The 1144844-nt window shown below is 42.1% G+C and overlaps 4 protein-coding genes, 2 long non-coding RNA genes, 1 other non-coding gene and 1 pseudogene across 12 annotated transcripts; 2 read left to right on the top strand and 6 right to left on the bottom strand.

Moving 5' to 3' along the window:
• Window positions 1-570: 570 nt before the first annotated feature.
• SELENOK (selenoprotein K) lies at window positions 571-7701 on the bottom strand. Of its 2 annotated transcripts, XM_061396646.1 has the most exons (5): window positions 7575-7700; window positions 3408-3498; window positions 1869-1952; window positions 1202-1291; window positions 571-946 (listed from the first exon to the last, which is right to left on the bottom strand). In XM_061396646.1, exons 1-5 carry the CDS (start codon window positions 7591-7593, stop codon window positions 943-945), a joined length of 288 nt encoding a protein of 95 aa, XP_061252630.1. In that variant the 5' UTR covers window positions 7594-7700; the 3' UTR covers window positions 571-942. The 2 variants fall into 2 exon arrangements, with proteins under 2 accessions (XP_061252630.1, XP_061252631.1); XM_061396647.1 differs by lacking the exon at window positions 571-946 and having other exon boundaries at window positions 1198-1291; window positions 7575-7701.
• A 105784-nt stretch (window positions 7702-113485) lies between these two features.
• LOC133234946 (uncharacterized) lies at window positions 113486-175356 on the bottom strand. The gene is made up of 3 exons (XR_009732376.1): window positions 175131-175356; window positions 169103-169180; window positions 113486-113778 (listed from the first exon to the last, which is right to left on the bottom strand). It is a non-coding gene; the product is annotated as an uncharacterized LOC133234946 (long non-coding RNA).
• Window positions 114331-117372, bottom strand: LOC133235305 (elongation factor 1-alpha 1-like). The gene is made up of 2 exons (XM_061396645.1): window positions 116741-117372; window positions 114331-115443 (listed from the first exon to the last, which is right to left on the bottom strand). The coding sequence occupies exons 1-2, from the start codon at window positions 117304-117306 to the stop codon at window positions 114621-114623; spliced, it is 1389 nt and encodes a 462-aa protein (XP_061252629.1). The 5' UTR covers window positions 117307-117372; the 3' UTR covers window positions 114331-114620.
• A 24663-nt stretch (window positions 175357-200019) lies between the features above and the next one.
• LOC133235304 (uncharacterized) lies at window positions 200020-214667 on the bottom strand. The gene is made up of 3 exons (XR_009732528.1): window positions 213508-214667; window positions 202223-202421; window positions 200020-201515 (listed from the first exon to the last, which is right to left on the bottom strand). It is a non-coding gene; the product is annotated as an uncharacterized LOC133235304 (long non-coding RNA).
• A 3114-nt stretch (window positions 214668-217781) lies between these two features.
• CACNA2D3 (calcium voltage-gated channel auxiliary subunit alpha2delta 3) lies at window positions 217782-1121619 on the top strand. Of its 5 annotated transcripts, none has more exons than XM_061396642.1 (38): window positions 217784-218036; window positions 218707-218788; window positions 399564-399680; window positions 497569-497628; window positions 617699-617861; window positions 669802-669933; window positions 675656-675716; window positions 675809-675959; window positions 690187-690261; window positions 719667-719756; window positions 727976-728089; window positions 825262-825340; window positions 839975-840108; window positions 880738-880755; window positions 903056-903127; window positions 904377-904457; window positions 911761-911835; window positions 938513-938596; window positions 943479-943550; window positions 943813-943874; window positions 945244-945311; window positions 949011-949056; window positions 949215-949312; window positions 951416-951509; window positions 954403-954498; window positions 957823-957944; window positions 962036-962116; window positions 1025375-1025436; window positions 1026689-1026733; window positions 1032844-1032906; window positions 1036114-1036184; window positions 1052183-1052258; window positions 1054804-1054856; window positions 1056526-1056581; window positions 1064262-1064373; window positions 1106458-1106573; window positions 1106789-1106868; window positions 1121382-1121619. In XM_061396642.1, the coding sequence occupies exons 1-38, from the start codon at window positions 217915-217917 to the stop codon at window positions 1121400-1121402; spliced, it is 3204 nt and encodes a 1067-aa protein (XP_061252626.1). In that variant the 5' UTR covers window positions 217784-217914; the 3' UTR covers window positions 1121403-1121619. The 5 variants fall into 5 exon arrangements, with proteins under 5 accessions (XP_061252628.1, XP_061252626.1, XP_061252624.1 ...); XM_061396640.1 differs by lacking the exon at window positions 1121382-1121619 and adding an exon at window positions 1114964-1115376 and having other exon boundaries at window positions 217786-218036; XM_061396641.1 differs by lacking the exons at window positions 880738-880755; window positions 1121382-1121619 and adding an exon at window positions 1114964-1115376 and having other exon boundaries at window positions 217786-218036.
• LOC133235794 (U6 spliceosomal RNA) lies at window positions 328925-329031 on the top strand. The gene has a single exon (XR_009732658.1). It is a non-coding gene; the product is annotated as a U6 spliceosomal RNA (small nuclear RNA).
• On the bottom strand, window positions 809654-809771 carry LOC133235785 (U2 spliceosomal RNA; annotated as a pseudogene).
• LRTM1 (leucine rich repeats and transmembrane domains 1) lies at window positions 977039-983606 on the bottom strand (the record flags this gene model as incomplete). The annotated part of the gene is made up of 2 exons (XM_061397352.1): window positions 977039-977658; window positions 982970-983606. Coding segments are annotated over 2 exons (1071 nt in total), but the record flags the coding sequence as incomplete, so codon positions are not given.
• Window positions 1121620-1144844: the final 23225 nt, after the last annotated feature.

Below are 1144844 nucleotides of genomic sequence, written 5' to 3'. Positions count from 1 at the left end.
CCTCCACTCCCATTTCCAGGCAGAGTTGAATAAATACTTACATATGGATACAAAAATACTTTTACCTGAACACCTTGGATCCAAAGACACACAGAATTGTCTGTACTATTCATTTTTTCATAACTATTTCAGTGCCTATTACATGTAGCCACGGTTCAAAGCACTGGGATAAAGAAGAAAAATCCCTAACCGAATAGTTTTCATTCTAGTGAAAGAAGAGTTACCTGGATTCAGATGGGGTTAAAGCCAACAGGTAGCATCTTTAGAACTAAAATTGGCAGATAGCACTGAAGTCCATAATTTTAAAGACCATTTATCAAACGTACATTCTGTAGCTCAGGTCTGTTGATTATGGCTTTATAAGTGCCCTGCTAACTACATTTGGTAGCAAATAAGACATACTGTATTAAAGATCCATGGGACAGATAGGTTTTAAGATTTAAAATTAATTCAAGAGTATAGATATCATATGCATACTACTGAAATAAGCACAGTGATTTATTTATAAATGAGAACAAAAAACCCAACAACGAACAATATTTCATAAGTTGAAAAAGGTGACACTAATAGTAATCAATATACAGTCTTTTATTTTCCTTCAAATTTGCAGCTTTTTGAGTTTTAATTTTATAAAGATGAGAAGTTGAGAAGTCAGCTTTGTAACCTAAAAATATTTACTTATTAAAACTATATTAACACTTTCACAGACAATACAAAAAAGATGAGACAAACGTGCATTTATAGAACTGCGTGTCAGTCATGCCAGATCCCTGCGGAGGGAATTCCCAGCATGACCTCATTCGTCTGTGAGGACACAGAGCAATCCTTGTTTAGACGTACACATTCATCTAACTTGTCCAGCATGATCCATATTCCATTTCTTGATGGTTTCCTTCTGCTATTAATGTGCACATCCAGTTGTCTGCTTCTTAGAGCAGACATTTACCTAAAAGAGAACATTATAATAGTTACTAATTGGTAATTCGGATCTGTATGAAAAACTCAGTCATTGCATGTTATAAAACTTTCTTCAAAAGACATTTTGATTCAAAAGATAATTTTTCAAGGGTTAAGATATAAATATTTTTCCAAATAAGACATCTGAGTATAAAATGCTGTGACATCTATTTTCCTAAAGACAGCCTTCCTAAGGAGGCATTTTCAAAATGAAATCTCTGGAAAACTGCAGACTGTAAGTTACCTTCCTCATCCACCGGCCATTGGAGGAGGATTAGGGCCCTGCAGATGATTAATTCGACCCATTCTTCTTCTGGGGGGGTTTCCTGGTGGCCTAAGATAAGAAAAGTTAATTTCTACTGTTTAGTAGGTTCTTTTCAAACACTCAAATAGATCTTTTTCTTAATTTAAAATAGGAACTACCATTTATTTAGATCTGAGTTGAAAATTCAAATACTGAAAGAGACCACATAGATACATTACATACATGAGTCAAGCAAGAATTATGATAAATGGAACAACAGCTCCTAAAATGCCTATCTGAAACCCAACTCCAGTTTATTTTAGCCATATGGAAACACAAGCCTCACCCAGTGCTGCTGGATCTTGAGATTTCCATTAGCAGCTGGAAATCTATAGACTCTGAAGTGAAATCTCTAGATTTTAATGTTGACCATCGCTTTTCAATCTCTAATTTAGACTTTTCCCATAGGATATTTGATACATTTAGCTTTGTCAGATTAATTCAGATTATCAAATCAGAGGCAACTTATTTGATTTACAATAATGCATTAATTTTGTAAACAGAATTTAAGCCTTTAAATGAGCCTAATATGTCTGTCTGCCTATTTTTAATTTAATAAATTACACAGAGGGGTAAAAACATCTTTTATTAATTTAAAAAGTTATACCCTCTTCCGTCATCATATCTGGAATCAGATGAGCTTCCGTAGCCTCTTCTCTTTTTCACATCTTGTTGAAGCAGAGTTCTGAAACTGAAAGGAGCAGAAAACAACAGAAGATCCACTTTCAACACTGTAAAATTTCCATGGCTTCAACTATCATCTTTGTGGGAGGAAGACTAAACTAACTTAGCTCCAAAGCTCCTTTTCTTGAGGCCAGCTAGACAACACCATCTATCACAAACACAGGTTTCAACGTAGTATGCTGTGTTCTGTGCTGAAGCTACCATCCCTTGTCTTTCTTATTTGCTGTAACTCTTCTACACAGAGTCTACGAATGACTCTGAAACCAGAGTCAACTCCAACTTTCTTCCTCTGCTCTGTCTTGATTGTTAAGCCCCAGAGACTGCTTTTAAAGTACTGCATGTGTATTTCCTGTGCCAAAAGCTTACCTAATGTTACCCTGGGGAAGGAGGGGTTGAGGTGGTATGCCAGAGGCACAGGGCTTTCTGGGAATTCATTTAAATGGAATTTTATTTGTAAAGGGGAAAGGATTTAACTAAATTAAATTAAAATTTAACTAAATTAATTAAACAATATGGAGGTGAAATTTGTAAGAGACTGCAAAGAAGTTTTGCAGTGAGTACCAAACTTAGGCCTCTCTGTCCCCTGTTGTATTTCTCTATGGTAGTCTCTTCCATTTTACCCTTTTAATTTATGCTACATGCAGCCATCAGATTAAACTTTATATACCAGAGCTACCATCAAATTAAGTGTAAATACCATAGGCTGATTTTCAAACTCCTCTGCCATCTTTCTTGTGTCTCTCCCACCTGGAATAACCTCCTCTGATGTCCACCTCCCACCATCATGCCCTCCCCCAAGGCCCCTTGTAAAATGAAAGTATTTACTGACATTAAAGTCAATGAAGAAACTATCTCCCACATCTCTGCAGTTCTTGGCCCATGAGACACTCAAATGTATGTTTAAATTTTGGATGAGTAAGAATTTTTAGTAGTTGATGAAAAATTTTCATAAAACAGAATATGAAAGACCAAAAAAAAAAAGAATTTAACTAAGAATTGCTTGAAATTATGGTGAATTATGTGTATCCTGTGTATTGATGCTAATCCTTCATTTAAGAAAAAATGTTTATGGCTTGGGAGCTCTTAAAATTCAAGATCTAATTCCCCTTGTTTACTCAATGTATACTGTGCAATAATAGTTGCACGTACAGAAAGTGAGGTATGTCACTGGGCAACAGAAGGAGTTGGTCTGGCCCCATAGCTGCAGGCTGAAATGGTTACCACGAGGGCTAAGTCATGGTCAACCTTACTAACTCAAGAAGATATTTATAATCATACAAGGTGTTTGAGGGGAGTTTTACCAGTGTACAGGTCTTCAGCTCTCTTAGAAAAACTATTAATAAAATTCACAATTGAAAACTGCTTCAGGAAAGCTGAGCTTGTTTAAGATACCACCGTAATGTCTCTAATGTACCCCTGTCAACTTAAATATCAGGGCTGTTAACAGCACTGCTATACTTACAACAAAACCACAAACTCAGCTATTCCCCAGAAGAAATCTGTTATAAAAGATAATCTCCATGGGGACTGACTCCTGCTGTCCAACACTTGTCCTGCAGATAAGAATGAAGAAACTTTGGTTAGTGCTACAAATCCCTAACACAAGAAACATTACACTTAATCAGTCAGGTAACAATCATAAGCTCAATTTTCAACATGTTCGCTGTTCCAAATAGTCTATGCAAGGAGAAGTCTGTTATGCGTATATGGTCCTAAGGAAAGGTTTGGGGAAGAGAAGCTCTGTGATCTAGACGTCATTCCTTTCATATGTCAAATAATGCCTTCTATTTAACTTATATGCAGAGTACATCAGGAGAAACGCTGGACTGGAAGAAACACAAACTGGAATCAAGATTGCCGGGAGAAATATCAATAACCTCAGATATGCAGATGACACCACCTTTATGGCAGAAAGTGAAGAGGAACTCAAAAGCCTCTTGATGAAAGTGAAAGAGGAGAGTGAAAAAGTTGGCTTAAAGCTCAACATTCAGAAAATGAAGATCATGGCATCCGGTCCCATCACTTTATGGGAAATAGATGGAGAAACAGTGGAAACAGTGTCAGAGTTTATTTTGGGGGGCTCCAAAATCACTGCAGATGGTGACTGCAGCCATGAAATTAAAAGATGCCTACTCCTTGGAAGGAAAGTTATGTCCAACCTAGATAGCATATTCAAAAACAGAGACATTACTTTGCCAACAAAGGTCTGTCTAGTCAAGGCTATGGTTTTTCCAGTGATCATGTATGGATGTGAGAGTTGGACTGTGAAGAAGGCTGAGCGCTGAAGAATTGATGCTTTGAAGTGTGGTGTTGGAGAAGACTCTTGAGAGTCCCTTGGACTGCAAGGAGATCCAACCAGTCCATTCTGAAGGAGATCAGCCCTGGGATTTCTTTGGAAGGAATGATGCTAAAGCTGAAACTCCAGTACCTTGGCCACCTCATGTGAAGAGTTGACTCATTGGAGAAGACTCTGATGCTGGGAGGGATTGGGGGCAAGAGGAGAAGGGGACAACAGAGGATGAGATGGCTGGATGGCATCACTGACTCGATGGACGTGAGTCTCAGTGAACTCCCGGAGTTGGTGATGGACAGGGAGGCCTGGTGTGCTGCGATTCATGGGTTTCGCAAAGAGTTGGACACGACTGAGCAACTGATCTGATCTGATAGTTTGTAATTTTTGGTGGGTAATATTTCAAGAATTTTTCTTTTTTTTTTAATGAGGTAAAATATACACAAAAAATGTTATCACTTTAATCATTTCAAGTGTATAATTCTATGGCATTAAGTACATTACCGTACAACCATCATCATCAGCTACTTCCAGAGCGTTTTCATCTTCCCCAAACAACCCCACACCCCTTAAACACCAACTTCCCATTTCTCCGCTCCCCAGACCCTGAAAACCACCATTCTACTTGGTGTCCCTATGAACTTGACTGCTCTAGGAAACTTGTATGAGGAATCATACACTATTTGTACTTTAACAACTGGCTATTTCACTTAGTACAATATTTTCAGGATTCATCCATATTGTAGAATATGTCAAAATACGCTTCCTTTAGGCTGATGAATATTCCACTGTATGCATATACTACATTTTGTTTATCCATTCATCTATTGATGGGCACTTGGGTTGCTTCTATGTTTTGGCTACTGTGAACATGCTACTAAGAGCATGGGTGTACAAATATCTGTTTATTCAAGCATTTTGAGGAAACAAATGAGATGAATGAGTATAAAGAATGCTCACACCACTTCCATTTCCTAAATGTGTTTGGAGTATCTCTTTCACTTGCAAAGTCTCTTGCCTAGATAAAAAGACTGTTTATACATACTCTTAAAATCTTTATAAGCACATAACAGTTGTTATGTTAAAATTCCTAAAAGTCAAAAAATTTGTGTGCTCTAAGGGGTTGCAAAGAGTTGGACACAACTGAGCGACTGAACTGAACTGAACTGAACTGAAGTACTAAAGAGCATTTGGCTTATGGCTATTTCTTTAACAGAATGCTGTTGATCCTAATTACAGACTCCAGTTTTATCTAACAGAAAAATGCATCTACTTTTCAAACCACTTTAAATAATAGAAGCTATATCAGGAAAAGTGAATATAGAGTTTCAGTCTTGTCAATCAACAGGTCAGAATATTTTGAGAGAAGAGCCATCTGTCAACTACATGTTCTCTCCATTTTCCCAAGGGCTTTGGGCTTCACCACACTCACTGCCACCCCCCACACACACCCCCACCCCCAGCTACAGCTTACTTTTCCTCTTTCACAGACCAGCTTACTTTCAGTATCCACTCGGATCTGAGCTCTTACACAGCTATTGAGAAAAGGGGGCTACTACAGTGTGAGGGCTTCCCAGGTGGCTCAGTGGTAAAGAAACCACCTGCAATGCAGGAGACATGGGTTTGATCCCTGGGTCCGGAAGATCCCGGGGTTGGGAGGATCCCCTGGAGAAGGAAATGGCAGCCCACTCTCGTATTCTTGCCTGGCAAATGCCATGGACAGAGAAGCCTGGTGGGCTACAATCCATGGGGCTGCAAAGAGTCTGACACCGACATGACTGAGCAACTGAACAATACCAACAGTATGTGACTGGCTTTGTTTGGCCTTTTACTAGCTCTGCATCATTGAGACATTTTCCTTCTCTAAGAAAAAGCATTCCAAGACTAGTCATCATACAGAATTATTGGAAAAAGAAAAAGTCATCTGACAGTAAGAGAAAATTTTTGTCACCTATGAAATACTGATACAGTCCTTCTAAGAAAAGAGATCTAACTAGAACTGGTCAATTTCTTCCTATGCAGTTCTAAAGAGCCTATTGAATGCATTTGTACCATTCAGTTTTTTGTGCTTTTTCTCCCAGTTTCTGAAGGCAGAAACTTCTCCTCAGATAGAAATAAGTGGCTTGAATGCAACTGGCATTTCTCAACTATACAAGTGAGATTCGACTTGTATAAGACTTCATTTATGTAGATGAAAGACGACAAGGCATACATAAGACACGCTACAAATATATGTAAGTAGTCAGTAAATAATAGAAGCTGCCAGCCTTAACCACAAAGGATGTAACACAAAGTCTGCAAGTGCCTAAAACCAAGACGAAACTTTTGAGTTTCGGAGCAGAAGAGAGATTTTGAAAAGCAAAGAAATGCAAAGTGTGCTCAGCCAGAAGACTTCAGACTACAGTGTCTTCATAGCCTCTTAAGATAAACAGATGATTCAAACGAAACCAGGACCTGGCTCCTGTGATTCAAGAACTAGTTAAGAGGGCACCAGGACATTTGTGTTACCTGAGTCAAACAACTGGGCAGGCAGTTCTGACATTTTTCCCAGTCATACTGTGTCTTTCTTTCCATTCACTGTCTTTGGGGAACCACTGAATTAAGTCTCTCTCAGCTTTTCCATTCCAGGAATAATCAGCTTGTTCCCACAGGGAGTGCTGTTTCTCCCTATGCCCCTTGATATTAGGGCAGAAAATTACCTGCATGACGAGCTCTCTCTCACCTGTAGGGAAAAAGTCTATCCAAAGCTTTTAGTCCAGGCTATTACAAGTTACGGAAAGAGGCAGCGTAGTAGATAACCGCAAGGAAGCTGACGTCAGCCTACCGGCGTTAGAAACCCCAATAAACCATCAGAACTACTTCTGTGATCCTGGGCAAACTAATTAATCCGGCTGCAGCTAAGTCTCCACCCGCAAAACAGACAATACGTTTCACCCGGATAAGGCGATATAGAGACTGAATGCGTGGACACACGAGCGACTCTTTTAAAAAAGGCATAACGCAACGCAGATGGTGTAAACACTGTGGTCTTCACTATTAATACTTAAGGACACTGACGCCCGAAAAGGAAAGACCACTTTTCAAGACCCACAAGCAGAAGCTCCAGGAGGGCGAGATCGCCGGACGCTCGGCATAGCAGTCATCAAGGGGACCTCAGCCCCGCCGCCGGCTCAGGGACGATCGGCTGAGGAGCTGCAGGCCGGGGCGACTTCGCCCCCAGCTCCATTTGGCCGGGGGGCGTGCCCGGGAAAGCGGTGCCAGGCCGGCGGGCGAGGATGGAAGAAACCCGGGGTCCGGCTTCCCAGCACGGAGGTCTCCCACTTTGCCCCTTCAACTCACCATTCGAGATGTAAACCATCTTGCTCCTCCTCCGTCTTCAGGGCGACGGCGACGCCTGACCCCTCTTGGATTCCTTATCTCCCTCCGCGCCTCCCTCTTACATCACAGGCCGTGAATCGACAAAACGGTGACAGAGAAGGGAGGTGGACAGAGCCCATTGGCTCTACGGGGACACGCCCCCGACGGGCGTTTTGGCCACGTCACGCCGGCGACTTCCGGTGTAAAGCGGCGGCTGGGGCCGGGGATCGGAAGTGATGTTGCGGTTTTAGTCTGTGAACATTCGCTTTTTCTAGGAGAGCTGGTTTGCTCCGGCTGGAGCAAGAGGCGCCGCTTTCTAGTTTGGAGGGCCCAAGGCTGGGGAGGCAAGGCTACGTGTGGAGTGGCTTGAAGAACCGCTCGCAGGAGGAGGTTCCTGAGAATTTTCCAAAATTGTGGATCTTTGAGGGTGTGCCGGGAGGGGCCTTAAGACGGTGATCAAACCGAAAAGAGCCTTATCGTGAAGCCGTCGGGACTACACAGGCACTCTCTAGACGATGGGCTAATTCTCTTTAGAACTAGTGTTTCTATTCCTGGTTCGCTGGAAGTGGATGGAGTTTTTATCAGCTCTTGTGAGATAGCTGAAAAATACTGTAGCGCGAGGTAGCTATACCTTACTCTGCTAGTTTTTTTTTTTTTAATTTCCTGGCTACTGCGTGATATAGGGCTTCCCTGGTGGTGGCTCACGCCTCCCAACTCAGAAAATGCGGGTTCCATCCGTGGGTGCGGAAGATCCCCTGAAGAAGGAAATGGCATCCCACTCCAGTATTCTTGCATGGGAAATCCCATGGATAGAAGCGACTGAGACTGAGCACACCGTCGTTGTGTGATATACGGGCAGTGTGGAGGTGACAGATGAATGAGAAGCCATCTCCTGGTCATTGATTAAAAATGGACCACATACCTTGTGCTGATGGCTACTTACTCCTCCAGCCACTGGGCTACTTTCTGGTCCTTTACTATGGCAGTCTCATTCTTGTCCCGTTGCTTTTGTCCCTGGCTGTTCTTTCTGCGTGGACACCCTTTTTTTTTTTTTTCCTCCAGTTGTCAAGCCATGTGTGTTGTATCCTCAGAAAGTTCCTAATCATCTAAACTAAAATGAAATTGAAAATTACATTTTGGAAATAATATTTTGCATTTAACGATGTGTGCTAAGATTGTAAGTTCCTATATCTAGAATAAACAAATATTTATTTTCATGTTGACTTCTTCAACAGCAATTCCCCCTGCCCCCAAAGTGCATTCTAGGACAAGACAATATCCTTCATCTGAAATTTTTGCATCGCAATCATAGAGGTTTCTTTCTGCACAAATATTGACATGGGGTCATTAATTTTCGCAAGGACCTTTCTTAACACAAGCCATGCCATCATCATGTCTTACCTGCTGTTGTCTAGTTGTCTTCCACCTGAAATCCCAGCTTCCACCCTTACCAGCCTTAAGCAGTTTTTCACATTGCAGCAAGAGTGGTCTTAAAGAGGAAGTAATTTCCTGCAACCTATTAGACACTAAAATTTAGTGATTTCCTATTGGTCCTAAGATCCAGTTCCTTGTCAGCATCTACGGGCCCTTCATGACTCACTATATCCATTTGATTCCCCCTTCACTACACCTCCTGCCACAATCCCAGGGAAATTTTGCTCTAGCAGCACTGTTCATTTAGTCTCAAACACCCAAGTTCTTTGCTGCCTGCAAGACTGCATGTGCTTTTCCTTCCTCCTGGGGCACTCTTTACCCTGACTTCTTGCACAGCCAGCTCCTTTCATCTTTTAGGTCTTAGGGCTTAAGTGTCACCACTTCTGACTTCCTTCTCTGGGGCTGTCATCTCCATGATTATTTTCTTCATAGTACTTATCACAATGTGAAAATATTTTATGTCATAACTGGCTTGTTTCTTTCCAGAAAACAAAAGATGTAAGAGGTCCAGAATCTTACCTGCCTTGTTCCCTCTTACATCTTTAAGGTCTGTCATAGTCCTTGGCAGGTAGTAGGTATTCAGGTATTTGTTGGTAGAGAGGGAGGGAGAGAAAGAGAGAGGGATCCAAAAGGCCCCTAAAAATCTCCCCAGTCCCAAAAGGTGGAAGGGAACTAATATTAGTACAGGGTAGTGAAAGTCCCTTGGTGGTGTCTATTTATATAGACACGTGTATATTCTCAGTCAGGTATTTGTCTAGTACACTGGGCTACAGTGAAGATGTTATTAGCCTGGCACAGAAAATGTACTCAGTAAATATCTGTTGAAGAGCTGAATGACTGAATGGTCTTAATAATGAATAATATTTATGCACAATTTACTATGTGTCAGGCACTGTTCTAAGCGTTTTACTCATTAGTTTAATCCTTATGACAACAACAATAATAGCTAACATTTATATAGTACTTACTGGGGCTTCCCTCGTAGCTCAGTTGGTAAAGAATCTGCCTGCAATGCAGGACACCCTGGTTTGATTCCTGGGTCGGGAAGATCTGCTGGAGAAGGGATAGGCTACCCACTCCAGTCTATACTTGATCTTCCCTTGTGGCTCAGCTGGTAAAGAATCTGCCTGCAATGTGGGAGACCTGGGTTTGATCCCTGGGTTGGGAAGATCCCCTGGAGAAGGGAAAGGCTACCCATTCCAGTATTCTGGCCAGGAGAATTCAGTCCATGGGGTCGCAAAGCGTTGGACAGGACTGAGCGACTTTCACTACCCTGTATTAAGCAATGTTCTAAGTGCTTTGATGTATTAATTCATTTAGACCTCAACATTATTGAGCTCTACAGTTTTTCTCATTTTACAGATAAGGAAACTGAGTCGTAAAGAGCCCAAATGACTTGCCCAGGGTCACACAGCTAGCAAGAAACAGCTGAGATTAAGACTAAGAGTTTGGCTCTATAGTTTATGCGCTTAACTCCTATGCTAGAGAATTCCCTGGCAATTCTCTGCTTTCACTACTGAGGGCTGGGTTCAACCCCTGGTCAGGGAACTAACGTCCCACAAGCTGCATGGTACAGCCAGCACCACCCCCTGCCCCAAAATAAAGCAAACTCCTGGGCTCTACTGCCTCTGCACACACAGGTAGAGGCACTGTATTGAGAAAAGGGGGCTATAATCCAATGTGGTACTCACGGAATGGGAGGTGGTCTCTGAAGCCTAAACGCATCTCAGTTTTCTCAAATTTACAAAATAGCTTCACATACTTTTTCTTTTCTAGACACCCTAAGCATAAAATCCCCCTGTGCTGTGCTGTGCTTAGTGGCTCAGTTGTGTCCAACTCTTTGAGACCCCCATGGACTGCAGCCTGCCAGGCTCCTCTGTCCATGGGGATTCTCCAGGCAAATACACTGGAGTGGGTTGCCATGCCTTTCTCCAGGAGATCTTCCCACCCCAGGGATCGAGCCCAGATCTCCTCCCTTGCAGGTAGATTCTTTACCAGCTGAGCCACCGGGGAAACCTAAGCATCTCTAAATTGATGACCTAGGCTTCTCTGTTCCAATCCCTTAGCCAGAGGGAAGGGCTATTCTAAATGACAAATACCCCTGGAGCTGGGACTGGAGTCAATCCCACTTAAACCACATGGGTAAAGAGAGGTGATATTTACTACAATATAGTGAAGGAATGGAGAAGGCAATGGCAACCCACTCCAGTACTCTTGCCTGGAAAATCCCATGGATGGAGGAGCCTGGTAGGCTGCAGTCCATGGGGTCGCTAAGAGTCGGGCACAACTGAGCGACTTCACTTTCCCTTCTCACTTTAATGCATTGGAGAAGGAAATGGCAACCCACTCCAGTATTCTTGCCTGGAGAATCCCAGGGACAGAGGAGCCTAGTGGGCTGCCGTCTATGGCGTCGCACAGAGTCGGACACGACTGAAGCGACTTAGCAGCAGCAGCAGCAGTGAAGGAATGGGTTTCCCTGGTGGCTCAGTGGTAAAGAACCCACCTATCAATGCAGGTTCAATCCCTGGATTGGGGAGATGCCCTGGAGAAGGAAATGGCAACTCACTCCAGTACTCTCGCCTGGAAAATCCTATGGACAGAGTTGCTGGGGGGCTACAGTCCTTGGGGTCACAAAAGAGACACAACTCAGCACCTAAACAGCAGCAGTGAAGGAATGCTGCGTAATGTCAAAACAATAAGATGCCTTCAGTACTGCCTTTAAGGAACACGGGAAACAGATGGCATTTATGTTCTTCATTAACTTTTTTATGAGTTTGTTCTAATTACTGCCTTTGTATTCTTTATTTCACCAGGGCTCAGATGTCTCAGCTCTTTGTCTTTTTTTTTCTACCTTATATTCTTTACTGATGTTTTAACAGTAACTTTTTTTTTTATTCCTTTTAAGTCATGTAGTCTCAGACTGGACATGCTGTGCAAATCAGGAGCTTACTTTTTTGAACCAGTATAAGCACTTCATCCTTTCAGTTGAACTGATGGTTTTACTGCTCTACCAGTCACTTTCTTAAACTATTTGAACTCATTTTCTGCATCAAAAATGGGAAAAAACACTAGAAATTCACAATACTAACTTCTTTGGAGAATTTGGTGGATTAAAAAGTTGGGGATTTCATCTTTAGTCTCTAAAGTATGTATTGTTACTGTTGAGTTGCTAAGTCAAGTCCGACTCTTTGTGGCCCCATCCACTGCAGCACACCAGGCTTCCCAGTCCTCCTCTATCTCCTGGAGTTTGCTCAAATTCATGTTTATTGAGTCGGTGATGCTCTCCAACCACTTCATCCTCTGTTTCCCCTTCTCCTTTTGCCTTATCACAAAGTTAATTATATTATCAGTTTCATTAGTGATCCTAATTTAAACACATCTCTTTAAATGAATAAGGAATATCTAGAGTCTACCTGTGATTCTGTTACAGGAAGAGAAATACTATTTCAATTATAATTTCTAACCTTTTAAACTCATGATCAGATCTTAGTAATGTGGTACTCTAATGGTACAATGGTAAATGGAAGGAAATACTGGTACAGATTTGTAAAGTAAAACCGATCATCAGAGACTTGGGTGTTGGTTGTGTTGTATCCGGGGGGAATTAACTGATTATTAAAAACACACTTATTATTTTTAGAATTATATTCTGTAGTACCAAAAAAGTATTGCTTTAAAGCCTTATGTCTATATTCCTAAAAAATGCGGTAACGAAATATAACAGAAGTGTATATTCTATCGCTGTGTGAAGTCTCAAGTAACACTGACTTTTACATTTTGAAAATCTAGAATATAGATATGTGCCTGTTAACTTTAAGAAACATATGATTTATTAGTCTTACTCTCTAAATGGTTTGGAGCAGAGAATTTCATAGTCCTTTAGGTCTTTTTGTTTTGTGTTAATGTGGTGCCTGTATAGAATATAAAAGTCAAAAGATACAAATATTATCCGATGAAGAACAAGTCTCCTGTCTTCTCAGTTTCCCCTTAAGCCAGGATTCTAAATGTCCACCCCTCACTTAGTGAGGCCATTACCAGCCCTGCTTGGCCAGTTCCTCTTGGGCAACAGTAACCTCAATGACAGACTCACCTCCCTGAAGTCCCATCTCTGGGATCATGGCCAAGCAATTCCTCACTTACTGTCATCTTTAATGTACTTAAAATGTTTTCTCCCCTACTTTATCCAGGTTTTTAAAGTTGTGCTCAGAGGAAGAGTTAGTGCAAATTACTTCCTCTTTGTAATGAAGTGGAAGTTGATGTATCTATTTAACCCAATCGACATGGCCATTTAGATTCTGTCTTAGATTAAGTACTGTTTTGCCTTTCACTTGAACAATTATGTTATTTGTGAACAAAATTTCCAGAACAACTCCTAGTGTTTCAAATGTAGTCAAAACACATTATCACTTATGAACAGAAAGATTATTGTCAGTATTAGTACTATAAATAATAGTATTGTAATATGTAATAATAGTATTGTAAATAACTATTATAAATAGTAAATTGTAAGTAATTTACTAAAAATAGTATGATATTGATGCAAAAAATAGTAAAAACTGTGAGTGAATTTAAAATATATTTTACAAATAAACATTCTGCTTTTAATCTTTCCACAGCCAAGGAGATGAATAAAACCTTACTTTGGTTTGATATTCTTGGTCCTTTTAATTAAAGGCTCAATGAAAACAGATTCATTTTGTGGTGTCCTCAGGAAAGTTCTTTATGGTCCAGTGATCACTGGTCCTTGGAAAGATTGTTCCAAGGCTCTAAACGGGACTGCCATTGCCTCAACTAGGTAGTAAGATGTGCTGCTGCTGTTGCCTCAACATCACCTTATTTTTTCTTACCAGCTGTATAACACAAGCATACAGTTAGTGACCTTGGTGAATATCACCCAAGATCAAATAAGGTTCTTAATTTCAAAAAAATCATCTTTCACAATTATCAGGAATCCATCTCTTTTGCTGTCACACTCTAACTTGGTTTTGATGAGAAGTATGAAGTGGAGACTCTGAAAATGGAATCTGGCAGCAGCCAAAGTGTTGCTTGCTGTTATTTTCTTTTCATTTGGAATGGATTTAGCTACTCCTTAGTGGCACCCAGTCTTTCACATTGAGACTGAGATATTTCACAAGTGTGTTGAAGACCATATGTGCAGAAAAGTGGAGAAGCGATTGGAAATGGCTAGAGTCACCTTGGGTTGCTGACCTGTTTGGTCTCTATAGTTCCTGTGCCATAATCAGCTGGCTGGCAAGGGAGGAGAGCAGGTTCAGAGGCTGCCAAAAGGGCAGCCACATGAGCCTGGCTCAGGCTGACTGCTGCAATGGTGCTGACAGCATAAACAGTTCACACCGGCATTTTATAAGGTAACCAGGGGCTGGGGATGCCACGCAGAATATGACTCTAGCCATTTCAATTGAGTCACTGTTTTTAGAAATAGAAATTTTTTAAAAATCCCACTAAAGAACATTGTCTGTCATAAGCCTTGAAAATGTTCAGATCCTTAATCCAACACTACCATTCCAGATTTCAGTCTAAAGAAACAATGAGAGATGTAGACATAGGTACAGGAATATTTACCCCAGTGTTATTTGAAATGAAAAGAAAAAATGAAAGTCATATAATTGCAACAATGAGGGATTGGCTAAATTTTGAATATATAGTATAGGGTACATTAAAATATTGCAGCTATGAAATTAAAAAGATGCTTAAATTAAAAGATGCTTACTCCTTTGTGACTGAATTGAACTGAACTGAATTTCCCACTATTTTAATGTTCAGTTCAATTGAGTTCAGTTGCTTAGTTGTGTCCAACTCTTTGCGACCCCATGAACTGCAGCATGCCAGGCTTCCCTGTCCATCACCAACTCCTGGAGTTTACTCAAACTCATGTCCATTGAGTCGTTGATGCCATCCAACGATTTCATCCTCTGTCGTCCCCTTCTCCTCCCTCCTTCAATCTTTCCCAGCATCAGGGTCTTTTCCAATGAGTCAGTTCTTCGCATCAAGTAGCCAAAGTATTGGAGTTGCAGCTTCAAAATAAGTCCTCCCAATGAATATTCAGGACTGATTTCCTTTAGGATGGACTGGTTGGATCTCCTTGCAGTCCAAGGGACTCTCAAGAGTCTTTTCCAACACCATAGTTCAAAAACATCAATTCTTCAGCGCTCAGCTTTCTTTATAGTCCAACTCTCACATCCATACATTACTATGGAAAAACCATAGCTTTGACTAGATGGACCTTTGTTGGCAAGGTAATGCCTCTGCTTTTTAATATGCTGTCTAGGTTGGTCATAACTTTCCTTCTAAGGAACAAGCATCTTTTACTTCATGGCTGCAGTCACCATCTGCAGTGATTTTGGAGCCCCCCAAAATAAAGTCTATCACTGTTTCCACTGTTTGCCCATCTATTTCCCATGAAGTGATGGGACCAGATGCCATGATCTTAGGTTTCTGAATGTTGAGCTTTAAGCCAACTTTTTCACTCTCCTCTTTCACTTTCATCAAGAGGCTCTTTGGTTCTTCACTTTCTGCCATAAGGGTGGTGTCATCTGCATATCTGAGGTTGCCGGGTTTCTCCCGGCAGTCTTGATTCCAGCTTGTGCTTCTTCCAGCCCAGCATTTCTCATGATGTATTCTGCATACAAGTTCAATAAGCAGGGTGACAATATATAGCTTTGACATACTCCTTTCCCAATTTGGAACCAGTCTGTTGTTCCATGTCCAGTTCTAACTGTTGCTTCCTGACCTGCATACAGATTTCTCAAGAGGCAGGTCAGGTGGTCTGGTATTCCCATCTCTTGAAGAATTTTCCACAGTTTATTGTGATCCACACAGTAAAAGGCTTTGGCATAGTCAATAAAGCAGAAGTAGATGTTTTCTGGTATTCTCCTGCATTTTCAATGATCCAGCGGATGTTGGCAATGATATCTGGTTCCTCTGCTTTTTCTAAATCCAACTTGAACATCTGGAAGTTCACAGTTCAAGTACTACTGAAGCCTGGCTTGGAGAATTTTGAGCATTACTTTGCTAGTGTTTGAGTGCAGTTGTGTAGTAGTTTGAGCATTCTTTGGCATTGCCTTTCTTTGGGATTGGAATGAAAACTGACCTTTTCCAGTCCTGTGGCCACTGCTGATTTTTTAAACTTGCTGGCAAACTGAGTGCAGCATTTCCACAGCATCATCTTTTAGGATTTGAAATAGCTCAACTGGAATTCCATCACCTCCACTAGCTTTGTTTATAGTAATACTTCCTAAGGCCCACTTGACTTCACATTCCAGGATGTCTGGCTCTAGGTGAGTGATCAGACTATTGTGGTTATCTGGGTCATGAAGATCTTTTCTGTATAGTCCTTCTGTGTATTCTTGCCACCTCTTCTTAATATCTTCTGCTTCTTCTGTTAGGTCTATACCATTTCTGTCCTTTATCGAGCCCATCTTTGCATGAAATGTTCCCTTGGTATCTCTAATTTTCTTGAAGAGATCTCTAGTCTTTCCCATTCTGTTGTTTTCCTCTATTTCTTTGCACTGATCACTGAGGAAGGCTTTCTTATCTCTCCTTGCTATTCTTTGGAACTCTGCATTCAAATGGGTATATCTTTCCTTTTCTCCTTTGCCTTTAGTTTCTCTTCAAATCCCTTGAATCTATGTCTCACTTCCAATGTATGATTGTAAGGGATTTGATTTAGGTCATACCTGAATGGTCTAGTGGTTTTCCCTACTTTCTTCAATTTCAGTCTGAATTTGGCAATAAGGAGTTCATGATCTGAGCCACAGTCAGCTCCATCTTGTTTTTGCTGACTGTATAAGCTTCTCCATCTTTGGCTGCAAAGAATATAATCAGTCTGACTTTGATATTGACCATCTGGTGATGTCCATGTGTAGAGTCTTCTCTTGTGTTGTTGGAAGAGGGTGTTTGCTGTGACCAGTGTATTCTCTTGGCAAAACTCTATTAGTCTTTGCCCTGCTTCATTCTGTATTCTAAGGCCAAATTTGCCTGTTAATCCAGGTGCTTTTTGACTTCCTACTTTTGCATTCCAGTCCCCTATAATGAAAAGGACATCTTTTGTGGGTGTTAGTTCTAAAAGGTCTTGTAGGTCTTCATAGAACCGTTCAACTTCAGCATTACTGGTTGGGGCATAGACTTGGATTACTGTGATATTGAATGGTTTGTCTTGGAAAGGAACAGAGATCATTCTGTCATTTTTGAGATTGCATCCAAGTACTGCATTTTGGACTCTTTTGTTGACTATGATGGCTACTCCATTTCTTCTAAGGGATTCCTGCCCACAGAGGTGGATATAATGGTCATCTGAGTTAAATTCACCCATTCCAGTCCATTTTAGTTCACTGATGCCTAAAATGTCAGTGTTCACTCTTGCCATCTCCTGTTTGACCACTTCCAGTTTGCCTTGATTCATGGTCCTAACATTCCAGGTTCCTATGCAATATTGCTCTTTACAGCATCGGGCTTTACTTCCATGACCAGTCACATCCACAACTGGATGTTGTTTTTGCTTTGGCTCCGTCTCCATTCTTTCTGGAGTTATTTCTCCACTGATCTCCAGTAGCATATTGGGCATCTACCCACCTGGGGAGTTCATCTTTCAGTGTCCTATCTTTTTGCCTTTTCATACTGTTCATGGGGTTCTCGAGGCAAGAATACTGAATGGTTTGCCATTCCCTTCTCCAGTGGACCATGTTTTGTCAGAACTCTCCACTATAACCTGTCCATCTTGGGTGGCCCTACATGGCATGGCTCATGGTTTCATTGAGTTAGACAAGGCTGTGGTCCATGTGAATAGATTGGTTAGTTTTCTATGGCTGTGGTTTTTATTCTGTCTGCTCTCTGAAGGAAAAGGATAAGAGGCTTATGGAAGTTTCCTGATGAGAGAGACTGAGGGGGAAACTGGGTCTTTTTCTCATGGGGCGGGCCATGCTCAGTAAATCTTTAATCAAGTTTTCTGTTGATGGGCGGGGCTGTGTTCCCTCCCTGTTATTTGACCTGAGTCCAAACTATGGTGGAGGTAATGAAGATAATGGCGACCTCCTTCAAAAGGTCCCAGGCACGCACTGCTGTGCTCAGAGCCCCCAGCCTGCAGCAGGCCCCTGCCAACCCACGCCTCCACTGGAGACTCCTGGACACTCATGGGCAAGTCTTGGTCAGTCTCCTGTGGGGTCACTGCACGTTTCTCTTGGGTCCTGGTGCACAGAAGGTTTTGTTTGTACGCTCCAAGTCTGTCTCCCCAGTCCTGTGTAAGCTCTGGTGGCTCTATGCTGGGGTTAATGGTGACCTCCTCCAGGAGGACTTATGCCAGACCCAGGTCTACTGCACCCAGAGCCCCTGCCCCTGCAGCAGTCCACTGCTGACCTGTACCTCCAGAGGAAACACTCAAACACAGTTCTGACTCAGTCTCCGTGGGCTCTCTGGGTCCTGGTGCGCCCAAGGTTTGTGTGCTGGTGGCTCTGTGGAGAAGAATCCACCTCCTTGGTGAAGAGCACAGGAGACCTGGGTTTGATCCCTGATCCGGGAAGATACCATGCAAAGCACCTAAGCCCATGCACCACAACTATTGAGCCTATGCTCTAGAACCCAGGAGCCACAAATTGAGCCCACGTGCCACAACTACTGAAAGAAAGCAAAAGTGTTAGTCGCTCATTCGGGTCCAACCAGGGAAGCCCAGCAACTACTGAAGCCTACCCAATGTTGATGACCCCCATGTCAACCAGTTAGAAATTAACTCAAAATATGTTGTTAAAAAAAACAATGGAATTAAAATATCTATTTAACACAAGAGAAGTTATTCATGGAGGAGCAGGAAAAAAGGCATAAGACACAGAAAACAAATAGAATGATAGACACAGATCCTGCCTTATCAGTAATCGTATTAAGTATAAGTGGATTAAACACTCAAAACCAGAATGGTTTAGCAGAATGGGTTTTTTAAAAACTCATGATATATGCTATCTATAAAAGACATATTTAGATTTAAATATACAAATAAGTTGAAAATAGAAGAATGAAAAGAGGTAAACCATGCAAACCATAAGCAAAAGACAGCTGTCATGACTATCCTAACACCAGACATGATAGTCTTTAAGAGAAAATTTGTCACTAGAGAAAAAGATGGACATTTTATAATGATAACAGTGTCACTATAGCAAGAATATAGAACAATTATAAATATATACGCACCTAATAGAGTCCCAAAATATGTTAAGCAAAAACTTGTAAAATCAAAGGAAGAAATAGACAGTTCAATAATAATAGTAGAAGACTTTAATATCCCACTTTCAATACTGGCAAAAAAAATTGGACAGTCTTCTTGAATTAGGAATAAAAAATATTTCTACAAATAAAAGCCCAGAAGCAGGTGGCTTTTCTGGTGAGTTCTGCCAAACATTTAAAGAATTAATACCAATTCTTCACAGACTTGAATATAATAGAAGAGGCAGAAACACTTCTCAGTTCATTCTATGAAATCAGTACCATCTTGATTCCAAAACAAGATCAAAAGAAAAGTGCAGACCAATATCTCTGACAAATGCTTTAGTCACTCAGTCATGTCCAACTCTTTGCAACCCCATGGACTGTGTAGCCCAGAAGGCTCCTATGTCCATGGAATTCTCCAGGCAAGAATACTAGACTGGGTTTCCATTTCCTTCTCTAATCTCTAACAGATAGGGATTAAAATATCCTTAGAAAATATATTAACAAAATGAACAGCCACTTATTAAAGGATTATACACTATGACTAATCAATTTATCCTAGGAATTCAAGTTTGGTTAACATCTGAAATTAATCAATGTAATATACCATATTAACAGAATGGAGGCATAAAAGACATGTCATCTTAATAGTTGCAGAATATGCATTTGACAAAATCCAAAACCTTTAAATATAAAAAAGTCAATAAATGAGGAATAGATGTGAACTCCCTCAACCCAATAAAGGGCTCTACAAAACAAAACCAAACAGAACAGCCAAGATCATATTTAATGGGTGAAAGAATAAGTGTTTTCCTTATAAGATCAGGAACAAGACAAAGATGTTCACTTTCACCATTTCTATTAACATTATACTGTAGTATCCAGCCAAGACAATGAGGCAAGAAAAAGAAATAAAAGGAGTTCTGATTGAAAAATAAGAAATAAAACTATCTTAATTTGCAAATGACCTGTTCTTATATGTAGAAAATCCTAAGGAATACACACTCATGCACATGCGTGTATACATACACACACACATACACATACAGGATTAGAGATAACAAATGAATTCAGCCAGACTGCAAGATTCAAGATTAATGTACCAAAATCCCCTGTATTTCTATATGCTAGCAGTGAATGATCCAAAAGTGAAGTCATGAAAACTATTGTATTTATCATAGCACTAAAAATAATAAAATAGGAATAAATTTCACAAGAAAAGGGCATAACTTGTAAACTGAAGCCTCTAAAACACTGTTGGGAGAAATTAAGGGAAACCTAAATAAGTGTAAAGATATCATGTTCATGGACAGTAAGACTAAATATAAAGGTGATGATACTTTCCAAATTGATCTATACTTTCAACAAAACTTCTATCAAAATCCCAGACAATTTTTCTTTATAGAAATTGGCAATGTAATCCAAAAATTCATATGGAAATTCAAGGGACTCAAAATAGCCTTTAGTCTAGAAAAATAACAAAAGTTGGAGGATGAGAATGTACAACGATATAGCCACTCTGTAAAACACTGTTTCACGAACAGTTAAACACAGATTTCCCAGAATGACCCAGCAATTTCACTCCTAGGAAAATACCCCAAAGACTTGAAAACATATGTCCATACAAAAATGTGTATGGCAGCATTATTTATAATAACCGAAAAGGCAAAACAACTCAAATGTGCCTCAACTAATGAACGGATAAACAAAATGTAGTATATGAATACCCTCCGATTTTGTTTACCTGAAAATGTCTTAGTTTCCTCTCTCACTCTTGAAGGGCAGTTTTGCCAGATAATCCTCATCTGAAGAATCTTAACAGTTTTTTTCTTTTTCCTTTTTTCTTTTAGCATGCCTAATGTTAGCCCACTACCTCTGGCTTCCAAATTTCTTAGGAGAAATCTGATTATCTTTTTTGAGGATTCATTGTGTATGACAAGTAACTTCTGTTTTACTACTTCTAAAATTATTTTTGTCTTTCGGAGAAGGCAATGGCACCCCACTCCAGTACTCTTGCCTGGAAAATCCCATGGATGGAGGAGCCTGGTAGGCTGCAGTCCATGGGGTGGTGATCTTTGTCTTTGCCTTTCATCAATTGGATTATAATGTTTCCTGGTGTGGTATATGTATGCATGCACGTTCAGTCTTGTCTGACTCTTTGCAACCCCATGGACTATAGCCTGCCAGGCTCCTCTGTCCATGGAATTTTCCAGGCAAGAATACTGGAGTGGGTTGCCATCTTGTACTCCAGGGAATCTTTCCAATCCAGAGATCGAACTTATGTCTCTTGTGTCTCCTGCATCTCTTGTACTGGCAGCCTGATTCTTTACAACTGTGCCACCTGGGAAGCCTTTCTGATGTTGTATTCTTTAGCAACTAGGAATTCTTTGAGTTTCTTAGATGCTTATATTTGTGTCTTTTATAAAGTTTGGGAGGCTTTTGGCCACTATAAAAACTTTCATGGCTCAGTTAATTAGTATCCTCTTCTTCTTCTCCCCTCACCCTCTTCCTTCCTGATGATCAGAAACTCCTTTGTGATCAATTTTATTGCAGATTTTTATTTGTTTGTTGCTATTTTTTCCTTCTTTAAAAATTTTTTTCCTTTTAAAAAATGTATCACTATTTTTTAGCGTGCCATCTTCTTGGTCAGTTGGCTTTCCAAATAAAGTTGTAGTCTTTGCCTCAAAACCTTGTCTCTCAGTTAACTGGTCTGCTGTGTGGCGAGCAGACCAAGTTTGGACTTGTTAACAGGTATTTTTTTTTTCGCTTTGGTATACTCATCTTAAGTTTTATGATTTAAGTGGCACCATGCATTTTCAACTACAATTAACAGAACAAAATTTACCTCTCATCTGGTCTCATGCAATTTTCTTGGCAGAAAAAAATTGGTGATTTATGGCCATATTTAACCCTCAAACTCTACAGAAAAAAAAAAAATGTTCACAGGCCAATGCATCCAAATAATTTATTAGTCCAAACAGCTGGGAGATATGAAGTGTTTGTAGTCAGCTGGAACCTGCTTGATTCCACGGGATCCAATCACTATTTTACATCTGATATGCTGTTGTTCAGTTGTTCAGTCACGTCTGACTCTTTGCGACCCCATGTACTGCAGCACACCAGGCTTCCCTGTCTTTCACTATGTCCCGGAGTTTGCTTAAACTGATTTCTATTGAATCTGTGATGCCATCCAACCATCTCATTCTCTGCCATCCCCTACTCCTCCTTCCCTCAATCTTTCCCAGCATCAGGGCTTTCTTCAATGAGTTGGCTCTTTGCATCAGCTGGCCAAAGTATTGGAGCTTCAGCATCAATCCTTCCAATGAATATTCAGGGTTGATTTCCTTTAGGATTGACCGGTTTAATCTCCTTGCTGTCGAAGGGACTCTCAAGAGTCTTCTCCAGCACCACAGTTCGAAAGCATCAATTCTTCGGTGATCAGTCTTCTTTACGGTCCAACTCTGACATCCATACATGACTACTGGAAAAAGCATGGCTTTGACTGTATGGACCTTTGTCAGCAAAATGATGTCTTTGCTTTTTAATACACTGTCTAGGTTTGTCATAGCTCTTCTTCCAAGGAGCAAGCATCTTTTCATTTTAACAGGAGAATGTTGGAACCCACCAAAAAGAGATACCCCACGTTCAAGGGCAAAGGAGAAGCCATAGCAAGATGGTAGCAGGGGTGCAATCGCTTTTAAAGTCAAACCTCATACCCTCCCGAGACACTTGGAGGGCACAAACAAAACCTTGTGCTCATCAGGACCCAGGGAAAGAAGCGACCTCCACAGTAGACTGAAGCAGACTTGCCTGTGACTGTTTGAGGGTCTCCTGTGGAGGCATGAGTCAGGAGTGGCCTGCCCCAGGGACGGCGGCTCTGACAGCAGCAGTCCTGGGAGGCGCAGCATGTGGCATAAGGCCTCTTGGAGGAGGTTGCCGTTAGCCCCGCCACAAGCCTCAAAATGGGCGATACACAAACTGGAGAACAATTATACCCAAGAAGTTCTCACACTGTTGCAAAAGTTCTAGGTCCCGCAATGGACTTCCCAACCTAGGGATCCGGCAGAGGGGCTGAAATCCCCCAGGGAATCTGACTTTGATGGTCAGCAGGATTTGATTACAGAACTTCCACAGGTCTGGGGAAATAGAGACTCTTGGAGGAAACAAGCAAAACCTTATTTGGAGATAAGGTCTTTACAGACGTTCTCAAGTTGAAGTGAGTCATTACCACACCTTAATCGTATATGAACAGTATGAAAAGGCAAAATGATAGGATACTGAAAGAGAAACTCCCCAGGTCAGTAGGTGCCCAATATGCTACTGGAGATCAGTGGAGAAATAACTCGAGAAAGAATGAAGGGATGGAGCCAAAGCAAAAACAATATCCAGCTGTGGATGTGACTGGTGATAGAAGCAAGGTCCAATGCTGTAAAGAGCAATATTGCATAGGAACCTGGAATGTCAGGTCCATGAATCAAGGCAAATCTTGGTCACACAAGAGATGGCAAGAGTGAATGTCGACATTCTAGGGATCAGCGAACTGAAATGGACTGGAATGGGTGAATTTAACTCAGATGACCATTATATCTACTACTTTGGGCAGGAATCCCTCAAAAGAAATGGAGTGGCCATCATGGTCAACAAAAGAGTCCGAAATGCAGTACTTGGATGCAATCTCAAAAACGACAGAATGATCTCTGTTCCTTTCCAAGGCAAACCATTCAATATCACAGTAATCCAAGTCTATGCCCCAACCAGTAATGCTGAAGTTGAACGGTTCTATGAAGACCTACAAGACCTTTTAGAACTAACACCCACAAAAGATGTCCTTTTCATTATAGGGGACTGGAATGCAAAAGTAGGAAGTCAACAAACACCTGGATTAACAGGCAAATTTGGCCTTGGAATACAGAATGAAGCAGGGCAAAAACTAATAGAGTTTTGCCAAAAAAATGCACTGGTCATAACAAACACCCTCTTCCAACAACACAAGAGAAGACTCTACACATGGATATCACCAGATGGTCAACACAGAAATCAGATTGATTATATTTTTTGCAGCCAAAGATGGAGAAGCTCTATACAGTCAGCAAAAACAAGACCAGGAGCTGACTGTGGCTCAGATCATGAACTCTTTATTGCCAAATTCAGACGTAAATTGAAGAAAGTAGGGAAAACCACTAGACCATTCAGGTATGACCTAAACCAAATCCCTTATGATTATACAGTGGAAGTGAGAAATAGATTTAAGGGCCTAGATCTGATAGATAGAGTGCCTGATGAACTATGGAATGAGGTTCGTAACATTGTACAGGAGACAGGGATCAAGACCATCCCCATGGAAAAGAAATGCAAAAAAAGCAAAATGGCTGTCTGGGGAGGCCTTACAAATAGCTGTGAAAAGAAGAGAAGTGAAAAGCAAAGGAGAAAAGGAAAGATATAAATATCTGAATGCAGAGTTCCAAAGAATAGCAAGAAGAGATAAGAAAGCCCTCTTCAGCGATCAATGCAAAGAAATAGAGGAAAACAACAGAATGGGAAAGACTAGGGATCTCTTCAAGAAAATCAGAGATACCAAAGGAACATTTCATGTAAAGATGAGCTCGATAAAGGACAGAAATGGTATGGACCTAACAGAAGCAGAAGATATTAAGAAGAGATGGCAAGAATACACAGAAGAACTGTACAAAAAAGATCTTCATGACCCATATAATCACGATGATGTGATCACTCACCTAGAGCCAGACATCCTGGAATGTGAAGTCAAGTGGGCCTTAGAAAGCATTACTGCAAACAAAGCTAGTGGAGGTGATGGAATTCCAGTTGAGCTATTCCAAATCCTGAAAGATGATGCTGTGAAAGTGCTACACTCAATATGCCAGCAAATTTGGAAAACTCAGCAGTGGCCACAGGACTAGAAAAGGTCAGTTTTCATTCCAATCCCAAAGAAAGGCAATGCCAAAGAATGCTCAAACTACCGCACAATTGCACTCATCTCACACGCTAGTAAAGTAATGCTTAAAATTCTCCAAGCTAGGCTTCAGCAATACGTGAACCGTGAACTTCCAGATGTTCAAGCTGGTTTTAGAAAAGGCAGAGGAACCAGAGATCAAATTGCCAACATCCGCTGGATCATGGAAAAAGCAAGAGAGTTCCAGAAAAACATCTATATCTGCTTTATTGACTATGCCAAAGCCTTTGACTTGTGTGGATCACAATACACTGTGGAAAATTCTGAAAGAGATGGGAATACCAGAACACCTGATCTGCCTCTTGAGAAATTTGTATGCAGGTCAGGCAGCAACAGTTAGAAATGGACACGGAACAACAGACTGGTTCCAAATAGGAAAAGGAGTTTGTCAAGGCTGTATATTGTCACCCTGCTTATTTAACTTATATGCAGAGTACATCATGAGAAACGCTGGACTGGAAGAAACACAAACTGAAATCAAGATTGCCGGGAGAAGTATCAATAACCTCATATATGCAGATGACACCACCCTTATGGCAGAAAGTGAAGAGGAACTCAAAAGCCTCTTGATGAAAGTGAAAGTGGAGAGTGAAAAAGTTGGCTTAAAGCTCAACATTCAGTAAACGAAGATCATGGCACCAGGTCCCATCACTTCATGGGAAATAGATGGGAAACAAGTGGAAACAGTGTCAGACTTTATTTTTCTGGGCTCCAAAATCACTGCAGATGGTGACTGCAGCCATGAAATTAAAAGACGCTTACTCCTTGGAAGGAAAGTTATGACCAACCTAGATAGCATATTCAAAAGCAGAGACATTACTTTGCCAACAAAGGTCTGTCTAGTCAAAGCTATGGTTTTTCCTGTGGTCATGTATGGATGTGAGAGTTGGACTGTGAAGGAGGCTGAGCGCCGAAGAATTGATGCTTTTGAACTGTGGTGTTGGAGAAGACTCTTGAGAGTCCCTTGGACTGCAAGGAGATCCAACCAGTCCATTCTGAAGGAGATCAGCCCTGGGATTTCTTTGGAAGGAATGATGCTAAAGCTGAAACTCCATACTTTGGCCACCTCATGTGAAGAGTTGACTCATTGGAAAAGACTGATGCTGGGAGGGATTGGAGGCAGGAGGAGAAGGGGATGACAGAGGATGAGATGGCTGGATGGCATCACTGACTCGATGGACGTTAGTCTGAGTGATCTCTGGGAGTTGGTGATGGACAGGGAGGCCTGGCATGCTGCGATTCATGGGGTCGCAAAGATTCGGACATGACTAAGCGACTAATCTGATCTGATATGAATCATATATGACTGGTGTCTTTATAAAAAGACAAAGCTGGGCAGAGGGATACGAAGAAAAGGAAGATAACATGAACAGACAGGAAGAAGACAGCCATCTACAAGCTAGAAGGAAGGCCTGGAACAGATCCTTCTCTCACAGCTCTCAGAAGGAACGAACTCTAAGGACACCTTGATTTTGGACTTTTAGCTTTCAGGACTGTGAGACAATATATTTCTGTGGTTTAAACCACTCATTTTGTGATCCTTTGTTATAGTGACCCTAGAAAATGAATACATTACTTGTATACTTTTTTTTTTCTTAAGAAAGCCAACTCTTTAAGAAAGCTACAGGGACTTCCCTGGTGATCCAATGGCTAAGACTCTGTGCTCCCAATGCAGAGGGCCCAGGTTCCATCCCTGGTCAGGGAACTAGATCCCACGTGCTGTAACTAAAAATCTTATTTGCAGCAACCAAGACCCAGTGTAGCCAAACAAATAAAGAAATATTTTAAAATAAATAAAAAAGGTCCTGATGCTGGGAAAGATTGAGGGCAAGAGGAGAAAGGAGCTACAGAGGATGAGATGGTTGGATGGCATCATTGACTCAATGGATATGAGTTTGAGCAAACTCGAGGAGATAGTGACAGACAGGGAAGCCTGGTGTGCTGCAGTTCATGGGATCAAAAAGAGAAGGACATGACTTAGCACCTCAACAACAACAACAACAACAAAAAGCTATAGAAATGGGAGTATTTTGTGGCTGTTTTATTTTGCAATTTTTCAAGTTTGCAAGAATGTACAGATTATTTCTCTGTCATGCATATATTCTTAGTTGAGATCTAATTTCATGCAATGAGGAAATAAATATTGCCCTGGCCTCATTTATTTTTATTATTTAAAAAGAACCCTGTGACATGATGCCATCAGCTAAGTTTTTGCTTTCATGTATCTTGCTCAAAGGGAAACTCACTTTTGATGTTGTTCTCATCAAAGGTTTCAGAGCATCTGTACTTCATGGTTCTTGGCAGAATCACCTGCAATATAGCTGAGGTCTGAAAGCTGTCTTCCTCAGAGTGCCTTGCAGACTGATTTGTAGGTTGCTGAACGTAGCTAAATTGAAAACTGCCCTATTTGAAACAAATGGATGTCGTCAATCCTTCTGGAATATCAAAAGCTACAGGACAGACAGCCCACAAAATACAATTACTGCCTAGAAAACCACCTGGAGAATGGCAGCAAATGTAACCTGCTGCATTTTAATCATCTACGTGGCATATTGACTATGCTATCATTGAATTTTGAAAGATTCACTCTACATTTCAATGGTCTGTGTGGTAACTTGCATTGACAGAGAAAGGGAGGCCTCCCAGTCTTGCAGAATCTTTCTGGGATATTTTTATTAAATTGTAGCCCACCTTTTAGTAGAGTCCTCGGAGCAGAGCAGACAGACAGACAGCAGGCCTTGAAGAAATTAACTGATTCCCACTGACTATATGACTCACCAGGTTGGCTATGGCAGTGAGCTTTCAAGTCTCCTTCTCCTCAGGCTCTTTGATGGAATTGGGTCTCCAAAACCTTTTGGTATATCTGTATCTCCTGAATCCCTAGATTAACCCAGAGATATGTGTATTTGTTATCACCAACCTAGATAACATATTGAAAAGCAGAGACATTACTTTGCCAACAAAGGTCTGTCTAGTCAAGGCTATGGTTTTTCTAGTGGTCATGTATGGATGAGAGAGTTGGACTGTGAAGAAAGCTGAGCGCTGAAGAATTGATGCTTTTGAACTGTGGTGTTGGAGAAGACTCTTGAGAGTCCCTTGGACTGCAAGGAGATCCAACCAGTCCATTCTGAAGGAGATCAGCCCTGGGATTTCTTTGGAAGGAATGATGCTAAAGCTGAAACTCCAATACTTTGGCCACCTCATGCGAAGAGTTGACTCATTGGAAAAGACCCTGATGCTGGGAGGGATTGGGGGCGAGAGGAGAAGGGGATGACAGAGGATGAGATGGCTGGATGGCATCACTGACTCGATGGACGTGAGTCTGAGTGAACTCCTGGAGTTGGTGATGGACAGGGAGGCCTGGCGTGCTGTGGTTCATGGGGTCGCAAAGAGTCGGACACAACTGAGCGACTGAACTGAACTGAACTGATGTGTATTTGTGAGGATGGAGGTGCATGGGCTTGTCAAATCCCTTCAAACGTTTTGAGATGATTATCAAAGCTACAGAGGGAACTTTACTTGTGGGAGGACTTGAAGTGGTTATGCAATGACTAAGACAACTAAAGCTAATGTTGAAATGCCCGTGATGACGTCATAAGTGTAAACAGAGTGTCACAGGTAGTCAAACCAATACAGGTTGACATCTTTCCGGAGGACATGGAACAAGAGGAGGAGGCAGTAGGGGAACAGTCACAGTTTATATTACATGTTTCAATTTGGTTTTTCTTTGAAAATGAGAATAATTGTATTACATATTATTATTATTTCTTTTTGGCCATGCCACGAAGCTTGTGAGATCTTAGGGATCAACTTGCTCCCTACCGTGGAATCACAGAGTCCTAACCACTGGACTGCCAGGGGAGTCCCTTATGTATTCGTTTTATCAATGAAGGTAAAAATATAAATTTTGAACTAAACTGAAAACAAAACCCAAAATACTTGGGTAATTAACATCAAATGTTTTGATGCTTTTTTTGGGGAAAATGGTAAGTGGTTGTGGACTGATTAATGGAAACCTAATTTTCTTTTCTCCTTCCTGACTCTTATGTTACACTTTCTAAAATGCTGTCTCCACAATCCATAAAACGTAACAGTAGCCTGCACTTCCTAAGCATTGACCTAATGTGTTGGGCACTGTGTTAAGTGTATCACAAATGTCCTCCCCTTCAATCCTTGCCAGAATCCTTGGGATGAAAAAGGGTGACCTTTAGAGAACTGATATTATCTACAGCTACTGCATCAACTGTTTTATTCTCAGGAGTACGTTGCAAGTACGAAACTCCACAGAACATCATTTGGAGATACTGTCTTTTCATTGGATTTACAATCAACTTGATGAGTTGTTCAAGCAGAAATAAATATAACTGTCTTTTTCCCTTTAAGTCATCCTGTTGCTGCTAGAGAATAGATCTCTGATGGTCACAGCACGATGTCTCTCAGTACATCTGTACAGATAACTAATGTTTCAGAGTTTTGGCTTGAAGGTCACATCCCAGACAAGAAGAAACAAAGTATCAAGATATATCCATAAGCGAATTTAGGAATATGATATTCTGAAAGAGTCTGAGCCATCCCACAGAAGTAAATTTTTCAGATAACTGATACTCAAGCATCAGAGATTTTAATGACTTATTCTTTGCTCTTTGTTTGTTTCATAGCTGGTGTATTATTTTTAAAAATTTTTATTGGAGTATAGTTGATTGACAGTGTTGGGTTAGCTCTGTTGCACAGCAAAGAGAATCAGTTACACACATACATTTATTCACTCCTTTCTAGCTTCTTTTCCCGGAGAAGGAAATGGCAACCCACTCCAGTATTCTTGCCTAGAGAATCCTATGAACAGAGGAGCCTGGTGGGCTGCTGTTCATAGGGTCGCACAGAGTCGGACACGGCTGCAGCGACTTAGCAGCAGCAACAGCAGCAGCTTCTTTCCCATATAGGTCACCACAGAGTATTGAGTAGAGTTCCCTGTGCTATATAGTGGGGCGTTCAGTTCAGTTCAGTTCAGTCACTGAGTGCTGTCCGACTCTTTGTGACCCCATGAATCACAGCACGTCAGGCCTCCCTGTCCATCACCAACTCCAGGAGTTCACCCAAACTCTTGTCCATCAAGTTGGTGATGCCATCCAGCCATCTCATCCTCTGTCATCCCCTTCTCCTCCTGCCCCCAATCCCTCCCAGCATCAGGGTCTTTTCAAATGAGTCAACTCTTCGCATGAGGTAGCCAAAGTATTGGAGGTTCAGCTTTACCAACAGTCCTTCCAAAGAAATCCTAGGACTGATCTCCTTCAGAATGGACTGGTTGGATCCCCTTGCAGTCCAAGGGACTCTCAAGAGTCTTCTCCAACACCACAGTTCAAAAGCATCAATTCTTCGGTGCTCACCTTTCTTTATAGTCCAACTCTCACATCCATACATGACTATGAAAAAACCATAGCTTTGACTAGATGGACCTTTGTTGGCAAAGTAATGTCTATTTTTAATATGTCAGCTTTTTAATATGCTGTCTAGGTTGGTCATAACTTTTCTTCCAAGGAACAAGCGTCTTTTACTTCATGGCTGCAGTCATGATCTGCGGTGATTTTGGAGCCCAGAAAATAAAGTCTGACACTGTTTCCACTGTTTCCCCATCTATTTCCCATGAAGTAATGGGACCAGATGCCATGATCTTTGTTTTCTGAATGTTGAGCTTTAAGCCAACTTTTTCACTCTCCTCTTTCACTTTCATCAAGAGGCTTTTGAGTTCCTCTTCACTTTCTGCCATAAGGGTAATGTCATCTGCATATCTGAGGTTATTGATACTTCTCCCGGCAATCTTGATTCCAGCTTGTGCTTCATCCAGCCCAGCATTTCTCATGATGTACTCTGCATATAAGTTAAATAAGCAGGGTGACAATATACAGCCTTGACGAACTCCTTTTCCTATTTGGAACCAGTCTGTTGTTCCATGTCCAGTTCTAACTGTTGCTTCCTGACCTGAATATAGGTTTCTCAAGAGGCAGATCAGGTGGTCTGGTATTCCCATCTCTTTCAGAATTTTCCACAGTGTATTGTGATCCACACAGTTAAAGGCTTTGGCATAGTCAATAAAGCAGAAATAGATGTTTTTCTGGAACTCTCTTGCTTTTTCCATGATCCAGCGGATGCTGGCAATTTGATCTCTGGTTCCTCTGCCTTTTTTAAAACCAGCTTAAACATCTGGAAGTTTACGGTTGATGTATTGCTGAAGCCTGGCTTGGAGAATTTTGAGCATTACTTTACTAGCGTGTGAGATGAGTGCAATTGTGCAGTAGTTTGAGCATTCTTTGGCATTGCCTTTCTTTGGGATTGGAATGAAAACTGACCTTTTCCAGTCCTGTGGCCACTGCTGAGTTTTCAAACTTTGCTGGCATATTGAGTGTAGCACTTTCACAGCATCATCTTTCAGGATTTGAAATAGCTTAACTGGAATTCCATCACCTCCACTAGCTTTGTTTGCAGTAATGCTTTCTAAGGCCCACTTGACTTCACATTCCAGGATGTCTGGATCTAGGTCAGTGATCACACCATTGTGGTTATCTGGGTCGTGAAGATCTACAGTTCTTCTTTGTATTCTTGCCACCTCTTCTTAATATCTTCTGCTTCTGTTAGGTCTATACCATTTCTGTCCTTTATCGAGCCTATCTTTGCATGAAATGTTCCCTTGGTATCTCTAATTTTCTTGAAGAGATCCCTAGTCTTTCCCATTCTGTTGTTTTCCTCTATTTCTTTGCACTGATCACTGAGGAAGGCTTTCTTATCTCTTCTTGTTATTCTTTGGAACTCTGCATTCAGATGCTTATATCTTTCCTTTGCTCCTTTGCTTTTCGTTTCTCTTCTTTTCACAGCTATTTGTAAGGCCTCCCCAGACAGCCATTTTGCTTTTTTGCATTTCTTTTCCATGGGGATGGTCTTGATCCCTGTCTCCTGTACAATGTCACGAACTTCAGTCCATAGTTCATCAGGCACTCTATCTATCAGATCTAGGCCCTTAAATCTATTTCTCACTCCAACTGTTTAAACATAAGGAATTTTATTTAGGTCATACAGGAATGGTCTAGTGGTTTTCCCTACTTTCTTCAATTTAAGTCTGAATTTGGCAATAAGGAATTCATGATCTGAGCCACAGTCAGCTCCTGGTCTTGTTTTTGCTGACTGTATAGAGCTTCTCCATCTTTGGCTGCAAAGAATATAACCAATCTGATTTTGGTGTTGACCATCTGGTGATGTCCATGTGTAGAGTCTTCTCTTGTGTTGTTGGAAGAGGGTGTTTGCTATGACCAGTGAGTTCTCTTGGCAAAGCTCTATTAGCCTTTGCCCTGCTTCATTCTGTATTCCAAGGCCAAATTTGCCAGTTAATCCAGGTGTTTCTTGACTTCCTACTTTTGCATTCCAGTCCCCTATAATGAAAAAGACTTCTTTTTTGGGTGTTAGTTCTAAAAGGTCTTGTAGGTCTTCATAGAACCTTTCAACTTCAGCTTCTTCAGCATTACTGGTTGGGGCATAGACTTGGATTACTGTGATACTGAATGGTTTGCCTTGGAAACGAACAGAGATCATTCTGTCGTTTTTGAGATTGCATCCAAGTACTGCATTTCGGACTCTTTTGTTGACCATGATGGCCACTCCATTTCTTCTGAGGGATTCCTGCCCGCAGTAGTAGATATAATGGTCATCTGAGTTAAATTCACCCATTCCAGTCCATTTTAGTTCGCTGTGGGTCCTTAATAGTTATGTATTTTATATATAGTAATGTGTACATATCAATCTTTCAATTTATCCCTTCTCTCCCCACCCCATTCCATTCCCCAGCTTCCCCTCACCCCCACCCATAAGTTTGTTTTTTACATCTGTGATTCTGTTTTGTAAATTACTTCATTAGTACCATTTTTTTTAAGATTCTACATATATGCTATATATGACTTATTCTTTCTATTGGAAGTCTTTCAAATAGAACTGTATCATGCCTGTGGTAAACAGTATATTACTTGTAATTTAATCTCGATAACATAAGCTTATCATTATGAACATCCAGTATTGTTCTGCGCTAGAGCATGAAAAAAACGCAGTTTATTTAGAAGGCTCTTTTAAAGTATACCTCCACTAGGATATAGTCCTTTTCCAAATAGTTAGCTCATGGGATTATTATACTATTCTGACAGTGCTGTTACTGGTACAACATGTCTGAAACGCTTCCTTATGAATGAATGTTGCACTTAGCCTTAGCAATATTAGTTGAGATTTCTTCAGTGGGGAAAGATCCCATCTTTTGAAGGTAAATTTGATTTTTGGAAATACCTTGTAGTCACTTGGAACCAAACCTAAATTACCATCTGGGGTCAGAAACAAGCTGCCATTATCACGGAAGAATGCAATTTGTCACTTGCCTTGGCTATTTTCACTTGCCTCTGCCTTGCTCTCTGCATTCGAGATCTCCTTTTTATTGAAAAGGGAAGACACATTTCATGACATTCTAGAACAGAGGAATAATGCATATTTATAATGATAAGCGAGATATGAGACTTTGAGGAAATGAGTAGGTAATTTTTAGGTTTTGCTATGTGCTGTGTGACATAAGCTGTCCTTTTCAAAAGGTCTTCCAGACAGACTTATACAAGTGTTCCCGAACATTTTATGATAAATTTCTTTAAATGTACAGAAAAGTTGGAGACTTTCATGGTGACAGCCACGTATCTACCTCCTCGTTTCACCTGTTGACAGTTTATTGTACTCGCTTTATCTTCTTATCTATCAATATTCATTTTTTGGATTAATTTCAAATTTCTAAGTTTTTTAAAAATATACTTTTTGGATATTCTAGATCCTTTCCATTTCTATAAATATTTCAGAACCACCTTATCGGTTTTTACAAAAAAGCTGCTGGAATTATGACAGAAATTGTGTTGAATCTACAGATCAATGTGGAGAGAATTCACATGCTAATAATATTGAGTCACCCATTCCATGAACATGGTCTCCATTTAATTAGGTTATCTTAAATTCTCTCAGAATGTTTCATGGTTTTCAGTACAGAGGTCTTACATTTCTTTTGTTAAATTTATCCCTAAATATCTTCTTCTTCTTCATAGTACTGCTAATGGAATTAAACACCTATCTTCCAATGGTTTGCTCTTACATATAAAATATAATTAAGTTTTATATATTAACCTTGTATCCTGCCATCTTGCTAAATTCACTTATTCATTCTAGTAGTTGTTTTGTAGATTCCTTTGGATTTCCTATGTAAATATAGAAGGAAGAAACTTTATTCCACTCTTTTAGGTTCTGTGTTAGACCTAAGAATTAAGCTGTCTTAAGACAAATTAACAGGAGAAAAATATATACATTTTACCCACCGTTCTTACATGTACATAGTAGTCTTCAGGAGGAAAATAAGGACACGAAGAGGCCATTAGGCCTCAAAGCTTATATATATTTTTAAACAAAATCAATAAGCTGTGAGGATGTAACAAGATAGAGAGGCTTGATCAAGACGCAGGACATGGTGGGACAGTGTCTAGGGAATATGTGCTGAAAACTGATGGAAGATAAGGCCTTTGTTAATAGTTTTTCTGTACATGTCCTCTCTGGCGTCAAATCCCAGTTCTGTTGATAAGAATGTTCTCTTCCTGGTGCAGACAGGGCACTCTTCAGGGAAATTTTATGACCTGCTTTGAAGTGGAAAAAGGGGCGGTCAGAGAGCTCTTTGTGTATCTGCAATTTCGTGCCTTCAGCCCAAAATAATAAAGCAGCATATTTTGGGGTGGGATGTTCTGAACTCCTTCATAAACAAGCATGTCATCTGTAAATAGAGATAATTTTACTTTTTCTTTCTTAATTTATGCCTTTTAATTTCTTTTTCCTTTCCTCATTACACTGGCTAGGACCTCTGCTGCATTGGCGAATACTTGTGGTGAAATGGGACATCTGTACTTTGTTCACAATTTTAGCATTGAATATATCACTATTAAGATAAAGAAGATTTGCTATATATGTGTGTGTGTGTGTATGTGTGTGAGAGCATGTGTGTACATATACACACACAATGGATTATTACTCATAAAAAATGAAATATTGCCATTTGCAGCAACATAGATGGAGAAGGCAATGGCACCCGACTCCGTACTCTTGCCTGGAAAATCCCATGGACGGAGGAGCCTGGTAGGCTGCAGTCCATGGGGTCGCTAGGAGTCGGACACGACTGAGCGGCTTCACTTTCACTTTTCACTTTCATGCATTGGAGAAGGACATGGCAACCCACTCCAGTGTTCTTGCCTGGAGAATCCCAGGGACTGGGGAGCCTGGTGGGCTGCCGTCTATGGGGTTGCACAGAGTCGGACACGACTGAAGTGACTTAGCAGCAGCAGCTAGTGGTAAAGAACCCACCTGGCAATGCTAGAGACATAAGAGACCTGGGTTTATTCCCTGGGTCACGAAGATCCCCTGGAGGAGGGCACGGCAACCCACTCCAAGGTTCCTGCCGGAGAATCCAAGGCAAAGGAGCTTAGCTTGCAGAGCTGCCACTTACACAATGTTGTGAGTCAACTATATTTCAATAAAAAGGTGGGAAAATATTTCACCATTAAGAAAAACGTGAGCTGTAGGTTTTTCATGCTCTTATTAGATTGAGAAGGTTACCTTTTACACCTAGTTTCCTAAATTGGATTTTGCCAAGTGCTTTTTTCTACATATTTTCAAATAGTTGTATGGATTTTCCTCCCTTAATATCTTAATATTGTGAATTACACTCAGTAGTTTTTGTATGGTAAGACAACCTTGCACCTTAAAAGAAACCACCCTTGATCATAATATATTATCCTTTTCTATATTTTATTACTCAAATGTGACATACAATTCACAAGTCCATCCTTCAGATAGTGAGGACAGGTTTTTCTCTTTTTATAAAAAATTAAATGACTCAGTTGAGTCATTTGGGCCTGGCAAAGTTTACTGAGGAAGGTTTTCTTTAAAAAAAAAAAAAACAAACAAAATGAAATAAAAACTATCCTGGAGAGGCTAAAGTCAGAACTTAGCAAGATGAGAAGATGGGTGCTATAATAAAACTAACTATTTGATCTTATTTCCCAATTCCTGACATGTGCATGCGCTAAGCCACTTCAGTCGTGTCTGACTCTTCGTGACCCCGTGGACTGTAGCCTGCCAGGCTGCTCTGTCTATGGGGTTCTCCAGGCAAAAATACTGGAGTGGGTTGCCATTTCCTTCTCCAGCCGATCTTCCCAATCTGGGGAATGAATCCACATCTCTTACATCTCCTGCGTTGGCAGGCAGGTTCTTTACCACTAGTGCTACAGCTCTGGGAATCTTAGGAGTGAAACGTGCCTTTTGTATGCTAATGAGATGGTTGGTGGCTGGGGGCGCCTAGGATGGGGGCAGAACCACAGTAGAGGGGCCAGGCAAGAATTGTCCACTCTCCCAAACTGAGTCATTTAATTTTTTATAAGAGGAGGAAAACCTGCCCTTACTATCTGAAGGTTAGATTTGTGAATTGTATGTCACATTTGAGTAAGAAAATATAGAAAAGAATAATATATTATGATCAAGGGTGGCTTCTTTTAAGGTGCAAGATTGTCTTACCACACAAAAACTAATCAGTGTAATTCACAATATTAAGATACTAAAGGAGAAAAATCCATGACCCTTCCTCCTGGCCTCTAGGCAGGTGAGATGGGCTAGAGGTAGAGGCCAGTCAACAACGGCCAGTGATTCCATTGATCACACCTCTGTCACACAACCTTCATAAAACTCCTGAACTGGCACAGCTCAGCGAGCCTCTGGATAGGTGAACACGTCTGTGTGGTAGGAGGGTGCCCACCCCAATCCCGTGAGACAGAAGCTCCTACGTTCCAGACTTCATGTTATGTGCCTCTTTGTCCGGCTGTTGATTTGTTTCCTTTATAACATCCTTTATAATAAACTGGTGATAGCAAGTACAGTGCCTTCCTGAGTTCTATGAGTCAGTCTGGTGAATCATTCAGGTGCGGGTGTGAGAACCTCCTAAATGCACAGCTGGTTGGTCAGAAGTGACAATCCAGGTCTTGGAACTCTGACCTGTGAAGAAGGGGGCAGTCTTGAGGACTGAGCCCTAAACTGGTGGGATCTGAGACTAACCCCAGGTAGAAGGTTAGAATTAAAGTGAATTGTGGAAAAAGTAAATAAATAAAGTGAACAGTAGGATGCTCAGCTGGTTTTGAAGAATTGGAGAAACACTGGAAAAGTAATCATACATTTGGTGGGTTAAAAAAAAAAAAAAACACATCAAAGATTCAACCAAGTAAATTTGAAGATCTCATTGGTTTGATTCAGAAATCCCTTTATCAAGCAGCATCCGGTCCAGTAAACACAAGAGTGGTCTGAGCAGGCTGTCCAAAATGGACAGTTAGCAGAGGCAGCAGGAGGGTGTGGCAAGGAAAGTACTAGCAAAGAAAAGGAAGGACTGTTTCAGGCCTGGTCACCTCCTTGGGGGGAAGGCTTAGCGGGGATCATGCAGATGACCTCACTGGTGCTGACCAGAAAGTCCCCGTTAAGATTACATTCCCAAGGAAGGTTAAAACTGCACTTAGGCATTAAACCTAAGTTTGGAATTAAGCCCTTTAGCAGAGTGACCCCAGTGTAGGCCCGTGGTTTTACTCTTTATCAGGGGTCAGCAGCATCAGGAGTTCAGATGGTTTGGAGGTGACAAAACCGTCATGGGTTCCTCCTTCCTTTCCTCTCCTTCCCGTCTCTCCCTTTCCAGGATCCATTCTCTCCCTGCAGCTGCACCTATTCCATTTCATCAAGGTCTAGATCCCACTTCTTCCCTGGTGGCTCAGTTGGTAAACAATCTGCCTGTATTGAAGGAGATCCCAGTTCAATTCCTGGGTCGAGAAGATCCCCTGGAGAAGGGATGGGCTACCAACTCCAGTATTCTTGGGCTTCTCTGGGTGGTTCAGATGGTAAAGAACCTGCCTGCCAGTGCAGGAGACCTGGGTTCAATCCCTGGCTTGGGACAATACCCTGCAGAAGGGAATGGCTACCCATTCCAGTATCCTGGCCTGGAGAATTCCATTGATAGAGGAGACTGGCAGGCTATAGTTCATGGGGTCTCAAAGAGTCAGACACAACTGAGTGACTTTCACACACTAGATCCCAGCTGGTTTTCATACCCCCCAAGGAACTCTCAACATCATTTAATTTGATCCAATATGTACATTCCCCTTCTAATACATCTTAATAAACCAGGTGCCTTTGCCCAGTGAGCAGCCATCCAAAACGCTGAGATACTGAGATTTGCAGCCAAATAAGGAGATGGGAGAGAAAGCCTTAGATCCACCACCATGAAGACAAAGGGCTTGCATACTTATGGATAAAGAGGTGAGGCAGAGGCTTCTCTGGGCTTCCCGAGTAGCTCAGCTGGTAAAGAATCCATCAGCAGTGCGGGAGACCATGGTTCGATTCCTGAGTTGGGAAGTTCCCCTGGAGAAGGGATAGGCTACCCATTCCAGTATTCTTGAGCTTCCCTGATGGGTCAGATGGTAAAGAACCTGCCTGCCAATGCAAGAGATGTAAAAGATGCAGATTTGATCTCTGGATTGGGAAGATACCCTGGAGGAGGGCATGGCAACCCATTCCAGTATTCTTGCCTGGAGAATCCCCATGGACATAGGAGCCTGGTGGGCTACAGTCCATGGAGTCACAAAGAGTCAGACACGACTGAGCCACTAAGCACAGCACAGGGGCTTCCCTGGTGGTACAGGGGCTAAGACTCCGTGTGCCCAATTCAGGGGGCTCGGGTTCAATCCCTGGTCAGGAAACTAGATCCCATATGCTGCAACTAAGACCCAAGACAGACAAATACATAATAAAATAAATTAAAATATTTTTTGAAAAAGAAGTGTGGCAGTCTGAGACAAAGAGGTGTGGGGAAGCATGACTGGAGGTAAGAGAAAGGTGAGGTAATCATTGTAGTAAGCTGTAAGCTTCTACATGGGACACATGTTCAGAAAATGGTGGGCTCACATGTTTTGAGGGTGGCATTTTGCACCCTCTAATGTTTAAAGGTCACCAAGCGGATATTTGCACATGCCCAACCGTAAGGTCGGCAGTCTTAACCAGCGTTATCCAGCTCGAGCTTGAAAGTGAAAAGTGTTAGTCACTCAGTTGTGTCCAACTCTTTGCAACCCTATGGATTGTAGCCTGCCAGGCTCCTATGTCCATGGGATTTTCCAGGCAAGAATAGTGGAATGGGTAGCCATTCCTTTCTGCAGGGGATCTTCCCCAACCCAGGGATCGAATCTGGGTCTCCTGCACTGTAGACAGATTCTTTACTGTCTGAGCCACTACAGAGGGATGACTCCAAATTCTTGGAAAACAACTTGGGCAAACGGCTCACAGTTTAGGCTCCAGGCTGCTTGGAGGACATGCAAGGTTTTTTTTTTGTAGCAACAATGAAAGTCAGTTTGATCAGTCAAGGAAGGTTTCAGGTATAATAGATCTAATCGGTGACTACCCAGTTTCACTCTTTTAATAATCAGGTGGTCCCATCTTTAACTTACCTTCCTTCCTCAGAATGTAATGTTAGCAAAGCTTAAACTACGATCCATGTCAGAGTTATTAACTCTTGAAAAAGAAAGTGAAAGTGAAGTCGCTCAGTCGTGTCCGATTATTTGCGACTCCATGGACTGTAGCCTACCAGGTTCCTCTGTCCATGGGATTTTCCAGGCAAGAATACTGGAGTGGGTTGCCATTTCCTTCTCCAGGAGATCTTCCTGACCCAGGGATTGAACCCGGGTCTCCCACATTGTAGGCAGACACTTTACCGTCTTAGAATGTGTTTTTAGGGGGCCTTCCTAAAGGTGACTCAGTGGTAAAGGATCTGCCTGCCAATGAGAGACACAGGTTTGATCCCTGGGTGGGAAGATCCCATGGTGAAGGAAATGGCAACCCACTCCAGTATTCTTGCCTGGGAAATCCCATGGACAGATGAGCCTGGGGCGCTATAGTCCATGGGGTTGCAAAAGAGTCAGATGCGACTTAATGACTAAATAGCAACAACAATGTGTTACTAAGGCCTGCAGAAAGTTCTCCGGGGCCAAAGTAATGGGCTGCAAAGTGATGGAAATCCAGACACTGATACCGGTGAAGAAGAAAGCATGTGCAAGGCAGAGAAGTCTTTCCAGCTTCCCTAGGCTGTTTCCTAGTCTGTCCATCCTTAAAGTTCCCTGATCAGCTGTGGGGCTACTTGCTTTAAGTGACATAGTCATTTCTGTCTTTGAATGTCTACCTTCAGACCTGAAACAAGAGACATTTCTGTGGGAGAAGTGTTTTTGGACAGCACAGTGTTTATTAATGTCTCACCTCTGTGCCTGATCTGGTCACAAATGTTTTAAGAGGATATAAGGCTACGTTTGTTATTGGTGCCTCTGCCCACCCCAAGTTCTATGAACTTCACAGAAACAGGATCACCAAAAATGCAATTTTTTTTCCAGGCTCCTGCTTGGCTGCTCCCTTTCTTGCTCCCACTAGATGTCACCACACTACACAGTAATAAAGGGAAAAGTCATAAGTGATGGGCTTCTGGACTGTAGAGAAATGGCTATCAGCAAATCGAGCCTAATTAGCTTATTTAATAAACTGTATCTTTAAGGAATGAAAATCATACATAATCAGGCCAGAAAGTAAGTTACCTCATTCACTCTCTTAAAATGCTATCAGTCCTGGAAACCCAAGCAGAGAGGAGTTTACCTGTCACCCTGTCTGTAAAAACCTGGCTGGATTAAATCAGCCGATGACCCTGCAAAGGCTGAGTGGATCTCACCCCGCAGGATATTAAATCTCTGTTGAGAGCTTGGATTACTGCTAGATCCCTTTATCACTGGAGCTGAGCTCCTGCGGCTGCTGGGGATTAGACATGATCCTTCTCTGTTCACGGTGCTCTCACATCCTTCCTCTTCCTAGTGCCTCCTTTGTGGTCACTCTTCTGTGACGGCGAAGATAAGATGCCAGAGATAAGGGGCAAGTGAACGTGGCAGCCTCTGCAGCATTTCATTTCCAATATCCTAGCTGCTGAGCTGTCCCACTGGTACTATAAACACTCTTCCTGGTCCCCAACATCAAACAGCCTCTGAAAGCCAGGTCTATGATTATCAGCTTGATCTCAGACCTAATTTAGGATATCAGGATGCTTGGTGGAAAGTAAAGCCCAGCAAATTTTATGTATCTCACAGGATGGGTGATAAACGCTTGTGAATGTATCTAAATCTAATGAAGCTTAGTTCCAAGAGGCTGACCCCTTTCATCTCCCAGACAGGTCTCCCTGGGTACCACCATCTAACTTCCTATGGATAATAATTCAACATCCAGGGTTCAAGCTGGCGGGTCAGTGATTGCTCTGTGTTCTGTTCTTTGAGGAAGACAAGATGCCACTGACATCTGGCTTTCCTTTTGATACAAGATTTAGTTTCATTTCAGCGAGGTCATCTGAGATTGCTGTTAAAACATCCTGGGAGGTAGCAGGCGCTCAGAAAGAAGAATGAGATTCAGCTGCCATCATTAACATCAAGCAGTTTTCCCAGGTGGCTCAGCAGTAAAGAATCCACCTGACAATTCAGGAGATGTGGGTTTGATCCCTGGGTCAGGAAGATTCCCTGGTGAATGGCAAAGCTCCAAATGGCAACCCATTCCAGTATTCTTGCCTGGAGAATCCCCATGGACAGAGGAGCCTGGTGGGCTTCAGTCTGTGGGGTCTCAAAAGAGTTGGACATGACTTAGCAACTAAACAACAACATTTATAAACTATTAAACTCAGCATGGCTGTGGGGGGATCTCAAATGTGTTTACTTGGAAGAGAACAGCTTCCCCTCCCCACTTCTGCTATATGAAATAGGCAAAACTAGAGCTGCCACATATAGTCATGCACAACCCTAGGGGGTGCCTTTGCGATGTTTCTGTGCAACCATAGGTGGTACCTGGGCAGCACCCCCAAACATAAAGCAAATAAAATCAGTATTTTATTGATATAAAAATTGTATATTCTAATTTTGAACCTTTATTTAAAAGCCAATCAGTGAGAAATACCCCTTTGATTAAAATTAAACTATGAAACTGTGAGTTGTGGTTGAAAGTTGCCCTCGGTTGCATCTCAGATCATGCAGATAGGCAACTGAAATCTCAGAAACATTTCAAGTCAGACAGATCCAGACACTCACAGACAAGAGTGGCAGGAATCACAGACTTTGAAATTTGGGTAATTTCTGTGCAAGAGGAGAAGGGAATATCTATAAAATGAAGGTACTGTTTAACCCAGCAATTCCACATCTAGGATGTTATCTGATATACTTTCAAATATGAAAAATGATCTGTAGACAAGAGTTATTCATTGCTGCATTGTTGGTAACAGCAGAAAGCTGGAAACAACCTAAATGTCTGATAGAGGACAAATCACACAATGGAATGCCTGGGAGCTCTCACCAGGAATGAGGAAGCTCTCTGTGCATAGACCGAATGGTAGGCAGATACAGGGCCCCAGGCAAGGAGCAAGGTGCAGAGAAGTGTGAATAAAAGGGTATCTTGAGTGAGTGTATGTGTTTATTCATCTGCTTGTATATGCATAAGAAATTCCTGGAAAGATACCTAAGAAGCCAGTAACACTGTTTGCCTCCAGGCCAAGGTACTGACTACACGGGCAGGGATAGAGGGCACCTACTGGATACTTTTTGTACCTTCTCAATTGTAAACTACATGAAAGTGAAAGTCATGTCCAACTCTTTGGGACCTCTTGGAATGTACAGTCCATGGAATTCTCCAGGCCAGAATAGTGGAGTGGGTAGCCTTTCCCTTCTCCAGGGGATCTTCCCAACCCAGGGATCAAACTCAGGTCTCCTGCATTGCAGGTGGATTCTTTACCACCTGAGTCACAAGGAAAGCCAAAGAATACTGAAGTGGGTAGCCTATCCCTTCTCCAGCGGATCTTCCCGACCCAGGAATCAAACTGGGGTATCCTGCATTGCAGGCGAATTCTTTACCAACTGAGCTATCAGGGAACTATATGAATGTATTACCTAATCTAATAGCAACAAAAATAGCCTTATTAATAATAGTAAGATTCCCATTCGCCCTCCCCCAAAAAAGTCCCCCCACCCAAAACACATGAGAATCACAGTAGCTTTCTGAAATACAATGTTCTCACAGCACAGCTGATCCCACTGTTGATTCACTTTGGTGCAGCTTCGCACCAAGATCAGCTCCACTATTGACAAGATCCTGTTAAGTTAGCACTGAAGTTTAATCCTGCTTCCATTAACTTGTAAGTTGTGTGACTTATGGCAGATCTGCTTAGCTTCCCTGTGCCTCAGTTCCTTTTTTAATAAGTGATGGTAAATCCTGCCTTGAAGGATTATTAAAAGGACTGGACCATTTGGTATCTGTTAAGCGTTCAATGATTCACTTATGATCATACAGTGGAAGTGAGAAATAGATTTAAGGGACTAGATCTGATAGATAGAGTGCCTGATGAACTATGGACGGAGGTTCGTGGCATTGTACAGGAGACAGGGATCAAGACCATCCCCATGGGAAAAAAATGCAAAAAAGCAAAACGGTTGTGTGGGGAGGCCTTACAAATAGCTGTGAAAAGAAGAGAAGTGAAAAGCAAAGGAGAAAAGGAAAGATATAAGCATCTGAATGCAGAGTTCCAAAGAATAGCAAGAAGAGATAAGAAAGCCTTCCTCAGCGATCAATGCAAAGAAATAGAGGAAAACAATAGAATAGGAAAGACTAGAGATCTCTTCAAGAAAATTAGAGATCCCAAGGGAACATTTCATGCAAAGATGGGCTCAATAAAGGACAGAAATGGTATGGACCTAATAAAGCAGAAGATATTAAGAAGAGGTGGCAAGAATACACAGAAGAACTGTACAAAAAAGATCTTCACGACCAAGACAATCACGATGGTGTGATCACTCACCTAGAGCCAGACATCCTGGAATGTGAAGTCAAGTAGGCCTTAGAAAACATCACTACGAACAAAGCTAGTGGAGGTGATGGAATCCCAGTTGAGCTATTCCAAATCCTGAAAGATGATGCTGTGAAAGTGCTGCACTCAATATGCCAGCAAATTTGGAAAACTCAGCAGTGGCCACAGGACTGGAAAAGGTCAGTTTTCATTCCAATCCCAAAGAAAAGCAATGCCAAAGAATGCTCAAACTACTGCACAATTGCACTCATCTCACATGCTAGTAAAGTAATGCTCAAAATTCTCCAAGCCAGGCTTCAGCAATATGTGAACCGTGAACTTCCAGATGTTCAAGCTGGTTTTAGAAAAGGCAGAGGAACCAGAGATCAAATTGCCAACATCTACTGGATCATCGAAAAAGCAAAAGAGTTCCAGAAAAACATCTATTTCTGCTTTATTGACTATGCCAAAGCCTTTGACTGTGTGGATCACAATACACTGTGGAAAATTCTGAAAAAGATGGGAATACCAGACCACCTGATCTGCCTCTTGAGAAACCTATATGCAGGTCAGGCAGCAGCAGTTAGAACTGGACATGGAACAACAGACTGGTTCCAAATAGGAAAAGGAGTATGTCAAGGCTGTATATTGTCACCCTGCTTATTTAACTTATATGCAGAGTACATCATGAGAAATGCTGGGCTGGATGAAGCACAAGCTGGAATCAAGATTGCTGGGAGAAGTATCAATAACCTCAGATATGCAGATGACATTACCCTTATGGCAGAAAGTGAAGAGGAACTCAAAAGCCTCTTGATGAAAGTTAAAGAGGAGAGTGAAAAAGTTGGCATAAAGCTCAACATTCAGAAAATGAAGATCATGGCATCTGGTCCCATCACTTCATGGGAAATAGATGGGGAAACAGTGGAAACAGTGTTAGACTTTATGTATGGGGCTCCAAAATCACCGCAGATGGTGATTGCAGGATGAAATTAAAGAGGCTTACTCCTTGGAAGGAAAGTTATGACCAACCTAGATAGCATATTGAAAAGCAGAGACATTACTTTGCCAACAAAGGTCCATCTAGTCAAGGCTATGGTTTTTCCAGTGGTCATGTATGGATGTGAGAGTTGGACTGTGAAGAAGGCTGAGTGCCAAAGAATTGATGCTTTTGAGCTGTGGTGTTGGAGAAGACTCTTGAGAGTCCCTTGGACTGCAAGGAGATCCAACCAGTCCATTCTGAAGGAGATCAGCCCTGCGTGTTCTTTGGAAGGAATGATGCTAAAGCTGAAACTCCAGTACTTTGGCCACCTCATGCGAAGAGTTGACTTATTGGAAAAGACTTGGATGCTGGGAGGGATTGGGGGCAGGAGAAGAAGGGGATGACAGAGGATGAGATGGCTGGATGGCATCACCGACTCGATGGACGTGAATTTGAGTGAACTCCAGGAGATGATGATGGACAGGGAGGCCTGGCGTGCTGTGATTCATGGGGTCACAAAGAGTTGGACACAACTGAGCGACTGAACTGAACTGAACTGAAGCGTTCAATGAAACGTTTAGAAAGAACACAACAGAACAAAGAACCCCACTGTGCCCGGTTTCATTATTGGGGTGTGTGGAGGCTGCAGTTATGTAACTGATAACAGCACAAAAGTGCCACCCTTGACACACAGTAGATACTTAATAAAACATTCATTCCCTCTGCATGGGAATTGGGCTGCCAGGGGATTTACAGACTCTGAGCAGGCTAGGCAGTCATTTCCTACTGGACATATTTGTGATGTCTCCATTTTGTCTGCAGATGGACCCTTTGAGCTGTCTTAGACTGGGTCACGGTGCCTTTTGAAAATGAAAACAACTATTTGGCTGTATTTTTTCCATGTCAGTTTCTTAGGTTTATCTAAGCAAACATTTCCGTATTTTTTTGTCTAAGTTTTATATGGATTAAATTGTTTCAGTGGAAACGTGTCTTGCTGTAAAATGCAAAATCTGAGGTTCTGACTTCAAGCATGCATTGAAGAAAGGTGCGAGGCAATTACAGGAATAATTTTTAGAGAAGCCAAAATAAAAACAAAAATAAATAGCCAATATTTTTAGAACATTAGGGGCTGTGCCCGACACTTTACAAGGTTTATCATTAACCCCTTTGAGTTAGTTATGATCAGTTCCAGTTTATACTCGAGATTAAACTGAGGCAACTTACTCAAGGTTACAAGGTAAATAACTGGTTTGTTCTTTTTGTTTTCTAGTCACTAAGTCATGTCCGACTCTTTGTGACCCAGTGGACTGTAGCCCACCAGGCTCCTCTGTCCATGGGATTTCCCAGGCAGGAATACTGGAGCAGGTTGCTATTTCCTTCACCATGGGATCTTCCCACCCAGGGATCGAACCCGCATCTCCTGCATTGACAGGTGGATTCTTTACCTCTGAGCCACCAGAGAAACCCAGTAAATGGTAGAGATAGGATTTAAACTCAAGTCTGGATAATTTCAATTTCCAAATTTTGTGTAAATATCTTTTCTTCTGAGGCAAAGCATCACAAAACTTAATTTATAAGCCTTAAACAGAAACTTCTAATTGATTTTAAGAGGTCGTTTTCTAAGGAACAAAGGGACCATTGTCTGTTTGATTTCAATGCATTCTTGGGTTCTTGTGTGCTGGGTCTTTCATGTTTTCACATTTATTGTGAATTAGGGATTGCCTTTGTCTTTCAGGCTAGGAAACCAAGACTCAGGGATGTTAGGTAACTAGTCCAAGATTGCACAGCAAGTGGAGGGGAAAGCATTTAAACCAAGGTATGTCTACTTCTGGAGTACTAAGACTTACAGTTTTGAAGAGCTTCTAATCATCTTCAGTCTTGTCTTGTTTATCCTAAAATCCTCTACTGGCACACAGGTTCAAAGGCATTTCCACAAAAGGCCCTCAAAATCTGTCTCAAGGAGTTGTTTCTCCTGGTTAGACACCTATGCAACCCAAAGTAAAAAACAAACATACTTTCACATTAAGATAAGTCTGTCTCTGTATTTAGATTCCGTCCACTCTCTATCTAATATATTTCTCATTACAGCATACATTGCTGACATGAGTTTTGTAACATTGCAACAATTCTTTATAGTCTGAGTTGTCAGTGCCTTAAATTAGGTGGAACAGAATTCCTTTCAGACTATGAGTCTCTGACAGGGTTTGTTTCGATTCCCTTAAAGCAACTGTTTACAGCCAGAGTTTCCTGGTATGAGAGCCCAGACCTGAGGGACTGACAAGGGAGGTTGGGGAGACCCTCATGCAGAGAATGCTCCCAGGAGAAGTTCCTACGGCAGGGAGAGAGGCTGGGAAGGTGGGTGGGTGCTTTGCCATTGCAGGCTCTGGGATTCTGTATCTGTACAAGGAGGTCGGATCAGGTGGTCTCTCGAGCAGGTGTGAAGCCCAAAGCTGGGATATTGACCTCTGGCAGAAGGTGGAGGCGTTTTCCACATATGAGACCTGAGTACTTACCATGTGCCAAACAAGATGCTGAGCATACTTGAGGGGTGATTTGATCATCCCTCACAACAGCCCTGTGGGAGGTTCTGCTTATCCCCTTATTTCACAGATGAGCAATTGAGACTCTGAGAGTGTCACTCATTTTACCCAAGGTCCCACAGGCAGCAAGTGGCAGAGTAGGGATTCAAACCCAGGCCACCAGGCTCAGGAACCTACTCCTTAGGCACTTAGTTCTCCAACCCTGAAGTTAATAGAATTACCTCTCATTCTGGGGCTCAAGAAGTTCTCCCAGGTAGCACTAGTAATAAAGAACCCACCTGCCAATGCAGGTTAGGTGCAAGAGAGGCAAGTTCAATCCCTGGGTCTAGAAGATCCCCTGGAGGAGGAAATGGCAACCCACTCCAGTATTCTTGCCTGGAGAATCCCATGGACAGAGGAGCCTGGTGGGCTATAGTCCATGGGGTTGCAAAGAGTAGGCCATGACTGAAGCAACTTAGCACGCACACACTGCTGCCCAGAAAGAACTCGTTCTCTGTGCAAATGTATCCATGTGCATCTGGAGGTCAAAACTGGATCCTACTGTGTTACTGTTTGGTCATTTATTTTTCTCTTAGCAATATCCTTGAAAGTTTATCTTCATTTTTAAGATAATCCCTGCAGAGATGGGAGGATGGATGCTAAGAAGAGCACACAAGCAATGTGGAAGGAACTCACTGTTAAAGGAACAAGCCAGGGCCTTTAAATGACCCCCAAACAGTCAGATCCTATTCAGCAAAGGCAGAAAAAAAGAATTTTCTTGGCTGTGTTTCGTAGCTTCCATTAGCTTAACTGTCATCAAGAACAATGCTGAGTCAGGACCTGAAAGATCTTCTCTGCTTGGGTTCTCGTCTTGGCTTGCTGCCATTCTCTGCATGCTACGAAGCATGAAGACAGGTCTCTACCTCATCCATCTCGCAAGAGAGGTGGTAGATAGTATGCATATTTTAATAGGGAGCAATACAGTGTGCATTAGGAGGAGGCCTTTAAGTCCTGGCTCCAAGTCTGTGGAGCTGTGTGTCCTTGAGCATGCGATTTAACTCAGAGCCTTGGTTTCTTCATCTGGAAAGCACAGATGCTGAGACTGCCTCCCTCCTAGGACTGCTGTCAGCTGGACTCCGACAGGCATGAGAGTACTCGGCACAGAGCCGATGCTACTGGGGCAATTCCACTCTGTGCTCCTCACGGCCACTGGGACCACGTTTCTATTCCCAAGACACTTGGTGAGGCTACCTGGGACTTCTCTGACTAGACAGAAATCCCCACCCTGGGTCTGGGAACTCTGGGTCTTGCTACCTACCAGGTTTGCAGGGGACAAGGGCATAGCTCTCCTTTTCTCAAATGTCCAGGTCTGTCCTCCTCTTCACCAGGAATCTGGCCAAGAGAAAGGACGCAGGAACCTTCTCAGGGATGCATTAGACTTATGGTTTTCTTTTTTTTCTCCTTTTCTTTTGACTTCCCCTCTTTCCCACTAGCTCCTTCCTACCAAGCCAAGGGATTTTGATCTATCCTGGGGCGGGGGAGGGAGTGATTGGACAGGAAAGCTGTCTCCTACCATACTTTTTGGAGAAGGCAATGGCACCCCACTCCAGTACTCTTGCCTGGAAAATCCCATGGACGGAGGAGTCTGGTGGGCTGCAGTCCATGGGGTCGCTGAGGGTGGAACACAACTGAGCGACTTCACTTTGACTTTTCACTTTCATGCATTGGAGAAGGAAATGGCAACCCACTCCAGCATTCTTGCCAGGAGAATCCCAGGGATGGGGGAGCCTGGTGGGCTGATGTACTTTTTCTTCATCCCTGGGTTGGGAAGTTCCCCTGGAGAAGGAATTGGCAGCCCACTCCAGTATTCTTGCCTGGAAAATCCCATGGACACAGCAGCCTGGCAGTCTACAGTCCATGGGGTTACAAAGAGTCGGACACGACTTAGCGACTAAACAACAAAAACAGCAACACTGTTTTTGTTTTTTATTGGCAAATATTTTAACTAATTTAAGGAGAGACTTTTAAAATTCAAAAGCCAAGCATTGATTCCGATATGTGTTATGTTTCCCTATTTCAAAACAGCATCCTGCCATAGTGACATGGCTTTATTTGATGGAGAAAGTGAAGCAGCTCAGCCCCTCGGGTTGCCTGGCTGCCACCTGCATGGGTGGCTGTTTCAGGGTCCTCATGTGAGCAGCAGCACAAGGAGCCCACGAGCGCTTCAGTCTTTGGCACCTGGCATGGGGTCCATCTGCGGCCCAGCAGGAGCTTCATACATGCCTCTTTAATGATATCCTACCCTAGCCAAGAGATAGCCTGGATAGCTTATCATGCTCCAACTTGTTAAATGTGATTTTTAAGGTCCTCAATGGTAGTTTTTGTGCAAAACAGAGATTATTCATAAGAGTGACTTTTTTTGATTTTTAAATTAGTCCTTGATTTACTAAAGTTAAAAACATTACAAAGCCTTGCATTTATTGCTATTTATTTTGTTTATAAGCCCAGCAAGTTCTAATAGTCACTTTTAAGGGGACTTTGATTAATATTGGATCCCATTTACAAACTTGATTGAACTCCTTTTAAACTTTTATAAATTTAATATATTCAGTTTCCATATAAGTATTATAATAGTCTTGATTTAACAAAAGCTTCCTGCATATTTCATTAACTCTTGTAAACCCAATACATTAAACTTCTGATAAACCTTTAGCTGTATTAAATTACTCAGTTTGTAGTATATTTATTAAGATTTGAACTTAAAAATCACAAGTCTAAATCAAGTATATATTTAAAATTAGAATCACAACAATTACTTCTTGCTTCATAAGGCCAATTCTCTCAAACATAAGAGAATTTAAAGTATATAAACGCCAAAAATGCACAAACTCCTTAACCTGAAAATATTAATACTACACATGTGAGATCCTTAAATACTTCTAGATTTACGTTTAAATCATCCTGGAGCTAAAGGATACTGAGGCACCAAGAAAATAACTATGTCATCCTAAATAGCCTTCCTTTTCTTTCATTCTTCTCTTCTATATATTTGTTCCCCAACCAGCCTGGCTGCGTGTCAATGAGGCCTTCATTCCTGGAGATCCAATCTATTGCCCTCGTGGGGTTTCTGTTTCTCTACCCGTAAGAAAATAGATGGGGTTGGGTTAGATGATCTCTAGGGCCTTAACCATACAGTTCTGGAATTTATATCTTCTTAAAAACATATTTATTTATTTGGCTGCACTGGGTCCTAGTTGCAGCATATAAGATTTCGTTCCCTGCCCAGGGATCCAACCTGGACTCCCTGCATTGGGAGCTTGGAGTCATAACCACTGAACAGGGAAGTCCCTGGAATTCAAATTTTTATGTTTATTCACAAGTATGGTTTTCTATTTAGGCTAATAAGAATGGAAAAAATTACTAAATCAGAGCATGTGCTGCTCATGGAAAGCTACCATCAGAGACTGCCCACCACTGCACATGTTTGCAGCCTGCTCCTACTCAGGGTCACCCGCGTGGTGGCAAGGACCCTAATGATTTTTATCTTTAGGCTTTTGATGTCAGAGCACAAGCAGTCAAGAAGTCACATCTGGGAACATCTAGGAAGAGTTTTAAAACTAGAAGGATTCATTTGCAAAGTATATGTTCCAGTTTATTTTAAAATCATGACCTTCATTGATGGCTCGGGTCATTGCTACTGCTTCTGAATACTATTTTGGGGACCTGAATAAGACATCCTTTTGTTTCAATCCCATCCACTCCTTAAAACCATGTGACTCTGGTGACCAATTTTATGTAAACAAATTTGATAATTCAAGATGAAATGCAAAAAGTCCTGGAAAGATACAAATCATTCAGTAAAATATTGGGTTTCTATAATTATTTTGAAATATCAGAAAAAAAGATCTGAAGAAATAAGAGATGTTTGTTTTGTTTATAAAATATACTGATATATTACAAACCACTTGAAAAGACATGAATGTTTATTAAATGTATATTACTATGTGCAAAAAGCCAATCTGAAAAGGCTACATATGATATGAGTCCAAGTATATGACATTCTGGAAAAGTCAAGACTGTGGAGACAATAAAAAGATCAGTGGTTGTCAGGGGCTGGGTGTGAGGTGTGGGGCGAACAGGTGGGGCACACAGGATTTTTAGGGTAGTAAAAATACTCTATGTACCATAATGATGGACATGTCATTATGCATTTATCCAAACCTATAAAAATGTAAAACACCAAGTGTGAACTGTAATGTAAACTGCAGATTTTGGTTAATGATGTGTCAGTGCAGGGTCTTTCTTCATACCAAAGGTACCACTTTGATGGGGATGTTGACAATGGAGGAGGCCATGCATGTGTGAGGGCAAGGTGTGTATATGCGAACTCTCCATACCTTCCTCGCAATTTCTCTGTGAACTTCAATTATTCTAAAACAGCAAAGTCTTAATAATAACTTTAAAAACCCACTTACCTCTTTTCCAACCCTAAATTCTCCATCTGTAGCATTGAAAACCTGGAAAGAAAGAAAGAAAGAAAAAAAAAACTTGCAGGAAACAGAAAATTTGGCTTAACAGGTCAAACAGGCAAAAAGAATTCATTTTAAGGGATAATAAAAGTAGAAATATTTTGTTATTTCTTTTTACGAAATTCCAGCTTGGTAGAAGTGAAAGATTTCGTTAGCCAATGTAAACACCAATCAAGGCCCGGTAAATGTTTTTCTTTTTTATTCTAGATGTTTAAGTATGTGAAACGTTTTTATAGTTCCAAACTCAAAATTACACAATAAAGTACATCAAGTCTAGCTTCTATGTTCATTCCCTCTACCTAGTTCCTTCTTCACTCTATAGGTAATCTTTTTTTGGGGGGGGCGGATTGCAATTAACTCTCTGTTTTTTTCTTTTTTTAAACTTAGAAGGAAATCCCCTTTCTTACCACAAGATACCAAAGATACAGCTTGTCTCCCTGCTTCTTATTTGGACTTCATAATACATCCTTGTGATTACGCCAGGTGACAGACAGAGACCCCTGTGCTTCACTGGCATGGTCCTCCACTGTGTAACGCACCATGGGTTTCAGCCAGTTTCTTGTTGGTGATGAATATTTGGGTTGTTTTCAGTTTTTCACTATTATACATAATGCTGCAACACATAGCCTTGAAGTTGTAGTAAATTAAAGGTGCAAACTATGAACATTCCTTGGCACCTGAATGAGTTTGTCCTTTGGCAAACCAAACTAACCATGGCTTATATAACTGATCTAATACTGTTTGTGATGAAATTCCCTTTGGACTACCTGTTGCTTTGAATCACTTTGAAATTATCTTTCTAAGCTAAAGTGCTTTTAAAACAAATCCTTGATACAGATGCCATTTCTTATTGATCATCTTATATAAATACTGGATTGCTTAATGCCTACAACCAAATTGTTTAACTATCTTCAGTATTTACGGGAGTTTTTACTTCTTTGTATTGGTTCTTGTTAAAGTGGGAAAAGTTGGGGTCTAAAAAAATGCATCAAGTCAAATGTCAGGTATCTGGAGTCTGATAGAGCCCTAGATATACTTTGCAAAGACTTTTAAATGTCTTGAGTCTTTATGAACATTTCTATTTTTAACTTTTATTGATTTTTTAACACAACTCATCTGTATTCGCTGGACAAATACTAGGAAGTTCAGACAAGAAGAACAAACAAAAAAACCCTACCTATAAACCCAACTCTCAGAGATAACCAATATTAACCTTTGTCTTTCTAAGACTTTTTCAATGAACATAAACAGCTTCTCCACCGCAGCACGCGTGCGTATGTAATTTTTCATGTCTTGTCCTATATGTAGTTTAAGGGAAATTTCATCTTTTCTATTCATTAGGTTTTTTCCCTTTAACTTTGCTGTTTGCTTTGCACACCATAGCTTCATTTTCTTTTCTGTTTCCCCCTCATAGTCAGCTCTTTGTATTTCTCTCTACAGTGTTTAGCTTAGAAATAGAAAATCAAGTTTTCTTTATCCAGGATAAATAAGTTGAAAGCCCCCAATATTTCTTTCTCGTGGTATTCTAAGTCTTTAAACTGCCCTCTGTGTTTGTACTAGGGCCATTTACTGATTCCTAAAAGGAAATAAGTATAACAGACCCAGCAGAGATCTGCTCTTAAAGAGACTGGTTATGCAGAAAGTCAAGTCAAGCAGATTGGACGTGATCTTTATTCTGCTATTCAAAGATTCATTGGAAAAGAATAATTCCTGCAAGTGCTTTCTGCAGTCATGATTGCCTATATCTTGTTCTAACCACTAAAAATGAATATTCAATTAAAACCTGAGAAGGTTTATTCACCAAAAATAATTCCTGATAATGAACTAAAGTTTAAATTTTTTGACATGGATGGATTTTGACATTTTGCACAGTAGAGTTGTACCTAGGGCAGAAGTGGGGTACTTTCTTTTGCCATGGGTCACTAAAATCAGGGGCTACATGAAACTATTTTAATTCTTGTGTTTTATTACCTTTTCTTAACAAAGAGATCTATATGAAAGATAAAACTACCTGATCATTTATTTAACAAGTGGGAAATTAAAATATGTTTTTAATGTCATTTTATATAGTTGGTGATGGACAGGGAGGCCTGGCATGCTATGATTCATGGGGTTGCAAAGAGTTGGATACGACTGAGCGACTGAACTGAACTGAACTGATAGTCAGTTAAGCTGGGTGGTAAAAACAATGGTGAGGTTTAAGTAGACAGAAGCGGAAAGTAGACCAGCAAAGGTGAGGAGGACAGATATAAGGGGAGAAGGGTTGGTGTAGACTAAATACCATCCCTCAGAGCAGGAGAGGAACACATGCTGAAAATGAAGTTGGCAAGAAAGTCATTTAGAGAGAAATTTTACAGTATCCATCTAGTATTTATGTGCCTAAATCCTTAACCCAGCAGTATTATTAATATTTCTGAGTATCTATACTATAGAAATACTCACGTAGGTATGCAGGGCCGCTTAGTGAAGCATGTTTATAACAGCAAAAAACTACGTACAAATTAAATGTTGAACAGTAAGAAAACAGTTATATAGGTTAGAGTACATTCGTTCAAAATTGGGAAAGGAGTCCAATAAGGCTGTTTATTTAACTTATATGCAGAGTATATCGTGTGAAATGCCGGGCTGGATGAAGCACAAGCTGGATCAAGACCGCAGGGGGAAATATCAACAACCTCAGATATGCAGACGGTACCACTCTAATGGCGGAAAGTGAAGAGGAACTACAGAGCCTTTTGATGAAGGTGAAAGAGGAGAATGAAAAAGCTGGTTTAAAACTCAACATTCAAAAAACTAAGATCATGGCATCTGGTCCCATCACTTTATGGCAAATAGATGGGGAAAAAGTGGAAGCAGTGATAGATTTTATTTTCTGGGGCTCCAAAAGCACTGTAGATGGTGATGGTGACTGTAGCCATGAAATTAAAAGACGCCTGCTCCTTGGGGGGAAAGCTATGACAAACCTAGACAGTGTTTTAAAAAGCAGAGACATCACTTTGCTGACAAAGGTCCGTCTAGTCAAAGCTATGGTTTTTCCAGTAGTCATGTATGGATGTGAGAGTTGGACCATAAAGAAGGCTGAGTGCTGAACAATTGATGTTTTTGAATTGTGGTGCTAAAGAAGACTCTTGCGAGTCACTTGGACAGCAAGGAGATCAAACCAGTCAATTCTAAAGGAAAACAACCTTGAATATTCATTGGAAGTACTGTTGCCACAGTTGAAGCTCCAATACTTTGGCCACCTGATGAGAAGAGCTGACTCACTGGAAAAGACCCTGATGCTGGGAAAGATTGAGGGCAAGAGGATAAGGGCGCGGCAGAGGATGAGATGGTTAGATAGCATCACTGACTCGATGGACATGAGTTTGAGCAAACTTCAGGAGATACTGAAGGACAGGGAAGCCTGGCACGCTGCCGTCCATGGGGTTGAAAAGAGTTGGTTACAACTTAGTGACTGAACAACAACAACAAACATTCATTCAGTGCAATTCTAAGCAGTCACTGAAACTAACAAGGTAGAAGTGTGTATAATGATGGAAAGATAGACACACCTGCAAGCAAGTAAAAAAAAACAACGCTACCATATATTATGCATACTATGATTCCAATTTTGTAAAAGCAAAAAAGTATGTATGTATTATATGTGAATACCTTGAAAAGTAGTCTAAGTGGATAAACTTAAAGATTGATGGTTTTGGTTGGGAAAGTTTAAATTGTTACAATGGTATTTTGTTAGTCTTTGAAAGGATAAACAGAAGAGAATAACTCATGTGTCCAAATGCATTGAGAAGAAATCGCACAACTGGCACTGAGGTGTTCTCTGAGTTCCAGCCGGAGCCCAGACAAATTCCGATGAGGGCTGGACCCAGCCTGCGGGGCTGTCCCATGTCTAGCGTACACCATGGAGCCCAGACCTGTGCGATTCTGCACTTGGACATTAGTAGACAATATTCATTACACTTGTGGGAATTTTGGGAAAGCCATTGAAGGAAAGGGGATTTGTCTCATCTGTAATTTGAGGATAATAATAATCCTTGCCTTAAAGGATTATTTTGAGAGTTAAATGTAGTAATATATATCAAATGCCTAGCTCAGTGCTTGGCACACGGTCAGGACTTACAAATGCCACTCCACTTTTGTTATTAATATTTTGGAGGGGTTCAGGATTAAATTCCCATTTTTCTAGGCCTTCCTTTTCTTTCTTTATGATTCCTTGTAGAATCAAAAGCAATTTAAAATATGGAATTGGAGGTGGACAAGAGCACCTAACATTTTATTTTAGGTCATCACAGCTTCTGTTCTATGTCTGTATGAGGAAGAATCTTTTGTTCATTTTGACTCCTAACTCATCATGACCCAATTATCTGATAATTTGTATTAGTCATTAACGCAGTCTCCAAAAACTGTTTATTTCCTGAGCATAGACTTTCAAACTTTAATAATTTACATAATAACTTATATAATTTTGGACATTTTTATTATTTTTAAATGAAGTGACTTTCAACACATTAAATTTTTTCTGAGAGATGACATTAGGCTGTGTATCTTGTCTGCTTTCTTGAGTAGATTTAATGTACTTCCACATCCCTAAAATGTTTTTATAATAGCTTCATAATTACAAGTGATGCTTTTTAAATGTGTTGTCATCTCAAAAAAAGAGTGACTCTGACTTGTAGTTTTTATGAATTTTGCTATTTCCTTAATGTTTCAACTTTACCCGCTCGTAGGAAGAAAGAGGTCAAGTTGCACAAAGAGCCGGTTCAGCTGTAGATGTCAGGACTACTCATGATTATCATGCATGGCGGGAATGAGGTGGTTGTGTTCCTGGTCACATTTATTTAACAGTTTGATAATTGAGAAAATTATCTACTTAGAAAAAAAAAATCTGCCCTTCAGTGGAGACATGTAAATAGGACATTGGAATTTTTAAATTTTTATTTATTTTTTGTTTTATTTTTTATTTAATTTTATATTTTGGCCATGCTGTATGGCATGTGGGATCTTAGTTCCCTGACCAGAGGTAGAACCTGTGCCTTCTATAGTGGAAGTGTGGAGTCTTAACCACTGGACTGCCAGGGAAGTCCCCAAACGTTTGTATTTTTGAAACAGATTTTTTTTTTTAATCAAAGGGCCGAAGCTTCCCTTGTGTAATAATATGCAATAATAATCCAGTACCCTCTGTCCAGTATGCATTATCACGGTTCGATGCCCAGAACAGGGCAATATGACACATACACGGCACAAGAGCTGCTCCTCACCCCTCCACTCCAACTCCCACCCACTGCCTATCCCGTCCCCCAGTCCTTCTCCATCATCCCCACCCATGCACACAACTGTGATGGCCATCACCAATCGTTTAGCAAATGGATTTCCTTGGCAAGACACTCCAGTACTCTTGCCTGGAAAATTCCATGGATGGAGGAGCCTGGTAGGCTACAGTCACGGGATCGCAAAGAGTCGGACACGACTGAGCAACTTCACACACAGTCATCTGACTCTGGTTGATTAGTATTCAGTTAGCCCAAGATTGGAGAGGGCAACGGCACCCCACTCCACTACTCTTGCCTGGAGAATGCCATGGATGGAGGAGCCTGGTGGGCTGCAGTCCATGGGGTCGCTAGGAGTCGGGACACGACTGAGCGACTTCACTTTCACTTTTCACTTTCCTGCATTGGAGAAGGACATGGCAACCCACTCCAGTGTTCTTGCCTGGAGAATCCCAGGGACGGGGAGCCTGGTGGGCTGCCATTCCTGGGGTTGCACAGAGTCCGACACAACTGAAGTGACTTAGCAGCAGCAGCAGTGACCTCAGAACCCCTTGAAATCCAAAACCCCAGGTAACCGTTTACACCATCAGCTGCTACAAAGAAGGACACCTATCAAAATTCCAAGGTTTACTAAACATTGACAGCATACCCAGCCAGTGGAGGCAAGTCAGCTCTCAAAGCAGTTAGCTCAATTTTTAAAAAGCCAGCCACATTATTTTTGGACATAATGTAAATAAAAATAGTCAATTTATGGCAGAGATTTTTACTTTTCAAACTGCTGTTTCAATACAACACTGATAAAGTTTGAACAACCAACTATATAATTAACTGCAATATATAAGGGACATTACATGAAGAAAAGTTGATTGTGAAACAGCTGACACTTAGGCAGGATCTTGTCAGCTCAGTGTGAATGTGCCCCACATTTCTGCTTTGAAACAGATTTCTCACTGACCCTTCTTTGCTGTCTCCCAGCATATAGTGTAGATGATGTTTTCTGCCCCATGAAAATTCATCACCATATCCCCGCACCGTGGCAGATGGAAAGATGAGTGGCCTGGCATCTTTTCTGGAGATCTTCCCTGTCTATTCACTTCTGCTGAGTAGTTTGATGACTTGGGTTCATTTAGTATGGAAGGGCAAATAAATCTGACCCTCATGCCATATATACCAATCAGAGGCATAGAAAGACCTTAGATCCCTCTCAAATAGCACAGTCAAGGCAGGACTCCCACACTTGGGAGCTGTGGGGTACGCTTTCTCCTTTTCCCCCATACCCTGTTGACATTAGATGGGATTTGCAACAGCTGGCAATCCCCTAGACTGAACACCTAGGGATATCGGACCCCCTCTGTCTCTCCTTAGCTGTGCCCTTCTCAATCTCTCTCTCTTTTTTTTGCCATACTGCGTTCATGTGGGATCTTAGTTCCCTGACCAGGAATCGAACCTGTGCCCCCTGCATTGCAAGCACGAAATCTTAACCACTGGATTGCCAGGGAGACATCCTCAGTCTCCTTTGACACCCACAGGAACTGAGCTGAGGAGAAGCAGGGGTGAGACTCTGTCCCCCAAGGACAGCCTCTTCAGAGGTTAGACTGTGGGGAAAAGGCATGAGAAAGACAGTGTGAAATTAACACATGAAATGGAGAAAAAAAAGATCAAAAAGTCGTTTCATTTTTAGATGCTTCCTGCCTTACCAACCACCAGGGCCCTGTCCCTGTCCCTGTAGGACCGCCCCTGGGCTCAGTCACATTAATCTTAGCCCCTGCCAGTCTGAGGCCCAAGCCCCAGGCCTCAGACGGGCCTCTCTGTGTGCATGTTCCTGCCTTGCCCACTCGTGAACTTCGGATAAGCTGCAGGTGTGGCCCAGAGGTGTGCACTCATGCAATCAGCATGCTGTCTGTATTCTGCAAGAGCTGCCAGCTCCTTCTCTCTTGCTGCCCTTAAGGTGACCTGGCAGCCCAACCTGCACTTTTCAGGACAGCTCAATTCCTGAGGCAATTAAGGTAGGTAATGACTGGCTAATTCACTGTCTTTCATTTTGACAATTAGAGAGGTTTTTATTAAAGTAAATTCCTTACAACAGGACTTTTGATCTAAACTGCTGCTAATGTTGTGTTTGATAAATAACTAATGGCTCATTGCTCACACTAGTCAATAATTACTAATGCTTCATTTGCATGTGAAATTAATATTCCATATGGTTGTTCAGATCATGTAAGGTAAGCCTAAGTTGACAGGAGGCAGAATGCTGACGTGAGCAGAAATTTGGGTTGCCATGGAATAAAAAATTGGGTTGTTATCAATACTTTGGTGCTCTCATGGCCAGGGCTGGAGGCCAGCTACAAGGGCATATTTTTCATATTCTGGTGATGCCTTTGCAATAACAGACTTGTTCTGAATCCCAAGTGCCATGAAGATCATTCTATCATGCCACAAATATTTGTTACATTCCTACAGTGTACCTACCACCGTGTCCAGAGCACCTGTGTTAGATACTTCTAACGGTTGTTAGGAATGCAGGAAAGAAAACTAAAAATTTACCTCCACTTTAATATGAAATTGGTTTCCAGACTCTAAGCACAGACTATTGTCAATGTTTTGAAACCCCGTGGTTACTTGATATTTGTCAGTGTTTGATAATGAGTCATCTAACCAAAGGGTCTTTGAACCTTTGGTTCATCATCAACAATGGTTATCAATTAAGATTAAGTTCATCATCAATATTCTATTAATAAGCAAAGAATACTTTTTTTAAGCTGTGTCTAGCCGTTAGTGACTCCCAGGCTCCTCTGTCCATGGAATTCTCCAGGCAAGAATACTGGCGTGGATTGCCATTTCCTTCTCCAGGGGATCTTCCTGACCCAAGGATCAAACCTGCATCTCCTGCATTGGCAGGCAGATTCTTTACTGCTGAGCCACCAGGGAAGCCCATGAATATATTCTTATATAACGGGAGTTTCAAAGCTCATTTTTATCAATGAAAGAACATAAAGATTACTATTTGTTCCTTACCATACTGTAACGGACTTTCATAAATATATGAAGAGTAGAATCTGATGGCTTAGGAAGTGTGTTGGATAAACTCCAGCTTGGGGGTTCTGCCAGTGGTGTTCTTATATGCTTTTTCCTTCTTTTGGTGGTAGCATAGAGAAGGATACTTCTATTTCATAGATGGGCCATGTACCAGTCAAGATAGGCAATATTATGTTCTGTAGGGGAGAAGAAATAATTTTCTTTCCATTATTCTAAGTTCTTGGCTGAGACGCCTGTAATAAAAGACAAACAAGAGAAAAACTAACAGCAGTTTATAAATATGTACACCACATGTATATACAGGAGATACTCAGGGAAAACGAGCAACTCAGGTGGCTTAGAATTCAGCATAAAATGCCATCTTACTAGGGAAATGTGAGGATAAATATAGGCCTATTAGGGAAGAGTAAATAATTTGGGGGATGAATGGTACATTAGAAAACTAGATGGGAGCTATGATACTTTGTCACAAAGCTTGGGCGTACTGCTGACTTCTAGTCTTCTCTCCTGTGATAAGAGTTGGTTTTCCCTGGCAGGGGACTTATGACAATTTAGTTTCTTTTGGAGGATATGCGCTTAGGCAGATAAAGAGATAGCAGAGAAATGTTTCAGGATGTGTCAGTCTTAAGCCACATCCATGCTAACATGCTCTTCTGTGGTTATTGCATCAGGGAAACAGAAGACTGAAGGGTGGAGCAATGACCATTAAATGCTTCCACCAATAAAATGTAGCAGAGGAGATGCATGCTACTTCCAGGCTCACGGAAGGACTGCAAGTCGATTGGCCATGTTCATCTTGAAGATAGTAAGCTCATCCTTCCGTAAGCCTGGAAGTAGACGTGTTGGAGCAATGACGAACAGGATGCTTGCCTGTTGGCTCACTTCAGACCATTAGAAAATCCAGAAGAACTTTTATCTTTTGTTTGATTAGTGAACTCAAAAAACAAATAAAGGTCCCTGAATGAGATTTTCTTTACTGTGAGTGTGATGAAATAAATGTGGGAAATGCTTGCAGATTATTGACTGTATCACAAAAATTATAAGTAACTAGTATTAGTAATCTATATATGTTGATATCTTCAGAAATATGACTTGTTAAATCCCTTAAGGGAGAGCATATTTGGACTTCTTAGAGGACTCAGAAGGATGGTGCCCTAAAAATATCCATGTCCTAGTCCATGAAACCTGTGAATAAGTGTGTTACAGGGCAAGGAGGAGTCAGGGTTGAAGATAGAATCTAATCAGGTTGACTTTAACATAAAGAGATCATCTAAGATTACTTGGCTGGGCCCAAAATAATCATGAGGGTCCTTTAAAGAGGAAGAGGAGGTCAGAACTGAGAGATGGCAGTCCTAGAAGACTTGAGCCGATGTTGCTAGCTCTGAAGATGGAGGAAGGGGACCTAAGCCCAGGTTAGGTAGGCTCTAGAAGTTAGAGAAGGCAAGGGAATGGATTATCCCACAGAGCCTACAGAGGAGCTCAGCCCTGCTGACACCTTGATTTGTCCTAATGAGTCAGACTTCTCCCCTCTAGAGGATAAGATAATAAACTGGTACTGTTTTAAGCCACTAAGTTCATGGTAATGTATTATAGCAGCAGTAGAAAACTAAAACATGTTCCATGCCTTCTCTAGAAGAAAGGCCAGGGCAGATCAAGTATTCAGAGGAGTGACTGATGGATGGAAGAGGTGACAGAAGGGGTTGATACACTAGGAGATGACTCTGAACGATGCTTTATTTTGGTTAGATGAAAGATTAGGATTATGGATAATGTGCACAACTAGTTTACCTTGAATCTAGGGTATAGTCGAGGTGAATAGCAAAGTTCCCTGTTTCCAAGGACTACTGTCTGTGCCATTACAGAAACTGTTCAGTGCATGACTCTACAGGGGCTTCCCTGGTGGCTCAGCAGTAAAGTCTCCGCTGCCAATAAAGGAGACTTGGGTTCAATCCCTGGGCCAGGAAGATCCCCTGGAGAAGGAAATGGCAACCCACTCCAATATTTTCCTGGGAAAACCCAAGGATAGAGGTGCCTGGTAGGCTACAGTGCGTGGGGTCACTAAAGAGTTGGAGAGAACATTGTGACTAAACAACAAAACAATGACTCTCCAGGCTCTATATATATGAATATATATATAGCACATATTTCATTCCCTTGAAAAGATTCCCAAAGAATGTAAAATACAACAAAGTTGCTATTTAGAATAACCAGCAGTTGGAGTACATACAAACAGACAAGAACTTGGCTCAGCATAAAAAACTGTTGAAGACTGTTCAATGAACGGCCCCAAAATCAGCAATGGTAGACACCCAACTAGACAGGTAGTTAACAATCATTATCTTTTACCAAATCCCAATAGAAAAGCTCCCTTTTCTATCCTGTTTGCTAAAATTCTACATTGATCAGAGTAAGAAGTGCTCCTAAGCTCCTTTCTGTCTGTACTAACCCATGCCACTTGCCCTTATTCCCCTCCCCGCTTCCTCTCCTAATTACCAGGAACCCTGTTCTACTCTAGAGTGTGATATTTCAGTCATTAGTAGCTGCTTTAAAATAACGATGGCAAAAGATAGCTAATAGTTCTATTATTTATTTATTTCACTGCCACCCTGTTCCAAAAAGGATTTAAGGTGGGTTGCAAAAATCCATGCAACACAGCAAGGTGAAACGAAGATCAGTATAGTGAGGAAATTCAGGCAAACAGACGACAAAGGTGGGAAAATAAGAAACTAGGAGTACAAAATGTGCTCCTTGAGGCTCTGACCTTTGCCAGGGGTAGACTCCAATTTTGGCCCTGCAACCAGGTTAAGTGGAGGAAAGTGATCAGTAACATGAGTCAGTTGATCAGAAGCAGCACAATAATCCCTGGAATTTAGATGAGAGAACAATTTCTCTCATAGGGCCCCGAAAAGAGGACCTTTGTAGAATTCTCCACCGGGAAGAAATGACAAATTCCTCAGGATTGTGTCTTGTTACATCCTTTAGTATTGGACTGTGATGTCATCCCCCAGCAGACTTCAGTGAAAACCTTCTCCAGGGACCACAGCGACTTTTCCAGGTACTCTATGTGATGCTGGTTTAACCAAAGTAGGGGTTAAGAATGTTTAGAGGAACAGGACGAGCATCCTCCAGAAACACTGTTTCTTCTCAACTGGGCCCTGCAGGAGTTAAAAGTGTGTGCTGTTCTCTCTGCTTCAGTGACAGGGTGGACAGTCAAGGCGCTTGCAGAGAACAAGGTCTGGGAAAGAGTTCCTGTCTCCCTTTTTCTGTGTGTTTGGAAGGTCTAGAGTGGAACTCCAAAGGGCCAGCAGAGATGTCAGGAGGAAGGAAGGAAGGGTGTGGGGATATAGATGTGTTACAAAGGATGGGAGGTGGAGTGATGGTGGTGTTAGTCTCAGGCTTCTTCAGGGTGGGGAGGGTCCTCTTCCAGCAGCAGAAGCAGTTCAGCTTTAGGACTTCCCTGGTTGTCCAGTGGTTAAGACTCCTCACTTCCACTACAGCGGACAACATAATTTCCGTCCGTGGTTGGGGAACTAAGATTCCACGTGCTGCACAGCCAAAAAAAAAAAAAAAAGAAGCAGCAGTTCAACTCTTTATGCTGTTGCCTTCAAGAGCGCCTGGGTCCAGGAGTCATTGGACAGAGCAAGCACCATCCCCTGATGGTGCCCTGAGAGCTCAAGCTCGCTGGCTAGGACCCCTCAGCCATCAGGGGGGATCTGTCTCCATCTGGGGCTCCCTCCCACAAGCAGACCTCCTCCGGGACTCTGGGTGTTCATCTGGCTCCCTGACATGTTGTAAACAAAGACTGCTGATGCTGTCCCCCGGCAGCCCAGCACCTGCCTCTCAAAAACTCCTGAGGCCTCAGCGGGATTTGGGAACCCCTCCAGGTTCCAGCAGTGGGCCACTCACATTTTTTCTAGCGGCATTGTCCTTGTACATTTTTGGCAGGAAGAGGAAATAATGAACATGTGTTCTTCCAAAAATACTCCAATTCATTCTCAACACTACAGTCACCGTGATCTTTCTAAAACATAAATCTCATCATGTTACTTCCCCGATAAAAACCTGCCCATTCTTTCCATGCCCCTCAGGATAAAGCTGCAGGTTTGAGTACAGTTAAGCAGATCCTCATGCTCAACTATCTCCATTTCTCTTCCTCTGTGCTTATCACCACTTTTCTCTACAGTTGTCCACATTTTCGCTTTTTTAGCTGACCCATGCCTACTTCTATTTCAGGTGACAGCCAGAAATTAATCCCTGTGGGGAGTGGTCCTGGAGGTACCTCTGCTGGGTGCTCCGGGGAAATCTTTGCTTTCTCCAACATAACACTGTGTTAGGAGAATGCCAACTGCAGAGATAAACCCCAACATTTCAGTGGCTTGTTTGCAACAGAATTATATTTCTCCATCATCTAACCATCCAAGCAAGGTGATCCTGGCTGTTCGGTGATTCTCTCCAGGCTGACTCAAGGCTCCAAGTTCTTTCCATATTGCTGCCTTGCCATCTTCTGTTGTTGTTCAATCACTAAGTCGTGTCTGATTCTTTGTGATTTCATAGACTGCAGCACACCAGCCTCCCCTGTCCTTCATTATCTCCCTGAGGTTGCTCAAATGCATGTCCATTGAGTCGTTCATGCCATCCAACCATCTGATCCTCTGTTGTCCCCTTCTCCTCTTGCCTTTAATCTTTCCCAGTATCAGGGTCTTTTCCAATGAGTTGGATCTTCACATCAGGTGGCCAAAGTATTGGAGCTTCAGCTTCAGCATCAGTTCTTCCAATGAATATCCGGGATTGATTGTGTTTAGGATTGACTGGTTTGATCTTCTTGCTGTCCAAGGAACTCTCAAGAGTCTTCTCCAGCACCACAATTTGAAAGTATCATTTCTTTGGCGTTCAGCCTTCTTTATGGTCCAACTCTCACATCCACATATGACTACTGGAAAAACCATAGCTTTGACTAGATGGACCTTTGTCAGCAAAGTGATGTCTCTGTTTTTTAAAAGCTGTCTAGGTTTATCATAGTTTTTCTTCCAAGGAACAAGCATCTTTAATTTCATGGCTGCAGTCACCGTCCTCAGTGATTTTAGAGCCCAAGAAAATAAACTCTTCCAGGGCCTCGAAAACCTTAATGTGCATCTGGGGCAGGAGAGACAGGGGCTGGAAGGCCCGCGTGCCCCTTACTGCTTTAACATGAGGGCCTCTCTTGTCCCTCCAACCGATTCCATTGGCACAAACATAATGTCATGTTGCTCCCTGGGGTGGCTGCAGTCCCAGTGACAGTGTTACATGGAAGGAAGGGTTACAGTGTTACATAGAAGGAAGAGCACAAAGCTTGGTGGGCACACAGGCTCCTCTAGAGCCTTATTTTAACTGCCCATGGGTCGACTAGACTCCGAAGTCAGTGAGGGGAAAAAAGGCGACAGGTCCCTTTGCCAGCACCATCACCGACACGTTGGGGCAAACAGTGACTGAGGAGTGCTCGGCCAAAGGAGGGAGAGGGTCACACGGACAAGTCCTCCTCTTGAGCACCCTCCCCCACACTGTGAGCGCAGGCGGAGGGGGTGGGGACAGCCAGCAAGCAGACAGGTGTTCTCTGCTGCTGTTGCCAGCCCAGCCCCTTGAAAAAAGTGCCAATTCCCTTCACAGAAAGGCATTCATCGTGAATGGAGAGGCTCTGTAATCACAGGTGCCTGACAAGGCGTGAGCCTCCTCTTGGATGATGGGGCCTTCTGATTAAAGACTTGTTGTTGGTACTTTATGGGGCAGAGATAAAACGTGCTGCTGTTGGCGCTGGCATCGAAGCTTCACAACGCAGAACATCTGGCACCTGCCTCTGAGTCCAAGGAGATGGATGGTGAATGCTTTTTTCTCTCCTCCTCTTTATACGCCAGCTACATCTTTAAAGTGTCTCTTCGCAAGCCTTTGTGTGTGTGTGTGTGTGTGTTGCTATGAGCATATAATAGTAAGAAGGCAATCACCTATCATATTGTCCAGGTTGAAAAGAAGGAATCAAAAGACGTGATGTCTAATTGACTTATGAAATGGGAAAGATAGAATTCACTATCTCAAGTGGTGAGATTTTTTTTCTATTACTGAAAACCCTCAGATGGGATTGCAGTGGCTTGATTTGTGAAACTGGGACCTTGCGCTTTACAATTTGAGGTTCGAATACTGACTTGAGGTTGTGTCACAAATGAAAACACTGGAGGGCCCGATCCCCACAGTCCCATGTGGGGAGGAAATCTGGTACTCCACTCTGCAAGGCTCCCTTCTTCTAAATCAAGAACCCCAGGACTGACTCAGTCCAAAAAGCTCAGTATTCACTTTCTTGGTGTCACTGCCCAAAGTCCAGCGGTCTTGATGATATAGTTCAGGACTGCAGCTTGCCAGGCTCCTCGGTCTATGGGGATTCTCCAGGCAAGAATGCTGGCATGGGTTGCCCTGTCCTCCTCCAGGGGATCCTCCCAACCCAGGGATTGAACCTAGGTCTCCCACATTGCAGGCGGATCCTTTACCGACTGAGCCACCAGGGAAGCCCATAGTTTAGGACATGCTATCCCAAATCTGACACCTTGGCATATTGAATATTTCAAGCAGAAGGGTCATTCTGACCTCCTGCCCCCTTGCCCTTCTTCCCTGAAATAAATCCTAAAACCGTCCTGTGAAAGGTGCCCTCCCTAGACTTGTAGGAAAGGAGCATCATTATCTCTGAAGACAAACAGATAACAAGAAGAATCTGAACAAACAAGCCTTGCTAAGCTCCCCCCAGTTTACTGCATTTACATGCCTTAAGCTATCCTATTCCTCCATGACTGTCCATTTATCATCAAACCTAGCATAAAAATACACAGGTCAAGTTGGCTTTTTGTTGTTGTTGTTGGGTTTTCATTTCACTGTGAAGTAAATTTAGCTCCTGTGTCTTGTAAAACTTACACTAGATAAATCTGTATGCTTTGCTCCTGTTAATCTGTCCTTGTCAGTTGACTTTTCAGGCCCAGACAGGGATCCTAAGAGGGTAGAAGGAAACTTTCTCTTCCTACCACACTGGGCAGCTGCCATCCAGTGCAGGGGGCATCGTGGAGGCCCAGCAGCACCTGGCTGTCTCTGGTCTTGCCAGTTTTCTCAGGGTTTGGGGGAAGAAGGAAGCCTGTGTTCTCCCCTGCCAGGGGTCCTCTCAGCTGTGTGCATTGCAGGCCGAGGGGCAGTAGGGAGCCAGGTCACAGCTCTCCAGGGAGACGGTCCTGTTCCGGACAGTGATGCTTCCATCTCCAGGGGAGCCAGGGCCTCGTGTGATGGCCTCATGTGATGCCTCTCTGCTCATGGCCTAAGAGCCTGCCTCCCGGACCCGGTTCTACGGACCCTTCGGGTCCATCTGACATTAATCTCACTGCCCCTCCCCAGCGCTCAGTTTTGGCTACAGCCATTTCGGGCCTAAACAGGTGCCAGTGACTTTGAACCTCGGAGATATTCTTGGTTCTTTTCCCCCAGGAAAGCTCAGGATATCTGACCCCTTCCAGAGACCATCGTTCTCCAAAGAGTGGATTCCTACATCTCCTACGACAAATAAAAATCACTAATATTTACAAGTACTTACTATGTGCAAGCATTGTTTTAATTCTCTTACATTGATTTGCTCGTTTTAATATTCACACACACACACACACACACACACCGATTAAGTAGGCCTTAGTTTCATCCTCATATTATGTAGGATGAAATTATATATATTATATATTCGTCCTACATAATATGAGGATGAAATTAGGGCACAGAGAAAATAACTGCCCCAAACTAGGCAGTGTCTGGTTTGAACCCACACTTCTCAGGCTGGGTTCTTCACCTACTCCCTGCTCCCTCATTTACACAACAAGAGCCAATTCTTCTCAGAACAGAGCTGGGCCGAGGCCACTGCACTTCCTTGCTACTGTCACCTGCAAAACCCACTGGGGTCTCCAGGAAAAATCCGATGGAATCGAGGTGGTAAGGCCTAACCTTTTGAGCTTAGTGTAGCTTCACATGACTACAGGGGGCTGTGTGCAGAGATCTTGCCCCTAACATGCTGGATTAGAGTTTGCAGCATAGAACCCCTGCTCCCCACACCCCCAGGTTGGCTTACTGTGTGCGGAAGTGCTGCACGGGGTACCTCCATTCAAGATGGCAGAGCTCCAGCAGAGACACTGTCCCTGGCACTGCGCCCTGCGTGAGACCCCGCCCCCTTCCCCAGCCACCACACCCTATAGAGCAGCTCTGCTTGTTGGGCAGAGCCCTGTGCGCTCTAGTGGGAGCTCAACCTCTCCATTCTTGAATCAAAGGCTAAAACTTGCCTTTGCTTCTAAACTGAACTTGTTCTCACTCCATTGATGCAAGCAGTACCAGGCAGAAAGATCCTTCTCAGGACTCCAACTCGAATGAAAGTTAACACTGTCATTATTAAAAATGTACACCATGAAGAAGTTTAAAAAGTTCAGAGTAAATTCCTCATCCCCTACTTAATTATCCTTTATAAGAAATGAACACTGAGAGCAGCTGGGTGTATGTTCTTCTAAGCCTTCTCCCAGCCTTTGAGAACATGCCCATGGGTTTCTACAAAACAGAGAGGGGAATAGCTGGTGGTATCTTCTGCAGAAAAGCATTTTGCAAAAAAGTTCTATCTCTGGACACTTTGCTCTGCTCATAAGTCAGAGAGATCTTCCTGCCCACTTTTACAAAAGTAGCACACAGACTGAATGCTTGTGTCCTTCCCAAATTCACACGTAGAAACCTAATCCCCAGGGTGATAGTATTAGGAGTTGAAGCTTTTGGGAGGCAATGAGGTCACCAGGTATTAGGGTGGGGCACCATGAATGGGATTACTGCCCTTAAAAGAGACCTCAGTGTGGCCCCTCCACCATCAGAGGTTCCAGTGAGGAGATGTATGAACCAGGAAACAGATTCTGATCAGAAAATGAATCTGCTAGTACACTGGTCTTAGACTTCCCAACCTCCAGAACTGTGAGGAATAACTGTTTGTTCTATAAGTCACCCAGTCTCTAGACTTCTGTGATAGCAGCCTCAACAATACAGAACCAGGCACTGCACATATGCAGAACGAGATGCCCCAGGAGCCCCTGAGTTTACTGCATACTGCAGAAGGGTTGTGCTTTGCTTCATGTCTTGTGCTCTGCGTGCCAGTGGAATGAATGGATAGAAGGAATTAATAAGACATGAACCCAGGTGTCAACGTGCTCTGTAAGGCACTGCATCATACCTGAGCCATGCTCCTCGCTTTGTCCAGTCATTTCATTTGAAGTCAGGCAGCGTCTCCTCACTTGCATATGGCAGTCATGCTCTTTCTCCTGTGAGATGCTCCAGCCAGACCTAAAATGCTTAAGTCTGCAGACTAAGACCATCTGCTTCCTGGTCACTGGACTTTAAGACCCTAGCAAGGGTTACTGCAGCTTTAGTAAACAGCTTTTGGGATTTCAGTTTTCCCTGGGAGTTGTACTGTAAGAGCTCTCTTGTGCTTTCGGAGCACAAAGTGGTTGACAGAGTTCTTTGGCAGGCATCCAGGTATTCAAAACAGCCCCCGAAGAGAGGGAGGGCACCCGCTTTGCTGAAGGTGACTGAATGAGTCGGGGCCAGAGCTGGCACTAAGAGCCTTTAGACCCTGTACTGCCAACTCCCTCGTCACATCCATTCAACAGCCTCTTCAAGATGGTACTTTTAAAAACAGATAAGGAAGCCCCCAAAGGGAAAAGTCCTCCTCTTAAAGTTGATTGTGGGCTTCCCTAGTGGCTCAATGGTAAAGAAATCATCCATCTATAAATTGGGAAGATCCCCTGGAGGAGGGCATGGCAATCCACTCTAGTAATCTTGCCTGGCGAACCCGATGGACAGGAGCCTGGCAGGCTACAGTTCATGGGGTTGCAAAGAGTCAGACATGACTGAAGCGACTGAGCTCGAACAAAGTTGATTGTACACCACCCCTCCCCAGTTAATGGTCATTCTGGTTTCTTTAGTTCAGTTCAGTTGCTCAGTCATGTCCAACTCTTTGTGACCCTGTGGACTGCAGCACGCCAGGCTTCCCTGTTCATCACCAACTCCCAGAGCTCGCTCAAACTCATGTCTGTCAAGTTGGTGATGCCATCCAACCATCTCATCCTCTGTTGTCCCCTTCTCCTCCTGCCTTCAATCTTTCCTTAGACTGTAATATAACGATTATCTGCTTTGTGGGAAAAGATTGTATTTAAGTGTTAAATGTACAAAAGAAATTAGGAATTGATTTTTAAAAGACTTCACCAAAAGTTTTCTTTAAACAGAGAGGCACCTTGGAGGCATTTCAAATTATTTGATTTATAAACGCTTAATCTGCACACAACTTTTCAAGGAAAATATAGTATGTAGAGAGGAAGGTAGACACGTGTGGTTTGCAGGGCACAAGGCGTGTGCTGCTTCCAAACCTTGAACGCATCCTGTGATCTGCTCTATCTTTTTCTGTATGTGGTGATTAACCTGTCTTCCTGTCTGTTTTGCCATTCGTGTGTGAGTCCTCCGCTGGCAGGCAGCACACCTTAGTCACGTGGGCATCTCCAATATCTGGCAAGGTTGTTGACAATTGGGTTCATGTCTTACTAATTCCTTCTATCCTTAGCACCTAATTTTGAAACTGGCATTCAGGGGGCACTCAGAAAATGTTTATTAGTTGAAAAAGCTAACTACACAAGTTTTCCTCTTCGACAGTAGTATGGACTTTTGTACTTGTAAAATTCCTCTCATTAGTATAGCCCATTAAAACAATTATTTAATGTTCTTGGCCATAGGCTATCCATAGGAAGTCTGGTTTCCCACTGATGAATTCATTTATGGAAAGTCTATCACATACCCGGCACTGAGTGAGTAGGTGGGGGTATAGTGAGCGAGGCAGGTGGGGTTTCTGCCCCTGTGGAGTTTACGGTCAAGGGGACCAGGCAGAGGAATAAGAAATAACAACAGCATGGTAAATTCTGGTAAGAGCACAGGGCAGGAGCAGAAGTGATGTTTGAGCTAAAACCTGAAGGACAGGGAGGAGGTAGTCAGGCAGTACAGATAGGAAAGGGGTTCTAGGTACAAGGATCTAGAATTCCGGAGGGCCAGAGACTAGAGAGGAAGTCACAGAGGGGGAAGAGATGGTGGGGAGGTTGGCCAGGGCAGGTTGGCAGAGGCTGTGTTATCTGCATGGAGGAGTGAGGAGGGGGAAGGGAAACAGGGAAGGTGACTGGCTGCAGGACAGACGGTGAATTGGAGACACCAATCCCTAGGTTGGTTTGGAATTTTAATGTCCAAGGGAGCATTTACTGTGGAAATAAATGAAGACCAACCAAACAAGAATGAGCAAAGGCTCTGAGCTCGCTATACCAGGGAGTTAGCCACCATCACCTGCTTTTTGTCAGAGATCCGAAGGCAGGTAGAGAAGGGGGAAGGCTTTAAGGGTTGAAGAAAGGGAAAGCTTGGGACTTCCCTAGCAGTCCAGTGGCTAAGATTCCGTGCTCGAAATGCAGAGGGCTCTGGTTTGATCCCTGGTCAGAAAACTGTATCTCACGTGCTGAAACTAAGAGTTCGCACGTCACCATTAAGAGATCTAGCATGCCGCAGTGAAAACGGAAGGTCCCCAGGGCCATAACTAAGGCCTGGGGCAGCTAAATAAATAAATATTTAAAAAACAGATAAAGGGGAAAGCTTGAGTCTTATTATTAGCAGGGAGAATTACAGTATTTAAATAAGAGTTGCAAATAAGAGCACTTTCATTAACATGTATTAAATTCCCCTAAATATTTATTCCTAAGTATATTATTAGTCAATTAATGATAAGGATCTAAGCTACATTTTACTACATTTATAGATTTATTTAATATATCTGGCTTTTTCAAAGTACTCCACATCCCTGCCTGGGAGGACTTACACCTTTAAAAACTTTTTAAAAATCCCAAATCTGAAAAACATAATAGATTCACCAACACGTTCCATTTTTAAATAACAAATGTACACAGATTGTCCTAAAGATTACAAAGCTTAGTTCTGTAATGAACAGTACTACACTGAAGCTAAGGAACAGATCTATAAGGGCTCCCCAGGTAGCGCTAGTGGTAAAGAACCTGCCTGTCAACGCAGGAGACATGAGACATGGGTTCTATCCCTGGATCGGGAAGATCCCCTGGAGGAGGGCATGGCAACCCACTCCAGTATTCTCGCCTGGAGAATCCCAGGTACAGAGGAGCCTGGCAGGTATAGTCCATGGACTCGCAAAGAGTCAGACACGACTGAGAGACTTAGCACAGTACTGAACTGTAAACCATCTCAGTTTGTGAAGTCACATCCCCAAATAAGAAGATCAATTTTACTACCTCAGGCAGGCTAAGGGTACTAGGTTAAAAAAAAAAAAAAAGATTATGATCGCAATATTCTTACTCATCAGTCATACCTGAGACAGTGACCTGGGGCCTGATACTACATCTTCCCAGGTAATTCCAGCCCTATCACCAGAAAACATGCCGGGCCCTTGGTTAGCATCATTTTCTGTCTTTTATTGTTGGCTGATGCCTCCCGGCCATTCCTTGCACTGGGATTTATTGCAACTCAGTACATTCAATTTCTCTTGGGAGTCTTTCAGTATTACTGATGTTTTCCCTTAACTTCAACTCTTGTCACCACTTGATTGGATTAATCTCTTTCCCATCCATCCCATTGGATTCCTTATATACTTTGCTTGACAACCTCTCCAGGGACCCAGGTTAAGAGGCTGTCCTGGTCAGAGGTGGAGGGGACCCTCTGAAGTTCTTTATGTTCTTACAGTGACTGTGACAGTCTTACTCGCCCAGTTGTGTCCAACTCTTTGAGACTCCATGGGCTGTAGCTGCCAGGCTCCTCTGACCCTGGAATTCTCCAGGCAAGAATCCCTTCTCCAGGGGATCTTCCTGACCCAGAAACACCTCTGATTTTATGATTCTCTGATCAAAGACATGCCCTCATTGGCATTTTAAATCACCTTATCTCTTATAAAGAAACAAGGATAAAAATGATGCTGCCTTCCTTAGTTGCTGTGTTCTTTCTTTTCCCTCTGGATTATCAAGGCCATTTTTTTTTTTTTTTTTTAAAGCAGTGCTGTGTAGTATGAAAGTGAAAGTGAAAGTGAAGTTGCTCAGTTGTGTCTGACTCTTTGCGACCCTGTGGACTGGAGCCTGCCAGGCTCCTCTGTCCATGGGATTCTCCAGGCAAGAATACTGGAGTGGGTTGCCATTTCCTTCACCTGGGGATCTTCCCAACCCAGGGACTGAACCCAGGTCTCCCACATTGCACGCAGACACTTTAACCTCTGAGCTGCCAGTAGCATGTGGGATCTTAATTCCCCAAACAGGGATCAAACCTGCACCCCCTGCAGTGGAAGCTGGGAGTCTTAACCACTTGATTACTAGGGAATTAGTTTCCAAGAGTCCATGTCTCACACAATGCTGCTGCTGCTGCTAAGTCACTTCAGTTGTGTCCGACTCTGTGCGACCCCAGAGACCACAGCCCACCAGGCTCCCCCGTCCCTGGGATTCTCCAGGCAAGAACATTGGAGTGGGTTGCCATTTCCTGCTCCAATGCATGAAAGTGAAAAGTGAAAGGGAAGTCACTCAGTCGTGTCTGACTCTCAGCGACCCCATGGACTGCAGCCCACCAGGCTCCTCCATCCATGGGATTTTCCAGGCAAGAGTACTGGAGTGGGGTGCCATTGTATGTATATATAAAATATGTATATTCAATACATATATATTATGTAGACTATAACAGTCTTAAATACAGGTAACTATAGGTTATATGTAATATATATTTAATATATATGTATATTCAAGAGTTATTTGAACTTATAATGATAGTAATAATCTTTGCTTAAAACTCAACATTCAAAAAATGAAGATTATGGCATCTGGTCCTGTCCCAGTACAGACTTTATTTTCTTGGGCTCCAAAATCACTGTGGATGGTGACTTCAGCCATGAAATTAAAAGATGCTTGCTCCTCTGAAGAAAAGCTATAATGAACATAGACAGTGTATTAAAAAGCAGAGACATCACTTTGCCAACAAAGGTCTGTATAAGTCAAAGCTATGGTTTTTTCCCATAGTCATGTACAGATGTGAGAGCTGGACCATAAAGAGTTGCTTTCAAACTGTGGTGCTGGAGAAGACTCTTGAGAGTCCTTTGACTGCAGGGAGATCAAATCAGTCAATCCTAAAGGAAATTAACCCCAAATATTCATTGGAAGGACTGATGCTGAAGCTGAAGCTCCCATAATTTGACCACCTGATACATAGAGCCGACTCCCTGGAAAAGACCCTGATGCTGGGAAAGATTTAGGACGTGAGCAGAAAGGGACGACAGAGGATGAGATGGTTAGATGGCATCATCAGCTCTATGGACATGAGTTTGAGTGAACTCGGGGAGATAGTGAAGGACAGGGAAGCCTCGTGTGCTGCGGTCCATGGGGTTGCAATGAATGGGACACGACTGAACGACTGAACAAGAACAAAATCTTTGTGGCTGCTGCTTAGTCACTAAGTCATTTCTGACTCCTTTGTGACCCTATGGACTGTAGCCCCCCAGACTCGTCTGTCCAGGGGATTTCCCAGGCAAGAAGAGTGGAGTGGGCTGCCATTACCTCCTCCAGGGGATCTTCCTGACCCAGAGATCAAACCTCGGTCTCCTGCATTGGCAGGTGGATTCTTCACCAGAGTCATCAGGGAAGCTCCAATAATAATCTTGAGGCCCAGGTAATCTTATTGCCAGATGAAGTAGATGCAGAATTGTTTGTCCCTGGACTACAGATCTTTGGTTTCATTAGAGTTATAGAGGCACAAGTGAAAAGTTGTTGCTGAACCATGAAAGACACCGGGATTCTTGGCCTCCAGAGGGAAAGAATTCAATCCGGGACCAGAGACGAGGCTTGATTGCTCAGAGCTTTTGTGTAATAAAGTTTTATTAAAGCATAAAAGAGATAGAGAAAGCTTCTGACATAGACATCAGAAGGAGGCAGAAAGAGTGCCGCCTCACTGGTGTTAGCAATGGAGTTATATACTTTTAGTTATTCCAGTGAATCCAAAGAGTATCTGGAGGTTATAAAGACCTTACTAGACCCACTCCCATAATTTATATTTTAGGATAACAGGATTAGCCAGAAGGTTTTTTCCAGAAACTGTCCTCAAGCAGGATACATTATTGTTATATAATCCTAAGGAATGTAGAGGAAAAAAAGCATTTGTCCTTTCCTCCTCCTTGAGAATTTCAGATCCCTCTCTCCTTGGGGACCCCCAGACTTCTTATCAACCTGCCTAGGAATTGACTCTCTCACAAGTAGTTCAAAGAGATAAGTTCTTTAGGTCTGATTAAGAAAAAGAGTAGTTCACAGTCTGCCTTGCATCTTTTTTCTCTTCCCCTTTACATTTTTAAACTGATTTTTTAAAATTTCTTTCCATATCTATGAATAACATGGTCATGTTTCTCCTTGTTTATTTTTGTCTTTGTGGCTTTGACTGTTGACTTCCCACTATGGAAGATGAGGATTTAACTCTTGCATTTTCCCTCTCCTATCACACATGCTCACTTTCCATACTCTGAAGATGATTTATCATAGTTTTAATTATGCCAGTATTCAGGGTTTACATATTGTGATCCAATACACTATTCAGAGCTCACCATGTAGCAAACAAGAATTATTTTTCTTTTCCTGGATAACTTTGTGTTCTCTCAAGTTAATACTTATCCTTTAAAAAAAATTGCTTCCATTTTCTGTGTCTTTATTTCTGCTTCAGCTTATTTAGTGCTTCTAAAGCAAATCTAGGATGAAGGACCAGCTTTTTTTTTAAAAAAAATTCTAACTGGTTACAGATGCTTTTATAAAATATAATAAAAATATATTTCTAGAACAGTTCACGGATAGCCCCAGGCAACCAGCATACTTTATGTGGCATTGTCAGATCACCTGTTAATACATCGAAACATATTGAGTATTCTGTCAGTTTCATCCTCTTAAATAAGTCTTTTTGGTACTTTCTTACTTGCCCCTATAAATTGATTACCTTCTGTATATGAGGTATGTGTGTATGTGTGGTAATTTGCTTCAGTTGTGTCTGACTCTTTGAGACCCTGTGGACTGTTGGCCACCAGACTCTTCTGTCCATGGGATTCTTCAGGCAAGAATACTGGAGTGGGTTTCCACGCTTTCCTCCAGGGGATCTTCCTGACTCAGGTATTGAACCCCCGTCTCTTGCGTCTCCTGCATTGGCAGGTGGGTTCTTTACCACTACTGCCACCTGGGAAGCCTATATACAAGGTATACAGCTTTTAATGGGTCTGGTTTCTCCTCCTTAAGTATCAAGCTTCTCTTTGTCTTCCTTTTTTTCTGGTTCCCATGCCTGCCTCATTCTTGATTTACTCCTTTGTTTTTACAGAGCATATCTTGCAATGCAGGACACTTAAGAGATGAAGGTTTAATCCCTGGGTCAGGAAGGTCCCCTGGAGGAGAGTATGGCAAACCACTCCAGTATTCTTGCCGGGGGAATCCCATGGACAGAAGAGACTGGTAGGCTACGGTCCATAGTGTTGCAAAGAACTGGATACGACTGAAATGACTTAGCACACATGCACGCATCCTGCAACAGCTTCCTGGAGAAGGGTGTGTGGAAAAGAAATTTTTTGAGACCACAATGTCAAAAAATGAAAATGCTGACTTCTTGTTTGGCTGAGTATAGAATTTTCGATTGGAACTGATTTTTCTTCAGAAAACTTGTCTTCCAGCTTCCATAGTTGTTGTTAAGAAGTTGAAGACCATTTGGACTCTAGACCCTTTTTATGGGGCCTGTTTTTACTCCTTAGTTCAGTTTAGTCACTCAGTCGTGTCCGACTCTTTGCGGCCCCATGAACTGCAGCACGCCAGGCCTCCCTGTCCATCACCAACTCCTGGAGCTTACTCAAACTCATGTCCATTGAGTCAGTGATGCCATCCAACCATCTCATCCTCTGTTTTTATTCCTGAAAGCTTGTAAAATGTTTTACACATTATAGATTGGCTTACATTCATTGGACTGGACACTTGTGAGCTTTTTCATTCCTTGAAAATGTTCCTGAATGATTTATTTTATTCTCCCTCCTTTTTTTCCCTTCTGTATTTTCTCTCTGGAAACATTATTTGGACATAGGATGTGCTAGACAGGTCTCTCCGGTGAGGATTCTCCATGTAAATGGACTTGGCTCTCTCCTTTCCTCTCTGCTGACTTAGGAATCAGCATTCTCTAGGCTAAGTTACCTGCTTCCTCTCTCCTTCTCCAGATCCCGGTAGTAATTTTTTAATAGTAATATTAGTAGGGTCTTAGGAGAGAGAAAAATTAGGTGTGTTCAGTCTACCATCTTTATCCAGTATCTGGTGTCTGCCTTCTAAATACTGCTGTCTGTTTTCCATTGTGTTCTAACTTCCAGCTGTCTTTTTCCTTCCATTGAGTAACATATAAGGTGAAGATGCAGTTGTTGGTTTCCTTAGGGCCAGCCCCATTGACATCATTTCCTAACCATATGGCCTTGGACAAATCACTTCACCTCTCAGAAATTTAGTTTCTTCATCTGTCTGATGGAAGGAATCATAATACCCCAGTGATTGTGGATAGGAGGTAGCACTCAGGACCCAAGGTCGCTGTTCTAGAAATGGCACTTGGCATTGCGGCTATTGCTCAGGCTTAACCCTGCCCGCTTCCTCCTCCCTCTCACAGTCTGTGAACTAGAAAGTTGAATTGCTTTGCATGCTTAGACTGAAGTAAGACTCCCTAGAGGGCTCTCCTAAGCTGTAAGGGGAAACATCATTTCAGGGACTTGGCAGCATCTAGTTTGGCTGCCCCGAGACTCATCTATTGGTTTTAGCTCTTCTAGCATCAGCCAGGATCCTCTCGCCCATATGCAGACCTTCTTACTGAGTCTCTTGAGCCTTCATGAAACAGGCAGTTTTGCACTATGTCCACATGTCCTCCTGCATGTCCAGCCGCAGACCACCCTCACTTGTGGCTCCCAGACCCCATGCTGTTGCCTTCATCCCTGCCCTTCTAGTTCTGGTTTCCCAGCTCTGCAGATCCCAGAGTCAAACCTGCTTTTCCTGCAGAATTAGATCAGCTTCACTCTTTTTGGAAAGCTTTTCCTGACCTCCCCCACCCTGACCCCTGTTTCTCAGACCCCATTCTGGGTTAGTGTGTCTCACATGCCTCATCACGTTCTGTAGGTGTACACCTCTGTCACGGGCTTCCCCGGTAGCTCAGTTGTAGAGAATCTGCCTGTGATACAGAAGGCACAGGAGATGTAGGTTTGATCCCTGAGTTGGGAAGACCCCCTGGAGGAGGACATGGGAACACACTCCAGTATTCTTGCCTAGAGAATCCCATGGACAGATGAGCCTGGCAAGCTACAGTCCATAGTGTTCCAAAGAGTCAGACACAACTGAAGTGACTGAGCACACATGCACATATGCCTCTGTCACAGCACTTCTGATTCTTCTCTGCCTGGTTACTTATCTTTCTCAACTGCAAAACTGTAATGGCTCTGGGAATAGAATATGTGACCTTCTTATCTTATTCTTAGCATCCAACATGGCACCTGGTGTATCTCTAGTGTGTGCAATTTTTGAAATAAAATAATATTTTTGAGTTAATGAATGAACAAAAAGATCTTAAATAATAGTTTGGTTTTGTATACTAAAAGAATTAAATCCTTGAGTCAAGGAAATGATAAATGTAATTCTCTTTGCAAATCTTCAGAGATCAAAATCTTCCCCCAAATAACAATATTTACTTGGCATTTCCCTACCAGTTTGGGGAGGGAAACTACAATTGAGGGGTTGGAAATGCTCTGCTCCTTCTCTTCATGCTTGCCAGCCACTCAATGCACCGACACAAGAGCAATTACTGTATTACAATTGTCCAAGGCATGCATAGGCAGCTTTGTAACTCCTCTAATCAGCCTAGCAATAATATTTCAGTCACATTTCTGGGTGCTCATTGCTCTTCTTAAAATACAAACTATTTTCATGCTGTTTCCAGCCAAACAAAGACAGGGCAAGCTTTACATGTCTAATGAAGGAACAGCTCAAAAGCTTAGGAAAAAAGGATTTTGGTCACATCAACATGCACTGCAGACATGTGAGGGCAAGGACTCCTGTTCATCCACTAACAGGTTCTGTCTGCCCCAGCTTTTCTCCTGGTTACTCCTGAAAGAACCTGGATTAACATAAGGAGGGTGCTTGAGAACCAGCTCGTATCATTTTACAAAACTTCAGGGTCGAACAAAACACCAGACTTTATGTTCAGGCTGCACCACCAACAGGCAATTTATTTAATGAACTATTTTCTGCTTACAGATGGAGGTTGAAGTTGTACTCACATGCTTTAAATGTCAGCCTGCATCTTTAGACTTAGAGAAGGGAAGAAAAGACAAAATCTTGTAAGACCACATTTGGGCACCCAGCTTCTAAAGGATACTTTGATTCCTCTCTTGGCCTTATTGATGGAGGAGTAGGCCAGGTGGGGGTTCTGTATACAGAGGAAGTTACTGAAGCAATTCACCAATCTGTCTGATGAGCACTATCATTTCAAATGTAAATAAATAGCCCTTGAGATTTCAGGTGAGAACTAGATTTTTCAAAGATGGTTTCTCTCCGTGGCTGTAATGAGTGAACTGGACAATCCTGATTTGTGGTTAGCTTTACATCCTAAGTATATTTTCCATCTCTCAATATGCCTTCATGTTTTACCAAAAGACAGGGAAGACTCATCCACAGCAATCTTCTAGGAAAGTCAGGACAAAGTAAGATCAAAGTTGCAAAACTGACATTGAGGGACAGAGATGGCATTAATAGCCTTATTATTATTAAATGGAATAAAAAGTCATTAAATGCCTATGAACTCAAAGCAAAATTGATGGCAAGAGTTCATCATCCTCATTAAGTCACGTTTCTGTACCTCTGGGTACAAGTTATCACTAATCTTGGACACTAGCTGTTTATCCCTTCAAGGGAAATAGACTCAGTGCTGGGAGCAGCCCTGTTTTAGCTTGGGGCTAAGAGAGAGGAGAGAGGAGAATCCTTGACCACACCGATTCCATTTATGTTGCTCAAGAGATCAGTGGTTCCACTGACTCCAACCAATTTGGATTCACAGATACATTATAAAATAACCTTTGTATTTAAAGGACTTTCATCTCATCTGGGGAGATGTAACGTGTCTTGTATTCTAGGTAAATTGAATTTGTTGTTTAGTGCTTTGAGACACATGTAGTCAGGGAACTTTATTGAATAATTACATTGATTGATTCACAATCTCTTGGCTATAAGAAAGTCACAAGGGAGAGCTATTAAGGGCCAGCCAAGTGTATCCATCCAATCATGGTCTCTCCGGGTAGGAATTGGTGGACTATGGACCTCCTCGAGGCATCTAAAGTCCCAAGACTTATCTAACATGGCTCTGCTTTTACTCATCACCCATAAATTGGACTTACAGAGGCATTAATTTTACACATAAAAAAAATGAGCTTATTCTTCTGTTTCATAAAACTAAGTAAAACTATTTATCCACTGCCCATTCTGCTAGTCATTTTCCCCATTTGAAATCAAATCTTCACTTCAAGATACATTTTATTATTCCCATTTTTACAGAAGAGGAACCTGAAGCTCTGAGAGGTGAAGTGACTTGCCCAAGATTTAGAAGTTGTACAGCCACAGTTTATTCCCAGGTCTCTCCGATTCGAACGGCATCTTCTTTCCACTCTGAATCAACAAGAGATTATATAAGAGTGGAATATCTATATTTATATCTACATAAAATTGCTACTATAATCTATATGTGGAGAAAGCCTGAATTTCTAAAAAAAAAAAAAAATTAAGCATGAAATTACCCTAGAAATTCCAGTCCTATGTATATACTCAAATAATTGAAAATAAGAACTCAGATACTGGTATACCAATGTTCATGGTGGCACTATTCACAGTGGCCAAAAGGTGAAAACAACCCAAGTGTACACTGACAGGTGAATGGATAAACAAAATGTGAGATATATATACATATCAGTTCAGTTCAGTTCAGTCACTCAGTCGTGTCCGACTCTTTGCGACCCCATGAATCGCAGCATGCCACGCCTCCCTGTCCATCAGCAACTTCCGGAGTTCACTGAGACTCACGCCCATCGAGTCGGTGATGCCATCCAGCCATCTCATCCTCTGTCGTCCCCTTCTCCTCCTGCCCCCAATCCCTCCCAGCATCAGAGTCTTTTCCAATGAGTCAACTCTTCGCATGAGGTGGCCACAGTACTGGAGTTTCAGCTTTAGCATCATTCCTTCCAAAGAAATCCCAGGGCTGATCTCCTTCAACACAGGTATCTATATATCTCATGATCACAGGTATCATTCAGCCACAAAAAGGAATAACATTCTGACACATGCTACAACATGGATGAACCTTGAAGACATCATGCTAAGTGAAAGAAGCCAGTCACAAGATGACAAATACTGTGTTATTCTACTTATATTACCTGGATAAGCAAATTTATAGAGACACAAAGTAGAGGAAGGGCTTACCAAGTCCTGGGGAAAGGGGAATGTGGAGTTACTGGGTATAGAGTTTCTGTTCTGAGTAGTGAAAACATTTTGGAACGAGATGTGGTGAACAACATTATACAATGATCTTGTACAACATTGCGAATATACCTAATGACACAGAAATCGTCAAAATGGTAAGCTTTATGTTATGTACATAATTTAAAAAAAAAGCTTGGCATGATGAAAAGAGTCAAGCAGTTTTAGTGTGAATCCCTGACCTGCCTCCCACCTGTGTGAACTGGGCAAATGACTTAAGGTCTCTGAGCCTCCATTTTCTCACTTTAAAAGTGAAGGTGATGATGCCTAACTCAGTAGGTAGGTAGGATGTAAATCACCAAGCCTGAACTTAGCACCAAGTGTGAGCACTCAGTAGATGTGGAGGTGACAGCCACGGCAGGAAGTTATTCCTCTCGTTAGCTCTCAAGTTCCACACCAGAAACTTAAACACAGGAAGAGTATTTCTCACCACACACACTGAAGGATGGTTAAATCATAACTGAGATTTTGTTCTTGTTCTGGAAGAACTTTTTTTCAACAGAATGCCAATGAAGAACCAGGTGTTTGAAAAATGTGTCTGTGTTAAGTTAAATGAGCCTTTTTTGGATGCCAGATGGGAACATAAAACTGTTTGAAACCCCAACGGTCTTTTCTGGTTGATTTTCACATGACTGGGAAAAGATCTGACCACAGGACAGAGGAGCTGCCCAAGTGTTCTTGCTGCCAGCTCCTCGGCTGCAGTTTAAGGAAAAGAGATATTTTAGAGCAAAAATGCATAACCCCTAAAAATAGGACAGTTGTGTTGGCAGCCTCTGAGGAAGCCTTTAATAACGGCATTGCCGAGGTGACATGCTTGTTACAGGTCTCTCGGACAACCCCCCTCTGCTGAATGTCCTTGTCTGTTGTGTCATGAATGGGGAAATTGAGTTCCATGGTGAAAGCAGGGGAAGAAACCTACCAAGGTGAAAAAGACCCACAGAAAGCATTTAAACACATCTGCTAGACTGATTTCTGTCTTCCATAAAGTGGACGACCAAGTTCCGTTCCTCATATACATGAAATCTGCTTTTAACGCATGTGAACGTTTTCTAGAATAAGTTTATGCCAAATTCTTATGAATATTGACTGTAGCGCCCTTATTAATAAAACACAGCCATGGAACCTGGAAATGTGTCCTTTGAACATTTGGAAGCATCTCTGCAGGCTCCTTTCTTTGCCTGAGACACATATGGCTACTGAAAAATAATGTGCCTTCGTATTTAACCCTTGGAGTCTTTCAAGGAATTCTTTTGCAGAGCAGAATGCATTTGGTGGCTCCCTAGTCATCTCCAAGAGTGAATACACCTCCTAAAAGTCAAGCTTTGCTCCTTCCATGTCCCCCCATGAATGCTCTCTGTTTGTCTGGAAGTAAATAGATTTTCTTGTGTTACTTAGTGTCTCATCCAGAGTTGGATGCCTAATACCTGTCCCTTTTATGAAATTAACTAGAGACTTTGTATAGAAATTCAGACTGTTCACCACAGTCCAAGTACTCATAAATAACTAGTTACATTTAGGTGTATAACTCACCAAACTTTTCAATATTTGAACAAGAATTTTTATCTTTTACAAATATGAGATTATACTGTATATACTTTGAAAAACTCTGCCTTTGTCAAATACCAATATATTGTGAACATCTTTTCATGCAATATTATTGTAAATGGCTACTTAGTTTTTATCATATGGATTCCATATATTTTATTTATCTAACCTTAAACTGTTGGATTTTTAGGTTACTGACTTAGCAGCAGCAGCAGCAATCTACGTACTTAAATAAGCAGGGTGACAATGTACAGCCTTGACGAACTCCTTTTCCTATTTGGAACCAGTCTGTTGTTCCATGTCCAGTTCTAACTGCTGCTTCCTGACCTGCATACAAATTTCTCAAGAGGCAGGTCAGGTGGTCTGGTATTCCCATCTTTTTCAGAATTTTCGACAGTTTATTGTGATCCACACAGTCAAAGGCTTTGGCACAGTCAATAAAGCAAAAATAGATGTTTTTCTGGAACTCTCTTGCTTTTTCCATGATCCAGCAGATGTTGGAAATTTGATCTCTGGTTCCTCTGCCTTTTCTAAAACCAGCTTGAACATCTGGAAGTTCACAGTTCATGTATTGCTGAAGCCTGGCTTGGAGAATTTTGAGCATTACTTTATTAGCATGTGAGATGAGTGCAATTGTGCCATAGTTTGAGCATTCTTTGGCATTGCCTTTCTTTGGGATTGGAATGAAAACTGACCTTTTCCAGTCCTGTGGCCACTGCTAAGTTTTCCAAATTTGCTGGCATATTGAGTGTAGCACTTTCACAGCATCATCTTTCAGGATTTGAAATAGCTCCACTGGAATTCCATCACCTCCACTAGCTTTGTTCTTAGTGATGCTTTCTAAGGCCCACTTGACTTCACATTCCAGGATGTCTGGCTCTAGGTGAGTGATCACACCATCATGATTATCTTGGTCATGAAGATCTTTTTGTACAGTTCTTCTGTGTATTCTTGCCACCTCTTCTTAATATCTTCTGCTTCTGTTAGGTCTATACCATTTCTGTCCTTTATTAAGCCCATCTTTGAATGAAGTGTTCCCTTGGTATCTCTAATTTTCTTGAAGAGATCTCTAGTCTTTCCCATTCTGTTGTTTTCCTCTATTTCTTTGCACTGATCGCTGAAGAAGGCTTTCTTATCTCTTCTTGCTATTCTTTGGAACTCTGCATTCAGATGCTTATATCTTTCCTTTTCTCCTTTGCTTTTCACTTCTCTTCTTTTCACAGCTATTTGTAAGGCCTCCCCAGACAGCCATTTTGCTTGTTTGCATTTCTTTTCCATGGGGATGGTCTTGATCCCTATCTCCTGTACAATGTCACGAACCTCAGTCCATAGTTCCTCAGGCACTCTTATTTAACTTATATGCAGAGTACATCATGAGAAATGCTGGGCTGGAAGAAACACAAGCTGGAATCAAGATTGCCAGGAGAAATATCAATAACCTCAGATATGTAGATGACACCACCCTTATGGCAGAAAGTGAAGAGGAACAAAAAAGCCTCTTGCTGAAAGTGAAAGAGGAGAATGGAAAAGTTGGCTTAAAGCTCAACATTCAGAAAACTAAGATCATGGTATCAGGTATCATCACTTCATGGGAAATAGATGGGGAAACAGTGGAAACAGTGTCAGAGTTTATTTTGGGGGGCTCCAAAATCACTGCAGATGGTGACTGCAGCCATGAAATTAAAAGACACTTACTCCTTGGAAGGAAAGTTATGACCAACCTAGATAGCATATTCAAAAGCAGAGACATTACTTTGTCAACAAAGGTCCGTCTAGTCAAGGCTATGGTTTTTCCAGTGGTCATGTATGGATGTGAGAGTTGGACTGTGAAGAAGGCTGAGCGCCAAAGAATTGATGCTTTTGAACTGTGGTGTTGGAGAAGACTCTTGAGAGTCCCTTGGACTGCAGGGTGATCCAACCAGTCCATTCTGAAGGAGATCAGCCCTGGGATTACTTTGGAAGGAATGATGCTAAAGCTGAAACTCCAGTACTTTGGCCACCTCATGTGACGAGTTGACTCACTGGAAAACTCTGATGCTGGGAGGGATTGGGGGCAAGAGGAGAAGGGGATGACAGAGGATGAGATGGCTGGATGGCATCACTGACTCGATGGACGTGAGTCTGAGTGAACTCCAGGAGTTGGTGATGGACAGGGAGGCCTGGCGTGCTGCGATTCATGGGGTCGCAAAGAGTCGGACACAACTGAACGACTGATCTGATCTGATCTGATACATATACATATATATATATATATAACTAAATCACTCTGCTGTAAAGAAGAAATTAACACAACACTGTCAATCAACTATATTTCAAAAAAATTAAGAATCAAAAGCCCCCTCCACAAAGTTCTAGGCAGTACAGAGAAGAAAGCAAGGAAGGGTTCAAAAGGCTCCCCTACAGCCAAATTAGCTGCCTTTAAGTAGTCTCCCATACCTTTAAGTATGCAGAGTTCCAAAGAATAGCAAGAAGAGATAAGAAAGCCTTCCTCAGCAAGCAATGTAAAGAAATAGAGGAAAACAACAGAATGGGAAAGACTAGAGATCTCTTCAAGAAAATTAGAGACACCAGGGGAACATTTCATGCAAAGATGGACTCTATAAAGGACAGAAATGGGATGGACCTAACAGAAGTAGAAGATATTAAGAAGAGGTAGCAAGAATACACAGAAGAACTGTACAAAAAAGATCTTCACGACCAAGATAATCACGATGGTGTGATCACTCACCTAGAGCCAGATATGCTGGAATGTGAAGTCAAGTGGGCCTTAGAAAGCATCACTAAGAACAAAGCTAGTGGAGGTGATGGAATTCCAGTGGAGCTATTTCAAATCCTGAAAGATGATGCTGTGAAAGTGCTGCACTCAATATGCCAGCAAATTTGGAAAACTCAGCAGTGGCCACAGGACTGGAAAAGGTCAGTTTTCATTCCAATCCCAAAGAAAGGCAATGCCAAAGAATGCTCAAACTACTGCACAATTGCACTCATCTCACACGCTAGCAAAGTAATGCTCAAAATTCTCCAAGCCAGGCTTCAGCAATACATGAACTGTGAACTTCCAGATGTTCAAGCTGGTTTTAGAAAAGGCAGAGGAACCAGAAATCAAATTGCCAACATCTGCTGGATCATGGAAAAAGCAAGAGAGTTCCAGAAAAACATCTGTTTCTGCTTTATTGACTATGGCAAAGCCTTTGACTTGTGTGGATCACAATACACTGTGGAAAATTCTGAAAGAGATAGGAATACCAGACCACCTGACCTGCCTCTTGAGAGACCTATATGCAGGTCAGGAAGCAGCAGTTAGAACTGGACATGAAACAACAGACTGGTTCCAAATAGGAAAAGGAGTATGTCAAGGCTGTATATTGTCACCCTGCTTATTTAACTTATATGCAGAGTACATCATGAGAAACGCTGGGCTGGATGAAGCACAAGCTGGAATCAAGATTGCTGGGAGAAGTATCAATAACCTCAGATATGCAGATGACACCACCCTTATGGCAGAAAGTGAAGAGGAACTAAAAAGCCTCTTGATGAAAGTGAAAGAGGAGAGTGAAAAAGTTGGCTTAAAACTCAACATTCATAAAACGAAGATCATGGCATCTGGTCCCATCACTTCATGGGAAATAGATGGGGAAACAGTGGAAACAGTGTCAGACGTTATTTTTTGGGGCTCCAAAATCACTGCAGATGGTGATTGCAGCCATGAAATTAAAAGATGCTTACTTCTTTGAAGAAAAGTTATAACCAACCTAGATAGCATATTCAAAAGCAGAGACATTACTTTGCCAACAAAGGTCCGTCTAGTCAAGGCTATGGTTTTTCCTGTGGTCATGTATGGATGAGAGAGTTGGACTGTGAAGAAAGCTGAGCGCTGAAGAATTGATGCTTTTGAACTGTGGTGCTAGAGTAGACTCTTGAGAGTCCCTTGGACTGCAGGGTGATCCAACCAGTCCATTCTGAAGGAGATCAGCCCTGGGATTTCTTTGGAAGGAATGATGCTAAAAGCTGAAACTCCAGTACTTTGGCCACCTCATGTGACGAGTTGACTCATTGGAAAAGACTCTGATGCTCGGAGGGATTGGGGGCAGGAGGAGAAGGGGACGACAGAGGATGAGATGGCTGGATGGCATCACTGACTCAATGGACATGAGTCTGAATGAACTCTGGGAGTTGGTGATGGACAGGGAGGCATGGCGTGCTGTGATTCATGGGGTGGCAAAGAGTCGGACACGACCTGAGCGACTGAACTGAACTGAAGTCGCCTCCCTGGAAATCCTATGAAACACCTCTGCTTTTTTGTAGTTGGCCATATTATGTGTGGATCACAATAAACTGTGGAAAATTCTGAAAGAGATAGGAATACCAGACTACCTGACCTGCCTCTTGAGAAACCTGTATGCAGGTCAGGAAGAAAGAGTTAGAACTGGACATGGAACAACAGACGGGTTCCAAATAGGAAAAGTAGTATGTCAAGGCTTTATATTGTTACCCTGCTTATTTAACTTATATGCAGAGTACATCATGGGAAATGTTGGGCTGGAATAAGCACAAGCTAGAATCAAGATTGCCGGGAGAAATACCAATAACCTGAGATATGCAGATGACAGCACCCTTATGGCAGAAAGCAAACAGGAACTAAAAAGCCTCTTGATGAAAATGAAAGAGGAGAGTGAAAAAGTTGGCTTTAAGTTCAGCATTCATAAAACGAAGATCATGGCATCTGGTCCCATCACTTCATGGGAAATAGATGGGGAAGCAGTGGAAACAGTGTCAGACTTTATTTTTCTGGGCTCCAAATCACTGCAGATGCTGATTGCAGCCATGAAATTAAAAGACGCTTACTCCTTGGAAGGAAAGTTATGACCAACCTAGATAGCATACTGAAAAGCAGAGACATTACTTTGCCAACAAACGTCCGTCTAGTCAAGGCTATGGTTTTTTTCAGTGGTCATGTATGGATGTGAGTTGGACTGTGAAGAAAGCTGAGTGCCGAAGAATCAATGCTTTTGAATTGTGGTGTTGGAGAAGACTCTTGAGAGTCCCTTGGACTGCAAGGCAATCCAACCAGTCCATCCTAAAGGAGATCAGTCTTGGGTGTTCATTGGAAGGACTGATGCAGAAGCTGAAACTCCAATACTTTGGCCACCTCATGCCAAGAGTTGACTCATTTGAAAAGACCCTGATGCTGGGAGGGATTGGGGGCAGGAAGAGAAGGGGATGACAGAGGATGAGATGGCTGGATGGCATCATTGATTCAATGGAAGTGAGTTTGAGTGAACTCTGGGAGTTGGTGATGGGAGGCCTGGCGTGCTGTGATTCATGGGGTCACAAAGAGTCGGGCACAACTGAGTGACTGAACTGAACTGAACTGATATTCAGCTGTAAGGGAGGCTTTGAAGGGAATTCAAAAGCGTTCTATTGTTAACAAAAAGGAGAAGAATGGGCATTGTGTAGCAACTAGTGGTTTCTGCCACACCATTTTTTGCCCTTATAATCCATGCTGTCATGTATGGCTTCTAGCTAAATACTTTTGCACACCCATGGTTGTTTCCATTTAGGATTTATGCTGAAAAAATAACTGTGTCAGGTGAACACCTTTTAAAATACTATTTTTTTTCTTATTGCAAAGCAATATATGTTTCCTGAAAAATATCCAAAATAGTAGAAATATAAGCTGTTTTCATACATGGTTCTACTCTGAAATGTTAACTAGAGTGAACAAAGGGGTCAATTTCCCTGTATTTTTACCGGTTCCCTCTTGCCCTGTTGTCACATCAACTAATCTAATAAGAAGTATATTAATTTATACTTTGATTATTTACCTTTTGAGATCCTTTGCTTACCTTTCTAAAAGGGTACTCATTAAAAATAACTTAAAAGGGCTCATATATTTAATAGTTACTTGATAATTACTATGTGTTCTAATACTTTTTCAAATTGTCACTTTCTTTTACGTTGATTTTACAGTGTTTTTGTACTGTAAAATTTTTAAACTTTATGCACTCAAATCTATTAATCTTTTTCTTTAAGGCTGTCCCTTTGGTGTAGGTGCTAACACTTAAAGAAGTAAACGATGTTTTATTTTCTCAAATTGTATTTGGAATTACAGTGCCAAGCGCGAGCCATTAAAATAGGCAGTCGGTGAAAAAGTAACCTTTCTTTTCTCCTGGCAGAGAGCTTTGTACTGATAACTGAGGGGGAAATTTTGAGTATTTTCCAACAATAAAGCAGTGAAAGTGACTCTCACCTGCAGGGGTTAGGTTTCATTTCAGGGGTTACATTTCAAGACTGAAATGTAAATGACATATTTGCTTCACTACAATCGTATTTTCCTTTTACTTAGATTATGCCTAATCTTAGGGATGGCTTCCCTAGTGGCTCAGTGGTAAAGAACCTGCCTGCCAAGGCGGGAGATCCAGGTTCGATCCCTGGGTCGAAAAGATCCCCTGGAGAAGGAAATGGCAACTCACTCTAGTATTCTTACCTGGAGAATTCCTATGGTCAGAGGAGCCTGGGGGGCTAGAGTCCATGAAATCCCAAAAGAGTTAGCATGACTTAGTGACTAAACAACAACAATCTTAGGGAGCTATATTACAAACCAAACACTTCACTCTTAATTCAAATGGAGCCTTCTTGTGTTTGAGAAACAGTATGGAATTGTAGGAAGAACATAAGCCTCGAAGTGAAACAACCCGAGTTGAAATCCTACATTTATTACTTACAGAATTTTAGTCAGGTTACATGACCTGGATGGGTCTCATTGTGTTGGGACACTAAAAGGATCAGAGGAGATAATTAATGTGAAAGCATCTAGCACCGTAACTAGTTCATGGTGCTGGAGACCATCAACAGGTATTTCCCCAACCTGCCAAGAAACTGAAGACTTTGAGTGTATCAGCCATGAAATTAAAAGATGCTTGCTCCTTGGAAAAAAAGCTATAACCAACCTAGATAGCATATTAAAAAGCAAAGACATCACTTTGCTGACAAAGGTCCGTATAGTCAAAGCTATGGTTTTTCCAGTAGTCATGTATGGATGTGAGAGTTGGACCATAAAGAAGGCTGTGTGTCGAAGAACTGCTGCCTTTGAATTGTGGTGCTGGAGAAGACTCTTGAGAGTCCCTTGGACTGCAAAGAGATCAAAACAGTCAATCCTAAAGGAAGTCAATCCTGATTATTCATTGGAAGGATTGGTGCTGAAGCTGAAGGTCTAATACTTTGGCCATTTGATTAGAAGAGCTGACTCAACTGGAAAAGATGATGATGCTAGAAAAGATTGAAGGCAAAAAGAGAAGGGATATGATGGTTAGATAGTGTCATTGACACAAATTTGAGAAAACTTCAGGAGATAGTGGAGGACAGAGGAGCCTGACATACTGTATGTAGTCCAGGGAGTCTAAAAGAGTCAGACATGACTGAGCAAATGAACAAGTGTTTGATAGACATCTTGGTATTAAGAATTCCTTTACAAAGCAAATAATAACTTCCTCTTTTTTTGGTTTGGTGGTTCCTATTTTCAAATATTAGCCAAATGTAACAGGCTACATTTGGGTAGCCAAAATGTAACAGGACCTCACTTACCTTCCCTGCTCCTACTTTTCTACAATGAAGCCAGAGTCAGGGAGGTGAGGGAAGAGTGGGAGAAGTTGGTGAATAGGTGGTATCCAAGGCAGTGCGAAAGATTGAGGGCAAGAAAACGGGGCAACAGTGGGTGAGATGGTTGGATGGCATCACCGACTAAATGGACATGAGTGTGAGCAAACTCCAAGAGATAATAAAGGGCAGGAAAGCCTGGCGTGCTGCAGTCTATGGGGTCACGAAGAATCAGACATGACAGAGCGACTGATCAATAACAAAGGCCCCTAACAACTAACTCTAACAACGAAGGGTTAGCAGGCAGTGAGCCAGGTATCAGCCCCACGTGTGGTTCCTTCTTTTGACTTCTAAGATTTCAAATTGTTCAGATTTCTTCTCTTGGAGAGTTATGTTTTACTTGGCAGGGATGTTTAGGACTTCAAGCTCAGGAGGCATAATCTCAAGTAACCCTGACAGAACTGCTCCGAGGAGGCGAGGGGAGGAGCTAGGATATACAGGAATTTTGCAACAAAGGGCAGGTAGTCAGAACATCCAGTTGTTCAGATCTCAGAGACTGAGTGGGACATTAATATCCTCGAGGAGTGGAGGGCCAGGGGTTTTTTGTTTATGCTCTGGCCAGACCTGGAGAAACTGAAGTCCAGAGGAAGAACAGACTTATGTAAAATTCGTAGTCAGCCAGGACTTCAGCACCAGGGCCCCTGTTCTTTCTCCCAGTCCTTTGATGCTGATGACTGGACACGGTGAGTTGCTCACAAGTTTGAGTGGCTGAGGTCAAGACATCATTAGTTGCAGCCTGGAGAAGAGCCATTTTGTATCCAAGGGGAATCATATGCCAGATTAATGGGAACATTAGTGATTTTCATTTGCTATGCGTTAATTTCTCTTGAGAAAGGTGAGCAGACTTTTTAAAGCCACTGCTGGCAGATTTCAGTTTGTGCTATTTCTGAGGTCTTGGCAGCACAGCTGACGCTCCACCCCAGATCTCCGAGAACTCCAAAGAATCCGGTGCAGGGTGTTCCTGTGAATTCAGATTTTGAAGCATCAACAGAATCTGGGTGCTCTGGATGAAATGGGGATGCATGGTGAGCTGCTCAGGCCCCAAAGTCCCCATGGGCTTCTGGTAAATGAACTGATTGCCAGCCTGAGGATTCAGGAAAACCATTCATGGGGCTCTTTCTGCTGAGATGGGTGTGGAGGGAGTGTGAAAGTGAGGTTTGTTGGGAGTGGGTAACCCACCATGTGTTAGCCAGATTCCCCCAGCTGTGGGGGATATTGTTCATAAATATCAATTACCAATTATCCATCTGGGTCTGGCAGGTTCCACGAACTTACAAGCAAAAATACCCTTAATAATTTCATCTCTGAAATTCACTGCTCCGGAGCTTTTGTTTACTCTCCGGGAAGTTCACATAATACAGGTTTGTGTGATAAGTGGGTGGGTTGTGGTGCATGCTGGGAAAATAGTTTGACTCACACATTTATTAATAAATTTAGAATTGAAAAAAATTACTCTGGCACTAGCAAAATATGCTCTGGCTCCTTTATACTTTTGGAATGCTAAAGAAGCTTAATTGATTCAGTTCATCCTGACTCTAATAGTACCTGCTCCCCTCCACCATCTCTACACCCTCCTTGGGGACGCATAGGGTCAAAAGCTCTCGGTAACGGTCTGAGGTTCATGTTCCCTCTCTGTGCAGCAGAAAGGGACCTTCGGAACCACTCTCTCCTTGCATCCCTGTCTCCTACATTTTATCAAAGTGCCTGGCCTCACAGTGATGGTGCTAACTGAAGAGCAGGAGTCTCAGACTGGGTCTCTGGTTGGAATTCTGATGGTTCAGGCTGTATTTGCTGAAGTTAGAGGAGCAGGTGGCCAGCCTCTGCAGGAATGAATTTATATGGATAAGAGAGACTTGTTCAGAGAAGAAGCTGTGTACCCAGGAAGAGATGGGAATATGGCAGACAGAAGAGCATGCCACATGTTTCAGGCATGAGTTCTTCTACTGGTACCCTGAACTTCATCTGAGATCTTTGGAGACCTTTGCAGGCACAAGCTGAGCAGGGGTTTTCCTTGGGACAGTGGCTTGTGGCAGCCCAGCAGAGGCATTTCAGGGTCCAGGAGACTCAGGACAGCACAGAGTGGGACAGAGGAGTGTCTCAGAGAGTTGCTTTGATGTAGGGGAACTCCAGAAAACTGGCTTGGCCTTGGCACTGAGAGGGGTATCACTTTGGTACTGCCTTTGGGCATGAGTGTTCTCATGGAGGGTGGCCAGCATCAATGGCATGGATGAATCCAGCCGTCGCTTGGCTTTGTAAGGAGCTGACATCAACTAAGGGCTCAAATGGGGGCTTCCCAGGGCACAATTGTAAAGAACCCCTGCTAATGCAGGAGGTGCAAGAGATGTGGGTTCCATCCCTAGGTTGGGAACATCTCCTGGAAGAGGAAATGGCAACTCACTCCAATATTCTTGCCTGGGAAATTCCATGGACAGAGGAGCCAGGTGGATGACAGTCCATGGGGTTGCAAAGAGTTGGACACAACTGAGGACGTGCACGTGTGCACACGCACACGCACACACACACAGGGCTCAAGAAGAACACCCAAGGGATGTCTGTGAATCTCAGGTTCTCTCAGAAATAACTAGATGAGACTTTGCATGGGACAAGATCTAGTGAATTTGGTCTACTAGTGATGGTCAGAGAGCCTTGGGAAGTTCACGTTGTTTTGAATTCTCTTCCTTCATCAAAAAGAAGAGGAACTAAGGAGTATGGAGTACACAGCAATGGTAACAGTCTTTGGTTTTGAGTCCCCATCCACTGTTCTTTTTGGAATCCAACACCTGCTCTGGAATTCTCTTCCAGTTGTCATTCAATTGTTCCACCTTTCCCTTCAGGGCTGCTACCTCCTCCTCACTGTTCTTCCCTTTTCCTTACATACTGGCTGTTTTGCCTAATTGTTCTTTCCCCTTATACTGACTCCAGTTTCTCCCATCCATGCTGGTGCTTCTACCATCACAGACCCTGAGGCCAAACCCATCCCTGCCAAAGTAGGGTGCCTTCTCTCCATCAGAGTAAAACTTTTATTTGGCTCTTTTGCTCTTTGAAATAGTATCTTTTGCTCTCTAATGTACTTATTGCCTTCCCATTCAATGAACTTAAGAAGAAGTTAATGCCAAGCATGGTTGCAAGACATGTGAACAGTTTTGCAAAGTGTCTCATGAGAAAGCTCTCTGTTTACTCATAGTCAAAGACGGTCATCTCACATGACACCATGAAACTCCTAGAAGAGTTTTATGGTGTCATGAAACCATAAAACCATAACCAAAAGAGCACAGGCAAAACATTCTCTGACATAAACCATAGCAATGTTTCCTTTGGTCACTCTCCCAAGGCAATAGAAATAAAAGCAAAAATAAACAAATGAGACGTAATCAAACTTATAAACTATTGCACAGCAAAGGAAACCATAAACAAAATGAAGAGACAGCCTATAAACTGGGAGAAAATATCTTCAAATAATGCAGCTGACAAGGGCTTAATTTCCAAAATATACAAACAGCTCATACAACTCAATAACAATAAAACCAACAACCCAATAAAAAAAATGGGCAGAAGATCTTAGAGATACTTCTCCAGAGAAGACATACAGATGGCCAATAGGCACATGAAAAGATGCTCAACATCACTAATTATTAGAGAAATGAAAATCAAAAGTACAATGAGGTACCACCTTACACCAGTCAGAACAGCCATCATCAAAAAGTCTAATAATAAATGCTGGAGAGACTGTGGGGAAAAGGGAACCCTCCTACACTGTTGGTGGGAATGTAAATTGGTGTAGCCACTGTGGAAAGCTGGCTTAAATATCAACATTCAAAAAACTAAGATCATGGCATCTGATCCTATCACTTCATGGCAAATAGATGGGGAAACAATGGACACAGTGACAGGCTTTATTTTCTTGGGCTCCAAAATCACTGCGGATGTGACTGCAGCCATGAAATTAAAAGACACTTGCTCCTTGGAAGAAAAGCTATGACAAACCTAAACAGCGTATTAAAAAGTAGAGACATTACTCTGCTGACAAAGGTCTGTATAGTCAAAGCTATGGTTTTCCCTGTAGTCATGTATGGATGTGAGAGTTGTACCATAAAGAAGGCTGAGCACCGAGGAACTGCTGCTTTTGAACTGTGGTGTTGAAGGAGACTCTTGAGAGTCCCTTGGACTATAAGGAGATCAATCAATCAATGCTAAAGGAAATCAACCCTGAATATTCATTGGAAGTACTGTTGCTAAAGCTGAAGCTCCAATACTTCGGCCACCTGATGAGAAGAGCTGACTGATTGGAAAAGACTGGGAAAGACTGAAGGCAGGAGGAGAAGGGGATGACAGAGGACAAGATGGTTGGATGGCATCACCGACTCAATGGACATGAGTTTGAATTAACTCTGGGAGATGGTGACGGACAGGGGAGCCTGGCGTGCTGTAGTCCATGGGGTCGCAAAGAGTCAGACACGACTGAGTGACTGAACAACAACAACTATGGAAAGCAGTATGGAGTTTCCTTAAAAAATTAAAATACAGAGTTGCTGGATGATGCTGCAATCTCACTCCTGGGCACATATCCAAACAAAACTCTAATTAAAAAAAAATGCATGCCATGTGCTAAGACTCTTTGCAACCCTATGGACTGTAGCCTGCCAGGCTCCTCTGTCCATGGGATTCTCCAAGAAAACATACTGGAGTGGGTTGCCATTTTCTGCTCCAGGGGATCTTCCTGACCCAGTGATCAAACCCTCATCTCTTAGGTCTCCTGCACTGGTAGGCAGGTTCTCTACCACTAGCACCACTTGGGAAGCCCAGTTTGAAAAAATACATGCACCTAATGTTCATAAAGCACTCTTTACAATAGCCAGGACACAGAAGCAACCTAAATGACCATCAACAGATGAATGGAGAAAGACGTGTGAATACACACACACACACACACACACACACACACACACACACTCATATACACAGGCTTCCCTGATGGCTGAGTGGTAAAGAATTCGCCTGCCAATGCAGGAGACGTGGGTTTGATCCCTGGGTCAGAAAGATACCCTGGAGAAAGAAATGGCAATCCACTCCAGTACTCTTACCTGGGAAATCCTATGGACAGAGAAGCCTGGCAGGCTATAGTCCATGGGATGGCAAGAGTCAGATGGGACTCAGCAACTAAACAGCAACAACACATATACCCAATGGAATATTACTCAGACATAAAAAAGGATGACATAATATTACTTGCAGCAACATGGATGGAACTTGGATTATCATACTTAAGTGATGTAAGTTAGAAAGAGAAAGGCAAATATCACATGGTCTTATGTGTGGAAAAATGAAATGAATGAACTTATTTACAAAACAGAAACAGACATCACAGACATAGAGAACAAACACAGTTACGTGAGGAGAAAGGGGGTGGGGAAGGGATAAATTAGGAATTTGGGATTAGCTGATAATATTATATGTAAAAACTGATAAACAACAAGGTCCTACTGTGTAGCACAGGGAACCATACTAACTATATTCATTATCTTATAATAAACCATAATAGAAAATATGAAAAAGAATATATTAATATAGAGAGAGATACAGATACACAGATAACTGAATCACTTTGCTGTACACCAGAAACTAATACAAAGTTGCCAATCTATAATTTAAAAAACACCACCACCAAAGAGGGTCACCTCAAATTTCTTCTGCTCCAGGAGAATTCTCTTCTCCACATCCATCTGCTCATTGATCATTTTTCACACATTTAAAAATTGCACATTGCTTATTCTTTAGCATTTCTCCTTCTGGAATGGAATGCATTGAAACAAACTAATACTCTGTTTCAGAAGATTTTCTGTATGAAATATCTGGCAGTTGCTTCTGTTTGTTTAAACTTAGAAAAATCGATGATTTCAAATTGCAAATTCAGTTAAAATTTACTTTGTGATAATGTTGTAGGATAATATTTGCCAGAGTTTGGAAGCAGGAAGCAAATGAGGCAGGAGAACAAGATAATGGAGAGGATGATAGAACAGGATCTCTGATTAGTGAAGCACAATTACACGGAAAAAATACAATATCGACTTTTGTGTAAAAATCACCCACAGAAGGGGAAAAAAGGAGGGTCCTTTGTCATCTTTCCTTTTCATTTCTATTTTTCAAGGTATTTTCAAGTTCTCTGAACTGTATTAATCTTTAAAAAAAAAAAAATACAATTCTGACTTAGATGACTGATACTGCTTTAAATGTCTCTGGTATTCCCTCTTTGGAGATCTTTCTTCGGAAACCCCGTAGCCCTGTGTCATGTCCACTCTGACATTCCTCATTTTCTACATGCTGTTATCAGTGTTAACAGTATTTGTGTTATTAGCAATTATTCATATAGTATTCATATAGCAATATTAATACTATTATTAATATTTGTGTCCACACCTTCACTCCTTTGTTTGGCTGTAAATTTATTGAGAGTAGACCTATACTTATATGTGCTTTATCAACAGTGAATTCCCTGGTGGCATGAGTAGGTGGAGTTATTTTCAGAGTAGGTTTTAAAAATTTGAGTTTATAAAATACATCATAATTAATGAGAATTTTTCACAGGGGATGTATGTTTTGGTGACCCCGGGATGGAGAATACAATTATATCTGTAATAATTTGTAGGGAGAGAAAGGTATTTCAACTGTAAACCAGTTTCTTTCTTTTTTTTTTTTTTAGTTACTTGTATTTGTTTATGGTTCCCAGGGCACATGTGAAATTGAAAGACACACACACACACACACAGAAACCCTTGAAAGAAGTGGAGATGCCACGGTGCCCTTGAGGGAGGGGAACAGATGTGTCCCTGATACCGGCATTGAGTAGAATTTGCTATTCCCAGAGGGCTGGGGATCGCAGCTCTCAAGGGATGAAGTTGGTGACGGGGGCCTGCTGACACTTAGAGGCAGGAACTAACTGGCAGAAGGGAGGTTTGGTTGTGGCCCTGCTGACCAGCAAACCCTCCCAACCTCACTGCTCCAAAGGAGAGAACTAGAGAACGAAGAGATGGTTCCTGTTTCCTTTCTGGATTTATTTTTTGGTGTTTGATAATTCGGAATTTGTCTAAGGACGCTTCATGTGGTTTTTAGCTTAACTCCTTGGAACTCCAGGATTCTTTGGAAATTTTATTGTGTATGTAACTGTACAGAAAGAATCTTGAACATTCCTTTGGGACTTCATGGAAGACCTGCTAGGGAAAGACTGAATTGGACTTGGGTACTCTATTCTGTGAACTCCCTAGACAGCCTGGAGAGTATAGGTCAGGTGCTCAGGGCCCAGAGCCGGAACAGGTTTTAATTGCCATATAATTGCTTTACAATGTTGTGTTAGTTTCTGCTGTACAATACCATGAATCAGCCATATGTATACATATCCTTCCTCCCACCTTCCCATTTCACTCACCTAGGTCATCACAGAGCATTTGAGCTCTCTGAGCTACATAGCAACTTCCTGCTAGCTATTTTACTCATGGTAGTATATATGTCTAGAGAAGGAAATGGCAATCCACTCCAGTATTCTTGCTTGGAGAATCTCACGGACAGAGAAGCCTGGCGGGCTATAGTCCATGAAGTTGCAAAGAGTTGGACACGATTTAGTGACTAAACCACCACAGTGTATATATGTCAATGCTACCCTCTCAATTCGTCCCTCCCTCTCTTTTCTGCCTCCACCCACCCCACCGTGTTCACAAGTCTGCTGTCTATGCTTTTATTTCTGCCCTGCAAATAGGTTCATCAGTATCATTTTTCTAGATTCCATACATTTGCTTTAGTATACGATATTTGTTTTGAGCCAGAACATCTTTGAATTTGGGATCCGTCACATACTAACTGTGCAGAGGCCAGTTTACCGTGGAGCTGGTGACGATAAAATTTCATCAGATTTGCTTCCTTCCTAGAGATTTTTAGGCTTCCCTGGTGGCTCAGAGGTTAAACCATCTGCCTCCAATGCGGGAGACCCAGGTTTGATCTCTGGGTCGGGAAGATCCCCTGGAGAAGGAAATGGTAACCCACTCCAGTATTCTTGCCTGGAGAATCCCATGGATGGAGAAGCCTAGTAGGCTACAGTCCATGGGGTCGCAAAGAGTTGGACACGACTGAGCTACTTCACTTTCACTTTAGAGAGACCATAGCCACATGACTAACATACTCGATTAGTTAATATTGTCAGTCAGTTACTACTACTGTCTCTTTCCACTCTGATTTCCACTTGGTCTCTGCATAGGGTGGCACTGGACTGGCCAAGGGCATCTAGGGAATCTGAGTAAGGGGAAACTGAGTGGAGGACATGCCATTTCAATTACAATTTGGAGAGTCATTTTGGAATGTGTCAATAAAATAAGTGAGAAATTACATACCCCTGATTTGAATATAGGTAAATGGTACTTTTTTGTGTCTATCTTTCAGTTCATTAAAGAACTGAAAGAAAATTCATTTAAAGATGAAAAGATGAACTAGAACTGAGAAAGATGAGCAATAAAATCAGGAAACACTGAGAAGCAAATTATAACAAAAATTTTTCAGATCGTATCAAACTCACTCAATTAATAGAAAAAAATTATTCATTCATTTAGCAGGAAGGAAATATTGACTAGAAATAATGAAGAAGCACTTGGAGCTTTGATAATACAATTAGCAATGGGGAGTGAGTCATACGAGCACACTGAGAAAAAATTTAAGTGCTAATTTGACACAGAACAAAGATAACATGAAAGTCATAAGTCAGTATAGTGAAGATGTCTGTTGACAGCAAACAGGTTAATGAGTGTTGTCTAATGTGATGTTGATTCAGGATTAATCATTGACAAGAAAACTTCAAGTGCCCTGAAGTCTTAAGGCTCAGATATGAAAGAAACTTGATAGAGCTTTTACCCACATTCGATGACAACCCTAAGGACTTACCTGCTATCATCTATATTGAGTCATGAAGCTGAAAGATATTTCCTTAACTAACCATTTTAAGCAACCACACTAAGGAAAGATAAATTATTTTTTTGTTCTCTTTATAGAAAACAGTATGCAGCCAACAAATAAAAGAGGTATGTCAGGCAGATGATAAAAGTGACTGCTCTTTTTCCAGATTTTATGATATTTGTAATACTTTTACATTTGTAATTTGTTGCATTTTGTTTCCTCATTCTCAATAGATATTTACTTACATCCCTAAATTTATTACTTACATACCTAAATTTATACAGTATTCAGTTCCTTAAAGCAAGAATCTTCAAGTTGTACACGTTTCAGGTTCCACAAAAGCAGATCTGCCCTACAGATAGAGGACCCTGAAGAGGTGCAGTGCATGCTCTGAATCTCAGTTTCCTCAAGGCAGAACAGGGATGTACAGATTCCTGGTGATGGGATCAAGAGGTTTAAATGGGATCATGATGATGAAGTAGTTAGCACAGAATCTGGCAGTGGTAAACACTCCTAGGAGTCCAAGGAGTGGTGGCTGTGCGGGCGCAGGAGGGTCTAGGGGAGCTGTCCCACGTTGAAGGTCAGTGGTGAGGAGATATCCCTCATCCAAGGTAAGGAGCAGTGGCTGAGCTTTGCTGGAGCAGCTGTGAAAAGATACCCCACGCCCAAGGTAAGAGAAAACCCAAGTAAGATGGTAGGTGTTACAAGAGGGCATCAGAGGGCAGACACAATGAAACCATACTCACAGAAAACTAGTAAATCTAATCACACTAGGACCACAGCCTTGTCTAACTCAATGAAGCTAAGCCATGCCCATGGGGCCACCCAAGATGGGCAGATCTTGGTGGAGAGATCTGACAGAATGTGGTCCACTGGAGAAGGGAAAGGCAAACCACTTCAGTATTCTTGCCTTGAGAACCCCATGAACAATATGAAAAGGCAAAATGATAGGATACTGAAAGAGGAACTCCCCAGGTCAGAGGTGCTCAATATGCTACTGGAGATCAGTGGAGAAATAACTCCAGAAAGAATGAAGGGATGGAGCCAAAGCAAAAACAATACCCAGCTGTGGATGTGACTGGTGATAGAAGCAAGGTCCGATGCTGTAAAGAGCAATATTGTATAGGAACCTGGAATGTCAGGTCCATGATTCAAGGCAAACTGGAAGTGGTCAAACAAGAGATGGCAAGAGTGAATGTTGACATTCTAGGAATCAGCGAACTGAAATGGACTGGAATGGGTGAATTTAACTCAGATGACCATTATATCTATTACTGTGGGCAAGAATCCCTTAGAAGAAATGGAGTAGCCATCATGGTCAACAAAAGAGTCCGAAATGCAGTACTTGGATTCAATCTCAAAAACAACAGAATGATCTCTGTTTGTTTCCAAAGCAAACCATTCAATATTACAGTAACCCAAGTCTATGCCCCAACCAGTAATGCTGAAGAAGCTGAAGTTGAAAGGTTCTATGAAGACCTACAAGACCTTTTAGAATGAACACCTATCCTTTTCATTATAGGGGACTGGAATGCAAAAGTACGAAGTCAAGAAACACCTGGAGTAACAGGCAAATTTGGCCTTGGAATACAGAATGAAGCAGGACAAAGACTAATAGAGTTTTGCCAAGAAAATGCACTGGTCATAGCAAATACCCTCTTCCAACAACACAAGAGAAGACTCTATACATGGACATCACCAGATGGTCAACACCAAAATCAGATTGATTATTTTCTTTGCAGCCAAAGATGGAGAAGCTCTATACAGTCAGCAAAAACAAGACCAGGAGCTGACTATGGCTCAGATCATGAACTCCTTATTACCAAATTCAGACTTAAATTGAAGAAAGTAGGGAAAACCACTAGACCATTCCTGTATGACCTAAATCACATCCCTTATGATTATACAGTGGAAGTGAGAAATAGATTTAAGGGCCTAGATCTGATAGATAGAGTGCCTGATGAGCTATGGAATGAGGTTCGTGACATTGTACAGGACATAGGGATCAAGACCATCCCCGTGGAAAAGAAATGCAAAAAAGCAAAATGGCTGTCTGGGGAGGCCTTACAAATAGCTGTGAAAAGAAGAGAAGTGAAAAGCAAAGGAGAAAAGGAAACATATAAACATCTGAATGCAGAGTTCCAAAGAATAGCAAGAAGAGATAAGAAAGCCTTCCTCAGCGATCAGTGCAAAGAAATAGAGGAAAACAACAGAATGGGAAAGACTAGAGATCTCTTCAAGAAAATTAGAGATCCCAAGGGAATATTTCATGCAAAGATGGGCTCGATAAAGGACAGAAATGGGATGGACCTAACAGAAGCAGAAGATATTAAGAAGAGGTAGCAAGAATACACAGAAGAACTGTACAAAAAAGATCTTCATGACCCAGATAATCACGATGGTGTGATCACTCACCTAGAGCCAGACATCCTGGAATGTGAAGTCAAGTGGGCCTTAGAAAGCATCACTACGAACAAAGCTAGTGGACATGATGGAATTCCAGTGGAGCTATTTCAAATCCTGAAAGATGATGCTGTGAAAGTGCTACACTCAATATGCCAGCAAATTTGGAAAACTCAGCAGTGGCCACAGGACTGGAAAAGGTCAGTTTTCATTCCAATCCCAAAGAAAGGCAATGCCAAAGAATGCTCAAACTACCGCACAATTGCACTCATCTCACATGCTAGTAAAGTAATGCTCAAAATTCTCCAAGCCAGGCTTCAGCAATATGTGAACTGTGAACTTCCTGATGTTCAAGCTGGTTTTAGAAAAGGCAGAGGAACCAGAGATCAAATTGCCAACATCTACTGGATCATCGAAAAAGCAAGAGAGTTCCAGAAAAACATCTATTTCTGCTTTATTGACTATGCCAAAGCCTTTGACTGTGTGGATCACAATAAACTGTGGAAAATTCTGAAAGAGATGGGAATACCAGACCACCTGACCTGCCTCTTGAGAACTCTGTATGCAGGTCAGGAAGCAACAGTTAGAACTGGACATGGAACAACAGACTGGTTCCAAATAGGAAAAGGAGTATGTCAAGGCTGTATATTGTCACCCTGCTTATTTAACTTCTATGCAGAGTACATCATGAGAAACACTGGACTGGAAGAAAGCTGGAATCAAGACTGCCGGGAGAAATATCAATAACCTCATATATGCAGATGACACCACCCTTATGGAAGAAAGCAAAGAAGAACTAAAGAGCCTCTTGATGAAAGTGAAAGAGGAGAGTGAAAAAGTTGGCTTAAAGCTCAACATTCAGAAAACTAAGATCATGGCATCTGGTCCCATCACTTCATGGGAAATAGATGGAGAAACAGTGGAAACAGTGTCAGAGTTTATTTTTGGGGGCTCCAAAATCTCTACAGATGGTGACTGCAGCCATGAAATTAAAAGACGCTTACTCCTTGGAAGGAAAGTTATGACCAACCTAGATAGCATATTCAAAAGCAGAGACATTACTTTGCCAACAAAGGTCCGTCTAGTCAAGGCTATAGTTTTTCCAGTGGTCATGTATGGATGTGAGAGTTGGACTGTGAAGAAGGCTGAGTGCCAAAGAATTGATGCTTTTGAACTGTGGTGTTGGAGAAGACTCTTGAGAGTCCCTTGGACTGCAAGGAGATCCAACCAGTCCATTCTGAAGGAGATCAGCCCTGGGATTTCTTTGGAAGGAATGATGCTAAAGCTGAAACTCCAGTACTTTGGCCACCTCATGCGAAGAGATGACTCATTGGAAAAGACTGATGCTGGGAGGGATTGGAGGCAGGAGGAGAAGGGGATGACAGAGGATGAGATGGCTGGATGGCATCACTGACTTGATGGATGTGAGTCTGAGTGAATTCCGGGAGTTGGTGATGGACAGGGAGGCCTGGCATGCTGCGATTCATGGGGTTGCAAAGAGTCGGACATGACTGAGCAACTGAACTGAACTGAACTGAAACACTCCTACGAGTATCATCCATCTATTCATTCAGTAGATGTGTATGAAGCTCCTGAGTGATTAAGCACTGCAAATTCAGCAGGGAACAGGATGGGAAAAAAGCCTCTGTTCCTTTTTCTTTTAAGATTTTTTAATGTGGACCATTTTTAAAGTCTTTACTGATTTTTTATAGTATTTCTTCTCTTTCCTGGTTTGTTTTTTAGGTCCCAAGGTGCCGGAGTCCAGCCCCGGCTGATTCAGGGTATTCGAAGGAGAGACGGCATAGGTGACCTATTTATTTAAATATTTATCAAAGATATAAAGAGTAATAGGATGAGGATAGCTCAGTGAGGAAATTCAGTGGAGAAAAGAGGCTGAGTAACTTGGTTTACACGGGAGACCAATAAAACTTCAAGACAAGAAGTTTGCACCACTTACGTAGGCCGCAGGCGTCCTTCTGTTCTCCCGAAGGAGAGGAGACACTGAGGCCTCCCCGGTCGGATCTTAGAAGCCCAGGCATAATTAGTAAACATGGTGGGTTCCGCGCTCCAGATGGAGACTCAGCCAGAATTTGAGAGAGAGAGCGACATGGGGAGACCAAGTTTCAGTGAACAAGGCCCGCACTTTATTTTCCAAAGTAGTTTTTATACCTTAAGTTATGCATAGAGGATAATGGGGGAAGGGGTGGAGTCATGCAAGGACAGCAGTTCCAGCTCCTAATTGAAGCCAGGCTTTCAAACTTATCATATGCAAAAGTTCAGGTGATTTACATCATCTTCCAGCCTGGAGGCCTGTTAACATTTTAAGAAACTTATTTTTCTCTAAAGGAGATTATTCCAAAGTCAGGAGCCACCCTCCAAAAGCATTAGATAAAGTTGCATTCCTATAGGGCAAAGGTGTGGTGGGCTCAATCAAGAAAAGAATTAACTCAAGGGTCCAAGGTTACAAACATTAAAGCTACTACTTACACCAATCATATTAATCAATACACTGCCAGGGACACAGCAGGTAAGGGATATGGAGACTTAGCAGCAAACATTGGCCCAGTAAGTGAAAAACCCTTCACCAATACAATTTCTAATCAATCTTTTAACTACTCAAAAGAATCTGTGTTTAGACAGTTTAGAACATCTCCTGCCTCTCACAGTTGGGAGGCTCTGAACAATCACATGTGGCCGGAAAAACCTATTCAGGCAGGCTAGAGGATTTCCAAAGGAGTTTGTAGGCTGAAACACTGTCACACCCAGGAATTATTAACTGGAGCTGTAAGCTAACTCTTTTTCAGAGAGAGGTAGTGGGGGACAGTCCCCCGTAAAGTCAGAGGTGTAGGTGAAAGCACAAAGCAGAAAATAGGCAGACTCTGGTTTTGGGGGTAGATGCTCGAGAATTTCCAGGGGGACTCCTGAGGCTCGATCCCACCTTTGCGTATGCTGAGCCTCCTTCCTCATGACCTTTGTCATGGGCGGAGTTCCTCACGCTGGCTCCCGGCAGTGATAGAATTCCAGTTGAGCTATTCCAGATCCTGAAAGATGATGCTGTGGAAAGTGCTGCACTCAACATGCAATATGCACTCAATATGCAATATGCCGGCTCCTGGCATAGAGGCATGTGGGATCTTAGTTCCCCATCCAGGGATCAAACCTGCACCCCTTTCATTGAAGTCTTAACCCCTGGACCATCAGGGTTGTTGTTCAGTCGCTCAGTTGTGTCTGACTCTGCGACCCCATGGACTGCAGCACGCCAGGCTTCTGGGTCCTTCATTATCTGCTAGAGTTTGCTCAAATTCATATACATTGAGTTGGTGATGCCATCCAACCATCTCATCCCTGTTTGTCCCCTTCTCCTCATGCCCTCAAAGAGCAGACTTATTGTAAAAGACCCTGATGATGGGAAAAATTGAGGACTGCCAGGGAAGTCCCCCAAAACGTCTGTTCTTAAGAAGCTTATATTCTAGTTTGTTCTAATTGTTACTATTATTTACTACTCTCATTATTGGGTCTCTTTATATTCTTCTTCCTCCTAAAAGAGTTGCTGGCTCCTTACCTTTTCAAATGAAAGGAATTAAAATTCATTTGTTTTGAAAATGATCCTTTAGATATGTGGTCCCCACAGGGATGGAGAAAAATCAGAGTTGGAAACTGATGACTTGATATCCATTCTAATCTTACGGTGGGATGAGGTTGGCTTAAACTGTGACTTGGCATTTTGGGTGGTCAGTGATGGAGACCAGACAGCTTAACAAGGATCTCATCACAATATCCTGAAAGAGGCCTGGCTAGAGACTTTTACTCCTAACTTCCCTTGGAACTTTAGGATAGAAGAGACATCTCGGAACTAGGACGCAGAGCTCACTCACTTCTTTTGGGAGCTACCTATTTTTGAAGAGTTTTCTGGGGTAACTCATCATTCTGGAAATACTGTTTTCTGCACTAATAGCTTCCCAAAACACAGCTTTCTAAAGCTGGCGAGGGGTTAGGAAAGGAGGCAGCACGCATGTTTCTGAGGACCAGAGGGTTGGCTTTCCACTTGGACTCTTTGAGTCCAAGCATCTGCTGAAATTTATTTATAGGTTTACAGAAAGGGTCTTGGTTCTTCTGCAGCAGAAGCCCAGGGTACTGGCTTTGGTCCAGTTTTGGAAAGCTGAAATGTTTGACTCTTTTTGTTTTATTTAAGGAGTGTGCTATACTGGTGGAGTCAAATGAGGAAGCAGTGATTTTTGAGCACAAAACTTTTATTTTTCTTTAAGATGAATGACTTGGTTAGAGGTCTGATAATATTTGGTCGCTTAGTGGCAGCTATATTCAGTTATTAAGACCCCAGATCTAGAGAATCTACTGATTATTTTTTTCTTGCACTGTGAATCTGCTTTTGACACCTAAAATCCCACTAGTAGTCTGTGAGTTCTGGACACCTCATTTTGAATAACCCCAGGCATACACTATAAGCTCCTTAATGGCAATAAACTCATCAGCAGAGTCCTAGGAATCAGCAAGGTATCTGGTACTTAGTAGTTGCTCAATAAATGCTTCTTGAGTGAATAAATGAATGAACAATGAATGAAGGATCACATAAGTAAACAGCATTTCCAAAATGGAAAAGGAGGCCTCCTCTACCAAAACAGGTTCATAAGATATCCATTTAAGGCATGCAAAGAAGACTCTGTTAAATAAAGTTTATTTCAAAAACAAAGGTTGCGTTTGGGAATAAACCAGTTCCTGTGTTGATACAGAATAAAGTGCTTTACAGCTGTAGAGGCATCTCTCCAAATGAGAAACATTTAAATAGTGTCAAGGTAACTGAGCTCTTTGTTAAGAGTAGGGTAGGTCATCTGAGCCACCAGGGAAGTCCAGGTCCCTGAGTTAGCCAACAGTGTTCAAATCAAAGAGCCTGGGGTCTAAACTCAACTGTGCTCAAAACATACTGGTTTTGGCTAAGTTACCTAAGCTCTCTGAATTTTCTCATCTAAACAATGGGGGTATCAACACTGGATTTCATAGGACTGTGGGAAAGACTGAATGAGGTAATGCCTGGTACAAAGCTAAGTGTTCAATAAAAAATTCTCCTCCTCTTCCTCTTCCCCCTCATCTGTCCCCTGCTAACCAACCTGGGCACTGCCAATGTCTCCTGTGCATGGCCTCTGCTCATCTCCCCTGGAAGCAAGCTAGTATCTAGGAACAGTTTCTGAAGGCCACTATTCAGCCCTATCTGGGAGTAACAATTTTGTATCATCTTGGAATGTTCAGAGAGGAAAAAAGTATTCTATCCCTAGATTTTTTTTTTTTTTAATTAAAATTTTTTTTGGCCACAAGGCATTTGGGATCTTAGTTCCCCAACCAGGGATCAAACCCCTGCACTGGAAGTACTGAGTCTTAAGCACTGGACCGCCAGGGGAAGTCTCTACCTAGACTTTATGCAAGAGTCCCGCTCTCTCGTGTTTGCTCATTTATGTAGTGAGTATTCCCCACCTACTCCTACCCTCTCCCCAAGCTGGATTTCACAAGCATTCCAAATCCTCTGGGATTGCTCTGAGCTACCCGCACCCGCCCCCCACGGGCATTTTTTTGGTTGCCCCTTTCCCTGTCTTGGGCAGTAGTGGGAGCATGGAGTCTCAACCACTGGACCACAGGGAATTCCCTCTGAACTCCTTTTCCTTCTTGGAATGCAAGCCGACTTTTATTTTCCTTTTCAGAGATTTTACTGAGTGAGAAACTGGCGTTGAAGACAGTTTCCCAAGGGCTTGGGCCTTAAAGGTGACTGACTGTTTCAAAGCTATTAGTGACGTCAGGAAGCCAAGCAAAACTTGCCCTTCTGGAGGGAGCCACCCACAACTCTCCTAAACAGCCCTTTCTCCCAACTCCTCCATGACCACCCAAGGTCAAGCTCCTCCGTGGTGGTGGCTGATTTTTGCTCACTTTGTATATTATTTATGTAACAGGCGGGTTGTGAGGGAGTGTGGATGTAGATGATTCATAGGCACAAGCAGTTGGGAACAGATTGCAGAAGCCCAGCTCCGTTACTTGGGTGTCTCCCATGCCCCGCCCCCCCAAGCTGCTTCCTGCATGCCCGAAGTGCTGCTCCAGCTCCAGGCAGCCCTAGGTCCCCCCATCCCTGTAGAGCAGGGGATCCTTGGACAGTTTAGAGGCTCTAAGCCTGTCACAGACTCTGCAGGCAAATCCACCTCCCAAGATGTAATCCGCATCAAAAAAAAAAAAAACAAACAAAAAAACCTAAACCATAAACTAGCATAAGAAATTCTGAAAACGTTTTGATGACTATTTCAATGCTTATTTTTTGAAATATCAAGTTCTTTAAAAAAAAAGTTTCTCATTTTTGTGTTGCTGCCCTCATTCTCTAGGCTCTGCCTGGCACCTGTGCTTAGACTGCCTCTTGGGCAGCCTGGTACCCAGTGGGCATGCCATCCTCACATGGCTAAGTTGCAAGGGAAAATCTCTTCTCTACTTTTTAAAAGTTTTGCCCCGGCCAGGAGAGCTGCCTTCAGGTGACATCCACTACTGTGGGATGCACGGGGCAGAGCACAGACTGTGGAAATAACAGAATTGGACAGGTGACTCTATGTGCAAATAATTATTGTGAAAATGATTCAGTGGAACAAACCCTTCCAAAATCTCCATGGCTTACAAAGCAGTAATTGCTCCTGCTTCGGGGTGATCAGTTAGGCAGTTTTGTTGATCTTAATGAGCTTATTTACATATATGGGGGTTAGATGACCACCGACCTAGGATGGCCTAGCCTGGAGTAATGGGGTGTCTTGACTCTGTGCCCCATATCTCCCATCCTCCAGCATGCTAGGCTGCACATGTTCTCTTGGCAATGGCAGACCAAGAGTGGGAATGTTCCCAGTTTATGTTAATCTCATCCAAAAACATCCTCAAAGAAATACCCCAAATAATATTTGAGCGTATATCTGGGTACCATGGCTCATCCACATTGACACATAAAATTAACCATCACATGTATTACAGGTCTATAACTAATTATGAATTCAACAAATTCAGCAAGTATTTAATGAATATTAAACACAGGTCTACTGCAAGCCTGGAACTATGTTTATCCGTAAGAATACAGCAGTCGATAAGTTATTAAGCCTGCCTTCAAGGGACTGACAGTCTAGTATGGGTAATTAAGCAGATAAGAAAACCAAGCACGCCAGTGCTGTGAGTCAGCATTTGTGCAGTGAGCTCACTTACTGAATGGAGGTTTTTGCATATGCATCATCTCATTTAGTTCCTGCAACAAACCCGGGAGGCAGGCATTGCTGTCCCTATTGTTCAGATAAGGAAAACGAGGTTTGGAGAGATTAAATAAGCTGTGTGGAGGTCCCAAAGTAAGTGCAGAGCTCAAATGGAGCTCACCTCTGCCTGGTGCCCAAGCCCAGGCCGTTGATGCCTTCACTGTCGCACTTAGGTCCTCGTCCTGCAACTTCTCACAGACACAGAGTGCAGAGGAAGAGTGGGACAGTGTGAGCCTGAGGTCAGCCTGGTCAGCCTGTGTTTCCGGGGGAGCTCTGCTGTGCTCCGGGACACACGAGCCCTCTCACTCTTGTCGGCAGCTTCCCACTGTCATTTCCAGAGCCTCTGGGGTGTAGGCGGCCAACAGCCCTCAGGGTTATCCTGAAGCCTGCAAATCCATCCTCTCAGGCTCTTCAAGCTTTAAAGGAACAAACGAGCTTGTGTCTGTGTGTAGGTAGCAGGATGGAAGATTGAGCCCTTTTTAGGGAAGCCACTGCTCCTCTATTCTGCTCAGGGTCATGCTCTGGGTGAGTGTAATACACGTGTAATATTTTCAGACTTTATCTACTTCCAAACTGCTTGCAGCAGGGGTGCAAATAGAGCTCTAGGCTAATGGATGTGGGAGAAGCAAGCTCCCCATGTGACGGTTGCTCCTGGGTATGTTTAGAGCAAGCTATCCACTAAGGGCTTCGCTCCCTAGCAGCTAGCTCTGGGCTGTGCATGGCTGTGCACACGTTTGCCATGGGCCTGGTGTAGCTGGCCAAAAGCCTGACCTGGCCCACAGATGAAGAACCAGCGGAGGCGAGGGAGAAGGGGGCGCTTTATGTAAGTGGTTTTTAGACAGATGGAGGATTTATTTTAACTGCGTAAGAAGCAATCTTTCTTGAGTAGAGATGTAGGTCCTTTCGCAAACCTGTGTTAGACAAAATTTGCTGCTGCTGCTGCTGCTACTTTGCTAAATGGCCCTCTATTTCCATGATAATGGCTCATGGGGGAGTCCAGTTGCACCTGGGCCATTAGCCACTCATACAGATGCTCAGCAATTCTCAGTATACCCCCTACTCAGTGTAAGATGATTGTAGTCCCACTTGTAGCACCCTGAGACAGGTTGTAACCTTTCCAGTGGGTTTTGAAAATGGACAAGTGGATATTCACAACATGGGGCAGTGTCATGGGACAAAGCAAGTTCAAGCTGTGCCCCCAAAGATGGTCCAGCTCCAGGGAAAACCCGTTCACCTCCATATCTTTGCCCCATTTGAGTTCACCCTTGAAAAAACCTCCAAGTTCTCCCAGATGAAACACCCTTGAGAGTTAGAGGAATCAGAGTTCCAGCATCTCCATCTTTGAAGCTCATGCTGGGTACCATCTTTAGTGGCCTTTCCCTTGAGGGTCTGGAGGAAGGGGAGGTTGGCTCCCTGGGTATGCTTTGGGCAGAAGAATTCTAACAACAAAGACATCAGCTTGGATCATCCGGCTCCCAGGCTGCTATAATCAAGATGAAATCACTTATGCCAGCTGTTTATCAGTAAAGAGTAAAACCTGATCTCTCCAGCAGGAAGCAGCTTTTTTGAGCTCAAAGCTCTGTAGGATGAGATTTTCACAAGAAAGGACAAAGAGGTTTGAGATATTACATGGGGAGATCCTTTGTCCTAACTAGTTACATGCTGGGTGGAAGGAAGTTCATCTCAGGTGTGGGTTTGTGTAGGCATTGTGCCAATTTTGCTAATCTCTGTCAAGCTAGCACTCTTCACTGAGAGGAATATAATACGTGTTTGTTAGATGGATAAGTACTGAGACCAGCCAGAATGGAGGCAGCCTCAACCAAAATAATCCTAACCGATTTGTAAACAGTGTGTAAGGCCAAGTTCTTGTGCAGGTTGCAGGGGACAAGAAGGGGCACAGAGCTTCACAGACTCTGTCAGGGGCCCTTCCACATTGCCAGTCACAGAAATTCCAAGGATTTCTCCTCTGGTCTGTCCACCATCTGCATCGTGGAGCCTTTGCCTTCCTCCACAAGTAGCACGTTGTTTCTCAGCTCTGTGGCTCTGTCAGCTCCACCCAGAGTGCTTCCCCTACTCGCCTGGTGGCCTCTCTCCAGAACCAGCCCACTTGGATTTCTGTGCTGGGGCTGTCACGACTATTTGTGACCTTGGCAACTTGCCCAGGTCACCTAATAATTTTCCTCTGGTGAACAGGAGTTATAATAACAGTACCTAAATCAGAAGGTTGCTCTAAGGACTGAACTGGTGAGTACACACAAAATAGCCAGAACGGAGACCGGAACGCAGCAATAGCACCCGTCAGCCACCGTCTTGCTGCTGGTTTCCTCCTCTTCTGCACCCCTGTCGGAGCGGTTTTCTTTTCCGTCCATGCACACTACTTAATTCTCTTCTCTTTCTCTCTCAACACCTTGGCTGGCCTGCTTCCTTATTCAACAACTCTCCGGGGCTGGCCAATACCCGCCCAATTACATTCAAAGCTCTTTAGCAGAACTCAAAACCTTCAACTTTCCAGGCCAGCAATTTTGACACACTATTTCCTGATCCACACTTGATCTGTCTGCCTAACGGTGCTCTACCTTTGTCCCTAAGCAAGTTCCCTGCCCTCTCACCTCCTTGCTCTGGCTGGCCCTTTCCTTCCCAGTCTCCACCTGCCTAGACGTCAGCCTGTAGGGGAGGAAGAGCCACAGTCCTCACACCAGGGTTGGCCTTTCTTGATCTTCAGGCTTCAAAGACCCCTGGTTTGGTTCTGGAGGTCAGATTCTACCCTCACTTTCAGAAAGGCAGTACATCCTCAGATCATATTCTGAGGTACCTTTGCACATTGTAGCCAACTGAAGCCCATCAGCTTTCAAGCTTATAAAAGGTTAACGCTCCCTCCTCACTCAAAGTGCCCTGATGGGCTTGCCTTCTTTGACATTGGTTTTACTGCACTGAATTTGGTTACTTCAAGGGCCAGCATCGGTCATCTTGAGGGATTTTATTTTAGAGAATATGAAGGACGTTCCTTGTGCTATAGAGGGTCACTGCATCTTGTTGTCCCTGAATACGTATGGCTTTTAAAATCACCATTTAATCATTCACATGTGGCAGAAAGTGCTTATCATATAATGTTAGCTGAAAAATCAGAATGTGAAATTGCACTTACAATATGATTATGACCACATATGAATCATGTGGGTCAGGACTAGACAAGGCCTGGGGCAAATGACCATAGCTTGGCTTGTTGGGGTGATAGGATTAGAGACAACTTTTTCTTCTTCTTCTTTTTTTTTTTTTACTATTGTGTAAATGTTTTGCCATTATGCAAAGTAAAAATCTCAATTAGTAATGTTAATAGCTATCATTTCTAATATTATATTCACAATGTACAAATAAATGCATGCTCGGTCTGAACCACTGAGCTCTGCATTGGCTCACTGAATCTTCTCTGCATGTCTGCAAGGCGGGGGTGTTCACCCCCAGCGCACAGAGAGAAAGGGAAGGATTCTCCCCAAGCCGCACAGCCACTGAGGGGACAGTCAAGTGGCCTCCTGCACCATGGCTCCTGTCACTTTCAACCTGTTTTCTTACCCATTGCTTCTTTCTTATCAAAACAAAACCCAACAACGTTTCATGAGTCAATCATACAAGCTTATTATAGAATAATTAGAGAATACCGGAAAGAAAAAAACTTTTTAAGATTAAACTTAGTCTGAGTGTCAAAACCTGGGAAATCTGTTGTTGATAGTTGGATATGACTTCCAGTTCATTTCCTTTCATGGCAGCCACCGTGATCCTCCTGCAAATGGTTCATGAGGACCTTCGGTATGTTTTCCCCATCTGAGATGTAGAGAAGAAGGAGAATATTTGTTCTTAAACCATAGCCTTTTTATTTTTATTTATTTATTTATTTTATTTGTTTTTTAGCCTTCAGCATCTTTTATTTTTCCTAGAACCTGTATACAATTAACTCTAGCAGGGCAGTACTCAATACTATTAAGTCTCACATTTTAGAATAACTACTTATTATAAATGTGAATGCACATCCTCATAACTGGCAAACTAAATGACATAGATTTATTCATTTATGTAACCGTACAAAATTTTATATGCAACAGGAGCTTCTATACTATAGAATCTGACCTTACAAACTAGCTTACATATAAAACATAGTTACTCTTTGTTCATCTGTCCTAATCTAGAAAAGTGTTGCACCAATGCTTAAGATGTTATTAAAACAGATGAGTTCTCAACACAAGGTTAACAAACCTGAAGCTCCACCCTAGAAATACAAACCCATAATTTGAAAATTGTTTTACCAGAAATAGCTTATGAGCAACTCTTACCAAAGTAGTACTATAGGGAGTTACAGTGTTGACCAAAAGGAAGACACAGGTTTCTCATTAAACTTTTTTTAATGGGTCTCAAATTCTGTGACAGATTTTTGGTCAAGTTGTTTTCATTAAAAAGTACTGATTTTAAAAACTAATAACTTAAACTGCCACACACAAAACATATGGTCCACAAAAACATTCTCCTTTCCTTCTGAAGGTTTTACGATGCATTGTTATCATTAACCAGTCTTTTACTATTAAACTTAAATGGCCAATTGAGACAAACAGTTCTGAGACCGTTCTTCCACCACTGATTAAGACTGGGGTGGCAGGTATTGGGGATAATATTCATTTAGCCTTCTGAGCTTTCTGGGCAGACTTGGTGACCTTGCCAGCTCCAGCTGCCTTCTTGTCCACTTCTTTGATGACACCCACAGTGACTGTCTGTCTCATGTCACGCACAGCAAAACGGCCCAGGGGAGGATAATCAGAGAAGCTCTCGACACACATGGGCTTGCCAGGAACCATATCAACGATGGCAGCGTCACCAGATTTCAAGAATTTAGGGCCATCTTCCAGCTTTTTCCCAGAATGACGATCAATCTTCTCCTTCAGCTCAGCAAACTTGCAAGCAATGTGAGCTGTGTGACAATCCAGCACAGGTGCATATCCAGCACTGATTTGGCCTGGATGGTTCAAAATAATCACCTGAGCTGTGAAGCCAGCAGCTTCCATGGGTGGATCATTTTTGCTGTCACCAGCCACATTGCCACGACGGACATCTTTGACAGACACGTTCTTGATGTTAAAGCCCACATTGTCCCCAGGAAGGGCTTCACTCAATGCTTCATGGTGCATTTCTACAGACTTCACTTCAGTTGTTACACTGACTGGAGCAAAGGTGACCACCATGCCAGGTTTGAAAACACCAGTCTCCACACGACCCACAGGGACAGTACCAATACCACCAATTTTATAGACATCCTGGAGAGGCAAACGCAAGGGTTTGTCAGTTGGGCGAGTTGGTGGCAGAATGCAATCCAGAGCTTCAAGCAGGGTGGTTCCACTGGCATTGCCGTCCTTACGGGTGACTTTCCATCCCTTGAACCATGGCATGTTAGCACTTGGCTCCAGCATGTTGTCACCATTCCAGCCAGAAATTGGCACACATGTGCCGGGGACCAGCCCCGGCTGATCCAGGGTATTCGAAGGAGAGACAGCATAGGCGAGGATCAGGATACAATAGCTTCAATTAGATATTAATTAAAGATATAAAGAGTAATAGGATGAGGATAGCTCAGTAGGAAAATTCAGTGGAGAAAAGAGGCTGAGTAGCTTGGTTTACACGGGAGACCAATAAAACTTCAAGACAAGAAGTTTGCACCACTTACGTAGGCCGCAGGCGTCCTTCCGTTCTCCCGAAGGAGAGGAGACACTGAGGCCTCCCCGGTCGGATCTTAGAAGCCCAGGCATAATTAGTAAGCATGGTGGGTTCCGCGCTCCAGATGGAGACTCAGCCAGAGTGAGAGAGAGAGCGACATGGGGAGACCAGTATTTCGAGAAACTGATCCCAATTCTTTATTTTCCAGAGTCTGTTTTTATACACTGAGATGTTATACAAAAGTCACGTGGGGACAGCAGTCCTGACTTTTATTAAAGTCAGGTGCTTCACACAAATGCATACAGAGGTCTTAGGGGTGTTACACCATCTTCTGGCCAGGGGGGCCTGCTGACAATTTACGACCCTCTCCTTGTGACAGCGGTCAGTCAGTCAGGACACTTATTTCTCCAGGGCTGATTATTCTCAAAACAGACGCCACCCAAATAAAGTTACATTCCTACAGGGTGAGGGTGTAGTGGGTTTTAGTTAAGGAAAGAATTTACTTAGCCTAAGGTCTAACGTGATTAATATCAAAGGTTAATACTTATTCCTTCTATATATTCATTAATGTGTGTAAGGGCAGGGGATGTGGAGACTTAGCAACAAACATTGGCTCAACAAATGAAAAACCCTTCACCAACACAATTCCTAATTAGCCCACTATACTTAAGTTTTCTAACTTCTCTAAAGAACCTGTTTTTAGAGGGTTTAAAGCATCTTGTGCCTCTCACGGTTGGGAGGCTGTGAGCAATCACATGTGGCCGGAGGAGCCTGTCAGGCAGGCTAGAGAACCTTCAGAGGAGTTTGTAGGTTAAAACACTCTTGTCACACCCAAGAGTTTTTATTGACTGGAGCTCTAGGTTAACTCCTTCTCCGAAAGAGGTGGTGGGGGACAGCCCCCCGTAAAGTCAGAGGTGTAGGTGAGAGCACAAAGTAGTAAAGTAGGCAGGCTCTGGTTATGGGGGTAGATGCTCGAGGATTTCCAGGGGGACTCCTGAGGCTCGATCCCGCCTTTGCGTATGTCGAGCCTCCTTCCTCATGACCTTTGCCATGGGCGAAGTACCTCACTCTGGCCCCCAACACACATGCTACTGTGTCGGGGTTGTAGCCAATTTTCTTAACGTAGGTGCTGACTTCCCTAACAATTTCTTCGTATCTCTTCTGGCTATATGGTGGCTCAGTGGAATCCATTTTGTTAACGCCAACAATTAGTTGTTTCACACCCAGGGTGTAAGCCAGAAGGGCATGCTCACGGGTCTGCCCGTTCTTGGAGATACTGGCTTCAGATTCACCAACACCAGCAGCAACAATCAGGACACCACAGTCAGCCTGGGATGTGCCTGTAATCATGTTTTTGATGAAGTCTCTGTGTCCTGGGGCATCAGTGATGGTAACATAGTACTTGCTGGTCTCAAATTTCCACAGGGAGATATCAATGGTGATACCACGCTCACGTTCAGCTTTAAGTTTGTCCAAGACCCAGGCATATTTGAAGGAGCCCTTTCCCATCTCGGCAGCCTCCTTCTCGAACTTTTCAGTTGTTCTCTTGTTGATCCCGCCACATTTGTAGATCAGATGGCCAGTCGTGGTAGACTTCCCTGAATCTACATGCCCAATGACAACGATGTTGATGTGGGTCTTCTCCTTTCCCATTTTGGCTTAGGTTTAACGGTGGTTTTCACGACACCTGTGTCCTGGCGGCAAACCTGTTGCGAAAAAGGACCATAGCCTTTTTAAAAAAAAAATTATTATGGTGATGCACGTAGAAGTCTAGGAATATATTAAAAACCCTCGAGTCGTACACTTTATTTATTTTTGGCCATGCTACTCAGCAGGCAGGATCTTAGTTCCCCACCAGGGATCAAACCCATGCCCCCTGCAGTGGAAACACAGAGTCCTAACCGTTGGATGGCCAGGGAACCTCAAGTCTTTTTTTTTTTGTGATGGCTGTTTTTAAATTGAAGTGTAGTTGATATACAATATTATATAAATTACAGGTGTACAATATAGTGATTCACAATTTTTAAATAGTTATTACAAAATATTGGTTATATTTCTCACATTTTACAATATATCCTTGCAGCTTATTTTAAGGGATTTGTACCTCTTAATCCCTTACCCCTAGGCTGTCCCTTCCAGCTTTGCTCTCCCCACTGGTAACCACTAGTTTATTCTTTATATCTGTGAGTCTGCTTCTTTTTTGTTATATTCACTATTCTGTTGTATTTTGGGGGGGTTCCACATAGAAGAGATGTATCATACAGTATTTGTCTTTCTCTTTGTCTTATTTCACTTAATAATGCCCCCCAAGTCCATCCATGTTGTTGCAAATGGCAAAACTTCATTCTTTTTATGGCTGAGTAGTATTCCATCATATATATATATATATGTATATGTACCACATCTTCTTTATCCATTCATTCGTTGATGGATATTTAAGCTGCTTCCATATATTGACAATTGCAAATAATGCTGCTATGAATATTGGGGTGCATGCCTTAAGCCTTAGTCTTTAGGCTGAATGATTGAGTGAGTATTGCATGCTCAGCCTTATATGATTCTTTGCAAACCATGGACTGTAACTGGCCAGGCTTCTCTGTCCATGGGATTATCCAGGCAAGAATACTGGAGTGGGTTGCCATCTCCTTCTCCAGGGGAAACGCTAGCACCTAGAAAACTTACAAAACTACTGCTGGGTGGCAGAATTTCCTCTCTTGAAATCTAAGATAGGAATGACTGAAGAATTGCAGTTTGGATGGGTTGAGTCTATCCCATTGACAGAAGGGCAACGCTGTGCACAATGGCTGTTCGAACTCTCATATTGCCATTATTTAGGGAGTAGACAGATTTTAGGAACTCCCGAAAAATCTTTTAAGTTTTGACCTTTAAACAAACAGCTTACGCATATCTTGAATGAAGAATGGAGACCAGTTTATCCTAATATCACCATAAAACTATAAAGGAATTAGAGAGTGCCAAAAGCTTTATGATTTTTCTACATGTTTGTGCTCAGTCACTTTATTCATGTCTGACTCTTTGTGACCCCATGGAGTGTAGCTGGCCAGGCTCCTCTGTCCATGGGATTTTCCCAGCAAGAATACTGGAGTGGGCATACCCTCCTCCAGGGGATCTTCCCCACCCAGGGATCAAACCCACATCTCCTGCACTGCAGGCAGATTTTTTTTTTTTTTACCATCTGAGACACTGGGAAAGCCCACTGTTAGTGCTATCAGAAGATAGACCAGAGTTTCCCAATATTTTAATTTGATTAAAACAGTTAATAGCTTCAATACAGTTTAGGTTTTTTAAAAAATAATTTCTTTATTGGGATGATTGCATTCTTTGTTTGGCATTTAGTTCTATCATACTGACAAATTTATGAAGGATGTGTGAGATAAGAATGCAATGGACTTATCTTTTATTCATAATTTATTTACTTATTAACCTAGTAAATATTTATTGGAAAACAACTATATGAAAATCATTCCTTTTACATTTGTTATGAAATTATAGTCAAGTGCACTGCCTATTATGCATATTAATATGCATTAATGTTCTATGTATGAAATTCACATGAAAAGTTTTAGAATTAAGTTCCAGAAAAACACTCTAGTTTATTTGAGTTTTACCAAACTTTCTCTTTTCTGATAAGAGCCATTTATCCTTGTGCTTCCTATTTTGCCCAGGCTGCCAGGAAATTCAGAGATACTCTTGATACTTAGTCACAGCATTATATTAACCTCCTGCTTGGTATATTTATCCCTTTCTCCTTTTTATGGCCCTGATTTTATGCTTTATTAATGTAACTATGTATCTATGCCTTTGACAGCCCACCTCAGTTCTTGTAGATATCCTCATCGGACGGCGTCAATGGGAACTAGATAGAGGTGATGGTTGCCTAACCTTGTGAAAGAACTAAATGTCACTTTAAAATGATTAATTTTGTTAGGTGAATTTTACTTCAATAAAAAAATTAAAAGAACAGCATATCAATGACTAAATGACTTTGATGATGATAATGGTGATGGGGGTGACTAGGCTATAACTGAAGAGAGAGTGTTTTCCATGATGGCCAATGGGAACTGCGGTAAAAACCATCCAGTTAACCTGCCTCATTGCTTTAGAAGAGCAGGGATTAACATTGGCCTGTGTGCACGCTGACTGTGAGAACAAGAGCTCTTGCCCCACATCTCTATCCCTTCTCCAGCCATCTTTTAAAAATTAAACAATTACAGAACAGCTTGATATTTAAATTTTAGAAAACAGAAATGTTTATTGTGGGAAAAATCACCAAATAAAAGCCACCCATACTTCTAATAGCCAGACAGAATCCCTGTTAGCATTTTGTAGGTACTTTTAGACTTCTATATTGATTCATTAAGGCATATTCAATTATTTATCCATCTTTCCAAAGTATGGCCCTCAGGACACCAGTTTCATGATTAAATTGGTTTTAGAAAATGACCCATGATAGCACCTCCTCTTGGAAATTCATGATGCTCATTGGTATATTCAAAAAGACTTGAGAAATTTAATAGCAAAGTTCATTTCGCTGTGATTAATCTAGATTTTTCCAACTCACTTGGGCATGGAAGCCTTAATTTCTATAGCTAAAGGACCTAATAATGCAAGTTATCATGGAAGACAAGGAAACTGAGGAATATTGGGCTTAAATTCCATTACAGATCATATTTAATTTATAGAATTGTATGACAGACTTCCTGAACTGATTCTATGGTATAAATGTCTCTCTATGTCAATTACATATTTCTAAATATAATTTTAAATGGCTGCAAAGAATTCTATTGTTTAAGGGTCCCATGGCTTTTGGAGTCAATATCTTATTGTTAGGAGTTTGGATTTTTCCCATCTTTGTCTCTCATAATGAACAAACATTACTGCTAACTAAGGTTCACTCCCTTACATGAAGGTCAGTTTTCCTAAAGAGTTGTATCTGCACAGATTCTCCATGAGTGTTTATTATTTTTTTGACCTCTAGTAAAAGACCAGGAACACTCAAGGAAGAAAGAAAGAAAGAAAGAAAGGATAAATAGTAAGAGTAGAAGGGTGGAAAGAAGGGATGATTTTACTGTTAAACTGGATTTTTTTAAATTAAAAAAAAAATTTAAACCTGTGTATCTGGTGGCCAGAATTCTGGTCTAGCTTCTGGCCACTGCAAGAGAAGTTTGGATGTACTGAGACTGCTGAGCTTAGATTTTCTGGGGTTTGTGGGTATAGATCCTCAGGCAAACGATAGGAAACTCATGTAATGTGGGAGCATTTTGTAGTAGTATGAAATCAACCTTTCTTTGAGCATTTAACCTCACCCTTAAACTGTGGGGTAAGCCCCACTGGTGTGTGGAGGGATTTGAGAGGGTGCAGAAGATGATTTTTAGGTGGCATTCTATGGGCACAAATCACATCGTGAGAAAGATATTCCCTTTTCAAGCCTTGTTCAGTCTTCCTGATGTTTGCTAAGGAGCCAGTCTCAGTCTGGTGCCGGGATACACTCTGACTTCCCCTGATGACAAGGTCAGAGCCTTGGCAGTGCCATTGTTTTGTTTCACTGTATTCATTTAAAATGGCTACCCACTCCAGTATTCTTGCCTAGAGAATCCCAGGGACAGAGGAGCCTGGTGGGCTTCCATCTACGGGGTCACACAGAGTCAGACACGACTAATGCGACTTAGCAGCAGCAGCAGCATTCATTTAAAAAACTATCTCCTAGTTATGGCAAGAGATCTTGATAACATTTCTTTAAAAATAAATGTCAGTAAAGAAAGCACAATAAGCAAGTGTATATCAAGGAAAATTATAAGTTAATAGTGGTGCTCAGATATGGCAAAAAAAAAAAAAAAAGAAAGAAAGAAAGAAAGAATGACAAGTAACTGGAATTTGAGGGGAAAAGGTGAGTCAACCGAGGTCTCCTGACCCCTGGTCAGTGTGAGATCATTACAACTGTATCTCTATGATTTTCATTAATGGATTTATTCTGAGTCCTCAGTCTGGCTTTCTCTCTTCCTTCTCATCTGCTTTCCTGGAGGACCCAAGAAAGACTTCACGCGGTAGGGACATCTAGCTGGGCCTTAAAAGGTGTGAACATTTGCCATATAATAGTGAATATAGAGACATCTCAGGCCTCCCTGGTGGCTAGTTGGTAAAGAATCCACCTGTGATGCAGGGGACTGGGGGTGAGGGTTTGATCCCTGTGTTGGGAAGATCCCCTGGAGGAGGGCATACAACCTATTCCAGTATTCTTGTCTGGAGAATCCCATGGACAGAGGAGCCTGGCTGGCTACAGTCCATGGGGTCATAAAGAGTCAAATACGACTGAGCACATACCCACTTATGCACGCATAGAGATCTCTCAAGGGGTCTGACCCTCCTCGTGGGTCACAGTCAGCTTTTCCTTTATCATAAGGGAAATTGCTTATAATGGGAATAAATAACTTTTAGGGCCAATAAATATAGAAGAATTCATTGGAAAACCGTTTGGCCAATAACAACACTACCCGGGAATTGGAGAAATATTTCTCCTTTCCCCTTTGGCAGCTGGGAGAGTGAATAGCCGTAACAGAGACCAGCAAATAAGAGCAATAAAAATTTAAGTCCATGCACAAGACTGAGGGGAGATGTGGGTGTTGAGGAGGGCAAGGACTAGAAGTGGAGCAGAACAAACAAAGGCAGGTAGAAGCCTAAGAGGCACAGGGCAGATTTTTTATATTAAGCAAACAGAAGATTACGGGAGGGGGAGAGGCAGGCCGCCTTTATTTTTTATGACAGAATCAATAGAATCTAATCTAGTTTTGAATGCAATCAGAGTAAGATGAGAAATCCCAAGTAGGTCCCCATAGGCAGTAACTACAACATAATTGTGTCCACAAGGGATTACCGAAGTGATGTTCCACATTTCTCTCTAAGCCCCTTGGGGACAGAGACGCTGAAATTGAGAAAGGGTGACATGGTTTTAGGTTCATGTCCCTGGAGCTTTTTTTTTAATTTATTTTTGGCTGTGTTGAGTCTTTGCTGCTATGTGGGCTTTTTTCTCTACTTGTAGAAATCAGGGACTACGCTCCAGTTGTAGCGTACGGGCTTCTCACTGCTGTGGCTTCTCTTGTTGCAGAGCACAGGCCCTAGGTGAGCAGGCTTCAGTAGTTGAGGTACGTGGGCTCAGGAGTTGTGGCTTCCAGGCTCTAGAGGACAGGCTCTATAGTTGCAGCATATGAGCTTAGTCGCTCTGAGGCACATGGGATCCTCCCAGACCAGGGGTGGAACCTGTGTCTCCTGCGTTGGCAGGTGAATTCTTTACCATTGAGGCACCTGGGAAACCCATCCCCAGAGTTTTGATGCTTTGTTTTATGTTGATTTTTTTTCTTTTCTGTACGAGCTCCTGTGAGACTGTTTTCAGCTCAGAAAGGAAATGATATAATTCAGTTTCAGCTTAGTCGCTCAGTGATGTCCGACTCTTTGCAACCACATAGACTGCAGCACTCCAGGCCTCCCTGTCCATGACCAACTCCCAGAATTTATCCAAACTCATGTCCATTGAGTCAGTGATGCCATCCAACCATCTCATCCTCTGTCATTCCCTTCTCCTTCTGCCCTCAATCTTTCCCAGCATCAGGGTCTTTTCAAATGAGTCAGCCCTTCACATCAGGTGGCCAAAGTATTGGAGTTTCAGCTTCAGCATCAGTCCTTCCAATGAACACTCAGGACTGATCTCCTTTAGGATGGACTGGTTGGATCTCCTTGCAGTTCCAAGGGACTCTCAAGAGTCTTCTCCAACACCACAGTTCAAAAGCATCAATTCTTCAGCACTCAGCTTTCTTTACAGTCCAACTCTCACATCCATACATGATTACTAGAAAAACCATAGCCTTGACTAGATGGACCTTTGTTGGCAAAGTAATGTCTCTGCTTTTTAATATGTCGTCTAGGTTGGTCATAGCTTTTCTTCCAAGGAGCAAGCGTCTTTTTATTTCATGGCTGCAGTCACCATCCGCAGTGATTTTGGAGCCCCCCAAAATAAAGTCAGCCACTATTTCCACTGTTTCCCCATCTATTTGCCATGAAGTGATGGGACCAGATGCCATGATCTTAGTTTTCTGAATGTTGAGCTTTAACCCAACTTTTTCACTCTCCTTTTTCACTTTCATCAAGAGGCTCTTTAGTTCTTCTTCGCTTTCTGCCATAAGGGTGGTGTCATCTGCATATCTCAGGTTACTGATATTTCTCCCAGCAATCTTGATTTCAGCTTGTGCTTCATCTAGTCCAGCGTTTCTCATGATGTACTCTGCATAGAAGGTAAATAAGCAGGGTGACAGTGTACAGCCTTGACGTACTCCTTTTCCTATTTGGAACCAGTGTGTTATTCCACGTCCAGTTCCAACTGTTGCTTCCTGATCTGCATACAGATTTCTCAGGAGGCAGGTCAGGTGGTCTGGTATTCCTATCTCTTCCAGAATTTTCCACAGTTTATTGTGATCCACACAGTCAAAGGCTTTGGCATAGTCAATAAAGAAGTAGATGTTTTTCTGGAATTCTCTAGCTTTTTTAATGATCCAGAGGATGTTGGCAATTTGATCTCTGGCACTTCTGCCTTTTCTAAAAACCATCTTGAACATCTGGAAGTTCACAGTTCACATATTGCTGAAGCCTGGCTTGGAGAATTTTGAGCATTACTTTGCTAGCGTGTGAGATGAGTGCAATTGTGCAGTAGTTTGAGCATTCTTTGGCATTGCCTTTCTTTGGAATTGGAGTGAAAACTGACCTTTTCCAGTCCTGTGGCCACTGTGAGTTTTCCAACTTTGCTGGCATATTGAGTGCAGCACTTTCACAGCATCATCTTTCAGGATTTGGAATAGCTCAACTGGAATTCCATCACCTCCACTAGCTTTGTTTGTAGTGATGCTTCCTAAGGCCACTTGACTTCACATTCCAGGATGTCTGGCTCTAGGTGAGTGATCACACCATCATGATCATCTGGGTCATGAAGCTCTTTTTTGTACAGTTCTTCCGTGTATTTTTGCCACCTCTTTTAATATCTTCTGCTTCTGTTAGGTCCATACCATTTCTGTCCTTTATTGAGCCCATCTTTGCAAGAAGTGTTCCCTTGGTATCTCTCATTTTCCTGAAGAGGTCTCTAGTCTTTCCCATTCTGTTATTTTCCTGTTTCTTTGCACTGATCACTGAGGAAGGCTTTCTTATCTCTCCTTGCTCTTCTTTGGAACTCTGCATTCAAATGGATATATCTTTCCTTTTTTCCTTCGCTTTTCACTTCTCTTCTTTTCTCAGCTATTTGTAAGGCCTCCTCAGACAGCCATTTGCCTTTTTGCATTTTTTTTACATGGGGATGGTCTTGCTCCCTGTCTCCTGTACAATGTCATGAACCTCCATCCATAGTTCATCAGGCACTCTGTGTATGAGATGTAGTCTGATATCTCCTCTCGGCCATGGGGTATCTCGTCTCAGCTGCTCAATGATATAACAGGAAGATGTTGTTCTAGAGGGAGGTAGTGAGGGGTGTCATATGGTACTTTCTAGGGTGTGTGTGCATGTCTGCTAAGTGGTTTCCGTTGTGTCCAACTCTTTGTTACCCTAAGGACTGTAGCCCACCAGTCTCCTCTGTCCATGGGATTCTCCAGGCAAGAACACTGGAGTGGGCTGCCATGCCCTCCTCCAGAGGATCTTCCCAACCCAGAGATTGAACCTGCATCTCTTGCACTGGCAGCAAGTTCTTTACCACTAGTGCCACCAGACTCAGAAAAGAGACAAGCAACTGGAAAGTGTTAAGGACTGGAGACTCTCAAAGGTGGTGGGAGGGTCAAGCTACCGTCTTCATGCACACTCTGCCCTAGTCACCCTCTGTACAAAAAATTCAGACAAAATCCGAGTGCTAACCATGCTAATGCAGCTCCAAGCTCCCCAGTGCAATCCACTTACAAGAGGGTGAGACTTCCCTGGTGGCTTGGTGGTAGAGAACCCTTTGGTCAATGCAGGAGAGATGGGTTTCATTCCTGGGTTGGGAAGATTCCCTGAAGAATGAAATGGCAACCCACTATAGTATTCTTGCCTGGGAAATCCCACAGACAGAGGAGCATGGCAGGCTACAGTCCATGGGGTCGCAAAATTTTGGACACAACTGAGTGACTGAGCACACACGCACATTCTTACAAGGCCCCTAAGGAAGTAGTTTGTTACCTCTCCCATTCTGGCAGGCCCTTCCAGAGCCCCAGTGTGGAGTTTATCTGCCTCCAAGTTCAGATGATTCAATAAAAAATAAAAATAAAAAAAACAAGAGGGTGGCTCATCACATGTCGCTTGAGCCCCCGACTTGGGGCCCCTCCTAAGCATCTCACAGAGCATGCTCCTGGAACCAACACCGAAAGGTGATTGTGACTTGAATTCATTGATTCTGCAAGGAGCATCAGAAAAAGAAAATCCACTTACTTGCACAGGCTTTAACATCATTAATTATATAGGATCTGACTTTCAAAGACTGGGTGCCAGGCCCTGGGGAGATAGGGCTGGGTTGGAAGCTGATCTGTGCCCTTGAGGAGCCCTCTCTGTCCAAGTGGGTGACAGAGACATGCAGTCAATAATGTTACCCCATCAACTTGGGCTGTGATGGGGGCCCTGGCCCAGGGCTGTGGAAGTCAGAAGAGGCTATCACTCACTTTGGTTGGTGAATGGGGCTGGGAAAAGAAGCAAAGGCAACTAGCGAACATTGATTTATAACCCATAAGAGTTGTTTAAGGGACTTCTCTGGTGGTCCAGTGGTTGAGACTGCCTTCCAATGCAGGGGGTGAGTTAGATTCCTGGTCTCGGAGCTGAGATTTGATGTGCCTTGTGGCCAAAAAAACCAAAAACATAAAACAGAAGCAATTAAATTCAAAAAAAGACTTTAAAAATGGCCCACATCAAAAAAAAAAAAAATCTGAAAAAAAATATGGAGTGGTCTAAAGCCATAAAGTTCTTGGGGTAGGAGCTGTATTATTTCTTCAGGTACACAGTCTGTGTTCAAGAAGCACTTGTGAACAATTAGATAAGGGAATAAACACGACTGTCTCCAATGAAGAAACTGGGCCTCAGAAAAGAAACAATGTACCTGAGGTCACACAGCTCATACACAACAAAGCTGGGGATCAGACCTAAGATCCTCACCCTCTTTCTTTCACACACACACGGCATTTGCTGGAAGGAGGAGTAGAAAGAGCTAGAAGCCCTGGCAGCCATGAGAGGAAAATGATAGGAACCAACCAAGGCTGAGATTTTAGGAAGGACTCAGCCATTGCTTATAGATGTCTGTTGCCTTCTCAGTCCAGCAAGATCACAGCAGCCAGAGAGCACGCTGCTCATCTGTACTCATATTTGTCTTTAAAAACACAATATTTTAAAAAGCTGCTGTTCTCTTCACTCTTGATATCTCAGCGGGTAGCTCTGGGCAATGCTCTGAATTAGCCCTTCTAAGAATATTCTCTTTTCAGTTCACCTGGTTTGGATATTTGATTCTGAAACAACTGATGAAGTCCACCTGCCATATGGGTAAGGGAACTTGTTTTAAGTAGGTGTTCTGCCTCCCTGCAGCGCTAGGAGCTGTTGTCATAGTAACATTTCCCCCTTCTACTTGCAGAATGCACAGTCCACGGAACCAATGACAATGTAGGTCACGAGTGAATAGAGGTTTGGTGGCATCGCTTCGGTGCCCAGTTCGGCATAGCTGGGGGTTCAGAGTGTTCTCTACTAGGACTGACTGCGGAGGAGGGGGCGGGGGAACCAGGCAGTATGGAAACTGTGAGGGAAGGCTGGCAGGAGCCCCTGCATGGAGATTCAGAACGTGAAAGAGCTCAGGATGACCTGAGGGAGGAGGGAGTGGATCCTTAGCAGCTTGTTGTCCCGGCTACCGAGTGTATATTGGCGCCCCCTGCAGTTCAGAACCCCTTCCAGGTTGGTTCACGAAATCGGTAGAGTCACTCAGTCGTGTCCAACTCTTTGTGACCCCATGTACTGTAGTTCGGCGGGCTCCTCTGTCCATGGGGATTCTCCAGGCAAGAATACTGGAGTGGGTTGCCATTTCCTCCTCCAGGGATCGAACCTGGGTCTCCTGCATTGGAGGCAGATCCTTTACCATCTGAGCCACAGGGGTTCTCGACGGCCCCACCATTATCTATATAAAAAGTTTGTCTGCTGAAAGACCTCAGCTTCCTATACAGCTTGGAAATGTATTCAGGGATATATTTTCTATGCACTCTACCACCATCTATTTATCTATCTGTATTCCATCTATCCATCCATCCATCCACCCATCGTTTGTCAAAAGGAAATTCAAAGAACTTTACTAGATATGGATATTCTATTGAGTGAGAAACAAAATGTTCATAAACTATCAGAAATCCAGAAGCTCATTAAAGGATGGTTTACAAAGTGAAAATGAGGACATTGCTTGATCTTACAATGATTGGTTGTTTCAATGGGGTTTTCCAGATACAGAGGACTGGTTAAAAGTGATTCAGTTCAGTCGCTCAGTCATGTCTGACTCTTTGTGACCCCATGGACTGCAGCACACCAGGCTTCTCTGTCCATCACCAACTCCTGAAGCTTGCTCAAACTCATGTCCATTGAGTTGGTGATGCCATCCATCCATCTCATCCTCTGTTGTCCCCTTCTCCTCCTGCCTTCAATCTTTCCCAGCATCAGGGTCTTTTCAAATGAGTCAGCTCTTTGTATTAGGTGCTCAAAGTATTGGAGTTTCAGCTTCAGCATCAGTCCTTCTAATGAATATTCAGGACTGATTTCCCTTAGGATTGACTGGTTTGATCTCCTTGCAGTCCAAGGGACTCTCAAGAGTCTCCTCCAACACCACAGTTAAAAAAATTCTTTGGTGATCAGCTTTCTTTGTAGTCCAACTCTCACTTCCATACCTAACGGAAAAACCATAGCTTTGACTAGGTGGACCTCTATCAGCAAAGTAATGTCTTTGCTTTTTAATATACTATCTAGGTTGGTCATAGCTTTTCTTTCAAGGAACAAGCATCTTATAATTTCATGGCTGTAGTCACCATCTGCAGTGATTTTGGAGCCCAAGAAAATAAAGTCTCTCACCATTTCCATTGTTTCCCCATCTGTTTGCCATGAAGTGATAGGACCGGATGCCATGATCTTAGTTTTTTGAATGTTGAGTTTTAAGCCAGTTTTTTCACTCTCCTCTTTCACTTTCATCAAGAGCCTCTTTAGTTTCTTTTCTCTTTCTGCCTAAGGGTGGTGTCATCTGCATATCTGAGGTTACTGATATATTCCAGCTTGTGCTTCATCCAGCCTGGCATTTCCCATGATGTACTCTGCATATAAGTTAAATAAGCAGGGTGACAATAAACAGCCTTGATGTACTCCTTTCTCAATTTGGAACCAGTCTGTTGTTCCATGTCTGGTTCTCATTGTTGCTTCTTGACCTGCATAAAGATTTCTCAGGAGGCAGGTCAGGTGGTCTGGTATTTCCATCTCTTTAAGAGTTTTCCACAGTTAAAATTAATTAAAAGTTAAGACTGATTAACTAAGATTAATTAAAAGGTTAAAAGTTATTATCTGGTATCACTTTAGAAAGATGACAAGTTTTGTTTATGATTATCAGAGGCATTTACAGGAAATATGGTAAAGTTTTTCTTTATGGTCATGAAATTAGCTAGAATAAGTTTTACTTAACTGGCTTTGTCTGCTTGGGGGATCCTCAAGCCTGGTCTCCATTTTGTTTTCTTTTAACACCATCCATCCACCCATCTATCCATCCATCCATCCAATCTATCAATTGTTTGATCTTGAGTTATAGACATGATAGAATGTCCTTTTGCTGCCAAATAATAAAGAGTCTACTCCTAAAAACAAGATTGTTCTCTTACATCACCATAATATAGTTATCAAAATCAGGGAATTAACATTTACACACCATTGTCTATACACAAATCTTATTCAGATTTTACCCTTCATCCCAATAATGTTCTTGACAACAAAAGGAAATTTCTTTTTCCTTTGTCTATTTTCTTTGTACATTCATTTGTCTATTCAGTCTCCTATAATCTGGAATAGTTCCTAGTCTTTTCCCCCTGATATTGATAGTTTTAAAGAGTGTGGATCAGCTATATTTTAAAAAATCAGGTGTGCCAAGGCATAATCTCCATACAGTAAAATCCACCCACTCCTGGTGAGCAGGCCAGTTATCTTATGGAATGGCATTTACTTTGGATTGGTCTGATATTTCCCCAGGATTAGATTTAGACTTTTGTTTCTTTAGCAGAAACGTCACAGAAGAAATGTTTAATTTTTCATCATATCAGAAAGCACATCTCATTACTTGATGCTATTGGAGACTGTGGAAATCTCCTGTTACTCCCCAAACTCCTGCCCAGTAGCACTGTCATTATTGATGGTTCTTCCTCAAAATTTCTTAATATGGTGTTTGCCAAATGGTGATTTTCTAATTCCATCATTCCTTTCATATTTGTCTTTCTTCTGTCAGAGAGTAGGGGGAATGTGGGCAACACACAAGGATGGGAAAAGGTGCAGGCCCATGGCAAGGGGTTTCCCAGAGGAAGGGAAGAGAGGGTGGGGCTGGGAAAGAGCCAGCCTGGTTGGATGACAAAGCAAGAAGTAGAAGTGTGAGCCTAGAGCCATAATTCAAAGAGGTGAAGGACGCAGAAGGTGAGCTGGGGACAGTATTATAAAGTAATAGGCAAACTGGTGATAACCAAAAAATAGCATCCCCATCTGACTAAGGAGGAAACAAGGCTCTGAGATTTTGGAGGTAGAAAACATCATACAGGGAATGCAAGGTCTGTATCTATTAACATAGAACAGAAAATATTCTAGGACCGAACAGCTACATTTCTCACTATCCATTCTATGGAAACACTCTCTTATACATGAGGAGATGCATCCAAGGATGTTCATTGCAGCAGTGATTGTAATCACAAAAGGTAAGTGCCCATCATGGTGGGAATGAGTGAATGACCTACGGTACACCCTTGTCATGCTATGCTGTGCAGCGAGGAAGAACAGAACAAATCTCACTGTGCTAACGTGGAGACTCCAAATACATGACTGCGAGATAGCACAAGGCAGGACAGTTGGTCATTTGGGTAAATGGAAAAAAATACTGTCCCTTCACCCCTTATGAGTATATGGAGGTGATGGTTTAGTTGATAAGTCATGTCCAACTCTTGTAACACCGTGGACTGTAGCCTGCCAGGCTCCTCTGTCCATGGGATTTCCCAGGCAAGAATACTGGAATGGGTTGCATTTCTTTCTCCAGGGAATCTTCCCAACCCAGGCACTGAACCCGAGTCTCCCGCATTGCTTTACCACTGAGTCACCCTATGTATAGTTCTAAATGCCCAGAAAAATGTATCAAAGGATTCAAAGCAAACTGGAAACAGTGGTTACATAAGGAGAGTCCTAGGATTAGGGTTAGGACCACTAGGTGAGGTCAAGGGGAATTTCAGCTTTATCTGTAACGTCATAATTTTATTGTAAGCTCCCAAGTACCTGTCAACCCACATATTCCTTCCTCCAGAATTACTTTAAAGCACATTCCACTCGTTGTATTCCATTCATAATTTTTCTAACAGATAAGAACTATTTAAACAAAACATAACCATAATACCATGGTCACACCTAAAAGTAATAATGATAATTTCTTAGAATTTATTAAATACTCAACTAATGTTCACAGTTCCTTTTCTTGTTATTACAATTGGTTGTTCAAATCTGGATGCAAATGAGCCCTATACATTGCAACTGGTTTATATGTCTCATATCTTTTTTATGTGTTTTGACAGCATGTCTCCAGGATAGAAGTGTCTATATTGGGTCAAAGATCAAGGGCATGTGTAATTTTGTTAGAGTTGTAGACATTTACATTCCCACTGGCAATGGGTGAGGGTGGCTGTTTCCCCTGGAGACTTACTAACAGACTATTCTATCAAACTTTTGGATTTTTGCCAATCTGATAGATGAGGAGTGGTATCTCATTGTATTCTTCATTTCTTTAAATTAGGTTTCAAAAGAAAATGAGCTCAGGGCGAATTCTGAGTTTGTAAAGGAAAGGAGCAAGGTGCATAGAAATAATACTATTGCCAACTACCATTCAGCACATCTATTATTTTATTGTACTTAATCCTCCCAACTCTATAAAGAAGGTGGAGTCCAGAAACAGGAACCTACTAGATTCAGACTTCTAAGTGAGCGTTGTTCTGTCAAACCACCTTTTGATTACTGAAATACTGCTTTGCACAATTCACTACAAGCACAGAAAATCTGTTTTTAGCCTTTCAACATTACTCCAACAAGTGAGGATGGCCACTTGCATTCTAGCCCCTCTCCAGAGGAGGAGATGGAGTGACAGGTTATCTCCGGGACTCTACAAGGCTGCGGAAGAAGCAAGGACCAAGACTGCAGTTCCTGGGTCTTCCCTAGTGGTCCAGTGGTTAAGACTCCACCCTTCCATTGCAGCGGGCACAGGTTCAATCCCTGGCTGGGGAACTAAGATCCCACATGCTACGTGGTGTGGCCCTAAGCTTAAAAAAAAAAAAAAAAAAGACGACAGTTCCTTTAGGGAATGTTAGCCAGGATCCTCTACAAAATGGATTTTCGTCAAAGTTTGAACTTCAGGAAGAAAGGTTCTCATCTGCTTCCCTTAGCACCCTGAGGGCTGAGAACCCAACTTTTCCATCTTCTGTCTTCTTCACTCCTTCCCAGCACCAGGCTGGGTTTGGGAGTTACACTGGGGATCAATGTGCAGGGCCCTCAAGGAGCTGAGAGAAGAGGAGAGGGAAGCATACAATTCAGTTCATTTCAGTCACTCAGTCGTGTCCGACTCTTTGCAACCCCAGGAATCGCAGCACGCTAGGCCTCCCTGTCCATCACCAACTCCTGGACTTCACTCAGACTCACATCCATCGAGTCAGTGATGCCATCCAGCCATCTCATCCTCTGTCGTCCCCTTCTCCTCCTGTCCCCAATCCCTCCCAGCATCAGAGTCTTTTCCAATGAGTCAAATCTTTGCATGAGGTGGCCAAAGTACTGGAGTTTCAGCTTTAGCATCATTCCTTCCAAAGAAATCCCAGGGCTGATCTCCTTCAGAATGGCCTGGTTGGATCTCCTTGCAGTCCAAGGGACTCTCAAGAGTCTTCTCCAACACCACACTTTAAAAGCATCAATTCTTCGGCGCTCAGCCTTCTTCACAGTCCAACTCTCACATCCATACATGACCACTGGAAAAACCATAGCCTTGACTAGACGGACCTTTGTTGACAAAGTAATGTCTCTGCTTTTGAATATGCTATCTAGGTTGGACATAACTTTCCTTCCAAGGAGTAAGCATCTTTTAATTTCATCCTGCAATCACCATCTGCAGTGATTTTGGAGCCCCCAAAAATAAAGTCTGACACTGTTTCCACTGTTTCCCCATCTATTTCCCATGAAGTGATGGGACCAGATGCCATGATCTTCATTTTCTGAATGTTGAGCTTTAAGCCAACTTTTTCACTCTCCTCTTTCACTTTCATCAAGAGGCTTTTTAGTTCCTCTTCACTTTCTGCCACAAGGGTGGTGTCATCTGCATATCTCAGGTTATTGATATTTCTCCCGGCAATCTTGATTCCAGCTTGTGTTTCTTCCAGTCCAGCATTTCTCATGATGTACTCTGCATATAAGTTAAATAAGCAGGGTGACAATATACAGCCTTGATGTACTCCTTTTCCTACTTGGAACTAGTCTGTTGTTCCATGTCCAGTTCTAACTGTTGCTTCCTGACCTGCATACAGATTTCTCAAGAGGCAGGTCAGGTGGTCTGGTATTCCCATCTCTTTCAGAATTTTCCACAGTTTATTGTGATCCACACAGTTAAAGGCTTTGGCATAGTCAATAAAGCAGAAATAGATGTTTTTCTGGAACTCTCTTGCTTTTTCGATGATCCAGTAGATGTTGGCAATTTGATCTCTGGTTCCTCTGCCTTTTCTAAAACCAGCTTGAACATCAGGAAGTTCACGGTTCACATATTGCTGAAGCCTGGCTTGGAGAATTTTGAGCATTACTTTACTAGAGTGTGAGATGAGTGCAATTGTGCAGTAGTTTGAGCATTCTTTGGCATTGCTTTTCTTTGGGATTGGAATGAAAACTGACCTTTTCCAGTCCTGTGGCCACTGCTGAGTTTTCCAAATTTGCTGGCATATTGAGTGCAGCACTTTCACAGCCTCATCTTGGACCATGCCCATGGAAAAGAAATGCAAAAAAGCAAAATGGCTGTCTGGGGAGGCCTTACAAATAGCTGTGAAAAGAAGAGAAACGAAAAGCAAAGGAGCAAAGGAAAGATATAAGCATCTGAATGCAGAGTTCCAAAGAATAGCAAGAAGAGATAAGAAAGCCTTCCTCAGCAATCAATGCAAAGAAATAGAGGAAAACAACAGAATGGGAAAGACTAGGGATCTCTTCAAGAAAATTAGAGATACCAAGGGAACATTTCATGCAAAGATGGGCTCGATAAAGGACAGAAATGGTATGGACCTAACAGAAGCAGAAGATATTAAGAAGAGGTAGCAAGAATACACAGAAGAACTGTACAAAAAAGATCTTCACCACTAAGATAATCATGATGGTGTGATCACTGACCTAGAGCCAGACATCCTGGAATGTGAAGTCAAGTGGGCCTTAGAAAGCATCAGTATGAACAAAGCTAGTGGAGGTGATGGAATTCCAGTTGAGCTCTTTCAAATCCTAAAAGATGATGCTGTGAAAGTGCTGCACTCAATATGCCAGCAAATTTGGAAAACTCAGCAATGGCCACAGGACTGGAAAAGGCATACAGTTAGGTGACTAAAAAAGAAAATCACAAGCCAGTCTCTGTCCCCTTAATCCACGTGCGTGAACACATGCACATTCACCCACTACGGTTCAAAAGCTTGACTGAGCCTTGGAAGAGGTGGGTTTGAGCTCTGGTGCTGCCACTTCATGGCTGGGTGGTTTGGGGCAAGTCACTTTCCCTCCTTAAGCTTCAGTCTCCCCCTCTGAAAAATGGGGTTGATAATGCTTTTGTCATGGAGATGCTGTGAAGACAAAATGAAATGAATACAGCAGGGCCAGATGACAGGGTTTGGGCAGTGCCTGGGGCAGAGCAGATGTTCAGGAAACCCTGATGGAATCTGATCCTGTAAGCCTCAGGACTGCTAGAAGTGAGAGGACCTGGGAGGGCTAGCATCCATTCTCATTATCCTTGGTAGCCGTGGGTAAGGAGCACCGTGCTTGCTTTGCTCTGATGAGGGGCAAGGCTTGCCCAGGTACCAGTCTTCTGACATGTGGTTTAGGCCCTCACTGCCACACAGGCCGGCTCAGGACCATTCAAACACATGCATGTGCTCACAGTTCACTCCCATTTCCTTTCCACTAGTGCTTAAGCCCAGCCCCACCACACACCACACACATCTTTCAGAAAATAGAACAAAGAGCTGCATCGGCACGTTTGTCTTTAAAATATGCTTTGAATGATTTGCTTTTCTTTACTAAGTGGGTTTTGGTATTTTATCCACCCCTCCCCCACTTCCTACTAATCATGAGTGCTTGCAAAGATTCATTTCAAGGTGATAAAGAGGGGAGTCAGTTTAGTAGGACTCCATGCACCTCTTCCCCAGCAAAAACTCAACAACTCAGTAACAACTCCCTCTTTCCCCCAAATCTAAAGAGCTGGTCTCTTTCCCCTCCAAGGGCTCTGGGAAGAAGAACTGGACAATTACTCTGGGCTCTGGCAGGACTTCAGATTCTTTTTTTTCTCCAATAGAAGCTCAATAATTCTCAAGATCCAAATTTAGAAGCTTGTATGGAGAGCCCCGAGAAATCAGTAGTAAGACAGCCAGGCTAACTTTTCTTTTTTTTTTTTTTTCGCCCAAGAAATCTAATAAAGCTATTGCACAGTCATTTCCCAAGGTCAATTTTCAGCTTTTAATAGTTTTAATGAGCTGTTTAAAAGGCTCCTCAACTTGTGCTCATCCAAGCTTGCACATATTTGGGAGTAGAGAGGAAAGGCAGGAGGAAGGGGAATGAGCAGTAGACGGGAAAGGGGGGGTGGTTAGTCCTGCTAACTGGGGACAGGAAGGGGACCAGCTCAAGTTAGCGCCTCTACAGGATGTCCCAGGGATGCAAATGGGACTGCTGTTGCACCCTTGGGATCAGATCTAAATAATGAAGGGACCTGAAAGGCAGCCACTTCTATCTCCAAGCAGGATCCATGACTGCCCTCTAACCCTTGGAGTCTGCAGGGATGTGGAGGAGGAAAAAGAGTTAGAGAGTGATCATAAAGGCAGAGGGAGAGATGAGAGAGACAAGCCTCAAGTGTTTAATGAATATGTGAAGGGGCTAAGGAGGAGAAAGGAGAGACAGACGAAAGACAAGGCAGCAGCTCATGGGTAGTGATGCTCCAAACATAATCGGGCCCTGTGTATTAGGTGGTCTGATGCTAATAATAGCCGTCGTAATTATTGTAATGCTAGTGATGCCCAATACTATTCACATGCGGTATCTGTGTTCCAGGCTCAAGGCAAAGCATGCGGTAGGTCTTCACTCTCAGTTCTCACAACTACTAGGGAAGTGCGTGCATGCTAAGTTGCTTCAGTCGTGTCCGACTCTGGGACCCCATGGACTGTAGGCTGCTGGGCTCCTCTGTCCATGGGATTCTCCAGGCAAGAATACTCGAGTGGGTTGCCATGCCCTTCCCGACCCAGCGATTGAACCTGGGTCTCCTGCATTGCAGGTGGATTCTTTACCATCTTAGCCACCAGGGAAGTAGGTTCTACTATTGAGGAAAGCAGAGGATCACAGAGAAGTCATGGGTCAAAGTTCACCCAGTTAGTAAGGCTAATTTGCATCCAGTTTGACTCCAGAACGGAGATTACAACTATCACTTTTGGTTTGTTGTGAGAGCAATATGAAACCTTCAGAGAAATCCAGATACCTACACAAAAAAAGGAAATAAAAATATGCCTAAGCCGACTTCATAGTCATAGCAACATGAGAGTTTTGGTGTCTGTGGCACGCACTGTGGGCTGTTCACCAATGCCATTCTTCTGTTTTCCATAGGGAAGAAATTATAGCCAGGCCTCTGCTGCCCATCTGGACAGCCTCTCCCCACCTCCCCGGAAGTCAGATGTGAGCAAGTGATGTGGCTGTCATCATGGAACGTGAGCAGAGCTGACGTGGAGCATCCACAGGCCTGGGGTGACGTGGGGGCGAGTCCTCCGTACTTTCTCCTTCCTGATGGCTGGGACCTGCACTCACAGCCACCCAGTATCTACCAGCGACTGTGATGATGCTACCGAGGCAGGGCACACAGTCCAAGGAGAGTCCACCACGTTGACACTGTGGTGTAGGACAGAAATACAACCCTTTGTTCTTCTGGCCACTGTGTTGCTGCATCGCTTTGTTACAGCAGTTTTCTCTGACTGTTATGGTATGCTTCCTTCTAACTGTCTTCCTCTGAGGTGTTCTTCTCCTCACGTTCCATGGTCCTCTCTCAGATCAGTGAGTCCAGGTTCACTATCTAATTCCACAACAGTATTTATTAAAAGTGAAGTGAAAGTCGCTCAGTCGTGTCCGACTCTTTGTGACCCCAAGGACTATACAGTCCATGGAATTCTCCAAGCCAAAACGCTGGAGTTCTGGGTAGCCTTTCCCTTCTCCAGGGGATCTTCCCAACTCAGGTATTGAACCCAGGTCTCCCTCATTGCAGGCAGATTCTTTACCAGCTGAGCCACCTGGGAAGCCCGTTTATTAAAAAGGATGGTCCAAATATAAGCCATCCATTCCCTACCTCTTCTGATTTGAGAAAACCTGTCTCAGGCACTCAGTGGGGCAAAATCCAGTTCCCACAGCATTGTCAATACGTCCACAGTTTTTCCGACTGTAGGGTAGTACAGTCACCTCTCTACTTCGGGTAAGCATGAAGCCTTACCCTTGCATCTTGTGCTGTGACAGCCAAAGCCCCAGCACCCTAGTTTCCTCATCTTGAGCCTTTGGTGAGCACTATGTTCTAATTAGGACCCAGCAGGTCTACTTTATACATTAAGACACTATGGTTCACAGAGGATCTGGTTTTCTGGGCTCCAGCCCTGGTCAAGGATGGACTTTGAGTGCCAGAGGATGTACTCATCTCTTTTGATTTCAAAACTGGAAACTTTTAAAAAATACAAAAAATTTTTCTTGTGTTTTCAAAAGTAATTTGTGTTCTTTGTACACACTATCTCAACAGCAGTCAGAATAAGCCTTTTATATCCTAAGTCATAAAATGACAAATAACCCCATTTTTTAAATGGGCAGGGATTTGAGTAAACATTTCTTCAAAGATAAAAAATGGCTAGTAAGCACTAGAAAAGATGCTTAGGAGGAGAAGAGGGTGACAGAGGATGAGATGGTTGGATAGTATCATCAACTCAATGGGCATGAGTCTGAGCAAACTCAGGGAGATAGTGAAGGGCAGGGAAGCCTGATGTGCTGCAGTCCATGGGGTGGCAAAGAGTCAGACACAGAGTAGTGACTGAACAACAACAACATTAGTAATTAGAGAAATGCAAATAAAACCCACTTTATATCTGCTGGGCTGCTCTGATAGCTCAGTTGGTAAAGAATCCGCCTGCAATGCAGGAGACCCCAGTTCAATTCCTGGGTCAGGAAGATCCACTGGAGAAGGGATAGGCTACACACTCCAGTATTCTTGGGCTTCTCTTGTGGGTCAGTTGGTAAAGAATCCGCCTGCAATGCAGGAGACCCCAGTTCAATTCCTGGGTCAGGAAGATCCACTGGAGAAGGGATAGGCTACACACTCCAGTATTCTTGGGCTTCTCTTGTGGGTCAGTTGGTAAAGAATCCATCTGTAATGCGGGAGACCTGGGTTCGATCCCTGGGTTGGGAAGATCCCTTGGATAAGGTACCAACTCCAGTATTCTGGCCTGGAGAATGCCATGGACTGTAGAGTCCATGGGGTAGCAAAGAGTCGGACACAACTAAGTGACCTTCACCTTCACTTTATACCTACTAGGATGGCTATAATAAAAAAAACAGGAAATAACAAGCACTGGTGAGAATATAAAGAAATTGGAACCCTCATCCACTGCTGATGGGAATGCAAAATGGTGCAGCCAGCCACCTTGAAGAAGAGTTTGGCAGTTCCTCAGAATGAACTGAAAACATATGTCTACATAAAGTCTTATAAATGTTCATAGTAGCATTATTCATAATAGCCAAAAGAGGAAACAACCCAAATATCCACCAACTGGTGAACAGATAAACAAAATGTGGTATACCCTTACAATGGAACATTATTTGACAATAAAAAGGAATGAAGTACTCATACTGGCTGCAACGTGTATTAACCTTGAAGACACTGCTAAATGAAAGAGGCTAGCCACATATTATAAGATTCCAGTTGTATAAAGTGTCCAGAATAGGCTAATCCATAGAGACAGAAGAATTATGATTGCCTGTGGTTGGAGGAAGGGGGACTAGAGGGTGACTGCTAATAGGTATGCACTTTTTGGGGGAGAGAAAGACATGAAAATCTTTAGAAACTGGATAATGGTGATGGTTGAATGATCCTGTTAATATACCAAAAATTACCAAATTACATAATTTAAATGGATGAATTAAGCTATATGTAAATTATATCTTAATAAAGCTGTCTAAAAATGTAAATTAAATTCTATTATTTCTTTGCTCTGACCCTCCAGGAGGGCCCCTGATTTCCTTAATTTAAGACTCACATACCCATGTCACCCTGCAAGTCCCCTGGTACCCTGGCCTTCAGTTTCCTGACTGTATACTCACTCTGCCCAAGATGTGCCAGGACCACACCTGCTGCAGGCCCTTTGCCCAGGCTGTTCCCTCACCTGGAGAAGCCCCATCCCCATGAGGCCTCCCAATAAGCTCCTATTCATCTGTCAAATCTCCTGTCCTGGAGGTGTTCCTTAGCCACTCTGTTTGGAATTACAATCCCACCCCACCTGGCACTCCTTACATTTCTGCCTTATTTCTTTACCCAACATACTACACTACATAATTTATTATTTTATCATACTGTCTGGCTTTCTCCACTAGGATGTAAGCCCTAGGAGATCCAGGATTTTGTCTATCTTATCACTGCTGTGGCCCATTACCAAGAATAATGCCTGGCACATAGCAAGTACTCAATAAATAACTGTCCAATGTCATGTACACATTGTTATATTTAAAATGGATAACCCACAAGGACCTACTGTATAGCACAGGGAACTCTGATCGATGTTAGGTGGCAGCCTGGATGGGAGGAGAGTTTAGGGGAGAAAGGATACATGTGTGTGTATGGCTGAGTCCTTTTGCTGTCCACCTGAAACTATCACAACACTGTTCATCAGCTATACTCCAATATAAAGTAAAAAACTGAAAAAGATATAAATATTTGTCCAATGAATGACTGGGGCAAACACTGCTGATCATTCCCAATTCCCTTCTTCCATGTCCACCTCCTACGAGGGAGCTGAGGACCCAGGTTCTTACTTCCCCAGTTTCCCTTCAGTCGTGGGCACCCATAGGACCAGGCTGCCAGGCAGTTTCTAAGTAAAATGTTAATTCCTCAGTAAAAAAGAAAGAGGCCTCTTAGGAGAAGAAATAAGTGTCTTTTCTGCATCTACCCTTAGCTTCTCACCTTTAAATGCTGACATGTAGGGCATCTTTTCAGAATTTTTTCATTTCCATACTTTTTATACAGTTTAACATTGGATTATCCTCTCTAGACACATTTGAAAATCTGCTTTTTCCCACTGACTATGTCATGGCCCTCCTGACTTGTCTGTCATTCTGTCCCCCAGAGGAGAGCTCACTCTGCCTCTGTTTATTCACTCACTCATTTTGCACTTACTTTGTGATGGTAAGTGCTCACATTCCCTGGTGGCTCAGATGGTAAAGAATCTGCCTGCAATGCAGGAGACCTAGGTTCCACCCCTGGGTTCAGAAGATCCCCTGGTGAAGCGAATGGCTACCCACTCCAATATTCTGGCCTGGAGAATTCCATGGACTGTATAGTCCACGAGGTCGCAAGAGTCGGACACAACTGAGTGACTTTCACTTTCACTGTAGCAAGAGTCAGGCAGCACAGAACAAAGACAATAGTGTGTCTGGGTGCAGAGAGGCTGGGGAGGAATGATGAAAGGCCAGGCCTAGTGTAGGGGACAGCTGGGACCTAACTGGGGAATGCGCAGGAAGGATTCAGGGACCGACCCCAGGAAGGAGGGGTGGCTGGCTCATCAGTAAGGTTGGTCTGAGTCTGCAGCGGCCGCAGGGCCCCTTTTGATCAGACTGTCCCCGCTCTGGTTGCAGACACGCTCTAGGTGTGCCTCCTCCACCAGGAGGCGTCTTGCTGGCAACAATACATATACCTCTGAATCTGGGAGGAGCCAGGCATGGGGTGGAGGGGGTCTGATTCCTGTACTTTGTGCGTAATGCAAATGTAATTAATCATGTCTACGATGGTTTATAGTTTAGCATTTTTTTTTCCATTTTGAGCAGTCTAATTAAATTCTTTTAAACTTTATAAGTGGCTATTTTAGAATTTTTCTTTGCACCCCCACTGGTGCACTGGTATGAAAACGCACAATAAATATGTTTCAAGGTAGCTACTGCTGTTTTCAAAATGAATCTTAAAGGCTATCCAAGTGAAAACTATTATTGTGTTACTATAACTTGGATTAGCCATAGGAAAAAAACTGGAGAACTATTTCTTGTTTCTTTATCTTAACGATGACAGTCCTTTGAAGCATTAGGATGGAAACTGCCACAAGCTGGGGAAGAGCCACTTAGCAAGATCTTTACCCTGGATGGATCGAGGCATAGAGGTCGTCTGTGCTTCTAGGACACAGCTCTGCAGGCAAAGCTCTCAGCTGTTTGATTTGGAAAAGAAACCACACACGTCTTCCTTGTCTCTCAAACAAAAGCCACTTCCAGATATGTTGTGCAGAGCTCATTTTAATGGTGCAGTAATTAAGTTAGAAATACGTGGCATTTATCCCTTTTATAAATGTTCAACTCGCCAAGTTTATAATTTCTCATTGGAAGTCAGAGAAACATTACTTAAAATGAGGATTAAGGGGGGGAAAAGTCTATTAATGAAGATAGAAATGCAAAGGAAAGCAACAGCAAGATGCCATTTTCCTCCCACCAAATTGTCAAAGATGTATAGTAATGATTAATATGCTGGAGCTGGCAGTGGTGCTGGCAGAAATTTGCAAAGATACAATCTTTGTGGGGATAATCTGAACAGTTAGTAACCGGGATGTTTGTTTTGGATAACTTTCTGTTTTTGAGGGCAATTTTTTTGGGAATTGGAACCAGAAATCCTGCCCCTCAGACTGTATCTGAAGCAGATATGCAGAGAAGAGGATTTGCATTCATCCAGTCATTATTGTAGACAGTAGGCCCGCCATGTCCAAAGATTCTACGTTTGCAGATTCAACCAAATCCAGATGGAAAATATATATATATTTTAATTCCAGAAAATTCCAAGAAGCAAAAGTCATAGTTCAGGAAGTGCAAAAGCAGTTATTTTGGTCACCTCCCCAGAATGTGTTTCTCTTTTTTTTTCTTCTTCTCTTACCTCTCACATTCTTGGTATTACAGATAACTGCTTTCATCTAGGAGCTTGTCTTATTTCAGATCTGCTGATTATGTCTAGAACAAAAAAAATTGGATGGCAGACCATATATCTTTGCTTTGCTTTATAAATCACGGCTGTGTTCTATTGTTATGGAGCAAATGCCCGTGTTCTATAAAATGCAGGCTTTGTAGAGCAAAGCTCTTCAATTTCCCATACTTTTTTCAACTTGTGTTTTGTTGCGCATGACCTAACAAGCTGCCTCTGTAGGGGAGACTGATAATTGCCTAATAACGACCATGGAATACGTTGACCTCCCATCACCGTCCCTTCCTCAGCACTTTCAGTTCCTGTGCGATGAATCAAGCCTTCTCCTCCTTCTGCTATATTAGTACACCAGAAGAGGTTCACTCCAAATGGGTATCAAGTTGGTGTATTTTTGGAGACACTGGTATGTCTGTTATTGTCAGACCAACTGCTAGTATTGTGTTACATTTGTCTCCGGTTGCTGTCTTATTCAGTAGATTTTTTTTTTTTTTTAGAGCTTTGTGGGTGAGCCCACATTGATGGCATGCTGATCAGCTTTCCAGGCTGCCATGGCTCTGTGAGGAGAGCTAATAAACTGGATGAAAGAATGATGAGCCAAAGCAATGGTAACAGCCTGGGAAACATCCTGGACCATCAGAGAGGCCGGACCAAAGCAAAGCCCAGCACTTGGGTACAAATGACAACTTGCAGGAGGACTGCAGGTGATGGAATCCGCCAAAGCATCTGTGAAACGGTCATGTGATGTAGTAAATGGCAACCTGAAGGTGTGAGGTGGTTGCCGAGAAAGTGAAATTGGAGGATATTAAGACAGAGAGGGAACAGCTCTGTCCTAAGTGGCCGTCACCAGGGGCTTGTATTGTGTTTTCCTCACCACACCACAGGGATGGTACTGAGGAGACAGGTTAGGATGGTAGGACTGAGGTCAGCACGTGAAATGTCATATGAATCTTAGTAGAGAAGCCTGGACACCTGAGGCTCTTGTGAGCCATCAGAGGTGGAAACATATTCCTTTACAATTTAGGGAAAGCTCAGCTAGCAGTGTTAGATGATAAAATGTGATTATCTTAGAGAGCAAGATGACTGGAGGGAGGCCACTCCAGGGTGAGCAGCAGGGGCTTAATGATGCCACCCACAGCCCAGGCTCCTTCTACATTTATGTTTTGTATCCCTGGCATGTTGGCTTCTTAGGTTTGTCACTTTATGGTACAAAGATGATTGCCATGGTTCCAAGCACCAGGCTTCACATGACCACATTCGAGGCAAGGAGAAGTGGGGAAAGGCAGAGCCAAGGAGCTCGTCTCAAACATCTTAACCTTCTATCTGGAAGCAAACACTTTCCCAGAAGTTCCTTAGCATGCTTCCCTTATACCTCATTGGCCAGACTGTGTCATGTTACTGTCCCTTCAGCTCTTCAGTTTCAAAGACTAACTAGACCTGGGGCTGGGGAAGAGATATCTTTCTTTGAACATATTTCTGTCCATCTAATAACCAAACAGTATTGGTGTTCTTTTAGCTAGGAAGAAGGAGGTATGAAGGATGGCTGCTGGGTGGGCAACCAAGTGTATCTGCCACTAGGCAGAGCTTCTTTTTCAAATCAGAGAAGAGATCTCCTTTTGGGATGCAGAAAAGGGTTTCTGAGGCTCCAGACACAAAATCTGGGCAAATGTGTGTCAACAGGTAGAAGTTATAAGAAAGCCAGTTTTTAGTCCTACCGGGGTCAAGATATTCTGAAAACTATATTTAGAAATAGAAGGTGCTGCTTCTATGGAGACAAGAAGCAGGATTATCTTCTACCTGGTAGGGACATCATAAGGGGGATACTTGTATCAGTTGAGGGCTGCAGAAGGTGGAGAGGGAGGGTGGGCATTCACACTGGCCTGTGAGTTTCCATCCAACCTAAGGAGTCTGTGATTCTAGTAATTAGATTTTCCCTTTTGAATGCTCATTAGATAATTGTGCTAATTGGAGATATTGTTTCTACTAAGTGAGGTATAATATGAAGTTGAATGGTATTTTTTAAATCTTTAGCATCACTTCGTGAGCCTGGTGGGCTGCAGTCCACGGGGTTGCGAAGAGTCGGACACGACTGAGCAACTTCACTCTCACTTTTCACTTTCCTGCATTGGAGAAGGAAATGGCAACCCACTCCAGTGTTCTTGTCTGGAGAATCCCAGGGACGGGGGAGCCTGGTGGGCTGCCATCTATGGGGTCGCACAGAGTCAGACACGACTGAAGTGACTTAACTGCAGCAGCAGCAGCAGTGAGACACAAGAGTTTGCCTTGGACTTACATCTGTACTTTGTAACTGCTACTTATACAAGGACAGACCAAGGAAGGACGCAGTTCCTTTGAGTTAGATTGTACTGATAGATAACTCGCACCCTGTGTGTGTGTGTGTGTGTTTTAGTTGCTCAGTCGTGCCCAACTCTTTGTGACTACCTGGACTGTGCTGGCCAGGCTCCTCTGTTCATAGGATTCTCCAGGCAAGAAAACTGGAGTGGGCGGCTAGTCCCTTCTCCCGGCGGTCTTCCTGACTCAGGGATCGAAACTGTTCTCCGGCATTGCAGGAAGATTCTTTACCGTCTGAGCGACCAGGGAAGCCCTCAACTTACACCTTGGTGTGCACTAACTGGCATCGTAAGTACCAGCTCCTGTGGTCCCACAAATACTGTTGGAGTTCCCACACTGAGGCAGAGGATCAACCAGGTAGAGCCACCCTCTTACACCTCAGACATTTTATGCCTGAGAGAGAAGCAGCAAGCTCATATGGATTAGGGTATCAAGGAGAAAAGGGTGAAGTCCAACTAAAAGAACTTGCTAAGTTTCTCTTCAAATGAGAGATTTCTAGTGGTTTCCAGTATTTGAGGCAAACACTATCTTTTGTATAGAGAGATGCTGGTCATATAAACAGTGTGGGTCACCACTTCCAACCATGAAGAGAGACCACACGGGCCAAAGACAGAATGCTGAGGCACTGTCTGCTGCGACTGGCCACGCGCTCCGGCCCCGGCCCCGCTTCCTCCAAGGCCGCTGGGTGCTTATTAACCTCCTCTGTTGTGTCACAATTCAGAGTCCATCCTCCTTCTCTATTTAAGCTGGTTTGCATGGATTTTGTTATTTTAGGAATCTGAGGGAAATCTGATCTTTAGAAAAGCCTCACAGAAAGCAAGTATGAATTTTAAAAAGAACTTTTTGAAATACAAAATTATAAATGTTCATTGTAATATCTAGATATATATGGATTCCCTGGTAGCTCAGATGGTAAAGAATCTGCCTGCAATGCAGGAGGCCCCAGTTCAATTCCTGGGTGAGGAAGATCCGCTGGAGAAAGGATAGGCTACCCACTCCAGTATTCTTGGGCTTTCCTTGTGGCTCAGCTGGGAAAAGATCCTCTGCAATGTGGGAGACCTGAGTTCGATCCCTGGGTTGGGAAGATCCCCTGGAGAAGAGCACTTCTTCTCCATTTAAGCTGGTTTGTGTGGATTTTTGTCATTTATAGGAACCTGAGGGAAATCTGATCTTTAGAAAGGCCTAACAGAAAGCGAGGATGAATTTTTAAAAGAATTTGTTTGAAATACAAAATTATAAATGTTCACTGTTATATATATATATATATATTGCTCCAAATGTGAAAATTCTAATACTGCTCTTTAGAGATAACTGCTCTCTATAGTTTAGAGGCAAGGCCATGAGCAGGTACAAGCCAGCAAGTATTAACCTTAACTGGTTCTTACCAAACATGTATAAAGGACAGAAATAGTAAGGACCTACAGAGGCAGAAGAGATTAAGAAGAGTTGTAAGAATACACAGAGGAACTATATAAAAGAGGTCTTAATCACGCAAAGTTCTGAACCTTGCTTTTGTCACTAGACATGCATTTGGACATCTTTTTCTGTTAGAACACAGACATCTGATTTATCGTTTGTTTTTTTTTTTTCTGGCCGCTTAGTACTCTACAGCATGGATGGCCTAATAGAACCGGAGCTGTAGGTCTTTGGAGGCCATCCTGCCTTTGTTTGAAGTGCACGTTTGTGGAGTGCCCTTGAGGTGGGCCCCTTGGGCTGTGTCATTGTGGAAGTCTGTGAGCCTCAAAATACTTCTTTCCAAGTTTGGTGTATGTGTATTCCCCAAGGGCCCAAAATGGGCCTCTGAGACCTTCCATTAACGAGGATGACTCCCAGCTGTCTTTGAGGAGGTCCTGGGGCCACTGAAGGGAACACAGCCAAGCCCCTGCCACTCCTGGGAGGGAGGAAGGACTCTGTGCATTAGGAGAGGCAGGTGTGTGACGCCCTGGCTGACCTCCCGGTATTAGCTCATCTCCCACCAGATGAAAGGAGGTGCTATTTCCTTTCAAGCAGCCTCACCTTTTGCCCCACACTTGCTTCTATTTCATGTTCAGCTGGCTCTCTCACTGAGCACACTACAATTACTGGCGTCTGTTTCATGCGCGCCACCCCAATAACAGGCTGCAGATATTCTTTCGTTTCCCCTTTGCTTTATTTAGAGTTTTAATAAATAACCTTTTCTCTCATCTTTTTTCCCCCTACAACATCCAAAATCATATGATGTGACTTCTGTGTATAGCTCAGTTTCCTTTCATGGCTGTCCTGTTTGTGTTTCCGGAGGTTAGGGTTTTAGCTTAATGATTTAAAATAACAGTCTTTATTTACTGAGATTTTAGCATGCAGCGGGCTTCCCAGGTGGTTCCAGTGGTAAAGAACCTGTCTACCAATGCAGGAGATATAAGAGAGGAGGATTTGACCCCTGGGTGGGAAGATCCCCTGGAGGAGGGCATGGCAACCCACTGCAGTATTCTGACTTGGAGAATCCCATGTTCAGAGGAGCCTGGAGGGCTACAGTCCATAGGGTCGCAAAGAGTTGGATACAACTGAAGCGACTTAGCATGCATAGCATGCATGCATAGTGTGCACCAGGCCCTTTGCTCAAAGCTTTGTAGGATAAAGTGCCTGGAAGCTTCAGCATATATAAGCTCTAGAAGATGTTTTAGCCATCCCTGTTTTACAGAGGAGGAAATCGAGGCTGAGAGAGGGCCTCACTCAAGATCAAAGGGCCTGGATTTGAAGCCACCCTTGTTTAGAAACCCCAAACTCATGCAGAACTATCGCCCTAAGTCCTCTGAAGGTTCACAATGGGGCCCGCTAAGAAGAAGGTTATTCAGCCTCTCAGGAGGACAAGGAGAACCTGGAGAGCCTCCAGGGTCCTGGAAAGTGATTAAGAGGATGAGAGCAAGACTGGTGAGAGGGCTCAGAGGAATAAGAGTAATTTAATCTGGAGAAATAAATTCTAGGGGCGAAATTAATGGCATACCACTGATGTCTTCATGAGAATCAATTAAAATATTTTAAAAGCAGGAACCAGTCTGCTAGTTTTATTATACAATGTCAAAGGAAGGATCTAAATATCATTTTTTGTAATGAACTCAACAAATACATAGTAAGCAGCTGCAAAGGCCCAGATACAGATTAAATAGGACCAGCAAGGACCTATTTGTCTAGTAGGACTCACATTTTGGTGGTGGCGATGAGGATGGAGGGAAGAGGAAACCAGCTGTGAACAAGGAAACCACACAGGAATAGAATCATTCTAGTCAATGATAAAAACCATGAAGACACTGGGACAGGAGGGTGGGGAAGCCAGTGTCTGCAAATGGGCTTCTCTGAGGAGAGGACTTTTGAGCTGAGACCCCAAAGCCACCTGAAGCTCAGGGAACAGAATGGAGGGGGGATAAGGCTGCTGGTGGAGAATGGTTGGCCATCCACTGCGAGGTCATGTTGGAGCCTCAACAATCGGGGTTCTAGGAAGCAGGTGAGCAAAGGAGTCAAGTGTGAAGGAGCTCCTCCTGACAGAGAGAGAGAATGGATTTTAGGAGGTCAAAGTGAACGATGGGCAGCTTGGACTAGGGTGAATGTGGATAGAAGTGGATCTTTTGGATCCATCTTGCGGTGTTTTTACTGATAGGAGATCATGGTGGATGAGAGGAAGGGAGGGGGCAGAGGTAAGAGGGAGAGAAGACTCAGGCATGACCGTCGGATTTTGGCGAAGAGAAACCAACTATTTCTTTTGTTGTAATTTCACTCAGAGAAGGACATTTTGAGGGTACCCTGCTTGGGAGTTTTCAGCTGGTACTCCTGAGCCATCAATTCCAGGTGCCCCTGTGGATCTCTATATTTTCTAGGGAGAAGATCCACATCTCTCATCTGTTTCTTGGAAGGGAAATCCCACCTTCCTCAACTGCCAGCAATGAAAAGGCTGAGTCTGACCCAGGCCTAACTCCCCCCATCTCACATCGTTTCACAAGCAGGGAATCTGATGCTCAGAGCTGTTTGCACAAAGTCACACCCCATCTGGTCCTCGGCCGAGTCTGAGGTCTCCTGATGCCTCAGCCAGGGTTTACTCCACTATATGAGCTGACTCAAGGCACAGAGGGGCTGAGGTTTGAACTAGCAGTGATTCCAGCCCTCCTATCCTGGACTGACAAAAGGTCCTCGCTGTTTAGAGGTCAGTGCTCAGAACTGGCTGCCTCAGCTCCAGCCATGCCAGCACCTTCCCTCTGGCCAGACTAACAGAAATTTAAAGAGGTCTGTTGCTAAGAAACATCCCCCATATTCAAGTGTGTATGAAATACAAGATCCAGGTGTCACCAGAACATAAATTAGGCAGCAGTGAGGTATGTGTGTCTATCTATTTTGGGTGCAAATCACTAAGGTTTTGGGCCTGTGGGAGGGTGGTAAGCTCCGGCAGGAAGTGTTTCCTAAATATTTCTCCAGTAAGTCCTGAATTATAGTCTATCAGACAGGATCTTGAACAGAAGTCTCAAGTCGTAATAATGCCACTATATACTTTTTAAAAGCAGGAGTTAGAATAATCCAAGGTGACATGAATGCATGCTTCTTTTCAGTTTCAACTTTCTGAAATTCAGACACACTTTATGGGTCAATCTCTGAAGGTCAGCTAAAGGAAACAGGAGAAAAAAAGTTCTTAAAAAAAAAAAAAAAAAGGCTTGTAATAGGAAGACAAAACCATGATGTTTTTAAAGGGTGGATTGATAAAATTGAGATTTCCTCCAGGAAATTTTCAAATGAAACTTTAAAAATCTTTATAATAATCTTTTTTGTAGCCTGGAGAGCCAATGCACAAATTAATGAAAGTGTTACAATTATAATGCTCCTTACCCAGAAGCTTAATGCGGTGCGGTGAGAACTCAGAGTCTGCAGCCATGTTCCTTGTGGCACTGTAACTGCCTCAAGACTGGCAGCCAGGTTTTGCAGGTTGGTCCACTTTTAACCACACAGGAACTGGTAAGAATTTCCAGGACGGAGAAATGTCTTCTCAACCACTAGTCTTATTCCACTAGAATCTGTAGATTTACTTTTTGTGTTTTGTCTCAAGGTAGTTTGTCTCAAAGAGGCTTAAAGCTGCTGAATCTGCTTAAAGGAATATATGTTATTTGGAAAATGCTATCATGGTTAACCATGAATTACATGATCAAGTTGACTGGTTGCTGAGTGGTTTTTGGCAAAGATCTGGGGGAATGAGATATACCACAAATAAGTTTTGACATGTTAAGGAAGGGAACAAAAATCCTGCAGCTGGGGGGGTTGCCTGGCGAGGGGAAGCTCCGCACTGAGCAACACTGGAGTGGCTATTTGGAGTATTGAAAACCAAGCTAATCTCCTGGTCTGGCCCTACTGGGACTTGTCAAAGCTTTCTTTGCAAATGGTTTAGTTTTCCTTGAAAGTACATAGAAACTTGACTTTAGACAGTTTGCTTTAAGCTTCATGCAAGATGTTTATGACCCAGAGAGTGTGAGTTAGGCTCTTACTGTTCAAATGACAAAATCTGGGTCTCCAGCTAGGTGGCATTCTATCTGACAAGGGCTTGCAAAGCACCTGGAATTCAGTCACCTCTGAAAAAGGAGCTACTCCGTCCCAGGAAGGGGAGGTGATGCTGTCCTCACTTGAGTCTTGGAGAGGCGCTAGTCTGTCTCCATTTCTTGCTTAGCTAGCCAAGTTGTAGAATCACGATGACGAAATCAGCAAAGCACATTCTGGGAGTAACATGTTTCCTATGTGAAAGTGAATTCACCTCTAAAAAGGGTTAGTTTCCCTCACTCTCAGAGCTTGTACAGTTTTCCTGGATGTATATTTAGTTTTAGTGCCCTAGCCACAAAACGTCAGGAAAATGACTCTTGAAACCCCCAGGTAATGCTTGTTGAGTACTAGTTTAGGCTGAACAGATGAGTAACCTACTGCTCAGAGAGCTTAACTGCTTGCCCAAACTAGAAACAAATAGAGTTCAAGTTTGAACTCAGGTCCATCTTGCTGTAAAACTAGCCACATTTCTACTGTCCCATGTTTGATAAAAATAAATTTTGGCAAATTGTAGCTATGGTGGGGGGCAGGACAGGAAGATGTCTCTGGCATCTGGGGAGGGAGGAACTCCTTTTCATTATTTCTTTGGGTGGGGGTTGGGGCTCAAAAATCTCTGCTTCACTACTTTAGTTTTGAGTGACCTGGGAAATGCCCTTTCTCTCTCACTATGCCCATCTGTCCAAGTAGACAGTAGAGCCAGATCACCTCTCAGGACCCTGCTGGCACTGACTTAATGTCTGCCTGACCAGAGGAGAACCAGTGGGTCATTCTGGCTGTGTGTCAGGTATGGGTTGGGTTTGCCTTAGTTTCATAGATTGGCCAGGTGGCCAGAAAGCCTGTTTTCTCTTCTTAGGCACACAACTGAACTGTATTTCCCAGCCCCCTTTGCATCTGTATGGGGTCGCGTGACTAAGTTCTCATCAGCGAATGCAAGGACAGATTGATGTATCATCCTGAGGCCAAGGCAGCTGAATGCAGTCATGCCTCGTCCAGCTCACCCGCCCCTTCCACACAACCTTGGAGGTGACGCGGATAGCAGCATTCCCAAAATGGGAGAAATCTGGATTCCTGAGTCAGGGCTTGGCTGAGAGCTGCCAAGGGAATTGCCCAACCAGAACACTCTGCATTAGATTTCGTACGAGTGAAAAATACAACTTAATGTTAAACCAAATGCAACTTTAAATATCTTAATGTTAAGATATTTGGGGCTGCTTATCATAGTAGCTATTGTTAATCACTTTGACTAACGTGATTGTCAAATAATAATCCCAGGGCACATCTTCCAATCCATCCTGTGGTAGCTCGGATGGTAAAGAATCTGCCTGTAATGCAGGAGACCCAGTTTCAATCTGTGGGTCAGGAAGATCCCCTAGAGAAGGTAATGGCAACACACTCCAGCATTCTTGCCTGGGAAATCCCATGGACAGAGGAATCTGGTGGACTATCGTGCATAGGCTTGCAAAAAGTAGAACATGACTAAGCAACTGACATTTTCTCCACACTTGACTAATGCGGCCATCTAGTATCCATTTCTCTTTCTGAGGGACAGAGCATCATTCCCTGTCCATATACTCCAAAGGATATATAAGTAATACAGGCCTGACCAATCATAGCATTGCATGATTGGTCATCCTCCCAGCCATAGTGACAGGTTTCAAAATGGACGTTTAAGCCAAGCAGAGCCTTTCTGCTAGATGTGAAGCTATGATTAGAGTACAAGCTAATGTACTGCTTGTACTGCTGAGGGCTTCCACATGAGAAGAGAATGGCTTTAGAAGAGAACAGAGCCGAAAGACAAGGACAGTGAGGTTGGGATGACCTGCACGCACTGCCTAAGTCCCTGGGTTTAGTCACACTTGATCTGCCCAAGGGTATTTCAGTTGCCTAAGCCAATAAAGTCTCCTTTTGTTATCTTGGATTGGTTTTTTTTTTGTCACTTGTGACCAAAAGAATATTCACTTATATAGGCAGTAAAGATGAGGAATGTCAATTTTCTACATTTTGTAAATAATCCGTCTTCACCCACTCAATTTCAGAATGAGTGAGTGAATGAATGGCCACAGAGGCTGGAGTCATGGGGAGAGTGAACTACGATTCAGCCAAAACACTAGGGCATTTGGTGAAAGGTCTTAAAGTTACATCACTTGTTTTCTATATAATGTTTGAAAACATGATGTATTAGAACAAATGATTATAACTGTAAGTTACCTAATGAGTATGCATTATAATACGGGATATACAAATAAATGCAAAACAAATAAATGCAAATAATAAATTATTTGATGGATTTCTTTGACAATTCACAGTGGTCTGCCTTAAACTCTTTCTGAATGCTGAGGCTCAATTATCATTGCAGGAGTGATTGTCCAATTATAGTTAGGCTTGGTGTGGAAGCTCTAGTAATTGTGGAAAGAAAAAATGGTCTTTATGAGGCAGAAAATAATATACACATTTCAGTAAGTATTTTCTGCATTGAGTTTTCCTTGGTCCATTTTCAAATTCATATGGATTGTGATACTTCCTTACTCAGCCAAATTCAGAATAAATGAATGAGTGAGTGGCAAAGTTGCATAATTTAGGACTGAAAACACAAATCAGATTGCTTACCAGAAGACAGCCCCACGAAACTGAGAAGTCCTGAAGACCAGATGTGAGGTCAGTATTGATCCAGATAATAAGTGACTGCAATCCTCTAAGACCTATTTCTCCCAAATAATGCCTCCAATTTTCCTCATGGAGCAGTTTTGCATTGGCAGACTTCACACAGCAGAATCCTGACGGGCCAGCTTTCTCCTGGGCAGCAGAAAGATGGCTAGAGAACACTTCACCAAAAAAGATACATAGATGGACAATAAACAAAAAGAAAGATACTCCAGGGCTTCCCTCATGGCTCCATGGAAAAGAATCTACCTGCCAATGCAGGAGACATGGGTTTGATCCCTGGTCTGGGAAGATCCCACATGCCATGGAGCACCACAACTAATGAACCCACATGCCACAACTTCTGAAGCCCCTGCACCCTGGAGCCTCTGCTTCGCAACAGAAGCAACCACAATGAGAAGACTTCACGCCGCAATGAAGAGTGGCCCCAACTCTGCAACTAGAGAAAAGTCCGTGCAGCAGCGAAGACCCAGCACAGCCAAAGATAAATGAATAAATAAATAAATAAATAAATATTTTAAAATATGTTCCCTATCATATGTCATCAGAGAAATGCAAATTAAAATAACAACGATAAATAAACCACTGTACATCTATTAGAATGGTCAAAATCTGCAACATTGATGACACCAAATGCTGGCTAAGATGCAGTAAAACTACTTGTATGACACTGTAACTGTCATGTCACTGATCCATGCCATTCTACATTTCTCTGAACCCACAGAATGTACAACGCCAAGAGTGAACCCTCATGTAAACTGTGGATGTTGTGTGATAAAGATGTATCAGTGTGGGTTTACTGATTGTGATAAATGTACTACTCTGGTGTGAGATGTTGATAGTGGGGGGCAAAGTGTATATGAGAAATCTGGGTTTCTCTCTGGTGTGAGTGAGATACTGATAGTGAGGGGCAGCTGTACATGTGTATGTGAGGGCAAAGTGTATGTGAGAAATCTTGGTTTCTTCTTTTGCCATGAACTGAAAACTGTTGTACAAAAATACTCTTCAAAAACAAGACAGCTACAGAGTTTCATACTTTGACATCATTGCAATGTACTCTCAAGGGTGAGAGAGAAGATCTTTTGGACTAGTTTTGTAGAGGAAAAGAAACACTTTATTGCTGGACAGACTCAGCAATATCACCTCATGCCCTCGTGTTTCACTGTAGCCAGAGAGTGAGGGACACTGGCTGACCTAAGCCAACCTGGAGTTTCAGCTTCACCTAAATCACATGGCTGGGTGGGAAGGAGGATGGTTTCCCAGGAAGAGGGTGAATGAGTGATGAGTAGGAGATAAAGATGTTCTCAATAAATGGGAACTTTATTTTCCTCCCTGAACCTGAATATCCCCATTTCTCAAAATTCTACAGCATTTCTCTGAAGAGCCATTTAATTTTGGTCCACTGAACTGGTCTCCAAGGCACACAGAAATTACACAATAGACATTAATAAAAGAAAGTCCATCAGGAAAAGTAATACTTGTTGTAATGTTCCCATATTTCAGTGGCTGAACACAACAGAAGTGAGTTCTTGCTCCTCTGAAAGAGATGGATTGGCAGGTGGTTTATCACACTGTGATTCAGAAATCCTGGTTTCTTCTGTCTTTTGCCTCAAAGATCTCAAAATTCTTCACTTCCAGATGATAGATGGGAAAAAGAGTGGAGAAGGAAGTTTTTATGCACATCACTTCTGCTCACATTCCCTTGGGCAGAACTCAGTCTCAAGGCTATGCTTTCACTGCAAAGGAGGCTGGGAAATGTAGTCCAGCCAAGTATCAGGAAAAAAAGTCATAAAAAAGGAAAGGAAGGACAATGAAAGAAATTTCATTCACCTAGTACATATGCTGATAAAGAAAATCTTTATCTAAATTAAAATATATCAGTAAGACAACAGGAGAGAATAGCTCCAGGTTACATGGGACAAGCATGCTGACACTATTTAAAATCTTTTAAAAGTTGATTTGTATGGAGCTGACATGCATAAATTGCAGTTTCACATAGTTCGACTTAATAACAATTCAATATGAAATCTAGGAAATGATGAAGTCGAAAATATACTGGAATAACTCCCTTTGAGTGTTCGTGGATGTTCACTTTTGAAACAACTTTTCTGAGGTAAAATTTACTTACAATAAAATGTTGGCATTTAAGGTGTATAGCCTGATGGGTTTTAACAACCTTATTACATATTTTTTGATGAGGAAAATGTCCAGGGAAGTAGGTCTGTATTACCACTATAAAAAGAAGAGTGTTGAGGGAATGTCTAGAAACTTCTGTAAAGCAATTTGTCTTTCTTTGAGTTAATTAATAGAGAAGAATTAATTTGGCCAAAACAGCTAGATTAACATTTCAGTTTGCTGGGCCAGAACAGATGTGACTTTAGCCTCTGAGCAGCAAGAGTCCTTCTAGGCTCCAGTTTGAACATAAGTACTACACTCCAGATAAACCGCATACACTGTGGCTAAGAGCACGGGCTTTGGCATCAGACAGGTCTGGGGCTGACCTATGTTGACCTTGAGTATTCTGAACCTCCATTTTCTCTTCTGCAAAATGGGACAATTAACAGACCTACTTGATAGGGTTAGAATGAAGATGAAAAGAGATGATGCATGAACGCATGTAGTACAATGACTGACACCTGGTAAGTGCTTAATTCCTGCTAGCTGCTATCATTAGTTATTCATCTTCCATTAGAAACATACTCATTCTTGGAGAATCACCAATTTTTATACTGTATGCCCCTGAAAGGCTCCTGAGGAAATCATGCTCAGCTTGACTTCTGCAGCCCTTTTTTATTCACAAAAAAATCCCATTATTTTCTATACGATATTCTGAATTCCCTGTGGAAGCAAGAACCATAGTAACAAGATTTCAGCTTCATTTTGCTTCTGAGATGATCATTAATGGAGTTATTTTGATACTTTTTTTTTTAAATAAGACAGCCTTAAGCTGTAACTACAAATGCTTTTTCAAAATTCCCTGATTTATTTTCCTGCTCGGCTGCGCTCTTGCATCTTTGTCTTCATCTGTTTTTGATGAATGGATGATGTTGTCTTTGGATGTTCTCAGCCATCCTGGGCACATTAAAATCCACTCTATGGCTTTCATCAAATGGAGCACAAGAAGGGGAAACCCAAGAAAGAGACGCACAGGCACCTAAGGGACTAGTGTTAGGGAAGTTTACAAAGTCAGGCCTCTGATTATAAAGATTCTTCCTTAAGGAGAAAAGAAAAGCAAAAGAGAAACAACACACATTTACTTCAAAGAACTCCTGTCTGATTGAGGGAAGCAAAAGTAGCCTCGCTGCTTTGATCCCTTCACTGAGAGAAACAACATGAAAAGAAAAGAGAAAATAAGGCTCAAAATACGGGCTTTTGTTGCGAGCATCATTAGGAGTGTTTATTGGCTGCAACAAACACACAGCACGGCTCTGGAGCATTCAGTGAGGCCTCGCCAGCTTCTGCCTGGACGGCCCGGCCATTCACTCTGGGTCACACTTTTTTTCAAGTGAGGCAGCAGGTCTCAAACCTCCTTGACCTCTACTGAGTTCAAGCTTTAGAAACAAACTTGGGTTTTTTCAATTTTTTTCATGACTTTGCTTTGTTTACCTTTGGTAAACACTGTCTGATTCTTTGTTCCCCTTGAAGAGAAAAGCTCTTCAAAGAGCTGATGAAGAGCCTTTTTGCACATCAGCTTCTTCAAAACAACATTGTGATGAGTTAAGTGCAAACAAATCAGGATCAGATGAATTACATTTTCCCTTTAAAATTCAGAGTTGAACAGATTTAAGGTGGTGGGGGAAGTGTGCTGTAAAAGTGCTCTTCAAATCCAGAGTACGGAGCGGCAAACAATACGGACCAAATCTGCCCCTCCTGTAGGACAGAATTTCTTGCAGTACTTGTAGGACAGAATTTCTCAACTGGTGTGCATGGCCTCGGTTCCTTCCGGGTAAACTGTCAAGTTTTGACGAATGTGTGACATTAATTTGTCCTGCATATGTGTATACAGCTGATTCACTTTGCTGCATGATTTAGGAACTAACACAATGCTGCAAAGCAACTATACACCAACAAAACCGACTTTAAAAAATGTGTCCTGCAATGAGGAAATTCCCAACCAGAGACACTGAAGAGATGGAATAGGAAGCTGAGTGCACAGCCACTGCTTACTGCAACGAGGTAAAAGGTACAATTTAACAGGAAACCAGCACCAAAGAAAGACTGAGTAATGTGGGGACTGTGAGATTTTTGCTTCATGAACAAGTAAGAGAGTGGTCAGGGCAAGACATGGTCACAAAAAACTGATGGTGAGCGCAAACGTCCCATCAGCACAAAGAAAGGTACATTTTGCTGCAACGGGTTTTGCCTTTGAAAAGAGCCACAAATGCCTTTATTTCATCATTTCTGACGCTTCTCTAGTTTTTGGAGCTCTTTCAGGGCGACAGACGACGAGATGGTTGGATGGCATTATCGACTCAAAGGACATGAGTTTGAGCAAACTCTGGGAGATAATGAAGGACAGGGAAGCCTGGTATGCCGCAGTCCATGGGGCTGCAGGTTCAGACACGACTGAGAGACTGAACAACAACAAAACAACTCTGTCTTCTTCCATCAAAAGCATAAAGAAGAGATTTACGGAGTCCCGAAGCTAGCTCTTGTGTTTTCAGATAACTCTTCTGGATAAACTTGGGTGAGTAAATTCATATAACTCAACAGTTTATTCCAAGGGAGAGAGCTGCTTTGAGCCTGTTCTAAAATAAGCAATGTTCGCTGCCTTTTTCTTTTAAATATTAAAAAAAAGTTTTTACAGTTAATTTTTAAGTTTTTATTGTTTTTATTTATTGGGCCTTTTAAAGGAAAAATGATCTGAGAACCACACTCTTACCACCCCCAAAGTGTGGAGTTTCACTATTTGTATTACAATATTACTTAAATGTATATTGCAGAAAAACAGATATAAATTTATGTCTGTAATTCTTATAAACTATAAAAGGAAAAACCAATTTACAGGTTAAAACCAAACAGTCACACCAATAAAACTCAAATTCACAACATTAATGTGAAAGATGATATAGTTTTTCTGGAACTAAATCATTGCTCAAAACAAGATGCTGACCATGTTCGCTTTTGGGGAAATTTTCTGGGCACAAAGGCAGCCCTTCAGTGTTATGTCCAATTTGGTTCTTTATTGCCTAGCCTTTGACAAAGTATTAATACTACTATTGGGTGCCAAGATAAATGTAACCACAAAGCAATTTGGTCGCTGGCATTGCCTTATATATAGGTGTATGGCTCTGTGGCTGTGTGCATAGTCATGCCTGACTTTTTATGACCCCATGGTCTGTAGCCCGCCAGGCTCCTCTGTCCATGGAATTTTCCAGGCAAGAATACTGCCATTTCCTATTCCAGGGGATCTTCCCGACCCAGGGATGGAACCTGCATCTCTGGTCGCTCCTGCATCAACAGGCGGATTCTTTACCACTAGCATCACTAACATAGGCATACAGGTCCGTCTTTACATATAGGTTGGCCGCCTAGGTGATACAGAATATGCTCATATTCATTTTTTTATCTTCAACCTGAAAGACCCAAATTTGGAAACTCCCCTTTAGACAGTTCATAGGTACTCATAAATTCTCTTCAGTAACCCAGTAAATATGTGGGTTTAAACTATTTAACTCAAGCTTAGAATGAAATGGTTTTGATTGTAACACATTTTTTAGGATGGTTTTTGTACTTTCATAAGAACATTGTTGAGCTTATTATCATTTACCAAATAGGGAATAAGTTTTTCAACAGGAACACAAAAGGCCTTTGAAGGAATGCAAGCACTTGTTCCCTTTTTTTTTCCTTCTATCCAATCAGTATAGGCTTGGTTATGCTGTGCTAGGGCTTCCCTGGTGGCTCGGATGGTAAAGAATCCACCTGCAATGCAAGAGACCTTGGTTCAATCCCTGGGTCAGGAAGATCCCTTGGAGAAGGGAATAGCTACCCACTCCAGTATTCTTGCCTGGAGAATTCCAGGGACAGAGGAGCCTGGGGGGTTACAGTCCATGGGGTTGCAGAGTCAGACATGACTGAGTGACTAAGCACACACATGCTGCGCCACCAACCAACCCCTAAAGTGCAGTGACTTAAAATGCGCTTCTCCTGTGCTGGATGGAAGTGGGCCTCTGCTCTTGATGGTCCCTTCAGGGCTCAGGCTGATGGAAGCATGACCTCCATATGTGCTTCCAGCATCTCCCTGGCTAGGGAATGACGTGTAACGACTCAAACTCAGCTCTCTCAATGTCAACCCAGAAGTGACACAATTACTTGTATCCCTAAACCACCGGCCACAGAAAGTAACACAGGCTTCCTAATTTCAAAGAAGGGTAGCCCTATCACAAGCTCTCTGAGGGGAGAACTGGAATGCTTATGGCCAGCCCTAGGGCCCACTACCTCTTCCTTTATCATCTCTCACTCATTACAGAGGCAGAAACTGAGGCGGGAGGTGTTGCCTCTGATGTATCTGTTAGGTTGTCTGGCTTTGTTATCCAAAAATACTCCTGCCATCTTAGAAAGAAAATGGTTATTGTGAAATAACAAGGTCTATTTATTACTTTGGGGGAAAAAAGGAAGAAGTACACAGTGGAGGGAAGATTGAATTAAAAAATGCAAATTTTATAATTAAAGGGAGTTAATAAAAATGATACTATCTTCCTTCCTAGAATAGAGCTTATCTCAAATGACTCTGAGAGTAGGAAGGTAAGCTTTAGAATTTGAATCTTGTAATAGGTATTGGTCAGCAAACAGGGCTCCCAAATCATTTGAGGTACATGGACCATTTAGGGGTATTGGGTAATTATGGATTTTCTGGTAACTGAGTTATAGATGAAAAAACTTCCATGAATATTTTGTATTTTCACTTTTGTATTTTATTTTTAAGTGGCAGTGGGGATCAAAGATAATTATGCATGTAGTTTGTATTTAAATAAGGCATGTGAGTGGAAATATCATTTAATTTTCCTCTCAGAAATCAGTTTCAATAGCAGTGTTGAAATGTGCCATTAAGAGTACCTCATGCTATGATAATTAAATATTATGTTTTCCAAAGATGCTAAATGATATCTCCTGAGGGTCTCAAAATTTGCAAGTGTCTCTATTTTATTTAATGGAACTTTGAAATGAATAACTATTTTATAAATTGAGGATTTAAAATGAAAATTGGACATACTCAAGATATTTTATTCTATTATAAGACCAATGATAAATCCTTAACTGTCTGGATACAGTACATAAAGACTAGAAATCTTTATCTTTTCCAATAGACTATGTTAGATATGCTACTTTTTAGTTTTATTTTGGCCATTATATTTTTCAAAAAAATGAAAGTAGCCTCTTTTGTGGTAGGTGATGTCAATTTAGGTGGAAAACATCTTTATGTTGACTTTGATGTTAAAGTCAAAGAGTTGGACATGACTGAGGAACTGAACTGAACTAAACTGATGTTTAATTATATAAGTATATTCATTGTAGAAAAATCAGGAAATACTGAAGTACATAAATAGCCAAGCCAAAAAAAAAATAAAAGCCTAGTAATAATCTCCCTACCTTGGAGCCAGCATTTAACAGAGTATTTTTCTTACCAGTCTTTCCTTTAATGTGTGTGTGTGCGTGTGTGTGTGCATGTGTGTGTGTGTATTTCTGTGTTTGTGCAATCAGAGGTGCTTAACTCCATTGAGATCATGTATGAGGAATTCTATTTCCAACATTTTCATTTAACATTAGACTATTTTGGGTGGTGACGGTAACGAGGAATGTACCGGGTCCCGTTCCATAAACGTTTTTCTTAGAATTATGGACTCTGCACCCAAATTTCAGACCACTGTTCTTCTTGGAAAAAGGCAATGATCCTTCTGCATGATATATATCCAGCAAAATGCTTTTGGGAGCAAGTGTTAAAAACCTGGCTCAGATTGGCTTGTACAAAAAGAATCTTTGTTATCCTGCATTGTAAGAAGTCTAGAGGCAATTTGGGCTTCAGGCTTGCTTGGTTTAGTGATACAACAATATAGCCGAGGACCAAGGTTCTTCCCATCTCTCCTCTTCACTATCCACCCACCTGGCTTTATCCCATGGTTGACAACAGCAGTTAAACACAATTATCAAAGTTTAAATATGCAGATATGCGGATGACAGCACCCTTATGGCAGAAAGTGAAGAAGATCTAAAGAGCCTCTTGATGAAAGTGAAAGAGGAGAGTGAAAAAGTTGGCTTAAAGCTCAACATTCAGAAAACTAAGATCATGGCATCCGGTCCCATCACTTCATGGCAAATAGGTGGGGAAACAGTGGAAACAGTGGCTGACTTTATTTTTCTGGGCTCCAAAATCACTGCAGATGGTGACTGCAGCCATGAAATTAAAAGACGCTTACTCCTTGGAAGGAAAGTTATGACCAACCTAGACAGCATATTCAAAAGCAGAGACATTACTTTGCCAACAAAAGGTCCATCTAGTCAAGGCTATGGTTCTTACAGTGTTCATGTATGGATGTGAGAGTTGGACTATGAAGACAGCTAAGCACTGAACAATTGATGCCTTTGTACTGTGGTGCTAGAGAAGACTCTTGAGAGTTCCTTGGACTGCAAGGAGATCCAACCAGTCCATCCTAAAGGAGATCAGTCCTGGGTGTTCATTGGAAGGACTGATGCTGAAGCTGAAACTCCAATACTTTGGCCACCTCATGCGAAGAGTTGACTCATTTGAAAAGACCCTGATGCTGGGAAAGATTGAGGGCAGGAGGAGAAGGGAACGACAGAGGATGAGATGGCTGGATGGCATCACCAACTCAATGGACATGGGTTTGGGTGGACTCCAGGAGTTGGTGATGGACAGGGAGGCCTGGCGTGCTGCGGTTCATGGGGTCGCAAAGAGTCAGACATGACTGAGCGACTGAACTGAACTGAAGTGACAACAGCAATAGGTCAACAGGCTTTCTGCTTTATTCCTAGTGGGAGAGTAAAAGGCCTCTTCCCTGTCATGGAATTAAACCTCTCTCATCATTTCAGAGTCCAGTTGGTCCAGTGTACATTACCTGGCACGATTAGCAGTTGTCTCTTGCAGGGATTAAACCTAGGATTGGGAAGGATTGACTTAGATCTCCTGGAACCCATTCTTGCTGCTAAGTCGCTTCAGTCGTGTCTGACTCTGTGCGACCCAATAGACGGCAGCCCACCAGGCTCCCCTGTCCCTGGGATTCTCCAGGCAAGAACACTGGAGTGGGCTGCCATTTCCTTCTCCAATGCGTGAAAGTGAAAAGTGAAAGTGAAGTCGTTAAGTCGTGTCCGACTCTTAGCGACCCCATGGACTGCAGCCTACCAGGCTCCTCCATCCATGGGATTTTCCAGGCAAGAGTGCTGGAGTGGGGTGCCATTGCCTTCTCCTGGAACCCATTCTTAAAGGTCAAAGTGCTAATCATTTAAGCTAATATGGAGAAGGCAGAATACCTAAAGAAATTTAAATTCTACTGGGAAAGGGGGGTGGATAGATGCTGGATAGGCATCTGACATTATCCAGCAAAATGGTGGATAAAGCCTGGTAGTCCAGTGGTTAAGAGTCCATGCTCCCAATCCTGGGGACCTGGGTTTGATTGCTGGTCAGGGAGCTAGATTTTCCCATAGGCCATAACTAAGACCTGGAACTGCCAAAAAAAAAAAAAAAAAAAAAAGCCCCTTACAATGTCTGCTGTCCTAGTCATATTCTAGTCTTACTGTCCACCATGTTCTCCCACCTCTTTCTTGATTGCAGTTTCAAACGAGGTGGTTATATTCTCTACCTCAGGGCCTTTGCACATGCTATTTCCTATTCCTGGGCTGCTCTTCTCTCCTCTTTTTTTCTTAGCTAACTCCTACTCATCCTTCTTGCATCCTCTCAGCACTCACCCTGACTAGGTCAAACCCTTTATTCTTCTTGCTAGCACTTCTTGGTGTTTAGCCTTTAGTGAATAGTGTCTTTTTCCCCTTTCTTGGCTAGTATTTTTTTTTCTCACTAACTCTAGAAAGAAATCACTAATTTCTCACTAACTCTAGTAAGAAAATTACTAATTTTCTCACTAATCTCTGCTCCTTCAGGGCAGAGATTAACTCACCATTTCTTGGGCCTAACACAGAGTCTGAAATGTGTGAAGTGCTCAATAAATAATTTATAAATAAAAACTGAGCAACTGAAGCTAATTTTAGAGATTAGATGCCTATATATCAAGATGAAATTTAATGTTCAAAACATAGAGTCAGTGCTTATTCATCTCTGTTTTAAGTATTTTCTTATAGAGTAATAGAGATGGTACTTTATAGTTGACACCTATAGGAGGTGTTTAGAATGTGGAGGCCAGGGCCTGGAGAGGAGGTACCAACTGCTGGCAATACCACTGGTTAAATGAAAATGTCCCACATTATTGTGGCAGATCTCATGGGTTTGTTTAGGAGGAAAGTTCGTTGCATATCTCCTTTTCCCTTGGTTAATTTCACCTGCTGCTGCTGATACTGCTAAGTCGCTTGTCGTGTCCGACTCTGTGCGACCCCATAGACGGCAGCCCACCAGGCTCCCCCCTCCCTGGGATTCTCCAGGCAAGAACACTGGAGTGGGTTGCCATTTCCTTCTCCAATGCATGAAAGTGAAAAGTGAAAGTGAAGTCGCTCAGTCATGTCCGACTCTTAGCGCCCTCATGGACTGCAGCCCACCAGGCTCCTCCGTCTATGGGATTTTCCAGGCAAGAGTACCGGAGTGGGGTGCCATTGCCTTCTCCGAATGTCACCTGAGGGATCTCCTTTTTCCATGAGGAAAGAGATGACCATGGATATAAATTATGATGAGAAATAATACAGTCATGATACGTAGTTTCCTGTGGACAGTATTTTTCTGTTTCATCTAATGAAAAAATATAGGTGTTAAAAAATTAAAGAGTTTTTTCAAATGTTTAATATACATGAAGAATATTATTTACTATAATGCTAGTAACTCACTAGGTTTCAGAGAATTAATATCAAACATCAATAAAAACACTAACACAAATGGTCATGGAGGTAATATATAGAAGAAATCCACTTTGTACAGAAAAACCATTTGGTTAATATTTTTCCCATGTATTTTAAACAATCTTTGTTTACACTGTCTTAGTGTCTGCCTACTCTCTCATGTCTGAAAATGCCATTTCTAACCTTAGATTAAGACATTTCATCCCCTCCCCCTCTTGCTTTATAAGTAGAGCTCAGGTGACCATCTCAGCATAAATCCACATGCCAGATTTTGTCCTCCAGACTGATTATCAGAAATAGCATTAGTGGGATCTCCACTTTCCACGTCCAGCTTTGAAAGGCTTCCATGAGTTCAATGTTCTAAAAGTGAGTTGGCTCATCGTGGTTTGAAATTGGAGAAGACTAAGCTGGGGAGATGAGGTGTCTAGCTCAGGGTGTTGCACTGATTCACTTTTTTGACATTCAATAAAGGAGGACTCAGCAACTGTCCCTGGGGTGGGGGCACTGGGATCTGCCCAGATGTGCTGATTGTCGGAGAGATGGCTGCATCCAACAAGACACAAGGACATTTCCTGCCTGGGCCCGGTGTGTGGGAACCTTGAGGGAACTCAGGTGAAGTCCGTGTCAGCACCTCACCTTTAAATACTGGACTTGGAATGTGATCAATCAGCAAGCCACAAGGGAGGAAGTATAAATAAAACATGTCCCTTGCAAAGAGGGCAAAGCTGCAATTTGCCAAGTGCACTGTAATTGCTTCTGGTTAATTATCTCAGTGGTGAGATGGGAGCACCAAAAGCACACATTTACATTCATACTGTGGATAAAAATAATACCACTCCTTGGATGATCCTGATTTTGTTGTTGAGATGTGGACAATGCATTCCCATGTCCCCTGGATGGTAAGTGGTAGACGGTGACCTCATACAGCTCTGCTGTTTGAATTGTCAATTTTTACCATCATTGTAATTGCTTACAATAATTATGTTACTCTAATTATTATATATTTAATATAATTATATTGCTGTTAATTAATAAAAAGGACTGATAATTACAATAATACTAAATGCAGTCACTGGACTAAGTACTTTGGAACATGCATGAGCTCTTTGAATGCTCAAAACAACCCTAAGAGGAAAGATTCTTTTTCTAATTTTCAGATTTGGCACCTGAAGCTCAGAGAGGTTTAGCGACTTGTTTGAGATCACACAGCAGCCACTGAATCCCAGTTGTTATGCTGGGATCCAGAGAATTTTGTCTGAAGGACAGTAGCAGCCACCTTGGTGCCCCACCTAGATTTCCCGTGGCCCTTTTCACCATTCGGTGCACCCACCCACCCAACTGCTGGAGGTGCTTTTGTTAACAGTTCACTCCTGATGCCTATCTGGGAACACTGCTCTTCAGAGACCAGGCCGATTTGCCTGGAAGTACCAGAGAATAATGGCCCCCACACTGGATGAGCCCATAATTAATAAACTAGCTGGTGCAGAAATATAAAAGAACAACACCCTTGTCTTACGGTGGTTCAAGTTCCGTAATGCAGTGTGTGGTCTAGATCTCTCCGCAGGATCAAGCTACCGTTAGATGTCACCGGAAACTACAGTCTTGTTTAAAACGTCTGCTCCTTCCCTATCCTACTTCCTTTCTTCCTCCCCATGCATGTTCAGATCACTCTTTTAAATAAATGTGTTTTATACAAATCCCTTCTTAGGCTCTGCTTCTCCGAAGCCTGACCAAAGACAGTCACTATACAAAGTGGGCCCCTGGTAAGTCTGCTGACTTGCTGAAGGCATCCTTGCCGTGGAAGCAGTATTACCTTGTCTGTATGACCTTGGGTAAGTCCCTTACCTCTCGGGGCCTCATGTCCCTTCTCTGAAAGAAGAGAAGAATAGACTGGATGGTCCCCAGAGCCTCTTCTAGTCCTGAGCCACTGACATTTCCACTTTCTAAAAATCCATTTGTTTGTAGATAGCTTTATGGCTGTGCCCAAAGAGGGACGTTGGTTTGGCAGCTTGCACTGAATAGGAAGGCTCCCAGAGACTGTGAACATTTTTCCCCTGCCGTCTCCATCTTTACCACAGAGAACTCCGGAAGAGACTGGAGCCCACTGGGTACTTCTGTGGGTGACCCTGAGGATCCAGTTAAACCTGGAATGTCTCTGGGAGGAAATAGTACTCCTGAGGTTGGCAAAAAGGGCAGCATCCCCCAGGGAGGCAAGTTGGGATTTTTGAGAAAGAAGTGGTCTGGATGAGGCAAGAAGAAGCAAAAAGGACACCAACCTCACCTTTGGAACATAAATCAATTTTCACCCAAGAGACCCATAGGAAATCTGTGCTCCCAGGAACAGCCAGCTTTCAGAAGCAAGTGGTGCTCAGAGATTCCTTAAGATACCAGACCAGGCAGTGCAGTCGCCAGGGAAGGAGAAAGTGACCAGGGAGTCATACCACAGGACTTCTACCAGGAAATCATTTGTCAGGCTCTTGTGAAAAATGGAAGGCAAGTGCTTCGCATCAATTCTGGCCTCCTTTGTAAGTGCTTCCTGTTCTGAAAAGGCTGAAAAGGGGAAGATGGAATTTCCCAGACTCCTTTGCACCTAGATTTCCAGATGTGCTCCAACTTCAGCTAAGCATAAATGTTCAGGCGGGAATCAGAAGATAGAAAATGAGGCAGAGGCCGTTTCTACAGCTTTTGCGGACACTGACAGTGATGGGCTGTGGGGGGTGGAGAGCTGGGGGGTGGTAAATAGTGGACAGGCACCCATTTTTGGTGCTGCAGATTGTAGCAGGCAGTGAGGGTGTGGAGTTGGAGGCACCAACAGAGACTTCCTGACTTAGGTGCCTCTCTGACCATGGTAGTAATTGTGTGCGTACGGGTATGCATATTCTTTTTCTAATTTTCAGATTTGGCACCTGAAGTTTCTGGATCAGTCAGTGCTTTCTTGTCATAGAAAAGGCAGGAGACTTTTGGAAGGTCCAATTCTGCCAGTTTAGAAAACTTAAGCTAGAGTCATTTTCTTCACATCTCTAATGATTCTGTAGGACACATAATACTTTGAACTAAATGCCTTCTGCCTATAGTTGCTAGAATGTATTTCATGCTCTATAAGCAGACCCTGATGGGTTTATGGGCCCAAGTTACATAGTAGAAGTAAAGTTGCCCTAAAAACATAAAGTGCATAGTGCCCTCAATAACAACCACTGGGTCACTAGGGATTAAGAATGTACCCAGAGCAACTCTTTTTTTTAAGATTTTTCTAATGTGGATAATATTTTTAAGGTCTTTTATTGAATTCGTTTGGAGAAGGAAACGGCAACCCACTCCAGTATTCATGCCTGGAAAATCCCATGGACCGAGGAGCCTGGTGGGCTACAATCCATGGGGTCGCAAAGAGTCGGACACAACTGAGCAACGCGTGTGTGTGTGTGTGTGTGTGTGTGTGTGTGTATTGAATTAATTACAATACTGCTTTTGTTTTCTGTTTTGGCTTCTTGGCCCTGAGGCATGTGGGACTCTTACGCCCCCAGCAGGGATTGACCCTGCGCCCGCCACATTGGAGGCAAAGTCTTAACCACGGGAGCTCCATGGATGTCCCCAGGGCAGATCTTAAGAACCCATTCTGTGCTGGCCGTCACCTCCGTCCTCATAAAGTCCTGGAGAGCAGACGTGATCACCCCATTGTGCCAATGAGAGAATTACAGCACAGAGAAACTGCTTCTTCCCTATGGTCACACTGCTGGGAGGTGGGAGGTGGCAGAACCAGGTTAAACTGGCAGCCTACCACCGGGTTCTCCAGGCAAGAATACTGGAGTATTTCCTCCTCCAGGGGACCATGTTTTGTCAAAACTCTTCACTATGCTCCGTCCCTCTTCGATGGCCCTGCATGACATGGCTCATAAATTCATTGAGTTATGAAAGCCTCTTCACCAAAACAACATGTGATCCTGGAAGGGGTCAGCCTACCACACGGCCTCGTTGGGTAGGGACGGCTCTATTTCAGACACAAGGACCTGGCAAAGTTCTTAAATACAGAAAAGTGATTTTTGTGCTAAGAAATATCTCTGGGGACATTTTCCCTCTTAAACACTTTAGTAAAGTTGGAGTAACTTTATTTTACGCAAGGCTAGACAAGCTTCTGTTTTGACCATCATATCAGCACTAACACACCAAGATTCCTAAATAGTAAGGATTTGACGATGAGACGAGAAGGGTTGTTGAAATCCCGTGCTCCCAATGATAGGGGTGAAAAAGGAGGGTCACTGTAGCAAAGGGAAGAAGGTTCTGGGAGCTTCCATGAAAGGTGCTGAGCCTGGCTATACAGAGGGGCAATGTAATGGATGCTCAAGTCAGGATTTAAGTTTCAACCAGAAAAACAAAGGAGTCACAGGCTGAAAAAAGAAGTGAGAGATGGAAGAAGGAAAGAGCCATCCTCCGAGGCCACCATCCTAGCTCAGAAATGAGAATCCATCAGTATTGGGGAAAGGGCAGGAGAGAAGCCAATGGGGGAAAAAAGGTAGGAAAAGAAAAAAATCAAGAAGAAAAACATGCATGTGGTCAAGTTTGATTGGCTCCTCTCAGTTTTGTGTGTGTGTGTGTGTGTGTGAGAGAGAGAGAGAGAGAGAGAGAGTGCGCAACGTGATTCTGACCCATCTGGTTTGGCAGCACAGCTACTGCTCTCCAGCCATCCTTGGATCCGACTGTTGTTAACCTAATCTGAACACCACCTCCAAGGCCCTGTGCCCTCCTTGAAGGTGGCACTTCCACATCATTCAGCTCTTGCTTTTCCATTTCTCAAGCTGTTAACAGCACAAAGGCTTGGACCCAGGCTAGGTGAGGCTAGACCAGCCATGCAACCTTGGGTGAGTTACCCAGTCTCTCTGAACCTCAAAGTTCTCACCAGTACAATGAAAATGATAATCATGCTTGTGATACAGCTTAAATGAGATAATACATGCAAAAGGCCCAACCAAGGGCTTGGCATTCGGCAAGTTCTCTTGGAACTTGGAACTAATGGAAACTTTTGTTCTCTTTATCTAGCATCCTGTCCTTTCTCTCTGTACTCGTTGCAGGTATTGGGCTGTACCCTGCAAGCCTGCAAGCCCTGTACTACTTGCCCAGCTTTAAGACCAAATAAAGAGCCCAGAGTCAGTGACAGAGACGTCAATGGTTTAATGGATAGGGAGATCTTACATGTCTGAAGCAAGGTCCTGGAGCAACCCCCAACCGCTGCGGCAGATGTTCGGCAGGGCATGGTGGCAGTCTTCGCTTCTGCAGAGAGGAGGAGGTTTACAGTTACAGTGGGAATTGATGTCAGGTTGGCTCATCAGTTACCAGGGAAACCAGGAGATAAGCTATCTCAGTGAAGATGTTCTGATATTAAGCTAGAACAATAATGAGCTGGAACAGGGTCAAGTATGTTGGAAGGTCAGTCATGTGAGTAGAGGGTAGGTGAAGAAGGCTCTGGTGGAGCCAACGATATACAGAGAGCAAGAGAGCAGCCATCCTGGGTGGCCTGACCATGCACCCCAACCCCTACATACCCTGCATGACCCTTACAATCTTTGTTCACCCCTCTTCTGCTATGTCCCTGCGGTCTGGTCAGTAGAGGGGCACTGCAACCAGATACCACAAATGTAATAAAGACACCAGCAGCTAAAGAGTATCAGGAGTAAGACACCTAATGTGCTAAGAACACTCACTTGCCAGTATGTCAGCAAATTTTGGAGCCAAGCACTTAACAGACCAATGGAGAGGGAGTCAATGGCGGCCGTGTCCCGTCCGGTTACAAGGAAGGTAAGGCCACCCTTGGTTTTCACAAACCCAGAGCCACCCCATGTGGACAAGGGAGGCCCCAACTCTAAAACAAACATTCTGGGGGCCTAGCAGGAATCAGCAGTCACGGTACAGGTCTGCCACCCCATGTTATGCTGAGTGCCACTCCTCCATTGTCAGTCATCCCTCATGGTTGCATCAGTTGGGTCTATTTTTCATGCAAGCCTAGAGGAGGATGACAAACAGCACCTCACTGGAGATGCAGCAGTTAGACTCATTTCACAGTGAGGTCACTTGCTTCCCACTCCTCAAATAGATATCCTTTGTTCAGGCTACAGGTGAAATGTAAGACACTGGATAGGCATGACACAGGGAGACCATGACCATTCAGCAAACACAAGCATGGCCTGCATTCTGAGATAACGCCACTTCTGCCTGAAGTTTGTGTTCCGTCTGCAACACAGTTTGATTAACTCAAATTTGCTGTAATATAGGAATGTATCTAAAATCATGTCTATAACTGCCACCTAGTTTTATGTTGGATGTCTGAACCACAGCTACTCCATTTTGATTTTTCCAATGCATTCTCCTCCTCAATGGCCAAAGCTGATGTACAATGCATGTTCAGTAGGCCACAACACAGGCCACTCTGTCACATGGCTTACATTAAACCATGTACAAACCAGAATGACTTCCCCATACCTCAGAATGTGAAGATTTTTCCAAGACTTACCCTTTGGATTGAAAATCTTTCAATGGACCAAAATATTTGTCCCTTAAGGTCAGGGTCCTGCCCTGGGCCTACTTTATATTTGCCTATATATGCATTTATATTTGTCACTTTGGGGGACAACTGATCAGATAAACTCAGAATTACATTAATGGGGAAACATTTTAGCAGCTATACAGTTGATCAATTATATCAAACTTTTATAAAAACATTATACCTGTGCTTTTAGCAATAGACTTAAAGCAAGTAGTGTCATATATCACAAGTAGTTATACTCTGTGACAACTTCACTGGAGAATTTGCTTTTCCTTCAGAACATCAGGGCAAAAGTGTGGCTTACACAACTTTCAAAAATCTAGATCTCAATTAACAGGACTAGAATTTAATATCTATTGAACCATAATCTTTATCTCTCTAAAAGTACCCTCATTTCCACCAAACACAGTCAAAGCAAGACTAATTTGTTTGCAAAATAAACCTGGTCAGTTGGCCACATAAGGCTTCTCCAAACTGGCTGTGGTAGAACTCCTCAGAAGGAATCTCAGACTGAACTCCCCAAAAGCATCTCAGGGCCAGGAAAACCATGCCAAAAGTTTGCCATCAGGCTCTGCCTCAATGAATTTCCCTCTTCCAGAGGTCCCCCAAATATGGAGATTCCAGCATAGGCCATTTTTTTTTTTCCCATTCACCTGACAAGGATGCTCAGAACCCAAGAGTCTCCAATTTCTGGAGGGATCAGGCAGAGAGAAAAGAAAAATGTTTCAATTCTACCCACAGGTCAAGCTTACCAAATTGTAAGTTATAACTAATTTGAGGGGAAGGGCTTCCCTATATCTGGAAACAGATCAAACCCAGTAATATTCCAGATGAAATCCATAAAAAGTATTATCATATTCACCAGTTCACTCAGCAACCAATCCTTGTGTTAATTTTTTAGAAGTCATTAAGGTTTTCCATTAGGATTCTTTAATTTCTTACTCAGTTCAGCAGTATGATCTGAAATTTATCAGAGACCTGTACTTGTCAAAAGTCCTTCCTATGAATCTTCTTGAAGATGAAGAACTTTTGCAAGAGCATCAGAATACAAACATAACTGTCATAAATGACAAAAAGACTTAAACTGGTTAAACATCTTATTACAATGTAACCAATAAAGAAACTTGGTAATAATAACTAGAATTATGACTGATTATAATCTTAATCCTTAAAAACTTTAACCTCTGGCAAAAACCAAGAAGCAAGTAATTGTGCACTGCTTGTCATACCAGCATTTTCAACTGGAAAACTTATGTTTTAGTCTTCCTCTCCTAAGAAGGCAAAGGTAAGTAAACTTACATGTGCTCAGAAATTAATGTTTCAATATTATCCTATTTGAAATGACCCAAATAGTCAACGAATTCTCATTTAATACAGTTTAGTTTCAAGTTACCAAATCTGGAGAGACTAATTTTTTTAGATAGACATTCTCAAAATATAATAATTCCTATCAGTTCAGTTCAGTTCAGTCACTCAGTCATGTCCGACTCTTTGTGACCCCATGGACTGCAGCACGCCAGGCCTCCCTGTCCATCACCAACTCCTGCAATTTACTCAAATTCATGTCCACTGAGTCGGTGATGCCATCCACCCATCTCATCCTCTGTCGTTCCCCTTCTCCTCCTGCCTTCAATCTTTCCCAGCACCAAGGTCTTTTCAAATGAGTCAGTTCTTCGCATCAGGTGGCCCAAGTATTGGAGTTTCAGCTTTAGCATCAGTCCTTCCAATGAATATTCAGGACTGATTTCCTTTAGGATGGACTGGTTAGATCTCCTTGCAGTCCCAGGGACTTTCAAGAGTCTTCTCCAACACCACAGTTCAAAAGCATCAATTCTTTGGTGCTCAGCTTTGCTTTCTGTATAGTCCAACTCTCACATCCATACATGACTACTAGAAAAACCATAGCGTTGACTGGACGGACCTTTGTTGGCAAAGTAATGTCTCTGCTTTTTGATATGCTGTCTAGTTTGGTCATGACTTTTCTTCCAAGGAGTAAGCATCTTTTAATTTCATGGCTGCAGTAGAGCTTATTTAAGAGCTCTAATCTCATTTAACATTTGCTTAAAGTTCCATCCTGTCAAGTTATTTTCCTTGCTGACAAATTTGCAGCAGATATAATGAGGTCTTATTTGATCTCTAGTAAACCAACGTACAACAGCAATATTATACTTAATCCTGATAACTCTAAAAACATGTCTACATTAATCAAACCAGCAAGCTTAAGCTAGCTTCAATACCAGATGTAGACTCAATACTGAATATTTTCCTGATCATGTGAACCTGAAATTCATTCTGGCCAGTTTTTCATATTTCTGAGAATTCACCTAAGCACATAATTTATTTTATACTAGTTAAGCAGAGCTTATCCACAAAGCGATCTTGGCAATACCATTTGGAGGCTGAGACACTTCATTTTTATAAGAAATACATTCAGTTCAGTTCAGTTGCTCAGTCTTGTCCGACTCTTTGCAACCTCAAGGACTGCAGCACTCCAGGCCTCCGTGTCCATCACCAAATCCTGGAGTTTACTCAAACTCATGTTCATTGAGTCAATGATACCATCAACCATCTCATCCTCTGTCGTCTCCTTATCCTCCTGCCTTCAATCTTTCCCAGCATCAGGGTCTTGTCAAATGAGTCAGTTCTTCGCATCAGATAGCCAAATTATTGGAGTTTCAGCTTCAACATCAGTCCTTTCAAAGAACACCCAGGATTGATCTCCTTTAGGATGGACTGGTTGGATCTCTTTGCTGTCCAAGGGACTCTCAAGAGTCTTCTCCAACACCACAGTTCAAAAGCATCAATTCTTCAGCGCTCAGCTTTCTTTATAGTCCAACTCTCACATCCATACATGACTACTGGAAAAACCACTACTTTGACTAGACAGACCTTTGTCTGAAAAGTAATGTCTCTGCTTTTTAATAAGCTGTCTAGGTCGGTCATAGCTTTTCTTTCAAAGAGCAAGTGTCTTTTAATTTCATGGCATAGTCACCATCTGCAGTGATTTTGAAGCCCCAAAAAGATAAAGTCTGTAACTGTTTCCACTGTTTCCCCACCTATTTGCCATGAAGTGATGGGACCGGATGCCATGATCTTAGTTTTCTGACTGTTAAATTTTAAGCCAACTTTTTCACTCTCCTCTTTCACTTTCATCAAGAGGCTCTTTAGATCTTCTTCACTTTCTGCCATAAGGGTGGTGTCATCTGCATATCTGAGGTTATTGATATTTCTTCCGACAGTCTTGATTCCAGCTTGTGCTTCATCCAGTTCAACACTTCTCATGATGTACTCTGCATATAAATTTAATAAGCAGGGTGACAATACACAGCCTTGATGTTCTTCTTTCCAGATTTGGAACCAGTCTGTTGTTCCATGTCCAGTTCTAACTGTTGTTTCTTGACCTGGTTACAGATTTCTCAGGAGGCAGGTTAGGTGGTCTTCTATCCCCATCTCTTGAAGAATTTTTCACAGTTTGTGGTGATCCACACAGTCAAAGGCTTTGGCATAGTCAATAAAGCAGAGGTAGATATTTTTCTGAAAGTCTCTGGGTTTTTCGATGATCCAATGGATGTTGGCAATTTGATCTCTGGTTCCCCTGCCTTTTATAAATCCAGCTTGAACATCTGGAAGCTCATGATTCATGTACTTCATGAATCATGGTGAAGCCTGGCTTGGAGAATTTTGAGCATTACTTTGCTAGTGTGTGAGATGAGAGTAATTGTGTGGTAGCCTGAACATTCTTTGGCATGCCTTTCTTTGAGATTGGAATGAAAACTGACCTTTTCCAGTCCTGTGGCCACTGCTGAGTTTTCCAAATTTGCTGGCATATTGAGTGCAGCACTTTCACAACATCATCTTTTAGGATTTGAAATAGCTGAACTGGAATCCCATCACCTCCACTAGCTTTGTTTGTAGTGATGCTTCCTAAGGCCCATTTGACTTCACATTCCATGATGTCTGGCTCTAGGTAAGTGATCACACCATCATGATTATCTGGGTCATGGGATTAGAAACACAAACTACTATATATAAAATAAACAAACAAAAAGGTTCTACTATGTATAACACAGAGAACTATATTCAATATCTTATAATAACCTAATGGAAAAGAATATTAAAAAATACATTTCATATACACATATGTATATATATTTATAACTGAATTACTGCTATATACCTGAAAACATTTACAAATCAATTATATAATAATTTAAAAAAACAGCGAAATTCTGAAAATACTCTCAAATTTAAGAAAAAGGGAAAAAGACAAGATTAATAAATATGTTAATATAACATAATTAATAAAATTATATTACATTTTTATTTTTTACTTTTAAAAGAAAACAAACAAAAAGCAGTGGCCAGTCCACAGACGTGGCTGCTGCCTTACTGTTAACTTTTTTTCCTCACTGTAATTGTGGCCAACAGCACCACAAAAGCCTTAGTTCCCTGTACTCTTGTGGCGGCTGCCATTCACCAAGGACAGCCAACAGAGTCTCACACACTAGTGAACAACCACCGCAGGATCACCCCCCACAACTTCTGTGCCCCAAATGCTAACCGACAGCCACCTCAGGATTACATCCCTAACTTTCAGGCCCCCAAAGCTTCTTCCCAACGTCTCGGCACTCTCGGGAGTCTCCTCAGTCTCCCAGCAGCTTCACCAATCGTTTGGCTCACCTTGCAGGCCGACAAGCCCTGTAGTTGTCAGCTTGCAGACCGAAGAAACAGCCCGGTGTCGGTGACAGAGACATCAAAGGTTTCATGGATAGAGGGAGCTTACTTATGTGAAGCAAGGTCCTGGAGTGACAACCCACTGTGTGCAGTGAACGGTGGCCTCTGGACACTGCAGCATGGACACGGCGGCCATCTTCACACCCTGCAAGCCAAGGTTACTGGTTATAGGCAGAAGTGACCTGATGTCTGATTGGTTCATTGGTTGCTAGGAAACCAGTAGGGAAACACGCCCCGCAAGGGCCCCTGTGATAAGCTATCCTGGTGCTGGTGTTTTGATTTAAAGGTTAGAGCAATCACCAGGACTTTCCTGGTGGTCCAGTGGTAAAGAATCCCCCTGCCTATGCAGGGGACATGGGTTTGATCCCTGGTCTAAGAAGGTCCCACATGCTGAAGGGCAACCAAGCTGGCGAACCGCAACTACTGAACTCCACACTGTAGAGCCTGTGCGCTCCAACAAGAGAAACCACCTCAATGAGAAGCCCACACACTGCAACGAAGAGTAGCCCTGCTCAGGCAACTAGAGAAAGCCGGTGTACAGCAATAAAAACAACCCAGTGCAGCCAAAAATAAATAAATAAAAATTTAAAAATTAAAAAAAAAACCAATCACCAGCCCACCTGTTAGTGGGGGGCAGGGCGAGTATGTAGCAAGGTCAATCAGGTGAGGAGGGTGTAGGTGAAGCAGGCAGGGGATGTACAGTAAGTAAGAGAATACCCACCTTGGATGGCTGACCGTACAACTGGTGAGATAGAAAATAGTAAGCTTAAAGAATCTGGACTCCTACTTGGCTCTACATTTACTATGTGATTTGTGGGGAAATCTCTAGATCCACTGGGCATCACTGTTTCCATTTCTGAAATGGTGGCACGTGAGAAAATGTTCAAATGAATGAGATCTGTCTTTGACATGATCATATCATTTCTACTCTGGCAGAGAGACTCCTGGAAAGTCAGAACTAACTCTGCTGGTCTTTGCAAGTTGAAGTAGTCTTTGTCTCAGGCTCTGCATTGATCCATTGCTGTTCCAAAAACCATTTGTTAAGAACTTTTTTTTTTTTTTTTTTGGTCATGCTATGCTGGATCTAAGTTCCCCCACCAGGGATTGAACCCATGGCCCCTGTACTGGAAACGTGGAGTCTTAACTACTGGACAGCAAGGGAAGTCCCCATTGAGGACTTCTTTATGCTAAACCCCCATCTCTAGGATAATTCATGTCTACTCTTCTCTGAAATCGCTGCAGCTCAAATACAATTGCTTTCCCTGACCTGTTAGTGGGGTGCTGGGCTGGCTCATATTGTCTTGTCAGAGCTGATTTGTTAGATTTTGGGGAATTCTATAAGGCAATTGGGCTTCCCTGGTGGTGCAGTGGTAAAGAAACCGCCTGCCAATGCAGGAGATGTGGGTTCGGATCCCTTGGGAAATGGCAACCCATTCTGGTATTCTTGCCTGGGAAGTCCCATGGACAGAGGAGCCTGGCAGGCTACAGTCAATGGGGTCACAAAAGAGTTGGACACGATTTAGCGACTAAACAACATGAGGCAGTTATTAAGCATTTATTTATTTATTAAGTTTTACTTATTAAGCAGTTATTAAGCCATTATTAAGCATCAAATTATAACTATTTGCAATTAAATGTTATATTAAAAACAAAGATAATAAACTTGAGTCTCATCACTTTCTAGTTATCTTACACATTTTACCCATAGCCATGCTCTTGAGGTTACCTGCATCTATTTTAGCTATACGCTGGTATGCACAGCTCTTTCCAACTCTATGTTCAGTGACTTCATGTTGGTAGCTTGAAATCAGGCATGGCGGGAATATTTATAACTCAGAAATCAGCAGATGTTACAAATAAAGGTTTTTCCCCCCAAGAGTTGGCTGTGAAACATTTGCCAGCACCCCACTGCCTTAGGCACTGGGAGAAGGCGGCCTTCCCCAAGGAGCATTATTGGCAAACACATGAGTCACGCTCAGTTCCACCAGCAAGTCAGCATGGCCCTCAGGCTGGAAGCTATTCTGTATTTGTCACCCATTTATTAATACAATTTCCTCAGCAAAGCTTTCCTAGCCTGTTCCTAAGAGGCAGATACACTTGATTCATCCACAGGCCTATTATCATTACTGCATTCCTATTTGACTCTTTACAATTTAATTAATATGGAGCAGCCAAGATGCTCCTTTTCTTTCTCTCTCTCCCTCTCCTTGCTCGCCTGAGGCACTGTCTAAGCACACTAGAGAAGTCCTCGGTGCTTGGGCTGCTTGCTGTTAAGGCAGATGGCATATGGATGATCTGGGCTTTGTGGGGAAACGATTCCACACTTCCGCTCACCCCTACCAAGAAGACAATGCTGAAACCCCATCTCTACCCCACCAACTGTGAACTGGAGGGATGTAAGGCATTCCACCTGCTGGCCCCTCTACCCAAAGGGATGGGATGGAATTAGTTGTGATATCCCACAGAATATTAATCAACTGGCCTCTTCTGATCTCCCAAATCCACATCTGGGCTGCCGGAGTGGGTACAGATAGCAAAGTGGGAGGGAGCTTTAGAACAAGACCCCAGTTATCACTGCAGACCAATATGTTCCCCGGACCAGTGGACAGGAAAGCCTGTGAATGCTGCTGAGTGAGGAAGGGCACAGACATAGCTTGTAGTAAAGAGCCTGGAGTGGTGGTACCTTTTTGGTGCACTGGGAAACAGCCTGCTTTCATACCTGAAATAAACCCATGGAAGCTAAGTGACTTTGAGGCTTAGGGGTAACTTTTGCAAACAGAATCTGCAGTGGAAAAGTCCTGGCTCAAGTGGGAGGGGCCAGGTGTGCAGACGAGGTCGAGGGGGTGGGCTTTGGAGACCAACAGTTAGGTTTGGTGTCCTGGTCTGTCCTTACCATCCTAGCCTCCATGTCATCACCTTCAATGGAGATATGAATGATACCACTTGCCACTTAGAGTTGTTTTGAAGATTAAATGGAGAATGTAAAAAGCTTAGGATTTTACTGGTGGTCTGAGCTCCCAGTGCAGGTGGCCTGGATTTGATCCCTGCTGCACTCCAGTACTTTTGCCTGGAAAAATCCCATGGACGGAGGAGCCTGGTGGGCTGCAGTCCATGGGGTTGCTAAGAGTCAGACACAACTGAGTGACTTTACTTTCACTTTTCACTCTCATGCATTGGCGAAGGAAATGGCAACCCACTCCAGTGTTCTTGCCTGGAGAATCTCAGGGACGGGGAAGCCTGGTGGGCTGCCGTCTATGGGGTCGCACAGAGTTGGACATGACTGAAGCGACTTAGCAGCAGTAGCAGTAGCAAGGAACTAGGTCCCACATGCCACAACTAAGAGCTTGCATGCTGCAACTGAAGATATCATGTGTTGAAACCGAGATCCAGTGCAGTCAAAATAAATAAATATTAAAAAAAGAAAAAAGTTTAGCAGCAGTCTGGACATCTTGAAAGTACTCAGTTAATATTGGGCCTGGGGCCAGGGATGGGAGAGGGACATTTTACACAAAGATCTTTTTTATTGATTCCATTTTTCAAGGTTATGTGTTTATAATACCTATTTCTTTTTTAAAGTGAAAAAAATAGTGCTACATGAGCAGAGTTTTACTGGATTGGGAAAAGGATGACAAATATTCATAAAACTCCTTCTTCTCTAGGTAAAGAATCATTTTACCTCATCTGTAAAACGGGGTAAAAATAGCACTAACATCATGAGGTGTTTGTGAGAATGAGGGCTCAACCCCGTGCTTGGCATGTGGTTATGCTCTGTAAATGTGAATTCCGCCCCCATTAGCGTAAAGCCTATGGCCTGAGATCCTGCATGGAGCCTGCTCTTCCGGTCCCATGTCTGCCATCCTCTCAGCCAATACTTAAGGTGGTTTCTAGGGAGGAGAACCCCTGCAACTAACTAGCCCCAGCAGGAACCTCAGAGAGCTGAGTCTGAGCCTCTTCTGCAGGCTGGCTAAATTCCACGGTCATCAGTTCCTGGAAGGTGGTTGGCAGACAGGTTCCAGCGGTGTTGCTCGCTTGTCCTGACTCTGGTTACCCGCAGGCAAGGATGCAGGACATAGGAAGACAAAGTGCACTCTGGCATCTTTGTGTTTGGCAGGGATGAGAGATTTGGCGGGAAAATTAGGAGACATGGATTAAATGTGGAACGAAAGGCTGACCAGGTGAAGAGCTTTCCATTGCAAGTTACAGCAGATGAATGTGTCAGTGGGAAGCTTGCCCCTGGCGCCCTGGGGATGTAGTGGCGATGACAGAGTTGCAGAGAGGAATGGCCACACAGTGGTCCTGGAAGACTGGTGCTCTCCTCCCTAGCCCTCACCCTGCCTCAGGCACTGTGATAGGATCCTCAGCCTGGACGGAGGGGCAGAACAGCCTCTGCCTCCACGGACCGTACTGGCCTGGCCCTGAGTAGCAGCAGTGACCACAGTGACCGAAGGCCAGAGGCCCACCTTGACTGTTCCAGAACCAATATGATCTGCACCGTCAAATAGCACTGGTGGGAGGAGAGTGCTGGGAGAAAGATTCATCCTGGTGAGTGGGAACATGGAGTATGATTTAATTTGATTAGGAAAATAAAGTAACATGATATTTACTTCAGATTCAGACCTCTCTGCAGTATTGGGACCTCAGTTATGCCCAGCACTGGACTGGATGCTTTTACATAAAGGATCCTACGTGAGGGGTCTTCCATCTTTTACATGCCTGAGGAATTGTGAGAATGGCTTATGCTCAGGGCCTTAGACCAGCCTCACGCCCTGCAGCCTGGGATGAGTCAACAGGTGCAGTCTGTAAGGCTGAGGTGGTGTCCAGCAGTGTTTTCAAGCTGGTTTTCTTGTAGGGGAGAATGCTGTAAAGCATTCTTCTCAATCTCCTGTCGGTATAGAAATTAATGAAATGACTACACGTGCACTCGACTGGCTGGTCGGCACTTTCTCTTTGAGTAGAAAGTTCTTTCATGTATAATCTGCTGCAAATGCCTCCCTAACATTGTCCCCCCACCATCATCTGAGACACCTTCCCCCACCACGGCTCTCTTGCCAATAACGCTGCCAAAGCTACAACTGAAAATCAAAGAACATTTTTAATGAAAAAGGCCCTTTACATCCCTTTTGCTGCAAATCCACTGCAATAATTTTGAGACTGTTAGTGACATTTAAACACTCCTAGATATTCCTCTCCTGGAGGGAGGCTGATCATCCAACACAGTCTCAAATAGAAAAAAAAAAACAAAAAACTTTACATCGCACCTGTGACCTTTCCTTTCATATAATGTCAACAATATATAAAATAAACGTTGGACGTTTCCGGGACAGATCCTGGTGCTTGGGTAGCCAACATTCTCGCCATTATTCAGAAAGCGTCTTTGGAGCACCTCTTTTGTAAGGGTGATTTGCCTGTGCATGTCTCTTTTGTACTTCATACTATCTAAGCATGACACACACTCACTTTAAGAAAAAAAAATCCTTTCATATTATGATACTATGAAGAGGGATTTCTTAAATTAAGCATCCTGACAAACTGATCTTCCTTGGTGAGGCAAAGAATGAGTGGCTGGCATCGGAAAAACACGTTATTTGGGAACAGAGTGAGGTTTGCTTCTGCACTGATGAGTAATAAATGCCCCTTGGCAATCTTGTTTGGAGCCTACAATCTAAGAATTTTTCAGCACCTATTAGTGCCAGAATTTTGTCTGCCTTATCTTATTTAATCCTTACTGCATCCCTGCAAACTAGGGGTTATCATTCTGCTTTAAAAAAGAAACGACAGGCCTAAAATGGAGTCACTTATGCTAAGCGCCACAACAGCAGACTAAGACTTAATACCTGACTGCATCCTAACCTAACCTAACCTAACCTCCTCCCCGCTTCAGTCTAGAATTCTCTGGTCAGCACCAATAAGGTAATCTGCCACATAGCCCCCTTCTGTCCTCCATAGGTAGGTTTCCTAAGCCTGGAAACAATCCACTGTTTTCCTCCTTCTGCCTATAAAGACTTTTCATTTTGTACAACACCTTTTAGGCTCTCTACTTGCTACATGAGCTGGTAACTGAGTCATGAATCATTCAATATAGACAATGAGACCTTTAAAATTTACTTGGTTGAAAACTTTTTTTTTTTTAACAGTTTACATTTCATAGAAAAGGAAGGTGAGGCTCAGAGATGAGTTAACTTGTCCACTTATGACTTGGGTCATAGGCTGCAGGGCACTCTCAGTACCATCTGAATGTAAAGCCGAGGACGTCTCTCCTCAATTGCGCTACAGTTCACAGTGGAGGTGGTGCTCGGATGACATCGAGACCCCCCCTCCCAGTCCACTTGATTAGAACTGGGGCAGGGGCAAACGCAGGCATCTGCTTTTAAAAGCATCCTCTGAAGGTCATGAATGATAAGGAAAAGCTGAGGAGCAGTTATATCACTTCATATATATATGTCCTGGGTGGCTCAGATGGTAAAGAATGCGCCTGCAAAGTGGGAGACCTGGGTTTGTTTCCTGGGTCAAGAAGATCTTCAGGAGGAGGACATGGCAACCCAGTCCGGTATTCTTGCCTGGAGAATCCCGTGGACAGGGGAGCCTGGTGGTCACGGTCCATGGGGTCGCAAAGAGTTGGACACAACTGAGCAAGTAACGTTTTCCCTTTAACAGGGAAAGCAGGGTGAGAGTATTCAGGAACTCTCTGGGCTGTTCTTGTGGTATTTATGGAAACCTAAATAATTTCAAAGTAAAAAGCTTTAAAATTTTGTATAGAATAAAAAACAAGTTTGATTTTAAAAAATAATAATAATAAAAAAGAAAGCTCTCCTCAACCGAGGTGACCCCATATGCTGCTGGGGTTGACGGAGAATGACCCTGGGAGATGCCAACCCAGATCCATGGGCAGCCCCTGGCTGAAGTGAGGAGGTTCAGTTTGAAACAGTTCTCCCTTATGTGGATTTGATGTATTTCTACTGCTTAAGCAGGGAGAGAAAACAAAGATGTTTGTGCTAAAAAGGGAATGACTTGACTTAGGCTCAAGAAACAGGCAAGATGTGCTTTCTGCTAGGAGGGGAAGCTTAATGGACATGATTTTTTTTTATTCCTCCATTCACCCTCCCTTCTTCTGGTAACAGCACACTGTGTTCAGGGGAGAGAGCCACCCCACCCCATTTTTAAGATGCACGAGCGGCTGCAGGCACAGAGGTGTGACCCAGGCCTGTCAACGAGGACACAGTATCCCCCAGCTCAAGGACTGGTGCAGGATGAAGACATGACCCAAGTCAACCAGTCAAGTCCCATCATCCAATCTGGAGATTTCTGCTTGGGTTTCAAAAGAGATGTACTCTTTCATTTTTCCCCTTAGACTAGAATCTGCGAGAGGCTGGAGCTGCTAGGAGCCATCGTGGGTTCACAAGAGAAGAGTTCGTCTGAGCATGGAGCCAACAAGGATAAGATGGGGCTGAGAAGCAGTGGAAGACCAACACTTGTGAGCTTTGGGCCCAGCCAAAGCTATGCTTAGAAACCTCATGCTGTGATAGACAATGAAGCCCCCGTTTTGCTTAAGATAATTTGGATTGTATTTTTTTTGTCACTTAAAACTGAGAAGAAGTCTAACTGACCCAGGGTATCAGACATCAGACTCACATACATCTAAATAGAGGAAATATGCTTTTCTGATCCAGTCCTTCATTCCATAAATATTTATTGAGCTTCTGCTATGTGCCATTCACTCTCCTACGTGCTGCGGGAGATCCAGAAGCAGCCCTCAAGGGACAGATGGCCTGATTGAAAGAGGATCTAAAGCAGAAGACAAGGGTAAAACAAGGTGGGAAGGGAAGCTGCCCCAAGAGATGTAGATCATATGGTAGCAGGAGCCAGGCGGGAACGCTCACACTGAAGAAAGGCTTCTCTTCTAATCATGGGACTGTATCTTCCTGTCCTCTGAGTCCCAGATGCTCAGCTCAGCACCTGGCACAGGATGAATGCTCAGTAAATCTTCAAAGGATGGATGGCTTTGTGGAGGGTGTAACACTGAGAAATAGTTGAACTGTACCCCTGAGCCAGGCCTCCAGGCAGTAAGGTGGGAAATCATGGACCCCTGCCCATAATTCATGCTGGCTGGCTGGTGGTCTGGTGGAAGAGAGGAGGCTTTCCTGTTTAAGAGCAGATGTGTGAACTCAGTTCAAATTGCGTGTTCAGCAGCCAACTGATTTCTATCCTTTAGGTTGTACAGGAACTTCCTAGATTGGTTCTTGTCTTTAGGTTTCTTGATAAACAGTCTTTTTAAAGAAAGAGAAAAATCATTATTGATTCCTTTCCTGATCATAATTTTTCTGTTCTCACAAAACTTATATGGGATAAACACCCACATTAAGAAGAAGCAAACTCTCATAATCCTACCACTAAGAAATAATCACTGCTAACACACCCGGGGCTTCCCAGCTGGTGCAGTGGTAAGATCCACCTGCAATGCAGGAGACGCGGGTTCACTCCCTGGGTGGGAGGGAGAAGGGAAGGGGAAGCCACTCCAGTAATCTTGCCTGGGAAATCCCACGGACAGAGGAGCCTGGTGCGCTACAGTCCAAGGAGGGTCACCAAGAGACAGACACGACTGAAAAGACACGCGCACAACACACACAGAACCATACTGATTTAATCCACTTTAACGTCGTGTCATATCTTTCCTTGTCAACAAAGAGTTGTACATTATTGTTTTAATGACTGCTGAGTATTCCGTTGCGAGATGAACCAAAATTAATTGAACTAATTTCCTGTTGATGGACATTTAGGTCAAATAGAGTTTTAGGCTGTTATAAAAACACTGAGTGAAACAAACATCCTTACAGAGGAAATATTACACATTTAAAATTATTTCCTTTGGATAAATTCCTAGAAGTGGAACTGCTGGGTCCAAAGAAATGTATGCTTCTGAAGATCTGTGACACACATTACTAGCCTGACTTCTGGTATTTATCCTCCCCAAAGCCCAGCCTTCTACCCTATCTCCAATACTGGGTGTTATCATTGTTCCTTCTCTTTTGCCCATCTGAAGGGCAAGGAGGTGTAGCCTTGGCAACAGCGTGGGGCATAGGTCATGTTAGTCTCTCCTGTCCCTTTGCATATACCTCCCTGACAAGGACACCTTTCTCCAGGACATGGGTCTGACCAGAACATCAAGTGCTCCCTCTAGGAGCCTCACTCCTAGAATTAAAGACGCCAGAGACCTCATTTATTCAGTCTCAGGTTCCAGGAGAATTACCTCCTTCTCCCTTTAGTCCCAGTCCCAGAGTGCTCCTCTGACCTCTTTGGATGTTAGCTTCCTGGCACACGTGGAGACGGAGGAGGGAAAAGGCAGGTCCTGTTCGCAGCCTGGAGAGAACTGAGTGTTCCCATGTCTCTCAGTGGCAGCTCAGACTCTCATCACACCAGAGTCCAACTTGCCTTTCAAAGTCACAAGGAAATCAAGGATGATTAGAGCATAAGCTTTGTTGGAAAAAAACCTAGTTTCTTCTAGCCACAATTCCTCTTTTTCCCCCCTTCTCCCATGAAAATTTAATGCTGCACTCTCAGCATGGAGGTTTCTTCTTAATCGATGGGCACTCCCTCTACTGAACCACCTCAGGGGAAGCCAAATGATAATCTAGAGAAGATCCAGCCCCCTTCACCAGGCAGTGTTCTCCCAGGAGTCTGCGCAGAGAGAATCCAGAACCAGTCTCCCTCATTCATTTGACAACTAATCATTGAGACCTGTTCTGAGGTACACCCTGGGCTGGCTCTGCACTGGTTCAGGAAGCTCATTGCTCATGGTCTTTGAAGGAATTTTTCTCCAACTCTTAGGGCTCAGTCAAACTGAAGACCTATGGTGTAGTAAAAAATCCAGCTTTGGAGTCATGGGGACCTGGGGAACATTCTTATTTGGATGCTGCTGACACCCATCATTTCTCCTCTCTGAGCCTCAGTTTCCTCATCTGTGAAATGGGGATGGTAATGATCCAAACTTCATAGAGCTGTGAGGACTCAGCAAGGTGATCTCTGCAAAGTGCTTAGCACAGAACTGGAGGCATAGCAGGCACTCAATACATCTTAGTTCCATGAAAACAGTGAAAAGACATCTATGAACCAGGAGGGGGCCCTCACTAAACACCAAATCTGCGGGTGCCCTGATCTCAGACTTTCTAGTCTCCAGAACTGTGAGAGATAAACTTGCACTGTATATAAGTTAAAAAAATAGCTTTATTATGATTATCATCTGTAAAATAGAGAGACTGAGCCAATCATATAGGGCCATTATAAAGATGAAATCAACTAAGGCTTGTTAAGCACATGGTACCTAGAAAGTTCTCATAAAATAGCAGTTTTAGGGCCATTTCTCTATATTAGAAATAGCATTCTCAAAAGGTAAGGGATGCAGAGGCTTCCCAGGTGGTGCTAGTGGTAAAGAACCCACCTGCAATGCAGGAGACACAGGTTTTATCCCTGGGTCAGGAAGATCCCCTGGAGGAGGAAATGGCAATCCACTCAAGTATTGTTGCCCGGAGAATCCCTTGGACAGAGGAGCTTGAAGGGCTACAGTCCATACGGTCGCAAAAAGTCAGACACAGCTAAAGAGACTTAGCATGCACACAAGAGAAATGGAGGTACAGGAAGACTCAAGTCTAAGGGAGCTGTTAATTTTGAAACAGAACTTGTAGGTTTTGACTTTTAAAGGCAGACTTCTCTTCTTGAAGGGTCTCCAGTAAAAGTACAACAGGGAGGAAATAATTGCTATTTGAGAAGATAAAGTATGTCTAGTTGCTTTTTGAATGACAGGGTAATAGTGGAATTCATCTGGAGAAAAAGAGAGAGAAAAAAGCTCTTGGATAAAAGGGGCCAGTGACCCAAGGGCCCGAAGAGACTACAACCAGGAAGAGACAGTCTTGGGCAGGGACAGTCGGTGGGTTTGGGGGAAATACCCATGTCCAGTGTTCAGCCCCTGCCCTATGCTGCAATTACTTTCTGTTGACTCCAGATTTTATTAATAAACAGCCAGTCACACACAGAGCCTTGATTGGTGGCACTGGGGAAATGAAAGGGAGGTGGCTTTGCTTGCATTTAAGCAGAAGGGGCTGGAGGCATGAGCTCTGGACAGGAATTCAAGAGCCAAAGTGGGCACTTCCATGGTGGGCCAGTGGTTAATACTTCACCTTCCAATGCAGAGGGTGTGGGTTTGATTCTTGGTCGAGGAGCTAAGATCCCGTGTGCCTCCTGGCCCAAAAACCAAAACATACAACAGAAGCAATATTATAACAAATTCAATAAAAACTTTAACAATGGTCCACATCAAAAAAAAAAAAAAATCTTAAAAGAAAAAGAGCAAGAGGGTTCAGGAACATGTGCCCTTGAGCTATTGAGGAAAGCTTTCGACCTGTCACCAACGGTGGGAAGACAATGTAAGTCATCTCAGTCAGACATTAAAACCAAGGGTGACTATCCCAGAAGGCTGAAGAACTCAAATAACCAAATTCAAATGCAACTTCAGGATAAGTTGCTTATTGAGTAAGTTTCCAGGACGATCTCCTGGAATCCAAAGTACTTGAAAACAAAACAAAACAAAATGCAACATACGCATGAGTGTCTGGAGAGTACATTGTGCCAATTTGTTTGAGAAGCCAGGGTTATTGGTGATTTCTGCCACAGTAGAGGGGTGAGCTTTGACAGCTCAAACTGTGTGTATGGCAGCAGTGAACATGGTTTCTGAAATGCTTTTCCAGTCCCAGAGGGACCAATTTGGCACTCGGGGCACATAACAATGTCCACGCGCCAGATAAAGCCGTGGCATGGAAATCAAGGAGGAGGAGCTTAATGATGAATCAGAACATTCCCTTCAGATATAAATTATCTGTCTCTTAAAGTCCCGACTAGAAAGTCCTCCTTATCTTGCCAGTTGATTGTATAAATATCCACTGCTGCTGCTGCTGCTAAGTCGCTTCAGTCGTGTCCAACTCTGTGCGACCCCAGAGACGGCAGCCCACCAGGCTCCTCCGTCCCTGGGGTTCTCCAGGCAAGAACACTGGAGTGGGTCGCCATTTCCTTCTCCAATGCACACTAACCCTACCCAAATTTGAGCTATCCTAGGAGAATCCCAGGGACGGGGAGCCTGGTGGGCTGCCGTCTATGGGGTCGCACAGAGTCGGACACGACTGAAGTGGCTTGGCAGCAGCAGCAGGAGTAAATGGATATTTGTTTAAGAGGCAAGCGCATCCTGGATTTTTTCCCCTTTGTAATCTAGCTGGATGACTTCCCTCTTCTTTTTGGCACTGCAGGGAATTGTTAAATATGTTATACAACAAAATGAGAAGAAAGAAGAAGGAAGAATATAGAAGGTAGAATCCATGACCTTCAAATTGGGAAGAGGAAAATGGGAGAAACGAGAGCGACATTTAGTTTGAAGAGAGGGAAGGAAATGGAAAGGGAGATGACTATGCATGAGGATTTGAGACAATAATGTAGAAAACGATGCTGTTTTATGAGAAATTCCTATGTGCTAGCCATGGGCTAGCAAGTTCAGCAAACAAAGGACTTTCCTGGTGATCCAGTGGCTAATGCTCCCAATGCAAGGGGCCTGAGTTCGATTCCTGGTTAAGGAACTAGCTCCCACATGCCACAACTAGAGATCTGCATAACTAAATGAAGATAGAGGATCCTATGTGCCACAAATTTATTTGGTGCAGCCAAATAATAAACATATATATATTTAAAAGTATAGCTTGGTCCCTGTTCTCATGGTTCTTATTCTCTATGTGGTCTATAGCACTGAGGGTAGATTCCCTGGCCAAGTTGTGTTCAGTAATATGCTAGCATCTCTCCAACGTCACCTGTCACCATTCTCTTCCTTATCTTTCCCCTTCAGTTATTCTGGAATCTTTTCAGTTTTCCCATCCTACAAGGCTCTCCTGTCTTCTGGTCCTCACTCATGCTCTCCAAAGCTTCAAGTGCTCCTTGCCTGGTTCTCTCCTTTTCAACTCAGCTGGGATTCTTCCTTCCTTGGGGAAATTTTCTAGGCCCCAGGTTAGATTTGATTCTCCTGCTATGTTTCCATATTCCCTGGAATGGTTTAATTAGTAACTAGTGACCTCAAACCTGTCTGCCCCATGACTCTGTGAGTCCATGAAGGCTAGGACCGAGTCTGTTTTGTTTTCAGTGCCTAGCCCTGGGCCTGGCACATGATAGACACTCCATAAACAGGAAGAGGTGACAGCTCTATTTCTCACAGCCTAGAAGGTATATGGGAAGATTAGCATGGCCCCTGTGCAAAGATGACACACAAATTTGTGCAGCGTTCCATATTAGGGGGGTTTCCCTGGTGGCTCAGTGGTAAAGAATCTGCCTGCCAATGCAGGAGATGGGGTTTGTCCTCTCGGTCAGGAAGATCCCCTGGAAAAGGAAATGGCAACCCACTCCAGTATTCTTACCTGCGAAACCCCAAGGAGAGAGGAACCTGGTAGCTATAGTCCATGAGGTAATAAAAAAGCAGGACATAACTTGGAAACTAAACAACAATTAGAAAGCATAGGTCTTAATTTAATTTTTAAAACTTAGATTGTTGGTTCTTTTTTTGCGCTGCTTCTATGACATCCAGTTATTTTTTATTAGTACATTTAGTTTTTGCTACATCATTAAGACAAAATAAAAGGAGAAATGCAGCTAAAGAAATCAGAGAATTTTCTTCTGACATGATAAGCAGGTCTTAAGAGAATGGAAAATTTTCTTCAAGGGGAAAACTGGAGAATTGGTAAAGATGTTGCTCTAAATCTCAGACTTAGACAGACACTCCATTTTAAACTCTACGGTATTAATCTAGGACTATGGCTTTTCTCATTTCTCACATCTGAAAAGGAAATACACATTGTCATTGTGACTTAAGATTACAGTGTTTTATGAAGGCTTTAAGCCCAAGGACACTGAAAAAGAGAAAAATCTGCATCAGAAAATGTAAGCAAGGAAATATGCTTTCTTGATTCTGATATCAGTGTGGGCAGATGCGTTTCTATGTAAAGTGCACGCACGTGAATGCCAGATTGCACCTAGATTCACCAGCCTGCAGGAGAGCTGACAAGTGCCACGCCTGCACGGCCTAGTCAAGTAAATAAAATACAGTCTTCTTTAAGGTGGAGTTTCAGAAGCTGCAAGTGGTCTACAAAGGGTTAACACAGCCACAACAGAAAACAGCAGTCACTCCGTTTGTAGCTGATTGTATTAACTTGAGTGGTGGTTAAAATCACTAATAATCAGTGAGAATCAGATGGGGCATGAGAAGAGGTTCGAGAGCATTTGAAGACCCACAGACCAAGATTCCTGACCTAAATCTACAGCTTACGAAGGAGGGCACCCTGGGCAAGTCCCTCATGCCCAAACCTCAACTTCCTTTCTGTAAAATGGGTTCAGTAACAGCATCTAGGCATTTGGATGCCTAGTCAGACCTGGGCCTGGTAGATACTCAACAGAAGGAAGCTGGTTTGCCTCTTACCTCCCTCAGCTCGGGGTTTGGGGGGTCACAGGTTTCAGCTCTGCAGGCACAGTTATGATCTAGACGGTCCAAGCCTGTCCCTCTAGTTGAGTCTCAGTTTTAAAGGCGATTGACAGGATCGGAAAACGGTTTTCTTCCACTTCAGTGGTTTGGTTTATGAGAAGAAGGGCCCCAAGGGTATTTCTAGGGCCATTAGGCTGTTCCAATACTGTCTTGGGTACAATGCAAAGAGACTTCTAGGGGGTCAATTTTTCCTTCAACCAAATGCACTTAAGAGGGCGTTGGGGCAAGGAGACTGCAACGAGAAAAACAATGAAAAGAAAGGGGCGGGGTGGGGGCAGCAGTATACCAGGCTGACTAGTACTTACAAAAAAAGAAAAGAAAAAGCCGGATCCTCAACGCCCCAGGGGCTCAGAGAGGAAGCGCTCCGAGTACGCCCGAGCGTGTGGGGTTAACGGATGGCGTGGCTACGCGCCGAGGGGTAGCGGGGCTCAGCCTCAGGTGGTCCCTTGAGGCTGCTCGAGTGGCGCTAATTGACCTGCTGTTTTCTTTATTTCCTCGTTAATAGCTTTTCTTCCCCACGCCATCTGGGACCCCAGGAGGAATGTCCCATCTCCTCCCGCAGGGCACATCCCGACTCTCTCCACCTCTTACGCATTTGGTCGAAGACCTGGCTTTTGGGACCGGGTCCCTAGGGTCCCGACATGTGAAGCTGCGGCTGCCGTGCAGGCTGGGCGCAGGACCCCGGAGACGGGGTGCACAGGGAGCCCCTTGATGGCAGCAGTGAGCCTTTCTGGGAGCGCCCCGGGCCCCGCCCCTCGCCCCTAGGTCTGGAGCTCCCGCAGCAGGTGTGTGTGTGAAGTCCCCCAGCAGTTCCAGAATTGGAAGCGCCATCCCTGGTTTTATTACAAGAGAGGCAGAGCTGTTAACACCCCATAAAATGCGGAGACGGGCAGCAGGGCGACTTCCGCCAGCCTTGGACTATTCTCTGATGGAGGGAACACGTCCTTCCTGAGCACCTAATGGGCGACAGGCTCTGACGGGCTCTGAACTGCTGAGCTATCACTCTGCCTTAGCCATGGGAGTGTGACTGGTTAGTGTCTTCCCCACACTCCTGCAGGGGAGTGCATTACAGCCCAGGGTCAGAGTGAAATGGCTCAGGGAGGTCAGCAATAGCTCCCGGCTTCCCTGGGGACCACTCCTCAGATTTTCTCTTGGAGAATTCCCTTCCCTTACTCCCAGCAGGTTGGGATGGACGTTACAGCATCCTGACCAGGGGGAGGGGCGCTCAGTTGATCTAAATCCATCAGTACATCCCACCCCTGGCCAAAGGGATTGGGTCAAGGAGGGAGTGTGACCAGCATAAGCCAATCAGGACCAGGTCCAGCGTAATGGCTCCAGTGTTGGAGGAGAAAAATAAGGAAATATTGAGACTAGAGGCTGAGGTTGGTGGGGAGAAGGCCACCCCTGAGTGACAGTCAAGGCTTAATAATTTTATTTTAAGCCACCCACTTTTTTAAATGGAGGGAAATTCAATATCCTTATCATAAATGACAAAACAGTATTGTCTTAAATGAGTATATTGAAAGTAAAGCCATATTATTAAATTCTCGTTTGATTGTTTTGCTTTGCTACAGTCATTGAGCCTGGGGCTCCTTCTCTCTTCAATCAGATTCTAGAGAGTTATTAGATGTCAAATGAGGCTTTCTCCTGAAGTAATGTGAAGAATTGAAAGATAATCAATTTAATAACATGCCTACCTTTCACTAAAATCACCTCACAGCTGCCCTTGGTATGTTTCCCACGTGTGTAGTGATGTTATCTGTACTCAGTAGATGAAAGACACACATCCAACCTCGGGGGTTCTAGAAAGACTGCTTTATGAAGGATCTACTGGAGATAAGAATTTTCCTCCCTAAGACTCAGAGAGGTTAAGTAACTTGCTCAAGGCCACAGAGCTAGTGAAGAAGCAGGAATAGAATCATGACCCTTAATGCTCTTTTCATTAAACTCTCTCCTCCTGGGAAAAGGAGAGACTCATTGGAATAACAATTGAGTGCCTGGCACTGGGCCTGATATTTAGGGGCATTCAATAAATATTTGAATATATAGTTACTGAGTTTTTTTTTTTTTTTTTTTTTAATGTGTCTGGCATTGTTCTAAGTCCTGGTGCACAAACAAATAGTTCTTGCCGGAGCTTAGAGTTTATTGAGAAAGTCACATTAATCAAATATTATATAAATAGTAAAAGTAATAAAAAAATATATTTTACTATATAGTAGATAATCTAATTAGATAGATCCTTGTATATAATTGAAGTTCTTTTTCATTCATTGAGTCGTCACGTAATGTCTGCCAGATACTAGACAGAAATATATTTGTTGTTGTTTAGTTTCTAGGTTGTGTCCAGCTCTTTTGCGATCCCATAGACTGTAGCCCACCAGGCTCCTCTGTCCACGGGATTTCCCTGGCAAGGATACTGGAGTGGGTTGCCATTTCCTTCTCCAGGGGATCTTCCTGACCCAGGGATCAAACCCATGTGTACTGCATTGGCAGGAGGGTTCTTTACCACTGAGCCACCAGGGAAACCCACAAAAATATATTTTGTTAATTTTTTTAGGAAAGTGATTTAGCTTCTTTGACATAGATCCCTCTTCTGTATATTATGAATTATGAGCTAGTAGCCTATGCTAAACATTGGGCGATGCGGCGAAACTTTATTCAAACCTGTATCTTACGCATTTTTGGTGCTCAAAAGTAAAACAAGTAATTCTGTAAAATGAGAATGTACATTTGCACCAAAGACCAATTGTATTTGCATTTTAGATGAATCAGTCCATAATCCCACCATACCCAAATGGTAGATTTAGAAAACAAGACAGGACTTCCCTGGTGGTCCAGTGGTTAAGAATCTACCTGTCAATGCAGGGGGCACGGGTTCGATCCCTGGTCCAGGAAGATTCCACATGCTGTGGGGCAACTAAGCCCTTCTGCCACAACTCCTGAACCCGCACCTTACAGCCTGTGCTCTGCTACGAGAAGCCACCACAATGAGAAGCCCATGCACCGCAACTAGAGAGTAGCCCCGACTCGCTGCAACTAAGAAAGCCTGTGTGCAGCAACAAAGACCCAGAGTAGCCAAACATAAAATAAACAAACAGATGAATAAATAAGAAAGCAAGAAAAAGGGGGATGAATAACCTTCCTAGGATTTCTCAGCTGGTTGGCTGTGCACGAGGCTTGGGTGGTCTCACTGTCAAAGGCTCTGCTCTGTCACCCAGCTAGGGCAAGGATAGGTGGAGAGAACAAAGGTAAGGGAGATGTGTGGCCTAGGACAAGTCACTTCTCTCTGGGTTTAGATTCTTTCATTCAAGGACAGGACACTGAAGGACAGTTCATTCTTCTAAAGTGCAGTTGGCCAAAGGGGTCTGCAGGCCAAGAGCACAGGACTCTTGAATGATGCTGTCTTCTCTGCTCGGCCGCTCGCCTGACAAGGAATTAACCCCTGGGGACTTCTGCTTCCTCTGACAGTACTTGTCTCTATGCAACAGAGTTGTCTCCAGGGCTTGGTGAGGTCACTGAGGAAGCAGGCAGCACAGTGGACAGTAAGTGCTCAGTGGACATTAGCTATTGCTACTGTTTTTCTAAAACTTGTTTTGTCTTGAATAAAAGTAGACTTTTGCACATGGTACTTAGGAGGTTGGAAGCATAGGTCCTTCAGAACACCTGCCTGACAGGTGCAGGACACAACAGACTGTACACTGCTGTTCTGTACTCTGCATTGTTAAGAACTGGTTGCTGTGTGGTGAAACTCTCTCAGGCTTTCCTTAGTTTTGGCCTTTTAGTTGTGGATGATGGTTGCATGGTGACTATGAGGATGAACCAAGCTCATTGAACCTGCTTTCCTCTAGTTAAGAACTACTGATTCTGTGTGACGCTATGGACTGTAGCCCTCCAGGCTCCTCCGTCCATGGGATTCTTCAGGCGAGAATACTGGAGTGGGTAAGCCATGCCCTCCTCCAGGGGATCCTCCCAGCTCAGGGATCTAACCCGCATCTCTTCTGTCTCCTGCATTGCAGGGGGGTTCTTTACTACTAGGGCCACCTGGGAAGGCTAAGAACTGCTGAAGATTTGCATAAATCTCTCCAGGGGCTGATACAGCCTTCAGCCCACAGTTGGTTGCTTTGTCTTTCAGCGTAAGAACTGTGATTGGATGCCCTACCAGACCCAGCTCCCAGGGGAGTTGGAATGGGTTGTTCCCCTTCCCTAGAGGGGCCAGAGTCAAGAGTCCAGCCTGGCTCCCACCCTGCACGGCCCCAGCCTGTGTTCCCACTCATGCTCACAGGGTAAATAGAGAGCAGACTCTCTTGGCTCCTGGGAAGAGGCTATGTGGCTGGGGAGAGGAGAAGTTCTCTGTGAGAACATGGGCCTTGCTGTACATGTAGGTTGACTGTAACTTTCAAATACGTAAACATTTAGTATATGGGCTTCCATTTATACTCTTGGTTTACACCCATACTTTTGGAACCTGGCTGCCTACCACCACCCCCTTATCCCCCACCCCCAGTAAAACCTAATGGGCCTTTTAAACTTCCAGGAGGTATAACCTTAAAGTGGAAGAGACAAAGAAACAGCATTTCCGTTGTGAATTTAATGTGATCTCCTCCCCTCCAGCTCCTGGTACCGACTGCCTGGACAGCTGACTGGATTAGCACATATATTTTAGCATGGAGACCATATCATCTGAAACAATTCTGAGTCACCTGCTAAGCTGAGCCTCACATTTCAATATGAATATGTCCACGGGAGTGATGCTCTGCCATGCATGAATTTATTAGCGTATTAGTTATCTATTGCTGTATAAAAAAATTTCCCCAAAGGAAATGGCAACCCACTCTAGTATTCTTGCCTGCAGAATTCCATGGACAGAGGAGTCTGGTGGGCTACAGTCCCTGGGGTCGTAAAGAGTCGGACGCGACTGAGCGACTAACACAACACAGTGACTTAAAAGAACAGCACTTACTGGGACTCCTTCGGTGGTCCAGTGGTTAAGAGTTCCCCTGCCAATACTAGGGACACGGGTTCGACCTCTAGTCTGGGAAGATTCCCCATGCTATTGAGCAACTGAGCCCGTGCACCACAGCTACTGAGCCTGGATGCTGCAACTCCCGAAGCCCACGCCCACAGAGCTCACGCTCCGCAAGAGAAGCCTGCGCACGGCAAGGAAGAACAAACCCCGTTCACTGCAACTAGAGAAAGCCTGCGCCCAGCAACGAAGACCCAGCACAGTCAAAAATAAATAAGTTATAAAAACAAACAAAAAAGCATTTACTGTCTCATCTCACTGTCTCTTACAGGCTGGGGCTGCAGTCATCTTAAGGCTGGAATTCAGAGGGTCCCGCCTCCCACACTCTCTCACATGGTGGTTGGGAGGATTCAGTTTCCTGTGGGCTACTGAGCGGAGTCTCAGTTCCTCGCTGACCATTGGCTAGAGGACATCCTTAGTTCCTTGCTGTGTGGGTCTGTCTCCAGGGCAGCTTGTTTGATCAGGGTTGACTGAAAAAAAGGAAAGCATGACCTAAAAGTTGAGAATTATGCTTTGTTTGGCAGACAAAACTGAGAACGCAAGCCCTGAAGACAACCTCTCACATAGTTCTGAGGAACCGCTCGGAAGAGGTAAGGGAGGAGCCAGGATATAGAGGAGTTTTGCAACAGAAACCAGGTAGTCAGAACATCAAAAGATTACTGTTAATTAAAGAAAACCAGACATCTCAAGTTAATGAATTTAGCAGTTTTCTACCTATGAGAATATGCAAGAGTCTGGGTTCATTGAATTCCTTTGATACGCACCTTAACTGTGTAGGGTGAGTATCCAGCTTTTTTTTTTTCCACCCTGAATCCCCTCAGGGAGCAGCACTAGGGGCAGCTGCAGGTTTGATGGCTGCAGCATCCTTTGTTTACTGATAGTCCAGGCAACAGTCTTAGTCCACCAGAGGCAGAGAGAAGAGGCCTGTGAGCCAGAGATGTAGTCTCTTGTAAATTGCTCTTAGCAGTGACATGCCATCACTTTAACCACATTCTATGCCTTAGAAAGAAGTCACTAGGTCCAGCCTCTATCCAAGGGAGGAGATTACATAGAGTATGAATTCCAGAAAGCAGAGCTGACTGGAAACAATAAGAAGGGGCTGACTTTCCCAGTTAATTAGTTCTGACCATTCACTCATTCAGTCTAGAGTTTTCTAGGCACTGGGCATTGGCCTTCTTCAACTCATAAACACTAAACTGGTTCATTTCAGTTACTTAGAACAAAATTTTATGTTACAGGAGGAATTTTTAAGGATTAGAAATTCAGATTAGTATTATCGCCACTTTTGTGACTTATAAATCCCCATTCTCTCAGAGGGGAATCACATTAATCAATTCTCATTTTCATGCAATTTCAGAGAATTTCAGAAAATTCTCTTTTTGATGAAAAACAAAAATGTTTCAGATTCACTCTGTGAAGCTAAGGCATTTACTAAAGGAAAAACACAACTATATACATGACAGGCAAAGAAGGGGAGAAATTTTTAAATAAATAAGATGATGTAGGTTGATTCACCTAACCAAATTATGGTTATTTCATTAACTCTTCAATTGAATTCCAAATCCTCATTCTATTTGCTGAGGTAAATTTGTTTAACATGAAGCCTTGACATCCTTTAAAATAATTATGCTTCTAAATGAAAGTTTAATTTTTAATCATTTGCTTTGCTAAAATAGCAGCAAATGAGAGGATAATATGACAATTTAAAGGAGTTCCAATAGATCCCTTGGAACTGAGACAGGAATTCTTCCTGAGTGCTACTGACTAGCAGAGGAATTTTAAATATGGTAATGGGACTACTTCCTCACAATGTTTGCTTGTTTGATGGAAGTTAAACTGGAGGGAATTAGAAGTCCACAGAGGTGAAGGATCAGTCTTTGACCTTAATGGGCACTGCCTTTTTCTCTCCACTCTGGCAGGTCATCCCCTCCAGTGGACCTCCACATGCAAGATTCAGGGCTTCACAGTGCAAGTCCCATTATGAAAAAGAGCGAATCCCCAGCAAAACAGTATGAAAACCAATTTCATCTTAGAAGGCAAGAGGCAGGTGAGACTGGGTATTTGCAAATAAAGGAGTCTATGCAACTCCAGTACACTTGCTTGGAAAATCCCATGGATGGAGGAGCCTGGTGGGCTGCAGTCCATGGGGTCGCTGAGGGTCGGACACGACTGAGCGACTTCACTTTCTCTTTTCACTTTCATGCATTGGAGGAGGAAATGGCAACCCACTCCAGTGTTCTTGCCTGGAGAATCCCAGGGACGGGGAGCCTGGTGTGCTGCCATCTCTAGGGTCACTCAGAGTTGGACACGACCGAAGTGACTTAGCATAGCATAGCATAGCATGCAACTGATGTGGCAGGTTATTTTAACTTTTGGCTAAGGGACTTGATTGGCGTTTATTAGCTTTTTAAATCACTGGGCAGCAGTTGAATAAAAGGCCTGCCCAGTTCAGGTTAGGAATGCAAATTCATTTAAGAGATGCTTTTAACTAGAATTCCCAAACTCAAATGATTAATGAAAAACAAAGCATCTCTTAATTAATAACTCTGTAGACGAGGGGTCTTTTGTAACACAGTTTTGCAAAGAAGCAAGATTTTTTTTTTCTCTCTCTCTACAATTCACAATTGTACTGATTCTCTTTACCTGCTCACATCCTCCATGGCGTCTCAAGGCAGAGGACACAATTTTCAATACCACATGTTCTTTTCTTCTCCTTGAAATAAAATGAAAAAGGGATAAAAGGGAAACGTACTTGTGTTTCCATGTTGTCAGGCTGCTTCGAGGCATTGAGCTCAGGGGTGAGGGCTCATTTTGCAATGGCCCTGACTTGTAATCCATATTTTGTTTGTTTGATTAACTGTCTCTGGTCCTTTTAAAGCCAGTGAGAGTGCAGTGACATTCACGGTAGTCAGAGTTGTTAGGAGTTCATAAATGATTTTTTTTTAAAGCTTACTATCGTTCTTTATTGCACAAACAATCTTATAGCACTGTTAATATAAATTAAAATGAAAGAAAAAGCAGACCTACTCAAACTTTTTTCATTTTCCAAGTTCCCTCCCAAATCCCAGTTATTTCCAGAAGTAATTTTTCACAGAATTATAGTAGTAGGCTAGATAAGGCTTTGCATTTTACTTTTAAACTTAAGGGGTCATACACATTTTATTTTACTCTTCACAATTCAAATGTTAATGTCTGCATAATATTCCTTTGAATATAGTGAGACCCCAATTCACCTAATCACTTTTCAATTCTGCACATTTAGATAAAATAAAGCATATAGATATTAGTATATATATATTACTATAAAGAATATTTTTATTGAATAATTTAAAAAATTCTTTTGAATTATTTTCTTGGTATAAAGTCCCCGAAGTGAGGTAAAAGAGTATGAATATTTTTACCCTTTTTGTTGTTATTGTTCACTTGCTAAGTCATGTCTAACTCTTTGTGACCCCATGGACTGCAGCATGCCAGGCTTCTCTGTCCATCACTTTCTCCCTGAGTTTGCTCAAACTCATGTCCTTTGACTCAGTGATACCATCCAACCATCTCATCCTCTGTTGCCCCTTTCTCCTCTTGCCCTCAAATTTTTCAGCATCAACATCTTTAGCATAGCCCAAATCTGTATCCTTAATGAGTTGTATCATTTACACTGCAATTTTTGACCATGCATCAGTTTTACCAGTTAGCACTGGGACTTCTCATTCAAATCTTTTCCTTCTTGAATGGCTGAAAAGTGGGTGCATTTTGATATCATTGTATCATTCTCTCTCCGTAGATAAATGGAAGTCTTTGCTCTCTGGGGAAAGAAGCAACATAAGGAAAAATATTTAGGCAGCTCAGCATAATTTAGTTTTTCATGTTTCCTCATGATCTTTTGGGCCTCCCCTGCGGCTCAGTGGTAAAGAATCTGCCTGTAGTGCAGGAGCCACAGGAGATGTGGGTTTGATCCCTGGGTCAGGAAGATCCCCTGGAGGAGGGCATGGCAACCCACTCCAGTATTCTTGCCTGGGAAATTCCATGGACAGAGGAGCCTAGTAGGCTATAGTCCATAGGGCTGCAAAGAGCTGGACGTGACTGAAGCGACTTAGCGCGCACACACACACTTTCTTTTGTCTGGTTTTAGCTGGGATGTTAGAAGTGGAGGCGGCCACAGCTGAGACTGAAGCAGGTTTCTGTGTTGCTGATCCTCAGTTACTTGTTGCCCTGTAATTCTCATGTCTCTGCTTATGCTCTTCATGTAGCCTGGAATGCTCTTTCCTTCTGTCCCCACTTTAATGACTGTGGTAAGAAGAATTCTGAAAATGGCTCCCAAGATTCCACTGCTCTAATCCTTGGAGCCCACTGATATAATTAGGCAAAAAAGTAAAATAAAACCAATAAATAATAAGTGGTAGCTAATCTTCAACGTCAAGGTCCAAAATATCCCCTCCCTGAAGTTTCTCTGGATTCATATGAGGCTTCATAAATCACTTACATCTTTATGCTCCCATAGGTCCTTTCTTATATTCTCTGGTGTCCCACTTAATTAGTTCTGATGTTTAGCATAGCCATTTGTGCCTTTTCCTCTCATCTGAGAGCAGGGACCATGATTTATGAATATCCACATTCCATAAGTCTAAGACAGTTCCCACCCTTGAGGAGGTACCCATCAAATGAACGAATGAATGAATTGTAATCACAGATATATCAGAAACAAACAGACAGAAAGCACTCTCTCTCTTAGTGTCCTTTGGTAAGCAGCTGTAAAGTCCTATACTCTGGCCTACATGATCCATATCATCTGTTTCAGCATCTCAGGTAATCTGACAAGCAAAGGCCGTATACACAGGCCTTGAGCAGAAACCTTCTGGGCAAAATGAGAACAGTTTTATGAAAAACACGGCGCTGGTTGTTCAGGAAGCACACAGATGCTAGCCGGGCTCTGGAAGAATCCACCTAAATCGGATGTTCCCTTGACCTTCCCCTTCTGTCCAGCATCTAGACTACACATGAAGAAGCCCTCTGTGTGTGGAGGAGGCATCTGTCAAGCATTCTTGAATTTGCATCTCCTGCAAGCAGACTGGCCTCTGTCCTGATTTTGTTAGTGTGATTGCTGAAAATGGAGTGGTCTATTAAAAAGTAATGGTCGCCACCGCCTGATGGATCTGCTTCTTGCAACATTAGTGTCACCGTGATGTATTAGCAGAATCTCCAAAGTGGAAAGGCATGTTTCCACAAAGATTTTGTGTAAACATAAATTCACTTGTAAACGTTACTCATTTTCCTTTTATTTTTTATTTATTATCCTTTGATATTTGCCATTCATCTTTCAGCACACATGTGGCCCTCACTGGCAGGCTCTGATAAGCGACTCTGGGAAAGAGCCAGAGCATTCTCGGGATTGTCTTATGCCCATGTTTATTCTACTTTTGGTTGCTTATAGCAGGGGAAAAGAAAAAAGAAAAAAACCTACAAGGCAGGATCAAGTAACCTCATTGGGCTAGGAAAGCTCTGAGGGGGGTTTCTTTTTATTAGAAAGACGTGTCTGTGTTGTGATGTGAAAACTTCCTGCCGTTGGGGTATTGGGGTAAGGGAAGTAAAAGAGATGAACAGGCAGAGCACAGATTTTTAGAGCAGTGAAAATACTCTGTACAATATTATGATGATGGATATGTATCACTATGGGTCTCCCAGGTGGCTCAGTGGTAAAGAATCTGCCTGCCAATGCAGGAGACCCAGGAGATGTGGGTTCTATTCCTGGGACAGGAAGATCCCCTAGAGGAAGAAATGGCAACCCACTCCAGTATTCTTGCCTGGAGAATCCCATGGACAGAGGAGCCTAGCAGTCTGTAGTCCATGGGGCTGCAAAGAGTCGGACATGACTGAGTGACTGAGCATTCACACATAGACAGCACTACACTTTAGATCAAACGCATAGAATATGAACACCAAGAGGGAACCCTTATCATTCTGGCATGTGATATTGATAATGGAGGAGGTACAAGGGTAGAATGTGTGGGTCAAGGGTTATAGGGGAAATATCTGAACTTTCCTCTCAATTTTGTTGTAAAACTAAAACTGCTCTTAAAAACAAACTCTTAACAACAACAACAACAACAGCAAAACAACAAAAAACAAGCCTTCTGTCTTCATTTCATCTTTCACTGAAAAACTGAATGAATGTTTCTTTTGTTGCCTCCCAACAGCTAGAAGAACCAAATCAAGAAATGAATGATTTTACCCACTAAGGCTGGACTCAATAGCCTAGATAGCTGGACTATGATGTGTTTCCAGGGATTGCGACCAAAACACTCTTTCCCTCAAGGCCATTCCATCAAGGATTTTATAACATGCAGTTAGCTGGAGATAAGGTTTGTCTGCCTGGGACAGGACATTAGGAAACTTGCCCAGTGGGCCAACAAGCTTGCAGGACCCAGAGTCCTAAGAGACTGGGTTGCCATCAGGAGAAGAGCCAAGGCTGATTAGTTCAGAAGTATCAGTGATCTGGGCCTTTGAATGGAAAGAGACAACACACACCAATGAGGACCCCTTCTCCGTGTTTGTGGAGCCCTGTTTTCATTTAGTCCTGGATCTATCGACGCCCATCTGTTGGCTTTGTCTGCCCGGGATCCATTCCATCTTCCGCTGGTCGCTGCTCTCTGATCTTCCCTGTGATCTTCCCTGTGGGAAGTTGTGTTCACTGGTCTCAGATTAAGATTTGGGTGAAGTTGACTTTGGCCTTCTCAGGTGGCACTTGCAGTAAAGAACCTGTCTGTCAATACAGGAGACATAAGAAACACACACTCAATCCCTGTGTTGGAAAGATCTCCTGGAGGAGGGCCTGGCAAACCACTCCAGTATTCTTGCCTGGGAAACCCCATGGACAGAGAAGCCTGGTGGGCTACAGTCCATAGACTTACAAAGAATCAGATAAGACTGTAGCGATTTAGCACATACGTGCAAAGTTGACTTCACCTCTGACCTCAGGGCTGGGCATGTGACCCAGACATGGTAAGGAAAGCAGTACACTCTTCCAGGCTAGCAGAGATGGGTGCACGACCTGGTCAGTAGACATTCAGTTACTATATTTTGGATGGGTTAAGAATTCAGCCTTCTATATGTGGAGGACTTTCTTGGCTGCATCATGTAGAAAGCTCCCTAACAACAATATTTATTTTATTATGCTTAATACTTGTTTCTTTTTGTTGTTGTTTTCAATATTAGAGAATTTGTAATGCGGTTGAATTAACACACACAGTACTGGAGCAGCCTTGGGGGTTAAAGATAGTTAAACCAGCTGGGAGAAGAATTCATTGTCTAGCTTAATATTCAGAGATATGTGAAAGCAGGGGACTTTTAGTGGTTGAGCACTCTAAGATAAATGAACCTTGTAAGAAATTGCAGACTGGTGTCCACTGGATTGCTTCAACCAAATCTAGTTAGCTGTAAACATCATTAGCTTAAAATGTTTTCTCTTACCCCTGTTGTCTGTGATAAGATGGGCCTCCTAAAAGAGAAAGTGCTGTTCTTTCACATTTGAACTCCTTCTGGGGGTGTTAAAGCTAGCTGAAATCAGGCTTCCTGCAAGCTACATTAAGCTTGTGTTCCTCCAGGCCAGAAGGGAAATTGGAATGTCTCTCCCGACTTTAGAGGTTCCAAAGGCAACGTAGCTTTCTTCCTAAAATCAAGGTTTTAATAACAAAAAATAAGATCTATATCAGTCAACTTGTATGCTGGTTTAAACACAATCTTTCCTCTCCCCACTTCCCTCCTCATCAAATGCATTATGTTCTTGATGTCCAAGATCAAGATTTGCAAAATTTAGATGTTAAACTATGAATCTGGCATTGTGTTTAGAGATGACACTTTTTGCAGTGAGTTCTTTGGTGGTTTTCTCAAATCATTCTTTAAACTGTCACTTTATGGAATAGCTCAAGTTTCTTTAAGCAATAACATTATTTTAAAAATTAAAAAGAGGGACTTCCCTGGTGGTCCAGTGGTTAAGACTGAGCCTTCCAATGCAGGGGGTGAGAGTTCAGTCCCTGGTCAGGGAGCTGGGATCCCACATGCCTCACAGCCAAAGCACCAGAACATAAAACACGCGATACTGTGACAAATTCAATAAAAACTTAAGAAATGATCCACATCAAAAAATACCTTTAAAAAAATTAAAAAGAAAAATAGTGATGATGGAAACTGTTCTGGATTTAAAGACCAGATTTTAGAAAAGAAATGGTTAGTTGGACCTTGGGTGGATCCCTAAGTTCAACAAATAACTGCAAAAGTACATTTTGGGAATCAATAGGGGAAATTTGAATATGGTCTAAATATCAGATGATATTAAGAAGTTATAGATAATTTTGTTACATGTGAAAATGGTTTTGTGGTTTTGTGAAAGTGAAAGTATTAGTTGCTCAGTGGTGTCCAACTCTTTGAGCCCACCAGGCTCCTATGTCTATGGAATTCTCCAGGCAAGAATACTGGAGTGGGTAGCCATTCCCTTCTCCAGGGGATCTTCCTGATCCAGGGATCAAACTCAGGTCTCCTGCATTGCAGGCAGATTCTTTACCATCTGAGTTAAGATGTCTATTTTTTAGAAGTGCTTGCCAAAGAATTTAGGGATGAAATGTCACGATTACTAATTTATTTTTAAAATGATGAAGCAAAGATATTTGTTCAATCTAGGTTATGGTTACATAAGGTTCACTAAATAATTCTCTATTTTTTAATGCATGTTTGAAATATAATACAAAGGCTTTTTTGAAGGACAAATAACTTGTCAGCAGATTCCTTTCCTACATCTATTTTAAGAAACCAATATGGGCACCATCTCTGATGGAAACTATAGAAGAAAACTCCAAATATAAGTCAGGTAGATTTAAATTAGCTTTAAAATATATTCTCTGCTGTTGGAATATAAAATTATGCAGCATTTATAAGTAAAAGTTCATGAAGCTCTCTTAATTCACCCATATTCTGTGGGTGGGTGGGGATAAATGAATAATAAAAGCTTTGCCTGTTGAAGGAAAAAAAAATTTCAACTCATAAATTGAGTTCCATGAAAATTATTTAAAGTACTTGTAAGTATAATAGGTTCAGCAGAAATAGTTCTCATTTGCATGATAACATTTCCTATAAACGTACAGAAAGTAATATATAGTCATTGTAAAAAACACAGATAATCCATAAGAAGAGAAAAATCTCCCACAGCTTCACTGCCTGTTATTAACATGTTGATATACTTCTATCTAGTTCATTTTCTGAGCATGGGTATGTACCTATCTGCTTCTTCCCTCCCATCCTTCCTGCTCTCTTGCTGATCTCTTTCTCACTGTTTCCCTCCCTTTCTCCCAAACCACCATTAGACGGGGAAATAAAACCAGAAACAAGAAAAGTGGCTTCATCCAAGTGTGGATTCTACTCTAAAGCACTTCACTCTGTGGAAAAAAAAAGTCATCTTTACTTTAGTAGCTTACGGTATTTTTAAAATAAGTTTTTAAGGAATCTCATATACATGAGTGCTCAGTCACTCAGTCATGTCCAACTCTTTGTGACCCCATGGACTGTTTAGCCTTCCAGGCTCCTCTGTTCGTGGGATTTTCCAGGCAAGAATACTGGAGTGGATTGCCATTTCCTTCTCCAGGGTATCTTTCCCGCCCAGGGATCAAAACCTCGTCTCCTGGGTCTCCTGCACTGCAGGTAGATTCTTTACTGCTGAGCCATCGGGGAAGCCCATATATATATAGGTGATTAGCCCTTTATCTGAGAGATGAGTTGGAAATACTTCCCTCCACCAGTTGTCATTTTTAAGTGTTTCATAACTTTATTATTGCAATTGATCATATTTATGAAGATTTCATAAAGTTACAAATAGCTATAATACAAAAAGGCAGTTATGAACAATGCAACATAGTCCATCAGCATCTCTTGATAATAACAGTAGCATTGCTGGGCAACAATATTGCACAGAAACATCTAATAACTATATATATTTTTTAAAAAATAGAGGCATACTTTACACACAATAAAATGCATAGGTTTTAAGCACTCGGTTTTATGAGTTTTAGCAACAGTATTCACCTATGCAAACACCACTCAACACAAAAATGTGGATCATCTGCATTATCCCAGAAAGTGTCTTTGTGCCCTTTCTAGACAATTACCCAATGCCTCATGGCTGGGCAAGCATTTTCTGATAGATTAGTTTTATTTTTTCCATATTTTGGAATCATTATAGTGTACACTGTTTTGTATATTATTCAAGCATAATGCTTTTGAGGTCCATTCATGTTGTCTGTTGCATATATTAGTAATTCATTTTTAGTGCTGAGTAGCATTCCAGTATATGAATGTACTGCTTTTTAAATTTTTATTGGAGTATAGTTGATTTACAATATTATGTTAGTTTCAGCAGTACAGCAAAGTGAATTCATTTTACATATACATATATTTCATTTCAGTTGAGGGGGAAAATGTTCAATGTTGTCAAATTAATGTTAATTATTCAAGTTCATTGGAGATTAGGTCTCATGCTCCTTAACTTCAAACATTAAATATATGATTTGTAAAAATCTACTACAGAAAAACTGACCATGTTTATTTGACCACTTAGAGTATTTGACTATTTAGGCTATTACCTGATGAGGTACCCACTCCTCACCAGTCCATGCAACTGGAAATACGTAGATGCAAAATCATGATTGAACGAAACAGTCATCCAACGAAGGGACCTCTATACTCTCTAGGGGCTTTCCAGTTGGCCCAGTGGTAAAGAATCTGCCTGCCAAGCAGGAGACGCAGGAGACACTGGTTTGATCCCTGGGTCGAGAAGATTCCCCTGAAGAAGGAAATACCAACCAACTCCAGTATTCTTGCCAGGGAAATGTCACAGACAGAGGAGCCTGGCAGGCTACAGTCCATGGGACTGCAAAGCGTCAGACATGACTTAGCGACTAAACCACCTCCACCTACACTCCCTAAATGAGCCGAGGATGCAGAGTCCTCCATTCTCAACAGGAAGTTATGTTCAGTGCTTCCTACCAACTCTAGTGCATGGTGAGAGTGAGAGAGCAGAGAACCATTGACAAAGAGCGCTTAAGACAGCGGCTACTCTCATCCACACTTACATTTGCCTTTGGAATGTATGTGTGTTTAAACAGACCGAGTATTGACTTGGCCAAAAAGTTCATTTGGGTTATGGAAAAAAAAATAAATAAACATTTTGGCCAACCCAGTGAGTGAAAGTCGCTCAGTCATGTCCGACTCTCTGCGACTCCATGGACTATAACAGTCCATGGAGTTCTTCAGGCCAGAATACTGGAGTGGGTAGCCTTTCGCTTCTTTGGGGGATCTGCCCAACCCAGGGATTGAACCCAGGTCTCCTGCATTGCAGGCAGGTTCTTTACCAGCCGAGCCACAAGGGTAGCCCCAAAGTGAAAGTCACTCTGTTGTGTCTGACTGTTTGTGACTCCTTGGACTATCTTGGTCAACCCAATATGAACCTTGGAGAAGGAAATGGCAACCCACTCCATTACTCTTGCCAGGAGAATTCCATGGACAGAGAAGCTTGGCGGGCTTCAGTCCACGGGGTCACAAAGAATAGGACATGACTGAGCCCACACACAATATGAACCTAAATGACTTTTATCCTATTTAAAAGTTAGTTTATTTTCCAAAGTGTACCTTATTGAATACTGTGAGAGCTTACTGACTGGCACTGGGGGAAGCTGACCTGGGATGAGAAACTGAGGGTGGATCATCCAAAAATTGGCTTCAAGCAGAGAGTTTACTGTATTTGAAACCTGATTATTTCATGCAAAATTTTAAATAATATGTTTAATATGTAACATAGCAGAAAACCATTTACTTTTTAATTACTGATACTAATAGTTTATGGGAGAAGGCAGTGGCAACCCACTCTAGTACTCTTGCCTGGAAAATCCCATGGACGGAGGAGGCTGGTGGGCTGCAGTCCATGGGGTTCCTAAGAGTCAGGCATGACTGAGTGACTTCACTTTCACTTTTCACTTTCATGCATTGGAGAAGGAAATGACAACCCACTCCAGTGTTCTTGCCTGGAGAATCCCAGGGACGGGGAGCCTGGCGGGCTGCCGTCTATGGGGTCGTACAGAGTTGGACACGACTGAAGCGACTTAGCAGCAGCAGCAGCACTCAGAGTTTATATACCTTTTATCTCCCAAACACAGTCATGAAAATAAATGTTTTAACATGTGAGAGATATTTACACAACTGCAATTCAACATTTTAAAAAACCATTGTCATCAGTGAAAACAACTGAATGAGGGGAAAGCCACAAATGAACTCGCTGTAAGAGCATTGGGGGCCACTCTCTGGCTACACTGCCATCTGGTCCTGCCAATGTGGTCATTTTCTCAACTCAGAAAACATGTATCAGTTCCTCCTGATTTGATATCCGTTCCAGCTCTGAGGAGTGACCTCCCACCCCACCTGCCCCCACCAGACGCTCATTCATTAGCACTGATGAATCTTCCTTTCCGACCGCATCATGATTTTGAACAATGGGGTGAGACTTCCCTGGTGGTCCAGTGGGCTAAGACTTCATGCTGCCAATGCAAGAGGCTGGCATTTGACCCCTAATCAGGGAACTAGATCCCACATGCAGCAACTAAGGGTTCTCAAGCCACAACTGAAAAAAGATCCTGTGTGCTGCCATGAAGACCCAGCTGAAAAAAAGAAAGGTGATGACATGCATATCATCTTTTTGGAACATCTGTGTTGCTCGGATGCTGCCTATGCTAATCCTTCCAGACATACTCCACTCACTTTCTACACTCTCCTTACTCATACTTCTGCTCTCAGGCTTTCTGTAGGGATTCAAACTGCACCAAAGTGCTGAAAGTAGAAAGCGGAATGTTTCCATTCAACTTCCCAATCCTGTCTTCTAGAGGGAACCAGCGTTGCTAGTGTAGCATATGACTCTCCAGTTTGTTCCATGCGTACACACTGAGAAGGTATCCAGTATGATATGGCCTTACCTACACTTACACCTAGGGGGCTTCCCTGATGGCTTAGCAGTAAAGACTCCACCTGCAATACAGGAGCCCCAAAGACTCAGGTTCCATCCCTGGGTTGGGAAGATCCCCTGGAGGAGGGCGTGGCAACCCACTCCAGTATTCTTGCCTGGAGAATCCCCATAGACAGAGGAGCCTGACATGCTATAGTCCATGGGGTTGCAGAGTAGGATGCGACTGAAGTGACTTAGCATGCACGCATACTTACACCTATACCTTACAGCCACATATTTTTAAAAACCAGAAATGGGTTTATACTGCACATGTTGTTCTACAACCTGTTGGTTTTTTCCACTTGACACTTCCACTTGTTATGGGCCACTTGCCATGTGGGCATGGCAGTACATGGAAGTCAGATTTTACCCTTTTTAATGGCTTTATGAAATTCCATTATGTGATGAACTGTGATTAAGTTAACCAGTTCTCTTTGATGGACACTTAGAAACCTTGTTTTTAAGATATTCACAAAGAAATGAATTCAATCCTGGAAGGACCTTGTCCTGTGTCTCTAACCCCCAGAAGGCAGCACTGCCCTCTCCGAAAATAGGCAACTTTAGATTCAGATAATTAGAAGGTGTGCTGTGTGTGAACACTTTCTGCTCTTTCTCCACTTGGCTTGATGTTTTAAATGTAAAACAAAACCAGAATAGTAGGCTTGGCATATGTTGCAGCTGTTCATTTAAGGGCTCTTCATTGCACACAAGCATTCTTCTGCCTGGAGAATAGTTGCCGAGAAGCTGTGTCACTGAGTGTGTGAGTGTGGGTGTGAGGCCACTGTTCACCAAGGACCAAGTCAGAGCTGGTTTAAGGAATCCCCTTAACTGAGCGCCAGATCTGCTTTGCCTTAGGATAGATTGTTTTGCAGACCAGATAACTGTGATGTGATGAATGCTGCACTCACACGCACACATATGCACAGTCACACTCACACACACACACAAAGCATCACATCTATACACTTGCATACACAATCACTTCCACATGCAGGCACTCACAGACTCACATACACAGGCTTGCACACCCACCCACTCACACAGTCATACATTCATATCGAGATATTCTGCACATATACACATACATGTGCCAGTATGTATACACATACATATACATGTGTATATGTGTATATATATGGTCATAATGTATATATATGTATATATGTGCAGAATGTCTCAATACAAGTATGTAATTTGTATATATTTATAATATATACAATGAACACACACATACACATAGAGAATCACTTATTCAATAAAATGTTGTGGGATAACAGAGCATTGCAAATCAACTATACTTCAACTGAAAAAACAAAACAAAACATGGAATCATTTAAATAAACATTTGCCCTGCTTTCCATGAACAACAAGTTGAGGTTCCCAGCATGCCAGGGCTTGGGGTTGAGGATGGGCAGAGGAGGGCTGGAGGAACCCTACTATGCTGTTGGGGGGAATGTAAATTGGCAATAGCCACCATAGAGAACACTATGGAAGTTTCTTAAAAAATGAAAAATACAGCTACCACAGGGGCTGAGAATCCTATTCCTGGGCGTATACCCAGAGAAAATGATCCTTCAAAGAGACATACACACTCCAAGGGTTGTTGCAGCACTCTTTACAATGGCCAAGGCATGGAAACAACCAAAATTTCCATCGACAAATAAATGAAGAAAGAAATGTGCTGCATATACTCAATGCACTATCACTCAGCCAGAAAACAGAATAAAATCATGCCATTTGTAGCAAACATGAATGGACTAGGAGATGATCACACTATGTCCAGTAAGTCAGACAGAGAAAAACAAATGTCCTTGATATCACTTATAGATGGGATCAAAAAACTGATACAGATGAACTACTGTACAAAACAAAAACAGGCCCACAGACTTAGAAAAGAAACTTAGACTTACTGAAGAGGGAAACTCAGTCCCCACCCGAGTAGGAGGGGAACAGCCGCTTCTAACGTGTGTGGGCCAGAACCTCGCCAGGTTTGGGGAAGCTGCTCAATGGCCAGCTGGTCTTTCCAGGTCCTTCCTCTGGGATAGTCCTTGCCATTGGCCAAGGACAACCTTCTCAGAGTTGGGGACAGATCTTAGAGAGGAGACGTTTATCACAAAGTACCCACATACACACCCATTGCCTTCTATGTTGGGAATCCAAGAGCTCTTTTCAATTCAGGGGAAGGGTTAGAAATGTTTTAAAGGGTCATCTAGTTTGGTGGGATTCACCAGAAGCTGCCTTAATGCTTGCTCTATGCAAGGAGGTTTGGCACAGTGAACCCGACACTGTCTTCGGGGATATCTTTTTCAAGGACTGCATTTCAGGCATCTTCAGAATATATCTTCTAAGAGTGGAATGCTTCTGGCTCACGATGTTCTCCCTGGGACATGTCTACACCCTGAACACCATTGTGAAGCTGGAAATAATGTCACCAGTGTACAGTAAATAGAATTTTGAAGATGACAAGTACATTTCTTTCCTCTAATAGCTTAAAAAACACCATTCAGGAAGGCATTCTCATAGTGTTTTTAAACTTTCGAGTTGTCTTCCTGTCTCTATTTTCTTCCTCCAACCAGTATCCTCCCACAGAGATGTGACTGAGCACTTCTCCCCAGAGAAACAGTTTCCCTGATGCTCTCCTTAGCAAACCTTGCGTTTTTTCAAAGGCTCTGTCTTGGGTGAGGTGGATGAAAGAGCTTGAGGAAGAAGGAAACAGGGAGAAAGGAATTTCAAGCTGACACAGGTTCTTGTCATTTAGTTGATGTATATTGAGCCCCCATGACATCAAAGTCCTTGCTGACATCATTATAATATTAATGATAAAGATGGGCATGTCCCATCCCATGGGGCAGACACTGTGTAAACAAATAAATCACTCCATCATTAGTGATAAACGCTAGGAAGAAAACTGAAGCAAGGTAAGAGCACAGAGGTGTACGAGTGTGTGTGGATGGGGACGTGTGTGTGGATGGGTGTGTCTCTGTGTGTGTTTCTCCTTTATAGGGGTGGGGGAATCAGGGAAAATTTTCCCCAGAAAAGTGACATTTAAGCAGAGACCTGAATACAGTGAGAAACTGTCATCCAAGCAGTGAAAGTTGCTCAGTCGTGTCCAACTCTTTGCGACCCCATGGACTATACAGTCCATCCATGGAATTCTCCAGACCAGCATACTGGAGTGGGTAGCCTTTCCCTTCTCCAGGGGATCTTCCCAACCTAGGAACTGAACCCAGGTCTCCCACATTGCAGGCGGATTCTTTACCAGCTGAGCCAGAAGGGAAGCTCATCCAGGCAGAGGTCACAGCATATGCAAAGGCCCAAGACGGAAAGTCACCCCAAGGAGACGGGCTAGAGCCCAGTGAGCAATGGGGAGAGAGATGAAAGTGGGACTGAGAGAGGAGGGCGGCCGTCAGGACCGTGCGAGCCTTGGCAAGCAACCTGCATTTTAATTAAAAACAGAAACCACTGGAGGATTTTGAGCAGGGGAATGACTATGGTTTGATTTTTGTTTTTGAAAAGATGGCTCTGGCTACCATGGGAAGAAGGAGTGTATTTGAGAGGGGTGCAGGGAAGCAACGTCTTTATGGAGGATGGGCAGAGCAGGGTGGGCTGGGCAGTGTGGTGGCAATGGAGAGGTGGGTTCTGTGTGAGTGTATATGTGTGCATGGTGATGGTGAAGCAGGAAGCTTTGGCACTCTGAGTTAAGAGTAAGGCACACTTTTTTGGTAAGCCAGGAAAATAGCCCAGGTGTGGAAACCTTGCTGTATGTGCAGAGTGGAAGCAGTAATGAACATTTGTTGAATTCTTAGCTGCATTGTCCCGCTGCATCTTTATGTCTGTGTGAGGTCTGCTCTCTGGTGCTATCGTTATCCATCTTTTGTGGTTGAGAAATCGTGGCTCAGAGAGGTTGGGTAACTTGCCCAATTCTCACTGCTTATGTGAGGGGGAGCCACGACTTGAACATAGGTTTGTTTGAACCCGAAGTCCATAACGCCACCAGGCTCTACACATTTCTTGTAAAAGAAACTGCATGCTTGCCAGTGGTGGTCCATGGCCACCAGCATCAGCATCAGAATCCTCTGAAGGGCTTATTAGAAACAAAGATCCTCCTCTACCTACTGACCCAACTTGAACCTACTGAATCGCAATCTCTGAGGGTTTGAGAACCACCTCTGGAGGGCATCACGGACTCTAAGTGTCTCTCACATTCCATCCCAACAATGACTTGCTCCACTCCAGCCCTGGCCCCAGTGTCTAAACTGTTTTAAGAGCTATTAACATTTGTCTTCTTACTGCTTTGAATAAGTAATACATCCACAAGACTCAAAAAGCAAAATGGTTTAAAGTGATAAGCATGTGAAATGCCACTCTGAATCTTGTCCCCATCTACTCTGTCCCTAATTTCCAACAGGGAGTAACTAATGGTAGTTTCTTGTGTATCTTCCATTGTTTTCTTAAGCAAATAAAAATATGTATTCTTATTTTCCCTCTTTCTTACAGAAAGGCAATGTCATACATGTTGTTATGTACCTTGCTTTTTCTTTTTTCCTTGCTTTTTATAAAGAATTTAATATACTCAAGATCTTTTCACATTTACATGTAGAAAGCTTTCTCATTTTTAAAACTGCATAATATTCCACTGTGTGGGTGCACACAGTTTCTTTAACCAAATATGTACTGATAGCCAGTTGGGTTGGTTCCAGACTTCTGCTTTTAGAGATAATGTGGTGATGAATAACTTCATATGAACATCATTTAGCAATTGTAAGACAAGTTTCCAGAAGAGGGACTGCTGGGTCAAAGGTTAAAGCATTTGTCATTTTGCTTCTTCAAGGTGAACCATTTTGTATCCCGACCAGCAACATCATAGCCTTTCACTGGTGTTTCTAATATAGAGTAGTAGATCTTCACCCCCTTTTACCATTCTGATATGAAGTTCTGAGACAATATAACCTACTCAAGGTCAGAATTAAAACAAAAAAATTGGTTTTCCCTGGTGGTCCAGTAGTTGAGCACACCTGCCAATGCAGGGGACACAGGTTCGATCCCCGATTGGGGAAGATCCCATGTGCTGTGGGGCAACTAAGCCCATCCACCACAGCTACTGAGCCTGTGTTCTAGAGCCCATGGCTGCAACAGCTGAAGCCTGCATGCCCTAGCGCTCATGCTCTGCAACAAGAGGAGCCACTGCAATGAGAAGCCTGTGCACTGCAACTAGAGAGGGGCCCCCACCAGCTGCAACTACAGAAAGCCAGCTCACAGCAATGAACACCCAGCAGAATCAGAAATACATAAAATTATTTTAAAAAATCGATATGATGCTTCATCTTGTAATATCAAAGATAAATAAAAGTATTTATAATAAAATAAAAAGCATTTCACTATGAGTGCTCATGGACTTGCCCCTATATGCAGGCTGGTTAGGAATTCCACACCCCAAGTGTAGACTGACATAGAGGGGCTCTACTGGTGACCTGGGACCCTGAGCACAGCTACAGTTGGAGAAGTGCTTTTCCAAAATGGTAAAACACAAACAAACAATTAACCAAAGCCCTCTTGCTAAGATTCTGAACAAAATAGAAGACAATGTTCTTTTTATTTATACTACAGTTGCATTCCTGGAAAATTCAGTTTTTTAAAACCATGTAAAAACTCCTTTATATTTACATATAAAATAAATAAGTTCTAGAATCAGGTGATTATAAGCAAATTTTTGTCCTACCTGAATGTCCAGTGGGTCCTTTGAGAGTCCAATGGGACACGGAATAATTCCTCCTTGTGTGGGACTGTCCTGTTCCCATCCAGGAAGTGCCAGTAGGATTCCAAGTCACTGTGACAAATAGAGAAAGTCCCAACCATTCAATAGGCCCTCTCTGGCTCTGAGAACAGCTGCTTTTGGGTCTCCTCTGGAATCCATTCCTTAGACCAGGATTGGGTGAGCATTTCTAAAACTTGCACCTCTCGTATTTCATCATGTTCCACTTCTGCTTAAACCCTCCTTAAACAGAGTCTGAAGTCTGTCAATGAAATGTTTATTGGCTAGATTCAAAGCTTCAAGGAGAGTTGGGTGTGGAAATATAGGCTTTTGGGCAAAAATGACAAGTAGGACCTGATGCCTGGGGCTGCACTTGGCATAGCTGAAGCCTTTCTTGGTCCCTTGTCCTGATGTAGCTGCACAAACCCTCTGCTTTGGTTTGGAGACCCTCCTTTAAGTGGCTGTGTGTCTTCGAATACTTGGCTAAACCTTTCTGGGCCTCTTCTGTTAAATCAGAGTATGGGACTAGACAGCTGGCATTAATTTTTGTGTTTCTGGAAAGGATGATAGAGTTCGAAACCAACAGGACTTCAAATTTATGACACTTTGAGCTCCAATTCTTATCAATATCAGATAGTTTAAACATTGTTTTTTGAGAGAGAGTAGGAAGTGTTTCCACAGTTTATTGTGATCCACACAGTCAAAGGCTTTGGCACAGTCAATAAAGCAGAAATAGATGTTTTTCTGGAACTCTCTTGCTTTTTCTATGATCCAGCAGATGTTGGCAATTTGATCTCTGGTTCCTCTGCCTTTTCTAAAACCAGCTTGAACATCAGGAAGTTCACGGTTCACATATTGCTGAAGCCTGGCTTGGAGAATTTTGAGCATTACTTTACTAGCGTGTGAGATGAGTGCAATTGTGCTGTAGTTTGAGCATTCTTTGGCATTGCCTTTCTTTGGGATTGGAATATGGTTTTTCCTGTGGTCATGTATGGATGTGAGAGTTGGACTGTGAAGAAGGTTGAGCGCCGAAGAATTGATGCTTTTGAACTGTGGTATTGGAGAAGACTCCTGAGAGTCCCCTGGACTGCAAGGAGATCCAGCCAGTCCATTCTGAAGGAGATCAGCCCTGGGATTTCTTTGGAAGGAATGATGCTAAAAGCTGAAACTCCAGTACTTTGGCCACCTCATACGAAGAGTTGACTCATCGGAAAAGACTCTGATGCTGGGAGGGATTGGGGGCAGGAGGAGAAGGGGACAGCAGAGGATGAGATGGCTGGATGGCATCACTGACTCGATGGACGTGAGTCTGAGTGAACTCCAGGAGTTGGTGATGGACAGGGAGGCCTGGCGTGCTGTGATTCATGGGGTCGCAAAGAGTCGGACACAACTGAGCGACTGATCTGATCTGATCTGAGGAAGTGTTTCGGAGAAGGCAATGGCACCCCACTCCAGTACTCTTGCCTGGAAAATCCCGTGGACAGAGGAGCCTGGTAGGCTGCAGTCCACGGGGTTGCTAAGAGTCGGACACGACTGAGCGACTTCACTTTCATTTTTCACTTTCATGAAGTGAAAATTCACTTTCATTTTTCACTTTCATGCATTTTTCACTTTCATGAAGGAAATGGCAACCCACTCCAGTGTTCTTGACTGGAGAATCCCAAGGACAGGGGAGCCCAGTGGGCTGCCATCCATGGGGTCGCACAGAGTCGGACACGACTGAAGTGACTTAGCAGCAGCAGCAGCAGCAGCAGGAAGTGTTTAGTGGGATCTATTTTAAATGCATTGGATGCAATGCTCTGTTTAAGATGGTCCGTGTGTAAGTTACAAATGCTTAAGACGCTATGATTCTGGGGGGCTGTGAATTCCTGTGCCAGGGTTCCTCTCCAGGTTCATCTCTAGCTGCCCTGAAACGGCTGCAATGTTCACCTGCATACGGCTGGCTTTCATCATAAATTGTTGTCATGACCCTGGTGCCCCAGTGGTCCTCAATATAGTCCAGCAGTCTAGTGGTTGTTTGACTAAGCTGTATTATTTTAGGGTGCCTCAGTTTTCTCCCAAGTTAATAGGGATAGCAATAATATGGACGTTTCAGGTACTTTTTCTTCATGCATACTATAGTTGACTTCTTGTCAAACTATATAATTATGCATTTATCATTATGGCTTTTGGAGTAAAGCCTTTTTCCTTTGATGGCGCATAAAATCCTCGAGGGGAGGTGTCTGATTCGTTCACCGTCGGGTCCCTGGTACACTCGACGGTCCTATCACAGATGCTTGGCAGTTATTCACTGCATGAATGAGGGACTGCCTGAAGGCCATTATCATATAGATATTACAGTGGCAGTGGATTGTAGGCTTACAAATAAAGGCTAGTATGCTTTCACTCACTTACACACTTACTCATTTAGAAAGAAGGCGCCTGGGATATGACAGGAAAACTATTTTTCTCCCGCCCCCAGTGTGAGCGGCAAAGCCATCCGGACCCTTTCCCTGGGGTCAGGCCGCGCTCATCTCGGTTTGGAACTGCTAGCACACTTCCATAGATCGGAGGTGTGCACAGAAGCGGAGAATTCATTATAACCGGTTAGTCATCCGTGGAGATTGTAGACGCTGCCCGTGGGCGGGAAGCACCTGGCACTTCCAGGGTGGGGCCTGTTGCCTGAGCTGCTCCCCGAGGTGGGGGCACGACCCGCCCACGAGAGCCGGGGCTCCTCCGCACTCGGCAGACACCAAAGGCCCCTGCGCGGTCCTTCTCCCAGCGTAGCCAACTGAGAGATCCAGACCCACGTCTGCAGGGGTAACTTTTGGCGGGGGTGCTGAGCAGGAGAGCCCGCCTGGCTTCTCGCCCGACACCACCAGGCGGAAGCTGGAGCCCACCCTCGCTCTCTCCCCAGAGAGCTGAGGGCGGTGAGGCTGAAGGCGGGTGACGGGAAAGAGAGCCCAGAGCCCTGTAGGGGGAGTCCCGCAAACCAGGCGAACCCAGGCGGCGGACGCCCCGGGAGACCCCGCGGTATCAGGAGCGCGCGGCTTGCCTGGGGTCAGTCGAGTTGCGCTCGGCGAGTCAAGCATGACTCAGCCCAGCTCGGGTCGGTCTCGACTGCCGGTTGGCGCGAGGGCTCCACAAAGTTCCCAGTCACACACCCATACCTCTAGCCGGAGCCGGGGCTCCGAGAGACGGGTGCCGGGCTGGGGGCGGCGGCGGGAGAGGCCGCGGGGAAGCCTGGTTCCTCAGGCGCCCGGGGCTTCCCCGACTTCCTGCCTCCGCCCGCGCGACCGCGCCTTCCACCCAGCGGGTGGGGGTCCGAGTGGGGAGACGGTGAATCCCCGAGCCTCGGAGGACTCCCTCATTCCCGAAATCCAGGGAGTCCGCCAGTCAGGATGGACCCGGAGCCGCAGTGCCGCCCCTCCCCGCCCCGCCGGCCGCTGCAGTTGCGCGGACCCCGGGCCTCCGCGGGTCAGAGCCCGGCCCGGGCTCGGGCGCGCCAAGCCGGCCCAGCTGCGGCCCGAAACCCGGAGCCCCGCGCTCGTGAGCCCGCGCCGCGGCGGCAGCGCCGCCCTCCGCGCCTTCCCTGGTCGGCGCCGCGACCGGAGGAGCGGCTGCAGGCGGCCACGCAGCAGTGCCCGCGCCTGACCGCCGAGCCCCGCTGTCATCCCCCTGCCATCCCCATCGCACTCCACCCCGCGCGACCCAGTACTCCGCCGCGAGCCCCGGCCTCTTCTTCAGACTTTGGCCTCTTCCTCGCACCCCTTGCCCGCCGGAAAACTGCGCGGCGGGGCCGGGGGTCGCGCCACCTCGGCGCTCCTCAGCACCCTGTGACCCCGCCAGGGTCCTCCAGCCTGCCTCCCCCCGCACCCACCCGCATCTCCAGCCAGCTCGGGGCGCAGGGTCACTGGGTCCGGCCGGGGGTCAGCCCGAGAGTGGCGCCCGCGGCGGCGGACTGCGGAGTTGTGGAGAACTCGGCGGCCGCAGTGGGCCGGGCGGGGCAGGGCGCGCTCCGCCGCGGCCAAGGACACGCGAGTTTGCAAGTCCCCGCCCGCGCGGCGCCTCCCGCCCTCCCGCCGCGGCCCGCCGGACTCCCGGGGCCGCCGAGGCGGGGCCGGGCGGCCGCCGCTGCGAGAGGCGCGTCTCCCTGCCTCCTCCCCCGCCTGCCTCCCTCTCCACCTCTCCCCACTCCCTCCTCCTCTCCGCCCTCCGCCCCCCCCGCACCCCCCCGCCCCGCTCCTTTTTCTGCTCCCCAAGTGCGCCCGGCGCGCGAGAGGCAGGCGGGGCGGCGCGGAGCAGGCAGCCCAGCGCGCTCGCCCACCGCCCGCTAGGCGCAGCTCCCCACGGCCGCTTCTGTCGCTGCTGCCGGCGCGTCGGAGGGAGCCCAGCATGGCCGGACTGGGCTGGCAGCGCCGCGCGTCCCGGGGGCCCTGGGCGCTCCTGACCGCCGCGCTTCTCTACGCCGCGCTGGGGGACGTGGTGCGCTCGGAGCAGCAGATCCCTCTCTCCGTGTAAGTGCGGGGTCCTGCACCGCCCCGGGAGGGGATTCCGGCCGCCCGCGACCCGCGTGCCCAAGTTTGGGCTCCTGCAGGTGCGGCCGGACAGGACCTGCCGCGGTCGTCGGCCTCGTCTCTCGCACCTGCCGGCCCGCACCCGCGTGGGGCGGCCAGGCTGGGGTGGGAGTCCCTCGCCCCCTCCCCGGGCTGGCGAGTGAGACCAGGAGAGGCTCACCGCCAGTGACAGCACGAACTTTGAAGCCTGTTTACCGCATCCAACTTCCATGGGCCGTTTATTTACCGGGCTCTTTGCTATCTTGCCGTCTCACTTCTTTGCGGGGCGGGGGAGGGCGGGTGAATTTCTTCCGACTAATCTTTGCCAGGTGATGCCCCGTTTGGGTGGTCAAGTTCTCAGGCAATGATTGAAATAAAATTTAGTGATCTTTCCAGAGAGCCTGGGGGCACTTTGCGCATTTTGAACTATGTGACCCCCCCTCGAGCCCCCTCCCGCGGTGCGCTCTGCAGTTTGGTGCTGGCAGTTTCTACCAAGGCGCTTTTTCTTTTTTTTTTTTCCTCCGATGTTATACCTCCCGGCTCCTTCAGCCACAGCCCCCGTGTGTGCGTGTGCGTGCGTGTTGACTGTGACACGGTGTTACATTTGTTCCTGTGCCCTTTCTCCCTCTAGGGTGAAGCTCTGGGCCTCTGCTTTTGGTGGAGAGATAAAATCTATTGCCGCGAAGTACTCCGGCTCCCAGCTTCTGCAAAAGGTAAGGTTTCTGTGGTGGCAGGAAGCGATGATTTTTTCCAGCACAGAAAATGGAGGCAGATTTAGTTTTCCAAACAAACGTGAACCCAGAGCAGCATCAGTTATCAGAGGTGTCTCTGATCCCCCGGTTTCTTGGCAATGTATTGTGCCGGTGACTTCTCCCTACCAACCGGTTATTTTTAGATGACACTCGATTCGATACACAAAGAAAAGCAGGATACTCAGTGGCACTGTCCTGGCCGAGGCTCGGAAACTGAGTGTTTTTTGCATGGCTCTCCTCTCAGTGTCGGGATTGCTGTTTCAGTGTGAGAGCAGATGCTCCTCTGGCCAAAAAACGCTAACTTCGTGCAAGGGGCAGCGTCAGTGCCTATGTTATGATGCCTTTCACCTTGCCCACGCTGCAGGCTGGGGTTCAGTGTATCAGAGAAAGACGCTGCACTATTGTTTGTCATCCGTGCAGTTGTACAATCCCATTATTCCCCAATCATCTAGACCCAGGGCTAGCATGCATTACATCATTACAGATAAGGAGAATGAATGTGGTTATCTTTCCACTCAGCTGCACTGCTGGGTAATAACCTATGAGAGTAGTCCACAAACTTAAGACGTTGGTCCGCGTCCATATATTCTGGAGAGTAATGAGAATGGAGAATTGATTATTAGGCTTTTATCAGAAGCTGCATCAATTTTAATTCAAACAGGCAGCATTATGCTTAAAATTACACTGTGAGATATATAGTCCTTTGCACTCCCCTCCAAGGGAAAAAAAGGGGGCAAGGGGAAATAGGCTGGGGAGGAGAGATTAGAGGAGATAAAGAAGAATTTCAAGTTAACAAATCAATAGGGTTAATCCAAGAATTCTCTCAAAGATAGAAAATAAAATTGGCATTTAGGGGTAATTCTCTGAAAATGGGTACAAACAGCTTAAATTGTTAAGTTAACTTTTAAGCATTTAAAGCTGTGCTTTTTGGGCCAATGTAACATATGTGTCATGCATGCTGCCTGGTAACCAAGTACGTATTTTATTTATGGCATTCTGCTGTAGAGAGTAGCGTTTTTGGGGACATTGTATGAAACAGTTTGTCACATGGAATCTAAATATTGTAATGAAACATCATCCCACAATGGAATGACAGAGGTTAGCCTGGCTTAAAAATTGCCAGTAGCCATATTCTCTGAAACCTTGGAAAGACTGTTTTCTCAACTGTTATCTGGGGACGGAGTTCGTTGAATTATAGGCAGTTGATAAAAGCTTGAGGTTATGATGTGCCTTTATGGACAATGATAATTCACATACCTGTGACCTGCCTCTCAGTTTATAGGAGTCGCTTCTTTTGCTCGTGTTCTTTTAATCTGGACCAGTCTGTACCCTGCTTTGGCATTTTGCCTGTGTGTCAGATGTTTTATGTGAAGAGTTGTGGCCTATTGCATTGCCTGTGTATTTAGCTTATGCTTTTAAAAAGAGGATATTTTGTATAACTTTAAAGAAATATTTTTCATCTGCCTGTTGTAGTTTAGTTATAGCAACTCTGAAAGTATCTCCTCAGAGCCTGTGAGCACTTTTTTTTTTATTGTGCTTACATATCTTATACTCATATTTTGTAGGAGCCCATGAAATATATTTTTTCCTTCTCTCTGAAGTTCACACACACACACACCACCCAAAATCCCTTCAGCCAAGCATGTTATTGGCTACTCTCTGATAGCAAATTGGAGAAAGCTAAAATCCTTCTCTTACCTTCTCATCAGCATCCTTTCTGATACTGCATTCACAAGCCTTACTTTGCTTTTGTCATGTTTACAGCTGGACAATTGGGTAATTATTTCCAGCTGTTTATGTCTTTGTTGTCATTTCTTACTGTTGCCTGGCATTCTGTAATCTGATACCAAGGGGAAGGTGAGGTGTTGCTGGGCATTAGGTGCTGAGGTGGGCATTTCTTCTGCTCTGGATTGCAATCACCGACCATGATGCCCTCCGATACTCATGGCTTTCTCTGGCTAGGCAAGGACTTCCATGGGGCAGGGTGTGGTAGACAACTTGGGGAGATATCTTTGGGCTGTCTTGGCCCGTTGCCCTTCAATATGATTGTATCTTTATAATCAACCAAGAAGACTGATTTAGAGAGCTCAGAGTATGAATGAGAAAAGATGCGAGGTGCTCAGAGTGTGGGGAGGTGTAGCATCATTTGGAAAAGCAAGCAGACAGTTGCCTTTCTCTTCTTTTTAAGTTTCTGGCCATTTGCATGAGACATTACTACTCTGAGTCAAAACTTTCTGTACCCTTCTGTCACATCATTGCATCTTTGACACTTAAGTTATTCTCGAAACGAATTTGGAAACTTGATTGAACAATACATTAACACTGCAGTAAGAGGACTCAAGGGTGTTGCATGATAGATTGTAATTATACTTTTAAGGCATAGACATTTAAACTTGATTTCAGTTAAGTAAGGTATATTGTATACCACTGAACAATTCTATGTACTCTATGTGATTTTTCTAATTGACATTTAATGTTATGAATTGATGTAAGGTGTTCATTTTAGAATGGAAGTTTATTAATTTTTGAACCAAGGCAAAAACTTTGCAAAATAGTTATTGTGAATGTAAGTTCAATAATAATAGGCCACCTATTTTAAGGGGTTTGGAGACTGGGAAAACTGCCATTTTCGTAATAGGGTAACAGGTTTTTTTTAGATAATATAATTCAAGATAGCAGTATTATCACTGATTTTATCAATGTAAATATAGGTATTTAATAATGTGCCTCATTGTCATGGATTTAGAAAGGAGAATATTTAATTAGTTGTCTCTTTGTTCATTACCATGGTGTTAGCTTACAATAATGTATCTGATATCCACTGCCAGACTTCCTATTTTTTCTCTTTTTGTTTTCTTTGCCTAGTGCAGGAATAGCAATCTATTAGTTCTTTATAAAGAGGATATTTTTGATTGTATTAAAAAAAGAATCTGCTTTTTAGCAAAGTAGACTGTTTCCAACGCAGAATGGAAGAACGTGGGACTTGAATGTTGGAGTTGGAGTCAATTTTGAGAGGTTTTTCTGGTTGTTAGAGGACCTTGGGCACCTGAAAGCGAAGCTCTCATGCGGCTGTGTGCCTGTGTCCTGCCCTCTTTAGCTGGCAGATACTGCAGGGGTTTCCATTCACTTCAACTTTTAATTAACTTTCGTATTTGACATATTCATGCCAATATTCAGCTGCCTCTATCTTGCTTCATTTTCCCCAGAGAATGCGCTTTGTGTGGGTTCTCTTGGAGAGGCACAGTTTCATTACCTTTCTATTTTGGGATTCAGTGAGAAGCATTCTAGTAGGTCCAGTAACCTAGGCTGTTAAATGCATGGGCTCCACACCCCTAACATTCACAATAAAAGGTATTAAACTGGTGTGATTCTCATTTCGTCCCTCTCTGGGAGAATTTGGTCGGAGCTGGATTTGTCGTTCTATGTAGTTCTGCATTCAGGGAATGTATGTTCACGGGAATGAAGGGTTCTAATTACATTTTCCAGAATCATGGTGATAAATACACAGCGGAAATACAGGTACTGTGTGTCTCTGCCGTTAATGCTAGAAAAGAATTGACATTTACCTTGGACGCCTCGTGCCGCATTTATCAAATGTGCTCTCCTTGGAATGCATAACCAGTTTTTTGCGTTATCAACTATTTATTGAGAGGGCGGCTTTAATACATGAATGTGATATCTCTTTCCACAGGACAGAGTCAGCAGAGTGAAAGGTTGGGTCTTTATGCCATTTTGATAATTATGACTTTTCATCAATGTGGAAATCGATGGTCTTTTAAATAATTAAATAGGAGTATTCACTTATCAGGAATTAGGTAGCAGCGCTGTGCTGCCTATAGGAAGCCTGACACTATGGATTGCTTTTACTGGGGAGGCGCTACTTGGCTGAACATTTTTGTTGAATAAACACAGTTATTTGTCATCCTGCGAGATTAATGCATTCAACCTATGCTGCCCACGTTTTAATTCATGGCACCACTTCAATTACTGGACTTCTCCCTGGCAGATTATTTTTCAAAGTCTTAAAATCTTGGAAATGACAGTTTTCAGTCTTTCAGGGCAGTTTATTGGTCTCATTAGCTTAATCACCAGGACATCAGCAGAGCAGGCTAAACCAGTTAGAATTCATTTCCCACATCTTACCCACGTATATATCTTATTGCATTTATACACTCATACTTGGTCACTTGCTGACCAGATAAAGTTCTTTTTGTATGACTTTGTTAAGTCTGAGCCTCTTTTGTTCTTTTCTTTTTTTTCCTTCTTTTTCTCAAAGTTTCTTTTCTGCCAGAAATATTTCTGCTTTGCTTTTTCCCTTATTAGGAGCTGCTGCAGCCTGCATTTCTCAGATTTACAACTGCTAGTCAAAGTTAAGGGAGGTGAAAACGTAGGCATGGTTTTCTCATCGGAGGTAAACTTCAGGTTTTTAATCCAATGTAGTTATTACATTTGATCAATTTCTCTGGTGCTCTCAGGCTAGTTTTATCTTGTCTTATTTATTCTAACACCAATGTGCTTTTAGGCAAACACATGAGTACCAAGCCACCTCATAAAGTCTGTCTGGCAGGGGCAAGCACAGATAACGTTTCCAGTTTTGAAGAAGACATAGCCATGTATCCGGAGAAGGAAATGGCAACCTACTCCAGTAATCTTGCCTGGAGAATTCCATGAACAGAGACGCCTGGCAGGCTACAGTCCATGGGGTTGCAAAGAGTCAGGCATGACTGAGCAACTATCACCCACTCACACTAGCCACGTATCAGGATGAACAGAAGTAAAAGAAATGTGAAACAGTACCTTGGGCACCTGTGACCTTGCCGGCTATCTCATCATCCTGCACTTTGGAGCACACATTTGTGGAAGTCAAGTGTGGGGATTCAGGTTTTTCTGTCATCGATCGGCCCTCGCCAGGTGTTTAGTGCTCCTGCACACCTGGAGCAGTGAATGACTTGCTGTGTTGGGCTTCCAGAAAGAGGTGTACATTCTCTCAAGGATCCTTTGTTTCTGGACTGTCATTATTCCGGATCTCTCATTACAGATACCAACTCATGGCTTTTTCTTTATCCAAGTATACAGCCTCTGTCAGAAGTGAGTGGTGCTTATTTCAGGGGTCCCCATCTTTTGCAGTCACAGTGCTTGTCAAAACAGCCTCCCAAACTGAGATCCACAGTGTCCTCCAGACAGAGACTTTTCACAGCTTGCATGTTCCCTGGGACACTCTGATTGGACTTAGAGATTTGCTATGGCCGAGATTGAGAAAAAATGAAATAGATATCGTAAATGCCAGCCTATGAATTAGCGTATGAGAGTCCCCCTCCCCCACTACTCTTTTAGTGTGATTTTTATACAAGAGACATAATGGCCTTTGCTTCATCTCCAGTGGCTGCAGTGAGGCTTTTGTGTATCATGGAGCGAGAGGGAAAGTTCCTCATGTCAGGATCCTGGCAATATCGATAGAATCTTCATCAGCCCTCTCTGGTCCATTAAGCAAAAGTGAGCTTCTCCTTCAAGAGAAGAACATGGAGAAGAAGGGGAGGATGCTTGATTTCCCTGAGTATTTAGTGGCCAGCACATTTAGCTGGTGGTCCCTGAAATGCGAAGCCAGCCTCAGAGACTTTTTCCTGACAGTCCGACCTGGACCACAGCTCACCCTCTGCAGGTGAGGCATCTGCTCAGCTGATGTATTTTAAGGGATTTCTCTGTGTAGCCAGCGTGTCTACTTTTCAGGAGAAAGTCATTTTACAGGCATAACTTTGCAAAGGGTGCAGGGTGTATTTAACAAATGGTATAACACTTGTTGGGTGCTCATTCCAAGGCTGTTTAAATAAGGCATTACATATAAGGTTTATCATGGTTAGATGCTGCTGAGCTTCTCGGTTATCCCACTTCAAGATTATGGAAATAAACAACTCAGTAGCCACCTATTAATGGGCAGTTCAAGGCCATATTGGAAAGGAGAGCATTATCTCTTGACAAGAAATAGATGCCTCTTTCTTCACTTTGTGCCCTGCCGTGTATTTATCTTGGCATCCAGTATTGGAAAACAGTACCCTCCCAAGGTTAAGGGAGCTATTACCACGTAAACAATCCGGACAGGCAAGTTGGACATGGTTAATGTATGGCTGTGGGTTCGCAGACCAGACTTCTGGTTATTCATTTTGAGTGAAGCAACTGCCAGATGATATTTGGTGCTGGTACATGTCCTTACCACTTATTAAGTTTGTGCATGCATGTGCACGCATGCCAGTAGAAACGGAGGCTGCTCATCACAGAATGTGCCAGATGCTGCCTGCTGATGGGGAAAGTTGTCCTTGTCCTCTTGGGCTGCTAGCAAGTGCGGCTTGAGGGGGTGAACTGGGGTGTTAGGACAGAGCCAAATGATCCAGTCCGCCAGGCTCAGGTTTGTCCGGCATCTGAGACATTATAGGCAGCTGCAGTGGAGGACCTGCTGAGACCAGGACCAGCTACATCAGGGGTCCCTAATCTCCAGGATCTCATGCCTGATGATCTGAGGTGAGCTGATGTAATAATACTAGAAATAAAATGCACGATAAATGTAATGCACTTGAATCATCCCCAAACCATCCACCCCATCCCCATTCCCATGGAAAAATGGTCTTTCATGAAAAGGGTCCCTGGTGCCAGATAGGTTGGGGACCACTGACATAATTTGTGGGACCCAGTGGGAAAGCAAAATGTAGTTCCATTTGTTAAAAAGTTATGAAGAATTTCAAGATGATGATAGCCGGGCATCACAGCAAGGAGGGGGCCCATTGGGACTTGGGTGAAGCTCCCCGCAGGACAGGTCGTGCTCATTTTGGCTTTTTCTTTTCCCTGCTGGGTAGCTCATCCTCTCATTCTATTTTGATGTTCTGGCCACAGTCAGCTGGGGAGGCGTCCTTTGCCCATCTTTTTTCATCATTGTAATAGGTGCAGAGCTTGGAGCGTTTTCAGAGACATACATCTTGGAAGCTGCAGTGCTGTTAAAGCATAGAAAAAGGTCACTGGCTTAGGAGTCTAAAAGCTGTGATGTTTGTCTTCTTGTCTTTTCTGTAGGTATTTCCTGAGTGGCCTTGAGCAAACGGTCTAATCTGATAGTAAGAACAGGTAGCATTCCCTCAGGAGTTCCTACATTCCAGGTACCAGATAAACACCTGACGTGTCATCCCACTGGATTCTCTCAGCTACCTGATGACTCAGGCACTACCAGTCACCCCATTTTTCAGATTTGGAAGTTGAGGCTTGTGGAAACGAAGCAGCTGCCCCCAGGTGACCCAGCTGGGCTTCTGGAGTCTGCTTGCCTGGCCGCAGTGCTGCTGTGTTCTCTTGTCTTTGTGTGACCTTTTTTCATCCCCCCTTCCTGTTTGAAAACAATGTGAGTAATACCTGCATTACCCTACATTGTGGGTGTTTTGGAGGATTAAATGAGATAACATCTGGGAAATTACTTTGAAAACAATTAGAACCCAAGAAAACAGCTGAGAGGACAGGGTTTGGCATCAGATGGACTTGGCGTTGAGTCCCAGATCTGCCGTTTCCTAGCTGGGTCACCTTGCAGCATGACGCTTCTGAACCTGCTCCCTCCAATGTGAGAGGAGGCCAGGATCTTCTACTTTACAGGCTGTGATGAACATTAAATAAAATAAAAGGCGTAAAGCACTTAGCACGGTGCCTGGCACGTAGAAGCTTTCCGCGATTGAGCTGTGGAAGTCGTTATTGGTGGCGTGAGACAGAGACGAGCTCTTCAGATAACCGTCATTGAGCATCTGTGGGGCCAGCTCCATAGACGCAAATGAACAAGTGCCTGAAGGGGGCAGTGGGTGCCAGGTGCCGACAGGGAGGACGGTGACAGGAGGAGCCTGAGGAGCCAGGCACTGCAGAGCGGGAGGAGGAGACCACAGTGGACCCAGCCTCTGCCCAGACCCAGCCGAGAAAGCCGGCTCACTTTCTCCTAGAGTCGGGGTGATGCCCACATGAGACACTGGGGTTGAAGAACTACCTCAGGGGCTTCCTGGTACCCCCTTCCTGGCTTGCCCTGCTGTGCATGTGGTGGATCAATTGAGGAAGGGCCATAGAGTTTAGAAAATCACCCCCAAACCACTGGTACCCGGGACTGATGGAACCACAGAGTCTGACTGCACTGGAGGCTTCTTAAATTCTACCAAGATTCTAACTGGCTCAGGAGAACAGACTGTTCAGTGGGACTGGACAGGAAGGAAATGGACTTTTTGGGGGAGAGTTTAATGAGCCAAGAATTCTTTGTATTAAAGTAGATAATGCAAAGTGTCTGCTGGGGTCTTTAGTTGCACTGGGAGGTGGCCTGTTTTCTACCTGTCACCAGTGGCTTGCAGCTCAGGGAGATGGAGCGCTTGCCACGTGGTGGGGCTGGACTCAGATGGGAGTGTTCTGACCCCCAAGCCTTTGACTTTTCTCTGCAGTGTGTGTCACCTATGTGGGCTGCTCCCGCCTCAGCACCTGCTTCAGTGGGGTCGTCAGGACCTCAGCAGGATGAGAAGGGCCGGATGGGTGGGATGCTGGAGGCCTCTCTGGTTTCTTTCCCCTAGATGTGCTTCCTCGGGTGGGATTTCAGGAGATTTTCTGTTGGCAGCAAAGACTGACTTTGTGGGTGATGGGCCCCCACGAGTTGGGGAAGGACTTCCCTCATTCCATGGGAGCTTGTGCCATGATGGGCCAAGAATGGTTCCTAAGGGAGATAGGACAGGTTGACTGGAGGGCCCCTGGCTGCCAGGGCAGAAGTGGGGCTGTTGAGTACCTTACCTGCTCAACCAGAGCTGCCAAGGAAAAGAATAACCTTGCGGAGCTCCTGAGCACGATTCAGTCTCGGCTAAGGCACAAGGCCTCAGCCATTCGGCAAAAAGTAGGGAGCATTTCCCATCACGTTTTCCTCCAAAAGTCAAACCTGCTCTTTATCTGTTTGCTCAGGTCCCTGAGTTTGTGTCCTGAGGGTCTGTTTCTCACACCTGATGGTTTGATTCCTTTTCCCGAGACTTTAGTGTTGTGTGTTAAAATGGAATCAGTGGTAAAATTTGCCCTTGGAAATACCACCAAGGTTTAGAACCACCCCCACCCCCCTCAGCCCCCCAATGTTATAAACTTGACCTTGCATTTCCTTCTTCGAAATTCTGGGCTTCCAGGAAAGAATCTGTTGTTTAGTTGCTCAGTCGTGTCTGACTCTTTGTGACCCCGCGGACTGCAGCACTCCAGGCCTCCCTGTCCTTCACCATCTCCCAGAGTTTGTTCAGGCTCATGCCATCCGACCATCTCATCCTCTGTCGTCCCCTTCTATTCCTCCCTTCAATCTTTCCCAGCATCAGGGTCTTTTCCAATGAGCTGGCTCTTCACAACAGGTGGCAAAAGTATTGGAGCTTCAGCATCAGTCCTTCCAGTGATATTCAGGGTTGATTTCCTTTACGATTGACTGGTTTGACCTCTTTGCTGTCCAAGGAAATCTCAAGAGTCTTCTCCAACGCCACAGTTTAAAAGCAACGATTCTTCGGCACTCAGCTTTCTTTATGGTCCAGCTCTCACATCTATACCTGACTACTGGAAAAACCATACTAGCTGGACTTTTGTTGGCAAAGTAATGTCTCTGCTTTTTAATACGGTGTCATAGCTTTTCTTGCAAGGAGCAAGTGTCTTTTAATTTCATGACTGCAGTCACTATCCACAGTGATTTTGGAGCCCAATAAAATAAAGTCTGTCAGTGTTTCCATTGTTTTCCCATCTATTTGCCATGAAGTGATGGGACTGGATACCATGATCTTAGTCTTTTTTAATGTTTTAAACCAGCTTTTTCACTCTCTTCTTTCACCTTCATCAGGAGGTTGTTTAGTGCCTCTTCACTTTCTGCCATAAGGGTGGTGTCATCGGCATATCTGAGGTTATTGATATATCTCCCGGAAATCTTGATTCCAGTTTGTGCTTCATCCAGGCTGGCATTTCATATGATGTACTCTGCATATAAGTTAAATAAGCAGGGTCTAGATTTCTATTGTGGTGAGCCATGCACAGCTGAAAGGAGATTTTTCAAAAACCTTTATTTATTTTTAAAATTTTGTTAATTTTAACTTTTGGCTGCACTGGATCTTTGTTGCTGTACCTGGCTTTCTCTGCTTGTGGCGTGTGAGCTTCTGACTGTGGTGGCATCTCGTTTCGGAGCACAAGCTCTAGGGCACACAGGCTCAGTAGTTGTGGCACACGGGCTCAGCTGCGACACGACATGTAGGATCCTCCTGGACCTGGGGTTGAACCTGTGTCCCCTGGATTGGCAAGCAGACTCTTAACCACTGGACCACCAGGGAAGACCCTGAAGAGTTTTTTTTTTTTTTTTCCAAAGCATGCGCTTTGTATTGAATTCCACTCTGTCAGTCACTAACTTTATCTCTCTGGGCCTTGGTTTGAATTCCACTCTGTCAGTCACTAACTTTATCTCTCTGGACCTTAACAATAAAAGCTCCTGTATCATAGGATTTGGGGGAGGGCCAGATGGTAGAACATAGATGACGTAGCTTTGAACAGTATGTGGCACCTGGGAAGCCTTAGTTCTCGGGGCCACGCTCACTTATGGTTTCTACTTCGTTATTAATGAAGAGCAAGAGAAACTTCTGGAATTTTAGTCACTTTGATCCCACAATGAGTTCATAGGATTAAGGCCATATATGTCTTGCACATTTAATCTGACAGGGGCACAAAGGCAAACAGATGTATTCATTATGTTTCCATGGAGGTGGATTGGTTTTTTTTTTTTTTTTGCTTTCTTTTCCTAATTCTTCCCATCCCATCCCTTGTACAGAACAGGTGGGCAGTTGTGGAAGTCACTTTTGTTCTTGTAATCCCTGTGTACTGTAATTTGCAAAGCAAAGTGAGAGAGACACGGGGCAGGCGTTTGGCTCTTTGTACCTGCGCCATCCGAAATACCGTTTCCATTGTGTTTTGTCAAGGCAGAGGCGGAGAAATAGTGTTAGAAGAACAATAGGTGTGGGGGGCAGTAAACCCGTTGGAGGTAGGTAATCTTTGGCTACGAGTCGTAACATATGGCTTTACTCCTACCCGTTTCCATCATCAGTGAAATTTCCATTAACTCAATATACTGCAGCGTGTCCAAACAGCTCAGTGAGCAGAGGTTTGTGCCCCACTTGACATCAATGAAGGGGCTTCCCAGGTGGCTGAGTGGTAAAGAAGCTGCCTGCCAATGAGGAGACGCAAGAGACTCAGGTCTAATCTCTGGCTCAGAAAGATCCCCTGGAGTAGGAAACGACAACCCACTCCAATATTCTTGCCTAAAGAATAGACAAGCATTGTCCCTAAAATTCCATGGGCAGAGGAGCCTGACTACAGTGCTTGGGGTCACAAAGAGTCAGACACGACTGAACACACACGCGTGCAGTCATGTCAGTGGTGATTGTTTGATTTCTGGGACCCTCAAGCTCAAGTTCGAATGTTATTTCTTTTTGATGTTGGCCTGGGCCTCTCTCAGAAAGCTGTGCTTTTGGGGGCACACGTTGAAGGAATCATCGTCAGGCAACCAGTAAAAGACGTGTGTGTGTGTGTGTGTGTGTGTGTGTGTGTATGTGTTGGCATGTTTTGATATACACAGGCTGTCTTCCCTTTGTTAAAGACTAGTAACTACTTTAAAATTCCAGGGTCTGTAGCCAGGTTCCAGTATTTCAGAACATCAGGAATCATCTGGTCACCCCACAGTAAGATGTAATCCTCTCAGTAAAGGGCTCACAGCTCACTAATCTATTGAAAAAAACCAGCAAGACACATTTCCTGGAACAGGAATTTCAGAATTATGGAAACATAGTTGGAATTCCTATTTAAACAACAAGATTTTCAGTTACTTTTGCATGAAACAAATGCTTTATGAGTGATATGAAAAATATATAAACTGAGAAAGAAATTAGAGGATTATGGATTTTTTACATTTTATTTTAAAGTGAGGCAGTTGGTCTAGGGAAGGCAGAACGGTGTACAGGTAGAAGTCTGGATCTGAGACCCACCTCCTCAGGGTAGAGTCCAGTGCTACTGCTGACTAGTCTCAGACCCCTGACAAGTCAGTTGCTGAACCTCAGTGTTCTTATCTGTTAAATGGGCACAATGGTACTAACTTCTAGGGTGGTGATGAGAGATGCAAGTGAGAAGATGCACACAGGATGGTTGACAATAAGTGGCTCAGAGGAAATATTTACAAAAGGTGGGCGCCTGCTGCTGTTGTTATTATTTTTATTCAGGAGCTGCTTCCACATATCAGGGCAGGTTGGCTGCTGAAAACAGTAGTTTGTGCACGGAGGGGGGAAACTATATCAGGCCACTTGGCAGTCCTTCCGCCAGAGCTGCCCACCACTGAGCCCCACAAGGTCTTCTGAGGCAGTAATCATAATAATGCTGCAGGTAGTTTGCATGTGGTTCCATGTGCTTTATTTGTATGGTTTCATTTAATTTCTCACAACCACTCCTGTGTTTGGTTCTGTCATCATCTTTGGGTTAGAGATGCAGAAACCAAAACAGAGAATATTCCTTGGTCCAAGAATGCCCAGCTCCAGGTGACCAAGACAGGCATGGAACTGTGTCTTCTGAGTCCTGTTCAGCTGTCTGGCTTGGGGTGGGGTCTGAGGAGGGACATCTGGGTACTCCCAGGACGAAATGTTCCCCATGCTTTGGACTTGGCCTTCTAGTGACTCATCAAGGTGGTTGGTGGCAATTTCTTCTATGCTCTTAATCCTTTCCCCAACAGAATTCTTAGTCTTTTTGGTGAACTGTCATCTGCTTTCATAATACAGAATGAAAAAGGAGCTGGAAAGAGGGGTGAGCCCAGTCCACCCTCTATGTTTCTATACTTTTCCATTTTTTTTGTACTAAAACAATATTGCTTGTCTTTTGATTTCTTTTGAGGGTCAGCCAGCCCTCCCCTCTTGAGGGCTGACTCTTAAGAAGCCGTTTTGAGAATCTCATTGAATTTGGCTAAATTTTCCTTTGTGTATATCCCATGATGTGGAAGAGCCAGGTTGGGCTCTGTCTGGGACTTGGGTATTAATACGTGATGGATCTGACTTTGAGATCCAGCCTGGCTCTAGTGAGTTTCACTTCTGGGCCTCCGGTTCCTTATTTGTAAAATGGGATTATGGTGAGCATTGTCAATATGTGGTAACAGTCTAAGCACAGAACTCGACATCTGGAAGGTGCCCAGTAAATGTTAGCTTCCCGTTTTTTGTCATCCCCACTCTTTTTCTGTCTTTCCTGGATATTTGTTGGAGCTTCTTTTTCTTTTTCTCTCCTGAAAAGAGAATCATGCATGTTTTTCTGCATGATTGACAGCTAACTTGAAGGCTCCAGCCCTTGGGCCCATAGGGCAGTTGTATTTTGCTTGGAAAGAGTCTGGCGGATCTGTCCGAGCCCAGGCAGTTCTGGGGAAGTGAGATATCCTGAGGACCCTCATCTCTTTCAGTGGGGGTGGGGATGTGAAGAAGGAGGCAGGTAAGCTGGACCTGAAATCTCCCAGGGCAGGCTCCTTCTCTCTGATGGGAGAGGGTCTTCCTTTGGCACTTAGTGCAGAGCTGCCTTTGGGGTGGGCTTCAGGGGCTGTTTGTGGAATGCATGAATGTGCAGATAAACAAAGGAGACTTTTCCTGGTGCTCACTCGCCAGTGATGGGAACAGTGCTCTTGAACACAGATTAAAACAAGGTCCTTCACATTCCTTTCTGTATTACCCTCCAACACTGGGTTTTCTGAGCCCCTGTCATCAGGTGCAGATGCTGCAAAAAGTCAGGGCTGCCTCCCAGCTCCAGCTCTCCAACCCTGAAGCCCTGGGGATGGGTCCCTTGCCCACAGCCTGCTTGGTGCCAGCAGGAACTGCCAGACCTTCCAGCCAGCTGGTCCTCACTTCCAGCCCACGACCCTCTCTCTTCTCCTTGGGGAGCATCCCAGCCCATCTCCATCAGCCCTCTGAAAACATGGCCGAGTCTCCCCACTCTGAAGCCTCCCAGCCCAGCAGAGGGGTCCCGGCTGCGCCTCCGCAGCGCCAAGCTGAGCAGCTGCGGCAGGAGCACCGCAGTGCCGGAGGAGCACCAAGCGAGACTGATGGGGCCGCCGCAGCCGCCGCCATCAACCTGGGGGCGGCAACTCGGCAAAGGCAATTAGGAAGCTGCTGCAGCTAATTCCACGAAGTGCTCCAACGCCACGTTCCTGGTGACAGTAGGGAGAAGTGTGAATTTTAATTTTCCTCCCTGAATTTCACCTTCGCGTGGGGTCATTACCTGGCCTGCTTCGGGGCCCTGCTGGCCTCAAGATGCTGCACGGTGCTTGCTGAGCATGTCACCTCCCTGCGCACTTTCCTTTTGTTTTACGAGTGTTTGGGTATTTTGTTTGGTTATTTTGTACATCCTGGGGACAGTGTTTCTGAGTCTGCGCATTGCAGGCGTTCGGGAGCTGCGTCTTCATACGCTGCAGCATCCACGGTGCAGCGCTCCCCGCTCCTGGGTGGCCTCTCTGCATAGGCTCCTTCCAGCACCTCCACCAGGATGAGACCTTGTGAGAAGCCAGAAAGCAAGCTTAGGTGATTTGCATTGGTATCGTGCCAGCTCAGTTGTCCCTTCTCTTCCTCCTGCCTGGCCCCTGGACATGCTGAGAATCTGCACCCAGCACAGCCCCTCTGAGCTGAGCTGGAGCATCTGGCTGGGAGGAGAGAACTAAATGATATGGATTTAATGGGGGGACGTTTAGCTCCAGCCCCGCCTCCTCCCAGTATCAGGCCCAACAGTATGGCATTTTGAGGTTCCTAAAGAGTCTTGAGTCTGGCTCCTCCCTGGCATGTTAGCGTATGGAGTCTGTTGAAGCTTGCTGGGTGATTTTTGCTCTGTGGAGCTGTCCGTGTCATATCATACCGGGAATTTGCTATGTGGTCCATGGTGGCTCAGTGATAAAGAATCCGCCTGCAAAGCAGGAGACACAGATTTGATCCTTGGGCTGGGAAGATCCGCTGGAGAAGGAAATGGCAACCCACTTCAGTATTTTTGCCTGGGAAATCCCGTGGACAGGGGAGCCTGGTGGGCTACAGTTCATGAGATCAGAAAGAGCTGGACATGACTGAGCAACTGAACGACAACGACACCAACACCCCACAGTCATCAGAATTCGGTGCCCATTTCCTACCTTCCTACTGAGCCTGAAGCCTCACCCAGAAGCGGGTGGGATCTCCTAGTTAGGGCAGGTTGTGGGAGCCAGCCCAACCCTTCCAACCTGGGGGTATGTGCTTGGAACCTGGTGGCATGCCCCAGGGGTCACAGTGCGTCAGGAGTAGGCCACGTGTGACAGCTGACATTTCTCCTCTCAGCCCTCTTGCTTGTGTGTTGATCAGGGCATTGAGGCATAGAGGGCAGGAAGGCGTCATGACCCTGTGCTGGCTTCTCCCAGGACTGGGGGAGGCAGCCTCTAGCCCCATGCCCTCCCCTCCCTGTCCCAGCTTTTCAAAGCTCCCCTGTCGCCCTCCACAGGAAGTCTTTTCTACTCTCCAGGCAGAGGGGCCTTTGTAACAGTTCTTTGAATTACATCACATTTAAGCCTGACTTTCACCTAGAGAAACTGTTCCCCCAAGGTCTCTCTTTTTTAACAGCCAAAATATTTTGTCCCAGCACATCAGCGGGGAATGGCCCCCTTAGGAACGGGATCTACACTGGTGAAGCGAGTAGGAAACTGAATGGTTAATCAAGTGTTTGTGTTTGTGCACTCAATTGCTCAATTGTGTCTGACTCTCTGCGACCCCATGGACTTAGCCCGCCATGGACTGTAGCCTGCTAGGCTTTTCTGTCCATAGCATTTTTCTGGCAAGGATACTGGAGTGGATTGCCATTTCCTTCTCCAAGGGATCTTCCGACCCAGGGATCAAACCTTCGTCTTCTGCATTGGCAGGCAGATTCTTTACCACTGAGCCACCCGGGAAGCCCGGCAGTGTTTATATATTACTAATAAATCCATCTGAAAGCCTGAGGTCTCAACCTTCCCCTTTTCCACAAGAGAGGTTCACAGGACCAAATGCTTCTTTTGGGGGAGAGTCTCATGGTTTGGGAAAATCATTAGCTGTGTTAACAGACTTATAAGAACCCGTTGGCTTTTGACCAAATGTTGGGAATGTTTTCTTGCTTCTTCCTCCCCTCATCCCTTCCTTCCTGCTTCAACAAGCATTCGTGGAATACTCGGTGAGGCGTGCAGGGCTGTGTGGGGTGCCAAAGTCGCTTTTGCTGCTGTGGCCACCTTTGGCATCCTTACCCCAGAGCTCAGCGGCAGCACACTGCACACAGTCCCACACGCATCAGGCTGGGCCACGCCTCTGCGCCTCGGCCCAGGCTGTTCGAACCGTCTACACGGCTGACCCTGTTGTCCTTGTCTGGTTGCTGAGCCCTGACTCTGGAGGATGTCAGACTTCGGTGTGCAGAAATATCACCCGGGGAGCTGCTTAAAATGTATGATTCCGAGGGAGCCATCACAAAAGATTTGGACTCAGTAAGCTTGGTCCAGGGCCCAGGAATCTGCATTAACAAGTGTCTTAGTTAATTCTGATGGGGTACGGCGACCGTGCTTTGAGAAATGCTATTGTATGCCACCGCGGGAAGGCTCTGGCTTTCCCTAGAGATCCAGTTATTCCCTCTCTTTCCTGCTGGGAGGAAATGCACATATCTTTCCGCCATGTTTTGCTTCCGTGTCTGTGTGTCCACATGGAGTCTGTTCCATCCTGGGCCTGAGCCGGTGGTCCTCAGCCTCTGAACCCAGCCTAAAGCTGGCACGGGGCACAGCCCTCCTTGGCGTGCATGGCATGACTGGAGATTTTCTCTGCAGTAGATATGGGGGCTTTGTCAGGCATTTTATCTTTTAAGTCAGAAGGTACCCAGGAGCATGTCTGATTGTTGAAGCAGCTTATTTATAAATCACTGAGCGGAGTTGAAGCAGCCATTCTCCAATTTGTAAGATGGGGAGAAATTTGTTGACCTGTCAATGATGGTTTTTCTTCTTACCAAATAGGTTCCTGGGACCTGTGATTACCAACCCTTTAACAGAAAATTGTTTGGTGAACATCACTATGAAAGACGCCATCTGCTTCCCATAAAGGCTACTCTTAATCGCCCTGGTACAAGAATTGCTCCCCTGGGGGCTCCTTCGGCACACCACTGCATTTTTTCTAAGTCAGTGGCTTTCAAACTTTTTTGGCCATGGTCCACAGTGAGAAAAACATGGTTCAATGAACCATTCTGCACAACTTCGCATGGGAAACACCAGTTTTATGAATCCACTAAGCTTTATTTCCGGCAGTGCAGTGTGGTCTGTTTGATTTGACTGCACTCTGCCCTCCTGTATTTTATTCTGTTCACTTCTATTCTATTCTACTCTAATCTAGACTACCCTAACCTATTCTATTCTATTCATTTTGGAGGGCTGGCTGTGAGCAATAAATTGATTTCATAACCTAATAAATGTGTTAAGGGAAAAAAAGTGGTAACCAGGGTAAATGATTGGCTGAATTAATTTTGTTCTGGAATGTGTAGCATTAATCTTTGAGACTAAAGTTGTGTTTTCCACAATAACAATGATAGATGGTGATAGCTAATGTCCATCAGGCTCGTTTGATGCCAAGGTCTCTGTGTAAATTTCATTTCACCTTCTCAAGAACCCCATGTGATGGGTGCTCTGAGAGCCCCATTTTCTTGATGAGGACCTTTAGATTCTGAGGTCACAAAGCTAGTATAAGTGGTGGCATTGGTTCTTGATCTCAGGGCCATCTGACTGTGACCCCTGCCTCTTAATTACCCATGTTTGCATTTGCCTCTTCCTATTGCCAGCGGCCACCTTACTTGGTCCCAAGTGTTGCCGTTGGCCGGAGAAGGCGATGGCACCCACTCCAGTACTCTTGCCTGGAAAATCCCATGGACAGACGAGCCTGGTAGGCTGCGGTCCATGGGGTCGTGAAGAGTCGGACACGACTGAGCAACTTCACTTTCTTTCACTTTCATGCATTGGAGAAGGAAATGGCAACCCACTCCAGTGTTCTTGCCTGGAGAATCCCAGGGACGGGGGAGCCTGGTGGGCTGCCGTCTATGGGGTCGCACAGAGTTGGACACGACTGAAGTGACTTAGCAGCAGCAGCAGTTGCTGTTGGCATGGGAAACCCAGTTAGCGGCAATATAGGGGTGGCATGATAGGGGCAATGGGGAGGACATGTGAGGGGAGGGAGGGGAGGCAAGTGGGAGAGGGAAGTTTGGGAAGCACAGATGAGCAGCAGTCTTCAAAATACCTGATCTCTTGCTTAGCACTTAGAGAATTTGCAAAGAATATTTGTACTTGTGTTACATTGGGTCTCCTCCTCTTAGAGCAGCCGCTGCATCTGGTATTTGTTATTATACCTAGCGGGCAGTTATTCGTTTTCTCATCTCCTCTCTGACCAGGAGTCATCATTCAGAGGGGAGGAATGAGGCCTTGGTCCTTCTCGGCATGCCCAGTGTCTGGCCTGAGGAGATGCCGCCTGAGCATCTGTTGAATGAGCAAGTGCATGAAGAGACCCTTTCACTTAATCCTCACATCCGGCCCTGAGTAGTTTCCGTCCTGTGTTGCATGTGAGGAACCTGGGCCCAAGATCTCAAAGCTAGTGCTGGGACAGTCAGGTGGAGGACCAGCCCGACTCCCAGATGCAAAAGTGACTGTTCCATTCACATTTATTTCTTTTTGGGAAGGTCAATTTGGTGACCCCACCTCCTTCCAAGAATTTATCTTCCTACCATCTGGATGTGGGTTTGCTGACTTGGTTTCCTGTTTTTTTTCTGGTTGTTTGGGTGTGATGGGGCTGGGCCTGAGAGTCACAGGTCTAGAGAGGGCAGGACTCTGGCTTGAGTCTGAGGTCCAGGTTCCAGCTCTGGCTTTGATGCTGCTGAACTCTGGGATCTGCTTCTCCCTGAGCCTGCTGTGCTCCACAGAGCTCAAGGACCCTTGGTGCTGAGACTCAGCATGGTTCCAAAGGATAGCCCATCCTACACGTTGCCTGTCAGCTCCACCATGAGAGGGGCGGTACTCCTACCGTTTTGCCATTGAGCGTCCGTCCTCCCAACATCTGTTACCCTTCCTCTGTCTGAACCAGGCCCCTGCTGGAGTAGAGGGAGAAGGGGCACACTGCTGCCTCCACCTGCAGGTCCTTAGAGTCTCTTAGGAGCAGCGAGGGCAAACTCATGAGAAGACGAGGCAGACTTGGCCACGTGGCCAGGAGAAGACAGAGCAGCATCCGCGCTGGGCAGGGAGAAAGTACATCCCATCTTGCTAATTCTCCCCTATGTCTTTGCTAACGTTGTTTCCCAGGAATCTCTGTACATAGACTTGTTCTTCTACTTGTGTCAGGAATGGAGTCATCTTTGAATGTAAAAAAGCAAAAATAAAAGGGACTGAAATATTTGACATATGATGAAGTTCTGTGATATTTTAGTCAGTGAGTAAATTGATATTTATATAACCGGGTATATTCATTTCCCCTGATCCACCCTCCCTTGAATGTTGACTTAATAACATGCCTGACTAAATGACGTTAATTACTTTAAATTGCCAAACTGGAAAAAAAAAAAGTAAGCCAGCATTCATTCAACAAGTGTGCTGTGATCTTTTCTGGCTGAAGCCAGGAAAGAAGAGCTGAAGTGTCTTAGGGGAGAGAAGGCTGGGATGTAACCTGAGCAGCTCAGGAAAAGGGACTTGTACATCCTGGGAATGCTGGCTGGTTGGGCCAGACATAGAGTGGGGCTGAGGGTTAAGTTCATGGCACTGGAAGCTGGCTCTGGCTTTGAATCCTGGCTCCACCTGTGACTAGTATATGGCCTTGAGAGCTGCTTAGCTTCTTATTTTACATTTTCTCCCTCTTTAAGTGATCTCTATCTCACTGAACTGTTGTGAAGATTCCATTAGATCATGAATCTCAAATTGAGCTCGGGGTCTGGCAGGCGTAGGAATCCAATGAATGGCAGCCATCATTATTCTTACTGCCTTGGAGTCACGCACCCACCCTCTGAGGTCATTGTCATTGCCTGATCTGGAGGCCATCAGCTCTCCAGACAAAGACTGTTGGCTTGTTCATGGCTCTATTTTTGGTTCCCACAATAATCTCCATCAGTGACTATTTGTGGAATAAATGAATGATTGCAGGGAATGAATGAACTTTGCAGGTGGAAAGAACTGAGGCTCAGGGAGGTTGGCTGGATCATAAGGGACAGCATAGAGATTCCCACCAGCTCTGCTGTGTCCTCAGCCATGACCATAAGCTACTGGTGATTTGATGGCTCCACTCTTTGATGCTTACCTAAATTCCTGGAAACTATCCCATTCATTCCCAGTGATCTAAAGGTGAAGTGTGTGTGTGTGTGTGTGTGTGTGTGTGTGTGTGTGTGCGTGCTCACTTTCCAGGACGGCATCCAAGAAGATAGGTCGTATTAGATGTAGCCTCCAGGTTGTTTAGAAACTAACTGGTCATTTTCATTCTGGGGCAAAATAGCAGACTGGTAACCCTTTGCTCTTTGGGGAAAAACTCCTTAAATGCTCTTATGTTCTGACATGTTGCAAAGTCTCACTGGACTGTTGACATAGTTTATACCCGTCAAGGCCACACTAGAGGTACTTTTTCTGGGTCTTGGGAAGGGGAAGCTTGTCCCTGAGAGCTCCATGTGTAGCTGTCATCTTTCTCTTGTAGGTTGCAATGGTGATTTTACATCTCCCAGCTCACCCCCAAGCCCCTAAGATTCTCATTGCAATGGGCTGTGAAGCTCCACTGTTTCTCTTCTTTCTCAGATCCGTTTTGTGAGCAAGATTGCTAGGTTAAGAGAAGAAGAGAAGGAAAGGCAGAGGGGCTGAAGTGTGAAGAGGAGTACTTGATGCTGTTTTTAAAAAGTCCTTGAATTCAGCCCTTGAGTAGTGCAGTATAAATTTGAGAGATGATGGCTATTAATTCTTTGCTTCTTGTATAACAGCTTTTAGTCTAGGATGTCAAAATATATCAATAACACTTTCTTTCTCCATTTCTCCATTTCATGTGTAGGAGGGAGGTAGAGAGCATCTCCAGAGAGCTCACTGCTGCTCGGACCGTGGCTGGTCCTTAGCAGGAGCACGAGAAAAATCTTAATTTGATGGTTTCTTTTGTTTATTCATTCATTCATTTATCCAACAAACATTTTTGCCTCTTGCTACTTTGTCCCGGGTATTGCAGTGGGCTGGGGGTAGAGGACGAGGGAAATGAGACACAGCCTGTACCCTCGTGGAGATTACGGTCTAGTGCGGGAATCAGGCATTCCACGAAGAGCTAGACTAACGTGTGCGCGTGTCCCTGCAGTGCTCTGAAAGTGCACCCACAGCATGTGGCTGGGGGCCGCTCTGGTCCGGGGCCAGAGGGGGCTTTGCTGAGGGGATGAGCTTCAGCAGAAAACTGAGGGATGGCAGGAATTTACATGACAGAGAGATAGAAGAGGGGACCATGGATCCTGTCCAGTCTCACTGCCTCGCCTGGGCCCATGCTTCAGCTCCTTGTATAGGTTCTTGGCCCCAAAAGTCATTCCCTACTTTCTTTTCAGCCTTTATTGCTTCTTGCTCCCACTCCTCTAAACTCCCACCCTTGTCCCTAGAGCGGCTTGTTGAGTTTTCAGTCTTCACAGCTTTCTTCTTGAATTCAGCCAGTGGCTGTTGAGCTTCTGCTAAGCCAGGGGCTCAGTCCTCCATTGTGGCTGCCTTTGGGAAGCCTTCTCCCATCTTGACCTCTTTTCCCTTTTATACCTCCCTATGGCTCAATAAAGGACAGAAATAGTATGGACCTAACAGAAGCAGAAGATATTAAGAAGAGGTGGCAAGAATACACAGAAGAACTGTACAAAAAAGAGCTTCATGACCAAGATAATCACGATGGTGTGATCACTCACCTAGAGCCAGACATCCTGGAATGTGAAGTCAAGTGGGCCTTAGAAAGTATCACTGCTTTCTAAGTACAAAAGAACACTGGAACAAAGCTAGTGGAGGTGATGGAATTCCAGTGGAGCTATTTCAAATCCTGAAAGATGATGCTGTGAAAGTGCTGCACTCAATATGCCAGCAAAGTTGGAAAACTCAGCAGGGGCCACAGGACTGGAAAAGGTCAGTTTTCATTCCAATCCCAAAGAAAGGCAATGCTAAAGAATGCTCAAACTACTGCACAATTGCACTCATCTCACACGCTAGTAAAGCAATGCTCAAAATTCTCCAAGCCAGGCTTCAGCAATACATGAACCGCAAACTTCCAGATGTTCAAGCTGGTTTTAGAAAAGACAGAGGAACCAGAGATCAAATTGCCAACATCCGCTGGATCATGGAAAAAGCAAGAGAGTTCCAGAAAAACATCTATTTCTGTTTTATTGACTATGCCAGAGCCTTTGACTGTGTGGATCACAATCAACTGTGGAAAATTCTGAAAGAGATGGGAATACCAGGCCATCTGACCTGCCTCTTGAGAAATCTGTATGCAGGTCAGGAAGCAACAGTTAGAACTGGACATGGAACAACAGATTGGTTCCAAATAGGAAAAGGAGTACGTCAAGGCTGTATATTGTCACCCTGCTTATTCAACTTCTATGCAGAGTACATCATGAGAAACACTGGGCTGGAAGAAGCACAAGCTGGAATCAAGATTGCTGGGAGAAATATCAATAACCTCAGATATGCAGATGACACCACCCTTATGGCAGAAGGTGAAGAGGAACTAAAAAGCCTCTTGATGAAAGTGAAAGTGGAGAGTGAAAAAGTTGGCTTAAATCTCAACATTCAGAAAACTAAGATCATGGCATCTGGTCCCATTACTTCATGGGAAATAGATGGGGAAACAGTGGAAACAGTGTCAAACTTTATTGTTTTGGGCTCCAAAATCACTGCAGGTGGTGACTGCAGCCATGAAATTAAAAGACGCTTACTCCTTGGAAGGAAAGTTATGTCCAACCTAGATAGCATATTCAAAAGCAGAGACATTCCTTTGCCAACAAAGGTCCGTCTAGTCAAGGCTATGGTTTTTCCAGTGGTCATGTATGGATGTGAGAGTTGGACTGTGAAGAAAGCTGAGTGCCCAAGAATTGATGCTTTTGAAGTGTGGTGTTGGAGAAGACTCTTGAGAGTCCCTTGGACTGCAAGGAGATCCAACCAGTCCATTCTGAAGGAGATCAGCCCTGGGTGTTCATTGGAAGGAGTGATGCTGAAGCTGAAACTCCAATACTTTGGCCACCTCATGAGAAGAGTTGACTCATTGGAAAAGACCCTGATGCTGGGAGGGATTGGGGGCAGGAGGAAGGGGACGACAGAGGATGAGATGGCTAGATGGCATCACCGACTCGATGGACATGAGTTTGAGTGAACTCCGGGAGTTGGTGATGGACAGGGAGGCCTGGCGTGCTGCGATTCATTGGGTCTCAAAGAGTTGGACACGACTGAGCAAGTGAAGTGAAGTGATGGTCACCATGATTGACCTTGGATTCTTATTAGGCCTTTCCCCTCAACTCCACAAGCTGTTTGAAGCCCTCTGTCTTTATCATCTTCGAGTTCCTAGTGGCTCCCTTGGGTGGGCAAAGCCCTGGGATGATGACTATGACAACACAGAGATACTTGTTCAATGTTTACCAAGAGACGGACAGATTCAAAACACCTAACATGTATTAGCTCATTTAATCCTCACAACAACCCACAAGAGCAAGTTACTATATTATTATCCATATATAGCCAATATAGACACTGAGGCCCAGAGACTGTTAGTGACTTCCCAAGACTCACTTAGCTAGGAAGTCAGAGGACTCTAGCTCAGGCCCGGGTCTGGATTGATAACCACTGCAGCACACTTCCTGCCTGGCTTGGACCGCGTTAGTCGAGCGCACTGCTGTATGTGTGCAATGCTGACAGGTACAGCCCAGCCCTCTTCAAGACCGTGCACACGTACGGCAGCCCCGAGTGATGACGGCTGACGCCTGTCCTTCAGATAGCAGGAGAGGCAGGGTCGTGAGCCGCCTTCTGTGCTTTAGAGCTTGTTTCCATCACAGGAGGCAGGGAGCGAGGTTGCTGTGCACACTGTTCATGCCAGTGGCCCTGCTGGGCTCTGAGCAGGTCCTTTTCCCCTGCTTTCCTTTCTTCCCAGGATTGAAGAAGTCCCTACACCAGTCCAAGTTGTCATGTGAATGACTTCCCCTCAACAGAAATGCCAAGTTCGTTATTACAGGTACGGGTTTTCTGTGTGAACACATGGGCTTCAAAAGGCACCAGAGATAAGAATGGCCTTGCATCTCAGGGTTCGAACATAGACGCTTTGATGACCAGCTGGGAAGAAATAATGGTTGTGACAAACTATAGTTTTTAAAATTACCAAGTGTTATCTATTTATAACACTGTGGAAAATTTTGGAAATATGGAAAAGTAAAAAGAAAGTGAAGACAAACTGCTATCGCATTATCTTGGCCTGCTTACTGTTAATATTTTGGTATGTTTCTTCCTTTGAATATGTGTGTATATATATATTCACATATGTATATTTATTTTTTATAAATGAGATCATATTGTACAAACTATTTTATAAGACATCTCAGAGTGGATTCCGGCAAGGTAGGGACCACTTAAAATAATTATTTTTTCCTGTGAAAAATAAAATCAGTTGAAAAACTGATAAGTACCGAATGACACAGTAAGAAAAAAATCCTAATCCTGTGATGCAGGCATTGTTATTTAGTTGCTAAGTCATGTCCGACTCTTTTGTGACCCTTTGGACGGTAGCCCGCCAGGCTCCTCTGCCCATGGGATTTCCCAGGTAAGAATACTAGAGTGGGTTGCCATTTCCTTCTCCAGAGGATCTTCCCACCCCAAGGATAGAACCTGCGTCTCCTGCATTGCAGGCAGGTTCTTTATCACTGAGTCAGTCGCCAGGGAAACCCGTGATGCAGGAATAACCACATCAGAATTTTGTGGCATTTCCTTTGGGCTGCTTGAAATTGGACTCAAACTGTCAGCATGAAGTTATTTTGTTTTTCCCCCTAAGTTTATCTCATGAACGTGTCCCCTTTTTATTAAGTATTCTTCAAAATGATTTGTTTGTACAAAACATTTCACTATGTGGGTGTAGTGTGACGTCTGTCACCTTGCTTCCACTGTCGGACAGGAGGATTGAAGCCCAAGTTGCCCCGTGGTGTGGACAAGGCTTTGATGCACACCCCTTTCTGTTTCTGTTCCATTTCTGATCACGTCACTCAGAGCCAATCTCACCGCGAGAATCTCCGGGCCAGAGGATGGGAAGTGTGTAAGCACACCTCTTTCCTATTGCTGCTGCTGCTGTGTGTGTGTGTGTGTGTGTGAGTGTGCGTGCACACCTGTATGCTCATCTGCCCTCCTTGTTTCTCCCATAGTGTCCAGCTCTGTTCCATGGCTCAGTCTTGCCTGGGAGAGCAGACAACATTGATTGGACTAAACGGCCTTGACTTTTCTTTACATGTGCAAGACAGTTGACGTGGAGTTCAAAGCAAGATTCAGGGATCAGGTGTCCCTGGGTTCCAATCAAGGCTCTGCTGTTTACTAGATGTGCAGACTGAGGCAAATTATCCGACCTCCCTGAGTTTCAGTGGGCTAAGGGAAAAATGATATCTACTTGTGGGGGTTATTAGGAGTGTTAGATCAAATAGTACATGTCAAGTGCTTAGCATAGAATTGAATGCATCATAAGGGCTCAGTAACAGCAAATGTTATTATTTTTACTATTTATTCCAACTTTCATCCCTCAGGGCTATAGAAATTTGATTCATTTTTAAACTGCTACTGTCTGTACAAATAGGTAGAATATTCTATAGAGCAGTTGTGTGCGTTTTAGCTGGTCTCTGTGTAGTTTAGCGGGAGGTCTTAGGGTGTCAGATATTAATTTAAAAGAGTTTGAAATTTTGGATTGGCTCTTAAGAAGCCTGGCTTGAAAAAGACAGATGAGGAGCTGAGTGTTGGCTGGGGGAACACAAGCTGCCTCTGTAGTCTCCCCACTGCAATTGTTTTTGCAGTCAAATAAATTAAGGGTAACAGTAATAATAGGAATTACCAACAGCTAATTATAAAATGGGGTGTGTTGCCAATTATGCAGCGGTATTTCAACCCCGGAGTAAGTGGAGATATTTGCAGATGCAACTTGTGCTGCACATAATACCAGGTTGCATTTTGAAAAAGACAACACCTGGGATTGTGTACGTGGACTTCTGCATCCTGGTTGCCAAACTAGACTCTTACTTCTCACTTGAAAAACTGGGGCTCTAGACACTGTTAAGAGTTGTGGTTTTCTTTTGAGGAGTTGTCCCCTTATCCATGTAATATTGTTAGAACATATAAGGAAGAAGAGGAACAATTCCTGGGGCTTTCTGAGTGTGTGTGTCAGGGTCTGAAACAGCAAACTCATCCTGACACTGAATGTTTCTGTGTCTCAAGGGACTCTCCAGGGAAGAGATGGACATAACAGAGCAAGAGAACAGCGATAGAGAGGTTAGACTTCCCTAGGAGGCAGCAGGGGTGAGGCTGTGGGGAGAGTGGTCAGGTGATGATGCTGTCCCTTCAAATGGTCCCTCTTCATGCTGAGCTCCATGCACCACGGTGCCCTCTGAGCATCCAGCATGACCTCAGGGAGCAATCAGTGATCCTGGAGGGTGGGGTCTGTCTTTAGACAAGTTGCTGAATCTCTCAGCCTTTTTACCCCGATCTCAGGGAATAAGATATTGTACCTGCCTGGAAGGGGGTCACTGCAGGATGAAACAGCTCACAGTGGTGTTTTATAAGCTGTCCTGGGGGGCTCAGACCTCATGGTGGTTGTGCAGATCTGCAACCATGCTGTCTCCTAGGGACCTGAGTGGCCACTTTGCCCTGAGGAGACGCTTGGAGGTGGCCCCAGGCTCCCCAGATCATTCTCAGAGTCCTAGCCTTTCCTGCAAACTGGAACCAGCAACACCCACCCTCAGGGTGGGTGGCTTGTATTTATACTGTTGCCGTGGATTAAGCATCAGAAACCAGGACAGCAGGAGACGTACGGGCAAAGCCATGCTGGGCCCTCCTCTCTCTTGGGATTCCTGCCCCGTGGTCCCTCCAGGTGACTGATGCCTTTTGCTGCCTGCATCCGCTTTTGACTCGTCTCTCTGCCCACCGATGTTCTGCTGCTCGGTTATGTAAATCGCTTTTTTCCACTGGAAGGGAATCGGGCTGCAACAGTTTACAGCCTGGCAGGCAGACTGCTCTCCTTTCTCCAGCCGAGGACAAATCGAGGACCCCATTGTCAGCTTGGTGGGAGCCCCTTTGGAGCCAACATGAAGCTGAAGCCCCATTTCCTTTGCAGAGAAATTCTGGCCTAAAGCTCTTCCTCCACCATTGGCAGGGGTCCCCCCACCCCGGACCCCTCTCCAGCATCCTGAATTTCAGCAAGGGCAAGCGTTCTCTGTCAGAGGTAGCGTTTATGAAGAGTTTTCTCCAGGCAAGGCAGTGCGCTCAACCCTAAGCTTACATTGTTTGGTTTAATCCTCACCACATCCTTCTGAGATAGCTGTGCTCCTGTTTGGCCTGTCTTCTGGATGGTGAGTTGTAAGTACAAGCAGCCAACTAACTTATTCGAGGTCCTACCATCACTGAGTGATTCTGAGGGGAGAGGGCAACGAGAGTGTGAGGATTTGAGGGAGACACGGTAAATACGGTAACCGCAAACGATTTGAGGCCCCTGACTGCTCAGCACTTGTAGAAGGGCCCACGTTCCTCTCATGGAATTCTCTTGAGGACCCAGGGAGCAGGTGTAATAATCTCCACGGTACAGACAGGAGCTGTGTTTGGGAAGGGCTGGCCCAGGTCACACAGGGCACGATCCATGGGAGCCATTTGTACTCAGATCCATCCAACTCCAAGCCTGGAACTTCAGCCCCTCCACTCTTTTCTTTGGGGTCTACACCCGAGATGTTTCCCTGACCCTGGGGGCTCTGGACGTACTACTCTGACTCCAAAGGAAACACAGTCTGATTCATCTCCCAGAAAAATAAACCCACAGCCCAGAGTATATTTAAGAAAGAGCATGGTAAGAGAACAGCTTCCAAAAACGTATGGACCACGACTGACACAGGAGCTCTGTGCTCACCACCTCCCCTGCGAGGGCAATGGGGCTCCTCGCTTCCCCATGGGATGAAGGCGATGGAGTCCCGGGGTCTCCAAGCTCTCGGGCAGAATGTCTGGCTGTGCACCCAGGATCCTGCCCGGGAGCCTTGGGACGTCACCCCTCAGGGGACACTTTAGCCTGTCCCCTGCTGGTGCCCCAGCAGAAGAGGAGAGGGCTGCCTTGGAGCTGTCACCCTCTTGTCTTCCTGGCCCACACCCCACTGGCCACCAACTTGTTCACTCAGGACTGGGATCTACTTCCCTGGGGGCTGGCGCCACGTCCCATCCCCCTGGGCTTCTGAATCTCTCAGAGGGCAAGCCTAAGGGATTCTCCCTGAGAATCACTGTTGGGGACCCCAGCTGTCCTCGCCCCCGCGGATGGGCGCTGTGTTCCCCTCCTGCGATTGCATCAGTTCGTCACAAGGTGGCAGCAAGTAGTCAGATGCGAGGCTGCGGCTGGGTGCCTCCTTGCTTTAGGAGTGACCTATCTCTACCACATCCCTGGCCCGGCCACGGATGAAGCTCAGCGTCACTCATGGACTTTTCTTGCCTGCGTGGCAGTTCAGCGAGGAATGAAAATTTTGCCTCTTTAGTGCATAATTCTAATAATATACTTTGATTTCTAATCGGTTCTTTCTGCATTAAAACCCCACACTTTGCCAGGAGAACCCGTGCACAGCTACCCAAAAAGATGACAAACAAGTGAGGGGAAGCGCTGGGAATGAGGGTGTAGCTAGGAATCCACTCTGCTCCGTAGCTTGGGCACGTGGCGTCACTCTTTGGGGGCTTCAGTGTTCCCATCTGTAAAATGGGGAAATGATGGCTTTGGCTTCATGAGGCCATTGTGAGGAGCAAGGAACTCATGCATTTGAGGCAATCACCACAGTGCCTGGGACAAAGGAACTGTTAGCTCCTCTGATTCTTGTTGGAGAAGACTCTTGAGAGTCCCTTGGACTGCAAGGAGATCCAACAAGTCCATCCTAAAGGGAATCAGTCCTGAATATTCATTGGAAGGACTGATGCCAAAGCTGAAACTCCAATACTTTAGCCACCTGATGCAAAGAACTGACTCATTTGAAAAGACCCTGATGCTGGGAAAGATTGAAAGCAGGAGGAGAAGGGGACGACAGAGGATGAGATGGTTAGTTGGCATCACCGACTAATGAACATGAGTTTGAGTAAACTCCAGGAGTTGGTGATGGACAGGGAGGCCTGGCGTGCTGCAGTTCATGGGGTCACAAAGGGTCGGACACAACTGAATGGTTGAACTGAACTTGGTGTACAGAGCGTTAGGGGGTAAATGGAATCAGGGAAGCCCTTGCTTGGAGAATTTCCCACTAGTTTCTGGTAAGAGAGCACAAAACGGACCCTTCTTCTTTATCCTTCTCTGCTGCAGTCCATGGTGATGTATGGAAGAAGAGACAACAGGCTTTGGAGCCAGACTGGGTCAGGTCCTGACTCTTCCATATTCTGTGTGATCTTGGGCAAGTTACATAACTCTCTGTGCCTCTGTTTCTTCATCTGTGAAGTGGAGATAACTAAGATTTTGGTGGGGATTACAGTGTCAAGACACCTGGGGGGCACTGGGTTAACGTTTGCTTTCATTGTCCGGCTTGACCATCTGCTTGACTGAGGGCCAAGGCGAGCTTTTCCAAAGGTTTCACAGGAAAAGTTATGATTGGGTGGTTCTTCTACATACGCTCATTGAGGTGCCCAGGGACTCTCAGCCTCAGATGCGTCCTCCATCCTCATGACCCTGCCGTGTGCTGCACTCAGAGCTGGGAGGCAGAGCTGAAGCTAGGGGCTCACGGTGCAGCAGGACAGCTGGACACAGAACGAAACTTCAGGATGGTCAGCAACCCCTCCTGGCACAGACCACAGCCCCGGAGAGAGCGTGGCCGCCTGGTTCAGTCTACTGGGGCTGCTTGCGTCAGTCGCTAAATTGTACCCGATGCTTTGCGACCCTATTGATTGTAGCCTGCCAGGCTCCTCTGTCCTTCACTATCTCCCAGAGTTTGCTCAAGTTCATGTCCACTGAGTTGATGATGCCCTCTAACCACCTCATCCTCTGCCACCCTCTTCTCCATTTGCCTTCAGTCTTTCCCAGCGTCAGGGTCTTTTCTAATGAGTCAGCACTTTGTACCTAGTGACTCGGCGGTAAAGAATCTGCCTGCAGTGCAGGAGACACAGGTTGGATCCCTGGGTGGGGAAGATCTCCTGGAGAAGGAAATGGCAACCCACTCTAGTATTCTTGCCTAGAGAATCCCATGGGCAGAGGAGCCTGGTGGGCTACAGTCCATCGGGTCACAAAGAGTTGGACATGACTTATGACTAAATGACATCCTGGGGTGCAGGAGACCTCAAAACAGGAGAGCCCTGTGGAAGCAGCCAGGACTTGGCAGCAGGAACAGATTTGTCAAGTAGAGGCTGTTTCCCAGGCTGGGGGGCAGCCGGGCATCACTGAGTTCAGAGTGGAGGCAAATAAAGTTTTTGGTTATTCCTGGGGAGAAAAAGCCCCTAAAACTCCAGTGAGTCTAGGTGCAGCTCACCTACTTGGAACTGATTTTGTCATTTTCCAGTTTCCCCCATTTAGTTTTTACTTTAGGGGTTAGAGATTTAAACTTTGGGAGATGTTCAGAGGCTTTTCAAGGGAAAATGAAAATGAAAGACAGATGGGGTAGTCTTATTCCAGGGGCAGGAGGAGAATGGGACTGAATGAGGCTCAGGCATCCCTCCCCAGACCCCTCCCCTCTCCTGCGAACAGGGGCAGGGTCTGGGCAGGCCTGCACCTGCCATTCTGGCCTTGTTTCTGTAGCAGTGTGTCCATGGGGTTTAAGCTGGGGGTGATTCTGGTATCTCTGGGAGCCATCATGAGTTTTTGTCAAATAATCTAGACATAGTAAATTCTCAACAAATGATAACATCATTGTTATTTCTATTATAATTACTCAAACTTAATTCTCTTAAATGGTAGAGCTGTGGTCACATTTCCCAGGGAAAGACATGAGTCATGTGTTAAAACCATCATAGGGGAATAAACAAAGTGGTAATTACAATTCAGCCAGGATTAGGGAGTATTCTGAGGGGAGACAGCTCCTGAAGTAATTGTGAAATTGGTGCTTAATGCATGCTGTGTAAATGGATACATGGATGGAAAGAGGAAGAGGAAGAGGGATGGGTACATGGAGGGATGGATGGATGGATTGGATGAGTAGATGGATGGATGAGTGGATGGATGGATGGAGGGATGAGTGAATGGACTGGATCAGTGGTTGGGTGAATGGAGGGAGGGAAGAAGGAAGGGAGGGCTGGATAAAGGGATGGATGGTTGATTGGCTGAAGGACTAGATAGAAGGATGGGTAGATGGATGATTGGGTAGGTAGGTTGATGGATGGAGAAATGGGTGAATGGATGGGTAACTGGGTGGATGAATGGATGGATTGTTGAATCGATGGTGAATGGATGGATGAGTGAGTACACGAGAGGATGGCTGTGGTTAATATTCCATACTTGAAGCAAATGATATTAAATGGAAGTTTCTCATCTCAGGAGAGTGGACATTATTCTGAAGCGGACTTCATACCCAGTGCCACACCTGGAATGTTTTGGCCATTGAGCTTGTGCGTCTTTCTTTAAAAGCTGCGTTTCTATTGACAGATTCTTTTATTTGGTAGGACTTTAGAATGGTGCTTATTCTTCCATCCACTCATTCATCCAGTCATTCATTTAATTAAAAAACAGTCCCCGAGAGAGTTTGGCTTCTTTTCAAAACCTTCTCTGATTAAATGCATGTGAACTTAAGTCTCACACAGTCTAGCACTTAGTAGGTGACTCAAATATTTTTTAAGGAATACATGCATGTTTCTTAGGTGTTGGTTATTTGTCCATACTGTGGCCCAAGAAACGGACAAACTGAGAAAAAAGTGACTCACTTAGGGCCCCAGAAAGGGGAGAGGCAAAGGCAGAATGAAACCTCAGAAGGTAATTGCTCCATCTTTCCTTAATTTTTAATAGTGTTTATAGAACAAAAACACATGGGTGAAGTATTTTAAAGAGACATTTATAGATATTTTGAAGCGCAAGCTATGATTGATCTTTTTAATACCAGAAGAATTTTTATCTCAGTGTGAGAAAAAGTGTGTGGTTGTGTGACTCCAGTCTTATTTATTGTGACCAGATTGCTGAGACAGCCCCTCTTGTTTTACAGACTTGCTGGAGAAGCAGAGGTCTCCTGGGAAGGAGTTTTATCTCAGCTGGACCCATATAGGTGACTCTGGTGTTGTTGCCAGGAGTTGAGAACCGTGGGAGAGGGCCACCACACTCAGTTCCCTGTGAGCTCACTGTATCGGGTAAATGCGTCAGAGGTCCCCTGGGACCCCAGTCTCCATCTGGAGGAGAATGTAGACAAGTTCCTCTGTACTGAGTATCCACAGCCTTTGCAGGGCAGGCGTGTCAGGTTATAGTGACATGTGGTAACTCTGTGACCTTGAGCAGGTTAAGTCACTACTCTGGGTCTCAGGGTCCACATTTGTAAGAAGAGGAACATGTTCTCCTGGGAAAGGTTGGGCCACATATGTAAGCACTGGCCACTGACCATAGTTGGCAGGGCAACTAGTCAATGCCAGCAGCCTACCTCAGTCCCTTAGTTCAAGACAGTGGAAGGAAATAGGAAAGGAGAAATGCACACATGATACTTGGGAGGCAAAATAAATACACTTGCTGAAAAATGAGTGGACTCGGGGTTTGTGGGACTTGTAGACTAACGTAAATCTCATCAACATATTGAATATGTGCTGTGTGCCAGGCACTGGGCTTGTGTTATTGTTTATGAACAATAAATAAGACAAACGTGGTCTCAGAGAATGTGGTTGAGGGGTTCTGGCTGGATAGATGCTGAATAAAGGAATAGATATAATGAAAGAAACCACAAAGGAGCTATAGTCCATCTTTTGAACTTTTTAACATGACTCACAGTAAGAAATATATTTACATGGCAGAGTGGTGTGTGTGTGTGTGTGTGTGTGTTTCAATTGTTTTTTTCTTACATGTGCATTGCACTGAATTTTTCATTCTGCTTATTTAAAAATGGCAGTTCCAACCCACTAAATTAATTATATTACTTCTTACAATTGCCTTGTTATTACTTGCAGCCTGAAAAAGGTTGTAGAACGAGATTTTTTCTGCTGGGATTTGAGACTTGGCCGGTGTGTCCTCATGATAAAGCGAAATGTGATCTAACACCCTTTCAGAACCTCCATTTGGGGCAGCATGGGCACTCAGCCAGTGAAGAACGAGAGGCTAAGTAATGTGGTGGAAGACAGTCAAACACTGAATTCTAGAGCTAGTCACAGCTTTTTGGCTGAAAACTGTATGGATTTGGGGGCTTCCCTGGTGGCTCAGCTGGTAAAAAATATGCCTGCAATGCGGGAGACTTGGGTTTGATCCCATGGTTGGGAAGATCCCCTGGGGAAGGGAAAGGCTACCTACTCCGGTATTCTGCCTTTAGAACCCCACTATATGTCCATGGGGTTGCAAAGAGCTGGACACGACTGAGTGACTTTCACTTTTTCACTGGTGCCTAAGTGGTAAAGAATCTGCCTGCCAATGCAGGAGACATGGGTTCGATCCCTGTGTAGGGAAGATCCCCTGATGAAGGAAATGGCAAGCCACTCCAGTATTCTTGCCTGGAGAATTCCATGGACAGAGGAGCCTGGCAGGCTATAGTGCATGAAGTTGCAAAGAGTTGGACACGGCTTAGTGACTAAACAACAACAACAATGTGGATTTGTATCAGGATATGTGTATTCCAATATGATTGGAATGGTACCTGTTTTACAAAAAATCTCCAGGGTAGTTGAGCAAAATGCCTCTTTTGCTCTAGCCAGATAATTTGAATGCTATTCCCCATACAAATCATTATTTTCTTTCATTCTAAATCAAACAATTTTACTAAGGTTCTACCCTGTACCAGGTTTAAAAAAAAAGACATAGCTAGTATTTCTGTACCATTTGTTATGCATTGGGCTGGCCAAAAAGTTTGTTCAGATTTTTTCATATGATGTAACAGAAGAATTCGAATGAACTTTTTGGCTAATCCAATATGAGGTACTAATCTAAGCACTTAGGGTAAAAAATCTTTTAATATTCCTGATAACCTGATTATTCTTACTATCCCCATTTCACAAATGGGAGCCAAGCCTAGGAAGGTAAAGTAAAGTGCCCAAGATCAAGGGCTGGGTAAGTTCTTATCCAGAACTCTTGGGTTTACGAACCTGTGTCTTTCACCGTCGTCCTATTTTGCTAACACATCTCAAGTAGTATACTGAATGCCTCCTACTGTTTCTTCCCCCAGCTTATTATTATTCCCCGAACTGCAGCCAACATACCTCTGCAATTTTTCTCTTCTAGAATCTTCTCCCAAAGACAGCCATCAACCTCCAAGCAGTTATATGGCTCAGTCCAGGGGCAAGGGACATTGGGAGAGAAAGAGGATCAATGCGTGTTTTGTTAAAGATAACCTTGAACACAGCATTGAGGTTTCTTTCCTTTTTTTCTTAATGTGATCCAAGGAAAAGCAAGCACGATCCATGAAAAGCAAGTTGTAGAGAGAACTCCTTCATAGTGTGGATGAACACTATTTCATGTGAGATCATCTCTTGAGTCCAGTCTATTAAAAAACTTATCAGCAGGTCCCAGCACCAGAGCCATGATTGTGGGGCAAGTGAGGAAGATCATTTAGGAGCAGGGCCATTTCTTGGAGCAAATAGTCAACCTGAACACATTTTGTCTGTTTTTGTAGATGCCTTCCGGAAGCTTTATTTACTGTAGTTTATTTACTTTAAAATTTATTTATTTGGCTGCAGTGGGTCTGAATTGTGGCATGTGAAATCCCTGACCAGGGATTGAACCTGCGTTGGGAGTGCAGTCTTAGCCACTGGACCACCAGGGAGGTCCCTGTTTACCGTAGTTTAAAAATACACAGAACGCCACTTTCGTTGTTTTCCCACCACTCCTCTGTTTTTCTTGTGATCTTGCCAACTGAGGTTTTGCCAAACGTAGTATTTTCTTTAAGAACCTAATTATTAGCTTATAGCTTGTTTTTGAGGCCATGAAGTCTGATTTATAGGCACTTGTTTTGCCTCCCAACTCAATGAAAGCTCCATGAATACAGGAAGCTTGTCAGTGCCCTCCTGGCCTTCGGTTGGCTCCCAGAAGCAGAACCTGAGTTAGTAATCTCAGTGCATATGGTTTATGTATGAGATGAACCCAGGAAACACCATCTGGGGAGTGGGGAAGTGAGAAAGGGTGTTTTTGTTAAGCCAGCTGCCATGGTGCAACTGGAGTGTAATTCACTTTGGGTTCCCACTCTAAGCCTAAGGGATCTGGTCCCTGTGTACACTGAGGTCCATCAGTCACTGAGGGGGGCTGCTCCTGGGAGGCACTCAATCCTCAGAAATTCTGGCCAGATTGGAAGGTGGCGGGGGGGGCATCAGGTCATCTGCTCCACCCCATGGCACCTAATGGTCAGTGTCTTAGACTCCTTGGGAACCACATTCCAGGATGGCTCCTGGTCTTCATGTTCCTGTGTAGTCCTCTCCTTCACTGGATCAGGGCTGGTCCTTCCTGGCAGATCTGACGATTTGTGACTTCCGAGGCTTGGTCTCTGTCCTGGTCTCTAGGATCCCTTGCTCTGCAGGAGCTAGCTGCCATGTCTTGAGGGACCCATGTGGACAGGAGCTGAGATCCCTGGCCAAGAGCCAGCACTGATTCAGCTAGCTAGGTGAGTGAGCCACTTTAAAAATGGATCCTCTGGGACTTCCCGGTGGTCCAGTGGTTAAGACTGCATTTCCCCTGTAGAGGGCATGGGTTTGATCCTTGGTTAGGGAACTAAGTCCTTGCATGCTTCGAGATACAGCCAAAATTAAAAATAAATAAATAAAGCACACCGCCACCATTGGAATAAAAAATGGATCCTTTAACCTGGTCTCAAGGATACCATCCCCGCCGAGACTTGATAGTAATCACTTGTGAGACCCCATACGGGAACTGCTCAGCTGAGCTTTTCCCCAGTTCCCACCCCACAGAAACCATGAGAAATAAGAAGTGACCATTAACATTTAGGTGTCTAGGTTTTGGGGGTGACTTGTTACACAGCAGTATGTAACTAACACAGTCAATGACGCCTTCGAGCTCTTTGCCTCTGCTGGAGTTATTTCCTCTTCCAGTGAGGAATGACGGATGTGTTGCACAAAGATGATGACTAGTGAGAAGAAAGTGATAACAGTGAGAAGAAAGAGGATAAATTCTCCGTGCAGCGGCTCTTTTCATGTAGCAACTTCCTTGTAATCATTACATTCAGAAGTTCTTTGAGGCTGGGGAGAAGCAACATATAATTTTAAAAGGCTCTGCGCTATTTCAGAAGGAAATTGCCAGCCAGGGCTGGAGGCATCAAAGCTCCACCATGCCGCGCCGAGACTGTCCTGTCTTTGTGTTGTCTGTAATCTCTGCTTCCTGCAGTCTGCCTGCTTACAGCTCTGTGATTCTTTGCAGGGGCTGGGGATGTTATTAGGAGCCCCCTGGCTTGCTATTTCTGTGGGCTTCTATTTGGCTCTCTAGGGGGTGTCTCTTCCAGTTGCATCTTTGAGGTTATCCTGGGTGCAGTTACAGAAATCCACCTACCCGTTAATATAGATCCTTTGGTGAGCTATTCTATTTCAGATACCTTCTGTGGAAATTTTGTTCCAGACCAACTTGGAAATGTTTTCAGTATCGATTCTGTCTTTGAGCAATATCCTGGAGTTCACTGCTTGCCAGGAAAGAAGGAGCCCAGCTTGAGCCTCCAGAGCCCTGTGGGGTGGGCTTCTTGCATCTGACCCCTCCCAGGCAGAATCCTGTGTGGTATCTTCTCTCCAGAACAAACAGGCTTTCCCTTTGGACATCAAATCTTTAAAAAAAAATACTTAATTTTAAATGGTCACTTTCCATTTACAGTTATTACAACATATGGGCTATATTCCTAGTGCTGTACAACACATCTTTGAGCCTATTTTATACCCAACTGGGGCTTCCCTGGTGGCTCAAATGGTAAAGAATCTGCCTGCAGTGTGGGAGACTCCAAGGTTTGATCCCTGGTCAGGAAGATCCCCTGGAGAAGGAAATGGCAGCCCACTCCAGTATTCTTGCCTGGAGAATCCCTGGACAGAGGAGCCTGGTGGGCTACAGCCCATGGGGTCACAAAGAGTCATAGATGACTGAGTGGGTAACACTTTGACTGTCACTTTACACCCAATAGTTTGTACCTCCCACTTCCCCACACCTGTCTTGCCCCACTCCTTCCCTCTCCCTACTGGAAACCACTAGTTCATTGTCTATATCTGTGAATCTTCTTCTTTTTTGTTATATTTACTAATTTGTTGTATTTTGTAGATTCCACATATAAGTGATGTCATATAGTTTTTGTCTTTCTCTGTTTGACTCATTTCACTTTTAGCATAATGCTTTCCAAGTATACCCATGTTGCTGCAAATGGCAAAATTTCATTCTTTTTTATGACTGAGTAGTATTCCACTGGGCTTCGATGGTAGCTCAGCAGTAAAGAATCTGCCTGCCAATGCAGGAGACGAGGGTTGGATTCCTGGGTTGGAAATATCCCCTGGAGAAGGCAGTGGCAATCCACTCCAGTAGTCTCACCTGGGAAATCCAATGGACAGAGGAGCCTGGCAGGCTACAGTCCATGGGGTTGCAGAGGAGTCAGACATAACTTAAGGACTAAACAACAAGGATTCCATTCTGTGTGTGTGTATATAGATAGATAGATATCAATCACATCATTTTTATCCATTCATCTTACATCAAATCTTGAATAAAAAGAGTGTCAATGAAGAACTGGCTTCTTGAAATTGGATGGTCATACTCAGTTTTCAAGGCATGGTGGTTTTTCCTCCGTCTTTCCTTTTGAGGATTTGATTAAGATCCCACATGGTTTCACCCACTGTACTGTTTCTGTGTTGAAGTGTTGGAAACAGAGTACTTCCTCTTGGGGCAATGATTTCATTTGTTCAGCCAGCATGCCCTTTTGACCTCGTGTTGCTTGGAGCTTTGGGTCAGACTCACTCATTTGCAAAAATGCAAAGAAAATTGGCTGTCTGGATCTTTCCCCTGTGATGGTCGCTAGTGATGTTCATGAATATTTCCTTTGTCTTCCCTCTGGGTGCATGTTGAATCACACTTCCCATCCTGTTGAAGTGTGGTCATGTAGCTTGCTTTTGGCTGATGGAATATGAGTGGAGGTGAGATGTGTCATTTCTGGCACAAGAATCCTGTGAGAGTCGTGTTTCTGCTCACCCTGCGTCTGCAGAGTTTCAGAGGGTAAAGCTGTCAACCCCTCCATTTTAAATCATCCCTCGTAACCAAACACTCTTCAGATTATTGCAGTTTGCTTTTGTCATTTATTTTATATTGCGGTCCTGGTTGATTCAGTCATCATTAAACTAGTACATGATCATTCGTGACATTTTGGAAAATGGGGACTAAATTGGAAGTGGTCAAACAGAAGATGGCAAGAGTGAATATCAACGTTTTAGGTATCAGTGAACTAAAATGGACTGGAATGAGTGAATTTAACTCAGATGACCATTATATCTACTACTGTGGTCAAAAATCATTTAGAAGAAATGGAGTAGCCCTCATAGTCAACAAAAAAGTCAGAAATGCGGTACTTGGATGCAATCTCAAAAACGACAGAATGATCTCTGTTCGTTTCCAAGGCAAACCATTCAATATCATGGTAATCCAAGTCTATGCCCCAACCAGTAATGCTGAGGAAGCTGAAGTTGAACGGTTCTATGAAGACCTCCAAGACCTTTTAGAACTGACACCCAAAAAAGATGTCCTTTTCATTATAGGGGACTGGAATGCAAAAGTAGGAAGTCAAGAAACACCTGGCTGCTGCTGCTGCTGCTAAGTCGCTTCAGTCATGTCCGACTCTGTCCGACTGGGGTAACAGGCAAATTTGGCCTTGGAATACGGAATGAAACAGGGCAAAGGCTAATAGAGTTTTGCCAAGAGAATGCACTGGTCATAGCAAACACCCTCTTCCAACAACACGAGAAGACTCTACACATGGACATCACCAGAAGGTCAATACTGAAATCAGATTGATTATATTCTTTGCAGCCAAAGATGGAGAAGCCCTATACAGTCAGCAAAAACAAGACCAGGACCTGACTGTGGCTCAGATCATGAAGTCCTTATTGCCAAATGCAGATTTAAATTGAAGAAAGTAGGGAAAACCACTAGACCATTCAGGTATAACCTAAATCAAATCCCTTACAATTATACAATGGAAGTGACAAATAGATACAAGGGATTAGATCTGTTAGAAAGAGTGCCTGAAGAACGATGGATGGAGGTTCGTGACATTGTACAGGAAGCAGGGATCAAGACCATGCTCAAGAAGAGAAATGCAAAAAGGCAGAATGGTTGTCTGAGGAGGCCTTACAAATAGTTGAGAAAAGAAGAGAAGCAAAAGGCAAAGGAAAAAAGGAAAGATATACCCATTTGAATGCAGAGTTCCAAAGAATAGCAAGGAGAGATAAGAAAGCCTTCCTCAGTGATCAGTGCAAATAAATAGAGGAAAACAATAGAATGGGAAAGACTAGAGATCTCTTCAAGAAAATTAGAGGTACCAAGGGAACATTTCATGCAAAGGTGGGCACAATAAAGGACAGAAATGGTACGGACCTAACAGAAGCAGAAGATGTTAAGAAGAGGTGGTAGCAATATACAGAAGAACTATATAAAAAAGATCTTCATGACCCAGATAATCATGATGGTGTGATCACTCACCGAGAGCCAGACATCCTGGAATGTGAAGTCAAGTGGGCCTTAGGAAGCATCACCACGAAGAAAGCTAGTGGAGGTGATGGAATTCTAGTTGAGCTATTTCAAATCCTCAAAGATGATGTTGTGTAAGTGCTGCACTAAATATACCAGCAAATTTGGAAAACTCAGCAGTGGCCACAGGACTGGAAAAGGTCAGTTTTCATTCTAATCCCAAAGAAAGGCAATGCCAAAGAATGTTTAAACTACCGCACAATTGCACTCATCTCACACACTAGCAAAGTAATTCTCAAAATTATCCAAGCCAGGCTTCAACAGTATGTGAACTGTGAACATCCAGATGTTCAAGCTGGTTTTAGAAAAGTCAGAGGAACCAGAGATCAAATTGCCAACATCTTCTGGATCATCAAAAAAGCAAGAGAATTCCAGAAAAACATCTATTTCTGCTTTCCTGACTATCACAATAAACTGTGGAAAATTCTGAGAGAGATGGGAATACCAGATCACCTGACCTGCCTCCTGAGAAATCTGTATGCAGGTCAGGAAGCAACAGTTAGAACTGGAGGTGGAACAACAGACTGGTTCCAAATAGGAAAAGGAGTATGTTCAGGCTGTATATTGTCACCCTGCTTATTTAACTTACATGCAGAGTACATCATGTGAAATGCCGGGCTGGATGAAGCACAAGCTGGAATCAAAATTGCCAGGAGAAATATCAATAACCTCAGATATGCAGATGACACCACCCTTATGGCAGAAAGCAAAGAAGATCTAAAGAGCATCTTGATGAAAGTGAAAGAGAAGAGTGAAAAAGTTAGCTTAAAACTCAACATGCAGAAAGCTAAGATCATGGCATCTGGTCCCACCATTTCATGGCAAATAGATGGGGAAACAATGGAAACAGTGGCTGATGTTATAATTTTTGGGCTCCAAAATAACTGCAGATGGTGACTGCAGCCATGAAATTAAAAGACGCTGGCTCCTTGGAAGAAAAGCTATGACCAATCTAGATGACATATTAAGAAGCAGCGACATTACTTTGCTGACAAAGGTCCAAATAGTCAAAGCTATGGTTTTTCCAGTAGTCATGTATGAATGTGAGAGTTGGATTATAAAGAAAGCTGAGCACCAAAGAATTGATGCTTTTGAACTATAGTGTTAGAGAAGACTCTTGAGAGTCCCTTGGACTGCAAGGAGATTCAATCAGTGAATCCTCAAGGAAATCAGTCCTGAATATTCATTGGAAGGACTGATGCTGAAGCTGAAACTCCAATACTTTGAGCACTTGATAGGAAGAACTGACTCATGGTAAAAGACCCTGAAGCTGGGAAGGATTGAAGGCAGGAGAAGAAGGGGACGACAGAGGATGAGATGGTTGGATGGCATCACCGACTCAATGGACATGAGTTTGAGTAAGCTCCGGGAGTTGGCGATGGACAGGGAGGCCTGGTGTGCTCCAGTCCATGGGGTCACAAAAAGTTGGACTCGACTGAGCGACTGAACTGATAGTAAGAGGTGAAAAAAAATCCATAATTTTATTTGTAGTATTGCTGCTATTAACATGTCATTTTTTTTCTTCTAGACTTTTTGCTTGCTCAGTGCAGATTTTTTTAAACTTGAGTTCAGTGATTTGGGATGTACAGTTTTATGTCCTTTGTCCTTCTTGCTATTAATACACACTCTTCCTAATAGTTCCTTTTAATGATTGTGTAATAGGATTAAACAAAAGTTTAAATGAAAAACTTTTAAACATCAAAATCGTAAAAAAAACCCTCTATTTTTCATAGCTGTAGTCAAGGAGGGAATAAGTAAAAAAAATTGACAAATTTCTCACTAATACCTCCCATGTACCAGGCTTGTGCTGAACATGGAGGCGAATATGACAGAATTATCAAGTTCTGTGGGGCTGGTGCTGATGAACGCTGATGCTATCTTTAATCTCCTTGGATTTGTTACCCACCAAGTTCTTTGCCTTCCTTGGCTAATGGAATCTACCTATTTTGAAAAACACACACAAAATTTGCTCTTTTCCCGGGGGAGAACTCAAGCTTCTACATTTGGGGAGTCTTCTTTATGAATACAAAATTTATGAACACAAAATTATGGTTTTTTAATGAACTTTTGTGTTCACTTTATGAACACAAAATTATTAATAGAAAAGAAATCACAGCACATGATTTAAAAGTTGTATCATTTACATAACATACCATAAACATTACAAAATCCAGAAAATAACATAAAGTTGTTATTACTATTATTATTATTTTAATTCATTGCCTAACATGTTCCATGTTCCCAAATCTCTTTTTTTTTTTCCTACAGTTTTTGGCTGAAAGCTCATTGATCTGCTTTTCACATGATGATGGTTTTGTAATATCATTTTCTATGGAAAAAATAGAAAGATGACTCATTCTTTTTTGGCAGTGGTCCTGCCCATGGGGTGCCCAGTAGAATAATCTGGGAACTATTACAGTCCTAAAGCTGAGGATGCTCCCAGGCTAATTAAATCAGTATCAGTGGGACCCAGCCATTTGCCTTTTATAAAAGCACTGGGGGAGAACCACCGCCCTGGAATAGAATGGAAACTTGACTTTTATTATTGCTAGTGTAGAAAACTTTCACTCCTTGTGACTGGTATTGTCATGTATATTTTTAGGTGTGTCAAATCTGGGAAAACTCCCATCAGACTGCTTTCATACTGGAGCTGTGAGACTTCGGGGCATTTCACATTTTCTGTGCAGTGACTAATCTTAAATGTCCTTTGAATTGAAGACACTCGTTAACCAGTTTGTCATTGGTGTCCTCGTTTTTTCAGGCATTTTAATGAGATTTATGCTGGTTTTCATTGAGATCAGTAGTTTGTGTCAAAGGAGTAGGAAGTTAAATGACCTCAGGAAATGTGATTGAGACCATTTTAGCCAAACGAGGCAAGTGAGCAGAGGTGAGGTGGAGCCAGCAAGGCCAGTGTGGGAGGAGGGCAGTGGGGGGTGGGGTGGCCATGGGCGAGGTGACTGGAAAGGGATCCTGGGGGCAGGGGAAAGAGTGCCTTCTCCTGGCAAGTGCTGGAGGGTGCACACCTGCCATTACAGTAGGGATCAGGAGCGTTGGGGTAACTCCTTTCAGAGGCGCGTGAAGCTTTGTGTGAATCCCAAACATTGCTAATTATGAACTAACATTGACAATATAGGAAAATAAGGTATATACACCCCTCTATGGGCTTCCCTGGTGGCTCAAATGGTAAAGAATCTGCCTGCAATACAAGCAACGTGGGTTGGATCCCTGAGTTGGGAAGATCCCCTGGAAGAAGGCATGGCAATCCACTCCAGTATTCTTGCCTGGAGTATCCCCATGGACAGAGGAGCCTGGTGAGCTACAGCCCATGGGATGGCAAAGAGTCAGACACAACTGAACGACTAAACACAGCACAGCACACCCCTTTACACCCCATCTGAATGGACCCCCCAACTAGCTTCCCCTTTACTACATCCCTAACAAGCCTCCAACCCACCAGTGTCCCCCGACAGAGAGATAAGTGTGACAGAGGGCAAGTTGAAGTGAAGGAGACAGTGGTCTTAACCAACTGAAGTTAAAATATTTCACTTTTGTTATTTTGACAAAAACATTTGCATGTGAACACAATGCTGGGTCCCTGGGAGGGATCCATGGGATGGGTCCTGAAGCTTGGGTCTCCCTCTTTTTTTTTAAAATCAAATTTCTTTTTGTCTGTTCCACACAGCATGCAGGATCTTAGTTCCCAAACTAGGGATTGAACCTGTGCTCCCTCCAGTGGAAGCACAGCGTGTTTAACCGCTGGACCACCAGGGGCGTCCCTTGGGTCTCTTTTGCTTCACAGTTAATCAACCTCTGCTTCAGTGCAGGAATTAGGAACTGAATGTCATATGTGCTGGTCAAATTGCAGCTTAAGAGGGAATAAAAGAGCTACTGATGACAAAGTTTCAGCCCCGGGACCTTAAGAAGTGGTTCAAATGTCTGTGCCTTTCCCTTTGTTTTCATGATGTGAGAAATGACTGAGGCAGCAGGCTTACAGCCTGAAGGATATCATGATGTGAAAAACATCGTTCTTCCGCTGCTGTCCTGTTTCCACTGTGCGCCTTGACCAGAGGCTCCTTTAGGAAATACAGCAAAGGCTGAACCACGGCCGGCCGGGGAGGGGTTCCCGGTCTTGTCACCATCCCCGACATTAAGACAGCGATGATTGCTCCTCAGGGAGGAGCCACTGTGTTGTCATAGCTTCCCAGCCAAGGACACAGAGGTTCGTGGGCTCATAATCTGGGTTCACCTTCATGGTCATGGCCATTTCTGAGGCAGACTGACCTCCAGAAATCCTGGAGGGGTTCTAGTCACAGACAGTGATGCTCCTCTGGGTCAGTTTTCCGGTCGCTTGAAAGTTCTGGAAGGGAAGGCATGGTGACCTTCTGGTCCTTGACGCGTCTCCCGAAGGGCCTTAGGAGGTGGGCACTTTGTGCTGAGGGAGGCGTGGTCTGGTGTTATCCTTCGCCTCTGTCCATCGTTTCTTTGTGTGGTGAACACTGTGGTGCCCAGCTCTGGGCAGAGCAGGCCGGTCAGTGAGAGCCATAGCCTGCCACTTTCAGGCTGTGTGGCTTCTGGCAAGTTAGTTACCCTCTCTGAGACCTAGATTCCTATCAGGCTCCTTGTGCAGATTCAATGAAAGTATGCAAAGCCCTTAACCCAGGCCCGGGCTATGGCGAAGGCTCAGTAAATAGTCAGTAAATAGTAAATAACCCATCACCTCTGTTCCTGTTGCTTCCACCTTCCTGATGGTAGAGTGGAGAGAAGAAGCCAGGAACCTCGGATTTCTGCCTCTTAACTAGAGAGGTGAGCAAGGGCAGGATGCACCGCTTCTCTGAATATTATGATTCTTTTCTGTCCAAGATGAATGAAGGAAATCAGTTTTTTTAAATAGAAACTTGAATGGCATTTGGGGAAGGATCGTTCCGTATCTGCTGACACAGATTCTGGTGTATGTCCACACTCAATGTTCCCTTGCATGGTGAAGACTCAAATATTTCTAAATGTCCTTGAGAGCTGGTGATGGTACTGCCACCACTTGAAAACCACTAAACCAGTAACTCCTCCTGAATTTTAATCCTGTCTGACCTGGGGTGGGTGATGGACTGAGAATTCTGCGGGGTGGTTGGACGAGGACCTGTTCACTGGGTCCCTCTGCCCTTGTGATTCTGAGATCGCTTAATTTCCTCCGATGTAGAAGCTTCTTGGCTCCCACAGGCATGGAGAAAGGAAAGGGTTTCTAACAAGTGAAAACCAAACCTGATTTTGTTCTAAGGATTCCTCTGTGGTTCCTACTCACATTCTTGGCAGTTGATCTATGGTGCCTTCCTGGGATGGTGGCCACCAGAAATACCTTTGACCTCCAGGGGTGTGGAGGGTTGAAGTCTGTCCCCCAGAAAAAGAACTGTGCCTTGAGTGCCCTAAGAGAGGATCCCAGTGCATGGTGACTACTGCTGAGCTCCTGAATTCTTGTCTCCCTGTTTGCCAAGAGCCATCCAGATGGACAGGGGCTTTGTTTAAAGCCTGAAGGTTTGCAGCATGGATCCCTGTGGAGCTGGCTGCATTTCCTTTCAGACTGTCTCCACATTTCAGAGAGAAAGTCCAAGGCTGGGAATTTGACCCTGGTGGACCTCTGTTTTCCAGCTGGTGCTCTGTGGTCCCCAGGGCCATTGGCAGCCCGAGTCCATCATGTCCCTTTGCCCATTTATTCTCCAGAGGTTGACAGTCCTAAATTATAAAGCTTCTTGCTGAATACCATTAATCTTAAGCAAGCAACTTACTGCAAGTTATTAGCTGCTCACCTTGAAATCCTGTGAATAGAGAAGAAAATTGCCCTACTGTCCTAGAGCCCCTTATTAATTGAATATGTGGCAGAAGAGCACAGAGAGTGCCATTAATTTACAGATATGGGAGTTTGTTGTCCCCCTTTTATTTCTATTTTATCCCTGGATGTTCATCTAATTAAATTATTTAAACCTGCTAATTTGGGGGAAGGCTTGTCTTTCTTTGCCTGTACCTTTCATTGTAAGCGTCTTAGTTAAAAAGATGTTAGTGATGCTTCTGACTCTTTGGTGCTCAGTTTATAGAAGATGAATTTTGAAGAGTTTGTTGCCTTCATCAGGTAATTTTATGAACCTTTGGGAACATTTGTAATGAGTTTTTATGAGACTTTCTGTGACAATATTTTGTGTATCTCTTTAGCGCAGAGAGATGAAGATTGCTGATTTAATGGTCTGAAAAATTCTGATGTCTTTATTTACATTTGACTGATGAGAGATTTTACATCATTTCTCTTATCAAAGATATCCTGCTGAAAGTTAACACTCTGTGGAAGATTTTAAGAGTTCTAATATTACCTGGATAACAGTTTTCGTAAATTAAAAAAAAAAAAGGCTTCTGAGATTGTTTTGGGGAAAAGGACTATGATCCAGTCTTTGGGTGTTAGGGGAAATTTCTCTCATTACCTATATATATATAATATATATACAGAAATTCTTCTATATATATATAGAAGAATTTCTACTGACACAGCATGTGCCAGTTTTTGTGTGTTTTTCAGTCAATTCCTTCTGCCTTGTGTACTTATTGAGTTATTCCATTGTCTGAGTTATTGAGACAACTGTGTTCCTCAGTGACTCAATAGTAATGCATCCGCCTGCAATGCAGGAGACCTGGGTTTGATCCCTGGGTGGGGAAGATCCCCTGGAGGAGGAAATGGCAACCCATTCCAGTATTCTTGCCTGGAAAATCCCATGGACAGAGGATTCTGGTGGACTACAGTCCATGGGTTGTTAAATAGTTGGACATGACTTAGCGACTGAGCACAGTGTTCCCCACTAGGGCATAAGCTGTCCATTGGGTGTTTCAGCCAGTCAGTCAGTCAGTTAGTCAGTTCGTCACTCAGTCGTGTCAGACTCCTTGCAACCCCATGAACAACATGTCAGGCCTCCCTGTCCATCACCAACTCCCGGAGTTTACCCAAACTCATGTCCATTGAGTCGGTGATGCCATCCAGCCATCTCATCCTCTGTCATCTCCTTCTCCTCCTGCCCTCAATCTTTCCCAGCCTCAGGATCTTTTCAAATAAGTCAGCTCTTCACATCAGGTGGCCAAAGTATTGGGTGTTTAGAAGTCTCCTAATGGGGCGTATAGATGACTGGCTATAGAATGTTTTCAGTAAAGGTTTGTCAAAGGGAAGAATATGATTTCTTTAGTCCTGCAGAGACACTGCTGTGCACCGGCCATCAGAATGGACCTGATACCCTCATACTCTGATTATTCACCCCCAAGCTTTCTGCTTTTCTCTCTTTAAGACACAGCATCTTCCAGTGGGTTCCATACACCCCTGGACCATGAATTGTTGGCGTACACAGCAGTGTCTGTGAAGATGGTCAGTGACAGCTCAACCGTGGGAGAAAGTAAGTTCAAGGTGATGGGCTGCAGTAGCCTTGGTGAGGTTGAGGAGGACCATGTTCAAATCAGGTTTTTTTTTTTTTTAGGGGGGACTGAAGTATAATTTTTAATTTTTTTTAAATTATAAAAAATTTCAGGTGGAGAGCAAAGGGACTCAGCCATACAGATACATGGATCCATTCTCTCCAAATCTGCAGGGCAGGCGGGGGCGGGGGGAGTTGATTAAGTGCAGACTCAACTTTCAGAACTAAAGGGTATTGGGGGCAGGGCTGGGCCTTTTGTGAGGGGAGTGAATGCCCCCTGTAGTTCAGGTGGACAGGGCCACCTTGTGGGAGGTGGAACTGCCTCCACTGGAGAGGCACAGGAAGAGAAGCTCCTTTGGTAAGGACTGTTCTGGGAGCCTTTGTATCCTGGAAGTGGGGGGCACTCCGTGTGGGGGGCAGAGTTTAGAGGAGAGGAACTTAAATGGCTCTTTAGATTCTAAACAGTTTTCTCCAGTCTTGCCTGATTAAGGGATGAGTGCCGGGTTTATACATTTGTTGAAATACTTAAAAAAGATGCACAACGTGAGAGTTGTGAGTTAAGTTTTATCTGGGGCAAAATGAGGCCTGCAGCCTGGTAGACAGCACCTCAGATGACTCTGAGAGACGCTCCTAAGAGGCAGGGGGCGGGTCACCAAATATGTGATTTTGGTGAAGGGGGAATACATGCAATCCAGCATTTATTTTTTTCCAGAAGGTTTCTGCTAGTCACAGGGAACAGTCATCACCATGAAGGATTTTAGTGTTTTTCTAGATATGGAGATACAAGAATTAAGCTCATAAAATCAGCTCCTGAGAATATCTAACTCTCTGAAGACCTGTCCTGCCAGTTTTTCCCTGAACACAGAGTGCCTCATTTCTGCTCTCCACCCTGAAGTCCTTTCAGGGGGGTGTTGAAGGTCAGCAGTTGCAGCAGCTCATGATAACCCTTGGAGAGGGAGATGGCAAGTGCCCATTTGTAGTTGACACTTTCTTCATTGCTTTGCATGCTTCACATGCTTCATTGCTCCTCCCCTCGCTAAATAGTCTCCCTGTTGTCTTCCTTTTTTCCTAGGACCCTCTTCTTCAGTCCTCTCTCTCTCTCCTCATTTTTGTCCTAAGCTCTCTCTTTCACGCCTTTCTACATTATTTTTAACCTCTATTACTCTTACTTTCTCTCCTTTCCTATATTTGCTTCTTAGTGAGCCCTCTAATAGAACAAATGCAGGACGGCTATTTTTGAGTCCTTCTGATTGAAGGAATAGGTTTTGAGAAGAGGAAGAGCTAGAACGAGTGGGGAAAATGAGGTCAGTGGGAGCCTCCCCACACAATCTGGGACACTGGGGCTTCTCCAGAAAGGCTGGTGGAATGAATGAGGGAGTAACTTTCATCCACTTCTGCTAGCCTCATTGTGCATTTGCATAATGATGAGTAGGTTTTGTTTTGTTAAATCATCCAAAAATATCCATTGAGATTTCTCCCAGATTGAGGTACTCGTCTATTAAAATATGAGGATGAGTGAACAACCTATGGGGTGAGGTTGAAGGAGTCAGGAGGAGCTGGGCTGGGAGTTGTGTGCAGGTGTACACGGAGAGGCTGGTTTGGAATTTGAGGATGCTGTCTTCCCAGGTCGCGGTGGGAGCTGCCAAGGTGCTCCTCTGGGAAGCCTGGCTGAGTTCTGTTTACCATCTGGATGTGATTCCAGGCATCTTTGCCGAGGATTTGCAGCCTTTTCTGTACTCCTGTCTCTATTACTGTTGTTGCCCCTGGGGCACCTTGCTCAGGCCTTACTCCAGAGTGTTATTGTTGACTTTCTGGAGTTTGCTTATGCAAATAGATGCATAAATCGATGCATATGAGAGGCCAAAGGAAGTCCCCTTCGGATGGCCTGGGCCCGAGCTCCATGAAGCCTGGAGGCTCAGGAGAGCACCCTCTGGGGCTTTCCCTAACTTTACTGAGTGCCAGGAAATCTGTTGTTGTAAGTATTGCAGCCTAGAGCTTCCATTCTGAACGCTCACCATCCTGCCAGAACGTTCTTCTGTCCGCTGGCTTGAAGTTCCCTGCCAGTTTGGGTCTGCACTGAGTCGTGCCCAAGACTGTGAGATTGAAATGGACATTTGAGGATGACCAGGAATATGATCAGGAATAAACTTCAAAACCGGCAGACAGGGGTGTTGCTTACTGTAGGAGACTGGCGGTGAGCTGTTAGGGTGTGGTTGAAAGAGACGCCCAGAGTAGGGATGGGGGGTGGTCTCAAGAACATAAAGCTGAAAAGCTGCAAAGCAAACAGAAATACATTTCTTCAAATTTCTTTCAATATATCCAGGTGGAAAAATCATCAAGCTCTGACCCTGAACCTATAAAGAAAATAGTGGTGCCTTCTGGGTGGTGAGGCCAGACACACCCAGCTCAAGGAAAGGGCGTTTGTTTTTAGCAGGAGGAACTTTTTCCTAGACTCCAAATGTTACCAAGTCAGGTCCATTTGTAAGACTGAAAGTAATGCCTCATGGTCCCTGGAATGGGATGGGGACCCAGGTTACATTTTGTGGGAGGGCCATAGCTTCTCATCTCTGACGGCCTTTCCTCCGTTTATTTTTCAGTTTATTATTGCACTTGTACTTTTTTGTGCCAGACACTTGCCCTCAAGGAGCTTCCAGTCTACTGGGAGAAACAGAAAAGGAAGAATAATTAAATAAATAAAAAATGAAATGGTGAGAAATGCAATAATGCAAACAGGAAACAGTGATAAAAAATAGTGTGCGTGTGGGCTGGTGTGTGTGTGTGAGGGAGTATGTGTGTGTGTGTGTGTGTGTGTGGTAGATGGGGGAAATATTTCTTAATTTTTTTTTCTTTTTTAATTAAGCAATTGTTACTGAGGTATATAGTTCATTTACAATGTTGTGTTAGTTTTAGGTGTACAGCAGAGTGATTCAGTTATATATGTATATTTATATATATATATTTTTTCAGGTTCTTTTCCATTATAGGTTGTTACAAGATGTTGAACATAGTTCCCTGTGCTATACATTAGATCCTTTTTAATCTATTTTATATATAGTAGTGTGAAAGTGAAGTCACTCAGTTGTGTCCAGCTCTTTGCGACCCCATGGACCGTAGCCTACCAGGATCTTCCGTCCATGGGATTTTTCAGGTGAGAGTACTGGAGTGGGGTGCCAGTGGTGTGTATCTATTAAATCCAAGCTCCTAATTTATTCCTCCCCACCTTTCCCCTTTGGTAACCATAAATTTGGTTTGGACCAAACTCTATGTCTGTGAGTCTATTTTTGTTTTGTTAATAAGTTCTTTTGTAACATTTTAAAAAATTCCATATATAAGCAATATCATATATTTGTCTTTCTTTGTCTGACTTACGTCACTTAGTTTGATAATCTAGATCCATCCGTTCTGCTACAAATGGCATTATCTCATTCTTCTTAAGTATTCCATTGTGCATATATTAGTATATATACCATATCTTTTTTATCCAGTCATCTGTTAATGAACATTTAAGTTGTTTCCATGTCTTGGCTATTGTAAACAGTGCTGCTATGAACACTGGGTGGATGTACCTTTTTAAATTAGACTTTTCTCCAGATATATGCCTAGGAGTGGGATTACTGATCATATGGCAACTCTGTTTTTAGTTTTTTAAGGAAACCCTTATCTGTTTTCTTTATTAATTACACCAATTTACATTCCCACCAACACTGTGGGTGGGGGCTCCCTTTTCTCAATACCTTCTCCAGCATTTATTATTTGTAGACTTTCTAATGATGGCCATTGTAACCAGTGTGAAGTGGTACCTCATTGTGATTTTGATTCTAATATTAATAATTAGTGGTGTTGAGCATGGAAATATTTCTTATATAAGGCAATGAAAGAAGACTTCTGTCTGAGGATGTGACATTTCAGCCAAGAAGTGAGTGAGGAGAATGAGCTCTCCAGATAAAAAGTCCAGGGAAAAATGGCCTGGGAATAAGCCAGCTCAGCAACAGGCTTTGCCAACAGACCCTGTGAGGAGGGAACCAGGACAATTTGCCCTTCAGGTAGAGGATTCCACATCAGGTCCATTAGAAGCAGAAGCTTGCTGCTTTCTAGTACAAAACAGATTAGCCAGTAAAATTCACAGCACAATTAGCAGTTAAACAATGTATGTGAAAAAACATTCCTTATTCAGATAATTGTTAATGGTCAGATTTTAGGACACTCCGGGGCACAGTTTGAAATTTCAGAATATCACAGGTGTGGATCTTTTTGTATTGATGGGGGTTCCCTGGTGGCTCAGACAGTAAAGAATCTGCCTGCAATGTGGGAGACCCAGGTTTGATCCTGGGTGAGAAAGAGCCCCTGGAGAAGGAAATGTCTACCCACTCCAGTATTCTTGCCTGGAGAATTCCATGGAGGTGGAATTCCACCAGAGGTGGCTGGTGGGCTACAGTCCACGGGGTCACAAAGAGTCGGACAAGGGTAAGCAAATAACACTTCACTTCTGTATTGATACTTGTTCCCCAGAGAGTCAAGAAACTTCCCTTCCACCCTCCCTCCGTCCTTGCAGTTCAGCAGTATTAACCACAGGCAGATCAGTGAGTGAATCTGTCTTCTACCAGAATCAATTTTCTTCAGTAGAACCTTTCTATATGAGATCTGGCACATCTACATTTTAAAGCTTCTATTTAAGAAACCTAATTTTTGTGAAACTTGAACTCAGCTGGAAAGATGAGTAAATTTTATTATGTTTGCCGTGTCAAGAGATTTCAGCCTTTCTATAGGCTTTGTCAGATATTTTAAATGAAAAATATAGATGGAATAATTTTTATACAGTAAAAAAGTCCTTAGACTGAATAATCAGAGACTGTGTGTTATTGGAAAGACTCTTATAAAAGTGATCTGACAGTGTGGCTGGGCTGAGAGAGGGTGGTGTGTGGACTGAATGTTACTAAAGAATGGTACAGTCTGGAACGTTGAGGCTTCTCTATTTTAGGCATCTTCATAGAACTGTTTAATGAGCCTTTTTTTTTTTTTAAACAAACAAACTCTAATTTAGAGATTATAAACATTTCTTAGGAATAGCTAAGTGATGAAGTTACTAGCTGAGGGCTTTTCTGAATTCTGTAACTGTATTATAACAATCACTTTGATATTTGTCCTGAGATACCAACTTGTCTGCTGTGCTGAAGTGATCTATGTGAGTTACAGTGAGAGGTGCCAAGGAAGATATCTGGTGATTCTTAAACTGTAGGCTCTTGGTTTACAATCTGGCCGGTCCTGAAATCTGCATGGTTGCAACTTCTTGGGGACAGGGCTGCCCCCTGGCGTTGGGATGGTTCACACCAAGACGCCTTCCAAGCCCTCAGGAGCCTCTCTGACATATGCACACATTGCTATCTGAGAGAAAGCACAGACTGTTAACAAATTTTCACATTCCAGACAGGAAATGTTTTATGTCCTAAACTGTTGAGATATGATCATCTAAAATAAAGGTTGATCAAAGAAATTCAGGTCTCTTGATAATTAGAAAAACAAATGATTAGGAAAGGTGGGACTCCAGTCACTTGAAAGCTTAACCTATTCAAGCTGCCAGCCAGTGCCCTTTGGCTCCAGTTCAGTGTTTGGCTGGCACGACCACGCATGGTTGGCTGTTGGAGAAATGGGACGTTACTCCCACGCTCAATGGAAAGTACAAGTTACTTTCCATTGAACTTTGAAGTATTCTAGGCTGAAACCCTTGGTTCTCTCTCTTCCTCTCCATCTATTGTCTGCTCCTCCTTTTCAAAAATTTCTTTCCATCTCCCTCTTTTCTGCTTTTCTTGCCTGCTTTTTCCTGTGACATCCATTTCTGTCTTAGTGTCCTTCCTCCTTCACCAGGAGTCCAAAGCAGATCATCTTCTGTCATCCCTTCTGTCCTGTATCCTCTCATGGGTAGTCAGAAAGCTCTCTTTCATGAATGGCCTCTTTTTCAAGAAAGGGCCTTGTCTAACATCCCTACGGCCCACATGCCTTTGCACAGCCGAGTGATCCTGAAATTCGGCCCTCCCTGTGTCTCTTTCCAGGCATCTGCCACCTCCACTGTTCCCTTCCAAACACAGAAATGCTGTCTCTTCTCCCTGGGCTGCCAGCATAAGCCCACATGGAAAGGTGTTCATTTCAGCTGGCAGAAAACATGTGATTCATATTGAGCGGACGCGTGTGTTTTCTGCTGAGTCTTTGACATGCAATCTTTGGCAAGCCCTGGTCCTACACACAGCAGTGCTCTGCACAGCTTGGATATGGGAGGATTGTGGGACTTTCCCTTTTGGATTCTAAACGTAGAGCTCCTCTCCATGTCTTGTACGTGAAAGTGTTGCAAGAAAATGGAGCCAGGGAGGATGGTCATGTCCCAGGTCTCAGGTGAGTCCCTCTGATGAGCCTCCAAGTGACGGTCCTTTGCTTCACTCAGGAAAGAATTTGAGAGTGAGCCACGGTAAACTGAAAGTAAAAGTCACTCAGTCCTGTCCAACTCTTTGCGACCCCATGGACTATAGCCCACCAGGCTCTTCTGCCCGTGGAATTCTCCAGAATATTAGTGTAGGTAGCTATCTGTTCCCTTCTCCAGGGGATCTTCCCAACCCAGGCATTGAACCCAGGTCTCCCACATTGCAGGCAGATTCTTCACTAGCTGAGTCACCAGGGAAGCCCACAGTAAAGTGGAAGCCAGCTTATTTAGAGAGCTACACAGTCCATCTCAGAAGGTGAGCACAGCCCTGAGAGAGACGCGTTTCATAGAGTGGATGTCTCAGATGTCCAGAGAGGCCCTGAGAGAGACGCGTTCCATAGAGTGGACATCTCAGATGTCTAGAGCAGCCCTGAAATAAAAGCATTCCATAGAGTGACAGACGTCCAGAGCGGCCCTGAGAGAATCGCGTTCCATAGAGTGTGGACATCTCAGATGTCCCGAACAGCGCTGAGAGGCGCATTTGCACCATGGAATGGACATTTCAGGGGGCGCGAGGGGCCCTGAGAGAAACTCCCTCAACAGAGTGTGCACGTCTCAGTGGCAGCAGGGACCCTGAGAGAAACTTGTTCTGTGGAGTGTGAAAGCCTCGGAGGGCAAGAGAGCGGCCCTGAGAGAAATTCGCTTTGCAGATAGACGGCGCACCATCTCTGAAGGTGAGAAGGCCCCCGAGTTGTGGGTGGTGGTTATTTTTTATGGGCTGGGTAATTTCATGGGCTAAGGAGTGGGAGGGTTTTTCCAACTGTTTTGGGGAAGGGTCTGGGATTTCCTGAAATTGGGTCACTGTCCACTTTTTGGCATTTTAGGGTTTGCCGGAAACCTGGCTCAGTGGCTGTGGGTGTGACATGGAGCTCATGTTTTGCTGTGAGGGTATAATGAGGCTTGAGGTCTACTGGAAGTGACTCTCCTGCCATATCTGGGGCCTAGTTGATTCTAAGCAGTTTATGTGGTATCCTCAGGGGCTGTGTCATTTTTTTCAAGGTTGTGCCCTTGCCCCTTCTCTCCTGTGTAGGAAGGTGGGTCTCGCTGTCTGAATGTCCCTTTAAATATAGGTTAAGGTGATGTATGATGTACACACGGTTGGGTGGGGATTTCCTGGTGGCTCAGATGGTACAGAATCTGCCTGCAATGCAGGAGACCTGGGTTTCGTTCCTGTGTTGGGAAGATCCCCTGGAGAAGGGAATGGCAATCCAGACTTCCAGGGACAGGACCACCTGGCAGACTGCAGTCCACAGGGTGGCAAAGAGTGGGTAGGACGGAGCGGCTAACACTTTCACTTTCTTAGACTTCACACATAGTTAAGCAAGGTTTTGGGTATCTACTCCTGACCAAATGGAGAAGGTGGCTACCAACTCTCTATTTTTGCGTATGCAAACCCTGCTTCTAGAATAAAAGTATCAGATCAGATCAGTTGCTCAGTTGTGTCCGACTCTGCGACCCCATGAATCACAGCACGCCAGGCCTCCCTGTCCATCACCAACTGCCGGAGGTCACCCAGACTCACGTCCATCGAGTCAGTGATGCCATCCAGCCATCTCATTCTCTGTCGTCCCCTTCTCCTCTTGCCCCCAATCCCTCCCAGCATCCGAGTCTTTTCCAATGAGTCAACTCTTCGCGTGAGGTGGCCAAAGTACTGGAGTTTCAGCTTTAGCATCAGTCCTTCCAAAGAAATCCCAGGGCTGATCTCCTTCAGAATGGACTGGTTGGATCTCCTTGCAGTCCAAGGGACTCTCAAGAGTCTTCTCCAACACCACAGTTCAAAAGCATCAATTCTTCGGTGCTCAGCCTTCTTCCCAGTCCAACTCTCACATCCATACCATGACCACAGGAAAAACCATAGCCTTGACTAGATGAACCTTTGTTGGCAAAGTAATGTCTCTGCTTTTGAATATGCTATCTAGGTTGGTCATAACTTTCCTTCCAAGGAGTAAGCGTCTTTTCATTTCCTGTCTGCAGTCATCATCTGTAGTGATTTTGAAGCCCAGAAAAATAAAATCTGACACTGTTTCCATTGTTTCCCCATCTATTTCCCATGACGTGATGGGACATGTTAGGTTAAAACATGAAATTCCCCATATCTGACCATTTTTGACCTATAAAAATGGCAATTTCATAGTAGTTTTGAGTGAAGAAAAGGAGTGGGTCTGTTTGGAAGGACTCTCTACTTTCTATTTAATTCATTTATTCAAGACATACCTATGGAGGATTTTGGTAGGTGCTGGGGTTCCAAAGCGACATTGAGTCTGTTCTCTGTCCTCTATCCAGGAAGATAAGCTCAACCAACTCTAACACAAATGTCTGGTGAACTAAGGAAAGCCCGTGTGCTGAGGGCATGGTGGAGTGACCAGTTGTTTTGGTTTGCCCCAGTTTTAACACTGGAATAAGATTCCTTGGTGGCTCACTTGGTAAAGAGTCTGCCCTACAATGTGGGAGACCCAGGTTTGATCCCTGGGTTGGGAAGATTCCCATTCCATGATTCTTGCCTGGAGAATTCCACGGACAGAGGAGCCTGGTTGGGCAACAGTCCATGGGATCCCGACAAGTCGGACACGACTGAGTGACACTTTCACTTTCACTTTAACACTGGAAGTCCTGAGCAAACTAGGACTAGATTATGGTAAGGCACAGAGGTAGGGGGATGGGGAGTGGTAGTTATGGCTCTGTGGGGGAAAAAAAGAAGAAAGAGCTAAAGAAGTTTAGGACTGGAAAGAAAGCCCACTCATTTATCCTGGGAGAGGCAAGAAACACATTAGAAAAATAAAGGCTCTGGGAAGTTTCAGCAGAGAAAGCTGTTTAATTTGTGCAACCAGGATTTTACTAACTTACTTGATCTGGGAACTCTGTGCACTTAACATCCTGTAAGCATCTTAGGGTGCTCCCCTCTTTGTCCTTTGGGGAAAATTGCACTGTTCTCTGTGCTAAAATGCATATTATTACCATATATTATTAGTCTTATCCATGATTTGGGCGGCAATTAGTATCAAAATAGCCCATCACAAGAAAATTTAATAATAATGCAACCTTGAGATGAAAAGGTTTTTCAGAAGGGTTGCTAATGTGCTCCGGGGGGTTGCAAGTACCAAAGGGCTATACTTTCTGGCTGATGCACATGGAGCTAGGCTGGCTACTTGCGCACCTCTTTCTGCAAGTGCTTTTTTTTTTTTTTTTTGCGCTGAGGGCTTAGCCAAGTTGTTATGGAAACGGAAACCGTCTCCCCTGCCTGAGAACAGCGCTTTGCTAATAATTAGAGAGCATGGCTGAGTAAACTTCAGTGGCAACGATTAATCTTTGCAAAGCACAGGTAAGCCTAAAAGATTGAACAGGTGTTTCTTGGCCTTTGCACTTCACAGCCCTAGAAAATTTTATTTTGGATAGAGCTGAGCTGGCTGAGGCTTGGAGTTTTTACTTCAAAAGGGAAAGTCATCTTTTAATATTATGGTAATTGGCTTTTTAAATTTAAATGTTTAAAGACATCTCTTAAGCCTATAGAGTTTCTGAGTGGTTGGTGACCCTCTTTGAGCTTGTTAAGATGCAGATTTCAGCCTCTCTACGATCCTCTGAAACAGAATGTTTTGGGCTGGTCTTGGAATTTGATTCTGTAACAAGCACTCCAGCTGAGTCTGATGTTTGCTTACTGGTGTTAACTTTGCTCTAGGACAGGACAAACTTTTTTAAAGAGCTAGGTCATTAGTAGTTTAGGCTTTTGAACTTTATCCATTATTCTTGCCTGGGGAAGTCCCATGGATAGAGGTTCCTGGCTGGCTACAGTCTACGGGATTGCAAAGAGTCGGACACCACTGAGCGACTAAGCACACACACACACAGTGTGAGAGCAGCCATAAGCAATACGTAAAATAATGGCCATCGCTGTGTTCCAGACTCTTTACAGACAGGCAGTGGTCGAATTTGCCCCTTGGGTTGTACTTTGCTGACCCTTGCTGTAGGATCTGCATAGTCCTGCCTATTTAATGAGATTCCAGCTTTCAAATGCATGTGTGCTAAAAAACCACCCAAGTTTCCAGGTATCTCCTTCAGTCCAGCTTGAATAAAGGCAAAAGGAGGTGACAGTTTTGCTGGGGGTGGGGAGAGAGTGAGTTTTGAATGATTTAGTGGTAAGTGGTTCTCCTGACAACCATAGTTGCTGAGATGAGTTTTAAAATGGGTTGGAATCTCCATCCTGATCTGGTAGCTAGAAGAGAAGTGAGTTGATGGGCTTGGACCTGTTTTGAGGGAAAGCCTCAGGTTTTTCTTGAAGGAAGGGGTGGAAGTTTAGTCGTGATGGGGGGTTGGCTTGAGAGGTGCTGTTTCCCCCTCTTTTTTCCTGCTCTACTTGTTGTTTAGGCCCTTTTTGCTGAATTCCTACTCTGTCTCTTTGGCCTGGCCTTTGGAGTCGCCCAAAGGCCCCCATCCTCAGAGCGGGCTGTGCCTCTATGCCCTGACTTTGGAGAACATTGAACTCGTCTTTGGGAGTCCAGGTAAGTTCAGTGACTTGAGTTTTTCTTGCAGTCTTCAAATGCCACATTCTGTATTACATTCTTTGTAACTAATTTTTCATTGCTTTTAAAAGGGTTTTGAAGTGAAAAGGAGCCCGGTTCTCCAGGGGTTGGAAAACTAAGCGTTAGAGAACGTATGCTCCCATGCTTTGTTGCGTTACACTTGGTGTGGGGTGCGATCGTCCTAACTGCGGACATCCAGCCAGATTATGAGTTTTTCTGCTTTTCTGGTTCCAGTATTCTGTTTTTCCAAATGGTTTGCTCAGTTTGAAATTTTTTTACGTGTTTAAGGAAGAAATAGTTCCTCTGGACCACAGCCATGAATGCACCAACTAATATTGCTTTCAGAGCGTATTTCGGTTCACATCCTTGAAGGCTTTCTTCTTTGTGTCACAGCAATTCCTTGTTATTATCTTATTTTCTGGTTTCTTTTGAAGGGATAATGATGGTGGCCAATTTGTGCATTTTATGTTTTAATTCAGTTATGCTCATACTCTAGCTTACGTTGCAAACATAATGGCGCACACACCTGAACGGTTCTCTTTGATTCAGGCTTAAAATCTGTTTCCCACATGGTTTGTGTCTGTATATTGTGACACCATTAGCTTATGTAGCTTTGTAATGTCATCGTCATCTCGCTGTTATCAAATAGAGGAACAGTTTTTTGGATACATTTATATCCACTTTGAAAACTACTTTGTAGTCATTTATCAAAAGGTGGTTTAAAGCCTTCTCTTGTTCATTATTGTTTATTGTTTTTTTTAAACCTTGGCTTTTACATATTTTTTAAGTATGGAAATTTATGTTTTGCTTGTCTTTTTTGTCATTTTCAATTTTGATTTTTGTTGTTTAATTTCTTCTTTCCAATGTATTTTTATCTTTCATCCAGAAAACATTTAACCAGTGCTTTCTATGGGCAACAAATATTCCTCCACTCATTTTTAAAAATACATTTATTTCTGGCTGTGTTGGGTCTTTGTTGCTGCGCATGGGCTTTCCGTATTTGCGGAGGCTGGGGGCTACTCTGTAGTTGCGGTGCAGGGGCTTCTCGCTGAGGCGGCTTCTCTTGTTGCAGAGCACAGGTTCTATGGTGCTCAGGCGTCATTAGTTGTGGCTACTGGGCTCTAGAGTGTGGGCTCAGTAGTTCTGTACATAAACCTGAGGAAGGTGGGATCTTCCCAGACCAGGGATTGAACTTGAGTCCATTGGCAGGAGGATTCTTAACCACTGGACCATGAGAGAAGTCTCCCTCTATTCATTTACATGGACTTTGCTTATTAACCAGCTCCATGGAGATTGTGCTTTCTCCTTTGGTTGGAGGTGTTTGCAGGGACCATTTCGGGCAGCCTTGTGAAGGCTTAGGAGGCTTGGAGGCAGGAGTCAGGGGGCCTGGATATCCAGTACAGGCCAGACTCTCGAACCTCAGGCCCCTTTCTGCTACATGGGAATGATAGTGCCTCCCTGAGACGGGGTTGTATCCCGTGAATATAAAACGTCTTGCATATGCCTGTGGGAGAGCCAGTCCCCAAACTCAGGAGCTGTTACCATGATAACAAGGGGAAGATGGATGAATCTGTTCTCTTTACTCCACAGCGTAAATCCCTGCCCCTCTGCTTAAGAAGAAATACCATCTATCTGAGTATGCCAGTTCCCACAAGCCCTGTTTCCAACCTGAAATGCTGTGATTCTTTATATTTTAATCCTGCAAATTCAGGTGCTTTATCTGTGGCTGGCTATTTTGGATATTGGATCCACAGTTATTTCACAAGAAGGATTTGGCGGCATGTCTTAAGTTTCCTCAGTTTCATGCCTTGTAACAGAATGGTAGGTGGAACAGGTATATTTCACAACCAGCTTGCTGCTCTGGTCACCTTGGAGGTGTTTTTTCAATCCTCCTGGACAGTGGAGGCTCCTTGTGCATTTTTTTTTTTTTTTAATGGGACAATTAGCTTTGGAGAGTTCTTGGTTTCAGACTCTAATCCTGTCCCTACACTTAATCTTTCTTGTTTGAAGCCTTCCATGAGAGTTTAGTTTTCAGGAAGCATCTTCCCTCAGTGAAAACCATCATCACATGGTGGTAGTGCTATTATAGGAGTTGATGAAGGGCTTAAGCTAAAGCCTGTGCGCTGAGCATGGAACCTTCTACTTCAGGCTCTTGTGATTGCTGCTGAGACGAACTCATCTTAATTTCCCTGGTTTCCCGTGGTTGTATTCTTGCTTCTTTGTCCCCAGCATTTATCTGTAACCTCAAGAGAATATTGTTGCCGTTGTAGCTCATGAGCAATGTATGCTCAAATTTTAGCTCTGTGAAATTGGTAGAAAATTTAGGTAAGGAAGAATTTTTTAAAGAAAGGATTACCTTATTTAAAAACATTACCTTATTTCCACTGATCTGTCATCTGTTTCCATGGAAATAGAATTAGGAGTTAGTTTCTGACAAGCGTTTTCAGGGCTGGCTCCTGATTCCCACTCCGGTTTCCATAGAGATGGAAGCACGCTGGTGAAGACAGGGTAAAAAGGATTCCAGAAAGTAGTGAGGTGCCGTGTAGACTGTGGTCCAGACTCTGCCCTGCAGATTACAGTGTGGTCAGGTTGCTTAGGAACCCTCTGTGATGCTAGTGCTTTCTGGAAGGTCAGAGGTTAATACTCAGAAAAGGACCTTGGCCCTAAGATGGGAGGCTCTCTTGTTTTCCACACTTTGCCTTCTAGAATCATCTTCAGAGACAGATTCAGCCTTCCTGGACACTCATCCCTGCCTCCTCCTTGGCATTGCCTCTAAAGCAGTTGAGACAATCAGGTATTGATCGCCTGGTGATTTCGGTAGCTCCGATCTCCCAAGTGGGCAGAAGCTGGTTTTTGTCTGCCAGTTCAGTCTCCCTGAGTCCATACACTGGCAGGAGCTTTCAGATCTTCTATCTGCTTTTAGTAAGCAGACACAGGAACAAAAAAGCAAGGTTGAGTGGCTTTGTCATGAACCCTGCTTTGCTATTTCTGAGGGCGGTCTTGGTTATTTGCCTGGAAATTATGAAATTGGTTTTCCCAGTTCAGTTCAGTCACTCAGTCATGTCCTACTCTTTGTGACCCCATGGACCACAGCACGTCAGGCCTCCCTGTCCATCACCAACTCCTGGAGTTTACCCAAACTCATGTCCATTGAGTCAGTGATGCCATCCAACCATCTCATCCTCTGTCATCCCCTTCTCCTGCCCTCAATCTTTCCCAGCATCAGGGTCTTTCCAAGTGAGTCAGCTCTTCGCATCAGGTGGCCAAAGTAATGGAGTTTCAGCTTCAGCATCAGTCCTTCCAATGAACACCCAGGACTGATCTTTAGGATGGACTGGTTGAATCTCCTTGCTGTCCAAGGGACTCTCAAGAGTCTTCTCAACACCACAGTTCAAAAGCATCCATTCTTCAGCGCTTGGCTTTCTTTATAGTCCAACTCTCAAATCCATACATGACCACTGGAAAAACCATAACCTTAACTAGATGGACCTTTGTTGGCAAAGTAACATCTCTGCTTTTTAATATGCTGTCTAGCTTGTTCATCACTTTCCTTCCAAGGAGTAAGCATTTTTTAATTCCATGGCTGCAGTCACCATCAGCAGTGGTTTTGGAGCCCCCCAAAAATAAAGTCAGCCACTGTTTCCCCAGCTGTTTGCCATGAAGTGCTAGGATCAGATGCCATGATCTTAGTTTTTTGAATGTTGAGCTTTAAGCTAACTTTTTCACTCTCCTCTTTCACTTTCATCAAGAGGCTTTTTAGTTCCTCTTCACTTTCTGCCATAAGGGTGGCATATCTGAGGTTATTGATATTTCTCCCACAACCTTGATTCCAGCTTGCGCTTTTTCCAGTCTAGCGTTTCTCATGATGTACTCTGCATATAAGTTAAATAAGCAGGGTGACAATATACAGCCTTTACGTACTCCTTTCCCGATTTGGAACCAATCTGTTCCATGTCCAGTTCTAACTGTTGCTTCCTGACCCGCATACAGATTTCTTAAGAGGCAGGTCAGGTAGTCTGGTATTCCCATCTCTTTCAGGATTTTCCACAGTTTATTGTGATAGTCAAGAAAGCAGAAATAGATGTTTTTCTGGAATTCTCTTGCTTTTTCAATGATCCAGAAGATGTTGGCAATTTGATCTCTGGTTTCTCTGCCTTTTCTAAGTCCAGCTTGAACATCTGGAAGTACACAGTTCACGTACTGTTGAAGCCTGGCTTGGATAATTTTGATTACTTTACTAGCATGTGAGGTGAGTGCAATTGTATGGTAGTTTGAACATTCTTTGGCATTGCCTTTCTTTGGGATTGGAATGAAAACTGACCTTTTCCAGTCCTGTGGCTACTGCTGAGTTTTCCAAATTTGCTGGTATATTCAGTGCAGCATTTACACGCATCATCTTTTAGGATTTGAAATAGCTCAACTGGAATTCCATCACCTCCACTAGCTTTCTTGGTAGTGATCCTTCCTAAGGCCCACTTGAGTTCACATTCCAGGATGTCTGGCTCTAGGTGAGTGATCACAGTATCGTGATTATCTGGGTCATGAAGATCTTTTTTATACAGTTCTTCTGTGTATTCTTGCCACCTCTTCTTAATATCTTCTGCTTCTGTTCTGTCCTTTATTGCGCCCACCTTTGCATGAAGTGTTCCCTTGGTATCTCTCATTTTCTTGAAGAGATCTCTAGTCTTTCCCATTCTGTTGTTTTCCTCTATTTCTTTGCAGTGATCACTGAGGAAAGCTTTCTTTATCTCTCCTTGATATATTTTGGAACTCTGCATTCGAATGGATATATGTTTCCTTTTCTCTTTAGTTTTTCGCTTCTCTTCTTTTCACAGCTCTTGGTAAGGCCACCTCAGACAGCCATTTTGCTTTTTCCTATTTCTTTTTCTTGGGAATGGTCTTGCTCCCTGTCTCCTGTACAGTGTCATGAATCTCCATCCATAGTTCATCAGGCACTCTGTCTATCAGATCTAGTCCCTTAAATCTATTTCTCACTTCCGCTGTGGGGAATTTGACTTAGGTCATACTGGAATGGTCTTGGAGAAGGCAATAGCACCCCACTGCAGTACTCTTGCCTGGAAAATCCCATGGATGGAGGAGCCTGGTAGGCTGCAGTCCATAGGGTCGCTAAGAGTTGGGCACAACTGAGTGACTTCACTTTCACTTTTCACTTTCATGCCTTGGAGAAGGAAATGGCAAGCCACTCCAGTATTCTTGCCTGGAGAATCCCAGGGATGGGGGAGCCTGGTGGGCTTCTGTCTATGGGGTTGCACAGAGTCGGACACGACTGAAGTGACTTAGCAGCAGCAGCAGCAGAATGGTCTAGTGGTTTTCCCTACTTTCTTCAATTTAAATCTGAATTTGGCAATAAGGAGTTCATGATCTGAGCCACAGTCAGCTCCCAGTCTTGTTTTTGCTGGCTGTATAGAGCTTCTCTATCTTTTGCTGCAAAGAATATAATCAATGTGATTTCAGTGTTGACCATCTGGTGATGTCCATGTGTAGAGTCTTCTCGTGTATTTGGAAGAGAGTGTTTGCTATGACCAGTGCGTTCTCTTGGCAAAACTCTGTTAGTCTTTGCCCTGTTTCATTCTGTACTCCAATGCCAAATTTGCCTGTTACTCCAGGTGTTTCTTTACTTCCTACTTTTGCATTCCAGTCCCCTATAATGAAAAGGACATCTTTTTTGGGGAGTTAGTTCCAAAAGGTCTTGTAGGTCTTCATAGAACCATTCAACTTCAGCTTCTTCAGCGTTACTGGTTGGGGCATAGACTTATTACCATGGTATTGAATGGTTTGCCTTGGAAACGAACAGAGATCATTCTGTTGTTTTTGAGATTGCATCCAAGTACTGCATTTCGGACTCTCTTGTTGACCATGATGGCTACTCCATTTCTTCTAAGAGATTCCTGCCCACAGTAGTAGATATAATGGTCATCTGAGTTAAATTCACCCATTCCAATCCATTTTAGTTTCCTGATTCCTAAAACGTTGATATTCACTCTTGTCGTTTCCTGTTTGACCACTTCCAATTTGCCTTGATTCATGGACCTAACATTCCAGGTTCCTATGCAATATTGCTCTTTATAGCATTGGAACTTGCTTCTATCACCAGTCACATCTGTAGCTGGGTGTTGTTTTTGCTTTGGCTCGGACTCTTCATTCTTTCTGGAGTTATTTTTCCACTGATTTCCAATAGCATATTGGGCACCTACCGACCTGGGAAGTTCATCTTTCAGTGTCCTATATTTTTGCCTTTTCATACTGTTCATGGGGTTTTCAAGGCAAGAATACTGAAGTGGTTTGCCATTCCCTTCTCCAGTGGACCACGTTTTGTCAGAACTCTCCACCATGACCCGTCTGTCTTGGATGGCCCTACACGGTATGGCTCCTAGTTTCATTGAGTTAGACAAGGCTCTGGTCCATGTGATCAGACTGGCTAGTTTTCTGTGACTGTGGTTTTCATTCTGTCTGCCCTCTGATGCCCTCTCTCAGCGCCTACTATGTTATTGGGGTTTCTCTTACCTTGGACGTGGTGTATCTCTTCACGGCCACCGCTCCTGACCTTGGATGTGGGGTATCTCCTCTTGGCCTGCTTTTACCTAAATCTAGTCAGTCTGCACTTTTACCAGAAAAGTTGGTCAGAAGATGACTGATACTATTGACATAAATAATCTGTTTATAAAAGAAGATGTCTCTTGAAAAAAATAGTTTAAAAATAAATGAAAATGAAACGGGATGTTTGAGTGGATTTCTCCCCTCTGGACCTAGAGCTTTTGGTGCTGGGTTGAGTGTGGGACCGGAAAGGTTGAGGCTGCCTGGGGAGGAGTCGGTTTCCAGAATCTCCAGGTTTCTGTTTGGGAGGTACTTCAGGTGCTGGTCTTGAAGCTTCACTGGCACAGCCAGCATGTCTCTTAAACTTCAGCACCAGATTGCTTTGAATTGGTGGCCGATGGTACCTGTAGAGGTTTGACACTCTCCCTGAGAGGCTATAGCTCATCCTGGGAAGGTCAGGACCCTCCTCAGAGATTCACACTGTTTTTATTTCAAAAGACTAAAAAGGGAATGAGAAATAACCCAGGATTTACTGAGATTCTGCTCATTGGCCCACAGTGGGAATGTGACCACTTGCGTCTTCTGCTGGTATCTCAGTAGTTGGATGTAGATTACCAATGAGGAGAAAGATGTGAAAGCCAGGCCTTCAGGCAGCCTCACTCCCTGGGGAAGGCCCTTTAAGGGACATCCTGCTGCTGCCCTTGGGGTATCTGTCCTCTGTTCTTCAACTCTCACCCGGCTTGATCTTGACTCTTGAGGGTGTCTGGCTGAGCTACCTGCACCTCCACCCCTCCTGCCTGATGGTGGAGGTACCTCACTTGGTGGGATTTTGCTGAGATCCTCCAGAATTGACTTCTTTATGGCTGGGACTATCTCATTCTGTGCCTTGGATGTTCCTAGCTTTAGTTTCTGAAAGATGTTCCCCACCCCCCCTTTTTCCCAATTCTGTGTTTTCACTAATTTTTTTTTTGTGAAGCCGTAATTGGGAAAAAAAGGAAAATCTTCCAGAAATGAGTGTAACGTGAAGAACAGCCTTAGCTTGACGGAGCGACTGCATTTCAGAGACGCTAGTCCAACCATGTGAAGAGGTGGATGGGAATGCATGAGGCCCTTAGTTTACCAGGTGGAGTCATGCACAACCCATGTGTGCATGCTGGCTTTGTGCCTGGTGGGACACCAAGTGACCTTGCTTAGTTGCCATGATGCTGAGTGGGCTTGCGGCAAAGATCTGTCCAGTGAGTGAGTAGTGCAGTTACTATCTGCATTTCACGGACAGCGAATCTGAGGCTCACGACTGGTGACAGCCCAGCACTATGAACCTCAGAGCCCCACGGCCACTGAAGTACTTGAATACGCTGCTGGGCTGGAGTCTCACCCAACTCTTACCTCAGTTCAAGGGGACTGGGAGCCAGGCCTGCTGACCACCAGCTGCTGCTCTTTTTGTTAGTAGCTCTCAGTGTAGTAACTGTCTTATCCTTGGAGGCCTAGTGTATATGTTGCTTCATCTGTAGAGTCTTGCAAGAACCATGTCTGCCTCTTGCTTCAGCAGGGCTTTCCTGGTGGCTCAGACAGTAAGGAATCTGCTTGCAATGCAGGAGTCCAGAGTTCAATCCCTGAGTTCCCTGGAGAAGGGAATGGATACCCACTCCTGTATTCTTGCCTGGAGAATGCCATGGACAGAGGAGCCTGGCGGGCTACAGTCCAGGTGATGGCAAAGAGTCAGACATGGCTGAGCGGCTAACCCTTTGACTTTCAGCAGGCCTGACTGCTCCGCTGCTGGTGTCCTGGGATGTGCTTGGTCAGTGCTGGGTGTGTTGCATGCACTGGGCCTGTACTGTGTGTCTGACCTCCCAGCCTAGCAGATCCTTGAGGGCCAGGGCTGCATCCTCTGCCCTAGCATCCAGCAGGTGCTCAGCAGATGTTTGTGGAAGGAGGGTACCCTCTAGATGTTAGCTGAATGGATTCTGTGAGCTAGCAGATCATCTGGTTGACCCCGTAGTGATGAATAATGAAGGCTTCCTAGCACTCCTAGGATCCTATAGGCTGTAGACCTGGAATTGCTCTCTTCTCTGAGAACAGTGGATGATGGTTCAAACCTGAGTGGAAACAGCAGAACAGCTGACACTTACAGTATTCACTCTTTACTCACTGTGTGAAAGGGTTTGATTGTAGGGTTGTTAATCTAGCTGTCAGGTAAAACATGAAGGTCTTATTTATTATATAAGGAGGTACTTTATGAAGAAATTGAGCTGTGGTGATGAATACATATTGGACACTAGTTACATTGCTGCTATTAATCAAGATATTCATTTTCAGCAGTAACAGCTACCATGAGGGATTGTAAAAGTCTATAAACTTACCCAGGGATGAATTATACCATTTGAAGATTAACTCCTGAGTAAGAACACTGGCTGTTTACAATTAGACTTTTTAAAAACTTAGTCATAACCCTGCATTTAAACAATAGTTACGGTTAGGCATACCAACAGAAGGAGACACTGCTAATTACTTTCAATTAATTCTAAATAAATTATTGGGTTTAAAATGTATGCTCTTATTAAAATAGGTCATAATCTAGACCTCTCCTAAATAAAGAATGCTTCTTTCATGTCACTCGCTCCAGGGTCACAGCTGCTTCAGCAGGATTAAAATTTGAACCTATCACCTATACTTCAAAATGCTTTTCAAGTGCTTTGTCATGAACAGTGTCACTTGCTTTTTAGACAGTTCTTGTGGGCTGGACCAAGTCCCACGTGACTTTATTGAAGAGGAAAGGGGTTGTCTGGACGCAGGCTGTGGAGTGGATTCTCTTCTGCCCCAGTGTTCCTGTGGCAGGTGTCCCTCCTGGCACGGTTGTGGGGGAAGTGAAACTGTGCATGTCCTGGCTGCAGAGTCCGGCACATACTGTGCTAATACACGGGCTGTTTTTAAAATGATATCTTCAGTGGTTTGAAGCCAATATCTAACTTTGGAAGCTGGTTTTAATGCCTTAAATAATCTGGTGGGCTTAAAGTTCGACAAATACACCCTCTGGAAATGTGTTTACAGGCAATAATATTTATCAAGGTTAAGTTTTATCTTGCCCCAAAGCTGAAATTATAAAGTAATTTTAATGAAATTTCTTGTGTTTTCTATGCCAGGACTGATGACAAATGAGGGTGTTTTGGGTAAGCCACTTAGCAGTGCTACCTTTTCCAGCGCTCACGGAGGAGAACTCATCAGCATTCAGCAGCCCTGTCCGGGTGGAAAAGTCTGTTTTGTTTAAATGAGATTTTTGCTGGACTGCTATTTTTATTTTGAAAATCCAATTTTAGCTTTTTGTCTCACATAATAATGAGTTTTCTGATAAATATTGTCACCCTTTATTAAAAGTGTAAAGGAGAGGTAACAAACAGCTTTCTGCAATGAGATGGTGTAATAAATGAAATCAGATGCTCGAAGTCGGCTTGTCATTTGGCATAAATAAATACATCCCTTCTTACTGGACAGAGAGGCAGAGGGTACTGATGGTAACTTTGGAGAAATTTGATGCTGCCTTTGAAAATCCAGAAACTGAAATGACTGTTCCTGCCTTATTTGATTTAGAGTGGCTACGATTAGATAACTTGGACGGTTGATTTTGGTTGGGTTTCACTGTGCTGTGGCTGAGTGCTTTAGTCACGCAGTGGATAATCACTGAGAAAGGGCCCTACGCAATCACTTCCGCACTGTGGGCTTCCTTTGGGATGGCAGAATCTGCTTATCGTGGCCCAGGACAGAGAATAAATCCTGGAAGCACCATACAGCTCAGATGACAATCTGAAAATAGCAATCAAAGCAGGGACTAAAAGCTCAGGCACAAATTCAGTTAACAAACAGAGGAACTCATCTGTCAGGCACTGGATGGAAAGCCCGTTTCTGAGTTTATTTCACAGCATATTATGACGACATTTCTTTAAATTACAATTCATCTCCACTTAAAAGATATAATCTACATGTTCTCCTGGGAAATAATCAGAGATAAAGCTTGACTATTTTTTTTTCCCCCTTGAAGTTGACCTTGTCTCCTCAAAAAACATTTTTCACACTGTGAAATGTGATTCACTTGACCCCAACAAAATTGGAATAAAACTTACTACAGTTAGCAGTGAGCAAGAAAGTGAATTTGGGTTTGGGAGAATTGGGAGAATCAGGGATAAAAATGAGGTTTTTTTTTTTTTTTTTTGCTATTCAAAAAATGAATATACTGAAGGGTATGCTGGGGTACCGCATAATTTCATATTAGTTTGCACGCATTTCTGTTTCATAGCATGGGTTGTTTTGAGAGTGGAGTTTGTGGTGGGCCTGCCCTGGTGTGGCTGAGGAGCCTGGAGCCTAGGAAGAGAGGCAAGCTGTTGACAGTCACAGGGCTGGTTCAGGTGGAATCTGCGTCCTGGACCCTGTACTCAGGGAACTGTTTGCCAACGTGCCCTTTGCCTCTCTGGAACTTTTCTTTCTGGAAGGCTTATTGGTTTGTCGATTCATATTTGCTTGCATTTAAGAGGAGCCATAAAATACATGTCTCCTCAACAGAGATTTGAGCAGTGAGTGACCGGTGGGGCGCCCTTCTGTCCTCTTGGACTCACTTCCTTTCCATTTAAGGAACGTGGAATTGCCTCGACTGTCACCTGCCTTTTCCAGAGCACCTGTCCCCATGTGTTTCTGACCAACTTTTTAGATGAGACTCAACTGTCAGAGGTCAAGTTCAAAGGCAGTATAGTTGTCATGAGAACAAGAGGATGTAGTTGTCAGTCTCTTTGAGTGCAGAAAACAAATGCTTTTATGGAGCTGGGGAAATAGAACGATCAGAGGTTCAGGCTAGTAGGGAAAAGCCTGGGCCCTAAAAGTTTCTGTCTGAACATTTGCTGCACACTTGGCAAATCCTTGACTTGTCAAATCCTTGTCACTGCCTTGGTCTTTGCTGTATTCCCCAGGATATGGTTGGTATTCATGACCTATTTGAGTGAATACCATCCACTTCTGTGATTGTTGACTGTGCTAAGGCCTTATGACCTCCCTTCTCTGATTTTAGAGGCATAAAAATGAGGTCTAAGAGCGTGTGTCATTTGCCCAAGGTCACCAGCCCAGAGTCCCATTCCAGGTTGCGCTCAGCACTGGCAATAAGAGCACAGGACTTTAGAGCCCCCCAGTACAGCATACCATCCCTCGTCCCCCCTCCCCACCTCATCTTTTGTTTGCCCTCTTGGCCGACAAGCCATCACACAGGGAAGCCCTTTATGGCTTACACAGGTTCTTATTAAACCTGAGCAATTTGAACTCATTTTGGGAGGTGGCCTCCTTTCCTAACCATGCTGCATTCTTGGCTCACATTTCTGTTTTTCCTTTGATTCAGAGTAGTGAATGTGGGCGAAATGAAGGTTTTCTCTGGAACTTGGATTCTGAAGTTTTCCAGAGTTAATAGCAGAAGGCTGCAGAGTTTGTCTCTGTCAGCAACATTCTGAGGTGAGAATCCCAACCACAGCCGGGTTCCTGGGAGGAGAGTGACTTCTAAGTTACCAGTGACTAAGGCAGTAGCCCTAAGAGAGAACTCAGTCACATTGTGTTATTACCCAGAGGGCCTGAGTGGCAGCAGGAGGGGTTTGTCTGCATTTCCTGTAGATTCTATTCATAAATGTTGGAATTGTTCTGATGACAGAGCAGTGATGAGCCCATTGGTGTAGAAGGTAAAATCATGGAAAAACCTATTTTAGCACCACAAAGTTAGGATTCTTGTACTTTTCAGACTATAGCTTTTCTAAAGGGCTCACAGAGTCTAGAGGCTTTCAGGCTCTGCTTTATCCTGACCTTTTTAGGATACAAAAGGAAATACTTACCTTAGAATTAAATGACTTTCTTACAGAAGAGAGTCTCCTCACAAAGTCATTTGAACAAATAACTTTGTGAAATTCTGCACTTTTGGATGCAGAATGGTTGTCTTAAAAAATCCAACATTTTTTCCTTTAGCACTTGTGTATTTGCATACTAAAGGTTCTGAGCAGGCCTGAGAAAGAAGCCTGTTTGATTTTAGCAACCTTAATGGCATTTTGCAACCTTCAGTTCAGTTCAGTTCAGTCGCTCAGTCGTGTCCAACTCTTTGCGACCCCATGAATCGCAGCACGCCAGGCCTCCCTGTCCATCACCAACTGCCGGAGTTCACTCAAACTCATGTCCATCGAGTTGGTGATGCCATCCAGCCATCTCATCCTCTGTTGTCCCCTTCTCCTCCTGTCTCCAATCCCTCCCAGCATCAGAGTCTTTTCCAATGAGTCAACTCTTCGCATGAGGTGGCCCAAGTACTGGAGTTTCAGCTTTAGCATCAGTCCTTCCAAAGAAATCCCAGGGCTGATCTCCTTCAGAATGGACTGGTTGGATCTCCTTGCAGTCCAAGGGACTCTCAAGAGTCTTCTCCAACACCACAGTTCAAAAGCATCCATTCTTCGGTGCTCAGCCTTCTTCCCAGTCCAACTCTCACATCCATACCATGACCACAGGAAAAACCATAGCCTTGACTAGACGAACCTTTGTTGGCAAAGTAATGTCTCTGCTTTTGAATACGCTATCTAGGTTGGTCATAACTTTCCTTCCAAGGAGTAAGCGTCTTTTAATTTCATGGCTGCAGTCACCATCTGCAGTGATTTTGGAGCCCCCCAAAATAAAGTCTGACACTGTTTCCACTGTTTCCCCATCTATTTCCCATGAAGTGATGGGACCGGATGCCATGATCTTCGTTTTCTGAATGTTGAGATTTACGCCAACTTTTTCACTCTCCACTTTCACTTTCATCAAGAGGCTTTTTAGTTCCTCTTCACTTTCTGCCATAAGGGTGGTGTCATCTGCATATAAGTTAAATAAGCAGGGTGACAATATACAGCCTTGACTTACTCCTTTTCCGATTTGGAACCAGTCTGTTGTTCCATGTCCAGTTCTACCTAAAGCACCCTGAATTTTAACTTGCCCATAGCACACTTCTAGAAATGGAGTTCTAGGTTCTTAGAGGCCAATCTCACATCTAAAGATTACAGTATAACATCTAAAGGTTACATTACATCTATTCATGGACAGATAGTCTGCAGATTCAAGGCCAAATCCTTTATACCAGGAATCAGTAAACTTTTTCCTTAAAGGGTCAGATAGTAGATATTTTGGGTTTTGCAGACCGTGGGGTTTCTGTTGCAGTTACTGTACTCTGCTATTGTATTGTGAAAGCAGAGACAATACATAAATGAATGGACACAGTAGTGTTGCAATAAAGCTTTAGTGAAATGGATGGTAGGCTGCTGGTCTGTGGGTCATAGTTTGCCCATCCTGTGTTAGGTCCCTGGTCCCCAGATCAGTCTGCTGCAGGTTCTGTGCCATTGCCTCTGGCTGTAACGCATGTTTTGATTCAGCAGCTCCTAGTCCTGGACTCCTGGGACAGCTCGAGCACCTGCTCCTCTGTCCTCCCATAGCTCCCGTCCTCCTGCCCCTAAGCAGTGTGCTGCCATCACTCGTTTCCTCCCCTACCCTGCCCCCACAGCAAGCTCTGTAACAGAGACCTCATTTCTAGTGTGTCTCCAGCTCTGATCATGAGCATGGAGGACGTAGCAGACACTCAGCAGGCTCTCACTGAGAGCTTGTTGAATGAATAGGGCGACTGATACAGTGTTTCATCTTGCTTTGTTTGCATGAATTCTTAGAGTTAATAGTAGATACAGCAAGAGGAAATGCTCTTTCCAAATAAAAATTTCAGACGTTCCCAAAGATAGGGCTCATTTGGATGAATCTGAAGATGAATTCTGCATCTTCCCAGGATATATGCTTCTCGGGTAAAGGAAGAAATGAGGCTACTGTGAACTGTGGTAAATTATGCATGTGGAACAGAAAAGCCAAGTGAAAATGATAATTTAGGGGGCAATGGGGAAGTATTTGAAAGATCTGAAGGCGTATTTTTCTCCTTCTTTCTCCATGTATTAGAGATTAAATGATATAGACCTTTTTCTCTTTTCACCCAGGCCTTTAAAATATTTTTTTCTGGTAATTTCTCTTCATATTACATGACTGCTCTAATTACATCTCTAGTTTTAAGATAATAGAACTGCATTTTTAATGTGCTCTCTGCTCTGTCTGGATTTATGATATCTCTCCTTCCTTACTCCTGAAAAAAAAATGTAACTGAGTTAATACTAAAATAAAATAGGTGAATTAAAAGGAAATGAGCCTTTAAAATCTCAGATCCAACCCAAGCGCTCATTGAACAGCTGGGCTCCTTATCTCTGAAACCAGGAGAGCCCTGCTCTCACCTGCCTTTACTGATGGGAAGCCCCACTAAACTCCAGGGGTGGCCACAATTCTGAGATGGCCTGAAGAGGACGAAAAGAAGGGCTGGACTGATGTTTCCTAGGGACTGAAGAAGACCCTGGAAGAGGCACCTTTCATCTAGAAAAGGCGTTGTGGCTGTCCCGGAGTCTACTGTTGGGCATTGGAGACTCTCTCAGCAGTTTGTCTCGGAGGTTGCTGCAGGCTGTGGTGACTTTCAGAGTGTTGGCAGGCAGAGTACTCCTAACTCAGTGCCACTGCTGATGAATGGGGTGACCTTGGGACAGTCACTTGATGTCTTGGTCTTCTCCAGATGACTCCATTTGTGTCTAGAGTGATCGATTGGCTTCCTGGGTTGTCTTCAGTGTTAACAAATAAACCTCCATGTACTCAGTTGAATATTAAATACCACCATACTTGTTTGTTATTTTAATCTTATAGGAGATTCCTTGCTATAAGAAGGAAACACCAGAGATTTCAAAGTCTTGACAACTGAAATAATTGGATACACTAAAGTGTTCCTGATTGTTCCTTATTTCATTAAAACACAGGTCCTTTCTCCTAGGAGCTCATATCTAAGTGAAAGAAGTGAACACACATACCCTGAACTTCAGGATTCGGGCATAATAGCATTTGTAAGGCACTGTGGGAGTGTGGAGAAAGGCATCACTGGTTGTCTGGAGTGGGCACCATGCAGTCAGGAAGGGCTTCCCAAGTGGAGTCATGGTGGATTTAGCTGTTTAAGGATGACCTGGTATTCACCATATAGAGGGCCAGGGTGCTGAGCATTCCTCATAAAGAAAGAAGAACTCTCCAATAAGTATCAGGTCCATAGATACAGCATCAGCAGAATAACATGAACTTGTGTTTTTTTCCAGCTAGAGGCTCTGAACTGTAGACTGTCTAGCTGCAGAATATATGTACATGGAAGTCATGGTATAGATTGCTAAACATAGGTCATGGTTGTGATTATTTAATCTTTTCTGTTGTTACACTTGCATTTACCAAGTATAAAAGATGAACCAAGAAAAGCTGAGTGTCTAGGAGAAACTGCAGGAATCACCCTGAACAGATGACACTGCTGAGACAAGCAGTCATGGTTCAGCACCAAGGACAGTGACATGCAGCCTGTCCAGCTCCGGGACCTGTTAACTCCTCTGTTGTTGATTCACTGGTGTTGGATGTGATAAGGAATGGCATTCGTTGCAGAGTTTGTATTCACTGTGCCCTCAGGGCTTCACCCAAGTCAAGCTTGATTGCCTGTCATAGGTTAGGTTATGATATTCCTCTGTTGGTATCTAAATCCACATTCCCTTGTATAGACAGACCCCTTGGAGTTGGGATCAGATCGCAAGGGTTCTGCTCCTGAAACAAGTGGAAGGACATGCTTGCTGTTTTCTGCCAGACAGTTGGCTCAAGGTTATAATTTTGTTCTCAATTCCTTCTGTATGTGAAATTTCCACGTCTTCCAGGTCATAGGTTATGAACACAGGGCCCCTTCTCTAATAGACCCCTAGATCTCACATTTCCAGAATAGCTTGTTTTTCTGTTTATCAGTAGAGTGGCATTAGTGGTGATATAAGCTGCCAAATTATGTGGCATAGAAAGTCACTCATTTAGGACTTGGCAGGCCACCCCAGTATCATTTGTGGTATTTGTCCCTCAGCAACTCAGGATAATGAATTTGGCCTTTGACTTTTAACAAGTCAATAGAATTTTCTCCAGCTCCTCCCAATACTCCAGCCTCAACCAGAAGTGAAGCTGAGGTGTCTAAGCCCCCAGCATGACTATGCATATTGTATTGGAAGCATTAAAATAACCCCTTTACATTTACTTTTGAAATGATGGTTCAGCTTTGTTGAAGGAGTTCTTGGGTTTTGTGGTGTTGAGTCCTGATTTTTTAACTTCCTCTTAGCCAAGTTATTGACTGGGAAACATTGGTGTGTGGGCTTGGCCCCCTGAAGATGTTTGGTCATAGCTAGAAGGATTAAGAAGGGCCTTTGCATGGAACTGGCCCACTGATCATGTGTGTGATGTTTCTGGTCTGAAAGAGATGGTTTCTTTTTAAAAATGTTCATATGACTATTTCAAAACATACTTACTAGAGTTAGCTGTGCTCGTGGAACTTTGGTCCTGGTATAACCGGGACCAGCGTTGTGTGTGTGTGTGTTCTGTTCAGTCACACAGCTTAGAAGGCTCTGCGTTTGGTTTAGTGACCTGTTGCCACTTTCTTGAAATTCTTTATAATTTTTTAACAGAGGGCCCCACATTAGTATTCTGGACTCAGTTCCATAAATTACATAGCTGGTCCTGGGCATACTGTAGTATGCGAAGAGTGTAGCAATTAGAGTATGTGGACCTTTAAGAGACCTGAGGAGTTCTGAGTCTACAGAAGGTGGCAGGGATTTTAATAAATGTTCTGTTCCTTAATAAAGGTTGCATAACCATCCTCTGTGGTAGATAGTTTTAGCATAAGGCCAGTGAGGGACAGAACCAAAGTCAAAGACAAAGACGGTCAGTGGCCTTGTGTCTGTCCAAGCAGACTGATCCCTTTCTGTCCCAGCCCCCAACCTGTCCTCTGAGATGGAGAGTGAGGAGGCAGTGAGGAGGGGTCAGAGCCCTGCTGGGTGGGGCTGGATTGAAGTCCTCAGTGAGCTGGAGCAGCTGGCAGGCTGGACACCTCTGGGTGTAGGATTGACGAGTTACTGGGATGCAGGATGTTTCTCGCCCAGCTTCAGGAGGAAGTTGTCTGGAGCGGTGAGAGTTTGAAGAGATTTCTTGAAAGGCCTTTCTCAGCCCCATGGGCATGAAGGAGAGGCAGGGTTAGCCAGAGGCATCACCCAGGCCTCTCTGCCCTGTCAGCTGATTCTAGGCCCTTTGTGCCTTCAACTTAGATTCTTTTAAAGTAAAGTTTTAATTCTTATGTCATTAAGGTTAATGAAAACACACAATTTTCTCCTTTTTAGTTTTCATGTGTAACAATCCATTCTCATAAATGCTTTCCCCATTATTCCGCATTGAAGACAGGGTTATGACCAAGTATTAGCAGCAGGGAAAGGGAGGTATGTTTCTTAAAACCTCTTCCCTGAGTAGAAGGCAAAGAGATAATGGGGGAATATAGGATTTAGGACCAACTGCTGACAGTTAAAAGATTATGTTCCAGACAAGTGACACCTCTCCCTGCCCTGCCATCAGTGCACACTGCAACTTTCCCCCTTCCTGAAATCTAGAGATTTAAAACCTCACATCCCTGTAACCTTTGATTTTTAGCTTCAGCTTAAATCTCTAAGCATGTCACTATCAGAGTTTCTGTCTATAGAAACCTTTGAATGTGAAGCTCAAAGCGATCCCTCTGGTGTGCTTTCTCATCTTCTCTTTCACAATGACGGCACTGGCAGTAAGCCATTTTTCTTCCAGGGAAAGTGAATCTCTTTCTTCTGATGCTCCTTGTAGGATTATATAGGATTATAAATACAACATTCTAGAGATATTTTCCAACCATCCTGTTGTACCTGCAGAGCTGTTAAGGTGTTGTGGATAGAACATAGGTTTGGGATCTGTAGAGCTGGCTGAATCCTGACCCTGCCACTCAGTGTTCATATGATCTTGGGCAAAACAGTTAACCTTTTTGTGCCTCAGTTTTCCCATCTGTAAATTGTGAATCTCTGTCTGAAACAAGAAGAAGGGAAAAACTCTCCAAGGACTGTCACTGGGACCCCCAAGGGGGTAAATATCAGAGCCTGACATGGTGTTTGGTGTGCTTGCTGCTTTGACCAGTGTTGGTGGAAGCTGAAGAAACCCTTCCCTTTGCTGAGTTGGATTTATCTTAATTAGTCATGGTGAACTCACTCTAAGACAGTTGTGAAGGACTCACATGGAGCCAGAAGGCATCCTGCCCTGAAGAAATGGAGGACCACCTTGAGGCTTAGATGGAACAGCATTTTCCATCCTCTAAAAAGGAAGCAGAACTTGGGCAGCCTGAAGGAGCAGGGGCAGTGTTTGGGGACAAACGAAATCTTCAATGTCTTTTTGTAATGGGAGATCTCATCAGATTAACGATTTTAAAATGAGCATTTTTCTGCCTTCTGGCTGTACTTAATGTTCTAATGCCTTTTTTTTTTTTTAATCACCAACATCATCATCATCATCATTATCAGACTACTCAGCTTAGTATTTTTGGTTTATAGCCTTGCCGAGCAGTCTAAACTGCTGAATGGACTTCATAGTCTGGTGGCCTGGGAGCTCCTCAGAAGGAGACAGGCAGTTTTTTGTCTTGTGTCCACACTGAGCTGACTAAGCATGTGCAGTTTCTCAGTGTGCGCTCTGTCCCTGCGGCAGCTGAGTGGGTGGCGTGTTCAGCCCCTCTGTGGATGGTTGCCTTGGAAAAGCTCAGCTTTGGCGTCAGGCAGAGTGGAGTTTGGGTGTCAGGGCTGTTTATTTGGGGTAAGCTGTGTAACTTCTCTGGGCTTCCATTTTCTGATACTTGAGGAAAATGATGGATCGTGGTACCCAGTTCCACAGTGCTGAAGACTGAGAATGTATGAAGAACACAGAGCCGGCAGGTGAGGGAGGGCTCTGTGGGTTTTAGCTGCTGCTGCTGCTGCTGCTGTTGTACCGGAATAGCTAGTTCTCTGTTTCTGTCCTGAACTTGGAAGTGGAGGATCCTAAGATATATTGACATTGGATTTGTCTGGAGGAGGTTTGGATATTTGGGATCTGCCAGCTGCCTTCTCGTGCATTCATGCTCTCCCTGTGAGTTTTCTTCAGAATGTCTTGCCATCTAAAATGACAGAACCTGGGATGCAGTGTTTTTTTTAATTCCCTGTCAGTCAGCAGTGCCAAGTGACTCAAGAGTGGGTGGCCCTTCATCCTCCCACTTCCAGAAAGTTCTTTTAAAGATTGCTTGAAGGTGGAGGGGAAGACTTTTCTTTTTACCACAAATGATGTGTTTTGACAAAAATATATCACCGTGGTAAGTTTATGCTAAAGGGGACATGCTTGCTCTTACAAACTGGGCTTATTTTTCCTTCTGCAAAGAGGGCATTGACACCAAGTCCCCCATGCCACCTGTGAAGATAGCTCCTGACTGAGGCAGGACTGGTGTGACAGGCCCATTCATCCTTGCTAAAAACGTCAAAACTACAGCAGTGCTCCAGCAGGTTCTTGGGACATTTAAAAACCATTTAAAACCCCCTGAAGGAGGGGTCCAGCAGCCTGCAGGGAGTGCACGCTTTTATTTGTCTGAACACCAGGTCCCAGTGCTGCCGCTGCTCTGGCGGCCAGGGCAAATGGTTCTCCTCTGAGTGTGTTTCTTTCTCAGTAAAGTCGCACAGGAGACACGAAGCAGCCTCAGCTCCCCACCTGCTTGTTCCCACCACGTTCAAGGGCTCTGTGTGCGTGTGTGTGTGCGCGCGTGTTCATGTGTGCACACACTGTGTTGGTTATGGGTTGTCCTCTGGGGACCGTTGATGCGGATCTCCAGGTAACTCAGTGGGAGTGAAGCTGTGACGGCAGATGCATACTGATGGCTCTCCAGCTGGTGCAAAGGAGACCGACTTTTAATTGAGCGAGTATTATGGAGCCTCAGAGAGACTCAGAGTCTGTCATTGTAGAAGAACCGTGATAGGGAGGAGCAATCTGAGAATTAGGGGCAATGAAACAGTGTTAGTTGCAGCGCTGTTAGGGCTGGGTAGGTTGTCCTTCAGACGTTCTTTCTCTTGTTACTGCGCTGAGGAGACTGCTTGTGAGACTGCTTGTGATCCTGGTTAACCTTTATTCTGCACATGACCTTGGCAGGCACTGTGCTAAATGATTCATGTTTAATTCTCACAGCAACCCTCTGAGGGAGGGGCTCTTCTCATGGAATCCATTTCTCAGGTGAGGGCATGGGACTTGGAGGGGTGAAGTGACATTCCCTGTCATGAGGTCAGTTGGGGAGACTGGTTCCAGCCCAGGTGGTAGGATTTTGCGATCCTTGTCTTTGGCCTCGATGCTGGAACTGAAGCCATGGCATGTAAGCCTGCTCTGAATGAGTGTTGCGCTGTCCACAGTCAAACATGTGAAAAAGCAGCCAGTGGGGCCTTTGTATATCTTCTTGCAAATGGTGTGTTGTAGCCCATGCCTTTTCCAAGGTCCAGTTTTTTCCTGATATTAGCTAAGGCTTCTCCTCTGTCTCCAATGATGGCATCAGATGACATAATGATAATAAATATATGAACCCTAGTTTCTAGACATAAATATATGAACCCTAGTTTCTAGGCACTGTTGTAAGAATTTTCAAACATTATCTCATTTGATTTATGAAATAGATACTGTGATAAGAAAGCTGTGGTACATATACACAATGGAGCATTACTCAGCCATTAAAAAGGATACATTTGAATCACTTCTAATGAGGTGGATGAAACTGGAGCCGATTATGCAGAGTGAAGAAAGCCAGAAAGAAAAACACCAATATAGTATACTAACGCATATATATGGAATTTAGAAATACGGTAACGATAACCCTATATGCGAGACAGATGTATAGAACAGTCTTTTGGACTCTGTGGGAGAGAGTGGCATTGGGAGAATGGCATTGAAACATGTATAATATCATATAAGAAACGAATCGCCAGTGCAGGTTCGATGCAGGATACAGGATGCTTGGGGCTGGTGCACTGGGATGACCCAGAGGGATGGTATGGGGAGGGAGGTGGGAGGGGGGTTCAGGATGGGGAACACGTGTACACCCGTGGCAGATTCATGTTGATGTATGGCAAAATCAATACAATATTGTAAAGTAATTAGCCTCTAATTAAAATAAATAAATTTAAATTAAAAAATTAAAAAGAAAACAAAAACAAAAAAACAAAAAAAAAATAGATACTGTGATTAGACCCATTTTCCTGTTGGGGAAACTGAGTAACTTGCTTGCCATCTTGGGACCAGTGGGTGACCATCTAACCTTCACTGCCTGGGTCTAGAGCTCCAACCCATAACCACTGGGCTGTGTGCTCTTGAGAGGGACTCCCAACCTGGGAGATTTTGTTGCGGGAAGAATGTTCATCAGGGCTGATTTAGGGTGTTGCTGGGAGCATCAGCTCCATGTCCTGAGAGACCTGGGTTCAAATTCGGGCTCCCTCACTTACAGACCATGTGGCTATGGGCAAGTCATTGTTTCCCTGTGCCTGTTGCTTTTATAAAAGTAAGACAGGAGAAGAGTATCTACCTCCCTGGGACGTTGAGAGCCCAGGGTCTGGCCCATAGTCAACTTATAGAATTTGGGAGCTAGCATTAATTTCACAATTGAGAAGCAAGGATGTGAGGTGGGACCATCCCCCAGTCACTGAACCCAGACACTGAAACCAGTTCTTGCTCCTGCCTCTCTTCCACTTCCCCGTCTTTCTAAGCAGTGTTTCTCCTGGCTTCCTTCCTCTCCCTGGGAGAGGCTTCCTCTGAGACGGCTTCCTCTGAGACGGCTGCCTCCTGTGTCTGGTGTTCCATTTCCCACATAGTCCCCAGGTTGCTTAGAGCATGTCTGACCTGGTCACTTCTGTGCTAAAGAGTCCCGAGTGTTTCCCAGTCAGTTACAGTCAGCTGTTCCTGAGTCTCACAGGCGTTAGACTCACCTGAGAAAGCAATTAGTATGCATACTCTGGGGTCCCACACCCTAGTGGGTCTAAGTTAGGCCCAGGAATCTGCTGTCGGGCTGTTGTCGCAGGTGGTTCTGGCCCGAGAGATCTGGACTGAAACAGTGATCTGTGAGAATCAGTCCAGGTTCTTTTACCTGCCTCCTCAGCCCGGCTGATTTCTGCTTCTCAGTCTCTACTAGGCTGCCCACTCTGTCCCCTGCCCCTGCTTCCCTTTTGACCTGGCTTCTGTGTTTCAAGATTTAGCTTTGAGAGGGACCAACATGAAGAAATAGTGGCAGAGATAATCATCATAATATCTAGTATTCGCTCACTGAAGATTCATCATATGCTGGGGAAGCTTTTACATATATTGAGCATTTACTCCTCATAGCCCTGTGAGGTCAGTACAGATGTTGTCCCCACTTTGGTTGATGTGGAAAGTGAGGTGTGGGAAAGCTGGGTACTTTGCTGCGGGGCTGGTGGCCAGTGAGCAGGGGAGAAGGCCAGGTCCTGGCAGGATGTGTGTGGGGCCCTTCCCCTGGGCTTTCATGGCCCTCGTTCGGGTTGTCCCAGACCACAGTGGCTGGAGGAGGCTGCTGGCGCAGAGTGCAGGGCTCGGGGAGTCCGGCGTGCTTTACCGTGCAGCTCAGCAGCAGGCAGTTCGCTGGCCTTTCCTACCGGTGACAAACCTGACCGTTGTGATTTGAGCCTAGAATCTAAACTAAACACATGGTTTTAAAGTTTTCATGGTTTTAATAAACACTGAATTTTCCTGGAGCATGACCTTTGTAAGTCATCAGAGTTATTCAGTATTTTGAAAAAGCCACATCACCAGGGGCAGTGTTAATAGACGTTAACACACCTGTGTGTGCTTGCGCTTGTAGCTGTGGCATTTTCAGTGATTCTGTATCAAGGTATGGACATCTGATTGTTTATGTTTTAGTGCAGGTGTGCCTAAGTTTTTATCTGCTGAAGTACCTATTACTTTATTCCAAACCACTTGCCTTTGATTTTCTATTATAGGTCAGGTATGCTGATTTTTTTTTTTAATGTTATAAGTTGATATTATCTGAGTTTCAAGATAATAAAGGCGACTTTGCAAAATGATTGCTTTAAAAAGAGTCTTTAGTCTCATCAGGTGAAGAACCACTGCTCTACAAAATCAAACCTGTTAAGGGGTGGGAGGGCAACGAGTTCTCAGGAGGGAAACCTAATGGATGGATCCTCACAGGAAAGTTGTCGAAAGGAAGCTTGAGTCTGGAATACCTTTGCTAGACCTCTACTTGCCTCCTGCCCACATATCACAGCCCTCCCGGTTTTCTTTGAGATGTTAATTTGTTGCTAGGAAAATTATCTTGTCACTGACAAACGAAATCTGGAAGAATCAGCTCTTCTTATAAAGTGGTTCCTATGGTATCTGCAGGGCTTTGTCGGTTTGCAAGTTATGAATATTTATGTCTGAGGGAAAAAAATTCCTCATTTAAATTGCATTTTCAGTAATTTCTCACTTAATTTCCCACAGAAAATAATGACATTTCCAGCCTTTGCCTAGGTGAATGTCTTCAGAGACAGCAGTTTTCACACTTGGACTCGGGGGGCATTGGATTTTACCCGATTCCAAACACACAGGCAGGCTTACTACCCTGCAATTGCTTCCATATAAAATAGTGCATGTGCCCGATATGTTATTGACTGGAGATAAAATGCCAGACGTGATTATGGTAAATTAGACCTTTTGCATTATTTATAAGATCCAGTGTAAACTGCGTTTCACTTTTCCCCCACTCATGTTTACATAAAAGCCATTGTAGGACTTGTTAGTAAACAGTGTTAAAATTTATTATATAATCGGCCAAGTTTGAAAGGCATTTCTAGCCCAGGTTTCCTCCTCTTTATCTATGAGCTGTTCTGTTCAAAATGTTATGCGCCTATGTTGTATGGGCCTGAGCAAAGTCAAGGAGAAGCTGAACTTGGGGCTGGCAGGAAATGCCTCTTCTGTGGCCCACATCTTCTCATCCTGGACATGGTTATTTGAGCATCTGTGGGAAGGAGTTGCTATCTACAGCATGTCTTTATCCCTTCTTGATTCTCAGGACAGTATGTAATGCCTAACTCCAGTATGGATCCACCTTCAGCATTTTCTCCTGATCAAAACTTTTCAGAAGTGGGTTTTTTTTTTTTTTTTTTTTCTGTTGCCATTTTTTCCCTCCCTTTGGTCTTACACTGATCTCTTGAGGGAAGCAAGGAGAATGAGCCCACAGATAAAATTCCTTTCTTGAGTTGTGTGTATTGCTTTTTCATGGCTGCTTCTGTTGCTAAGTCGCTTCAGTCATGTCCGACTCTGTGTGACCCCATAGATGGCAGCCCACCAGGCTCCCCCATCCCTGGGATTCTCCAGGCAAGAGCACTGAAGTGGGTTGCCATTTCCTTCTCCAGTGCATGAAAGTGAAAAGTGAAAGTGAAGTCGCTTCAGTCATGTCCGACTCTGTGTGACCCCATAGATGGCAGCCCACCAGGCTCCCCCATTCCTGGGATTCTCCAGGCAAGAACACTGGAGTGGGTTGTCATTTCCCTTCTCCAACGCATGAAAGTGAAAAGTGAAAGTGAAGTCGCTCAGTTGTGTTCGACTCCTAGCAACCCCATGGACTGCAGCCCACCAGGCTCCTCCGTCCATGGGATTTTCCAGGCAAGAGTACTGGAGTCGGGTGCCATTCACATAATGTCTTAGGCATTGTGTGATCTCATAATGTTTGAGATCTTAGAGTGTCGGAACTGCTTCTATATGTGAGCGTTTCTGATCCTCTGGCTGCTGGGAGGAGCTGACTTGTGGGTGGGTGCAGGCCCTGGAGGGAACAGGGCTGAACGGGAGAAGGTCACTAGCCATCCTTTCCATATTCATTCCTCCATTTCTTGGCATATTCTTTGATGAACGCTGTCTGCATTTCCTCCTTCTCCATTTCCTCATTATCTCCAACCTGATGTTAAAAGTTTCTAGCCTTTGGGTGTTGGAGATACCCTTGGGAACCGCTTTCTCTGTGTGGAGAGAGAAATCTTGGGCTTGGGCTTTGATTAGTGAAGTGATGCTGTATCTTTGGACACACTCACGATGAAAGTCAGAACAGCATGTGTGAAGTTCCAAGGAAAGGAAGATGTCAGAAGCTAAACTGATACCTCCTTCTTATCAGGCTTTTCTTTTTTTGACCTAAAAGAGCTAAAAGACCAGCTCTGTTCTTTACTTGTGCATAACAAAGATGAGGGCAAGCTACTGTCTTTGTATTTCTTTGTGTGTCTTTGTCTTTGAAATATCTAAAAGAGCCCCCAGCCTAATAGGCTCCTTGTGGCTCCGCCAGTCTGACCCTCAGAGGTCTGACACAGCGAACCCGCCATTGCCAGAAAGGCCTGACTTTTGTGTGTCAACTCAGCCTTTCCAAGGGGATTTTAATGTGTCTTGAACCCTCTTCACATGGATGATCTAGGGATAGCAGCCTGATGTTAGGCCAGAGCCTCTGGCTTCCCATGGCACAGAGTATTTCTATAAACCAGCTGGAAGTTGCTGGCCAGGCTTCCTCCATAGAGCATTGATGGGCCAGATGCTCTGTGGGGCTCTATTTGCTAATTTATACTATTTGCCCACTTTTAATGCTTTAGTTCCAGTACGTCTGGATAATAAAATTAAACTGGCCCATTTGTAGCACATTAAATGGCTTTGTTCTTCTGCTTTGGCACTGAGCCTCATGTGGAATTGTGTAAAGGGAAGACTCTTAGCTTGGGAGCCCAGTGGAATTCAGGGTTTCGTAGCCAGCTGTCAGTTCAAGGTCGTAGATTTGCTCATCAGGCCCTGAGTGGTGATGGGCTTTTGCGTTTACCTGGTGGCATCATCTGCAGCCCCAGGCGCGGTGAGGACTCCCTGCATCTGGACCCTGAGTGCACAGATCTGGGTGGCGCGGGTCATTCACCAAGGCTTTTGTTCTTCAGTTGACTTTGCTGTGCTGAATGATGGCTACTGCCATTTGCTTCTTTGTGCCTGGTTCCTTACTTTTGCTATGGACTAGAAAGCTATGGGCTTCATAAAATTTATTAATTTCTCTTATTCCTGGATTCCTATGCTTTCTTTTTCCCCCCTCTCTTCTTCCCTTTTAAGCCCTTATTTCTGCTGTTCTTATTTTCCTTCCTCAGCCTGTCCTTGACTCCTTTCTTCTAGGGCTAAGGATTATATTCTCTATCTTTTATGTTTTTTTTTTTTTTAAGATTTATTTATTTAGTTAGTACTATTTTTTAGCTGTGGAGGGTCTTTGTTGCTGCACATGGGCTTTCTCTAGTTGCAGTGAGGGGGCTACTCTTGGTTGCTGTGTGTGGACTTCTCGTGCTGGAGTTTCTTGTTGCAGAGCCAGGGTGTAGGCACTGGGCTTCACTGGTTGCAGTGCATGGGCTCAGTAGTCGTGGCTCATGGGCTCTAGAGCGCTGGCTCAGTAGTTGTGGGCATGGGCTTACTTGCTCCGTGTTGTGTGAGAACTTCTGGAACCAGGGATTCAACCAATATCCCTTGCATTGCATGGCAAATTCTTAACCACTGGAACACCAGGAAAACCCCAATATTCTCTATTTTGATACTGTCTTTTTCTCTCTTTTTTGAAAACTTTAAAAAATGGACATCCTTAAATGTATTCAAAATAATAAGATTATCCAAATTCTACAGTTACCAAATATTGGCTAAATCTGGTTTCATCTGTATCTACGAATCTGTTCCATGGCCCCCTGGATTATTCTGAAGCAGTTCTCATGCATCATATCATCTTTTCTCTCAGTATTTCAGTGTGTGTCTTTAAGAGAAGGACTTTTCCTTTAGACAAAAGACTCTTAAAGGAGAACATTATAGAAATTTGATTATTCAGAGGCTGTTAATGGTCATTGAAAGCAGTATTTCTCAAAATACAGTATAGACTATGATAGAACTAACGTTAGTAGAGTGAATAAATTTTAAAATAAAAGTATTAGTATAGGGCACTCGTCAGAAAACTAAGACTGGAGGCCAGATTTGGCCCACTGCCTATTTTTTGTAAATAAAGTCATATTGGACCACATCCTTTCTCATTTGCTTGCATATTATTTATGGCGGCTTTCGTGTGACAATGGCTGAGTAGAGTAGTTGTGACAGAGACTGTCTGGCCTACAAAGTAGAAGACATTTACTATATGGCTCTTCAGGGGAAAATGTTTGCTGATCCATGGAATAGGAAGTTTGTGGATGGAGCGTATGTTGGCACATGAATGGCTAAAGTTTGAGAAATGTCAATCAGACCCAATTTCTTGCTTTGTAGCTGATGGAGCTACAAATACCCAGGGAGGAGAGGTTTGCCTTGGGCCACACGCTGGGAAGTGGTAAGTCCAGCCTGTAGCTGCTTCTGCCCGCCTTCCATCCTTGGGCTTCCTCCCTAAAACATGCTGCTCCAGACCTTGTGCTCACATCTCTAAGCGTGTCACGTTGGTTCCAGGTCTCACACTGGACCAGTGTTCTTTCCAGAGCTCAGTAATTTCTAATTTTTAGTAATGTAGCACAAAATGCTTTGTATAAGGTTGCTGTTGTGTAGCCCCTCAAATTATTAATGACTGGGAGACAATTTCAAAGACATGAAAAGAATATTTTTAAAGTTGAGTAATTTACTACCAAATAAAATAGATTGAAGATCTCTTAACATAGACTACAAGGCTGACTTTACTCAGGATAGCAATTTAATCTTTAGCTTTAGTGGCAAATATCTAGCTGGGAGGAAAGCATCAAGGTAAAATGTGAAAGAGTTCTCTAGCAGATACTTATGCTTTTCTCATTTCAGTATCCATTTCTGTTATAATGGTCAGAGTAGGGGCAATGCTACAGGCACAGATGTTATTATGGTTTGTACCGTTCATTTACTTAGGGTCAAATAGCCATGAGGTTGTATCAACCCGTAGACTTTTCTGATGTTTCCCATTTTCCTGCATTTTAGACAAGTGCTTAAGAAAATAGGAAGTTTTTTTTGGTTGAGGTTTTAAGATTTTGAGGTGAAAATATTGTTCTTTACTTATAATTCAAAATTATTATTATTATTTTCTTGTGGTATAGGCAACTTGATAAAATGATTCTGTGGTTTACTTAGAACTTCACTGTCCAATTTGATAGCCATTGTCTCATCTGGCTGTTGAGTGCTTGAAATGTGGCTGGTATCAATGGAGATGCTATGTTACTGTGAAATAAACATGGGATTTTGAAAATACAATGAAAGAGTATGTAATACATCTCATCATTTAGAAATATTGATAATATGTTGATAGTATTTTGGATATATAGTATTTTGGATTAAGCCAACTTTAGTATTGAAGTTAATTCACTTGTTTTTTATGTTTTAATGTCGCTACTAGAAAATTTAAACTTATATGTGTAATTATATATTTATTTTGGAAAGTGCTGTATGTTAGGGTGAAAATAATTAAGGAAAATTTTGAACAATTAGAGCAATAACAAGGAAGCTTGATTTATTTGATGCTGGAGACTTGCTATAATGTTTGAAGCTGCGGTACTGGAAGGAATGGGCATTGGCTCAGCAGTCATCAACTGAGGGAACAAACCATCTAGCTTAGAAACGAACTCTAGGGTTTGTATTGAGTAAATGTAAAGGTGGTCTCTGATTGCTTAGAGCCATGTAAGATTATTTCATAAGCAATCTGCAATTCGTTCACTATTTGTTAAAAAAAATTTGAGTTTGAACCTAATGTTATGTTATGGGCTTCCCTGGTGGCTCAGACAGTAAAGCGTTTGCCTGAAGTGCGGGAGGTCCGGGTTCAATCCCTGGGTTGCAAAGATCCCCTGGAGAAGGAAATGGCAGCCCACTCCAGTACTCTTGCCTGGAAAATTTAATGGACTGAAGATCCATGGGGGTCCATGGGGTCGCAAGTTATACCCCCAAGTAAATTCCAGGTAGATTGAGAAAATAAATGTAGGAAATGAAACTATAAAAAAGAACTAAAGCATCGTCTAGTCAAATGTTTATTTGATTTCAGAATAAAAGCAGTAGAAGAAATTGTAAAGGAAGAGATTGATCACAGAGAAATCTAGTTTTATTCCTTAAAAGAAATCTAATAGAATTAAAAAGTTGGAGCAAGCCAGTTGTAAAACAGGAAACTCTTCTAAACTTCTGATTTGCTGAGATACAATGTTCAGAAGACCACATTTATGGACACAAGAGTTCTATGAATTTAGCTGGCCTTATCCCTGCCAGTTTTCTGTTCATTAATATATGGAACATCCAGTTAAATTTGAATTTCAGATAAACAACAGATAATTTTTAGTATAATTGCATCCCAAACAATATTTGGAACATACTTTTACTAAAACAAATTTGTTGTTTATCTGAAATTCTAGTTTAATTGGGCATCCTGTGTTTTACTTGGCAAACCCAGCCTCGGGAATCCCAACCCCCATTATGCAGAAGGAGAAGAAAGGCTAGGAGTTAAGTAGTTACGTGGCTGGTCTTGGTGGAGAGGATCCTGGGGTCCGACTGCCCTGCAAAAAGGATTTCAACTCGTTGTCCCCCATGAACCCTGCATCTCATCCCTGCCTCCTGGACTGTGGGGCACCTGTGTGTCCCAAGGCTCCCTCATGATGCAGGCAGTTATCAGAGGGGAGGAGTCCAGCCCCAGGTCCCAGTTACAACACCTTCTTTGTACCATCTTTTAAAATTCATGAATCTTGTTTCTGTCATTAATAGAAAAGCAGCCTTAATCAGAACACATATTTTAATTATCCAATTAATACACAGGTTCATTTTTGTTGAGAGAATAATATGTACACAGTGAGAGTTCTGATTCTTCAGTTCCTGGCGAGCAGTCAGGAAGATGAGGGAAAAGGATGTAGTTAAGAAAACTGTATGTCCTAGGACAATCCCAATTTGTGCCTGATGTCTCAGTAGTTATTAATAGTTATTAATAATGTCCCTCTTCTCCTCCCAAACTTTATTCTCCAAAGAGTCTTTGTTCTTATAGGAAATTACATGATCAAGCTAGGCCTAGGGGACTGTGGATATTAAGTGCAGGGAGGAGACACATATTAATAGATATGAGATGGAAGAATTGTTCTTTGGAGAAAATGACTGGCTCTAGGGAAACCTGGCAGTAACATACCCAGTCCTATAGGAACAGGCATCCAAGGATAACCAGGCGCTAGTATGCAAGAGAGAGGCCAACCAATCAGAAAGACGGAATCCCAGGGAAATGCAGAAATGGAAGACCAGAAGACATTTAAGAAACCTACAGTACCTTCAAGGATAAAAGAATATATTGAAGATAAAAGTAAGAGTAGGAAGCTGTAAAAGAATATGGAAGAGAAGGGAAAAGTACTTGAAAATGAAAAGTGATAGCCAAAATAAGTTCAATAGATGGTTTGAAGGATAAAATTAAAAACAATCCCCATCAGTAGGCGAAAAGAGCAATGATATAGGATCAGGTAAAAGAAGAAGAGAAAGCCAGGAGATTAACCTCAGTGGTCTGACATCTGACTAACCACAGCTCCACAGTGAAATGAATAGAAGGGAGGAAATTGTCATAAATATAAGACAGCTTTCCTGAACTGCAGACTAGAGTCTTAAGATGAAAAAGTCTCACCTAGCAGAGTAGGGGATGGCATAGATGGGGAGCCCGTACTTAGGCACATAGTGAGATTGGGAACACCAGGCCCAAGACATTCCTAAAGCACCCAGAAGAAGAATGAGGAATCCAATCGGCATCAAAGTTCTCAACAGTAATGGTGGCAGCTAGCAGACAGACCAGATGCAACTGTAACTTCCGGTCTAGACTTTGGTGTCCTGACAAACTCTCAGTCGTGAGTAAGAGTAGAGAAATGATGCTCAGAACTAACTAGAGCATGGGCTCCTCCTTTTTCTTCTCCACCAAGTGGGAGATATCCAGTGTAGGACACAGATAATCCAGTGTGCACCCCAGGAAAGTCCCAGCATGACAACTGGTCAGGAAGCTCTGTTTTTGCTGGAGCAGCAAAAGGGGGGAACCAGAGTGAGGACTCCAAGAAAAAAGGAAACAGGGCCAGTAGATCATCTGAGGTGATGGGAGTATATACAGTCAGCAAATGAAAATACAAGGCAGCTTGTATTTTCCTAATACATTAGGAAAAACAATATTCCACAAGAGAGGACATGTGATGATGGCACATCCTTAGCTTCGTATGCTTAGGGTCAGTGTTTACATCACTGACTGTTTTCAAAATTATGATGACTCTATTGGGAGGATGGAGGGAGGAAAAAAAAGCAGAGGATTGTGATGAGAGCTAAATCTTTGTCACAATGGGTCATCAACTGATAATGTCTGAAATTGATAATGTGCCTATATTGCTACTTCTTGGTGTTTAGCAACATGGAAGAAAATGCCAGAGTAAAAAAGCTAAAAGAGTTGACAGTAGTTGCTTTTGGGGCTGGAATGGGGCAGGAGACAGGAAGGGAGGTATGGAGGTTTGCGATGGAGGATATCTTTTTTATTAAATAGGCAACATTGCTATGTTAGGGTTATCACATAAAATAGAGACTGTTCAATTGAATTTGAATTTCAGATAAACACTGAATGTTTTTAAAGCATAAATATGCCCATGTAATATTTGCTATGGGCTTATTCTAAAAATTTATTCATTGTTTATCTGAAATTCCAATGTAGGGACTTCCCTGGTAGTCCAGTGGCTAAGACTCCATGCTCCCAATGCACGGGGCCCAGCTTCAATTCCTGGTTGGGGAACTAGATCCCACATGCCACAACTTAGAGTTCTTAGGTTGTGTGTAAAAGTTCTCCTGCTGCAGCTAAAGATCCCAAGTGGTGCAACTAAGACCCGGGGCAGCCAAACAAACAAATAATAAAATAAAATTTAAAAATTCAAGTGTATCTAGACAAGCTGTATTGTTTGTTGCTTAATCAGACAACCCTAGGTTATGTGTATGTATTAGCTTGATAAAAATATTGGGTTGAAAAATCCCCAATTTAACTTTTTGGCCAACCCAATACATAGAATATATAATTATATACAGATAACAAAAGGTTTGAAGATGATGCGTCTAACTCAGTTGTAGCTGATTCTAGGGTGTGTCATTGGGAAAAAGGAATGACCTCAATTTCTTCTTTTTCATTTTCATATCTGAATTGTTTTACTGCAAGCATATATGTGGCTCTGCGGTACAGAATCTACCTGCAATGCAGGAGATCCGAGTTCGACTCCTGGGTCAGGAATATCTCCTGGAGGAGGAAATGGCAACCCACTCCAATATTCTCGCCTGGGAAATCCCAAGGACAGAGGAGCCTGGTGGGCTACAGTCCACGAGGTCACAAAGAGTTGGACACGACTGAGTGACTAAACAACAACAATATATTCATTTGAGGAGTAAAGAAGGAGTCAGAGAAACTCAGCACAGGAACGGTGCTGACTGGGGCGTGTACATGCCTTGAGGCATGTTCTGAGAGCTGCGGGGCATGAGAACGGGTGGCTGTCTGTGTAATGGGAAGTGAGGTCAAGGAGGCTTAACTGTGGGCAAAGTTTCAGCTCAGCTCAAGGTTCTTACAAGGTTAACTCGAGGAAGATGAAAACTACCTGTGTTGAGACTGTGTTAGCATTAGAAGAGCATTAGAGACTTTTTGTCCTGTGAGGAAGGTCTCATTCCTGTTAATGTTTCCAAATTGTGATGGCTCTCCTCTCCCTAATTCTTATTCTTCTGGAGATATATTGATTGGCCTTGAAAACAAAACAGTGAAACTCAACCATTATCCAGCAGAGAGAGAATATAAAAGTAATGCTGAGCTTTGCAGCAACCAATTTGGGTGGAGCTATACTGGTTAGGTATGGGTTTCCAGTTGATTCTGAAAAGACAAGATCCATGTAATAGCTGGAGCCTGGTAGGCTGCAGTCCGTGGGGTCACTAAGAGTCGGACATGGCTGAGTGACTTCACTTTCACTTTTCACTTTCATACACTGGAGAAGGCAGTGGCAACCCACTCTAGTGTTCTTGCCTGGAGAATCCCAGGGACGGGGAGCCTGGTGGGCTGCTGTCTCTGGGGTCGCACAGAGTCGGACACGACTGAAGCGACTTAGCAGCAGCAGCAGCAGCTGAAAGAAGTAACCCAGAAATCCCAGGGCCTTAATATATAACAAACATTTCTTTTTCTTAATATCTAGTGTAGTTCTCTTCCCCGGAGTGACTGGGGGACCTGGGCTCCTCTCATATGGAGGCTCCTCTGTCCCGCAGAACTTGTAGAGCAGACAGGACTCACTCTGCCAGCCAGCCACGAGCAAACAGGGACACAGGGTAGGAGAGCATGTTCGACACTTACCCATTATTCGGGAAAGTGATCTGCAGCCCAGTGTCCGAGTGCCTGTCTAGCGCATATCCTGGCAGTCCAGTCCAGTGACTCACAGGCCCACTAAGTTGGGGTTACTTGTAGCGTTACTGACTCGATTTGGTGATGCCTTTTCTCTACTTTTTTCCTAAAAATTAGAGAAGTTAGTGTACTCTGGAACTTTTTAATTGGTTCATTTTGTTTGCCAACTGCCCTTCAATATGTTGGTCTGCTCCAGGGGCCTCTAGAGGGGAGCTGGGTACCCAGCAGGCCCAAGTAGTGGCTTGGTTAGGCTCTTGCTGTGTTTGGGGTTTTGGGCTCTGAGTGGCCTCTCCTTAGGTCCTGGCTAGCCTGCAGTCCTGTCCAGGGACCCAGTGCCACCTCCACCTCCCCTCGCCTCTGGGTTGGGAGTATCTGGTCCTAGTCTCAGAGTGCCAGGCCCCTTTCAGTCACCAGCATCTCTGTTCTCTGCAGCTTCGGTGCCTCCAGTGCTGCTGCCTCATTTTCAGAGAGGGGTATCAGTTCTGCCCTCTCTAGGCTTCCTTTCCTTGATTTAGAGCATCACTGTGTGGGTGATACTGAAAAAAATTTTTTTTTTCTAATTAACCCAAGATATTTGAACCAAGGATTCATAGAAATGTTAGAGAATTCAAGATATGCATTGAAATAATTGGAGAGCCCTGAGGATGTAGCAGAATAATATTAGGACATCATTTTGGCCTTTGGAAAGCCCTTTAATAAGGCCAGTTGTCCATTAGGCTTCGCCCTCCGGTCCCTTTGTTTGCACCTGATGGTCCTCCTGCATACTAAAACTCTGACTGGGGTTGTGACTCAAGGGATATGAAAGAACTTTCTGCAGAACTTTTAGCTAATGAAAATAGAGGTCAAAAATAATTATTCCTGTATCCATTATATACCGAGAGAGGCTGAAAGGAGTTCACCCATTAAATTACATTTTCAGTACTCTGTTCCAATGTATGCTCCTTTACAACTTTATTTAAAGAAAGCATAATGTGAAAGGCTTTTAACTCTGATGGAAGAAAGACAGGAGCCTTAGTCAGTAATAGTAGAATCTCTCATCTCATCGTCTGTTCTAAGAACAAAGATTTTTTTTAAAAACTGGGACTCCAGCAGTCTCTTGGATTATATTAATGGAATGTAACCTTAATAGACCTCTCCAGAGGATAAAATAAAGTGTATGTTAGTTCTCTCTAAGTATCTTTGATCTTAAACTTTTTATTTTGCTGTGTTTTCTGTGCTCTTGCCTCCATCACTTCACTGGATATCTAAGCAGTTTATTTAAAAAAATCAAAAGTCCCTTGGAGATGAATGTTGCATGTATATCTCTTTTACTCTATGGGGATTTTTAATTACTGAATCGGAGATGTATTCAGCAAGAATTTATTAAGCATCTACTATGCACCATGCGCTTCCTAGGCCCTTAGGATTCATCAGCCAACAGAAGAGGAGCCATCCTCTGGTGGGGATTATAGTCTAGAAAGCGAAAGACAGACATTAAAGATAAACATAGTAAATAAGAAAAGCATAAAGTTTGTTAGCATATGATATGGAAAAAAGTAGAGAGGTTAGGAAGATTAGGAGTACCTGTGATGTAGGGGTGGTGAGCATTGAAGCGTGCTATGAAGCGGTGTCACTATAGCCCAGTTCATCACCCCTTCATGTTCTATTATGTAAAATTGGAATGTTGAGAAATGGTTTTGAGCAAGACGTAGACTTTTAAAAAACTGTCTTGTAAGCTTCCTAAACAGCTGTTGTTTCTTAGGTAATAAGACTGTTTAGAGTATTTCTTTGTAAGAAAATTAACAAATAAGGTTTAAAATTTTGCATACTATGTAAAAATACATGTCTCACTGTGTAAGAAAGCTCATATTGGCTTAAAAAAGATCTGTGGTTTTTTATATCATGTTATATGTCAGTTTGATAGGGGCATTAGACTATAGACTCAGTTTCCTCCTCTGTCAGACATGGATTGCGTGTTGGAGGAATAAATGGACATGAAAAGCCTCTGCGAATTGTCGTTGGTTCCATCTGGAGTGAATCCACGTGGGATTCACAGTAATTCACATCAGTTGCTGGGGGAAGAGTTAGTAAACCCATCAGGCTCCTGTCTCCAGGGCTATCTACTGCCCGTTGTTCCCTTCATGTGTCCTCTTCCCAGGCCTGCCTACCCTCCCGACACAGCTCCATCAGATTTGCCGTCTTGTCTCTACTTTGTGCCAAGGCTATGAGTCAGGCAGACGGGAGGCAGTGAATTCCATTCATTCTCAATAGGATGTAAATGATGATCGAATGCATCCTGAGAAAGGGGGCTGTGTACTAATGATTTAATGAAGGGATATGTTAACAACTATTGACCAAAGATGTGTTAATTAATATGTCTTTTGATACCTGGATGTTATTGACTAGAGACATTTCAATTTTCACTTCCATAGCAAATTGCCAGTCACAGGCATTAGTTTCTGTGAAAATCATCTGGTCAGTAACGTGTTAATAGAACTAGATAGATGTTTATGTGATACAGGTCACTCCAAATGTATATTCTTGTTTCCCTCATTTTTATATAAGTGATAGCATGTTTATATATATATATATATATATATATATATATATATATAATATATTTAGATTGGAGTATAGTTGATTTACAATGTTGTGTTCATTTCTGCTGCACAGCAGAGTGAATCAGTTATACATATACACATTTCCACTCTTTTTTAGATTCTCTTTCCATAGGTCATTACAGAGTATTGAATAGAGGTCCCTCTGCTATCCAGTAGGTTCTTATTAGTGGTCTGTTTTATATAGAGTAGTGTGTATGCTGCTGCTGCTGAGTGACTTCAGTCGTGTCCGACTCTGTGCGACCCCATAGACGGCAGCCCACCAGGCTCCCCCGTCCCTGGGATTCTCCAAGAACACTGGAGTGGGTTGCCATTTCCTTCTCCAATGCATGAAAGTGAAAAGTGAAAGTGAAGTTGCTTAGTCGTGTCCGACCCTCAGCGACCCCATGGACTACAGCCTACGAGGCTCCTCCGTCCATGGGATTCTCCAGGCAAGAGTGCTGGAGTGGGGTGCCATTGTGTCAGTCCCAACCTCCCAGTTTATCCCTCCCCGACCTGTTCCCCCTTGGTAACCATAAGTTTGTTTTCTACATCTGTGACTCAACTTCTGTTTTGTAAATACGTTCATTTGTACCAGCATGTTATATTTGCTGCTGCAAGCCCTACTTTTTTTTAATTTATGAATATATTTCAGAAATCTTCCCATATTAGACTACAGACACTTCCCTTTACAGCTGCACAGTAGGGAATTTTATGACTGGATCATTATAATTTTAGCCAGGTCCTTTTCAGAGACCATTCTTTTTGCTGTTCTTCCCACCTGCTATCATAAAACCTTGCACAGACATCATTTTACATGTGGGCACCTTCTTTGAGGATAAATCTCTAGAAACAGAAATGTAGGGATAACATCTGTACGCTTTGGTAATGTTCATGTGTACTCAGTCACTCAGTCGTGGCTGACTGACTCTTTGCCACCCCATGGACTATAGCCTGCCAGGCTCCTCTGTCCATGGAATTTTCCAGGCAAGAATGCTGGAGTGGGTTGCCATTTCCTTCTCCAGATAATATTGATAGATGTTGCTAAATTAATTTTAGAGTGGTTGTACCAGTGGCATACATGACTGTACACCCCCATCAGCCATGAATGATAATCCTTCTGTTACCCAGTTTTTGCTCGCTCTACTTGCCTCATGACAGGCCAGTTAATTGAGAGAAAAGGTGTTGAGGCAAGGAATACGACTTTATTCAGAAAGCTGGCTGACCAACAAGATAGCAGGCTAATGTCTCAAAATAACCATTGTATGGGTTCTTGATGAAAGTGAAAGAGGAGAGTGAAAAACTCACTTTTTTAAATTAAAAAAAAACTTTTTTGGCTTAAAACTCAACATTCAAAAAACTAAGATCATGACATCTGGTCCCATCACTTTATGGCAAATAGATGGAGAAACAATGGAAACAGTGAGAGTATTTATTTTTTGGGGCTCCAAAATCAATGCAGATGGTGACTGCAGCCATGAAATTAAAAGACGCTTGCTCCTTGGAAGAAAAGCTATGACCAACCAAGACATGTTAAAAAGCAGAGATGTTACTTTGCTGACAAAGGCCCGTCTAGTCAAAGCTATGGTTTTTCCAGTAGTCATGTATGGATGTGAGAGTTGGACCATAAAGAAAGCTGAGTGCCAAAGAATTGATGCTTTTGAACTGTGGTGTTGGAGAAGACTGTTGAGAGTCCCTTGGACTGCAAGGAGATCAAACCAGTCAATCCTAAAGGAGATCAGTCCTGAATATTCATTGGAAGGACTGATGATGAAGCTGAAACTTCACAATAATTTGGCCACCTCATGCAAAGAGTTGACTCATTGGAAAAGACTCTGATGCTGGGAGGGATTGGGGGCAAGAGGAGAAGGGGATGACAGAGGATGAGATGGTTGGATGGCATCACTGACTTGATGGACATGAGTTTGAGCAAGCTCTGAGAGTTGGTGATGGACAGGGAAGCCTGGCATGCTGCAGTCCATGGGGTTGCAAAGAGTCAGATAGTCTGAGCCACTGAACTGAACTGATGGGATCTGGATGCTAGGTTCTTTTATAGGACAGAGATTGGGGAAGTGAAGAAGTAAAGTAAAAAGGCCATTAATCTTACAGATATCTCCTGGAATGGCAAGCGTGAAGGCAAGATGTAGTATTTTCTTTCTTCCCTTAGCCATCCACAGGTGGACATGGTCCTGAACAAAGGCACTTGGTTTAACATTTAGGCAGAGGGGCAGGTTCCCCGAGACAGGGCATTATGTATGGACAGTATCCTTGTAGTGAACAAAAACAGTGGGAAGCAAAAGTTAAACTAAAAGCAACAGATCCAACATGGAGTCAGTTCTTCCCTGTAACACCATGTTTCCCCCACAGTCTTGCCAGGATGAGGTGCTAGTGAAATTCTGCTCACCTGATAGATAAAAAGTGAAAGAGTGAAAGTGAAGTCACTCAGTCGTGTCCAACTCTTTGCGACTCCATGGACTGTAGCCTACCAGGCTCCTCTGTCCATGGGATTTTCCAGGCAATAGTCCTGGAGTGGATTGCCATTTCCTTCTCCAGGGGATCTTCCCAACACAGGGATCGAACCCGGGTCTCCTGCACTGTAGACAGACGCTTTATGGTCTGAGCCACCAGGGAAGTCAAGGATATAGTTATTTTAATTAATTTATTTGGCTGCGCCTGGTTTTAATCACAGCATGCAGGATCTTTGATCTTTGTTGACATGCGGGATCTTTTTGGTTGAGGCCTGCCAACTGTTAGTTGTGACATGTGGGATCTATTACTGGTTCCCTGACCAGGGGTCAAATCCTGGCCCTCTGCATTGGGAGCCCAGAGAGAATCTTAGCCATTGGACCACCAGGGAAGATGCAGTTTTGAGAAGGACAGTTTTCCTGAGTTGCCTTGTACCTCCTGGATTGCCAGCTTCTCAGTGTTCTGCATCTCCCAGGAGAGCAGGTTACTAGCACCTGGGAACCACATCCCTGGATGAAACCATGATCTGCTGTGTGTCCTGCATGCCTTCCTTGTCTTTGTATGTAAAACTCAGACCCATTTTATTGTTTACAAACCAAACACTTCCCTCCCCCTGTGTAGGTGTACTTACTGCTGTCTTGGTTGGCAGCAACTCAATTATTTACTTTTAATTTTCTCTGTCATTAGCTTCCTTACCACAGTAGATGGTCATCTATGAATTAATGCCTAATTAATGAAAGAGATTCTGTTATTTAGAGATACTTACAAATTGTTTTCTGAAAACTAAATTCAGAGGATGTAAATGATTTCATTTTTTCTATTCTTTTATATTTTTGGTTTTCCGATATTAGATTTGTTTTTTAAAAAGAGAGGCTGAGCTGTGCTATAAAGCAAAGGCACCATTGAAACTGAATTGAATTTATTTAGCTAGGAAGACTGCAAGGGATGTTATGAAAATCTTGATTCCATGCACCTCTGTCTTGCCAAGGCATCCCTCAGACACTTTGAGGCCTTACTTTTTAAGGCTCAGGGAATGAAGGAAAGCCTCAGCAGTACTCATGAGATAGGTGAGCTTTAAGTTGAGTGTCTTTCTGTACTTAGGTGTGGAGGGAATGGAGTGCTCAGCCTCTGGCTCGAGGCTTCAGTTTCTTCACCTGTGAAACGGGCATGATACCGTCCTCCTAGGATATTCTACTCGGAATAATGAGATGCTATGTGATGTAGTACATGTAGTGCCTGGGCTCTGGAGGCCCTCCACGGCTCCTTCTTACCCCTCCTTACACATTGACTCTTGTAAATATTTTCATGTTTCCTCCAAACAGCCTTTAACCTGTGAGGATCGAAGGTCTGGATATCCACTGTCAGTTGTTCCTTGTGGAGCCTCCAGATAACCTGCTTCGGTGGCCAGGACGAAGGTGCAGAGCTAACAGTGCTTCCATAAACTGCTCCTGGTCCCTGAAACTGGGTCACATTTCCTTCCTTTAGGAAGCCGTTCAGGTGTTTGCTTCCTGAAAACCTTATTTTTCACCCTTTTGAAAGGTTAAGGGATAGTTTTAAATACTAATAGAAATAATAAAACCTCTTTTCTTCTGGTCCTCTCTGGCTGTATTAATTAGTACATTACTATTATGTTAAAGTAGCTATTTACTAGCGAGGGTTTGAGTCAATAATGGCCCCCTCCTGCCCCAAGACCCTTGCCCCTGCCCCAAGATAATATGAGAACAATTGCTACCTCAGTCTTTGTCCTGGGTTGTAGTTCATTCTTCACAGGATGCCTCCATCAGTGTCTGCTTGTGCAAGATAACAGCACTCTCTCTCTTCTGTGGTCCTCACCCCGAGGATAGTTTGTTTCCTTTCACAGCTCAGAGGATGGAGACTGAATTAAGGAATTCCTTGTGACCTACTGCTCACTTTAAGGGGTGGCCTGCTGCCTTCAGGCTGCCAAATGCAGGGATTGGATATAGAACCCCCAGGCTTGTTTTACACCACAGAGTCAATAGTAGCTAGAGTCAAATAGCATGCTTTCCTCTAATAATTAAGGACATGTGATAATGGCAGATGACATTAGGATAGAAGTAAAAATGATGTCAAGTGGGATTTATCTTGCTGTCTACTTGGGTTGAGGGATTTGGATAGGAATGGGGGGCAAAAGAGGGCTTCCCAGGTGAGTCAGTAATAAAGAATCTGCCTGCCGATACAGGAAACACGGGAGACCTGGGTTCACTCCCTGGGTCCGAAAGATCCCCTGGAGTAGGATTGGCCAACCACTGCAGTATTCTGGCCTGAGAAGTTTCATGGACAGAGGAGCCTACTGGGTTACAGTCCACGGGGTCGGAAAGAGTTAGACGTGACTGAGCAATGAGCACACACACAGCCAGGGGACCAAAGGAAGCTTAAAGGTTTGATGCCTCTGGCCTTGAGTTCCTCTCCAGCACCTGCTGTTGATAGAGCTCTTTCAGTACAAGAGTCAGATGAGTAACTGGTCTACCACAGGGGCGGCCCTGCCACGCTGGGGATGCTCAGAGCCTTGGCATTTCGCATGGAAATACTGGGATGAAGGCATTTACTGAGATCTCTTGGACCCTGGAGCTCAAGCCTTGTGGGAATGGGGCCCTCTTGACGACTCATAAAGACTCAAGATGCCTCTGGCAGAAACAAAACTGGCATTCAAAAAGTCTCCTGGGGAAATTCTCATATTCGAAGACTCTAAGTTAATTTGTTAGACCCTTCACTTACCACGCCTCAAGCATCCACTATTAACATCTTGTCTAGCAAGTATTTCCAAGTATTTGTTAACATCTTGCAGGCCTTTATTTTGATGACTATACACAGAGGAGATCTAAAATTCACCTTTACATCACAGCTACTGAGAGAGACAAGTGGGGAGCTCTTTTTCCCTGGTCTCTAAGGGCCCAGATCTGGAGCTGAGAGGCAGTACTGGTCAGTGTCCAGTGTGCTGCCACCAAAGGGGAATTGGGCATGTGAATGATGTATGTGCTGTGGCTTTGTCGAGGATGATGGAGTGCTTCCACTGCAGGGCTTATACGGAGCTACTCAAGATGTCTGCATGAGAGCTGAAAGGTATGGTTAGCGTTCTTGTTCTAAACAGTTCACGGTTCTGTGGCCATGAAGCAACCTAGGGTGTGGAGAGGCTGAGCCAGCTTAGTCAGGAAGAAGCAGCTCTGATGGATTCATGTCCCATTCTAGAGGTGACAGGACCAGATGAAGATCCTGGCACTAGTACTTCAGGGTCTCATGATACCTGAACATCATATCAGAGACCGCGTGAGAAGTAGTTACCGTGGTTCTCATCTTGCGACACTCAGATCTTGACACCATCAATGGCTGGGGTGCAGGACCCAGATCCTCTGTCTTTTGGCTGAAGTCTTTCCTACAAGTCTGATGGGAGCATATTGTCCTGCATTAAACACAGTGCCCTGGAGAAGATGTCCTCATATGTGACCTCTTGCCAAGTGTCTGTCAGCTGAGACACGGCTGTGACCTCATCCCATCCCCTCAGGCGGGATCCCGCCCAAGCATGCTCCTCCTCTCTCTCAGCTGAGGTTAGCTCCTCAGAGCAGCCATGGAGTGCAGAGGCCTTGGACTGATGGGGTAGTGAAAGGTTCTGGCCCACTTCATCTCCCTTCAGATTTTCTTCTGTGTATGTGAACTTGACCTTTTGATTTTAGAAGCTAAGATTTATCTTGTCTTTGTGTGCTAGATTTGCCATGCCTTGCCCGGGGGAACTTTGTCTTTTCCAAGTGAGTAAATCTGGTGAGGGTAAGAGGTGAGCCAACATATTCTTTTGCTTTTCATATGTCACTTCATCTTTCCCATATGATTTCCAAACTTGGGTCCATACTGCAGTGTCTGTGGGTGTTAAATTTATTTACTCTGATCTCAGTTGACCAAAGAGAAAGAACAGTGCAGGGAGGTGTTCATATACATAAATATATTCCATTCAAGGGCCATGCTTTTTTGTTCTGAGCTTGCTTTTCTTTTTTGATTTAAAATATCCTTTACTGTGGTAATAGATGGTGGAGTGTGTGTGTGTGTGTGTGTGTGTGTGCGTGTGTGTGCACACACACATATGTGGCTGTTCCCTCTTTAATTTTCTTACTTTGTTAAAAACCCAACAGTCTTGTGCTGCTCCCTCAGATTAGGCGGTCCTCTCCTTTTTTGGGTTATAGAGTCTTTGGGGATCTGTGGCCTCTGTTCCTAGGCTCCCACTTTGAGTTTCAGGGAGGTGGCACGATTTAAGAAGCCAGCATGCACCATTTGCAGAAGATATTTTACAACTGATGAAGCAGAGGCTTTGAAAGATTAAATCTCTGTATTCCGAACTAATAGGCTTTTTAATAGAAATCTTCTCTCAAAAATACAGTTCTTTGCAATTCAGTGATTTTGAAAAATTTATGTTTTGAAAATGTTTAAATATTCCATATATATGTACTTTATATAATAAAAACCAGAAGGTATCCATATAATTATTGGGATACCCTAAGTTTGCATGAACAGGTTGTTATCCAGGTTTTCTCCCAAGTGTGTGGGGGTCGGCTTGGAGCACCAAAGTGCTCAGTCTGCAATTAAACTTCTGGATTACCATCAACATTTTAAACTAATTAGGTGAGGAAAAAGTATTTTAAAGAAAATATAATGGCTTCTTGAATTCCAGCTGGAAGGCAGCACAGTATAGTTGTCTGTTTAGAAAATTTCTTTAACATCAGTGATTTAACAGAGTACATTTGAAGGTAACCCAGGAGAGAAATGCATTACCTGATTCATGTTTGTCAAAAATAAGCCCAGGTAGAAGAAAGCAGTGTCCAGCCAGGACTTAAAATCATCCTCGCTGTGAAATGGGGCAAGCTTTCAGTTAGCTATGGTTTTTCTGAGTACCTGCCCTGTGGGCTTTGAAGATGCTGTGGAAATAAGTCCAGCAAAACTCCCTGGTTTCCTGGAGCTTCTGTTTGGTGGAGGGAGATGAAGGAGAATGAAATGGCATGAAATGAGTAATTCAGGAAGTGACAAATCCTGGAAAAAGGGAAGGTGAGCCAGTGATGCTGTTGGGTCAGGTGATGGAGAAGGCCTTTTGAAGGAGGTCTCACCTGGGCTGGGAGTGGGAGGAGCCCGCCCTGCTGGGGAGTCAGAGGGGGCTGCCTGGGAGGAGGGGTTGGGGCACAGGGGGATGGTGACCCTGGAGTCTGAGAGACAGGTGGGTTTCTTTTCTGATGCAGTGGGGAAGAGACCAGAGGGTTGTTCAGTAGGGCAGTGATGCAGAGGGCAGGTGGGGTTGGCTTCTGAGTGTCCCGCACCCACTATAGCCCCGGTCAGTGTTGGGGTCCCTTCTTGTTGTGTCTTTTCTGCCCCAGACAGTGCCCTGGGCTAGGGAAATTGGTGATGGAAATGGAAGTGGATTGAATGTTGGCCACCCCAAGAGACCAAGTGCTAATCCCTTGAATTTGTAAACATCACTTTGTTGAGAAAAACAGTCTTTGCAAGCATAGGGAAGATTTTGAGATAAAGTGTTTACTCTGAATTACTGGAGTGGACCCTAAGTGCCTTCTCAAGTCTCCTTATCAGAGAGAGGCCAAGGCAGGTACAGACACCTGGAGGAGAGGAGAAGGTGAAAACAGAGCCGAGGAACACAAAGGAATGCCAATGGCCACCAGAAACTGGAAGAGAAAAAGAATGGATTCTCCTGAGGACCATCTTGATTTCAGACTTATGGCCTCTTAAACTGTGGCAGAATGAATTCTATTGTTTAAAGCCACTCGTTTGTGGTAATTTGCTGTGGCAGCCACAGAAAGCTAGTGCAGGTCCTAGTACAGGAGAGAGGGATGGAGGGGTGTTAGCACCTCTCTTCTTTGGACCTCCCAAAACTCCAGCACGGTGGGTGGTGATGGAGGGGGAAGAAGGGTGGGGAAAACCCACCCTCCCACCTTGTGAGACTGCTGCTCACATCCCCACTCTTTTACACTCCAGCCGAGCTCAGTTTGGAGCAGGGATTGTCCACTCTCATATGTCCAGCAGCCAGCCTGGCCATACTCTATGGATGGGGGCGGTTGGGATGGGAGTTTGGCAACCTGGACTGGCGCAGGCTGGGACTGCTGCACTGCTCCTCAGCTGATGTTGCCTCATGGGATGTGGGCCAGTGGGGTCAGACATCCTAGTTTCCTGGACAAACCTGAAAAACACCTACATTTTTTTTTTTTAAACATAGAATTTCCTGGCCTTAAAATCTGGCTCAAGCATATTAGCTTGCAGGTCTGATTTGACTACAGGGTGAGGTGAAGGGGTCTGCTTTGTAACTTCTGTCCTACAGCGTTTATTTGTCCCAGAAGTTACCATTTTAACTTCCACCCTCATTTGTAAGGGTCTGACTGGGTTTTAGTCAGTGTGTTAATTTCTTATTGCTGTTATGACAAATGACTACAAACCTAGCTGCTTAAAACAATGCATATTGATTATTTTATATTTCTAGAGGTCAAAGGTCCAAAATAGACTTTACAGGGCTAAAATCAAGGAATTTTCAAAGCTGTGTTCCTGCTCTAGGCTATAGGGGAAAATCTGTTCCCTGCCCTGTCCAGCTTAGTCAAAGCTAAGGTTTCTCCAGTGGTCATGTAGGCATGTGAGAGTTGGACCACAAAGAAGGCTGAGCAGCACAGAATTGATACTTTCAGATCATGGTGCTGGGGAAGACAAGAATTTCTTGGGCAGCACGGAGATCAAATCAGTCAATCCTAAAGGAAATCAACCGTGAATATTCATTGGAAGGACTGATGCTGAAGCTGAAGCTCCAATACTTTGGCTACCTGATGAGAAGAGTCAATTCACTGGAAAAGACCCTGAGGCTGGGAAAGATTGAAGGCAAAAGAAGAACGGGGCATCAGAGAATGAGATGGTTACATTGCATCACCAACTCAACGGACATGAATCTGAGCAAACTCCAGGAACTATTGAAGGACGGGGAAGCCTGGCGTGCTGCAGTCCACAGGATCGCAAAGAGCTGGACATGACTTAGCGACTGAACAACAATAGCAAAGGCATTCACAAGTCCTGGGTTTTAGAATATGGACATTCTTGAGAGGCCATTGCAGTGCCTTCCATTTGCACGCCCTGCATATCAGAAATCCCAAGCTACCTTGTCTCTCTCATCCGTTCTAGCTTGTGCTGGAGCTGGCTGATACCAGATCTCAAGAGGCAGTATCTTTTCTTGGTTTCCTGTTTAGTGACTTTATGTAGGTAACTTGGAATCAGCCAGGGTAGAGTTTACATGATTACACCATGGAAATCAACTGCTGCAGTTCATGGTTTCCTATCTTCCTCCCCTAACCTGTCCATTTGGGCTGAGATTCCTGTTTTTGGGGACACCCTCTTTATTTTTCTATGGATTGTCATTGTACATTTGGGAAGATGGATATGGATGAATAGCAAAAATTATGGCGATCTTGGTATGGAGGCCATCATTAACACTTGTTTGAACTTTATAGGTTTGGATAATAAACATGTTCCTTTTGTATTTTCCTTCTTTCAGAGGAATCTTTTTTTTTTTTTCTTCTCATTTCTAGCTGGCATTACAATTCTCCTTTTCTTGAGCAAGGGAAATAATAAATAATTGCCAGGTTAAAACAGATTACCTTCTCCCTCCATAAGCACTTTGGCCTTATTTCCTCTGAATTCCACTGTTAGGGGACCATATGTATCCCTCGTAGCATTTTGACTTTTGATGGATGTGTGCAGTCCCACTGAAAGCTTGGTGATTATGCTCCTTGGTGATCCCCAGATCCATAGAATATGGCACATCTTGAAGCATCCTGGCAAGGCGGTGGCAGTTAATTAAAGAATTTGCTTAATGAAATGTCATTCCTTAATAATTGAAAGATTCTCCATTGAGTAAATATTCTAACAAATCCCGAAGCCTGTTTTTGCACTTGTCATTTTATCATGCTGTCTTTCGAATCTCTGAAATTGTTTGCTATTCTCTTTTCTAATGGAATTTCAAGCAGCTTTTTGATCAAGACCTTTCATGCAGTGAGCTATCTAAAATATTAAAAAATTACGGTGTTCCCCTCTGAGGTCCACATTTAGTTAATTGTTTCCTGGTGACTGCTGTGAATGTTTCTTCCAACCTAGTTTTCAGTCAGTGTCCTCTGATAGGAATAGTATTTTCATCACACAGATTGCAAGCATATATGGTACATAATTGCTCTTATCAGTTAGGTTTTCGGTAAAGCCTCATTAATTAGGCACACAATTATTGTCTAACATTTCCTTTATAGAGGACTTTTTAAATAGATTTTTTAAAATAATGAAGATTTACCAAAATGTTGCTAAATTTACAAAAGCTGTGATACTCTTGTAGCCAAAAAAGAATGGTTAATGATTAGCTTAGAAAATCAAGCCATTCTCAGATGCGACATCTGGTTCCAAAAGGTCTTTTCATTGGCTTGAGTCAGTGCTATACACACACTATTCAGGCTGGAGTTTTGCATGGGGGCAAAGCCAAGTCAAACAAATCACTTGTTGCCCAGGCCTGTTTTGGTCGTCTCCTCTGGTTCCTTTTACCAATCTTGAGAGAAGTTGTTTTTTTTTGAACCAGTGAATCTTGGATACAATGGAAGTGACTTCCATGCTCTTGGGTCCACTTTGTTCCAGGAACTTTTTGTAGGGGCTCCTTTATTTAAATTTAAGATTTCTGTGATCAGAGGAGGGATGTGATCATGACCTAGTTTCTCCTTTGTAGCTCAGACACCAGGGACAGTCAAATAGTGGACTTTCAGAAGAGACTTGATTCATTCTCTTAACATTACCGATTAGAAAACTGAGACCTGTTTGGAAGTCTATATCTCAAGTCTTAACTGGTCTTCAGTTTGGTTTCCTTAGCAGATTGGGGTGGCAGAAACGTGGATTCACAACCTAGCTCTGGCCCTTAACTGGGTGGGGTCTTATGCAGAGATCTGATCTCTTTGAGTTTTGATTTCATTATCTGTACCTTGGGAATAACACTTGCCTCTTAGTGAGATTTAGACTCAGTGTATATAAATCACCCACCCCTCAATACTACTGAGTGTTGTTAAAATGACTGATCTAATATTTGTTGACACTGGCCAGACACCTTGGTGGGACCATGGTCCCTGTCTTTGAGGAGGTGGCCACAGTCTGGCAGTGATCTCTCTAGCAGGTTCCTAGAGATTCTGGTCTTTTATTAGAAGTCCTTTTATTTCACACATTGAGTTCAGACCTTGAAGTCAGAACCTTGAGAACAAGGACCTGTGACCTGTTTTGCCTGCAGCTTTATTCTGCCCCAATTATTGCTCTCAGTAGGTCTTACCAGTCTTTATGAAGATGCTCACTGTGGTGACCAGATAATATCCTCATAATCTGAACTGAGAGATAGAAGAATTGCTGTTTCACAGATAAGGGTAGAGGTGCCACAGTATTGCCTATATTTTCATGAGTGGAGTTTGGGTTTTCATGTATGGGTTTCAGATGTACCAGGAGTGTGTTGATTTAGATACATGTGCTCGTGATTCTATTCTCTCCCCTGGGAGATCATATTCATTTTCATGAAAGACCTGGAGATCTTTCTGGAGGCGAGGTGCTTCTGCAGGCTTATAAGTCTGGGAATCCTCCAAGTTGTTGCTCCCATGGAGTCAGAGCTTCCTTTGTGTAGTACTGAAGAATCAGGAATGAATCAGACATTTCTTAAGCTAGCAACACTGCTGGCATCCAGTCTGGGGAGACATGATTCTGTCTTGTTTGGGACTTTTGTTCCACTACAGATGATTCTGATTTCGATATTGAGCATATGGTGATGTCCATGTGTAGAGTCTTCTCTTGTGTTGTTGGAAGAGGGTGTTTGCTATGATCAGTGCGTTCTCTTGGCAAAACTCTGTTAGTCTTTACCCTGCTTCATTTTGTACTCCAAGGTCAAATTTGCCTGTTACTTCAGGTATCTCTTGACTTCCTACTTTTGTGTTCCAGTCCCCTATAATGAAAAGGACATCTTTTTTGGGTGTTAGTTCTAATAGGTCTTGTAGGTCTTCATAGAACCGTTCAATTTCAGCTTCTTCAGCATTACTGGTTGGGGCATAGAATTGGATTACTGTGATATTAAATGGTTTGCCTTGGAAACAAACAGAGATCATTCTGTTGTTTTTGAGATTGCATCCAAGTACTGCATTTCAGACTCTTTTGTTGACTATGATGGCTACTCCATTTCTTCTAAGGGATTCCTGCCCACAGTAGTAGATATAATGGCCAGCTGAGTTAAATTCACCCATTCCAGTCCTTCTTAGTTCGTGGATTTCTAGAATGTCGATGTTCACTCCTGCCATCTCCTGTTTGACTGCTTCCAATTTGCCTTGATTTATGGACCTAACATTCCAGATTCCTATGCAATATTGGTCTTTATAGCATCGGACCTTGCTTCTATCACCAGTTTAGGAATCAGCGAACCAAAATAGACTGGAATGGGTGAATTTAACTCAGATGACAATTATATCTACTACTGTGGGCAAGAATCCCTTAGGAGAAATGAAGTAGCTCTCATAGTCAACAAAAGAGTCTGAAATGCAGTACTTGGATGCAATCTCAAAAATGACAGAATGATCTCTGTTCATTTCCAAGGCAAACCATTCAATATCATGGTAATCTAAGTCTATGCCCTGACCAGTAATGCTGAAGAAGCTGAAGTTGAACAGTTCTATGAAGACCTACAAGACCTTCTAGAACTAACACCCCCAAAAGATGTCCTTTTCATTATAGGGGCCTGGAATGCAAAAGTAGGAAGCCAAGAAATACTTGGAGTAACAGGCAAATTTGGCCATGGAGGACAGAATGAAGCAGGGTAAAGGGTAATACAGTTTTGCCAAGAGAACGCACTGATCATAGCAAACACTCTCTTGAAACAACACAAGAGGAAACTCTATACATGGACATCAGCAGATGATCAATAGTGAAGTCAGATTGATTATATTCTTTGCAGCCAAAGATGAAGAAGCTCTATACAGTTAGCAAAAACAAGACTGGGAGCTGACTGTGGCTCAGATTATGAACTCCTTATTGCCAAATTCAGACTTAAATTGGAGAAAGTAGGGAAAACCACTAGACCATTCAGGTATGACCTAAATCAAATCCCTTACGATTATCCAGTGGAAGTGAAAAATAGATCCAAGGAATTAGATCTGATAGACAGAGTGCCTGAATAACTATGGTTGGAGGTTTGTGACATTGTACAAGAGGCAGTGATCAAGACCATCCTCATGAAAAAGGTGTAAAAAGGCAATATGGTTGTCTGATGAGGCCTTACAAACAGCTGAGAAAAGAAGATAAGTGAAAGGCAAAGGAGAAAAGGAAAGGTATATCCATTTGACTGCAGAGTTCCAAAGAATAGCAAGGAGAGATAAGAAAGCCTTCCTCGGTGATTAGTGCAAAGAAATAGAGGAGAACAATAGAATGGGAAAGACTAGAGATCTCTTCAAAATTAGAAATTAGAGATACCAAGGAAACATTTCATGCAAAGATGAGCACAATAAAGGAAAGAAATGGTATGGACCTAACAGAAGCAGAAGATATTAAGAAGAGGTAGCAGGAACGCACAGAAGAACTATACGAAAAAGATCTTCACGACCCAGATAATCATGAGGGTATGATCACTCACCTAGAGCCAGACATCCTGGAATGTGAAGTCAAATGGGCTTTGGGAAGGATCACTGCAAACAAAGCTAGTGGAGGCGATGGAATTCCAGTTGAGCTATTTCAAATCCTAAAAGATGATGTTGTGTAAGTGCTGCACTAAATATACCAGCAAATTTGGAAAACTCAGCAGGGGCCACAGGACTGGAAAAGGTCAGTTTTCATTCCAATCCCAAAGAAAGGCAATGCCAAAGAATGCTCAAACTCCTGCACAATTGCACTCATCTCACAAGCTAGCAAGGTGATGCTCAAGATTTTCCAAGCCAGTCTTCAACAGTACATGAACCTTGAACTTCAGATGTTCATGCTGGATTTAGAAAATGCAGAGAAACCAGAGATCAAATTGCCAACATCTGCTGGATCATCGAAAAAGCAATAGAGTTCCAGAAAAACATCTATTTCTGCTTTATTGACTATACCAAAGCCTTTGACTGTGTGGATCACAACAAACTGTGGAAAATTCTGAAAGAGATGGGAATACCAGACCACCTGACCTGCCTCTTGAGAAACCGGTATGCAGGTCAAGAAGCAACAGTTAGAACTGGACATGGAACAACAGACTGGTTCCAAATTGGAAAAGGAGTACGTCAAGGCTGTATATTGTCACCTGGCTTATTTAACTTATATGCAGAGTACATCATGAGAAATGCTGGAGTGGATGAAGCACAAGCTGGAATGAAGATTGCTGTGAAAAATATCAATAACCTCAGATATGCAGGTGATACCACCCTTATGGCAGAAAGTGATGAGGAACTAAAGAGCCTCTTGATGAGAGTGAAAAAGCTGGCTTAAAACTCAACATTCAAAAAATGAAGATCATGGCATCTGGTCCCATCACTTCATGGCAAATAGATGGGGAAACAGTGGAAACAGTGACTTTATTTTCTTGGGCTCCAGAATCACTGCAGATGGTGACTGCAGATATAAAATTAAAAGACACTTACTCCTGGGAAGAAAATCTATGACCAAACTAGACAACGTATTAAAAAGCAGAGACAGTGCTTGCTTTGGCAGCACATATACTAAAATTGGAACGATATAGAGAAGATTAGCATGGCCCCTGTGCAAGGATGACATGCAAATTCCTGAAGCGTTCCATATTTTTGGAAGCAACCTAGATGTCCATCAGCAGATGAATGGATAAGAAAGCTGTGGTACATATACACAATGGAGTATTACTCAGCCATTAAAAAGAATACATTTGAATCAGTTCTAATGAGGTGGATGAAACTGGAGCCTATTATACAGAGTAAAGTAAGCCAGAAAGAAAAATACCAATACAGTATACTAACACATATATATGGAATTTAGAAAGATGGTAATGATAACCCTGTAAGTGAGACAGCAAAAGAGACACAGATGTATAGAACAGTCTTTTGGACTCTGTGGGAGAGGAAGAGGGTGGGATGATTTGGGAGAATGGCATTGAAACATGTATAATATCATATATGAAACGAATCGCCAGTCCAGGTTCAATGCAGGATACTGGATGCTTGGGGCTGGTGCACTGGGACGACCCAGAGGGATGGTACGGGGAGGGTGGAGGGACGGGGGTTCAGGATGGGGAACACGTATATACCTGTGGCTGATTCATGTTGATGTATGGCAAAACCAATACAATATTGTAAAGTAATTAACCTCCAATTAAAATAAATAAATTTATATTAAAAAAATAAAAAAAAATAACAACAACTAAAAAATAAAAAGCAGAGACATTACTTTGCTGACAGAGGTCCATCTAGTCAAAGGAATGGTTTTTCCAGTAGTCATGTATGGATGTGAGATTTGGATTATAAAGAAAGCTGAGGGCCAAAGAATTGATGCTTTTGAACTGTGGTGTTGGAGAATACTCTTGAGAGTCCCTTTGCACTGCATGGAGATTCAGCCAGTCCATCGTAAAGGAAATCAGTCCTGAATATTCATTGGAAGGACTGATGCTGAAGCTGAAACTCCAATACTTTGTCCACCTGGTGCGAAGAACTGACTCACTGGAAAAGACCCTGATGCTGGGAAGGATTGAAGGCAGGAGAAGGGGACTACAGAAGATGAGATGGTTGGATGACATCACTGACTCGATATACATGAGTTTGAGTAAGCTCTGGGAGTTGGTGATGGACAGGGAAGCCTGGCATCCATGGGGCTGACCCCATGCAGTCCATGACGTGGAAGAATCGGACATTACTGAGTGACTGAACTGGATGGAACAGATGATTCTAGTTTATCTGATGTTTGTAAGGCCTGAAGGGCTAGTGGTTTCTATTCAGGATTTGAAAGTTTGTGTAAGTTAAGGAAGTTTGAATCCTTCCCTAAGTTTGCTGGATTCATTTCTGCCTTTTTCCTTTTTATGCTCTGTTTTGCTCACATGGCATTTACCCAGTTATAAAAACTCCTATTTTCCCCCTGAGTATCAATTGCCTTGGCAGGCTTTTCATATAATGCACCAAATTTACTGTTCTTGGATCCATTTTGTTATATCTTATTCAGAGCACTCATTTCAAGAGAGAGGGAATTTTAATCTTTTGGATGGCTGCAGATTACAGAGATCTTGCTTCCATTGTCATCTTGATAAGACTGTCATGTATTCTTTGCCACTTCAACTTAAGATGCTTCTAAATAACCTGGATAGAAGAAGCATCAATCTTGACAAAGTATTATGCAAGTTGGAAATTTTGCCAAAGGTGGGTTTAATTTTAACAAAATAGTTAAAAATAAGTAAGTAAAATCAGACCCAGTCACAGTGTTGACTATAAAAATTTTTATCTGTTTTGCCTTGTAGTTTAAAGTATTTTCAATTTATTACTGTTTGTATTTTCTGGTCTTAAAAACAGACATGAATTTAAGAGGTAGCATTATTTAGTGTAGGAACCAGAGAGCAAATTGCCAACATTTGTTAGATCATGGAGAAAGCAAGGGAATTCCAGAAAAACATCTATTTCATTGACTACACTAAAGCCTTTGACTGTGTGAATCACAACAAACTATGGAAACTCTTTTTAAAGAGATGGGTGTACCACCTTACCTGTCTACAGAGAAACGTGTATGTGGGTCAAGAAGCAGCAGTTAGAACTGAACATAGAATAATGGACTGGTTCAAAATTGGGAAAGGAGTACGACATGGCTGTATATTATCACCTTGCTTAATTAACTTATATGCAATGTCCATCATGTGAAATGCCTGGCTGAATGAATCACAATTTGGAATCAAGATTGCCAGGAGAAATATCAACAACCTACAATATGCAGATGATACCACTCTAATGGCAGAAAGCGAAGAGGAACTGAAGAGCTTCTTGATGAGGATGAAAGAGGAAAATGAAAATGCTGTGTTTAAACTCAACATTAAAAAAAAAAAAGTCAATGATCATGACATCCAGTTCCCATCATTTCATGGCAAATAGAAGGAGAAAAAGTGAAATCAGTGACAGATTTTATTTTTTTGGGCTGAAAAATCACTGCTGATGGTGTCTGCAGCCACGAAATTAAAAGATGCCTGCTCCTTGGAAGGAAAGCTATGACAAACCTAGGCAGTGTATTAGAAAGCAGAGACTTCACTTTGCCAACAAAGGCTTATATAGTCAGCGCTTTGGTTTTTCCACTAGTCATGTAGGGATGTGAGAGTTGGACCATAAATAAGGCTGAGTGCCAAAGAAGTGATGCTTTCGAATTGTGGTGCTTCAGAGGTCTCTTGAACTGTGGGGAGTCCAACTCCCTTGGACTGTGGGGAGATCAAATCAGTCAATCCTAAAGGAAATCATCCCTGAATCTTCATTGGAAGGACTGATGTTGAAGCTGAAGCTCCAGTACTTTGGCCACCTGATGCAAAGAGCATCATTGGAAAAGAGCCTGATGCTGGTAAAGATTGAAGGCAAAAGGAGAAGGGGGGAGCAGAGGATGAGATGGTTAGGAGCATCACTGACTCAACAGACATGAATTTGAGCAAACTCTGAGAGAGATTCGAGGACAGAGGAATCTGGTGTGCTGCAGTCCATGGGGTCACAGTCAGACACAACTTGGCAACTTAACAACAACCACAGTAGTTTTATTGTAGGGAAAATTTCCAGATTTCATTTTTTTCCTCCATTCTTCTCAGTGGGGTATTTTCTAGCCTGTTTGGACACCACAAAAAATGAAGATCCAAGAGTTTATGAAATTCTTTTTTTCTGACTGCTATGACCTGAATTGTGCATTCCCTGGAAATTTGTATGTCAGAACCCTAGCCCCCAGTATGATAGATCTTTGGGAGGTAATTAGGTTTAGATGGGGTCATGGGGGTGGAGTCTTCATGATGGGATTTGTGCCCTTATAAAAGGGGCCAAGAGAGCTGGTCTCTCTGTCTGCTGTGTGAGGATATAGCAAGAAGGTGCTGCCTGCAAACTAGGAAGAGAACCCTTACCCCTCACTGACTGTGCTGGCTCTTGGATCTTGGACTCCCCAGTCTCCGGAACTGTAAGAAATAAAGATGTGTTGCTTAAGCTGCCTGAGTTATGGTGGATTTTGTTACAGCAGCCCAAACTGACTGAGACTTAACCATACTCACATTCAAGAAAATGTTTCTCAAATCTCATAAGAATTATCTAAGCCAGTACATGTTTAAATTAGTATATTGTGAGGGTCATTAATATCTGAAAAGGCATAATGATTTTTCTAGATAATTCTGGAGTATGTCCTGTCATCTGTGAATGAACTCATCTTAGCAAGTAGTCTCTGAGCCACAGTTAGACACAGGAGATTCTAAAGGCAAACTCTGCTGGACTCTGTGGGAGACAGGTTGCAAACGCTGAGCTTCATTAAACATGTTATACTTACTGCTCAAGAAATTCAGTACATTTGTATGAGAGATTATTCAGGCCACATGTCACCTCCACAGTCGTATAAAATTCTTGCCAAAGAATCTAGATTTGACATTTTAATTTCTACAGTATTTTATATAGATAGATATAGATAAATAAATCTCTCTGCAAAAAAGAAGAATTTTAAATGCTAATTCGTTCAATTGAGCTGTAAACATTTTCTTTGCTGCTTAATAGAACAAAATACATAAAGATTAATTAAATGATCCAAAATTTCCAAGCTTCTTTTTAATTGTGTATGTTGAATTTGTTGCCAAAAGATATCCAGCTCTGGTAAACACAATAGATGGTGATAGGGACACATGGTGACTTGGATAGATTCCATCCCTGGCTTCTGCCTGAGTATGTTGGCCATAGGCTGTGGCTTAGAAAAAATATCTGTTCTGCCAACATGTCACCCAGGACTAAGTGGTCAGTGGTTTTTGCCTGATATCTTTGGGGTGCCACCACGTTGAGATGACAAAGGGGAATGCTTAGTGGTTGGGGTTTTGGCTTTTTTGGGAATGGGTGACACAAATGTCATAGCTGTTTAATATCTGGGTTTCTGTTGAAATCTGATGTTGTACCTTGGTTCAGTAGATGAAGTTCTTAAGCAGGAATTAGAAAGCCCATTTTCTGGTCCTTACTCTGAGAGCTAACCACATGGAACTATCCATCATCTGTAAGGTAGGGGCAATATTACTTTTTTCTTAAAGTATTACTTTAAAGGATAAATGTACAGAGCCCTTGGAAGTGATGATTGTCAAGGTTTCTTGAAAAATCAAAAGCAGTGTGCTAGTTAATATGTTAATTGATTTACTGTGTTAGTTGATTCTTCAAATACTCTGTGTGCATCTCTGGAGATGTAGACCCTGTCCTGTCTGGACCAGCCTTGTGAGCAGGAGGCCCACACGTTCATGTAACTAACATGTAGTTGAGTTGTAAGAGTGCTTTTAGAAACCACTAGAATGCCATCTTGGAGCCGAAAGGGAATTTTGTCCGTTTTGGTCACTGTGTATATTTCTAGTGTATAAAGAAGTACCGGCATGCGCTCATGGTTCCATAAAATTGGTTGAATGATTAACTGAATGAATGGATAGTTTGCACAGGCATTGTAGTTATTAGTATGTGGTTTTGTCAAGGTCAGGGTTATAGGTTTCATGATTGTAGAGGCTTATTTGCTGTATTGCATTCCACAGACTCAGGCAGCTGCCTAAAGTGAAGCCGCTGCATGAAGAATGGCAGGGGTGGTCCTAGGGCAGGTGGGAGGGGCTTCACAAGAACTCAGGTGGTAGTGCCAAGGCTGGGCACCGGATGTGACCCCTTGCCTCTTACTTTCGGGTCCATGACTTTGTTATCCAAGCACAGGCATATTCTCTGGAATGATCCCCTCTGTGCTGGGGTAGCGTGGCCTCCGCTGCGTAGACTCACATACGAGTGTGTGTCCGTCTGACATGAAGACCTTAGCTACAGAGTCAGACAGTTCCGTGGGTGCAATCCTGGGTCATCCGTTGGGTTCTCAGCTGCAGGGAGGGGAGTGCGAGCACCCGGTTCGTAGGGTTACTGGGAGCAAGTAAACGAGTCAGTGTCCGCAAGCTTTTAGCGTGCTGGGTGCTTGGATGTGTGAGTGAGTGTTGTTTGTTGCTGCTTTCATACCAGTGGTACTGACTGGGATTACTGGGAGCTGGGTCCTGGCCTATTACTCTTATGCATATAATCTTTCTAAATGTTCATAACGATACTGACGTGGGTTTTGAAGTCCAAAGGGAAATGTGTCACAGGCAATGATTTGTGTTTCTTTGTTTTGACCCCAAGAGCTTCCTTTTAAGAAACATGGCTGATTCATGTCAATGATGGCAAAAACCATTACAATATTGTAAAGTAATTAGCCTCCAATTAAAAGAAATTAATTAGTTAAAAAAAAGAGAAATCTCATCTTCAGACAGTCTCTGACCACCACTCCCAAATTGTATATATTCCCCTTCCCCACCATGCTTTCGAGACCTGTTTCTTTTACACCCATTGTTTGAATTTTTCCCTGCGTGGCTCTTCCTAATACTGAATAGCTCATTCCTCGAAATGCAGATGTAGAACACATGGACACTTTGATTGATGATAGCGCAAGAAGCAGACTTCAAATTATGGAATTAGGGTACAAAACCGTGTCACAATCTATGCCCCTTTTGTTTGCAGGATCTCATGCCAGTCAGTTGCTTTGGGGTTTGATGGATCCTCTGTGGATGCTGGCTCTCTGTAATGCTGTATGGATGAGATAAACCGAATCTATCTGTGCTCCCAAGGAGTTGTCTACTAGGGGAGACAGACACACAGACAAATAGTTATATTCACATAGTTAATGACCCGATAGTGCTAGAAAGATGTATACAGCGGCTGAGGGTGAGTGGTGGGGGCATGCTCAGGAAGATCCCTCTGATGAGGAGGCACTCATACAAAAACTAGCTGTCCCCTTCACTCCACTTTTCTTCTCAGCACGTAACCACCATCTGATATTTTTCTGTCCCCCTTGCACTCCCCTGGAATATCCATTCTGTGAGAACAGAGCCTTAGTCTTATAGCACTTACTCTCGTATCCCAGGTCTAGGGCCTGGACTACACTGGTACAGTGTGGAATGAGTGAATGATAGATGGAGCCACAGAGCAGTCATCCATAGGCTGTGGACAGTACATAAGAAGTTGCTGGTTAGACAAGTGTGAGTCTCACACAGAGATGGGGAGAGAGATTGTCAGGCCACAGGAGCAGCTTATGCGAAGGCACAGTGTCTCAGGATACCACAGATGAATGTACCTGAGTGTGTATTTTTAAAGAGACTACCCTGCCTCCTTGACTTGTGTGGCCTTCTGTACCTTTGGAAACACATCCAGTGACACAGCACTGAAAAAGCAGGACAGTGGCTCTTTGTGCTCCATTTTCAGAAAGAGCGAGGGAACATTCATTCTGGGGACAAGACTCTTACAACATTGGGGGAATGAGCAACCTGGACACAGTGAGCTACTCGACAGCATAACCCAAGGAAGGTTTGTCTGCCGGCAAGAGGTCTGGATCCTTTCTCAACTCAAAGGGAAGTTGAGAATCGTTAGGCGTGGAGGACTTAAATTCTCTATTTGCTCATCATACAGTTTGTTTTCAGTTGTCTTGTATGGTCACGTTAGACAGGAGTGGATTCTGTTTAAAAGACTAAGGATGGGTTGACTGTTGGTAAAAATAGAACCAAGCAGCTTTTTATGAACATTAAAGAAAGAAAAAACCTACTCTCCTGAATCTTGGTTTCTAATTTCCCGGTGGAAAGAACCAAGGCTTCTTGGAGAAATGGTAGATTTTAGGACTGGGGCAGGGAGTTTATAAGATGAGCCTAGAACATTTGTAGTGTCAGAAAGTAGTAAGTGATTTCTCAAAGAAAAAAAAAAGCAATAAAAATAGAATGGTGAGTATATGCCAAAGAGACACAGGAATCAACTGGCTGTTGGCTCCCAGTGGCCAAACTGGAATAATTTGAATAACAAAATAAAGTGGTATTGTATTACAACCCCAAGTATAAAGTAAAAAAAAAATCTCCCAAGCAGAAGAATTCCAAATCATGTGTATAGCTACTGTGGCCTGAAGGAGGTGGAGCACAACTCCCACTCTTGAGCTGTGCGCTGTGTGACTTCCTTCCAAAGAATACAATATGGAAAGGGAGAAGGAAAAAGAGTAACTTTACAGTGGGAACCTTGACAATTACCACCTCAGTCATATGATCAGGGTTAACATCAACAGTGATTAAGTCATGTAATGTGATGAGAGTGGCACTTCTTCCCCCAAACCCATAAACCCCACTTTAATCATGAGAAAGTATCTGTCGTCAACACCTCTATTTCCCCTTGGGAGAATTAACTGTGTTAAATAATTTGTGTTAAACATTACCATATCTCTTTCAAGCTGCTCATGGCCCTAGGAGGAATAACACATCTGGTGTGAAAGGGCTTACAAGATTTGCTTTGCAGGGGAGACAGATGCACCAGAGCCTTAGAACTTTCAGGGCAGGGGCTTGGAGGGGGAAATGAGTGAGGCTGAAGCCCCTTTGCTTGTTTCCCAAATCCACCTACATCTGCCAGCAATGGCCCTGCTGCTGTTTATCGAGGAAGTTAGTATTTTATATCCCTAGCTAATCTAAGTATCCATGGAGTTTTGATTTATCTAAGTTGTACAAATGAAATGTAGGTCAACAGCATTTTTACACATTTTCATGGTACAGATTAATCTTTACCCAAGCAACTTGATCTCTGGAACTTGACTTTTATGAAGAGGAACGCTAGCTGACCTACCAAGACTTCATTTAATGGATTCAACTTTGTAATTCCCTTTTTTCCTGCCTCTCAGGAATTATTATGTCAACATCTTCTATGCCCATTGAACACGCCGGTATTTCTGCCGTTGACATGTGCCACAGCATAGCATGAGGGCTTTGGCTCAGTCCCCTCCGCTGCATTTCCCAGTGTTTTTCCCTTTCCAGTGCTGAATTTCCCCAAAGCTACATGAGTTTAGCTAGTTTAATAGATGTTAAGTGGGGAAAAAAATGGCTTCATGCATAGATGGATTTAGGAAATAAGCCTTCGGTATTTGTGAGCTCCATAGCTTCGGATTCAACCAACCATGGATTGAAAAATATTTGAAAAAAATTCCGGAAAGTTTCAAAAAGCAGAACTTGAATTTGCTGCACACTGGCAACTATTTACATAATAGTTACATTGCATTAGATATTATATATTATAAGTAACCTAGAGGTGATTTGTAGTGTATGGGAGACTATGCTGTAGGTTGTATGCAAATATTAACGCTGTTTTGTGTGAGGGACTTGAGCACAAGTCCCTTGGATTGTGGATTTTGGGAATCTGCACATGTCCTGAAGCCTGTGGGTTCTGAAACTGGGGGTGCTGAGGGACAGCTGTACAGAGTTAATCCAAGTTAAGCAAGTTTCTTTACTGCAGGACTTTTCCGTGATGTGCGCTGAGAGTCTCTAAGACTGTGTATGGTCTCACCTCCAAGCCCCTGTGAAACCCGCCTCCTTGTAGTGTCTCTGGGGCCTGATGCTGAGGGAACAGTGCTTGGAGGTGCATATTTGAAAGACACTGTTTTATGCTATTTTTTTTTTTCAATTTCTTTGCCTTCGTCAGTCTTCGTTTATGTCCATAGGTCATCTGTAGCATGATTTATACACTATTAAATTTTTCCTCCATATATATGTATGTAATTTTAAAAATAGGATAGTTGAACCTCTATAGAACTTAAGGTTTTATTTAAGTCACATAAGCTCCTATACTGGCATTAGTGAATTGTCACTCACCTATGCATATTAAGGAGGCATAATCAAATTGCTGCTGAACCCAGAGGAAGAGCAGATCACCTCAAATGATCATGAAAAAATCCAATTTGAGTCTTTTAATTGTTTTCTTGTGGCAGTCCCACTTGCTTAGATATTTTCTTTCCATCTTCATCAAGCATCTTCCGTTAAGGACAAAAGAGTAAATTTCAAGTCATGCAGTTTTTATGATGTCAATTTTTATATGTGACAGTTCCTGGTAGGGAAGTAGATACAATTGAGCAAATATATCTTGCTTTTCGTAAGAAGGAAAAACACTAGTGATCATTTCTGATTTAAGTCTAAATAATGTAAAAAGGGTTTTACAAGAGCTGTTGAGACGAAGACCCAAAAACACTTGGCAGTTGCCTTTCTGCTGTGGTCTGAGCTGCCCTGTAGGGTCAGCTGGGACATGGCACAAATCAACTCTTTCTTCCTGTGGTTCAAGGATACTAATTTTCTTAGGCCTTCTAAATGCTTACCAGAATGTAAATCACAGCACTAATAAACCCATTTGAAGTCTTTAGATTGTTATGAGTATTTTATTTATTAGCAACATATAAACCAACATATGTGTTTATTGTTGTTAAGTGTAAACATATTGAGGATGTGAGGCTTATACATCCATTATCAGTCATTCTTTCGAATGTTTGTTAAAATGTTATTATTTGTTATGCAAAAAGGAGTGGGCATCTGGCCCTGTGGCTAAAGTAAAGGACTCAAGGAAGTATTGGACAATAATTATTAAGTCAGTGAAGTAAATAAAGTGTAAAATCACCATACACTTTGGCTCTGGGGGAAGGACTTGATTGGAGTGGGATCAAGACCTTTGAAAGGCTCTTGAAGAACAGGAAAATGTAGGGATTTTTTTTGAGTGGGAATTTATGTAGGGAATTTTTGAGATGCTTTGGTTTCAACCCTGTAAGCCAGAAGGCAGTTATTGTACTAGTTAAATGTGGAAATAAATCAGTAGGTATTTATAGGGTAAGCACTATGCCAAGGGAAGGATGCAGAGCAGTAAACCCAACCCTTTTAGTCTTTAGTGATTTTGCAATTCCTTTAGAGAGATAAGACATAAACTCAGTGGCAGAGTTCATTGCCAGTGCTAGGATCAAAGAATGCTGAGGCACCCAGAGATTTTTTTCCGTAACTGCGTTTGAAAAGCATTACTGTGTCTGTTGTGATCTCAGTTGCCAAATGAGTAGTCCAGACTAAAGAGTTGGGTCAGAAGAAAGATCATCATGTATGGAAGAGGTTTGGGAGGACAAATGTGATTCTACTAGCTGCCATGGTTTAGAATTATAATGTTACTTCCTGAAAAAGCAGAAAATTTGAGTCCTGCTCAAAATATTGGCATAGGGGGTGATAAAGTATAGTGGGTAAATGTCAGGGCTTCAGGTCTAACTTAGGTGGCATTTGGGGCAGTTTATTTGAGTCTTTGGGCTTCCCTGATAGCTCAGTTGGTAAAGAATCTCCCTGCAGTGTGGGAGACCTGGGTTCTATGCCGGGTTGGGAAGATTCCCTGGAGAAGGGATAGGCTACCCACTCCAGTATTCTTGGGCTTCCCTTGTGGCTCAGCTGGTAAAGAATCCACCTGCAATGTGGGAGACCTGGGTTCCATCCCTGGGTTGGGAAAATCCCCTGGAGAAGGGAAAGGCTACCCACTCCAGTATTCTGGCCAGGAGAATTCCCTGGACTATATAGTCCATGGGGTCACAGTCTTTGATCCTCACTTTATTCATCATTAAAATAGGTATAGTGAAAATATAATACAACTATAATAACTACCAACAGAGTTTCTCTAAGAATAAAGTCAGAAAATACTTCAAAAATAAAACCCCTTTATACCATGTCAGGTACTTGGTAAAGTCTCACGAAACATCACCTGCTATGAGAATTGCTGTAACAACACCTGTGGAATCTTATTTGGCGCCAGAAATAGAAAATAGAAATACAAAATAGGAAATAGAAACATATTGTTAAATGACTTAATTTCTAATTTTTAATATGAGATATTCTGTTGGCATTTGTGCTAACTGTCCACAACTACCTTGAGCGTTCCAAGATGCTAGAGGAACTCTCCAAGTAAGAGTGAATTTGGAATTTTCAACACATCAAAATGTGCGAGAGGAATTAACTAGAGATGGTTTTATTAAGTGGCTCTAGACAGGGGCCACCAAGGGTACTGGCAGATCCTGTTGGTCGGTTGTTGCAGGTCAGAAGCCCAGCAGCTTGTGTTGAAAGATCAGTGATGATAAGCAAGTCCGTTTTGTTCCAACCTACCCAAGAGAACAGTCATTACTAGATATAATCATGCTTGTCAAAAGCGGTTACTGAAAACCCTCTGCTGCTTCAGCATAATCAGAACGACAGAAGTTGCAGGATGGTTTTCCTTGTGAGAGGCGTCCAAGCAGAATGCTAATTAGGTGAAGTAAAAGGAAAATGGATCAGCAGCTGAGAGATGCATTTCTCTCTAGTGAGTGAACACAAGAAAGGAAATAGGAGGAGGAAGAATGTGACTTACCTGTGTTATGGTTCATGATGTGATTCTCTACGTTGATTTCAGGCTTTTAATTCTCATCTGCTGATTTTTTAAAGAGGTGCTGGGAAAAACCACAGTAGAGAGAAAGCTGGGTTTTTCTCTCTGAAACATTGGAGGTCCTTTCATTGGAAATAACTTTGTGCAGAGAAAAAAATGACCTTAAAACCCAGTGCCAGTTGTTATCATCCAACCCCCTGGAAAGAAAGCTATCAAAAAATAAAGTTTGGAGTTTATATATATTTTTTTGCCCACTTCTGCTGTCTTTTGGGTGACCTCAGATGGAACTTGAATCCAGTGACAAATGGACCCAACGACTAAGATCTAGCCCCCTTGGAGTAACTCTGGTATTTTTGCTTTTATTTCCTTCCAAACATTCAGTCTGAAAGAGAAATCTAAACATTTAATCAGAAAATCTCACATGGTTGTTGTCTAGGGGAACATGACAGAGGGCTTCCTGCCTGTCTAAAGCACTAATATAAACTCTTCACAAGCAGAACTTCATATAATTCTCATAGCATACTGAGAGGTCGGTCTCATTACTCTCGTGAGTACCTACGTAAGAAGTGAGAAAAAGTAGCACGGTGCGGCTGTACATGTGGTCCGAGGTCACGCAATTCCTAAGTGATGGAGCTAGGTTTCAGCCCCCGGCCACCAGGCTCCAGAGTTTAAAGTCTAAGAAAGAAAGCATATTAATCACAAAGAGGCTTTGCAGGCAGCTTTTAGAAGAAGAAATAGCCTGCAGGATAAGGTCTGAGCCGACTTGTCATTATGGAGACACAGTTGGGCATGCCCAGCTCTTAATTGCTTATGAGATTACAAGCAATTAGGCTGATATAGGCTGGATTAAGCTGGTAGAAGACCTGTGTGCTGCTCTGGTGGCTATTTTGGAGGTGGGAGGTGGATGGAGTGGATGGCAGGTGGCAATATCTTGGAAGGTTCTATGTGGATCAGTAATTAAGAGGTTGGCCTGTGGGGACCACACAGCCAGCTTCTAATGCTGAGTGTTGGTGGTGGTAGTTGGTCAATAATTCTAACACTTGCTTCCAGTGTGACTTTGGGGAAGTTATATCAACTTCTTAAGTCTCAGTTTCTCCATCTAAACTATGATAATAAGAATACTTATGAATGGGCATTCCCTGGCAGACCAGTGGTTAGGACTCCACACTCGCACTGCAGAGGACCCAGGTTCATTCCCTGGTTGGGGAACCAAAGTCACACAAGCTGTTCAGTGAGGCAAGAAAACAACAAAAACAAAAAAACCTATGAACTAAGGCTGCCTTGAGGTTAGTGAGAGAGAAATGAGTAAAAGCTGTATGTCATGATAGGGCATGGAACGAGTAAGTTTGCAGTCGGTGGTGGATGTGATTGCTTTTGTTTGGTTGTTGGTCCTAGGGCAAGGGGGAGGGGTTCTGAAGATAACTGACAGTAATAAAGCACCTTCCACCCACTGTCAAAATATGGAAATGCTCTTTGGAAAACATTTTTCCTGACATCAGAGATACTGGAGGAGATTGGGCTCTAGGTGAACTGCAGTCAAAGTTAGCCCAAACCCCAATTTTAGATCATAAAGTAAGTGTCCTCTGGTTCCACATCTCCAGGATTGTGCCCTCTGCCTCCAGTTCTCTGCTCTATAGCTCAGCAATGCTTTTCCCTTCATCCTGTGACCTTGTGCACACCTGGAAACCCAAGGCTGCTGAGAGGGAGGGTTTATTACCTGGGAAGACAAGGGGCGGGGGTGTGGGGAGACTTGAGACCTAGGGGGCCATGAGATGCTTGGCAAATGCCAGATGATGCCAGAAGAATCTGTTAAGAAATTAAATGGGTTCTTTTAATTATATTCAGTGTTTAGTCTTCTATTGTAAGTTTACCTAGTTCCACTTTATTTTCAGCACTTTTTTTTTTTTTTTTTTTTTGAGGGAAGTCCTTGATATTTTTCACTGCTTTCTTGTTCCTAAAGTCAAGGTGTTGACCCATCTCCACTGTCTGAAAGCTGTGTTTGGGTTAGGACAAAAATAGAAGGCTTGGGAATTATTTCTATTACACAGAGAGCTGTGTGTGTCTTTTATGTCGTGCAAATAACCTCATGCTTCAGGTCAAAGAAGCAGTTGATAGTTTTCCCTTAAAATGATTGGTAAATTAAAATCGAAAGGGGAGAAGCAAAATCAAAGCAAAACATCCCCTCCCATACACATAAAGCACCTCTTGGGGAGGCAGGGCCTCAGAAGTTGTAAATTACCTGAGTCCACACTCTAGGCTTTAAACTAAGCCTACCAGAAAGTTCTCCAGCTTTCCTACTTTTTTTTAGCAATGTGACTATGAACAAGTCACTGATCCATCTGAGCCAGTTTTCCTTAGCTCTCAGTATGGATCATGATGCCTGCCCAGCTTTCCTGACTGGATTAATAAATTCAGTTCGAGTCTAAAACAGGCATGAATCTGGAGGCATATATGTATACACACATATATGGCACTTTATGAGTTCATCTTGATATTTTCAATTTAAATATGAGACCATATAGTTTTTACTCCTTTGTGTATTGTATCTGTGTCTCTGTCTTTCAGAATTTGAGTATCTCAGAACTCATAATAAATCATTTGCTTGGTCTCACATTATGTATAAAACATTTCAGACTAATATTAACACTATGAATATGATTATTAGAAATACTTAAAATACTTCTTTTGCAAATTTTTCCAATTATCCCTATTAAAAATAGTTTTACCATATTTACATTTTGAAGCATATAGCCATTACACACTATACTCTCACTTTAACCTTCATTTAGTCTTAATTTCCCCAAAATCTGTGTATTTAATCTTTACCACCAGTCCTAATCTCTGCTCAATAGCCATTTTGATGCCTGATATTTATTCTCTTATATTTTTCTCAGAAATGCCTCAAGGGAACAATATTCCCTAAGTTCCTACATATTACTTGTGTCCTTTATATTTCAAAATGATTTTGCTGAGTACAAAATCCTTGGCTCATATTTCATTTGAGTAGTTTAATATGTTACTCTATTTTCTTTTGCAAAAATTGTTATTTTCAAAGTCTAGTTATAATACTCTTTTCCCTTACAAGTTTCTTTTTTTTTTTTTCTCATATGCTCGAAAAATTTTTTTTTCTCCTTAAGGTTTAGTAATGAAAGTGGTTGCTGAGGTAGAAGTGGAGCCAGAAAATCTCAGAAATCTCCCCTTTGGCTTAGTAGTAGAGGATCTGCCTTCCAGTGCAGGAGATGTGGGTTCAATCCTTGAGTGGGGAAGATCCCTTAGAGCAGGAAGTGGCAACCCACTCTGGTGTTCTTGCCTGGGAAATCTCAGACCGAGGAGCCTGGCGGGCTGCAGTTCATGGGTTCACAAAGAGTCGAACATGACGTAGTGACTAGACAACAACAATCTTAGAAAGCAACCAATGTGTTTTTAAACACTGCATGAAAACAACAGAAGAGGGAGCCCTGAAGTTAGAAAAACTATTGTGAATTGTACTTTTCCCTGAATGTTTAGGAAAATTAATTTCATATAAATATAAGCCATAGAAAAGAATGGAGATAAAACCCTGTACAGAAAAAAAAAAAGTATGAAAAGAGTAAGGAGCAGAGTAATATCTCTACACACAGCTCACCAAGTAGACATGCTCACCAAACAGAACTGTCTTATTATTGTTAAAATGAACCAAATTCATTAAGAAAGAGATCAAAGATGTGAGAGAACAGCATAAACCAAAATAGAAGAATCTATCAAATGAGGTGACAGAAGTGAGGAAAGCATTGGAAATTAAAAAAAAAAGAAAGATTAAATTAGAAGGAACACACACAGATAATGCCTTAAAACAAATAAAAGGTGAAAATTAGGAACATTTAAAACAGGAAAAATAGAAAAAAGAATTCAATAGAAAGGGACAAACATTGAAAAGAAGCAAAGGAGATCTAACATATAACTAATCAGAGCCCCTGAAAAAGAAAACTAGATCAAAGGACAGAACTAACACTAAAACTATATTTCAAGAAAAATCACCTCAAATGAAAAAGATTTCAAGTTCCACGCTGGGACTTCTTACATGCAAAGAGTGGCCTACAATGACCAACACCCAAGATATACTTTGGTGTCTTATATGATCATTGCTTATATCTGCCATCATGCTCAGAACGGTGCTGGTGCATAGATGGTGCTCAGACAGTTGGCCAAATGCATTCATGTTTGGTGAATACAATAAAGATGCTCTAAAATGCCTAGAAAATGTGATAATCTTATTTTCCTTAATTATTACTTGCTGTATATTATCCTGGCTGAGACTGAGAATATTATCACAAGCTGTTATACACTGAATTGTGTCCCCCCTCCACACCCCAGTTCATAAATTGAACCCCTAACCCTGAATGTGGCTGTATTTGGAGATAGGATCTTTAAAGAGGTAATTCAGATTAAATGAGGGCATCAACCCTAATCTCATAGTACGGATATCCTTCTAAGGAGAGGAAAAGACACCAGGGATCCTCAGGCACAGAGAAAAGGCCATGCGAGGACACAGAAGGAAGTGGCCATAAGTAAGCCAAAGAGAGAGCCTCGCTAGAAATCTACTGTGCTGGCACTTTGACCTTGTACTTCCAGCCTCCAGAACTATTGGAAAATAAATTCCTGTTGTTTAAGCCACCCAGCCTGTGGTATTTTTTTGAGGACAACTCTAGGTGACTAATACAGATTTTAAAGTTTGGGTCACCCCATCAAATAAAGAACCACCACCAGCTAAGGTGTTTGCTGAAGGCGAAAGGAATATAGACGAGGTAGAGGAAGGTAGTTACAAATACCAGGTATGACCCTGAGACTGGTTACAGAAATGAGGACCATAATCGTCCTGAGAATTTCCTGCTTATTCTATTATGAATATATGTGTATAGCAAATATCTTTGTTTTCTACCCTCTGTTATCCCCTTGTCATGTTGCATAATATGTATTAACATTTATGTGATAATATTTTAGTGTCGCTAGCCGTACCTCATGGTACAACTCTTCAATGCAAGTCAATATCCTTGCATTATGGAGTTAACAGATACTGAGTATATCTGCATAACCAACTTAATTTCAAACCATAGATTATTTAGAATGGAATAAGGTGACCATCCCAGGATTTCTTGTGGAAGATTATTGCTGCCCCCTGCCACTGTTTATTTAGAATCTGTAGACTCACATTGTAGTGAGTGAGAGTAAGTATATATTTCAAATGTTCACCTGTTTTGGTCTCCTTTACCCTGATCCCATCTTGTCCATCTCTTCAAGCAATTTTGGAAACAGAGGAGCGGTATTGCCTCCCTGAACCACGTTTGCCTTTCATCTGTTCCAACACTTGGGACCTCTTAAATCCAAATGAGTACCGTTTCTTTGGAACATAGGTATGACACTGATATGGAGCAGAATTAGTATTGAATGTCCTGGCTCCAAGGGACTAGTTAGATAAATATCAAAATGATATTTCATAAAAGAATTTAATTTATAAGGCAGAACAATACTGTGAAGTTTGAGGACCCACAGAGTTAGAGCGAGACCCTGGTGTTTTACTGTTTGAGCTCTCCTGTTAAACTCTGCTTGGTTCCAGTATTTGCTTACTATTAGCAGCTTTTGAAATTTTTTATTCATGCAGTGATCTCTCCAGATATTCTCCTTAATTGAGGTCCTAAGATACCTCTGTGTAAAATGTCTGGATCCCAGTATTTCAGTTTCTCTTTTTGCAAAGCTGCCTTTTGGGCATGATTATTTCATTTCTTAAACAAAAATTCCCTTTTGCTAAAGGACAAGCACATCCTTGCAGGATAATTCTCTGCCTTTTTAGAGGATGGTCTGGTGATGAGATTGTTGGAAAACTAGCTCTGGATTTAGGCTGAGCCTCTGTATTGGATATCACACTAAAAATTATTTGAGAAAAACTTAATCATGGTATTGTTGTACATAGACTTACTAGTAGATAATGTCAACCCTGCCTGTTACAGAAATGCGATGGAATTTATGGATCAGTTGTGTGGTCAGGGCGGTAGACTTGAATCTTGGTTGTGTCATATTCACTAGGTTTAATTTTTACTTTCTTTCTTTTATCTCAGAGGTGTTTTAGGGGCTTCTGTAAAGACGTAACTGGAGAGAGACTGTCATTAGGACTTGGCTACAGTTCCTTACACATTCTTCCGTCTGGGAGTCCTGCACACTCTGCACCGGGTTTTATTGTCCCTCTGCTCCTTCTGGTGTTTTCTGTGCAGGCTGCCTAGCCTGGGACTCAGAACCGCCTTTCTTTGCTCTCTACTCTGTTCTCATGGGACCAGGCATTTGCCAGCTGACCCCTACCAGATGTCAGTGACCCCCCAGCTCATTTGTGCCAGGATGTGAGAATGATGCTTCCTGTATCTTTCATCCTAGAGTCTGCTGTCATCCGAAGGTTCCATGAGAGGGCTGTTGAATTGGAGAAATCTGGGGGTATCGGGGAAAGCAGAGCCAGTAAGAGGACTTGGACCTAAGAAAACAAAGTGGATTAACTTCCAGGCATCAGTCCTGGTTCTTATGTTAAATCCTTTCCTGGCCTCAGGATTGGGTCCACATTTCCAGAGACTCGGTTGGCACACAAATTTCCCCTTTTCCATGACCCTGTGGTTTCGGCTGGTCTTTTAAGGTCAGATTTGACTTAAAACTCTCCCTGAATAGTTTTGTGCCTTTCTGATTTACACACAGCTCTGGTATTGGACTTTTAATATGAAAGATTCAAGCTGCCCTGGATTTGACCAGCTCTCTCAGGCACTCTTGCTCAGAGCGTCTTCGTGTTGGTGTGACATTTTGAAATACAATAACAACACTGTGCTCTTATGGTGTTTCTTTGCTCAGCTCAGCAAGCCTTGTGTGTTCATTTTTTTGAAAGTTAAAGGTTATGGCTGGGTTTCTTTATTCCTGTTATCCCATGTTTTGGTTTGGAAGAAGCATTTTTGAGTTTGTATATCTGTATGTAGCCTTTGGGAGGATTCCGTGGATGGCAGGATGGGGATAACTTCAGTCTCTAATCCAGGGATTCTTTACAAAATCACAGGGTTGTTGTTGTTTAGTCACTAAGTCATGAGTGACTCTTGCAACTCCATGGACTGTGGCCCACCAGGCTCCTTTCTCCATGGGATTTCCCAGGCAAGAATACTGGAGTGGGTTGCCATTTCCTTCTCCAGGGGATCTTCCTAACCCAGGGATTGAACCTGCATCTCCTGCATTGGCAGGCAGATTCTTTACCACAGATTCTTCCATCAGGGAAGCCCTTAAAATTACAGGGATCTTGTTTAAATGTGTTTTCTCCTGTTTCTTCACAGTGAGGCACTGGGCTATGTCTGGCCTGGGCTCAAGAATATGAATTTTTCCATATTCTTAGATGATGCTGGTAGAGTCACTTGAAAGGTGAGCATCCCCCTGAGGAGGGATGCTCACTCATAAAATGATAGTTTTGGGTTTTCAGGGATGTGTCAAGTCTCTCAAAAGTCATTTTCCACTTTCAGAGACGAAATTGGTATTAATGGCATCTTTATCTCACAGTTCACTGCTTCTTCCAACCTGTACTTTTCCCCTTCTAGGGGCTCACTTAGTGACCACCACTGAGAATTGTCAGTTAGCTACTAATAAACTACTGTTGCCTTTTGGAACAATACAGTGTATTTAGAGGAGTATAATGATATAGTCTTCTGGTAGCTTCTTGGCTGTGATAGGTGCATGTGTCTTAGTGTTAAGAGGAGAAGATAAGACTCAGGCAAATTACCTGACCCCTTTGACCCTCAGTTTCCCTGTTTGAAAATGGAGATGATAATGGTACCCAGTGCACAGGTTGTTAGGAAGATTAAATGCTAGCAGTGGAGCCTAGCATATGTAATAAATGTTACATAAGAGTTAGTTGCTGTTAGTATTATTGTTTTTGTTGCTATTTTATTGGAATTAAAGTGAAAAATCTTCTTTGTCAGTAACTCATAGGTGTCAATAGGAAAGATTTGGGAGAACCCTTTGCATGCAGGCTGGGGTGCTCTAAGGGCGTCGGTGCAATATCTGGAATAATCGTGGTCCTTATCTGTAATGTGGAGGCTTTATCAATGCATCTGCTGTGTAGAGCATTGCCAGGACATTTGCCTGTGCTCCAGGCTCAGCTCAAAGGTGCTGTCAGTTGCAGATAAAAGCACTGGAGTAGTCTCAGTTGACTCTTGTCTGCCTCCTTAATCTCATCATCAGTGAAATTAATATTTGGTTGCTGAAGGAAGACAAACATCCATACATTTTTGCCTTCTGGAATATTTCTTTGGTTTCTATTGCCTGTATTTTTCTCTCAGATTAAAGACTATCTAAACTCAGTTTTTCCTTTTAAAAATGGAATCATGTTTGACTTAATGGTTGTGCTTCAAGCACTAAGGAGAGTTGAGTCATCCTGATGTTAAAACCTTCTAAGCCTTTCAGTAAATTTTTGTTATCTTCAAACTCTCCAAACTGAGCTTGGAATTTGCTCAGGCATTATAGAGTTTTGATATATAAGAGAAGGACAGCTAATGGCCCTGTAAATTCCTAATAACATTGTGGCCACTCTTGCAGCTTGCATATAACAAAATGAAACTTGGCATAAAGATGTACGTCAGCAAATGTCCACACAAGTATTTATCAACCTGCTGTTTGAAATAACGTCTGAATTACAGAAGACTTATTTAGGAAGAATTTGGTGTTTTATCATCGTCTCTCCTCTGAATGATTGTGGCGACCTCCTAATGGGGCTCCATGCTCCTTTTTCCTTCAATCCATCTTATAAAATGATTCTTGGGATACCTTTTCAAAAAGTGTTTCCTTCAGCTCACTCCCTGCTGAGAAACCCAGGGTAGCTCCCACTGTCGACAGATGAAGTATAGACCTTGGAGCTCTGTGTTCCACGTCCTTCCCTATCTGCTTTCCACAGTACTTGGCCGTCTCTCTCCCAGCACTCCTGTGCTGTGGTTAACATTGTATACCCTCTGTTCATCCTCGAAGCCTTTGCTAAAGTTGTTTATTGTGCCTGAGGACCACTTCCCCACCTCCATTGCCAAGCACTCTGGCACTTGGGGAATCCCTCAAATCCCCTCAAATGTCTTTTAGGAGCCTTTTCCAGACACTCTACCATCAAAATTAATCATTTCCTCCTCCTTTACTGAAGTGGAAAGGGATGTATAGGGGCACAGAGAAGTTCAGTAACTTAGGCCAGGTTACACATGTCTTTAGTGTCTGAGCTGGAGAGGGAAACAAACTACTTCCTGAAAAAGAAATGAAATGCAGAAGCAGAGTTGGGAAGAGAAGGTCATTGTCAAGTACAGGGTCTGTGAGGCCTCCTCAGGGACTATATACTCTTTCCTGTATCCTGGAAAGGGAAACCCCTAAGCTTGAGGTTTGGTGTCACGGGGAGTGTGGATCCCCTAATTGTGTGTGGTAGGAAGCCTTCTGCCGAGTCCTAGGGCTGAATAGCTACACTTTCTCTAATCAAGGGTAGATGTGACATGTGGCAGCTTCTGAGTCCCTAGTCCATGAAGTTCAGTTCAGTTCAGTTCAGTTTCTCAGTTGTGTCTGACTCTTTGCAACCCCACGGACTGCAGCACGCCAGGCTTCCCTGTCCATCACCATCTCCCAGAGCTTGCTCAAACTCGTCTATTGAATGGATGGTGCCATCCAACCATCTCATCCTCTCTCGTCCCCTTCTCCTCCTGCCTTCAGTCTTTCCCAGTGTCAGGGTCTTTTCTAATGAATCAGTTCTTTGTATCAGGTGGCCAAAGTATTGGAGCTTCAGCTTCAGCATCAGTCCTTCCAATGAATATTCAGAACTGATTTCTTTTACAATTGACTGGTTTGATCTCCTTGCAGTCCAAGCAAGGAGATAAGGGTTTCCATGAAGAGGCTGCCCTAAGTATAGAGCCTGATTGTGAATCAGTGGGCATTTGAATGAGGGGAAAGAGAGTAGATTTATTAGGCTTATGTGCTATTTTTGGTCTTCCCAAGTTTCTGCTTCCCAGAGAGTCAAAATTTCTCCACATAAACTAGAATATAGTGAATAACACATACATGAGAATTTCAAATCAGTGACATTGTACTCTTTGTTACTGATGGCGTCAACATTGAAATGCAGCATTTTCTTCTCTTGTCAGGCATTCCTGTAAGAGCAGCATCTGTTAAATAAGCTGTTTTCTTCTCAGTGCACCTCTCACCCAGAAATTCTATGAAAAATAGCAGCAATAATGAGCTTCTCTGATTAACAGGATAGTAAAATTATTAAAAGTATTTGGAGACTTCTCTGGAAGTCCAGTGGTTAAGACACTGTGATCTCGAAGCAGGAAGCATGTGTTCAGTCCCTGGTCGGGGAACTAATATCCCACATGCTATTCTGCACGGCATGGCCAGAAAAGGAAAGAGAAAAAAAAAGGTAGCTTTCCACATTATTTATTCTAACCCCTTTTGGCCCATGCTGGCACTTTATGAATCTGTGTTTGGCCCTTCCTTCTTCCACTTGGAGTGACTTTCAGGCTACACTAAACAGGGTCTAGTTATGACCACCGAAGCAGAAATGCAGTTTCAATGAGTAATTATTAAGAACTTTCCAGAATATTAGCTGTTTCAGTTGCTGCAGTGACTAGTGATGGAATAGTCCATTAGACATTTCAGTTCCCAGCAACTCCTGAGAATTGATTCCCATCTGAAGCAGCCAACCACTTTGATCAATACCATAATTACTCTTATTGATGGATTGTTTTACAATGGTAGCCATCAAGGCAGTCCATCAGCTCAGGAGGCACCAGAACTGTCCCCTGCAAGCTGTAATGTACCGCAAATATCTGATTCAAATCAACTTACTATTGAGGCCAGGATGACAAGCGTGAAATTAATTGTTCCACTTCATGTAAGACCTGCATTCTTCTTTTGAGAGAGTAATTGGTTGCCGCATGTAGTGTGAGAGCTGGGGGAGCCTTGCCTCTCTGCAATGTTTATGGACTTAGTTTTTTCCCCTACCAGCTATTTTTTCCCCCTACTCTGTTAGATAGCAGCAATGTTGTATAGCTGCTGTTCCTGCTGCTGTTGTTTTTTTAGTGGGTCTTGTCACGTCAGAGAGAATAGTTTCCTTCTAGAAAGGTTGACTGCTTCTAGAGTAAATTTCTTACATGAAAAGCTTGCTTACAAAAAGAGGGGTTTGTTGGCCAACATGAAAACAAAAAGACCTCAAAGCATCTCAATGACTGTGTAAAAATAATTAGGTAAATGAAAGTGGATCTCCTGTCCCTCTCTGGTTGCAATAGGCTAATTTAAGAAGAGAGAAGATTTTCCGGAGATTTTTCTGAATACAAAAGCTTGACTTCAAAAGGGTGTAACAGGAGAAGGGACTAGAGCACTTCAGAAAGGAAGTCCAGGACAACTTGAGGAAATTAGAAGATGAGGCCTGTCCCAACAGTGGCTTGTCGCTCAGTCCTCACCAACCAGCTGACCAGTAGCTGGATGAAGGAGTGTTCTTAGTACAACCTGAGGGAAGTGTTATAAAATATTTTTATGAGAAAATCAAGTGCATAAGTTTATAATGGGTGCAGGACTTTGAAAGTGCTTAGAAATAGGAGCATCCAAGCATAGTAACCTTCATGGCTCCAAGGACTTTCTGAAACCCTGGTTAGTTAGATATCCTCATTGGAGGTGGAAATCTCTTAGATTCCAGGGATAAATCAGAAGCTAGTACTTCTAGGCATGGTAATGCTTTTAAATTTAATAGTTGTTTATTATAGCATTCCAATATGGATCTTACAGGAATGGATTACAGAAACAGGGATTCTATAGACAACTAATCTTATACCCAAACCATATATATTGAGTGCTTGTGTTGTATAAGCATTATTTGGGACTGGGATTGCCCAAGTACATGAGCTCCTGGACCTCTGAAGCTTATACTTTCATGGAAAGCTTGGGAAGACAGGAAGGAGTATACACTCAAATATGTCAGACAGTGTTTGGGATGGCAGGTGACAGAAGGAACAAATGATGTTGAATTGCAAGGTCAAGAAAGAGTAAGTAAGGTAGGTTAGACTCTAACCCAGCTCATGGCTTGAATTCACCTTCACCATTAAACTTGGTTTGCCTTTGAGACAGTCGAGTAGCAGGGCTTTCCTTTTACACTTGGAAGGAGGAGATTTTATGCTATCAGCATTCAGTGCAGGAGAAAGAGCCAATATAAAATACCTGATTAAGAATGTTTCGGATGGCTTTAGAGGTAAGTGATTCTATTTCTGCTCGGTCGTGTAAGGGTTTGAAAGTATTGATTGAACACTTTTCTAACACCTGAGAGAGGAGAGATTAATAATAAATAACCTACGAAAGCAAAACTCAGAGAATCGCAAAGCTCCAGGCGAAGCTGGCTAGGGAGGAGGAGTCCATAGGACTCAGCTGCACGTGTTTAGATGCAGCTGCTGCTGCGTCGCTTCAGTCGTGTCCGACTGTGCGACCCCATAGACGGCAGCCCACCAGGCTCCCCCGTCCCTGGGATTCTCCAGGCAAGAACACTGGAGTGAGTTGCCATTTCCTTCTCCAACGGATGAAAATGAAAGTGAAGTCGCTCAGTCGTGTCCAACTCCTAGCGACCCCATGGACTGCAGCCCACCAGGCTCCTCCGTCCCTGGGAGTCTCCAGGCAAGAACACTGGAGTGGGCTGCCACTGCCTTCTCCGCTGGATGCAGCACATAACCTTGTCAACCAGTCCACCGCAGTGAACTGAAGTGACTCAAGTATTAACCTGATTGTTGTGCTTTCCTGCCTCCTAGCTTTGCATTTCTTGGAGGATTATCTCCTTCTTCCTTTTGATGCTGGAGCCCTTTAAGCTCCAGCCAAAGATGGGAAGAATGCCCAGGCTTGGTCTACCAAGGTTCTAGATCTCCCCAGAGACAGAAATTGCCTCGGAAAAGGGCTTGTGACTCAAACTAGGCCAATCAGAGCCTACCCTGGACTTCTGTGCTGAAAATGGTGACAAAGATATCCTTTCTGCCCTGTAGATAAGCTGATGGGATAGAGTCTGGCATGGTAATGTGGACCTAATAGGCCACCAGAATGGCCCACTTATATGGAGGGAGATCAGGCAGAGCTGAAAGCTGTAATGGAAAGAGAAACAATCACAGCAGATGGAGACACAATCCATAATTATGAGTCCTTGGTTCTTTCGGTTATCTTGTTTAGAGCAGTATATGGATTTATTAGGGAAAAAAATCATCCAAAACAAAAAAATTGAAATATGCTTTCACTTGAGCCACATCAGTGAGATTTCATCTCTGCTGTGCGGAGAGCTGGCTCCAGAAGTGCTTTTACTATGCGGTGTGATTGCAGAATGTCCTCCCAGAGGGAATAGCTAAGCTGAAACTCAGCCGCTTGTTTTCAGGCCTTATGAGGCCTGAGCCATCGCCTTTGGAAGCACTTGCAGTGACTGCGAGAGTCCTCTCAAGTAACTTTTATAATGTCAGCATCATGAATATATATCATAAAGACTTTCTGTGGAGGGAACACACAAAATTATAAGTCCATTTAGTAAAACAGAAGCCTGCCGATACGTTGATGTAGCTACAAAACAGGGTCTTCTGAGAAAAGACAAAATTTGCAGCTGCTTAAGCAAAGAGCTGCTTTCTAGCCACTCAGCTTTTGCAGTGCTCAGAAATTTTCAGGACCAGCTGCTCTGCTTAGATTCAGTAATATATGGGCAAAGAGGTCTTGAATGAATATGTTCTCTCCTTGTCCTCTTTGAGTATCCTGGGTCTTTGCCCTAACTTCTTAAAAGAACTGAATCCAATAGCATTTACTGACTTGCTTGAGCCATTTCTTATATGGAACCAGCCCGTGACAAACTTGTCTGTCTTCTAACAGAAACTGTATTTACCATATCTGTGCTGAGATGTCATTCTTTGGAACCTTTCACGTTGATCTCTTTTTTTCCTCTGGGGACCAGTTACCTAGAATTGAGTGCCTTAAATTCCTCCATTGGCTTATAAAGCTCCTAGAATATGTCTCTTGCTCATTCTCCCTCTTGCTCGGCAAGGTTTTGGCCACACTCTTTTTCCTTCCTTAAATGCGTCAACCTTTTTCTGCTCAGGACCTTCACTCTCATATTCCCTCTGTCTTGACCACTCTTCTCCCCGACCTGGCTCATACCCAGCTCTCAGCTCATATGTCATCGCTGTAAAGGAGCTTGCACTGACCAGGCAATCTTGTATCTTTTGCCTAGTGACTAAGTCCATATCATGAAACTCTCCATCTTTTTCTTCATAGTAACTTTATCTGAAACCTGAACTCATTTCCCGTTCTGTCTGTCTCCCCACTAGAATATAAGCGGCATGAGGGAGGGCATAATATTGGCACCTGTGTCCTGGCACATAGTAGATGTTCAGTTTTATTTCTAGGAAGAATAAATGGCTTAGTAATTTACCCATTCCCCTGAGCAGTGAGCTCATTCAAGTAAGTTAAGCAGTTTATTTCAGCATCTCTCTCCAGCTCTCTGGTCTAGAGGGGGAATTGGAATGAGATATTCAAGTTTGAGGCTTCACATTAAGCTGGATGCTTTAATGAGTTCATTTAATTCTTATAAAAGGCTTAGGAACCAACACAACTCAAGCTTATCTTCTTACTTACTGCTCGAGTCTGGTTTCATTTTTTGGCACCTAGATTTCTTCTAGGCACTTGCTACCATGGGAATTAGCTGAATTTTTAATTTCAGGTATGCTGTCTTTCTCCTCTGTTGGACCTTTAGCCTGTCCTGCTGAACCCTCTGAGTCTTGCAAAAGTCTTGGCACACAGTGGGTACTCGAGGCACGTCGTGGGGCCTAATGATAAGAGTGGAGAAAGGTTCCTGATAGGAACCCTTACTCCGCCTGGTCTGGGCACAGGACTTTTCAACCACAAAAGTCCTTCTGTGGCTGGAAAAGTATTTAAAAACTCCTCACTCACCTGTTTTGCAAGAGTTGAGGAAAACGTAAAGTCTTTCTCACCAGCATAGGCAGCGTGAGTTCAGAAGGCTCCCTTGTCTTGTGTGTTTAGTGAGACTGGTTCTTAGAGTTAGCACCATTCTACCCTCGGTTTAAGGAGGGGGAAAATCAGGTCTATGGGCCAAAATGCTTTAAGGGACAACATGCTGTAATGTATGACATGTCCTGTTCTTCCCCCATAGAAATTGCACAGATCCCTCATGGTGCTTGAATATGACTCACCCTCACTTTTCACTTTCATACATTGGAGAAGGAAATGGCAACCCACTCCCTTGTTCTTGCCTGGAGAATCTCAGGGACAGGGGAGCCTGGTGGGCTGCCGTCTATGGGGTCGCGTAGAGTCGGACATGACTGAAGCGACTTAGCAGCAGCAGCAGCAGCAATAAGCAGTTAAGATGGGTGGCTCTTTGTAGCCCATAGGGGTCTACTTGGGACTTGTGACCTTAGACCAGGAGAGAGGGTTGGTGTAAGGAAGCAGAAGTTTCGATTTTTTGCTGCTGCTCTCTAAGGAATTCTTCTATATTTCACTTTAGCGTGTTCCCAGAACCCATGACAGCCTGTATAATTGCTGGACTGACATAAATCTATAGCAACGATGGGTAGATTTTGCTGACGTGTTTGCTTCAGCCCGCAAGACTCGGTCGACCATGTCTGCATATCATGTCACAATCTCAGGCCTTGATGGGATAGGGAAAGAAGGCTATTTATTGTGCCTTCAAGGTCACGATGTGAGATGGGGGGAGGTGCATAATAAAAGGAACACTGTTTTGGCAGGGAGAGTTCCCAAATATCTATGATTTAAATGCAGTGGTTAAACTCTTGACTAATCAGAACTCATACTTTGAAAGTTAAATAACTAAATGCACTTGAGCTTTCAAAAAAGATACTGAAAACCGAAAGACCTTATCAAATTGCTGAAAGGATTTTGGAATCTTTCTTAAACGCAGTCTTTCAGTCTATAGACACATGCTGAGCACCTACTCTGTGCATAGTTCTGATCAGTGCTGGGGACACAAGACTAATGACAAGGCAGGAAGATTCCTTGCCAGGCTGAGCCTGTGATACAGCCAAGAAGAAGTCATTATCCATGTAATTACAACTCCCTACTCCAGCAACCACGTGGAGAGCTCCCTTGCAGTTGTATTGCCAGAGGAAGCAATTTTTCTTTTTTGTTTCATTTTTATTTTTGGTATATATGTTAAAGGTTTGTTTTAACTTTTTAATGATAATTTAGGAAAACAATTCAGGAATTCACTTGCTTTATACTTAGAATATTACAGATAACACTAAAGTTCCTTTAGACCTCCCTGGCTCCAGTCCCATTGTGTTAAATTTGACTTTGCACAGACTTTTTCTTGTATTTCCACATGTGTGCACACCCTGTGTGTGAGCTACTACTATTGTTCTGACACAAATGCGGCACATGCTATGCATATATCTTCATGCTGCTTGCTTCTTTTATTCCATAGACTATTTTTACCTGAGTTTATATTGATCCCTGAGAATGTGGTTGGTTAATTTTAGTTACTGAGAGTTGTGCCTCTTCTTGGAAGCTTGTAGGTTGGTGACTGTCTGCTGACCCAGAGTAGTAAAAGAAATAGACATAGTTTGCATGTATTGAGTGCTTCATGTTTGCCAGACTTTTCTAAGTCTCACATAGATTATCTCAGTTATTTATGAGAGCATCTAAGTGGGCTAAGTGCTGTTTTTATCATCATTTCACAGGAGAGGGAAGTTGAGGCATGGAGAGGGAATGTAATTTGTCTCAGGCCACACAACTAGGAACTGATGCCAAGATTAGAAGCCAGGTAGTGCAACTGAGATTTCTTGGCTCTCTTGAGCACCTGTGGTTTCTAGGACTTTAGGTGCTGAATTCAGTCAATGAAGCAGGATGTGACAGGATGGTACACGACTCACTCGGGCTGAGAGGGTGGTTTTCACACTCACCAGTTCATAGATTGAGCAAACACCTGTTGATTCCTTCTATGCGAGTCCCCAGAAACTGCACAGAGAGGACACAGCCCTGCCGTATGAAGCTTGCGGAGATCAGGATGACACTGAGTGACCATGTGTGCAAGGCATGTATGATACATGTGCCTGGTAGAGCAGGAATCTTGTCCCCTGTCGCATTACATGGTGTTTGCCCTGCTTTTGTTTTGTAATTTTCTTGCATGTTACCTGACGTTTGTTAAATCATGCTATTAACGTGAATCCGTTGGCGTATTTGTAGGAGACTGGCCTTTCTGTAGTGACGTCACTGCCTTCCTTCTATGTTACATCTGTACAGACAGAAGGAAAGGACCCAGCAGCATGTCCTGGATGCTGGTGTTTCTCACCCACTTGCTGCCCAGCCACAATGTAACAGATTTGCTATTCATCCAGCTCAATCATAATTAGCGTCATCGGCTCTGGTGCCTACCCAGATGTGGTGGGTGCTGTCCTCAGCTGATTACAAAGATTGTAGTTCCAGCTTTTTGGGAAACTGCTCTTACTTCCTGTCCTCCTATCACTTTTGAGCTTTTTTTTCTTTTTGCCCTTGTGTTGGAAAAGGAAGCAAGGGAAAGATTCTATTTAGTGTGTCATGTGTAATGATGAAGAATAATCATGATGCCTGTGATTTTTTTTTTCTTTGAGAATCAGAACCGCTTAGGACAGAATGAAGTATAAGTCACTTGGCTTTGAACTCTAAGATGCATTAATTGTCCCACAGGCTGAGATATGAAGGGGGCATACTCATCTTTTTCTTTGGACCTAGAATAATCTTTCAGTTTAGGAGTGGAAAAGGTTTAATGTCTCGTCCTTGTCTTTTTTTTTTTTTTTTTTCAGATTTTTTCCTATTAACAGTGAAATGGAAGAGAAGCCTATAGGTGATGTTGAGCAGAGTTTCTATCCAGTGTTTTAGTTTGTAATGGGCTCAATGTGCTGGTAGATTTATACCAGCTTCTATGAGAGATACATGACTGTTATTTAAATCTTTATTTGGGAACACTTGGGCAAATTAAATTACGGCCTTCTACTTCTTAGTCTGTTGAAGATTTCATTGCTTAAAGAGCACATTTTTAAGAGCTGCATCATCTTTCTCAACAGCATCTTTCTCATTTTGATATGCAGAAGAGGGACAAATGGAAAAAACATACTTAAGAGAAGAAAGCATAATTTTTCTCTTGGGTTAGAACCCTCTTGTACTTTGAGGAGGTTTAAATTTCAGACCGACCTAAAACCTTATAAGGTTCAAGTTTGGTTTGTTCTTAGCAAAAAAGGCAGCTTCCTAGTTCAAAGGAGGGGGAGTGGAATTTAAAGGCTTATAAAAAACTAAAGTACCTTCTTAGATATCAAAAAGTTCTCAGTGAAAGCATTTGATGAATGAAGGACATTGGAATTAGAAAAATATGAGCCATTTTTTCTTACATATAATCATGTTGAAAACAGTGGAAAAAGTTTTTAGGTCTAAGAGAATTGGGGCTTAAATCAGTGACTCCTGGAAAATTTCAGTTGTTGCCAAATCCAGAAAATGGTTCGGTTTGGTCTGAGCCTTACAGAAACGGAAAGTTATTTAGCCACCGCTATGATACATGAAATGAATCTGAGAGATGTTGGAACATGAGATCTCAGTAATACTTCTTATAATTGGAATTGGATAGCCCTCTAGCTGCTGTCAATAATGTATTTAATGATATTTTTCTGGCTGTTATTCCAGATAACTAAAGATGGAGTTAAGGTTGAGAGACATCAAGGAGGGTTTTAACCTTTCCTAAGAACGCCAGTTTCCTGAATTCATAGGTTTTGGATTTGAGGTTTAATGTTACCTGAAGTTACTCTGCCTCCTGGCTAAAGGTTTTGGATTATAGTTATGAAGAATAGAGGACCCTGTTGTTGCATCGCCAGCTCACAGTTGGCTGTCTCTTTAGGAACCCAAACACAAGGGCCCAGTGAAACATCTTACACATGCATCTCACAGGGCATTATGGTCAGTTCGTTGCCATCAGGGTCTCCATTCTCACACAAAGGTCTTTCGTGTAATAATGGTACTGGCTGAATGACTGAGTAGGTGACTGACTAAGTGATGGCACCGATAAGGAACAGAATTCAAGGCTGGAGCGAGGAATGTTGGCTGAGTCAGTGTAAGCCCTTATTTTAGATTCCAGTTTGGGAAGAACCACCACTGGCAAAGGGCAGGGTGGTTACATGGGTGACCTGCAGCTGACCAGACTGCCTGCTAGCTCTCCCTACCATGAATCTGTGCCTGGCTTGTTCCACTGCCATGTCAGGGGCTGTTGGCACCAAGTCACCCAATCAGCAGATACTTGGTTTCAGTGGTTCACGAGAACAGACAGAACAGCCCTTAGAAGAAGAGTGTGGAGAGAGTCCACAGCTTTATTTTCAATGGCTCTGCCTGGTCCTTTATACACTTCATCTCAGCCTTGCTCTGAGCATGGACCAAGGATGGGTTGGTGTTTATCTTAATGTGAAAACAATAACTAGCACAACCATGATGTCACTGTCATTTGGGCTTAAGGGTAAGGCTAAAGTAGCCAGTAAGAAGAAAAATATGCGTTTATTAAAAAACAGGTGTTGCAGACGGTGTTCAGACTTCTCAGTTGTGGCAGTGCAACTCAAATAGTGGAAGTTAGGAAGCACTGTCTTTGCATACTCACTGATAATCAATTGTGTATCTTTACTTCTCACAGCTTAGGTCTTGCGAAGTGATATTATTGGTGTGGAATGTGTACTCAGCCTCCTTAAATAACCCGCCATGAATACTCTTTAAAGACAGTGACTTATAGGAGTTGCAGTGGAGGCAATGACAAGCGAGGACCTCGAGTGCTGTGTTATTCATGCCTATTTAAATATATGGTTTTAGGACTTCCGTGGTGGCCCAGTAGTTAAGACTTTGACCTTCCACTGCAGGAGGCATGAGTTCAATCCCTGGTCAGGGAACTAAGATCCCATGTGCCACACAACTAAAAAAAGAACCCCCTCCCCACCAAAAAAATGTGGTTTTAAGACATTTATAAGTCTCCATGGGAGGTGCAGGGTAGACTCTCTCCCATAGTTATTGGGATGAGAGCTTGTCAAGTTTCAGCAACATGGTTAGCATATAGCAGATACTCAGTACTTTTTTAAAAAAGAGAATTGAAAGAATCCTTTCTGAACCAGACAGAATTTAGTCACTGTTTTCAGAAGGTCAGAGGTGGATATGAGTGTAAAATCATATGATGCTTCTTACATTGAAGGCTGATGTTCAGGACAAAGAACACCCAATCCCTAGCTGGTTCAAGCTTTTCTTAAACCTGAGAATGTATATCCTACTGAAATACAGAAGATGAGGTAACATGTAATGTTTTGGTGTCAGTGGGGCAAGGTATTCTAAGTGATTATTCCAGAGCCCAGGGCTCTGAGTTATTTTTTCCATCCCAAGCAGGTATGATTTTCAGAGGTTTGCATGTCATTCATATAATGATTTTTGGGCTTAAGCTGATGGCACAAAAAGGTTTCACCCTGGGAGCAAGGATGTTTTGGGGATGTTTTTACAATGTTTAAAATACAAATCTCCTTGGTTGCTCCAAGTTAGAAACGATAACATTAAAAGAAGGAAAAGGAAGGAAGTTGATGGTCTGAAACCTGTGGTTGGTATTTATTTATATTCAGAATCAGAACAGGATGCTGGCTTTGGCAATCAGGAAGTATTGAAGTATTAATATTCTGATATTCTGAGTTGTGGCATGAGAATTTGGTAAAGTTTATAGAAAGAGCTCATAGGACAAAATTTTAGTGGGAAAGAAGCTGCTGTCCATGTGTAAGAAGTACTGCTAGTCTGTCCTGAGTGGTAGAGCCTTCACATAGTGACCACTCAAGGGGTCATGTCACTTTGGCTGGTGTCATGGCTGATAGCTGCCAGTATGGAGAGCCTGCTGGTCACTGCCCTGAGATGTGTGTCTGATCTCACTCTCCCTCACAATGGCTCTATGCAGGAGGGACAGTTTACTGTCAGCACTTTAGAGATGAGGAAACCAAGGTTTGGAGAAGGGGAAAAGAACTTATGTAAGGTCACTCAGCTGGTGAATGTCAGAGCTGGGACTCGAACCTAGGCTTCTCTTTGTATTCTAACTGCTGATAAAAAGATATAAGAAGCAAAGTGCTTGGGAATGGTAACCTTGGAGGCACTGGTTCTGAAATCATTTTAGGTTTCTTGAATTTGCTTGATGAAATAAATGGATACTTTCCTAAATATGTCAAATATTTAGGAAAGTGCCTGGCACGTGAGGAAAGACCTTAATACATGGTATCTATTATGTTGTCTTTGTTTAGTAATAGTAATATTAGTATCTTCTACATCTAGAAGGTAAGGGGAGGGAGAGATAGATGACACATACACTCTACTATATATAAAACAGATAACTAATAACTAATAAGGACCTACTGTATAGCACGGGGAACTCTACTCAATACTCTGTAATGGCCTTATGGGAAAAGAATCTAAAAAAGAGTGGATGTGTGTATATATATAACTGATTCACTTTGCTGTATACCTGAAACTAACACAACATTGTAAATCAATTATACCTCAATAAAAAATGTAAAAAATATTAGTATTGATTAGATTTTAGCCCCAGCAAACAGACAAGTAAAAACTTTCTTTGAAGTATTGTACCAGAACTGGAAGCCACTGGTCTGAGTTCGAAGGTGGGCAGAGCCATGGGTGGACACAATTTAATTCAGACCTTGTATCCTGAGCTTGGAAGCACCTTTTTCTCCCTGTATTTAGCATTCTCCTCAAGTATACTGCAGATTTAATTTTTAAAGCAACATTCAGCAAACTTTCCTGTGCTGAATTTGCAAATATGAATGAAAAAAAGAATTTCTTTTCTCTGGCTTGTTTAGCCTCTACTTGGAGATGATTTTATTTTCACTGTTGTTATGACACAAATCTTGTTTTATTTAAATGTAAAATATAGAAATATTGTATAGTGACTGTTGCAGGAGTTCATTGACCTGGTCCAGCCGTTACCTTGGTGCTTTTCTTGAGTTACCGTGTCAGTCTCTTTCTACCATTGCCACTACTCCACAACATGTTGATAGTCCTCATTCTTCAAATGCAGCTTTGCCAGTCACCCACAGGAGACATGTTTCAGCTGCCATCTCGGCTGGCTTTCCATTCCTGCATGACCGTTTACCTACAATCTGGCAACTGAAACCACTCCCATTGATGATCTGACAGTTCATTGGTCAGCAGTCCAGTCTGTCTGTGAGTTCTACATTCAAGTATGTCACTGACCGAAATCAAGATGCCGTCTTGGTTGGGCTGCGATCTGGAGGCTCCGGGAAGAATATTCCGTCATCAGTCGGGTTGTCCACTGGACTCCGTTCCTCACAGTGGTAGGACTGAAGTCTCTATCTGTTGGCTGTCTCTGAGGCGTAGACATTTTCCAGCGTGATAAGGCTGCTCATCTTCAAAGACAGCGGTGGTCCCTTGAGGCCCTCTCAAGCTTCCAGTCTCTGACTTTCCCTTTGTCATCAGTTGGAAAAAGTTTCCTGTCTTTAAGAAGTTACTTAGTTTTATGTATTGTTTTTATGTAAGATCAGAAACAATGAGCTACCAAGAGACACTGGAGAAAGGCGCAGGAGGGCTGCATCTCATTTGCATTTTTAGAAGCAATTCTTTCTAAGCCACAGCTGGTGATAATAGAACTACAATAAATAGGAATTCAGAGATGAAGATTCAAGTCTTGGTTCTGAGACCACGTATCTGGGCTCATTTTTCTGGGCCTTGACTTCTCATCTGTAAAATGAGATAGCTGGGCTCTTAGGGTCAGCTCAGTTTTCTTTTTTCCTATTTTTTTTCCCTGCTCACATGCTCTCATTCTGCCTTCCCCTGGCAGCTCTCATTAATCATCCATCCTTACTCTTCCCCACTGAGCCTGGAAACAGTCCTAGAATCCTTTTGACATGGCCCTCCAGGAAGTCACCAGCAGTCCAGTGGAGCTGGCACTGGAGGTGAAACGTGTGTGTCATCTCAGCACTTGGAGTTCCTGTTTCATGCCTAAATGCCGCGATTCTCTGAAATGAGAAATTATCAATTCCCTTGGCCAAATTGCAGACAGCCAGAGAAGAGCCAGTTGGCCTTGGCTTTACTTGTTATACAGACATCTGGGGAGTGGTTTCAGTTTTCAAACCACAAATTGAGGTGTGCAGGAAAAGGCACTTTCTTTCCCTCTAATTGAACTTCGTTTCTAGGTTGAGCCCCTATTCTGTCAAGTTGTTGAAATGAAATCTCAGTCAAGTCCGGGTACACCCTCTGACTCTCCGAGGCATTGTGTCTAAGTTCCATGGACCCATGTAGAGCCCAGGCATGGAGGTGGAGGGCTGCTGGTACTTCACTCTCACCTGCCTGTGATGGCATCTGTGGCAGCATCCTTGTTAACGTTTGTCTGATTTTGTTCAAGAAAGGTTGGGTTAACAAATAAACCTCCAGAGTTGAGCGATGCATGAGTTATTTTCTCGGTCTGCAAAGTCCTCCGTGACTTGGGCAGTTTTCCAGGGCATCTTTCACCTGTACAGTGGTCAAGGAACTAGTGGTTTCTGTCTTGTTTCAGTATGAAACTTTTAGTCACCCAGGCAGGGAAGAGAGAGCTGGAAGGTCATTGGGTGGGTCTTAAAGTCATTGGTCAGGATATGACCCATACTTTTTCATTTCCATTGGCCAGGGATGGACACATGAACCCAGCCAACCACAGGGAGCTGAATAATGTGAATGTGTACGGACTGACACGTGGCTGTCAGGCTAGCATTACCAGGAGCTACCGCAGTTGTTGATTCCTTTTGAGTAGTTTCTGCATTTAATCATCCTATCTGCAAGTCCTGAGCAGGTTGCCAGCTCTCCATGCTCTGCTCAAGCTGCTGTCAGCCAATGGGGAGACTTTCTGTTTTCCTTGTTCCTCCCAGGGCTTGGGGCTGTGTCTATTCTTCTACCCACCTATTCCACACACCTATGCCTTTTGCCCACTTTTTTTTGACAACAGAAGTGTTCAGTACTTTACACCAAGCTGGTTTTGAGGAACATGACATTCTCAGGAATCCCCACCATGCTGGAAAGTCAGCCAAATGCCAGTGGACCGACCCTCACCAATGGGCAGTGGTGAGCATGGATAAGCAGGATGATGGGGAAGAAGTGGCTCCAGTGCCTCTGACCTCGGTGTTCCCAGGCTTGTTTAATCTGAGCTCTGTGCTTGAGAAGTTAAAGCCAGGCCCTGGACTCCTTTGCTCTGAGTCCTTCTATGGCTGTGAGCAGAGCCAGCCTCTCTTCCTGGTTAATACATTAGCATATGACTCTCTTCATCATGAGTTCAGTTCTCATCCTGTCTTGTTCATTGTAAACATGTCACTATGGAGAAAGGAGAGCAGATTTTTGTGGTTGCACATGCCCAACATGAGAATATCTTTTGATGAGGAAACTTGTGGAATTTGTGAAGGTCTCAGGTTTGTTCTTTCCTCTCATCCAGCTGTGCTTATTGGCTGGAGAGAAGGGTTTGGATTCGTCTCATTACTCTTGGCTGCTGGGCCCCCTTTTTTTTCTCAACTGTTCATAAGTTAAAAAATAGATTTCTCTCTCTCTCTCACACACACACACAGACACACACACACACGCACACAGACACATAGACACACACACACACACACACACCCCTCTATCCTCCGATCCCACTCTGGCCTCCTTGATTTATTTCCCATTGTTTTTTTCAAGCTTCCTGTTGTCCACATAAATTACATCTCTTTTTGTTCCTTCTTTCTTCCTCTGTTTGTGATATTTAGTCTACTGGAAAAGGCCTTCTCTTGAAACATCCAAATCTAAAACCTTCCCCATTCTTTAAAAAAATCTCGTATAAAGCAGGATGTATAAATTCTAGACAGTCTGGAAAATATAGAAAGATATATTCCTGTATTTGTTGAATTATTTCCATCTAATAGGAGCATCTAGGAAATACAGAAAAGCATAAGGTAGAAAGGAAAAACCCTTTAAGTTTTATCACCTGGCTATAATTATTTTGTGTCATTTTCTTTTGACTTTTTTTTAAACTGATGAATTTGAGTGTCTGCGTGATATCCTCATTCCTGAGGCCACTTCAAGTGTAAGTCTCTTCAGATACCTTTTTGTACAATCACTCCCAGCTAAAAGATACAAAGTCTTCCTCAGCATCCATAGAATGTTAAGTGTTCCTGCTCATTACTGGGTGTGGTCTGGGTCATCATATAACAGATTGCCTCAAGGCATGGTGGCTTAAAACAGCAAGCATTGGTTATCTCACCATGGGTCAGGAACTGGAGCCCAGCTTAACTGAGTCCTCTGCCTCTGGATCTCGTACAGGCTTCAGCCAAATATCAGCCTGACTGTAGCCTCAACTGAAGGCTTGACAGGGGGAGGGTCCACTTCTGAGTTTACTCCTGTGGTGTTGGAGCGAGGGCTTCAGCTCCTTGCTGGCTGTTGGCTTCCTTTGAGTCTTTGCCATGTGAGCCTCTCTGTAGAGCAGCTTACCACATGGCAAGCAAAAGAGAAGCCAAACTTCTTATGATCTTGTGGAAGTGGCGTCATTTTACTTTTGCCATATTCTATCCACAGAAAGATGTCACCTGGTTCAGTCACATTCATGGGAAGAATGTTACACAAAGGCACACATACCAGGAGGCAGGATGGGACTACTGGGGGAAGCCTCCTACCACAGACAGGCTTATGTAGTAGACTGTGGTCTCCTGCACACTGCACTGAGTGGCATCCTGTGCAGAGTCTCACTCAATCACTTTCATATCTGATCTCCACAGTTTAGTCAGATAATGCATCTTGCACTCAAGGTAGGCACACAGAGACCAGCTTTGCTGTGCAATAAAACAGGGTCTGTACTGTGGTTATTTCTGTGGACCAACCCTGGGGTATCGTGGCCAGCTCCACGACTTGGAGGTGGTGCTTAGAGACACACACCACGTGGGTGTCCCCGGGGAGCTTCCTGTACCTGCTGTCTTTCAGATCCTCATGCCCTGGCACAAATCCACCCTGCAGGGCTGTGCCACTGCCGTTTTAACAGACGTCGGCACTTTCCTTACCTCTTTCAAACATGCTGGTATTGACAGCCCAGCTACAGAGCTGACAGAATCAAATTAGCATTCTTTAATGTACATGGATACTGGAAAGATATCTAATTCACCACCATAAATGAACTTGTTTCCTCATTCCCCAAAGCTTCGTTCACTCCCCGGAGAGGCTCCAGTGATGAAGAGATTGGCTATGTCACCTTGATGACTCACTTAATTTCCAGAGACATGAGTGGAATGTACAAGTCCAAGGCAAGGGTGAGGCATGAATTCTGACTAAGGAATTGAAACATCACAGGCCCTTTTCTCAGCTCCTCCCAACCAAGACTGCAGGCAGGTAGTGATGACCTTTCCTGTGTGTGCATGAGGGTGGACCAAACGGGATGGCCATCTATTATAGGAACGCCGGGGGCAGTGGTCCATCTAGTCAAAGCTATGGTTTTTCCAGTAGTCATGTGTGGATGTGAGAGTTTGACCATAAAGAAAGCTGAGCACTGAAGGACTGATGCTTTTGAACTGTGGTATTGGAGAAGATTCTTGAGAGTCCCTTGGACTGCAAGGAGACCAAACCAGTCAATCCTCGAGGAAATCAGTCCTGAATATTCATTGGAAGGACTGATGCTGAAGCTGAAACTCCAATACTTTGGCCACCTGATATGAAGAACTGACTCATTTGAAAAGACCCTGATGATGGGAAAGATTGAAAACAGGAGGAAAAGGGGATGACAGAGGATGAGATGGTTGGATGGCATCACTGACTTGATGAACATGAATTTGAGTAAGCTCCCGGAGTGGGTGATGAACAGGGAAGCCTGGTGTGCTGTAGTGCATGGGGTCACAAAGAGTCGGACACGACTGAGTGACTGAACTGAGCTGAGGAGCAGTGGATTTATGAAATACTGGAATCCTGACAAGCCCTGTCCCCGCCTGTCTCTGATAGTGTGCCTACCCAGAGATGACCTGGGCTGTGCCAAGATTGCACTCAGTTCACACCTGGCAAGAGGCCTTGTCTACATGTGGCATGAAGATGTTTGGTTTTCTAGAACTTTCCTTCTCCATCTTGCTGTCTTAGCTACTGGAGAGCACTATGCATTTGCAAGCAACACTGCACATAGAGGTGTGAAATTCTGGGTTCGTGCTAATGATTGAAACTCTTTTGAGCCCTAGTGTCTTGTATACAGAACTGTCGGTCCTTCAAATCAAGGACTGAGGACCCTGGCTGGGGGAGCTGGTGCTTTGAGTAGCTTCCTTGACTGCTCACAGAGATCAGGGGGCTGTGATCAGCATATGACTTAGTTATTTGTTTAATTTTTGGATTTGGTGTGGCCTGCACTGTCATTTTTACAAGAAGCAAAGGTTCCTGACATTCCAGTTTATATTCTGAGTTTTCAGTAGTAGATGCAATGCAGTGTTGCCTCCACCCGCAGAGTATTTCAACAATTTCAATAGTAGGACAATGAGGCATAAATGAAACCAACAGATACGACTTGCATGTTCATTTGACATGTTTGTTGAACACCTGGGCCTCTTGGGACCCAGGCTTGGTGCTGGTGTGCAGTGAGGACATACACAGAAATTTTAGTGTTCATGAAAGTTCTAATCTAGTGGTGGGGCACACCGGTGAATGGGTAAATACCAACTGTGGGGTGCTATGAAGTCCATGAACCCTGCAATAAGAGAAGGTGGGGGTAGTCAGGGTAGGCCTCAGAGAGGAGGTGACATAGAAGTTTATGAGTTCCCTTCTGGGCTATGCCTACCTTACAACTTCACACTGCCCACTTCCCCCTTGATCTCCCAGATAACTGTCCTCCCAGATGACTTTCTCTTTTGTGGCCTCCAGTCTCTAGTCTTTTAGACTTTGCACTGCTGTTCCCTGTGCATTTTTATCTCATTCCCTCTCACACTCATCTTTCTTAGCCAACTGCTGTTCATCCTCTGGGTCTCACCTTAGGTCCCCTTCCTAGGACAGCACTTTGTGATCCTCTAGTCTGCAGTGGGCGCCTCTCTCAGAGATTGTACATCCTCTACATCCCGTATCAAGAAAGCTGAGCACACTGCTTTCTTGTTTTCCCCCTTGTGAGACTGTGAGCTCAAGGAGGGTAAGGACTGTGGGTATCTCATTCATTCCTCTATTTCTGGTGGCCACCCTGAGTGTCTGGCACGCTTAGGCTGTGTGGCTCTTGAAACATGTGGAGCTGAGAGGAGAAAGATGGCTTCCCAGGGGGCAGCAGGAAGTATGACAGTGCATGCTCATAGCTCCCCATCTCAATTAGGATGGGAAGGCCCTGCAGAATAAGACAGCATCAAGAACAGTGCCCTTCCCACTGGCTTGGAACTGGTAGGAATGTTGCACAATTTCTGAAAAAGGAAGGCATCATCTTTGTCGTGTAGATTCTCACACATTTTGTAACTCCTCATCTTTTCCACTGTGCTTGTGGGTAGCCGAAAGGCGAATGGTGACCTAACTGTGTGTGACCAGGCAGGGGACATGCAGGCAGACCTGGCCAGCTTGCCCCTCTCCCCACCCCGTGTTATGGCGGACTCTGAGGGGAGGGAATGGCCAAGCACTGAGGAGGAATGCAGGCCCCAGACCCCAGAGCTCCCTCAAACATAGCAGCTGTGTAATGAGGTGATTCTTCATCCCTTAGACTGCTGAGCATGAAGAGCACAGGTGTGTGCCCATGGTGGTCACGTGGCACCTCACACACTCAGAGAACCCATGAAACATCCAGTTGGTGAGGCTGTGTTTTATTGATGTCTCCCCTCCTCTGCAGATTCTTTCTGGGAATAAATGAATTCTATTTTGTTGTGTAAAGTAAAGCTCCAAGTGAAGTGCTTCAGCTCTGTATTACAGCAGTTTTTAGGAGGTGAAGTGGGTCTCAATCAATGGATGGCACTACTCCTGTCACTTAGGAATGGGTATTTGCCTCTGGAGGGCATACAGTCCCAGTGTGTCTGATGTGACTGTTTGACAGGAGGATTTTACCATGTCATCCTGACCTGAGTTAACATTGCTCACCAAACATCACTGGATGGAGGCTTGTTTACACATCTTAATGTCAACTAATCACTCTCTCAACATTTATAATATTAAAAAGGGTTGATTCCTTAGGTGGTCTCAGCAAATCAGAGTATGATTAACAATAATAATATTTACAACAAAAGTGCCTATTGATATAGAAAGCTTTTCATCACGTAATGCATAAAAACACTTCCATAAAATGGCATATATGGTACAATTTGAATTTGTTAAAATATGTTTCAGCATAGAGAAAAATTAAGGTCACACATCAAAATATTAAGTTTTTAAAAATATTTTGGTGGGGCTAGTGCGTTGATCGGAGAAGGCAATGGCAACCCACTCTAGTACTCTTGCCTGGAAAATCCCATGGATGGAGGAGCCTGGTAGGCTGGAGTCCATGGGGTCGCTAGGAGTTAGACACGACTGAGCGACTTCATTTTCACTTTTCACTTTCATGCATTGGAGAAGGAAATGGCAACCCACTCCAGTGTTCTTGCCTGGAGAATCCCAGGGAAGGGGGAGCCTGGTGGGCTGCCATCTATGGGGTCATACAGAGTCAGACACGACTGAAGTGACTTAGCAGCAGCAGTGGGTTGAGGAAATAATCACTGAATTTTCTGTTTTTATTACTTGTAATTTTTTAAATAGACATTTATTAGTTTAGTAACTGATAGAGATATAGAGAAGGAGACTTTGGAATTAAGTGTGAGCAGTATGAAAAGGCAAAAAGATATGACACCAGAAGATGAGCCCCCAAGATCAGAAGGTGTCCAGCATGCTACTGGGGAAGAGTGGTGGGCAATTATGAATAGCTATAGAAAGAATAAAGCAACTGGGCCAAAGTGGAAATGAAGCTCACTTGTGGATGATTCTGGTGGTGAAAGTGAAATCCAGTGCTGTAAAGAACAATATCACATAGGAACCTGGAATATTAGGTCAGTGAATCAAGGTAAGTTGGACATGGTCAAGCAGGAGATGGTAAGAGTGAATGTCAACATCTTAGGAAGCAGTCAATTAAAATGGACAGAAATGGGTGAATTTAATTCAGATTACCATTATATCTACTACTGTTGGCAAGAATTCCATAGAAGAAATGGAGTAACCCTATAGTCAATAAAAGAGTTTGAGATGCAGTACTTGGGTGCAATCTCAAAAACAACAGAATAATCTCAATTCGTTTCCAGGGCAAACCATTCAACATCATAGTAATCCAAGTCTATGCCCCAACCACTGATGCTGAACAAGCCAAAAGTGATTGATTCTATGAAGACCTACAAGACCTTCTAGAACTATCACCAAAAAAGATGTTCTTATCATCATAGGGGATTGGAATGCAAAAGTAGAGAGTCAAGATGTACTTAGAGTTAACAGGCAAGTTTGGCCTTGAAGTATAAAATGAAGCAGAGCAAAGGCTAACAGTTTTTCCAAGAGAACACACTGGTCATAGCAAATACTCTCTTGTAACAACATAGGAGATGACTCTACACATGGACATTGCCATCACCAGGTTAATACTGAAATCAAGTTGATTATATTCTTTGCAGTTGAAGATGGAGAAGCTCTATACAGTCAGCAAAAACAAGACCTGGAACTGACTGTGGCTCAGATCATGAGCTCCTTACTGCAAAATTCAGGCTCAAATTGAAGAAAGTAGGCAAACCCTTAGGACATTCAGGTATGACGTAAATAAAATAAAGTCCCTTATGATTATACAGTAGAGATGATGAATAAATTCAAAGGATTAGATCTGATAGAGAGAGTTCCTGAATGAAGAACTATGGATGGATGTTCATAACACTGTAAGAGGTGGTGACTGAGACTATTCCCAGAAAAAGAAATGCAAGAATTCAAAATAATTGTCTGAGGAGGCCTTATAAATAGCAGAGAAGAGAAGCAAAAGGGAAAGGAGAACGGGAAAGATATGTCCAATTGAATGCAGACTTCCAGAGAATAACAAGGAGAGAAAACAGCCTTTTTAAGTGAACAATGCAAAGAAATGGAGGAAAAAATACAATGGGAAATGCTAGAGATTTCCTCATGAAAACTGGAGATACCAAGGGGACATTTCATGCAAAGATGGGCACAATAAAGAACAGAAATGGCAAGGACCTAACATAAGCAGAAGAAATTAAGAATAGATGGCAAAAATACACAGAAGAAATACACAAAAAAGGCCTTTATGACCCAGATAACCACGATGGTGTGGTCACTCACCTATAGCCAGACATCCTGGAATGTTTAATCAAGTATGTTTTAGGAAGCATTACTACAAACAAAGGTAGTGGAGGTGATGGGATTCCAGCTGAGACTATTTCAAATCCTAAAAGATGATGCTGTTAAAGTGCTGCACTAATATATCAGCAGAATTGGAAAAATCATCAGTGACCACAGGACTGATAAAGATCAGTTTGCATTCCAATCCCAAAGAAGGACAATGCCAAAGAATGTTCACTACCATACAGTTATGCTCATCTCACCTATTATTAAGGTTATGCTCAAAATCCTTCAAGGTAGGCTTCAGCAGTATGTGAACCAAGAATTTCCACATGTACAATCTGGGTTTAGAGAAGGCAGAGAAACCAGGGATCAAATTGCCAGCATTCACTGGATCATAGAGAAAGAAAGAGAAAGCCAGAAAAACATCTACTTCTGCTTCATTGACTACACTAAAGCTTTTCACTGTGTGAAGTCAAAGTCACTCAGCTGTGTCCTACTTTTTGCGACCCCATGGGCTATACAATTCTCCAGGCCAGAATACTGGAGTGGGTAGCCTTTCCCTTCTCCAGAGGATCTTCACGGTGTGAATCACAACAAATTATGGAAAATTCTTAAAGAGATGGGAATACCAGACCACCTAACCTATCCCATGAGAAATCTGTATGCAGGTCAAGAAGCAACATTGAACAACAGGCTGTTTAAAATTGGGAAAGGACTACAACAAGGCTGTGTGTTGTCACCCTACTTAGAAATGCTGGAGTGGATAAATCACAAGCTGTAATCAAGATTACTGGAGAAATATCAATAACCTCAGATATGCAGATGATACCATTCTAATGGTAGAATGTGAGGGGAACTAAAGAGCCTTTTGATGAAGGTGAAAGATAAGGCTGAAAAAGCTGGCTTAAAATTTACCATTCAAAAAACTAAGCTCATGGCGTCTGGTCCCATTACTTCATGCTATGACAAACCCAGACAGCATATTAAAAAGCAGAGACATCACTTTGCCGATAAAGTTCCGTGTAGTCAAAGCTATGTTTTTTTCCTAGTAGTCATGTACGGATATGAGAGTTGGATCATAAAGAAGGCTGGACACTGAAGAATCGATGGCTTCAAATTATGGTGCTGGAGAAGACTCTTGAGAATCCCTTGGACTGCAAGGAGATCAAACCAGTCAATCCTAAAGAAAATCAACTGTGAATATTCATTGAAAGGACAGACACTGAAGCTGAAGCTCCAATACTTTGCTACCTGATACTAAGAACTGACTCATTGGTAGAGACCCTGATGCTGGGAAAGATTGAAGGCAAAAGGAGAAGAGGGTAGCAGAGGATGAGATGGGGTTGGATAGAACCACTGACTCAACAGACATGAATTAGAGCAAACTCCTAGAGATAGTGAAGGACAGGAAATCCTGGCATGCTGCAGTCCATGAGTCACAAAGAGTTGGACGTGACCTAGCAACTTAGCAACAGCAATGAGCTCTTTAGATCACCTCTAAGACTAGGTTTCCATAGTAATCGCCTTCCTGGATAGTAGTCATTGGTTTAAGTGACAAACCTTTAGATGTGAAGAATAGAAATATCAGTATAGGGACACAGAGGTACTGTGTGGGGCATTCTGGGGCTCCAGTTCCCTCATGATAAGTGGACATACCTGCTTGTGGAGATGAGGAATAGAAGCTTCAGCATCTTTGTGTTAACATCACGTACATTTCTAGATGTCTAAAGTGACCTAGGAAACGAGTGACTGTGTGCAGGATGTACTGCTCTCAGGGATCTGAAGTCATCAATCTATGCCCTGGACTCTGAGGATGCAGTGCTCATTTATACCTTCATACGTGTAGTGTTGTGATTTAAAGACATTAAATGAATACATATGGAAGCATTAAAAATTGTGATGTGTTATGAAAAACAGATTGCAAGGTGATAGAATAAAATACATCACTTTCTCTAGGAATTAGCCTCTAAGATGAGTATAAATTGTCACTTTTGACTTTTTCAATCAAATACAGTTATTATTAGAAGGATCACAAATCTTGTCATGATATCATTGTTTGTGCTTATAAATTAAAGTCTATTTTCAAACAGAGAACAATGTACATGAGAAATAGGTTTTTATTTCTGAAGGCAAATTTACCTTGTGATTAGTTTTGTGCTGGAAGGTGTAGCTTTATGTGACACTAAGGTTACTTTTTACCTTAAAAAAAGGAGAGAGTGATTTGGACTTTGAGCTATCAGGACTTAGAAATGTGATTATAATTATAGGATACAAATTGCATGGTTTTCGTGAGAAGAAATTTTGTCCGAAGAGGATTAATAGGGAAGGCATAGCCATGTAGCTGAAAAAATAGTCCAGCTGTCCCAAGTTCTGATTCTGGCAGGTATAATTCTATTTTGACCTCCCTGGAACAAATCTCTCCCTTTCTGGAGTTATAATTCTTCTTCGGAATAGAAAGAGATAGAGAAATGCAAATCAAAACCACAATGAGGTACCATTTCATGCCAGTCAGAATGGCTGCTATCCAAAAGTCTACAAGCAATAAATGCTGGAGAGAGTGTGGAGAAAAGGGAACCCTCTTACACTGTTGGTGGGAATGCAAACTAGTACAGCTACTATGGAGAACAGTGTGGAGATTCCTTAAAAAACTGGAAATAGAACTGCCTTATGACCCAGCAATCCCACTACTGGGCATACACACTGAGGAAACCAGAATTGAAAGAGACATGTGTACCCCAGTGTTCATCGCAGCACTGTTTATAATAGCCAGGACATGGAAGCAACCTAGATGTCCATGAGCAGATGAATGGATAAGAAAGCTGTGGTACATATACACAATAGAGTTATTACTCAGCCATTAAAAAGAATACATTTGAATCAGTTCTAATGAGGTGGATGAAACTGGAGCCGATTATACAGAGTGAAGTAAGCCAGAAAGAAAAACACCAATACAGTATACTAATGCATATATATGGAATTTAGAAAGATGGTAATGATAACCCTGTAAGCGAGACAGCAAAAGAGACACAGATGTATAGAACAGTCTGTTGGACTCTGTGGGAGAGGGAGAGGGTGGGATGATTTGGGAGAATGGCCTTGAAACATGTATAATATCATATATGAAACGAATCGCCAGTCCAGATTTGATGCAGGATACAGGATGCTTGGGGCTGGTGCACTGGGATGACCCAGAGGGATGGTACGGGGAGGTAGGTGGGAGGGGGGTTCAGGATGGGGAACACGTGTACACCTGTGGCGGATTCATGTTGATGTATGGCAAAACCAATACAATATTGTAAAGTAATTAACCTCCAATTAAAATAAATAAATTTATATTAAAAAAAAGAAAGAGACCCTTAAAGTCCATTGTATGAATATTAATTTTTAGTTATGATAAATGTGCCAGGTCAGGTATAATGTTCCCTTTGGGGAAGTTGGGTGAAGGGTCTATAGGAATGCAACTTCCTTTGTAACTTACTGTAAATCTAGAACTATTTCAAAATAAACCTAATTAGGAAATTTTTTTTATTAAAATATATTAACTGTAATGATGATATCTAATGTAGCAGTAACATCTCAGTGCTGATAACCAACTTCAGTGTCAGAATATAGAGTATAAAATGTCAATTTGGTTGAAAGAAAGCTCCTTCAATATCTGAGCTTATTAATAAAAACAGTCATCAGATTGCCTGCCTCAGCAGTTTTGCTAAAGTCAGAATCAGAGGAGCATGTTCATTGCAGCATTATTTATACAAGTAAAAGATGTTCCAAATTAAGAGATTGCTTGAATAAATAAAGACCCTTCAATATCCTGGAATGCTTTGCAGCAGTAACAATGATAGAGTTGAATATATTTGACTTTAATAGTGTTCTTGCTATGTGGAAAAAGAGATCATAAAGGAGTATGTAGATAAAAGATGTACCCACACACACAGGAGGGTATAAAACATTCTGGCAGGTGTGTGCCAAATACAAATTATTGTTTTTAGTTAGCATATTGGGAAGGTTGTTGTTATTCAGTTGCTAAGTCATATCTGACTCTTTGTGACCCCATGGATTGCGGCATGCCACGCTTCCCTGACCTTGACTATCCCCTGGAGTTTGCTCAGATTCATATCCATTGAGTGCATGATGTTATTGGGAAGGTATCCGGAATATCAAGGTAGCAGAGTGGGTGTGAATTGGACAGTGGTTGGGATGGTTGGAAGTGAACAGATTTCAGCAAAATTCATGTGTAAAACAGATGGCTATTGGGAACCCACTGTATAGCTCAGGGAGCTCAGCTTGGTGCTCTGTGGTGAACTGGGTGGATGGGATGGGGGAGAGGGAGGCAGGAGGAAGGTCCAAGAAGGAGGGGATATATGTGTACTTATAGCTGATTCACTTTGTTGTTCAGCAGAAACTAACACAACACAGTAAAGTAACTGTACCCCAGTTTTAAAAAATCCAAGGGAACGATCCAACGAGATTTTCTCAGAGAATTTCTTTGACTTTTCCCTTCCCCCTCCTATTCCTTTCGCCTTTCCCGCTACAGCAGTTTCACAGGAAGGTCTGCTTTCTACTGCTGTTCTCATTTCTTGCCCTTGGCCCCCACTGCATGGACCCAGGTCTGCTGGACAGGGAATCTTACTAACATAAGATGAATGGATTTGGCCACAGGGAGTTGGGCATTTCCCAGGATAACATTTGTCTTTGTTTTAAATCATGAAAACAGCATTTAAGCGAGAAGAAGGATCTGTGCATGCTTTTACTTGGCGTGCTTTCCAATCACTGGCATTACCCTCTAATAACGGGATGTGTACACGATATGATACAGAGGCCACTGGGCTGCAGAGCAGTCATTAGGTTTCCCTCAGAAACAAAGAGAGAGGCTGCCGTTTGAATAATGATCCCTGGCTGTTTTCTTTGTACATGGGCCATTTCCTTAATTAGGTTTCAGGCTTCATCTCTCTTGTTTTTAACTAAAAAGCCAAGCGAGAGAGAGACAAATTGTATTGTGAGGAAAAGGGAGAGGAATGTGTTCCATGCAGAATAAAGGGCAAATGCGTAGAATGGGAGATCAGTGGATGCCCAGTGATCAGGCCAACTTGACAGAGCCAAGCTTGTATCTGGGCTGAATTCAGCATCTTCTGAGGTCAGGGGGACCCTTTCTGCACATCCCAAGGGGAATCCCTCTGCTGCTTCCCATCCAGAGTTTGTGATCCAGATCTCAGAATTTGTCTTAGGGTCACACTTTCCTTCACCGTACCTTGAAATGACCTTGGCAGCATGTCTCTCAGACACCATGCTTATGAGGCAGACAGTCCAAGTTTCCATCCTACCCACTGTGAACTGGCTCTGTGGCCTTGGGCAAACCAAGTTATTCCTCATAAACCAAGGTTGTTCTTTGGTAAAATGAAGGTGATAATGGTACCTTCCTTTTGTGGGGCTAAAATACTCACTTTTTATCTGAGGTACTTAGTGCATGGGTGAGTGCCCAGTTAAGCGTGGGGTTGCTGCAGCCTCTGTGGTTATTACTATTAGCCTCTGAGGGAGAGTCCTAGGAGAGGGGTTAGGATGGATGTAGGATCGTTATTTTATAACCCAGTCTGTAGTGAGGGGAAGGGAGCCAGCATGTTGGAGCCATAAATTATAAAGAACATTGACAACCTCATTTATTTTCTCTCAGAATGTTGTGTTTTCTCACCTATTGTTTTTAACTTCTGAACTCCCTGAGATGCTGAAGATGGTGTCATATTTTGAATCTACTGAATATGATAGGAAACAACTTCGAAGTTAAATTGGGGCCTTCGTTCATAAGTTTTATCTTCTCAAATCAGGGTACTTTGTGTATTTATGCTGAATGTTTCAAAAAAAAAAGAAAAAAAGACTGGACAAATGGCAGCATCACAGCTTTCCCGACCTACCCACGTAGGGATTCTTTATTCCCTCAGTGAGCCTCCCTCCTCCCGTCCTCTCCTGCACCTCTATACATGGAGAATGCGGAGATGAAAACCAGAGCCTCTTTCCTTTAGACCTCCCTCTGTGGTTCAGGGACCAACAGCATCATTAGCGTGAGGAATCTTGTTAAAACTCTAGATCTGCATTGTAATAACTCCCCTTGGGAGATTCACATGTGTACTAAACCATGTCTAGTGCTGTGGTATCTCACACTTATTTGGAAGAGGGATCAATAAGCCAGTTGGACCAGGCTTACCTGGGGGAATGAGGGGACTTCCTATAGGTGGTGACTCTTGATCAGGTGTTGACTTCGGATCAGGAGTTGGCTGGGGAGAAGGATGGGTGGGAGCAAATATGGGGAGGGACGAGCTTCTAAAAGAAAAGGCTTTGTACATCCATGGGCTTTGGATGTACAAAGCCCATGATGGCAAGATCGTATGAGCTGCTGCTATTACTTTTTATTCGCTGGGTCATTTTTAGCATTCATGCAGGACATGTGCTTGGGTCATGTGAAATAATTTTTGAATAGCATAGGAGCACTTTGCTTCCCAAACTCTGATATATAAAATGGGGATTCATAAAGCAGATGCAGAGGTATTACCACTTTGCAAAGAGATGACTAAACTCTCAGGGGCTAAGAAGGAAAGTGTATGAGTGGGCTTTGAAGTCCTCCATCTGGGACTGGATCCAGACTTTGCTACTTGTGGGAAGAAACTTGGGCCAGTTGGTGGTGGTGGTATTGTTCAATCGCTCAGTCATGTCCAGCTCTTTGTGACCCCATGGACTGCAGCATGCCAGGCTTCCCTGTCCTTCACCATTCTCCAGAACTTGCTCAAACTCATGTCCATTGAGTTGGTGATGCCATCCAAACATTTCATCTTCTCTTATCCCCTTCTCCTCCTGGCATCAGTCTTTCCCAGCATCAGGGGCTCTATCAGTGAGTCAGCTCTGTGCATCAGGTGGCCAAAGTATTTGACCTTCAGCTTTAGCATCTGTCCTTCCAGTAAATACTCAGGGTTGATTTCCTTTAGGATTGACTGGTTTGATCTCTGTAATCCTAGGGACTCTCAAGAATCTTCTCCAACACCACAGTTCAAAAGCATCAATTCTTCAGCGCTCAGTCTTCTTTAAGGTCCAACTCTCACATCTCCATACATGACTACTGGAAAAACCATAGCTTTGACTATATGAACCTTTCTTGGCAAAGTGATGTCTGTTTCTTAACACATTGTCCAGGTTTATCATAGCTTTTCTTCCAAAGAGCAAGTGTCTTTTAATTTCATGGCTGCAGAATTTTGAGCTTGGGCTAGTTGGTAGCCTCTGTGATTCTCAGAGTCTTCATTTGTGGCATGTACCTTTGGATGTTTCACTGTGAAGTTCATGCTTCTTTATCTTAAAATATATGGTTTCATATATTTTTTTTAAGTCAATGCTTTATAGCCTAACTGAAACATCGTAGCAGTGAGAATGAGGCTAAAGAGACATGCACCACACTCCTAGTACAGGGCTATGGAATCACTGCCCCCGCCCCCCACCACATTCTGTTTCAAGAAGAGTGTTGGCCTAAGTAAGTGCCTTCATTGGGTGCTTCTTCAACTAATATGTATGTCATGTTTTTAAAGTTATTAAATAATTCTCTCTTTCCATTTTTGGTTGCTGTCCCAATTATTTCCTTTTCCTTTCCTTTTTCTTGTTAACCTTTTGTAGCCCACCACAGTATTTAATGAAAGATGAATGAATTAAAGGCAGTGTGTTGATAATGAGGAAATGGAACAGCTGAAAAAGCATTTCAATTAATGAGAGAGACCACACAACACAAAATGAAGGCAAGGAAAGGCACGTGAATTCAAGGCTTGTTTATTAAGTACAATTCATCTTGAATTCAAAAAAGGGAACTTTTTCAGTAAAGGATAAGTGACAAGATTTGAAAAGAGTCCCCTAGGGAAAGAGGATTAACAAAAGGAGACATTATAGAATGAAATAGAAGTGAATTAACAAATTGATTTTCTGTAAGGGTTAGAAGACATGAGATTTATTTGGAAGATAAATATTTGGTAATTGAAACCTGAAAGTGTTTTGTTGCTGGTTTTTATCCCGTGAAGCTATGCCTGCAGTGAAACGCTGATGAACGTGGAATGGTGTATATCCTATAAAAAGGCTGCCAGACCTCTTTCTTCTCTCAGTATTTATTTTGGTGGCCTAAGGGATGAACCGTTTTGTACCTAAGCTTCCTGGGGACACAATTTGAAAATGTGGTCCCTTGGCATGTATAGGATGGTCTCACTGTGTGTGTGAAGAAACAATTCCACTTATGATCTTACATTTCAAAAATGGAAAATAGCTGTAAGGATTTTTTTTTTTTTTTTGCAGTTTTAGAACCTGAGAACGTTTATTCTGTTAGAATGCTTTCTTAGATTATGCCACACATCTGTAAGGATCTTAATCACAGGATAGCCCCTGGTATTTTGATAGTGGGACTGGGGTTTTTTGTTTTCTTCTATTTGCTTATATCCACCTTTTGTTTGTACTTCCTACAGTGAGAACATTTAGCTTTTAGAACAGAATATCGAATAGTTTCATTTTACCTTCAACTGTTTTAGAAGAAGAGAATGGCAAACGACTTCGGTATTCTTGCCTTGAGAACCCCATGAACAGTATGAAAAGGCAAAAAGAGAGGATACTGAAATAGGAACTCCCCAGGTCGGTAGGTGCCCAGTATGCTACTGGAGATTAGTGGAGAAATAACTCCAGAATGAAGAGACAGAGCCAAAGGAAAAGCAATACCTGGTTGTGGATGTGACTGGTGATGGAAGCAAAGTCTGATGCTGTAAGAGCAGTATTGCATAGGAACCTGGAATGTCAGGTCCATGAATCAAGGCAAATTGGAAGTGGTCAAACAGGAGATGGCAAGAGTGAACATCAACATTTTAGGAATCAGCAAACTAAAATGGACTGGAATAGGTGAATCTCAGATGACCATTATATCTACTACTGTGGGCAAAAATCCCTTGGAAGAAATGTAGTAACCATCATAGTCAACAAAGGAGTCTGAAATGCAGTACTTGGATGCAATCGCAAAAACGACAGAATGATCTATGTTCATTTCCAAGGCAAACTATGCAATATCATGGTAATCCAAGTCTATGCCCCAATCAGTAACACTGAAGAAGCTGGAGTTGAATGGTTCTCCGAAGATGTACAAGACCTTCTAGAACTAACACCCCCAAAAAATGTCTTTTTCATTATAGGGGACTGGAAAGCAAAAGTAGGAAGTCAAGCGATACCTGAAGTAACAGGCAAATTTGGCCTTGGAATATGGAATGAAGCAGGGTAAAGGCTAATAGAGTTTTGCCAAGACAACGCACTGGTCATAGCAAACACCCTCTTCCAACAACACAAGAGAAGACTTTACACATGGACATCACCAGATGGCCCACACTAAAATCAGACTGATTATATTCTTTGCAGCCAAAGATGGAGAAGCTCTATACAGTCAGCAAAAACAAGACCAGGAGCTGACTGTGGCTCAGATCATGAACTCCTTATTGCCAGATTCAGACTTAAATTGAAGAAAGTGGGGAAAACTACTAGACCATTCAGATATGACCTAAATCAAATCCCTTATAACTGTATAGTGGAAGTGAGAAATAGATTTAAGGGACTAGATCTGATAGATAGAGTGCCTGATGAGCTATGGACGGAGGTTCGTGACATTGTATAGGAGACAGGGAGCAAGACCAGCCCTAAGAAAAAGAAATGCAAAAAAGCAAAATGGCTGTCTGAGGAGGCCTTACAAATAGCTGTGAAAAGAAGAGAAATGAAAAGTAAAGGAGAAAAGGAAAGATATAAACATCTGAATGCAGAGTTGCAAAGAATAGCAAGGAGAGATAAGAAAGCCTTCCTCAGCGATCAATGCAAAGAAATAGAGGAAAGCAGCACAATGGGAAAGACTAGAGATCTCTTCAAGAAAATTAGAGATACCAAGGGAATATTTCATGCAAAGATGGGCTCAATAAAGGGCAGAAATTATATGGACCTAACAGAAGCAGAAGATATTAAGAAGAGGTGGCAAGAATACACAGAAGAACTGTACAAAAAAGATCTTCACGACCCAGATAACCACAATGGTGTGATCACTGACCTAGAGCCAGACATCCTGGAATGTGAAGTCAAGTGGGTCTTACGAAGCATTACTGCGAACAAAGCTAGTGGAGGTGATGGAATTCCAGTTGAGCTATTCCAAATCCTGAAAGATGATGCTGTGAAAGTGCTGCACTCAGTATGCCAGCAAATAGGGAAAGCTCAGCAGTGGCCACAGGACTGGGAAAGGTCAGTTTTCATTCCAGTCCCAAAGAAAGGCAATGCCAAAGAATGCTCAAAGTACCACACAATTGCACTCATCTCATACACTAGTAAAGTAATTCTCAAAATTCTCCAAGCTCAACGTTAACAATATGTGAACTGTTAACTTCCCAATGTTCAAGCTGGATTTAGAAAAGGCAGAAGAGCCAGAGATCAAATTGTCAACATCCGTTGGATCATTGAAAAAGCAAGCGAGTTCCAGAAAAACATCTATTTCTGCTTTATTGACTATGCCAAAGCCTTTGACTGTGTGGATCAGAATTAAATGTGGAAAATTCTGAAAGAGATAGGAATACCAGACCACCTGACCTGCCTATTGAGAAATCTGTATGCAGGTCAGAAAGCAACAGTTAGAACTGGACATGGAACAACAGACTGGTTCCAAATAGGAAAAGGAGTACATCAAGGCTATATATTGTCACTCTGCTTATTTAACTTATATGCAGAGTACCTCATGAGAAACGCTGGGCTGGAGGAAGCACAAGCTGGAATCAAGATTGCTGGGAGAAATATCAATAACCTCAGATATGCAGATGACACCACCCTTGTGCAGAAAGTGAAGAAGAACTAAAGTGTCTCTTGATGAAAGTGAAAGAGGAGAGTGCAAAAGTTGGCTTAAAGCTCAACATTCAGAAAACTAAGATCATGGCATCTGGTCCCATCATTTTATGACAAATAGATGGGGACACAGTGGAAACAGTGGCAGACTTTATTTTTTCCAAAATCACTGCAGATGGTGACTGCAGCCATGAAATAAAAGACACTTACTCCTTGGCAGGAAATTTATGACCAAGCTAGATAGCATATTAAAAAGCAGAGACATTACTTTGTCAACTAAGGTCCATCTGGTCCAGGCTATTGTTTTTCCAGTGGTCATGTATGGATGTGCACGTTGGACTATAAAGAAAGCTGAGCACTGAGGAATTAATGCTTTTGAACTGTGGTGTTGGAGAAGACTCTTGAGAGTCCCTTGGACTGCAAAGAGATCCAACCAGTCCATCCTAAAGGAGATCAGTACTGGGTGTTCATTGGAAGGACTGATGCTGAAGCTGAAACTCCAATACTTTGGCCACCTGATGTGAAGAACTGACTCATTTGAAAAGACCCTGATGCTGGGAAAGATTGAAGGCGGGAGAAGGGGACGACAGAGGATGAGATGGTTGGATGGCATCACCAACTCAATGGACATGAGTTTTGTGATTGATGATGGACAGGGAGGCCTGGCTTGCTGCAGTCCATAGGGTTGCAAATAGTCGGACATGACTGAGCTACTGAACTGAACTGAACTGAATTTTAGGAGAGTTTTAGGGGAAGTCAAAGCATGGGCTCTGGAGCCAGCCTGCCTGGACTTGAATTCCAGCCTTACTGTTCTGTTTTTCTACATCTTAGACTTTACGTTTGCGATTTGAAAAGGAACTTTGCAAAACACACTTAGAAAAGTTGAAAATTCATCCAAAATTCTGCCACCCTGACTTACCCAGCCATGGTTTGAATTTTGTTGTGGTCCCTCACAGTGTCCTTTGCTCTATGTTTTTACATGGTTTTAATTATAGACATAATGTACTTCACTTAGCAATATTTCATGAGCAGAGTTCTCTAATAGTATGCAGCGAAATATTTTTTGACACAGTCATCTAGTGGCTGTGGACAAAGATCAGGCTTGCTCAATGGGTTGTTTAATTCATTTATCAAGTATAAGGCTTCTGAGCCAGTCAATTCCTCTTTTCACATTATGGGGCATTTATTATTTTTTTATACCAATGATTACTAAATTTCTTTGAACTTGACACTTTATGTATTTTTCATCATACAGATAATACATGAATATATGGTCTTTGTGAAGAATTCTAATAACCCAGTGGTTACATAAGGAAAACAGTGTAGTTCTTTTCAGCTCTGCTTGAGTACCAGGGACTGAGATAAATACTGTTTCCAGTTTGATGTTTACCCTTCCCTAACCCATTTGAGAAATCATCATTTATTGATAGAGCACCCAGGGAAATTCATAAGCTCTAATCCATGCTTACATGGACAGCAGAACCATCTTCCAGAATTAATTATTACAGGAAATTTCTATCATTTGGTGTGTATGTTTAATGTACATACATCTTACATTGGATTGTAAATATAAGCTAATGATCAGACAGTTCTTGAGACGTTCACCAGCAGTCAAAAATGAGCACTGTCCGTCCCTTCAGTGAGGGTGCATCCGGGACAGAGGCCCTATCACTGTTCACACATTGCGTGATCTTTCCTGAGAACTCTTGGGGAGTAGATAGGGTGAGACTGAGAGTTGCTCAGTCATGTCTGACTCTTTGCGACCCTGTGGACTGCAGCAAGCCAGGCCTCCCTGTCCATCTTCACCCGTATCCACACCATGGAGAGAATTCAGGGGGCTGTGAACTTAGGTGGGGAAAAAAATAGCACCTTTTATTTTCACTAACCTCTAACTGAAATTTATCATTTTAGCTTACAAATGTAGTTAACAAACCACAACAGTTCCTGTGACTTTGTCACCAACGGAAATCACAGATATTCTCGTGTCGTATCGTAGCCGACGCAGCCATCTCTTTGCTGTTGATGCTTCTCCTCGACACGGATGGCTGTGAGAGCTATAGTGTCACCAATGGTTCTTATTATTTAATGTGCTAATGAAGAAACATCTGCATTACCCTGTCACAAATTGATATTATAAACATTTTGAAGACTGAATTTCAATATTATTGGTTTCTTTCCTATGTATTTTCTTTTTGGCATTTGAAAATATTTTGAGAAGTGGGGGTCCATGGACTGTACCACTACCCAAACCCCCTACCCACAAATTCTCATCTTATAGTCATAACATAGCATGTCTGTAAGAATAGTAAGAGTGAGGCGAATGTGTTGATTAATTTCCTTCTATTTTCCTAAATACACTTTAGGAGAAAAATATTGGTAGCATATGACCGTGTGTGTGTGTGTGTGTGTGTGTGTGTATGTAGAGAGAGGGGGGCGGGGACAGAGACAGGGACAAAGGCAGAGAGAGAAACATTATTTAAGATTTCTTAGGACTCTGCTGCTGCTGCTAAGTCACTTCAGTCGTGTCCAACTCTGTGCGACCCCATAGATGGCAGCCCACCAGGCTCTGCCATCCCTGGGATTCTCCAGGCAAGAACACTGGAGTGGGTTGCCATTTCCTTCTCCAATGCATGAAAGTGAAAAGTGAAAGTGAAGTCGCTCAGTCCTATCCCACCCTCAGCAACTCCATGGACTGCAGCCTTCCAGGCTCCTCCGTCCATGGGATTTTCCAGGCAATAGTACCGGAGTGGGGTGCCATTGCCTTCTCCATCTTAGGACTCTAGAATTCTTCAAACTGATGTAGATCAGTCCCCATTTCAACAGTAATGTGTGGGCTTCTCTCAACATGCCTATAGATTCTTCAACTTGAGAGTCTTATCCCATGCCTAGCAACTCTGAATGCGTGAAGAGTCAAAGTGCTTTTGGTTATACATTGGGGTTTCTAGGGGAGGGTATCCTCAAGTCCTCAGCCCCTGCATAGCCAGGGAACCCCAAATGGTAAAGAGGGCCTAGGCTCTTTCTCCACTGACTGAGACCCTGTTGAGCATCTGTCTCTTTATTGACCTGGGCTGGCTACTGCCCTCTCCATGCCTTAGACTCACATGGTGGTGATGCTTATAGCAGTGCCTGCTTCAAGGATTAGCAGTAGATGCCTGGAAACCTTCCACACAGTGTCCAGCCCATCACTGCCCTGTGGGAGATATGAGACTGTGTTATTCTGTCTCGGTCTCCTCATGTGAAGATGAATGAGGAGGAAGATGTTTAGAGACATTTTGTATCTGGGCCCCACAGTGTTCAAGGAAATGAACTCAGTGGGAGATTTCACAGAAAAACATAGATTTCTGGCTTCTTTTAACAAATGGAAGACTGGATAACCACAGTGTGCCCCTTACCTCACAGAGATGAGCAGGAGCTGAAAAGTGGCCACCATTTAGGATGAGACAGAGGCTCTGCTGTTCACTGCAGGCTCCAGACTGGCCCAAGTCTTTCACTTGATATGACCCATCTGGCCTCTGGAGGCATTCAGATTATAGCTTCTGAAATGGATTATTCCTAAGGTCCTTTTGGATTCTAACACTGTGTCTTTAAGGCTGTTGAGGAAAGTCCTTTGTGTTGGACTTGGTGAAAGATGTCAGAAAATCATTTGAATCTGAAGTTGGTGACATCTAAATTTTTAGAGGGCTCAGTTTATGTTTTTGCAACTCACCATAGGGAAGGCCCTGTATAATGTCTTCACTTTTGTTGATAGTGGGCAAAATTGGAGGGAGTCACCTACTGCAAACTCCTGAAGCACCTTTGGGCAGGTGGAGGAAGGTGATGTTTCAGTGAAGGATGCTCATGCGATGGGTCCCTTTTCTTAGTCTCTGATATTAGTGGCAGGGAATTCTATACCAGAATCTTTTTACAAAAGAAGGTTTAAACATGAAAAGGGAGACCAAGTCTTCATCTCTTCCTTTCAACAGGAGGGAGGGTGGTTTTCTAACTATTAAGTGCCACCTCACCATGGTTCTCTACGCTCACCAAAGAAAGGCTAGGATTCACCTGTGGCATAAGTCATCATCTCCATATTCAGTTTGTAGTTAGTCTGGAGTTGACGGAGTTAAAGGTTCATTCAGATGCAGAGTCCTAACACTCATTTCCAGCTTTTGACTTTGTAAGTACAGAAACCACTTGAGCAGCTGCAAATAGTATTAGCTCTAAGCTTGTTACAGGTCTTGCAGACTTATCCATTGATTGCCTTCGATTTCCAGGACATCTCGGATATAGAATTAAAAAGACTTTAGGTAAGCCAATTAACTTCTGTGGCGCCTGGGCAACGAATATCCTGTACTGGAGAAGGTCATTGATGTTATTCAAATAGCAGTTTTATTTGAGCTGTGATTAAAGAAATTGGACAAAAGGTCTAAGAATTGTTTATAATGTGTTCCTTTCTGTGTGTACGATTTTGGCCTTTACTATCGGCGCCTGACCATAATTACACATACGAGTGGTCAGGTCATATTATTCTTCCTGGAGATTATGACTTGATTGCACCAACTCTAAAGTGTCCATCTTGCAGATGGTTCCCAGCCAAGTTTTAATCTGAAGTTTCATCTAGCAGCGGTTTATATCAAGCATTTAAAGTGTGGTGGTTATACACATGGAATCTGGGACAATGCTGCCTGGGTTCAAATCCAGACAGCTAATACTCCCCTGATGATTTAAGCTCCCATTTCTACCGTGTTGACTTCAAGCCTAGAGATGGCTCCCCAGCCACCAGTTCAATTTCCAGAGCCCTCTTACTTTGGGTTGGGCTGGGAGCTGGTTACCGCCAGCGGAACCTGAGCAGAGCTAATGCATGTCACTTCCAGGCTAAGGAGTTCAAGAAGCAGGTGCATCTTCTCCATCCCTTCCCCTGTGTTTCATGGCTGAATGCGAAAGACTTCAAAGCCTGAGGAGCTGATGGGAGGATCCTGGGTTCCTGAATCACTATGTGAAAAAGACTGGTGACAAAGAACCCGCTCCTGGGAGGGTTACATGAACAGGAAGTAAACTTCTATTGTGTTAAGCCTCTGAGGTTTTGGGATATTTTTATTATAGTAGCTAGTATTTCCTGAATTAATAAAACCACTTGCTCATGGTCCAGCCATGGCTAAGTTACCTTATTTATCTGTGCCTCAATTCCCTAACCTGTAAAAAGGGGGTGGGGAGGAGATAATATCTACCTGACCCAAAGTAAGTACTCGATAAATGCTGTTGCTATGATTAATAATAAATTATTATTGTTGTTGTTATTGTTCCCACTGATCTTTAGGGAGTAGGAAGGATGAATTATTTTAAATTGGAACATCAGAAAAATGTGTTTGAAAATGTAAGCTGCAGGAAATAATCTATACAAGTGGTCCAGGCTTTGTAAAGTAATAGCTTATTATTTGCAGTTTGGCTGTAGTTAAATTTGTTGGCATACATAAAACACACTCATAAATGCATACATTGGGATTTTTCTTCTCTAACACACATGGATCTATAATCATTATTTTGGCTTTTCATGTTGTGTAGATTTATGTACAGCATAAATATTCATATTTCGTAGCCTCAGATCCCCATGATGTAATCCAGAAAACACCCAGAAATTGGAGTTTTAATTTTTTTTTAGATATGCAATATAACCATATTTTTGTTTGTTTGCTCGGTAGACAGATGAATTTCCAAATTTTAAAGCAGTACGTTACACTCCCATGCTAGGACAGAGGTAGTTGTATCAACAGCAGGTTTAATAGCTTGCCTCTGACTTAATTTCCCTTGTATAAAACAGCATCCCTTGTATAAAAAATCTAATGCAGCATTAACACTCAGTTTTATCACTATAGAGCTAAAATTTATTAGTGGCATTTGTCCAGTTGACTGTGTGGAACAGTAAAAGCTTATGAGACTTATCAGGATTTTTTTCAAAAAGAGTATAGATAGTAAAACAGGGAGAGAAGAGATATCCATCTTTAATTCAGGACCTCACAATCTGAAAGTAGTAGAAATCTGTCAGAGACCACCCACAGCAGAGCCAGCTGCTCTGAAGAGCAGTCTCTCTGGAACTCTGATTTAGAAGGACATTCCAGACAGCTAACTGGGAACAAGTGCTCCGGGGCCACTGGGGCTGGGGACCCTGATAATTCTTGTGACAGTGCTTTCTTGAGGTGAATATCAGAGAGTACCTTGAGGAGTAATTTAGATCATACCACTCTTTCCCCTGATCCACCCGCCTCCCCTGCCCCACTAGCTGGAAGTTAGACCCTCTAGTGGTTGAGGAAAACCACTGCCTTGAGTGGTGGTCCATTTCCGTGCTTCTCACCCCATGAAACAACTGCCTCCAGGTGATGTTCCACACTCCTCAAGTGGTCCCCATTTCCTGCAGCCCCGAAGAAGTCAGAGTCCTGCCACTCTCTGCCTCCTCTCTGCTTATTTTTTGGTTGTAATTTGGTGCTCTGTCCTCCTTTCTTTTCTGTCATCCCTAAACAGGGCCTCTAATTCTCAGGCAAATTATCTCTTACTCTGATGACTTTGACAGAGAAAAACTTCATTCTTCAAGAATGTTCCTCAGACTTAACTAGATCTGGAAGAGCACTGCATTAAAAAAAATTTTTTTGACCTTGGAGACACTTGATTGGAATACCTCTGTGAAACAGAATGATTTGTACAAAATGCTTTTTTCCATTTTCCAGTAGAAAAATACTCTCCTGTGACCTTGAGTTTCATGAATTCAACTAGGTTTGTTGTTATAGTTAAGAAGTGTTTCTAACATCAGCTTAAAGGATTTAGAAATATATTTACTTGGAAACATAATTGCTTTGGAGTGTTGTATTTGAAGTGACACTTCCACATGCAATAATTGAATTGAGAGGAATACTAAGTACATTTATGTCATAATAAGAAAATGACACTGCCTATAAGGAGAGAATCCAGAAATTGTAGATGATTAGTTTTTATTGCAACATCTTTAGTAACATATCTGAAAACTGTCATTCACGCTTTACACAAATAAAGACTTCTAGCATTCAGTTTCTGCCAGAAGGGAACCATCTCCAAAGAGTTACTGTTGAAGAACCCCTAGGCCTTGGGAATGTATTTGAAAAATACCTTTGCCCACAGCAGCATTCAAAGGTAATTCATCTGTTAGGTTTTGCACCTTGGTTGGAAGTTTTTGTCTTGAGGTAAGAGAATTCATTTTTCAGAACTTAAAGGACAAAGTGAAGTGAGTGAAAGTCACTCATTCATGTCCGACTCGGCAACCCCATGGACTGTAACCCACCAGGCTCCTCTGTCATTGGTATTCTCCAGACAAAAACACTGGAGCAGGGAACCATACCCTCCTCCAGGGGATCTTACTGACCAAGGGATCAAACCTGCATCTCCTGCATTGCAGGCAGATTCTTTACTGTCTGAACCACCAGGGAAGCCTGAAAGAAAAAATGTTGGCATTCATTACCACTTCTTCAGTGACCACTGACACTATTTGCGTGCTTTACTCTGTGTCCCTAGCGTCCTGTTGGGGTCTTCACACTCGGCCTCATTTGACCATCCCAAGAACAGCAGGAGGTCTGGTATCCCTCACTCTACTATTCAAGGAAAGGAGGCCGATGGGGGCTAAGCAACTTGTCACATTGCTAGGACTTGCACTTAGTATATCAGAATGGAGAACCCTTGGTCTTAGCCCAACGCCAAATGGCCTCACAAGTGGGATGCACATTGTTGATTTTCCTCTGACTTGAACCCTGGCCACTGATTCTAAGCGAAGTAAATACTGCTTATCAGGCTCCAAATCAATAACATGCCAGCAAAATCCATGCAGATTCTTTCCCACCCATCCCATAAGACAGAGGAGACAGAACAGGAACTGCATTACTTTCTCCTCACTGGAGGTGATTCTACCTGGTGCTGCCATTGAGATGTGTCCTTGACAAGTTACTTATTGAGTCTCAGTCTCTAATTTGTAAAAGGTGGGCACTTACTTGGATCTCTAACAGTCTGTTTCTTTATAGTTTCTTCTCTTTCTAGTAGGATTCTTTTAGTAGAATAAGTTTCTATATGATAATCTTAAACTTGCACAAAACTAGATGCTGGGTAGGATTTGGTATTATTAACTGTTGGATTCTTCTCAATATTTATTAAATTCTGGGTTGCTTGGCCTTTAGCCTATAATTTTTTGTACTATACAGGAAAATACTCCTATTATCATTTTATTCCAGTTGAACTAAAATAAAGAATCAACCTTAGCCCAATTCTTAGGAGAGGTGCTTTAAACTTGAAAGTATATGTACCTTATATGTCGCTGACCATCATAATACATAGTTATTTAAGCTTCTTGACGCCCTGCATTTAAGGTTATATTTATAAACCAAAAATTTTAATGATGTTGATTTTTAAAATGCTTTTTAAAATTACAGTTTCTAAAAAATATTTAATATGTGTATCTATTTAATATGTATATTTAAACAGTATCTACTTAACATGTGTACCTTTTTAACATGTGTACCTTTTTAACATGTGTGCATGTGTCATTTTAAAATTGCGGAATGACAGAGTAGTATTTAATATTATATCTTCCCACTTACATGCATTTTATTAGAAGAGATTATGGATGGGTGGTGATGACCTTGGTTTCCTAGGTAGTGCAGTGGTGGGAAAGAATCTGCCTGCTGGTGCAGGAAACACAGGTTTAGTCCCTGAGTTGGGAAATCCCCTGGAGAAGGACATGACAACCCATTCCAGTATTCTTGCCTGGGAAATCCCATAGACAGAGGAGCCTGGCGGGCTACAGTCCACGGGGTTGCAGAGCCGAACATGATTGCGTAACAGAGCATGAGCACAGAGGGACGTGTGAGAAGCTCACGTGCAGTCTAAAGAGACTCTCCCTTCCCACCCTCCCCTGCCCCCCACCCCCGTTCCCAGCATTCATCAAGCGCTGGTCACAGACATCTTGCCTCTATTGGCCAGCTACCTGGTGATCCTTGTGATGGCTCATGGCCATCTCATTATACTAATAGGATACTTTGTAAACTTCATCTCCCCGAAGCCAGGGAATTACATATGTGGCACAGTCACCTTTTCTTCAACCCCTGGACAAGTCATTATTTTACATTCTTTCCCGAGACCCTCTTCCTACCTGTTGATTGTCATGTCACTCTTGTTCCTGGCCAGTTTTTCAGTGTTTACAAATCAGTTTGGATTGCCCACATTTCCTGCTACTCACCCTTCCCTACTCAGGGAGGAATACATGTCTGTGCTTTACAGACTGTTCTGCACTTACTAGAGGATACACAATGCTCTCCCCACATCTGGTGGAAGTGACATACCTGCACGGCAGACAGGTGTGACCCTGGGAGGAGACACACATATAACATCACAGCTCAGACTTTGATTGAAGGAACTCGTGTGACTCTGCTCCAGCTTATTTATTATTTATTGTTAATAAACAGAACAAAAAATTAGCCTTCTCATATCCAAGGGAATATGTATATTTGTCAGTGGCTCCCCATCCCCTCCCCACCACCTACCTGAACGTGGTTTTTTGAAAGTCACTCAGTTGTGTCTGACTCTTTGTGACCCCATGGACTACACAGTCCCTGGAATTCTCCAGGCCAGAGTACTGGAGTGGATAGCCTTATCCCTTCTCCAGGGGATCTTCCCAACCCAGGGATTGAACCTAGGTCTCCCGTATTGCAGGCAGATTCTTTACTATGTGGGAGACCTGGATTCAATCCCTGGGTTGCAGGCAGTTTGTAAATATTTGTTGAATGAATGAAAATAGCAGTAATTTCGGTCTAGGTTCCTTTCTAATATTGGTGTGATCTTTACGTAAATAGTTTGATGACTTTATCTGCTGTTCTGTGCCTACTTCAGAGCTTGAAGGAGTGAGAATTAGACCAAAAATGGAATCTTAAGGTAGGAACATGAGGCATCTTCTGCTTTTACATAACAAGCCCCTTTGAAGGGTTCTGGGCTTAACCTGGGTAGGTTGCTTTCCCAGTAACAGAGTTTACTGGGAAACTGTGACAGGAGTTTTTAGGGGAAGTGCTGGAGGCTTAGGGGTGGGATGAAGAAGAGGCCAGTTTCTCTCAAGTTATAGTCTTTTAGGCAACGTCTCCAGATTCTCACTTGGGGACGAGCAGGTCTTTGCTTTACCGTCTTCTCCCCTGGACTGTCTGTCAACCCTCATCTAGTGATTTAATTATTCTGACTCTAGAAATGTAATTTCGGTTTGTGATGAGAAAATTTGGCCAAGAGACCATGTTCAGATGTTCCAGCTCTTGGCTAATGGTACTCCTGCATCCGTCCTCTGCAAGAGGGTCTTTTTTGCTGATGTGGAGCACACTCAGAGCTCCTCCTCAGTGTTTGGCTGCTATACTAAGTGATTGTGATTGGTCAGAAGCCTCCTTCCTGAAGCCCTTCTCCGGGGGCTGTTCCAGGTGGCTTACTCCTAGATATGCAGTTATCACGTAGGAAAAAAAAAAATGACCCAAAGGTATGAACAACATTAAGTGTTCTGACAGTGAAGTAGTGCTTTTCTCTTCCTGGTGTTTGTGTGAAATGATCTGGCAAAATAGATGCTACAGAAATAATGCATTTCTGTGTCTCCCTTCTCAAATGATAAATGTTCTTGGCTCATCACAACATTTCTTGCCAAATGCTGATTCTGCTAACAGAAGGAATGGAAGCTTCAGATGTTCTCCTGTGACAGAGGGAATAAAAAGTTTCCTGGACTGTCTTCCTTCTGTGTCATGAATGCTCAAAGGTGCTCTTGTGAAGGGCTGTGTTCTGCCTTGACCCTGGCCTTGGCTAAAGGCACACAGGCTGTGTTGCTCAGGTGTCTGCAGCTTCTTCCCCAAGCCAGAGGGAGCCCCAGAGGATGGTCAGAGGTGGCAGAGTGAAGAACATCAGTGTCATCAACCACCTCATTGGAATTTGTCTCCTGCATTAGAAGTTCAGAAAGGCATTCGTATGAAAATACTACATGTACCAGAATCTTCTATAGCAGAAATTCAAAGAGGGCAAAACAGGAGAACACGGAGATTTAGAGTGGCCTGTTCTATGTGGGCACTGTGCCGCTGTGTCTGGCCATCAGACCTCTTGATGTCTCCCAAGGAGCCCACCTCTCATTCCCTGACTCTTCTTTTCTCCAGTTGTTTCCCAAGTCCTGGTTATCTCAGTTTCCCAATTCCTTGCCAGTTTTATGTTCCTCATTCCCATTCTGCACACTGAGATTTTTCAAAACCATGAATCTGGTCTTGGGTCCCTCCTACCCTTAAATCCTTCAGTGGTTCTGATTGTTGTTTGAATCCATACCCTCAGCCTCCTACCCATGTCAAGACAATGTCCAAACTCTTTATTCTAGCATACTACCTTTGATGGCCTGGCCCTGCTCACTTCTTTGACCTCGTCTCTCACCAGATTCCCCTGTCCTGGCCATCCATGCACCAGGGAAGTGGAACAGGGGTAGTTCCCTGTGTTCCAGGCAGCCTCTTGTCTTGGATATCCATACCTACTGTTCTGCTCATCCCCTGTTTCATCTCCCCTCTTCTTAGCCTAGTCATCCTTTAGGGGTCCAGAAAGTTGGAGTGACTGCCTTGACCACCCCATCAGGGTGGTTATGATGATGTTGTGTCTTCTTTTCTGGTGTAGTCATCAGAACATTCCTAACCATTAGACCATGAGCTTTCTTCAGCTTTGCTTTATTCATCATATTGTGCTTGGTACCCCACCCCTGCCTGGCATACCAGAGACACAAAATAGATGTTTGTGGAAAAATAAATGGAGTTTTGGAGTCAGAGGTCCAATCCAAACTGGCCTGAATCTTTGATCAGGTGGCATAGTGTCTCTTCCACTTTGGTCTTCCCCTCTGCCTTCATTGTGTGTTGACAGAGATGTGCTGGTACTTTCCAGATTCCTTTATCCAGTTGAAAAATAGCTGTTTTTTACACAAAACAAAGTAATTGCCAGAGCAACCCTTGAGGCTATAGAAAATAAAAGTGTTACTGCCGTCACAGCTGTGTGGCTTCAGGTTATTCTTGATACTTTGGAGAATAGGACAATGTGTAGCCAAAACACAGCCAAGGAGTAATATATTGGATTAGCCAATAAGTTCGTTGGGGTTTTTCCATAGTATCTTACCAATGAGGTTTTTGGCCAACCCAATATAATTAAGATGGCTTCCCTGGTGGCTCAGTGGTGAAGAATCTACCTGCAGTGTAGGAGACCCAGGAGATGCGGGTTCAATCCCTGGGTTGTGAAGATTCCCTGGAGGAGGGCATGGCAACTCATTCCAGAAAATCCCATGAACAGAGGAGGCTGGTGGGCTGTAGTCCGTGAAGTCTCACAGAGTCGAACGTGACTGGTGTGACTGACCACACACACACACAATACAATTAAGGCTTCTAGGCCTCTTTCAAGAGTCAAGAGCTGTGTCTGCTTCTCTGGGGACAGTCTCTAAGCTCATCCCCCAAGTTGAGGGATAGCATCTCCTCCTATGACATCTAGCCAGCCCTGGCCATGTGGCTTTTGCTTACCTGGAGGAGACTTGTAAACAGCTGCCACCCTTGTTAACTGATGATGTCTCTGGCTTTAGTTATTTGAGTCTCTTGGTTAGCTTAGGCCACTAAAAGCTACCAATCAATGAAACAGGCACTGTGATGGCAGTAAGATGGGCCCTCTGAAACAAGATCACAAGTATTTAGATTATCAGCCCTTCACCCTCTACCTGCTAATTTCAAAAGACCAAGCAGTTTGAAGTCAGACCTCGCTTAGCTTAAAACTCATTCTCTACCCATTTGACTTTCAACAATGACTAAGTCTTTCTTGGCCTCAGTTCCCCATCTGCAACATGGGGATGACACCTGCCCCAGACGGTAGCTGTGAGGATTAGACAAATTGATACATGAAAAGCTCCTGGAGCCGTGCTGGGCTTGTGACACATGGAAGACTAATTTTGCTAACTTCCTTGGGCTCAGCTAATGAAGACATGCTGCTTAACTACACAGATTCTAATTGGGGCTGCATTCCCCTACAGAAATTTGTTAGTAAGTGCCCATCTTCTGTTCTGCATATAAGTATGGCTCGTATACATTCTCTAGTTTCCAAAATAGTATGCTCATGACAGAAATTAGAAAATACAGGTGAGCAGAAAGAAAAATAATTATTTGTAATAGTGCAGCCAGCTGTGAGCATTTGGCATCTGTCCTCACAGTGTTTGTGTGTGTGTGTGTGTGTGTGTGTGTGTATGTATGTGTATGTATAGGCAGTTTAGTAATTTAAAGCAAAAAGTCACCAATTACTATCTGTAACCAATTGTAACATTCTATATACTAGTTTCCTACATTCTTTTGCACAATTTGGAATTTGCTGTACTGTTGTAGCTTACTCGGTTCAGTTGCCAGAGGTCATATTGCTTGGTTTTATACCGTAGGTACGTTTTTGATGCTTTTGGTGTATATCACCATTCTGAGCTGCTAAGGGTTTGAAGCGGATTAATGACTATCACTTGGTTACTCTCTCTGTTATTCAAAATCTTTGGATTCCAGCAAAGAGTAACGTTTCCTAGAGAGAGGAAGACATTACATTGTTCTGACCTGATTCCAACAGGCATGAGCACATCTTGAAAAGCAGAATGCTTTTGCTTATGGGATTACTTCCCTGGGGTAGTGAGAAAGTAGTATGAGACTTGGCTCATTGGCAGAGAGGGCCCATTGCCACATGTCCCGAGGGGAGACAGCTTACGCTGGAAGAGGAATAGAATCAGTGACCTGCTGAGTTCGTCCCAGATCTGAAATCCTTGGCTGGCACAGAGCTTCATGTTGAGCTTAGTTAGCTAGGTCACAAGGCCCAAGGAATCCTGGGACACCAGCAGACCTTCATAAAATCAGTGCTTCCTTTCTACGGAGCAGATTCAGAAGAAGAGAGCATGCAGGAAGGTCTCATTGAGAACTTGGTGGATAGTCAGAGTTGTATAAACTGGTTCCCTTCTAGAAGTCTTTTGGAGGAAAAAACATGAAAGTGACAGATATGATCAAAATAATGGGACTCGATGTAAAAAACTAAAGATTTAGGTAAAGGCTAATTATGAAATTCATTTTCGTTTTATCTTAACCCTCTAGATCACCTTTAGGCTCAGAATTACAATGGAGATTTATTTCCCTGACTGTAAATATTAGACTGACTTTAGTTTTGTTTTGTTTGACTCGCTTCTTGAACTTTGTATTTTGGGTAGTGAATCAACCTTGTGTCTAAGCTGGCTTGGCTCTTGGCTTTTGGAGCACATCTGGCAGGCAGCAGAGAACCCCCAGAATTTTTGGCTCCAAAGATGTCACTGGCTTGCATTTGAACTTAGGGAAAGTTTCCAGTGATTGTCGTTGAAGTTTTGTTCATACACCGGAGGACACTATTAGCCTGAGCCAGGCGTGAGCTGGCTGGAGTCCCACAGCAGGGGCCAAGCCAGCCAACCCCCCAAGGAGTGGGGAGGTCACCCTTCCAGGAGCATCAGTCAGCTGCATCCTTATTGCATCTTTCTTGTATTGTAGCATTGCAGTTGTGCTGCAACAGGCTTCATCCAGAGAAGCTATGTGAGTGTCTGCTGTGGGCCCGGGGATTGTCCTTAACTCCTGGACCACACAAGCTCTGATGCCAGGAGAGGTGAGGGAGAGGTGAGCACAGAATTCTCTGGGAACCTGGAGGGAAGGTGTAGCCTTCTTGTTTGGGAAATGAGGAGAGCCTTGTCGAAGAGCGAGGGAAGGCTAGAAGAAGAAATGATGGTTTTCCAAGGAAGTGAAGGACTCAACACAAATATCTAAGATTTTTATGGACATTTTCAGGGAGCAGGGAGAAGAAAGTCACTTACAACTCACGGTCCATTATAGCAGTGGTCCCCAACCATTTTGGGCACCAGGGACTGGTTCGTAGGAGACCATTTTCCCATGGACCAGTGTGGGGGGATGGTTTCAGGGTGATTCAAGGGCCTTACATTTATTGTGCACTTTATTTCTATTATTATTACATCAGCTCCATCTCACATCATCAGGCATTAGATCCTGGATGTTGGGGACCCCTGTATTATAGGACCATGCAGAGCTCTCAGAGCATATTTTAAATGATGTAGTAGATCATTTGTAGTAGTAGATCACACACACACTCCTTTCCTTGGGGCAGGGAAAGACTGAACCTCCTCCTGGTTTACATTTTTGAAGGAGATGGAGAGGACATAGAGAGAAAATAGAAATTTGTATCTTGAAATTATTCTGCATTAAAAAGTTGGTTTATTTTCCATTTCAGAAATTACTCTTAAAGTCTCTATAGTCCAGATTACATGTGGATCCTTATGTTTTCCTTAAGTAGAAACTTGGCAGGGTGAGTAACTGATTCAGGTTTTTCATCCAAAGGAGGGAAAATGTAAGGCCCCCAGTATTTTTAGTTCTCTAGACTTTTGATAGCTATATAAATGTGAAGGATTCTTCTTGACATTAACAGTATTTTGAGCTCCATTTGGAAGTTTTTTAAATTAATAAACAATATTTCTTTTCCGTGGGAACAAAATTAAATGTTTAGTTATATCAAACTTTATGGCCTCAGGACCCCTTTACACACTTAAAAAGTACTGAGGACCCTTAAGAGCTTCTGCTTATGCAAGTTGTATGTATGAATATTTGCCACATTAGAAATTAAAACCAATAATTCATTAATTTAAAAATTAACAAGTTCAAAATAAAAACACTCATTGCATGTTAACATACATAACATATTTTATTAAAAATAACTTAAAAAAACAAATTAGAAGAGTGGCATTTTTTTCATTTTTGCATATCTTTTCAAGATTTGGTTTTAGAGAAGACAGGTAGATTTTCTTATTTGCTTTTGTGTTTAATCTACTGTGATTTGTTAAAATCAAGTAAGAAGATACGACTTCATATAAATAATCTGTTGGAAAAAGGGTCTCAGGGACCGTACAGGTGTTCTAGGGTCACTTTGAGAACTGCTGGTTTAGACAGATAAATTTCTGAGTTATTCGGTGGGTTTTGGCTCAGACGGTAAAGAATCTGCCTACAATGCAGGAGACCTGAGTTCTATTCCTGGGTCAGGAAGATTCCCTAGAGGAGAAAATGGCAACCCACTGCAATATTCTTGCCTGGAGAATTCCATTGACTTAGGAGCCTGGTGGGCTACATACAGTTCATGGGGTTGCAAAGAGTCAGACATAACTGAGCAGCTAACACTTTGCCTTCACTTGAAATGACAAGTTGTCCTTGAGAATTTGAGTATACTGTGGGACAAATTAGTTTCTTATGAACACTCACAAACCATGAAATCAAGGTTATCCTAATATATGTTGCTGTTTTACTGTTGTTTGTGTACATGCTTCTTTTTGTGAGTTCCTTAAGGATATTTAGGAAGTCCTCAGTAACTGAATTGAATCAAAATATTAAAAATTGACAGCAAGTACTCTCACACTATAAAATGTGTATAAGGTGCTCTACTTTGATTGCATTAAGGTTGATTTTTTTTTTTTCCTGGATACTAGTTAAGCTTCAAGAGAGCCAGAGCCAATTTTCACATTTCTCTTTAGTTAGTTTAATAATTTTGAAATACAGTCCAATCTCCCCAAATCCAACAGAAATTTTTATTTTTACTTATTCCTTTTAAATAAATGTGCTCTGGCATCATGAGCATTGTGTTTTATGATATCATGTGTCTTTAATGTTGTCCATCCTCCTTACAGAAATACAAAGAGTATGAGAAGGATGTTGCCATAGAAGAAATTGATGGGCTCCAGCTGGTGAAAAAGCTGGCAAAGAACATGGAAGAGATGTTTCACAAGAAGTCTGAAGCAGTACGGGTAAGTGTCTCTGGTTTCTGCTCTGTGTTGCCCAAAGACACAGAGGCAACTGGTGTTGATGAACCCAACTCTCAGAAATCAAAAGTTGACTCACCCATATATACATAATTTCTTAAGTCTGGTTAATGAAGATAAGCAGGTACTAGGGGCACAGTCACCCCTTTTCTAGGGTAAACTAGGGTTTAGGTGCTAGTTTTTGTCTTACGATAGTGTACTTTCAGTGGAAAGAGAAGTCGCTCAGTTGTGTCTGACTCTTTGCGATCCCATGGACTGTAGCCTACCAGGCTCCTCCATCTATGGGATTTTCCAGGCAAGAGAACTGGAGTGGGGTGCCATTGCCTTCTCCAGGGGATCTTCCCGACCCAAGGATCGAACCCTGGTCTCCCGCATTGTAGGCAGATGCTTTACCGTCTGAGCCGCCAGGGAAGTCTACTTTCAGTGGAGGTGTCCCTAACTGTTTGCCAGACAAACAAAGTGCCTAATTGTTTGCCTAATTAATTGCCAAAGTACATTCAAGGGGACGTTGTGGTTGAACTAAGCAGTTGTAAAAAAAAGTTAATCAGTGTTTACCAAAATATGGAATTGAAAATCTCCATGGAGTAAATGAGTCTAGATGAAGTCTGAAGTTCTTTTTACTATTTTTGGAATATTACTGTAATTATAATGTTTATCTTGACTGGCAAGAGCTCCCTGAAATCTTTTTTTTAAAGTTTTTTGGGAGTATAGTTGATTTACAATGTTGTTTTAGTTTTAGGTGTACTGCAAAATGAAGCAGTTAAACACATACATATATCCACTCATTTTAAGATTTTTTTCCCATCTAGGCCATTATCCCTGAAATGTTGTATTAGCAGGAAGAATGGCACTGCAGTGCACATGTGGTGTTATTCTGGATTTCCAAGATTGCCTCTGACTTTATACTTTGTTGCCAACAAAATGGGGCATCTGAATTCTTGATTTAGGACATGTAAATGTTACAGTACACTTTTTTAATACTACATTGGCACAGGATTATGGGAAAGAATTTTGATCTAAAGAGTTCTTTATTTCTAACTTGTAGTTTACTTTCAGTTCAGTTGCTCACTCATGTCCAGCTCTTTGCGACCCCATTGCAGCACACCAGACTTCCCTGTCCATCACCAACTGCTGGAGTTTACCCAAACTCATGTCCATTGAGTTGGTAAGGCCATCCAACCATCTCATCTTCTGTCATCCCCTTCTCCTCCTGCCTTCAGTCTTTCCCAGCATCAGGGTCTTTTCAAATGAGTCAGCTCTTTGCATCAGTTGGCCAAAGTATTGGAGTTCCAGTTTCAACATCAGTCCTTCCAATGAACACTCAGGACTGATCTCCTTTAGGATGGACTGGTTGATCTCCTTGCAGTGTAGTTTACTTACCTTTTAGTTTTATTATCTTCAGAATGACTTTGTTATAAAAGTTCATTTCCTAGTTTAGTTTTTCTCATCCTTAATTGGCCAAACCAAATTGCCACAAGATATTTCTACCTTAGACCTTATAATCCCATACATTTCCTTGTTTCTAAAATATTTTGTATTATTTTGATTTAGGGAAGAAGGGACTGTAGTTTAGGTAGAAGCATGAGCTTGACCTGGGTTCAGTGTCAAGAAGAACAACCTTCATGAGCTTCCATTTCCTCATGTGTAAAATGGGAAAAACTCACACAGGGAGTGTAAAGATCACAGTTGTGGTTTTGAGCCATTAAGCACAGACCCTGGCACATGAGGAGTGCTTAGTGAATAGTTAACTTCTGCTGCTACTATGGTTATTAATTTAAATAAGGTGAGCTTTCTTGGTGGAAACTCAAGTGCCTTAGAAGGAAAAAGAGTGCTTTTATGTGCCATAGACATACTGCACTGACTGCCATTCCTGGGAGCTGCATGGTGGCCTCTGGGGTGTCTATGTTAGTACCTTAGAGCAAGTTGTATTCTATTTTTCACAGACATTGCAGCATGACAGGCATTGGCACCTCTAAGTCAGAGAACCCTGAGGTAAACATTTAAAAAACACAATTACTATTTTATGTTTATAAAATGAACACCCTCTTTGTTGGAACTTTTATTTTTTTTTTAATTTTTTTTAAATTTAATTTTATTTTTAAACTTTACATAATTGTATTAGTTTTGCCAAATATCAAAATGAATCTGCCACAGGTATACATGTGTTCCCCATCCTGAACCCTCCTCCCTCCTCCCTCCCCATACCATCCCTCTGGGTCGTCCCAGTGCACTAGCCCCAAGCATCCAGTATCGTGCATCGAACCTAGACTGGCAACTCGTTTCTTACATGATATTTTACATGTTTCAATGCCATTCTCCCAAATCTTCCCACCCTCTCCCTCTCCAACAGAGTCCATAAGACTGTTCTATACATCAGTGTCTCTTTTGCTGTCTCATACACTGGGTTATTGTTACCATCTTTCTAAATTCCATATATATGCGTTAGTATACTGTATTGGTGTTTTTCCTTCTGGCTTACTTCACTCTGTATAATCGGCTCCAGTTTCATCCACCTCATTAGAACTGATTCAAATGTATTCTTCTTTTTAATGGCTGAGTAATACTCCATTGTGTATATGTACCACAGCTTTCTTATCCATTCATCTGCTGATGGGCATCTAGGTTGCTTCCATGTCCTGGCTATTATAAACAGTGCTGCGATGAACATTGGGGTACACGTGTCTCTTTCCCTTCTGGTTTCCTCAGTGTGTGTGCCCCGCAGTGGGATTGCTAGATCATAAGGCAGTTCCTTTTCCAGTTTTTTAAGGAATCTCCACACTGTTCTCCATAGTGGCTGTACTAGTTTGCATTCCCACCAACAGTGTAAGAGGGTTCCCTTTTCTCCACATCCTCTCCAGCATTTATTATTTGTAGACTTTTGGATTACAGCCATTCTGACTGGTGTGAAATGGTACCTCATAGTGGTTTTGATTTGCATTTCTCTGATAATGAGTGATGTTGAGCATCTTTTCATGTGTTTGTTAGCCATCTGTATGTCTTCTTTGGAGAAATGTCTATTTAGTTCTTTGGCCCATTTTTTGATTGGGTCATTTATTTTTCTGGAATTGAGCTGTAGGAGTTGCTTGTATATTTTTGAGATTAGTTGTTTGTCAGTTGCTTCATTTGCTATTATTTTCTCCCATTCTGAAGGCTGTCTTTTCACCTTGCTAATAGTTTCCTTTGATGTGCAGAAGCTTTTAAGGTTAATTAGGTCCCATTTGTTTATTTTTGCTTTTATTTCCAATATTCTGGGAGGTGGGTCATAGAGGATCCTGCTGTGATGTATGTCAGAGAGTGTTTTGCCTATGTTCTCCTCTAGGAGTTTTATAGTTTCTGGTCTTACGTTTAGATCTTTAATCCATTTTGAGTTTATTTTTGTGTATGGTGTTAGAAAGTGTTCTAGTTTCATTCTTTTACAAATCTGGTTGACCGGATTTCCCAGCACCACTTGTTAAAGAGATTGTCTTTAATCCATTGTATATTCTTGCCTCCTTTGTCAAAGATAAGGTGTCCATATGTGCGTGGATTTATCTCTGGGCTTTCTATTTTGTTCCATTGATCTATATTTCTGTCTTTGTGCCAGTACCATACTGTCTTGATGACTGTGGCTTTGTAGTAGAGCCTGAAGTCAGGTAAGTTGATTCCTCCAGTTCCATTCTTCTTTCTCAAGATAGCTTTGGCTATTCGAGGTGTTTTGTATTTCCATACAAATTGTGAAATTATTTGTTCTAGCTCTGTGAAGAATACTGTTAGTAGCTTGATAGGGATTGCATTGAATCTATAAATTGCTTTGGGTAGTATACTCATTTTCACTATATTGATTCTTCCAATCCATGAACATGGTGTATTTCTCCATCTATTAGTGTCCTCTTTGATTTCTTTCACCAATGTTTTATAGTTTTCTATATATAGGTCTTTAGTTTCTTTAGGTAGATATATTCCTAAGTATTTTATTCTTTCTGTTGCAATGGTGAATGGAATTGTTTCCTTAATTTCTCTTTCTGTTTTCTCATTATTAGTGTATAGGAATGCAAGGGATTTCTGTGTGTTGATTTTATATCCTGCAACTTTACTATAGTCATTGATTAGTTCTAGTAATTTTCTGGTGGACTCTTTAGGGTTTTCTATGTAGAGGATCATGTCATCTGCAAATAGTGAGAGTTTTACTTCTTCTTTCCCAATTTGGATTCCTTTTATTTCTTTTTCTGCTCTGATTGCTGTGGCCAAAACTTCCAAAACTATGTTGAATAATAATGATGAAAGTGGGTACCCTTGTCTTGTTCCTGACTTTAGAGGAAATGCTTTCAAATTTTCACCATTGAGGATAATGTTTGCTGTGTGTTTGTCATATATAGCTTTTATTATGTTGAGGTATGTTCCTTCTATTCCTGCTTTCTGGAGAGTTTTTATCATAAATGGATGTTGAATTTTGTCAAAGACTTTCTCTGCATCTATTGAGATAATCATATGGTTTTTATTTTTCAATTTGTTAATGTGGTGTATTACATTGATTGATTTGCAGATATTGAAGAATCCTTGCATCCCTGGGATAAAGCCCACTTGGTCATGGTGTATGATCTTTTTAATGTGTTGTTGGATTCTGATTGCTAGAATTTTGTTAAGGATTTTTGCATCTATGTTCATCAGTGATATTGGCCTGTAGTTTTCTTTTTTTGTGGGATCTTTGTCAGGTTTTGGTATTAGGGTGATGGTGGCCTCATAGAATGAGTTTGGAAGTTTACCTTCCTCTGCAATTTTCTGGAAGAGTTTGAGCAGGATAGGTGTTAGCTCTTCTCTAAATTTTTGGTAGAATTCAGCTGTGAAGCCATCTGGACCTGGGCTTTTGTTTGCTGGAAGATTTTTGATTACAGTTTCAATTTCTGTGCTTGTGATGGGTCTGTTAAGATTTTCTATTTCTTCCTGGTCGAGTTTTGGAAAGTTGTACTTTTCTAAGAATTTGTCCATTTCTTCCACGTTGTCCATTTTATTGGCATATAATTGTTGATAGTAGTCTCTTATGATCCTTTGTATTTCTGTGTTGTCTGTTGTGATCTCTCCATTTTCGTTTCTAATTTTATTGATTTGATTTTTCTCCCTTTGTTTCTTGATGAGTCTGGCTAATGGTTTGTCAATTTTATTTATCCTTTCAAAGAACCAGCTTTTGGTTTTGTTGATTTTTGCTATGGTCTCTTTTGTTTCTTTTGCATTTATTTCTGCTCTAATTTTTAAGATTTCTTTCCTTCTACTAACCCTGGGGTTCTTCATTTCTTCCTTTTCTAGTTGCTTTAGATGTAGAGTTAGGTTATTTGACTTTTTTCTTGTTTCTTGAGGTGTGCCTGTATTGCTATGAACTTTCCCCTTAGGACTGCTTTTACTGTGTCCCACGGGTTTTGGGTTGTTGTGTTTTCATTTTCATTTGTTTCTATGCATAGTTTGATTTCCTTCTTGATTTCTTCCATGATCTGTTGGTTATTCAGAAGTGTGTTGTTTTAGCCTCCATGTTTGTATTTTTAATAGTTTTTTTTCCTGTTCAGTTCAGTTCAGTCACTCAGTCGTGTCCGACTCTTTGTGACCCCATGAATGACAGCACGCCAGGCCTCCCTGTCCATCACCAACTCCCGGAGTTCACTCAGACTCACATCCATCGAGTCAGTGATGCCATCCAGCCATCTCATCCTCTGTCGTCCCCTTCTCCCCCTGCCCCCAATCCCTCCCAGCATCAGAGTCTTTTCCAATGAGTCAGCTCTTCCCATGAGGTGGCCAAAGTACTGGAATTCCAGCTTTAGCATCATTCCTTCCAAAGAAATCCCAGGGCTGATCTCTTTCAGAGATTGGTTGGATCTCCTTGCAGTCCAAGGGACTCTCAAGAGTCTTCTCCAACACCACAGTTCAAAAGCATCAATTCTTCGGCACTCAGCCTTCTTCACAGTCCAACTCTCACATCCATACATGATCACAGGAAAAACCATAGCCTTGACTAGACGGACCTTTGTTGGCAGAGTAATGTCTCTGCTTTTGAATATGCTGTCTAGGTTGGTCATAACTTTGCTTCCAAAGAGTAAGCATCTTTTAATTTCATGGCTGCAGTTACCATCTGCAGTGATTTTGGAGCCCCCAGAAATAAAGTCTGACACTGTTTCCACTGTTTCCCCATCTATTTCCCATGAAGTGATGGGACAGGATGCCGTGATCTTAAGTTTTCTGAATGTTGAGCTTTAAGCCAACTATTTCACTCTCCTCTTTCACTTTCACCTTACCACATTGTGATCAGAAAAGATGTTTGAAATGATTTCAGTTTTTTAAAATTTACCAATGCTAGATTTATGGCCCAGGATGTGATCTGTCCTGGAGAATGTTCCGTGTGCACTTGAGTAAAAGGTGAAATCCATTGTTTTGGGATGAAATGCCTTATAGATATCAATTACATCTAACTAGTCTATTGTATCATTTAAAGCTTCTGTTTCCTTGCTAATTTTCTGTTTAGTTGATCTATCCATAGGTGTGAGTGGGCTATTAAAATCCCCCACTATAATTGTGTTACTGTTAATTTCCCCTTTCATACTTGTTAGCATTTGCCTTACATAATGAGGTGCTCCTATATTGGGTGCATATGTATTTATAATTGTTACATCTCCTTCTTGGATTGGCCCTTTGATCATTATGTAGTGTCCTTCTTTGTCTCATATCACAGTCTTTATTTCAAAGTCTAATTTATCTGTTCTGAGTATTGCTACTTCTGCTTTCTCTTGCTCTCCATTTGCATGAAATATCTTTTTCCAGCCCTTCACTTTCCGTCTGTATGCATCCCTGGGTTTGAGATGGGTCTCTTAGAGATAGCATATATAGGGGTCTTGTTTTTGTATCTATTCATCCAGTCTTTGTCTTTTGGATAGAGCATTTAACCCATTTACATTTAAGGTAATTATTGATAAGTATGATCCCATTACCATTTACTTTGTTGTTTTGGGTTCATTTTTATAAACCTTTTCTGTGTTTCCTGTCTAGAGAAGATCCTTTAGCATTTATTGAAAAGCTGGTTTGGTGGTGCTGAATTCTCTTAGCTCCTGCTTCTCTGTAAAGTTTTTGATTTCTCCTTCATATCTGAATGAGATCTTTCCTGGGTAAAGTAATCTTGGTTGTAGGTTTTTCTCTTTCATCACTTAAGTATGTCCTGCCATTCCCTTTTGGCTTGAAGAGTTTCTGTTGAAAGATCAGCTGTTACCCTTATGGGGATCCCTTTTTGTTTATTTGTAGCTTTTCCTTTGCTGCTTTTAATATTTGCTCTTTGGGTTTGATTTTTGTTAGTTTGATTAATATGTGTCTTGGGGTGTTTGACCTTGGGTTTGTCCTGTTTGGTACTGTCTGGGTTTCTTGGAATTGAGTGGCTATTTCCTTCCCCATTTTAGAGAAGTTTTCGACTATTATCTTCTCAAGTATTTTCTTATGCCCTTTCTTTTTGTTTTCTTCTTCTGGGACACCCATGATTCGAATGTTGGGGCATTTAACATTGTCCAGAGGTCTCTGAGGTCGTCCTCATTTATTTTAATTCTTTTTTCTTTACTCCTCCCTGCTTTATTTATTTCCACCATTCTATCTTCCATCTCACTTATCCTCTCTTCTTACTCAGTTATTCTACTGTTGATTTCCTCCAGAGTGCTTTTAATCTTAGTTATTACATTGTTTATTATTGATTGACGCTTCTTTATTTCTTCTAGGTCCTTGTTAAACATTTCTTTCATCTTCTCAATCCTTGTCTCTAGTCTATTTATCTGTGACTCCATTTTGTTTTCAAGATTTTGGATCATCTTTCCTATCTTTATTCTGTATTCTTTTTCAGGTAGACTCTCTGTCTCCTCCTCTTTTGTTTGGTTTGGTGGGTTTTTATCATATTCTTTCACCTGCTGAATATTTCTCTGCCTTTTCATTTTGTTTAGATTGCTGTGTTTGGGGTGCCCTTTCTGCTGGCTGGAAGTTCGTGGTTCCTCTTAATTGTGGAGTCTGCTCCCTGTGGGTGGGGCTGGACTAGTGGCTTGTCAAGATTTCCTGGTTGGGGGAGCTTGTGTCTGTGTTCTGGTGTGTGGTGCTGAATCTCTTCTCTCAGAAGTACAGTGAAGTGTCCAGTAGTGAGTTTTAGGGTGTCTATGGGTTTGACATGGCCTTGGACAGCCTGTCTTTTAATGTTCAGGGTTGTGTTTCTATTTTGCTGGAGAATTAGCATGGTGTGTCTTACACTGGAACTTGTAGGCTCTTTGGTGGAGCTTGGTTTCATTGTAGGTGTGAAGACTTTTGGGTCAGCTCTTGTCTATTAATGTTGCCTGGAGTCAGGAGTTCTGTTATGTTCTAAAGTTTTGGAGCTAAGCCTCCTGGATTTCCTGTCCTTCTCTGACAGTAGCCTCAGGAGTTCTCTATCCATACAGCACAGAAGATAAAACCCCTAGGTTAGTGGTAAGACAATTCTCAGCAGGCAGGAACACCCAGAGAGATTGACAGAATTACAGAGAGAAGAGAAGAAGGAGGAGGGAGATAGAGGTGACCAGGAGGAGAAGAGGGGAGTCAAAAGGGGAGAGAGCAGTCTAGCCAGTAATCAAATCCCTAAGTGCTCTCCACAGCCCAGAACACCCAGAGAGGTTCACAGAGATGTGTAGAGAAGAGAAGAGGGAGGAAGGAGATAGCGGTGATCTGGAGGAAAAAAGGGAGAGTCAAAAGGCAAGAGAGCAGTCAAGCCAGTGATCAAGTCCCTAAATGAAATCTTAAAGGTACAAAATTGATAATAAATATCAAAAAGCAAAGATTAAAAATGAAGAATAGAGGTTAGACTCCCAAAAATACTGTATAAAAATACAGAACAAAATTAATTAGAAAAATTACAAAAGTATATATGGAATTTATTTTTAAAAAACGGGTTTTTTGGGGAAAGGTAATAGTAGGCTATAAAAATGAAAGTTAAAGGAGTAATAAAGAACTACAATTTTTTTAAAATTGAAAAGTGATAATACTAAAAATACTGAAGCTGTAGGAATTCCTCTAGTGCTGTTATGGGCAGTGTGGGGTCAGTTCAATGTCAGATAGTCCCTTGTTCTGGCTTGTACTTGTTCTCAGGGTCTAGAGGTGCCACTCAAATGCACATTCTCAGCATTCACTGCAGGGTTTTAATCTGTTGCACCTGTCACTTCCAGAGTGGTTCCCCCTTCTTTGTTTCTTTTGGCTTCCTTTGTTTCCAAGTCTCTTCAGCGTCTAATTTGCACCCTGACACAAGGGGGCGAAGGTAGCCACTTATTTAGGCTCACTTGTTCAGTTGTGTTGTGGGGAAGGAGGGACATTGCAAAGAAATACTACTGGCATGTGTGGGGAGTGCTCACAGTGGATGGACCACACTGGGTTTGCCCCAGCCCAAGGCAGCATGTACTTCCTGGGTCCACAGTGCTCAGGCTTCAGGGTGCTCTGCAAGGGCACTGTCCCAAGTGGACCTGCATTTCATGCCCTTCTCAGGCCTAAGCCGCTCGGGTTCTTGGGTGCTCCACAGGGGCACAGGCCCAGATGGGCTGTGTGTTTTGTGCCCTTCCCAGATCTAGCAGCTCAGGTGACCAGGTGCTTGGTGAGCGCACTGTTCCAGGTGGTCCATGCATCTTATTCACCTCCCGGGTCTCGGCCGCTCAGTTTCCTGGGTGTGCCTCAAGAGCACAGTCCAGCGTGTGCTGCGTGTTTCCTCTGGGGAGCTGATCTCAGGCTGTGCCACTCCTGGCAGATGTCAACTGTCCAGGATTCCAGGAAGACACGGTTAGCAAATGGGAGCCTGTTCAAAGTTTGGTGGAAGATGTGGTGTCTGGGGCCTAGACTGCAGCAGGCCCTTGCCTTCCACCTCTGGCTGTCACAAGCCTGCCTCTCTGCCTCCAGGGAGGGCCGGCCCCGTATGGCAGCCGGCTTGCTCTCCTTTGGTATTTGCTCAATTCTCTGTTCTGTGAGCATGCCAAGGCTCACTGCATTAGAGCCTTTTGCGGCAAAGTTCTTTTTTTTTGTCTCTCTGGCAGTCCCATGGTTTGGGTTGCTATCTCATATTAGCTCCCTCAGATAGTCCTCAGGGCATTCAGCCCTGGTCCTTACCCTAAGGACAGATGATGCAGTGAATATTAAGAGACAGTACCTAAAATAAAATCCCACTTATAAAGATAATAAAATGAAAACTAGCATTAAGAAGAAAATTAGCATTAAAGAAGCAACTACTTCATTTATCATTTATTATTAAATTAGCATTATATTTTACATTTTAGAAATACATTGTACAGAATTATAAATGATATAGGGCATAATGTTTTTCAAAACTGTTATTAATATAACATTTATTAGTAAACAATTCTTACTGTGCTGTCACAAGAAATCAAGAAACTGACAAGGCAACACAACACAAAATATGTTATTTTATTTAAATATTTTTTTGTAAACTGCTTCATACCTATTTTGGAAAGATGTGGGATGTATAAAAATAAATATATTAACTCTTAAATTATTACTAACAACCAGAGCATAAGAACTTTAAATGTACTTTAAATGCAGCATAAACACGTCCCTGCCCAACCCCCACTTGCTGGTGACGGACCTGAGCGTCTGCGTCACTTTGCTGTCTCAGCTTGCAGTTGTGTTTTAGGCAGGCGTTCTGTTGATAGCTTACCATGATAGGTGAAGGATGTCAGATTCCTGATCTCTGAAGAAGATTGAGCTTCAGGACCAGGGACCAGGCTTGATTACTCAAGAGCTTTTGTGTAGCAGAGTTTTATGAAAGTGTAAAACGGGACAGAGCAAGCTTTTGACGACGTAGACATCAGGAGGGGGATGGAACGTGCCCCCCCCACTTTGAGTCTTGGCAAGGGAGCTATGTACTTTTTTAATTAGTTATAACAATAAATCAAAAGAATGTCTCAGTGTTGTAAAGATTGTACCAGACCCACTTCCACAGTTTACATTTTAAGATAATAGGATTAGAACTAACAATAGAAAGATTTTACCAGACCCACTCCCATAATATACATTTTAGGATAATAGGATTAGTCAGAAGGTTTTTCAAGAAGGAGAAAGCGTCCTCAAGCAGGATACATTGTTGTTATATAATCCTTCAGTTCAGTTCAGTCGCTCAGTCGTGTCTGACTCTTTGCGACCCCATGAATCGCAGCACACCAGGCCTCCCTGTCTGTCACCAGCTCCTGGAGTTCACCCAAACTCACGTCCATCGAGTCAGTGATGCCATCCAGCCATCTCATCCTCTGTCGTCCCCTTCTCCTCCTGCCCCCAATCCCTCCCAGCATCAGAGTTTTTTCCAATGAGTCAACTCTTTGCATGAGGTGGCCAAAGTATTGGAGTTTCAGCCTCAGCATCAGTCCTTCCAATGAACACCCAGGATTGATCTCCTTTAGAATGGACTGGTTGGATCTCCTTGCAGTCCAAGGGACTCACAAGAGTCTTCTCCAACACCACAGTTCAAAAGCATCAATTCTTCAGTGCTCAGCTTTCTTCACAGTCCAACTCTCACATCCATATATGACCACTGGAAAAACCATAGCTTTGACTAGACGGACCTTTGTTGGCAAAGTAATGTCTCTGCTTTTTAATATGCTATCTAGGTTGATCATGACTTTCCTTCCAAGGAGTAAGTGTCTTTTAATTTCATGGCTGCAGTCACCATCTGCAGTGATTTTGGAACCCCAAAAATAAAGTCTGACACTGTTTCCACTGTTTCCCCATCTATTTCCCATGAAGTGATGGGACCGGATGCCATGATCTTAGTTTTCTGAATGTTGAACTTTAAGCCAACTTTTTTACTCTCCTCTTTCACTTTCATCAAGAAGCTCTTTAGCTCCTCTTCACTTTTTTCTATAATGGTGGTATCATCTGCATATCTGAGGTTATTGATATTTCTCCTGGCAATCTTGATTCTAGCTTGTGCTTCTTCCAGCCCAGCATTTCTCATAATGTACTCTATATATAAATTAAATAAGCAGTATGACAATATACAGCCTTGACGTACTCCTTTTTCTATTTGGAACCAGTCTGTTGTTCCATGTCCAGTTCTAACTGTTGCTTCCTGACCTGCATACAGGTTTCTCAAGAGGCAGGTCAGGTGGTCTGGTATTCCCATCTCTTGAAGAATTTTCCACAGTGTATTGTGATCCACACAGTCAAAGGCTTTGGCATAGTCAATAAAGCAGAAATAGATGTTTTTCTGGAACTCTCTGGCTTTTTCCATGATCCAGTGAATGTTGGCAATTTGATCTCTGGTTCCTCTGCCTTTTCTAAAACCAGCTTGAACATCTGGAAGTTCACAGTTCATGTACTGCTGAAGCCTGGCTTGGAGAATATATTCCTTAGTACAGAGTTTAAGCTGAATTGTGTTGTTGTGTAATCACCAGCTTAAAGAAAAAAAACATTTTATGTGATTAAGATTAAGGAATGTAAAAAAAAAAGTTTGTCCTTTCCTCCTACTTAAAATTTCTGACCCCTATCTTCTCCTTGAGAGCCCCATACCCGTTTCTCCTTCTCAAGAGACCCTGGGCTTCTTATCAGCCTGCCTAGGAATTGACTGTCTCACTGTGAGTTTTTTTTTTCCTCCCTGTTATGTTGCTCTCTGAGATTCTCAGCTGCCCACTCCAGAATTCTTGGGCTTCCCCTTGTGGCTCAGTTGGTAAAGAATCTGCCTGCAATGTGGGAGACCTGGACTAGATTCCTGGGTTGGGAAGATCCCCTGGAGAAGGGAAAGGCTACCCACTCCAGTATTCTGGCCAGGAGAATTCCATGGATTATATAGTCCATGGAGTCACAAAGAGTCAGACACAACCGAACGACTTTCACTTTCACTGAAATTCCAAAACTCCCCACAAACATGTCTGTGAGAGGGTTTCCTACTATGTGGGAACTTCTCCTCCTTCACGACTCCCTCCCCAGGACAGGTGTCTGTCCCTAAATCTTTTGCCTTTGTCTTTTATATTTTGGATTACCTCCTTTAGAAGAGATTGGGCTGCCTTTCTGGGTGCCTGGTATCCTCCACCAGCATTCAGAAGTTGTTTTGTGGAAGTTGCTCAACATTCAAATGATCTTTTGATGAATTTATGGGGGAGAAAGTGGTCTCCCCATCCTATTCCTCCACCATCTTGGGACTGCCTCTCGTGATTTTCTTTAATGGCTACATAATATTCCAATCTGTGAGTGTGTGTGTCACAACTGATTTGAGTGTTCCTCTCTATCTGGGTGTTTTAAGTTGTTTGTAAGCTTTGATATAAATAATTAATGCTGCAGTAAATCTTCTTAGATGTTAACAATAGATCCGTGGACATAGCACTCACTGTGTGTTGGGTGCTTTTGTAAGGACTTTACATACACTCACTTATACTGGTAATGCCCCTGTATAGTCAAAGCTGTGGTTTTTCCAGTAGTCATGTACAGATGTTAGAATTGGAGCCTAAAGAAGGCTGATTGCCAGAGAATTGATGCTTTCAAATTGTGTGCTGGGGAAGATTCTTCAGAGCCCCTTGGACTGCAAGGAGATCAAACCAGTCAATCCTAAAGGAAATCTGTCCTGAATTTTCATTGGAAGGACTGATGCTGAAGCTCCAATATTTTGGCCACCTGATGAGGAGAGCTGACTCATTGGAAAAGACCCTGATATTGGGAAAGGTGGAAGGCAAAAGGAGAAGAGGGTGGCAGAGGATAAGATGGTTAGATAGTATCACTGACTCAGTGGACATGCATTTGAGCAAACCCTGGGAGATAGTGAAGGACAGAGGAACCTGGCATGCTGCAGTCCTTGGGGTCACAAAGAGTTGGACACAAATTAGCAATAACAAAAACGACAGTAGAAGTATTATTAGTATCCTCATTTTACAAAAAAAGAGACTCAGAACAGAAGTTGTCACTTCCCTACAGTCACATGGGGACTGAGGGATGGGCCCCAGGCACAGGGGCCCCAGAGTCCACTTTCTTCATCACTACCATGCTCTCAGGAGCCTTCAGTGTATGCTGATTTCCTTAGGATATATTCCCAAACGCAGAGACAGTTCCAAGGCTCTGAACTGGTCTTTAACGCTCTGTATGCCTATGAAATATTTCTGTCCAAATAAGGTCATGCCAATCCACAGTCCTTCCAGTGGGAATAGTGTGTAAATGCACATTCTCCTAATCCTCGACAAACGAGTATTAATGTTTTATTTTGTTTTAAATACTAGTAACAACATTGTCTATTGAGAGAGGGAAATGCTATTATTGTCCCAAATTGGATTTCTTCATGAATCACAGAATTTTGGAGTGAAAGAGGAAAATAAGTATCCTTAGGTTCTGTCTCTGCAATTGACAGACAAGGAAGGCCTGGTGTCTGGAATTCAGGGATATGGGGGCGGCAGGGAGACTTGTGGATGATGCTACCATGATATAGAGTTCCAGCCAGCACCAGACCCTGGACCTAGCCCCTCAGAGGCAGGAGCCCACGTGGTGGGTGAGGCATGGGCTCTGGAGTAGAGAGAACTGTTCTGAATCTCAGTTCTGTCCCAAGGTGTGCAACTGGTGAGAAAAGCAGAGTAAGTGCAGTTGAGGTCTTCTTGTTCACTGCTCTGGAGTTTTTAGGATCCGGTGACTTACTAATAGCTTGCTTATGTTTGTTGAGTTCACTGTGCACCAGGTCTGGACTCCCCTGGTGGCTCAGTGGTAAGGAATCTGCCTGCCAATGCAGGGATGCGAGATCCCTGAATTGGGAAGATCCCCTGGAGAAGGAAACAGAAACCCACTTCAGTATTCTTGGCTGTGAAATCCCGTAGACAGAGGAGCCTGACGGCTACAGTCCATGGGGTCACAAAAGAGTTGGACACAGCTTAGTGACTAACCAACAAAAACAATGCACCTGGTCCTGTGCTAAGTACTTTGCACATGGCATCGCATTTCATTCTTAAATCAACTTTGAGAATGAGACACGTTACTATCATATTTTTAGAGATGAGCCAACAGGCTTGGCCCTGGTCACTTGGGCAGGCTCAGTAGAGTTTCGCTGGCGCCCAGGCCGTAGGACTGTTTGTATCTGTGTCAAGTGTTTAGCACAGGCCTGGTAAACAGTAAAGGTTCAGTAGATGTTTGCTGTTACTGCTGATTACAGGACCTCCAGGTTTGTGAACATTTAATAATCAGTCTTGTAGCTTCAGGAAGTCACTGGATGTTGACAGGAGGGGAACCTAAGTTTGAATTTTTTTTTGCTTTAAATTAGTGCGGTGAAAAAAAAAAATACTGATATGATTGATATGGTTCCTTGGAGAAGGAAAAAACTATTTTTGCTCTATTTGAATTGAAATGCTCCCAGAGTAAAGCTATCCAGAACTGTGTGTTTTATGTAGTTTAAAATAGAGGACAAGGGCCTTTGTAAGCATACTTGATGCCATAAAATTTAGGGTAACTGGCCCAGCAATATGTGGTTCTCCCTTGCTCCCAATTGTTAAACTGGAAAGAGGGCTTGTATGTCAAATTGGGTTTGGTTTGGAGACAGTTTCTTTGTTGAGATCAGCGTAGTCCCTGTTGTGAACTCTGCCTCTCTATTAACAAGTCATGGACCATGTGACATTTGAAATGAGATGAGGTGGCCACTGACAGGCCTCTTAGATGTTGGTTTATGTTAAGGCCAGGGAAGCACTGGGTATGACTGTTTTTTACACTACACTGACACCTCTCTTCTCAAAAAGGAAATGTTGTTATTGCCCACGAGACTTGTGATCATTTGAAGTGCAAAGACTTCAGATTCTAATTTGCCAGTGCATTTGCTGTGGAATCGTCTTTTGCCACATTGCAGTAGAATGCACCACTGCGCACCAGGGATCTGCCTTTCCAGTCCATGCCACCCAATGAGCAAATGTCCCTTCTCAAATGTCCCAGGGAAACACTGGATCTTAGAATTTGCTCCATCCCTGTGATGCGCCATGCCTAGCAGCCTCCCATTTGAGCCCTGATCCCCATCAAGCCAAGTCAGGTCAGGGATTCTAGAGCCTCCTCTAGTGCCTTCCCGCCCAAAACTGACCACCAAGTGCTCATCGATGGTGGATGGCTAGGAGGACTCAAGAACACAGAGGAATAAAACTGGCTCCCAAGCAGTGTTGATTATTAAAATTTCCATTGATGTGTATAAAATATTTATGAGACTGGCAGTAGCAATTTAGAAGACTGCAATAATACCTTTCGTCTGATGGAGAGAGGTTCAATTAGTGCTGGGAGGAAAAAAAAGTACTACAGTAACCCAGTCCTTTAACATGTCTGTCACCTCTTAGCTGTTAAACAGTGTTGATCTTTTTCTCTTTCTCTCCAGACTTGATTTCATCATTTCCCCCCATCACTTTTCCCAATGATTAGTTGAATCAGAGTGATTTTATCATACTCATCCCCTATTTGAATTACTCTCCACTATGCAATTATCCTATCACAGAAAATCCATTTTTCTCCCCGTCAGATGTCTGAAGTAAATGTGAAACCCAAAGTGGCCTGCCCATTACATAACCTCTGTCATCTGGTGGGTAATGGATTATATGTGATTTTTTTTTCCAGGCTAGCAAATTACAAATAACCTTAGCTTTAATAATTGCCATTAACATAATGGGGCCATCATTATGGTAGCATTTTGTAACTAATATTTTCTAGCACTGTTTAATGCCATTGGTAGTTTAAATAATTTTTTCATTTCCACTCAGAGACTTGATGTAGGTTGTTTTAACATAAAGCCACATAGGTTTGCTGCAGCGATGCTGCTCTTTGCTTTTGTGTATAAAGATTACACCCAAAGAATCATTTCCCAGCTTCTTTGTTCAAACATATTTGTGCTACCAAGCCCTCGGTTAATGTTGCTGAGCACTTTATCAAGTTTTAAGTCCCTATGAATGGACCAGAAATTGAATCAATTTGTTCTCAGTTCATTAGCATTTCGAGGGAGATATTTCATATGCTGGACATGGAAGAAGTGATATGTCCTCTGCTAGCTGTGTACTCCCGTTGGTCTGTTCCTGAGGGACACCTGGAAATGCTTGGCTGTGTCACAAGTCAGAGCTCATCTGATGGGAGGCAAATTGGACACAGCTTCCCTTTCTCCTGCTGATGGTGGCAAACTCTGTTCTCTGTTGAGGAAAGGGAGAAGGCAAAGGATATGCCTTCCATGGCACTGGTGATGCAGACAGCTGCCCCACCTTTATCTTTAAACCTGAGCCTCCAGTAGGAGTAGCACAAACCATCACACGGCTGGAAGGATCATCTGAAGCAGGCACAGCGACACACGCGGTTGGAGGAGAACCTGTAGAAAGTAGATCTGAGTAACTGTGGGCATCTCTGTTCATAGAGACAGACTTTTAGGACAGATTCCAACACAGCTAGGGAGAGGTAACGATCCTCTGATTTCCATACGGTCCATATAGGCTGGATGAGCAGCACACCCTGAAAAATGTAGGTAAAGCAAAGAAATGACAAAAAGAATGACTCCTCAGAGAATTTGTGAGTTTATACTATTGTTCTCCAGAACAATTTTCTAAGGGTGAATTCCCCAGCATGGTTTTTTTTTTTTTCCTTTCATTGTGTGGCACAACTTTGGGGTTATCACACTGGTTTGTATCAAAATTATAACATTCTTCTGACTTCCCTAGTGTTTCTGGGTTCTGATCCACATGGCTTTCTCTGCCGGGATGTACTGAGTTCAGGACTCCACAAACTCAAACACTTCAAAGAGACAGAAAGGATTCTAGGATGGTATCTATTTTGGTAGCACATTAGGCAAGGCATTAAGTATTTTATTTGCTGTTTAAACTTATTTTCTCCCCCACACAATTAATTAGAATTAAATGAAAAAACTTCATTGGGAACTGTGAAAAGACATGGCAAGCGAATTGCAGCTAAACTTACCAAGTGAGGAGTCTGTTGTTTCCAAACTTTGGGTAACTATTTCATAAACTTTAAAATTTATGTTATACTGTGAAGTATAAATATTATATTTATACTCTGATGCTCATACCTGCAAATAAATTTAATCCTGTTTCACTCTTATTTTCTGTTTTATATTGATAAAATGATAAACTGGGGCCCTTGAAAAAGAGTGTTTTGCTTAAAAATAAGCATCTGTGCTTCTTGGGAAAAGCTAAAAGAGACTAGACTATATATTAAGGTTTTTCCCCTTCCTATAGCTACCTGCTGTTCATTGCGGAACTGATTCCCATTATAGCTGTGCTGTGGAAAGTAATTGCTGTTGTACAGTAATTCAATTTCAGTGCATTCACGCATCAGTTCACCGATAGGGGCTTATCTGGAGAAACCTGGGACTTGAAAGCTTTTTATCGGGAAATTCCACATGCAGCAAGACATTTTTCTTAGGTAACGAATATCAGTATTTGCATTTAATAAACATTTACCTTCTCAGAAAAAATGGATTTTTTTTTTCTCTCTTGCAGAAGAGATTTATGCCAGTTTTCCAAAAAGCCAGAGGGTACTATTAAAGTGACTTCCTCTAGCTGTTTTTTTGACTGGTGCATGTCTACATGTGTATGACCATAAAACACATGTATGTTTTTATGCAAATACATACACTGAGGTATGAAAAGCAGGATACACCCAAGGGAGACATGCTATGTATCAAAAATATATGCTGCAGAAGCATTTCATATCTACAGGGGCTACGCGAACACTTTTAGTGTAAAAACTCACCTATATTGGTAGGCATTGTGAAAATTGTTGGTGAGGAGTGCTTTCAAAAGCATACCCATTAAACTGGAAATGAAATCAACCATTTTGTTTACAGATTTCTAAATTAAGGAAAGATTATTAAGACAGAACTGATTCTCCCTGTATAAAATGACTGTTAGGTCATAAAGACTCTTTAGATGCTAAGTCCAAAATTGGCTGAGGTCTTAGGAGTTGAATATGCCAAACATTGCCAAGATGGACTTTAGTTATCAACCGATGGAGGTAGCTGTACCTATCTAAAAATATTTTTCTGTCTTGTGTTCATTTCTGATCTCATCTCAGAATTTTAAAACTTGTTCCTTGAAAAAGGAGTGAATTTGTTTCAGGAAAAAAAAATGTTTTGAGTCACCAATGGAAATGGAGAAGACTATTATTTTATTGTTGCTGTTGTTGAATCTTGTGATCTGGGCTTCCCTGGTGGCTTAGATGATAAAGAATCTACCTGCAATGAGGGAGACCTGGGTTCGATCCCTGAGTCAGGGGATTCCCTGGAGAAGGGAATAGTTCCCCGCTCCAGTATTCTTGCCTAGAGAATTCCAGGGACAAAGGAACCTGGTGGGGTACAGTCCATGAGGCTGCAGAGAGTTGGACACGACTGAGTGACTAACACTTTCACTTTGATTTTGTGACCTATTTGCCCTCCTTCCTTTCATCCTTCCTTCCCTTCCTTCCTTCATTCTTTCTTTTGTTTTTGGCAAACTGGGTTGCAAAATTCCATGCACATGTGTAAGGAAATTTAGAGCAGAAACCTCAAACCAGAAGAAACTTAAAAAATAGCAACAGTCTGGATTCACCAGTTTTGATGAGGTCAGCGAACCATCCTTGTTTAATGATTGAGGGCAAAACCACATGGATCTGCGTGGTCTTCATGGGTTTCACCCCAAATTGGGTTGGGGTTTCCTCTAACATACTTCAGACTGTATCAACCTGAGCCTCACAGAGAGGCCCAGGAGGCTGCTTTCCTGCCCACATTGAGAGTAAGCCACCAGCCAGTCTCCTGAGGGAGATGCACTTCCTATAAAGAGATGGAAGGAGAATGGCCGGGCATTTTGTATCGTTTGCCCTCCAGACTCCTCAAGCCCTTCATTTTTTCTCAGGCCTGTATGGGGAGTTGGGTGGCTTGGTGAACTGCATCCTAGCTTTCCTGTGTATTCTGGGGCTGTTGGCCTGCAGAAAGATTTCTTTGTGGGTAGAAGAACTGTGCCAAACCCTCCCCAGCTTCATGGTTATTTGTTCCCAAATATTTAACTTAAGGCCTCTTTTTTCAAAACTTTATGAAAGACTTAGATTTAGGTTTTCTATGTAGCTCATGTCACCATGTTGGTTTTCTTAGGTTTTTTTTTTTTTTGCTTTGTATTTTACTGATTAAACTGTATGTGTTCACTGGAAAAAAAAATGTGCAGAAAATATAAAGGAGAAATTAGATGTCACAGCCTCAGGGGGTATCGAAAGGCATTTGACATCTTTCAATATCTTTTGTTTTTAAATATCTTAATTTCTGTGGTTCTAGATGTTTTCTTCCTGTATGTGTATATGAATATGTGTGTGTGTATAAACTTCCAAAACACTGGCTTACTCTTTCTTAAAACCAGATTTTCAAAAAATTTTACATGTTTTAGACATTTTTCCATATTAATGAATATATATTTTTATAGCAGATGATTGTATCATCATCTGCTTTGTGGATATCAATCAAGGAGTTTTCTCAGCAAACATTGATGTCATGTAACATTTCAGGATTACAAGCAATAATATGATAAACTTTTGCAGAGAAACTTTTCTTCCATTTATTTGATGCATTTATTAGGATGCATAAATCAAGGTTTTTGGTATGTCTTGCCAGCTTGTCCTCCAGATACTGCCCTCATGCTTGTGCTCCCACCTGTGTGGTCGGAAAGGTACTATTTATCCACTTTCCTCTCTGTTTTTGTTGTCGTTCAGTCACCAGGTCGTGTGCAACTCTTTTTGACCCAGTAGACTGCAGGACGCCAGGCTTCCTTGTTCTGTACCATGTTCCAGAGTCTACCCAAGTTCATGTCCATTGAATCTGTGATGCCATCCAACCATCTCATCCTTTGTCATCCCTTTCTCCTCCTGCCTTCTGTCTTTCCCAGAATCAGGATCTTTTCCAATGAGTTGGTTCTTTGTATCAGGTGCCCAAAGTACTGGAACTTCAGCTTCAGCCTCAGTCTTTCCAATGAGTATTCAGGGTTTATTTCCTTTAGGATTGACTGATTTGATCTCCTTGCAGTCCAAGGGACTCTCAAGAGTCTTCTCCAGCAACACAGTTTGAAAGCATCAATTCTTTAGTGCTCTGCCTTCCTATGGTCCAACTCTCACATCCATACATGACTGCTGGAAAGATCGATCATATATGGGTTTTTATCGGAAGTTAGTCTTTTGGTCTTGGTCAGTCTCACAACCAAAAAGCAGTATCTCATTTTACTTTATTTTCTTTGACAACTAACATTTGGCATGGTGTGTCCTTTCTGGCTCCCTTCCTGCGCTGCATCAAGGTTTGAGACAGAGTCACAGAGAATGGGTGCAGAGCCACAACACAGAGAAGGCCCGCATGCCAGTCCCTCATCATCTCACAGAAAAGTGTGCTAGGCACTCGACTGGTATCTTCCATCAATGTCTTACGTTTTTCAGACTATAGAGGAAATACTTTCAACTTTTCACCACTGAATATGATGTTGCCTTTATGTTTGTTATATATGGCTTTTATTATGCTGAAGTGTTTCCTCTATACCCACTTTGTTTTTTATCATAAATGGATGTTGAGTGTTGTCATATTTGCTTTCTGCATCTATTGAGATGATCATATGATTTTCTTCTTTAATTTGCTAATGTGGTATGTATCACATTGATTGGTTTGTTGTTGTTGTTCAGTCACTCAGTCATGTCCAACTCTTTGCAGCCCCATGGACTGCAGCACGCTAGGCCTCCCAGTCCTTCACCATCTCCCAGAGCCTGCTCGAACTCATGTCCAAATTGAGTCAGTGATGCCATCCAGCCACCTCACCCTCTGTTGTCCCCTTCTTTCTTCTGCCTTCAATCTTTCCCAGCATCACTGTCTATTCTAATGAGTCAGCTCTTTGCATCAGGTGGCCAAAGTGTTGGAGCTTCACGTTCATCATCAGTCCTTCAAATGAATATTCAGGATTGATTTCTTGAACCAAGTCAAGTGGTTCTGACTCAGGCTCCTTTCAAACTACTGCCTCCATGCTAAGACTGAGAGCATGTGAGATTCTGTACATGCCCCTTAAGAGCAAAGTCTCTTGTTTCCTGTAGCCTTCTGACTCTCCTGTACACGAGTCCCACTGGGCTTCAAAGCCAGTTGTTCCGAGGGACCACCTTCCTGGTGCAGGACTTTCAGCCTGGGAGCCCATCTGGGGTTCAAGCCTCCTCAGTCCTTTGGAAGAACCTCTGCAGCTATGATTATCTTCCTGTTTGTGGGTAACCTATCTGGGGGTGTGATACTGATTTGTACTCTTCTGTGCCTCTCCTCCCCATCTTATCGTGGTGCCTTCTTTATGTCTTTAGTTGTGGGAAATCTTTTTTGCTAGTCTTCAGGTCACTGTAGATAGTTTCTCTGTAAGTTGTGGTAATTTTAGTGTGCCTGTAGGAGGAGGTGAGCTCAGCCATCTTGGCCACACCTCCCTCCCTCCCTCCCTTTCTTCTTTCTTTCTTTCCTTCCTTTTTGGTTGGATCTGATGAAGGAAGACTTGGTTTCTGGATAAGACAAGAAGAAAGTGAATCTTGTGAGGCCATGACTTAACAGGAAAACCATGGCTTTCCCTGGTGTTCTCTGTGCCTGGCTGAAGGAGCTTTTGGCTGTAATGCACAGGCTCGATGCTAGAACTAGGGTGTGTGCCTCCAGGCCCAGCACATGTTTCTCTTCATGTAGCAGATGGTAAACACGAGCAGCTCACTACCTCCAAGAAACAGAACAAACTGATGTGAGCAAGTTCAAGAGGGTTTTCATAAATCAGAGAATGATGTCATGAAGGAAAATTTGGAGCGACGCTAAAAGCAGTTGCCAAATTCTTTTCCTGTATCTGGACTTGTTGTCCCAGCTGTATGTAGCCTGTCTGGGTCAGGGCACCCATCTAGAGCCCTGCCCCACCCCTGTCAGCTAGCTGTCACAGCGTCCTGCTTATTCTCTTATACGATGTTTTGAAAGTTGTGCTTTGTGTATCTCGATTTTGGCTTGCGTATTGTCAGCCTGCACTGTAGAACCCCATCGTCATGCAGACAAGGACCTTCGTGCTCATGCTTCCTGTTATATCTTCAGGACCCAAGCAGCGGACCTGGGTGTCTATGAATGAATGACTTGGTCACACTGATAATAATGCTGCCACTGGGGTCAGCGCCTCCAGCTTGGGATGAGTATCTGGTCACCAGGACACAGGGCCGGTTAAGGTCTAAAGCCTTTGCTGTGTGTTTGTGCCCTCCCTGCCCTCTCTTCCCCACCAAGTGATCCATTTCTCCTCTGCCTCACATATGACATTTGAATTTGGTTTATGTTGTGCATGATTTATATTATGTTTAATAACGACAAAGAAAAAAAAATTTTTCCTTTCGCATCCAAAGTAAAATGTCATTCAAAATCATGTTTCCTGTTTTCATTGCCTGTTTTTATTCTTTGCTTACAAAATCGGTTTTGGAAGATTTCCTGTCACTATGGTCAAGACCCAGTGGGTCAAGCAGCCTCGAGAAGAGGGGCTCATGGCTACAAAGACCCTGTGTGAAATTACAGTGCTGGCTGCTTCTGTTAACCAAGTAGCAATTACACCCCATCAGGGAGCCCATGTGGAGATGCTGGGCTCACCCTGCAGTGCTCTGACTGCCTTGCTCACTGCAGCTAGAAGAACACGGTGTCGTATGCAGGTGGATGACATGCTTGACCCTTTGAAGCTAAGTGGATGAGTCAGGGAGAGCTGAACACAACAGTACTGCATCAAAAGTCTTCTGTTTTTTTCTGGAATATTACATGGTTGTTCTAACAAAACAGACCAGGTAGAAAATAATGCCACTTAATTTATACCCAGGCAAGGTGAAAGAAATCTTAAAAGGTTTGTGGGTGGGATGAAATTATGTTGAATCACTGAAGTGTCACCATCAATATATCTGAATGACAGAACAAAGCAATAATAGTAATAACAATAATAAAAGACCACTAGCTATAATTGTATAAATTACTGGCAGTGAATGAAAGGTTTTCAGGAATGTTTTGAATGTGTATTTAGGATGTTTAACTGGGGATATGTTGCTAGCATCCATTGTCTTTTTTCATTTTTTGCTCAGTTTTCCATATGGAGGTAAGGAGCAGCTGGTCCCGTAAACACAGTGAAGTTATTTACGTTTTCTAAATTAGGTTATGAAGGGAAGATGAAAAGGTAGTTAGGAATTCAATGGTGTTTCATTTACAATGCATTCAGGGGAGGGTTGACAGCCCTTTCAAATAATCAGAGTCTTTGTTAAAAATCAGCTGGGATATCCTTGACTGCCCATCCCAAGCTGTACAGGCTGCTTGAAGAGACAAATAGAGCTTAGTACAATCAAGGACGAACGGGGATTTTTGTGTGTGTGGTTTTTAACTGATGTTTTTGCATGTCAGTTGGGAAGTCAAATCATATCCTTGGGAATATACTTATGAGGCCTCCCTTGCTGTACACCTGGTGATTCCCAAGCATCAACTCATCAGGGTGTTTGATGGTTTTGTAGAGAGGGACTTCTCCAGGGACCCCAGGAGACATGGTGGCGTCAGCAAGCAGATCGAGGTGAGCAGATAGGTGGAAGCACCCAGGCAGCAGCGCAGGCAGATTTGCAGGGGGCGATGCCAGTAGGCAGCTGTTTGGCTGGCTACATGGTGGCCTCTGGTATGGGGCTTTTGGAGTCGAACAGCGTGTCTTCTTGAGAACTTCCCCACATCCCCCAACAAAGGGCTCAGTGAACCTTTTCTCTTGCTGTGCTGAGAGTCTGTCACTGAAATCTTGGTGGCCATAGACTACATCCGCATGGGGAAATCAGACATGGTAGAGATGAACTGACTGTAGAAAAGTGTGCTTACTGCTGCTGCTGCTAAATTGCTTCAGTCGTGTCCGACTCTGTGCGACCCCATGGACGGCAGCCCACCAGGCCCCCCTGTCCCTGGGATTCTCCAGGCAAGAACACTGGAGTGGGTTGCCATTTCCTTCTCCAATGCATGAAAGTGAAAAGTGAAAGTGAAGTCGCTCAGTCGTGTCCGACCCTCAGCGACCCCATGGACTGCAGCCCACCAGGCTCTTCCGTCCATGGGATTTTCCAGGCAAGAGTACTGGAGTGGGGTGCCATCGCCTTCTCCGAAAAGCGTGCTTAGCCTTTTTCTTTTGGCAAAATGAACATAGAGTGGAGTGGGTGGCTGTTCACAGTCATAGGAATTGCTTCTGTGGTAACAGGGAAGGTCATAGACAGGTTTTACTTGATCTTTGTGGGCTTTGAGAAAAAAATGAAATCACATATAGAGATATGAAGTGATAAAAAAAAGGTCCAGATTTAAAGCTTGAAAAATTGAGAGGTGCAGCCCCCCGAGGCCCCATTCCCACATCGTCACAGTGCACGTGAACGTCCATTTGGTTGACCTCCGTGCTGCTTCCCTGTCATTTAAGTCGCCACTCTCCCTCCCCGCCCTCCCCGCCCCATGCAAAGAGTTGAGTTTGCAACCCCTGGATCAGTCAGATCAGGGCCACAGCCTCTTTTAGGGAACATGGCAGAGTGTTTGAATGTATGAGGTCTGAAAACTTATAGGTGGGATATTTGCAGCATTTACAATTTAATGTGCAAGAAGTAAGCAGGAGTCACTGTCATTTGACACAGTTTGAAGGGCTTCTCTTCTGCTAAGCTGCTATCTATTCTCTATGTCTGTTATGCTCTACACCTATTATTTCACTTAAATATTACAGTTTGATTTGGATTAATAAAAAAATTCTTGGCTGGAGGCAAAAGAAAGATTGTTCAGAGGAAAGAGGATAAGAAAGCCCTATAAGGAGACAAAGATTTTCTTTTTCAAGTTTGTGATCGACTGGATGGGACTGCTTCTGAGATTTTCTTCACCTTTAACATTAATTTTAGCTTTTGTTTTGGGCTCTTAGCCATGAATCGGGTTTGTTTCATCGTGCCTTTTCTCTCATCTCAAAGCAATGTAAATTCCTGATCTGGTATCATTCACAGAATCAGGAAACAGAAATCAAAATGATGCCCTCTCTCCCTAAATCCCCTCCCCCTAGCACACACCCTGCTACTAGAATGATGACTGGGATAATATCTCACATGAAGAAGGGGGTGAAAAATGTTCAAAGTTGCTTACATTTGAATATGGAGCACTTATCTCTCTGTGCAGGCATCTTATAGAAAAAATAATTCATCAGACTTTGTTCAAGAAAAAAGAGTACTAAGCCTCATCATCAACAACAACAAGAGCTCACCATGGCAGGAATGGAACAATAAAGAAGTTATTTTAGCAGAATTAACAGGAAGAAATTAGCCCCATGTATCCTTCCATTTTATTACGGTGTGGTTCATTTGCATATTTTGAAATTTCACATTTGCATAGTCAATGATTTTAAATTAGATTCTCACATTTCCTCTCTGATGTTTGTCATGTGTATAACTTGTCTTAATAAATGAGTTGTTAGCATTTCAAAAACAGTTGTCTAACCATTGGTTCAACCCCCTCAAAACACAGCGTCCAGTTGCTTTTGCAGTTTTTTTAACAGATTTACTGAGATATAGTTCACATATGATACAATTCACACACCTCAAGTATACAGTCCAATTTTTTTTGGTATATTCATATAATTTGCACACCCATCACCCCAAGATTTTCATCAACCCGAAGAGAAAACCCTGTACCCATTGTCAGTATTCTTTCTTCCTCAAAACACTATTCTCCTTTCTATTTCTATAGATTTACCTATTCTGGACAGTTCATGTAAATGGAATAAAATAATGTGTGGTCTTTTGTGTCTGGTTCCTGTCATTGAGCATGATGTTTTCAAGGTTTACTCACAGTATGTGTAACAAGTATCAGTACTTCCTTCTTTGTTATGGTGAAGTATTAGCCCGCCATATGGATACATCACATCCGTTCATTGTTTATTCACTCATCAGTTGATAATCAGTTGAGTTGCTTCCACTTTTCAGCTATAATGAGTAATACTGCTGTGAACATTTGTGTACACATTTTTATATAGACATATGTTTTGATTTCTTTAGTGTGTATATAAGGGATTGCTGGCTCACATGATAACTCTATGTTTAAACTTTCGAGGAGCTGTCAGACTTTTCTGCAGTGGCTGTGTAATTTTACATTGCTTCCACTAGTGTATGAGAGTTTGACTTCCCCATATCCTTGACAACACTTGTTTGTTATTTGACATTTTGATTATAGCCATCCTGGTGAGTGTAAAGTAGTATCTCATTGTGCTTTTGACTTGCGCTTTCCTAATGACTAATAATGTTGAGCATCTTTTCATGTGCTTATTGTATATCTTATTTGTGTTTCTTCCTTGGAGAAATTTATATTCAAATCCTTTGCCAATTAAAAAATGGTGTTGTCTTTTAATGAGTTATTTATGTATTCTAGATCCTAGTACCTTACAGGATTTATGGTTTGAGCATATTTTTTCCCATCCTGTGGGTTGTCTTTTCACTTCACTTTCCTTTGATAGTCCTTTATAACTTTGACAAAGTATAATTTTTTTTTTTTATTCTTCCAATTTTATTTTATTTTTAAACTTTACATAATTGTATTAGTTTTGCCAAATATCAAAATGAATCCACCACAGGTATACATGTGTTCCCCATCCCGAACCCTCCTCCCTCCTCCCTCCCCATACCATCCCTCTGGGCCGTCCCAGTGCACCAGCCCCAAGCATCCAGCATCATGCATCGAACCTGGACTGGCAACTCGTTTCCTACATGATATTTTACATGTTTCATTGCCATTCTCCCACATCTTCCCACCCTCTCCCTCTCCCACAGAGTCCATAAGACTGTTCTATACATCAGTGTCTCTTTTGCTGTCTCGTATACAGGGTTATTGTTACCATCTTTCTAAATTCCATATATATGCGTTAGTATACTGTATTTATGTTTTTCCTTCTGGCTTACTTCACTCTGTATAATAGGCTCCAGTTTCATCCACCTCATTAGAACTGATTCAAATGTATTCTTTTTAATGGCTGAGTAATACTCCATTGTGTATATGTACCACAGCTTTCTTTATCCATTCATCTGCTGATGGACATCTAGGTTGCTTCCACGTCTTGGCTATTATAAACAGTGCTGCGATGAACATTGGGGTACACGTGTCTCTTTCCCTTCTGGTTTCCTCAGTGTGTATGCCCAGCAGTGGGGTTGCTGGATCATAAGGCAGTTCTATTTCCAGTTTTTTAAGGAATCTCCACACTGTTCTCCATAGTGGCTGTACTAGTTTGCATTCCCACCAACAGTGTAAGAGGGTTCCCTTTTCTCCACACCCTCTCCAGCATTTATTATTTGTAGACTTTTGGATCGCTGCCATTCTGACTGGTGTGAAATGGTACCTCATAGTGGTTTTGATTTGCATTTCTCTGATAATGAGTGATGTTGAGCATCTTTTCATGTGTTTGTTAGCCATCTGTATGTCTTTTTTGGAGAAATGTCTATTTAGTTCTTTGGCCCATTTTTTGATTGGGTCGTTTATTTTTCTGGAGTTGAGCTGTAGGAGTTGCTTGTATATTTTTGAGATTAGTTGTTTGTCGGTTGCTTCATTTGCTATTATTTTCTCCCATTCTGAAGGCTGTCTTTTCACCTTGCTAATAGTTTCCTTTGATGTGCAGAAGCTTTTAAGGTTAATTAGGTCCCATTTGTTTATTTTTGCTTTTATTTCCAATATTCTGGGAGGTGGGTCATAGAGGATCCTGCTGTGATGTATGTCGGAGAGTGTTTTGCCTATGTTCTCCTCTAGGAGTTTTATAGTTTCTGGTCTTACGTTTAGATCTTTAATCCATTTTGAGTTTATTTTTGTGTATGGTGTTAGAAAGTGGTCCAGTTTCATTCTTTTACAAGTGGTTGACCAGATTTCCCAGCACCACTTGTTAAAGAGATTGTCTTTAATCCATTGTATATTCTTGCCTCCTTTGTCAAAGATAAGGTGTCCATATGTGCGTGGATTTATCTCTGGGCTTTCTATTTTATTCCATTGATCAATATTTCTGTCTTTGTGCCAGTACCATACTGTCTTGATAACTGTGGCTTTGTAGTAGAGCCTGAAGTCAGGTAAGTTGATTCCTCCAGTTCCATTCTTCTTTCTCAAGATTGCTTTGGCTATTCGAGGTTTTTTGTATTTCCATACAAATTGTGAAATTATTTGTTCTAGCTCTGTGAAGAATACTGTTGGTAGCTTGATAGGGATTGCGTTGAATCTATAAATTGCTTTGGGTAGTATACTCATTTTCACTATATTGATTCTTCCAATCCATGAACATGGTATATTTCTCCATCTATTAGTGTCCTCTTTGATTTCTTTCACCAGTGTTTTATAGTTTTCTATATATAGGTCTTTAGTTTCTTTAGGTAGATATATTCCTAAGTATTTTATTCTTTCCGTTGCAATGGTGAATGGAATTGTTTCCTTAATTTCTCTTTCTGTTTTCTCATTATTAGTGTATAGGAATGCAAGGGATTTCTGTGTGTTGATTTTATATCCTGCAACTTTACTGTAGTCATTGATTATTTCTAGTAATTTTCTAGTGGAGTCTTTGGGGTTTTCTATGTAGAGGATCATGTCATCTGCAAATAGTGAGAGTTTTACTTCTTCTTTTCCAATTTGGATTCCTTTTATTTCTTTTTCTGCTCTGATTGCTGTGGCCAAAACTTCCAAAACTATGTTGAATAGTAATGGTGAAAGTGGGCACCCTTGTCTTGTTCCTGACTTTAGAGGAAATGCTTTCAATTTTTCACCATTGAGGATAATGTTTGCAGTGGGTTTGTCATATATAGCTTTTATTATGTTGAGGTATGTTCCTTCTATTCCTGCTTTCTGGAGAGTTTTTATCATAAATGTATGTTGAATTTTGTCAAAGGCTTTCTCTGCATCTATTGAGATAATCATATGGTTTTTACTTTTCAATTTGTTAATGTGGTGTATTACATTGATTGATTTGCGGATATTGAAGAATCCTTGCATCCCTGGGATAAAGCCCACTTGATCATGGTGTATGATCTTTTTAATGTGTTGTTGGATTCTGATTGCTAGAATTTTGTTAAGGATTTTTGCATCTATGTTCATCAGTGATATTGGCCTGTAGTTTTCTTTTTTTGTGGGATCTTTGTCAGGTTTTGGTATTAGGGTGATGGTGGCCTCATAGAATGAGTTTGGAAGTTTACCTTCCTCTGCAATTTTCTGGAAGAGTTTGAGCAGGATAGGTGTTAGCTCTTCTCTAAATTTTTGGTAGAATTCAGCTGTGAAGCCGTCTGGACCGGGGCTTTTGTTTGCTGGAACAAAGTATAATTTATTTATTTTTCCTTTTTTGTTGCTTGTACTTTTGGTATCATATCTAAGAAACCATTGCCTAATCCATGATCTGTGTGTGTTCTCTTCTAAGAGTTTAATAGTTTTGGTTCTTACATTTAGGTCTTTGATCCATTCTAAGTTAACTTTTGGATTTATGTGAAGTGATGATCCAGCTTCATTTCTTCATGTGAATATCAGTTGTCCCACCATCATTTGTTTAAAAGTATCCTTGCGATTTAAGGTGAGCTCCTTTCAGCTGTGACATTTAATCGGCCCACCGCTATCACCTAAAGAGTTGTATCCTTACAGCTGTAATCACAACAGGGCTGCTCACTCTGATAAGCGATGTTATCTGACAAGCTATGTTTCCACGTCATCTGATTTGATACTCAAAATCTTCTCTGAGTTGGGCAGTGTTATTACCAGTTATTAACCCATGTGTTAGGTAAAGCAACTGAGGCTCAGTTTATTATTATAAGAAACCTATTATACTATCGGCTGTAGGTAGTTGAGATTTCAACCTAGACAGGCTTTTTGCAACCTCTGTCCTATATTGCCTGTCCTCAGGTTAATAAGATCCCATAAACAATGGCTTCCAGGGGCAAGTAACTATGCTAAGCACTTAAAGTGAATGATCTGAGCACTTTTCATAGCATAAAGTTCATCAGAATAACCCGGGAGAAGATGGCGTTTCAGTCATCTGAGTTTGCAGTTCTTATGAGCTCACAGTTGTTGCTGCTGCTGGTGGTTAAAGGGCCACATTTCGGGCAGAAAGGGATTCACCCATTGCTTCTCAAACTTGACTGTACATTGAAATCACTTGGAGGCTTACAAAATACTTATATGGCTGACTGCTCTGTCAGGGTTCTCATTGACTTGGTTTAGGGTGTAGCCTTGGCAGGGAGAGTTTTCATAGACTCTCCAGGAGATTCTAATGTGCAGCCTGAGTAGGGTCATCTCATCCTGCAGTGAGCTCCAGGGGTAGTCACTTGAGTCTTTTAGAGGTGGCTTCCAGAGTCTGACTGACTTGCTCAAGGTCACGCGGCTGCGAAGCAGAAGAGCTGGAATTTTAGTTCAGGTTTAAGTCCAGCTTCTAACTCTTGCGTCCACACCTCGCAGAGGCTTCCCTTCTGAAGGCAGTTTGTAAGGGACCCTCAGTGAAGTGGGTGACGTCCCCTCTCCTGAAGAAGCCCTTGGAGAGGGTCATTCAATGCCTGTGCCCCTGGTCTGCTGAACCCCTCCCAAGCCCTCCCCATGCAAGGACTCTGTTCTCTTGTGGTGTGCCTATGGGGCCTGGGCACAGGGATTCACTTCTTGCTGCTTTGGCAGAATTGGGATGTGGGGTCCCAGTCCCTCTAAATCAAGTTTGTTCATGTTCTCTCATTTATCAGGTTACTTTATGAGGAAACTGGGAAGGGCAGGGTGAGCTATGCTTTCAGCTAATGTCTGTTGAGAGTAGGATGAAACACTCATTTCTTAAGAGAATTCCTATGATTTCAAGGAGAAGAAAATAAAGGTTTGGGAGTAGGGGCTCTATTTACTTGTCTTCTCTTCTGCCTGAGCCACCTGTGTGGCCTGTGTGTGAGTATGAGTACTCATCTCACCTGCCGTGTCTGTCCTCAGCCCCGGATCCTTTAACATCGTACTCCCGTTGTGGACTGTGAGCTGTGCCCCATGAATTGGCAAAGGGAAGGGGCTCCAGGCAGGAGCAACAGCACGTGTGAGGGTGGAGAGTGAGCAGAGCACAGGGCGAGTTGAAGATGTTGAAAGAAAGATGAAATAGGGGATAGGGTTTCAGGGAACAAGTCGAGGGAACATTGGGAGATCTGGGGGCTGATGGGGCAGCACAGGCCTGTTGAAGTGGGATAAATGTGATCTATTTGTGTGGTTATTTGAAATGCTTCTCTTGATACGCACCTTCTGGGGCCATGCCTGGGTCCATCTTGCTCCCCGCCTTCCCGCAGCAGCTCACTACCTGGCTTGAGGATCCAGTAGGTGTTCGCTGAAAGGTTGGAGTGTCCTCCTGAGGATGCGGGAAGCTGCGGGAGGGTTTGCACTTTTGTCTCTGCATCACTTTCACTTGCTGTCTACCTTTCCCTTTGTGGGGAGGGCAACTCTGCCGCCTTACCCACTTTTCTCTGTTTTTCATTTATGTTCACCCTCCCTTACCTCAGAAAAGTATACAGCCCTTTCAGTAATCAGAAGCATTTCTGTGAGAGGGCTCCTCCAGAACTCAGCGGGAGGCTTGGCTCCTTTGTCCTCTGTCCCTCTCCTGCAGCTGACTGTGCTGTGGTGGCTGGAGAGAACGAAGCCAAGAGCATTGCTTTATTTTCAGCTACATTTAGCAGATGAATTGGTTCTGGATTGTCTGACTTTGGGGTGTCCGACCCGCCCCTTTGGCATCTCCTTGCAGAAGAAAGGTGATGTGGATCATGCCTGGCATTGCAGTGTTCTCCCAGGAGACAGTGAGCAGTGCTCCAAGGTTTCACTTGGTCCTCCTGCAGCCCTGGTTTGTCTGAGGGAAGGCAAGGATGCAGAGTAGAGAGAACATTTCGGGAGGAAAACTGTTGGTAACCTGAGCTTGTCAGCTCCAGACTTTTAGCAGACTATAGGCTGGTGTCCAGTGTGGGCAATCCTAGGCTAGCCTGTCATGAAGTGAGGGGAGTCCAGGAATCACACACACATAGATGCCTGACAATTTTAATAGTTACATGTATATTTTAATCCTTCATAGAACAGATGTAACTGCCCTTTAAAACTAATTTATCTAAGCTATGTGCATTGATTTAAAGAAATACAGTCAGGAAAGGTGAGATGAGGAGATGAGATGTGGCATAATTTGGGGGTGGTGGTTGTTAGATTTTCTAGGACCCTGTCATTAGGGAAGGGAACAGGTCAGATGTACTGGATGTAAACAGAGCAACCCATGCTGACCTGGTGTGAAACAATGCGTAAGAAATAGAATAAGACTTATAGCATAATACAATAGTATTTGTATAAATTAAATGCATGTACAACAACATGCATTTTACATAAACACACACAGTTAAGGATGTCTATCATATTCATTAGAGTGGGTGTCTGTGGGGGCAGGGGATAAGAGTGTGGGTCAGAGCTGAAGGGGGAAGTATAAATCAAGAGGGGGCCTTGCATGATGATCATATGATAGGAGTATGAGTAACTCAACCTTCAGTCTGAATTGTAGGTACACACACACACACATACACACACACACACACACAGTGAGCTATCTGTCCACAGGATGATAGAGAAATTGCATAGTATGATGGTATGCTAACATATAGGATTTCTCAGGTGGCTTAGTGGTTAAGAATCCACCTGCCAATGCAGGAGACATAGGAGACACCAGTTCAATCACTGGGTCAGGAAGATGCCCTGGAGGAGGAAATGGCAACCCACTCCAATATTCTTGCCTGGAAAATCCCATGGACAGAGGCCTGGAGGGCTACAGTCCGTGGGATCACAAAGAGTTGAACAACTGACAAAGCCCCTGTCTGTCATTTCTGTAGCTGCACAACTCTCTTTAGTTTAAGAATTCCTTTTAAGTGGGTGTACCTTTAACAGCCTGACTGATTAGTGCCTGCTTGCTTGACTTGTGCGGTCTCTGCATTAGCAGAAAACAGAGCTAATTCCCCACTGTTTGAAGTTGAAGGTCCTGTGGGGAGGACTAGGTTGGATCTTTTGGGTGGGGGAAGATTTGTTGCCACAGCCCTTTTGCTGTTTCTGGTAACTTGATTTTGTGCCTCTGAAGTCCCAAGTCTTATTGTTTTATCTTTTCCTATCTTTTTGTCATTTGCAGTATTGTCCCAATGTCATTCCCTGCACCACCCCCTCCCACCGTCCCATGAATCAGCCAGGTAAATAGTTATATAACATTGGACATCTGTATGTGTGTCTTCAAAGTAATTTACCAGGAAGATGTGCTATACAGTGGGCAGCCGTATCACCCGGAATGCTTTATAATTTGTTTTACTGCTCACATGAAGCCCATCCTGGTCATTAAGATGTAGTCTGGCTTTTGCCTCCAAAGGGTTTGGTGCCTTAAGTGAGAGCCTTGTCAGACCTAGTGGCTTTCGGCAGGGCTCTGGGAGCACACCCCTAGGGCAGGCAACACTGGTAAATCGTGATCACAATGCAGCACAAGCAAAGAAGTAAACCGTTCTGAAACTGAGCTATAAATTGTCATCCACTGATGACTCTTTTATTACGGAGGTTAAATTACAGCAATCACCAGCGCACAAAGGCGCTGCAGTAAGAAAACATTTGGGAACAATGTTTTTCTTCTAAGGCTTGAGTGATGGGTGTACAGGAATAAAACACCATAACCTGTTTACTGTGGGCCAGAAAGGAAAATATGAACTATTGCCCACTGCAAGGGAACACTCTCTTTTTCTTTTATGTACTAAACAGGCTATGAGTGTGTTGCTGTTGCCACAGGGAGAGATGGTAAACTTGACTGGAAGACAAATTTCAGCTATGTTTTTCTTCTTTCTGTATCTTCTCTCCTTCTCCCTTCCTCCCCCAACCTGTGTGTGTGTGTATATGTGTTTATATCTATTTAGGCTAGGATGAGCTAGGACAAAACAAACCAGAGAGCAATATCATCTCAGTGATGACCAGCTTACAGATGCTGTCTTTCTCAAGTTTCCCAAGCATGCCATTAAAAGGGCTTGTATATGGTGCATCACTTGATTCAGTGGTGAAGAAGAGGGACTTTGGAACTCCCTGAATCCAGAAGCCAGGTGATTTAGGGAAGTTCATTTCTGTCTCTGAGCCTCAGGATCGTCAACTGCAAAATGAGAGAAGGGAGTTAACGTCATACTTGGGGACCTGTAAAGCATGTGTTCCAATTCTGCACACACAGGAAGTGCTTAGTAATTGTTTCTTCTCATTATTATTGTCTAGCAGCAGCAGCAGCAGCAAGGATTAGCAGCATCACCACAGATCTTCAGGCATCCCTTTGTAGTGGCTGTGCTGGCCTTATGTTGCTGTCTTTAGAATTTATACATAAAAGCAACTGTGTTAACTCTGGAAGTTCATTTTGTTATTGCAGAGAGCTTATCACCCTCCATTATTTCTCATTTTATTTACAATGAAACCAAAACCCATTCATTGGCAAGGCTATTGCAAGATCCTGGTCCTGCCCGCCTTTCCCAGCCTCACTCCTGCCAATTTATCACACAGACCTTCTGCTTGTTTTATGAACTCACCAAGCCCAGTTCTCTCTGCAGTGCCCCTTCTTGTGGGGTTCTATCTGAGTGGAATCTTCCTTGGCAGATCTGGTTCCCCTTTTTTATTCAGGATTTAGCTCAGATTCTCCTTCTTATGGCAGCCTTCCTTGGTGAGCTTGCCTAAGATAGAATCTGCTCCTATCCTATGCAAAACACCACCCTCACTCTCCAGCCTAACGATTGTCCTCTCATTGCTGGTTTATGCCTCTTCTTATGGAATTCATCAGTATCTGAAATTATCTTTTAATGTATCTGGTATTTGTTTTCTTCCTCACCAGATTTTAAGCCCCAAGAGGAAGAACATATAACCCGTTCACCTAGGATAGTGCTGTCTATAGTGCAGATAAATCAAAGGTATTGGAGAAGGCAATGGCACCCACTCCAGTACTCTTGCCTGGAAAATCCCATGGATGGAAGGGTCTGGTGGGTTGCAGTCCATGGGGTCGCTAGAGTCGGACACGACTGAGCGACTTCACTTTCACTTTCCACTTTCATGCATTGGAGAAGGAAATGGCAACCCACTCCAGTGTTCTTGCCTGGAGAATCCCAGGGATGGGGAGCCTGGTGGACTGCCGTCTATGGGGTCGCACAGAGTTGGACACGACTGAAGCGACTTAGCAGCAACAGCAGCAGCATCCCTTGAATGAGGAACGAATGTTTGCTGATGTGCGGGAGACCAGATTGGAATAGTTTACCTATGAGAATATTGGAAACTCAATTTAAATCCTCATTAATAGCCTTTTAAACTAGTAGAAATAACTTTTTTTTTTTTTTTGAGAGTGAGTTGTAAGATGCACTCTAGTGGTAGAATTAAAACTACTGGTGACACCACTGGTTCCTGGGAATTACAGGGTGGAAAATAATATGCACTATAATCGTCAAACCTTAATTTTCTCATGGCTTTAAAGAGTATAATTTGTGATGACCTGTAAATATTTACTGAATAATTAATTATGAATTTTACATGCATGTTTTTAATGATACTGTAGGGTTATTTTTTGGAGGAAAGATTTCCCCAAGGGTGATGAGTAACAGTGCTCAACTCGTTTTTGATTGTGACAAGGGACAAAGCAAAGTGACAATATTGCAAGAGAAATGATGTTAGAACATTTAGGTTATAGGCATGCAAAATCCTATTCACTTTAAAAAAATACTTAGAAATATTACTTCCACCAATGTTATTCTTTAATTTGAGCTCATAGTGTTCCCCCAACAACATTTTGTTTTGAAAAAGTTCAAACATACAGAAAAATTGAAAGTTTTACCCCCCAAAACTATACTTATCTGTATACTTATCACCCATATCTGTTCTTCCACCCATCCCATCTGTTAATACATCTTATTTTTGGTGCATTTCAAAACAAATTGTAGGCTTTTGGTCATATTGCTAACAATCCATTTTTTCATTGGAAAAGAAAGATGTTTTATGGAGGTTGGGTTGATATTTAAGTCTAACATTTTGCATGCAAAAGTTCCAAGTGAAGTTTAGTGAGGTTTTCAACCTAATTAAGCAGAACCCAAAGTCTCTCTGGGCTCTTTCCTTAGGTTTGAAATGATATGCTCTTATCATGTGCACTATGTTAGAAAGATAGACTGCTGACAGATTTTAAACTTTTGAAAGTGTAAGGAAAGACACAGAAATCTCTTCAGGTGTTTCAAACAGGAAGAGCCTGAACACAGAGAATTCAAGGCTGAGGGAAGCAATATCAGAGAAAGCCAACTCTTATTTTTAGGAAACCAGGAAGTTTGGGGATACCAGGTGATATACCACCTACAATTTCAGCTGCCTTCAGTACTGAGGTAGATGATTTGCTAGAACATGCTGGAAGCTTCTGGCAAAGTCTCCTTCTGCCCTCCAGCTGAAAAAGCCTCCAGTTGAAGCTCAAATACCTGTGGCTCATTGCTGTAGGGTCAGTATGACTGCTCTGCTTCTCCTGTTCTTGCATGTCTCCCAGAAGGCTTCTCACTTTCTGAATCCAACCTGTACCCTACCTGGAGGATACTGGGAAATGAAGTACCTGGGCTACAAGCCTCTGCTATACAGGGATACCAACAATAAGCACAAGTGTATTTACTAGTAGGAAATTTTATACATATAATTCTATACCTGGCCTGTTGAGAGAAGTAGTTAGCCACTTCAGTAGTTTTTCATGGAATGTGTACAGTATTCTAGTGTCATTTGGTGATACAAATGGTAGTCTTTTGCTATTAGAAATGTTTAGAATTAAAATCCATGACTTCTATCCTGTCATATTGAACTTGAATAGATTTGCACTGACCAAACAAGTATGTTTGGGTGGATGGATGAATGACTGGTGGAAAATGAGCTTATCTAATGATGCATCAGCAAAGTGTATGTTTCCAGTGGTCTCTTAAGGGGCCAAGGATGGGAATCTTTCCAAAGTGCAGAAGAATAAAATGGAAATGATGGACTGATGTAGCATGGAGTTGTGTTTACTGGGAAGGACTGCCTGGCCTGGAGCCCTGTGGAATCATTCATAGCCCTGCTCCCGCCCCCCAGGGCTCTCCAGGATTCCATGTGAGACCTGCATAATCAGGTTAATGCATGTTTGGACAGATTTGAGCTCAAAGGACACCTGCCCCTTCTGGCATGGATGTCCGCTGTGTTCTGCCTTCCAAGTATCCACCTCCCCAGCTCAGGCAGCTGCATTTTGCCTTTCTTTCTTCATTCCGGGCCACAGTGGGGTGGGGTGATGGGTGACACATGACCCAGGTCTGGACAGTCTGTGAGTTTCTCTCCCTGACAGTCGTTTATCTCAGGATGAGTGCTTGACTTGGGTCAGCCCAAAGAAACCCCACTAGGGACTTTTTTCAGAAAAATAAGTGTAGCTCAGCTAGTGTAGCTCAGCTGCTGGGATATACTGTGGAGATGCCACAGCTATGTTCCCTTAGCTCCATAACGGGAGTGCTTCCTGAGAACAAAGCCCATCAGTGATGCAGGCCATGCGTTCAGGCTCACACATATAGACATGGAGGTATATGGTGACAAGGTTGATACTCTGAATCCTGCTGTGCTACAGCTGGCATTAGGCTGTGCATTTTACATTTATGTGCCAATTAGTTTTCTCTCCTCCCACTTTTTTTTTTTAAGTTCAGCCAGTTTGCTCTATCTGTCCCAAGTGTGTCTTACACACAACTCATTTAAAAAACCAAGAACCCAAGCCCATTCTATAGTTTTACCACAGGGCACCTCTTTTGGACTTAGATGTTTCTGCATTGAGGCACTGCCACCCCACCTTCCCTTTTGGTATCCATCTGGGCTGTAACCCCCTGAAAGCAGACTTGGCACCTTTTGCTTCAGTACCTTATAGAACTGTCAGCTCTCCATAGCGGGAATTAAGTCTACTTTGAATGAATAAATAGCTCCTTCCTCTACTTTCAGAATTTACTTCTGGGCTGTGGCTGATTGAAGCTCCATAAAAGTTAGGGGTCTCCTGACCCTCACCTGCACGATGTCCTCGGCACAGGCCACCTCGGCCTCAGAACTTGCTTAAGGTTCCTATACGTCCTGGCTACATTGTAAACACTGAGCTAATGTGACTGTTGACCAACCAACCTACTCCTCTTTGATGCCTCAGGCTCAGATCACAAACAAAATCACTTGTTAATTTCCAGTCTCTAGTGTGAAGCCTGGCCATGATCAGATCATTTCATAACAGTGCCTAAATTGAAATAGACATAAATATGTGTTGCTTCCTAGTCCTTTATAAGGGGGTTGCAAAGTAATTACAAGCATGCAAGAACAAAGCGGTGAGCGAATCACTGTGTGGTCTTGTTAATGTCTCTTTCATCAAGTCATTTTTGTCAGACTGTATGTGTATGTGTTTTCCATTTTGGGCATTGGAGTTGGTTCATTCAGATTTGCATTCCATAGAGGGAAAGCTGTGTTAGCGTTATGATTCCAAGACCCTCGAATCATCACCCGGCTGTTCACTTGTAAAATGTGATGTGATTGGGAAAGTGGGACTTGTTCCAGATGAAGTTGGTTTATTATCAGCAGTCTGTGATTTTCTGATAATAGATGTTGTGCTTCCCTCTCTCCCCCACCTTTCTTTCTATGCAACATCCTTTAATCTACTTCCCGGTACTCTCTGATTTTCCATGAAATCTGCCCCTTCCTTACTCTCAGTCCATAAGGTTTGGATGGAGGAGATTCTAGGCCTGAGTATGAGGCCTTGGTTTGTCTATTCAGTAGGTAGCACAGTCCTTACCACAGGATATAAAATCCAAGGTGCTCTGGCCTCATGATCTCCCTGACCTCACGTCTTGCCATTTTCTCCTTCACTCACTGAATTCCACTTCTCACCTCTGAGCCTTTGTATCTGTTGTCTCCTTCACCTGACCTGTTCTTTCCTCAGACAGCCACCTGGTTTGCCCTGTACTTCATTCTGGTCCCAGTTCAGATGTCAGTTCTGAAAGAAGCATTCCCTGTCATCCTCACTAAGATAGCATCTCTGGCTCTTTTACATGAGCTAATAGAGCTAATACACCCTACCTTGTGTAAGCACCTTTGAGTTAGATTTCTGTTCCTCGCTGGGAAAGAAGTCCAGATGGGAATGCTGTTTTTGTTCAAGCTCCTTCAGTGTTTCTTCTCACTCTGCTTCTAGGTCCTAGCACTCCAGACTCACCAGGGGCTGGTCCCTGCAGTAGAGCCCTGGGGTGGATCCTTGACATAGGCCTAAGTCGGAGCTACAGTGCCTGTCTGCTCCCAGCCAGGTAACTAAATGGAGATTTGGTGGGAGGCTGTGCAGAGAGATGGTGTGCCTAGAAGTATAATGTAGAGACAAATTCAGAGCTAGAATGCACAACCTTCCTTCTGACCTGAAGGGACCCCTAAGGTTGGTTCACCCTGTCATTTGGTGTACACACACACACACACACACACACACACACGGGACGACATGGCAGGAATATAAAGTCTGGAGAAGGGACCTGGTGTTATTGCCACTGGCATCCCCCTCTGTAAGAGCTCAAAGTGCTGAGAATCTGGGAATGTTAAGAGCCTCTTCAGCAATTGATAGCCAGTAGGTCCGGAGCACTTTCTCCATTCATCCATCTGCGGATCCTTCAGATAGATGCATATCTTTACATTGTTTTAGCTCTTGAAATGACACTTGTATAGGGTATTTATCTGTACTATCTCTGCTTTCCAAGCTACAGTGAGGCCTTTTTGTTTTCTTTTGTTTTTCTGTTTTTATAGTTTAACTATGTAGCATAGGGCGTTAGTCAATCATCACTTCAGTCACTCAGTCATGTCCGACTCCCGCGATCCCATGGACTGCAGCAGGTCAGGCTTCCCTGTCCATCACCAACTCCTGGAGCTTGCTCAAACTCATGTCCATCAAGTTGGTGATACTGTCCAACCATCTCACCCTCTGTCATCCCCTTCTCCTTCTGCCTTCAATCTTTTCCTACATTGGAGTCTTTGCCAATGAGTCAGTTCTTTGCATCAGGTGGCCAAAGTACGGGAGTTTCAGCTTCAGTATCAGTGAATGAATATTCACTTTCAATGAATATTCAGGACTGATTTCCTTTAAGATTGACTGGTTGCATCTCCTTGTAGTCCAAGGGACTCTCAAGAGTCTACTCCAACACCACAGTTCAAAAGCATCAATTCTTCAGGGCTCAGCTTTCTTTATGGTGGAACTCTCACGTCCATATATGACTACGGGAAAACCATATCTTTGACTAGACAGACCTTAGTTGGCAAAGTAATGTCTATGCTTTTTAATATGCTGTCTAGGTTGGTCCTAGCTTTTCTCCCAAGGATCAAGCCTCTTTTAATTTCCTGCCTACAATCACCATCTGCAGTGATTTTGGAGCCCCCAAAATAAAGTCTGTCACTGTTTCCATTGTTTCCTCATCTATTTGCCATGAAGTAATGGGGCCGGATGCTGTAATCTTAGTTTTTTGAATGTTGAGTTTTAAGCCACCTTTTTCACTCTCCTCAAGAGGCTCTTTAGTTCTTCACTTTCTGTCATAAGGGTCATGTCATCTGTGTATCTGAGGTTATTGATATTTCTTCTGGCAATCTTGATTCCAGCTTGTGCTTCATCCAACCCGGCATTTCCCATGATGTAATCTGTATATAAGTTAAATAAGCAAGCTGACAATATACAGCTGATGTTCTCCTTTCCCAATTTGGAACCAGTCTGTTGTTCCATGTCCAGTTCTAACTGTCAGTTATAACAGTTGATAATTTTCAATTAATAGAATAGTAAGTAACAATTATTGACTGTTTACAGTGACCAGACTTGGTTCTAATCCCATTACACATGTAAATTTATTTGATATTCATAACAATATTAAGGGGGTCAGTCAGTCAGTTCAGTTGCTCAGTCCCATGAACCTCAGCACGCCAGGCCTCCCTGTCCATCACCAACTCCTGGAGTTCACCCAAACTCATGTCCATTGAGTTGGTGATGCCATCCAACCATCTCATCCTGTTGTCCCCTTCTCCTCCTGCCCTCAATCTTTCCCAGCATCAGGGTCTTTTCACATGAGTCAGCTCTTTGCATCAGATGGCCAAAGTACTGGAGTCTCAGCTTCAACATCAGTCCTTCCAATGAACACCCAGGACTGATCTCCTTTAGGATGGACTGGTTGGATCTCCTTGCAGTCCAAGGGACTCTCAAGAGTCTTCTCCAACACCAGAGTTCAAAAGCATCAATTCTTCGGTGCTCAGCTTTCTTTATGGAGCAACTCTCACATCCATACATGACTACAGAAAAACCATAGCTTTGACTAGACAGACCTTTGTTAACAAAGTAAAGTCTCTGCTTTTTAAATATGCTGTCTAGGTTGGTCATAACTTTCCTTCCAAGGAGTAAGCATCTTTTAATTTCATGGCTGCAGTGTCCATCTGCAGTGATTTTGGAGCCCCCAAAATAAAGTCAGCCACTGTTTCCACTGTATCCCCATCTATTTGCCATGAAGTGGTGGGACCGGATGCCATGATCTTCGTTTTCTGAATGTTGAGCGTTAAGCCAACTTTTTCACTCTCCTCTTTCACTTTCATCGAGAGGCTCTTAAATTCTTCCTCACTTTCTTCCCTAAGGGTGGTGTCATCTGCATTTCTGAGGTTACTGATATTTCTCCCAGAAATCTTGATTCCAGCTTGTGCTTCCTCCAGCCCAGCGTTTCTCATGATGTACTCTGCATAGAAGTTAAATAAGCAGGGTGACAATATACAGCCTTGACGTACTCCTTTTCCTGTTTGGAACCAGTCTGTTGTTCCATGTCCAGTTCTAACTGTTGCTTCCTGACCTGCATATAGGTTTCTCAAGAGGCAGGTCAGGTGGTCTGGTATTCCCATCTCTTTCAGAATTTTCCACAGTTTCTTGTGATCCACACAGTCAAAGGCTTTGGCATAGTCAATAAAGCAGAAATATATGTTTTTCTATACTTCTCTTGCTTTTTTCAATGATCCAGCAGATGTTGGCAGTTTGATCTCTGGTTCCTCTGCCTTTTCTAAAACCAGCTTGAACATAGTTCACAGTTCACGTATTGCTGAAGCCTGGCTTCGAGAATTTTGAGAATTCCTTAACTAGCATGTGAGATGAGTTCAACCGTGAGGTAGTTTGAGCATTCTTTGGCATTGCCTTTCTTTGGGATTGGAAAGAAAACTGATCTTTTCCAGTCCTGTGGCCACTGCTGAGTTTTCCAAATTTGCTGGCATATTGAGTGCAGCACTTTCACAGCATCATCTTTTAGGATTTGAAATAGCTCCACTGGAATTCCATCACCTCCACTAGCTTTGTTTGCGTTGATGCTTCCTCAGGCCCACTTGACTTCACACTCCAGGATGTCTGGCTCTAGGTGAGTGATCACTCCATCATGATTATCTGGGTCATAAAGATCTTTTTTGTACAATTCTTCTGTATATTCTTGCCACCTCTTCTTAATATCTTCTGCTTCTGTTAGGTCCATACCATTTCTGTCCTTTATCGAGCCCATCTTTGCATGAAATGTTCCCTTTTTATCTCTAATTTTCTTGAAGAGATCTCTAGTCTTTCCCATTCTGTTGTTTTCCTCTATTTCTTTGCATTGATCGCTGAGAAAGGCTTTCTTATCTCTCCTTGCTATTCTTTGGAACTCTGCATTCAGATGTTTATATCTTTCCTTTTCTTGGGGATGGTCTTGATCCCTGTCTCCTGTCCAATGTCACGAACCTCCATCCATAGTTCATTAGGCACTCTATCTGTCAGATCTAGGCCCTTAAATCTATTTCTCACTTCCACTGTATAATCATAAGGGATTTGATTTAGGTCATACCTGAATGGTCTAGTGGTTTCCGCCACTTTCTTCAATTTAAATCTGAATTTGGCAATAAGGAGTTCATGATCTGAGCCACAGTCAGCTCCTGGTCTTGTTTTTGCTGACTGTACAGAGCTTCTCCATCTTTGGCTGCAAAGAATATAATCAGTTTGATTTTGGTTTTAGCCATCTGGTGATGTCCATGTGTAGAGTCATCTCTTGTGTTTTTGGAAGAGGGTGTTTGCTATGGCCAGTGCATTCTCTTGGCAAAACTCTATTAGCCTTTGCCCTGCTTCATTCTGTACTCCAAGGCCAAATTTGCCTGTTACTAGTTAGTAATATTTATTTGACTTGTAGATGAAGAAACTAGGTCACAGAGCTGTTAAGTGACTTGCCAGAAATCACACACTTAGTAAGTGGAAGAGCCAGACTTGGGCTTATCCATATTTGTGTAATATTTACTTTAATAATATTCAAAAATAATACAGTAGTTGTACATTTTTTCTCTGTCCGCTAATGATATGTTAGTATGTTTATAACAAGAGTGTCATAGGCTGCTTATGCACTGTATATTTACTGAACCATGCTTAAGTGTAAATGATAGGTATTAGAGAGAATTAAAGATGGGCGGATATCTTCAGAATCTGAGACAGTTGCAATAGAAATCTATGCACAAAGATGTTCTATGAGGTGAAGTGGACTGTTATAATAGAGACATACAATTCTGTAGAAATGTATAGGAGATGGTGGTTGATGTTGGTCTCTGCCAGGAGAGGGCTCTGAGAAGAGGTGGAAAAGGCAGATGAATTAAAGGGAGAACCATGTGATCAATGGCTTAGGAGGGGACATCTCCCTAGCCTTGTGTTCCTTCCTAACTTGTAGGTTAGATGACAAAACATTGGTAAGAACAGAGTTGAAGAAATTACTGAGCAGTTTAAACTTCTAAAACCCCGCCTGGATCCCAGGAGGTGAAACTGACGTCAGTAAAGAGAGTGTCTGAGATGGCTGACCAGCACTGGTTTTAGTCTGACAAGGGGGGTACCTGGCTCTGGGCAGACCTGGTGCCTCTGAAGCCTAATCTGGGCTGAAACTGCTTGGAAGAGGAGGCACCAGGCCTTGGCTCTCTGTTTGTCTGGGGCTCTGAGCAGGAAGCCTTGGGGCCTGGGTGGGAGTGGGTCTGGGGAGCCCTCCGCCCCGTGTGGCTGTGTGTTCACAGGCGCCTGCACACCTCAGAACAATTTACTGTCCATGCTGTTTGGAGTGAGTGTTCTTGGATAGTGAGCACTTGAAACAGATTTATTGCATTAAAGGCGTTCTTAAATTGTTTTTTCCTCTTGGGAAAATGTGTTTAATCTAGAGAAGTACTTCCATATCTTCAGTGAATTTAAGGCTCACTTGAGAAGCTTTTAAAATGCAGATTCGTGGGCCCTCCTTGGAGGGCTGATTTGGTAAACTTGGAGGAGGACTGGGGAGCTGAAATTTTAAAACCATCCCTACCTCTCCTTCCCACCTCCACCTGCCAGAGAGGTTGTGGAATCTTATTTTGAAAAGCCTTTAGCCAGAGCAGAAATTTCTGAAGGAGGGTATATCAGATATACCTCTACTGTTCAGGAAGGAAATATTAGAGTCTGTCTTTTATCTGTTTTTGTGTATGTCTTATAATGTGCATAGTAGAGAAATAGTACACTAAGATAATGTACACAGTAGTAATATTTATATAATTTGTTTATTAATGTACCTATTTGCAGATTTGTGATAACTTTTTTGCTGCTAAGAATATGAATGTGAAAAAATCCAGACAGTTTAAAGGAAATCTGGGGGGTTTATATTGCTGAAATAGACCAGACCTAGTGTGTCACAGGTAATTAGAGGAAGTAGTAGCAGAGTATTACATTTCACTTATAATTAGTGAATAATAAGCATTGTTATTAAGGTGCCCTGCCTCTCTCTCTCTCTCTCTCTCTCTCTCTCTCTCTCTCTCTCACTCTCACTCATCTCTCTGTTTCCAGGAGCCCATTTCCCTGTGATTTTACCAGGGAGTGCTTATTACCTGGTGGCTGGCCCTCTGATTAGACTATGAGTTCCTCCAAGGCAGAGCCAGTGTGTCCTTATTCAGCTTTGTTTCTCTGGGTCTACCACAGTATCTGGGTCCTCCAGTGTTTGGTAACTATATGAAGATGAGAGGAAGGGAAGGACTCTATTCCCTGCTTTCTGTCACTGTCCTTGACATGATGGGAACCGTGTGTGTGCTCAGTCATGTCTGACTCTTTGCAACCCCATAGACTGTAGCCCGCCAGGCTCCTCTGTCCGTTGCCATTTCCTCCTCCAGGGGATTTTCCCAACCCAGGGATCGAACCTGAGTCTGTTGCATCTCCTGCATTGGCAGGCAGATTCTTTACCATTGTGCCACCTGGGAAGCCCAGTGGGAACCGCTAACAAGAGTGAATTCTGTTTTGGCAGAGAGAAACGATTTCCCCCCATACAGTTCTTTTCAGTCTAGTATGCCATCTGACCAGAACGTCTCTATTTCCTAGGGAGCTTCTCTTTGGATGGAGGCATAGACTCACAGGACCTGGTTTGGGTTCTGACTGGGCTGTAACCTTCATATAAATTATTTCTCCTCTAGCGAGTGAGGGGTGTCTCTGTGTTGCCATCAGTGAGATAAGGGAGTTGGAGTGACCCAAATTCCAGGGATTCTTTTTTTTTTGCCTTCATCATTTTTGCATCTGACTATCACCTATAAAAATGTTGAACTGTATTTTTCCTTTATATTGAATTCCTTAAATTTATTTAAAAAGCTGCCTTCAAATCACTAGCATTGGAATAAAACCAACTGGCCATAAAAGAAGACATGTAAGGCAGTAGCTGCTGCTGCTGCTAAGTCGCTTCAGTCGTGTCCAACTCTGTGCGACCCCATAGATGGCAGCCCACCAGACTCCCCCGTCCCTGGGATTCTCCAGGCAAGAACACTGGAGTGGGTTGCCATTGCCTTCTCCAATGCATGAAAGTGGAAAGTGAAAGGGAAGTCGCTTAGTCGTTCCGTACTCTTAGTGACCCCATGGAGTGCAGCCTACCAGGCTCCTCTGTCCATGGATTTTCCAGCAAGAGTACTGGAGTGGGGTGCCATTGCCTTCTCCGTAAGGCAGTAGAGTGACCCCGGAACAGCCTTGCTCAGTTCTAGTTCACTGCTTTGATCTGCAGGGCTTGGAGCCAGAAGCCTGTGGGGAGAGGAAGATGAGTCTACATTGGAAAGGCGTTAGAGATTCAGAATGCTGGGCTGATTCTTCCCTTTTCCTTGTCTCAGTCACGAGACTGGAAGGAAAGTTGGAAAAGAAATACTTTTCTCTCTCTGAGGTTCAGTGTTATTTAATACGGTGTCTAGTGACTACCTACTGTTACTTCCCAAAGTACCTGAATCCCTACGCAACCCCCACTGGCCTCTGCCTCTGACCCTGGAGGAGTCCAGGATTCCAGGCCTTTCTTACCTTAGTTAGGAACTGATTAGTTACCAAGTCTCTCATGTTGCCTTTTTTCCCCCCCCAAAATTGCATGTTTAGTGTTTGAATCATAGCTTCCCAGGAAACCAGGTGTTTCTTCCAGCTGTTTTCAGTTTAAATAAGTACAGGGGTTTGGAAAGATCCCACTCGTATCATGACATCTGTCCTCCTATGGCAGGATTTATAGGATGCTTCCCTATATCTGTGGACTGAACAGACCTCCTTCCTTAGACCCTTGCTGGGGGCTGCTGCTGCTGCTGCTAAGTCGCTTCAGTCGTGTCCAACTCTGTGCGACCCCATAGACGGCAGCCCATCAGGCTCTGCCATCCCTGGGATTCTCCAGGCAAGAACACTGGAGTGGGTTGCCATTGCCTTCTCCATTGTGTGAAAGTGAAAAGTGAAAGTGAAAGTGAAGTCGCTCAGTCATTCCTGACTCTTAGCGACCCCATGGACTGCAGCCTACAAGGCTCCTCTGTCCATGAGATTTTCTAGGCAAGAGTACTGGAGTGGCTTGCCATTGCCTTCTCCAGCTAAGGAGGGTTAAAATAAATGTTCCCATCTTGGAGGAGGGGGAAGCTGTATCCTGGCTCAAGAGGTTTGAGGACTCTGCCTTGAAGTTGGGCTGCTGTTAGTTTAGGCCAGATTTGTAGTGACCCCTTTGTGTCACTTTTTCAGATGATGATAAAATGCATGGCAGTGGGGAGAGAGGACAGGACACAGAGGGCTGAGTAACAGGCATCACACGTCTCATCCAACATCTGGTCCGGCCAGACGCCAGGGACGACGGCATCCGAAGATCCTCTGGGGCTGTCAGAATAGCTGCATAAAAGAGTACATCGTGGAACTGATTTCTCCTTTAGAATACTAAATGACCTTTGCCACAGTTTTGTTTCCTGTTCATAATATTTAGATATTAATTGTACTTGGGATCTCTGTGAACTGGTTCGCCATTGAATAATTGGTACCTATTATTCTCCTCTGCAATGTGGGAAACCAAGTTTCCATCCCTGGGTTGGGCATGTCCCCTGGAGAAGGAAATGGCAACCCACTCCAGTATTCTTGCCTGGAGAATCCCATGGACAGAGGAGCCTGGTGGGCTACAGTCCATGGGGTTGTAAAGAGTTGGACATGACTGAGCGACTAACACACACACTCTGCCTTGAACATACTCTCTTCCCCCTCCTAAGGACTTATCTTCCTGAACACTTTCTCAAGGCTTCTCCTCATGTATCTTTTTAAATTAAGAAACTTTGTTTTTGGCCCTTCCTGGTGGTCCAGTGATTAAGAATCTGCCTACCAATGCAGGGACACGGGTTTGATCCCTGGTCTGGGAGGATTCAGCCTGCCTCAGGGCAGCTACGCCCGTGTGCCACAACTGTGGAGCCACACTAGATTCCAGCTGCCACAACTATGGAATCCTGTGTGCCCGGGAGCCTGTGCTCTGCAACAGGAGAAGTCATCACAGTGAGAAGTCCCCACACCACAACTAGAGAATGCCCTCAAGCAGCAACAGTGACCACCCAATGCAGCCAAAAATAAATAAATAAAAAAAAATTTAAGAAAGGAAACTATGTTTTTTAGAATAGTTTTATATTTGTAGGAATATTGAACATAAAATAGAGTATTCCCATATGCCTCTTCCTTCCCCCTAACTCCATTCAGTATTTCCTTTTATTAACATTTTGCATTAGTGTGGTATATTTGTTAAAACCAATTAATGAATATTGATACGTTATTTTTAACTGAAGTCCATAGTTACACTGGGGTCCATTCTTCGTGTTGTACAGGGTCTCAGTTTGGGATGCTATAACAAGGTGCTATCAACTACCAGGTATGTAAACAGTAGGAGTTTATTTCTCCAAGTTCTGGAGGTCGGATATCCAAGATCAGAGTGCTGGCATGGTCAGGTTCTGATGAGTGTCCTCTTCCTGGCTCCAGAAGTCTGATGTCTTGTATCCTCACATGACGGAAAGAGAAAGCTGGCTCTCAGTCCTCTTCTTATAAAGGCACTCATCCCATTCATGAGGGCTCCACCCTCTTGATCTAATCATTCATCAAGCCCCACCTCTAAACACCATCACAATGGGAATTAGATATCAACATCTAAATTTTGTAGATATAAGCATTCTGTTCCTACCATACAGTTCTGCAGGCTTTAACCAATGTATCTACCATTTTATATAGTTTCACTCCTCTAAACATCTGCTGGGTTCCTGGCAACCAGCAATCTTTTTACTATCCCTATAGTTTTGTCTTTTCCTATAATTTTTTTTTTTTTTGAACTGAGGTTAAATCTACTTGATTTTGTGTCTCTGAAGTCCTGTGCCTTCTGCTCTTATGTGGAGTGTTGGTGGAGCCTTGACCACCGACGGAGAGCCTTGCTGTATATTTTCCGTGTGGGATCACCTTCAATCCCTCTCCCCACCAAAACACACATAGGGAAGGAGAGGCAGGGAGGCTAGTAGCTGAGCCTGCATATGGCAAAGATCGGATTAAATCCCCTTCTGCTGAAGCCCAAAGATCCCTTTCTTCATCAGTGCACTTTCCTGCTGGCATGGGCTCTAGATGAAGAAGTGATTTAAATGCTCTTCTGAGAGCTGTAATACTCACTCTCTTTCATTTTGGAGATCAGCTGAAATAGAGATCTTTATTCTGCCTTATTAATAAGTTTTTTAGAGGATAACTTAAGATGCTTCAGTTTTTCTGCTGCTTATGTTTCTATCAGATTTGATATATGCCTTGTAATAAACACCCTTAACACAGAACCTGCTCATTTCTATGTTAAACATCAGAAGTTTGGTGGGCACAGATAAAAAATCAGAAATAACTTGTTTTGATTGGGTTTTCATTTTTATTTTTTTAAATTTTTTGGTTGAGTTTTTAAAATCACCAACTTCTTTGTAGAAGGCTCTTTTGCGGTCTGTTTACCAGGTGGCGCCATGGATCTGGTAAGATCCCCCAAGGCCTCCCTCTGCCCTGTCCAAGGTGGAGCCACTACTTCCTTGCCTGGGGACCACTGTGCATACACAGATGGCCTCAGGGCCATTCCATGCACTGACCAGTCTGTGGGCCCACCTTCCCTCCCAGACTTTCAGCTCTTAGAAAGCAGGAACCTCTCTCAGGGCATGGTATACTGTGGGCACTTAGGAAAGGTATAGTCAATAAATGTAATTAAATAAAGGGCTATATGCTTGTCAAAGCAGGCCTGTGTGTACAAAGTCACATCTTACATTTATTCAGCTCTCATATGTCAGTGCCAAGAAGTTAATGCTTCTTGAAAGAAAATTCTGGGGTTGTTTTCCTCTTGGGTTCATTGGAGTAATGAGCTGATTGCAGCACAAAATTTGATTGATCAGGAACACCCAAGGTAGTCAACCAGGATCTGCATCTTGACTGTAGCTCAGGCCTATAACTATAGATCCCTTTGCTGCCTGTGAATGGGTTCAACATAGCCAGCTGTTTGTTTTGGAATTTGGCCTTCCCATAGTAAGTAGTGATACGTTTTGGTGGAATTCTTTTTTATTTTACTAGCTGGCATTGTGGCCAAAAGAACTGTGATGGTGATTCATTGAAACATTTTAACTGCAAGATAAAATATTTTTTAATTGACAGAATCTCTATATACAAGTCCGGAGAAGGCAATGGCACCCCATTCTAGTACTCTTGCCTGGAAAATCCCATGGATGGAGGAGCCTCGTAGGCTGCAGTCCATGGGGTCACGAAGAGTCGGACATGACTGGGTGACTTCACTTTCACTTTTCACTTTCATGCATTGGAGAAGGAAATGGCAACCCACTCCAGTATTCTTGTCTGGAGAATCCCATGGACGGGGGAGCCTGGTGGGCTGCCGTCTATGGGGTCGAACAGAGTCGGACACGACTGAAGCGACTTAGCAGCAGCAGCAGCCATATACAAGTCAAAGTGGATAATTTTCTGGTAATTTTATTGCCAGTGCTCTGATGTCTACAATATTATGCTTAAGTTCGAAAATGCTTGATCCTCTGAACTCATAGACATTTATTTCCTTTTAAATGGAAATTCAAGGCACATTATCAGGATTCTCTTGTTCACAGAAGAAACGCTTCTACTTCTTTACCCATACTCAAGTTTTTCTCATTCTGTGGATATTGCAGATGGCATGAAAGTTATTTGCTCATCCTCTTTCTATTAAAAAAGAGAGATTTTTGTGTTAGAAACACACCTAATTGCCACTGTGGCTTTTTCGATTAGCATCCCGCAGTAGGAAGTAAGAGGCTTGTGGCTCTGTCCCAGGGAGGGGGAGAAAAAATGGATCTGGGGTGGTGATGAGGATGGGGTGATGGGGCGGGGCAGAAAGAAAGGCAGTTCAGGGAGCAGGGGACTGAGTTTCTGAGCTGTTTCACAGTTGGCACTCTCATTTCCACAGTCACACTGCAGGACTAAAGAAGAGGGACTTAGGAGGATGGTATGAAGCAGAGCAAGAAGCGCCCACACCCTGAGCCCACTGAGCCTGTGGATTGAATCTGTCCAGGACTGGCCTCCCACAACCATTCGTTCTGAACGTTGCGCTTTCTCATTAGGAATCTCTCATTAAGAGACGTTCCTCAGAGGCAACTCCTTTTAGGAATTCTGAAGCAAAGACGTCCTGGAGCCCATCAGCAGTACCAGCCCATCTGTCACTCCTCCTCCCCACTACCCTTAATGGCTCCCCTGACTCTGCACCAAGCTGTTTGCTTCTTATCTTCCCAGAGCATTGCTGTGTTTATCTTTATTTCACTATGCTCCCTTAATTTTTGTCTGTCTAACTTCTCATTATTTGCTTCCTTATCTCTAAAATCATCAATGAGCTTCTTTTTACTTTTTAATTAGATTTAAGCCTCTTTTGTCCACAAAGCTTCCTGGAAAATCATACCACCCAGGCGTCCATCGTGGCAGCCGGTAGCCTGGCTTTATTAAGGGACGTTCTGCCCTGTCCCAGAGTCTCTTCTTTGTTAGGACGGACGTCCCTTTCTGTTTAATCATGTCTTCCTTAAATCCGAACCTCCACTTCCAACCTCAGTACTTCTTCCTGCATCTCAGTGTCAGGAACCTCTGTTCTTTACCCGTTGTTCAGGCGCTTGCCTTCGGAGAAGTATCTGTGACTGCCGGCCACCGTGATGTACATTCCCTTTAACACAGTCCCCGGACAGAGAGCCCTTGGGTTAGGAAATTGCCTGTGCACTTGTCTTATGTTTTGGCTCTTAATGCAGCTTTTAATATCTTATGACCAAAGTAGTTGACTTCAGTTGTACTTTCAGCTCTGACTACTCATCCGGGTAGAGTTAACAGATCTGCCCAGGCCAGGTTCCCTTCCCCACACTTGTTCAGTCTTTACAACTTTTCAGTGAGAGAGTGAAGAGAAAGGCCTTTGAAAGGAAAGTGGACTGCCCTCTCCCCCCAACCCCCTCCAATCTTTTAAAAATGGTGTTCAAATAACTGCACTCTTGCTAGAAACTCCAAGTGGGCTTCTGGTTGCACAATTTAACTTTAGTTCTTATCTTATTTGTTTCAGTAGGTGGTTCCAGTAAGTGTCGTATTTTCCTGATTGAAGCTTATCACTTTTCTGTTCATTTAAAAAAATTAATCCAACCTTTATTAAGCATCCATTATCCTTCAGATGCCATGCTAGGCCCTGAGATAGAGAAATAAACAAGATAGCTATGATCTTTCCCTCACTGAGCTTAAGGTCTGGGTATTTGGGGACTCAGTGTTATTTATGGCATTAGGATAAGTCTACAGAGGCTGTGCCGCAGAGGGGTAGAGCGTTTTAGGTTCTTCTAAACTAAGCTGAGCTTCCCTGGTGGCACAGATAGTAGAGTCTGCCAGCAATATAGGAGACCCAGGTTAGATCCCTGGGTTGGAAAGATCCTCTGGAGAAGGGAATGGCAACCCACTCCAGTATTCTTGCCTGGAGAATTCCATGGACAGAGGAGGCTGGTGGGCTACAGTCCATGGGGTCACAGAGTTGAACATGACTTAGCCACTTTCACTTTCAAGCAAAGCTGAAAAATAATTCACATTTTGTGCCTGCTTTCTTGGAGCACAGTCAGAAACATCTAAAAGCTTCAGAATAACTGACTCAACACTTGTTTTCAGCCTGAAAGTGAAAGTCATTCAGTCGTGTCCGACTCTTTGTGACTCCATGGATAGTCCATGGAATTCTTCAGGCCAGAGTACCAGAGTGGGTAGCCTATCCATTCTCCAGTGGATCTTCCTGACCCACGAATTGAACCAGGATCTCCTGCATTGCAGGCAGATTCTTTACCAGCTGAGCTACCAACGAAGCCTGAACTTCCTGTTTTCAGCCTAGCCTTTTGTATCTTCTTGTTCACATCCCAGGTAAATGATCTGCAGGAAAGAGCTTTCCACTTCCTTGAAGCATCAAGCCTTGTAAAATGTTGTGAATTTTGTGGGACCTCTGTCTTGAATGTATTCTCTACCTGTCTGCCTACCTGCACGGTATTATAATTTAATATTTCCTTTGTGGTCTCACCAATAACTTTTAACACCCCTTGGTTGTGACGTAATCATTTTGTAAGGCAGACCAAGGTTGTTTGCTTTTGGGTCAAAAGTTTCTGGACCGGTATGAATTTTGAGTTAATGAGTTTGATTTTTAAACATTTTTCTGTTCTCTTTTCTTGTCAGAGTCATTGGTGGCTTCTTGCTGCTCTTTCTGCCATTTTGTTTTTTTTAGAATGATGTTCAAACAAAAAGTTAAAAGATCTTCACACATTTATGTTCCCTGCTGTGTACAACCCTTTAGCTCTCAGCTTTGTCTCCATGTTTGAACATTCTAGGTAACCAGTGGTAGCTGGGATATAATGACATTAAAAAGTAATTAATCTCAGCAGTTTGTGTGGTTCTACCTTGTGTTACAAGGTAAGAAACTCCTTCAATAAGCCAATTTGTAGCCTCCTTTTTGGACTCACTCTCATCAGCAAGAGCACATTCATTTCTGTGAAGACAGTCCTTGGAAACTGAGCACTGGCTTCCTGTCCAGCACCCTGCATTCAAAGCCATAGCTGCTGCCAGATGACTTTCTACAGCACATCCTGATTACACCCTCCTTGCTCAGCCCCCTCTCAGCTTCCTACAGTGTGGTCTCCAGGTACTCATCCTATACACCCTAACTCATGGGGGTTCTGTCCTCTTCAAAGTCTAATTTCCTATTTGCTGCACTTCTCTCAGAGTCTGGAGCTTAGTCTCTTTCCCCCTGGTCCTCATGGCTCTTGGCACTTTGCTTTTGATGACCTGTACTGCATCGATACATGGATACATAGGCTGTTATTATTTCTCCAGTTGAGGACAGGCCCTGTATGAGCCCAGGGCATTCTCCTTTATTCTTGTAACGCCCTTGCACTTGGTGTAATGGAAGGTCATACAGCACAGGGGTCAGAGCACAGCAGGGGCACCTGGTTTCTAGTTCTGCCTCTGCCTCTTTGCCCCTCCCTATGTAAGCTATTTCATTTTCATGAGCCACTACTGAGCCATTTGCCAGATAGTATCACCTCCCTACGAGGATAGTTGTAAGGATAGAGTCCAAGGTCAGTACAATTAAAGATAGGATGTGGTACTGGTGATCATATGATTATTACTACTCCTAGCATTAATATTACTGTACTTCTACAAGATATTCAATCAATACTTGTTAAGGTGATTTGAATCTGAACAAATTGGTCTGTGCCAATCACAGAAAAAAATCTGGGCAACGTTTGCTGTAACTTATGGGGTCACTAACACATAAGCCAACATGAGGAAAGACCACAAACAAAATTAGTGACTACTAAAGATTTTATAGGTTCCTCCCAACCAAATGAGGCATATCCGTGTCCCTGGGGCAACGGTGGAGCCCACCCTGGATAGACTAGCACACAGCTCCAGCAATGTGGTGTTATTCCAGAAATTACTGTATATCTCCCGAATATGTCACTTTCAAATGTGAGCGGGTATGAAGGCAGTGGTACTCTGCTCAAAGGTATCCATAAATGTTAGAAACAGCAAGTTCCAGAAGCTTTGGAATACAGCTGCGGTAGTAAATCATAATAAGTTCTGGCCAATAAATCTGGTGGTTTTCTAGTCACCTCATTTAAGTCATATGGTTAACTTACTGATATAGCTGCTTCCTCACAGTCAGAAACAGTTGGACAGTGAGAGCAGCAGCATTTCTTTGTAGCTTTGAAAGAAACACAGAAATGGATACGTGAAGTTGTTGGTTAAGGTCCCAGCATCCCCCCCAGACGGTGACCAGTAGCTGAGTGCAGTCTTGGAGCCAGGCCTGATGTAGGTTTGACTTGCACCTCTGTCCCTACCCTTGTGGCTCACCTGGTAAAGAATCTGCCTGCAATGCGGGAGACTTGGGTTCAATCCCTGTGTTGGGAAGATCCCCTGGAGAAGGGAAAGGCTACCCACTTCAGTATTCTGGTCTGGAGAATTCCATGGACCGTATAGTCTATGGGGTCTCAAAGAGTCGGACATGACTAAGCGACTTTTACTTCACTTCACTTCTGCCCCTACCAGTGGTGTGGTCCTGGTAGAGCAGGTATGGGCATGGGGAGGGTCCAGGAATGGTGTTTTTATAAAGTTGCCATCCTGCCCCTACTTCCCAGGTGGTTTTGATTATCAGCTGAGTTTGGGGATACCTCCAAACAGAGGCGATCTCAGTGGCAGGGCGTTTCGGTGAGTAACCTAGCACTGTCTCTCCCCCAGCAACGCATTAGACCCCGAGCGGTGTCTGAAGACGACACCTCAGCTCCAAAACCTGAAATGACCCTTTGGAAATATTCCCTTCTCCCTGGAAAGCTTCAGGGAGGGCTTGTGGAGTGGGGTGATGAGATGCTGGAGCCATTGGCCAAGACACTTTCCCCCAGACTTGGGCTTTTTGCCATCTTGTCCTGGTAGAAAAGTTAGGCCAACTCGTCTTGCTCCAGGTGAGGTGGTGGGGACCCCAGAAAAGGCCTCTCCAGGTAGTGCTCCATCCTGGAATAAGAAGAACTGTTCTTTCATCTAGAAATCTTCCTGCCAGGATGCTTTTTATCACCCTGGCCCAAGATTCCCACTACCCCTGATTGCCTCCTTTGTCTAGCTTGGGCCATTATTTTCTTTGCTCTTCGGTGTTTACTCTGTCAGTTGTTTAAAGACACTTATCGTGTCTCTTTAGCCAAGCTATACATGTTCAAGGTCTTTTCATCTCTGCACATAAATCTCAGCCTTCCAGCCCTTCAACACCTACCCAAACGTGCTGTGCAGTGTTTGCTTTGGATTGGATCATGGAAATAGAGGCATTTTTCTCTTTAGAATTATTGGCATTGTGTGCACTTTATAAGTCTGCCACAAACATATTCACACAGGGAATTAAGGAGACATGATCCAGTTTACTATTGTTTTAAGTACAGCACAGGGCCTTCTAGCCCCCCTGATGATATCTCTTTAAATTGAATTTGAGGCATGGGCAAAAGTCAACAATGACTAGTGTTTCCATTTCTTTAAAGCTTATAAACTACGAAGGATATTTTTTAAGGCCTAAAACCAAGTATAATAAAACATGAAAAACAGTGCTGTGGTGAGCTGCAAGTTTAGTGGGGTTCCAGTGTTTTCTATCCATGAGCCCCTCCTAGGTATCTTTGAGTCTCATTATTGTGCATTCAGGGTTTCTGTCAAGGCTTTTGCTTTTCAACAGAGCAAATTTAGCTCATGAAAAATCAGCCGAAAGGAGAAAAAAGGGCAAACAGATTTAAATATTACATTTAATTCCACTTGTCATTCTCCTCAGTGGCTAGAATGTGAGATCTAAGACCTGTGTCCTCGGGCTACATGGTTCTCACATGCCTCTCCCTGAGTTTGAGTGGGATTCTGGTGTTTAATGATACATATCTTTTGTACAGCATGGTCCACAAATGTAAGTCAATTACTTAATCTTTTACTCTACAGCAAAAACTCAAACAAAAATCATTTGCCAAAGCAGAGAGGAGAATGACTCTCTTGTGCTTACTGAGATATGGCTTATCAGTTTCCATTTCTTCAACAGAGTATTTATTGAGGACATTCTCTGTCCTGGATATACATCTGGGCAGTGGAGATATTGTTGTAAACAAACTTTATAGGTGTTTATGCGTATGTGCATGCACATGTGTACCAACATTTATGATAAGGAGAATGAAAATAACAGGCTATGAGAAAGTGATTGGGTGGTAGTCTCTCAAGGGGGACCAGGGATGGTCTCTGCAGATGTGATAGTGTGACAGCAGGATCTTTATGAAGAATAAGGTTGAGGAGCTAAACAAGGGTTGGGCTATAAACAGCTCTGCAGACGGAGGTAGATTTTACTGAGTACAAGTGGAGACCATTGAGAGATTTCAAGGAGTAAGATATGTGATCTGATTTATATTTTGATTACGCCAGCTGCTGTGGGGAGACTAGTCTGGAGGGAGTGAGAGTGGAAACTAGGTTAGCTAGAGGGCTCCTATGGTCCCCAGCTTTCAGTGTGTTGAGAACTTATGCCCACATTCATCAGCAAAGCAGTGTGGGAATGGGGTTATATCAGTAGAGATGGAGAGAGATACGGTCAGAGTACATTTGAAGTTGGTGCCTTTGGAAATTGCTCATAGATTGGCCCTGGGGGAGTTTGTGTGGGAACGCTGAGAGAAGGAGAGAAACAAATGAGAACCCCTAGAATTTGTTTTACATCCCCTGTTCTGTTCTGGCCACCCAAGTTTGAGATATCTGTCAGACACGCAAGTGGAGATGTAAAAGATGCCATCGGCTCTATGAGGCTTAAGCCCAGGGCAGGAGTCTGGGCTGATGATAGAGGCTTGGGCTGATTGGCATATAGGTGTATATTAAGTCATGTGACTGGGAAGAGTGTATGGTTGGAGGAAAAAGGAAAAGGACCCAGTTAGTCTACATATCCTTTTTACCTCATTAACCCTGGTTAGACTGGAGACTCCATTTTACAAGTATACATGTACCCAGACTCTTCACTGCTCTCCTTCCATTGACTGCTCTGAAGGCTAAGGCCAGTGCCTGTGGAATTGCTTTGTTGTTGGTCAGTAGAATATTTGGAGGTCCACAAGGGCTGGCTGGGTTATCCCTGTATGATTTCCTGACAGACTGCAGCGGTCCCTTCTGATGTGCTGTGTGATGACAGTCCCTCAGTGTCCAGATCTGGAGGGCAGGTCCCAGAATGAAATCTGGTCAGCTTGTTCCAAAGTTAGGATAAATACAATGTATGTTAGTTGTCCCCAGAGAGAGAGCTCATAGAAGAGAACTGAGCTGAGGTAATGGTGTTTCCTAAAATAATTTTCTTTTTTTTTTTGGTCATCTGTGTTTAGGCTGCTATTCTCTACCTTTGTTGCATTGTATAAGAATGAAAAGCTGTCTTTTAGTCTCACTTCTTCTCTTTACTGAGAACTGCCAGAACCCTGTGCCAACATGAGTGCTCAGGTCACTGCAAAGACACTGCTGATTCAGTTTTTGAACCTAATAAATCTTTATTGGCACCGAGATCTAACCTTGACACAATGTGTTGAGCTATGCCTTGGCAGCCACTCAGGCACTGTTCTCCTGTCCCTGTGAAACCCTTTGTAAGTAATAATGTGAACTGGTTCAGAGATGGTGCCACCACAATAGTCTGTGAGTATTGTTAAAGAATAGGGGGTGGATGGGATGGTAGCCTTAAAATAGAAGGAGGATTCAGTACTAAATGTCAGTGAATATCCTCCCTCAAATATTGAGAAATGATTGTTGGTGCAGTTTATTTAAAGTGGACTATACGAATCTAAAAAGTCTAAAACTGTGGTATTAATGTTAAAAAATCACATTCCTGCAGCATTTGTGTTAGTCAGAACACTTTCAGGGATGATATACACTCTTGATTCAGAAACCTCAGCCAGCACTTCCTTATTTAAAGTTTTTCTGTCACTTTTCTCCCTTGATTTTCTGGCAGAGCAAATTCTTCCTGGCAACTTTTCAAAAACACAGTTGTGAGGAGTGTAAGCCCTTTGTTCTGTCATCCTAGCGATGTATGTAGGGCCCTGTCCTCAGGGCTGCATGACTGAGGGCTCACCATGAAAGATGATCACAGTTGCTTCCTCCTTTACCTAATCATACTCTCACTGGACAATCCAGAAATTATGCTGCTTGGTATTTAGTCAGATGGCTTAAAACTTGTATCTACACTAAAACTTGCACATAATTATTTACAACGTCTTTATTTGTAACTGCCAAAACTTGAAAGCAATGATGATTCTTCAGTAAGAGAATGGATAAACTGTGATACATACATATAGTGGAATATTATTTAGTGATTAAAAATGAGCTGTCAAGCTATGTAAAGGCATGGAGGAACTCTAAATGTATAATATGCTGAGCGAAGGAATTCAATGTGGAAAGGCTGCATATCACACGATTCCAGCTCTGACATTCTGGAAAAATCCAAACTATAGAAACAGTAAAATGATCTTGTTATTACTAGGACTTTGCAGAGAGGGAGGGATGAATAGATGGAGTGCAGGGAGTTTTTGGATCTGTGAAACCATTCTGTAAGATACAGTATGGTAGATGCATGTCATCACACATTTGTCCAAACTCATAAAAGGTACAACACAAAGAATGAGCCCTAATGTAAACTATGAACTTCAGTTAATTATAATGTATTAGCCTATTAGTCATAACACGTGTACCACACTAATGCAAGCAGTTAATAATATAGGAAATTGGGAGTGGGGTTGAGGTGATATGTGGGAGTTCCCTGTACTTGCCTCTCCTTTTTTCTGTGAATCTAAAACTTCTCTAAAGAATAAAATCTACCTTTAAAAACATAAAATGCTCTAGAAACATAAGAAGTTGCAAGGAGAGAATTGATCATGCCTTTTTTCTTTTTTTTTTTTTTTAAAGTATTATGTCTAAGCCAGAATTCATTAAATTATTTCTTTGTGAAGAAGAATATGTGGTTTTGTTTAACTAAGGAAAATGTTCTTCCTCTGAGGCCACAGCTGCAAGAAGGACAGATTGTGACATTGTGGCATTAACATTCAGTGTTCAGAAAAAAAAAAAAAAAAACATTCAGTGTTCAAGTGAGTCGCTTGGGCAGGCCACTCAATTTCTCCTTGCCCTGGTTTCATCATCTGTAAAATTGGGACAATAATGCCTGAGGATACGTAAAATCAGAGGCCCTTGGAAACATGAGAGAGGTGCCTCGTGGCCCTTCAACAGTCTCCTGAAATGTGAGGCTGCTGGGGCGAGGCACCTCCCTGCTGTCCTTTGGTTTTCTTATCTGAAAAATGATCGCGTTGTTCCCTCCAGCCCTGGTGTTCAGTAATTCCTGTGTTGATATTTAGTGTGTGAAATTGCATATGAGTCGAGTCAACAACACGGCAAATTGGGTATCAACCAGAAGCAAGTAAGAAGACCAATGTTCAATTATTAAAAGTCAAAAAGATAGAAGGAAAACTCTGGGAAGCTAATAAGATGATTAATTTTAATGGTTTATACTTGGTCTTTGTGGGATATGTTTTAGGAAAATTTCCTTGCCTCCTGCCCTCTTTTCCTGTCCTCTCATAAACATTCCCTGTATCCTTCCACTCAGTCATCCCTTTATGCTCTCTGAAGAATCCCCATTAAATAATATGGGGTAGAGAGAGATAGGGGAATATATTTAGTATATTCATGACATATGCTTTATGGGAGAAATAACCTTCTATTAAACTAAATGTATTGTACCAGCTTTGAGAAGCTAATAGGAAAGGATTCAGGGTCTATCCTCAAATTAGTCATCCAAGGTCACAAGTTCAAATGGGAAGTCTAGCTTCCTCTAGGATTCTTTTGCTTAGCACCAGGTTTAGAATAAACCAAGCTGCATGGAATAATTGAGTTATTATTTCAAATATTCTGTGGGCACAAAGGCCTGGGGAATAAACTTTATGGGGGAGGATGTTTAAAAACTGAGCTGGTCCCGGCAGTATAGAATTTGTCAAGCATGGGTGTGTTTCAGCGTGTGTTGTGCTAAAGAGAGATAAAAAACCTTAATGTGAAAAAAAAAAAAAACCTTAATATGCAGCTCAGTGAAACGGGGGGAGGACACACTAAAAGGGTCCTGGCAAGCGCCAAATGGGAACTCTGCATAGATGTGGGCTAGATTATAAAGGATTATTTATGTGATGCTAAGGAACGTATCACGTGGGCGTATTTCCCATGGCACATCCCCTGGGATGCAAGTTCCAAGTGATCCTCTGTGGGAATGAAAGGTTCTGTGGTCAAAAGTGTTTGGGAAATTATTCTTGTTCCCTGATGACTGCCTGATACACTTAGTGTACAGTCCTCAGAAGTCCTTCAATAAAGGACTCCTTAACTTTGTCAAAGCTGAAGTGGGCATTTCTCGTACAAATGGTATTGAAGATAGTAGTACCCTTTTGTGCATAACTCACTCACGAGTATCTGGACTAACACCAGAATATTTTGGGTGTAGATTTGGGGTGCTTCTCTAGCCAGTGGGAGGCACATAATGTTTAACAGGAGAAGGGCATGCTCAGACTTCTGGGATAGGGATCTGGAGGCAGCTGGAGGATGGAGTGGGAGGAGGGACATGTGTTGGAACACTGTCCAGGAAACCGAAGGCTGTGCCAGTGCAGAAATTATGAGGGACCTGGTGGCTGTGTTTTCTGAGACCTAAGTCAGGAGTCTGCAAATGACAGCCCATGGGCCCAGTCTGATTGGTCCACCAACTGTTTTTTATAAGTAAGTGTATGTTGGAACATATATTGTACTATAAAGAAAGCTGAGCACCAAAGGATTGATGCTTTTGAACTGTGATGTTGGAGAAGACTCTTGAGAGTCCCTTAGATAGCAAAGAGATCCAACCAGTCCATTCTAAAGGAGATCAGTCCTGAATATTCATTGGAAAGACTGATGCTAAAGCTGAAACTCCAATACCTTGGCCACCTGATGTGAAGAACTGACTCATTGGAAAAGACCCTGATGCTGGGAAAGATTGAAGGCAGGAGGAGAAGGGGACAACACAGGATGAGATGGTTGGATGGCATCACTGACTCGATGGACATGAGTTTGAGTAAGCTCCGGGAGTTGGTGATGGACAGGGAAGCCTGGTGTGCTGCAGTCCCTGGGGTCATAAAGAGTCAGACACGACTCAGCGACTAAACTGAGCTGATGTTGAAAAATAGCCGTACCCGCTCCCTGACATGTTGTTGTCTTTGCACTTTGGGGAGTTGAGTAGAGACCATGTGGCCTGCAAAGCCAAAAATATTTATCATCTGGCCCTTTCTAGAAATGTTTGTTGACTGCTGATCTGGGTGGTTGGTTGGATTGGTTTCAGTCTTTCCAGCATAAGAGGACTATCTGGGTTTTTTAGTTCTAGTTTCTTCAAACAGATGAATGAAAAAAGGTATACAAACTCAAAATCTCAAATACTAAATTCTAGGAATTAGCCCTAACTCAAATGTGGAATACAAGTGGCAGAGACTGTGATTGTCACCTGCCTTTTCATCTCTGAAGGAACTGAAGACCTGCCTTCATATCTGGTGCTGTTACCCCTTCCATGGTGGGACCCAGACTGCAGGGGCTTTCATCAAGAGGCTACTTGAGTCCTCGGATTTTGAGCGCTGTAAGCTCTCCATCATTAGCTTTGGCACTGCCTCAGTCTATGTCACACCTCCCTTGGAATCCAGCTGCAGTTTCTGGTTCCTCTGAGCCCAGTTTCCTGCACACACTGTTGATACTGGCAGACATTGTCTCCTCTCTCCCATGGAGAGCAACTTTCTACACATATTTCTTGGGGCACATATATTTGTACATCATTTATAATGTGAAGTCTTGTGATGATAAAGTATGTGGTTGCCCCAAAAGGTTGAGTGGAGCCATTTAACTCCATTCCTCCCACAGGACAGACTTATGTGGTCCAGGCTAGGCCTGGACTATCCAACACCCAGTATGTTTTATTTTATTTTTGTATCATCCATACAACTGTCCAAGAATCTGAAAATGTATTTTTCAGTGGTGTGGATGACTTTGAGAATCTACTGAAGTTAAGCGGGGAAATGGGAAGATATATAAGCATTGCTAATATATGCCACTTTATTTGTGGTAGTGAGTGTTTAACAGAATCCTATATTTTCAGAGAGCTGCACACAAAACATAAAAAATATAATCTTTCTTAGCTGTGAAACCTGCTAGTGAAAATGTTCACCCCAATCATAATTTGAATATTTGCTTTTATGGAAAGTTAAGTACCAGAAAAGAATTCCACAGCTTATAAAATAGGGGGTCGTAAATGAAGTGCAAAAGTTGATAACGGACCCTGTAAAGTGGGCTGAAAACATTGTGTCCCTAGCTAGCAGCTCTGAAGTCATGTGCAGGTCAAAGAGAACAGATCTGACCAGTGCACTGTGTCTTCATATCCCCAACACAGTTGGTCTGCTTTTTAATTCTCATGGCAAAAAGCTATATCTAAAAATTAGGAATTTTAGGTCCAATTCAATTTCCAGATTTTGCTTATGGGAATATCTACTTTTTTTTGTTTTTAATTTCAGAACCAGAAAATACAGTTTGCAGTGTGATTTAAGATGGACAGAGACCTTGTTGTAATCAATAACATCTGTGATGTTTGCAAAAACTCTTTTTGAAACAATAGGAGGTGACTTATTGAAGTGAAAGAAATCTTTACATTTAAAAATGAGACTTCTGTGGATTATTTTGAAAAGATAGGCTTATGATCTGATTCTGCTGTGAGCCAACTGGCTATGTGACTTTGGGTGGAGTCTGTGCATCAGATTTTTCTCTGGTGTAATGAAAATGGTGGTGTTACCTTATTGACTTCCCGGGCTTATGACAATTATCAAGAGAGAGATATGAGAGGGACCCAACAGATATCAGCCAGTTTTTAAAAACGATAGGCAGATTGTTCTCTGTAGGGGGACTCATGAAGTCTGTTAGAATTTTCTGTATGTCAATGTGTGTGTTTGTATATGCATATACTTTAGTCCCTATATCAGATCAGATCAGTTGCTCAGTCGTGTCCAACTCTTCGCGACCCCATGAATCGCAGCACGCCAGGCCTCCCTGTCCATCACCAACTCCCGGAGTTCACTCAGACTCACGTCCATCGAGTCAGTGATGCCATCCAGCCGTCTAATCCTCTGTCGTGCCCTTCTCCTCCTGCCCCCAATCCCTCCCAGCATCAGAGTCTTTTCCAATGAGTCAACTCTTCGCATGAGGTGGCCAAAGTACTGGAGTTTCAGCTTTAGCATCATTCCTTCCAAAGAAATCCCAGGGCTGATCTCCTTCAGAATGGACTGGTTGGATCTCCTTGCAGTCCAAGGGACTCTCAAGAGTCTTCTCCAACACCACAGTTTGAAAGCATCAATTCTTCGGTGCTCAGCCTTCTTCACAGCCCAACTCTCACATCCATACATGACCACAGGAAAAACCATAGCCTTGACTAGACGGACATTTGTTGGCAAAGTAATGTCTCTGCTTTTGAATATGCTATCTAGGTTGGTCATAACTTTCCTTCCAAGGAGTAAGCGTCTTTTAATTTCATGGCTGCAGTCACCATCTGCAGTGATTTTGGAGACTAGAAAAATAAAGTCTGACACTGTTTCCACTGTTTCCCCATCTATTTCCCATGAAGTGGTGGGACCGGATGCCATGATCTTCATTTTCTGAATGTTGAGCTTTAAGCCAACTTTTTCACTCTCCACTTTCACTTTCATCAAGAGGCTTTTGAGTTCCTCTTCACTTTCTGCCATAAGGGTGGTGTCATCTGCATATCTGAGGTTATTGATATTTCTCCCGGCAATCTTGATTCCAGCTTGTGCTTCTTCCAATCCACCGTTTCTCATGAGGTACTCTGCATATAAGTTAAATAAACAGGGTGACAATATACAGCCTTGACAAACTCCTTTTCCTATTTGGAACCAGTCTGTTGTTCCATGTCCAGTTCTAACTGTTGCTTCCTAACCTGCATACAGGTTTCTCAAGAGGCAGATCAGGTGGTCTGGTATTCCCATCTCTTTCAGAATTTTCCACAGTTTATTGTGATCCACACAGTCAAAGGCTTTGGCATAGTCAATAAAGCAGAAATAGATGTTTTTCTGGAACTCTCTTGCTTTTTTTATGATCCAGCGGATGTTGGCAATTTGATCTCTGGTTCCTCTGCCTTTTTTAAAACCAGGCCTAAATGGGTTATGAAAACTAATCACCAACATGGGCTTAATAGCTACTGTGCACTGAATGATTTTGGCATATTCAGCGCTTCCCATAAATTATTTCTTATCCTTGCAGCAACCCCAGCGTTGGTAGGTATGGCACTCTGTGATAGTTTCTGTTCTTGCATAACAAAGCAACAGCCATTTAGTATGATTATCTATAGGCCAGAAGTCTGGACAGAGCAGAGCCGAGTTCTCTGCTCAGGACTCACTAGGCTGAAACAGAAGTGTTTTCAGGGGCTGTGTGCTCATCTGAGGCTCAGGGCTCTATTCCAGACTCATTCAGGTTGTTGACAGAACTCAGTCCCTTGAGGGGAAGTGAACTAAGGACCCTGTTTCTTGCTGGCCATTGGCCAGGGGTTGTTTTCCGCTTCTGTTCACCACCTGCAGGTCTTAGGCATGTGGCCTCCTCACAGTGTGACAGCTTACTTCTTCAAAACCAACAGTGGAGATTTCCCCAGTAATCCAGTGGCTGGGAGGGGGCCTGAGTTCCATCCCTGATCAGGGAACTAGGTCCTGCATGCTGCAGCTGAAGATCTCAACTCCTGAAACTAAGACCTGGCACAGCAAAATAAATAAACAAGTATTACAAACAAACAAAAAACCCCCAACCCAACAGTGAATCAGTCTCTCCCATTTCTACTTATAAAACATCTTATACAATGTAATTTCATCGAGGAAGTGGCTATCCCATCATATTCACAAACCCTGTCCACACTCAAAGGAAAGGAATTCTGCAAGGTGTACTGCCTGAGAATGGAGACACTTGGGGAGCAGTCTTAGAATTTTGCCTACCATATACTCACATTTTGCAACTGCAGAGGCATTCTCAGAGAGGTTACATTCCTAGCTCAGAATCACAGTGCCAGTATTACAAGCAGGGACTTGATTATTACCAGCCTTCCAGGTAGGATGTACCTCTATTTTGTACCAACGGAGAAGGCAATGGCATCCCACTCCAGTACTCTTGCCTGGAAAATCCCATGGGCGGAGGAGCCTTGTGGGCTGCAGTCCATGGGGTCGTGAAGAGTCGGACAAGACTGAGCAACTTCACTTTCACTTATCACTTTCATGCATTGGAGAAGGAAATGGCAACCCACTGCAGTGTTCTTGCCTGGAGAATCCCAGGAACGGGGGAGCCTGGTGGGCTGCTGTCTGTGGGGTCGTACGGAGTCAGACACGACTGAAGTGACTTAGCAGTAGCAGCAGCAGCAGGCTATCACAGTGTCTTCAAGAGAAGTCCTGGGTGGAGACAACTGAGTAGCCATGTATATTGAGTGCTGAGACAGCTGTAGTGTAGACCAGAGCTTCTAAAAGTGTGGGCCAAGGGCTGGTGTGGTTTAGGAACTGTTTATTGTTGCAGTGAAATATGAACAGAAATTGAGAGCAAGTGTTAAGAATTATATATAACAATATGACATTGGTGTGACATCAAACACACTACTTCTGTGTTTTATAAAAGTATTGCACTCCAATAAATTGGAAAACATATACAGAACAAAATAAAAACAAAACCAATAAAACCTTCACCATTTATAGTATGAGAAGCCCTGGTGTAGAACATAGTTTATCAATCTTACTGTCATTGAATAGGGCCCAGTACCTCTTGTTCTAGAGCAAAGAGTAGAATCCACCTGGGAAATATGACTACATTGGCCTCTTGTGCTAAAATAGTAGCTGAGATCTATGACAACTTTTTCTGGTCAGTTGCTTTAGCACATTGTTTCTTATGAAGCCAAGCCTAAAAATACTCCCACTGAATTTCCAAGGATTTTTGCAGTGACTTGCGAATCAGAATGTTCAGAAGCCCCTGATGGTCAGTAATGTGTCATCGTTTTTAGAGTTTGAAGAGAAGTTGTCTGGCTGGCCTGCCAAGCAGTCAAGGTGAGTTAACAAGGTTGTCCCAAGGTTCTTTTGGTGACAAGTCACCAAAACCCACAGAAGAATGAGGATTTGATAGTGAAAGTGAGGATTTGCTGGAGAAACTGCAGAGGTGTGTGGCGGAGCATGGCAGAGAGGTTGGGGCCTGGCAGTGAGGAGGAGCCCAGGCCACTGCCCTGCCTCTCACCCCTGCTGCCTCCCTCCTGCTGCATTCTCCTGTCAGCACCGGGCTTTCTCGGGCCTCCACGCACTGTTGTTGATGGCGGCTACCACATCTTTCCCAGGCTCACATGCTTTAGTTCTAAGGTCCAATAGATGCTGATGAACATATTCAACCTCCAGTTCCAAATTCTCAGGGAAGAGTGTCTGAGGATCCCAGTTTCTTCGGATGTCCACTCTTGAGATGAGTACAAAGTGGCATCTGGGCCCCTCAGCTGGATTTTCTGCAGTTCTCAGAGAAAGGGGTTGTGGGCTGGGCAGATGCTGCTGGGCGCCTTTTAAACGGACCCATGTGTAGACCTTCAGTTCAGTTCAGTTCAGTCGCTCAGTCGTGTCCGACTCTTTGTGACCCCATGAATCGCAGCACGCCAGGCCTCCCTGTCGATCACCATGTCCTGGAGTTTACTCAAACTCATGTCCATCGAGTCGGTGATGCCATCCAGCCATCTCATCCTCTGTTGTCCCCTCTTCCTCCTGCCCCCAATCCCTCCCAGCATCAGAGTCTTTTCCAATGAGTCAGCTCTTCACATGAGGTGGCCAAAGTATTGGAGTTTCAGCTTTAGCATCATTCCTTCCAAAGAACACCCAGGACTGATCTCCTTTAGGATGGACTGGTTGGATCTCCTTGCAGTCCAAGGGACTCTCAAGAGTCTTCTCCAACACCACAGTTCAAAAGCATCAATTCTTTGGCGCTCAGCTTTCTTCACAGCCCAACTCTCACATCCATACATGACCACAGGAAAAACCATAGCCTTGACTAGATGGACCTTTACTGGCAAAGTGATGTCTCTGCTTTTCAAGCTGTAGACCTTGGGGAAACATTAACATTCTTTACATGTACCGTATGTTGATTAGCTTTCTAAAAAAATAATTAGTGAAGGCCTTCTTGACACTTTGTAGCTCAATCATTGTCTAAAACATGACCCTGTTTTCATTGAGACCAAATATCAAAACAAGAGAGACAAACAATTTTATCTTCCTGAAAAATCTCTCCCTTCAGAATAGAAAGACCTTGGGCAATGTCTAATTATTCCTGTCTCTTAATTTGATAGCTTGAAAAATGTTTGTAGTGTTTAAGAATGTATTTGGAAATTTCCTGTCCCTGCCACAGATCAAATTGTTTAAATGATGGATGGCAATTTTATATTGAACTGTGATAATAGTATCTCATTTGCTGCTACTTAAGTGATTTCTTTTCCTCTTAACACATGTAGGTCAAGTTACTCCTTCAGTTGAAAAAAATGTGAATAAAACGGATAGCAAATGGAGGAAAGTCAATTATACAACAATTTTCAAACTTTTGAAGTAAGACCATTGCACTTCCCAATATTGATTATTTTTCGCTTGATTACAGTTAGTCTCTTCAGCTGTTTATTACAATATAGATCATAATTCACAGACTGCATTTGTTCTAAACTAAAAGTAAGTGCAAGGGAACAGAGTGAGGATGGAAGTGAATGAAAAGTAGCATTTTTTGACATCAGTGAATAAGCATTGAATAAATAATTATATTTAGCTTTTCTAAGCACTGTATTTGACTAATAACTTATTGAACTTCTCTTGTCAGAGAAACTCAAATTTCTTCATATGCACCATCTCATTCCCTTTTATTTTCTATAGGAAGTTGAAGACATTTTATGTCATTTCAGTCTGATATGGGAGGAATGGGTCAATGAAATGGCTGATAGGAATCACAGAGGTTTGTGGTCTGGAATTAGTAAAGCTTGTGTTTCTGAAAACTGAGCTCAACTCAGCAAGTTATGTTGATAAGACTGATGTGCCTCAGAAGAAGGACCTTCACCGAGTGAACTAGAGTCACCTCAGATGTTCTATAATCCCATGTAGTCTCTGCTGACTGACTGTGCAACAGACATGTGAGTAACTTCTGGGCTCAATAGGCTCCACTGTGTTCACTGAGAAATTGAGCAAGTTCTGGACCTCAGGGAGCTTTCATTCCAGGAGAAGTGTGTGTGAACCTATAAGAAGTGTGTCTATGAACCTACAAAATACAAGGTAGAAAACGTGGCATGACAGGAAGGATACACAGATAAGGAATTTCTAGGAAAGGAACCATTAATTAAACAACTGTGCTGAATGTTTGAAGGGGACTGGGCACTGTTTGCTTTTCTTTTGTTCATTCATTCATTCACTGATACATTTAGCACATATTTACTGGGCAGTGACTGTGCTAGAGGTTGTAAAAAGACAGGTAGATAAGACAGTGCACCATCCTCAAGTTCAGCCTAATGGGAGAGGGATGAGCCAGGAAATATGAGAAGTATCACTACTTGTTTAACAGATGCTGGGGGAGCACCGTCATGGAAGGGGTACTCGGCTAAGCCCTATGCATACAGTTGTGGACAAGCCCAGAGTATCCAGGGAAGTATTTGCCCTGTGGGTGATGTTTACAACACAGTGTAGATGAAGGAGAGCTCTCTGCTTAATTCAAGTTTGTCAAATATTGCGGTGAAAAGGGTCTGCCCGCACCCCCCACCCCCACAGAGTAAGGAATCCTTGCTTTGGAGTGTTTAACAAAGGTTTCACAGTACAGGGGATATTTGATTACAGTGCTGACGGAAGAATAGGAGCTTGCTGGGCAGGGTTGAAATGAGTTTAGCCAGAGACACCATATATGGAAAAGATGTACCTGCCTGCTATTGGTTTAGATAATGTGTAATATTCAATGATTTTGGCATGGGAATTACTTTCTCTACTATGCTGCACTTTATCTAGAAAGTTTCTGGAAATGAAAGAGGAGTTAGGCTTTGCTTTTGACAATAACCCTTGGGCTAGAAAATAGTTTACTCTGAATCTTGGAAGGAAAATGTTGAATACATTTCCCCCCCAGGTCAGAAAATGTTTAAATCCATTAGGATGCAAAGATTAGGGATTTAAATTGGATTCATAGAAGATATGCCAACTCCCAATATGTACTGGATTATTTTTTTGGAAATGATACAGGCATTTTGCCCATAAAGTAGAGTAAGGTTTCTCAAAACAACTGAAAAACTAAGAATTCTTATAGAAGTGTCTATGCATTTCACCTCAGAAACCATTAGCTTAACTTTGAATAGACGTAGTTCCTGAATTTTATTTTATTTATTTATTAATTGAAGAATAATTGCCTTACAGAATTTTGTTGTTTTCTGTCAAACCTCAACATGAATCAGCCATAGGTATACATACATACCCTCCCTTTTGAAGCTCTCCCCATCTCCTCCCCATCCCACCCCTCTAGGTTGATACAGAGCCCCTGTTTGAGGTTCCTGAGCCATATAGGAAATTCCCATTGGCTATCTCTTTTACATATGGTAATGTAAGATTCCATGTTACTCTCTCTATATATCTCACCCTCTCCTCCCCTCTCCCCATGTCCATACTTCTAGTCTCTATATCTGTTTCTCCATTGCTGCCCTGCAAATAAATTCTTCAGTACCATTTTTCTAGATTCTGTATATATGTGTTGCTCCTGCTGCTGCTAAGTTGCTTTAGTCGTGTCCGACTCTGTAGTATCTGATATTTGTCTTTTCTTTCTGACTTACTTCACTCTGTATAATAGGCTCTAGGTTCAACCACCTCATTAGAACTGACTCAAATGTGTTCCTTTTTATGGCTGAGCAATATTGCACTGTATATATGTACCACAACTTCTTTATCCATTCATCTGTCAATGGACATCTAGGTTGCTTCCCTGTTCTAGCTATTGTAAATAGTGCTGCAATGAACAATGGGATACATATGTCTTTTTCAATTTTGGTTTCCTCAGGGTATATGCCTAGGAGTGGGATTGCTGGGTCATAACGTGGTTTTATTCCTAATTTTTAAAGGAATCTCCATATTGTCTTCCGTAGTGGCTATATCAATTTACATTCCCACCAACAGTGCAAGAGCATTCCCTTTTCTCCACATCCTCTCCAGCATTTATTGTTTGTAGACTTTTTGATGAGGGCCATTCTGAGCAGTGTGAGGTGATATCTCATGTACTGTTGATTTGCATTTCTCTAATAATGAGCGATGTTGAGCATCTTTTCATGTGTTTGTTAGCCATCTGTATGTCTTCTTTGGAGAAATGTCTGTTTAGGTCTTTTTCCCATGTTTTGATTGGGTTGTTTGTTTTTCTGGTATTGAGTTGTATGAGCTGTTTGTATATTTTGGAAATTAATCCTTTGTCAGTTGTTTCATTTGCTATTGTTTTCTCACATTCTGAGGGCTGTCTTTCCACCTTGCTTATAGTTTCCTTTGCTGTGCATAAATTTTTAAGTTTAATCAGGTCCCACTTGTTTACTGTTGTTTTTATTTCCATTACTCTAGGAGGTGGGTCATAGAGGATCTTGCTTTGATTTATGTCATTGAGTGTTCTGTGTATGTTTTCCTCTAAGAGTTTTATAGTTTCTGGTCTTACATTTAGGTCTTTAATCCATTTTGAGTTTATCTTTGTGTATGGTGTTAGAAAGTATTCTAATTTCATTCTTTTACACATAGCTATCCCGTTTTCCCAGTACCATTTATTGAAGAGGCTGTCTTTGCCTTATTGTGTCTGCTTGCCTCCTTTGTCAACAATAAGGTACCCATAGGTGCATGGGTTTATCTGGGCTTTCTATCTAGTTCCATTGGTCTATATTTCTGTTTTTGTGCCAGTATCATACTATCTTGATGACTGTAGCTTTGTAGTATAATCTGAAGTCAGGAAGGTTGATTCCTCCAGCTTCGTTCTTCTTTCTCAATACTGTTTTTGCTATTTGGGGTCTTTTGTGTTTCCATATGAATTGTGAAACTTTTTGTTCTAGGTCTTTGGGAAATGCCATTGGTAATTTGATAGGGATCACATTGAATCTGTAGATTGCATTTGGTAGTATAGTCATCTTCACAATATTGATTCTTCTTACCCAGGAAAATGGTTTATGGTTTTGGTAGGACATAAACATTTGTTAATGTGTCTTTGATTTCTTTCATCGCTATCTTATAATTTTCTGTGTACAGTTCTTTTGTCCCATTAGGTAAGTTTATTCCTAGATATTTTATTCTTTTTGTTGCAGTTATTTCTGATTTTTCTTTGCTAATATATAGAAATGCAAGTGATTTCTGTGTATTGAGTTTATATCCTGTGACTTTGCTAAATTCACTGATTAGCTCTAGTAATTTTCTGATAGTATTGCTAGGGTTTTCTGTGTATAGTATCATGTCATCTACAAACAGTGAGAGCTTTACTTCTTCTTTTCTGATCTGGATTCCTTTTATTTCTTTTTGTTCTCTTATTGCTATAGCTAGGACTTCCAAAACTATGTTGAATAATAGTGGTGAAAGTGGATACCCTTGTCTTGTTCCTGATCTTACAGGGAATGCTTTCAATTTTTCACCATTGAGAATGATGTTTGCTGTAGGCTTATCATATATTGCCTTTACTATGTTGAGGTTGGAGAAGGAAATGGCTACCCATTCCAGTATTCTCGCTGGAAAAATTCCATGGACAGAGGAGCCTGTCACAAAAGATTTGGACATGACTCAATGACTAAACAACATGTTGAGGTAGGTTCCTTCTATGCCCATTTTGTGAAGAGTTTTAATCATAAATTGGTGCTGAATTTTGTCAAAGGCTTTTTCTGCATCTGTTTAGATTATCATATGGTTTTTATCTTTCAATTTGTTAATATGGTGTATCACACTGATTGATTTGCATATATTGAAAAATCCTTGCATCTCTGGAATAAACCCAACTTGACCATGGTGTATGAGCTTTTTAAGTGTTGCTAAATCCTGTTTGCTAAAATTTTGTTGAGGATTTTTGCATCTATGTTCATCAGTGATACTGGCCTGTAGTTTCTTCTTTTGTGTTGTCTTTGTCTGGTTTTGGTATCAGGGTGATGGTGGCCTCACAGAATGAGTTTGGAAGTGTTCCTTCCTCTGCAATTTTTTGAAATAGTTTAGAAGGATAGGCTGGAAAAGGCAATGACACCACACTCCAGTACTGTTGCCTGGAAAATCCCATGGATGGAGGAGCCTGGTAGGCTGCAGTCCATGGGGTCGCTAAGAGTTGGACACGGCTGAGTGACTTCACTTTCACCCATTGGAGAAGGGAATGACAACCCACTCCAGTGTTCTTGCCTGGAGAATCCCAGGAACGGGGGATCCTGGTGAGCTGCCATCTATGGGGTTGCACAGAATTGAACACAACTGCAGCAACTTAACGGCAGCAGTAGCAGCAGAAGGATAGGCATTAGCTCTCCAGTGAAGCCATCTGGTCCTGGGTTTTAGTTTTTTGGGAGATTTTTGATCACAGCTTCAATTTCAGTGCTTGTAATTGAGTTGTTCATAATTTATATTTCTTCCTGGTTTAGTCTTGGAAGATTGAACTTTTCTAAGAATCTGTCCATTTCTTCCAGGCTATCCAGTTTCTTGCCATATAGTTGTTCATAATAGTCTCTTATAATCCTTTGCATTTCTGCATTGTCTGTTGTAACCTCTCCTTTTTCATTTCTAATTTTTTTGATTTGATTCTTCTGTCCTTTTTCCTTGATGAGTCTACCTAAAGGTTTGTCAATTTTGTTTATCTTCTCAAAGAACCAGCTTTTAGTTTTATTAATCTTTACTATTGTTTCATTTCTTTTTCATTTATTTCTGCTCTCATTTTAAGATTTCTTTCCTTTCATTAATTTTGGGGTGTTTTCTTCTTTGTCCAATTGTTTTATGTGTAAAGTTAGGTTGTTTATTCAATTTTTTTCTTGTTTCTTGAGGTAGGATTGTATTGCTATAAACTTTCCTCTTAGAACTGTTTTTGCTGCATCCCATAGGTTTTGAGTTGTCACATTTTCATTGTTATTCTTTCTAGAAATTTTTTATTTCCCTTTTGATTTCTTTAGTAACCTGTTGGTTATTTAAAAACGTATTGTTTAATCTCCATGTGTTTTTGTTTCTTACAATTTTTTCCTTGTAATTGGTATCTGATCTCATAGCATTGTGGTTGGAAAAAGATGCTTAATGTGATACCAATTTTCTTAAGTTTTCTGAGGTTTGATTTGTGATCAAAGATGTGGTCTATCCTGGAGAATGTTCCACATGCACTTGAGAAGAAGGTGTATCCTTCTGCATTTGGGTGGAATGTCCTGAAGATTATCAATGAGATCCATCTCATCTAATATATCATTTAAGACTTGTGTTTCCTTATTCGTTTTCTGTTTTGATGATCTGTCCATTGGTGTGAGTGGGGTGTTAAAGGCTCCTACAATTATTGTGTTACTGTCGATTTCTCCTTTTATGTCGATTAGTATTTGTCTTATGTATTGAGATGCTTCTATGTTTGCTTAGATATTTAGAATTGTTATGTCTTCCTCTTGGATTGATCCCTTGATCATTATGTAGTGTCCTTCCGTATCACTTGTGATAGTCTTTATTTTAAGGTCTATTTTGTCTGATATGAGGATTGCTACTCTAGATTTATTTTGCTTTCCATTTGCATGGAATATATTTTTCCATCCTCTCACTTTCAGTCCATATGTGTCTTTAGGTATGAAGTGGGTTTCTTGTAGACAGCATATGTATTGGTCTTGTTTTTGTATCCATTCAGCCAGTCTGTCCTTTTTTTTTCTTTTTGAGCATTTAATCCATTTACATTTAAAGTAATTATTGATATGTATGTTCCTATTGCCATTTCTTAATTGGTTGGGGTTTGATTTTGTAGATCTTTTTCTTCTCTTGTATCTTGACTGTATAAGTCCCTTTAACATTTGTTGCAAAGCTGGTTTGGCGGTGGTGAATTCTCTTAACTTTTGCTTATCTGAAAAGCTTTTGATTTCTTCATCAGTCTTGAATGAGATCCTTGCCAGGTACAGTAATCTTGGTTGTAGACTTTTCCCTTTCAGTAGTTTAAATATATCCTGCCTTTCCTACTGGCCTGCAGAGTTTCTGCTGAAAGATATGCTGTTAAACATATGGGATTTCCCTTTTATGTCACTTGTTGCTTTTCCCTTGCTGCTTTTAATATTCTTTCTTTGTGTTTAATCTTTGTTAGTTTGATTAGTATGTGTCTTAGTGTGTTTCTCTATAGGTTTGCCCTGTATGGGACTCTTTGTGCCTCTTGGCCTTGATGGACTATTTCCTTTTCCATGTTGGGGAAATTTTCAACTATAATCTCTTCAAAATCTTCTCATACCCTTTCTTTTTCTCTTCTTCTGTTGAGACACCTATAATTCAAATGTTAATGCGTTTGATGTTGTCCCAGACATCTCTGAGACTATCCTTAGTTCTTTTCATTCTTTTTATTTTATTGTGCTCTTCAGAAGTGATTTCCACCATTTTACCTTCCAGCTGATGGATTCATTCTTCTGCTTCAGATATTCTGCTATTGGCTTCTTCTAGAGTATTTTTAATTTTAGTAATTGTGTTCTTTGTCTGTATTTTAGACTGAGCTTTTCTTAACTTTCCTTCCTTTTCTTTCTTTTCCCAGATTACTTGATACGAAAAAGGCAGCTGTTTAACTCCATACATATTTGCATTATTTTACATGATCTTATAATTATGGTTAATATTCTTAGAAGGGGCTAAGAATTAAAAAGAAAAAAAACAGTCTCAAAACAGAAGCGTGCTACAGATTCAAGGCAGAGAGCAAACAAAACAGGGCTAACAAAACAAACATATTTTGCAAGTAAATATTGTGGCAGGAATCCAGGCGGAAGTTGTTAGGAGTGATAAAATGGTTTTTGAGAATTCATCCATCCTCTCCTGTTCATATTTGATAAATTGTGAGGTCTAATTCTCTTAGTACCAACTTGCTGTAGTTGTTCAGTTGTGAAGACACATCTGACTCTTTGGACCCTATGGACTGTAGCTTGCCAGGCCCCTCTGTACTTTACCATATCGTAGAGCTTGCTCAACTCCATGTCTGTTGAATCAGTGATACCATCTAACCATCTCATCTTCTACTGCTCCCTTCTCCTTTTGCCTTCAATCAGCATAAAGTTTTTTTTTTTTTTTCCAGTGAGACAGCTCTTTTCATCAGGTGGCCAAGGTATTGGAGTTTCAGCTTCAGCATCAGTCCTTCCAATGAACACCCAGGACTGAGCTCCTTTAGGATTGATTGGTTTGATTCCTTGCAGTCAATTGTCTTCTCCTGCACCACAATTAGAAAGCATCAGTTCTTCAGTAGTCAGCCTTCTTTATGGTCCAGCACTCACATCCTTACATGACTACTGGAAAAACCACAGCTTTGACCAGATGGACCTTTGTCAGCAAAGTGATGTCTCTGTTTTTTAATATGCTGTCTAGGTTTTTCATAGCTTTCCTTCCAAGGAGCAAGCATCTTTTAATTTCATGGCTGCAGTTACTATCTGCAGTGATTTTGGAGCCCAAGAAAATAAAATCTGTCACTGCTTCCACTTTTTCCCCTTCTATTTGCCATAAAGTGATGGGACCAAATGGCATGATCTTCGTTTTTTGAATGTTGAACTTCAAATCAGCTTTTTCACTCTCCTCTTTCACCCTTATCAGAAGTGATGTATCTACCATTAGAGTGATATCATCTGCATATCTCAGGTTTTGTTTTCTCCCAGCAACCTTGATTCCAGCTTGTGATCCATCCAGCCCAGCATTTCGAATGATGGACTCTGTATGTAAGTTAAATAAATAAGGTGACAGTATACATCCTTGTTGTACTCCTTTCCCAGTTTTGAATCAGTCCACTGTTCCATGTCTGGTTCTAACTGTTGCTTCTTGACCTGCACATAGGTTTCTCAGGAGACAGGTAAAATGGTCTGGTACTCCCATCTCTTTAAAAATTTTTCCACAGTTTGCTGTAATCCACACAGTCAAAGATTTTAGCATAGTCAATGAAGCAGACGTAGAGGTTTTCTGAAATTCCCTTGCTTTCTCCATGGTACAACAGATGTTGGCAATTTGATCTCCAGTCCCTCTGCCTCTTTGAAACCCAGCTTGCACATCTGGACATCCTCTGGTCAGGCACTGCTGAAGTCTAGCTTGAAGGATTGTGAGCATTACCTTGTTAGCCTGTTCAATGAGTGCAATTGTATGGTAGTTTGGACATTGTTGGTGTTGCCCTTATTTCAGATTGGAATGAAAACTGACTTTTTCTCCCTTCATGGATCACGGTCTTATTGTGGCAAAGGGGATTGCATAACTCAATGAAGCTAGGAGCCATGCCTTGCAGGGCCACCCAAGATGGTCAGGTCATAGTGAAGAGTTCTGACAAAATCTGGTCCAATGGAAGAGGAAATGGCAACCCACTGTAGTATTCTTGCTTTGAGAACCCTGTGAACAGTATGAAAAGTACTAACTTATGTTTTCCAATGTTTCCTCTCTAATAGCTGTCCAGTCATATTGCTTACAGTTTTTGAAACTCATAGGACTAACCAGTGTTTCTGTTAAAATGTTTGTTTTTGGCTGTGCTGGGTCTTTGTTGCTGTGCGGGCTTTTCTCTAGTTGGGTGGAACGGGGGCTGCTCCCTAGTTGTGGTGCTCTGACTTCTGGTTGCGATGGCGTCTCTTGCTGCAGAGCATGCGCTCTAGGGCACGCGGGCTTCAGTAGTTGCGGCGCAGGGGCTTAGCTGCTCCATGGCATGTGGGGTCTTTCTGGATCAGGGATCGAACCTGTGTCTCCTGCTTTGGCAGGCAGCTTCTTTACCCCAGAGCCACCAGGGAAGCCTGTAGTAGTCTCTGTTTAAGCCTTGCAACTTGCCTTCCCAATAAACTTATCTTAATTGATCCAGGATCTTTGTCATGTTTCCACAGAGTATCCTGGATTACGTGCCCACTGACCGCTCTGGCCTTTATGATGCTCTTTTGCCCCTTCCGTGTCCCTGACTGTGAAACATTACCTACCATCTGCAGAGTTTACATGCCTCCCACCTTACCTCTGCTGGGCATTGTTGATGATTTTCATTGAGTACCTGCATATTAACAATTCTGTTAGACAGCATTAAATAAGTGGTTTGTCTTAGTGAAATATTGGTAAATGAAGGAAATTATATAAGGTGCAAGATTTTATTAGAATACCTGGACACGAGTTGGTATTCTTTTTTTGATTTTATATTAACAGGTATTATTTTAGTGCTTCTTTTAAAGATATCAAATCTGAATTACATATAAGTTTTTAAAGGAGATTTAAATCTCTTCACAGACTTGTCCAATGTCATAGTTGGAAAGCAAGAACTTTCCCACTGTTAATGGTGATTGGCAGTCACAGGTCACATTTTATGAAGACGGGTTATACTCACTAATCTGGCAGATGTCATGGAGTCATTTGTGCTTTGAGGAACATCAGACAGTAATGCATATTTAATTCCACCCTAATGTACAAAGACAGTGTTTTTTGGTGATAGTTTTATTGAAATATAATTTATATACCATGCAGTTTATCCATATGAAGTGTAAATTCACTCTGAATTTTAGCATATATGTATTTATATATTAATATATATGTTAAATTAAATATATGTACTAAATATGTATATTTAATATATAGTATATATATTAAATGTTATATAAATTAAATTTAATATATACTAAAGATATTCAACATTTTTATTAAATTACATATGTATTTATATATATTTAATAAATATATTAAATCTTAAATATTTGCAGTTGTAAAACTATCACCACAAGTAAGTTTAGAACAATTTCATTATCCTGGAAAGAAATCCGATATCTTTAGCTCCTGTCCTTCAATTTTAGCATCCTCCCCAGCTCTGCATCTGGTAATTTGCTTTCTGTTTCTGTGAATTTCCATTTTTTTGGACATTTCATATACATGGGATCATATAATATGTGATTTGGTGTGACTGACTCCTTTCACATAGCCTACTGTTTTCAAGTTCCATCCGTGTTATGTACTGATGTACTTCATTTCTCTTTATTGCAGACTAATATTCCATTGTATGGATATACTGCATTTGTTTATCCATTCATTGGCTCTTGGGCTTTAGGGTTATTTCCAGTTTGGGGCCATTATTAAAAGCACAGTTGTGAACATCTGTGTGTAAGTTTTTGTGTAAACTTGATTTTTCATTTTTCTTGAAAAATGAAAGAGTGGAATTCTGGATTGTATGGTAAGTCTGTGTTTAACCTTTTAGTAACTGCCAGATTGTTTTCCAAAATAGATGTATCATTTTACATTACTGGGAACACTTTTACTGTGAGAAAATGGATCACATTATAGATAAAAGGGTTTCTACATTTACAGACTTGTGAGTATATTAATTAACATTTCTGAGTTTCTCTCGTTGATGTTATAACAATCTTCACCTCAGTTCAGTTGCTTAGTCATGTCCGACTCTTTGCAACACAATGGACTGCAGCACGCCAGGCTTCCCTGTCCATCACCAACTCCCTGAGCTTCCTCAAACTCATGTCCATTGAGTCGGTGATGCCATCCAACCATCTCATTCTCTGTGGTCCCCTTCTTCTCCTGTCTTCAATCTTTCCCAGCATCAGGGTCTTTTCTAAAGAGTCAGTTTTTCTCATCAGGTGGCCAAAGCATTGGAACTTCAGCTTCAGCATCAGTCCTTCCAATGAATATTCAGGACTGATTTCCTTTAGGATTGACTGATTGTATTTCCTTGCAATCTAAGGGACTCTTGAGTCTTCTCCAACAGCACAGTTCAAAAGCATCAGTTCTTTAGTGCTCAGCTTTGTTTATGGTCCAACTCTCACATGAAAAAATGACTACTGTAACTTTACTAGCCATTTTCAAGTTCCATCCATTACTGAATCAGTTCTATTGAGGTGTATGAAACTGGATCCATTATACAGGGTTAAGTAAGCCAGTTTGGGGAAAAACACAATACAGTGTAATAACGCATATAAATATGGAATTTAGAAAGTATGGTAACAATAACCCTGTGTACTGAGACAGCAAAAGAGACATTACTGAACATGTACTGTAGAACAGTCTATATGGACTACAGATGGGAGAGGGATGTTATAAGATTTGGGAGAATGGCATTGAAACATGTAAAATATCATGTATGAAATGAGAAACCAGTCCATGTTCGATGCACGATACTGGATGCTTGGGGCTGGTGCACTGGGACGACCCAGAGGGGAGTCAGGAAGGTGGAAGGGTTCAGGATCAGGATCAGTCCACATGTATCAGGATGTTCCAGGTTCATTTTGATATTTGGCAAAACTAATACAATTATGTAAAGTTTAAAAATAAAATAAAATTAAAAAAAATCATAACTTTGACTATATGGATCTTTGTTGACAAAGTAATGTCTCTGCTTTGTAATATGCTGTCTAGGTTTGTCATAGTTTTTCTTCCAAGGATCAAGCACCTTTTAATTTCATGGCTGCAGTCACCATCTGCAGTGATTTTGGAGCCCAAGAAAATAAAGTCCCTCATTGTTTCCATTGTTTCCCCATCTATTTGCCATGAAGTGATGGGACTGGATGCCATGATCTTAGTTTTCTGAATGTTGAGTTTTAAGCCAGCTTTTTCACTCTCCTTTTTCACTTTGATCAAGAGGCTCTTTAGTTCTTTTTCACTTTCTGCCATAAGGGTGGTATCATCTGCATATCTGAGGTTAATGATATTTCTCCTGGCAATCTCGATTCCAGCTTTGCTTCATCCAGCCAGTCATTTCTCATGATGTACTCCACGTATAAGTTAAATAAGTAGGGTGACAATATATAGCCTTGACGTACTCCTTTCCTGATTTGGAACCAGTCCATTGTTCCATGTCCGGTTCTAATGTTGCTTCTTGACCTGCATTAGGACTTCCCTGTGGCTCAGACGGTAAAGTGTCTGCCTGCAATGTGGAAGACCCAGGTTCAATCCCTGGATTGGGAAGATCCCCTGGAGAAGGAAATGGCAACCCACTCCAATACCCTTGCCTGGAAAATCCCATGGATAGAGGAGCCTGGTAGGCAACAGTCCATGGGGTCGCCAAAGAGTCAGACACGACTGAATGACTTCACTTTCCTTTTTCCTTTCCTGACCTGCATAAAGATTTCTCAGGAGGCAGGTAAGGTGATCTGGTATTCCTATCTCTTGAAGAATTTGCCACAGTTTGTTGTGATCCACACAATAAAAGACTTTGGCATAGTCAGTAAAGCAAAAGTAGGTATTTTTCTGGAACTCTCTTGCATTTTCTATGATCCAACAGATGTTGACAATTTGATCTCTGATTCCTCTGCCTTTTCTAAATCCAGCTTGAACATCTGGAAGTTTTCGATTCACATACTGTTGAAGCCTCACTTGGAGAATTTTGAGCATTACTTTGTTAGCATGTGAGATGAGTACAATTGTACGGTAGTTTGAACGTTCTTTGGCATTGCCTTTCTTTGAGATTGGAATGAAAACTGATCATTTCCACTCCTGTGGCCACTGCTGTTTTCCAAACTTGCTGGCGTATTGAGTGCAGCACTTACACAGCATCATCTTTTATCATTTCAAGTTGCTCAGCTGGAATTTCATCACCTCCAGTGACTTTGTTTGTAGTGATGCTTCCTAAGGCCCAGTTGACTTTGCATTCCAGGATGTCTGGCTCTAGGTGAGTGATCACACTGTCATGGTTATCTGGGTCATTAAGATCTTTTTATATAATTCTGTGTATTCTTGCCACCTCTTCTTAGTATCTTCTCCTTCTGTTAGGTCCATACCATTTCTGTCCTTTATTGAGCCCATCTTTGCATGAAGTGTTCCCTTCATATCTCTGATTTTCTTGAAGAGATCTCTAGTCTTTCCCATTCCACTATTTTCCTCTATTTTTTTGCATTGGTCACTTAGGAAGGCTTTCTGATCTCTCCTTGCTATTCTTTGGAACTCTGCATTCGGATGGCTATATCTTTCCTTTTCTCTTTTGCCTTTTGCTTCTCTTCTTTTCTTGGCTGTTTGTAAGACGTCCTCAGACAACCATTTTGCCTTTCTACAGTTCCTTTTCTTGGGGATGGTTTTGATCACCGCCTCCTGTACAATGTCATGAACCTTCCTCCATAGTTCTTCAGGCACTCTATCAGATCTAATCCCTTGAATCTATTTGTCACTTCCAGTGTATACTTGTAAGAGATTTGATTTAGGTCATACCTGAATGGTCTAGTGGTTCCCCCTACTTTCTTCAGTTTAAGTCTGAATTTGGCAATAAGGAGTTCATGGTCTGAGCTATAGTCAGCTCCCGGTCTTGTTTTTGCTGACTGTATAGAGCTTCTCCATCCTTGGCTGCAAAGAATATAATCAGTGATTTCGAGATTGATCATCTGGTGATGTCCATGTGTAAAGTAGTCTCTTGTGTTTTTGGAAGAGGATGTTTGCTATATTGTTTCTTGTGTTGTTGGAAGAGGGTGTTTACTAACAACCTTATTGAGGTATAACTCACATCACATTGTGTATGCATTTGCATCACTCCAATAAGATCTCTCCTCCATTTGCATTTATTTGATCTGTCCTTCCTCATTTAATTTGGTGATTTGTTGGCTCATGTGGTAGCCAAGCTAAAGGGCTGAGAATACTTTGTGGCTAACATAAAGTTGCAGAGAAGGCAATGGCACCCCACTCCAGTACTCTTGCCTGGAAAATCCCATGGACGGAGGAACCTGGTGGGCTGCAGTCCATGGGGTCGCTAAGAGTCAGACACGACTGAGCGACTTCACTTTCACTTTTCACTTTCATGCATTGGAGAAGGAAATGGCAACTCACTCCAGTGTTCTTGCCTGGAGAATCCCAGGGACGGGGGAGCCTGGTGGGCTGCCGTCTATGGGGTCGCACAGAGTCAGACACGACTGAAGAGACTTAGCAGCAGCAGCAGCAACATAAAGTTGAGAAATGTCTATGAACTTAAATTTTTTCAAGTTTGAGTAGGTTCAGAAACTCATACTCCAAGTTTGTAATACAGATAGCTCTGAAAGTTGAAAGTTTTTTCATAACTCATTTGGTGGAAATGAACGGAATTAACAGGTGGTTATGTATAATATTTATTTGTTCTCCTTAATGTGAATAATCATATGTCTTATTATAGAAGTATTAATATTTGATTATGGGGTACTTCCTCAGCCCTCACTGGGGGTGATTTGTAACAAATGTGTGATATGTGTATCATTTTACCTTTCTAAAATTCAAATAATCCTGAGCTAGGCACAGCTGGCACCACAGGTTTCAGATTGTGGGTCTGTGTTTGAGTGAAGTAGCCAGCACCTCAGAGCCTGTGCACTTGCTGTTTTTCCTCCCCAGATGGCCTTTGGGCTCCTTCTTGTAATTCAGGTACATGTTGATTTTGTGGGAATCTCTTTTCTGAGCACCGCAAACATTCCTGCCCCTGTCACTTTCTACCGTGCCACCTTGTTTTATAATCTTTATGACCCTCATTCTTACCTGATGTGACCTACGGCATCTGTTCCTTGTTTGCATCTGTTCTCTTTGTCTCTTCAACGTAAGCCCGTGAAGGCTGGGGTCCTGTCTGTTGGTTCGTGCTCAGGAGGCACCGACAGTGCAGTGGGAGGACTGTGTTTTCCAGGTGCAGCAGCCTGTTCCTGCTCAGTGTCTTGCTCCTACTGAGCTTAGTGGAACTTGGCCTAAAGGACACGTGTGAGCAGCTGCTATCAGACCGCATGAGATTACTGCCTCTCCCATCACATCAAAAACTAGATGTTTGGTCTTGACTCTTGTGCAAAATCCTTGTCACCATGGAGATGAGTTCTCTAAAAGGTCTGCACGCCTGAAAGGGAGGATCACTGAGCTGTGAGAGATAATAGGTAATGGTCACCCATCGGATTGTATTTTTTTCCCCTCAGTGATAGATTTGCATCCCTGTTTTGGGGCATGATAAAAGTCGTGACCAGGACATCAGTCTGTTTTTCTTTCGTCAGATAATTAGATGGCAGGCACTGTTTCTGATACAGTGCAAAAGATATGAGGGTGTATCATTTCCTCCAGTCTAGCTCTTATGCCTCTTTCTGCCTGGTTTTGAAGCTTAATAGTCATGACAGTCAGGATCCAATCAAGACACCATGTCATCAGTTTCTTTGTTTGTTAGACTTAAGTCTTTGCTTAGGGACCAGTTGAGGAAGCTGCTAGTGGCCATGGTTCCAAGGATCCATGTCACGATAGAGGGTGTCCACATTGGCACTGATGATCCAAGTGTTTATAGCAGTTTAGCCAAGTGGGAGTGTCCTGAGTTTCTTTGTTGGGGGAGGGAATCAAGCCATTTTATTGAAGGGCTTTGGGGAAGGGTCAAAAGACTGGGAGGATAATGAAATCCAACATCCTTTTCCCAGCTGGGATCTCCCCATCTTCACAGTCACTGGAAAATGAGTGTCATTCTAACCACTATAACTCATTTTCTGGATCACTTTGGGGTAGTCCCTTCATCTTCTAAAACTGTTTCTCATCTGTGTGATAAGGATAGTTCCCCAAGGGCTAAGTGCGCAAACAGTGTAAAGTGCTCGGCACAGAGAAGGGCCTCTGTTGTATTCATTCCCATCTTCTGTGTCTTCGTCAAACTCTTAATTTGCTCAAAATAATTTTGCTCCTTTAGACTCTTAAAGGGAATTTGAAGCCTACTAAAGTCCAAATGTATTTGCTGAAACTGCATAGATTTGCTGAGATTTAACTGCTTTGTATTCACAGAGTGGACATTTCATGTGGTTGAATTTACTACTGCTGTGTGTGTCTAGGGTCTGGGTGTTTGGAGAAAGGCAAACATAGACTGTCAGTGTGTTGTCTGTTTTGTTTGAGTCCTGTAAGAGCATCGGAAAGTTACAAGACTCCAAACTGAAGGCCTGACCAATCAGGAGGGAGTATGTGTGAGCAAAGCATGATGAATGTCAAAAGCAGGTCGATGGTACTTTCCTAGCAGTCCAAAGTTTAAGACTTCACCTTCCATTGCAGCCAGTGCGGATTCAATCCTTGGTCAGATATCTAAGATCCTGTATGCCTCATGGCCAAAGAAACAAAAAGGCAAACAGAAGGAATATTGTAACAAGCTCAATAAAGACTAAAAAATGTTCCATTAAAAAAAAAAAAAAGCAAGCCTGGTGTACAAATAAATTTCATAAACATTTGAAAGAATTTAAGTTTTTGGTCTTAGTTTACTTTTTGGTACTATGGAATCAGCCCTTTGTTAGTTCTGTCTTTTCTTCATTAAAAAAAAAAAATCCTCCAATCTTTTACCACTAGCATGTGTTCATGTATCTGCTTACTTGATTGTCATTTTGAAATAAAGTTATAATTAAAAGTTGACAGAGGAGAAAGAGAGTTGAAGCAGAGAGAATAAAGTATATGAATACCTTTCTATAAAATTCAAATCTTCTATGTAATTTCAGTTCATTACCTGGGCATTAAAAAAGGGAAAGCCAGCTTATCCTTTAAGCTGGCTCCTCATCCTTGGAATTTTAAAATGGCAAGCCTGATTCCAAACAGTGAAAATGTCATTCCTTGAATACAAAAGGGGCATATAAGAATTAGAAGGGAAAGAGAACAGAAGATGAGTTGAAGGCACACACACTTCATTCAGAACCAGCCCCATGGTTTACTCAGCTTCCAGTGGACTTAAAAGCTCATATTTAGCTTTTGTATGGCTCATATACAGACAGGATCCTGCCTCCAGGATTGCTCCCCTTGCTGCCCAGTATCTTAAGTTGAATCAGTCATTTTGGGGGAAAGTATCAGGCAGGGTTCAGGATCTTATTTAGATCCTGAATAGAGCCAGTAGAATGCTGGCTTCAGGATCTTATTTCTTTTGCTGGAGGAGGGCCTTTTCTGAGCACACTGAAGCAAGGGACTTACATAAAATGTTTGGGGACCAAGATCATGGGAATGGTCTTATTTTTCACTATTTATTCTTGATTTCATTTTAAGTCAGCTTCACACATATGTATGTGTGGTTGACTTTACCTTAGAAAAGTAAAAGCCAACTCGGTCTGCTAACTCAGGGTCCTTCAAAAGTCAAGAGGGACCCAGGCCGTTTTCATTTTTCAAGGTTCCCAGTCTGTTAAGAAATGTTGTTGATGATCAGTCACGTCTGACTCTTTGCAACCCCTTGGACTGCAGCACTCCAGGCTTCCCTGTCTTTCACTGTCTCCCAGAGTTTGCTCAAACTCATGTCCATTGAGTTGGTGATGCCATCCAACCATCTCATCCTCTGTCACCCCTTTCTCCTCCTGCCCTCAATCTTTCCCAGCATCAGAGTGTTTTCCACCGAGTCAGCTCTTCTCATCAGGTGGCCAAAGTAATAGAGCTTAAGCTTCAGCATCAGTCCTTCCAATGAATGTTGAGGGTTGATTTCCTTTTAAGATTGACTCGTTTGATCTCCTTGCAGTCCAAGGACCTCTCAAGAGTTTTCTCCAGCACCACAATTTGAAGGCATCAATTCTTTGACGCTCAGCTTCTTTATGGTTCAACTCTCACATCCATACATGACTACTGGAAAAACCATAGCTTTGACTATACGGACCTAATGACAAAACAGAGTTGAGAACTGGGATATATTTTAAATATTTGCATTTAACACATTACTGTTTTTTGTTTTTTTTTTTAAAGCAGAGAGTGCTTATACAATGTGATTGAGTTTTTCTTAAGAAGTAAAGGATACAGTAAGAAAAATTGTATGCACCATAGGCTGTGTGGTCCAGGAAAGAGATGCATCTTCTTCCAGTGCTATGGTTTCTCTGTGACTATACCTGTGCTCTCTTTAGGAGATTAATGCAGGAAGTCTAAGTTTAAGGCTCTTTGAACTGGAGGCCTGCTGATGGCTTTCTGGTCCTCAGGAAGTATCTGAATACTGCCCTGACCTGGGCCTGCAGGGAGCTTTTCATGGTGGTTCTTACTACTGTTTCTTGCTTATTACTGCTCACAGAGTGTGAGCGTATTTTCATCTTAAAACCTTTCTTCACCCTGCATTCGTTTCTTGGTTTGCCTCAAATCCATCCCTTTCTTCCTCTTCCCTTCTTTCCTTCCAATCTAGATATAGGAGTCTAATCTATTTTTTAAATCATTGCTACCAGATTACTTTAAAGATGACTTCAGTTTCAGAACTGATCATGTTGCTTTTATGCCCAGTCAGACCTCGTTGCTCCTCACCCTGACTATAGTGCACAGAACATAGTGTTCCTTGGCCTTGCTTCTTGCCCTTGCTCATTTGAACCCCACTTGCCTGCCTCTTTGTACCTTTCTCCCCATACCACTGGCCTTCCCCATCCCAAACCACCAACAGACTCTGCAGACTCATGAGGCTTCTTCCTTGGAGCCTTTGCTGCTCAGTCTCCCATCACTTCTCTTAACCAGTTGGCTGACTTCCACTCAGCCTTTAACTCAAACTCACTGTCACATCATTTATGAAACCTTCCCCAGACTGGTACCCCATTCCCTGGCAGAGATATCTTACTTTGAGTTCCTTACTTTGAGTTGTCATAACACCTTAAACCTCTTTGCTCTGTGGTTCTACCATGTGTAAAGTTGGGATAAAGCTATGTGCTTTCCTTTATAGGATGGCTGTGAGGATTAACTGGATTAATTGATTACAGTAGTTAGAACAGTTTGGCACTGGGATAGGAAATGTGAAACTAAATAATTTGCTGTTATCTCCTTGTGGGACCTCCTGTAAGAGCCCACACTACACTGTCTAATTATAAATACTTGCTTCTCCTCAGAGCTGAACTGTGAATGTGTTGGTCATCCTCATGGCCCAGCTTTTAGTGTAATTCTTCTCATATACCTAATTATCATCAGCATTGTCTTGTTATCATCATCAACAATAATAAGAGCTGACATTAATGGACGTTCATTAGGTACCAAGAGCTTTTGCCCAGAGTACTCTAATGAAGTAGCTCAAGCTAGGATTCAAGTCAGGTTGTCTGACCCCGGAGCCTACTCTTGGACCAACATAATATGTTCCCTTTCAAACTGAAGTTGCCTGGTAAACATCTGGATGGGTGGATACAAGTAGAGAATAGAAACAGAATTGAAATAGCGTTTCCCCTGCATCATATTTACATAAAAATCCATCTGAGTAGGTAAAATCTATTAGACACAGAAATTGTTCAGTATTTCTCTGTTTTCAAGGGTAAAGGGAATTTTCCTTCTCTGATTATAGTTAGGGCCCAGGGGCGGGGAGCTGCCTGCCATAGTCGCTGTCCTGTTCTGTGTCACACTGGTACCATCCATCAAAGGAGCTTGCTTTGGCAAACAGCTTAATTTCTGTGTTTGTGCCATTTTGAGGACATCAGTCAAAACTTTATAAAGGCCCTTGCCTCATTCCATTTTCACCCGACTGATCACAGATTTTGCTGTTGAAGCTAAAAAAAGCCTGGTGGATTCTGAAAGCCAGTCCTTAAGGAGCAGGCGCACAGCCTTGTGTTTGAGAACACAGATTTTGGAGTCCTTTTCTTGGCAGCAGAATTAACTTTCACATAACCTCCATGTAACTGTGAACTTGTGTTGCTGTTCCAAGTTCTCCCCACATGGGAGCCAACCATGGGAATCATAGACTCTGGTCTTTTGTTGTTCAGTCAAACTGTGTTATGCTTGAAAATTTTGTCTCCTCCCCTGCCCCATTACCACGATAGCTTAATTACATTTGTGTGGAATTCTTCAGGAAATGTTTTGCATGTACATGCTCATCAAATTCACACATGGAAATACAGACTAAAAATGGTATTATTTCAGTTCACAGGGTAAGAAAACCAAGACTCAAAGAAGTTAAGGTTTTCTCAGAGTCAAGTAGCTACTGAGTGGAAAGATCTGTGTTCAAACCTTTGTCCTTGGGCTCTGAGACTGTTTTAATTCTATTGAGCTGTAATGTTTAAAAGGCCAAAAGCTTAGAGCCATGATTAAGTCATCTCCTTCTTAGTGTCCCACTCGGTTCTTGTTGCTGTTCTGATTAATAGGTTCTCAACAAATACTTGTTAAACTAAATTGAACAGAAGTTATGGGAACTTGTTGTTACAGCCAGAATTGGAAACTCTCTGTACCGTAGACATTCTCTCCAGGACTATCACCTTCTTAACTTGGCTGCACCTTATCTTATATTTCTTTTCTTAGGCAGATGCTCCCATCTTCCTTACCTAGTTGGACAGTATCCTCAATGCTCTGCCATTGTGGATTCTGGTCAAAACCTCTGAGTCAGCCCTGGAAAGATGTAATTAAGGGCTGGAACAAAATTTTGTTCAACATGGTCAGAGGCCTCAGTGATAGGTAATTTCCATTGTGGGGTATGTTTATCCTTAAACCGACTTAATATCATAGCTCTTTTCACACTGGACTTAAACCCTGTCAGGAAGTTAATGACAGTTCCATTGCCCATGAAGGGAAGAGTTCAGTTATCTTAAAACTGAAGGATTCAGAGGGAACTTTGCAAGGTTCATGGTTAAATAGCCTTGATTTTGATAATCCAACTCTATAAACCACTGCCAGGAGGATACCTACGTAGAAGACCACATTCTAAAATGCTGGATCATTTGGAAAAACTTGCTGGGGCTGAAATGTAAGACTGTCTTTTTTTTTCTGTCTCCTCCCAGCTGCTTTGGCCCTTGGGTAGCCTTTTGAGCAGTTTGGCTGTTTCCATGTTCAATAGTTTTGCAAATGTTACATTTTGGCAAATGCAGCCTTAGGTGTAAAATGAGATAGCTTTGGTTTGGAAATTGGCCACTCATGTTGATAACAGTTATTAATCGAATCAGCCTCAAATTGATAACAGGTATCTCCTGTGGAAACAAAGATAATTTGTTATTGATTGTGATCCAGTCTTCTGATGTAAACTCTAGGCTTATTTTGTCTTGTAAAAGGTTGGTGTAGCCTTATGCAATCTGAAGGAGACAGGAAGAGATGGGGTGGAGGAAGGAAAGAAAACTCTCCCCACATACACACGATGTGTTTACTCTATTGTTCTGTTACCTGCTTTCTCTGAAAACTTTATAGATTAGCTTTTATAATCTACTTTGAAATGTTTGCTGTTTTTAAAGCAGAAGCAATCTTTGCAGCTTTCAAGCAGAAGGTCATTTTATACAAAATGTTCATTCGTGTGCAACAAAGCTTATTTCTTGTACAGGAACAAAGAAATAATGAAGGCTCCTTAAAAGTTGTTTTTCTCTAAAGGAACGATCATCTTGATAGCTGGTGATTTATATGTGCTTTTTCTATTGAGTTGAAAAGCAAAAACATTCGTATCAATAAGGATTACTGAATATTATTAGACTCAGATGTGACTCTAACTTCAGCTTCAGTGTTTCAGAGTAGGAGGGAAAGACGTCTTGGATTTCTTGTCTAGTTGGTGTCCATCTCTCCAGGTTATTCCTTTTGCCCTGATTCACTACCTGATGGTAATCCAGCAATTAATGTGGTCTCTGCATAGGTCTCTGATATCCAGCTGTTTCTAGAACAAAGTCCCAAAATTATTCTTGCCTCCAAAACTTTGTTTGCCATGTTTCTTTGGGCTGAACGCTCTTTTAGCATCGTCCCACTTTCCTTTAGAGCTCAACTTAAATGTAATTTTTTGGGGGAAGCTTTGTGGCTTATTGTTACTATGATTTTTCATTTAGTTCTTTATAGGGAAATAGCTGTTTTCTTTATGCATGTCTTCCACCCTCTGTAAACCACCTCATGATGTTCCATGGCTCACTGGTGATACAAGTCCTTCAATTACTCTAGCTACAAAAGCGTCAAAGATTAATCTACACTGTTGCCTGTGCGCTTAGTCGTGTCCAACTCTGTGACCTTACAGACTATAGCCTGCCAGGCTCCTCTGTCCCTGTGATTCTCCAGGCAAGAATACTGGATTGGGTTGCTGTTTCCTTCTCCCATGTATCTTCTCAACCCAGGGATTGAACCCACATCTCCTGAGTCTTCTGCATTGGCAGGTGAAGTCTTTAACCACTAAGTCTCTTGGGGAGCCCTAATCTATACTGTTACAGAGTGATAAAAACTATATCCAGATTGGAGAAGAGAAGAGATTAACAACAGATGGAGTGAAAATGTAAATTTAAATATCTTACTCTTCCCCCCAACATGACAGTTCTTAAATTGTTGGTTTCTGACTCTTCATACAAGGATGGAATGTTTAGAATTAATCCTGGGACAAATCAGTCTCATTTTGTCCAGATTTCTGGACAGATCTTTTGATGAACTGATGGCATTTAATGAGAATAGAGATTTTTCATTTTTATTTCTAGGACCAGTTGAGTTTGAAATCTGTGACTGTAGAGAGAACCTGGGTTTCCTCTGTCCTTATCTCTTCAGGTGGTCAGTATGTCAAGTTTAAGACATGATCGTAACATGGTACTAGGATAATGATCACCTTCTGTACATACTGATTGGCACAGCATGTAACTTTTACTCCATCACACTCATTGGCAGTCCCTAAAACAAAAGCTGATGATCATTTGTGTCGGGAAAAGATAGACCATATCACGCTGGGTGTGGTTGTGACAGCGATTGTTGCTTCTCTTTGATTGCCCCATTTAGCTGCTTTTCTGCAAGTTTAGCTCTTGTTGATTTGAAGGAAGAGTCACGTGATCTTTTTTCTGGTATTAAAGACAATTTAATAACTAGCGCTATGTTAAATGACCACAGATCTTCCTTAGCATCCCTTCAGTTGAATTTAAGCATTATTTGAGAAAGAATTTTGTACTGATTTCAGAGAAAAAGGGCAATAAAAACCCAATACGAGCATTAAATGTCTTTGTAAAACACAAAGTGAAATCACTAGACATATTAAATAGTTTGAAATTTTTGTTAAAATTCCTGTATCCCATGATCATAGAATTTACAAGCCAAAGCTTTTTGTCTTTAATATGAGAAATAAAAGTATCATTTTTCTTTGCTTTTCATGTGTTTTTTAAAAAAACCTATTGACTTATTTATTTTTGGTCGCACTAGATCCTCGTTGCTGCCCTCAGACTTTCTCCAGTTGGTACGTGGGCTTCCTGTTGCGGCGGCTTCTCTTGTTGCGGAGCACAGGCTCTAGGTGCATGGCTGTCAGTAGTGTGGCAATGGGCTCAGTAGCTGCAGCTCAGGGGCGCTAGAGGACAGACAGGCTCAATAGCTGTGGTTCACGGGCTTAGTTGCTCCTCGGGATGTGGAACCTTCCTGGACCAGGAATCAAGTCTGTGTCCTCTGTATTGGCAGGCAGATTCTTATTCACTGTACCACCAGGGAAGTCCTACATATGGTTTTTATGTTTCTGTTTAAAGGCTTTTTGGCCATAATTGTCCCTGCTCCAATTTTAGGGATATTTATTAAAAACTTTTTTCACTTGTGCACAATTTGTTCACCTGATAGAATCAGTAGGGTTCCAGTAATAAGTTACTTTGGTTGTGGAATTGTATTTTCCATTGCTTTCCCCACTCTTCACTGCGTATTTCTTTCCATCTTTTCTCCTTTTAAGCCAAAAAGATCTGGAACCAAAAAATGAAATACAAGTAGAACAAAAAATCATTTTCTTCTTCTGATCCAATTTTTACTTTGACTTGGTGTCCTATTTTCCCCCTTCTGGACCATGACAGAGAGTGTGACATCTCCAATGTCTTTAATGCTAGCCTTGATTTCAGTGTTTTCAGGGGAGGAGAGGGGAGACTGTGCATTCTGTATTGTAGCATGATGTATGTGGAGTCATTGTAACAAGAAATAAGATGTGGTTTTAAATGAAATGCCTTAATACCCTGCTGTTCCCCTTGGCAGTTTTGCCTTCACCAGAGCAATAAATACTATCTATGGTCCATGGCTTCTAGCATTTTATATATATAAAGTTAACTTCTGTGTTTATTCCACTAAAAAGGAAGAATTATTTAGAAATCTTAAAAGTCAGTGTAGTATGTATCAGTTGATGAATTGCAAGTTTTTAGCTTGTAGGTGCTTTGTTTCAAGGCCAGGATGTATATTCTGCTATATTGTTATCATTTTTATTTAGTAAGGAAATGCTTGGTTATTAAGGGGGAAGGTGTACCTATGGACAAAACTGCTGCTTTCTCAGATCTCAATTTTGAATACCAGTCTTCAAAACCATTTTTATTTCCAGTGTGTAGTTTTAATTAAAAAAACACAATTCTGTAGTCCCATCTGCAAAGCCAAAAGAGGAATTCATACAAGAGAAAATTAACTTATTATTAAAAGAACACTGCCTTTCTAATAGATATGATAGAGTAACAGTTCTCCTCAGGCTCAGTGGCAGTTCCTTATATAATAACTGAAATATTAGCACATTTAAATTGATTTTCCTTGCCTGCAAGTAATAATCAAAATTATTTTAAAAACATACTTAATTTGACTTAGATGATAAGGATATTTGCTCAGAAAAGGACACTCTGGGCTATTATTTTCTGCTGGTAAGCAAGAGTTGGAAGTTGAGTGGTTTTGATTTTGTTAATGATGATTCAGTTTATTTTTATTTTATTAACAATGGGAACACTGTCTCCAGGACTGCTCTGTTTTAGGTAAATTTATGGCACATGATTTCTTTCTTAAATAACATTTCTTATAATTCATTTATCTTTATACTAGTGTTTTGAGAAAGATTGACAATATTTTGTTCTTTCCAAAGGGTGTTCATGGTTCTTGATGTGCTTTTTGTCATTATCACTGTGTGTAGCAACTGAGTCTATTCTTGTTGGTGCAGGAGAGGCCGGGCATTCCCCTAAATTCTCTCATGTAATGTAGGCTTGTCTCCTGTTGGCATCAGAGTGCAGACTGGGATAACTCCATCACAAGAAGGATATGTCCTTTCCAAGAGCCCTATTCCAAAGTACTTCCATGCTTCACATGAGACAGTATTATGTGTGGTGGCCAGTTAACTAACTTTTTCTGAATCATTTCTCCTAAAGCTCTGTAGTGAGCATGATGGGAAAATATCTTTATGGAAACAAGAAATGTGTGAGATAAATTGAGTTTAAAAAAGGCATGCCGCAGATTTAACTTGAAAATGAATGTAAAAACCAGCCAGCAGGATTCAAATTCTCATGGACTCAACTGCTGCACACAAAGAACAGTGTTCAGGCTGGTGTCAGTGGTTTGTACAGTATTATACAATTGTTTCTAGTGTGTTATTTTCTTGTGCCCTGTGGCTTGTATTGCAGTATTTGTAGTTGAAATACATCTCATGTTATGCCATACACAGATTTTGTAAAAGATATTTTAATTAATTACTTTATTTTTGGTTGTAATGGGTCTTTGTTCCTCTGTGGGTTTTTCTCTGGTTGCAGCGAGCAGAGGCTACTCTCTAGTTGCATTGCTCAGGCTTCTCATTGCAGTGGCTTCTTCTGTTGCAGAGCACGGGCTCCAGGGCTTGCAGGCTTCAGTAGCTGTGGCGTGTGGGCTCAGTGGTTGCGGCTCCTGGGCTCTAAAGCTCAGGCTCAATAGTGGTGGCACATAGGCTTAGTTGCTACATTGTGGCAAGTGAGATCTTCCCAGATCAGGTATCAAACCCATATCTCTTCCATTGGCAGGCGGACTGTTTAGCACTGAGCCACCAGGGAAGCTCTATACACAAATTTGTTTATGGCATGTATGCTGCTGCTAAGTCGCTTCAGTCGTGTCCAACTCTGTGCGACTCCATAGACGGCAGCCCACCAGGCTCCTCTGTCCCTGGGATTCTCCAGGCAAGAACAGTGGAGTGGGTTGCCATTTCCTTCTCCAGTGCATAAAGTGAAAAGTGAAAGTGAAGTCGCTCAGTCGTGTCCGACTCCTAGCGACCCCATGGACTGCAGCCTACCAGGCTCCTCCACCCATGGGATTTTCCAGGCAAGAATACTGGAGTGGGGTGCCATTGCCTTCTCTGATGGCATGTATGAGATATACATAAATATAAATGTAAACAAAACATTATATGAAATGCGTTTTATGCTATGTTGTTTCATGATAACCTCAAGTTGCCTGTTTCTTATTTGTTGGTCCTATACTGCTTTATTGTTTTTTGGGTTTCCAATTCTTCGCTTTTTTCAATATTATCTGTCTCGTTCATTAAGAAATTTTATTTTGTTTTTATTTTTTGATCATTTGTCCATTTCATTGCAGTTTCTTTTCTGGGTTCTCAAAGTACTTAGACACCATGAGAAAACAACTTCTATGACTGTAAATACACAGTCAAAATGAATGGCTTTTTTGATGTGTAAGTGTTTAAAGATGTATAATATTTATTACACATACCTTATAACAGTTTGTAAATGATTTCATGGTACATGCATATACATTCTAAATCTGTTACGATGATTAAAAAAATAAGCTCACACAAACACAGATTTCTTAAATCACTGTCAGTCATTTATCTTTCAGAGTCTACATTGATACATTTGCAAATTGTGTCAAATCATCACAGGATGTTAATAAGCTTCATTGACCAGGATGTTTCCCAAAAGACCAAGGCCCATTGAAAGTTGGGCCAGTGTGTCCAGTCTACGTAGATCGTGTCTCATTCTTTTCCTCCATTTCTCATCATCTTTACTTTATGCCTCTCTCCTATAAAGTATTTTATGTCTTATAGTGAAAAGACATCTATATGTATATGTATATAGACACACACAGATTTTTAAAAATATAAATGAGGTTGGGGAAACCTTAGAAGGTTGGTGACGCTCATTACAAGGGGATCTGGGATGAGTGCTATTTGTAGTCAGTGGCTCTCAAACTTTAACAGCTTCTTAACCATCCAGAGAGCTTGTTAAAACAAATTGCTAGGATAATTTCCCTGTTGGTTCAGTGGCTAAGACTCTGTGCTTCCCAACACATGGGGACCAGGTTCTATCCCTGGTTGGGGAACTAAATTCCACATGCCCACTTACTGGTGCAGCCAAATAAATAAAAAATAATAGATATTAAAAAAAAAAAAAGTTTGCTGGGCTCAGCTCCAGAGCTTCTGATTCTGTAGGACTGGGATGGGACTTGAAAATGTGAGTTTCTAACAGGTTCTCTGGTTAGATGCTGCTGGTGAGGGGCTCCGCTTTGAGAACCACTGATCTGGGATTATCTTTTCAGATGTTTGGGATGAGGAAACCATCCCAAGAATTAGAGTGGGGAAGGGCTTGCCCAGATTTCCCAATGGTAGGGGATTGTACCTTCCCTAGAATTGGCACTGGATCTTCTGGCTCTGGCCCTGTAATATTTTCCTGGGATCTGTTCTTTGACTGAGCAGAGAAGGAGAAGCTTCTTCCCAACTATCTGAAGAGAGTGTGGGAAACCAGATTGGCCACGCTTCCCCGTTTCCATTCTGTGTGCAGCATTATCTCTGGCTGACCTGTCACTTTCTTTAAATGTCCTCTGGAGAGAGAGGGCTTTAGGGCTTCTACTGGTGCCCAACTTACCCAAATATATTTCAGCCTCTGTATTCCCATGTCCAGTTTAATAATTATTCATGGAACATTTTTCTGTTGATTTGTCATCATTTAGAGATTAATCTAATGTCATAATTTTTGAAACATGGCCTGTTAAACTCAGTTCTATAATATGTCCAAAAAGCAAGCTAAAGACAGCATAGGCTACAAGAATAACTGTGGGAAAAATATAAATGGTTTAATTTTTACCTGGATCTGAAGTTTTTCTTTAAATTCAATAAAATTTCAATGAAATATTATTTCACTAAAGGAGTTTTCTGCAATATCCTGTAGCTTACATTTTCATGGGTAGAAATAACTTATTGTTGGTAACTTTAAATTAGAGTAAATGATTGGCATTAAATGGAATTTTATAAAAAATGTTTCATAACAATATGTATTGGCTGAATTTCATTGGCAAAGAAGAGTAACAACAGTTGTGCATTTATAGTTGTTAGTTATTGATTTAATTTTAGTGATTTTCTTATTGGGATGCAGATTGTCAAGATGGCATTGATGTACCATTAACTTCAAATAAATGTTACCTGATAATTATGCACCAGAGCTGGGTGCAGAAAGAGTTGACCTTAAATGATTGAGGGAATTAAAATAAATACCATTTCCATACCACTGGGGAAGAAAGCCCACTTAGAGTTGGACTCTGTTCAGTTCAATAAATCTCGACCGTGGGCTTTCTATGCTTAAGGAATATACTTTTCTAGGTAGGTTTCGGAGTCTGTATCTGGCCTCAAGAGCCAGTGTCTTTGAATTTTTATGAAAGGGATACAGAACATGTGTGCATTTATGTACATATATGATTGGGTGATGAAAGCAGAAACTGGACTTCGACATTGATGTTATTTTCAGCTTCGTGGGAGCATGGGCAGCAGGTCACAGTTTCCATGCCATGATATGACCTGGCATTTGGGGCAGTGGAGAAATGTCAGTGTTTTCACGATGTTGAGGTGGGGTCCAGGTCACACTTTTGACTCTGGGTTGCTTTCTGTCTTTCCAGCGTCTTGTGGAGGCTGCAGAAGAGGCGCACCTGAAACATGAATTTGATGCCGACTTACAGGTAACTGATTAGAGTTTGAGTTAAACTGCTTTTTGTGCTTGCTGCTAACGGAGAAACACTAGGTATACTGGAAATACCAGGGTTCAGATGTTTGGGGAGGAGGATTTTTAGAGTATGGTACAGAGTTGAAATAAATGTACCTATTTCTTAACAAGACAGGACAATGATCCTCAACCATTTTCCACTGTGTAAATTACAGGTGATAATGCATACTACACGCATGTAACCAGGTTTCAGTGAACTCCTAATTCTGGGGGAGTTAGTCAGTCAACTGACAGTAATCGCCAGAGCTTTCAATGATAAATTGGTAAGATAGATGGCAGAATATATCCAAATCCCTCTTCCATGACTTCATTTTAAGTGACTGAAAGAACATATGGATCTAACCTTGAATTTACTGTTAATTATATTTTAAAATTACATCATTCACAGACCTGGATTTGAACATCTGCTTAATAAGTTTCTTATACTGAATCTCATATCTAATCATTGCACACATGTATCTGGTTGGGAAGGATTTCGATGCTGCCATGTATATAGAAAACATAGTAAAAGGCAAGGAGTGAATTGAATAATACTTTGAGGTTCCTTTGGGTCATTCCAGAAGGAAATTTTATCTGTATTGTCATTTTGAGTTTGTGACTTTTCCTCACTGCTTGCAAAACAGGAGTGAATCTTAACTCCTTAAGGCTGTGCTTTGCTAGAACATACATACTTCTTTTAGTGCCATGTGCTCACAATTAGGAAATAGTGTTTATTTTGCCATGTTTTCATTCATATGGAAAAGATAAATCTTCAAGCACAGAAAAAGATGTTGATACCAAAGATAACTTTTGACTGTGTCTCTGTCCCTGGAGTGTCCTTCTTGTCACCACTTCCATCTATAATTTTTGCCTTGTGGATAAAGAATGCCCACTCAAATGGAGTAATAGAGGCGAGTTTAATAATGAGAATATTTGCAAATGCATGGTAAAAAGAAACCAACAAGCAATGGTGTTTTATTCTTGGGGCAAGCCACACACCTGGCCTGAAGGAGCAAGGGGAGGGAGTGGTTTCTAGAACCCAGGGATGGTAGCTGTATGGAAAGGGTACTTGGTAGAGAAATGGTGAGGTGATAAGGGTGGAATTTGGGGGAAAGAATACCTCCAATAACTGTCTCTAGTATTCTGATTTCTCGCTGTAACCCACCGTTGACTGAACCTAACTGTTGCTGTAGTTGATTTGGTTCAGAGTTTCTGAGACTTTTGGTGGAAAAGCTTGAAGAATGGGTCTGGAGAGGAAACAGTCATTTTGAGCCATAACACTGAATGTATGAAGCAAATAGAACCAAGAATGCAGTTAAGCATCAGAGGCTCCAGGAAGAGGTGGGAAAAGCCTTGGGGATTGTCGGTAACACCTGGAGAGGAATGGGGCAGACAGCCCTGCTCTTTGAGCAAAGTTACACAGGGCAGAGTCAGCTGAAAATAGCAAGAAGCACCTTGTCTTCCTATAGCCTTACCTGCTTGGTGGCTCCAGGAAGAACCAGGGGGCATTTGTTGGCTACATTTGTCTGAAGTGTGCCTCTTCTTCAAGGATTTGAACTTCCTAGAGTGGACTGGAAGGGATTTAATGAAAGCATTAGGAAGCACCTTTGCAAGTGTGACAATTGTATGGACCTTTTCAGTGCCTTGCCAAGGAAACTATCTCTCCTTGGGAGTTCCAGAAGATTTTTCAGCAATATTCTGGTTGTAATTGACAGAAAGTCAACTCAAATCAATTTAATTTGATGAGAATCTGTGAGTTCAAGCTGATAATAAATAAAAAACAATCCTCATGCTCAGTTGCTCAGTAGTGTCTGACTTTCTGCAGCCCCATGGATGGTAGCCCACCACGTTCCTCTGTCGGTGGGATTTACCAGGCAGGAATACTGGAGTGGGTTGCCGTTTCCTTCTCCAGGGGATCTTCCCTACACAGGGATCAAACCTACATCTCTTGTGTCTCCTGCTTTGGCAGGCGGATTCTTTACCACTAGCGCCACCTGGGAAGCGCAAATAAACAAACAGATGGGTAAATAGACAAATACATAAATAACAGAAAAGGGAAAGCTCTTTTAGCTGTGGTCCCCAACCTTTTTGGCACTAGGGACTGGTTTAATAGAAGATCATTTTTCCACGGATGGGAGGTGGAAGGATGGTTTTGGTATGATTTAAGTGCATTGCATTTAGGGTTCATGCTTCTGTGAGAAGCTAATGCTGCTGCTGATCTGACAGGAGGCAGAGTTCAGGAGATAGTGTGAGCAATGGGGAGCATTATCAATACTGATGAAGCTTCACTTGCTTGTCTGTTGCTCACCTCTTGCTGTTCAGCCTGGTTCCTAACAGGCCATGGACCAGTACTGATGCATGGCCTGGGGGTTGGAGACCCCTGTCTTAGAATACAGTTGTGCTCATGCACCGTCACTTAAATCATGTCTGACTCTTTGCTGCTGCTGAGTCACTTCAGTCGTGTCCGACTCTGTGCAACCCCATAGACGGCAGCCCACCAGGCTCCCCCGTCCCTGGGATTCTCCAGGTAAGAACACTGGAGTGGGTTGCCATTTCCTTCTCCAGTGCATGAAAGTGAAAAGTGAAAGTGAAGTCACTCAGTCATGTCTGACCCTCAGCCGACCCCATGGACTGCAGCCCACCAGGCTCCTCTGTCCATGGGATTTTCCAGGCAAGAGTACTGGAGTGGGGTGCCATTGCCTTCTCTGGTCTGACTCTTTGGGACCCCATAAACTATAGCCTGCCAGGCTCTTCTGTTCAGGACATTAACCTGGCAAAAATACTGGATTTGGTTGCCATTTCCTCCTCCAGGGGATCTTCCCAACCCAGGGATTGAACCTGAAACTCCTGCATTGGCAGGTGGATTTTTTTTTACCACTGAGCCACCTGGGAAGCCCCTTATAGTAAGTACATTGTCAACTACTGAATACAGAAAAAATGATGGCATTATAAAATTATGTTAGTAGTTGCTTCAGGCAAGAATCTTCAATGGATGCTAAAATTGGCAGGTAAAAGTTTGATGAAGAACAGGACATTAATAATCTCAAAGTATTTGTCCACAAATTGCTTATTATTAATAATTACAAAGGGAAAATAGCTTTATTATGGATAATCCTGGCAGACACCATCTTAAACAGGTAATCAAAGTTAATATCAATAACAGCACAAAGAGACAAAGTGCCTTCAGATGTGATAGCCAGGAAAAATAAAATATTGCTTGTGTAGACTTCTTGTCTCAAATTGATAACCCGAATCTAACTATGATAAAATATCATCAAAATTTTGCTTGAGGAACGTTAAAGGACAATAAAGATACGTGACAACTGAATGCAAACACACATGATCCTAAATAAGATCTGGAACCAGAAACAAAGATTTGAATATGGACTGTGCTTTAGACATTAATATTGTCCCAATTTTGAATTTCTTCATTTTTGACCCCTGTATGGTGCTTATGCAAGAGAATGTCCTTACTCTTGAGTTTTTCTAGGTTGAGCATTTGGATTCATTGGTCCCAGAGGAAGAAGTAAGTTTGTAAGAGATTGAAAAAGATTATTGGAACTCAGGACTCTTGGAAAATCAGGTGTTTATGACTGATTTAGTCAATTTTATTTTGAGATCAGTTGTCTTCAAAAAGTAATTGGGTGAGTGAAGGAATGATTTAATTGATTTATAGATTGTTTTTCCTTCAGGAAAGGAAAATGTTCTGTGGTTTAGTTTAAAAAGAGCTCTCTCTCTCTCTCTCTTTTTTGTGCTTTTGAAGCAGTTGTGATTTTCTAAGAGTGCTCTGACTTCCTTCCTATGATTGAACCCTTACAATAAAATTCTGGGCAGCACACTGATTCTCTTGTGAAGTGTGGCGATGGAAACATGGATGCAGCATGAGCGTCTCTCTCCGAAAGTATAGAGACTGAGAGGATAGGTCTCTGGGTTCTTTTAGTTTTTGTTCTCTTGGGAACAAAGATGATGGGCTCAGCTTTTCCTCTCCCATTGTCATCTGTTCCGTATAAGTACAAGACAAATATCAGAGGCTACAGCTGTGGTTTGAGCACAGAGTAGATGTTGAAATAATCTGTCAATATTACAGAGTGTCATTCAGTATCTGGACCATGACGGAATGTTCTCCGGGTCAGAGTAAATCACATGCGCTTTTGTGGAAAAGTGGAAGAGAGAAGACTTTGAGAAAATAGATGTGCACCCAAGAATGTATGTCTGCTTAGATGAAGGTTTTGAAGCTCTGAAACATTGATGCTGTTACGTGCAAGTCTGTTAACAGCTTGGGTGTCGGCCCCATTGCTTTTCCTGGAATAGCAGGTCTGTCTGTGTACGGGCTCTGAGTTTATTGCTATGACGGTTCATTAGAGCTGATCAATTGTTAATCTGGGTTCTGCTGACCTCTCTCCAACCCCTGCCAGTAGATTGTTTTTATCAAAGAAATTTCAGACTACCATCTGCTCACCATGAAATAATGCTGAGGAGGTTCCCATGCTGTTAGCTAACTAAGGGGGAGTAGAAGGAGCTGCGAGTCTATTTTCCTACAGAAAAAAAAAAAAATGTTTTTGTGAAATTTCCTAAATTGTGCAGCTTCAGGTTCTGTAATGTTAGCCCCTATTCCCCCACCCCGTTTCCAAAATGAAAAAGAAATGCTGGATCTGCCTCTTCTTTCACTTTAGGTTGGAGTCTTCATGTCTTTGCACCATCTTGTGCTTTAAAGGTGAACAATTTGTTTTTCATTTGTAGAATTATCATTTTGTAATTTTATTTGTCATTTAAACTTCCTCTTTACAGTTTCTGCAAAGGTTTGACCCTTTCCTTATGGACTTACAGCTTTGACATTGGTAATCTCTTCTGTAGGTCCTTAAATGTGGCACTGAATTGTTAGTTCTTCACAAAAATTATGTTGGGCAACAGGCAAAATACAGCCTTGAAAGGATGGCATATGTGAGCAACCCACAGTGCAGCATCCTTCACACAAACCAGAGCTGCATGAGTGCACCAGCTGGAAAGCTTTCTCATGGACGCTAGTGCTGCTTTAGCCCTTGAGCTTGCTCTGCTATCGGGTGTCCTATGGGTTCCAGACTGGCTTCTTGGTTTTGTTCTTTGTTGCCTGATATTGCCATTAGGGCACTTTTCAGTTAGAATTGATGCAAAAGGAGGCCTTGTTGAAATGGCATCTTCCCTATTTTTAATTGCATACTTTGAATTAACATAGATTTTTAATGTAAAGCTTGTATGAGATTGAAAATTATAAGAAAGCCGTTTAATAATTAATCACATATGATAATTTTATCATTTTATTCTCATTATTTTGATGGCAAAACCTAACTCAGGACAAGGGTGGGATGGTGAGGAATGGCCGCTTGCCCTGATTATTCTCGTTATTAATGAATTTCTGCCAATCTAGGTCTTCAGGTGTAGTATAATTCAGAGAGAAGCCTTCTCCTCTTACTTACTCTTTCTTTTGGATTTTTCCACCAGCAGCAAAGAAGAAAAAAGTCCTTTTGACAGTTTACTAAAAACTTACTTATCTTTGAACTGCAAACATATTTTCTTTGAAAGCTGTCTTAAGTAAGTGCCAATTGCACAGAGCTGTTGCACAGTGGGGAAAAAAAATTGTGGTTTTGAATTGTGTATCCTGTGGAAAACTTTTGATTACAAAGTTTTCTATAATAATTTTTCTTTATTGTTTTGTAAGTAGTACAGGGAAGAAAAAAAAACCTGTTGCCATTCAAAAGGATAACAAACTGTAAGTGGAAAGAACTGGGGAGATGCCTTCCTGGTCACTGCCAAGCTGCTATTGCCTGTTTTGCACACACAGTGTCCTGATTTCAGAGAAGGGTGAGGGGTGTGGATTGGAAATGTTGTACAGACCACTAATGGGATATCTTGGGCTGGGGATGGCTTGTGATATTTGCTAAAGCATCTTCTTCCACCTCATTACCACTGCCTGTTGCATTGGGAGGTTGTGTTGAAGGAGACCCCGGGGAATAGAGAGGGTGGCTCCAGAGGCCCAGAGTCCCCTTTAGAACTTCTAACTTTAGCCACTGGGAGAAGGAAGCCTTTCTCGGAAGGGTTAGGACGGGCATCCAGCAAACAGCAGACCAGAGCAGCGTTTCCCTGCTGGCAAGTAAGGCTTTGCCCTGGGGAAACCTGTATGCTGTGAAGGAGAGCAAAGGACAGGCTTAGCAGAAGTACTTCCTGAGTGCAGGAAATGACTGTCCTTGCGGGGTTTCTCACGTGTTTCTGTCAAGACCCAATCTATCTTTGTGCTCTTGGACAGAATGAGGTATTGAGCTCCTTTCTGAGGAACAGGGTGGAACACAGAAAACCCAGACCCCAGAATTAGAAATAGGATTGGAATTAGAAGTTTTTATAAAGATAACTCATCAACTTTGGTGCACTAAATAAGAGAGATAAGGTTCATTTCACATCTAGAGGAGAAATAGATGAAAAGAGAAGGAAATTTATAATCACCTTTTTTTCTGATTTAATTTATCAGAGCATGCTTTTCTTTTTTCTTTTTATTAGCTTGGCTAAGGGTCACGGTCTTCTGCCTTTTAAGATCTTACATTAGATGTTTCTTAATTAGGACTTGCCACATGTCATTTATTCACAAGACTGATGTGTAAATAGTTTCTGAGGAATCGTTAAGTGTGAGCATTTAAAAGTCAAAGTCATTTCTCTGTTGTTACACATACTGTCTTTTTTTGTGTATTTGGCTAGAACATTATAACTTTTACAGAGAGTACTTCGGTCTAGAGGTCTGAAAAAGTAAGTTCCGATAGTTCTGGTCCAACTGGACTATTTACACGTTCAAATAACTGATTGCCTATCCAAAAAAGACAAATTGTAATATCTAGATGATTTCTAAGATGTGCCAGGATTCATTCAACAAATAGTTATTAGTGATGCCCTATGGGTCAGGTACTAGGTTAGGCTTATGGCCGCAAGCTAGACAGATGTTGTCTTTGTTCTCAAGGAACTTGAGATTATCTAATAAGAGTGACAGATGTTAAAGCCATGACAACAGAAATAATTTTCAAATTTTGATCATGATGAATGACATGAAACAGAAGTACAAGATATTACCACAGCTCAGGACAAGGAGACTTTGCTTAGTCTGCGAGCTCAAGGAACCTTGCTACAAATCCCTGAAGATTAAGTCTTTTTTAGCACAAGTTTTACAACTGTAGAATCACATTCAGTTCTAAGAAGTAACATAGAAATAGGATGATAATAATATGCCATGTACCCTTTACCAAGTTACCTCTAAAGTTAGCACTTTGCAAAACTGTAATACATAGTCACAACCAGTATACTGACACTGACACCATCAAGACACAATACATCCTTATCACAACCAGATCCCTCATGGGTCCTTTGTAGCCACACCTACTTCCTTTCAAATCCAAGGCCACATACTGTTTGATTCCATTTATATGAAACATTCAGAATATTCACAGCTTGTAGAGATAGAAAGAAGAGTAGTAGTTACCAGGACAGGAAAATAACGAAATGGAGAGTGACTGCTAATGGGGATAGAGGAAGTGTTGATGGAGTGGCGATTCTAGATTCACCTCCTCCACAGCTAGAAGAAACCTCTCCACAGAGTAACAGTGTTCTAGCTTGGGGAACAAAAAGGATAGCACAGTGTATCTATGTGTGTGTGTGTAACAACAGAGAACCTATAATACCTGTGTTTTTCCTTAAGTGTAAAATTACAATTATTTTTTCTGCTTTCTATATAATATAGTCTTTGTCACCTCTGAACTCTGATGATACTTTATTGTTCCCTCTTTTATGGTGCTTATCACTGCCTATCCTGTTACTTTTTTTATTCATATGTTTATATATACTCTTACTCTTAAAAAAGCAAGAGAGTTCTAGAAAAACATCTACTGCTTTATTGACTCTGCCAAAGCCTTTGATTGTGTGGATCAAAACAAACTGTGGAAAATTCTTAAAGAGATGGGAAAATCAGACTACCTTACCTGCCACCTGAGAAATGTGTATGTAGGTCAAGAAGCAATAGTTAGAACTGGATGTGGAACAACATACTGGTTCCAAATAGGAAAAGGAATACGTCAAGGCTGTATATTGTCACTCTGCTTATTTAACTTATATGCAGAGTCCATCATGCAAACTACCGGGCTGGATGAATCACAAGATGGAATCAAGATGGCCAGGAGAAATATCAATAACCTGAGATATGCAGATGACATTACCCTTATGGCAAAAAGTGAAGAATTGGAAAAGACTCTGATGCTGGGAGGGATTGGGGGCAGGAGGAGAAGGGGACAACAGAGGATGAGAGGGCTGGATGGCATCACTGACTCAATGGACGTGAGTCTGAGTGAACTCCGGGAGTTGGTGATGGACAGGGGGACCTGGCATGCTGCGATTCATGGGATCGCAAAGAGTTGGACACGACTAAGCAACTGAACTGAACTGAACTGAACTGAAAGAGCTTCTTGTTGAAAGTGGAAGAGGAGAGTGAAAAAGCTGGCTTAAAACTCAACATTCAGAAAACTAAGATCATGGCATCTGGGCCCATCACTTCGTGGCAAATAGATGGAGAAACAATGGAAACAGTGAGAGACTTTATTTTTTGGCGGGAGAGAGGGAGGCTCCAAAATCACTCCAGATGGTGACTGCAGCCATGATATTAAAAAGACGCTTACTCCTTGGAAGAAAAGCTATGACCAACCTAGACAGCATACTAAAACACAAAGACATTACTTTGCTGACAAAGGTCTGTTTCATCTAGTCAAAGCTATGGTTTTTCTAGTAATCATGTATGGATGTGAGAGTTAAAGAAAGCTGAACACTGAAGAATTGATGCTTCTGAACTGTGGTGTTGGAGATAACTCTTGAGAGTCCCTTGAATCGCAAGGAGATCCAACCAGTCCGTCCTAAAGGAAATCAGTCCTGAATATTCATTGGAAGGGCTGATGCTGAAGCTGAAACTCCAATACTTTGGCCACCTGCTTCAAAGAACTGACTCAGGATTGAAGGCAGGAGGAGAAGGGGATTACAGAGAATGAGATGGTTGGATGGCATCACTGACTCGATGGACAAGAGTTTGAGCAAGCTCTGGGAGATGGTGATGGACAGGGAAGCCTGGCATGCTGCAGTCCATGGGGTCACAAAGAGTCAGGCATGACTGACCGACTGAACAAAACTGAACTTATATTTGTTGCTTAATTTAAATTTATTCAGAATTCAGCACCTGTTAGGCCCTGTTCTAGGTTGTGGGACTTCCATAAACTGAGATGTTACCCTCATCCTTCAAGAAAGTTCTAATCTCCCTTTTAAAATGCTTTGTTAATTGTGACTTTTAAGGATTACAATAGGTATCTTTAACTTAAGTGCACAGTTTATCTTGAGTTACTTTACTATCCAAAGTATCACTCTTACTGAAATAAGAATACCATATGTCTACCAACCACTATTCTTTGTGTAATCATATATTTTACTGTTACATGTGTTATAAACACCATAAGATGTTTTAAATTTTGTTTTAGTTTTCCTTTAAACAGCTGTCTTCTAAAAAATTAAATAAGAAATAAGGTAGTATATGCCCACACATTTACCATTTCTAGCACTCTTTATTCTTTCATAAAGATTTCTGTTACCATTTCCTTTCAGCCTAAAGAAATTCGTTCTGTTTTTCTTTTCTTTTTTTGCATTGAATGTCTGGTAGCAGCGACATCTCTCAGCTTTTGTTTATTTAAAAATATCTGTATTTCATTCTCATTCTTGAAGGATAATTTTGCTGGATACAGAACTTTTACTTGACAGTTTATTTTTCTTTTACCACTTTGAAGATATAATCCTATTCTCTTCTGATCTTTAATGTTTCTGATGAAATGTCAGCCATCATTTTTATCTTTCTTCCTCTGGATACAGGGAGTCATTTTTCTCTGCTGCTTTGAAGATTTTTTCTCCTTATCTTTGATTTTCAGTATATTATATAGTATGATAGGTTCAGGATGTAACTAGATGTGATTTTATCTATATTAGTTCTGCTTGGAGCTTGCTGAGATTTTTTTTAAACAATCAGTTCTTCAAAATTTTACCTGCCCAGTTCTTTTTAGAAAAAGCAGAGGATCCAGAGATCTGGATTTAGAAAAGGCAGAGGAACCAGAGATCAAATTGCCAACATTTGTTGGATCATAGAGAAAGCAAGGGAATTTTTAAAAAAATCTGCTACTGCTTAATTGACTATGCTAAAGCCGTTGACTACATGGATCACAACAAACTGTGGAAAATTCTTAAAGAGATGGGAATGCCAGATCATCTTACCTGTCTCCTGAGAAACCTGTATGCAGGTCAAGAGGCAACAGTTAGAACCTTACATGGGACAACTGACTGGTTCAGAGTTGGGAAAGGAGTACGTCAAGGCTGTTTATTGTCACCCTGCTTATTTAACTTACATGCAGAGTCCATCATGCAAAATGCCAGGCTGGATGAATCACAAGGTGGAATCAAGATTGCTGAGAGAAATATCAATGACTCAGATACACAGATGATACCACTCTAATGGCAGGAAGTAAAGAGGAACTAAAGAGCCTCTTAACAGTGACAGAGGAGAGTGAAAAAAAGCTGGCTTCAAAGCTCAGCATTCAGAAAACTAAGATCATGGCATCCAGTCCCATCACTTCATGGCAAATAGAAGAGAAACAGTGGAAGCAGTGGCAAACTATTTTCTTGGGCTCCAAAATCACTGCGGACAGTGACTGCATCCATGAAATTAAAAGACACCTGCTCCTTGGAAGGATAGCTATGATAAATCTAGACAGCATGTTAAAAAGCAGAGGCATCACTACGCTGACAAAGGTCTGTATAGTCAAAACTATGGTTTTTCCAGTAGTCATGATGGATGTGAGCTGTACTGTGCTTAGTCGCTCAGTAGTGTTTGACTGTTTGTGACCCCATGGACTGTAGCCTGCCAGGCTCCTCTGTTCACGGGGATTCTCCAGGCAAGAATACTGGAGTGGATTGCCATGCCCTCGTCCAGGGAATCTTCCCAACCCAGGGATCAAACCCAGGTCTCCTGCATTGCAGGCAGATTCTTTACTGTCTGAGCCACCAAGGAAGCCCAATGGATGTGAGAGATGAACCATAAAGAAGGCTGAGCACTGAAGAATTGATGCCTTCAAATTGCGGTGCTGCAAAAGACTCTTGAGAGTTTCTTGGAGAGCAAGGAGATCAAACCAGTCAGTCCTAAAGGAAATCAACCCTGAATATTCATTGGAAGGACTGATCCTAATGCTGAAGCTCCAGTACTTTGGCCATCTGATGTGATGAGCCAACCTGTTGGAAAAGACCCTAATGCTGGGAAAGACTGAAGGCAAAAGGAAAAGAGGCGACAGAGTATGAGGTGGTTAGATAACATCACCAACATAATGAACAGGAATCTGAGCAAGCTCTGAGACGTAGTGAAAGACAGGGAAGTCTGGCTTGCTGCAGTCCATGGGCTTTCAAAGGGTCAGACACAAGTTAGCAACTGAACAAGAACAGCAGCATTCTCTTTACATTTTTCTGGAAAATTTCTTTTACAGTTTTTAAGTCACATCTGTATTTTATTCCTTAATATCATCCTACATTTTACTGTGGCTCTTGTTTTGGTTTGTTTCCAATGTATTTTCTATTAATTGGTCTCCAAGTTTATTAGTTCCTTTTTTTCTGTAGTTTCCAATCTACTGTTAAACTCACCCAGGGAATGTTTCATTTCATATATTGTACTTCTAGCTCTAAAAGTTTCACTGAAGTTGTTTTTTTTTTTTTAATTGAATTATAGGTAATTTACAATGTTGTATTAGTTTCTGGTGTAGAGCAAAGTGATATATATATTTTTATATACATATAAATTCTTTTTCATATTCGTTTCCATTATAGGTTTTAAGTTTCCTATACTATACAATAGGACCTTATTGTTTATTAAATCTTTTAAAATAGTTTTCATTTCCTGCTGAACTCCCTATCTATGCACATCCATTATGTTCATGATTTCTCAAATATTGCCTGCAGTAGCTGTTTCAGATTCTTTCTCTGCTAATTCCAACATCTAGGTCATTTCTGTTTCTGTTGAGTACTATTTTCCTTTTGAACTCTTAATTTTTTTTGCTTCTTCACACATCTGATTTAGAATCTGCCTGTCAGTGCAGGAAATGTAAGAGACACGATTTTGATCCCTGGATTGGCAAGATACCCTGGAGTAGGAAATGGCTATCCACTCCAGTATTCTTGCCTGGAGAATTCCATGGACAGAGGAGCCTGGTGGACTGTAGTCCATGGTGTCCAAAAGAGTCTGACATGACTGAGCACACACACACAATTTTTATGGTAGTTTGGGCATTGTTATTATGTCTTTGAATGATTTTTATGAATTCCTCAGTGTAGCTTAGTATAGTTCCTTCTGTATAGTAGATGTGCTAAAAATACCAAGTTTATTGAATCCCGTTAAGTTGTAACTAGGAAACCGTTATTAAAGAGATGAAGAGAAGAGAATGATAAACTATACATAATACAGAATCCTCCAGTGGCTTGATCTTTTGCATTCTAACAACATAAATAGTGAGTACAACATAGACTTCTTTGTTCCAAAAATACCACAAGGCCATCTTCTAGCTAAAAGAAACAGAAAAATGCATTTTTTGTTATAAAATCTCAGACTACAAACATTATTTTACAAAAGGTTATAATTTCTGCAGCTTAATTCCCTGTTCTCAATCCAGAAAAAGATTTTAATATTAACAAATATAAAGACAAAAATTGCCATTTTATGGCAGTGGTAATTGATTTAGCTTTGTTTGAATAGTCACTGTACTTCATAGTTCAGGGGGCGGAAAATGACATTATTTTCTCTTCCCAGAGTTGCCATTTATCTGTTTGTGCAACATTTTCACATTAGTGACCCTTTTTTTTTCCTTTACTACTTACGTGTTTAGGAGCCCTGGGTCTTTAATTTTTATCAATAATGAATAATCTTGTAAAACTCCTTTGTGTTTTCTTCTTTGTCTAATCTTTCTTGCTACACCAGTCTTTTGTCTATCATGATTATGTACAGCTTAATTTTTAGGTAACAGTGGCTAGACAAATCTGACATTTTGCTTTAGAAAGCTGTTTTTTTCCTTTCAAATTCTTTTATGATTCTTTTTAATCTTGAAATTTCATAATTGGCTTTCTCAAAACTACAGATATTTATTTAAAATAAATATTTTTAAGAAGCATTTGTTTTAAATGTATTTTAAACATAGTAAAACACTAAGGTTTCCCTTGTGGCTCAGTAGTAAAGAATCTGCCTACCAACGCAAGAGATGCTGTTTCCATCTCTGGGTGGGGAAGATCCCCTAGAGAAAGAAATGGCAACCCACTCCAGTATTCTTGCCTGGAATAATCCCATGGACAGAGAAGCCTGGTGGGCTACAGGCCATGGGGTTGCAAGAGAGTCAGGTAGAACTTAGCAACTCAGCAACAGCAAGAGCATTACCAATTCAAACTTGTTAAACATTCCAATTAAACAAATACTTTTAAAGTTTAGTTTTGTTGTTTCCACACACATAGTGTGATTGTCATCTTTCAGGTATCTGCCAATTTGGAAAGGGGACATTATGGGATATTAGGGCCCTCTTGGCATATCTGCGGTTACATTAGATAAACACTTTGTGGTTCTGTTAATCATAATATTAGAGTTCCCACAGTACATTTCCAGAAAATTTAGTGTGTTTCATTAAGACGGCTGACTGTGGAGGTCATTGGCAGATCTCAGAAGTTACCTTGGGATCTTTGTCCAGCTAATTCTTTGGAAAACCTTAGGAATGCTCTTATGTTGCTGATTTTTCACCAGGGGTCTATGGTCTAGGAATTTGCCCGTTGCTATTGAATTTTTAAGGTAAAACTTGAATCTGGTGACAATGCAGAAACTCAGCAGAAAATTTCATTTAATCTCATTTAAGCTGGGAAAGATTGAGGGCAGGAGGAGAAGGGGACGACAGAGGATAAGATGGTTGGATGGCATCACCGACTTGATGGACATGGGTTTGGGTGAACTCTGGGAGTTGGTGATGGACAGAGAGGCCTGGCGTGCTGCAGTTCATGGGGTCACAAAGAGTTGGATATGACTGAGTGACTGAACAGAGAAGGCAATGGCACCCCACTCCAGGACTCTTGCCTGGCAAATCTCATGGATGAAGGAGCCTGGTAGGCTGCAGTCCATGGGGTCACTAAGAGTTGGACACGACTGAGTGACTTCACTTTCACTTTTCACTTGCATGCATTGGAGAAGGAAATGGCAACCCACTCCCATGTTCTTGCCTGGAGAATCTCAGGGACGGGGGAGCCCAGTGGCTGCTGTCTATGGGGTGGCGCAGAGTCGGACACGACTGAAGCAACTTAGCAGCAGCAGCAGCAGAGCGACTGAACTGAAAGCTTAAAGTAGAGATGAATTAATTCTCACCTTTCCCACTTTCAGTTTAGTTTATGATGTAAATCTTCATAACATAAATAACTGCAAATTCATGCCTTTGGTGTAGTAAACCTTATTCTTCAAATTAAAAAAAAATTGTGACCAATATTTTTAGGATAGTTCTCTTTGTTGGTTAATTAATACTAATAGAATATAGGTTCAATGATGAGAGTAGTAGGTGCAATTATTAAAAATGTATTAGGTGTATAGGCACTGACTTAAAATGCTTCCCTGGCATTATTTCATTTAATTCTTCTCCCCAAAATCCTATGAGATAGATAACTTTACTATCTCCATTTATCCCTAAGGACAAACTAAGATTGAGAGGCCAAATGAGGGGCCAAGGTTATTCGACAGTGGGTGCGAGAACAAGCCAGAATTCACACCCAAGACTGTTTGGCTCCAATGACCAATCGGTTAATGTTGCCTTGTGGAATCACAAATTTTAACACTGACTTTCAATTGCACTGGACAGAATCTTAAAAAGAAATTTAGGATGCAAGTTATCATGGGTTAATATGAAAAAAAAAAGGTCTATCAAATATAACAAAAACAAATTCTAGAATGGTAAGTTTTGACCCATAAGCCTAAGTAATAAAAAAAAAAAACCTCTTAATATGATATAATGATTTAGTAAAAATAACTAAGCACCACTTTACTGACATTATTAGTAATGAACATAAGGGAGACATCCCCCATTTGGCAATTGGGTCTATTCTCTACATGGTAATCATTGTGGCTTTTTAAAACACAAGTTATTTATTGCTTACACTTACACTTTGCTTATACTAAGAACAAAGTCTGGATGACCCCACATACCTTACAGAGTGCCACACAGTTTTCTCAAGATTACAGGTGAATTAGCAGCTACTTTCCTTTCCTTCGTGTCTGCAGGTTCCTGGCTTAATCCTTCTGTTTTTAAAGCTCCCCAGTAGGATTTGTTTACTTTCTGCCTTCTCCAGCAAAACATAAGCCTCATAAGAGCAGGCATCTGACATCTAGTCATATGTCCACAAATATTTGTTAGAACTAATTGAAATTCATATGGTGGTATAATCACTAAAATTCACAGCTGACCAGTTCAGTTCAGTTCAGTTCAGTCGCTGAGTCGTGTCCGAATCTTTGCGATCCCATGAATTGCAGCACGCCAGGCCTCCCTGTCCATCACCAAATACTGGAGTTCACCCAGACTCACGTCCATCGAGTCAGTGAGGCCATCCAGCCATCTCATCCTCTGTTGCACCCTTCTCCTCCTGTGCCCAATCCCTCCCAGCATCAGAGTCTTTTCCAATGAGTCAACTCTTCACATGAGGTGGCCAAAGTACTGGAGTTTCAGCTTTAGCATCAGTCCTTCCAAAGAAATCCCAGGGCTGATCTCCTTCAGAATGGACTGGTTGGATCTCCTTGCAGTCCAAGGGACTCTTAAGAGTCTTCTCCAACACCCCAGTTCAAAAGCATCAATTCTTCCGTGCTCAGCCTTCTTCACAGTCCAACTCTCACATCCATACATGACCACAGGAAAAACCATAGCCTTGACTAGACGGACCTTTGTTGGCAAAGTAATGTCTCTGCTTTTGAATATGCTATCTAGGTTGGTCATAACTTTCCTTCCAAGGAGTAAGCGTCTTTTAATTTCATGGCTGCAGTCACCATCTGCAGTGATTTTGGAGCCCAAAAAAGGAAAGTCTGACACTGTTTCCACTGTTTCCCCATCTATTTCCCATGAAGTGATGGGACCTGATGCCATGATCTTCATTTTCTGAATGTTGAGCTTTAAGGCAACTTTTTCACTCTCCACTTTCACTTTCATCAAGAGGCTCTTTAGTTCCTCTTCACTTTCTGCCATAAGGGTGGTATCATCTGCATATCTGAGGTTATTGATATTTCTCCCGGCAATCTTGATTCCAGCTTGTGCTTCTTCCAGTCCAGCGTTTCTCATGATGTACTCTGCATATAAGTTAAATAAGCATGGTGACAATATACAGCCTTGACGTACTCCTTTTCCTATTTGGAACCAGTCTGTTGTTCCATGTCCAGTTCTAACTGTTGCTTCCTGACCTGCATACAGATTTCTCAAGAGGCAGATCAGGTGGTCTGGTATTCCCATCTCTTTCAGAATTTCCCACAGTTTCTTGTGATCCACACAGTCAAAGGCTTTGGCATAGTCAATAAAGCAGAAATAGATGTTTTTCTGGAACTCTCTTGCTTTTTCCATGATCCAGTGGATGTTGGCAATTTGATTTCTTGTTCCTCTGCCTTTTCTAAAACCAGCTTGAACATCAGGAAGTTCACAGTTCACATACTGCTGAAGCCTGGCTTGGAGAATTTTGACCATTACTTTACTAGCATGTGATATGAGTGCAATTGTGTGGTAGTTTGAGCATTCTTTGGCATTGCCTTTCTTTGGGATTGGAATGAAAACTGACCTTTTCCAGTCCTGTGGCCACTGCTGAGTTTTCCACATTTGCTGGCATATTGAATGCAGCACTTTCACAACATCATCTTTCAGGATTTGAAATAGCTCCACTGGAATTCCATCACCTCCACCAGCTTTGTTCATATTGATGCTTTCTAAGGCCCACTTGACTTCACATTTCAGGATGTCTGGCTCTAGGTCAGTGATAACACCATCATGATTATCTGGGCCGTGAAGATCTTTTTTGTACAGTTCTTCTGTGTATTCTTGCCATCTCTTCTTAATATCTTCTGCTTCTGTTAGGTCCATACCATTTCTGTCCTTTATCGGGCCCATCTTTGCATGAAATGTTCCCTTGGTATCTCTGATTTTCTTGACGAGATCTCTAGTCTTTCCCATTCTGTTGTTTTCCTCTATTTCTTTGCATTGATCGCTAAGGAAGGCTTTCTTATCTCTTCTTGCTATTCTTTGGAACTCTGCATTCACATGCTTATATCTTTCCTTTTCTCCTTTGCTTTTTGCTTCTCTTCTTTTCACAGCTATTTGTAAGGCCTCCCCAGACAGCCATTTTGCTTTTTTGCATTTCTTTTCCATGGGGATGGTCTTGATCCCTGTCTCCTGTACAATGTCACAAACCTCATTCCATAGCTCATCAGGCACTCTATCTATCAGATCTAGGCCCTTAAATCTATTTCTCACTTCCACTGTATAATCATAAGGGATTTGATTTAGGTCATACCTGAATGGTCTAGTGGTTTTCCCTACTTTCTTCAATTTTAGTCTGAATTTGGCAATAAGGAGTTCATGGTCTGAGCACAGTCAGCTCCCGGTCTTGTTTTTGCTGACTGTATAGAGCTTCTCGATCTTTGGCTGCAAAGAATATAATCAATCTGATTACGGTGTTGACCATCTGGTGATGTCCATGTATAGTGTCTTCTCTTGTTTTGTTGGAAGAAGGTGTTTGCTATGACCAGTGCATTTTCTTGGCAAAACTCTATTAGATACAATGACAGCTGACCAGAGTCATTAGTAATTCATGAAGTTTTCATCTGTTTATTTCAATTAGAAAAGTTAATTCTTTCTTAAAATAAATATTTATGATATGACCAGAAATGATTCAATTTTTGCTATAATATTCAGACGTTTTTGTATGTTAATAGCAGTTTTTATTGAAACAGTTGGCTTTTGCTGTTACTTGCAATAAATTCATGAATTGGCTAACTTTCTTCATCCAAATGAGATGTTTCTGCTGTTTAATGTGCAGTTACAAATTTATTAGTATACTGATTATAAACAAGATAATTGATTAGTCATATTTAATGAATATTATAGTATTTATTGTTATTTTATTAAACAGGTATGTTCTTATAGAGAAAACATATTTGAAATTGGAAAGAGAGAACTTAGAAGGGAAACAGGCTCTTCCAACTCAGTTGTTTCTCTTGGGCAGGTCCCCATCCACCTTCCCAGCTCCCATTATCAGAGCAAAGACACCTTATGTCTATGGCAGGAGTAGCCTCTTATAATACAAGTAGGAATTTGGAAGAGACATAATCATCCTCTAGGAATGAGTATTTGACAGCAAAAATGGTTGTGACTTGAGGTCATATCTGAGTCTTTGTGTTTACCAAAACTCGAACTTCTAACATTATCATCTTAGAATACCTTTAAAGCCATAAGGTCAGTCCCTTACTGAAAATCCTCAATCTTACATTTCACTTGTTCATTGCAAAATAAAACAACAACAAAATAAATAGACAGTCTTCAAAATAAGACAGTTTTTCTCATGGTGCCGTGCTTGGTCACTCAGTCATGTCCGACTCTTTGCGACCCAATGGACTGCAGCCCGCCAGGCCCCTCTGTCCATGGGCATTCTTCAGGCAAGGATACTGGAGTGGGTTGCCATGCCCTTTTCCAGGGGATCTTCCCAACCTAGGGGTCGAACTCTGGTCTCTCCCATTGCAGGTGGATTCTTTACCGTCCAAGCCACCAGGCATTAATATAGGGGGAAAAAAGTAACTTTCTCCTTGAAGTGTGGTAAATAACTAGGGGCCTTGAAGTTTAACTAATCAACTGTGTGACCTTGAGAAAGTCAAGTTTCCTTTCGTACTGAAGGCTACCTTGGGTAAATGAGGCATGGGACTGATTTGCTTTTCCTGCCTAGTTTAGAACTGCCTAAGTCTGTGAGGTTGTGATGTTTAAAAATTTTTTTTTTATTTATTTTTTATTTTTGGCTGCTCTGGATTTTCATTGCTGCCACAGGCTGTCTCTAGTTGTGGCGAGCAGTGCCTACTTTTCTCTGGGTTGCTCGGGCTTCTCATTGTGGTGGCTTCTCTTGTTGCGGAGCATGGGTTGTAGGGCACATGGGCTCAGTAGTGGTGGTGCATGGTCCTAGTTGCAATATTGGGATCTTCCCAGATCAGGGATCAAACCCATGTCTCTTGCATTGGCAGGTGGACTCTCCACCCCTGAATCACCAGGCAATCCCCAAGGTTGTGATTTTTTACAGGCAAAGTATAGCAGTTATTGTTCCATAGAGTATGAGGGTATTATTTTAGGAAATCCAGCAACTTCTACAGACATAGCATTGTCCTAAGGGAAATATCTCTGGGAAGAAAATCCTCTCTCTGTTCTTTCCTCTTCACAAATAGATATGAACTTTCTACTTTAAAGCTGAAAGAGGGTAATTTCAAGGAAAGATTGCTTGATTGGATCATTCACAGTTGCCTATAAATAATTTTATCATTTTAGATTTAACGGGGCTCTTTCAAATAATATAAAGAACTTTGTGTGTGTGTGTGTGTGTGTGATTATAAGAACTTAACTCTGAAATGGGAATGGCTCCAAATCTTAGTTTCTGTGCCATTAAAGAAATTCAGGACTAAGTTAAAGCTTTGCTTTCCCTTTATTTGGCAGTGATTATGTTGTGTGTGTGCATGTAGTAATAATAATAATTGATCCTTCTTCCTGAAAGATTTCAAGTGGCTGAGAACATACAGACACCATGAAATTTTTTTTTCTTTAGGTTTTAAAGTCCTTTGTCCTTTCATTCTACATGAGAGTGGCTGCAATGCAGAGGCTGTTCTGACTAAAAGGAGTGAGATTGGATAGGAGGAGGTGGAATTAGAGCTTCTTAGTAATATTTTCTAAAGCACAGGTCAGAACAGTGGACCACAAACAGCTTTTGTCTGGTCAAAATGCTGTTTTGATTGCAAGGAAATACAAAAGGATTCAATTATGTCTGCTTATATTTGCTGATTAATATTCTGGATGAGGTAGATGAGGTAGCTATGAGAGAATGTTTTCCGAAGACAGAAAGACACAGGTTTGAATCCTGGCTTCTTTTTTCTTACTGGTGGTGAGACTCATGGCAAATATCCTAGCCCTTTGGAGCCTCAGTTTCTTATTCTCTATATTTAGGGTGATGATACTCTTCTTGTAAGGATGTCCAGTTTCCATGGGCTTATTGATCTGCATGAAGTATTGAGCACACTATCTGGTACAGGTCACGATCCCAGTTCAGGGGAAACATTATCATTACTGTGATCATTATTTTGACCAATACTCTTGAAATACAACGAAGTTGATTATGTTTGTTATTGCATATTTAGTCTCTGCCTCTTTTGAGAATTGTGAGTTCTGTAGGGCAGGGGCCACATCTGTTGTCAGCATTTTGATCTGAGCTTAGGCACACAGCTGGCACTCAATAAATATTTGAAGAAGGCCTAAATCACTAAAGGGAAAAAAGTGAAGCATCATCTCAAGAGTTAGATCCCCAATAGGAAGGAGGTTAAAAGAATTGCCTAAGAGAAAAATAAATGTGGTGGTGCTGGCAGAATTGGTAGTAATTTTGTAGCAGGAGGGCTGTGCACGCCCAGAGCCTGAACCGTTTCTAGCCTTTTTGGGACTCTGGTGGGTGACAGGCTTGGGTGTTCTGTATTTATGGAGGGGCTGAACTCAAACCCTCTTCGGTCGCACCTGTGCCTTCATTCTCTGAGTGTCTATGGCAGGTGGTGAGAGGCCCCTATCTAAGTAGACAGAATGAAAGACCTTCATAATCATCAGCCGATTTTGGAGCACTGGTCTAGCTAATTGTTCAGTTTTGCTTTCACATTTTTTTTTTTTTTTAGGTTCCTTTATCTGTCAGAAGACAAACATAAATAAAAGACTGCTGTTAGGACATATTGTATTCCTCTCCTAATTTCATTAATGGTTTTAAAGGAAATCTGTCTTGTGAGTGCCTTAAGCATTCTGTCTTCACTATTAAATACCAGCTATTTACTATATTCTACACTTCTTTTTGACTCTGTGTGCCATTTTTTCTGGGACTTTCTGAATTTATAACATTGAACTGTAAAGCAGGGTCCTGGGAGCGTGCCCTCCCATTTAAATTTCCAGGAGCACAACCATGCTCTTAGAAAGTCTTAGCAGAGGCAGGTGTCTGGAGTCTGGGCTTCTTATTCATTTCACTTTCAAAGACAGCATAACTATCAGATTAAAAATCAGCAAAATTCTCTTTGGTTTGGAGCCACTTACATTACACTTTATAGGTCTCATACATCCCAACCCTAACATGGGTTCTGATTCTGAATCTCAGTCACATCTCTGCTGGATCCACATCCAGTCTCAGGTTATTATTTGAGAGGAGTTATAAGACGTTGACTCAAAATTAAAAGGAGTGCCTTAAAATCTAGACCATCAGATTTAATCCTCATACCAGTCTTGTAAGGGTAGGTACTATGAAACCCTCACTTCAAGAATGATAAAACTGGCATTCAGAGAAGTTAAATAAATTACTGTAATAAATTAAATAAATTACCTCCACACAGCAGGGGCAAGATGAACCCTAGGATCAGAAATTAACTGGCTTTGGTTCCATGAACAGCTTATGCCTTACAGAGAAATTTGTTTATGAATATTTGTTTTACAGGTCTTTCTTTGACCTGGTGTTGATGAGGGGTTGGAAATGATAAGGAATTTGGAAAGCAGATTACCAAAGGTGCAGGTTGAATCCAGTTGTCAGGTAGCTGTTGTTTTTATTTTCTGGTCTCATTGGGCTACAGCATTGTCTCCTTCAATATTTGATGCTATTATTCCTATATTTTCTGAAGTCACCCTTTACAAGCCACATAATGCTCTTCTAGGTCAGAGCCTCTGTTTCCAGATGAAGAAAGAAGCACCTCTGGCAAGACGATCCTACAGTGAGCTTAGTGGTGGTGTGGGATCATCTGTCATCTGCAGCCTTTCTGTACTAATGGTCCTGAGTACTCATTCATTCATTCATTCATTATTCACTATTTTCTTGGATCTACCTGCAAAGTAAAGATTCTAGAATATTTCCCCTGAGACTTGGGACAGAGGCCAAGAAATCAGCAACAATTGAAGGTGCCTGGTACAGTGAGTCAGACATGCTGTGCTCTCTTTATTTGCTTCCTCTGCCTTTTTCTATTCTCTTTAAGTTTAGTAGACAAAAGATGGGGAAAGGCAGAGCAGGTGACACCTGGTCTTGAGCATGGAGGGCCTTAGGGATCCCTTGGGAGTGTCTGCAGATGGGATTTAAGTTATTGATGTCTATTCTTTCAATGTGGCAGAAATTAGCTCTGGGTTTGAGAAGTTCACCTGGACTCCACAGGAGGGAGAGCTGTTGTTGGTGGATTTGCTTTTCTGAGAGAGGTAACCATTTCCTGCTGCATGATTATCATGTTGGGGGGTTGGGAACACAGGGCGTATTGACAATAAGGATTTAATGAATACATATGAGAAGAGGAGATTCAAGCCACTGAGCAGAGTATTGCTCTAGGCCACTTCCCATTTCAGAATGGTAAGATATTTATGGGAGTAGATTTTAGGGGATCATAGAAGGAAAAATGTTCGAGGGGCATTGAGATGAGATGTGTCTTGACTAATGTTTCCCACAGCAAGGAGGGGGTCCACCTTGCCGGGAGCCTCATAAATCACCTCTTAGGTTTGTCCATTGTCTTTGTTTTTACAATTCACTTACAGCTTTAAAAATGCGATTAGGGCTGTCCTTGTGTGCATTATCCCACGTGGCAGTAAGGACATGGTTTTAATTTATTCTTTGCTTCTAATTGTAGTGTCAGCATGTCAGGGTTCATTGGTTAGAGAGGGAATGAGCCTGCTTTTGTAAAGCAGTTAATTGGACCTGGTAACGATTACTGTCAGAAATCTCTGGGGGCGGTCCTGGTCCCCAGGCATCGTCCTTCATAGGGCTTTCCAGCATCTCGCATGCTAGTACACCTAGGGTTTCCCCAGGGAAACAGTAGATTGAAATTTGTGTACTGCAGACCCCAACTGCAGTCCTTTTAGTGATCCTTTCTGAGTCTGGTTTCTGGTGCTAGGGACTTTTGAAGAGAATGTTTTCAATTTTGAAATGTTTGATAAAACATTTGCAATACAGGCGACAGACAAAGGACTAGTGTCTAGGCTAGAGACAGAACTCCTCCATAGCAGTCACCAAAATATCACAGTAAAATGTCCTCCATTTCAATCTACTGTGAAAAGCAGTGGAAAAATGGGCAGTGGATATGAACAGTTAGTTGATAGGAGGAGTAGAATTATGTGGATGAAGAGAAGATACTCAGTCTCACTAGCAATCAAGGAAAAGGAAGTTGAAGCAGTGAAATACTGTTTTTACCTATCAAGTGGCAAAATCATAACGATGATGGTGATGATAAAAATACCAACTATTGGTAAGACCTGGGGAAATGGGTTTCCACTGGTCCAGCCCTACCGCAGGTCAGCTTTGCAGAAGCCTGTGAAGCTGAAAATGCACAGACCCTGGGAACTATCAACTCCACATGTTGTACCTGGTTACAGAAACATTAGCACCTGTGCCCCAGAATACAGCGTTGTATCATTTAGCAAAAGTCCACAAACTGCCTAAGTGTCTGCCTGTGTAGCAAAGGCTCATGAAACAGTGGTGTCCATGGAATGGGATTCTAGGTAGTAGCCGAAAGGGATGATACCCATCGACAGGTAATGGCAAGGATGATGCCCAAAGCATATTTTTAACTTTAAAAAGCAAAGGCAGAATTTAGAATTAATTGTACAGTGTGATCTTGTTTAGGTTAGAAAGAAAATGATCTTAAGATATTGAGTGAATGTCTATGTATATCTGTTACTACAGAGGAAAAAGTCTGTTGGTAGCACCTGGGGCAGGCCCTGGCATTAGCAGTGTGGTCAAAGGGGACCTGACTCTTCTCTGGGATGCTTCTCTGATTTTACATGGAAATTATTTGGGATGATTAAAATTGAATTTATAAAAGTTTTTTTTTTTATATATATATAAAAGAAGAGAAGAATTAGTGGGTAAGTACCCATTAGGTCTGCTACTTGACTTCCATAGAGGGAAGCAGAGATCAGAGCCACCCACAGCAAGGTGCTTGCAGCCACTCACTTCCATTTTCTTATCAAGCCCAGAGCGGTTCTGGTGAAGATTAAGTGAGACCATGTGTTTTGGTCTCTCCTCCATCCTCAGCCCCAAGTATATTGCCTGGTATGAAGCTGGCACTGAATAAATGTGCTTTGAGTTGGTATTAAACTTGGAGATCTGGTGTGGAGTGCTTTCTTGACTGCCTACAGGCATGCAGCTGGTGATAGATTATTATCTGCCTTACATTCAGAGGTGCCCTAGCTTCCAATTGGACCTTGTACACAGGCTCTGGTTTTCCTTAAGCTTCCACTTGTCTCCTTGAGCAGAATGGCCCTCAGCCTGTGTGAGGGAGAGGCCTCAGCCCTTCCCACCTGAGGCTTTAGTCTGACTTGCTTAGAGCAGTAGATCCAGGACCAGCTTCAGAGCTAGTGAGAACCCTGGAGACTGATGGGAGGAGAAGATTCTGGCATGTGGCTCCACAAAAAGCAGATGGTTCTGATGTTCCAGCTACAAAAGCAGCTCTTTACAACAGTGTGGACTTTCAAGTTCCTTAAAGGAGACCACTGGATTCTGTTTATGTTTTTGCCCAGAGGGCAAAAAAACTTCTCCTTTTGTGCCTGAATGCACTTTAGACCACAGTTCCTGATGGGCCTGCATTCTGTGAAGGGAGGTTATCACTGACTGCTGAAGGTGAGGAAGTTTTTATCCTACTGGTAGACGACTGTTTTGCATTTCAGTTAGTCAGATCCTGAGTATGGAGCCAGGATCTCTGGTGGGCTCCGCTTTCTGGGTAATGGAGCAAGTAGCCAGGAGGCAGCTTTTATTACATGTCCAGCAGCTTTTGGTCTGCTGTGGTCCATAGCACTTGGATTTCTCCACACTACTCTCCTCATCATTTCCATTCTCTCTCCACATCCTCGTATCATCCTCCATACCTCACACATCCTTGAATTTCTACATCTCTGTATCCCTACATCTCTTCATTCTGGCATCTCTGCATCTCCCACATCCCTGTATCTCTGCATCTCCACACCCCTGTACTTCTGCATCCCTTTTGTCTTGTTCAGAGATGGCCCTGGCCATACAGGAGGAGGAGATGAGAAGTACCCACAGCTGTTTCTTCTCCTCCTTAAAGCAGTTTAGCTAATAAAGGAATTTAGATTTAGGAGTAAGGTCTAATTTCAAAGCCCACCATGGCCATTTAATAGCTGGGTAAGTTTTTAGGCAAGTTGCTTAGCTGCTTTGAGCCACAAGTGGAGGATTATATGGAAACAGGATCTAAGGCACTAGACTCAGGGTTGTTTAAGCGCTTTCACACTCTGCTGCTGTTCTTCTTTCTGGGATTTTCCACTGGCTTCCCTGTTGTCTCCTCTCCCACCCTCAGTTCTATCCCATCTGAACAGCTCTGGGGATACCAGAAATGGCCAAAGAAGAATGGGCTTGGATTTTCCTCTGAAATGCAGATAAAGTTAATATACTTACACATGTTCCGTTATCATTTGGGGAGCCTCCGCATTCTCTGTGGTTTCAGGGAATGAGTACTGAGCTGCAAGTCCCTCTGAGGTACCAGGCCCGTTTCAGGCACTGAGGATGCAAAGAAGGGCCAGTTCCAGTCCGTGAGCATCTCATAGCTCTGCCTTGTTAACTAGCATCGAGTAAAGCCTTTGGAGGGCTTCCCTGGTGGCTCAGATGATAAACAATCTGCCTGCATTGTGGGAGACCCAGGTTCCATTTCTGGGTTGGGAAGATCCCCTGGAGAAGGGAATGGCTACCCACTCCAGTATTCTTGCCTGTAGAGTTCCATGGATAGAGGAGCCTGGCATGCTACAGTCCATAGGGTTGCAAAAAGTTGGACATTTTACTTCAAAACCTTTGGGAGACCTGGTTCATTGAATGATCTTGATGCTCTTCCATGAATGTAGATTGGAGATGGGTACATGAGATCTTTGAAGTCCAGCTGTCATCTGAGCAGTTCAAACCAGAGTATTCTTTGCCTTGAAGGTTTCAACCACCTTAGGACACAAGGAAGTTGGTTGGTTTAAGTGAAAGTCTAGTTTCTTCTACTCAGACAATTCAGTCTAATGATTACTGAATTTAATGATTATTAAGTGTGTATCCTGGATAACTTTTAAGATAGATGTTGGTCTCTGGCTTATAGTGGGCAAGAGAAGAAACCAGGAACATGTATGTATCATGGATTTTCTAGTTGGAGAGAGTTGGTAGACACATTTTTATTTATATTTTAAAGATATAGGATGTGTACAAAGTTTAGTTCAGGCATCAAACTCTTATATAAATATATTTATGTTTCAAAAATGCCATAAAATATCAATAGTTTGTATAGTTCCAAATTGTTGTGATCTTTTCAAGCCTTCCATCTTTGTTACCAACTGCACTTTACATGGAGAAGGCAATGGCACCCCACTCCAGTACTCCTGCCTGGAAAATCCCATGGACGGAGGAGCCTGGAAGGCTGCAGTCCATGGGGTCGCTGAGGGTCGGACAGGACTGAGCAACTTAACTTTCACTTTTCACTTTCATGCATTGGAAAAGGAAATGGCAACCCACTCCAGTGTTCTTGCCTGGAGAATCTCAGGGACGGGGAGCCTGGTGGGCTGCCGTCTATGGGGTCGCTAAGAGTCAGACACGACTAAAGTGACTTAGCAGCAGCAGCACTTTACATGTCTGTCATAATATTTGCCTTTCCACTCCTTTTAGTGGGTCAGGATATTTTGGAATCAGTTACACAGTGCTTTTGTTTCTCATATTAAATGTAGCATCAGTTCTTTACTTAAATATTTTGAATATTGAAAATAATTTCTTAGGTGACATTAATTATGATGCACACCTCTGCTGAGCTACTCTTCCCTAGTGATATTAATGATAGTGTTTCAGCTTTCCTGACTGTCTTTGTTATGAACCCGTCATAAATACCAGCCCCAATTAGTGTGCAGAAGTGAAATCAGTTCAGGAGTGAAATGTATGTGCAGCTGATAAAGAGTCGATGCTGTGTGGAACAACTGAATTTTCTCAACTGTCACATCTGCGTGCTCAATAGTTGTTTTTGTATAAAAATACATTCTTTGATCCCCCCCCCCCCATTTTACAAAATAATTTGTAACCACAGTTGGTGGTGATGTCTGTTTGCAAAATCTTGTCCTTTGATTCCTTTCCATTCTGTTAAATCAGAGGATCCTTTTTTAGATTCAAAGATGTTATGCTGTATATCTCCTTATTAATGTCTGTCTGTACTGTCTACTACTTTTGTATCTTTCTTTACTCTTGACTTTTTTCCTTTTCTTCTCTGTCTCTCCAAGCCCCCAGCTTTATGTTTCCCTCCTCCCCTCTCTTAACTCCTTTTTTCCTTCCTTCCTTCCCACCCTGCCTCCCTCTCTCCTTTCCTTCCGTCCTTTTTATTATCTTTTCCCTTTCTTTGTTTTGAAATGTGTTACCAGAAGTCAGGACTCAAAGTGTTGGCTTATGTGTGTGCTGAGTACACACATAGGATGTGTGTAGGATGTGTGTAGTAGGATGAACTGGAAATGCTTTCTTCCTGGTCACTTGGCTTTATAGAGCGTCGGAGAGTCCTGATACTTTTGGGTTATCAATACATATCTATAGACTAATAAGATTTTTCATAAAGCGTATTTTTCAAAGTGTGTAACAGAGAGAGGATTTTAAATTAGCAAACATCTTGGGCACATGTGCTTCTCTTGGATTTCCTTTCCAGAAAATAACTGTTCCTTTGGTTGTTTAAGATGTGCGTCAGGACCTGTTACATCCATGGCATTGTGCTTGGTGGGCTTGAATTAGGAATCCAAAAGTAGTTTTGCTCAAATCAGGATACTTTTAAAAGTGAAAGAGAAGCTTGTTAAAATACTCTTGGACAAGAGTTGTAAACCAAGATTACTCCAGGCAAAGGGGTAGTTAAGATTGCCAGATAAAATATAGAACACCCTGTTGAGTTTGAAATTTAAATGTAACTAGAAGTGCTGTGTTTTTGTTATTCTGAAAACCCTGCTTGTATTCATAAACACGTGGAACATGCTTCCTGCCTGCACGATGCTTCTCATCCAATAATCACAACCAGGTTATCAAGCTCGGGCACCCAGTTGATTACTTATCACACACCACAACTCTGGGAGGTGGGTAGTGCTTTCCCAGTCTACAGGGGAAGATTAACAGGTTAATAACATCCCCAAGGTCAGACAGCTAGGACCTGCAGGGTGCACTAAGAAACAGGGAGTCGGGACCAGCTCCTTAGATCCTTCGACCTTGCAAAGTCTGTACCTTGTCTGCCCCACACCCTTCTGCCTTCCAACTAGTATGTGATATCAGTGAGCTCCTTTTTCAGGTTTTAAAAGATCCTGCAGGAAAGTGAAGAGTTTTCAAGGCTACTTCTCCACTGCTGGATCGGACAGGCAGCAGGAGGCAACCAGCTGTTTTCACTGTATCAAACCCGAAACATGTCACGCAGAAAAAATGTCAAGTCATTTTGAAAAATGTCTGAAGCATAATGTGCTTGACAGGGGTGAAATAGCATTGGCCATAGTCACGTAATTACTACCTCGGTGTTTGTTTACCGTGCAGCCCTCTTTTCTTCCACTCGAATTAAATCAATCTGAGCAGCTATGCAGCCTTTTAAAACCCAGGTCTCAGCCTGTACAACAGTCAGATTTTCTCCGGTTCTTCCTATGCATGATCCTTGCCAGGCTGACTAAGCAACTTAACAGTTTCTTCCATGTTCCTATCTTCAGACTAAACTCAGACAGACTTATTGAATTAAAGTAAGTGGAGGTCACCTATATATACATACGTGTGTGTGTGTGTATGTGTGTGTGTGTCCCCCTACCCCACCCCCAACCCTCACCAACGAAAAATGTTAAGATAGGGTGAGGTCCTGAGGGCTGAGATCTGATTTGAATTGAAGCTATAGTCAGACACCTCAATATTGCTATCCACTAGATGTCGCTGATGATTCACACCAGTGCAACTGTGAGCCCATTTCTGGATGTTAAAAAAAGTCCCTAAAAATGTCAAGCCGGAGCTAAAAATCTGCAGCTTCCAAGTATTTCTTTTTTTTTTTTTTTAGCTTTTACTTTTTAATATTTTCTTTGTGGTCATCCAAATGGATCTTCTTTCTCCTTTCAGTGATGTCTCTCTCCCTTTAGCAAAAGACAGTGAAGAGGTTAAGGAAGGCTCTTTCATTTAAACCATCTCACTCTTTGTGTAGGTTGCTTTTGTTTAATTTTTGCGAGACTCCTCAGACTTCATCTCCTTGATGAATTTGGTTAGTGTGTATTAACACAACTTATCTAGTTTCTGTAGATTTCCTCAAGACAGTGAAGTTGATGTGCCTTTTACAGATCTATGCTTGGTTTACTTTGAAAATGGAAAAAAAAAAATTTCTTAACCACTGGCTGTTTGCCCCTGACAATAGGAGGGATTAGATGATTGTTGTAGTCCAAGGAGGTTGAGTCTTTGGTCAGTCATTCTGACTTAAGGATTCAAGCTGGAAGGATGCTCCTAGAGAAAGATAGGGTAGTTGGATGTGGAGGTAATGAAGCCAAGCCCTCTGGTATACAGAGTAAATTCTAAGCTGGACAATAACAAAAGCAGAAAGACTGGCAGCTGCTGTAGATTTCCACTCCTAATGAGCTACATTTCTTCCCCCAGAGCATGGCTAATAGGGGATGAGATCGTCAAATTTTAAAAAGCAATGTTAAAAGGGAGTTAGGATAGCTTTAATCAAACAACAACAAAATCATCAAACTGGTTTTCAGAGAAGCTTGAGACTCATGGAAAGTTAATTTGTAAGTATTACAATGGCAAAGGTTCTTTCTTTCTTTCTTTTTTTCATTAAAGAGGAAAGAAAATCTCCTATTTTTTAAACAACAAACCACCTGGTGTGGATGTGTATATTGGGAGAGTTGTTAGAGCCCAATACTAGAGTGGGAATTTGTTCTAGATCCTGTTTTCAACACAGAGGAGCTCTGGTGGTATAGCATCTTCTGCAAGAGTGGTCTTACGCTTCTCAACTGTAGTTGGGATTTCAGCAAGAGTTGAAAGGATCTAGTAGATATCCTGTGGGTTACACTGTGGTGGTGCTTTATTGTCAACTGCAGAGTGAATGGCCCTTTGCCAGGCTTTCCTGCTCATTTTCCATGCCTACCTTCAAACCCAGAAAACTGAAGCTCCTTAAAATATGAAGTGGTTGGTTTTTTCGCCATGGACTTTTCTTGGACTGAAGCACTTGCTTGAGTTAATTTTTTAAAATAATCTTCTTTGGGTTTCATTATATTGCAGAAAATGTAACATCCATGAAGTAAGAATAATGTAATCATAAGAAAGTTAGATTTCCCAGCCTTTGGAAGAAAAAGGCCCAAGTTTCCTGATTATAATCTGACATTCTGTTTAGAATTTCAAGGAATGAAAACCCTTTAAATGTCTACTTTACTGTACTGTGGATGGAGGCTCAGGAGAAAAAAGCCACAATGCTATATCAAAACATAAAATACTTCCTGAGTTTCCTCACAGTATGAATTAATCATATTTGATACTAATTGTGTCCTTGCTACACAACAACTTCCTGTGTAAATTGTGGGAAAATGTGAAAACATTTCTAAGCCCCAAGCAAGTTTTACAATGAGCTTATATATGTGATTTGTTATTTGCTAGATAGCTTCTGCAGATTTACCAAGATGCAGTATTGCTATTTTTCACTTTTGGAAAATTACAAATATTTCCCCTCCCCTTCAATCAAAGTGTTAAAAGTATTGGAGGTTGGATCAGTAATATAATTTTGATCGAGTTGTTGGGCTCATTTAGAATTATTTGTGTGTATATTATTAAGATCCCCAGTGAATTGTTTGACTTTTGTAATTTATAACTCTTTGTCCCAGAGCCAACATTTAGAATTTAAACTACCAAATAACCATTTTTTATATCTTTGATTAAAGCTCCTTTTCCAACTCAACATTCTCAGAAGTACGCCTAGTCCTGAACATGGTTTGATTTCCTGATAGGTCTTGGGGTGTGTTCAGGGTCTACTGATAAATTGTGGATTTCTCACATTTGTTCAGGGTCTACCCTGCAGTAAAGTCTGAAACCAACTTTCCTCTTGAATTTCCTCCAGACCAGACTGTAATGACTTCAACAATCAGCACTTGCAGACTAGAGTGAATAATCTTAAATCTATAAAGATACCATCAGTGGAGGGTTTCTTTACATTTATTTGATTATTGTGGAAATTTGCTTGAAAATTAATTCTTTGATGCAGTAATGAACATGCGTTTGAGCAAATTCCTGAAGATAGTGAAGGACAGGGAAGCCTGGCGTGCTGTAGTCCATGGGGTCTCAAAGAGTCAGACGTGATAGCAACTGAACAACAACAAACAGATGGAGAAACAATGGAAACAGTGAGACACTTATTTTTTTCGGCTCCAGAATCACTGCAGATGGTGACTGCAGCCATGAAACTAAAAGATGCTTGCTCCTTGGAAGAAAAGCTATGTCCAACCTAGACAGCATATTAAAAAGCAGAGACATTACTTGGCCGACAAAGCTCCATCTAGTCAAAGCTATAGTTTTTCCAATAGTCACGTATGTATGTGAGAGTTGGACTATAAAGAAAGCTGAGCACTAAAGAATTGATGCTTTTGAACTGTGGTGTTGGAGAAGACTCTGAGAGTCCCTTGGACTGCAAGGAGATCAAACCAGACAATCCTCAAGGAAATCAGTCCTGAATATTCATTGGAAGGACTGATGCTGAAGCTGAAACTTCAATACTTTAGCCACCTGATCCGAAGAACTGACTCATTGGAAAAGATCCTAATGCTGGGAAAGATTGAAGGCAGGAGGAGAAGGGGACGACAGAGGATGAGATGGTTGGATGGCATCACTGACTCGATGGACATGAGTTTGAGCAAGCTCTGGGAGATGGTGAAGGACAGGAAAGCCTGGTGTGCTGCAGTCCACGGGGTCACAAAGAGTTGGACACTAATGAGTAACTGAACAACAACAATAATGTTACAATAGGGAGTACAATATTACATGTAATTATATGTGTAGTACTACACATAGTACAACATAATATATATTATATATGTTAATATACATACAATATATGTATTAAATATATTAATATATAATATATTACATGCATATACTATAAATTTATGTCCTTCAACTAAACAGTCTTGTAGCTTCATGAACATATGTACATATAAAGTGTATTGGTAAAGTTGGTTGTTCAGCTCTAATGTCTACCTGTAGGGGATTGAGATAAGTTATAGTCTTCAAAACTATGAAGAAGGTCTATATTCATTACTGTGAAAAGACGGCCATGCTACATTCTCAGGCAAACAAAATAAAAGAGAAACTGCAAAATGCTCTCATACTGTTGTGGTCCCATTTTTACAAATGTGGGTGTTCATAGATATCATGTAAAAGACTATTTATCACTAGAATAGTAGAAGTATAGCTATTTAAAAATTTTGATAGTTCTGTGCCCTCTAATTTTTATGATGAAATTTTATTATTTTTATTATCAGAAGATAAATAAGGAAACCCTTTTCTTATTGGAGGCAAACAAAGGTGTTTGTTTTGGATCTCTCCATTTATTGTGTGTTTTCAGATGCTGATATGAAAATGTGGCTAGAGCAAAAAATGCAGATGCATTTCTGTAGCAAAGTGGATCCTAGAATACAATACCATTCTTCAAAATACTGAACTTCATTTTAAAGGAGAAAGTAAAAACATGCTCTTTATCTCTGAATTTGGCCCTGAAAACAAAAGCATTGAAATCACTTTTTCGTGTCTTTCTTCTCATGAGGTTTGGTTAGGATTCTGTAAAGGTTTTATTGGAAAATTACAAATATATTAGGATTGTGAGGCTTTCAGCATATGCATATTGCTGTTGCTGTTTACTATGGGATTTTTTTTTTCTAAATGGCTCCAGGCATTAATTTGAAGGAAGCTTGTCTGGATTTAATTTATTTTAATTAAAATATAAAATGAGGCTATAGTAGAAGTTGACAGTGTGGAAATTCCCCATTCATGCTATCTGCATTGTATCTTCTGAGTTCCAGTTGCAAATAATGACCAGGAATTACTGGGTATTGCTTCACACTGTATTTTTTTTTTTTTTAACCATGCCTTTTGCTTGGGCAGAATTGATTAAGTAGTGGAATTCTTTTTAAAAATAATAAAGATGTTTTAATTTAGGTAGGCTGCACATTTTTATCAAAATATTATAGAGCTGTTGTTTTGATTCAAAGCAAAAAATGAACACATCCTCTTGTGAAATGGATAATAAAATGACTTTGTGTTGAGCATTGGAGGTTGGAAAGGGAAGGAGTGAATACAGCTCTATGGGACAGTTACCACAGTTGTGAGTAGCCAGGTATTTATTTACTTGTTCAATGTCTATCTCTCTTTCAAATAGTAAACTATGTGAGAATGGAGACAGTGTCTATTATCTTCTTGGTTTTTGTAACTCTAGCAACTAGCCAGTGCCTGTAACTTAGTATATGCTCAATAGATAAATATCAAATGAATGAATGTGTTCTGGACATGGTAGAGTTGTCTTCAGATACTTTGTTTTGGAGCTAGTTTTCCTTTGCCCAAATATTCTTCAGGCTTCTATAAAAGTAATGTTTGAATTGTACAAAGTAATACTGAAACCATTCTTCCTTAAAAAAAAAAACAAAAAAAAAAAACGTTGGAACATTACTGATCCATCCAGTTCTAGGAAAGATGGAGTAGTCTCATTATATCCAGATCCTCCCACTTACAACTAAAACCCTCTAGACATCACATAAAGAATGAGCTTAGGAAGACTTTGAAAGGTAGAAGGAAGAAGACAGATGGCCTGAGGACCTTCAGACTTGAGGAACCACATGGCTGTGGGTCCCCTGGGTTTCTTCATTACTTCTCATACATCGTGAACAGAGCATACCAGAAGCCTCCCACCTGGACTGCCAACAAGCACAGACTACAAGAAAATCTTCTTCCCCTAGACAGAGGACTGGAAAAAGAATGGCCTAAAAGCAAAAAATCCTTTTATTCACTCTATACCAGACAAATACCTATGAAAAAAACAGTCCCTCAACCCCACCCTGCCCTGTCCTGCCCCCCATGGAGTTAGCAGGGGCAAGCAGAGAGCTGATCTTCCACCCCATGCTCCCAGCCAGTATAATCAAGCAGCAGAACTTCAATTCCCCCACCTGGTGGTGTGAACAGAACTAAGAAAGAAACTGGTCTCTCATTCACTGTGTGACTGAAGCAGGCAGTGATAGCTGCACCCATTGTGTGGTATTTGTGTGATTGAATGGGAAGCTGAGCTTCCCGGCCCTGCTGGGGGACACAGGCAGTGCTCCTATTCCAGAGTGAGCTGAGCCCCCACCACTGCTCTGTGTCAACAAGACTAAATGAAGGAGCTTCCCTGGCAGTCAAGTGGTTAAGTCAAGTGGTTAAGTGCCGAGGTCCAGCCCTGGCTGATCCAGGGAGTTCGAAGCGGGGACTGCATCAGCGAGGATCAGGATACAATAGCTTCAATTAGATATTAATTAGAGATGTAAAGAGTAATAGAATGAGGATAGCTCAGCAGGAAAATTCAGTGGAGAAAAGAGGCTGAGTAGCTTGGTTTACGCGGGAAACCAATAAAACTTCAAGACAAGAAGCTTGCACCACTTATGTAAGCCGCAGGCGTCCTTCCGTTCTCCCGAAGGAGAGGAGACACTGAGGCATCCCTGGTCGGATCTTAGAAGCCCAGGCATAATTAGTAAGCTTGGTGGGTTCCGCGCTCCAGGTGGAGACGCAGCCAGAGTTTGAGAGAGAGCGCAACATGGGGAGACCAGTATTTCGAGAAACTGATCCCAATTCTTTATTTTCCATGGTCTACTTTTATACACTGAGATGTTATGCAAAAGTCATGCGGGGTCAGCAGTCCTGACTTTTATCAAAGTCAGGTGCTTCATACAAATGTATACAGAGGTCCTAGGGGTGTTACATCGTCTTCTGGCCAGGGGTCCTGCTGACAATTTATGACCCTCTCCTTGTGACAGCGATCAGTCTACCAGGACACTTATTTCTCCAGGGGTGATTATTCTTAAAAAGACTCCACCTTCTGAAGGTACCAGATAAAGTTACATTCCTATAGGGTGAGGGTGTAGTGGGTTTTAATTAAGGAAAGAATTTACTTAGCCTAAGGTCTAATGTGATTAATATCAAAGGTTAATACTTATTTCTTCTATATATTCATTAATGTGTGTAAGGGCAGGGGATGTGGAGACTTAGCAACAAACATTGGCTCAACAAATGAAAAACCCTTCACCAATACAATTTCTAATCAGCCCACTATACTTATACTAATGGTTTTCTAACTTTTCTAAGGAACCTGATTTTAGAAGGTTTAAAGCATCTCGTGCCTCTCACGGTTGGGAGGCTGTGAGCAATCATATGTGGCTGGACAAGCCTGTCAGGCAGGCTAGAGAACCTTCAGAGGAGTTTGTAGGTTAAAACATTCTTGTCACGCCGAGGAGTTTTTATTAACTGGAGCTCTAAGTTAACTCCTTCTCCGAAAGAGGTGGTGGGGGACAGCCCCCCGTAAAGTCAGAGGTGTAGGTGAGAGCACAAAGTAGTAAAGTAGGCAGGCTCTGGTTATGGGGGTAGATGCTTGAGGATTTCCAGGGGGACTCCTGAGGCTCGATCCCATCTTTGCATATGTCGAGCCTCCTTCCTCATGACCTTTGCCATGGGCGGAGTGCCTCACGCTGGCCCCCAACAATTCTGCACTTCTACTGCAGGGGGTATGGGTTGGATCCCTGGTCAGGGAACCCCTGATGCCTCATGGTGTGGAGGGGAGGGGAAAGAAACAAACAAATGACTAAATGAGGCAGTGCAAGTTGGGGCTCATCAGTGTTCTCCTTTCTCCCTTCCCAGCGGGAAGCTGACCTTGTACTTCCCCACCCACACAGCAGTGATGATGCTGAATGAGATGGTATAAAGCAGAGCTAGTTGGCCCTCTGGCTTTTGGCCCACCCTGGTACACCACTAGTGCTGACGGGGTCCTCTGTGGCATCAGGGAGACTGGTGAAGCTGATGTGTGGTGGTTGGCACTCCAGTCTCCCCAGTCCCTGTGAGTGTACTCAGAGGGCAGCTGAGCCTTCACCTTCACTGACAACAACAAAGTGGAAGGAAGGTGTGGGAGTTGGACCAGTTAGCACTCTCCTCTCCTCTCCCTTGGGGTTAGTAGGACCCAGTGGGGAGCTGGGCTTCCTTGTCCAGTCTGCAGTAATAAAACACTATGTCACATCTCTCATTGCCCACTCCTCTGGTGGCAGTGGAGCTCAACAGGAAGCTAAACTTACACATCTACACAGAGCTTAAAAGATGAAGTGAATTGGATTGGAGCCCCACTTTCACTGGGAAGATATCAGCAGGGCTGAGAACAGAGCTGAACTGCCATCCCACCTGAATGCAATAAGATGATGTGATTCGGTGTGCCACTTTTGCTGTTGGCAGGGCCTAGTGGAAAGCTACATACACACTCACCCCAGCTCTTCTGCTCAACTCAACAGAGAGAGAGACTGCTAAAGGAGAGGAAATGAATAGGATTTGGAGTCTCATAATATACAAATGTCCAGTGATAAAACTGAAAATTACCCATCATTGTTGTTGTTGTTCAGTCACTAAATCATGTCCGACTCTTCACAGCTCTATGGACTGCAGCATGCCAGGCTCTCCTGTCTTTCACTATCTCCTGGAGTTTGTTCAAATTCATGTCCATTGAGTCAGTGATGCTATCTAACAATTTCATCCTCTTCTGCCCCCTTCTTCTTTTGCCTTCAATCTTTATCAGCATCAAGGTCTTTTCCAGTGAGTCAGCTCTTTCCTTAGGGTGGCCGAAGTATTGAAACTTCAGCTTCAGCATCAGTCCTTCCAAGCAGGGTTGATTTCCTTTAGGATTGACTGGTTTGATCTCCTTGCAGTCCAGGGGACTCTCAAGAGTCTTCTCTAGCACCACAATTCGAAAGCACCAATTCTTCGGCACTCAGCTTTCTTTATGGTCCAACTCTCACCTCTATACATGACTACTGGAAAAACCATAGCTTTGAATTTGCAGACTTTTGTCAGATGTCAGCAGATGTCTCTGCTTTTTAATATGCTGCCTAGCTTTGTCATAGCTTTCCTTCCAAGGAAGAATCATCTTTTAATTTCATAGCTGCAGTCACTGTCCTCAGTGATTTTGGAGCCCAGGAAAGTAAAATCTGTCAGTTTCCATTTTTCCCCTTCTGTTTGCCATGAAGTGATGGGACTGGGTGCCATGATCTTAGTTTTTTGAATGTTGATTTTCAAGCCAGCCTTTTCACTCTCCTCTTTCATGCTTATCAAAAGGCTCTTTAGTTCCTCTTCACTTTCTGCCATTAGAGTGGTGCCATCTGCCTATCTGAGGTTGGTGGTATTTCTTCTGGCAATCTTGATTCCAGTTTGTGATTCATCCAGCCTGGCTTTTCACATGATATACTCCGCATATAAATAAAATAATCAGGGTGACAATATACAGCTTTGTTGTACTTTTTTCCCGGTTTTGAACAAGTCCATTGTTCCATGTCCAGTTCTAACTGTTGCTTCTTAACCCGTATACAGGTTTCTCAGGAGATAGGTAAGGTGGTGTGGTACTCCTATCTCAAGAATTTTCCACAGTTTGTTGTGATCCACACAGTCAAAGGCTTTAGTGTAGTCAATGGAGCAGAAGTAGATTTTTTTTCTGAAATTACCTTGCTTTTCTCTATGATCCAACGAATGTTGGCAATTTAATGTCTGGTTTCTGTGCCTTTTCTAAACCCACCTTGTACATGTGGAAATTCTTGGTTCATGTACTGCTGAAGCCTCTCTTGGAGAATTTTGAGCATTACTTTGCTAGTGTGTGAGATGAGTGCAATTGTGTGGTAGTTTGAACATTCTTTGGCATCACCTTCCTTTGGGATTGGAATGAAAACTGACCTTTTCCAGTCCTGTGGCCACTGCTGAGTTTTCCAGATTTGCTGACATGTTGAGTGCAGCACTTTAACAGCATCATCTTTTAAGATTTTAAATAGCTCAGCTGGAATTCCATCACCTCCAGTAGTTTTTTTCTTAGTAATGCTTTCTAAGACCCACTTGATTTCACACTGGAGAATATCTGGCTCTATGTGGCTAACCACACCATCATGATTATATGGGTCATTAAAACATTTTTTGTATATTTTTCTGTGTATCTTGCCACTTCTTCTTAATCTCTAGCTTCTTTTAGGTCCTAACAGTTTCTGTCCTTTATTGTTCCCATCTTTGCATGAAATATTCCCTTGGTATCTCTAATTATCTCTTTTTAAAATTAATTAGTTAATTTTTAAATGAAACAAAGATGAATATTTTTAATGCTAAAAGTACTATTCACAAAGAAGATAGACATTATAAATCATTAGAGACCTAACAACAAAGAAAAATACATAAAGCAAAGGTCAGAAGAAATATAAGGGAAAAGAAAAATATATATAATCATAGTGAGACATATTAATCTCTGATTTTCTGAAAGAGATCTCTAGTCTTTGTTTTCCTCTACTTCTTTGCATTAAGAACTCTGTCTTTCTTTTTATTATTCTCTAGAAATCTGCATTCAGTGTGGAATATCTTTCCCTTTCTCCTTCTCCTCTTACTTTTCTTCTTTCCTCTGCTATTTGTAAAGCCTCCTCAGACAACCATTTTACCTTCTTGCATTACTTTTTCTTGGGGATGATTTTGATCACTGTACAATCTTATGAACCTCTGTCCATAGTTCTTCAGGCACTCTTGTCTTCCAGATCTAATGCCTTGAATCTATTTGTCACCTGCACTGTATAATCATAAGGGTTTTGATTTAGATGATACCCTAATGGCCTAGTGATTTTCCCTACTTTCTTCAACTGAAGCTTGAGTTTTGCAATAAGGTGTTGATGATCTGAGCTACAGTCAGCTCCAGTTCTTGTTTTTGCTAACTGTAAAGAGCATCTCCATCTTTGGCTGTAAATAATATAATCAGTCTGATTTTGGTATTGACTATTTGATGATGTCCTTGTGTAGAGTCATGTCTTGTGTTGTTGAAAGAGAGTGTTTGCTATGATCAGTGTATTCTCTAGAGAAAACTCAGTTAGTCTTTGCCCTGTTTCATTTTGTACTGCAAGGCCAAACTTGCCTATTACTCCAGGTGTCTCTTGACTTCCTTCTTTTGCATTCCATTCCCCTATGATGAAAAGAAATTTTTTTTTTTTGGTATTAGATCTAAAAGGTCTTATAGGTCATCATACCAAGAAATCAAGAAAAATCCCAAGTTGAATAAGAGAACAACCAACACGAATCAAGAATGAATCAGATGTTGGATTTTATCTAAACTATCTGATGAAGATTTTAAAGAAGCCATCATAAAAATACTTCAACAAACAATTACTTATTTTCTTTAGGCAAATGAAAATTGGATAATCTCAACTAAGAAAAATAAGTTATAAAAAAATGGAAATTATGGAATTGAAAGACGCAATCACCAAAATAAAAGAAAAACTCACCTCACTGGATGAGCTTAGTAGTAGAGTGGAGATAAACAGACTATAGAATCTGTGGGATAATAAAAAAGGGCCTAACATTCATATCATCAAAGATCGAGAAGGAGAAGAGAAAGTGAGATTAAAAAAGTATTTAAGAAATGATGGCTGAAAACTTCCTAAATTTGATGCAAGACAAACTGCAGATCCAAGAAGCTGAAGCTGAGTAAACTCCAAATAGGATAAACCCAAAGAAATTTACATGAAGATATATCAGAATGAAACTTCTGAAAACTAAAGGAAAAAAATGAACTTGTTACTTAAATGGAAACACCTACTTGAAATATGACAGATTTCTTATCTTAATCTATGGAGGCCAGAGGAAGTAGTATACTATTTTTTCAGTACTCAAACTGTAAAAAGAATATCCCTCAGCAAAAAAAGAGAAATAAAGACATTATCAGGTAAGTAATGATAAGAGAATCTTTTACTCCCTGTAAAGAATGGCTAAAGGAAGTTCTCTAAATAGTAGGGAAATGATAACAGAAGACTTAGAGGTTCAGAAAGGAAAGAAGAACATTGGAATGGATGACAATAGAGGTGACTATAATAGACTATTCTTTTTATAAGTTTCTTAAATCATGTGTTATCATTGAAGCAAAAATTATAAAACCTAATGTGGTGCTCCGTTTATATAGCAAAAAACAAGACAATTATAGCTACAAATTGAGGAGTATAAAGGGGCCTAAATGCATGTAAGAAACACAAGCTGAATCAAGATTGCCAGGAGAAATATCAATAACCTCAGATATGCAGATGACACCACCCTTATGGCAGAAAGTGAAGAGGAACTCAAAAGCCTCTTGATGAAAGTGAAAGAGGACAGAGAAAAAGTTGGCTTAAAGCTCAACATTCAGAAAACGAAGATCATGGCATCCGGTCCCATCACTTCATGGGAAATAGATGGGGAAACAGTGGAAACAGTGTCAGATTTTATTTTTCTGGGCTCCAAAATCACTGCAGATGGTAACTGCAGCCATGAAATTAAAAGACGCTTACTCCTTGGAAGGAAAGTTCTGACCAACCTAGATAGCATATTCAAAAGCAGAGACATTACTTTGCCAACAAAGGTCCGTCTAGTCAAGGCTATGGTTTTTCCTGTGGTCATGTGTGGATGTGAGAGTTGGACTGTGAAGAAGGCTGAGCGCCGAAGAATTGATGCTTTTGAACTGTGGTGTTGGAGAAGACTCTTGAGAGTCCCTTGGACTGCAAGGAGATCCAACCAGTCTCTGAAAGAGATCAGCTCTGGGATTTCTTTGGAAGGAATGATGCTAAAGCTGAAACTCCAGTACTTTGGCCACCTCATGCGAAGAGTTGACTCATTGGAAAAGACTCTGATGTTGGGAGGGTTTGGGGGCAAGAGGAGAAGGGGACGACAGAGGGTGAGATGGCTGAATGGCATCACTGACTCGATGGACGTGAGTCTGAGTGAACTCTGGGAGTTGGTGATGGACAGGGAGTCCTGGCGTGCTGCGATTCATGGGGTCGCAAAGAGTCGGACACGACTGAGTGACTGATCTGATCTGAAATGCATGTAAACTTTCTACATGTCACTATAAACATCTCTATCAGCAGACTGTGATAAATTATGCATCTATATTGTAATACCTAGAACAACCAGTTCTTTAAATTGGTGGTTCTCCTTAATGGCATTTTTCAAAACATGATTACATGCTCATACACATACTTTACAAAATTCAGAGTGTTATTAGGATTTTGTATGTTGTTTTTGCTTGGCCGCTCAATCATGTCTGACTCTTTGTGACCCTATGGACTGTAGCATGCCAGGCTTCCCTGTCCTTCACTATCTCTCAGAATTTGATGAAACTCATGTCCATTGAGTTGATGATGCCATCCAACCATCTCATCCTCTGTTGCCCCCTTCTCTGTAATTTGCTTTATTATATTCATTTTTTTTTTACAATAATTGCTTGTATTCACTGTGTTAGATATGAATGCACCACTTTAGTTTTCTATTCCTTTATTGAGAGACTTTTTTCCTGGCTTTAGCCACTATAAACAGTGCATAATGGTCATGCTTGTTGGAGGTTCCTTGAGTACATTTGTGTTTGTTTTTGAATTTTGCTAATTGAAATGTAACCCCTTGAGTATTTGCCCCTGTATTGTTTCCTTGGCTCATAGTTGCCCATAGACTAAATCAGATTCTTGGAGACCCCACTTTGCAGGAGATAGCTTTCCTGGAAATGCAAGCTCTAGAGAATCAGAATATGTGCTCCTGCATCACGACATGCCTTCAGCCAAGGAATTCAGACATTACTGATCACTCCTCCCAGCCCACACGGATGTTTAAGAAATCTTTTCGTTGTATTCAAGGATCCCTGATTGCCTACAGATCGGTTTCCTTGAGGATTCCTGGTGCCAGTACAAAACTTGCTCCATTCTTTTCTTCCTTGATTTTTACAGAGTGGATGGACATGAATCCTTGCATCTCTTTGGTCATTTAAGATGGTTAAACTCAGGTAGTCTGGAAGCCCAGTGAATAACAGAGGTGCTAACACTGTGTTCAGGTGACAAGGGAGACAGATGATCTCTGCCCGAGGGTGTTTGCAGGTTGGTATACTGTCACTCACTGGCCAGAAGTAGACAGACATTGTGTATGCTTGACAGCATATTGGTGGGGTGTGGGAAAGAGATACAGATGTACACCCACTATAAATATGAGTTTCGTAGGGGTTGTATTAAGGAAAATATTAGAGATAAATGGAATTATGATAAATTACTGATGATCAAATGGCTAACCAAAATTTCTCTGAGGACAAGAAAGGCTTTGTTAAGTCCATGGGAAGGGTAGTAGGAAGAGGGGAAGAATCATTCCTTTACTGCTTCTAATGCTCTTTGAGTATGGAAAATCTGTTGGTTTCTAAGTAAATCTTTTTACCCCTTTAACTTTCTTGTGGGTTACTTCCAAAATATGGTGGAAAAATAATTTGGAAGCTGACATGTAGGGGATTTTAATTACTAATTTGTGTTTTATAATACTCCTTAGGATAAGTGATTTGTCTTTATCAGCCTCCAAATAAGGAACATGAAGACTTACAATTTTCAGTTATGAAAATCATTCTAAGTAAATTTTGCTTTAGGAAATCAGGATGACCTCTTGTTGATTTTCAGTGAAACTCCCTGGGAGATGGGACAAGTCTTTGAAAAATCAATGTATAATTAATGCATATTTATTTGTTTAAAAAGAAAGATTGAATTGAATTTTTACTAAAGCATTTAAGGTGACCTGTCTTTCCTAGCAAGGGCATTTAGATGGCTAAATTATGATAAAGGGAGTATTGTGTTTGTTAGCTATTATCATTCTAAATTTGCATAAAAGAAATCATAATAGTGAGAGATATTAAATGCATTAATTATCCATTAAAGGGGTAATTTAACAGTCATTAAGAGAGGCACTAGTAGATTGGTGATCATCTTTAAAAATGATGTACTTGATTTAAGCTTTATATAATATCGAAAAGATTAATGTGCCATTTTTACTTTGGTAAAATACATTTTGTTTTGTTTTCTGGTGTTCTCGCGAGATAATCTTGCGATGAGCGTAAGGTCCTTCACCATTTTGTCTCCAATCCCTCCTCTGGCTACTGTCCTGTAGAGGGTTCCTTGGAGTCGACAGAGGGTGGCCGCCCTGCCCCGGGCTCCTCGGGGTCACGAAGTCGCCTGAGGGTCGGCTATCCTGTTCCTGGCTTTTCGAGGTTGCGGAGTCACCTGAGGGCACCCGTCGTGCCTGAGCTCCTCAGGGTCTGGAAGTTGCCTGAGGGTCGGCGTCGTGTCCCAGGCTCCTCAGAGTCACTTGAGGAGCGACCTTCCTGTCCCGGGCTCGTAGGGGTCGCAGAGTCGCCAGAGGCACGGATCTTGAGTCTGAGGCACCCGGTGGTGGGGCGCGGCCCTGGACCTGTCAGTGCCGTCTCTGAGCCGGATATGGGGGACTCTGTTCAGGGTCCGAGTTACATGTCCAGTCCGAGTTTACTTCTGATTGACTGAACCCTTTGTGGAAGGTGAGACCTGCTCCTGGTAAAAACTGCTTCCTTCCATGCCCATTATTTTAAGTTTTTCACTGAGGAGATTTGAAGCTGGTATAATACAGAGTTGTAAATGATTTATTATGAAAGGATATATAACTCTGGAGCAGGCAGATGGGAGAGATGTGTAGGGCAAGATGTGGGGAAAAGGCTGGGAGCTGCCATGCTTTCCTGTTTCAGTTTTCTGGTAGCTTCTGTTAAGAACTGAATATTGGAATGAATGAGCAAGCATACATCTTGTGCCTGTTGTATAACTTTGCACTAGAAACTTGGGGATGCCGGTACCCAATCTTTGACCAGGTACGAGGTGGTCACATTGACTGGCTGGGGCCCTATTTCCACCTGGCATGGTAGAGAAACCTTGCTGTTGTGTCAAGATCAGTAGTTATGAAGCAGCTTCATCACTCTCCCTGGTGCCTCCCATCATATTGATCTTATGGCCTTTGGAGTTGCTCACCTTCTACCTTCTGGATATAACAGCCTGCAGCCTGGGTCACCTTTGTTCAGCTCATTTCATGTCTTATTTTTAAATATCTGTCTCCATTGGGACTACTATGCTTGAAGTGAAAGAAACCCACTCAAGTTAGCTTGTGTGAAGGAGTTTTTGTTTGTTTGATTTTTATGTAAATCAGGATAGAGAATTAGCTTTTGGAACCCAAGGGCATCAAGATAGCCAGGACTCAAGGATGCCTGGGGCAGGGAAGAGGAGAGTTCTTAGCAAACAAGGCAGTCTCTCTCCCACCCACTGGTATCTCCTGCTTACTTTTCACCCTCTTTGCAGATCTGGTTTTTCTGCTTTGTAGGGACATGAGCCCCACACCGGAATTGATGTGCATTTTTGAGGCCAGTGCTGGCATTTAATGGACTAGAGAGTTTGAGTCCTGATCCCAATTTCTTAGGAGGGAGAAACTGTGTTTTCATCATGTACCCACTTCTGGTTCAATAAGCCATGATCATGGGACAAGTTTGTGTCATAAAACATGTATCAAGCAAGGCAGTTAGAGAAGACTGGTGGCTGGCAAACTCCCTAAGTCAGTGTGCCTTTACCTCTGGGATATACGCTCTTCTCTCCAAGGGAGACCAAATACTCCTCTGAAATCAGGAAAAAGGGAACCAGCTCCCTCATTGTTTTCCTCCCCTCCCATCTGCCCCTTTTCCTCTTTCCTGCCACACAACTGTCTGATGTGTTTCTTCAGTGTAATATTTGCATCACATCACTGTTAACACTTAATAATGAGGGTCTTTCTGATACCCTGATACTGGCAAATCCAGAGCTCCTGGTATTCAGAGGGCCCTCAGATCTTCCCTGGCCAGCCTTGTCTTCACTCCTCTGTGGGCTTGTGACCTCCCCAAAACCCAGCAGGGTTGGCTTGTGACCTTCCCTTTTCTTAACCATACCCTGGACATGTGCTTCTGTTGTTCTCCTTGTCTGGGGTGCCCCCACCTCTCTTCTCTCCAGTTCCAGAGATTCAGCTCAGCTCAAGTGGACCCGGGTTTAAGGGTTATACCTGCAGTGAGCCTTGAGGAATAGATGTGAAGGGCAGTCTTATCTGAACTCTGTTCCTGGGGCTGATAGTGGTGGTAGAAGTGATGTGAGTACAGGAGATGTTTTTCTTTAAGGTCCAGATCAATCCTCATCCTCCTCAGGAAGTTCACCCTATTCATACTCCTCCTTCCTGTCTTCAAGCTGCCTCTCTCTGTTTTATACTGGCTCTTGAACAAAGAAAATCACAAAGAACTATTCTTTTTGCTTGAATCTGCTTAAATTATCAATGATGGTTTATATAATGAACCCATTATGGTAGACACTAGAGGATAATTCACAGAGCCTATTTCAACCCTTTTTGCCCTTGTTTTCCTCTCCTTGATTTCCCAGACTCCCTTTCATCTTTGAATGCCCATGTCACCTAACTCTGCCCAATCGGATATTGGCAGACATTCCTAGAGACGATTTCTTCCATCACTTAAACAAATGGGTGAAGAAAGAATTTCTCCCCTTGTGCCTTCTTCCTGTTTGGAACACTGATGCTATACCTGGAGTTGAAACAGGCATACTGCTACCATGAAGATGAAAGCCTTCAGCTGAGGATGGTAGAGTAGCAAGATGGGAGAAGCTGAACCTCAGAGAATGTTTTTGAATAGATGTACCTGCCTACTTCTAGACATAAACCTTTTTTTTTTTTTTTAAGCTGTTGTTGAGTGGCTCTTTTTTTCCTTGAGTTGAATGCACTGTCATGAACTGACATTCACACAGCAGTGCCAATTCTTTAGCTGAAGAGTATTAAGAATCATGCCCCTTGGTTAAAATAGCTTAATTCAGTTGCTCCCTGAATCAGCATTTATGCACCCATGAACCCATCCTTCATTAGTCTGATCAGACATTTAAATGCCCATCTGATATATATGAACAGGGCAAGGGCATACTCTGTGTGCAGAACTGGGCCAGTCCTCTGAGAAACAGAGTGCCCATCTTACTTGTAGTCAGGCACTTTACGAGTTGCTGAGATGAAGGTCACAGACAGAACAAGGAAAGGGCTTGGGTTTTTGGTGAATGTGAAACCATCCCTATATTTGCTGACTGCTTGGGAACTTGAATGTGATCCGTTTTTCTCTGACCCTGCCTTGTCTGTAGAAATGGCTGTTAATACCTGCCTATTGCCAACATCTGCTGGATCATGGAAAAAGCAAGAGAGTTCCAGAAAAACGTCTATTTCTGCTTTATTGACTATGCCAAAGCCTTTGACTGTGTGGATCACAATAAACTGTGGGAAATTCTGGAAGAGATGGGAATACCAGACCACCTGATCTGCCTCTTGAGAAATTTGTATGCAGGTCAGGAAGCAACAGTTAGAACTGGACAAGGAACAACAGACTGGTTCCAAATAGGAAAAGGAGTTCATCAAGGCTGTATATTGTCACCCTGCTTATTTAACTTATATACAGAGTACATCATGAGAAACGCTGGACTGAAAGAGGCACAGGCTGGAATCAAGATGCTGGGAGAAATATCAATAACCTCAGATATGCAGATGACACCACCCTTATGGCAGAAAGTGAAGAGGAACTCAAAAGCCTCTTGATGAAAGTGAAAGTGGAGAGTGAAAAGTTGGCTTAAAGCTCAACATTCAGAAAACGAAGATCATGGCATCTGGTCCCATCACTTCATGGGAACGAGATGGGGAAACAGTGTCAGACTTTATTTTTCTGGGCTCCAAAATCACTGCAGATGGTGACTGCAGCCATGAAATTAAAAGATGCTTGCTCCTTGGAAGGAAAGTTATGACCAACCTAGATAGCATATTCAAAAGCAGAGACATTACTTTGCCAACAAAGGTCCGTCTGGTCAAGGCTATGGTTTTTCCTGTGGTCATGTATGGATGTGAGAGTTGGACTGTGAAGAAGGCTGAGCGCCGAAGAATTGATGCTTTTGAACTGTGGTGTTGGAGAAGACTCTTGAGAGTCCCTTGGACTGCAAGGAGATCCAACCAGTCCATTCTAAAGGATATCAGCCCTGAGATTTCTTTGGAAGGAATGATGCTACAGCTGAAACTCCAGTACTTTGGCCACCTCATGTGAAGAGTTGACTCATTGGAAAAGACTGTGATGCAGGGAGGGATTGGGGGCAAGAGGAGAAGGGGACGACAGAGGATGAGATGGCTGGATGGCATCCCTGACTCGATGGACGTGAGTCTGAGTGAACTCCGGGAGTTGGTGATGGACAGGGAGGCCTGGCGTGCAGCAATTCATGGGGTCGCAAAGAGTCAGACATGACTGAGTGACTGATCTGATCTGATCTGATGTGATAGAGAAGGGCTGCTTGAAACATTTAAAGATGGAATATTTGTCCTGGTACACAGAAGTGATGAATGAAGGTGCATGGGGAAGAAAGCAAAGAACAACTGTTGAAGAAAAGCACCTTGAATGAACTCCTCTTATTTTATTGGTGAAAGAGACAACATACAGTGAGGGGGAGAAGGGGCATCTTTGTACACCAGAACCATCTCCGAATCTGGGGAAATCAGACTAGACCAGGAATTCTTCTCTATCACCAGCTGTCTGCCTTTTCTCTTGTTAATTAGCTTTGTTGTCTCAGTGAATGTGTGTCTGTGTGGTGGGGAGGCCAGGGAATGGGCATGATAATCAGGCACAGTTCCCTTTAGGCAGTGTCTTACGTTATGGTTAATTTGTTGCAAGACTCATGACTGGTAGGTTCCAGTTTCCATATACTGGATTGTCATATAGGGAATCCCAGTCTATTGCTTTTAATTCTTTGAGACTTCTTGGCTAGGAAGAAGTAGGCAGATGAGAAGGGGAAGGACCAGCATAGGAGGTGCTTTCTTCTCCTCACCTGGCATGTCCACCCAGTATTTACCATGAGAAGCAGACACATCTTGCACAGGCAGCCTGGTACAGGGCTCTGCTCTCCATATACAGCATCCTTTCCTTGTGGAGTCAGTAACACTGTGTTCAGCCTTCATGTTTGGTTTTTGCCACCTCTTGTCTTTAGCAGCATAGAAGATATTGGGAAGGAAAAGGACTTTCACAGTTTCTTATTTGTCCATGAAATCATTCTCTCCTCATCCCTCTCCCCCTACTTTGAACAGAGTGAACCTCTGCTGTCTGTGAATGAGTTAGAACTAAATGTTCCAGAGACTGCAAACTCCAGAACCCATCTGAGCCAGGCAGGGAGCAGAAGTCTAGTAAGCCAGGTGTCAAATGATAAACAGTACTGATTCCAAGTCTTGTATCAGAGTGGGAGAGTGTGGGAGAAGTACAACACATTGCCCCTCATTAGGTCTCCTCTGCTCTTATCCAGTTGCTACTGCCATGTGGAAAGGTAAGCCCACTGTTGTCAGAGCTGGAAATCGGTGTTTTGCCGTAAACATCCCATTAAAAAGAAATGTTGGTGATGAATTAAAATTCAAAATATTGTGCATACCTCACTACTTGCGCCAAACAAAATATGCCCGCAGACTAATATTAGCCTGGGGTATCAAGAATTCTTGATCTCTGTACTTTTAAGGAACCAAACTTGAGCAATAGTAATTTATAGAGAAAAACAATTGGCAAAAGATCATGCATAGAATGTATCTACATTTATCTGTATATAGATATAGACACAGATACAGCTGTAGCTATCTATATGAAAGTGAAAGTGAAGTTGCTCAGTCGTGTCCGACTCCTTGCAACCCCATGGACTGTAGCCTACTACGCTCCTCCTTCCATGGGATTTTCCAGCAAGAGTACTGGAATGGGTTACCATTGCCTGCTCCAGAAGGTCTTCCTGACCCAGGGATTGAACCCAGGTCTCCCACACTGTAAGCAGACGCTTTACCGTCTGAGCCACCAGGGAAGTCCTAGCTATCTGTATATGTATGTGTATATATACATACAATGTATACATGCATACACACTATTCATGTATAAATACTGTTTGGTGACAAACATCTTGCTTTGGTAGTCAGAAAAAAATGGAATACAACTAAAATGGGAGGAGAAGACTTCGGGGTTGATAATGCTGTGTTTCTTCTATTACACCAGCAGTTCAGTTCAGTTCAGTCGCTCAGTCGTGTCTGACTCTTTGCGACCCCATGAATTGCAGCACACCAGGTCTCCCTGTCCATCACCAACTCCCGGAGTTCACTCAGACTCACGTCCATCGAGTCAGGGATGCCATCCAGCCATCTCATCCTCTGTCGTCCCCTTCTCCTCTTGCCCCCAATCCCTCCCTGCATCACAGTCTTTTCCAATGAGTCAACTCTTCGCATGAGGTGGCCAAAGTACTGGAGTTTCAGCTGTAGCATCATTCCTTCCAAAGAAATCCCAGGGCTGATCTCCTTCAGAATGGACTGGTTGGATCTCCTTGCAGTCCAAGGGACTCTCAAGAGTCTTCTCCAACACCACAGTTCAAAAGCATCAATTCTTCGGCGCTCAGCCTTCTTCACAGTCCAACTCTCACATCCATACATGACCACAGGAAAAACCATAGCCTTCACTAGATGGACCTTTGTTGGCAAAGTAATGTCTCTGCTTTTGAATATGCTATCTAGGTTGGTCAGAACTTTCCTTCCAAGGAGCAAGCATCTTTTAATTTCATGGCTGCAGTCACCATCTGCAGTGATTTTGGAGCCCAGAAAAATAAAGTCTGACACTGTTTCCACTGTTTCCCCATCTATTTCCCATGAAGTGATGGGACCAGATGCCATGATCTTCGTTTTCTGAATGTTGAGCTTTAAGCCAACTTTTTCTCTGTCCACTTGCACTTTCATCAAGAGGCTTTTGAGTTCCTCTTCACTTTCTGCCATAAGGGTGGTGTCATCTGCATATCTGAGGTTATTGATATTTCTCCCAGCATCTTGATTCCAGCCTGTGCCGCTTTCAGTCCAGCGTTTCTCATGATGTACTCTGTATATAAGTTAAATAAGCATGGTGACAATATACAGCCTTGACATACTCCTTTTCCTATTTGGAACCAGTCTGTTGTTCCTTGTCCAATTCTAACTGTTGCTTCCTGACCTGCATACAAATTTCTCAAGAGGCAGATCAGGTGGTCTGGTATTCCCATCTCTTTCAGAATTTTCCACAGTTTCTTGTGATCCACACAGTCAAAGGCTTTGGCATAGTCAATAAAGCAGAAATAGATGTTTTTCTGGAACTCTCTTGCTTTTTCCATGATCCAGTGGATGTTGGCAATTTGACCTCTGGTTCCTCTGCCTTTTCTAAAACCAGCTTGAACATCTGGAACTTCACAGTTCACGTATTGCTGAAGCCTGACTTGGAGAATTTTGAGCATTACTTTACTAGCATGTGAGATGAGTGCAATTGTGTGGTAGTTTGAGCATTCTTTGGCATTCCCTTTCTTTGGGATTGGAATGAAAACTGACCTTTTCCAGTCCTGTGGCCATTGTTGAGTTTTCCACATTTGCTGGCATATTGAGTGCAGCACTTTCACAGCATCATCTTTCAGGATTTGAAATAGCTCCACTGGAATTCCATCACCTCCAGTAGCTTTATTCGTAGTGATGCTTTCTAAGGCCCACGAGACTTCACATTCCAGGATGTCTGGCTCTAGGTCAGTGATCACATCATCGTGATTATCTCGGTCATGAAGATCTTTTTTGTACAATTCTTCTGTATATTCTTGCCACCTCTTCTTAATATCTTCTGCTTCTGTTAGGTCCATACCATTTCTGTCCTTTATCGAGCCCATCTTTGCATGAAATGTTCCCTTTTTATCTCTAATTGTCTTGACGAGATCTCTAGTCTTTCCCATTCTGTTGTTTTCCTCTATTTCTTTGCATTGACTGCTGAAGAAGGCTTTCTTATCTCTTCTTGCTATTCTTTGGAACTCTGCATTCAGATGCTTATATGTTTCCTTTTCTCCTTTGCTTTTTGCTTCTCTTCTTTTCACAGCTATTTGTAATGCCTCCCCAGACAGCCATTTTGCTTTTTTGCAATTCTTTTCCATGGGGATGGTCTTGATCCCTGTCTCCTGTACAATGTCACAAACTTCATTCCATAGCTCATCAGGCACTCTATCAGATCTAGGCCCTTAAATCTATTTCTCACTTCCACTGTATAATCATAAGGGATTTGATTTAGGTCATACCTGAATGGTCTAGTGGTTTTCCCTACTTTCTTCAATTTCAGTCTGAATTTGGCAATAAGGAGTTCATGATCTGAGCCACAGTCAGCTCCTGGTCTTGTTTTTGTTGACTGTATAGAACTTCTCCATCTTTGGCTGCAAAGAATATAATCAGTCTGATTTCGGTATTGACCATCTGGTGATGTCCATGTATAGAGTCTTCTCTTGTGTTGTTGGAAGAGGGTGTTTGCTATGACCAGTACATTTTCTTGGCAAAACTCTATTAGTCTTTGCCCTGCTTCATTCCGTATTCCAAGGCCAAATTTGCCTGTTACTCCAGGTATTTCTTGACTTCTTACTTTTGCATTCCAGTCCCCTATAATGAAAAGGACATCTTTTTTGGGTGTTAGTTCTAAAAGGTCTTGTAGGTCTTCATAGAACCATTCAACTTCAGCTTCTTCAGCGTTACTGGTTGGGGCATAGACTTGGATTACGGTGATATTGAATGGTTTGCCTTAGAAATGAACAGAGATCATTCTGTCGTTTTTGAGATTGCATCCAAGTACTGCATTTCAGACTTTTGTTAACCATGATGGCCACTCCATTTCTTCTGAGGGATTCCTGCCCATAGTAGTAGATGTAATGGTCGTCTGAGTTAAATTCACCCATTCCAGTCCATTTGAGTTTGCTGATTCCTAGAATGTAGACATTCACTCTTGCCATCTCTTGTTTGACCACTTCCAATTTGCCTTGATTCATGGACCTGACATTCCAGGTTCCTATGCAATATTGCTCTTTACAGCATCGGACCTTGCTTCTATCACCAGTCACATCCACAGCTGGGTATTGTTTTTGCTTTGGCTCCATCCCTTCACTCTTTCTGGAGTTATTTCTCCACTGATCTCCAGTAGTGTATTGGGCACCTACTGACCTGGTGAGTTCCTGTTTCAGTATCCTATCATTTTGCCTTTTCATACTGTTCATGGGGTTCTCAAGGCAAGAATACTGAAGTGGTTTGTCATTCCCTTCTTCAGTGGACCACAGTCTGTCAGATCTCTCCACCATGACCCGCCCATCTTGGGTTGCCCCACGGGCATGGCTTAGTTTCATTGAGTTAGACAAGGCTGTGGTCCTAGTGTGATTATATTGACTAGTTTCCTGTGAGTATGGTTTCAGTGTGCCTGCCATCTGATGCCCTTTTGCAACACCTACTGTCTTACTTGGGTTTCTCTTACCTTGGGCGTGGGATATGTCTTCACGGCTGCTCTAGCGAAGTGCAGCCACTGCTCCTTTACCTTGGACACGGGGTATCTCCTCACCGCCGCCCTTCCTGACCTTCAACGTGGAATAGCTCCTCTAGGCCCTCCTCCGCCCGCGCAGCCACCACTCCTTGGATGTGGGGTTGGTCCTCCCTACCGACGCCCCTGGCCTCGGGCGTGGGGGCGTGGTGTAGCTCCTCTCGGCCGTGGCCCCTTGGCCACCACCTTTCGGGCATGGGCTCCTCCTGGCTTCTGCCCCTGACCTCAGACTTGGGGTAGCTCCTCTCCACCGCACTTAAGTGCACCGGTCAGAGCCGCCCGCAACTGCCTTGTAAATCTGCTCATCCTTATTTCAGAGCTCCCTGAAGGCAAGAACAATCTCATTTTGGTTTCATCTCCAGTGCCTGCCCTAGAAGCTGCCCAGCCTGTAGGTGACTGTCAGTATATTTGCACTGAGTGGACTGAGTGAGTGGTGAAGTAGGTTGATAGAAGCAGCTCTGGTCACAAACCTCAGAACAGGATTGGACCTCCTGTGTTAATTGTATAATTGCCTCAGTGCTGGGTTGTGCTGGTGTCTCATGTGTTCATGGCAACTGTGGTACCTGTTACTTGTGTTCATGAGAGAGGGACATTTTTATGTCTTGCTTTGCCAGTGTACAGTTTTACAGGATGCTTCAAATTTGACACCCTTCATCTCTTTTGATTAATCTGCCGTCTTCTTTTGACATCCACACACATTCAGAATCAATGCCTTAATTATTCAGATTCTCAGTTTCTAAACTTTGGCCAATTTGATTAAAAAGTTTCACGAGGGACAAATCCATAGAGCATAGAGAAGAAAGAGCTGTCTCTGCACAGATGAAACAGTGAGGTGTCAAAGGTAGCTGCTTTAAGTAAGGCCCCACAGGTGGTGAGGGGGAGGGAAGAGGTGAGAGGTCAGGCGTCTGGGCCCAGACAGGCCTCTTCCATACTGTGCTAATACTTTGTCTTTAAAAACTTTGAGAAAAAAAAAAAAAAAACTTTGAGAAAAGAACAGTAAGTAATACGACAAACACCAAGATTATCTCTCAGAATGAATGAATGCTCACTTTCTGTCAATTTTCACATTCTGGGGTGTTCTTTTGTTTCATGTCCTTACAGAGTACTACATCTTTTTGATCAAATCATATTTGTATATAGTCCTAATGATGGAATTCCTAAATGATGATAGGTAAGAAAGTATCATGGGGACTTCCCTGGTGGTCCAGCAGCTAAGACTCTGCACCACCAATGCAGGGGGCCTGGGTTTGATCCCTGGTCAGGGAACTAGATACCACATACCACAAGTAAGAGTTCACATGCAGCAACTAAAGATCCTGTGTGCCACAACTAAATAAATACAGTAAAAATAGATTAAAAAAAAAAAATGAAGCATCATGGCATTGATGTCCAAGCCATCTCAGAATTTAGGCTGTGGATGACTTTTCTCTCTTTCCTGCAGCACTGGGGCGCCTGCAGTATGAGCAGTCTGACACGTCTGCCCTGGCATTCCATCCTCAGCCCCCTCAACAGAGAACGAGGGCTCTCTGCACCTTCAACTCTCCTGGAATGGGGTGTCTCTGAACTGTCTGCTCCACATATGAGGCTTCTTCCACATTCCAGATTCTTCAAGGTGGGATCTGGGAGGAGGGCACCCCAGGAGAAACATTTTACAAGCCTAGTGCTGACATCTTGCTTAATTACACAATAGACACTTTTCAGCCAACAAGACTGTCCTTGTTTTCCAGTATTGTGAACCAGACATTCTGAGCTCATTTTCCTTTGATCAGTATTACACAACTTTTCTGAGTGCTAATCTGTTCCAATTCTAAATAGATTAAAACCGCCACATGAATGGCAGCTGTAGGTTTTTGTTTTTCTTAAAAATTATCTGAGGGGGGAAAAATCTGAGAAATTGTATTATGCTGGGTGAAAGTATTAACAATGGATTCCTTGCCAAGATGATTAAAATCGGGAAAGTATGAAAATAAAAGAGAAATCCTTTAAAAGCAACTTGTCTGAGGAGCACATCAGTAACTTCAAAGGCTATTTCAGGAGGGGTCCTGACTGGTTCAAATCTAAGAACCTCAAATGGCTGTAAGAAGAAGTTTCCAGAAAATGAACTATTTTGAGTGTTTTGTTTTCATGTCAGTCAATTGTAGAATACACAGGGTTTGTAAGCCAGACCACAGAAGTGAAGGCTCTCCATCTCATGTGGTGTGCTGGGGCCTTTGTGGCTGGCAAGTAGTATAGAGCTTTTGTTTATTTAGATTCTTCTTGGCCTTGAACAATGACACGAGGGTGCTCATCTGTTCTTCTACTGACATTCAGGCAAGACACTGCTTGGTAAGTGTCTTCTTACTAAGTCATAGTTAGATACCAGGGCAATTTTGAGCCAGGGAGCCCAAGTTCCCTATTCTTTTACGAATGGTGCTTTGGCAATAGTGGAAGATAGCTATAAGGATTAGCCTTTTTTACAATGCACATAGTCCTATGAACCTACCTTTGAGCTATTTTAGGTGATGTTTCTGGTCATGTGAGGATAGATCATTCTAATCTTTTTGAGTCCTTAGTAAATTGATTCAGTCCTTCAATAATACCTCTGGAAGAGAGTTCTAGAAAGAATCAGCTCATACCAAATTTAACAATATAAAAAAGACTTTATTATGTCTATTTTAGTTATAACAGAAAACCAAACTCAAAGTAACATAGCAACAAGGACATTTACAAAAAGGTTCAAGGGAAGATCTGGCTTCAAGCAAGGATGAATACACGGACTCAGATGATGTTACAAGAACACGTGAATCCTGCATCCATGTATTCATTATTCAGTCCCATATTCCTAAGCCAGTCTCAAGTGGGCTGAGGCACCACAGCACCAACTCTACTTACCAGGGTGAAAGCGAAATGGAAAGGGAAGTATCTCCTTCCCTGGAAGCTCAACACCAGGGTCTCAGAACTGAGATTCTTTGATCCTAGATCCGCTGAACAAATTCAGCCTAAGTCACATGCCCAGTCTAAGCTGATCACTGAGCACCAGTTGCTGAGGCCTGGATTGGGAGCCTCTCACTGGAAACAGGAGAAACCATCTCCTCCAGATCCATAGTCTAGACCTTGTTCCATCCAGGAGTTCAAACAGTGTCATCAAGACTTGGAAACTTTTCCTATATTTTGATTTCTTCTTCCTGTATGTTGTCTTTTACTCTCAGATAAGTTATGTCCCTGCCAGGTCCCCAACAAAAAGTAGGAGAAGTCTGGTTCCACCACAAACCTGGAGGGTCCTGGAGGGTAACACGAGAAGTAGAACTAGGGCTGCTTGAAAGACCCATATCTCATGACATCCGTTATACCAGTTAGTGTAACGGATTAGCATTAGTACCAGTGCACTAACAAGTCCTCATGCTCTTCACCTCTGTGGTCACCACTGAACCCTGTATCAAACCACCCTAGACCTTTAGTTTGTTTGTGAACCAGATGGACTCAGCTGTTTATCTTGCCCAGAACTCTGGTCTTTGTATTAGGTACATCATCAGTACAGTGTCTTAGTTTGGTAACTGCAAGATGACCTATGTCCTTCCATTTTGTCTGCAGAGATTGACTCGTCTTTGTCTCTTTATGTCTCAGTTGACTAAAAATGAATTTAGTAATGGGCTCTTTGGAAACGTGAGGCACCATCTTGTATTTATTTATTTTAAAGTGGTCAATATCACTCAATCAATCCTTCAATGAAAAACAAGAAAAAAAACCCCTACTTTTTAATGTCATAATTAAATTGTGTTTTTGAATCCTTAAGTTCTGCCTGCTACATTGGAATAACGTGGAGCAGAAAAGCTGGATCCAAGAATCAGTACATGTTCTGTTATTAATCATAGTCAGTGAATATTTCTTATATAGCGGATCGTGCAAAACACAGGAGAGAGAGTTCTTGCTTTGTTTGATATAAACAGTATAAAAGGAAAGAATTGCTCTTCTTAGCTAATATTGAAGAATTGGCTAAATATAGGAATTCATCTCTCTGTGTAGTTGAATATATAGGACAAGTCAGATTCACTTTATTTAATAAATATAATATGTTCATATTTTCAGTAAAAAGTTTTGCAAATTTTGCATTTTAAGTTTTGTTTCAAATTTGCTTTTCTTTATATTAAGGAAAAGTAATAACCTCAGTGCCAATTTTATGTCTCTCTGGTTCTAAATAAATATACACCCACAAGCTCTAATATTTGTTCTTTCTCTTGGGCATACTATCTATAAATGCAGTAATTGGAACAACTATTTGTGGAAAAATAGCTATTATTTATTTATTTAATTTCTGTTCATTCCCATTTGTTAGCTAAATGAATCTATATATCAGATTCACTGTTCACAGTTTTGCCGTTGTGACTCAAGGCAACTGGATGAGCCTTTACCTGTATTAATTTCTGAGAACTGCTTTAACAAAGTACCACAAACTGACTTAAAACAACCAGAATTTATTATCTCATGGTACTGTAGGACGGAAGTCACATTCACAGATACCTGGCATTAAGACTTCAACACCTTTTGAAGGGACACAATTCAACCCACAAAAGTCTGCCCTAACCCCTTCCCCAAATTCATATCCTTCTCATGTACAAAATGTTTTCAACTCCATATCAGTTCAGTTCAGTTCAGTTGCTCAGTCGTGTCCGACTCTTTGTGACCCCATGAACCTCAGGACACAGGCTTCCCTGTCCATCACCAACTCCCGGAGTTTACCCAAACTCATGTCCATCGAGTCAGTGATGCCATCCAGCCATCTCACCCTCTGTCGTCCCCTTCTCCTCCTGCCCCCAATCCCTCCCAGCATCAGGGTCTTTTTCAATGAGTCAACTCTTCGCGTGAGGTGGCCAAAGTATTGGAGTTTCAGCTTTAGCATCAGTCCTTCCAATGAAAACCCAGGACTGATCTCCTTTAGATGGACTGGTTGGACCTCCTTACAGTCCAAGGAACTCTCAAGAGTCTTCTCCAACGCTACAGTTCAAAAGCAACAATTTTTCGGCACTCAGCTTTCTTCACAGTCCAACTCTCACATCCATACATGACCACTGGAAAAACCACAGCCTTGACTAGACGGACCTTTGTTGGCAAAGTAATGTCTCTGCTTTTGAATATGCTATCTAGGTTGGTCATAACTTTCCTTCCAAGGAGTAAGCATCTTTTAATTTCATGGCTGCAGTCACCATCTGCAGTGATTTTGGAGCCCAAAGAAATAAAATCTGACACTGTTTCCAATGTTTTCCCATCTATTTCCCATGAAGTGATGGGACCAGATGCCATGATCCTAGTTTTCTGAATGTTGAACTTTAATTTAAGCCAACTTTTTCCCTCTCCTCTTTCACTTTCATCAAGAGGCTTTTGAGTTCCTCTTCACTTTCTGCCATAAGGGTGGTGTCATCTGCATATCTAAGGTTATTGATATTTCTCCCAGCAATCTTGATTCCAGCTTGTGCTTCTTCCAGCCCAGCGTTTCTCATGATGTACTCTGCATAAAAATTAAATAAGCAGGGTGACAATATACAGCCTTGATGTACTCCTTTTCCTATTTGGAACCAATCTGTTGTTCCATGTCCAGTTCTAACTGTTGCTTCCTGACCTGCATATAGGGTTCTCAAGAGGCACGTTAGATGGTCTGGTATTCCCATCTCTCAGAATTTTCCACAGTTTATTTTGATCCACACAGTCAAAGGCTTTGGCATAGTCAATAAAGCAGAAATAGATATTTTTCTGGAACTCTCTTGCTTTTTCCATGATCCAGTGGATGTTAGCAATTTGATCTCTGGTTCCTTTGCCTTTTCTAAAACCAGCTTGAACATCTGGAAGTTCACAGTTCACATATTGCTGAAGCCTGGCTTGGAGAATTTTGAGCATTACTTTACTAGCGTGTGAGATGAGTGCAATTGTGCAGTAGTTTGAGTGTTCTTTGGCATTGGCTTTCTTTGGGATTAGAATGAAAACTGACCTTTTCCAGTCCTGTGGCCACTGCTGAGTTTTCCACATTTGCTGGCATATTGAGTGCAGCACTTTCACAGCATCATCTTTCAGGATTTGAAATAGCTCAACTGGAATTCCATCACCTCCACCAGCTTTGTTCATAGTGCTGCTCCCTAAGGCCCACTTGACTTCACATTCTAGGTTGTCTGGCTCTAAGTGAGTGATCACACCATCGTGATTATCTTGGTTGTGAAGATCTTTTTTGTAAAGTTCTGTGTATTCTTGCCACCTCTTCTTAATATCAGCATCTGCCAATCTTAACTCATTCCAGCATCAACTCTATATAAAAAATCTCACCTAAATCAGTTCAAAAGTTCCCACATCTCATATTCTAATCTATCTAAATCAGGTATAGATGAGACTCCAGGTATATTCCATCCTTGGGCAAAATCCCCTCCCTTCTGTGGACCTGTGAAACAGATTCTTGGCTTCCAGCAGTATAAGGTGGGCAAGGAATAAGATAAGATATTCTCATTTTGTATGGGAGAAATAGGAAGGAATAAAGGGGTCATGAGTCCCAAGCAAGTTTACAGCCCAACAGTGCAAGTTCCATAGATTTCAAGGCCTGAGAATAATACTCTGTGGCTTGAGACTCCACTGTCTGGCCCCCAGGTAACAACCCCACTGTATTGGTTCCACCTTCTGTGGCCTCTGCAGATGTGGCTCAGTCATTTTTCCTTCATTTCATCCCAGGTCTGTCTCTTTTCATTTGAGAACAGCTGGTATGTCTACTGGTATAGCAATCTTCAAAACCTTGTCAGTCTTACAAGAATGTCAAGAGGGTGCACAACAATAGACAGGATGGTTCTTCACAGATTCCTCAATAATCTCTTCTTTATTCCTGTTTCTGTTTAGATGGTTGATTAGGTCCATGAGTTACACACATTATCTCTCCAGCTATTATTTGTCCAGCCTGCACTATTGCTTTTCCCTCTAAAGCCTGCTTTCTCAGATTTTGTTATCTGGATAGCTTAAAATTTTCCCAAATCACCAAGTGCTGGTTGCTTTTTGTTTAACAATTCTGTTCTCATTTTATCTATTTCCTCCTGAATTTTTCTGTTAGTAGCAAGGAGAAACCAGATCACATCCTGTACACTTTGCTTTTAAGTCTCCTCAGGTAAATATCCAAGTCCATCATTTGCAAATTCTACTTTCCACCCAAGAGTAGAACATCGTTCAGCCAAGTATTTGCCACTTTATAACAATGATCACCTTTCCTCCAGTATCTATAATATGTTCATGGTTTCCATTTAAAGTCCTACTGGGAGTCCCCTTTGACATTCCTATTTATAGCAACATTCTGTTGATGATGATATATGCATTCTCTAAGATGACAGGAATCTTTTCTATAATTCTCTCTTCTTTCTGAGTCCACTCGCAGGAATTGCTTTTCATGTTTCCACTAGCAGTCACCTCAGGGCAGTCTTAGGTTTTTTGTATCATGTGCCTTGAATTCTTCCATCCATAACCCATTACCCAATAACAAAGCATTTCCACTGTTTTATGAATCTATTAAGCTGTACTCCTCTTCCTGGAAGCAGAATCTCTTAGTTCTCTAGGTCTGCCATAACAAAATATCTCAAACTGATCACTTAAAACAATAGGGACTTATTTTCTCTTAATTCTTGGGGCTCAATGTCTGAAATCAAGATGTTGGCACAGCTTTACTCCCTCTGAAGGCTCTAGGGAAGACTTCTGCCTTGCCTCTTCTCGCTTCTTGTAGTTAGTCCTTGGCATTCCTTGGCTTGCAGCTGCATTACTCCACAAATTTGGACTCTGTTTTCACATGACCATTTTCTCTCTGTGTTGGTCCACATTTCTGTGTCTTTTGTTTTTCTAAGGACACAAGTTATGTTCCGTTTAGGGCTCACCCTCATCCAGCATGACCTCATCTTATTATATCTGCAAAGACCCTATTTTCAAATAAGGCCATATTTACAGTTATCTGAGATTAGTACTTCAACATGCCTTTTTTTTGGTTTTTTTTTCCCCCCTTCAGCATGCCTTTTTGAGGGACATGGTACAACCACGGTGCTATCCTTCTGAGACTTTTTGGTTTCCACCTTTATACAAATAGGATCTTTTTAATTGCAAATGATGGAAAACACAAACTGGCTTAGGCAAAATGAGCTTATTTGTCTCTCATAACTGATGTATAGTTCTGGCTACTTCAGATTTCAGGCATGGCCTCATCCAGGGATTCAAACAATGTTATCAGGACCTGTACCCTCTTAACTCCTTCTCAATTCCTTATTTTGTTGTGTTGTCTTCACTTTCAGATAGATTATGCTGTATATGTCCCCACTAGGTTCCCAACTGCTGATGTCTCAGATAAAAGTACATCTTTTATCATTATACTTGGGCTGAGATCACAGAAATACACCTGTCATTACCAAAAAGTGGGGAGAGGGGATGGTGAGTGCTTCCCAGGCAAACACAGATAGGTGTCCATCTCAGTCAGCACACTAAGGGGCCTAGCAGGTTTCTAAGGGCCCTTCACCTCTGACTTTGCAATGAATCTCACTATACACCCTCTGCTAATTCTTGGCCAGATGCATAGGATGGAATTAGTTTCTTTGTCAGTAAAACATACTTCATAATTTAAATTAATTTAAGTTCATAATTTAAAATTTTATATTTAAATAATTAATTTTAAATTCATAATTTAATTTTTTGGATGACCAACTTTTGGTGAAGTTTCTGTACAATAAAATTCACTGATTTTTAAGTGCAGAGTTCGATGAGTTTTGACAAATGCATTCCATTGTGTAATGACCATCATAATCACTGTAGAGAGCATTTCCTTCACCCCCAAGGTTCACTTGAGCCCCTTGATAGTTTCGTCACTGTAGTCCCTCACCCTGTTAACCACTGATCTGTTTTCTAATGTTGCAGGTCTGCATAGGGGTTTTTAAAATTATAATTTATTAAAGTATTTATAGCACTGGAGTTAAAGGTCTTACTTACAAGTGGAAGTAAGCATTATCTTTTATTAATGTGGATGGGCTTGGTGAAATTAGGCAGAAGCTTTTCCTCGTTTTAGGATGAATCATGTGCAATTTCTGATGTCAGTAGTTTTTAACCTATGAAAAATGATACCTTTTCAATGTTCAATCTGATAACAGTAAGACTATTCCAATGGTTAGTGCATAAGGAATTTGGTATGGAACTTCTTTGTCCCTTGTGATTTTTATTCATTTAATTCATGTGGCCTCACGCTTGGTGATGGCACTTTGGGTTGTCATCCATGCTGGTGGTGATCTGGAGGAGTGGGTTATCACTGTAGGACAGAAGTCTCATATTGAGGATGGTTTCTCTGGCCAGCTTGCATTTCTTCCTCTTTTATAAATTTACTCATGATCTTCATTGGGAACCCACTGACCCCAGCTCAGCCCACCGGGTTTGCATGCTTTGATCTGTTTGGTCAATCAAAATGTGATTTACACAACCCTGTCAGAGCCAGTCAGAGCCCAACCCTGGGCCTTTACTGGATCTGTCAGGAAGGACATTGTCTTCTATAGCAAAGATGTCAGCCCAGGGCTGTGACATCCCATCTTCTGCTCTGTGGGGAAAGCCTGACAAAGCCTCACAGGAAGGAAGTAGAGCTGAGAGAGAGTGAGGCAGAATCCAGATGACATTGTATGAGTCTTTGTTATATCCAGCTCTAGTCAGACCTATTTCTGTACTCCTCAGTTACATGAGCCAGTACATTCTTGTTCTTTGCTTATACCAGTTGAACTTTTTTTTTCCTGTCACAAGGGCAGCATTCCTGTCTGCTATAGAGTGCCATCCCAAGGAGATATGTGTATGATCCTGCCTCCAGAAATTAGTTATTTAAAATATGACTCAACAGACATCAAAACCAAAAATATTGTGAGAATGCATTCTTTTTAATCGAAACAATAGAAAATCTTCTATCTTGGTTCATCCTGTTAATGAAGAGAAAATTAACCACTTTCTAAGATAAGACACAAGCCTTTTAAAGAAAAAAATTTCTTTTGCTTCAGTCTGTAGTTTAAGCTATAAAATTGCTTTTAAGAAACATTGAAACATTGGTGGGGAAAGAAAAACATCTGGTACTATGAACTTTGCATCTCATATTTATTAATATAAGAGCAAGAAGGAAATCAAACTAGTCAATCCTAAAGGAGATCAACCCTGAATATTCATTGGAAGGACAGATGCTGAAGCTGAAGCTCCAATACTTTGGCCACCTGATGTGAAGAGCGGACTCATTGGAAAAGACCCAGATTCTGGGAAAGATAGAAGCAGGAGAAGTGGACAACAGAGGATGAGATGGTTGGATGGCATCACCGACTCAATGGACATGTGTTTGAGCAAGCTCCAGGAGAGGGTAAAGGACAGGGAGGCCTGGCGTGCTGCAGTCCATGTTTTCGCCAAGAGTCAGACCTGACTGAGGGACTGAACAACACAACAAGGAAGGGTCAAGGGAGTAGTCTGAGGAAGCCCTAGGGTTCCACTTGGGAGTGGTTTGTGCCCACAAAGGTTGACTTCTTCCCTTTTCAGTCGTTTTAGCACTTTCTCCTGCTGAAGCTGGGCGTATGTGAGGGGTTCTAGGAAAATTCTGTCCCCACTTAGTAGTCCTAATCCTCTTTTGGATTTATGTCACAGTCACTCAACTTCTTTGAAAGAGGCTGGGAAAATTTGCACTAGGCTCTTAGTTTTTCAGCAGAGCAAGCACTTTTTCTGAATTACTATCCCTTCATCCCAGATCTGAATCCTGATTCTGCTACATACTAGGAGTGTTTCCTTGGATGAATAGCTTTGTCTCTTTGAACCTTGGTTTTTTTATCTTTAATATTTTCAATAATAGTAAATAATAATATTTCTTTAAAATCATTGTGAACATTAAATGGAATATGGCATAAATAATGAATGTTATGGCCAACATTCGAGTGTGTATTTTGTGTCAGACCCAGAGCTTCTACAGAAGATACTTGGCTGCCCACCCAGCATTCTTACCCATCTCTTTCATCCTAATGGAACTCTGATTTGGTTCAGGAATCTATTCCTTCTCCAAGAAGCCCTGTGTGCACTCCCAAGAGTCTCTTCTCTTTGGGAGAAGCTTATCCTTTCTCTCCCTCCTTGCACATGTGGTCCAGGCTTGGGTATGAGACTAGACTCTGGCCAATAAAATTTGAGGAAATCTACTAGGAAGTATCTGGGAAAATATTCCTTTGATTATAATCTTCTTTCCCTGCAAAGCAACATTTCTAAATCCAAAGACCAAAGCAGTTGTAGCCATCTTACTACCAACTGGAGAACAAAATCAACACATATTGGCAGAGCAGAGAGATGGACAGAATCTGACCCACAGAATCTGGGTCCTTAGAGTCATTACTTAATGAACCAGATTTTCCTGCCCTAGGTTGGGACTTCCTGTCCTGTCACCTAATATACATTTTTCTATCGTTTAAGCCAGTTAGACCCATAAGTTCTGATTCTTATTAATTACTGATACAACTTTATTTTCATTTAATCCTTAAAATAGATCTATTAAATTAATTCTTATTCTTGTGCCTGACTAACACTGGTTGTTCAATTAACAGTCGCTCTTCCAGAATAGTCTTTCATCCTCCAATCTGCAAGAGTCCTGGAGGGTTTTCAGTGTGCTTGTTATCAACTAAATGGCCCTTTTCATGTTGTCCATTTGCTTTTGGCCTCTCTCATTAACTTCAAGACATAATGCTTGTGTCTATCTTATCATAACTTTACTAAAGAACTTTATGCCAAATGGCTCTTTGGACTGTAGAAGGAAGAGATGCTCTTAGTATATGTTCTGGGAGGAAAACTGCTTAGATTAACCAGTCAAAGCGTGTACAGTTCATCTTGGAATCCTCTAGCACAGAGCCATGCACATGGTAGGCGCTTACTTGTCTATTGCTACATAATAAATTGTCACAAATTAGCAGCTTAAAATAACATCAATTTATTATCTCACAGATGTGTATGTCAGAAACCTCAGTAGGCTTGGCTGATTTTCTCGGTCTCACAAGGCTAAAACCAAGGGGCTAGCTGAGCTGGGTTCTTATCTAGAGGCTTTGGAAAGAATCCACTCTGCAGCTCATTCAAGTTGTTGGCAGAGTTCATTTCCATATGGTTGTAGGACTGTGGTCCCTTCTGCCTAGCTGGCTGTCCCTGGGGACTGCTCTCAGCTTCTAGAGGCTGCTCTCTGGCCCTTATACATGGCCCCTCTTTTTTCAAAGCCATCGGGGTCTGCATCCTTCTCATGCTTTGAATCTGTCTGACTTCCCCTTCTGCCAAACTGGGAAAAACTCTGCTTTTTTGAGCTTGCCTGTCTGGATTAGGCCCCATCTCATATTTTAAGGTCATCTGACTCAAGACTTCAATTCCATCTACAAAATACCCCCAGATTAATGTTTAATTGAATAATCAGGGACAGGAATTTTGGATGGGACTAGACTATCTTTAAAATTCTGATTACCATAGTAGGTATTGTGTACATATTATTATCATCATTATTATTACTGTTACTTTGGTATTGAATCAAGAAAAAAATAGTAAGTTTTTAAATAAAATATTAATTGAGTTTTACTCTGCTAATTGCAGAATTCCTTCAATATTCTATCAGTGTTACTCTGGTTAGACTGCCCATCATTGTAAATAAGAAAGTCAGAATCTAACATAGGAGAAAAACAACAACCAGTAATTATGCTGATGTTGTTGCTTTTTTTATTTTTGGAAGAAAGAGAAATTTGCTGATCTGGCCAACTCTTTCCCCTCAATTGCTGGCACTGCTCAGTAACATTGCAAGTGTTATTCATATATAGTGTTTATTTCTTTTGGGGTCCTGGGCAACAAAGTTACTTTAAAAAAAAACAGATTTAAACATGTGGAAAAGTTTAAAAGAAGAAGGGAAGTATAATCAATATAAAATAGTTGTAAAAAGTGACCCACTTCATTATAATGTTGTGATTCTCAACCGTGTTGAGTTTCATTAGTTGCCCAATACTATAATTATAACTAGGAAAGTGGGTGCTCTTGAAAAGTTTAGGACAGTTGCTTGGGATTTTGTAGGCAATCCAGTGTTGAAAGGTTTGCTTCATCATTTTGTGGTGTTATCTTTGGGTTAAAAACCAGGATCATCCAAGAAGAAAAGTTCAGAGAATTGTGGTGGATTTTGCCACACTGTGGCTTGTAGTCTATTTGCTGGAAGCACCATAAAGTTCTCCGTGGTAAAAAATCAACCTTAATTAGCTTTTAAATTGAAAAGCAAATATTTTTGTGTGTGTTGTTTTAGATTGAGTGGTCCAGGATGGGATTTTCCCCATATCAAATAAATAACAATAGGAGTCCCGACTGGCAAAAGGACATAGACCACTGCCTCAGTTGATCCATCTCCAGGAAAATATGTTCAAAACAAAGCACCAAATGGCATCTGAATGAGGGTCTAACCAATTGGAACTGGCAGGAGGCACCAACTCTGTGGGCTGACAACCCGTGTGGGCTCCCTTCTGTGCCATTAACTGTAAATCTGGGAGGAGGCTTGGAAATACCTCAGTGCTGCCTGAACCCACATAGGCTTGTGGCAGGGAAGAATGAGGAGGTAAGGAAAGGAGAGGCCGGTGGTTGAGAAGTAAGAGTTAAAAGGTCAGCCATCCTAGGCTTCAGGTCTTAGCTTGAACAAGACATGAGCAAATTGTTGTGAGACTTTGGGCAAGTTGCCTTATTTCTTAAACTCGAGTGTCCTCATCTGCAAAACAGATAACAATAACAGCAACAACAATAATAGTAATCTCTGATGTGGACTGAATATTTTTGATCAGTCAGAGACCCCATGGACTGTACAGTTCATGGAATTCTCCAGGCCAGAATACTGGAATGGGTAACATTTCCCTTCTCCAGGGGATCTTCCCAACCCAGGGATTGAACCCAGGTCTCCTGCACTGCAGGTGGATTCTTTATCAAATGAGCCATCAGGGAAGCCCGGGGTCTCTTTTATAAAAGGGCACTAATCCCATTCATGAGAGCTCTACCATCATGATCTAATAACCTCCCAAAGACCTCACCTCCAAATATGTGGGAATTAGATTCCAATAGATGAATCCTGGCTGATCACAAATATCAGTCCACATCAGAGATTACTATAATTGTTGTTATCTCTATTTTGAAGATGAGGACATGAGAATTTAAGAGATAAGACAACTTGCCCAAAGTCTCACAACAACTTGCTCATGTCTTGTTCAAGCTAAGAACAAAGAGTTGGACATGACGGAGTGACTTTCACACACACACACACACACACACACACACACACACAAAGAGACCCCAGAGAGCGCCCTTACCCCTTCCACCATATGAGAGTGGGAAGAGAGTCATCTAGGAAGTGAGTTCTCATTAGGCATTGAATCTACTGGCACCTTAACCTTGTACTTCCCAGCCTTCAGAACTGTGAGAAATAAATTTCTTTTGTTTATAAGCCACCTGATGTTATAAAACATATTTTGTTACAGCAGTCTAAATGGACCAAGACAGTACTTCTTATCGTTGGATGATTGTATTAAATGATGCAAAAAAAGCATTTAGCAGAGCACCCAGCATACAACTACTTAGCAAAAGTTGCCTGTAATTGAATGAATCAGGAAAGAGAGGGAGAGAAAAAGGAAGAAAGAGCAGAGAAAGAAATAAAAGAAGGATAAAAGGGAAGAGAGGGAAGGAGACTACTAGATGTGGACAGAAGCAGGAGAGTGAGTGTTCTAGATCACCAGGATACAATCTACTTAGAAGAATAATTTAAGTTCAAATTGAAATATTTCATTGTCCTAGTAAAGTTGAGTTCCATGATGAACACTCTTGCTTACATCCATTTGAGATGCTAGGTTTCTCTGTCCTTTTCTTGAAGCTTTAAGAAACTGGTTAATATTTGGCAAAACTAATACAATTATGTAAAGTTTAAAAATAAAATAAAATTAAAAAAAATAAAATAAAAAAATAAAAGCATGAAAAAAAAAAAAGAAAGAAACTGGTTAAGGTTGCCCACAGGATGTCTCTGTAATCAGTGTTAATACTAAGAGAGCCTAGGAAATATTTTGTAACCACAAGGCTTTTTGTTTGCAAAGATGTTGGCATCAAACTTTTCTCTCCAGCTCTGAGCAAAGCCAGCTCTTCAGACTTTGGGGGAACTGAAATCTAAGTAAAATATCCCCTTAAGTAGCATGCAAGTTGAGAATGAATGAATAAACTCAGGAGATAGAGAGTGTCCCACTGGAGCCTGAGAGCCAAGAGCGGTGTATGCTGCTGCTGAGTAGTCGCTTCAGTTGTGTCCAACTCTGTGCGAACCCATAGACGGCAGCCCACCAGACTCCCCTGTCCCTGGGATTCTCCAGGCAAGAAAACTGGAGTGGGTTGCCATTTCCTCCTCCAATGCATGAAAGTGAAAAGTGAAAGTGAAGTCGTTCAGTTGTGTCTGACTCTTAGCGACCCCATGGACTGCAGCCCACCAGGCTCCTCTGTCCATGGGATTTTCCAGGCAAAAGTACTGGAGTGGGGTGCCATCGCCTTACTCCTCAGAGAGATCAGATCAGTCGCTCAGTCGTGTCCAACTCTTTGTGACCCCATGAATCACAGCATGCCAGGCCTCCCTCTATCACCAACTCCCGGAGTTCACTCAGACTCACGTCCATCGAGTCAGTGATGCCATCCAGCCATCTCATCCTTTGTTGTCCCCTTCTCCTCCTGCCCCCAATCCCTCCCAGCATCAGAGTCTTTTCCAATGAGTCAACTCTTCGCATGAGGTGGCCAAAGTACTGGAGTTTCAGCTTTAGCATCATTCCTTCCAAAGAAATCTCAGGGCTTATATCCTTCAGAATGGACTGGTTGGATCTCCTTGCAGTCCAAGGGACTCTCAAGAGTCTTCTCCAACACCACAGTTCAAAAGCATCAATCTTCAGCACTCAACCTTCTTCACAGTCCAACTCTCACATCCATACATGACCACTGGAAAAACCATAGCCTTGTCTAGACGGACCTTTGTTGGCAAAGTAATGTCTCTGCTTTTGAATATGCTATCTAGGTTGGTCAGAACTTTCCTTCCAGGGAGCAAGTGTCTTTTAATTTCATGGCTGCAGTCACCATCTGTAGTGATTTTGGAGCCCAGAAAAATAAAGTCTGACACTGGTTTCCACTGTTTCCCCATCTATTTCCCATGAAGTGATGAGACGGGATGCCATGATCTTCATTTTCTGAATGTTGAGCTTTAAGCCAACTTTTTCACTCTCCACTTTCACTTCCATCAAGAGGCTTTTGAGTTCCTCTTTACTTTCTGCCATAAGGGTGGTGTCATCTGCATATCTGAGGTTATTGATATTTCTCCCGGCAATCTTGATTCCAGCTTGTGTTTCTTCCAGCCCAGTGTTTCTCATGATGACACTGCATATAAGTTAAATAAACAGGGTGACAATATACAGCCTTGATGAACTCCTTTTCCTATTTGGAACCAGTCTGTTGTTCCATGTCCAGTTCTAACTATTGCTTCCTGACCTGCATACAAATTTCTCAAGAGGCAGATCAGGTGGTCTGGAATTCCCATCTCTTGAAGAATTTTCCACAGTTTATTGTGATCCACACAGTCAAAGGCTTTGGCATAGTCAATAAAGCAGAAATAAATGCTTTTCTGGAACTCTCTTGCTTTTTCCATGATCCAGCAGATGGTGACAATTTGATCTCTGGTTCCTCTGCCTTTTCTAAAACCAGCTTGAACATCAGGAATTTCACGGTTCAAATATTCCTGAAGCCTGGCTTGGAGAATTTTGAGCATTACTTTACTAGCGTGTGAGATGAGTGCAATTGTGTGGTAGTTTGAGCATTCTTTGGCATTGCCTTTCTTTGGGATTGGAATGAAAACTGACCTTTTCCAGTCCTGTGGCCATTGCTGAGTTTTCCACATTTGCTGGCATATTGAGTGTAGCACTTTCACAGCATCATCTTTTAGGATTTGGAATAGCTCCACTGGAATTCCATCACCTCCACTAGCTTTGTTCGTAGTGATGCTTTCTAAGGCCCACTTGACCTCACATTCCAGGATGTCTGGCTCTAGGTCAGTAATCACACCATCATGATTATCTGGGTCATGAAGATCTTTTTTGTACAGTTCTTCTGTGTATTTTTGTCATATCTTCTTAATATCTTCTGCTTCTGTTAGGTCCATAGCATTTCTGTCCTTTATCAAGCCCATCTTTGCATGAAATGTTCCTTTGGTATCTCTGATTTTCTTGAAGAGATCCCTAGTCTTTCCCATTCTGTTGTTTTCCTCTATTTCTTTACATTGATCGCTGAAGAAGGCTTTCTTATCTCTTCTTGCTATTCTTTGGAACTCTGCATTCAGATGTTTATATCTTTCCTTTTCTCCTTTGCTTTTCGCTTCTCTTCTTTTCACAGCTATTTGTAAGACCTCCCCAGACAGACATTTTGCTTTTTTGCATTTCTTTTCCATGGGGATGATCTTGATCCCTGTCTCCTGTACAATGTCATGAACCTCATTTCATAGCTCATCAGGCACTCTATCTATCAGATCTAGGCCCTTAAATCTATATCTCACTTCCACTGTATAATCATAAGGGATTTGATTTAGGTCATACCTGAATGTGGTCCACTGGAGAAGAGAATGGCAAACCACTTCAGTATTCTTGCCTTGAGAACCCCATAAACAGTATGAAAAGGCAAAATGAAAGGATACTGAAAGAGGAACTCCCCAGGTCAGTAGGTGCCCAATATGCTACTGGAGATCAGTGGAGAAATAACTCCAGAAAGAATGAAGGGATGGAGCCAAAGCAAAAACAATACCCAGCTGTGGATGTGACTGGTGATAGAAGCAAGGTCTGATGCTGTAAAGAGCAATATTGCATAGGGACCTGGAATGTTAGGTCCCTGAATCAAGGCAAATTGGAAGTGGTCAAACAGGAGATGGCAAGAGTGAAAATCTACATTCTAGGAATCAGCGAACTAAAATGGACTGGAATGGGTGAATTTAACTCAGATGACCATTATATCTACTACTATGGGCAGGAATCCCTCAGAAGAAATGGAGTGGCCATCATGGTCAAGAAAAGAGTCCTAAATGCAGTACTTGGATGCAATCTCAAAAACAACAGAATGATCTCTGTTCGTTTCCAAGGCAAACCATTCAATATCACAGTAATCCAAGTCTGTGCCCCAACCAGTAACACTGAAGAAGCTGAAATGGAATGGTTCTATGAAGACCTACAAGACCTTTTAGAACTAACACCCAAAAAAGATGTCCTTTTCATTATAGGGGACTGGAATGCAAAAGTAGAAAGTCAAGAAACACCTGGAGTAACAGGCAAATTTGGCCTTGGAATATGGCATGAAGCAGGGCAAAGACTAATAGAGTTTTGCCAAGAAAATGCACTGGTCATAGCAAACATCCTCTTCCAACAACACAAGAGAAGACTCTATACATGGACATCACCAGATGGTCAACACCGAAATCAGATTGATTATATTCTTTGCAGCCAAAGATGGAGAAGCTCTATACTGTCAGCAAAAAGAAGACCAGGAGCTGACTGTGGCTCAGATCATGAACTCCTTATTGCCTTACTCCAGGTCAATGGTAAAAAATTCGCTTGCCAAGCAGGAAGCAGGTTTGATCCCTGGGTCAGGAAGATCCCTTGAAGAAGGAAATGGCAACTCACTCCAGAATTCTTGCCTGGTAAATCCCATGGACAGGGGAGCCTGGCTGTATAGTTCATGGGGTTGAAAATGAATCAGACAGGGCTTAGTGACTAAAGAGCAACAGCCTTGCTCAGTGCTGAACTTTGCCCCTGATATTCAGGAGTGACTGTCCTCTTTGTCATTTACAAAGGAAAGAACACATTTCCATGATCATCAGTATCTGAATTTAATCTAGGGCAGTTTCATAATTTTTAAGACTCAACAACTCTTCCTTTCTCTCTTCCAGATATAAATGGGTAGTAAATAGGAACATGACCAGCTCTCAAGTCTGCAGTAGATAGAATGACGATTTAGTGCCTGGATAAGTTCGTTAGAGAGTACAGGTCAGCTGGACCTGTTGAACACGTTCAGCAGGTACTAGCCAAGGGCCTAGCTCACGTTGATTGCTCTAGGGATGGTTGTTGATCAGCATTATCAGGGTAAATTTGTCTTCTAGGAATGAGATAGGCAGCTGATACTCAAAGGGTGTTGATTGGTTCCTGTGTAATGTGTTTAGATAGGTACCTGGAATACAGTACCTGTACCTGTATCCTATGAGGGAAGAGCTATCCTCAGTATTTTGAGATGGGGAAACAAAGGCACAAACTGATTAGTAGCTTGACCAATGCCATTAAAAAAAAAAAACCAAAAATCTAGAAGTGGCAAAACTGCGTTTTGAGGCCAGACATCTGGACTCTTGAACGTGCATGGTTATCCACCATGGCAGACTGTCTCCCATTATACCCTGGTGCCAAGCGTAGGTCCTTTCCTCCACCCCAGCCCGCTCTCTTCTTGTGCTTCCTCTCTCCAAGGAAAGCTCATTTACGTAAACCATAAATATGAGGCTCATCCTTGACTTGCCTCCTCCCTTGCTCCCCACATCAACCAGTCATCAAATTTTGTCACATTTCACACCCCCAGGATCATCCTCATCTGTTTGTTTCTCTCCATCCCTATGGCCACTATCTTCGTTTAAGTCTCATTGTCTTTTGCCTGGATTTTTGTTTGTCTTCTAGATGGTCATGTAGTTGTCTTTCTTCCAGTCTGATCTTCACATAGTCCCTTGAGAGTTTTGGACTTCAGATCTGACCCTTTCTGAGGTTAAAACTCCTCAGTGGATTCTCCATCCAATGACACAGAGTGGTCTTCCCTATAGTGTCCCCTTTTATGTGTGATCACTGAATAGGTGGGACCCAACAGAAGTTTGAATAGACTTTCATAGGGAAGGACATTGGCCCAACAATCATATTGTTATTGTTTTTCAATTAATTCCCCTGACAACCTCAGGAAGAAAGTCTCAATTTAGAATTAATATATGTTCAACATCTTTCTAATTTTTGACTGTCTCAATTTTTAACCAAGAGAGAGCAAGCGGTTATGGTTAACTAGAATTTAATACCCCTTCTTGTTTTTACTGTATTTTTTGGTTTCTTTCTACTCTATGGCTTGTGATAGGTTTTCTCAGTTATAGTAGCAATACAGAGTTACATTTTAAAAGGAGTATATTTAAAATTTAAAATAACAGCATTGTACAATTTATTAATTAGTGAACATAACAGATGATATAGGCAAGTAAAAATTGATCATGGCACAAAAAAGACTGGAACTTGGGAAACCTTAATTATAGAATTTTTTTGGAACCCACTCCCTACCTATGTTGCTAGCTTTGGTTCTCCCATATTTCCTACATTTTGAATTTGTTTCTTGAAATTGACAGAGTCCTGAGCTGTGAGATGGCTCCTACCTCTCTCTCCTGCCATCCTTGGAGAATGTCATAATTCAATAGCAGAACTATTACTCCACATGTCATGAAGCCACAGAACTGTCATTGAGAGGCATTATTTTACTAAAGAATTTCATTAAAAGAAGTTGAGCAGTGTTATAAAACATGTGGTTAGACACTTAAAAGCAAATGATTAGATGATGTATTTTAAGATCTTATAGTAATACATGCTCAGTGGGCAAGCTGTTAAGCTTTTTATAGTTATTTATTCATTTGAACATCATACTATCCTTAGAATCTGGGAAACCCACCACTGCTTAGCAGGCTGTATCCTTTTGGAGTTAATTCTATAAAAATCCAGGAGAATTTTTTTCTCCTTTCAATTGTTCACCAGATTCCAAGAATCACAGGAAACTTCATTCCCAAACTTTGCATACCTGTACAGATTCATACAAGTAGAGTTTATAATAGGGCTTAGAACTTCCTGCTAAATCCTAAAGTTATATACAGGTGCTCCTCCTGAAACAGTTGCGCTAAGAATTTCTTACTGTAAACATGCGTTAATTTTTTTTTCTCATCCTTCCTCTTATTGGAGTTTTGAAGATAAAAAATTTTTTTTTTTTCTGAAATTGTCGCTCGATACAGAGCCATGTGGATTTGCAGTCATGAAGCCTGCATCCCACAGTCAAAATCATTTTTCTACTCCTTGGGTCACTTCATTATGCTTTCTCCTCCTATTTTACTGCTTTGGCTCACCATCAGTGTTTACTATTCACCAGTTCCTGGATGGTAGTAAATCCTTGTTCCTATTGTGACAATGTGGGGTCTTATAGTAAGAAAAAATGAATTCAGGGTCACAGAGAGATAAGTTATAGAATATAAAATGTGCCTGAAAACGGTAAGCTGAAACATGGAGCTTTCAGTAATTTAATGATTATGGCTGGACAGCTTGGACTGCCTCCTGATTTCTAGGGATATTTTAATTTCTTCTCCACTTGGGACACTTAAGTGGAAACTGTGGACTTGTGCTTCCATATCTAGTGTGATGGATGGTGTTAAATGCCTGAAAAACCTGGGAACAACCTCCAGATTCTGAAGCTTATGGAAGCTGGTTGGGAACCTCTTGGGTCATCTGGTGGAAATGCCTTGCTGACAGATGGTGAGACAGAGGCCATTCTCTGAAAGTTGGAGAATTGTCTGGGTGGAAAGACAATCCATAGGAGAGAATCCAGGCCTTCTGACTCATAGATCTGAGATCATTCCTTGCTCTGATGACTACAGGAGTCCCTGGCACCTGGGACCCTGTCTGACCCTGTGTGTTGCTTTGTTGTGGAGAACTAGCAAAGTCCTGAGATGCTCATGTCCTGATGGCCTCCTGGAATGCAGGGTCCCTGGAGATGGACAGCGCTTCTGCCATTGCTTCTAGGAAGAGAATGTAGAGGTCAAACATGAAAGGGTTGCCTTGAGCCTCACAGCCCTTGGGTAATGAAACAGAAAGGAAGGATCTTTGGTGAGAAGCCACATATGCATTTTTTCTTCCAAAACCTTGGGATAATCCTCAGCTTCCCCCAAATTTTCACTCCCTTTTGATGTTTTGGATGCACAGTCAAAGTGGAGTTGTGTTTTCAGTGTGTTCCTAGGTTTCCTGCAAGATTTCTCGGAAACCTGAAGCAGATGGGTAAGTGGTGTGATCTCCACAATCACCCTCTGGAAAACCTGGGCTAATATTTCACAATGTCCCTGGAATTTAGGGTGACTTCTTGGTGACCTGGCTTCCGTGGCTTCTCTGCTGCTGCTGCTGCTAAGTTGCTTCAGGCATGTCCGACTCTGTGAGACCCCATAGACGGCAGCCCACCAGGCTCCCCCATCCCTGGGATTCTCCAGGCAAGAACACTGGAGTGGGTTGCCATTTCCTTCTCCAATGCATGAAAGTGAAAAGTGGAAGTGAAGTCATGCAGTCGTGTACAACTCTTCGCGACCACATGGACTGCAGCCTACCAGGCTCCTCCGTCTATGGGATTTTCCAAGCAAGAGTACTGGAGTGGGGTGCCATTGCCTTCTCCACTGGCTTCTCTGGGGGAGATCAAAGACTTCAAAACAGTCCGAGCATGTTAAATGATTGGTAATTGTACTTGGTTCTTCCACAGTGATATGTTCTTGCAAGCCCAGCCTTACATCTTTTTCCGAAAATTGTACATGGCATTCATTCTCTGGAGCAGTTGAAAAGCTAATAGACATTCTCATTTTATTCCACTCCAAACTACAGGCAGCTCTATCACTAGATGAGTTTATCTGAATTCTATTTGCCTAGACCTTCTGAAGTGAATAAATTTGAATTAATGTGTAGCTTTCTAAGGAGAGAGAAGTTATGCTTTGAGGGGTTAAGCAGTGTTAGCTTATATAAATGGATCTTTATCGGTTAAAACATACTCGCAGCACGTTACCATATTGCCTCTATTAGTTTACAAAATTTTCATTAAGTGATGCTAAAATAAACACATGGGGATTTCTAAAATGAATTTTTCCTTTTGAACAGTAAGATACTTATGTTTCTTTGGGTTGTGTTGGCAGATAAATATATTTTCTCTTTTAAGGGTAACCCTTGGGAGAAATTTATATCAATAGCATGTAAGTTACAATTCCAGTTCCCAACAAATTGCATTTGCTGTGTTTGGTAACCCTCTAATAGTATTTCTTCCTGTAATAATTAGAGCCAAATTGAGATGTCATAAAAGAAACTGATATTCCAGACTTAGTTGTTGTTTGGGGGCCAGTGGGGAGGGGAAGGAGGGGAAGCATTTGGTTTCTTTGTAAGTTGAAATTTTTATTATTGTATTTGTATCTCTAAATTGACTGAATGGTACTGTGGTGGGTAAACTCATGAATGTTAATATGGCTATAGTTTCCGCTTACATAACACTTAGTTATTCTGTCCTTTATTACATTCTTATAGATGTTGATGGTTCAACAATTGGAGCTTTTAAACTAATGGAAGGCTTTCAACCAAATAGAATGCCTTCATTACTAGTGAGCAGGGAGATCTGAATGTGAATTGAGGTAGTTTAAACTAATCTAAGAAAACATTTTTATAAAAGACTATTACCCATAATTTATATGTTTATCTTCAGTTTTCTTTGATTTCAATAAATTAAAGCAGGGCTTTGTATTATTTCTCTCCTTTTCACATGCCTAGCCCAGTGCCAATTGCTTTAGTCAGTATAAGGAACAAACCTGAAACCTCAGGGAATTAGCACATACTTTATTTCTTGCTTGTGTAAATGCCTTTTTGGAACCAGGAGTTTTCCTGGGCATTTCTCTTTCAGTGGGTGACTCAGCGACCCAGGCATCTTCCATTCTGTCATGTGGAATATGACAGGGAGGAGATTGGAATTGCTTCTGTAATTGCTGCAAGGCTTCTGGAATTGCTACAAGGAGGGAAGACAGTGTAGGGTATTCAAAGCCCCTTCTCAAAGACTTTGGATAGAAGGTGACACATACCACTTCTGCTCATATCCCATTGACAAATTAGTTACCCATCTCTCTCCAGCTATAAGGGATGCTAAATATTTGGGGGTTACATGGGATACTTCACACTACTACTTTGACTATCCAGCACATGGCAGGAGCCTAGCAAATATTGAAGAATGAATGAACGATAAATCATGTTAAACAGCCTAGCACTCAGAGAATTCTATTACTGTTTTAAATTAATAGAAGAGGGATTGAAAATGACTTTAAAATATTAACCTTCAGGACTTCCCTGGTGATCCAGTGGTTAAGATTCTACCATCCCAATGCAGGGGTCGCAGGTTCATCCCTGGTCAGGGAACTAGACTCTACATGCTGCTACAAAGATCCCGTATGCTGCAATTAAGATCCCACACAGCCAAATTATAAGAAAAAAGTAAACTTAGAGGGATTTTATGTATATTTACATCATTGACAGCTGTAAGAGCTTGTTACTAGTTTAAGTCTAGATGTCTGTACTATGCCACACAGTGATTTTTTTTCAAAGTCCTGACACATGGAACCTAAAAATTTCCATTTTCTGATCTTAAAGGCCTCTAAAGCAAATAGCATCTTGCAGTTGATTAAATGAAGTGTTGCCGAGCCTTCACGGTGTGCATAGTGGGAATGGACCTTGTTAAGGTTACAGAGGAGGTTAACCTCCATTGACAAGACAAAATTGAAGTCGTTTCCTCTTGCCACAGAGTAGTTCCAAATCTGTATTGTCAGCACAGAGGAGTTTATCCATTTTCTCCAGAGCATTATCTCAAATAAGGTGTCAGGGCACTAAATGAATTTACCATCTTGTATTACTTTTTTCTCTTGATGTTTAATTTTTTTTATCCCACTTATGTCATACGAAGTCAAAACAAGGACACAAAAATAAATAGGGAATGCTGAATGAGAAAAAGATCACAGTCTCACAGTCTCCCATCCATTCCTGAGTAGTTGGTGCAGAATCCTTACGGAATATCATTGCATTTAATCTCTAGTTTTTGTTTTCCTAATTCATGACATCTCATTTCTATACCTTTGTATGATTTAGATAATAGGTCAGTTCACTCAGACATATTCAGAACAGTCACTAAATGCAAGAAAATGTATTATATAGGTATGCTGTAATAGATGACTGCTTTTCCATTATATCTGGTGAAGCTACAGTTCTGGAAAGCAGCCGAGAACAACCAAACGTGGAGTAGGTGTTGGAGTTGCTCACATCAGGTTTCCAGTGTAGATTCTACCACCTCCTCGCTGGGACCTGCAGACAGTTCCTTAATCATGCTGAGCTGCAGCGTCCTCATAGAGGAAGATGGGAAAGAGAGCTGGAGTAAGAACTAAGCAAGAGAATAGTACAGGTCCTGAGCACATCACCCTCAATGTACCTTCAAATAACACTGGTATTTTATGAAATGATATAGAACTTAACTGTATTTTGAAAATTAAATACCATTTTCCTAGATTTTGAAAAATTCTAGATATTCTTGATATATCTAGAAAAGCGTATATTTCTTCTCTGTTCCATTTTCTACCTTGTACATGTAACCCCCACTTCAAGCATGTAATAAGTTAGCCTTTGGGAAATCTAGCATTGCACAGTAGACACAATACTGGTAACAACACGTGTTTAGTTATCGCTCTTTTTTGTTTTGTCAGGGAAGCAGTTCTGTGTCTTAAGATGCTAGGTAATGATAGAAAAGATATTAGTGTAATTTGTTACCATGGTAACTGGAGATAGATGTCACTTCCTTTTGTGTGGTGTATGCTGTGGCCTTTATGTCTCTTCCCCTAATTAACATCCTGTGAGAAATGCAGAAGTAAATCACTAGAGCAACTGGACCACTGCAGTATTAAGTGCTGGAACATTCTAAATTGCAGTAATAATCATGATAATAAGTCCAAGTAGTCTGTTTCTATCTTTTAATTGCTTCTTAACTCTTCTAAGTGGGAATGGCAAAGTTATTAAGATGTAGAAACTAGGGGGTGATTTATTTCTTAAATCGGGCTTTGTGAAGAAGCTTATTTATTCTATTTAGCCTTTAGTCTATTGGGAACTGTGTGAGTTCCCTTTGAAGAACAACTTGGGTAGATTATTTTAAATATAATTTAATACTACTAATACGTAGCATCCAAAATCTGGATTTGCCTTAGGGTCAGGGATATTGTCATGTATAAAGCAGTATGCTTTAAAGCCCTAGTGCCCTAATTGAGACTTGTCCTTTCACATTTTGCCACTTATTTATGGATTCAAATTCATAGGTGGGTTTGTTTACTTGAACCAAGTGAGTCTCATTATTAGATGCAAAAGGAGAACATTATAGAATGGTTAGTCTTATAAGTTGGCTTTCTCGTTTGTACCCAGAGGCCATGTGTTCAGATCCAACTTATAGTTCTTGAGTGTGAACCATGTAACCATCCATTATTTCTTACTGATGACTTCATATCCAGTATGTTAGCTCAGTAAAGCACATATAAAAATGCTCTGTAGCTCCTTCATTCATAAGAGTGGGCCCAAGAACAGTATCTGTACAACTTAACCCCAATACCCTTTCACCTTCCCCATTCTTATTGTTTGGATCATCAGTGGTCTTCTCACAAAGGGTGAACCAGTTAGATTCCCTCTCTTAGCATGTGGGAATTGGATCAAAAATTTCAGTGTATTTTGGTGTGATCTCTGAATTGTTGTTTTTCAGTCCCTCAGTTGTGTCCAACTCTTTTTGACCCCATGGGCTTCAGCACACTGGTCTTCTCTGTCCTTCACCATCTCTAAGAGTTTGTTCAAACTCATGTTCATTGAGTCGGTGATGTCATCCAACCATTCATCCTCTGTCATCCCTTTCTCCTCCTGTCTTCCATCTTTCCTAGCATCAGGGTCTTTTCTAATGAGTTGGCTCTTCCCCTCTGGTGGCCAAAGTATTGGAGCTTCAGCATCAGTCCTTCCAATGAATATTCAAGGTTGATTTCCTTTAGAATAAACTGGTTTGATCTCCTTTCTGCCCAGGCGACTCTCAAGAGTCTTCTGCAACACCACAGTTCAAAAGCATCAGTTTTTTGGTGCTCAGCCTTCTTTATGGTTCAACTCTCACATCCATACATGACTAATGGAACAAAAAAAAAAAAAAAAAAAGGAGCAAGGGTCTTTTAATTTCATGGCTTCAGTTGCCATCTGCGGTAATTCTGGAGCCCAAGAAAATAAGGTCTCTCACTGTTCCCATTATTTCCCCATCTATTTGCTATGAAGTGATGGGACCAGATTCCATGATCTTAGTTTTTTGAATATTGAGTTTTAATCCAGCTTTTTCACTGTCCTCTTTCATCTTCCATCAAGAGGCTCTTTAGTTCCTCCTTGCTTTCTGCCATAAGGGTGGTGTCATCTGCATATCTGAGGTTAATGATATTTCTCCTGACAATCTTCATTCCAGCTTGTGCTTCATCCAGCTCAGCATTTCTAATGACGTACTCTGCATACAAATTAAATAAGCAGGGTGATAATATACAGCCTTGATGTACTCCTTTCCCAATTTGGAACCAGTCCATTGTTTCATGTCTGGTTCTGACTGTTGCTTCTTGACCTGCATATAGATTTTTCAGGAGGCAGGTAAGGTGGTATGGTATTCCTATCTCTTTAAGAGTTTTCCACAGTTTGTTGTGATCTACACAGTCAAAGGCTTTAGCATAGTCAATGAAGCAGAAGTAGATGTTTTTCTAGAATTCTCTTGCTTTTTCTATGATCCAGTGGATGTTGGCAATTCAATCTTTGATTCTTCTGCCTTTTCTAAATCTAGCTCAAACATCTGGGAGTTCTCGGCTCACTTACTTTTGAAGCCTAGCTTGGAGAATTTTGAGCATTACTTTGCTAGCATGTGAAATGAGTGCAATTGTTCAGTAGTTTGAACATTCTTTGGGATTGAAATGGAAACTGACCTTTTCCAGTCCTGTGGCCACTGTTGAGTTTATGGAGAACCTCTGGTATTTCTCTTTGTTCTGTGAACCAGTGAGCCAAGAGAGCCAGCCTGTAGAGAGGACACTGGTACAAATACTGAGAAAGAAACGGAAAGAAGTGAGGAAACTTGGCCCAGGATCCTGATGGCTTCTTGATTGTGGTACCAGGCCTTTCCTGAGGCCTGGCTTCCTTCAGTCCTTTGAATTCCATCAAACACTTCTGTATCTTGGGATAAATTTCATCATTTCTAGACTAATAAGTAACAGAAGTAGAAGTTTTTGTTTCTCTTTCACATGTGAAAAACACTGAAGTTCCAGAAAGCCAGTCTTATGGCAAATGTTGTTGGCAGTGTCTGATCTCTTGGTCAGGACTTCAGCAACCCAAGGCAAATTAGAATAAAAAACAAAAGGGATTTTTTTTGACTCAATCTGGGCATTTCAAGGTGTGACTCTGCCTTTAAGCTTTACTAGAGTCAAGAATTTGCCCAGAGTCATTTGATCAAACTTCATCCTTATCAGCTATGTCTGTTTCTATGAAGTTTTGATTTCAGAAGAGGGATCTCTATGTTGGGGGCAAGATGACCCTTGGCATCCCAGAGCAGGAACATTGTAACTTGTGATCCTTGACCAAAAGCACAAGAACCTCTATCTCCTAGAACTCACAGCATTGCCTGAAAAACGACTGATTGGCCAACCTGGGTCACAGGCTGGAATGTGACTAACAGGACTGCCTAGATTGACAGTTCCTCTCCTCCTTGATTGACATCTTCCCCTGTATGGGAGAGTTGGAGTTCCATTACCAAAGGAGAAGAGATGCTGACCAGGCCAAAGCAATCTTATTCACCAATATTTGCTGTTTTTTTTCTAGAGTGGAAATGACAGGTGATGCTCATATGAAATGGGAGAGCCCTGGGCCTTGCATCTGGGATTGAGCCCTTAACCCCAGTTGCCCTTTTCTGAGTTTAAGCACCAATTTTGATGTTTTCATTGTAATTTTGCTCTTCCAGCTGTTAATCCAGAGAAGGCAATGGCACCCCACTTCAGTACTTTTGCCTGGGAAATCCCATGGATGGAGGAGCCTGGAAGGCTGCAGTCCATGGGGTCGCTGAGGGTCGGACACGACTGAGTGACTTCACTTTCACTTTTCACTTTCATGCATTGGAGCAGGAAATGGCAACCCACTCCAGTGTTCTTTCCTGGAGAGTCCCAGGGACGGGGGAGCCTGGCAGGCTGCCGTCTATGGGGTCGCACAGAGTCGGACACGACTGAAGTGACTTAGCAGCAGCAGCAGCTGTTAATCACCTATTCTCTCTCCCACTTAAGAGAATCAATCTGGATGCAAATGATTGGGTATGAGCTTATTATTCAGACAACCTTAAATATACTCTAATGACTAAGAAAAGATAGTCCTTTGCAAATGTGAGTACTTCCACTATTGGCAGTAACAAGTATGACACATCTCATTATTGCTTGGGGCACAAATGCTTGGTCTTAAATGGATGTTATGAAGATAATTGCATCAACACATCTTTTGATACAAGCCTACTTATTCAAGCACATTTGTGTGCCTCCTAACAGCCAGGCACTGTTGTAAACACTAGGGTTCCAGCTATGAAGACAGGAAAAGCCTCTGTCATATATGAAGCTCAAATTTCTAATGGGGGATGATTGGCACAAATTTATGAACAAATAAAAGGAATTCATATATTGAGTACAATAAAGAAGGTACCACAGGGCATTGGGTGTGGTGTCCAGTATGGTAGCCACTAGCCATGTGCGGCTATTTAAATTAAAATTTATTGAAATGAAATAAAATTTAAAAAAACAGTTCTTCAGTCACATTAGTGACATTTCATGTGCTCAATAACCACAAGTCACTGATGGCTACTGCATTTAGATAGTACAGATATAGAAGATGACTATTATTACACAAAGTACTGTTACACTGTGCTTTAGAGACAGGGAAAGTTATAGCTGGAGGGATTTAGGGCAAAGCTGATGTTTATGCTCAGACCTAAAACCATCCATGCAGAATTTTTGAGGAATACCATTCCACTCAGAGTGAACAGTAAATATAAAGACTCTGAGATGGGAATGAGCTTGACCTGTGTGAAGATTCAAAGATGGCCCATGTGTATGAGTTGGAGGGGCAGAAAAGAACCAAATCAAGTATGACCTTGGAGTTTATTCTATGCTAATGGGAAGGCATAGCCTAATAAGCAGAATATTGACAGCTTTATTTAATTTCTAAAGAATAGTTTTGACTGCTGATAAAGAGGTTGGGTGGCAAGATTAGAGGTAGCACTTAGTATGCCTTCAGAAATCATTTGATTCATGAAAAGACTGATGGAAGGCCCAGCCAGGCTGGTGTGTCCTTCTGTCTGGGAACCTACAGGGGGGTTCTCAGCTGCCTTGAGAGGTCCTTTATTCTAGTGGTTGACTGAACAATCAACTAGATAAGCCACAGAGGAGCCAAGACACTCATCATACCCTCCTCTCTAGGCCACAGCTTGGCTCACTATTGGCTGCCTTCAGCCTCTCTGAGTTCCTATCATGTCTTGGGAAACAGTGCCAGGCACTGCTGCAGTGGCATATTCATCTGTTCATAATCCTTCATTTATCTTTACTGAATACTGTTGTATGCTAGGAATTGTATTAGGTGCTGGGATTACAGTGGCACAAGAAGAAACATCTCTGATCCCTGAAGACATGTATGCCACACTGTGAGTGGAGGCAGTGTCAACCAAATAATCAGATAAGTGTGTGATGACCCCTGTGGTAAGTGCTCTGCACCAGGGTCCCATGATACTTCAGGAGCACCTGTTAGGGATGTCCCCAGTCTGGAAGGTCAGAGGTCGCTGCCCTGAAGATGTGGTAATTGGGCTGGATTTAAGGAGGAATGAGGATTCCGTAGGTGGCAGGTGTTAAAAGTGTTCGGTCAGAGAGAACAGTGTGGCTGGGGGCCACGTGGACCGGGCATCAGGAGCAGTGGAGGGACTAACAAGAGACCAGGAAGGGCTGGGTGGAGGGGATGGAGGTGATGTTGTGCTTGGTGGGGTGTGGGGAAGGTGGGTGCTGAGGAAACCCCCACTGGTGGGTGTAAGATGATCATCTTGCCTTGTCTTTTGAAACGTTTCCCTCTGCCATCTGTATGCATCAGTTCCTCCTCAGTCAAAACCCTGTTAGGTAGAACCATAGGAAATTACCAATATACAACCATTTTGACCTACAAAATGGACAACCTTATATGTGTCAACCTAATACTATGAGTCAGGGAATAAACTGAGTCCTTTTTTCTTTCTTTTTGTCCTTATCTATTTATTCCTCATGATGACTACACCATTATGGGGTGGTTGTGATCCCATTTTATGGATTTGAACCCAGCATGCTAAGTTAAGCACTCTTCTCCACGGCTCTTAAAAAGGCATGCCAGTGGCCAGCTAGCCCTATAGGGACCTGCAGTCTGAGGCCTGCAAAAGTAGCTTATTAAGTAGGCCTTTAATACTCAGACTTGAGAATTCTCAGAGGCCAGAGATTCCAGATGGCAGGGAGAGGGATATTCATTATCTGGGTTTTTAAAGGAACTGTGACACTTGGGGAATTATAAATGAGTTAATATAACATTAATACCTAGAAACATTCTGAAACAGATCATTAAAAAATCAATTTTCACATATTAGGAGAAAATGAGATTACTAAGTAGTAGCCAGACAGCACCAGACCTTTGGAAGGGGGCATAGATGAGTAGCAATCTCTGTCACTTGCCCACAGGATACACATGCATGGGGAGTTTGGTATTTCCTTGGCTCATTTGAAACTAATACTCCTATTAATTTTTATTTTTTAATCTAAGTTATAAAAAGCTGGCTATCATCCCAGAGCAGGGAAGGAGGAAAAATAAGGACAAGGGGAAAGAACCAGAACACATTAAGAGCTTGCTCTGGGCACTGTGCCCATTGTTTTGTACATTTATCCCATTCAGTTTTCCAAAAGACCTAGAAAGATAGGCATCTCCATCCCCTTTTCATAGAGAAAGAAGTTACAGAGACATGAGGGTGCCATTAGGAAGCAAGCACAGAGCCCCTCTGGCATTGGGCTCCAAAGCCCCTCTTTTCATTGCCATACCAGATGGTTTCTTGCTTCATGAATGGAGCTCTCTACAGGGTGAAATCCAGGCAGAGGGAGGTACCATGTTGGAAATCAGGAGGCCCACCCAGATTCCCCCCCTGGCTTAGAACTAACTTCTGGGCAAGAAGTGGGAAGACTTTTCCCAGCTGGTGGTGAAACATGAAACTTCTCCCTAAGTGGTACAGACAAGGATTTATGTATACATTCGTTTATCCTATCACCTGACTGAAGACCTCCAGGCACTGTGCATGGTGCCAGGGATGTGGAAGTAAGAAAGGCATAGTGTCTCTGGGAAGGACCCATGCTCCTGAAATCTAGGAATGCGTGAGTGTCTGCTTGTTTTAGAGTGGCTCACTGTCCAAAACAAGCCCTCTAAGGGATCCAGGAGAGGGAATACCATAATGGAAAAGGTCAAAGAACCCACTGATTCTCTGAGCAGAGGGGAGATCAGAGGAGGCAGGGTAACAGAAAAGGAGAGAAGAGCTTCCAGGAAATGGGAGAGCCCTGGGCCTTGCATCTGGGATTGAGCCCTTAACCCCAGGTGCCCTTTTTTGAGTTTAAGCACCAATTTTGATGTTGCCGTGTGAAGGTATTTTTTAGATGTGATTAACATATGCAAGCAGTGCACTTTCAGTAAAGGAGCTCTTTCTCCATAATGAGGGGGTATCTAACAGTCAGCTGAAGGCCTTAAGAGCAAAAGCATTCCCTGAGGAAGAAGCAATTCTGTCTTGAAATTGCAGCATGAAAAACCTGCCTGAGTTTCTAGCTTGCCTGGCAAGCCTTGTTGAACTGGACTCAAGACTGCCATGTTATCTTTTACCTAATTTTCAGTCTGCCATCTTACCCTATAGGTTTGGACTTGACAGTCCCCCAAATCAAATGAGCTAGTTCCTCTAATCAATAGTCAAGAATACATCTCTCTTTCCCTTCCTCCCTCATCTGTTTTTCTGGAGAACTCTGACCAGTTTGATTATATACTGAGTAAATAATCAATTTACTCAGTAAATGTTCGTATGTTCTGGATCTAACTCTTGGGGCTACATTTGCCAAGTCAGAGGTGTCTTTGGGTCCTTTGGGGAGTTAGGCGAGCAGAGCACAGGCCCACCTCCTGGGAAGTTCACAGTTGGTTGGTTGTCTCACTCACACACACACACACACACCACACACTACCCAATTAGATAACTTCACAGGCAGGATTTTATTAAAGCCACAGAGATTGGTTGTCACACACACACACACACACCCCAATTAGATAACTTCACAGGCAGGATTTCATTAAAGCCACAGAGGTTGGTTGTCTCACACACACGCACGCGCGCACACACACACACACACCCCAATTAGATAACTTCACAGGCAGGATTTCATTAAAGCCACACAGGTTGGTTGTCATACACACACACACACACACACACACACACACACACACACACACACACACATACCTCCAATTAGATAACTTCACAGGCAGAATTTCATTAAAGCCAAAATGTGTGGAGCAGATCCTTCCCACCCATGAAGCAGGACCTCTGTGGTGGAGCCATGCAGTTCTCTTATGCAGCTTACCCAACAGGAAGGGGAAGCAGAAGTTGTCTATGAAAATAGTGTCTTTGGCCTGGGTTGCTCATTGGAATCACTGGGGGGAGGCTGAAAAAATACCACTGTGGGATTCAGATTTAATTGTTCCAAGGTTTGATGTGGGCGTCTGGTTGTTGGGAAGCTCTGCAGCCTGAGTTGAAAAGCACTGCCTGAAGACATCGTGATTTGTGAAATTAGGTGCTTCTCACCTAAGAATCTGCCTGCAGTGTGGGAGACCTGGATTCCTGGTTGAGAAGATCCCTTGGAGAAGGGAAAGGCTACCCACTCCAGTATTTTGGTCTGGAGAATTCCATGGACAGTCCATGGGGTTGCAAAGAGTAGGACATGACTGAGCAACTTTCACTCACTCACTCACTCACTAACCTGAAAAGAGTTAAAGAGGGAACTAGGGTAGGGTTCAGAAAACAAGGTCTGCAGACATTTCCTGCCAGCTGCCTGTTTTTGTAAATAAAGCTTTATTAGAACACAGCCACACCCATTTCTGTATTGGCTACTTTGGCTAAAACAACAGAGTTGAAAGTTGTGAAAGAAAGTGTCTCACCTGCAAAACCTAACGTAGCTTTTTACAGAAACAGTTTGCCAACCACTAACCAGAAAGTGATGAGTTTTCAAGAATGTGGGTGATGTGGGAGAGGCTTGGCCACCATTCAAAGGAGAGCATTCATTTGTTCTTTAGGTTGAGATATTACCTCAGAAGTCTTAACACATATAGGCAGTCACCACCAATCAATTAAGGATGGTACAGACTGAAACTTTTTGCCATCCCTTGATATTTCCTTTTGAATCTGAAGCTTAACCTATGTGGTGACAGTAGAGTAGCTGAATCATAGAGAAGACCTGAGCTGTTGGATTCTAGAGTTGGTGGAGGGGCAGAGCAGTGAATTCTTTTCCCTGGTAGCATTCCTATCAGAACTGAAGACTGACACATTCTGTGACAGTGGTGTTGAAGAAGAGGGAGTTCATGGCAAGGAGATGCCCAGGAGGTATCACAGAGTTCCTGCCGTGTATTCTTCATCTTAAGGTGATTAGCACAGACCAGCAATGCCAGCCACTTCTGGAGTCCCATTTACCCATTTCTCTGGATGCAGTCATTTGTCTGGATTTGTGACAGAGATCACGCAGTAATAATAAGATCTTGATCTCCTACAGCTTCCCTTCTCCAAGCCATTGGAGACACTGCTAACAATATGATCTTTCTAACCTGTTGGGAACTTTTCCTGCTGCCACAGACTTTGAAGAGTTAACTTTGAATATAGGTTTGTGGAATACAGCTAACCACAAGGATTTGGATATTGGTCCTTTGATCAGTTAGTTAACCAAGTACCAGGGGCTGAGGGTACAAAGTGAGTAGAGAGAGACACAATTCCTGCAGTTGCAGAACTAATCTCATAGGGAAGTTGCATTGTGAGTACCTGTCAAGTAGCTCCCACAGTAGATGCCGAGAAGGACAGCTACATGATCAGCAATATTTGAGGAAGGCTGTGTATAACACCCTTCCCCTGAGATACTCAGAGTGCACATAGGGTACTCTCGAAATGAATTAAAAGCCCCGAGTATTCCTGAAATGAAAAATCTCCTTGCCTTTTCTTAAACCCCAGCTTTTCCCCAAAACTTTACAATGGCACACATTAAAAAAAATTATCCCTTGTTAGTATTCCATGGAATGGCTTTCTCTTGAACAGCTCATACTTTGGAAATGCCACTTTGGGACACTGGAGAAGTGCTGCACCCAGGGGTACACAAAATGAGCCACTGGGATGCTCAAGAGGAATACATTTTATTTCTATTCTAATTTTTAGACACTATTTTATACTGTGCTGTTGCTTAGTTGTTAAGTCATGCCCAACTCTTTTGTGACCCCATGGACTGTAGACCGCCAGGCTCCTCAGTCTTTGTGACCCCATGGTCTGTAGACCGCCAGGCTCCTCAGTCCATGGAATTTTTCAGGCAAGAATACTGTAGTGTGGTACCATCTCCTTCTCCAGGAGTTCTTCCCCACTCAGGAGTCAAACTCTTGTGTCCTGCATTACAGGCAAATTCTCTACCATTGAGCCACCTGGGAAGCCCCTTATAGTATGTACATGTTAGTATATAGTTGATAGATAGTACACATGACATCAGTGAATGAGATGCTACTCAAAAACTTTAAAAAAATACTTTATTTAGAGCAGTTTTAGGTTTACAACTAAATTCAGAGGAAGATACGGAGATTTCTCATATGCTTCTGTGTATGCATAGCCTCTCACCTTATCAGTATCACTCACCAGAATGGTGCTTTTTTTCCCTTTTACATCACACACACATACACACATACACACACACACACACACACCAAGAATGAACCTGCATTGACACATAATCAGCCAAAGTCCATGATTTACCCACTTGCTCTAGGGTTCACTGTTGGTGTTTTATATTCTGAGTTTGGACAAATGTATTATGACATGTATTCATCATTATAATATCACCAGACTATTTTCATGGTCCTACCAAAATAAAACCTCTCTGTTCTGGCAATTTATTCTTCACCCCACCTATCCCTGTCAAACACTGATTTGTTAGTGCTTCCACTTTTTCCCCTTCTACATGCCATGAAGTGATGGGACCAGATGCCGTGATCTTAGTTTTTTGAATGTTGAGTTTTAAATCAGTTTTTTCAGTCTCATCAACAGGCTCTTTAGTTCCTCTTCTCTTTCTGTGATTAGATTAGTATTATCTTCCTATCTGAGGTTGTTGATATTTCTCCCAGGAATCTTGATCCCAGCTTGTGATTCATCCAGAACAGCATTTTTCTTAATGGACTCTGCATATACCTTAAATAGTCAGGGTGACAGTATACAGCCTTGTCAGACTCCTTTCCCAATTTTGAACGAGTTAGTTGTTCCATGTCTGCTTCTAACTGTTGCTTCTTGACTCTTCTCAGGAGACAGGTAAGGTGGTTGGTATTCCCATCTCTTGAATTTTCCATGGTTTGTTGTGATCTATACAGTCAAAGACCTTTGCATAATCAATGAAGTAGAAGTTTTTCTGGAATTCTCTTTTTTTTTCTGTGATCCAGCGGATGTTGGCAATTTGATCTCTGGTTCATCTGCGTTTTATAAATCCAGCTTATACATCTGGAAGTTCTTGGTTCACATACTGCTGAAGCCTCGCTTGAAGGATTTTGAGCATAACCTCACTAGCATGTGAAATGAGTGCAACTACATGGTAGTCTGAGATTCTTTGGCATTGCCTTTCTTTCGGATTGGCATGAAAACTTACCTTTTCCAGTCCAGCGGCCACTGCTGAGTTTTGAAAATTTGCTGACTTATTGAGTACAACACTTTAACAGTATCATCTTTTAGAATTTTAAATAGCTCAGTAGGAATTCCATCACCTCCACTAGCTTTGTTCATAGTGATGCTTTCCTAAGGCCCACCTGACTTCACACTCCAGGATATCCAGCTCTTGGTGAGTGACCATACCATCATGATTTTCTGGGTCATAAAGACCTTTTTAATATTGTCCTTCTGTGTACTCTTGCTGCCTATTCTTAATCTCTTCTGCTTCTGGTGTCTTCTACAAGTTTTATAGTTTTACATTTTATATTTCGGTCTATGATCCACTCTGAGTTAAATTTGAAGGGTGTGAGGTTTGTGTTTGGCTTTCCAGTGGTGTTAGTGGTAAAGAACCCACCTATTAGTTCAGGTAGATGTAAGAGATGCAGATTCACTCTGTGGGTCAGGAAGATCCTCTGGAGGAGGGCATGGCATCCCACTCCAGTATTCTTGGACAGAGGAGCCTAGCAGGCTGCAGTTCATAGGGTCACATAGAGTCAGACATGACTGAAGTGACTTAGCAGGCATGCGTGAAAGATTTGTGTTTAGATTTATTTCTTTTTGCATATGGATGTCTAGTTGTTCCAGCACCATTTGGTAAGAGAGTATCTATTTTTTTTAAGATAAGTTGACTGTATTTATGGGGGAATCCATTTATGGCTCTCTATTGTTTATTCTTTAACCAGTACAGCACTGTCTTGATATCAGGAAGTCTTGAAGTGGGGTAGCATCACTCCTTCAATTTTTTTGTTCTTGTTTAATATTATGTTCAAGTACTTTTTAGTGAAAATAATGCTTGATTCTTTCTATCCAGAGGGTTTTTATTTCTGTCTATTGAAAATCTCATAACACCCTCCTACAACGGTTGACAAATTCCAGCCCACATGCCAAATCCTTTTTGCAATTTTGTAAATCTTTGGTAAATAAAGTTTGCCTGGAGCACGGCCAGGTCCATTATTTTATGTATTGTCTAGCCACTGTCATACTACAACAGTAGTGTAGAAGAGATGTAACGAAGACTGTATAGCATGTAAAACCTAAAATATGTACTGTCTGACGCTTTACAGAAAAAGTGTGCCTACTCCTGCCCACCGAATCAGTTTTAGATACTTACTCATTTGATCATCACCTCCTCTATAATGTTACAAACCTCCATCCATAGTTCTTCAGGCACTCTGTCTGCCAGTTCTAGTCCCTTGAATCTGTTCGTCACCTCCACTGTATAATCATAAGGGATTTGATTTAGGTCATTCTTAAATGGCCTAGTGGTTTTCCTACTTTCTTCAACTTGAGCCTGAATTTTGCAATAAGGAGCTGATGATCTGAGCCACATGAAGCAACAGTTAGAATTGGACATGAAAGAGCTGACTGGTTCAGAATTGGGAAAGGATTATGTCAAGGCTATATATTGTCATCCTGCTTACTTAAATTCTATGCAGAGTACATCATGCAAAATGCCAGGCTGGATGAATCACAAGTTGGAATCAAGATTGCCAGGAGAAATATCAACAACTGCAGATAGGCAGATGATACCACTTTAATAGCAGAAAGTGAAGAGGGACTAAAGAGCCTGTTGATAAGCATGAAAAAAGAGAATGAAGAAGGTGGCTTAAAACTCAGCATTCAAAAATTAAGATCAAGGCATCCAGTCCTATCACTTCATGGCAAATAGATGGGGAAAATGTGGAAAAAACTGTCAGATTTCATTTTCTTGGGATCCAAAATCAATGAGGATGGTGACTGCAGCCGCGAAATTAAAAGACACTTGCTCCTTGGAAGAGTAGTTTTAACAAACCTAGACAGTGTATTAAAAAGCATTGACTTCACTTTGCCAACAAAGGTCCATATAGTCAAAGCTATAATTTTTCCAGTGGTCATGTATGGCTGAGAGAGTTGGACCATTAAGAAGGCTGAGCACTGAAGAACTGATGCTTTCAAACTGTGTTTCTGGAGAAGACTCTTGAGAGTTACTTGGATAACAGGGACATCAAACCAGTCAATCCTCAAGGAAATCAGTCCTGAATATTCACTGGAAGGACTGATGCTGAAACTGAGGCTCCAGTACTTTGGCCACGTGATGCAAAGAGCTGACTCACTGGAAAAATCCCTGATGCTGGGAAAGACTGAGGGCAAGAGGAGAAGGGGGTGACGGAGGATGAGGTGGTAGGATGGCATCACTGACTCAATGGACTAGGAGGCGGTGCAGGACAGAGAAGCCAGGCCTGCTGCAGTTCATGGGTTTGCAAAGAGTCGGTCACAACTTAGCAAGTGAACAACAACAACAACATAACAACAACAACAACATTGGGCTGCTGCATCCTAAGTTGGTGTCAAGCCAAATTTGGGGGAATAGCACACCTACCACTTTGTCCCTGGTGTTTTCTTTGCCACATTTCATCCTCTGGATTAGTTTCATTTGTGCCGCATCACACTTGGTAGGTGATCAGATATACTCAAAAAGAGTCAGCCTTTTCAAAATCAATACAAAGAGGATAAATGGATATAGGGAGGAGAAACAGAACATAGTCGTTTGTGGTAAAGAATGGGGCAGCATTGAGCAAAATCCTGCGTATGTTTTCATCCTTCCTTTGGTTGCATTTTAGGTCGTGCAAGTCATTCAATTAAATGGCAATTTTGAAGCTGCCTTTGGAGAGCCTGTGTGTGAACATTGATGGCACTGGCTTTAGCCAAGCAGTTCGGACTTTGTTAATTTATATGTTTTCGTTTCTTTTAAATAAATACATAGAAGTGAAATTTGCTGCATCATAGAGTATGTTTAAATTTACAAAAAGCTGCAAATGGTTTTCCAAAGTGTTTGAAAAATATGGTATATCTGCTTACTTCACATTTTTACCAACATTTAATATTGTCTGAAAATTTAATACTTGCTGTTCTAGTGGGTATAAAATTGCATTTGATAGCAATGATGGAGTTTTATTTTGCACTTCCTTGATGACTAATAATATTGAAAAATTTTTGGTTTGCATACTGGACATTTGTATACTTTCCTTTTTATGGTGTCTGTTTAACATTTTTGCTTGTAGTTTAATTGTGTTTTAAATTGTGTTATAGGAGTTCTTTACATATTCTGGGTACAAGTCACTTGTCAGATATGTGTACTTTGAATACTTTTTCCTCAATGATGTCTTTACTGTGTGTTTACTATTAATAATAGTGAATTTGATGATCAGAAGTTTTCACTTATCATAAAGTACAAAAATTGCAAGTGCTTTCTATAACCTAAGAAATCACTGCCTACTTGAAGGCAGCAAAAGGTATTCATCATTTAAAAAATGTTTGCAGAAGTATATCCTTTTCATTCAAGTCTTTCATCTATCTTAAATGAATATGTGTTTATTGTGTAAAAGATGTTGAGGATGTCCTTTTCAAATGGTTGATCATACGTGTTAGTCGCTCAGTCATGCCTCTTTGTGACCCATGGACTGTAGCCCTTCAGGCTCCTCTGTCCATGGAATTCTTCAGGTAAGAATACTGGAGTGGGTAGCCATTCCCTTCTCCAGGGGCTCTTCCTGACCCACGGATTGAACCTGGGTCTCCTACATTGCAGGAGGGTTCTTTACCATCTTGAGTCACCAGGGAAGCTCTGGTTGAACACATGTTCCACCACAGTTTGTTGAAAATCATTTCCCCATTGAATTATCTAAGCACCTTTGTTGAAAATTCATTGACTGTATATACATGGCTTTATTTCTGGACTCTCTTCAGTTCCATTAATCTGTTTTTCTGCTCTAATGCCAATACCACACCATTTTGAATAATTAAGTTTAGAGTAAGACTTAAATTTAGGAAATGTGAATCATTGGATCTTTTTCTTCTTTTTAAAAATTATTTTTGATACTTTCAATTCTTTTCATCTTTATAAAATTTAAAGTTAATAATTCCTACAGCCAGCCTATTGATATTTTGATTGAGATTTCTTTGGTTTGATTCAATTTGGGAAGAAATAATGTTTTGATACTGTTTTCCAATCCTTAAGCACAAGGCATTTCTTTCAGTTCATTTAAGGCTTCCTTAATTTCTGCCAGCAATGTCTTATAGTTGCCAGCATACAGATACTGTAGGGTTTCCCTGGTAGCTCAGTTGGTGAAGAATCTACCTGCAAATGCGTTGGTGAAGAATCTACCTGCAAATGCTGGAGATGCAAATTCGATCTCTGAGTCAGGAAGATCCCCTGTAAAAGGAAATGGCAACCCACTCCAGGACTCTTGCCTGTGAAATCGCATGGACAGAGGAGCCAGGCAGGCTATAGTCCATGGAGTCTCAATGAGTAGGACATGACTTAGTGACTAAGCCATCAACACCATACAGATATTGCACATGTTTTAAAATTTTATACCAAAGTATGTATTTCCAACTTTTTATGCTATTGTAAATACTCTGTTCTTCCAATTGTTCTTAGTATAAAAAGAAAGGAAAAGAAAATGAAGTTGCTCAGTCATGTCCAACTCTTTGCGACCCCATGGACTGTGGCCTACCAGGCTCCTCCGTCCGTGGAATTTTTCAGGCAAGAAAAATTCATAGTATAGTGAAATGTAATTGATTATGGTACATTGATCTTATATCCTGTGACCTTGCCAAACTCAGTGGTTATAGCAGATTATGTATATTCCTTAGGGTTTTCTATATAGGAAGTCATGTTGTTTGCAAAAAAGATAGTTTTTGTTTTTTTTTTTTTCTGTCCAATACCTGTGGCATTCTTCCACTCATTTATTTATTCATTCATTGTACTGTATTTTGGAGAAGGCAATGGCACCCCACTCCAGCACTCTTGCCTGGAAAATCCCATGGACAGAGGAGCCTGGTGGGCGGCAGTCCATGGGGTTGCTAGGAGTCGAACATGACTGAGCGACTTCACTTTCACTTTTCACTTTCATGCATTGGAGAAGGAAATGGCAACCCACTCCAGTGTTCTTGCCTGGAGAATCCCAGGGACAGGGGAGCCTGGTGGGCTGCCGTCTATGGGGTCACACAGAGTCGGACACGACTGAAGCGACTTAGCAGCAGCAGCAGCAGCAGCAGCAGCAGCAGCAGTACTGTATTTGCCAGAACCACCTGTGCAATGTTGAATTGAAGTGAGAAGACATACTTGCCTTTTACTGATCTTAGAAATATTGACTGTTTTGTTACGAGTTTAATGTTAGCTGCGGGTTTTATATAGATACTTTTTGTCATTGAGCACTTTTTATCTTATTTTACATTTTCTGATAGTTTTTATGATGAACAAAACTGTACTCTTTCAAATGTTTTTCTGCATTTATTTGGTCATAAGATTTTTAAGGGAAAATTCTGTTAATATGATGAACTGTGTTGATTGATTTTTGAAATGTTAAACCAACCTTGAATTCCTGGTTAAATACAACTTGGTCATGCTATGGGGATTTGATGCAGTATTAAAGTTAAGATTTTTCATTTAGGTTAGTGAATGAAATTAGCATGTAATGTTTCCAAAATATGTTCTTTTTTGGTTCTGCTGTCAGTGTTATGCTGCCCTCATAAAATAAGTTGGGACATATTCCTTACTCTAATTTTTTGTAAGAGTTTATTGGGTTCAATCCCTGGGTTGGGAAGATCCCCTAGAGAAGGGAAAGGCTACCCACTCCAGTATTCTGGCCTGGAGAATTTCATGGACTGTGTGGTCCATGGGGTGGCAAAGAGTCAGATACAACTTTCACTTTCACTTTCACTTCATGTAAGATAGTTTGTATTTTTTCCTTATGTATTTGATAATATTCATTATTTAAGGCATCTGAACAAGGAATTGTTTGTTTTATCATGACTATAAATTGTGAATTCAATTTCTCTTTTAGAGCCAGTCATATTTTATATTTCTTTCTGTGTCATTGTTGGTAATTTCAGTTTTTCAAGCAATTTAACTGTAACTTTACATAAAATTTTAACTTTACATAAAATTTTAATATAAAGCTGTTTATAACATTCTCTTTTCATTATCCATCAGCTCTTTAATAATGTTTTCTCTTTTATTTCTGATTCTAGTCTCTTGTGTTTTCTTATTTTGTATTCATCAGTCTAGGTAGGGTTTTATGATTTCATTAATCTTTTTATAGAACCAACTTTTGAGATTGTTGATTTTTTCCCTGTTACTTGTTTTGTATAATTGGTTTCTGCTTTTATCTCTATTGTTTTATTTCTTCTTTTTAACATTGTTTTTTTTTCTATTTTCTTCCTTAAGGTAGTATCTTTGTGCATCTTAAAAATTTCTCCTTTTCTATTATAAACTTTAAAATCTATAAAATTTTCTCTCATTTCTTAGTTGCATCTTACAAATATTTATTTTTTATTATTATTTATTTCAAAATATTTTACAATTTTTTTCTGTCATTTTCTTCCATTACACATGTATTAAGATACTTTCAAAATCTTTTAAGATTTTTCTAAACATTATCTTTTCTTAGATGTTCTTGATATTTTTTGTATCTTTATCAGATACTGAATTCCCATTTTTATCATCTGTAAAAGAAGGTGTGCTCTGTAGTTGTTACGTGTGGAACTCCTGAAATTCAGTTAGTATTAAGTTGGTAAATAGTGTTGCTACATGACGAACACCCAGTAAAAATCCTTAACACTCAGTATTTATTGAGCCTCCCTGGTAGGCAACATTTCAAATGGGTTGTTACAGTTCATTGCTGGAAGAATTTTTACATCTTATGTAATTGTATTGGGAGAGAAATCTTGAAGGCTTGCATCTGGATTTTTTTGGACTTTGTCACATTTGTCTCTTTTCCTTTAATGGTTTTGTTTCTTCATATCTTTTCATTGTAATGTGTCTTTTCAAAGAACCAACTTTTAATTTCATTTTTCCTTTCTTTTTTCTTTTTAATTTGTTTTTTATTGAAGGATAATTGCTTTACAGAATTTTGTTGTTTTCTGTCAAATCTCAACATGAATCAGCCATCAAATCATATCAGATCAGTCGCTCAGTCGTGTCCGACTCTTTGCGACCCCATGAATTGCAGCACGCCAGGACTCCCTGTCCATCACCAACTTCCAGAGTTCACTGAGACTCACGTCCATCGAGTCAGTGATGCCTCCCACCATCTCATCCTCTGTCGTCCCCTTCTCCTCCTGCCCCCAATCCCTCCCAGCATCAGAGTCTTTTCCAATGAGTCAACTCTTCGCATGAGGTGGCCAAAGTATTGGAATTTCAGCTTTAGCATCATTCCTTCCAAAGAAATCCCAGGGCTGATCTCCTTCAGAATGGACTGGTTGGATCTCCTTGCAGTCCAAGGGACTCTCAAGAGTCTTCTCCAACACCACAGTTCAAAAGCATCAATTCTTCAGTGCTCAGCCTTCTTTACAGTCCAACTCTCACATCCATACATGACCACAGGAAAAACCATAGCCTTGACTAGACGAACCTTTGTTGGCAAAGTAATGTCTCTGCTTTTGAATATGCTATCTAGGTTGGTCAGAACTTTCCTTCCAAGGAGTAAGCGTCTTTTAATTTCATGGCTGCAGTCACCATCTGCAATGATTTTGGAGCCCAGAAAAATAAAGTCTGACACTATTTCCCTGTTTCCCCATCTATTTCCCATGAAGTGATGGGACCGGATGCCATGATCTTCGTTTTCTGAATGTTGAGCTTTAAGCCAACTTTTTCCCTCTCCTCTTTCACTTTCATCAAGAGGCTTTTGAGTTCCTCTTCACTTTCTGCCATAAGGGTGGTGTCATCTACATATCTGAGGTTACTGATATTTCTCCCAGCAATCTTGATTCCAGCTTGTCTTTCTTCCAGTCCAGCGTTTCTCATGATGTACTCTGCATATAAGTTAAATAAACAGGGTGACAATATACAGCCTTGACGGACTCCTTTTCCTATTTGGAACTAGTCTGTTGTTCCATGTCCAGTTCTAACTGTTGCTTCCTGACCTGCATACAAATTTCTCTAGAGGCAGATCAGGTGGTCTGGTATTCCCATCTCTTTCAGAATTTCCCACAGTTTATTGTGATCCAGACAGTCAAAGGCTTTGGCATAGTCAGCCATAGGTATACATATATCAGCCATAGGTATACATATATCCCCTCCCTTTTGAGTCTCCCTCCCCATCCCACCCGTCAAGGTTGATACAGAGCCCCTGTTTGAGTTTCCTGAGCCACACATCAAATTCCCGTTGGCTATCTATTTTACATATGGTAATGTAAGTTTCCATGTTACTCTTTCCATATATCTCACACTCTCCTCCCCTCTCCCCATGTCCATAAGTCTATTCTCGCTCTCTCTTTTTTTCCCCTGGGAGGAAAATATCCTTTTTTCTTCTTCTTTATTTTAATTGGAGGCTAATTACTTTACAATATTATGGTGATTTTTGCCATACATTCACATGAATCAGCCATGGGTGTACATGTTTTCCCCATCCTGAACCTCCCTCCCACCTCCTTCCCCATCCTATCCCTCAGGGTCATCCCAGTGCACCAGCCCTGAGTACCATGTCTCATGCATTGAACCTGGACTGGCGATCTGTTTCACATATGATAATACATATGTTTCAATGCTATTCTCTCAAATCATCCCACCCTTGCCTTCTCCCAGAGTCCAAAAGTCTGTTCTTTACATCTGTGTCTCTTTTGCTGTCTCACATGTAGGGTCTTCAGTACCATCTTTCTAAACTCCATATATATGTGTTAATATACTGTATTGGTGTTTTTCTTTCTGACTTACTTCACTCTGTATAATAGGCTCCAGTTTCATCCACCTCATTAAAATTGATTCAAAGGCATTCTTTTTAATAGCTGAGTAATATTCCATTGTGTGTAAATACCACAGCTTTCTTATCCATTCGTCTGCCAATGGACATCTAGGTTGCTTCCATGTCCTAGCTATTGTAAACAGTGCTGCATGATCATTGGGGTACACATGTCTCTTTTGATTCTGGCTTCCTCGGTGTGTATGCCCAGCAATGGGATTTCTGAGTCGTGTGGAAGTTCTATTTCCAGTTTTTTAAGGAGTCTCCACACTGTTCTCCATAGTGGCTGTACTAGTTTGCATTCCCACCAACAGTGTAAGAGGGTTCCTTTTTCTCCACACCCTCTGCAGCATTTACTGTTTGTAGACTTTTTGATAGTAGCCATTCTGAGCAGCGTGAGATGGACCTAATTGTGGTTTTGATTTGCATTTCTCTGATAATGAGTGATGTTGAGCATCTTTTCATGTGTTTGTTAGCCCTCTGTATGTCTTCTTTGGAGAAATGTCTGTTTAGTTCTTTGGCCCATTTTTGATTGGGTCGTTTATTTTTCTGGAATTGAGCCGCAGGAGCTGCTTGTATATTTTGAAGATTAATTCTTTGTTAGTTGCTTCATTTACTATTATTTTCTCCCTTTCTGAAGGCTGTCTTTTAACCTAGTGTATAGTTTCCTTCATTGTGCAGAAGCTTTTAAGTTTAATTAGGTCCCATTTGTTTATTTTTGCTTTTATTTCCATTACTCTGGGAGGTGTGTCATAGAGGATCCTTCTGTGATTTACGTCAGAGAGTGTTTTGCCTGTGTTTTCCTCTAGGAGTTTTATAGTTTCTGGTCTTACATTTAGATTTTTAATCCATTTTGAGTTTATTTTTGTGTATGGTCTTAGAAAGTGTTCTAGTTTCATTCTTTTACAAGTGGTTGACCAGTTTTCCCAGACCACTTGTTAAAGAGATTGCCTTTTCTCCATTGTATATTCTTGCCTCTGTTGTCAAAGATAAGGTGTCCATAGGTGCGTGGATTTATCTCTGCGCTTTCTATCTTGTTCCATTTATCTATATTTCTGTTGTACCATCCTTTCTTGATGACTGTAGCTTTGTAGTATAGCCTGAAGTCAGGCAGGTTGATTCCTCCAGTCCCATTCTTTTTTCTCAAGATTGCTTTGACTATTTGAGGTTTATTATTTTACTTTATTCCTAAGTATTTTATTCTTTTCGTTGCAATGGTGAATGGAATTGTTTCTTTAATTTCTCTTTCTGTTTTCTCATTGTTAGTGTATAGGAATGCAAGGGATTTCTCTGTGTTAACTTTATATGCTGAAACTTTACTATATTCATTGATTAGCTCTAGTGATTTTCTAGTGGAGTCTTTAGGGTTTTCTATGTAGAGGATCATGTCATCTGCAAACAGTGAGAGTTTTACTTCTTCTTTTCCAATCTGGATTCCTTTTATTTCTTTTTCTTCTCTGATTGCTGTGGCTAAAACTTCCAAAACTATGTTGAATAATAGTGGTGAGAATGGGCACCCTTGTCTTGTTCCTGACTTTAGGGAACATTGAGGATAATGTTTGCTGTGGGTTTATCATATATGGCTTCTATTATGTTGAGGTATGTTCCGTCTATGCCTGCTTTCTGGAGGGTTTTTATTATAAATGGATGTTGAATTTTGTCAAAGGCTTTCTCTGCATCTATTGAGATAATCATATGGGTTTTATCTTTCAATTTGTTAATGTGGTGTATCATGTTGATTGATTAGTGAATATTGAAGAATCCTTGCATCCCTGTGATAAAACCCACTTGGTCATGATGTATGATCTTTTTAATATGTTGTTGGAATCTGTTTGCTAGAATTTCATTAAGGATTTTTGCATCTATGTTCATCAGTGATATTGGCCTGTAGTTTTCTTTTTTTGTGTGGCATCTTTGTCTGGTTTTGGTATTAGGGTGATGGTGGCCTCATAGAATGAGTTTAGAAGTTTACCTTCCTCTACAATTTTCTGGAAGAGTTTGAGTAGGATAGGTGTTAGCTCTTCTCTAAATTTTTGGTAGAATTCAGCTGTGAAGCCATCTGGTCCTGGGCTTTTGTTTGTTGGAATATTTCTGATTACAGTTTTGATTTCTGTGCTTGTGATGGGTCTGTTAAGATTTTCTATTTCTTCCTGATTCAGTTTTGGAAAGTTATACTTTTCTAAGAATTTGTCCATTTCTTCCAAGTTGTCCGTTTTATTGGCATATAGTTGCTGATGGTAGTCTCTTATGATCCTTTGTATTTCTATGTTGTCTGTTGTGATTTCTACATTTTCATTTCTAATTTTATTGATTTGATTCTTCTCCCTTTTTTTCTTGATGAGTTTGTTTAATGATTTGTCTATTTTATATATCTTCTCAAAGAACAAGCTTTTAGCTTTGCTGATTTTTGCTATGGTCTCTTTTGGTTTTTTTTTTTTTTTTGCATTTATTTCTGCCCTAATTTTTATGATTTATTTCTTTCTACTAACTCTGGGGTTTTTCATTTCTTCTTTTTTCTAGTTGCTTTAGGTGTAGAGTTAGGTTACTTATTTGATTTTTCTCCTGTTTTTTGAGGTAGGCTTGTATTGTTATGAACCTTCCCCTTAGCACTGCTTTTACTGAATCCCATAGGTTTTGGGTTGTTGTGTTTTCATTTTCATTCATTTCTATGTATATTTTGATTTCTTCTGTGATTTGTTGGTTATTCAGAAGTGTGTTGTTTAGCCTCCACATATTTGTATTTTTAATAGTTTTTTTTCCCCTGTAGTTGATATCTAATCTTAACACATTGTGATCAGAAAAGATACTTGAGATGATTTCAGTTTTTTGAATTTACCAAGGCTAGATTTATGGCCCAGGATGTGATTTATCCTGGAGAAGATTCCATGGGCACTTGAGAAAAAGGTGAAATTCATTGTTTTGGGGTGAAATGTCCTATAGATATCAATTAGGTCTAACTGGTCCATTGTATCATTTAAAGTTTGTGTTTCCTTGCTAATTTTCTGTTTAGTTGATCTATCCATAGGTGGGAATGGGGTATTAAAGTCTCCCACTATTATTGTGCTACTGTTAATTTCCCCTTCCATACTTGTTAGCATTTGCCTTACATATTGTGGTCCTCCTATGCTGGGTGCATATGTATTTATAATTGTTATATCTTCTTCTTGGATTGATCCTTTGGTCATTATGTAGTGTGCTTCTTTGTCTCTTTTCACAGCCTTTATTTCAAAGTCTATTTTATCTGATATGAGTATTGCTACTCCTGCTTTCTTTTGGTCTCCATTTGTGTGAAATATCTTTTTCCAGCCCTTCACTTTCAGTCTGTATGTGTCTCTTGTTTTGAGGTGGATCTCTTGTAGACAGCATATATAGGGGCCTTATTTTTGTATCCATTGAGCCAGTCTTTGTCTTTTGGTTGGGGCATTCAGCCCATTTACATTTAAGGTAATTATTGATAAGTATGATCCCTTTACCATTTACTTTATTGTTTTGGGTTCGAGTTTATAAATCTTGTCTGTGTTTCCCGTCTAGAGAAGATCCTTTAGGATTTGTTGAAGAGCTGGTTTGGTAGTGCTGAATTCTCTCAGCTTTTGTTTGTCTGTAAAGCTTTTGATTTCTCCTTCATATTTGAATAAGATCCTTGCTGAGTGTAGTGATCTGTGTTGTAGGTTTTTCTTTTTCATCACTTTAAGTATGTCCTGCCATTCCCTTCTGTCTTGAAGAGTTTCTATGGAAAGATCAGCTGTTATCCTTATGGGGATCCCCTTGTGTGTTATTTGTTGTTTTTCCCTTGCTGCTTGTAATATTTGTTCTTTGTGTTTGATCTTTGTTAATTTGATTAATATGTGTCTTGGGGTGTTTCACCATGTGCTGTTTGGGACTCTGGGTTTCTTGGAATTGGGTGGCTATTTCCTTCCCCATTTTAGGGAAGTTTTCAACTATTATCTCCTCACATATTTTCTCATGGTCTTTCTTTTTGTCTTCTTCTTCTGGGACTCCTATGATTTGAATTTTGGGGCATTTAACATTGTCCCAGAGGTCCCTGAGGTTGTCCTCGTTTCTTTTAATTCTTTTCTCCTCTCTGCTTCATTTATTCCCACCATTCTATCTTCCACCTCACTTATCCTATCTTCTGCCTCTGTTATTCTACTCGTTTTTGTTTCTTCTAGGTCTTTGTTAACCTTTTCTTGCATCTTCTCAATCCTTGTCTCCAGACTGTTTATCTGTAACTCCATTTTGTTTTCAAGATTTTGGATGATTTTTACTATCATCATTCTGAATTCATTTTCAGATAGATTCCCTATCACCTCCTCTTTTGTTTGATTTGGTGGGCTTTTATCATTTTCCTTTACCTGCTGAATATTTCTCTGCCTTTTCATCTTGTTTAGACTGCTGTGTTTTGGGTGGCCTTTCTGTATGCTGGAAGTTTGTGGTTCCTCTTTATTGTGGAGTTTCCTCCCTGTGGGTGGGGTTGGACAAGTAGCTTGTCGCGGTTTCCTGGTTAGGGAAGCTTGTGTCTGTGTTCTTGTGGGTGGAGCTGGATCTCTTCTCTCTGGAGTGCAACAAAGTTCCATTAGTGAGTTTTGAGGTGTCTATGGGTTTGGTGTGACTTTTGGCCACCTGTATTTTAATGCTCAGGGTTATGTTCCTACATTGTTGGAGAATTAGCTTGGTATGTCTTGCTGTGAAACTTGCTGGCTCTTGGGTGGAGCTTGATTTCAGTGTAGGTGTGGAGGCTTCTGGATGAGTCCTTGTCGATTAATGTTTCCTGGAGTCAGGAGTTTTCTGGTGTTCTCAAGTTTTGGATTTAAGCCTCCTTCCTCTGGCTTTCAGTCTTATTCTTACAGTAGCCTTAAGTCTTCTCCATCCGTACAGCACTGATGATAAAACATCTAGGTTAACAGTGAAAAGATTCTCCACAGTGAGGGACACCCAGAGAGGTTCACAGAGTTACATGGAGAAGAGAAGAGGTGGGAGAGAGATAGACGTAACCAGGAGGAGAAGAGGGGGAATCAAAAGGTGAGAGTGCAGTCTAGCCAATAGTCAATTCCCTGTTTGCTCTCCACAGTCTGGAACACTCACAGAGGTTCACAGAGTTACATAGAGAAAAGAAGAAGGAGGAAGGAGATAGAGGTGACCAGGCAGAGAGGAGAGGGAGTCAAAAGGAGAGAGACCAATCTAGCCAGTAATCAGTTCCTTAAGTGTTCTCCACAGCATGGAACACCCAAAGAGATTCACAGATTTAAGTAGAGAAGAGAAAGGGGAGGGAGGAGATAGAGGTGATCTAGGGGAGAAAAAGGAGAGTCAAAAGGGGTGAGAGAAATCAAGCCAGTAATCACACTCCTAAGTAAAAATGGGTACTGAAGATTGGATTCTTAAAGGTACAAAATTGATAACAAATACCAAAAAGCAAAGATTAAAAATCTAGAGTAGACGTTAAACTCTCAAAAATACAATATTAAAAAAAAATCACAAAAATTATAAAAAAAATATATATGAAATTTGCTTTAAAAATAGGGTCTTTTTTTGCAAGGCAATAGTAGGTTTTAAAAATGAAAATTAAAGGAGTAATAAAGAACTTAAAAATAAAAAAAATTTTTTTAAATGATAGTAGTAAAATATATCTAGGAATATCTCTGGAGCTGTTGAGGGCAGTATTGCATCAGTTCAGTTTCAGATAGTTCCTTGTTCCAGCTTATACTTCTTCTCAAGGTCTATAGGCCCCTTCCAATGTAGTCAATGCTATGTACAGGGTTTTAATCTGTTGCACCTGTTACTTCCAAAGCAATTCCCTCTTCTTTGTTTATTTTGGGAGAAGGCAATGGCAATTCACTTCAGTACTCCTGCCTGGAAAATCCCATGGGTGGAGAAGCCTGGTAGGCTGCAGTCCATGGGATCACTAAGAATCGGACTCAACTGAGCAACTTCACTTTCAATTTTCACTTTCACGCATTGGAGAAGGAAATGGCAACCCACTCCAGTGTTCTTGCCTGGAGAATCCCAGGGACGGGGGAGCCTGGTGGGCTGCCGTCTATGTGGTCGCACTGAGTCAGACACGACTGAAGCGACTTAGCAGCAGTAGTTTGCAAGTCTCTTCAGTGTCTAATTTCCGCCCTGACACAAGGGGGGCAAAGGTGGTCATTTATTTAGGCTCACTTGTTCAGTTGTGCTGCGGGAGGGAGGAACACTGCAACAAGTATCATTGGCGTGTGTGAGGAGTGCTCACAGTGTCTGGGCCACACTGGGTTTGCCTCTGTTCATGGTGTGTGTGCTTTCCTGGTCTACACTGCTCAGGCTCCAGGTTGCTCTGCAGGGGAACTATCTAAAGCAGGCCCTGGGTTGCATGCACTTCCCAGGTCCGAGCACCTCAGGCGACCAGGTGCTTGACAAGTGCACACTCCCCAGGTGGGTGGTGCATCTTACCACCTCCCTTGTCCCAGCCACTCGGTTTCCTGGGTGTACAGTGGGAGCACTATCTCAGGTGTGCCGTGTGTCTCCTCTGGGGAGCTGATCTCTGGCTGCGACCCTCCTGGCGGATGTCAACCATCCAGGATCCCAGGAAGACTTGGTTAGCATCTGGAAGCCTCCTCACAGTTTGGTAGAGGATGCCATCTCTGGGGCTGAGTTTGCCCCTCACCTTCTGGATCTGGCTGTTGCCCGCCTCCTGCAGGGGATGGGCCGGTGCACTGTAGGCTAGCTGTCCTCTGGTATTGGCTCAGTCCTTTGTTCTGTGAGTGGCCCAGCAGTGCCTCAGGTTAGAGCTTTTTGCAGGAAAGTTCTCTCTCTGATTGTCCTCAGGGCATTCAGGCCCCATCCTTACCCTAAGCAATGCAGCCCGCACCTCCCTGTTCAGGCCCCTCTGGCTGGTGGCGAATGAGAGAGAGCGTCTGGGCTACTTCTCTGCTGGAAGTTGCAGTTAGGCGCATAATCTGTGGGTTTTATTTTATTTTTTTTCCTCCCGGTTATGTTGCTCTCTGAGATTCCAGAACTCCCCACACACCCGCCGGTAAGAGGGCTTCCTGGTGTTTGGAAACTTCTCCTCTTTTATGACTCCCTCCCCGGAACAGGTCTCCATGCCTAACTCTTTTGTCTCTGCTTTTATCTTTTATATTTTGTCCTGAACCTCTAATCGAAGACCCTTCTGCATGCCTGGTATCCTCTGCCAGTGTTCAGAAGTTGTTTTGTGGTATATGCTCAGCATTCAAATGATCTTTTGATGAATTTGTGAGGGAGAAGGTGGTCTCCCCATCCTATTCCTCCACCATCTTAGGATCGCCTCCCATAAATCTATTCTCTATGTTCATTTCTCCATTGCTGCCATGTAAATAAGTTCTTCAGTACCATATTTCTAGATTCTATATGTGTGCATTAGAATACGATATTTACTTTCTCTTTCTGGCTCACTTCACTCTGTATAATAGGTTCTAGATTCATGTACCTCATCAGAACGGACTCAAATGTGTTCCTTTTGGGAACACATTACGACTCAAATGTGTTCCTTTTGGGAACACATTATGGCTGAGTAATATTCAATTGTGTATATGTACCACAACTTCTTTTTTTTTATTTAAATGTATTTATTTTAATTGGAGGCGATTTACTTTACAATATTGTATTGGTTTTGCCATAAATCAACATGAATCCACCACGGGTGTACACATGTTCCCCATCCTGAACCCCCTCCCACCTCCCTCCTCGTACCATCCCTCTGGGTCATCCCAGTGCACCAGCCCCAAGCATCCTGTATCCTGCATCAAACCTGGACTGGCGATTCGTTTCTTATATGATATTATACATGTTTCAATCCATTCATCTGTCGATGAACATCTAGGCGGCTTCCATGTTCTAGCTATTGTAAATAGTCCTGCAGTGAACAATGGGATACATGTGGCTTTTTCAATTTTGGTTTCCTCGGGGTATATGCCTTGGAGTGGGATTGCTCAGTCACAAGGTGGTTTTATTCCTACTTTTTTAAGATATCTCCCTACCGTGTTCCATAGAGGCTGTATCACTTTACATTTCCACCAACAGTGCAAGTGCATTTCCTTTTCTCCACACCCTTTCCAGCATTTATTGTTTGTAGACTTTTTGATGATGGCCATTCTGACTGGTATGAGGTAATATCTCATTGTGGTTTTGATTTGTGTTTCTCTAATAATGAGTGATGTTGAGCATCTTTTCATGTTTTTTTAGCCATCTGTATGTCTTCTTTGGAGAAATGTCTGTTTAGGACTTTTCCCCACTTTTTGATTGGTTTGTTTGTTTTTCTTGTATTCAGTTGTATGAGCTGCTTGTATATTTTGGAAATTAATCCTTTGTCAATTGTTTCATTTGCTATTGTTTTCTCCCATTCTGAGGGTTGTCTTTTCACCTTGCTTATAATTCCTTTGCTGTTCAAAAGCTTTTACATTTAATCAGGTCCCACTTGTTTACTTTTTTTTATTTCCATTACTTTAGAAGGTGGGTCATAGAGGGTCTTGCTTTGATTTATGTCTTTGAGTTTTCTGCTTGTTTTTCTCTAGGAGTTTTATAGTTTCTGGTCTTACATTTAGGTCTTTGATCTATTTTGAGTTTATCTTTGCATATGGTGTTAGGAAGTGTTCTAATTTCATTCTTTTACATGTAGCTGTCCAGTTTTCCCAGCACCATTTATTGAAGAGGCTGTCTTTGCCCCATTGTATATGCTTGCCTCCTTTTAAAAAAATAATGCACCTATAGGTGCATGGGCTTATTTCTGGGCTTTCTATCTTATTCTATTGGTCTATATTTCTGTTTTTGTGCCAGTATTATACTGTCTTGATGACTGTAGCTTTGTAGTATAATTTGAAGTCAGGAAGGCTGGTTCCTCCAGTTACATTCTTCTTTCTCAAGACAGCTTTGGCTATTCGGGGTCTTTTGTGTTTCCATATGAATTTTGAATTTTTTTGTTCTAGTTCTGTGAAAAATGCCATTGGTAATTTGATAGGGATCACATTGAATCTGTAGATTGCATTTGGTAGTATAGTAATTTTCACAATATTGATTCTTCCTACCCAGGAATATGGAGTATCTCTCCATCTGTTAATGTCATCTTTGATTTCTTTCATCAGTGTCTTATAATTTTCTGTGTACAGTTCTTTTGTCTCCTTAGGTATGTTTATTCCTAGATGTTTTATTCTTTTTGTTGCAATGGTGAATTGGATTGATTCCTTAATTTCTCTTTCTTATTTTTCATTGTTAGTATATAGAAATCCAAGTGACTTCTGTGTATTTACTTTGTATCCTGCAACTTTGCTAAATTCATTGATTAGCTTTAGTAATTTTCTGATCGTATCTTTAGGTTTTTCTATGTACAGTATCATGTCATCTGCAAACAGTGAGAGCTTTACTTCTTCTTTTCTGATCTGGGTTCCTTTTTTTTTCTTTTTCTTCTCTAATTGCTGTAGCTAGGACTTCCAGAATTATATTGAATAATAGTGGTGAAAATGGACACTCTTGTCTTGTTCCTTATCTTAGGGGGAATGTTTTCAGTTTTTCACCATTGAGAATAATGTTTGCTGTAGGCTTATCATATATGGCCTTTACTATGTTGGGGAAAATCCCTTCTATGCCCATTTTTTGAAGAGTTTTAATCATAAGTGGGTGCTGAATTTTGTCAAAGGCTTTTTCTGCATCTATTGAGATTATCATATGGTTTTTCTCTTTCAGTGTGTTAATATGGTGTATCACATTGATTGATTTGTGTATATTATTCTTGGAATAAACTCAACTTGATCATGGTGTATGAGCTTTATGATTTGTTGCTGAATTCTGTTTGCTAAAATTTTGTTAAGGATTTTTTCATCTATGTTGATCAGTGAAATTGGTCTGTAGTTTTCTTTTTTTGTGTTGTCTTTGTCTGGTTTTGGTATCAGGGTGATGGTGGCTTTGTAGAATGAGTTTGGAAGTGTTCCTTCCTCTGCAATTTTTTGAAAAAGTTTAGAAGGATAGGCATTAGCTGTTCTCTAAATGTTTGACAGAATTCTGTGAAGCCATCTGGTCCTGGGCTTTAGTTTTTTGGGAGATTTTTGATCATAGCTTCAATTTCAGTGCTTGTAATTGGGTTGTTTATAATTTGTATTTCTTCCTGGTTCAGTCTTGAAAGACTGTACTTTTCTAAGAATCTGTCCATTTCTTCCAGGTTATCCATTTTGTTGCCATATAGTTGTTCATAATAGTCTCTTAAAATCCTTTGCATTTCTGCATTGTCTGTTGTAATCTCTTCTTTTTCATTTCTGATTTTATTGATTTGATTCCTCTCTCTTTTTTTCTTGATGTGTCTGGCTAAAGGTTGTCAATTTTGTTTATCTTCTCAAAGAACCAGCTTTTAGTTTTATTAATCCTTACTATTGTTTCTTTCATTTCTTTTTCATTTATTTCTACTTGGATCTTTATGATTTCTTTCCTTCTACTAATTTTTTTTTTTTCTTCTCTTCCAAATTGTTTTAGGTGTAAAGTTAAGTTGTCTATTCAGTGTTTTTCTTGTTTCTTGAGGTAGAATTGTATGGCTATAAACTTCCCTCTTAGGACTGCCTTTGCTGCATCCCATAGGTTTTGAGTAGTCCTGTTTTCATTGTCATTTGTTTCTAGAAATTTTTTGATTTCCCTTTTGATTTCTTCAGGAACCTGTTGGTTATTTAGAAACGTGTTGTTTAATCTCCATGTGTTTGTGTTTCTTACAGTTTTTTTCTTGTAATTGATATCTAGTCTCATGGCATTGTGGTTGGAGAAGATGTTGATATGATTTCAGTTTTCTTAAATTTATTGAGGTTTGATTTGTGACCCAAGAGATTTGTGGTCTATCCTGGAGAATATTCCTTGTGCACTTTAGAAGAAGGTGTATTCTTCTGCATTTGGATGAAATGTCCTGAAGATATCATTGAGATCCATCTCATCTAAAGTTTCATTTAAGATTTGTATTTCCTTATTTGTTTTCTGTTTTGATGATCTGTCCATTGGTGTGACTGGGGTGTTAAAGTCTCCTACTATTATTATGTTACTGTCAATTTCTCCTTTTATGTCTGTTAGTATTTGTCTCATGTATTGATGTGCTCCTGTGTTGGATGCTTAGATATTTACAATTGTTATGTTTTCCTCTTGGGTTGATCCCTTGATCATTATGTAGTGTACTACCTTATCGCATTTAATCTTTATTTTAAGGTCTATTTTGTCTGATATGAGTATTGCTACTCCAGCTTTCTTTTGCTTTCCATTGGCATGAAATATATTTTTCCATCCTCTTACTTTCCATCTAATGTGTCTTTAGGTCGGAAGTCTGTTTCTTATAGACAGCATATATATGGGTCTTGTTATTCTATCCATTCAGCCAGTCTGTGTGTTTTGGTTGGAGCATTTAATCCATTTACATTTGAAGTAATTATTGATATATATGTTCCTATTGCCATTTTCTCAATTGTTTGCGGTTGATTTTGTAGATATTTTTCTTCTCTGTATTTCTTGACTATATAAGCTCCTTTAACATTTGTTGTAAAGATGGTTTGGTGGTACTGAATTCTTTTAACTTTTGTTTATCTGAAAAACTTTGATTTCTCCATCACTTCTGAATCAGATCCTTGCCAGGTAGAGTAAACTTGGTTGTAGAATTTTTCCCTTTCAGTAGTTTAAATATATCCTGCTGGCCTGTAGTTTCTGCTGAAAGATCAGCTGTTAAGCATGTGGGGTTTCCCTTGTATGTTACCTGTTGCTTCTCTCTTGCTGCTTTTAATATTCTTTCTTTGTGTTTAGTCTTGGTTAGTTTGATTAATATGTGTTGTGGCTTGTTTCTCCTTGGGTTTATCCTGTATGGGACTCTTTGTGCCTCTTGGACTAGATTGACTATTTTCAACTATAATCTCTTCAAGATTTTTCTCATACCCTTTCTTTTTCTGTTCTTCTTCTGAGACCCCTATAATTCAAATGTTGGTGAGTTTGATATTGTCCCAAAGGTCTCTGAGACTATCCTCAGTTCTTTTCATTATTTTTTCTTTATTTTGCTCTTCAGAAGTTATTTCCACCAATATATCTTCAAGCTCACTGATTCGTTCTTCTGCTTTAGATATTTTGTTAGTAATTCCTTCTAGAGTATTTTTAATTTCAGTAATAGTGTTGTCTCTGCGTGTTTATTCTTTAATTCTGCTGCTACTGCTGCTAAGTTGCTTCAGTAGTGTCCGACTCTGTGCGACTCCATAGATGGCAGCCCACCAGGCTCCCCCGTCCCTGGGATTCTCCAGGCAAGAACACTGGAGTGGGTTGCCATTTCCTTCTCCAATGTCAGTTCAGTTCAGTTCAGTTGCTCAGTCATGTCTGACTCTTTGTGACCCCATGAATCGCAACACGCCAGGCCTCCCTGTCCATCACCAACTCCCAGAGTTCACTCAGACTCACGTCCATCGAGTCAGTGATGCCATCCAGCCATCTCATCCTCTGTCATCCCCTTCTCCCCCAGCCCCCAATCCCTCCCAGCATCAGAGTCTTTTCCAATGAGTCAACTCTTTGCATGAGGTGGCCAAAGTACTGGAGTTTCAGCTTTAGCATCATTCCTTCCAAAGAAATCCCAGAGTTGATCTCCTTCTCCAATGTATGAAAGTGAAAAGTGAAAGTGAAGTCGCTCAGTAGTGTCTGACTCTTAGTGACCCCATGGGCTGCAGCCCACCAGGTTCCTCCGTCCGTGGGATTTTCCAGGCAAGAGTACTGGAGTGGGGTGCCATTGCCTTCTCTGCTTTAACTCTTCTAGGTCTTTGTTAATTGATTCTTGCATTTTCTCTATTTTTTTTCAAGGTTTTTGATCATCTTACTATCATTATTCTGAATTCTTTTTCAGGTGGTTTGCCTATTTCCTCTTCATTTATTTGGACTTCTGTGTTTTTTTAGTTTGTTCCTTTATTTGTGTAATATTTCTCTTCCTTTTCATTATTATTTTTTTTAGCTTATTGTGTTTAACGTCTCCTTTTCCCAGGCTTCAAGGTTGAATTCCTTCTTCCTTTTGGTTTCTGCCCTCCTAAGCTTGGTCCCAAAGAAAGGCAATGCCAAAGAATGCTCAAACTACTGCACAATTGCACTCATCTCACACACTAGTAAATTAATGCTCAAAATTCTCCAAGCCAGTCTTCAGCAATACGTGAACTGTGAACCTCCAGATGTTCAAGCTGGTTTTAGAAAAGGCAGAGGAACCAGAGATCAAATTGCCAACATCCGCTGGATCATGGAAAAAGCAAGAGAGTTCCAGAAAAACATCTATTTCTGCTTTATTGACTATGCCAAAGCCTTTGACTGTGTGGATCACAATAAACTGTGGAAAATTCTTCAAGAGATGGGAATACCAGACCACCTGACCTGCCTCTTGAGAAACCTATATGCAGGTCAGGAAGCAACAGTTAGAACTGGACATGGAACAATAGACTGGTTCCAAATAGGAAAAGGAGTACGTCAAGGCTATGTATTGTCACCCTGCTTATTTAACTTCTATGCAGAGTACATCATGAGAAACGCTGGGCTGGAAGAAGCACAAGATGGAATCAAGGTTGCTGGGAGAAATATCAATAACCTCAGATATGCAGATGTTACCACCCTTATGGCAGAGAGTGAAAAGGACCTAAAGAGCCTCTTGATGAAAGTGAAAGAGGACAGAGAAAAAGTTGGCTTAAAGCTCAACATCCAGAAAACTAAGATCATGGCATCTGGTCCCATCACTTCATGGGAAGTAGATGGGGAAACAGTGGAAGAAATTTCAGACTTTATTTTTTTGGGCTCCAAAATCATTGCAGATGGTGATTGCAGCCATGAAATTAAAAGACGCTTACTCCTTGGAAGGAAAGTTATGACCAACCTAGATAGCATATTCAAAAGCAGAGACATTATTTTGCCAACAAAGGTCCATCTAGTCCAGGCTGTGATTTTTCCAATGGTCATGTATGGATGTGAGAGTTGGACTGTGAAGAAGGCTGAGCATGGAAAAATTGGTGTTTTTGAAGTGTGGTGTTGGAGAAGACTCTTGAGAGTCCCTTGGACTGCAAGGAGATCCAATCAGTCCATCCTAAAGGAGATCAGTCCTGGGTGTTCATTGGAAGGACTGATACTGAAGCTGAAACTCCAGTCTTTGGCCACCTCATGCGAAGAGTTGACTCATTTGAAAAGACCCTGATGCTGGGACAGATTGTGGGCAGGAAGAGAAGGTGGTGACAGAGGATGAGATGGCTGGATGGCATCACCAACTCAATGGACATGAGTCTGAGTGAACTCCAGGAGTTGGTGATGGATAGGGAGGCCTGGCGTGCTGCAATTCATGGGGTCGCAAAGAGTCAGACATGACTGAGCAACTGAACTGAACTGAACTGAACTGAAGCTTGGTCCAGTTGTTTGTGTAAACTTCCTATAGGGGGAGATTTGTGCTGAGTTTTTGTTTGTTTGTTTTTCCTCTGATGGGCAAGGCTCAGTGAGGTGGTAATCCAGTCTGCTGATAATTGTGTTTGTATTTTGTTTTGTTTGTTGTTTAGATGAGGCATCCTGTATAGGGTGCTACTGGTGGTTGGGTGATGCTGGGTCTTGTATTCCAGTAGTTTTGTTTCTGTGAGTTCTCACTTTTTGATACCCCCTAGGGTTAGTTCTCTGGTAGTCTAGGGTCTTTGAGTCAGTGCTCCCACTGCAAAGGCTTAGGGCTTGATCTCTGGTCAGGAATGAAGGTTCCACAAACGGTTTGTTATGGCATTAAGTGAGATTAAAACAAATATCCAAGAACGAGAAACCAAAGATGAACCCCAGACTATTGGCAGTTACAAAATCAGGCAAATAATAATTAAAATAATAGAATATTCACATATACATACACACCCATCGGCAAAGTCAATACAGTCCTACAAAAGTAAAGTACGGTAGAATGACCCAGTGAACAAAGGAAATCAAAAAATTATATTTATCAGTTAAGAACAAAACTAAAGGAACCAAAAGTTATGTCTACCTTAACAAAACTAACTAAAGCACAAACTGGAAAACAAAACTAAAAAAAGATGCCAATTGTGGAATAAAGCAATGAAAATAAAACTAACAAATATGTTGAGAGGGGAGGAAAAAAGAATAGATATGCAAAGTTAAGTAGAAGTAGATAAAGAAGATTTATATATATTAAAGATTAACTGCATAGGGAAAAGAACAGTAGGAAAAGCAAGCAAAGTAATAAATGTAGAAAAAATAATGATAGGTTATAAAAATTAAAATCAAAAAAAGAAATTAAAAATTAAAATTAAACAGAGAAGAAAAAAAAAGAGGAAAACTCCCCAGAACTTCAAAAACCCAACATAGATGCAGAGGTTTGTAACAACAATTAAAAATTTATAGATTCAATGCAATCCCTATCAAGCTACCAACAGTATTCTTCACAGAGCTAGAACAAATAATTTCACAATTTGTATGGAAATACAAAAAACCTCGAATAGCCAAAGCGACCTTGAGGAAGAAAAATGGAACTGGAGGAATCAACCTACCTGACTTCAGGCTCTACTACAAAGCCACAGTTATCAAGACAGTATGGTACTGGCACAAAGACAGAAATATAGATCAATGGAACAAAATAGAAAGCCCGGAGATAAATCCACGCACATATGGACACCTTATCTTTGACAAAGGAGGCAAGAATATACAATGGATTAAAGACAATCTCTTTAACAAGTGGTGCTGGGAAATCTGGTCAACCACTTGTAAAAGAATGAAACTAGAACACTTTCTAACACCATATACAAAAATAAACTCAAAATGGATTAAAGATCTCAACGTAAGACCAGAAACTATAAAACTCCTGGAGGAGAACATAGGCAAAACACTCTCTGACATACATCACAGCAGGATCCTCTATGACCCACCTCCCAGAATATCGGAAATAAAAGCAAAAATAAACAAATGGGACCTAATTAAACTTAAAAGCTTCTGCACATCAAAGGAAACTATTAGCAAGGTGAAAAGACAGCCTTCAGAATGGGAGAAAATAATAGCATATGAAGCAACCGACAAACAACTAATCTCAAAAATATACAAGCAACTCCTACAGCTCAACTCCAGAAAAATAAATGACCCAATCAAAAAATGGGCCAAAGAACTAAATAGACATTTCTCCAAAGAAGACATAAAAAAAAAAAAAAAGAGAGAGAAAAAAAGAAAAAAAAAAGCTCAAAAGCTTAATTAGACTTCATAGTGCCAATAAAATTGACAACTACAACAGAGGTGGGGGGAAAAGGAAAAAAGATTCCAAAAGAATCTACAGAACAAGTCAAAACATAAGAATAATAAATGCTTATTATTTCATTATTAAGTCACATATTATTAAGTCACTGCTTTCAGAGTCCTGTACCTCGCTGGAAGTCAGAGTCTGCCTCACTTCCCTGGGGTACCCTCTGACACTGTGCTGATCTCTGGACCTGCTGTGGGGGTAGCTCAGATTCTAATCTGGTTCTACTCCTCTGTGTTCTTGCCTCCAATGTCCACAGCTATCAGAACTAGTGCATTTTCTTTTGTGGGAGCTCTCAATGACCTTTTATATATTCCATAGACACAGAGTCTGACTAGTTGATCTTGTGGATTTAATCTGCAGCTTGTGCAGTGGTGGGAGGGTTTGGGGTCTTCTTCCTTAGTCTGCCCCTGGGTTTCAATTGTGGTTTTATTCCCACTTCTGCATGTGAGTCGTCCACTGGGGTTTGCTCCTGAGGCTGCCCTGGAGGACTTGGGTTTGCCCCTATGAGAGCCAGGTGTGGAGGTGGTGCAGCTGCTTGGGTCGCAGGAGTTCTGGCAGCACCAGGCACTCAGGGGAGTTGGCGGCTAGGACAGCAGGAAATATTGTGCTCTCGAAGGGTATGGCAACCAGAATTGGCCAGTATGCTCCAGTATTCTTGCCTGGAAAACCCCCACCTCCCTGACAGAGAAGCCTGGCAGGCCACAGTCTACAGGGTCGCAGAGTCGGCTACTACCCAAGCAACCCCATGCAAGACTGTTTTAGCCTGTGGCAGCTCTGCCCCAGTGAGTTGAACGTGAAGGTGGTGCAGCTGCTGGGCTTGTGGGGACCCTGGCGATGCCAAGCGTGCAAGGGCATGGACTGCCTCCACCGCAGGAGTTATGGCCCTATCAGAGTCTTTTTTCAAGCCTCTTGTAGTTGGCGATCAGAAGGCCTCTTTGGCCAGTCTTTCTCCATATCTCTGCCTATTCAGGCACTTAGGGGGCTTCCTTGCCTGGGATCCTTCTCTGCTGTTCAGTGCATCAGGCACATAGCGGGGCCCACCTGGTTGGGATCCTACGCTGCAGTTCGTTGCATCGGTCACTTAAAGGAGCACCTTGGTTGGGGTCCTACTCTGTAGTTCAGTGCGTCAGGCATTTGATGGGCCAGCCTCTCTATTGTTCAGTGCTCAATGCTGGTGTGTTGTGGGAGAGAGGCTATGGTGATGGCTCCACCCGCTATGCGTGATTCTGCAGTATCACCTTGCTTCCATAGCTGCCCAGCTTTCCTCCACAGGCATTTCCCACCAGTCTCCTCCCTCACATTCCCTCGATCCGTCTCTCCACAGTCAACAGCAGCCCTTGCCTGGGAATTGCTCCATAATTCCTAAACTCCAGCTCCCAGGCACTGCACTTTCCAGGGGATCTGCGTCCCTGTCTGGGGTGTGTACGGCTGCAGCAAGGACTGTCTGATTCTCATTCCATTTAGGCTGCCGCAGATCAGTTGTTCATTTTCAGCCTTAAATGTGTCTCCTTTGACTCAGACAGTTGCCCCAGTGTGGGGATCGGAACCCTGCTTCAGTTCCCCCACCGGCCAAAGGCAGGTCCAGTCCTACGAACACTCTTGTTTTTTCCCCTAGTTCCTTCGTCCTACAAAGTTTTGCATGGGTCTGTGTATTCTTTTCTGCTGGTCAGGTACTCCTGTCCACTCTCAGCTGGTGTTCTGCATGCACTTCTATGTCTGAAGGTGTATTCCTGATGTATCCATGGAGAGATATTTACTCCACATCCACCTACTTCTCTGCCATCTTGTTCTCAGAGTCATTGATTTTCTTAATTGATTTCCTATTTTCAATTTCATTGATTTCTATTTAGGAAAATTAAAACAAATATTTTTTCCTTCTGCTTTGGATTTAATTTTCTATTTTCTTAAAGAAGAAGCTTAGATGATTGATTTTAGATCTGTTTTCTTTTCTAATAAATATATTGGAATTTTTCCTGTAAACACTGCTTTTGCTGCATCTTGCAAAGTTTGAGAAGTTGTATTTTGATTTTAATTTGGTTTAAAATTTTTCTTGAGACTTATTCTTTGACCCATGTGTTATTTAGAAATATGTTGTTTAATCTCCAAATATTTGGGGATTTGCCCAGCTATCTTTCTGTTGTTGATTTATAGTTTAATTTCAGTGTGATCTGAGAGCATACTTTGTCTGATTTCTATTCTTTTAAATTTGTTAAAGTGTGTTTAATGGCTCAGAATGTGGTCTTTCATAGTGAATGTTCTATGTGAGCTTGACAAAAATGTTTATTCTGCTGTTGTTGGATGAAGTAGCCTATAGTTAGTTAGGTCCAGTTGTTGTGCTGTTCAGTTCAAATTGTTAACAATATTCTGCCTGATATATTTGTCAGTTACTGATAGAGGGGGTACTGAAGTCTTCAACTTTAGTAGTGCTTGTTTCATAGTGTTTAGTATTAGCTGTTTCTCCTTGTAGTTCTGCCATTTTTCCCTCACATATTTTAATATTCTGTTAGGTGCATCCATGTTAAAGACTGTCGATTCTTGGAGAATCGACCCCTTTGTCATTATGTAATGCCAGTGTTTCTTTCCTGATAATTTTTCTTGCTTTGAAGTCTGCTTTGTCTGAAGTTAATATCGTCACTCTGGCTTTCTTTTGATTAATGTTAGCATGGTAAATTTTTCTCTATCCCCTGACTTTTAATCAACTTGTCCTTTATATTTAAGGTGAGTTTCTTGTAGACAGCTTTTATTTTTTTATCCACTTTGACAGTCTCTTTTAACTAATCTGTTTAGACCATTCACATTTAAAGTGATTATTGATATGATTGGATTAATATGTACCATGTTTGTAACTGTTTTGTATTCATTGCCCTTTTCTTTGTCTTCTACTCTTTTTATGCCTTGTCTGGTTTTAATTGAGCATATCATATTTTTAGTATAATATTAGTATTTTTTTTCTTCCTAAGTATTTATACTTCTTTTTAAAAATTGGGTTAGAGGTTGTTTTATAGCTTGCATTTTACATTTATAACTAATAAAAGTCCACTGTCAAATAACCTCGTACCATTTCATGGATGGAACATTATGGTATGGGACATTATGATAGAATAGTCCCAATATCTCCCTCCTATTCTTCATCAGATCAGATCAGATCAGATCAGTTGCTCAGTCGTGTCCGACTCTTTGCGACCCCATGAGTCACAGCACGCCAGGCCTCCCTGTCCATCACCAACTCCCAGAGTTCACTCAGACTCACGTCCATCAAGTCAGTGATGCCATCCAGCCATCTCATCCTCTGTCGTCCCCTTCTCCTCCTGCCCTCAATCCCTCCCAGCATCAGAGTCTTTTCCAATGAGTCAACTCTTCACATGAGCTGGCCAAAGTACTGGAGTTTCAGCTTCAGCATTGTGATATTCATTTCACTTATCCATGAATTTGTATAATCCAGTAATTTGTTGCCATTATTATTTTGATCAAACTATTATCTGAGAGGTCAGTTAAGAATAAGAAAATTAAATATTTTTCTTTTATTTATATCTTCTGTAAAACAGTCTTTTCTTTATGTAGATCAGGGTTTCTGATGTATATAGTTTCCCTCCCTTTAAAGGGCTTTTAACATTTTTTGCAAGGCAGGTCTGTTTGCAGAAAATTTCTTGAATTTTTATTTGTCTGAAGAGGTCTTTATTTATTTTTCAGTTTTGAAGAATAATTTTGCTGGACACAAAATTCTAGGTTGGTAGGTCTTTCTTCAAATGCTATTTCATGTCACTCTCTTCTTGCTTTTCTGCTTTCTGAACAGAAGTGTTGATGTAATCCTTGTCTTTGTTCCTCCGTAGGTACGGCTTTCCCCTCTTTCTGGCTTTCTTTAGTATTTCTTTTCTTGGTTTTTGTAGTTTGGATATGACATGTCCAGGTATAGTATTTTTGTTGTTGTTGTTGTTGTTTGTTTTTAATATTCATATGCTTGATGTTTCCTGGACTTCTTGGATTGGGTTTGTTGTTTGTCATTAATTTTAGAAATATTACTTCAAATAGTTCTTCTGTTCTTTTTTTCTCTTTCTCCTCCTCTGGTATTCCCATTACACATCTGTTATACTTTTTGTAATTGTTCCATGGTTTTTGAAGATTCTGTTATTTTTTTCCTTTTTTTTTTTCTTTGCTTTTCAGTTTGAGAAGTTTCTACTGATATAGCTTCAGGCTCACTGAATTATTTCCTCAGCTGTGTCTCAGCTGGAAGTGAGCCATCAGTGTTCTTCATTTCTGTTATGTGTTTTTGATTTCTAGCATTTCATTCTGATAGTTCGTTAGAATATTTGTCTCTCTACTTATCTATCTCTTCTTACCTGTTTTCTACTTTTTCCAGTAGTTCCCTTAGCATATTAATTACATTTGTTTTAAATTGCTGATCTGATAGTTATGACCACACCTGCCATCCACCATCTTGCAATACTGTGCAGCAGATAAGTGCCCAGTTTTTGGAAATAGACTGTCTGTATTTTAATTCTCTTTCTGCTTCTCAGTGGTGTAATTTTTGACAACATACAGAAATTCTCTCTACCTCAATTTCTTCACTTGTGAATTGAAAATACTCTTAAAACCTAGTTCTTAAAGTTGTTAGAAGTGAATAAGTTAACAAATGAGAAGCACTTAGAATAGGAAATATGCTGCTGCTGCTGCTGCTAAGTTGCTTCAGTCATGTCTGACTCTGTGCGACCCCATAGACCGCAGCCCACCAGGCTCCTCTGTCCCTGGGATTCTCCAGGCAAGAACACTGGAGTGGGTTGCCATTTCCTTCTCCAATGCATGAAAGTGAAAAGTGAAAGTGAAATCACTCAGTCGTGTCCGACTCAGCGACCCCACGGACTGCAGCCTACCAGGCTCCTCCTTCCATGGGATTTTCCAGGCAAGAGTACCAGAGTGGGATGCCATTGCCTTCTCCAAGCAAATATGACTATCTAACATATTATATATTTACTTAATTTTTGTTGTTTTCCAGTCTCCTTCTACTTAAAGTTCGGGTTATTAAGGGCAGAGTCAGTCTTCAAACTTTAAAGAATTGAAATGTTTTTGTGCAGTTTTCTCTATATTTATATAAGGAAGTACTGAGAAGCTTCTTAAATTTGTTTTTCAAAAGTACTTAATGACACTGGGAAATATTTATCTAGTGCTACCATATTACACTAGTGCAGAAAGAGCCATAGATGGTGTGAAAGGCTTAAAGAGATTATGTGACTAGAGTTAAGATTCACAAGTGTAGGGGATGGCCCACCCAGGTCAGCCATACTCAGGTCTGAGTTCACAGCCTTCTCCTCTAAGCCACATGTTGTGTGTTTTTTTTTTTTTTTACTTTCTCTTTCAGTATGAATACTTCAATGCCGTGCTAATAAATGAAAGGGACAAAGATGGGAACTTTTTGGAGCTGGGGAAGGAATTCATCTTAGCCCCAAATGACCATTTTAATAATCTGCCTGTGAACATCAGTCTGAGTGACGTCCAAGTGCCAACGAACATGTACAACAAAGGTAAGACTTACTGCTGCTGGTCTTTTAAGAGGGTGATGAGGGGAGGGTGTGAGGGGCAGGGGTGGCTGGTTTGGGATAGTGTGCTTTTTTGAAAAATGCGGTTATAAGCCCAGTGTTTCAAGCATTGGCAGTATAGGTGAAGTGTGTGCCTCTTCTGCTTGGAGACTGTAGGCTTGCTTTCTGGTTCGTGTTGCATTAGGCCCTCTTAACTTGTAGTCCATAGATTGGCAAACTTTTCTTTAAAGGGCCAGATAATTAATAATTACTTAGACTTTGCAGGCCATAAAGCCTTTGTTGCAACTACTCAGCTCTGCTGTTTTGGCACAAAAGCAACCATAGGTAATATGTAAATCAGTAGATAATATATAAATTGACTGTGTTCTCAGAAAACATTTAAGCTACAAAACCAGTTAGCTACACTGGACCTGCGGTTTCTAGTGTACAGACCTTTTCTCTTCTTCCTCCCTTCCTTATGATGATTTTGAGGGTCTGGAGCTCCTGGTATTGCCATGGAGTTAGTTGTGGTTTGCCTGCAATGCTGGACACCCCCGGTTCCATTCCTGTGTCGGGAAGATCCCCTGGAGAAGGGATAGGCTACCCACTCCAGTATTCTTAGGCGTCCCTGGTGACTCAGTTGGTAAAGAATCCACCCGCAATGCAGGAGACCTGGGTTCGATCCCTGGGTTGGGAAGATCCCCTGGAGAAGGGAATGGCTATCCACTCCGGTATTCTGGCCTGGAGAGTTCCGTGGACTGTATAGTCTATGGGTACACAAAGAATTGGACATGACTGAGTGACTTTCACTTAGAGTACAAAGCAGAATGAATCCTAATGAACCTCCATGTTTCCAGGCCTGTGTTCCTCAAATCCAGTTTTTTCATAGATTCTAGAGTTCTTTTCCCCAAATTCCCATATGCCCCTTTGAATTGGGATAATAGTAGCCAAGGATTGGGCTTTGGCAACAGATGACCGCTGGTTAGACTTTGAGTTCCACTTCTTACTGGCTGTGACCTTGAAAGGCTGAGACCACTTCCTTTCTTTAGACCTTAGTTTCCTTGTATCTAGGATATGGATAATAACTGTGTCTACATCATGGGGTGTTGTAGGGATGAAACGCATGATGTGTCCAAAGGGGTTAACTGAGGATATCACCCTCCTCATCTTCACCATTACTGAGCAGGAGTTTGCTCTGCTTTGTCATACCAAGGAGGAGCCTAAGCAAAGAACTGTATTCCCCCCAAAATAAATCAGGAAGCCATGGCATTTTTAAAGTAAAAATCGACTGTGTTATGTCCCATTGATATTTCAGAAATATTGGGATCTGGTTTCAGTATCTCAGGAATGCAGTGTGAAGAGAAGGCTTGGATCCTGCTCTTTCTCTTGCTGGCTCTATAATCCTCAGCAAGCAACTTTGCCTCCCTGAGGCTCAGTTTCCCTCTTTGTAAAATAGGGATAAGGGTACTGCCTCCTTTGGGGGGTTATTGTGAGAATATGAAATGATGCCTAAGCAGTCTCAGCTCAGCTGTTGCTCATAGAAAGTGCCTATTGCATCTTAGTTGTCATCATTATTATTGGGAAATAACATGAATATACATTTCTAAATTGTTTTAGGTTATTGTTTAAAGAATGTGGTCAGTGATTAAAGAACTTCCCACTCAGCATCTCTGAAGCATTCTTCTCATGCCTGTCGTTTGAGGTTCGATATCTAATATCTCCCTTTCCTAGTTGACCTGTTATCCATCCTTGATGTTCTGTGAGGCAATAACCTATCCATTAATTTTTTAAATTATTTATTTGTTTACTTATTATTATTTTTGGTTGCTCTGAGTCTTTGTTGCTATGCATGGGCTTTCTGTAGTTGCAGAGAGCAGGGCTTACTCTTTGTTGCAGTGCATGGGCTTCTCATTGTGGTGGCTTCTTTTGTTGAGGAACATAGGCTCTAGGGTGCATGGGCTTCAGTAGTTGTGGCACAGGGGCTCAGTAGGTGTGGTTCGTGGGTTTAGTTTCTCCATGGCATGTGGAATCCTCCCAGACCAGGGATCTAACCCTATCCCTTGCACTGGCAGGCAAATTCTTATCCACTGTGACACCAGGGAAGTCCCATTAATTATTCTGATGGTTAATGGAGCCTCTGTGGTGAACCAGGTGCAGCCCCTTCCTTGAGAAGTTCACAGTGAACTTAGGGACCAGACGGGTAAAGAGATCATAGGATACTGTGTGTCATCTGCTGGCCACAGTTACTAAAAGCCCAAGACAGTGGGAGCTCTGAAGAGGGGGCCTGACCATTTGCTCCTGTGAGCAGCCACAAATTTGTCTTCATTATCTCTTATAGAAAATGATGTCAGTCCAAGTAGCCTTCAGTGGGCTGTGGATTGAACTGTATCCTGTGACCTAATCTTCACTTTGGACTCTTCCTCAGAGAGCAAATTCCTAAGAATGCAAGCCTTAGAGAATTGAGCTTAGCTTTGTTAGGTGGAGTTTAATCCTTCAGAGGCATCCTGCCAGCTGAGAAGGAAACTACCTTTTGTACAGTGAGGCTGTAAGGGAACCATCCTGTCAGCATTAAATGCATTCTCAATGGAAGAGGAAAAGTTCAGATTTTGCAGAGCAATTCCAGACGTAGAACAGCTCAGAATGATCTTTTAAAATACGGCAGCTGCTTGAAGGTTGCTTGAACTATTAGCACCATTATAGATATTTAATTGCACCTTGAGCCTTAAAGGTATAACTGTACCTTTCCATGGTGACAGCACATCAGGGACTAGCGCTGTCATTGATCACACAGACCGCAGGGCTTGCTAGGCAGAATCCAAATAGACAGTCAGATTCTTGAGTCATGGAGGTATATAATTTTGTTTAAAATCATCCTCAGCAGCCCTTATGGTGTCTGCCTACCACCAGCATTCAGATTCAGTGGTCCCCCAGCTAGGCTGTGGGTCATAGACTAAAGTTCCCTGTGTCTTGTTTCCACCAGGCAGTGAGTAAGCTGCCCAAGAAACAGAAGAGGAGACTTCGGGAAAATTCCTGCCTCATTGTACCTAATTCAAACCAGCCCCAAAGTCTTTTTTCTTTTCATGTTGCAGAGATGTATTTCATGTTTAGAGTGCCCTCCAGCTCAGATCTAGTTATTGATGACATGTACAAAAAACACATGCTCAAAGCTTGGTCACTAGCTGAGAAGTTCTTGGGTTAGAAATCTTGCCCCACTGAAGGAAACCAGTACAGGGGGCCATGCTCTCCTGGCAGCCTGAACCCCCATGTGCATGGAGCAGAGTGGTTCAATACTTGCGTATGCACTGCTGTATGCTGTGTTCCTGGGCATAACTTCTAGGCGTAGATGAAACTTGCTGGTGAAATCCACCTCTTTTCTGTGGTCGGCCTTCTTTTTGCCTCTGGGGCTGGGCCTTTTGCGACCAGGCTGTTCAGCCAGGCCACTGTTCACCTCTGTGCTGGAGGTGCCTTTCTCGAAGGCACTGATAGAAAGTGCAGGTTCAAAGCTGCTGACATGACAGTAAACTGACCTACAAGCCACGAGAATTCAAAGAGCCATATTCCTGAAGTATTTAGAAATGTGCAGCAGCTTCTTCCTGAAACTTCTTCAGCCGATGTTTGCTGAATGGCTCCTCTGGCATCTCCAGCCTACTAGTCTTGCTATACCTGTCAAGACATCTTTGGAGACTAGCTGCCCTTGCCTTTCAAAGCCATGAAGAACTCCATATCCTCTATGAGTAAAGCAGGGTGCAGGATGCTTCTGTGAGAACTGAGGATAATCTGACAGTGGATTCAGATAAAGCTGAACTCTTGTAAGTAATTTTTAGGCTGAAATGGTATAAAATTTACACAAGCACATATGTAGGTACGTGTACACATACGTACCTATTACATAATATATACGTGTGTGTGTATCTGGGTATGTGTGTTTTTATATGTGTATTTGAAAGAAATATGCTCTGCTGGTAACCTACCCCTTCATCCCTGTTGAGGTCCTTTAATGGACTGGAACCTGGTGGTCTGGAGTGGACCGATAAGAAAGTAAAGGAGAGAGAAAGAGGCTGATATTCCTTGGTTTACACAGAAAGCCAATAAAGCCCCTGACATGGGACTTGCTCTGTTCACGGAGGCCTCAGGTGCCCTCTCGATGGGGTGAAGATGCAGAGCGCCTTCTCTAGAGGGTCTTAGAAGCCCGGGCAGGAAAGTGAACTCAGAGAGCCTCTGTGCTCCAGGGGATCAGCCTGAAAGAGAGAGAGAGCGAGAAAGAAAGAAAGAAAGACAAGGGGACCAGAGCTCTGATGGAACAAAGGTGTTTTAATGAACATGGTGTGGGCATATATACTGTCTTACAAGGTAGTTATTCTCAGCAAAGATAAAGATTAAAATTCCAGACTTACAAAACATAGGCGATCCATATTAAAGAGAGAGAGAGTTGTAAACAATCACTTATACCATATGGTTCACAAGAAGGAAGAGGGTACTTATCACCATATAGAAACACTAATGAAGGAAATGCCTGGATTCCTCAGTCCCCTGGAGAGGCTTGCCTCTCCTCTTAATTCCTGAATATTCAGGAATTAATAAGGAACAGAGAATTCCTGACAGATCCAAACAGCACACAGGAAGCCTCCTGTTAAATGCTTCCTGACATATCCCCACCTCTCACCTCTGTCTACCCACTTGAGAAGCCCATTTATTTATTGAGTGTGCCTTTCTCTTTCCTCCATTATATCTTATTATTCACTCCATTTCTATTATCCCCGCCTCCTCCTTTATTGCTTTTCCAAATGCTTGTTCTTCAGAATCAGCTCAGTATAAACTCTTTAATTCCTTCACTCTTTTGTAGGTGACTTTGGTCCTTTGTTCCAGAAGTAAGTTCCACACGTTGTTTTCCTTCCGCATGTGGACTTCTCTGAGGGCAGGGGCCTTACTGATTTGGCCTGCCTGGTGCCCTCCCTTGCCCTGAGCACTGTGCTCTCTACATGGTGGAGTTTCCTCAATGGGCGAGGGAGGGAATGCCCCCGAGGCTGCCATGTTCTCATGGCATCTGCCAGCAGCAGAGACATACGCTGGCTAACTTACATGGAAAATATACTATTTGAAAGGACATTGGGTGTCTCCCAGACTCTCCCAGAAGGCTACAGAATACAGTTTTAGACAGTGGTTGTGTGAGAGGACAGCCAGGGGCCAGAGCCACACCCAGAGGCAGCCTGGTGAGGACCACCTGCCACCATGGCTGACCCCATGTGTCTGTGACTGCATAAAATGGCTGTGTCTCATTTTCCACATTGAGAAACCAGTGGTGATAATCTCAGTGACCTTCTTAGGGGTTTGTGGTGATGATTTAACATTTAGAAGGCCACCCAGTACCTGAGCTTAGGCAAGTTTCTTTTTTCCTCCAGTCCTCAGCATCCTTAGGCATAACAGTACTGAGCTGATAGAATTATCATGTATGAGGTAAGAATAATGCTTGTGTAGGTTGGGGTGCAGTGGCTAGCCCACTGACCTTGTCTCTTGTCACCTGCTGGAGGGGAAATAAGACCCATGTCATGGTGTCACAGTCCAATAGCACAGGAAGAGAGTCTGTATCTGATGAAGGCCAGTGCTTTCTACTGTGATTATCACTACATTAGCTTGTTTGATTCTTGTAAGCAGTGATGATTAACAAAGGAAGGATTTGAACTAAGAGGGAGTAACAAAAGGTTACATGTTCCCCAGCTGGTAGAGGCAGGATCAGAACCCAGCATTTTCATTAACTGTCCTTTCTGGACTACACACCACCCCAGTGTCTAGGCTGAAGGTCTGTGAGCCATTTCTCTCAAGGTTGTCTATAAAGGGAAAAGGCAATACTCTAGCTCCCAAATATTTTTATTTTATTTATTTATTTTTTAAATATAAATTTATTTATTTTAATTGGATGCTAATTACTTTACAATATTGTATTGGTTTTGCCATACATCAACCTGAATCTGCCACAGGTGTACACGTGTTCCCCATCCTGAACCACCCTCCCACCTCCCTCCCTGTACCATCCCTCTGGGTCATCCCAGTGCACCAGCCCCAAGCATCCTGTATCCTGCATTGAACCTGGACTGGCGATTCGTTTCATATATGATATTATACATGTTTCAATGCCATTCTCCCAAATCATCCCACCCTAATATTTTTATTTTAATATTGGTTGAAATAGTGGTTGAAATCCAAAAACTAGAAATAGGTCAAAGTTCAGTTCAGTTCAGTTCAGTCACTCAGTTGTGTCCAACTGTTTTCAGCCCCATGGACTGTAGCACACCAGGCTTTCCTGTCCATCACCAACTCCAGGAGCTTGCTCAAACTCATATCCATTGAGTCAGTGATGCCATCAACCATCTCATCATCTGTCATCCCCGTCTCCTCCTGCCTTCAATCTTTCCCAGCATCAGGGTCTTTTCCAGTAAGTCAGTTTTTCCTATCAGGTGGCCAAAGCATTGGAGCTTCAGCTTCAGCATCAGTCCTTCCAATGAATATTCAGGATTGATTTTCTTTAGCATTGACCGGTTTGATCTCCTTGTCATCCAAGGGACTCTCAAGAGTCTTCTCCAACACCACAATTTAAAAGCATCAATTCTTCGGTGCTCAGCTTTCTTTATGGTCCAACTCTCACATCCATACATGACTACTGGAAAAACCATAGCTTTGATTAGACAGACCTTGTTTGGTAAAGTAATGTCTCTGCTTCTTAATATACTCTCTAGGTTGGTCATAACTTTTCTTCTAAGGAGCAAGCATCTTTTAATTCTATGGCTGCAGTCACCATCTGCAGTGATTTTGGAGCCCAAGAAAATAAAGTCTCTCACTCTTTCCATTTTTTTCCCATCTATTTCCCATGAAGTGATGGGACCAGATGCCATGGTCTTTGTTTTTTGAATATTGAGCTTTAAGCCAGCTTTTTCACTCTCCTCTTTCACTTTCATCAAGAGGCTCTTTAGTTCTTCACTTTCTGCCATAAGGATGGTGTCATCTGCCTACCTGAGGTTATTGATATTTCTCCCAGCAATCTTGATTCTGGCTTGTGGTTCATCCAGCCCTGGATTTCTCATATTGTACTCTGTATATAAGTTGAATAAGCAGGGTGACAGTATACAACCTTGACATACTCCTTTCCCAATTTGGAACCAGTCCATTGTTCCATGTTTGGCTCTAACTGTTGCTTCTTGACCTGCATACAGATTTCTCAGGCGGCAGGTAAGGTGGTCTGGCATTCCCATCTCTTGAAGCATTTGCCACAGTTTGTTGTGATCCACACAGTCAAAGGCTTTGGCATAGTTAATAAATCAGAAGTAGATGTTCTCCTGGAATTTTCTTGCTTTTTCTATGATCCAACAGACGTTGGCAATTTGATCTCTGGTTCCTCTGCCTTTTCTAAATCCAACTTGAACATCTGGAAGTTCGCGGTTCATGTACTGTTGAATCCTCGCTTGGAGAATTTTCAGCATTACTTTGCTAGCGTGAGAGTTGAGTGCAATTGTGCAGTAGTTTGAACATTCTTTGGCATTGGAATGAAAACTGACTTTTTCCAGTCCTATGGCCACTGCTGAGTTTTCCAAATTTCCTGATATACTGAGTGTAGCACTTTAGCAGCAGCATCTTTAGGATTTGAAATAGCTCAACTGAAATTCCATCACCTTCATTAGGATTTTTTCATAGTGATGCTTCCTAAGGCCCACTTGACTTCAGACTCCAGTATGTGTGACTCTAGGTAAGTGATTACACCATCGTGGTTATGTGGTCATTAAGATCTTTTTTGTATAGTTCTTCTGTGTCTTGTCACCTTTTCTTAACGTTGGCTTCTGTTAGGTCCATAGTGTTTCTGTCCTTTACTGTGCCCATCTCTGTGTGAAATATGCCCTGGTAGCTCTAATTTTCTTGAAGAGATCTCTAGTCTTTCACATTCTGTTGTTTTCCTCTATTTCTTTGCATTGATCACTGAGGAAGGCTTTCTTATCTCTCCTTGCTATTCTTTGGAACTCAGATTCAGATCTTTGCTTTTCTCCTTTGCCTTTAATTTCTCCTCTTTTCTCAGGTATTTGTGAGGCCTCCTCAGACAGCCATTCTGCCTTTCTGCATTTCTTTTTCTTGGGGATGGTCTTGATCTCTGCCTCCCATGCCATGTCACAAACCTCCGTCCATGGTTCTTCAGGCACTCTGTCTGTCAAATCTAATCCATGGAATCCATTTCTCACTTCTACTGTACGATCATAAGAGATTTGATTTAGGATTTGATTTAGACCTGAATGGTCTAAAATCAGGATTTTCCCTGATTTCTTCAATTTAAGCCTGAATTTAGCTATAAGGAGTTCATGATCTGAGCCACAGTCAGCTCCCAGTTTTGTTTTTGCTGACTGTATAGTGCTTCTCCATCTTGGCTGCAAAGAATATAATCAATCTAATTTCAGTATTGACTATCTGGTGATGTCCAGTGTAGAGTCATATCTTGTGTTGTTGGAATGGGGTGTTTGCTATGACCAGTGTGTTCTCTTGGCAAAACTTTGTTAGCCTTTGCCCTGATTCATTTTGTACTCCAAGAAAAAGGCAATACTTTGGCTTCCAAATATTTTTATTTTAAAGTGATTGAGATCCAAAAACTGGAAATAGGCCAAATTTTGATCATAAATGTCTGCTTGTATCTTTTCATGTGTTTGCTAAAGAACATGATTGGGCAGTTACCATGATTCTGTGTTTTTTAAAGGGTTTTCTCCTTTTTTATTGGATTTCCCTGATGACTCAGATAGTAAAGAATCTGTCTGCAATGCAGTAGACATGGGTTCGATCCCTGGGTCAAGAAGATCCCCTTGAGAAGGGAATGGCTACCCACTCCAGTATTCTTGCCTGGAGAAGTCCATGGACAGAGGAGCCTGAGGGCTACAGTCCGTGGGATTGCAAAGAGTCGGCCACAACTGAGCGACTTACACTTTCATTTTATTCTTACATTTTCTTATTCCATTTTGCTTTCTGGCCCCCTCCTCCCCATACTGTGGTGTAATCATGATGCTATCAAGACAGGGGAAAGACATGATAAAAGTGGAAGAAAGAGGTGATGGCTTAGAAATGCGCCCATAGATAACATCATACACCAAAGATTGTATAATGTGGCTGGGGGTGAGAGGGGAGGGAAAGAATCCTCTAGCATGTCAGTGTTTTACACTCAAGCAGAAAAGAGGCAAAGATGGTAACATTTTTTTCCCAGCAATTTTAGGTTTAATATAGGAAAAATGCAAATTTTAGAAGTTCAGTTCAGTTCAGTTCAGTCGCTCAGTCGTATCCGACTCTGCGACCCCATGAATCGCAGCAGGCCAGGCCTCCCTGTCCATCACCATCTCCCGGAGTTCACTCAGACTCACGTCCATTGAGTCGGTGATGCCATCCAGCCATCTCATCCTCTGTCGTCCCCTTCTCCTCCTGCCCCCAATCCCTCCCAGCATCAGAGTCTTTTCCAATGAGTCAGCTCTTCGCATGAGGTGGCCAAAGTACTGGAGCTTCAGCTTTAGCATCATTCCTTCCAAAGAACACCCAGGGCTGATCTCCTTTAAACTTTGGTATCATTTTACCACCTTGGCCTCATTTTCTTCCCTCTGCATCCCAGTGAGGGAGGTTAGATGATTTTCTCATCTCCCTTTTTCAGATGAAGAAACTAAAGGTCAGGGAGGCCAAGCCCCATAGATAGGAAGATCCATGCCAAGGTGGACCTGGATTTTCTGATGAGGAGTTCACCTTACTTGGCTTCCTCTCTGAGTATGAGCTCTAAGAGGATGGGAACTTATTCTCACAGGTTTCTGGGACTCAGTTACTTCTGAGTCACCTTGGGATCTGGGAACTTTTGCCCAGGCTGAGAGGCTCCAATCCTGGACCCATCACCAGCCTTCCTTCTGAAGCTCGGATTCTTCCTGGGCCCTGCTCCCTGTAATGAGAACCCAGACCCTTCCCTGGCCAGGCTTCCTCTTCTCTCCATAATACCCAGTATCATGTTCCAGTGAGCTAAGGTCCCCACGTGAGCTGGGGAGAGGTGCTGACTCACCTAGTATTTGCATATCAGCCCTGCATATCCTTGATGCGAGAAATACAAAGGTTCTGGCCATCTTCTTGGGTCAGAAAGTGGGACATAGCAGGGAGGAGAGGCAGAATATTGCCTGTAAGTATTTGCTCATCTACTCATTCATTCTTTTCTTATTTCATTCATTGATCAAATGTTGACTGTGCTGAGCTCTAGAGATATGTCCACAACATATCTTGACAAACTTGGACCCTGCTCCTTGAGCAAAGGGGAGAAATGGATACTGAACAAGTCATGATCAGGTAAATTCAAGGCAGGATATGATACTCAGTGACTTGTAGCAGGGGCTGGGCCTGGGCCTGCAGCTTCAAGAAGGGCCTCCCTGAGAAGAGGTAGAGAGGAAGGAATTAGGCAGGCAGGGCATGGTTGGGAGGGAAGCGTGTCCAGCATAAGAAGTAAACAGTGAGCAGGTGTTGGCAGGGGCAAGGGGGGCAGCGAGTTGGGGGACTGGACACTAACAGTGAGAAAGTGTGGTGTCTTTTGGGTTTGTTGTGGGGAATAGTCAGAAACATTAGGCTATGGGGTCTGAAAGGGCTGGCTAGGTGGTGAGAGGCTGTGAAAGTCATCAGAAGCTTGTGGAAACTGGGACAGGTAAACTATGGTTGAGAGCTTTTCTGGGAAGAGGTCTGTGGAGGAATACTAGGCTCAGACACTGAAGGAGAGGGAATAAAGGCGAGGAGGAGGAGTTCAGGGCCTGGTTCGGAGAAGGCCTAAGGGAGAGGAATGGTGTGCAGCCCAGAATGGATGGTGAAGATGCAAGCCCTCGGGTCTGAGGCCCCAGAGAATGAGCCTCCAGCAAGACCATCAGCTCCACCAGGGCAGAGACCTTCTCAGTATTCTCTGGTGACTTTCCAGCCCCAGCATGGTACCTTTCACCTAGTAGGTTCTCAATAAATACTTATTTCCAGGTAAGCAAATGAATGAAGGGAGCAATTTAGAAAAACTTCTCACTTAGTTCTTGCACAGATGAAGAAAAGATGCTGGAAATAGCTCTCAGTCTCGATTCCCTTTCCTCCACTGGTGATGGAGAGCCTGGGAGAGAATCGTTGGCTGGCAGAGGTGGGGTGAGGTGTGAATGGCAGGACGGGGCTCTCCTTGTCTAGACATCCCAAGCGATTGCCCAGTGAGGCCATCATGGACTGTAAGCTCCCCTGTATGGGGGGCCTGGCCCCTGAAAATGAACACAGGTCCAGGAAAAGGGAGACTTATAACTGTCACTGCAGAGCTTGAGAAACCAGCTAGTCTGTTACAATCCAGCAGGTTCTTCTGAAAAGCCCAGGGAAGGGGAAGGTCTCGCCCAGTGGACATGAGTCCAGGGCTGCCATAGGGATGAGCAGGATTGCTGGGTTTGCATTTGTCAGATGTCTCAACCTATTTTTCAGATGTTGGGTTTGATAAAATGCAAAATGCATTTTGCCAAGCACTTTCCCCCTTAATTACATGTGTATATTTTAAGGGAAATTTAATCCATATGTTTCTGATTCGTTTACACGGAAATCATTAAGATGTTTTCTAGGAGAAATTTGATGTGCAAGAAGGCTTATGAACCTTTTTAAAGCCTATGTTTAAAATTTCTTTCTTTTTTGTTTCTTTTCCCTTTGCTTGTGTGTGTGTGTGAGAGAGAGGGAGGGAGAGGGAGGGAGAGAGAAAGAGGGAAAGTGACTCCAGGCTGTCAGAAACAAATATGGACTCCTAAATTGTTTGTTTTCTCCTTGGAATTCAGAGCTGAACATTGGGAGTAGGCTAGACTCCTGCTTTTACATCTGTTTCCAGCACTAACTGTATGCGATGGTCCTGTGGCCATAAGAGTCATGATGAAAAGATCAGACATACACTACACACACTGCTTCATTCGCAAGAAGGACATCACGTGGCCTTTTGGTATCTGCAGTCCCCTGCAGGCCAAATGAATGTCCCCAACCCTGTGTCATCAGTGCAAGCATGACAAGAGTGTTTGGCCAGATACACAGAAGATAATGCTACTGAAGTAACCCCACAGTTGTCATTCAAAAGTATTCATTGTTTTTCTCTTCTGGTTTGGAAATTATATTTTTATGTCACAGAGTAACTATCTCTGTATTAAAATTCACCATTTGGGTGGTGGTTGAGTTCAGGTTCTTTTGGCAGTTTCTTCACAGTTCTGACTATGTGTGTGTGTACATAGCACAAACAGGTCTGTGAAGATGTGTACATGTGTACACGTAGGTGGAGTCTCTCTAATCCCTATCATCTCAGAGGTGGTGTTAGTGAAAGAAGGATGTCCTTTAGCTCACTGTGCCCTCTCTTTAGGCTTATGTTCCACACAGGTGTTGCACTTGTTGAATGAATAAATGAATGAATGGAGTGAATGAGCTGATTACTTATTGAGAGGCATGTTCTGCACTAAGCGTTTTAGCTGTAGTATCTCACCACTACTCAATGTGTTGCAGTCAGCAAGTAAGGATTGCCATCCTTCAGAACCTCCTGTGAGACAATTCCAAAACCAATCTCCCACACTCCGTTCTAGAGTCAGGTCTAGCATGTTAAATGGGGTGAAACTCAAATGTATGACTATTGGTGCTGGTGGATGGTTTCCTGCAAAGCAAATGAGAAGGAGTTTATACCCCCCAACTAAGACTCTCTGAAACACTTTCCTGTCCCTTTGGTTCCCTTTCACCCTGGTACTGACCTGTATAGTCCCCATCATCCCTTTCCTGGTTTGTCTCCAGGCTTTTTCCAGAACCCTCAAGGAGGCGCTGGAGTGTGGCAGGCTTGGACTTGCTTCGAACTTCTGTGAGTGCCTGTTCAGTGGACTGGGAAAAAGCATTTCATGCTCTGAGTGTCTCCCCATCTGTAAGGTGTGAACAGTCTTCTTGGGCATTAGAGGAGATAATGGTATGGGCACAGCACAGTGCCCGGACCTTGGGACACTTGATTGGTACACACTGACTTCTTACTCCAAACTATCTCCAACTCCCTGCTCCCGGAGGGAGAGGACTGGAATTTCCATGAGGCTCTGCCCAAGCCAGGCACACACATGCCCTTCCCTTCAGCAGTGTTTGTAGGAAGAAATGCAAACATTCACAAACAGATGCTGGTTCCTGCCCTCTTTCACTGGCCTTCCTTTTCTTCCTCCTCTGGTTCATGAGACCAGGACTTGACTTCTTGAATGCCTACCCCTGGGCCGTGCCATTATGATGGTGTGATCACTTACCTAGAACCAGACATCCTGGAGTTTGAAGTTAAATGGGCATTAGGAAGCATCACTATGAACAAAGCTAGTGGAGGTGATGACATTCCAGCTGAGCTACTTCTAATGCTAAAAGTTGATGCTGTGAAAGTGCTACACTCAATATGCCAGCAAATTTGGAAAACTCAGCAGTGGCCACAGGACTGGAAAAGGTCAGTTTTCATTCCAATCCCAAAGAAAAACAATGCCAAAGCGTGTTCAAACTACTGCACAATTGCACTCATCTGACACGCTAGCGAAGTAATGCTGAAAATTCTCCCAAAGCAATTTATAGATTCAATGCAATCCCTATCAAGCTACCAACGGTATTCTTCACAGAGCTAGAACAAATAATTTCATAATTTGTATGGAAATACAAAAAACCTCGAACAGCCAAAGCTATCTTGAGAAAGAAGAATGGAACTGGAAGAATCAACCTACCTGACTTCAGGCTCTACTACAAAGCCACAGTCATCAAGACAGTATGGTACTGGCACAAAGACAGAAATATAGATCAATGGAACAAAATAGAAAGCCCAGAGATAAATCCACGCACATATGGACACCTTATCTTTGACAAAGGAGGCAAGAATATACAATGGATTAAAGACAATCTCTTTAACAAGTGGTGCTGGGAAAACTGGTCAACCACTTGCAAAAGAATGAAACTAGAACACTTTCTAATACCATACACAAAAATAAACTCAAAATGGATTAAAGATCTAAACGTAAGACCAGAAACTATAAAACTCCTAGAGGAGAACATAGGCAAAACACTCTCTGACATACATCACAGCAGGATCCTCTATGACCCACCTCCCAGAATATTGGAAACAAAAGCAAAAATAAACAAATGGGACCTAATTAACCTTAAAAGCTTCTGCACATCAAAAGAAACTATTAGCAAGATGAAAAGACAGCCTTCAGAATGGGAGAAAATAATAGCAAATGAAGCAACTGACAAACAACTAATCTCAAAAACATACAAGCAACTCCTACAGCTCAACTCCAGAAAAATAAATGACCCAATCAAAAAATGGGCCAAAGAACTAAATAGACATTTCTCCAAAGAAGACATACAGATGGCTAACAAACATATGAAAAGATGCTCAACATCACTCATTATTAGAGAAATGCAAATCAAAACCACTATGAGATACCATTTCACTCCAGTCAGAATGGCTGCGATCCAAAAGTCTACAAGCAATAAGTGCTGGAGAGGATGTGGAGAAAAGGGAACCCTCTTACACTGTTGGTGGGAATGCAAACTAGTACAGCCACTATGGAGAACAGTGTGGAGATTCCTTAAAAAACTGGGAATAGAACTGCCTTATGATCCAGCAATCCCACTGCTGGGCATACACACTGAGGAAACCAGAAGGGAAAGAGACACATGTACCCCAATGTTCATCACAGCACTGTTCATAATAGCCAGGACATGGAAGCAACTTAGATGTCCATCAGCAGATGAATGGATAAGAAAGCTGTGGTACATATACACAATGGAGTATTACTCAGCCATTAAAAAGAATACATTTGAATCAGTTCTACTGAAGTGGATGAAACTGGAGCCGATTATACAGAATGAAGTAAGCCAGAAAGAAAAACACCAATACAGTATACTAACACATATATATGGAATTTAGAAAGATGGTAACAATAACCCTGTATACGAGACAGCAAAAGAGACACTGATGTATAGAACAGTCTTATGGACTCTGTGGGAGAGGGAGAGGGAGGGAAGATTTGGGAGAATGGCATTGAAACACGTATACTATCATGTATGAAATGAGTCGCCAGTCCAGGTTCAATGCAGGATGCTGGATGCTTGGGGCTGGTGCACTGGGACGACCCAGAGGGATGGTATGGGGAGGGAGGAGGAAGGGGGGTTCAGGATGGGGAAAAAAAAAGAAAATTCTCCAAGCGAGGATTCAGCAGTACGTGAACCAAGAACTTCCAGATGTTTAAGCTGGATTTAGAAAAGGCAGAGGAACCAGAGATCAAATTGCCAATGTGCTTTGGATCATAGAAAAAGCAAGAGAACTCCAGGAGAACATCTACTTCTGATTTATTAACTATTCCAAAGCCTTTGACTATGTGGATCACAACAAACTGTGGCAAATGCTTCGAGAGATGGTTATACAAGGCCACCTTACCTGCTTCCTGAGAAATCTGTACACAAGTCAAGAAGCAACAGTTAGAACCAAACATGGACCAACGGACTGGTTCCAAATTGGGAAAGGAGTATGTCAAGGCTGTATATTGTTATCCCGCTTATTTAGCATACATATAGATCACATCATGTGAAATGCTGGGCTGGATGAAGCACAAGCTGGAATCAAGATTGCCAGCAGAAATATCATTAACCTCAAATATGCAGATGATACCACCCTTATGGTAGAAAGCGACAAAGAACTAAAGAGCCTCTTGAAGAGAGTGAAAAAACTGGCTTAAGACTCAACATTCAAAAAATGAAGGTCATGGCATCTGGTCCCATCACTTTATGGCAAATAGATGGGGAAACAATGGAAGGAGTGACAAACTTTATTTTCTTGGGCTCCAAAATCACTGCAGATGGTGACTGCAGCCATGAAGTTAAAAGATGCTTCCTCTTTGAAAGAAAAGCTATGACCAACCTAGACAGCATATTATAAAGCAGATATATTACTTTGCTGGTAAAGGTCTGTCTAGTCAAAGCTATAGTTTCTCCAGTAGTCATGTATGGATGTGAGAGTTGGACCATAAAGAAAGCTGAGCACTGAAGAATTGATGCTTTTGAATTGTGGTGTTGGAGAAGACTCTTGAGAGTCCCTTGGACTGCAAGGAGATGAAGCCAGTCCATCCCAAAGGAAATCAATCCTGAATATTCATTGGAAGGACTGATGCTGAAGCTGAAGCTCCAATACTTTGACTACCTGATGCAAATAACTGACTCATTGGAAAAGACCCTGATGCTGGGAAAGATTGAAGGCAGGAGTAGGGGACAACATAGGATGATATGGTTAGATGTCATCACTGACTCAATGGACATGAGTTTGAACAAGCTTTGGGAGTTGGTGATGGACCAGAAAACCTGGCGTGCTGCAGTCCGTGGGGTCACAAAGAGTGGGACACAACAGAGTGACTGAATTGAACTGAACTGGACCCTTGCCTCTCCCACGCCTGCTCTCCTCATGCAGGCTTACCCTTTCCTGACATCTTAGCTTCTTGGAGCCTGGTCTTGCCCTCTGGCCTCAGCCTTTTTCTCCAGAAGAGTCACCTGTCCTTCTCTGTCCCCTGGTGTAGTGGTTTCCTTTCCCTTGGAGAGAGGGGACTTGGAGACAGAGGCTGGGCTTTCTTTATCTCCTTTGGAACTTAGCAGAAGGAGTGGAATAGAAAAAATTCTCCACAGATGTTTCTTGAACCGAGTCCTGCTTTACTCCATGAGTACTTTAGTCCTGCTCTACTGTAGGTTATCATGAACAGATTGCTGATTTTTTTCTGGTTTTGATTTCTCAATTCTATTTCTATTTGAATTTTATTTTGGGGGATGGGGTTCCTTTCGAAGATAATAGTCTTAAATGTATGTCTAATATGATAATATTACTCTAAGGATCTTTGAGTATGTTTTTATTTTTTAGTGTCTTTTCTTTCAGAATAATAGAAATCAGGATAAAGTGAAGTCACTCACTTGTGTCCAACTCTCTGTGACCTCATGGACTATACAGTCCATTGAATTCTCCAGGTCAGAATACTGGAGTGGGTAGTCGTTCCCTTCTCCTTGGGATCTTCCAACCCAGGGATCAAACCCAGGTTTCCTGCAGAGCAGGCAGATTCTTTACCAGCTGAGCCACCAAGGAAGTGTAAGAATACTGTAGTGGGTAGCCTATACCTTCTTGTGGGGATTTTCCCAACCCATGAATGGTACCAGAGTCTCCTGCATTGCAGGCAGATTCTTTACCAGCTGAGCTACCAGGGAAGCCCATAAATGAGGCTGGAGGCTCGTAATTGTTAGAAGTTGGTTCTAGGCTTTGTTGTTGTTTGATCTCTCAGTTGTGTCCAACTGTTTGCGACCCCATGAATGGCAGCAAGCCAGGCTTCCCTATCTTTCACTCTCTCCTGAAGTTTGCTCAAACTCATGTCCATTGAGTTGGTGATGCCATCCAACCATCTCATTCTCTATTGCCCCCTTCTCTTCCTGCCTTAATCTTTCTGAGCATTAAGGTCTTTTCCAATATGTTGGCTCTTCGCATCAGATGGCCCAAGGTATTGGAGCTTCAGCTTCTGCATCCATCCTTCTAATGAATATTCAGGGTTGATTTACTTTAGGATTCACTGTTTTGATCTCCTTGCTGAGTCTAGGCTAGAAGAATTCTAAAATGAGGGACCAGAGCAATAAAAGATAACGTAGAAATGATGAGTAACAGTGTTTTGTTTTGTTTTCCAACCTAGTGTCTTGTCGACATCTGTGAAATGTCACAGTAAATAGCAGAGAGTCAGAGTTTCTAAGCGATTTATTATTCTTTTCCTGTTTGATAACTTAGAGGAAATTGAAGGTCATTCCCATGCTAACATCACATGTAGGCACTTCCTTTCTGATCTGTATTTTGATTGGGAGGGAGGGACCATCTTCAGCACTCTGGAAATGACAGCAGTGAATGTTGCAGCCTGGGCTGACAGTCAGATGTGTTCCAGTGAGGAAAATAGTTAAGAACTGTTATACCATAGGTCCCTCAAAATAAGAAAGGGATTGCTTTGCTGAGGGAATGCAGATAGGGCTTCACAATTTTGGGCAAACAGGGGAGACTTGCAGACAGTCCTGCATTTGACCCCAGGCCTCCTCAGCAGCTCTTGGCAGGGTGTGCTGGGTTGGTGGGGGGGCTTGTTCAAGGGCCTGGAGTCTGAGTGTGAGTGTGGTATGTGCTTGTTGCCTTGATGCTGACCCGTACAGCCACAAGGGCTTAGGCTTTGCTGTTGCTCATCTGTCAAGCAGCCATTACGGTGTCATTATGGTAGCAACTATCTATAGGGTTTATGAGAATGAAATGAAATGATGTGTATTAAATCTTTAGCCCTGTGGGTAATGTGTGGTAAGAGCTTCCTAAGAGCCACCTTTGTTAGTCCTGTTATAAGTGAAAAGCCCACAATGGCATAGACTATGGCTGGGAGTAGCTATGAGAATGAACAAAGTTAACATTCTTTTTCCTCTTGCACATTGGAAACTCTTTTATCACTGGAGTTTTACACCAAGAAACTCCATGAACAGAAAGTTGTGTGGAGCCAGAGTTGCTTGGGCATGGGAAGCCCATGAATGTCTTCTGCAGGCAGCCAATCCCTGATATCTTCACCGTGTTCGTCATGATTGGATTGAGATGGGGACAGCTCTTTGTGTTCATACCCTGCTGCTGGGCTGCTGAGAGCCTTGGTGGTGATGTCAGTTAAATGCTGTAGTGTTTAAAATAGCACTCTTTGCTTTCCTTATGTATGGGGCCCAGGGCTCTCAGAAGTGTTGGAGGGCCTCAGCTGTTTGGTAAGCCTCCTCTTGTAGGGAAGAGGGGAGTAAAGGAAATCTTCCTTTTCACTTCTCATTTTCTTTCCTCTCTTCCTAGCTCCAAGCTTATGGATTCTTCTATCCAGAACACACCAGACATTGACCTTGGAGACACTCACTTGTGTATTAGTCCACCTATATCCCTTTCTCTCAGTTTCCTTTCTCTAGGTAACACTTCTGTGGTGTTTATGACTTGTAAGCACAGCATGATCTAATACAATACAATTCTACCTACAACTCAGTGAAGTAGAAACAATTATTATTCCAATTTTACAGATGAGAAAACTGAAGCGTAGAGACTTGCTTATCGTGACTCATCTCACAAAACAGGAAAGTCAGTACTGCATCCCCAACACTGACTTTAGCCCTGCCTGGATACCTTGCTTGTTTAGACTGTCCTTCATGCCACTGCTGTATCCACTGCCCTGTGGCTGTGCCGAAATGTTCAGATAGCTGTGTCAGATCTGCTTACATACACACTTCTTATGTGAGGCAAATGGAAAGCCCTGTTTTTGCCAAACGGTGCTATTTTCTCCCCATGGCATGAAAATCTATCATAAATGAAAACTTACCTTATTTTGCATAAATTCTCAGTCTCTTCCCATGATCAGAATAAATATTGCAGCAGGAAGTCTTTTTAAAAATATAAAGCATATTCTGCATCAGAATATCAATGCATCCCAGTGGCTCATGTGGAGGATATTTCTGTCAGATATGAGGCAGTTCCACATTTAATCCTGCAAACCTGCAGTACCAAAATACATAAGAGAGCAGTGAGTAAGGAGATAGTGGTTCAACATGCAAAAAAGGCTCTTTGTCTCAGCAGGATGGTCACTGCAGTAGGTTTAGGACAAGTGAATTCTTCCCCTGTAGGGACCGGACTGGCATTCACAGAGCTGGATTCTAGGGACACCACTATCAGGCATTTATTTAATAGATGTTCATAGAGCGCCTCTGGTGTTGCAGAGGTAGGCATTATGGGTGGTGATGAATGTTCAGACACTGCCCGTGCTCTCGTGATTATGGACAGATGGGGACCAATCACACCACTGAGCATTTAATGCAACCAGAAGAAATGAAGTGGAGAGGGCTGTGGTCCAGTGAGAGTATGTTCCAGAGCATCTCAGCCTGTGCCAGGGGTGAACCAGGTGTGAGGGGCAGCCACGGTCAGAGGATGTTTTCCTGAGGAGCATGAGCTTGTCTGATGCCTGAGGAAGGGTAGGAAATACTTTAGCCTAGAGCTGGGGCGAGGCTGGGAATATCACACAAAGAGATCACATTGCACAGGATGTAGGTAAGCAGTCCTGGAAAAAATGTTTTAGAATGAAATACAGGAAGGAGGTGCTATGTAAAATCTGTCACTCTTGACAGTCCATGGTGTCCATGAGATATTCAAGAAACTGGAGTTTCTATCAGAGAGAAAGCTGTTTCATAGTATGAGACAGCTTTGCCCAAACTTATTTGATTAGGGTGTCCTTTTATCTTAGAAGAGCCACTAACCTTTCAGAAGGCGTTGTTGTTTCTGGGACCCAAAAACTCAGAACTGTAGTTCCGTGTGTTCCGGTGATCGGGCTCCAAGATATGCCAGTACGTGACAGAGGAAAAGGTGAGGATGAAAAAGAAGATACATAGTGACTGCATGAGTGTGTGTGTGTGAAGGGCACACGTGAATGCTGAGTATACTGATCACTTCTGGAGCGATACACAGGAAGCTGAAGTGCCTACTTTCCACTTGCTACCCTTCTGTTCAGTTTGAATGTAGTGTCATGAATGTGTTGATTTTTTAGGAATTAAAAGAACAAACGAACTTGATTCACAAAAGCCACTTATCTAAAGTGCTTTCCAGGCACACATCTATTCAGTGAAAGGAAGCACATCCGTGTGTTCACTGCTGATGGCCTTCCAGTTGTCAGTCCTTTCAGCGTGTTGTAGATGTGGCTGACAGTGGTTTTGCTGAAGGTGGGAGGACCATGGAGAAAGTGGACTCTGTCTTCACTGGAGATGGTATTTAGTGTCATCTGTCCTTATGGTGACAGCAGTTATTTTCATACAAATGGTGTTTGCCAGGAAAAAGAGAATCCATTTCCTTGTAAAGGGATTCCATGATGCTCCAATCACCTGCTGTTGGGTATCAAGACATGGGGGCGCCCTACCTCAACTATGGAGAATATTCTGCACTTGGAAAAGAGTATGTCACTGCTTCCTGGAGTCACACAGAAAAGCATGACTAGAAGTTAGGTTTTCTAGTCTCCAGCCAAAGGCAGGCGGCCAGGTACTTTTGCTGTGCTCTCATTGGCAGTCTCTGGTACCTTGCAAGGGGGTTTCAATGAAGCAGCTGTTCCTGAGCCTCACTGGACCCTCTGGAGGTGAGGGGTCGTCTCCCGGAGGCCCGAGGCTCAGGCGTCTGGTCCCTTCTGCTCTGCCCCCTGTTTCAGGCCCCCTCCTTATGCCTGGCTTGTCTCCAGCACCTAAGAGTGGCTGGCAGGGCAGGGGTCTGCAAGGATGGGGCACTCACTCGCCAGGGCTTACCGCTTCCTCTGTGTGCCTGCTTGTGAAGGCTGTCAGAGTAGTGTTGTTGTTTTGTTGTCTCTTTTTAAAAAGCTTGTCTCTGCAGTTTCCTCGGTTTTGTTGTTAGCACCTGTCTCAAGATCCTTCCCCATTAGTCACTCATCAGTGGAATATCTCTCTTTTGAGACATAATATCCCTATATGTTAATTTATAAGGATTTTATTCTTTTCCTGTTTTCCAGTTTATTCTCCTTTCAAAGGAGATTTGGAATGGGTATACTGAAGGTAGCCAGATCAACATTGTTCCTGCCCCCACACCAGGCCAGATAGTCTTTTCTTCTTTTGTCCTTCTTGCTCTGCCCTCTTGTGTACTGAGTCCAGCAAACAGCTGAGTGATAATCATATTCTTTCATCCTAAAGGCACTGTTTTTTTTTAGTATAGTGTGGGGCTACTGTGTTGAATGAAAAGAAGGATACTAAATAACAGAACTGTCAGTTTTATGAGTAAGAAACACTAAACTCACAGAGATTGTTGTGTTCACTTTTTTTGAGGGAAAAACCCAGCAGATATTAACATAAAATCCACTGAGACATTCATGTCTCTGAAAGGATAACAGTAATTAATTAGAACAGCAGCCGTTGTGTTTGCGCTTAAAAAGGTTGGGGAGGTGTAGTGGTGAGTGCTTCATCCTCACGGTCTCCCTGTATGCCCTCAGCACCCCCATGAGCAGGAAAGGGTCAAATCTGGGGGGTCAGTGGATGGGCTCTGAAACCAGACAGCCTGAGTTAGAATCAGAGTGCCACCACTCAGCTGTGTGTGATTTCAGTCAAAATGCTTAGCCACTCCGTGTCTCAGGGGAGAATAACTGTATCCAACTCAACAGGTGGAGTTTAGAGGAGGGTGCTTGATTAGAGAGAGAAAGATACTTAGGCATAGAGAAGGCTCATAAAGTCTTAGTCACCATTATTTCCATTGCTCACCCATTTTGTTGATGAGGAAACTGAGGCTCAGGGAGGTTAAGTTACTCATCCAAGTCTGAATTCAGACCCAGGTCTGCCTGATTCCCATGACAGTTGCCTTATTAATGAGCAACGAGAGCCTCCCAGAAGACGGGTCCTGGGAGAAGCCAAGCACACAGATTGTTCCTCATTTACGATGAGGGTCAGCCTGATTATAACCTGATTAGAAAGTCTCCATGGCTAGTTCTTAATGGCAGTTCCTGCTGCCCAGACCACCCTCCAGCTAGGAAGCATTGGTGTGGCTAAATCAGGGGCTGAAATATTGAAACAACAAGTTTCCTTGATGACTAGCCAGTGCTCCAAGGCCCCCTCCCCAGTGCCCCTTGTCCACCCCAGTATCTCCTCACAACTAAGAGTTTGGCGTTGTAGGTGGGTCCTACTGGGGGGCTGAGTTTGGTGTGCATAATAGCTGCTCAGCATGTGCCATATAGGCTGTAGACCCTAAGAACTGCCTAGTGCTGCATCCTGTTGGCTATAATGTAACAGGGCAGTGACCTCAGAGTGGGTAAATGTGTCTGCCCCTTGATGGTCTGATTCTCCTCTGAGCTGCATCCTGAGAACCTCACAGTGGGCACAGGCTTTCTGTCTTCTCACTCCTGATTCACTCCATGGCCTCAGCTCTGTATTTCTCCAGCTCTGCCCCTCCAGGTCTGCACACTTTGGGAGCTGGCTGAGGAGACCTTCTGGGGCTTTCTTATGGCCAGTGGGCCAGGACCCCACTTGGCCCAGGAATGAGCATAGGGTTGCCCCAGACATCCTAGCAGAGAGCAATGAAGATGGCTGTGTACACCCCAGCCTTGTATCCCTCAGAATCCTTGGGGTTCTCATTTTGGGGGAGGGAGGGTAGAAATTCCTGACATCCTTCTAACAAAACGCAATAGGCTTCCATGATGGTCCTGGGTAGAATCTTTTTAGGAAGTAACTGGCTCTGTGGAGACTTGTTTTAAACCGAGGTGGGTGAGGTTGGGAGTGGTGTAGACTCTCACTGCCCAGTGTAGAGCCAGGACTAAGGCTGAGGGGTATCCGTGGGGATTTTGAGTGAAGGCTGGGGGTCTAGTCCCCACCCCTGCATCTGCTGACTGTCAGACTGATCCAGTTCATTCACCTCTGTGAGAGTTAGTCATCTGTCAGGTCTGGAATCCCAGTGGCAGGATGGGAGAAGCTACCTGGGAAAATGGGGAGGAACAGAGAAGAATGGTAGGGTGGAGCCAGGAGAAGACTGATAGAGGGAAGGTGAGAGAGAAGGTGAGAGAGAGAGTGGATGGGGACAGAGGAGGGAGGGCAAGGAGGGAAGAGGGGTGGAGGGCAGGGAGGGACTCCTCTGGGCCTCAGCCACTGGCCAGTTCCTTCTGTGGCTGGTAATACTGATAACCTGACTCCAGAAACACTCTCTACTTATCCTGACACATTTCATTGTAGAGTTTGGATTTCTTTCCCCCTGTACCTCATTCTCAGGAGTTCACTGAAAAAGATTTGACTAGAAGCTGTTTCAGCTGTCAAATTAGGAAATATCTTTTGACACCTCTTCACCTTTTTTCCCCTCCCTCCCAGGTCTCACTTGAGTTAATAAAAAAGGAAGCAGGACTGGGGGTTTGGTGGTGGTTCTTCTTCTTTCATTTTTATTTTTTACTTACATAGGAAAAGCCATCTTCATCTTTCACATTCAGAGTCACATAAAATATTTGAAAATGACATGTATTAGCTGATGTTAGGAATTAACAAGTATGTTGTCACTTGAGCAAAGAAAACGACTTGGGGGATGAGAGTGGAAAATTAATGAACCTTCACAGATGTGGGGGCCCTAGTGCTGCCTTCACAGAAGACAGGGTGGCGAGTGGCTCCCCGAGTGTTTGCATGGGGACCTCTGCATGCTAGCTTTCATTGCAGGATCAGTAGTGAGAAAGAGATACCAACACAATCTGCGGTGTGTCTATTGTGATGGTGAGTCGTTGCACACTCACCAAGTTCAGCACTAAAGAAAAGTGGTCCTCAGGGACCAGGTAATAAATTAGAGGTCCATCTCCAGGTGCTAACAGCAGTGACTCTTGCCAAGTAAGAAGCATTCTTCACAGAGATGGGACTGGACCTGGCCTACCTTCAGCCCAGATACAATCAGATGGATACTTCCCTGCATCCGCCAGGATCTCACTGTGCTCTTGTTCATACATACCGGCATTTGGAAGGCAGGCATGACCACGGAATCAAAATTTTCATGGAATCAAAATCTAAAGACCAGCAGAACCACACCAGAGCGACTTGCGGGTGAAGAAGTCAGACCTTTGAATGGAGTCTGCTCTGAGCTCTGGCCCCTTTTCAGACAACTCAGCAGCAGAGATAATATGCTTTCCCCATTTTAAGTGTCCCTGTTTCTTAATAAACAGCTTAGTCATAGGAGGCACACAATACACTTTCAGGTTGTGCCAGAAAGAGCTTTATCTTCCATTTCCAGGCCTGTGGCATATGTTTCTGTATAATGGATGGCCAAGCTAGGAGGAATTGTTTCAAAGATACTCTATCTCTGCAGGCATGTGGTTTATACTAGCTTAGCTGACAGAAATTGAAGTCAAATGCTCTGTTGACAAAGGATAAAGACCATGATCTTATTTTAAAGGGGGAATGATAATTAACTTCATTGGTGAGAAGTGTAACCATGTGCTGGCATTGAATGGCTTAAATCAAGGCCACTGTGGGCTTGTCCAGCCTCAGATGGGGGTGCAGAGACACCTGGGGCCAGGGAAGTGCCAGCCAAAAAGTAAAGCAAAGATTTTGAACACATCTATAATGTTTTGGCGTGTCAGAGTTGAAAATTAAAACACCAAGATGGGGGACTACAGTATTGTGGAAGTTGAAATGATGAAGTTGTGAGGAGGCTGGGGCTGGGTTCTTAAAAATATAGGTGAAATTCTTCTTTTTTTTTATGTTTCCTTAGTGCATGCATTTCTAGTATTTTTTTTTTTTTTTGGCTGGGAAGGGGGCACAAAGAATAGTGAATTTATTCATAAAGCTAGCAATCTAAGATATGTTATCACATCCTTTGTCCACATACTCAGCTCCATTGTGTTCAGTAGTTATGATCTACTTACTATTTTATAAGACAGTTGAGGACATCAAACATAATCTCTTGGCAGAAACTGAAAGGAACCTCAAAATAGTCATTTAACATTTTTTTTAATAACAGAACTCCATTCTTTCCATAAGCATTTTGTCACCAGCTATAAGACTTTATATCTCAGAATTCCTTGAAGCTAGATAGGTCTTCATGACTTAGTTCTAGCCAAGGAGCTCTAAATAAAGATGTATGATATATTCATAAAGCACATTAGAAGATCTGGATGTTGTCTTCTTTTTCTACATTCTCCAACTTACTACCTAGAAATCAAAAATAATTGTAGTGACTTTTATGCTAAAAGGCAGGCACTTTTTTAGAAAAAGAGAAAGGCCAAGTAAAAAGGGGTAAAAAAGACTCATTGTGTGTCATGGTAAAATATTATTTGGGGTCTTTATCAAATGTTGTTTCAGTGGAGAGAGAGGAGTAGAAGACTAGGTGACATTCTTCATGGTTCCAGTAACCCTCCCATAGATATCTAGGAGGACTAAGATGGTTTACATGTCCAACAGTTGATATTAACATTTTAGAAGCACTTACTATGTGCCAGGTGAATATACATCTCCTTTAGTTTTCACAGCAACCCTATGAAGATCAGCTCTGGTTTTAATCCCCATTTTATAGATGAAGATTCTGGAGATGGTATGGAGAAGAGGGAATCTTCGTGCACTGTGGTGGGAATGTATTAATAAATTGGTGCAGCTGTTATGGAAAACGCTTTTGGAGGTTCCATAAAAAACTAAAAATAGAGCTACCATATAATCCAACAATCCCACTTCTGAAAAAATGAACAGTCTAATTTGAAAAGATATGTGCACCCCAGTGTTCCTGGTAACACGTCACAATATCCAAGACATGAAAACAACCCAAATACACATCAACAGATTATTGGCTTAAGATATATATGTATGTACACAATGGGATATTACTAACCCATGAAAAAGAATGAAAATTTTGCCATTTGCAACAATGTGGATGGTCCCAGAAAATATTATATTTAGTTAAGTAAGTCAGAGAAAGACAAATGTTACATGATATCACTTACATGTGGAATCTAAAAATTATGCAAATAAATCTATATGCAAAAAGAAACAGACTCACAAACCTAGAAAATAAACTTATGGTTACCAAACGGGAGAGATAGAAAGGTAGGAAAAAAATAGGAGATGGGATTAACAGATACAAACTACTATACATAAAATTGATAAGCAACAAGGATTTACTGTAAAGCACAGGAAATTGTATTCAGTATCTTGTAATAACCTATAATGGAGTGTAATCTGAAAATAAAAACTGAATCACAAAATAAAGAATGAAGCTCAGAAACATAGAGCAAATTTCCAGGGTTGCACAACCCCATGATGTACTCACCCTATGTATTATTGCCTGTATGTGCAATTCTTTGTGGAAAATGGACACCTGGAAAATTGTTCTGGGTTGACTGAGCTGAGAACAGGATAGATGTGTCCTTTTATGGTCCATCTCTCAGACACAGATGCTAGCACTGCCTCGATGGGCCCAGGTAGGCTTAACCAGCCAGAGTATCCTTTCTTCCTGTGTATAATCCTGAGGGGATAGAGCCCCTTTTGTTTATATAACATAGCGTTCAAGATATCAGAATTAAAACCCTTGAAAGTGTACAGAAGAGAGAGGCTGGCAGCTGCAGTGGTTTCAAGATGTTGTTTGTTCTGCTTTGTGTTCTTGTCAAGGATGGATTATCAGAAGCTGTGGAAACAGATGACATGCTCTAGTTATTTGTCTGATTCTGATTTTTGTGCTTTGTATCTTCCAGAAGATTTTTACATACCTGCTTGTGGTAGATTATCATCTCTGCATACCCACTGGGATAAACTTGGGCTGGGACTTCCAGTGCTTCAGAATTAAAGGTACACTTGGCCCAACTGCCTCTTGGACAAAGGTGATAGGGGTATATGATAGAAGGATATTCATAGCTCCCTTTAAGTGGCGAAGTGAAAAACCCTACTTAATAAAAAAAAAAATGGCAGTGGTTCATCACTCTTCAATCTCATTTGGAGCTGCTTCTATAGCCTCAGAAGAATCGGCTCCCCCCCAACCCACCGCCACCACCCAACCCCGGCAAGCAAAACTTTGGATTATTGCCAGCCTTTGTCAACTTTAACTGAAATAAGCTTGTCTCTGAGCCTGGCAGTGAGAGTCAGGCTCTGGAAATGTCATTCAGAGGAAGACAGCATCACTTGCTGTGCTGCAAAATTCAAGGGAAGCAAAGTTGAGTGCATTTCTGGGAAGTCAAAGGTGGGAATATCAGATGTCATCATTCAAATGCATGCAGAAGGGTTGGCTAGTCACTGAGAAAAAAACTTAAATTGCTGAGGTGGATCCCTGTCAAGGAGGGCTTTGAGGCAGAGGAGATGATATTAGAAATTTGCAACATTGCCAAATGTACAAAAGGGAATTTTGGTCCACTTGTTTGATATGTTGTCTCTGTCAATTTTTCCTGTTCAAAACTTAAGATCCTTCCACAGGTGATCAGAATGCATGGAAATAGTGGACCCTGAGCTGCCTCCTTTGTCAGTCTGTTCTCGGGCTGCCGGAGCCCCTTCTCTCAGATATACCCATCCTGCCTCTCTGACCTCATTTTCTACCCCAGCCGTCGTGTTCCTCCCAGTACAGGGTGGCGTGTTCTGTCAATTCTGTGAAGATACCCATTTTCTCCTTATGGTCTATGCAGAGTAGTCTCCCCCGCCTGGCATCTCCTCTATGCTTTGTCCTGTCTGTCTACATCCTGTCTACTTGCAAAGCCACTTCACCTCCTGTTGGGCTCAGCCATGTTCCTGAAAGCCTCCCTCATCCTGATGACCTCTCCTCAGAGAACTTATATGGCTTGTTGGTGGATTCATGCAATCCAGGGCTTAAAGACTTCTTTCCTAATTTTTATTTATTGTGATAAATGTAAACATAACACGAAATACATTATCTGAACTCTTTTAAGAGTACAATTTAATGTTTAAGTATATTCATATTTTTTTTAACCCCCATCACTGGTGTCACCTCTATGCACCTTCAGAAACACTTTTCATTTTGCAAAACTGAAACTCTTTACCTGTGAAACAATAACTCCCCATGTCCTCTCCTCCAAGCCTGGCAATCACCTTTTAAAAAACTTTCTAAGGTTTTGAATACACTCAGTTACCTCATGTAGATGAAATTGTACAGTTTTTGTCTTTTAGTGGTAGACTATTTCATTTAGCAAAATGTCCTGAGGGTTCATCCACATTGTAGCATAATTCATAATTCCCTTCCTTTTTTAAGGCCGACTATTGTTACATTGCTCCTTGGAAGAAAAGTTATGACCAACCTACATAGCATATTAAAAAGCAGAGACATTACTTTGCCAACAAAGGTCCATCTAGTCAAAGCTATGGTTTTTCCAGTAGTCATGTATGGATGTGAGAGTTGGACTGTGAAGAAAGCTGAGCACTGAAGAATTGATGCTTTTGAACTGTGGTGTTGAAGACTCTTGAGAGTCCCTTGGACTGCAAGGAGATCCAACCAGTCCATCCTAAAGGAGATCAGTCCTGAATATTCACTGGAAGGGCTGATGCTGAAGCTGAAGCTCCAATACTTTGGCCACCTGATATGAAGAACTGACTCATTGGAAAAGACACTGATGCTGGGAAAGATTGAGGGCAGGAGGAGAAGGGGATGACAGAGGATGAGATGGTTGGATGGCATCACTGACTCAATGGACATGAGTTTCAGTAAACTCCGGGAGTTGGTGATGGACAGGGAGATCTGGCGTGCTGCAGTCCACAGGGTAGTAAAGAGTTGGACATGACTGAGCAACTGAACTGACTGACTGAATGTTATTAGTATGTATAGACCACATTTGTGTCATTCTGGTGGCTCAGTTCAGTTCAGTTCAGTTCAGTCGCTCAGTCGTGTCCGACTCTGCGACCCCATGAATCGCATATCAAGCTCAGGACATTGTAGTTCTAAGATATTAAGGAAGGAAGGACTGTGTTGTGTGTTGCTTGTCCACAAGTGGTTTGGAAAGAAAAATGTGTGTGTATTGTGTTTGTGTGTATCTCTGTAGGGAAAGTGTGAAGTTGTTAAAGCAGTGGGATAAATTGTTAGCCATGGGAGAATCTAGAAGTGAATACAGGTATTCTTCATGTTCTTTTTATCCCTTCAACTTTTCTGTAGGCTTGAAAATGTTTCTAAACAAATGTTTTATTTCTACCTGCCACCACTCCCTCCACCCCCCATAAAAATAAGACAAAACACTGTAGTCATTCTTGAGCCTTTTTTCCCTGTCACAACACAACCCATCACACAGGAAGTCTGTCTGCTCCCTTAGGAGATCATCCTGTCCTCCGTTCTCACTTCCTTGCCAGATCTGGCAACACCGGCCTGGTCCAAGCTGCCATCTTCTCTGATTGCCTCCTATCTAACTTGTCTTCATGCTTCCATCTTTTTATTGGACAGTATTTATCCATGTCTCAAAATAGCCAAGGGGTTCTTTTTAAAACACTTCTCCATTTATCACCTTCCAATAAAAAAATAAAATCTTATCAATCTAATCTGCCCTTCTGCCTACTGAGAATTCATCTTCTTCCATGTTTTCTCTTCTCTTTTTTCACTGGTTGCTGTTCTGAAGCAGTGAAAACTCACTACCACCTGGGATTCTTCCATGAGATCCTCCCTTTGTTTGGATTCTGTTCTCTTCTCTGTTCATGGACTCTCCTCTCTTCATCCATTTCATTTGTTTGAATGTTTCCTCCTCTGAGATGCCTTCTCTGACCATATTCTTTTAGAAAATGATCCCTACTTCCTCCATTATTCTCAGTTCTCTTCTGACTTTATTTTTCATGGGAGAATGATAATGAAATTATTTTACACTGAACTGTCATCACTCCAAAGGAATGTAAGCTCCAGGAAAGATGGGGTTTTATTTATTCTCTGCTGTGTTTTCATAACCTGAATAGTGGTTCTTATATTGTGGTCCCAGAATAGGAACATCAATATTGTGGGAACTTGTTAGAAATGCAGATTCTTGGGTCCTTCCCAGATCTATTAAATCAGTTATATGGAGGTCAGGGAGAAGGAGCAGAAATCTATATTTTACAAGTTCTCCAATTGACTCTGATGCATTTTAAAGTTTGAAAATCACTGCTTTCAAATTGTGCCTCACATAAGGTAAGTGCTAAGAAATATTAAAATAAATTAACAAATATCAGTGCCAATCTGTGTTATAATGTCTACTTTCTGTTACCTTCTTGGTTTAGAACCTTAAAATTTTATTCTATAAAACATTTTCATTATAACAGTGTCATTGTTTTAATTTTGGACTTTGTGAGGATTCAGGGTTAAAATGCATGGTTTTATTCTCTCTGACATAGTTGCCAACTTTGTTTTATGCAGAAGCTAAAAGGTATATCCCACCTTGATTTGCCTTTCTGGTAAGGTTGTTAGTAGGGAAACAAAATATTGGTAGCTCCAAATTATGAATAATTACAGAGGTATCACTTTGTGCTGCTATAAGTTTGTTGAATGAATATACGATGGCAGACTACGTTCTGAGCTGGTTAACTGACCCGAGTCAACATTTATGTCAGGCCTCACTGCCCAGCTAACAGTAGAGGCAGGTGGACAGGTCACCTGCCAGGATTGTTGACTAATGTCTGCTGTGAACAGGACTTCTACTGATCAATTTGTCTTTGTCAGCTCTGTACTCATTCTTGTCTGGAGAGCAGATGAAGTGGCTCCCAGGCAGAATGGCCAAAGCAAAGGCTATTTGTTGGAAAATTAGAAGTTTCAACTTACAGAGACTCTCTTAGAGATTTCATTGCTAAGAGCTATTTACACATGAGTATTTATGGTTGTGCTTTATGTATTCCATCTAAAAATGTGGGCTTTCCACTGAATTACTCTAGACTAGAAAAAGACCCATGAGTCCTGCGTCTCCTGCATTTGCAGGTGGGTTCTCTACCACTGAGCCATCTGAGAAGCCTTTCTGATGAACAGTTGATGGTTGCTTTTCCAGGACCATCAGTATTGCTTATATTGTATTTTGAGAGAGAGAGAGAGTGAGGGAGTGTGTGTGTGTGTGATGTGTGTGGGTGTGTGAAATGGTTTCTTTTGCTACTTGGGAATTTGTGTGGTTTGTACCCTGTTTCCATATGAAGACTGGGCATCTTTTTGCCTTCCCTAACCAAAGACTTCTCAATCCAAGATAGCTTCCATGCAGTCACACAGGTAGGACAGTGCTTACATGGGTTAAGTGTGTGTGCATGCTTTGGATATTTCCAAAGCTTTATCTCTTTGAAATTGGTAAACTTGATGATGGGGAAGGCAGCTCATGAGGGGGTCTCCTCGTTTTGATTAAGGTAATTGTGAAGAAAGAAATACATTAAACTGTGAGCCCAGTGAGATAAGGATTGTTAGGGACTATACTCAGAGTTCACCAGTTCGTGGCCAGGCATCTCAGCACAAAACAACCTGCAAGAAGCCAGCTCCACTGCTAGACTGAAAGAGATGAACACCTATCAGTTTTACTCAGAAGGAGTAAAAGAGTGGCGCCTGGAAACCCTATGGGTAGCAGTGAAATTACCACTGACTCAGTTTGCAGTCATCTTGGAAAGGACAGGCTGCTGTCTCTCCCCTGGTGAATTTCTGCCGAGCACAAATCCTGCAAGTGAACCTCATCTCTGTCTGTAATCAAGTGGCAGCTGGGCTATTGAGCATGGCGATGGTCCCAGTTGTCCTTTTCACTTGGCTTGTGAGGCAGAGCTAGTCTTGGCAGTTCTTGGAAATAATGACCTCATATAAGAACATCCAATTTAGTAGCAGCTTCAAGCTCCTGTTGCCTTCATGGGCAGAAGTGTTTGCATTTCTCCTGTAGTCAAGAGATTGTTTATGAGTACATTTTCACCTAGGGTAACAAACATTAGTGAACTGTGAAGCTGCTGCTGAGTTTTATCTATAATTCAAATACCAAAGGTAAGACAATATAATTTGAAGTTATCACTCCCAAGATACCAAGGGTGTTTTGAGTTTGTTTGATACTATTTTAAGAAATTAAATGATCCTGGAAGTTCCATGATTGTCTAGTGGTTAGAATTGAGGACTTTGACTGCTGTGACTGGGGTTCAATACATGGTCAGGGGATTGAGATCCTGTAAACTGCATGCTGTGGCCAAAAAAAGAGAAAGAAAAAGAGATTAAATGATCCTTTTCACCTACTCATGCTGTCTCATAAAAAGATAATGTGAAAAATTATCTAACAGGACTCCTAACCTAGTCATTGTCCAAAAAATACATTTTAAACAACTGAGTTGAAGAACATTTTAGTGGATTGAATAATGTTCCCTCAAGAATTCATGTCCACTTCAGACTGTGTGGCTTCAGTTGGAAAGAGGGTCTTTGCAGGATCTGGAGATGAGATTGTATTGGATTTTAGGATGGGTCCTAAATCCAGTGACCAGTATCTTAAGAAGAGAAGAGGTACACAGAGACAAACATAGAGGAGGGTATTTATATAAATACCAAAATAGATATTGGAGTTATGCTTAGACAGGCCATGGAATGCCAGGGATTGCCAGTAATCACTGCTTCTGCTGCTAAGTCACTTCAGTCGTGTCCGACTCTGTGTGACCCCATAGACGGCAGCCCACCAGGCTCCCCGTCCCTGGGATTCTCCAGGCAAGAACACTGGAGTGGGTTGCCATTTCCTTCTCCAATGCATGAAAGTGAAAAGTGAAAGTGAAGTCGCTCAGTCATGTCCGACCCTCAGCGACCCCATGGACTGCAGCCTACCAGGCTCCTCCGTCCATAGGATTTTCCAGGCAAGAGTACTGGAGTGGGGTGCCATTGCCAGTAATCACTAGATGATGTTAATAGAGGAAGGACATGGGGCCGTTTCTCACTTGGAGCCTCCAGAAGAAACCAGCCTTGCTGACACCTTGATTTTGTACTTCTGGTCCCCAGAAGAGTGAGAGAAGTAATTTCTGTTGTGTTAAGCTGCTCAGTTGGAGGATTTTGTTATGGGAGCTGTATTAAACAACAGACTAGTCAGGGCTTCTCTGAGTCCTGATAGTTTCCTGCAGGACTGCAGGGGGAGGTAGAAGGTATCCACATCATGAAAAACAGAGAAAGCCTGAGGAGCTATGTGCTTTAGAGGATACTAAAGAGACTGAGTAAAGTAATGCTCAAAATTCTCCAAGCCAGGCTTCAGCAATACGTGAACTGTGAACTTCCAGATGTTCAAGCTGGTTTTAGAAAAGGCAGAGGAACCAGAGATCAAATTGCCAACATCCGCTGGATCATGGAAAAAGCCAGAGAGTTCCAGAAAAACATCTATTTCTGCTTTATTGACTATGCCAAAGCCTTTGACTATGTGGATCACAATAAACTGTGGAAAATTCTGAAAGAGATGGGAATACCAGACCACCTTACCTGCCTCTTGAGAAACCTATATGCAGGTCAGGGAGCAACAGTTAGAACTGGACATGGAACAACAGACTGGTTCCAAATAGGAAAAGGAGTACGTCAAGGCTGTATATTGTCACCCTGTTTATTTAACTTCTATGCAGAGTACATCATGAGAAACGCTGGACTGTAAGAAACACAAGCTGGAATCAAGATTGCTGGGAGAAATATCAATAACCTCAGATATGCAGATGACACCACCCTTATGGCAGAAAGTGAAGAGGAACTAAAGAGCCTCTTGATGCAAGTGAAAAAGGAGACTGAAAATGTTGGCTTAAAGCTCAACATTCAGAAAACTAAGATCATCGCATCTGGTCCCATCACTTCATGGAAAGTAGATGGGGAAACAGTGGAAGCAGTGTTAGACTTTATTTTTTTGGGCTCCAAAATCACTGCAGATGGTGACTGCAGCCATGAAATTAAAAGACGCTTACTCCTTGGAAGGAAAGTTATGACCAACCTAGACAGCATATTAAAAAGCAGAGACATTGCTTTGCCAACAAAGGTCCATCTAGTCAAGGCTATGGTTTTTCCAGTGTTCATGTATGGATATAAGAGTTGGACTGTGAAGAAAGCTGAGTGCCAAAGAATTGATGCTTTTGAAGTGTGGTGTTGGAGAAGACTCTTGAGAGTCCCTTGGACTTCAAGGAGATCCATCTAGTCCATTCTAAAGGAGATCAGTCCTGGGTGTTCATTGGAAGGACTGATCCTGAAGCTGAAACTCCAATACTTTGGCCACCTCATTTGAAGAGTTGACTCTTTGGAAAAGACTCTGATGGTGATGGACAGGGAGGCCTGGAGTGCTGCGATTCATGGGGTTGCAAAGGGTTGGACACGACTGAGCGACTGAACTGAACTGAACTGAAAGAGACTGAATGTACTTCCCTGTTGGCTCAAGCGGTAAAGAATCCGCCTGCAATGCAGGATACACAAGAGACTTGGGTTTGGTTCCTGGGTTGAGAAGATCCCCTGGAGGAGGGCATGGAAACCCACTCCAGTATTCTTGCTTGGAAAATCCCATGGACAGAGGAGACTGGTGGGCTAAGGTCCATGGGGTCACCAAGAGTTGGATGCGACTGAGCACCTTATGCGAAAGTCTTACTCATTTGAAAAGACCCTGATGCTGGGAAAGATTGAGGGCAGGAGGAGAAGGGGACGACAGAGGATGAGATGGCTGGATGGCATCACCGACTCAATGGACATGGGTTTGGGTGGACTCCAGGAGTTGGTGATGGACAGGGAGGCCTGGCGTGCTGTGGTTCATGGGGTCGCAAAGAGTAGGACACGACTGAGTGACTGAACTGAACTGAGCACACAAAGAGACAGGACAGCTGTTGTAATGTGTGGTCCTGGATTGGACCTGGGACTGTGGATGGAATTTAAATAAGATCTGTAGATGAGGTGCTAGTATCATATGAGGTGTGGTTTTGATTATTGGACTGTGGTTTAGTAAGAGGTTAACCTTTGGGGAAGTTTGGTAAAGTACATAAAGGGTATATGGGATTCTTTTTTTCCCACAATTTTTGCAAATGTTTTGAAGTCTGAAAGTATTGAAAAGTATTGAAAATAATGAAAAGTTGAAACAGTGATCCTGTTTGTTTATAGGAGAAAGATGAGAGAGAAAGGTTTGGGGGAATCATTTTGGACATGTCAAGAACAGCGAGCTGTTGAACTGGCTTATGCGTGTACATTTCTGTAGTGAAAACATAGGCTTTGTTTCTTTGTACATTGACACTTTTCTTTTTACACTTGTGAGGAAGTTATTTATCTTAAAGCAAATCCCTCCAAAGACTCTAGGTATGGAAAATACCACTCAGGAAAACAGACTTCTTTACTTCTCCCCATTTTCAGTGGAATGCTGTCCTGCTATTACAGATGAGGGTGGTGTATATGTCTTGGTAAACTGATAAATGAAACAAAAAGGAAGGGTTTAAGTTGTGAAGGAGTACATACAGCACAATTAGAGTTTATACAAGCAAAATGTACAGAGAAGGGAATAGATGGCTTTAACATCAGGATGTCAGCAGTGGTTATGAACAGAATTAGAGTGGTTTCAGTTTTCTCTCTGATCATAAGATTTTTTCAAATATTGAGTATATTTTTGTTAATTATGAGAAGTTATTTTTTAAGGGAAAGAATAAAACTGATGATTTCCATTCTCTTCCCCAAGAAAATAACTCTATATTTGGTCTAAGATTAAAAGCCCCAAGTGGAATCTTCTTATAGAATTCATTTATTATTACACTCTCTCATCAACTAGAACCAAGGCTTGGGCTGTTTCACTGTTCTCAGAGGTGGCCAGAGTGACAGCAGAGCCTGTTTTGGTGGTCTAGTCAGAGTCTGAAATATCCAACTGAGGAATAGTCCTTGGCTCAAGACCTCAAGAATTTTTTTTTTGAAACTCTGTCTGTATTTTGTTTATCAAAAGGTCTTTCGTATGTTTCTCTTTGGCACAATTAAGTAGATTTTAGAATTTGTAGCTGTGGGTCTGTAATATATTCATCCCAAGATGCCTTTGTGCATCTGTTATGTATTTCCATATTGTTTTTGCTAATAGTTTTGGAGAGATTTTAAACATTTGAACCTTTTTTTTTTCTCCTTTGTTTTAAAGACAGTGTCTGGAGAAAGTTAAGGACTCAGAAAGTTATTAATTTTTTTGTACTCCTAAGTGCCCTGTAGTCCACTACTTTCAAAACACAAGAGCCCATTTTTTCTTGTATTTCTTTTCTTTCCTTTTCTTCTTATATAGACTGTATTGTATTATTCAGAAGGATTGGATTGACCCTCTGGTAGGAATTTGTATTGATTCCATATGCTAATTAACTATGTCTTATTCTTTATTCAATTATGAGAGATAAGATCTCCATATATACATGGTAAATACATAATATGTTTTAGAGAACAAATATTGAACAACTTGAAATTAAATTAAATATTTGCTTTGAATAACATGTCTTCTCTTAAATAATTCTATATTTGATGATAAACTATTGTTCTGAAACAAACTTTATTATCCTCTCTTCACATCTTTTCTTATTCTTGTTGTGGAGTCCACTCATCTCATGACCTCACAGTGACCGGCTTGCCTTTTTTAAAAACATAGTTTATTTATTTTTTTACCTGTGCTTCATCTTCGTTGCTGCACACAGGATTTCTCTAGTTGCGGGAAACAGGGACTGCTCTCTAGTTGCTGTGCTTGGGCTTCTTATCGTGCTGACTTCTCTTGTTGCTGAGCACAGGCTCTAGGCGCACGGGCTCCGGTGGTTTTAGCAATATGGTCTCAGCAGTGGCAGCTCGAGGGTTCTAGGGCGTGGGCTCAGTATTTGTGGCACAAGGACTTAGTTGCCCCGTGGTTTGTGGAAGCTTTCCAGACCAGTTACCAAATCCATATCGCCTACACTGGCAGATGGACTCTTATCCACTGTACCACCAGAGAAGTCTCAAAGTAGCCTTTTTTTGTTTTGACCTTGTAAATTCTGACCTGGCATCATGGATGGTCCTTGCTTTGGGACATTCCATGAATAACATGACTTTCAGTTCTAACACATACTTTGTTATATTCTAATCATGTAAATGCTGTTGAAATAACATCAGCTTTATATTTGCATCGCCTTTAATTTACATACAAAATAGAACCAAGCTATTTAACAATGATCAAACAGACCAAAGGGTGAAATCATGGTAGATTAAATAAGAAAGCTGAATTCTATTGTATTTGCATAGATGGCTTCTCTTTTTACCTTCTATACTAAAATTATAATCAAATGTATTAGGACTCCAAAAAGTTACTGGAGTTTTAATTTACTCTACTTCTAGCAATTTAAAATATTTTGAAACTGTTTAATCAAACTGATTAAATAAACCACCATCGCTATATAAAAGTTTTAGCATCTTTATTGCTAGAAGACCTTCCTGAATAAATATTTCCACAAATAAGAAAATAATAAAGTTTGGACAACTAAAATTTTTAAGAAAAGATTTTTCATGCTTTGACTTGAAAGCATGCTCTTATTAAAACAATTCCAACTAAAATCTGTAAGTAGGTCTGTCCTTGAAAGCTTTGGCGATCAGCTTCCATTTCTGAAGACTGTCCTTGTCATACATCATTTTCGTAGCAGCTGGCTTTTTCCTTGGTGAAATTGCTGTTAAATATGTATGGTCTGGTCGGTTTTATTTTAGTAGCAATAGCATTTTTTTCTTTTTCATTGTTATTTGTAGCATGTGATCTTCTGAACTTGATGCATTATTTCCCACAAAGCATTTCTTTCTCCCGTCTTTGATTTTTTTTTTCCCTTGTATCTCAAGAGATCTATCATTTGCATTAAACTTTCCTGATTATCTTTCTTCTGTCCGCCATGAACCTTTAGAACAGTGAACAAACTTTTTGTACCCTGGTGTGGTATGAAAATGCTTCACTTGGGGAATGATCCTGCCAGATTTAAATTATTTAACAGAATTAGTGCTTGGTGAAATCCCAAGTCACATGATTTTGTGGCCTCTGTGATGACTCTTTGGGTGTTTGTGACCATATTGAAAACTTGGAGGAGCTATTTCTGGTTTGGCACCCTGTCTTTCCTCTTCCTGGCAGTGCCACCCTGACCATCTTTCATGGCTGCTGGGCTTTAAATCAGACCCAAGACTTAGTGTGTTGAAGCAGATTTGATCAGTATGCCTCATTCTTCTCCAAGTTTTCTTTTTCATTTTTTAACCCTTTAATGTCTAGTGCACTTTATTATTTTTTAAAATTAACTTTTTAGAGTATAGTTGCTCTACAATGTTGTATTAGTTTCTACTGTACAGTGGAGAGAATCAACTGTATGTATACATATATCCCTCTCTTTTGTATTTCATTCCCATTTAGGTCACCACAGAGCACTGAGTAGGGTTCCGTGAGCTATACAGTGGGTTCTCATTACTTACCTATTTTATATATAGTATCAATAATGTATGTATGTCCATCCCAGTTCATCCCACTCCCCCTTTCCCTTCCTGTTTTTGATTAGCTCAGGGGTGGGCGTACAGTGGTCAAAGTCAATTAAAGTAAGACATTTGAAAATCTCACATTCCACCTGTGAGTAGGGTGGGAAAATGTTGATGATTTAAGTGCCCCACCAATTCTCTGGCCCCATCAGAGGAAAGCTTGGAGATGCTGGGACAAGGGCTGCAGGGTACAAGGCTAGGATGTGTGATAAATAGGGTCTGAGGATAGAGCCAGCCCAGTGAGATACAGAATAGAAAGACAGAAACCAGAACCTTTATGAAACCATTGAGAATCTCTGGATGACCAACCTACCCTTGAAGCAGTTTGTACCCCTAAGCAGTTATATGGGCCAGAATTTTTAAACGTATTTTAATTTGGCTATTTGGTTCCTTAAATTGGAGAGATTCCCAGCTTGAAGAAGTAGAGGATATATTGACATAATTACAGTAGAAACAGTCTTAAGTAGCATCCAGTTAAGCAATTTAGTGGATTAATTAATGTTCTCCATTTCTCCTCCCATCAATAAATCACTTTGGCTGAACATTCACAGCTAGCCATCTGCTCCTGATACTCAAAAGGCCATGGTTTCATATACAATGATTGGCTAAGTGTTAAAAGAAGATGTTTGATGTATTGTTATAAAATGATTCCTGATCCAATCCTTTTTGATTGTGCACATCATGATCACATCAGAGATCACACACACACACTTGTGCGTGCGCACACACACACACACACACATACGGAGTCACTGAGTTCCATTCCCTGTGGAATGGGATGGGTTATAAATGGAGTGTCTGTCCATTATGTCCTGCTGACAATATACTTACACATCTCTATACATTAATAAAAATAGTTCCTCTCAAAAATGATCCAGTTTGGATAATTATATGCTCATGCTAGTTACAAATCACGAAATAGAGTTAAACCTACAGCCTTTGATTTTTTACAATCTTATGTGACAAGAGAAGGGCAGCATCAAGCACCCATCCCTGCCACTCAGGATGCAGTGTGTATTAGCCTCTGAAGATCATAAACTCAGTCATTTGGTATTAGTTAATTGGGCCCACTGCTGTTGTTCAACAAGCCAAAAAAATAAATAAACAAATAAAGTTGATACCAGCATTTGTGGGGTGAATGAGGTCTGGTGGAAAGATGGCTGGTACATCCTTGTTATTAATTCTTGGCCAGCTTTGTTAGAAGCTGGCTTTATTCCTAGTGGATATCATGCTCTTTGGGACAAGTTTGAACTTCCAATGTTAGGGGTTGGGGTGGGAGTGAAGGGAGCTTATGACCTGAGTATCTTCACATGAAATTGAGCATCAAAAGCAAATTCCTATAATGTTTTAGCCATATGAACCCAGTTCCCTGGTGCCATATCCATCAAAACCACCTTGGCATGAAACTGGCTTCTTCCACGAAACTCTTGAGGGGGTGGATCGTCCCTGCAGCTTATTTGCAGAGAACATTGTCTGCGTCTTAGAGCATCTTTCTGCCCTTTCTCAGGCCTACTTCTGACTTCTTTTTATATACTTTTAGCAGTGTTAAGCTAGAAATGCCCTTGGTTATGTGACCACAACTATATTTTCTTATTCTTGGGGCTGAATGCCTTCAGGATTTTGTCAGTTTCAGAGCTAGAAGACATAGAGGATATATCATTTATATATATATATTTTTAAAGAAAACCCACAGTTTTCTTTATACAAGAAATGTGTTCACAGGTCACCTGTCACCCTTCTGGTGTAGGTGCTGTTAAGGTTGGGCTGAGAGTTGTCTAGGCAGGAAGCTGGGAGGTGATGAGCATGGCCGCGTTGAGCCACCCGAGCTACGTTTCCCCAGTCCCAGTCGTTCATGGGCCGTACTCACATCTTCATCTGTTTCTGCCCAGTGCCTGTCTGATTACTTAGTGCTTATCTTTAAACCGACTCTCTTTATTTTATCTAAATACATTTAGCCTTGTTCCGAGTAATAATCTGTGTATCCATGGGTTTGATGTTTTGCTTAAAATTACTCTGATGTAACAAAATATACAAAGGCCAAAGTCTTTAAAGATTTCTTTGTCTTCTACCTGAAAGCACTTACCTGGGATGGCATATGGTGTGTGTTGTTTTGAGAAGGAGCTGAGGGCAAGGCATAAGCCCCTTCCCATCCATGGCTCAAAAAAAGGAGATTAAAATTTCTTTATTTTGCTATTTCAGTGGCTATATGTAGCTCTGATATGTAGCAGTAGCATTTCAAATTTGAGACAGGGTGCTCTCTCCTGGGAATTTAAAGGTAAATGAAGGCACAAAAGATTGTATTACTAGAGCTGGTCATTCTGATTTTCAAACCCCGGCATTAACTAAACCCCGCCCCCCACCTCCTCTTTCCTCACCCTGCCTCATCCAGTTATAAAGACCCCGGTTTCCAGCATCTCAAAGGATGATGTGATCCTGGTAAAGGGAGGAGAGTGTGTGTGCACCTCCATTATCTTGACTGTTCCCGTCCCCACTACCACTGAGTGGCATCTTAAATCAATGACAGCCTAGATGTGGGCAGGACTTGCACTGAAATGCAGCTCAGAGAAATTCTATGGTCCTCCTCAGGGCTCAGCTCAAATCTTCCTTCTGCTGTACCTTGTCTCCCAGAAGGCTCGTATTTCCTTCTTCCTCACTCAAACTCATCCTTCATCCATATTCACCTCCATCTTTCATCCATATTCACCTCCATCTTTCCTACCCACAAGCTAGCTTTTCAGGCTGGTACCTTGTGACAGGTCTTAAAAGCAGTGCAGATTATTAATTCCTTACTATGCCCCAATCTGGGCCTCTCTTAGAAGCCGAACTCAAGACTGCTTGTCATCTCTCCATATAAATCTAAGCAAATGCAGGAGAGTCAGCTCTCTGCCTTTGGAGGTTACAAACAAACAGCACAGTTAGGCTTGGCTCTGTCTGCCTTTCTGAGTGTCCGCAATCCACTTGCCTGCCTGCCTGTGGCTTCTGGACCCACTGCCTGGTGATATGCGGCCGTGTTTCCTCTGCAGCCTCTGCTCCCTCAGCCTCTGATTCAGCGCCTTCCTTTGTCCATCCTGCAGCTCTATGTCTTCACACCAGCAATATCCCTGACAGCTCCTTAATTGCTACACACATTTGTACAGTTCCCTGGCAATTATATTTCAGACCCTGTCAGGGTACCTGCTAGCCTCAGGGCTGTGTTTATATTAAATATCAATAAAAACCTGATAGCATCGGTGCAAATGGCAGGCTCACAAAATCATATTTTGCTGGGAGCCACAAGATGGAAGGAAGGAAGTATGTTTTAAATTCCTTTCTCTCTTCTGAAAGGTTGGGATGAGAGGAGACTTTCTGACTGAAAATCAGGAATGGGTTCGTACCAGATGATGAAAGCTGTATATTCTGTTCTCTAGTTGGGAGTTGTTTTTTATCGTGTGTGATTTGTTTTAACATCAGTTTTCTCCAGCATTGTTTGTGTTGCTGTACTCTCACCCCCCACCATGGAACATAGAATAAGAATTCAAGTACCCTAGGTATTTTTAAATGCTTGTTGACTGAGTGGATAAGTTTATTTGGCTTTACTTTGCCGGGGAGGGGGCGGAGAATGTGTATTTGGGACAGAGGCCCAGGACTAAGTGTCTGTGAGCCCCACTCTACCCTCTACCCGCATCCCCTGCACCGCCTCCGCTGAGGGACACTTTAGGTGAAAAGGACCATCTAGCCCATCTCAGACGGTGTAGCTCTCCCCTCAGAGAACCTTGGTTCTCCCATTCTTCAGCAATAGTATGTGCCTTTCCAGGAGCTGTGACCATAAGGCACAGGCACGTAGAGCAGCCTATAGCAGTGCCCAGAAAGAGTCTTGCTGAAGGTTTCCAAACCCAAATGCGTGGCCCAGGGCTTCTTCCTTTTCTTTTCCATGCTTCTTATGAATAAGTTCTATCAATTAGAGACATGCTGCAAGAATGGCTAGCAGGGATGTGCAGTCTGAGGACTGTTGCAGCAAAGAAATCAGTGTTAGCATATCTGTGACAATACATCTGCTGGAGGACAAACTCTTCCCTGTTTCCATCAGTAGATTTTTCCCACTTGTGCACTAAAGAACATGCTGGCTCCCTTTGGGGCAAATGCCTCCAGGATGCAGTGCTCTGGAGCACTGTCCTCCAGCCTTCCTGCTGTTGAGGACTCCCTGCTTGGATGCTGGGACAATGCAGAAGAAAGCTTCTACCTCTGGGATAAGTACCTGGCTTCAGAGCACAAAACATGTTTGGTGAGCTCGTCCTTCTGTATCAGTGGCTTCTCTCACTCTGCCATTCTGCCACCCTAGTGCAGGCATCATCTTGTGCCCCTGGAAGGGCAGCAGAAGCCTCTACACAGCCTTTCCACCCCGACCTTCCTGCCTCTGCTTGGTTGCTTTCTAAATGGCAGTAGTTTGTGCCTGCCTTCTCTTCAGACCTTCTAGGGGCCTCCATTGCTCCTGAGATGACCAACAGACTGCAGCCTAGGGTCTTCAAGGTCCTGCTAGGTTCTCATCCCGAACTGCCCCAACCCCTCACTAGCTTTTTGTCCTCTGAATTCCAGGTATTGAAATTTCAGTTGGCAATGGCAGGGCCACTCTGCCCCTTCCCCCTTTTAGTGCCTATTTATTTCTCAAATTCCAGCTTGATCAATGATATACTATGGAAACCTTGCCTAAGAATATGTTCCCTAGCATCATGTTTTGCCCCTTCTGATACTAATCATGACTATAATCTTATATTTAATTAGATAATTATTGGATTCTCTGTTTTCCCCACTGGACTATACTTGCTACTGAGTTAAGGCTTTGCCTAGTTTCCCCCATTGCTTTGTCCCCAAATCCTAGCACAATGCCTGGCACATAGTAGTCATTCAACCACCTTTTTCTGAATGAATGAATTAATGAATGAATAAGTGCATACTGCATCCAGTACAGGAGCTAAATGCTTTGGAGAATGTTAGAAAATATGACATGATTTATACCCTTTAAATGGGTTGTCCAATGGCAGTAGGAACAGCTTCTATAAATGTCACAAGAGAAAAAGCATCAGTAAGATTGTTCAGGATGAGGGTGTGGGTATATGTTGGGAGCTGAAGGGGAACTGGATTTGGAAAGGGCTTCTGGGCCAGGCTAGAGCATCTTAGAGCACTGGGCAGTGAGATGTAGGCTCTGAGTGATGGATTAGCAGAAACTACGGAAACTTCTGGGTCAGGCTGTACGATCTGGCCTTGGATTTCAGCACAGATTTGCAATCAGGATGCCAAGTCCCAGGGAGCTGCAGCAAGGCTCTTGCAAAGCTGGTATTATGCTAGTACTTGTTGGTGGGCAAGGGGTGACAGTGTTCACCCTGTCTCTGAACCTGAGGTGAGTTTTATTCCCTTTCCAATCAGAGCAAATCTTCAGCTTTTTGTTAGAGGCCTCGAGGGAGACTTAGTTAATGGGACAAGATCACATGTCAAATGAGGTGTTTTACATTGATAATACCAGCTTAACTACAGTTTATCAGATGCGACTTTAGAATCCAAAGTCCCACAAGATATGCTTAGCTTCACTCTGGAGTGTCTTATCTAAGATTTTAATGCCTTGTAAACATCCCCTCTGCAAGCAGCCCTCAAATCCAAATGCTGATGGTGTTGAAAGAGCTTCACTGTGGCTCTGCAGCAGAGGCCCCAAGGGGGACACGTTGGAGGACCCTTGCAGATGAACTCTACCTTATCTTCATCCACCATGTCCTCTTCAACTCCCTCACATGCCTGGAGCACTAGGTATGACGATATTTTGTCAGGGCCCCCAAGAAAGCCTGATCGCAGCCCCCTCCTCCAGGAACCGCCCACTTCATCTATTCAGTGAGAGCTGGGGGCAGACAGCCTGCTCCGTGCTTCAGTGTTGCCTGGTGTCTAGACGCACCTCTCATGCCTTCCTTTCCACCTCATACTGTCTGGTGGGTAGTAAATAGAGTTCAAGGCCTCTTTCTGCTCTTCTTCCATTTAATAGCTTGGATACAACACGGAATTTAGCTGATCTCTACCTTGAGCAGGTGATGTACTGGGACAGTGGACTTCAGGACTCTCAGAATCAGTTTCTTTATCTTTAAAATGGAACTATAAAGAGTTTGTAACTGTTCAGCACAGTGCATGGCATGCTGTAAATGTGCCAGACCTGGCAGTCTCTGCTGCCATCCTTATCATTGTTACTTTGATTTCTATCTCATAATATTTCTATTTCATAATTTGCTTTTTCTTAGTATCTCTGACAAAGACTTGGGAATGGTTTATTCCAAGGGGATAACAAGTGACAAGGAGGAAGAAACACAAATTTCTCCACAAAATTTAAATATGTTGAAGGAGGACTACTTAAAGTTGCTATATTTAACAAACAATTTCAGTCACTAATGTGAAATCCCACTGGGGAATGAGCCCTGAAGTCTAGCAGGACAACAGACTGCAAGTCTAGAGTTTAGGTTTTGCCAAACTGGTTCCCCAACTCTTTTTGCTCCCCAACTCCATCCAGATGGTTCAGCCCTGGACCGTGAGTCTTTCTTATCCATCTCATCCCAGGACTGCCAGGAAATGCCTCCAGATTTGTGAAAAGCAGGCTGCATTTAATATTGTAACACATCTAAGTTTTAGAGGAAGGATAAATGTTTGGCTAATAAATCTATTTTATAATTCAACACACATTAAGGGCTATTTTCCAGTACACATTAAGTGCTTGATAATTAGCATCAAAAGTATTCATTATTTAATCTCTTATCTATTTAGAATGAACCAAAGATGTCATTTGCTTGCTGAAATGGGAGACATGAAACCTCTCCAGCCATTCTCCTCTTGAATCTGGTCTAACATGCAGTGCTAAGGAAAGCTGTGTGGACTTAGTGCCCCTGGCAGTTCCTTTGCTGGTATAATTTCATATCCAGGAGTCACACACATTTAAAGACATTTAGGAAAGCCCCAAATCCTTCTTCCAGCTTGTTCAAGGAAGGAAATAAATACCTTCTTTAGAAGGGCCATACTTTAGAAACACAGTTGAACATGAATTCAGTCCCTTTCTTTTTAACAATGGTTTTTGGGTAAAAGTAGTTTGTAATTCTAACTGTTCGTGTATGCTCAGATTCTCTAGAAATGGACCCATATTTTGTGGTAGAAAATGGCAAGTTTCACACAGTACTGCTGATTCACTGTAGAATAAATGATACTGAAAAAAAGGATGGAGGGAGTATCAGGTAACTTTGAAGTCTGGAGAGGAAACTCAAATAGTAAGGCATCCATAAAGATCCTGATTGCTGGAAGAGTGTGTCCTGGAAAAAAGGACGAAGGCTATGCTGGCTATAGATTTTAGAAGAAAAGAAATTTGATTTTGGAACCACAAATAAAAGCATGATGGGCCTTGGCACTGGTGGCGCACAGATTATGTCTGTTAGAAAATGTACAATTGGCAGAAAACTTAGCGAGCTGCTGAAATCCTCACCACAGCCTGCCCACCTCTCCCATCCCATCCTGTACTCTCGTTTTCGCTCACAAGTCTCCAGCAACACTCCTAGCTTTATTGTTTTGCTCCCCAAGACACAGGCTTCTTCTCTGCTCTGAACATTAGAACTTGCTATTCCCTTTGCCTGGAGAGCTTTTGCTCCCAAGGAGGTTTTGATCTGATTCCTTTTTAGCATTCAGGTGTCTCCTTGAAGAGGTCATTTTTGACCACCCAATTTGAGTAACTCCTCTTCCCCTGACTAATCACATAAGGTCACTCTCAACTCTACCATCCCTTTTAATTTTCTTCATCACACCAATTTCTATTTTGAATTCTTATATCCTTTTCCTTGTCTCCCCTCCTCAGATTGAAATGTTGGCTATATCATCTGTCTGCTTCAGTGCCGAATACCTGAGATAGTAGATGCTCAATAAATATTCATTGACTGAACAAATGGAAGAGTCATCAAGAGTGCCTGGCCCTGATAATTTGAGGAAGGGAGGAAGATACATAGGTAGAACCTTACCTGGGTGGTCCTAGGACAGCTGGACTACCCTGGGTGGGGTGTCAGGGGCTCACCACCGAGCTGCAGCTGATGATGTACCCACTGACAGTTTTGGAGCCCTCCTGCTGCTGAGCACTTTGTATCACCAATTCTTGAGGGAGGCCTGCTCTCATTTGCTTTCTACAGATGAAGACACTGAGACTCAGGGAAGTTAAGTCCCAGATACAGGCCATTAGCTAACAAGTATTGAGTGAAGTCTTAAACCTGAGATTCCAGCTCCAGAGTCTGAGTTCCAGGCTGGTGACTGCACCAGTACTGCTCACAGGCACACTGCAGAGAACAGGGAGGAAAGTTGGGAGTCATCTCAGAACCTTATTTGTTTGCTAAGACATGGAGGAAATACTGGTCACTATTTATGGAGTATTCTATATGTGCCAATTGCTGTGCTAAGTGCTGTACATACGTGAATTTGCTTGAGGCTGATCGTCTCAGGGCACAGGAAGATGGAACTTGGGACTGAAATGTGATGGCTACTCATTTACAGACCTGGAACTAAAAGGAAATGTGTGTGTGTGTGTGTGTGTGTGTGTGTGTGTGTGTAAGGGGAGTGTGCAGAAAGAAAGCCATCTGCAACATGAGGTGACCTCTATGTAGCAATGTGCAAGCTTGAGAGGAAAGCGCCTATGAGAGCAGTTATTTAGGGGAAATAAAAAAGGAAGCTACTAATATGATTTTTGATAGGTTGTATGATACATTATAAAGACAGACCAGGGATGTGTGAATGCTTTTCAGATACAAATTTCAAATTGATCAGTGTGGTGTGGGACTGTTACTCTCTAAACATCTGCTAGTAGTCTGTTTTACTAAAAGCTGAGCAGCTGATAAATTTTTGACTGGCATCAGAAGTATTTTAATCTCTCAGAAAGTAGAGGAAACAGGAGGAGGAACTGCTGTTGCTGGAGTTGATATTGACCAGTATGCGTCTTAAATCAGTACGGAATGGACAGGGACATTGGAGAAAATGAACATGTTATGTGGAATTCACTGTATTGAGTAAAGAGCCTGGGCACTGACGCAACACTAAACATTAAGGGAAATGATTTGAATCCAGTTTGGTACACTACAGGTAGGATCCATTGAAAGAGGTCAGGAAGAATTGTAAGCCTGTAAAATTATAATGCAGACATGAAAATCTGAATCGTTCCCATAAAGAGGAAAAGGGAGAAAGCCCTTAAACATCCTTCACTAGGAAAAAAGACTGCACGTATCAAACTCAGATGTTAAAAACTGTACATTAACAACCATGGAATATGGGTATGTTGTATAGGAGAATTAAGAGAGTGTGAGGACATGCAGTGTATTGATAGTGGTCTCTAAAGGTGGCCTCTATGTTCAAGTCCTAACCTCTGGTACATCTTGCAAATATGACCATATTTGGAAATAGGGTCTTTGCAGATATAATTAAAATAAAGCTTTTGAGATGAGATCATCTTGAATTTTAGGGTGGACCCCAAATCTAGTGACTGGTTTTCTTAAAGATGAAAGAGATTTGACCCAGAAATAGACCTGCAGAGGCCAAGTGAAGATGGAGGCAGAAATTGGAGTTATGTGTTTATCAGGCAAGAAGTGTCAAGGGTTGCTGGCTACAACCAGGAGCTGGGAGGGAGGCAGGGAACAGATTCTCCGCCAAGCCTCCAGAAGGAACCAACCCTGCAGACACCTTGATTTTGGAGTCTTGACCTCTGGAGTAGATTTCTGTTATTTTAAGCCCCTGCCATACCCCCACCCAAATTTCTGGTAATTTCTTTCAGCAGCTATAGGAAATTAATACAGTCCATTAAACCCTATAAATTAGGGGTGAGGGTAAAGCCTCAAACTCAGATTAATCTAAGACTCCTGAAGAATCCTAACTGAAGCAGAGGGAACTTTTAACAAATTTTGAAACAAAGCACAAACAAGGGAAAAGGTAAAGCTGCTTGCTTAGGAGGATGCCGTCACTTTTACAGGCGGCCATGAGAAAGCAAATTGATCAGCACCCAGAGAGGGAACATCTGAAAGGCTGCCGGTCCGCACCCCAGTTTAGTGTTCCCCTCCTCCTCTGTAGACAGTGGAAGGATACTCAGGGTACAATGTGTAGCACTGACCCTTTGAGCTACTTCACTTTCACTTTCTGTCAGTCAGTGCTATTGAGAAAATCATTTTTAACTTGTCTTTTTTAAAAAACTAAATATTTAGATGAAGGCTCCATGTAATAATGTCACAGTTTTCCTTTTTTTTTTTTTTTTCATCTCTTAGATGACTGTAGCAATGGACAGCAGTTCTAGATTTTCCCTTCTATTAAAATTACTTGCAAACAGGCTTGCAAAATCAATACACTGATTATTTCACAAGCCCGAGGAAGTCTTCTTTCAAATATTGGATCCTACAGTATGTGTAACCCAGCCTCTATTTTAACGAGGCTATATTTTTGTTACTGATTCTACTCCCATTGTTCACCATGCCCTTGGAAAACCAAAGCCCCCTTTTCTTAAAGAGGCATAAGTTGGGTGCAAGTTGTGGTGGTCAGATGAAGTGGGTGAAATGATCCTCAGATACTACAATTCTTTTTGCATTTCTGAAGGTGCTCACAGTTCCCAGAGGGAGGAGCAATCTTACTAGGTTACTAGGGCCCCCTGGAGACACGGGAAGCCTTTTACTACCACCAGAGAAACAATGCTCAAGAAGAAATGGTCTAACTGGAAGATGGTGAACTCCTTAACATGTTGAAACACAGAGAGCTACTGAAATGGAATTTTTGCTTCTAATTTGTGGGAAGGTTTTATAATTGAGTTCATTGATGGATGAGACAAAGAACTGTGGATTTTTCAATGTCATTATTGTGTTTGCACCTTTGTGGATTAATTTAAGTGGCTTTCACAGCAAGGAGTGAGTTACAGTAATTATTGTCAAGCTTGGACAAGAACAATAATGCACCACATTTTCCAAAATGGTGAGGATAAAGTCTTACTCAAAATTACCTTGCAGGAAAAAGTTGATTGTTTTCACTCTCTTAGTCTAGGATGTGGTTTGTTATAGTTTACAAGAGTTAGAGTATTTACCCTTGAGATGAAAGTTAGAATCCCAATGGCCTGTTTAATCTGGGTAAGTGGTCTGAAAGAATGAGACAGGCTGGAGGTAAGACAGTAAGACAAGGTGCCATGTCTGTCCACTGAGTTAGACTCATATCTTGAGCTGTGTCTTGCCCTCAACCTCTTAGAGGGAATCAACTGGCAAAGGCAGGCAGCCGGGGCGGAGGAGCGGTGAGTACCAATACCAACAGTGAGCTGTCTTGCAGTGTGCGTAATTTATATAAGCATTTCTAGAGTTGCTTTGCTTGTTGGCTTGCTGTGTGACTTGACTGGACTGATAGAATTTGTCCCCTTTCCCATTGTCTGCGAAGTATGGAAGGATTTTGAAATGAGGATGCCACAGTGGTGTTGCTGTGATTCACAGTCCCACAGGGATTCTGGTGAGGGTGCTGGACTCCAGGGCAATGGACTAGCTCCACTGATGGCTTTATGAATGTCTGTCGCCATTAATCCATTTTTGTCAATGTTTGTGGTTTTTTTAAGATTTTATTTATTTTATTTTTTGGCTGTTATGGGTCTTTTTCACTGCACACAGGCTTTCTCTAGTTGTGATGAGCTGAAGCTACTCTTCATTGCTGTGCGTGGGCTTCCCTTGCTGTGAAGCACAGCTCTAGGTATGCTTCAGTAGTTGCGGTTCACAGGCTCTAGAGCATGGGCTCAGTAGTTGTGGCGCACTGGCTTAATTCCTAATCCTAACCTGCATTATGGGGAAGGCAATGGCACCCCACTCCAGTATTCTTGCCTGGAAAATCCCATGGATAGAGGAGCCTGGTGGGCTGCAGTCCATGGCGTCGCTAGGAGTTGGACACGACTGAGTGACTTCACTTTCACTTTTCACTTTCATGCATTGGAGAAGGAAATGGCAACCCACTCCAGTGTTCTTGCCTGGAGAATCCCAGGGACGGGGGAGCATGGTGGGCTGTCATCTCTGGGGTCGCACAGAGTCGGACATGACTGAAGCGACTTAGCAGCAACCCGCATTATACTGGGAGTGGACAATTATCTATTCTCTTATAACAAAATTCTGCCAAGTGTTTCATCATTTTGAAATAGAATCTTCTAAGGTTAAAGAAAAGTGTCCACTTAAAGAGCATCCTCAGTTGGATCAGAAATACAAGAAATATTTGCTTATTTTCTGTCTTTGTCTTCACTCTGAATTCTCATCTGTGGACAAAAGGCAAGGGGTTATCTTTGGACTGCTAAGGATGAGGAAAAGAGATTTACTCATGGATTCACAGGGCAGAAGAGTAGACAGCTGTATGGAATGGGAGAACAACCTTTGTTTTATTCATCCATCCATTCATTTCTTTATCCATCCAACATTTCTGGCGTTTCTGCCATGTGCTGGTCAAAGGTGTGCAGCAGGCTACCAAAGCAAGATGATTCCTGCCCTTATGGAGCTCATAATCTGCTGAACAGAAGAAGTAGAGAGATTTAGTTGTGTAATTCCAATTTATTTATTTTTGAAACAAACTTTTATGTTAGAGGTGAAGAGAACTGAAACAGGACTGTGTTGACTTAGGTGATAGCAGTGACAGAAAACACATTTTTCCTGTTTTTAATGCTGAGTTCAGACTCAGGAGCCAAAACGCAGAGCAGAATGCTAAGGTCTGTCTTTCTTTCTAAGAACTATTTGCTCAGCCAGATTCAAAGTTACCCAAAAAGGGATGTGCCTTTCAAGGAGTTATAAACAGAGGCTCCTGGGTGGCTTGGCAGGTTCAAGCAGGATGGGGAAGCCCTAATGTATGCAATTCCTAGGAGCTAACCATTTTGGGAGGTCTTAACTTTCTTCACATCTTCCTGCCGGATAGCCCCCGTGGTGATATCTGTCAGCTGTATGAAATGCCATCTGGGTTCAGTTTCACCTTGGTTATGCGGCATACGTAACATTTCTCTTCTTTCTCTCTTCCACCTCTGTTTTTCTCCAGATCCAGCAATTGTCAATGGAGTTTACTGGTCCGAATCCCTAAACAAAGTTTTTGTGGATAACTTTGATCGTGACCCAAGTCTCATATGGCAGTACTTTGGAAGTGCAAAGGGCTTTTTTAGGCAGTATCCAGGTGAGTGTCCCTGCATTGAGAATTACAATTCAAGTTACTGATTCTGTGTTATTTTCCTTTAGGGTTCAGGGTTAAAAGTTTTTTTCTCTTCCCTTAGGAGAAAATGAAAGATTAAATTCAAATATTTTACATCTGTTGACAGAGTACAGGACAGGAATGCCGTGTGGCATCTGCATATGTGTGCACACCCGCATAAGGACCTACATGTCATTTCAGCGTCTTTCTCAATAGAGCAGTTCATAGATTCACCACCAAAAGTGAGGAACTGGGGTGTGAAACATACCATACTTGATCTTTCTGCACAAGAGATTGCTTTTATTGCTATTACTGTTATCGTTGTTATTACCAGGGAAAGGAGAAAGCCGTGATCAGCTGAGTTGAATTCCAACTGAAAAATGTAAGAAATGGAAACATTTGAGCTTAGGTTTCCCCACTCCACGGCTAAGAGGAAGAGGTTGAAATGGCCAGAGCACTACTGATGTCAGTGCCTCCAGAGCACCCGCAGACAATCCACCATGACTTTGGAACAAGTGTTCCTTCTGTGGCCTTCACAGGCCTCTGCTTTGCAATAGGAATGTAATACTGGCTAGGTTTAAATTGTAATTAAAAAAGGAAGAAAAAAAAAAAGGAAGTTTTAATTTTGCTTACAAGTTGTGAAACAGGACTGGAGGCTGCAATTGTGCCAGCATCACAGCTGTAGAAATTAACAAGCTCAACCTAAAAGGAAAAAAAAAAAAAATGCCCTGCATAATCTTGGAGCAATTAAGTAGAGTCTTTTATGTTTTCATTAAGTAAGACTAGGCACCTGATGTCTTCTCACTTTGAGGCTCTGAGACTGCCAGCCTCCGCCTGCAGGAGCTGTTTGCCCTGCGCACAGCATCTGTCCCCTGGGACTTGCCTGCCGAGTGCCTGCTTTGCCAGATTAGTCAACATTTCCCAAGAGCTGTGTTCAGCAGGGCATGCATGGTTCCTCCTGGAGCTCACAGAAATTTAAACAATAAGCATCCTATTAAAGATAACATTATAATAAACAGTGGTCTATTAAAGTTCCAGTGTCACCAAATTGCAATCTGCTCTGATACACTCAACAGCGAGTAAATTTAATGCAGATGTGAAAATAGAGCGTGGTGGGGGGCTGATCCATCAGGAAGCCACAGGAAGAACTTAATGCGGCATTCGCAGCATTTGAATGAAGGTGGAGTAAATAAGAAAAAAACACAGATTATCTATTGTCTCCACCAGCAGGAAGTCTTCAAACTGAATTCAAAAGTTTCTAATTTGAAATTTGATAATAGAGATGTATTAGTCATCTTGGGCTGCCATAACAAAATACCACAGACGAGGTGTTTGCGATTTAAACAATAGACATTTATTTCTCATTGTTTTTGAGGCTGGGAAGACCAAGATGAAGATTTGACTCTTGATGAGACCCCTCTTTTTGGCTTACAGATGGCTGCTTCTCCCTGTGTCCTAACATGGGAGAGAGAAGAAGCTCTAGTTTTTCTTACTCTTTCTGGTAGGACACTAATCCCATCATGGGGGCTCCAGTCTCATGACTTCATCCAAACCTATTCGCAAAGACAGTTACCTCTTAATATCAGAACATAGGGGTTCTTCAACCTATGAATGTTGCTGGACACAAACATTCAGTCCATAACAAAAGAAAATCCTCATAAAGGGTTTATCTAATGTTGTTCAGTCGCTAAGTCGCGTCCGATTCTTTGTGACCCCATGGACTGCAGCATGCCAGGCTCCTCTGTTCTCCACTGTCTCCCAGAGTTTGCTCAAATTCATGTTCTTAGGAGAGATTAATTTGTGTACAAGATTTTTATCAGTCACAATCCGAATAGTTGACGCAGAAACGCTTACAGTTCTTTTATGACATTTGTGGCAGAATTCTGACTTTGTAAAATTCTGCATATTTTCTGTGTGAATAAAGACGTGTGTCACAGTCCTCCAAAGGGCTTCACTGCCCTGATACACGTCAGGGCTCACTCTGTGCCTGGTGTTGAACAGAGTACTCCTCTTGTCTCCTGAATGTAAAATGATGTTAGATGAGGGATCCGTGTTGTTGTTTTTTTTTTCCCTAGGATCCTTTTTTCTTTTTAGGATGCTTCTTTTCATGTTTAGAGTGGTACAATAGAATGAACCAGTGGTAAATGTACTTGCCCTTAGGCAGAAAGGATGTTTCTTCATTCTTACCAAAGTGTGTCCTGAGTTCTTGCTTTGTTCTAAGCCCCGTGTGAGGCCCTTAGGATAAAATGGTGAGCTAAAGGGGAAAAGTCACTCCCCCATGAAGCTCCCTCTTGTGGGGAAATGCATTCATCAGAGATTTTAGTTACCAGTGAGAGAAACTCAGCTCCAACCTGCTCCAGCAGGGAACACATTCATTGAACCTTCTGACCTTCGGAGGATGCCCGATTTAGGCTCTGCCCTGTTTGCCCTCCTCTTCATTTTCATGTGGCAAGAAGACTGTGTTGTGTTAGATGAAATTAATTTCCCTCCAATATTACTTTATAATACCTTTGGGAGAGAAACAATAGGATATCGGAATATTGACAATATTTTAACATTTAATCGGATTTGAGGATTGAATCTGCCGAAGAGGTTTCAGCATTATTTTCAGTTTCTCCTATGGATGTACTGTATGTTCTAGGGACATAGTCCTATAAAAGCTGAGGAAGGTAGGCTAGGCATCGCTGATGCTGGCCGTGAAGTCTAGAGTGCCACAGAGAGAAGGCTGCATGGCAGTGAAATCTGCTGCTGAACAGCACCATTCTTTCTATCTTGAGGTGCATGCCCCAGCCAGCCTGGGTGGGATCTCGTTGGCATATTGACACTTCTAGAAATTATATGGTTCCTACAGGTGCTTCTTGGTTAAGTGACAATTCCCTGGATCTCAAAGATGTAAGATGAACCACCTATTATTCCTCTGAAGAGATTACTTGATTACTTGAACATTTTCAAAATATTGCTGTGTACAAAAAATATACTAAAATGTTGAAATATCTTAGGAGAGGTAGTACCCATCTGGGACAGGGTTTCCTGAAGTTTGTCTCCTAAAACATTTTGTTGTGAGATTCTTGGGAACAGAAGGGCTCAATGTTCAAATTAATTTGGTAATTGCTGCCTCTTGCTTTCCCAGCAGCAGAGGTTAAAAATTAATTTTAAGCAGATTAAAGACCCTCAGATGTTCCTCCTATGGTGTAGAAACCAGTTTTACTTTTATTCATTTAACTCTTTCTAACATCCAGTAAATTCTCATGGAACTGCCTTACACTGCCTGTATAAGGTAGAGAATGGTAGCATGGAATTTGGGAGATCAAGTCATAGTCCTGACTGGAAATCTCAGGAAAAGCTGTTAAACTTTGAGAGCCTTGGAGTCCCTGCCTTGAAATGATGATTTGGGCTCAAAGGTCAAGTGTGAGTAAGATCATCCTCCAGAGCCCATCTAGCCCTGATTTTGAGACAAGGTATTATCTTTGTTGTGACATCAGGGCAGCTGTGTGTAGAATTGTGTTGAGGTACTGTCTTCATCCCCTCTGTGTGTATCTCCTTTCCTAACCAGCAAAAGCCTGTGTCTCTGGGTCCCCACTGTCACCCAGCTCTTTCCTCAGTGTAGACACCTCTCTGCACGGCCACTCTGGCCTGCCTTTGGTTCCCTGGACTCTACGTGCTCTTCTCAGACTTTGGCAGACAGGGTTCTCTCTGCCTTGGATAATCTTCTTTGCCCTGTGGCCACTCTTCACGTTTATTTTACAAGTCCTACATGTTTTACATGTAGTGGGTTAAATAGTGTCCCTCTAAATTCATGTGCCCCTGGAGCCTCACTTGTTACCTTTCATGGAAATAGGATCTTTGCAGATCTAATATAGTTGGGAAGTGATCCTATTGGATAAGCATTAAATCCCATGTGGCAAGTGTCCCTATGAGAGAGGAGGGCACACAGACACAGAGAGAAGACGGCCATGTGAAGACAGAAGAAGAAATTGGAATTATGCAGCTACAAGTCAGAGAACACCAAGTGTTACTGGGATCTGCCAGAAGCTAAGAAGAGGCAAGGAAAGATTCTTCCCTAGAGCCTTTTTGAAAAGCACCAATTTCAGCATTGCCTGTGTGGAGTTACAAGCCCATTTTCTGAGACAGGATCTCAATCCAAAAGGAGAATATAGAGTATCACTAATTACTTTCCCCTAGGCCCTGGCCTGAATGCTGGGACAGTAAAACAGAATTGCCTGTTTCTTCTCCAGCGGAGCACATAGTGATGAGGCTGTGATGAAGGAAGGGTGGCAGAGGAGGGTGAGGTGGAGGATGAGCAGGTAGGGTTATGGCCTCAGAACACTGGCCACAGTTCAAGTCCAGGAATGTCCACTGAATGTCGACTATGGGTCAACACATTAAAAATAATTCTTTTTATTTGGACTCAAGCCAGTTCTTGGTGGAGTTATACATTGGAGTAATACTTAGCCTCACTATAGATATAATTTCATTTTATGTGTCAAGACTGTCAACCTAGCTATACTTGGCTTTATACAAATGCAGTATGTCAGATGTTTTTAAAATAAACTATATTCTTCTCCTTTAGTGTACAATATCATGTCACTTTTATTTTATCTTCATTACCTAATAACCTTCCTTTGGCAGTGGCTTCTCTTCTATTTTCTGATTTGTTACAGAGAATCTTTAAATTAGGTCCATTTGTGGGAGGGAGATGTAGATACAAGGAGAATAGAATAAAATGACTCTTCAGTTTACAAACTTCTATCTCATAGTTATTTCTGAAATGATTTAGCAGTGTTATCTTACGCACATACCTATTATCAGCCCAATGTAGTCCAGAGAACTGGCACTTATTAATTGGAAAGGAGAATCTCAATACTACAGTCTCAGGCCTTTCTCCTGTGAAAATAATTTTTATGTGTTTATTTTCTCAACTGCAAAATCCTCCATCCCTGAGTAACACCGATGGTTGAAAACAAGGATTTTCTATCTTACTTTTAGGCAGCAAACACTTTTCTTTTTAAATGAAAGTTTATTCTTAAAAACTAAGTTTTAAATAGAGAATGTGAAGTTTGGATGTATCCCGACCAGTCTGCAAGCCACAGGGCTAAGGATGTTGGATTCCATTTTATGTAAGGGGAAAACCCTCCAGGCTTCAAAGACTGAAATTCAACTTCTATTATGCAGCATAATTAGGGCCATTTTATTTCATTTCGATGTAGGAAGCCAAGCCAAAACAGGGCTCACAAGAGAACAGACTGTGTATAGTCTGAGATGGAAACATACCGAGTACTTTCTAATGCCTCCGCCCCCACCATGCTCTAGGCATTACCTGTCTGGGTCCAGGAACAGGGCATGACTCTGCCCAGAGATCTACAAATGATGCAGCCAGGTCCAGCAACTTGTAGGACAGTGAGATGTGGCCTTGGCAAACTTTAACTAGCCTTAGGAAGGAACTGCAGCCATGTCCTTTCTTGATGGGCAGCGGGTTACTAAAGATGTCACCACTCTCTAAGATCCTGGAGCAGTTGGGCTGAGGCCGTGTTCCAACCCTAAAGCACCTTCCCAGAGCTGGTGATGGAGCATGTGATGAGCCCCAGGGTTGGTCTTTGCATGTGATTTTTCACCCTGTTCATTCAATCAGCAGAGCAGAACAGCCTTGAAATGCTATGAATAAATATTTGAAGTTTCTGGGTTTCTCATAACTCCATTTTTCTTCTAGGGATTAAATGGGAACCAGATGAGAATGGAGTCATTGCCTTTGACTGCAGGAACCGAAAGTGGTAGGAAATGGTCAAACCTTAGTTATTTTTTAAAAGAGAAAATTTGCAGAGAGATTCAGAATTGATCTTTGCTTAATTTTCCTCGGACACAGGTACATCCAGGCAGCGACTTCTCCAAAAGACGTGGTCATTTTAGTGGATGTCAGTGGCAGCATGAAAGGGCTCCGCATGACGATCGCAAAGCAAACAGTCTCGTCTATTTTGGATACGCTGGGGGATGACGACTTCTTCAACATAATTGCTGTGAGTGCAGCTGTTTTGTGCTTTCTTTGCACTTTAAGTTCACTTGATCTTTTAGCAGCAAGCAGTTAACATTCTCCTTGCTTTTGTATACACAACATTAGATGCCCTAGGACGAGAGCCCGATAGTCCCATGTGAGTTCCCTGAATCAGGATATTGGAGGTGTTTCGGGGTCTGGGAAAGCAGTTGGGCACATTTTTTCTCACCTGGCACTCAGGCTTTGTCATCTGGAAGAGCAGCACTGGATTTGGGAACCAAACCGTTTAGAACCTTAGGGAATTAGACTTAGTGAGATTTTCTTTAAACTACTAGGTTTTCTTATGTGGAAATTAATTTTAAGCTAGGTTTGTGTGATGACAGTGATAGCAATCATGATGATAAGATATTGAAAATGTAGACAGCAGGGTAAGGCTCAGAGAGTACTCCATCCTAGCTTCAGAAACAAAAACGGTACTTATTAAGTGCCTACTGTGTGCCATTTGCTTACGTTTCATATTTGCATTATCCTCATTCCTCACAGGGGCTCTAGGAGTAGGGGGTGGTTTTGACATTTTCTCAGGTGAAATTGCAGGGATTGAGAGTGTGTCTGTATCTTGGTAGAGGTCACAGAGCTGAAAAGTGAGAGATCTGGGAAGCAAGCCCAGTTAGGAACATGCTGGCTGGGCAGGAGCACTGATTCAGGAGTCCATCTCCAGTTCTTTTTCCTCTTCTCAGTTCTCTGGTATGAGTCTTTTTAAGGGCCATATAAATGCACCCCTTATTTCCCTCCAACTCTTTTCCAAAGATGATAGCCACATGAGCCTGATTCTTTTACTTGAATACTTAGCTAGGAGCTCCTGTGTGGTGGGCACCTGTGCTTTGCTGAATCCTCTCTCTCTGGGACATGGAGTGGATGCAGCAGGCTTGGGGGCAGTGTGGTGAGGGGCACAGAGCTTGGCTTCAGAGTTGGGACTTAGTTTTGAACCCTAATTGTGGCACACACATGGCATGTCTTGGGATGAACCTCGTGAGTCTGCACCTCAGCCTGTAGCTGTGGCAGGTGCAGTCTCATTGCCCACAGGGTCCCTGCCAACATAACCTGCACTGGTGCAGGAAGCCAATGGTGGGGTACTAAAGAAGGGCTGCTATCTGAAGAGTGAGCCACGAGGACACGCTCCCAAGAGTACTAATGCTGTGTCTGTGTGGCTTCTCTGGGCCCCTGAGCAGAGTGTGTCATCATGGAACCCTGTTTCTGGGCAGTCTTCTGCATGGGCATGACATCCACTTTTATTTGCTGGCCAGAGGGCACAGGTGTTGAAGTGACTCTGAGCTTGCAGAAGGGATTGCCTGATTAGTGTCCTGCCTGCTTCTGACGAGGCTTGGAGCAGAAAGGCACAACAACAGGGCACCATGATTTAATAGCTTCAGCTTTTAAAAAACCCTGAAAAGCGAAAGGAAAACAAAGAGAATAATAAATTCCATGGGACCAGAGGTTAGTCTCATTTATTCACTGAACTGTCCCTAGTGCCTAGAACAGTACCTGGCAAATAGTAGTTTAAATCCTTGTTGAATGAGTTATATCAGCATTTTCTTTCCATGGAGTACCACTGCTAAGTGTCCCCATGTAGATGATGTTATTGGATCTTCACCCCAGTTCTGTATTGCTTAATGTGGAGACAGAGGTACCAGAAAATGACACAGTGAGGACTCAAAAACTGTCCAGGTACCCCACATCCTCTTTCCTGAGCAGAAATGAAGCCAATGTTGTTGAACCACTCAGCCATCTTACTGTGAAACTGTATGGCCTCAGGCATAGCTCTTTGAAGATTTTTTAGATGGAACTTTGGGGTTCCACGGAGAAGGCAATGGCACCCCACTCCAGTACTCTTGCCTGGAAAATCCCAAGGATGGAGGAGCCCGGTAGGCTGCAGTCCATGGGGTCGCTAAGAGTCGGACACAACTGAGCAACTTCACTTTCACTTTTTCACTTTCATGCATTGGAGAAGGAAATGGCAACCCATTCCAGTGTTCTTGCCTGGAGAATCCCAGGGGCAGGAGAGCCTGGTGGATTGACGTCTATGGGGTCACAGAGAGTCGGACACGACTGAAGTGACTTAGCAGCAGCAGTTGGGGTTCCAAATCAAGAAAAGTTACTTTGGTTACCAGTCTCATTATGAATATGCAAACTTGGCCTGATCCTCACACATCCTGAAGCATTTACAGATAAGAAGCAGCTAATTTGAGACTATCTTTCTTATTAATCTTTAATTACTCATTACAGAAGTATCAGAAATTTGCATAATAAGAAGAGCTAACTAATTACATTGTGAATCCTTTATCAGTCAGGATTTATTGTTCTGTTAACAAAACCAATCGATTGAAATAATCTCTGTAAGTTCATTAAGATATACAAACAGTGTCAGCTCAATAATGAAGAGAGGATGATTAAGACAGTTAAAAGTAGACATGCCAGTTATTATAGAACAGTTAAGGAAAAAAATTATTTTTTTTTACCCCAAATTGGTCGCTTATATAAAGAAACCCATTAGAGGGCCCATTAACCCTCACTGTACATCTGTTTATTAGTTTTCAACATAAATGATCAGCTTCAAGACTATTTACATAATTATTTTGACATCTATAAGGATTCTCTGACCTTTTTTATTTGAAGACTCTATAGTAAAATCATGAACTCTGCTCCCTTAATGGATAAGGGGATGGATCAAATATGTTCAAATTAATTTTAAAAGCCTGAGGTCATAAAAAGAACCACTAATTAGTAGTAACTCTTAACATACTGATTGCTTTTAATGTAGGCAACATATATAAAAATTTTAAACAACTCTGTAATGTTCCCATTCCCTTTCCTTTGGCACATATTCTTTCAAATTTTTCTATCTATATGAACACATATTTTCCCCACAAAAATCGAATCCTTTTTTGCAGAATATTCAGCAACTTGCTTCTATACTCATATTATATCAAGTGTATCTGCAGAACAGAGTCCCATCCTCTATAGTTTGCCTTAATTTTTTAACCAGTCCCCCTTTGTAATCTCTTTTCTACATTAGAGTGCTATAATCCATGGACTCGTGCATATATTTTTATAAGACTGGCTATGCTTCTGTTGAATAAACTCTAAGTTAAATTGCTGCACTGAAGGACAGTCTGCACAGAATTAGGAATTATCAGAATATCCACTAAGTAGGGTATAATATTTACATACTTAAAAATTGTATTGTCAGCTCCATCTGATATAACTAAATACCAAATATTGAGTGGCTTAAACAACATTAATTTATTTTCTCCTAGTTACAGAGGCTGGAAAGTTTAAAATCAAGGTCTGGCAGGACTTAGTTTCTGATGAAAATTCTCTTCCTTGCTTGCACATAGCCACTTTCTGGTCTGCACATTATGGCCTTTTCTCCCTATGCTTATGCAGAAAGAGAAAGAGGGCAAGCTCTCTCATGTCTTCTGTTATCAGGGCATAGTACCATCACAAGAGTCCTACCTTCCTGACCTCATCTAACTGTAATTATATATTATGTATGGCCATAATAATATCTCCCACCAGTCCCATCTTCAAATACCATCACACTGTGGATTAAGGGCTTCAAAATATGAATTAAGTGGAGGACACAAACATTCAGTCCATAACAACAGTATTTTGAGGGTCCTAATCACTAGATTTGTAATTGGCAAGTCTTCATTTGCATGTCCTTAAATCACCTCTTCCAACCCTAAATGTGTTTCACCAGTTTTACCTTGACAGATTGTGTGGTGGTTTATTCCTGTATCTCCTTTTCCAGTTTTTACAGTGGCACAATTGCTCTAGGAATATGTGGTATGTTTTTCCTTTGTCTGTCTAAAGTGGTCTTTGGCTGTCTAGAGGAAGACGCATTGCAGGCTCTTATGAGTATAGGGGGCTGTGATATTTGAAAATCCACCAGGATGCCCTGCAAATCTGTTTGACTGCATTGTTCTTGTTGACTGGATTCCATTTACGGGAGGGGACATTATTATTTCACCCTTCATTACACTGTCAGTTTTCTCTTGCTTGCTGGGTAGATGTTTGAGAAGACATTTCAGTGTTTTCAGTTCAGTTCAGTTCAGTTCAATTGATCAGTCATGTCCCACTCTTTGAGACCCCATGGACTGCAGCACGCCAGGCCTCCCTGTCTATCGCCAACTCCCGGAGTTTACTCAAACTCATGTTCATTGAGTTGGTGATGCCATCCAACCGTCTCATCCTCTGTCGTGCCCTTCTCCTCCTGCCCTCAATCTTTCCCAACATCAGGGTCTTTTCCAGTAAGTCAGCTCTTTGCATCAAGTGGCCAAAGTATTGAAGTTTCAGCTTCAGCATCAGTCCTTCCAATGAACACCCAGGACTGATCTCCTTTAGGATGGACTGGTTGGATCTCCTTGCAGTCCAAGAGACTCTCAAGAGTCTTCTCCAACACCACAGTTCAAAAGCATCAGTTCTTTGGTGCTCAGCTTTCTTTACAGTCCATCTTTCACATCCATACATGACTATTGGAAAAACCATAGCCTTGACTAGACGGACCTTTGTTCGCAAGGTAATGTCTCTGTTTTTTAATATGCTGTCTAGGTTGGTCATAACTTTTCATCCATGGAGCAAGTATCTTTTAATTTCATGGCTGCAGTCACCATCTGCAGTGATTTTGGAGCCCAAGAAGATAAAGTCTGTCACTGTTTCCACTATTTCCCCGTCTATTTGCCATGAAGTGATGGGACCAGATGCCATGATCTTAGTTTTCTGAATGTTGAGCTTTAAGCCAACTTTTTCACTCTCCTCTTTCAATTCATCAAGAGGCTTTTTAGTTCCTCTTCAATTTCTGCCATAAGGGTGGTGTCATCTGCATATCTGAGGTTATTGATGTTTCTCCCAGAAATCTTGATTCCAGCTTGTGCTTCTTCCAGTCCAGCATTTCTCATGATGTACTCTGCATATAAGTTAAATAAACAGGGTGACAATATACAGCCTTGATGTGCTCTTTTCCCTATTTGAAACCAGTCTGTTATTCCATGTCCAGTTCTAACTGTTGCTTCCTGACCTGCATACAGATTTCTCAAGAGGCAGATCAGGTGGTTTGATATTCCCATCTCTTGAAGAATTTTCCACAGTTTGTTGTGATCCACACAGTCAAAGGCTTAGACATAGTCAATAAAGCAGTAGAAGATATTTTTCTGGAACTTTCTTGCTTTTGCAACGATCCAATGGATGTTGGCAATTTTATCTCTGGTTCCTCTGCCTTTTCTAAATCCAGCTTGAACATCTGGAAGTTCACAGTTCACGTACTGTTGAAGCCTGGCTTGGAGAATTTTGAGCATTACTTTACTAACATGTGAGATGAGGGCAATTGTGCAGTAGTTTGAGCATTCTTTGGCATTGCCTTTCTTTGGGATTGGAATGAAAACTGACCTTTTCCAGTCCTGTGGCCACGGCCAAGTTTTCCAAATTTGCTGGCATATTGACGGCAACACTTTCATGGCATCATGTTTTAGGATTTGAAATAGCTCAACTGGAATTCCATCACCTCCACTAGCTTTGTTCATAGTGATGCTTCCTAAGGCCCACTTGACTTCACATTCCAGGATGTCTGGCTCTAGGTTGGTGATCACACCATCGTGATTATCTGGGTCATGAAGATCTATTTTGTACAGTTCTTCTGTGTATTCTTGCCACCTCTTCTTAATATCTTCTGCTTCTGTTAGGTCCATACCATTTCTGTCCTTTGTCGAGCCCATCTTTGCATGAAATGTTCCTTGGTATCTCTAATTTTCTTGAAGAGATCTCTAGTCTTTCCCATTCTACTGTTTTCCTCTATTTCTTTGCATTGATCACTGAGGAAGGCTTTCTTATCTCTCCTTGGTATTCTTTGGAACTCTGCATTCAAATGGGTATATCTTTGCTTTCTCCTTTGCTTTTCACTTCTCTTCTATTTATAGCTATTTGTAAGGCCTCCTCAGACAGCCGTTTTGCCTTTTTGTATTTCTTTTCCTTAGGGATGGTCTTGATCACTGTCTCCTGTACAGTGTCACTAACCTCTGGGGAGAAAGTAAAAAATACAATCTTAATAATGTTGGAAGCTTTTGTACTTTGTAGGCATTTTGGTTGTACAATTCTAATTCATCCTTGCCATTTGATTTTCAGTGCCATAATGGGGAAGGAAGGAAGGGAATTTAAATAGTGGAAAAGATTTTCCTTGCCCATTCCAGCCATTTTACATATTTGCATGTTTATATTACCTTCATTGCTAAGTGCATCTTATATGTTATACTGAAAATTTCTTTCCAGATCTTTCCAGAGAATAAAAATGAAAAGATAATGCTAAAACTTGTTTTAGTTTTCCTGAGCAGGATATTGCAAAATCTAAGATCAATGAACTAAATGATTAAATTATGAAAAAATTGTTGAAATATGAGAGTGATTTTGTGCAGTTGAAGTTAAAATTTAAGGTCAAACCACTGATGCATGAAGAGAGATGTTTCTGACAAGAGAAAAGCCATATTTTTCTGATTCACTTTGAAGTCTAACTCCAAGCCATGCATTAAATTAACAATATTATCATAAAAATAAGAGTGCTAATTCTGTTCCATGCTGAAATTTGAAAAATGATTTTACAGAAGCCTAAGCCATGCATTAAATGAATACAGTATTAACTGGGCTGATATTGTTAAATCAATTTAAATGCCTCCTATAGGCTGTGTTTGTGCAGAGTTGAATAGGGAAGAGCGTCATTTGTTAGTTCAACTCAGAACTTTCTGGTGCCCTGGTTTTAATTTGCAGATTTTCTTCAGAGCTGTTTCTCCAGTGCTTTGCCTGCTGTGGATTTGCTTTTTAAAGTAATCGATTCCGTATTAAAAGTAAAGGGATGGTATTTTCTTTCGGTGCTCATTTGTTCTGTATTGCTAATTATGTCCAGTTGTGTTTCAAATTACACAAGAAGCTTTTGTAATGCAAAAGATCCCTGGGATGCCTTGTGTTGGTGAAAATATTGTGGGTTCATCTGCTTCATTACATAATCTCTACACATTTTCATTCTAAAGGTTATTTAATCAAAAGTGCATCAATAAAGCCATAAAGTATTTAATAGAGTTCCAGCAGTTCTGCATCACTTTCTTGCATTGTATAATCATACCAGTATTTTAACTCTATCCTTTTTTGGGTTTTGTTTTCTGCCACTTAGGATTCTCTAAAATGTACCGATTTACTTCCTTTGCATTTTATCATCTGTTTTTTGAAGAGGCTAGAGATTCTCATCATATTATTTTATTTATTTTTTTGTCTCTGTGTCAACTTTTTTTCTTCTTTAGGCTTTGTTTCTAATCTTTTCCATTGGGAATCTTTAATTTTGCCTTTCATTTCTTTGTTCTGGTTATTTATTTATTCAGCAAATGCTATTGAGTGCTATGAGTCAAGTACTGGGACTGCTTTGGTAGGTAAGGAAGACAGGTTTTCTTCCCACATGAGCTTTAAAGGTTTGGGGTTTGTATGTGTTGGCTATGGACGCAACCAGGAAGAAAGAAGGTGCTCGCAGTCGAGTGTAGACAGAGCAGTCTCAGAAAAGGGCAGGATAGTGTGGAGGCTGAGAACGCACAGAGCTGGGCCATGCAGCCAGCTAGGACTCAGTGGTGGCTTCTTGGAATAAGCGATGATGAAGTGAACACGTAAAGACAGATGGGCATTAACCAGGAGTATGCAGTGAGATAGGGCAGGAAAAATAGCAAACAATTGAGGAGGAAAGTGCTGTTTTGAAATTGTAATAAATCCTCTCCCACCCCCAGGAAGTATAGACCTGGCTGGCTTGGCTGCAAGGAGTTCAGTGACTGGATGTAGTGGACTGGGGGTGAATGTGGGAAGCAGAGAGAACTGGTGAGTGGGGGTGATGCGGAAAAGAATGGTACTGGGTTGAGAGGGCCGGTCCAGATCAATCTGTGTGTTCAGCCAGGTAAAGGAACTAGTACATCTGCTGAAGAGAGGAAAGAAGTCTGAGCTGCAGGGTGACGTGTCCACATGTTCCCTAAAGTCTCTCTCTTCTTCATGAGGCCTTTCCTCAGTCTCTTTTATAGGCAGCTGATCATCTTGTTCTGTTAGGCCTGAGAGATGCATTGCTTTCACTGATCATCTCCAGCTTCCAACGTTAAGCAGGATTTTGAATCCCCGGTATCATGCAGAGCCCACAGTAACCTGCCCTTTGCTCTCCAGTCTCTGGGCTGAAATTTACACAAGCCAGCATGTGACACGATTCTGCACCAATGCTAAAGCTTCCATGAATCTTAGCTGGTGAACCCAACCCATTTATTCTTTGTTTTTAGATTCTTCTCCCCAGAGTTCTGGCCATTCATTGAATGAAACTTGGCTTTCCACTTTTACATCATCATTAAAATTCCCATTGAGGATTTTGCTGTGTCCTTAAAATGAGAGATTTGGGAGTACTTCCAGAGATTGGTAAAAAGGAAAGAAAAGGCAGATAGTGATGTATACCTTGCTGCCAGAGTATAGAGTTTGGTGGTTGGCCTGAAGAGAAAGTAGTGGGTTGTAGCCTGACGTATGAAGAATAACATGGGTTTCTTTTGAGCAACCCTCCCCGCCGCCTGCCTTTTTTTTGAGTGGACCATGGGCACTTTCCTGGTAGCTCAGATGGTAAAGAATCTGCCTGTGGTGCAGGAGATCTGGGTTCTATTCCTGGGTCAGGAAGATCCCCTGGATAAGGGAATGGCAACCCATTCCAGTATTCTTGCCTGGAGAATCCCATGGACAAAGAAGCCTGACAGGTCCATGGGGTCGCAAAGAGTCGGACACGACTGAGCAACTAACACTTACTTAGTTATGACATCACAGATAAGTACCTTTTATGGTGAAAAGGAAAAGTATATATTATTGAGCATGTTCTTTTACTAATAAAAGTAAGAGGAAGTGTTTCCATGATTACCCCACAGTAATGATCATGGGCAAATTTAGCCAGTGTTTGATATCTGTGACACATGGCAAATGCTTATTCAGGAGGGAAACGAATGAAGGATTTCATGGCAGATACCTTCCTACGAGGGGATTTGGCAGTAGGCCCCCAGCACTGTCTTGGCTCCCTGTCTGCCAAAGACCCAGGTTCAGGGAGGGTTCAGAGTTTGGCAAGGAGTGGGGCAGCGTGCAGCTGCACAATGTGGTGGTTTCTGTCTCAAGTGTTTTGAGTCACCTGTGGGTGTGGAGCAGTACTTCTTTCCACCAAATACGGTGTCTGTGCTCTCTGGAGAGGGCAGGGGCATGTGAGCCCTGTTTCCAAGAGTAGGTCATGGTCATTGCCCCACCTCTTTCCTACTTACCACCTCCTATATAGTCTGTCAGTCTTCTATGAAGCACACAGCACAGTCACATATATATTTTCTGTCTTTCTTCGTCTCATGCACCCACACACTTTCTTTCTCTTTCTTCCATGAGAGTTCTGTGTTGACTCTTCACTGAACCATCTCATTTCATCCTCACAGTAAGTTCATGAGAGAAGTTGGTAACAATCCCCATTCCCCTGATATGAACACTGACTAAAAGAGCAGAGATGCTTTAGTGAAGATCACCTAGCTGGTGTGTGTCTGAGCCTGGATTTGAACCCACCCTGTTTGCCCCAGTTGCTTTAGCTCTACGCTCTACCCTTGTGTCAATCAGAGAAGAGCCAACCCGGCAGGCAAAAGGAAGAAGGAAACTGACAACGACTGATACCTTGCATCTGTGTGGCAGATTCTAAGCTCTTTAAAGAGTGAACGTTCTTTGTCCATCTTCTCACCATGTGATTAGTGGGCTGGCTGGACCATCTCTGGGCTGCCTTGACTCTATCCTATCCTGCTAAGAGACTCCTTCCATTTTCCAGAAACTTGGAGGAAAGACTAAAAAGTTTGAGGAGAAAGGGAGGTGGCTGAGTGCCTCCCTAGAGTTCACTCCTAGTCATGGGAGGGAGCCAGAGCAAATGGCTGAACATTATTGCATCTGGCTAATGATTATGTGGGCTTATTCAGTGGCTCAGTGGTAAAGGATCTGCCTGCAATGCAGGAGTCGCAGAAAACACAGGTTCAATCTCTGGGTGGGAAGATCCTCTGGAGGAGGGCATAGCAACCCACTCCAGTATTCTTACCTGGAAAATCCCATGAGCAGAGGAGCCTGGAGGTCTACAGTCCATGGGGTCACATAGAGTCAGGCACAAGCGAAACCACTTAGTATGCATGCAGGCAATGATTATGTGCATTGCATCCTTTTCTATAAGACCACTGATATCTAATTGTTTAAGTAGAGATGATGGAGAACTGAAGGAAGCCGTTGTATCTTAGGAGTGGAGGTGACCAGATCTTTATCGTAAATCGACTTGGCCATCTCACATCACTGTTTCACAAAGTAGAAATATAGGGGACATCCATTAAAATGTAGAAATGGAGAGTTTTCCAAATGGAGAGCTGCTGGGAGCCTGGGAGCAGCTCTACACACAGGGTGCTCTTGGTGTCCCCCTCTGGAGGAGTGCTGGGTAGCATGATGATCATGCACAGCCCATGGGCCTCTTTGGCACAGCCGCCTGGTGTGTGCTGTCCCTTCACACGGACAGCTGAGCCCAGCTCCCTTTGGTGATACAGTCCAGATTGCTCAGCATAGTTTTGTCCTGATGCAGTCAAGGGAAATTAGTTAACTGCAAGCTTGGATGATGCCACTAACAAGCTGGCAGGGGTTCAGAAGAGCAGATTCCTCCATTGTGGCCACGACTTGTACAGTGACAGTGAGCATGGTTTTGATTACTGCACATGTTCCTCCTTGATGAGGGCAAGAACTTCTTGGTCTTCTTTACTTGTAAGCCCCCACTGCGGCCCCCCACATATTCAGGCCTTTACATACCAAAGCAATTTCAGGTATTTTGCATTGTTGGATCTTCACAGGGGCCTGTGGAGGGTTAACAGAAGGTGAATTAGCACCTTATACATAAGAATCTGGGATCAGAGATGTTTAGTGACTTCCCCAAGGCCACACAATTAGTGTATGACTGAGTCAGGACTTGGACCCAAGAGTTCTGACTCATGCCTCATCTCACATGCTAGTAAAGTAATGCTCAAAATTCTCCAAGCCAGTCTTCAGCAATATGTGAACCATGAACTTCCAGATGTTCAAGCTGGTTTTAGAAAAGGCAGAGGAACCAGAGATCAAATTGACAACATCTGCTGGATCATCGAAAAAGCAAGAGAATTCCAGAAAAACATCTATTTCTGCTTTATTGACTATGCCAAATCCTTTGACTATGTGGATCACAATAAACTGTGGAAAATTCTTCAAAAGATGGAAATACCAGACCACCTGACCTGCCTCTGGAGAAACATATATGCAGGTCAGAAAGCAACAGTTAGAACTGGACATGGAACAACAGAATGTTTCCAAATAGGAAAAGGAGTACGTCAAGGCTGTATATTGTCACCCTGCTTATTTAACTTATATGCAGAGTACATCATGAAAAATGCTGGGCTGGAAGAAGCACAAGCTGGAATCAAGATTGCTGGGAGAAATATCAATAACCTCAGAGATGTAGATGACATCACCCTTATGGCAGATAGTGAAGAGGAATTCAAAAGCCTCTTGATGAAAGTGAAAGAGGAGAGGGAAAAAGTTGGCTTAAATTAAAGCTCAACATTCAGAAAATGAAGATCATGGCATCTGGTCCCATCACTTCATGGGAAGTAGATGGGGAAACAGTGGAAACAGTGTCAGACTTTATTTTTTGGGGCTCCAAAATCACTGAAGATGGTGATTGCAGCCATGGAATTAAAAGACGCTTATTCCTTGGAAGGAAAGTTATGACCAACCTAGATAGCATATTCAAAAGCAGAGACATTACTTTGCCAACAAAGGTCTGTCTAGCCAAGGCTATGATTTTTCCAGTGGTCATGTATGGATGTGAGAGTTGGACTGTGAAGAAGGCTGAGCGCTGAAGAATTGATGCTTTTGAACTGTGGTGTTGGAGAAGACTCTTGAGAGTCCCTTGGACTGCAAGGAGATTCAACCAGTCCATTCTAAAGGAGATCAGCCCTGGGATTTCTTTGGAAGGAATGATGCTAAAGCTGAAACTCCAGCACTTTGGCTACCTCATGCATAGAGTTGACTCATTGGAAAAGACACTGATGCTGGGAAAGATTGAGGGCAGGAGGAGAAGGGGCCGACAGAGGATGAGATGGCTGGATGGCATCACTGACACGATGCACATGAGTTTGAGTGAACTCCGGGAGTTGGTGATAAACAGGGAGGCCTGGCGTGCTGCAATTCATGGGGTCGCAAAGAGTCGGACACGACTAAGTGACTGAACTGAACTCAAGAATCAATATGTGAATGTGTTTCAGGCAAAATATAAAGTTTTACCTAGAAAAGTTTTACCTGGAAATATAAAGTTTTACCTGGAAAACATAGTTGAAAAGTTTTGGGCTGTAAGTTACAGAATGAAAGTTGCTTCATTATATAGATATCTCAGAATCTCATGGAGAGGCCTCAAGGAGAGCAACTGCAGTTTGGTACAGTGGTTCAGCAGTGTAACAAGAACCCACACTGGATCTGTCTTCCTGCTCTGTCTTCCTTGGGCCTTGCTGTCCATTTTTAACCTTGTCAACCTTTGCAACCTCATGGTTACAAAATAGCTGCTGCAGCTCCACAGTAGCATCCCAAGAGGGAAAGAAGGCAGTGGATATAGAATTCTGAGTTTTCCTTTAGTGGAAAGAAAAAAAAGTTTATGGAAACTGCCCAGAAAACTTACCTCTTGTGTTTTATTGGCTAGGATTTGATTAATTGATCACTCCCAGTTGCAAGACATGTTATGAAGTTCTGTATCCAACAGAGGGGGACCAAATACCTGTGATTGACTAAGAATAATTATGCTTCAAAAATAAAAGAAATTAAACTTTAGGAATGGGCATATCATCACCTTAGACCAAATCAGTCAACAGAGGCTACTTCCCAGAGGAAGTAAGAATGAGGTGGCCCAGAGGATGAATAGGCACCATTTGGGAGATGCCAAAGGAGAACTTCAGGCAGGAGGCCCAGTGGTGGAAGGCCTGAAGGTAAAGATGGGTCATCTCAGAGGACAGGGAGGGAATTAGGGCTGACCAGTGCTGAGTTTATGTGGAGAAGGCAATGGCACCCCACTCCGGTACTCTTGCCTGGAAAATCCCATGGACAGAGGAGCCTGGTGGGCTGTAGTCCATGGGGTCACTAAGAGTCAGACACGACTGAGAAACTTCACTTTCGCGCACTGGCGAAGGAAATGGCAACCCACTCCAGTGTTCTTGCCTGGAGAATCCCAGGGATGGGGGAGCCTGGTGGGCTGCCATCTATGGGGTCGCACAGAGTCGGACACGACTGAAGTGACAGCAGTGCTGAGTTTATGGGGAGGGCTAATGGTGAAGACGATAGAAAGGTTAATGGGGCCAAGTGTCCAGGGCCCTGCCGAGGCCTAGGAATGTTCCTCTGCAGAGCCAAGGGGGGCTCTGAATTGCATTGACAAGAGAGGGTATGATTAGATTTGTGTTTTGAAATGTTCCAGTCTAGCTACAGTGCAGAGTACCATGCTTGATGAGAAAAATTAAAATAAGAACACTCAAATGTTTTCTTTCTAGTTTCAAGCTTTGGACAAAAACAAAGCTTTATTATCTGGGTATTCTGGAATCAAAAATGATTCCTGGCATTGGTTCATGTGGACAGTGGTGTCACTACACGTGTATACTGCGCTGACTAATACCGCAAAGCCTCCTGTGGGGGAACATCAAGATCTCTGCTTTCCAACCTTCTGTCGTCACTCATACGTGACCTGCATATGGGTTCCTTGGCTCCATGAAACCAAAGGCAGGAGCTAGAGTCATATCCACCCAAGTCTGGAACACTATTTAGATCTCAGCTGGACCACGTGCTGTCAGCCATACCCCGGGAACCCCTGTGTTTGGAGTCACCCCTGAAGGATTATCAGTTAACTGTGTACACTCTGGTCACTGTCACCCACCAACATGTGCTCTACAAGTTCCCCACTCAAACAAGAAATGAATAAAGTCTGTCTTTGCGCTTAAACACAATTTTTTAAATAGGACCACCAACTGATAAAGTCACCTTACAGAAAGGAGTTCAGCCTGTGATCATGCTACTTTTTTGTTTGTATGTGTTATCTTTAAATTATTGAGTACCCTTCGTATGCTTAATTGTTTACTTTTGACTGTTTCTTCCCTTTGCAGTATAATGAGGAGCTTCACTACGTGGAACCTTGCCTGAATGGGACATTGGTGCAAGCTGACAGGACAAACAAAGAGGTAAGGCCTGCTGCTGGGCAGGTGCCTGGCACACCCACCTCCCTCACAGTGGTCACTTGCAATAGTTCTGTCCTAGATTTTAGAAACTCATCAAATGTACTGCCCTTTCACTGAGGGCCTTGGAACCCAAGTGTGTAGAACATTTACGAAGAGACCTAAGTAAAATCATAGCAGTGAAACATATTGAGTTATGCTCACTGGTTATGAAGCATTCACATTGATTTTCTCTTTCTTTTGCTCTAAGCACAACCTGTGTTGTGATTTTCACCCATATTGACACCAATGAAAGCATATAGCTCTTGAGATTTCAAAGAAAATTGAACCCACTTGCTACATCTCTTCTTGCACTTAGTAAAAATGATTAAGTAACTGTTGGGAAATATTGGGGTAACTTCCTGGATTAGAAGGTAAGCTTTACAAGGATAGGGACTATGTTACTCTTGATTGTATCCTTAATGCTCTGAGAATTGCCTGCTCCATAAATATATTGTCTGAAACAAAATAAAGGTATGTTAATTGAATAAAAGTTTCCTTTACAATTGGAGCATTCTTGGAAAATTTCCAAGATACATTTCTCTGAAAATCTGTTTTCCTTTGGCCACCTTTAAATATGTCAGTGCCACCATCACAGCCATCTCCAGTTACCTCCACAGGGCCAGGTGACAATTTAGGTTGAAAGTGTAGCTGTGGCTGCAAAAATATCATACCTCCTTGGACTCAACACTGCCATCACTCACTTTATTTGGTTGTACATGCTATGTGGGTACAATAAAATAATGCTCCTCCCCTAAAGAGTAAGTATGGCTTAGGCAGTGGGCAAGGTAGCACTCTGTGACGTTCTATGCGTGTGCTAGGAAGAACCGCTGGCCCAGATGGGGAGGGAGTGCCATTGGTACTATGCTAGATGCAGGGAGTAGAAGTGTGGGCATCGCTGAGGGAGTGAGCCTAGAGGATTGGGAGAAATTCAGTACAACTGAAGCACAGAGTGAGAGGAGAAGTTATACCAGAGTTAATATACAACCTTCAGTCTGAGGGAGAAGCACACTATAATAAGCTTTGCTTTTAGGAAAGAGAAGGAAGTACCTTGTAGTTCAAAGAACAAGTGTATCCAGGGACTGTTTGTTTATGGTAATTTTTTAGGGTAAGGTAGGAAAAAAATAAACTTACAGCCAAATTTCTCTAGGGACTTTCTCTTTTGTTGGCCATTACCTGGGTCTAGAGTTCACCCGCTTACCAATTTTGTAGCATTGGAATTTCTTCCAGAGTCTTTAGAAGGTGTCCAGTGATGGTGCTTGCAACAATAAATAGAAAAGATGCTTAAAATGCTTCCTTCAGGTGGATTCCTAGATGTACACAGGCAGTGTGATGTTTGGAGATATGAAGTCTTATGAATGAAAAAATTATTAGAGAATGTGAGAAAAGAACTTCACTTAAAATTGCCTTTAAACTTTTGAATGCTGACATTTGAAGTAGTTTTTATTAAAATTAACCCAGACTTTTGATTCTGCCGGTATAGAGTAGCCATATTTTAATCAGATCCCTCCCCTTGCAACTGAAAAACCATGGCAATAACACCACCAATGCATATAGGAAGACATGCAAGGTAGAAAAAAGGTGAACTCCCAGTCTTAAAGACATGAAGACAAGTTCCCTGGGTTTCTTATTGATTCCCATGTACCCCAAATAGAGAACTGCAGGAGTTTCCTGCCTGTGCCCAAAACAGGTACTGACAAAAATCACACAAACAGAAGCCAGTATTAATAAGAATCAGATGTTGAAATTTAAATTTAAAAAATAATGCTTTAAAGCAGTTAGGAATTCTCTTGAAATAAATGTAAACAATATAAAGTCTCAAAAAGAAATATAAATTATAAAAAAGAGCCAAATGGAAATTATAGAACTGAAAAATACAGTCACCAAAATAAAAAGCTCACTGGATCAGCTCAATTGGAGATGACAGAAGATAGAATCAGTAAACTTCAGGATAGATCAATAGAAATTATCCAGCCTGTGCAACAGAGAGAAAATAGATTGGAATGAAATGACAAGAGTCTAAGGGACACATGAGACAGCAGAGGGCTAGCATTCATGTCATAAACATCTCAGGAGATGAGAGAGTGAGACTGGATAGATATTTAAAAATATATCGGCTGAAAACTTCCCCAAATTAGTGCATGTTCAAGAGGCTGAGCAAATTACAAATTGGATGAATCCAACTAAATGCATGGGAAGACAGTATAATTAAATATAATCGTGTGTGTGTGTGTGTGTGTGTGTGTGTGTGAAGTCACCTCAGTTCAGTGCAGTTTGGTCGCTCAGTCTTGTCTGACTCTTTGCGACCCCATGGACTGCAGCACACCAGACCTCCCTGTCCATCACCAACTCCTGGGGCTTATTCAAACTCATGTCCATCGCATCGGTGATGCCATCCAACCATCTCCTTCTCCTCCCACCTTCAATCTTTTCCAGCATCAGGATCTTTTCCAATGAGTCAGTTCTTCACATCAGGTGGCCAAAGTATTGGAGTTTCAGCTTCAGCAGCAGTCCTTCCAATGAATATTCAGGACTGATTTCCATGTATTTAATTAATTGTTAATTAAAGTATATCAAACATATAGTTAAGATCCATTCCTTCACAAGAGTTATTTACATTTTGATAAGTAGCTCTTCAAGCTAAAGAGATTCATGACACTTGGAAATGATTATGTAACAGTATAAACTTCACAGACGGGTATTGGGAGAAAATAAGGAGATAGATCTACTAACTCAATTGTTGCCATTTTGCCTGCTACCTACTTACAATACCAGTTCTTCGCATCAAGTGGCCAAAGTATTGGAGTTTCAGCTTCAGCATCAGTCCTTCCAATGAATATTCAGAACTGATTTCTTTTAGGTTGAACTGGTTGGATATCCTTGCAGTCCAAGCGACTCTCAAGAGTCTTCGCCAACACCACAGTTCAAAAGCATCAATTCTTCGGTGCTCAGCTTTCTTTATGGTCCAGCTCTCACATCCATACATGACTACTGGAAAAACCATAGCTTTGACTAGATAGACTTCTGTTGGCAAAGTAATGTCTCTGTTTTTTAATAAGCTGTCTAGGTTGGTCATAACTTTACTTCCAAGGAGCAAGTGTCTTTTAATTTCATGGCTGCAGTCACCATCTGCAGTGATTTTGGAGCCCAAGAAAATAAAGTCTGTCACTGTTTCTACTGTTTCCCCATCTATTTGCCATGAAATGATGAGACCAGATGCCATGATCTTAAGCTTTAAGCCAACTTTTTACTCTCCTCTTTCACTTTCATCAAGAGGCTGTTTAAATCTTCTTCGCTTTCTGCCATAAGGGTGGTGTCATCTACATCTCTGAGGTTATTGATATTTCTCCTGGAAATCTTGATTCCAGCTTGTGCTTCATCCAGCCCAGCATTTCTCATGATGTACTCTGCATAGAAGTTAAATAAGCAGGGTGACAATATACAGCCTTGATGTGCTCCTTTCCCTATTTGGAACTAGTCTGTTGTTCCATGTCCAGTTCTAACTGTTGCTTCTTGACCTGTATACAGATTTCTCAGGAGGCAGGTTAGGTGGTCTGGTATTCCCATGTCTTGAAGCGTTTGCCACAGTTTGTTGTGATCCACACAGTCAAAGGCTTTGGCATAGTCTGTAAAGCAGAAATAGATGTTTTTCTCTCAAGTCACCTCAGTCGTGTCTCTTTGTGACCCCATGGACTGTAGCCCACCAGGCTCTGCTGTCCATGGAATTTTTCAGGCAAGAATACTGAAGTGTATTACCATTTCCTTCTCCAGAAGATCTTCCCCATCCAGGGATCCTACATAAGGGGAAAAAAGCGAAATCCGCCAGAAAGGAAGGACATATTATTTAAATTACCAATTTGAATAACAGCAGATTTTTCATATGAAATCATGGAGACCGGAGGGAATTGCCATAGCATTTTTCAAATATTGAAAGAAGTGCACTGTCCACCAGTATTCTGTATTCAGTGAAAAAATTGTTCATGAATGGAGGAATAAAGACATGTTCAGATGAAGGAAAACTATGAGAATTTTCTTGCCAGCAAAACTGCCATTAGAGATTAGAGAATTTCTCCAAGCAGAAAGGAAATAACAGAAAAAAAGCTTGAAACTTCAGAAAGGAAAGAATTGGTTAAATATAGGAGTAAGTATAATATAGTATCTTAATTCTCAGGAGATTTAAAAAAATTTTTTTATTGAAGTTCCCTGGTGGCTCTGTAGTAAAGAATCCACCTGTCAAGTAGGAGATGTGGGTTCAGGATCCCTGATTTGGGAAGATCCCCTGTTGAAGGAAATGGCCAGTATTCTTGCCTGGGAAATCCCATGGAGAGAGGATTCAGGTGGGCTACAGTCTATGTGGTCACAAAAGAGTTAGATATGACTTAGCAAGTAAACAACAATAACAATAGTTGATTTACAATGTTGTTTTAATTTCTGCTGTACAGCAAAGTGACTTAGTTATACACACACACATATATATGTGTGTATATATATATATATATATATATATATATATATGAAAACTTTTCCATTATAGTTTACTCACAGGATTTTTGAATTATAGTTCCCTGTGCTATACAGTAGGACTTTGCTATTTATCCATCCTATATATAATAGTTTGCATCTACTAATCCCACACTCCCAATCCTTCCCTCCCCCATCCCCCTCTCCTTTGATAACTACAAATCTGTTCTCTAAGTCTGTAAGCCTGTTTTTCTTTTGTAGATAAGTTCATTTGTATTGTATTATAGATTTCACAAATGATATCGCATGGCATTTGTCTTTGTCTTTCTTTTTTAAATTTTATTTATTTATTTAGGCTGCACTGGTTCTTTGTTGCTTTCTCTGGTTTCGGCGAGGGGGGCTACTCTTCGTTGTGGTGTGTGAGCTTCTCATTGCGGTGGGTTCTCTTGTTGCAGAGCACAGGCTCTAGGCACACAGGCTCAGTAGTTGCCCTGTGGCATGTGAAATCTTCCTGGACCAGGGATCAAAACCTATGTCCCCTGCCTCAGCAGGCAGATTCTTAACCACTGGACCACCAGGAAAGCCCCTGTCTTTCTCTTTCTGACTTACTTTGCTTAGTATGACAATCTCTAGGGCCATCCATGTTGCTGTAAACGCCATTATTTCATTATTTTTAACGGCGAATAGCTGTTTTATGTGTGTGTATCACATCTTCTTCATCCATTCATCTGTCAATGGACATTTAGGTTGTTTCCCTGTCTTGGCTATTGTAAACAGTCTTGCTACGAACAAAGGGTGCATGTATCTTTTCAAATTATACTTTGATCTGGATATGTGTCCAGGGGTAGGATTGCTGGATCGTATGGCAACTCAGTTGTTAGTTTTTGAGAAACCTCCGTACTGTTATTTATAGTGGCTGTTCCAGTTTACATTCCCACGAACAGTGTGAGAGGGTTGCCTTTCTCCACACCTTCCAAGATTCTCAAATCATATTTGATAGTTGAAACAAGAATTATAGCTTCATCTGATGTGGTGCCCAAAATCTGTTGAGGAAATTCTTAAGACAGTTATTTTTTGCAAGTGTGGAAGGTAAAGGAACCTAATTAGAAATAAGATTTCTACATTTCACTGGAAGTAGTAAATGCTGATATCAATAAAATGTGATAAATTGCATTTTTATATTATAGTACCTAGAGCAACCATTGTGAAAACAATAAAATGAGGAATACTTAAAAAGTAATTAAAAATTAATAAATAAATAAATTGCATTTTCAGGGGGCAAGAAACTGGATGTGAATAAAAAAATAAATTGCATTTTCAGGGGGCAAGAAACTGGATGTGAATATTGACCTGTCAAATTTCTCATGCTTTGGTGAAATTCAGAAGATGGTATTCTAATCTTAACATATCCCTTGCACAAATATTGTTATGTTGTATTTTGTATTGCAAAAGTGAGCTGCTTCTTTTAGGAAAATCAAAAGGTTTATATTTATATCTCAAAATGCTAGTTATTTTTCTTAAAAAAAGTAGCTCAGAAAAATGTAAGAAAAGAAAATTAGAGATGAGAAATTAAGAAAAAATGGGCAGGTAAAAAAGATAAAAAGGAAGACTCAATCTCTAACATATCACTGGTTATTTTAAACATGAATGGTCTGTTGCTAAGCTGCTAAGTCACTTCAGTCGTGTCCGACTCTGTGCGACCCCATAGACGGCAGCCCATCAGGCTCCCCCGTCCCTGGGATTCTCCAGGCAAGAACACTGGAGTGGGTTGCCATTTCTTTCTCCAATGTGAATGGTCTAGGCACACCAATTAAAAGATAGAGATTGGCCAAGTAGATCTGAAAAAATACGAGCCAACCATATGCTTACTACAAGAAATTTGTTTCTAATACATTTTACTTGTTATAAGTAAAATGATGGGAAAAGATACAGTATGCAAGCTTTAAAAGAAATATAAGTGGTTATATTAATATCAAGTAAAGTCATCTTCAGAGCAAAGAAAAATACTAGAGACAAAGAAGGGCAGTATATAATGATAAGTGTCAATCCACCAGGAAGAAAGAATAATTTTACGTATGTTTGGACCAAACTATGGAGTTTCAAAACACATGAAGCAAAAATTAAGTGTTGAGAGTAGAAATAGAAAAACTTACAGTTATAACTGGGGACTTGTACACTTCACATTTGTGAATTACTAGACTATTAAACTGAAAATCATCAGGGATATGGAGGAACTGAGCAACACTATCAATCTATAAGATCTAGCTACCATTCATTGCATCCTTTACCCAACAACAGTCCAATGTGTATTCTTTCAAATAAGCACTGAACATTAGCCAAGATAAAAGAGATCCTGAGAATTCCCTCATGGTCCATTTGTCCTTTGTAGAAGGAAATGACAACCTACTCCAGTATTCTTGCTTGGAGAATCCTGTGGACAGAGGACCTTGGTGGGCTAGAGCCCATAGGGTAGCAAAGAGTCGGACACAACTGAAGTGACTTAGAACACACTGCCACAGTTAAGACTCTGGGCTTCTGGGACTTTCCTGACAATTCAGGGGTTAAGACTCCATGCTTCCAGTGCAGGGAGTGCGGGTTCAACCCCTGTCAGGGAACTAAGATCTTACATGCCATGGGCCATGGCCAAAACTCAAAAGGTAAAAGACTCTGCGCTTCCACTGCTGGGGGCCTGGGTTCAATCCCTGGTTGGGGAACTAGGATCCCACATGCCACACAGCCAAAAAAGTAAGAGAAATGATAGACCTTGGGTCATAATACAAACCTCAGCAACTGTAAAAGAGTTAAAATGATGCAGAGTATTTTTTATGATTATAATGGAATCAAATTAGAAATCATTAGCATAAAGACATCAGAAAAATCTCTATAAACATTTCTAAATTAAACAATATACTGCTAAATAATTCATGGGTCACAGAGAACATCTTGGAGGTGATTTTTAAAATATAAAGCTGAATGAAAATGAAAAGACAATATCAAAATGTGTGGGACAAAGCTATAAGAGCATCCAGAGGGAAATTTATAGCATTGAATTCTTACATTAAAGAGGAATGCCTCACAATAACAATTTAACTTTTACTGAAAGAAACTAGAAAAAGGAGAGCAAAATAAACCCAAAGCAAACAGAAGGAAAGAAATAATAAAGAGCAAAAATATTCTGCCAGGAGACCCAGGTTTGATCTCTGGGACGGGATAATCCCCTGGAGAAGGAAATGGCAATCCACTCCAATATTCTTACCTGGGAAGTCCCATGGACAGAGGAGCCCAGTGGGCTGCAAGAGTCGGACACAACTGAGTGTCGAAACAACAACAACAGAAATCAATTACAGGTATACCTCATTTTATTTTGCTTCAATTGGTTGCACTTTGTCATAATATTGCAGTTTTAGCAACCCTGCATCAAGAAAGTGTTGGTACTGTTTTTACAAAGTTATGGTGATCTGTGATCAGTGATCTTTGATATTAGTAATCTAATTGTTTTGTGATGCTACAAACTGGACCCACTTAAGATGGTGAACTTAACATTGTCAGTTAAGTTTACTGAACAAAACATTGGTCAGTAAATGTTTTGTGAAAGTCATTCAGTTGTGTCTGACTCTTTGCGACCCCGTGGACTGTAGAGTCCACGAAATTCTCCAGGCCAGAATACTGGAGTGCATATCCTTTCCCTTCTCCAGGGGATCTTGCCAACCCAGGGATCAAACCAAGGTCTCCCTCATTGCAGGCAGATTCTTTACCAGCTGAGCCACCAGGGAAGCCCAAATGTTTTGTGGTTTAGTGCAGATTCAGCGAGGTTTTTGTAAACATAGATAAGGAGATTCTAAAGTTTGCACAGAAAGGCCCTAACATAATAAACAGTCTTGAAAAGGAAGGAAGAAAGAGTCATCCTCACTGTCCCCAGTGCCTCCCCTGTGTGTCTTCTGTAGACTTTGATTCTGCAAGGTCAGGTGCCCATTCTGGATCCATAATTGCATCTCCAGTGGGTGGAACAGCCCAACCAGCAGCCTAGTCTGGGTGTCTACAGCTGTGGGAAGGAATCAGGCCTGTGTTGGACAGATCTGCTTGGTTTTCCAGAATGAAAAGACTGGGCAACTAGGCCAGTACCTATGAGGTTGATGCTCAGTAGAAGTATGAATGAATGAATGGATGGATGGATAAATGAATGAATGAATAGATAAGCTACCTGGGAGAGGATTCTCATTGAATAATTTTTCTTTCATTTCAATAGAAGATCCACAAAACGTTCAAAACAAAAGCATGAAATGAATTACATTTGAATATAATCAGAACATTCTGAACTTGATTGTGAATGAAATGGTCTGATTCCAGGGTTGACATTCCTTACTACTCTGTCTAGTTCAGTCCAATCCCCTGAATGGCAACTTTGATGCCATTTTCTCTTGTTCTTTTTGAAATAGGGATTGGGATTATGGCCCGTATAAACTGTGTATAACTGGCATTGTGCATACACATTGATGCTAGCCTTCCATCCTGTTAGTTCAGTAATTCTGACTAAAATGTGTCAAATCCTTTGGAATATTTCATTCTTCACTCCAAAACTCCATTTACCTCCTGAGAAGTTCTCATGACAGTGAAATAACAGATTCTTTCTTACCTTGTCATCTGTGGACTGTTTCCCTGATGGCCACTGAAATGCTACTTGCAGGTAATGAAAGGGCTTCTACAAGGTGACACCTGGGATTTTTACGTTATGTACTTTTAGTCCATTGACAGCTAACTCTGGTTTCCAAATATTTAGATGACCTCCTAAAAAATCAAAACTGGATAATTTTAATTAAAGCAGTATTTGATAAAATTCACTTCAGAAATTTAAAAGAGGAATGAGAGCATCTTGATGTCTTGAAATAAAAGTAAATGTTATAGCAAAAACACTGGCCTTGGACAGACTGAATAGTCCTGTTTCACAGATCTCCTGTGATTTTGCTTGACACGGCCCATGACACATCATCCCTGAACAAGTGGTCTTGAGGTTCTATTAAGCTTTTGTCTTTTAAAGGCATTGTTTACTGTCTAGAGAGAATTTTCTTTTGCTGCGTTATGTACGAAATAACTGAAATATTTTTTCTTTAAGGAAAGAGAAACCATGACAAATTGGGTGAGCCTGGAGTTTAAATATAACATTCAAATGAGTAAATTCTTGTCCTGATCTACTTCAGGCCTTCTGAACCATTCATGAGACCTTAAAATGAACCTCCTATGGTCTCTCTCCGGAATGGGAAGGAAGATTAGTGATATGGTTTTTCTCTGGTTTTATAATGAAGATGTTCTGAAATCCACTGAATTTCATGGCTCTGTTTAAGATGCATTTCTATTTATTTCTAAATCAACTGATCTTAGAAACCCATGTCACTCTCATCTTTCTCCAAAGTTTTGATCTTTTCCCATGGGATCAGGAGACACTGAACTTATGTGAATTAACAAAAATACACATCAGAGTTGCTGAATTTTCCCTAATATTGTTTCTGTCAGCCTAAACTTTGTCAAAAGAGGTATCCTGGATTCTGAAACTTCCCACTTCTCATGGCTTTGTGGGCATCCAGTGAACAAGTGGGTGTCCGTTGTAAAAATTTGCCAATGTTATGGGAGTGAGGGGTATGTTATGAACAGTAAGTACAAAGTAACCCTGCTGCCCAAACACCAAGGGAGAGAAAATTGCAGAGTAAACACACACTAAGCCAGTTTTATTCAATTCAGAGTTAATAAAAGGTAGTAAGAATTGCATTGCTTTTATAAATGTCAGAGTACATTAAAAACCCAGAGAAAATTTCAAAATAATTTAAATGGAAGCAAACATTTTTAGATCTAGTGTAACTTAACACGTGCAGCTCTGAACAAGAATAAGGTAGGTTATGTATTTTACCACGAAAGACTGGCCGTGGTCTAATCTATAGTTAGGCGAACTACAAGCATGATGTTGAATAGCAGATCTCTAGAACCTGTCTTGAAATGCTGAACTATTGATCCCCTCCTTATTGTCTTCCATCCCATGCCTCTCATTTATCTATCCATTTTCTTCTCTTGCTATTATGACATTTACCCCCACCCCTGTTCTCCATCATCTCTTTCTCTCCCTCCCTCCTTCCTTCCCTCTTTCTTTCCTGTTCTAGTCATATTAAAATTTCTATAGCCTAGAAGTCAGTGTGAACCCTCTAAAACCTTACATATGTTCTGTTTTCCATCTGGAACATACAGATTTTTTTCCCTTCCTATTCTCCCACATCTCTTGTGCCCACTTAACTTTTTCCCGTCTGACGTCAGATAAAATAACAGTGCCCTCTGTGGTTTCCCCATGAGGCCATGTGGTGATCTGGCTTCTCTCTTCCCTTCCCAGTGGCCAGAGTCTTCTTGATGATGTTGTATTCGCCACTATTTCTATTGCATCCAGCGTAGGGCCAGGCCGTCCATAAAGAGCACTGAATGGAGGTAGCACTTGATTCATCAGATCAAGTCAGTCTCCTGATCAAAGCCCTTCCAGGACTTCCTATTCCACCTAAAATGAAACCTAACCTCCTTTATAGTGAGTGCAGTGCCTCCTGACCATCATGTGCTCTTTCTTCGTCCACTCAGGGCATGGAGTAGATTTCTTTGTCATCACACTTTACACCATGCCCATTACCACCTCAGTAGGGCCTCAGCACCAACTCCTCCTCCTAGAAGAAGCATTCATTTTTGGTTAGATCTTAGTCCAGAGGTCACCTTCTCTGACCCCTCCTCCATGTAACCTTACTCTGACTCATGTGCGCCCTTGTGACAGATGTTCCTTTCTTTTTATTTACTTGTTCATTCGTCTGTCACTCACTGCCTGAAAGACCACTCTGTGGACACTCACACTCTGTGTTTGGTCACTGGTGAATCTCTTATAAGGAGCTCTTGGCCAAGTGCCCAGATATTACTGACTAAACAGGTGAATGAATGGAGAAAGAAGTATTCATTTTCTCATCCTGCTATAGTTTAAAATGAAGTCTTAGGTCTTGAGAGTAAAAGAAAAAGCTGCTGCTGCTGCTGCTGCTAAGTCACTTCAATCGTGTCCGACTCTGTGCGACCCCATAGACGGCAGCCCACCAGGCTCCCCCGTTCCTGGGATTCTCCAGGCAAGAACACTGGAGTGGGGTGCCATTGCCTTCTCCAGTGCATGAAAGTGAAAAGTGAAAGTGAAGTCGCTCAGTCGTGTCTGACTCTTCGAGACCCCATGGACTGCAGCCTACCAGGCTCCTCTGTCCATAGGATTTTCCAGGCAAGAGCACTGGAGTGGGGTGCCATTGCCTTCTCCAGATGAAAACAAACTGACAGCTGGAAAATGGAAACTGATAGCTTGATTTTGCAAGGAAAAAAGGCCAAAGCTGGTTTAGATGAAAACAGCTGAGAGTATATAAGCAACAGCTTGGAGTGTCTAGGATTTTGATAAAAGCTAGAGCAGTATACTTACATCTACCAGACTTACTATTTAGCATGACAATGTTGAGTTGTTGGGGTGAATTAAAGTTCAGATCAATAGTCTCTATTTTGGAGAGAGAAGTAGTATTAGAGGTAAAAATGCCTAATTGTTAAAAACCAAATTAATGTGGCTGTGAGTCTGGCCACAGTGAGCAGCTGTCAGGCAGTGTGTGCGTCACCTCACCTGTGTCACACAGGTGAGCATCCTCTGTCCCCTTCCTTATTGTACTATCACATAGAACTCTGGGAAGGTTTAATGGGAGAACGGCATTATGGTGTTTTGCAGGGCCAGCATCTTAACAAATTGGAGTAATTGATAATTTACTTAAGTAATAATGATTATTAATGATTTGTTAAGTTTTTCTACCCCACATTTTAACATACAGAAAGATAGAGTATATAAGGAGTAAACTGCGGTTCTCAGAACAAGTGACTTCCCAGAGCATCTCCCCCAGAGCAACCGGCCATTCTGCATGAAATTCTCATGTTCATACATACCACCAAGCTTATCCACCTTTTGACATTTTTAATGGGAACACTCAAACGGTTAAGCTAGAATGTGCTGTCCAGGATTTCACAAATATTTAGTCAACAATCATGGGAATTGTACCTTGCCAAGTGGCACAGAAACAGGTCAGCATTTGGAGGCAGACATATGGCCTGGGGCGTCATCGTAAATAGAGCAACCCAAGCTGGAATCAAGATTGCTGGGAGAAATATCAATAACCTCGGATACGCAGATGACACCACCCTTATGGCAGAAAGTGAAGAGGAACTCAAAAGCCTCTTGATGAAAGTGAAAGTGGAGAGGGAAAAAGTTGGCTTAAAGCTCAACATTCAGAAAACGAAGATCATGGCATCCGGTCCCATCACTTCATGGGAAATAGATGGGGAAACAGTGGAAACAGTGTCAGACTTTATTTTTGGGGGCTCCAAAATCACTGCAGATGGTGACTGCAGCCATGAAATTAAAAGATGCTTACTCCTTGGAAGGAAAGTTATGACCAACCTAGAGAGCATATTCAAAAGCAGAGACATTACTTTGCCAACAAAGATCCGTCTAGTCAAGGCTATGATTTTTCCAGTGGTCATGTATGGATGTGAGAGTTGGACTGTGAAGAAGGCTGAGCACCGAAGAATTGATGCTTTTGAACTGTGGTGTTGGAGAAGACTCTTGAGAGTTGCTTGGACTGCAAGGAGATCCAACCAGTCCATTCTGAAGGAGATCAGCCCTGGGATTTCTTTGGAGGGAATGATGCTAAAGCTGAAACTCCAGTACTTTGGGCACCTCATTCGAAAACTTGACTCATTGGAAAAGACTCTGATGCTGGGAGGGATTGGGGGCAGGAGGAGAAGGGGACGACAGAGGATGAGATGGCTGGATGGCATCACTGACTCGATGGACGTGAGTCTGAGTGAACTCCGGGAGTTGGTGATGGACAGAGAGGCCTGGCATGCTGTGATTCATGGGGTCGCAAAGAGTCGGACACGACTGAGCGACTGAACTGAACTGAACTGAAGTTATTTTTATGTTAAGTGTCGCTGATGTGAAAATAGAAAAGAAAGTACAAATGGCAAGAGGTCCTACGGCACACTGTAAAACCCTGCCTGGTTGAGTGGCAAGTGCAGCCACCTTAGCTATTCTGCTGTAACCTACTAGAACATTGTGAATGTCAGGGTGATGGGAACCCAGCCATGCCTCCCTCACACATCAACACATCAGTTGTGACTCCTTAATTTCCAAAGCCTCATCTTCTCTCTCCTTCCACTTGATCATCGCTGATTCTGGGACAGGAAGTCTTACCCTGCAATCTCATATTTTATTTTGGACAAAATGAATCCAGAGCAACTTGATCAGAATAAAAAGCTATTATGAGCAACCTTATTAAATTGCTATTTTTGTAGGCAAAAAGTGGTCTGATAGTTCAGCATTTCACTGATTTATTATGGACAGTGCCTGTTAGTTGGGCTGCAGCACTAGGTGTACCCCATTAGCATGTCTGCTCCCAATAGGTCATGCCGCTGATTCATTTAATCACTATTAATTGTATAAATTAACTGTACAGGAACCTAGATGCAAATAAAGTAACTAATAAGAAAAAAACAAAAACAATCTGGCAGTCAGAACAATGGACTTTCATATGCAGATTACCCCAGCAGTGTGAAACATGGCCCTTCAGTCTGCTTTCTAATTAAGATTATTTCTGAGGGATTAAACCTCTTACTTTCGCCAGCTTTGGTTAAAATGACCTATGAGAAACTCCTGAAAGTCTTAAAGCCGTGTGACTTCACTTTGTGATGTTCCTTAAGTCTGTGTGTGGATGTCAGGCCATCCAAGCATTAACTAGCACTCTGGCCACATGGGCAGAGCCCGCGGACAGTAGGGAGCTGCCAGGGTCTCTGCCTCAGCTGCCACCACTGAGCCTGGGGAGGACCATCCAGATGCCAGGCCCAGAGCCTCCACACTGCCTGCCAAGGCCCTGGCGGTGAAAGCCAGCTGGCACAGGCTGTGTGCAACCCTCGAGTTTGCAGCCAGTTAGTTGCCTGAAATGCTTTGGAATCGGATCGGCACTGAAGGCATTTTTCAGGAAGGAGCTGTTATCTGACTTCAGTTCTGCATCGTCAGTCATTGTCTGATGCAGCCTGTCCCTTCCCCGGGTGTGTGTGGGGGGAGGTACAATGGCACACTTGGTTAGAGGACTCAACAACTAACAGTAGGAAGCTTCTGCAGCCTTACTCCCTCCAGCCTAAGCCCCCTGAGCTGGCTTCACACATTGTGTGTGCCCTGTTGCTAATTCGAGAGCACTCCTCTCCATTAAAGGCATTCAGTGCACAAAGCGGAAGGTGTTTTTGCTTCTGTAGCTGCCTCTTATCTTTAGAGAGAGATGTTCTTCCATCTGTAATACTTAAAAAGATTTGCTTTAAGTCTAGCAGATTTCTAGAGTATTTGCTGTAAACTCTTACTGGATTGAGCTGGATTGACCTCATTTAGCAGCTCGCTGGATCTTGGAGGGGAGTATCTAGCACAAATCAGTGTGCCTTGGTTGAAACTGCCATCTCATGATAATTCCACTAGGGAAGTCAGAAAGCTGCATGCCTGGCTTTTTCTCAAGGACTGGTTTGGTTTTAGGGACTACAGACTGCCGAGTACCCAACATAATGGGATGTGCTGTGAGGCACCGAGGGAGCTAACTCATAAACGGAGCCTCCTGCTGTACTTGTTTTTGGCTTTCCTTCCTTGCCAGCTGCATAAGCCTTCCATACCCTGACTTCACTGTGTGTACATCTAATGAGCCATGTGTGGAAGCTGCAGGTCTTAGAAGGGGCAGTTCACTGAGTGCAGCTCTGACACAAAGTCTGGAGCCCTCCCTGTCATTCTGCTCCCTGGATGCTGCTCTGGACCTCCTTGCCACTGTCCATAATAAATCAGTGAAATGCTGAACTATCAGACCACTTTTTGCCTACAAAAATAGCAATTTAATAAGGTTGCTCATAATAGCTTTTTATTCTGATCAAGTTGCTCTGGATTCATTTTGTCCAAAATAAAATATGAGATTGCAGGGTAAGACTTCCTGTCCCAGAATCAGCGATGATCAAGTGGAAGGAGAGAGAAGATGAGGCTTTGGAAATTAAGGAGTCACAACTGATGTGTTGATGTGTTTCTTCACTTGGGACTCATTTTCCTTGATAATCAAATGTTTATCTATCTATTGCTTTTTGATGATGCCCAGATTGTATGCCTGAGGTCTTACACTTGGTTTTGTGTGATCCAGAGTAGCTGACCAGAATCAATCACTCAAATTTTTATCATGGACACATCATGTTGGATGAGACTGGTCACGTTTGGCTAAAAGCATTTCAACTTAAATAATTTCGAAATTCCCATTCTTGTCATCGGGGTGGTGAATGATTAAAACTTGGCAGCTAGGCATAAGAATCCCAAGAACGGTATTAAACAATGTGTAGATTCCTGAGCCCACTGGAGATCTACTGGATTAGAATTTGTCAGCCTGGAGCCACAGGATGTTTTTAACAAGTTGCTGGTACTTCTGTTGCAGTCTGTTCATGAGCATGTTATTTAGACATCACTGGGGTCTAGTACAACCCCAAAACTTTTGCTTGAGTCACCCCACAGAAATTAGCTATTCTTGGATTCGTTTGAATGCGGAAGCTTCTTAAGCATGGATCTTCTGATCTCTCATTACTGTTTCCATTCTAAACCTTGGGACCCTGACTTAAATATTTGAGTTATTTTTAGAGTTCAAATATTAAATATTTTCGTGGTTATGAGATGCCTTCTGAATCTCTTCGTTTTTTCCTGATATTTGACACCAGATGATTTTAATACCTAGCGTATCAAACTAATAGTTGTGAAGGACTCCATGTACAGTTCTAAGTTAAGGATAAAATGTTGTGTTCTTATTTTATCCTTTTAGGACACTGGGAAATAAAACCAGGCATTGATGAACATGAGTAGACATTTATGTAGAGACAAAAGTCTGTGAGTAGAGACAGTCTTCCAATACAGTGCCAAGTTCCTGTCTCTGTGTCTGCCCCAAGCCACAGCTGCCATCAGGTTTGGCTAAATCATCTACAGGGCCTAGTGCAAAATGAAAATGAGGGGCCACTTGTCCAAAATGTAAGAATTTCAGGATGGTGTCATCAGATCATTAAATCTGAGCCCTTCCAAACATGTATTCTTATGCAAAGCCAGTCCCTGGAATTGGTCTCAAATTATTTAGTTCTGAAAATGAATATTTCCTCTTTTTTATCTCTTTATAAGATGACGTCAAAAGAACATTCAGACAATAATAAGGAGAAAAGAGTTCTGAATTATTGTAGAGATTTTTGAGATAGGTAGCTGAGTTTTAGTGTTTCTTTTTTTTTTTTTTGAACCAGTGTTAAATTTGTTTCTACAGAAGGTATCTCTTCTTTACTACCACCTCAGAAGGAGCTTCCACTGGGACCTTTTAAAAAACACCAGCCCCATAATCTGAGATTGCAAACTGGAGTTGAAGCAGTGCAGTGTCGGCTGTTGTTTAGACATTTCCATTATCTGAAGTTGAAGGTTTTTGTGGGTGGTCCCTCTCTGTTCGGTGTCACTCTCAACAAATGTGTGGAAAGAAGAAATAACCACAGATGCAGCCAAGCTTCAATCAGCTCTGCCGTAATTGGCGAGTTGGTTGCATTTGTAGCACAGGCAGAATCAATTAGGGAGCTGGGCTGGGAGACAGCGCTGGCCCTGCCATCCCCCCTGGTGGAGAGTGTGGGTTGTTGGCTCCACCAAGAGGAATAGGTGCTATCGCTGGCCTTATCATAAACGAGGCTCCATGATTGCTTAGTTGACCCAACCAACTGTTTTCAGTTCTTTTATTTTCCAGGAATTCCTACTGCCCTCCAGGCTTTCTCTGCCTCATCTCTCCACTCTCTTCTTCCAAGGGCCTGCCCCTCTGAGGTGTCATTGTGTGGGTCTTTCTGGTTCCCTTCAAGGCACGGGTTCTCTCTTCTTCCATTGTCCCCAGTGCTCCAGGCCCAGAGTCAGGCATCCAGTGGCCACTTGATAGCATGTCTCGTCTGTCATGTGGAGCAACCTGGTATTTCTGCAAGTTGAAAGGTGGTTTTGAGGCTAAGATCCCCAAATTTGAAATTCTTCTACAAATATGGACATGTTAGGAAGAGACAATTCATTTACAGCAGTAAGTCTTTGTCTGTCTAATGATGCTTTCATTTTTAACATTTCTTTTTATACCAAATAATAAAGAATATGGATAAACAAAAGGAAGAAAATTTTTAAAGTTGCATGTAATCTTAACAAAAAGAACCAACCGTACTGCTGTATTTATCTGGAAGGCCCTTATATCAGATAATTGTGCTTAAAAAAAAAAAATAGATTGTTACTTCTTTAAATGTCCTTTAAAATTATTACAAGTTGTGATAACCCTTCTAGTCCCTGAAATATTCTTCTAAAATATTTCAGATGACTACAAAACATTTCAACCTCTTATTGTTGAAAATTCAGTTTGGTTTCCTTTTTTTCCTCTGTTTTTATAAACAGTACAGTGATGAGCATCTGTGTAAATATTTGAGTATTTGCTTGATTAATTCCCTATAAAAAGTTCATACAATTGAAGTTGGGTCAAATCATATTTAAGTGTTGCATCAATGTAAGGCCTTTTATATATTTTAGTTTATCTATTGATTCAACAAGTATTTTAGTGTTTGCCTTGGGTTGGCTAGGTCCCATAAGGGTGTTGGGGCCATAATGTGAGCGAGACAGATGAAATGAGACATCTCCTTTCTCTCGTGGAGATGCCAACTATAAATATACATCTCTTTGTAGCCGAAGTTTCCAGAGCTTGGCACTGTGTTTGGAATGAACTAAAGTTGTGACTTGTATCTGTTCTCATGTAGTGGAGCTGATGAAAGCCTCCTTCCTCCAAAGAAGCTAACCTGAGTCAAATCAAGGTTTTTATAAAGTTTATGAAGAATGGACTTGGACCTTCAGAAATACCAGAAAAATGTGAAGGGTGAGACCTGCCTGTTTACACACATGGCATCTTGCCAGGAGAGACACAAAACAGGCACATCTGTATAAGTAGCATTTGGACTGTGACTTTCCTCAATTGCTAGAAGGTTCTCAGACCTGGCTTCCTCAGGAGCCTCACAGGAGGATGATGAACTGATTAGCTCATCAGAGAGTCCTCCTGAACCCTGCCCTGTCCCACTGTGCAAAGCTTCTGTGGAGGCACCAGTTCCACTTCAGATATTTCCACATCAGAGAGAATCATCAGTTTTGGGCTCATCTTAACATGGGACAATAAGTGCTTCTGCCATTGAAATTAGGTTATAGTGCAGCCGACTTCCTAGTATGACTTAGTACTCATTGTTCACATCCAGGAGATCTATCTGGTCTCTAATTTGGCACTAGCATTAAACATCTGCTACCTTCAGACACTTCAGTTTGTAATATACAACATTAAGGACAAACGGGGACTGACTCAGACACAGTTCTGTTAGATCTGTACTTTTTCCCAAAAGTTGCAAACATCTGGACCTGCCTCTTTAATACCAGCTTTCTTGGGTCATTGTGTTTTCACATTTGAGAAACACCATCTCACAGTCTGCCTTCCCCACAAAATCTAATCACAGTCTGATTCACTTTGAGATAGTGGTGTCATAAGAAGTGTACAAAGTGCTTCTCTCTGCAGCATGTAGAAGGGAAACGCATGTAGTGAAGAGATAGAAGACACAGGGGAGCTTTCCCCAGGGGAAAAAAAAATCACAATGTGCCCCTAACATTATAGAAAAAGGTTTCTAGAAAATAGGTAGTCCATGGGGGTCACTTGAGGCCTAGCAGAGAGAGCATTCCCAAGACAAGGCAAGGTGATACTGACGGCCACAGTGTTTATTAGATGCTTTCTGTATACCAGCCTTGGCTTGAGCACTCATGCCATAGATCCATGACATATATGCCCAAAAGATGGTGTAAAATTCAGCCAAGGAATTTCTCAGACTTTGCTGGAGCATGAGAGAATTATCCCAGAGATGAGGGTGAAGGAGGGTTTGTTTCCAGGAGAAACTATATCATGATGAAGAGGCCATATTTATATGAAATCATATTGTGGCCTAGTATCAGGTGTGGAGGCCATCTGGGTCTCTGGCAAATGGGCTTCTGCAGTTTGGGTTTATAGCTCAATAGTAATGGAACCATTGAGATGTGTAAAGGCATGTTTGGAAATTCCTAGGAGGAGTTAGACGTCAGAATGAGGCAGTCAAGATCACTGGGACACTGCTTCTTGATTCAGGCTGATTTTATGTTGATGTGAGCAGTGTCACTATTTTAGGAGAAGGTGAGTGGTACCATGTCTTATTACTTGTAGTGCTGATGATTGGAGAACTTCTACAGGGCGCTCTTACCTTTAGCTCCTTAATTTTAGTCTGTTACCTGATGACCACAGTACAAAACAGCCTAACACAGCCAGGCATGTTTGATGAACACCTGCTCTGTAGCTGTATATCATAATTTTGCACCCCATGGGCATTGCCAGATGCTAGGTGTGACCCAGGCAGCAAGGAACAGGGGTCTGCACACTTCCCCTATCTTCTTTGCTCACATGCGAAATCTTGTTCCATTGGATCTCATTTGAAAAAAAAAAAAAAAAAAGATTCCACAGTAAGATTATTAAGAATTTCCAGGCAGTGACAACATAGTATTAAACCAAGCACAGGCCCTTTGAACACAGAACCCTGTGTGGCTGCATTCGTCTTGTGCCCCTGAAACCAGGCCTGTGTGAGATCCCTCGGGGCTCTGTATGCTGCATAATCAGGGATGTCAAGAGCTGCACCCTGTGCATTAGAAGGGCTGTTTGAATATGGATTTAAATATGGGGCTCTGCACTTTGAAACCCACCTTCCTCATACTTTGCTCTGCCATCCTGGACAAATATTTCACCATTCGAAGACTCCATTTGCCTGTGTGTTAAGTAGGAACCTAATAGTACCTTTTAGGGGTGTTTAGGAAGATAGAGTGAAGTTATGGATGAAAGTACCCAGTGCCCAGCATACAGTTATCATCCATCCAGGCTGCCTTTGGAGGAATTGGGTGAGGCAGTTTCCGAAAGCCTTCCTGTGGCTGCAGCAATCCCTTGTCCAGATGTGGTGGGCACAAAATACAGGTCTGCTGAACTCTAGTGACCCGGATGGGCATCACTGACAGGTAGCTGTTAGCCTTTCCCCCAAGTAACCCCAGCCAGAACCACCAATTCTCATCAACTCCGTGGATGGGGGATTGTTTTGTCTCCTGATGTCCACTTTTTATATTAATCCCTTGCTTTTAATTGGGAGGACTCAGACATTCATTATAATTACATAGGAAAAAACATGATTGCTATTATCCCAGAGTTATCAGAATTGATTCAACTAAATCAAATGCTGGTGGAGAGAGAGGGTTGTGTCGCCAGGACCTTCCACTGGCCTGGATGTTGTGACTGTTTCACAGAGATAAGCGGCCTCGCTGTGCCTGCTGGCATCTGGGCGTAGGCAGCCGCGGCGCTCATGCTGGTTCATCTCCCCAGGCATTAAGCTGCACTAATTGCTTTGGAAGGGAGGCCTTCTCCCGGACAGCAACATATGCTGCATGAGCGCCTGAAGCAAAGATAAAAAGCCACCCTCCTCCTCCTTTATTGAAGTTTAATAATAAAATGGAACTGTCACCATTCCCAATAAATTGTTTATTTTAATTTAGAAAAATAATGGAAACTGGCCACTTCCTGGCACGCAGTTGTTGAGGACCGATTTCCTGGCCCAGCTAATTCTGAGCCAAATACTGTCCTTCAGTAGCTTTCTCTAGGAGACACTCAGGCCTCGGTGTCAGTAAAATCAACCACATGTCTCTCCACTTAATAAAACCTAGCCCTTTAAGGTGAAACGAGTCATTTTTCAAGATGGATCAGATTGTAAAGTTGCAAACCAGGAAGTTGGCATAGGTGTTTGAGGCATGAAGTTTTGTAGGAGTGTTTTCAAGTATTTCTTTTAGCAAATATGAAATTAAAATATGCTCACATGTTTCTGTCATCATGGTTCTTTCAGATGTCTTGTTTTTTCCTGTAATAATAGTGAGAAGTCAGCTTGATGCCTTTTGAATTAAGTCAGAAAAGAAGGCATCGATGAAGGAAGTATCTTACTAAGGCTTATAGAGGGAGGGTGAGTGGCAGCGTGGAATTTGGACTTCAAGTCACCTGGCTCCTGCCTGCTGCTCTAAGGCATGGATGCTCTCACTTTTTTACCAAATAAACAGAAGCTTTCTCACCCCCGTTTCATAGGTAGCAAAACAGGCCTGGAAACCAAAGCTACTTGTCTTGGGATATCAGAGCTGGTAAGCAGTCTAACCAAAACTAGGGCTCAGTCTCTTAGATCCTAGTTCAGTTTTATTCTTGCAGAGTCCATGGGGTCTGTATATTGGTTGCTAACATACAAGTATTAATATAATATGATTGCATTAAATATAAACATTTTTGATCTTACAGTAAGCAGCCATACCTGAGAATAGGTTTTAAAAAATCTGTTCAGGAGGCTGCAGGGCAATCAGCCAGGCTCCTTCATTCCCTTTCGGACACTACCCTTGGAATGCACACAACTAGAGTTCATCTTCAACAAATTAGTACAGGCCATGGGGAGGGAAAGCAGTGGATGTTCCACCCATGTGCACTAGGAGTGTGCTGTGTATGAAATGCCTGGCTCTGTCCGGCATGGGCACTCAGAAAATGTGTAAATCAGGCAGTGAAATGACAGTGATTAAGAAGAGGAAGAGTGGGCATAGATGAGATGAGAAAGGTCATTGTAATGCAGGGAGGTCTTTGGGGTTATATTGTCTCAGTCAGGTTTATGTGATGGGCATGGTCATCAACGTCCTTTGAATTGAGTGGCCCAAATACAGCTAAATCTAGTCAGGCAAAGAATCAAATTTGTTGGCTCACTTATCCTAGAAAAGTAAGCATGGCTGGATCTAGGGGCTCAAGCCACGCTGTCATGACTCTGTCTTGCCCCCTTGCATTGTGGGCTCTGTTTTCCTTGGCTGTTACATTTATTCAGATGAGTTCTTCCTGTGCAGTGGCTTCATGGCTGCTGGCAGCACCAGCCTGCCTCCCTGACTTTTCAGTAATCTCAGTGGAGAGAGAATCTTCTTCATCATGTTTCAGTAGAAGCCCAACTATGGCTGATGGGATAAAATTCACAGACTGAACAGGGCTGATCAGGGGGCCCAACCCTTGACTGGGAAAGGAGAGAGAGATTAGCACTGTTCGATTCATATAAATTATGAGGTGTTGAGGAAGAGGGAAAATCAGCAGAGGGAAAAGGATGCTGGATAGGAGAAATCATACATCAGATCAGATCAGATCAGATCAGTCACTCAGTCATGTCCGACTCTTTGCGACCCCATGAATCGCAGCACGCCAGGCCTCCCTGTCCATCACCAACTCCCGGAGTTCACTCAGACTCACGTCCATCGAGTCAGTGATGTCATCCAGCCATCTCATCCTCTGTCGTCCCCTTCTCCTCCTGCCCCCAATCCCTCCCAGCATCAGAGTCTTTTCCAATAAGTCAACTCTTCGCATGAGGTGGCCAAAGTACTGGAGTTTCAGCTTTAGCATCATTCCTTCCAAAAATCCCAGGGCTGATCTCCTTTAGAATGGACTGGTTGGATCTCCTTGCAGTCCAAGGGACTCTCAAGAGTCTTCTCCAACACCACAGTTCAAAAGCATCAATTCTTCGGCGCTCAGCCTTCTTCACAGTCCAACTCTCACATCCATACATGACCACAGGAAAAACCATAGCCTTGACTAGACGGACCTTTGTTTGCAAAGTAATGTCTCTGCTTTTGAATATGCTATCTAGGTTGGTCATAACTTTCCTTCCAAGGAGTAAGCGTCTTTTAATTTCATGGCTGCAGTCACCATCTGTAGTGATCTTGGAGCCCAGAAAAATAAAGTGTGACACTGTTTCCACTGTTTCCCCATCTATTTCCCATGAAATGATAGGACCAGATGCCATGATCTTCGTTTTCTGAATGTTGAGCTTTAAGCCAACTTTTTCCCTCTCCTCTTTCACTTTCATCAAGAGGCTTTTGAGTTCCTCTTCACTTTCTGCCATAAGGGTGGTGTCATCTGCATATCTGAGGTGATTGATATTTCTCCCGGTAATCTTGATTCCAGTTTGTGTTTCTTACAGTCCAGCGTTTCTCATGATGTACTCTGCATATTAAGTTAAATAAACAGGGTGACAATATACAGCCTTGATGAACTCCTTTTCCTATTTGGAACCAGTCTGTTGTTCCATGTCCAGTTCTAACTGTTGCTTCCTGACCTGCATACAAATTTCTCAAGAGGCAGATCAGGTGGTCTGGTATTCCCATCTCTTGAAGAATTTTCCACAGTTTATTGTGATCCACACAGTCAAAGGCTTTGGCATAGTCAATAAAGCAGAAATAGATGTTTTTCTGGAACTCTCTTGCTTTTTCCATGATCCAGTGGATGTTGGCAATTTGATCTCTGGTTCCTCTGCCTTTTCTAAAACCAGCTTGAACATCAGGAAGTTCACGGTTCACATATTGCTGAAGCCTGGCTTGGAGAATTTTGAGCATTACTTTACTAGTGTGTGAGATGAGTGCAATTGTGCAGTAGTTTGAGCATTCTTTGGCATTGGCTTTCTTTGGGATTGGAATGAAAACTGACCTTTTCCAGTCCTGTGGTCACTGCTGAGTTTTCCAACTTTGCTGGCATATTGAGTGCAGCACTTTCACAGCATCATCTTTCAGGATTTGGAATAATTCAACTGGAATTCCATCACCTCCACTAGCTTTGTTCATAGTGATGCTTTCTAAGGCCCACTTGACTTCACATTCCAGGATGTCTGGCTCTAGGTCAGTGATCACACCATCGTGATTATCTGAGTCGTGAAGATCTTTTTTGTACAGTTCTTCTGTGTATTCTTGCCATCTCTTCTTAATATCTTCTGCTTCTGTTAGGTCCATACCATTTCTGTCCTTTATCGAGCCCATCTTTGCATGAAATGTTCCTTTGTTGTCTCTGATTTTCTTGAAGAGATCCCTAGTCTTTCCCATTCTGTTGTTTTCCTCTATTTCTTTGCATTGATCGCTGAAGAAAGCTTTCTTATCTCTTTTTGCTATTCTTTGGAACTCTGCATTCAGATGTTTATATCTTTCCTTTTCTCCTTTGCTTTTTGCTTCTCTTCTTTTCAAAGCTATTTGTAAGGCCTCCCCAGACAGCCATTTTGCTTTTTTGCATTTCTTTTCTATGGGAATGGTCTTGATCCCTATCTCCTGTACAATGTCACGAACCTCATTCCATAGTTCATCAGGCACTCTATCTATCAGATCTAGGCCCTTAAATCTATTTCTCACTTCCACTGTATAATCATAAGGGATTTGATTTAGGTCATACCTGAATGGTCTAGTGGTTTTCCCTACTTTCTTCAATTTCAGTCTGAATTTGGCAATAAGGAGTTCATGCTCTGAGCCACAGTCAGCTCCTGGTCTTGTTTTTGCTGACTGTATAGAGCTTCTCCATCTTTGGCTGCAAAGAATATAATTAATCTGATTTCGGTGTTGACCATCTGGTGATGTCCATGTATAGAGTCTTCTCTTGTGTTGTTGGAAGAGGGTGTTTGTTATGACCAGTGCATTTTCTTGGCAAAACTCTATTAGTCTTTGCCCTGCTTCATTCCGTATTCCAAGGCCAAATTTGCCTGTTACTCCAGGTGTTTCTTGACTTCCTACTTTTGCATTCCAGTCCCCTATAATGAAAAGGACATCTTTTTTGGGTGTTAGTTCTAAAAGGTCTTCATAGAACCATTCAACTTCAGCTTCTTCAGCGTTACTGGTTGGGGCATAGACTTGGATTACTGTGGTATTGAATGGTTTGCCTTGGAAACGAACAGAGATCATTCTGTCGTTTTTGAGATTGCATCCAAGTACTGCATTTCAGACTCTTCTGTTGACCATGATGGCCACTCCATTTCTTCTGAGGGATTCCTGCCCGCAGTAGTAGATGTAATGGTCATGTGAGTTAAATTCACCCATTCCAGTCCATTTGAGTTCGCTGATTCCTAGAATGTCGACATTCACTCTTGCCATCTCCTATTTGACCACTTCCAATTTGCCTTGATTCATGGACCTGACATTCCAGGTTCCTATGCAATATTGCTCTTTACAGCATTGGACCTTGCTTCTATCACCAGTCACATCCACAGCTGGGTATTGTTTTTGCTTTGGCTCCATCCCTTCATTCTTTCTGGAGTTATTTCTCCACTGATCTCCAGTAGCATATTGGGCACCTACTGACCTGGGGAGTTTCTCTTTCACTATCCTATCATTTTGCTTTTTCATACTGTTCATGAGGTTCTCAAGGCAAGAATACTGAAGTGGTTTGCCATTCCCTTCTCCAGTGGACCACATTCTGTCAGATCTCTCCACCATGACCCGCCCGTCTTGGGTTGCCCCACGGGCATGGCTTAGTTTCATTGAAATCATACATACCCACTGGCCTTAGAGTTTCCTCTGACTCACCATCAGGCGATGGCTTGGTAAGGAGGAATGACTAGTCTAGCTCTTGTGTCTCCAGGTTAGTATTATCCAACACAACTTTAGGCAATGATGGAGATATTATTTAATCTTCACAGTCCAGTCCAATGACCACTAGTCACATTGGGCTGTCGAGAACTTGAAATGTGGTTTGTGTGATCAAGGAACTGAGTTTTTAATTTTAGGTAATTTTAATTAAATTTAATATTAATAGCTACATGTAGCTCATGACTACTGTAAAGGGCAGAGCAGCTCTTAGTGGAGGTCCCATCACTAGTTCCCTGGAAGGCAGGATCCCCTGTCACCAATTTGGAGGAGAGTTGGACTGAGAGTTAAATGCAGAGGCTGGTTGACCAGGATGATCAAGTTGAGTTGTTTAGGTTGTGGAGTAGGAGGAAAGGGGGTTTGAATGTGAGAGAGAGGACCGGGAAGAAAAAACAAAGAGAGAATCCTTCATCTGTGACATCATTTAGAAACCTTTAACATGAAGAAATATTTTTTCTATTTAATGTATGAACTCAGTTTCTATCAGGAAGAAACAAAATCCCAATTGACCTTGTTATAATAGCAAATTGAGGGGAATTCCATGACATATTATTGCATTTTGCTCTTAAGTGTCCAACAATAAAAGCAGACGTTGCCTAAAACATCATTCTGCACGTGACATGCAGCTATACATGGATTAAAAGAAGAATTGCTATGTTATAAAAAACGTCCTGTGTAAACTTGTGTGACTGAGCACAACTAAATGCAGTTGACAGAAATGACATCAGATGAATAGAACAAACTTGCTGAGGCAGAGCCCAGCCACTGTGATGTGAACCTGGGTCTGGTTAAGGAACACACTCTCCACAGTCTGTGATCGGCCTGCCATCCTGCTTTGTGTCCTGTAAGATGGGCTGGGTCCACCTTGGGGTGACACTTACCAAGCCCAAGTCTTCTTGGTGGTCACCACTCATTCACCAGTCTGGTTTCCAAGGGTGGAGTTTCTTGGAGAAGACAGACTGATTTGCTCTGACTACTTGCCTACCCACAGTGGGACCCATGAGTTTCCTAGATTCAGTCAACTTTCTGGGTTTATCCACTGAGTGCTCATAGAGGCTATGCCATGAGTTTGGCATCCTGCTGCCAAGTCAAGACAGCAACAATAGAGAAGCAGGAGACTTGGTTCCTGGCTGTGTAGTTTGCCTAGCCCTGACCCTCAGCATGCCACTTGATAATCACTTGTAGACTCAGTTGAGTGCAGAAACTAAGAGCCGGCATACTGGAGACACACTGGCCAGGTCTAAGTCAAGTTCATAGCCAGTGCCTGGCATTCAGGTTACCCCCTCTCCCACCACACACACACACACACACACACAAAATAAACAGCAGTGGGTGTGTAGTGGAAAGGAGAGAATTAGAGCTGCTGAAACTGGCCTGGATAGAACCTGGGCTGGGCAGCTTGGAGGTATGTGAATTCAGGTGCAATACTGGACGTCAGTCTTACTCTCTGCAGAGTGGAATGATGGAACTTCACAGGGTTGTTATGTGGACACAGTTGACTGGTTTTTGTTCAGAACCTAACATCGAGCAGGCTTCTAGAACCGAGGCTGCTCTGGTGAGCGTCAGAGTGTGGTTGCTGTAAGGGAGGGGTGGCCCAGGGAAAAGGTCTTGTGGTTGGTACGCATATCTTCAGGGTGATTTACCAGCTTCACATCCAGCCTTGATTCATGTTCGGCTTGGATGTCATTAAAGCTGATTGCCGTAAGGATCCCACTCAAGCTTTCCAGTCCAGTTTGCCAGCAAATCTGCAGCCCATCTTGATGACCAGAAGCTCCAGGCAGAACAGCATCTTAGAACTATAAGTCCTATCCTAGGATCAGTGTCTGTGATGCAGTGTCTGTGATCAGTGTCTGGCATACTTGGAGTACTGTTGGGTCGCAGGCATAGTAGGAGAAATGAAACCACTCCTAGGCCAGGAAGTCACTAGCATGCCTTTTCCCCTAACCCACCCCTCTTGTCCCTCTCCCTCCTAGTGTCTTTAGTGACTTATCCAGCTATTTCCCCAGCAGACAAGGGTTGGATGCCTTTGGGAACAGAACAATTCATTTCAGTAGAAAACAAATGGTTTTGGATTGGGTCAGTTGGAAAGTGTTGCCAAGTGCTGTGTTGCTGTGAACATGGGCTTTGGGCCAGTGACCATCATGTACATTCCCGTGTACCTGGGCATGGGCCTGGACCCACTCCTGTCTCTTTTTGGAAAGCAGAGATGTTTGGGTTTCACAGTGAGTTTCTTTGTCCCCTTTATTTTCCAGCTGATGCTGGGCTTCTGTGGAACTGACATGGTGGAAAGGCTTGGGGCTACTCCTGAAGAGCCTCCTTCCCATCTGTCTGTTCCTCGAAGCCCTCCTTATTTGTTGCCTGGATCTACCTCCCATAGTCATGGGTCTCATGTTGTGATCCAGTCTTTAGCCTCACTCTTTGGCTCTTTGGGGGCTTCCATTGTGGCTCAGCTGGTAAAGAATCTGCCTACAATGCGGGAGACCTGGGTTTGATCCCTGGGTTGGGAAGATCCCCTGGAGAAGGGAACGGCTACCCACTCTAGTATTCTGGCCTGGAGAATTCCATGGGGTTGCAAAGAGTCCGACACAACTGAGCAACTTTCACTTTCACTTTTGGCTCTTTGGAGGTGGCTTTTGAGCACCAAGTATATGTGTCAGAACATCACAGTCTTGAGTGGGGACAGAATCTAATCAGGTGATTACACACCTGGAGTGCTAAGTGCACGGTGGATCGAGCCTGGTATGGCAGCCTGGGCTTGCAAGGAAGCACTCCACGCTCTCAGGGGTGGGTGTTCTGGGAAGGCTTTCTAGGGCAAGCAGGGGTGAGTCCATCTAAACGGACATGCCCTGAGAAGATAAGAGAGAAGCAGATAAGGGGAAGGCAGAAGATGCATGGAGAGTGTGGAGGGGGAGCATATGTGGAGTCTTAAAAACTGATTGAGTGGAACAATAGGGGAAGGGAGAGGCAGGTGGAGCTCATAGCACTCCCTGGAAGGGTGGAGAGTCACAGGAGATGAAACTGGAGAGGGAGGCAGACATTTTCAACAAATTATAAACTTTTCACCAAAATCTTAACTTCCTTTCTCCTAACATGCAATCAAAGCTAAAAAAAATACATATGGAAGGTAAATTTTATATTAAGTTCTTATGTTTTGAATTTGGAAGGCAAAAACTGAATTATGGCCATTGGGGCCTGAGAATAATGGGTTTTGCTTTGGCATGTGCTTGTTCGTTCAGGGTTGGTATTTCATATAACAGGACAGATGCTAATGTATTTTTTTGCTTTGTTGTTTCAGCACTTCAGGGAGCATCTGGACAAACTTTTTGCCAAAGGAATCGGAATGCTGGATATAGCTCTGAATGAAGCCTTCAACATTCTCAGTGATGTAAGCTCCTCTTTGATTTGCCTTTCTTGCCTCTAAGAGAATAGATGGGATTTTCGTGGGCCAGCATTATTGTTAGTCAGGCAGGGGATAAGAGGGTAAGGCTGGGGAACCAGGTCTAGTTTGGGAGGCCAACCCAGCCCCCTGCTGGGCAGAGTCCATGGTACAGTCTGGTCAGCGGACTCACCTGCCACCATCATTGACTCTGGGGCCACCAGTGTCTTAATACTAGAGCACCATCGACCACAGATTTCTCTCCCTCTGAGAAACTCTCAGTTTCTTCATGGAGTGGATTCCTTATTGTGAGTCACACTGAATCCCTGCCTGTGGAATGTTCAGAGGAAGAAGGGCTTCTCTGTGTGCTATGTTCAGGGAGTGTTACAGGCGCTCCCTATCCCAACCTTCCTCTTGCCCCCTGGAGATGCACAATATGCAGTGTGCACTGGAGGCTTCGGGAAGTCCTGCAAAAGCAAACCCCACTGTACCTACTATTTCTCCTGCTTTGCAGAACAGAGAATTTCAAATATTAATAGCACCTGTTAACATCCTGTGAAATATGTTGTGGAATTTTGGGCTGGTGATTCTGCCCCTTGAATGCAATTGTGTTAAGCTAAAGCATCATGCGACTTCAGTGTTCTTTTTACTCTGGGAGGGCAGTAGGATAATAAATGACTGTCTTTATTAATGCAGATTCTGTATTATTTAACTACTATAGGTTGCATGCTTTTTAAATGTCAGGCACTGGGAATAGTACACCAGTGAACAGAATAGACTAGGTATTTGCCTTAATGGCCCTAACATCCTAGTGAAAAAGTCTGCAAATTATGTCCCAAGAGAAAAATCAGCCTCCATCTTGTTTTTGTAAATAATGTCTTATTGGAGCACAACCATGCCCACCTGACTACATATAGTCTATGGCTGTTCTTGTACTATGGTGGCAGAATTGATTATTTTCAATAGATACCATATGGCCTGTAAACACTAAAACAGTTACTACATGGCCCTTTACAGAAGAAGTTTGCTGACCCAAATTCTAATGATGGGAGACATATGAAATGAGTAGTCTTATGGAGAACGATAATTCTACTGTTCCAAAATGATAAGGGCTTGTTCCTTTTATACAACGAGGTCAAGAGTTCTCTGGCTGGGGGAAGAGCTTTCTGATTAGGTGATGTTGGAGTGCAGACCTGAAGGAAGTGAAGGAGCGGTTATATGGTACCTTGAGGAACAAGTTTTCAACAAGAGGAACAGGAAATGCAGAGGCCTTGAGGGAGGGCATATTTATGGTACAGCAAGGAGACCAGCATGACAAGATCAAGTAGGAAAGAAAGAGTGTACTAGGAAATGAGGTTGCAGAGGCAGCAGCATCTTGTGGAGCCTAATAGACCCAGTGAGGACTTTGGCTCTTCCTCTGTGTGGGGTGGAAAGTCATGGAGTCTGAGCAGAGAATGACAGAGTCCAACTTGGATTTCAACAGCATCCGCTGGCTGCTCATTGATAAACAAAGACAATAGCAGGAAGGCCATTATCTGAGTGACATACAATGGTGGCTTTGGACCAAGGAGGTAGTGATTTAGATGTTAAGAAGCAGAAAAATAGAAGCTACTCTAGGTATTTCAAACAGCAGGAGTTGAACTCAGGAAGTTGGTTGCACAGGGGATGGAAAAGCTGAGAAATCAAACAGAGAATGAACCAATCCATGGATTAACACCGGCAGGAGGCAGCTCCTCTCTGGGTCAGGAAGGACCACATGAGGGAGGGCTGCCATCAGAGCCTCATCACTATGGCCGACCAGAGCAGAACAAAACCACTGAGGAGGCTGCCCAGCAGGAGCTGCAGTGCTAGGGAAGGGCCTGTCCTGTGGAAGCTAGTGCCTTGGAGGCGATGCTGCCAATGCTGGAAAATGCCCAGGCCCCCAAAGCAGAGAGAAAAGGAGAAATGGCTTAGAAATACCTTGGCCTCTCCCTTGAGTCCTTCAGTATTCACCTGAAGACAAAACTTGTCAAAACTATTGCCCAGTCTGGGAAATGTGATTTTCAGGAAAAAAAAGTATGGGGTGGAGCTGAGAGCAAGCAAGCCCTGAATGGGGTGACAGCTATGTCTAAGTTCCGAAAGAGCTGGAGCAACTGGATGTTCAAAGGCTTCTCCTCCAGGTAGCTCTGCAGGCCGCCAGCCATCAGCTTCCAGGTGAGCATTCACCTAGCCCTGTGTGGCTTGTTTTGGTGATCAGTTATGTCTGACTCCATAGCTTGAGCTTCTACCACTAAGCTACAGTGGCTCTCAAGCCAAGGATAGGTCCTAATTCAGGACTTTTTTTTTTTTTTTACCAATAATATCTGCTGGCACATAGAAGGCTATTTACATCTCAGTCCTGAGTCAGTATCGTGTATCAGTGCAGAGGAGATGAAAATAAGGAGGGAGGGTGTCATTTCAGCTTCCGTTGTACAAACCAGAGGCGTTTCCTACTCACCTGGCTACAGATAATTAGCATTTATGGACAACTCAGTGTTTGGGACAGCACATACCTATTAATAATTAATAAACATGACTGATCAGAGCCAAAGACCAAGCTACATCTTTAAATTCTACTTTGAACCTTGGGTAGCTTTTGACATAGCTCAGATAGTAAAGAATCTGCCTGCAATGCAGGAGACCTGAGTTCATTCCCTGGCTAGGGAAGATCCCTTAGAGAAAGGAATGGCTGCTGACTTCAATATTCTTTCCTGGAGAATTCCGTGGAGAGAGGAGCCTGGCAGGCTACAGTCCATGGGATTGCAGAGTCAGACACAGCTGAGTGACTAACACTTTGAACCCTGAATAGGCACCTTCGTAGGGCTTGGAGATGCTGATCTCCACAGTTTAGCAGGCTTTTTCTAGAGGGTGATATTGAAAGGACTTGCCACATTTGGGAAACTGGCTTTCTTCATTTCAAAAACCTGGTATCTAGTGCAGGGGGAGGCTACTCTGAGATGGGGGGAGGGAGTCCCTTGCTTGGAAATGTACCTTGCAGATTTCTGTTTTCCTGCTCTTTGACAGAGGTGATGAAGGAGTAAAGAGTTAGGAGATGCTTCTTGTGTTAAAGTTTGTGGCTTCTGGAGTCAGGCAGGTTGGGTTGAGAAGCCTGACCCACTCAGAGCTTGCTGTGTGACCTTGAAAAAATTCTGCTTGGTTTTACCTTTATTTTCCTCATCTTTAAAATGAGGCTAGGAATAGACCCAACACTGGTCACTTAATTTGTGAAGCCCAGTGCAAATTGACAATGCAGGTGTTTGTTCAAAAGTTAATAAGAATTTTAGGAGAGTGATACCAGAGTGTTCAACCAAGTGTGGGGCCCTGTATAGCTATGTACGTCACATGTCATGAAGCCGGCCATGCTGGATGGGGGTTGAGGATTCAGCATGAGGCAGTGGCGCCAGCTCCCTCTCAGTCATGCTGGGCTGGGTGGGAAGTGCCATCACCATGACCACAGAGACATTAGGCAGCCTCAACTTTTCCCAGGCTGCCTGAGGTTTCTAGAAGCAGCTCCTACCCTTAATGCTTTGGTCCTACTCCCTGCCCAAATCCTCAGGAATCTCTGCTTCCCTTCATCCCCCTCTCTTCTTTTCCTTGCCCTGGTACTTTTTCCTCTCCCCATGCCTTTCACTTACCAAATTTGTTTTAAAACTCTCCTAAGCCAGTGGTCCCTTGGAATGCCCAGTGGAATGCTGTCTGCTTCAAGGCTCCAACATAGGTGTTGTGGTCAAGGTATGGGATGCCCTCCTCCTTTTGGAGACTCACAGTTCATTTGGTACTAGAGGCCTTAGCAGTCCTGCAGTGAACAGACCTTTTAAAATATGTCTATACCAGCACTCAAATTATCGACCCAGGAACTCTCTGCATCATGTTATAACATCAGGATAGAATTTGTAGAACCCACAGGTCCCCAGGCACACCTTCAGGCATAATATTTTTTTATCCTTTAAGAGGGTGTAGTATTTCCAACACCTCCAAGAACCAGAAAATCACCAATACATGGTGGATTTTTTCCCTTGAATTCTAGTGAGAGAAGCATTTTTGAACCAGGGAAACCATCCACATACCTGCTTGATCTACCTTTATCCGTAAAAGCCCTTTGAGGTCTGGCCAGTCAGAAAATCTGAGGGGTCGAGTGTAAATTCCAGAAAGTAAGAAATGGAAGGAACAACAGTGTTTCAAAATGTCCCTGCCTGAGATTTGTTGACAGTTGGCACCATATTGAGTGCACATTTATCCCAGAGAGAGAAACATTTCCATCCCATTTCTTGCCATGGGGCTTTTAAATAGCCAAACACTTTGAAAAACGCAGAGATGGTTAATCTCCCATGAAAATGAAGCTTTAGCTATTTTCCACTTCATCAATATGACCTTTAGTGATATAATTCTCTTCCTGTGTATTATGTCTGCTTTTGCAAGCCAGTATGAAATAAAAAGCTATTTCTTGAACACACAAACACATATACATACACTCTTTCTCTCTTAGACACACACAATTGAAATGCCAATTGTGGTTATAGCTTAGAATGGTTCAGAAGTTCCTATAACTAAATGAAGTTAATTCTGTTTTGCATTTACCTGCATTTCAGTTTCAGCGTTTGCTCAGATGATTTAAAGGCTTGCAGTTGTTGTACAAATGGTTTTGAAAGGAGCATTCAAATAAACTTCTAAGACCCTTCTAGCTATTGATCTCTGCTGCATTCATTAGATTCTCTTAAGAACACAGAGCCGGTTTGCTACAGTAGTTAGCATCTACCTTGTCATGTGACAACTGCAATTATCTTTTTTGGCGATGAATACAATCTTTGCAGTGATTACCTTTAAAAAATTTTTCTTAGCCAATTAAATAAAATTCGGTGACATTTCAAAGACTGTTAATCACAACCAAATGCTCTAAATGTCAGGATGCATTGAAATTTTTGCTGCTAACTGATGAATCACTGAGCTAATTGTAGTTCATCATCAGGCCCTTGTCATTGTTATTATTATGGAAAACACTTTCATCACTCCCGCTATTCAATAAAAAAAAAAAAAGTTCTAGACAAATATGAAGAGAAGAGATATTACTCATCAAAGCATTTGAATTTAATTGCATTCTTCAAAATTCTCCCAACTGCAGATTGCTGCAGAGAAAACCAGGGACTCAGCCATGGAAGAAAGTAATGGATTTAAACAAACAGCTCGGGGCAGCCCCTTCTTCCAGTGTGCAGTATTCAGATATCTTCATTTCCCTCTCTTTCTTGCCTTTTGTTAGGGAGAGTTTTTCCTGGGTGTTTTCAAATGAGTTACATGAACAACGGTTTCAAGGTGTCCTGATTTTTTCCCTTCTGCAGCCTCTGTGGTCAAATGAACAGATCACTTGTATTCAGTGGCACATTACTGGGTTTATCCAGTGACATGAAGGCTGTGTTGAATCACAGGCTCTCCAGAAAATCTCCAGAGCAACCTGTTGATAAGACAAGGCTGCAAGACTGTTTTTTCTTGTTGCACTATGATGATAGAATCTTAGTAGCATCTCAGAGTGGAAAGGGCAAAGTCATTTATTGAGACTATTAAGTGGGTCCTCAGGGTGGAAGAGAAGGAAAATGCTTCGTTAAGACGATATAAATCCTAAATTATAGTTTACGATTGGTGGATGCAGCAAGGGAAGATTTTGAGGTCAGAGGTTCAAAGAGTCTCAGGGTATAAATTGTCCTTTGATGCTTTCTGTTCAAGAGTTGATGGGTCTTTTAGGAAGTTCCTGGAATAAGCACTAAAGTTATTTGCAGTTTTCACCTTCTTTAGCAGGAGTTTTCTAGAATAGTAAGTTATGTCAATGAAGATAGTAGAAAAGAAGTTATGTGAAAAGTTTTGTGGTCCAATGGTCTTAGGTAGTTCTCAGGTATTTCCACCTACTGATACTGTATCACGTGCCTTGTGTGTTTATTAATTTAAAGACACTCTGCCCAGTCAGAATTGCAGGAGTGACTGCCAGGGTCAGGACTACAGTGAGCCACAGTCTCAAGGCCCAGAATTTAAGGAGCAGTCGCTCTCGGGGTAGTGACCTTGGTGTCTGCCATGTGACCCTGGAACACTAGAAAGAATAGAACAGGGAAGAACAGGAGAAGGAAATGAACACTTGTGGAGCTATCAGATTGAGGAGCGTCATCTCATGATTGCGAGGCCTTCGGCTGAGTGTACTGAATCTGAGAATAGATTCTGGAGCTGGACTGCCTGGATTCACATCTCAGCTATGGCAGATAGTTGCTGTGTGACTTTGGGCAAGTTAGCTAATCTCTGTGCCTGTGTTCCTCACTGGTCAAATGGGGATAATGATAGTACTACCTCAGAGACTAGTAGAGATTCAGTAAGTTCATACTTGTAGCCCAGCCTATAATGGGCATACAATCTGTGCTGTAACAACCTTATGAGCATGTTGTTCCCATCTTATAAATGAAGAAAAGGGTATTCTTTTAAAATATTTATGTATTACTTATTGTTAAATTTTGTTTGAGTGCACCTGGTTCTAGTTGCAGCATCCGGGATATTTTAGGTATGGCATTTGGGATCTAGTTCCCTGACCAGGGGTCAAACCCAGGCCCCATGCACTGAGTGTGTGGAGTCTTAGCCACTGGACCACCGAGCTAGTCCCTAGAAAAAATATTCTCAAAAGAGAATTTATACTAGGTACCAGTTTGTGGTGCTGAAATAAGATTGAATATTTTCCACTATACTATGGTATTCCATCCGTGTTTTGAGTTGGTTTTACTTTGTCCTATTATGACCACGAGGCCATCCATTCCATCCATTCATCCATTCATCCATTCTTCTCTAAAGTCACTGCAACTTCAAACTCCACATTAGAAATCTAAGTTCATGGAGACTGGGCATTACACTTCAGTGTGAGTGCTCTGGTAGCTCTGGTTCATCAGTCAGCAGCAAATCCAAGGGTGGCCATTGTCCTTCCCCCATGTCATGGTCAGTAGATAGAACCTCTATACATTGTCAGTCATGCCTGTGTGCATGCTCTCTGCCCTTTCTGAAAGGCCCTTGCCCCGGATGCTCACCTCCTTCTGGCATTATTCAAATGTCACCACCTCATTAATGGCTTCCCAGACTATATTTTCTAAAGTTACCCCTCTGCATTTTCTATCCCCCTACTTTTTTTTTTAACTTTGCATCGACATTATCAAACATAAAACATAATTTACTCCTTTACCTTGGTATCTCATCAAACAGAATATAAACTACATGAGGGAAGAGATTATTCTGTGTTTCATCCTCAGCACTGTGTGGGCACTTAGCAATAATTTTAAAATAAATGAAAAAAAAAAAAAGCAACTTCACAGTTTGTAGTGGTAGGAGTTTTCACTACTGAAAGTTAAAATCTTTTTGTGTGTTCCTCATTGGTATGTAACTGTAGGGTTTTTAAAGGACACTGCTTTGAATTTGTAGCATTAATAGCATTCATTAAGGAGATTCTTCACCCATGATTCAAGGGAAGGACACAAATCTCTGATAGCTGTCATCTAGTCAGCCAAGCTACCACTCACAAAGGCTGGGCACTTTTGAAATACTCTGTAAAACTGAAAGTTGAAGTACAGAATTGGTATCACAGTGGGCACAATCTTGGGATTTCAGCAAGCTGTACATACTAACATACATAATATATAATGTTACATGCTAACAAATACATGTTTAAAACAAACCCTAAAAAGAGTGCTTACAGTATATTCTGAATTGGCATGCTCCTGACTTTATTCTCCATGTGTACAAAACCTCCTTGATTTTATTACATAGCACAATCTGTATCCATTAGACTCATTCAAACTAAATTCATTTAGATTTTGAAAGAGATGTTACTCATCACATATTCTGTTGCCCATAACTGTGTTTGTAAAAGGTTGCTCTGCCAACTCCTTTGGGCTTATATTCGGAAGCACTATCCATGTTTGAAGGTAAGAGAGGTTGACCATCCTAGAATCTCATGCCTACCTTGTGTGTGTTTTTAGGAAATCTCTTCTGTGGTCTGTATTTAGTTTCAATTTCTCAGAGTAAATATGGAGATCCATAAGTGGGCAGAAGCTTATCCTATAGGTTCTTTCTGGTGGTGCAGAATAAACTCTCATTTTAAGAGGCTTCCTGAACCTAAGATCTCATGCTTCTGAAGTCTCGTGGGTACACATAGCCCTCTGAGGTGTTTTTCAGTTTGTACTTGTTTCTTTCCGCAGTTCAACCACACTGGACAAGGAAGCATCTGCAGCCAGGCCATTATGCTCATCACTGATGGGGCAGTGGACACCTATGACACGATCTTTGCCAAGTACAACTGGCCAGATCGAAAGGTAAGTCGATGTTGATGACATCATGGTACCATCATCTGTGGAGGATCTCTGTTGCATTATTACCTCCAGCTTGTCCATGGATAAGTACCCCGTGTGGACTTCATCTCATAATGGCCTATGGTTTCTCAGCCTTGTGCTTTCTGGTTGACCAAAACAGAATACTATGGCTTTCCTTGTTTTCAAAATGAAACTTTTTTTGGTAGCGAGAAGAAACCCATGTAGAAGTGTTCAATGTGTTCAGTGAAAAGAGTCACTGTGAGGTGTGCTGTGTCCATGATGGACAGTGCTTCTCTTTGTTGATGTTTTCCATGGAGCCAGAGCTGCATGCTGAACCCAGCACCTATAGAATGGGGAAGGCAACTGTGTGGCCCTGTAGCCATTTCCTCTGTTTCCATGTTCCTGTAGTTCCTTCCTGTACCCTCATTGCCATCCAGAATCTCCTCTTCATCCCCCAGTGCCGTTGCTTACTCTTGTCAAAGCTTGTCTCTTCTCTACTCAAATTCTTTTTTATTTTCAAGTTAAGATTTATTTATTTGATAAACCCATATGTTAGGATGTCCGTGACAGATATCAATGTTTTTGGTGTCTTTTGAGTGCCTTAACCCAGAGGTTCTTCAAGCTGTTAGCCAGTTTGAATTCCCTATGGAGAGCTTTTAAATTATGGATCCTGTTGTACACTTACAGAGTCAGAATTTCTGAGGATGTGGCCCAGGATTCCATGTTTTTATTAAGCACCTCAGGTAGACACCAGTCAGCAGATTGGTAGCTGGTGATCACTATCTCAACTAAATGGTGAAGTCTGAGCAAGAAATAGAGGTTCATCAGAGAGGGCGCTAGCCTGTAAGTACCACAAAGGCCCTTTCCTATCCTTCGTGTCAGTGGCATGACTCTGACTGTCTCTGTAGGGGCATGAGACTGTTTAGACCAAGTCTGTTTTGCTTCTTCAACTTTGTATGTTTAATTTCTGGGAATTGAGCTAACCACACGCACAGCAGAAAGAAACAGAAGACGAATGACAACTGTGCACTCAACTGTATCGGGAAAGCATGCACGCTTGAGGCACTGTGAGCTGGCACTCCTTGTTCCTTTAGTTGTTCTCGGTCGTCTTTGGTAACACAGTCGTCTCACCTCACCAAGCACGGCTCTGGTGCTTTAAGACGCACATGTTTTGTAGAATGTGCTCCCCAAATGGGTAACATCTCCTTCCCTTGTTGCTCAGCCTTAGAGACAGCTGTTATTTCTGAAGCTGGAGAGAAAACTAGCTGTTCGGGGCTTGCTGAGAGTAGGGGGCCCTCTGGCCTGGCACCTGCCTGAGGGATATCCAGGAATAAGTATGGCTGAATGCAGCTCTCATAATAAACACTGACTTTAGAGTTCAGTAGTTGAATAAGACGGACGTTCACTGTTGGAAAAGTGATTTAAGAGATATTTCAGGTGATGATTTCCAAGGAAAGGTAGAAGACAGAGTTAATTCCTGATAAATGTACATGATGCCGAGGAGGGGGCATGCTGTTTACACTTGCACACCCACAGCGCATGACGTTGCTGAGCACGTGGCCACTACCTAGTAATGCACAGCCCTAAGGCGTGGCCGCGTGACTGAGGAGCCTGGGGGCACAGCGCCAGTAAACGTGGTGGGGCTGCGGATGCGTCGTCCTCAAATAAGTTGTCCACAGGTGCCATGACATCTCACGCCATGCTGAAGGGTAGTTTACATTATTTGGGACCATCTTAAATAAAAGAATGAAGTAAATGGGCCTTTTAATAACCAGCTCCATTAACAGCAAATGTATTAACATGTGAGATTTATATGCTAAATCACATGAATCCCTCTTGCTTGGTGACAAGTGATGGATAGCTGTAGCAGGAATATTGAAATTTAAACATCCTATCCTTACTTGCTGGAAGAGGCATAGGATGAAGGCTGAAAAATTGTAACTCTTCAGACAAAAAAGGAATTTCAACATCTTTCCAAAGAAACAGTGTTGACTTCAGGCCAGGTACTTTCTTGGATTAATTAGAACCAGGGTCCTGCAAATTTCAGCCTTCCATGAAGCAGTTTGATCTACTTATGAAGCATTATCAAGCAGAGGCAGACTTTCTGTAGCAAGAGGGCCTTTCTAATCTATGATTAGAAATTAATAGCAGGATCCCTCTCCTCCTGCTCCATTCTGGAGCATTCCATGACATTCATATGCATATGCATTCATCTTCTTGATGACTTCTCTGTGAAGGTGCAGGTAATACATTTGTATAAAATGGCAAGGTGATTTGTTACTGTGTTAAAGTGAGATGCTGCATCATGTCTAAGCGGTCATCCTTCTCTATTATTTTGAATGTTAGGTATTTAGTAGAGGGTTGTGTTGTGCTGTTGTTTGCTATCTTCAAAATTATAGAAACAGGAAATGGTTCAGGAGAGAGTAAAATGATCTTAAGGCTGGAACCTGAGTCCTATAACAGTGATTCTTAAACTTTGGTGAGAATACGAATCATCTGGAGGGCTTGTTCCAACATAGATTGCTCACCCCCAGCTCCAGAGATTCTGATTCATTTGGGCTGGTGGGGCCTGAGAACATCCATTTCAAACAAGTTTGCAGGTGATGTGAATGGTACTGGTGGGCAAACCGCACTGGGGAACTAGTGCTGTAGAAATAGCCCAAGGGATAGGGTTTGGTTACTCGGTGGGCTCTGCCACTTCTGCTTCCCTGTGTTTACCTTTTGTTGTTGTTTAGTTAGTAAGTTGTGTCCAACTCTTTGTGGCCCCATGGATTGCAGCATGCCAGAGTCCTCAGTCCTCTCTTGCTTTTTCCCAGAGTTTGCTCAAATTCACGTCCACTGAGTCAGTGACGTTATCCAGCCATCTCATCCCCTGTCGCCACCTTCTCCTCCTGCCTTAAATCTTTCCCAGCATCACAGTCTTTTCCAATGAGTTGGCTCTTTGCAAAGGTGACCGAAGTATTGGAGTTTCAGCCTCAGTCCTTCCAATGAATACTAAGGGTTGATTCCCTTGAAGATTGACTGGTTCAGTCTCCTTGCAGTCCACGGGGCTCTCAGAGAGTCTTCTCCAGCCAGCACCATAATTCGGAAGCACCATTTCTCCAGCGCTCAGCTTTCTTTATGGTCCAACTCTCACATCCATATATGACTACTGGAAATTGGCTATCCAGACCTTTGTTGGCAAAGTGATGTCTCTGCTTTTTAATATACTGTCTAGATTTATCATAGCTCTCCTTCCAAGGAGGAGGCGTCTTTTAATTTCATGGCTGCAGTCACCACTTCAGTAATTTTAGAGTCCAAGAAAAGAAAATCTATTTAATGCTTTCACTTTTTCCCCTTTTATTTGCCATGAAGTTATGAGACTGGATGCCATGATCTTAGTTTTTTGAATGTTAAGTTTTAAGCCAGCCTTTTCACTCTCCTCTTTCACCCTCATCAAGAGGCTCTTAAGTTCCTCTTCACTTTTTGCCATTATCATGGTATCATCTGTATATCTGAATTTGTTGCTATTTCTCCTGGCAATCTTTATTAAAGCTTGTGATTCATCCAGCCACAAGCGTCTATTCCCTCAGTCAAATCCAGTGCACAGGTATGTGTTTCTTGGCTCATACTTTGTTTAAAAAATTGTCAGTTACTGATTATCATTTTAAAATCGGAGACAGAATAGTAATATTAATACTATTAAAGTTTTAGTTTCACAAAGATGTACACATGGCACTTTGGAGTCAACATTCTCATATGGCAAAAAATGACTGGAATTGAAGAATGGCTGCCCCATCAGATGGCAAATGTCTGGTTCTTTTGGCCGTGGTCTTCATCATGCTCCATTATTTCCTCTCAGCCCACTTCACTTGACTGCTTTACATACCCATAGGTACAGAATTCGGGACCACTGCTCTGGATTAGCACAGGCATGGTCTAGATTACCCAGCCTCTAGCTGCTTGTTTCTTTCTCTTAGGCCTGCCATAAACTTTCCCTTCTCTTCTCTAGCCAGATGCCATCTTGTCTTTACCTGAGTTTTACACGTCACCCTCCCTCAGAACCAAAAAGGGGTGTGTATAGCTTCAAATCCAACACTGTAATCACCTCTGGGCCTGGTTTTTCATCTTCGTTGGTTTGATAAGTCCTTGAGGAGAGGTTCTGGATCTCTGACCAGTCCCATCACCGTGCTCCATTCTGTCCCTGCTGAGAAGTGTGGCATTGAGTCCCTAGAGTAGTCTCATGATTCCTGCCCATTGGTGTTTATGCCCTGTCTGAGCGCCTCACCTGGAGTGTGGGTGGGACCTGTGACTTGTTTCTAAACAAGAGAATATGGTAAAGGTTAGAGAATCTTGCAGATATAATCAAGGTCTCAAGCCAGTTGATTCTTAGCTAATTAAGAGGAATATTGTCAGGAGTAGGCCTAACTTTATTGAAAACCCCTAAGAGAGAGACTGGACACTCCCTAAGGGCAGGAGACTCCTTGCTGATTTGATGAAGTAAACAGCTGTTAGGAGAATTCTGTGTGTCAAAGAACTGGGGGCAGTCTGCCTCTAGCCAACAGCCAGCAAAAGTCTGGGCCCTCAGTGTTAGTCACAAGGAAATAAATCCTGTCAACAGTCTGGCTGAGTTTGGAGGCAGATTCTCTCCCATTGGAGCCTCCAGATGAATTCCTGGATTGCAGCCTTATGAAATGATGAACAGAAGATTCAGCAAAGCCATCCCCAGACTTCAGACCCACAGAAACTGTAACATTACCAATGTTTGCTGTTTTAAGCCACGGCATGTGTGTCACTTATTATGCAGCAATAGAAAGCTATTTGAAGAAGCAAGGTGAAGGGAGAAAGGAAAGAGAATCATCTCATGGTAGCAGTGCTATGAAACATCCCCAAACTTAATGGTCTAAAATAGCAATCTATCATTCCTTTCAATTTTGTGGGTTAACTAGGTGGTGGTTCTGCTCCCCATGGTGTCAGGTGGGGTCAGTGAGGAAGTTGTGTTAATTTGTGAGCGTGGTAGGGCTGCCTTGGTTCTCCTCTCCAAAGGCTTTCTCTCCATGCTATGTCTGACCCTCCAGGAGACCCTGTGAGTCTTCTCTCTTCGGTACAGTATCCTGGACTTGCTTACCATATGGCAGTCAGATTCCAAGAAAGAAAAGCAAAAAAAAGTGGGATGCACTTGTGTTTGTCATGTTTTAATGCTCAACCTAGGCATCATATTGAAAAGCAGAGACATTACTCTGCCAACAAAGGTCCGTCTAGTCAAGGCTATGGTTTTTCCAGTGGTCATGTATGGATGTGAGAATTGGACTGTGAAGAAAGCTGAGCACTGAAGAATTGATGCTTTTGAACTGTGGTTCTGGAGAAGATTCTGAGAGTCCCTTGGACTGCAAGGAGATCCAACCAGTCCATCCTAAAGGAGACCAGTCCTGGGTATTCATTGGAAGGACTGATGCTGAGGCTGAAACTCCAATACTTTGGCCACCTCATGCGAAGAGTTGACTCATTGGAAAAGACCCTGATGCTGGGAGGGATTGGGGGCAGGAATAGAAGGGGACCACAGAGGATGGGATGGCTGGATGGCATCACTGACTCGATGCATATGAATTTGGGTGAACTTCGGGAGTTGGTGATGGACAGGGAGGCCTGGTGTGCTGCAATTCATGGGGTCGCAAAGAATCAGACACTACTGAGTGACTGAACTGAACTGAATGCTTCCTAACCTGGGCCTTGTGCAAGGCAACTGCTTAGTAAAACATTATAGGATGAATTGGAAGAAGGAAGGCATTAATGGTGATTTAGCTTTAAGTCTATGAAGGCAACATCATGATCGCCTATGTAATGTGTCCCTTGCCAGTGTGTTATTTCTGGAAGCAGAAATGAGGAATTATTTATCCACTTATTGGATGCCATTTACTTTTAGCTAATATCCATTGGTTAGTGGCTGAATGGCAGCTTTACACGCTTGGAATAAAATATGAACTCTTCAGTATGAAAGGGACTCATTCCAGGATCTGCTCAAGAAATAAAGCTGCCTACATTTCTACATTTAAATTAGAAAAATGGCTATGCCTGCCATCTATGTAGTTCCTCTTCCAAATGAACTTTAAAAAAAAGAAAAAAGTCATGGAATTATTAGTCATTACCTCCCATGATGTATAAGACAGAGTGGACAGGTAAGAAAATGGTGAGTTAGTGATTTGAAAAAGAGGTTGGCAAACTGTGGCCACCTGCCTGCTTTGGGAGGTTCTTGAGTTAGCAATGATTTTCACATTTTTAAATGGGAAAAAAATAACTAAAGGAGAAGAATATTTCATGATTTTTGAAAATTATATGACATTAACTCTTTATTATCTGTAAAAAAATATTGTTGTAAGAGTTATGCCCATTTGATTACACAATCATCTGTTGCTGAAAAGTTGAATAGCTGTGGCAGAGACCATCTGACCTGCAAAGTCTGAAATAGTCATTATCTGGCCTTTTAAGAATATGTTTTCCAACCCTTGATCTGAAGGAATCTTTGAGGAAATTTAGACCAGCAAGTATATGGTTGAGAGTCATTGCGATGCCTTTAGAAGTATATACGTTGGCTGAATTCAACAGAAGATGATAATGGCGAGTTCTTCCTGCCTTTCCATTGCTTTTGTTCTACTCAAATAAATAGATGAGCCACTTGATAGGAGAGTTGATGGCATATACTTCTCTCTGTGCTGTAGGTATCTCTCCCCCAAATGTGATGTGCCCCTTTCTTTTCTGTCATGAGGCTGTTTCTGTCCTTCCTTGCTCCTGACTTCTCCTTCAGTGCTGCCCAGGGCTGGGGCACAGTACACCGTGATCTGGTGGTTCAGAAGGAGAGGCAGTGGCGGGTACACAGCCTGGGGCTGCACCCAGTGCCCAGAATGTCAGATCTTCATAAACGTGACATGTAACTGCCCCTCAAACCCCCTTTTGGTTGTGACATGGCACATGGCAGAGTGTCACATCTTGGTCACTGAAGCAACAAAGGAGACACCCTAGAGAGGATCAGATTCCCCTTTTACCGAGACCCAGGAAACTAGAGACTCCCTGAATCCAAATGAAATGGAATTCATGGAATCCCTGACACTGTGGGGTCAGAATGCACCCACTCCGGTTTCACACCTCTTATTTTGCTCTGTGTTATTCTTCAGGGAGAAAGATTTGGCTGCAACTGTCACCTAACAACCATGTCTTAACTCACTTCTGCTGTAGGTAAACTGTGAAACCCTGCCTGGGTGTGCAGTGCAGACCCTTCTGTACGTGTTAGGTGTCACCATGCCATCTGTCATGTGAGTCTGTGATGAGAAACACAGGTTGCTCAGTTTACTTCCCCTTCCCAGGTCTCCATCAATAAGAGAATGTTTTAAACCAATTTCCTGTGCTTAAATATATAAAACAAAATGAATTCTTATTGAATGCTCTCAGGTACCACTCTGAATACTTTTTGTGCACTTAATTCTCACAGAAACCCTGTAAGGTAGGTTCTGTTCCTATCCTGTTTTCAAAACTGGGGGAAACCGAGACAGCAAGAGGCTCCATAATTAACTCAGGATTCCATAACCAATCTGATGGAGCTGAAATGACAACCCAGCAGTTGAACGCTCAGGCTGAGCCCTTAACCAGGATGCACACAACTTGAAGGCAAAAGTACAACAAAATGTCCTCATGTCAGAGAAAGAGTTGTCCACACTGAGGACTCTGTCATCAGGGCAATGAGTTTGTCTCCTTGGCCTTCCCATCCCCAAGTGTGGGAGAATCTGCAGAGTGTCAGAGCTTTGGGGACCTCCGAGCCCACTGGGGCCTCAGGCAGAAAGTAAGTGCAGGGCCAGTTGTGCAGCCTCAGAAGAGGCTGTCTGGGTGTACGACCTAAATGATTTTCTTCCTCTGAAAGCACAGGGCAACCTCAAATGTGGATGCTACTTCAGTTATGAGTGTCATGTGTTTTATTTTTTACCAGAACAAAAGTGGGGGTGGTAGCTATGAGGCCCCTTGAGAGACAGCCAGGACTCCAGGTCCTTCGAGGATGCCTGATGGGGCTACAAGGAGGTATAGGCACAAGCAGCTTTTGGTTTGAGCTTTTGGTGAAGGGAGGCCCTTGATCATAAAATGATTTGGGGAGGGACCTGGCTTTGGAAAACTTTTGAAAACTGCTGGAAATCCATATTCTTTGAGTTCGTGTCTGTCACCTGGAACTCTTGGGAGTTTTGCCCCAGACCTCCCTCCCTTGGCATAATTTGGGAGCTAAGGCATCAACCAGATGGGTCCTAGTGGCCTTGGAGGAGCTGAAGGATTTAGCTGCCTCAGTACCTCTGGGGTGGTTTTGGAAAGCTCAGGAATCCCTCTCTCCTCTTTGGGGTGTGGGGGTGGGGGGCAGATGCCAGTCTGGAGAGCAGAATTCCTGAGCTGAGTGAAGAGTGAGGGCTTATCCCTTTAAGAATGCCAGCCCTGAAATAATCTTAAGTGATTTGGAAGGAAGGTTTTGTTCTTTCTTTTTCCTAAACTGCTTTGTTCCCTTTGACTTTCAAATGATTTTACAAAGCCCCTCCCATCTGTTTTTGCCTTCCTTTGAGCCTTTAAGAGGAGCAGGGGTTTTCCTGAAACCACAGGCAACTGGGAAAGGAGTTAAATCCCACTGCTCTTAGAGGAGGGGTCTCGACAGTCTCTTCCCACCCCACCGGCACTCTGGCTCTGTCATTCTTTATCCCATAGAACCACTTAAGGTGGGGGCTTAGGGTGGCAAGGGGCTGTTCGAAGGGGAAGTGACAGGGAGTAGCCATATTGGGGAGGGCGGGGGAGTGGTGCAGCAGTTCATTTTTATTGAAGACCTTCTGTGTTCCAGGCCAGTGGACCAGAGCCCAGAAGTATGGAGCTGACATGATAACTCCAAGGAGATCTCAGAGAGCAAATAACAGATTACATATAAAAAGTGAGAAGACCAGTAATTAGACATATTCTGAAGAGACAAACAAAGGCCAGAGACAAGAGTAATGGGGTGGCCAAGGGAGCCCTCTTTAAGCAGAGTGCATATAGGGAAAGGAGCTGGGTGGGAAGGGTAGAGGAACAGTAGTTTCAAAGGCCCTGATGAGGAGAAGTTGTGTGTGTGTGTGTGTGTGTGTGTGTGTGTGTGTGAGAAGCTGGGTAAAGAGCAGCTGGCTAGAGCCTGGTGGGCTGGGGCTGTGTCAGAGCTGGTGGGGTACTGGTAGGACAAGTCAGGGCCAGCTCCTCTGGCCTGTGGTTGGCACAGTAGGAGTTGGGATTGTGCTGCAAGGCCAGTGGGGAGTCATTGCAGGCTCCTGAGCAGAGGAGAGACATGCTCTGGTTGTCCTCAGAAGCTTCCTCTGGCTACTGTATGGGAGTCAGTCTATGAGGCGTGGACATGGGCTGGGCATGCAGCTTGGGTACCAGCTCTCTTCACCATAAATAATGTGAGTGGATGTCCATGAAGGTAGTCGACTTTTTAAAATTCCTATGGAAGTCCCCAGCTGCTCCTGTTTCTTACTGCTTGTTCACTTCAGGGCTTAGTCGGGTGGTTACATTTCTCTGTTCCCTCCCTCCCTGACTAAAGTCACATTTGGTCTGAACATTTTGGGTGAGTTTGTGTCGTTGCTGTATTTTCTCAAGGGTGATCAATCCTACAGCTGTCTTGGGAAAATAGCAGGACCATTCATTTCTCGTGGTCAGTCAGTGGTATGACAGGGAAAGACATTCCTAGTCACCATGGTGAGAGCTCATGCAGGCCCTCCTCACTGCTGAAGGGAGAGTCGAAACGGTTCACTGTCTCCCAGTTTATTTTTAATTACTTCTGCTGGTACTAGACATCCTGTGATTCCTGCAAGAACACGATGAGACAAGTTAGGAACCAAGTCTAGTGATGCGTGCCTGCTGCCAGCCATCGCAAAAGCGTTTTTTGTCGGGGACTCAGAACAGCTGTGTGGGCACCTCCCCTGCTGCTACCAGTGCTGTTTTTCTGTGTGGGCTCCGGTGGGGACCTTGGCCTCCGCCCAGACACTACTGTCTTCAGAAGGCAGGTGGGCAGTCAGTGCACATTCCCGAGTGACCCCCACACCCTCCTGAAAATGGCTGTCCTGTAGCTACTCTTCAGGTAGTCCATCTCTGCTCCCCATGCTGAATGCAGACTCAAACACTTCAGTTGGTTTTGTCATTTAATTTTTAGCTCTGCCCTATGTGTAGACACACTTTATTACCATCCTCATGTCATAGGTGAGGGATCGCAGGCTCAGAGGGGTTAAGTTACTGGCCCCAGAGCCTACCACTCTGAAGCTGGGGATCTTGATCATCATCGACATCAAATTGTTCACACCTGTACTTGAAAACTGAGGGTTGAGTGGTTGGGGGAACTTTAAAAATGTTTCCTTGGTTCCGTTCTCTGTAGGCCCAGCTCTTGAACTGGCATTTTGATAGGTGGCTCATAGACCCGCCTCTGCTCTGAGAAGCTGGGCCCACTGAGAAATGCCACTTACCTGGTTTGTGTGCCCAGTGGATCAGGTAGGGTCCAATCAGGAATAGAAATCCCCAGTTATTTTAGCAGAGAGCATTTAACGTTAAGAATTAGTAAGCAGAAAAGGCAAACAGTTTAGGGTATCATGGAAGTCACTACTGCCCTTTGGCTGGTGGGAGAGGAGAGGAGTGGGAAGGGGAAGAGAAGGTCATTATTAAAACTTAGAAACTTGGAAGAAAGGACTCAGAAGGCTGGGACCAGGCCTCTGAGGAGGACACACTGGCTTGGAGATACTTGGGTCCTGGGGAAGCTTTGGCCAGGTTGAGCCCATCTTGCCTGTTCATCAGCTCACCCGTGAGCTGTTACCCACTTTCCTTCATTTCCTTTATAGGCTGAGCCAGGAAGGGCACTTAGCAACATCAAAAAGAGATGCTCTGGTGTGCTGGGATTAGGGGTGACGCGGCATGGTGGCCAGCATGCTTATCCACCCCTGTTGTTCTCATACATGCATATAAATTACAGTCAAACGACATTTCTTCTTAATCCTCAGGTAGATTGGTTTCACTGGAAGTAGGCATTCCAGAGCCTATTGTCTACGCAGCAGCCAGACACTATGGAAACTGGAGGCCGATTGTGCCAGTGAAGCTTCAAATGTCTGCTTGCTCCCCACTCTTTGCCAAGTTTAAGCCAGAGTGCCAGTAGAGTCCCTCAAGGCCTGGTTTGGTGGATGCCCATTCATTGTGACCTCGGCTCTACTCTGTTTCTTCACACAGCCCCCTGCTCACAGCCTTTGGATGTCTGCAATTCCTGTGCCCTCAGCCTGGGGCAGTCTGCCCCCAGATTTCCACATTGTCTCACTCCTCACTTTCATGATGTCCTTGCCTAGACATACCTTTTCAATGAGAGCCACCCTGACTACTTGATTTAAAGTTACCCATGGCCCTGAACTCCAGCAGTCTTAGTTACTGCTTTCCTTTCAGTGATAGGTTTTTCATCTTGTATTATATTAGGTAAACATCACAAGGAAATGAAGTAACTGTGGGAATTGTTCCATCCATCAGAAGCAGAACTTGATCCCAAAACTCACCAGGAAGAATTCTCAATCCCAAACCTGAGCCTGAGCCGTGTACCTCCTGGTACTTTTTGCTTGTTTTATGTTGATAGGTCGTTATCCCAGAGGAGCCCTTTGCATTTTTAGCTATTGATACAGAGAAATCACCTTTATGACTCAGAAATGAAACTCCTTCTTCCAGTAGATTCTTTGAAATCCAATATTCTCCATTGGCTGACCCTTGCATTACCCCTTCAAACATCTGGGGATAAAACCTGAGATTCCCAATGCCAAATGATTTTGGCCATTGACCTGTTATCCTTCCGATTATTGTTTTAGTCACTAAGTCGTGTCCAACTCTTTGCGACCATGTGGACTGTAGCCCACCAGATTCCTCTGTCCATGAGATTTCCCAGGGAAGAATACTGCATTGGGTTGCCATTTCCTTCTCCAGGGCATCTTTCCAACACAGGAATTGAACCCGTGTCTCCTGCATTGGCAAGCAGATTGTTTACCACTGAGCCACCAGGCAAGCCCATCTGTCTGACTACCTTAATCATTTCTATAAAAAGTACAATGGGAGGAGATTTATAGGATTTAGTGAATATGTCCCATCACTACAACCCTGCTCTTTAGAACCTTCTCTTGGCTCAGAGCCTCTGTAGGAGCCTTTCTGCTCCTTCCCAAGGTCTTCACATTGAAAGATTTGGTCCTATCTTCTTCACTCCTTGGAGAGTCTCATCTATAAAACAGAACAGCTGATGATGGTGACTGATAAGGCAGACTTATATAAACTGCATGCTACCTGTCTAGCAGGAAGTCTGCTGCCTGATGTGCCTTATTAGAAAGCCAAGAGGCCTAAGTGGAAATCGCACTGGAATGCCAACAGGACTGGAGATGTACAGGGAAGAATAGCTACGTGACTTCACAGCCTTCTGGGACCACATCAAGCCCTGGAATGGTGCCTTCTGATTTGAAGAGGGTTGAGAGTCCCTTGGACTGCAAGGAGATCCAACCAGTCCATCCTAAAGGAGATCAGTCCTGGGTGTTCTTTGGAAGGAATGATGCTAAAGCTGAAACTCCAGCACTTTGGCTACCTCATGCGAAGAGTTGACTCATTAGAAAAGACTCTGATGCTGGGAGGGATTGAGGGCAGGAGGAGAAGGGGACGACAGAGTATGAGATGGCTGGATGGCATCACTGACTCGATGGACATGAGTCTGAGTGAACTCCGAGAGTTGGTGATGGACAGAGAGGCCTGGCGTGCTGCAATTCATGGGGTCGCAAAGAGTCGGACACGACTTAGCGACTGAACTGAACCTGGTAAGGGGCAGGGATCTGGAGCTGTTTGGGTCAGAGCCTGAATTTTTGGCACTCTCAATCCTTGGTTCTGTGAATCTGATCCTCAGAACTCATGGCTTTTAAGATTTGGATCATTTTAATTCTGCTTTCAGGTGATTTGTTTCTGTACCTCAATGGGACAGAGACAAGAAGTGATGGTTTTAGAATTTTGAAGGAGAGTTTTCCGGTTTATACTTCAAACGGAAGGATGTCTATATGAGCCAAAGAGATACTGAAATGTGTTTTTCCTCCCACAGAATAATTGTCTCAACTTTCCTGAAAGTACTGATCTTTTCCCTTCCTCTGACTTGGAAATGGCCTGTTATGCACTCTTCTCATTAAAAACAACAACAAAAAAATAGACTTTAAAGGGGAACTAGCCCTTCAAAAAAAAATCCAGTGAAAGTAATCTTGATCTAGGAATGAACATTTGGCCCTCTGACATCAGGAGAAAGAGATGGAACTCTCTAAGCTTCTAGTTTATAAAATAGCTTTGTAGCTGTTGTAGATTGTTGTAGCTCTTTTCCCGTTTTTTGCAAGAACCATTAGAACAGGCATGTGACAATTCCTTATGGTCCGTGGAATAGAATGGGACAAACTTCTCCAGGAAGGCAGTACGAATGAGACAGGATCCCTGAAAAGATCTAAATAGGACCTGAGACATCAGAATGCAAAAGGGTTTGAGATGAGTCTTCCTGACCTTTCTTGAAGAGTGTCTGTCTGCTTTGTTGTGGCCGTTGTCTTCATTGACTTAATTAAAAAACTTGTAGTTGCAGCCAACCACTGTCTGTTCTCCCATTGCCTCTGAGATCTGCCAGTTCATGGAGGGCAGGAGAGCTCTGTGAGCCCAAGTCCCGAGCTCACGAAGGGGTTGGCTTGTTGCAGGAACAGTGCAGGGTCTCCTGTCGTCCTCAGCCTAGCTGAGACTGAGGAGTGAGAGTGAACTGGTTTAGCCACCCCTCTCGTCACCCAGCTTCTCCACATTCTCTGTGCAGTGACTTGGCCTTCGAGCTGCTGGGACTTTGATCAACCTGTGGCAGAGGGTTTGTGTGAAACCTGTCCTGGTTTCCTTTTTTTACAAACACTAGTGGGATCTGGAATTGATCCCAGATAATACATCTGCCTCTTAATTTCACTTCAGAGGGGCAGGATGACAAGAAAGGCGATGAAGACAACTAAATGCATTTATGATTTATGCCCCCTGTGATAAATCAATGGATGATTTCTCCCCAAAATGTGGTCACTGCCTGGCTAACTCATACCAGCTGACACATCTGCGAGATGCATAAGGTAATAGCGGCTGAGCCCCCTCCTTGCCATGTGCATGCCAGGCCTCGAACTCCGTACCCCGAGGATGGGAAGGTGGACATGTGAGAGAGGGGGTTGTCTACACACAGGAGGATGCTGCTTCGCTGCCACCTTTTTTTCTCTCTGGGTCTGTGTTTCCCTTTCTTGTGGCCCTAATGGTGCAGCTTTGTTCAGCCAGTCCTTGGTTCATCTCCAGCATTCCTTGCTATGCTTGCCTTTCTCTGTAGTGAGTTAGATTTTTCCATTTCCTAAAGGTGATTTGATCAGGCCAGTTCTCACTAGAGTCCCTCAAAGCAAGTGGGGAGAGTGGAAAATCGCATTAACTCTTTCACTCACTCCAGCTGCCTGTGCTGAATCCCAGATGGCAAGGAGGTTCTGTGTCAAGGGCCAGCTGCAGGCCTTTGGAGGCAGCTCTGTGGCCTGCTAGCAGAGAAGGGTGGCATGGGCCCATCTGGCCGGAAAAGGGGCAGGGCCATGACCAGGGGGCAGGCTGCTGTGCACAAGAGGCCAGTGGTGGCCCCCATGCCGTGTCCCCCATTCCTTTCCTTTGCGCTTTCTTTGTATCCCAAAGGCCCTACCTTTCCTTTCTGGACTTGGAAAGTTGTATCTACATGTTCCAAAATAGACTGTCATTAGAAATTTCAAAAGTCTATTGAACCATTTTTGGCTGCTTGGCAGTCACATAGCAGCTGGATGACTTACTTCCCCACCTTCTTTTTTTTTTTAAAGCATCATCTGAAGCTAATTTATCCAGGAGTAACTTGGGCTTTGGGGGAAAATGTCACATTCATTTTATAAGTTACCTGCAAATGAAATGAGAGGTTGTGCCTTTCATTTTCCTCTTGTTGAAAAATGTCTTTGTTACTCCATTTTTCCCTTTCTTGAGAAACACTCTGGGTTGCCATTTGAAGAGTTATGCAACATTATTTTCCTTACCTTGCTTTCTGGAAAAAAGTGCCAAAGTCATTTCCTGGGCCTGGACTGGGAGATGCAATCCCCTTTAGATGGGAAAAGGCAGATAAGAGGGTCCAGAAACTGACGCTTTCTCCTGGAGACAGCAAGATCGCTAATGTTCCTTATCAGAGTGAAAGCGCAGCATGGAGGGCTGGCTAGAGATGGAGGTGCTGGCTGGCTGTACGCTGGGAAGTGTGAGGCTTCAGCTGGAGTCCCTAGTGCTGGGACCAGATCTCCCTGCCTCATACAGACAATGTATAGAAAGGGGGAAAAAGTAAGCCAGCTAGTACAGGTTGTTCATTTGATGTCTCTGCTGATACCTCATATTACTGTTGCCCCGGCCAGAAATAATATACCTGCAGCTGTGTTTCTGTGGGACAATGGGGACATCTAATAACATATCAGGATAATCTAAGCTGCCTTTTCTCCAGTGAGGCCCCAAGGGGAGGATATATACTCTACCTTTATGTTATCCAGTGATACTAATCAGAAACCATTGCTGTGGAAACAGCTTGTCCAGTTTGGTCCCTTTCTAATGGGAAATCATAAATTAAAACAGAGCTTGATAGACTCAGCTTAATGCCAAAGTGAAATCCTCACATATTTTGTTGGCTGTTACATAATTAGTTGACTTCTCAAAGGAGTTCTAATTATGCCTATGGAATAAGCACAAGATAATGAAATGCATTCATCTCTCTGGCAAGCCGTCTGTCGCTCAGTACTGAGCTCTTGAATCAGTCCTCTGGGGTTTTCCTAGCTCGACCAACGAAGCTTTATTTACAGCCACAGAACTTGGAAGTGAAATACAAACTTATTTTATCATGTACTTCTTTTTTATTCCCTGTAAGAAAATCGGTTTTCCTTAGCTTTATATACTGCATAAATAGCCATGTGTAAAGTAGCTGTAGTAATCCCAAAACATTGATTCACCCTCTTCCCCAGTGCCTTACTATGGTTCATAATCCCACAAAAACTGCCAGAGACAGAGGGAAAAGGCCAAAGGGAATAAGTTATTTGACTCTGAATTTCATTATCTGTAACATTAATACTTAGTAAAAGAGTTGGAGAGATGGATGGATAGATAGATGGGTGTGTGAGTGGATGGTTGGATGAGATGGCAAATGTGTATTTGAGCAGATGGATGCATTTTTAATCAGGAAGGGATATAGATAGAAAAGAACTAACTCAGAAAAGTCTACTTTTGGATATATTATCGTGGATTTGATTGTTAAAGAAAATTATGAGGAAAAAGAGGGAATTTATAGCAATAAATTAGGTATAATTAAAAAATAGAGTGGGTCAATTAAACATAGAATACCTTGAATTCCTTTTTTTTTTTTTTCATGGTGAGTCATCAGCATGTGACTAAGAGGGGAAATACCCTAGTCTTCATTCTTTCTTCACACACAAATGCTGAAAGTAATATCTAATCAAGTGCGAACAGCCTGAAGAGTTCAGGAGGCCAGGATCTACACGCAGGAGTGCTTCTGGGGTGTTTGGTCCTACATTCTGGGGATGGAGAACCATAAAGTCAGGATGTGGATATGGCCCCACCGTTTCTCAAGGAGGCATCCTCAGCCTTTTGCTGTTTTGAATTACAGTGGCAAAATCTCAGTCACTGTTTACCGAGATTTATTTCTCAGGTATAGAGTTGTACTCTGAGCTCACTCTTGGCGTTTGCTTTGCATCAAAAGGAAGTTCTTTGTCTTTTAGATTGCAAACAAAATCATCCTGTTTCTTCTGATATTACAAACATAAGTATCTTCTGAAAACCTGCCCAGATTGCTGCAGTGGTCATTTGAGCCACTTGACGCAGTGAGGAGGACCCCGGAAGGGAACTTATACCATTGATAAGGAACCACTCCGTTGTGTGCTTGCTGTTAACGTTCTTTTAAGACTGCCGTGGGCTGCAAGACCCTGAAGGGGTCTGGCATCTTTCTCTCCCAGACTTCACTGCAAACCTGGCCTTTTTTGTGCCAAGACACCTCTCATTCTTCCTAAGAGGGCATTTGCAGATACTACTCCATCTCAGGAGATAAAGAGGTTTTAACATGTGTCCTAGTTTGTATTCTTTTGTCTTGCTTTTATGTAGGGCAGTGTTTCTTTCCTTCTGAGCATTAATGTCTGTTTCTTAGATTCTTATCAGTGAAACTGTCTTACTGTTTGACTCCTTCATTAAACTATATGTTCCACACGGAACAGCAGGACCCTCTTCATGGGCATGCTACTGGACTGGCAGTTGCTCAGGGCTTCTCGTTCAGAATGGCTGTAATGCTCTACTATACCATCTTGAAATCCTTTATGCTTTTCTGAACAAGGCTGCTCACAATTTAATTTTGTACTGGGCCCTGCAAATCATATGGAAGGTCCTGGGTTGGAGCCATGTGTTTCTAGCAGATTTCCAGCATGTGGTATATGCTCAACACATATTTTGTAAAGGAATGTTTCAGTGACAAAAGATGGTCTCCTCTCATTAGTGTGTGCAGTATAAAATGCCTAATACCTAATATCAAGTCAGGATGCTATATATTTCCTTGGCAGCTCACTACTTAATCTTATTATTTTCATAAAGTTTGGCAAATGCAACCAAAATTGAATTTAAAAGACATGCATATTATGATCTAAGAAAAAATTGATTATATAAAAGGAAGTATAAAAACGTGCTGGTCTGTTGTTAATTTTTTGTTCTATATTTGAATTTAAAGGGTGATGTTTAGAGAGCCAAAATGCTAATTGTCTTGCAATGAGTGCTGTAATAAGCTGGGACAAACCCTGCATTGAAGAAAATATCCCTCAATGATGGAGGAAGTTTGTTTAAACAGTGACTGGGATTATTGTGTGGTAAATATAATGCTTTCCCCTATGCAAGGTCAAGGAAATCCCTGAAATAATAATTAAAAAAAAGTCCAGTTTGATCTTTGCATCACATAATTGGGGAGATCTTGCTCTCCCATATAGCAAACTTGGCCAAATGTCTGCTGAGGAGTTCATGGAGAAATGGCAGGCATCCCTGTTTTATACAGTGTGCCCATAAGTTTTCTGTCACTTGTCTGAGTTGGACACGTTTTTTCCATTCTCCCTTGCCCACCCCATAGGTGACTGCCACAGATTGCAGATTTGGCAGGATTTTCCAGGCTGTGCGGGCACAAGCTGTTAATAAATTAGGTGCACAGAAGTGTGATGGCAAGGCGTTTCCTCCTGGAGTTCATAGGCCTTCCAGAACATTTATGTCTCATTACAGCCGGTACAGCAGTTTATGCCCTAATAAATCAGAGAAGCTTTGCAGAGATGGGCTGGACCATAATGAATCTTTCTGTTAGCATTTTCCCTTTACAGAAGCAAATAATGGAGCAAAACCGCCCCATCTGGCCACTCAGTAAGAGAGAACTCACAGCGGGAGCCATTTGCTCAAGCATGACAAAGGTCACTGCAGGTAGCAAGAGCAAGGGGTGACTGTGAGTGACGAGGTGGAATGAAGCCATTTATGAACCTTTATCACTGTGATTATAGGCATTAACTGGACTGTCAGGGTCCTGTTCTCCCTTCTTGTGATGGGCTCTGGGTCTTCACTGATTTTTCACACTGAATTTCCAGACCTGTTGGATGTTTTGAAGCCATACAAGTAGACACACACCGCCAGCCAGCATGGTGTGTGGGCCCATTCACTTTGACGTACATCCTGTTATCTTAATAGGGTGGCCTTTAAGGTAACTGGAAATGGTTGCCAAGCAGAGTAAGGGGAGATGACTGTCTCTCTCTGCCTTCCCTCGCCAGTGCAAGAAGATGTGTGATGAAAGCCAAGTAAATATGAAAATTATTATTAATTATGTGATTAGGAAATCAGCTTGTTTCTAGTGGAGGTTTACTAGGTGTATTACGAAAAAACAGAGAGGGAGATATGATGGCAGGCATCCCCGTTTTATACATTAAAAACAGTGCCTAGAAATAAGTGAGGGATTTGTTTTTGATCATTTATGCATTTTCACAAGAGAACCCAATCCTCCATCTTGGAAGAAAATATCTATCATTCGTTCATCTATCTATCATTTCCTTTGTTTCTAGTAACTGGAATTTCTTTTTATTTGGAGGAAAATTTACCTTGTTTTTTCCACCCTAGCTGGTCTGAGCTCCTACCCTTTGCAGGGATGTGGAGGAGTTTTGGGTGTGCCTGAGCTTTTTGTTTGTGTTTACTGAGAGGTTTCTGGAAGCCCTTGGGGAAGGGAATATATCCGGCTATTTCTATTCCACAAAGACTTGCTTGGTGCCTCTTAAGTAATCACTTTGCTGCTGGGAAGGCAGAGGAGAAGCAGGAAAGGGAGTGCGCGATTTATCAGAAGTGACAAGGAGAACAGAGCTCCTCCATCAGCTGAGCTCCCCTCATATTTACATAACACCTTCCTTCCAGAGTTTTCCCCAGCAGATGGTCAGGTGGGGTTCACCGACTCTGCATGGAAATACAGCTGCAAGGGACAGGCACAGGGAATATTTTGGGCTATCTCCCAGCAGAATTACACAACGGTGCATGGAGGGAGGGAGGAAGATGCAAGGAGGCAAAGTCACTCCCTAGCTAAAGAGGCCCTGAAAATGTGGACTCGGTGCCAAGGGCGGCTTGCAATTCCGGAGGTTGCCAATGCCCAGTTCCCCAAGACTCGGGGAGAGAGTCAAATCCTTGAGGAGTCAGTAACTGACTACAAATGAGTCTGCCCATCTGCTCTGCTGTAATGGGAAAGTTAGTGAGACTTGATGGGGTCACAGAAGGACATGAATGCATTGACTGAGGCGATTGGGCTCTGCTGAGGGCAAAAAGAGCCTACCCTTCAGAGGGAGTCTGCAGGTAAGTGGAAAGTTATCTCGTCCTGCTTTATAAAGATCCCAGAAGCAAATGAGGCACCTGCTCTGCTTGTGACTTGGCTCTGGGACTGCTGAGTCCATATCAGGAGATCCCGTTTGGTACAGGATTTTGAACACACGTGGCTGCTTTTTTTTCTTTTTTATGGTTTCCATTTGAAACGACTGAGCCGTAGCAGGTAATTAGCACCTTTGCTCTTGGAACAAGTGGCACTTTTATTGGTTGGTTTCTTGACCACTTGGTAGCTCTTAGTAAGAAGCCTACAGAGAGAAGAGCCAATGCTGTGCGTCCCTGGGGATGAGGCCAAGCTGAGAAAACACCCAGAAAACACTCGGTTCAGTGCCCCACCCCCACTGCCATCTTCTAACCCTACCATGCAACTTCTGACCCCACAAAGGGCTTTTTCTTCCCCTGAGATCCTGGACAGATACCAAAACTTGCTCATATATCACATTTCTAGTCTCTAAAATGCGCTGCTATGGACTCTGGCCTCACCTTAGAATACAAATGAAGGGTACAAAGGGTTTGTTGGGAATAGTCTATGCTATCCTAGACCTGAGCATGTTGGTTTTGTAACTCAACATCACATTTATGGCTTGGACAGGACTGTGGATGTGTCCTGGAGATGACAGCTTGGTATAGCCAATATGCCAGCTAACCCACTTTCAAACTGGGTGATTTTGTGCAAATGCATAAGGCATCTGTGCCTTGGTCTCCTGTGTGTGAATAAGGATGGCTGTGTTAACTCTCCCAGCGTTACGGTGAGGGTTAAAGCAGATGATGCGTGTAACGCCATGGCGTGGCAGCTTGCACAGAATGACTACTCAATAGATGATACCTGTGTTGCCAAGGACAGTGACAACACTGCTACTTTGGAAAACCAGAGTCCAAAGCCCTGGAAGCTAGTTTACAGGTGACAGATAATTTTACCTTCAGATGCCATCTTCTGTTGTGTTGAGCAAGGTTCTAACACTGTGTATGGGTTCAGTGAGAGAACACTGAAGTCAGGGGTATATGCTTAATGAGAGAGAGAATCAAGGCTGATGGTGTTATCACCGATGTTTCACTGCTGCCTTAAATAGCTGTGTAATATAGGAATAAGGTCACCTCTTTTGGACCTATTTTTTTTAACCTGTAACATGAGAAGGTTAGGCCAGATCAGTTTTCTTGAAAGTGTTCAGATAATTTAATGATTACTTTTCCCCACCGTGAACTTTTCACCTTCACTGAAATGCAACTCCTTCTGAAGAACCACATTTAAATGATGACTCTTCATGGCTTGAAACAACTTTGGAAAATACCAAAGGTAATATTTGGTAAAGCCTTAATCCTTAACATTTATGAACTCTTCATTCAGAATCTCAACTTTATTTGGAAATCAATCTGATGGGTTTGGCTCACTCTTCAGCTCAGTCACTTCTTTCTCAATATTTGACATTCCTATCTGGAGTGGTCTGCTCTGACGACCTGTCTACAGATTGACATTGCACTTTCTTCTCTCCACTTCATACTCTCTTTGCCTACTCAACCTGTCTAGGCTGCCCAAGAGGCAAAGAAAAGCCCCAGTCTGTCTTTACACTTGCCAGGCCAGCAACCGTGTCTTCCATGGTAGGTGAGGAATAGCAAGAGAAGTGGCCATGATGACACTGGAAATCTAAAGGTTTGTGTTGATTTCTCATTAATAAATAACTTTCACTTTCATGTTATCCCTAAACGTTGTTGAAAACAATATTTTGGTAGCAATAATCCCATGCAGTGACTGTGGGTCATTGGTCTCTTTTAGTAAGCAAAACCTTCGAATGTGCTTGGGACATAGATATGGCCACTGGTGTTCCTTTATTCTGCTGAGTTATTTCCCCAGAGTGAATAAGAAGAGAAGGGGATGTTAGAGGTGAAGAGTGAAAAGGTTAGAGGGATGGAGGTTTGAGGAAAGAAACGGGGGCAACTGTTGCCTCTGGAAAGTTGGACGAATAATTGACCAAGAGTAAAGTGGAAGGATGCCATCAAAGGATAGGATTCCATGTGAGATATTTAGTGACTGAATTAAAGTGAGACTGGTCAACACAGTTGTGTATTTTTCTGCAGGTGTATTTAGCTGCTTGCTTAGCAACACAGAGGAGGTAGAAACTTGGATGTAATCAGGGTTGAGGTGCCAGTTGGATGGAAAGAGAGTTAATGTAATTGAGAGTGGATTCAAAGGAAATGAGCTTTGGAATCTCAGGTGGGTAAGAAGGAAGTGAGGGTAAGAGACAGGTGATAGACAATGGAGGATCAGCTGTTTGGGGCCCAGTGGAGGGAGATGAGCTGGTGGTCTGAGGGTTGAATACACAAAATTGAGATTTTGGAGGTAACTTGGTATAGGCAGTGATCAAGTATGGACAGTGGCAACGATTTTTCATCAGCCTGGACCATTCATGTGCCCTCTTGTTGATGCCATCTCCTGACCTCCTCATCACTCATGAATACTTTGGCACTGGGCTCACTGCCTCCTTCTGGCCATTTTGTTGTCATTCTTGGTGACATTGACATCGACACAGCTGTATCATCTGGTTTCTGAATTCCTTAACACCATCCCTCCCAAAGATGGTCTGCTCTCTCCACTTCGAACACCTACTCCCATGCGTACATCCTAGACTTTGACTCATTTTTTCTTTCTTCCATAGAACCAGTTTAAAGGAACTGTGCTCTTTACACATTATAGAGCTGATTGAAGGAAAAGTAAATTGGAGGTTGGAATGGATGCATTGGTTTCATTGCCAACTTGTGCCTAAGTCTTGGTGTGACCTTGATAGATGCTGACTCTATACCTAGGCATTGTAGGGTTGCTCTGAACCTCTTGCAACAGGATGTATGTTGTAGGCTGGTGAACAGGGGTGTGTGCTGGGACCTACATGCTGGACTGTTTGCAGAACAGAGGAGTTCAAATAAATGAGCCAGGTGGAAGTGGAAATCTGGGAAAATGACCTTTTGCTTCATCTCAATGTCTAGGTCACTGGGATCCATGGGCTGGCAGGAATTCCAATGAGCAGAGACCCAACTCATTTTCTCCAAGGAGTACTCCTGACATTCTGTTAACCAAAGAAGGTCAGAGGAGCACTGCCAGCTGTCTGCCAAAGAGAGGGCAGAGTGAATTAATTAAAACTAAAAATAAACTTTGACTGGAATTGCTCTTGTAGGTAGAGGGAAGATAGATTGGCCAGAGCTAAGAATTTTGAGGCCATCTCCCTTGCATTTAACTGTGACCCTTAAAATGACCCTGAAAATGAGAAATGGCTTTTGGCATTAGGTAGGTAATGTCCATACTGCATTAGTTCTGGTTCAGCACATTTAGGGAGTTATGGAATTGTTTTTGCTTTTTAAATTCAAATGATGTGTGATCTTTGAGGTAGAAAGGAGTTGACACATACATATGCATGCCCTTGAACACAGCCCCCTGGTTAAATAAATATATGTTTTCCCAAGAACAAAACTTTTCTGATCTACTTTGGGTGAATATGGACAAATATAAAACTTGGTTTTTCTTTTTTGTACCCCTAAATATATAACTTTACATGCTAAACTTAAAACTGTTGAAATGTTGGATGTTCTTGAATGGAAAATAGTAAAAGTACTTGGTTATCATGAGCCTTATAGCCACTTGCCAAAAAGTAAATTCAGCTGGCTTATTTTATACAAGGAAACTTACTTTTGGTGGTTCTACAAAAGGAGAAAGTAAAAAGGAAAGGCAGACCTAAGCATATATGATATCGTCCAAGTTTTCCTCTTTTTTCAAGGCCAAGAGCTATAAATGGCAAGGTTAATTTGACATTTGAACTAAGAAAAATTTAGCTCTCATCACCTGAGCTTACAAACCATGATCGTCAATAAAAAGAATTGGCCTCTATTTCAAGACAAATGGATGTAAATTCACTTCAAATAAGCATCAAGGTTTAACATAAATTCGAAAGCGATGTGTTATTAATTATGGATTATATAGTGTGACTAGATGAAAATTCAATTAATGGCTGAAACAATTATAGTAATGATATTTGAAGAATTGTCTTTTGTATCCAGAGGTTTTTCTTTTTTACTCTTCTGTCCCAGGAATATGTTAAAAATCACGTTTTATTATTATGAAATACTGTAGCTTTTATCCTAGTCAATTCATTATTTGGGAGGGGAAAAAGTCAAGTCTCTGAACCAAAGTGAATATTGGAATTGTGTTACAGTGTCCAACACTACAGTGGGAGAGTTGAGTTGATTAAGCCTTGGAACAAGGGGAGAAGAGAGAGGAATTTTAGTCTTATTAATAAAAATAGATGTTTATCAGAGATAGAGTAAGAATGATGGGCCACAGTATTTAGAAGTGAAAGTTCAGTTACCTTTAGACTCTTCAGTGATAAATTTGCGATGAGAGAAAGAAATGAAACAAGATGTAAAAATTTCCGGTTTTCAGAAAAAAAAAATGATTTTTAAAAAGGAAGGAGTAGGTGTAGGTAGATCTAGATGGGCCTGTTTTTTGAAGACGTTTATTTAATATGATTATCTGAATCTGAGGGATCTGAGAAAATGTCTCATGGCTTAGATCATTGTGGGGAGGGGTCCAAGGGGGCCCTAGGACAGTAGGTTTGCCTCCTATTTTAGATGGGCCCTTCTGATTTGGCTAGAGATTTCCAAGAGTGAAACCTTCCCTGGTGACTCAGACCACAGAGAATCTGCCTGCCTATACAGGAGATCTAGGTTCGATCCCTGGGTCAGGATGATCCCCTGGAGAAGAGAAGGGCTACCTACTCCAGTGTTCTTGCCTAGAGAATTCCATGGACAGAGGAGCCTGGTGGGATACAGTCCACAGAGTTGCAAAGAGTTGGACACAATTGAGCAACTATCACTTCACTTCTAAGAGTAAAGTGGTCTGACCATAGCAGAAGTTAAAGTGCCTTCTCCTGTAAGATTCAGTGACTGTGTGATTTCAAGTTGCTGTTTGTGAAAAAAAATAAGGCAGCAAGAAGGGAGACTGCTGCTGCTGCTAAGTCGCTTCAGTCGTGTCCGACTCTGTGCGACCTCATAGACGGCAGCCCACCAGGCTCCCCCGTCCCTGGGATTCTCCAGGCAAGAACACTGGAGTGGGTTGCCATTTCCTTCTCCAATGCGTAAAAGTGAAAAGTGAAAGTGAAGTCGCTCAGTCATGTCCGACTCTTAGCGACCCCATGTCCATGGGATTTTCCAAGCAAGAGTACTGGAGTGGGGTGCCATTGCCTTCTCCGAGAAGGGAGACTACCATTGAAGAATTCAAGAGGGAGAGCGTTTAATAAGAGGGGAGGGACAAAGAGGAAATCCCAGAACTCCAATAATACATGAGGGAAAAGAACAAAATTAAGAGTAAATGAACAAGTTAATTAACTGCATAGAGATTTCCCCATTTGGGAAAATTTGCTTTTTCTTCACATTTAAAAGTATTAATAATAACGTTCCAGGGAATTGAAGACAAAGACACTGACATTACGATCAGATGGGGAAAACATATAGTGGTGGCTTAAGTAAGGGACTGTGCTGGAATCCTGAGCAAACTGGCTCTTAAATATAGGTATTGAGAGTTCAAGTATAAGTCTCTTCGTAGTGGACAGTTGCATGAGTCAGGATGAAGGACGCTTTATTGAATACTAAGAGCTGAGAAGATGGGTTAAAGTGCCCAAGACTTACCTGCCAGTTATGCTCTGTAGAGAATATACCCAAGCTCCAGTAGGGACCAAGTCTCTCTTGTCTCTGGGATGCCCTCCACTTGAGCCCCTTAGGTCCTTTTCTTAGCATCCCTGTTGTCGTTTTAGTTGCTAAAACATTTAGTCATCCAGCTCATTTGTGACCCCTTAGACTATAGCAGAGAGAGGGCAATGGCAACCCACTCCAGTACTCTTGCCTGGAAAATCCCATGGGTGAAGGAGCCTGGTAGGCTGCAGTCCATGGGGTCTCGAAGAGTTGGACATGACTGAGCGAATTCACTTTCACTTTTCACTTTCATGCCTTGGAGAAGGAAATGGCAACCCACTCCAGTGTTCTTGCCTGGAGAATCCCAGGGATGGGGGAGCCTGGTGGGCTGCTGTCTGTGGGGTCACACAGAGTCAGACACGACTGAAGCGATTTAGCAGCAGTAGCAGCAGACTATAGCCAGCCACACTCCTCTGTCCATGAGATTTCCCAGCCAAGAATACTGGAGTGAGCTGCCATTTCCTTCTCCATTTAGCCTCCCTAATGTTCTCTTAAACTCCACAGTGAAAGCAGAGGGGCTTTGGGACCCTTTGACTCCTGTGGGTATAAATAATCAGACCCATAAGACTGCCAGAACTGGCCGGCTCTCAGCATGTTTCTGGGTATTATTACACTCAAAGAGGCTTTTCTCTTCCTCTATCTTCTTAAAGTGCACTCTTCTTATCCTACCTTAGATAGATAGCCAAGGAGAGGGGCCAAGGAAATAGGAAGTTCAACTACTGTTGAGTCAGAGACTGAGGACTCCAAATATGGGATGAGGATCCACTTTACATGAATCAGTCCCAAGGGAGTTGGAGTAGCAAAGAGTTTTAGCCATGATCAAATCCCTTTGGTTTCTTAAAATGTGATGTACCTCCAAATATTTGTTTAATGCCATATTCTCTGCCTGGGATGATCCCTAATCTCTCTCTCAAATTCCTATTCATCCTACAAGTTATCACCTAGAAAACTCTTGGTGCTGGCAATTGCTAGTTTAAGAACTGGATTTAGAAGTCCACATAGACCATTCCTTGAAAGTGTGTTTCATAGTGGGTTCAAGGTCAGCAAAATAACAGACTTGCTCAGCATTGAGAAGATCAGTTGGACTCAAAGGAGAAACCATTACTCATTTTTAAATAATTTGGCAACTCTAATCTAAATACTTCCTGTAGTGAGTAAAATGACCTATTGGGCAATTGCCAAATTTGAAAATTATTAGTTTTTCCAATGCCCTGGGGAAATAATTGCTTGTCAGTCTGACCCAATTAAATTCTGGCCTCTTTACATAGGGATAGTCTTAATATAAATTTTGAAACTTTTAAACTGCAGAATCAAATCTTTTATTGCCTCTCTTACCCTGAATCAGTGTGATAGATATGAGTGAAACATTTTATTGATGTTAATTTAAATTCTAAAACCTATACTTTATGAACACTGATACCAGGGTAAAGAGATATTTTAGTCCATCTTTCATGTGGGAACAAAAGATACTTTTATTATGCAAATTGCTTTTGTAAGAGTAGGTTGTAAGGCCTGAATGGGGGAGGCTGGAATTTTAAAATATCCTCCTCTAAAATTCATTTAGAGACTACAAAATTGTTTACCAGAAAAAAAAAAAACCTCAATTATATCACTGGATCAAATGTATAGATATCTTTCACAAAGATACGCCTTCACATAATTGTGGAAAAGGAGAAGCTGATAATCTTACATAGGTCAACAACGATTCTTTTCATTTTAAGGTTTTGTTCTGTTGGCTGCACAGATGTTTTTAATTTTTTGGGTGTGTTTATATGTTTGCAAGTTTCTGAGGCTGTGCTGATGAATGGAGTTTTTATTGAATTTATATGTAGCTTTCAGATAGTAAAAATGTGCTTAAGCTTCTTCATCTTGCCCCCTACCCCCAATCTGGGTCTTATCTGAGGAAATTTATTCTACTGTCTTAGTATCCTTCACATTTCCCTAATCTGTGCCTCTATATGCTACTATAATTAAAATATTTGAAAAGGGAAAAATGACATTTAGGAATTTAGTGGCAGGACCACAAGACACTGGATTTATTCTTGATGGTTTTCCTGTTGGTTGGCAAAAATTGACACAGCAGAAGTGATCCTCAGTGTGCATCTCATTATGCCATCTTCTACAGAAAAAAAACATTCATTTACAAATTACAGTCAGGACCTTTGAATGCTTGGGAATTTTAGGGAAGTTATAACCATTTTATTAAATCTTAAAAATGGAATTATAATCTACAGGATGTAGAGATGAGGGAGCCCTTCCTCTGGGTCAGTTACTCTCCCAAAGTGTAGTGAGCACTCCCTGCCTGTCCAAAAGCTGTGCTGGCCACGAGGGGCATAGGGCAACAGCCCAGAGGAAGTGTGGGTGCCTCGGTCCTCCAAGTGGGAGAGCTTTGCTGTCAAGAGAGAGGTTTATTATCTAATGGCTCCCCCCGCCACAGACCTTACAGCTATGTGAAGTTCTTATTTGTGAAATTTACCCCTTGTGTTCTAGTTCATAAAATTCTAGGGACCTAGAAATTAAGTGACTTGTCCAAGGTTATAGCCCTAATGTATGGGGACTCTGAATTTGAATGCACGTTGGCGTGACTGCAGAGTGTGACATTCTACTGTGTTGCACTGCCTCCTTTTTAGGTCTTGTTTGTACAAAACAGAACAAAAACAGCACACACACCCTCCAAACCCTAATCATATATTAATGGAAAAGAAGCTTGTTTCATGCAATATAAGATATAAGATAATGGAGAAGCATAATTATGTGTGTGGACCAAAAGCTCTTCTATGTTTTATATTGTTAGAACATTGAGAATGCAATCAATAAGGAATAGGATTAAACCATTTGAAGTTCAAAAAACAAATGCTGTTAATGCACTCAGAATGGACCTTAAATATGCCTTTTTTTTTTTTTTTTGGTGTTATCACTGATACATATGTTCACCAATCTATAGAATGCCAATAGAAAAGTCAGTTCTTGGCTGCTTAAGGAAAATGTATGACTTGTTATTCAAGAATGTGTGAGGAATGAAATCGCATTTCATGAAGGAAAACGAAGTAGTTCTGACTGACAGGTGGCAATTTCAGGATGGGAGAAGCAAAGGAATGGGTACAGAATGGGATAAGGAGGTTTTATGGAAAGTGGACCCCCAGAAAAGAGTTTTGTGCCTAGTACAAGTTTTCTTGAGATGTTGAATTGCCTTTGCTAATGGGTTTTAAGTTTCTTTTTTTTTTGAAATTTTTTCTTCCAGTTTTATTGAGATATAATTTACATACAGCATTGGATAAGTTTATAGTGTATAGCATAATGATTTGACTTACATACATCATGTGAGATCTTCTTTATTTTTTTTTAATTTAAATTTATTTAAATTGGAGGCTAATTACTTTATAATATTGTATTGGTTTTGCCATACATCAACATGAATCTGCCATGGGTGTACACATCTTCCCCATCCTGAACCCCCCTCCCACCTCCCTCCCCATACCATCCCTCTGGGTCATCCCAGTGCACCAGCCCCAAGCATCCTGTATCCTGCATCAAACCTGAACTGCCGATTCGTTTCTTATATGATATTATACATGTTTCAATGCCATTCTCCCACATCATCCCACCATCTCCCTCTCCCACAGAGTCCAAAAGACTGTTCTATACATCTATGTCTCTTTTGCTATCTCACTTACAGGGTTATCGTTACCATCTTTCTAAATTCCATATATATACATTAGTATACTGTACTGGTGTTTTTCTTTCTGGCTTACTTCACTCTGTTTAACAGGCTCCAGTTTCATCCACCTCATTAGAACTGATTCAAATGTACTCTTTTTAATGGCTGAGTAATACTTCCTTGTGTATATGTACCACAGCTTTCTTATCCATTCATCTGCTGATGGACATCTAGGTTATTTCCATGTCCTGGCTACTAAAACAGTGCTGTGGTGAACATTGGGGTACACGTGTCTCTTTCAATTCTGGTTTCCTTGGTGTGTATGCCCAGCAGTGGGATTGCTGGGTCCTAAGGCAGTTCTTGGAGAAGACTCTTGAGAGTCCCTTGGACTACAAGGAGATCCAACCAGTCCATTCTGAAGGAGATCAGCCCTGGGATTTCTTTGGAAGGTATGATGCTAAAGCTGAAACTCCAGTACTTTGGCCACCTCATGTGAAGAGTTGACTCATGAAAAAGACCCTGATGCTGGGAGGGATTGGGGGCAGGAGGAGAAGGGAACGACAGAGGATGAGATGGCTGGATGGCATCACCAACTCGATGGACGTGAGTCTGAGTGAACTCCGGGAGTTGGTGATGGACAGAGAGGCCTGGCATGCTGTGATTCATGGGGTCGCAAAGAGTCGGACACGACTGAGCAACTGAACTGAACTGAAGGCAGTTCTATTAATATGCCATTTTTTATAACTGTGCCTGGAAACCTGAGAAGGTAGATGTGTCTTCTTCTCTCAAGACTGTCAGTAGTTATTCCAAAGCAGCAGGATTAGGGAGGAGCCAGAGGTGACCAGCTGACTGGTCTCTGCTTGGGGAGACCAAGTTGACACTAAACGCATACTTACTGCCTCCAGGCCCACTGCCTTCTGCACAGCTGGGTCAGCCCTGGTGACATCTTTGAAGCTGGCTATTAAGTTTAGCATCTGAGCTGATTAAGTTTATGTCAAGGCAGTGCTGTGAAAATATAAAAAGTGAAAATTGAATCCTAGTTATCTTGCAAAGGCAACTAGATAAAGGTTCTTATAAACAAACCAATATAGATTGTATCCCCTTCCTTTGCACTCTCTCTAGAAAGTTTTTCTCTGACATGAATAAAAAGGAAGAAGAACTAGAATTTCATTTCTGAAATGAAACACTCAGCATCAGATTTCTCCATGCGTTTCCTAGATACCACTCACCTACTCCTGCCTAAAGTTGCTGGACAATAACTTGCATGAAATGTGGACTCCTTACAAAGAGGAGTTCTAAGCCCTCTGTTCCCCTGGGGAAGGGCTCTTGGAAAGAGCTTCTCTGTGTCGGTTAGCTTGCTAGGTCCCAAATAAAAATCATAGAAACAAACACACAAACCAAACTTTCCATGTGAACGTGGATGTATGGGTTACAAGCTTGGATTCAGAGTCCAGTGACTAGCATTTGAATCTAGACCTTGCTACTCGCTAACCCAGAGACCAGGGACAAGCACTCCAGGAGGAATTTCTTCAACTAGAATGTGGAAATAACCTGAACTTATCTCAAAAGTGGTGAGGATTAAAATAACGCACACAGTGTACCTAGCATGGTGTTTGGGGCATGGAAAGCTCTCCCTCAATGATTACTGACATTCTTCCTCCTTTCCCAGTTTTATGACTGCCACAGCCGTCATCAACATTTATTAGTTTCCTAGGATCTATAACAAAATACCACGAACAAAGCGGCCTGAGACAATAGGAATTTATTCTCTCAGTTCTGGTGGCTAGAAGTCCAAAATAAAGGTGTTTGCAAGACCATGCTCTCTCTGAAGGGTCTAGAGAAGACTCTGTTCCATGCCTCCCTCCTGTCATCTGGAAATTGCCAGCTATCCTTGGTATTCTTTGGCTTGTGACAGGATAACTCCAGTCTCCACCTCTGCCTTTATGTGGCTGTCTTTCTGGAGTGTGTCTGTGCCAAAGTTTCCCTCTTTGTCCACCACTCATTGAATTAGGGTCCACCTTACTCCAATGTGAGCTAATCTTAACTTGATTATGTCTGCAAAGACCCCAATCTCAACAAAGGCCAAGACCACAGGTACCAGGGTTTGGGACTTTAGCACACCAAAAAGGTATGCTAAATACATACCTTAGCAAGCAACAAACCATATCTTAATTTTAGACCCAAGAGAGCCTTGACTTCATCTGTCACATCCTCAAAAGTCACCTGCTTTGCCCTCTGCTGTACCTTGTTCTCTTTACACATGAGTGGACATTGCCAATGGTGTTAACATTTCCTTAGCAGTTGCTTCATGAGACTTGTTCTGTCTTGTTTTCCTTGGATGCATTTTGTGGTTTCAGTAGCTATTGTAGATACCTGATGAAACAGCAGGAGATACTCTTACCTTCCTCATTTCCTGTGAGGCCCGGGAGACATCGTGTGAAATTCAAAACCATTATTAAATGTTTGTCATGTTCAAAAATGTTCCTCTCTGTTGAACAGCTCTCAACTGATCATAGAAATGGTGAGAGCAGTCCAGTGGGCTCAGTCTGATAAGAGGGAGCATTAGCTGCATGGCCTGAGTCTCAGCCAGATAAGAGGAGGTCTGAAAAGTCACTTGCCCTTCAGTCCATTATTTTTGCTGGCTGTGATGAATGCTGTCCATCTGCTTGGAGTGCAGGGATCTGAAGAGATCTCTTTTCACCTTCAAAGTCAATAAGATGGGAAAGCCCTGATTTTGAATAAATGTCACCTTATGATTTATCAGTTCCTGCGTGTGTGTCTTGGTAGCTGGGCCAAATGTGGAAAATAATGATGTCCTGGAGCACAAAGGCCTGTGGACCGCTCAGGAGCTGGAAGTGAATAGGGATGGACTCTGGGAGACTGAGAGGTCATGCACTGGTTCCAAAAATGAGAAAGAACTGAAACAGCTGAAGTGAACAAGTAAGCGAGCAAACAAACAAAATCCTTGAATTGAGTGAGTTCATCAGAGATCCTCAAAGTTTTTCTGCAAAATGCCAGATAGTAAATGTTTTATGCTTTCTGAACCATTATAGTCTCTGCTACAATTACTCATCTCTATGTTGTGGCACGAAAGCAGCCATACGTAATATGTAAAGAAACGGTTATGACAGTATTCCAAGGAAACTTTATTTGCAAAAATAGGAATAGGCGGTGGGCCTGATTTGGCTCATGGGCCACAGTTTGCCAAACCTTAGGATGAATCAGTCAACTTGATTATTTTCCTTTTGATTTCTAGAAGCTACTTCCTATTGTTTTCTTCTGCCACCTAGAATCTTATTTCCTTCCTTTTTCTAGAAACTATGTGCATGTACTAAGTCGCTCAGTCATGTCCAACTCTTTGCGACCCCATGGACCATAGCCTGCCAAGCTCCTCTGTCCATGGGATTCTCCAGGCAACAATACTGGAGTGGGTTGCCATGCCCTCCTCCATGGGATGTTCCTGACCCAGGGATTGAGCCCACATGTCTCATGTCTCCTGCGTCGTCAGACAGGTTCTTCACCACTAGGACCACCTGGACTTCTGTGGTGGCTCAGCTGGTAAAGAATCCTCCTGGGAGGTAGGATACCTGGGTTTGATCCCTGGGTTGGGAAGATCCCCTGGAGAAGGAAATGGCTACCCTCTCCAGTATTCTGGTCTGGAGAATTCCATGGACTGCTTTCTAGAAACTATACAGTACAGTAATTAGGAGATGAATTCTAGAGAAAGAACACCAGGGTTCAAATCCTGCCATTGCTGTTGACTAGAAAAGTAGTTGTAAGCTCTGTTTTCTCCTCTGGGAAGATAATATAATGCATGTGAAATGCTTAGCATGGTGGCTGACTCATTATAACTACCCAATAATTGTTGGCAGTTAGCTGTGACTATAGACAATTTCAGAATGACTTCTTGTTTGTCATTACCACCCTTTGGATCATTTTCTGTCTTGTGGGGGTTTTTCAGTTGCTTCCTCTACCTCTTCAGGTGAAATCACTACATTCTCTTCTCTGATTTCATGCTACAATTGTCATCTTACTTGGTGGGTATCCTTATAGTCTTGGGATGCTAGAGGACAAGGTGAGCCCTCCTGTCCCTCTGCCCCAAGTAGTAATCAGCAGGTACTTGCTTAATTACCTGTCTGTTACAGAAACACTTCTTACTAAGGTATGAAGTGTTCTGTTTCTCATAGCAGGGCTGTATTACTTCAAATCAGGAAATAGAGCTGTCTCCCTATCTAGCTAGACCAGGGTTTGCCAAAATACAACCTATGAGCCAAATGTGGACTGCCACCTGTTCTTGTCAATAAAATTTTATTGGAACACCACCATGCTCATTCATTTATACATTGTCCATGATTGCGTTTTCACAAAGCGGCTTAGTTAAGTAGTTGGGATAGAGACTATATGGCCCTCTAGGCCCACGATATTTACAGAGAAAGTTTGTTGACTTCAGGCTAACACTCCCTTAGTACCCTAACACTTACTGTCATTAAACTGCAGGTGGTTCAGACTTAGTACTTGAGACTTATATACAGAGAGATATAAAGTTGTCTGCCAATAACAAAATTCAAAGTCAAGTGTTAAGGTAATAGATTGAATCTACAGACCAGCAGGGGATAAAAGAAAGTTTCCATTACTGGGTTTAGGTTTAAATGTCTTCCTAGTTTACATTGTATTGGTTTTCAGACACACTGCAAGTTAAGCTTAGTATTTGGCTGCAGTTCCCAAACTGTGTGCCATGGCATCTCAAGGCGTGGCAGCGTGATCTCAGGAGCTCTGCTGGATATTTTAAATTTCCAAAGGACACACAGTGACAGTCAACTCTGACACTTCTGGAGTGGTCAGCTTCAGTGGGTCATGCTACTTTCCTTTCATTGATGTCATACCTTTGTGAGGGTGGGTTTTTGGCAGCTATTGTGCCTGGAAAAGCAAATACATGGTATTTTCACATGTGAAAATCAAGGAAATGAAAGTGTTACTACCTAGTGTGATTTCAAGACTTGCAAACTTGTGCCTGATTCTTCAGAAGTAAATATACAGTTGTTGAAGAGTGATATAAAATATTATTTTTCCAATGTCTATTAAGTTGTTGGGATATAACTACTTAATAAATGAAAATAGTAGAATTTTTTTTTTCTTTTGACCTAAGCTCATCGTGAATAGAGAAGATTTTGGCATCTCTGATCGATAGTCTTTATAAATGCTAGGAAGAAACATTCAATATATTCTGATATTCAAGTGGGACTTTTCTGGGGGAAAACAACTTCAAAAATTTTTCTTTTAAGGAAATCAGAACTGTGGTAGATAGAAGGGAAAACAGGAAATGGATCAACTTAAAATTAGCTGGTTAATATGTCTAAAAATTTTGGAAAGAATTAACTAAACCAAAAGGAATCACTTGGATTCATCAATAAATAATAACTTAATGCTTGTTGTATGTGGAGCCATGACACTGAGCAGAAAAGCGTGTGTTTGCAGGAGTCACTGTGGGAATCATTTTCAGAAAGCAACTTGACTTTCTAGGTGCCATGAGTCTCCTATACCCCATCTGTTGTGCTGTGCTAAGTTGCTTTAGTTGTGCCTGACTCTTTGTGACCCCATGAACTGTAGCCCACCAGACTGTTCTGTGGGTTGCCATTTCCTTCTTCAGGGGATCTTCCTGATGCAGGGATGAAACCCACTTCTCTCCCATGTTGTAGGTGGATTCTTTACCACTAGCGCTTCCTGGGAAGCCCTATACCCTCTGTGTGTGTGTGTGTGTGTGTGTGTGTGTGAGTTGCTCAGTCATGTCCGATTCTTTGCGACCCCATGGACTGCAGCCCACCAAGCTCCTCTGTCCATGGAATTCTCCAGGCAGGAATACTGGAGTGGGTTGCCATTCTCTTCTCCAGAGAATCTTCTTGACCCAGAGATCAAACCCACGTATCACACTTTGCAGGCAGATTCTTTACCTTCTGATCCACCAGCGAAGCCCCTACACCCCATACTCAGCTGAATTTGATTTTCAAGGAGATACTTGGAGCAGTGCTTTACAAGCTGCTCCTCCACACTGGCGGAGCACCTAGAAGGCGTTTGAAGTCATACTGGTGTTGCTGCTGCTACTGCTAAGTCACTTCAGTCGTGTCCGACTCTGTGCGACCCCATAGACGGCAGCCCACCAGGCTCTGCCATCCCTGGGATTCTCCAGGCAAGAACACTGGAGTGGGTTGCCATTTCCTTCCCCAATGCATGAAAGTGAAAAGTGAAAGTGAAGTTGCTCAGTCGTGTCCGACTCTTCACGACCCCATGGACTGCAGCCTACCAGGCTTCTCCACCCATGGGATTTTCCAGGCAAGAGTACTGGAGTGGGGTGCCATTGCCTTCTCCCATACTGGTGTTAGATACATGTAATCACTAGAAAACCTCTACTGAGAATGATTCTTCTGCCTATAGGCACCCTTTGTCTCTATACCTTATCTGACAGCTTTTTTTTTTAACCCATAAGAATAACTCAGTGAAATTTTTTGTCTTTGCGTTGCCATTAGCTAGATTGCTCTAACTTAATGATATACTTTGATTTCCCTCCTAGTTTTATTATCTTTCATGTTATGTAAGCAACTTCTGATGTTACATATTTTCTTATTGTTTATAAGAATAACCATGGCCTTTAAAAATAGAAGACAAAGGCTAGTGGTAAATCCTTAATTAATGCCTTACATGGCTGTTTGTCCCTAAGAGCACAGAGTTCTTATTCCTTACTTTTTATTAATTGGTCAGATATTCATTATAAATATCCTGCATCTTCCAAATTACCTGCCGTGGTTAGCCCAAATAGAAGCCATTTGTATCAATAAAGAGCCCATTCTTATTTCTTTCTTTCCTCCCTCTTTTCCATACTCATTGTTTGGTTATGTTTTTTACTTTCTCCTTTCCTTCTTCCCTTTGTCTTCTTTCCTGGGGATGTCCAGGAAAAACAAGAAGGAGGGAGGGGGAAGGATCAAAGAAAAGAAAGAGGAAGGCAGTTTGCATGGCTGTGAAGAGCGCCACGTTTGGAATCAGTGAGGTTTGTATCTCTGTTTTCTCCCACTTGGCTGCACACACACTGCACTTCAGACCTCAGCTTTCAGCCTGCATTATGGTGACAGTAGAATGGGTTCTAAGGATTGTTGTAGAGGCTGAATGAGGTCACAGATGTATGGCCTGTGACAGGGCCCCTGACACAGAGAAGTTGCTCAGAAGTCATAGCTGCTCTTCCTCATGCTAATAATCATAGTGATAGTTGCTAAACCATGCAGTTTGGTGACTTTCTCTTCCTTCTGTTCGCAGAAGCACTTGACAGAGTTGCTCTCTCCCCTCCTTGAGCTATTTTCTTTACTTGGCTGCCAGGGCGCTCAGGCCTCTTAATTTTTCTGCTCTGTGCAGCCTTTCCTCCGTTCCTTTTTCTCGTGCATTATTGATCAGTGTATGGCCAAACACTTCTCTGTTGTTTGTTGCTTTTTCATTTACACAGCGTCTAAGATAGAATCTCTGGAAGGATTTTGGCTTGTCTTCTGGAGAAGGCTACCTTTTAGGAGTAATACAGCAAAACCCAACTCATTTGAGGACCTGTCCTTCCTACTCTGATTGATTCTATTTCATGATATTGCATGGCCTACAAATGACAAGAAAGTATAAAGTTTCTCCATTAAGCTTTTCTTTGCTTTTTGATGTGTTTTATTAAAAAATAAAAGATGACTTTACAGCTAAGATCATGGCATCCAGTCCTATCACTTCATGGCAATTAGATGGGGAAACAGTGGAAACAGTGGCTGACTTTATTTTGGGGGGCTCCAAAATCACTGCCAATGGTGATTGCAGCCATGAAATTAAAAGACACTTACTCCTTGAAAGGAAAATTATGACCAACCTAGACAGCATATTAAAAAGCAGAGACGTTACTTTGTCAACAAAGGTCTGTCCAGTCAAGGCTATGGTTTTTCTAGTGGTCATGTATGGATGTGAGAGTTGGACTATAAAGAAGGTTGAGCACCAAAGAATTGATGCTTTGAACTGTGGTGTTGGAGAAGATTCTTGCGAGATCCAACCAGTCCATCCTAAAGGAAATCAGTCCTGGGTGTTCATTGGTAGGACTGATGTTGACACTGAAACTCCAATACTTTGGCCACCTGATGCGAAGAGCTGACTCATTTGAAAAGACCCTGATGTTGGGAAAGATTGAAGGCAGGAGAAGGGGATGCCAGAGGATGAGATGGTTAGATGGCATCACTGACTCAATGGACATGAGTTTGGGTAAACTCTAGGAGTTGGTGATGGACAGGGAGGCCTGGCGTGCTGCAGTCCATGGAGTCACAAAGAGTCAGACATGACTGAGCAACTGAACTGAACTTACAAATATTGTAACCTTCTATCCTAATGGCTTGGGCTGTGCCAGTTCTTAGGAAGAGGGACTGGGTTCTAACCATGCAAAGCCCTCTGTAGCCTTGTAATAGCTTCCTCTGAAGAAAAGAAAATGGAGCTGCATCACAGGGCTTTGAAATACTCGTGAATAAATGTCAGGCCACGAAAATAGCCTCCTTCTTGGCTAAAGTGTGGTCCCATCTTGGGCTGACTCTTCTGCTCCCCTCCACGGGGTGTTCTGTCCAGATTTCAGCAGCAGCTGGGCACTCTGCTGGCAGGTGATGTTGTGAGAGCTCCAAGATGCCACACAAGTAGCGTGACTATACAGTCAGCAAAAGAGCACATTAGCTGATTAGCTTCCAGTCACAAATGATAGGATTGTTCAGTTTAACAAGGGGAAGAAAGAGGGGTGTGTGATGGAGGCCTGGCTGCCTTCAGCCTGCCTGGCTAGGAAGAGGTTATCAGAACTCCAAAGGAGGGGGCCAAAAGTACATTCCCAGCAGACAGCTTAGAAAGAAAAGTAATTATACTAATCTCTAGCTTAAAGTCCTTAGTTTATTAACATGAAAATGAGCAAATTCTGAGTTCCTTCAGACCCAGGTGGTAAGGAGAGGGGGCAGTTCTAGGGTGTGTGTGAGCAAGTGGTGTTGCTTCCTTTGTGTGTAGGAAGCACTTTTACATTTACACTTTTACATTTATTTACTGTGTGCTTAGTAAGATGTTCATATGAGCAGGAGTTTTTTTAGGCCTCAAGAGCTGGTCCTTGGGTGAGACTGCAATAGAGGTCTCCATCAATCTTTCTGTATCTTTTAATAAGCTGCCACCAGTCATCACAGCAGCTGATAATTAGTTAAATTAGTAAGATTCATTTCTGTTGATCCCCTGGTCAGATGTGTTTTCCTTCTGCCCTTCTAAGAATTTCTTTTAAACCAAGCCCTTCTGTCGAGGAGAGTGTTTCAGGAGAGCGCCACCTCCCCGGTCCTGCTCCACCTGCACTACCAGCACGGCCTGCAGGGGGAGCAGCAGACATGAACCTTTGCAAGCCTGCGTGCAGGGCTGCAGGCTCAGAAGCTCCCTGCTTGCTTTCTTCCTCGGTCAGGGTCAGATGCCGCTCCAGAGTGTAGTTAGAACTGGGCTTCTATTTCAGCTGTGCATCCTATCCGCATTTCTTTGAAACTCCCAGGTCTCAGCTCTTGATACAACCCATCAACAAGCAAGATGGACTTCAGCTCGGTTACCTGTTTGAAATCACCAACAAGCAGGACGCGCTATAGCCCAGTTACCTGTTTCTCTCATTCTGCAGGTAGATTTTTGTGTTGTGACGCCCTTTTTGGAAAGAGTTGCTCTTGTTTCACAGATGTCTTTTCTTGGTTCAGTGTTAAGGCAGTTTTTTTTATCATCCTCTGCTGAGAATTTACCCAGCAAGGGCCTGAAGGAAAAAGCTGTTAAGGTTTTGCTCCCACAAATGAAATTGCCGACACTTCTTAATCAAGGCTTATAGATTGGACAGCTGTGTACTAGATATCTGGATTTTGTAGGTTAGAAAAGAAAAATTGGCAGTGTTTTATTTGACTTAGTCAGAATGTTAAGAAAAACAAAACAGAATAACCATTGTCTATCTATCATCTCATAGAAGAATGGACATTTTAGCACTAAAATGTAGGCAGGACATTATATCATAATACAAGACAGTTCTTTGAATGAAATATATTTCAACTTTTTGGAAAACTCTGTATGCTCTTGCTATCTTCCTTGCATCCCTTGGACTGCTGTAGATGTCTTCTTGCAGACTGGTTGCCCTGCCTGGTACTGTTCAGTGGCTGCAGGATGAATTAGAGGATTCTGTCAGCCCACTGCTCAGATCCTATGACAGAGTGGCTGGGGGATGCTTTATACTCAAAATACCATAATTCACAGACTCAAGGAGTTACTTTAAGAAAGAATCCAAGGTTATTCTTGCTGGGTTTTGGTACCTTCTGTCTGAGAGGATCCATTCTTCCAGCTCCCTCTTATGCTTGCTCCCTTATTAATTAGCCAAAATCCTGATGTAGTTTCCTAGCCTTCTTTCTATGGGCACCTTCTATTGCCCACCAGCTGTTCCTAGAGATGAAACCTCAGCTTTAAAAAAAACCTTAGCTGTTGAATTTGTCTATTCTTGATTTTGGGGATAGCGTTATGGGTGTTTGGATACGTCCAAACTCATCAAATTTTACATATGAAATATGCACAGTTTTTTGTATATCAATATTTCAATAAAGCTGTTAAACTACAATCTCTTAGCCAATCCAATTGCAGAATAAGTGAAACCTCCTCTTAATTTGCAGCTCTTTTATTACTAATATGTTTTTGTACAGTCATAAGTTTTCCCTTCTCTGTGAATGACTTATCAAACTTTTTGCCTCCTTTTGTTTGAAATCAAGGGATTAAATCCAGAAAGTCATCTTTTTCCTTACCAGTTTGTAAGAGGTCATTTTATGTAACAATATTAACCTTTGTCATCATCCACAGGGATTTTTCTCACTTTTTTTTTTTTGCCTTCTGATTTTTATGGTGGCTTTTGCCATGTCAAAATTTAAAAGTTTTGTGATGTCAGAAAATCAATTATTTCCTTTATGGCTTCTGCTTTGGCTACAGTTTCTGAAAAGGACTTTGCTCTCATGTTTCCTCTTCTTTCTGCCTCTCATTCTCTTTTCTCTCCTCACTTTTGGCTTGAGAGGTGGACGGCAGGGCCAAGTCCAGGAGCAGGTGTGTTTCCTGCTTGCCATTTTTCTCCCTGGTTTGACTCCTCCACTGCTTTGAGATTTGCTCCTTTTCAAATCTCCGTGCTTCTAGCTTGTAGTGACTCCATCATTATAAACATAAAAATCTTCAAAACTTCAATTATAGCTGCTGACAGCTGTAACTTTACAAATAATTACTAGTGTTACCTGTGCTTTGAGCCAGTGCCTCCCTGAGTCAGCAGGGCACTGCTGCAGGCTTCACGTTTCATCTGGAGGTGGTTGGTGAGAAGGTCCCCATTCTGAGCACAGTGGCATTCTGCCTGGCAGGGGAGGAGGTTACTTCCTGCTACACTGACATCCAGAAACTATTTCTAGATGCCTATGAGGCTTGATTTGCTGTCCTTCATCAGCTGGTTTTATAATTCACATTGTTTGCTTTTCCTTGTCATAGGATGTTTCCTTCAGAGATGCTTTTGTTTCCCGGGTTGAATTCATGTACCTATCCTCACCACATTATTTGCACACCCAGTCTTTCTGTGGTTCCACTTCATGAAAATCTCTGATTCTCTGCCCCAGGACTAAACTCTCCAGACAGCATTTTTAAAGGATGCTAAAATAAGTGTAGTCTTCTAAATTAGCCAGTAAGATTGTGATGAAAATCATCCTTTCTTACTTTTCATTATCTCTTGGACTGGTTTCCACAAATTCAGGGGTGTCCACAGAGTTCTTCTGCTTGCGAAACCCACTGGTAAGAAGCTGTGTTTCTGAACCTGTTTTGAAACCTCCTGGCTTGGGAGTCTCCTGGAGCTCTCTTGAAAATCAGAATCAGAGCCCCAGGCTCAGAGTTTCTAACTCTGTATCTGGAGTCAGTCCCAGGTATCTGCATTGTAACAGACACCCAAGGTGATAATTATCCATAGTAAAGGGGACACCCACTGCTTTAGGGAAGCCGTTTCATTTGCATAGAGAGCTAGCCAGCCCTTCCTTCCCCAGCCTACCACTGCAGGGTCAGCTATATCAACTCCAGGGTTTTCCTCACCTTCATGTCTTCATGAAGATTATGTGGGTAAGAGCAGGACCTCTCCAGCCTCTGGAGTAACTTCACTGGCCCCTTCTTCAGACTCACGTCCATCCCAGCCTGAAGCTGGTGTGTAACCGTCCTGCTTTTCCCTTACATAGGGGAAAGATGTATGGGCAATTAGGGGTTGGGGCACTTTGGGATCATGTGGCTCTTCATGCCTCCTTTTCAGCATTTACACAAGGTGGCTCTAGTGGTAAAGCACCCACCTGCCTATTCAGAAGAAGTAAGAGACACCACTTCAGTCTCTGGGATGGGACGATCTCCCAGAGGAGGACATAGCAACCCACTCCAATATTCTTGCCTGGAGAATCCCATGACTAGAGGAGGCTGGCAGGCTGTAGTCCATAGGGTGGCAAAGAGTTGGACACGACTGAAGCAACTTAGCATGCACGCATGCACAGAACCATAAAAGAAGTCAAGGGACCAATTCATGGGCATGGTGCCTACATGGATAAGCTTAATTGGTCAGTACAGTTTCTTTCTCACATAGCCCACCTGGACTGCCTTAGAACATTGGACTTGAGGCTCACAGGGGTAAGGGCTCCAATTTTAACAAGTGATGGAAGCACCTTCTCTGGGAGCCTGACCCCTTGCATCTTCTGTACATCCCTCTGTGAGACTCAAAGAGTCTTCGTGTTTTCAGGGAGGGTCTTGACAGCCTCAGTTGAATTTCCTCGAAGTATGATTGGGAATAACAACCTTCTCTTCCAAGGTGGACTCTTGGTAACAATAGCATCAGTTCTTCCTAATCCCACCAGTTTCAAGGGACAAGTAAAGATTCTGAGTTTGTGGGGAAAAGTCCCTCTCCAACCATTTGTATAGAGATCTTGCTCTCAGTTATACATGTCCATTACCCTTTCTTGGACTCTTCTCTTTCCTTTTCTTCCCTCCCCCTGGCTAGATGATGCCCCACTCCCCCTTGTCTGGGAAGGGAATGGAGCAGTTCGCACACCGATTTTTCATGCATTCCAGAGAGAGGACATTGCAGCAAGAGTGCTGTAGGCAAGATACTTCTAGGCCTTTTCTGACTACCTTCCATGAATTCAAATCACTCTTTTTAATGAACAGTAAAGATACTGCTGAGAAGAGGGTAAGGGAGGAAAGAAAGTGGGATATTTGCTAAATATCTTTACACTGCAACAGGTCATTCATTTAGCCTTTTTCCCTTTGCCAAACTTATTTTTTTTCCTTCCAGAGTCTCATTTTGCTTGTAGGCGTGGTGATCTGCGTTGTTGGCATGTCATTCATTCTTATTTTTTTAAATTATGCACAATCAATATGTTATCTTAGCAACGCTTTCTGCAAACAGAAAATTATGTTGTTTATCCCTTTTGACCCTCTGCTGTCATGGTTGCTATTGTCTCCTTACAGTCATTTAAAACAGTCAACTGCAAACAATCTACATAACAATATTTTCAAGCTGTTGTCAGATCACAGTGACAATTGATTACTCACAGTGCTTCCCAAGAAACTGCCTTGTGGATGCAGAATTAAATAGCAACAATAGGAGGTTGTAACCAAGGAGCAGTCTCAGGAATGTGAATAGCAAATTGGGGGATTAGTTTGGACATCAGGAGCTATGGGGAAGTTTAACTTATTGACATACCAGAATGGTGGTGTTTGTTTAGAAGATGAGTCACAATTCTATTTTCCTTTGAACTCTTTAAAAAGAACTGGCTGCCAGACAAAGAGAAATAGAATACAGTGAGAGTTGTCCATTTTCATAAACTTTCTACTTGCTTTGTTGACAGTTCTGTTTTTAAAAGTTGTCTTAGAAAAACATAAGACATGTTTAATATTCTACTCTGAACTATCTGATATTAATTTTGATATGTTTTCAGTCCCTATTGATTTTTAAAATGCTGAACACAAATACTTGACATTCAGGAGGGCAAGCAAAAGATTAAAACAAAACCTCTGCCTCTTGCTTGCCATCATCTTTGAAGAGATGAAAATGTTCAAGTAAGCAGAATTCTTACAGTCAGAATAAAACATGATTAGAACATTTGGGGAAGGAGATGTACTATGACTGGGGAAAATGTTAACAGCATAGAAATAAGAAAAACATTTGCCTAACACTTTTCATCTCTTATGATGCATTTTATAAATTGATACATGGGCAATGGCCCACATATATTCTTCTCCTACCCTTTGTGTTTTCCAAAAAATATAACTGTTTATACAAATACAAGAATGTTTGGGAGAGTGAGTGAAAGCTTATACAAATCACCAAAACCATGTAAGTGCAGGCAGTTCAGCAAGACTGGGATGTGAAAGGTTATTGAGACCGTTGAAAGGTATTTAGGGTGCAATTACTGTTATCATTTAATGATTACTAAATGAATTTGACAGCGTGTTCTATTAGAAACATAAAAGATGCTGAACTTGCTCAAAAGACTTAAGATAAATATAAGGTATTTTATATTTATATTGCTTTATGTCACTTCTCTCTTTTCTAAGATAAATAAGGCATTGGGAAATGACAAAATCGAAGGGTGTAAAAAAGTAGCTCAAGTCATAGGTAGTTGGTGGTATCTGGTTGCCAGTTTTACAGTTTGACTTTTCCCTTTCGAGCCCATGACAGCCAGTCTTTGATAGAACAAGACAGTGATAGGATGCTTGAGAAATAAGGCGGGAGAGGACCAGGAGAGAACACTGGGCGGGGTGCTGGAGGAGCAAGGCAGAAGGGGGCGGACACAGGCTTAACAGGGCAGAAAGTCCCGTTTTTGCTGTTAAGAACCACAAGCATTCCATTCCTTGGAAAACAACCTGCTTATTCTCTTGGCCGTTTATTCCACACCCACGTTACCTAGAAGCTAGCCTTGTGGCCTCTTTTCCTCTCCTGTGCATTGTGTCTGTCTTACCCTCATTAGACCAGCAACGTTTTATTATATAGGCATACTCATTTACTGTTGTAGGTTTTGGCAGTGGTTCTTTTGAACTGAGACTATATCAAGCTGGATTTAAGTTCCTGCTCTCCTCTGTGCCTTTGTTTCATCCCTCAGTTTATTGTCTCCATGAAATGAAGGTTACAACATCGACCTCAAGCTGTGCATGTGTTCAGTGTATGCTGAGTAATGTTAGTTGAACTTTCACTCTGTCCCAGTAGATCCCACCACCCAGCAAGGGTGGTTATTAGACAGTTTAGACTCTTGGTAAATGAATGACCAAAAATAAGCAAACCGTCCTGTGAACCATGATGTTACATTGTGTATTTACATGGGTGCCTGTGTGTTTATAACCTGTGTGTAACACAGACACATACAAGATTGTCACTGATGGGTTTCCGGATTGTAGCAGAACCCATTTCTGGCCTTTATTTTCTATCCCCAACACCTCAGCATAGCTGTGGGCAGCCAAGGGTCAGAGGATCTCACAGATCTGACCAGTCTTACACAACCCGTGAGTGACAGATCCAGAATTGTAACTCCCAGTTCACCCTCATCTGCTCAAACCCCTGTGATCCCCCGGATGTGTTGGGTAGGTGCTAAGTAATCATTGTCATTCAAATGTCGCTTTTCCCACTGGTATTTGTTTGTCAATTTATGTTCTTCAGCCTATTTTCTCTCACTCCAGGGATGAGTGTGCTGTCTAATACGGTGGCACAGGCCACACATGACTGCTTACATTCACATTTAAATTAACTAATATTAAACAAAATTCAAAATATAGTTTCTGGATTGTACTGGCCTCATTTCAAGGTTTTATAGTTACATCTAGCTTATGGCAACCATATTGGCTCAAATGTATAATATTTTCATCATGGTAGAAAAATCCTATCAGACAATGCTGCTCCATGGTCTACTTTCAATAAATAATGGCTATGATGCTGAATTTTTATCTAACATACATAGTTTTAGTTTTTATCGTTTATGAGATATTGAATAAGCAGTTGGTAGAAGAATAGTAGTTACACTATACATTTTTATTTAATTGACTGTATACTATGTGTTAGGCGTCATTAAAAGTGTTTTTTAGGAGTTGACTTATGTAACTCTCGTAGTAGTCCATTGCGATAGAAGTTATCACCAGCCCCTTTTTACGAGGTGGAAACATCACCTGCTCTTAATGGAGAAACATGGGCCTACCCACACTTGTCCTTTGCCCTGCCTCCCCCAGAAGTCATAGCAAGTTTTCAAACAGTGTGGATTGTCAGTAATTATTCTAAAGGCCAAGGCTACAGAATTCTCTATTCTAAATTTAAATGGAATCGGGCTAAAGCGGATGAAAGAAGTCAGATTCTTTTTATAATGCTGAAGTGCCTCTGGTTCCTGAAAGAAACCAACTTGGCAACTGAGCTGAAATTTCTTCCAGGCTTTAAAAATCATCACTGGTCTTTATCAGTACCAGTGAAATGTGGACAGTCCACCAACAAAGATCATCTGATGTTCAAAAATGGATCAGAGACAAATTATAGGAAAATCTGATTGTATCATTAAGGTTTCTAAAACCACAGATTTTAATGAAAATAAAATGAGCCCAACTTTGTGCAAGAAGCCTAAAAACTGTTTGCAAAAATACTATAGGAATTCTGCTGGATTTCCTCTCCCATTCTCTCCATACCCAGTGTACCTAGCTTGAGGATGGCCTTAAAGCATTGGGTTGTATGTTGTAAAAAATAAACATTTATTCCTCATGAAAGTCACTTAAGAGTTTTTGGTTGGACATGGTACCATGGAATTTGCATTATTCTTACTAACATGCCAAGATTCATGTCAGCCATTTGGGGCTACAATTTATCTTTAAGAATTTTATAGGCTTAATCCTACTCCAACAAACTAAATATTAAAATAGTTCCTAGATTCTTGGGTGATAGTGGTATTAAATTTTCTTCCAACTAACTATAGTGTCCCCACAGTTGTAATCATTACCTGTTACTCAGGTGTTTAATTTTAGACAGAAATATTCCCGAAAGTGTGAAGCTCAGTCTGGGCATATGAGATCAGATCAGTCGCTCAGTCGTGTCCGACTCTTTGCGACCCCATGAATCGCAGCACGCCAGGCCTCCCTGTCCATCACCAACTCCCGGAGTTCATCCAGACTCACGTCCATCGAGTCAGTGATGCCATCCAGCCATCTCATCCTCTGTTGTTCCCTTCTCCTCTTGCCCCCAATCCCTCCCAGCATTAGAGTCTTTTGCAATGAGTCAACTCTTCGCATGAGGTGGCCAAAGTACTGGAGTTTCAGCTTTAGCATCATTCCTTCCAAAGAAATCCCAGGGCTGATCTCCTTCAGAATGGACTGTTTGGATCTCCTTGCAGTCCAAGGGACTCTCAAGAGTCTTCTCCAACACCACAGTTCAAAAGCATCAATTCTTCGGCGCTCAGCCTTCTTCACAGTCCAACTCTCACATCTATACATGACCACAGGAAAAACCATAGCCTTGACTAGACGAAACTTTGTTGGCAAAGTAATGTCTCTGCTTTTGAATATGCTATCTAGGTTGGTCATAACTTTCCTTCCAAGGAGTAAACGTCTTTTGATTTCATGGCTGCAGTCACCATCTGTAGTGATTTTGGAGCCCAGAAAAATAAAGTCTGCCACTGTTTCCACTGTTTCCCCGTCTATTTCCCATGAAGTGATGGGACCAGATGCCATGATCTTCGTTTACTGAATGTTGAGTTTTAAGCCAACTTTTTCACTCTCCACTTTCACTTTCATCAAGAGGCTTTTGAGTTCCTCTTCACTTTCTGCCATAAGGATGGTGTCATCTGCATATCTGAGGTTATTGATATTTCTTCTGGCAATCTTGATTCCAGCTTGTGCTTCTTCCAGCTCAGTGTTTCTCATGATGTACTCTGCATATAAGTTAAATAAACAGGGTGACAATATACAGCCTTGATGAACTCCTTTTCCTATTTGGAACCAGTCTGTTGTTCCATGTCCAGTTCTAACTGTTGCTTCCGTACCTGCATACAAATTTCTCAAGAGGCAGATCAGGTGGTCTGGTATTCCCATCTCTTTCAGAATTTTCCACAGTTTACTGTGATCCACACAGTCAAAGGCTTTGGCATAGTCAATAAAGCAGACATAGATGTCTTTCTGGAACTCTCTTGCTTTTTCCATGATCCAGCGGATGTTGGCAATTTGATCTCTGGTTCCTCTGCCTTTTCTAAAACCAGCTTGAACATCAGGAAGTTCACGGTTCACATATTGCTGAAGCCTGGCTTGGAGAATTTTGAGCATTACTTTACTAGCGTGTGAGATGAGTGCAATTGTGCGGTAGTTTGAGCATTCTTTGGCATTGCCTGGGCATATAGCAGGGATTTAATAAATATTTCTTATCCTCTGACCAGGTTTTGATTGAAATTACCTAGAATTTCTATGCAAATTTCCCATCACTGCAAGGGTCTATTTTTCTTGCTGGTGTTTAGGAAGAAGGTACCATATGAAAGGGCTTAAGGCTTCCCTGGTAGCTCAGGTGGTAAAGAATCTGCCTGCAATGCGGGAGACCTGGGTTCAATCCCTGGGTTGGGAAGATACCTTGGAGAAGGGAAAGGCTACCCACTCTAGTATTCTGGCCTAGAGAATTCCATGGACATAGTCCATGGGGTCACAAAGAGTCAGACATGACTGAGCAAGTTTCACATTTCACCACATGAAAAGCAGTAGAGGTCACACTTTATTCACATCTCTGAAGTTTTGTCCTGAGTGTCACTCACACTGCAAATCAGGAAACGTTCAGTTCAGAGAGCTCAGGAAAGACCCCAAAGGAAAGCACTGGTTTGATAAGGAAATACAGGCATTGGGATGTAGATGGAGATATTAGCCAAGAGTCACATTTGTTTGCAGCACTTTTAACTACTTAAGGAATCTTGAAGTGACTTAATTCCTGGTTCAAACCCCTGCCTCAACCCCCAGGTAATCACAAGAGTGATGAAAAATGCGACATGTTCCCTTTTTTTCCCTAAGCTCACTTTAATCTTGATCTTTGAAAAGCAAGTGGTTTTCTTGTGCAAACAGCTTCATAGCAATGTCAAATCTGGCACCCACCGTCTCTGCTGAGGGGGGAGACTTGATACAAAAGGCTCAGTGCTCAGGGCCTGGGCTTTGAAACTACTCCAGCTGTATTGCCAATGCAAATGCAGGAGGGGAAAAAATTACTGGAACAAATTGAAAGGTTATTCAGACTGGAATTTAGAATCTCAATAAAAAAAGGCTTTTATAAGCCAAGGCCCTCAGAGTAACCGGATCATTTAAAAATACATCTTTTCTGCATTAAATGTAGTGTGACAGCCACATTAGAAATGCTGCAGTCTAAGTATGTTCCTTAAACATTTCTAACTGACTTGTAAGGACAGCTAAAATCTTCTGTTGAGGAGGATGCTGGATCCCCAGTCCATAAATAGTTTCTATTTCTTTATTTTTTCTTACTTTTCAATACCTGGTAAGTGGGTTTTTGCCATTCCCTTCTATTGCTTGCTGCAGGCTCAGTGATGTCCATGAACTTTGTGTCTTGATAAAAATTGGTTAAACTAGTCTTTTATTTATTTATTTTTTTGACTTGGTAGAGAACAGTCTTCTGATTACCCTACTGTTGGTGAACAGAAATAGCATACAGTTGTATTCCAGTGGAATCCCTTTTACAAGAGATGTTTAAGCCAGAAGACACAAACAGAACTCACCCAATGTAAGGCCGTGACTCAACCATAGGACTCCCTTTGCTTTGTTTAAAATCTCTTATTTCACCAACTTGACAAAGAAATGACCCAAGTCTGGTTGTTGGTGATGTGGATGGTAGTCCCCTCCAAACCCCACTTCTGGGCATTTATTTTCTTGAGCCAAGTGGAAGATATTTTTCAAGGGAAAACATCCCTGAGAGAGTGGAAAGTGAATTGAAGTCAAGGCAACATGCATTTCCTGTGGGCGTCAAGGGCTGTTTGTGCTCTTCTGGGCACAAGGCTATCATGGACTCTGGCACAACAACTTCACTGTCTCCTGTACAGTGTACAGGTCTTCCTACCTGTTTATTTCTATTTATAAGGAATAAATATGGATCATTCTCCAAATGATAAATTCATTGTTTTTAACCTGTGGAATATTTCAAAGGTACTGAATACCCACTACCTGAAATTAGTGAATATTCACATTTTGCCATATTTGTTTCAGCTCTTTGGCCTTATTTTAAGTCCTCACTTCCTTTCTCCTTTGGGATGGGGTAGAGGTCATGTTATTTCCTTTCCCAGGCAAAGTTAGCTCTTAGTGCTGCCAAATTTTATTGTATCAATGTCTTAGGAGTTATATTATTGAGCTAGTGTTATAAGATAACTTCTCCTTAGCCCTCTCCAGATTCCACACTCCTTGAAAACAAATTTGGCCTTTTCCAGCTTGTATCCCTTCCCCTTAGTGACATAGTTAACCCTGCAGTTGGCCCTTGTGAGTTTTTCTTTTTGTTGCTTCTTGTTTGTTTTGAGCGAGTAGATGACTTGGATTTTGAAAAATCAGTAAACATATGAATTTCAGAGGACACATAGGCAGTCTCTCTTCTCATTGACGACCAATACTTTTAATGAGAGCTTTAGCATAGAATCATAGATTGATTGAGTTCCACAGTCTGAGCCTCCCAAATAATGTTTCTATAGCTAAAACCTTCAAATTAATCCTGTTTGGATTATCTAATATAATTATAAAATAATCAGACATCTTCCTGGATACAATATGTAAGTTGTTTCAAGTAATGTGCTAATCCTAATTTAATGAATTTGTTATTTGGTATAAGGATTTGTGTCTGAAAACTATTGTCTTGCTTGAACCTGAAAATGGACATTGTCCTTAACAAGTACTTCAGTAATAATGAAGTTCACCCTTGATAAAGTGATGGTGAGATGATGACGACAGCCTCTTTTCTCATCACCTAGTTCTAAGGAAAGAGTAGACTGACCTGTTCTGGTTTCTCTGCTTCTTTCATGAAAGCATCACCAGCTCATTTGTATGTTTTCAGCACCATGCTAATTACACACTGTAAAGCCATATCAACTAGATCCTCATTTGCACTTTTAGGTCTAGTTCTTCCAGGGATCCAGTGGTTCTTTGACTATTAGCATGCTCCACAATGGCACCCCACTCCAGTACTCTTGCCTGGAAAATCCCATGGATGGAGGAGCCTGGTAGGCTGCATTCCATGGGGTCGCTAAGTCGGGCATGACTGAGCGACTTCACTTTCACTTTTCACTTTCCTGCATTGGAGAAGGAAATGGCAACCCACTCCAGTATTCTTGCCTGGAGAATCCCAGGGACAGAGGAACCTGTTGGGCTGCTGTCTGTGGGGTCGCACAGAGTTGGACACAACTGAAGTGACTTAGCAAGACCCAGGAGTGCATCATTTCATTCAATCCAAGTTAATCTTTTAATACACAGAGATTTAATACATTGAAGATTTTTTAATAGTTGAAGCTTTTCTTTAGCTATCATGGAAGTTGAGTGAAACCATGCCCTTGTTTTGTTTCTGGGATTGATATGTCAGCAGAAGGTTAGCATAGGGTACTTCACCCCCAAAGAAGATATTTCTTCTTAAAGAAGTGGCAGTTCTTAACACACCTTCAACAATGAAATAAGTAATGCATTCTGTTGTTGTTCAGCCACTAAGTCATGTCCAACTCTTTGTGATCCCATGGTCTGCAGCACACCAGCCTTCCCTGTCCTTCACTAGCTCCTGCAGTTTGCTCAAACTCATGTCCATTGAGTCGGTGATGCCATCCAACTATCTCATCCTCTGTCGCCTCCTTCTCCTCCTGCCCTCAATCTTTCCCTGCATCAGGGTGTTTCCCAATGAGTCTGCTCCTGCATCAGGTGGCCAAAGTATTGAAGCTTCAGCATCAGTCCTTCCAGTGACTATTCAGGGTTGATTTACTTTAGGATTGACTGCTTTGATTTCCTTGCTGTCCACAAGACTCTCAAGAGCTTTCTCCAACACCACAATTTGAAAGCATGAATTCTTTGGCACTCAGCCTTCTTTATGGTCCAACTCTCACATCTGTACATGACTACCGAAAAAACCATAACTTTACTATGCATACTTTTATCAGCAAAGTGTTGTCTCTGTTTTTTAATATGCTGTCTAGGTTTATAATAGCCTTTCTTCCAAGGAGCAGTGGTCTTTTAATTTTATGGTTGCAGTCACCATCCACATTGATTTTGGAGCCCAAGGAAATAAAATCTACCACTGTTTTCCACTTTTCCCCCTTCTATTTGCAAAGAAGAGATGGGACCAGATACTATGATCTTAGTATTTTGAATGCTAATTTTTAAGCCAAGTTTTTCACTCTTCTCTTTCACCCTCATTAAGAAGCTCTTTAGTTCCTTGCCACTTTCTGCTATTGAATGGTATCATCTGCATATCTGAGGTTGCTGATATTACTTCTGGCAGTCTTGATTCCAGTTTGTGATTCATCCAGCCTGGCATTTTGCATGAGGTACTCTGCATATAAATTAAATAAGCAGGGTGACAATATGTAGCCTTCACATACTTCTTTTCCCATTTTGAACCAGTCCATTGTTCCATGTCCAGTTCTAACTGTTGCTTCTTGACCTGCATACAGGTTTCTCAGGAGACTGGTAAGGTAGTCTGGTATTTCCATCTCTTTAATAATTTTACACTGTTTGTTGTGATCCACACAGTCAAAGGCTTTAGCATAATCAGTGAAACAGAAGTAGATGTTTTTCTGGAATTCCCTTGCTTTTTCTGTGATCCAGTGGATGTTGGCAATTTGATCTCTGGTTCCTCTGCCTTTTCTAAATCCAGGTTGTACCTCTGGAAGTTTTTGGTTCACATACTATTGAAGCCTAGCTGGAAGGGTTTTGAGCATTACCTTGCTAGCATGCAAAATGAGCATAATTGTGTGATAGCTCAAACAGTAAAGAATCTGCCTATAATGTGGGAGACCTGGGTTTGATCCCTAGGTTAGGAAGATCCCCTGGAGAATGGAATGGCAACCCACTCCAGTGTTCTTGCCTGGAGAATCCCATGGAAAGAGGAGCCTGGTGGGCTACAGTCCATGGGGTTGCAAAGAGTCAGAAACAACTGAGCAACTAACACTTTCATTTTCACACTTAGAACATTATGTGGCATTGCCCTTCTTTGGGATTGGAATGAAAATTGTTGTTTTCCAGTCCTGTAGCCACTGCTGAGTTTTCCAAATTTGCTGGCATACTGAGTGTAGCACTTTAACAGCTTCATCTTTTAGGATTTGAAATAACTCAACTGCAATTTCATCACCACCACTAGCTTTGTTCATAGCAGTGCTTCCTAAGGACCACTTGACTTCAAAATCCAGGATGTCTAGCTCTAGGTGAGTGACCATACTGTCATGGTTATCTGAGTCATTAAGACCGTTTTTGTACAGTTCTTCTGTGTATTCTTGCCGTCTCTTCTTAATCTCTTCTGCTTCTGTTAAATCCTTTCCGTTTCTGTCCTTTATTGAATCCATCTTTGCCTGAGATGTTCCCTTGGTATCTCCAGTTTTCTTGAAGAGATCTCTAGTCTTTCCCATTCTATTGATTCCCTCTATTTCTTTGCATTGTTCACTTAAGGGTTTCTTATTTCTCCTTGCTATTCTCTGGAACTCTGCACTCAGTTCATATATCTTTCCCTTTCTTCTTTGCCTTCCACTTCTCTACTTTTCTCAAGCTATTTGTAAGGCCTCCTCAGACAACCACTTTGCCTTCTTGCATTTCTTTTTTGGGGGATGCTTTTGGTCACTGCCTCTTGTACAGTGTTACAAACCTCTGTCCATAGTAATGCAAGCCATTGCCATATTTGAAACATGCCAGTGCTTGCCTAAGTTTGTAAACCAGTCATCTCTTGTCTTTCCATTCAGGAACATCCTTTCAAATGCAGGTGAGTGGGCTGGCATTATTACTAGTATGATTAAAATCTGTCTATATTTAACATATTATATTTTCCTAAACTTTGGTGGTTGGACTTTTGTTAGTTCCGAATCTCCCATGACCCTTGGCAGGTTGCCATTGAGACCAGCTGCCCTTGAGTGACAATGTGTCTCGAGAGTGAACATTTTCCCGAAATGCTGTGTGTTTGGTTCCCTTAGAATATGTTCTTGTGACTGCTTTTCAGGGGCACTGTGGGAACTGACGATCTTCAGTTTTAGACCCTTACTCTCAGGGTGAGGGGCAGTGGGAGGCTTTGATAAGTTTTAAAGCTCACAGAGGGAAACATTTTTGCACTAACTATGCCAGAATCCCATGCTCTGTGTGCAGCATAATGGATTTCATTCAGAGCCTTGCACAAGCCAACTGTCATGATATGGTTGGGAAGCTCTCCGTCAGCTACTGTGAGCTCTATCGCTCTGTTCTCTACCTCTGTTTTTGGCTTCTCCATCCTTGGGCACATTTTATGAAGCAGCCAACCATCCAGATTGGGATTTCATGCTCTGCTGCACTATTGCCCATGTTATTTCTCTCACAAAGGCCTCCTTTACAAAGTTCTTAATCTAAATAATGCATAGAAGGTGTATTAAGCGGTAACAAGTGAAAAGAGGCAAAAGCCAGCAACTTCCTGAAAATTGTTATCATTAGAGCATTTCCATGAAGGCCCAGTGATTCATTAGGGTGAGTCCAGGCAAAAACCCTATTCCCAAAACATATGTAATGAATTCAGACCTAATTGGCCATGGTCCAGCCCAGTTCTAAGGAGGGCATTCTTGGCATTTTGGAGGTCAGAGGAGAGATTTTATTTGAAGCTTGTCATGTGTGTTTCCCATATGTTCTATTTAAGTTCGTTTATTACATTCACTGGATGTACCCATTGCCTTTTAATTTCTGGACAGAGGTCAGATCAACTGGACAACTCAGGTTCATTATACTATCAATCCAGTGCCTTGGTGCAAAAGACATCTACACAGTTGTCCCAGTATATGGAAACAGTTCACAGAGCAATCTAGAGTTTGAATGGGAAAGAGACCTGCTTAAGATTGATGCTCATTATTTGGCCAGAAAAGAATCCTGACTCAGTTGGGAAATTTACTTTGCAGTTATAGTGTTAGGGTGTGGCTCATGTCTCCAAAGTTTACATGGAAGCTGTATTATAAAAAAAGTCTTCTGAGTAAAAGCATCCCTCTGTAGTATTCTTGCTGACCTATTGAATTTCCATGGTCTGCTCATCTCAGAATTTCACTGTGTGGGATAGCGGAGGGAATGGGGAATTCTGGGGCATGCTGCTGGTTGAATTTTAATTTGTTTGTCTAACTTCAGCAGAGAAGTGAGAAACAGTGAGTAGCATGTTCTATTTGTCTATCAGAGGAACCATTCATTTGATGGAAAGGCTCTTCCAAATCCTGTTTTCATTTCCTCTTTTCTGTTGGAGTCCGATCCCAGTTATAATTATCAAGCCTTGGGTGTGTGACTTTAAGTCCATCTTGTATCCATAGAGAGGCTATAGATACGCATTGTTTAAAGCTTTGAAGTACTGTTCATGTTGAACAATGAACAAGACTTATGGCCTGAAAAACTAATTGTTTATTTGAAGCCAAAAGTCAGAGATGTAGGAGACATAATTTAAGGAGCTCAGGGGCCTTATATTCCTTGCCTCAGTTGAGTCAAAGAACATATAAAACCATCAAGTGAAACATTTCTGGGTTTGCAAGTAAATAATGTATTAACTGATCTATAATCTCTGAAAGTGAGAATTGTACAATATCACATTATATATGCAAAGGTACTGTCTAATTTGATGGCAGGCCAACACTATTTTCCCCATGTGTTCTATTAAAAAATCAAAGTTTCGATTCAGTGGGATAAATTTTAAGGTTTAGATTATTAATATTACTAACAGTCCATAGAGCTACCAAAGACAAAGTGACAGAAAAATAACCCAAGTAAGCACTTTATCGAAAGGATAGACTTGAATAAGATCCTTTTGATTGGAAACCTTGGGATTACTCCTGAAGTGGACTTTGGCTTGTTTCTAATAGGTACCTGTTGATTGAGCAGAGGCACATGAAAGCTGACTACCCCCAGTCTTGGTTCAAGTATGTGGGAGGTAAAAGCCTGGGCCTATTTGGAAAAAAAGATAACTAAGTTTTTCTTAAAATTTTTTAAAGAGAAAATAGCTTTCAAATGCACATTTATAAGTTAGGCCATAATTTAAATGTTCAAATCCCAGGAGACCCTAGAATTTCCTCCAGTACCTGAGTTCATGTAGGATGAGTGACGTCCCAACAAGCTTACATAGACTTCTAGTTACTCATTTACTTTCTACCAGCCCTGGTTGGTTTTGACTTAAATCTTGGGTCTTAAGTTCCTTTTTTTTTGGTAATTGAAAAGACATGTTTTCTCTTAATTTTCCACTAATCTTGCAATAATAAGATAAGACTAATTTTAAGTATTATTTACATCTATTTGTCAGCACTAAAATATGACTCTGTATACCTTTCCTCAGTTTTTAAACTCCAATTGCAGACTGCTTTTTGGATCTTATCTTAAAAATGAAAGGCCAGTGCCTAGCACATGGGAGAGGTGCTTTCTTTCAAAAAGAAAATATACCATTGGTTTTCGCACACAAAAAATGGGCAGAGATATGGGAGCAGAACTCATGAAGTAGATTCATCCACTTACTACACATCCATTTTGTTGTTCAGTTGCCCAGTCGTGTTTTCGTCTTTGTGACCCCATGATCTGCAGCACACCAGGCTCTGTGTCCCTCGCCATCTCCGGAGGCTGCCCACGTTCATGTCCATTGAGTCGGTGATGCCATTCAGCCGCCTCGTCCTCTGTCGTCCCCTTCTCCTTCTGCTTTCAACCTTGCCCCGCGTCAGGGTCCTTTCCAGTGAGTTGGTTGTTCGAATCAGGTGGCCAAAGTATTGGAGCTTCAGCATCAGTCCTTCAAATGAGTGTTCAGCATTGATTTTCTTTAAGATTGACTGGTTTGATCTCCTTGCTATCCGTCGGAGTCTTCTCTGGCACTATAGTTCAGAAGCATAGATTCTTTGTCGCTCTGCCTTCTTTATGGTCCAGCTCTCACATCCGTTTTAGTCATACATTAAACAAGTATTTGTTTAATGAGCATCTGTTTTGTACCAAGAACTGAACTAGCACCCAGCCAGTGGATAACATAGGTGAACAGTGGTTACTGAGGAGGCAGGAAATAAACAAGGAAACTCCAAATACATTTCATCACAAACTGTGATAGTGGATGCAGGAGAAGTAAATGTTTTGATGATAGAGTCTGTATTAATAAGGTTAGGCTAGACTTTGTTCCTATAATAATAATAAATGTATTAATAAATGGCTTAACAAAAACAAACGTTTCTTTCTTTTCACATTCCTATATGATGCAGATTGACTATTCTTTGGAAGGTGACTGTACAATTTCTTTCCATCGTTGGTACTTGCAGTTTTAAAATATTGTCTCCATATTCCTGGGAGGAGGGAGAGATAGATTGAGGAGTATTACACAGTCATGCTTTTGAGCGGCTAGGAAGTGGGTATATCATTTTTGCTCATATTCCATTTGCCAGAACCGAACCGCATGAACCCAACCTAAGTAAGACTGGGAAACAGTCCTTTTTAAAATTTTTTGTTAAAAATATTTTTTACATATAATGTATCTATTCTTTTTAAAATTATTTTCCCCATTTGTTTCATAATATCAAGAAGAATTCTCTGTGCTATACAGTAGGACCTTGTGGGTTATCCATTTAAAATATAGTAGTGTATACACGTCAGTCCCAAACTCCCTAACGATCCCTTCCCCATGGCAACCTTAAGTTTGTTCTCTAAGTCTGTGAGTCTGTTTTGTAAATTTGCGTTATTTTTTAAAGATTATGCATATAAGTGATATCATATGATATTTCACTTTTTCTATCTGATTTACTTCAGTATGACTCTCTTCTTCTATCCATGCTGCTACAAATCACATTATTTCATTCTTTTTAATGGCTGAATAATACTCCGTTGTGTACATGTACTGCATCTTCTTTACCAGTCCTCTGTCAGTGGAGATTTAGGTTACTTGCTTGTCTTGGCTATTGTTATGAATATTATGTAATGCTGTAATGAACATTATGGTGAATATATCCTTTCAGACCATGTTTTTTTTTTTTTTTCTGGATATATGCTCAGGAGTGGGATTGTAGCATCATATAATAGCTCTATTTTTAGTTTTTTGAGGAACCGCCATACTGTCCTCCACAGTGGTTATACCAGTTTACATTCCCACCAGCAGTGTAGGAGGGTTCCCTTCTCTCAATCCCTTCCCCGCATTTATAGTTTGTGGGTTTTTTGACAGTAGCCATTCAGACTGATATGAAGTGATATCTTAATGTCGTTTAGATTGCACTTTTCTAATAAGTAATGGTGTTGAACATTTTTTCATTGCCTCTTGGCCATCTGTATGTCTTCTTTGGAGAAATTTCTGTTTAGATCTTCTGGTCATTTCTTGATTTTCTTGTTTGTTTCAATGCTATTAAGCCACATGGGCTGTTTGTAAAGGTAAGGGACTAATCTCTAGATTCGGAGAAGGCAATGGCACCCCACTCCAGTACTCTTGCCTGGAAAATCCCATGGATGGAGAAGCCTGGGGGGCTGCAGTCCATGAGGTCACTAAGAGTTGGACACGACTGAGTGACTTCACTTTTAGTTTTCATTTTCATGCATTGGAGAAGGAAATGGCAAACCACTCCAGTGTTCTTGCCTGGAGAATCCCAGGAAGAGGGGAGCCTGGTGGGCTGCTGTCTATGGGGTGACACAGAGTCAGACACGACTGAAGTGACTTAGCAGCAGCAGCATGTCAGAGAGTGTGTTGCCTATGTTTCCCTCTAAGAGTTTTATAGTGTCTGGTTTCACATTTAGGTCTTTAATTCAGTGTGACCTTATTCTGTGTATGGTGTTAAAGAGTGTTCTAATTTCATTCTTTAATGTGTTGCTGTTCACTTTTCCCAGCATCATTTATTGAAGAGACTGTGTTTCCTCCATTATGTAGACTTGCCTTCTTTGTCATAAATTAATTGATCATAGGTGCATGGGTTTATTTTTGTGCTTTCTATCCTGTTGCATCAATCTGTATTTCTGTTTTTGTGCCAGTACCATACTGGTTGATTACCATAGTTTTATAGTATGTCTGAAGTAAAGGGGCCTGCTTACCTTCAGTTTTTCTTTCTCAAGATTGCTTTGGCTATTCAGAGTCTTTAATGTCTCCATACAAATTTTAAGAGTTTTTGTTCTAGTTTTGTGAAAAATTCCATCGTTAATTTGGTATAGACTGCACTGAATCTGTAGATTGCCTTGGATAGTATAGTCATTTTGACAACATTGATTCTTCCAACCCAAGAATATAGTAGATCTTTCCATCTGTTTGTGTTGTCTTTGATTGAAGATTGAAATCATACCAAGTATCTTTTCCAACCACAGTGCAATGGAACTAGAAATAAATAGCAGAAGGAAAACTGAAAACATTTACAAATATATGAAAATTGAACAACGTACTTTTGAATGACCAGTGGGTTCCAAGAAGAAAACGAAAAGAGAAATTAGAAATTAGAAAATATCTAGAGACAAAAATGAAAATACAACATGCCAAAACTTGTGGGACACAATACAAGCAGTTCTAGGAAGGAAGTTGATGATGCTAAATGCCCATATTAAAAAAGGAGAAAGATCTGAAATAAATAATCTAACTTTACACCTCAAGGAGCTGCTGCTGCTAAGTCACTTCAGTCGTGTCCGACTCTGTGTGACCCCATAAATGGCAGCCCACCAGGCTTCCCCGCCCCTGGGATTCTCCAGGCAAGAACACTGGAGTGAGTTGCCATTTCCTTCTCCAATGCATAAAAGTGAAAAGTGAAAGGGAAGTCACTCACTAGAGGGATGAAAAGAAACTAAGTTGAAAGTTAGCAAAAGAAAGAGCAGAAATAGAAGAACTAGAGAATCTGAAGAAAAAAATCAATGCAACTGGTTTTTGGAAACTTTTTAAGAGCTATGTTTTTGGAAAAGATAAACAAAATTGACTTTTAGCTAGATAGGAAAAAAAGAGGGATTTAAGTAAAAGAAATGAAAGAGATCACTTTACAACTGATGCCTCAGAAATAAAAAAGATCATAACAGATCCTTTTCCAGGATCATACAACCTACTGAGAATGAATCATGGATCAAAAATCTGAACAGACCAATAACTATAAATAGTAAGGTGACTGAATCAGTAACCAAGACTTCCCAGCAAAGGAAGACCAGGATCAAGTAGGTTCATTAGTGAACTCTACCAGTATTTAAAGAGAAATTAACATCAGTTCTTCTCAAACTGTTCCCCCAAAATGAAGAGGAATGTACACCTCCACATTGATTTTATGTGGCTAGCATTATGCTGATTCCAAAACCAGAGGTTACAGAAGGAAAAAAGAAAACAACAATAGGACAGTATTCCTAATGAACATTGGTGAAAAATCCTGAACAAAATACTAGCAAACCAAATTCAGCAGCACAATAAGATAATTATATATCATGGTCAAGTGAAATTTATCCCTGGAATGCAAGGATAAGTTATTAACTTGATGAATTAATATGACATGCCACATTAGCAGAATGAAGAATGAAAATCATATGATCATCTCAGTAGATAAAGAAAAGGCATTTGTAAAAATTTAACACCCTGTAGTGATTAAAAAAAAATTGTCAACAAATTGGGTATAGAACATACTTCAAGATAATAAAGTCATTATATGAAAACCTCAAAGCTAATATACTCAGTTCAGTTCAGTTCAGTCGCTCAGTTGTGTCTGACTCTTTGTGACCCCATGCACTGCAGCATGCCAGACCTCCCTGTCCATCACCAACTCCCCGAGCTTGCTCAAACTCATGTCCATCGAGTTGGTGAGGCCGTCCAACCATCTCATCCTCTGTCGTCCCCTTCTCCTCCTGCCTTCAATCTTTCCCAACACCAGGGTCTTTTCCAATGAGTTGGTTCTTCGCATCAGGTGGCCAAAGTATTGGAGTTTCAGCTTCAGCATCAGCCCTTCCAATGAATATTCAGGACTGATTTTCTTTAGGATGGACTGGTTGGATCTCCTTGCAGTCCAAGGGACTCTCAAGAGTCTTTTCCAATGCCACAGTTCAAAAGCATCAATTCTTTGGTGCTCAGCTTTCCTTATGGTCCAACTCTCACATCCATACATGACTACTGAAAAACCATAGCTTTGACTAGATGGACCTTTGTTGGCAAAGTAATGTCTCTGCTTTTTAATATGCTGTCTAGGTTGGTCATAGTTTTTCTTCCAAGGAGCAAGTGTCTTTTAATTTCATGGCTACAGTCACCAGCTGCAGTCAATTTGGAGCTGAAAAAAATAAAGTCTGTCACTGTTTCCATTGTTTCCCCATCTATTTGCCATGAAGTGATGGGACCAGATGCCATGATCTAGTTTTCTGAATGTTGAGTTTTAAGCCAACTTTTTCACTCCACTTTTACTTTCTTCAAGTGGCTCTTTAGTTCTTTGCTTTCTGCCATAAGGGTGGTGTCATCTGCATATCTGAGTTTATTGATATTTCTCCCAGCAATCTTGATTCCAGCTTGTGTTTCATCCAGCCTAGCATTTCTCATGATGTACTCTGCATTTAAGTTAAATAAGCAGGGTGACAATATATAGCCTTGACGTACTCCTTTCCTGATTAGAACCAGTCTGTTGTTCCATGTCTGGTTCTAACTGTTGCTTCCTGACCTGCATACAGACTTCTCAGGAGGCAGGTAAGGTGGTCTGGTATTCCCATCTCTTTAAGAGTTTTCCACAGTTTGTTGTGATCCACACAGTCCAAGAGTTTGATGTAGTCAATAAAGCAGAAGTAGTTGTTTCTCCTGGAATTCTCTTGCTTTTTCGATGATCCAGCAGATGTTGGAAATTTGATCTCTGGTTCCTCTGCCTTTTCCAAATCCAGCTTGAACATCTGGAAGTTCACGGTTCATGTACTGTTGAAACCTGGCTTGGAGAATTTTGAGCATTTCTTTGCTAGCATGTGAGATGAGTGCAATTGTGTGGTATCATGCTCAATAGTGAGTAAATGAAAAGTTTGCCTTTAATCAAGGAACTAGATGTTCTAGCCAGACTAACTAGCCAAGGAAAAGAAATAAAAGGCATTCAAATCCAAAAGGAAGAAATATAATTACCTCTGTTTTCAGATGACATGATATTATATGTATAAAACTCTAAAGACTTAAAAAAAAACTATTAGAAGTAATAAATTCAGTAATGCTGCAGGATATATCAATATCAAAATCAGTTGGTAAATCAATATGCAAAATCAGTTGCATTTCTATACACTAACAATGCAGTAACAATATGATAAAAAAATTAGGAAAATAATCCATTTATCATAGCATCAAATAGAGTAAAATATTTAGGGGCTTCCCTAATAAGTGACTTAAACTCCATGCTTCTAATACAGGAGACCCAGGTCAGGCAATTAGATCCCACATGCCACAACTAAGAATCTGCATGTTACAACTGAAGATCCCACATGCTGCAGCTAAAATCGAAGATCCTGTGTACTGCAACTAAGACCTGGCTCAGCCAAAAAAGGAATTAATTTTTTTTAAAAAAAGAATAAAATATTTAGAAATGAATTTAAGGAGATTAAATACTTGGAATATTTCTGTCTTCTCTGTTCCCTTTCAAATGGTAGACAAGAAGTATTAAACTTGTTAAACAGAGCCTCTGTTTTAATGAAAGGAATAATAGGGAAAATTTTGATAGGAGGAGCTGTCTTAGAGAGAAGGCATAGTATAATCAGAGCAAGGGCTCTGGACAGTTTGGCTCAAATTCTGACTCTTGTACTTGCTAGTTAGATGACCATGGACAAGATTCTAAAACTCTCGGTGCTTGTTTCTTCATCTGTAAAATAAAGATCATCATCATAATAAAACCTGCCTTTAGTAGTTTTTTTTTTTTTTTTTTTCTGTTGTAACAAAGTACCATTACTACCCAAATAGATTGACTTAAAATACCTCAAATTTATTAATTTACAGTTTAAGTTCAAAAATCTGACATGGCCTTCACTGGGCCAAATGTCAGCAGGGCTGTAATCATTTCTGATGACTCTCAGAGATACTTTGTTTTCTTGTCTTTTCCAGTTTCTAAAGACTACTCCATTTCTTGGCTCACTTCCCCTTTTCATCTGGAAAGCCAGCAATGGCCAAATGAGTTGCTTTCAGATCACAGTACTCTTGACTCTTGCTACCCTCTTCCACTTTAAAGAACCTTGTCATTACATTGGCCCAGGGGGATAGGGGATAATACAAGATGGTATGTTTTCAAATCAGCATGTTAGCAATCTTAATTCTGTCTGCAACTTTAAGTCCCCTTTGTCTTGTAACAACATAATAAAAAATTCCAGAGATTAGAATGTAGACATGCTGTGGGGATGGGCCGGCAGTGTTATTCTGCCTCCTTACACTATTCCATAGGAATGTTTTGATGATTACATGGATGACTCTCATAGTGGCGTAGAACAGTGCCAGTCACATAAGCAAATGCTCAGCAAATGTCAGACATGACCCCGTTATGTCAGACTGCTTACTGAATTTGTGTTGCAGAGGGGCAGAGTGCTGGAGGTTCTGTCTTGAGGAAGAATCTGCTACCTTGTTCGCTGCTGGAAGGGATGATAAAAGGATGTATATAAGAATAAGAGCCAATTGCTCCTTGAGTCCTGCACTTTGCTTTCCAAAGCCAAAGCTCAAGGTCTGAAACGCCCTCGGAATTATGTGCCTCTCTTCAGAAAGCATATGGTGTGTGCACGGCCAATTTTATGAGTCACAAGAATGAAATAAACTGGACAAGATCCAAATAGATAGTGTTATACTCACAGAAAAGTGAACAGTAGGAAGGTGAACTGCCCTGCCTGGAATCACAGTTTATTAGTTTGTGATGGAGCTTGAGTCCAGGGCGTAGTTAAGATAATGGACACTAGAGTTGGAGTTTTTCTCTTCTATTCTCACTAGCCGGGAGTTCTCAAGCCTTTGATTCCCCATGTGACAGATGTGGAGAAAGTAATGCCTACCTTACACAGGATGAGCTAACACAGCTGTAATGCTTGCCACAGGGAGGGTCTGGCGGTAAATGCTAGATATGAATAGCTCTGGCATGTTTTATATGCACTAAGGACCTCATTGAAAATAATTGGAGTCAGGACAGCCATTCTCTTGATAATCTGGGACCAAACTAGCAGGATTCAGAATGTTGTCTTAAAAAGCCTATTATCATGTAGTTAAATGTTAGAGTAATGTTTATTCCATTAAATGTCCCTCCCCAGATTGCATGATATGTAATTAGGAGATGAAAATATTGTCTAGAGAATGAATGTAGCCATTGTTCAATTTTTATATGTGCTTTGATGGTTTTTGAATCTTCCTTGTGGGCTGAAGGCTGGATTTATTGGTTGAGGTATATTATGACAATTGGGTTGAGAGACAGGCAGCAGAGAGCCATGATTTCTTGGTTGGAAAGAGATATGTTGCAGGTTCTGAATGCAGCAATCTCTCGTCTTGGGTGTTTTCATCCTACAGTGGGAATAACTAAAGATAAACATGATAAAAGACAAGATGATATTTTAATGCTTCTAGGCCTAGATACAAGAGTGCTATTCTTTGCAGACAGCCTTTGTTCATCCATGTGAGATTAACAGTGGCATTAATTTATTCAAGATTACAGTTCAGAGGGAAAGTCTTCAAAGCTGAAGCTCTTTCATTGATGAGCTTGTTGTACTGACTCTGAGATGAAGGAGAAGTGGTGCTGTGCTCAGTGGCCAAGGCATCTCTCTGAGGAGCTGACTTTTAGAGAACAAGCCTTAGAATTCACCTTTCTCTGCTTCTTAGCCACACTCAGGATTCCTTCATAGGCTTGGGGCACCCCAGGCTTCTTTAGATTAATAATGGTAAGAACAGTGGCCATGCTTGAAAAGTAGAAATTGAACAGGTTGGCAGGTTTGACCTTGAGCTGCTGTGATTTAGTCCCATTTTTACAGATGCCCAGATATGTTCACAAGGTTTGGCAAAAATATTGTAACCATACCTTCTTTCCTCACTAGGCCAGCTTCTTACCTCTCAATCATTTGTACTTATTGTCATGAGGATGATGGTAAGCATTGGGTTATCACAAAGACTGTTAACTTAAAAAACCAAAACTCTTTAAAATAATTTTGGACTCACAAAAAAATGCATAAATAGTGTTGAGTATTCCCATGTATGTTTTTCCAACTTCCTCTAGTGATATAATCTTACATAGGCATATATGACTGTGACTCAGATCATGAGCTCCTTATTGCACAATTCAGCCTTCAATTTAAGAAAGTAGGGAAAACCACTAGGCTATTCAGGTGACAAAGAGATGCATAGGATTAGATCTGGTAGACAGAGTACCTGAAGAACTACTGACAGAGGTTCATAACATTGTACAGGAGGCAGGGACCAAAACCATCCCTAAGAATAACAAATGCAAGAAGGCAAAGTGATTGACTGAGAGGTTTTACAAATAGCTGAGGAAAGATGAGATGTGAAAGGCAGGGGAAAAGGGAAAGACATACCCAACTGAATGCAGAATTCCAGAGAATAGCAAAGAGAGATGAGAAGGCCTTCTTAAATAATCAATGCAAAGAAAAGGAAAATGATACTATAGGGAAAACTAGAGATCTCTTCAAGAAGACTGGAGAGATCAAGGGAACATTTCACGCAAGGATTGGCATGATAAACGACAGAAACAGCAAGGACCTAACAGAAGCAGAAGAGACTAAGAAGAGGTAGCAAGAATACCCTGGAGAGCTATGCAAAAAGTGTCTTACTGACCTGGATAACCTTAACAGTGTGATAACTCACCTAGAGCCAGACATCCTGGATTGTGAAGTCAACTGGGCCTTAAGAAGCATCAGTATGAACAAAGCTAGTGCTGGTGATGGAAATCCAGCTGAGTTATTTCAGATCCTGAAAGATGATGCTGTGAAAGTGCTACACTCAATATGCCAGCAAATTTTGAAAACTCAGCAGTGGCCACAGGACTGGAAGACATCAGTTTTCATTCCAGTCCCAAAGAAGTGCAATGCCAAAGAATTTTAAACTATCATACAGTTGCACTCATTTTGCATGCTAGCGAGGTAATGCTCAAAATCCTCCAAGCTAGGCTTCAACAGTACGTGAAATGAGAGCTTCCAGGTGTACAAGCTGGGTTTAGAAGAGGCAGAGGAACCAGAGATCAAATTGCCAATATCTGTTGGATCATAAGAAAGCAAGGGAATTCCAGAAAAACATCTACTTCTGTTTCATTGACTATGCTAAATTCTTTGACTATGTGAATCACAACAAACTTGAAGAGATTATGGGAATAACCAGACCATCTTATCTGCCTCCTGAGAAACCTGTATGTGAGTCAAGAAGCAACAGTTAGAAGCAGACATGGAACAACTTACTGGTTCAAAATGGGGAAAGCAGTACAACAAGGCTGTAAATTGTCATCCTGTTTATGTAACTCCTGTGCAGACTACATCATGCAAAATGCCAGGCTGAGTGAATCACACGCTGGAATCAAGATTGCCAGGAGAAATAACAACAACCTCCAATGTGGAGACTATACCAGTCTACTGGCAGAAAGTGAAGAGGGACTAAAGAGCCTCTTGCTAAGGGTGAAAGAAGAGAGTGAAAAAGCTGACTTAAAGCTCAGCATTCAAAAACCTGACATCATGGCATCCTGCCCCATCACTTCATGGCAAATAGAAGGCGAAAAAGTGGAAACAACGTCAGATTTTATTTTCTCTGGCTCCTAAATCACTGCAGATGGTGACTGCAGCCATGAAATTGAAAGACTCTTGTTCTTTGGAAGAAAAGCTATGTCAAACCTAGACTAGTGTATTAAAAAAGCAGAGACATTTCTTTGCTGACAAAGGTCAAAGCTGTGTTTTTTCTACTGGTCATGTACAGATGTGAGAGTTGGACCATAAAGAAGACTGAGTGCTGAAGAATTGATGGCTTTCAAATTGTGGTGCAGGAGAAGACTCTTGAAAGTCCCTTAGATTGCAAGGAGATCCAACCAGTCAATGCTAAAAAGAATCAACCCTGAATTTTCATTGAAGGGACTGATGCTGAAGCTCCAAAACTTCGGCCTACTGATAAAAAGAGCCAACTCATTGGAAAAGACTTTGATGCTGGGAAAGACTGAAGGCAAATGGAGAAGAGGGCAGCAGAGAATGAGATGGTTAGATAACATCACTAACTGAATGGACATGAATTTGAGCAAACTCCAAGCAATAGTGAAGGACACAGGAGCTGGGCATGCTGCAGTCCATGGGGTCTCAGAGTTGGACACTGCTTAGCGACTGAACAGCAACAACAAAAGTCAGCTAACTTTTAAGACCTTGTCTATGGAATGTTTCAAAGTATCTATGATATGGTAAAAAAAGAAATGTGTTCAGTTCTGTGATTTTTTTTTTTTTTTTTTTTTTTTACCAAGTGACCCCTCCTATGTGAATACTGTCGAGTTCAAGTAGAACCCACCAGCACTTTGCAAGCTTCCCTGGTCATGCCTTTGTCCAGTTACTTGGTCACCCCAATATAATTGCTTTTCTGATTTCTATCACCATGGATGAGTTTTACTAATTATTGAACTTTATATTAATGGAATCGTCTGGTATATACCCTTTTATGTTTGGCTTCTTTTGATTGAGGTTATGTCTAATATTCATCCAGGTTGCTGTGTGCCAATAAGTACTTTCTTTTTATCATTGATGTGTTGTACTCTGTTTTTGGCTATATCATAGATTATTTTCTCTTTGGGGTGTTACAAATTATGTAGCTATAGAAATTATTCCACATGTCTTTTATGGCATACCTGTGTATGCATTTTTGTTGAAGATATACTTAGGAGTAGAATTGCTGCCTTATAAGATATATGTATGTTCAGTTCAGTTCAGTCACTCAATTGTGTCCGACTCTTTGTGACCCCATGAATTGCAGCACGCCAGGCCTCACTGTCCAACACTAACTCCTGAGGTTTACCCAAAATCATGTCCATCGAGTTGGTGATGCCATCCAGCCATCTCATCCTCTGTCGTCCCCTTTTCCTCCTGCCCCCAATCCCTCCCAGCATCAGAGTTTTTTCCAGTGAGTCAACTCTTCGCATGAGGTAGCCAAAGTACTGGAGTTTCAGCTTTAGCGTCATTCCTTCCAAAGAACACCCAGGGCTGATCTCCTTTAGAATGGACTGGTTGGATCTCCTTGCAGTCCAAGGGACTCTCAAGAGTCTTCTCCAACACCACAGTTCAAAAGCATCAATTCTTCAGCACTCAGCTTTCTTCACAGTCCAAATCTCACATCCATACATGACCACTGGAAAAACCATAGCCTTGACTAGATGGACCTTTGTTGGCAAAGTAATGTCTCTGCTTTTCCATATGCTATCTAGGTTGGTCATAACTTTCCTTTCAAGGAGTAAGCGTCTTTTAATTTCATGGCTGCAATCACCACCTGCAGTGATTTTGGAGCCCCCAAAAGTAAAGTCTGCCACTGTTTCTACTGTTTCCCCAACTATTTCCCATGAAGCAATGGGACCAGATGCCATGATCTTAGTTTTCTGAATGTTGAGCTTTAAGCCAACTTTTTCCCTCTCCTCTTTCATTTTCATCAAGAGGCTCTTTAGTTCTTCTTCACTTTCTGCCATAAGGCTGGTGTCATTTGCATATCTGAATTTATTGATATTTCTCCTGGCAATCTTGATTCCAGCTGGTGCTTCTTCCAGCCCAGCATTTCTCATGATGTACTCTGCATAGAAGTTAAATAAGCAGGGTGACAATATACAGCCTTGACATACTCCTTTTCCTATTTGGAACCAGTCTGTTGTTCCATGTCCAGTTCTAACTGTTGCTTCCTGACCTGCATATAGGTTTCTCAAGAGGCAGATCAGGTGGTCTGGTATTCCCATCTCTTTCAGAATTTTCCACAGTTTACTGTGATCCACACAGTCAAAGGCTTTGGCATAGTCAATAAAGCAGAAATAGAAGTTTTTCTGGAACTCTCTGGCTTTTTCCATGATCCAGAGGATGTTGGCAATTTGATCTCTGGTTCCTCTTCCTTTTCTAAAACCAGGTTGAACATCTGGAAGTTCATGGTTCACATATTGCTGAAGCCTGGCCTGGAGAATTTTGAGTGTTACTAGGCATTAGTAGCGGAGAAGGCAATGGCACCCCACTCCAGTACTCTTGCCTGGAAAATCCTATGGACGGAGGAGCCTGGTAGGCTGCAGTCCATGGGGTCACTAAGAGTTGGACACGACTGAGCGACTTCACTTTCACTTTTCACTTTGATGCATTGGAGAAGAAAATGGCAACCCACTCCAGTGTTCTTGCCTGGGGAATCCCAGGGACGGGGGAGCCTGGTGGGCTGCTGTCTATGGGGTCGCACAGAGTCGGACACGACTGAAGGGACTTAGCAGCAGCAGCAGCAGGCATTAGTAGATACTGCCAAGAAGACTTTCACAGTGTTTGCAGCAATGGGATTTCTGTTTCCTCTCTGTCAACACTTGATATTCTCAATGTTTTTATTTTTAACCATTCTGATGTGTGTGTGTGTGTGTGATTTTAACTTGTATTTACATGATGACTAGTATTAATGAGCTCTTCATATGTTTATTGTCTATTTGGATATCCTCATGTGAAGAAGATTTTTTTGCCCATTTAAAAATTAGTCATTTTTTATTGATTGTTATAATAGTTCCTTATATATTCTAGATGATAATCATTTATTGGATGTATATACTGCAAGTGTCTTCTCCCACTCCATGTCTTCCTTTTTCTCTCTTATGATGAGATATTTTGGTAATGTTTACTATATCAGTCTTTTCTTCTATGAATGATTGTTTTTAATGTACAGTTTAAGACATTTTCCTGTGACAAAGATGGATGATATTCTCCATGTTCTCTTCTAGAAGCCTTATTATTATGTTTCATTATTACACTTTGTTAAGGTTCATCTAGCATTTGATTAAATTTACTCTTTCCCCATATGTATAGTCAGTTGATCCAGCAACATTTATAAAATCACAGTTTTCCTCATTGTGTTGTAGTAGTTCTTTTTAAAAAGAAAGATATTTTGATTTTATGCTCTTGATCTGTTTGTCTAAACTTCAGCTCAGTTCAGCCGCTCAGTCATGTCCGACTCTTTGCGACCCCATGAATCACAGCACGCCAGGCCTCCCTGTCCATCACCAACTCCCGGAGTTCACTCAAACTCATGTGCATTGAGTCGGTGATGCCATCCAGCCATCTCATCCTCTGTCGTCCCCTTCTCCCGCTCCCAATCCCTCCCAGCATCAGAGTCTTTTCCAATGAGTCAACTCTTCGCATGAGGTGGCCAAGGTATTGAAGTTTCAGCTTTTAGCATCATTCCTTCCAAAGAACACCCAAGGCTGATCTCCTTTAGAATGGACTGGTTGGATCTTCTTGTAGTTAAGCTTACATCAGTTCTACTCTGTTTTAATTACTTGAGCTTTATAAGTATTGTTATTTGATAACATGAGTCCTCTAATATTATTTTGATTCTTCAAAATTGTCTTTTCTCTTGTTAGTTGTTTAGATTTCTGTAAAGCTTTTGGAATCAGTCTGTTGATTTCTAAAACTAATTTGCTTGAACTTTGGACTTGAGTTGAGTATAAAAATCAACCAAAGGAGAATTGACACATCTTTAAATATTAAGTCTTCCAATCCATGTACTGGCTCCTTCCTTTCACTCAATTTTCTTTCCTTAATAGATGTGTCTTTTTTGTTGAGAGTCCTACACATATCTTTTTAAAATTTACCAACAGGTATTTGAGGGATTTGCTGCAATTATAAATTGATAATCGTTTAGAATATAGTCTTAAATTTTTGTTTGCTAATATATGAAAGCAAAATAGTTTTTATATCGACCTTGTGTCCAGTGACTTAACTAAGTTCACCTATTAATAAACTCTAATTGTTAATAATCTTTATATCCTTTTTTATTTTCTGTGTGCAAAATCACTTTTGTTTAAATAATGACTTGTTTTATTTCTTCCCTTATAATCTGTATACTTTTCTTTTATTACCAGGCTAGGACCACCAGTATAATTGAAGGATAAGGATTAGTTGATGTGGTTTTCTATGATCTTAGGATAAACACTTTTAATGATTTTACCATTAAGTATTATGTTGATGGTGATTTTTATACAGATTCTCTTTAAGGTTAAGGAAGTGATATTCTGTTTGTAGCTTGGTAAGAACTTGGCTGAATGGTTGTTGAATTTTATTAAGTGCTTATTTTGCATCTATTGAAATGATCATATTTTTTCTTCTTTAGTTTTTTTGATGCTGTGAATTACATTGTTCAGTTTTCAGCTGTTAAACTAAACTTGCTTTCATTGCATAAAGACAACTTTGTCATAATATGCTAAGTGTTTACATTTCACTGAATTTGATTTGCTATGATTTTAGATCTTTGAGTCTTTGTTCAGGAAAGTTACTTCTTTTTTTTTTGTAATGCCGTTTCTTTTTTTGTAATGCCTTTTTTAGCTTTATGATAAGAGTATGCTGGCCTCAAATTGAGTTGGGCAGTATTTTTTTCTTATTCTGTTCTCTGGAAGGATTTATCTAAGATTGTTACCTCTTCCTTAATTGTATGTAAGAATTCACCATTGAGGCCACAAGGAATTGTAGTTGAATTTGAAGATAGCTTTCTGTTGTTGTAGTTGTAATATATTCAGTGACTTTAATGTATGTGAGTCTTATTTATATTTTAAAATTTCTTTGTAGATCAGCTTTAGTAAGTTGTGCTTTTCAAGGGATGTGTACATATCTCTAAGATTCTATTGTTAGCTTAAAATTGTTTATAAAGTCCCTTTATTTTAAAAATATATAATAGATCTACAGACCTTTCCAATTTCTATTCCTAATATAATGAACTGGTAATTTTCACTAATTTTTTCCCTAATCTATCTTACTAAGGATTTAGTTTTATTGAATTTTCAGGAAGTAATTTTTGGCATGGTGCATCCATTTTCTATGTTTTTGATTTCTATTATTTTATATTTCCTTCCTTTCTTTGGGTTATATTTGACATTTTTATAGGTTGTTAAAGTGCAACCTTAGATCACTGATTTTTTAACTTTCCTATTTTTTTGTTAAATTCATTTAGGATTATCAATTTCCTTTTAGTTGCTTTAGTAATGTCCTGCATGCTTTTAAATATCATATTTTAATTATTATTAATTAAAAAATATTTTCTAATTTTTTATTGTAGCTCTTCTTTGTCCCAGGGAATATTTAAAGTATATTTAATCTGGAGGTAATTTGGATTCCAAATTTTCTAGTTAATAATTTATGATTTTTAGCCTATCCCACTGAGATATTGAATTACTTCTCTATGATTTCTATTCTTTCAAGTTCATCTAGAATTATTTTGTAGGCAAGCATATGACGTGTTTTTGTCAGTAACCCTTGAGTACTTGTAAACAAAATGCATTCTGCATTCGGTGGATACAGTGTTCTACATGTCAATTAGATCAAATTGACTAATAGTAATTTTCAGATATTCTTGGTCTCTACTTCTTATTTTGTTTCCTTATTCTATCAGTTACAGGGAGTTGTGTCAAAATGCCCCACTGTGATGTTGTATTTCTCTTTTTCTCCTTTTAATTTAGTCAGTTTTTACTTTATATATTGTTAGGTCTTTCCTATTTTTGGTATACATATTTCAGGTTGGCATTTTTCCTGTTGAATTAACCTTTTTATTATTATATCTATTAAAGACATATAGTATTATTTATAAATTATAGTGTGCTTACAAGATTTGAAAGTAAAGAGATAAGGCAAAAGGTACTAAAATATAGTCAGTATTCAATGTAATTATTAATATATTTGAGCTCACCTATCATGATGATCTTTGCCCCACCTATTCTTTGTTTGTTTTTTTTTTTCTTTAGTTGATTAATCTGAAAAAAAAAAAAAAGGCAAAAATGTTTCGTTACCCAGTTTTCTTCTGTATTAGCTTGCTAGTAGTAAATTATTGTATTATATATTGGAGTTGTTACCCTAGAGATTAAGATACTTTTCCTTAACTTATTATAATCTACCTTAAATTATTACTTCTTTCCTATAACTCACATGCCTTCAAACAGTTTAGCTCCATTTAACCTCTCATGTCTTTCATGTTATTTTAACCCCCAAACCATGATTATTGTAATGTTAATCAGATAATATTTACTTTGATTTACTCATACAGCTTTTCTTCTTCTGTTAATAATATAAGTCCTTCCTGCATTATCATGCTTTCTATTGGGATAATTTTCCTTTTGCCTAAAGTATTTCTTTGAATTCTGCTAATAACAAATTTTCTGAAAGTGTTTTGATTTTATTGTCATTTTAAAGGATACTTCTCCTCAACATGAAATTCTAGTTTGATACTTAGGTTCTTTCAGCCCTTTAAAGATGTGTTCTGTTGTCTCTGCCTTTTATTTCTATTGAAAAGACAGTAGTCAGTTTAATTATTGTTCCTTAGAGAGTAGTGTCTTTTTTTTTTCCTTTATCTGACTTAAAGATATTTATCTTTAGTTTTTACAGTTTTCATTATGATATGTCCTTAAGCATATTTTTATTTTGTAATCATTCCACTTGCTGTGCACATATATTCTTGAATCTATGGCTGGATGTGTATCATCAGTTTTATAAAATGTTTGTCTTATTTTCTTTTCAAATATCGTCAGTGCCCCATTCCTTCTCTTAATTTATTTGACATTCCAATTATATCAGACCTTTTGTCCAGATCATATATCTATTTTTTACTTTTTCTTTATTTTTCATCATCTTCTTCTCTGCAGTTCGGTCTGGGTGTTTTCTATTTATTTATTTTCCAGTACTTTAATCTTTTCTTGTACAGTGTCTGTCTTCTATTAATCCCATATGTTGCATTCTTAATTTCAGTCACTGTTTTCAGTTTTAGGGATTCCATTTGATTCTTTTTAATGCTTCATCTTTTCATTTATTTAATATTTTTGTTTTTTAGTCACTAAGTTGTGTCTGACTCTTTATGACCCCATGGATTGTAGCCTGCCAGGCTCCTGTGTCCCAGGAATTTCCCAGGCAAGAATACTGGGATGGGTTGCCATTTCCTTCTCCAGAAAATCTTCCCAACCCGAGGATCAAACCCATGTCTGTGACATTACAGGCAGATTCTTTACCACTGAGCCACCTGGGAAGCCCGATGTTTGCTATTAGTCATTGGTATTTTCGAGTCCATGCCTGATAACTATAGTATCTAGATCACCCATAAGTCTATTTTTCCCTCCATTTTTAGTTATTTGATTCTGTTTCTTGACTTGCCTAGCAATTTTTGATTGTTTGCCTGATAGTGTATACGAAAAATTTTTGAGGCTTTGAAGACTCTTCCTTTTGAGTGGAATAAAATCTTTGGCAGGCAGATAGAATGCAGACTGAGTACCTTCAACCAATTACAACTTGTTTATTTATGATTTGTCTTTACTTTGGAGAAATAGCTTTTTCAGAGGTTTTACCTGCAAGTCTGTGCTTTCTACCTCCCGCTGATCTCGTAACTTCTATTTTTTATTTCCTAGCATTTTGCAGCTTCAAAATTCTCTACTAAATGTTTCAATCTCTTTTCAGCTCTTTTTTGCTTAGTTTCGTGGAGTCTTATCTAACACATGCACAGTTTAGGAATTAGCAAATGCTTTGTTATGCTCAGTCGTTCCATAGTGTCCTACTCTTTGCAATCCCATGGACTGTAGCCCACCAAGCTCCTCTGTCCATGGGATTTCCAGATCAAGAATATTATAGTGAGTTGCCATTTCCTGCTCCATCAAGTGCTTTAATTCAGGAGAAATTTCCTGCTGAATATGTAATTACTTCTCTAGGGTCTCCTTTTCTTTGGGGTTTTTTCCCTTATGTTATGACTTTCTTTGTAGTGTTAATCACTCAGTCATGTCCGACTCTTTGCGACCCCATGGACTGTAGCCCTTCAGACTCCTGTGTCCATGGAATTCTCCAGGCAAGAATCCTGAAGTGGGTAGCCATTTTCCTCTCCAGGGAATCTTCCCAACCTAGGGATTGAACCTGGGTTTTCTGCATCGCAGGCAGATTTTTTACTATCTGAGCCACTGCTGCAGCTGCTGCTGCTAAGTCGCTTCAGTCGTCTCTGACTCTGTGCGACCCCATAGACAGCAGCCCACCAGGCTCCCCATCCTTGGGATTCTCCAGGCAAGAACATTGGAGTGGGTTGCCGTTTCCTTCTCCAATGCATGAAAGTGAAAAGTGAAAGTGAAGTTGCTCAGTCCTGTCTGACTCTTAGCGACCCCTTGGAATGCAGCCTACCAGGCTCCCCTGCAGCCTACCAGTTTTCTCCATCCATAGGATTTTCCAGGCAAGAGTACTGCAGTGAGTTGCCATTGCCTTCTCCGTCTGAGCCACTAGGGAAGCCCAAGAATATTGGAATGGGTAGCTTATCCCTTCTCCAGGGGATCTTCCTGACTCAGGAATTGAACTGGGGTCTCCTGCATTGCAGACGGAGTCTTTACCACTGAGCTGCCAGGGCAGCTCGAAGTGTTAGTCACTCAGTCATGTCCAACTCTTTGTGACTCCATGGACTGTAGTCTGCCAGGCTTCTCTGTCCATGGGATTCTCCAGGCAAGAATACTTGAGTGGGTTGTCATGCCCTCCTTCAGGGTATCTTCTAGACCCAGTGATCAAACCTGGGTCTCCTGCATTACAGGCACATTCTTTACCATCTGAGCCACCAGGGAAGCTCGAAAAGAGAGACTTCTCTGATCTGGAAATGAATCTGGGACACGGTGGTGAAAGTGCTGAATCCTAGCCACTAGACCGGAACACAGTTTTGCTTGGTAAGGCTGTCCCTAACTCTGGATTTCTCTTTTCTGTTTGGCTTACATGCCCTGCTTCCTGAATTGGGAAATACCATGATGAGAGAAATGGCAGTGAATATAGAACTTTGCTCCATGTAGTTCTCTTCACTCTAGGATCTAGTACATTCAAGCCCTTGTTTCCACCTGTTTTTCTCTGATGTCTCCAAATGTTTGTTTGTAATTCAGCCTGTCTTAGTAGATGTTCTCAGGGTTAGGATTCATCTTACAGTAGCTAGTTTATCATAGCTAGAAATAGAATTTCCCCAGTTAACACTTTCTTTTTAATTTAAAAGTTGTAAAAGTTCTTTCATTCACGAAGCTGTACTCAATCTACTATTGGTATTTGATTATGTACAGAGTTACAAAGTAGTGGTGAGCATACAGATGCAGCTTTCTTGATGAAATGATCAGCACAGAGACACCTGCTCCTTCAATTCATATTTTATTGGTAGGAATATTACCTTTATCTCAATTCAGTCCTGAATTACTTCTTCCTAAAATATGAAGTTCTATGAATGCTAATCTTAAAGGTGCTCTACGTCTTTAAAATTAATAGAAGCTTCATAGAAGCTTTATTTTTTTTTTTAACTGTGTGTAGGCAGCTTAGGAAAGCTTTAAAAGCCCCATTTTTCACTTGAAAACAAATTTGCTTCATAGTCTTAGCATATTAAACGCATAGACCAGGACTCCCCTGATGGTCCGGTGGCTAAGACTCCCTGCTGTCAATGTAGTGGGCCTGGGTTCGATCCCTGATCAGGGAACTAGATCCCACATGCCACAACTCAGTTCACATGCTGCAACTAAAGATTGGCACAGCCAAATTAACAAAAAACAAATGTTAAAAAAATGTGTAGACCAGCATCTTTCACACTTACGAATTCAGGTTTGCTATTCTAGATGTTGAGAGTAAGTAATGAACAACATCCTTTGGGGGGATTGAAATCTGAAATGTCCTGTGAAATCCACACTAGGAGCACCATCATGGAACACGTTTGTAGAACACTGTGTTAGACTAGTTTCTGTGGACATCTTGTTGACCTTATTTCTGCTTCCCATGGTTACTGACTATTTTCAAAGGCTAGCAGGAACATGTAGATATGAAAGAGTATATAATAGCTATGGTTATTTTGGAGTGTTTTGTTTCCTCCAAGGAATATATCAGATTGAAACAGTATATATAACTTAGCACAGTGAGTCTGACTCTTAGCTATGCACTGTCATACTTTTTAACAAGCATTGCTGCATTACTGAAATAAAGTTAATATAAGTTCTATTTAAACACATCTTTTGGTTTGATTTTCTAAATTGAAACTGTCAAGAGATCAAATAACAGTGTCATTATATCAAAAGATAGGGAACTCTGCTTTAAACACTATCAGTGCATTTGATCTATCATACAGAACTAAGTTGGCAATTATCCTGAGTCAAATAAGCAAAAAAATAAAGAATCTGAAGAGTCAAATTAGTGAGTGCATGTAAATCTGTCCTGTGGTTTTATGTAGCTATACATCTAAATGACTGCATATATAGACATACATACACCTGTGTATACATACCTTGTTTTCACATTCCTAGACTGGCTCTTAGATAATTAGGAAAGATACACCTTTTGGCAAGTCATACTGCTTTTTGAAATGGACACATAGAATTTCTGACATTAATACTATCCATTGTTTTCTTCCTGTTATCAGTGTGGATAAATGACACTTGATTTTGTCTTTCTAATTTAGCAAGTTTGCCTGACCGCATATATCAGATCCATTTATTAAGATTCTATGTAACCCCCAAAGTTATTGAGGACTGCTTTTGTGTTTATGCTGTAAGTTGTCAAAGGCAAGATAGAAATGTAAATATGCTTTTTTATGTCACAGACATGACTCCTCTGCTCTTTCTTCAGGGTCACACTGTGTGTGCTGACTTTGCATTTCATCTAGAACTTGTCCAGGGCTCATAGTGGCCCTAGAAGAATCAGAAGTGTCACGCTGAGAGTAACAATGAAGGATTTTAGAAAATCCTGTCTTTTGATGGGGAATGTGACTTGTATCCTAAGGAAATAACTGCAAAACCCACATCTCCAAATTTTTTGGTGCAAGATCCAGAACTCTGTGACTGTAAAAATGGCCAAGTCCTTAGATTATAGATGAGGCAGAACTATAAAGGCAGGTGATGTCTTCTATGGAGACACTCATGTATATAGGCAAACATTTTGGTATAAGCAAAAGTCTATGTGGCAATGGCATGGATCAAAACATTGCTGTGTAATTGCAGCTGACTTTGTATTGGGTTCTTTCAGTGTCAAGGCTCTTTCTTTTTCCTTCTGAAAGCAGCATTTTCTGTCTTATCTTCATTTAGGTCTATATTTCCTTAATCATCTTCAAGTGTTTTTCAGTTAATGTTCAAATGTCCCCATTCTGTTTTTCAAATCTCATTTGTTGCCATTTTCTCTTACATAGGGAGGAAGTATTATGTTTAGGCTACATGTTTAAGGGTGAAAAGTGTTTATAGAATCTTCATCTGTTTCCTCTGAGCCTGATCTATTTGATGACATCATTCTGTAATTTTACATGATTTGGACAATGCAAAGTGCATAGGTAGAATGTTCAGGACAGTAAACAGAACGTGTTTTTGTCATTAGCCAGAGAACCCAGGCTATAGCTTGTAATTCTTTTTCGAAAAATACACTTACAAAGGCAGGTGATGTCTAAATCCAACCAGAGAACATGGTCATAACTGATACATTTTTCTGTGGGGTGTTTCATTACACTGTATGCTGTGTATGGTTCAAACATGGATCTGGATGGAGGTTCAGTCTTTGAACACTGTGTTAACAGTTTTGATCTGGACTAGGTCATTGATAATATCAACGATCAGGGGTTTTGGAGAATTTGAATAAAATCTCTTAGTGTTTGGAATTTTGAGACAGTGATAGATGGTCATATTAATTTCATGTTAACAAGTGATGAATATATACACGGGTCACTTCCCCTCATTCTTTGTTCTTATTTTTTATTGCTCTCCCATGATGTCGCATTTTTTTTCTAAATTGGTTATTCAGGGGCCTACTTAAAACTGCCCAAATGACTGAGTACTTCAGTTTGAAATACTTTTTATAGCAGCAGTTGGGGCATCATTTCCTATGACCTCCATGTCTTGGTCATCTGAGTTTTGTTTGACTCATTAAATAATAAAGAGGTCAGAGCATAGAAGAGAGAATCTTACTGAAGATTTATGAAATGTCAAAGTTGAAGAAATGTATGATCTGTTTAATTTCAGTAAGAATAAAAGCTTGAACTGACTGGTATGAAAACATCAAGGGAAGTAAAACTTTTTAGAACTTCCGGAAGTGGGGACTCACTGGTTCTCCCACTGTGATGCTTAGGGACTCATCCTGGTGGGAAAGCAGCATCTGGTGAAAACTTCCTGTTTCTGTCATACTGTGTGGCACCCTTGCACCTTGAGGGTCCTGGTCCAGTAAAAGAGTTAATCCAAGTGCTGAACCCTGTTTAGCTGTCTTGGGACATTTGTTCTCTGTTCATGGATTTAGTAATTTTAATGTAAATAGGCACCCCAGCAGCTGTGTCCCCTTAAGCATATTTTATTTAGCAGCTGAGTTATCCACGTCACTTGGCAGCTATAGATTTTCAATTTTTCCTTGTGCCAAGAGGGCAGCTGGAATAATTTGAGTACTCATTAATGTGGGAGAAATATGAGCTGTGTACTGCAGACAACATGAGTCTTCTGTATGGTGTTGTACCAGGATAAGCAGATCAGAGTAGAAGCAATTTGCCCTATCCCAAAGGGGCCCTAGGATTTTAATAAGCTGGTTATGAAAATTCTATTTCTTTGCAATTTGAAGCATCTAATTAGAGCCCGTAATTTCTCTCTTAAAACGAGAGTGGATGAAGGTTAACGTTAGGCCTCCCGGGTCCTTTCACATTCATTTACAGAGAGAAATCAGGTAACAGTTGTAGCTAATTAGAACAGGGAATTAAATATTTAGTCCATCTTGATTTAACTTGGAGAACACATGCATGATTTTGAGGTATGGAAAATGATAAAGAGAAGTGAAATTTAATTTTTAATCAAAGATAAACTTAAAGGCAGTATAATAATTTTAACACTGATGATCCTAACCCGACAGCCAGAGTGGCAATTGCTTCTAGCTGTCTGAACTGTCAAGATAAAGGAAGATGATGTCGATTTAATTTCATCACTCAACATGTTTCTCAAGTTCAAACAACTGGGATTTATGCCATCTGCGTAAAGTACAAAGAATTCCATGATTTCTATCATATCAGTGACATAACAAAGCCACCTTTTGGATGTTTCAGAATTTGGATTTTGAGTTTGAGTGAGTGTGTGTTTGGTAACCATCCTAAGGAGATATATCATTCATAGGCGTTTCTTTTAAGAAAGGATGCTTGTCTAATAAAATTGCTCCCTGAGAGGAATCTATGAGGCAGGACCCCTATGGAAATGGGACTGCATTATGTGGAATAAAGTCTGACTTTGCCATAAACTGATACTGATACTCCTACATGCTGAAGACAATAAGTCATTCTTCTCTTGTCATAACCTGATCCAAATTATCTTCCTAAGGTTAAATTCAATTAAGTCAGGACGTGCATATCTAAAAGAAATCCCTCAGATCCAATCCCATGATTGATCTTTTCTCCAGGGCCTGACACAAGGGCAAAGCATCTTCAGAGTGCACTCCGTTCATAGGATAGCTCCCAGGACTCTTGTAACTTACCCAGAAGCAGGCTGGTAGGATGCCAGAATACTGTGAAAGGGTGACCGTGAGGGGAAATGATGAGAAGTCTTTGAAAAATAGAAAGATTCCAAAGAGTAACTCTATGGCAGCAATTCTCTAACTTGTCTAGGGAGGTGATTTATCATGGCTGGTGAATCCCATCACAACTGCGGTTATTTCATCTGGGTGATGCTTGAAACATCTTTGCAGATTTGTGTAAAATAAATGGCAACTCTCAACGACCATCTTACTTTGCTACATTGGCTTCCAGTTGCCAGTTATTATAAAATGGTTTCTGATGGCAATAATCCTTTGAAAATCACCTGTTATTGGGGATAATAGCTGGTTGTCAGAGCATTAACCACTCTCGACTTCTCTTTGGGCTATTACATAACAAAAGAATGAACTGGTGGTGAGTCTGCCAGGTGTATTAAATTATATCATGCATTATAGAAGTTCTGTGATGGGGATTAGCATCCAGAAAAGACCATCAGACATTGCCAAACTCATTATCTGCTGAGGCAGGAGTCTGGCCTCAGGCCTGGGCATACAAGGCTTGGGTTGTAACTATTATAAGCCACTGGGTCCATTCCTTCTCTGCCCTAGTACGGAGATGGACAAATAGCCCACCAGCATTTCTTCTCTGTTTTCCACGTCTAAAGAAAATTGAAGTATACTGCTTTAACCATGGTCAGCTTCAAAGCTGCATTGACTTATTTATTCATTTGTCTGGTTTCTTAATGGCAGGTATTCCTACTGGGCAGTCTTCAGTAGTCATAGAATTTGGTGGACCCTCCCAACACCTCTTGGGATTCTAGGTTTTGTTCTCTAGTTCCCTTAGAACAAGAAATGTAGATGGTGGGCATGATGTCTGGGAGGCTCTGCTACAGTGACTCAGGCACTTACAGTTTCCAAAAGGGAGAACCATAGAATGAAATGATGTTTGAATATCCATGGAAATAAGCTTTCGGCTGCAAATATTCACACAAATCAGGGCTTGCCTGTTCTCAACAGCTCTGGATGATCCTTCAAGTAGCCATTGGCCCAAACTGTTTCTGATGACCTGTGGAATGATGCTGCTTCCAATATTCAGTGGAACATACTTATGAGACCTATTTCATAACATTTCATCTCTAACATGTAAGCCCTCAACTGTGCATTTTCCTACCTGAGTGTCATCTGCATGAAGTCCGGTCTTGTGTCAACATTGAACCCCTAGTGCCTCATATAAAGCCTGATGTATAGTATATGCTATGTAAATATCTGCTGAATGAAAATGAATGGAAATTTCTGTTTATCTTTTACTGAAAAATATTTTCTTTTTAACAAAAGTATTATATATTTACTGTAGAAAATTTGTAAAAAAAAAAAAAGCAGTTAATAGGAAAGAAGTATCACTGGTATTAGATACTTTTTGCATGCATCTTTCCATTAGTTTTTTCTATGTATGTATACTTTTAAATTTTTATAGATTGGATAAGAGTGTCCATGGCATTTTGATAAGAACAGATACTACACTGGATCTTAACCATAAAGCCGAGAAGCTATGTCCATGGTATTTTGGAACCTATTTTGTCTGTTTAGTGATGTCTTTTCAAGTCATTAAGTGATCAACTTCACCATTATTTGTAATGGCTTCACTAAAGTCACTGAGTGAACATACTACAACCCCCTTCTGTGGGCACGTCTAGATTGTAATTTTTCTCTAGTATGAACAGTGTTTTCCAATAATGTGTTCTCTAATGAACATATGTCCTTTATGGAAAATCTTTGCTTCACTCTCTGATGGTGTCCTTGGGCAACATGGAGAGATAAACAAAGATGATATCCAACATATTAAAGCTTCTGAAAAGACAAATTAATTTGGTGGGTAGAAAGGAAGGCAACTCATGCTTTCACAGAATATAAGGCATCTACATTTTTTCTAAGATTGAAAGGACAACATTATCTTCCTGAAATCATCAGTGGCTAAATGTTTAGATGCCATGGAATTTGGATTGTTACATTGGTTCTATCTGAACATTTTAGCAAAATAAAAAAAAAAAAAAATTCAACTTGGTGGTAAAAAAATAATTCCTAGAAGTGATTTCCGAGAAATGGAATTGCCATGTCAAAGGTCATGTGCATTTCACATATTTGAAACATATGGCCAAGTTATTTTCAGGAAGCTATAACAATTTATATTCCCACCAGTGGAAAGACTATTTCCTAATATTTTTATTGTCATTAACAAATCATTTCCAATTTAATAGCAAAACCCCCCAAAATAACACCTCAAAACTCTTATTTTTATTTTAATTTATATTTGTATTTATGCATAAAAGTAGGGTTGGACATTGTGTTCTGTTTTTTGTTGTGTTGCCATGAGTATTTCCTCTTCTGTGATCTGGCAGTTCATGTCCTTTGCTAGTGTTCTCATATCATAGTGTTGCAATTAAGAAAATGAGCTTTGGAGTCCCACATACCTTAAAAGGGCCCAATAGCTTTCACTTAACTGCTATGTGACCTGGAACATGTTCCTACCCTCTCTAGGCCTCAGTCTGCTTCTCTGTTGAATGAGAATAATGCTGGTGCCCTCCCGTTGCAGTCCTGCTATGTGTGGTATCTGGCAAAGGGCCAGTGCTCAGCATCCTCAAGTTTTAGTTCATCAGTACTCATTTAATCCCTCTATTTCTCTTGGCATATTCCTACTCCATATGCCATGATGGATTATCCCCATTTAACCTATGTTTATATCTTTTAATTGCTTGCAGTAACTACATTAATTCATTTATCTGACAAATATTTAGGGGGATCTGCTATGGGTCAGGTGCTAGATTAGAAGTTCAGCAATAGTGAACAAAACACATTGTTATTTTCATCATGAAACTTATACTTCTGTGTATGTGTGTAGGGAACAGAACATAGCTAAGTAACAGAAAAATAATATACCTGTAATTGCACCAAATACTATGCAGAAAATCAGTAGGGACTGACATATAATAAAAGGGGGGCTTATTTTAGATAACTTTAAGAGGGAGAGACTTTCAGGGGTAAAAGTTTTATGGTAAGACATCTATTAGAATTGTTATTATTAGAAAGATAGATAACAAGTGTTGGCAGAGGTAGAGGTGTGGATAAAAGGAACCCTGGTGCATTGTTGGTTGGAATGTAAATTAGTACAGTTACACTAGTGGAAAACAGCATGGAGGTTCTTCAAAAAATCAAAAGTACACTACCATGTAATTCAGTAATCTGGCAATAGATACCCACTTCTGAAGGAATGAATTTTTCTGAAGGAAATGAAATCATTATCTTGAAGAGACAGCTGCATCACCGTGTTCATTGCAGCATCATTCACAATAGCCAAGACATAGTAACAACCCGTGTCCATCTATATATGAATGGAAATATCATGTATATATATATCATGTAAGTACTATACTTACATGGTATATATGAGTAGTATACTTACATAAGTAAGTATACTTACATGAGTAGTATACTTACATGAGTAAGTATACTTACATGAGTAGTATCCTTACGTGACATATATACATGAGAGATATATATATATTAATATATGTAACACAGTCATAAGAAAGGGAATTCTGCCGTTTGTGACGTGGATGGACCTTGAGAGTATAATGATAAGTAAAACAATTTGGAGAGAGTAAGACAAGTACTACATGATCTTACTTATATCTGGAATCTGAAAACAACAAAACAAAAACTAAGCTTATATAAACATGAATGGTGTCGCCAGGGGCTGTGGAGAGAGGCATGTGGGGAATGGGGAAGAGCTTATCAAAGACTGCAGAGTTAGTTACAATATAAATGAGTTCTGGGAATTTTATTTAGAGCGTGGTGACTATAGTTAATAGCTCTGGTGTCAAATACTTGAAAGTTGCACAGAGTAAATCATAAATGTCTCACTAGGAAAAGAAAGTAGTAATTGTGTGAGGTGATGAATGTGTTAACTAACCTTACTGTGGGTATCATTTTGCAATATATCCACATATTAAATCATCATATACAGGACCATGCACTAATTATATCTCAAGAAATCAGGAGGAAATACTTTAATGTTTTTAAAATGCTTATTTTATCCATTTATTAATAAATAAATGTACCTTTCTTTAAGCATTGACATGTATCCACTACCATGTATAAAACAGATAGCTGGTGGGAAGCTGTTGTATAACACAGGAGCTCAGCTTGGTGGTCTGTAATGATCTAGAGTGGTTGGATAAGGGGTGGGAGGGAGGCTCGGGGATATATGTATACACGTAGCTGGTTCACATTGCTGTACGGCAGGAACTAACACAACACTGTAACATAATTACACTCCAGTTAAATACACACACACACACACACACACACAAGTTCCTCTTTATCAACTAGCATTTGGGCTACAGAGCTCAAGATGGCCTGCATCCTGTTCAGGGAACCAAGATGTTTGGGGGAGAAAGTGCAGAAATGATGCAGTTTTAAAAGAAGATGATACTCTTTGGGGCTCTACTGTGGTCCCCTTAACCAGAGAGAAAAACAAATCTGTGTCCCGTCTTGGTCACAAAGTTAGGACAGAAATAGTGTAAAATAATGAGGAGAATCTTCAACCAGTAACTTCTGTGAAGTCGGAAATAGTAACAGAAAAGCAGTCCCATCTCCTCCCTTTCTTTTTTCCTTTATATCTCTTTGCCTTCCTTGTTCTATAAAAAGTATTTTCAAAATTTACAACTTCAGTGAGAGTGGAGACCATATGGGTTTTTCCTCCCTGCAGAAGACATAAGAGACTTGGGTTCGATCCTTGGGTCAGAAAGATCCCCTGGAGAAGGGCATGACAACCCACTCCAGTATTCTTGCCTGGAGAATCCCATGGACAGAGGAGCCTGGTGGGCTACAGTCCATAGGGTCACGAAGAGTCAGACATGACTGAAGCGACTTAACCCATGGGCACTGTTAATACTCGATAGGAAGAGTAGGTAGGAGGGTGAGTGGATGGGAAATATAAAGCAAAAATGGTAATAAAATTAGAGGTCAGTAGGAAGGAATGATGCTAAAGCTGAAACTCCAGTACTTTGGCCACCTCATGCGAAGAGTTGACTCATTGGATAAGACTCTGATGCTGGGAGGGATTGGGGGCAGGAGGAGAAGGGGACGACAGAGGATGAGATGGCTGTATGGCATCACTGACTCGATGGATGTGAGTCTGAGTGAACTCCGGGAGTTGGTGATGGACAGGGAGGCCTGGCATGCTGCGATTCACGGGGTCGCAAAGAGTCGGACACGACTGAGCGACTGATCTGATCTGATCTGAGGAAGGTCAAAGTGAGGGTTGTGAAAGTAGAGCCCAAAACACCTAATCTCTGAGAATGGAACCCTCTTCTTGAGGGAACCCAGGACAGCTGTAAGACTTAAAACGTAACAGTTGCTTAGAATAAAATAGAACTTACTGATTGAAGACAATAAATTTCCCGTGGAGTTTCTCAGAAGACAGTGGCCTTCCAGAGAAGAAGACAATGGCCCTCCAAATCCCTCTGGAACTTTAATTTACTTTTCTCTCCCATCCACATGAGGCCTATACTCATATTTATGTCAATTTAGTGCTTCTCTAGGGTAGGATCTTCAGCACCTGGGGACTTGCTCTCTCAGTGGAAGTTCTAGGTTTGGGGTGCACTGAAACCTCTGGAGAGGGGCGAGGTTGGTGTATAGATAATGAACACATATATACTGCCAAAACCCTACAGGTGATTCTTATATACACACATTCCTTAGCTGTCCCCAAGAGCCGGGTTCCTACATGTCTGTCTCTTGGAGAATCACAGGTAAAATGGAATGAACACTGTCTTCAACAATATCCTTGCAGATGTCTGAGAAGCCCTTGACTTTTCTTACTGACATTTAAGCCCCAGAAGGCAGTAGGTGAGATGACAGCGGAAGCTGCTATTTTAGACTAATTATTAGTGACAGGAAGGATTGGTTGGGAAAATAGAAGTGACAAGAATCTTGGGAGAAAACAACTGTGCTAGCTTAGCATTCACAGCAGCTGTTGGTTGTAACGAGTTTGAGAATGATTTGGGCAGAATTCCAGACTCCTAAATCCTTGACCTGTACCCTGCCACTGCACTGAGCGACCAGGATGCTTTGTGGAGGGGGCGCTCTCTCTGCATCATGCTGCTGCTTTTGTGGGCTTTGGGTCACAAATCCCAGTGAGAACACACAAGTGCAACACTTGTGATCAAGGCCAAATGGGCCTTGGTCCCATACCCTGATTTGGGCTCTTGGAACCTCCCCAGTCCAGAGGTAGAGGAAGGCAAAGGAAGACAAACTTGCGGGCAGGGACAATAAGGGAAACGGAGCTTTTCTCTAAGGTCCAGAGAGGCAGTCCTAGGTCAGGTCTTCAAGCTTTGCCCTCCTGAGCTTTTCCCCGGTCTAACTCTCTTTAGGGTCCAGGCAAGGAGCACCACTGGAAGTCTTCTCTTAGAAAGAATCTCTTGTCACACACACACTTCTGCAGGATTACCTCCCCATCCAGCCCCTACTATTTTACTTTGTTTCACTTAGCAGCAGTCCTGCCAAGTGGGTCCTGTTAACACCATCATACTTTACAAGTAAGGAAAAGGAGGTTTCGAAGATTTTCAGCTCCTTCAGAGCAGACAGATTCTAAAATGAGATGTGCCAAGTTCCCAGTTCTTAACCTTTTCTTGTATCCACTGCATTCTGCTAACCTGCCTACCCAGTCATCTCTATTTTTCATGAAGTGATGCCATCTGTCCAAACTGTCACAAAGTATGGGGGAAAAGGAGAGAATTCCACTCAGAGTTGCTAGGAACAGCAAGTGTCACATCACTATTTTAAGATGTGGTCTTTTCCATGCTAGGTAATCTCTGAAGCAGGCAGTTATTTAAAATACAGTTGGCTTCGATCTTTGCATGGTTTTCATCTAGAATCAAGCGGCAGAACCTAGGAAAAATATATTATAAACCTGATCATCCACCCATGGAAGGCCTTAGATATAACACCATTTTATGGCCCCAGAATTTGAGACTGTAATAACAAAGACCAGAAGCTTTTTCATTTCTCCATTTCTTCCTGTTTTATCATTGAGCTTCAATGTAAAAGAAACAAGGAAACGAGGCAGAGGGAAGGTGAAACTTCAGCTGATTGATAGCAGGCAAGTTTGGAAAAATAGGCAAGTATTTGAAATGGAGTTAGTAATGAAGGAAAGGGCTCTAACTCTGACAAATTCTAGTATATCCCATGGTGACTTCTTTCGACTTCCACAATTTGTGAAAAGAAATGGAGAGGGGTGGATCGGTTAGAAGTCTACTATATGCTGGATGCTGAGTTGGGCACAGTTGCTTCATTCTGCTCTCGCAACATCTACATTTCTGATGGAGCGAGAAATAGGTGTAAATCAAGTAAACAAACAAATCATAATGATAGCTGCAAAATGTACCAAGCACCATGGAGGAGACAAATGGAGAGGTCCAAAGGAGGGGAACTGGGGTTAGAGGGAGTTAGCCATGAAAGTGGAGGAGAAGAATATTCTAGGCAGTGGAAAAGCTGAAGGCAAAGACTCTAAAGCTGAAAGGAGTTTGTCGTGTTTCCATATCTTCCAGGATATCCAGCTGTGATAGGAGTTTGCAATATATCCTAAGTGCAGTAGAAAGACATTGGGGGGTTCTAACTCAGGGAGTCACACAATCCCATGATGTCTCATAAGTATTGCCACCCCAATTTGTGGAACAATTAGCTTCTCTTTTCCATAAGCAAATTTTCTGATATTTTGCATAATTTATCAGCCTTATACACATGAGTTTATTTTTGTTTATGGTATTGAATCTGTAAGTCTTCTTGGAAGAATGGGCACACTTGTGAGCACATAACTGTCACCACCTTCTCTCTCTGAGTCTGAGGGCAAGAGAGGCAGAGAGGGACCTCCCAGCCACACAAATCCATGATGAGTTTGTTTCAGGAGTCGGCCGAAGGTGACTTTTATGTCATTGCCAGTCAACAAGTGGTTGAGTGCTGACTCTATGCCAACCATTGTGCTGGATTCTATGGATTCAGAAACAAATGAGACAGGAGTCATGTCTGTCTGTCCATTCCATTCCAGCATCTTTAAATTCATTCCTTCAAAGGCTCCATGATTTGATGTCGCCATAGGAACTCAGGGTTTACAGTGATGCCCATTTTTCTCAGGGCTTTTGATGTCTTGTTTCTCCATGTTGAGGATTTATTCCTCATGTGACTTTTCTGGATCTGATAATGGATATCCAGTATCTAGTACTCACTAAATCAGCAAAGAATGAGCATATAAATGAATGAACCTCCCTCTCAATTTGGCAAACACTTAAGTTGAAAGTACCCATCTTGGTTGTCCACATAACATAATCTGTTCTTGAGAAATTTATAGTGCAGAATATGAGAAGTATATAAAAACAACACTTTTTAAACTGGAATCCAGAGGTTCCCAGAGAACCTGAGTTTAGACTTCGATGGAGGAGATGCCCCAAACATCATAAACCTTATCTGAAATGTGAATGTTCATCTTTGGGGCATTTTTTGTGGAGAGAAAGTCCATAGCTCTTGCCAGATTCTTGGTGGATCTTATGACTTTGCAAAAGTTAATAGAAGATTTAATTGTTATACCTCTAGTGTTATTCTGATTGTGTTAGGAATTGCCAATCTAATTATCCTTAGCTTGTCAAAACCCTTTTGTAGGAAAAAATCTTCACTCATGAAAGTCAGTTTGCTCTTCAGCCAAACCCCTGGGTACGGTTAGGGAGACATCCATGAATAGGGGATTTGGCTGTCCTGGGTTCACCTTACTTGGTTTAATGTAACAATCATCTGAAACATAAGTGGAATGCAACCCTAGCTGACTGGAACTCATTGCTTCTGACTTGTCTTTTCGTTTATTAACTCATTTACCATTGATCACAATAAATGAATTAATGGATGATTCATGTGTAGGTGGAAAAAGCATAGTTCAGAGGGTTTCACTAACTTAGTCAAGGTTGCCAAGATAGTAAGTATGGATTTGGGACTCACCTGTAACCCAATTCTCCTGATTCCCAACCCATTTTAAGGGTACTCAGTATTTGTTTTAATCAAATATACTAAGCCATATAGACATGGAAATGAATGTCATGAAGAAAGACTCATTGACCCCTGGAAGCAAGAGGCATATCATACTATACAGAGCTTCATGGGGAAGCACCAATATAAAATGAGTGACCAGAGTGGGGGCGGGACTGGTGGACTAAAGCCTTTACTGTGGTTTTCTTGGGAAGAAAGAGGCAAAACAAGATAAACAAACTTAAAGTTGAATAATTTCAGTTGGCTCTGGAAATGTAGTGGCTACCCTTAGTTGTCTGTTACCTGCCTGGCCCTGGAGTGATTAGGGCAGGTGGATACTGGCCCAGGGTATGCACACCTGATAAAAAGAGATAACTGAGGGCAACGGGGTTTGGGTTGGTTGGTTTGCATATCAAAGGTATACTTGAAGGCAAGTTGTTTACTGTTTCCAAAATTGGCTAACCCTGGCATGGACAGTTTCTCCAGAACTATAAGGCCCCAGATATCAGAGCTACAAAAATACCCTGTGAATGAAGTTAATGAAGCTGAATAATCTAATGAATTGTATCACCCACCTTTGAGGATGTTTGTAGCTTGACTTCCTACTGCTCAGTGAAGTGGTGTGTAATCTCTTTTCTAGTATTCTAAACCAGGTTACAGTCTCTAGGTTACCCTGAGACAGCCGTCTCTTTCACTTGGCAAAATACGTGGCTATAAAACTGGATTTCCATCCCTGGCCAGACGATTACAAATGGCAGTTTTTTCTAAATTAGGATATTTTCAATACCTCACATGAGATATGAGGCACTGTGCTTGAGAGGAAGGCGATTTTACAGACTCTTAGAGCATCCCCAAAATGACAGTCCGTTTTTCAAAATGATCTATGATATTCATTTGTTGAAATTTTATTACTTTTGTAATTTAATTCAGTTTATCCCATTTTATTGCTGCTCAGGGCACTGTTACCTTATTTGCCTCTCTTGTCTTTCTGGATAAGGATGTTTCTTATTTTATTATAAGCATGATGGCTTCTAGATTAAAGCAGCCTGCTCAATAAAACTGTTTTCATTGGCATCAACCATCTCTGAGCCCACCTCTACTTTTGCAGAATTTTCGTGCAAACAAATATTGGCAGTGATTTATGAAGCATTTTTGTGGTTAATCAAGTTCCAGCTCTCATTTTCTGCTTAGAGATTAAAGATTTTATTCAGAAATGCTTCCCTGCATCAGAAATCATAGAAATGAGCAAATTGCAATAGAAGTTGGTTGGGATTATTTTTTATGAAGATACAGACTAAGTATATAGTAATATCAAATTGACTTTAAAACACAAAGATGTCAGATGACTTCTTTCTGAAGCCAAAGTTGTGTACTACTTTTATGAAATCCTGGGGATATTTTAGGGGATAGTTGAGTTGGGCAGTGAGTCAAAAGGGATAAGAGTAGGTGAGAAGATGTGAAGGTGAGTTCACATGCTTGTTTTACAGAGGCTGCTGCTTAGCTGAATGGAAATATGGAACACATAGGTGTGGGCAACCATATGTACTGATGATTCTTTTAGCAAATTTTATTTATACTTATAATCCATATAAGTTGCATGTCTTTATAGTTAAGGATACTGGATTTGTAGTTAAATGCTATTTTAAAGTAAAAGATTGCCTTCCTTTCTAAAAATAAGAATAAAGACTGTATATTTGAAGGCTCCTCAGTGCCCTGTCCAGCCCTTTCCTCTGTATTTGGATGCGGTAGTGGGGCTATTGTAATTTCAAGAAGCAATGTTTTGTGTGTGAACACCAAGCTCAGCAGCTATAGACATCTTAGTACAGATCTGCTTTTTCTTGAGAAAAGAAGAAATTGTAATTTCTTACCCAATCTGATTGGTGTCTGATATTCTTATTTGTAGGAGTGACACAGACTTCTTTAAAAATACCATCTTGATCCAGCTTCTCTGTTTTTTTGTTTTTAAACCATCCAGTGGATTGTAAACTCCTTGAAGTTTAGCCTCAATCCTTGGCAGTATGTAGAAACACCTTTATTGGAAATAACTTCAAAGATTTCTTAATTCGTATTCCCACTTCTTTTTGTTCAGGGCTTATCTTTTTGGTATCTTTGTGAAGTGCTGGGCTCCAGTTACTTGTTTCAGACCCACCATGGGTGCTTCTAAGAAACATAGTTCCCTTGGCCAACTTAATCTGAGTTTTTGAAAAGTAGGTGCTGGGGTTGGTGATTCCAATGCCCAGTGAAGTCTGAAAACTTTCACCCCGGTGGCCAGAGCCACTGCCGTTTCTCACTTTCAGTGTTTTGGTGGCCTCCTACTTAGTGGCTCTGCTTCTCTTATCTCCCCGTGGCCATGGTTCTCAGGCTTGGATGCACATTATAATGTCCACAGGGAGATTAAAAGTTGGGCCTTGCCTCCAGAGGTTCTGATTTGATTGTCTTGAATGGGCCCTGTGCACTCAAAATTGTAAGAACATCACGGGAAATGGGAATGGACAGCCAGAATGAGTACAACTCTCCAAGGCCTGTTCTCCACACTGCAGAATGACCCTTTCACAGGATTTTGTGTCAGTTCTTGTCAGGCTTCTACTCAGTTCCTCCTCTGGCTTCTGTTCTTGCTACAGAAAAAGCCCAGCCTCTTAACTGGGCTGCAAGGCCCACATGATTAGGTACCTGTTGTCTGTCCAAGTTCGTTCCGTACACTCTCTCCTACCGGACTTCACTTCATCCACACTGTCTTGTCAATATTCCTTGAGTAGCCCTATCTCAAGACTTTGTACCTTCAACTACCTTTACCGGGAATAATCTTCCCCAATAGCCATATGTCTTGCTCCCCTACCTCCACCCACATTTTGTCCAGATCTTTGCTCAAGTATCACCTTATCAGGGAGGCCTTCCCTTCCTCCCTTTCTGAAATAGCAGCCATCATCACTGTCCATTGCCTAATTATTTCCTCTTTTATTTCTTCATAAGTTTTTAATTCAACAATTACCTGAGTGTTACATATGAATCTGTCATTTATCATCCGTTTTACTCTCATGAGAATGTATGCTCTCTGAGGACAGAGAGATTTTTTCCCTTCACCCATTATATCCCCAGCACCAAGAATGGGCCCTGGCACATAGTTGGTGCTCAGAAGTTACTTGTGACAGATGGATGATGGATTCTTAGACTGTCTCATACGCCTGGGCTTCAACACTGAAGTGAGTTGTGAGGGCAGCAGCAGCCTGTTTCCTGGCTGTGCAATTGCCCCATTATGGCTCTACTGGCAGCCACTTTCCTTCCCCTCTTTTAATGGCTGTAGAAAGGAAATAATTTGATTCATTATCTTCACAAGGGGGCTTCCCTGATAGCTCAGTTGGTAAAAGTCCACCTGCAATGAAGAAGACCCCTGTTCGATTTCTGGGTTGGGAAGATCCAGTGGAGAAGAGATAGGCTACCCACTCCAGTATTCTTGGTGGAATACCCACACCATTCTTCCCTGGTGGCTCAGTTGATAAAGAATTTGCCTACAACACGGGAGACCTGGGTTCAATCCCTGGGTTGGAAAGATCCCCTGGAGAAGGAAAAGGCTACCTACTCCAGTGTTCTGGCCTGAAGAATTCCATGTCCTGTATAGTCCATGGGGTCACAAAGAGTTGAACACAACTGAGGGATTTTCACTTTCAACAACAACATCTGCACAAAGTCAAGCTACCCTATGTTCACCAAAGGTAGAGAGGAATGGCACCCCTCTGTGTTTTTGGAGAGAATTGCATCTATATGAGCAAGAAGCAACAGTCTGTTTTGGAAAAACTGGACTGAGTTCTTTATATGATCTGGGAAACTTTATACTAAGTAGATTAAGTGACTTTGAACTTTGAAATAGCCACATCCTAACAGTTTATTGAGCTTAATTGGATTTGTAGAACATTTAAAGACCATCCAAACTCAAATGGGAGATCAGAATGAACTAATAGGTTGATGCAGACCTCTCCCCTCCTGCCTTTTTGCAGCAGTACTGAAAGTGATGCCTTCATGGCTGTGGATGATGAACACAAAGACCTGGCTTTCTGGTGTGTTTTGGTGTGTCCTGATAACTTCCCTGGTCTGGTCTGGTCTGGTCTGTGCCATGGACCCTCCCCATTGGCATCAGTGCTGTGAACCTGGCTTTCAGAACTACCCCTCTCGCCTCTGCTAAGGAGCCTTACCATATATTGTAAAAGTAGTTGGACTCAAGGCAGACTTGTTAAAGTTTAAAGATGGAGCTTCTTAAGAAATAAATCTCCAATTATTGGAAATAAAATCCATCAGGTTACAGAATCTGCTAGAGACAGAAATGAGCAATTTGACTGTTACTCACAGAGGTTTTGCATTCATTTCATTGAGCAGTGGAAATAAGGCAGCCCACTCTGCAAGATGCAAGGACAGAACTTAATTTCCATATATCATCTCTTCTCCTTTTTGATTTTCACTGGTACATTTACTCTTCCTATGTCCTTGAAGAATGGTTCAGGAAGTAGCAGAGTCATTACTTTATTTTCATTTAAAATGATCTGCAATCATTAAAGCTATGTTTATTCATTTGTAAAAACATTCAGAGGATATAGAAGTTTACAGAGTAAAACGTGAAAGTCCCCTTTTAGAAAAAACAGGATTCTGTGCTACACAATATTCCACAACTTGCTTTCCCCCTTGCTAATTTATAATGGATGTGTTTCTCATGAGTACATAGCTATGTGATATTCCACTACATGAATGTCCCAAGACTTTTTAGCCAACTGGCTATCAAAAGAAACTAGGGATTTAGCAGGCTTTAATCATCACAAATCTCTAGTACTCTTGCCTGGAAAATCCCATGGATGCAGGAGCGTGGTAGGCTACAGCCCATAATAAAGGTGAATATCTTTATCCTTGTACAATTTTGTGTATTTGTGAAAATGTCTAAAACCAAATTATGGGGCTTTAAGAAGACATGCACTGTACAACTCTTCATACTCCTATGACTTCGTGTCATCCCTGTTACCTGCGTGGCCCCCACAGGCATTTTATATGTTATCCTGACTATAAGATAAATTCCTAAAAGTAGAATTACTCAGTCTGAAAAAACTACAAATATAAAATGCTGTTGTTACATTGCTCTCCAAAATATTTATTTTGGAATAAAGTCCCTTTATGTCGTTGCCAGTTGAAAGGCATTATTGTGAGAAATCCAGGGCATGAACCCCGTATTGTTTGATTATGTTTATTTTATAGGCAGAGAGACGAGTCATTTCCATGCCATTTCTAACTCAAATAAGGGGGCCAGTACACTGAAAGCCAAAGACTGCATGTAAATGGAAATATTTAACATGATCCTGATTTTTCTTTCTTAAGCAATCAAATGCAAACCAACCAAACAAGTATAATGCTATAAATCTCTGCACACACCTGAGCCAAGGGATGGTGCTGACTAGAGAAGCCACGGTAGTGTCGGAGTAGGGCCGACAGTGCTGGTGAGGGGTTCATGGTGCTGGTTTTCATGGTTGTGGTTTTAGCTCAATTGTTGTTGCACAGTCATGTCTGAGCTGAAGTTTGATGCAGTCCTACTGGTTTTCCAGATGTGCTGCGATCTTTTAAAATCAGAAACTATAGGCGTTTTTCTAATGGTTCACAGCGTTGTTCAGGGTTTTAACTATGCCCCCAGGAGAGAACTCAGTTTATTCTCTGATTCTTCACCTGGATGGCAGAGGAGGTTTGGCACCTTCAAGGGCCTTCGCTCACAGCAAATAGGCTGTTTTGTGTCAGGTCTTTGCCTTTTGCCTGCAGAGACAGACTCATAGCTTCGTTCTCTGGAGCTATCTCTTGTGCTTTCTGCTTTGTTAAAAACTTGCTTTTGCAGTTTTTTTTTTTTTCCAGTCTGAAGCTTTCCTTTTAAATAACTTGAATTAGAAATGAAAGCTGAAGATTTATTTTTAAAAAAAGAAAAGCCTGGGGCTGGTTCAGCTCCTGTGGGTGCTAGTTCTAGGTCTTGCAGCTGGTTGGGTTGACAGAACCAGCATCTTCAGGAAATTAAGAGGAGACCTCAGTGTTATCCTGAGGTCTTGGAAGACCTCTCATTATATCAGGACTTGATGAAACTGAGCAAGTCACTTTACTTAATTGAGTCTCAATTTTCCCCCAAATCAGTCATCTTCAGCTAAAACATAACAGTGGTCAGGCAGGAAAAGTGAGCAGGGGACAGCTCTGTGTAGAAAGGTCAGTGGTAACCACTTAGGGCTAGGTGAGGCCTATGAGGTTGCATCTTCTATTTTTGTTTTTCCCTCAAAGAGTCAGAATCTCCCAATTAAAAAAAAAAAAACAACAAAAAAAAACCAGTATCCATCCTCCCTGTGTGATTCCATTGGAAATAGTGTCCAGAAGAGTTAAGAAAACGGAAGAGGCAAAGGCCTGTGTGTCTGCTCATGCCCTGGAAGCCCCCTTGCAGGTTCTGTGACGGATGAAATGACTGCCTCGCTGAACATAGACGAGAAAAGACTAAGGCAGCACAGTGATAATGTGTATATAAGCATCTCTTTAAGCTGGAAATAAACCATCCCATAAGAACTAGTCTTCAAGTTATGTCTCAGATAAGAGGGTACTCGTAACTAAAACAGTCTACATTTTCACAGTCAGCTATGAGTATTTACATTTTTATCCACTCATGTACTGAGTTGTAATGTTCCAAGCTCTGTGCCCCATCAAAGCAGAACCACCCTTTTCCTTGTCAGCTGGACGGTCTAGTGGAGCTCAACCTCACAGATGTAAGCGCGTGAGATACTAGTTCACTATAGTCGCAGTGAAGGTTCTGAAGGAACCGTAGGGATTCCTGACCCAGACTGACTGAGTGGAAGGGGCATCACCTGGAAAGATTTGGGGCCACATATGGAACATAATTCATTTAATACCATGTCTGAATTTTACTCAGTCACAAACTGTTGTTCAAAGGACTGACTTGACCTGCCGGGAGAGTTTTGTTTGGACTGTGTGGTGCTGATCCACGTACCATTTGAAGTGTAAACTCTGTGCTGTGCTCGGTCGCTTCACTTGTGTCTGACTCTTTGCGACCTATGGAATATAGCCCGCCAGGCTCTTCTGTCCATGGGATTCTCCAGGCAAGTGGAGTGGGTTGCCGTGCCCTCCTCCAGTGGGTCTTCCCAACCCAGGGATTGAATCGCTATCTTTGGCATGCTCCTGCATTGAAGGCTGGTTCTTTACTCACTGAGCCACCTGGGAAGCCCAAAGTTTAAACTAGAGGATTGTAGCCCTTTTTATTTCTTGTTTTTCTTCCATCTAACCCTCATGTGCAACTTTGGGAAGTGGGTTGCGCTTTGTTTCAAAGAATTCTGGCCTTATGAGAGAGATTTGAGAAGGCAGTAGAAAATGAGAGATTCAAGGTTTTACATGTGTTCTTGGCTCTTTAGGAGCCAAACTTTAGGAAGGCTTGGGAGGGTTTTGCTTTGGTCTCCTGGCTACAGGCTGTGCCTCTCATTCCAATTAATTACCACAACAGATGGTAAGAAAGTGTCTGCAGCCTGTCCTCACCACTGAGGGAGGGGGGCATGCTGAGGGTCTTTCAGTGATGTTTCTATTCCCAAGAAGAGCACACTTTATACTTCCTGTACAGATGAGGAAAATGGTTGCCGATTTGGTCCAGACCTGGATGGTCTCTGTCCATATGTGTATAGCAAACCCAGGCCCACAATGCTGCCAGTCTCCTGTTTCAAGTTATTTTCCTCTGTTGCAAGTTGCACACCGAGAAACAACCACCACCAGTGCCACATGGTTTAAAAGATCAAAGACCCCAGTTTTGAATATATTTCTAGCTGACTGTACTTCAAATGTCTTAAATATGTTTCTACAGATGGGGGCATGGAGCATTAAAGAGGTAAACCACATGTGTGTGAGCCATGCTTGTGGTCTGGGCTGGAGGGTGAAAAGTGAAAGCCACTGATCCGTGCATTCCTCTTCCTCTTAGGTTCGCATCTTCACGTACCTCATTGGACGAGAGGCTGCTTTTGCAGACAATCTCAAGTGGATGGCCTGTGCCAACAAAGGTAGGTCCCCTGATGAGTTCACTTCTGAATAACTTCTTTGTGGATGTGCAGAAATAGAGATAGTCATGAGGAAGTGGAGAATTCTACCAGAAGGCTGTGAATTCTTAGATAAGGTCTGGATGTTTCTAAATGATTATGATCGATTTGGAACAGATTTCTCCAAAAATGTATTTATAATGTTGAGGTTATAGTAAAGTGGAATGGTTAAGCTTTTCCACTCTATTCCTTAGTAGCTGAGTGACCTTGGGAGAATTACTATGGCAGAACGATTTACTGTGCACAGAGGATGAGATGGCTGGATGGCCTCACCGACTTGATGGATATGAGTTTGAGTGAACTCCAGGAGTTGGCGATGGACAGGGAGGCCTGGCGTGCTGCAATTCATGGGGTTGCAAAGAGTCGGACACAACTGAGCGACTGAACTGAACTGAACTGAAATATCCATGTGCTCACAGTTCCCAGCCACCTTGCACTAGTTCAGTATGCCAGTAGGCTATAAGCAAATCCAACCTGGGTCATTTATGAGCTAAAACACATATGGGCTGATGTGGTGGTGTCTACACTCTCTTCTGCTCTTGTGAGCTCTGAAGTGACATGATGGGCTAGATGAGATAGCCTGGGTTCCTGAGTGGCCACATGGGGCAGATGCCTTTCCACTCACCCTGTCCTCTGCCATCTGCCAACCTGTGATGGATATAAAGTCTGTTTGATGAACCTTTGTGTTAAGCCACTGAGGTTTCCAGATTGATATGTTCTCATAGCATAACTTAGCCTACATAACTAACTTAGTTATGTAGCCTGCTTCAGTGGTCTGATTTTCCAAGTGGAGAGGGTAGTAATAGCTTTTCCTTTGATTCTTATTGAATATAAGGGCTAAAAAAATGAAATGGTATAGATGAGGTGCCTAGTTAAGTGCTGGGGCATAGAAAGTGCTCAATAATGGTTGACTTTTCTACACTCATAAGTTAGTTGATGAATGATCCCCTGATGTGTGTTGGAAGCAGAGCTTTGGGAAAGACACGGGGAGGGAAGGAATAGGGCCTCCAATCTACAAAGGGCTTCTTTTCATTCTACATACAACCATAGAAGGCAAAACATAGGAGGTAGATAGGTGGGGGAATCTAGACTCCTTGAGTATTAACCCAGACTCCTTGAGTTCAGATCCAGCTTCTACCAAACACTAATTATGGTAGTGGATGTTACCAGACCTACCTGAGTCTGAGTTATAGCACCTAAAGAACAGGAGTAATGATGATACCTGCCCCAGACACATGCTGTGAGCCTGACACGAGGCCATGCAGGTAAAGCTGGTAGCTCAGTGCCTGGCACAAAAATGCTGCATATGATTTCCTGGTGATATATTGATCTGTGATGCTACACAGTCCCTGAGAACAGCCTGTCAATCTGATTTCCTCTTGAGCACTCTGACAGACCCTGGTCTGCTGCTGTACGTAGAGTGGCTGCTTCTTTAAGGTTTTAAAAATGAGTAAATAGACTATCAATACTAATAAAGGAAGATGTGTCCATGGGGTCGCAAAGAGTCAGACCCAGCTGAGCGACTGAACTGTACTAAGCTGTGTCCTGCTGTACAGTAAATTGGTTTTGGTAGATATGGGTAGTCTAGTTGTACATTGCCTGCTAAGGCATCCTTTATAAAAGTTCCGGTGTATGTTAGTGGAAGAGAGGGGACTCAAGGGAGGGCTGGCAGGTCTCAGCTTTAGTTTTGGTGAACTTAAGACAAAGTTCTTTTAGTTGCAAGCCAGCAAAGTTGCTCCCTGAAATTAAAGAGTCTTCTGGAGAAAAGAGAGTGAGTCAGAACCTAGAGCGGGAAGGAACTCTCGTGTATCTTATGATTGACAAGGGGGCTGTGCTTTTGTTTTTCTTTTTCTTCTTGGTTTCTTTTTATATTCCAAGGCATTTTTCTTGTCTGTAGATAGACCTTCTCTGCTAGGGCATGTGCCTATCAAAAATAGCTATTCCATGCCTATCATACTCATCTATTCATATAACACCTGTGTGAAAAAATGAGTTTATATCATCTCCATTTGAGATTGATTCAGTTCACTTCATTCACTCTGTAGTGTCAGACTCTTTGTGACCCCATGGACTGCAGCTAGCCAGGCTTCCTTGTCCGTTACCAATACCCAGAGTTTGCTCAAACTCATGTCCATCGAGTTGCTGATGCCACCCCACCATCTCATCCTCTGTCATCCCCTTCTCCTCCTGCATTCAATCTTTCCCAGCATCAGGGTCTTTTCCAGTGAGTCAGTTCTTCACATCAGGTGGCCAAAGTATTGCAGTTTCAGCTTCAGCATCAGTCCTTCCAATGAACACCTAGGACTGATTTCCTTTAGGATGGACTGGTTGGATCTCCTTGCAGTCCAAGGGACTCTTAAGAGTCTTCTACACCACAGTTCAAAAGAATCAATTCTTCAGCTCTCAGCTTTCTTGATACTCTCACATCCATACATGACCGCTGGAAAAACCATAGCCTCGACTAGACGGACCTTTGTTGACAAAGTAAGTCTCTGCTTTTTAATAAGCTGTCTAGGTTGGTCATAACTTCTCTTTCAAGGAGTAAGCGTCTTTTAATTTCATGGTTGCAGTCACCATCTGGAGTGATTTTGAAGCTCAAAAAAAAATAAAGTCTCTAACTTTTTCCATTGTTTCCCCATCTATTTGCCATGAAGTGATGGGACCAGATGCCATGATCTTTGTTTCTGAATGTTGAGTTTTGAGCCAACTTTTTGACTCTCCTATTTCACTTTTATCCAATGTCTCTTTAGTTCTTCTTAGTTTCCTGCCATAAGGGTGGTATCATCTGCATATCTGATGTTATTGGTATTTCTACCGGCAATCTTGATTCCAGCTTGTGCTTCATCCAGCCCGGCATTTTGCATGATGTACTCGGCATATAAGTTAAATAAGCAGGGTGACAATATACAGCCTTGACATACCCCTTTCCTGATTTGGAACCAGTCTGTTGTTCCATGTCTGGTTCAAACTTGCTTCTGGACCTGCTTACAGATTTCTCAGGAGGCAGGTCAAGTGGTTTGGTATTCCCATCTCTTTCCGAATTTTCCACAGTTTGTTGTGATCCACACAGTCAAAGGCTTTGGCATAGTCAATAAAGCAGAAGTAGGTGTTTTTCCTGGAACTCTCTTGCTTTTTCTATGACGCAACGTATGTTGGCAATTTGATCTCTGGTTCCTCTGCCTTTTCTAAATCCAGCTTGAACATCTGGAAGTTCACGGTTCATGTACTGGTAAAGCCTGGCTTGGAGAATTTTGAGCATTACTTTGCTAGCATGTGAGATGAGTGCAATCATGCAGTAGTTTGAACATTCTTTGGCATTGCCTTTCTTTCAGATTGGAATGAAAACTGACTTTTTCCAATCCTGTGGCCACTGCTGAGTTTTCCAAATTTGCTGGCATATTGAGTGCAGCACTTTAACAACATCATCTTTTAGGATTTAAAAAAGTAAAGCTGGAATTCTATCACTTCCACTAGCTTTGTTCATAGTGATGCTTCCTAAGGCCCAGTTGACTTTAGATTCCAGGATGTCTGGCTCTAGGTGAATGATCACACCATCTTGGTTATCTGGGTCATGAAATATTTTTTGCATAGTTCTGCTATGTATTCTTGCCACCTCTTCTTAATATCCTAACTGATTGCTAAGTCACTTCAGTCGTTTCCGACTCTGTGCGACCCCATAGACGGCAGCCCACCAGGCTCCCCGTCCCTGGGATTCTCCAGGCGAGAACACTGGAGTGGGCTGCCATTTCCTTCTCCAGTGCATGAAAGTGAAAAGTGAAAGTGAAGTCGCTCAGTTGTGTCCGACTCTTAGCGACCCCATGGATTGCAGCTTAACAGGCTCCTGCGTCCATGGGATTTTCCAAGCAAGAGTACTGGAGTGGGGTGCCATTGCCTTCTCTGATCCTAACTGATTAGCAGCTCTAAATTCTGATTTCAGTCCTCCTTCTTTCTCCGCCCCCCACCCCCCACAAAATTATGATACCCAGATTGGGCAAGGTCTTCCCCATCCTGAATTGCATAGGCAGAGATAAGCTTGCAAAGAAAAATACTAACAAACATGCTCTGCAGGACTCAGCATTGAGGGTAAATGGATCTGGAAACTTCTCAGAATATATGTGTATAGCCCAGCAAGTAAACCTCTGCCTCACTTTTCTTTGCTTCACATTGTCTTTAATTATCTGCTTCTACCTTAAGCAAGTCTCAACTTCCTTATCTAAAAAGTGGAACTCTGCTTGAAAGATTTGAACATTTCCTTGAATCTCTAGAATAACATGTTAAATTATTTTAGCTAATTTGGCCGGCCCACCTCACTCAAAGGTATTAGTAATTCTGATTGTCTCAGAGTTGACTTCATTTGAGGGGGGAATATAGAAAGAAAGTAGGCACAGGGAGATGAAGGTTGCATGGATCCTAGATTGCCTCTGAGTAAAGAGACCACTGAATAATTTTTGGAACTTTGTTGGCATTTGAATGAGCTACACTTTCCCCATTTTTTCCTTGATTTTGTGGTCTTGAAAAAAAAACTCCTTTCCATTATTTTTTTAATTTTTAAAAGTTTTCCTGTTACTTCTGCCACATCAGACTGCAATTCTTCCCATCAGCGAGTATGCATTTAGTCATGGGATATTGTTTTTACCACTGTCTGTGTCCAGCTGATGAAAATTACTGAAGTTGAAGTCTTGTCTTAATCAGCTAATATTACACCATAATTTAGTTTTAGTCATTGTTTATAAGAATCCTTGAAGCATCCTTTTGAAGACATTTTAGTCAGCTCAGAGTATTTCAGGGCCCGGCCATAGCATATAGATTTGTAAGTTCTGAGTGCAGCACTTGGAAAATCCAAGGAGGTAATAGTAGCTGCTTATCTGGCCCAGTCGCTTGATTCTGCTGTGATTCTCCTTCTCTTCCTGTCCAAATCCAGTTGTTTCCTTCCCTGCCAGAGTCAGTCCTTCACAATAGTCCCACCTCCCTACTCTGCTTCTCTTCTAAAGGTCCTTGGGAATAAACTGCCATTGTTTGCCACTTTTCAAAGTAGCAGTTGCCATCAAAATGTCAGATTCCAGTCATCTGTGCCCATATAAACATCGGCTTTGTGTTGCGTCAGTTATGAGGTTTAGACCACGTAACGTCGGTGAGCAAGTATTCTTCTATGGTCATTAATTAAATCATTGTTTATACTCTCAGATTGTTATAGTATGGAGGCAGCATAACATTTTTCATCTCAAGTGACATGAGGTCCAGGGAGGCTTCTTCCCCACCCACCACATATTTTTGCCCTGACTCAGCCAAGTTCTTCAGTGAAATGAAACATTAGCATTTGGGGACCAGAGCAGATACAGGGCAGCCCAGAGAGAAGTCTGTTGGCTGACTGGCCAGAGTGGCCCTAGGGAGGAGCGGGAGTTGTCACGGCCAGCACAGTGTCCCTGGGCCAGGTCAAGGACCGGCTATGGCGCAAAGCTTCCTTCTTGGAAGTCTGGAAGCCATGAGACAGTTCTCAAGTCAGCGGACCTCTGGAAATAAGCGTCTGGGCATATTCATAGCCCTTAGAGGAGTTCTCTGCCTCCTCCAATGCAATAGCAAAATCCAGAGAGGCCTGGAGCTCATTGGTTTGTCTCATTTTAAGCATAAGTAGGTCCTATCTTGAGGGAACCAGCCCTAATGAGGCAAAGCAGCAAACCATTTTAAATACATTAAAACAATCATTGCCACTGTAGAATGGCTTATTGTGATTTAAAATTCTGCGTTCACACTATTGGATAAACAAGTGAACTGAGAAAACTGAAAAGAGGGGCCAACTAGCCCAGATACTCCATAAAGCCTCGATGACCTTCCGTAATGTTCAGTGTGCCAAGATTTTAAATAAGCACTGCCTGATTCTCCTTCAAAACTCATGGTAAATGGAGTGTTTTCCAGCTGTGCAAATAAAGAGGGGTCTCTGTGTTTGGTTCTCAACCTATCCGTCATCATTAGGTCAAATGGAAACTCCACATGAGTCTCTCTTGGTTGTCTGCTTAACCTGTCCCTTTTTAATAAGCTCATGGTCATTCTCTCCTTGTTTGAAAGAGAACTGGTGGCCTGAGCCCTCCTTGGAAGTTCAGACCCATAGCATTTTTCCACTAGAAATCTCTTAACCTCACTTACATTTCCAAGTGTTAAATTTATGAAACCAGAATGATAGTTTAGAGTAGGGAAAAATGGCAATTAAATTTGTTTTGCTATTTCAGAAAAGGTAGAAGAAGGCAATTGGCATTTATTCTGATACCTTTGTGTAATTCATTTTTTTGGTACTGTTTGACTAATAGCTCTCCAGCTCCCCAGTTCCCAGCCCATGCTTAACGCTCTTTTGACTCTGTTGCTATGATTTTCACTTTTTAAAAATTCCACATTTAAGTGATAGGATACAGTATTTGTCTTTCTCTGTCTCACTTGTCTCATTTAGCAAGATAGACTCAGGGTCCATAGATGTTGTTGTGAATAGCAGGATTTCTCTCTCTCTCATTCTGAATAATATTCTTGTGTGTGTGTGCATGTACTCACAGTACCTTTTTTATTCATTTATCCATTAGCAGAGACATTTTTGTGTACATTCCATAGAACTTGAGAATTACAGTGGAAAGAGTAAGAGTTGTGAAGATTTAGGTGGTGCTACTATCATTAATAACAACTAAGGATGACAACTGCTTAGTAAGTGCCAGGAAAAGTGTGGAGTACTTTTTTGTATATTATCTCTTTCAACTCTTATTAAAGCTGTGGTCATGTATGGATGTGAGAGTCGGACTGTGAAGAAAGCTGAGTGCCAAAGAATTGATGCTTTTGAACTGTGGTATTGGAGAAGACTCTTGAGAGTCCCTTGGACTGCAAGAAGATCCAACCAGTCCATCCTAAAGGAGCTCAGTCCTGGGTGTTCATTGGAAGGACTGATGCTGAAGCTGAAACTCCAGTACTTTGGCCACCTCATGTGAAGAGTAAACTCATTGGAAAAGACTCTGATGCTGGGAGGGTTTGGGGGCAGGAGGAAAGGGGGATGACAGAGGATGAGATGGCTGGATGGAATCACCAACTCGATGGAAGTGAGTTTGAGTGAACTCCGGGAGTTGGTGATGGACAGGGAGGCCTGGCGTGCTGCGATTCATGGGGTCACAAAGAGTTGGACATGACTGAGTGACTGAACTGAACTGAAAGCTGTATAGAGTGCATGAAAAGAAAGGAAACTGAGACTGAGAGAGACTACCAGCTTACCCCAGGTTGCCAGCTAGCAGGTGGCAGAGCCGGATTCAGGTCCAATTGGTCTGATGTCTGAGCCTAACTCTTCACCAGGGTGTGAGGTTGTTTCCCTGTAGGGAAAAGAAAGTTGTGGTTCATAGAAGAATGCTTCCCGTGATTTGAGAGACTCTAGAAAAAGAAATGTAGCTGTTGAGAAAGGAATTTAATGGTCCATAGCTAATAAAGACTGGAGCTGGGACTTATACCCAGCCTTCCAGAAATAGTCCTGCTTCAGCTTGTGTAGGCACGTGGTCCATTTTCTGACATTTTACAAATGGAGACATTAAGGCTCTCTGAGGAGATCAAGAGGGGCTGCACGCAAACCAGCATTCCTAGCTCCACAGTGTGATCCTTTAAATTGTTTTCAAACATGAAATTTGAGATTAAATTTTCATATTCAGTTCAGTTCAGTTGCTCACTTGTGTCCGATTCTTTGCGACCCCATGAATCACAGCATGCCAGGCCTACCTGTCCATCGCCAACTCCCAGAATTCACTCAAACTCATGTCCATTGAGTCGGTGATGCCATCCAGCCATCTCATCCTCTGTCGTCCCCTTCTTCTCCTGCCCCCAATCCCTCCCAGCATCAGGGTCTTTTCCAATGAGTCAACTCTTCACATGAGGTGGCCAAAGTATTGGAGTTTCAGCTTCAGCATCAGTCATTCCAATGAACACCCAGGACTGATCTCCTTTAGGATGACTGGTTGGATCTCCTTGCAGTCCAAGGGACTCTCAAGAGTCTTCTCCTACACCACAGTTCAAAAGCATCAATTCTTCAGCGCTCAGCCTTCTTCACAGTCCAACTCTCACATCCATACATGACCACTGGAAAGACTATAGCCTTGACTATACGGACCTTTGTTGGCAAAGTAATATGTCTGCTTTTCAATATGCTTTTTAGGTTGGTCATAACTTTCCTTCCAAGGAGTAAGCGTCTTTTAATTTCATGGCTGCAATCACCATCTGCAGTGATTTTGAAGCCCCCCAAAATAAAGTCTGACACTGTTTCCACTGTTTCCCCATCTATTTCCCATGAAGTGATGGGACCAGATGCCATGATCTTCGTTTTCTGAATGTTGAGCTTTAAGCCAACTTTTTCCCTCTCCTCTTTCATTTTCATCAAGAGACTTTTGAGTTCCTCTTCACTTTCTGCCATAAGGGTGGTATCATCTGCATATCTGAGGTTATTGATATTTCTCCCGGCAATCTTGATTCCAGCTTGTGCTTCTTCCAGCTCAGTGTTTCTCATGATGTACTCTGCATAGAAGTTAAATAAGCAGGGTGACAATATACAGCCTTGACATACTCCTTTTCCTATTTGGAACCAGTCTGTTGTTCCATGTCCAGTTCTAACTGTTGCTTCCTGACCTGCATACATGTTTCTCAAGAGGCAGGTCAGGTGGTCTGGGATTCCCATCTCTTTCAGAATTTTCCACAGTTTATTGTGATCCACACAGTCAAAGGCTTTGGCATAGTCAATAAAACAGAAATCGATGTTTTTCTGGAATTCTCTTGCTTTTTCCATGATCCAGCAGATGTTGGCAATTTGATCTCTGGTTCCTCTTCCTTTTCTAAAACCAGCTTGAACATCTGGAAGTTCACGGTTCATGTATTGCTGAAGCCTGGGTTGGAATTCATATTATTCATACACAAAAAGGCTTGCTCCCAAATCAGAGGTTCTGGCTGATACTGGTAGTTTCACACTTAGGAGCCCTCCTCTTCATATGCCGCAGGCCCACTGAGGACCCTGGTTCCCCGCCGTAGTGGTCATTCTTCCTTCATTTGTCCTTTCCAGTTCATCAGACATGTGCCCTTCACCTCTCAGGGCCCTTGGACTGTTCTTTGTAAGATTCCAAGGTGATGCGGAGGTAGAAAATTGTTATAAACTGCATTTTTTCTATAGAAAAAAAGTGATTTTTCAGTAGTGTGTAGTGATAAGGAGGATGAAGATGAGACAGACTATTGTGAGGATCTTCCCAGAACATCATTGCTCCCTAAGGGGATGCACACCAGGTAACACCAACAACATCACTGCCTACCTTACTGCCCTGAGAAGGCTGGAACTTGGTCACTGTTTTCATCCTGTCTTATGTCAGAGGGGAAATGAGTCTTTGAAAAGACTCGAAGGGAGCAGTGCTCCTTCACACCAAAGGTAGAACTAGGACCTTACCTGGCGAAGTAGACAGCCGTGGTTTCCCACCAAGGCCCAGACTCTGGGGTCCCTCAGATCTGGTGTCATTGCAAAGCGGAGTGTTCAGTGATGTGCTTTTGTAGCATCTCATGCAGAGGCACCTCTTAGACGTGGAACTCTTAAGAAATCTCTAGGTAAGGGTAGTAAAATATAAAGCACCAGGCTGCATGTGGTTTATCACACTGAGTAGTTGCAACCCAGAGGTCACAGGAGGCTCTGTAAGAGAATAAGGTAAATAAATTGATGTTATGGAGAAAAATGAGCAGACCATTTGTAATAGGTGGCTAATTTCAGCATTAATTACTCCTTGGTAATTACCAAATGATTGCTGATTCTGTTTTCTTACATGATATATGAAGTCCAAAAAGGCACTAAAGAAGAGAATAAACATTCAAGAGCTAGGATTTAAAAGAAATAAAAAGGGGTGGAGGAAGGGGAGGAAAAGTGGCCAGTTGAATGCAGAAGGAGAACGAGGGAAGCATCTCTGGTTACAGCCGGAGTCCAGTCCTTAGTGACTTCCTGTTATTCATCAAAATGTACATTTGTTAACTAAAACTTCTATGAAAAACATTTGAAAACAAAAGAGACTCTTTCACAAAAGTTTTGCAGTTTAATGGGTTGAGGTTAGGCGATTAGATTTGCGTTAAGCTTTGCAGTATACATTATTCATATTATTTGTATAGTTCTAGCTTTTCTTACTTTTTCTACATCTGCATCCCTGGTCTGTATACTGAAATATAAGTTAGAACTTTGGCATTGTTTTGGGTAGACTGCTGGTGCTAACTTCTGTGCATTTGCCAGGAACCTCATAGGGCAATCATATACTTCCCTACCCCATCCTCAACCTGTCCCAGCCACAGAGATACAAACAACCCATTAGAGGTATCTTTCCAGAGGAGGGCCTCTGAGCAGCTATGAAGTCCCTTCCCTTTACAGGAAAAGGCGTTGTGTTCAGTTGCTAAGAGCAAAGACTTCGGAAGCAAATGAATCTGGATTCAGATTGATCCAGGACAAATAGCTGAATTCTTTTGTTTCTGTTTTCTCCTTATACAGTGAGTGTGCACCCACGTTGAGCTGTTGTCTTACCCAAGTGTAGAGGCAAGGGAATCTCAGTAAGACATTGGTGGATGTCCTCGCTTCAGTGATGGCTGTCACAGACCTGTCTGCTGGTTCTGGGAATACTGCTCTGGATAACATGGGCACCAGCTTTTTGTAACATTTTGTGGAGCCGATATTTCAGTGATAGAGAACAAAATAAACAAATAAATCAGAATTCTATATGGATGAATCTTAAGAAGAAAGTAAAGACCAGGTGATATGAGAGGAAATGAGTTCAGACAGCTGACCCCTGAATGGTCAAAGGAGCCATCCTTAGAAAACTGGATAAATGGTGTGCCAGGCAGAGGGTACAGCAAGTGCAAGTGCCTGGGGAGGGTTAAGTGGATGAGCTTCGTGTGGGATAGTAGATGGGGATGAGGTCACCCAGGTAGGCGGGGGCCTGCTGAGGAAGAGTCTTAGAGGTCAGGTAAGAAATCTGGATTTTATGCTAACTCTAAATAGAAGCTGTTTTAAAATTTTAGGCACGGAGATGATCTGCTTTATACTTCATGAGACTCCTATGGCTGCTGTCAGGAGTCTAGATAACAAGGAAGGGGATTTGTGGAGCCAGGGCCTGTTGCTGTACCCTGAGGGAGAGAGAGTGGAGTCTGGAATAGGGCCAGAGCAGTGGAGATGGGGAATTAGACTTGAGGCATATTTTAGAGATAGGGCCAGAAGAACATGCTGGTGGATTAGCGATGGGGTGGGTTGAGGAAATGATGGCTGTCAAGGATAATTCTTAAGTTTTTGGCCCAGTTGGACAGTGGCGTCATCGGCTGAAATGGAAAGGACCCCATGGGGGAGGAATGGGTTTGGCCAAGGAAATCAGGAGTTGGCTTTGGATGAGTTCAGTCTGAGAATCCTGCTAGTCATCCCTGTGGAGGTGTCAGGTATACAGTTGGCTATGAGTCTGTAGCTCTGGGGAGAAGCCAGCTTTTTGTAACTTTTCAGAACTTTGATTATGATAAGCAAGGCCAAGTGAGGATGATCCCTCAGCTCCATCTCCTTCCAAATGTGTGACTGTTTTTCCTTCTCACTCCCCCTCTATACTGAGAATCTGTCTCTCCCATCCCCCTATTTCTATTTATTCCCTCTCTTCTCTTGGCCCTATTTTGGAAAGCCCAAATCAGGGATTTTTACTGTTGGCTTTGAGGATCAGAATGAAAACACAGACAACCGAGAAAAACTCCTCCCAAGAGAGGCTGTCTTTACTGCACATTTAGTACAGGAACCCAAAATAGGAATAGTACTATACTGTGAATTGCTCATGCGGGTATCCCCTTGATCTAGAACCATGGAGTTCTCTCCTCTTCCTTTCAACATGGCGACACATCTCTTGGTTTGTCCTCTGTGGAGTTTGTCTCTGTAAGCCCCTTCATGCAGAGCCAAAGGTTTATCTACTAGAGAAGAGATGAAATGTTTTCTTTCCTATTCAGACACTGTTTACAGTCATGGTTTATGGAGGGATGGTAACTGTGGATGCTTGCTGTCATCCAGCAATCTTCTTTAAAGCATGTTTTTCCCACTGTGCCTCCAAGAGGAGCCACCTGGAAGCCTTGCATAAACAGTGATCTGGATGGATCTCCCTGTAGGTAGTGCCTGAACTCTAAGGGAGTGCCACGGTGCACATGGGCCCCGCTTCAGAATCCTGAGCTAAAGTACAGTCTCATCGGCCACTGGGGCTCAGTTTCCACTGGGATGGGCGAGTCTCTGGCCTTGGCCAGGAGGGCGGAGTGGACAGGAGTGACGATGCATGTTAATTAGCACTGTTCAGAACGGTCACCAGGAAGCCAGAAGCCACATGGTCCCAACCTGGTTTGAGGTTGGTACACCAAATTTAAACCAGCTGGTTTTTGTTTGGAAATGCCCTGGGAGGGTCCTGGTCCTTTCTGGATAACAAAAGGGCTGGCATTTCCTTACCCTGAGCCCTGTATTAAACACTAAGAGGTTCTGTAAACAATATAGCCAGTGCTGTGACAGATCTGGCTTCAGAGGCACACATATTCTCTCTTGTTTGTTGGCAAGTAGAAGCTGGCATAAACTTAATTACAAGGGTCTTTATTTAGAGGCATGGGGAGGAAGCATGACTCTGTGTCCATCCAGTGTCCCCCAGCTTAAAAGGCCTCTGTGACCACTTGCCTGTCGGATAAAATCTCAACTTCTTCCCAAGATCTTATGTGACCATCCCTCTGCCCATTCTTCTGATCTTATACCACCTTACCTCTCATCACTCTCCCCCAGCTTTTTACTCCAGCCCTTCTGAACTATTTTCACTTCCTGGAATGGATCTAACTCTGACTTTGAGCCTTTACTTACATTCCTTGCTTTGCCGGACACAGTCTTTAACCCCCCTTTCTCTAGCTAACTGGTCCTCATCCTTCAGGGTTCAGCTGCACTAAGCCTTCCTTAGGATAGCCAAGTGATTGACTCTGTCTCTTCTGTGTGCTTTTCTATAATGTTGATTTTGCTACTTTGTAGTTGTCAGCTTCCACAGACCTCACAGGCCCCAGGAAGCAGGGGTCAGGCTCGTCTAGGTGACCTCTGCTCCACCAGTGCTAGGCACCAAGACAGCCTTGCATAAGACGTTTGAACGAAGGGCCCCATCCTGGGATCCAGACCTGTGCTCTGTTCAGCCCTTTTCTTCTAACATTTCCTAACCCTTAGCAAAGCCAGCAGGATCCCTAGCTGAACAGGGACATAGCAGTGTCTGAGCAGAATGGCCTCTTCACCCTCAGGATGAGAGCATGTTTAGAACTTTTTATGTTACTGAGAAATCATGTCCACCCAGCTTATTCAAAAGGTAGGTCTTGTACCACATGAGGGTTGAGCTGGAGTTTCAACCTCAAACTCACAAAGGGAACAATTCTGTAGAAGCAGAAGGCATAGATTAAGAGACTTAAGCTTGATTCACCTTCAGTATTTGCCACTTGACACCTGTGAGAATATGGGTGAAATACCTATGCTTGGTCTCCTCAGTCCTCTCATCTTTAAAGTGGGTACAGTCATCCTCACTTCATCATGTTGTCAAGAATAAGTGAGGCTAAGCCTATCAAGTGTTTAGCAAATTTTGTGCACCTTAGAAAATTAATATAGGGGAGAGGGATAAATTGGGAGATTGGGATTGACATATGTATACTTCTATATATGAAATAGATAACCAATAAGGACCTACTATATAGCACAGGGAATTCTACTCTGTACTCTGTTATGATCTGTATGGAAAAAGAATCTAAAAAAGAGTGGAAATATGTGTATGTATAACTGACTCACTTTGTTGTACACCTGAAACTAACACAACATTTTAAACCAACTATACTCCAATAAAAATTTTCAAAAAAGAAAAAATTATTTATAATTATTATTTATAACTATTTATAACAACATGTAACTATAACAGCCTTTAAGTGTTGTGCTTTGTAGTTTTTCCTGAATTTGTAAGTAATTTATTTGGAAATAAATACACTAAAATGAAATTAGGAAGGGGTTTACAAAATTTTATGTAAAGAGGACTCACTCCGGTTTCTACCAGAGAAGGTGTATACATGTATGTATAGACTGAGCGACTAACAGCCTGAGCGACTGTTTAGCGTGGTTTGACTAAACAACAACAAAAAGAAAAGATCAGAAAGAAATTCTTCAGTGGATTAATGGGGGATTCTTCTGAGAGATAGAGGCTTCCCTGGTAGCTGGGCTGGTAAAGAATCTGCCTGCAGTGCAGGAGACCGCAGTTCGATTCCTGGGTCGGGAAGCTCCCCTGGAGAAGGATTAGGCTGCCCACTCCAGTATTCTGGCCTGGAGAATTCCATGGACTGTATAGTCCATGGGATCGCCAAGAGTCGGGCAAAGAGTGACTTTCACTCTGGGAGATGAGTCTGTGGTTGCTCTTTATTTTATTCTTTTTGTTTGACTGTTCTCTAACATGAACACAGTGCTTGAAGTGGGCGATGGTAGAGAGGAGACATGATACTGCTGTAGAGACACAGTGTGGGCCTGCTCCTCAGTTGTAGATCTGCCTGTCTTTACTGAAGGTGCTTCTCCATTGGCAGGATTTTTCACCCAGATCTCCACCTTGGCTGACGTGCAGGAAAATGTCATGGAATACCTCCATGTACTCAGCCGGCCCAAAGTCATCGACCAGGAGCACGATGTGGTGTGGACTGAAGCGTACATTGACAGCACTGTGAGTACCTGGGGGCCGCAGGGGACAGCCTGAGGGTGCCTCCTGGCATAGGAGAGTTTCCTTGGGTTTATTCTGAAAGTTGGCGGTTGTATTGTTTCTCCTTAATAACAGGTTCAATGACATCTTTCTTTTTGTACAGTGTGCATTGGTCTCTTGGTAAGTGAGGTTGGTAACAAATCTTAATATCTGAGAATGCAGGAGGCTCTTCTGGAAGGTGTCTGGTCAGCACAGAAAACTCACTTTTGGCTTCTGTCTTCTCTACTTTGTTTCCTGTCTCACAAGTGTACAAATTCTGTCATTGTGGCAATGATAACAAACATGTTAGATTCAGTTCCTCACCGTCATCGGAGAAGCTCAGTCCTAGGAATGAATCTTGGGTCTCAACTTGGGAATGTGGAACCAAAGCTCAGTTCTGATAGTGAATTGGAGCCACTGTAGAGACCACAGTTGCCTTTTCTTTCCATGGACAAGTGAGAAGATGCTTCCTTGGTGACTGTATAAGTAGCAATTGTTATTGCAGCTGTGGCCATGGGCTCATTCTAAAGCTAAATTCCAAGCAAAAAAGGTTCTAATGTTGAATTAGTTTAAAGGAAGTAGCATTGCCAATCATCAAGTAATGCCTCAATGGCTGAGTTTCTTGTATAATTGCTGCGTGATTTTTCATAGTGATAATGAGTCTGATGGAGTAGCATTTTTTCATTTATTGATTGTAAATGTTCTCAGAGGGCCCCTCTCCCATCATTTGTGTCAGGATTAACATCACATCAATCACTATAACCCAGACACAGCCATCCTCAAGAGTGATCTCAACGGCTGCTGTGGGCTGGGTTTTTCTCTCCATGAATTCTCTCATTCCTGCTGCTTTTCTGACAGCTGCAGGCAAATGCAGGGCAGGAGCAGCATGTGAGAACCCATCCTTGGGGACAGCACAGCAGTCTGTACCCACCCCCCGCAAAGCTTTAAAGCATACAAAGGGACCTTGGAAATATGAACTGGTCAGGAAAGGGTAGCCCTCTCCCAGGAGAAATCACCCTGAGCAGAGATGGGTCTTAAGCTGAAAAATTTAATAGTTCTTGTGTAGGAGAGACCAGGGAGACTGTGGGATTTTATCATGTTCAGAGTCTGACCCTAGTTTGGTTTAGAATCATAGAGTGAAATAACTAAGCCACCCCATTTGCGTCAGCATCATACTAGCAGTAATAACAGAATAACAATGGTGATGGTTTCATCTCTTCCTTGTACATGTGGTTGAGTAAGGCCGGGGAAGAGGAGAGGAGGAGGGTGGCCAGCCAGGATCAGAGTGATCCAGACACTCAGTGGTTCTTTGTACAAACTCTGAACAGCCAGTTGGGTCTGTCATCTTGTTTCATCCATCTAAAAAATATAGAACAGAGTCTCTATGGGACCATCACTTGGATACATAGAAAGGTCAGTCGAAGTTCCAAAAAAAAGACCTACCTACATATGGAAATTTTTTATGTCATAAAGGCACCATGTCTAACCAGTGGGGCTAGGATGGGCTTAATAACTGCTTTTGGGGAAACTAGATGGCTATTGAGAAAAAGATAAAATTAGTTATTTTCTTCACATCATGCCCAGGAAAGAAGTCCAAGGGGATCAGAGGCCTAAACTGTCAAAAATGAAACAATATAAGCAATAGAACAAAAATTTAGTGAGTTATTCTATAATATGAGTCCAGAGAAAGGCTTTTAACAATGACTCCAAGATCCAGATGCAACATAAAGAAAAATAGGTTTGACTACTAATATAAACAAAACCCAACTTTTGTTAAGTAAAAAAATCACTGGAAGCAAAGTCAAAAAGCAAATGGTAAAATAGGAGAAAATATATGCAATGTATAGCACATATAAAGAATAATTCTAATATGTAAAGAACTTTCAAAAATTAAAGGGAAAACCCCAAAATTCCTATAGAAAAAAAAATGAACAAAAGACATGAGCAGACAATTCCCACAAAAATAATAAAAATAGTTTTTTAAAATATGAAGTATGTGCAACTTTATACATAGTAAGAAAAAGACAAATAAAAGCATGGTGAGATACCATGTCTTTCACCTATCAGAGTACCAAAAATGAAAAGCTTAACTTTGTTGGTGCAGCTGTGGGAAAGAGACACTCATATGTTGCTTGTGGGATGATAGAATGGGGCGTTTCTAGGAAGGAAGATGTACATTCACCCTTTGACCCAGGAATCCTACTTCTAGGAATTAACCCTGAAAGTAAACCTCCAACAATCCAAAAATACATATGCACAAGTTTGTTCACAGCAGAATTGCTTGTAATTTCAAAATATTGAACCTGGAGAAGGGATTGGCTGCCCACTCTAGTATTCTTGCCTAGGGAATTCCATGGACAGAAGAGCCTGTGGGCTTTATATAGTCCATGGGGTCGTAAAGAGTTGGACACGACTGACTGATTTTCACTTTCAGAATATTGAAAGTTACTTAAATCCCCAACCATAAGAGATCAATTGCATAAACTCTGGTACATGGATGTAATGGAGTCTTACTGTTAAAAATAAAACAGAAAAAAAGCCTACCAGACACTAAAGTCATGTCAAAAGGCCCAGGAATCAGCGTGAATGGGCTCTCAGTAGTCAGCTCCGGGACAATTTAAACCTCAAAATTAAAAAAAAAGTAGAATAATGGACTATAACCTGAATAAAACAGAAATCCATGTGTTCTAGATAAATAAACACATTTCAGACAGATGAATTACATAGATGATGGAAGTGTGTGTGAAGGAGTGGAGTGTCCAGTGGGCAATGGAATGCTGCCTGGTGGGTGTGGAGGGAGGGAGTCATTAGACTGAAAATCACCAGTGGACAGCCATTTTAGTAAAGAATGATTAGGGCAGTAGTCATCCAAGGATGCTAAGCCTAGGGGAAAGTTTGATGATGGGTGGGATATTTTCATGGTCTCAAAGTGCTTCCCTAGAGATTTTTGACTTGTTGGGAGGGGAGGAAAACAGTGAGAGAGAATCCAGCAAAATCTTGAGTTGGGTCATCAAATTAGTGTCACCAATGAGAGGCTGATGGACATTGTGCCTTTGGTGAAGGACGCATCACACATATAGAGTATCCAGGCTGGGGTTACATAACCTGAAGATCCTGGGGAGGAAGAGGATAGAGCTTTGTCTTAATGTAACACCTAGCTTTAGATAATGTTAATTATTTAAATAAATTCCTCTAGATTTACTAATCACATACATACATACATAGTTACACACATATATAGATCAATGCAAAGAAATAGAGGAAAACAACAGAATGGGAAAGACTAGAGATCTCTTCAAGAAAATTAGAGATACCAAGGGAACATTTCATGCAAAGTTGGGGTAGATAAAGGACAGAAATGGTATGGACCTAACAGAAGCAGAAGATATTAAGAAGAGGTGGAAAGAATACATAGAAGAACTGTACAAAAAAGATCTTCACGACCAAGATAATCACGGTGGTGTGATCACTCACCTAGAGCCAGACATCCTGGAATGGGAAGTCAAGTGGGCCTTAGGAAGTATCACTATGAACAAAGCTAGTGGAGGTGATGGAATTCCAGTTGAGCTATTCCAAATCCTGAAAGATGATGCTGTGAAAGTGCTGCACTCAATATGCCAGCAAATGTGGAAAACTCGGCCGTGGCCACAGGACTGGAAAAGGTCAGTTTTCATTCCAATCCCAAAGAAAGGCAATGCCAAAGAATGCTCAAACTACCACACAATTGCACTCATCTCACATGCTAGTAAAGTAACGCTCAAAATTCTCCAAGCCAGGCTTCAGCAATACGTGAACCATGATGTTCAAGCTGGTTTTAGAAAAGGAAGAGGAACCAGAAATCAAATTGCCAACATCTGCTGGATCATGGAAAAAGCCAGAGAATTCCAGAAAAACATCTATTTCTGCTTTATTGACTATGCCAAAGCCTTTGACTGTGTGGATCACAATAAACTGTGGAAAATTCTTCAAGAGATGGGAATCCCAGACCACCTGATCTGCCTCTTGAGAAACCTGTATGCAGGTCAGGAAGCAACAGTTAGAACTGGACATGGAACAGCAGACTGGTTCCAAATAGGAAAAGGAGTATGTCAAGGCTGTATATTGTCACCCTGCTTATTTAACTTCTATGCAGAGTACATCATGAGAAACGCTGGGCTGGAAGAAGCACAAGCTAGAATCAAGATTGCCGGGAGAAATATCAATAACCTCAGATATGCAGATGACACTACCCTTATGGTAGAAAGTGAAGAGGAACTCAAAAGCCTCTTGATGAAAGTGAAAGAGGAGAGGGAAAAAGTTGGCTTAAAGCTCAACATTCAGAAAACGAAGATCATGGCATCTGGTCCCATCACTTCATGGGAAATAGATGGAGAAACAGTGGAAACAGTGTCAGACTTTATTTTTGGGGGCTTCAAAATCACTGCAGATGGTGATTGCAGCCATGAAATTAAAAGACATTTACTCCTTGGAAGGAAAGTTACAACCAACCTAGAGAGCGTATTCAAAAGCAGAGACATTACTTTGCCAACAAAGGTCCATCTAGTCAAGGCTATGGTTTTTCCAGTGGTCATGTATGGATGTGAGAGTTGGACTGTGAAGAAAGCTGAGCGCCAAAGAATTGATGCTTTTGAACTGTGGTGTTGGAGAAGACTCTTGAGAGTCCCTTGGACTGCAAGGAGATCCAACCAGTCCATTCTAAAGGAGATCAGCCCTGGGTGTTCTTTGGAAGGAATGATGCAAAAGCTGAAACTCCAGTACTTTGGCTACCTCATGCAAAGAGTTGACTCATTGGAAAAGACTCTGATGCTGGGAGGGATTGGGGGCAGGAGGAGAAGGGGACGACAGAGGATGAGATGGCTGGATGGCATCCCCGACGCGATGGACGTGAGTTTGAGTGAACTCCGGGAGTTGGTGATGGACAGGGAGGCCTGGCGTGCTGTGATTCATGGGGTCGCAAAGAGTCGGACACGACTGAGCGACTGAACTGAACTGAACTGATATGTTTATATATTGGGAGCAGTTACGAGAGAGGGAAAACCCCTGCTACTGCTGCTTTTCCACTAAAGAACTGACAGAAGAGACAGAGAAAAAGGTCTGGAAGCAGCTCTGGGCAAACAGTGCAGAGACATTGTCTTTGAAGTCTTGTGCTTCATGTTAAACATTTACATGAAACTTGCATTCTGTGCCATGATTATCTTTACTTACTTTAAAATAAAATAATGCTTTAAGTGGCTAATTATTAATTAAAATGCTAGGTCAAGATGACCGAGCTCATTTTTTCTGTCTCTTCAAGAACATTTTGATGGACATAAAACTAAACCCCCAGAATACGCTTATCCCTGAAGTGATAGCTCAGCACTGCCTCTGTGTTTCCTCTTTGCAAATAACCCTGATAAATTAATCCCCTAGTAGAATATTCTGAAGGTTCTTTATCATCTCGGTGGTTTTGAGAAACCTGTTGAGCTAGGAAGGACATTGAGAATGCCATCTTCCTCTTGGCCTGTTTGGTTGAGGAGAAAGCAGCTACTGCTCCAACAGGTGCCTCTCTGGCCAAGGAAGCAATACCTCTTCAGACTAGTCCTCTGGGCCTATAACAACCAGGGCAAGGGGAGATTCCCTTTGTTATTTGCATGGAGTCAACATTGGAATCATATGCTAAACTCACCTGCAGAATGTCAATTCTAAGATGAGGCCACCAACTTTGGAACCAACCAGAAGATGAAGAGGGTATGGGAATCAGTAATTCCAAGTTTATTACCATCTGAGCCATCCAAGACAGTCTCAATCCAGGATTACCCTAATGTCCCAGCTTGTGGTAATAAAAGAGACCAAACTCAGGAGCACTTGGTGCTGGGCCTGGTGACCCCATTTTAATAAAGTGCTTTGGAATTATTTTTGATATTTGAACATATTTATTATCTACCTTAGCAACTTTCTTTAGAGTCTTTCCAAGACATTTATTTACATAGTCACAGAATAACAATTTTCTTTTTATATTCATAATATAAGAATTTCAATAAGGTTGAATTAATTTATATAATTATGGTAAAATTACATCTGTTCTTTATCATAACATTTCTGCTAAACAGCAGTGTCTCCAAGAGCCTGGTTCTCCTTGTGACATTGTAGTCTGAAGGTGGTTTTGATTCCATTAGGACTTGTGAACCTACTGATTTATTTATCATTTTACCAAATACTAAGAAAGTAGGTACTCGTTGATTATCAAGTAAATTTGAACACTCGATCCCACAAGTTTGCTTAATTAATATGGTCTTAAAAATCTTCTTTCTGTTTGGTCATCTTATGGTGAAGGCAAAAATAATTCCTGCTTTGCTTGACTCATCGGTTATGGTTGAAAACCCTGCAGCAACAAATATAATAATATAATTGATTTAATACTTAAGTGAATAGCTTGAAATGACCTGTGAGGATAGTGCTTTCCCTCCTTATTAATTATACATGAATTTATACAGTTCTGGGTCTGGACAAGATCAAGATAAAAGTTTGTGAAGAGAAGCTGAGTTTGGATTTTTATGCATGAGAATCCAGGGTTGCAATTAATCCAGCCTGATCTAAAATCAAGATGGACAAAATTTTCCTTTCAGGATCCATTCTCCCTGACTGTTAGCACTGGTCTGATTAAATATTCTGTTTCCTGCCTGGCTGTTCTGTTCAATTTGCTCTCGTGGTAAAGCCCAAATAAATGAATTAATGTTAGCAACATTAATTATGTTTAATCTAATAAGATCTCATGTATTAATTGACAAAACAGCAAACACTAGAATTCTGAAATTCATGGGCTTCTCATTTGAATACAAGTTGTGCTGCATAGTCATTATCTCTTAGGTGCAGAGCAAAAAAGCATTAACAGTGGAATTTGTTCCATTTGTAAGCAGATGACTTGTATTTTCCAGTTGGGTCCTAATCACCTTGGGGATGCTGCCCAACTTGCTGTGCATCAGACTGAGGAAGCATCAGCATTCCTGATGAACCCCTCCAGGGGAGTTTGCACAGACCACAGTGACACTCAGAAGGGAAGCAAAGAAATCTTTCAGAAAACAGTGGGAAAGTGACCATTTAAAATAATGAGAATTCATTACCAAGTCCCCCTGTCCCTCCCCTCTGCTGGTAATACAATTCTGTATGAAATTTGTAGGAACTTTCAAACCAATTTAGTTACGTTTGCAAATTGGACATGTATCCCTCCTCCTCACCCCCTACTAAGTCCAACTTGGAGAAAATGCTTTGCATTTGATAAATTGCACATTTAGTTTGGTTTCCCATCTCAGAATGGCACCTAGGCCATTTAGGAGTCGTTTGGGTGATTGCTTTAGGCGACAATATCTTACTGCCTAGAAGCAATTACTCGGAGGGTCGAAGCCATCATAAGGAAGTTATTGGGGCTTAGAAGCTGAATATACGGTGTTTTTCCCAAGACACCACTGCATATCAAAGAAGTTCAAATCGTCAAAGCAAAAAGACACACGTCAAGAGAAACATAAACCGTCCTGCTGGGCTGTGGAACAGAGAATGCCATCTGCGTTACATGGCATGGAGGAAACTGATTACGTTGGGACCTCTATTTCATAGCAGATGGGTTCATTAAATTTAATAGCCTCCAGAGCCTTTAGAAACCGTGTTAAAAACATGCAGAGCATGCTGTGACACTTCACTTCTGGCCCTACAGTCATTATAATTCTGGCATCGACTATAAATATTACAGTACTTTATTTCCATTGAAACAGATTACTATTATAATTTTTTTTTTTTTGCTAGGGATGGTGATGTTAAAAATGAGTGCATTCTTGATTTCTGGTGCTATTTATATTCATCCAAATATTCTCTTCCATATATTTCTAAATTTTTATATTAAATAGAATGTTGTTAGGTCAACTTTTTTTTTTCTACTTTGAATTGGTGTTACAAAACTATGAACCAAAGGTATAAAATTATTTTCTTTATTTAGGAAAGATGTTCTAACACCCTGTATGGATGACTGTCAACAAGCAGAAAAGTTTGGGGCTGAAAATGAAAACAAAATTGTTTAGATTTCAAGTTTTCTTTTTTTTTTTTAGATTTTTAGATTTGCTGTTGTTTCTGCTATTATGGTATAATAATTTTCAACTATCTGTAATGAAAGGATAGCTTCTGGAAATAAACCCTTAAACAAAATCACTAAGTCTGAATAACAATTTAGCATGATAGATTATTCAGCAGTCTTTGTTTACAAGTGACAGTACCAACTCAAAGCAGTAAAGGTCATAAAGGGATTTGTTGATCTAGAGTCAAGATATCTATGTAGTTCTCTCTTGAGGCATGACTAGATTTAGGGATCAATTCTGTTTATTTTGATTTGTTCCTTGACTCTGATTCGGTTATTCCCAGCAGGCTCTCTTTACTGGGTAACAAAGATGGTCTGTACCATCCACTAACTTTCATTATCTTTATAGTCCCTTTCCTTCCAGCTTCTGTGTCAAGCCTGTAAGAGATTGTTTGACTCACAACCCCATACTGAGAGGAGAGATGGAGCTACTCACTGATGGTCTGAATATCACAGAGTGGGGGAGAAAACAGTCTCAAAGGGAATTGATACTGGAAGGACTGAGAAATAATAGAGTCCTGCATGTGGCTTGTTTGTAGAGTCTAAAACTAATCTGTGACCAGATCACATTTCCCATTGGTATGCTGCTGCTGCTGCTAAGTCGCTTCAGTCATGTCCGACTCTGCGACCCCATTGGTAGGTATGGTGGTATGGTATTCATCATGGTTCCATGCTTCTAGGCACTGGAGCCCTTTATCTATGTTAATCAAAGGTTTCCATGGATCCTTGATAAGTCAGGCATATAGACACAGAGTACTTTGGTAGAAAATGTACTGTGCCTTTACAACAGGGTACTGGGATGGGTCCAGTTAGGAAAGATTAGAAGGTTGTAAATATGGTTCTATTATAAAACCAAATACTATTTTCATATTTTCGGGAAACCATCATTCATGGGTGAAACATAGTCTTCTCCAAGCTGTAGTACTTTACACGGTGCCCTAGGTCAAACCCAACAGAGAGGAGCTCTGTGTTTGTGTATCCAAGTTCATTTTAGAGCAAAGGGTGTAACTTACTCTAGCCCATGGTTCCACTGAGGTCAGATGTCTGCCATCCAGTCAACCAGGGATGAGAAAAGGTCACGTGATAGAAACAAGTCAGACAAGGCTGTGAATAGCAGATTCTAAAAGAAATCTCTTTCTTACTGGAGTGTCAAAAAGTTGGCATTTCTAGGTTTCTGTCTTTCTATCTAAGTCTTCTATAAGTTGCATCTCCAACTGGGCTGTAATACTAACTCTTGGGAGCATGTCTCCTTTCCTCTTTTATTCCTAGACTCATGGCTTCATTTTAGCCCATGTTGCCCAGACAGATATCCCCAGTCCTCTCTTGCCTCCCACATCTTTGACCCTGCCCTCTCTCCATCCACCATCCTGCTATGTGGGTGGTAGGAACCTCTCTCCTTTGTGCTTTGGGAGAGCTGAGGAGGGTATTTTGGCCACCACAACCAAATTTGCACTGCTTTTTTCCCCTTCACAGCCCAGATATTTGGGCAGCTTAGATTCTCAGAGCTGATTCTTATGCTTTAAGCTAAAATGAACACATTCCTCTTATTACCAGCATGAAGAACAATTAAAATAATCCCAGAGAGTCAGCCTGTGGCTTGATATTAACTGCCAGTTTCTCTTCTCTTGCTATACACAGGATTTTCCCCCATGTAAAATATTTAATTCTTTTACTCTTAAAACATCAGGTTTGCTGTGCCAAATATAAATGTATTTTCTATGAGGCCATGCCTCAGAGATACTGTAGATAAGAATATTTCAACTGACTTTGGCTCTTAAACTGCTTCTGTTAAATAGTGTCAGAAAACCACTATTTTGTTTCCTCTTACCATTAAAAATTATTCCTTCCTGGCCTATCACACCTGCTTGTGAGCAATGTGGCACCTGGGAGCTCCTTCGGTCTTAACCTGCTGATGATATGCCCTCCTATTACATGTCCAGACCAAGCATGAGGCTCTGTGCTAGTTCCTCAGGGGAAATTCTCTCTTCTTTTGAACAAAGAAAGAGTGGGGGGGGGGTGAAGCAAAGACAATAGTTTATTCAGGCAAAAGGAACATGTTTTCAGATCAATTTCCATTATGTCTAATAAAAAAATCTGGAACATCAACATGTTTGCTGGTGGGTGGAAACAACTATTAATCACTCTTTTAATTGATTTCTCTTCTGAGTGATCAAATTAGAGGTGGCCTGAGATGAAGCAAAGCTGAGTACTCTCACCCCACAGTCTGTTTCTCTCCCACTGTTAAGGAGCACATGTTTCCATGGGAAGGATCCTTCCTTTGAGAAGGACAGGATTCAGGTGCCCTGCTTATTCATCAGTTGACCTCCCGTGATGTTCCAATGGAAGAATTTAGTGAGTAGAGGTGTCCTTACACATTACCCACTGTTAAAATGCAAAATAATTTTAAAATAAGGTTTTGGCACTGCCAGAATTATATTTGGTTGTTGGGTATATAGTGAGTATTCAGGAAGTCCTTACAAATAATGTCTTACATGAGTTTTGCATTTCCTGATTTTCAGTTTAGTTTCCTGTACATTACCTCCAAGTGAAGACACTTGATCATGAAGATCATTATCAACAGAACCCCACCATCACCGACTTCTCTCCCTCACTCTCAAAACATCAGCCATACTGGTTGCCTTTGTTTGTTTGTTTGAATCCCCCAAGACTGTCTCCTTTTTCTTGGCTTTTGAACAGTCTTCTTCTGAACTGGAAAGACTGCCTTCCCATTCTGCTCCTTTACCAGGGGGAAAATTATTCCCGTTTTCTATGTCTCAGCTAAAATGTCCCCATCATATGCCTATTGACCTTCCATCTCAGATTCCTATCTATTTTCTTCATAGAAAGTGTGATCATTTATAATTATAATTATTTTAAGTAAGCACCTAGACATTTTTTCCCTCTTTAAAAATTGTTTTTGGTTGGTATTCCCAATGATAATGTAAGAACTGGGGCAAAGTCTGTCTTGTATCCCTGCAACCTAGCTCTCTGCCTGGCACACAGTACCACACACTCAGTATTTAGCTCAGGGAAGCCAATACGAGATTTATTTTTAGTCACACCACCAGTCTCTTTTTTACTACTTGCTAGAGTTTGTTTCTTCGATTCTACGCTAAAGTACAACGAGACACTAAGAACTAGGGAAAAATAATAAAGAATATTGACTACAAAGTAGATGGTGGTACCAAAACAGAGTTTCAAGTATTATTCGTGAAATACAGTGGTCATACTTGTCTTTCCTTTTGAATACCTAGCTGAATGATCAAGTTTAGGTCTAAAGCAGCTGATTTTTCTGAATGCCAGCTTAAGGTACTCAGTGGCAGTCACTGACTTTAGATGGAACAACGGAGAGCTTCTGGGAGTAAACCAGATTTCTGCAGTGCTCCCTTTCTATGTGTGTTGTTAAAAGCAATATGTTGGGGAAAGGGTTGATTGCTTGAGGCATATTGTTTATACTATATTACTTAGGTCTGATGGAAAAGTTCCTAACGGTGGTTTTCTTGCTAAAGATATGGTTTATGGATGAAGAATGGAATGTGATTTTTTTGGTCAGGCATCATCATAATTTAGGTGGACTCCAAAGAAACTTGATATTGGGAGAGGCCGGCAAAAATATTCAGGTCCGTGGAACTCCTTTAGCATTAACAGTCAATTCTCCTTCAAAATATAAATGCTGTCTGCTTTAAATTACTGTCCTGATTCAGGCCAAGTTAATTACTCTGGGCCAGACTGGAAAGGAAAATTCCCAGAAAGTCTGATATGATAGAATGGTAGTATGTTTTCTGAAGACATTGAGAAATGCTTAATGAATTAGTATTTCAATTTAACTTTTGCAACAGAATACTAAGGGAATGAGAGGGGGAAAAAAATCATAGCTTTTTGGCAGCTGTTTGCCATCATAGCACTTGACAATCTGCTTCTTATTTAGTTTTCTGTTATGTGAAAGCATGGAATTCTCAAGTTAAGAAATATTGATCACTGCATGACAATACATATGTAACAAAACTGTATTGTGTTAAAAAAGCTCTCCTTTTAAAGTGAGATTACTGATTCTATTTTGTTATTAAAATATGTGGGTCATTTTACTTCGAAAATAAAGTGGTTTTGTTAAACTGAAGTTATTTAAAGGTTAAAATAATCTTAATTTTAACTATTAATATTATTAAGAACAGATTTTTCAACCAAGTACAACTAAATGCAAACAAGAACAAACTTGGAAAAGAAAATTGGTGGCTGGAAATGCAAAAATGTGTTGAGGGCTGTATCTTTGGCCATAATACATAGGTTCACAGCGGCCCTTTGCTATATTGGCAGAACCATACATTTTTGAAGGTCTGTTGATTTCCCCAGACTTCATGGAATCTAAACGAAGTGTGTCAATTTCCCATTTTTCTTGCGATGATAAGCCAACCTAGGGCTGAATTAGGAGCACTCAGAATGTGTGGACTTTATGGCCCTTGCTGGGAGGAAGAAGTTTCTCTTCTTTAGGTTCTTTTGGCGGGTGTAAGAATTAAACAGACATGAGACAGATTAATAGAAGAAAATCAAACAAAAGTTTAATAATAGGGATGCATAGGAGAGACCCAGAAAAACTGAGTATCTTGCCACAATGGCTGAAATTCTCGCCTTAAATATCATCTTCAGCTAAAGACAAAAAAGATGGTGAGCAGTAGTTTGGGATTTCAGAGGGGAGGAAAACAAGGAGCATGGAGATGGAAAAGGAAACGTTTGGTAAATAAATGTTAGCTGCGCCACATAGAGACAAGGGACATAGAGTAGCTCGGTCCTCTGAAGAGTTTTCCTCACCACACCTAGTCCATATTCTTTGTATCTCCCATGAAGCTCTCTTCTGGAAACAGGCTGTCTATCTAAATTCTTTCTGGCAGTTAGGGGGAAAGTCAAAGTTTCTTTCCGAGTCATTTGGGGCTTGATTATTAGAGAGGAAATGGCACCCCACTCCAGTTCTTGCCTGGAGAATCCTGTGGACAACGGAGCCTGGTGGGCTGCCGTCTATGGGGTCACACAGAGTCGGACATGACTGAAGCGACTTAACATGAATAATATTATTATTATTATTTTCAGCTCAAAATAATCCTCATGCCAATGAGACATTTTAGCACGGCAAGTTTTGCTCCCCTACACCCTCTTATCAGTTATATTGCTCCTTCTCTGTAGTTGTTAGCAAATAAGAGCATGTACTCTGGCCATATATTCTAGGGACACTTATGGAACCAGAAGTTTGGTTACCTAGTTCACTGACTAAACACCTATTAAGTTGAGGGCCAGTCCCTGTACTGGGCACTACTGTGTCATAGCTTTCATTTTTAGGAAATATGGCTTAAGTCCCTTCAGTGAACAATCCCAGTCAATTAGGTAATTTCAAATTTATTAGATTATTTTTCATAGTGATTGGTGTGCTCAGTCATGTCTGACTCTTTACAACCCCATAGACTGTAGCCTGTCAGGCTCCTCTGTCCATGGAGTTCTTCCAGGCAAGAATACTGGAGCAGGTTGTCATTTCCTACTCCAAGGAATCTTCCTGACCCAGGGATTTAACCTGCGTCTCTTGTGTCTCCTGCATTGGCAGGCGGGTTCTTTACCATACCACTTGGGAAGCCACCTTCAGTATTTAAGGGCAAGGGATATTTGTCCTCTCACAATCTTCTAGGTTATGGTGAGAACAGATCTCAGACAAATTCTTCCGCCCATGGAAACATTTATTGGAAGCATGCACAAAAGCCAGCTAACTTCTGAAAGTTCAAGTCCCAGCTCTGTGTCCTTTTAGATGTTTTGAAGACATCTTGCATCAGAACAAATACATTATTTGCATAAGTCAGTTTAATCTTCTGTTTGGAGTCAGGTGACTGAAAAGCTGGAGTCAGCAACTGGAGGCAAGACTGTTTAATAATCAGGCATGGGGCACTATTCCTAAAGATAGAGCCTGTCGAGCTCTCAAAGCCTTTATGTGGGTTCAAGCAGAGAAAGGCTGAGCCTTGGCAGTCTATGAAACCAATCCACAAAGAATGGATACCTCTAATTTAGCAATAAAATAATTTCTAATGCCTGTTATGGTAATTGACAAAACCTCTGGTATTAGAAATCAATAACTAAGATACATTGCTTTTTACTTATATACTAGCTGGACTGTATAGTCCTGATTAGGGCAGTTGACTATCTCTGAGATATAGATTGCAGTGAGATACACATTTATATCACACCATCTATGCTGAAGTATTCTATAGTAAGTTATATACCACAGGGCTTTCCTGGTGGCTCAGTGATAATTAAAAAAACAAAAAACAACAAAAAAAAAACACCTGTCAATGCAGGAGAAAAAAGTTTGATTCCTAGTCAGGGAAGACTTCACATGCAGTAGACCAGCTAAGCCCATGTACCACAACTACTGAGCCAGTGCTCTAGAGCTCAGGAGCTGCAGTTACCAAGCGCATGCTGCAGCTACTGAAGCCCAGGTGTCCTGGAACCAGTGCTCTGCATACGAGAGAATCCACCAGAATGAGAAGCCTGAGCACCGCAACTCAAGAGTAGCCCCTGCTCACTGCAACTAAAGGAAAGCCCATGCAGCAATGAAGACCCAACACAGCCAAAAATAAATAAATAAAATTTAAATAAATTGCACACCACATAGCAGTGATATATTATATACAATCAGGGTTTCTTCTCTGTGAAATAGGAATAATAATAATGCTGATCTCATAGAGTGAAGATTAAAATTGTAAGACTGCTTAGTACCATGTCAGATACATAGCAGGAATTCCATAAATGGTCATCATTATTATCTGGAAATTCCAAATAGGATTATTTACTGTTCCATACATAGAGTCTTATGGAATGAACTCTTCCTTCATTTTATTTGAGAACTGCCAAATTTTGGCATTCTCCAAAAGAAAGGGGAGAGAATTGGTCATGCATTTATTTCCCTTCCCAGCAGAAGGGAGTCACTTTCACTCTTCTCAGCGACATCCCTACTCTTAAGTGGTGTGTCCAGCTTGTCTTGCCTGGAAGCTCCATTCTGTGCTTAAGAATGAGAGAAAAAAAGTGCCCCTCTCTGTCTCAGACATCTTTATGATGGTGTCATTTAGAAACAACTAGAATAAGACGTAATTACTATGCTAGAATCTCATGCTATGGCTGGCAGGTATGGATCAAGAAACTCAGGAGGAAAAGCTGAGCTGTGAAAACTGATGGTGACCTCCAGGAGCATCCTCCCCAACAGTGCAGTTAGCTAGGCCTTATTTGAGCAGCACAGTTAGAATAACTGGAATTCTAGAGCCCTCGGTGTGGGGCACTTAAAATGCACCCAGACCCTGTACTGAGTGCTTTTGCATTCTGGATTAGATGGACCTTATTATCTCCATCCTCCCCGTGAGGAAGCCTAGGTTTAGAGAGATTGAGGAATGTGCCCAAGGAGATGGGACAATTAGTGGAACAAGTGGATTCAGGACTCGGTTGCCTCCTTGTTGGCAAGGCCTTTTCTCTCTGATGGGACATGGTGGGGGGTATCTCACAGGTATGTATGTGCTCTGATGAAGAGCTAGCCCAAATGGCTACATTACCAATGCCAAAGTCTTTAAAATGCCTGATGTGAGATTAGAAATGTCTTTCCCATTCCCACAAGCTTGAGTTACATTGCTTCTACTGAATTTTAAAAATCTCACAGAACCGCTTTGGAATATGAAGACAGGGAGCCTGATTTATCCTGAATTAGGTTCTCGTAGTTTGGCAACCCAAGATAGGAAACTTTAAATTTTGTAACTTGTATCTCTCACATGGAGAGTTTTCTGTGCTGTATTAAATGACAGAAGGAAAACTCAGCTCATCACACTTGTACAAGAAACCACAGCATTCCTGGGTTTAAATCTGGAGTCATAACAATTCTATTTGATGGGCTTTTAAATATCCTGGAATTTGCATTTTGAATGTGTTATACATCACAAAAGGATTTTGATGGTGTTATCACAGCAAATGCTGTAATCATATCCTATAATTTATATAACACCAACTGCTGTCACTGTGTCAAAAATCATGATACACTATTCCTGATCTATACAGCTTCTCTTCTGAAGGAAATTAAGCGACATGAATCAAACTCCTCAGAGGCATTATTCATGGCTTTGAATGGAAGGTCTGGCCACCTTGATGGGTAGTCATGCAAGCCAAGCAGTGAGTATTAAGTGATCTATTAAGTAGATCAAAACTTCAAATACAAAACTGAACTAAACAAAGTGTCCTGAAAGCATGCAATGACAGGGCATTTGAACCTTGGGATTTAGGAAACTGAGCAATCTAGGAGACCCTACATTGCACTGGAGGTCTTTTAAGAGCCTCTCCAATTAGCCTTGGGGCTAAGAGTTTGTCTCTCTCAAAAACCTTGTCTGAACCTTTGCTCACAGACTACGTTACACAAGGCCAGGAGGGAAAGCAGTTGACATTGTCAGGCATTTCTTTACTGAACTCTGTTTTTTCTAACCTCCCAAAATCAACTTCTGTTTTTCTTTTTTAAGGGAAGGCAACCACATTTAACCTCTTCCCTCTAGGCCCAATCACTGCCAAATGTTCCCCTTCACATCAGAATTCCTCAGGGAAGATTTGGAACCATTAGGAAGTGAAAGAGAGGCCCAGGGGCAGAGCCTAAGATGAAAGAGGGGCAGAACAGAATTGCTCTGTACAAGAAAATAGGACAAGTGAAAAAGCAGACTTGCTTCCTGAGAGAAGAGAGGGCACGGCAGCCTAGCCGAAAGGCTAGGCTGATCCCAGAAGTTTGGGCTTCTAGAGCTGGTAAATTGTGGGAAGGTAGGTTTATGGAGGAAAACTAATGGAAGACAAGGACTACTTTAGTAAGGTCTGCTTTGCAGATTCAATCTCATGCAGTCTCTGCGGTGATAAGAACATTTCCCATGATAAAGAGTTGTTTTCCTATTCCTGATGTGGAAGAGGAAAGAGAGATACCTTCACAAAAGGAAATTTATACCCTGCCTTTAAGCACAAAGAGGGAGGGTATAGAGCTTTTCCTGCATCTGCTATTTGTCAATTGCCTTCAAGTTCAAAATAATCCATATGCCAAGGTGTCATATTCCGGGGTGGTATACTCTGATTCAGGTAAAATAGTCTCCACTTGAAGGAACGTGAGTTGATTCTGATTATGGTTGAATCTGTTTGCCTAACACTTAATTCCATTCTTAAAGTCTCTTTTTAAGTACTGCCTCCTCTAGGGATTCCTTCCTGCTCTCACTTCATAGCCCAGTTATATAGTGTGGTTATCTTTATTTAATTCCTATATCTCTCCCATTTGTAGCATCCCAGCACGGAGTAATAATTAAATCTTTTATGTTCCCTGGCCCAGGGGCTGATGCTTAATAGATATTTAGTAGGTAAATAAAAAACAGAGAATGGCATTGTTTATTCTGATAGGTTTAAAAGTACCAAAAAAAAAAAAAAATCAATGTAATGAGTTTATCACTTAATTATAATCCAGTGGATAAACAATTTCCCATTTTGCATCCATCTGATCCATTCATGGTTTGAAAAAAAAGTGCAACCGATTGAGTTTACGTATGGAATATTAAAACTGGGGACAAGGTAGTGATATCTCAAAGAGCATGTAGATTCTTTATCTTTGTATGTGTGCTGTGTACCCAGTACTCATATCAGTGTTCACTGTGTGACTGAGTAAATTAGTTCATAAATATATGACTTCAGCTTGCTTTTATGATATTAGATTTCCAAATTTTCTAATGTGGAGCTGTGGAAACCGTTGTTGTTTGAAAGAACGATGTGAGTTTTATTCCTGCCTGATGATTCAGGAAGGTCCCACCTTCACCCAAGTACTCTGTCTAAGTGTGGGGGCACATTTGTTGGGGTGCCAAGATATTTTATTGCCCTCAAGACTCCAGTGGCTCTGTAGTGACTGCCTTACTGTTAATATCCATTGGAGAATCAGGTGTACCTCAAAAAAGTCACTTGAAATTCTCCAAATGAGCAGGGGTGGGAAACCTGGAGTTACTGAAGAACTGACCTTTGCCTTTCTCAGCACTGTGCTCCCAGAGTCCACTCTGAGAACTTTCTGAGGCCCCTAACAACTGAACGGACATTGAGGAAAGATCACTGAACTTTGAATTTGAAGACTGAGGGTTAGGTCGTCGCTCTACTCCTCATTGGCCATGTACCTTTATGTAAATCACTTCCCTTTCCTGAGTTTCAGTTTTCCAACCTCATAAGGGTTGGCTGCTGTTTAGACTATATGCTACATAAACTATAATGTGTAACATGAAGTTAAAGTGCTACTGCTACTACTGCTGCTGCTAAGTCGCTTCAGTCGTGTCCGACTCTGTGCGACCCCATAGACGGCAGCCCACCAGGCTCCCCCATCCCTGGGATTCTCCAGGCAAGAACACTGGAGTGGGTTGCCATTTCCCTCTCCAATGCATAAGAGTGAAAAGTGAAAGTGAAGTCGCTCAGTGTGTCCGACTCTCAGCGACCCCATGGACTGTATGTAGCCCACCAGGCTCCTCCATCCATGGGATTTTCCAGGCAAGAGTACTGGAGTGGAGTACCATTGCCTTCTCCGTAAAGTGTTACAGTGGATATTAAAAATAGTCACATTATGATAGCCATTCCATTAATGACTCCATAGCCTGAATTTGCCTCTGGAAAGAGTGCCCAGTTATTTAAAAGTTTCCTTGATCACTTCTAAGTATCAGGTATGAAAGGGACACTTAATAAGTACTGTTGAGTGAAAAAAAAAAAAAAATACCATTCCCTGGGTCTGTGCAGCACTGTTTGAGCAGCCAAAATAATGATAATAATTGCACCCACATTTATTACATACTTACCATGGGCTCAGTGTATCAGAGAACTTGAACTTGACACATCAGAGAACTTGCCACAGAGAATTTGACATATGTCAAATTATCTGAAAATAATGTATCATTGATATTGTGAAAGTGAAAGAGTTAGTAGTTCAGCTGTGTCCAATTCTTTGCAACCCCATGGAATATAGCCTGCCAGACTCCTCTGTCCATGGAATTCTCCAGGCAAGAATACCAGAGTGGGTTGCCATTCCCTTCTCCAGAAGATCTTCCCAGCCTAGGATCAAACTCTCGTCTCCTGCATTGCAGGCAGATTCTTTACCACTGAGCCACCAGGGAATCTCTGTTCATTGTCATATTTAAATGTAAAATTAAATATATTATTAAGTATAAATATATAGCAGTCTTACAAGATAGGTGCTACTGATATGTCAATTTGTAGATGATGAAACCGAGGCATTGAAAGGTTGTATACTACTACTACTACTAAGTCACTTCAGTCGTGTCGGACTCTGTACGACCCCACAGACGGCAGCCCACCAGGCTCCCCCGTCGTTGGGATTCTCCAGGCAGAAAGGTTGTATAACTTTTGAAAATACCCATAGAGATATTTGGAGGGTTTTTTTTTGAGGGGGAGGTTTTGGTTTTGCCGTATGATTGCACTTACATGTGGAATCTAAAAAACAAAGTGAAAAAACCTAAGGTCATATGCAGAGGTGATTGGTGGTTGCCAGGGGCTGGGAGGTGGGTTTGGGGTTGGGAGAAATGGGTTAAAGGGGTCAAAAATACAGACTTCCAGTTACAAAACAGTGAGGGGGATATAGCTTACAGCATGGTGACTGTAGTTAAGAATTCTGTATTACATATTTGAAAGTTGCTGAGATAGTCGATCTTTAAAGTTCTTATCACAAGAAAAATAATTTTGTTACCATGTATGGTGACTGATGTTAACAGTCTTATTGTGGTGATCATTTCACAGTGCATTTGATATATAAATATCAAGTCATTACATGTCAGTTATTCCTCAGCAAAAACAACAACAAAGTACAGGTTGCTGGGATTTATCACCAGAGTCTGTGATTCAGTAGATGTGAAGTGGGGCTTAGAATTTGTATTCCTAACACACCTAACACTTCTCACAGGTGATGCTGGTGGTGCTGGTTTGGGGACCAATTTTGAAAAATACTGTTAGCTTAAAAAAACCTCTCAAGTGCCATAAAAAATGACCCATGATGATATATTGTGATTTTTTAAAAAATATATCACAGATAACAGAGAAAGTCCTAAAAGTAGGAGTGAATTCAAAGTCTTAGGAATCAAAATAGCTCAACTGCAAAATCAGAATTAGGCACTCTTTCTCAAGAAGCTCCTGGAGGATGTTCTTCATCCAGACAAGGAAGTAAACCAAGGAAGAGGAAGACACTGGTCCTTCCTGTCTATTTTGCCTTCGGGCTGGCATGCCTGGGTGACTCCCGGCCCGTGTCTTCCAATGGAAAAAGTATGAGGACCTTCCTGGGTGCAGGGAGGCCTGGAGGTAAGAAGCGTGAGTGCTCAGCACACAGTAGGCACTAGGGGGTAAAAACCCTCCTGGCACCATTCCCAAAACAAAGCTGGCCTCCACGAGGTCTGAGGAGAAGGCACCAGAATCCGCTTTACGGGAAAGCTTCCAGGTTGGCAGCCTGAGTCAGGAGTGTCCTGCCACCTTACCCCCATCACATCACACGAGATATTTGTTTTAAGAAACAACACCTGTCCATTCTTCAATAGAATGCAGTGCATTAAAATAAAACCAATGAATTTATTGTCTGTTTAAAACACTCACCTTGTGCCTGAACCCCCCTGGATTGCTTTCTTTTTTTTTTCTTTTGTCTTTTCCTTCATTATTATCGTTATAAAATATAAGATAATTACACATTTACTTTTAAAATTAGATTTGTGTTTATTTTCTCATAAAGAGACTAGTTCATTTGAATTTCTTTCTATGTAAACATCTAGTGGTGTGTTGGAATTCCTTTATGATAAGCAAGTGGAGAGTCCTGTAAAATTATTATCATCACCCCTGGATCTGTGTGCACTGCCATATTCAGAAAGTGGGCTGGGAAAATCCACGTGGCCATGGCCAAACTGTTTTGCCAAGCATGCTTTCTCTCCTCTTAATTGAGAAACCTGTGGTTATTTGGATGGAAATTTCATCTGTGCATCTGATTCACTTACTCATTGCTCATTAAATTGCTATTTAGCTCTAGCTGTATGAGCTATTAGCGCTTTCTCTAAAGCTCCTCTAACCAAAGTGGGTGATGCCCACATTCAGTGAGGCCAGCAGGAGAAGGCACAGAGGCTGTGTCAGGCCCAGCCTGTTGCTCTGCATTTTGAGATCCACCCGATGCATTCTCCCAAAGAATTGCAAAAATGGAGCTTTTGGAGAAAGATTCAAATTTTTTTGTATATAGTTGGCCCTTCTTATCTATGAGTTCTGCATCTATGTATTCAACCAACCTCAAATTGAAAATAATGGAATTATTTTTTCTAGAAAGTTTCAAAAAGCAGAACTTGAATTTGCTATGCCAGCAGCTCTTTCCTTAGCATTTGCATTTGTATGAAGTATTATCAGCAATCTAGAGATGTTTCAAAGTGTAGGGTTGTGTGCAGGTTATACACAATTGCTATGCCGTTTTACATGTGGGTCTTGAGCATCCTAGGAGTTTGGTAGTGTGGTGGGAGGAGGGGTTGGAGGCTGGAACTAGTTGTCTGCAGATACTGAAGGATGACTGTAATGAGCAATGTCTTCTTTTTCTTTCCTTGTAAAGTGTGTGTGTCACTTACAAAAGCAGCAGGGGTGTGCCATGCTGGTTGAAGACACAGGGATGGAGTGAGGGGCTGGTTCAGATCGGCTCTGCCACTTAGCAGCCGTGTCACTGGGACCATTTGCTTAACCCTTCAGTGCCTCTAGTTCGACCATATATAACAGGAGGACAATGATAGACTGCCGCAGCGGGATGTCGTAGGGATCACTGCTGTAGTGTCCTCTCCAGGCGCCTGCCTAATCCCTTCTCATGGGTGGTTTTGTGGCAGCTGAAAAAGGGTTCTCCACTGCTACTGCAAGCCAATGCTTTTAACATCCATGTGCTGTTGATCATCCATGCCAACTATAAGTGATCTCAGGAGCTGGGTTGGTGAAGTAAGTGCATAGAGAACTCTCAGTAGAAGAAAATTATGGTTGTGTTTGGGGGAGTGTGGTGACCTAGAACATGCACGTACAACCTGAAGGTATTCATTTCAAAACTTTACAGACAGCCAATGGGCAGATGATACCCTACGGGCATAAACTGGTAGGGGCTGGCAATTCTTTATACCTATGTCATTCACTGGAAAAGACCCAAATGCTGGGAAAGATTGAAGGCAGGAGGAGAAGGGGGTGACAGAGGATGAGATGGTTGGATAGCATCACCGACTCAATGGACATGAGTATGAACAAACTCCAGGAGATAGTGAAGGTCTGGGAAGCCTGGTGTGCTGCAGTCCATGGAGTCACAAAGAGTTGGACATGATTGAGCAACTGAACAACAACAGATGTCATTCACAACATTTGCTTTGCCCCTCACCTCCTGCGTTTCTGCTATCCTCCTCAAATTATTGAAGATAATTATTGAGGGCACCTCCTTCCTGTACACGATGACTGGCAGTGAGAGTGGGCGCAGCACAGCTCCAGCTTTGCACTTACAGCCCACCCTTCGTGTCCCTCAGTGCTCATACCTCTGGAGCCTGGCCTTGCCTGCCACTGTGCTCCCACTGCTGTGCTGAGCTGGCGCTGCTCTGTGTGTCCTGTGGTCCTGAGACAGCAGCCTATTGTCTAGAAAGAACTTCTCTTACTTGGCTTGTTCAAGGTGTCTCCGTTGCTAGACAGTGGCAGGAAAGGTGAAAAAGACCAAGGATTCTCAGGTTGTTTGACTTGAAAGCTCCCACTCAGTGCTCAGAATCCTGGCTTCTTTGGTGTCTCTCACTGTGCACTGTTAACCAGCCGTTGCCTCTGGGCACTTGAAGATTTTGCTATCTAATCTTTATCCTTGTAGTTTTATTTAACTTTTTTTTATTATTATTATAGGTCGTATATGAAATTAATTCCTCCGAGCTCTGCTCACTCAGTAGAATGGCTGCATAGGATAGATGCTTAGGAAACATGTTCTGATCGATTGATTCTGTCTTCTCTCCATTATCAAGAATCTGCTACTGTTCACATGCACATGGCATTATTTGGGGCATGACCCAAAGCTGTTCACACCCATTTCTTGGTCTCATTATATAAAGAATTAGAGGGTGTAGGAACACTCAGGACCATGGGCAGGGCAGTGTGAGGGTAGGTATTATTTGTGTTCAGAGCAAGTACAAAGACAGAAACATGGAGGCCGAAGAAACAAGGAAGAGAAATGCAAGCTCAGTTCACATGCAATTAGACATTTTCCATTTTTAGCCTTCTGGCTTAAATTTGCATAATTCTTTTAAAAAGAGAAATTAATTATTTATGACTGTAGGTTTTAACCAAACTGTGCATTTAAAGTAATCACTCTGGGTAATTTAAATAAAATCTTTTCTGTAAACAGTTTATGCTCATTAGAATGAGAAAACTGTTGGTTTATTCAATTAAAAAAGGACATTACTGCCAGTTTGGATTTTCTCTCTCTCTCTTCTTTTTTTCCACTTCAAAATAGAGGGCAGCCACATTGAGACAGATGGGACTTAATTGACTTGTCTTAAAAGTGACAAGATTTTGCTTTCTTTTAAGTTTTAAAGATGATAGATTCCACAAGTCTTTTCAAAAACCAAACCACTATTTCAGAATACTGAAAAGAAGTTCTACCCTTTACTCTGACAGGCAGTGGGTACAGAAATAAATTTGTTCCCTGGCAAACAAGTGGGACTTCCTCACCAGCCCAGAATGAGTCAAAGAAGATAGTTCTAAACAAAGCTCTCCAGTGCTGTGATCTTTAAAAATACAAAAACATGTGCCTGCTTGGTGCTTTTCTGGGGGACACCATTTCCACTGTAGTTAAAGAGACTCTTTCAATGAAGCCTACCATGACTGCAGGTTGTTATTGTCTTTTACTCACTAGTTAGCTCCCTAAATCTTGCCTGGAAAATCCCATGGACGGAGGAGCCTGGTAGGCTGCAGTCCACGGGGTCGCACAGAGTCGGACACGACTGAGCGACTTCACTTTCACTTTTCACTTTCATGCATTGCAGAAGGAAATGGCAACCCACTCCAGTGTTCTTGCCTGGAGAATCCCAGAGACAGGGGAGCCTGCTGGGCTGCCATCTATGGGGTCGCACAGAGTCGGACACGACTGAAGCGACTTAGCAGCAGCAGCAGCAGCAGCTGGCTCCCTAAATGATTACGGTCCCTTCATACACTCTGCAAGAGTGACACCTGGGCTGTTTGATCAGAGCACGGCAGGTATGCAGCTCTGTCCTGAAGGTATACAGGTACCCAATGCTGGAAGTCCATGCTGGATCCTCCCATGTGTTTGGGTGTAGTGACTGGAAGCCATAGATCCACTTCCATTCCAGAAGCAAGACCCAAAGCTGATGTGAGAAGTACTGGCAGCATTTGGGGATAATGGGTTGTGTTCTGGATGGATTGGTAGAGACCAGGCATACTCCCGTCACAGACTTGCTTTGTAAAAGCCACATGGCTTTTCTAGACCTCTAAAATTAGGTAGTTGAATTGAATAGCTTCTTTTATTCTTCTTCCTCTTAATTAGCACAACTAATTTATTCAAATAAAATCGTAGCAGCCATCATATGAAAATAAGAGTGGCCTTGATTAATTTGAGGTCAGGGCCTCTGGTTCACAGAATTTGGAGGTTCCACAAAGCAGAGTTCATGAACCACTGGTATGTAGACAGTTGATAATACACTGCCTTAGTGAATCAGATCTCTTTGACTATGACAGAAATCCAGCTCAGTCAGACTTGTGTGATTAAGGAGGATCTATTGAACCATAAAATTGAAATGTCATAGTGTAGATCTCCTCAGGCATGGCTGGACCCAAGTGCCCAAGTGCAGTCAGGAGTCTGCCTCTTGCCATCTCTTGGCTTCACTTTTCTCTGTGCAGCTTTATTCTCCAGTGAGATTCTCCTTTCCTGTGGTTTGATGACTGTCACCAACAGGCTCCAGGTTTATATTTTGCCAGTGGAACCCCTTTCCCTCAGAAGAAAAAAATAATCTCTTTTTAGTCTATGATTCTAGCTGAGACCCTAGTGCCGACTCTCATGACTTCAGTCGTGTGTTATCTCTTTCTGAGCCAATCACAGTAGTCAACAGGATGGAGCATTCTGATTTACCAGGCATGAGTCACATGTCTCCCTTGGATTTAGAGGATAAGAGGAGTCAGCCCCAGTCTTGCCACAAGACCTGAGTGTAGGGGACAGGTTTTGTCTCACAAGAAAATGTGGTGCTATTACCAGAAGAAGGGACAAATTTTGTTCAGACAAAACGCTGTTCTGTCCATCTTCCTTCCAGATCTTATAGCCTACGAATCTAAGCAAATCCAGCTACACTTCTGCGTCTGCAAAGACAGTGTTCAGTTCTGATGATAAGACATATAGCTATGCAGAGAATAAACTGGTATTGTATAAAGGGAAAAAAAGATAACAGAAAGTAGAAAATGCCAACCCATCTCAACTGTCCTGAGTTAGTCATCTTTCTAGGAAGGAAATGATTCAATTATTTTTTGCTCTGTTATCATAAATACTTGTTGGTTCACCCCCTGAAATCCCTCGACTGCACCAAAGGGGGAGCCAGGACTCTTAATAGGTTTTAGTCCTTTACTTCCTGTGTTCTTTGCAGCTGTTTGGCTAGAATTTTTTTAAGCTCACGTTTCAACCAACTCTTGTATAAATGCCCAGAATTCATGGCTGATTGAGCTGCTTGAGCTTTGTAAGTGTAGACGTTGGGTATATATCTTTGCTAAAGGTTTAAGTAATGAGATAGTTTTGGCTCTGTAACCCATGCATATCAACCCTGACCTCAAGTATCTTCCTGAGAGAAGAGAGTTATGGGAGCAGATCATCATTTTGGTGATGAAGGGGCCAAAGCCTCTTACAGCCCTGAGCTAGAACCCTGTTGAATGAAGTGGTATCATAATAGGGACTTCTGTCTAGATCAGGGTGTGCAGTGACTTGCAGATAAAGTAGGTTTATACCTTTGCTCTGCCTCTGCCACCCGCGCTAATCTGTTCAAGTCACTCTCATGAGGTAGTTTTCTCCTTTTAAAACAAGGATCATGATATTTACCATCTGTTACTATTGTTGCTTACTGAACATCCCCAAATATAGTGGTGTGGAACAATAATTTTCATATGCTCTGAATGCTGCGTCAGGAGTCTGGACAGGGAGTATCAAAAATGGCTTACTTACCCTTTACTTCAGGACATCTGGTATCCTAACTGTAAAGTGACTCAATGCTTTCTCTCTCCAGTGCTCTACCTTGCAAATGCCAGCCACCTCAGCCTCTATAAGCTTTGATTCTTTCCCCCTCAATTAGGTGTAACTTCTAATTTCTAATCGTCATTATCTTCCCTGTTCTGGGGTCTTGCAAGACTCCAGGTAATGTATTAGAGTGATCACGAGTCTCACCTTATTGTTTTGCCTTCTTTGAAGAAACAAAGTCAGTGCTGATTATTGACCAATATCAAAGGACATTTGTTTCTTTTTTTGTACTATATCCAGTTATCTTGTTGTTTGTGACAGGAGGGTTAATGCAGTATAAGTTATCCCATTTCAACCGCAGTAGAAAAATAGAAATAAGAGATGACATGAATATTAGTTTGTTTTACCTTTAAGACTATTTAATTAAATTGTTCTATTTATTTATTCATATTCAAGACTAAAAGCATATTGCTTTTAGATTAATTTTACCAAATAATAATGCTTATCTTATAAACATTTAAAGATAATGACAGTTTATTGGATATGGCATTGAGGTAATTTTTATTTAAATATGATACTATACTAAGTCAGTGTAATTGTGAAATAGCCTTTCTTATGCTTCTCTTGATTTCTTTATTATGTTGCCTGACATGTATTCGGTGTGAATGGCAAAATTTTATAGGTCAGTTTTTGGCGTTTGTATTCCTCTAGTTCTTAAGTGGAGAGGCAACGGCACCCCACTCCAGTACTCTTGCCTGGAAAATCCCATGGGCGCAGGAGCCTGGTGGGCTGCAGTCCATGGGGTCGCTGAGGGTCGGACACGACTGAGCGACTTCACTTTCGCTTTTCACTTTCATGCATTGGAGAAGGCAATGGCAACCCACTCCAGTGTTCTTGCAGGAGAATCCCAGGGATGGTGGAGCCTGGTGGGCTGCCAACTTTGGGGTCACACAGAATCGGACACGACTGAAGTGACTTAGCAGCAGCAGCAGCAGCAGTTCTTAAAGATGAACTTGAGAAGTATATTAGGCTCTTTGAGGTTTGAACCAAAGTGGCAGTGATAGAACCTGACTTTCTTAAGTAAGACAAAAACTGTTTTGTAAAATAAAAGGGACAATAAAGGTGCTAGGAAATGAAGATATTCAATGAGTTACTCTGTTTTATGATTTAACTGTAAGTCAGTCAAGACCATGAGAAAAGCTTTCCTGGAAATACACACAGACTTCAGCATTATAGGAACATGTGTTTGGAAAAAAGTACTTAAAGATTGCCAAACGCCAGATTTGGGGGGATGGGGAGCAAGTGTATTTTGAGAGATTAGCAGTCCCAGTATATTAATAGATCTTCTTTTCTAAACATGCAAAAAAGAAGCCTGAAGTAGTATGGTGATCAGTATGTCAGCAGGCTTGATTAGTCGACAAAGCTCTTTTCTACCCTATTAGCAAGCAGGCCACTTCATTTTTATGTTTACTTTATATTCTCTTAATTATGCACTAATAGATTATTCTTAGTTTTTAGAAAAAGACTAATTGGATTATTTGACTTATTAACTCATTTCAAAAACAAACAAACAAACAAACAAAATGGAGTTTAGAGTCAGTCTGTTTTCCTGTCTTTAAAATGTAGGTGATTGTATTTGGCCTCTACAGTGGTCTTGAGGATTTTTCCTGAGGACACATTCAGAGCACTTAGCCCTGGTTTAGCATAAATGCTCAGCCTGTACCTGCTCTCATTGTTAGTGAAGAGGATCCAATCTTGACTTGAGAAGTGCTTATATGCAAAAAGAGAGCCAATATTATTCAACAGGTGGCTGTGGCCATTCTTTGTGCAGGTAAACATAAAAATATGTACTGATGGGCTAAGGTGAGAGCAATATATAAGAAAAAGAAAATTTGCATAGAAATAAACTTCTCATAGACTAGAATCACAGAGCTGGGGGTTTCCTGAAGAATCCCCTAACAGTATCATCACAGGTTCAACTGTCACCCACAGCTCATACCATTACCCTTTACTGTATCCACTTCTATGAGATACAGGCTTGATGGATGAAAGAACTGTATTATCTCTTGCTTTTACTTAAGAGCTTATTAAGTTTTTCATAGGTGACAGGAAATGGAAAGGACCAAGCTGAACCTTTGAGATAGGGATGGTGGTGGTGGTGGTTTGGTTACTAAGTCGTGTCTGACTTGTGACCCAATGGACTGTAGCCCACCAGGCTGCTCCGTCCATGGGATTCTCCAGGCAAGAACACTCGAGTGGGTTACCATTTCCTTCTCCAAGGGATCTTCCTGGCCCAGGAATTGAACCCGGGTTTCCTGCACTGCAGGCAGATTCTTTACTGACTGAGCTATGAGGGAAGCCCCTGAGATGGAAATAGAGAGAGAAATAAAGATAGAAATAAATCTATCCATGAAATGTATGACTTAACAGATTGGCCACTAAAAAGTATACCATTGACATGGTCTCTCCTTTGTGAGTATGCAGAACACTTGTTTACCTTTATTTCTGGCAGAACATTTGTTTCCTCTCTTTTTTTTTTAATGTTAAATACTGTCTATATACTCTCTCCACTGCAGACATGGAGGGTAACTTGAGATAATTCATTTTGCAATTAATAAAGGATGTGTGTTGAGGGGAGGTTGTCTTTCTTGGGGGCCCGATATTTCTAGTTTAGTTGCTACACAGATTTGTGGTCCAGCAGTTTGGCAGATCCTTGCAAGCTCTCTTGAAGACATCTGTTGAGTGAAGTAATGGTTTCATTGCAGACTCATGAGTTTCATTAATTTTCCTCTGAGGGTTTTGTTTTGTTTGTCTCCTTCTGTGGAGACATCTATTTTGGAGGATTTCAAGTTTTTTGGCTCACCATCTCCACTGGTAAGGCCTCTCTTGGAGGGCCATTCTGGTCATTGATGACTGTTCTGGTTCTCTGAGTCTATGACCTGCCAAACGGCTCTCTACTTTTAGACATCACGGCCCATGTCTCTCCCAGGCGGCTACAGATCCAGGTGGTGGGAGGCTGAAGCAAACTATTAGGACTTTCCTCTGTTGAGCCTGTTGGTACTTCTCTTTCTACATCCCTTTCCTCCCCCGTCCTTCTCAGTACAGTGTCTCCTTATATGGCTCTGAGTTGGCTACAAGTTCATAGTCTCAGAGGAATTACATGACATGCATAAATTATGAAACATTTTCGCAAATTAAGTTTTAATTAAAACCAGCAGCCTAGAATATCCAACTGGAAGCAGTCACAATGTTGAAAAGTGACACTGGTAGGGTGGGAGTTCAGGAGAAGGTCTGAGTGGGTTTGCATCCTGTTCAGATATTTCCAAAATGAATCCTGCAGAAAAGAGCTTCCTTCCCTATCAGATCCTCCTTAATCTACACTGATCCCTGGCCTGCCATGTGGAACAATGTGGTTTCCAAGCAGGAAATATATCCACATCATGGTGGTGGCTTTTTATCTGGACTTTGCCAGATTTCCTTTTGATTCTACCAACCCCGTATTCTCATAGGGAACCAGCAGGGCCTTGGACTTCCCCACATTGCCAGAACTCCAGATAATTTTTCAGCAAAATGGCCACCCATAATAATGCTGAAGAATGACAATTTTAATTAGGAATGTATTTTTCCAGTACAATGCAGGTTCAAGCCTGATGAGAAATGACTTCTTATTGTGAGAATTTTCAGAACTTGGTAACAAGCAAAAATGTCTGGGGCTTTCCCCCAGCTGATAGTCCTCAGCTATATGTAATGTGAGAATTGTTCTAGTCTGCCCATTAATAATCCACATTTTCCATGTCCCCAGAAATATCTGCCATCAAGTGAATAATTTATGCAGGCTTGCTTTTCATCTAATCAGAGCTCTACTGCTGCAAAAAAAGACACTGGATTTTTTCATTCAAAATTAGGTTTGAAAAACCTGACCCTCAGTTATTAGTCTTCATCTTTTCTACTAAATAACCTGAGTATGCTGGTATACAGTGGTCAAGACAGTGTTCTCTGGAAACCTGAAACACAGCAAGCTCTTGACCCTCTAGGCATTTTACAGTTTAATATTTTATCTGCCTTAAACTCTTTTGGAACATGGAAAAGACTCATCCTTATAATCTGTATTTTTAAATTGCTGGGAGATTTTTAAAGATGATAATACTTAGAATGTTGGTTTGGAGTGTTGAAACTGACATTGGAAAGAGAGAATCCCGGTCAGAGTATAAATCAGGAATATGCGGTGCCCTGTGATCAATAATTAAACTTCTTGAAAAGTAGATACTGTATGTAGGATGTTTATTACAGAGTCATCCATTTAGTGACAAGGTGATAGATAGCTAATGATAAGGAATTTGATAAGTAATATTTTTATATTCAAATAATTGAATAATTAACATTAACTGAAATCAACAGTGGATGTTAGTACCATCATTGGTTTTAGATGTTTTCTTTTGCTTGTCTTTGATATCTAATTTCTTGGTCTCCAAAATCACTGAGGACAGTGACTGCAGCCATGGAATTAAAAGACCCTCACTCCTTGGAAGGAAAACTGTGACAAACCTAGACAGCACATTAAAATCAGAGACATCACTTCGCTGAGGTGTTTTTTCCAGTAGTCATGTATGAATGTGAGAGTTGGACCATAAAGAAGGCTGAATGCTTGGAGAATTGATGCTTTCGAACTATGGTGCTGGAGAAGACTCTTGAGAATCTCTCGGACTGCATGGAGATCAAACCAGTCAATCCTAAAGGAAATTAACCCCAACTATTCCTTGGAAGGACTGATGCTGAAGCTGAAGTTCCAAAACTTTGGCCAGCTGATGTGAAAAGCTGACTCATTGGAAAAGACCCTGATGCTGGCAAAAGAAGAGGGGTTGACAAAGGATGAGATGGTTAGATAGCATCACCTATTCAGTGGGCATAAATTTGACCAACCTCCTGGAGATATGGAAGGGCAGGAATGCCTGGAGAGCTGCAGTCCATGGGGTCACAAAGAGTTGGACGTGATGTAGCAACTAAACAATAAGAAACATGCATTTCTTGTGTGATTTTTTTAAGAGACATTTTAAACAACACATTTATTGCAAAGAAGGGTCTTTCGGTCTTTATTTTTCTTGACTTTAAATATGCTGTTGGACAGAAAAATTAATGTTCCATCTGTATCCCAAACTAGATGTTGAGAAATCACTATTAAATTATATATAGTCAGGCAAGATATTACCTAAACTAATAAAAGTAAGATAATTTGGAATACATACATACCATTCTCTTCATGATCTTTCCAACAAGGTTTGAAAAACTTACAGGATATGATAGGAAAATTGGATTGGGTACTTAAAAATTATTTTGAAGTAGAAAAGTCACTTATGTTTATCTTCTTTCATTGATCCTGTTTTTCTTCTTGTCTTCCACCCTGCAGGGTTACCTATCTCTACCTCTGTTCCTATTCTTTCCTCCTCATCCTCCTTCACCACTGTTATGACAAGGTTTTACTAGATAAAGCTGTGGGACTAGGGATTATAGAGGGAGCAACCAAGTGTACACATTTAAGGAGCTAGAGAAAGAATATGGAGCAGTAGGAACAAATTAACACTCAGGAGAAAGCCTGGGGAGGGGGAGATTTTAAGAAGGAGACTCTGAGAGACACCCTTTGTCTTCTGACTTATGCAATATGCTCAGAAAGGCCAAGATAGCTTTTGGTCTTTGGAGAAATACGATGCCCTGTGTGATTTTCCAGGCAATAGTACTGGAGTGGATTGCCATTTCCTTCTCCAAGGCATCTTCCCAACCCAGGGATCAAAGCCGGGTCTCCAGCATCGTAGACAGACACTTTACCGTCTGAGCCACCAGGGAAGTCTTGTCATATACATACCCTTGGAAATCTTTTGAGGAAATTATTGCTGAGTATTTTTTAAGCTGAGCAAATGGTAGGGAATTATTTTGACAAATCTCTTGATTTGTATGAGTAAAATGTAGTTGTGAGTAGCCATGGTTTATGTCTAGAGATGGCTAACTGCAAGTATCTATGGGAATAATGAGAACAACTCAGTTCACTAAGGATGCCCCCACGGCTCATACTGAGCTGGAAGCCTCTAGAAGCCAAATCTCGTGGATGGACATGGGCTCCCATGGCACTGGTGGCGAGTTCTGTCGGTCTCACTGCACTGCCTTCACGTGCTGGCTGCACTCTCAGGCTCCATCTGATGGTCTGTCCCCAGCAGCACATCCTCTCAGACTTTAGTGGAGAGGGGAAAGGGAGGAGGAGAGAAAGATGGAGGTGGTGTAATATTTGGTTACTTCTAGAAAAGTCCTAATTAGACTAGGCGAGGTCACATGTCCACCCTGAGCTAGTTTTGGGGGCCAGTGATGAATTATTTGACTGAGATCTGGGCACTGCCCACATCATGGGACTTGGAGTAGAACCTTACCCTCCTACTAGGGGAACTACTAGGAAAGAAGGAGGTTAACGGTGAGAGCAAAGGGACACACGTCCACCGTAAGAGTCACACACTACCTAAGGACATTTATTCAGGCCTTACCACTTCTTCACGTAACCCACCATGAAGAGGTGATGGCCAGTTGAGAAGATGTGTGATCTCCAGTCTGTGGGTTTATCTGTGGGCCATGAGGCCCTTGTTTAGTAGTATACCTCTCACACACCATCAGGTCGGGGCACTCCTGAGAATTCTAGGGCTCACAAGGTCATGGGGCCTTCCCAGGTGATGCTAGTGGTTAAGAACCCCTCTGTCACTGCAGGAGATGTAAGATGTAACAGACGTGTGTTTGATCCCTGGGTCGGGAAGATCCCCTGGAGGAGGGATGGCAACCAACTCTAGTATTCTTGCCTGGAGAATTCCATGGACAGAGGAGCCACTGAGGGCTACCGTCCCTAGAGTCGCAAAGAATCAGACACAAGTAAAATGTCTTAGTACACATGGACATAAGTGTCTTAGTACATGTGTACATACTATGATTTCTCTGTTGAGAAATTCAGAGCTCAGAGATGATACATTGTTACCTAAATTCTTATGGCTCATAAGACATAAAAGTAGGATTGGAAACCGCATCTCCTAAACTCTAAGGCCCTCCTTCCTTCCTTTCTCTTTCCTTGTTCCTTCCCTGCTGCTACTGCTAAGTCACTTTAGTCATGTCCAACCCTGTGCGACCCCATAGACAGCAGCCCACCAGGCTCCCCCGTCCCTGGGATTCTCCAGGCAAGAACACTGGAGTGGATTGCCATTTCCTTCTCCAATGCATGAAAGTGAAAAGTGAAAGTGAAGTCGCTCAGTCTTGTCCGACTCTTAGCGACCCCATGGATTGCAGCTTAACAGGCTCCTCCGTCCATGGGATTTTCCAGGCAAGAGTACTGGAGTGGGGTGCCATTGCCTTCTCCGGTTCCTTCCCTATCTTCCTCCAAAAAGTACTTCTTCCTGAATTCTTACTAAGGGCCAGGTATGGTACAGGTCTAGTTCCTGGTGATACGATGATGAATAAATTTTTAATTTATGTGGTCCCTAGATGGATCTTGGGTTCTTATGTAGAGAAGTAAAATAATAATAAAGAAGATTATAGAATGCAATAAATCTTAAGACTGGAATAAATAAGATGATTTCATAGAAAGACTACAGGACTTCCCTGTGGCTCAGACAGTAAAGAGTCTGCCTGCAATGTGGGAGACCCAGGTTCAATCCCTGGGCCAGGAAGATCCACTGGAAAAGGAAATGGCAACCCACTCCAGTATTCCTGCCTGGAAAATCTCATGAATGGAGGAGCCTGGTGGGCTACAGTCCATAGGGTCGCTCAGCCACGACTGAGCGACTTCACTTTCACTTTTTCATTTATAGAAAGACTTGGGGTTGAGATAGGAACTGCTGTCAGAGGAGGTGCCTTCAGAGCTGGAATCTAACAGATGGGTAAAAAATAGTGGGCGTCAGGAAATTGAATGGTGGGAGAGCCTCAGCCAATCAGAAGAAAACCAGTTGAAGGCTTTGAGGTGAGTGAGGCTTAGACAGCAGGGCCAGCAAAGCACCGGGATAATACTTTTAGATTGTTCTAGGCGCAGTGTAGAGGAAGGATCAGGGGAAGGAGTATAACTGAGATGGATGAGCAACAAACGTGGCTTAGCGTGGGGTGGCAGACATGGGCGAAAGTGGACAGAACCTCCACCACTGTATCCTAGCTCATCAGAGACCTGCTTCTCATGTAGGTCTTGGAGTTTGAACCAGTGAACAGAACTTCCTCGGATATGTAGAAGAGTAGGAATCTTTACCAACATTGCTTAATGAGGAAGAATGGAGGATTATAAATGTAAACATCATGCACAGAGTGGGGGAGGGGGAAGCGAGCAAACACAGGGAACCTTTGCAGCAAACAAGGATTTGTCACTCATTCATAACAGCCCAGGCAAGGGGCCAGTTTCACAAATGAAATAAACATATGCAGGCTTTTTTCATTTTCTTTTATACAGTTGGCAGAAAAATACTTTATGTCCCATTTGGTCTTTACATATTTCATAGTAAATGTGTTGTTTTGATCAATTGATCTTTAATTGAGTTTTATTTTTGAAAAAAGAGTCCACTCAACTCCAGAAGTCCGTTCAGCTGGAGTGATGAATGTCCCCTCACTTGCCGCTGTGGCTCTTAAGTGGGATTCTGAGATGTAAGTGAAGTAAATGAGAAAAGTTAAAACAAAAACATCCCCTTCCCCTCAGTGCAGGAACTTGGTTTTGAAATACATTTACTTACCATTAGGGACTCAAAGCCCACTAGGATCTCTTCCACTTCTGGTAGGGCTCCTTACAATTGTTTTCCCTGGCTCACCTTAGCATGCAGGTCTCTAAAATTGCCCCACAGTTCGGTCCCTGCACTCACTTCCTGGGTAATCTCGTTTTCAAGCTGTCTATCCTACACCTCTGCTTGCAAGTCCAGGAGACATCCTCAAGTTGTCAGTTTTAGACAAAACAGAACCTTTTTTTTTCCCCCTCAAATATGCTTCTCAAACAGTTTTCATCTTCTCATTAAGGCTCTATTTTTTAATTTACCTGGCCCAAAGGTCTTAGATGCAACCTTGATGTCTCTCCTTCTCTCATATTATCAGCCAGTCCATCATCCCACGTCTCAGACAGATCTAGAATCAGACCACTGCCTGCTGCCTCCACTACCAGCACTAACTCTTTCATCTCTCATTCAGATTATTCAGCAGTCTTCTCACTGGCCTCCCCACTCAAACACTATCTTTGCTGCTCTCTGGTTATGTGACCTTGTAGTTTCATGGAAAACTGGGGTGAAAATAGAACTTACCTAATAAAGTTTCCGTGAGTTTTCAGTAAAGAGTCAGACACAACTGAGCATGCACACAAGCAAACACAAAGCACTTAGAATGAGGGATAGTAAGTCATGGCTGTTACAACTGCCATTGCTGCTGTTGTCTACACTGCAGCATGTGGTTTCCATCCAAGACAACCTGATGGCCCAGAATGACGGGTAAAGCGCCAGCAATGACATCTACCTTCCTGGCAGCAGGATAGGAGTCCTTTTAAGGGTACTATCTGGAAAAGCCACACGCATGGCTATCTCACTGACCACAATTGAATCCCACCAAGTTCTAATAGTGTCATTTAGCTAAGCCTGGCTAACAGTTGGGTTTCCATTACCCAAAAAGGGCAGTGTGGCAGTTACTGCAACTAGCAGTTAACTATGCTATGAATAGGCAGTATGTGGTGTGCTGATGACATTTGATATGAGAGGTCAGACGGGGTCTTCTTTGAGACAGTGACAGCCAGGTGACAGTGACAACCAGGTGTTCACTGGACAAGGAGGGAGGGTAGGAGGGAGCATTCTGAAATGAGGGAAGGGCAAGTATGTCTGTGATAGGAGAAGGCAAGGTAAATACTTGTGCTGCATCGTACATCATGGGCTTCTGAGGTGACAGTAGTGGTAAAGAACCTGCCTGCCAATGCAGGAGGCGCGAGATGCAGGTTCAATCCCTGGATCAGGAAGTTTCCCTGGAGGAGGGCATGGCAACCCACGCCAGGATTCCTGCCTGGAGAATCCCATGGACAGAGGATCCTGGCAGGCTACAGTCCATAGGGTCTCAAAGAGTTGGACATGACTGAAGTGACTTGGCCAGCACACATACATCATACACCACATGCTGCGAAGCATGGTAGGCTACATTCTCCATCCAGACTTTTCTGTAAGGAGTGGTGCCAGAATTTCTCATTCCCCCTTCCTTATATGGGGGACTCCCAGATGGAGTGGCCTGAGAGGCCCCCCCAGATCTTGGGTTGGTGCTAACACCTTTGGTCTGCATGAGAAGCAAAACTTTGAGCCTGACAGTTAAAGCAGAAGTGAGGCCTGCAGAGAGATATGACTTTGAGTTGACTTTCAGCTCTGGCATTTCCTGACTGGGTGACACTGGCAAAGTTCTTAGCCATACTAAGTATTCTCTATTTCCTCATCTATGAGACTGATACTAACATATAACCCATATATATATAACATATATATAACATATAACATATAACTAACATATAACCCAAAGCTTTGGGGACCAAAGCTGCTCAAGATGTAAAGTGCTTAGCCAAGTACTGCTGCATTGAGAGTGGTCACTCAAGAGAGGCTGTTTCTGTTACTCTCCCTTTATCTCTGTCACTCTCTTGAATGACACATTCTCAGTCTTTCCGGATTTGAATGTGAAGTGTTCTACAAATGCATTCCACATCCCAAGAATTTTCCCTGGGAATGTGCGAACCTACCATATACTATAACTTCTTTCTTTCTTTATGCTTCCTTTAAAAACGTGACTAGCGGATGTGAATAGTTGGTTATAAAGTCATACAGTTAAGGGGCATTTGGTCTGAAGGAATCTGAAGCTGCTTGTGCAGATCCTGATGTATTAATAGTAAGTGAAGAAACAGACATAGGGAGGTGGAGCCTGGTTGACAATGCCTGACAAAGTGACTTTGGAGAAGAAGAGGTCTTGAGAAAGAGAAGTTGCCTTGCCTCAGGCTGAGTGATGATGGGAAATTCCCGGGCTAGTTTTTTGCACATCCATGGGTCAGTGAGACAATGTGCATATCTGCAGATGTCTGTATCAAGGGTATGGGGATTATCCTCTGGCATAAATATTCCTTTTTCTCTTGTAAGCCATTGTCTTGGATTATCAACGTGGTGTATGTGTTTGTGAAGGTGTAGACTGCAGTCAGTTAACCCAGTTGTCTTTTCCTGGCATCCACCCTGGACATACCCGAGTAATAAGGTACTTTCTTTAACCAGGTGGGCACCAGTCACAGTCACAGAGAAATGCGTAGAGACTGCCATACAGGGCAGGTTCCCTCATGTCCTCAAGGAGCTTGTGAACTAGCAGAGGAGAGACATTAAGCTAACTACATAGATATTGCAGATATTCTCTGAACTACAAAGAAAAAGTACAATGAGACCTTTAGAGACCATTGTGTCCCAGAGTATCCTTTGCTGTTCCTTGTTTTTTGAGCCCACTACAGACATTGCTAATTGGTTATAACATTCTTTCCATAAAATATAACTTCAAAATCTCTCTCAACATGGCCCTATGGAAATACATTACCAATCTGTCAGACGTGACTCTTGAAGCTAATCTTTTTTGCCGTCTAAGAACTGGCCCATTCTCCAGCCCTCCCTGGATCATCCATTTATACAGATAAGCACTCTGACCAAAGGCTAAAATGCATGTGCCTCAGGACTCCAGCTAGAGGCTGAGGGAGTCTAGTGTCCCACTGGTCTGGCTCCTGGGTCAGAGCACTGCACACTGTGAATGTTGCAGGAACCGTGTGTCATCAAGAGCGTGGACTCCCAGTCAGTAGCATCTGCAGCTGCCAGGGAGCCCATCTCAATTTGCTGTGTTCTATTCTGAGGCTTCTTTTCCAAGGTCCAACCTGTGTGTGGCATTGCAGGCTATAATTTATGTTATTTAAAAGCTCTGGTAGGAAAGTTGTTCTTTGTTCTCATGAATTATTTCTTAAGGAAAATATATGTTTTGTGGAGAACTTGAGGGCAGCCTCAAACTGAGGACATCACCACAAAAACTTGGTCTCTCATTTTCCTGCCCAGGATTTCTTCTCTTGTGCTTAAATGGGTGACTCAAAATGAAGAGTTTCCTGCTCCACCAAGATAAACCTGAGAGAGGGAGAGAAAGGGCAGCTCTCATTTTTAAGAGGCCTGTCAAGTCCCACGATTTGTGCAGGCCTTGACTTTGGTATTTAATTCATCAAACAGTTATAATTCTCATCACTGTCCAATGCATTTCATATCATCTGTGATTCAACACAGATTCTTTCCTAAGGAAGCATACATCTGTCATGCTATTAATGTTTGCATTTCCAAAGTTTCTTTTATGTTGTGAAAAGATATTTAATATTTAAGACTCTTATTTAAGTGACTCTTCATTTTAGGCTCAATTTCTCACCTCTTGATACATTTCTGCACTCTTGAGAAGTGCTGGAGAAACATGTGAGCTTCCTTTTTAATAGTGGCAGCTATAAGTAGGAGGAAGGAATCAAGAAATCATGCTCGTATTTCTGTCTTCCTAAATTGAGAGACCTTTCAGCATGAAAGTGCTTGGAAATTGATTGTTGGGCGGGTGGGGTCTGCCTTTTGAGGACATTCTCTGGACCATTCTGGAGCATCTATGAGATACAAGACACCTTGTTGGTTTGAGTTTATCCCTTCGATCTTTTATTGGGCTCCATCCACGGGGCAGGGCCATATGATAGGTTCAAGAAAGCCCCAGTCTTAGTGTCTGTGAAGACAGAGTATTCTTCACAGGGACAAAAGAATGGGAAAGGCAGGAAGGAGGTTCAGACCATAGGATGCCTGGTTTCGTTATCTTTCATATTCTGGCAGTTCCAGTGTTACAAACTCTAGAGACATAGAGAGTTTGTTGTCATAATTCCCAAGTGTTTGTGGCCATTTTTAACATGTGAGTTGAATTGAATTTGTACATTCTAAAGTCAAATGGACAGAGAAGCCTGGTGTGCTGCAGTATTTGGGGTCGCAGAGTCGGACACAACTGAACAACTGAACTGACTGAAAGTCAGATACCTGCCCCTCTTCAAATTTACTTTCTATGGAACATCATATAATTACATAATGTCTCAATGTCATTGTATTTCTCACCTGTAAAATGAGGATAATAAAGAGAACCTAGTATTGGGTTATTGTGACTTAGGGGGGTGATGCAAATAAAGGTCTTAACACTGTGCCGGCTGACAAGTTCACACTTGATAAAGTTCACACTTGTTAGTCTCTATGAAAAGACTTGAAAATGATGTAATTCTTACATTTGGTATTTAATATATGGATAATGTTAATTCCATTCCAGATTAGAAAATTGCTTTTCAAAACACTGCACGCTGTAATGGCAATTACAAACACCATGACACTAAACCACAGCTTAAAAGTCTCACTGTAGAAAAATAGATAAATATGTCTCCTAAGTATTCAATCTTTTCCCACATACCTATAATCTCAGTCCCTTCCCTGTGCTGTTGGCATAGCTATTATGTCTTATTTTATTTATTGACTGACTGCCTTTTCATTGTTCTTAGAGTATCAGCCTTACTTTATATGCATGGATTCTTGTGCATGCTTCCTTAACCAGCAATAAAGGGAACAGTTACTGTGCTGCAAAGCAAGAAAAACTGGCTTTAAATTAAGTGACGTTCTTCAAATGGTCTTGCCTCTGTGTACAGCAGAGCGTCTCAGCTTTGGCACGGTGGGCGTATGGGCCGTGTAATTCTACCACTACATATGGTAGTGGGGGCTGTTCTATGCATTCTAGGAAGTTTAGCAGAATGCCTGGTCTCTACCCACCAGAGGCCATTAGCTCTTATTCCCTCCCCTGCCCCAAGTTTTGACAGCCCCACATATCTCTGGACAGTCCTCAGCAATGGGGAACTGTTGGCATACAGGAAGAAGGAACTGCTCTCTGTTCCTATGGAAGCACTTTCATAGTGCTTTTGATCACCAGACAGAAGAACCTCAGGTCCAGCTTTGCAGAAGGCTACCTACCCAATACACGCACTGTCAAAGTCACAGATTATCTCTTGACACTAAGACTTAAGGTAGCAGGTGAAATAATCAACACCATAACTTTATGTGGGGAAATGACTTGGCTTTGGTTGTTATTTTCCTCCCCATTTTGGACCTTCCATTTGCCAATGACAGCCAAATGAAGTTTTACAGTTAATCTTCACTTCTTATATAATGATTTTTTTTTCTTTTTTCTCCTTATTTTTCAGCTCCCTCAGGCACAAAAGGTAAAACTCTTTTCCATCACATTCCAGTCATCCCCAGAACTCACGAATCATGCATGCCTCCATGGTCTTGTGCATTCGGTGTTGTTCATGACCAGTGAAATGGTTTTCCTCTTAGGACTTCAGGAGCCTGAAGTTGGACAGGAGCAGAAAGACCCACAGACTTGACTGTCCACTAGCCCTTTGCCAAATGAATCCCACCAGAAAGCCCTTTGGTGGCCATTGGTTTGGGGATGAATCTGTGCTCAACCATTTTGCTAAGAATTCGCAAATAATAGCTGAAGAATAAGTTTGTCACATTCCTTCCAACATAACATTTCAGATTGTCCCTGGGATACTTTCCTCGGGAGATAATGTGAATAATTATTAAGGCCCAGTAATTATTTTAGTTTCTGAGCTCTTAAGCCAAATCCCTAAAACTCCCCTTAAGTTTCATTAATTGAAAAATCAGCAGCTACCTTGCTTGTCTCAATACCCATACCACCCAGAGAGCATTAGAGCAGAGTTCTTGCCAACAGTCAGACCCTTTCACTGATTCTCATTATCTGTCTGAGATGAAGTGGTGCCACCATGTAGAGTGTTTGCTGTCCAGAACGATTACGTGTGGTTGCAGTGCTGGCTTTGTTGTATCATCCATGGCTTGTCACTTCATCCTAAGGACAGTTGTGGCAGAGTACATATCACATGATGCTTGGTGTGTGGTTCCTGTGTATTTCACAAATGCAAGCAAGATTTTCAGACAACAGAGCAATTTCTGGGGCTATGATGTGAGTTGGTTTCAAGAGTTGAGGTAAGGCACCAACTTAATCTGACCCTCCTAAGCTCTCCACTTTGGAGCAGAGATGATTTGGTTTTGTCTCACTAAGATAGCACAACTGCTCTACAAAAGACAGTCTGTTCAGACCATATGGACAACCAGAGGCCTAGAAATCATTACACAGTTACTCAAATACGTTTGAGATATTTAAACAAGGCAAGACGTGCTAGTGTGTGACTTGGCTTGTGGTGATGTTTGATTACACTTCAGTGCCATCACAAAAGGACTGAACACTTCATTAAAAGTTAAAGTATTTGAGTAGAGCAAGAGCTTCCAGGGTAAATATATGGTCAGAATTCCACATTATCTGGAAGGCTTGGCATCTTTGATAGGTTATGCTTGCTTAATTGCCCACATTAGAAATCTCTTTGCAAAGACTTAAACTGAGTATCTAAAAATGGACTGGCCTCAACTTACTGGTACTTATTCATCAAATTTCCACTAATCCATAGACAAAAGCATTCTGTTATAGAAGATTCCTCATGAATTTGAAGTGTCATCAGCCATGGAATTTTAAAACAAAGTTCAAAACAAACCAGCACAGAATATGGTAATAACAAATGTTGCTGGGCCATATGAGTTCTCAATAGCACTTAGCTCATCACTCTTTTCTTCTATCGTCATATCTTGACTCACATTACATGCCCTGCAAAGTGAAGCACATTATTATTTATGGTCATAGAAAGTTCAAAAGTGAGGAAGATGCTCCAGTGGCTTTTCCTCTGTCCCAGAGATGTTATACTGCCCAACAGACTTGTTCTGCAGCCCTGGATGACAAAAAATAACCCTGCCTTCCCTTCCTCACTGTGGCTACAAATTGTCTTCTTTCAATTAAGATAGAGAAAGGTGTTTATTTTAAACAAAAAATTAGAGGGGTCTTGTGTGAAATGATTTCAGAACTCTTTGGATAGTTTCTGGGCAGTTCAGCTCTTGGAGGAGTTTGACTGTAAACCTTGGGGATCTAGGCTGGAAGCTGAGGTGGTTTGAGGAGAGGCACATTGCAGACTGAAAGCATTCCCCTCAGGACCACTGGTCTCAGTAGATGATGTATGAGCATCCCTGCCCCTCACGTTCCTTCCCTTCCCCTCCCCAGTGTTACCAAAGGCTTTTGATAGAAAGTTCTTACAAGCATCAGTTCCCCTCAAATAATTATCTTGCTAATGAATTATCAAGATATGACAAAAGAGCCCAGAAAGAATGTGATGCTTCTCTTGTTTCATTAAAACTGTGTATCACCTGCCTGAATTGCCTAGATGGAGTCAGAAAGAAAGGGAGACTAAATTTGAAACCCCAACAAAGCAAAGGCTTTCAGAAACAATTGTTTTGAGAGATTTCTTCCCGAAGACTTTGACATTACCCATAGATTTCACTCATCCATGTACATGATTATAATTAGTCCCTTCCAAACCCAAGAGTTTGTTGTTCTGCGGGTAAAAGGGAGGTATCTCCAGCTGCTGTGTCTTTGGCCGGCTTTTCACATGAGGTCATGAGTGCATACGTTGAACCATATGGTGTCTACATTTGTGCTGTGTTTTTGTTGGAATCTCTCTTTGAATCATCTGCAACTGTTTTCTCTATAAATATTTTAAATAGTTATGTCTCTGTAAACATGCTTATTTTAATCTCTTGGCTGATCTACAACTAAAAATGTCCCATTTGGATATCCCTCTTATGTGTAGCAGTAATTAATGATTGTTGTCTATAAATTATCATTTTTGTGATTCTAATAATTTGAGAGTTTTCCAAATATTCTAACCCTTTTGGCTATTTTCTAGAACAATGGTTTGCACCAAAAAAAAAAAAAAAGGTTTTATTTTTCCTTTGATTCTTAAACACCTCTGAGATAATTTCTAGATTCTATAAATTTTAACCCTTAATACAAAGTAGGAGTGATAGTATACTAACTGGTTATAAACTTGATCAATAAATATTTTCACCAAATACATAGGCAGTGTTCTGAAGTCTTGGTTAAAAAACTTGTACCAATACAGACCTGAAGCCTTCAGGCCAATACAAATCTGTTCTTTTTAGTGAAAATTGAACCACTTTCTCCTTTGGATACATTGTTCTTGAGTTCAATAATGGAGAAAGGTCCATATTTTGTAGAACAGTACAACAGTTTGCATTTTTTCTCTTATATGATTCTTGACGTCTACGAAAATGTCTGGGAGATTCCATTTTATAATAATAACAGAATTGCCCAGAGTTGTTTGCAAATGTATATTCGGTAGTCACAAAAACAGTCCAGTTTTCAAACTGCATATTCATCTAAGTAGGTTCTGTCTATAGGAACTAGACATCAGTTGTTCACTGTGTGATTAACTTAATCTCTGTAACATGGAGCCTTGAATACTTAAAAGAAAATAAACACTTTTGGGGCATTTCAAATTTGGCTGTTTATGTGCTTAACTTTTCAATACAGGTGCACCTTTCCCTTCATTTTATGTTGTCTTTACACAAATTTGGAGTTTCTCAAAGACAGTGTCTTGAAGGTCTTGAAGGTACTCTGTGTCTTGCCTGGCATCATATTAGTTAATATAGGCTTGAAAATTCAGAGCAGGCATAAGCATTTTTCTCAAAACCATAGTTAAAGAAAAACACATCTCTAATCCTGTTTGGAACAGCAATTGATGGAGTCAGAGCTCTACAGTATGGCAAAACGATCCCTGTTTAATAGCCAGACCATGTGTTTTGTTTCCTGTTAGGAATAGCTTCACTTGCCTTCTTGAACAAACACAGCAGGGTTTGAGATCTGTTGTTCTATGCCTGCTGTGATATTCTGTGCTGCTTAACTTGTATGAGGACTCAGGAGTGCATAAATTAGCTTCTTAAATGGAGGTCGATTTTTGGTTTTTCTTTCAGGATGGGACTGTTATATTAATCTCTCCCCCTAAGTATAAATGGGATCCTGAATCCATTTGCATTTTCTTTATATCCTTGTTTATATTATATTTAGGAGGAATAAATGGAAGCAATCATTTATCTAAAGACTTCTTTCCTTTCTTCCTTTCTTTCTTCTTGTTCTTCAGGTATAAACTCATGCGAGTAGAATTTGGCCAGCTCTTATCTCAGTGTAATCAGATTTCAGCAATTGTGGAGCATCATTTATCATTCCTTGTCTCATTTAACTTCTGCACTTTGAAATGTTGACTTGTTGAAAATAGAAAATTGAAAGTTTGCAAAGCTGCTGTTTTCAGAGAACTGTAGGTCTAGTGATTTTAGTGTTTCATTACAGTTATATAAGCGGCTAAATGGATGCAAATGAAGTGCAAAATGGAGAGGTGATAGCTATTTACGTTTGGGTCTGGTTTATGACTCATTTGCTTTTACCTTGACTGGCTTTCTGTGTAAGCTATTATATTTTGTTTTGATGATTCTGTTTTCTCCCTCATCATTTACTCTTATAAGAACACATGCAGGCATCTTTTATATGCATTATCGAGCTGGGGCTGTTAAAACTGACTAAACCCAAGAGTCGGAAAAACGGTAGCAGTACAATGAGCTATGACTTAAACTAGTAGCTTTATTTTGTGGATAAGGCAAGGGAAGGAGAAACGGGAGCAAGCTCAATCACTTCAGCTCCCCCCGTGGTCAGAGTGATGGAGTCTGTGGAGACCTCAGTTACAACATACTGTTCCACCACAATGATGATCACAGAACTGAGCATTTTCTTCTTTGTGGTAGTTCTGTACGAGTGTATCTATGGCATTCCAGAGAAGCTGCCCTGTTGCTATGACAGGAGGTAAACTTTGCAAGGTTCACAGCCACGTGAGTCTTTTTCAGGGCACGAATACTGGAGTGGGTTGCTATTTCCTCCTCCAGGGGCTCTTACCCACCCAGGGATCAAACACAAGTCTCCTGTGTCTCCTGCTTTGAAGGTGGATTCTTTAACTGAGCCACCTGGGAAGCCTTATGTGAATCACGGCCAGTCCCTTTCCCATTGGCCCTGTTAAACTGTGTGTTTCAGACCATAAAGAAATGAATGCAAAACCCTCAGATTAAAAGTGCATGGCTTCCTGATGGCGGGATGACCCTCAGAAGAGTGCACTGGGGCTCTGGCTGAAGCCCCATACGGGCTAAGGGGGGACCAGAGAGCTCTATTTTGGGAGCAGGATGCTATTTGCATTTCTTATTTAGAGGAAATGATTTGTTAAATTTAAACAACTTTATAATATATCTTTTTTGTGTATCTGGGAAAAAGTGTTCAAGGTGTTCAAGGTGTACCCATTTTCAGATATATTTGAACTTTTATAGCATTTATGTACTGTTTGATAATAAGGAAGAGAACAAAGTGACAACAGAGAAGTACATGAGCAGCACTTTCCAGGGCCCACCCGTGATGAGCGCTTAACTCAGTGAAATACTGCTGCTAATGCTAGTCCACGCCTTGTTCAATAGAGACACATTCGATACAAATAAAGCAGAAATGGTTTTAAAACACTGGTATACTTTGTGTTAAAAAAAGACTAGATATTATAAAGTAAAAAACCTGAGAATTGATTTTAAAATCCCATATGTATATCAGCGCTTTCTAGTCCCAGACTTACTTTTTAGTGTCTTAGAAATTTAAAGTCTTCTTTCAAAAAATCCTCCTTTAGTTAAGATGTGAATGTCTTCTATCATTTATTTAAATCAAGCACAACTCTAAAATATGATTCTCTTGAGGTGTTGAAACAATGCAAACTCTACTCACAACATTGCTAAAATGAAACTGCCTTTTCTTTTGAAAGTCAAAAAACATCTGAATAAAAATAGTGGGATTTTAAAGCTTATTTTAAATTGTTCCTACATCCCCCGCAAAGAAATTTATATACCTTTCTTTCCATACAGAAAGGAAGGCAGAGGATTGAGAAAATTTATTTTACAAAGCCCAGTGAATGGCAATATTGTGCCATTAATGTCAGCATAATCCATATTAATCTTAGAGAGGATATTCCTGGACACTGGATATTCTGATTTCCTTGCTTCTAGATGCAATTCTGTAGGTCATTCTTACTGATCCTCAATTGATATTGAACTCAAAATTGGACTGACATTTATTGATATTTATTGTATTTATTGTATTTATTGTATTTATTGATAGACTTAGAACACCAGTGTCTATCACTATATACGAGATGTATTTCCTGAAACATCAGTAAATAAATCTACACTTTATTGATCAAGACCCTGGAAAAGTGTATCATTTAAAGGACAGCTGTATGGAGTAGCTTAATGAAGTAAAGAATTAAGCAAACTAGAATGTGTGAACTTGAGCCAGAACACTTTTTTTTTTTTTTTTTCTGATTGTGTTACTATTTTTCCATTATCTCAGAGAGGCTAGGAAGAGAGAGAGAACACTCAATGAACAGCATTTCAACACAGGACTAAGCAAAATCAATATAATTCAGTGATTGATTTGAAAGCTAAATAAATCTATGTCAACATATAAATCCAAGTCAAATCTATATTAAATCAGTGGCAAATCACCATGAGTGATTTTAATCTGACACTATAGTTCTTCACTTTAGGGGATTTCCTGAGTGGCAGGTGTGGTAGGTCATTCTCATGACTTACTCTAGAGAAAACCTATACTTGCACTGTGTATTCACAGGCATAGCCTTTATCTTCATCACTTTTTTGGCATAATTTTTTGATAGAAACAATTCTAATTTGCACCAACAAAATTTGTCTACTTTTATTGTTTCTGCATATTAAAGTTGGAAAACTGGTTTGCCTTTTCAGTTTTTTGTATTAAAATCACATATCTGTTGATCTGATCATAGTTCAGCCCCCTGATCCTTTTTCCTGTCACATTAGTCCCAGGTCACACCCCCAATTAATGGGTATATATCCAATACAGCCCAGTTCCGTGAGAACTGGAGGGATGGCTCTGTACAAGCTTCCACACATCTCGTGCCAAAGGATTCAACTGAAATGACCCTCTGGGGTAAACTGGAGCAATTGTGCAATCATGTACAGCAAAACTACTGAGAAGTCCAAAAGCAGAAAGTTAGATGTTTATCCCTTCAAATTAGCTGGAAGGATTTTGGAAAACCCATCCTAGTTTCATGAGGTAGAAAAATGTCAGGCAAAGGACTAATGCCATGGTATGGACTTTCTTTTTCCAGAAATGACTAATGGAACTGAACCACTCGCTGAATCATGAGCCCTGTGTGCTTGGATTGGACCCATCCTTGTTTGCCCAGGGCTGGGACACATTAGATGATTTGGCTGGGTGCTTCTGAAGCATCTCTCCTTTCGTTCCTGACCTCCTTCCTCTCTAACAATTTCCTTCCCATTGTGCATCATTCCCTACCTTCTTTAATATTTGCAGTGCCAACTACCACCACCTTGAACTACTTTCTAAAGCATGTTATCTAAGTCATGGGATAAAGGAGAAATTTTTTTTTTAATTTTGTATATGTAATTTGAATGCAGAGATAGATGACGTTCAAGTTTGGGAGAACAGTGGATGGATTTCAGAGAAGCTTAAGGACTTCTCTCCCTAACCTAGCATGGTTGTTATGAGATCAGTTGCACTTATTGGATGTGTCAGGCACTGTATTAGGTGCTTTACATCCATAATTCTATTTAATCCTCCCGCAAACTCTTGGAGTTACTCCTTTTAGACATGAGTTGCTTGGTTGCCTCTTTTACCACACTCCAAGATCCTTAAGGCAAAACATATCATTTGTCTTTGTACCCTGAAAACAGGAGGCTGAGGGTAGAATGATTTGCTCAGGGACTGTAGTTTCAGGTAGGCCAAGGCACAAACCTGCACCCTCCTGCCTTTTGTGACCTAGAGCAAGGTACCTTCCCCTTTATCTTTAATTGACTCCACTGTAAGATGTTTTGTAGACACTTCACCAGGGTTAAATTTAGTGCTATAGAGATGTTAGAGATGTTAAATGTTTAAAGCAGTGTTCAGTAATAGCAAGACAAGTTTGGAAATAAAACATCACTGGGTGAATAGGTGGATGGATAGATGGAAGGATGAATAAATACAAAATGACTCAACAATTTTGAGTTATTTGTTCAGAGATAATTCAGGCCTATTTACTTCTGTAGCTCATTTCTCCTCTCTGTGTTTCTTTCCAAGGAAATCATAGGCTTCAACTAAACTATTTTTTAAAAGTCCTTTCCCCTTACCTCACTACGAACAAAGCTAGTGGAGGTGATGGAATTCCAGTTGAGCTATTCCAAATCCTGAAAGATGATGCTGTGAAAGTGCTGCACTCAATATGCCAGCAAATTTGGAAAGCTCAGCAGTGGCCACAGGACTGGAAAAGGTCAGTTTTCATTCCAATCTCAAAGAAAGGCAATACCAAAGAATGCTCAAACTACCGCACAATTGCACTCATCTCACACGCTAGTAAAGTAATGCTCAAAATTCTCCAAGCCAGGCTTCAGCAACATGTGAACTGTGAACTTCCTGATGTTCAAGCTGGTTTTAGAAAAGGCAGAGGAACCAGAGATCAAATTGCCAACATCCGCTGGATCATAGAAAAAGCAAGAGAGTTCCAGAAAAACATCTATTTCTGCTTTATTGACTATGCCAAAGCCTTTGACTGTGTGGATCACAATAAACTGTAGAAAATTCTGAAAGAGATGGGAATACCAGACCACCTGACCTGCCTCTTGAGAAACCTGTATGCAGGTCAGGAAGCAACAGTTAGAACTGGACATGGAACAACAGACTGGTTCCAAATAGGAAGAGGAGTTCGTCAAGGCTGTATATTGTCACCCTGCTTATTTAACTTCTATGCAGAGTACATCATGAGAAATGCTGGACTGGAAGAAACACAAGCTGGAATCAAGATTGCCGGGAGAAATATCAATCACCTCAGATATGTAGATGACACCACCCTTATGGCAGAAAGGGAAGAAGAACTAAAGAGCCTCTTGATGAAAGTGAAAGAGGAGAGGGAAAAAGTTGGCTTAAAGCTCAACACTCAGAAAACGAAGATCATGGCATCTGGTCCCATCACTTCATGGGAAATAGATGGGGAAACAGTAGAAACAGTGGCAGACTTTATTTTTGGGGGCTCCAAAATCACTGCAGATGGTGATTTCAGCCATGAAATTAAAAGACGTTTACTCCTTGGAAGGAAAGTTATGACCAACATAGATAGCATATGGAAAAGCAGAGACATTACTTTGCCAACAAAGGTCCATCTAGTCAAAGCTATGGTTTTTCCAGTGGTCATGTATAGATGTGAGAGTTGGACTGTGAAGAAAGCTGAGTCCTGAAGAATTGATGCTTTTGAACTGTGGTGTTGGAGAAGACTCTTAAGAGTCCCTTGGACTGCAAGGAGATCCAACCAGTCCATTCTAAAGGAGATCAGCCCTGGGATTTTTGGAAGGAATGATGCTAAAGCTGAAACTCCAGTACTTTGGCCACCTCATGCGAAGAGTTGATTCATTGGAAAAGACCCTTATGCTGGGAGGGATTGGGGGCAGGAGAAGAAGGGGACGACAGAGGATGAGATGGCTGGATGGCATCACCAACTTGATGGACATGAGTTTGAGTGAACTCCGGGCGTTGGTGATGGACAGGGAGGCCTGGCGTGCTTCGATTCATGGGGTCGCAAAGATTCAGACACAACTGAGTGACTGATCTGATCTGATCTGATCTGATCCCCTTACCTCTGTGATGTCATAAAACTTTTGCCCCTATCAGCAGCAACAGCATACAGGTACCAGCCTCCCAGACCCTCATTACAGTCTAAGTTTGACCTCATTATCGCAGGCAAGATACCCTAAGAGAAGAGGGCAAGAGCAAGTAGAGGATGCACAATATAAAATGGATAACGCTAGCCCAGAGTCGTGTTCAGATTCCGGTACCAATTCTCAGTGACTCATTCTCCTCTCTGAGCTTCATTTATAAAATAAATAAAAGGTCAGGATTAGAATAAATTCATTTAAGGATCATTTGCTGAGCACTTCTTACATACCAGGCTCCCTGTGCCTTGCTGTGGATAAAGAGAGGAACCATTCCCAGCCTCTGCCCTTAGAGTTCACAGGCTCCACAGAAACCCCAGCTTTGCTTCCAGCCCTGGGGTTCAGTGACTTTGCTGTATTAACCGTTAGCACGAATTTGGTCTTAGATTATATCTTAGGTTGCTTTTATGATTATTTTTGTGGCGAAGTTTGAAGACTTTCTTTTCTCTCCTTGCTATTCTCTGAAACTCTGCATTCAGTTGAGTAAGAAAGCCTACTAAGTGAACAGTGCAAAGAAATAAAGGGAAACAAAAGAATGGAAGAGACTGGAGATCTCTTCAAGAAAACTGGAGATATGAAGGGAACATTTCATGCAAAGATGGTCACAATAAAGGACAGAAATGGTAAGGACCTGACAGAAGCAGAAGAGATTAAGAAGAGCTGGCAATAATACATAGAAGAACTATATGAAAAAGGTAGGTCATAATGACCTAGATAACCATGATGGTGTGATCATTCACTTAGAGCCAGACATCCTGAAGTGCGAAGTCAAGTGAACCTTAGGAACCATTACTACAAACAAAGCTACTGGAAGTGATGGAAATCCAGCTCTACTTCTTCAGATCCTAAAAGATGATGCTGTTAAAGTGCTGCACTCAGTATGTCAGCAAATTTGGAAAACTCAGCAGTAGCCATACTGTAAAAGGTCAGTTTTCATTCCAATCCCAAAGAAGGGCAGTACCAAAAAATGTACAAACTGCCATACAGTTGTGCTCACTTCACATGCTAGGAAGGTAATGCTCAAAATCCTTCAAGCTAAGCTTCAACAGGATGTGAACTGAGAACATCCAGATGTACAAGCTGGATTTAGAAAAGGCAGAGGAACCAGAGGCCAAATTGCCAACATCTGTTGGATCCGAGAGAAAGCAAGGGAATTTCAGAAAAACATCTACTTCATTGACTACATGAAAAACTTTGACTGTATGAATCACAACAAACTGAAAACTTGTTAAAGAGATGGGAATACCCAATCAACATACCTGTCCCCTGAGAAACCTGTATGCAGGTCAAGAAGCAATAGTTAGAACTATACATGGAACAATGGACTGGTTTAAAATTGGAAAAAGAGTACATCAAGGCTGTCTATTGTCAACCTGCTTATTTACCTTATATGCATCATGTGAAATGCTGGACTGGGTGAATCACAAGCTGGAATCAAGATTGCTGGGAAAAATAACAACAGTGTCAAATATGCAGATGATACCAGCCTAATGGCAGAAATCCAGCATCCACTAGATCATTAAAAAAGCAAGAGAGTTCCAGAAAAACATCTATTTCTGCTTTATTGACTATGCCAAAGCCTTTGACTGTGTGGATCACAATAAACTGTGGAAAATTCTGAAAGAGATGGGAATACCAGACCACCTGACCTGCCTCTTGAGAAACCTGTATGCAGGTCAGGAAGCAAACAGTTAGAACTGGACATGGAACAACAGACTGGTTCCAAATAGGAAAAGGAGTATGTCAGGCTGTATATTGTCACCCTGCTTATTTAACTTCTATGCAGAGTACATCATGAGAAACGCTGGGCTGGAAGAAGCACAAGCTAGAATCAAGATTACCGGGAGAAATATCAATAACCTCAGATATGCAGATGACACCACCCTTATGGCAGAAAGTGAAGAGGAGCTAAAGAGCCTCTTGAGGAAGGTAAAAGAGAAGAGTGAAAAAGTTGGCTTAAAGCTCAACATTCAGAAAACGAAGATCATGGCATCTGGTCCCATCACTTCATGGGAAATAGATGGGGAAACAGTGGAAACAGTGTCAGACTTTATTTTTGGGGGGTCCAAAATCACTGCAGATGGTGATTTCAGCCATGAAATTAAAAGACGCTTACTCCTTGGAAGGGAAGTTATGACCAACCTAGATGGCATATTCAAAAGCAGAGACATTACTTTGCCAACAAAGGTCCATCTAGTCAAGGCTATGGTTTTTCCAGTGGTCATGTATGGATGTGAGAGTTGGACTGTGAAGAAAGCTGAGTGCTGAAGAATTGATGCTTTTGAACTGTGGTATTGGAGAAGACTCTTGAGAGTCCCTTGGACTGCAAGGAGATCCAACCAGTCCATTCTAAACGAGATCAGTCTTGGGTGTTCATTGGAAGGACTGATGTTGAAGCTGAAACTCCAATACTTTGGCCACCTGATGCGAAGAGCTGACTCATTTGAAAAGACCCTGATGCTGGGAAAGATTGAGGGCAGGAGGAGAAGGGGAAGACAGAGGATGAGATAGTCGGATGGAATCACCAACTTGATGGACATGGGTTTGTGTGGACTCCAGGAGTTAGTGATGGACAGGGAGGCCTGGCTTGTTGCGGTTCATGGGGTCACAAAGAGTCAGACATGACTGAGCGACTGAACTGAACTGAACTGAATGGCAGAAAGCAAAGAGGAACTAAAGAGCCTTTTGATGAGAGTGAAAGAGGAGAGTGAAAAAACTGTCTTAAAATTCAATATTCAAAAACTTAAGATCCTGGCATCCATTCCCATCACTTCATGGCAAATAGTTGGAGAGAAAGTGGAAGCAGTGTCAGATTTTATTTTCTTGGGCTCTAAAATCACTGTGGACTGTGACTGCAGCCATGAAATTAAAAGATGCTTGCTCCTTGGAAGGAACACTATGACAAACCTAGACAGCATTTTAAAAAGCAGAGACATCACTTTGCCAACGAAGGTCTGTATAGTCAAAGCTATGGTTTTTCCAGTAGTTATGTACTGATGTGAGAGTTGGACCATAAAGAAGGCTGAGTGCCGAAGAATCGATGCTTTCAAATTGTGCCGGAGAAGACTCTTGAGAGTCCTAACCAGTTAATTAACTGGTTAGGAGATCTAACCAGTTAATCCTAAATCAGAAATATTCATTGGAAGGAGTGATGCTGAAACTGAATCTCCCATAGTTTGGTCACTTGATACAAAGAGCTGACTCACTGGAAAAGACCCTGATGGTGGGAAAGACTGAGAGCAGGAGAAGAAGGAGGTGGCAGAGGACAAGATGGTTGTATGGCATAACCAACTCAATGGCAATAAGCTTGAGCAAACTCTGGGAGATAGTGAAGGACAGGGAGGTCTTGTGTGCTGCAGTCCATGGGGTCGCAAAGAGTTGGACACGACTAAGCGACTGAACAACAAGTGAAGTTTGAGAACATATGTTTCCCATTTCCACTTTGTTAGGGAAGGTTTTATGGAGGAAGCAGCATTTCAGGGGGTCTTTAAACAGGGGAAAGAGTTTGTCCCAGGGCCTTGAAGCCCTGACTGTTGGCTGTGTTTTCAGGCATTAGGGAGACGTCTAAGCCATGTTTGTAAAAATACAAATCTTTGGCCACAGTTGGGGGTGGGGGAGGGCGGTGGTGTTCAGTTATGTGGCATAGCTGATCATGAATATTAGCCAAAATCCAATGCCCCTAATAATTCCTGTTTCCTTATTTTGAGGATTCCTGAAATAAGCCTGTTGTATACTGTAAAGCAGTGCCCTAAGACAGCTTTCAGATATGTTACTCTGTAATATTCTCTTGTGCATGAGTTTGCTTATATATATGTCCCTGGTCAAAGACTGCATCCTTCCTGTCTAGATGTTTACCCATAAAATGTAGTCCCTGCTTAATGACTTAGATCTTTGAAACACTGGGGCGGGCTGGGGTGGGGGGAGAAAGAGCAAAAAAATTTTCCTGAGTAGAGACAACTTTATTAGAAAAAAGTTATTTTGAGATTCTCATTCAGATGTTCTAACAGTATCTAGCATTATCATTCACAAAGTTGTCCTCAGGTTGTTAAAAAGAGAAAAAGAGAACAAACAAATTCAACATTTTAGTTCATACAAGATGCAGTTAAAGTTCAAAGAGGGAAATCTGTTTACTTTTATATTTAGGCAACTTAAAATACAGTGAATCCCATAGAAATTCAGAATCTCCAGATCTCAGATGAAGGTAATAATGATTCTGTAAAAAGAGGAAAAGTCTTGGCTTAAAAGCATTATGTCATTTATGTAGCATTTCAAGGATTGAGTTATGACAATTAAGACAATCAAATGCAAAGCAAGGTGGAAATATTACTTAGAAGGTTTGCTGCTTCTTTATTATTTTTCACTGCTACTTTCTTAATGCCTTAAGTTATTTAGGGTTCAGGCATTTTACAAGAATATTGAAAAAATGCCAGTACAAAATGGGAGTCTAGACAGTGGTTGGTGTTCTTAATTTGTCTAGATTTTAAAAGGAAAACAAATCATCTGAGTAGTAGTATAAAAGACAATTCGTATTGCTTACACTGAAAGAATCAACTCAATTAAAAATAACAATCCTTGCTTTTTCTAAATAGCTTGTTATAAAAAATATCGAAAATACTGATAATCAAATATGTTTAACCTAGACTATAAAAAGTTATTCTGATAGCATTTCCATATCAGAGTATTACCATGGTTTGTATAAAGGACTATTTTGATCTTTATGGAAAAAGGGATTTAAGTAGGATTATTATTATTTGTTTTACTTAGTTTAAGACATTAATATTCATTTCAAGCATATTCTACTCAATGGTTTTATTTATAAAATGTTTTCTGTAAGTGAGAATTTATGGAATGTTCTTTTTATTAAAATTTTCAGTCATACAGAAAAGAGATAGATTCTTTAGAAAGCACTTAAAGATACACACACAGAGTAGTGATTTAAGAATCTTTTGGTTTTATTGCTGAAGCAAGCTATTCTTGCTTTCCCTTCTCATTTCAAAATGACTTCTTAGATTATTGAGTAAATTAATTTTTAACTGTGCCTATGTATGTAAATCCTCTTGTTTAAAATCAGCCAGTGTTGAAACAGCCAGCAAATTTCATGATCATCACTAATAGCTGTGGCAGTCTAAAATTCACAACCAGAGTCAGATAATGTTAATATTAGCCAAGGAGACAGTGTGGATTGATACTGAGATTCCTTTTCAGGCTTAAAAATACACCAATAGGATTTAGTTTCCATGTTTCAGTGGCTTTTCACGTATGTTCTACCTCTGACGAGGGCCTATATGTTTCTCCTAAGAAAAGGTCCTTCTGTGTATACCCAGTACAGAAATTTAAGACAGATCACTGAGTATGGTTCTTACCAGGTTCTTACCCTGCTACTTCTATTCACATTGATGATAAGGGATGTTGTGATGGTAGAAAGAGAGGGACATTCTGGGGAGGGGAAATAAGCAGAGCACCTTTTTGGTCTGGGAAAGGTGGAAAGGTCCAGGGATCTTCTCTGTGTGTGCGGTGGGGGCAGAGGGGTGGGTGGGAGGGACTCTATATATCTCCATACTCTACACGTGTCCTCTTTACTAGATCTATGTTTCCATGACCTTCTCCTTAGTGCTATCTCACCAACTAATTTGTACAGAGTGTTATTCTGTTAACTTTCTACTATCCAGCTTTCTGTTCACCATGGGGTGTGGAAACTGGAGAATATGGATGACATCTGCCATCTTTAAATATGTGTTTGAGAAAGTGGGTGGGAAAGAACCCTCCCTTTTCCTGCATACTCCCATCATGTTCTCAGATCGTGAACACTATTTTTTTTTTTTTTTAAGAATCAGTGGTTCTCCTTTCAAAATGTTTCATCTGATATTTAAAGATGTACACAGCTGCATATTTCCCCCAAAGGTTATTGGCAGAAGTAATAGTTGATATCACCTGCGTTTCAGTTTGATGGAAAACTAAGTGACACTGGTTACAATTTAAATGCGTTTTTATTGGTAAGGCCTGTAAATGGTTTATTGCCCAGGACCTTGTGCCTGCAATTCACCCTGAGTGCCTCTAGATGGTGGCAGTGTCTTTTTCTGGAGTGCAAGTTCATGTCATGCTAGGTGTTGGAAGGAAGACAAGAGATGCAGCTGTGTACTCACAAATTATGTACACACATATATAAAGTATTTCTGTATTATGTTATACATTTGTATGATGTATTTTATTAACAGTCAATATGCTGATCAACTTTAATAAGAAAGTAAAACGTATAAACATAGGAGAAAGGATAGAAGAAATATGATATTTGTGGAGAGAAGGCCTTTGTTCTTGGCTTAGGGCCATTCTCTTCCCAAACTGAGTTCCCCACTTGTGCACAACCTTCTCTTTCGGCCCAAACCTCCAGGGCTGAGCAGATGGCAGGAGGCTCTGCTGAAAACCACCTGGCAACCCTCAAATGAGCTGCCGAGCCTGACGCCCTTGACTCACTCAGATGCCTTCTCAGAGCCAGGAGTCCTGCTTACCTCCTTTCTCTGGGGCTTGGCACTCATCACCAGGGCCCTCCAGCTACAGGATGAACAGAGAATTCTGCCACTGGCCCTAGCAAGCATCCTCTGAATGGAGACGTGAAAGAAGGCAACATAGCAGATGTCCTTGAAAAGTCACAAGTCCAGTGCATGTCCTTTTGGGCAAAGAGAAGAAACTGCCTCAATTTATCCCAATAGAAGAAAGCATGGATGGAGTTGATCTTAGGGTTGAAGGCTTTTAGGACTGGTAGCTTCCCATCCTTTCCCCCTTCCTCCCTCCCTCCCTCTCCTTCTGCTTTTCCCTCATTACACACACACACACACACACACACACGCTCATCTCTCCTCATCTTTCTGGGTTGACTTTATTTTCTCAATTGCTTCTCTGTGAAGAGGGGATATGGCTATCAGGCTTACATTCCTAAAACCACACACAAAGCAGTGTAGAGAGTTTTTCTTATTCACTCCAGATGGAAAAAAGGAAAAGTCCCCAAATAGCCTACTTTGAGTCCATGTGTCTAATTAATAAAGCAATCAGTGTGACCTGGGCAGAGAGAGAGAGTTGAGTGAGTGTGTGTGTGTGTGTGTGTGTGTGAAGGGCTGTGGTTGGTACAGCCTGAGTTGGATGCCCAGCCACATGTGCAGGGTGGGAGAAGTTAACTGTCAATAAAACACTGTGTATGGAAAGGCTGAAGAATATTTCCCTAAAGGACGGGGTTGGTATTTGCAAACAGAAGAAAAAAAGAAGTGCTAGGCAATTTTTTCAAAAGGTCTACCCTGCATTGTTCCATTTGCAAATATTCTTAAGTAAAGTAATTGATGAAATTGCTGTGCAGCAGATAACTTGTTGCTAGTGTTGTTAACCTGGTTTTCAGAAAGCTTCTGAATTGGTCCAAGAAGGCCGGAAGAGTATTTTTATTTTTGTTCAGGCTGGTCATGAGGAAGATAGCCTTCTGCTCATGTAATGGGAGCCAGTGTGCCTGGCCCAGCCAGCTCTTCCCTTTCTGCCTCATTCTGTCCTGTCCCTGCTGGTGGACTTGTGGTTCCTCAGGGGTAAGACCTGTGTCTTATTCCTGGTTGTCTTCCCAGCACGTGGCATGAAACTTGGCACATAGCTGATGCTCAGGGAATGTTTATCAAGGGAATCGATGAATAATAATGACTAGACCTGCAGCAAGATCGGTAGACCACAAACCCGCTGCTGTTATCCTATCTGGGCCGCACCCTACAGCCGTTAGTGGGAAACTAATCAGGCCTTAGGGGGAGAAGCCTGGCATCACTGCATGTACCTCGCACATGAATCTAAATGCATATTCATATGAGCCCACATGCATGATTAACTTGGGAAGCTGACAGGAAGCAGTCAATCTGTTGAGCAAGTTTGTGTTTTATAAACCAGATGTTCGGTATTATTATTCATCATTTCCTTTGATACCAGAATGGTCTCCATTATGTAGCATAGGAAATGAAGGATATGGAATAATATACACTTTTTATACAGCTGAATACCACAACCAAGCATTTCAGAGGCCTGTTCAAAGCCTGGGCAAGTGTAATTGAATGGCAGTTCATTTTGGGATTCACACTTGGACTTAAGTTAATGGGATTTTGCCCAGATGGACCATTGCGACCCCCCTCTCCCATTCCTAACCTTGGAAAATGAATGTTGACTTTATGTCTGCATTTTTCTTTGGAAGACGTGTCTATGAATCATAGGCAGTGTTCTTGCCTCAGTGGCCTTTACAGGTTAGGGAGCCACAGAAAAGCAGGGACCCTCTAGTGTGTTGTGGGGACAGAGGGTGTCTGGCTGTGGTTGGCTGCGTAACTCTTGATGGGTGGTCTTAAGAAAAAAACCTTTTGCCACAAGCTGCTTTTTCCTGTGGCAGGAGTACAGAATGCTTCTCAATCGAAAGGTGCTTACTGTGCATATTAACTTTCAATTTGATGTTCCTTCTCCACGAAATGTTTAAGGTTCGCAGAACCCAGACCCACTGGAGAGTAGGAAAGGTGGAACTGGTGGGTGCAGAAGAGCATCTTCACGCTGTGCAAGTGTTATTTCCGGAGTGCTGCCAGCCCTCATGGCCATACTGATGAGTTGGTGTATGATCGGAAGGACTACAGGTTAGGGTTCTGGCCAAACCAATGCACATCTGAGCCAGAACGGTCCCTGAAAGAGGAGCATGTGAGCTCATAGCAGTGGCTAGACTGAGCCCACTGCATCTCCTTTGTTTACCTGTGGCTGTTTAAAAATGAATGGTTTCTGTGCAAATGCAATATTATGGTTTGTTTTTTTTTTTAATTTAAGTAATGGTACATTAATTATATTTGGAATTAGCCCCTGAATGAAGTTGATACTATATCCTGGCTTAATATTTAGAAGTTAGTTTCCCCTGATCTTGTATTTGGGCCAGGACAATTACCAGTGACTTATAACTGATTTTTACTGTTTGCAGGAAAAAGTTTCATTTCTCATTATTGTCAGTGGCTATGTTTTTACTTCATCCATGGTACATATTGGCATTGCTTGAAATTTTGATTTGAGCTCCAGAGTGGAAGTTACCCAGGGTTATGGATCAGTTCAAATCAGTTTTCTGTGTAGCATTAAGGTTTAATCAAGGAGTCAGAATGTGGGAAGGTTTCTGATTCTGGGGGAATTATTTATCGTGGCTTGGTTCTGCCTTTGAAAATGGCATTGCATGCCCCCCTTGTTGGCCATAGTATACTTTAAGTATATTTAGCAAGGTATTGGAACCATGGTTCCAGAAACTGTTATATACTGGTTGCCTTGGTTCCTGCAACAGTGATTGTCAGCATTATCTCATAGTTAATATTATTTGGTTATTAATATTATATATAGTTTGTTTATTTATACTAGTACCAAAATTAGGCCGCCGCAAATAATAGATTACATGATTAAATGTGTATTACTCCCGATTCTCCAGAGAAAGAAAACCATAAGCGATGCGTGTGTATGTTTTTCCCTTAAATGTAAGATAAGTACACACACAAGGAGAGAGGGGGAGGGAGAGATTTTAAGCAACTGCCACCTACATGCGTGCTGGGGACTGACACATCTGAACACTGTAGGGCAGGTCGGCAGGCTGGAAATTCCAGCAGAATTAGGTTTTACAGTGTTGGGTCTGAAGACAGTCTGGAAGAAGAATTCCTTCTTCCTTGGGAAAAATTCCTTCCGTTTTCCTTGGGAAAACTGTTTTTGTCTTAAGACCTTGACTGATTGGCTAAAACACACACAGATTATGGAGAGTAATCTGCTTTATCAAAGTCTACTGAGTTTTTATTGAAATATAGTTGACCTATAATATTATCTTAGTTTCAGATGTACTACATAGTGATTTGACATTTGCAAACATTATGAAATGATCATCACTATGTCTAGTAACCATCTGTCCCTGTACAAAATTATTATATTACCGACCACATTCCTTATGTTGTGTATTACATCCCCATGGCTTACTTGTTTTATCGCTGGAGGTTTGTATCTCTTAAGCCCCTTCACCTATTTTACTCCCACCCTCCACCCCTCCCCTCCGGCAGTCATCTGTCTGTTCATCTGTGAATTTGTTTTTATTTTAGCTTGTTTGTTTTGTGTTTTAGATTCCGAGGATAAGTAAGACGTCTGACTTAGGTTTCTTTTAAATTACTGCCTCTGTGCTGGGAATTGAAAAGTGTGAGATTTTGCGAGTGCTCTTTAAGAGCAGAATCTCCATGTCCTATAACTCCATGCCTCCTCTAAAGATAAGTCCTGCTGATTTTCAAAGCCACATGTTCAGGGGTCTTGACTTCCCAGTGTAGGGCCCCTGGGCTGAGGAGCCTGGAGCTCAGACCACTTGCTCCTTGGGGAGTGCCTCGACAGTTATGGTGTTCCTCCATTTGTAAATGCTGGCGTGGATGTGTGGGTCTCGACTTTATCACGACTCCGCCCCTCCTATGCATCACACTGTGGTTCCTTCTTTATGTCTTCAGTTGTAGAAAATCTTTTCTGCTAGTCTTCAGGTTGTTCTCATAGATAATTGCCCTGTAAGTAGTTGTAATTTTGGTTTGTCCTCGGGAGGAGGTGATTTCAGAGTCTTCCTACTCCATCATTTTGGCCATCTCTAAAGTCAACTAGTTTAAGTGTTAATTACATTTAAAAAATACATTTACAGCATCTACACTGTTGTTTGAGCTAATGACCATTTCCTAATCAGGTTGCTACATAAAATTTACTGTCACATCATGAATTTCCAGTCCTTGAGGGATCATGAGATTCTTGCATTGTTTTGCTTGTCATGGAGGAATAGGCCCATCTTGACATACAGGTAAAACGGATAAAAACATGGTTTTCTCTGTCTCTGTTAAGGGTTTTCCCAACTCATATAAGTTTCTCTTCAACTGTCATCATTACTGATGGTGGAAAGGATTTCCTTTTAACAGTGCTTCTTGAATTTTAATATGCATACTAATTATTAGAATAAAGATTCAGATTCAGAGAATCTGGAGAAGGTTTGAAATTATGCATTTTTAGGGCACTCAGATTGGAGAAGGCAATGGCACCCCACTCCAATACTCTTCCTGGAAAATCCCATGGACAGAGGAGCCTGGTAGGCTGCAGTCCATGGGGTCGTGAAGAGTCGGACACGACTGAGCGAATTCACTTTGACGTTTCACTTTCATGCATTGGAGAAGAAAATGGCAACCCACTCCAGTATTCTTGCCTGGAGAATCCCAGGGATGGGGGAGCCTGGTGGGCTGCCGTCTACGGGGTCGCACAGAGTCGGACACGACTGAAGCGACTTAGCAGCAGCAGCAGCAGGGCACTCAGATGCTGAAGATGCTGCCGCTTCTTCATACTACATCACAAGAAATGCTGTCCTATTGCTCAAATAACCTATTGGAAGAAGAAGGCTGGTAAAATATTGACCAAATTTAATGACCTGTTCTCAGGAGGCCTGCCAGTCCATGGGGACCTCAGTCCATAGGACCCTCTAGATTTCAGGATCGTCTGCTTATAATAGTCTTTTCAAAAAAGACTGAGGGAACAACACCTTCTTTTCTGTGAAATTAAAAATGATACAAAAGTGCCCAAACATCAGAAAACACTCCAGCCTGAAGATAGTGGATTCTCATTCACAGGTTGCTTTATTTGAAGCTTGAATAGACTATGAAACCAGAAAGTAAACCTCTCCTACTGATTGGCCAATTTTGGCCAATTTTGGTCCCTGTCGTCAGTGCCACATGCCTTAATCTTCCTGGAGACTCTGCTACTTGCTAGCCATGTGATCTTGAAGGCAGGGAAAGGAAACTAACATCCTTTGAGCACTTGCAGATGCCAAGTACTTTGATGGACAGTTTCACATTTTATCTTCATGGCAACAATGCTGAGGAATAGTTGGTGTTATTTTATATGAGAACATGAAGGGTTAGATAAAGATTCAAAGCTGAGAACTAGAACCAGGTTTGTCTTGGACCAAAGCCTACTGTTATCTAAGACTCAGTTTCCCCATTTGCTCACAGAGCAAGGTAGGGGTTTATACCTTTCTCCTGACACTGTTGTGAAAGACAGATATGATGGTGGGTCTCAGTGCACTTGTATGCAATTCAATGAGTTACAGAAGTATACTATGGGCCAAATTCAAGGGTTGTTCTTCCAGGAGGAATGTTCAGCTTCAGTTACCAGTGATTCAGGGATGAAATGGATAAGTTATTTTTTCATTTTGTTTGTTTTCCATCTGGGACTGGCATGTAGATACATGTAGAGATTCAAAAGGGCCATGACTCAGCTACCTTGGGGAGAATAAATGCTTCCAGATTCCATTGTTTGCAGCAGGGGCAACTCGTAAAACCCCTTATGCTCATGCTTTCTGATCCTCAATTTCCACATTAAGGAGAAGCATTAATATTGCACATATTGAACATAAAGTCTGTAAAGTAAAACGATAAAATCAATCTGTAGTAATAAAATAAAATGAATCACTAGGATCCAAACAGGGCTTTATTTGAACTCAAATGGCTGAATGCAGTAAACAGATCAGCTGGAGTGACTGATGGTAGCTATCATTGTTTCCCCCACCCGTGAGGAGAGGCTAGGATCCTCATTAGCACATCCAGGTAGAGGAATATTGTCCTCCCACCTAAGCTATAAAGACTTGAGTGGACACTGGTCCATTTCCAACAGCCCCTGGTCAGGAAGGGATGAGATAGTGAAAAGGTATGGCCCCTGGTACTGTTTTTTCCAGACTATTCTCAGGTAACTGGCTTTTCTTTCTCCATCCAGCTTGCTGATGATCAGGGCCCCGTCCTGATGACCACGGTCGCCATGCCTGTGTTTAGTAAGCAGAATGAGACTGTGAGTACAGTGACTGGATTTCCTTCTTGATGCTAAGGGGGTCGTTAACTCAGACCCTCTCTGACTCAAGTTCTGGTGACCTTTATTTACTTATTTAACTTAAGGATGGAGGATGTATAATTTTTCCTCACTTTTAATCCTGCTGTTAGAATCATGAAATCAAGAATAGATGAGAGGAATTTAAGCAGGCATCTTTTTACAGTATGCATCACTTTTCCAAAATTGAAGTGTTTAAATGACCAGAGGAAGGAAATCTCCAGAAAGAATCCTTGATTGTGATGGGATGATCTCACTCTCATTTATAGGTCCCAACCTTGAATTAGATCCCCAGGGCTGTGACAGTGAAGTGTTATAGATGGGATGGCTTACAATAGACGTGTATTTTAACAATTCTAGGGGCCAGAAGTCTAAAATTAAGAAGTTGATTGTAGGGGAGACTCCTTCCTTGCCCACTCCAGTCTCCACCTCTGTCTTCACACGGCCCTCTTCTCTGCTTATCTCTGTATCCTTTCCTCTTATAAAGACACAAATTGTTGGATACAGGCCCCATCCTGTGTCCAGGATAATTTCACTTTGAGATCCTTGATTAAATACATCTACAAAGACCCTATTTCCAAATAGGAACATGGCCTGAGGTTCTGGGGGCAGTTGCATTGGGGTGAAACAGCAGACAGGATAGTAGCAATGTGTATCTTATTTTAGAAGGCCCTTTCTGACATCAGAAAGTATAGCACATCACGTTGACCTTGGGACCTGGAACCCTAGAGGCCTATGCCTTTACCCCAGTCCTTGGTTCCAACTGTCTGGAAAAATGTTAGGGTTTTTGCATCTTTCTCTGGCTATTTAGTCACTTTCTCCTGGGCACCAGATGGCAGTATAAATTGAGAACATAGTTAACATGCTAAGTGTTTCCTGTAAAAAGTTTCTGTAAGAGAAGCTGATTAATGATTGAAACTCCTTGGCCTCTTCAGATTCTTAATTTTCAGGAGAGAAAAGGAAATGGTTCTTAGGGTGTGTGTTGAGGGTTATAATAGGCAATGTTTGGCCTGAGAAGCTGCCATTCTTTCCTAGGAATGTTTTGGGTGGGGAATAGAAATTACCTCTTGCAAATCTGGATTAAGCTTCAATTTCTCTCAGTTTGAAGAAGGCTCCAGATAGTGCCTATGGTGTGTGACTTTTCAGGACATTATATTTATTCTGCCAAATTAACATTCTGTTGTTTTTATTGTTTAATGTTTCTTTTCAATAGAGATCAAAAGGCATTCTTCTCGGTGTGGTCGGCACAGATGTCCCAGTGAAAGAACTTCTGAAGACCATCCCCAAATATAAGGTAATGCATCACTTAATTAAGAGTCGAGAGCCAGATGCACGAGATAATCTCACAGCTTGCCATAGTGACAAGAAAAGCTTGAAGGAAACCCACTCTTTCTAGCGGATTCTGTGTTGTTTTGTTTTGGTAGAATAATAACAGTCCAGGAAGATCTGATTAGGTCTACATGCGCCCACCCAGGTTTGTATGGGCCTGTGAAAGTCTACACAAGTCTGCAGGACTATACAGGTCTTACACCTCTGATGATTTTCTAAGCCAGTCTTGACTTACCCCAATCTGAGGACCCCCTAAAATCTTCTTAACAGAAACCCAGTGAGGCACAAATAAAAGTGGTCCCTGCTTCTACTGAATAAATATTCCGTTTATCCTGAAAGGTAATGGGGTACGAATTAATATTCCTTTCGTAGTGCTACATTAAACCTATTGCAGTAAGAGAAGTGTAAGTTTGTTTTGAATTCTGGGGACAGTTGAGAGGGTGGAGTAGGAAAGCTTAAATACAGGGTCTACATGCCACCTGAAATCATTTCACTGTATGGTGTTTTTCCTAAGAAAGCAAAATAGGTCATGCGAAGATTGGATAGAGAGCTGAGGAGTGAGATCCATAGGGGATTGTTCGGACTCAAGGTGTGAACCCCTGCCTTCTCAGGCTCCCCTTAGCTGTGGACATCAGCACATCACCACTTTCCAGAAGCCCATGCTGCACCTCTACCTCTTGGCCCAGGCTTCTCAGAGAACCCATAAGGTCAGGTTCTTCCCAGTGCTTCCTAGATGGTCCTTAGAACCTGATCCACTCCTAGAAGAGGAAACTTCTTTGAATAAGCAAGGTGTGTCTGTTCCCATGTGCTGATTCCATTTAGGTGATCAAATTAGAAAGCTACCTTCATAATCAAAGGAAATCAACTCTAAGCTAAAATCAGGTATCCAGGCTACAAAAGGTGGCCTCATTAACAAAATAAATTTTCTGATTGGGTTTACTGAGATGACAAAGGTCTTTCTTCCTGCTATCACCTTGGAGCTCTGACAGCCGGGTTCTTTCACCAAAAGGGCTTTTCCATTTGGAGTTCAGTTTCCAGAGTGTAATACGACATCTGGTTGACCCAAACTCACAAAAGCACATGTTGAAAACTGTTTAGCTCCCTAGAGGTGGAAAGTCAGGGGGTTAGGGAGCTATTCGAGGCCCATAAAGATAGTGGACTTTACTCTTATTGAATTCCTTAGACTTAGAGGCCCAGAATTGCTGGCTCACTGTTTAAGAAAGAGCATCCAACCTTTACCACTCTTAAGCCTCTAGCATCAAATAAGATGTAGAAGCCCAGATACAGGGCCACTATTTAATATATGCCCAGTAAATCCAGAAAGGATGAACATATAGGTGTGTGTGTGCTTGGTCACTCCGTTGTGTCTAACTCTGCAACCCCATGGACTGTATAGCTCACCAGGCTTCTCTGTCCATGGGATTCTTCAGGCAAGAATACTGGAGTGGGTTGCTATTTCCTCCTCCAGGGGATCTTCCTGACCCTGGGATGCATGTCTCCTGCACTGGCAGGTGGATTCTTTACCACTGAGCCACCTTGGGAGCCCAGAACATATAGGAAATGGTAACAATTACCCTGTGAATTTGTTTTTCAAAGCTTCTTCTACTAGGCAATGTACTAAGATCTTTATAGCATTATCTCACTTAATGCAGTAGACACTGCTATCCTTGGCTAAAGAAACAAGAGACTCAGAAAATTTAAATATCTTGCCAAGTCTCAAACTAGCAGTGCATGCTTTAGCTATTACCAACCTAGACAGCATATTAAAAAGTAGAGACATTACTTTGAAAACATAGGTCCATCCGGTCAAGGCTGTGTTTTTTCCAGTAGTCATGTATGGATGTGAGAGTTGGACCATAAAGAAAGTTGAGTGCTGCAGAATTGATGCTTTTGAACTGTAGTGTTGGAGAAGACTCTTGAGAGTCCCTTGGACTGCAAGGAGATCCAACCAGTCCATCATAAAGGAAATCAGTCCTGAATATTCACTGGGAGGACTGATGCTGAAGCTGAAACTCCAATACTTTAGCCACCTGATGTGAAGAACTGACCCATTGGAAAAGACCCTGATGCTGGAAAAGATTGAAGGTGGGAGAAGGGGACGACAGAGGATGAGATGGTTGGATGGCATCACTGACTTGATGGACATGAGTCTGAGCAAGCTCTGGGAGTTGGTGATGGGGGAAGCCTGGCATGCTGCAGTCCATGGGCTTGCAAAGAGTTGGACACAACTGAGTGACTGAACTGAACTGAAGCCTAGAGCCATAAGAAACGATAAAGGACAATAATAGTAATAGTTAAAATATATTAAAAAAATTAGTAGCTAAAATAATACAATAAGACATTCACTGAACTTTTCACTGTGTGTTTAGTATGGTAAAAGTGCTTTATATTCACTGTTCCCACTGAATCCTCGTTACACTCCCATGAAACAAGTACCACTTGGTCCCATTTTTAGATGAAGATATGTGAAATAACTCATTATTTCTCGTTATAACTCAGCAAGTAAATGATGAAGGAAACAAAGTGTAATAAGGGGATAAGAAGAAGATCAGCTACAGAAAATTGGCTGCTTTCCCCAAAGGGTCTGGGAACCAGAGACCCAGGTGGCATACCTTAATCTAAGTTGCCCTTCCTCTGGTCCCCACCAGAGCTGTGGGAAGAGGTGTCCATGGCAGCTGGAGTGAACCGTGGGTGAATGGGGCTCTCTCATCTAGGAGAGGAGAGCTCCAGGGATCAGAGTGCAGATCACACCTTTTTCTCTTGATTAACACCTTGTAAAGATGAGTCAGCTCTTGGCTCGTGTGGTTTTCCCAGAAGATATTGATAGAATTCTTTATTTTCCATTAGCTTCATAGATTTTCCCACAAGCAATCAGACTTCCTGTAATTTTTATTAAGAATTCCAGACACCCCAGCAATAATTTCCAGACACCACAGCCTCTGTTAATGTAAAGAGCCATTTTATAATTGGGTTCACTTCATTAGTCCCGATTCTCTGCACTTGGAAGGGAAGCACCTCCTTCCCCAGGCTTTTGCACCACAAGGCCTCTGGCCACCAGGAGAGCGTGCTTCAGGATGGGGGCCCCTCTGGCAGCCCCAAGTGCCGGGAGGCCTTGTGTCCCATCTGCTCTCTGACTGCGGCACGGGACTGCATGTTAGAATGGACAGAATGGCTAGTTGTATTTCAGATGAAACAAAAATTAGAGATTTCATCTGTATATTGATTTGAGGCCCTAAGCAAATGTTGGACATTGCCATCTACAAGTTTTAGGTTTTTTGAGAGACTCATCCACAGAATGGGGAATGTGTTTTGAGATTTGCTAAGTTTCTCTTCTTCCATCTACATTAGGTTATATCCATTTGCAGTCAACGAACCAACAAAACATTCTGATGTTATTTTCTCACTGTTCTCCTGGGAAGGATTTTAACCAGATAGTTTCTGAATGTCAAGAAGACTTTCTCAGGTACAGGCTTGAGGAGGACTGACTATGTACCACCCATAGCAAATCAGCTTCTCCTTTTCAGCTTACATTCGATATTTACTCTAGCTCAAATTTTAAAGATGAATGAGGTAATATTTGGGTAAAGTGATGACTATCTTAAATACATGCAGACCTTAACTGGAGCACCTGCCATGTGCTAGACATTATGCTAGAGGCTGGAACAGTCAAAAGATGAATGAGAGGCTTCCTTTCCCACAGAGAGCCCATTCTGATGGGGGAGTGTCTAGAATAAGGCAGATGAAGGAAAGACATCCAGCTAGGGTTGAGAAGCGGGCAGAAAAGGAAGTGTGGCATTTTCATGCATTAAGGTGAAGGTAGTAATGGAAAAATTCTCAGAGTTTTATGGAGACGTGATACGGAAAGGAGGGCGCAACCGGAGAGACATGTTTATAGGAGAAGATCATGAGGCTGAGCTCATAGCTGGGGAGAAGTGGGAAGGAGTAGTGCTCTGGACAGCTTGCATTCATTGAGTAAAGGTCTCAGTGGGAGAAAAAAGCTGTAGGGGGTTTATTGTTGCTGTCATGAGCTCTTGAGAGGCAATGAGTGGAGGAAGGAAATGCTGGGTAAGTAGGTAGGGGCCAGACCCCAGGGAGACCTGATGGATAGACCCGTAGATTCTATCTCACACATGAAAGTGAAAGAGAGCTTCCCTGATGGCTTAGCTCAGTTGGTAAAGAATCTGCCTGCAATGCAGGAGACCCCAGTTTGACTCCTGGATCAGGAAGATCCACTAGAGAAAGGACAGGCTACCCACTCCAGTTTTCTTGGGGCTTCGCTTGTGGCTCAGCTGTTAAAGAATCCACCTGCAATGCAGGAGACCTGGATTCACTCCCTGAGTTGGGAGGGGAAAGGCTACCCACTCCAGTATTACGGCCTGGAGAATTCCATGGACTGTGTAGTCCATGGGGTCACAAAGAGTCAGAGATGACTGAGAGACTTTCACTTTAACTTTCTACACATAAAAGAGGTCTTTAGTGGGTTTTACAAAGGGAAACAACAGAGTCAGAGTTACCTTTGACTTTGATTAATCTGAAGGATAACTTTGTTGGGGCCAAGCTTTGAGGCAGAAAGAACAGGTAGGACCATGGTGGAAATCTGCTATATTAAATCTACATGGATGGTAAGGTGGGGAAGCAGAGATGAATCTAAATGATTTCTGGAGAAAAACTTAGTGATTACTTAGGTCAACAAGTTGGGGATGAAAGAGAAAGGGATCTAGGGATGGTTCTTTAGTTTCTAACTTGAGAGTTGGGTGGGTGGTTGGTGGTGCCACCAACTGAGAGAGAAGTGCAGGGAGAGCAGCACTAAGGGAAGGGGCCCACGTTGGACTGGGCGAGTCTGGGCACCTGTGTGATGTCCAGGTAGAGACACACACTTGAACCCTGGGGTCTACCACTGAGGCGAGAGGCCAAAGCTGGAGCACAGATCTGGAGGTCAACAGCATTCAGGTGGTTGATGAATCATGCTGGAGGAGAAGGAGCTAAAGCAGACAAGGAGCACTGGGGACAGAAGCTTACTGCTTCCAGGGTGAGTAGAGGACGAGGATCCTACGAAAGGGAGGGAATCCGGGAGTGTGGGGCCTGGAAACTGAGGGATTAGAGTGTCAAGGAAGAGGGGGCAGTAGGCTAAGACAACCAGGAAAAGAGGGTACATTCTATATGGTTTGGCAACTGCAGAGAAAGGAGTTCTGGTGGCATTTTGGTGGGCGAGGGGGCATGACAGAGGCAGGTTCTGGGAGAGTGAAATGTGAGTGAGCAACAAGGAAGCAAGATGGCAGCTAAACAATGAGTGGAGGACATTGGGTGGGAAGGTCACCTCAGTCTCTGCATCCCAGGAAAGAAGCAGAGAGTTCAGGATACTTTTGTAGGATCTGCACTCAATTCAGCTTCTGTTACTTCCCTTCTTCCTCCTTTCCTGCTTCCTCCTTTCTTGACCCCTCTTCCCTTCATCCTAGCCATCCCTCTATAACTGCATGGTATGACCTTGGCTGTCACAGAACTTATATTCTGGCAGGGAGATAGGCTTTAAATAATCAAAGGCCTTGACTGATATCTTGACTATTTATAGTCAACCTCACAAATAATTGATTATCACTTAGATAAGTGATACACAAGAAAAGTAGAGAGCTTGGAGGGGGCATATGCATGGAGTTTTACTTTCTTTTGAGTATTGCTTCCTACAGGCAAACCAAGAAGTGAAGGAATGTACATTAGAAGCCACTGAATATATTAGTTGACTATAAAATATCATTTGTTTGGTCTCATCGTGAGTTTGAATTTCCAACCAAAGACCACTTTTGCCTTTAATGGAAAAAGTCAAACTCTCTGAGTCCGTTTTGACTCCTCAGTCTGTATTAAACAGGGACATAATAAAGGTAATTAATGCAGTGCTGACTGTGTCTGACATTTTTCCAAGAGACAAGATGAAAAGAGACGATATACATCTCAAAGGATAGGAAATCTCTGGTTTATCTTTCACAGCATAATGAAATATACTTTTATCATTAGAATCAAGTAGAATCTTATTAAGACTTGCTGTGTAAGGTAACTCCAGAAGAAAATGTCTGTTGCCCTTGACTACCACGTGCATATTTGCTTTTCGTAATGCAAGGAATACTTTTAATTGCCGGTGTTAAATTCTCTGAAGTTAATTTCACATCACCTTGACGTTAAGCTAACAAGCAGACAGGGTCATTCTTGGTTTGTAAACTCTGTTGTCTGGATCATTTAATAGTATCATATTCAAGAATGCGAGCAGCAGAGAATTTTCAAGAAAATAACAGTGAGGGCTCAGGACTATGAAATAACTCATTGGGAAAAAGGATTTTTTCTTCTTCTCCCCTTTCACTGCTCTGGCAAAAGTGGGTTACATTTTCTTTCTTCAGAGAGAGAGATCAGTATGGGTTTTATGCCAGAGGCCATTTTAATACATGAATGATTTGTAGGTAAATTTATTGTAGCCAATGGATGCATTCAACTGTGTAATAGAAATATTGTCAAAAAGCTGGGATTATTATTTAAATAAGTGCAGTGTTAAATTTGATTACATACTTTTTAAAGCTAATAAAACATTTCATTGCTCTCAAACTATTTCCCATAGTCCTATTTAGTCAGAAAACATAAATTAAGTGAGGCTCTGCATAGAAAATTACCCAGGCTTTGTGTCGATGGAAGCATGCATGGAAAAGCTTGGCGGCCTCACAGTTTAAAGACGAAAGGATGTAAAAGGGGTTGGCAGGCTCCTATATAGGCTTGTGGGGACACTTTTTTCCTTGAAGAATTACGGAAAATGACTGCCTAGGAGAATGCATGCTTGAGATGGCCTTGGGGGTATGGAATTGTCGGGAGCCTAGGGTGCATCAGAGGGAGGCCCCTCTTGCCTTACTTATCTCAGGTAGAGAAAAGACACCCAGGTTGACAAAATTCTGTTCACTTGGACATAGGGTCTCCAGAAACATTAGCCACTTGCTTTTTAAAAATTATAATTGTTTTCATTTTAAATAAATCAAAGTGGGGTCTTTGGATGCCAACATGGGTCTGTGACATTTTAAATTGTGCTATTTGCTGAGCTTATCCTGTGACAGGTCTTCATTTCCACCAAATGTCAAGGATCAGTGCCTTGCATTCATTTTAATGAAATATTGTGCTGATAAGGGTTATGAATGCCAAGTTTAAGCTGTAAATTACTAAATGTCGGGCTGCTTTCTGCTTTGTGAATTCACCAGGGAGCAAGCTAATGAAGGTTTCTTTCTCACTTCTTCTTACAGTTAGGGATTCATGGCTATGCCTTTGCAATCACAAATAATGGATATATCCTGACGCATCCAGAACTCAGACCACTGGTAAGAGAAATACTTATTTCTGTGTTTCTCATTTTATGATTTTAAAAGGTTTTCTTCAGTTCTACAGTGGTGACACTTTGCAGGTTTCACTTGAAATGCTCAATTCATAATACTGTCTGTGAAAAGCTGTTTTAATAGTTTATAACTAGCATTTTGACATATCATATGCAAATAATATAAGGTAAATATATTTGCTATCATGTTTTTACATATAAATCCATATATGTCTTGCAACTTATTTATTTCATGTTTGCCAATATATGTAAAATTTTAAAACTCTGTTCAGTTTGAAATATACATCATAATAGGTAGCTTTATGAAACAAATGATCTCTCACCCTCCAGCCTGAAACCAACTTAAAGAAAAAACGATCTACTTATTTATTCATTTCGGAACTTGCTAGGCCTTCACTGCCGTGGACAGGCTTTCTCTGGCTGCAGTGCGCAGGCTTCTCGTTGCAGTGGCTGCTCTGGCTGTGGAGCACCGGCTGTAGAGTGCATAGGCTTCAGTGGTGGCTGCCCACGGGCTTAGTTGCCCCGTGACATGTGGCGTCTTCCCAGACCAGGGGTCAAACCTGTGTGCCCCGCATGGGCAGGCGGATTCTTAACCATTGGACCACCAGGGAAGTCCTGAGACCAACTTCTTGAAAATTACATTTGATACAACAAATAAGAGTCAAGATCCCTGGAAATTCATCATGATGGAGTTGGAACATTACCCAAGCCCGGTGCCTGCTGGTTTGAAGATACTCAACAATATCTTTTGTGTTTCATTGAAACCGTTGAGATTTTCCCCCTTGTCCTGCGTATGCTGTATCCAGTAGCACTGTTTAGTGAGCTGACATGTAACTATTTTCTTTCAGCATCGTTTTAGCTCTCTTTGAAGTGAGTGGAGTTAGGCCTAGTCCAAGACAGCCCAGAATAGCATGGTCCATTCTGATCCCTGGGGAGAGGCTGCCTGGAGCACTGTGTTTAGGAGGATTCTGAAGGGCAGCCAGATTTGGTGCACTGTGGATTCTGGAGGGGCATGGCAGAGAGGGCACCACATGTTTGCACCCCTGATCTAGTTGCAATGTGTTGACAAAAAGACATCCCTTTTGGTCTGTGGTTAGCCAATTTTAAAGAAGATATAAAAGTATAAAGAGTAATATAGTAAACTCTGCTTTTGAATGTTAAGAAAGTATAGTTCATTTCCTATAGCTGTGCACACATGCACACACACACACACACACACTCACACATACCCATCCACTCCACATGTCTTTTTTCCTTTCATCAAAATTAGAAAATATCAGCAGTGCCTGCTATGCAAACGTTTATTTGTGAAACATCTTGTGGACCAGTTTGCTTCTCCCTTGAATCATTGTTTAGAAGAAGTTCGTGTTTTAGCTCCATCACCATCCAACTTTGCTCTAATCGCCCTGGTATTAATGGAGTCATGGCCACATCATATGGATCCCATATGCATGCTTCAGGATGCAACTTAAGGTAATACTTGACTTCAACAAGCTTTTTATCAAAAAAGGATTGAATTAACTGGTTAGCTGATTCCAAACTTAATTCAGAATTGCTGAAAAGTCTGACTGAAAAACCTACCTAACTTTTTAAGGATATTTAAGTCTAAAAGTGTATTTAAGTTTAAAAAGCTTAGCACAGTACCCATTTCTAAGTCTTGCAGTTGGGGTTGCTTGTTGAGGGTGGTAGGAGATATATGTTTGATGTGGCTGACAGTAGGCTCCTAGTGCTTATTTATTCCAAGTTGGAGTGAATCAGAGTAAATGAAGCAATCAAACCTGGATCTTCTGCCAGTGAATGAATTAACTTTCCTATTTATCAGCTTTTAAAGAAGGAATAAAATGGAACCAGATGTCAGAAGGGTCACCAGGGTACCTTCCCTTTCTCTATAATGTGGAAGTGAGCAGCTCCCATCTGTGCAGTCATTTCAGAGACTTTCTGGTCTTTCACATCTCCTGGTCATGCAGCAAATGGCCTGTTTGCAAATAATCCATCTCATGGACTTCAGAACTGTAGCCGCTGAGAGGGCAGCTGAAAGGCTCTTAGAAGAATAGGCCAACCAGTCAACACTGATCATCTCCTGACAGTGCAAATACCCACAGATCCAAGTCATTTCTGTTCTCTCTGTTGAAACACTGCAATGAATGATTTCACTGGAAATGGCAGCTAGGGTCAGATTCCCATAAATGCGGTGGCCCAAGCAAATGCTGCACATCTCACTTTTGAGGACCCAAACCAGATGAAGCTTTTTGAAGTTGACCCACAATAAGAACATCAGGAGTGGCCAGGTCAATGGACCATCTATCTCATTTTTTCCATCTGTGACACTGAGGCCATGACATATTTAGAAGAGGTTTGGTGTGATGCCCACTGTTGAGGATTCTGTGAACTAACCCATCTGTGTAATCAATAGTGGATGTTAACCCTCCCTGAGTTTTATATTTTCCTGCTGGGAAAAAGACAGCAGTGAAGTGGAAGGAATTCAACTTCAGCAGTACATAGGTTATCCTTGATTCCTAGTCCCATCATAAACCAGCTGTGTGACTTTGGGCAAGTCACACAGCCTTTCTGAGCATCATTTTCTCTTGTAATCTTGTCATAACTAAAAAGTATAATATTATGGGTTGTCAGTGTAAATGGGATAATACAAGTAAAGAGCCTTGTGTGACAAATCAAGCCCCAGGATATTGTGGGGACCGTGGCAGTTCTGTGGGCATTCTGTTTGTGTTTTATTGACTGCTATAAAGATTGCGAGGACTCGGTGGTGGTGGATGCTTGCGGGGGTGGGGGCTGGATTTAAAGAACATTTTTAATTATTCACCTTGTTCAGGTTATCATGATAAACATCAGTGAGGGATTGTATCCACACACACATGAGTAAACAGACAGAGTCCTTGGGATCATGCAGTCTGCATGCAGTTCTACTTTCAACCTGACATCAACTTAGTCTGTGCAACCTCAGCTACGCCTGTCTGTGCCTGTCTGTCTCTCCCCCTCGCTCTGTCTGTCTCTCTGTCTGTCTGTCTCTCACACATTCACACCCTTATTTTTCTTGGTCAGCTCTGAGCTAGAAGAAAAGCAAACTGTAGCTGTACTGGGAGGTTCTGTGTGAGCCCAGGGAACCTAAGTGTTTTGTTACTGTTGTCTGTCTGTTTTTAAAGAGGCACTGAGGATATGCTAGCAGCTGCGGTAGCTAAAGTATGCCAGTTGAGAATCAGTCCGCATGGGGGAACAGCCCAGCTCGGCGCGTACAGGTAGTTGATTTGTCTCTGTCTTGTTCACCTGAACAACAAACACAGAAAACTGACTCCCTCCTTCTCCCTCACCACCAGTCACTCAGCACAGAGGAGGGACTTCGAAGGAGAAGGAATGAAAGAATCCTCCAAAGTCGTTGTTTCATTTCCAGTTACTTTGGATCCTTCAGGATAATGTTATGTAATTAGGGCACTTCCCCCAGAAACCTGGTGTCTGCACCAGACGTCTATGGACCCAGTCAGAGCCTCACCCACAGCTGGGGACAACCAGCAGCAGCAGCGTGCTTGGCCAGCTCTAGCAGGGAATCCTCACTCCAACCTGACAGGCCTTCTCCAAGCCCAGTCATACAGTTAAATCCTTGTTACAAATGGATGTTGCCCTCGGTTCTGGCCGAGGCTGCCAGATTAGCACAGTGGGTGTGAGTGGGAGATTGTGGCCAGCATGGGGGACGGAGCCGACTCACTTAAAATAACTCCTATTCCCTCTCCATCTGCCACTGAGGTTGTTTCTGCCCCTGCAGCCAGAGGAAAGAAGTGGGTTTCCTGAAGCACAATACCAATATTTTTCTAATTTGTCCAATAAAATTTTCCCCCCAAACTTAATATTTGGCTTGATTTATCCAGTATTTTCTTTCATCTTGTATGATTTGGGTGTGAATCATGAAGTGTCTCCAAAAACAGCTCAGATGTAGGAGCCTTACTCAGCAGACTGGCTTTGGTTTAATTGGCAAAGCTGCTCAAGCAGGACTTTTCTGTTGATAGCTGGGCTGTCTGTAGTCTTTCTCCAAGTGTTTCTCAGTCACTCTGTCCTTGCCACTGGCTTGTGACTTCTGGTAGACTAACTGATGCTGATTCAACATTTATGTGGTTCCCAGCATGCTGGGATCCATGTGTTAGAATGGGGGCTGAAGGAACACGTGGGCTGGGGCCATCTCATGGGTGGGGACTCGGACAATAGCGAAGCAAGAAGGATTCAAGTCAGACCTTGAGGAATGATTTTTGAGTTGTTATTACACATCTGGAAGTTTTTTCCTTGGTCTCTGCCCCTCTTTAACATTCAGGTTAAAACTATTTCAAAGCGTGGTTACTTAGAATTACTGTCTAGATCGATTTTTCTTGCACTTTATTCTTCTCATAAAGTTCTTTGAGAGCTTTACGAATTTTTCTTAAAATGTGGAACCCCTAATATATCTTTTTTCTTTTGCCCGACAAAGCATCGAGGGAAATAAAACTAGGAAGGGACCTCCTTTCACATGATCTGATTTTCTTTTGAGATTTTGGTAATCCATGTGCCCCTCCGTTTTAGAAAAAAGGGACATCTGAGTTGATTGCCTTCCCCATGGAGGCCTGGAATGTGGACCTCGTCACACCACCAAGAGAACACAAAAAAGGCTCCTTTCCAGCAGCCACAGCACAGGCAAGGCTCCACAGAGGAGCCTGGGGCAGACAAAATCTAGGACTTGTTTCCATGAAACCACGTTGACATTTTCCAAAAGCTGTTTGCTCTGTGTCTGCAAGCCCAGAAGATGGGGAAGGATGCTGAAGAGTTTCTATTCTGGAGAAAAATTAGCCAGTCCCATGGGCCGCTGGGCTAATGGTAGATGAGATGGGGAACACCCTCAGTCCCTTCCCTCAATATTGGCTAGATGGCTACTATGTTCTAGGGCTAAGCAAGCTGTCCAGAGTGGCTGCGGAGAAGTGCTCCAACACGGAGAGCTCAGAATCAAATAGGGAAGATAAGACTTGATATGTAGGGTGGAGAAGTAGCCATAGATCCAACTAGGGAAAATGCATTTTTGTATCTGTTATTGTTGTAGGTCTTAGTAAACTTTGTTTCACATTTGTTGATCCCTTTTTGTGTGACAGACACTGCTCAAAGTGTTTTAAGTGGTTAAAGCTTTTGATCATTAACTAATTCACTAGCAAGCTTAGGATGCAGAAACAATGGAAAGGCTCAGAGGCTCAGAGAAAGGGTGTGCGGACGCCAGGCTGTGTGGAAGGTGGGTCTGGAAGGCAATCTGGAGTCAGATTGTGGACAACCATGGGCACCAGGAGCATCTCCGTGAGGCAGTGCATATCCTCATGTTACGTACAGGAATCTGAGGCACCAAGTAATCGAGTGGTTAAATGACTGGAAAGAGTCAGAACCAGGAGCCCCCACATCAGTTTGGATGCGCTAAATTCACTCTTCTATATTGGCTGATTCTCAGGAAATAGGAAGCAGAGTGGGAACCTGATCTTTGCAGCCATGTGGATGAATAACAGGGTCATCACCAGGCAATTACAGTGAGCTTCTGCCTAGACTAGTACTGTCCAGGAAGAATGTCATATGAGCCACAATCATGAGGTGCCTGTGTAAGTTAACATTTTCTAGTAGCTACATCTAAAAAGGAAGTAGGTAACCAAGCTGTACAGCCCAGGCCAGTGTGGGGAGGGGAAGCCTGAGCCATCAGGCTATCTCCATCAGACCCCGGCCATTTCTGTTGTTCTGTCAAACTCAGGTGAACTCTCCAACGAGTCCAGATTCTGCAGATAACAATGACATCTTCCTGTTCCAGAATCTCTCCAATCCCTCTGGAAGTCAGTGTTCTTGCTGTTCCCACAGGCTGAGTTCTGCTTGATGTCACCAGTCAGTCCTTATGGACTCCTTGACTGTCCCCATCCCACTCCAAATGTTGATTCCATTTCTTTGTTCTTACGGATGCCCAGCCACTTTGTTTTTCCATGCCTTTTTGCTATTGAACGTGGGTTATAGATTGGCTCTGGCAGAAGGTCATTGAAAACACAGATTGACACATGGACATTCTGACAAATTAAATATTCTTACACCATTGTCCTCTCATATGGAATGAAATGGACATCCTATGGACTTATGTAAATATGCTAAATGCTAAGCAGACTGAGGAATGCCTCAGTCTTCCTTCATTTCTCCTTCCTGCTCAATGCAAATGCTAAGGGTTCTTCTGAGTTCAACAAGTGTGGGTGTGGCCTTCACCACTGCCCTTTTCTGCCCCACTCCCCACACCATCCACTGTCATTTCCTATTGGTTCCAAAATGCACCCCAAGTCTACTCCCCTCTCTCTGTCACTCTTGACGGGCCCTCTGTCTTGGCTTTCCTAGATAACTTCCGTTTCCTTTCAGCCCTGCTCTGGACACCTGTTTTTGTACCCCCTTCACCCCAGCATTATGCTCTTAGCAGTCAACGTGGACTTTCACAGGCATCACTCAGTTGATCTGGCTTTTCTTGGCATCTAGAGTAAAACCCAAACTCTGGGCCATGGCCCCAGCTCCCTACCATATCTGACTTGACCTCTCTGGCCAGCCAGAGTGGTGTGGCTGCCTGCTGTGCTCACCCCTCCTTCAGTCTACTCCAGCCCTTTTGTCCATCCCTCAAAAGCCCCAAGCTCCTCTCCGGTCCAGATTCTTGTGCCTACTCTTCCCTCTGCCTGTAATCTTGTTCCCCATACACCTGTGACTGCCTTTGTCCCACCTTCCATGTCTCATCTCAATGTCACCTCCACAGAGAAGCTTCCCTGCTCTCTGACCAAAGGAGCCACACACCTCCCTCACTTCCCATCACACCCCGTATTTCAGTTTCCTCTGATCACTTATCACTCTTGGGAAAGGTCTGTGTGTTCAGCCTCTCCCACACGATCCCTTGTGAATTCCTGTGACTTTGCTGCTGCACCGAGGGAGTGGTTGATAGATACTTCTCGGTAGATTTTGATGGCGTTTGAAGGATGCTGATGACTAAATATCTGGGTACCAATTTTCTACAATAAGTGAGAAGTGCAGGTGCCACATGTTTACCCATCAAACACTTACTGAGTCTTTGCTTCATCACATGCAAAATTTGAATCTCATGTAATTGGTTAAGTTCTCCTTTCTTTCCGCCCCTGCCTCTGCTGGACTGCAAACATTCATGAGATGTTCCTCACGTCAGGCACTGTGCTAGCTGATGGAGACAGAGAAGCAGGTAGAACAGCATCTCTGCCCACAAGGAGCTCATTGCTACAGGCCAAGAGGAGTTATGTGCTCGCGGGGGAGGCATCTGCTTTTCTTGAGGAAGGCACCCTGAGATGCTGGAGGGCTTCCCAGAAGAGGTGGCATGCACACCAATTTCATCCACAGCCTACTGTGAGGGACATTTCTTTCCAGACTCAGCAGGGGTCCCACACACTTCCTGAGATCTCTGTCCTCATGCTGGACCAAGCACTGCTTTTGATTTCCGTCTCTGGTCTCAGAACCATGCATTCTGCTGGCCCCAACCTGCTGGGGTGTAGCGGGTGGGAACCTGTCATCGTTTATATAACTCTGTGGCTTCTAAGACTGGAATCCCATCTCCAGTCTTCAGCTCTGTTCTCTGCTCAGACTGCTGGGAACTGAACGAGACTGGCCAGTAGGTGGCGCACGGGCACCGCCGTGTGCCCGCTCCCTGAGCACATTGTCAAAACACAATCCTTTTATGTCGGGTCTGAATCCATCCCGTTTTATTTTAAAAGAAAGAATCATCGGATGCTTAGTATATGTATCTGCTCAGAGGAGTGTGTTCTTGGAGAAAAAATAAACAAGACTGTGTGACCCCCATGGAGCGAGCCTGGTAATTTTGAAATACATCCTTTGGTGAAAGAGAAAACAGAGCCTCGCGTGCTTTTCTCTTGATGAAATGCTGAGAGCAACGGTTGGAGCCTCCCCAGTCTGGACACTTGAATGGAAGACTGGCAGCCCTGAGCAAGGAATGCTTACACCTCGTGAGCTTCAGGATGAAGCAGGTTAGAGGGTTGCCTGCTTTTCTGTCCTGCAAGCCTCAGGAACTCTATAGCTGCTTGGTCCCCAAGTTCTGTGGCCGGGTGTGTACAGGGGCACCTAGGGCATAGATAGGATATAGCAGAGAGTGGGTTAGCAGTGACAGTGCAGCTGTTACGTAGAGTTTTAAGAACCATGCTGTGTGCTTATCATCTTTGTGTGTTTTGCCTCATTAAGTCTTCGTAGCATCCTGTGTGTTAGTTCTTGTTTTAGAGAGATTAACTGATGCCTAGGCCAAGGACTCTGTCAATCAGAAAGCAAATTTGACTCAGTCTTTTTTATTTTTATTTTTTTTGACTCAGTCTTCAGAGGGAAAAAAAAAGACAACTATGGACAGTGTGGTTTTCCATCAAGTTAAACCTCTTCAATTGAACAGACTTCCTTAATTCTGAAGCAGTGTTATAAGGCTCTTTTATAAAATGAGAGTTGGGCGGTGGGCCTCTCTTGGCTTCTGCAGACAATTTTCCTCTTTGCTTCTGCTGTCTGCTCCTGCACACCACCTGCATGGCACTCAGGGTGGCATCTTTGATCTTGGCCCTGGATGGAGTTTAGCTGGTGGGGAACTCACACCCAGAAGAAACGAGAGGAGAGTGCAGTGGATTGTATATTCAGCCCTGTGTCCCCTGGCACTGGCTGCACCCAGTCTAAAGCCACATTAGCCTTTTGTTCTCTGTGGGCTGCTGTGATTGTTCCTTCCTCTGTCCCTTCATGCAGAGTGGAAGAGAAGGGCCCCACTGCTTGTGACTTCAGGGCACTACACCATTTCTTATAGTTCCCTACACCTGCCCCACTCTTACAATAGGCCCTTTATTAAAACTTCCTTAATTAGCCAGCTTGACGATGCCATATGCTTCCTGCTGGGGTCCTGACTGATACAAAGGTAAGAGTTAGATAGAAGGTTTGTTTCTCTTAAGTGCTTACTAGAAAAAAAGGGCGGGGAATAAATAAAGGAAAAAGAAGAAAGGGAAGAAGGAAGAATGGAAGAAAAGAGGAAGAATTAAAAGGAAAAAGATGGAGGAAGGAAGGAAGAAAAACAAAAAGCGAGAGGAAAAGGCCCTCCATCCTGTCCTTCATTTATTGATTCATTCACTCATATTCATTAATCTCACATTGTGGTGGGAACACAGAGCTTCCAAATACACTTTTATTAAATTCCTCTTTGCTCAAGTGATTAAGAATTGGTATCTGTTGCTTACAACCAGAGCAGCCTGGCTGATACAGCTGTGGAATCCCCGAGTCTGGGAACCATTGCTGGGTGTGGCTCTAACCCCTGCTCTCAGGGAGCACACAGCCTGTCGTCCCCCGCTGCCTCCCACTCCCACCCCCAAACCTTCCTCTCCACACCACTCTGTGCCCTCAGCCCACCGGACTTCTTGCACAGGTCTTTGAGTTTGGGCTCCATACTACATTACAGAAATCCCTCGACACATCTGTCCCCTCACTGCACTGCAGGCAGCCTGAATATACCAATCAGTGTCTTGTTCACCCTTGCATATCCAGGGCCTGGTAAAATACCTAGGAGAGGAAGTGGAATAATAAACAGGAGAGAAGACCTACATATAGGTAATTGATTACACAATGACACAGTATATTATTAAGCACCAGAGTGGGAATACTGTCAAGAAAGAATTTATAAAAGGACGTGGTGTCCAGCTGTGACAGGGGTGGCTCGAGAACTCTGCAGGGAGCTAGTTTGCAGCCTGTAAGCTTCAGTTCACAGGTTGTGATCCAATCCAGCACATTTGGAAACAACAAAGGGCCCTTCAGACACTAGATGTGCATTGCCGGAGCCCACCTTCCCTCTCACCTCTCATTCTCTCATCTGGCATGTATTATCGAACACCTCTCTGTGCCAGGCGCTCTTTTATATGCTGGAGATCAAGGGATAAAAACAAGACTGACACAACTCCCCCTTCATGTGGTCATGGATAAGATATGTTGTTTTAGGCTCATAAGTAAGCAAATAAAAAGTATTAACCCATTTTGGATAACCTCTCCAAAGGAAGGAAGGATCTGAGACAACAATACACTAGGGTCATGCCCTACTTTTAGTTGAATGGTCAAGGGGAACCCTTCTTGGGGATGACATTTTACGCTGAACCCTATAGCCCTGAGGGGGAAAAGAACTTGCTGTGCCAAGATAATGGAGACTAGTTTAGGCTGAGGGAACCATGTGTGCAAAGACCCTGAGGCACGGGGAGACCTAAGATGTGTCTGGAATCTGTGAGTAGATTCAGAACAGAATTCCAAAGACCAAGGGAAAGTGCCTTGAGGTTTTGTTGGTAAATTCCTATTTGGAAACATGCTTAGTGCAATAGTTCTGTGGATGGCCCGCCCAGGCCCCCTCAGCCCTCACCTCCATGGGTTCCAGCCTGGCTTGCAGCTGCCAAAACCCTAGTGAAGACTTTCTGTGACTTCTGGAGTTCACTCCTTTCAAGCACACAGCGGGCAAGGGGTGCTGGGGAATTAGCATCCTTCCACCAAAAACTGATGAGCACTCCCACCTCCCGGTGGGCTCCCTGGAGGCACCTGCTGCACACTGGCTTCCGGACCCCTGCAGTGGGATTCAGCTTGAGGTGCCCACAGTGCCCACATGCTCCATGATGCAACTTGTGCTGGCTGCCTGCCTGTTGTCTCTGTCTCTGAGTCAGTTTGCCATGTTCCTACAGGCATTTCTTGGCAAAGTAAAAACTTTGCCCTTAAATCCTGGCCTTAGGATCTGCTTCAGAGGAGAGTTGCGCCACGATCCCAGTGGACTGATACATCTCTGCAAAAATAGATTTGCTTCAAATACAGTTCTGTGTGCGTATAGACCTTTGCTTTAAAGTGTTGGGATCAGGCACGTTTCCCATTCTGTTTCTGGGGGCTGTGCATGTGTTCACCTCACATCAGCCTGCTTGCACTGAGAAGCACCAGGGAGTGTTAGCTTTATGCTGTTAATAATGGAGACGGCACTTTAAGGGAATTTGGTTTAGAGATAGGATTCTCTGCTACTTTATTGTTTTGCAAAAGGATTTGATGAGGACAGAGCTTTTCTTTACACTGGACACACTCTGACCTTTGTTTTACTAGATTAATTTCATATCTAGAGTGCCCCATCTTGGATGATGAATTAGCAATAAAAGGCTCATCAAAATGTAATTACAGGCAATGTGTTGAATAATGATCTCTTAAAAATTCCTATAGATTTGTCTGCACCTCCTTCCCCTCATGGGGGAAATGAGTGTCAGCTGCTAGCTACTAGCCTGGAGTCAGGAATGCAAAGCCTAGCCACATTGTGAGGCTGAGATGGAAGAGCTGGCTTCCATCATCGTCCAGTGTCATCTAATTGATCAATTGCTTCTCTCCATGTGATGCACATCTTTATATAATTTAAAGGGCCATCTCCATGGGGGTAGGAATACACAGGAAGTGGAAGCTCAAGGCAGAGTGAAACCCTCACCTCCTCCATCTGCAGCAGCCTGTTGTGGGGAGCGAGTTATTAATTAAAATGTTAACTGTCCAGACAATAGCAGGCAGGCCAGCATGAAGAATGCTGGGAAGTGAGCATTAAAGCTTTTATAACTGTAAATTCCAGGAAAGTTTGTTCCTCCTTCAAACAGGCAAACAGAGCCATCTGCATCCAAGAGAAGGCCAAACTGGGCTGGTGAGTGAGGTTAGGCCTCCCTGGGGAGGAGTCAGACTGGTTTCTCTCCAGATAGTTGGACTGGGAGAAACCTAGCCTTACCCCCAATGTACTGAGGAGCCCTGTAAAACCTGCAGCTTGAGCTGACAGCAGAATATTCAAATGATTCAACAGTATAAGGGCCCACACTCATTTGAATAACTGAAGAATTCAGTCATTTGAATGCCAGTGATGATGCCTCCGCGAGTTTACATTTTAGAAAGACAGTGCATCTGAATCCCCATGAGAGCATTAAATTGCTATCTAATTAGCAGTCCCAAATTATATATATTTAAAAGATAATTAAAGGTTTGAAGGCTGTTGGAATAGCTGGTTATACATTTAAATGAATCACTAGAAATTTGTTAGTAATGTGTGGAGTTTTCTTTTATTTTTTGCTTCCCTCTTTGAAGTTCAGTAGACCCAACCTTGAGGGGTTAAGTCTGGTAGCGGTAAGATAAAGGCAGATGTTTTTAATTATTGCAACTCAAACCTCCAAATAATTATAAGCAGCTGTCATTTTTACATAATCCTAAATGATAAGACGCAAAGAATGCAAATAAAAAGGTTGAGAGCATGGGCTTTGGGGCACAATCATTTACTCCCCACCACACCCCTAAACTGACCATTGCCCTTCTTTGAGGAGGTGCCCAGACCATTATGCACTTCACTCAACTTTTATAATCATGTGACAGGTCACGTGTGTTTCTGAACACTTCCCAGCTGCCATTTCCACATACTCTGCGGATGTTTTCAGGGCAAAGGGAAACACGAATGCATTTGAGATATTCAGTTTGGCTAAACCAGACAGGGCTTTTGCTGATCATTATTCTCACTTACCCCTTTCTCTTTGGGACAGGACCTGGGTGACCCCACCCCCACTCCCACAAGCATACCAATAGCTGGCATTTCTTTGGCTTGTGGCTGGGGATTTCATAAGATCGAGTGCTTTTGTGCCTCAGCTGGCCAGGGCCAGAGATCCCAAATGACAGGCTAGCCTGCCAGCCACAGCCCAGGGAGCTCTGGGTTCAAGTCTGAAATGTGATGCTTTGTGTGCCTGTCTGTCCCTGGAAGGACAGAGACCACCTGAGGAGCAAGTCAGGGGACATTCATCATTGTCACAGTGGCTTCTTTTTGGACCCAGTGACTACAAAACCAACATCCCACAGATAGAGGCGCACATCTTACCACAGGCACAGTGGAGGCCAGACTCTGCAGGAGACAAATTTAGAACACATCTGAAAGGAACACACACACACACATACACACACTCACACACACTCCAAATTAAATCAAAAGCCCAAAGAACCTTCTGCTAGGAGTGCTCAAGGCAGATTTAAATAAACAAGGACCCCACTTGGCAGAAATGTACCCCAAAAGAAATGCTCAGTGAGATAAGCTTAATTTCCTGGGATTGGGAAGGATAAACAGAGGAAAGAGGAGAAAAATCCTTTATCTGGGACATTCAGAAGCTGACAGGCATCACACACGGAGTACTGTCCCCTCTCCCCAACATAGAACCAGAGAGATTTCAGAAGTATATCCTGGGTATTACAATCAGTTGAAATATTCTGTTTCTCTCAGATGCCTGCTCCTTGCCCCAGAAAAGCTTCCTCTGGAGTTTCTAAGTTTCTTGCTACACTCCAGGAAGAGAGTCTGGGTGTGACTGTGACAGGTAAAGTGCTTATTTCACTCCCAGTACTGCAGCAGGTTTGAGAATACTGTGGATTGGATGCCTTTAACTAATACCTATTTCATCCAAGTTCAAACACAAGTATAAATTGTACTTTCATATATATTTCATGGAAAATTTCCTTTGAGAGGTAATAATTTGAAACTCAGCTCTACTCAAGTGGAGTTCCAGGGAGCTTGTTGAGGACAGCACAGGTCACTTTGCCATCATCAACTTACTGTGCCCTAGAAGGGCACATCTCAGGCAGGCACCCAGCAGCAACCTCAGGTTTGTATATGGGAGGTTCACGGGTACACACTTCTCAGTGGAGCAGAATAGTGCCTGAGGCTTTGTGTCCAGGGTCAACTTCAGCTCTGCTGCTGTCAGCTGTGTGACTGTGGACAAGTTACTCAACCTCCTTCCATTCAGTTTCCTCCACTGAAAAATGAGGACAAAAATAGTGTCTACTGCATGGAATTACTATGAGGATTAACTGACTTCATGTTCACAAAATACCTAGAATAGGCCAGACATATGGTAGGTGTTGTACATGCTTATTAAGTAAAGACCCATTATAATTTGCTCATTCACTCTGTTTACTCATTCCTCAAATATTCATGAAGAATCTACTCTTTGACGAGTACTCTCTTAGGCACTGCAGGTTTGATGCTGAATAAGTTGTCCGGTTGCTCAGTCATGTCTGACTCTTTTGCGACACCACAGGCTGCAGCATGCTAGTCTTCCTTGTCCATCTCCCAGAGCTTGCTCAAACTCATGTCCATTGAGTCAGTGAGCCATCCAACGGTCTCATCCTCTGTCATCCCCTTCTCTTCTTGCCTTCACTCTTTCCCAGAATCAGGGTCTTTTCTATTGATTCAGCTCTTTGGAACAGGTGGCGAAAGCATTGGAGTTTCAGCTTCAACATCAGTCCTTCCAGTGAATATTCGGGACAGATTTCCTTTGATGGACTGGTTTGATCTCTTTGCAGTCCAGGGGACCCTCAAGAGTCTTCTCCAACACCACAGTTCAAAAGCATCAATTCTGCAGTGCTCAGCTTTCTTTATAGTCCAACTCTAACATCCATATGTGACTACTGGAAAGACCATAGCTTTGACTAGGTGCATCTCTGTTGGCAAAGTGATGTCTCTGCTTTTTAATATGCTGTCTAGGTTGGTCATAGCTTTTCTTCCAAGGAGCAAGCATCCTTTAATTTTGTTGCAGCAGTCACCATCTGCAGTGACACTATTTCCACTGTTTCCCCATCTATTTGCCATGAAGGGATAGGACCAGATGCCATGATCTTCCTTTTGTGAATGCTGAGTTTTAAGCCAACTTTTTCACTCTCCTCTTTCATCCTCTTCATCCTCCATCCAGTCCTCTTCATCAAGAGACTTTTTAGTTCCTCTTCCCTTTCTGCCATAAGGGTGGTGTCATCTGCATATCTGGGGTTATTGGTATTTCTCCCGGCAATTTTGATTCCAGCTTGTGTTTCATCCAGCCCAGCATTTCACATGATGTACTCTGTATATAAGTTAAATAAGCAGGGTGACAATATACATCTTTGACATTCTCCTTTCCCAATTTGGAACCAGTCCGTTATTCCATGTCTGGTTCTGATGGTTACTTCTTGACCTGCCTACAGGTCTCTCAGGAGGCAGGTCAGGTGGTCTGGTATTCCCATCTCTTTAAGAATTTTCCACAGTTTGTTGTGATCCACACAGTCAAAGGCTTTGGCATAGTAAATGAAGCAGAAGTAGATGTTTTTCTGGAATTCTTTTGCTTTATCTGTGATCCAATGGATGTTAGCAATTTGATCTCTGGTTCCTCTGCCTTTTCTAAATCCAGCTTGAACATCTGAAAGTTCTCGGTTCATGTACTGCTGAAGCCTGGGTTGGAGAATTGAGCATTACTTTGCTAGCTGAATAAGAAATACCTTTTTTCCCAAAGGTGCATGGGACAGAGGGAAGGAGACAGGCAAGGAAGGAACAACTTTGCACTATAGCAGTACAGTGTGGTAGTCACAGAGATAGAGATACCACGGGAAACTGAAGAGGACTCAAGAAGGACCTGAACCGACTAGGGCCAGGCCAGTGTGGACTTCCCAGAGGAGCTGATGTCTTGACTGAGTGCTGAATGGCCGCGCGACTCTGAGTTGGGTTGGAGCGTATTGGGAGCGGGTGGAGTGGCATGTGCAGAGGCCTGATGGCAGGAATGATAATGACACTTTTTGGAGTCAGCACAGTCTAGCTGGAGAGTACGGAGCCAGAGGCCAGAGGAGCAAGCAGAGGTGGTGTGATGGGGACATACGGCATTCTGGAATGTTGGACATCATCCTGCTGGGCATGAGATGTAACAAGGATTGAAGGCTGAATGGTAATATGTAGGGTTACAGACGAACCTCCCTGGCTGGACTTGGGAAAATGTATTGAACAATGGAGTCCATCCAGGCAGGGGTGCTTAGGAGACATGCACTGTCATTAAGGGAGAGGTATCACCTTGACCGACACCAAGCTGAGCACAAGAGGGATAGAAAGATGCCATCAGTTCTAGGAGACAATTGGTAGAAGCAATGGATGCAGTCGTTTGATGAATCTGGCTACTTTGCCTGGCCTGCTGGCCTCTTCCTCTATGATAATCATCTATTCCAGCCTTTACCCATGTCTCCATGATCACAGGTGAATATTAGAGGACTCAGTCAGCCTTGCGAGGGACCTTTGGTTTTCCTATAAGTTATGAACAACATTAGAGGACTGTTGGGCTTATTCAGACCAGCATACATCCAGAAACACTTTTAAAAATATATATTAGTATAATTGAGAATCACATACAAAAAAATTAAAACTAAACATTTTGCTCAGTCACCAGTCCAGTGGGCTGGGTGGACCAGTGGTGGATAAGACTATTGAATTTGGTGCTGCTGCTGCTAAGTTGCTTCAGTTGTGTCTGACTCTGTGCATTTAATGGTGCAAAGCGCTGTGTCCTCAGGGAGGTGCAGAACAGGATCCCTCCTGAGTGAGAAGAGAGAGAGACTCTAGCTGGAAGGATCAGAGAAACTTCCATGGAAGATGTGGCCACAAAAATGGATTTCTACATGTCTTTTCCTTCTTTACAAGTATCCTTAAAAATCTTTAGCAGAAAAAAAGCAAAAACAAAATAAAGCTCCCCTGCCAAGCAGCTCCCCAGATTACACACAAACATTCACACATGCACATACAGTGAAGGCTCAGCAGTGTGACGTAGGAACCCGAGGCAACAGCAATGGCAGCTGGCTTGGAAGGAACGATTCCTTTCCCTCTCTTGTGCCTCCTTCTTTTTACTTCACTTGCAGAATATTTTCCTTCATGTCAATAAACACAAAGACCTTGAAAATGAGAGATATCTGTTCTGAATACATCGCCCCAACAAGGGATGAGACTGGGGCTTTTTTTCACAGTGACTGAGCTAGTTACAGACACTAGGAATGTTACAGAGGACAGCAGAAAAGCCAGCAGCATGGAGAACCCACCCCGTGGTGAACAGTTAACTGTAGCGTCATTTGAAGACTGACCCATTACTGCATGGCAGTGCTGCTTGATACTAATTTGTGATATTACTTGAGTGAATAAGGAAATTCATTGTCTTTGCTGTTTTGAAACTGGAATCAATTCGCGGTGCCTAATTGTACCCCATGTTCAAAATGGTCTGACAGGTTCCACAAACCCAAGAGTCTTTTGATATATAATTAACTTCTCAAAGGAATAATGCCAAATAAAGTTCTGTAAATGCCCCACCCCCCAAAAAAAGTTGCTTGTCAAAAGCCACAGACATATTCTCAAATTATAGAGGTCCTCTTTTTACCCAAGATGTTATCTCCTAATTACTCAGTGGTCTCTGAAGTCTTTATGTAAAATCAGGTTTGGGATATGGCACATTTCCATGCTCAAGAATTCAGTGCAAGTCTTTGAATTTTGAAATTCACTGTTAAGCCTGTCTTGCATCTAACCTTTGCCCAGGAAGCTTTAGAGAGCATTCTGTCTCAAAAATGTTCTAACCTATCAGATTAGCCATCTTCTAGGCGCCCACATGCATCTTTATTTTGTATGTAGCCTTCATGTACACCCTTCTTTCTTCTCTGGAGAGGTGGTCTTTCCTCAGCATCACCCTCTCACCTGAGTCAGCGGACCTGAAGATACCTCTCTGTTTTCCATCAGAGTCCCCTAGTCCCTGTTCCTTTGCTGGCACAAATGTTCTTCCCGCTCCAACCACTCAGTATGATGTTCATTTTTATGACTAACTTACTATTACAAGACAGACTGGCTTTTTGAGAAGGAGAATTTAAATCCAGTCACCAGGTAGTAAGCCACATTTGACCCGCAGAAGAGATGATGGTGGGGCTGGCCACTTCCTCCCCACACACAGCGTGTGACTCATTCCCAGTGATTCAGAGGACACTAAAGATAAAGGTCAGCTGGGTTTTCAAAGCGGCCGGCTAATTGTTGTTTTTTTTTTTTTAAAAAATACCAGTGCTGTTACAGTTTTAGAGTGATCAAAAGGATTTTGTAATCACACTAGAAGAACATGTAGAACTTTTCATCTTTGAGACACTTAAAAACATTAATTAATAAGAGCAGGGTACCTTTTAGGAAGAGGGAAAAGCTTGTTGTCTCGACATGCCCTTGTTGTCTCTCTCCCACTCTCCGACTGCCTTTACTCACCCCCAAGGCCCTGTTTCCCTCGGTATATCTGGTTGTCTCATCTTCCCATGAACAGGAAGGAGTTCAGCTCTGAATGCGCTCACTGGAATTTCTCTTCTGCCACAGGGCCTATGACATCCAGCCATGTGTCTTCTCTGAGCTGTTGTGTAATTGTACGACCAAAGGGTCCCACTTCTGATGGAAACCCTTTATCAATAGCATCAGGTACTACCAGGCTTCTCTGAGGCCTTGAGTTGGATTTGGTTGTCAGGCATCATGTGAATAGGATATCATACATTGGACATGTGGCATGATATTGTACTTGTTCTTAACCTAAAACTGATTCTCGCACCCCTGGCCATCAATGTTAGTTTCAAGGCAGCCCCTGTGAGTTGGCTGTTAACAGAGACATGAATGGCCCATGGGATTGGACTCCCGAGGCGGTTCTGCAACCATTCACGTGCCAGCTACATGAATCCTGTCAGTGGTTGCCTGGAGTTGGTGACAAGGGACCACGTAAGGAAGGCAGTGCAGAGGGTGGTGAAGAGTCGGGAAGGAGTCCCCGTTTCCCTGCCTGTTAGCCACGCCACTGTGTGACCAGCACCCCTGGTCTCTGTGTTACTCCTCTCGTGGAGTTGTGAGAATTAACAGGAGATGGGTACAGCACTCAGCACCATACCTAGCACAGGAAACATACCCTCTTCAGGAAGAAGGATAGGGGGTTGAGGGGGAAGCTAGCCCCAGAAAAGAAACAAATTTGTTTTTGTTTTTGTTTTTCCTGAAAGCAGTCACTTGGAAAGCATAACAGATTGGTTGCTACATTTTATAAATTCTTGTTGGAGAAACAATGAACTTAGAAAACTGAAAACAGTAACCGCTTCAAAATACTTGTCCTTTGGGAAAGATAATAGAGTGTCCCCTGGTGATTCCTGGGTTGTAGTAGCGAGGACAATCTTTTTTCATTTCTTACACTTTTCATTATTTTCAAATTTCTACAATGAACAGTTGTTACATGTATAGCCAGGGCGAGTCAGCAGGGGGTGGGGGTTAGGGGGGGCTTAAAAAAATGTTCTGTTTAGACTGTAGCGTGTACAGCAGGGACTGATACAGACCCCTGGGATTCCCTTTCCCTAGGGGCGCCTCCTCTGGGGCAGGACATGCTATGACAGTAAGAGACCTTGATTTGCAAATTCTAGGGGGAAGAGACCATTACTGTGTCACAGGCCCCTCTGGCCACCTGCCCTTGGGACCATGTCCTTGTTTGAGACCCTTCCTTTTGACCTTGAGAAGAATGGGCCCTGAAGCCAGGTTGAACTGCCTCTTTAAAGGACTAGAAAAATTAGTAAACAGCCATACTGTGAAGGGGCTTCCCTGGTGGCTCAGATGGTAAAGAATCCACCTGCAATGAGAGAGACCTGGGTTTGATCACTGGGTTGGGAAGATTGCATGGAGAATACTACTGCCCGCTCTAGTATTCTGGACTGGAGGATTCTATGGACTATACAGTCCATGGGGTTGCAAAGAGTTGGACACAACTGAGCGACTTTCACTATACTGTGAAGAACCGTTTTACCCCATGAATGTCGTCTCTAGGGACAGGCGTGATGAGGTGGGCTGCAGTGTCTCATGAGCAGTTCCCACTGCTGACCCAGTAGCTTATTGTCCCAGCTCTGCTTGTTAGGATGTTTGCCGTGCTCAACCGAATCTATGCCCATTTGTTCTTCATGGCAGCCCTGTGTGTTGAATGATCTTACCTCCGTCCTGCAAAGGAGCATGGTGTGCTGGGAGAAATGCAGGCCAGCCCTGGGCACACAGCCTGTAGGTGCAGACCTGGGTCAAACCGCAGTCTCCCTCTGGGGCCCTGACTTTTCCCTGTTCTCCTAACTGGCCTGGTGAATTGTGACCTGCAATTGGAGGGCAGAAGGTGATCCTTCACACACAGCTTCTGACTGAGTGCTTTCCGAAGGCTCACCTGGGCCTGGCTTGAGGCCTGATGAATAATCAGCGTCCAACAGGATTTTGAAAAGACCCTGATTCTGGGAAAGATTGAGGACAGGAGGAGAAGGGGACGACAGAGGATGAGATGGTTGGATGGCATCACTGACTCAATGGACATGGGTTTGTGTGGACTCTGGGAGTTGGTGATGGACAGGGAGGCCTGGCGTGCTGCGGTTCACGGGGTCACAAAGAGTCGGACACGACTGAGCGACGGAACTGAACTGAACTGAACAGTGGTTTTGGATATGTGAATGGATGAATGAATGAAGGAAGGAGTAAAGGAAAGAAGTGCCCAGTGGCCACTAGGTCATCCTCTCTTGTGCGTGGAGGAGAGAAAGACGTGTTGCCCTTCCTTCTCAAACAGCCACTTAGCCTCTAAGACAAGAGGAAACCCAGGGCCTCAGAGGAGGTGGTGAAGGTATCCACCGGCTGAGGACCGTGACTGCCTCCGGAGAGAAACGTTTTCCCAGACAAGGCTGGCTCCCAGGCCCTGGCCACACTCCTTCTCCAGATGGTGCAGGCTTTGGGCAAGGCCTCTTCCGCTCCAGTTGTGGGCCTCTCACCCCCATCTCCTTCCTTCCTGTTGGCAGCATGGAGCAGCACGAACTGTTTATCAGTTATTAGCACACATAATATTTGTTTCACAAAGGCTGCATGGATGTGTGTAGCTGACTTCCTTTAGTCTTTCCCAAAAGAACACAGAAAAGCAAAGGCATTCTTGTTTCGTTCAAACCCACACGAACATGGCCATCACCTTAGCCAGTCCCTTTCTGCTTCCACAATCTATCTGCAGGTAACACAAAGGGGCACTCACGTCCAGACAGTTCAACGCTGCCAGGAAGGTTCTGGCACTTACAGCAGACCCCCAGTGGTTCCGGCTGGCTCCTCAGATGGGTGCCCTTCTTCCCCCGTCCTTCTAGGCCACAGGCTGGTTTGGTGTGTTCACCACATCTGGCCTTTATTTGAAACTCCACCTCAAAGTATTTCATAGCACAGAATATCTTTCCTTATTAAATTCTCCCCCACATATTTTTTTCATAAAACAGGCACCAAAAACTACAAACCTACCCGTGGCTCTCAAAGTATCTGTTTATAAACCTTTGGAAACCGTTTGCAATTCGTTAATCACATTTTCAAAGGAAGTTACAGTTTATAGATACACTAACAAATGCCATATCCGATGCCTCAGCCCCAGTAACGAGATCCTCACGAAGGGGAAGGAGGAGTGCGGCTGGGGGACCTGGGATCCACCCCAGGCCAGATCCCATGGGAGAGGGGAGATCGGACCTGGGAGTCAGAGGTTCGAGGGTTTAGTGCTTTTTTAGTCACCCTCAGACTCCATGGCCACGCACATGTCCTCTCGGGAAAAGCAGGTACAGAGGGTCAGCAATGCTCAATCACAGTGGACTGTCTTCATTAGCAGTGAGGTGTTCTACAAATCACAAGTTTCTAAATAGTCATTAAAGTACCAGAGTTTGTGAACACTTCATTTAAAATGTACTTTAAAAAAATGGTTCATTAAAAAAAAAAACTAAAGACACTAAATATATACAGGTTGAAACTGATGACTACTTATGCTTGAAACCTAAGACAGCTTTAAAAAAAAATCTTTAAAAAGAGAAGGAGGGTAATGTGGAGAGAATGTGTTGGTACATGAAACACCCAAGAGTATAAAGATTGCAGGTGAAGCTTGATCCAGGCACGTACACCATGCTTTCAGGACTCTCTTCATGTCTTTTCTCTGCCTTCCCTGCACTGGCTTCATTCTCAGGAAGGCTGTCTCCAAGCAGTGGCAGAGTTGGCTACGAGGAACTCAAGTTCCCCTCCTGCCTTAGTGATCCTAGTAGACAGAGAGCTACTTTTTCCAGATAAATCCAAGAAACATCCAGATTGAGTCTCATTTGGGTTGGTATGAGTTGTGTCCCCAATCCTGAGCTACTCACCATGTCCTGGAGAGTTGTGGGTCTCCTTCACATACTCGGGTCCTTCACTGGCTTCCTTCCGAACCAGGATGGTCTTGCCATCACTGGAACTGTATTTATTGAGTGTGAGGTCCATGGAGATTCCCTATAGGAAAACCAAAGAGATTTCCCTGAAATATGTGGGGGATGAGTGGCGGTGGTCCACAGCCCAGGTATCTTCCTAATGGAGGTCTATTCTCTAGCTGAGTAATAAGTTTTTTCTTTTTTTTAACTTTTAAAAGTATTTATGTATTTATGTTTTTGGCTACACTGGGCCTTTGTTATTGTGAGGACTTTCTCTAGTAGTAGCTGCTGCTGCTGCTAAGTCGCTTCAGTCGTATCCGACTCTGTGCGACCCCATGGACTGCAGCCTACCAGGCTCCTCCATCCATGGGATTTTCCAGGCAAGAGTACTGGGGTGGGGTGCCATCGCCTTCTCCGCTAGTTGTGGCAGTTAGGGGCTGTTCTCTAGCTGCAGTGCCTGGGCTTCTCGTTGCGGTGGCTTCTCTTGTTGCTGAGCATGAGCGCCAGGTGCGTGGGCTTCAGCAGGTGTTGGGCTCAGTAGTTGTGACTCTTGGGCTGTAGCGCATGAGCTCAGTAGTTGTGCTGCACGGGCTTGGTTGCCTCGCAGCATGTGGGATCTTCCTGGACCAGGGATCAAACTCATGTTTCCAGCATTGCAAGGTGGATTCTTAACCACTGGAACACCAGGGAATCCAGCATTCTTTTACCAAGAGAAAAGATAAAGTGGATTTAGGGTCATCATTCTGAAGTTTACTCATTGTCCTTGACCTGTTTTATCTATGCAACAGCCTGTTGACTTTTTCGTTTGTTACTCAAAGTAGTCACTCTGCTACACTACTGTATGGATTTCTGTTTGTATTTTAAGAGACTCGGCCATTAATGAAGACTCAAGTAGAAAGTATTGACTGTTTCATACCTACTTCACTGGTTTAGCAGACATTGTAGAGGAGCATTCCAAAGGGTATATCCCTGGTCCCGTCTGTTTCTTTCAATGCAGTTAAATTAGAGACTTGCTGGAATATGATGACTTTCAGGCCAGCACACTGGGAAACCTTTCCTCCCCTCACTCTCTAGTCTCTGCTAGTTTCTTGAATACTAACAGTGCAGTGTACTGAATTTCTTGAGTGGTTTGATTAAAACAATGAAAGAAGATATCTAGGAATGGTCAAAAGTCATGGGATCCATCTCTGTGGATTCCACTTTTGCCAGGTATCATCTAAAAGGACTTGGGTTCTTTAGCACAGGTATGAACTTTTCTGCCAGGAGAGTCTCCAGTCCCAGCCTGCTATTTAGTATGTAAGTATCTTACACATGAAGAGGAGGCATATGAGGGTGACTATATGACACCATCATCTTCAACAAACCTTCAACAAATCTTCTTCCTGCCTAATGTCTGCACAACAGTGACCCAACAAATTATTCAGTGGGTCTCCTTCATGTCAAGGAAATGACGTATTAGACATGTGTTTGCCGTGAGCTAGTGTCTTCCCAAGGTTATTACTTTTCCAGGACTTCTGCTAGCCACATGCATATTAAAGGTTTATTCCATACTGAACTTGGGGTGTGCTTACTACCTTACATACAGTACCTAGTTAATTGTTTCAGCGTACCTTGGCTACGGAGGTATTACTGTTTTTCATAATTTTGCAGTTGAGCAAGGAAGGAAGGAGGCTTGGAGCAGCTGAGTGCCTTACTTCATGTCACATGCTCAGTGAGCAGCAGAACCACTGTGCTCACCTCTTCTAACAAAGACAGGGACACGCTTTCTCTGAGGATGAAGGACCTTGGTGGTCTTTTAAAATCGCTTCCCTCGTGTCTCAGCTGGTAAAGAATCCACCTGCATTGCAGGAAACCTGGGTTCGATCCCTGGGTTGGGAAGAGCCACTGGAGAAGGGAAAGGCTACCCACTCCAGTATTCTGGCCTGGAGAATTCCATGGACTGTATACATGGACATGTATAGTCCATGGGGTTGCAAAGAGTCAGACACGACTGAGGGACTTTCACTCTCTGAAATTTCTTTACTTGCAGTTGAAATAACATGAGGCTTAGCTGTGAAAATTTGGTCAGGGGCTGGGGGTATGTGATATACTGGCTATGTGATCTTATTTAACTTGCTGTAGGCACCATGGGGAGTAAATTGACTATAGGTAGGCAGAATTAAGAGTGATAAACCACAAATAAGTCCTTGGGAAAGAATGAAGCACTATTTAATTGTCTTTACTTATATTCTTAGGACCTTGTGCTTGCTAGGTGTCCAATAATTGTATGTTGACAAAGTGATTAAAGGAGGATTTTGAAGTGATCAATGGAAGAACTTCCTCCAAAAGACAGAATATACCTAGCATTAGACTCCCCAAGAAACCATTAAAGTTTTACCTTTATTGGTCAGAAGCTGAGCTGCAGAAACTTCTGGGCTGCCTAGTGGCTCCCAGGAATTATCCTTACCAATATGGAACCTGGGGACCATCAGTACAGGTAACAGAGGTCCGAGAATGTCTGACTGTAGGGCTTCTTAGCATCGTGTGCCCCTCCTGCATCCCACCTCCTCACCCTGAGAAGAGGCGACCACCCTACTGCCCTCTTTCCTGTTCCACCCGCTCAGCCCCAGCCCGACTCTCTCGAGGGCCAAACATAGTGAACTTTCCATAACAGGATCCAACTGTGAATCTGCTATCGTTTACAGCGGCTTCTGAGGGAACCACTTCCCTTCCTCTTCATCTGGAGTGGGGCTGATGTCATAAAACTGACCGTGACTGTCTGTTAATTGAAAACCTGAGAAGGGAGTAGAAGGCCGGTGGCCCAATATGGTCAGAGCCCACTCCCCCTTAGAGTTGGGGCAGCCTTCCTGGGTGGTACGGGCGGACACCCCAGGACACCCCAGCGTCCCTGAAATGCAGCGCAGAGGGAAAACAACTTATCAGGAAAACTGCTGAGCCCATCTGGCCCCGCAGTGATGGGAGATCTGCCCTGCCTGGCCTCTCTCTCCTAGATTCCACTGCGGGGCCAGCGTGGACCTCTTTGGTCCCATACACCAGCGGTGATTTTCTCCTCCACGCCAAGTGCCTTCTGAGCAGTGTCCAAAATGGTAGTCTTAAAACACCTAGAGTGATGCTGTATTAGAATCCTGCCCATTAAATCCAAAGCTGGCTAATTTAGAAACAAAAGGAAAGAAGAAAAATAAAAGCTATACATACATATGTATTTTTTCCAGTATGCCATCAGCCATATCTTTTGAACTGGCAAAGGGGTTGCTTATCCTGAGCCTGCAGCAGAGGGCAGACTTTCCTACATTATAAATACAGCATTAAAGTCCCGAGACACAGAAATATCCAGACACAGGATTGTCTGATAAAATAGTAGGCTTGCCAGGTGACTGTAACACCAGTGCTTTAGGGGGGAAAAAAAAACTCAAAAAACTTCCTGTGATATTAATGCACTCATCAGCTTTTCCAGAGAGATGTGCTAATGGCCATTAAATCTGGCAGTGATTCCCAGTCTCCATGCTCTTCGGGTTAAGTAGCCCTGCTTATCTCAGCACTGCTATGGCCAGTGTGATAGCAAGTGGAAGGTTCCATGTGTTTGAGAAATGTTACCAGGATGCTGAGGCCAAATATGGAGATCAGAATACAGACTATGTAAGATTCCCTATCCTGTATCATGAAGGTATGTGCTATAAAAGCTTTAGATTAGACGAGAAAGGCTCCATTCCACACATAGAATGTCCAAGGAGAGGGGAAACTTTGCTTTGCACCTGGCATGTTTAGAGGTAAGGAGTCTACCAGGTAAATTCATGTGAAACAAAGAATTGGCTTGTATACTTAGTCCCCCTCTATCAGCTCAGTTCAGTTCAGTTGCTCAGTCATGTCCGACTCTTTGCGACCCCATGAATCACAGCACGCCAGGCCTCCCTGTCCATCACCAACTCCCGGAGTTCACCCAGACTCACGTCCATGGAGTCAGTGATGCCATCCAGCCATCTCATCCTCTGTCGTCCCCTTCTCCTCTTGCCCCCAATCCCTCCCAGCATCAGAGTCTTTTCCAATGAGTCAACTCTTCGCACGAGGTGGCCAAAGTACTGGAGTTTCAGCTTTAGCATCATTCGTTCCAAAGAAATCCCAGGGCTGACCTCCTTCAGAATGGACTGGTTGGATCTCCTTGCAGTCCAAGGGACTCTCAAGAGTCTTTTCCAACACCACAGTTCACTATCGGCTCAGCGGTGTCCAACTCTGCAATTCCATGGACTGTAGCCTGCCAGGCTCCTCTGTCCATGGAATTTTCCAGGCAAGAACACTGGAGTGGGTTGGCATTTCCTTCTCTGCAAATATTCCTGACTCAGGGATTGAACCTGCATCTCTTGCGTCTCCTGCATTGGCAGGCAGGTTCTTTACCACTGTGCCACCTGGGAAGGTCACATGTTTGCTAGTGACTCAGTTCAGCTTTCCTGATCTTGAAAACCCAGGCGTGCCCCTCTGCTTCTCTCTGGTACCCTCCATTCACAGTCCTCAGGCATGAATCAGGAATTCAGATGGTGAAGGTGCCCTGGCCAGTGGTCTCACGGAAATATTTTCTTCGTTTGTCATATGCTTTCTTTCTCTTCCTCTTCTGCCAGTACGAAGAAGGAAAAAAGCGGAGGAAACCCAACTACAGTAGTGTGGACCTGTCTGAGGTGGAGTGGGAGGACCGCGATGATGTGGTAAGCGATTTGATTTCAAGCCTGGTGAGATGGACGCTCCATTTTACCCTCCTCTGCCTGGGAGCTGGTCAAGAGAGGCCCACCAGATAAACACCTGGCCATCAGAGGGATGCAGAGACCATGGGCCCTTGTATGCATTTGGGGTTTTATAACTCTCCTCTGGTAGGTCCACTTGCAAATGGGTTTCCAGCCACCCTGCCTGCTTTGTGTAGTCTAAAACCATCTGCATTTGGGCTCTGGTTCCTTCTGCAGCTGATCAATCTGAACTCTTTCTGAGTGCCATTGATGGGACCTGTGACCCTAAGGGGAGCCTGGCCAGAGTCTAGCGGGGCAGCTGCACAGCCAGAGCCAGAGTTTACCTATCAGGATGTCACCCAGGGCTTGGCAGACCCACTTTCCTCCTCTTTGGTTGACCACCCTGTTTCCAGGGCCATCCCAGCCTTTCCCCTTTCCAGGCCACACTTTAGTAACACATGCTTGTTTCCCAGACAGCTTCAGCCTTCAGGACTGTATCAAAAGTTTTCCTCATGCCCACGATTTAGCCCCAGCAGTCTTCTTGTTCCTTCCTCAGTAAATCAGATTTGTTAGACACACCATCTTTTGTGAATCCAGGCAGACTGTCCTTAATTAAATCCTAACTTCCCGGGTGTCCACATCTGGACACTTGCTCTTCCCTTTCTATATGGAGCCTTCATGCCCAGGCAGGGTTTCTCTGCTTGTACCTCCCTGATTTGTCTGAGGTCCTTTTCTGAGCTTCATCACTGAGTTAGCATGGTTTCTACCCCTCCCTCTGTTTTGCTTTCCGAAGGGATGTTGAGGGGAGCCATTTGAAACGCACAGGCTGGGTTCCTGTGCTTTCAGAAATGCAGCCAGCATCATGGTCCCCTTGCTGCTTGCTTTTCCTCTCTTCATATCCTCTGCAACCTGGACATTACTTAGCTAGCATAAATCTCTGAGATTTTTCCTTGCTTGTAAAATGCAAGAATCGTATCTGTTTTAGACATTTACCCTATTTCCTTCTTCATCTGGGCTATCTCTTTTAAACCCCAATTCAGACAAAATCTTTGCTGTTTGATTTTTAAAAAAAGTCTATTTCTTCATCCATTCTCTTTTCCCAAGTGCTGCTGACCTGATGTCATGTCAGCTCAGTGACCTGGTATAGTTTTATATCTTCTTGTTCTTTAGACATCATCATCAGAATTCACATCTGGGTCTTTTGATTATACCGCACCTAACATACATGTCCTATCCTTTCAACCTGCTCCTATCAAGAAGCAGGCTACTCAGTCCTGAGGAATGCAGTTCAGGCATTTGCCTGCCTGGTTTCAAGCCCCACCTCTGCTATTTGCTGGCTGTTGGTCTCGGGCAAACCATTATTTTCTCTACATCTCAATTTTGGTATAGGTTCTATTTTCTCAGTCAAATGAGTAAGATAGCAGTAGTACCTCACAGAACCATTGTGAATGCTAGTGTGTTACTATATTGAAAGATACAAAAGTGTCAACATTGTTGCTCAGACACTATGAGCATTCTGAGTGGTAGCTGTTACTAGTATTATTCTTGGCATTATCAACCCTCAGATAACCTTCTTATTAATGTATGTCTGTTGCTAAACTGTATCATGTAATTTTAAAGGGTGCATTCCATTAGTTTGCTTTCTCTTCCCTTTCCATCAGTTGTTTTATTTTGACTTCACTGCATCTTTTTGTTTTCTTTCCAAGAAGTTTTGAACCCTGTCATCAGCATGCTTCTCCATCCCTTCCTTCGTTTTTTTTTACATTTTAATTGACACAGGAGGCACACTTGATGCTCATTCTTACTGGGGAGTCCCCACATCCAGGAAGCTGGCCTTCTGCTCGTTAAACACTAGGCTGACACCTGCACTTATCCTTTGCAGGTTTCCTGAAGGGATTTATTACTTGGCTCATCTGTACCCCAGTTGTCGAGTCATCATCACCTGTGCCCAGGTTAATTTTCCGTGAGCTGATATCACCTTTAACAATGATTTGACAGATGCTTTCTGTTTCCTTGCCCTTTTTGTCCTTTGTCATTGGCTTCCTAGCCATGTTCCTCACCTTAATATGATTGCCAGAACTGGATTCTGTGTCTGCCTTCAGAGTTCCCACAGCTCTAGCAAGTCAGTGCTCTTATTCTTCACCAGTAAGTCTCTGGTTGTGCGTGTTTAATTTGGGTCTCTCGTCTGCTTGAAAAGAAGGTACATTTGAGACATGAATTCCTTCACTCTCAATGTGCTTGATTGTGAAAACCCAAGTTACCATTTCTCTCCTAGAAATTTGCACATCCTTGATTAGAGAATTCTGGAATCTATGCGAAGCATCTTTGTGAAGGCTACACAAGATCCCACGTGCCCGTGTGTCTGCCAATGGGGTTTGCACATATGTAGCAGAGGGCAGTTTAAGTCAAGATCTTGAAAGCACCAGACAGGCAGAGTCGAGGAAGAAGCAGCATGTGTCTGCCCAGCTGTGGAGAAATTCTTGGAAGGAGCATCCTACTTCTTTTGGCAGCTAGGCTTGTTGTTTAATTTCATGACCACATTTATAACATAGACCCTATGTGCTTCCAAAAATGATGTGAGGTCATATCTGTGTCAAGCAAACTTGAGTTTGAATCCTAACATTTTAAGCTATTGAGAGGAGTCTGACATGAAAGAAAAGAGAGGGGGATAATAATGAAGATGCTGCTGCTGCTGAGGATGACCGTGGAGGACAGCTTGCACCTATGAATGCTTAGGGTGTACGAGGCACTCTTCTACATACTAGCTCGTCAGATTCGCACTGCAGCTTTATGAGACATGTGCTATCATTAATACCATTTCGCAGAAAGAGATATTGAGGCACAGTGGGGGTAAGTGATCTGTTCAAACTTCTGGCTCCAGAGTCCATTTCTGAATTACAGTGCTGTCCTGCCTCAGTGTTCAGTAAGTGTAATCTTTTTCCATTATAACTGAAAGTGAAAGTGAAGCCACTCAGTCGTGTCCAACTCTTTGAAACCCGTGGACTGTAGCCCACCAAGCTCCTCTGTCCATGGGATTCTCCAGGCAAGAATACTGGAGTAGGTTACCATTTCCTTCTCCAGGGGATCTTCCCGACCCAGGGATCGAACCCAGGTCTCCCACATTGCAGGCAGACGCTTTAACCTCTGCGCCACCAGGGAAGCCCTATTATAACTGAAGGAAAGGGAAAGAAAGAAAGTGAAGTCACTCAATGTCTGACTCTCTGTGACTCCATGGAGGATAGCCCACCAGACTCCTCCTCCTTGGAATTTTCCAGGCAAGGGATACTGAAGTGTGTTGCCATTTCCTTCTCCAGGGCATCTTCCCTACCCAGGGATTGAACCCGGGTCTCCTGCACTGCAGGCAGACTCTTTACCATCTGACCCAGCAGGGAAGCCCAAAGGAAAGGGAAAGACTAGACTAATCATCTAAGCATCTGCCTTCAGAAAGTATTAGTGACCCTGGCCTTGGACCCTCCCAGGTCCTGGCTCGGATCATCCTTAGCTACTGGGAGTTGGGGGTGGGGCGGCGCTGAGGCATGGAGAAGCTTACCTAATCTCTGACTCGCCTGGGGAATGTGAGAGGGGCAGGTCCCAAATGGCTTTAGGCAGGCACCAGAAAGAGGAAAAATGAAAACCATGTCAAAGATAAATCGAGCTGTTCTTAAGAGTTAGAAAGTAGACTTAATTAGGACCAGCTCTCCCCATCCAAAACCACAAAAGTTAAAATGGGAAAATATTTCCAGAAATGCCCATTATGTGTTGTTAAAAAATATCTAGAGTAAAATATATGTTTTATTTTATACATGCCTCCAGCTAAAAATTATGCTTTTACTCTCTTGCACAGAAGATGGGAATGTGAACCCAAATCTAGACAGGCCCCGCATCAAATTTAGGTTGCTTGCAAGCACTGCAGTTCTCTATCGGCCAGATCTTATTCAAGCTCCTCAAAGGAGGAAAGAGGGGAAAGAATTAAAAGAAAAAAAACAAGCACGGGGCTGGGAAAAAGCCTTTCCTGACAGGCTGTGGCATGTCAGCATTTGCTCCTATTTCATTAAATGGCCTTCCCGTCGTCTCCTATTGGTGCCCATGATGGCACATCTTTCATCACTGTGTCTGCTGTCCTTCTCTGAACTCACAGAAGGGCCACAAGTAATTAGCAGAGATCAGCCAGGGGTGGGGGAAGGGACGGAGGCTCACGGTTCCCAGATGAGACCTTCAAAAATCAGATGCAGGGTTGCCCCGTTCACTGCCCATCAGTCTCAGCCAGGCTTTTCAGTGGCCTAGATTTCTCAGAGAGTATTTGAAGATGGTTCATGCTGTGAAAAGCTAATCCCTATCTTCCAGATGGTTGGCTTTTGAAAACAACCAACCAAACAAAAAACTACTATATAGGAAAATATCTTTAACTTGATTGTGTTTTGAAAAATGATTTTCTCCATAACAAACCAATACCCTTTGTGAAAATGTAACTTGTGCCCTGAGACTTCCTAGCTTCATGAGTATTTTAGTGTTTGCTGGGGGTTTATTCCCTGACTCTCAGGATTTAACATTGAAAAGGTTTTTTTGGCCACTGTTGCCCTGAGGTTTACATGAACACCCCAAATTGAGGTTGATGGTCCTTTATTTATTTTTATTAGCCTCTCTCCCCCTAGACAAGAGCAGTTGGATGTTTATTCTTCCAAAGCCCCATTTCAGAGATCTGAGAATAGTATTTAGACTTACTGCAAAAGTACACCAAGCTGTGTATACACCCAGCCCTGCATACACAAGCCACCAAAGATGCATTCAAGCTAGATGGTAAAAGGTGTCCAAGACAATATGGTAACCCTGGGAAGCACTAACCCCAATTTTTTTTTTATCATTTTAGTTAAGAAATGCCATGGTGAATAGAAAGACCGGGAAGTTTTCCATGGAGGTGAAGAAGACAGTGGACAAAGGGGTACATTTTTCTCAAACATTCTTGCCGCTTAATTTAAAACAAACCACTGTGAAAAATTAGCTTTGAAAGCTCTATCTGGAGTAAATATCGTTCACTGAGCTCATTTTTCTCTTGTCTTTACTTATCTCAAACAAGATTCATGTAGTACTGTTAACCTGATCATAGTGTGTCCATTTATTTTTATTTATTTCTGAAAACTTCACCTAGCAGACTAACCATGTTTTCTTTTCTCTACGACCTTTTTTTTGTTTTTTCAATCTAGAAACGGGTTTTGGTGATGACAAATGACTACTATTATACAGACATCAAGGGTACTCCTTTCAGGTAGAGCTGACCATAATACATGGACATTCCATCAGACCCATCAGTTGTGTTTGTACAAAACCTGCTGACACTCTCAGAGCTCATCATCTGAAGATAACCAAACATCCTGCCTAAAGGCTGGAAAGAGTGAGGAAGGGGCTTTTCCCAGGCTGCTTTTGTTTTTGTTTTCCATAAGGGGAAAAATGGTTCAGGCTCACCTAGGAGAACTCATTCAATTTGCCATGGCTTTGCATCTCATTATCAAGCAAATAAGCTTTGGGGTTCCAACTAAGGGTGGAGAGATAAATTCAGCGGGTTACCAGGGTCCTTAACCATCTAACTTGCTGCCCTTTATTTCCATGATCAAAAAGCAATCCTTCACACTTCGAGGCAGCATATTCATCCCTACGTGTTGTGCTTCGGTTTTAATTTCTCCGTACTGTTCCTCTGTGCTTGTCTGCCTTTCAATCCTGTTATTTCTCTTTGTAAAAGTCTTGAAAAATGCACTTGCCCCCTTGCCTGCTTTCTTATGTAGCATTCTAAAGTTTCCCGCTATTAACTTAGTGTGATAATGCTTTTTGTAAAAAGTTATTTTGGTAGGACTTCTTTGTGTTCTTCAACTGATGCCTCACAAAGCTCAGGGGAAAAAAGAGTTTACTGACTCTGGATCCATCTTAATAAAATCTGTGGTGGTGTTGTCGTATATGGCCAGGGATCTTGGGTGAATTCCATTTGGAACCAGAGCACTTGAGGAAACACGTGACTGCTAAGTGGGTTTGCCAAACGATGAGATTGTGTTATCAAAACATATTCTCTGACTTTAGATGAAAAAGGAAGGAGCTTAAATCAAGACTTTTGAGTGTGAGAATGTGAAAAATCTATCAGACAAGGAAGAGGGTTGGGCAAAGAAACCCACCATACAGTCATGTGGCTACATTCAAGTGACAGCAAAAGTGTTCATTTTTGCCATTAGAAAGGGGTTAATTTTCCCTCATCTCAAACTCTACAGTCTGGAAAGACCCTGGTGTGGCTAAATGTAGGGATGCATAAAGCGGTAATGAAGATTATTAGGGTATGTAGCTCTTACAAAAGCATCTAAGAGAAAGGCTTGCTCAAGGGCTTGTAGCAGCCGCCACACTTCTTTTAAACATACTTGAGAGCCACCCATTGCTGCTGCACTTCCGATCAGAAATTACACTGAAGCAGCTGATCAAATCTAAGACAGACCAGCACCAACTCTAATCAGTGGGGTTTTGAAAGTAAACTTCTGAAAAAAAAAAAAATTGCTTACAGAACATGAAATGGAAATGTGAAAATGGAAAATAATAGCCAACAAGGCTGTTCCAGTCAATGTTATGGATTTCAAGGTCTGCTTTGTTTCTCTGCACAGTTTAGGTGTGGCGCTCTCCAGAGGCCATGGGAAATATTTCTTCCGAGGGAATGTAACTATTGAAGAAGGTAAGATGCTGTCTTTATCCATCTTAATCCTTTCATGTGGGAAGAAAGCCCTGAAGCCGTTGGGTTAGCTGAAGAATTTGCTCAGCTATCCAGCCCTTTTTCTCATGGACGTTTGACTCAACCATTTACCCGCCCTGATTTTACCTTGCTCTCTTAGACTGTTTCAGATGCCTAGGACTCCCAGATAGTGGGGGCTTTCCTTATGGTTTCATTTATTTATGTGATGCTTTTATCCACAAAGTTGTCGAGGCAACTCATAGGAACCATCCATCTACCGGCTGTATTCTTCTCATACATAAAAATCAGTACCAAGAAAAATATGAATTAGCATAAAAACTCAAGCCCAGGAAAAGGAAAACAAAGGTAGGCAAGCCTTAGTCTTCTCCACATTGAGCTACAAATTTCCCTTGTGTTTTGAGGCAGCCTAGGTCCAAGGGAAATGTGATCATTCAAATGATTTATCTAAGTCAAAAGGAATAAGGAGCATCTTGAGGTTCTTAGCTCTTCTTGTCTTCATAAAGCACCAGTGCACTGGGAACTCCCAGGAAATGGTAGCAGTTGTTACAGCCCTTTAATCTTTAAAACTGCTGTCTCCCCCATACTGTCCTTTACATCTTCCAACAACCCAGTAGCTCAGAGAAGTTATCTTTACCAGTATCACCAGCTCATAAGGAATGCTAGGGCTAGCCTGTGAAAGGCTTCACTCCCAGAGTGGCCCTACCCAGGTGTTAAATTTTGCATCTTGACAGAGAAGGGGTTGGACCAGACCGGTGTTCTTTTTGGGTATCCTCAGGGAGTGTGGGTATCCTGGGTATCCTCAGGGAGCATGCCAAGAGTGGGAAGGTCAGTTACAATCCAGCTTTTATGGGTTAGAACTGGTTACAAATGAGTGCCATGAACTTCCAGAAGCTGGACTGCTTTGTGATTCATTCCAGTGATGTAGCAGAGAAGGAAAAGGAGATTGGAAATCCCTGAAATGGCAGGTTCCATATATGGCCTTCTGTCTACTGCCCAGTGTCCCCACGATGTTTCATGGACTTTGGGTTTTATCTCTCAACTGATGGTGAGATTTTAAGGAATGGGAAGGAGAGTGAATGTGGGTCATTTTGACCCGGACAAAGCTCAGAGTGTCCCCACTGCAGAGGCAATCAAGTATGTGCTCCCTCTTCCTAAAGACAGGCAAGAAAAAAACAGGCAACTTTGTGATTTGAGCAAAATATTCAACAGGATGTATTCTCAGGGATCTTTTTTAAAAATTTCTTTAATTTTCTGGCTCCATGAGCTACGTGTGACTCTGTAGATGTCCAGCACATGAAGACAGAAAATTCACATCTAAGCCATCTGAGGTCAAGGTGAGGAAATAGCTTATGGTCAGAACAGTCCCTGGTGGCTCAGATGGTAAAGAATCTGCCTGCAATGCTGGAAATGTAGGTTCAATCACTCAGTCAGGAAATCCCTTGGAGAGGGAATGACTACCCACTGCAATATTCTTGCCTGGAGAATTCCATGGACAGAGGAGCCTGGCAGGCTACAGTCCATGGAGTCTCCAAGAGCATATGACTGAGCACATGTGCATGCATGCACACACACACACACACACACACACACACACACATATCTTGATACAGATATGTTGTACACAGTACTTGTTCAGTCAGTTAGAGCTAATGTTATTATTGTCAGCATTATCAATCAGGAGAGATGTGATTTTGTCAGGAGTATCTAAATTGGAGGTGAGAGAGTTAGAAAACAGCCATATTTCCTTGGTGGTCTAGGAGCTCAGAGAGGAAGCAATCAAAAAGATCTTCCCTTTAGGGTCTAGGCAGAGAGATTTGTAGATGAAGACTGATGAGAACAGAAACTAGAAATATATATAGAGTTGATATCATTAACCCAATATTCCAGGAAGGCGAGATCCAGTTCAGGGCCTTTGCACCTGTGATTCCTTCTGCCGCGAGCACCTCAGTTACTCCCTGGCTCTCCCCTCACCTCTTGCAGGTCTTTGCTTAAAGTCACTGTCTCAGTGAAGCATCCTGGACTCCAACAGTTAACACTGACACCCCCTCATCCCTCCCCATATCTTGGTACCCTCTCTCCTTGCTTCATTCTCTCCCTTAACTTCATAGTCCTCACTAGTGATAAGCTATGTATTTTAACTTTATATTCTTATCTCTTTTCTGCCACTAGAAAGTAAATATCATGAGACAATTAGTGCTTTTTCTTTTGGTCTCTGTTATGTTTTCAAGGCCGTAGACTTACAATCAAAGAAGGCAATGGCACCCCACTCCAGTACTCTTGCCTGGAAAATCCTGCAGTCTGTGGGGTCACTGAGGGTTGGACATGACTGAGCGACTTCACTTTCACTTTTCACTTTCATCCATTGGAGAAGGAAATGGAAACCCACTCCAGTGTTCTTGCCTGGAGAATCCCAGGGACAGGGGAGCCTGGTGGGCTGCCGTCTATGGGGTCGCACAGAGTCGGACATGACTGAAGTGACTTAGCAGCAGCAGCAGCAGACTTACAATAGTACCTGGCTCATAGTTGATGCTCCATAAATAAACTGAAGGAAGAATGGAAGGGAGGGAGGGAGGAGTGGAAGAAGCAAGAAAGGGAAGAAAGCATGGATTGCCCTAGGGACTAATCACTATCCCATTCAACCCTCTGGTGTAGTTTATGACTTTTGGCACTATCAGTGACATTCCCAATCTCATTCCGCCAGTAGGTGTTGGAGCCAGGATATGGCCACTTGTGTCATATAGGATGATATTCTATATAATTTATTCCCAACTAACTATGAAATCAAACAGAAGTATGTGATGCTAGTTCTAGTAGTTTGCTATTTATTTTGTACTTTTGTGTTTGAGGAGGATACTGGAATCCTGAGCTCAGTAAGATATCATTGGTCATGAGGGAAACTGCCATTCTCAGTTAGTGGAGTTGCTGAGGTGGTCACTTAGAAGTGTGTGTCTGCTGATGACCCATGAAAGTGAAGTCACGTAAAGACACAAGGAGAAAGAGTGATTTCGTACACTTAGGGCATCTCGAGCATTCTATAAACACTCTCCAATTCCCTGCAAGCCTCAGTTCTCCTAACTACCTCTCAGAGACTGACAACTCATTTCTACTTAGGATCCTGTATCACCTAGCAGGTTTTGCTGGTTAAAAACAGTTGAGTTTTTGCAGTCTCATACCATTCAACCTATAGTTTCACCTGCAAAATCACCTGTGCCTTAGGGACGATTATTATTATGTTTTTCACAAAAAGAAACTGACATTTAGAAAAGTAAAGCAACCTGCTGACATGACACAGGAGTTTAGTGGCCCACTCAAATTCCTGACTCAGGCTGTACTGTATGGGCCTCCAAAGTTGGTGTCTCCACTGTTGTGCTAAGCTTCTTTCCCAGGACTCACTGGTGCATCATTTATCTTCAAGGAGTTAAGTTTCTGGGAGACTCTGGGGAAGTTGCAGTAGTGGCTGAATGAAGTGGAAGTTGGGGGAAGGTTCTGCCTGAGATAAAAATATTTCCTGTGTGCAGAGTCCCTTTTCCCAGGCAGATGTCTTTGGGATTGATGCCTACTCTTAACCCCCTATCCCCATGGCCTTAACCCTAGAACATTTGAAACATAGAAGAGAATGCGGGGAGTCAGTGCCCCACACAGATGATACATACTCATGACACCCTTCTTCTTGACCTCCAGGCCTGCATGACTTAGAACACCCTGATGTGTCCTTGGCAGACGAATGGTAAGAATGAAACAGTCCTTCTCAGCATTGGTCTTTATTGTCCTCTTTGATTTTAAGTTGCCTGTACTCCCTTGCCCAGTTCTCCTGATTCAAAGGCAAAGGAAAGTGATGCTATAAATATGTACACATTCTTGTTTTGGGCCATGTCACATTCCTAGGTCCTACTGCAACACTGACCTACACCCAGAGCACCGTCATCTGTCTCAGCTAGAAGCTATTAAACTCTACCTCAAAGGCAAAGAACCTCTGCTCCAATGTGAGTGTGCTTTCAAATGCACATGTTTGTGCACGTGGCGGTTGGGTAGTGGAGGGGGGTGTGGATGAACTCAAAACTATACTTTCTCTAGTTTTCAAGGGAAGCTTTGCTTTGGCAAAGGTGATCAGTCACAAGAAATCCAGCCAAGTGGCTGCTTCCTATGGGAACAGGAGAAAGAATGTGGGTTGCCAAGAGTCATGCAGATCCCCAATCCCATTTTAACCCTTCACATTGGATGTGTCCTATTACCAAACCATTTAGTCAAGCACCCGAGTAGAATGAAAATGTTACAGTTGGAAGGAGACTACCAATAGCTACTCCCTTATTTTGCAAATGAGGCACAAGGGCTGAAAATAAGACTTGTCTCATCCAAGGCCATACTCTAGGTCTCCTGGTTTCTGTCCAGAGTGGGACTGCCACTGTGACATGTTGCCTCTTGCAGTGTACATTCTGCTGCCCCTCCTCCCACCAAGTGCCCTCTCAGGGAGCTCGGTGAATCAAATGGCCAGTAGCTGGTGCAGGGGGAGAAGGAGTGGGGCAAGGAGAGAGCAGCAGCAGGCCTGATGCTCACCAAGCGTAAGACGAGTCCCCTGGACAAACACAGGTTTATGCTGATTAATTCCAGTAGTGAAAGTTTGGGCACAAGGGACTCACCAGAAATGAGCATGGCACTCAGCCCTACCCCTAGCAGATACCACTTATTAGTGACATGAGAAGTTCTTTGCACATCTTATCTTACAGAAAACCCTAACAGCCCTATGAGAGGTGTAAGATTATCCACATCCAAACCACATCTTCATGAAATGGATTTACTTTTTGGGATATGCTCTAGTAGAGAAAGCATCAGATGGACATCATGTGGACTCAATTTTTCATTTTATTTGCCTATTTGAGTGATATATTTAAGAAACAAAAGTGGAACACTGATCTAAAGAAGCACTTACATTTACCATCCAGCTTTGTCAAATTTTAAACTTTTTGCCATATTTGCTGCAGGTACTTTTTAAGGAATGAAATATCAAAGATAATGTTGAAGACCCTGAGTGCCCCCTATGTGATCCCATTTCCCTCTCAGAGAGAATTACCACCCTGTATTTATTCATCATTCCCATGCATTGTGTGTGTGTGTGTATATATATATATATATGTATACACCAAATATATACATATATACCTATGTATCCATATCCATTATACGCCATTATGTTCATTACTTTGTATAATAAAATTTATATATATTGTATATGTTAGCTGCAACCTATGTTTCACTCATCATACATTATATTTTTGAGATTTGTGTTGATAATTTAGCTCTGATGCATTTACTTGAATTACTATATGGTATTCTACTATGTAACTATGTCTCAATTTATTCATTGTCTATTTCATGATGAGTTGTTTCCAGGTTTTGCTTTTACAGCAAAGCTGCACCGTCTTCTTGGCCACCAGCCACGGTGAGGACTGGGCTGCTGTAGGTGATAAAGCTGGAGTGTTTTAGGATGCCTCTGCTAGACTCATGATACCCTCCCGATTTCTCATCCTCTTCCACAGAGCTCTATCAAGAACTCATCTGGATAAGGATGGATGTCCCACTTTAGGATGGAAATAAATAAATAAATAAAAGCTTAGATGGAAGAAGTCACAAAATAAGAGTCCCAGAAATAATTAGCTATCATATCCTTCTCCCCTACAATCAAGATCAGGGCCCTGAAGAATTGCAAATTTTGATAGAGGGCAGAAATGGGGATGAAAAGAGAAAACTTTCTGAGGAGTGCTGCCTTCTAGTCTCCAAATCCCAGAGTTGGCTTGCTGGTCTATGGCATCAACTTACTCGATGGGGAGGGAAAGTGAAAACTTGTAGTGTGAGACACCCAACATTCTCAATTTACTATCGTCTTATCCAGATGCTTTGGGGGCCCTTGTCTTATGGTGTATCAGGTGTCAGAGCTGTTTCATATTCTCACCTGGTAGGCAGTTAGCACAGCAACACACCATAGGAGATAGTAGCCTGCAGATACTGCAAAATGAGCCTGGTGAGCACCTCTCGTGCTGTAGTTTGGGGTGCAGCCAAAGCCATCTTTTCAAGTCTGTCCTTCCCAACAGGTGATAAAGAATTGATACAGGAAGTCCTTTTTGATGCCGTGGTGAGTGCTCCCATTGAAGCCTATTGGACCAGCCTTGCCCTCAACAAATCTGAGTAAGTGGTTGCACATGTCCCCTTTTCATGGCCATTTCCCCACAAGCCGTCCGAAATATGGTTATGGTTTAAAGAACTAAAGTTGCTTTAGGAGGCTGGTGTTAAAGTTCTTTAATTTTCCCCAAAGCTCCAAACCACAAGAGCTAGAGCAGATTAGCGGCTCTGACTTGGATGGCAAGCTCCTGGGTTTGACATACAATTTGTTTGAATTTTAACATTACATGAAATTTGGTCTGTTGAAGTAGGGTGACACTTCCGAGAGAGAGAGAGGGAGGCGGAAGGAGCATTTTGCTTCCTGCCCTGCCATGGCTCCCTCTCCTTCACAGTCTGGGGGGAACTTGGGATCTGGGCCAGGCTAGGTTGTGAGGAGGACAGGAAGGTGAGAGCTCTATTTCATTAAGGTGTCAGATATAACCCTGTGGTTTTATTTCTGAAGTGGAGTATGTAGGGGGAGGGGGGCAACCAATGAAAGTTGTCAAAGACTAGGGTGAGAAGTGCTTCAGTAGCTTATTATTATTATTATTATTTTACTACTTTAAGTAGCCTGTTAATGATTAAAAATTTTTAAAAAGTTCCTTTTGTCCTTTACCTTCATGTCATATATTATTCAGTTCTCCCTCCTTTTTTATTCTTTATTCGCTCCTTTCCTTCTTTTATTTTCCCTTTTGTCTCTTCTCCTCTCTTAGGTCTGTCATTCACTCTGCTCTCATTTTCATTCATTCATTCATCAAATATTGATTGCATGTCTGTTATGTGACAAGCACTGGGCCAGACATTGGTGAAATGGAAATAACTCAATCAAACATAGTCCTTATCATCGTGGTGCCTGTGATATATAGTGTGATTGAGAATTGTGATAATTATGAAGGGAAAATTAGACATGTAGACTGTAATGAGACCTAGAGTGGAGATAGAAGAAAGGAAAGGCTTTTGAGACAAGGAACTAGTTCAAGTATTCTGTAGGAGAATTCCAGAGAAATGGAACAGCATGTGCAAGACCCTGAGGTAAGAGGCTATTTGGACAGTTGAGGAATTTAAAGAAGGCCAGCAGAGCTGAATTGTGGAGGGTAGGCTGGAAGATGTCAGGAGACAAGGGTTCATTGGGCCCTGATGGTTTAGAACATTGGGAATCAGGTTAAAGATTTCGGACATTATAGTCAGAATATTGGAAAATCCCTAAAGAATTTTAAGGACATTTTAAGATTTTAAGAAGTAGATGATCAAATTTGCATTACAAAAATCCTTCTGCTGATATGTAAATAGTAGAGTGTAATGAGGGTAAATATCTATCTATCTATCTATATATATCTATGGTAGCAGTTCAAGGGATTTGTCACTGGGACCAAGGCAGTGGCTGTGGGCACAGAGAGAAGAGATGCACTAGAGACATGCTTTGAAAGTAAGACCCCCAGGACTTGGTGCTGAGTTCACGGTGTGAGGGGAGGGAGGCTGAGCTTTCAAGAATCATTCTCAGGTTTATGGCATGAATACCTGTGTAGATAGTCATGCTATTTCCTCGGTCCGGAGACAAGGAAGCAAGAACAACCTTGGGACTAGACATGGACAGAATTCTTTTCTAGACATTTTAAGGTTAAAATGACTCCTAAGAAAAAATGTAAGGTAGGTAGTTTAATATGTGAATCTGGAGTCCAAAAGTTATGACTAACTACTCTCATTATATTTGAGGGGTATACTTGGACTGCTTACCTGCATGCATCTTATTCCCTGGGAGATCTGGAAAGAGTCAACCTTTTCTGTGATTGCATTCTCTAGTGGGAATGTTTCTTTTAGGTTCTCGGGAAACTTAAAATCCGGTGCAAAGATTGCTGATTCACCCCTAACAGATGCTAGAGATTTCCGAAATGGTAGCTTGCTTTGTAGTCCACATCTGTTACTGATTGGGCAGCCTGGCTTTCCTACTTGGTGTAGGCTATGAACAGAAACTAATACATAGTGTTGGTTTTTATTCATCCCTTAAGTACTTGGAAGTAGTATTGACCACTTTGACAACCATCAGAGATCAAGTAACTAAATGATCTTATATTGAAGATGACATGGATAAAGCTTTGAATCAGATTGCTACTGGCATCTAGGGCAGGGAAGCAAACTCAAGAATCAGTATCCTCTTCATACTTTTTTGGTAGCATAAAACTGTATATTTGTGGCAAAAGAGTAAGCCCTGAGAATACCCTGAAGAACATGTTCAAACATAAAATTTACCTTGACTGTTGAAAAAAACCTTCGGTGAATCTTCAAATGAGTTTTCTTTGCTAAGGCCTTCCTTAGAGTTCCTATGCATGGCCTCCTGTCGGACTGTTTACAGAAGTCATTTCATTACTCATCTGTCTGGGGTTGATGGTGAGGGTAAAACTTCCATGTTGGTGCCTCCTAAATGGTGAAGAATTCAAGTCCTAAACATTTTCAGGCTGTGGGATACTACAGACTTGAATCAGTGGCTAAGTTGCTGGGTTTTGCTAACGGCAGATTTCACTAACGATCTCAGGACCGAGAATGGACTTGGTAGCATCAGTGCAGAAAGCTAGCTCTAAGGCTTTCCTTCCTCTCCTCAAAGTTGGCCTGGTCTTTCTGAGCTTGCACCCAGAAGCTTGAGATAAAGGTGTGTTTATCTTGCAGGGTGCACTTTCTTATGCCCACCAAACTAGGTCATGGACTTCATAGTTTTTCTGGCAAAAATTACCATGAAAACCTTTGTAAGGGATCAGAGTCAGCATCCTGTATGTACTTGTGTGTGTGTATGTTTCTATAATTTTTACCAAAATTTCAGGCTTCAATGCTGTTATTTCATACAACATTCCATGAGTTTTAAAATGCAGAAGCTGTTATCTGCTGGCTGACTGGCAGAATCCCCCTGACTTGTGCTGCTCTGTTTTAGGAATTCGGACAAGGGCGTGGAGGTAGCCTTCCTTGGCACTCGCACAGGCCTCTCGAGAATCAACCTGTTTGTTGGGGCAGAGCAGCTCACCAATCAGTAAGTAGGGAGCTCCTGAAGCAAGATAATGAAAGGGGCATTTATATCATTCATTGATTCCAGCAGCGGTGGAAACAAAACTCAGACCTGTTGACATTTTTCCTCTCTATTCTCCTTTGGGGACCACAGTGTGTGTGTTTTTGGCTTCCCTCATACCTCAGTTGGTAAAGAATTCCCCTGCAATGCAGGAGACCCAGGTTTGATTCCTGGGTTGGGAAGATCTCCTGGAGAAGGAATAGACTACCCACTCCAGTATTCTTGGGCTTCCCTTATGGCTCAGCTGGTAAAGAATCCACCTGCAATGCAGGAGACCTAGGTTTGATCCCTGGGTTGGGAAGATCCCCTGGAGAAGTGAAAAGCTACCACTCCAGTATTCTGGCCTGGAGAATTCCATGGACTGTACAGTCCATGGGGTTGCAAAGAGCCAGACACAACTGTGCGACTTTAAATGCAAACTATAAAATGTGTGTGTGTTCACCTGCTCATTGTTGACCTTTCCACAACTCTGTTCTTCACACTTGTTGGCATCTGTCCTCTGTCCTGGAGCCCTCTCCCACCCTGCTGGGTCGCTTAAGGACGCTAGAGATAGTGTGGCTACTGGGGGAGCAGCCAGAGGGAGGACTCACTCAACTCCTGACAGATGACCAGAGGGCTTTCAGCCGTCTTGCACCTCTGCTGAGGAATTTCTGCTTGTCCAAGAAGCAGTGTTTCAATTCTGAGCGTGTTTGTGTACATTTTAGTGAACCTCTGTGCCTCAGCTCAGAGTCTGAGGGCCTATAGAGCCCCACAGCCAGGACTGGGCATTCTGGTGGCCCTTGCTTTGATGCTGTTTCCATGTTCTAAAGAGACCAGATGGACAGTGGGCTGAGTGTCACCAACTTCAGTACCCAGATGCCATTTAAACCAACACTGTTCAACCCCTGTATCTTCAGAGAGCCCCAGGGTCTTAACTCTTTAAACTGGTGTTTGACCAGAGCTGGTATGAGCCTGGGAAGTCCTTCCTGAGCCTATTAATAAATTTTCTCAATTTCTTTTCTCTGAAGTAAGAGACATTATTAAGCCAGGGATGAGTGGAGTCTGAGGGACAGTTTGCCAAGTGTGTGTTTGTGATTCCAGAGGTTACCATGGAGCCTCACAAATCCTGACCTTCAGGGACAGTGGGAATAATGGAGGCACTGGGTATCCAGTGATTTGAGAGGGGTTGGCCTGTCAGGAGCACTATGTACCATTAAGTACAGTTGAGCTGTGCTCATGTGTCTCTTAGATGAGTCCTGGACACCAACCACGTCATCTTATAAAACCACATCTGTAAGTGGCAGATCCATAGATTTTTGGTTGTTTTGTGGACTGGCTTTTAATTCCCACGTGAAGGCTCTTTCTTTCTCAACTCCTCAGTTTGTCATTTATGAAGTTGACTATAGTCATGACTTGACTCTTTTGAAGTCCTCTCTACACCTACGTGTGCATGCGTGCTTGCGTGCTCAGTCGCTGAGTTGTGTCTCACTCTGCGATCCCATGGACTGCACCCCACCAGACTCCTCTGTCCCTGGAGTTTCCCATGCAAGAATAGTGGAGTGGGTTGCCATTTCCTACTCCAGGGGATCTTCCCAAGCCAGGGATTGAAACCACATCTCCTGCATTGCAGGCAGATTCTTTACCACTGAGCCACCAGGAAAGCCCCTGTATCCTGAGACAAATACTTTAACAGATGGCAAGTTCCTCGGAAGGACTAGAAGTGTCAGGATACACATCCTCTTCTCATTTTAGGATCCAGAGAGGTGAAGGACAACACAGAAGTAGACTTTCTAATCCTCAGAAGGAAAACCTGTTATGTGTTTTGAGATACAAATAGATAAACAAGAAAGCACTAACAACGACATACCCTAACACCTTGCTAATCTCATAGTCAGGTGATTGTGATGGATTTGAAAGATGGCAGGACCACACTCAAGACTGCTGGCTCACCTGCAGTCTGGCTCACCTCACTCATTGCATCTGAAAAATGGGTTAATGATCATTGGATATCTGGATGGATGAAATATCTGTCTTCAAGAAACACGTATCACTGATTCATATAGAGGCACCTTGGCTTGCATTGTCTTGGGATCTTGTATCTGCTACCCCCTCCAATCAAATGGTATTTGTTGATACCCCCCTATTTGGATACACTATTAGCCAGAGCTAGAAAGAGTTTAAAATTTCTATGTTTTTGTTAAAGAGAGTTCAAAGTATTGGGAATAAGTTTGGATGATATAAAGTGCCCATGCTAGAGCTAACCTGTAGTGTCATCAGGCTCCTACACTGAGGTTCTATCTCCTATCCCCACCACCTGATTTTGGAAGTGTATCTATTATAGTTCATGGCCCCTATAACCTGCTATCATCCCCAATATTAGCCATATATTGTTTCAGCTTACATAGTCCTTTCACACATGGTGTTATATAATCCTGATAGTACTGCAGTAAGTGTAATATTATTATTCCCACTTTGTAGATGAATAAATGGGGCTAAGAGACTCAGTAACTAACCCAAGTAACTCGCTCAAGATCATTCAGCTCTGCCTAAAACTTAGACGAGTCTCACCCAACACCACAGCAGTCCCTCATATCCAGAAGTAGGTGCAGTCCTGTTTGCTGGAGAATAAGGAGGGAAGGGCTTCCCCAGTGGTTCAGGTGGTAAAGAATCTGCCTGCAATGCAGGAGACCCGGGTTTGATCCCTGGGTTGGGAAGATCCCCTGGAGAAGGAAATGGCAACCCACTCCAGTGTTCTTGCCTGCGAAATCCCATGGACAGACGAGCCTCGCAGGTTACAGTTCATGGGGTCGCAAAGAGTTGGACTTGACCAAGCAATTAACACGCAATACAGAGGGAGGGAAGGAAAGAAGCAGCAAATATCCTCACATAGACCCAGTTTACCTTCTTTACACTTTTTCTAAGAAGAGTGAGATCTATTTAAGATGTTGATCCCCTCAAAATATGTATCTATGTGTCTGGATTTTAAGGTAAGACAAAGCTTTCTGAGCCTTTGGTCTTCTGATAGGATTTCTGGAGACTTTATTTGCTTGCTTCAGATGCTAAGGCTATTAGTTCACTAGGTATACTAGGAAAATCATTTCACCTACTGGGAGTCTAACTGCAGGGTTATACAAAATATTTCTGAGTAATCTGGGATGCATGTTGCACAGGTCCTCTCTATACTGAGGAAAATCAGGTCAGGGTTCTAAAAGCAACACTGTTTTTACCCAGCAAAAGTTGTTGGGATGTACTTGTGTCTGGCTTTTCCTTGTTCAGTGGTGCCATGCTCTTATTCTATTCTATTTCAAGGGACTTCCTGAAAGCAGGAGACAAGGAGAACATCTTTAATGCAGACCATTTCCCTCTCTGGTACCGAAGAGCTGCAGAGCAGATTCCAGGGAGCTTCGTCTATTCGATCCCATTCAGCACAGGTGGGTGCCCTTGTTGGAGGCTGGCTCTGTCCCTTTGGTCCTGCTGGCCTGAGCATTGCATGCAGGGTATGAGGGAGCATCCTGGAGGCTAAAGAGAGCCAAAGTCAGCCAGGAGAACCAGTACTGAATATTGGTCTAGCCCTGAACCAGTGAGTGACCAGCTCCGTAAGTGTTGCTACCCCAAGTGCGAGGAAATTTTTACTTGACCATACTCTACAAAACACATGCCAGGAAGCAGGGCTGTTATTTTATACCATATAGAATTTGCATATGAACTTCTCAGTAGATGTTTTTTTTTTAATCTAAAATGTGGTCACGGTCCTACTTAGAGAAAATTCACACAGCCATAACATCTTTTGCCAGAACTTTCAGCAAGTCACATCACTTTGGAGGCTCACAATTCCTCATCAGAGTTGATTTAAACCAACACACAGTAATGACTAAGATTTTGTGTAGCCTCATGCTCTCCTAACAGGGAGCTGCAGTGACCAATGAGAGGCATGTAGCCAATGATCCTTCCAATCTTTAGGTTTTATGATATTATTAAAAAAAATGCTAGGGTCTCCTCCCTCCAAAGGAGAACTGAACATTACCTTATTTCAACCAGTTTTAGAAGCAAGAGAAACTGGAAAGGCTTTTCAGTTGTCCTTGGCTTTTTCTTGTCTCGTTGTTGTTCAGTCACTCAGTCATGTCCGACTCTTTGCGACCCCATGGACTGCAACACACAAGGCTTCCCTGTCCTTTGCCATCTCTTGGAGCTTGCTCAGACTCGTCCATTGAGTTGGTGATGCCACCCTACCGTCTCTTGTTTCATGCGTCTGATATTGTTAGTGCTCATTCTGTGTAAGGCTCTATATTGTGCATTGTGAAAGCTTCAGGGATGAATAATAGTACTAGAAACTTGGATTGCTCTGGACAGTTCAGTATATGCTTATGTTTTATATTAGAGGCTTCTGTATTAATCTCTTACAAGCATTCCTGTCACCCCTAATGGGGATTCTCTAATGCTTTAGTGTCAGAGCTCCTCCCTGAGTTTTGGCACTTGCTTGTTTCCATAAATGAAACATCTATAAAAATAAAGTTTTCAAAAATTTGGGTAGACATGTTGATAAGAGTTGTCTAATAATTAGTTGAATGAACTCATTAGGAAGAGGGTCCCTCATTAATGAAGATATTAAAAAAAAAAAGACCGAGTGTTATTGTAGAAATTCCCTCCCTAGGTGGGATTTTAGAGGAGATTATCAGTTAGATTCCTTTAAGAAGCAAGATTCTTGGGGTCTGTCTATACTCCTTTGCTGACAAGTCTGTGTTAACTCACACCTATGCACATGTATGTGTTCTCAAGTATAAATTTCCAGGTACTAAGAATTTCTTTATGTTTATCTGTATCACATTTTATTGTTGAAAATACCAACTAAGAAGCAGTGGACTTTCTAATTCTGCAAACCTATCAATAATACTGTCTTATTATTTCATGCAGTTCCATGATACTTTCTTTTTTGTAGTCTTCTGAAGTAAAAAAATAAAACTTAGCTTTCTAGATCTGGACTGGATCCATTAAGTTATCCAGAAGGGGATTTTCCCAAACCTGGGCAAGGATGAGGAGTTGTGGGTAATGAGAACGTCTCCCAGAAGTTGTTGCACGTGTGTGTGTCTATGTGTGTGTGTGTGTGTGTTTGTGTGTAATGGCTTCTCTGTTCAGTTTGCTTTGTTGTTATTCACCATTTTTCCTATAAAGAATTATGTCTGGAAAAGAATTCTGATTAATTAAGGCTGTTGTCTAATTGGTTTTTGGCAAGTGGGGTTTTCACTGAACTTTGAATGAAATCACATAATAAAAAGGAATTTACCTTATTCATGATAAAGTTATGGATGACATAATATCTTAGGAGATTTTGTGGCCCCTTTAGATTTGGAGAAAATGTTAAAAATCACCGCACACAAGTGTTATGGTGGAGCTCTCTCAGTTTTTCTCCTGTGTATTGAATACCTATACACACTGGGAAAGAAGCTGGTTTTTATTACGGCTTAAACTCAGGCCAGAAAATTCTTAATTGTTTTGGTCATAAGTATATTTAAATTCAGATCTGCCTTCTCCCTGCTTCTAAATTCAATTGGATTGCATTCAACTCACATTCATTGAACCTTTTATAAGGCAGCCACTGGAGTAACAATTATTAACTATGGGCATTAGGAATTTGTGTTCAGTGTCTTTTAATGCATAAGTATTAGAACCATCACTAGTAATTAAAAATCTCTTTATACTAATACCATATTGTTACCACATTAATAAGAGTATGCGGTAAGGATTTCATTCCAGCTCTGTCCCTATTTAGAATAGTTTTGCTCAGAAAAACTTGGCTTGAAATTAAAATTTTATATCTCAGTAAAGTTTTAACCAACAAATCACAGCTAAAGTTCTCAACTCACTGTAAAATAGTTTCAGTACTTTATCTCAAGCAGCTGTCTATGGCTGTGTTTAGAAAGGCAATGTAAGTATGATAACTGACACAGTGAACACTGATATTCAGTTCAGTTCCATTCAGTCGCTCAGTCGTGTCCGACTCTTTGCGACCCCATGAACCGCAGCACGCCAGGCCTCCCTGTCCATCACCATCTCCCGGAGTTCACGCAGACTCACGTCCATTGTGTCGGTGATGCCATCCAGCCATCTCATCCTCTGTCATCCCCTTCTCCTCCTGCCCCCAATCCCTCCCAGCATCAGAGTCTTTTCCAATGAGTCAACTCTTCGCATGAGATGGCCAAAGTACTGGAGTTTCAGCTTTAGCATCAGTCCTTCCAATGAACATCCAGGACTGATCTTTAGAATGGACTGGTTGGATCTCCTTGCAGTCCAAGGGACTCTCAAGAGTCTTCTCCAACACCACAGTTCAAAAGCATCAATTATTTGGTGCTCAGCTTTCTTCACAGTCCAAATCTCACATCCATACACGACCACTGGAAAAACCATAGCCTTGACTAGACGGACCTTTGTTGGCAAAGTAATGTCTCTGCTTTTGAATATGCTATCTAGGTTGGTCATAACTTTCCTTCCAAGGAGTAAGCGTCTTTTAATTTCATGGCTGCAGTCACCATCTGCAGTGATTTTGGAGCCCCCAAAAATAAAGTCTGACACTGTTTCCGCTGTTTCTCCATCTATTTCTCATAAAGTGATGGACCAGATGCCATGATCTTCGTTTTCTGAATGTTGAGCTTTAAGACAATGTTTTCTCTCTCCTCTTTTACTTTCATCAAGAGGCTTTTTAGTTCCTCTTCACTTTCTGCCACAAGGGTGGTGTCATCTGCATATCTGAGGTTATTGATATTTCTCCCAGCAATCTTGATCCAGCTTGTGCTTCTTCCAGCCCAGCATTTCTCATGATGTACTCTGCATATAAGTTAAATGAGCAGGGTGACAATATACAGCCTTGACGTACTCCTTTTCCTATTTGGAACCAGACTGTTGTTCCATGTCCAGTTCTAACTGTTGCTTCCTGACCTGCATACAAATTTCTCAAGAGGCAGGTCAGGTGGTCTGGTATTCCCATCTCTTTCAGAATTCTCCACAGTTGATTGTGATCCACACAGTCAAAGGCTTTGGCATAGTCAATAAAGCAGAAATAGATGTTTTTCTGGAACTCTCTTGCTTTTTCTATGATCCAGCGGATGTTGGCAATTTGATCTCTGGTTCCTCTGCCTTTTCTAAAACCAGCCTGAACATCTGGAAGTTCATGGTTCACATATTGCCGAAGCTTGGCTTGGAGAATTTTGAGCATTGTTTTACTAGCGTGTGAGATGAATGCAATTGTGCGGTAGTTTGAGCATTCTTTGGCGTTGCCTTTCTTTGGGACACTGATATTAGTAACCACAAATGTTTTAAAATGTGGTCCCTCTGTGGTGATTAATAATTTTGATGTGAAGTGGTTAGATGTTCCCCAGTGCGGGTGTCGTAACTCGGTGCATTGATTTCTTAAGCTGAGAGGACTGCCTACCCCACACTCTGGGCCTAACAGGGCGGATCCACTCTGAGTTCTGGGAAGTGAGAACTGGTGCAGAATTGGTGACTAATCTTTTTTTTTTTTTTCTTATAGGAACAGTCAACAAAAGCAATGTGGTGACAGCAAGTACCTCCATCCAGCTTCTGGATGAACGGAAATCTCCCGTGGTGGCAGGTAAATGATGTATTTCAATCAATGAATATAAAATGAGCATGATGTCCATTCATCATTCATCAGCTACTTCCATGTATCAGAAAGTTGGCTTTGAAAGGTTAAAAAAAAAGAAAAAAAAAAAAAAAACTATATCCTCTTCAGCTTGGCATCATCTCCTCCAGCCTAAGGTTCTGACAGCTGGTTGAATTTGACATGAAAGCAGAACTATTTCCCAGGACTTTTATCCATAGACTCTGAGCCAGTAGGAAATTGTTGGTATGTGCAGAAGATCATTTCTTGACAGTAGATGCCATGCCAATTTAAAGTAAGCTTCAGATCTCCCACTCTCAGTCATTGGGATAACAGGGGCCATGCAAGGAAATTGTGGGTTTATTTTTGGCAAAAAGAAGCTGAAATGTGCCCTTCTCTGGAGAACTTGGGATTTTCATCACCCTAATACCCCTGGGGATTAGAGTTAGATGTATCTGCAGGTGCTGGGTTTGGGACCAGGGGAAAAGCGATTTCAGGACCGAGTTTTAAATTGTCAAAGAAACCCTATATCTGGCTTTCCCCATCTCTCTCACTTTTAAGAGTGTCAGTAGATTTTTTTGACTGACTGGAGGCTTTCATTGGTGATATTTTGCCTATAGGGCCAGAAACTGCCATAAACCCTCCTTTGGGAACAGATGCTGAGAAAATGGAGCCTAAGAGTATGTCTGGCACATTGTTTGTTTCTGATAAATAATTGTTGGACCCTTTGGTTAATGAGTGGGTGAGACTGTCTAAGTATCATCCTGATAATTGGCTAGATTTACCAAAGGGGGTCATTTTGTTTTTGGTAAGTTGTACCATAGGATGATTTTGAATATCTACTTCTGTGACTCCACACACTGTGGGATGGAATTGAAATGGATCAGACATGTTTGAAGTGGTTGTTCTTTGGCTTTATTTTCTGACATAGCCTGTACATCATAATTGTATTAAATATTAGCAGGACTGAAATATTTGGTGACCATTGCCCTGGTTATTCCTGGGTTATTGGATATGACAAGGAAGACGGTCATATATATCTGACCGGTAGCTCATCTTCAACTAGGCAGACCTATAACTAATCAGCCAGGAGATAAAGACTGTGAAAATTCAGGGCTGCTGTCTTCACATTTTGTTCTTAGTGTCTCATGTTCCTTGAGGAAAGTAGGAGACAGGATCATTTAACTCAGTAAGATTTATTTTTGTTTGAAGGTCAGCCTTACTCACCTCCAGCCTGACCCAGCCAGCTAGTTCTGGAGGCATGTTATCTCTCTGGAGTTGAGGCCACATGCACCAGCTGATAACATGGTCTGAATCAAATTGTCTGTTTGAAATTTCTTTCTAAAACGTTTTCCTTGAATTTCTCATAAAGTCACCATGAAGGATGCTCTGTTTTGGCTCTGAGATAGCTGTGCCCATCCCAGCCACATCTGTCCAAGTTAACAAACCATGTTCAAATGTTTCCAAATGACTTACATTTCATAAATGTCTATTTGGCTGAGTATGGATGAAACGTGGACTCAGCCTGGGCACTGTGTATCCAGTCTGGAGAAGACCGTGACTTTTCCAAATGGTGTGCTTGTCTACTGTTTATTTATATGTTGGCCAGAGACCACAGGCAAGTCATGAGACATGGTTGGCCCACCCTGAGTGGGTGGAAGAGACATCCTCCTGGTCACTACAATTCAATGTGTGTCAGCCGGTGCCCATTTTCAGGAGGCTGTTACAGAGCAAGACGAAAAACAAGGTTATCCAGAGAACGGTATTTAGTCATTACCTTTTAAATCTGGTGATTATGAACCTTCTTTTTTAAAGTATATTGAGTAGACATAAGATAAAACAGAATTGCTCATATTTGATCTGAAGGCTGACATGGATGCAGCATCATGAAGGCAGTGACCTCAAAAGAACCTGTATGTCTCCAAAAGCAGAGAGGCCCCCTCAGCACTTCCCCACGTTTCACTGGCTCTGACTCACCCGTCATGTCACTGGATGATTAGGTTCGGCCACTTTCTTCTGTGTATTCTCGACAAATTAAGTAGACATTGTTTACTGCTTTAAAATTAAAAAGCCCGTTTTAATTGGGGAAGAAACCTTGTTTTGGCAGATGAAGAGGAATATGTGAGCAGGCTTGTCCCCCAACCAGTGTGCCTCCAACGGCACATGGGATACAGCCAACTGGCAGTAATTTGGGATTTCAGTGAAATCCTTGTGCTGAATTGAAATTTATCTGAAAAGAAAGGTGTGCACCTTTGCAGTTTATTATCAAGGACTACTTTGAAAAGCCTGCAGTGCTCCCAGATCTGGTCTGGTGTTCTCATGTTCATCGGCTACATGTGTCTGTTTGCGATAGAAAGAGTTTCTTGTTTTGGTTTTATATGTGTGTGTGTGTGTGTGTGTGTGTGTGTGTGTGTGTGTTATTCTCTTCTTTCTCTCTTTTTTTGTTTTCTTTTTCAAACAAAAACATTTAGATACTCATCTGTCAATGACATCTTTGAAGAAAGGGCAGTCAAACTGGGCCGGGTTCCATATATACGTCAGCCTCAGAGCATAAATGGGCCCCATCCATCTTCTTGGCCTTTGACGTTGCTTACAGTCCTTTTCTTGAGGAACTTGCCAACTCTCCAGCTGCCACTAGCATGCTAAATTTTCTTAATTGCTTTCCCACTGCACAGGAAGAAGTGGTAGGACTTTCTCTTTGGCCCACCAAGTCTCTCTAGAGTGCTAGAACCTGCTGTGTGTGTCAGGCCCCTAATCCATTTTTCTGTTGTTATTGGAAATGTAAACCTGGGATTGTAAGGTCCACATAGTCTTGTCAGTCACTCTGTAACTTGCTAAATGTGTGGTCTTGGGTCCCTGAAGTTCTATCTAAAATAAGGTTGGGATTACTATCTCCCTCACCTTACTCTGGGTTGATTTGGGGATAAAATGAGGAAATAAATTTTAAAAACATCAATATCAAGAAGTAAAAATTACCAGGATTTGAGGTGGCCTATTTTTATCTTCAAATTGGCAATATACTTCTGCATTCATTCATTTATTCAATAAATATTTCCTGACCTCTTTCTTTTGCCAGCCCTCTAAATAGAAATGAATAATAACCAGACCCTATGATTGACAGTCTCTCCCCTTACTCCCTATCCTCGCTGCCCCCCACCCGAGACCTTTAAAATAGCAGCTATTTTTAAAGCCATGTCTGCACAGGATAAGTGAATTGAAAAGCTGAACAGTCATTTAGAAACTCCTAGAGATCACAGACTTCCTACTTTTCATCTTCTGTCCTTCACAGCATAACCCAGTGTAGTCCCTGGAGTATAGTAGACACTCAGTAAGGATTCTATACATTGGATTGAACTTACAGAAAGCCATTTTGCCCTTAGTTGTTATGACTTGAGTTCTGTAAGTTACCTAGATCATGGTGTTAATTCTACACTACACTCTCAATGAAGAGACCAGGCCCAATAAACCAAGAGTCATAGGCACTGTTTCCATCATGCTGGGGTGGACAGGACCAGGAGAAGAAAATAAATACATAGATGGGAGGAGCTCAGAAAAATTGGAAGGTATAAGGAGGCAAGGAACTTCTTCCCCTCCATGGAGTGTTTTCTGACTTCCCTATGCTTCTAGACTCTCCCTCTGACAAATATAAAATACTTAATCTCAATTTTTGAAAAGCTCTTATTTCTGAATTTTGAAAGTAATAGATAATAAATTCCGAGTTATTTGCTTTAAAATGTAAACTTTAACATATCAAAATCTAAAATCTCTTCTAAGGTATTCTAATTTCATTTCCTAAATAATTTCTCTGCAGAGGCAAGGGCCATCCCAATTATATTTTTATTCCCAGTGCCGAGGTAAGAATTGATATGGTAAATATGTCAAGAATATTGACTAAGTGACTTGAGAAAGGTGGGGTTCATTTTTACCTGTTCTCTATACTACCCACTCCAGTGTTCCTGCCTGGAAAATTCCATGGACAGAAGAGCCTGGCGGGCTACAGTTCATGGGATTGCAAAGAGTTGAACACAACTAAGCGACTAACGCTTATAGGCACACATGCTTGCAAAGTTTACTGACCAAATAGTAGGAACACAGAACTCGACCAAAACTCTGAGAGAGGCGCTCAGCAGCTAAACTTCCAATCCACACCACAGTGAAGTGATGCAGACCAATATGGATATTTTAAGGAGTAGGAACACTGTCTGGTGTCCCATTTTGATGGCAACTGTTGTTGGCACAGTAGTTGTCTCTGCATTAGCAGATAGTTTTTCGAGGTCCAAGCATCTAACCTGATGCTTAGGGTAGCTAAAGTGTTCAGCAACAGAAAGAAAGGCATTGGTTACAGGAATGAATATTTTAACAGGTTTATTGAGACATGAATGATTTATATACCTAAAATTACCTGTATTAAGTGTAAAATTTAAGGATTTCTAGTAAATTTTGGGAGATTCTGATCTCCTAGACTATTCCTTTGCAAGGAACACAGAGCATGTTAGATCCATTCATGGGGAAAATTGGAAAATGTAGGTTAAGTGGTCTTATTTGCATAATTTGGGCCTTATAATGAAGGGGGATGCTTGATGTTAGGACAAAAGATCTCATTTTAACCAGTTGATTAAGAAAGAGGTTGCTGAACATCATTGACCATTAGCTATTGTCAGGTACATGTTATTTAAACTGAGTGTACTATTTAATATACAGCTTTCCTTACAGTTGGGTAAATAATGGTGCCAAAATGTTACAGGCAAATATTCAGCTCATCAACATTTCTTTGGTAGGATTTCATATATGTGGTATATGAGTTAACTAGTATTTAGAAATTATGTGTCAAGTCTCCATGGATAAACTTCTAGTTTATAGGTGAGCAAAGGGAATGTTTTATTATAGCAGAAGTTAATATTTACTGATCACGCTAGTTGTTCTCAACCAGGGACAGTTTTGACCCCCAGGAGACATTTGACAACATCTGGACATATTTTTGATTGCTGTGACTGGTTAGGAGGTGTCCTGCTGACATCCAGCAGGCAGAGATCAAGGATACTCCAGAATGTCCGACATCACACGGGACAGCCCACAACAATGCAGTGTCATCTGGTCCGAAATTCAGCAGAGGTGGGGGGAGAAATGGGTTACCCTGACAGGCAAACTTCACTCTTGGTGCTTTCAAATTCAGTGTTTTCCTGTGTAGGCTTATTTACAAAAAGCACTTATTTCATATCTTCATTTGTTTCATTAAATCATTCAATGAGTATATATATCTAGCACCTACCATTTTCCTGTTGCCGGGGATACAGCTGAGAACAAGCACCCCGGAGGGCCTTGTGGAGCGAGTTGGGGGATGATGTTTGATGCGGTGAGAGGGCACTGTTGGCTCTCCTGCCTTGAGGCTGGGGTGGCAGCTGCCAGTGAAGAATCATTCCGACCAAACTGCTGCCAACGGGGGAGAGCCTGCACTTGTGGGGGAGGTACAGACAGCAGACAAGCTTTGCAGGAATGGGAGGAAGAAAGGAAGAAGGGCGGAAGGGAGGAGGGGGAGAGGGGATTTCCGGCCGCGGCTGATGCTCTGTGAAAAATGAAGTGTGGTTGGGAGTACCAAAGGCAGGGAAGAATGCTCATGTTCATACTTACATGTGGCAGAGGCAGTGCTTCTCCAGACTGAGGGAGGATGGGGACTCAGAGAAGGCCTCCCTGAGGAGGTGACCTGATCAGAGATTGGAATGATGAGATACAGCCATTATGCAAAGGTCTGTGGGAAGAACGTTCCAGCAGAGGGAACAAACTTCTCCAGGAATCTTGAGTGAGATCCCTCACACATGTTGTGTCTCGATGGTTTCTCTGAGACACAAATGAGTCTCTCAGGATCTAAAAGCATGACTGATGGGCAGATGCTCCAGGGAGAAGTGAGGAACCCAAGGCAAGTTGTGGTCTACATGTCAGCTATGAGATGGGGCTTTTTATGTATTTGACATTAATTTTTTTTAAGTTGACTTACAAATGCACTGCAGGGGCAGAAGGGGCTCTAAGCTGTAGGAATGACAATAACAAACTTCAGAGACGTGGACTAGTGATGTAGCTACCAACTATGCTTTATTTCAAGTCTGCAAGAGAATCTGAGTTAGAGTTGGCCACAGAGAACAGCTGCTCTGCATACCACAGTAGACAGTGACAGGCACACTGAGGATCATTGCTCCAGGAGTAAAAATAGCCCAGAGTTTTGAGAAACTGAATCTGTGCTCACTCTCCAGGACACTCACTCCCATGAGCCACTGTCCTTTTATAAACCTTACCAAAAGCCCCAACACATTCTCCACCCCCAAATCAGCAGCAGAATTTTGGAGTTATGGGTCCTTATACCCAGTTTTTGAGTTCTGTTTTGGCAGAACTCCGCTTTCCAAGGTCATGGTGGGATTTGGACATTAAAGCCAGTGTAAGCCAAGGATTTAGCAGTGAGCACAGGGCCATTTCCCCCTTCTTGCTCTGGGATTGAATTTTCACATTTGTAAAACGAGGTTGATTGGTGCTTTGGTTGGATTTCTAGCAGCCTGCTGCTGCTGCTAAGTCTCTTCAGTCTTGTCCGACTCTGTGCGACCCCATAGATGGCAGCCCACCAGGCTCCCCCATCCTTGGGATTCTCCAGGCAAGAACACTGGAGTGGGTTGCCATTTCCTTCTCCAATTCAGGAAAGTGAAAAGTGAAAGTGAAGTCACTCAGTTGTGTCCAACTCTTCGAGACCCCATGGATTACAGCCCACCAGGCTCCTCCATCCATGGGATTTTCTAGGCAAGGGTTGGAGTGGGGTGCCATTGCCTAGTTTTTAAATATAGAGATTTGTTTCATCATCATAGAAAAGGAAAAGAATTAACCAATAATGGTCTATTTCTTGTACCCAGATTCAGCCTAGCTTTGGGGGACCCCTCTAGTTCCTTTTGAGAAAAATAATTTATATAAAGAAAGTGCTTGGTGAATACTTAGAGCTGAGTGCTCAATAATGGTTAGCTGGTAAATTATCACTGCTGTTGTTAAGAATGATACATGCTACACCGGCCACACTCATTAGCCAGTGCTTTTTTTCATGTGCTGTTCCCTGTGAAAACTTGCATAGGGGATATCATTAGAGTATCTTTAAATGTTTCATAGTAAAGTTTTGAAAGTCACACTTTCTTGTACCTATTCCTCAGAACAGAGACTGACAAACTCTAATCCACAGAACGAAATTTAGGATGCTGCCTTTTTTTTTCTAAGAGTTTTATTGAGGTATATTTCATTTACTATAAAGTTCACCATTTCAAGTCTACAGTTTATTGGGTTTTGGTATTTTTTAGGTGGTACAACTGTCACCACAGTCTAACTTTAGAACAATTTTATATTCTCCCAAAAAAAAACCCCATACCCACACACCCTCCTCACTCTTTATATCCCACTCGCTACTCCAGCCCAAGGAAACCCACTAATCTCCTTTCTGTCTCTGTGGATTTGCTTACTCTGGACATTGCAGATAAATGGAATCATACAACATATGGCCTTTTGTGATTCACTTCTTTCACTGAACTTGATGCTTTCAAGGTTCATGTTGTAGCAAGGATCAATACCTTAGCATTTTAAACTGTCAAATGATACCCCATTGTGTGCATGTATAACATTCATCCATTTATCAGTTAGTGGATACTTCTGGGTTGTTCTCACTTTTCAACTATTATTAACATTGCTAATAATTTTGGTAATTGGTAATAATTACCAAACAAAACAAAACATTGGTAATAATTACCAATGTTGATATGAACATTTAAGTACACATTTCTGTTCAGGTACATGTTATAGTTTCTCCTGTGTAGAAAGTGGAATAGAATTGTTGGGTCATAAGGTAATTCTAGATTTGATATTTTGAAGAACTGACAAGCTGTTTTCCAAAGCAGCAGCAGCTTTTTACAATCCCACCAGTATTGTACGTGGCTTCCAGTTTTTCCTCATACTTACGAATGCTTGCTATTTCTGTCTTTTTCAATTTAGCTATCCTAGTGGGAATGAAATGATTTGCATTTCCCTAATAACTAACTACACCAAGCATCTTCTCATGTACATGCCAGCTCCTTGCATATCTTCACTGGGGAAATGTCTGCTCATATCTTTTGCCTGTATTTAAATTAGGCTATTTGTCTTTTTATTGTTGAGACATAAGTTCTTTATATATACTGGATGCAAGTACCGTGTCAGATACCTACCACTTATGTTTATAAATAATATTTTATTGAAATACATCCCTATCCATATTTTCTGTGGACAACTTCTTGCGCAAATGGCAGAGCTGAGTAGTTGGGTAGAGACCATATGGACTAAAAAGCCAAAAATATTTACTGTCTGACTTTTGAGAGAAACCATTTGCCAACTTCTGCTTTAGATAAAAATATGTCACGGTCTGTTTTAAAAAAATACCAAAAATGCTAATTTGTTCACTCACTTATTTTGCCATATTTTTATCTTATAAAAATGAAGAAAATTTTTAAACCAAAGGTGTGTGAGTAGATGTTGAAGACAGAAGTTCCTGTATCAGAAGGTATCCATCATTGTGCCTAATATTTTTGTATATGTGGTTATAGAGATATCCCAATCAAAGGTCCTGGGCTTTCTAAAAATATATGCTCTCACTGTCAGTCAAGACAGTGATTTGCTTAATCTTCACTTTAGTTTATAAACCTCTGAACAGTGTAATCAATGTAATGCTTGATAGAACATTGGAAATGCCCTCACATGCTTTGGTGGAAAACACTTTCTGGGATTTCCCCCCACCCAACACAACTCATGAGAGATTTGGGGATTTATTTAGCTGCCTTTATCCAGGCAAATCTCCTAGTGACCTTAATGGGATTTTGATCTTGGTTAAAACTAGTATATATACGACTCAGGCTAAGTGAAGGGCTAAAGAGGATAAATGAGCTGACATGCATTTCCCCCCTCTGGGAAGAGAGGGCATGATTGGAGGCTCAGTCTGCGGACTCTTGCACATGGAAAATGCTTTTGCCAGTCTGTGGTGGGAAAGGGACAGTGCTGATCAAAGGCTCTTTATTCCCATGGCCTCCCACAGTTTGCACTCACCAAGAACTCCCACATTCTATTCTGGGTGAAAAGATCTGCATGAGGTCAAGATCAGTGTCTGAATGTCATTCCTACTTCAAGACCAAATTATATGTGACCGGGCTTAGGCAGACTAGAGTGTACAATTGTCTTAAAACATAAAAAGAAAGCTCAGAATGAAAACACAGCACATGGCATTTTATATACTTGTACTTCACTAGCCTCCTTCGACCGATTTCCATGTTTTTGCTGATATAGTAAGGTTCTTTTAAGCCAAACTTATTTCTGTTATTACGTTATTTTGTGTTATTTCTTATTTTTCTGTGCTCTTCTCACTTTCTCTCTTTGATGCTTTCTGGAACCCCTCCAGCCAGGTTTCACCCATAGTGAATCATTTCTCATCAAGGTTGTTTGCAGCTCCCACATTACCAGATCCAAAACTGAACTTCAGATGCGCTTTTTCCTTGGTCTATCAGCAGCACTTGACCTTGCTGACCACACTCTCCTTGAAAACCTCTTTATTTGCTTCTTTGCCTACCTCACTGCCTCCCCTCTAGGTCTCCTTTGCTGATTTTGTTCATCTCTTGATTATGCATATTGGAGGGCCCCAGGGCTCCTGTACACTTGCAAGGCTTTTAACACCATTCAGGAGGTGATGATTCCTAAGCCAGACCTCTTTCCCTTGACTCTTCCTTGTCTGATTAGTGTCTCTGCCTCTCCCATCAAAAACATCTCATTCCCAAAAGCCCATCAAATACAATTGACTCCAAGCTTAATTTGTTGTAGTTACCTGGTTATTCAGTCCAAAAAGTTAGGAGTCATTTTTAAAAAAAGTATTTATTATGGATAATACTGAATATAATCAAATGTAAATAGAAGCATGAGAAGAAACCCAAGGAAACCCATGCATCCTTCATTCAGATTCCTTCTCCACTAATCATTAATGACATGACTTTGAACAAATTACCCAAACCCAATGAATTATCTTCATCTGTTGTATGGCAGTAAAATGCTCTCATGTTTTGCTTAATTTGAGACTTAGACAAAAATGAAAATATTACACTAAAAACAACTGGCACACAACCTGGTGCTTAATAAAAGTTGATGGCAGTGCTATTATTGTTCTTATCCAAATAATTAATATAACAATGCTGTAGTTCTTATAATGTGGTTCCCCAGAATGAGAGAATAATGGTAGAGGTTGGGTTGTATTATACATGCTAACCCTTTGCTCCTGTAACTGCATTTATCAGATCTGCAATTAATTTTCTGTGTGACTTTGGAAAACTTCCTTTCATTTTCCACTCTTCTATTTCCTGTTTGTAAAACAAGAATATGAAACATAAGTCAACTCCAGTTGATCAGGAGTAGGTACTTAGAAAAGAGATTTAAAAGGATTCTGAGGCTTTGACTGGGGTCAATAGATAAGTTTGCTGAGATCTGTTAGTAATGTCTGAAGCAGGTAGGGAAGCTGGTCACAGCTATTCTGAAATTTGCAACACCTAGACTAACTGCTCTCAAAGGACCTTCCCAATTCCCAGTCCTCTGGTTCTTTATCTTCTCTTCTTGGTAAGCCTTTGAACCTGGGTAACATCCTATCCATCCAAATGAATATTCAGTGTCATTAGAGTGAAAATTAGATGTGGATACTCCAGTCAGGACTCTGAAAGGAAAGTGAGGGATTGCAGTCCTGCCTCTCCCAATGGGAGGGAGGTTTATTTGAGACCTTATTAAAGTTTGAACACAAATAAATAAATAATTTTCATCATAAGGGAAAACAGGGTATTTCCCTGAAGTTGTGTGTAAGCCACACCCAGTAACACCATGTGGGGTTGGAATATCATTTGCTGGTAGGTTTCTGTCTAGTAGCATTATCATTGGATACACTGGTGGGTTTGACCCAAGTGAAAATGGTTATTTCCTGACCTGCAATAGAAAGTTACAGATTTCTAACAGTTAGTTGTATAATTATGATAATCGATGCTACAGATAGATTATTTTAGAAATTGATCTGCTTCCTTTTATATTTTAGATCTAAGATAAGAGTGTCTAATTTCTGGAGTAACTTGGTTAACTTGAATAATGAGATTTCAGAGCCTTCAGGAAGAAATCCTGTGATTCACTTTTAAGTCTTCCATTTTTGTAAGAAAAAATATGAAACATCCATTGTTCATGGACGTTTTATCATCTGAAGCACAGGATTATTCCTGCAAGGTCAGGGATATTTGTCTTAATTTTCAAAGCTTTCCAGGTATAGATTTGACACTATGTCTTCTTTCTCCACAATCTCTGTGGCAGAGATTCCTTCTACAGCCTCATTATATGCCTCACATTTTTGGGTCCTGCTATTGTGACTGAGGCTGGGAGGGTTTGCGGGCAGGAGGAGAAGGGGACAACAGAGGATAAGGTGGCTGGATGGCATCACTGACTCGATGGATGTGAGTCTGAGTGAACTCCGGCAGTTGGTGATGGACAGGGAGGCCTGGCGTGCTGCGATTTATGGGGTCTCAAAGAGTCAGACATGACTGAGCGACTGAACTGACTGAACTGATTGTGAGTTTGTGACCTCTGGCAAAGCAAAAATAGTGATACTGTGCCACTAAATATAATGAAAAAACTATATTTTACAAAATTTTCTCAGAGCAATCAACAATAAACGTGATATTTACTCACAGTATTCCTTCAGTAAGGCTCTATGATGGAAGGGCATTTTATAGGAGAATCTATAAATATGACAGCAGCAATAAACAGCTGAAAATAATCTATGAGGCGTTTGCAAATTACCCCTCATGAGCTGTAGTGGTTGTGAAAGATAATTTGTGGTTCTCACAGAATACCCTGCAAATTGAGTCTTTCATCTGCAAGTTTTTTACAGAGAAAACATTTCATTTCTCCTATTAACGAATGATAACTCTGCATTTGTTAATCTAAACAATTTGATTTATATTTTTCTGTGCTGAGAGACTTGTTGACATTTTAGGGTAAGTAATTATTTTCATCGCCAACTTCTCTTTGTGGTAACTGTAGGCAAAAGATAGACATCTGAATATAAGAAGGTATCGTTTTAATAATTTTCCTTAAAGACATCTCGTAAAGCAGGAATCTATTTGCCCAAGTTATCATCTGTGCCTAGAAATCTTTTAGGACATGGGTGTCAAGGAGTGAGGATTCTAGCCACATTCGGGGTTTTCTGCGGTGGATTGGAAGCTCTGACATGTAATCGCTGTGGGCAGGGGGATGGGGTCGACTTGCACAGTCACCAGACCTCCGGCAGAACGTAGTCCACTGGATGTCTTAAATCACAGCAGTGAAAGCAAATAAATCAATACATTACAAAAAAAATCACAGCAGTGAAAGAAGCACGCGATGTTGGTCTCAGTAGTTTCCAGGTTATGTAATATCTGTTCAAGTATCTCACGGGTTGGTTGCCAAGATTACATGAATGTTCATGAGCACACCTCTCACCATGCATGGTATGTAGCACGAACTCTCAAAACATTTGGTGAAATGAGGACAATGTATAAAAAGATCTCCTCGATTTCGTTTCTCATATTGCTTTCTTGGCCAAGGACTCATGGTCCAGGGCAAGGAAGATTTTTTTCTACCTGGAAAGTAATCCCTCCATCCTTAGACGGGATGCTTAGTCTCACCACTAAAGTAGTGCATGAAGAGAGCAGAAAGGGGGCACCAGGCTTGGGATGGAGCTGATCCCAGAAGCCAGCTTTCCCTGAGATCTCCTTTTGATCTTAAAAATCCATGGTAATTTTTCAGTCTACTCTAACATATCCAGACTTATTTTAATATTCAGAAAAAAATTTAGCATCAAATGTAAATGTTTTCCCCCAGAAGAATCATTTAGCAAAATTGCTGTTCCAGCGAGTTGGCCCATCTTTAACTTGTGGGGTGGGGGCACAGTGGTTGTGAAGCACTGTGAGGAGGTATAGATATTCTCTGGGATGTGTGAGTCCCACAGGGTAGGCTAGGGTAGGTCTATCTGTCTTTCCCCTGACCTCTTTACACTGCTGGGCAAGGCTTTGGCTGCATCAGACAGGGAAAGAGTATTCCAGCCTGTATGGCCCTCCCATTCATGTACCAGGTTAGGGAATAGACTACTGATTTAAGATCCAAAACACTGTTACATGCCCTGAAGAAGTGAATGCAGAGCCAGTACCCTGAGTGGCAAATATGCTTTATCCTTTGAACCAACTCCAGTTGATTAGTTCTGGTTGCCTACAGTGCTGTCTTAAGAAGGCATCTGTGGTGCATCAGGGCTCAGGGGGAGGAATGCTGGGATTGATTAGTGATGTCTGTCAAGGCCTCTGGAGGGACAACTCACCCTGTTCTCTTCTTTTGCTGAGTCCTTAACTCCTCTGTGTAATGATTTTAATACTAACAGGTGACTCTAAATATGAGATGGGGCATCATAAGAGAAAGAACAGGTAGAATCTACTTTAAGAAATCCTAGCCTGAGAAAATGCAAATTTACAAAATACATAAATCTGGAATCAATTATTGCCATTACAGAAAGATTCCATGAAAGGTTCCTTTAAATAGCGAGCTCCCCTACTGCATTAAAATGATGATTCAATTTACAAAAATTTCCTTTGCATGCAAGTCTTCAGGACCGTGTCTGTGGAGTTAAGCAAGCCACACCTGATTTTTTTTAAACCCTGGCCTAAATAATGTTCAGGATGGCTGCTGCCACATATCTCAAGTCTCTTGATAATTCCCACTCTCTTCAGACTTCCTCTGACTTCCTCTCCCAGAGTGTTGAGTAGACAATCTGGGTGGTGGTCAGCAGCTGCTGGCTTCCACCCTGCTGCGGCTGCATTTCATTAGTGGGTAAACTGATTGCTGTGTTTATGTGTGGGTGTGGTTGAACAAGCCTATGCACTCTGCGCGCTCTGTACGTAGACACAGATACACATAAGCCATTATCTCGCTCTCAGCCCACCCTAAATTCGTTCCTGCTGTGAGAGTTATAAAAGGAAGGTTCCAATCGCGGGGTGGATATGGCCTTTCGGTGATACGTGCCCTGAATTCCGCCACCCCGTCCTCTTTGTGTTTGTTTATGTGTTATTTCCCCTTGCATCAGAAAACTTCCCCAGACCTTGCGCCTGAGTCGTATTATCCACTCATGGAGCCCTCTTCTTCTTCTGTGGCCTAGAGAGCCCCAAATGGTTTTCTGATTTAGAAAATTAAATAGAATCTGACTCTTGTGGCAAGCTACAAAATTCCCAACCAACAGACACTCCCGCTAAATGGGTAACATACCTAACATCTAAAAGTATCACTGGTCTAGCATGAACTTGGATTATAGAAGCACTCACTGCCCCGTGGGTAAGATCACCAGCTTCTTCCCAGGCACTCAGAATTGGGCAGTTTTCCAGTGGACCATAAACCTCCCAGGCATGCTGACTGCCGTGTGTGTTTGTATTTCAGCTGCTTTGTTAAAGCAACTTAATGCGGGGAAGAGTACCTTGAAAGAGATGTACCTTCCCTTTCTCCACGGACAGCCTTTCCCACGTAGAATAATTGTCATAACTTCTCAGGCACAGAGCACAAGTTATCATATCTATTTCAACTATGGTATTAATAAATTTTTTAAAAATCTCAACATAAATTTCTTTCCATAAATATATATATGCATACATATAAATGTGACCCCATGAACTGTAGGCTGCCAGGACCCTCTGACCATGAGGATTTTCCAGGCAAGAATACTGGAGGGGGTTGCCATTTCCTTCTCCAGGGGATCTTCCCAACCCAGGGATCAAACCCAGGTCTCCCGCATTGCAGGCAGATTCTTTACCAGCTGAGCCACAAGGGACACCCACTGGCTGAGCCACAAGGGAAGTCTAAATATATATGTATATGCATATATATATATATATATATATTTTTTTTTTACAGACACATCTTTTTTTTCCTTTTGGAAAAAGAAAATGAGGCAGTAACAGTGACCCATCAGCCCTACTCAGAAACTGTTTTCTGGTTTAAAATGATTATTCCTATTTGAGATGAAAGTTCTCAGGCCAGTGAGCTGTCAAACAGCTCTTTTCCTTCTGTCTTCGTGGGCTCATTGGTTTGAGCCAAGCGTCCCCCGTGGTACTGGGCTGTGATAGCTGCGTAGGTGCAGCCGTAGATGGCGGCCGCCAGCATCATGAGACACACGATCCCACACACCACCCCTGTTATGACAATGGTGGCCACGGCGTGGCGCAGATTGGCCGGCCTTGGCTTGGGTTTGATCTCACACTCCCGGTGGTCTCGCTCCCCTGTGCTGTGGCTGTCAGAGAGCCTGGGGACAGCCCGGCGGGCAGCACCTAGCTGCGGCACCTGTGAGGACTGCAGGTGTAGAGAAGGAAAAGGGCAGGGGTGGTACAGCTCGTGAGGGATTTCACGGAGGTCCTTTCCCTTCCAGGCGTCCGGTGACACACAGATGATGTTGTCCGTTATTCCCCCTTTAAGAAACAAAAACAAAGAATGATAGCAGAACCTGATGTAACCAAATTCCCAGATCCTCAGCCTGCAAAACTTAGGCAGATGGAATTTATAAAACACCTTTTTTTCCCCCCTGGAGTCAAAGAATTTAACAGCCATATTTTATGATTTTAAGATTTCTAAATTGGCTACATGCTAAAAATGCCACACACTAAATGGGCAATTATGTATGAGCAAGAATTCATTAGAAGCCAGGTCACCGTTACCTTATAAATGCCAAAGGGAAACAATGCAAAAGCTGACAGGAAGGGGCGCTGGAGGCCAGCCGAGGGCACTGTCGCACGCCCTAATGAGCCCTGCCACACAAGAAATCTATTGTGCCAAATCACCACTGGAGACCTAAGAAATAAATAATGAAAACAAATGTCTCTTCTTGTGATGTTATGTGTTAATTTCAAAGACCCTATGTCTCTACCAACACTCTCAGTGATGCCAAATGGGGAAGTCGGTGGTCCTGCGAGTCTTTTGTGTATCTGAAGGTTTGACAGGAATATGTATTACATTCATGGGATTAAGTACAATTAACGTGCCTCCTTTAGACCTTGAAACATTTAGTATTTTGAGTACCAAACTTTCTAAGACTCAATTTCCATTCTGTGTAAGGGGATTGATTTCCTCAGGTGTGTGGACTACAGGAGGGATTTCAGGAACTTTAGAAATCCTTTTCTAGAAAGAGCAGTGGATGAACAGATTCTATCCTGGCCAAATTTGACCACCAATTTGCTATTTGACCTCAGACAGATAAACTTCTCTGAGTAATTTTCACAAAAACACCTTACTTGTATCTGTTTTGATTACAAAGTACTGTTAGACAAGTCCTCACAACTCTGCTAAAATGGGTAATTTTTGTCCAGGGTCATTCAGGTTAAAAGTGGATGGATCAACACTGAAACCTGGCCCACTCCTATGATCCCAGTTTTTCCCACTATACTCCCATCCTCTCTCTCTCTGGAATGTTGTGAAATCCATGGAATTAACACAGTGACCCTCAGTAGATCCTTACCTCCATGAATTGTGACACTACTCGTAGTTAGACTGGAGATTTCTTTGTACATGGTGGATTATGAAACTATACCAGAAATTCCCATGTAGGAGGTTGTCACTTCAGTGTTTAGAACCTTCCTTTATAACAGCACTTCACAACTTGGGGAATGTCCTCACATCCATTCTAACTGAATTTATAACCTATTAATAGACAGGGCCATTTTGCAGTTCAAGGGTTGCTGTGGCCCAGGTCACTCTGGGGTTGGTGGCCATGACGAAATTCAACACTCACGCCTTTTTTGCTTTTGCTGCTTGAACTGGATCACCTATTGCCAGAGTCTCCTGGGCCTGATCTGGCTTCTTCAGTGATCCTCTGAGGCAAGAACCTCAACTCTAAAGCAAAATGATAATAGAAATCTCTCCTTTCTCGAGCTGAGGTACAGCAGGCCAGAGGAGCAGGGTGCCTGCTCTGGATGACCCCAAGGTGCCAACAGGCTATGATTGAAGATCTCCATCTCAGGGAGTGTTTCAGTACTGAACCCGGAGAACCAGCAATTCCACTAGCTGACTTAGACCTAACTGGGGTGGTTCACCTAGCCACTCCAGGGTTAAGTTCGTTTCTCCTGTTACCAGCTTCCTGTTTTAACTGTTAGGGTGGGAGGCATGGCCTCAGGACCCAGAGCCAAGAGAATACATAGACTAGAGCCTGGGATGTGGCTTGAAGGCCAGGGCTGTGGCCACCAAGAGCTCCATGGTCTCCTGTGTCCTCAGCCAGGACTCACTTCCCAGCCTTCCTCCACCATCTCCTCAGCCACCCTCCAGAAATCAGATCTGCCAACGACAGCTTGAGAGCCTCAATCTCTTCTGGATTCATGGAAGCTGACAATTCAAGAAGCTCCAGCTTTCCAAACACTCTCATTATCCATCATCTGGCAGCTAGCAGCTCTTAACCCCTGTCTTGAGGTGAAACGAGATTCATATCCTGCGTCTGACCACTACTTAGCTTTGCAACCCTAAGCAAGTTACCTGACCATTCTGTGCGTCTGCTTGCTCATCTGGAAAGTGAGAGACCAGGGTAATAATGAAATTTACTTCACAAGATTGCTCTGAGGATTCAGCTGAATAAAGTATGTCAACTATTTAGCACAGTTCCTAGCCCAGAATAAATGTTTAGTACAGTTAACTATTGGCATAAAGATAATTTGTTAACTTATGAACGGAGAGAGAGGAATGCTAATTAGAAAATCTATGTGCATGTTCTTGAAGGAGACATTATTAAGTACTCATCAAAGCACTTTTTCTTTCCTTTGATTGTCGGGTCCAGAGGAAGATGAAATTTCCCCACCCTTTGTGGTCAGATTGGAGCCACCTGACTGAATTCTAGCCAGTGGAACCAGTGAATGACACTTCCAGGCTACAAAATCCCCTGCTTCATCCTCCATGTATTTTGTTCCCCCTCGGAGGGAAGTAAGGTCTTGATCAATAGCTATTACCTTATTTTGCCTTTATTCCATGCATCAGTAGTCAGATTGTCTCCTACATTTGCATTTATTTGCTGGTTTTATTTAGTCATTTTGACACCCAGGTCTTTTTATCCCAGATCAGTTTTGCCTTCTTTCAGAGAAAGGCTGTTGTCTGGGTGGGGCAGCTGTGCCACGAGGGAGTATTGAATTGCATTATGGAGCCTGAGGACCAGAATCGGTTTTAGGAACTCCCTGGCTTAACACTGCCAGTTTCCACCTGGTGACACTGAGGGCTAGTGAGGATCATTAATTTGCCCAAAGATCACCAGTGAGTTTGTGGCAGAGTAGGGGGGAGCTATATCCCTCCCTATGTTGCTTCTAGTTTCCTGGACCTGAGAACCATTTTTGTCAAGAAATACTCTCCCTTGATGAAAAGCATCTTTCTATGATGGTTTGCCTTATGCTTACTATCTCATCCAGAACACAGTAAAGCCACTTCACCTCTAGATGTTAACAGTTTTATTTTAAGCCTCCTTAAGAAAGACTTTTGTCAGATCATATGACCTCTGTTGTAGGTCAACTTGAAAATTAACTGGTTAATGACAAGTTATTGACTAGTATATTGTTGAGAGAGATTCTTAAATCAATAGATTCTTAAATCAATAGTGTTTATTTGAACCCATGTGTTCTCCTCCACTTCCTTCTGTATAACTGCTGCAACTATCCAGAGTCTCTTGATTCACTAAGCCATGTCTGGATCTCTGATATCTTCCAAAATTATGGGCTCAGATATACATCCATCAACTCGACAGCACTCCTTGACTATGTAATGGGCATCTCAAACTTGACATGCCCCACACTGAGCTCTTGATATACCACCTCCCACACATACTCGTCCATTTCCCCCATTCCACAGCCTGACCCTTGTCAGCTACTGGCATCACCGTTTATCTGCTTACTCCTGGAGGACAAAACAAAATTGTATTTACTGTAATACACTCTGTTTTCCTTATATCCAGTTCCGACCCATTAGTAATTTCTATCAGTTCAGTATTCTAAATATCTCCCAAAGTTGATCATTTCTCATCATCCTAGTTTGGGCCACCGTCATCTTCCCTGGAAAACTGAAATCACTTTCTCCCTCATCCCCCTGATTCTTCTTCTGCAGCCTTTGGTCACCAGAGTGACCTTTTTAAATGTAATGAGATCATATTGTTTGCCTGACAAATTCTTCAAGATATTTCCATCTTGCCTAAAATAAAACCCAAATGTCTCAGCCGGCTCTGCACATTTCAACATGACCTGGCTACTGTGCTGTCTTAGCCTCTCTCACTCCCTTCATCTGCTCTAGCCACCCGTTTGTCCCTCTTTCTGTCCCTCAGTGAAGCCAAGCTTACTTCCACCTCAGGTCCTTTGCAACTACTGTCCTTTTCCCGAGTTATCTCATGGCTCATTTCCCCTCATTATTCCAGTTCTGCTCCCCCATATTACATCCTTGCAGGGGCCTTCCCTGTCCTTCACATCTGAAACGTAACCCTTATTCCATCACTCTCTCCCTTCATGCTGCCTCTAGCACTAACTGCTCTCTGAACATAGATACATATATTTGTCTTATTTAACATGTTTCTACTGTCAGAATGTAATGCCCATGATGATAGGGATTTTCTTATTCACTGATTTTTTCTCAGCACCTTGAAATGTCCATGGCATGTAAAATTCACTCAAGTTTAGTATGAATGAATGAATGACACTTAAAAGGTAGGAGGCAAAAAGCGCTGTGATGTAGAGGAGGGAATGCAGGGCCAAGACCTAAAGCTGCTCCTTCTACTCTTGTCTTTGCTTCTACTCTGTGATCTTCATCAAGTCACTAAACATCTTCAGGCGTCCATTTCCTATTGATAATAGACTAGCTTTGAGTTAGGAGAGGTTGGCAAACTTTCCTATAAAGAGCCAGTTAGTTCATTTTTTAAGCCTTGCCAGAGTCTCTGCCCCAACTATTCAACCTCACCCTTTTAATGCAAAAACAGCCAGACAGTAAATAATAAATGGATGTGAATGTGTTCCAACAAAACTTTATTTACAAAAATAGGTGGGCCAGTTCTGGCTCTTAGGCTATATAGTTTGCTGACCCATGAGTGATTTCCAGAACCCCTCATCTTTAATATTCTGGAATCTCTTGCTTTGTTTTTGACATCTGGTTAAAGAAATACTTGTTCCCTTTGGAGAGGGACCCGTATTGTATTCAGTTTTAGTAACAGTGGTGTCTCCTAAAGCAGAATGGGTAATCTCAGTGAAGTTTCATAGCTGTCAAATGGTCAGAAGCAGAGAAAGAAGGAGGGGCAGTCCTAAGGAGAAATACCATACCCCCAGTTGGATCACACTTGAAAATCAGAATTTGTTGTCACTTCAGAGTTAAGTAGTTATTGGATTGGTCAAAAAGTTCGTTCAAGCTTTTCTTGTGAAAATTTGGCCAACCCAATATTTAGGTGGATTGAATTTCTTTCTTTCTTAAGGGCCTACAGTTTCCAGATAACTTAATGGTGGTATTAATCAAAAAGTGGAAAGTTGGGGTGGAGAGGGGAAAAAAGTGGAAAGCTGTTTCCATGAATCGTATCTGTAGATGAATTTAAATACCTGATTTTCAAATCAGGTCACCCTTAATGACTCACTTGCCTCTTTTGCCATACCGTGAAATGACATCAGTGCGCAAAAGCTTACACAGATCCCTCAAACACTTTTCAGCATCCCTTCTAATGCAGAGAACCATTGAGGTTTCTCCTAAGTTGATCATACACAGATGGAGGGATAGGCATTAGTTACTGACCTTTATAGACAAATGTCTCCAGCCAGAGTTTAAGACTGAGCAAGTGACAGTTACATTTCCAGAGGTTGTCTTTGAGAAATAACCGCTTCATTCTGGGCATGGATTCTAGGAGGGCTCGATCGAGCTGCCGAAGCCGGTTTTGCTGGATCGCAAGAACGGTCAGGTTCTCCCAAGACTCACCTAGGGATGCAGGAAGGTGACTTATATTGTTTGATGACAAATCGAGCTCCCTCAGCTGTGGGAGAGAATGGAATAGTCTGCTTTCCAGGGAATGCAGGGAGTTCTGAGTTAGGTTTAAGACCTGCAAGTGCTGAAGTCCATGGAAAACTCCGGGGGTCAGATTTGAAAGAGAATTGTTGTACAAGTTCAAGGTTGTGAGATGTGGCACTGATTTAAATGCAGAAGTCGGAAGCTGGTGGATCTGGTTATCTTGTAAGTGCAGCGTTAGAGTCTGAGGAGGCAAGTCGGAAGGGATTTCAGCCAGACCTTGCCGGCTGCAGTCTACAGAATTTGAAGGTGAGTGACAGCGGCATCTCTCTGGGCAGCCGCACACCACCGGGAGCAGGAAAATCATACTGGAAAGCAGGAACAGTTCACCTACAACAAACAGAAAGAACCTGAGATAGGAACCCGTTTGTAAGTGGTATCAGCTTTTGTTTCTGCTTTAAGTTCACAGGTAACCAGAAGGTAGATGACATAGGTTATCAAGTAAAAATGTGAAAAAAATATTTGGGGGGGCATGTGCCCTTTGTATGAAGCAGCAGAATTATCTAGGACCAGAACTTCAGGAGCATGAGAGGAGTTCAGATATTCACATTTCTCAAAAGTATGCTCCAGACCATGCTGTCCAATAGAACTCTATGGTGATGGGAGTGATCTGTATCTACTGTCTAATATGATAGTCTTCATGTGACTTCAGAGCTCTTGAGATGTGACTACTGCAGTCAAGAAACTGAATCTTTATTTCCATTTAATTTTAATCAGTTAAAATTTAGATAGCCATATGGTGCTAGTGGTGCATATTAGATGGGACAGGTCTGAAGCATTCTTACAAATTGATGTCCGTCTTTCAAGTGTCATACTTCCATGAATGATGATTGTCTCTGCTCCTTTTTTGTTCAGTAGATTTTAAAACAAAAGCATTAAAATAACATAATAAATACTCATGTTCCTGTAACAAAGTTCTGTCGGTTATTCACAGGTTGCCATGTTTGCTTCATCTCTTTTTATTCCCTTAACTCAAAGAACCAGTGCAATGCTGATAAGTTAAACTCCCTTTGATTAGCACCCACATCATGTTTTCCAGCAGGAACTGCTCCCCACCACCGCCTTCCCTACCATCACGATTGCATCCCACCAGGCCTTTTAAAAACAACAAAATCACAAATAACCTTATAGCTCATATTTTGAGCCAGGCACCACTGAAAGTGCTTTATATATATTAATTCATTTAGCCCACCTAATCTTGTAATTCGGGGTCTTTTATTATGCACATATTAAAGGTGATAAAACTGAGGCACAGAGAAGCTAAATCACTTGTCCAAGGTCATACAGAAGTAGCAGAATCATGATTTAAACCCAGGCAGTCTGCTTTCAGAGTCTATCAGGGTTCTTACTTGCTGTGCTTTACTGCCTGTAAATATTTTTACATACACGCACATAACACACGTACATACATAACACACACATACACATACTATAGAATGTTTTGCATAGTGGTTTTTTAAAAAGCTAAATAATCATTGGTATGTTTCATTTTGCAGTTTAGTCACTCAAAACTGATCCATCCACAGGGATGCATAGAGAGCTCATTCATTCCTTCTAGCTTCTGTGGAGTATTTGATGGTGAGGCCTTGCCAGATTTATTATTTAGCCACTCTTGTACTGACGAGCATTTGAGTTGTTGCAGTTTCTTTCAGGACCAATGATGCAGCAGAAGGCATCCTTACACAGGGCTCCTTGGCTCTGTAGAAATGTGTACGGAGGCTCTAGATTCAATAGGTGCCTCCTTGCCAGGTTTGAAGAGGATGCTGAGTTGATATTCTCTCAGGCACTGCTAGGTCAATCTCCAGGGGAGCTTGATCACTCCCTTCTTTTTTCCTGAGACTTGAATTTCAAAATGGCAAACACCCATCAAGGACATTTTGTTAAATTGGTAGAGGAATTCACAGGGCCAGGCAATAATATTTAAAACTTAAGATGATTATCTACTTGTAAAGAAAGTTCTTGAGAGGAGATTTTCGGTTTGTCTGTCTGTTTTTGGCCTTAACTAGGGAAATGTACAATGTGGCTGTCAAATGCATGGAGCCTTTTCCCCTTTGTCCTTTCTTTTTTTTTTTTTAAATTTTATTTTATTTTTAAACTTTACATAATTGTATTAGTTTTGCCAAATATCAAAATGAATCCGCCTTTCTCTGATGCTGTGAACAGTTCTTTAGGGCAAGAGGGAAGATATTTGGAAAGCTTTCTGAAGGAGGCTCAGTTTAGTTTCGCTCAAGAGATGCAAAGCATTACAGTCCAGTTCCCTCTTGCAGCATGTAAAAGAGAAAAACCTTGTTTTCTTTTCTATAATTTTGCAAATAATATACATCTCAGTGCCAAAGAAGCTTCTGATCAGAGGAGAGTTGCCACCCCTCACTTTAGCTGTGCCTCACCCAAGCATTCATTAACTGCAGAAAATCGTGCCACTCCCACCCTCCGCCCCCGCCCCCCCCCCCGCCCCCGGCAAGTAGATGATATATGAACTCCAACCTGAAGGACTGTATTTTCTCTGAAATGGCCCATAACAGGCCAACTGCATATCCATTCATGACTAGGTACGTTTGTCCACTCTCTCTTCCTCTGACCCAGCATGACACAAACATGAGACATTTTTAGCATCTTTTGTTCTTTTGAGAAAGACAACTTCCCACAGATACCTTCCTGAGTTGGGGGGGCAGGGAGGGTCCTGCTTTCTAAGGCGTGAGGGGATTAATCATGGCTCACCTTCCATGACTGAGTCTCCACCGGCTTAGCCGCTGAACCCGAAGCCCACCTTTATTAATCTGCAGGTCAACACATCGAGGGCATGGCAGACTCCAAGTCCAGGTTTTCATTCACTTTTTTTCTGAATCCTGCCAGTGCTTTTCTTCAGCACAGGGAACAGTTGTCGCTTTCAGGAGACCACTTATTTAAGCAGCCCTTTCCCTGTCTCCATCTGGATTGTTTTCCGTAAGAGGATCTTTTGATTGTGCTCCTTCCTTCTTTCTTAAAGCGTTGCCCTTCCCAGGATCATCGCTGCCTTTCCCATTGAGACGAGGGGCCACAGAAAGAATGTTTGTCAAACCTCAGTGAACAGCTGTAGCGTTCAAACATGACCCCGATGGCTCCGGCTTTTTGATTATTTAATCTGCTTGAAGTCCAGGGCACCAAAATAAAACTGCCTTCTTAATCCGGTCCTGTTTTCTGAATTCTGTTGACTTATTAACCATGCTGTGTCAACCCATGTCAAGTTGGGAGATGCTCGCCGTGGATCCTCGATCTGGGGTTCTAGCAACAGAGCCAGCAGAGTGTGTAATATGAGGACAAATTGACCTGCTGGAGGCTGACACGGTTTCCACAGTGCACTGTTTGGTCACCAAAGGCTTATTCAGCCAACATCCGTAGGGATTAGCTGTGTTGACAGGGTCTCGATGCCCTGAAATTCATAGCCATGGTTTCCTTTCGTGGACATCACAACCTCTTCTCCCTGGTGCCGCAAATACTTCTCAGCTGCTTCTTTGCTTGTTCTCCTCCCACCGTCCCCCCTCTCCCGCCCCCATTGAATTGACCTCTCAGTTTGCATGCCTTTGGAAATACTTCTCAATCTTTCATCATTTCCCTAATGCTGAGGTTCTGGCCCTTTCCTCATTTTTCACATATAAAACAATAAAGCTGCCCTCATGAGCATCAGGCGTCAATGAACTGTGACTGTTCTGTAATTGAAGCCACTGGAAGCTTTCCCACCAGGGACTGGAATGTTTCTTTGAATGTGCAAATGCCCTGCCATTTGCTGAGGTGGGATTTCAGTGTCAAAGCTGCCCTTCAGCATGCCAAAATGTCCCACGTGCCTCCAGCAACTCATGTAAAGAAGGCAAAAGCCATGCTTTTCTTGAGGCAGCATGAAGTGGAGTCCCTGGCCGAAAGCAGTGTAATAAAGCAGTTGAGTTTGGGGTTTGAAATCAGCTGGATCTGGATTTGAATTCGGCTTCACCATTCACTAGCTTGATGTCTCTGGGCAAGTAACTTGCCCACTGAAAACCCCTCGTCTTCATCTCTAAAAGAAAGACAGTAGTTTTTCTTTTATAAGATTGCTCTCAGGATTTCGTGAAACAATGCATTAATATTGTACCTTAATAAACGGTCACAATTACCCAAGAGTGCTTTCCAAGGTTTCTATGCTGCTAGCATTCAACTCGCCCTTGACTCAGGAGGCAGGAGGCGGGTCCTGACAAAAGTCCCGGAGGCCTGGCCCCTCATGCCACTCTGGTGGTACCGAGGGAAGAGGACCCTTGGGAATGAAGTGAAAAACTGGATTGAGACTATCCTTAATGGCCTGCTGTTTGGGATCCCATTGCTCCTTTGGACAAGCTCCTTCCAGCCTCCTGGAGCCTAAGATACTCATCTTGCCTCCTTCCTGAAAATCTGTTTCATTCAGTCTGTCATCTTTAGTCCTTCTCTCCAACAGTCTTTGAGCATCTGAAAAGCAATGCAGTCAAGTCAAGCATAGGCAATAAAGAGGCCTTTAAATCTTCATAAGGACTAAAGGGTTCCTTTCTTTCTCCTTTTCCTCTGTCTACTTTCAGGCGCACAGGATTTAATAATATTCCTGTACGATACAGGACTGTCAGTGGCCTGTGTGGGGCAGTCAGTCACCAGTGGGTCATAATACAACAAACACCTGTGAACCTAACAATCATTCTAAGAACTGGACAGCTTCTAATAACTTACAAGCTGTGTGCTTCTGTCTTTCCCAGGGGCCAGCAAACTTTTTTGTTAAGCGCTGATGGTAAATATTTAAGACATTATCGTCATGCAGTGTCTGTTGCAACTACTCTGAGGTTATAGCATGAACCAACCACAAACAATCTGGAAACAAATGGTGTGCCCGAGCCCCAGGAAAACTATTAACAAAAACAAAACAGGTGGAGGACTGGATGGACCCACAGGCTATAGTGGTGAAACCCTGCTCTGTCCCACTGTCTAGCCACTACTGTCACTGCTCCACCGCAGCTAGCTGTCACCTACTCCCACTGCCACCACCCCGCTGGGCATATCCACCACCATTTCCTTGTCTGTACAATGAGAGGGCTGAGGAGGAGGATCTTTAGCGCCCTCTTATGTCAAAACTTTGTCATTCTGGTAGAATGCTTGAGTGGGGTTGAAAGGCTTTGTACTTACAGACTTATGGGGAGCTTGGACAGATAAAGAATTTGGGTGTCTCTTTGGGTTGCAGCAGATCTATTTGGTGTCCTGCAGAGCCCAGCTAGGGTCCAAGTCTCATGGACTCAGAGGTCTGAAAACAATGTATCCATTGATGGCGTAGTTGGGTATAAGGGGCCGGGACACTTCCAGGAAAATGGTGGGCAGTTGACCGTACCTTAGAGCCAGCCTGTGTGGCTCAATGAGGAAGCACACTTTCATGGTGCTTGTACTCTCAGGTTGTATGATCTTAGGCAAATCGTTCACTTTCTCTGAGCCTCAGCTTCCTCATTTGTGGAATGCCAGCCTCACAGGATGCAGAGAGGATCAAGGGCTGCATTCACAGCACAGGTCTGGTAGAGCAGATAATCAGAAGTGGTGTCTCCTGTAAAGTAGTATGTCTTGGCAGACCTCAAAGGGTCTTGACTCACTGCTCCCAGCTCATATATGTGAATGCCCTGGGAACACACGGTAAACCCCCACAACTGATGGGTTCCTGGGAGCTGTGGCCTATTGCCCAAAGGAGCTCTTTGGTTCAGTTTTACTCCTGCTGACTCTTAACGGCGATTCAAAATGGCAGTGCACACTTGGAGTGGAAGGGGCTCCTGCACCTAGAAGGGCTGTGGATGCAGAGGCTGAGTGTTTATGCCACCTGGCCTCAGCCCAGAGAACACAGAGAGGCTGTGTGAGGCATGCTAGTGCCTGCAGTGACTTCTGTCCCTCCCTCCCTAAGTCAGCCCAGAAACGTGGTAAGACAACTGTGTGTGCAAAAGACTCACAGGTCGGGTGAGGCCAGGCACTCTGAGGGGCTCCCGGTACCAGGATCTAGTCGAGAGCCCGGTTCTCTGCACAGAACTTGCTTCAGACACACTCTCAAAGGAATATGGTGGCTATTATCACACTGCAATTTCAAGAACTTCCTAGTTTCTGTATATTTTTATATAAATATATTTCCTACACACTTTTGTCCATTTTGAGTGAGAGTGCTTCCCTATATTTTTTTGCTCATTTTAAGTCAGAATGTTTCCCTATATTTTTTTGCTTGTTTTAAGTGAGAAAATTTCCTCATATAAATTGGTCTATTTAACATTTCACCTTCCTCCAAAAAACATTAACGTTTAAAATGGATGTGGCGTGGAGCTAGTGGTAAAGAGGAGACATAAGAGATGCGAGTTTGATAACCTGGGTCGGGACCATCGCCTGGAGAAGGAAATGCCAACCCACTCCAGTGTTCTTGCCTGGAGAATCCCAGGGACAGGGGAGCCTGGTGGGCTACAGTGTCCCTGAGGTAACAAAGAGTCAGGCATGGTTGAAGAGACTTAGCATAGCACAAAATGGATGATGTCTTAAAATCCAGCAAATGTGTAATAGCTCTTTTTCCGAGGTGATATTGTTCAGCTATTTTAAAAGAATAAGTTAGAGCTAAATATAGCCACCTAGGAGGATGTTCATAATAAATTGTTAGGTTAAATAAAGCAATTTGAATAAGAATGCACGTTGTATAGTCCCATTTATGTTGAAATGACAACAACAACAAATGTGAGAGGTGGGAAGATTAACTCTAAAAATGTGCATTGATTTGTCTGAAGACTGAGTAAGTAGGGGATGGATAGACACTATATTGATAATACTGATCATCTAGGGGACAGGGTGATTCAAGAAGAAAGAGAAGAAAAATTTTTTTCTCTTTTTACCTCTGCATATTCAACTTGCTACAACAGCCACGTAGTACAGCTGTAATTTTCAAAATGCAAAGGAGAAGAGCTGACTTTGGCTTCCCTGGTAGCTCAGTGGCACAGGACCTGCCTGCCAATGCAGGGTACATGAGCTCGATCCCGGGTCTGGGAATATCCCACATGCTGCAGAGCAACTAAGCCCATGTGCCACAACTACTGAGCCTGTGCTCTAGAGCCCGGGAGCCGCGACAACTAAGCCCAAGCACTGCAGCTACTGAAGCCCGCGCGCCCTGGAGCCCATGCTCCACAAAGCCCTAGAGCCATGCTTTCACCACAGTGAAAGGCCCACACACCTCTACTAGATGGTAGGCCCCACTCCCAGCAAGTAAAGACCTTCCAGCAATGCAGAACCGCAGTCAAAAAAAAAAAAAAAAGCTGACTTTTGTTAAATAGCAAGGAGAGGTTCGCTTTGTTTACTGGCATGTTTGAGATGGCTTATCCCCCAGTAACTAGCTGTATTATGTGTGTAAACAGAGCATCCTTAGAGTTTACTTCCTCTCACTCCAGGAAGATTAGCTCCAAAGTGACACCTGTCTTTCTCTGCCAAATGATCACCACATGTGACCAGACCTTATAACTCATAGGAGCATTTCTCCCAGTTTTAATGTCTGCTTTGGTAAAATCTTGGCAAAGTGCCCCCCCATTCCCTGTCAGTGAGCCCCATCCAAAGCAGGTGCTGTGGGGCTCCAATGCGGGCGAGGCAGCCAAGCCAAGGGACAGCTGCAGCTCAGGATAGCCTGGACGAGGCCCTTGGCACCACAGATCCACGCAGAAATTTCATTTAATAATTAAGAGAGGTTTGGTACTCGGAAAATACTTCCCTAGGGTTGTGGATGACCAAATTACACCTAGGTATAAAATTTTTGCAGAGCTTTTAAAAAGACCTCAGTATTATTTTGTGCTTCCTCCCTCCCTCCCTTCCTAACCCTTCCTTCTTTGTTTCTCTTTTTCTTTTTGGTCTTATGAAACATACAACAAGAGAATTAGGAATATACATTTTAAATGATGATCATATCATTTATTTAGTGCTTACAGCGGGCCATATATTGGTAAGGATTTATAATAGGTAATTTATGAATTGTTAATGTAATAATTGCTGTAACAAGTAAACCTCCAGATCTCAGTGGCTCAACACAACTACTCATTTGTTGTTCTTATCACAGTCTAGGTCAGGTTGACAGGGGCCAGATACCCATTCAGCCACTCAGGGACTCAGGTTCCTTCTATCTTGCCACTATACCTTCCTCTTAGTTCTCAGAGTTCTGTCCATCAGCTGACTGATGAAAGAAGAAGATGAGGACCAGACATTGGCCAGGCCTGGAAATGGTACTTATCAGTGCATTTATACTCCACTGGGCAGAATAAGGGGCTTCCCTGATAGCTCAGTTGGTAAAGAATTCACCTGCAATGCAGGAGACCCTGGTTCAATTCCTGGGTGAGGAAGATCTGCTGGAGAAGGGATAAGCTACCCACTGCAATATTCTTGGGCTTCCCTTGTGGCTCAGCTGGTAAAGAACCCGCCTGCAGTGTGGGAGACCTGGGTTCAATCCCTGGCTTGGGAAGATCCCCTGGAGAAGGGAAAGGCTACCCACTCCAATATTCTGGCCTAGAGAATTCCATGGGCAGAATAAAATCACATGATCATATCTAATAGCAAAGGACGTTGAGGAATATAATGTAGCTGTGTGTTTTGTAAGAAGAGGACTCACAGATGTTGAAGAGCATAAGTAGTCTCCACATTTTATTTGTATTCTGTCACCTACAGGTGACAATAACTCATTAGTCTATAAGCTTAAGACGGCTTTTGTTTCTTCCCTTAGTTTCTCTAGTACTGTGTAGTATGCATATTAAATTAATACTGAATAAATGAATGAATGACAAAACTAAGGCACAGAAAAGTTAAACAACTTGCTCCAAGTCTCCAGAGTATTTATTGTGAACACATGGATTGTGAGCATCTATATTGAGTAAAATATTCAGGGAACCTATCGTTTTATGTATTTTATGTCTTAAGATCTTTTTTAAAAATGTAATCCATTCTTTTTTATGGTAAGCTACAAATTTTATCATCTGGAAGCTCTAACTAACTCAGAAGATAAAAATACGGTCTTCATTTGAGCCATTCAGTGGAGAATCAAGGCTACCATATGGTTTCTCTAGTACAAAAGTGGGAAAGATGTGTGTACCTCCTCATTCTTTCTTGCCTTTTGGATAAGTTAAAAATTCAGGTTCAAGGACTACCTAGGGGCATTCAGTTTACTTTATATGACTATGTATAGAGTTTAAATTCCTTTCTTCTGGCCTTGAGATGATTGATAAAATCAGAGGAGTAGTGAATATGAAATGTGTACCTCCAACTTCCCTAAAGCTCAGGAAGACAGAGAGAGGCCAAAATGCACGAGACTACCTCTCCGCATCCACTTCTCTAGTGAGCCTGGGTCTGAGCTAGGGCCATGGGAACTGGAAAAGACATAGCAGGCTGACTCTTGGTCTTCAAAAGACTTAGCAGTTTGGAGGGTGTTTTGCAGTTTTTACTTACTCTATCAAAAGCAGTGCTGATCATCTCATCACCTTGCACCTGTTATACCTTTGTAAAGATTGCATATGACTTGCTTGGACACTGACACTGCCCAGTTGTCTTAGAACCAGGTCTTATAAGTCCTTCGGCTAATAGCAGAGACAGACTTAGATGCTGCTTTTTTTTGGTCCATCCGCTCTGTCAAGGTTAGAGAAAGTACAGACTCTCCATCCCATTGTCTTCCCAACCTCAGCCACCCAGCACTTGGTTTGCCTGCATACAGGATGTATGTGAAGATAAAGATGCATTTCAGATAAGTATGATTAAAAGTAATTAGCGAGCTCATGCAGCTGGTGAAATAAACATAGGCAGATGCTGGTTGATACAAAGCTAGTGAAAGAAACAAAAGGATCAAGAAATATGGCAGCTTGGGAAGCCTGGCCAAGGCCTCACACTGACACATTGTTTTACTTAAATCTTTTGATTGGCTACTTTTGTCCCTGCCCCAAGAATATAAATTGGAATCAAATTTATGTTCTTGTTTGATTGTTTACTTATGTTACACATAAAATGAGTGTTTTGTGCAGCTCTTCTTGGTAAATTTTTATTTGCTCTTGTACTTTTATTATAACGTAATAATCCAGTTTCTGAAATAGATGACAGTCTGTTCTTCATATTTTCAAGTTAGTGTTTAGTGTATGTATATTATGATGAAATAATGAATCAGTGTTTCTTGCTGTTTTCTCTTTAAAACAGTTTGCTCTATGTTGGCTTGAAAATGTTCTGGAAAACACAGTTGTTTCAGGCAGGATTGTAACTCACCAGTTAAAGATTCCAAACTTGAGGAATCTTTTTCATTATTCCAGCCTTCATCTGTCCCACCATTTCATTCTGGCATCCCTGTTAAAAGCATGGAATCTGGAGTGAAACCATCTAGATTCAAATACTACCTTCTACATTTACTGGCTCTGTGACCATGAGTGAGTTATTTAATTTCTGTGATCTTCAATTTCATCATCTGTACAAAGGAACCCAACTGGAAGATTTGCAGGGAGGGTTAAATATTATTTTTATGCAAGAATCATAATAAAAATTGCCCTTGCACATAGCAATACATTTTCTATTACTGTGTCTGTATGACATGGATCAACTAGGCACGTAAGCTGTATCTACTTGCACTAATCTGTTTGGGCCAAAAATAAGCAAGTTAAATGCAAAGGTGCATTTTGCTTGTGTGACAGCATTCACCATCTTTTAGGGTTATACAGCATGCATCTATGTGTGTGTGTGTATTTGCCTGGAATCATTTGCAATCTAAGTGAATTTGTGCTCTGCGTATCTCTGCTTGTCATCAAAATAGTTCAACAAACAAAAGAAAGTTGGTTGTTGATGTCGTGTGACTACAACCTTCATGTGGGACTTTTGTTAACAAAATAAAGGGCCTGCGTTGACTTTGATGCAGCAGCCAGCCATGTTTATAATAGTTTTTAGTAATTTCCCATTCTGGTGCCACAGTAGTGGTCTCATCCTTTCATTTCATCCAGGAAGCCCATATTGGGTTACCTACTACGTGTTGTTTTTTTTTTAAGGTATACCTACCAATCTTTCCTCTAGTCAGTCTGTCCTCAACAGGAGGCCCTTTCCCCCATCCTTGTGTAATTAGAGAAAACATGCAGTCATCTCCCCAGGGCTGTTTAGCTTTCATCATGAAGCATGACTATCAGAGTTTCGAGGTTGATAGGAGTGGAAACATTTGTGTTCAACAAGCAGGCTCCTTCATGTGTTGTCAGCATTTCATTTGTGATTCTAATTAGGGCCAAGGAGAAAATAAACTCAGTGTACTGCTCTCCACTGCTATAGCTGATGTTTATAAGTTTCTATCCATGGCCCCAAGTTGCTCCTACCACAAAGGCATTTGGAAATACAGCTGCATGCTGCTGCTGTGTGTGATGAAGAGCTGAGATGGGTAAATCTACTGGGACATTACTGAGAATGGGCAATGTAGGTGCTTATTTCTTAGAGACTGGACTTGCTTTACTTCTTGACACTTCAAATTTTCCTGAGGTAAAATCACCCTTTTACAAAAACAGAGTATGTTAGAGGGACTCTCACTGTGCCCTGTATCTCATCTCTGAAAGTCCACTGTAAATTTCATTATATATTATTTATTTATTAAGGAGACATCTATTGAGTGTTCATTACCTGTCAATCTCTGTGTTTGAGGATATTATGGACATGAAAATAAGACAGAAAAATAAATAGTCCTACAATCCAGATGGACCCTACAGTCTCACAGGGAAATACACATATTTTCAAATATATGAAAGTGCTAGGAAGAGGAGGTACATGGTATTGCAAGGGAATATCATCAGGGTACCTGACTTTGGAGGTTGGGGCAGCCGTTCCTATGGATGTTTTAACCAGCTGAGATCTGAAGGGTGGGCTAGACTTTTACTGAAAAAGAAAGAGAAGGGGTGACAAGGTAAAGTCACATGTAAAGCTAACAGGTCAGACAGATAGCCCAAAGGAGCCGTCTAGGAGCTACTGGGGGCCTAGTGTGGCTCAGCACAGAGGGTGAGGGGAAACTCAGGCAAGCCAATGCTGGAGAAGAGGTGAAGAGGCTGGTGGCCCCCCAGGCCCCCATCTCCCATTATAGCTGTGGTATTGATATTGAGAAGCTCTCTCTCCCTGCCCTCCACACACCCCTTTGCAAGAATGGTGCTTTCTGAAGTTGGGGTTGGGATTTGAGCTGTGCACTGAGCCCTGAGCCCTGTAACATACGTTGGGAGGTGCTGTCCCTTCACAGGCTGTGTGCTTTGTCTAATCCACCTCTCGCTGTGACTGGAGAGATGCCTCCTGCTGTCCTTCATGTGCTTCTGGGAAGAGGTAGAGAGGACTGCAGTTTCACAAGTGCGGTGAAATCTCAGCACATGTGTATCAAATCCTAATCTTTTACTTACACATTGTGGTTGTGGGTGAATCCATCCCACGCATGTCTGAGGGGCTGCAGCATGGAGCCGTCAGCTACACACACAAGTAGTCGAGGAAGAGTTGGCCCTGCTAGGGTGCTGAAGCCACGCTAGTGGAACAGGACTTTCCCTCCTGAGTAAAGTGGACATGAGAGCCAGCAGTCCAGGGGTGGCAAATAGGTACTTGAGGCAACTAACATCTGTGGGCCCAGGTGGGGTCCCACCCAGCAAAGCCGTGGAGCCCAGCGTGGCCTCAGAATCCTTTCCAGCCCAGTGGTTGAAACAAACAGCAGACAACCAGTGGCATCCTGGGAACATAATCCTAGTCACTGTTTCTGAAGCAGAGCCTTGCGTGTGCAGAAGTGACTGATAAGTGTGGAATCCAAAGTCAAGGGCCAGTTTGCTGAGGGGAGAATTTGAATCACCCCGTAGGAAGTTACTAACTGGGCCCACCTACCCAGCTTCTACATCTTGCTGTAAATTTGACATTTTCTTCTTGACTTTGTGAATACAACAATTTTTCTACAGTGATAAAAATAAGTTCTTTATTTTTTAAAAGAGACTTCAAAATATTTTATCTCTCAAGACAAAATATTAGGGCATACTTCAACAAAAGTTAGGCTGTGTTCTGTGCATTTGCACAGAAACTTCTGGTGTGCACCAGAAATATGACTGAGCCAGGGGATGGCACAGGCATTTTTTGTTTCTCCATTTGAGTATGTAGGTGGTCCCAAGGTAGAGCTCCCTGTGACTGCCAAGTGTCTGGGGGAGTGGCAGGTCTGACTGGGCTCATGTGGGTTATCTTGCTGAGACTTTCCCAGCACAGAAGGTCCCGTGCCCAAGAAAATGACGTACCTGGTCCTAAAGAAGTCCATCCGAAAGGGTAACAAAGGTCAGACAACAAACAGACCAAGAGGAAACTGTGACTGTAATTTCTCAGTGTTTTCTATCACGTTAGGTGACAGAACACTTAAATCAGCAGCTGCTTCTGTGTTTCGTTCTTCCTCTGTCTAGAAGTGAGGTTGCTCTGACTGACCCAGTAAGTCCCTAAATTCTCAGAGCTGAATTGAAACATCTAAAACTCATAGAAGACTCAGAAAGTCACAGGCGCAGGGTACTTTACCTGGAAACCATCGTGAATTCCTCCTCCATTCCAGGAGTGAAACTATTATCGTCTGCATCTTACTGAATGAAAACCTGAATCTTAGCAAGGGTGAATCACTCATCAGAGATAAGTATGTGAGTAATCGAGTGGGGACTTGAGCCTGCATTGCCTGATTTTAAAGCCTTTTAATTCTTTTTTTTTTTTTTTAAAGCCTTTAAAGAATTGCATTCTTCCCAGCCCCTTACCCTTCATCAGCAAATGAAGGGTCCTAAAAGAGTCATAGATCAGACACAACGGACTTGGTAGAAATAATCTGCTCACCCCAACCCAGCAAGACCTCTGCCCTTGTGGTTCCCTACTGCCCATTGCTTCTTGGGGCCAAGGGCCACCAAGAGAAGAGGCCAGTCTGTCTGCTCTAGCTTTGGGCTGGGAAAGCATCCTGGGGCCGGAGGTGAAGAAAACAGGGCACTTTGTGCATGGAGCTAGTGCTAATCTGGTCCATCCCCAGGACCGTGCTATCAGACAGATCTCAGCCGTATTTGTCATGGCTGCTCCACTGTTCAGCAGCCGCCCCCACAGTCCCGCCCTCTCTTCATCACTGGGCAGGAAGGGGAGAACTGTCTTTGATCTCTAGACCGGTAGCAAGAAAAGCATGGCATTTCATGGGCTTATTCCTGCCCCTCCACCAGGCAATGGTTTAGGCAGCCACATGAACAAATCTCCTGGGCCATGCTGGCTTTAAAACATCCAGACTCACAGAGGAGCACAGCCTGCCTTCACACTGAGGGATTCTCAGTCGTCATGCAGAGGAGAGGATACTGGGACTCAGATCAGAAAGAGCACAGAGAGGGTGAAGGGGACCTGACCACTGTACCACTGGACAGCTGGCTTTCCAGGGTCAAGAAGGAACCACACACTCAGCACTGTGGTTTACAGCGTCCATCTGCAACTCCACACCCCGAATAAAAGGTGTTCACTTGGAAACAGATCAGCTAACTTCTGAGATGTGTCCAGAGTTGAAAAAGTAAGACAGGTAGCTCTTGAGGGAGACTAGGACTATTTTCTACTTACCCTCCTTCAGAAAGAAAAGTTTTCAAGTCAAGTAATTCTAATAGGGAACATTTGTCTTTTAAAAATATATTCGACTTCCCTGTAGTATAGTATACTTTGATGTATTAAAATACAGTTTGCCCCACTCAAATAACTGCTTCGGTGCCTATTGCTATAAAATTAAACTATTCCTCCCTGATATTTTATTAAGCTCCACCAGCATTTCAGACACAGACATCTCACAGAGCTTCAGGCCACATGTTTTATATGCTGTCAGGGTGAACTCTGACTTTAGTCTGTAAAGCTCCCTTCCCCCATATCTTTATATAGCACAGCATTTTCAAAAACTTTGCTACAGGCTACACACAAATTGTGGACTGCTAGAAGTAAACGTCTCTGGTTGTGTGAGTGTTAATACCTAAAAAGACCAAAAAAGATGCTTTTGTGAAAAGTTCTTGTTTTCTGCACATCACTTTTGCGTATATTCTGTTCGATATTATTATGTTTTCACCATTTTAGGGGGTGTGCATTTTTGGGAGAATGAAATTTTTCTGAAACCATATGCAAATAAGGGTATGCATTTATGCACAATGAGATCAGCTCTCTAGCAGAGAGCTAATATGTTTGCATTTTTCAAAATTGATGGATATAGCCATAAATGCCGATCCTCTTAACAAGACTAACTTTGTCATTTAATAAGGGAGATTATTTCATAGATTTAAAACCAGTTAACACATTTAAAACTTGATAAGACAAGGCGATTCTGGTATGTTTCCTGTTCTCCTGTGATTAAAGCAAATCGAACGCTGAGACTAGGGGAGGTTTTCCATGGTACGAGTAATGCTGTGAATGTTTCTCCTGGTAATGCAATTAGGAAATATTGGCCCCAGTTAATGTAACTTAAACAAAACATGTTGTCCTCGTCAAACTTGTTCAAGTTGTTAAACAGGCAAAGCCTTGTCCAAAAAGTTAAAAAACAGGGGCATATAGTGTTTCCATGGAAACTCTGTTAAAATACTGATTTGTGGATATGATCATAATCAGCCCCATAATCTAATATGACTGAATTAAATGAAAAAGAATCTCAGTTATGAAGTAAGCCCCCTGTGCAGGAGTGTTCTTACACATGCAGAAAACATACGGATCCTGATGGCCATTATTTTCAGACTACTACTGGTGCAGGGATAGAGAGCGTTCAGAGCTGTTTTTGTCTGTCGGATTTTTCCCCTCTTCATTCATTGTTCATCACTCTTTTAATGCTGGGATTATGTGGGGGAGCAGTAAATAAAGTCTTGATGACATTTGGAGTTTTTAATATGTATCATTGCTCCCCACACAACACTGCATATTGTTTTCATCGTGTTTTGTGACAAAGGAGATAACTCATAATGTTTAACCACTTGCGAGCCTTTAGGAGACTAGATTTGATTAAGGTAATAATTTCTTCCCACTAATGGCATCTTGGTAGAAGATCTGTTCTAACTGAATTTTAATGATTCAGCTTCAAATGAATGGCTTTGATATCTAGAAGGAAGGACCTCATGCTAAGGGTTAAGTGTCCATGGGACCCCGGCAGAAACTTCAAGGACATGCCCTGGCCTCCCCACCACAGGCTTCCACAGCTCAGTTTGCACCTGTTTGGGCTGTAGTAAAAATGGAAACTGCTCACCATGGGATAAACTTCAGTCTGGTGCCATGGCAAAGACAGCTGTCTCTCAGCAAACCTATTTGATTTATTTGGAAGTTGTTCCACCTCGATACAATCACAAGTGGCATTGGTGGGATCTGTTTTCTTCTCAAAAAAGTATGTCCTCGGTCATGTATGAACTTCAAATGGGGTTTACCATCTGATTGTTAACAAGAGCCTAGCAATCATTTGTACCTTAGCTTGGCATTCTAGCGCATCTGTGGAAAGGCTCTTTTCATGTGACCAGGCAGTAACCTGCAAATGCACCCCTGAACATGTGATGTCTATATATCCAATATCAGTATAGTCCCCTGATGTGTGGGGCATGGGTTCTGAGGTTATAATGTGTCTGAGGCTTACTTTCTGGACAGAGACGTGCTAAGCAGAGTCAGACAAAGCTCCAAGATTCTAACGCTGACCTAAGGTGCAGGGACTGACTGCTCCCTATGTTCTCCCAATTACCTCCCAGAGCACTTCTGCCTTCCAGATATACACACCTCTTATTTTTTTTAAGAGTAAAACCTTTGTATTTATTTATCTTGGCTGCACTGTCTTTGTTCCTGTGCCCAGGCTTTGCCTAGGTACAGTGATCTGGGACTACTCTGCAGTTGCCACACTTGGGACTCTCTCTGCTGTGGTTTCTCTTGTTGTGGAGCACAGGTTCTAGAGCACTTGAGTTTCAGTAGTTGCCTTGTGTGGGCTCAGTAGTTGACCCAAGTGATATGGAATCTTCTCAGACCAGGAACTGAACCCATGTTCTCTCTAATGGCAGGCAGGTTCTTAACCACTGGGCCACCATGGAAGTCCCACACCTCTTTTTATTTGGGCACAGAGAGGAATAAATAATGATAGAAATAGGTCAGACCTGAGACTTGTGCCAGGAGCTTATATCTGCTGATTATTTACTCCCCTTAACATTTCATTTCGATTTCTAATTAATTTGGTTTTATACCAAAGTCATGTATGAACACAGTTTTTAAAAATTAAATACTACTGAAAAGAAGCTTATAAAGAGAAAGAGCTGGCCCTTGACTCACCACTCCCCCTCCAGTCCCAACTTCTAGTTCCACTTCCTAGAGACAATGGCTTCCACCTCTCTTAGCAGCTCTCACTAGCAAATTGAGATTACTGAGTTTTATTTAATATCAGATATTATTCTGGGAAAGACTGAAGGTGGGAGGAGAAGGGGACGACAGAAGATGAGATGGTTGAATGGCAACACTGACTCGATGGACATGAGTTTGAGTCAGCTCTGGGAGTTGGTGATGAACAGGGAAGCCTGGGGTGCTGCAGTCCACGGGGTGGCAAAGAGTCGGACACAACTGAGCGACTGAACTGAACTGATCCATTTACTTCCTTTAATAGTAGGTACTTTGTATTTCTTACACCAGCTCTTCTTGCCTTCTCACTATTCCACCAACACAGCTGCAAAGCTGTCTCAGAGTTTCAGATTAATTAGTGATTATATTATTAGGCCCATCTATGTTTGTTGCTTACAAGGTTAAATCATAGGCTATTGTGTGTTTTCTTTTTTCCTATTTTTTTTCCTAGTTTCTTTTTTTACTATTTCTTATTTGCTATTGTGTGATACTTTGCTCTGGACTTTTTTTTACTATTGTGTGTTTTCTTTTTTTACTATTTTTTACTATTTTCTTTTTTACTATTTCTTATTTGTTATTGTGTGATACTTTGCTTTGAAAAATCCTTGTGCCTTTTTATTTGCTTAGTTTTCCTTCAACCCATTCCTATTCCTTCCTCCCCCATGTGCTTCATCAGATCTCTCAAATGCCTGTTATGACTTGGTTGTTGTACTTGTTGAGTTGCTCAGGCCTGTCTGACTTGCAGCCCCATGGACTGCAGCATGCCAGACTTCCCTGTCTTTCACCATCTCCTGGAGCTTGCTCAGACTCATGTCCATTGAGTCAGTGATGCCATCCAACCATCTTATCGTCTGTCGTCCCCTTCTCTTCCTGCCTTCTGTCTTTCCCATCAGAGTTTTTCCAATGAGTCAGCTCTTCATATCAGGTGGCCAAAATAATAGAGCTTCAGATTCAGCATCAGTCCTTTCAGTGCATATTCAGGGTTGATTTCCTTTAGGATTGACTGGTATGATCTCCTTGCAGTCCAAGGGACTCTCAAGAGTCTTCTCCAACACCACAGTTCAAAAGCATCAATTCTTTGATGCTCAGCCTTCTGTATGGTCCAGCTCTCACATCCATACATGACTACTGGAAAAACCATAGCTTTGAATATACAGACCTTTGTTGGTAGAGTAATGTCTCTGCTTTTTAATACCCTGTCTGGGTTTGTCATAGCTATTCTTCCAAAGATCAAGTGTCTTTTAATTTCATGGCTGCAGTCACGGTTTGCAATGATTTTGGAGCCTAAGAATATAAAGGTTTTCACTGTTTTAATTATTTCCCCATCTGTTTGCCATGAAGTGATGGGACTGGATGCCATGATCTTAGTTTTTGAATATTGAGTTTTAAGCCAGCTTTTTCACTCTCCTCTTCACTTTCATCAAGAGACTCTTTAGTTCAACTACTCTTCTCTTTCTGCCATAAGGGTGGTGTCATCTGCATATCTGAAATTATTGATATTTCCCCCAGCAATCTTGATTCCAGCTTGAGCTTCATCCAGCTCAGAATTTCTCATGATGTACTCTGCATATAAGTTACTTAAGCAGGGTGACAGTATACAGTTTTGACATACTCGTTTCCCAATTTTGAACCAGTCCATTGTTCTATGTCCAGTTGTAACTGTTGCTACTTTACCTGCCTACAGGTTTCTCAGGAGGCAGATAAGGTGGTCTGGTATTCCTACCTTTTAAAGAATTTTCCACAGTTTGTTTTGATCCACATAGTCAAAGGCTTTAGCATAGTCAGTGAAGAAGAAATAGATGCTTTTGTGGAATTGTCTTGCTTTTCTGATGATGTAACGGATGTTGGCAATTTGATCTCTGGTTCCTCTGCCTTTTCTAAATCCAGCTTGGACATCTAGGAGTTCTCAGTTCATGTAGTGCTGAAGCCTTGCTTGGAGAATTTTGAACATTACTTTGCTAGCATGTGAAATGAATGCAATTTGTGTGGTAGTTTGAACATTCTTTGGCACTGCCCTTCTTTGGGATTGGAATGAAAATTGACCTTTTCCTGTGGCCACTGCTGAGTGGATTGCCATTTCCTGCTCCAGGAGCTCTTCCTCATCTGGGATTGAACCCTCATCTCCTGTGTTGGCAGGCAGATTCTTTACCACTGAGCCACCTGGAAAGCCCTAATTATCATGTGGCTGGGTATAAAATTCTGCACTGGAGATGATTTTCCTTCAGAATTGTGAAGGCATTGCTCCATTTTCTTTTGATTTCCAGTGTTATTGTTAGAAAGCCTGATGCCTTTCTGATTCCTTTAATATGACCAGGTTTGCCCGGCCTTCATCCTAGAAACTTTCTGAGTGTCCTCTGGGTCTGTAGTATCCTGAAATACCTCAATGCTGTGGGTCCACCACATTCATTGTGCTGGGCATTTTGTAAGCTCTTTAGATTTAGAAATTAATGTTCTTCAGTTCTAGGAAATCTTCTTTTATTATTTTTCCAAGTCTGTTTGTTTCCTTTATTTTTCTGAGATATTTTTCTTTTTCCATCTTTTTATTTCTTGTTCTTAAATGTTTATTTTGACACTTTTGAACTTCCAAGAGTCCTCTTTTACAGCAGCCTTTTTTTTGTTGTTGGTCCAAGGACACAGTGCCTTCTTTGATCTTTTGGAGTATATTGTCTAAAGTTGTTTTTTTCCTGCTATTTGTGCTATTAACTCAAACTCATTTTTTTCTGTTAATTTTTGTCTTTCTTTTTTCATGTTAAAGACTCCCCACAATTATGTGTGGCCTTCATTCTCATTTAGCAGCAAGGCACTAAAATGAGGATTGAGAATTTCCCCACCCATGGACTTTACTGTTGGGTGAATCAATGGGACCCAGCCAACTTGGGAAATGGGAATATTCTAATAACTCTAAGGCTCACTGGTGAATGAAGAGGGGTACAGAAGAGAAGAAAGTATAGACAATGTAAGGGATAGAAGCAATGTGAGGATCAACTGACAGCAGGAACATAAGTCATACAGTGGATAAGAGAAAGTAAACGTGTAATTTAGCAGAGAAGAATAGCAGGTTCACGTGCAGTGATACCTTGCTCCAGAATACCAAAAAAAAAAAAAAAATGGCAACAGCTATGTGACTGCAAGGGAACCGGCTCCCTTCAAGAGTTCTGCCCAACATTGAAAAAACACTTTGCTTTGCTGTCCTCTCAGATGAATGAAAAGAATCCAATCCTTTCTTAAATACTTGAAACAAAGGAACAGATAAAAGGTAAGATATGCAGCTTTGGAAGTAGATGCAGTTTATAAAAAATTCCCTGGGACTGTTTAGTCCCCAGCTGAGATTATTCCTAAGAAACAGAGCTCTAGGGTGAATGATCTTCAGCTGTAATTGTAATACTCTATGGATAAAAATAGTTAAGCATTGTGAAAAATTAATCTGCCTGTGACCGTAGAGCATTTAAGATGATTAGAGTTACCTGGAGAGCCTTAGGCAGGGAATAGGCAGCTCTTTGCTGTTGCCTGCACTAAGCAGTGGCAATTCAAGCAGGATTTCAGTGTTTTGTTATAGGATCAGTCCGTGAGAGTGAGGGAGAGAGGGAGGGATACAGAGAGAGAGTTCAAAGGGGACTTTGTGGATCTGAGAACCTGTTGCTGGGGAGAGGACAGTAAAAGGTTGGCAAATAGGTCACCATTAATCCTTTTTGGAGCCCCATAAGGAGAGTGATCTTCCATTCTAGGGGTTATTATCACAGCAAAGCTAACGATTCTTGAGTTCTCACTATGCACCAGATGCTGTGCTTGATCCAACTTTATCATCCCAGCTTTTGCAATGAAGCCGAGGGAGGTTAAACACTGAATTCTAACCCTGAGTCCACCATTATTCTGTATTGCCTCTTGATTTTTTCAGTCGACAGAAGGAACAGGAAAGGGGTGGACTAATCTTCGAAGCAGTGCTAAGACAAACCTAAGAGACAGAAGACAAGGAGCCCCGAAGGCTGTAGCTGGGACTTGCTGGATGGAGATAAAGGAAAGGAGTTGCAAAGTCAGCCTGGGCTGCCCATGCAGGGTAGGACTGGGACATTTTTGCCAAAGATATGCAGGAGAATATTGTGTCTATGGGATAGCAGCATGGATCCTAGCGTCCTGAGTGCTCAGTATCCCCCAAATGGTCTGGTGCCCTGGGGAAGGACCCTACTCACGGTGTGGAGGTGGTGGAGACCCAGCAGTGTGCAAGGTCTGACTGTACGTACCCTGTGAAAATACAAAGTCTTCCATCTATCAGTTAGGACTTGGTCCTAGGATCAGAAGCTTCTCTAGGTAGTCCAAGGGACTTGAATACAGGGAATCAGAAGCTTTTATAATTGCTGAAGGGTGGAGAGATAAGGGTCAAGAAGCATCCATACAGATGGCTCTAAGAATTCACATGGGAGCTGCTTCAAACTGCACGTCTTCCAGCACATCTGCCTGCAACTGCCTCCAAAGCCACCTGGCCTCTGTCTCTCCGCTGCCTTCTAAACCGAGCTTTCACTTTCTGGTTGACAAACACTAATCCAGAGTCACATATGGGGGAGATTCTGGGAAAGGCAGACTTAGCTTTTCTTCTTCAATGCAGGACAAGCCTCCTAAGGAGGAGATGGTGATGCCAACTGAAGTATCATCCCTTGATGGATGAATATCGTCCATCAATACCCTGGACCTTCCTGTGACCTCAAGTTACCGTGTCATTCTGTTTGTACCACCACCCTCCCCGGCTCCAGACGCACATGCCCACTTTTTTCTTTTTCTTTTGATTGTCTTGGTGATGGGGTAAGATAGGAAATTTTTTACCTGGGAAAGCTTAGGTATGGTGTGAGCCTAGGGTCCACTCCAGGTGACCTCCTCAGTACCCAACAACCTAAGTGGTTTTCTCACTGTATCAACTGAGGCAGAGTTTTAAAACTGCAAGATTCCTGATACTTGTCCATGAGAAGAAGGGCACTCCTGAAAAGTTAGCAACCAGGCCTTTAGTGAGCATGCATGTTTTTGCCTTCTTCATTATCCAGTGTGGTTACTGAGAGCAGTTAAGGGACTTTGACTGTTTAACTGGTCGGTGGAAAGGGACCATGTTTTCCTGTAAGGGTTATACTACAAGCCCCAGCATGGTCATGCTGACCTGGCACCACTCAAATGGTGGCCATGGTTGCCTGGGGAGTTTCACTGGGTGCCTGGTGAGGTTCCATAGGAAGGAGTAGCAGGATTCATTAGTTATTCTTGACATGAAGTCAGGAATGGTAGCATAGGTGTCACAGATTTGCCTTCTATGTTGGTGATTGTATTTATCTGTCTACATGGAGGTGCTTATGTGCTAGATCTCTGTACATGAAGATAAGTTGCCCATCTCCCATCAGAAGGACACAACAAGCTAGACTCTAGCTGTATTTGTCAGACTGCCATCCATTGCAAGCAGCAAAAATCACACTCAGTATCACATTAAGCAACGTTAGTAAATTAAAAGAAGTTGATTATTTGATTGGTTGGGATGGGTGGAAACTCATTGTTTTTTTAACTGAAAATTGAAAGCTGTGTCTGGCTGCATCCCCTGGAGAAGGCAATGGCAACCCACTCCAGCATTCTTGTCTAGGAAATCTCATGGACAGAGGAGGAGCCTGGCGGGCATCAGTCCATGGAGTCACAAAGAGTCAGACATGACTGAGCAACTAACATACTTGGCTTCAGGTAGAGTTGGATCCAGGGCTCAGATGAAGTCACCAGGGTTCTTAGTCTCTTGTTTCACTTGTCCTTGTGTCAGTATTGTTCTCAAGCAGACCCTCCTCATGTGCTTCCAGCACACATCTGATCAGCTTGGCAAGCTCAGTGGAGAAAAGCCCCTCGTTCCCAAAAGTTTTAGTCTAAAGTCTTGGGGCTAGCTCTCACTGGCAAAGCTTGGGTGGATGCTGTTCGCTGTGGCAGGGGTCGGGGGGAGGATGCATTCCTGTGTCTGTGGGGTGGGGAGCAATCCCTATGTAAACCATATGGACTGAAATTGGAGGCAAGACATGTCCCTGAAGGAAAGGGGAGTGGGTGTGTATAAGTGGATTGGGGCTCTGCAACCCCTCACCCCCAAAGGGACACACATCTCCAGCTGGCAAAAGCAGCAGCTTTATGTTATTCCAGCCCAGCTGGAGTTAGAATCAGTGTGGGCCATCTCTGAATCATCTCAGTCAAGTTGCTAGCTTCTTTGGACTTACAGTTACTCATTTGTGTAATAAGTAGGTTGGGTTCAATGGTCCACTCCACCATTCCAGCTATAAATTTATGCAAATCTTCCCATCTGTGCCACTGCACTGGGATCAGGATCTGTTAGCAACATTCTCAACAAATGGATGGGCCCCTTATTTTAGGCCTCCGTATGCTGTAAAGCATCAAAAAGCAGTCTGAAAAAAATGGCCCAGTGGTTTTGTTTGGGGTCTCAGAGAAATTCAGAATGGATTTTGAAGGGACACCCTCCACAGAAGCAACCGTGGTCTCTGCCCCAGACAATCCATCCTGTTGGATGGTTCGTAGATAGAAGATTTCTTTTGCCTGCAGTTCTCTTGGAAACAGGGCCCCCGCCAAGCTCATCCGCCGTACTGTGCTCTGGGTAGAAGTAATTGTTTTTACGAGGCTTTATTCATGTCTCGTCTACCTGAGGGCCACCCCAAGTAATGTTTCTCTAGCTATTAAAGACTTTATCATGCATGAAGCCTCTCTAGTATTTTCCTTTAGGGAAAAAGAAAAAAAGATTCCTCTTGAAGTTTACCACCTCCAGTGGCAATTTGCTGCCCATTTCAGGGCCACGTTAAGTGGTTGGCACCTGAAAAAAGGGCAGTCTTTCTCTTTTAAGTGCAGCCGGAAAATGGGAGTCATAAGTGAAAGTAGGGAACCGAGAGAAGTATTTCCATGCGGCTGAGGTAGCTTTCTTGTGTTGTTGTGAGCTGGCAAACTTCAACATGCTCAAGCAGTGTTTTGTCAAATTTCTTCAATGCTGAACGTGGCACCGGCCCAAATGAATGTAGATGTTATTTTAGTGCTAGGAGAGATTTATTTTAATGTACAGATGCAGCCACTACAAAGGCCTCTTTTAATCTACTGGGAACTCTGTGCCTTGCTCTTTTACTCTCTGAAACCCTCCTCCTCATTCTAGGGAAAACTGGTGTATGCTGTGAAATTGCAGTGTATTCCCTCCTTTCCTCTTCATCTCCCAAGGCAATGACATAAGTGCTGACAATAATTATAATTAAGATGCTTTGTGCAAGAAAGAACAGTTTGCATGGCTTCATTCCCTTGCACAGCCTTTCTGGAATTCAGAGACAGTTCTGCTTGATAAAAGAAAGCCTACCAGCAACAGAGCCCACTCGCCCAGCTCCAGGCTCAAGCAGAGCAACCCTAAGAGAAGCAGTTCCTTATCTAGGGCCTCGATTCTCTCACCCACAGAAGGAACTGTTCCTTTATTGCCCGCCTCCAAGATGGGAAATCCATCCGTTGAGCTGAGCCTCAGATACCAATATCTTGCACCTTGATCGAGGCCAAAATAAACGGGAAGGGAAACACAGAGGAAGCCACGGCGATATGTGAGGTTTGGCCTAGCCAAATCTATGCTTTCAAGGCAAAACAAGAGAGGGAGGCCACAGACAAAAGCAAGGAATTTGTGTGGCTGGATGGGAGCGGGGGAAGTATACAGAGAAAAGGAGAAATAATCACCAGACTCAGTAGCAGAGGAGAAACGGAAGCCAGGATAGTATCAGTTCTATCTCACCCAAGGATTCTTCTTTATCATAGTTTGGAATATTCCTTTACTGTCCCCAAATGAGATAGGTAGAAAATATAACCTGTTTTCCTACATGCTGCCCACCAAATAATCTATATAATGTTCCCACTATAATATCAAGAAATAAAAGTAGTTCCTAAGAGGATAAGATACATTTTAGTGTGTTAATATTTGGGCAGAACTATAAGAAGAGATGGAAGGAAGAGGCTGGAAGCTTGCATGGAATCTTTGTGAATGCAGTGGCTGCTCTATGACCCTCTTAACTACAAAGTGTGCCTCCTTGGTGATGGGATTCTCTGAAATAGTCAAGTTTCAGGCAAGACAGAGGGTGTTCATTTCTCTCTTTCACAGGACTGAGGTTGCATTTGTAAAAATTTTCATGTGCAAGGCATACTTTGCGTTTAGATGTGAAACAGAATTCAGTTCAAGGCCCAGCTGCAGATCGTGTTTTCCAAGCACATCCTTATCAGGCAGAGCACTTGAAGTCTGAGGGGCTTGGAACCATTTTTTGTTGCAGGCTGTCTCCAGAATTGTAGGCCTTCCAGTTATTGTGACAATCAAACTGCAAACTTCCAAAACAGTCCCCTAGGGGGTGATGTAGTCCTGTGGAGAACCTTGGAGGAGACTAGGCAGCAGGCTCCTGAGTCAGGCTTGTGGGCTCAAATCCCAGTTCCATCAAGTCCGAGCAGTTGTGTGGCCCTAGTTAAGTCACTGAACCGCCTGCAGCTTGTCTTTAAAATGGAAGAAAAAAAAAAAAAACTTCTCCTTGAGATTGCTGAAAAGTTAAGTGGGATAATGTTTGTCGGGTGCCTGGCTCAGAGTGTGTGTCCTCTGTTACTGGGACCAGCTCCTGCAGCCCTGCATGTCCTGGGACATTTCTCCTATCATCAGCCTCCTAAGAAACAAGGCTGTGGTCTCCACGCTGCGGTGGGTACAGGTTTCCTTTGGCCACTGAGTTGTTGTCAAGGAGCCACTTCTGCTGTCTTCTTTCTTCACCTGGAGGTGTTGACAGTTGCCAGGAGCACCTGAGAAACTCTTTTCTGACCTGCAGGAAACTGATCAGTTCACAGGAAACAGAAAGAAAAATCAAAACATAGAGTAAAATGTATGAGAAAGTATATAGTTTTACCAATCTCATATTAAGCACATGTTAATCTTTCCTACAGGGATAGACTCATTAAGGGTCTCCCAGGTGGCGCTAGTGGTAAAGAACTGACCTGCCAGTGCAGGAGAAATAAGAGATACGGGTTCGATCCCTGGTGTGGGAAGATCCCCTGGAGGAGGGCGTGGCAGCCCACTCCAGTGTTCTTGACTGGAGAATCCCATGGACAGAGGAGCCTGGTGGGCTACAGTCCACAGGGTCATAAAGAGTCGGACATGACTGAAGTGACTTAGCATGCATGTACACTCATTAAATACATACTCTTTTTGAGTGATTTTGGGGGTTCCCTTTAGTCATTTGTTTTAGGTTTTTTTTTTTTTTAACTTCTCTGAAGTCACGAAGATCTGGGTTCAGATCTTATTCCCCCAGGGTCCCTCCCATCTTCTAAATCAGAATATTTTTACCATGTCCTCTAGGTTAACAACTCAGAAACCTTCATGTCCTCAGAATTGAAACAGAGGTGATAGTGATAATATCTCCCTGTGAGGATTTTATCAAATCCTCATAGTGTTCTGGGTAGTTAAGATTACATCAGGTCCAGTTTCTTTAACTTTTATCAAAAAAGATGAAACAGTCTACAGTGGTTTGAAGCCCAGGGTCCTTGCGGGTAACTTGGATTCTATAAGAAGTCCAGACAAGGAAATGAAATTAATCTGGGGCCTCTGATAGAGGGATGGCAGCTCCTTAGCAGACAGATTGGTGAGGGGTGAGCAATGTATCAGTCTTGGAGATTCAGCTGCAGGTCAGCGCCCTGCATGACCCCCTCATGGCCGCCTGGGGCGGCCCTGGAGTCAGTCTGCGGCACTCTGGGCCTTACTGACGAGCCATCAGGGAGCCTTGGGCTGGGCTTTCTGTCTGTGGCCCCTGGTGGCAGTAGCAGGGGTGGTGGTGACTGAGTTCCAGTGCCCCGGGGTACTAGTGGGAAAGGCTGACCCCTGTGAGGACATCCCCGCACAGCCCTTTCCCCTGGGCCCCCAGCACTCTGGCTTCCCTTGGAGTCTCTTCACTTTCCAGTCAGATCGTCTTTCCCATGCAGTCAGTTTAGGGGCTGGAGGCAGGTGGTGAGGAGGAACTGGCCCAGGCAGTTGCCATATTGTCCTTTCAATTCTGAGATTCCTCTAGGCCTCAGCTTTGGGGACTCAAAAATCCAGAATTGACTCCTTTGTTCTCTGGGTTCCTCTGTACCTCCCTTCCCTGAGGCCCTAAGCATGGAATGCTTTAGCTGAGGGAATGGAGAAGAGCCAGGGGGTGCCAGGAAACTCTGGGAGGAATGTTGGTAAGACTGTGTTTCAAAGTGTTATCCCTCAAAGAAAGCACGAGAGGCAACTGATTAACTGCCTAGTGCCTGGAATACAGTGCATTTGCTTGTTCAGTCATTCAGTCAGTCAGTCAGCCTTTACTGAGAGCTACTGGGTGCCAAGGAACCTTTGGAGAAGGGATAAATCCCTGAGTAGAGGGGCACTGAGGTCAGGCAGCTTGGCTCACCCTTAAGACCTCTGCAGTGGTATCTACCCTGCTGAGACAGATTTGAACTTCCTGCCAAATCAGAGAAGGAAGCACCCGCCCTGCCCCATGGTCCACCCTGCCCCCGCACCAGAACATGATCAGTGCAGTCTGTTCTGAAAAGCCAGTTCAGGAACCCAAAGAAGAGACTCGAGTATTGCCAAGTATGTGTTTGAGAGCAATCATTTAATGACAGAAGATGATTTTTCCATCCTCAACATCTGCCTGATTAAATTATGGGACAAAACTGGTATCCTTAACCCCATGTCTAATTCCCAAATATTCCAGGCTCTTGAGATTCCAAGAGGTTGAAGTGGGGAAAAAATGCTTAATTACTCCAAAATGCTGTCCAACCTGCTCATTAATACTTCCCATTCGCTTCTCCCTCCCTGCTCATAGTCACCTTGTGTGCAGCTATTGTGGGAGGACCTTGTCTAGGTCGGCCATGGCTGAGCACATCGCCACCCACATATTTGACTTCGGAATGGGTGTCTGGATAGAGAGAGGGAACCAGGCCCAGGGGTGTGCTGGTCTTGCCTTTCCAGGCTGCCTTCCTGCATGAGCACACTCATAAGCACATGGTCTTTCCCTTGACTGTTTCTGTTGCTGTCTTTTCCATGTCAAATGAAATGGAGCCACTGAACAGTGATCGGGATAATGGTCTTATTGACCCACCCACCATCAAGAGGGCAATTCTGCTTCTGAGGAGCTGTCCCCAGAATGATCACTGAATTTTGTTTGACCCTCCTTGTTTGGTCCTGGTTGCTATCTGATAAAGATAGAGGAAATGTGCTGTTTTCACTTGCACTGGACATGCAGATCTCAGACACTTCAAGCTTATTCTCAGCTTGGAACTTTGCATGTGGCCTAAAATGCTTTCCCCACCCTCACCAGGTCACTAGATTTTCACCCTATAGGTTCTCCCTCTTAATTGAATACTTACCTAATACCGTCTTCCATAATTCCAAGACATAATTAGTGAGCAGAGAAACGTGTTTCATGAAATGATTCATTTACAGGCAAAATCAAAACATGCTGAAATTTACCATACTGAAATGATGGACCCTTGAGATTGAAAAGCTGGATGGTATCTGGCAAGACACAGATGAAGTTTATGTGACAGTGCAAAAACTCAAGGTTCCAGGCTTCACTCAGTCGGGAGAGATTAGAAACAAGAATACACCGCACCATCTGATCCCAGGTGCTGCTTTCTGGGTGGAAGTCCATCATCTCTCACCTGGTTGGATGAATGCTACCAGCTCCTAACCAGTCCCTTACACAAACTATAGAGCCCACCTCCCTCACCTGCAGATATGTCCTACACACAGATCTGTTCACATCTCATGTCCATGCTTTTATGAGAAGCTATTCATGGGTCTTCATTTCCCTCGGAACAGAGCCAAAGATACCTGGATGGCAGAGGTAGGTCTCCTAGGAGAGAAAAGTGTCTGAAAATAGTTGATGTCACCATCAGCACAGCATCAACCCAACTGCCTGTTCATACCTTTGACTTGTATCATAAGTGCCTACCTGGGCTGGGTACTTCTCTAGATACAAAGAATAAAGATGTAAACAAACAGTCTCTACCCTCCAGTAGCTTAACACTAGCCAATTAGGAATAAAACACAATAAATAATACATAGTATAATTTAATGCCAAATATACATTAATGCTTTGACCAACATAAAGTCAGTTTGACTGTTGACAAGAAGACCATCAGAAGAGTCCATGGACCAAGCTACATCAGCCATATTCCCTATCTCAGGAAGATCACCTTCTGACAGGGTCTTACTGGTATCCCAGAAAGGGAAGTCGGGCAAGTGATAGGGTTCTGGAGTCTGGGTGGGTCTCTCAGTGTGGGGATCTGATTGGGACTGGGTTAATTTAAGAATGGTGTACCTCTCAAGTCTTGATAAATCAAAAAAGTTGTTTGATAAGTGAGCAGTTTCCCTAGTTGAGCCCTCTCTTGTTCTTAATCAGTCTGTTGTTGAGATGCGCTGATTTAGGGGAAGTTCTCAAGTAAATCATGAAGTACATTTACTGGTTTATAACCTTATCTTTCAGAGAAGGCAATGGCACCCCACTCCAGTACTTTTGCCTGGAGAATCCGATGGATGGAGGAGCCTGGTAGGCTGCAGTCCACAGGGTCACTAAGAGTCAGACATGACTGAGCGACTTCATTTTCACTTTTCACTTTCATGCATTGGAGAAGGAAATGGCAACCCACTCCAGTATTCTTGCCTGGAGAAACCCAGGGACGGGGGATCCTGGTGGGCTGCCGTCTGTGGGGTTGCACAGAGTCGGACACAACTGAAGCGACTTAGCAACAGCAGTAGCACCAGCCTTATCTTTCTGGTCAAGAATTTTCTGAAGTAAATAGTAAAATCATGAAAGTCTCATTGATGGAGGCAACCTTGGTTTCCGGTCCTGATATTTCTGTGCAGAATGCAAGCTATCTCAGTGCTCTCAGGTCTAAACATGCAACAGAGGCCACCCCAGGTCATCGCCTGGGATGTGCCATGTGATCCTCAGTGTAGGGTTGCCAGACTTAGCAAACCAGAAATATTTTATCTGGTAACCCTATCAGAGTGCTGTGAATTTTTCAGTGAATTGTCTGTGTATTATATTTAGATTCTCATCTTCTCAGGCAGCATTAGAATAACTAGCAGTATCCAGAAGATATTCCCACAGGGCATCAGCTGAACTGAATTGAGCTGCTCCCTTGACACCAGCACCGTGTGGGCTCTCATTCACCACAGTTTCCACCCACTCCTGAAGGGATCTGAGTTTTAGGGAGTCTGGAATGGACTTGAACTTCCTAAGATGAGCTTGGTGTGCCGGGACGTGTCTCTTTCCTTCTCTGTGCCCTAAAACATGAGCTGGAGAATCTGAGTAATTGGACACCTCCCCCCACCCAGCTCCATGAACCATCCGTGTGGATTTTTTTTATTGCCATCTAACTAATTTATAATATTGTGTTAATTTCAGGTGAATAGCAAAGTGATTCAGTTATATATATTTCTTTTCAGATTATTTTGCATTGTAGTTTATTACAAGATATTGAATGTAATTCCTGTGGTATACAGTAAATCCTTGTTGCTTATTTAATCTATGTTTAGTAGTTTGTATCTGTTAATCTCATGCTCCTATTTTATCCCTCCCTGTCTCCCCTGTCCTCTTTGGTCATCATAAGTTTATTTCCTATATCTGTGAGTCTGTTTCTGTTTTGTATGTAGATTTGTATTGCCTTTTAGATTCTACTAGAAAACTAGTATTAGTGATATCATATAATGTTTGTCTTTTGTGTTTGACGTACTTCAGTTAGTATGATATTCTCTCGGTCCATCCAATGTTGCTGCAAATGGTAATGTTTCATTCTGTTTATGACTAGTAGTCCATTGCATGTATGTATGTGTGTGTGTATATACACACACACCACATCTTAAACCAGTCATCTGTTGATGGGACTGGATTGTTTCTATATCTTAACTATTGTGAATAGTGCTGTTATGAACATTAGCATGCATGTATCTTTTCAAATTAGTGTTTTCTTTTTTGTCCATATGTGTACCCAGGAGTCGAATTTCTGGATTATATGGTAGCTCTATTTTTAGTTTTTTAAGGAGCCTCCATGGTGGCTGCACCAATTTACATTCCCATATGGATGTTTTAGTGCTGCTTTGCATTAAATACAGTCATCAACATCCAGGTCAGAGGTGTTTGGCAAATATCTGTGACCATTCTATTATGGGTTTTGAAATGTTTGGAAATCTGACCCCTGATTTTGTTATAATCTCTTTGGTAACTGCTATTAGGTGGTGACCTAATAAGAAATTATTAACTAGGGAGCTATAATTTGGAAACTTATAATTTTCTTAATGGACATTGATTTGTGTAACCCTGATTAAAATACAATGAAGCCTGAGGCTTAAATGTTTTATTCTGAAAGTTTGAAAGGATGGGAATTGACTTTAAAAATGTATTGGCTTGAAAACCTTATTGAAATAATATTATTCAAAGAGTTTTGTGAGCATAAAATGATCTGACAAAAACTATTCGATGCCAGCTCCAGTGGCCTTAGAAAGCTGAGGGAATATAGGTTTCTTTAGATGAGGTCTGGAAAAATGCTTCCAGATTACCTCAGGGGTGAAAAGAAAATTATTATTCCATTCCACGGCCCTGCTAATTCTTTTCAACATTGATTCTGTCAAGTAATTAGAATCTAAATGGAGGAAACATTCATAATTGTCATTTATTATACTTTACTGAAGGTGACTGCTCCCAAAAAGCTCTGACAGGACAAAAACAAAGTGATTACGAAAGAAATGTGTAGGCGAAAGGATCAGGCCTTCCTACACACATTCCCAGAAGTCAGTCACGGACAGTGGGTGGGGACGGTTCCAGATTAAAATAGGCCTCTGCAGCTATGAGTCTTCAAAGACAGTCCTCTGCTATCACGTTGTCAATCGAGTGATAATGAGTCCTGTTTCCCCTCCCTCTCTCTCACCACAGACATACATCATGTAGCTCTTTGTTACTTAAAAGCATGTAAAAGAAAGATTACCCCCCTCCACCCCAGCACCACAGTGTGTACTTCAGAAGTGAAATATGCAATCGGTTAGGGGTTATATTTAAAATACCTCCTCCCCTTTTATCATCGTATTTCTTCACTTGGCATAGGCTAAAATGTGAGGTGTGTCTGCTGCTGTGAGAATGTTTTTTTCCCCCCCTAATTTCTGAAATAATACCATACCTTGGAGATTAATGTTTGGGCTTTATCAAGATTATAATAAACAAATACGGCTTTGATCTAAATATTTTTCAAAAGGTTGTTGCTGATCGTTCTTGGTTCCCTATAATCTTATAAGAAAGCCTTTGGGCTTGCCAGTCTGACACCCAGGGGGACATAAATGCAGCTGCCTTTTCTTCCCCCTCATTTCCACGAGAATACTCTGTTCTCAGTTTCGCCCAAATTAGTCCCAGGATTTCAGTTGTCTTTTTTGTCCAACATTCCATCATGCAATTCATTAAAATCTTCACATGAAATATTTAACAGATGAGTTATGTCATAATTCACATTACAGTTTTAAATGGTTATTCATGTGGTAAGTCATTTATCCTGGACATTAGCAGACCCCTGGAATGGGCTTGTATTTGATGTAAGCAAGGTTAGGCTTCTTTTCCTCAACACTGCAGGACAGTGGCCTTTTTCCAAACCCCCACTTAATCATGAAATATTCCAAAAAAATGACATTCAGATTCATTGTTAGTTCTACTTGCAATTAACTATTTTGAAAACAAACAGAAGAAAACATTTAAACAAATGTGGCTTGGCTAACATCTATGACAGTTGACCGTTAATTAAGGCGAGTTTTAATCCAAATGTGCCATGCCTTGTTACTGTCGCTGCTAGCCATCATTGCTGTGGGGCACAAAGGAAGGGGCGATCAGGGACTTTGTCAGAGGAGGGCTGAGGACAACGTGTAAGAAGAGCCACTACCCTGCTTGAGGAATACGACCAGTCAGGAGCTCTTTTTCTGGTTGAGAGAATGTATGGCCAGTATTTACTTATAGAATTTGGGTTTTAAGAAAACTTGTTTCACTCCCAAGTGATGAAATACAGAGGAAATCCTTAGCACATATTTATTAACTTATTCGAGTTTTATTTTCTCTAATAAGAATATAGTTCTCTACCATATCCCTACCCATGGATTAGAATCAGTTAGGAGAAAACACTCCTGTGTGTGGGCCAAGCCAGCCCAGAAAAGCTTTGGAACCTGATGTTCTGCCTGAGCACTGGGATGAAATGACTGGCCGCATGCTGCCAGCAGTAGCAAGTCGCTTGGGAAACTTTGTGACCAGGTAACCTGGCTGAGGAGCACATGGAGCGGACAGTGGCAGTGTTGGGACAGTAACTCTTTTGGATTCTGTATGCTAATCTAGCTAACCTTGTCCTGAGAATGCACGAGTAATTGCAATTCTAAAAAGGGTGAGTGATAGTATTTGAAGAGTGGACCACATCTTTCATTAATCCTGAAGGGAGAAAGTCCATTTCAGGCTTACTCAGCTGAAAAAGAATCCTTGCCTTCTGTTTTTTGCTTCTTTTTGCCAGTGCTCACATGGCCCTCCCCTTCACCCCCTACAAATGTATTATAATTTTGTAGACTGTTTCAGTTCAGTTCAGTCGCTCAGTCGTGTCCACCTCTTTGCGACCCCATGAATCGCAGCACTCCAGGCCTCCCTGACCATCACCAACTCCCGGAGTTCACTCAGACTCACATCCATCAAGTCGGTGATGCCATCCAGCCATCGCATCCTCTGTCATCCCCTTCTCCTCCTGCCCCCAATCCCTCCCAGCATCAGAGTCTTTTCCAATGAGTCAACTCTTCGCATGAGGTGGCCCAAGTACTGGAGTTTCAGCTTTAGCATCATTCCTTCCAAAGAATACCCAGGGCTAATCTTCTTTAGAATAGACTGGTTAGATCTCCTTGCAGTGCAAGGAACTCTCAAGAGTCTTCTCCAACACCACAGTTCAAAAGCATCAATTCTTTGGCGCTCAGCTTTCTTCACAGTCCAACTCTCACATCCATACATGACCACTGGAAAAACTGTTTACCCCCTAACATTACATCCTCAAGGACCTTGGAGGTAGTGGATAATATGAATTTATTGTAGTTGAATTTTCTGTTGAGTATCAGTATATTGGGGTGAAAAGTGTACTTGATGATGAAATACATAAAGGGTTAAAACTAGGACTAAATCATCATATGAATGTTGACAACACTGTCAAACCTTTAGAGTTTTGATACAGGTAATTTTATTTTGTATTATTTATCCCCATCCCACAGAAGTCCTGTTCATGTGACTTTCTTTGTAGAGACAGAGAAGTGAAGTGATGTATCCAAGGGTACTTAGCTGTCTTAGAAGCAGGGTTCACAACAAGAGCTCTTGGTAAATATTTTCCTGTTTATAATTTGTTGATGGCAGTAGGATTATTTTTCTGTCTCCTGGATTTGTATGTGAATATATCACATGGCTGGGGAACTGGGCAAATGGAGGTAGGGGTGTTTATGTGAGCTTGCGTGCCAAGCATGGTGAGCACTGTTTTACAAACCAGATTTGTGCTCTTAGGAGTATGTTGCAAGTTGAGGCCAAGCCCACAGAAAATTATTTCTAAATGAATACAATATGAAAAAGTTATTTTATTTCTAATTTTACATGTAACATTGTTCTTTGGTGAGTCTCAGATTACACTTGAATGCATGTCTGTTAACCTGATATGAGATGCATGCATGATTTCATCTTGAATGCATTTGAATATAATAGCACTGGAAATGTAATTTGTATTCTCAAATTTTATAAAGCAAAATAAATAAATCTTGGGGGTGGTAGCCACACTGAGCGTATTGCGTTGATTTCTTTGGGCTTCTCTCAAACTAATTACCAGCTTCCCCTTGCAAATCCAGGTCTTCTCACATGGGCAGGTCTGTCTGCTCTAGATCCTTCATACATAAGTCATCCTCATTTCTTCCACCTCCAGGGAGTGGGTAGCTTGGACATATCTGTGGGGAATGTATGTTTAATTCTCAAGGGAAACCAGTCTTCAGTTCCTCTGCTGTGTTCCTGTTATCAGTGATGACTCTCCAGTTAAACTCTCTGAGGTGATGAATATGTTCTGGGTCTGTTGGGTCCAGTACACTCAGTAGCCACTAGCCTCCTGTGGCTATTTAGCACTTAAAATGTGACTAATGCAACTTAGGAACTAAATAATTAATTTTATTTAATTTTTATTTAAATAGCTATATGTAGCTAGTGGCCACCAATTTGGACAATGTAGGACTAGAGCCTTTGAGGTCAGCAATTGGTCCCAATTCCAGTGTACTAAACCACTGACTAAAAAGCCTCTTGATGAGAGTAAAAGAGGAGAGTGAAAAAGCTGGCTTCAAACTCAATATTCAAAAAATTAAGATCATGGCATCCAGTCCCATCACTTCATGGAAAGTAGATGGGGAATAAGTGGAAACATTAACAGTCTTTATTTTCTTGGGCTCCAAAACCACTGGATGGTGACCACAACCATGAATTTAAATGACACTTTTTCCTTGGAAAGAAAGCTATGACAAACCTAGACAACATATTAAAAAGTAGAGACATCATTTTGCCGACACAGGTCCGCATATTCAAAGCTGTAGTTTTTCCAGTAGTCATGTACAGATGTGAGAGTTGGACCATAAAGAAAGCTGAGCGTTGAAGAATTGATGCTTTTGAACTGTGCTGTTGGAGAAGACTCTTGAGAGCCCCTGGGACTGCAAGGAGATCAAACCAGTCAATCCTAAAGGAAATAAACCCTGAATATTTATTGGAAGGACTGATGCTGAAGCTGAAACTCCAGTACTTGGCCACCTGATGTGAAGAGCCAACTCATTGGAAAAGACTCTGATGCTGGGAAACAGAAGGCAGGAGGAGAAGGAGGCAACAGAGGATGAGATCGTTGGATGGCTTCACCGACTCAATGGACATGAATTTAATCAAACTTCGAGAGACCGTGAAGGACAGGGAAGCCTGGCATGCTGCAGTCCGTGGGGTTGCAAAGAGCCAGACACGACTTAGTGAGTGAGCAAAAATCACTGACATTCTGCAAATGAAGTGCCTGTATGTGCGGGTGTTTGAGTGATGCTCTGTGCTCTTGTCTGTCAGCTCTGAGCATCCTGAAGGGTGAACTTTTCTTCAGTGATTTGACCACCCTCCCCAGGCCTCCATCCCTGGCTGTTGCATCCCTCATGTCTTCATTTCAATCCATTGACCACCTAGCTCGTACCTGATTTCTGAAAAACATGGGAGGAAGAGAAGGAGGGGAAAAATAGATAGAAAGGATGTTAGAAAGTTGAGGAAAAAAGAAGACTGAATGGAAAGGTTACACGGAAGCTCTGTAGTCTGTATTGCTAAGCTGAAAATGAGTACCCAGGTGTTCTTTAGAGGATTGAGGTGTGTTAAGGAATAGTAACCGACTAATTGAAGCCAAATTATGAAATGTCAGTGCTGTCAATGCATGAATATTTCACGTGAAAGGCTCTGGGGCTCTTTGGGGTGGCATTTCTCGTAAAAATGACTTTGCTATGTTGTTATTTCCAAAGACCATCCCAGTATTTTAGGGTCATTGTCCTAGGACACTTACACAATATTAGGGTGCTGGGAAGGATCTTAAGGAACACTTTTTTTCTAGGTGTGTTCTGCCCCTGGGAGGTGAATAAGGAACCACCAGATGCTTTTATGGAAAGGGAACTCTGTCTCCATCCTTGTGTTGAAAGTTCCTGATAGGGAACCATGGAGCCTTTGCAATCAGATGGAAGTTAGGAGCACCATGAATTCCAGGAAAAATATGTTGATGATTTTCTGGACTGTCTAAAAAATTTCAAACTCCAGGAATGGTGTTTTAATTTTCTGCATTCTCTTTGGGACTTGGGTTTCGCTAAAACCGTTTCAGTCCTTGTTTTTCTTATTAAATTAGCAAGATTGACTTGAATCAGAATATACCATTATGGTTTGAAATGTTGAAAGAACAGGATAGATGGGCATGACAAATATCTCAGGTTCCATTTAGGATGTGTGGGGGTGGAGGAAGGGGGGGACTTGCTAAAATAATTATGATTCTTTTTTAAAAAGTTAACCTGGGGAGTAGTCACATGGTAAAAGTTGAAAAAGTTAAAAGTTGAAAAAAGGAAAAAAAAGAACAAGAAATGAAAATAGTGAGAAGCTAAATTTATGTTTGTGAAAGCTTATATTTGTTTTTCTGAATAAAATTGGCATGGGATGCCCTTAAGCATTTTTGTTTGTGATGGGGAATTTTTATTCTGGTTTTTAAAGGGTTTTTGGTGTTTGTTTGCTTGTTGTTTTTTGCTTTAAATCAGTTTGTACTTAAATAACTAGCCAGATGCAGCCAGTGGCTGTGGCTGCATAACTCAACTCATCTCGCTCTCATCTCCCACTGTCCAGGTCATTTCCCCAGTACTTCTTGTTCAAGGCGTTCATTGTGGACTTTCTAAAATATGGATCTGAGATCCTTTCACTTGTCTACTGAAATATCTTTAATGGCTCTTCCAGCCCTAAAGCAGGTGCCAGCAAACTTTTTCTGTAAACGACCAAATAGTAAGCACTTTAGGCTATGTTGGCTATTCAGCCCCTGTTGCAACCACTCAATGCTGCCATTGTACTAGACAGTGTATAAACAAATAAGGCTGTCTGTGTTCCAATAAAGCTTTATTGACAAAAAGAGGTGAATTTGGCCCTTGGACCAACTCCTGACCTACAGGGTACTCTTCAGGTTTGTTGGCCTGACATTCAAGGACATTTTCCATTTGACCTCAGCCTGCACAACCAAGTTCCCCACTCCCATTCTTTGAAGCCTCGGAAGACAGTATGGTTTTTTAAAAGGCTCTACCCTTTTGCTTGTGCTGTTTCTGCACTTGAGTCCCATCTTTCCTCTGTTTTTTTTCCTATGAGTCAGATCTCCATGCTTTATCTGATACAAAGTTCTTGTCAGCTCCTCCAGGCCAAGTCTGCCCCATTCTTTATGCTCCACAGTCCTCTGTGTAAGCCTCTGATGTTGCTTTTACCATGTGACTACTCCCCAGGTAGACTCTGAGGGAGTGTGTGGTCTCATTCCCCTTATTACTCAGCTTAGATCTTGGTGTAAAGGCCACTGAACAATTGGTCATGAAGTTGGCCCACCCATGGGCTTGTGAATCTCTTAATCCAAGCTGCTGCTAAGTCGCTTCAGTCATGTCCGACTCCGTGCGACCCCATATACGGCAGCCCACGAGGCTCCGCCATCCCTGGGATTCTCCAGGCAAGAACACTGGAGTGGGTTGCCATTTCCTTCTCCAATGGATGAAAGTGAAAAGTGAAAGGGAAGTCGCTCAGTCAGACTCGTAGCAACCCCATGGACTGCAGCCCACCAGGCTCCTCCATCCATGGGATTTTCCAGGCAAGAGTACTGGAGTATATTAACTTGTAGGTGAACAAACTACAGACTCAGAAGGGGGAAACCATGGGCCACAGTTGCTGGAGGGGGCAACAAAAACACAGCCAGGGCAAAACAGTGCAGATCCATTGTAGTCAGGACTGTCTGGGAGTCCTTTGGCATCGACCTCATGGCCCAGACAGGGAGTGAATGAGGAGTGAGGGAAGCAATGTCTAGTTTAGGGCATCAGGACCAGGGAGAGGATGCAGTCTGCTGGAGGGAGATCAGAGAGAAGCAGCAGGCATGATTAATGGGATGGAGGGACTGACTCATGAGGCAAGATTAAAGCACTCTGAGGAGCTGGGGTACAGACCGAAAGGGGCAGATGATAGCAGGCTGCAAGTATGTTAGATGGATAAACACCCAGGAGGGAGCAGCTCGCTTCATTAGAGAGGTGAAAATGGGGCCTCCCTCAGAGAATGGGAAGGGTGCTCAGAAAGGGCACGGGTGACTGACAGGGGAACTCAGTAGACGATGGGTGGGCCAGGGGCAGCTCTGGGTTGCTCGGACTAGAAACATCATGGAAAGGTCACCATGGGGTGACTCTTTCAGGGAAGCCTCTGCTTTTATCCTGTGGAGTCTCGAAGCCTGCTGTGACTGCTGACCTGGGCCTGTGAAAATATTAAGTACCAGTCATTGAATGTTTCAACAGTCCTGAGGCCTTCTGCATGGAAGTCAGCCTTCTGCCATCCCTCCCTATCTTTAGTAGAACCAGAGATACTTGGTCCAAGCCCCTTCTTAAATCCAGGGCACACTCTCACCCCTGCCTGCTGGTGGATCTGACCAGAAACCCAGCCAGCACCTTGATTTACAGCTTCCTCAGTTGGCTCGTCTCCAGTAGTGATATGGCTTGTCAGGCATTTTGGAAGACAAGATTCATTTGAAACTGCAGTGACTATCTTCAGGCTTCAATATCAGCTTCCTACAGGTATTCTCTGAGATTTTCTCCAGAGTTAGGAAGAGCAGCTTCTGCTGTAGTCTGACCAAATGGCCCATATTGTGGTAGTTCCTCCATGGAAAACTTACTCTCTTTAGTAAGACCTGTAGAGTAACCGTGCTCAATTTGATTGCACATTCAAATCACTTGGGGTGCTTTTTTAAAATAGCTGTGCCTAGACTCCACTTCCAGGAATTCTGATTTAAACGGTCTTACTGTGGGTGGTGCGGGGTAGAGGGCAGGGGTTGCTTCCCTGGTGGCTCAGATGTTAGAGAATCCACCTGCAATGCAAGAGAACCGAGTTTGATTCCTGGGTCGGGGTGATCTCCTAGAGAAGAGAATGGCAACCCACTCCTGTATTCTTGCCTGGAGGATTCCATGGACAGAGGAGTCTAGTGGGCTACAGTCCATAGGGTTGCAAAGAGTCAGACACAACTGAGTGACTAACACTTTCACTTTTTTTTTTTCCCCCACTGTGGAGGGGGAAGGCACCAGGCATCAGAACATTTTCTTTAAGTTCCCCATATGGTTCTAATGTGTTGAGAACTGCCACGGAAAAACCTTTATTTGGGTATGATTATAATTCACACTGATGTTACTCTTCTATCTAGCTAGCTAGCTAGGTACTGACTATGCTATCACCTGAATGGTTTTTCTAAAAAAGCAAGCATTTACCAATAGGCCATCTATGTGCTTGGCCCCATGCTGGAGGCAGGGATCCAGTGGGGAATAAGAACGTGTCCCTGTCCCTAGGGAGCTTATGGTCCAGAAGGTAGTCACTTAAGGCAAAGCAGGATGAACCCAGAGTACTGACATGGTACCTTTCAGAGAATTCCATTCTGTGTGTTGCAGCTATGCTTAACTTGAAATTCTGAGTGCAAAGATAGATAAGTCTAAGTGTACATGTCATAGTTAAATATGACTCTCAGGTCTTGCTTCAAAGATTTGTTTAGGAAGTAGAAATGCAGTTGGTAATAACAAGGGTAACAACCCAAGGTCTTCATGAATCTTCAAGTTCCTGAAGCCAGCACAGCAATGTTTTCCCAAGGTGGGAGGTGTCAGGGGGCATCTAACACGGTGGCAAGGTAAAAGTATATGAGTGAATTTTGGGGGGGTTGGTAATCATGTATTTCTTTTACTAGATATCATTATGTGGATTGAAGTTACTGTAGGTATTTCAGCAAAAGAAAAAAGTGTGGAAAGATAAATAACAATACTGTGATGGTGATGGTTTAGTGGCTAAGTCATGTCCAACTCTTGAGACCCCATGGACTGTGACCCGTTAGGCTTTTCTGTCCAGGGGATTTTTCAGGCAAGAGTACTGGAGTGGGTTGCCATTTCCTTCTCCAGGGGTTTTTCCTGACCCAGGAATCAAACCCAGGTGTACTGTGTTGCAAGCAGATTCTTTACTGACTGAACCACCAGGGAAGCCATGGTGGTGTGCAGATATGGCAAAAATTGGGAAGGTTATGTGCATGGATTGAAGTTTGCATAACTGCCCAGGGCTAAATGGTGCCCCTTGTGGGGAGTATAGTGTTTCTAGGACAATCTCATTTTTTCTTTCCATCTCCTCTAGAGTTTTCTCGCCATCTGATGAACTTTTTTCTCTGACTTGAGTACTTTTCCTAATGGTTGTAAGAGTTGCTTTGTCTTGACTTCATAGAGAGAAATATTGTGAGCTTGTTCATGGCATAGTTCTAAGGTTCCCTCGAATTCTTCTTCCCAAAATCTCAAAGCACTTTCTTAACCTCCTCCATTTCTGTACCTTTCTCTCACTGGAAGTAGCTTTCACTCTTGCTTTAGGGAACTTCTAACAGACAAGCAAAGAACTATATAATTCCACAGAGTTCCTGGGGAGAGAAGATCATTGAGATGTGGATACTGGGGACCAGTTAAACTAAGTCACATCATGACCAAGGGACTCACTTGCAAACATCAACCCATGACAAGTAACTTTTCAAATTTCATATCTCAAAACACTTGCAGAATATACCTTTAGGTACACAAGTTTATGCATTAATGACAGAAACAGAAACTCTGAAAAAACCACGATCCTCTGAATATCCTTTTTACTTCTATTCCTGTTTTCAGCTGTGCTGGGCAGAGTGTTGACCACAAGTGTATGAATTTTAGAAACACTCAAGTAACATCTCTCCAAAGAGCCATGTGCACTGTGCTCAGTCTGTCCTGTCAAAAGTTATATGAGTGTAGGTAACCTTGAGCATTCCTTACCTGAACAATAAAATGCCTTAGTTGTATGCTTCACTGTAAAGTGAAGTTTTTAAGTGTTCTTATCTGATATGCTTACATCAGCATCTTGCCTTGACAGATAATTTTCTATGATAATCTTAAATAATTGTGTAAAGAGATCTCTAATGCCTTGTTTCATTTATAATTTGTCCCAGCTGTAGGCATTCAGATGAAACTTGAATTTTTCCAAAGGAAGTTCTGGACTGCCAGCAGACAGGTAAGTTATAATCAGCATGTTGAAGCATTAGCAACACTGTTATTATACAGGTGTTCACATTTGAGTACCCAGAGCCTAAAAGTGCCAGATTTCCGATGAATGTTTGTAAAATGAACTGCTGGGCTGCTCAGATTACCTTTCATTTCAGTGCAAAGTAAAGGACTGACAGCATGTGAGACACCACATGCTGAGAAAGCAGAGAGTTTCCTCCTGAAAACAGCTGTAATTGTGAGATCAAAATAGTGACCACCGTAAAGAGAACTTTTTCTTCTAAATATCAGGGACTTTTGCGAATTTGCATAGTGACTTTTAAAAAATCTTATGATGCCCAATTATTTGTGAGTCTCTTTATTTCGTTTTTGAAGGATTCTGCATAGCTGGGTTATACTAAGCATGCATCTGCTTTCTTTGGCCGAGGGCTTCTCTGCCTTGGATAATCTGGGAACATTCTTTACTTGCACTGTGTATTCTGTACGAAGTAATATCAGTGGTGTTTGTTCAGTAACTCAGCAGGAATGGCAACACATAAGATGTTTCCATCTGTCCAAGTCTATATGTTGAGATGGTATATAGTTTTTCAAATGAAAATACTTTAGGAATTTATGCATCAAGAACACAGAAGTTTTTAAAAAGTCAGTGGGAAATAATTTAAAATTAAATAAATACTTAATTATATTTCTTGTTACAGAAAGATTTGAGGTCTTAAAAAGATATCACTATTGAATAAAGCATAAATTAACATGGACAACATAAATTAAAATGAAAAAGAACCAGGTTATTCCTAAGTTGTCTTTTTGGGGAACACAGGTATACCTGTGGCAGATTCATTTCGATATTTGGCAAAACTAATACACTATTGTAAAGTTTAAAAATAAAATAAAATTTAAAAATTTAAAAAAATTCTTTATTGAATTTGTTACAGTATTCCTCTGCTTTATGTTTTTGGTGTTTTGGCTGCAAGGCATATGAGGTTTTACCTCCCCACCTAGGGATTGAACTCGCAACCCCTGCATTGGAAGGCGAAGTCTTAACCACTGGACTGCCAAGGAAGTCCCCCAGATTAGCTTTTATATTACTGTCTGGGGCTGGTACTCATCCTAGAGAGGATGGGCAGATTCATCCTGGAGCATTCCCTTTGGATGAAACAGGCGAGGACTCTGATGGGCTGCCCTTCAGTAACCTGATGGCAGCCTTAGCAGATGCTGGTGTGTCCAAATGACATGTTTCCTTTTGTTTCCACCTCACCTCACAGTGCGCCTCTCTGGATGGCAAATGCTCAATCAGCTGTGACGACGAGGTATGATGGTCTCCTGGGCCTGTCTCTGCTCTGATCAAGTTGGGGCGGGGGGTGGGGTGGTGGCGGAATGACTGAGGGTGCTTTCTCACAGGGGGAATGTCTCACAGAGCCAGATCTAAGAGGTTGCTGTGAACCAGTCTCCAAAAACCCAAGGACATTTGCTTTGTTTCTTTCTCTTTCTTCTCCCAATCAGATAGTTTTGGAGAGCTGGGAAAGTATAATTTAAATGTCCCATGAACAGCACTGTTGGGATTTTGGCATTTTATAGAACACAATACAAATTACTGACATTTGAAACTCTCACTACAATTCTCAGAGTTTTCTACCAATGTGGTACCTCTTTTCATCTTCTTAACCACCTAGTAAAATGGATTGGAATATATGTCCCACTTTGCAAAGGGGGAAACTGAGCATCAGGTAAATTAAATGTCTTGCTTAATTTCATGTAATAAAGAAGCTTAAAAATCTAAGCGTTGAAAACTCAGCATGTTGCATTCTAGCATACTGCTTCCCTTCTACAACTCCCTTTCCCTCCCTTCTTTCTTTTTCCTTATCTCACTCCCTCAGTCTTGGGAGGACAAATTTGAACTCCACACATGAGCAGTAGAATAAAAAAGATATACCACTGTCCCAAGTTTGACCATCAGATTTAAGTTTTTATAGCATCCAGTCCCATGTACCTTCTGCCCCACATCTTAGATCAACCACATGTGAAGTAGCATTTCACCTTGGCTCAGGCAGCCTTCTCTCTCTGAGTCAGCCAAACCATTAGTCAATACATAAAGTGGAGCTTATAAATGATCACTCATTTACATTCCTTCTAGTTACCACAGGGATTAAATAAATCCTGCTGCTGTCCTAACCAAACATAATTCCAACACAGAAAATATGGATTAGAAGTATATTTCAAAAAAAAAAAATAGGCAAACAAAAGGCAAGTAAAGAAATATAAAAGAGGGAGGATGGGCTGAAGGTAAAGTACAAAATGCTCAGTCCTTAAATATCCGGCAGTTAAAAAAGAATCATAATAGCTGTATGAGTTACTACTATTCAAAGAGTAAAAGCAAAAGCCTGACTTTTCCTGACCATTAGATCAAAGATAATTTTCCCAAAGGAAAGAGAACCCTGTGATGTTTTATGACCAGTACCCTTTCAGTAAGTTTGGGAATGCCGTTCATAGGCTAGTCAAGTGGCTTCAAACCTCTCCTCTGTTTTTGAGGCATTACTTGTCTTACTGTAATGCTCAGTTCAAGACCACACAGCTCAACAGTAGCATTGATTAATCAGTGTTACGAGGCCCTGTGTTAAGCTACTAACTCCAACTTGTGTTAGAAGCACGGAGGACAGTTGGTTGATTGGTTGCGTGACTGGATGGATGGTTGGTTGGCTGGTGGGACTGATGGTGCTTTGGATAGCTGGTTGGTTGACTGACTGGTTTCTGGTTGATTGATTGGATGGACAAACAGTTGGTTGAACAATTTAATGAATAAAGTCAGAGGTGGTCATCTTCCCACAGCCTAACACTGCCTCTGTGCATTCTCATACATAAAAATAAGTGGAAATGGATTCCCACTTAGAGCTAGAAAAGTGCAATGTATGTTAGTTGTCCAGTGACTCATTTCACAGGTGGTCTAGCACAGCGGTTAAACGTACAGGCTGTGCAGGCAGAGTAGCTTCCAACTGTGGCTCTGAAAGTCATAAGCCTTGCCTTAGTTTCCTCAGCTAAACACTGGGGATAGAAACACCCCAGAGTCATGGTGAGGATGAATGAGATAGTATATGGAAACTTTATAGCACAGCTCCTGTCCTGTGGTAAGCCCTCAATAAACATTAGCTATCAAATGAAAATGTCTGCAGACACATGTAGTGGTTCGCCTGAACCTAAAACCTCAGGTGGAAGCCACATACAAACCTTAGTCCCTTGGGCATAGTAAGCACAAGGTAGGATATCTTCCTCAGTACTAATACCTGCTTTAATAGCCTTGGGGATGGAGCCTCATTAAGATATCATTTTGAAGGTTCATACCTTGAAAATTAAGTGTGGCATAGGCTGGATCGCTGAACTTGATCTGATGCTCAAATATCCCCATTTTGCACTTTAAAGCTATCATCCATTTCCCATTTTGATTCTAAAGTTTTGGCTTCAGGCACCTAGTTGACATAAGAAAAGCCAGGCCCCTTTCCATCCTTTCAGCAGACTCTTTCCATGTGTCATTCCCTTTCATAGCTTTTAATTAAGTCTTTGAGACCATGTCCCTCCACTCCTCCAACTGCCCTCAAGTGATCAGGTCCCCATTAAAAACAGCTGTGGGGGCTCATTAAGTTCACGTGCTTCTGGCTTCTCTTCTCTACTGAAGACCTGGCGCAACTCCCACACACTTATCAGACACACTTTGCCTCGGATCTGATCCAGTCCCTCTGTCTCCCCCTGCAGTGGCCTCCCTGGGCCCTTGACTTGAGTGTCCTGGGCTGCTGGGTGGAGTCAGTCTGGCCAGATGTCTTCCAAGCTTATAGATACCTCTTCATGGAGGGCCTGGCCATGGGCCTAACTGAGGACTTTAAGGAGCTTCATTCCACCCAAGGGACTGTTAACTTCAGAACCTGAGAGGCAACCTGTCTCACACTGACTTCTTCCTTCAGGACCTATTTATTGAGCCCTCCTGACATCCCTGGTACCTCCAGCCCCCAGGAGTCAATGGGATGCAGAGTCAGAGATAGACCCTGTCCTCCAGGAGCTAACTGGTTAGAAGGGGAGATGAGCACATGTGCTTATCAGCTGACTTGCCTCCACAACCTCTTGCTACAAACTGTGTGACAACTTCTGTCTCCAAAAGATACTCATAAAGAGGGCACACAGCAGGTGCTGAAGAGACACAAACATGGTTCTCTGGGGACTCATAACGCACCTTGCACCATGCTCAGCAATTTGCACTCACTGGCCTACTTAATCTTCTCTTTGAAATAGTTGTTGCTGTCTCCATCATGCAGATAAGGAAACTGAGACTGGGAGTGTTAAAAGGCTTTTCTCAAAGTCATGCTGGTTCCAAGTGTCCAAGTCTCTGATTCTCAAGCTAGTATCTTAGCCTCAGAGCTAATACCACCTTCCAGGTAACACAGCTTAGTGCTAATGTTTCTCACTTCCATATTCTTCCTCCCCAGTTTTCCTTACTATCTGTGACAGCCCAACTACCATGGCCTGGTTTGGGGCTCTAACCTCAGGTATCTTACCTAACCTGCTTTTGAGACCAGAAATCAGACTTTCTGAACAATATTGAGGCAACAAAGAGTTGAAGAAAGTTGCCTTTTAAGGTAACCGTCACCAGCTCTTTATTTCTGCCTTTTCCAGACAACTTCATCTTTGAATGTTTTGTCACAGGTGGCTGTGGAATGGGTGCTTGCCATGTCTGTCAAACTTAGAGTTCCTGCTTTGCCCAAGCCCTTCAGCCTGTCATTCTGCCCTTGTCACAAAGGGATGGACAGACTCCTGAGAAGTTCAGCTTAATTTGGGGCAGAAGTAGCATAGTGAGGGAAAGCCGACAAAATATCTCTTCTATTTCCTTTTACTGGAGGAGGGAGAATGGAAAAGACAATTAACTACTGTAAAGAGACATAGAGAAAACAATTTATCCAGACTAGAATCTGGCTAATTCTACTCTGATTCTTTCATAACACAGCACTCTGCTCACTTAACTTCAGGGGCCTTACTCCATTCCACCGTACTTCCCAATAATTTAATCCAAGTGCTTGTTGGCAGGGAGATGTTTATGAAGTCATCACAGTGACTGAATATCCCTAATGTAACAATATTGCCTGTAATGAAAACTAAATGACACCTTTCAGATTAAGGGACCCAGTTCTACCTCAGTGACACAACATCCTTGCAAGGTTGACAATCTTTGTTGCATACTGTCACTTCTGTTTCTTCCACACCAGATAAGAGTGGAAACAGAGGCTGATAACTGTGAAGTGAATCTCCTAATGCCCAGTCCAACGTTGATTCCATGCAGTGCTGTCTGTTATAAGGGGCTGAGGTCATCATTTCCAAGAAATGAGGGTGGGGAAAGAACCAAATATTTATGTCAAATTATGAAACATTTTATTGAAGCTTCATCTCTAAATAGAGTGGAAATGGTGAAATATATTTTATTTTACTTAACAAATTTAAACTTAATAAATTTGTAACTGTAGTCATATCCTGATTCTATTAACAAAGAACATGTTTGGTTTGGGAGTGGGGAGTATAATATTTCAGATAAAATTATAAAAATCAAAATATTTAATCCTTCACTTTATATTTGATTTTCTCAAAGTGATCACAAGGGAGGTGACATATAGTGGACTTTAATCAGTTTCCCCGGGAGCTTCTCTTATTCTCTTCCTTTTGAAATCATTCTCTCTGGAAGCATCTTTCTTGTTATTGGTGGTGATGTTTTGTTTTTCCTGAGTGTTTTATCTCTTGTGGGTACTGATGTGCCAGTGGTTTCATGTGTGATTGGAGCTGATCTCCAGTATCACCCTCATGGACTTCAGGAAATATTGCTTCTTTCCCAAGATGTTCAGTTGCCTTGTGTTTGTCTTGTATTGTCTAATATTTGCAGAGAAAGACTGACCACAAAGTTATAGGTCTAATAGCAGTAATACCGATTGACTAGGGATGTTTGGGTAGGAATTTATTTTATAGTTAGGGATGGAGGGTAAGTTAGGATGACTTTGGATTCTCTACACAATTGTAAGGATTTGGAGAGTCAGTATATGGAGGCCACTCCTATGCTCAGCAGGTAGTTTTATTGATTGAATGGAGGTTAAGCTCCCTTTGCATCAAGGTCTATATCTCCAATTTGTCTCATATGATCCAATTAACTTAAAATTAAATTGAAATCTGCACATACCTCGTGGCTGCCATATTGGACAGCCGGGCTCTGTGAGTGCTTTCACAGTGCTGTTTCCTACAAAAGGGGAACGTCTGTCAGGCCTCCCAGCTGGGCCAATATAGCGTCCATGCAGCCAAGAGCTTCTCTGAAGAACAAGAGTGTGACCTTCACCTGGCCCCTTTGAATAACCGAGAGAAACTTGCTCACCAAAGCAGCCAGTTCTTTTCTGAAAGGTGCTAGCAAGGCTTTTAATTTCCTGCTGAATCTCCACCATTGCCTACTAATAAAGGATGCATCTTTCTAACTAGCTTACTGCTATACTTCTGTGTCTCGCTAGAATCAACTCTGTGGATAAGTAAATGTCCCAGAAAAAAAGCAGCCCTGCAGTGGCCTGGAGTTAGGGGACTTTAGCTCACGGTAAAGATATGTTACAAATTAAATGTTGCAGTCGGTATGTAAAGCTGCAATAAATAGAAACTGAGTTACATCAAGGACGGAATTAAACCTTAAATTTAAACTCCACAGCACTGTAATTAAAACTTAGCCTGTAGCAAATCATTCACTTGAGATTAAAGTAGTGTGGGGGAAGCAGAGGTTTGGGCTTACCTTGCTACAATTTATAAGTCTGAGCTACCAAAAGCTAACAGCCCTGCCCCTAAATCCAGCTCCCAATTAAAAACACAGTTTGAAAACCTTTAGGAGGCCTGAGGGGCCCCTTTAACAGAAGTCTGCCCCTTCCCCCCTGCCTAAGTCTATGAACAAATTAAAAAATATTACCTGGTCCCCTGATGGTCTTCTGAGCTGACACGGTGTTTTCATTAATACATCATTAGAGTCATGGCATTGTGCTGTCGTTTTGCTTTCAAAACAGCCTGCACTTCAGCCACTGTTAATACAGGTTCAGAGGCCTCTGGACACTTTGTTCCTGGGAAATATTATTCAGGTCATATAAACTTTTAAAAAGGAAGACAAACTGTAATGAATAATTTTTAAATGCATTTTCTTTTTATCCCAATCTGGGATGTTCAAGGCTTGCTTAGTGTTTAAAGTTTATTTGTTAGTTTTGCAAAACAAGTGCTGGGGTCAGCCTAACTTTGTGCTTAACTCCAAGAGCCAGCTGGCATTTCCAGTTCCCCCAAAACAGCCTACAATAGGTGTCTCTCAGGTTGGAAGTACATCATTGCATGTAAAAGCAGTCTGAGGACCCAAAGTTGACACTGTGGTGTTTTTGTTTTCTAGACTGTAAATTGTTACCTCATAGACAATAATGGATTTATTCTGGTATCTGAAGACTACACTCAGGTGAGTGAGGAATTTCTACCTACTTACAGTAAGGATCCCAGACTGTGCTTGGGTCAAGGGAAGTGAAATATGGTGTTGAAACTTTGAGACAATGATCTGTATTTGAGAGGTAATAGCAGGAGATTATAAAACCTTATTTCCACCCCTTTAAGAATGTCACAGCCTACTTCTCAGCAGGCCCTAAAGAGATTTTACCTCCAGGGAGGAGAGGAGGGGTGCCGAGCCCAGGCTCTGCTCTCTTACACATAAAATGTTCCATTTATAGAACTCTTTACCTCAAGTGTGGAGGTGCCTGAAAGAGTTCGGCTAATTTTAAGGAGGTTTCCTCCTTTTAATATTTTGATATTTTATCTTTATATATAATTTATACATCCACACAAATATATGTATATATGTATGTCAACATAATTATTCTTTATGGCTTTCTTTCTGGTTTTTCCTTTTTAAAAGTCAGTTATCTGAGTCCAAGGATTAAGTTGGGTTCTCAACACTGAGGGCCAAGAATCCACATATAGTTGAAGAATGTTTTTCATTTGATGCAGCCGTGTGCAGTGTCGGGGCAGGAGGGAGAGATGGTAAGAAACCAAGCTAGGGTGCTCAGCAAAGAAAGCTCCACTTTTATTTGGAAATCAAAGTAAGAGTTAAAATCAATAGCATTGTAATAGAGAAACATGAGTTTCTCCTTTAAAACTTGGTGCCTGAAAGCTTTCTCTGCAGTTAATGAAATTAGCATGTTAAAGTCAAATCCAAATCAGTTTAGCCATATGGTATAGGAAAGAAACACCAGAGGTGGAGGCAGATGGTTTCTGATGTGAGCTCTCTTCCTTAACTTGATTTGGAATATTGGGTACATCCCTTAACTTGCCGGGACTCCTGGTGGGGTCTATGAATGGAGGATGGTTGACTGCAGAAGTCTTCTTCTACTCTAATGCTTGAGGATGCTAGCATTTTATAATGAGGTTTCATTTACATCATTTAAAATGTTTCAATAGTCAGCAGTGTGATAGACCCATTAATGCCTAATAAATTAGTTAATTGTCCTTAAGTATGGCTCCTTAGGGTCTGAGCTCAGTGGCTTGTTAATCTGTGAACTCTGGCTCCAGGTAACATGTGGAATTGTGCTTCAGTTTTCCCTCTTATCTATGAGAATGTTGTGGGATTTTAAATGTACCTTTGGTCGATGGTAATTACATAGTTGAGACTCAAACTGCTCACAAATGGTCTCCTCAGATGCTGGACGTCACTAGATGTTGGACAGTTGATGGACATTAGATAGGAAGGATAAGCACATGAGATGTGGTCAGTTTCATGGGAGCAGGAATGGCCATAGGCCTATGGTAATGTGCCCCTGTGTCTGGGAGGAGTGAGAACCCAAATTAATCCCCTGTGAAGACGAGCTCTGTCGTCCTGCCATAATCATGGAGGGCTGAGATGAGAACCTGATCCTGGGGGGGAATGACATGGCAGATGTCTTTAAGTGGTGAGTCTTGGACCAGCCAACACAATGAGCCACTGGAATAGTGGCCTCTCCTAAGCCATAGCCACTACATGTGGCCTCTGCTCCCTCCTTTACTCATGGGTGGAATAGCCCACGGAGCCTGCCCTGCCCCAGCTTCTTTAATGTCTGGTTTCTGTACCCCAATTAGGTTAATTCTTCTTCATCTAACAACCAGTTCCACTGACACTGGCATATTTACACACAGGAAATGCTCATGTCCTTGTTGCTCCCAACAGCAGCACATACCCACAGAGTTGGCCAAAAGTTCAAGTTTCCCTGGAGTGAAAAAGGCAATGCTCAATCTTCAATCAGTGAAATGTCATTTCCTTCTTTCCTCCTCTTTTCTGACTTTTTGGCAAAGCCTGTATGTGCCTTTCTGCCTGAAAACTCCTAAGAGCCTACTTGAGGTCACACCATTACAAGGAAATTAGGATTTAGTTAATACAAAGTCTATGGACGTTATGTAGAAGCTTCCCCAGTGGCTCAGCAGTGAAGAATATGCCTGCCAGTGCAGGAGACACAGGTTCAATCTTTAGGTCGGGAAGATCTCCTGGAGAAGGAAATGGCAACTCACTCCAGTATCCTTGCTGGGAAAATTCCATGGACAGAGAGCCTGAAAGGTGACAGTCTGTGAGGTTGCAAAGAGTTGGAGATGAATGAGCACATACACACATGTGGAATTTATGTGATTTGGGCTCTGAGTGTAATGCCCTCTACTCTCTGCCACATAAGATACAAATTCTGAGAGCACCCACAGTAGACATGGGGATTCTCTACTGGTCTGCACTGGCCCCTTCCAGTCTGTTGGCAGAGGAAGGTTGTTGGTCCAAGCTCTGTTCTGCCATATTGGATACATCTTCCCCCTTGGCTCCAGGAGTCTGGAGGGATGCCCGAGGATGTTAATCCTTCATTCCACCATTCAGAGTTTGCAAATCTTGGCCAACACCAAGAACTAGACTTGCAGAAGCATAAGCTTAGCACTGGGGGAGTGCCCTGAAGATAGTCCCAGAGCTGGAGTCAGCCATTGGAGGTCTGATTGGCCGAGCCTTCTCTTCCCAGATCTGGACAGCTTTATTCTTGGTCAACATATTAGCTGCCTATGGACAAAATGAAGATGTTCCTCAGAAAGTGACTTAGAGAAAGGATGTTTTCTCCACTGTAGCAAATTTATAGAGCCGATGAAGAAGGGATGTATATCCCTTCTGTATATCCCTAAACAGGTCATTTAGGAATTACAAACAATTCTTTTTCTTACTGCTTAGGAAGCCCTTTCACAGTCTGTTTCTGTCTGTATGAAGTAGTGTTTTATTCCCAAGGAATTGAGAGCAGATTAATGCCTACTGCCTCCTTCCAAGAGTGTGTGTGCATGTGCTCCTACATGCGTGTGTATGTGCACATATGTGCACACGTGTGCATGTGTGTGTTATTTCCAGCACTTAGCACGTGTTATTCAATGCCACTCTTACCCCACCCCCCACCCCTGCCATGTATTTGAAACATCCGCATCTGCTTATTTGTTCACTCTGTAATCCCATAACTTCTCATGACTATTAAGACCTTTTCCATGTTTGTGTAACAGTAGTCCTGAAAACCTCCTTTTGCCCTTGTCAGCTCCAGGACACAAACTGTGTCCATTTTTATTTCTTCTCTGGTGTTTGGGCGCATTATTTATCTACACTTCCTCTTGGGTCGTCTTTTCTTCCCCACAGACTGGAGACTTTTTTGGTGAGGTGGAGGGAGCTGTGATGAACAAATTGTTAACAATGGGCTCCTTTAAAAGGTAAGGATTTTATGGTTCCTTGCCCCCTCCCTCCCGAGAAAGGTTGCCTAAATAAAATAAAACAAACCAAGGTCAAATAAAGCAAGCCCAGACTTGACCCCATGGCTGTGTTCATGCTCCAGAAGATCTCCTGAAATTTGATGCCTTTTGCATGAGTGTTAAGAGTCTCAGAAACTCAGCTCACAATGCGTTCCCTGTTCCCCTAACATAGCATTTACTAGAGGCCGGTCCTGAAGTCAGGGCCTGCACTGGAAGGAGATTATATTGGTCTGAAGCAAGTGATTGCGGAGAAGTAGGAAACATTTTCATCTGGTCAAAAAAGGAAGAGAGTGTCTTGTCTCACACTGACAAACTGGTGAAACTTGCTGGAAATCTGGAACTCAGGGATGGAAAGTGATGTTTAGAGACTCGATACAATTTTAGAAAAGCAAGTAAAAATTCACAAAACATGCTCCCAGATAGAGGTAAGTTTAAATCTGCTGCTAGAACACAGCCGAGAGGTTTCAGAATTCATGGTAGGGACTGCTCAGTTGAGTTGCAAGGGCTCCTTTTGACTCTTGAGTGAAGCGCACAGCCCCGTGTCCCTCTTGGGCAGGCCAGCCATACCTGTGGGAACACCAGAGCTGATGGGAAGGGACGTTGCCCTGCGTGACCAGGATGCCAGTGATGCCCCCCAGAAGTCAATTCTTCCTCGCCTCAGCCTCCCAGGGAGAGTGGTGGCCTCTGAAGTGGTACTTTCGCGGACATATTTGATGCTGTTAAATATATAATATCAGGAAATACAAGGATGGAACCCAGCTCGCCTGTGAGAGCTATTGCACAGTGGTTGCCAGTGGGAAAGACAGTCCCCGAGTTTATTACTCCCCTGCAGCTGAATGGACAGGAAGTTTTAGCTCAGGAAATCAGACTTTTAAGCTAGTCAATAAGACCAACTGAGCGCTGTGCTGAAAGCAGGGAATTCAAAAATGATGACCCAATTTTTGAGATTCTGTAGCTTGTTTGTGCCAGAAAGAGGGAAACAAGAAATGATATGTTAAAATGGCATAACTCCAGCACTTCTGCAACCTCTGACACACTTGCTTTCCAGCCTGCCTGAGTGTTCACCCCTGCTCAATTCCCTCTTTAAAATTCAAGTACATTTTTTGCCAGGAGTCATTGTGCATAAGCTTGAAAATTGGGCGTGGAGCTGCCCTGGGGTTGCTGTGCTGGGTTGTCTGCCGTCCGAGGCACCCCGGCTTCTTGTGTCTTTACATGGATGTGTACATTTGTGTTGTGTTAGCTTGTTTTCAACTTGGTGGGGGTAGGGAGAGACAAAAGAGGGAGAATAATCACACACGTGTTTCTCATTTGAAAGCATATTTTTCAACTTTTTTTTTTTTTAACAAAATTACTTTTTCCCCCCCTCTTCCCTCTTGGATATTCCTTTCAAACAGTTTGGTGGGAGAGAGGGAAGGTTGAAGCAGTATTTTAAGTTCCTAGATTTCTCGTTACTGTGGGTGAAGTATGAACAACTTGAATTTAGAGCTTTCTTCTACAAAAGTGGCTAACATCTGAGAAAAGGGGAAGGTTGGGACTCTCTCTTCGATTTTAACAGCAAGTGCTGTCATCCAGGAATTACCTGACAAACCTCCTAGCCCTCTTTGAAAGGCCCCTCATGAGGCCAGACAGAAATTAGAGTTTGAGATTTCAAGTCAGATGGATTGGGTTCAAATCCAGGTTCTTGACATTTTCTAGCTGCATGGCTCAGAGTTAGTCAGTCATGTTACCACCCCAAGCTTTGGTTTCCTTACATGAAAAATGAAGATGCTAATAATAATTACTTGCAAAGGTTTCTGTCAGAGTTAAGGAGATAACAATAAGCATAAAGTTCTGACGCAGTGCCTGGCATATATTAAAGGCTCCGTAATTGCTAGCTGCTGCTATGATTTTTGTTGCTATGGATCTTTGATTTTCCTTTTTACCTTGCACCAGATGATTTTTTTTTAATTCACATATTTCACAACAGGCTTCCCATGACACCTGGCAATGGGGTCTCCATCCAGTATTGGGGTACTGCCGTCCTTTTGGAACTCAAACATTCATGCCCTTGCCTTTTCCAGCATGCTTACTCAGAGAATAAGGTTGACAGTCCTTTTTATCAGAAAAAGTCTGTATTTCAGAAGCCCTGAAAGGATGTAGCTGAAAATAATGGTGTGATGTCAGGCACCGTATTTAACTGCACCCCACTCCCAAATACAGGGTGTATGGAGGCTGAGTTGCTTTGGTGACACGGCTGAGCCCTGGTGAAGGTCAAGGTCCATTCACCTAGTTGACCTGCCATCTCAGCATCTTGGACAGTGCACCCTGGCACAAAGTTTCTTCGTTTGGTCTACTCATACCCAGTCCTAAAGAAACTCCTTTCATACCCAAGAGCCTGCAAACCATCTTCTTCAGAACAGCAGAGCTCAAAGTGAAGAATGAATGCCATCTCCCTTTATCAACCTCCTTTTATCTCTCCCCACTGATCCATAGTCACTGCCTCTCTCTCTAAAGCAAAACGATGCTTGCCTACTTGGAACAGACTCTTTCTTTGGTTGCTTGGCCACTTACCAGGTGTCTTGATGGCTAGTCTACTTAGTGGTGCCATCAGAGGGAAAGAGCATCCGCTTGTGGTCTGCAGTGCCATGTGGGAGGAAGAGAAGACACTGATCTGTGCAAACAAATTACCAACTTGAGGGAGCTTTGAGAAGGTTCTTCAGTTTCACGTGCAAGCAGTCTAAGAGGTATGGTGGTCTCTCTTGGTTGCTTAGGCTGAGTCTTTGATTCAACTCTATCCACTCAGCTTATAGAAAGCATAGTGCTCAGGGCCAGATAACATACGTGGCCTCAGCAATATGAGAATGATGCAGGTAGCAGTAGCTATCTTCCAGGAGCACCTACCACATACCAGGCCTAGGCTGCAAACAGATCTTAACTCTTGCAGTCCTTTCCTGCAACTCGAGAGACAGGTGTAAATAGGACCAGTGCCTAATCTGCCATGTCCAGTGCAAAATGAAAATGGGGGACTTTGCTCAAAAATTACTGAGAATTTCATGACAGCAAGAGCAGAGCAGTAAACAAAGCATGCAGCCCTTCCAAATGGTAGGGTTCTGTGCAGTTACACAGGCCACATGCCCATGAAGCTGGATCTACATGTGTATACGTGTGTGTGTGTGTGAGTTGCTCAGTCATGTCTGACTCTTTTCAACCCCATGGACTGTGGTCTACCAGGCTTCTCTGTCCATAGAATTCTCCAGACAAGAATACTGGAGTGGGTTGCCATTCCCTTCATATAAAGTGGAGCTTGGAAAGGTTAAGAACTTGTCTCCATATAACAGAGTGATAACAGAACTGGATTCAAACATCCTGCAGTCTAAGCAAGCACCAGGAGAATTTTCTAGCCTCTGCTTTTTACCTGGTTCTGTATACAGGAGCATTGTGTAGTGCATGGAGCTTCCTTCAGTTTTGTCTGAGACAAAGTGAAGCATAGCCAAGGAGGATGTTGGCTCAGCAGTAACTTATCTGGGTGAGCAGAACTTTCAGGAAGGGAGGCCAGCCGAATGATAAGATCACCCAGATTTCTTTTAACTGAAGTTGATAAATCATTAAACCAAGTCATGTTCCCAGGCTTCACATATTTTCTCATAAGATACCATATTCCTGGTCAGCTTTTTGTGTTTATTTCTTTATTCTTATCATGGAGAGTAAATGAACTCCCTAAGTAGCCCTGACTCATTTAGGGCTTTTCATTTTAGCTGTTTTCTTTTAACCCAAGTTCGTATCCAGTAAGAGCTTGTATTCATATTTCTCAGAAGCCACACTCCATGGCAGTGACATTGCCCTTTTCAAAACTACTAAAAGAATATCTGCTTTCAAAATATTTTTATTAGAATTCATTTATTTCCACCCCTTCTTGCCCCCAGTGATGCAAACTCAGTGTCAAATATCTAGGGGAAAGAGAAAAAAATATATATAGCCGATCATAGGAGAGTCCAGATTTCTGATAGGGTTTCTTTGATACATGGGGCTTGAACCATGAAGACTTCAGTTTGAGCCTCAGAATGGTCACTGTGTGGACTTGGACAGATTCCTCAGACTTTCTGAGCCTCAGTTTATTCGTCAGCAAAATAAGAATTTCAGTGAGATGGGACTTTTGTGAGACTCAATTAAAATAAGAGAAATAAAAATGCTTTGCAAACTGCAAAGCTACTACACGTAGGAGGTAAAAGATCAGCTGTTGGATAAGATCTCCAGATGTCTGACATTTTTTTTTTCTTCTAATATTCTCCTCTCCATTTTAAAATCACTAATAACCCCCTACCCCCAATGTAGTCACTGCACATCAGTGGCCTCACAGTACAGCATTGGGGTGGGTCTGTGGGCATGAACTCCACCACCATCCCTGGAGAGCTTTGAGAACACACCTCTGCTCCAGCTGTGCCCCCGCGAGATTCGAGATTCGTATTAAACTAGTCTGGGGATGGAGCATCCATGCGATTTGCAGGTACTGTCAGGATCAAGAAATACTAAGTTTAGTGCACCAGGGTTCGAGTCTAGGTGCTACCTACTTTGAAGCTGTCTGACTCTTGGCAAATTTAGCTCCATAATTTTGGCTTTATTTTTTTTTTTTTTTTACGGCAAAATGAAATCAAAAGAATGATTTTTATTCCTGCAGTGAGAGTTAAATGGAATAAACGCATGCTTGTACCAAAGATCCTGTGGTTTCTGCCAAAGGGTCTTCCTTTGTTCTCTGTGTATTAGAGGAAGCTCAAGAAAGGGAAGACCAGTAGGCACTCCTGGCCCTTGGCTTGCAGAGAAATGAAGGTGGCTCTAGTGGTAAAGAACCTGCCTACCAATGCAGGAGACAGAAGAGACACAGGTTCCCTGGGTTGGGAAGATCCCCTGCAGGAGGGCATGGCAACGCACTGCAATATTCCTGCCTGGAGAATCCCATGGACAGAGGAGCCTGGTGAGCTATAGTCCATAGGGTTGCAAAGAGTCGGACATGACTGAAGCAACTTAGCACACAGCACTAATAGTTTGTTTTTGCCTTGGGAGCTACTGAGTCTATGGAGAGTCTCTTGGTTGTGTCTTTTCTGTTTTGTTCTGGTTTTGTTTGTTTGTTTGTTTTCTGTGCGTAGTGCAGCATGCCCGAGATTTCACCCCTCCAAGATCATGTTTAACTTTCCCCGTAGAGCCCGGTGCATGTCCTCCTCCCCTTGCCCCGGCCCCTGCCACCACACACATACATTCATTAACATAGTTGACTTGTATAGAATTCACTCTGGTGGCTTTTTCTAAATTGCCTTTCTAAAAAGGTGATCCACCAGGTAGATTGAAGACTTATACGGTTTCTACCCCCATCTCCATATGATGAAACTGCTCTGGGCTCCATGGTGGGCGACTGGCACTTTCCCTGGCTTTGGTGACTGCATTACATTTCAGCGAATGCCCTGGCCCCAGAATCCAGAGAGTGTTAGAAGAGAAGTCTGTTACGTTTGCATGCCTGCTCCCTAGCGACGTCTTGATACTCAGCAGCTCATGTTAGGAATGTAATGGCTTCTTGGCTTCCTGTTGACCTGACCATGTCCACAGAAGTGGTTTGTCAGAGGTGGCGTTGAAGGGAACAAGAAGTCACATTGGCTTGGACAAGTGTGTTTCTGGGCCAAATTTTCTGGAATGCAGAGACACGGAGATTCCAATGAACTGCTCTTGAAAATCCCAAAGCTGCTGCTTGAGGATCCCCAATTACAACAATTACAATAGCCACTCATCTTCATCCTAACAGCAGCATGTCTTGTTTATTGAGTACTAACTGCATTTGGCCCTTGAACAACACGGGTTTGAACTGTGCAGGTCTGCTTATACATGGATTTTTTTTTTTTTAATAGTCAGTATATTAGGTATTACACAGTCTGTGGTTGGTTGAATCCATGGATATGGAACTGCAGTTATGGAGAAACTGTATACACAGGGCAAGCTGTACTAAGATTTTCAACTGCAGAGAGCATCAGCTTTCCAGCCCTTATATGGTTCAAGGGTCAACTATACAGGCAAGGCATTCCAGATAGTTTACATGCATTACCTTAATTAAGCCTTGTGACAGATTCATGAAATAGCTATTGTCATTTGACAAAAGACGAACTGGATGTGGAGGCTTTAAGTGTTTTAGTAATTTGTTCAAGTTCACCCACAGTAGTGAGTTGTTGTCGTTGTTTAGTCACTCAGTCATGTCCCACTCTTGGCGATCCCATGGACCGTAGCATGCCAGGCTTTCCCGGCCTTCACCATCTCTCGGAGCTTGCTCAGACTCATGTCCATTGAGTCAGTGATGCCATCCAACAATCTTGTCCTCTTTCATCCCCTTCTCCTCCTGCCTTGAATCTTTCCCAGCTAATATCAGGGTCTTTTCTAATGAGTCAGCTCTTTGCATCAGGTGGCCAAAGGATTGGAGCTTCAACTTCAGTATCAGTCCTTCCAATGAATATTCAGGACTGATTTCCTTGCAGTCCAAGAGACTCTCAAGAGTCTTCTCGAACACCACAGTTCAAAAGCATCAGTTCTTCAGTATTCAGCCTTCTTTATGGTCCAACTCTCACATCCAACGTAACTACTGGAAAAACCATAGCTTTGACTGTACGGGCCTTTGTTGGCAAAGTAATGTCTCTGCTTTTTAATACACTGTCTAGGTTGGTCATAGCTTTTCTTCCAAAGGACAAGCGTCTTAATTTCATGGCTGCAGTCACCATCTGCAGTAATTTTGAAGCCCAAGAAAATAGTCTGTCACTGTTTCGTTTCCCCATATATTTGCTATGAAGTGAAGGGACTGGATGCCATGATCTTTGTTTTTTGAATGTTGGGTTTTAAGCCAGCTTTTTCACTCTTCTCTTTCACCTTCATCAAGAGACTCTTTAGTTCCTCTTCGTCTTCTGTCATAAGGGTGGTGTCATCTGCGTATCTGATGTTATTGATATTTCTCCCAGCAATCTTGATTCCAGCCTGTACTTCATCTAGCCCAGCATTTCACATGATGTACTCTGCATATAAATTATAAATAAGCAGGGTGACAATATACAGCATTGACATACTCCTTTCCCAATTTGGAACCAGTCTGTTGTTCCATGTCCAGTTCTAACTGTTGCTTCTTGACCTGTCTGCAGATTTCTCAGGAGGCAGGTCAGGTGGTCTGGTATTCCTATCTCTTGAAGAATTTTCCACAGTTTGTTGTGATCCACACAGTCAAAGGCTTCAGCGTAGTTAATGAAGCAGAAGTAGATGCTTTCCTGGAATTCTCTTGCTTTTCTATGATCCAGTGGATGTTAGCAATTCGATCACTGTTTCTTCTGCCTTTCCTAAATCCAGCTTGAACATCTGAAAGTTCTCAGTTCATGTACTATTGAAGCCTCACTTGGAGAAATTTGAGTATTACTTTGCTAGCATGTGAGATGACTGCAATTGTGCCATAGTTTGAACATTCTTTGGCATTGCTTTTCTTTGGGATTGGGGTGAAAACTGACCTTTTCCAGTCCAGTGGCCACTGCTGAGTTTTCCAAGTTTGCTGACATATTGAGTGCAGCAATTTCACAACATCATATTTTATCATTTGAAGTAGCTCAGCTGGGATTCCATCACCTCCACTAGCTTTGTTCGTAGTGATGCTTCCTAAGACCCACTTGACTTCAACACTCCAAAATGTCTGGCTCTAGGCGAGTGATCACACCATTGCGGTTATCTGGGTCATGAAGATCTTTTTTGTATAGTCCTTCTGTGTATTCTTGCCACCTCTTCTTAATATCTTCTGCTTCTGTTATGTCCATGCCATTTTTGTCCTTTATTGTGCCCATCTTTCAATCAAGCTGGAATCAAGATTGCCGGGAGAAATATCAATAACCTCAGATATGCAGATGACACCACCCTTATGGCAGAAAGTGAAGAGGAACTCAAAAGCCTCTTGATGAAGGTGAAAGTGGAGAGTGCAAAAGTTGGCTTAAAGCTCAACATTCAGAAAACGAAGATCATGGCATCCGGTCCCATCACTTCATGGGAAATAGATGGGGAAACAGTGTCAGACTTTATTTTTGGGCTCCAAAATCACTGCAGATGGTGACTGCAGCCATGAAATTAAAAGACGCTTACTCCTTGGAAGGAAAGTTATGACCAACCTAGATAGCATATTCAAAAGCAGATACATTACTTTGCCAACAAAGGTTCATCTAGTCAAGGCTATGGTTTTTCCAGTGGTCATGTATGGGTGTGAGAGTTGGACTGTGAAGAAGGCTGAGCACTGAAGAAATGATGCTTTTGAACTGTGGTGTTGGAGAAAACTCTTGAGAGTCCCTTGGACTGCAAGGAGATCCAACCAGTCCATTCTGAAGGAGATCAGCCCTGGGATTTCTTTGGAAGGAATGATGCTAAAGCTGAAACTCCAGTACTTTGGCCACCTTCTGTGAAGAGTTGACTCATTGGAAAAGTCTCTGACGCTGGGAGGGATTGGGGGCAAGAGGAGAAGGGGACGACAGAGGATAAGATGGCTGGATGGCATCACTGACTCTATGCACATGACTGAGTGAACTCTGGGAGTTGGTGATGGACAAGGAGGCCTGGCATGCTGCAATTCATGGGGTCGCAAAGAGTCGGACATGACTTAGAGACTGATCTGATCTGTGCCCATCTTTGCATGAAATGTTCCACTGGTATCTCTACTTTTCTTGAAGATATCGCTAGTCTTTCCTATTCTATTGTTTTCCTCTATTTCTTCACTTTATTCACTCTGGAAGACTTTCTTATCTCCCCTTGCTATTCTTTGAAACTCTGAATTCAGATGGATATATCTTTCCTTTTCTCCTTTGCCTTTCACTTCTCTTCTCAGCTGTTTGTGAGGCCTCATCAGACAACCATTTTGCCTTTTTGTATTTCTTCTTCTTGGAGATGGTTTTGATCACTGCCTCCTTTATAGTGTTGTGAATCTTTGTCCATAGTTCTTCATGCACTCTGTCTGTTAGATCTAATCATTTGAATCTATTTGTCACTTCTACTGTATAATTGTAAGGGATTTGATTTAATTCATAACTGAATGGTCTAGTGATTTTCCATATTTTCTTCAATTTAAGTCTGGATTTTGCAATAAGGAGTTCATGATCTGAGCCACAGTCAGCTCAAAGTTGTGAGTTGGGAGATGGAATTTGAACTCTTGTCTCTGAAATTCCAGGCCATGTTTTCCTATTCATCACTCATCTGTTCCCATAGTTGGAGAAAACTGAAGTATTTTCTGGAAAGATATTTGTTCATCTTCCTGCTTGTTTTGTTTCAAGAGAAAGTAAAAGAAGTCTTTCAGAGTTGGAATAGAATGTATTGGTTATTTGGTTGTACTAGAAATAATAGTAAGTTCCAGAATATCAAAGGGTTAAAGAGTACGGAAGTCCTCTAAATATTGAATCCTACTTCCTGTGATATTCACTCTGAAGCCCTTCCAGAGATGAAGCTGTATTCCTGACTCCTAGTTTTCTCCATATCCCACATGCCCAGTGCAGTCCTAAACACACGTGGTCATAGCCACCATGTAGCACATCTGTCCATGGTGTCTGACCCCAGGCAATGAAAGCAGGAGCATTCAATAACACATGTTGGGTTTGACTAATATCAAGGACACTGGCAACACCAGTATCCTTAGGTTCTGACATCCTGAGCCTCGGTCATGTGCCCCGCGGCGTGCCAAGAACGGCCCAGGCGGTACCATGGTGCCCTTGCTGGGAGATGTGCACACGGCTCCAGGAACCTGGCTGGGCCCAAGGGTGCTCCTCTAGAATCCAGGTTTCCTGCCTCAAACGGGCTTGGTGTTTACTCATTCCACAAGCAGAATTCAACTATTTCCTTCTATTTCTTACTCAAAGAAACAAAAGAAATTTTACCTTTTCTACACGGGATTAATCATGATTGCATTTTCCCCCTTCAGTTTCAGGGAAGGCTAATTTTCATGGGCCAGTTGAATGAGCAAACAAGCAACTGGCTAGGTGGACCTACTAGGCACAGGGCAATCCTGTGCCCAGGATTGAAGCAGCTGTGGCTGCTTCCCAGAGCCACAGGGACTTCACTCTAGAGCGTTAGTTTCCTCTCCATGCCCCAACATCTGAGATAACACTTGGATGGCACAAAGTAATTGATTATTTCTTATTGTTACTGCTTTTATTACCTGGGTGAGATGCTGATGTGACCAGTGTCTGTGACTTTGTTTCTTTTTGTAGTCTCAGCACCAGTTGATGAAAAGCACTTGAGGCTGATCAACCCTCTGCTTAATCTATAAAAGAGTGAGGCTCACCCTCAGGGCTCTGTACTCGACCCCGAGGGGCCCGGATACCTGGTGCACTGGGCTTCTGGCTGGTGCAGCCTTGGGGCACTTATTCTCTTCTGATGATGCGTGCTCATTAACTAGGTAGGTTTTAGTGATTTTCCATCAGAGGGTTCAAAGGCAGCTTCAACTCACCACCTCTGCTGTGTTAGATGTGCTCTGTTGATCTTAAAGAATAGTACAGTCTCTATAAGAAGAGGCTATGGGATGAGTTGGCCACCTAGGCAGAAAAGAAAGAAGGAAAAGCTCCTTTTGGATCTTATATTAGCATTCAGATCAACAGATGGGGCTTTCCCTCTCCTGGCTGTTCAGGTGTAAGAAAGAGTAAGGCTTCCTGGTGACAATCCCTTTGTTTAGAATTTCCTATGTTCCTGCTCTATTCCCCTGACACTTGGAAGTTGAAAATTGCTCCAGAGAACACATTTTATAGCCCAACAAAGAATACATATTTTTTACATGCTGCCCTAGTGAGTCACTTGGTTTTTCCTACTTTTTGATTGAAAATTGTTTAAATATGACCCTCAGTGGGTCCTTATGGTTTTAGGGCCATATTTGCAAACATTAAGCTGTTTCAAGACTGGGTTGGGGGCAGATTTTTAGCCAAAGTGAGTTAGAGTCATTGCAGGTAAAGTGCCTGGCGTCACGGTCACATAGTAGGTGTTTAATAAATGCTGATGTCCACCATTAGTAATGACCTTAAATTAGCTGCACTCATGTCTTTGAAATTCAGCCTTGTTTTTTTAGAAGAAATCGTGTTCTTGGTCATAATTTTTGTCTTGTTGGAAAAGAGCAGAATCAGGAAAACGGCTTTAAGTAAATCCTAATGTTGCGAGCCAGGCACCCAGTATAGGACACATAGGGTTGCCCATGCTTGGTTTGCGTTGCTTTGAGTTTCTTCCTCAGAGACTGTATCTGCCTTCCGGCAAAGTTTCAAAGAGACCCATCTGGGGAGCACAGAGATGCTAATGATAAGGTCTCCCTAGCAGCCCGGTTGCTGTGGCCTGGTGGTGATGTCATGGAGATTAAGGCATGTTATCTGTAATGAGAATAAACCCTTGCTGCTGAGTGCAGCAGTGCAGCGCCAATCTTGGGCTGGGCAGGACGCTCAGGGCTTATTTTAGAGCCAAATGAAAGCAGGCCGTTATCACGTTCTTTAACTATAATCAGCCGAACAGGATACAGGTAGCCACAAAATGGAGTTATTTAAAACAGTAACAAAATCACACAATCTGGAAGTCTCTCTGCAACATCTAGTTAAAGCTGTCTTAAGTGTGGAGAAGACAGAGCAGGTTTATTTTGTAACCTCCTCCATGGTAATCAGATCAGGAAAGCTTCCTTATGAAATGAAAGGCAGGGACCCTGACCCAGAGGCTGCCCCCAGAGCAGTTGAGTTTGACCCCAACTTGTAAACTGGAGCCTTTGAAAATGATTCCAGTAGAGTCCTGAGTTTCCAACCATCTGCCTGTCAGGGCAGTTACCAGGGAAAAGGGGTCTCACTAGCCCGGGCAGTTGGTCCAGCCTAGCCTGGTGACCCCATAACAGCCCCTCAACTTGGGATGAAAGTTGATTCTGGATATTGATTATGAGACTTTATCTTGGGTAGCTTTTCCTGTGACATTCCAGTAAGACTCTGGAGTGGGGCACAGGGCTGAATTCTAAGCATTTCCTAGGACCTGTCAAAACCTGCTGCTGAGCAGAAGGCAGAGAGAAGTGGATTCAGTGTGGTCCCCATATAATTCTGGCTCTGTACCTGTTAGGTATGTGACCTTGGACACATTTTTAGGCTGGCTGAGACTTGGTTTGCCCCTCTGTGAAATGGGGATGATTAGACTCTCGCAGGGACATCCTTAGAAGAGTACCTTGCTGACTGTTGCTAAACAGACTTCAGTAAACATCAGCTATTGTTACCCTGGTCTCCAGCTATAAAGCTCATGGACAGAAGCTACCACATGATCCCTTGATAACCCTTGCATGGCTTCTGAAGGTGTCTGTTACTGCAGTAACAAGTGTGAATTTTACACTGCATCATACATGCCAATGAGCTAAGAAAACCAGGAGGCCTATCCAGCCAGCTGGATAAAGCCTGAGTCAATTCCCAATGCGTTTAACACCACCCCCATTAATTAATAATGGCAATGAAAACCAGACTAATAAATTACAACAGCAGCTGCAGCCCTGCCTTCTGCTGAATGCCTCCTCTGTACTAGGCACTGTGCTAAAGGCAGTGCGTGTGTATAACCTCATTTAATCCTCATGACCGCCCTATAAGGAAGCCATTGCTCTCACTATTTTACAGATGAGAAAACTGAAGCACAATGAGGGTTAAATTAAAACATCATTGTAATATGTAGATGAGTTATGATTTGAGCTTAGGTCACTGGCTTCAAAGGTAGATTGTTAATCATTAAGTTTTTTTGGGCTCCAAAATCACTGCAGATGGTGACTGCAGCCATGAAATTAAAAGACGCTTACTCCTTGGAAGAAAAGTTATGACCAACCTAGATAGGATATTCAAAAGCAGATACATTACTTTGCCAACAAAGGTCTGTCTAGTCAAGGCTATGGTTTTTCCAGTGGTCATGTATGGATGTGAGAGTTGGACTGTGAAGAAAACTAAGTGCCGAAGAATTGATGCTTTTGAACTGTGGTGTAGGAGAAGACTCTTGAGAGTCCCTTGGACTGCAAGAAGATCCAACCAGTCCATTTTAAAGGAGATCAGCCCTGGGATTTCTTTGGAAGGAATGAGGCTAAAGCTGAAACTCCAGTACTTTGGCCACCTCATGCGAAGAGTTGACTTATTGGAAAAGACTCTGATGCTGGGAGGGATTGGGGGCAGGAGGAGAAGGGGATGACAGAGGATGAGATGGCTGGATGGCATCACCGACTCAATGGATGTGAGTCTGAGTGAACTCCGGGAGTTGGTGATGGACAGGGAGGCCTGGCATGCTGCAATTCATGGGGTTGCAAAGAGTCAGACACGACTGAGCGACTGAACTGAACTGAACTGAAGAGTCTAAAATCCAGCAAAACATAATCAGGCCTTCTGTTGTAAGACTCATAATGAGACTAGCATTGATGCATGGTGTATTTCAGTATCCTTCCACATGCCTGATTATTTAAACTCAGAGCATCTCTGGAAGTTTATTTATAAGTGAGAAAATAAAGCCTCAGAAGAAGGTGAGCAACCTGCTATGACTGCACCCTGGATAAACGGCAGAACCGAACTTTTAAGCCAAGGCCATACTTCATCCATGTCTGTAAGACACCAAGCACAGCCATGTTCCACTCAACCCATGCTGCCTTTCACCAGCTCGGATCCAGATTCCAGCTGCAGAGACAGAGTTGGGTAGTAGGAAAAGGATAAAGCTAATAATAGTTCTGGTCAAATCCTAGAAAACCCTTCCAGGGTCACCGGCAGAAATCCCCTGTTGAGGATGCAGACTGGCATGGTGGGCCAGTCAGGGGCCAATTAGCATTGTCCATTGTGGCCTATCGGAGAAGGCAATGGCACCCCACTCCAGTACTCTTGCCTGGAAAATCCCATGGACAGAGGAGCCTGGTAGGCTGCAGTCCATGGGGTCGCCAAGAGTCGGATACGACTGAGCGACTTCACTTTCACTTTTCACTTTCATGCATTGGAGAAGGAAATGGCAACCCACTCCAGTGTTCTTGCCTGGAGAATCCCAGGGTCGGGGGAGCCTGATGGGCTGCCATCTATGCGGTCACACAGAGTTGGACACGACTGAAGCGACTTAGCAGCAGCAGCAGCAGCAGCAGCAGCATTGTGGCCTATGGTTTATTCTGTGGCTGATGAGTATTTCTGTGAGAAGTTTATTCAGGGAGTTCCCCAGGCCAGATGCTTGGATGGTTCATGGGCTTCATTTCTTTCTCAATATACACTGATTCTGCTTGCATCTGCTGAGAGGGAAAAAGTCAGCGGACAGTCAGCAAGACTAAAAATGTCCTGAAGAGGAAGGGGCTTTGGAGGACTTGCCAGGAGATTGTGCAGCACAGGTACCCACTTTGGCTCTGCCGCCTATGGATGCCTGTGTGGTGCTTGTCAGGAACTGGTTTCCATCTCACTGTGGTCAGAGTGGCCAATTTTTTTCTGGGTGCGCATAGGTGCTCTTTGGTTAATCTGGGTGTGTAATCTCTCTAATTTATTTCTAAAGCAGGAAGCCTTCACATCACATTTTGCAGTTGATCTCTTCAATCTCAGTTGCGTCATCAACTATTCAAGATTCAGGCAATCAGATGATCATTCATGCATTCTACCTTTTAAGTCAGAATATTAATACCTTCTCCATGCTGGGTGCTGTGCTAGGTGTGAAACAGATCCAACTCCAGTCCTGTAGTATGGAACTTTTATTCTAGCATACGTTCCCAGCCCAACATTAAGTATGCTTCACATTAAGCACTGCCTGATTTCAGAAAGGGATTCCTGGAGGGAGAATTCCTTCCAGTTATTTAGAAGTTCATGTATTACAGTGTTAACGTGTCATCTGGCACCTGTTACATAACTCAGGTTGGACTTTAAGTGTGTCTCCTTTGGGATGCCAGGAATAGTGGGAAGAGGAACTGGGGGGAGGGATGAAATGCATGTGTGGGATGAAGTATTTGCTCCATCTTAAACCTCGTAACTGGCTACTGGAAATTGCCATTCTTTTTACTTTGTAAAAGTGTTAATAAGAAAATAAAATGTCTGGAAAAAAATTGAAAGTAAAATATCATTGCAACTGAATAAAGGTCATAACTGGAATAAGAGCTATATTTTTATCACCAAGGCAGGAAAAAACATCCATTTTCTTGTTTCATAAACTGTACTGTTTTCAAAAGTAAGGGTATATTCACTACTATGGGAATGAAAGGGAGGGGCGGGGTTCCAACCAAGAAGTCAGCTGGTTTTCAACAAACAGTCAAGGAGCTGGCCTTCTCTTGGTCTGAGCCTATTTCTTAGTGCCTAAACGAGACAGTGGATCCTGCCATTTCTTAACCCAAAGTGACCCTTCCCAGCTCTTCTCAACCTTGGAGACAGTCCGTGTGGGTTCCAGCAGAGGCCCAGGATTCAGTTTAAAACAGCGTATTCCTTTGGCGTATCCTTGTCCATGCAAGTCATCCTTGTTCAAGCCAAAATAACTGTTTTATCATGCTTTTGGGGAGGAGGGTTCTGCTCCCCTTTTCCATCCCGCTAATCACCTTTGTTCTCTTGGTCTTTAAGTTCCAAGTGTGACATGACTGTGTCTGTAGCCCTGGACTTTGCTGTGTCCCGTGCTTGTCACTCTTGTTTAGTCACTAAGTCGTGTCCAACTCTTTTGTGACCCCGTAGACTGTAGCCCACCAGGCTCCTCTTTCCGTGGGATTCTCCAGGCAAGAATACTGGAGTGGGTTGTCATTTCCTTCTCCAAGGGATCTTCCCAACCCAGGGATCAAACCCACGTCTCCTGTATCAGCAGATGGATTCCTTACCACTGAGCCATCTGGGAAACAACACCCTTGTTAGGCCTGCCTTGATTTGCGTTTCTCACTGTTGCCCTGGCTGGTGGTTAGTGACTCTTCACCTGCTGGTTGGTCCGCAGCACCATGTGGTTCTCACGTCTTCCCATTTAGTGAAGCTCCTTTCCCTTCTCTTCTATAGAATTACCCTTTATGACTATCAAGCCATGTGCAGGGCCAACAAGGAGAGCAGTGACGGCGCCCACGGTCTTCTGGATGTAAGTACAGTACAGTCACTCAGAAGACAGCTGTGTGTTTTTTCCTGTCTCTGTGTGTGCATATAGTTTTCCTTGGACCCATCAAGTTTATCTGTTTCAAAATAATGAATATTTAAATGTGCTTCCTGACTTCATCGATTAAGAAAAGTTATTTCTGTTAAATCCAAATCTGGTGATTTCCGGAATGACAAACAGCCCTGAAGCCTTTGATGGATTAATGCAGCAACCCCCCTTTTGATGGGTAGAAAAGGGGAGAAGTTTTGTCTATTCCTTATTCTCAAATAAAAGAGACTTTGGTTTGGTTCAATAGAAACCTTCTTTTTGGTTATAATAGAGCTGCTAGCCTGTGAACAAATTCACATTTTGATCAGATTCTCCACTCTAATTGTGTTGCTGCTTTTAACATTATTTTCCCTGAAGCTGATCCATCCATGGTGTCACAGTTGAGGATCCATCAACATAACTTTGTATCATTAGGAACTGGCTTTCGGATCACCAGAAATTAACTTAAAATTTACCCTTGGTTTAAAAATATAATTTGCAATGTGCAAGCAATGTAAGTTTGGCCACCAATAACTTGAAAACACAGAAAAAGCAGACATAGATACTTCTACATAGTCTGGCATATAGGTGTAAGTATAACCCTTACATGTTATCATTTTGTAAATTCCAAAAATCAACCTAAAATTTGGTTTGAAACACAAAATTTAAGAACCATTTTGGTTTTAAAATATAAATACACACCTTCTCATTTGCAGATGTAAGATCTTGCAAGGGGATTATTTAAAAACCAAATATTTAACACGGTTCTCCTAGACTAAAGGAGCAAGAAATGATTCTGAGCTGGGACATTTCTGAGAGGCAACTTGGAACTAAAAATGGGACGATTTGAAAAATAACCACTTTTTAGAATGAGAATCAACACATATTTCCTAACCCAAATTCCCTAACCTTAGCATAAGTATTTCCAGACTTAAAATGTTCCCAAGATATGTTTTTATCATTAGGCTTAAAAGCTCAATGGCTTTGCCCTTCTAAATGTTAATGTGCATTTAAAATTTTAATCCCATATTTATATAATCCCTTTGTTTACCCTGCATTGAGCCAGCATCTGACAGAGAATCCTTGAGTATCCTGCCCCTGTGCCTCCCCTTCCTCACTTCCAAAACATCCTTAATCCCTCTATTAATTCTCTCCTCCCACACTGAAATGTCACTACCCATCCCAGTGGGTACAAAGATCCAGAACTGTCCTATGGTCTGAAAGAGAGATGGTTATTTTTCAAGCCATAAGAAGTGTAATGGCAGAACCACAGGACTGCATGGCTGCATTTGGTTTTAGGAAATAGTTAATAATTCACATCCTTAGATGACCCTAATTCTGAAAGCCCTGTGGTTCCGGGAGTGATGAAGACACACTCAGTCAGAGTCAGAGATTCAGTCTGCCATCTGGGTGGGCTGGGAGTAACCCCCATGGACTGTTGTTCTGTGCATTTGCTTATTGGCTTGAATAGGGATGTTTTTAAAAATGTTCAGGGGTATATAAATTTGTTCTTGTTTTATTTGAAACTGGATAATCCTCCCATTCCTAGTTCTAGTCCTTATCAGCAAAATGCTTTGAAGGTAGGATTAAGCAGCCATCACATCAGAAACCAGGATTAGGCATTTCATTTCCCTGCTACCTAAAGGGAACCACAAAAGGTTCTGAGGCTTTTCTGGACCTGCAGCTTGGGGCCCGGGCTTTGCCAACGTCATTGCCTGTCTCTCAAGTCCACCCACCGCTCACATATCTGGCATACCTAGGTACAAAGAACTGACTGAGGGGGAGACCTGGTATTTTCCAGAATTCAGGAAATTGAATTATCCACATAGGAAATATCACAGGGTAAACAATCCCACTGCTTTTTTTAATTAAAATATTCTGAAATAAAGATTAGCCTGTCAATGCCTTCTTTTATAGAGTGAAGGGGATTTTCTGCAAGGATAAAATCACATGTTTATATGGTTATCATTTTTTTTCAAGTCCGAATATGTGAGTGTGAGAAAAGGCAGCTTAAATCCTACATAATTCATGGGCAGCATTAAAATCAAGTATGTGCAATTTTTGCTTATTTCAATGAATGACATACAGTGATGGAGAACAGGGAATCACCTTTCCAAAAGGCAGCCCTGAGAATTACCATTTGAAATTAGTTATATGATTCCTGCCGCTCAGCATTAGGCTGCGAAATATTAGCCCCCAGAGGGTAAAGGTTTAAGCATCGTTTGCTGAACTTCCTTTTTCCTCCCAGAGATAACCCCTGTATTAGATCATGTTTATTTGACTTGTAAATCACATCTTACCACAGGGGAGTTCAAAGTTTTAAAATGTTAGTTTTGGGATATAGTATCCAACCATTTTCGTCTTTAAGGGAGAGCTTCACTGTTTTTTGACATGATATGAATCTCTCTAGAAGAATAACATTGTCTTTATGTAAAGCCTTAGGTTAAACTACAAATTTTGTGTGTGATACATTGTTTTTAATGAACCGAATTCTTCTCTGCAGCCTTATAATGCCTTCCTTGCTGCAGTGAAATGGATAATGACAGAACTTGTCTTGTAAGTACAATTTGCTGCGTTTTTAAAAAAGCATTACTTTTCTGTGTTCTAAAGTGAATTGAGAGATTGTGCTTCATGCTTCCAATAACCATTAGATGATTCCTCACACTCTGTGATAAACTCACTGAACATCTCGAAATATTGAACGTAGAGTCCAAAAGATCATCTTTTAATAGGTGAATCGTGGTCACTGCTTATGCCCTTATGTCACTGTTTAGCAGACTAACAGCTTGCAGTACACAAACCAAATTTATTTATTGTGGTTACTGTTAAATTTAACATCGACGTCTGGCTGTTTTTAATGCAGCCTGGGTGGGCTGTGGTCAGAAGAACAAATTGCCAGGGCTGTCCACCGTGCTGCTTTGGATGTCTTGGCATGTGCAGGCGTGGGGGCCTGTGCAGTCATGGGTCAGGGGCTTTCTCAGGTGTGATTTAATTGTTTACCTTGTCAAATCACAGTCCTGCTGGATGCATCTGTGACTTAGGTCAAACTTGAAATGGCACAAAGATGAAAGGCTTGACTTCCAGATGAGATATTGGACACATTACAGAAACACTGTGTCACACAGAAGGAAGGAATTCCATGGACCAGCATGGAAACCAGATCATTCAAGCTGCACCAGACTCTCATTCTTATTTTCCCATTAAACTTCTAGTTCTGTGTGTTTAAGGCAGATTTCTTGTTATTTCACGAACAGACAATGTCTTATTTATTGCTTTAATGTAACCTGTATTAAGTATAACTTCACATGGAGAGTAAGTTCTTTGTGTATATAAGAGACAGAAAATACAGGCAATAGTGGGATTTTCATTGTGAGCTGTGAGTGATAGCAGCCATGAGCCTGAGAAGGAAATGACTAGATTTTGATCTATTTCCTTCCATTTGGTTTTACCTGGTAGCTCAGCTGGTAAAGAATCTGTCTACAATGTGGGAGACCTGGGTTTGATCCCTGGGTTGGGAAGATCCCCTGGAGAAGGAAATGGCAACCCACTCCAGTATTCTGCCATGAAGAATTCAATGGACTGTGTAGTCAATGGTATTGTAAAGAGTCAGACACGACTGAGCAACTTTCACTTTCATTGGCATTCTTTACTAGCAATTGAGAAATTATGATTTTTGTGAAGTTGCATTGGGACATAATTTCCTAAAAAGGAGTTTATTCCAATTGTCCTCACCACCTTGCCCTACACACACACACACACACACACACACGCACACACACACACACTCAAATACATGTGTGACAGTGTAAATTTTGAAAGTATCCTTTATACTGCAGATCATAGTCTAAGTAGAGACTATTCCGTTTGTATTTCTGAACCAAGGTAGGAGAAGCCCTTTGAATGTGGACTTTTTACTGTGGACTCAGACTATAATAAGAAAAAAAGTTTTCCCTATAAAGCATGATATTTCTCAAATGAATCCCTGAGTCTTAAGTGAACCTGATTTCAGGGTTTGGCTGGCAATGGTGATAAAACAGTCTTTTACAAGTAAGACAAAACCTAGTGAAAATTCAGTGGTAACTGAATGAACCATGTTGATATATCCAGATATCAGATGATGTTATTCTTTCAAATGAGGTGAGTGATGTTGAATAACACAGATTGTCACTCTTCCATTCAGGGTGTGGGTAACCAAGTAACCCTGGCTTTTCCATTCCCTGCTTAGGTTTCTGGTGGAATTTAACCTTTGCAGTTGGTGGCACTCAGATATGACAGCTAAAGGTAAGGAGCAGCTGTCTTCATTTTCCTTGTTCAGAGTGATGAGCCCGGGATCCACCAGCTACTTTTTACCAGGGATGTGCTCGCATACGACTACCCAGGACAAAGTGGTGATTTCTCCTTTCTGTTAGCGGAAGGCATCTTTTGTGCTGAGGGCAGTGCCGTTCAGGCTGACAGAAAGTCCACAGCTCATGTTGAATGTACACTTTGACCTGTTTTCTTAACTAAGGCTTTGAGGTCATACACTGCACAAGTGAATTCTTCAGAAGCTAGTGGGCAGTGCTGAAATCTAAAGGTCATAGACGCATCACCTTTCTCAGGCTGAATGAATGAACAATCATTACCTTTTTACTATTACCTTTCATAAAATATAAATCTGATCATATTATTTTCATTGCTGAAAAAGCCATCAATGATTCGATCAGTAACTAGTAGAAACTATTAGAGGCCTGAGTTTAGAGTTAGTTTAATATGGATATAAGTTCTGGCTCTGAGATTGGCCTTTGTCAAGTTAGCTGATCTCTTCAAGGCTCAGTTTCCCCACAGTAAGCTAAATAAAGAAAATAATAAATAAATAATATTTATCTCTTATTTATTGTTTGTGTGTATGTGTGTATTTAATGGTAAGCTAAATCATGGTGTATACTGAGTGTAGGACTGGAATATAGTAAGCCTACAAAAAGGTAGCTGTAATTAATTTATGATAATGGTGATGATGTTGACTTGTATAAAGAATGAAATATTGCCATTTACAGCAGTATGGATGGAACTAGAGAATATATTTAGTAAAGTAAGACAGAGAAAGACAAATACTGTATGACATCACTTATATGTGGAATCTAAAATTAATACAAATGAATCTATATACAAAACAGAAACAGAATATAGGAAACAAAGTTACAGTTACCAAAAAATGACAGTCCATTCACAGAAAGCCATAGGAAATAATTATAAAACTTAATAATATTTAGCAAGAAAAACAATATGCAAAATTGTATATGCCCCCCAAACCCCCAATGACTGGGGAGAAGGAGGATGTAGAATTAACTCGGATCAGCAGTCAGGGCACTGGGGAGTCAATAAACAGGGACCAAAATATGAATTAGGAAGAGAAGACCCTCAGATACCCCAAAGAAAATTTTACCTATAACATGAACCTGCTTTTTTTAAAATTGTAGATGGTTTGAAAAAGGAAGATGGGAAGGAACTTACCTAATGGGTACTTGTTATCTCTTTTCTAGTCACTTTTCTTACTTGGCTAGCATGTCCAGATTTTTACTATTAGGGGTGAAAAAAAGGTACCTGAAATTAAATGAGAGAAAAGGAAGGAAAATGATCAGTGGAGGCCAAGCGAGTGGATGGTAGTTGGTCAGACGGCTGCTGTTCCTGCGGCACCAGTGCCTTGGGACAGATCTCAGTCTTTCACAGTCATGCTTGGAGCCCTGTTTCACCTAGAGACGAAGCACCTGACTTCTGAGTCAGGCAGCCTTCCTCTGCCACTTGCGGGCTGTGCAGTTCTGGACAAGTTGCTTGGTCATTATGAGCTTTGGTTTCCTTGCTTGTCAACAGAGATAAGATGTGATATGGCTGTGAGCAATGGATTCAACCATGCATGATGCAAAGCCCACACGCAAGGTGTGGCACAGGGCAAGTCACCATGCGTGGGCGGTGGGGCTCCTGTGTTGGGAGCTGGTGTCCCTTTTGGCTTAAATGTCTGGCTCCTTCTGAGGAGTGTGCTCAGTGCTGGGGCATCAGGCTGGTGGTCTTCAGTGCTTCACTTTCTGGCGTTCCTCTCTTTCCTATTCATATCCACATGGCCTGCCCACCCTGCCCACCAGGCTTTTGTGGTGAGTGCCAACCTTCCTTGCCACTAACCCCAGTCTTACCTTGGTCGGCTTCCCTTCCCTGCTGCTACAGGCATCTGCCCTCACTCCTGTGCTGGTCCTTGACATGGACAGTTCGTTGTTGAGTTACTTCTGAGTGCCAGTCTCTGTGAACTAGGATATCTGCTTAGACCAGTAACTTTCAGCGTAGGGGTGATTTTGCCTCCCAGGGGTCATTGCAATGTCAAGACATTTTTGGTCACAACTGGGGATGGGAGAGAGCTACTGGCATCCAGTGAATAGAAGTCAGAGATGCCCATAAAACACTCTATTACACATGGGACAGCCCCTCACAACAAAGAATCATCTGACTCAGAATGTCCATAGTGCCACTATTGAGCAATCCTGATGTAGACTAAGGGGTGTAGGGTAGGAGAGATGAATTATGAAGGGGGGCACAATCTTTGCACTCAGAAACTCGTGGAGGTTCTCATTGTGAAATTTCACCTTTCTTCTCCCTTCTGTCTCCTCCAGCTTAGCTAAAATTTTAGCTGAGAGAAATGATGTAATGCTTCAGGTCTGTGTTTTCTGTCTTAGAAACTTTTTAAACAACTCTTAATAGGTAATTCCAAACTGTCTCACTCCACTGACAGACTGCACAAAGGCCTTGTCAGATGGTTAAATCATCTGCAAGTGCTGTGCCTGTATGTAGCACTTTTTCCCTTCCAGAGTGCCAGCACTGGGTTCTCTTCAGATCCCTTTTACACACCTGAGAGGTGGGGACTGCTGGAATGTGTCGTTGACCCTCTCCCAGGTACCTAAGTAAGGCAGCTAGGAGAAAATAAGCTCAACCGTAAACCAAAACCGGCCACCTCCGCTGGAGGGCGGCGGGAGACGCAGCTGGCCCTCTGTGAGTCCTGTGTGGAGCAGGCTGCCTCACGTGGATTGATTGTCTCATTCGGACCTGCAGCCCTCTGCTGGGCATGGCTATGACTTTTTCCATTTTATAGATAAAGAAGCTGATTCCGATGGTGAATGCTTTCACCCACAGAGCTGCTATCATCTGAATCTTTGTTAGATGTGGATGTGAATCTCAGACCCAGTATAAGCCGGGAAAAGTTCCAAGCACCATAACAATATTGCCTTGCGAGGTTTCTGCATTCTAAATTTACCCTTCTCTCACTGGATAAAGACCCTGAGCTGAGACATACATCTTTGTTTAGCTAAAAATGGAATCCATAATTACACTGTTTATCTGCTTCATTTCCTTAATGAAGGGGACTGTGGAAGGCCATTTCTGCTTGATTATCACAAAGGTATCATTTTGGCGAAGTTGCACAAAGAGAATGGAGCTTGCTGGCACCCGGTTATGAATGAGGGTGCATTCGCAGAGACAAAAGAAGAGGAAAGCTTTTCAAATGGCAACTCTATTCATTCCTGATTGTCTGCACATAATTACTGTGAACCCAAGTCAGTTATTCTCATCAGGGACATTTGTTGCTAAGGGAAAATTAAAGAAATCCAATTGTGTGGATGCTCCACTGGGTGCCTCGTTGTAAGTGAGTGATAGGTCCTGGCGGCTTCGGCCTGAGACGTCCAGTGTAATTGGGGTGAGAAGCAGACAGGGTGATGGCCAAGAGTGAAGGCTCCAGGATGTGACGAGGACGTGCATATGCATTTCGGCTTCAGAGCATACAATGGTGTGACAAGCAAGCATTTCACTTCATTTCTCTGAGTTTTAGTCTCTTCATTTGTAAAACAGGGTAGCAGCAGGGCCGTGCTCACCATGAGAGGGTGAGAATGCAATCTGTCAAAGGATCTAGTGTGGTGTTTGGCTTGTACTAGGCACTTAGTGGGACTTCCCAGGTGGCGCTAGTGGTAAAGAACCTGCCTGCTGATGCAGGAGATGTAAGAGACATGGGTTCGATCCCTGGGTTGGGAAGATCCCCTGGAGGAGGAAATGGCAACCCATTCTAGTATTCTTTCCTAGAGAATCCCTTGGACAGGGGAGCCTGGCGGGCTACTATCCATGGGGTCACAAAAAGTTGTTGAACACAACTGAAGCCACTTAGCACACAGCCACGCACGCACGCATGCAGGCGTTTAGTGAGTATTGGCTGCAAAGGTGGTTTTGCTGTTTAGGTAAATGATGATCATGATCAGTCACTTTCTATGGGGCTCAAGGCAGGCTGTGTCTACTTCCTGAACTTCAATTTTCTCTTCTGGGAAAAAAAAAAAAAAGAATCAGTCTAGCTGAGCTCCAACACCTTTGTAAGATGATGAGTTTTGAATGCCTGAGAGTTAAAACAGTACCCATCAGATGACTGGCAGCCTTAGTTATTGGTTTGAAATTCCATAAATAAACATTAAAAACTGGCAAATATATGTGATGTTTTCCTGTAGCACTCCAGACAAACAAACATCTTCATAATAAACCATACTATTTAGATTAAATGTGGCCATGGTTTTATATGATAATTCATGTGTGTCCCAAAAGCACCAAGCAACTTCCAGCCAATCTATAGTCTTACTTCAAATAAACTCAAGGGCTTATTACCACATCAGTATGGGTGACCTAGAGTTATGAAAGGAATAAGAATTTATCTCCAGAAAGGATCAGAGCCAAATGAGTCTCTCCACTGAGACATTTGGACTCTTTCCATTGTAACTGGGCCCAGACAATTAGAGATGGTGCAGTTATTAGGGTTATTTAAATCACGTGTGCTGCCTATTTCAGCCTGCCCCCCAGAGATCTTTCTTCCTTTCTCTCATTGGCCAAACTTCATACAGTAGTTAAATATATATGTGTGGGAACCAGATAGTCCAAGTTCAGATTTTGGCCCTGCCACATACTCACTGGATGAATTTAGGCAGTTCACTTCATCCTCTCCTCCATTCACTAATTTACAAAACAGAATGAACACTTTCTCCTATCTCATAGTCTGATTTGTTTAAATTTTGTAATGTAGTACTAGATAAAAATGTATAAAGTGGAATGACATCTGGCATATAGTAATTTCTTAATAAATTTAGCTGTTACCATCGTTATATGCCATCTGCATGCTTGCACTGTATTAATTTATAATCTGTGCTTTTATTTAATCTTTATTTCAGTAAGCTGACTTTTTGAAAATTAAATATTAAAATGCAGCTTCCCAAATTAAAAGTTAGTCCTGTTTGCTGTATGCTGCTGCTAAGTCACTTCAGTCGTGTCCGACTCTGTGCGACCCCATAGACGGCAGCCCACCAGGCTCCCCTGTCCCTGGGATTCTCCAGGCAAGAACACTGGAGTGGGTTGCCATTTCCTTCTCCACTGCATGAAAATGAAAAGTGAAAGGGAAGTCTCTCAGTCATGTCCGACCCTCAGTGACCCCATGGACTGCAGCCTTCCAGGCTCCTCCGTCCATGGGATTTTCCAGGCAACAGTACTGGAGTGGGGTGCCATTGCCTTCTCCGGTTTGCTGTATAATCAATTGTAAAAATAATAACCCTGAAAATAAACTGTATTATAGTTAGCTCTTCTGAGCTTCATGTTTGGCCTCCCTAGAATAAAGGAGAAAAAGAACAAATGAAAGAAAGAAAAAAAAAAAAAGGTAAAAACTGCCTAGCATCAAACAAAGTCATCTTCCTGACAAGAATCAAGGACATTGATAAAGAAATGGGAAGAGAATGATGTTCCAACCAACCACCTCTGTGTTGTTACTGATGCATGTGCGCCACCTGAAATCCCCTTGCCTTCCACTCAAGGCAGGCCATTTGCCATTAGGGGCAGAGAATCTGCCATTTCCTTTGTCTGTTTTATTTGCCTGAAAAACACCATTCAAAAGAATTGCTTATTTGCTCAGCAAGCATGTGAGGACACTTCCTGAGAGCTAGTACTGCAGGCTCAGGGGATGGGCGGTGTCTGGAACTTGGCCCTTTGCAGGTGCAATGGCTACCGGCATGGTACCCTCCCTGCTGTCAGGGTCAGGGAGGCATCCAGCCAGACAGTGGTGGCCCAGTAAGGCTGACAGTCAGGATTCAGTGAAATAGCATTCCCAGAAGAAGTGGTGGTGGCTGTAAGCGCGTACACTTAAGTAGCGCTGGCAGTGTACCAGCCACTTTCAATAGATGAAGTTGTTTCATCCCCAAACGACCCTTTGGACTTGGTTCTGTTCTTCCCATTTTGCAGAAAACATTACAGTGTGGAGAAGTTAAAAACCCACTTAGTGTCACACGGCAGCAGCAGAATTCACAACACCCAGAATTCGTGCTGTTAGCTACTCTGCAGTTAGCATGTAGAGTAACAGGAAGACGGTATGTAGGTAGTAACATGAAGGCGGGGAGAGAGGGGCAAAAATGTATGTGAAAAGACGCTTGTGTTCACTCTGTTCAGAGTTATGCATGCATCAGTCTATTCATTCCTCAGAACAGCCCTGGGAGTTAGTATGTGAATCACCACTTAATGTCAGTGACCAGTTCCTAAAATCACGATTGGCACAAAAAGCTGATTGAGTCTACTTCCTTTTGTTTTAAATAAGAAAAACTACAATGTATTATGCTTCAACTCCAAACCCGCAATCAATTTCCTCAGAATAATTAAAGCTCTCTAAAAAGGCCTGTATATAAAAGAATCACGTAAGGATATAAACACTTAAAACACAGCTTTCTGATCACCCAACAATTACCTGGTTGTTACCAAACAGTTGTTTTGCACTCAGTAACTCTGTGATGCCTGTTAGTGCTGGCAGCCTCCCAGATGGACATTCTATGAAACATCTAATGCTGGTTCTGACATCCAAACCAGTTGCATTTGGAATATACCTGGAGAGATTGTTACAAATATACATTTATATCCACGTTAACATCATAGGAAGTTTGAGTTTTGGGAATCTATAAGTAAATGTTCTAGTGGAAAAATGTTCATGAGTAAACCTCTTGTGAAGAGTACCTGTATTGCTAGCGTCTCCATTTTACAGGTGAGAATACTGAGGATTAGCTAAAAGTAGTGAAGCAGGAATTTGCACTCCGAACTCCTCTGACTTTACCTTTAACTACTATGCTAATGATATCTATCATCATTGTCATCATCACTAATGGCTTCATGAGAATACTGGCTTTATTTTTGTCTTTTAAACAAAAGTATTGCACTAAGTACTCAGCATATATTGTTTAAATGAGTTCTCAAATCAACCTCTAATAGAAGAACTATATCATGCCCAATTTAAAAATTTAAAATATCAGGTTTTGAAATTTGCCTACTGGACATAACTTGTTTAAATTATTTAGTAGACCACCAAGTCCTTACCAAGTACCTACTATGTATTTACCCATGTACCAGGGTTATTTAGTACTATCTTTCCACACAAGGAACTTCACAATAGTAGGATTAGGTTCATGGCTGTGTTTCATAGACATTACGTATTTTACTATTCTGTATTTCAATTTTGTTTCTGTAATAAAACCATGTAATTGTATTATGACCTTTATCTCACCCTAAATAATACGGTGTAGCTTATATTTTATACATTTATTCGGATGTATACGTGTGTGTGTGTTTTTGTTGCTAAGGTCACGTAAGTCTGAGGCCAGAGACCCAGTGAGTGATGTTGTACCAGAAAGTAGAATTCTTGAGATGCATAAATGATAGTTGATCACGCCAACAGAACTGCTTGAGGAATTATAGCTTATAGAGTTGCTTGGCAGATGAAATCACTTGACTAATTAGAAAATAATGCATTATGCTGTGCCTAGAAAAATCACAGAGCAGCAGGAGCGGAACTGTGTTCTGAGTTACTGTGGGCTGCCAGTCACAACAAAGCCAGTGCCTTGTATTCTTTATCTTTTTTTTTTTTTTTTTTTTTTCCCCTTATCCCTACAGCCCAGAAATTGAAACAGACCCTGGAGCCTTGTGACACTGAATATCCAGCGTTCGTCTCTGAGCGCACCATCAAGGAAACCTCAGGGAACATTGCTTGTGAAGACTGCTCCAAGTAAGCACCCCTCCCCCTATCCCCCGCCTCTTTCTGTCTGGTAGAGACCTTTCCCAGATGGGCCAGTGCGGCTGCCATGCCCAGGATTACGATGAGAGCTGGAAACATGGCTGCCCTCTTGTGTGAGGAACTATTTTCATCAGCTTGGAAGGAGCACCACTTGGCTTTGTTAGAGGGATCGTTTAGAGTTTGGGATGCATTCAAATGTATGAAAATATGTCCTAGAATATAAGAGATTTTTAGCCCAGTTTGTAGATGGTTGGAAGAAGTCCTAATTGGTTTTTTATCCCAATTAACAGTTGGAAATTTATTTCACCAATTGGGGGAAATTTCTCAGATGTTTTTGTTGAAGGCTCCAAGCCTTCAGGATTCACCCAAATCTGACATATTCGGAATTATTTCTTGGTGGCTTAATATGAGTGTCCCTGATTATTAATGAAGTTAGACCTCTTTCACTGGTTTTATTGATCATTTGGAGTCTCTGGCTTCTTCTTTCCTGTTAGCAGTTCTCTCTTGGGCGGTGGGTCTATTCTTACTGACTTGGACATTCTTTTTGTGTTCCAGATATGATTTCTTTGCAGTCCTGTGCTTTGTATGTGTCTTCTTATTCCTTGGTCTGTCTTTTCACTTTTTATAGGCATCTTTAGATGCATGTAAGTTTTCTTTTGCTTTTATTTTCATGTGGTCAAATTTATTTTTTTTTTCTTTGATTTGTGCATTTTGTGCCTTGTTTCAGAAACTAGTCTCTACCCTAATGTAATACATATATTCTCATATATTTTTATTCTGAACACATTAAAAAGTTGCCTTTCACACTTAGAACTTTAATGCCTCTGGAATTTATTTGTGTGAGTTTCATGATTTAGAGGTCTAATTTCATCCTTTTCCATATAGTTGGCCTGTTAACCAGCACTTTTTACTTGGTATTTTTTTATTTTCCAATAGATTTATTATGACACCTGTGTTATAGGCTGGGTTCCCATCTATGTGCAGCTCTGCTTTTAGGTTTTATGGTTTTTGTGTCAACACCATATCTGTTTAATTATTATAGCTTTGTAATGTGACTTGATAGCCAGGAGGAAAAAAATCTGTTTCTCTTACTCTTCTTTTAAGTCAGCCTAACTGTTTTTGCCTCTTTACTCTTCTATATTAATTTTAGAGCAAGCTAATTAATTTTGATGAATTATGCTAGGGTTTTGATTACAATTACTATAAGTTATAAATTAATTTGTAGATAACTGCTATTTTTATGATATTAGACCTTCCCACTTATAAGCTAAATATCTCTATTTATTTACATGCTTCTCAATACAGTTTTGTAATGTTATGTTAGAATTATACCTAAACAGCTTATGAGATTTTGCTTTCAGAAATGGCATATATTTAATATGATATTATCTGATTGGTAATTGCTAACATATGAGAATCTCACTGATTTCTGAACATTATATATCCTGTACCCAGCTGCTAACTGCTCTTTTAGATCTAATAGTTTGTGTCTGGGTTCTTTTGGACTTTTTCTCATACATATTAATATCATTTGTAAAATTTTTCCTTTCTAATCTCCACACTTAATTATTGTTTTATTGTGCTGGACTTCTGATTCATTTGTTGAATAGAAACCATGAGAGTAGGAAACTGTGTATTGTTTCTAATTAAAAGAATCACTTCTGATAATTCCATGTTAAGTATGATGTTTGCTATAGGGCTTTTAAATTGTAGGAAAATATAAATAATATAAAATTTACCATTGTAACTATTTTGAGTATATAATTCAAGGGCATCAAGCACATTCCCAGTGTTGTGCAACCTTAATTATTATCCATCTTCTAAATTGCTATGAGTTTTTGGTAACCGTTTATTAGGTTAAAGAAAACCTCTTCGAGTGTACTTGTTGCTCTGGTTGTTACTGTATGAAACTTGAGTGGATGATAAAATGTATGAAAATAAATTTTTTGCATCATCACTAAAATAATTTTAATTTTTAATATGTGTTTCACCAATATAATTTTTTAAAAATTTAAATCATGAGCTATATCATGTATGTCATAAATGTCTTTAATAGTACTGGGTTATGTAATATGAAACATACTTGCTTTTGCAGGATTGACTTTCATTGTTTGATTACAAAAAACAGAGGACAAAATTCATATCACTAGATTCATTTGCTCATACTGTACTGTGAACCTTTGCGTCTGTGTTCATAAAGGAGCGTGGCCTGTACTTTTCCTTCCTTTCATTTGACTTTGCTATCAGGGTCATTTTATTGTCACAAATTTACTTGAAGAGTCTATCCTCTTCCTCTAATATCTGTAACATTTTGTGTAAGATTAAATTATCTGCCTGTTGTAGATTTAGTAAAACCTATAAAACTATCAGTGATTGATGGGTTTTTGCTTATTTGTTTGTTTTTGTGTGAGTACATTTTCACTCATTAGTTTCTTTAATGGTTGCATGATATCTCTCTGGAATTTCCATTTGTTTTTTAGATGATTTTGGTGATTATATTTCTCAGAAAATCACCTATTGCATCTTACTCTTAAAGTTTATTGCATGCATTTATAAATAGTATCTTTTTATTACACATGTTACCTTATTTGTGATTTTCCCCTTTTAAATCACTCTCATTCCCCTGTCTCCTTCCCTCGGTTCCTCCTGTGTTTCCTCCTCTCCTCTCTCTCTCCCTCTCCACACTGGCACAGATATGTCTATTTTGTTTTTCTTTCCAAAGAATCATCATTGAGTTCGCTTCATTCTCTCTGTTTCTCTGACTTTCTGTTTCATTTATTTTGCTTCTTCAGTGTATCATTATCTTCTATGTTTTGGGGACTTACTCTTTTTTTTTTTTTAATTTTTCTACCATTTTGAGTTTGATACTTAACTTTTTCAGCTTCATTTGTATGTAAACATACATATATATATATATGATTTCTCTCTACATTCCAGCTTATCTTTGTAAATTTAATATAGTTTCATTGTTATTCAGCTCTAAGTTTTCTAACTTTCACTTTTTTTTTTTTGATCTGTAAATTTTTAAATAGTGTTTTAAGATTTCCTAATCTATGGGTTTTGAGGCTATCTTTTATTTTATTATTGATATCTAACTAAATGACAGTGTTGTCTATATAACAAATGTGTTTTAATATGTGTGGAGATTTGCTTTGTATTCTAGTATTTGTCTCTGTGGTTTTAAAAGCAAGTTTTATTCTCTAAAAGCTGAGTGTAGAGATTAATATGTATCCATTGGATCAGGTGTGTTTATTGTGTTTCAAACTTCTTTTCTTGGTCTAATTTAGATGTCAAGCTCTCACCAGGCTTATGTATTTTTCCATTTTTTCATGTCATTCACTTTGTTTTGCTTTCTATATTGTGAAACTATGTTACCATGGACATTTCTGTTCAAGAGAGGTATAGCTTCCTAATGAACCATTCCTTTTATCTTTTGTGTAATAACCCTCTTTATATGGAAGTGCTTTATGCTTTAATGCCTCTTTTGTTTGCTAATAGCATAGGATTAGGACTTCTTCTTTAGATAATATTTCCTAGGCACATTTACCCCACACACATACATTTTCGACTTTTCTGTCATTATGCATTACAATTATAAATAGAATGTAGCTGGATTTAAAATCTTATTATCTCTATTATTGACAGATTTAAACTTAAAATTTATTGTGCTTACCAGCAAGTTTGGATGCATTTCTATTATCATTTTATGTTTTTTTCTTCCCCATGTTTTTTTTTCTTTTTTCTTTCTTTTTTGCCGCCTATTATATTCATTCTGTTTTCTCCATTCCCTTGTTTCCCTTATTAGTATACTAGTGTATTCCAGTAAAGTATACATTCTGTTTCAGTTGGTCAGGATCTCTTCCTTCCAGGAAGATCTGTTCCTCCAGAGCAAACAAGGCCTTAGGACCTTTGACTTGGATTATATCTCATCTCTTTCATGTAGTATTTTCTAACATTTTAGTTCTACTGTGTTCTTAACCTACCAACTATATTATTATTATTATTGCTGCCTATAGTAAATGAGATGCTTACTGCTTTGTTTACTTACCATTGCCTTTTTTAAAACCATTGTTTTTGGTTCTACGGTATATTAGAAATTGATTTCAAGAATGACCTGGGAGTGACAAATTATTTCATTCTTTATTTAAATTCTTATTTAATATGTACTCTACAGTGATAGTTTAACTTCATACTATCTAAATTGATATTTTAAAAATCCTATTCCATTGTCTTATGACTTTTAGTTTTGCATCTTTGTAAGTAGTCTGGCTTTTCATTCCTCTCTGATGGTTTTTAAAGTGTGTCTCTTTAATGTTCTGATGTATCACTGAAGTGTATTTAGATTTAAATGTATTTCTGTTTGTGTACTTTATTCTATATAATTTCCTTAAGCATATTACAGTTCACTAATTTCCTTTTGATTGTGTCTAGTCTGCTGCTTAAAGTGTCCATTGAGATTCTTTTTTTAAGTATTGCATTTTTGAAAAAAATCAAGTATAGTTGATTTACAATTTTATATTATTTTCAGGTGTGCAGGGAATCCATTGCAATCTTAATAAGGTTGTTTTTTGTTTGTTTCTAGAAGTTTTATTTGCTTTTACTAAAATCTGTGTTTTTTTACATAGAGCCTTAATCTCAAGTTTCTACACACAATAGTATAGGCCTTTTAAGATTATTTTAATAGTTAACTTTCTGAGGGTACCAATCCTGTTGTTTCTTGTGTCTGCTTTCTTTCCTGGTTGATCATTTCTCATGTGTTTTGTCATTTTTGACTGTGAACTGATCTTTGCTATTTATTATTTTTGTGGGAAGAGATTAGAACCTGGGTTTCTTCTCATAATAGACTTACACTTGGGCTTCGATTGTGTGTCCTATTGGTATTGACTGCCTGGGAATAATTGTTATGTAAGTTTTTGTATTTAGGAGTCCCTGTATTGTATAACTAGAATGAATATTTTTCCTAAGCAGCAATAGGCTTAAAGTTTTCTCACACTAATATTCTTTATCCCATTCAGAGTCCTGGACAGCAGCAGATTACCAGGATTTTACACTTAGCCTATAAATGTGCAAGTGGGCTTTTAGTGTCTTTTCTTGTAAGTTCATTTGCATTTAAACACACTTGTTTTGTTTTATTACTTCATCCAGCATCTCTAAGTGTTTAGAACAGAACAGCATCTGTCTTTGCCCAGTGCCATCTTACAGTCTACTGTAGCCGCTGAGGACTTTAGACCCATCACAGGAAAGCACTGAATCACAGTGGTTAGTGCAGGGCCTGTGGAATCACAGGGTTCAGAGTGTGAGTCCTAGTGTCATGAACTGCAAATTGTGTGACCTTGAGTAAAAACCGAAACTCTCTGACACTCAGCTTCTTCCTGGGTAATTTGGGGGATAATAATAGTGAGCATAGCATTAGCTTTTTGTGAGATGTAAGTGGGAAATTTTATGCTGTGAATTGACATAATGCTTGGAAGAGAGTAAGTACTCAATATCCGGCCACACTTAACTGAAAGTAAGTCACTCAGTCGTGTCCGACCCTTTGCGACCCCATGGTCTATACAGTCCATGGAATTCTCCAGATCAGAACACTCAAATGGGTAGCCTATCCCTTCTCCAGCAGATCTTCCCAACCTAGGAATCGAATCAGAGTCTCCTGCATTGCAGGTGGATTCTTTACCAGCTGAGCTACCAGAGAAGCCCATGGCCACACTTAACACAAGTATAATATCATACCAACTTAGTATAAACAATTTTAACCTCCAGAAACCATTCTCTTGAAATGTGAATGTGCCTTTTCATAGTCTACCATCAGTTCACTTCTATAGAATTCCCTGGAGAAAGAGGTCTCTCAGATGACCAGTTCATGTATAACTTAAGTACTGTTGACTATTCATGGCTCTGTGGCTCTGTCAAGTGACCCTCTTGGTTTTATAATACTCATGAAACCTTTTGAGCAGAGCGGTATCATCTCTCCAGTCATCATGACTACAAACTCCATGAGGTGGCCAATATCTCTTAGCAGACGATAGATGATCATACTCAGTGGAGTAAGTTAATTTTCTCATTTCCATTCTAAGTGAGAAAACAAATAGAACCAAGATGGACAACTGCTAGGGCAATCAGTATTTTTCCTTGTTGACTTGCTGATAGAAACCAAGGAGATGAATGCTGCTTGATGAAAACCAAGATTTCAAACTAAACAGAAGACCACCTTTTGTTCACTGGGAGGTAAATGTGTTCTTGCTACATCCTGGAATCTGTATAGGGTGCTTTAGGGAAATCAAGGACGGATAAGATAATGAAGTAGATGCTGAGGTACTGACACCTCCCATGACTAGTCTGTTCCACAGTGTAAATTCCACACTTGCAGGAGTGTGGGTTGAAAACTCACAGGAGGTTGGGAAGTTGAGAAGGCCATGTACAATTTGCTGGCAGCAGTGAAAAGATAAGATTTTGCTTTCAAAGCTTTATTTCAAGGCCACTGCCCAGCAGCTCTGTCAAAAACTATGAAGGCAAAAAACAGTAAAGGTTCTGGGGTCTGAGTGAGGAGAGAAACAGGGACTTGTGCTTTTCCTTTTTCTTTTTTAAATTAATTATTTTTTTATGTATTTGATTGCAGCAGGATTCTTAGTTGCAGCACTCGGGAGCTTCAATATTCACTGTGGCATGGGGATCTTTTATTAATAGTTGGGGCATGTAGACTTAGTTGCGGCATGTGGGATCTAGTTTCCCGGCCAGGGATGGAACCTAGGCACCCTGTATTTGGTGTCTTAGCCACTGGCTAACCAAGGAAGTCCCTTTTCTTTCTTTTTAACTAAAAATTTTATTAACTAGAACAAATACAGAGAAGTGTACAAACCATAAGTTTGCCAGTTGATTAGTTTTCTCACAAAGGGGACACATGTATGTAACTAGCACTCAGGCTAAGAAGTGAAAGAACATTACCAGCCTCACAGAAGGTCCTCCACCTCTCCCTTTCTGTGCACAACCTCCACTTACCATATGATAACCCCTCTCTAGATTTCTAACATCATAGATTGGTTTTGCCTGTTTCTAATATCTAGTTTGTTGTTATTATTCAGTCGCTCAGTCATGTCCGACTCTTTGTAACCCCATGGAGTACAGCACACAGGCTTCCCTGTCCTTCGCCATCTCCTGGAGCTTGATCAAACTCATGTCCATTGAGTCGGTGATGCCGTCCAACCATCTCATCCTCTGTCTTCCCCATTCTCCTCCTGCTTTCAATCTTCCCCATCATCAGGGTCTATTCCAATGAGTCAGCTCTTTACATCAGGTGGTGAAAGGATTGAAGCTTCAGCTTCAGCAGCAGTCCTTCCAGTGAATATTCAGGGTTGATTTCATGTAGGATTGACTGGTTTGATCTTGCTGTCAAGGAACTCTAATTTGTGAAATGACAATTTAGTTTTGAAAATATGAGAGCTGATACATAAATTACCTTAAAGGAGGTTTCTAAGAAATTTGCCTGGGGGAAAAAAAATAGGACTTTAGGAAAAAAATTAAAACTAGCTTAGAACTTCAATGAACATTTCTTGATTCTGTGTTATATCCTAGACGCTGGGCTACACTGTGGGGAGTTAGCAATGAATGGGGCACACATGATTCCTTCCTCATAGAGTTTACAAAGAAGTAACTAGGCAGTGTCAGCCCCCCATGCTTCATGCCGGATTAGAGAGTAAATTTCACACAGCAGCATGGAAGGGAGGCTTGGAGTGGTCAATAGCAGCTTCCCTGGGGCTTCCCCCATGGTCCAGTGGTTAGAAATCTGCCTTGCAGCGCATTGGGTGCAGGTTTGATCCCTGGTAAAAGAAGTAAGATCCCGTATGCCACAGAACAACTAAACCCACGCGCCACAAGTAAAGGGTCCATGCGCTGCAACAGAGAGATCCCATGTGCCACGACCAAGGCCCCAGCGGAGCCAAATACATACATATTTTTTTTTTTAAAGAGAGCTACCTGAAGAAAGTATAGAATTAAAAACAGAGAGAGGCTTCCTGGATAAAAGTAACATCTAATGTAAGAACGCCAAGTGCGGAGAAGTTAGCAAGTAGAAGTATCCAGACAGATGGAAGAGACTCATGGAGACAAGAAAAATTGTGGTTTGTTCAACAAATGTTTACAAGGGAAGCTGGGACACAGAGGTAGAGGTGAGACGAGAGGAGGCAAATAAGGCCCAAGTCACGTGGCCCCTATGACCCTGTCACAGAGCACTAGTTCTTTAAGGACTTGTACTGCTACCCTGACACCAGTGTGGACTAACACAGAAGTTTAAGGGTAGGGAGGAAAAGTGGTCAGATTTCAGATGATGGGAGAAATGACAGTAATGGTGACGCTAGACCAACCTTTGAAGCAGAAACTTCTGATTCAGACAGGCCGTGTGCTGCACCTCTGAATGTAGCCCCCCAGCACATACACACACAGCCTGGTTCTCATCGAGCCGCCTCAGCTGTTTCCACCTCTTCATTCTCCTCTTCCTCTTTTTAGGGATTAGAAATTAACAAGTTGGCTGGGGTGACTAGTTGAATGAAAAGTCAATTCATGACTGTTTTTTTTTTTTTTTCCTAATCCAAAAATTTTTGTGAGGCTTTGTTACAAATTTTTGATACAATGCTCTTATCACATCAAAATAGACTCATAAAGAATAGTCTCACTGACAGCTTTTGAAGGATTAAACTCTTTTTTTCTTGTTTTTGCATGTCTCATTCTCTCTGTCTTTCCTTGTTCCATTTTATGAAGTGGAATTTATTAGAAGATGTATGTATTTATTAAAGAATGAAGATAGCATTTTGCATTTTGTATGAGCTTTGTATTCTTGAAATGCAGTATGTCAATGACGGAAACACTGTTATCTGGCTTTTGGTGACAGTCCCTTGTGACAGCAGGTAGACTTTTCAGTACAATGGCCAATAGGTTTGGTGGCAAACAGGCAGCTGAATTTGCCCTTCTGCTTTACATTCTATACGTGTAGAAATTTGTCAACTTTTGCCTTGGAAAGAATGAGCTTTTGCAGGATGAGTTCTCTAAAATAGTTACTAATTTTTGACTAGCTTTGTAGGTAACTTCAGGTCAGCGCCAGTGACATTCAAAAATAACACAATTCTACAGCATTTGGCGACGAGTGAGTTGGAAACTGAGTTTGGTGAAAATTACAGTATTTCAAAAATTACGCACTAAGATCTTTTTCAAAGAAAAACATCTCGCCTCCCGCAATGGAACATACAAAACTGTGTCCATTACAAACCATTTTCAAGGCAGCGATTACTTTCCTCCACAAGCAATGGCAAACCATAGAGCAACCAGAGCACTGCGCGCTTCCCACGGGATTGTGCTTCATGCGGCAGTCTGCTGGTGGCTGTCGTTAACTATAGGCATCAGATAACCCTGGTGTCTACACATCTTGATAAAACTCAGGAAACCATGTCAGGTGCTTCTAGCCATATTATAAAAGTCTTTTTGGTCTCCAACAGTCTTTGAAGACTGGCTGCTCCCAGCTCAGTCTCTGTGTCCTGTTTCCAGAAGCCCTTGTTGGTTTTATATGGAAAAACCATCAAGAGGTGACTCAGTTGCTCTAAATAGAAACCATCACATTGGCAACTCCAAAAGTGGACATTTATCTGTCTATAGCATAGACAGATATATTTTAACAGAGGGGCAGTATGTGATGTTTAAAAAAGGATTTTCAAAAATATAGGGTTTATTAAGAATGCAGGAGCCTAAAAGAAAATAAGAATTTACATAAGAATGTCATTAGGGTTGGTGGTTTGGCTACTTTAACCAATAATTTTCGTCATTCAATATCCCACTGATTATTAAATTAATCTGTTATTCAAACAGCAATCTAAAACAACTCAACCCATATTTTCTGGGCATTTGTGACTGTCAACAAGCTTAACAAAATTGAATATCGAAAAGAATGTGATGTTTTAACTATTTTCCAGTACATTGCTGTTTTTCTTGATACCCCCTCATCCTTTGATGAGAAAGGGATCCACAAAGGTTCCCTTGGAATGGGAATCAATTGCTGAGTTAAATATTTAACAATTTAAAAAATAATTAATCAGGATGAAATTAAACATGTGTCACATATTTAATGCCAGAGCTTTAAAACCCTTGTCACATTTCAGTGCTGGCAAGATATTACTTTCTAAGGCAAATTAGATTTTTATATTGTTGTTTTGTGTGTCTCTGTGTGTGTCTGTCCTTTTTATGCGGTAATATTACTCACTGCTTTTCATAAGAATTATGTTGCCATCAGTTTCACTTTCGGATCTGCACACAAGTTTTGCTCATCTTCCTGGAAGCCCCAAAAGCTGTGGCTACACTTTTCTTCTCTCATCACATCTCCCCATGCGCCTTTCATTTGTCCGCTAAACTGAAAGAAAGTAATTGGTCTCGAAGCTGTGTTGACATGTTTCGTGGGCTACAGTTCAGAGAACCATAGTTCAGGGATTCCATTTTCCTACAAACGAATCCAATTTCCTGTTGAGGTCTTAGGCTGGGTGGGCGATTTACCGCAAATTCTTCAGACTGTTCTCGGCCAATGCCCTGCAGGTGTTGTTACCAAGTGGGTCTTCTGGAAACAACCTGTAAAATGCACCCACTGCACAAGGGGGGCATGGTGTCTTCCTGGAGTAAAGACTGAGAGAATAGATTCTGGGACTGGGATACCATCTGGGCTGCAGCACTTAAGCATGCAAAGATTTTAACCAATAAGTATTGTAGGTTTCAGTCCACTCATCTCTGAAAGGGCTATGATACCTGCCTCACAGGACCTGTATGTGGGATAAAAAAAGAAAAAATTGTAGCCCCCATATTTATCACAGTGCCCAGCCCAGAGTAAACGCTTCATAAATGGGAGATATTTTTATAGCACACCCATCTGTGTCGACAGCATTGTAGGAAAACCACAGAACTCCAGTCAGCCCCCTCCTCCAGATTTCTTAGCCTGGAAGGTAAAACTAATAGTTTCAATCAGGAAAAGTCGTTGGTGGGGTTTTTTTTTGCTCCAACGAGACAGTCCTAGATAAAGTAGATCTTGGAATTTTGCCACTTCTTGGATCTACTTGAGCTCTCGGCTCATAAAAAATTTGGAATTCTGAATTAGGGACTACACATATTCAATAGTGATCAGATACTTCATTACACAAATTAGATACAGACTTTGCCAGTGGGAGTACATTAGTGTCATGAATAATATAATTTGTAGGCGTTAAAATGTAACAGTTTTTAACCACTTAATTTGTAAGCATACACTAATTTGTTGAAATATTTTTGTATCTCCTGCTCTATAGATTCTTGCCAAACTACTGTACTCAATCTTGTTTTAAATGTGTAAATAAATGTGATTCAATTTCCCATGAAATAATCATCGACCCTTTTAAGCAGGCTTTAATTCAGTTCCAAACAAGACAACTTTCCTACTCTACAGTGAAATTAACACCAAGGGTCAAGTTCTTTCCTTTGAAGACTGAGGGTAATGCCCTTTATTTTTCTCCAGGTTTTCTCTTGGTGTCATTTACTCGCTTAGATCTCACCATGTTGGCTGGCAATGTGCAGAACATATATCAGCGAAATCAAAATCGTTCCTCTGTCTTTGAGTTTTACAGTGTCAAGTCCATGCATCTCAGAAGGTGGTATATTGGAATAACTCCTGGATTCTAAAAGGATGTGATTCTTTCCATCACCAAATACTTAAAATAGGGCTCTATCATGTCTAAGTTTTCACCAGTGTGTCATGTAATGTTGATGACCTGCCACTCATCCTTTAATAAAGCGCTACCTTCTTTTCATATTACGGTATGGACCTAGGCTTGAATCATTTAATATTAGCTCTTAGAGTGAATAACTTAGTTAGTGCTGTATGTTTTTGGTTGCTAAAAACATCTTGGCTTTAAAATTTTAAAGGGAGGAGGGAGAAATAAATGCTTATCTTGATAGCTTTATTTTGAATTTCTGAAATATTGCCAGAAGATGAAAATGTGGTCCCAAAACATTAGAATAATTGGGATTAAAACCTCTGATTGATTTTTGTACCAATTCTTCTGAGTCTCAGTTCAGTAAATCACTTTACTGGAGACAGGACTTCTGATTCTCTTTCTTAAATACTTAAAGAGGGAAAAGTGCCCTATTTCCAAAAGCAACAATGATTACAACTTTTGAGGTTCCAGATAGAACGGTCATTGTTGTGTAGATGTTACTATCTTTACTTGCCCTTTGATAAGCCATGTTTGGAGAGGTTTTAGTACAGGAAATGTTGTAAATTACTGTTTTCCCTCAAGAGTCCATGATGCAAAATGAGAGGGGCACATGTCTGTAATGACTAGGCAGGTCTCTACCTGACGTGAATTAGTCTCACAACAATTTCCCATTTGTATGTTTCTTAATGTGTGGGAAAGCTGGGTGGGAGCACATGTAAGTTTGTCTGGGCTCAGAGCACAGTGAGGCTTTCCTCTTCCATGCTGGAGGGTAGGAGACCATCAGAGCCAAAGAATATTTTTAGAATGTTTATTTGCATGCGGAATGGAGGAGTGCAGAGCTGTATCCACACTTGACGTTTGCAAGTGGCCTTTCTGCGGTGCATTGTCTCCATCCTGATGGCTGTCTCTGCTGTGACGCCCACCTCCCCTACCTCAAAGGGCTGTCTGTGTTCCTCCCTTGGGCTTCCCAGTGCTGCACCTGAAGTGGCTTAGCAAGTTGCCAAACCCCTATAGATGTGTGTTTATTAACTCTCCAGCTTGCCCTCCATTTGTTTAGCTTGGAAAGAGTTTATATATTCCTGTGGGTATTAAAAACCCATCTGATGTATTAAAGGAGCTCAAAGGATCGAAGAAGAAATGCTGCTTGAAATGCAGCTTATTGAATGTAGACATAAAACTTCTAGACACAAATCACTTTTTCAAGAGACATATTGTACACTCAAGAAGGAAATTCATTTTTTAATTATCAGCTTTTCTTTGGGACTTGGATTTTCTCTTTTTCCTCAGGTGACCTCCACTCCCCTCATTTTAGGATTGCTTATGATTTTGACAAGACCCCTTGGCGACATAAGATGAAAGGCATTCACCTCGATATAGTTTTCATGCCTAAGAAGAGGTCACCCAAGAACCTTAGCAAACACAGCATCCCCTGGCATCTTTGTGCATTTGAAAGAAAAATGGGTGGAGAGGGTACAAGATGAGGCTAAGAATCACTCATGATCCGTAATTATTGGAGGTGTAAATGATCAAAGTCTGAAGGAAGTGGGAGAAATTCTCAGGCTATAAGCATTATATCAGATGTTTCTCAAAACACGGATACACTGACTTTCAGGAAACAAATTATGCATTTCGCAATGATTCCATTTCTACTGAAGTACTCGCCTGTGCAATCTTGGATTATTTTGATAGATCCAAGCCTATATGAGAATATGATGACTGTTTATTGAATGCCTACTTTATGACAGGAGCTTCATGTTCATTTTTCCACATTATTTTTCTTTACATTTTTTCATTTCATATGCATTTCACCAAGTAGGAACGTGAGGCTCAGAGGAGTTAAGTCTCCAGACTGGTATTACAAAGCTACTGAGTACCAAATGTGAGTTGAGTCAAGGTCTCCCTGACTCTGAAACCTCAGAGAAGATTCCTGTGGCATCCAGTTGAGTGGCTGTCTGTCATGGTACCAAGTCACTTGTGTAGCCGCGTTTCAGACTGAGTTCATCTCATGGTCAAGGTTTGCTTTGAAAACTGGCAGTTTCACCATTCACTTGACCTATGGGAAGAAGTCTACAAACATCCCACTGGAAAAGAGCAATATGCTTCCTGAGTGCCACCTTCATGCAAATCTCTATTAAACCTACTTGGAGGTTCTCTCACAGTACTTACCCCATTACTGATCAAGCATCTGTTTGTCTTCCTCTCCCAGCAAATCAGGTGCCATGGGCTGGAATTATGGTGAAAAATAGCTCAGGCCTGGTGTCACGCAGACTGGGTTTTAGCTCTCAATGGGATCGCTTCTTAATTGGGTGACCTTTGCCAGCAAGTAAGTTATCCCTCTTAGTTGTCATCTGCTCATTTGTAAAAATGAAGATACTGATAATGCCTACAGGGTACTGGGTTGATGTGAACATCGCAAGATACAATTATAAAAAACACCTCATCCAGCACCTGGCATTTAGTTGGCATTCAATAACTGGGATGTCTTATACTCTTATATTTCTAGTACTTAACCTAGCCTTGTGTTTAAACCAGTGCTCAGAAAATTGTTGCTTGAGACAGTTTCCCAAGCGAATAGCCTTGTAAAGTGTGAGTGACAGGGGAGAGGATGTTTGTAATTCTGGTAGCTGAGACACCTGTTATTTTGTGTGATATTTGAAAACAAGTATGTGTTTTGAAAACAACTAGAAACTCAGATTCCCACAAGTGAAGAGTGAACTCTGTGATTCTCTTTAGGGAAAGAGAAGGTGGTCCAGAGTAAGGAGAGTCCTTTGCCAAGGTCCCACGGAGAAGGAGCTGCTGATGCCAGATTCAAAGCCCTATGATCCTTTTAGGAATCTTTCTCTCCATCAGTGTTTCTTCTCCATATCTGATAATTTAAAAATAACTATTAACTAAGTACATACATAAGTGAAATAAATAATGATACAAAGTATCATACACAAACTTGGTTGTTGTTTAGTCGCTAAGTAGTGTCTAACTCTTTTGCAGCCCCCTAGAACTATGGCCCGCCAGGCTCCTCTGTCCATGAGATTTTTCCAGCAAGAACACTGGAGTGGGTTGCCGTTTCTTTCTCCAGTGTATCTTCCCAACCCAGGGATTTAACCCATGTCTCCTGCATTGACATGCAGATTCTTTACCACAGATCCACTAGGGAAGTCCCCACAAACTTGGTAAATAAATCAAATAGTGCATATGGACATGCAATGAAAATTAAATCTTCTCCCACCAGTGACCCTTTGCAGTCTTTCTAGGGGACAGTCATTTCCAGAGATTAATGTATTCCTCCAGGGTTATCATATGCAAATATTAGATTGGTGCAAAAGTAATTGCGATTTTTGCATTGTTGAATTTGCTGTTTGATACTGTGGTATATTCATAAGTAAATGTGGTTATGTTGAACATCATTTTAATGCACATTTCTTGCTTTATTTATTTATTTTTGGCTAGTGACTTACTACTTGCTGTTTATATTTATTTTAAACCAGGGAAATGATGTTAGACAAAAAGCAAATTCGAGTGGTTTTCTTATTTAAGTTCAAAATGGGTCATAAAGCAGCAGAGATAACTCACAGCATCAACAACGATTTGGCCCAGAAACTGCTAATACAGTGCAGTGGTGGTTCAAGAAAGTTTTGCAAAGGAGACTAGAGCCCTGAAGATGAGGAACATAGTGGCTGTCTGTCGGAAGTTGACAATGACCCATTGAGAGCCATCATCGAAGCTGACCCTCTTACAACTACAGGAGAAGTTGCTGATGAACTCAGCATCATTTGACATCTGAAGCTAATTGGAAAGGTGGAAAAGCTTGACTAAGTGGGTGCCTTGTGAGCTGCATGTGCTAAATTGCTTCAGTTGTGTCTGACTCTTTATGATCCTATGGACTGTAGCCCCACCAGGCTCCTCTGTCCAAGAGAGCCTCCAGTCAAGAATACTGGAGTGGGTTGCCATGCTCTCCTCCAAGGGATCTTCCCCACCCAGAGATAGAACCTGCGTCTCCTGTGGCTACTGCATGGCAGGTGGATTCTTTACCACTGAGCCAGGAGGGAAGCCCTGCCTCAAAAAACAGCAACAATGCAACAACAATGAAGCATAGAATTGTGACGTGCAATGTCACACGCACGTCAGACTGTGACGTGCAATGAAAAGTGGGTTTTTATAAGACAACCTGTGACAACCAGCTCAGTGGTTGGACTAAGAAGTTTCAAAGCACTTACCATAGCCAAACTTGCACCAAAAAATGGTCATAGTCACTGTTTGGTGGTCTGCTGCTGGTCTGATCCAGTATAGCTTTCTGAATCCTGGTGAAACCATTACATCTGAGAAGTATGCTCAGCGAATCAATGAGATACACCAAAAACTGCAGTGCTGATAGCGAGCATTGGTCAACAGGAAGGGCCCGATTCTTCTCCATGACAACACCCGACCACATGTCACACAGCCAACACTTCAAAAGTTGAATGAACTGGTCTACAAAGTTTTGCCTCATCCTCCATATTCACCTGACCTCTCGCCAACCAGCTACCACTTATTCAAGCATCTTGACAACTTTTTGCAGGGAAAATGCTTCCACAATCACAGGAGGCAGGAAATGCTTTCCAAGAGTTCTTCAAATCCTGAGGGATGAATTTTTACACTAAAGAAATAAACAAATGTAGTTCTTGTTGGTAAAAATGTGTGGATTGTAATGGTTCCTGTTTTGCGTAATAAAGAAGTGTTTGCGCCTACTTGTAATGATTTAAAATTCACAGTCCAAAACCGCAATGACGTTTGCAGCAACCTAATAGAGAAACACAGGTACTTTAGATGTTTCGCCATTCATTTCTTACAGGAATGACAGTGTTGACTACACATACAATACCTCACCTTTTTCACTTGCTAGATTGGAAACTATCATCATGTCATTTTATAGGTTTGCTTTTTTTTTTTTTTTTTTTTAGTGGTTACCCAAGATTCCAATTTGGAGGATGTTTTCATATAACTTTCATTGAACTTTCAGGTTGTTCCAAAATGTTGGCTACTTGAGACAGTGTAGAAACGAATATTCTTGGGTAATAAGTAATTTATTTGTATGTATGGTACATTATTAGAAGAATCAATGGGTCAAAGTTTATGTAATTTTGATAGATCCTGCAAAAATGCACTCTGGATATGTTAAACCAATTTGTATTTCTACTAGTTTAGGAGAATATATGTTTATTATACTCTTAGCAACATAGTGTCTTATCAAAATGTTTCACCCCTTGCCATTCTGATACCCAAAAAATGGAATATCATTGTGGGTTTTCTTTTAATGATGTATGTTGAATACATTCCATATGTCTTAAAGCCATTTATATTTCCCTTTCTGTATACACTCTAAGTATATTCTTACCTCTGTTTAAAATTCCCTGCCAGTCCAGAGATTTGGACTTCATGCTCCCACTGTGGAGGACCCAGGTTCAATCCCTAGTTGGGGAACTAAGATCCCACAAGCCATGCAGCACAGCCAATATATATATATATATATGTATCAATTCCACCCCCTTCTATTTTTCTCTTAAGTTTTTAGTCCTATGTTGTTGGTCTCTTCTTTTGTATTGAGCTTATATAGTAAGAAGAGTAACTATTTATCCTATGTATTGCATTAAAAAGTCATAATTATGTTTTAAACACTTTTGGAATCATAATTATGCTTTAAACACTGATGACATAGCTTTTTTTTACCTGAAATATCACAGACATATTTTCTTGCCCTTACATATTTCTGCAACACAATTTTTATAATAGCCACACAGTATATAAATTTACTATTTTTTTAAACCAACCTCACTTAGGCTGTTTGTAATATTTGCTTTATAAGAAATGCCACCATACATGAATATCTTTATTCCTAAAACTCTATGTATTTATGTAACAATTTATTCTAATATCAATTCCTACAAGTACAATAACATAGTTCAGAACCATTCTTTGTTAAAATAAAACTTGATAAGAATCAGTTTCATAGTGTAAGTAAAAAATGTTTATTTTTCTTTTGATTCCTTTTTCTCTTGACTATTTTTGGACAAAAGCTATAACTTTTATGAAGAACAGATAATAGGTAGAAATTATTTTCAAGAAAATCTTCCTTCAGGAAGATATGACACCAACTGAGGGTAGAAACCTAAGTGGTACGAGTTTTTATTTCTCATATTCAGGTGATAGGATAAGCCTGTTTGTAATTTAACCTAAGACATAAGAAAAATAGAAAATACATTAGTGATAGGTTTATACATTTAGTGCTTTTGTTAGTAGTTATTTATAAATCTCCTCACATTATTTTTGAAAGTTCAGTTTTAACAAAAGATATTGCTAGTTTCTAGCAGGGTCCTAAGTTCAGTTAATTATTTCAACTTAATAATAAGCAACATTTGAAATGACATCATTTGGGCTTGTTGAGAGTCACAGAAAAATGAGCTTCAGAAACACATTTTGAATGTGTGAGCTTGGCTATAACTGTTCAGGAAAATTAAAACAATATGAAAAATTGTTGAGATTAATGACTGCTGATTAAAACAGGATAAAGTCTCAGGATGTATAAAGTCACACAGTTCTCTAGCAGGTCTGTGTGTTCCAGAATGCTGATCTCAGTCCATAGTAAATCTCTCAAGTTAATTATGTTAATACTATTGATTCCAAACATTTCCTGACTGGCCTATTCATCTATTCTTATGTACACTTCTCCATTCAGATGCATGCCTCTGAAGCTCTGAAAATGGAATTGTTTTTTAAGAAAGAGGAGAAAAAAACCAGAGACTTGTTTTCTATATTTTCAAACTGTGCAGGCTAGAAAAGGAATTGTTGTACAGTTAAGTTACTTTGGATAATTCTAACAGTACTTTCAAGCTAGATCTCTACATGTTATGTAAAGTGGTGAATTCAGATAACTGTCTACTAAAGATGGCTTAGGTAGAGATTAAAATATGTTAGTGCCAGTGATAGAGCTGACTCAAAAGAAAGGTCTCAAATACATATCAGCTTAAATTCTGCACCTAACCTTGCTCTGTAGATACAGCATCGGTCACACCAGGTGTTTTCTGAACTGTGATCTCAAGTTGGTTTAAAAAGTTAATTAGGGTCAAGTTAATGGCTATTCTTTTGCCACCTGTGCTGTGGGCAGCTTCATTAAACCATTTGACTTAGACTGCTACTGCTAAGTCACTTCAGTCGTGTCCGACTCTGTGCGACCCCATAGACGGCAGCCCACCAGGCTCCCCCGTCCCTGGGATTCTCCAGGCAAGAACACTGGAGTGGGTTGCCATTTCCTTCTCCAATGCATGAAAGGGAAAAGTGAAAGGGAAGTCGCTCAGTCGTGTCTGACTCTTAGCGACCCCATGAACTGCAGCCTATCAGGCTCCTCCATCCATGGGATTTTCCAGGCAAGAGTACTGGAGTGGGGTGCCATTGCCTTCTCCATGACTTAGACTATTAACCATGTAGTCAGCTAGCCATATTGTGATGACCTCCCATCTTAGATTATTAGAATATCCCTGTGATTTATTTATTTACTTTTAGCTGTGCCAGGTCTTAGTTGTGGCATGTGGAATATAGTTGTGGCATGTGAGCTCTTAGTTGCAACATGTGGGGATCCAGTTCCGTGACCACGAATTGAACCCACGCCCCCTGCACTGGGAGCATATAGTCTTAGCCACTGGACCAACAGGAAGATCCTGTGATTTATTTTTAAGATAATCACTGAGAACAAAGGAATTTGATTTTTTTTAAAGATGTCATTTTTCTACTTTGTTTTCTCTGTCAGAATATGTAGCAGTTGTTTTTAAACACAGGACAAGGCTCATCAGAATCAGCTGGTGGTACTTGTGAAAATGTATGTTCCTGGGCCTCACACTGCACCTACTGATTCCCAGGCTCCAGGAACAGGGTCTGGGAATTTTTATTTTGGCCAGATTCTCCAGATGAGAGAGACTTTCCTGGACTTCATTGCCAGAAGCATAAACTCGGCATCAAGTTTACTGGCATAAACTTGGGGGAGAAATCAGAAATAATTAAGAAGAAAAGAAAAGGAGAAGAAAACTGAGGTTAAGGCAATGCCAGAAGTTACGTGAGCATCTCTCCTTCCCAAAGATTCAGAGGTTATTCGCGGCGGTGTGTCCCTACTGCATATTCAGGGCTGTAACAGGGAGGTGTGGCTCTAATTCAACCAGGTTCAGAGAAAAATGGCTATCCCAGTATTGCAAGTTGAGTTTATGGAAAATGACTGACAGTTAAAAAGGGATGAGTGATCATGAGCTGTGAATCAGGCTTCGGGAAAACCTGAACAGAATCCACCCAGGCATCACTAGTACCTTGGGAGGAGAGATTTCAGAGCCTGTGTTACAGAATTTTGGAGAAAGCAGGTAATAAATACCTCCCTGTAAGAAGGTGTGCCAGACTATGAACAGAAGCTAAGATGCATGCAGTAAGTTACTGCCATCAGTTTAGAAAGGGGAGAAAATAAACAGAAATGAAGTTCTCCAGTTTACTACCATAGTGATTTTTAAAGAATGAGGCAAACTAACTGTTGAGTGTGTCATGACATACATTTTTCTTCTCATTTTATTATATATCCTATTTCTTTTTATAATTTGTCTTCTGTGATGTGACTTTTTTCCTTTTGAAGCAGTCTTTTTTTTTCCTCTTCTAGCATTAAATACATTTTAAAGCAAAAACTATGGAGTATGACAGTGCTATTTTTAAATGAAAGTAAGTATAGTTTATTCAATGCATTTATTTATGAGATTATTTGTTCTCTGCACACATGTGGTGGCAGACACCGTGGTAAGCAGTGGAGAGTGGGGACTGAGATTGTCTTTGTTCTTTATCACAGCTTCATGGTGTGCTACTGCATGGATGTATGAGAGTTTATCCCCAGGACTTTCTACTTCTGATAGGTGTTTTGATTGCTCAGAGATCTAACCTGCATCTCCTGTATTAGCAGGTGCATTCTTTATCACTGAATCACCAGGGGAACCCTGTATTTAGAAATACTGTCTTTTTAAATAAAACATGTTGCAAATAATTTTCTGGAGTTTGCCTTTTAACTTTTCAAGGAATTATTCTTTGATTTTTGTTAGAGATTTCCTATACTGTTCATTTTCTATTTCTTTGATTTTTGTTTTAACTTTATATTTTCTTCTGTTTATTTTGGGTTTTATATTTTTTCTAATTAAGGTAAAAGCCTCAATCATTATTTTTGAATAATTTTTCTTCTCTATAAACATTTAAATCTATAAATTTTCTTCTAAGAATGATAATAGTATATATTTCACAAACTTTGATATGCTGCCTTTTTACTGTTTTCTGGTTTAAAAATATTTTATAATATAATTTGTGATTTATTTTTTGACTTATATATTATTGAAGGCGTGTGGCTTAATTTTCCAAATATTTGGAAAGCTTATGGTTTACTTAATATATTTTATTTCTACCTCAATTCTACTGCAGCTTGAGATCATATTCTGTATGAGTTAAGCCCTTTTAAATGTACTGAAACATTTTATATCCCAATATATTGCCATCTTGGTGAATATTCCACATGCACTTGAAAAGAGTTTGTATTTGGCACTTGTTGGTTAGAGTACTTCATAAATGTCAGTCAGGTCAAGATGTTGATAACGTTGTTGAAATCTTCTATGTCCTACCTGATTTATGGTCTAATTGTTTTATCAAGTGCTAAGAAAGAGTTGCTAAAATCTCCCAACTATGATTGTGGATTTATATGTTTATATTCCATAAAAATCCTTTATTCCATAAATATTTGTTTCATTATTTTGAGATCTGTTTTTAGGTGCACACAGTTAGGATTTTTATGCCCTATTGATTAATTATCTTATTTTTACTATTAGGAAATGGCTATCTTAATCCCTGGTGATATTACCAGTCTTTAACTGATATTAATGTACCAAACCAGATTTCTTCTGCATGTTGTATCTTGTACCATTCTTTTACTTTCAACTCATCTGTGTGTTTATTTTTAAGTGCACCTTGTGGAAGCAGCATACATTTTTGGTCTTTTTAGTTCTTTTTGTTCTTGATGTTGTTTATGGTATCAGTCAGTTCACTCACTCAGTCATGTCTGACTCTTCATGACCCATGGACTGCAGGATGCCAGGCTTCCCTGTCCATCACCACCTCCCAGAGCTTGCTCAAACTCGTGTCCTTCAAGTTGATAATGCCATCCAACCATCGCATCCTCTGTCATTCCCTTCTCCTTGTTTCTTCATTCTTTCCCAGCATCAGGGTCTTTTGCAGTGAGTCAGTTCTTCGCATCAGGTGGCCAAAGTATTGGAGCTTCAGCTTCAGCATCAGTCCTTCCAATGAATATTCAGGACTGATTTCCTTTGGGATGGACTGGTTTGATGTCCTTGCAGTCCGAGGGACTCTCAAGAGTCTTCTCCAACACCACAGTTCAAAAGCATTAATTCTTTGGTGCTCAACTTTCTTTATGGTCCAACTCTCACATCCATACATGACTACTGGAAAAACCATAGCTTTGACTAGATGGACTTTTGTTGGCAAAGTTATTGTCTCTGCTTGTTAATATGCTGTCTAGGTTGGTCATAGCTTTTCTTCCAAGGAACAAGTGTCTTTTAATTTCATGACTGCAGTCACCATCTGCAGTGATTTTGGAAAATAAGAAAATAAAATCCGTCACTGTTTCCATTGTTTCCCCATCTATTTGCCCTGAAGTGATGGGACCGGATGTCATGATCTTAGTTTTTTCAATGTTGGATTTCAAACCTGTTTTTTCACTGTCCTCTATCACTTTCATCAACAGGCTCTTAGTTCCTCTTCACTTTCTGCCGTAAGGGAGTGTCATCTGCATATCTGAGGTTATTGATATTTCTCCCAGCAATCTTGATTCCAACTTGGGCTTCATTTAGCCTGGCATTTCACATGATGTGCTCTGCATAAAAGTTTATGATATAATTCATTGTATTTGTTCATATTTTTAATTTATATATGATAAAATTGGACAGGGAAGCCTGGTGTGCTACAGTCCATGGGGTCACAAAGAGTTGAATACGACGGAGCGACTGAGCTGACAGACTGCAACTGATGATAAAATTTGTTATTTTTGGCATAGAATCTTATCAATTTTGACTAATACTTATAGTTGTATATGTAGCATCACAGTTAAGATATATTAATAGCAGTTCCATTACCCTAGCGGAGAAGGCAATGGCACGCCACTCTGGTACTCCTGCCTGGAAAATCCCATGGACGGAGGAGCCTGGTAGGCTGCAGTCCATGGGGTCGCTGAGGGTCAGACACGACTGAGCAACTTCACTTTCACTTTTCACTTTCATGCATTGGAGAAGGAAATGGCAACCCACTCCAGTGTTCTTGCCTGGAGAATCCCAGAGATGGGGGAGCCTGGTGGGCTGCCATCTATGGGGTCACATAGAGTCGGACACGACTGAAGTGACTTAGCAGCAGTAGCAGCCATTACCCTAGAAAGTTTTCCTGAGATACCCAACTGTGGTCAACACCATCCCCAAAGCACAGTTCCTAGCAAACAGTGATGTTTTCTGTCCCCATGATTTGGTCATTTCCAGAGTATCACATAAGTTAAATCATGTAGAATGTAGCCTTTCAAGTCTGACTTCTTTTACTTGATGTAATACAATTGAGATTTTGTCGTGTTATATCTTATGTGTGTGCTCAGTCATTCAGTTGTGTCCAGCTATTTGTGACCCCATGGACTGTAGCCCCCAGGCTTCTCTATCCATGGGGTGTTCCCAGGAAGAACACTGGAGTTGGTTGCCCTTTCCTCCTCCGGTGCATTTTCCTGAACCCAGGGATCAATCCCACATTTCTTGTGTCTTCTGCATTGGCAGGTGGGTTCTTTACCACTGAGCCACCTGGGAAGCCTGTTATATCTTACAACAGCAGTTAATTCCTTTTTATTATTGAATAGTAGGCCAGCATATGTATCACAGTTTGTTTATCCATTCTCCAGTTGACAGACAGTTGGGTTGTTTGGATTTTTAATGATTATGAATAAAACCAGTGTAAACATTCACGTCGTTTATATGAACTTAAGTTGTCATTTCACTTGAATGCATACCTAGGAGTTGAATTTCAGGACTGTATGTTTAAATGTATAAGAAATTGCCAAATTAAATTTTATTAAATTTTAAAATGGCTGTACGATCTTGCCTTTTTGCCAACAGTGTATGACAGTTTCAGTTGCCCTTCATCCTTGCCAGCTTTTGATATTGTCATTTATATTTATTTATTTTTATTTTAGCCATTCTGAGAACAGCACACTGGCATGTCATTATAGTTTAGCATTTCTCTACTGGATAATGATTTTAGACTTCTTTTCTTATGCCTGTTTGCCCTCCATATATTTTATTCAATGAAATGTCTATTTAGTTGTTGTGCCAATTTTTAAAACTGGAGATATAATTGACATATGACATTACATTAGTTTTGGGTGTATAGCATAATGATTTTATTTTCTCTGGAACTTTCTCTTTGACCTCAGGTTATTTAGAAATATGTTGTTCAATTTCAGAATATTTGGGGGGTCTTCCAGAAATCTTTCTATAATTTATTTTGGGTATAATTTCATTATGGTTTGAACATTCTTTGTATAATTTCAGTTCTTTTAAATTTGCAAAGATTTGCTTTATGACCTATATAACATGATTGAACTTGGTGAGGGTTTCCATTCTTTCAAAATGTATATTTTGCTCTTGTTAATTGCAGTGTTCTATACATGTCAGTTAGGTAAAATTGTTTCTATATTCTGAACAATTTTCTGCCCACTTATTCTGCTATCTGTATGATTACCAAAAGAGGACTGTTTCCGTCTCCTAGCATAATTGTGGATTTGTCTATTTTTCCTTTCAGGATGTATTAGTTTTTGCTTCATGCATAATAATCCTAAATGTGTATATACCTAACAGCATTTAGTATATATGTTATTACACATTTTAATGAATTAACTTTCTACTTTCTCTGTGATATCCTTCTTTATATTAATATAGTCTTTGTACCTTTTTTCAATTAGTATTTTCATGGTATACCTGTTTTAATATTTTTACTTTGAGCTTATCTATGTGTTCATAGTTACAAGGTTTCTTGTAGACAGTGTATAGAGGTATCTCACTTTTTTCTCCAGTATGTCAATTTCTTTTAATTGGTAATGTTGAGGTCTTTAATTTTTAATTTAGCTGTTGATATGTTTGGCTTAAAAGCTACCATCCTTCTAGTTGTATTCTGTTTATTGTTCTTTGTTTCTTTTCTCCTCTTTTTCTCCTACCTTGTTTTATATTTAATGTTTTATGATTCCATTTTTTCCTGCTACAGGTTTATTACATGGTTTTCAAGTAGATTTTTTAAATGAATATAGTAAGGTTTATAACATTAATACATCTTTAATTTGTCATGGTTTATCTTCAAATAATATTGTTTCGTGTGTGATGTACATACCTTATGAAAATGAACTCCCAATTCTTCTCTCTCATTTTAAGCAACCTGGTATTTTTATCTATATTTTTTTGGTCCAGTCTCTCTTTACTCTGATGAGATTCCAAATCCTGGTCTGTTACACTGCTTGGTATTGTGTCATTGCTTATTGAGGTGCTATTCATTTTTGCCTGCATCTTTTTCCCCCCTTTTTGTTTTCTAGTTTGGTGGTTGCTGTTAACTTGGCTTGACATTTATTTATCTTTTCTTCTATTGTGCCTAATCAGTTTTTAATTTATTTTGTTATTTTTGTATTCAAGTATAGTTGGCTTCCCTCATAGCTCAGCCAGTAAAGAGTCTGCCTGCAATGCAGGGGACCCAGATTTGATTCCTGAATTGGGAAGATCCCCTGGAGAAGGAAATGGCAGCCCACTGGACAGACAGAATCCCATGGACAGAGAAGCCTGGCGGGCTACAGTCCATGGGGTCACAAGAGTCAGACATGACTTAGTGACTAAACCACCACCATGGTAGTGAAGGGGAGGTGGTGACCTATAATTAATTTACAATATTAGTTTCAGGTATGCAACACAGTGATTCAGTAGTTGTTACAAAATATCAACTATATTCCTTGTGCTGCACAATATAACCTTGTTATTTATTTATTTTATGTATAGTAATTTGTACTTTTTTAGTCTCCTACCCCATCTTGCCCCTCCTGCCTTCTGTCTCCCCACAGATGACCACCACTAGTTTGTTCTTTATATCTGAGTCTGTTTTTGTTTGGTTATATTTATTCATTTCATTTGTTTTATTTTTAGATCCCATATGTAAGTGATGACCTATAGTATTTGCCTTTGTCTGACTTTTTTAACTATGTGTAATACTCTCCAGGTCCATCATCCATCCATGTTGTTGCAAATGGCAAAATTCCATTATTTTTATGGCTGATTAATGTTCTTTTATATATGTGTATATATCAACCACATCTTTATCAGCTAAAATTCACTGTATTTTAGATTTCAGGTATTGTATTCTTTCTGCTTTAGGATTTATATTTGGTGATTTTATGCAGTTTTCCTATTTCATTGGAATTCCTTCATTCCTTTGCCCAATATACCTATGGTTTTAGGTTCATTAAAATAAACATATTTTTGCATCTACACATTTATAAATTCTAACATTTGAGTCACATCTTGGTCTTTTTATTAACTGATTTTTCTCCTGAATGTTTTGTCATGTTTTATTATTTCTTCATGTGGCTACCTACTCCAGTATTCTTGCCTGAAAAATTCCATAGGCAGAGGAGCCTGTCAGGCTACAGTTGCAGAGTCAGACTGAGCAATTAAAACACACACACACACACACACACACACACACATGCACACACACACAGAGAGTTATTTTTTCACACAGCATTGTGGATGGTACATTGTACATGCCCTGGAGTTTGCTTATCTTCCTTTGGAGAATAAAACTTGATTGTACATTATAATGTAAATTATTAGCATTGGATCGCTTTGCTCTTTGGGAGGTTTGGTTTTAAGGTTTTAGTAGGTTAGTCTATTTCATCTTTACCCCTAGTCCTGGAATGTAGTATTTATTCATTAAATTTTTTTACCTTTAACATGTATAGAATTTCTCTGCACTAGTTAGAATCATAAGTGTCACCCTAGGTTAATATAGCATTTAGAATTTTTGGATTTTAACTAAACATCTTTTTAATAAAAAAGAAATGTAGATGTAACTCATTTTGGTTTTTACAGTGGAGGGAACTAAGCAAAAGAAAAGATGATAGTGACAAATAATCAAAGTCTGTTGTATCAGCTTAGAGAAATGTCAGAGTTTCTCTGCAAGGAGTAATCAATGATGTGAAAGCCAAATACTTTAGCAGATGTTAGATTGGGAATGTACCTTAGAAATAACTTTTAAGATAGAAAAACTAGGCTGAGAGAGGAAAAGGGATAATTCCCAAGGTGGTTTTCTTATTAATTTCATTCTGGGAGCTTGATTCAACTCCACTGATTTTTGAGCCAGTCAGCTTTCTAGTACCCTCTGCTCTTCTCTTCTCCTTCATTTTATTCTTCATATCTATTCCACATTGATATTTTTTATGTGGATATGGGAGAATAGTTCTCATTTTTATTCTGGGACACCTTTTTCTTCTTCTGTGTTGGAGTATCTCACCAGTAGTCACAAAAATCTATGTGAACACTAATCTTTCAAACCTACACCATTGCCTTTGCTACAACGTTTCTGAATTACATGTTTCTCTCTTGGAATTTTCCAATGGCTCTACCTTCAGTGCTTACATTCTTCAAAATGAATAAGTGTGCTGTTTTGTGATAAGGAACTATTTAATAGTGATGGGACTGATGGGCAACACTGGTTCCAGAAGTCAGGTCTCAAAGTATACCAAACTACATGATTTGTCTGACTCCCTGGGAAACTGATTCAATGCTACAAAATATATTATTCAGAAAGCATCAGAGGAGGAAAGCATGGGTTCAGCCTTTATTTCAGTCCGTGAAAATATACTGAGTTTCAGTTGTAAATCAGGCAGTGTTAAAGATGATATTATAGTGTCGCTCAGAGAGGGTTCTTTGATGGGAGCTTACCTTGAGGATATATAGTCAAATTGGTCACACAGAAGAGAGTGGCAAGACCACTAAGGAGGTACTTCTGTGTTCTTTCAGTTAATCATTTTGGAGGAATTTCACCTGATTTTAGTTTTTCTGTTAGCAACTGAGATTGTAAAGCAGATGCTGATTACTGAGATTTAGTTTTCTAAATATGTATGTCTGCAGTCTAAAAAATAGAAAGCTATTATTCCATGGTTCTGGTTCCCATTAAATGTAACTTCTACTCATTGCAGAAAACTGAACAGTAGAGAAATACAGAAAGAATGAAGTAAAAATCACTTGCAATCTCACCACTGAGAACTGAGGCAGAGAAGTTGGTGCTTACACTTTAAAGCCAAAGAGTCTGGATCTGAATCTCAGCTCCATGTCTATCAGTTTAGTAGCTTCAGGCAAGTTACCTAGTTCCTTCATCTGTAAACCTCTGATAAGTAAAAGTATCTAGGTGACTCAGTGGTCAAGAATTTACCTGCCAAGTAGGAGATGCAGGTTTGATCCCTGGCTTGGGGATATCCCCTGGAGAAGGAAATGGCAACTCACTCTAGTATTCTTCCCTGGGAAATCCCATGGACAGAGGAGCCAGGCAGGCTGCAGTCCATAGGGTTACAAAAGAGTTGGACACAAGTTAGCAACTAAATAACAATGACAGTATTTCCTTCCAGGCTTTTTTTTCTATGCAAGACTTATACTTAGCCTCATTGTTTTATTTTCTCTTAACATAATGTGGCAGACAAGATGCTTTTTATCCATGTAATGTGAGATGTCAAACATTTTAGAAAGCAATTATTAATGGTAAAATATGACTTTTCCAGTTAAAATTAGATGTTTAACTCCCTCATGAATTCTTTTTATTTCTGAGTCTATTTAGACCTCCTGATAGTTCATTATGATGTTGTTCTATTTTGCTGAATGAAACCAGCCATTCACCTGAAGATTGTAGAAGATAGTGTAAAGCTAGAAAGTGGAAGACTGTAACTATGAATCCAAGGTAATGTCGATTTGAATCCTTCAATCAAGAGACAGGTTCTCTGTTTTCAGTTTATCAGTGAAATTTGCCCAATATACTTTTCCATGTAATATTTGATTTTTATAGGGTAAGATGGTGGGAGTCGGAGAAGACAATGGCACCCCACTCCAGTACTCTTGCCTGGAAAATCCCATGGATGGAGGAGCCTGGTAGGCTGCAGTCCATGGAGTCACTAAGAGTCGGACACAACTGAGTGACTTCACTTCCACTTTTCACTTTCATGCATTGGAGAAGGAAATGGCAACCCACTCCAGTGTTCTTGCCTGGAGAACCCCAGGGACTGGAGAGCCTGTTGGGCTGCCATCTATGGGGTCGCACAGAGTCGGACATGACTGAAGTGACTTAGCAGCATGGTGGGAGTAAAGTCTGATAGCTTAAATCCAGAACTGGGCTCTGATACCTGTTATTTATGCTATCTTAAAGCAAGATGGGGCCAGATTACTCATGTTCTCTAAATCTTAGGTGTGACCTGCCTCCTAGAGCTGTTGTGAAATAAACCAGTTTTAGGTAAAAAAAAAAAAAAAAAAGCTCACACAATGACTGCTACGGTAAGGGCTCAACAAATGGTAAATGGTGATGACTGCGACAATAGGGATGATGATGATGGTGATTAAAGTGTAATCATTAAAATCAAGGCTCAGAGTCAAATAGGTTTGGTTGTATAGAGTTTTGATACTTGGATATGTGATGGGTTTTAGGATTTGGAGAAATCGTCTAACTTATCAAAGCATATATATTTTCATCTTTAAGATGATAATTCTTTGAGTTGGTGTGAAGATTAAAAGGGAACTGCTCAGATAAGTGCTTGGCACTAGATAAATACTCCATAAATGTTAGCCCTTATTCTCATTATTTATAAGAAAAGACACTAATAGTTCCAGTGAAAATATTTAACAAATTCCTTACTCTTCTTAAGGGATTAGAAGAGAATGGCTCATGTCATAATTAAGAGGATTTACTGAAGACGCTAGTACCAAAAAAATAAATAAATAAATAAAAGACCAAAAAGCTAAAATAATAGCCAAGTTTTTAAAATATCTTTTGTTGTCAGCTCTTTTGAGATTTTCCTCTTCTGAGACGAGAAAAGAAAATTGAGTCCTTTTTGCTTTTCTTTCTATGGGGCTCTTTCCCCCATATTTCAAACACAAAATAGCTTTCCTTGCCACCTGCCTTGGGCTGATAATGCCAAAGAATCACTTCCTGCCCAAGTGATTTTCAGGCTCTGAGTTGGCACCATAAATCTCAACAAATCCTTGGTGGGGCTGAGGATGAGTTAAAGTCATTATTATGGGTCTTTTGGACTCATTCTGTCTACAGTATAATAAATACCACCGTGGGACACTGCCTTGCAGACAAAGCATCATTTGAGTTCTTTGTGTGCACTTCCCATCAGCGACTCATAAATGGAATGCCGTAATATGTCCATTGTATATACATTTTTGAATAAATAAGTATAACAAAGACAATATGCTTGTCCCATTTAATCTCAGCTCTTAACTATGAAAATACAGCACATTTCCCACTCTAGTGAATGATGCAGGAAAGGCCTGAGCCAGTCTGGCTCCTGGCAGGCCATCTGAGGAACACCTGGCAGAAGCCATCAAGTGTGCTAAGGCTCGGTTCCCTAACGCCTAAGTTTTCCAATTATAATTTGATCAGGCAACATAATGACCATCGCAAGGAATTTAAGAGTGTACTATCTATTATCCTTTCATTTACAAATAACAGAAGATTAATCTCAAGCAAGCTTCAACAGAAAAGTAAGGTATAGGCTTATTGCAGCTTCCCACAGGTTAGGACCAAGACCCAGGTTGTCTCCTTGCCTTTTTTCCAACCATGAGCATAAGAAGGCTGCCCATTTCTCCAAAGGCTGAAAGTTTCCTTGTTCTTATGTGTTGAGAGTAGAAATAAAAGAGTTTAGGGTTTCAGTCTGATTGGAGTCCCTTCGGTCCAGTGCCCACCTCTGAACCAGTTACTTTTTTCAGGGGAAGAAGTTGTCCCAGTCAGTTCAGGCCCAGGTAACATGTCTGGGCAGGGTTAGCTCCTCAGAAGCACCTGGGCTGCCTGGAGGAAGGGTGGATTCCTGCACAAAGAGTAGGGTATTGGTACCAAAGAAGGGAGATTGAATATCAAAGAAAACTGCTCTAGCGGGTAGGGCGGGGACCTCTTTTTTTTCTGAAATCAGCTAGAAGTAAAGGGGTTTTGGATCTTGAACAATTGTTCAAATCAACAGTTCTGGTCTGCTAAACCTTGTAGTTTATTCTGCAGAACTCACTTGTCTCGGAGCCTGTACTACTTTGGATTATATTTTTGTCTTTCATTCTTTTTCCATCATTAGTCAGTAAGCTTTAGTACTGAGCTGATGCATAGAAAACAAAAATGAACATCTATGCCTCACTCTCAGAAGTCTAGGAGACCAAATTATCTAAATTAAAAAAAATAGGTACCTTTGGTTATGAACAGAGATAGAGGAATGAGGAAGGGAGGGAGAAAGAAAGGAAGAGAAAAAGGAAGGAGAGGGAGGGAGGGAAGGAGAGAAGACTCTGGCTGGCTTGTTCACCTACTGTATGGCTAAGTAAATCAGCCCCTCCTGTCACCGACCTTGTGTGTGTTTGTGTGTGTGCTCTGTCGCTCAGATCATGTCTGAAGCTCTGAGACCCCATGGACTGTAGCCCGCAAGGCTCCTCTGTCCATGGGATTTCCCAGGCAAGCATACTGGAATGGGTTTCCATTTCCTACTCCAGGAGAACCTTAGAAAAGAATAAACTATATCATGGGGCCCATAGGGGAGCAGCAGCTTGTTGGCCAACTAATTTGAAGCATCTGTCGTCATGACTTTTGATTTGAGCTTATAATAGGGATTCATTGTTTGTTTTCTTCTTTGTTTTGTTCATGGCTTTTTTTTTTTTTAAAACATTTCATTGTTTTTCCTTTCTATTGCGTTGGCCAAAATGTTCATTTGGATTTTTCTATAAGATGTTACGTTTTGGCCAACCCCAGATACTGTTATTCCGAAATGGTTTCAAAAGGCAGAAAATCTTAAGGACAGTACAAAGAACTCCAGTATACCCTTTCTGTGAAAACGCCATTCAAGTTTCATTAATGGTCTCAGGAATGCCTTTCATACTAGAGGGTCCAATTCAGGACCACATATTGCGTTGAGTTGTCACACCTCTCCAGACTCCTTCCATCGAGAGTAGATGCCTCACTTTTCCTTAACATCTGCAGGCTGGGCATTTTGTAGAATGTTTTTGGGTTTGGGTTTGTCTGATGTTATCCATGCTTAGGTCCAGGTTATGCATTTTTAACCAGAATGCCTCCTGTCCAACACCCAGAGGGGCCTCTTGTTGAACCTCATCTTTACTTACTCTATAGCATAACAATTCCATGTATTTGCCAGAATTACCAAAAGAGAATTTTCCATAACTTACAGTGTTCATATGGTTCTAAATGTAGCCTGGAGTGTTGATGTCGATGTTCCAGCCTTTTTGGGTGTGGTAGTACAAGAGGGGGAAAAGGGGATTCCACTCCACATACATATAGAAGTGTGTGTGTATGGGTTATTCAGGTACCTGCAACAGGTCATGGGAGAACGAAGGAGGACCTTCTTCTTCGTGTGAAGGAGCACTTCATGGGAAAAATAACAGTCAGTCATTTAGAAATGAATCTGGGTTCTCCAGGGGTTTGGAAAGAAGTGACTGCAAGACTCAGCCTTTTGATTCCTGAGCAAGCAGCATCAGCATTATCTGGGAGCAGATGAGAAAGGCAGAATCATGGGTGTCATACTAGTCCTACTGAACAGAATCTGCATTTCAACCAGACCCTTAAGCCATTTGTAGCATGGTGAGTTTGAGGAATGCTTATCTAGGCCAGTATGAGTCAGTCAAGTAGCTTAAAAAATACAGAAGCTTTGGTACTACATTGAGGGATTCTAATGTAATTTGGTTTAGGTGCAGTCTAGGCATGCGTTTAAAGTGAAGTGAAAAGCTCCCCCAGGAAATTCCAGCAAGCCACCCAGCCTAACAGAGCTTTGCTTTAGTCTCAGTACTGAAGGAAAGGAAGCATAGTGCATTCGAGGACCCATGGTAGGTCAGCAAGCCTGGTCGTTGGGAAGGAGCATGCTAGCTTACATGTCAGGGCAGTTGAACATGTGGGGATGGAGAGAGAGTGCACTGGATCAAGCAGGGCTTTGTTTCACTCCACTGTAGACCATGGACTCAGTGGGAGGGGCCATGGTAGGTGGGAAGAGGGGGAAGGATTCCACCACCTCAAGAGTGGAGAAGAGGCTATGTCAGGGAAACTGCTTGGAAGGTGTGCTACAAATCAAGCGGGGTGGCAGGGCCAGCTGCATAATTTATGGGGCACAGAACAAAGTGAAAATATGGGCTGCTTGTTCAAAAAAAAATGGTGTTACTAAAGTTCTGAAAGGTAAAAGCATTTCCTTTTTTCTGTGGTCTTTCTTGACCTGTCATGACACTTTTAATCACCTATTTAATATCCTGCTCCTTCAGGCACAGGGACATTCACTGTGTATGTGCAGGTCCTCACAGACATCCTGGACTCTGTCTCTTGCTCAGTGGGATGTGCAGCTTGTGCTGGGGGTCCTTTCCACAAGCACAGGACTGAGCTGTCGTGTCCTGCTTAGAGAAGAGGACTCAGTCTCCCCTCCATGGCTCCACCACTGCATCTCATAGTGGATGGTCAATCCCCAGTGGCTTTGCATTTTAGCATCAAGACACACTTAGTACCTGGAGAAGGGGGTAAGTGAGAGGTTTACTCCTGTTAGGTCTCTGGTTGAAAATGCAGTGGTGCTATGTATGAATGCTATGGTACAGCCCCCTCCCCTCCACACCCTCCAGGCCTTGATGCTCCCCATTCCTGCACCCAGCACTTCACCAGGGCTGGAGGGTGATAGGGTTGGTGGTCCAGGGCAGGAGCCAGGCAACTAGGACCTCTCACCTTTCATACCCCTCACGCATGCCCCATTCTCCCTTGGACTTCACTTATAAAACACAAATTCAAAGATAAGATTAAACAATTCAAGATAGCCCTGCCTGCAGAGCAGTAAACCCGAAGTGGGCAGGCCTTCTAAGTGTAACTGCTCTGTCACTGTCTCCCTGTGTAACTGTACTGATCGCTTGCCCATAAAGCTGGCCCTGGGGATGGGACGTGAAAGGGTGGGTTTGAGAGGTATTGAGGAAATGGTCAAATCAGGGCATGGGATGTTAAAGAGGAAAGCCCTGTGAATAACTTCAAGATCTCTAATTTGTGTGACTCATTAGATGGTGGCACCAGTAGGAGATAAAGGGAACCAGGGGGAATAATTATTGAAAATGGGGATAAGGGCTTGTTTTAGGTACCTATGAATACTTCCTTTGTTCCAACATTTAATCATCACTCATTTCTCTGGTTTAATTGCAGAGGTTGATGTTTTTCAAACAATGGCAAATAATAAAGGGGGAAATGAACCTCCATGACTTCTTCTGATTCTAGACAGCTCTGAGTGTTCTATCCTGCAGTACGATGCTAAATTTGGTTCACAATCAAGTGCCTATTTCTGTTCTTTTGAGGACTGTTTTCAGAGGTGGAATTTTTGTCAAATGTCTTGTAGGCATCTATTAGACAGATCCCACAGTGCTGGCTCTTTTCCAACTCTGGATAGGATGTCTTACATGAGTACATTTCCTGGAAGGATGTGAAAAGGTAAAGTGGGGCATTCTTGTAGCCCCAAACTGAGGACAAAGTGATGTGAGCACCACAGTTTCTAAAGGGAAAAACCATTTAGCTGGCTCTAGGAGATCCAACCAGTCCATTCTAAAGGAGATCAGCCCTGGGTGTTCTTTGGAAGGAATGAGGCTAAAGCTGAAACTCCAGTACTTTGGCCACCTCATGCGAAGAGTTGACTCATTGGAAAAGACTCTGATGCTGGGAGGGATTGGGGGCAGGAGGAAAAGGGGACAACAGAGGATGAGATGGCTGGATGGCATCACCGACTCGATGGGTGTGAGTTTGAGTGAACTCCAGGAGATGGTGATGGACAGGGAGGCCTGGCGTGCTGCGATTCATGGGGTCACAAAGAGTCGGACACGACTGAGCGACTGAACTGAACTGAATTTAGAATTGGAAACCCTCCCCTAACCCCCACTCTCAAGTTTATTTGAAGGTTAACAACTGGTCCATCTTTAGTCTACCACAAGAAGTGAGTGAGGGGCCTAGCAAGATCGGGGTTCATAGAAAGAGGTGTTTTCCTCCAGGGAATACTTTTTCCTGCTAGGGTCCAGGTGGGTGGTGGGAAATTCTCTAAGAGTCTTCTGTGTTTTGGGAGCATCTGAAAGAGGGCAAGTCCAGCACTGGCCAAATGTCTGCTGGGTCAGATGTGATGATGTGTCCTATCTAAGCAAAAGAGATCTGGAGAGAGAGGCCTAGGCTTGGGGGAAGAGCAAGTGGCCTACGGCTGGGCCAGCAAAGATACCTGTTTCCCAGGGGCCAGGTGGACAGTATGGAAGATTGTCCGCATTTTGCTTAAACTCAACAAAGGGTTGCTCTCCAGGTGAGGTACGCACTAAGGGCAAGAGGCTGTGGGGCAAATGCTGAAGGCAAGAACTGTATGGATGGTCGTGTTGGAGCTGTGTTGAGGAGCTCTAGGTTCTCAGGGGAATCCACGACAACCTCACAAAAAAGCCAGCACTGGGGTGCTGAGCCACACGGAGGACACCAAAGGCCAAACTGTTACAAAAGCTGTGGTGAGAGATTGCACCAAGGCCTGCTGGGTAGGAAAAGCTTGCTTCTCTGCCGCTCCATTTCCCCATCCCAAATGACTGAAGGAGCTAGAAAATAGAACCCTGAAGGAATGACAAGTGTAGAGCTTCAAACTAGATATGACATTAAAGCAGTAAACTAGTAAACTAGATTGGACTAATTTTATTAACCTCAAGTGGTCAGAAAGTTAGAGAATCTATACACAGTATCATTTCAAGTTGAGAAAATAAGAATTCAATACAGTGGGGTTGAAAATAGAGACAAAAAATTGTTTCAGAAATTCCCTGGTGGTTTAGTGGCTAGAACTCTGCATTTTTGCCATTTGAGGGCCAGCTTCGATCCATGATCAGGGAACTAGGATCTCACAAGATGTGCCATGTGCCCCCCCCTCCCCAAAAATTTGTTTCGTGTTGCTATCTCTATTACTCTGAGACAGCTCAATAAGCTTGTTTATTTGCGTTCCTGGGTTAATCCTCATGCCCTGTGCTATATTTGAGTATCCTACCGAAGTGTGTTTGCTGCATTTCATGTAAGATCTTTGCATCAGTATTCATAAAAAGAGATTATTCTATAGCTTTCCTTTCTTTTCTGGTCAGATTTTATATCAAGGCCCTTGATAAAAGGCATTCAAAGTATTTTCTTCTTTCTCTGTGCTCTGAAGCAGCTTAACTGTTTTAGAACTACATGTGCCTTGACACGCTAATGTGATTCACCTGTGAAATTTCCCCGATACTTCCGAGTGTGAGCAGGGGAGGCCCTGCTGTTCATTCTTTCACCTTGTTTGAACTGAACCATGAGTAAGCGCTGGTGTCCCCTTTTACTTCTCCCATGCCACAGGATACCATGGCTATGATTTGGAAGACAGCCTCCATATTTAATTTCTAGTTTAAATTTAAGCCATTTGTCATGCAGTGCTTGCTCTCCACAATTTATGGGCCTGGGTCAGTGTAGGACATTTAGGGGCACATTGGGAGAAACAAGCATCTCCCCACCTCCAAAGAGAGTAGGGTCCTTTGGAGAGCCACTCTGAGATCCATACCCGATCCACTCTGAGAATACTACAACCCAGAACATGATCATTGTCAGATTCAAATCAGTTCCCTGTGACTTACTCATTGTCCTTTATCTTTGGATAAAATATGGAAAATTTGTAAATGATAAAAATTGATAAAGGCTAAAAAAAGTTTAAAAGGTTTCAAGATTCTGTCCTGCCCAATTATTTTTTAAGCCATTATTTTGTACCCAATTAAAAGTTCCCAAAGCATGCATCCTGGGGTCCTCTGGGAACTTGTCCAGGCAGCACTGGGGGGGAGCAGTGCAACCACTTTCCTCATCGGGGTAGCAAAGCCCCCTTGGCAGATAGTTACTCCCTCTTGTCAAAGAAGGCTGTCTTAAAATTGCATCATCGTTTTTCCTGTAGTTCTTTCTCTGTCTGCTGTGGATGGAAGAGGGAGGACTGGGTTATTTCAGTTCCGGCAATGGACACATCAAAACTGCTTCCCTTTTCCCTACTCTGTGTCCCTTGAGGACCTAATTTATTTCACGCATTTTGACCTATCTCTGCTGAAACGACCGCTGTGGTTCTCTGTTGAGGCCTTTCCCTTCCGCCTTTTCTGGCCCACAGGCCAACCCCCCAGGCCACAGTCCTCTCCACAGTGATGTCAGTCTGGCTGCTGGGCCCAGCTGGATGGAGGTGTGTTTTATGAAGTTCAACCCTGCACCCTGGGCCATAAATACACATTGTGCACATAAATGTACAGCTAACATTGGCCAGACCCCGCCAAAGAACCATGTTAATAAGCAGACAGTAAGTCTTTAAAATATGGAAAAGCAGTTAATCTTTCCGCTGGCAAATCCTTCATAGGGGGTTGTTTTCCTCCACTGCAGTAATAGCTGCCTGCAAAGATTTTCATCTCCTAGGACTCGAGGTATAAGTGGGGCTTACTGTGGAGCTTCATGAGCACACTTGGGAAGTCTTCACCTTACGGGGTAATGTGTTAAAAGGAATAATGTCCTCTACTGGTCGTCATTAAGCATCCATATTGAGTCTGGGTCTGCCCTCAAGGGTCTTGAGCACTAATAATTCCAGTACAAGACAGAAAGCTGGTTGCCTATGATTGCAGTCCCACAACAGGCCTGGGCTCCAGAGGTGTGCAGCTCTGTCTGTGTTTCTCTGGGAAGTCACTTAATCTATTGTTTCCCCATCTTTGAAATGGCCACAATCACGTCTTTTTTCATACAGCTTCTATAGAAGTTTACTTATGCTCTCTGAGTCCCAGTTTTCTCTTTTGTGAAATAAGAAAATCAATGTTCTTTGCTCCCAGCACAATATTCCATTTTATAAATGTTTGAAGAATACCTGTATACATTCTCCTTATAGAGAACTCCAGTGTTATAGATTACGTTCGTTTCCATGGATAATTATTCCCAGTCTTCTCCTCTTTTCCACCACTGCCATCCTGTTCTCTCCCCACCATCTCCTCCTCCCTTGCTCTCTCTCCCACTGATGATATGATAGGAGGATCAAACTTGAGGATAGGGATGGGGGTTCAGTAGACAGAACGTGCATGGACCCGATACATGCTTGCTTTTTGGAGAGATGAAAGGTCAAGTTTGTAAACTACCTCTAATCTGTTGAGCAGCCATGATTTCTATCTATGTGTCTCAGGTAGAGAAAGGGAGTTGCCAATGGGTTGACTTGAAGGAGAACATAGATGATGGCTGTCAGTTTGGAGATGACATGATTTGTGCCTTAAAAAATATTTAATTTCACTTGGTCCTTACATTTCTTTTATCACTAGAAAGACACATCATATGTTCTGATCTTTTTTGTGTTCTACCCACGTGTTCCACTTGCTTTGAACATTTATTCCTTCTGTGTTATCTCATGTTATTCCTAACGCAAATGATAAGTCTTATCCATCCCATTTATTTTTCCTGTTCTCTGTAGCAGAATCAAATACTGAGAGATGAGTATTTTGAAATGTTCCTAAAAATATTTGTGTATAGTTTTGCAACATCATTTTCCCACTTACTATGTTTTGGATATCTTTTATAACACTACATAGACATCTTTTACCCTTTCAAGTGTTGCCAAGTAAACCATGGAAGAGATACACTGTTGCTTATTTAATCATTCCTCTACTGATGGACTTGCAGATGGCTTTTGTTTTTTCCTCCTCTCCATGAACAAAGTTACCAAGAGCATCTTTATATGTCGTCTTGGGTTCTTGAACAATAATTTCTCTTACTGAGAAGTAAAACTACTGGAAAAGTAAGATCTAAATCATTTTCACTGAAACAGTAACAAATTATTCATATATTGCCTATAAAAGTTTACTTTCCCACCAACAGTGTAAAATAATAGTCACTTCTTCAAACTCTCAGTCATTTGATATTACCATAAAGTTTTGCCATTCTGATGGTAAAAAATGAGTTTGATTATTTCAATTTCATTTTAATTTACACATACTTAGTTTTAGTGAGATTGGACCCCTTTTACATATCAGCTGTCCATCTGTGTTTCCTCTTCTGTAAATTATCTCATGGGTTTTAATACTAATTAGGGGCAAACAATTTCCTTCTTCTCTCTTTTTTTCTTATAAACTCAATTTTATACAGTTGTCCAGACTATATTTATATGAAATCTTAGGATCATCACCTCAAATTCCATCAAAATTCCTGTTGGGATTTTATTGGGATTACTTTGAATTAAAAGATTACTTGAAGGAGAATGACACCTTTAATATATAACTGTTCTCTTTCACCACCGCTGTGGAATTAGGGGTTTTTTTATGTTTAGTAAAGTTTGATCATTTTCTTCATAGAGAAACATCTTTTACTAGATTTACTCTTGGGCATTTCACAGTAATTATTGATACTATCAATGGTTCTTTATTTCTTAAGTATTTTTTCATTGGTTATTGCCAGTGTCAAGGAAAGACTGTGGTTTTATATGCTGATTATGTAACTGGTTAACTTGCTTGGTTCTTTTCTGTGTTCTAATAGTTGGTCAGTGGGTTCATACGGATTTTCTACAAACACAGTGATATCTGTTCTTTGGGTGATTTGGTAGTTTTGATTTGTGGGTAGATTCTCAATGAGCATTTCAGATTTTTTTCATGCAGTTGGTTTGCTTGTGTTTTTATAGCCTGACCAAATGTTGATAATTTATACATTATCCTCCAACGTGTGTTTGCTCTAAGTTTTCAAATTATTTGTAATGATATACATAATACTCAAAGGTTTACAATGCCTCTGTCTCTTTTGGGTTTTACTGTAACTTTGTAACTTCTTTTTCTTGATCAGGAGTGTCAGAAGTAGACTTATGTCCTTGTTCTTTTAAGCCTGAGTTTGATTCTTCTAGTTATCTTCACATTTTTACTTGCATTTTCTTCTTCTTTTATCTTTATAAATTCATTCTGTCATTGGCTCAGTGAATATTTACTGAGCATCTGCTCTGTCCCAGGCATAACTCTAGGTGCTGGGGATAAAAGATCACCATGGGCAGACACAAGCAGCTTTTTCCCCATGGAAACCACAGTTTGCTGTCAGGGGGCAGACAGTGAGCAGGTAAGGAGAAAGTGGAGGCAAAGAGATTTGAGAAGAAAGGCAGTGTGGTTGTTTATTTGGTGTCCTTGATAAGAACCGATTCAAGAGTGTGGTAAGGACAACAACCTTATTGGAGTAGATTTGTGAAAGGAAAGAAGTGAGGAAGTAGAGAACCTGAAAGAGAGGGAAAGAGAAAAAAAGGAAAGAGAGAGAGAGCGATTGTCAGTACCTCTTCTTGGGAGTTGTACCGTAAATGAGGACAGGGAAACAGGGTAGTAGCTAAAGGTAAGCTAAGGGAGTTTGTGTAAATTGAAGAGAATGGCTAGAAAGACAGGAGGAACCACTTATATACGCAATGATCACCTCTCTCCTCGTCCATCAGTCACATCCTTGCAGGAGCCTGGGGGCTGGACTCTGGAGAGGGGCATCAGTCCTCAGTCCCAGTACACCGCAAGGGAGACTGAGGGTAGGATACAGGTACAGGTTTATGTTCTCACTTTTCCAGCTTCTTGTTTCAAAAACACAGTTCATTTATTTGCAGATTTTTTTCCCAATAAAAAATATTTAAGGTCACACTGCACAGATTGGGCTGTTCTCAAATTCACAAGGATTAACTGGATGTATTTTTAACTATTAATTTCCATTGTTTATATTTTTTGCTATTAATTTCTAATTTTATCCAACTTTAAAAGAATATGTAATTGATGCTTTCTGCTCTTTGGAACGTGTTGCAGTTCCCTGCATTTGAAAATAGCATATTCTGGATTACTTAGGTCTGTAAAGTTTTTGCTTTCAATTTTATTCATAAATAAGTCATGTGTCCATCAAATACTTTTGGTATTTCTATCAGCTTGTACATCATGATCATAAAAATTCATGTCATATCTTATTATACTATATATACTCTAAAGAATAGAATACATTTATTGAGAGGAAGATGAATAAAGATAACTTATAGAGAAATTGGCCATTTTTTTAAAATTATAGTCTAGTTCAACTGAGTAAACTGAATTTGGTGAAAATATCATGAAAAGTTTATGTGACAGGATTCTGGACTTGGGGGTAAATATTCAGTTAATCTATTTGCTCTAGAAGAATATGGGATTTGTTCTCCAACTTGTTCCTCCAAAGAGCTGGTATTTCTGATTCAAGGAGTATTATTATGATGATTGTCATTTCGTGTAGTGGGCCAGATGAGAAAGAGGTATCATTAAACTTACTTATGTTGGACTAAGTGTACATATGGGCCCAGAAGATTAAAAAAAAAAAAAGTGAGGACGGAATGCCCAAGATGGCAGAGTCGAAATGTGTGTGCTCATCTTCCCCTGCGAGAACACCAAAATCATGAGTAGCATGGCCTTTGTGCCAGCATGACCTGGTCTCTGAGACGACTGGAGCTCCTTAACCAACTAGCCTTGATTTCATCCTAAGCAATATACCTCTGTTATGGGCAGACATTGTGCAAAGTGATTGAGGGAAAGGTCTAGGAAGTTCATGTTCTTTTATAATTACTATGGCATGGCTTCAGTCTATCCTTGAGGTGAGGAGGAGAGAAACATACACTCAGGAGAACATCAAATGCAACTTGCAATGGTTTTTAAGCCCTAGGAGAAGAAAATGAGTCTTGGAAAAGCATAACCTCTTAGAGCTTAGAAACTGAGGTAATTTAGCCAACTCTGACTCTCCTGTTTCATGCACATAAAGTCTAGTCTTTCCAAGATGAGTTGTGTGAGCTACGTATGGACATAGCTATTGTCTTCTTAGTGAAGCTTTGGATTTGAAATGAAGAGCTTCATGGAAAGAGGCAACTTGAGTAGTAAACCAGTCTCTGAAATTTGTTTTCCAAAATACTATAGCAGTTGTCCCATTCTGGAGGAAGTTTTCCTCATGGCTATTAACTTGGGGGATGGTAAATGACCACTCACTCTCTCTCTGCCTCTTGTTCCAACAGGTCCTTTGTCATCCAGCAGATCCCGAGCAGCAATTTGTTCATGGTGGTGGTGGACAGCAGCTGCCTCTGTGAGTCTGTGGCCCCCATCACCATGGCACCCATTGAAATCAGGTATATCCTTTTGTGTGTCAGTCCAGCCATGACTGATGAAGCTGGTAAGGGGGAGCAACAGTAGGAAACCCAGGGGAGGAATCTCAGAGAGGGAGAGATGATATTCTTTCCACTGTTAGAGAGCAGGTGTTAAGGGAACTAAGTGCCAAGTTTTGACATCTGAAATGCAGAATAAGGAAAAGGAGCGTCTTGGAAATATGCCTTAACTACAGTCAACATAATGAATCGCTTAAGTGTGAACGTTTAAAGGCCCAGAAGATCAGAAGGCGTCCGGAATCTTGTCATGGCTTCCATCCTGAGGTAATCTGATACCCCCTCCTACTCTTTTACCATCAGATTCTCCATGAGGATCTCACAGCCATCAGAGAACTATAGCTCAAAAGTTTACTCTTGAGAAAATCATCCCTTTCAGGCAAACCAAGAAATAATATATTGGAAGGCTAATGCTATTCTACATTCAGCCTCTCAATGCCTTCTTATTTAGTCTTTACTTAATAGTCTTTTCTTATTATATTCACATATATTTTTTAAAAGCCTCTTTACTATCTTCCCGTTTACAAATGTGCTATAGTTTTACCACTTTCCACTATTACACATAAAGTGGCTCTGACCATCTTGTTTTACTTATTTCAAATTGTAGTTAAAGTTATTTTCCCTTGCTTACTTTTAGACAGCCTTTTACTTATAAAAAAATCATGTAAAGCAAAAGTCACAATACTAATGTCAGATCAAGAGTCGCAGTATCTAAATGTGGGATGATAAGCCTTTAAACTCCCTGTAACACATGAGGTCACAACTATAAAGGCACTACATTTACACCAAAAGTGATGATCAGAGAAAAAATTAAGCTTGTAGTAAAAAGTAAACTTATAGACGTAGATGAATTATGTCCTTCAAAGTTGTAGGCAAAAAAATTTAAATATAGTAACAAAATGACAATTTAAAAATACTCCACCTCCATCTTGAAAAATAGAAAACTGGCCTAGACCAATTATTATAGGGATACTGAGAGGATATTTATTTTTTGTAAAATGCCACCGTAGCCCACTGAGTGTTAATGTCACCTGTAAATACCAAATAATTTTAATGTTATTTAAACTATCCAAATACTACAAAATATTTTAAAGTCAGTGTACTGCTAAGAAGAATTTGGAATTTATTGAGAATGTTTGTTTCTATGTTCAAGGGAGAGTTCGATAACATATGCTGTAAAGGCTTTTGATAAAATCCAATGATCACCTCTAGTAAAAGGTCTATGTAAAATAGAAATATGAACAATTGTCCCAAAACAATAAAGCCACTTCATTTGAAACCAGAACTGCATGGTGCTGCTGCTGCTAAGTTGCTTCAGTTGTGTCTGACTCTGCGACCCCATAGACGGCAGCCCACCAGGCTCCTCCATCCCCAGGATTCTCCAGGCAAGAATACTGGAGTGGGTTGCTATTTCCTTCTCCAGTGCATGCATGCATTCTAAGTCCCTTCAGTCATGTCCGACTCTGTGCCACCCCACAGACACAGCCCACCAGGCTCCTCTGTGCACAGGATTCCCCGGGCAAGAATACTGGAGTGGGTTGCTGTTTCCTTCTTCCCAGAACTGCATCAGTTCAGTTCACTTCAGTAGCTCAGTCGTGTCTGACTCTTTGTGACCCCATGAATCGCAGCACGAGAGGCCTCCCTGTCCATCACCCACTCCCGGAGTTCACTCAAACTCACGTCCATCGAGTCAGTGACGCCATCCAGCCATCTCATCCTCTGTCGTCCCCTTCTCCTCTTGCCCCCAATCCCTCCCAGCATCAGAGCCTTTTCCAATGAGTCAACTCTTCGCATGAGGTGGCCAAAGTACTAGAGTTTCAGCTTTAGCATCATTCCTTCCAAAGAACACCCAGGGCTGATCTCCTTTAGAATGGACTGGTTGGATCTCCCTGCAGTCCAAGGGACTCTCAAGAGTCTTCTCCAACACCACAGTTCAAAAGCATCAATTCTTCGGTGCTCAGCTTTCTTCATAGTCCAACTCTCACATCCATATATGACCACTGGAAAACCCATAGGCTTGACTAGACGGACCTTTGTTGGCAAAGTAATGTATCTGCTTTTGAATATGCTATCTAGGTTGGTCATAAGTTTCCTTCCAAGGAGTAAGCATCTTTTAATTTCATTGCTGCAGTCACCATCTGTAGTGATTTTGGAGCCCAGAAAAATAAAGTCTGACACTGTTTCCACTGTTTCCCCATCTATTTCCCATGAAGTGGTGGGATCAACATTTTCTGAATGTTGAGCTTTAAGCCAACTTTTTCACTCTCCACTTTCACTACATCAAGAAGCTTTTTAGTTCCTCTTCACTTCTGCCATAAGGGTGGTGTCATCTGCATATCTGAGGTTATTAATATTTCTCCCGGCAATCTTGATTCCAGCTTGTGTTTCTTCCAGCCCAGCATTTCTCATGATGTACTCTGCATAGAAGTTAAATAAACAGGGTGACAATATACAGCCTTGACATACTCCTTTTCCTATTTGGAACCAGTCTGTTGTTCCATGTCCAGTTCTAACTGTTGCTTCCTGACCTGCATACAGATTTCTCAAGAGGCAGATCAGGTGGTCTGGTATTCCCATCTCTTTCAGAATTTCCCACAGTTTCTTGTGATCCACACAGTCAAAGGCATTGGCATAGTCAATAAAGCAGAAATAGATGTTTTTCTGGAACTCTCTTGCTTTTTCCATGATCCAGCAGATGTTGGCAATTTGATCGCTGGTTCCTATGCCTTTTCTAAAACCAGCTTGAACATCAGGAAGTTCACGGTTCACGTATTGCTGAAGCCTGGCCTGGAGAATTTTGAGCGTGACTTTACTAGCATGTGACATGAGTGCAATTGTGTGGTAGTTTGAGCATTCTTTGGCATTGTCTTTCTTTGGGACTGGAATTAAAACTGACCTTTTCCACTCCTGTGGCCACTGCTGAGTTTTCCAAATTTGCTGGCATATTGAGTGCAGCACTTTCACAGCATCAACTTTCAGGGTTTGAAATAGCTCAACTGGAATTCCATCACCTCCAGTAGCTTTGTTCATAGTGATGCTTTCTAAGGCCCACTTGACTTCACATTCCAGGATGTCTGGCTCTAGGTCAGTGATCACACCATCGTGATTATCTGGGTCATGAAGATCTTTTTTGTTCAGTTCTTCTGTGTATTCTTGCTACCTCTTCTTAATATCTTCTGCTTCTGTTAGGTCCATACCATTTCTGTCCTTTATCGAGCCCATCTTTGCATGAAATGTTGCCTTGGTATCTCTAATTTTCTTGAAGAGATCCCTAGTCTTTCCCATTCTGTTGTTTTCCTCTATTTCTTTGCATTGATCACTGAGGAAGGCTTTCTTATCTCTTCTTGCTATTCTTTGGAACTCTGCATTCAGATGCTTATATCTTTCTTTTCTCCTTTGCTTTTCACTTCTCTTCTTTCACAGCTATTTGTAAGGCCTCCCCAGACAGCCATTTTGCTTTTTTGCATTTCTTTTCCATGGGGATGGTCTTGATCCCTGTCTCCTGTACAATGTCACAAACCTCATTCCATGGTTCATCAGGCACTCTATCTATCAAATCTAGGCCCTTAAATCTATTTCTCACTTCCGCTGTATAACATAAGGGATTTGATTTAGGTCATACTTGAATGGTGTAGTGGTTTTCCCTACTTTCTTCAAGTTAAGTCTGAATTTTGTAATAAGAAGTTCATGATCTGAGCCACAGTCAGCTCCTAGTCTTGTTTTTGTTGACCGTATAGAGCTTCTCCATCTTTGGCTGCAAAGAATATAATCAATCTGATATCGGTGTTGACCATCTGGTGATGTCCATGTATAGAGTCTTCTCTTGTGTTGTTGGAAGAGGGTGTTTGCTATGACCAGTGCATTTTCTTGGCAAAATTCTATTAGTCTTTGCCCTGCTTCATTCCGTATTCCAAGGCCAAATTTACCTGTTACTCCAGGTGTTTCTTGAGTTCCTACTTTTGCATTCTAGTCCCCTATAATGAAAAGGACATCTTTTTGGGGTGTTAGTTCTAAAAGGTCTTGTAAGTCTTCATAGAACCATTCAACTTCAGCTTCTTCAGCGTTACTGGTTGGGGCATAGACTTAGATTACTGTGATAGTGAATGTTTTGCCTTGGAAACGAACAGAGATCATTCTGTTGTTTTTGAGATCGCATCCAAGTACTGCATTTCGGACTCTTTTATTGACCATGATGGCTACTTCATTTCTTCTGAGGGATTCCTGTCCACAGTAGTAGATATAATGGTCATCTGAGTTAAATTCACCCATTCCAGTCCATTTCAGTTCGCTGATCCCTAGAATGTCGACATTCACTCTTGCCATCTCCTGTTTGACCACTTCCAATTTGCCTTGATTCATGGTCCTGACATTCCAGGTTCCTATGCAATATTGCTCTTTACAGCAACGGACCTTGCTTCTATCACCAGTCACATCCACAGCTGGGTATTCTTTTTGCTTTGGCTCCATCCCTTCATTCTTTCTGGAGTTATTTCTCCACTGATCTCCAGTAGCGTATTGGGCACCTACTGATCTGGGGAGTTTCTCTTTCTGTATCCTATAATTTTGCCTTTTCATACTGTTCATGGGGTTCTCAAGGCAAGAATACTGAAGGGTTTGCCATTCCCTTCTCCAGTGAACCACATTCTGTCAGATCTCTCCACCATGACCTGCCCGTCTTGGGTTGCCCCACGGGCATGGCTTAGTTTCATTGAGTTAGACAAGGCTGTGGTCCTAGTGTGATTAGATTGACTAGTTTCCTGTGAGTATGGTTTCAGTGTGTCTGCCCTCTGATGCCCTCTTGCAACACCTACCATCTTACTTGGGTTTCTCTTACCTTGGGCGTTGGGTATCTCTTCACGGCTGCTGCAGCAAAGCACAGCCACCGCTTCTTACCTCAGGCCAGGGGTATCTCCTCACCTCTGCCCTTCCTGACCTTCAATGTTGGATAGCTCCTCTAGGCCCTCCTGCGCACGGGCAGCCACCGCACCTTGGACGTTGGGTTGCTCCTCCTGGCAGCCGTCCCTGGCGGAACTGCATAATTAGCATTAAATTCACAAGAGTAAAAATCTTTTAAAGTTAATAAGACAACTTGCTTTGGAAACTAGATACATGATAAACACTAAAAAACAAGAGAGCAACAACAATGACCAAAAAAACAAAAAAAACACTGTTTTTTTCTTTAAGGTTCTAGACCCAGTAGGATGAAGTCAGTGGAAAAGAATAGATACTCTTACGTATGACAGAAGTTCAGTTCGAAGGGGAGAACATAGAATGGACCTGAATGGTAAATCATGGTCTCATAAGAAATTCTAGGGATTGGACCCATACTTCTGGATTGGAAGAATTAGCATTATTAAAATGGACATAGTACACAAAGCAGTCTACAGATTCTCTATCAAAACACCCACAACATTTCACAGAACTAGAGCAAATAATCTTAAAGTTTGTATGTTACCATAAAAGACCCAGAATCACCAAAGCTGATCTGAGAAAAAAGAACAAAGCTGGAGGCATCACCATCCCAGGCTTAAGACAGTGCTACAAAGCTATAGTAATCAAAACAGCATAGCGTTGCCACAAAAACAGACATATGGATAATGGAGCAGGATAGAAAGCCGAGAAATAAACCCACACGCCTATGTCAATTAATCTTCAACAAAGGAGGCAAGAATATACAATGGGAAAAAGATAACCTCTTCAACAAGTGGTGTTGGGAAAGCTGGACAGTCAGATGTAAATCAGTGAAGTTAGAACACATCCTCACACCATACATGAAAATAAATTCACAATGCCTTAGAGGTTTAAATATAAGACAGAGCACCATAAAACTCCTAGAAGAAAACATAGGCAAGACATTCTCTGGTATAAATTGTACCAATGTTTTCTTAGGTCATTCTCCTAAGGCAATAGAAATAAAGTAAAAATAAACAAATGAGACCTAGTCAAACTTATAAGCTTTTATACAGCAAAGAAAACTATAAACAAAACAAAAGGAATACCTAAGGGGTAGAAGAAAATATTTGCAAATGATGCAACTGAAAGGGCTTAATTTCCAAAATATACAACAGTTCATACAACTCAAAAACAAAACAAAGCCAGGGAGCCCAGTTGAAAAATGAGCAGATGACCTAAATAGACATTTCTGCAGAGAAGACATACAGATGACCAACAGGCACATGAAAAGATACTTATCATCACTTAGACTCCTAGCGACCCCATGGACTGCAGCCTACCAGGCTCCTCCGTCCATGGGATTTTCCAGGCAAGAGTACTGGAGTGGGGTGCCATTGCCTTCTCCTCACTAATTATTAGAGAAATGCAAATCACCACTACAATGAGACACCACCTTATACCAGTCAGAATGACCATCACTAAAAGGTGTACAAATAACAATGCTGAAGGGAATGTGGAGAAAAGGGAACCCTCCTACACTGTGATCAGAATGTAAATTAGTGCAGCCGCTACGGGAAACAATATGGATGTTCCTCATAAAGGTAAAAGTAGGGTTGCCGTATGATCCAGCAATCTCACTGCTGGGCATGTATCCAGACCAAAATATCATTTGAAAAGATATATGCACCCCTGTCTTCACAACAGCACTGTTTACAGTAGGCAAGACATAGAAACAATCTAAGTGTCCACCAACAGATGAATCTATAAAGATGTGTAGTGTGTGTATATATATATAATGGAATATTACTCAGCCATACAAAAGAATGAAATAATGCCATTTGAAGCAACATGGAGGAACCTAGAGATTAATACTAGCTGAACTAAATCAGAAAGAGAAAGACAAATACCATATGATATCCCTTATATGTGGAATCTAAAATATGTCACAAATGAGCATATCTACAAAACAGAAACAAAATGACAGATATAGAGGTGGGGGGAAAGGATTGGAAATTTGGGGTTAACAAGTGAAAGCTATTATAAATGGGGTGGATAAACAACAAGGTCCTACTGTATAGCACAAGGAACTTTACTCATTCTGTGATAAACCATAATGGAAAATAAAATGGGTATTTTATGCATATATGTGCATAAATATGCATACCATATATATGCATATATATATAGTACACTTTGTTGTACAACAGAAATTAATACAACATTGTAGATCAATTATATGCCAATGACATTTCTAAAAGAAAAAAAAAAATTCTAGGTATTGGAGAGACCTTCCTATCCAAGACCAGAAAAAATGGAAGAAAAACAGATTTATTTAACTATATAAAAATTATAACCTTTGGTAAAAAGGATAACTGAGAGTCAGTATCCAATTTATAGAACCTGAGAACATTTATAAATGAAAGCATAAAGAGCTCTTTAAATTAATGAAGAAAAACTGCATTTAAAAATAGACCAAGCTCTGAGACTTTCCTAGAGGTCCAGTGGTTGGGACTTTGCCTTCTACTGCAGGGGGTGCAAGTTCAATCCCTGGCTGGGGAACTGGGGTCCTGCATGCCTCATGGCCAAGAAACCAAAATTTAAGAAACAGAAGCAATGTTGTACCAAGTTCAGTAAAGACTTTAAAAATGAACTATATATATTAAAAAAAGATCTTTAAAAAAAAAGAAACAATTAACCAAGGACATGAAAGATACGAGTCATTGGATGATCAGAAAATACAGGTACCAATGAAGTATCTGGCAATAGCCATTGAAGGCAAAAATATCCTTTAGCTCTTCACCCTTATTCCTGGACATCTTTACCTTAGGCCAGAGCAGGAACAAATACCAATTTTGGCGAAGGACTTGCATTCAACACTCTTTGTAACAGTAGAGAACACCTGAGAAGATGAACAACCATCAGTAAGAAAAAAAAAAAAAAAGAATGAATAAAAGAAATTTACAGTAATGAACATGGAGAAAATTCTGTCAATTAGTAGATGAAAATCATGGTACAGAAAGGAGTAAATAATATGATTTAATTTTTGTAAAACAGAACCTCCCTTCCCTGAAATTAAAAAGAAGTCACACGTGTTAATAAAACCTTCCATAGCCAAGTCTCTGAAATGATCTGAGATGTGATCATTTACTTAGAAGGTCAATATTTTGCTTTTATAAAATAATCACAACAGACATCTCTACCAACAGTCCTTTACCTCTTGAGTGTTCTGCATTGTAGTATGCAAAAAGTCATTTTGCATATTTTATGCATTGACAAGTGAAGTCAGAGATTGTCTTTACTAATGTGATGAAATGTACACAAGTCCATTTCCTGGACATTATCTAGATTCCAAATGATTTTGTTCATATGCTGAAGAGCAGGGAGAGATCTGGGGATGCCACATACCTTGGGAAGTTTAAGGCATCTTGGAATCTGTCTCTGCTCTAACCAACCCTGCCTTTCCCTGTAGGAGAATGCGAGGGAGTGTGGGGGTGCACCGAATCTCAAGGCCAAGATGGTCCTGATCCTGTTCCCTCTGCTTTTGATGCTCTTCTCAAGGTGACACTGATGGAGATGTTCTCTTGGCATGCTAAATTATGGATAAACTGTGAACCAAACTATGGTGCGACATAGGAGACATGAAATATAGTCCAACCATCAGCATCTCATGATTTTAAACTGTGCGTGATACAAACTCTTAAAAATATGTTGACAGAAAAGTTATCTTTTTACTTTGCCAGTCATGCAAATGTGAGTTTGCTACATTATTATCATCCTTCATCAGAAACGGGACTGCAAGTGGGCAGCATCCCTTCTGCTTGAAACCCATTGAAACCAATTTAAAACTGTGTACTTTTTAAATAAAGTATGTTAAAATCATAATCTCCTGGTTTGGGTTTTGTTATCATTTTATTGCTGAGAAAACAGACTGAAAAGTGCATGAAAAAGTCACCCATTCCAGACGGCAAGAAAATAATGGTTGTTGGCAGAGACTTTACTCTAAAGCAGATTCTAGACAAACATTTAACAATTGTTTAGATGCTCTACTCTGTTTTAAAAATATTTACAGAAGTAAATCAAAATATCATCTACATCAGAAGAATTTATTGCACAGAACCCTGAATTTTGTTGAACAAAACTTCAATAGAAATCATAATTTGGATGAGAACACAAGCTTCCATAATATTTAAGTGTTGAAGTATTTGGGAATAGAAATAAAGAAGTCATAAACCCTAGGAATTTGTTCTGAGAAGACTTGAAGGAGGAAAGAATGGTGACTACAAATGACTCAACTTTATTGCTTGAGAATTTGGCTTCTAGCTTTCCTCATAAACAAGAGATGAAATTCGGTCTTATATGTTATAGAATGTGAAACTACTCAGACCTGTAAGCATTAAAACACTGGATCGTGAACCAAAGAAAATAGATTCCACTGGATTGTGATTCCAAAATAACCATTCCAAGTGGAATAATTTCTGCGCCTAGGTAGAAATGAGAATGCCTTTCTTTAGAGGACAAACATCTAAAAGTCACGTGGAGAAATCAAACTCTTAAAAAAAAGGCTGCATTATCCTATTGATATTTTAGAAAAACTGATGTTATCATACTACTTTATACTATAATGATTCTAGTATTTATAAGAATAATAGTACTGCATTGTTATGCTTCTTTCAATTACTATTTCTCCAACCCACAAAGTCTTCCTACTCCTCAAGCATGCTAAGTGGACACCTGCCTCAGGGTCTTTGCACTTGCTATTCCCTCATCATGAGATGCTCTTTCTCCCAGATACCCGCATGCTTTCCTCCCTTACCTTCTTCAGGTCCTTCTTTTGTGGCAGTCCACGCTGACCTCCTTGTTTATAGTTGTAACTTGCACATGCCTTCACCCCTTCTCTCTTCCCTGCTTGATATTCTGCCATAGCAGTTATCACCACTGGATTTGTTTAGCGTTTGTCTCTCCCCAGGTGAATATAAACACCAAGAAGGCAAGGATTTTATTTGTTGTTTTTTATTTTGTCACTGCTGTATTCTCGTCTCCAAGGAGAGAAGAGTAGAGTATCCAGCTCAGAGCAGACCCTCAGTAAACATTTAAGCAAGTAAGCAAGTGACGGTAGTAGCAAGAGTTGCGGTTCCAGCATAGAGGGCGGTTGTGTATACCTGTCCCCATGCTATAGCGCTGTGTGGGAGGGTCAGCGTTACGGAGAGAGCATGGAGTAATAGAATATCCTCTGTTATCCTGCCATTGCCAGTTTTTGAAAACTTCTACTGACAGTACTAATGATTGATGCCAATTGTCTCCAAAGGGATCTCATCACAGAAAGTTTTATTAAAATGTTTGGTTTGCTACTTATAATTAAGATAAACTTTAAAGTGATACAGTTAAATCTAACTGTATGGTACAGTTACTAAAATTATAAGCTTTGACATTCCATATAATAAGTTAATGGATTCAGAAGTCACCTGGAGCTAGCAGTATTCTTCCTAAACTGTAGCAGTATTCTTCCTAAACTGTAGAAAGCTTTCATATATGTGAACATTCACAAAAATATAGTAGAACAAGTGCAATAGTTATTGAAGTTAGACTAGTAAATCACAGTATAGATGAGAATATTTGTGTGATGCCTTTATCTGTCCTAAAATAACAAAAGACCAACTCCATATGCTATACCTTCATTAGACTAAGATGACATAGGACACTAAAATAAGATAGTAATGGCAGTGGTAAAAAGTACTATTCAATATATGAAGCAGTTGCAAAATAAGGAACTGTAGCATTATTATTCTGGAGAAGGCAATGGCACCCCACTCCAGTACTCTTGCCTGGAAAATCACATGGACGGAGGAGCCTGGTAGGCTGCAGTCCATGGGGTCGCTGAGGGTCAGAAACGACTGAGCGACTTCACTTTCACTTTTCACTTTCATGCATTGGAGAAGGAAATGGCAACCCACTCCAGTGTTCTTGCCTGGAGAATCCAAGGGACAGGGGAGCCTGGTGGGCTGCAGTCCATGGGGTCGCTAAGAGTCAAACATGACTGAGCAACTTCACTTTCACTTTTCACTTTCATGCATTGGAGAAGGAAATGGCAACCCACTCCAATGTTCTTCCCTGGAGAATCCCAGGGACGGGGGACCTGGTGGGCTGCCGTATATGGGGTCGCACAGAGTCAGACATGACTTAGCAGCAGATCAGATCAGATCAGATCAGTCGCTCAGTCGTGTCCGACTTTTGCGACCCCATGAATCGCAGCATGCCAGGCCTCCCTGTCCATCACCAACTCCCGGAGTTCACACAGACTCACGTCCATCGAGTCAGTGATGCCATCCAGCCATCTCATCCTCTGTCGTCCCCTTCTCCTCTTGCCCCCAACCCCTCCCAGCATCAGAGTCTTTTCCAATGAGTCAACTCTTCGCATCAAGTGGCCAAAGTACTGCAGTTTCAGCTTTAGCATCATTCCTTCCAAAGAAATCCCAGGGCTGATCTCCTTCAGAATGGACTGGTTGGATCTCCTTGCAGTCCAAGGGACTCTCAAGAGTCTTCTCCAACACCACAGTTCAAAAGCATCAATTCTTCAGCACTCAGCCTTCTTCACAGTCCAAATCTCACATCCATGCATGACCAAGGAAAAACCATAGCCTTGACTAGACGAACCTCTGTTGGCAAAGTAATGTCTCTGCTTTTGAATATGCTATCTAGGTTGGTCATAACTTTCCTTCCAAGGAGTAAGCGTCTTTTAATTTCATGGCTGTAGTCACCATCTGTAGTGATTTTGGAGCCCAGAAAAATAAAGTCTGACACTGTTTCCACTGTTTCCCCATCTATTTCCCATGAAGTGGTGGGACCGGATGCCATGATCTTCGTTTTCTGAATGTTGAGCTTTAAGCCAACTTTTTCACTCTCCACTTTCACCTTCATCAAGAGGCTTTTGAGTTCCTCTTCACTTCTGCCATAAGGGTGGTGTCATCTGCATATCTGAGGTTATTGATATTTCTCCCGGCAATCTTGATTCCAGCTTGTGTTTCTTCCAGCCCAGCATTACTCATGATGTACTCTGCATAGAAGTTAAATAAACAGGGTGACAATATACAGCCTTGACATACTCCTTTTCCTATTTGAAACCAGTCTGTTGTTCCATGTCCAGTTCTAACTGTTGCTTCCTGACCTGCATACAAATTTCTCAAGAGGCAGATCAGGTGGTCTGGTATTCCCATCTCTTTCAGAATTTCCCACAGTTTCTTGTGATCCACACAGTCAAAGGCATTGGCATAGTCAATAAAGCAGAAATAGATGTTTTTCTGTTTTCTCTTGCTTTTTCCATGATCCAGCAGATGTTGGCAATTTGATCTCTGGTTCCTCTGCCTTTTCTAAAATCAGCGTGAACATCAGGAAGTTCACGGTTCACATATTGCTGAAGCCTGGCCTGGAGAATGTTGAGCATGACTTTACTAGCATGTGAGATGAGTGCAATTGTGCTGTAGTTTGAGCATTCTTTGGCATTGCCTTTCTTTGGGATTGGAATGAAAACTGACCTTTTCCAGTCCTGTGGCCACTGCTGAGTTTTCCAAATTTGCTGGCATATTGAGTGCAGCACTTTCACAGCATCATCTTTCAGGATTTGGAATAGTTCAACTGGAATTCCATCACCTCCACTAGCTTTGTTAGTAGTGATGCTTTCTAAGGCCCACTTGACTTCACATTCCAGGATGTCTGGCTCTAGGTCAGTGATCACACCATCGTGATTATCTGGGTCATGAAGATCTTTTTTGTACAGTTCTTCTGTGTATTCTTGCCACCTCTTCTTAATATCTTCTGCTTCTGTTAGGTCCATACCATTTCTGTCCTTTATCCAGCCCATCTTTGCATGAAATGTTCCTTTGGTATCTCTGATTTTCTTGAAGACATCCCTAGTCTTTCCCATTCTGTTGTTTTCCTCTATTTCTTTGCACTGATCGCTGAAGAAGTCTTTCTTATCTCTTCTTGCTATTCTTTGGAACTCTGCATTCAGATGTTTATATCTTTCCTTTTCTCCTTTGCTTTTCACTTCTCTTCTTTTCACAGCTATTTGTAAGGCCTCCCCAGACAGCCATTTTGCTTTTTTGCATTTCTTTTCCATGGGGATGGTCTTGATCCCTGTCTCCTGTACAATGTCATGAGCCTCATTCCATAGTTCATCAGGCACTCTGTCTATCAGATCTAGGCCCTTAAATCTATTTCTCACTTCCACTGTATAATCATAAGGGATTTGATTTAGGTCATACCTAAATGGTGTAGTGGTTTTCCCTACTTTCTTCAATTTAAGTCTGAATTTGGCAATAAGGAGTTCATGGTCTGAGCCACAGTCAGCTCCTGTCTTGTTCTTGCTGACTGTATAGAGCTTCTCCATCTTTGGCTGCAAAGAATATAATCAATCTGATTTCGGTGTTGACCATCTGGTGATGTCCATGTGTAGAGTCTTCTCTTGTGTTGTTGGAAGAGGGTGTTTGTTATGACCAGTGCATTTTCTTGGCAAAACTCTATTAGTCTTTGCCCTGCTTCATTCCGTATTCCAAGGCCAAATTTGCCTGTTACTCCAGGTGTTTCTTGACTTCCTACTTTTGCATTCCAGTCCCGTATAATGAAAAGGACATCTTTTTTGGGTGTTAGTTCTAAAAGGTCTTGTAGGTCTTCATAGAACCATTCAACTTCAGCTTCTTCATCGTTACTGGTTGGGAATTACTGTGATATTGAATGGTTTGCCTTGGAAACGAACAGAGATCATTCTGTCGTTCTTGAGATTGCATCCAAGTACTGCATTTCGGACTCTTTTGTTGACCATGATGGCTACTCCATTTCTTCTGAGAGATTCCTGCCCGCAGTAGTAGATATAATGGTCATCTGAGTTAAATTCACCCATTCCAGTCCATTTCAGTTCGCTGATCCCTAGAATGTCGACATTCACTCTTGCCATCTCCTGTTTGACCACTTCCAATTTGCCTTGATTCATAGACCTGACATTCCAGGTCCCTATGCAATATTGCTCTTCACAGCATCAGACCTTGCTTCTATCACCAGTCACATCCACAGCTGGGTATTCTTTTTGCTTTGGCTCCATCCCTTCATTCTTTCTGGAGTTATTTCTCCACTGATCTCCAGTAGCATATTAGGCACCTACTGACCTGGGGAGTTCCTCTTTCAGTATCCTATAATTTTGCCTTTTCATACTGTTCATGGGGTTCTCAAGGCAAGAATACTGAAGTGGTTTGCCATTCCCTTCTCCAGTGGACCACATTCTCTCAGTATAGCACTGCAGAGGGTAATATTTCTCTTGTTTTAAGAGTCTGTATAGTTTAATAAAATATTAAAATAATAGGCAGAAGAGCACAGTTTTATTACTCTCAATATTAGAGGTCATAATAATTTAGAAGACCCTTGAGGGCCATTTGCAGTGTGTGTGATTCGGGAGCTTTGTGAAGATGCCTCTAATTGGCACACATATGCTGGGGAGCCTGTCAGGGGCATTTCTACTCATGTGACTTTGTTTTATATATCTAGCTCTTAGCAGCTGCAATTCCTACTAGGGACTTTGCAGGCATCATTTCCATTAGGATATGTTTCCTAATCCAGTAATTACAAATCCTGGGCAGCTTTGCCCACTAGAGAACGTTCGGAAATATCTGGAAACATTTTTAGGTTGTCACAGTTTGAGGCAAGAGGAAGTTTAAAACAATATAATAGATGCCACAGACATTCCGGATCCCCACGTGACATCTAAATTGTGTACCTTTGCTCCACCATGCTAGGAATCCCTTACATAGTGTAAGCTACTAATGTACAGATTCAATTCAGTAGCAATCTCTGTATATCATATCTTAAAATACTCAGATGATGGGGTCCTTCTTGTCCTTCAGGCCTCAGCAGTCTTCCACTGAACACCAGGGAATCCTCGCTCTCCACCTGCCGGTTTCTTTCAGAGCAAGGTATTCACAGGGCGCTGGCATTTTCCCTGTTCACTCTCAAGTCTCCCCTCCTATACCTTGTAGGAGGGAGCTCAACTGTCTGAATTCCCCATGCTTTTAATTGCTTCTCAATTTCAGTGACACCCAGCAAGTGTTTGCAGAATGAATAAACCATTTCCATGATTCTGTTTATGAGAGCTTCTATTTACAAGTTACTGTGCAGAGAATTTCCATCATCATTTCCTACACCTGTTATTATTCCCATTTCACTGATGAGGAAACTGGACTTGACAAGCAAGTTACCCAGATTGCTAGAGCCACTAAGAGGCAGGGCCTTCTGCCTTCACCGTTACAATACTATGTACCATATGCATCAGTACAATGTATTATAGTCCCACATGGCGGCAGACCCCGGTCCCCTCAGACAGGTACGAAGTCAGGATGGCAGTACTTTCTAGTTTGGGATACTATAATTCAGCAGCATTTGGACACACTAAAGGCAATATATGATAGTAGATTATAGTGATATTTTTTGTTAACTATGGTTAGAAACAGCAGAGTAATATGGCACTATGGCTACATCTGTAGTATATTGAAAATACAGTACTTCCTACTCATACACACATTTTAGGTGATGCAGGATGATTTAAACCAGGAGTCAGGAAGTTTTTTCTGTAAAGGACCAGAGTGAATATTTTAGACTTTGTGGGCCATGTTGTCTGTGTCTGTTGCAACTATTGAACTCTGCCAGCATAGCACAAAAGCCCCTTGTGTCCCATTAAAACTTTCTTTAAAGGACACTACAATCTGAATTTCTTATATTGTCACATGTCGCAAAATGTTATTATTCTTTAGAAGTTTCAAGCATCTAAAAATGTAAAGATCGCTCTTAGCCTGAAAGCTGTACAAAACAGGCAGTGGGCCAGATTTGACACATGGACCATAGTGGTCAATCCCTTGATTGAGAAGATTGCTGCTGCCAATTTTTAAGGTTCTCACAATGTGATAAATCAGGAATCTCCTCGCAGCTTCCAGGCATGCATGCTAGAAGGTGTCAGCACTATCAATATGGGAGCTTCTATAGTACAAACATGCCCCCGTGATTTTGACTGTTCACGTCACACAGCCTAGCACCGTTTAACACATTGGAAGTACCTGAGTATAATCTAATGCCTTTATATGTATATAACTAAAGACATAAAAGAACATAACTCATGATAGTGTGCGAGCATTAGTGCTTCTCAGATTGTAAGGGGAGAGTATTGGCTGACATAATGCAGTTCAGCACAGCATATGATCAGTTCTGTTCCCATAATTATATGTAGTAAAGCAGAATATGCTGTGAGAGGGGGCACAGTGTATATAGCAGATGTGAGGTTCAGAGATGACTTGGCTAAGTCACACAGGTGGTGATGGAGAAGGAAGGCCCTGTGCACTTTGCCACCTTGTTGACGTTCCCCTTGTCACTTCTTTTCCTGCCACATGCTTATTCTTGAGACCCAGAAAAGAACAGTTTCACCAGCCATATTGCATTATGCTGTTGGTAATGCTGGCTCCAGCATCACTCCTGCATCATCCCATATACTGTCTTTACAGGAAATTTGACAGTATAGTTATTTCACAATATGGTGCAGCAGTGACACTCTTCTGTCATTTCAGTCACAGTAACACAGTTATGTTCTACGTACGTTTTCTAACAGTAGGGCTGCTCTCCTGTCCATGGTCCTGCCTTGCTGCTAGTTATGACGACGATGCAGCTCCTATGCTGCTGCAGCCTGCAGTTGTAGTTGCAACAACAACACAAGTGCTCATAGGGAGCCCAGTGGTCTATACAGGACTATAACCCACATCCGGAAAACCACCATTGCGACTGCCAGGGTTTCAGAGAAATAGTTAAGGAAGCGTCCTGCTTCTCGGGAAATCACAGTTCCTCATTTCACATCACTAAAAGCTTGTGATTTCCCCAACCCACTTGGCGACCACTTGGGTTCTGTGCCAGCTCTGATATTGAGAATAGTCTCTTTGCTGCATCACTCTACATGGTAGAACTATAATTTTAGCGTTGTTATGATATTATTGCTAAGCCATGTCACACTTGTTTCCAACTCGGAAGCAATTCTGCCACTACAATAACTAGTGTGTAATGTCTATAATTTTAGCAAAGTACACAATCAGTCTAGCACTTAAATAGTAAGTATTCACTGAAGAGATACACTGCACAAATATTTATAGAATTGAGGTACCATAATGTCTTTTGGTTTAGCACAGTAATAAAGCAATATCCTGAAAGACCATACATTTTCAGTTCAGTTCAGTTCAGTTGCTCAGTTGTGTCTGACTCTTTGAGACCCCATGGACTGCAGCATGCCAGGCTTCCCTTCTATCACCAACTCCCAGAGTTTGCTCAAACTTGTGTCCATTGAGTCGGTGATGCCATCCAACCATCTCATCCTCTGTCTGCCCCTTCTCCTCCTGCCTTCAATCTTTCCCAGTATTAGGGTCTTTTCCACTGAGTCAGTTCTTCACATCAGGTGGCCAAAGTTTTGGAGCTTCAGCTTCAGCATCCATCCTTCCAATGAATATTCAGGACTGATTTCCTTTAGGATGGACTGGTTGGATCTCCTTGCAGTCCAAGGGACTCTCAAAGAGTCTTCTCCAACACCACGGTGTGAGTCCTAATATTTGTAATTTGTAGTTTTAAACAAGTATCATATACTTTGCTGCCAATATTTAACATCATCCATATTATTATTCTTTGTTATTGTAGATGCAGTGCATGTAAGATATAGTGCATGTAACCACAGCTCAATAATGCATACATGCTGAGCCGTGCTAAGAGCACTACATTGTTTCACATTATTATCAGGTATGTTATAATGTTCTATAATTTTCTAATACCAGGGTAAATAATAATCTATACTAAGTTTTCTTTTATTCCCATAGATCTAGAACCAACATTAATACCATAATAAATCTCTTATCTCCAAAATGTATATCAAGAAACAGTTAAAGAAACAGTCAGAGCTGTTTTGCAGTTATGTAGCATCAGTTTGCTACCGGTAAAATATAACGTGTACTGTTTCTTAACTTGTAACAATAACACTAAAGTACTGAAAATTCAGTATTACTTTAGTTTTCAGTGTATTAGTTTTAGTGTTGCTATAACTACAGTAGGTCACATTTAGCGTATTTCTCTGACACTACCAAGAGGAATATGTGGCTATTATATAAGGCACAATGTTTGAAGTCAGAATCACACATAAAGTTGAATTACAGCTTCACAACTTAATCCTTACGTGATTTTGCTCAAAATACCTGGTAGGTGCAAGCCTCAAGTTTTTCACCTGTATGAAGGAACTAATCACAGAACCCAACTCACAGTATTGCCTTTAGGTTTAAATGAGACAGTATCCAAATGAGGAATGCTTTGAATTAAACATGATGTGATTTGAATAATTATTAGTTACTACTATTTTAATTATTTGTACTATTACGTTAATGCTGCATGCTAATTCTGACAATAATACTACTAGTAAGCTACTTAGAAATAATATTACTATATAATATGCTATCAACTGTTTGAACCAGTTTTATAAAAGCAAGTTGTCATCTTATCCTATGCTGCATTGATATCTTCTGGTTTCTTCTGCTTTAATATTGTTTATGGTAACTTGGGGCTTCCCTGGTGGCTCAGATGGTAAAGAATCTGCCTGCAATGCCAGAGACCAGGGTTCAAACCTTGGATTGGGAAGATCCCCTGGAGAAGGGAATGGCATCCCACTCCAATATTCTTGCCTGAAGAATTCCATGGACAGAGGAGCCTGGTGGGCTACAGTCCATGGGGTCGCAGGCACGACTGAGTGACTAACACGATAATGACATGGTTATTTTAACTCTTTCTTTTGCTCACGACTTTATACCATTCTATCCTAAGTTACCTTTAATGATGGTAATTCTTAGACATTACTACTTATAACAGACAATCTGTGATTGAGTCATTTTGTGCTTGCTGTAAATGTAACCAAAAAAAGGTATTTATATAGCTTAACCTACAGTGTTCTACTTTAATTTCACATCCCAGTTGGATGTATTAGATGCATCTCAATCTTGATATACTCCAAATATATCTCTGTATTTTCCCCTCCAACCTGTACTCCCCCTTTTCTCATCTCGGTCAAGAGCTTCAGCAGCCCCACCACCGTGATCCAGTGGTGTAATCCAAATAATATGGACACTTTGACTCCTCTCTTCCTCACTCCACATCCAGTCCCCCAGGAAGACTAGCTCTGCAAAACAGATTTGAAATCTTCCTACAGTGTTTTATCTCTATCACTAACCTTAGTACAAACCTTGAGACTCTCTTTACAGAACAACTGAAGTAGCCTACTTGGAGGTCTCTGTGCTACTCTTCACCACCACCTCCTACCGTGGATCCATTTCAAGTTTTGTTACTTTGCTTATTTTTTTCACTGGAAGTGCACTGATAGCTCTAACATATTTCAAAATGCATAAAAGTAGAAGATGGCTTGATGGGTGAAGAGAAAGAGAGTCAACTGAGTAGCTAAGGGTCAGTTTCTTAACCTGTCTGAAATGTAATCTCCTCGCCTGTAAACAGGGATAATAAAAGGGTGATTGTTGGCAGTAAATGTCTTTGTGTAGGTCAAGTGTAAAGATGGTTCCTGGCAAAGAGGAAGCATACACTAATATCATCAGTTACTTGAAGTCATGGTGTAGACTTGATTTAATTAAAATGAATTTTACTAACAACTATCTTGGAGCATTCCATTTTATTCAGTTTGAAAACATCAAGGGACTTCCTTGGACTCACCAAATAAAACTCAAAAATCTTAGCATGTAATTATGTTCGCGTTCACCTTAACCTGCCAGGATTCACCCTAGAAGCAGCTCTTGTGCTACCCATCCCTGTTTCCTGCAGACACAAGTGCAAGCAGAGAGCGATTGTCTGAGTCTCACATTGCTCCCTTCACAAATCTCAAATAAAAATTCCCAGCCGTGTGGTAGGCATCTTCAGTGAATGCAGACATTGCCCTGTGGAAGCGTATGAAACCCATTTGGGTGAAAGCTAGTGCAACAGGCTTTGACCAGCACCATGGACCCTCCCCTGATGAATTGCAGTTCGGAACTAGAACTGCTTTTGGTTTTAGAAAGGACAAAATTATTGTAAGAGCTGATGATAGAAAATCAGCTGGCGTGGGGAAGGTGAAAGGTGTTGCTATTCTTGAAAGGACAAGGCCTTTGGAAGAAAATGCCTAAACCTGCCAGAATTAAAATGCAACCTTTTGTTTGTAAACTTATAAGATTATGGGTTTAGAATTAATTCAAACTGAATCCTTTCCAGTTACCAGTAACCTAAAACTTGGGTCCATTATGCAATCATGACTCAGTAAGTCCTTCGTAACATGACTTCCAAACACGACGGGAATTAGACCAACTTTGTAAATATTTGAAGTTGCTAGTTTAAAAATTAATTTGACTTATTTGCTTGCTAGTTGCCAGCAACTTACGAGAGTTGGAGCTTTCTCTGTAATCATACATATCATTCATGAATCTTTTAAAGGATTTATTTGGAAAAACTATAGGGTAGAACTCAACATACCCGTTGCTGAAAACAAAAGTTGACTGTAGGTGATAATAGAAGGGAAAAAGATGAAATAAAATTAGCCCTTGGTGTGTTGGTTAAACTGAAGTCTAAGCACCATAATTCAGTTAGACATGCAGATGCTGTTTTTAGTTCTACTGTTGGACCCGATGAATTTTTTTTAAACACTTCATTGAAATATTAATTCACATACTATGCAATTCACACATTTAAAGTGTACAATTCAGTACATTTTCGTATATTCACAGAATTGTACAATTATCACTACCATCTAATCACCCCAGAGGAAATCCCATATTCATTAGCAGTCACTTCCTTTTCTCCTGTTTCTGCTCCCATTTCTAGGCACCCACTAATCTACTTTCTGTCTCTAGATTTGTCTCTTCCAATCATCTCATATAAATGGAATCATATATGATCTTTTGTGTCTGACTTCTTTCACTTAGCATATTGTTTCTAAGGTTCAGTAACGTCATAGCATGTAGCAGTACTTCTTTTTTTTTTTTTTGGTGAATAATATTCCAATGTGACTTGGCCATATTTATTCATTCATCCATTAATGGCCATTTGGTTTTTTCCTTCATTTCCTCTATTATGAACAGTGCTGTTGTGAACATTTGTGTACAAGTCTTTATGTGGACATATATTTTCGTTTTTCTTGGATGGATGCTTAGGAGTGAAATTGGTAGATCATATAGTAACACCACATTTAACATTGTGAGGAACTGCCGTACTGTTTTCCAAATTGGTTGCACTATGTTACTTTCTCACCAGTGGATGAGTAATCCAGTTTTTCCATGTCCTTGCCAATGCTTATTATTATCTCTTTTTTAAATAGTATTGTAGCCATTCTAGTAGATGTGAAATGGTATCTCATAGTGCTTTTGATTTGCAGTTCCCTGATGGCTAATGACGGTGAACATATTTTCATGTGCTTATGGGCCATTTGTATATTTTCTTTAAAACAATGTCTATTCAGATCCTTTGCTCATTTTTGAAATTGGACTATTTGTCTTTTCATTGTTGAATTGCAGTAATACTTTATATGTCCTGGATACAAATCCTTTCTCAGAGAAATAATTTGCAAATATTTTCTCACAATCTGTGGGTTGTATTAAATTTTTTTTAATGGTAAATTATGTTGTTTCCTCTCTTAAATTTCTGGCATCTGTCCAGCTTACAAAATGATTCCTTGTTTCTCTGTGGATGTTTCCAAGAATTTCAGACCTCTTGTGTCCTGTCCATAACTGAACTTCATATCTTCTTTTCCCTTATCCCAGATCTACTTCTTTGAACATCTTTCCTATTCATCCAATTGGTCAACCAAGGCAGACACTAAGCTGTTAAATCTTCTTTCCTATTACCCATCTCATGTCCTCTTGTGAACTAAGTAATGTTTCATTTCTGCTTGAAGCCAGGTGTTTGAAATCCTGGTCATCTGCTGTCAAAGTCTAGATCCTGTTTTCATTATGTCTCTTCTGGACTCTCTAATAGCTAGATCCATATCCTGGCCTTCTAGTTGGCCCTTCTAAGTCCAAAATCAATGATTAAACTCCGTGAGATACTAATGATTACAACTACTGTCTCTGAAATCATGCTTTTCTAATACAAATCCTAGATCCTTCATTTGACCTCTGTTCCTCGATTTCTCATATATAAAATAGGGAATGATAATAGTCCCTGCCTCACAGGGTTGTGTGAGAATTAAATGAATTATTATTTGTAAAATGGTATAAACAGTTGCTGGAATGTAATAAGCATTTGTGGCAGCTACTATTATTATTGCAATTGAAGTCTTTTTTTAAACCATTAATTAAAACTTTACCAAGGCTTTTCTCACCTATTGGATAAAATTGAAATGCATTTCTTTGGTACATAAGGCACTTTATGATGTGCAATATAAGCTGCGAAAACGCTACTGTGAGCACAAGATCCTAGATGTGGTTTTATTTTATTTTTAAACTTTACAATATTGTCTTAGTTTTGCCAAATATCGAAATGAATCTGCCACAGGTATACCCGCGTTCCCCATCCTGAACCCTCCACCCTCTTCCCTCCCCTCCCCTCCCTCTGGGTCATCCCAGTACACCAGCCCCAAGCATCCAGTACCGTGCATCGAACCTAGATGTGGTTTTATACCTTCACTTTTCAAAATGTGACACTGAGTTTAGAATTGTCAGGTCTAACTTCTTTCAAGGTATTGTTGCTTTGCAACCACTGGAGAACACGTGCTGTGGGCTTACTCCTGACCAGGCAGAATGCTAAGTACTTTCTATGCACTGTCTACCTTAATTCTTACATCTGCCTTATCAGGGGGTTAGTATTGCTATGCCCAGCTTCATAGCTGAGATAAATAAGATGGTAAATCTGTTTGTCCAAGATCACACAAATAGGAAGGAGAGAAACCTGAATATGGTTCCAAGTCTCTTGGACATGATGTTGCAAGCTCTTGGCTCTGCCTGAGGAAGTTTCTGAAGAGGTATCCACAGACAGACATTCTCAAAGGCAGTGCTGGAAAGAATTTTGAGTACTTGTATCATACTTGTCATTCTTGAATGGGGTACATCTTCCATCTGGAAGTCTTTACAGTGTTATCCAGACATCTGAAAATTCCTTGGACAAGGACATTTTTAATGTAGCTTCTGAAAGCTCTTGCTTAGCGGAAATATCCCTCCGTTGGGGGTAAGTGCTTTAATTTGCTGGTTGGACTATGGTCGATTAACTCACTTGGCTGAAGCCAAAGGATCTTAGACCCAACCTTCTTCCTTTCCTAGACAACTCCTCACACAAGGTGAAAGATCAGAGGAGAATATGAATACTTAGGAAAGTCATCGCCTTCTTTAAGAAGTAACTCAAGGTACTCGAGCACTGGTGAGTGACTCAGGGCTGTCATCTTAATATGCAGAGACAGCACATTCCTAACTGTGCACAGGAGGTCTTCATTATCCAAAGATAATTGTTGCTGTGCTGGAAAACTACTACTTAACATAAATCCATCAAAAATAGGGACTAGATTTTCAAAATAAACTGTAAAAAACATTGAGGCTTTAAAAACAAAGATAGCAGTTATGAAAACAAGCTTATTTTATTTAATATTTAACAAAATAGATCAAAAGAGAGGGCTTGATTAAAACTCTACTCTCTCAGAAAATATAAATATGAATCGAATATTTTTTCAGTTCTGACAAAATTGTTTAATAGCAAAATTCAGCTTTCCTTGAACTTCTGTAATATTGTCATAAAGTATCTATCTCTCTCAAAATTATTCAAGGATTTTACAAATTTTCTGAAGGTTTCTCTCACTCTTTGATATTCAAATCATTCTCACTTAAAGCTCCAATTACATACTCAGTGATTTTCTCTTTTGGTTTAACTCTGCCCAATCCTCCTTTGTCCATGGCTTTGAGTATAGCTAACTTGATTCAACTTTCCAGGACTCCAGGAAATTTTGCATCCTTTGTCAAATTTGCAATTTCATTTTCTAATCAATTTGCCTTGTATATGTTTCGTGTTGTCCAATGTTTATATTGCACAATCAGCATGAGACAGACTGACAAAGATGTTGACTGGTTGGGTTGGGGCAGGAGCTGATGTTAAACAGAGAGGACTGTGTAAGAGGGGAGAATTTTAAATGGTATTTTTGTGTTATGCCTTTGCTTCTTTATGCAAACTCAAAATTTTGACACCTCTTGTGATGCAAATTTACATTATTGTCATCTGGTTTTCTAAATCCCAGACACAGAGATCCATACTGGATTCAGTTTGCCTTGAAGCCTTTAATGTTAGCTAGAGTTTGGTGAAATGCAGATTTGTTTCTACGACCAGCAAGTCCGTCAGGGTCTCACCAGCAGCCCCACAGTTGTGCATCTTTGTCCTCATCTTATGCTTTTCCTCCTTGCTCACTCTGCTATAGCCAAGCTGGCATTCTTTAATACCCACCAAGCCCTTTATGAACTTCAGTCCTTGTGTTCCTTCTGCCTTGAATGTTCTTCCTGTGGCTAACTCATGTTTCAGATGTCAGTTTAATATGAGCTTCTGAAAGGGACTGCCAATGACCATTCCACATCATCCTGTAATCACCCTTTACACAACCTCCAGTTTTTCTCCTTAATAGCACTTAGTAAAGGAGATAAGAATCTGATTGGTCTACTTTCTGATTTCTATCTCTGAGTCCAGGACATAAGGATAACAAGGACTTTGTCGATTCTCTTACACACACAAAACCTGGCTTAGTCTTTGTTACGTGGAAAGCTGCACTTTACACGGGCAAAGAGGTATGTGGAGAGAGCTTGGAGGTACTCCGAGTGCCCAGTTTCCTTGATTTGAAGAACTTAAACCTCTTCCTTGGGGCCTTTGAAAGAATCTTTGCTCCTTTCTAAGATACAGAAGCCACCTGAGTTAGATTGTGGGTAGGCCTTCATGGGGAATTTTCTAGGATTAAGCATTAGATACAGAGGAAGTTACTAATTTATATACATTCCCCCTACCTAAGGATTTTTGCCTTATTATCAAATTAATCCCTTCATTTTCCCACTAAAAGGAGAAGAGAGACATGGGAAGCCAGATAAATGGTTCATTTGCTCATGACTTTAATCAAACTTTGTCCCAGGGCTCTGAGGTTCACTTAAAGGGCTATTTTCCCTACATTTTAAAGGCTAACTAAAATTGAGAATATCATGAGAAAAATGCTTCCTTGTAACTCAGGAGCCATTACTGGAAGATGCAGATCAGATTCTGCTTGGTGCCAAAGGGAGATAGTCCCCAAGCCCTTGAAACAAAAGAATGGTAAAACTAAACGAGATACAGAAAGACCGGGAATCCGTTTTCCATTGCTAAGACCTCAGAAACCTATAAAAGCAGTTGTTTTATGGGAACACTTAGCAAAGTACTGCCCAAGTCCATTTTAAAGGTTTGAAATCCTCTGACATATGGCAATCATTATGTGTGCTCAGCTGTCTATCTTGCACAACACTTTTTTTTTCCCCTCCCCAAGGAACACATTTCTGAGGCCCTACATTTACCATATTTTACAAGAAGCGTTTAGTGGTAAGCAAGGCTCAGAAGCAGACTCAGGAAGAAGAGCCTTGATTAAGAGCTCCAGAAGCACCAAAGTGTTTTGTTTCAAGATGGAAGCCTTGAGTTGAAGCTGTTTTAGATTAGAAGCCATATACATTGCTAGTTGGGTTTTACTTTAGAAAAACATTTAATGACGCAGATGTTCTAGGCAGCAAAATGGAACATATCGTTTTGCTCGGCCTTTTCCAAAAACGGGAGGATATGTAGGTGTCATCAGGCCATTTGAGTGTGCTGGGTTTAAGAGCAGGTGATGGAAATGACAGAAAAATAAGTCAAGGTAAACTTTCAGGATGTTTTTGTGGTTGCCTTTGTTTCAGAGAATGCACTGTGCTCTTAAGCTCCAGCACACTCATGATACAATGTCCCTGAGCAGGTGGAGAGACTTTCCCCGTAGCCCTCCTCCTGCATCCTCACTGTGAGAACAGCTGGTAGAATGTATCCATATTGTATTCTTGGAAAAACCTCCCCAAAGCTGCTTTCACGTGGTTCTTCTTAGAGAAAGCATCCAGAATGTCCCCAAGAAATAAAAGTAGTTGAACCCAAGTGTGTAAGGCAGTGCAGTCCAGGTTCAGATCAGCTATGGAAGCCATAATATGTTCTCGACATTCCTTCTTGATCTTGGCCCAAACCAAGATGAGTGAGACTTAGAAGAAATATGTGATTGCCCTACTTTAGTGTTTACCATCCATCAGTAAAATCCATCCTATACACCAGAATGCCTGGAAAGAAATTCACATGGGTATTTGCTTTCCCAAAATGTTAAGAGCTTTTATCAAAAGAGCACACAACACACTTTTATTTTCTTCTAATCAGACACCCTTTACACCCTTCCTACGGTACCAAACTGAAATCAGACTAGAAAAGGTGGGGCCAGAGAGGGTGATTTCTCATCTTTTACTCATTCCTAGCCAAATTTAGACTTCCAAAAGAAAAATAAGCTCATCTCTAAAAACACTGAATTGTAACGTGTTGCTATTTTCAAGCCTTTTGGACAGATGGAAAAGGGAAGATTGTACTATGCAATACACATCAAAACTTATGAATCCCCTTTGGGCATCCATCTTAGCAGCTCACACCCAAATCTTCTGTAAAAACCAATGTCTCCATTCAGCCAACTCCCCCCAACTTTCCCTCTTGAGTGGCCACTTTTCTTTTTTTAGTTATTTTTTACAGAAGTTAAAATTTTTTAAAAATTAGTTTATTTGTTTTCTCTCCTTCTAAATATTTTCTCTATTATCCTCATAAGAACAATAAATCAAGCCGTGAACACCTTAGAATGCAAGGTGAAGGCAAGGCTATGAATGCTTACAAAAAAGTACACCTATCACTCATCATTTCTTAAACACGCATGCACACACACACACACACACATTAGATTTAGTCAGTAAGTGTTCTTTGCAGCATTATTTATCATAGTGAAACTTTAGGAGCAAACTAAATGCCTCTTAATCAAGGATTATTTAAAGGAATTACATGAAATTCTTATGATTGAACATTAAACGGTTGTTAAAAATTGTGTTTTCAAATGATATTGATGACTTGAGATATCCGTATGATACAATATTCAGTGGAAAAGTGAAAGCAAGGTAAAACGTGTGAGTAAACGTACTGGCAAGTATAGATAACTGAAGGCATATTTACACAGGAAGAGAAAAGAGAAGGTAAGATCCCAACATTTTAAGAGTAATAAGATTGTCTTTGGACCGTGGGATTGTTAACCCTTTTTTGATATTAATTTTTTGTATTTTCCTAGTCTTTTAGTTTTTCCATCATGTTTTCTGAATACATTCTAGGTACTAGAGGTATAGCCATTAACAAGCTAGACACAGTCCATGATCTGGCGTCAACACTTTAAAAAAAAAATACAGTAAACTCCTTGAAAGTAGTATCTGTATCCATCCTAATGTAACATACCCAGAAAATCCCATGGATGGAGGAGCCTTGTAGGCTGCAGTCCATGGGGTTGCTAAGAGTCAGACACGACTGAGCGACTTCACTTTCACTTTCCACTTTCATGCATTGGAGAAAGAAATGGCAACCCACTCCAGTGTTCTTGCCTGGAGAATCCCATGGACGGAGAAGCCTGGTGGGCTGCAGTCCATGGGGTCGCACAGAGTTGGACACGACTGAAGCGACTTAGCAGCAGCAGCAACATACCCCTACTTTATCTTTTTTGTCTAAAGTTCATTCACCTTTTACTGTTAAAACAATATCCCAGTTTCTCCTTGAGAAACCACTTCTCTCCCATTGTCAGCCTAGTAGCTTATGGGAAGTTGACTCAACTCTAAAATCCAGGAGCAAGCCTAGATTGGTTTAAACTATCAATCTCTCCTACTCACATAGTCCTGGAAAAGGAAAAGCATTTCACAATATGAAGTTAATTAAATTAGTATAAATTAGGTGTAAAATCCTCAGTCATAGTGTTTGCCAAATCCCTTCCTGGAGTTCCTGTTCCCCTTATGCCTGCCTAAAGCTATGATCCCTGCAGAGGTCGGAGTGATCTCTTTAGAACAAGAGATAAGTCCACTCTAAACCCCGAGATGCTGTCCCCTCCCACTCAGAAGTGGACGCAAGCACCTGATTGTAGATTGCAGGAACACGGTGGGGCCTCTGCTCACCTTTCCAAGTATAGCTCTCCCCACTGGGCCCTGCTTCCACGCATACCCACACACCTCCTTTCTGTTCCTGTCAGTCCCTGGAGCCTCTGTGTTTGCTGGGCTTTTCTGTAGACAGTGGCATGGTTAACTTCTCACCTTTGGGCTAGGATCTCTGTTCCCTCTCAGAGGCAGCTTTGATCCCTAGCTGAAGGAGTTGTGCCACCCTGCCCTTCTTTCCTATCAAACAGCCCCAACTAGCACCTGAAATTTTCTGTGTGTGTGTGATTGCATGTTCATTTCTGCTGAAACTTAGTCTTTTGTTCAATGCTTTGTATATCCCAGGATGTGGAAGTGTGCTGGTATAGAGTGTTCAGTGGGTGTGAGTTAAGTGAATAAATAAAAATTCCAGCAATGTCTGTGAGCCATGCAGGGTAGGGGCTGTGAGGCTCTACCCATTGTTTTTGAGTAGCACCATCAGAGGTTCCATAGCTGACCATCTCATTCATTTAGATCTACATTTTCATTTGAGAGTCACAGGTGGCCCCATCAGTGAAAGAAAAGCTTTCTGTGAGCCACACCGCATGTGAAACAAAGCTTCAAAATGAGCTATAAAGGAAAACACATTTGCTGGCCCATACAGGGGAAGACCATCTCAGAGCCAAGAAAGGTGCCTCCTTTTGGGGGTTAAGGGTTCGGCTTAAACAGAGATCATAGCCCAAGAGAACAGAACACAGAGTTGGGAAGGAAGGCCCAAAGTTGACCTGTCACTTCTAGATGAAAAGCTATCTTCTCTGCTACCATGCAGCCTGTGGTGAGAGACCTGGTCAGCCAGATGTCCAAGCTGCAGACAGGGCAGATGACCTCCTTGGAAAAGAGAATGGCAACCCTCCCACCCTCCCTCCCTTGGGTTTGTGAATATGTGCACTAGAGAGATGATCCAAGGCAGCTAAGCTACCTTATGGATGATATGAGCCCAGTCAGTTCTCCACTCTTCATGCTGGTAGAGGCCATGTCAGCCTGGGGAGGGGATGCAGAGGAGGGTGACTGCTGGTAAAACCCCTTCAGAAGGTCCCACTAGCCAGCAGAATATCTCTGAGGTTTCCCTGTCCTAGAGGAGCAGCTGGCTTTTGTGGACTTGACCAGTAGTTACTGCAGCAAAACTCTAGGTCATGCAACAGGGCATGTTTTCCTAGGAATTTGCTGCTTTGGAAATCGACTGATAACTTCAAACAGCAGGTGGGATTTAGGTTTACTGTATACTTTGAGACACTTCTTGAGGGCTCCCAGCCTTAAGATCTGAGCATCATTCTGGCAAATTCATGGCTACTTTCCAGCCTCTGAGACTTGAAGCTACCTGACTGCATAAGAGCCGGTAAAACAACAAACCTGGGCTTCCCTGGTGGCTCAGTCAGTAAAGAGTCTACCTGCAATGTGGGAGATCTGGGTTCGATCCCAGGGTCGGGAAGATACCCTGGAGAAGGAAATGGCAACCCACTCTAATATTCTTGCCTGGAGAATTCCATGGACAGAGGAGCCTGGTGGACTACAGTCCATGGGATCACAAAAAGTCAGACACGACTGAGCAACTAACACTTTCAGGCACTCTCATCATGATTCATAGCTTTTAACAGTTCACATGGTATTTCCATATTCATAATCTCGTTTATCTCCACTCTGTGAGACTCATTGAGTGAGTATTCCCATCTCCCCTCAGAGATTAGGAAATTGAGACTCAGAGAGGCTTAGCAACTTGTCCCAGACTAAGTAATGGTAGTACTGGGGTTTACAAAGGCCTGTGAACAGAGTACAAGCCCACTGTACCACACATGATGTATCGATTGGTGAGGTCTGTGCCATCAAATTTGTATTTTAAAGAATGGAATCCCGACTATCATCTGTGATCCCAGATGTGGCTGAAAACCAAAATTATGAAAGGAAGCATCCTGTGTCAGGTCCCTGGAGCAAGCCAATTGAGGATTTGGGGGCCATCAGTTTCCCTATACTGGCTCACCAAAAGCAGCCTCAGCATGACCACTGCCTAGAAACTAAACTTAAAAGGAGGAAGGTGAGCTCTTCTAGAAGAATGGAAATTCAGTGGGAGACATCGGTTGGGTGTGCTCTTCCCCTTCCACCCCTTTGTTGCTGGAACTACTCACCCTTCTGTATGTTGGCAAGACCGCCCAGGCAGCACATTCAACACATTCGTTATCATATGGGAAAGATGTATGTTTGTTTAAAATGGCAGGTTCTTTAACATCTATGACTCTTACGACTTCCTAAAGACCCCCAGGCTCTTTGTTGAGCTGAAGAACCAAATTAGGCTTAATATGATCTAATGTAAAGGTCTGAATTATGCCTTGAGTATACTTTCTTGGAGATGAAAGGACCAATATGCTTATAAAGTTCTATTACTCTTTAAAAAAGACTTTTAAAATGTTGGAAGTACCTCCTGGCTAGGGAAAGGATTAGATGCCCTGCTTTCAGTTCATTACTCCTAATATAAACACACGGTATCCCCAGTGCTCAGCATCACTTGACTGTCTTTATACAAACTAAACAGATGGAAGGCCCTGAGCCTTTGTCTCTGAAGTCAGTTTAATGACTGGGGCAAAGTGAGATGTTTTGTCTGATTAAAGGCTCCACTCTTCAAAGCCATACCTTCTTCCATTTGGGAAATGACAATGTTTATGGTGCCTGCGCCCTGTTGGTGAATGGATGGAGTAGGTAGTAAACAAATCTCTCTTTGTGCCGAAACATACCAGTCCTGGTAAAAAAGAGGAGGTCCAAGTGGTCCATATACTGGCATATGATTCAAACCCAATGGCACATAAATCCTCTTGGGGATGCTGTCGATCAGATACAGGCATCAGATGCATTGGTGAAGATAAGTATAAAGGCATGCTGTTTGTAATTTTAAAATATTTCTCATTTTTTGTGTTACATATTTATTACAAAAGTTTGGAAAATACAGAAGCAAAAAAAAAAAAAAAAATCACCACTTGATCTTGCAATCCAGAGATCAATGCTATTATCATCTTGTTATCTGTTTCCACTGTTCTCCAAATATTTAACACAAGGCTTTTTTGTTCTTTATTTACTCTGAGATCCTACAGATTTGGGGGCTCTTTTTAAAATTGATTTTTTTGGAATATAGTTCCTTTACAACGCTGTGTTAGTTTCTGACTGTATAGCAAAGTGAATCAGTCTATATGCAGACTCTTTTTTTCAATTTCTTTCCCATTAGGTCACCACAGAGCGTTGAGTAGGGTTCCCTGTGCTATACAGTAGATTCTCATTCATTATCTGTTTTACTGGGGGATTTTTTTTTTTCATTCACTAAGGTATTGTGAACATCTTTCTAAGTCAATTAATATAGGTCCGTTTCATCACTTCTGATAACTGTGTCTGTCATTTGAACGTGCCATTTATCCTGATTTAATTAAGCATTGTGCAACTGGTGGACTTCTAAGTTACTTTCAGGTGTTGGTATTATGGAGGGTTGAGGTAAGGAAAGTAAAATTCCTGTGCAGTAATCTTTTCTGGTTATATTATCAGGATAAATTGCTGTAGGATTATAGGATCAAAGGGAATGCACATTTTTGATCATGACGTTTACGCTTCACAGTTTGTACCAGGAACTTATCTGTGGGTTCATTCCTTGGTATTCATATAAGATGTCATTTTAGTATATTTTTCTCAATTTTAGAGGTTAAAAAAAAAGACTACACGTTGTCTTTCTGATTGCCTCACCAGCATCCGCATGAAAATGAACAAGTTTTGACTGTGTGTTGGCTATTGATAGCCTCCCTTTATTGTAAATTTTGTTTTCATTTTTATTTTCCTCACCTATTGGTTAGAGAACTTATTGGTTGGAAAGTTATACTCTTCACTTTTCACATATGTTTGCAATTGTCATTTACTTCTGCTTATAGCATTTTTTAAAAATCTGAGGTCATATACACCTCTTTGTAATTCAACATTTCTCTGTAGTTTCTATATATGTCCGTGTTCTGAGGAAAACTTCCTTTGTCCTGAGGCCAGAGGATCATCATTATCTCTTCCATCTTTGAAAAAACTTTCTTTTTATAGTTCAATTAACCTGAGTCTTTTTTTTTTGCCATTAATATTTTTTTAAGTGCACAAATGGCAAGATACTTAAATTTCTGTGGAATTTCAAAGTCCAAAAGGCAAGACAGTGTCCAATCATTTCTTTTTCTAGCAGAAAAAGAAAACTATGTATTTAAAAACTACGTATTTATTTATTTGGCTGTGTTGGGTCTTAGTTGCAGCATATGGATTTATTTCCCTGACCAGAGATCAAACCCAGGGCGCCTGCATTATGAGCACAAAATCTTAGCCACTGGACCACCAGGGACGTATGAAGAATCACTTTAACATTAGTGACTGATTTATTTTGATCCGTCAGCAAGAAACGGCACCTGATGCGAATGTGAAAAGTCAGGAATTATAGTGTCCATATCTCCTTCATATATCTGAGCAAGACTGGCCATCCCCTTGAGACACCAAGACTTCAAAAGAGGGACAGGTCAGGGAGAAAGCTGTGCATTTGTGGAAAAGGCTGATCTGCATGAGACACATCATGAAGTCAAGTCACTGAGGACATCCTGAGAGAATAGAACTTGAATTGAACTTAGACAACTGGGTGGATTTAACTGGAGGAACAAAGAGAAAAGGAAAGCAAGACCGGGTGCCAGAGAGAACAGAGGTACTTGGACATGCAGGCAATTTTATTATGCAGTCGGCTGTTATATGGAACTTTACATTTCCCCGCACGCTTAGATACGTGTCTCATCTCTGAACCTCATTTTGTCATTTCTAAAATGGATATTTTACATCCAACCAAACAGTTCATTTCCTTGAAAATTTTCAACTAGCACTACTTAGTTGAGAAGGAGCATTTTTTGGCTTAAATCAAAGTCCAGGTACTGCCTTCAGGTGTTAGTTAATTCGGGGATTTAAATTGGTTCAGCAGGACCTGATGCCATCCATTTTCAAGTTCTCTGTCATCTCCCCTGGTTTCATGACCAGAGTCTATATGATCACAAGATGGCAGACAGCAGCTCCCCACTTCCATCCTTTTGAGTTTTAAGTCCAGGATTCACTCTGATTATACTTGGTCACAAGTCTGTCTGGGAAGCAATCACCTTAGCGTGTGGTCAGGCTGATGGGATTTTCTGATTGGCCAGGCCCAAAACATATATTCTACCTTGGAGCCATGGAAGGAGGCCAACCTGAAACCCATAGCCTGAGTGTCAGGGAATAGTGTTTCTCCCCAAGGAAATAGGGGACACTGTTCCCTGAAGAAGAGAGAATTGATGCTTGTTAGGCTAAAATAGCAGTCCTTCAGACCAAGAACTTTAATGTTTTATGATTCTGTATATTAGCCCTCAGAAGTTGATGGATTAGGTATCATCCATCCCAGTGTTACAGTTGACAACATGGAGGTTCAGAGAGATTAAGTAACTTTCCTCAAGGTTTCCTGGCTGGTAAAAGGCACGGTCACAGCTCATGCTTGGTCTTTTGACTCCAAAGCCAAACCTCATTGAAAGAATATTTCAGTCAGGGCGGCTTTCGGATCAGGCCTGGCCAGGGAGCTGCTCTATCAACTTTTGACTGGCCAGCCAGGCCACACTGTGGCCATCCTCACCGCGTCCCCCACTAACTTTATCCTGCGAATAGAGCCAGTGAGCAGTCAGTGCTGTGCCTGCCGTGGGTTGGTAGGGATTAATGACCCTGAGAAACTGACCTGACAGGTGTGAAAGGGAAATTTCTGAATGTAAACTGCCTCTGCCACATGCAATCGTTCGTGAGTCAAAAAGAAGAAAGAGATGACAAATTGGCCACTTTCTGCCCCCTGTGACACAAAGGTAATAAATCTAGTTTATCTGTTAGCTGGTATTGCCTACACAAAACAAAATGAAGCATTTAAAGGGCTTGTGTAGTGGTTGTTAGGTCAGCAGTGGTTGAAATATCTTATCTCTCATAAAGATCCAATTTCAATCCACAAATGAGCCTAATATGAAAGTGCCCACCCTGAACAGTGAGACCTTCTTACCAAATACATAACCCCTGAAATGCCCTCATGGCAGCAGGAGTCTGTGGCCAAGAGCAATGGTTTTACAATACAACAGATAGCAGAGCTATCACTGACCAGCTCTATAAACTCCGTGAGCCTCAGTTTTGTCATCTGAAAAGTGGAAATACATGATGGTACCTTCCTCACATGGTTGGCCATATGTCCATTTTTATTTTTCACTCCTTTGGTATTTAGTATACATTTTGCAAGTCATGTGCTAATTTAGAAGAGGATACAGTATGGGCTCCACAGTCCAGCTGCTGCCTTCTTGATCCTTGTGGCCTATTTTAAAATGCTATTAATGCATAAAGGTGGCACTGAAAATGCATATTAATCAATGAAACCCCCATATATATCTAAAATTTATAATGGTGCTAAGTGCTACAAAAGAGGAATAACTGGCAAGATGAGAGTAGAGAAGCATGAACCAGTCCTGATATGAGTGGGATTTAGCCAGACAGGATTAATTCCCACTCATTTTAGTAATTGGGAATTAATCTATCAAACTGTAAATGGACTGTACTTTATCTGTATCCTTGTTCTTTACAGTGTCCTGGTCAGTGGAAAATGGCAGTGTTAAAAACTAAAATGTATAATGAGTGAAAGGAGAAACAAATCTTATTATTTCTGGGTGAAATATGTGTACTTATATAGAATCCAGTAGAACCTATTGTTCACACTGTTAGAAAAATTTATCAGGATTACAGGATACAAGGAAAATAGGAAAGAAATGCATTGTTTTCTATCTAAAATTATTGAAATACTGAAAAAAATAAAACTTTGCAAAGTAATTTTTTAAATTACCAAAAAAACATTTAAAACTTTTATAGCGACTTCTCTGGCAGTCCAGTGGTTAAGATTGCGCTTCCATTGCAGGGGCAGGGATTTAGTTCCTGGTCAGGGAACTAAGAACTTGCGTGCTTCATGGAGAGGCCAAAAAACCCCCACAAAACAGACAAACAAAAACAATCTTTACAGGAATTTTTAATACTTTACATTTATAGTAGCATTAAGAAACATCCAACGCCAGGGGAAGTAAACAACGGGCAAGATATCCACATGGAAAATCATAAAATGTTATGTAAGTCAAAGGAGGTCTAAATAACTTGAGTAATACACATTTTATAGATCAGATGGCTCAATATTTACAGAGGTTAATATTAAAGATCTATATAATGGATGCAACCCTGATCAAAAATCGTTACTATTGCTCTAAGCCAAGTGTTTTTTTTTTAGTTGGAATGTAATTGCTTTACAGTGTTGTTAATTTCTGCTATATGACATCGTGAATCAGCCATAGGTACACATACATCACCTCCCTCTTGAACCTCCCTCCCACTCCCCCGTTCCACTCATGTGGATCCAGAACGCTGAGCTGAGCTCCTTGTGCTACACAGCGGCTGCCTGCTAGCCGCCCGTGTTACACTTGGTGGTGTGTATATGGCAGTGCTGCTCTCTCAATTTGCAGCCCCATTTTCCCCCCCCCTCCCATGTCCACAAGTCTGTTCTCTACATCTGCTCCTCTATTCCTGTCTTGCTTATAGGTTCATCAGTACTATTCTTCTAGATTCCATGTATATATATATATATGTGTGTGTGTGTGTGTGTGTGTGTGTGTGTGTTAATATACATGCTTTTCTCTTTCTAACTTATTTCAGTCTATATGACCAGCTCATCCACATTACTTCAACTGACTCAATTGACTCGTTACTCATTACTTCAACTGACTTCCACTTTTCCTGGCCGAGGAATATTTCATTCTGTATCTGTAGCACACGCTCTTTATCCATTCATATGTCAGTGGACATCTGGGTTGCTTCCATGCCCCAGCTGTTGTAAATAGTGCTGCTGCAGTGAACATTGGGGTACGAGTATCTTTTTGAGTTATGGTCTTCTCAGAGTATATGCCCAGTAGTGAGATTGCTGGGTCATATGGTAGCTCTCTGTTTAGTTTTTTAAGGAACCTCCATACTGTTTTCCATAGTGACTGTACCAATTTTCAGTCCCACCAAAAGTGTAAGAGGGTTCCTTTTCTCCACAACCTCTCCAGCATTTATTGTTTATAGACTTTTTGATGATGGCTGTTCTGGCTGGTGTAAGGTGATACCTCATTGTAGTTTTTATTTCGATCAGTCCAGTCGCTCAGTCATGTCCGACTCTTTGCTGCCCCATGGACTGCAGCACATCAGGCTTCCCTGTCCATCACCAACTCCCAGAGCTTGCTGGGAGTTCATGTCCATTGATCAGTGATGCCATCCAACCATCTCATCCTCTGTCATCCCCTTCTCCTCCCACCTTCAATCTTTCCCAGCATCACGGTCTTTTCCAGTGAGTCAGTTCTTCATCTCAGGTGGCCAAAGTATTGGAGTTTCAGCTTCAGCATCATTCCTTCCAAAGAACACCCAGGACTGATCTCCTTTAGGATGCACTGGTTGAATCTCCTTGCTGTCCAAGGGACTCTCAAGAGTCTTCTCCAATACCACAATTCAAAAGCATCAATTCTTTGGCATTCAACTTTCTTTATGGTCCAACTCTCATATCCATGCATGACTACTGAAAAAAACATAGCTTTAACTTTATGGATCTTTGCCAGTAAAGTAATGTTTCTGGTTTTTAATATGCTGTCATAGCTTTTCTTCCAAGGAGCAAGCGTCTTTTAATTTCATGGCTGCAGTCACCATTTGCAGTGATTTTGGGGCCCAAGAAAATAAAGTCTGTCACTGTTTCCATCATTTCCCCATATATTTTTCATGAAATGATGGGGCCAGGTGCCATGATCTTAGTTTTCTGAATGTTGAGTTTTAAGCCAACTTTTCACTGTCCTCTTTCACTTTCATCAAGAGGCTCTTTAGTTCTTCCTCACTTTCTGCCATAAGGGTAGTGCCATCTTCATATCTGAGGTTATTGATATTTCTCCCGTCAATCTTGATTCCAGCTTGTGCTTCATCCAGCCCACCTTTTTGCATGATGTACTCTGCATTTAAGTTAAATAAGCAGGGTGACGATATAAAGCCTTTGATAAAATATACAGTTTTGATTTTAAATGTACAGTTTTGATTTACATTTCTCTAATGATTAGTTATGTTGAGCATCTTTTCATGTGCCTCTTGGCCATCTGTATGTCTTCTTTGGAGAAATGTCTTATTTCAGTCTTCTGCCGATTTTTTTTATTTGATTGTTTATTTTTTGATATTAAGCTCCATGAACTGTTTGTATATTTTGGAGATTAATCCTTTGTCTGTTATTTCATTTGAAAATACTTTCTCCCATTCTGAGGGTTGTCTTTTCATCTTGTTTATGGTTTCTTTTGATGTGCAAAAGCTTTTAAGTTTAGTTAGATCCAATTGTTTATTTTTGTTTTTATTTTCATTATTTTAGGAGGTATGTCAGAAAGATCTTGCTGTGATTTATATCAAAGAGTGTTTTTCCTATGTTTTCCTCTGTTTTATAAGTATACCACCATCTTATGTATTCATATTAGTGCTATAGACAGCTGACTTATTTTCAGAAAGCATTGCCTCTCGTCTCTTTCATAAGCCTGCATGAACCTCTGTTCACATGCTTCAGTGCAGATAGGCATGAGCAATCATTCTGGCTCAGGAGGAACAGAGTTTTCTGCCTCCATAATTCTGACTTTGGTTCAGCTTGAGATGGTTCCTTATCTCACCAGCTGGATGGTACCACCATTTCGTTTGAAGAAACCATTGCCCTGTCCCAGATATAAACCAAAACATACACCTTGCAATTTTATGTGATATCTTTCTGGGAACGGGCAATTGCTAACACCATTCTATGGGACGAAAACAGATACAGACCATACCACCTAACGATGACATACAACATGACAACCCCGTGCAACAAAACCATTTCTTTGTCTATTCATTCATTGGTGGGCATTTAGGTTGTTTCCATGTCTTGGCTGTTGTGAAGAGTGATGCTATGAACATAGGGGTGCATGTATCTTTTTGAGTTATAGCTTTGTTTGGATATATGCCCAGGAGTAGGATTGTTGGATCATACAGTAG

The sequence above is a fragment of the Bos javanicus genome, chromosome 22 (assembly GCF_032452875.1).
Source record: "Bos javanicus breed banteng chromosome 22, ARS-OSU_banteng_1.0, whole genome shotgun sequence".
Lineage (NCBI taxonomy): Eukaryota > Metazoa > Chordata > Mammalia > Artiodactyla > Bovidae > Bos > Bos javanicus.
This window is presented reverse-complemented; position numbering and strand designations above follow the sequence as displayed.

What these genes read in the sequence shown, in the direction of transcription:
- LOC133235305 (XM_061396645.1), bottom strand. Translation starts at nt 117,306, where the DNA reads ATGGGAAAGGAGAAGACCCACATCAACATCGTTGTCATTGGGCATGTA. An exon ending in TACAACCCCGACACAGTAGC is followed by an intron (nt 115,444 to 116,740) that starts ATGTGTGTTGGG and finishes GGTCCCCGGCAC; the next exon opens with ATGTGTGCCAATTTCTGGCT.
- CACNA2D3 (XM_061396640.1), top strand. Translation starts at nt 217,915, where the DNA reads ATGGCCGGACTGGGCTGGCAGCGCCGCGCGTCCCGGGGGCCCTGGGCG. An exon ending in TTAGTAAGCAGAATGAGACT is followed by an intron (nt 903,128 to 904,376) that starts GTGAGTACAGTG and finishes TCTTTTCAATAG; the next exon opens with AGATCAAAAGGCATTCTTCT. An exon ending in TTCGATCCCATTCAGCACAG is followed by an intron (nt 957,945 to 962,035) that starts GTGGGTGCCCTT and finishes TTTTTCTTATAG; the next exon opens with GAACAGTCAACAAAAGCAAT.